At 35.3% G+C, this 1,153,433-nt stretch overlaps 25 protein-coding genes, 1 long non-coding RNA gene, 25 other non-coding genes and 1 pseudogene across 65 annotated transcripts; 15 read left to right on the forward strand and 37 right to left on the reverse strand.

Annotated features, from left to right (window-relative positions):
• Positions 1-5,908: 5,908 nt before the first annotated feature.
• Positions 5,909-117,374, reverse strand: LOC123315854 (Down syndrome cell adhesion molecule-like protein Dscam2). 2 transcript variants are annotated; one of them, XM_044901749.1, is made up of 31 exons: positions 117,137-117,374; positions 54,129-54,455; positions 48,493-48,654; positions 39,571-39,717; positions 39,097-39,214; positions 38,868-38,971; positions 38,358-38,699; positions 35,857-36,001; positions 34,573-34,724; positions 32,986-33,258; positions 30,100-30,384; positions 29,742-30,026; positions 27,973-28,092; positions 27,031-27,204; positions 26,828-26,978; positions 25,572-25,852; positions 22,378-22,568; positions 21,695-21,971; positions 19,159-19,311; positions 18,557-18,712; positions 17,836-18,132; positions 17,145-17,362; positions 14,873-15,106; positions 14,433-14,682; positions 13,669-13,812; positions 11,456-11,596; positions 10,636-10,749; positions 9,539-9,717; positions 8,641-8,785; positions 6,517-6,607; positions 5,909-6,453 (listed from the first exon to the last, which is right to left on the reverse strand). In XM_044901749.1, the coding sequence occupies exons 1-31, from the start codon at positions 117,177-117,179 to the stop codon at positions 6,210-6,212; spliced, it is 5,943 nt and encodes a 1,980-aa protein (XP_044757684.1). In that variant the 5' UTR covers positions 117,180-117,374; the 3' UTR covers positions 5,909-6,209. The 2 variants fall into 2 exon arrangements, with proteins under 2 accessions (XP_044757684.1, XP_044757679.1); XM_044901744.1 differs by lacking the exons at positions 38,868-38,971; positions 39,097-39,214; positions 39,571-39,717; ... (1 more) ...; positions 54,129-54,455; positions 117,137-117,374 and having other exon boundaries at positions 5,909-6,607; positions 8,641-8,782; positions 38,358-38,694.
• A 5,503-nt stretch (positions 117,375-122,877) lies between these two features.
• Positions 122,878-169,126, forward strand: LOC123317745. The gene is made up of 12 exons (XM_044904358.1): positions 122,878-123,161; positions 126,598-126,830; positions 128,458-128,552; positions 131,051-131,636; positions 134,298-134,492; positions 140,228-140,448; positions 154,853-155,088; positions 158,476-158,818; positions 160,301-160,498; positions 161,453-161,689; positions 168,111-168,420; positions 168,910-169,126. The coding sequence occupies exons 1-12, from the start codon at positions 122,938-122,940 to the stop codon at positions 169,113-169,115; spliced, it is 3,084 nt and encodes a 1,027-aa protein (XP_044760293.1). The 5' UTR covers positions 122,878-122,937; the 3' UTR covers positions 169,116-169,126.
• On the forward strand, positions 146,709-148,144 carry LOC123317754. The gene is made up of 2 exons (XM_044904365.1): positions 146,709-146,979; positions 147,433-148,144. The coding sequence occupies exons 1-2, from the start codon at positions 146,847-146,849 to the stop codon at positions 147,921-147,923; spliced, it is 624 nt and encodes a 207-aa protein (XP_044760300.1). The 5' UTR covers positions 146,709-146,846; the 3' UTR covers positions 147,924-148,144.
• On the reverse strand, positions 162,071-162,144 carry Trnai-aau. Its single transcript has one exon. It is a non-coding gene; the product is annotated as a tRNA-Ile (tRNA).
• Positions 162,239-162,312, reverse strand: Trnai-aau. Its single transcript has one exon. It is a non-coding gene; the product is annotated as a tRNA-Ile (tRNA).
• On the reverse strand, positions 162,407-162,480 carry Trnai-aau. The gene has a single exon. It is a non-coding gene; the product is annotated as a tRNA-Ile (tRNA).
• Trnai-aau lies at positions 162,575-162,648 on the reverse strand. Its single transcript has one exon. It is a non-coding gene; the product is annotated as a tRNA-Ile (tRNA).
• Positions 162,743-162,816, reverse strand: Trnai-aau. Its single transcript has one exon. It is a non-coding gene; the product is annotated as a tRNA-Ile (tRNA).
• Trnai-aau lies at positions 162,911-162,984 on the reverse strand. The gene has a single exon. It is a non-coding gene; the product is annotated as a tRNA-Ile (tRNA).
• Trnai-aau lies at positions 163,079-163,152 on the reverse strand. Its single transcript has one exon. It is a non-coding gene; the product is annotated as a tRNA-Ile (tRNA).
• Positions 163,247-163,320, reverse strand: Trnai-aau. Its single transcript has one exon. It is a non-coding gene; the product is annotated as a tRNA-Ile (tRNA).
• Trnai-aau lies at positions 163,415-163,488 on the reverse strand. Its single transcript has one exon. It is a non-coding gene; the product is annotated as a tRNA-Ile (tRNA).
• Positions 163,583-163,656, reverse strand: Trnai-aau. Its single transcript has one exon. It is a non-coding gene; the product is annotated as a tRNA-Ile (tRNA).
• On the reverse strand, positions 163,751-163,824 carry Trnai-aau. Its single transcript has one exon. It is a non-coding gene; the product is annotated as a tRNA-Ile (tRNA).
• Positions 164,087-164,160, reverse strand: Trnai-aau. The gene has a single exon. It is a non-coding gene; the product is annotated as a tRNA-Ile (tRNA).
• On the reverse strand, positions 164,255-164,328 carry Trnai-aau. The gene has a single exon. It is a non-coding gene; the product is annotated as a tRNA-Ile (tRNA).
• Trnai-aau lies at positions 164,423-164,496 on the reverse strand. The gene has a single exon. It is a non-coding gene; the product is annotated as a tRNA-Ile (tRNA).
• Trnai-aau lies at positions 164,591-164,664 on the reverse strand. The gene has a single exon. It is a non-coding gene; the product is annotated as a tRNA-Ile (tRNA).
• Positions 164,759-164,832, reverse strand: Trnai-aau. Its single transcript has one exon. It is a non-coding gene; the product is annotated as a tRNA-Ile (tRNA).
• Positions 164,927-165,000, reverse strand: Trnai-aau. The gene has a single exon. It is a non-coding gene; the product is annotated as a tRNA-Ile (tRNA).
• Positions 165,263-165,336, reverse strand: Trnai-aau. Its single transcript has one exon. It is a non-coding gene; the product is annotated as a tRNA-Ile (tRNA).
• Trnai-aau lies at positions 165,431-165,504 on the reverse strand. Its single transcript has one exon. It is a non-coding gene; the product is annotated as a tRNA-Ile (tRNA).
• Positions 165,599-165,672, reverse strand: Trnai-aau. Its single transcript has one exon. It is a non-coding gene; the product is annotated as a tRNA-Ile (tRNA).
• On the reverse strand, positions 165,767-165,840 carry Trnai-aau. Its single transcript has one exon. It is a non-coding gene; the product is annotated as a tRNA-Ile (tRNA).
• Positions 165,935-166,008, reverse strand: Trnai-aau. The gene has a single exon. It is a non-coding gene; the product is annotated as a tRNA-Ile (tRNA).
• On the reverse strand, positions 166,103-166,176 carry Trnai-aau. The gene has a single exon. It is a non-coding gene; the product is annotated as a tRNA-Ile (tRNA).
• On the reverse strand, positions 166,271-166,344 carry Trnai-aau. Its single transcript has one exon. It is a non-coding gene; the product is annotated as a tRNA-Ile (tRNA).
• Trnai-aau lies at positions 166,439-166,512 on the reverse strand. The gene has a single exon. It is a non-coding gene; the product is annotated as a tRNA-Ile (tRNA).
• A 1,534-nt stretch (positions 169,127-170,660) lies between the features above and the next one.
• LOC123314139 lies at positions 170,661-185,305 on the forward strand. Its single transcript, XM_044899263.1, has 11 exons — positions 170,661-171,006; positions 174,312-174,642; positions 175,595-175,916; positions 177,455-177,603; positions 178,358-178,494; positions 178,550-178,868; positions 178,928-179,053; positions 180,681-180,863; positions 181,032-181,250; positions 182,773-183,082; positions 185,077-185,305. The coding sequence occupies exons 1-11, from the start codon at positions 170,771-170,773 to the stop codon at positions 185,280-185,282; spliced, it is 2,538 nt and encodes an 845-aa protein (XP_044755198.1). The 5' UTR covers positions 170,661-170,770; the 3' UTR covers positions 185,283-185,305.
• Positions 185,306-188,843: 3,538 nt separating this feature from the next.
• Positions 188,844-210,422, forward strand: LOC123314308. Its single transcript, XM_044899495.1, has 8 exons — positions 188,844-189,177; positions 192,250-192,557; positions 194,164-194,241; positions 195,407-195,712; positions 196,125-196,331; positions 196,726-196,953; positions 205,451-205,760; positions 210,133-210,422. Exons 1-8 carry the CDS (start codon positions 188,928-188,930, stop codon positions 210,333-210,335), a joined length of 1,890 nt encoding a protein of 629 aa, XP_044755430.1. The 5' UTR covers positions 188,844-188,927; the 3' UTR covers positions 210,336-210,422.
• Positions 210,423-214,711: 4,289 nt separating this feature from the next.
• On the forward strand, positions 214,712-227,352 carry LOC123322695 (UPF0602 protein C4orf47-like). Its single transcript, XM_044910680.1, has 5 exons — positions 214,712-214,985; positions 215,041-215,170; positions 224,194-224,430; positions 224,490-224,709; positions 227,111-227,352. Exons 1-5 carry the CDS (start codon positions 214,850-214,852, stop codon positions 227,348-227,350), a joined length of 963 nt encoding a protein of 320 aa, XP_044766615.1. The 5' UTR covers positions 214,712-214,849; the 3' UTR covers positions 227,351-227,352.
• On the reverse strand, positions 216,329-219,090 carry LOC123322693. 2 transcript variants are annotated; one of them, XR_006539203.1, is made up of 3 exons: positions 217,174-219,090; positions 216,602-217,077; positions 216,329-216,438 (listed from the first exon to the last, which is right to left on the reverse strand). XR_006539203.1 is itself a non-coding variant. In XM_044910678.1 (2 exons), the coding sequence occupies exons 1-2, from the start codon at positions 219,079-219,081 to the stop codon at positions 216,793-216,795; spliced, it is 2,193 nt and encodes a 730-aa protein (XP_044766613.1). In that variant the 5' UTR covers positions 219,082-219,090; the 3' UTR covers positions 216,335-216,792. The 2 variants fall into 2 exon arrangements, 1 of the variants encoding a protein (XP_044766613.1); XM_044910678.1 differs by having other exon boundaries at positions 216,335-217,077.
• Positions 220,200-222,051, forward strand: LOC123322694. Of its 2 annotated transcripts, XR_006539204.1 has the most exons (3): positions 220,200-221,179; positions 221,276-221,751; positions 221,915-222,051. XR_006539204.1 is itself a non-coding variant. In XM_044910679.1 (2 exons), the coding sequence occupies exons 1-2, from the start codon at positions 220,475-220,477 to the stop codon at positions 221,558-221,560; spliced, it is 990 nt and encodes a 329-aa protein (XP_044766614.1). In that variant the 5' UTR covers positions 220,200-220,474; the 3' UTR covers positions 221,561-222,044. The 2 variants fall into 2 exon arrangements, 1 of the variants encoding a protein (XP_044766614.1); XM_044910679.1 differs by having other exon boundaries at positions 221,276-222,044.
• A 454-nt stretch (positions 227,353-227,806) lies between the features above and the next one.
• On the reverse strand, positions 227,807-236,712 carry LOC123322033 (coiled-coil domain-containing protein 93). Its single transcript, XM_044909857.1, has 11 exons — positions 236,503-236,712; positions 232,717-232,925; positions 232,554-232,665; positions 230,668-230,973; positions 230,122-230,166; positions 229,991-230,071; positions 229,683-229,897; positions 229,515-229,628; positions 229,246-229,457; positions 228,987-229,107; positions 227,807-228,128 (listed from the first exon to the last, which is right to left on the reverse strand). Exons 1-11 carry the CDS (start codon positions 236,590-236,592, stop codon positions 227,888-227,890), a joined length of 1,746 nt encoding a protein of 581 aa, XP_044765792.1. The 5' UTR covers positions 236,593-236,712; the 3' UTR covers positions 227,807-227,887.
• A 151-nt stretch (positions 236,713-236,863) lies between these two features.
• Positions 236,864-241,221, forward strand: LOC123322594 (G-patch domain and KOW motifs-containing protein homolog 1). 3 transcript variants are annotated; one of them, XM_044910543.1, is made up of 7 exons: positions 236,864-236,875; positions 237,015-237,183; positions 237,260-237,447; positions 237,505-237,703; positions 237,767-237,941; positions 238,047-238,179; positions 239,941-241,221. In XM_044910543.1, exons 2-7 carry the CDS (start codon positions 237,044-237,046, stop codon positions 241,053-241,055), a joined length of 1,950 nt encoding a protein of 649 aa, XP_044766478.1. In that variant the 5' UTR covers positions 236,864-236,875; positions 237,015-237,043; the 3' UTR covers positions 241,056-241,221. The 3 variants fall into 3 exon arrangements, with proteins under 3 accessions (XP_044766478.1, XP_044766477.1, XP_044766476.1); XM_044910542.1 differs by lacking the exon at positions 236,864-236,875 and adding an exon at positions 236,906-236,920; XM_044910541.1 differs by lacking the exon at positions 236,864-236,875 and having other exon boundaries at positions 236,929-237,183.
• Positions 241,222-241,781: 560 nt separating this feature from the next.
• On the reverse strand, positions 241,782-242,891 carry LOC123312061 (protein unc-50 homolog). The gene is made up of 2 exons (XM_044896258.1): positions 242,694-242,891; positions 241,782-242,631 (listed from the first exon to the last, which is right to left on the reverse strand). The coding sequence occupies exon 2, from the start codon at positions 242,617-242,619 to the stop codon at positions 241,795-241,797; it is 825 nt and encodes a 274-aa protein (XP_044752193.1). The 5' UTR covers positions 242,620-242,631; positions 242,694-242,891; the 3' UTR covers positions 241,782-241,794.
• Positions 242,892-243,049: 158 nt separating this feature from the next.
• LOC123317796 (insulin-degrading enzyme) lies at positions 243,050-257,962 on the forward strand. The gene is made up of 18 exons (XM_044904409.1): positions 243,050-243,345; positions 243,400-243,602; positions 244,295-244,502; positions 244,558-244,727; positions 246,404-246,526; positions 246,582-246,784; positions 249,277-249,477; positions 249,531-249,668; positions 249,724-249,827; positions 251,464-251,566; positions 251,629-251,745; positions 251,983-252,237; positions 252,294-252,404; positions 252,458-252,578; positions 253,818-254,179; positions 254,388-254,522; positions 254,811-255,020; positions 257,662-257,962. The coding sequence occupies exons 1-18, from the start codon at positions 243,275-243,277 to the stop codon at positions 257,893-257,895; spliced, it is 3,069 nt and encodes a 1,022-aa protein (XP_044760344.1). The 5' UTR covers positions 243,050-243,274; the 3' UTR covers positions 257,896-257,962.
• Positions 257,963-258,656: 694 nt separating this feature from the next.
• Positions 258,657-261,345, reverse strand: LOC123313933 (SRSF protein kinase 2-like). The gene has a single exon (XM_044899047.1). The coding sequence runs from the start codon at positions 261,104-261,106 to the stop codon at positions 259,409-259,411; it is 1,698 nt and encodes a 565-aa protein (XP_044754982.1). The 5' UTR covers positions 261,107-261,345; the 3' UTR covers positions 258,657-259,408.
• A 795-nt stretch (positions 261,346-262,140) lies between these two features.
• Positions 262,141-271,002, forward strand: LOC123321532. The gene is made up of 5 exons (XM_044909190.1): positions 262,141-262,382; positions 263,291-263,802; positions 268,829-269,672; positions 269,836-270,021; positions 270,548-271,002. The coding sequence occupies exons 1-5, from the start codon at positions 262,317-262,319 to the stop codon at positions 270,740-270,742; spliced, it is 1,803 nt and encodes a 600-aa protein (XP_044765125.1). The 5' UTR covers positions 262,141-262,316; the 3' UTR covers positions 270,743-271,002.
• Positions 271,003-273,169: 2,167 nt separating this feature from the next.
• Positions 273,170-278,285, reverse strand: LOC123320560 (snRNA-activating protein complex subunit 4). Of its 2 annotated transcripts, none has more exons than XM_044907912.1 (5): positions 278,014-278,284; positions 277,879-277,944; positions 276,749-277,451; positions 275,816-276,170; positions 273,170-275,285 (listed from the first exon to the last, which is right to left on the reverse strand). In XM_044907912.1, exons 1-5 carry the CDS (start codon positions 278,086-278,088, stop codon positions 273,308-273,310), a joined length of 3,177 nt encoding a protein of 1,058 aa, XP_044763847.1. In that variant the 5' UTR covers positions 278,089-278,284; the 3' UTR covers positions 273,170-273,307. The 2 variants fall into 2 exon arrangements, with proteins under 2 accessions (XP_044763847.1, XP_044763854.1); XM_044907919.1 differs by having other exon boundaries at positions 275,101-275,235; positions 278,014-278,285.
• A 6,414-nt stretch (positions 278,286-284,699) lies between these two features.
• On the forward strand, positions 284,700-783,131 carry LOC123311290 (irregular chiasm C-roughest protein). The gene is made up of 13 exons (XM_044895177.1): positions 284,700-284,949; positions 525,094-525,221; positions 572,398-572,584; positions 634,266-634,409; positions 639,567-639,761; positions 664,593-664,853; positions 706,460-706,747; positions 716,944-717,099; positions 727,656-727,817; positions 729,566-729,679; positions 754,311-754,344; positions 760,981-761,104; positions 782,426-783,131. The coding sequence occupies exons 1-13, from the start codon at positions 284,895-284,897 to the stop codon at positions 782,909-782,911; spliced, it is 2,334 nt and encodes a 777-aa protein (XP_044751112.1). The 5' UTR covers positions 284,700-284,894; the 3' UTR covers positions 782,912-783,131.
• Positions 783,132-785,406: 2,275 nt separating this feature from the next.
• On the forward strand, positions 785,407-805,474 carry LOC123311023 (EH domain-binding protein 1-like protein 1). Of its 3 annotated transcripts, XM_044894790.1 has the most exons (16): positions 785,407-785,556; positions 785,919-786,035; positions 789,017-789,224; positions 790,102-790,283; positions 791,631-791,833; positions 792,014-792,364; positions 792,791-792,923; positions 793,887-794,005; positions 794,087-794,295; positions 795,144-795,614; positions 796,717-796,851; positions 799,708-799,885; positions 799,938-800,059; positions 800,155-800,378; positions 800,565-800,753; positions 804,141-805,474. In XM_044894790.1, the coding sequence occupies exons 2-16, from the start codon at positions 785,932-785,934 to the stop codon at positions 804,217-804,219; spliced, it is 2,907 nt and encodes a 968-aa protein (XP_044750725.1). In that variant the 5' UTR covers positions 785,407-785,556; positions 785,919-785,931; the 3' UTR covers positions 804,220-805,474. The 3 variants fall into 3 exon arrangements, with proteins under 3 accessions (XP_044750725.1, XP_044750707.1, XP_044750717.1); XM_044894772.1 differs by lacking the exon at positions 785,407-785,556 and having other exon boundaries at positions 785,768-786,035; XM_044894782.1 differs by lacking the exon at positions 785,407-785,556 and having other exon boundaries at positions 785,777-786,035; positions 796,756-796,851.
• Positions 805,466-808,105, reverse strand: LOC123311043 (lysophosphatidylserine lipase ABHD12-like). The gene is made up of 7 exons (XM_044894802.1): positions 807,849-808,105; positions 807,698-807,798; positions 807,329-807,634; positions 807,006-807,253; positions 806,319-806,477; positions 806,013-806,137; positions 805,466-805,651 (listed from the first exon to the last, which is right to left on the reverse strand). The coding sequence occupies exons 1-7, from the start codon at positions 807,881-807,883 to the stop codon at positions 805,600-805,602; spliced, it is 1,026 nt and encodes a 341-aa protein (XP_044750737.1). The 5' UTR covers positions 807,884-808,105; the 3' UTR covers positions 805,466-805,599.
• A 2,047-nt stretch (positions 808,106-810,152) lies between these two features.
• Positions 810,153-815,115, forward strand: LOC123312390 (lysophosphatidylserine lipase ABHD12-like). Its single transcript, XM_044896787.1, has 7 exons — positions 810,153-810,326; positions 811,286-811,386; positions 812,970-813,272; positions 814,035-814,285; positions 814,349-814,510; positions 814,566-814,693; positions 814,921-815,115. The coding sequence occupies exons 1-7, from the start codon at positions 810,220-810,222 to the stop codon at positions 815,006-815,008; spliced, it is 1,140 nt and encodes a 379-aa protein (XP_044752722.1). The 5' UTR covers positions 810,153-810,219; the 3' UTR covers positions 815,009-815,115.
• A 576-nt stretch (positions 815,116-815,691) lies between these two features.
• LOC123317277 (lysophosphatidylserine lipase ABHD12-like) lies at positions 815,692-855,096 on the reverse strand. 7 transcript variants are annotated; one of them, XM_044903744.1, is made up of 9 exons: positions 854,939-855,096; positions 854,652-854,741; positions 825,505-825,623; positions 821,324-821,359; positions 818,365-818,655; positions 817,823-818,079; positions 817,606-817,767; positions 817,109-817,236; positions 815,692-815,882 (listed from the first exon to the last, which is right to left on the reverse strand). In XM_044903744.1, exons 2-9 carry the CDS (start codon positions 854,684-854,686, stop codon positions 815,834-815,836), a joined length of 1,077 nt encoding a protein of 358 aa, XP_044759679.1. In that variant the 5' UTR covers positions 854,687-854,741; positions 854,939-855,096; the 3' UTR covers positions 815,692-815,833. The 7 variants fall into 7 exon arrangements, with proteins under 7 accessions (XP_044759679.1, XP_044759670.1, XP_044759687.1 ...); XM_044903735.1 differs by having other exon boundaries at positions 854,733-854,741; positions 854,939-855,080; XM_044903752.1 differs by lacking the exon at positions 821,324-821,359.
• A 50,556-nt stretch (positions 855,097-905,652) lies between these two features.
• On the reverse strand, positions 905,653-906,027 carry LOC123308367. The gene is made up of 2 exons (XR_006537114.1): positions 905,982-906,027; positions 905,653-905,746 (listed from the first exon to the last, which is right to left on the reverse strand). It is a non-coding gene; the product is annotated as an uncharacterized LOC123308367 (long non-coding RNA).
• A 60,679-nt stretch (positions 906,028-966,706) lies between these two features.
• On the reverse strand, positions 966,707-967,429 carry LOC123322558. Its single transcript, XM_044910502.1, has one exon. The coding sequence runs from the start codon at positions 967,427-967,429 to the stop codon at positions 966,707-966,709; it is 723 nt and encodes a 240-aa protein (XP_044766437.1).
• An 8,239-nt stretch (positions 967,430-975,668) lies between these two features.
• LOC123315481 (THAP domain-containing protein 1-like) lies at positions 975,669-977,059 on the forward strand. The gene is made up of 3 exons (XM_044901187.1): positions 975,669-975,842; positions 975,943-976,308; positions 976,396-977,059. The coding sequence occupies exons 1-3, from the start codon at positions 975,778-975,780 to the stop codon at positions 976,655-976,657; spliced, it is 693 nt and encodes a 230-aa protein (XP_044757122.1). The 5' UTR covers positions 975,669-975,777; the 3' UTR covers positions 976,658-977,059.
• A 9,591-nt stretch (positions 977,060-986,650) lies between these two features.
• On the reverse strand, positions 986,651-987,368 carry LOC123322570 (annotated as a pseudogene).
• Positions 987,369-1,139,292: 151,924 nt separating this feature from the next.
• Positions 1,139,293-1,147,696, forward strand: LOC123321746 (nuclear transcription factor Y subunit beta-like). Its single transcript, XM_044909486.1, has 3 exons — positions 1,139,293-1,139,348; positions 1,143,465-1,144,436; positions 1,147,445-1,147,696. The coding sequence occupies exons 1-3, from the start codon at positions 1,139,346-1,139,348 to the stop codon at positions 1,147,643-1,147,645; spliced, it is 1,176 nt and encodes a 391-aa protein (XP_044765421.1). The 5' UTR covers positions 1,139,293-1,139,345; the 3' UTR covers positions 1,147,646-1,147,696.
• Positions 1,147,697-1,149,973: 2,277 nt separating this feature from the next.
• On the forward strand, positions 1,149,974-1,151,005 carry LOC123321376 (26S proteasome complex subunit SEM1). Its single transcript, XM_044908926.1, has 3 exons — positions 1,149,974-1,150,166; positions 1,150,217-1,150,313; positions 1,150,905-1,151,005. The coding sequence occupies exons 1-3, from the start codon at positions 1,150,094-1,150,096 to the stop codon at positions 1,150,945-1,150,947; spliced, it is 213 nt and encodes a 70-aa protein (XP_044764861.1). The 5' UTR covers positions 1,149,974-1,150,093; the 3' UTR covers positions 1,150,948-1,151,005.
• Positions 1,150,957-1,153,365, reverse strand: LOC123321368 (GPN-loop GTPase 2). The gene is made up of 3 exons (XM_044908915.1): positions 1,152,298-1,153,365; positions 1,151,457-1,151,693; positions 1,150,957-1,151,121 (listed from the first exon to the last, which is right to left on the reverse strand). Exons 1-3 carry the CDS (start codon positions 1,152,847-1,152,849, stop codon positions 1,151,011-1,151,013), a joined length of 900 nt encoding a protein of 299 aa, XP_044764850.1. The 5' UTR covers positions 1,152,850-1,153,365; the 3' UTR covers positions 1,150,957-1,151,010.
• Between the last annotated feature and the right edge of the window lie 68 nt (positions 1,153,366-1,153,433).

Below are 1,153,433 nucleotides of genomic sequence, written 5' to 3' on the forward strand. Positions count from 1 at the left end.
GTAGTATTTAGGAGAAGTAAAAGTTGAGCAAATCGTCCACAATCTCATAATGTGTTGTTAAGGGGAGTTTATACCACAGGACTTTATTGCCATCCGTATAAGCCGTAAAGAGGGAAAGACTACCATAATGTGGGGTGTTGCCAGAACAAGTGAACGATCAGTAGAAGTTGATTATATTATATAGTTTTCACTTTCGTCGAAAAGATGGCAGCACTTTATGAACGTCTTATTTCAATTTCAGCAGGTTTCTAGGCAAGACTTTTCGAGAAATTTTTGTATGTGGATATTTATTCAAAAAAACATTGCACCTCGGAAAGTGAATAACATGGATGAATATTCGTTCTTCAATGAAAAAAATTTTTGTTTCCGTTTGACGAATAAAAAAATTTCTGACTTTCCGAGGTGACGAACTGATTAAATTGAATCATTATGAAAACTCCATATAAATAGGTGGTTTCTGAACTAAGATATATCTTTTCCCCTTTTGAACTGACCACTAAAACGGTGTATAACGATTTGTAAGTGTTTGTTTTTCTATTTCTATTAAACAACTGTATTGGTTATAACGATTCTCACCCAAATATATCTGAAAAAGACTGAAAATTTATTGTTTTCATTGGTACCAGAGCAATTTTGTGAAGAATCGAAACTTTCAACTCGCAGTCTTGTGCAGATACAAACCATAACGTTTAGAGTTGTGGGATCTTAAGTGGTATGTAATGGTGTTTTTTGATTCTGATTCTGTGTTGTATATTCTTATGATGGTTCATAGGTTCATTTTGTAGAGCAATAGTAGTAAATCATTGTTTGAAATCTTCATACAAAAAAACATTTATTTGGCCCCATTTTTAAACTTTCGCAAATGCGAATATAATTAAATAATTATGTCATGGGAATCGAATGAGGCTTTACAAAAATATTGTTCTCATGCAAAATGTATCGAATCACTTTCAAAATACACTGCAGCTCATTAGTATGGGATGAAAATAGTCGAATAGGATTATCTATGAATTCATCATTGCAATCTCAAATCCGCCTACTTTGGATCAAGGGAAAAATATTATTGTCAATTTCTTATCCAGCTGGCTTAGCGATAATGATGGATAGCAACAATAAACACATATACTTATTGAGTTACAATAACACTAGGTAAACGATAAGGATTACATTTTCGGATTAGTGATGCATTATGCATCTACCGAGATGTGTCAGATAAAATGATAAACATTCAACACGATAATCTTGTTTTTTAAAAATCTAAGCAGGGGGCTATTCAAACAAAAATTAAATGAAAGGCCAACACTATGTCTCGATAAGGAATTACCTCTTACATTTTTTCGAAACTAGTTTCGAATGAGTTATACATGAATTCATGTACAACTCATCTCAAATTCGCTGACCCCTATGGGTATTTGTGCAACCGTTGGAGATATAAAATTTTAGGTTAGAAATTTACGAGCCATTTTGTCATGACAAATCCAAAGGTGCTTTCAGTTTTTTGATATATGTTAAACTTTTAAAGTTACAGGGCATTTTGAAATTATTGCATTTTTAAGGATACTGTGTATCTCGAAAAGTTTTTATGATATTTTCTAGGTGAAAACTATCTTTGATAAATATTTTTACGTAGAATTCATTGGCATACACAAAAAAAACTTTTGCGCTATAGTTTTTGATCGAGTTATAACTCAAACTTATATTTTTTAATGGGACACGCTATATTTTATTGTACCATTCAATTATATATTTTTCTTCTGATCGTAGTGGTAAATTATGACATTGACAGAAGTCAGTATAATCTCCTTTGTTTCAGAATATTCCAAAGTATTTCAGCTTGTGTAATATTTCAGTTATTATTAGATAAAATAAAAAAAGAAGGTGTTAACGCCACTGTAGATCATTAGAGACGAAGAATCTATGTTGGAATTTTGTACCTTTTTTGATAAGCCTCCGAACCTCTCAATTCGAATATTGATTATATTATAGAAATTATTTTTAGATACTAAGTGTTATATATTATTTTATTCAGAAAGAAAAATGCAATTCAATAGTGAAATAAAATAAAGGTTGTCCCATTGAAAAAATTATAAGTTCGAGTTATAACACGAAAATCATAGCTTGAAAAATTGGTGGAATTCATTGGTGTACGCCAATGAATTCTACGTAAAAATATTTATCAAAAACAGTTTTCTTTTTGAAAATATCATAACAGGTTCTCTGATATACATGATATCCCCGAAAATACAATAATTTTAAAATGACTCTGTAGCTTTCAGAATTAAACATATATCAAAAAACTGAAAGCACTTTTGAATTTGTCATGAAAAAGTAGAAATTTATATCTCCAACGGTTGCAGAAATACCCTTAGAGGAATTTGGAATTGTATAATGTCGTCTATAAATTTCTACCGCAAGTACGTATGAAACTGCAGAGAATTTACGGTGCATGAATTATATATAAAACTAGCTGACCCGGCAAACGTTGTTTTGCCATATAAATAATTTCCATGTTGTATCATAAAAAAATAGAAATTAAAGATTTTGTCTAAAAAATTAAAAAAAAATTTAGGGGTGGACTACCCCTAACATTTAGGGGGATGAAAAATAGATGTTGGCCGATTCTCATAGATAGCTGACCCGGCAAACGTTGTTTTGCCATATAAATAATTTCCTAATGATTAAATTACTAAAATGGCTATTAAAAAATAAGGGTTGATCGTAGAAGGGTGAAAATTGAGGATTGTATGTATTTTTGTATGTTGTATCATAAGAAAATTGAAATTAAAAATTTTGTCTAAAAAATACAAAAAAAAATTTAGGGGTGGACTACCCCTAACATTTAGGGGGATGAAAAATAGATGTTGGCCGATTCTCATAGATACCGGATAAGCACAAAAAATTTCATCAAAATCGGTCAAGCCGTTTCGGAGGAGTATGGTAACGAAAACTATGACACGAGAATTTTATATAGGTATTAGATTTTCGGCTGTTGCAAACGGGCTTTACACAAAACTTCCGGAAGTTTTATCTAGTTCTAGACTATTTTCAGCTCAAAAAGCAAAAATGAAAGATAAAATATTGAAATAGTAATGCTCTCTATCGTAGAAACAAAACCCCTAAGCTATTTGAAGGTTCGATTTCCGGATTAATAAAATGTTATGTGAGATTAACGGAATTTGCAGCTTTTTAATTGGTTTTTTAGATTCCATTCTCCTCAAAAAGTAGGTAAACAATAATCATAAGGAGGATTTTTTCATGCACGATTCCTAAGGATTGTGATGCGTAATGAAGGAATATGACAGTTCTTGACCCGCACATCACAAAGAAATATTGTTTTCTTACGGAAACTTTTCTTTCGGCATCTGATATTTGTTGATTGAAGTTGACAAATATAAATAAAGAAGGAGCGCCCTTTAAATTTTCCATTCAATTGTGAGATAATGATTCTCAATTAATTAGGTTATCACGCATAAAATTGAGTATTTTTCTACGACTTATTGCGTATTTCTTTTATAGTTAAACCTAACAGATATTTATTTTAATTGGTTGAAGAATCGAACATTAATTAGATTTTCTAGTGATTATGAATATACAGGGTGAATCTTTGACTCGTACAGATATTGTAAAACAGTAGATTCACGAGGTCAAAAGCAACGTTTTTTCAATCTTTTTTTCCAAATCGGCTCGGTTTGAAAGATGCAGGCTGTTGAAAACCCATGCATAAAAAAATTATTTTTAGGTAGATCTATCTCACAAACGGTTTTATGTTTCATCTAATGAAATTTATATTATTATATTATACTAACTATTATTATAGTTATTGATTTATTTGATTAATCTTGTTCGAATACAAGATATCACCCACATTTTCCAGTTTTCTCATTATGAACACAACGTTCCATCAAAATTCTAAAAACTCAAAGAATCCAAAACTCTTTCATTGAAACTATGTTGGACGCTATATAATGAATATTTTAATGTTATTAAAAATAAAAGCATTTTTCCTATTTTCTCGAATAATGCGCCGTTTTTGGAGTGATTTGATGTTCAAAAATTAAAAAGTATCTGTGAAATTAAAAAAATTGGGTACTTTTATCGTATGCAACTCTTTTTAAAAGATCCACAGATGTGGAGTGTCACAGATTTAGCTAGTTATTCTGAAAGTTATTTTGTTTTTCCAGAGGTGGCACAGCTCATTATGAAAACTCAAAATGGCTCTATTTTTTTATAAGGGTCGAATTGGAAAAAATGGTTAAAGGAAAAAAGTGTTTCTTTTGACCTCAAGAATATTCTCTTAAAATATTTCTAGCAGTCTGTATATAATGATTATGTAATATCAGTGACATTGTGGACGAAAATTATTTGAGATGATATAAAGATACTTTTGTATTCCAAAAAACGTTCAAATATTCATTAGATATAACGTCCAATTTATTTTCAAGAGTTAGGTTCTTTGAATTTTCGCTATTTTTATGGTACGTAATTGCCATGATTAGAAAACTCGAAGACGTAGATAATATCTTGTACCTATTCGAAAAAGATTCATCAAATAAATGGAAAACTATATTCAGAAATTCATTTCATTCGATAAGACCGTTTGTGGGATGAGAACTAAAGTAACATTTCGTATGGTTTCTCAAGAGCCTGTATCTTTTAAACTGAGCTAATTCGGAAAAAATGAATTCTTTTGACTTCAGGAATGTAATGTTAAAATATTTGTAGGAGTCGGAGAATCCTTTCGTTATTAATCAGTTCATCAATTGCCAAATTCTGTAGATATTGATTTATGGATATATGATTGAGGATCGCATTGTTCGAAATCTAAGTGAGAAACATTTCTTTTTTAGAATGTCACTAAATTTTATTCAAAATAGTGCTTACAGAAATTTGATCTAGCTTTAAAAGCAAAAAAGTATAGGTAATAGTAGATTTCCGCAATCCGTAGGGCCCAACTAGTTAAAATTGCTTTTCTTTTCCCGTGCAGGTAGTCGTGAGAAAATCTTCAAAATTGGTTTGTCAAAAGTCTAAACCCTTTGGCGTCTACCATTATCTTCAAAATTTTCATTCTCACCGTTTGTTTTTCTAAAGAAGAGCTCGTTTTGCTTGAGCTCTTCTAGTTTTCGAGATAACCTGATTAAACATCCAAATTGTTGTCTGTTTCCAAAGCGCCTGAAAGTTACCATCCATATGCATCGATGCGAGATGGTCTTGCATTCTCATTTAGAATCTATTTTTTGCATTTATTCGATGTGATAATATATACTGTTGGTACTTACTCTGGTGGCAATTTTATTAGCAACATGCTAATATTAGTTACCATGATAACTTCCAAAATACCGGATGTCTATTAAAATATCAGCGCAGTCGTAGAAAAGCTAATTAGTGATCTATTTAAAAATACTTCTCACTGGCTCTGCAAAAGTTACTTAGTTATTTGAAATAGTTTATTTTAATTTAGTATGTCTTTACTATTTTTAGTTGTATTTGAAACCTGTAGAAATAGTATAATGTTATATTTTGTATCGGTGCTTTTTCTTTTCTATGTAATAATGTTTTATGGTTGTATTCTGCTCTTCATCTGTGAGTACGATCAATCTGTCAGTGTACTATTGACAGATTCGAAAATGATGCAATTCTGGAAATGTTCCTGTAACTATCTTCTTTGCAGTGTTACTTTTGAACTACTTAAAAAGTTACGGATTCCTGTAAGCTACAGATCACTAAAAACGTCCAGAATTGCAATTTTCCTGTAAACTTATGAAAAGTTACAGATTGGCTTACAAAATGAGGGCAGAATACCACCATCAATTCTGCATTATTCGCAAGTTTCCCTGTAAACATGCGTAAAGCGCGTCTCACAGTCTCTGAGCCTAAGAAATGATGTGGGGCAGTCAAATAAAAAAACGAATTGAAAACAATAAGTGACTATATTTTTCTGAATTCAACTATCCATAATTTATCTGCTTCATATTGGGATTTGAGAATTAAGGGTTATCGTTTGATTAATATTCATCACTGATTGTATCTGTATTACATTGTACTTATGGGGTTGGTATTACCTAGAAATTGATTAATTAAACTCTAATAAAATTGATCCAAAAACCTTATATATACATATATAATTATAAACTCAATTTCTCTGAATTTTAGTATAAAATTTGTAACTTTGATTTTGATATCTCGATAATTTAATTTTATTAATATTATGTCTAGACAGCAATAGAATAATCTGTAGGTTGCCCACTTGAACTGGCTGGTCTTGACCATAGAGATGAGCGAAGTCCTAGTTTGATTTTTTTCAGGGTGTCGATGTCACATTCGGCCTCACTCAGCTCTGCAGGTCTATCAGGGGTGTTCTGTTCACTTTGGTCCGGTCTCTCCAAGAACGTCGTTTCGGCAACGGTAAGTGCGAGCATTTGTCTCTGAGTTGGGCTCCGACCTTGAGATAGCCACCTACGCGTGACGTTATCTTTCGTTAGTATTGATTGAGCATGCAACTCTTTCGCATTCATATACCTCGATCTGTTTCTCCTCGGTAAGGATTTCTGTTCGCACATTGGTGATATGTCCGATGAAGTACTAGATTGGGCTCCATGGTAGAGATAACCTTGAAGAAATGAAAAATCATTCAACGAACACAATTTCATTTTTCAAAAATTCTACTATAGTAAGCTTTTTTCGGGTGACTTGGGACGATTTTGAAATTCAACTTGACATATTTCAAAAACGGTACCTATTTTTATGTGGGAAAGAGGTTCAAATATGCTAAATGACTCAGGCTATTGATTAGGATATATACCATGCTTCAGAATTCGGATATAAATTAAAAAAATTAAAATAAAAGATACTTGTCCCAAGTCACCCACACCGAGTTGGGAGGCTTGGGACATGAGTTAAAATCCATTGATTTCTCAACTCTCAAATGAAATAGGTGACTTGGGACGGTGTATAGTTTTGAAAAATTACACTTTGTGATTATTTAGTTGAAATTCGGTAAGGAAATTAAATGATAAATCCCTATTACAGCGAAAGTAAATATATTGCAACTCAAATGTAAAAAAAAACTGAAGAAAACAAGGGAACTTTGATTTCTTTCATTATTTGGTGATTTCTTTATGGAAATATCGTAAATAATAATATCCTGCGAAAAATTGGCATATTTCCTGCTACCAATGCGCCGCTTGTATCTATTCGGCATTGTCCCAAGTCACCCTATGAAACAACAAAATAAATGGATGAGATCCGTGTTGCCGTTTGATTTGTAAACAACCTTGTTTCATGACATATCTAATATCCCACGTATCCAGAAAAAAAAATTACACATGAACAAAGTGAAACACATGTATAGGACACTACAAAGTATATGGGCTATAAAAAACGCGCTTTTACTCTCCTGAATTCGTTAATTTTTCCTGTCAATTCAAACGCTCTGGTCACGGCAAACTCAACAGGAATTAATGATTAAACTAACTGAAAAGAAGCTACACAATCTTAAAAGTTTGTCCGTTCACTCATAAATGGAAAGAAACAAAGAAATCTGCAAGGGGGGTAATTGCCCCAAGTTACAGGACTGTCCCAAGTCACCCGAATCTACGTTAACCGAGAGCTGCAGAAAATATTTTAGGAAGAAAGTTCATGCTGATTTTTATATTGGCAGAACTGGAAATGCTAAATATTATTTCGAAAGAAACTTCCTCAGCAGAGGTATGCAAAAAAGTGTGACTTCTATTTTTCACCATGTTTGTCATAAGGATCGACTTATAAACCGCTGACTTTTTACCCAAACTATGGTATACTGTTGAAATTGTATTTAAAGTAGCTATCTAACGATGCAAAGATATATTCTAGCCAGCCATTCGAAATTATAAAGTATTAGGCTGTTTCCGGTGAAACCAGAAGCAGCGTTGGTCTGAAAATATTTCAGGGAGAAAATTCATAGGCGAAAACCCCAACGTAACTATTTTCAGCATAAAAATGGGATTTAGAGGGGTCTACACCGTTTTAGGGGTCAGTTCAAAAAAAAAAAGGTATATCTCAAGTCAGAAACCATTTTCATTATAATTCAATACAATCATTTTGTCAGGTCCGAAAGCCAGAAATTTTTTTATTTGTCAAACAGAAAAAAATTGAGAAAGTTTCATTGAAGAACAAATGTTCATTCATGTAATTCACTTTCCGAGGTAAATTGATTTTTTCAATGAATTTCCCCATAAAAATTTTCCTCGAAAAGTCTCTTCATTGGCTACAATTCGAAACCTGCCGAAATTGAAAAAAGACGCTCGTGAAGTGCTGCCATCTTTTCGACAAAAGTGGAAACTATTGTAATATTCGTAATTTCTACTGATCGTTTAAGTGTTCTGGAAACACCCCTCATTCTCGTAGTGTTTCCCCCTTTTCGGCTTATACGGAGGGCGTGAAAGTCACGTGGTATAAACTTCTCTTAACGTCTAATAGGCTATCCACCGTAGAACAGCCTGTACCTACATACCAACTAATGAAAATATAAGGGAGAAAGAGAAGGAGAACCATCTATTTCTGCTTGATAAAAGTACCCGGAAAACACTTGAATTAGACGGAGGGCACTGTTGTGTCAGAGAGACTAAAGTTGCCTTAGCCATTGCAAGACAATTTTGAACTTACTGTGTTTGAGCTTCATATCTAGGTGATTGGACGATTCCGTCCTACTCGATGTTAATTGGTCACCATCTGACTCACTTTCTTCACTATCTAAGTCCGTTTTCCTGCCAGCTTTTCTCCTTCCGTGACCTTTACTTTGCAATTTCTGCTGAAAAAAATTGTTATCTTCAAATGTTGAATTTAATACTAACCGAGTTTATTTCTTCATATATCCGCATAACCCTTGAGATTAATACTGATATTAGTCTTGATATTAGTTTGTAGCAAAAGACGATACGAATCTCACACCTTGGTTTATCTGGTTCGAAGTCTGCTGCTGAAGTGAAGAATAAATAATTATTCCATTGATTAGTATGTGAGAAATAATACTAGAATCCATCTTAATATGATTAAGATGTGGATTTGCAGCATCTTCAGCCTATCCTTCAGTATAACAAATGTTCATCGTCGATCAGACGAAATGAGAAATCATTTACTCACCAAGTGTGGAAGCTGCTCAAATGAAATGCATTCAAAAAACGAGAAACTCTTATTGGTTTATTTTCATTCTTTCTTTCAAAGCATACTTCACCAATATTTATTATTAACCAAAAAGGCTGAGACGGAATGGAAGCTGTTCAGATGATGGAATAGTTTAGAAAACTTATCCTAACATTCGAAATCAATATTATGAAAGGCTTTATAGTGAGAATAAATCTGAATTTAATGGAACAATCAAAGCCTCACACATGACATTTCAAATAAATCAGTCTTCTATTAAACTCCCATGTGTAGTTACGATAAAGAAAAAACTTAAGGTCGCGTTGCAGAGAAGTTACCTTAGAGGAGATTTTAGTAAAGAACCTTCACATTCCAATATCTTTATGTGTCAACAGACTTGACAAATAATCCCAAAACTTACCATATTATAGTATGGAGAGTTCCTCTGTATTGATGAAGTGGCCGGAGGGGTTGAGGCACAACCTTCAGTCATAGGATGTTCATGGTACATGAAACTGTGCAGCATTGCTGTTGTTACTGGAAGGGTACTGGGTTCTGACAATTGGAAAGTAGCGTAGGGTGATATGTCTTCTGATGTTTCTGTGGATAAGACATGAAGAATTATTAGGGTAAAATGACCAATTGGGTAGTATAGCATTAATTAACTGTTATCTCTCCCAAAAGAGTTGCTTGTTCGGGAATCATGAACCGGCTTTCAGTTTACAGGGTGTCCTAAATTCGATGCTCACTGAGAGCATCTCGAGAACTATAGGATTTATAAAAAGAAGAAGGGTCTCTTTTTTCGAAATAATTATACCTATTACCTATACATGAACACCAGGAAAAAAAAACCAATTCTAGACCCAACATATAGGGAGCCTCTCATCATGAGACCGAAATGACATACAGAAGGTTTGAGAATAGTTTATACAATTAACCGAAAAATTGATTGTTTGATTGAAAAAAGGAATTTATATTCTTTTCTTGCTATATCCATTTCATTATTATCTATCTCATTTTGATATAGCGTGAAGTATGTGAAGTATAACATATAACCTTCGCTTGGTTCTGGAAATGAAGAATACGTCAAGAAATGCCACTTTGGTCAACTAGAAAAATATGCTACATTTAGAATATACGTCTAAGCGAGTAAGTTGAAAAATATCAATTTCCCGAAATGAAGTTTGTATGTAAACAGAATGTGAATTGAATGATCTTGAATATTCCCTTATTTATTTTCACAATTATATTTTTCATATCACCACGAGAGAGAGAAAATTAACGCCGACTGCACTACTCTGAAAATTTTAGGCCCGGCGCAAATAGAAACGCAGGTTAGTGAGGTGACGCAGAGTGAGTTTTTGTAAAACACAGAAAAGACCAATACTGCGCAAATAAAGCGTGACAGTGACTTGTCAGATAGTACGTGCATCGCAGGAAAAAGCTGCGTCACCCTGCGTCACCTCACCAACCTGCGTTTCTATTTGCGCCGGGCCTTACTGATGATGAATTACTCACCTGGTATTTTTTCGCCTTGTAATCCCACTTTATGTATTGTGGCATAGTATCTTTCTCTCTGTGCTTCTGCATTTTGCAAATTTTCCAAACGTTCTTTAGCAGCCTCATTCCTGCCTGAAAAATATGTCAGTTGTGACGAAATAATATGCAAAATATTTTGAAATCAATCAACCCTCTTCAAAAAAGTTGTCGATAAAAACAAAGCGTTTCTAATACAGATAATGCATCTTCAGGTTCTGAATTTGCTAACTTCTAACTGATCGAGTAAGGTATGGATTTGTTTTCTGTCTTTCTAGAATGATGAATCATTGCAATTATAGACAATTTATTCCCTTATAGGTAGCACTTTCCTTCCCCTTTATCTCTGTTTCTCGAAACAAAATTAAAGCTCTCGCAACGTTATCCCTCAATCGATTTTCCTACTTCCCTTAAAATATGTTTTACTCCTTCTAATAACTCAAAAAATTTATTTAATACAGAAATCTGGTCAACTATACATGGAGGCCGAGTTATTTCCTTATTTTGAACGGTCTAGAGGTGACGGAAGTAAGTAGCAACTTTTATGTATTCAAAATGTAGGTACTCAGACAACGCAGTACAGACAAAAACATTATCATGTAAGACTTTTTCCCAACTTCATTAAATGAATAATGAATAAAAGAGATTAGGAAACTAATAAAAATTACTGGTGAATGATTAGCTTTTAAAATTAACCCTTATACGCTGAATATTAGAAATAAAGCGGAAATGGTGAACTCTGAGTATTGAACTCAATAGTCATAGTGTGTAAAATGCCCAATATAATTGCTTCAATACTTACGACGTTTCAAGTAGGATAAAATTATGACTATTAACAAAACCAGTAAAATTCCTGCTCCTGCAGCTGGAAGGATAATCTTAATATCTGTATAAAAAGAATCTGAGTCGTTGTTATTCTTCATAAGATGTTGAGAAGGTATATCTGAAAAAACACATGACTGAAAATGAAGGTGAAACTAAGAAATCAGAAGGATATTTTGGATTGAGCCCATATTTCTCTTGAAACATCTCAATCGTTTCCTCCACCAACATCTGAAGCGCAATATAATCACACACTCCACACTCCACACGACTCGTGCGACCAGCACGCGAGCCTTCCGAGCCTATGCCTTTAGTGGCACCGCTTGTTGTCGGTACATCAAAGGAAAGGATCGCTATACTCGCGTCGACCTACTCGTGTTATGTGGGACGAAGACAAGCCTACAAATCGGATCCTCGCGAGTCAAAGCTTGACAAGCAACCAGTGGCGGCTCGTGATCTAGTTCACTAGGTGTCTACTTTTAGAATATGAAATTTTAAAAACAGTTTTCCGCAAAATTTTATGCAATTTATAATTCTTTTTGAAACATACCTGTTCTTATCAACTAGCTCGTTGTGCTTAATAATATTAATCCGGTATTCTAATTGAGCTGCGATATTAGTCGTAACCAGAAAAGCTAATTCTGTCGAACAATTTACATGCTTGGCAGATAGCTCATGCTTCTTAATTTTTTCATTAAGGTGCTTCAAATCTCTAAATCCTGCCCTTGCCCATACGTTATCAATTGTTATACACTTGTCTTGAGAAGTTTTTGGAGTTTTATCTGCCTGGGTTAAATTTAAATCGGGAGTCGGTTTACCCAGCAGTTGAATACGGCTTTTTTCCGCCAGCGAAAGCCTCGCGAAATTGTCACTGACACTATTGTCCGCCGTGATTTGAAAACGTAAACAAATACGAACGCACGCTAGGTTGTTTATACGCTAGCCGACAGCGGCTAGAATGAAGCGGATAGGGGCTACTTTTATCGTAGCCCTTTTACTCCTTAAAACGACCGACACGAAGAGTTGCGGCTGGAGCCGAATGACTGTCCGAATGCAAGAATTCGGGGCTACACGATTCATCGCCCATGCAGGGACGAACTGCTAGATTATGATTGAAATAAACAAAACTGCAGGAGTCGCATGAAAGTTTTACATTAATAAATTATATAAATAACCGTGGAAAGTAATATTTTCATTGAAAATCGTATGGGAAGGTAAATAGCATAAAAGGACTGATTTCTTGTATGGGGGGCTGTAGCCCTATAGCCCTCACAGACCAGCCGCCACTGCAAGCAACTGAAATAATATGGACCAAGATAGAACGAGCAAGGCTGCTAGTCAGACGAGCTACACCAGCCTACTGGACAAGCCCAAGACTGTACAAGTAGTGTGTACCGGCCTTTAATGTTACGTTTAGAGGTAAGGAACGGAATGAACCTAAAGGCCAGTCCACACTAGTCGAACTCGTACTCGTGTTCGCCCGTCATGAGTATGTCTAGTAGGATGGTGTGGTTCGTCTGACTCTCAGCCGTGTTCGTTCTATCATGGGCCACATTATTTCAGTTGCTTGTCAAGCTTTGACCCGCGAGGATTCGCTTCATTTGCAGGCCTGTCGTCGTCCACATGAGTCGAGTGGCTCGACGAGCATAAAGATCCTTTCTTTTGATGTAACGATAACAAGCGGGGCCACTCGTAAGGCTTGCACGTTTGTCTCTCGGCTCGAGCTATCTTTCACTAATGTGAAAGATGGCTTGCGAGTAATCTCGCAAGCCATCCGAGTTACATCAGCACGAGCACGAGTAGTGTGGACCGGCCTTAAGACTTCCATGGATCTTGCCGACCAATTTTATATAAATCAATTATTTAAAACCAATAGCGTTTTATTGGAAAATTTTGTTTTTACCTTTTCAAGAAAAGTTCATGGAAACTTTTTCGAAAGAAATAAATGAAAAAATAAAATATAAAACAGGTGTGAATTAAGCGTCATTTTCGGCCCATGGGGAGTTTAATGAGCAGATTCGCAGATGGATAGAGATTCAAAATTCCTGATGGCCTACGTCTATATCAAACTGCTTCATAAGATGTTTGAAGAGAATATTCGCGAGGAGTTTGAAGGAGAACTTTTCATATTCAATCAAAGTGAAATGGTGCAACAATATCAATTTCTGGAGACAGTAAAACAAAATGCCATACCTCCTTCTTTTGTGAGCGTTATGAAGGTAAATTCTTCAAAGGAGTAACCAGCTACGTTGTGTGCCTCCACTTTAACTATATATTGAGTGGCTGACGACAAACCAGTGATCGATGTCTTGCGCTGCGGCTTCAATGCACTGGACACTAGAAAAATATAATCAGAAAATGAATCGACTCATTACTTGCTAATTGTCAAGTCTTATCAACGGAAAATCAACAACAAAGTTATGAGATGGTATGTCAACTTTTGTTTTGCCAGAGATTCAATGTTTTATCTTACTTTTCGTGATACTTTATGAAGAGATTCGCATTTTTTAGATATTGTCGAATATGCTACGGCGCTTTTCACAATTCTCTGTGTGCTTATATTGTTAGATTAAATGATAATCTGACTTTTAACATGAATGCCCAGAAACCTTTTCGCAAGGTGCTTCTGGTAGCTTTCATAGAGATTATATCTTCCCAAAACCATTTAATGAATGCTTCGATAAAACTTTCTGAAGCTGAGATTTGGTCTTTTAACAGGCCCTGTTAAGGTATAAGCTTGGTATACCACCTCCAATAGACAGCATCAGTCCTAATGTCAAGGAGGGCGAACAAGATAAACCAGAAATAGCATCACCTTCGGCGTTGAGCTTTCTTCATTGCTTTTTGTTCAAAATTTAATTTTTGTTACTTAAAGAAGTATTCTTTGAGAGTGTATTTATAATTATAACGAGAAAAAGTTGAATAAATGACGTCCTATAGGTGTAAAACTTACTCACCAAGTGTCCATTGCGAGTCGATGGATTTCCGGTACTGCAGAACGAAGTATGAAATAGGACAGCCATTGTCTGGCCAGATGTGTAGCCTTAATATCACAGATGTTGAGTTAGGAAAAATGAAAGAAGAGGAAGGTGGCACACCTGGGGGACTTCCCTGAGTTCTAGCTTGCAAAGGATCACTAGCAGGTGAAGTACCAATCTTGTTAGTGGCGGTCAGGTACAAGTGATATGTTGTTCCGCAAGATAAACCCTGCAACAACAGGATTGAACAACCAAATTGAGAGATAACTTCAGTTATAATAGTGGAAAGTCGTATAACACAAAGACAAAGACAAAGACAAAACTAGAAGAAAAAATAAGTTATTTTGGAAATACACAATTTCACCTGACTGAAACCGAGTGTTAAAGCTAGTACATAAAGAATATCATAAATTTCGTACCTTCAACTCATAATTGGTTGCATGTCGAGACAGAGCTACCTCTTCAACATTATCATGTTCTTTCTTGAAACTCAGGGTGAAACCATTAACTGGAGCACCACCATTGCTTCCGGGCTTCCAATGTAGAAGAATGCTGCTGCTCGTGGCACTAGCCACGTACAATATAGGGGCAGAAGGGGTTACTTGTACTAGCAGGTAGTACGTTATACGATCCGATCCCTGACCGTTATCAACCTGTTTGAGCATTTTATGATGTGAATGTTCGTTTTTCTACAGCAATAATAAATTGTATTTAACTGTGTAGGAGTATGAAGTCATTCCATATTGTTGGTTTCATTGCAATATCGGTTACTATCATTAAATTTTTTCGTTCATGAGATAACACACATTTCCAACTACAATGGGCAAAAAAATTAACGCACATTCTGAAAATCTCAATTTTAATGAATGTTTTAACTCTACATTGACTTTATAACTTATTTTTTATGTTCCCTCGGGAAGGTTTTGAACGAAACAAGACACATTAAATGGAAGAAAAATTCAGGATTTCACCGCATCTTATGTGAAAGAAGATAAATGAACAATTTTCAAAATACTGAAATGCTGATATGTTATTTAATCTTGGTATTTCCACCCCTTGCGTTAATTACAGCTCGGCAACGACGGTTCATACTCAAAATGAGTGATCTTAAAATGTTCTGATCTAATCCTTCCCCTCGTCCTTCCCAGATTTCTCCGAGTTGGATTCCTAAGTCATTAAGAGTAGCTGGATGATTTTCTGAACTTCTCAGCCTTCTATTGAGGTTGTCCCAAACCTGCTCAATCGGATTGAGATCTGGACTTCTTGCTGGCCATTCCATTCTGGCATTATCGTCCAATAAAAATGAAATTTTCACCAATGTATGGGACAAATGGCACTACATTCTCTTCAAGAATGTTCCTTATATACTTATCAGCATTCATAGCTCTATTATCAACGACCACTAGGTCTGTGCGAGCAGTCAAATATATTCCACCCCATACCATAATTGATCCTGTCCCGAAACCAGTAGTATTCAGGAAATTGCACTGAGCATATCTTTCATGTGGACGTCTGTCTACAAGGGAACGTCGATCACAATGGTAGAGGCAGAATCTAGACTCACCTGTGAAGAGAACTCTTTCCCAATCGGCCACTTCCCAATGGATATGCTCTCTCGCAAAATCCAAACGCGCCCTTAGATGGGCTGGGGTAAGAGCTGGGCCTCTTGCCGCGACACGAGGCCTTAAATCATATTCTCTGAGGCGATTTCTTATTGTCTGAGTGCTAATTTGCACCTCATGAGTTTGCTCAAGCTGAATTCGAAGGAGGCGAGCGGTTGCAAACCGTTGTCTCAACGAAGAAACTCTCAAGTAACGTTCCTGAATGGCAGTTGTACCCATGGTCTACCCTGTCCTGGTCTTCGGACATTCATACCTGTCTCCCTGAATCGCTGCAACATTCTGGACACACTTGTATGGGAACTCCAAACCTTTCTGCAATTCTTGTGTATGTCCACCCTTCTTCTCGCAAAACTACCGCTTGGGCACATTCCTCTTGGGTCAAATTGCGTGTTTCGCGTTGCATAGCGATCGAGTGTAGAAAATCAAACAAAAGAAAAACTATTGATCACTAGAATTGATCGAGAACAACTGATTTTAGAATGGAGCCAGTACATTCAAAATCTGATAATATCATCTTTTTTTCATTCCTGCTGGGAAAAAACATCTGTATTGAAGAAAACCTTTGAAAGTGGATAACATATGCATGCATAATTCTGATGAAAATAATTATCATTGAGAACACCTTCAGTTGTAGAATAAATTTTAGATTTCCATAAAGTGCGTTAATTTTTTTGCGCAGTGTATTTGTTGTGTCCAAATAATGGGTATGCATGTTTTATGGTAGCATCATTTTAAACATGTTTGTTTTTATATATAATCCGCTCGGATTCAATATTCATAAGTTGCAAAATAAAGACTCAATTTTTAAAAATTTTAGAAATATTTTAGACTCCCTTTACAATCATCATCATCATCATCATCATCATTGCTGTATCCCGTTACCGGGAATAAATCTACAAAAAGAAGAAGAAAAAAAAAAAAATTCGAACAGACTTGTAACTTCTTAGTGCTAGTTGCGACTGTGTGCCCTCCTGTGACTAAAGAGACCCAACCGTGACCTGCAGATCCTTCCACACTCAGGGCATGGATAGTCTCCAACCAGATCTGGCTTAAGGCAATATTTGGTTACCTGGCATGAATAATTTCCGGTATCCGACTTCTGCAGATTGGAGATAATCAGTTCCCCAGTATCCAGCAATTGCTGATTATGATTCGCTCCTCCTTTCAACACTTGCTCAGCGTGGATCCATTCTCGTCTTGGAGAACCTACTGATTCACAGGGTAAGGTGACCGAACTTCTCCACGGTTTAACCACCAAGCCACCAAATGAAACTATTCTTGCAGGGACTGGAATAAAAAACATTGTTATGAAACTGTCATAGTAAAAATCTCGAAAATGAGGATTACCATGAAGTATCTTCTAGTGTGTTCATGCAAGTAAGAACCGTGAAAATGAAAAAAATTTAGGTTGCCTTGTGCCAAAAACAAAGTTGGCATACTCACAAAACATATTTACTATCACGATAGTAGTGTTAATACTGTTAATATAACAAGTTGTAAATAAAACTAGAAAAATGGAATTAAGAATAAGAATAAGGAAAAAGCTTGTTGATATAATGGGTTATGAATTAAACTAGAATAATAGAATTAGGAATCAAAATTAGGAACAAAATTGTTATTATAATATAATAAGTTGTAAATAAAACTAGAAAAATAGAATAAGGAATAAAAATGAGGAAAAAACTTGTTAGAATAACAAATAGTAAACTGAACTAGAAAAATAGAATTAGGAATAAAAAGATTCTTCTTTTTCATATTACCTCTTGAAGTAATCACTTGGCTAACGGTCTTCGAATTTGGTCCTTCGCCGATTCTCGTGGATGCCGTCACCCAAAATTGATACTCAATGAGAGGTTGAATATTCTTCACTTCATAATCTGTTTGCTGGGTACTTATAGTCTGTTTATTGTGATCAATTTCATTGCCTCCGTCCATACTCCTCTTGTAGAGACTAAATTTGGTGAGTATGCCATTGGGCTCAATTGGTGGCAGCCATGATATTCTCAGTGATTGCGGACTACTTACAACTACCTTTATATCGAAGGGTGGGCCGGGCACTGTGAACAGATGTCTGTGATACGTTATTCTGTAAGTGGCAGATTCAAAAGCTAGTCCCAGAATACACTGAAATGTATCTCGAGAACTATAAGAGTTAGGAGAAAAATGTTCAAGGACGCTCGAACTTTATTTTTGAAAACATTGGAATACTGAAAAGCAGATCATAGATATCTTCAAATATACTTTTTGAAATTCATGATCTGTTTTCTGATATACCTTAATATTTCCTCCAAAACAATTAGATCGGGAGGCCCTTAATATTTTTTTCATTAAACAAATATTACTTCCGATCGTGTTGAGGGCAGGCCCACAAGACACATTGACATAATATTCATAAAAAATTCGCTGTTTTTTTTATGTTCGAACTAAAAATTTTGAACGGAAAATTTTTGGATCTGAACATGCACTATTACTATCACATACCATCTTCGCCGGTTTGGCAGTATGTTGGGGCAGTGAGGACGCCATCACCGACTTTTGTATAAGCCAAAACTTGTAAACTGTAGTTGGTGAATTTGCTTAACCCTGTGATTACTGTTGTCAAAGCTGTAGTTTTTCTCGTTTCCATTTCGTCATTTCCTGAATGAAATTAATTGTTGAGATTATTTGTGATCACATCATTAATTATTTATCAGTTGCTGGAGATAATTGCATGTTTATGAGGCAATCAAAAAAAAATTATAGAACAGTTTCACCCCTTAGTCTAACAGGATCCAAACATTACATTCATTTCAACTAACACACACAATTGATGTTTTGCCACCAAGTCGCTCCCATCTTTTTTAAAGGTACCTACCTACATATACAGGGGAATGTTATATCATTTAGACGCTTAATTGATATGGATGAAGCGAAAAGCGAAATTCCTGTCAAGAATCAACTCTTTTCCAATAAAAATTGACAGATTTGAGGGGATTTGGCAAAAGAGCTTTAAGGGCATATGTTCTCGAAATAATAATTTTTCGAAAAATTCTTAAGTGAATTAATTCAATTCGAACCTAATTAATGAAGATAATTGAACCTACCCCTCAAGTTGTCATCCAGCACAGGCTCATAAATAAGTTTATATCCCTGTAACAGACCATTACAATGTATAGTAGGAGGTGGTTGCCAACTGACTTGTACAGATTGGGACGTCAATGCTGCGCATCTGACATCGTCTGGGGGCATGCTGGGAACTGCAATCATTCACAATTATTGATATATAGTACATATTATATTAACACCATTTTCGAATATTGTAGTTTTATATGCTATTTACAAATCATGCAGATGTGAGATTTTTAATAGAAAATTTGAAATTTCAGAAACAACTATCGTAATATTTTGGCAATTTTCTGGAGTTATCATGTGTTTTATTACCCAGAATGGGTTTCTGATGATTCAATGTTTCTAGAGATATTATCAATGCGAGCTGCTGAAATATTTCCAATTACTTAATACATATGCACTGAATGATTAACTGCCAAAGCTAACATATATTATGATTCTTTCCCACCAGTTGAGTTATCAATAATTATCAGTTCGAAATTATGATCACCATGAGTCCACTTTTTTGATTTAAGCAATTGTTGATAACATCCAATGATCGCTTGTAAGTCGGTTGTTGTTATTTTTACAAACACTTATTACTTACCAATGAAGTTCATATACGTGCAAAATATTTCTTGATTTCAATCCCATGTTTTAAATATACATATGTAATAGGTAGGTATTTTAGTATTTGTGGGTAGATAATTGAAGAGCTTAGGATCCAGAAAGAGGGGGATTGGTTTTCGAATTGAATTTTTGTAAAGCAGAGGAGTCGGGAGTTCAAGGAACTATTTGGTTTGAAGTTTTGATTATATAATTTTAACGTATTGACCATGACCCTGATAATGGTATATTATATTTTGATTCAAAGCATCATAGATTAAATTAAAATATAGATGGATCACTATGACAAGTGGCGCCACCTGTTATTATGGTACACTAATCACAAAAATTATTCCAAATATTGAATTGTTTTTGTGATTAGGAATTATGGTAGTTTATAAGAAATGTTTTTGTGTAATGAATAAGTTTTGTAATTAGAATAAAGTGAATTCAAAAGCTAATTTCAATTATAAAATGAATCCGTGTTTGAAGAACAATGCAATAAATTTTTCAATTATGAACTGATTTTTTTCTTCGATTTTTCGGATCAGAGAAAAATCCAGATAAAGATTCGTATTATTCGTTATCTCACTGGAATTTCTAAATGAGCAATTTATTTCGAATCTTTCTCTGAGTTTCACTCAGAAATTTTCAAATATATTCTGCCTTGATCATTACAAGAACATTAAAAATGAGCGCTTCAGATTCCCTTTTTATTTAGTTTCGTCGAAAATTAGTACATGTACCGTAAAAACAGATGACGCTGAAGTTTGTTTTTCGAGTGGTCCATCTATTCTCTGTTCATTTAATAAATGCAAAGCATAGCATTTTCAGTAGTTTGCTGGATGAACATGCTCTTTCAAGATAATAAGCAATATTTAATGAGAGAGAAATCTAGAGTATTCTTCTTCTTCTACGTGCGGTGCCTCACTGGGCTGAATTGAGGCGTAGTGACCCATTGTTCGTCCGCTCGTAGTTGGAGAGACTCAAACCCCGAGACACGCTGACAAAAACGCCTCAAGTCGACAGAGAGTCAGTCCCATACTATTTAACTGTTTATTAAACAAATGGCCAGTCATTGCTCCAGTCACTGGACTCAGTTGTTTCCTCTCAAGAGCCAAGAGAGTTTTTTGACCTCAGGTACAGAGGAAGGTGTCTCAATGAGAAGCCTCGACTGCCTGAGACCACTTCTCATGCCCCATATTCGGAGGAAAATTTTCTGTCTAGCCATCTATTAAAGAAGTTCTTGACAGATGTACGACAGATAGGCAGCGCCGGTCCCGGACCAACAAAAGCTGAGCGGGCTCCCCGCTTAGCAAGTATGTCTGCCTTCTCGTTCTGCGTGCGCCGGACACCAGATAACTTTCACAATGTTATCAGAGCCTCCCTGCATTCTTCTTCTAGGTGTGGGTTAACCCTTTCTGCAGTTCCCTGACTGCACACAACAAATAAAGATGTGTTTACCGGAGTACCCTCTGCGGATATTCTGCAGTGTGCAGACCAGAACAGCATACAGTTCAGCCTGCACTATGAAACAATCCTTCCCTAGGGGGGTGGACAGATTCAAACGAGATCCTACTATTCCCACTCCAGTCCCTGTGAGCGTCACACAGCCATCGGTGATCCAAATGGTAAATCTATAGTATTAGTTTAATCACTCTTATCTTTTCAGATTTCGAGCCTCTCTTTCAATCTTCTGAACTTTTATTATTCATGACCGATCTAACTATGTACATCTCTCAAGCAAAACAATCTCAAGTAATGATCTACAGCACTTCCAAGGTTTATTTAGCTGGTTCTAAGTGAGTAAAATAATTATGTATATCGCTCTATACAATTTTTAATGCACAGTCTAAGGTAACGTAGACATAGAAACAAAGTATGCCATGCTTGCAAATTCTCCATCAAAATCTATATCTCACCTACCATCTTCCATTGTTTGCTCAGTGACAGGATCAGAAGTAGGTCCCATTCCAACTTCATTGAAAGCCTGAACTACTATTGTGTATCTCGTAAATTTCTCTAAATTAGCTAAAAGTATTTCTCCGCCATCTTCTCCATCACCCGGTACAGATGTGAAATTGTATGAACCCATGCTCGATGTGCGGTATCCGATATTGAAACCTTGAATATCTCCATGACGTAGCTCTGCTACCGGTGGAGACCATGTTACTAACAATTCAGTTGAAGAGACTGGCCTAACCTAGAAAAAAAGAAGGGAGAGTTTATCCACATCCCTCTCAAACAATGTTTGAGACGGCCATAATATGGTCCTTTTGATATGATGAAAAAGTTTCAACACTGAATGTGTTAAAGTGTTTGGCAGATGAGCCAAAGATGGAAAATGTTAAATGGGCATTATGCGGGCTTATGAGAGGGAAAATTCTTCGGACAAACCCTTGGCTACTCTATATGTATATAACTTTCCTAAGGTAAAGTCCAGTAATCAGTTTCTACTGTTCAAGAAGTCTTTGTAATTTTACACAATTTTGCCTGCAATGTTTGACCCATTTTATGGATAAAAACTACGTTATTTGAATGTTTAATCTAGAAAAACTTATACTGAGAAGTGCCCATCTTAAAACTTCAGTAATAAGGGAAGACCTTACCCCAACATTAAGTGGTGGGCCACCAGGCCTTTGTGGCTCAGTCCTCACAGAAAGCTCTGCACTTGGATTGCTTCTTCCTGCTGGACCTTCCGCAATTATACGAAATAAATATCTTGTCGCAGGCTTCAGGTCTTCAATCAAAGCAGCATATGGTAAAGGAACATCAGTTACTTCAATGTATTGCCACGGTTCTGAAAAAAAAACAAAAACAAAATTAATTAGATTAAGAAATGAATACCTTTTCATGATTCGAAAATAAGTAGGTAGTTTAGATTAAGACTCGTATTACTATCATATATTACAATCGGCAGCTTATATTAATGTTTATTGAAATCTGCATATCTGAATGATGCAATTGGCAATGCGTGCAAGTTATTTTTAAGGAAGTGAGCAGATAGTCTTTCTTTTCTAGACCACTGAAAATGAGAAACTAGAGGTGCTCAAACCGAAAGTGGTTTGGTAGTTTGGATGGTGAAATGGGGGACTGGATTTAGCTCTGAGTGCTACATAACATTAACAGAATATACCTTTCATGAAAAATAGAACGAATTAATTTTAATGATACATAAATATTATATTATTGAAATGAGAAATGATTGCATTATCAAGAAACAATTGATGAACAACATCTACACGATCAACAGATATGGCTCACCTTTAACGTCAATGTTTAAAAGATTATTTGATGTTATATCTTAAAACTAGTATATGTAGGTAATGTTTTTAGCTGATGTGTTGTAACGTGGTTTCCTCGGAGAAAACTTATCTCGACCGCCAGCTATTCTTTTCACTAGGAAGAATAGCAAACCTACCAGGTATGAAATATGAGCGAATCGATCAGCAAACATACATTCTGGCAATTCGATCCGATCACGAGCACTTTATAAAGTTTATACCGGGTACAGTGAAAAATCAAAGGTTGTTCAATAAAATGCGCCAACCAGAACTGGCGAAATCGATACTAAGAATGAGCTCGCGAAGTGGAATGACTTGCTATACGGTATCAGGATGTAATGAATTGTATTTTTCCAGAAATGAAAGAAGCACAACCAGGGCGGATATACTCGAGACTTTTATTCGCTACCCCAAGGGCTACGCTCCATGACTGATAGCGAAGAAAAGGTCTATTTTGAGCGAAACTACGGGATTTCACTGACGACGAGCGGTATCTCTTATTCTCTACTCCAAGGGCTTACGCACCATGACTGATAGAAAAGAAGAGATTTCTATTTCAACACTTATGACGCGGGAACGCGAACAGGGGGTTGACGGGACTTTCTCTTCACTACCCCAAGGGCTTACGCACCATGACTGATAGCGAAGGGAAAAGTCAGACTCGCGAAACAGGGTAAAGTACGATAAAAGATAACAGAAAACGATACAGTACAGCAGTGTCAAAGAAGTAACCGGTGTAGGTCTAATAAAGAAACTGCACGGTATAGACGGGGACCTACCTCCTTTATTTCAAGGCACTTGAGGAAAACGAAAAATAAAAATCAATTTCTAAGAGCACTACCTTGGTAACACAAAATTTATTCTAAATTCGCTGATCGGCTCGTCGGGCACACAATCGCAGAGACAAGAGAAAAGAGAGTATCTGAGCGTAAAAGTGACAAAAGAGACTAAAGAGTGAAAAGAGGCCGTTGCTAGGGAAAATCTACTTTTATAGGCAAATCCCCCCACACGTTAAAAATCTGAAAATTCCATAATGCGACAAGAGTGAAAAACGTCGTCAGCTCCGGTTTATCGCATATCAACATCAGAAAAACGTCAAAATCTTCAACGGCATGCAAGAAAAACAACGTTAACCACACATAAACGGTTTTTTACATTTACTCTGCCAATCGGAATGAATGTACTGAATATTTGAGAATTATATATTTTCAAAGGCGGAAATGTGAAATGAAAGGAATGCACTAAAATGAACTCCAATTTTCTCAGAAAACTGGAATTCATTACAGTGTTGGAACGATTTCAGGATAGTTAATTTAAAGAGTATGAGCTGAATCCGATTCATTATTACACTCTACCTGGCTGAACATGGGATTTTATGCTGGACGAAAATCGATTCAATAATCACTAGCTGTACCCGTCTGCTTTGGAGAAAAGTTTTTATCGAAAGAATTTTATGCAAACAATGACCACCTCCTTGAAAATAAAACACACCTCGCAAATATCACTCTATTACTGCGCTATATAAATGATGTGAGGACCAGTTGGATTTCCATTCCGTCTGGAGATGGATGATGGCTACCTCGAATATAACGGTCCAAATTGGTAATTAGAACACATATTTTCGTTCGTCAAAATAATTGAACGTGGGATTTTCAGTCACAGGAACAAAGAAAACAAGTCAATCTCAAGTCAGCAACAAAATATCACAGTTGAAATCTTGTTGTCAAAGACCAATGGAATACCTATTTCACTCTGATTGAAAAAAAAATTCATAAACCAATCAAATAACAAACCAGTACCCAATTCCACTACCAATGGAACTACCAAACAACTTCAGGTTCAAGGTTCAAGTACCGCTAAATCTCCCCCTCTTGGACCACTGTAAATTCTCACTTGTCTAGAGAAGACAGTCTACATACTTATCTAAGTAGATTTTGATATTTCTATGTATTCGAAAAAATTTGAAGATACATATTTCAGAATGAACTCGACCAAGAAGAAGCACAATAAAATTTCTGAAAAATGTGAAATTTTATTCAGAATTTTTCCGTGTACAAGCTATATGACTTTGAAAAGTGGAAACACGCTAACGTGAAGTTTTAATTCATAATTTGAGCCACAGTACTACTGAGCAAATACACAATATTTAGAACTCATTCAATAGACAACAATTCTTCTTGTTATAAAATATTCAATCGACTTATGATTTATTCTTTTAAAATGTATATAAATCGTAAAACAAACAAGTACCTCTAAGTTTCATATCTTTTTCTCTCACCAAAATCTGAATTTCAGATTCAGATGTTAGAAGTTTGAAGATATTTCACTGGCCATGAAAAGATTTGAACTGATTTAAATGATTGTAATTATGTATTTGTAATGGACTGAGATAAGAAATTATTCAAAATGAACTTAAAATCATTAAATGTTTAATTCAGCTATTCAAATGATAAAGTGGATGGGAAAATGTTTTATGGGCAGGAATCGCACCGGATGATAACAATATTAAAAATACTCACTATCTTGTTGTCTATACTCTACGATGAACTTAAATACCTCACTGGAATCTCCCGATCTATGTTGCCACTTCAAGTTTATAGATCTACTACCTATCATTGTCGCCTCAACGTTCTGTGGACTCATTGGGGGTTCCTGAACTAGAAGCTGTACTAATTGCTGATCTTTCCCATACATATTCGTTGCTTGACAAAAATAAGCACCGTTGTCAGTTGCATCAGCGTTCAAAATTTGCAGTTCGGCCGACACACCATCAGGCGTCACATCTTGTTTTATATTAAGCCTGATAACAATAAAAAATAAGAGAGAAAATTATTGATGGTAACGTGATTACGGATCACACTATAAAATGATAACGAAGTATTTCAATACTGTTATGACCAAAAGCGTTATGCTACATGTTACTTATTATTATTTTTTTTATTTATTTATTGCATATCTAAATATTGTATTTCATGAAAAATTCATTCGAATTGAAAAATGATCTACCCAACTCTATCTAGGCTAAAAGATTGGCGATAACCAATTTCAGTTGAGGAATTCATGAATGAGGCATAAATTCCCAAAAGCTGCCTTTCAGAAACTATACAGACAACTTCTAATTTGAAATATTCTTCCCAAAAAACTTGAATAAAGTAAAATGTAGAAACAATGGAAACAGCGTCTATATTAAGCTTGGATATTAACTCTGAAGATGTCCTCATAGTTCTGATCGCTTTTTCGGCCTCATTTGGCCTCATCAGAGCAACATAGCATTTTTCCACGGTGAAGAACGTTTGGAATTGATGGAACTTTATTCAATGTTGTCATGTTCTACTGGGTATTATTTACACAGAGCGCCATCCAACATGAAACGGTATCCGATTCAATCCCCTCCAGATAGAAACCAAGACGAAGAGAATAGCATATGTCCCATATTTTCCCTAATTCAGTACGCCGATTCGCTTTTGCGAACGTCGGACGCATGATGAATTGGGAAGTCTGAGACGCGCTCAGGTCGCGGCAGAGTACGATGCCAGCGGTACAATAATGAAAAGTGATAACGCCTAAACGGCAATGAATAAAATAATGAGGATAAATTCAGATGCATACCACCCGACGATATGAATATCGACGAGTGTTACGATCTGAATTGAGCTAGCCAATTCATTCATTCATTCATTCTTTCAAATAATAATCTGATTTTTTTTCTGAGAAAAATGAAAAAACTGATAAAAAAGAAGGTTAACGATTAGACTACATTATGATGTATAATCACCTGTAGTTAGTAGCAGGGTTCAATTCCTTCGTGCCTCCTCGCAACCAAGTGACGCTAATTGGTTTATCACCATTAACGTCACAATGTAAAACGGCTTTGTCTCCTTTCTTGACTGTTACTTGCCTTGATGGAACAGCAAAATAAGGTGATGCTAAAAAAATGCAAACATGTAAAATTTAGCAGTAAAATATGGAGTAACATACAATTCACCCTTAACTGGATCACTTTCCCGATACCTGTTCCTATTCCGTTTTCAGCTTGGCATAGGTAAAAACCTTCTCTATCTTCCTTTACATGTTGAAGCAGTAAGGTGCCGTTTCCAAGCAATTTTGTGTAGGTGTGGTCCCGAACTTCCTCATAATCACCTGATTTGCTGGCTAAGCGAATGGAGTATGTGAGTTTACTTCGAAAAGTATCAAATACACATACATTTCTAGGAGGTTTCTTCTAAGTTATTTACATACACATTGGAGTAGCCAGTGTCTAGACATGATCTCACAAATCAAATGCATAAATCAGAGGTATAATAGTACTCCATGACCTTATTGATCTTATAAACGATAATTGACATGAAGCTAGTTGACTTAGCGGGTTTCTTTCGTTCTATAATTTTTCAAGTTCAAATTGGCGCTAAGTAGAATCGAAATGACAGTAGTAGAAACAATTTGAAACATAAATTTCAAAATGATTATTATAATCAGAAACAAAGTGGAAACAATAAAGTTAAAATGGTATTATTCAATTGAAAATTGACAATAAACAGAATGATATTTGGCGATTCTGAATTTTGAGTTTTCATTCAAATATAATGTATTCAAGAAAAAACATTTATAGTAAATATAGAAATTGTATCAACGGAAAGAAACAAAAATTGCAAAACCGAACTTAGAATTTCTTATGGAAATTTACATGTAAAATGGCCAAAATTGCGCACGAACTCTTGTTGCTTATCTACTGACGATGTTCTTAGCAAGAACTCTGTAAGTCATGGCATATAATGTAGCCCTTATAAGAAGTTTTGTTGCTCTTTTAAATTGAAAAACTAGTATAAATATTTTTGATCACTTTGCTTTCGAAACCCATTTTCCAAGCAAGTTATCAGCCTTCGAAATTCTTCTTAAATTTCATAAAACCTTTCAACAGACCTGTAGATTTTTTCCATGTAACAGTTGGAGTAGGAACACCTTGGGCCTGACAGTGTAAGGCAACGTTCCGTTTCCTTTCCACACTCACATCTACTGGCTCAACCAACCATCTCGGGGGCACTGAAATATAGTTGTTCATGAGAAAACGCAAAAAATTGAATTGAGCTCAATTCGTTTTGTTGCTTCAACGTTGAACGATGAAAATTTGTAACCTTGTACAGATGTAAAATTTTCGTATTTTTCTTTATCACCCATCCGCAAATTCTTAGAGCGGATGAAAATCGATTTTGGAATGAATTGCCTCGGTTGACTCAGAGTGAAATAAGATAAAGAAAAAATTATCCACTACAATCGAAGGGGTTCATTCATAACATCCGATCACACATTGAAACGAGTATGAGACAATATTTCAGTAGTTAATGGACACTAACCATCTGGTATAGGAATTTCGTGGAAGTCAAATGTGTGAAAAGTTTCTTCGCTGGGGGTTTTTTATTTCGGAGCTGATCAGATTTCTCAGAATCGTTAGTTGCGATATGAAGAAATAATAATTAGACTACCCTCTGCTAGAACTTCTTATTTCTTGAATTTAAATATGTGAGGCTCATATTCAAAAGAGACTATAATTATATTTTATATATTACTGTTTAATACATTATTATCGATTGGTTATAGTTCTCTTTTGTACGAGGATGTATTGATATCTAGTTAGCCTAGACCAGTTCCATGCATAAAAAAATATTGCGTTACCAAAGCAACGAACAATAACTCATTAGAAATGTCAGTGTGAAGTTTGAGGTCAAAAAAGTGAACAAGAATTAGGCAATAAATTAAAAGAAAGAAGATGTCCACCGAAATTGTGAGAATCGAAAAATTGGAGTATCGAGCCATCATCAAGTACCTGTATTTAAAAGGGTTAAGAGGTAAGCAGATTTACGGAGATATGCTTCGTATGCGACCGTGAGAAATAGCCTATATGATATCCATCTATAAGTCAAGAATTGGTTCATAATCTTATGCCGCTTCCATATGTGCATGACATTTTTCAATCGATTTTCATCTGCCCATAATGCATGTTGTAGATGCATTCTCGAAAACCTATGCTGAATGTTCAACGAAGCAGCACCATTCAGAAGACAACGAACAAGTTTCTCGTAACACAGATTTCTTGCATTGGTGCCGTAGGTGGAACATTGATACCTCACTCTAAACATTTTGGATAGGTTATGGCTAATTGTATTGCTGCAATAAGCTATTGTGAGTGACAATTATAAAATACGTCCGATAATGTGGCGGTTGTGAATATTTCAGGCAACATACCTTACTTGCTAAAACCGAAACAGATTTCATCATTATATCAGCATTTTTGCTCAGTAAATAATACAGGTTTGTTAGCTTAGGTTAGTTAGCCTTTTTTTATAACTATCAAATAAAAATTTAGGATTTCCTCTGGAGGACATTGTTCTTACAATTTCAAAGAATTGTTCAGGCCACTATATCAAGCAGGAAATACTTGTTCGAGCTGAGCTGATATAAAGTGAAAGCCCTTACGAGTTTCGCACATATTCTATCTACAACAGTAAATTCATGCAGAGTGATGAAACACTCAGCTATCTATGAAGAAGAAAATAAAAAAGTTGAAGAAAACAAAAAGAGGGTGCAACAGTACCTTGACCTTGGGGTGTCCAGTGGACGCATGTGCCAAAGCAACTGAAACTGGTGTCGGGAGCTTTCTATCAGGGAAGGAAGGAGAAAGAAGGATATGTTACCTTTGACCTGCAGCTTTGCGGTGTACCTGACCTCAGCGGCCGGGTTACTGGCCACGCAGGTGAAGTCCCCCGAGAGGCGAGAATCGAGACTAGAAATGCTGAGGAGACTAGAATAGGGATCAAGGGCTGAAACGTTTACGCCCAACGATGGAGTCAACGGCTGGCCGTCCTTGAGCCAGGAGACCACTAGTGGCGGGTCCCCAGAACTCACGCCACAAACAGTTCGGGTGCGCATGCCTTCAGACAGCCCATCTTGGAAGGAAAAAGGCTCAATAATAGGAGGAACTGAGAGAGAAAAGAAACAAACATCAGAAAGAGAAAGGGAAGATTAAAAGTGCCGGAAGGCACAACCAATTACCGTTGACTAATAATTGCTGCATATGAGATACCTCTGCAGCTGCGTTCCTTACAATGCATGAATAATTTCCATTGTGATCTGGCGTCAGGCTCTCGATAACTAAAATGCTAGTAAACTGATCCACTTGAGTTATTGACATTGAGCGGCTGGGTTGTACCATATGTCCGTCTTTGTGCCAAGTTATCGTTAAGGGAAGGTCACCTTTAGTTACCGAGCAAGTGATACTCGCCCTATCACCGACGTGTAGGGTCTCTTCGGTGTAGAATGGGCTAACTTTAGGAGGAACTGTAATAAAATATTAGTGAAAAATATGCACGTTTCCCATACACTTTCCTCAATATTTCAGTGTATTCTCTGTTAACCTTCTGTGTTTGTGTTGAAGAATAATAAATGAATGTGTGATCTAAACTTTTATTGATAAGTACACCAAGTTCTTGTATCTGCGATATTTTTATCCAAGCAAGATGAAACTTTTCTGGTCCTGCCCTTCGCCAACTTCACAAGACCGAAAAGTTTTAAAAACTTTAACTTTCTGACTATAAAGTATGACATGTTGAGATTTGGTGATATTGCATATAGTGTTCCTGCATCTGAAATACTCTGATAGGATTCCTCATCCTGCTCCTAGAGATTATAATCTTGGAGATATCTCTATTCAGCTCCTAATAATTATTCTTATTATTGTACCATGAACCCTTCTATTAGCTGCACACTTCTGCATTACTCCATGTCGTTTTCTCAATGTCAAGCCATTCTCTGCCTGCTGATTTCCGCTTTCGAAATTGAAGAATTCTTTTTTTTATCAGCTTCTTTTCAAGTATTTTTCGTAAAGTTATTCAATTAGATGATCCACTAAAGGCTGAATAAAAGTGATAGGAAGAATGAAGCCCTCTCAAAGGGCGTTGAGTTACTTACTCTTCAGCAAATAGGCAGTATTTTGTAATAATCCATGACAAAAAGTCTATAATAATGGAATCGTCTTGTTTGTTAATTTTTCTATTGGTTTCATGCCACTTTCGGTGTCTTACCCATCAGATAAACAGTGTTTTCGCAGAAAGTTGAAGGTATGTTTAATTGTCTTCTTTCTAACTGTACCCATTGTCTATATGCTACGCAACTGCTAACGATACCAGTTCTATCGATTTAGCTTGACATAAGCATCTACGTCGTCCCCTTTCCGAGGAATTGCTGAATTGCACCTTCTTTCTACATATCTTATATCTTCTTGCAAATAATAATCCGACCCAGTTTCTGGAAAGCATACTGAACGACGCAAATAAAATAAGAAATAACTGCTCGTGTCGCAGCTTTCCTGATCCATCGTTATCATGAAGAGAAGACTACTTACTCTGAATTCAATTTCAAACTTTGTTTCTTTAAATGAGTTCCTGTATTATTGTTTTCAAGTTGAACATTCAATTGATAAACTACAGTTCCATTAGGAAGTAGATCATATATTATTTCATTTGAATTTTGTTAAGATCACCCGACGTCATAGATCATCCTGTACAGTAAACTTGCTGCTTACAAAAGGACAAACATTATGTTGGTTACTGGTGGTAGTCGAGGTATACAGGGTGTCACATAATGGATGGCCTATTAAACGTTTAAAGAGAATATTTTCGAATTGCAACCTACATTAGCAAATTCGAACTGCTGATTACTCAGTGACTTCCAGAAAACACAAAATGAAACAAAAATTCGATGTTTCGATAAATTTCCTAAAAAAAATTAACGAAAAATGAAGATGAGAAAGTTTTTGAAAAACACAAGAAGATCCCAAATGTCTCGGATACTGTTGGTTTTTGGATATCAATAAATATGGCTCAAACGACAGCAAATGAGTGATACTGACGCCTCCTCCAAGGTTCACGTCTAATTTGGAAACACCCTGTATATATTGATGCGAGATATACTGTGTGTGCCACTTGAAATAGGAAAGTAGTAGGCTGTTGCCGGCACATTTGTTAATCGCAGAAGTCTGAAAATATTTTCAGCACAAAGTTGTTATTAATTCTCTGTGAACGTTTAATAGGCCAGCCACTCTTATGTGTATATAAGTTGTCACGATGATGAAATGAACATTAGCTCTTCATAAAAGATGAATTGTTGAACATCTGAACATAGCAAGAACATTGCAAGATGTCCCAAGATGTAATCCAGTTGATTAGCCCTGTTACAAAATGTTGGCTGTCTTTGCCATCCTGTCGTGAAAGTCATCTGCTGTTATGTAATAATCCTCTATATCTCTCATATTTCACCTTATTGTTGAATGCTCGATTATCTGTTTATAAGAAAAATATCTTTAGCTGAATCCACATCTGAATAATTGACTATGAAAAATTCGAATATTTTGAATAGTATCCGAAGCACAAAAAGGTGTGAGAAAGTGAATTCAAAGACTCACAAGATCGTAGGAAGTAGAGAGAGAATTCATGAAATATTTAATGCAGTCAACTGCACAATATACCTTTGCTCGATATTCGAAATTTCAAGTTTTTGTTGCATTCCAGTTAATAATTGTATACACAATGTGAGTGTCTGTGAAATATGATTGCAAATTTTTGAACTGCCAGATGATAACTTATCCATCATCCATTAATTCTCAACCTCAGTTGAGCACAATATGAATCGGTTAATATTTTGATATTTTTCACTCTAAACATTGTCATTTTGCTGAAATGTTCATGGTAGGCACGTACATGCACCGACAGAAATTAGGACATATTATAATAATAACGCCCTAACAAGACACAATGAAACTGAAAAGGACAATTTATACCACTGTCATCAAAAGAATATTGCGAATTAACCAGATGTGGATACAGGTCTACAGTTGGGTACCTATTTCATTTTTCATTTTCAAAAGGATTGAATAAAACTGACCTATCACTGTTACTTCTCCGCTACGTCTGGCGCTATGTCCCTGTTTATTTCTAGCCCAACAAGTGTAAACTCCGCTGTCGGCTTTCTTCTCAACGGGGTTGATGACGAGAGTTCCATCCGGCATAACTTTCTGTCTCAAATCGTCTGGAAGTTCTCTGCCACCCCTTTCCCAATGGATCTCTTCAATAGGATAACCCGCAACTGGACATTTGAGCTGAAGAACCTCTCCTGATACTGCCGTGACTTTAGGGATGAGACGAATATATGGCATTCCTGCAAGAAATATTTCGATTCTCGAGACCACAAGTATTCCTTCGAAAGATATATTAAATATATCAACGTTTCATGTTTCATTAATTAGTGCAAAAGTGATAAGTACTCATATACTGGAAACTTAATTTGTTGTAGATTAGTATATTAATTGAAAACTTCACCTGGTAATAAGAAGGAAAGATGAAATGGCAATACATGTGTTACATAACCTAGTTATATGAGCGAAAGTTCAGCTCTCTTGTGAAGGGGAACCTTCAACCGAACGTACCAAACAATGACTAGGATTTTCTAGTGAAGTGTACTCTCCAGAAAGTAAAAGTATTGATGAGTTATCTAGCAAAGTGTCTACCAAAAAAGGAAGGCATACTACTGAGCTCATCACTAGAAACTATTCTGGGAGTGCCATAAAGGTTAACCTGAAGGAGCTCAACAAATGTTTACACTTTATCACATTGTATTTCTTTTGGCATATGTGTTTGGCAAGCACCATAGGCGTTATTAGTGACGGCTTGTTTTTTGGAACAGTATTCTCAGTAGACACTTCCTCAGACATTCACCATCTTGAGATACTCATATCAGAATTGTCTGAACTTCACACATCACTTCAGAAAACACCATGGAGCAGTCTTTAACGTTTTCAATATCTGGGGAAAAGTAATAAGGGAGACCGAGGAGAGTTGAGGCGATATTAACTTCAACTGAAATAGCTCACCCCAAAAGCATTTAATATCTATCAGTTATGAGAGTCAATGGAGCCCAATCTTTATTCTATCAGAAATTGTCCTTAGAATTAATTAGATCATCAAGGTTTCTGAGGAATTCTACAGAAAAAAATTTCTTTTCTTGTCACAACTCTTCTAATGACGTAAGTTGGGACAAAAATATGGAGGTCCGTTGTGACCCCATCTATTATAGGTGAATATATAACAAAAGAAACTGTGTATTATATTATTGATAAATAAATAACTTATTTTTCTCAATATGCGTTATGACTGTAGGTACTCGCATGTAGTCATTTTCGCATGGTATTTGAATTTCAGTGTCACAGCCTAGTTTTCTCTACAGCTATAGCGTGACTGAAAAAAATGAAGACTACCACCTCCGACTATCTCTGTGAAGATGGAGTTTAACAATGGATAATTCATTTTTCATCATAACTTTCCCTGCAATTTTCCACGGAAATTACTGTTTCTCTGTCTTATATACAACAATATAAAGATTTCACTGTCGTAAAGATTTCGACATGAATGAAGAAATGTTAAATTAGCGCATACTTATAATTAATTCTACACACATACTAATTAACTTCCTCACCATAAACGTTCAATCTGGCGGAGTGAGAACTTGTTCCAGCTCTATTTTTCGCTGTACATGTGTATTCTCCTCCATCCTCCACCATAACGTGACTTATATTCACGTGACTGATGACATCACCATGTACGGTCACATACTGACCAATAACAAACCTAAAAGATGGTAATACTCAAAAATTGCTTAGTTTGTTACTCTCTGATTTGTGTAAAGCTAGCGTCAGTTCGAGTATTCAGGCTGAAATGGTATATTAAAAATTTTTATGACAGATTATAATCAACTTGTTAGATCACACAAATCAAATATTTTTTTCTCTGAAATGTAATATTTTGCTTTCTAGATTAGTATTATTTTTTATTTTTGTTTGTTGAGGACGCAGAGTGGCACTTTCTTGTTATGTAAAGAACTAGAAGTACCTATCATGTTATCTAGACATAAATTCTATTGAAATAAATATTGTATTTCCTAATTCAAGAGCCACGAAAAATGTGCAAGTAAGTTGCTAGGTTAAAGTTCGATTAGAGGATTAAAGTTTATTATTCATAATGCCTTCGAGATATCCCAGCTTGTACTATTCCAAATCGAAATGAAGAAAAAAATTTTATTTTTCATTGTGTCATATTCTCCTCTGTGGAAAATTTTACCTACTGTAGTTTAACAGTAGACTATTATAAGGGTATTATTTCTCAAACCTCTAATTAATTCGATAGCAGTCAACAGCTGAGAGATTATTTATGTGATAATATGTACCTCTAAGATAATTTTTTGAACACATGAAATACAACGAATTACAAAAAGTTTACACCAAAAAAAATAAAAACTCGAAACGCATTTCAAACAAACCTCTAAGTTTTACTATATTCTAGCTTATATAATAAATTACTGTGGCCACAAATTTGATATGTGTTTACCTATATTTTTCGATTCTTTGCAATCCCTTTCTTGAAACAAATAATGCGCTGGATATCTTCTCAGCATTATGCGTCTGAAGAGATTGTTTAAAATATCGTTGTTATCGCAATATCTATGATTTTGAAGTACCTATTCTTTCTATTGTTGTAAAATTTTTCAGTTTCTTGTCCTACGTATTTGGTTGTTATTGCTATAAAAAATTAAATCCAAGTTTTCCCAATTTTTTTTCATATTTGGAATTTTGATGTTTCAAATTGTCTCTTTATCAATGAATATATGCGGATAGTCAACTTCCATTTTACGAAATGATAGTATATACGTAAACTGAGATAATAATTGCAGGAAAATGATATGAATAAATAATTCAGCTCTTACCGTCCGTGGCTTGGTAGTTGGAAACCATCCAAACTCCATGAAATTTCAGGTGTTGGATTTCCAGATGCACTACATTTCAGGGAAACTGCCGGGCCTGGTTGTAAAGTTTGTTCGATGAATGAGTAAATGAGCATGGGTGGAGCATCTGAAATCATAAATCATTATAATATATCGTAATTAGAGAGGAGAAGATTTCTTTCATTATACAGATTATACGTGGAAACATGAATTTCTGATTAATTACTTATGAAAAAATATGCTGAAGGAAAATTGCAAAACTTTCAAGTTATTTATCATCTCGAAAATTGAGTTGCCTCAAGTATTGATTTGAATATTTTGGTACAGCTTGTACAAAGTTTTTTTAATTACGAACTTCTAATTTTCACAACAGTACCTATGGTTCGATGCTTTTTATTCACTTTCAAACACTATTCTTCTTTCAATGAATCTTTAGTGATATATTTGTTCTTACTATTATGTGACAATAATCTCGTTATTATAATTGATATTTTCATCATTTTGGTTTATCTCTTAGAAAGCTTTCAATATTCTGGATGGACTAGTTGCAAAATGGTGAATGAAAATAATTAGGTATGGTTATTGAATAGTCTCTTGGAATGGATCAATAACATCTGTTCGCATGACTTTCACAAAAATTATGGCTGCTTAAACCGTTTCGTTCAATAATGATGAAATTCTCAAACCACATCATTTTTCGTATAAATTCTATGAAATATTGAGAAAATCCTAAGAAGCAAGGCAAATGAATTTTTAATAAGGAAAATATGGAAACATTAAGATAAAAATCATAAGGTGAATTGCTTCAATACTTTGTAGAACCAATGTACAATTTTCAGGAAAAATAGAAAAACTTAAAAGCGTTTGGTAGTGTTTGGCATGCCGGACACATCCATAAACTACATCCACTAATTTTAGCCCAGGTTAACTAATCAACCAATTCCTAACTGAAAGAAAAGTTCAAGTAAAAACTGACAAATCATCCCCATTCACTCCACAGCAGGGCCTCCCACTAGGATCTCCCAAATACTTTACAATCTATTTTGTTATGACATAACTATACAATAACGGACATTCAACAGAATACCAAATGAACAAGCAAGCATATATGTCACAATTTGCCGACGATACAGCACTTATCACCCATGACAACACAACATCACAATGTAAAACTGAGAAAACTGAGTTGAGAAACTGCAAAAACTTAAAAACGTTACAGTGGCATGGATGCGACGTTGGAGAATAAAGCCAAATACATTACGAACAAGCCTAAAGCTTGTTCGTAAAGCGGTTCACAACGGCTGTGAACTGTACTGAGCAAGCGCAAATGGATTTTCGCTACCCTAAAATGGAATTACGCTTCCTCTGTACAGTTCACAACCGTGGCAAACCACTCAACCACTCAACCACTCAACCACTCAAACCTATAAAAATCGAAGCTTGTCATATTTAATCACAAAATAAAGATAAACTCTCCACATATCAAAATAGATGACAACACAACACACGCTACAAATATCTGCAAGTACTCAAGTACTTGGGATTACATATTGACAATAAGCTCAGCTTCAAAGCCCACATAAAATCTCAAAAAACTACAGCGATCACGAGAGCCGGACACTTTAGATCGTTCACATACAAAAACTTGGGTATTACTGTGAAGGTTGCCAGCTCAATTTACAAGATGATATGCAGGCCTCTGCTAGAGTATGGAAACACAATATTCTTGAACTCTTCAAAATCAACTCTGAACATTCTAGAAGTAGCAGAAAGAACAAGCTTGAGGAAAATCACTAAAATTAGACACTCCAACAACCCGTGTCACAATCCTCCTAACCCGTTATTATACGAGTCAACTGAGGTAGAACCAATATTGAGAAGAATACAAAGACTAGGACAGAAATTTATTAGTAAGCAGATTAACAAGAACATAATGGAACCACTGATACATCGCTATGAAGCAGAGAGTAGACCAAAGGCCAAAAAAACACCACTTCCACTTTTTGAGCACCTGTTATCTTCAGTATAGATACCTTATTTATTTTTTTTTACAGAATATTCATGATACACATATATGTACTTAACTGGCAAGAAGACTTCGGTCGATAGCCATTTGATGGAATCAATTATGTTAATTTCTCTCTGTAGAAAAACTAAATTTCGAGCATTGGCTTTTCTTTCCGATTTGTCTGTTCACTGTGCAAAAAACGGAATTTTTACCTCGACTAAGCAGTATGAAGAATTTGTGAATATCAAGAAGAAAGTAATATACAGGTGGGCAAAATTCGATGGCATTGAATGGCAGCTCTGTAACGTAAGATCTGGGGAAAAATAGATGGCAGGTTTTCGACGTAGGTACCTATACTATATAAATAAGTATTCATTTTTTAATAAAATCCCATTCTGTTTGAAAAAAAAAACGCGAAAGGTTTTTAAAACGTACAGTCGGAAACATGCACTATTTTATATAATTTGAAACTCACCCCCAAGCTGTAGTTCCCCTGCCGCTTGAGCAGTATCTCCTTCAGCTCGTCTTATAATGCATTGATACATTCCTCGATCCTCCCTACCTACATTGTTAATCATAAGTGTCTCACTGGATCCTCTTCCGGTACTGGGGAGCTGCCTGCCATCCTTATACCAGGTAACTAGATGTGGTCCTCCGCTTTGAGTTGATATCACGCATCTGAATTCTGCACTGCCTCCCATGTGAACACTGAGGAGTGCTGGTGTTATTTCCACGTGCAAAGGTGTAGAAACTATAAGCCTCAGTTCTGCACTTGCTTCTCCTCCAGCGTTTGAAGCAGAACATCGATAAACACCACCTCGAAAACAAACAAAATGAGGATTTTACAAGGTGGGAATAAACAATAGATCCCTACATTTTTGAATAAATCACTCCAAGAACTTCTAGTCAACAAAAAATGTACCATCAAAGTGAAATATATTTTCTTTTCCCGTGCTGACAAATATAAAAAAGTCTCCTCACTTACCATCCTCCATCGTCACAGCTTCAATGGCTAGCACAGGTCCCAATTGACGCATTCTTGGTCCAGGAATTACGAGGTTGGTCTCAGTACCAGAGTGTGAGTACCAGCTGTGAAGCAATAATCCTATTTTACAGTCTTATACATAGTTTAACTATCATACGTGAAAAATGGTCCTGAAGTGAAGAAGTAATCTTTCATTCATGTTCTGACCAATAAAATCCCTATATCTTACCGATATTCTGGAGATGGACATCCTTGAGCGATACATATTAAAGCAGCTCCTTCGTCCTGCGATACTGTTATTGAGTCAGAATTCTCAGCTATCACTGGAGGAACGATTCCTCGATGTTCTGAAATGAGTGAATCATTGATTAAGATACATGCTGGATATCATTATTATTTTCAGAATTGTGATCATAGATTGCCATAGAATGAACCTGAAATAGAATGTTATGCATCTACTAAAAGCATAACTTATGGCCATATGCGCCGTTTCATTAAACTCCTTAAACGTCTTTCCATAGAGATTCTATGCTTAAACGTCGTTTAAGAGCTTAAACTACGTTTAATCAAACGGTGCATACAGACATTAAAATACATAATTTTCACTGAAACGAGCTTTACTTCTATGAACTGCATTAGGTACATAGTTTTTCTGTTGCTCAACACATACACCACTGAAAAATAGGAATTATTCACTTCTCACCCGTTAGCCTTATATTTGCGGGACCACTAACTATCACTTGACGGCTAAGTCGATGCATTGTTCTACATCTATACGATGGAAATTGATCGCTGAACTCCAAATTGTGGATGAGAAGTTCTCCAGTTGGCAACTGATGAAATTTCCCATCTATAAAATATGCAGACTTCATTCAGCTGATGAGAAAAGCCCTAACAGATTTCGATGAAAAATAGCTCTAGGGATTTCGGTGGATGATTAATCAGATTTCTAGTTTCTACTCATTCATCATACTCGTCACATCAAAACAACAACAACAATTTGAATGGAGAGAATTTCACGTTGTATTCGTATGCTTTACATTATAAATGAATTTGAGATTTTATTTACTGAAAAGCATCAGTCAGAACACATCAGTATCTACAATTTTCTGGCGCAAAGGAGATAGTTTTTCTGCTATAATATTGACAATTGCGAAAAATATTTATATGGGTTTAATTACATTAATGGGAATATTAGTAGCAAACATGATCGCTAGCTTTTAGAATATTGGATAATATTGACTAGGGGATGATTGTAAGGAATCTTTCATCAAGCTCAGAATACTCACTTTTCCCTCTCTTTTTGTATACGAGTGTCTTAGGTTTCCGATTAAATCCAAAATGATCCACTTGAAGATAGTCTTTACATAACTTTCGATCCAGATATCCCATTTTGATAGGAATTTAACTATAGTGTAGTGTCTTTCAAAACCTGTAGTGCGAACATTTTTGAATATAGTGGACGTATTTTCATTTTATATAAGACGCACTATAGTTTCCATGGAAAAACTATCAAACTTTTTTCCCCTTGTAATGAAGAAAATTTTGATGCAAACTCGAATCAGAATCCAGAATTTTTTGTCATTTATCTATAACATTTTTTCATCAAGATGATAGTGAAGAACATAAAACATTGCTTTAATAAAAGTTGAAAATTTTCCTCTAACGTTAAAGGGCAGCTAGTTAGGATCATCTTTGTGATCCTCTTGAATAAAAAATATTTTTCGAAAGGCTCAAATATCTCTTGAGCATGCTATTTGAAAAAAATGTTATCTCCTTTCGTTACAACAAAAATTTGTAAATATTTCAGATACCATCCCAGATAATAATGAAATTTTTTGGGTGATGTTATTGATGAAGGCAGACGCAAGATCTAAATCTAGACAGCACTCATGCATGAAATACATAGTTTCACTATGATTCAACTTTAGCTGTATTGAAATTTTTGATATATCAACAATTGCCGTAAAACAAACTGATAAATTCTCGAGTCTGTCTCATAATCCGGAAATATGGTATGAATTTAATATGAATCAATTAGAACATTCCAGTTGATGCATTATCCAAAAACAAATAGTTGGTTAATTAATTACTTTAGTCGTCATCCTTTGATGTGATATCAATGGTGCTGAAAAGTCTCGTCTGTCACTTCATATCACTCAATGTGAAAAACCACGCAAATTTGTTTCTCCTCGCCGAATAGTGGAAATAAAATGAAAAGGAAGGAAACGCGTTTGAAGTATTTACTTCAGTTTATTCACGATTCTCGTTGGAAAATTCCGCATGACATATATGTTACATGAGTAGAAGTGAAATTTCAGCTCAACTTTGTTAGAGTTGTGGCTGTAAACGTCAGACACGATTCCGAAAATTCAGTAAATGGAATTCCAACCAATATATTTTTCCTGCTTGTTAATGGTTGTGTTTCACATGAGTTTCCAAATTGGCGTTGAATGTTAATTGGAACAGCTATCGAATAAAAGTGATGATGGACTGTTTGTGAAAATATCCAGTTCAACAGCTTCATTTAACTTTGAAGAGGAAGTATGCATCTTTTTCTCATAATGAATCGTTTGGGAACCTACTGTTCTAGATTTTTCAACATACAAGACCTTGGAAGTACCAAATCAGGACAGTAAACATCTTTGTTAGATGAAGAGACATTTAGGCCCGGCGCAAATAGAAACGCAGGTTGGTGAGGTGACGCAGGGTGACGCAGCTTTTTCCTGCGATGCACGTACTATCTGACAAGTCACTGTCACGCTTTATTTGCGCAGTATTGGTCTTTTCTATGTTTTACAAAAACTCACTCTGCGTCACCTCACTAACCTGCGTTTCTATTTGCGCCGGGCCTTAGGACCTGAGTTGATATGAAGTTTTCTTCGTATTTTGACTTGTACAATCACCTTCTGAAATATGTCTGTTAACAATTTATGACAATCTGTGATCAAGTTGAATACACAGGGTCACCCCACAAAGTCGTGGGGAGCATAAGTGTCCTATGTTTCGAATCGAACATCCTGTATTTTATCCATTTTTTTATAGTCGACACAATTTGAAACATTTCTTGTTAACCATATGTTAAACATGTTTTTTATATGTTTCTAAACATATAAATTTCAAGAAACAATTCAATAACAAAAACGTATAATAAGTCATGGCAAAGTGGGTCCATTTTTCAATAAGAGTCGAAAAACATAATTTTTTGTCTGGCAAAAATCTACATTCCAAGTTTACTAAAGGAAACATGCCGCCATCGAAAGAGAGTAGCGATACACCTTCGGTATAGTTTTTATTATAGCTCGTCGGTACCGCATAACTCAACCAACGAGGACGACCAATGAAGCAGAGGGCATCATATTGAAATCCAATACTTGAATCGAAATACTAGAGAAATTGGTGTCCAAACACCCAAGCTTTCTATTCATGGTGAATCAAAGATTGGATGCCTGAGTACATTCCATTCTCCGATCGCTCTATAATTTTTTTTCTTCTTCATATGTATTTATTAGTTCCGTTTTCACAACTTCGGAAAACGGATAACTGATTTCAAATCTAATTTATTTCACTAAGGCCCGGTACTTTCAACTTCGAATAAATTTTATTCACTGTCAATAAGTATCTGTCGAATAATTTCCTATCTGAAGGATACCTTATTTCGGTGCTTTCAGATGAAATTATTTGACGAATAACAATTCTGTGAAAACACGGTATACTACATTTCACTGATTAATGTAAAATAAGAGGCCGCATTGTAGAAATTGTCATAATTCCAACTATACTTCATTCACTTTCATTTTAGCAGTCGGTTGGCCATGGAAATTTGACACATTTCACTCTGTATAGTACGAAAATGTGAGGTTATGAAGCTTGTCAAAACATTTTTGGGTTTTAAATCAACGCTATGTTGCCCGTTCTACGTAAAAGTTTCTGTTATTACGTATAATATTTTATCACAATGTCGAATCTCTTCGGAAAATATGTGACGAACATAATTGAAGTTTATACAAACTGATCGAAGTCATACCAAATCCTGTTATTTGCATGGAAAATACAAGAGATCAGTATAATATCATAATATGCACTGGCTTGAGGAGAGTTGATGTTCGTTATCTTCTTTGGCTTACATCATTTGTAGATTTCAAAAATATTAACTCGTAGATGAAATGCATATGATGCAGTGGTTGGGAATGGGTATCTCCCGAATGAATCAACAGATAATTACAAGAATGTTAAATTCTTTAACAAAAATCATCTTGCATCAATATAAGTAAAAGGAATTGAAGGAAGTTTCAAGTTAAGATGAACTTCACCTTTGAACAAAAATTTCACATGAATAAACAAGTAACAGGGTAACTTGAGCGTATTTGTGGCTATTCATCCTAATTCATTGATGTAATAATAATAATTATAGGTATTTATTAGTATCTTAAGACATTTACATTGTATAGGACAAGTCAAATGAAAAATCCATTTTAGGGAACTTATTCTACGATGACATTCATCTAAAATCCTATAGTAAACTTTTCGCATTAATTCACTCAAACATAAAATTCTCAAATGCCACCACTTTTTTGGGTTTCCCAATAGAAGGAAACTCTTTGTCATCCTCTTCATTCACAATCTTTCTGATTGTGGAAATATCCAGCTGAAATATATGTCGTTTAGATTCAGATGAAATATTATATAAATTCTCTTACATTGAATATGTTCGCTACCGTCTGACGTATTGTGGATTTTAGAATATCAGGGTATAAATATTTGATTGAGCGGACCTGAATTCTAAATAGCACTTCCTCAAACCCTGTCTCTTTTTTCAAACACTTTCGGCATTTTCGTAATAAAAATTGATATTAGTTGTGGCAACGGCGTTATGACATTAACGATATTTCATGAGTGCCAACCTTACTCCGTTCTAGTTACAAAAACTTATTTCATGGCCAACCGACTGCTAAAATAAATTTGAATGAAGTATAGAAAGCAAATATTCCGTGAAAATCACACAAAAAATAACCATACATCCAGAATCTTAAAAATTCAACCAATAATGACGTACCGCCATTCGATCTATGACAAATAAAATTTTATTAACGAGTTTCAATGACAGATTTATTCGATGAATAACACTATTTGAAAGTGAAAAGACTGCATTTTTACTTATTCTATGAATAAGGCTTATCTATCGAATAAATTTATTTATTCGCACGTGAAAGTACCGGGCCTAACACTTGTATAAAGATCTATTTTATCAGTTCAAATACCGTTTTCGTACATGTGGTGCATTTTTAGTGGTCCATCTTTTGTCCTGTAGCATTTTTCCAACATCTGAAGATCATAGGAATTATAACTTGAAAGACTTGTCGGCCGATGAGCATTTCGATATTGTATGGATTTTCAACGGCAAAAATGATTTTTCACTAAAATTAGTAGAAGATTGAAACCTATATAAAGATCTGCTCATACAGAAATATATCCGAGGAAGGATTTAGCAAGTTTTGTTATCATGAATGATTCATGGTTTGAGTTTTTCGTTGAGAAATCAACAAGTCTCCAGATCATAAAAAAAACTGAATTGTTTTCTGCCGCTCTCTCGCAAAAGGACAAAAAATTAATTCAATAAAAGAAGAGGCAAGAGGCTGTTTATTCTGAAAACATATTCAATACAAATCCACTTCTACTCTACGGGGAGTCAGTTTTTTATGAGGTTATTCCTAAGCTTTCGTATCATTCGCTGAAATAAATGGATATATAGATAAAAGCTTTATTTTCAATCACGTTCATACAGAATGGAAATGGGGTCAAAAATAATGCAAACATGATCCAGCAAGAATTCAGTTAAATTGAAAACGCCAACATGCACAGTGCTCTTAAGATGTGGAACCACGTTACGTCAACCTCTGCTGAAATATTTTCTCATACACATATTGGTTTGTGTTTTTCTGAAGAATATGAAAGATAGACTCCCAATAATTTTGCATTACTGAATTACTATATGAATTACTAAAAATAAGGAAACATGCCAGCGCAAACGATCAAAAAACACTGAGATGGTTATAATTATATACAGGTTGAATCTACGACTCCTACCAATATTTTAACAGTAGGTTCTTGAGGTCAAAATAAACACTTTTTTCCTTTACCATTTTTTCCGCATCAATTCAGTTTAAAAGATACAGGCTGTTGAAAAACCATAAAAAAATGGTATTTTTAGTTCTATATCACAAACGGTTTCATCGAATGAAATTAATTTGGGAATATATTTCTTCATTTATTTGATGAATCTTTTTGAAACACAAGATATCACCCACGTGTTCCATTTCGTACCATACAAATACCAATGACTTTTTGTGAACTAAAAGTATTCTTCATATTTTCTCGTATAATATGCGCTGTTTTCGAGTAAATTGATGTTTAAAAATTAAAAAGTACCAGTAAAATTTGAAAAATTGGGTACTTTGGCTGAAAAAAACTCTGTATTAGCTAGTTATGCTGAAGTTAACTTTGTTGTTCCAGGGGAGGCACAGCTCATTATGGAAACTTAAAATGGCTATATATTTTCATCAGGGCCGAATCGGAAAAAATAGTATTGGAAAAAAGTATTTTTTTTTACCTTAAAAATCTACTGTTGAAATATTTGTACGAGTCAAAGACTCACCTTGTATAGTGCATAAAGTGATACTATATCGATTCTTTCGAAACTGAAATGAGTTAGGTAGTTTGGAACGCACTGAAGTAGAAAATAGTTATTTTCCTAACAAATGCGGAAAGTGATACTTTTTCACACCAGATGCGGATATGACTTTATGCATGAGTTGGGAATTTTTTTTCACTCATTTCAGTTTCTGAAGTATCACTTTTCTGCTTTAGTGCGAGAAACTTCATTTTCCCCCAATAGCAAGGGAAAAATCGCTCAAAACCGTAGTCACTTTCCCTTATTAGTGCAGCAATCTTTCGACATTAGTGCCATACTAGGTACTAATTTCAAACATTATCAGATAATAAAAACATACTTCAGAGAATTAGATACTATTTCAATATTTTTATCTTTCGGAGTAGAAGAAATAGTTATAGAATTATAAGTATCAATATAATTAGATTGCTGATTATTAGTCATACGTATTCATGTATATATGTAATTTTGATGTGCACAAAATGAGTAAAAAGCTGAAAGTTTAGTATTTTGTGAAAAATGTTGGAAAAAGTCAATTTTAATTACGCAACTTTTCATGTGGGACTGATGACCTTGTTATGCATGCTCTAAGGAAGGGTGGAGGATAGTTGAGTTTCTTAAAATGGCAACCCCAACTTTTGTGCCAGAATTGGATGGAGCTTTCTTGCTGAGGATGGTTTGGTCGATTGATGAGGTTTTTTCATATTTTTTTTTAAAAGAAGCAATGAGATGGTTAAACACTTTTTTTGTATTTCTGCGGTAAACGACACACTTAGGCAGCGATTGATATTTTTTCGGAGTGTTATGGATAACACTTCGGAAATATCCTCCTGTACTGTAGGTATTGACCTCAAAATAGATGAATAAAATAAAAATTTTAATTCAATCTGTTTCACCATTTCCTCCTGCATAGGTTATACAAAAACTGTTGATAAAAAAATATCAATGACCAAATCATCCTCAGCGACAAAAGTCATTTCTGGAACAGAGAAATAGTGTTGCCAAACCGAACTGGAAACTATAGAAATGAGTTTGCTTTAAATGAAGGAATCATTCGAATGGAAAGTCAGTAGGTAAGGTAATTTATGTCATATATTATATATATTATATATATTATATATATTATATATATTATATATATTATATATATTATATATATTATATATATTCATATTATCCTGATTCTCCATATAGTTGGGGAGCCGACGTTGCTAAATCAGGATTTACTCGAGCGTCGTGGAGACCTAGTGGATTTTGAAGATCAGATGGTAGAAAGAAAAAAGGTTCTATGATGTCTGCACTTTCAGTGGTGGGGAAAGCGTCTGCAGGTTTTCAAAGATGTAAAAAAAAACTTAAGGTGAACATACTCGAGCGTGTCAGATTAACATACTGTATATGCCCTACGTCTCTCTGATAATGAATTCATGCTTATCTGACACTTTGCGCGGTGGGACTGGCCGTACAAAAGAGTTGAAAATGGTTAAAAAAATCCAGCGTGCCAGATTTTTGGAGGATATGTTAAATGGACCCACAGGAAGCTTCTCTTCAAGGGACTGACAATTTGGACGTGACGCAAGGTCACAGCGGTCCTTTGAAAAGGTAAGAAAAATCGTTACTTGTACATACTCGAGCGTGTCAGATTTTCATAAAGATTGTTGATCTCGGTGTTCTAGTCGTCATGACCCATTAATCTAACACTGAACAGGGGGGGCTTTCTTAATCTGACACTTCGAAAATGATAAAAATGCTTTTTTTCGAATATTTCCCTACCTGTACCTCTTATCGTTTTCGTATTCAATATGACAGTTGTAGATAATGAAATTCTACACAACTTTTGTCTGAAGCAATTTTACATACTCTTAACCGTTCTCGAGTTGGAGGGCGATAAGGCGAGGAGCTTAGCCACACGTACGAAAGGGCAAGGTCAATGTAGAATCCCAGTCTAATTTACATTCATCCAGTTGTCAAAATGACAAGCTATTTCTATGACGACAATTTCGAAATTAGTCACGAAAATTTTAGTGTTGTCTCTGACTGAACCTTAGAATGTACTATTTTCCAACGAGTGAATTTTAGCTTCAGCATGTATCGCTAAACACCTCGCATTAACCCTTAATAACCTGAGTTATGATCACTATTCTAATTGAATAAATATTCTTTATAGAGTGTACAAGACAAAAACAACTCAATTTCTGTTTGAAAATTGTATGGTTTTTGTTTGAGAAAAATGTTGTTACATATATGTAACGCTAATAGCTACAGTTACTGCGAAATAAAATAGATTTGCCAGTGAAATTTGCGTTACATATGTGTAACACTAGGTTATTATGGGTTAATCGTCATATATCTCAAAAACGTTTGAACCTAGAAAAAATTGCTTACGACAAAATTTGTAGAAAATGTTATGCTCTACAACTTTTATAATGAATGCGAAAAAGATTTGAATCCCAGGGGAGGAGATAATTGAAAAAAACTGATTTTAGTGACCTTTATGGCCAATTTTTATTGTTTCGGCTTGGTGAAACTGTCACATTATATTTTTTGCGTTATTCTAGAATCATTATCTTCAAAATAAGAAAAATGCCACCGTGCTCGAGAATGTACACGTGACGTTTTTTTTTTGCAACTTTGGCGCCCTCCCACACATTCTCGACACGTTTAAATTGTCAGATCAATAGAATATATAGTTTTCAACATGTAATTAACCACATATATCTTAAGCTGACACGCTCGAGTAAATCCCGAATTTTCCTTTTCGGCTCCCCAACTAATAGGTACCGAAGTAACCCGCAGAAACTCTGTGGCTTGTTCGGAGTTCGGAGAATCAGTTGTGTTCTGTGTATGCTTTGTTACTATATCTTTACGCCACCTTAGGCACAACAATGTTGGGTTCAAATTAACAATGCTGTGCCTCAGGTGGTTTCAAGTGAAAAGAAAAATCAGAAAGGCACTCACCTCCTTGTAATGACGGATAAATGAAAAGGGAAGGTTCCTGTACCCAAGATATGATGCGAACTAAATCCTTAACAAATGCTGGAATAACGCATTTTAGAAGAGCCGTACATCCCCTTGCTGCACCTCTAACTTCCACATCCACTTTGTATGCCTGTGTCACGACTGAAAAGAGAAAACACCAATGAAGAGAGTAATATATTTTTCGCGGAAAGCAAGCATCCGAATTGATGAAAATATATGTCTGCCACAAGTCACAAGTTCATTATGAACTATATTCCTCACGAGTGGAAGTTTGTAATCCATCCATTAGGGTAGATGACAGTTCACGCCGCGTTCCTAAGTTATTACAGTCGATTCTTCTTCAACGCCCGTTAATAAGAATTAGGGCACTAAGAACATGGAGACAGCAATGTATTGAATGATGCTTCTTTAACAGGTGCCAAGAGTGCCCAGTGAAAAAGACCACCCTCTGAGCATAATGAGAACAGATCCAACCTTCAGTTGTAAATTTGGAAGTGGCAAACCAGGCAGATTCAATGAATTTAAAATAATTTGTCGATTCTTTCTCGCACGTTGCTTCTTCGAGTTTACTTTCTTAATGGTTTTCTGATCTAGTCATCTATTGTTCTGTAGCATTTCCAATTTTACTCTAGGCATGCAGCCTAAAGCCACTATTCGGTGGATATATCATCTTGATATTGAAGTGGTATCTAATTATCATTGCAAAGCATTGTTTGAATTGTGCGTTTTATAATTACTATAACTGACAAAGAAACTGCAAGAAGCTGTTTGAATTTCATTTCTTTTTGGTAAAACATACACAGTATAGCAAGGAGTAAATGGTTAAAATTTGGAAAAAAAATCTTGAAGGTTTTTTCATAAAAACATTTTTTGTTACTTTAATATTGTAGTCGTTTTTTGCGAATTTTTTAAATTTTACAACAAACCAGCTGTTTGAGGAGATCCAAAGTCGAAGTTTAGTTGTTGTTAAAATGCCTAGAGTACGTTTACGCACGTACGTATGAACAGAAATCCAACTACTATTATAAGATGTTGTCAAGCGTGGTTTGATAATGCCCAAAATCGAAGAAGAGTAGGCACCAGACGTCGAAGGGGCACAAATGAAGTTCAAGATCGGCGTCTAAGACTTAAGGCCATTAGAGACCGATTTGCTACAACAAGGCCATCCTGTAACTGTCCTAACAATTTACCGCAGTATAAGGACTTTTGGACTGCAGCATTATCGACCCCATCTTGTGTTACCTCTTACGGTTGAGGAAAGACGACAACGATTACAGTGGTACAGAGAACGACATCATTGGAATATGGAATGGCATCAGGTCTCTCATCTCGAGTCTCTTGGGTGCACATGATGGCCGAAGAAGGGTAAGACGACGTCGAGGAGAAAGACGTGAAACTCATTTTGATGTTGAGCGTCATGTACACCGGACAGAAGGTGTTATGTTATGGGGTGCTATTGCACATGGAAGTAGGCCACCTTTAGTCTTTATCCGAGGTAACATGACAGCGCTGCGTTACCTTCAAGAAATAGTGGAGCCATATGTTCTCCCTTACCTTAACCAGCTCGAGAATCCAATATTTCAGCAAGATAATGCTCGACTTCATGTTGCCAGAGTTACTTTAAACTTTTTTGAAGCGACCCATATGAATCTTTTGCCATGGCCACCTAGATCCCGCGATCTTTCGCCCATAGAGCATGTTTGGGATATCATGGGTAGAAGGTTTGGAAATTTACCCCAGCCCCCACGGACTTTGGCGGCTCTGAGACATGAGGTAAAGATGGCTTGGAATAGTATTCCTTAAGAAGAAATAGACCATCTTCTTGCATATCAATGCCAAGACGTGTTGAGGGGTGTATAGATAACCGCGTTGGAAAAACACATTATTAACAAATTTAATAAAAAAATTGTGAACCCTTCATTTTTGTCTCCAAATAATAATCATTTACTCCTTGATATACTATCTAAGTTTTACCAAAAAAAATTTGAAATTTAGCTCCTTCTGGGTGTTGCAGTTTCTCTGTCAGGTAGTACATATTCTCTGCAATTCCCCTGAATTGCGACGTGTCAGAACAATATCGTGCGTTTTCATATTTTAAGCAATTATCAAAATTGCAACTTCCTCTATTGTAGGGGCGTTGAATTGACGTTCATTTGATCGAAAGGTCGTTTATTTGCAACTTTCAAATTGTGATCGTCATTTGGCATGCGTTTCATAGCAGCCTTGAACATTCGAACCAATGCATGATGTTCATGACGCAGTTGGATCAATATTTGCTTCTGAAACACTCCGTTTATAATCATAAATAACAATAATTAACATTAAAAATACACCTGTATAGATGTGTAACTCTTTGCTTATAAATTATAAATATTGTTTGAAGTATCCTCTCATACCTATATATTACAAACCGCTCTTTCAAGTTCGTAATAGTTCCGGAGACATTAAAGTTGGCTTTAGTTAAAATGTCCGGAAACGGCTGGAAATTATAGACCAACAGGTCGGCTGCCAAGTTCCTCAAAAGTCTTTGAACTTTTGATGTGTACTAGAATCTTGAACTTGAACTTAACGCAGTTAGCAATATTTCAATTTACACAGGAAATTCTTCATTTCCTAGGAGTAACAAGATGACACTAAATGAGTTTTAAAAGTTATAAAAGGCGGCGTCTAATTCATTGAATAGAACGCAGAATAATTGAAAATTTATTGATATATGAGGAAATGCACTGAGGTGGTTTGAGATATATTATGCCTGATTAAAAAGACAGCTCCCCGTTGTTGAAAAAGTTGATACAGGCAGATAAGTTGCGAAATAAAAGTTTGGGAGTAGATCAGGGCAGTACGTGAAGCGGGTCCTATAATTTTTACTCGAATCCGTCAAAACATGAACATAGATCTCGTATATCTTGGCTATGGAGAGTAGAGAGAAGGAGAACGATCGCTGCTTTGAGACCATAGATTTTTTGTCCCCTAAAATATGTACCAATAGGGTAGTTCATGTTTTTGCCAATAGTAGCGCTGGCGATCACGGGATGACGAAATTTCGATTTAAATTAGTTGAAGTTGGCTGAGTGAACTGTCTTCCTGGTGACAGATGATTAGAATATTATTTTCGATTTTTGATTAGAGAACAACATGACCATGGTGAAATGTTGAAGTGTGCGCTAGTGTGAAAGTGTTTTGGCATCGGAAAGAAAAGGAGAAGAGATAAAATTTCAGAGTGCACTTGTGAGAGAAAATTGAAAAAAATTTTACCTCATAAATCGACTCTGAATCAATTTGTAAGTCACGAGCACTTTTGCGATGAAGATATCAAAAAAGATGATGGATTCGTTATAAACGAAATCGAAATTGTCATCCCGAGTAAGAAGTGGATTCTTCTGAATGAGAATATCTAACCAAAAAAACTACATGAACAGAAGTGGGTATTCTTGAAGAATTTTGTTGGCATAACATAATACACTGCGCAAAAAAAATTAACGCACATTATGGAAATTTGAAATTTATTCTACAACTGAAGGTGTTCTCAATGATAATTATTTTTATCAGAATTATGCATGCATAGGTTATCCACTTTCAACGGTTTTCTTCAATACAGATGTTTTTTCCCAACAGGAATAAAAAAAGATGATATTATCAGATTTTGAATGTATTGGCTCCATTCTAAAATCGTTCTTGATCAATTCTAGTGATTAATAGTTTTTCTTTCGTTTGATTTTCTACACTCGATCGCTATGCAACGCGAAACACGCAATTTGACCCAAGAGGAATGTGCCCAAGCGGTAGTTTTGCGAGAAGAAGGGTGGACATACACAAGAATTGCAGAAAGGTTTGCAGTTTCCCATACAAGTGTGTCCAGAATGTTTCAGGGAGACAGGTATGAATATCCGAAGACCAGGACAGGGTAGACCACGGGTAACAACTGCCATTCAAGAACGTTACTTGAGAGTTTCTTCGTTGAGACAACGGTTTGCAACCGCTCGCCTCCTTCAAATTCAGCTTGAGAAAACTCATGAGGTGCTAATTAGCACTCAGACAATAAGAAATCGCCTCAGAGAATACGATTTAAGGCCTCGTGTCGCGACAAGAAGCCCAGCTATTACCCCAGCCCGTCGAAGGTCGCGTTTGGAGTTTGCGAGAGAGCATATCCATTGGGAAGAGGCCGATTGGGAAAGAGTTCTCTTCACAGATGAGTCTAGATTCTGCCTCTACCATTGTGATCGACGTTCCCTTGTATACAGACGTCCACATGAAAGATATGCTCAGTGCAAATCCTGAATACTACTGGTTTCGGGGGAGGATCGATTATGGTATGGGGTGGAATATCTTTGACTGCTCGCACAGACCTAGTGGTCGTTGATAATGGAGCTATGAATGCTGATAAGTATATAAGGAACATTCTTGAAGAGCATGTAGTGCCATTTGCCCCATACATTGGTGAAAATTTCATTTTTATGGACGATAATGCCAGACCCCATCGTGCGCGCATCGTTCAGGAGTACCTTGAAGAGGTTGAAGTCTCTCGAATGGAATGGCCAGCAAGAAGCCCAGATCTCAATCCGATTGAGCAGGTTTGGGACAACCTCAATAGAAGGCTGAGAAGTTCAGAAAATCATCCAGCTACTCTTAATGACTTAGGAATCCAACTCGGAGAAATCTGGGAAGTATTAGATCAGAACATTTAAAGATCACTCATTTTGAGTATGAACCGTCGTTGCCGAGCTGTAATTAACGCAAGGGGTGGAAATACCAAGTATTAAATCACTTATCAGCATTTCAGTATTTTGAGAATTGCTCATTTCTCTTCTTTCACATAAGATTCGTTGAAATCCTGAATTTTTCTTCCATTTAATGTGTCTGGTTTCGTTCAAAACCTCCCCGAGAGAACATAAAAAATAAGTTATAAAGTCAATGTAGAGTTAACTTTCATTAAAATTGAGGTTTTCAGAATGTGCGTTAATTTTTTTGCGCAGTGTATATGGTCTGTAACAGTTCTCAGCTGAGTATTGGAAACAGAATCTACTCTAATAAGTGATAAATCTGAGATTTCTACCTTTTGTTGTCTTGATATGTTCCACTCCTCACTGCGAATGTATATAATTTTTAAGATTACATTAAACCAACTAACATATCCTGTTTTCAATAAACAATGATGAACGAATGAAGGTATATTTTTTTTTATCAGTGATTTCTTTTGAATTTCATTGATTTCGTCATTTATTATGGATGAATAATGCTGATTACTTAGTCCCCTTTACAATGTGAATTGTATTTCATTGCTTATAAATCAGAATATTCAAATTCATTATAGATTTGAAGAAACTTATTTGAAAAATAATAAAAAAAAACTACGATGACACATAACCTGAAATAAAATGAAGGTTGTTCATTTCAAATTATAGCGATCGCAGCGACTCCTACCCTACGTTCCCCGTTTTTGGAGACACATTTTTAGTACGGCGATCGATCTCCTTCTCTCTACTCTCCATAATCTTGGCTCTCAAGTCTCAAGGAATTGATCTCACCAAATTTTTTATCCTAAGTCGCGATAAACGACTGTGTAAGAATATGAGGTAAATATGAATGCAACTTGCGCAACAATTACTATCACTTACCAGCCCTAACTTGGACGTCTCTACTGATGATGCGTCCAACTGTATTCGACGCCACACATCTATATACTGTACTATGTATATCTTGTCGATATGATGCCGCGGCAAAGGGCTGAAGAAACAGAGTTCCATTCCTCAACACTCTTCTGATCCCGGAAACGTCCCCTACTGACGTACCGTCGGCAGACAGCCAGTCTATGGAGGGTTGAGGGCTGCCCGAGGCCGAACAATCTAACCAGCCGCCACTGGAGTTGGAAAATTCCAATTGTGGGGGAGGTTCCATCACAAAAGATGGACCCCGAAGATGCAAATCAAAGGATGCTGAGTGTCCTGAAAGCATACATTACATGACAGATATTCATGAGGATATACTCCGACTCAAAAAGGGAGAATGGCGGATTGAATGAAGCTGTAATACACTGAAATTTCATACAATGCTTATCATCCCCTAAAATTGAATGTCTCTACCCTACTGAGACAAAGTGAAGAAGCGAAATTACCTCAGTATTGTTGAAATATCAGAAATATTGATTTCAACATCCTTCAACGCTATATGCTCAACCAGATCCTTAACGATATAATTTTTAAGCTCAAACATCATGCTATAGTATTTATTCTGTGAGCTTTATGTTCACTTTCGCACATATAAACACACCATAATATTCTGTACAATTCAAATTAACTTATACGAAGTTTGTCAAAATTTTAACGCACCTTTATTTTTCGAACATACCTTTTATTTAGCTTATGGTAAATTTTAAAATACAGGCTGTTTTCAAAGGTGAGCCTTTTTTTGATAGAAGGTAGAACGCATCAAAAGTCGTTTAACCAAAAATTATCTATATAAAATATCCAAGATGGCTAAGATACAACTCCTAGAAGTTCGACAAAATTTCATTGAATTTCAAGTACGGGACTGGGAAAGGTGACTATGGCATCGCAAAAACGAAACAAAACATATAGCTGGACAATGAATGGTTTAGTACCAAGTTCATCGGATACGGTGCATCAGGTCACTTTTAAGAGAATCATAATTGTTGTATCGTGTAATTAATGATGAAAAAAAAATCGAGGGAGTTTCTTGAAAATGCTTATTTCAGTTATATTGAAAAAGTGCTATGATGTTTTCCCATTTCATCCCATTTTTAGGACGATTGTTGGAATGTTCGAAAAAGAAGATTGTGATGCCCATTGTGAAAAAATTCGTGAATAATTCAGACCAATTTCATTTTATAAGACTTTGAAGTACGAGGAGGTATTGATATCTAGTTAGCTTAGACCAGTTCCATGCAAAAAAAAAATATTGCATTGCCATGGCAACGAACAATCACTCATTAGAAGAGTCAGTTTGAGGTCAAAAAAGTAAACCAGAGTCAATCAATAAATTACAAGAAAGAAATTGTGAAAATCGAAAAATTTGAGTATCGGGCCATCATCAAGTACCTGTATTTAAAAGGGTTAAGAGGTAAGCAGATTTACGAAGAATACGAAGATATACTGAACACCCTTGGTGATCAATGTCCTTCGTATGCGACTGTGAAAAATTGGACTGAAAGCTTTAAAAGGGGTAAATTTTCCATTGAAGATGATGACCGGAGGGCCAGTTTCTGTGTCAGTCTCCGAAAATATCGATGCAGTTCATGACATGATTTTATCATAACGTCGAATTGGGCTAAAACGGATATCTGAAGCACTGAATATTTCATGCGAACGCGTTCATCATATAGTTCACTTCAATTTGGACATGAGAAAAATTGCTGAAAAATGGATCCCCAAATGTTGACCAAAAGCGTGCAAGGGTAGAGGCATCGCGTTCGATCTGTGCTCGATTTGAAAACGATGTAGACTTCTTGAACCGAATTGTTACTACGGATGAGACTAAGGACCATTTCTACGATTCAGAAACAAAGCAACAATCTATGGAATGGCGACACTCTGGTTCTCCAAGACCTAAGGAAGTTTCGTGTCCAAAAATCTGATGGAAAAGTTCTTGCTTCATTTTTTTGGGATTGCCAAGGAGTAATCATTATTGATTTTTTAGATAAGGGTAGAACAATAACCGGAGATTACTATTCGACATTACTGACCACTCTATGGGAAAAAATTAGAAAGAAAAGACGCGGAAAGGTATCCAAATGTGTTTTGTTTTTGCAGGACAACGCCCCTGCACACAAAACTCATATTGCCATGCAAAAAATTCGTGATTTAGGGTTTGAATTGCTAGAACATCCCCCTTATTCACCAGATTTGGCTCCATCCGACTATCATCTCTTTCCTCAACTGAAAAAAAGTTTAAAAGGTCGTAAATTTTCTTCCAACGAGGAGGTAACAAATGCTGTGGAGGTCTGGTCTGCAGATGAAAAAGAAACATTTTTTTCAAAGATCTAGAGACGTTGCAGTTTCGCTGTAATAAATGTATCCAAGTAAGAGGAGAATATGTTGAGTAATAAAATATTTTGACATTGAAATTTTGTTTGGTTCTATAGTAGGCTAAGAATTTTTCAATATATCCTGGTATCTTGCTTGAAGAATTTTGTTATTTCAATCGTTTTTTACTATTCTAACAGGCTGCCCTAGATAATTTTTGCTAGATATTAATCTGACAGGCTCGAGTAAATCCCGAATTTCCCACTTGGGCTCCCCAACTAAGAGACGAATTTGAGAATAGGTTTTGCTTTTCATTATTTTCATGTTTCATTGCCACTCTTGCTTTCTTAACTACCCTACTCGTTTTTATTTATTATTAGGAAGTGCTACACAAGGTCAAACATGGCATTTTTGAAAAGGTTATCGATCAACTTTAACAAGGTGTCACTCAACCCCCCTTCCCATATAAGATTTTAGGATTGATACAGATCCATTTGAACCAACCGTATAAAATATCCACCTACGAAGAAAAATTCACCCCGTTTTTGAATTTCTTCTGATTTTGAATGGGAGCTGGGTACATTTTCAAATTGACACACTGCATATACATTCAGTTCATTTCAATTTTCGATCTGTGCATGGGATAAAATATTCAAAACTTGCGCATAAGTAATGCCTAGCTGCTGAATGTTATTATGTTATTAGACCGGCCAGGTTCTTTTTTATGAGTTCTCTAGAGAGAGAAAATCCTGAGGATAGAGATGCTCAGGATTTTCTTCGGATGGTTTTTTTCGATAGATAGAAAACACGGGCAACGTTTCTCGGCACTTGGAGATGAAGGTTAAAATAATTTTTCATGCAATTTCACGGAAATCCCTGAAACCTGATAACTTGACGTCGGTTATAGAGTGAGTGAGAAAAAGAATCAAAAGAAATTCTTGTACTCCGGGTTTCATTCCAGAAGTAATGTCCATTAATTATTCAGCTGAAAAATCCGGGAAATGACCAGAGCAATCGCAGTTTTTTTATTGTTGGGAGAAACTCTGAAATAATTTACCCTAGTGGGATCTGGAATTCTGTCATAAGCAATGGAGGAGAGGCTCCTAGGAGAATATAGTTCGCAGTAAACATTCGCTCTCTATTAGTTTTCCTCATTTTCGTGTTTATATTATACCATTTTCATTTCTGGAAAAAGAAATTCGAACTAGAACCCACCATTCTCGTGGGTTTTGTAACTCAAGAATTTCTCTATGATAATCCAGTATCGAGTTTAATACGCGGAACATCATTTGAAATATTTTCATTGAATGCGTATAATTTTTATATTGTGAACTGAATTCTGTTTAGGTATACTTATACCCGTTTTCACCAACGATCCCTAAACAAGCCCCTATCTGAGTATTCCTTAGCTTTAGGGAGTACCTAACTCTACCCTTAATATAAATTCGTTTTCACCGTACAAAGGTACACTTTGTTAAGGATTACTTATCTAGGGAATGGATAGGAGCTCGTAGCTATGAAATTTGGCTACGAGGGTACAGACGTAATGGTTCACCGAATCGCACAATTTTTTATGTCTTGCAAACAGATTTCCGTTTATATTCTCTTGAAATATTTCAATGTCCTGTGCCCAATATTCATTGTTTCCCTGTAATAAATTAAAAAGAAATGTATTTCATATCAGATTTCAACAGTTTTTCGAAAACCTAAGGATCTGTGCTCGTGACATTGACCTGTCGTTGTAGTTTGACGTTAAAAATATTAATTTTTTTTGAGAGAAATTACGCAAGTATCTGGCTTTTAAATCCGAATAATCATGAAAAGAGAAAATACAAGTGAGCTTTTATAGAATACATAGTACTCCGCTCTACACATACACTACTACATAACACTGGATTATGTGATCTACCTAAAAACAGAAAGTGGAAGTGGATATCTTCGGAAAATGATTCAAATTCATTTCATAATAAAGTTCAGTACACACCAAATTTTTGGCAGAATCTTGACAAAGAAGTTAGATCAAAAAAGGAGTAACCTCGGGAGTTACCTATATGAAATATTCCAAATGGAAAGATTAATGAGAAGAAAAGATGTATTCCAGAATGTGCTCATGTTTTTAAATAATGTGAAGATTGAAAGATGGGAATAGAACAAAGTGGTATATTTTTTCTTGGATTGAATGCTTTATTGAGAAAAACTCTTGAAGCATATTTCACCAAGAGTCGAAGTGTTTTTATGTGAAGTGTTAATGTCGATTACCCAACTTTCAGTACTCTCCTCAAGCATATCAATAAAAAATTCTGATTTCTATATATTGTTCAATATTTTTTCCCAAATATTCAATTTCCTGTTGATAATAATTCACTCAACTTTCTTTCTATATTCATCTAAATAAAATAGTGCCGTACTAGATTTTTTTTATTAAAACACATAAAGACAGAAACATAAATCCAGTATTCCCTTTTCGTTGATAGTCATTCAAATCATTCTATATGGTGCCACCGAACATCCTCCTCGAGATATAAAAAATCGCCAAATTCCAACATGACTGCTTTTTTTCATAAACTACCATTGTATATGTTTTTCACACAATTTCAACACAATTGCTTCTATTTATTCCTAAGAACAAGCTCTGCTTTATGGTATTCGAGCGATTTCTACTCTTCAAAGCTCTCAAATATTATTGTTCATTTGCTAGAAATTGGTGTTTAGAAGTTATCACTGTGAAGCGGTTTTTAGTTCAATCACTTCCCAAACAACCGTGTCTCCAAATAAATACACAAATCTCAAACCAACCCCTCAATATTAGATGATTGGGATTTCGAAGAGCGATCATTTCCACAAATTCACGACTAACATTTATCCATTTCTCAAAAAAAATTCTTTTTGCGTATCGTAGACATGTCAAAATCCGCTGTCACTTTATTAGGAATTCAATAGGGGATCGACTTTCGGGCATTTATAATTAAGGGGGGCCCCTAGCACTTAAGAGTTCTCTAAACGTTGGTGAAAACGAAATTGTAGCTAAGAGTCTCTTAAATGGGCTTAGGATTTCCTTGAAATTTAGAAATCGTTGGTGGAAATGGGCATTACTGAAACATTGAAAGAATTGAAAGTTTTTGAAACTTCCTTTCTCGGTGAGTCAGAAAATGGCTAACAATTTTGTATTCAAAGTTCCTTCCTTATGCTGAGGTGATAAGTTTCCACCAACCTATGTCCTCACGGGCCTTCTCTTTGAGATACAGTGTGTCGAATATAACGACGCCAAGATTATGATGCAGGTCAGGTATAAGTAAATCATTTTCCTTTTATAAATAAATATTTGCGCTGTAATTCAGTTCAAAAAATCTCAAACGCATGCTCAGAAATCGACTTTATAGCACTCGCGCAGAATCCTCTTTATGTTATTTTAAAGTGTGAAAATAATTACTTGAAGAGGTAATTGAGTTCTGCACAGGAATAAAAACTACCACGACCAGTTTCATACGATGTACTGGCAGTAAGAGTAGTAGGTAATGGTAATAGTAATAGTTGGAAACATTGATATCAGCCAGAGCCAGATAATATTCCACAGCTTCTCAACCATCTGTGTACTTGTACAACTTATAAGATTATTAATGATGTGGATTCATTATAAGCAAACTTAAGTCATGTAAGTGCCATCTGTGCATAAAATGTGTTACTAATACCCTAAGACTGGTTAAAATATAAGTTTGAGGGCCATTTGCAGAAACATATGAAATTTTGTAAAATTTCAGATGGCCATTTTGATCAAAGAGGATTTGAAAGTTTCGATTCTCGTACCGCCTTTTGTTTATCTAGCCCTTTCAATACTCCATTCGCTTTTATTTTAGCAGTCGGTTGGCCATGGAAATTTGACACATTTCACTCTGTGTAGTACGAAAATGTGGGATTATGACGCTTGTCAAAACATTTTTGAGTTTTAAGTCAACGCTATGTTGCCCGTTCTATGTAAAAGTTTCTGTTATTACGTATTTTATCACAATGTCGAATCTTCGAAAAATATGTGACGAACATAATTGAAGTTTATACAAACTGATTGAAGGCATACCAAGTCCAGCTATTTGCATGGAAAATCAAGAGATCAGTATAATATCATAATATGCACTAGCTTCAGGAGAGTTAATGTTCGTTATCTTCTTTGGCTAAAGTTTGAATAATACGTTACATCAGTTGTAGATTTAAAAATATTAACCCGAAGATGAAATGTATATGTTGCAGTGGTTGGGAATGGGTATCTCGCGAAGGAATTAACAGATAATTACAAGAATGTTAAATTCTTCAACAAAAATCATCTTGCATCAAATAAGTAAAATAAATTAAAGGAAATTTCAATCAAGATGAACTTCACTTTTGAACAAAAATTTCACATGAATAAACAATTAGCTGGACAACTGGCGCGTATTTGTGGCTGTTCATGTTAATGCATTGATATAATAATAATAATTAGGTATTTATTGGTACCTTAAAACATTTACAATGTACAGGACAAGTCAAATGAAAAATAGAAAAACCAATTTTCGGGAACTTATTATACGATGACATTAATCGAAAATCCTGTAGTAAAGTTTCCGCATTAATTGACTCAAAAATAAAATTCTCAAATGCCATCACATTTTTGGGTCTCCCAATAGAAGGAAGTTCTTTGTCATCCTCTTCATTCACAATCTTTCTTATTGTGGAAATATTCAGCTAAAATATAAGTCGTTTAGATTCATATGAAACATTATATAAATTCTCTTGCATTGAATATGTTCGCTACCGTCTGACGTATTGTGGATTTTAGAATATCAGGGTTTAACTATTTGAATGAGCAGACCTGAATTTTGAATAGCACTTCCTGAAACCTGTCTCTTTTTTCAATCACTTTCGGCATTTTCATAAAGAAAATTGATATAAGTTGTGGCAACGTCATTATGTCATTAACGACATTTCATGAGTGCCAACCTTACTCCGTTCTAGTTACAAAAACTTGAGAAAATTATTTCATGGCCAACCGACTGCTAAAATAAATGTGAATGCAGTATAGTTGCTGATTGTTAAACTTTTTGTCTAATTTCTCGGTGAAAACCTCAAAATATCGTTCGACAATTATTGAATGGTGAAGAACTGTGGATCGAATAATAAAATGGATTTTCGGAGATTAAGTTTTTCACTCAACTAAGGAAAATGGATGCGTAAGTATTGAAACATATGACTCGGTCATCCATGGATTTTTATTTTTAGTGGTCCGAAGTGGATACAATTTTCAAGGCGTAAAGACAATGAGTTCAGCAAACACTATCGACTACACTACGAACAATGAACAACATTTAACTGCAAGTCAATTGAGCTGTTCATCCACGTAAATTGTGGTATGCAGGAAGTATCCCTTGCATGGGGCCTATTTAGGGGAAACTGTGACCTTTATACGTCCATTCAATGGTTCTCATTTGCTACACCTTCAATGTATTCGGAAATGCAAAGGTTTGATTGATTTCGGTTTGGGAATCGAGTGACTAATCGAAGTGCGCGAAATTAAAATTCCAATCCTTGTATTGAATTTCAATATCGACTCTGATGAGGCCAGAAAGCAAATATCCTAAACGACAAAACAAAAGTAGGGTTTTATTTTCTGATCAGGATGTTAATTTTCATCTGAACATTGTTTGGAATCATGAATGAAAAAAGCTGTCGAATGTGCTATGATTTTATTTGCAATGTATAAAAAATTCACAGAAATTTTAAAATTGTGAACAACAAATTAATCTTTGAAATTTCTGAATAGGACTGAAAAGTATATGGTGATCTGTTATACGTCAAAGGTGTTCTTTCTGTGCAATACATTGTTTTGAATTGATGAACTTAGTTGAAAAACTCTTAAGAGAGGTATACAAGACCTGTATGTTAGGCCGTCAGTATAGTTTTTTTTTTGCTTTTTTATGATTCCTTTATGATATAGTCTCTCTATGACACAATAATATAGGAATTGATTAATGAATTAACAAAGCACTCACAGCAGGTTTCATAAAGCTTTGACTGTCCAATCAACAGTTAGACAGTCATGGTATTCCCAAAACGAAATCAATGAAACCTTTGCATTTCTGAATATATTGAAGGAGTAGCTATTGATAATCATAGAGTGGACGTATAAAGGTCATTATAGTCCCTAAATGGGCCCTTCATACAACATTTTACGTAGATGAACAGTTGTTCACTACACATGATGTAATCAGTAGAGTTAGCTCAATTTATTGTTTTCATGCCCTCAAAATTTTATCCATTTCGGAGCACTGAAAATAAAAATCCTTGAATGACCGAGTCACATGTTATGTGATTTAAATCAAAGATTATAGAGTAGAAAGATGGGAAACGAGGCGACTGAAGCGATTTGAGCGACATCTGTGTGTCACGCGTGTTTTTAAAACGCTAGGACTGGTTAAAATATTAATTTTAGTGCCATTTGCAGAAATATATGACATTTTTTAAGATTTCAGACGTCAATTTTGATCAAAGAGGTTTTGAATGTTTTGATTCTCATTCCGCTTTTTGTTTATCTGGCTCGTTCTAGTTGCTGATTTTTGGAGTTTTTTGTCTTATTTCTTGGTGAAAACATCAAAATATTGTTCGAAAATTATTGAATGGTGAAGAACGGTGGATCAAATAATACAATGTATTTTACGTGATTAAGTTTTTCACTCAACTAATTAAAATGAAAGCGAAAGTATTAAAAGTCGTAACATGTGAATCGGTCATTCATTGATTCTAATTTTCAGTGCTCCGAAGTGGATAAAATTCTCAGGGCTTGAAGAAAATTACTTCAGCAAACACTACTAACTACACCATGTGCAATGAACATTTTACTGCAGGTCAATTGAGAACTGTTCATCGACGTAAATTGTTGTATGCAGAAAGCATCCCTTGCATGAACGGCCTATTAAGTGAAAATGATGATCTTTATAGGTCCATTCAATGATTCTCAATTGCTTCTCTTTCAATATATTCAGAAATGCAGAGGTTTTATTGATTTCCATTTGGGAACCAAGTGACTGTCAAATTGTTGTTTAGAAAGTCAAAGTTTTATGAAACATGCTGTGAGTGTTTTGTTCATTCATTAATCAATTTGTATATTGTGTCATGAAGAGACCATATCATAAGAAAATCATGAAAAAAGCACCAAGAAGCTATACTGACAACAAGGTCTTGCATATGTCTGCAAGTTTTTTTTTTTAAGTGTGGTTCTGAAAATTCTTTAAATAATACCGACATATGTAAGTAACTGGAATATGTATGCTATGATGGTTTATTGAATATTGGTTCATATTAATTTCTGATATACGTATATTTTACAAATTCAACTAAGTTCATTAATTCAGAACAACCTATTGTACAGAAACAACACCTTTGACGTATAGCAGATCACCATATACTTTAGTGTCCTAGGAAAACCTTCATTTATTGCCCACTATTTCAATTTCTGTAAATTTTTTATGAATTGCAAATAAACATATAGCACATCCAACAACGTTTTTCGTTGATATCAATTGATTCCAAACAATATTTAGATGAAAACTAACATCCTGATCACAAAGCAAAACCATACTTTTGTTTTGTCGTTCAGGATGTTCGTTTTCTGATAGAAACAAAGTCAATATTGGAATGCAATACAAGAAATAGAATTCGAATTTCGCCCCCCTCAATCACAAAACAGAAAACTGTTATCAAAAAGTTTTCCTGTATTGACAGTGCGTTTTTAGCGCCATCTCATTGTCACGCGTGTTTTCACTGGCCAAAATGTAGTCGGTTTTTAGTACTAGCGATATGAGGGCGTTTCCTATCTTTCTACTCTATAATCTTTGATTTAAATAATTACCTTTTCATTATTCATAGTATAGTAAAAATTTTACAAAATTTCATATCTTTCTGCAAATGGCCGTCAAATTAATATTTTAACGAGTCTAAGGGCATTAGTAACACATTTGAAACACAGATGGCGCTCATATCACTTTAGTCGCTTCGTTTTCCATTTTTTACTCTAATCTACTCTACTCTTATAATGTTTGGATTGGTATACTCCATTCAAGAATGATTGACATCCCAGAAGGCCTTGAAACTCCAGACGCAGCTTAATATCTGGTCACAAAAAAACTTCAGTAGTTCCTGAAGGTTCAGTCACAGAACCTGAATATATAAATATAACCTAGAAGAGTATCCGAAAAGAAGAAATATTGAAATTCAGAGCATATTACTCAGCCTTCAAAATGAATACAATTATGTTTCCAGTTTGGTCGATTTAATTAAGAACATAAATAGTATTACAAAATTCAAATTATCTTCGGTCAGTGCATAGATTCACATAAAACAGGTCTATACCTGATCAATATTCATTCACAATACCAACCTGAATTCCTCGACACAAAATCTTAATTTATCGGTTATTACCAACTCAAAATCGATTTTCCATAGCCACCCGAGATGTCAATCATTCTTGAATGCAATATATATTAAACGTGTGAGCGAAGCGAGAAGATCATAGAGGGAATATTCTACTATTCGACATGTGACATTTTGAGTAATTCACATTGATGTCGCTTCCTACGATATCTGATAAGGAATGTGTGAAGCTTGTCGAAGCTTAAGTTGTAGTATCTGTTACTTTCGAACGATCATCATTTTCATGTAATCTGTACAATTCATCTCCCCTCGGCGCAACTGCTTGTGCGGAAATCAATGTGACCAACGGACATACAAATAACTCGAAAGGCTATGTTCGGTTACCCATGACAATTATGCATTCATCATACTATTGAAAGGTGCCATTAATGGGTGATTTCGTGTACAAGTTCATTAATGACAGCGATTAATGATTGGGATTTTTTGTCGTTCGAGATCATTAACAGCTGTATTGATAAACGGGCTGATTGCAAGATTTTTCCATCGACCTCATTTGGAATTGAAACAGGCAATTCTCGATTGCAAAATTTTTTTTAGCAATACCAAGGCAAATTTGACATTTTATAAATTTTCTATGTTCATATGGGAATTATGCTGCCGATTGAGCAATTCGAGATAGATTATAGATATAATATGTCAAGACACCGTCAGTTTTTGAAATTTCAGTTTTTCACGCTATTGTGATAGTGAAACACGTGTGCCTACCTGGTGGTAGTATGTATCTAATTCAGCTAATTAAGCATTCATTTATTTCCCGGTGTGTTTATATGGATTGATGAATTCAATCGATGGCTAAACAAACAATCGGCCTATCTAAACACTTCTTCGAAGATCGCTATACAATTTGCATGAATCCTGAAATCGGAATCGAACAGGTATAGAAGGGAATTCCTGGAAGCAATCAAGAGAATGAGTCAAGAGGACAAACTTCAATGGCATCAGCTCCACGTACAGGGTTGGCAAAATTCGATGGGATTGAATGGCAGCTCTGTAACCGTAAGAGCTAGGAAAAAATTGATGGCACAATGCCACTGCATTCTACATGTAAAAGTGTCTATAGAATGTAACATTTGATTTTCGATGTCACTGAAACTTTACGAAATAGAGACAGAAATTCAAAGCCCGAAAATGAGTTATACGAGGATACGAGGATATATTGAAAAATTCTTAGCCTACTATAGAACCAAACAAAATTTCAATATCAAAATATTTTATTACTCAACATATTCTCCTCTTAATTGGATACATTTATTACAGCGTACCTGCAACGTCTCTAGATTTTTCAAAAAAAAAGTTTCTTCTTGTTCTGCAAACCAGACCTCCACAGCTCATATTACCTCCTCGTTGGAAGAAAATTGACAACTTTTTAAACTTTTTTTCAGTTGATAAAAAAGATGAAAGTCGGATGGAGCCAAATCTGGGGGTGGGGGGTGTTCTAGTAATTCAAACCATAAATCACGAATTTTTTGCATGGCAACATGAGATTTGTGTGCAGGGGCGTTGTCCAGCAAAAACAAAACACCTTTGGATAGCTTTCCGCGTCTTTTCTCTTTGACTTTTTCCGCAGAGTGGTCAGTAATGTCGAATAATAATCTATGGTTATTGTTCTACCCTTATCCAAAAAATCAATCATTATTACTCCATGGCAATCTAGAAAAACTGAGGCAAGAACTTTTCCAGCAGATTTTTGGACACGAAACTTCTTAGTCTTGGAGAACCAGAGTGTCGCCATTCCATCGATTGTTGCTTTGTTTCTGGATCGTAGAAATGTACCCAAGTCTCATCCATAGTAACAATTCGGTTTTAGAAGTCTACATCGTTTTCAAATCGAGCACAGATCGAACGCGATGCTTCTCCCCTTGCACGCTTTTGGTCAACATTCAAACATTTGGGGATCCATTTTGCAGCAATTTTTCTCATGTCCAAATTGACGTGAACTATATGATGAACGCGTTCGTACGAATTATTCAGTGCTTCAGATATTCGTTTTAACCCAATTCGACGGTCTGATAGAATCATGTCATGAACTGCATCGATATTTTCGGGGACTGACACAGAAACTGGTCGTCCTGATAGGTCATCACCTTCAATGGAAAATTTACCTCTTTTGAAGCTTGCAGTCCAATTATTCACTGTCCTATACAAAGTACATTGATCACCAAGGGTGTTCAGCATATCGTAAATCTGCTTACCTCTTAACCCTTTTAAATACAGGTACTTGATGATGGCTTGATACTCCAATTTTTCGATTTTCACCATTTCGGTGGACATCTTTCTTTCAATTTGTTGCGTAACTCTGGTTTACATTTTGACCTCAAACTTCACACCGACACTCCTGATGAGTTATTGTTCTTTGCTATAGTAACGCAATATTTTTTTTTATGGATGGAACTGGTCTAGGCTAACTAGATATCAATACATCCTAGTATCTCAGAGCAGCATACACAATCAGTCAACCGTCTGCAGGCGTATGTACAGAACTGCTGATCCTTACCTGATGATAGCACACACTATGAGTCCAGAGCCTGCAGGCCAACGACACTATGTGGTAAGGATCATCTGAGATCACGATTCGTTGTGGGCACAACTTCAGCCAGAGCCAACTGTAGTTTGAGACATCCTGACCATTATCTTCAGTTAAACTGATAGTTTATGGGGCGCATTAGAGGTTGCTTTAATTTAGAATGGGAAATTCTATATGTATAGCCTCTAAAGCTAGATAAAATTCAGCATTTTAGCATTTATTTGTCTGCACATATAGGGTCTTCATGAGCGATTTTCACAATGCAGCGGGCATCAAAATATTCTCATACCTACTTTCAGATTTCAATAATTTTTACACTTATTATAGAAATCGAAGGTTCACGAAATTTCAATAAGAATTCAGAATTACTGTCACAAAGAATCATTCAAAACTGCGAAGTTAAAATAATTTTCAAAAGCCCTGCTTATAAGTGAAACGAATCTACTGTGAATCATTAAGAGAATGGGAGGATTGAGGCTTGACGAAACAAATGTTACCGAGAACGAATGTTCTACCTAGTAGACAGAAGATTATCGCCTCCATGGCTATGGAAAATACAAAGAAAATGGACTTACCGAGACTGAGTACTCGCTCTTATTTCAGCTCATCAATACCGCAAAACTCAATCAACGATGACGACCGAATGCAGCAGAGGGCCAAAGTATTGCGTGTTGAATAATAACAAGACCTTTATGGAAATAGACATCATCCATCTGCAGACAAAGTGGCAATCTATTCGGTCCTTGCAACATTTGGATGGCAAAGTTATGTGATATTGTGAGGTGTGTTTTCTCTTCAAGTGGTTTGTCAGTTAGAGTTCTTGTGAAAAAATGTGTCCTGAAAATCGCGCGGCTACAGTTATTTGATGATAATAGTGGGGCATTTTTGAATCACCTGAGTACCATTTTGCCTGAGGGGCACACAAATGTTGGGTTCATATGTTTTCGTATGAAGGTGACAATTAGAAGGTTCAAGTTACAGATCTGTAACTTCAAAGACAAAAAAGTAATGAGAACTTTTCGAAATCGTCAAAATCTCGATTTTTGCTATGTAGGTACAACTTCTTCCACATCAGTGAGAATATGAAAAAAATTAGACTTCTATCCTCATCGTTGCAATTTTGAATCATTTCGAGTATTGTTAAATCTTTGAAATGCATACTATTTTCTTTTTTCATTTCAGATAAATAATTTCACAATTCTTGAATATTCAGTAGTGAATCGAGTTCGAAATCATTACCTGGAATGTTTTTAATTTCATCGCATTCTGGAAGTATACCTATATATATTCTTTTGATATAGAGTATTACAATCTTTAACAGCAAACAATAAATATAGCATGCGTATGAGATGCAGTTTTATCAGAGGTTAGCGTACGGGGTACCATACAAATTGGTGTATGATACAAGAGCTTACGGAAAAACCTCAGTAAAAAAACCCTTTCTACCCGTGAGTATCTAGGTATAATGTAAGCCTTTTTGTTGAATGCATTTTAAACTGCAAAAAACTTATTTTCGGATGACATGGTTACTTTCTAAACAAAAATCTCGTTTTTCGAGTGAGATTTGTTCTTAAATATTTTCCATATGAATGTACAAGGAAAATATCAGCTCTTTAAAAAAAAATGGCAGAAAATCTGGTTCGAATGAAAGCCTACGACATTCTCGTGAGTACCATTGAGAGGTATTAAATGAGTGAGAGTTTTTTCTCTAGGTGACTTCTTCAACACCACACAATATCATCCTTAGTTGGGTGCGTAGGTAATACTTATAATGAAATAATCTTCATTATTATTGGAGTGTTCACTTGGAATTATCAGGTTCCAAGAGCTGTAAAGGTCATCTGTTTGATTGAGGTACGCTGTAAGGACAGGCAAGAGAATATGTGAGACTGTGAGTGGTTTTTCAATAACGTTAGTTAATGGCACCTACTACATTCTTTCATTTGAAGACGCTGTTCAAATAATTTATCCTAGTGAAAATGATGTGATTCAATTTCTAGTTTAGTTATTGGTTATCGTTTGGTACTGGCTTCATCAATGCAACACAGGGTATGAAAAAATACGCTGCGAATTCACACGAAAATATTGCACAACATAATTGGATAAGAAAATTATCAGGTGAATCAAGAGTCACAAAAGCGACAATCGCTGAAAACCGATTTGTTCCTAGCAGACTCCAGCAGTTTTCAATGAATAGGATAATTCAAGGCCTGCTGATTGAAGGTATTCAAACAGGGGAGGACCAGTAATTGCAGTCTCAGAAATAGAATTTGTTCAGAAAACATTACGAAAGATCAGGGAAATTTCTAAAGCAAAACAATAATTTCCTGAGTTTTTCAGAGAAACGGACTTTGTAATGAGAAAAAGATCTTTCATCATAACGCTAACATTTCAGAATCTCGCGTTGAGCCAACTGGAATATAAAATTTGTCAAGTGTTTCATTCGGCATTGCGGAGTTTTTTTTTTGGATGTTCACTCTTATCAATGCTGAAATTATCCGCGGAATCATTAAAATCTAGATCTGAAGCTACATGGATGTAAATTCTATTACCCTTCCGTAATTTATACCGACAACACTTGTAGACGCAGAGATAATCTACCGTGATATTCCAACGGTAGGAAAAAGCAGACTCGTCTGTTTCTCTTTCACGTTTTGCACCGAAATCCTGAAAAATAAGTCCAGCATATTACTGTGTAGGCGGATTCCAACTCCCTCTCCATCTCTCATTAACGCCGTGCTGCCGAGGTTGGAGAGAATTGCAGCCTTGCCACACAAGCCTACCGCAACATCGAAATGGATCAATATTCCGGCAAAGCAAAAATGACAGAAGGCATTGTAATGTGCCTGCATACCGTGTTATCATGTACAAATGTATTCACAATAATATATTCAGCGACATACGACTGAGGTTGTGCTGAATTCAATTCCTTTTTCATTAGGGTCGAGAATTGCATTCTATCCTCTCTTGCTGTTCAGAAAATTTTCATCTCTACAAATACCTTATCCATGGTATTCGGAAATGAAAATAACAACCAAAGTTCGAGGATTCGTCTTTTTTATGGGATCATACTAAAGGTAGCCACATGCATATCTATAGTTTTGCTTCTCAAAGTCTCAAATAACGACAATAATTCATCCTCCTCTACTTTCTCGATTCCGAATCGCATTTTCAATTCGTACCAAGGACCACACTTTGAAGAAGAATTGAAGAAAGTTGACTGGAATGCCATATATGAATTTGACGACAAAAACGTAAATGGAATGTGGAATTTCATTTGTTCTCAGAAAAATATAACAAACTTTTCGAAAAAAACTTTCCCTTTGTCGAAATAAAAGCTCCTAGAACACCACAAAGGTACAAATTGGATCCCAGTATACAGAAGATTAAGACTAAATTGGACATCCTTTTCACACTATCATTAGGAAGACCACAATTAATGAAAAAATACAAAAGAGTCAAAAAGGAATACGACAAATCTATCTCCAATTTCAAACACAAGCATTATACAGAAACAATTAGGAAATAATAAAACAAATCAAAAACAGCATGGCAAATTATAAAGGAACTCACAAAATATGAAGAAGACACTAAGACATCCACTATCCCGTCAAGAAATCCAGAACAACTAGTAAATGATTTGAACAAATATTTTGTGAATGTAGCTCCTAATATAGGTAAACAAAAATTTTACAGATGTGGAATCCAACACTAATAAGAAGACAGTCGAGAAATCAATGTATATCTTTGAAGTGACACCAGATGAGATAATAAAAACAATAAAACAAATGAAAAATCAATCCTTCAGAGGCTATGATGACATACCAATGAGTATAATAAGAAAAACAATATCTCAAATAGCACCAATAATAGCATACATAGCAAATAAAGCATTTACTGAAGGAATTTTCCCGGAAGCACTAAAGATAGCTGTGGTGAAACCAGTTTACAAAAAAAGGTGCAAGAAAGAACTAAATAATTATCGTCCAATTAATATGCTAACATCATGGGCCAAACTATTCGAGAAATTATTTGCAAATCGTTTGATCTCATTGTCTAAGAGGAACAAGGTTTTCTCCCGACAACAGCATGGATATATGAATGGAAAAAGTACTGAAACTGCAATGTATGAATTGGCACAAAAAATACTTGATGCACTCGATTCCGGAAATATACCAGCTGCTCTATTCATGGATATGTCTAAAGCATTCGATTGTGTAGATCATAACAGATTGCTTAAAAAGTTGGAACAGTGTGGCATACGTGACAATCGGTTAAAATTTATTAAGAGCTACCTGAGAAACAGAACTAAAAAGTAAAAATAAAAGTCTAAGATCAATAGTACACATCTGAGGAGAAACAAATAATAATTGGAGTTATATAGGGCAGCATACTTGGTCCGTTGTTGTTTAATGTTTATATAAACGATTTACCAGAAGAAATGGAGGCAAATACCCAGGAGGTAGACTTAAACACAACTATATATGCTGATGATGCAGGTACTGTCACTAAGGCAAAATCTGCTGGAAAAGTTCTTGCTTCAGTTTTTTGGGATTGCCATGGAGAAATCATGATTGATTTATTGGATAAGAGTAGAACAATAACCAAAGATTACTATTCGACATTTTACTGACCACTCAACGGGAAAAAATTAAAGAGAAAATACGCGGAAAGCTATCCAAAGGTGTTTTGTTTTTGCAGGACAACGCCCCTGCACACAAATCTCATGTTGCCATGCAAAAAATTCGTGATTTAGAGTTTGAATTACTGGAACACCCCCCTTATTCACCAGATTTTGCTCCATCCGACTATCATCTCTTTCCTCAACTGAAAAAAAGTTGAGAAGGTCGTAAATTGTCTTCCAACGAGGAGGTAATAAAACCTGTGGAGGTCTGATTTGCAGAGCAAGAAGAAAAATTTTTTTGAAAGGTCTAGCGACGTTGCAGGTTCGCTGTAATAAATGTATCCAATTAAGAGGAGAATATGTAATAAAGTAATAAATTATTTTGACATTGAAATTTTGTTTGGTTCTATAGTAGGCTAAGAATTTTCCAATATATCCTCGTACTAGAAATCAACTTCGCATTCGGTGGCCGGTCAGCCTAAAAGTTTATTATAGAAACCTACTGAATAATTTTATTGTCGAGCCCGTCCCTGCAATAATGTGTGGTAAATCTTTAGGGGGCAAATTGATGAGCAGATCGGTTATACGATGTTCAACCTATTGTGATTAATTTTTATGGGGTAACATAAAGAACTGAGTTCTTGAAACTCCACTTGAAACAAAAAAAGACTTCATTGTGGTCTCAGAACAAAGCGCAGAAAATCGAGTACTTCATGTAACCCCATGTAAAATTACAAAGGGAGGGATTATATCTTTTGGCCAGCCATGAAATTGCCTGCAACGTTCTTAAATTTGAAGTGTTCAGTATCCCGTTGAGGATCATAATATGAAATTCGTGAAATATACATTTTGGCGATGCCCTAGGCTCTAAGGAAGAAAATATTATCCCAATCTAACCAATACAGGATCTGATCAGCTTGTGAATTAGCCGCTGGCTATGAAATAACGTCCGAAATGTTAGTACAAATTAACGTCTGACAGCTGGTAACTCATTTTCACTCATTTTTCATGATTTCAACCTTTTTCCTGCACGCATTTCAAGAGCGCAAAGAGTCACTTTACCAAACAGTGTGGAAAAACGCCTGCTATTTCTTTCCCGCACTATCAAGGGTTTTTCCCGCAGGAAAATGTTGAAGAATAGTTATTTGTGCAACCAGTTGGGAAAAGCATTATTTTTATAAGGAGTGAAATACGAAAAATAGTGTTTCCCAACGTGTTTCACACAATATTTTTTCTAATTTCGAATAGGATGTTGCTAGGAATTCAAATTAAAAGTACCAAAAACGTCTTCTCTCGGAGATTCCTTTGAAATCCTCTAATGACGGAAATTATTCAATTTTTCACTCCGTTACTATGTATCGTTTCATCATCAGTTGCGAAATATTTTACTTTCCATAACTGGTTGCGAAAAGTAAAACGTATCAGGACGTCAATGAGTTCCAAAAAGTGTCACTTTATATGTCGAAATTAGAAAAATTAAATTTTCTCACGTCTCTATGCACCGAACGCCAACGATGAGGTACCCATGGTAACGACATGCAGAATTACGTCTGCCACTATACTGGACTGTTCCTAAATAAGACATACAAACGAAAAGAGCAGAGTAATTTTAAGAAATAAAAGTCTCATGAGCAAACGATTCGTTTTCGAGATACAAGGTGTTGAAGTAAAAATTGTTTTAAAGTTTTTCTCTTATAGAATCTATACTGAAATTTGGCATAAATATTATAGTTGATAGAGTTCACAAAATGTACATGCCATCCATTTCGATAGCAAATCTACAGGGATATATTTTTTCTCTCCCCTGTTTTGCTCCAGAATATTTTTTTGGTGTGCCACTGTTAATTTGAAAAAATGTAAAAAGGAGCTTATTTGTTATGCTAAACTTTATTGTCCCTTGTAGTGTCGTTTTGAGAAAAAAAATTTTAACGATTCTCACAAAATCCTCAGAAAAATCCTAATCGTAATAAAAATGCAGTTAGTAAGCTGTGGTGAATAAATTCATTATTAATTAATTGTTACACTTCAAATTGAACTCTGTATTTATAATAATAAATCGACAGTTTTTGAAATATCAGAAATGAAAATCGAAAAAACAAATTTTACCTCAAAAATCGTTAATTAGCCCACAAAATTACCACCCAACTCTCTTTCATCAAAGTGTCTTCATTTTGTTCTCATTCACTTATAATTTTTACAAAATTTTTCGTCAAACCACATACCTACTGATAAGAATTATTTTGCTCTCAATCATGCTTGGTCTTGGACTATGTTGGACTGTATTTTCTTACATTGTTGAAAAGAATCCTAGGCCATTCAATCCAAAAAACCTTTTATGAATATTTTATAAAGTTTTTGGAAAATCACTTTGTCTTCGTGAATAAGGATCTTAAATCTTAACAAATCTCTTAAGTACACTCCTAGACAAAAAACCGAACCAACAAAATGTTCACCGAAATCATTTTAAAACAACTTTTTGAGGTATGCATCGATTATTTTGTTGTCTATTTGTAGCTTATTTCATCTAGTCATCTATACTTCATTCAAATTTATTTTAGCAGTCGGTTGGCCATGAAATAATTTTCTCAAGTTTTTGTAACTAGAACGGAGTAAGGTTGGCACTCATGAAATGTCGTTAATGTCATAACGCCGTTGCCACAACTAATATCAATTTTTATTACGAAAATGCCGAAAGTGATTGAAAAAAAGAGACAGGGTTTCAGGAAGTGCTATTTAGAACTTAGAACATAGAACTATGTTCTAAGATTTAGAATTCAGGTCCGCTCATTCAAATAGTTACACCATGATATTCTAAAATCCACAATACGTCGGACGGTAGCGAACATATTCAATGTAAGAGAATTTATATAATGTTTCATCTGAATCTAAACGACTTATATTTCAGCTGGATATTTCCACAATCAGAAAGATTGTGAATGAAGAGGATGACAAAGAATTTCCTTCTATTGGGAGACCCAAAAAAGTGGTGGCATTTGAGAATTTTATGTTTGAGTGAATTAATGCGAAAGGTTTACTACAGGATTTTCGATAAATGTCATCGGAGAATAAGTTCCCTAATATGGATTTCTCTATTTTTCATTTGACTTCTCCTATACAATGTAAATGTCTTAAGGTACTAATAAATACCTAATTATTATTATTACATCAATGTATTAAGATGAATAGCCACAAATACATGCAAGTTGCCCTGTTACTTGTTTATTCATGTGAAATTTTTGTTCAAAGGTGAAGTTCATCTTAACTTGAAACTTCCTTTAATTTCTTTTACTTACGTTGATGCAAGATGATTTTTGTTGAAGAATTTAACATTCTTGTAATTATCTGTTAATTCTTTCGGGAGATACCCATTCCCAACCACTGCATCATATACATTTCATCTTCGGGTTAATATTTTTGAAATCTACAAATGATGTAAGCCAAAGAAGATAACGATCATTAGAGAGACTTTTACGTAGAACGGGCAACATAGCGTTGATTTAAAACCCAATAATGTTTTGACAAGCTTCATAACCCCACATTTTCGTACTATACAGAGTGAAATGTGTCAAATTTCCATGGCCAACCGACTGCTAAAATAAAAGTGAATGAAGTATAGTTTATCATCTGAAGTCGAGTGTTGTTTGAAAAAAAGTAGGAAAAAGGTGATGATATGGATACGAAACTCGGCGCCTCTTCCTAGTTATTTTGTATAAATTGTAATAGGAAATCCGGTCGGTCATTAACCAAAAATAAAAGTGCTTTAAGTTTTAAAGTTATTTAATCAACTAGATTATTAATGACAGCGATTACTGATTGAGATAATGTTCGTGATCATTAATCGGTCAATTAATAAACGAGTTGATGATTCCGTCGAATACATTTTGAACTGAATGGGAATTCTTGATAGCAAAAATTTTTTATCGATACCTAGTCAAATTTGACACTTTCTAAATTTGCTATGTTCATATAGACTGTTCAATGTTGATATTTATACGGCCGATCGAACAATTCGAGAAGTCCGTAGAGGGCATATTCGAGTTGTGACATTTTGAGTAAATCACATTGATCATAGATTATAGAGTAAACTCTATAATCTTTGACATTGATATCGTTCTCTATAATATCTGTTAAATAATGTGTGGGTGGACCTGGTGGAAGCTGAAGTTGTAGCACATAGATAAATTGATTACCCTCTAACGATCAAAATTTTGCCTATGACAATAATGACATTAATAGGAAATTAACCTTTAAAAGAGATCACTAACGCCTGATTTCGTGTAGGTTAAAAAGTACTATTATTAACAGGTCGACGGAAAAGAAATTTGAATTATCACTCGGATATAAGGTATTCGAATAAATTAGAAGACTGATACCTAAAATGAATAACAGGTCATTGTGTATTATTTACTTGCTGGTATTTTTCTTCCACATTCAGTATACCACAAACAAGTTTCAAATTGCGATATGAAATTCCAGGAATTTATTAATAATCCCGCCATCCAAATCGTTCATTATAAATGGAATGTAAAGGATTTGAGAGAAATCTGGGAAATCATGTATTACATTTTATTCATTCATTAGTAATGTTTTTTAAGCAGCTTATGGTCAACCTCATGTATGAATTGTTCTGATATTCATTCGGATAATATGTATATCTGCCACAGGAACAAAAATATTTTCGATTGAAGTGAATACCTGTCGAGGACGTTCAATATTCACCACGTTCGATAATGAAGTAGCGTATCGAACCTATAATCGAACAATTTATATCATTAGTGGAAATTCTAGGTGTGTTGGGAAATTCATTCGCAATTTCATTGGCAGAGCTTGATTATCGAGACCATGAAAAAGACAGCAACTGAACTTGATCACAAAATCAAATCAGTAGAATTAGTGAAGTAACTTTAGACTGTGAAATGAGAAAATGTAGGAACCCACGGAACATGCATCGATTTCTAAAAAAACTTTTTCATCAGATTCTTCATATTCCCTATGAAAATGTTTACCCATCAGAAATCGTTGCTTCTTTCGAAATACGTCAATTTTTTCAAAAATATACAGGGTATCACAATAGTATAGGAATCGTTAGAATAACTTGGCGGGAGTTTTCGAACAAAAGTTGCAAGGTTTTTCTCTGGCTATCAGATGGTGACTATGGTTTCGACCACGACCTTGATATTCAAGGTCAATAGTTTTTCTCGTGGGAAACCTCGTACTTTGGACGCCCAAAATGAAAATAGCGAGAAATTTCGAGATATGACCTTAATTTATCCCTTTCTTCTGACCTCGAAGCCCCCGCAAATTGAAACAAACAAAAGTCATGGATCGGCACAAAAAATACAGAACATTTCTGAGGAAAATATTTCCCAAAAAAGTTTCCAGGTTTTTTCTCCACTATGCCATGATGAATTCGGCCTTGGGGCTGACCTTGAATGCCTTTTATTCAATGAGATCCCTTTTATAATTGGGGTCAGAATAAATATGTCCCTCTAGAAGAGCGATTTTGACCTTGAAGTGACCTTGATGATCGAGGAATGACTTAAAGATAATATAGAATAGCCAACATGAAACTGACATACATATATTTCTGGAATTCTGAAATGATTTCCTGGCAGGTTATTCTGCCTCTTTAGCACATTTGCAACATAAAAGTGCCAGACGGATATAATAACGATCGTCATTTCTGTTACTACCATGGTTCATCCCTGAAAGTTTTAGAAGTATTTATCTTTCATTAGTAATTGTTTGAAACGAAGGTTATTAAAAATAATAGTTTATTTTCCTGTCAAAGTATATGAATAAACATTATATTGATGCTAAATTAGTTCTAATCAATCATCATCAACCTCGTCAATTTTTGAACAGCAATTTCCGTTGCAGAACATGAAGAATACAACATTTTGTATTTTTCATATTGTATTTGATCATTGTCAAATATATTTATTTTTGTGAAAGCTCAACTTACTTTTATGGTTGGTTTTTTCGAAGTTTTGGTATTCTTATGTCAATAAAGAAACTGGGAGAAGTTGGTGAAATTTTGTGTTCGGAGAAGATTCATCACATCAATGAAAATCTTCCGAAAATTACTCCAAATTATTTTTTTTTTTTGGTTTTTCGACGATAACTCAATTTCGAGGTATAGAACCAGTCTTCGAAACATTTTGTAGAGAATTTTTAAAGGTATGATCTCCCGTAAAGGAGAAATATTCAAAGGACTCCACTTTCAAAATTATTATTTTAAAATGCATAGGAAAAGCGAACTTTTACTGTAACATGCAAACTTCAAAGATTCATAACTCAGTAATTTTTGATGCCACCTACATAAAACAAACGGATTCCTAAGTCATTAAGAGTAGCTTCTCAGCCTTCTATTGAGGTTGTCCCAATCCTGCTTAATCGGATTGAGATCTGGACTTCTTGCTGGCCATTCCATTCGAGAGACTTCAACCTCTTCAAGGTACTCTTGAACGATGCGCGCACGATGGGATCTGGCATTATAGTCCATAAAAATGAAATTTTCACCAATGTATGGGGCAAATGGCACTACATGCTCTTCAAGAATGTTCCTTATATACTTATCAGCATTCATAGCTCCATTATCAACGACCACTAGGTCTGTGCGAGCAGACAAAGTTATTCCACCCCATACCATAATCGATCCTCCCCCGAAACCAGTAGTATTCAGGAAATTGCACTGAGCATATCTTTCATGTGGACGTCTGTATACAAGGGAACGTCGATCACAATGGTAGAGGCAGAATCTAGACTCATCTGTGAAGAGAACTCTTTCCCAATGGATATGCTCTCTCGCAAAATCCAAACGCGCCCTTCAATGGGCTGGGGTAAGAGCTGGGCATCTTGCCGCGACACGAGGCCTTAAATCATATTCTCTGAGGCGATTTCTTATTGTCTGAGTGCTAATTTGCACCTCATGAGTTTGCTCAAGCTGAATTTGAAGGAGGCGAGCGGTTGCAAACCGTTGTCTCAACGAAGAAACTCTCAAGTAACGTTCTTGAATGGCAGTTGTTACCCGTGGTCTACCCTGTCCTGGTCTTCGGACATTCATACCTGTCTCCCTGAATCGCTGCAACATTCTGGACACACTTGTATTGGAAACTCCAAACCTTTCTGCAATTCTTGTGTATGTCCACCCTTCTTCTCGCAAAACTACCGCTTGGGCACATTCCTCTTGGGTCAAATTGCGTGTTTCGCGTTGCATAGCGATCGAGTGTAGAAAATCAAACGAAAGAAAAACTATTGATCACTAGAATTGATCGAGAACAACTTATTTCAGAATGGAACCAATACATTCAAAATCTGATAATATCATCTCTTTTTATTCCTGCTGGGAAAAAACATCTCTATTGAAGAAAACCGTTGAAAATGGTTAACATATGCATGCATAATTCTGATAAAAATAATTGAGAACAACTTCAGTTGTAGAATAAATTTGAGATGTCCATAAGGTGCGTTAATTTTTTTGCGCAGTGTAGATAAGTCATATCTCGCTTCATATTGCATTCAGATAGTTCGTTGACAGCTAGTTTGTTTTGTATTTTAATAGGCTACAATTTTGTTTATAACAAGTTCTTTGATAAAGCTCATAGTTTTTCAGTTATTCGTGAAAACCCGTTTGAAACCGTGGCTTTTTTAGGTAAAAAATCTTAGGTTTCAGTCGCAAATAACTCGAAAATTATTGATTATTTGATTATTGATTACTGATTCAATAATTCAGATTGTTTATAAATAAATAAATAATAAGAAGCAACAGTTATTTTTGGGTAAACTGTCAAAAAAAGGACTAAAAATAATTTGCCGCAAAAATTTATTTTTTTCATAGATGTTCCCTGGGTTCTGTATTATAAACCTTACGCACTCCGTTAAAATAGAATCACATCTTCTTTTCAATCGATAATGTCGTTTTGAATGTTCAGTTGCTTCATTTTCATTTTTTTTATTGGGAATGAAAAAAGAAGATAAGAGTTATTTTCTTGATATTCCATTTAAAATCCCTTGAATATTTTTCAACTTTCATTATTATATACATATATAGATATATTCAATTTCAAACTAGTGGTTCCCATTAATCTTAGGAACGTTAATTGCTCAGATGAAAAAATGCGTTCTTCTCTCTGTAGTATTGTATTTTCCGAAATGAAATTTCATTGTTATGGAGGCTTCAATTACGCTTTCCAACATTTCCTCGAATACTTTTTCTCCATGGATAAGAGGTGAAAAAGAAATGTTGATAAACACTCCCCTAATAGGCAATTTAACCGGAAGAGAATGGAATAAGTTCGAATTGCAAATGTGTCCAGGAAAGAAGAGCTGGCCACATAATTTTCCCATGAAAAAACTAAGACAGCATGTTGGTACTCAAATAAAATTTCATTCGGATACAATCAATTCTGAGCCGCAAAATTTTGACGAACAATTCTTTCAATCGGGTAAAATTGTGAATGCATTTCTGGATAGAGAATGACAAGACCAAATGATGTATCACAAGCCCATACTTCCTATTTAAAAACTATTTAAAAATGTACCTCTGTCTTTTGGAAGAATGGAAGATTGGGATATTTTTATGGACGGACGACAATTTCAAATTTGAATTTGACGTGATAAGGGATTTTTTACAGGTATATGGGTTGCCTTCTTCGCAAGATTCATCAAAGACGAAATGAGAAATTGAACAGGAGTTTCTAATTATGAAACTAAAGAAAGGATTTTTCCATTGCCCTTGAGTTTTTTTAGTTTTTTTGATTTTTTATGATTTCCAAGAATCTGTTCAGTTTTAAAACACCTTGTTTTTTGACCGGAGTTGTGTTCCTACTATGGACAAAGAGTTATTATGATCTGAGGAGCCTGTTTCAGGAATAACAATATTGTTATCAAACAGATATCAGCCTGGAGAATGAAACTCTAGAACAAGTCGAGCAGTTCAAATACTAGGGAAGCTTCATAAATACTAGGCTATCAATTCAGCAGCACGAACATTGTGAAAGCTAAAGAACAGAGTAGTTCAAAATCACCTCAATCTGAAGACCAAGATAGCTGTTTACAAAATAGCGGTCCTCCCAACGCTTCTTCACGGAAGCGAAAGCTGGACTCCCTACAGGCCACATATTAAATAGCTCAGACAAACGCAACGACGTCATATAAGACGAATAATGCACTCAGATGGTCCTACAAAGTTTCAAATGCAGAAGTCTTGCAGCGTGCGAGTTGTATAACAATTGAGACTCAAGTAACGAGGCCCGACTCAGATGGAGCGGCCACATTCTGAGGATATAAGACACAAGACTCCCCAAAATAGCTCTGTTCGGCGAATTCACAGAGGGAGCTCGGAAACCAGGAGGCCAGTATAAGCGGTTCAAGGATATAATGCATCAATCCCTAAAATCAGTTAATGCCAATCATACCTGGGAACAAGTGGAACAACTAGCCTTAAACAGGTCACAGTGGAGATCTATGGTGCACAGTTATAATGGAGACTCGAGAAGAATACAGCGGCGGCCAGATCTGGTTCGTGACTATCCATATCCGGAGTGTGGAAGGATCTGTAGGTAACGGTTGGGTCTCTTCAGTCACAGGAGTTAGAATTCTCTGTTCAGTTACATACAAAATAATCTCTGCCGTTTTCTTGCGAGAATTTTGTAGAGAATTCTCCAAAGAATTCTCGGCTGTTGCAAACGGGCTTTACACTACTCTACTACACCCACGGAGAGAAAGGGTTTTATTCAATAAGGATTTTCCCAGAGCTCTTGTATCATGCACATGCTAAAAAATCATTGATTTTAAAAATTGTAATGCTCTTTAGCCCTTAAGCTTCAAAATAACTTTGGACGTTACTAGGCTGAATTGAATAGTGGACCAGTGTTTTAAAAAGGGTATAGCTTTCGTGGAAATATTCAATATGGATTCTCATTCGAATACCGAAACGTGGATTCACAAATTCATTCCTTCCCTACATTTTAATCCCTCAGTTCGTTGCATTCATCATTTGATCGACTGATTCAAAAACGTTTGAATTGAATGAAATAGGAATGGGCGAGTTTTTTCATCCATTCGTTTCCTGAATTCCGCCAACGAAAAAGTAGATCCGAGTAGGGACGGAATTCGTCATTGATCTGTAGTAATCTGGCGTAACATGCAAACAGACTGATCGCTTTCGCGAGTCCCTCTTTTACATTCGAGTACAAAATCCTAACAATGCATCCTGCATATAACATCGTAGGCAGTTTTCCACTCTCCTCCCCGTCTTTCATTAACACTGTGTCGTCGCTGCCGTCAGGATCGGGGAGGAATCCAGCTTTGCCACATAAACCTTCCGCCATTCCTGATGGATCAATATTCCGACAGAAGGAAAAGTGACAAACGTCCGTCTGACTGTGTTACATTCGTCCCGAAGAATATGCACTGGTTCCTGGTTTCCATCTTGACTTAACGGGGTGGGGAGCCCTTGGATTAAAACTGAAAGGGCCCAAGGGTCCCAAGGTGGAATATTGTATCATCATAATTTCCAAAATGTTCCACGGGAGCCTCCGAGAAATTACCTAAGTTGGTTTATTTTTGCCAATATACTGTTACGATTTGTTTATTATACCTTTATTTTATATTATACATAAACTTTATATTCAAATCAATGGAATCGTAACTTATAAAAAACTATTCAATTCTCCACTATAAAATAAGTGACTTTTCTGAAAACTATTCTGACCGACAATTCTCTATCTTTTTTTATGTCTCCATGCCATCCCAAAATTTCCTAACATAGCATCTATGATGAATAAATTTCTTATAAATTACAAAAATTTATTCTAATTCCTATTACTCATTGGACAAACTAAACAAAACAATATTATATTGGGAAAACTAAAACCATAACAAAATTCCCAAAATTAAAATATTTATTCCCCAAATTGAAAATTTTGGGAATAAACATTTAAAATTTTTCAAACTGAATTGAATTTTACTGTATGAATGAATTCCAAATCTTGATAAAAGTTAACTGAATTGTGATTTTAAAAAAAATTCTTCTTTTTTTTTTGAATCTTATATATTTTCTCCACATTTTTCTTTTCATCCTCTTTCTGTTTTTCTATCCATTCTGTTTCAATTTTACACAAACTTTCTGGATGATATTCTCCCATTTTCTGTTCCTTGTGTAATTCCAATTTCTTATACATGTTCCTTCTTCATCATTGAACCATAAAATTGCCTCTTCAGATAATAAATTTCCTATATATTCTTTAAACGTTCTAAATGTTGAGAAAGATCCCTCCTTATTTTCTAAATATCTAACAAATGGAGCAGGATGTTGCCTTTTTATTTTCCCATTGAAGTTCCATTTGGAGTTATCTGAATACATGATTTCTGGTGTACTAAAATTTTCTTTGTTGATTACTCTTTGTAAGATTTCATTTTGTTTGTCTACGTTCTCTTTAATTTTATTCATATCCGTATCTAATTTCTCTCTCACCTCCTTTCGAATGTTATTTACCGTTGTTTCCAAATCTTCCTGACATTGTCTCATCATCATACCAATTTTCCTGTCTATTTTCTCTTCTGTTTTATTGACTCGTACATTAAAAATTTCATTAATTTCCATTAAACCTTCTTCCATTCTATTTTCAAATCTTTTTTCTATATCTTCCAATCTTTTTGCTGTTACTTTTATTGCTCTCGAATTTTCTTCCATTTTATTTTCCATTTTTTCCGCAAACTCTTTAAAATCCATAGAATTTTTTTCTATACTTTCTTTCATCTTCAAAATAAAATCCAGTATATTCGAATTATTGTTTTCTTGTATTCCATTAAAACTCTTGTTTCTGGATTCCATATTTTGAGTATTTTGTTCACTCACATTGCCCCACGTTGGTTGCGCCATTTTGTTACGATTTGTTCATTATACCTTTATTTTATATTATACATAAACTTGATATTCAAATCAATGGAATCGTAATTTATAAAAAACTATTCAATTCTCCACTATAAAATAAGTGACTTTTCTGAAAACTATTCTGACTGACAATTCTCTATCTTTTTTTTTATGTCTCCATGCCATCCCAAAATTTCCTAACATAGCATCTATGATGAATAAATTTCTTATAAATTAACAAAAATTTCTTCTAATTCCTATTACTCATTGGACAAACTAAACAAAACAATATTATATTGGGAAAACTCAAACCATAACAATACCTAATCAATAAATTACCGATATGATAGGTTTCGTTGGTTTCGAAACAGAACAATTGTTCGAAATTCGAACATTATTTCAAATTATCCATTCCGATATTCATTTCCGATGGAAAATTCCAGTAGAATTCGAATTGATGAACAATCGAAGTGTATCACGGCACCTACCGAAATCTGCTGACTGGAAGGAACACGGTACAACAACCGGGGACTTCGCGAATCCATTTGTAACCAAATAAGGAAATGTTATTTTCATCGTTATGGTTCGATTTAGTATTTAGGCATAGATTGTAATTAATAAATAATCATTCACTTATCGTTTGATCAATTTACCTCACCGGCAACTGTGGAGTTAAGACTTCCCTTGAACGTCCTGAGTCTGCCTCTATTGTTGTTTCAAACAATAGAAGCAACAACAATTCGATGCTCTACAGTACGATTAAATGAAAAAATATGTATTTTATTTCTTCAATTACAGAAGAAAATTTTTTATTCAGAAATTCAAGGAAGCTACCTATGAAATGAGGAATACGTAGAGTCGGATTCTCTGACTTTTCGAATATACATATACATCTTTGTTAACCACCTTTCAGGGATTTAAAACATGTACAATGAAAGTTAAAGAAAAAATGCAGACATGTTGGAATTTGGTGATTGTTTATATCTCGACGAGGATGTTCAGTGACATATATATATATATATATATATATATATATATACACTGCGCAAAAAAATTAACGCACATTCTGAAAATCTCAATTTTAATGAAAATTAACTCTACATTGACTTTATAACTTATTTTTTATGTTCTCTCGGGAAGGTTTTGAACGAAACAAGACACATTGAATGGAAGAAAAATTCAGGATTTCACCGAATCTTATGTGAAAGAAGAGAAATGAACAATTTTCAAAATACTGAAATGCTGATAAGTGATTTAATACTTGGTATTTCCACCCCTTGCGTTAATTACAGCTCGGCAACGACGGTTCATACTCAAAATGAGTGATCTTAAAATGTTCTGATCTAATCCTTCCCAGATTTCTCCGAGTTGGATTCCTAAATCATTAAGAGTAGCTGAATGATTTTCTGAACTTCTCAGCCTTCTATTGAGGTTGTATCAAACCTGCTCAATCGGATTGAGATCTGGACTTCTTGCTGGCCATTCCATTCGAGAGACTTCAACCTCTTCAAGGTACTCCTGAACGATGCACGCACGATGGGGTCTGGCATTATCGTCCATAAAAATGAAATTTTCACCAATGTATGGGGCAAATGGCACTGCATGCTCTTCAAGAATGTTCCTTATATACTTATCAGCATTCATAGCTCCATTATCAACGACCACTAGGTCTGTGCGAGCAGTCAAAGATATTCCACCCCATACCATAATCGATCCTCCCCCGAAACCAGTAGTATTCAGGAAATTGCACTGAGCATATCTTTCATGTGGACGTCTGTATACAAGGGAACATCGATCACAAAGGTAGAGGAAGAATCTAGACTCATCTGTGAAGAGAACTCTTTCCCAATCGGCCTCTTCCCAATGGATATGCTCTCTCGCAAAATCCGAACGCGCCCTTCGATGGGCTGGGGTAAGAGCTGGGCCTCTTGCCGCGACACGAGGCCTTAAATCATATTCTCTGAGGCGATTTCTTATTGTCTGAGTGCTAATTTGCACCTCATGAGTTTGCTCAAGCTGAATTTGAAGGAGGCGAGCGGTTGCAAACCGTTGTCTCAACGAAGAAACTCTCAAGTAACGTTCTTGAATGGCAGTTGTTACCCGTGGTCTACCCTGTCCTGGTCTTTGAACATTCATACCTGTCTCCCTGAATCGCTGCAACATTCTGGGCACACTTGTATGGGAAACTCCAAACCTTTCTGCAATTCTTGTGTATGTCCACCCTTCTTCTCGCAAAACTATCGCTTGGGCACATTCCTCTTGGGTCAAATTGCGTGTTTCGCGTTGCATAGCGATCGAGTGTAGAAAATCAAACGAGAGAAAAACTATTGATCACTAGAATTGATCGAGAACAACTGATTTTAGAATGGAGCCAATACATTCAAAATCTGATAATATCATCTTTTTTTATTCCTGCTGGGAAAAAACATCTGTATTGAAGAAAACCGTTGAAAGTGGATAACATATGCATGCATAATTCTGATAAAAATAATTATCATTGAGAACAGCTTCAGTTGTATAATAAATTTGAGATTTCCATAATGTGCGTTAATTATTTTGCGCAGTGTAGATATAGAATGATTTGCATTACTATCGACGCATTGGGAATATTCCATTTGGATTTGTTTCTGCCTTTTTGAGTATTATAAAAAAAAACTAGTAGGGAACTGTTCTATAAATGAATATTTCTTCCTATAGAAAGTTAGTTGAGTAAAGTATTATCAATAGGATATCGAATATTTGGGAAATAAATATTGAACAATGTATAGAAATCAGAATTTTTTATTGATATGCTTGCGAAGAGTACTGAAAGTTAAGTATTTCAAACGACATTAAAACTTCACATAAAATCTCTTCAACTGTTGCTGAAATATGCTTCAAAAGTATTCCTCAATATAGCATTCCATCCAAGAAGAAATGTACCACTTAATTCTATTTTCATCGTTCAAATTTCACATGAAAACATAAGAACACTATGGATTACAGATTACATCTTCTCTAGTTCTCTTCTCACAAATCTTTTCATTTTCAATATTACCTATAACTTCTTTTTTAAATTTATTTATACCTAAAGAAACTTCCCCTTCATTGAGATTCTGCCAAGAAGTAGATTAGACGTCATTTCTCTCCACAAACAAATATTTTTAAAGTCAATCTACAACGACAGGCTAATGTCACGAGCACAGATTCTCATATTTTCGAAATATTGTCGAAATATTAAAATACTACTATATTAGCTATTTATGTAACAAGTACATAAATTAGGTCTTTATGGACGAGTCCAAAAGTTTATGGCAGAGCGAGCAAAGCGAGCGAGGCCAATAACTTGGGCGAGTCCATAAAGCCTAATTATGTACAAGTTGCATACTAAGCTTTATGTTCGAATGCAATGCAAAAATTTTATTTTCTGAAATGGCTTATTACTGAAAAACATTATGTGTGCTTTTGATTTTCTTACCTTAGTAACCAGCGACCTTAGCAACCTTAGATAACACAGTTGTTTACTTCCTTAATTTTGTGACAAACGTCATAATAATCCAAAAAATGGATAGAGCTGGAGAAGAAAGCGTAGAAAATTTAGCCGAAGCATCTAAGAATCTCTCTTACCCACTAAATCTAAAAGTGCTTATGAAAATATGTATGCGGCCTATAACGAGTGGTGTAAAACGAAGAAAATTGTAGAATCGACAGAAGACAGTATTCTGGCTTACTTCAATAGTGAACTGAAAGCTCACAAAAGTTCTTGGCTATGGAATACATAGATGAATCGGAAAGTACTAAAATAAGTGTTGCTACCAGAATATTGGGCCAGGAAGAAGTTGCATCAAAAGTATTGCAGATCGAAAACTGTTCTTTCACTTCGAGTTCGACTTCCTCAGGCATGCATTTTTATAATAACAATGAATGTGTTTTCAATATTCATTACCACACTAATGCTTAGAATAGTAATTCTTAATTTTGTTTTTAGGTCGAAGTTCAATTCTTCTTCCTTGAATAAAGTCGTTTGCATCTAGTATATTTATTTGACATAATGATAGTGACAGTTGAGTCCAATAAAGTGGTGTCCAATAAAGTAGTCAATTATGGACACTAAACGAATTCATAAATGAAGTGTTTATGATGCAGTCGAACATAAAAGACATTCCTTTTATTTATTACTTTATTATCATAGTGAATCAAAGAATATATTGCAGAAGACATTAAAATATTCTAGTAAAATATAAACGGAAATTTGTTTGGAAGACATAAAAATCATGCGATTCGGTAAACCATTACGTCGGCTCGTAGCCAAATTTCGTAGCTACCAGCTCATAGGCATCATAGATTAATAATAATAATCTATGATAGGCATACCCTAGCTATGTATTCCTTAACAAAGTAGGTATACCTTTTTACGGTGAAAATGAATTTAAGTTGAGGGGAGATTTAGGTACTGCCAAGCTAGGGAATACTTAGATAGGAGCTCATTTAGGGATCGGCCATAAACATACCGAATATTTCGCGATCAACTTTCGCACAGCCATAAAAATCACATATCGGATTCGAGACCATTTCACCACTATAGATTTGAAAGGGTGGACTCAGATCTGAGATAGCCAGGGTGGAAGATGTGAATGAAAAATATAATATATTTCTATTCACTGGCATCTGGTTTCAATATATCACTTCCTTCAGGTATCCCGACCACATGATCTGAGAATCCGGGGTTGAATGTAATCGTAGGGACGATTATTTCGTGCTCGGTGGCATTCACTCGCACTGAAAATCGGGCTTTATATAATGGGGTGAAAGGCGCCCTTGTTCACAAGAGTGTATTATCTGTTATCTATAAATGTTATTTCACATAATAGGATGCCCGCATTTCGCGAGGGTGTTTCGCGAAAAACTGCTGTTTTTGGATCATAAATTCTTGATTGAGGTGCGAGCAGATTTATAACGTGCCTTCAAAAAAATTCATCAAGTAGGCTATGAAATTTTGAAGTTCGGTGGCTGAACGTATGTCTTTCCTTGAATTACTTCATCTTCCCAAAATGTAAACAATGATGACATTAACCTATATATCGTAATTTTGTACGGAAAGGCACTTTTTAGAAAAAGTTACCTGTAAATTTCACCCAACGTTCGAAAAGCATTTCTTTCATTGAGTAAGATGACAAGAATCCAAACAATCTGAGGCGGTTAGAAAAATTCTTCGTAAAAATTTTAACTGTCCACTATTTTCATACGTAAGGGACATGAATCTTGAATTGATCGTGATATTGTTATTTTTGTAAGAAGCTCCTAGCTACTTCAGTCATGTGAATAAATCACAGTAAGAATCTCAATAAAATGTTTATTAATTCTCTATAAATATTGAATTGATTCAGTCATTACTGAAAATCCATGGCAAAACTAAAAGAACTGAATTACATGAAAATAGCTACTGGACAATTTATTAAAATTCAATTCGGCTATAAAAAGGCATGATGCTTTCTCCTTCATAATGTTCTGCTATTAAAGTTCCATAAAAGAAACTAGGTCCACATTTTGCCTTTGACTGATGCATACTGAACTCCAACTTTTCTTGGATGCTATAAGGTTAGGTAATCACAACCTTTTCAGTTTTCTGATAACATGTCAATCTTTATGGAAACAAATGGACATCTTTTTTTCAAAATCGGGTTGCATATGCCAACGGATACCCCAGCCACTTGAGATAAAACCTGAACAGGAGGTTTGTGGAGCTTCTGTCATCATGTTTTCATTATTGCTGGAGTTTTCTTCTTTGGTCGACCACTTCCTTTTTTGTTTGAACATACCTGTTTCGTCAGCACATCGCAAAACAGTATTTCATGAGAGTCTATAGGTGTAAACCTCCTCTCTTTTTTCAATAATAATAATAATAATAATAATAACGACAGGAAGTGCGGGTGGAGCAGGAATCCAACCTACAGCAGGGAGGCGAGGAGCGACCCGGACCCGACCACCACCACGAGCCCGAAAACCTGGAAAGGGCTCCAACAGAGCTTAATCCTTTTGATATCTGAGATATCTGGGATAAGTGAATTTTCCTCTGGAGAGGAGTGTGAAAGCCGCAAGGCTAAAGTCATAATAATAATCTACAGCAACATAGGCTTCTATGAAGTCGCCGGAACAGAATATTTCCATTCTCCTTCAATTTTCTTCCCAATTTTGAAAAAAAAACCATCTTTATAATTTGCTGATAATTTTAATTCAACAACAATCCAAAATGCTAAAATGACAGTTCACCTGGAAAATAGTATAGCACGAACTAAGAATTACGTTCAGACACGAAATATCGACGTTCCAAATTCCATAGCCTACTTGACGACGAATTTTTTTGAACGCACGTTAATTTCTTACGGCTAATTGCTACTGTGTGCCCTTCTGTGACTGAAGACAACCAACCGTGACCTACAGATCCTTCCACACTCCGGGCATGGATAGTCACCAGCCAGGTCTGGCCGCCGTTGTATTCTTCTCGAGTCTCCATTATAGCTGTGGACTAAAGACCTCCACTGTGACCTGTCTAACGCTAGTTATTCCCAGTTATGATGGGCATTAACTGATTTTAGGGATTCATGTAGTATATCCTTAAACCACTTATACTGGCCTCCTGGTTTCCGACCTCCCTCTGTGAATTCGCCATACAAAGCTATTTTGGGGAGTCTTGTGTCTTGCATCCTCAGAATGTGGCCGCTCCATTTGGGTAGGGTCCTCGTTACTTGAGTCTCAATTGTTGTACAACTCGCGCGTCGCAAGACTTCTGCATTCGAAACTTTGTAGAACCATCTGATGTGCATTATTTGTCTTAGGTGACAAATTAATGACATAGATGTCGCAATTTTAACTCAATGAGTATAATGAAAAGCTATACCGTAGATTATAGCTAACTCACTTTCACACAAATCAAAAAGGATAATTAATAATGAATATTATAAACTTCATTAATGAAATAAAAAAGTAGGTATGTTCCATTGCTGAAAGTTGCACCAATTAAAGTAGATAAAATTTCATAAATTTCATAAATTCTAGATTATACAATTTGTTCGTGAATAAAATACTTATAAAAATATCTTCCTTGTGTTTCTGTAAACCCAGTACACCACTGAATCAATTGAATTGACCCCTGTATGATCTTTATTTACAAAAGTTTTTTCATTTGGTGGACGTCAGTTGAGAAACCTTCTTTGGTAGGTACCTATTCAATTTTGCATTCATTTCCACTTCATTTACAAAAATCACAAATAAAAATCATATCTGCTCATTTCGCATGAGTAAATAATTGTGGCATATCGTAATACATTGGTGTGACAGATTCATTTAATATTCATCTTGACGAATTAACAAATAGGTATTAGAATTTCAAGGTAAATTTTCAATTTGAAATATTTTTTTTGTCGACCTCTACCTGATTGTTCTCTTTTAGAAATTCTTTCTCGGAAACCGGAGGTGTGCCAAAAATATTGAAAACAGCTAGTTCAAGTAGAAAAGCTCACTTTTTAGCGATGAAAACCCTCCAGTAATATCAAATTTCGTTATGAAAGAATTCAAACAAGAAGCGGAAAATGGCGCGTGAACAGAAATCGTTTTATGAAATTGCAAGCGTTTTTGTTAATACGTCCCCTTCCCCTGATTATACTGTTCATCTGAACTATATTCGAAAAATCCATGAAAAATGTAATCCGAATTTCATCTGAAATTTTTCCCCCCATTGAGGATTAATGAACAGTGCCTGCTCCAGAAATGAAGTACCCAATCCACAGAAGACCCGTCAGGCCGAGTACATCAATTAGTGCATTTCTTTTCACGCACCCTCTATATCACTATAACACGTCAGCCACGGAAACCCGATCAAGAAGGATGAAAGTGAAATTTTAAACTACGTTTGAACTTCGTGCGGCCCATAATTCAGCATGTTGAGTTTTCTCAGGCGAATCGTTGCCCTAGGGGCACATTGAAGTTTGGCGTGGTATAAATATTTATACAGATTTTATATTCCCATTTGATTCGGTGAAAACCATTTGTGAAGTGAAAATCGACATGAATATGTCTGTTTCCCCCAAATTTCTCGTGTGAAAATTGTTATTGATTATTGTTGAAGTTTTCAAACAATTATGAAAAGTAGTGTGCAGAGGCGGATTATCCACAAGGCAAGGCGACTAGGGCGCCTAGGGGCGCGAGGCTACACGGGACGCCTGCGTGATTAAATTAAATATTTATATAACTCCAGTGGTGAGCTGTATAAAAATAATAAAAAAATATCCTTGCTCGTAAAATATGTATACTCGACAGCGAATCAGCTATTGCTATCTCTACAGTGTGCATACTAGAGATGCGGAAGAAATGACGCAGGTTATTCTTTGCCCGAAACATTAATATTTCTTGAAGAAATAGTGTATTAAATGTGCATCCTTATGAGATATATGGTGTAAAAAATGATAAATTTTGTCAGGTTTCTTGAAAACTTCAAAGAGATATTTGGAGTCCGGACGAATTAATAAAGCACAAAAGGAAAATATCTTTATATTTGACACCCCCATAGACCATACCTCAGAAGCGGTGAATATATGACCCCATATTTCTTCACGGAAAAATGTAGACAAATTATTTCTTATATTTCTTTAGTGATTGTTATTCAGGTACTATTAATGCCAACTTCTTTGTTCGTCAAATACAATAAGCAAATTGTTTTTGAACCTTTACATACTTTATGATAGCATAACATCATATATTGATACACATTGATCAAAATGACTTTGCTCTTGTCTACGCTCCTGTCGTCAAAGTATTACTATACGCAAACTCTATGGTAATTCGAAAACATCTCATTGACCGACGCAGCAGCCCAACTCAGAAATTGTCTCTCAGAGTTTCGCAGCAGTAAACTTTTCATTCTTTCTAATACTTTCGTTGTTCACGTTGTTGAATTCACTTCTGTCGTGTTAAACTTGAATATTGGACATTTTTTATCAGTTCATCTCATTTAAGTAATTCTCTTTAAAGCCTTCACGTTCAGTTCTGGTGGTAACTTTGCAAAAAGTAATGTACTCTCAGTCTCTCAAAATTATTAATTACCTACTCCATTTTCATGTTCTTTACATACTTTCATAATGTACGAAATGAGATTATAAGATTATAAAGAAACTTCAAACAGGTTTGTAATGCTCACTAGTACTCCTAAATTGATATGTTTACACGAGTCCACTCATTTATGTGCCTCCTCATGAATAAATATTTTAATTTTTTTTTTTGCAATTTGGTTGACTCTCGTCTGGTTCCAGCCTGGAAGGTCTGCTTTGGTAATCGTGTACTCTCAAGTGATATGATATCCTCATTATACTGTGTATTCTCGTAGATATATCCTCATATTCATATTGCTCGATATACAGATTAGATCACAAGCCTTCTGCTCTACTCGAAACCAACGATTAAAATTGTTTCTCTCATTAGTTCTCTCATTTCGTAACAATTTTGGAAAATTCAGGTTTCCCCTCTTGGCCTGCATCATTATTACAACTGAGCCTTATCATTAAAATTCATTATTCTAACTTTTTGTTTTTCTGGCGAAATAAAGAGGCTATTTCAATCAATTTTCTTTGATTGCTTTATCACTGTAACGTTAAACGTTGTCTTAATAATGAATTTGTTGAACTTTCCCATTAACTAAGTCAGACTTCAAGTGACTTCTTTTTTGAACTACTCTAGATCACCTGTTGTTAGTATTTGTATTTATTACTGCATTAGCTTCATGTGGGTGACTTACTCATTTTATGATTGTGAATCACATACAATAAATGTTTTTACACTACCATGTCCAACTCAATTATCTGGTAACATTCCACTGCATTAATTTTACAAAATCTGAATACCCCCGATTTTAAACAACTTGATTAATCTAAAATATAAATAATGTTTGATGAATAGTGAATATAAGTTGAGTATTTCTGACTTACATCTGGAAATGGTGAATTTCTGTACCGAAATATACAGCGAATAAAATGTTTTGTAATCTAATATTAGGGTTTCGTGTAGACACACGTTTTCAAAATAATAGGAAGTATTATTGAGTCATAACTAACTTTATCCAATAATTTCTCTAGTTTAGAATACGTAGTCTCAGTTTGTTGAATTATTAGACGTTTGTAAGATTCGGCTTAAAATATTTCCTAACTTCCTCTAACATTTAAGTCCGTTATTTTCGTATATTTTCTGTTGAGTAAACAGAATAAAAATCTCAAGGAATTGGACAGAGTTGTTCGTAACATTTCGGACGTTTCGGAACGGTTTGTTCTTTTTTCAAGGCTGAAATAAACACGAAATTAGGGGTTTCCGAACAAAGGAAATATCCAATATCAACGATTCAGAGGCTATAAGTGATAATGCAATGGACAGGTAGCTATGTCATTTGACAGAGTAAACCTGATGTTATAATTTGCTTACAGAATAAACATTGTTGGTCTTATATTATGACCATTTCGCCCAGCGAAACCCATTACTTGGTGTAACATAAACGAACGCTTAAATAAATATATAAATATAAATATTTAAACCAGGAATGTATAAAATGGACAAAGTCATAATTATTATTGCAAACTGACATCAATGAAATAGACAAACACGAAAATGAATAGATAAATATGAAGATTTAAACTCGTAATGTATGAAAGTGGCAAAGTCATAAATATTGGAACAAACATACTTTATTAGGATAGACGTACACGAAGATTCATTCATTCATTCATTCATTCATTGCTGTATCCCGTTGCCGGGAATGAATCTACAAAAAGACGAAAAAAGGGAAAAAACAAAAAGAAAAGAAAGAGAAAGGAAAAAGAAAAGAAAAAAAAGGTGCGAACAGACTTATAAATTTTTCAGTGCTAATTGCGACTGTGTGCTCTCCTGTGACTGTAGAGACCCAACCGTGACCTACATATCCTACCACACTCCGGGCATGGATAGTCACCAACCAGATCTGGCCGCCGCTGTATCCTTCTCGAGTCTCCATTATAACTGTGTACCAAAGACCTCCACTGTGGCCTGTCTAACGCTAGTTGTTCCCAGTTATGATTGTCATTAACTGATTTTAGGGATTGATGTAGTGTATCCTTAAACCGCTTGTACTGGCCTCCTGGTTTCCGGGCTCCCTCAGTGAATATAGAGCTATTTTGGGGAGTCTTGTGTCCTGCATCCTCAGAATGTGGCCGCTCCATCTGAGTCGGGCCCTCGTTACTTGAGTCTCAATTGTTGTACAACTCGCGCGTTGCAAGACTTCTGCATTCGAAACTTTGTGGAACCATCTGATGTGCATTATCTGTCTTAGATGATGTTGTTGCGTTTGTTCGAGCTGTTTAATATGTCGCCTGTAGGGCGTCCAGCTTTCGCTTCCGTAGAGGAGCGTTGGGAGGACCACTGCTTTGTAAACAGCTGTCTTGGTCTTCAGATTGAGGTCGTGATTTTGAAACACTCTCTCTTTTAGCTTCCAGAATGCCCGTGATGCCGAATTGATACGGTTGTGTATTTCCGTGTCCTGGTTAGCTCTAGTATTTATGAAGCTTCCCAAGTATTTGAACTGCTCGACCTGTTCCAGAGTTTCATTCTCCAGGCTGATAGCTGTTTGAAGGCTTTCTGGCGGACTTACCAGGATTTTGGTTTTGTCGATATTGAGTCTAAGGCGAAGATTAATGAAAATTTAAAAACACCAAAGATATAAATCAGAGAAAGTCACATTGGTAATGCGAATCTGCGTCATTAAAATAAAATAAATGAATAACGGCTAGTAAGTCATAAACACTAGTACAACACGCATCGATGAATAAAACAAATGACATGAATCCCTGTGGTTTCCTATCCAAAATGGCGGCATTATAGAAATCAAATTAATACTTTACTGTGTGTGCACGCTGAGTTAGCGCTGTCTTGTTTTTGCGTTGTTGATGTTTAGTGTCATTTTCGTTTGACCTTAGTCAACTTTTTCACAGTTTTGACACTCTTTCTCATATACCAAACCAGACTGTTTTGACGGTGGTGTGCTGTCTTTTATTTATTTATACCTCAGGTATCATCAACTTGTCAAAAAAGGTGTTACATATTTGTTTTTCTTTCTATCGGAATTCTCTCCTAAGGTGAAGAGAACTGAATACGTTAAATGTTGTCTCTACTTGATCTTTCGGTACTAGTTACAATAGATCGTCCATGTGTACTAAACAGAGAAATATCAAATTCAAGTTTATTAACGGCGTATTCGAATAATTAATGCACAACAGTTAATATACCAGTTGTGTTACTTTGATGTGGTTAAATAAGACCGAACATATGTTTAGCATTCACTCTTCCTCGATTATCTGGTATTTCCGTTCACCAGTCAAGTTTGAAAGCCTCACAATGCTTTCAATAAAAATTCGAACCTATCTTCTTCGAAGATTTGAATAAAATTATGTTCACGTGAAAGAATTCTGGAATTCGATTGAATCGATGACAAGTGAAATTCGTAAATGGGTTGCGGCATCCTTCAAAGGCACGAGAGAGAGACGTTGAAAACTCTTCGTTTGCGTATAACAATATATCCGAACAAGGGATCACCATGAACGAGGAATATTTCATGCTTGGAAATATTGCTCCTTTGGAACCTGCCTCTGACTTTTAGGTTTACGCGTTATTTGGATTTTGGAAAAAATATATCGGCATGATTCGTTCATTCGTTGAATGATTTTAATGTATATTTTTCTATTTATTTCAATGGCTTTGGGAAAAGTAAAATTATCAATGCTGTGATGATGGAAATATAGTTTTCCGAAACCCCGGCTAACGTAGAAATCTGATTCCCGAGAATCTCACCTTTTCAGCACTATCCCTCATACATCGGTGAATTTCAATATTCTGTTCATCTGTTCCAGATCGGCATATTGGGGGTGGACTGATCTAAAGGAGCTTTCACCTCCTTTATAGTTTTCACTGCAGGGCATTTTAAGAGTAAGCCATTAATTTATTTATTTATCAGGTTGTCTATGTGTCCGAATGTGAATGTTAAGGTTGCCTGACTCGGGTTTGTCAGGCGTTTTTTGTCCCAGTTGCTAGCGATACCTTGCGGACAGGGGACAAAACTCTTCGTCTGTCAATCATCAAGACGATAATAATTTCATCGTCGGACGTGCTGAAAGTTTTTTTCTAAAACCCAGAGCATTCCTCTGTAAAATCGCCTCATTTATCGCACCATTTGTCAACTATTTTGAAACCATCTATTAGTAATCAGGGTGACATTGAGCAATTTTGAGTGGAGTACTTTGTGTCTTCTCTACGGAAGAAAGGTCAGTTCCCTGTTTCCCTTCCCTTTGGAACTCCCTTTCTACTACCCGTTGGGGTAAGTAATTGCATTTTCACCTGTTCAATTGCTCAATATCCACAATAATAATCATCTGAAATTGGTCGCTAACACTTTGCGAACCAATTTCTATTATATGATTAATTCATATAATTGCAGGATGTCATTACCATGGCTATCCCATCGATGGAGTTCGTTGCATAGAGACACGACAGAATTTACTCTCTCGTCTCATTCATACAAGAAATCATTATGTATATTTTGATTTTCTCTGAAAATATCAGCTTAAAAATAGTGTGTTCCATCTGAAAAAATCAACTTTATGCCATTTTTGTATCGAGTGAAAAGACGAAAACTTTTGGAACACTAGGTATATAGGTACACTCATTGTCATGATCTCAATGGCACATTTTCAGACCGTTAATATAACGGGTGACCCACCCCACACGCGGCGCTCATTTTGAGGGAGCAAATGAAGATATTTTGAAAATCTTTTCTTGTGATGTGAGTCGGATGTCCCAAAGCACAATTTAAAATTATTGTCCCATATACAGGGTGTTCGAAAACAAAGATATAGAACAAAGTTACACTTTTTCAAATGTAACACCCTATATTAGACCTCAAAAATGGAATGGCCAGCTCAAGTTATGATGAGTTTCTTCAGATTACTGAGCTCAAAAGCACCCTTTACGGGATAATGGCAAAAAATCGAAAATATGGAGTTTTTTTAAATAGCCATAAATGAAGAAACTAGTTACGCCAGCGATACAGACAGAATTTTTTCGAGTAGACAAGTTTGCTACTCCTACGTATAAAAGAAAATTTCAACTCTGGAATATACAGAGTGATCATAATTAATTCTCAAACATCAACTACAAATAATCGTCGAAGGCGTTCTTATTTCAAATGGCACACCCGGTATTTCTATATCTCGTTGAACGTAAAAATTTATTTATCTTAATAAAATTTTCCTATATCTAAACCTGACAGTTTTTGAGCAATTTCCCATTTTTAATTCGAAACTAGTAAACCATTTTCGCCATTATCTCGTAAATGGTTCTTTTAAGGTATAAAGTGATCTAGAGAAAATCATCATAATTTGAGCTTGCCATTCCATTTTTGAGGTCAAATACAGAGTGTTACCTTTCAAAAAGTGTAACTTTGGTCTATATCTTTGTTTTCGAAGACCCTGTATACATGAAAATAATTTTAAATTGTGCTTTTGAACGCTCTACACACACCACAAAAAAAAGGTTTTCAAAATATCTTTATCTACTCCCTCAAAATGAGCGCCGCGTCTGGGGTGGGCCACCCAGTATATGCAGCGGGGATTTTACAGTGTGCGCCGTTTCTCGCTTCCAATACGCCATTTTCTTCGGTCTTGTATATCCTCCTCCCGTAGTTGTCTACCTTCCATTGCCTCTTGAACTCCCTGCTTTCACGTTCGTCTTGGTTCGTCATTTTCTGCATCTTTTTGTAGGTGTCCAATTCAAGATCATAGCTGTCCATCTATTTTCTGGCATTCTTTTCAAATGTCCGTACCAAATAATCCTCTTTCTTTCTATTCTATCTATTATGCCTTTTTTTATGTCCATTCTTTTCTTTACATCTGTATTGGAAATGTGTTCCAATATCAAAACTCTACAGCTTCGTCTCGTTGCATCCAAAGATTATAGAGTAGAAAGATAGGAAACGCCCTCATATCGCTAGTACTAAAAACCGACTACATTTTGGCCAGTGAAAACACGCGTGACAATGAGATGGCGCTAAAAACGCACTTTCAATACAGGAAAATTTTTTTATAACAGTTTTCTGTTTTTTAATTGAGGGGCGCGAAATTCGAATTCTATTTCTCGTATTACATTCCAATATTGACTTTGTTTCTATCAGAAAACAAACACCCTGAGCGACAAAACAAAAGTAGGGTTTTGCTTTGTGATCAGGATGTTAGTTTTCATCTAAACATTGTTTGGAATCAATTGATAACAACGAGAAACGCTGTTGGATGTGCTATATGTTTATTTGCAATTCAAAAAAAATTTACAAAAATTGAAATAGTGGGCAATAAATGAAGCTTTAACTAGGACACTAAAGTATATGGTGATCTGCTATACGTCGAAGGTGTTGTTTCTGTACAATAGGTTGTTCTGAATTAATGAACTTAGTTGAATTTGTAAAATATACATATATTAGAAATTAATATGAACCAATATTCAACATACCATCATAGCATACATATTCGAACAATATTTTGATGTTTTCACCAAGAAATATTAAAAAAAATCAGCAACTAGAACGAGCTAGATAAACAAAAAGCGGAATGAGAATCAAAACATTCAAAACCCAGAGATATTATTCTATATCTCTGTCAAAACCTCTTTGATCAAAATTGACGTCTGAAATCTTAAAAAATTTCATATATTTCTGCAAATGGCACTCAAATTAATATTTTAACCAGTCCTAGCGTCTTAAAAACACGCGTGACACACAGATGGCGCTCAAATCGCTTTAGTCGCCTCGTTTCCCATCTTTCTACTCTATAATCTTAGATTGCATCCATTTCTAGAGCTTGCAATCTACGTTAATTTTTATTTATTTTCCATGTTTCGGAGTTAATATCTCCGAAAATATCAGGGATAGGGATAGGGAAGTACTAGACAAAAATATTCAGATGGTGATAGAGAAGCGAAAAAAGTTATAATAAAGAGAGTGTCCCACTTGAAATAACGAAAAATTGCGTAAACCGTAGTACCCAAATTTTCAGAACAATCCTATGATCGATCTGCGTAAACGTTAATAAGGCCACCCATCCTGTATACCTATCTACGATGTAGTTCACACTTGGCTAAGCTGGGCTATCCATAAGCGTAAATGCTGAAATGAGGACATGGCTTAAAATCTTCACATATAATCCTTCTCTGATTAAGGCCTTTGGAGCAAACATTCTTCGTGTAATTGAGTGTAATCCGGTCGTTATGTTAGGAGAGGAGGCTATGTCTTGAAGGAGCCTTGCTGTAGCAAATATTCGAAAGAGGCAACTTGGCTCCAGATCATTAATTATTAATGAAAACGGATAGACAAAGAAATACGCGTTTCATCCATTAGATGTAAAATTCAATGCTCTGTCACTTTTATATGAGTCACTTTCAAGGATTTCTCCCAAAAAAGCAGTGTGGAGACGGAGGTCGAGATGTGTAACACTGCACTGTACTGATGAGGGACAACATTCTCGAAACCGATCTACAGTTTGTGTTTATATATTTCAGCCTCTAGAGAATTCCTGCGCTGATTCATGACTAGCTTGCATCAGTGGAAAGACAATTCTTTGAATTGTCGTGTGCATTTTAGATATTTTCGTGGTGCCCGTGGTACTTGGAGGCGGAGTACCTACTGTATGCTCCAGGTCCAGGTGTATATGTTACGGCTAAAGATAGGTGTGAACATAAACTCAAGATTAGCTGGCTAAACTTTGGTTTAGCTTCCGGTATTTGCTAATGTTAGTTTCTTCTATCTTTAGCCGGCTAAACTTAAGTGTAACCACAGCCCATCGGCTTAAAATGTAGAAACTAAAAGAAAAGAAGAAAAGTATTGGCAATGCTTGAGGGGCGCAAATTTTCGGCAATTGAAAAAATGTGAAGAAATAGTAGTATAATCCATCTATTAATGCATAGTATGGCATTTTTTTGTATGAATTTCACATATCTTTAATAGCAGAAAAGCATTCTGTTGAGCAGATAAGAGATTGAGAATGAACATATATTTTGTTTCTACTGTGTCCAACGTAATCTTATTAGCGAATCTAAAAATTTAAACGCCTCATGACAAAATTCGAGAGGCACATACTACTTTGAGTGTTAGGGAAAACTATAGAGTTAATGGTTATCTTTCATCTTGTTATTATTCATAATTTGAAAGGAAATTGAATGAGCAAAAGAAGAAAATAAAGACGAGAATGATGCCGCGGACTTCTTAATCAAAATACCAAAGATCAAATTCTGGGGAAATATGAGAAGCAGTACTCAATCTTGTTTGTAGCTAACTGGACTATTTGGCTGATAAGCTTTACGATTACTGTACTTGAATCCTCTGGGATGATTCATCAAGGGTGGCGACAGGCCGTAATTTTTAATCCGTATGTTCAATGACTTCGGAAGACATTTTTAACAAAATCTAGAAAAAGTGATTTTAACTATGTATTTTCATATTCGTGGTTCTTTTTTGCAAAAGTACTGGTTGCAAATATTAGAAATTATCGTTTCTTGCTCGTATAAAATTTTCCATAAACCTCATTATTGAATGGTAGGGAAAAAATACTTCTGTTCACAGAAAGAAATTCTCTATGTCTAATATTTTATATTTCATTTCCTTATGAGGTCATATTCTGGTTTTTCACAGGACAATTGACTATTCACGTTCCTAATGTCCTGTGGAAATCTGTATATCTAACTTCGTATCTGATTTAAAAAAACTCAGATTTGAAGAGCATTAATCTCCGAAACAGATGGAAATAACTCATTGAATGTAAAATTCAAAAACATAGGCGTTATGTATCGAAACCTCAATACAATAGCATCGATGCTATTTTGCACATTTCGATTCTAGAAATTGAAGCAAAAACGCGGCCGCGTGCTTTCGTCTTTTCCCATCCGACCATTCAAAAGACATCACCCCTTTGCGTGTCCATCGAATACATTTTTAGCAGTTTCTTTTTGGATAATGTGCACATTAGACGGCTAAAGATGAAATTCCCTGACGTAGATGGGTATTTTATCGAACTTTAGCCGGTACTCGAATATAAACCTAAGTCTAGCCGGCTAATCTTAAGTTTAAGCTCACACCTATCTTTAGCCGTAATATATACACTGCGCAAAAAAATTAACGCACATTCTGAAAATCTCAATTTTAATGAAAGTTAACTCTACATTGACTTTATAACTTATTTTTTATGTTCTCTCGGGAAGGTTTTGAACGAAACAAGACACATTTACACCGCTTGCGCTAATTACAGCTCGGCAACGACGGTTCATACTCAAAATGAGTGATCTTAAAATGTTTTGATCTAATCCTTCCCAGATTTCTTCGCGTTGGATTCCTAAGTTATTAAGAGTAGCTGGATGATTTTCTGAACTTCTCAGCCTTCTATTGAGGTTGTCCCAAACCTGCTCAATCGGATTGAGATCTGGACTTCTTGCTGGACATTCCATTCGAGAGACATCAACCTCTTGAAGGTAGATGAAATGTTCACCAATGTTTGGGGCAAATGGCACTACATGCTCTTCAAGAATGTTCCTTATATACTTATCAGCATTCATAGCTCCATTATCAACGACCACTAGGTCTGTGCGAGCAGTCAAAGATATTCCACCCCATACCATAATCGATCCTCCCCCGAAACCAGTGGTATTCAGGAAATTGCACTGAGCATATCTTTCATGTGGACGTCTGTATACAAGGGAACGTCGATCACAATGGTAGAGGCCAAATCTAGACTCATCTGTGAAGAGAACTCTTTCCCAATCGGCCTCTTCCCAATGGATATGCTCTCTCGCAAAATTCAAACGCGCCCTTCGATGGGCTGGGGTAAGAGCTGGGCCTCTTGCAGCGACACGAGGCCTTGAATCATATTCTCTGAGGCGATTTCTTATTGTCTGAGTGCTAATTTGCACCTCATGAGTTTGCTCAAGCTGAATTTGAAGGAGGCGAGCGGTTGCAAACCGTTGTCTCAACGAAGAAACTCTCAAGTAACGTTCTTGAATGGCAGTTGTTACCCGTGGTCTACCATGTCCTGGTCTTCGGACATTCATACCTGTCTCCCTGAATCGCTGCAACATTCTGGACACACTTGTATGGGAAACTCCAAACCTTTCTGCAATTCTTGTGTATGTCCACCCTTCTTCTCGCAAAACTACCGCTTGGGCACATTCCTCTTGGGTCAAATTGCGTAGCGATCGAGTGTAGAAAATCAAACGAAAGAAAAACTATTTATCACTAGAATTGATCGTGGACAACTGATTTTGATTTTTTTATTCCTGCTGGGAAAAAACATCTGTATTGAAGAAAACCGTTGAAAGTGGATAACATATGCATGCATAATTCTGATAAAAATAATTATCATTGAGAACACCTTCAGTTGTAGAATAAATTTGAGATTTCCATAATGTGCGTTAATTTTTTTGCGCAGTGTATAATTAACACAACATTATCATTAATTTTTCACAACGACAGATGAAGTAAATCTTACTTTATGAAGACCTCACTAGAATGTTTTGAGATCTCCAATTCCTTCAGTACCTAAGTAATCTACAATTAAAAATGGAAAAGCATAAAATTTACTGAACTTGAGAGGTAGCAGATCAAAATAAGGGCGTAAAAAGAGACATCTAGAATGAGGCCCTACTCAAGTTCACAGAAATATGGACATATTTCGGTCTTACGATAAATTATGTAGAAGGAAGGGTATAATGTAGGGCTGATAACGAATTATCTGCGAAGTATACTGCTAAGGGAGAGCACCCTGCTGTTCTGTTCACGATTCAAGGGGACTGGAATATAACGTAACATATGTTTTACCAGTTGATTCGAACTCAGTATTAACTCCGGAGTTCATGAACCCGAAATCTTATAAGGAAGAGGATATAGGGAGGAAAAATAGTCGGCTAGTGACAGCGAGTGGGCCAATCAAATACGCGCACCCATATTTCATATCTCTCGTCTATAAGCCAGCACAAAATTCAGGGATAAGTTCAATATACAGGGTCTTTCCTAATTGAATGTCAATACTTATAGGGGTGATTTTTGGGCCCATTTTAATAAAAAATCTTCATACGAACATATGTCCTAAACGTCTTACCTTACCACCTTACAGGGTGGTAAAGTTTTAAAAAATAAATCATTTATTATTAATATTTACAACACCATTTCAGTCCGACGTACGGGTTTCATTTGAAGAAATAAAATCTACGTATCTCTCTGCATGTTGATATTGTCATATGTAGAGTCATTCGGGGCAACTGTGCGCACTTTTGCCTTTCAAGCCGTACCCTGTTTCAAATGTTGAAGCTAGGAAAATTAAAGCATATTCATAAGATAGAGAATTTTCTAATCTATAAGAAAACATCAAAATGCAAACAAACAAAAACGTTTTCTCTCCGCAAAAAATAATTTAATAGAGAAAGTCGGAGTGCGTTCACATGCCCCGTATTGCGGGTAAGTGTGCGCACCCTCACGGGGTAAGTGAACGCAGTGCTTAGTGAACCACACAATCAAAACAAATTACAAAATAATGTCATCAAAATGTTACAAAATTAGAGAAATGCTGTTTATTGTCAATACAGAAGCGCCTTTTTTCAAGCAGTGCATTATTGTTCGTGCCACAATTCTTGGTGAACACAACCCTTGATACATTCCCCTGTTGGTGGCTCGTCATATTTTTCTGAACAAGTAGGACAATATTGATCGAGTCTTTACCAAGAAAATCAACAATGTCATAATTTATTCCTCACTGAACTAATGCCCATATAATGAATCTATGCGCACACTTACCCGCGCACACTTTCCCCAGTAAGCCAAAATTTGAAATGACGTTCTTATAGAGTTGAGCAGCTAAGAGAACCTAAAATTTTTTATTATATATTTAGATTAATATGCCCATGATCGAATAAAATATTGTTTAACAGTGAGGGACTCGGAACTTGGACCTGGCAGAATGTGCAGAGATGCTAAAAATTAACAAGAAAACTAGTGAATTTGATTGATTGCAAATAAAAAGTTAAAGAAACGTCGCACGGCGCACTCCTATGAAAAACTAATATGGCGATTCTGCGCCCTTGCTTCACCCAAATGAACCCCTCTTTCATACATTGCATAGTCGAGATATACGCACTGCGCACACTTACCCACCCACTGCGCTCAGTTACCCCGAATGACTCTATGTATTAACGATATTGTTATGATCATGCAGAGAAACGGTTTTTATTTTTTAAAGCGGAAACCGCGAATCGGATTGAAAACAGTGATCGGTGATCAACTTTGGTTAGAAATGATCGGAAATTTAAAAATAATTTTTATTTTAGGAAAAATCTGTGGCATACCAGCAATGTCTGCCAAAATAAGTACCTCAAATTACGTACGAACGCCACTGGTGGAAATTTTAAAAAAGGTGGCACATTAAAAAATGCCTCTTCATAATACACTTGTGTGACAAATTTCATTGAAATATCTGAAGTGGCATTGTAGATATTAATAATAAATGATTTATTTTTGAAAATTTTACCACTCTGTATCTCCAAAGGTAAGACTTTACGGACATAAATATGTTCATATAAAGTTTTTTTCTTAAAATGGGCCCAAAAATCACACCCATAAATATTGACATTCAATTAGGAAACACCCTGTATATAACGGATGTAAAAAAACAACCTTTCAAAATTTTGGGAGCCCATTCTAGACCCCAAAATGAGTAGAGTTTCATACAAGCCTGGGTCCGCAAATGAGTCGTTTTGGAGATATGAGCGATTTTCAGTTTTAAAAATTTTAACTACTAGCGCAACCACAAAGGACAAGAAGATAATAGATTTATTCGACTTCTAGTGTTTTACAGAAGATTTTCTATATGATCACCGTCCATTTCAATGCAGGAAGTATACTTCTTTTCTATTTTCTATTTCAAAATTAGGTTATTAATCAACTGATTCGAGCTTTAGCTAAATTCTTGGGAAATGTGTGCATGGTTGTAATGGCAATGCACCGTATCAGTCAGGATATTTTGATGTCATCCATTCACCAGAAGAAAGCCATAAGAATAATTAGAGAAATTACACTTCAGAAGGAATGGCATTTATTATATGCCTTATACGTTCAAGAATATTTTGATATTTCTGTTTGAACAAAAAAATATGTTTCATCGTCTTAATCTCAAAATGATTATATTATTGAACAAGAACATGGTCATTTAATTTGCCTGAAAACAATCTATAAACTACTCGGAGGCAAAGAGATTTCAACAATCTGCCAATGAATATAGAGAAAATAGATAGACTGAAACTTTTCAAGAAAAAAATTTTCAATTTATTATTAAACATGAAACCATGCTGTATGGAAGAGTTTTCTGTTTGAAAAACGATTTTATTGACACTATGTAATTTCCCTCCTTGTTCAACGTGAATTGTTTTGGAATTCAGATATATGATTGGAGTTTTATGTCAAAGTAAATGAGTGGCCCGGATAAATTGGGCTCAGTGTGCCGCGGTTATTATGGTTCAAATAGCTTTTATAATTATAATTCTGCAGCCTTTAATTATGAAACTTCTCTGGTGTTTCAGGCCATAATATTGTACGATCATCTGCGTAACACTGTAAAATTTCTCATTAAAATACAGTTCTAAAAAACCATAAAATGTATCTTGCATAAAAAAGTTGCTACAGTATTAAGGATTTTCAATAAATTTCATCGTATAATATACATTGTCAATATCTCAAGGAAGGGATCAATAAATATATTATTATTATAGCAAAGTATTGAAAATAAACTATCATAAATAGGCCAATAGCCAGTTGTCCTGTTAATTATAAAGTTAAATGAAATGTTTGTTTAAAGGTGAAGTTCCTCCTGCCTTAGGAGTACCTATTTCGACTTCTATTGATGCGAGATGCTTCTTGTTGAGGAATTCAATATTCTTGTAATTATCCATAAATTCCTACCACTGCATCATCATCATCACTTCATCTTCGGGTTGAATTTTTTGATTCAACAACTTTTAGCCGAATAAGATAACCGACTCTTCTCAAACAAGTGCATGTTATGTGTCAATAATTTAAGTTTCTTCCATAGTAATCCATAGCGAAAATAAATAGGTATATTTAAAAACTGATCTCTTGTCCTTTCCATGCAAATAATGAGATCTGGAATCCCTTTAATCAGTTTGTATAAACATTATTATGTTCATCATTTTACATTGTAATGAAATACGTAATTACTGAGACTTTCACGTCGTATAGAAAACATAGCGCTTTTTTAAAAGCCAAAAATGTGTTGACAAGCGTTATAACCTCATATCTTTGTACTATACAGTGTCAAATTTCCATGGACAGCCTAGTGCATTTATGTCAGTGAATGGAGAGAACTCATCATCACATAAAGAGGGGTACACACCGTTTTAGTGGTCAGTTTAAAAAGAGAAAATGAATATATTACGTCAGAAACCACTAATTTATATGAGGTTTTCATTATAATTCAATTCAATCAGTTCGTCATCTCGGAAAGTCAGAAATTTTTTTATTCGTCAAACAGAAAAAAAAATTAAATTTTTTTCTTCATCGAACAACAAATATTCATTTATGATAGTAACTTTCCAAGGTGAAGTTATCTCTGCTATGAATTTTCACCTGAAAAAATTTCTCGAAAAGTCTCGCCATTGGCTACAATTCGTATTCTGTTGATATTGAAAGAAGATGTTCGTTAAGTACTGCCATCTCTTCGACGAAAGTAGAAACTATTGTTATATTCGTAACTTCTACTTATCGTTCGAATGTTCTGGCAATACACCACATTCTGGTAGTCTTTCCCCTTTTACGCCTTATACGGATGGCGAGAAAGGCTCGTGGTATAAATATTCAATTAAAGTAAATGTCATATGAAGAGCAAATGTTTGATGTCAGCTATGATATTTTTTAATGAACCGACTAAAAAACATATTGATTGTTGTTCAGTAAATAAGACAACTGAAAGATTAAAATAAATCGAATATCGTATTAGGTTGGGCCAGTAGTTAATTTGAAAACCTCAGTATTATAGTGAACTAGTATAGTAGTAGTATACTATAATACATACTATACTACTATGAATACATTCGAGAAAATTCTGGGGATGATTCCGAGTAGAAAAATAGGGTGGACCTTCTTAATGTCAACTCATCATTTTTGAGCCCCCATGCTTAGTTGCAGCAACCGAAAGATGTCGCCTGAAAAGCAGTTTTTAATTTTTTCCGTGTAAAAGAGATGTAGATATAGCTAAATAGGCTTTTCATATAGTGGCCAAGAAGTATGAGTATAATTTATAATCATTGACAATAACTGTGGGTATTTTACTTATACCAGTAAGTTTTAAGTATGTTATTCTTGAGCCATCAAGTATTCATCAATGGGGATAGCTAGCAGCAGTTCTAGTATTTTGTCCATGATATTGGTGTATCATGGACCGTCCCGCTTCACCAAACAGAATACCTTGTCTGTTTCATTTGGTCAAATTGTATAAAAGGTACTGATGGAATTCCCGATTCTCTAGCAAATGAAAATTACACTTTGCTTACTGGAAAACCATGAGAAAACAAATAATTGAATTCGGCTCGAAATGCCGTCTTTAATTTTCTATTTTACCAGTCCCTCTTTGATGGCTATATTCAGGGTTTCATATTCTTGTGTCAAATTAATTTCCGGTAACAAATTTTTGAAACGTTAACACCTCATTTTCACATCGTGGACCATACCGATGAAATTCCGTAGCTGAGAGGATTAACGCCAAATAGAACCCAAGTTTAATTAATTTACCTTTCACAGCCTCGGAGGTAAACTCTGGAGGCTGTACGTAATTTTGGATCGTAGATACGTGTCGCAAAACAGGGCGTAGCAATTCCGCAGAGGTTGGTGTTCATTTTTCCATCAGAATCCCGTGGATTGAATTCTAATGGAACAAACAAAATGGTATAGTACAAACATAAAATTTGCAATTCCGGCTTTTGAGAAGGTTGAATCAATAAAATTAATTAAATTCAATGACGCCCTGAATAGTACGAGATCCTGCTGTATTGTATTGAGTATTGAGTCAAACACACATTTTCACATACGTTTATGGATAGGAGAATACACTGATAACACCGCAGCCTGTCAAATGTGGCCGCCAGTAATTTTAATTAATCAATATTCAATGAAAAATTTCGTTCAATTAGTTTTGAAATAAAATATCATCCACATCATAACATTGCATGAAAAGAATCCTGAAATCCATAGATGCCGTAGCACTCTCGGCCACATGTACCTCGCAGCCAGATGTAAGCAAGTAATATTTTGATCTATTTATGGGTTCATGACGTACACGGAAGTTTGTGATATCAATTCATACCTAATTTTTTTTTAATATGATGATATATGGCTGCCTGAAAAAAAAACTGCAAATTGGGTCTGCCATCTCTTAAAAACGCGAGATATCCGAGATAAAGTAAGAGAGAGTTAGCGCGCAACGCCACTTGTTAGATGAGGATGGCGAATGCCAGCCGTGTGAGTATTTAAAGCCATTGCGCATGCGTTGATAGATAGAGCCGGCGGCTCAAACAAAAGTAGGAAGTAGAAACGAGTCTACATTATCTTATTTTTTTACAAAATAAAATACTACGCATACCATATTAGCAAAAAGATTTTATTACATATTACATATCATTAATTAGTTATTAAATCTCACGAATTTTTTCGTGACTCCGCAAAACCATTTTCTTCAAAATCAGTCTCTTGTACTGTGATTGTTTTAGAAAATCCTCCTTCCATCTCAAAAATACCCCGGAAACCAATGTTATAAAGTTTACTCTCAATGAAACTTGGAACAAATGGGGAATTCTCCTCAATTTGGGTTATCACTGCATATGCAAGTTTAAACTGAATAATTATGAGTTTCATTTATAATTTTTTCAAATTCACCGCGGAAACTATTCAAAATCATCCTTGAAATATGGGGTTGTAAAATTTAAATCGCTTCGTGCGGAGTTTACGATTTGGCAACAGTTCATACAAGACAATGAAAAGAACAATGTCCGATCAGCTTGTTTATAAAGTAACAGCTGTTGATCTACAGGCGCGTACTTACTGGCGAGCTTCAACTGCAACCGGCCATAAAAATCCCATAAAATTTTCCGACCTTCCTCGTTCGTCGCAGACTTCATAGACAGCCATCTTTGTCTATCTCATCAAGATAATGCATTTGTTGTCCTTTTTTATCAAGGCATATTTCAGTCGATCTTGCCAGCTTGTGCAATTCTCACAAAACGCTTTAAACTTTAAATACCCATTTTTATTTTTCATTTTTAAGTGCTTAAAATAATTTTTTTTGGGAAACGGTTCAAATGGTTATTTCAAAATGAGACGTTTCAAAGATATTTCATTAAAAATACATTATTTTCGTCAGAAGGAGTATTCCCTATTGTATCAAAAGCTCTCGATAAATCGAAGAAAATGCCAGCAACAACATATTCTTCATCCAATGAGGTATAAACAGTCTGAGATTGCTGTTTCAGTTGGGCGTCCGCGTCTGAAGCCATGTAGATTTTCACAAATCATTTTGAACTTATCTAAAAACTCAATCATTCTATCAAGTACTATTCTTTCAACAACGTTGAAAAAAATATTTAATATTGAAATTAATTACGTTCTTTTTATAGATGGGAATTACCTCAGCAATTTTAAGTAGGTATTTCTGGAAAAATTCCTGAAGAGATTGAAAAGCGTCCAGTGAAAAAGTTTTTTCTCAAAAATCAGTTGTAGTGAGAAAAAGAACAATATGTAAGCTGTTTCAAATTCAGCTGAATAGCGAATTTCATTGGTAGAACCGGTTATAACATAGTGCATATTTTGAACTCATTAAAATTCTAAGAGGTCTCCACCTAATTTTAGCTATAGATTTCACTACAATAGCATATTCCATCAGTTGTCTGGGTTGAACTGATGCTCATGGAGTTTATCTATAATCTAATCTATAGTAACACTAGTTTCAACAATGGAATTCGCTCTAGTCTAGTATCATAATTTTGTTCCTTTTTTGTCCATTTCAATAGAATTGACGTGTGAGACCAAAAACAAAAGAAGCCCACATTTGCGAAGATGTTACTGCTGGACTCTTAAAATACAAGCTGTGACATTTAAGGGCCAATTTCACCAAATGGTGATATCTCCGCTTAACTTGAACTCAAATCAAAATTGACATTTGCCACGTCTGTGAAGTGAAGTTAGGAGGGTAAAGAAACCACAAAATACAGAGACACTCCATTTGAACTGAAATTATTTATAAGACGTGTAATCGGCCTAAATCAGCGAGTTTCTTTCTTAAACGTCAGTTACGTCTAATCTCGGTTTATATCCTTCGTGAAATTGGCCACAATCCGCTTAACAAACTGTTTATAATATTGACATTTCCCCTTCGTCTATGAAGTGAAGTAAGGAGGATAAGGAAACTACAAAGCCCAAGGACGCGCCAGTTGAGATGCGTAATCGACATCAACTTGAAACAGATTATACGATGATCACCTGAAGATGCTAATGTGATAGCGAAACACGTGTCGTGGTTTAAAAACTCATTTTTTGAAAATCGTAAAATCTGTTTCAAGTTCAATTATGGATTTTCATCAAGTACCTATCGACCACATCAATTCAATATTTCAGTAATCGATATAAATTAGCGAGTTTCTTTCCTTAACGCCAGTTATGTCGAATCTCGGTTTATATGTCCTTGGTGAAATTGACCACAAATTGAGACAGTAAATTAAGACAACAAAAAAGTAAATTATTTCAAAATCTATGTACTTCAGACAAGAATGTTTCAAATAAAAGTTGTTAGATATCAAGGAGGAAAAAAAATGAACATATTCTTTTTTGACTTGAAGGTTATTTCAAAGCAAACTTGATTTTTCTAAATGAAAAGGTAAGGTATATTTTCAATGCAGATTCTAATAATTCTTCATAAAAAAAGTAGTACCTTTTCTCAATTAACTGAATCAAGTGTATTAGGTCAAAGGAACGGAGCTAATATTTAATTCAAGAAATTGTTTGCATCAGTTTATATTGAAGAATTTAAAAAATTTCGAAAAAGTCAATTCTGTGAGATCTGTGAGTATTTGTAGCATAGACATAGAGACATGGACTGTGCCTTCCCTTTATATCTATGCATGAAATACGGTCAAAAAAAGTGACAGAGAGAAAAACACGTCGGGAATGCAGTTGTCTTTTTCTAGAATTTTGATTAGTCTACACTCACCTCTATGTGAACAAAAAAGAGAAAGGTATATCCCGACGAGCTTTTCTCTCTTTCTAATAAATAGCCAATTTCATGCTGGCATTGCTCAGTCCATGTCTCTATGTCTATGATTTGTAGAATGTGTTTATGAACTTCGGTAACATAATATCGTAATTAGCACATCCATTATTCAGCTTCACGATGGTGTTTTATAACAAGTATGGATTATTTTGTGATGGAATGTGCACATACATACATATAATCGGTAACGTATACTCCATTCACATTTATTTAAGCAGTCGGTTGGCCATGAAATAATTTTCTCAAGTTTTTGTAACTAGAACGAAGAGAGGTTGGCACTCATGAAATATCGTTAATGTCATAACGCCGTTGCCGCAACTAATATCAATTTTTATTACGAAAATGCCGAAAGTGATTGAAAAAAGAAGCAGGGTTCCACGAAGTGCTATTTAGAATTCAGGTCCGCTCATTCAAATAGTATACCCTGATATTCTAAAATCCACAATACGTCAGACGGTAGCGAACATATTCAATGTAAGAGAATTTATATAATGTTTCATCTGAATCTAAACGACTACTGAATATGTCCACAATCAGAAAGATTGTGAATGATGAGGATGACAAAGAATTTCCTTCTATTGGGAGACCCAAAAAAGTGGTGGCATTTGAGAATTTTATGTTTGAGTGAATTAATGCGAAAAATTTATTACAGGATTTTCGATGAATGTCATCGCAGTATAAGTTCCCGAAAATTGATTTTTCTATTTTTCATTTGACTTGTCTTATACATTTTGTAAATGTCTTAAGATACCAATAAATACATAATTATTAATATTATATCAATGTGTTTAGATGAAGAGACACAAATACGCGCCAGTTGTCCTGTTAATTGTTTCTTGATGTGAAATTTTTGTTCAAAGGTGAAGTTCATCTTGACTTGAAACTTCCTTTAATTCCTTTTACTTATATTGATGCAAGATGATTTTTGTTGAAGAATTTAACATTCTTGTAATTATCTGTTAATTCCTTCAGGAGATACCTAACCACTGCTTCATATGCATTTCATCTTCGGGTTAATATTTTTGAAATCTACAACTGAAGTATCGTTGTCAAACTTTAGCCAAAGAAGATAACGAACATTAACTCTCCTCAAGCTAGTGCATATTATGATATTATACTGATCTTTTGTTTTTTCCATGCAAATAACTGCATTTGGTATGCCTTCAATCAGTTTGTATAAACTTCAATTATGTTCGTCACATATTTTCCGAAGAGATTCGACATTGTGGTAAAATACGTAATAACAGAAACTTTTACGTAGAACGGGCAACATAGCGTTGATTTGAAACCCAAAAATGTTTTGACAAGCTTCATAACACCACATTTTCGTACTATACAGAGTGAAATGTGTCAAATTTCCATGGCCAACCGAGTGCTAAAATAAAAGTGAATGGAGTATATGCTGATAATCTAATGGTGTGTTCATTCAGGTTTTCCTTGAACCCGTGACCAAAGATGGTGGGTTTACGCGGGCTTCCTTAGACATACGAACGAAATCTGTCATATGTAATCCAGGAGTCACCTTGGGCCTTTTCTCTTTCTCATACACAGTGATGACGTTGCAACTTGTTTCAGATTCGCAAGGTTCCCCTTATTCGCAGATTACTCGAAGATCTTGTTGTTAGTCAACACTTATCGTAATACTCAGTCTCTGACATATATGCAAACATATGTCAATATCTAGAAAGGCATGCTATTTCCTTTCAAGAAATATTTTTGGTGGAGAGGTATTGAGTGAGGGATTTGGGTGTTGTGTACGATTCCAGGATGATTTTCGGTCCGTATGTTGGGAATATTGTTGCTAAGGGGTTGAGGAATCTTGAGTACACATCTTCTGTGTGGTGTCCTTATAATTTACAGGACAGTGATAGGATCGAGAGTATCCAGAATAAAATCCTTTCTTCATATTTCTTATGCCGATTTGGCATCTTATAATTTCAGTTCAATTGGAGTGTCTCTGTATTTTGTGGTTTCTTTACTTGGATTGTGGCCAATTTCACGAAGGATATAAACCGAGATTAGACGTAACTGACGTTTAAGAAAGAAACTCGCTGATTTAGGCCGATTACGCATCTTATAAATAATTTCAGTTCAAATGGAGTGTCTCTGTATTTTGTGGTTTCTTTACCCTCCTAACTTCGCTTCATAGATTTGGCAAATGTCAATGTTAGAGAAGTTTTATTTGAGTTCAAGTTAAGCGGAGTTATCACCATTTGATGAAATTGGCCCTTAAATGTCACAACTTGTATTCTAAGAGTAACATCTTCGCAGATGTAGGTATCTTTTGTTTTTGATCTCACACGTCAATTCTTCACTATTGAAATGGACAAAAAAAGTACAAAATTATGATACTAGACTAAAGCGAATTCCATTGTTGAAACTAGTGTTGTAATAGATTAGATGTTACCTAGATAAACTCCATGAGCATCAGTTTAACTTAGGTAACTGATGGAATATGCTATTGTAGTGAAATCTATAGGTGAAATAAGATTGAGACCTCTTAGAATTAATTTCATATTTTTTGGCAGCTCACATGTCTTTACTTCGCTTGTTAACCTTGAGAAAGCGTAGGATCAGGATGTATTGCTTTTCACCAGGCTGGGGATGTTGTCGACCACTGAGCTTCTCTCTCTCTCTCTTTGCTCTTCACGTTCCACCTAGAGACATTAGAGAGCCTGTCTTGCTCAGTGTTCCTAATTACCGAGTTAATTACTCAAAGGGCATCTCCTATTCCCAGAATTTCAGGAAGGTTTGATATTGACAGTCGGCCTGGCATCGACTTCATGAATGTATCGAACTCTGATGAGTAATTTGAAAAAAGAGTGTTTGTTTTCGATTTTTTTAACTAATTTTGGAGTTGGGTTTATTCCGTAAAGAAATAAATAAATCATGTCATCGCAATCAGCCATTCAGATTGGTTCCTTTCTTAGGTATTAGTACTCAGGAAGCCCGCATAAGTCTTACATAAACCTAATGAAAATCAAATATTAAATTACTAAATGATAAACAGTTTAAAAGAGAAATAAAAACTCTGTTCATTCAGAGATGTTATTACAGTACTAATGAATTTCTTGCTAGCTCATTGAGTTAGAATATTTATGTGGTTGAAATTTTCTTCTGACATTGTTTCAATTTTTCATGAGAAAATTGCTGCAAAATGGATCCCCAAATGTTTGAATGTTGACCAAAAGCGTGCAAGGGTAGAAGCATCGCGTTCGATCTGTGCTCGATTCGAAAACGATGTAGACATCTTAAACCGTTGTTACTATGGAAGACACTTGGGTACATTTCTCGGATCCAGAAACAAAGCAAAAATTGATGGAATGGCGACGCTCTGGTTCTCCAAAACCTTGGAAGTTTCGTGTCAAATAATCTGCTGGAAAAGTTCTTGCTTCAGTTTTTTGGGATTGCTATGGAGTAATCATGATTAATTTTTTGGATAAGGGTAGTACAATAACCGGAGATTACTATTTGACATTACTGACCACTCTACGGGAAAAAATTAAAGAGAAAAGACCTGGAAAGCTATCCAAAGGTGTTTTGTTTTTGCAGGACAACGCCCCTGCAAACAAATTCGTGATTTAGGGTTTGAATTACTAGAACACCCCCTTCATTCACCAAATTTGGCTCCATCCGACAATCACGTCTTTCCTCAACTGAAAAAAGTTTAAAAGGTCGTGAATTTTCTTCCAACGAGGAGGTAATAGAAGCTGTGGAGGTCTGGTTTGCAGAGCAAGAAGAAACTTTTTTTTGAAAAGTCTATAGACGTTACAGGTTCACTGAAATAAATGTATCCAATTCAGAGGAGAATATGTTGAGTAATAAAATATTTTGACATTGAAATTTTGTTTGGTTCTATGGTAGGCTAAAAATTTTTCAATTTATCCTCGTATGATTATCCGTATGGATGTTCAAAATGTTCAACTAACTAGTGGAATAGTGAGAATTCAAAGGTTATTTTCATTTTATGGCTGTCGCTCCAGAATTTTCTGATTAGATCCAGAACTATTTCGCTTAGCATCATCCCTTTGTCGAATCACGATGTAGTTTGGATTAGGGCAACCACAGTATGATCCGGATTTGAATTCCAATAAGCACCTCGAGGAAATGTTGGAACGTCGCAGGCTACGAAGAAATTCCTGTCCGAATCCAGGCGGGAGACGCGCAAAGAATTGGCGCCTAAAGGAAATGGAATGTGATTGAATTCTAGGGGTTGAATCCCAATCTGATAGCTTTACACGCTCAAATAGTGTTAATTATGAAGGCTGCGGGAAAATGATAGATTGAAAAATTCCTTTTGCCTTCTTTTTGTCGCTCGTTCACCTGGTTGATTCCGGAAGACCTGAAAAAAAGTTAATTCCTAACTGTGTGGATGAGCGCTGATTACCACGGTGCCCCGAAAATGACCTTTGGTATTTGTCCATTCAGAGGTGTCACAGATAACAAATATGGTGGACATTGGACAAATTCAATTCTGATTCATAATTCGACTATTTTCTGTATGCTTCAAATTCAGAGGTAATTTTTAATAATTGAAAGAATATTTTAATAAAAACGAGGAAATGAAAATTTGAAAAAAAATTCATTCATTTTGTAATCGCTCAGTGGGTAAACTGCATGCAGTAAATTTTTCGCGCGTCAATCTTGAATGTTTAACGAAAAGAACGAGTTTTTCAATGACAAGTTAATTGTGATGATATAAAAACATTAAGAAAAAATTCAATCGAAAGAAAATTTAAAAAAAGTTCATGTTGTAAATATTCTACTTTTTACCTGTTAGAAACGCTATCGCTATTCCAAAGCACACCAGAGGCATAATCTGAAGTCTGAATCCACAATACACACTGGAGAACGGAATTTTGGATGAGAGATCAGAATGCGCGCATGAAGGAAAAGACGGACAACTTTCCGTAACTCAGGAAGTTCAAAACGTGCAAAAAATGGGTTGAACAATTGCGTAGGTCGGGATGATCGTCGTTGCCCTATTATTTACATCCGTTTCAGCGAAACGCCTTCCCCAAACTGTCATGTCGTTGAGATGACTGCACTTGCGCCCCCAAAGGATGCTGGAGCGGAATCCTGTGTGTGCGCGTCATGGTTCCGTCCTCATCAAATGTGAAAATCCAATTCGAATATTCCAGATTACGGAAAAGTAAACAGAACGAGGAAAAACTTCTAACAGTTAATGAAATTCGAGCTCTAGCAATAGGTTTATCTCGGAATTCCAATGATGCTAACTTATATTGGGATTGAATCGTTTTTATCTGAACCTAGATCAAAGTTGTGTCGAAATTTTTTCGAATATTCCAAATAAATTTGATTCCACGATTTCTACGAATTATTTTCATCTATCTTAGTCGTTGATGGAATTTGAAAGATGGGAGATTTAGGCGCTGTTAGATATATTATTCTCATTAGATATGATTTATAGGGTAATATTTCACCTAGTTCCAGTTACGCCCACGATTAGAGTAGACAGAAATGTGTGATGGTATTGCAGAACATACACCAACTGGCCAGATCCATATTTGTAATGGGGGCTACCGTTTTTTTGCCCACCAGTTGGCGCCTTTGTAGAGTGAGGTCCTGAACATAGACAAACTAATGCAAGATTTGTTTATCTACGATGACCGGGACTTGTCATTTCACAGATCATAATATTGGAGAAATTGAATATAGAAATATTTGGTGACTAATCAATATCTTGTTCGTCATGTGTGTAAGTCCCTTTCTGACAATGATTTGACTTCACTTCTTTTATAGCATTAAACAAGTAATATCAATAAAAGTATTATAGATATATGGAGACCACAAACTTAATATTAATCATACATTTGAGTCTATGATTTGGACCTCACGCTACACTAGCACATCTAGCGGCGAATTCACACGCGGTAGCCCTCATTGCTCTGCTATGCAGGACTGCTAGATAAGCCCACTATCCAAAATTGGAGGTTTCATCCGTCTTATTAATTGGTTTGAATTTTTCTCAGAGGCTCTTACATGCATCTTTTGCCGCATAAAGACAATAAGAATTATATTTCCACTCTCAACTAATTCAGATGCGATCAAAAGGGTATTTTCCTCAATATTGGAAACCACCACACCAAGTTGGTAAATCATTTTTTATAAACATCAAAATATCATCAACTGTCCTTATCATTCTTGTTTGAAATGTTGTGGGATTATTTACAGGGTGCCTCAAAATTGCTTGACTTTGGCTGTACAGGCCAGATAGACAAAAATAATGAAAGGGTTCGCACATACATGGTATGTACAAAAATGTTAGCAGTAGCTTCTTCAGCTCAAAAGAAACACTTTTTTATCATACAATCTTTCCCGATTCGGTCCCAATAAAAAGAAATATCCACTGAAAACTAAAAGGCCAACCTTTCTAGTGATAAATTGATCCCAACTTTTTAGGAATTTTTCGAAAATCAGCTTTCGAGTAGTATTTGTTCCAGGAAAATTATCGTAGATCTAAATGTGATACATATTCTGATAGAGCAATTCTTCTAGTGATAAATCTGAAATGTTCACCCATTTCGGCGCAACCGTTCGGTCTTGACGAATTCTTAAGTGAAATTTGCAATTTTTGAAAAATGCCCCTTCCAAAATAAAAATCTGAACGAAGGGAGACAGACTTTCGAAAATCCACGCTATAGATTACTCGAGTTCGAAATCCTATATTTTAATACCAAAATTTCAAATATCCAGGCCTGTGTCGGAGAAAATAATTTCTTTTGATTTTTCACTTTTCATTTTCGAGTTGACTTCGCAGAGCTCTCTAGAGTGCAATTCTCTATTGAATCATCAACTGATTGGTTTTCTTAAATTTTCAAAACAATTTCTATGCACTCCGTATCCGAAAACAGTAATAGAACATCCTGATTTTCAGACAGATTAGCAAATAGGTCATTTAAGGGGGGTCTAACCCCTTGCTCATTTTTGACCCAAAAATTCGAAATTTTTGAAATCGAGTTTTTGTACTATGGTGGAAGCCTAGGCAACGCTGATTTTAGAACCGGAAATCCTAACTGGATCAGAGAAATATAACAGGAGATATCGCAGATTGAAATTTGTAATTTTTGAAAAATACCATTTCGAAGATGAAAATCTAAAATAAATGGGATAGGCCTTCGATAATGTTCGCAATAGATTAAGCATATTCGAAAACCTATATTTTCTCATCAAAATTTCGGATATCTTACACTGTTTACCAGAAAATCAAATTTTCAATTTGATTTTTGATTTCTAGTGATAAATCTTGATATTTTATCCAACCCGGCGCAACTGTTCGGTCTTGAGAAAGTATTAACTGAACCCAACAATTTGGGAATTTTTCAAAGGTCAGATTTCGAGTAGTTTTTCTTCCAGGATAATTATCGTAGATCTGAATGTGATACATATTCTGATAGAGCAATTCTTCTAGTGATAAATCTGAGAAGTTCACCCATCTCGGCTCAACCGTTCGATCTTGACGAATTCTTGAGTGAAATTTGCAATTTTTGAAAAATGCCCTTTCCAAGATGAAAATCTGAACAACGGGAGATAGGCTTTCGATAATCCACGCCATAGATAACTCGAGTTTGAAATCCTATAGTTTAATACCAAAATTTCAAATATCTGGCCCTTTTTTGGAGAAAATAATTTCTTTTGATTTTTCACGTTTCAAACCTAGGCAACGCTGATTATAAAACCGGAGTGATAATAATTTTGTTTTTACAAATATAAGCGCATAGTTATATCGCACATTTAATTCCTATAAACGATCAATCTCAGCGAAATTATCAATTTTCACAGGAAAAAATTCGACCCACTGTCACTATAACGAAAAAGTATATGTTTTAGCACCGAAAATTCCGATAATGTAAAATCTCTGCAGCGTGGGTATGATACCCAGCAGACCATATCTGATGCAATCATATGATAGAAGCATTTAGTGTCGGCTTGGCTGACCGTAACACGATTCCCTGCCTGTAAATAAAATCAATTTAATGGGAATGCATGAAGTTATATGCTGGTTCATGATTTGATCCTGAAATATATATGGAAAATTCGAGAGACATCTGATGAAAACAAAAAGCAATGCTTTTTCAATCGATAGATTTGATTTTATGAATAGAGAATGAATTTTGAGACCTTTTTTTAATTTAACAAGCATATTAATAGAAACAAGATGGTGATTTTTTTCGCAAATACCGTAGATTCGGGTGACTTGCGACGATTGTTGAATTCAACTTGTCATATTTTCAAAACGGTGATCTATTTTTATCTGAAATAGAGGTTCGAATATGCCTAATGACTCAGACTATTGATAAGGTTATATACCATGCTTCAGAATTCGGATATAAATTTTGAAAAAAATAAAATATACTTGTCCCAAGTCACCCACCGATATGGGAGGCTTGGGATACAAGTTAAAATCTATTGATTTCTCAACCCTCAAATGAAATAGGTGACTTGGGACGAAGTATGGTTTTGAAAAATTAGAATTTGTGATCATATAGTAGAAATTCGGTAAGGAAATTGAATGATAAACCCCTATTACAACGAAAGTAAATATATTTTCAACTCAAATGTAAAAAAACTAAACAAAACAAGGGAACTTTGATTTCTTTCATTCTTTGGTGATTTCTTTGTGGAAATAACGTGAATAATAATATCCTGCGAAAAATCGGCATATTTCCTGCTGCCAGTGCGCCGCTTGTATCTATTCGGCATTGTCCCAAGTCACCCTATGAAACAACTAAATAAATGAATGAGATCCGTGTTGCCGTTTGATTTGTAAACAACCTTGTTTCATGACATATCTAATATCCCAATATCCCACGTATCCAGAAAAAAAATTACACATGCATGCACAAAGTGAAACACATGTACAGGATATAGAAAGTATAAGAGTCATAAAAAACGCGCTTTTACTTTCCTGAATTCGTTAATTTTTCCTGTCAATTCAAACGCTCTGGTCACGGCAAACTCAACGGGAATTAATTGTTAAACTAACCGAACAGACTCTACACAATCTTATAAGGTTGTTCAAGTTCAAACAAACAGTCGATATTCACAGAGAAAAATATGAATTGTGAACGCTTAATCTATGATTAGGTTAACTTGAGATTATGCTACTTTCGTTGTGAATGGTTGATAACAATGATTTTTATATTTGTTGCTTCCTTATATGCTTATTTTTGATTTTTTCTCGACTTGAAGACAATGAAGTTCGTATAGGTTATAATAGCTAATGCTGAATGAAAATGTTGAACTTGGGGCAAGATGATCCCCCAACTTGTGTACAAGATGATCCCTGGGGATCATCTTACACCTTAGTTAGGAATTATGCAGCGTAAATATAAATATTAATAAATAAATAAAGAAAAACCATTCGAGGCGGATGGTCAAAGAATCAATGTCAAGTGCTATCGATGCTTTTGAAAATGGAATGGCAATTAAAAGAGCGAGTAGGAAGTTTTCAGTATCGCTAATTTCATTGAAACGAAGGACTAAAGAAATTAAGAAAATAGCTCGTGGTGCAGTGAAATATCTGGGAGTGAGAAAAACTGTTTCCACTAATGAACAAGAAACCAAGCTCGTGAGCCATATGAACATGACATGGAGCTTAGAAAGTATGGATCAATAAGAAGAGGAATTTCGTACTTTATTTTGTTATTTCAGAAAATGTTGAATATTTTAATGGATCTCAAATTAGCTTTTTTCGGTGGTGCTTTGAAACCACCACTTAGAATACATGTTCGTTTCAAATTTTTGTGATATTACACCTTATATGTTGATTTTTAGTTGTCTATTCACTTGATAATTTATTATGTTTTAATCCCAATAAAATTATTTTACAATCTTCTCAGATATTTAATTCACATACTTCATTCTTGAAATTATGGGAGCTAATTGAGAAAATGGGTTCAAGATGATCCCTGGGATCATCTTAACCATACCACAGGCATCACCTTAAACACCAGGGTGTATAAGATGATGTTGTAACGTTTTGGAAATTCGAGAATATTTCAAAAAATCTTTTGTGACCGACTATTTCGAGTAGGACTATAGAAAGATGGATACTTAGTTTTGCAAAATCGCATATTTCTGGAAATTTCTATGAATACGAATCCAGTTATTTGTCATGCATGAAATAAATTTTTGACGAACTCTATAGCTTCGTGCAACCAAATAATCTTTTCTTCATTTCACGCAGAACCGAAACATGTTTTAAATTTTCTTTGTTTAAAAATGACGCTCCAAGAAGAGGCAAAACATCTTATTACTATGATTAGATTTAAATCAGAATTTCACCCACTGGGTGAAAAGCTGTTTCGTAAGGTCTCGAAATGGAATTGGAGGAATCAGCGGACGGTAAGAATTACGGAAACTTCAAAGCCAAGTTTCTCAGAATTCTCTCCATTCGCTCAAAAACTAATAGAGGCAAGACGTATCAATTAATGAACATAGAAATTCCAATTCGTCCTTCGATAGACCTTTGGAACGTCACTCATGTGAGAAGTTGACAATTATTTTTTTGCGGACTGAATGATTATTTTTTGTCTGTTTTTTTTTTCATTATGTTCGAACAAGAAAAAGTGTACAGATGCTCAGAACATAAGGAATCGATATGTAGGCGAAAAACAAGTGAAGAGAGTGGTTTTGATCCGAGAAGTTTTTGTCACAATATTTGCGCCAAACCGAAGCACGTTTGTGGCAAGACAACCTGTGAAAAATTCATTTCCAAAGAAAAAGAGGGAAACAAAGTTGTGTGTATGCCAAAACCGGCATGCCATCTCATAAGGTGAGAATTTTCGATAAGTTGGAATTATACTAGCAAGGGCTTCGATGAGGTGTAGTTCAGATCATAGACGAATTGAACAGAGAATAGATAGCCCACTGAAAAAATACAGTGACTCTATCAAACACAGTGGCGACAATTGAAAATTTAGCAAGAATATGGCGGCTTAGAAGCACAGATTTCAATGCTATGATCTCTAATTCGGAATGCGGATTGGCTCACGTCACGTCACGTGACCAAATCCGCCATATTCTTGCTAAAACGATGAAAAACGAGACCACAATTGTCGCCACTGTCTCGTTAAGAGACAAACACAGTGGCGACAATTGGAAATTTGGCAAGAATATTGCTGCTTAGAAGCACAGATTTCAATGCTATGATCTCTAATTCGGAATGCGGATTGGCTCACGTCACGTCACGTGACCAAATCCGCCACATTCTTGCTAAAACGATGAAAAACGAAACCACAATTGTCGCCACTGTGTTTGATAGAGTCACTGTATCGAAAAACAAGCTTAAGCGCCATCCGTTTTTACGGTGAAGGTACTAATTTGATGTTGGATGATGGGTTATGCAGGGTGTTTCATGCCCAATGGTAAATGCAGGTCATCCAGGCCTTTCAGAAAATTTGCTTGTTTTGTATCCTAAGGCTATTAGGAGATACGGGGTGATCCATGAATATTGACCTAAATTTGCGATAGCCATAACTCTGGAATGCAAGGTTCGATTTCTATCAAACTATGTGGGTTTGTTCACTTCAGAATGCTCTTCCAAACGGTTCATGAAATACCAATATTTACAGGGCAGTACTCAGAATATCATGATTTTTCATTCAAGCCCCAAAATCTATATTTTTCACATCCCTTACAGAAATTTCATTATTGCCATGGAAAACTACATAAACCATTCTAACGAATTCAGTTTTCACTTTGCATGGCGCACTTGTCGCAAGGGAATAGGAACCGGACGAATTAATATTTTATGTCATTTTTTCGAAATACAGTCCTGTTTTTATTTCGTCGGTGATAATATTTATTGTCTTTTGCTGAGATTCTGAATTATTTTGAATTATGTTTCATTCTTCTTCATTTCAAACCCTCAGCACATACTGATTGTTCGTAAAAAAGTGTTTAAAGTATGCAAAGTCGAGCTGTGAATTATTCTGAAATTACATATTGAATTTAGATATAAATGATATAAAACCCTCTTGGAGAATGTAATCCGTAAATGTATTTGCTTCATAACACACATAAATATTAAAATTTATTCTTCCGAAAAACCTTAACCTTTTTATTTTATTTTTGTTATAAAACAACAATGAAGGAACCGAACGATTTCATGTTTTATGTCATTTATTCGAAATGCGGTCCCGTTTTTATTCCATTGGTGATATTATTCATTGTCTTCGGTCGAGAATTTGAATTTTTTTAAATTCTCTTTTTCATTTTAAACCCTCAGTTCCCTATGAGGGCGCGTGAAGAAGTGACAGACACTTCTGAATTCACGGAAGCATTTGCGGCAGTGGTTAGAAGAAACCTGTGCAGAAGTTAAACAAAATCCCGATATGATGAGAAGGGCAATAAATAATCTGATTTTAAGCGCTAGGAAATGTGTCGAGATAGAAGAACTCCATTTCGAGCATCTCTTATGATTGTACATTTTCATTGTTGAAGAAAAAATTTCAATACTTATGGGTGCTACTAAGCAAAGACACTTACGGATTCTATTTTCCAAGATGCATTTGTATCTAAATTCATTATGTAATTTCAAAAGAATTCACTTTGCATACTTTTAAACACTTTTTTTCGAATACTCAGTATGAGCTGAGGGTTGAATTGAAGAAGAGTTGAACATAATTTGAAATAATTCAGAATCGCGGCAAAGGACAATAAATATTATCACCAAAGGAATAAAAACAGGACCGCATATCGAAAAAAATGACATAAAATATGAATTCGTCCGGTTCCTATTCTCTTGTGACAAGTGTGCCATGCAAAGTGAAAATTGAATTTCTCAGAATAAATTATCTAGTTTCTCATGGCAATAACGAAATTTCTGTAATATAGATATTGGGGCATGAATGAAAAATCATGATACTCTCTGAGTACTGCCCTGAAAATATTGATATTTCATGAACCGTTTGGAAGAGTTTTCTGAAGTGAACAAACCCACATAATTTGATCGAAATCGAACCTTGCATTCCAGAGTTATAGCTATCGCAAATTTAGGTCAATATTCATGAATCAACCCGTATCTCCAAAACGAATAGCCTTAGGATACAAAACAAGCAAATTTTCTGAAAGGTCTGGATGACCTGCATTCACCATTGGGCTATGGCCAACGACTCATGAAACACCCTGTATAGCGCACATTGCAATTTTTTTTTCTAGTAATCCAGACAAACATTTTTGAAAAATTCACAAAGGAAAATCAGAGAGATATTCGCATTAGCTCTTGATTGCGAAATTGTTTTTAATGAAGCCACTATACTTTCTTGTAGTTTTTACCACTACCAGAAAAAAAATGTCTCTGAGCATTTCTCTGTCTCTTTACTCGATCATATTCCACTACGAATCCATTGCCACTATTTAACCTAAAACTCGAAACAAAGATTATAGAGTAGAAAGATAAGAAGCGCCCTCATATCTCTAGTAATAAAATCCGCCTACATTTTGTGCCACATTTGACAATGAGATGGCGCTAAAAACAACGTACTGTCAATACAGTAAAACTGCTTAATAACAGTTTTTCGTTTCATAATTGAAGGGCGCGAAATTCGAATTCTATGCCTTGTATTAAATTTCATTATCGATCCTTGTTTGGAATATTTGATATCAATGAAATACGCTGTCGGATGTGCTATTTTTTAATTTGCAATTCATAAAAAATTCACAAAAATTTAAAATTATGTTCAAGAAATAGAGCTTTGGATAGGACAAGAAAGTTTATACAAGACCTGTATATTAAAACTTGAGTATAGTTTCTTTATGCTATTTTCATGATTCCTTCATGAAATGGTTTCTTTATGACACAATGTTCAAATTGATTTATGAATGAACAGAAAAGTCAGAGCAGGTTTCAAAAAATTTTGACTGTCCAAGTGTCCAATCAACAATTTGGCAGTCACTCGATTCCCAAAAAGAAATCAATGAAACTTTTCCATTTCTGAATATTTTGAAACAGTAGCAATTGAGCAATTGAGAATCATTGAATGGACGTATAAAGGTCATTATTTCCCCTAAATGGGCCATTCATGCAAGGGATGCTTCCTGCATACATCAATTTACGTGCAGATTCATGACTTGAATAAGAAGTATTCAGATATACGGTACAGAACCCGATGGTTTGAAAAGAGTCGTATGTGTTTTTATTCGGAAAAATTATTTGATTGGTGGTTTGAAAAAATACAAATTCAGCTGTTTGTTCGATAATTTTTCAGACATTTTGGTCCTCCAGAGGAAAATCCAGCAAAAGCCAAATATGAAAGACAAGTGAAAGAAAAGGAGAGAAATGATAAGGACAACGTGATAAAGAAAGATAAAGATGTAAAATATGGCGAAGAAAGCATTGCAAAGCATGATGATTTCGAGAAAGGACATTCAAAAGAGGATGGCGGTGGTGGCTATGGGCATGAAAGTGATGCAATTTGTCCAGCAGAGGGAGAAGAAAGTGGTAATTGAGGTGTTTTACTTTGTCGAATATTTCATTCAATTTTAGACAAAGGCTATGATGTATTACATCATATGACTCGTTTTCGTATGAACCAAATGCTAGAAGAGAAACTTCCTTGATCTACACTCTACAGCATCAGCGCCTCGTGAATGAACCGAGGACTGTCAAAAAAAGAAAAGTGACATTTATTCGAAAATTGATTTTCTTTCAAAAAAGTATCAAAAATACATTTTATCGTCCAACAAAAACCAGCGTGGAAGTTAGAGAAAAACCCAACTGTTCCTTGTGAAGATCATCCCTCTCATAGATCGAATATAGTAGTAGTAGCCGACATGAGAGCTAGATTGCGTTCGCTAGTTCGCTAGAGGCTAGAGAAGCGGGAACCAGTGGAACTCTATTGTCCTTATTGAAACTCCAGATTCATCATTGCTGTATGCCGTTACCGAGAATACATCTACAAAAAGACTCAGAAACAAAACTACCCGTGCGATCAAACTTATAATTTCTTAGGTCGACTTGTGACTGTGTGCCTTCCTGTGGCTGATGAGACCCAACCGTGACCTACAAATTCTTCCACACTCCGGGCATAGATAGTCACCAGCCTGATCTGGCAGCCGCTGTATTCTTCTCGAATCTCCATTATTGCTGTGTACCAAAGACCTCCACTGTGATCTGTCTAACGTTAGTTGTTCCCATTGGCATTAACTGATTTCAGGGATTGATGCAGTATTTCATTGAACCGCTTATACTGGCCTCCTGGTTTCCGAGCTCCCTCTGTGAATTCGCCATACAGAGCTATTTTGGGGAGTCTTGTGTCTTGCATCCTCAGAATGTGGCCTCTCCATCTGAGTCTCAACTGTTATACAACTCTCGCGCTGCAAGACTTCTGCATTTGAAACTCTGTGGAACCATCTGATATGCATTATTTGTCTTAGACGACGTTGTTGCGTTTGTTCAAGCTGTTTTATGTTGCCTGTAGAGCGTCCAGCTTTGGCTTCCGTACAGAAGCGTTGGGAGGACCACTGCTTGATGAACAGTTGTGGTCTTCAGATATTCCCAGTCTGCCGGCAAAATTTTTCTTTCTCCTTTCTTTCTTAGGAGGACTGAGAACTTGCGCTTCAGTTTACGCTTACAATTCAATTCCTACGACTCTTCATTTTTCAGTTATTAAAAAAATGAGATTTTAACGATTGTCATACCTTCGGGGGTATTAGGATTCTCAGCTGTTTGAGGAAGGTTAGCCTCACTTGTCTCATCTGATGATCCACAATCACTTCATCAAACACATTGGCGCAAATAGGGTCTAAGCCTGACCCCCTCCGACATTTTCAGATTAATTTGAATCTTGAATGCTAAGAATTTTAATAAAATTTGCAATAAAAGGATTCAATCTGATCTTTCTAATATTGTGAGAACATAATAGATGAACCAGATGAATCTCACATAGACCAACAATAAATATATTACACGATTTACACTAACGAGAACTTCTTGATCAGGCAGATGAAGGTAACATGGTAAGACAACACAAATACATGTATATGTTTAAGATTCATTTGTGAGGAACTGAATAAACAATAGGGAAATGCAATCTCCTCAAGACTTAACAAAAAAATTTTTTTTTTAGCACAACATGACGTCAAGAATCTCTTGGAAAATTTGTCAAAAACCATCGATTCCGAGGGAATGGCAGCAATATATGCTCTTGCTGGCAGTGAAATCGTAAGAATTCGTATTTTTCTTTACATTTTCTGTCTTGAGTGTCAATACATTGTGTGTGTATTACATCTCCTTTTGGTATAACCTGAAAATACAACAAAATGTAATTTCGAATACCGTCAAACTGATGCAATGTTATTTCATAATTAACTTAATTCATTTATATATTTTTATATTTCTTCAAAACTCTACGTAATATTCATTACAATAAGTATTGACTTACGCATACGAATTCTATAAGGAGTGGATTGATTTGTTTGAAAGTGCTCTCTGCTCTTCTCATATGATTTAATAGTAATCTGTTAATTCTTTGAACTCACTGAAGCTCCAGAAATAAAACGAGATATTTTTTGAAATGAGACAATTGTCGAATGGATGTCTTATCTTGAGTCAAACTTTCCTCAGCACTGATTGCCTGACGTAAATCGGTTTACAATTTTTTTTATTCCAGTTGAAACCAAAACTAGAACTTTGCTCACGTTTTTCACTCATTCTCAAATAATTCATCAAATACTCATAATGAGATTGCTTCAGTTCGCAGAGCAAATGTATGAATGAATTTTGAAGTTCGGTATTCTGTGTCTAAACATAATTTTTAGATGCTGGTGAACCATTTACCAAACTGTCCAGTGAGCATTCCAGATTTTATTGTATTCAAATTATGAGCTGATTATAAAGATGCATTTTTCCACGTGTGATCTTACACCATGTGATTTTTTCTATGGCCTCATTTGAAGAATTCTCTTCTTCGAATTCCTATTTCTGATTTTCACTAATTGAAAGGCTGGAATATTTAAAAAAACTCATCATTTTAATCTTTTTTTAATCTGTCAGGAGATCTGACAAGTCTTAGGAGCAACTCTGAAGTCTGGTACTCATTCTAATGAAAATCATGTACCTAGTTCAGTTTCTCTTCTTAAGTTCTCGATTTTCATCAAGTATTGGGTAGATCAATTCAATACTTGTAGAGAATAAACATATTGAGATTTTTACTGTAAATAATTAATATAACTGAAATACGTTCTGCCTTCTATAAACAATTTAAAGTACAAAAAAAATATAATGCCTCGATTCATCCAAGATTAATGTGTTAGACGTATCCAACTATAAAATTCTTAACTTCGTTTATTACCAAGAATATTTCTTATAGCTTCTGGTTGTTTGGATTTTTGTAATCCAACTCGGTAAAAAAATGATTTTCACACGTTGGAATAAGCCATTATTATTGAAGGTTCTAGTAACTTTTCCTGAAAAAATACAAATTTTCAAACAAAATTAGTATTTACAGGATGAGTCTTTGACTCTTATGAATATTTTGAAAGTAGATTCTTGAGGACAAAACAAACACTTTTCTCCTTTACCATTTTCTCCGAATCAACTCGATTTAAAAGATACAGGCTGTGGAAAAACTGTAGAAAAATGTTTTTGTGAAAATGAAATGAATTTCGGAATATAGTTTTTCATTCATTAGATGAGTCTCTCTTGAACACAAGATATTACAAACGTCTTCCAGTTTTCTCATTACAACCATTAGGTACCATAAAAATACCAAAAATTAAAGAACCCAACTCTTGAAACTACGTTTGACGCTATCGAATATTTGAACGTTTTGTAAAATGAAAGTATTCTACATATTTTCTCGTATAATGCGCCGTTTTTGAGTTATTTGGTGTTCAAAAATTAAAAAGTATCTGTGAGATTTGACAAATTGGGTACTTTGGCCGAATGCAACTATTTTTAAAAGTTTGTAGTGTCACAGATTTTGCTGGTTATTCTGAAGGTTATTTTGTTTTTCCAGGGGTGGCACAGCTCATTATGTACACTTAAAATGACTAGGTATATCTTTTTATCAGGGCCAAATCGGAAAAATGGTTTAGAAAATAAGTGTTTCTATTGACCTCAAGAATCTACAGTTGAAATATTTCTACGAGTCAAAGACTCACCCTGCATACTTAGATTACTAATATCGTTAAGGTTTACGTATTTCCATTCTGGAAATATTTAATATACCTAAAGTGCTTCAAAGAAATCATTACGTTCAGTTACAGAACACTATACTTCAAAATTCCATAGCCCTCTTACGACGAATTTTTTTGAACACACTTGAGATAACATTCTTTTCTAATATTAATTAATGAGGTAAACTATTTTTATACAATTTCAAAATGAAACAATTACGTTGTAGCTGAGCGTTTCTTTCAAATATCGAAGCATCCCTTCTTTTTATTATTATGTTTTAGAATATTGATTGAATACTTATTATTTTGCCGGAAAATTATTTGAATCTATAAAAATACGCAGTTCTTCTCCTGAAAGCTGAAAGAACTGATTATTTACATATTCCTTTTCAGGAATACCAGACGGATTTCGTATGCACATTTAATTTTTTCAGTCAATATCGCTTCACTTCCAGTTTTGGCATCTGTCAAGATGATAGATCATTTTTTCATTTTGTGTTGAATGTGTTATGATTCGGGATAAATCCTTTTTCTTTCGAACAGTGTCCTTGCTGCGAATGCAAGATATGCGAGTGCAAGCTGCGAAACGTAAATTCTAAAACTCTACTTGATGGAAAAAAACGAGCTCTCATTAAACAGAAATTGATAAAACGTGGAAATAAAAAAGATTTAGGGGATCTAGAAGATTTAGTAGATATGGATGATTCGGATGATCAGGAAAACTCAGGAGATTTGGAAGACGTAGGAGATTTGGAAGACGTAGGAGATTTGGAAGACTCAGGAGATTTAGGTGACCTGAGCGATACCGAGAGATTGAAAAAATTGGAAGATATGAAAAATATGGGAGATATAAAAAATGAAGGAGATCTGAAAAATAAAAAAAGAGATCTGAAAAATAAAGGAGATCTGAAAAATAAAGGGGAATCGAAAAATTTGGGAGATCTGGAAAAATCGGGAGACCTGCAAAATAAAGGAGAGGTGAAAAATTTGGAAGATCTAAAAAATTTGGGAGATCCGGAAAATTTCGAGGAGTTGCTGAAGAATTTAGAAAATATGGATAATGAGGAGGACTTGATGAAGAATTTTGGTGATTTGGAAAATTTGGGAGACTTAGGGAACTTGAAAGAAGGTCAGTAGATATTTTAAAGTTTGATAATGAATCATAAATGAATGATGATATCCTTATAAATATTCATTACACCGTTTCATTTAACGCATATTTATAAAGGGCGTATTTAAAGATGATGCTTTTTTCGACAGAGGGTAGACCTGGTCAAAATAAAGCTTTTCACCAAAAATCACCTATATAAAACTTTCAACATAACTAACTAATGCGTACGAAGGCGTACAAGGGCCAAGGAATTATTTTATTTTCAATTCCGACTTATAACTCGGGATCTCGAGATCCGGACTTATAAGTCGGGATCTCGAGATCCCGAGATATCCTAAGTCGGGATTATAACCTCTATTCTTCGAATTCAACTTAGTCGTTATTGAATTCAACTTTGTCGTGTTCGAGGTGCAATCAATATAATCATTACCTAACTATCCTACGGTAAATTTAATTGGACTCAAAATGTACAGGTGTTTATGTAAAATCATCAAGTTGGAAACATCGAATTATTCTAAACTCAAGATTTTCAAATTACAACCTATTATATATTTTAAAAAATAAGTCGATTCTACTTAGAAAAAAGACAAAGCTAAAATAAAAGTACCTACATAAGGCAAAATTATGAAAAATTGAAAGTGCGAAAGAATTTCTTGAGAAAATCTTTTCAGCAGAAATATACAGAAAAGTGTGACTTTTTTTCATAGGAATCCAAATAACTCATAAACCTTTGAGTTTTTACCCAGGGGTTATATATTGTTGAAACTCCTACATCATATCATCTACGATGCGAAGATATACAGGCTGTTTCTAAATTAGAAGTGAACCTGAGAGGGCGTGTTAGTATGACTCATTTGCTGTCGTTTGAGCCATATTTAACGTCTATTAGTCCATTGCGGTGATTCACCCTGTATAAGTGTAAACCTTGAGTATTTAAATTCAATGGTGTATACTAAAATTTTTTTCAGTACACGTCCTCAGAATATTTTTTTTTGAGAGGAAGGCTTTATAGGAAGTTTAGAATTGATTTAAGTTCAATGAATGGATTTAATTGAAAATTTGTAATAAATTCTGGTCCAAACCCATTCCGCTATTACATTTTTCCTCAAAGAGTTCATCTATATGGCGTAGCTTTAAATATTTGGCTATTATTCGGATGACAAAATCTCATATAGATGATAAAGAAAACAAGCTTGAATTTGAGGGTAATTGAAAACCCCTTTCTTCTTGAATTTATTACTTACAGAATATAACACATATATATCTTTTTAGTTTATTTGAATAAAACATTTGTTATTGAAACAGAATACACACATATTTCTGTTGTTTTTAATTCACCTGAATCTTACAAAAACCTACATGATGTTATAACTCTTCTATTTCAAAAAGGTTAATCCAGAATTGTGAATTATGCTTCCGGAGTATGGACCACCATGCTAGAATTTCCTTATGCTCGAATCCTAGCGAATAATATCGCTGCACTAATTGTTCAGTTCTTTTCTCCTAGAATCGAATATACATAATTCAATATGACTATTCATTTAGAGATAGCAAAAAAACTTACCTCTGACATGTCATTCATTTTCACTGCAAAAAGTTGAAAAAGTTATTCCCGATTTAAATTTACCGTAGGATAGTTAGGTAATGATTATATTGATTGCACCTCGAACACGACAAAGTTGAATTCGACAACGACTAAGTTGAATTCGAAAAATAGAGTTTATAATCCCGGCTTATATCTCGGGATCTCGAGATCCCGACTTATAACTCAGGATCTCGAGATCCCGAGTTATAAGTCGGGATTGAAAATAAAATAATTCCTTGGCCCTTCTACGCCTTCGTAAATGCGACCCTAGATCCTTTGTTATCTTTTTCATAGCAAAGCAATGAAAAAAAACTTATCCCAACCATATGGTTCCGTTTAAGATATTGGCCTATTTGGTTTTTACGTGGGATGAAAATGGAAACTTAGGATTGCCGAATTTTATGAAATAGCTCATTTCGATACCAACACAGAAAAATACTTAGCACCAAGTGTAAAAAAAAAGAATATTGATTCGAAATGCCACCAATAAAATTGGTCTGAATTATTCACAATGGTCATCACAATATTCTCCTTGTTCGAACCCTCCAACAATCGTCGTGAAATGGGGTGAGAAATAGGGTAGGTAACAATAATAGCACTTTGTCAACATAAGCACTTTCAATAAACTGTCCCAATTTTCTACTCTTTTTTCACCCCAAATAGCACGATATAACAATTTCTTCAAGTGACCTGATGCAACTAATCGCATAGGCTCACATGTACTGAACCATTCATTGTCCAGCCAACATGTTTATGTTTTGTTTCCTTTTTGGCATGGCGGAGTCACCTTCGATAGTCCCGTACATGAAATTTAACGACATTTTGTCGAAATTCTAGGGCTTGTATCTCAGCCATCTTGAGTATTTTATATAGACAATTTTTAGTGAAATGATTTATTTTGATTACTTCTACTTTCTGTCAAAAAAACAACATTTTTGAAAATACCCTGTATATGTAGTTCCAAAACAAAAAATGGACGTCTTTTCAGAGTTGATAATACTTCTCTCTCACATGACACTTTAGAAAACTAGATTTCAGTACATTTACATTTGCAATTCATGTGATTCCTTGATCGAAATAAGAAAACTTCCTAGATCAAAAACGAAAAATTCACGAATTGAAGAAGAAAAAGGCTGAACAGTTTGGGTATTCTTTCGATTACTTTTATCAGCCAGATTTGGAAGCCTTCGAAGCTGAAAGACGTAGCAAGCAAGAGAAAGAGAGGCAGGAGGAAATAGAGCGAGAAAGATTGGCGGAACAACAAGCGGAAGAGGAAAAACAAAGAAAAGGTGGGTACATTTACAATAAACTAGTTTGCATGTACAGGATTGGCATATTTCGATATTTTAGTACAACAGCTTTTAAACCAGAAAACACAATATCTGATACCCGATTCTCGTTCTCTTCTGAGAGACTAAGAATTGAAAAAATGGCGATATCGAAATAAATTTCTTTCTTCACTAATACTGATGATAGAGCTAGAGTATACTCCATTCACTTTTGAGCACTCGGTTTGCCATGAATTTTGACACATTTCACTCTGAATAGTACAAAAATGTGGGGTTATGAAGCTTGTCAAAACATTTTTGGCTTTTAAATCAACGCTATATTGCCCGTTCTACGTGAAAGTTTCTGTTATTACGTATTTTATCACAATGTCGAATCTCTTCGGAAAATATGTTACGAACACAATTAAAGTTTATAGAAACTGATTGAAGGCTTGCCAAATCCAGTTATTTGCATGGAAAATACAAGAGATCAGTATAATATCATAATATACACTAGCTTGAGGAGAGTTAATGTTGGTTATCTTCTTTGGCTACAGTTTGAATACGTTACATCAGTAGTAGATTTCAAAAATATTAACCCGAAGATGAAATGCATATGATGCTGTGGTTGGGAATGGGTATTTCCCGAAGCAATTAACAATTACAAGAATGTTAAATTCTTCCACAAAAATCATCTTGCATCAATATAAGTAAAAGGAATTAAAGGAAGTTTCAAGTCAAGATGAACTTCAGCTTTGAACAAAAATTTCACATGAATAAACAATTAACAGGACAACTGGCGCATATTTGTGGCTATACATTGATATAATAATAATAATAAGGTTTTTATTGATACCTTAAGACATTTACAATGTATAGGACAAGTCAAATGAAAAATGAGAAAATCAATTTTCGGGAACTTATTCTACGATGACATTCATCGAAAATCCTGTAGTAAACTTTTCGCATCAATTCACTCAAACATAAAATTCTCAAATGCCACCACTTTTTTGGGTCTCCCAAGGAAATTCTTTGTCATCTTCTTCATTCACAATCTTTATGAGTGTGGAAATATTCAGCTGAAATGTGGGTCGTTCAGATTCAGATGAAACATTATCGTGGATTTTAGAATATCAGGGTATAACAAATCCAATGAGCGGACCTGAATTCTAAATAGCATTTCCTGAAACCCTGTCTCTTTTTTCAATCACTTTCGGCATTTTCGTAATAAAAATTGATATTAGTTGTGGCAAAGGCGTTATGACGTTAACGACATTTCATGAGTGCCAACCTTACTCCGTTCTAGTTACAGAAAATTATTTCATGGCCTACCGACTGCTAAAATAAATGTGAATGGAGTATACCTGCAGGTACTTTTTTATGTAGAATCCAGTGGCGTGCTCGCCCTTTGAGCGGGATTTTTAATTACCAAGCTATGACCCAAAGTTATGTTTTTTCAAATGGGAACACCAGATTTCTGTGTAATTTTTTGAAAGCTTAATTTTCACTGATTTCAAAAATGTAAAATTTCGTATGGTTTGTATCAATATAAATAATAGAAAATGGTCAGAAAACGTTTTCCTCGATATTTCTATGGTTTCAACTTTTGATGAGCATAGAAAGTGTGTATTAGCTCTCATTTTTCATTGAAAACCATTTCGCAATCAACAGCTAATGCCAATCTTTCTCTGATTTTCCTTTGGTTTTTTTTCAAAGATGCTTGTCTGCAATACTACAAGAAAATTTGAAATGTGCGCTGTACAACTGAAGCTTGTTTCTCGAGTGGACTATTCTGTGTTCAATTAGTCGTCTATGACTCACACCACTCTATTATACCTACCTACAAATGGAATCATTCTTTATTCACCTAGCATTTTCAATTTATGAGTTTATACAAATCAGGTTATGAGTATACGGAACACGTTTTGGATAACCGCTCTGAACAAATGAACACAACTATATCCCTTGTACCCAGTAAATTAGTTTTCTTACGGAGAAATATCTGGTATGGGTGAATAATGAATTTTCCCATTAGCAGAGGGAGAGAAGCTGAGTGGATGGGAAGTTTAAGTACCCCTTTTAGGCGGAAGTTGGTGATTTATTTTTCTCCCGGCACAACTAGTTTTGTTTCCGGAAAACTTCGCAGTGACAACGAGGTCTGCATCGACGCCCCTAGGAATACGAGTTAAGAGTTAGTGTAACTTCAATGACGAAAGATAATCTTTTCGTTACGATTTTGGTTTATCTTTGTCCAAATCAAATACGAACAAGAATTTTCCAGAGAAACGTTTTTTCTTTTCCCATGCAGAGTTTAACACTCTTATGCCCGTTTTCACCAACGATCTCTAAATTTAAAGGAATACCTAAGCCCATTTAAGTGACTCTTAGCTACAATTTCGTTTTCACCAACGTTTAGGGGACTCTTAAAAGCTTAGGGACATTGTAAATTATAAAGGCCTGAAAGTCGACCCCTTATCGAATCCCTGATAAAGTGACAGCGGATTTTGACATATCTACGATTTGCAAAAAGAAATTTTTTGATAATTAGATGAGAACCTACTTCGATAAGAAGCTACTTCGGAATCCTAATCATCAAATTTGACGGTTTTTTTTTTCTTTTTGATGTAGCAGGGGGAAAATCTGCAAGACAGACGAACACACCCTCTCCTGAGGGGGAACAGTGCTCTCTGAGCTCGAGACCCACTTAAAACCCTTAACTGCTTCTTCATAGGTTCCGGGCATTTTGCCTATTAACCAATTGACTCTTATGGTGACTATCAACACGATCATAGTCGTGTTGATAGTTGTATGCTGCCTATATCTTTTATAGGTTAAGCTCTTCTTTGGTTACATTTAAATCCTTAACTGATCTCTCGGTCTTCGGTGGTAGGTTCTTGACCTTCTAGCTTCTTCTGTTGGATCGTAATCGACTAATCTTCGTAGTTCCTCATTTTGATGTTGTTTGGCTTTGTCGAATATCCTTTCCGCCTTTCTCTTTATAAATTCTGTAACTGGTTCCCATTCCAAGTCCTTGTAGATTTGTTTGTTCCTAACAAACCAGGGTACATCCACGGCCGTCTAAAGACGGGTTTAGCGAAGCCCCATGCCGCTGATCCATATGTGAGTTGTGGTCGCGCGATAGTTTTAATCATCGTCAACTTGATGTTCTTATTTATATGACTTCTTCTGCCTATGAGTGGATAAAGTCTCCTCATTGCGGCTTTTGTTTTATCCAATGCACATTTGATGTGGTTTTTCCATGTTAGTCCTATGTCAAGCTTCACTCCTAGGTATGTTGCTTCATTTTTCCATTCAACCTCTTCTCCATCAACTTCAAGGTTTTCTTCCATCCTCAATCTTCTCTTTTGCAATAATATTGCTTGAGTCTTTCTTCCATTGATTTGGATTTTCCATTTGATGCACCATTTGAGTAATTCATCTATGGTTTCCTGCAGTCTCTGGTCTATGATCTCTGGGCGTCGATGTCTGAACGCTATTCCTATGTCATCTGCGTACAAGGTGAGCATAATTCTAGCATTCTTCGGGATATCATGAACTTGTATTACGTAAAGCAGAGGTCCACGTACCCATCCTTGAGGCACTCCCGCTTCCAATTGTCTGATTTGAGAGTTTGCTCCATCTATCTTCACATAAAAGTTTCTATTCCTCAGATAGTTCCTTATAATCTTGCATAGCTTGGTCGAATATCCTGCATTTTTCATCTTGTAGATTACGCCTTCGTGCCATACTCTATCGAAAGCTCTCTCGATATCCATCAGAACTAATCCTGTGGCCTGTTTGGTCTGCATTCCTTCGGTGACGTATTCTATGAGCCGTAACAAATGGAGTTCAGTCGAATGTTCTCGTGGAAATCCATTTCGACATTTCTGTTTCCTCATTCAGCCTTTTAGCGATAACCCTCTCGACGATTTTTCCTAGTGCTGATAGTAGGCTGATTGGTCTATAATTTTGAGGAAATTTCCGTTCCTTTCCAGGCTTGTTGAAAACTATCATTTCTGCAGTTTTCCATCTCTTTGGGTAGTATTCGGTCCTCATCACTCCGTTTGTTATATTCGTCAAGGCTGCTATTCCTTTTCTAGGCAATTTCTTCAACATATTATTCGTTATCCTATCTTCTCCCGGCGCTTTCCTGTTTTTCAATTTCATTATGATCTCTTTGATCTCTGTTGGTGAAGCCGGTTTTGTTGACGGATTTGGGATTTGTGCATTTATTTGTGGACACGATGACGTTAGACTGAACTAAAAATTGTGTTGAATATATACTCCATTCACTTTTATTTTAGCACTCGGTTGATCATGGAAATTTGACACATTTCTCTCTGTATAGTACGAAAATGTGGGGTTATGACGCTTGTCAAAAAAATTTTGGGTTTTAAAACAGCGCTATGTTGTCCGTTCTACGTAAAAGACTCAGTAATTACATATTTCATCACAATGTCGAATCACTCCGAAGAAAATGGAATCGAAAAATATAAACTGAAGTTCATGCAAACTCATTGAAGGCATACCAAATCCAGTTATTTGCATGGAAAATACAAGAGATCAGTATAATACCATAATATGCACTAGTTTGAGGAGAGTTAATGTTAATTTTCTTTGGCTGAAGTTTGAATGCGTTTCATCAGTTGTCGATTCCAAAAATATCAATCCGAAGATGAAATGCATATGATGCAGTGGTTGTTAATGGGTATCTCACAAAGGAATTAACAGATAATTACAAGAATGTTAAATTCTTCAACAAAACTCATCTTGTATCAATTGAAATAAAAGGAATTAGAGGAAGTTTCAAGTCAAGAGGAACTTCACCTTTGAAAAAAAAATTTACATCAATTAAAAATTAACAGGACAACTGGCTCGTATTTGTATTTGTGGCGCTTTCGGCATTTTCGTGATAAAATTGATATAACTGGGAACGGCGTCTTGACATTAACGACATTTCATGAGTGCCAACCTTACTCTGTTCTGATTACAAAAACTTGAGAAAATTGAGAACTTTCAAGAGTAGAAATCGCTCAAATACCATACAACATAACTTGTTCTCAGGTATGAATAGAAAGCAGTTGTGTTGAAATTGTGTGAAATATTTTTAACAATGAAAGTTTATGAAAAAATGTCGTCATGTTAGATTTTGGTGATTCTTTATATCACAAGTAGCCAAATTTCGTAGCTACCAGCTCATAGGCATACCCTAGCTAAGTATTCCTTAACAAGGTGTACTTTTGTATGGTGAAAACGAATTTTTGTTTAGGGGAGATTTAGGTACTCCCTAAAGCTAGGGAATACTCAGATAGGAGGTCGTTTAGGGATCGTACTTACTTTTTTTTATTGGTTATTGTTGAGCATTCACTGAAATAATGGTGCTTTCAAATGGCTCATTTTAATATAAAGAATTTTTAAATAATTTCACAAATTTTTTGTATTTCAGAACTTTGCAACTCTCTAAACAAGAGATGCATAACCGCAAATGCATATATATTTGAGATCAGGAGAAAAATACCTACATAAAGACAGAAAATATACATGGTGTCCTATTTGAAAAACAAAAGTTTCATTCAATATGTTATTTACCCTGTATATAATTACATTGGCGAGATCATTTCGAGCAAATTTAATTTGATTTTGTATTTTTTCGTAACAGAATTGAAGGGGGGGCATATTTAATTGAAATTGGGTTGTGTGAAGGTATCAAATGCAGTATATTAATTAAGGAGTATATTTATTTCATGATAATCCAGAAGCAGTAGCAAAAGCAGAAGCAGAAGCTCTGAAGCAAGCTTCGACCAAGGAAGAAGGAGTTCAAGCAGAGCCCGATACACAGGAACGGACAAGCCAATTTTATGGAAAAGAGCAGATGCAAGACCTGATTGATAAACATGATGAGATTCCAAACATAAAAGATAAAATTGACGAATGGGAAGAAAAATCAGACCGGGTTCCTTCGTGGACGGAATATAAGGTAATTCATCAAATATATTATCGTATTTACACCTGAATTCAAATCAGGCCAACCTTAATAACTAGTTACCACAGATTAACTTAAAAATATAGATAAATCACTCTACAGTGACTCTAACGAGACAGTGGCGACAATTGTAGTCTCATTTTTCATCGTTTCAGCAAGAATATGGCGGATTTTGTCACGTGACGTGACGTGAGCCAATCCGCATTCCGAATTAGAGATCATAGCATTGAAATCTGTGATCTCTAATTCGGAATGCGGATTGGCTCACGTCACGTCACGATCATAGCATTGAAATCTGTTACAAAGCGCTAGGTGACGATGAAATATTTCCAGCTCTACTTCAGCACGGACTGGAATGCTTAATGTCATACCTCATTAGGCTCTTCAGATCCAGTTTGGCATGGAATTTTATACCATCCAACTGGAGGAAGGTCAAAGTCGTTTATATTCCCAAGGCGGGAAAAACAGACTCACAGCCTAAATCATTCCGACCGATCAGTTTAATTTCGTTCGTGATGAAAACTCTTGAAAAGATACTAGACGAGCACGTCAGAGAGGTGATTCTACGGAAGCATCCCCTGAGTGCTCATCAGTATGCCTACCAGAAAGGCAAATCCACAGATCTTGCCCTCAATAATCTTGTCGGCAGGATCAATGAATCTCTCAACTCCAGGGAGATTTCAGTGGCTGCCTTTCTGGACATTGAGGGAGCCTTTAATGCTGCCCTCACTGAATCTCTAGTGAGGGCTGCCAAGGTTAGAGGTGTCCCTCCTACCATATCGAATTGGATCAGCACAATGCTGAGCTCCAGAAACATCATAACCACGCTTTGTGGCGAAGCACTTAGATTCAAAGCAGGCAGAGGTTGTCCGCAAGGAGGTGTACTATCACCCCTTCTCTGGTCACTTCTGGTTGATGATCTAATTGCAATTATCAGCTCGCTTGACGTATATGTTCAGGCTTACGCTGACGACATAGTTGTTTTACTGGCGGGCAATGACGATGTAACCATCTCAGATGCTCTTCAGGAAACACTAACAGTAATTCAGGGTTGGTGTGATGGGAAGCAGTTAGGGGTGAACCCCTCCAAGACCCTGATTGTCCCCTTTACCAGGAGAAGGAAATTTTAAATCTTTCCTCCAACTCTCTATGGTAAGACCATTCCACTCGTAGAGGAGGCCAAATATCTAGGCATTACCCTGGATAGGAAGCTTCTATGGAACTCCCATGTGGAAAAAGTCGTCCACAAAGCCAGGCACTCCCTATGGGCCTGCCAAAGGATCTGTGGAAGGACATGGGGGATAGCGCCTAAGCAGCTCCGCTGGCTATACGTCACGGTGATCAGACCATTGATCACCTATGGCTGTGTCGCCTGGTGGTTCTGCACTGAACGCGTTCTAACCCAAAACAAACTTTCCAAACTCCAAAGAACGGCTTGCCTCATGATTTCGGGGGCATTCCGCTCTACTCCAACTTCGTCCATGGAGATGCTATTAGACCTCCCTCCCCTTCACATTTTTGTCCAGGGAGAGGCAAGACTAGCAACCCACAGGCTCCACCACCTTACCGTAAACGAGCCTGACAAACTCACTTTCGTGTTCAGTCGTCTGTCGGCCCAACTGGAGGCTGACGGGGTGATGGGCATGAGAACTGATCAAATAATCACAAAAACCAGCACCGAGGGAACATTCGTTTCTCTGATTCCAAGCAGAGACGAATGGCTCCATCACAAGGATTTCTATTTACAAGGACCTTGCTGGTTTACTGATGGCTCCAGAACCAGTCAGGGATCTGGAGCCGGAGTCTACAGCCGTAGACCGCTGACCAAACTCAGTGCTAGTCTGGGAAAGTCGGCGACAGCTTTTCAGGCAGAAATCTTCGCCATTGATCTGTGCGCAGGCCATTTACTTGACAGTGGCTGGGCGGGCAGATCGATAAAAATCCTTACGGATAGTCAAGCTGCGATTAAATCTCTCGCGGCAGACAAATGCAACTCGGCACAGGTATTTGAATGCAGATCTAAACTCACCAAATTGGGAAGTTTAAACAGACTGCAACTGATTTGGATACCTGGACACTCTGGCTTCAGTGGCAACGATGTATCGGATCCTCTGGCCAGAGAAGGCGCGACATCAACGCTTATTGGCCCGGAACCCAGTATAGGAATTCCTAATTCCTTAATCAGGGACCGAAACAACAGCTGGATAAGGCAAAAGGTCCTGGAGCACTGGCGCAACCGTCCTGGATTGCGTCACTCTCATAGGGCTATTTCAGTGCCTCCCAGCCCATACACCAGTCGCTGGCTAGAATTTTCTAGAACTAATCTGAGATCCATAATAGCGGCTTTTACAGGACACTGCAGACTCAGAGCCCACCTCAAAAAACTCAACATCGTCAATGACCCACTCTGCAGACTCTGCTTAGAGGAAGACGAAACAATTGAGCATATCCTCTGTGACTGCCCGGCGGCAGACAGGGTCAGACTCGGAGTTTTCGGCTCTCCGAAGATGATCCTAGAGGAACTCAAGAATCACTCCCCCTCCGACATCATCTCCTTTTTGGGTAGGATGGGACTAGAGGGAGAGATTTAGCTCTTTGAGCATGCTTGTGTGCTACAATAGACCGTTGGTCGCGGTGGCAGGTTTGGGTTAGTCCGTCCAACACACCCAGCAATCAGTAATCAGTAATCAAAATTGAAATCTGTGCTTCTAAGCCGCCATATTCTTGCTAAATTTCCAATTGTCGCCACTGTGTTTGATAGAGTCACTGTATTTTTTCAGTGCGCTATCTATTCTCTGTTTCTTTAATCTATGCTAGTAACATCATCTACTTTAAAAATATTCTGTAAATTTTGCTTTTTGCTTAATGAAAGTACCTCAAACTGACAAAATATTAATTAAAAGAAAAATTCTTGAAAACCGTTGAGAATTCAGACATAGTTGTATTATCAAACTAATTTTCACATTTAACAAGGAATTCAAAAATGTAAAAATATATAGGGTGTTTTATTCAAAATAACGAAGTTGATAGCTGTGCAGAAGAAACGAAACACTTTGTATAATTCTAAATAGTTTTAGGAGATGCTCTACTAAAAAGAAGAAAGTTTTATTCCAAACTCTCTTTCGTAATGTTACTAGAATTAGAGTAGGTAATCGACTGCTACCCCATGGCGCGGACAACCTGGTATATAAAATTGTTATATTGTTCAAGGACCATATAGAGACGCAAGTTTGACCTCTCCATCAATGAGTCCTTTTGGGACTATTTTCGACTGAGATAAGAAAATCCGCCATTTTTGTCGTCTATACAATTGACACCCTTTTTTAATGTTATTCTGATGATGTACCTACCATCATTGTTAATGACCGTTTAAGGTTCCTCTTGACTTTGATATTCGCATATTTCTAAAGGCGTAGCATAATCGGATATTTCTGAAGGCTTAGCATAACAATACGATTTAAAATAGCTCCAAATCTGTGCTGATGGGTGTTCCGAGATTTTAGAATAAACTGGACAGCCTTAAATCATCCTAGATTTTAACGAAACATATTATTTTTTCTACATCAACTAAAAATTCTGAAATAGAGTCTGTTGGGATATACATTCAAAAGAATGTGGCGCCCTGGCTGTGAAGTGAGGACATTTTTGCGCGAAGAAATAAGGACTATACAGATATAATATAACTTGTGATCTGTTTATCAATGAGTTCAACCTATTGGGGACCATTTTCTGCCGAGATAAGCAAATCTGGCATCTTTACTGCTGGTCATCACAACTGACAATCTTTTTAATGATATTCTGATGACATGCTGTCATTATTAATGACCATTTAAGTACCCTTTTGACCCTTATTATAAGCTTACGCATGGTCCTTTTGAAGGCGGAGCATAACAACAGGATTTACAAGAACTCCAAATTACTTGTGTTCTGAGAATTTCAAATGAATCGAGCGGCTTGAAATCATTTTAGATTTTGAAGAAACATGTACGGTTTCCGAAAATAATTTCATTGAAAGTGGTAAATTATCGTATGTTTATATGGACCGCTGACCGTTCTCTGAATCAGTTCTGACCATGACCATAGACTTATTACCCCATTCGTCGTTAAATTTTCGGAATCTGTATGATATTGGAATGAACAATCCTATTGAACGAGCCATAAAGGAGGCAAATTCAATAGAGATTGATTTGTTTCAGATATCTATTTTCAGCCTGAAGAGATATTTTGAAGATACACAAAGGTGTTATTAAAATCTCGTTTCTATTTGAAAAGCAATAATTTTGTTAAGTTTAGAATATTTTTTTTTATTCCTTCTTTGAGGTTTAAAATTTTATAGCAATTGTAAATTGGCTTTGCCGTTTATATTCAATAAATAAATAAATAAATAAATTTACAATTTCACCGCTATCATATTTATCACAATTCTTGATCATTTGTACATTGATTTGATTTGATGGTATGTGACTCATTTATTTAGCTGTATGATTTCATTGAACCACATTGAATACTCAAACCATCTTTATTTCATAGAAATTCCATGCTTGAACTTGGTTTAAGAATTTGATCCTCGTTGAAACGCTTCTTACGGCAGTAAATTGTCCCTAAGTGGTAGCACCCACCAAAGTAGCGTAGCACAGACATGGCACATACATGACAAAGGCGATTAATAATTTTCAGATATCGCATATCTGAGTGAAGTTTCAGTTATTATTTTGCATCGCCTTTGTGATGTATGTGCCATGTCGGTATTACGCTACTTTGGTGGGTGCCCTCCCATAGTTTCAACAATTTTTTATTATCATCAACAAGTAGTTTAATAGTGAAAACTGAAATAAAATCACAAAGAATATTTCCAAGAACAATATTTGCTAGGCTATAGAATTATTCATGGTCGAGGAATTAGGGGGGGGGACATCCACCGAAAGAGCGCATGTGCACGAGAACCTAACCATGTCCGGCGCAGGTATATATTCCGATGCAGCTGTGGACTTCGTCAAACCACAGAACACACCGATATAGAAGGGAAACTCCCCTACTAAGAAGTGGGGTCAAGTTTCAGCGCCCCCATGCGGTGGTTCGAGGAAATAAAAGCGCCCTCTGGCGGTCGGAATTCGAAACAAATGAGCGGGAAAATTTGAAATGCTTCCTATTTAAAATCATTTGATTTGATTTTTGAAGTTCGGGATTGAAACAACGTACTGGAATGAGTTAATATAGCATGTCAAGATGCTATATTACCATTCCAGTACGAGTTGTTTCAAATCCAATGTTCTCAGAAGCTTGATGACTTGAATAAAAAAAACACATATGTAGGCAATGATATAACTATATTTCTTCATAAATAAATCATATATACATCACAGTGTATGGCCTTATATGTAAAGAATAAAATAAAAATAATTCTAATGTCCATATAATATACATCAAAGTTTATGGGTTTATAAGTAAAAAATAAAATAGAAATAATTCTAATGTCCATATAATATACATCAAAGTGTATGGGTTTATGAGTACAAAATAAAATAGAAATAATTCTAATGTCCATATATACATCAAAGTGTATGGACTTGATAGGAAAAAAATAAAATAGAAATGATTCTAATGTCGATATATACATCAAAGTGTATGGGCATATATGTAAAATATAAAATAAAAGTAATTATAATGTCCTATGGGAATTATTCGTTATAGGACTGAAGGAAAACACTGTTTTTTTTTTAACTTAGTCGACGTTTCATCAGTACTTTGCTGATTTTTTCAATTCAATTCAATTTGGGAGAACCCTTCATCATAAAGCACTAATATTCATGTAACCAATAATTCCCATATATATGTAAAAAATAAATTCACACTTTCACTCAAAATAGGATTTTCGTATTTGTTCAGTACTTTTAGCAGTCAACAAGGGATTACAAACTTTTTCCATCCAAAGTTTGATAATTTCCGGTTGTTTATTATCTGCTTCAGGAAACCGATGACGTCTACTAGTCTTATCACCACAGTTCGGCACACAAAATTTATTGCTTTTAATATTTCTATTTTCCGACATCTTATTCAATTATCAGAAAAAACACTTAGGAATCACGATGCACTTCACACTGCAGACAAAGACGAAAAGAATGAGGTTATGGAAATGTTTACAAACGTAAAATCAGCGATGGAAGCGACCCCATGCGGTGGTTCAACAAACTAAATAAGGGGTCCAGTTTTTGTAGCTGAGTTTCCCCTCTATCTTGACTTACTTTATGCGTCAAACGTTAAGAACGGTGACTCTAACAGTGACGAGTGAATCTAGTGGTGACCCTTGTTTGAGAAACGATTAAAATTACGGCTGTCTGCTGTTATAAGTGCATCTTCGTTCGTCTTGCTAAATTTCTCAGTTTCTATCGATAATGGATGTTGACTTGTTGATAAGTGAAATATTCGTCAGGCCCCCACTATGGGATCAAAACAACAAGAATCACCACAACAGGTTCATTTCAGACAAACTGTGGGGACAGGTGGCGCATAAATTACATACTAAACGTAAGTAACATCGCTTTATCTGTTTTAAGATAAGAATATAGCATTTGATACGTCCTAGTTTATTAGTTTTTGAAAATGTCCAGTTTGAAAATATCGAAAATACTTTTGTTTTTATACAGAGGCTCTATGCTAAAATTTAACAGTATATTCTAATCCCAAGACTTTACTAAAGAGTCTAACTCTAATTACCTAAAATTCAGTTCACTTGATTTTCCCTTCAAGAATTCCTTACCAAGGTTTCCCCTCTCTTCCATGTCATCGAAAATCCATATATAAACTTATTATTATTATTAATTTAAATTTATCAATTGCTTTTTATCTTCTACTTTCGGATAATCATCAAACAAACTAATGAGACATATCTTATTTTTTATTTTTGTTACCTCTAATTATTGCTTTCGTATAATTTTTTCAGTCAAATGAATTTTTAAATACTTATTTCAATTATTTCAGCGATCACAGTGCAAAGGAAATGGAAAATTTTACGCGAAAAATTCAGAGCTTCATTCGCTTCCGTTCCTAAATCAAAATCCGGAGATGTTCAGTTAAGGGACTACAAAGGTGAATGGAAATACTTCAAAAGTTTGTTTTTTTTGAAGTACCAATTCGCCCTCCTCGAGGAAGATATTGACGATATATCGATCAAGAAAGAACGAACTGGATCACCACACAATGTTTCTAGCACCAGATCTCCTTCCGGACCGTCAAATGCCACTGAACAGAAACCAGAAGGATCAAGCAGTTCACGAAAAAGAAGTGTACACACAGATGACACACTGGATATCTTACACCAAAAGAGACCCAAAATTGATGATGATGATAATGAGGATTTGAATTTTTTCAAAAGTTTACTACCTCATCTGAAGTCATTATCATCGCATGATAAATTGGAGTATCGAATTAAACTATTGAGAGTAACTCAAGAATTTTCCAAGAATGTTTGAATATTCCAGAGATCGTACTGATGTCATGAAGAGTGTTAGTGACCCACGTTTTTATTTATGCTTTTTCTACAAATACATCGTTATGTAATTCATTCAACTATAAATGTACAATAATTTCGAGTGAATAAATTTTGTAATATATGTAATATATCGTTATGTAATTCATTCAACTATAAATGTACAATAATTTCGAGTGAATAAATTTTGTGATATAATACTTACCTGAATGTTTTAATTATTCGCTTTCCTGGCTAGACAGGTCTATACCACCAGTTTTTCTATAATTCATTCGTTTTGTTCGATATCATGTAGCCATCTAGATTTCGTGCCAAAAATTCTCCACCTATCCTAGGGACGGGCCCAACTTTTTTGAAGTACCCCGTAAATTTCTTTGACTCTACAAGGACCATAGATACATAATAGATTGTTACCTCTTCATCAGTGAGTTACAATCCTTTTGGGATCATTTTCGGCCGAGATAACCGGTACTCTAACTGCTAGAAAATATAACTGACAATTTTTTTAAAATTTCATTCTGATGATGTATTATTGAGACAATAATGGTCGTATCGCCGTATCATTGAATTAAGATTAAATTATCAATTGTAAATGTCCAGCCCCATAAAGCTTGATCGGGGGATCAACGCTTGATTGACGAATAGACGTCAATTTGTTTTCAATCGATAATTCAGTCATGATCATTCAGAATATCATTCTCGCACCATTATGATGTTTATACGTCCATTCTATTATTCTCAATTGCTACCTCTACTTCTTCAGTTTATTCAGAAATGAAAAGGTTTCAGTGATTCAGTTTCATAAATCGAGTGACTCTGTCAAATCGTTGATATTGGTCCTACTAAGACCCGTTTGCACCAAACGCACTTAGTGGTGTGCCTTAAAATGAACCCTTAACTTAAATTACGTTGCACCAACTGTTAAGTGACATTTAAATGGCTAAAGCTTGCCTTAAATTTAAGCGCTCCTGTAATGACCACTTAGGTATTTAAGGGCGGGATTCTAACCTAAAATAATTTGTTGAACTGGCTGCAGAACTTCCCGTTTTTGATGGATTTTGAAAATTGAATGAATTCATTACTGAATACCAAGCCTTTTCTTTTGCCTTTATTGTAATGCCATCAGTGTTTTTTAATTTTCAATTTGGTGTCAGAAATCATACTATAGTTAGCAACAAACTCTTTTCTTCTGTTGAGAAGTTGAGTGTCCTTCGAAAATTACTACCACTTGCTTGGCAATGATTCACCGTATTCGTACTAACAAGGGCAATAAGGACATTTTCAACATTAGTAAAACAAATTCATACAAGGCCTTACAAAGAAAGAGTTGATGTTAAATCTGGCAACGCCTCCCCTATTGACAACTTTGCGAACCTCAGGGTTGGTGGGGTTCTGTCAGTACCGAGAAGTCGAGAAAGTTTAGAAACGAGTGGGGATGAAGGGATAAAATGAGCGGATTCGGACAGAAAGGGTCTCTTCCACATTACGACGAAAACGAGTGAGTACCTTTTTGAAATAGATTTAACTGTATATTTCTTGTGTGTGAATAAAAATCTAGACTGTAGTGAAAGTGCTCATCTCTCTTTTACCAACCCACAAAATTACCTGTCCGAGATCGAATATTCCTATAAATTCCTATTTCGAAATTCAACATCTGGCGACCGTGACAGGACTTAGTGTAGGAATTCGGAGGTAATTTTTGTTCGAAAATGGATCAAAGGAAGAGGACGATCAGTCGCATCTCCTTCACGAAGGCACTCAGATCCCTGAACGCCTTGATGGATCAAGAAAAATCAAGTACGGTGGAGATTAAATCGGCCTTTGAAGGACTAGAGAGAAGATACCAGGAGCTTGAAGAAATTTCCAAGAAGATCCTAGAAGAAATGTTCATCGCTGAAGATATTGAGGAAGAAGATTTAGAAAAGACTTCCGAGGAAAACTTAAGGTACGAGAGCCAATTCTTGACAGCGAGATGCATGTTCGAAGAAAGGATGGCTTCGATTCAAGAAAAGGCTCAAAGTGTCAGCAGCAGTGGAAATTCTACGTCCAGAGCGAGGTGCAATCTTCCAAAAGTGGAACTGGCCAAATTCAGCGGAGATATTCGTGAGTGGCTGAAATTTTGGAGTCTTTTCAGTAAGATTCACGAGGACACTGGACTACGCGATGAGGACAAGTTCCAGTATCTGATGCAGTCAATGGTACCAGGATCCAGAGCAGCAGATCTAGTGAATAGTTACCCTCCGGTCGGGGAAAACTATCAAAAGGCCATCGAAGGTCTGACAAAACGTTTCGGGCGCGAGGATTTGCAAATTGAGGTGTATGTGAGAGAGCTATTGCAATTGGTTCTGGAAAATGCCGTAGCGAAGAAAAAAGTGATCCTCGCTTCGCTTTATGACAGAATCGAGTCATATATTCGGGCGTTAGAAACTCTAGGCGTTACGACAGATAAGTGTGCGGCGATGCTTTATCCGTTGGTTGAATCCTCGTTACCAGAAGACTTATTACGAGTGTGGCAGCGGTCTAACAGTGCAGCTGAAAATGGTAACGTTGGAAAGGCGTCGAATGTGTCAAAAACGCGACTCGATGGACTTATAAGATTCTTGGAATCCGAGGTTCAAAACGAACTGAGAATCTCTATGGCCGTAAAGGGATTCGACATAGGCGGTAAACCGGAACGGGAGCGAAAAGCAGAAAAGAACTTGCCGAGTGCGCGGAATCTGCTTGCTTCGGTAGTGAAAGAGGACAAGTGTGTTTTTTGTGAAAAAACGAACCACATGAGTGAACAGTGCTTCAAAGCGGAAAAAATGCCGCTATCGGAAAAACAAGAAGCGGCAAAAATTAAGCGCGTTTGTTTCGGTTGCTTGAAAAGCGGACATATAAAGAAGCATTGTAGATCGAAATTGAAATGTTCAAAATGCGACAAGAGACACGTGGACATAATGTGCCCGGGACGAAGAAATCGTCCGAGTTCGCGGTCCGATTCAGAAAGCTCGGTAAGTGCAGTCAACATTCCGAAAGAATGCGCTTTAGCTTCATCGGCCGAAATTCCCGCGACTTTCATGCAGACTCTAAGGGTGCGAGTGCGAAATGAAGTGAAGGATGTTGTCGTTCGTGCGTTGATCGACACCGGGTCGCAAAACTCGTATGTGTTGAGTAAACTTGCTGAAAAATTGGATTATAAACCGCATGGACAGCAAGATATGGTGCATTTACTTTTCGGCGGAAGTAAATCGGATGTCGCGACGCACCAGAAGTTCCAAGTGCGTGTCGGGAATCTCGATGGAACATACTGGTGCAATTTTGAAGCGCTCGGCGATAAAGTGATTTGCTCGAATGTACCATGTGTAAAAAGAGGTGCGTGGTTGGAAGAGCTGAAAAAACGGGACGTTATAATGAGCGATGTCGATAGTGAAGAAGAGTGCGTATCCATCCTCATTGGCGCCGATATAGCGGGAAAGTTGCTGACAGGGCGATTACACCAAACAGAAAGTGGATTAACAGCGGTAGAAACACATCTGGGATGGACATTGATGGGTAAAATGCCGCCAAAGGAGAACAACGCTGAAAATAAAGAAAACTTGGCCGTTTTGTCTATCTCCATGTTGACAAAAGATGTGGATATAAAAGATTTATGGTCATTAGATGTTATAGGAATAGACGATCCTATAGATCATAAATCACGTAAGGATCATAACATTCAAGTTGAGCAGAACTTCAAGGAATCTATTGCGAAAAACCCCGAAGGTCGTTATGAGGTAAAACTACCATGGCTGGATTATCACCCCGAGCTCAAGGACAACAAGAGCATGGCCATGCAACGATTGGAAAAAATGGTCAAGAAACTACGAGAGATGCAGAAATTCCAGGAATATGATGGGATATTCCGAGAATGGCTCCACGAGGGGATAATAGAGCAGGTACCAGCACAAGAAATGGACAACTGGGGTGTTTATTTGCCACATCGCCCGGTTTTCAAAGAAGAAGCTACAACAAAGACGAGGCCAATATTCGATGCGTCAGCAGGCAGCCCATCCCTAAATAGCTGTCTGGAAAAGGGACCGAATCTTATCGAAGAAGTCGTGGACATTTTATTGAGGTTTAGAGAAGGTAAAATTGGTGTGATTTCTGATATCAAAAAAGCGTTTCTTCAAATAAGTATTGATCCCGAAGATAGGGATTTTTTGAGATTTCTTTGGTATGACGCGCAGGGCAATCTGATAATGTTCAGACACTGTAGGGTAGTTTTTGGTGTTTGTAGCAGTCCATTTATGTTAGGGGCGACCATCAGTCTACATTTAGAAAATTATTTGAAATCAATTGAAAGTGAACGCGGTATATTTGTCTCTGAATACTTTTACATCTCGAAGCTCAAACGTAGTTTTTATGTGGATAATTGTGTAGCGAGTGTGGATAACTTCGAACAATTAGCTGACTTCAAATATAAAGCAAAAGCTGTGATGGAGACAGGTCTTTTTGATTTACGTGGATGGGAATATACTCATGACAATTTGAATAATGTTTGCGGAGTACTTGGCTTGAAATGGGATAAAGAGAACGACACGCTAGCGCTAAATATTTCGAATATTGAGAAAGTCGCGGTTGACAAAATAACTAAAAGGGTAATTTTATCGGTAGCACATCGCATTTTCGATCCGCTAGGCTTTGTATGCCCAATATCACTCGGTCCCAAAATTTTGTTACAGGAAGCGTGGGCAGCTAAAATTGGTTGGGATGAAGAAGTGAACGAAAGTATTAAGAAACGTTTTTTGGTTTGGATCAAAGAATTAACAAAATTGTCGGAAGTAAAGATACCGCGTTGCATGTTAGGCGTCAAGCAATCGGAAACGGACGTAGAAGTAAGTTTACATACCTTTGTCGATGCCAGCAAATTAGCATATGCTGTGGTAATTTTTTTAAGAATTCAAAAGGGTTGGGACGTGCAGCTTCGTTTTGTACAAGCAAAGACTAAAGTTACGCCTGCCAAAAAAGGTGACACGGGTAATTCTATAAGTATACCACGATTGGAATTATTAGCGGCAACGATCGGTGCAAGACTAACTAGGCATATTTTGAACGCCATGGATTTTAAAATAGATAAAGTATTTTACTGGTCAGACTCGTCAACGGTTATCACGTGGATCAATAGGGAAGATAATTGGAGCGTTTTTGTCGCGAATCGGGTCAAAGAAATAAGAAATATTTCGGAAGTTAAGCAATGGCGGCATATTCCGGGCAATATGAATCCTGCTGACTTGCCATCACGAGGATGTACGGTTGATCAGTTATTAGAATCTCGGTGGTGGGAGGGTCCGGATTGGCTCAAAAAGAATGAAGAAAGTTGGCCTAATTTTCCCGATCAAAATATAGACGAAACAGAAGTACTGTCGAAATTGAAGAGATCAAAAATTCAAAATTCCGCCTTAATCGCATTAGCAAGCAGTGATAGGGAAAATATTAATGTAAAAAATGTCAAAGAAGACAAACAAATTAGAACTAGAAGCGGGCGTATTTCCAAAGAACCCAGACGCCTTGATTTGTGAATATATTTTAGGTCTTTTTTTTTGTTTTGTTATTGTTTATATTTCTTTTTGTATTTTCTAATGTTATTTTTGTATTCTAATGTGATTTTTCGAAAGTGTTTGTACTCGTTTTCACTCAGATTGTTCGTGCTTATGTATTGTTTGTGTTGTTTTTCTTAATGTTAACACCCAATGTCAATGTCCGAATCTTGCAAAGTTGTGAAGTCCTCACTCTTTTCTCGTGTGGGAGGATGTTAAATCTGGCAACGCCTCCCCTATTGACAACTTTGCGAACCTCAGGGTTGGTGGGGTTCTGTCAGTACCGAGAAGTCGAGAAAGTTTAGAAACGAGTGGGGATGAAGGGATAAAATGAGCGGATTCGGACAGAAAGGGTCTCTTCCACATTACGACGAAAACGAGTGAGTACCTTTTTGAAATAGATTTAACTGTATATTTCTTGTGTGTGAATAAAAATCTAGACTGTAGTGAAAGTGCTCATCTCTCTTTTACCAACCCACAAAATTACCTGTCCGAGATCGAATATTCCTATAAATTCCTATTTCGAAATTCAACAGTTGTACTTATATAAACTCAGGTACCTTTTATTTGGCAATCATTATCAATATTAATGCTAATTCAACAACAAAAAGTTGTTACTTTGATAATACATAATATAATAATTTAATTGACACTGACTGACAGGACAATAAAGTTAGGCTAATGAAACGATCATCGGCAACCGGCCAACCAATGAAATGGCTTTATTGGACTACGATGAAGTTGCACCAAAAAAATAACTGACATATCACTAGATATAAAAACTTAAGGGCCCTTCACTTAAGATTCTGTTAAGCCACAGTCGTGCAACTGGGAATAAAATTAAGAGTCCATTAACCTTGAACGAGGCTTAATTGAGTACTCCTTTTAAGGGGGATTGGTGCAAATGGGCCTAATACAGAGATATCAGTTGAATTTACGGAATTGAGGTCTAAGGTGAAATGTTAAAAGTAAAACTAAAGTTTCGTTGACGTGTTGAAAATAGTAAAAACAGAAATTCCGTAATCAACTGGTATCTATTAAATTCTTAATCCGTGTCTAAGCATAGAATTTCTATGAAATAAAGACGGTTTAAGAATTTAATCTCTGTTCAATGTAACGTGCCTAGATACAGCTAAAATTGTATCAGTTCAGAATGCTGATTCATTTGCTTTTAGTATTGTAGGTTATGTTAGTAGTTACATTTAATTTCTATGATGAAACTGTACAAATGATATTACCTAAGCTACGTCTGGACTTTTAAGCCGTTCTTCGATGTCAATGATTCTTGAAGGGGTGTATACCTATTTTTGATTACTAATTTCATAAAAACTGATCGAATTCTGTCTATTTGCAGGCAGCAGAATGGGCTGGTGAGAGGAATCAAGATTTACCAACGGTTATCGAAATACAAACTGCGGAGGCTATGGAAAAGGCGTCTATTCCGTTACAAATGGCGCGACGTGCTTCCGAGAGCAGTAGAATTTCGTCGCGTCCTCATACGCCACGCATTTCATCACAAAAGACTCCTTTACCTCAGATAGATCTTCAGTTGCACGCTTTCGATAAGTCTTGGCTGGAGGATCCCGAGAAGTTGGTATTATATTGATACTGATTGAATAAAATCACTCCGCACTATGTAGCGTTAAGTGCAAATAACATTCGCGATGGCTGTACATACGGAATGTGCCATATTCTAGAAATGAAACTACGGCTAGGTATAGCTAATAATTGCGTACGATGCATAGATATACTAACCTAACATGGATGAGCCCTCCCATATTCGAGCTATGGAAGAATGTGTTGCCAAGAGAGAGATAGAGCTAGTAATTGCAAAAAGCCCGCAAATTCCATTCAAATACCATTGAATGAGTATGGAAATTCTGTTATTCGTGCGTTTTTCATAACAATTCTGGGAGCAAACATGAAAATATTTAGTGCATGCATTGCCCGAATGATTATTTGTTTTTATAGCTACAAGAATTCATGAATGAATTTCATTTGAAAATTCAAGGAACTTCGCGGGAGGAAAAATATAAATCCCATTGCGATCGCAGTGATGATTTATTTAATGAATTTAAACGAATACAGGGTGTTTCAAAATTCAATACAATAAGTTTAGGGGTTTATTCCCTTGGGAATTTTCAGGCAAAAAGTTCATATAAACATAGGACCTCAAACGCGAGCTGTGCGGTTTCAAAAGTTTTCTTTTGGGTTTTACCAGGGAAGTCAAATACTGACGGCACTGATTCTACTTTTAAATATGAGGATTTCACGGGAACATAAATAGTCCTCCTCAATGGGAAAGAAACTTTTTTCTTTTTACCGTCAGTTTTTACAGTTTATGGCTGCACAAGGTTTAACCATTATATATTAGTGTTATTTAAATACTTTCATTTCAAAACACTCAGGAACATCGCACAAAAAGCACAACAACAGCAAACTAAATAAACGTAAACAACGCTTTTAGCGAGCTTTTTGCCACTACTAGCTCTATCTTTCTCTAGGCAGCACGTTTCTCTTTCCTTTACCGCTTCCTTTGTAACTTATAATTTCTATGATACGATGCAGTAGCGGATCCAGGGGGGCACACAGGGCACGTGCCCTCCTCAAGATCAAAAATTCCTTCCTCGCATGCACTATATTTTTAAGTAACTACAATAGGCACAAAATTCAACTCGAGCATAATAGTAGTGTAATAGTGCGTGTCAGATTTTCTTACATATGGTTAATCTCTGTATTGCAGACATGTTGACCCATTGATCTGTCACTAATCAGGGGGGTTTTCTTAATCTGACAGTTTGTGGATGATAACAAGGCCTTTTTTCAATATCTCCCTTCTTGGACTGGAAGTGGCTGGCTTACCATAGCAACCGTTGAATATGCCTTATATTTTGTGAACCTGAGCCTCTATTATTAGAATCACGGATTGCTGAATAAATATTTCGATGATTAATTTGCCATCGTTTGTTCTCGCGATGTTCGGCATGCTTATTTTACGATCTTCACAATTCGAACACTACCGTTGACAGAAGTACCTATTACATAGCTATCGTATTTCATTTATATTATTGACTCTTTTAGTTTCTTTCATAAATAGAAAAACAATAATTGAATAAATTTTCTTCATCCATAATCAGACGAAAGTTTTTTACTCTCTTTTAAAGGATATCGATATCGATATATAAAAGACATAAATATTCGTCAGTCGGTGATTCCTATCGCAACTATAGGTTAAGTTCACATGGCATTATGTGCATTTTACGAACCATAATGCATTTTCAACGGTCGCTATGGTTTCGCCAACCTACTGAAAATTCAACAGTGAATCGAAAAGCAGGAAAAAGTATTGAATTTTTTTTCTTACGTTATATTCATGTGAATAGCGACATATGATACATTTTTCATATCAGCAAAAAATTTGCAGCAATATGAAAGAACCTTCAACCATAGTTTACATTTGAAAAATCAGAAATCCCTGTCGTATCTCGAAAATGACTGAATCAGAAAATTTATTAATATCATATTCGAATTCATCATAAAAAAGTGCCTGTAGAATGTAACAACGGATTTCGAATACGACTTCAAATAATGGAGTAATTCGGCTTCAATAAAAAATGACAATTTCTTAATTTTCGTTCATAACTCAAAATCTATTAACGTTAGGCTGGATCTGTTTTCAGTTTTGGATTAGTCAAGAAAAAAGCGTTCGAGAATGTTATATCAGTTTTCTTCTAGCTGCTATAGTTCTCGAGATACCGTCAGTAGACAACGAATTTTGCCCACCCTGTACATTTAGCAATAAGGATACATAGTATATAATATAATAGTTCCGTTACGGAATGAAAATCAAGGCAATGGGCTTACAAAGTATTCAAGCGACAAGAACATGAAAAGAGGGAGAACCAATCTAGCTCACCTTGCTGAAGGTCCAGTAGTTCATTTATTATTTTCATCTTGTGTAGAGACTAAGGAAATGTTCGAGAAAAATGTGGACGCAATATTGACACTAGGTTCAGTTTTATTTTCTTTCAATTTCACCAAAATGAAAGGTTCAAAACATGTAGCACATTTAAATTTCTTAGATGTTTTCCGAAGTTTTTTCACTACAGTGTCTCAAAAATGGAAAATTTTCTTCACAGTCGTTGAAAATCTTCAAATCTCCTATTACCGATCAACTTCTGCTCAGTAAGATACATCCCTTGTCGTTGATATTCATCCCATTAACTTTCCAAACTTTCCGGAACCCTACCCCAGAGACACACACCACAAAAATGAAGGAGGCAGCAGTGGTGTTCACTGATGTAACTTCCATCTACGATGACATTGCTGCCGCAGAAAAGATGGTGTTGAGAATTACTCATTAAGGTGGTTTTTCCAAATCTGCAGACAAAGTTCTAGACCTATTGGGCATTCAAGTTTTCTGGCAGAACCTATCTCGGCTTCCACCAACATCTGACGCAGCTCGTCTTCGTTCATGAAGAACTTTCCACCAGGTTTGAGCAGGGTGAGGACAAGAAGAGAAACTCTCTCCTTTTCAGTACGGAACAGGGACAGGCAGAAAAAGGCCAAGTCCGCATTCTTAATACTAAGCTTTTGGTTACTAAAACACTGCCTGAAACAGTTTATTGCGAATGTAAAGTCATTTGCTTGCAAGCTTACTCCTGCGTCAAGGCAGGCTTGCGACGTCCAACCATCTGCAAAACATAGTAAGGCAAAAAATGCTTCAATTCTGTACTTCTTCGTTTATGGGTTGTCAAAAGTTGTGACAAGGGTTTCAGATCTCCCAATGTTTTCCTCGCACACTTCTCATCTTCATAAATAAGATAAAACGTAATAAAACTACTAGACCTTTGGTAAGGCCGAGGGTAAGGCAGAATTCTAATTTAACTGGACAATGAAGGCATTCAGTCAAAAACTAGATTATTTAGCTTAGTAGTGTTTTAAGCTACAAATAAAAGAAAACCATGGAACTTTCAGGCTTTCTCTAGTCCCAACATCTCTAATGAAAAAACAATCAGCAGAAGAACCTCCAGTTCAAGTTCCAGTCAAGAAAATGGAGAAACCCATCGAAGCTTACTCCACCGGGCCGGTTTTGAGAGTTCAGGCGGCTGACATCAAACCCGAAATGATTCCCCTCATGAATTTACAATCGAGGAAACCACCAACTGCAGCTGAAACCATGGAGGCTATGGGATCTATGCTATCTGAGGGAGAAACAGAATCCGTCGCCTCGCCGATGGAGAGTGAAGAAGGTAGTTTTACCTCGAGTGAGGAAGAGCAAGATAGAAAACCCGTCAAAAAAAGGATATTTTTAACCGATGTGAGTGAAAGGAATAGTTGAAAATACTCTTAGGAATATGGAAATTACATTGCCAAATAAGTTTAAGTAAGATATAAAACAGAGGTCTATGTTTCCACACTCCCAAATTTTAATTTTTCACACTTTTCGACATTTGAGTTTTGTACCGCGAGATTTGGTGTTTCAAATTGAGGGAGGTGGAAACATGTTTTCGAAATAATGAGATTTCGGTTTCCAAAATAAACTCAAATATATACAGGGTGTATTTGAAGGTAAGGCTTTTTTTTCAACAGAAGGTAGAACTGGTCAAAATGAAGCGTTTCAACAAAAATCACCTATACAAAACTTTCAAAATGATAAAGTTGAAAAAAAATTGAAAATGATTACTGAAATAGATCCTTTTACCACCCTAGATCGTGTGTTAGCTGAATTATCGCAAAGCAGTGTGAAAAAACTTATATCCTGATTCGACCATATGGTTTCATTAAGGACATTGGCTCGTTCAATATTTACCTGCTTATGAAGATGGAAACTTAGGATTGCCGAATTGTTCTCATTATTTTCAAGTAACTTACACGATTTTATGAATTGGCTCGTTTCGATACCAACTGACAGAAGAGACTTAGGACACAAGTATAAAAAATAGAATAATACTTCAAAATCTCACCAATAAAATTCGTCTAAATTATTAACGAATTTTTTTCCAATGAGCATTACAATCTTCTTGTCCGAACATTCCAATAATCTTAGTAAAAATGGGATGAAATGGGGAAACATCATAGCAATTTTTCAACATAACTAACATAAGCACTCTCAAGAAACTGCCTCAATTTTCTAAATTTTTTTCACCCTGAAAAATTGCACGATACAACAATTATGATCCTCTCAAAAGTGACCGGATGGTCTAATCCGATGAACTTGTTACTGAACCATTCATTGTCCAGCCATATGTTTATGTTTTATTTCATTTTTGCGGTGCCGGAGTCACCTTCCACAGTCCCGTACTTGAAATTCAATGAAATTTTTTCGAACTTCTAGGGGTTGTATCTCAGCCATCTTGGATATTTTATATGGACAATTTTTGGTTAAGCGACTTTTTTTTGATGAGTTCTATCTTCTGTCAAAAAAAAACCTCACCTCCGAAAAAATCCCGTATATAATGTACTTTATGTACTTATTTTGTTTGTATCATTGTGAACTGCACATTTTCTCTTCCTGGAGGTATATCAAGAGCCCATATTTGCGATTTCCTTCAAGTTTGTAGGCAGCTAATTAACTTAGTTCAAAGAAGGATAACAGCCTTTGGAGACAAAGTTTTGTGCATTATCAGGATTCAAAGTTGAAAGTTCACATGAAATTTTGGAGTAGAACTTTGCTAAGGTCTAACCATGAAAATTGACCGTACAATAAAAGAATGATTGATCTGGAGGTGTATTCATCTAATTGTCACCATACATATAATATGAAATACTCTTGTTATTTTATATCATCCTTCCTTTTCAGGTTTGCCGTTGTCTGCCGGGATATTGTACATGCGGAAATAAACACTATACATTCCGAAAGGATATAGAGACTGAAGATATCGGTGTAGGTTTCAAAACGCTCCAGGTGGATAAAATGATTCCATCAACGAAAGAGGAGAGGGAAAGGATCAGAGAATTGTTGGGTGAGAAGACGAGTGATATTTCAGGCAAATCTTCAGTAAGTGTTAAAATTTGAATTACCAAAAAACTTAGAGGTACCGAAACACAAAGAAGTTTTTGACTCGTACAAATATTTTAACAGTAGATTCTTGAGGAATAAACACTTTTTTCCTACATCATTTTTTCCGATTCGGCCCTGATTAAAATATATAGCGATTAAAAAAAAATTTCTATAAGAATAACTAGCTGAATCTGTGACACTAAACATCTGTGGATCTTTTAAACAGAGTTATATTCTGCCAAAGTACCCAGTTTGTAAAATTTTCCAAATACTTTTTGATTTTTGAACATCAAGTTACTCTAAAACGGCGCATCATACCAGAATATATGAAGAATACTTTTATTTGACAAAACTTTCAAATATTCATTAGATAGCGTCCAACTTAGTTTCGACAATTGGGTTCTTTAAATTTTTGGTATTTTTATGGTACGTTATGGTCATAAGGAGAAACATAAGGAGGACATGGGTGATATCTTGTATTCGGAAAAGATTCATCAAATAAATGAAGAACTATATTCTGAAATTTATTCAAATCAATGAAACCGTTTGTGAGAAAGAACTAAAAATAACATTTTTTATGGTTTTTCAACAGCCTGTATCTTTAAAACCGAGCCGATTAGGAAAAAAAGGTATGGGAAAAAAGTGTTTTTTTTTTTACCTCAAAGTCTTGTGTTGAAATATATGTACCAGTCAAAGATTACAAAAAAATGTGAAATCATCGATAAAATGATGTGAAACTTTTTATAATTTTCTGTCTTCTTCCACAAATGTACAAGGTGTAAGTAAATAATTGCAAAAAAAAGAGGCGATTTCTTATCAAAAAAATGGAGTGGGTCTTTCATATCATTTTTTTTTTTGAGCAGCCCCTACTTAGACATTGGCTTATAAACGAAAACGCGGATTCCTCCTGTATTTCAATTTCAATTCTTCAAGTGTATTAAATTTTTTCAGTGCTCCTGCCTCCATTCCGAAGGAGAACCTATAATTACGCCTGTAGTGAGCAAACTTGAAGTTGTTGCTGCACCTCCAACTTCGATATCTGAACAGAGAATGGAAAAAGTGAGAGGCTTCATGAAATGCACCCTACCTAAATATCAGAAGACATTGGTCATCGTGAAACCAGAGGCTGTACGATTCAAAGATGTGATAATGAGAGCTATCCAACGGGAAGGACTGGACGTTTTGGATGTAATTTGAATTTTTTATCTATTCATCTGGGATTTCAAAATAAAAACTAAGAATTTCGGGTCTACGAGAGAGAGAAAAACATGAGTACACTAAGCTCTAACTAATAGAGCTGATGGGCCGATATACCTAATATCTAACGTTTGATTTCCAAGGTCTTCTTTTCCAACTTTATTTTATTCCGACTTTTCTATTAAATTAGAAAACAAAATATTATGGCCCATGAGGGGATCGAACCCGCGACCTTCGCGTTATTAGCACGACGCTCTAACCAAATGAGCTAATGGGCCGATATACCTGAGGTCTAAAGTTTGATTTCCAAGGTCTTCTTTTCCAACTTTATTTTATTCTGACTTTTCTATTAAATTAGAAAACAAAATGTTATGGCCCATGAGGGGATCGAACCCGCGACCTTCGCGTTATTAGCACGACGCTCTAACCAACTGAGCTAATGGGCCGATATACCTGAGGTCTAAAGTTTGATTTCCAAGGTCTTCTTTTCCAACTTTATTTCATTCTGACTTTTCTATTAAATTAGAAAACAAAATGTTATGGCCCATGAGGGGATCGAACCCGCGACCTTCGCGTTATTAGCACGACGCTCTAACCAACTGAGCTAATGGGCCGATATACCTGAGGTCTAAAGTTTGATTTCCAAGGTCTTCTTTTCCAACTTTATTTCATTCTGACTTTTCTATTAAATTAGAAAACAAAATATTATGGCCCATGAGGGGATCGAACCCGCGACCTTCGCGTTATTAGCACGACGCTCTAACCAACTGAGCTAATGGGCCGATATACCTGAGGTCTAAAGTTTGATTTCCAAGGTCTTCTTTTCCAACTTTATTTCATTCTGACTTTTCTATTAAATTAGAAAACAAAATATTATGGCCCATGAGGGGATCGAACCCGCGACCTTCGCGTTATTAGCACGACGCTCTAACCAACTGAGCTAATGGGCCGATATACCTGAGGTCTAAAGTTTGATTTCCAAGGTCTTCTTTTCCAACTTTATTTCATTCTGACTTTTCTATTAAATTAGAAAACAAAATATTATGGCCCATGAGGGGATCGAACCCGCGACCTTCGCGTTATTAGCACGACGCTCTAACCAACTGAGCTAATGGGCCGATATACCTGAGGTCTAAAGTTTGATTTCCAAGGTCTTCTTTTCCAACTTTATTTCATTCTGACTTTTCTATTAAATTAGAAAACAAAATATTGTGGCCCATGAGGGGATCGAACCCGCGACCTTCGCGTTATTAGCACGACGCTCTAACCAACTGAGCTAATGGGCCGATATACCTGAGGTCTAAAGTTTGATTTCCAAGGTCTTCTTTTCCAACTTTATTTTATTCTGACTTTTCTATTAAATTAGAAAACAAAATGTTATGGCCCATGAGGGGATCGAACCCGCGACCTTCGCGTTATTAGCACGACGCTCTAACCAACTGAGCTAATGGGCCGATATACCTGAGGTCTAAAGTTTAATTTCCAAGGTCTTCTTTTCCAACTTTATTTTATTCTGACTTTTCTATTAAATTAGAAAACAAAATATTATGGCCCATGAGGGGATCGAACCCGCGACCTTCGCGTTATTAGCACGACGCTCTAACCAACTGAGCTAATGGGCCGATATACCTGAGGTCTAAAGTTTGATTTCCAAGGTCTTCTTTTCCAACTTTATTTTATTCTGACTTTTCTATTAAATTAGAAAACAAAATATTATGGCCCATGAGGGGATCGAACCCGCGACCTTCGCGTTATTAGCACGACGCTCTAACCAACTGAGCTAATGGGCCGATATACCTGAGGTCTAAAGTTTGATTTCCAAGGTCTTCTTTTCCAACTTTATTTTATTCTGACTTTTCTATTAAATTAGAAAACAAAATATTATGGCCCATGAGGGGATCGAACCCGCGACCTTCGCGTTATTAGCACGACGCTCTAACCAACTGAGCTAATGGGCCGATATACCTGAGGTCTAAAGTTTGATTTCCAAGGTCTTCTTTTCCAACTTTATTTCATTCTGACTTTTCTATTAAATTAGAAAACAAAATATTATGGCCCATGAGGGGATCGAACCCGCGACCTTCGCGTTATTAGCACGACGCTCTAACCAACTGAGCTAATGGGCCGATATACCTGAGGTCTAAAGTTTGATTTCCAAGGTCTTCTTTTCCAACTTTATTTCATTCTGACTTTTCTATTAAATTAGAAAACAAAATATTATGGCCCATGAGGGGATCGAACCCGCGACCTTCGCGTTATTAGCACGACGCTCTAACCAAATGAGCTAATGGGCCGATATACCTGAGGTCTAAAGTTTGATTTCCAAGGTCTTCTTTTCCAACTTTATTTTATTCTGACTTTTCTATTAAATTAGAAAACAAAATGTTATGGCCCATGAGGGGATCGAACCCGCGACCTTCGCGTTATTAGCACGACGCTCTAACCAACTGAGCTAATGGGCCGATATACCTGAGGTCTAAAGTTTGATTTCCAAGGTCTTCTTTTCCAACTTTATTTCATTCTGACTTTTCTATTAAATTAGAAAACAAAATATTATGGCCCATGAGGGGATCGAACCCGCGACCTTCGCGTTATTAGCACGACGCTCTAACCAACTGAGCTAATGGGCCGATATACCTGAGGTCTAAAGTTTGATTTCCAAGGTCTTCTTTTCCAACTTTATTTCATTCTGACTTTTCTATTAAATTAGAAAACAAAATATTATGGCCCATGAGGGGATCGAACCCGCGACCTTCGCGTTATTAGCACGACGCTCTAACCAACTGAGCTAATGGGCCGATATACCTGAGGTCTAAAGTTTGATTTCCAAGGTCTTCTTTTCCAACTTTATTTCATTCTGACTTTTCTATTAAATTAGAAAACAAAATGTTATGGCCCATGAGGGGATCGAACCCGCGACCTTCGCGTTATTAGCACGACGCTCTAACCAACTGAGCTAATGGGCCGATATACCTGAGGTCTAAAGTTTGATTTCCAAGGTCTTCTTTTCCAACTTTATTTCATTCTGACTTTTCTATTAAATTAGAAAACAAAATATTATGGCCCATGAGGGGATCGAACCCGCGACCTTCGCGTTATTAGCACGACGCTCTAACCAACTGAGCTAATGGGCCGATATACCTGAGGTCTAAAGTTTGATTTCCAAGGTCTTCTTTTCCAACTTTATTTCATTCTGACTTTTCTATTAAATTAGAAAACAAAATATTATGGCCCATGAGGGGATCGAACCCGCGACCTTCGCGTTATTAGCACGACGCTCTAACCAACTGAGCTAATGGGCCGATATACCTGAGGTCTAAAGTTTGATTTCCAAGGTCTTCTTTTCCAACTTTATTTCATTCTGACTTTTCTATTAAATTAGAAAACAAAATATTATGGCCCATGAGGGGATCGAACCCGCGACCTTCGCGTTATTAGCACGACGCTCTAACCAAATGAGCTAATGGGCCGATATACCTGAGGTCTAAAGTTTGATTTCCAAGGTCTTCTTTTCCAACTTTATTTTATTCTGACTTTTCTATTAAATTAGAAAACAAAATGTTATGGCCCATGAGGGGATCGAACCCGCGACCTTCGCGTTATTAGCACGACGCTCTAACCAACTGAGCTAATGGGCCGATATACCTGAGGTCTAAAGTTTGATTTCCAAGGTCTTCTTTTCCAACTTTATTTCATTCTGACTTTTCTATTAAATTAGAAAACAAAATATTATGGCCCATGAGGGGATCGAACCCGCGACCTTCGCGTTATTAGCACGACGCTCTAACCAACTGAGCTAATGGGCCGATATACCTGAGGTCTAAAGTTTGATTTCCAAGGTCTTCTTTTCCAACTTTATTTCATTCTGACTTTTCTATTAAATTAGAAAACAAAATATTATGGCCCATGAGGGGATCGAACCCGCGACCTTCGCGTTATTAGCACGACGCTCTAACCAACTGAGCTAATGGGCCGATATACCTGAGGTCTAAAGTTTGATTTCCAAGGTCTTCTTTTCCAACTTTATTTCATTCTGACTTTTCTATTAAATTAGAAAACAAAATGTTATGGCCCATGAGGGGATCGAACCCGCGACCTTCGCGTTATTAGCACGACGCTCTAACCAACTGAGCTAATGGGCCGATATACCTGAGGTCTAAAGTTTGATTTCCAAGGTCTTCTTTTCCAACTTTATTTCATTCTGACTTTTCTATTAAATTAGAAAACAAAATATTATGGCCCATGAGGGGATCGAACCCGCGACCTTCGCGTTATTAGCACGACGCTCTAACCAACTGAGCTAATGGGCCGATATACCTGAGGTCTAAAGTTTGATTTCCAAGGTCTTCTTTTCCAACTTTATTTCATTCTGACTTTTCTATTAAATTAGAAAACAAAATATTATGGCCCATGAGGGGATCGAACCCGCGACCTTCGCGTTATTAGCACGACGCTCTAACCAACTGAGCTAATGGGCCGATATACCTGAGGTCTAAAGTTTGATTTCCAAGGTCTTCTTTTCCAACTTTATTTCATTCTGACTTTTCTATTAAATTAGAAAACAAAATATTATGGCCCATGAGGGGATCGAACCCGCGACCTTCGCGTTATTAGCACGACGCTCTAACCAACTGAGCTAATGGGCCGATATACCTGAGGTCTAAAGTTTGATTTCCAAGGTCTTCTTTTCCAACTTTATTTCATTCTGACTTTTCTATTAAATTAGAAAACAAAATATTATGGCCCATGAGGGGATCGAACCCGCGACCTTCGCGTTATTAGCACGACGCTCTAACCAACTGAGCTAATGGGCCGATATACCTGAGGTCTAAAGTTTGATTTCCAAGGTCTTCTTTTCCAACTTTATTTTATTCTGACTTTTCTATTAAATTAGAAAACAAAATGTTATGGCCCATGAGGGGATCGAACCCGCGACCTTCGCGTTATTAGCACGACGCTCTAACCAACTGAGCTAATGGGCCGATATACCTGAGGTCTAAAGTTTGATTTCCAAGGTCTTCTTTTCCAACTTTATTTCATTCTGACTTTTCTATTAAATTAGAAAACAAAATATTATGGCCCATGAGGGGATCGAACCCGCGACCTTCGCGTTATTAGCACGACGCTCTAACCAACTGAGCTAATGGGCCGATATACCTGAGGTCTAAAGTTTGATTTCCAAGGTCTTCTTTTCCAACTTTATTTCATTCTGACTTTTCTATTAAATTAGAAAACAAAATATTATGGCCCATGAGGGGATCGAACCCGCGACCTTCGCGTTATTAGCACGACGCTCTAACCAACTGAGCTAATGGGCCGATATACCTGAGGTCTAAAGTTTGATTTCCAAGGTCTTCTTTTCCAACTTTATTTCATTCTGACTTTTCTATTAAATTAGAAAACAAAATGTTATGGCCCATGAGGGGATCGAACCCGCGACCTTCGCGTTATTAGCACGACGCTCTAACCAACTGAGCTAATGGGCCGATATACCTGAGGTCTAAAGTTTGATTTCCAAGGTCTTCTTTTCCAACTTTATTTTATTCTGACTTTTCTATTAAATTAGAAAACAAAATGTTATGGCCCATGAGGGGATCGAACCCGCGACCTTCGCGTTATTAGCACGACGCTCTAACCAACTGAGCTAATGGGCCGATATACCTGAGGTCTAAAGTTTAATTTCCAAGGTCTTCTTTTCCAACTTTATTTTATTCTGACTTTTCTATTAAATTAGAAAACAAAATATTATGGCCCATGAGGGGATCGAACCCGCGACCTTCGCGTTATTGGCACGACGCTCTAACCAACTGAGCTAATGGGCCGATATACCTGAGGTCTAAAGTTTGATTTCCAAGGTCTTCTTTTCCAACTTTATTTTATTCTGACTTTTCTATTAAATTAGAAAACAAAATGTTATGGCCCATGAGGGGATCGAACCCGCGACCTTCGCGTTATTAGCACGACGCTCTCAATCAAATCAAAAAGAGTTTATTCATATTTTGTTTAACATTGGTATGGCTCCAGGGAGCACATTTGTTCACTTAATATTATTAAGTATTAGTTCCTACATGGAGTATCCACTAAAATTTACAAGTATTGAATATTCGGGAATTCTTTTAACAATTGTCTTACTTTTAAAATAAATATTATGGTACATGGTATAATTAGTATCTATATCAAAACGATTTTTTTCAGGAAAAATGAAAAATAAAAAACCTGATTTAGTTAGTTGTGTTACTATGTACAATTATTTACAAATTTACATTATTTACATAAGGTTTAATTGGTGAGGGGTTGAAGGAATATAGGGAGGAATTGGTAGGGTAAGGGCATGTTTTATGTAATTAGTATCAATTCTGCGCAAACAAATTTTCATTATTATCTACAAGTTATTATTATTTTGCCATTGCAGGAAAGACTAGTTCAACTTACGCCAGAACAAGTGGCCGAGATCTACACGGAAAACTTCGGAAGTGCCTATTTTCCAATGTTCGTGCAACAATTGAGCTCCTCGCCGATTTTGGTTATTGCTATCGCAGGTACTGATGCCATTCAACGGTGGAATAGAGTTGTTGGGCCCGAGAAGAAGATTCCCGTCTCGTGGTTTTATCCAGCCAGCATGAGGAAAAGATTCAGTGTTCACGAAGACATATTTGATGTTATGAAGTTATCCGATGATTTCCACAGAGCTAAATTCGAAATTAGATATTTCTTTCCGTTACGTAAGTTCCTCAAGAAAAATATAAACGAAAAAAAACTAAGGTTCCTTCAATAAGTTCAAAATTCATTATTTCATCCCCCCCGCGTTTTACCCTTGTTATTAGAATATCATGCAAGGTAGAAGACAGATGGCATAAACCAGCGACCTCATAAAAGCTACCACAAAATCACAAACTCTATTGTTTCCAGATAATTGGACTTAACGTTAAAGCTCTACCATAAGTCGGTACAAACAGGCACTGATATAATACAGTGAGTAGGCGAAGTCTAACATGCGCTATACAAATTTTACATTTTACCTATAAGAAAGTTCAAGGTCTTGACCAGTTATAAAACCAAAAATGAATATAAAAAAATTTTGAAATGAAAATAAACTTACAAACAATTATATTTGTCTGTGTGGTTGTTCCATAATTGTAGACGAATTGGTTTGAATATTGAAGATATACTATCAAAAACACATCGAAAGTTTGATTTATTTTTTTTTACAGATATAATCGATCCCATCATCATCAGTTCCACTATGGTTCAAGATTATTGTGATGAGTTCATACATCCAACACTGTTGAAAGGTCTCCTTAAGCTAGTAAAACAAAAACCTTCAGATCCAATAGGCTTCCTTGCTGAATGGTTGTTGGTGAACAATCCTTTTCAACCATTCTATAAGCAAATACATGTATCGCTTGCACCTCAATAAAAAAACTAAAAAAAAAATCTTTCGTTTCTATTTCAAGTCTGTGGTTTAGTAATTAATTGATTGAAGCTCTGTGAAATAAGCTGCCAAAATAAAATAGTCGAATGAAAATAACGTTTTTGTTGATATCAATCAGGTTTCAGGCCTAATCATTATTCTTGTGAAACTACAGTTGTTCATATTTGTGGTGAATGGAAGAAATAGACAGAAATAATGTTGTTCAGGCAGTTTTCATTGAATTTCAAAGAGCATTTGAGACAATTGATAAAGGACCATCATATCTAAATAACAGGTCACAGAAAGTTGAATTCAAACAGAAAACATCCTCGGACATAAAAACTGAACATGGTGCTGGGAATAACTTTGAGGCCTGAATTGTTGGGTGATTGGATCAACGATAATCACAAATTGAAATCTACAGATGAGGAATGATTAAAAATTGAGATAAATATTCATATTTCCCAAATGTTAGACTGAATTAGGTATGTATTTGGAAATTATCCTTAATAGAAACCTTCATGCCGATCACCTTACAAAAAAATGCTCAGAAAGTCCAATACCTACATATGTAGGATAACTGCTTGCAGCTTATGCACCTAAACATAAATTTTAGAATAATTTTTCGTGTTTAGTGTACCATCCTAACAGATGGCGCCAGATATAAGAATGGCTTACAGTGACTCTATCAAACACAGTGGCGACAATTGGAAATTTAGCAAGAATATGGCGACTTAGAAGCACAGATTTCAATGCTATGATCTCTAATTCGGAATGCGTATTGGCGTGACCAAAATCCGTGACCAAATCCGCCATATTCTTGCTAAAACGATGAAAAACGAGAGCACAATTGTCGCCACTGTCTCGTTAGAGTCACTGTAGAATGGCCTATCTAGATTTTTATGTTAATCTATGGTCTCTTCTGTCTCGGGAAAAAACTTGCTAGAAGTAAACCAGTTGTTCGACTCAGATATATTGATATAAGCGTGGTTCACCTCGTTCTGGTGTCTACCAAGTAAAGGTTTGCCAATCACTTTCTGCATTTTGCTTTCTGGAGAGTCAGCTTGGTTTGCCCATGTTCAGGTATAGACAAGGATGTTTGGTTTGTTTGTTGTAAAGCCTACTACTCTTTACTATATTGTGTGGAAATCTTAGAATGATGTTAATTTAGCTTAGATTTTTTCTAATTTACCATTTCTTGCTCTTCTTTATTTTTGCTGGTGACCTGTCTTATATCAATCTAGGTATGTCTGAAAGGATTGATGAATATATTTTTATTCATCAAAAAACTGCTCAAAAAGTAAAACAGTTGGAGATAAACAACTCAACGCAGATAATTTTCAAGGTTTGATTCTTCCTAAATTTCATTATGTGTTTCCACCTGAGAATGCCCAAGATAGCGAGTATATTAAACAGAGCTTAGGGCATCACTCTTTATGTTTCAGACTCTTTCTTCGTGACTCATTTCATTTTAAAAACTTTCTGGTAAAATATTCTGACGCTCTCCACAAATCGTTGTGGAAGCATTTTGAAGTGGGTGGCTATGAGTGTGACACTATTTTGAAGTGATCAAATTTATACAAAACTGATATTGTTATACATATATTTATATTTTCTACTATTTAAATATACAATATTGTTATCCGCTTAACCGCTTAGCAATGGATAAGTCGCAAAGAGTTCCTCGAATATACGAATGCAAAAAGATAGAAGAGCCAGTATGTCAAGAAGTACCTCGTATTGAGAAATACGATCCAAGAAGTTATTGCCATAGCATTTTAGCAAAGACTGAAAAGGTTTGCAAGAAAACTATTTGTAGAAAATTCTTGAAAACTAATGAGCTGAGAACAAAAGGTGAAATTGTATGCATCCCTAGACCGCCCTGCAAAATAACAAGGTGAATAATCATTTTATTTATTTGTTCAGAATAATTAATGCTGTCAATTCTTTTAAATATTGATCCCCTATTGCATTATTCTTTATCTGATTTTGATATATATATATATATATATTCTTTTGAAAAAGAGTGTTACAAACTTTTACAATCTGAAAATAACAATGAAGCGGGTGTAAAGAAATGGAACAAGAGACAGATCCTAAAAACCTGTTTCTCGTTCCAGATCTCAGTGTAAGCAGAGGAAAAATGTCAACGGGGTACCATACATATCTTCGTATGATACATGAAGAAAACAGAGATAAAAACCTCAGAAAAAACTCTCTGTTTGCCCGTATAAGTGTAATGATGATGTATTTGTGTAAAGAATAAGCTGAAAATAATTGAAATTGAAGGACATCTTCTTCATATGACAAAATCCAAAAACTTCTTCCCATTCTTTCTACTATGATGGTTGGCGAAGAATAATCTGAAAACAAAAAAGAAAGAAAAAAACGAGAGGGGTGTATTGAATTTTATATTACTCATTAAATAATTTTGAAATTAGTAACCCAACTCAAAAAAGAATCGGTAACCGAATGAATACCTTCGAAACCACCCTGAAAACGATATATTCGACAACTCTTTACCAAGTGGTCTATAGTTTCTTCTTCTGCACCACACTCACATCTTGGACTATCAACAGCATTCCACCTAAAGAGCATGCTATTACACCGACCATGGCCAGTCCTCAGTCGATAAATGGAAGATAATGTGCTCACGTGCTCAGCAAATATCGCTCACATCATAACTTTTTTTGCTTCATTATTTCTGAATTACGTTGTCCAATTGGCTAATAGCAAGCACATTCGTCTCGTTTCTTGAAAATGATTTATTTTCGTGAAGCAATGCTAATTCGAGTTCAAGAAAATAAAGAATTTTGTCACTTGAACTGACGGAACAAAATGAGCCGCATGTGGAGAACGATGTTCCGAACTTATAGTTCCAACAATTTGGTAACTTCACATAGCACATAATGTAATGTAATGTGATATTTTGGAGACTAGTAGTTGGCAAACATTGGTCCTCAACTCTAGCTATCAAGTTGACTGTTTATTAAATTTGAAAGATAACCACAAAATATTTTAGTAAAACCCAGAAAGATATAGCAATGAGAAATCTGCAGTATTACTATGTACGATCCATCGACAATCTATCATCGACTTATCGATGTCGAATTCGATGAGATCTTGTTGACATATTTATGTCGACAAAATGGCTCATAGACAGTGTTCACTGTCAACACAGTGGGGGTGTTCAGATGGTAAGTGTGAAAATATTTATTGTATATCGTTCACAATCATAAAATGAAGCATGAAGCTAATACAATAATAAATACAAATACTAGCAACATCTATAAAGTCAGAGTGACATTATTCAACTAAAAGCAGAAGTAATCTGGAGTAGTTCAAAGGATAAGTCACTTAAAGTCAGGCTTAGACACTCTGAGAGGTCAACGAATTCAATATTAACACATCGTCACAGTGACAGAGCTATCAATTGACAGCGAGAGGCTCTTTATTCCGGTTAGAATATTGAATTAGAATAACCATCACAAAAATGGTAGATACAAATGATGAATTATGAGAGTTATAAAATGAGAGTAGGCACTAATGAGGAAAACCACTAATCGTTGGTTTCGAGAAAAGCAGATGGCTTGATATCTTATCTGTTTACCGAGCAAGATTAGTGAATATGCGAATATATCCATGAGAATACAAAGTATAATGATGAGATCATACCAACTGAGAGAGTACACGATTACCAGCGCAGACCAGCAGACCTTCCAGGGTGGAACTAGGACGAGAGTCTGTGAGCCAGCGTCATGGCATACTACTGACCTTTAAATCATATTAGAGAAGTTCACCTCGTGTTCTGAAGGAACTCAACTAAATCCAGGGTCCACCTTGGAGAATGTTAGGAATTCATTCATCTGAAACTATATAACAGTAATTAGTGATATGTGAGAGGTTAACAACAGAGTTGACAAGAGAAATGAATTAAAGTGACGCAAATTAATGAGATGAACATGGGAAGACTTATTGTCAGCATTCATTATCAATGAGAAAGTTCAATTCCATGTGAGGAACCGAGAGAGTGTGAAAATCTATTTGAGTTGTAAAATATAATGAAATATTTATTCATAAGGAGGCACATAAATTAGTTGACTCGAGTGAACATATCAATTGAGCAGTACTAGTAAGAATTATATACAAATGTGTTCTTTGTAATCTCGCACATGGACACATTTCATACATAATGAAAGAATGAAAAGAACATGAAAATAGAGTTACTAATAATTTTGAAAAGACAGAGTAATTATACTTCTGAGCAGAACTAGTTATCTCCAGAATTGAACGAGAAGACTTTGAAGAGAATTACTTAAATGAAATGAACTGATAGAGAATTTACAATGTTCAAGTTTAACACACGATAAGTGAATTCAACAAAGCGAACAACAAAAGTGATTTCCGCTTCAGCGGAACTAAATATTCTGACAGATTCAGAGTAGTCCAGAGTGGGGTTTCTGCGTGGTCAATTAGCGGTTGTCCAAGGTACCATAGAATTAGCGGTACTATACGTGGCCATCTGCAAATAGTCAGGAGCATTGACAAGAGCAAGTTCGGAGGGGCATCACTCAATTTTTAACAGACAGAAAAATCAATCTTCTTTGGTACCAAGTTATTTTGTTTTTTCTTTGTCACCTCTAAAGAACTCAAATCAGCATATATATCTGCCTTAGTACCACAAGCCCACGACAAGCGCACGACTCTACAGTAATCTTCTTTTCTCTGATACTGATACCGCAGATGATCGATTTAATCTAGGTATAAGAAACTTTTGTTGACACGACAACAGTCTGGTGTAATTAGAGTGCCCACAACCCCCTGTGGAATCCGACATCCGACAGTTGTCGATATATTGTCGTTGATCGTAGTGCCACTGCTTGGACTTTGCCTTGCCACCCAATACGTCATGACTTTTCCAGCAGGTGCTAAATTGTGCCTCCTTTCTATATCTTCTTGGGTAGAAGCTTTGAGCATTCAACCTAAAATAATCAATAGTGGAAGTTTCCAAACACATAGTATTGACCTTCGAAATTCCATAGCCTTCTTGTAGACGAATATTTTTAAACACACGTTATCTGTACGATGTTATGGACTTTTGTCCAGGTAAAAAATTTAAGTTTCAAACAGATTTGACAGAATCTTGAAAATTTTCTCATATGGATCGCAATGAATATCACTCATGACATTTTATTTTCTAAGGCATTTCGGTCCTAAAAGTGACACTGAAGATGAGGATGATGAAGAGACATTCTTTCGAATGTTTGGCTCCCAATTGGGACTTGTCCTCAACGAGGGAACAGTTTCTGAAACCGATATCCTCAGGGGGAGATTCGAGGGTAACGAAAAAATCACAAGGGATGGAAGAACAGTTACAACTGAATCGATTAGTGGTAAACCAGGGGTTGGTGGTCTAGTAACTCCCTTCGGCATTGTGCAGGATCAAGCAACCGCAGAACTTCTTGAAAATTTGTCGCAATATTTAGATGCAGAGGGAATGGCAGCAATCGCTGCTTTGGGAGGAGCTGAGATAGTAAGTGATAATATCATATCGAGCACGGTTTATTTCTGTGTTAATAAAATGGTACCTGCTTCTGATGATAATATGGTAACGTCAACTCGTGATCGATACTTCATAATTTTATTTGTGTAGGTGTACATTGTACGGAAGTTGCTCTTTGAGTCAGCCCAGATGATTCTGCAAGCTCCCTCTGCGTTTGTATCAGGTTTTTTTGGGTGTTCAGAGAAAAGCTTGTCTTCAACGGTGAAATTGCCATATTTGAAACGTCGCATTGCCCATTCTATTTGATTCATCAGTTGGAGCATTGTCACCATACACTTCCACAATTATTTGATTCAAATCTGCCGCACTTTTCTTCCAATTGAAACAGAAAACTGAAACTTCCCGCAAGTACTGTTAGTTAGCACATAATTTATTATATTCAACAAAGTACACAATATTTTGATTGTTTTGTATGAAATTCAAAGCGATATGAACTGAATATTATGGTCTAACCTTTCTAAATCCACATCCACAAAAATCAGCTGCCACTATGAGACATTCATAAGAGTCAAAGCCATAAAAGACCCAGTATCTCTGAAAAACAAGGACCTGAGCTTTTTTATTCAGTTCGAAGGCGGAGTGTGAAGTTTTCGTTTCGCCACCCTTAAGACCTTAGCTTGTTTATTCTCTAGATCTACATAATATTGACTAGCATAATGACATCTTCAGGACGCCGTAGATAGAGCTAGAGGAAGTAGAAATCATATACCCGAACTCACTTCCAGCTACATCTTAATTTGTTTCAAGATATATTGCATGTAGGAAAAATTTTAAAGCCACAACTGTGCAACCTAGACTTTATTTTGATGATGAGGAGGACAAGGATATTCGTATTGAATTATTTAATTTTTAATCATTCGTATTCCTGTTTTTACCCCACTTGAATGAGGTAAGTTGATTTCCATACTGATGTACTTTTCAGTGTCCTTGTTGCCAGTGTACGATTTGTAAATGTAGACTTAGAGGAATCACATCAGAAATGCTGCTGGCCCAAAGAAAAAAAGCTCTACTAGAGAAAAAGCTGAGATCTTGGGGGAAGCAGGGATATGTATGGTCCTTCGATTATTTCTACAAACCCGACTTCGAGTATTTCGAGAAAGAAAGAGAGGAACGACATCAGCGAGAGCAGAAACAGGCTGAGGAGGCAAAAAAGGAACGACGTTTGGAAGAAATGTTTGCAGAAGATAAGTCGAGCGACGAGTTCTTCGATAAGACGCGTGTTGGAGGACTTGAAATCATCGAAGGTATAATATATGTCATGTGTATTCTTATTTAAGATTTCTCGGGATCTCCTAAATAATATGTGAAAACTCGGCTTTGGTTTCAATCAACAGATTTAGAAAGTTAGAAATCGAGGTACCTATAAAGAATAAATATACAGGATGTATTTGAAAGTAACCAAAAATCACCTAAACCTAAAATCTTTCCGTTTGTTAGCTGAATTATCGTAAAGCAGTGGGAACAAACTTATTTCCTGATTTGACCATGTGGTTTCGTTGAGGATATTAGCTCGTTCGATATTTTTTTTTTTTTTTTATTAAAAGAAGGTGTCTCGACTGCTATGGTCATTGACACAAAGGGACATTAAAATCAACAATGAGGTAAATTAAATACAATGAGCAATGGATAGACTATCAAGAAAGTTCACTATGTTAACACTGAAGTCCGGCTTGGTGAGGTCTGCACTTAAGTTTCCCTGGAGGCCATGTAATTCGTTCGATATTTACGTGGTAATGAAAACGGAAACTTAGGATTGCCGAATTGTTCTCATTATTACACAAATGTAAAAAATATAATAATACTTCAAAATCTCACCAATAAAATTCGTCGAAATTATTCACGAATTTTTTCACAATGGTCATCACAATCTTCGTGTTCGAACATTCCAACAATCGTCGTAAAAATGGGATGAAATGGGAAAACATCATAACACTTTTTCAACATAACTAACATAAGCACTTTCAAGAAACTGCCTCGATGTTTTACATTTTTTTTTCACCCTAAAATTCACGATACAACAATTATGATTCTCTCAAAAGTAACCCGGTGCCGATGCATCTAACCCGATGAACTTGGTACTGAACCTTTCATTGTCCAGCCATATGTTTATGTTTTGTTTCGTTTTTGCGATGCCGGAGTCACCTTCCACATTCGCGTACTTGAAGTTCAATGAAATAATTTACTTCTAGGGGTTTTATCTCAGCCATCTTGGATATATTATATAGACAATTTTTGGCTAAACGACTTATTTTGATGAGTTCTACCTTAATGAAACTAAAAACCAATTTACCTAATTATTCAATACAGAGAACTCCGAATAACGTGAATACCAAAATTAAGTATTGAATTCTTGCTGGGTTAAGACAGGAACAATAAAGCAATGATTTTTAAATAAATCTATTTGGCGACGTTTCACAGATTTCTATCTGCTTCTTCGGGCACATGTTAAAAATCTTAAGGTAAAAGCCTAGGCCAAATATCAAGATAACAAATATATAATTTTCCTCTCCAATTTTTCAGTTTAATGAAGTGCAGTCAAAATTCTCAACTTTCTAAAATCTGTCGTAATCGCACACAAGATTTGATTATTTATGAATTACCCGTGAAAAATACTAAAATTGAGATTCAAGCTCATCATCAAATGTAATATTTGAACTCTAACAAGCATACCCGTATTGTGCTCAAACCTTGTAGGTATACCTTATAGGTATAGTAGCTATTATGTGAATGTGCACGAATCTAAAAAATGTTTTACTCATTCAATCAAAACTTCCTGTTTAAGCGAAAAAATATGCAGAGGTCCAGGCTACGCCGAGTATCAGGGATGAAGAAGTAGAGATCAGATCTGAAATGATGGATGATACAGGAAGTGCAAAAATGAGAGAAGCCATACCAGAGGAATTAGAGAAAGATTTGCTATTAGATCTTGATGTGAGTATTTTCTCATATTGGGCAAGGGTTTCATCTTCAAGAGATGCCACGTGCATTTGTATTCGTGAAGTGTCTGTTATATATCTTTCTATTGCCTTGGGCTTCATCTATCGAGAAATTAAGAGAAAATAGGTACCTCAAAATTGCGGTTATTTACTCTCCTCCAAGATCCGTCTTGCAATGCATAACAGTCCACACCAAAGAAAGTTAAACGTGCTTTCGGTCGAATTACCCGATCAAAAGACAAATGATAGTACCCCTTCCTTCCAAAGTCATGACTACCTCAGCTATGCGAGCTTATGGAGAACCGATACCAGTTTCTTTGGACCAAAGATTATTGAGCTAACTAGAGTAAACTTAATCTTTGCTCTGTACTAAAGAACCTTCGATGGTGTCCGTTATCGATTTCTTCTGAATACGCTATATTCTTAAGATTTTTCTGAGAGTACCTCCGACAGATGAGGTGATTGTATTGTATTTACAACTTACAACATTTATGTTCATTCACGGTCGTGAATGCTTTCGATTTGAATACCTTCCGAATCAGTGGGGATTTTCCTCTTAGGAAAGTTCTTCCAGAAATTGATCCTCATGTTCTACAAATCTACCTGATTGAACAATCATTTATATAATATCGATAGAAATGTGTATTTATTGATATACTTGTATCTCATACCCTATATACAATTTCAAGGTCGAAATAAGACACTATCAGTACCTTCACTTTTCATACAATGTTGCTCACTTCCAACAGATGATTCCAACTACTGAAGAAGAGCGAGAAAAAATTACAGGATTCTCAGCTGCCCTAGGCAGTTTAGCACCTTCGTCTCTTCTCTCGAAAAGTTTGGACGAAGCAGCCATGGGTCAATATGTGCGCAGTACACAAAGGTGAGAAAAATTCAGTTTGTAGCTTTATGTGGTACTGATAAAGTTCTCTCAATAGATCATCCATTGAATCCTGGGTTGAAAGTAGAGAGCCTTTCGAAGGTCGGAGACCCACAACTGTTACCGGTGCTTCTGTCGAACCGATAGACATAGAATTCCCTGCGGTCGAGATCCAGGATAAAATCAGGTTCACGAAAGAGATCGAAACGCCAAGTATTCCTGCTAAGAAAAGGAAGAAAGAGGAAAAGAAGGGCAAAAAAGGAAAAAAAGCGAAAGAAAGTGAACTAGATATACGGGAACCAGTACTTAAAAGAAAACCTCCGGAATCATCCCAGCTATGGTCGGAAGGAGAAGAAGATATGCTGACGAAAATTAAGGTTATTGAATATTGGAAAATAGATTATTTATTGGATGATCGAAAGAATTCTTTTCATAGATTCTGCCAGTCGGATCTGAGAAACCACCAACAGGGTTGGAAGAAGCTCCTGATGTGGATGAGACAGGAAAGGTTAAGGTATCTTCAAGTAAAGAGGATTTGGCCCCTACTAGGAAATATACCGATGTAAGTCGAAGGAATCATTTTTAAATTCAATTTAGAAATCTGACGTCACTTTGTTTCAAAATCCATCGATAGCATAGTTTGTTGCAAAAGGAGCCAATCTCTTTGATTGCAGTGTTCTATATGCTCTTTATGGACACATGAAAACTGTGGCATTCTGTGGGTAACGTTGCATTTTTAAAACTGTTCTGAGATAGTCTCTTGGAATAGAAGCTATTTTTAGAGAGAATGAACCTAATGACGCCCCTTGATGCAACAATAATTTGGAAAATTAAAATTTTCTTCGATTTAAAATTTATTGCCTCAATAGAAAGTTTTTCAGTATGAATTTTTTGGCTAATTAGGTTTTCAAGTGTCCATTCTGACGCTGGAATGTGTCTATTTAACAATTTTTTTAATATTGTTACCCCCTGGTAGACGCCCACCCCACCGAAGAAAGTGCATACCTCATATAACATATTTTGTTCATACCATCTAAACTTCACATTCCACTATACAGGCTGTATTTGAAGGCGAGGCTATTTTTTCAACAGAAGGTAGAACTGGTCAAAATGAAGCGTTTCACCAAAAATCACCTATACAGAACTCACAAAATGACAAAGTTGAAAAAAACAATGGAAATTATTACTGAAATAGATCCTAATATTTATATCGCAAAGTAGTGGGAAAAAACTTATCTCCTGATTCATCGTTCAGGATATTGGCTCATTCGATATTTATGTGGTAATGAAAATGGAAACTTGCCGGATTGTTCTCATTATTTTTTAGTAACTTATATCTAAATTTCAGCAATAAAATTCATCTAAATTATTCACGAATTTTTTCACAATAGAAATAACAATCTTCTTGTTCGAACATTCCAACAATCGTCGTAAAAATGGGATGAGTTGAGAAAAACCATAGCACTTTTTCACCATAACTGACATAAGCACACAAGATACTGCCTCGATTTTCAACATTTTTTTTTACCCTAAATTGCACGATACAACAATTATGACTCTCTCAAAAGTGACCTGATGCATCTAATCCGATGAACTTGGTACTGAATCATTCATTGTCCAGATATATGTTTATGTTTTGTTTCGATTCTAAAATGCCGGAGTCACCTTCTACAGTGCCGTACTTGAAATTCAATGAAATTTTGTCGAACTTCTAGGGTTGTATCTCATCCATCTTGGATATTTTATATAGACAATTTTTGGTTAAAAGACTCATTCTGATGAATTCTACCTGTCAAAGAAAAAGCCTCACCTTTGAAAACACCCTCTATGTATAAAAGTTTCCATTCACATTTGGCCTCGTAGGCTTCCCTACTACCAGTATTCAAATTGATCGGACCTGCATTGAAAATATTGGGAAATTGATTTTTTCAATCAGGGTAGGCGGAGTTGGGTACCTGGATGGCAAGGTTATGTATTGGAATAGGCGAGCAGAAGCTTCTGACTTCACATGAGGGCATTTAATAATAATAATAATAATAAAAGTCTTTTATTGAACAAAATAAGTTTCAACATCTATTCCAACATTTATAGAGGGCGAGGTTCTAGTTTTTATTCCTTTAGAAGCTTTTCTTTGTATTGTTTAATTTAGTTTTCCCGTTATTCATTTTCCCTGTATCATTGACCATCAGGTTTGCGACTGCTTGCCTGGATATTGTGTATGTGGAGCCAAACATTTTGTCTTCAAAAGAGAAGATGTCGGTTCTGAAACAACTAAACCATCCACTGGGGATAAACAAGTTCAAGTTGAAGCAACTGTGAAAGAGGAGGAGAAACTCGTGACGGAAGAGCAAGATATTTCTGCAGAATCTTCGGTGAGTTCTACTCCTTCTACTTCTACTACTTCTACTACAATAATAAGTAAATTGACCAACTATATCGCAAAACTCCCCTGAAGCCTCTGAAATCATTTTGTTGAGGTTTTCTGTGAGATACAAGATATCTTCAAAACTGGACTTAAGGAGTTTCAACCTTGATTGCAGTGTGTTTGTCTTCATCCTTGGGATGAAGTTGACGAACAACAAAGAGTAACGCCGGCTGCAAGCATATTTGAAGACCGAGTTGAGATAACCAAAAAGCCATTTACGATTTGCATCCAACCAATATATCAGAAGACATTGATTATTGTAAAACCTGAAGCGATGAACTATAAAGATGTTATTCTCAGAGCTATTAAGAAGGAGGGATTGGATGTGATAGGTGTAAGTAAAATTGTTTTCGAAACTTTTAAACATGATTTGGTTACTTGCACTTCTCGAGCTCATTTGATTCAATGGGCCCCGGTGATAATTGACAGGATTATATGTTGGCCAGCAATGGGTGTAAACAGTTCAAATCGGGTACCCATCAAGACCAATACCCTGATCTCACATATAAATTTTGTTTAGAATCACTCTTGTGCTGAATCCGAATTTTCTGAGAAAATTGGAATTCATCTTAGTGCATTCCTTCCATTTCACATTTCCGCCTTTAAAAATATTTAATTCTCAAATCTTCAATTCATTCATTCCGAAAAGCAGACTAAATGTAGGAAAAAACCGTTGTTTAACGTTGTTTTTCTTGCATGCCGTTGAACGTTTTTCTGATGTTGATATGCGATAAACCGGAGCTGACGACGTTTTTACTCTTGTCGCATTCTGGAATTTTCAGATTTTTAACGTGTGGGGGGATTTGCCTATAAAAACAGATTTTCCCCCGCGATGGCTTCTTCTATTCTCTGTTCTCTACGATTCATCTTTGATTGTGTTCACGACGAGCCGTTCAACGAATTTAGAATAAATTTAGTGTTGCGAGGGTTAGTGCTCTTGGAAATTAATTTTTATTTTTCGTTTTCCGCGAGTACCTTGAAATAAAGGAGGTTGGTCCCCGTCTATACCGTTCAGTTTCTTTATTAGACCTACACCGGTAACTTCTTTGACACTGCTGTACTGTATCGCTTTCTGTTATCTTTTGCCGTACTTTACCCTGTTTCGCGAGTCTGACTTTTCCCTTCGCTATCAGTCATGGTGCGTAAGCCCTTGGGGTAGTGAAGAGGAAGTCCCACCAACCCCCTGTTCGCGTTCCCGCGTCATAAGTGTTGAAATAGAAATCACTTCTTTTCTATCAGTCATGGTGCGTAAGCCCTTGGGGTAGAGAATAAGAGATGCCACTCGTCGTCAGTGAAATCCCGTAGTTGCGCTCAAAATAGACCTTTTCTTCGCTATCAGTCATGGAGCGTAGCCCTTGGGGTAGTGAATAAAAGTCTCGAGTAGATCCGCCCTGGTTGTGTTTCTTTCATTTCTGGAGAAATACAATTAATTACATCCCGATACCGTATAGCAAGTCATTTCACTTCGCGAGGTCATCCTTAGTATCCATTTCGTCAGTTCTGGTTGGCGCATTTTATTGAACAACCTTTGATCTTACACTGTACCCGGTATAAACTTTATAAAGTGCTCGTGATCGGATCGAATTTCCAGAATGTATGTTTGCTGATCGATTCGCTCATATTTCATACCTACACATATTTCTTTGTTTATATAATCAGTTTCCGAAGGTGTGAATAAACTGGTACATAATTTGATTTTGACTACTTCGTTATCGCTACCACCCTAGATATACACTACCATATATGGGCAAACTTGGGCATATCTTTCTACTACCAGTATTCTAGTTATATGGGCATGTATTGATGTTTTTAGTCATATATGACATTCTTTTCTCACCTTTTTTTTGTGATTTCAGGAAAGGCTAATACGACTAAGTCCAGAGCAAGTAGCTGAAGTTTACAGTGAAAACTATGGCAGTGCCTATTTTCCGATGTTTGTACAGAAGATGAGTGCCACGCCTATATTAGTACTGTCAGTTGCCGGCAACTATGCTGTAGATCGTTGGAAATACATCATAGGTCAAGGGGACATCATACCATATTCTTGGTTCTACCCGGAAAGTATGAAACGCAGATTTGGGTTGCATTGCGATGTTTATGGAGCCATGAGGACATCGCCCGATTTCTTCAATGCGAAAAATGAGATCAGATACTTCTTTCCATTAGGTATGATTGTATAAATCAAGTTCGATTGAAATCAAATTAACGCTGAGACGATGACATAAAAACATCACTAGAAGTCTCGAATGATAGTGAAAATTAGTTTTTCTGGAGACGTGCGCGCTCAACCCTTTTCCAGCACGCATTTCAAGTTACGAAGGGTCACTTTCCCGCACGCCAATGTTGAATTTGAATTGAATTCTGTCATGCCTCTGGGCTGGAATAAGTTTTTTGAGAATAATTTTACTTTCTGTACTGTTATATATATGACGTACGTAGGTATTCACTATGAATTTTCAACTGAGTAATACATAAATAATACATTGTTATATGTTAGTGGATTGATTATAATTAACAGAAACTTTTAACTGCAGTAACGTGGCATTCGATCTATATTTCAATGCGAGAGGACCAAATAGCTTTTCTTGGTTCGACTATACAATGGTCCATTTTTATGGTATAGGTTTTAATATGAACTAGAAGTGTATAGTTTCAAAAACTCATACAGGAATTTATACAGGATGGCCTGTTAGGCGTTTATGGAGAACTAATCATAATTCTTTGATGAAAATTTATACGTTGGGGTTTTCGACAATGAACTTGCTCGATATAGTTCTTTTCCTAACAAGTGTGGAAAGTGATACTTTTCCGCAAGAGACTGCGGTCAAGCTGCCGAGTGCGGAAAAGGCACTTTCCACATGAGTTAGAAACAATAATATTTTTCCTACTGGCGTAAACGAAACACTTTCACGGAGAGTCTTGAAACTGACGTTATGAGAAATTATATTTTTGTGCGCTGAGCCTTATAGAGAAACGTTTGAATTTTATGATTATAGCATAGAGACATGCTAAAATTTTATGATTTATGCGACTCTTTAATATTTGCTTGCAGAAAAAAGCCCTGGTATTCACTTTCCGCACACATCTGCGAAGTGAATAGAAGGGCTTTTTCCGCACGATTCTGGAAGAGTATAACTTTCCAAACGTCGATGCGTTTAAAAATTAATACTTTCGAAACGCTAGTAGGAAATAGTTATTTTTGCAACCAGTTGGTAAAAGCTTAATCTTTCGTAATGGGGGAAATACGAAAAATAGTGTTTCCCAACGTGTTTCACACAATATTTTTTTTAATTTCGATTGGGATATTGCTATGAATTCGAATCATAAGTACCAAAAACGTCTTTAAAAGCTTCTCTCGGAGATTCCTTCCAAATCGTCTAGTGACTGAAATTCTTCAATTTTTCACTCCGTATGAAAGCAAGTAAACTTTCATCATCAGTTGCGAAATATTTTACTTTGCGTGACTGGTTGCGAAAAGTAAAACATTTCAAAACGACAAGGAGTTTTAAAAATGGTCACTTTATATGTCAAAATTAGAAAAAGTTTCAGACCTCTGCAACTTGCTATTTTTTCAAATGGCACACCAAAAATATCTTCGCCTTAGGTAGCTGATTTCAGGGCGATTTCAACAGTGCGCCATATCTTTGGTAACAACTTGACAACTTATGAAAAAAATGGCGAAAAGGTCACACTCTTTGAAATATTTTTCTGAGAGGGTTTTCTCCAAAAAAAATATTTACCACTTCGAATTTTCTTTTATATATTATTGTAACTTTGCTGGCTGTTTGGACATAAAATGTACAGGGTGTTTATGAGATCATCATGTTGGACAAACCGAATTCATCAAATCTCAAGATTTTCAAATGACAACCTATATATTTTTATTATTTCAGTCCATTCTACGGGGAAAAAGAGGCAGGGTTACCTAATCAAACCTTATACCTAAAATAAAAACTTTCAGAGTTATCAAAGTAAAACATAAAATAAAGGGAAACAGCCATTTCGGACTGCTATACCTTATTCTGTGACTTCCGGAAACCATATACTGAAATTCCATGTTCCGATAAATAATTTTGAATTTTAATGAATTGTTGATGAATTCTCAACAATCCCAGCAGACTTTTATGTATTTTGTGTCCTAAATTAATTTTTATTTTCAGATATTATTGAACCTATCATGATAAAATCTGTCGAGGTTCAGGATTACTGCGATAAATATATTCATCCTACCCTACTCAAGGCTCTTTTCAAGATTGTGGAGGAAAAACCCGAGGATCCTCTACTATTTTTGGCTGAATATTTGTTACGCAACAACCCATTTCAACCACATTACCCCGATTCATTGGTGGCTATGGCACCTACATGATTTTTTTTGCATTTTGTGTTATAGTTTACCAACATTTTTTTTTAATTTTTGTTTCCAAAATAGTGACTTGATCATGAAATTATATCATATTATGATAAGTATGGTATAATATATAATATATCTTTATGCATTATTAATTATGGATATATTTTATGAGGATTATTACTCACGATCGACTGGTTAATTGGGCACCCCTGGTGTAAAGAAAGATGGAAGAGAACTTCGAAATCTCCCTTCTATTTCTCGATTATTTTTTCGGCCCGGCCGACTCTGCATACATTGACGAGCCGTCATTGAAAAGTAATCAAGTGGATTTAAAACCGGAGGTCGAGGAGGTCACAGAACTTTACCAAAGCACCTAATCCACCTGGTTATTTGTATACTGAAGAGTTTTTCGAATGCAAAAAAGTGACACTGACACTGAAAAGAGACTGGTGAACTACATGTCAGAATGTATAAAATTGAAATAAGAAATCCTTGTCGATCTCTCATGGATTATTTCAATAGCTTAATCGCCAGAATTAGATTATTGAAAGCATCCGATTATCTATGCAGACTATTAGTTTCATTGAAATTCCAAATCTTACACCAGGCCAGCTGCTATTAGCTGCTATTAAAATCTTTTAGTTCACATTTGTGTTTTCTTGCTGAAATCTTTACGATAATTCGGAATGCACGTGCTTTCTGGCTATGCCCCTCCAAAAGTGCATTAATGCGTCTGAAATAGCCACTAAAACCCTTCGCTACTACGTGAGAATTCCTGCGGCACTGCAGCCATCCCGTCCGTTGAGCGTTGGATGGAATACGTTTCGTTATTACCGGATGATCCCTACTTGCCTACCCCTTGACACGAACCTTTTCTGTATTATTGAACTGTAGTATGTTACGTTGTCCTAGTTTTCCAGGAAGCAGAGGAATTTATCGGATGAACGTTACTTACTGGTACTGTGGAAATTTCAGTTTCGCTTCATGGCAAACGAAAGAAGAGGCCACTAATGAGATTTCGTAGAAAATCTCAAGTTTTTATACATATGCCGAGATTTTCGGATGCTACTTCTTGATAACAGGGGTTCAAGAGTTTATTAACTATGGATCATTTAGAATTTCCGTAATGGGTTCTCCGCCTTATCGACGTATACATTCATCTCTTTCAATGAAACATATTTCATAAACTCACTTCGATCTGTTATTCAGATTTAAGGCGAAGCTTTTTCGTAAGATCCCGAGTGGGTTAGGGACAAAAAAAATATTTCGAAATTGGATGTTGAAAAGGGATTTTTTTCTTGGTAGCCTTCACTTATCAGATAATTTTCCAAGACGTAAATTCGTTTTAATTGGCCTGATATAGACTTCCAAAATTTCAATTTGAAGAATAAAATTAAAAATGTCCATCTTGTCCTGTGAACTTAAAGTGTATTGAAGTTTTATTGTTTCAACAAAAAATCTACCCTCATTTTAAGATGATTCGGCCTTTTTTTTCGTTTTTGCTTTTAATTGGCATAATTTAAATTCAGGATTCAGACATCGTTGGCAACTGATCAATTGACTTCGTATAATCACCATCATCTCATTGCTATCTGCATATAATACAGAGAAAGTCTTTTAGTTATGTATAATAGACTGTTTGTCAGTTCCACTTATTGTACTGTTCAATTGATGATACTAGTTTATATCCCTGTGAATCGGTGTACACAAAAATACTCAAAAAACAATATTATCGGTGCTATTAAACTTATAATTTCTTAGGGCTACTTGCTACTGTGTGCCCTCTTGTGACCTACAGATCCTTCCACACTCCGAGCATGGATAGTCACCAACCAGATCTGGCCGCTGCTGTATTTTTTTCGAATGTCCATTATAACTGTGGATCAAAGACCTCCACCAGAGACAAAGAGAGAGTTTGTCTCTGCCTCCACTGTGATCTGTCTAACGCTGGTTCTTCCCAGTTATGATAGGCATCAACTGATTTTTGGGATTGATGCAGTATATTCTTAAACCGCTTATGCTGGCCTCCTGGTTTCCGAGCTCCCTCTGTGAATTCGCCATACAGAGCTATTTTGGGGAGTCTTGTGTCTTGCATCCTCAGAATGTGGTCGATTAATCTTAGTCGGGCCCTCGTTACTTGAGTCCCAAATGTTATACCACTCGCACGCTGCAAGACTTCTGCATTTGAAACTTTGTGGAACCATCTGATGTGCATTATTTGTCTTAGATGACGTTTGTTCAAGCTGTTTAATATGTTGCCTGTAGGACATCCAACTTTCGCTTCCGTAAAGAAGCGTTGGGAGGACCACTGCTTTGTAAACAGCTGTCTTGGTTTTCAAATTGGGGTCGTGATTTTGAAACACTCCTGTCCTTTAGCTTCCAGAATGGCCGTGATGCTGAATTGATACGGTTGTGTATTTCCGTGTCCAGGTTAGCCCTAGTATTTATGAAGCTTCCCAAGTATTTGACCTGTTCTAGAGTTTTATTCTCCAGGCTGATATCTGTTTGAAGGCTTTCTGGCGGACTAACCAGGATTTTGGTTTTGTCGATATTGAGTCTAAGGCCTAAAGCTTCGTATATATGTTTATAGGTGTCCAGCATTATCTGTAGATCCTCTGGGCTGCTAGCGATAAGTGCCTACAAGAAGGAGTTTATGGAGAAGGAGAAAGCCGAAAGGGAAAAACTCTGGCGGAATCTCCCAGGAATGGATCACTCCAAAAAGTTCCTTCGGAACTTTGAAACTGCTAGATCCAAAAAATATCTGGATCTCAGTAAGAACCAACTACACCTACTCACTGGCTTTCTCACAGGACATTGTCGCCTAAAGAAGCATCTGTTGAGAATGGGTTTGTAGGACACTGACGAGTGTAGATTCTGTGGGGAGGAGGAGGAAACTCCTATTCACCTGGTTACGGAATGCTTTGCCATTGCAAGCCAAAGGAAAGAGTTCTTTGGACGAGAAACTTGTAGGAGTGGGGAATTATCCTCGTTGAAGCCGTCCCAGATATTGGATTTCATCAGATCGCTGGATCTGGAAGGCGAGCTGTAAAGGGCGCGATGAAAACAGCTCTGTTAGGGGGCACAATAGACCTTAAGGTCGCAGTGAACTGTAACCCCTTCTCACTATACTATATATACTACTAGCGATAAGTCGCAGTCGTCTGCATATTGAAGTTCAGTGATAAACTTTGTAAGTGTTTTTGCTCTGAAGCGATTCAGGCTAAACAGGCCTCCTTCAAATCTGAATCTTATTCTAACACCTCTAACAGGCATATCCAAGTCAGCAATTATAGAGACAGCTATGACGAAATATTGAACAGTTATGGCGCTAACACGCAGCCTTATTTTATTCCATTATTTTCTGCCATTCAAAGCGTTGATGTTGATGAAAGTATTTTTTTTTCCTTTATTATATATCTCTCGCTCAAATGTATATTGATTCGCTGTGGTTATTTATGTTGGTAAGCCAAGGTTAGTAGTGTGGAAGTGAGCCCACCTGATCATTTTTATGATGAAACATTTTTGTGCTCATGCGTCATAGAAAAAAAAAAAAGTTGTCAATCTGAAGCGGGGACATTGGGGAAACAATCTGATATATGTCTGAAATATTTTTCGATTTACATAATTTTTTCACTCCATATATATTTTTTTTATTTCGCCATGTCAAAGGAATACGTTCCAATAGCTCCAAGTGAAGTACCTGAAAAAGAACTAAAACTTGAATTCGACGATCCGCGATCTTATTGTTACAACGTTGTCTCCAAAACTGGAAACGTATGTATTCCGAAAAGTTGCGGAGTAGTCAAGGTAGGACAGCAGAAGCTAAAAGACGAGAATGAAGAAACCGTGATTGACAAAGAACCTACCAAACTGATTCCATTTAAACAAGAAGTCAAAAGTTGCATACCTGGTAAGAATGCATAACTTCACATATTATGTGCTGTGTAATCTAATAAGTGTCCAAGAGCAACGTATCCCTTTTGTTTCAACAAAACTTGAAGAAAACAGAAATACTTTTGTTCTAGCAAAATCAACTGCAGATTGTTTATGTTCACTCGAAATGCTAGGTCTGCCTATATATTTCAAATATATTTCACTTCGAATCCTTGTTTTAAAATATCTCAAAAATTATACCTTAATTTGAGAAGACGTAGCGTTTGGGTTTGAAAAATTCGACATGCATAGTACCTTTTCCTGAAATCCAAATTTGCCTGATTTGAACCCTGTATATCAGATCCTGATGGTTGAAAATTAGCACTACTGCCTACAAAATATCTACAGTTACCGTAGATTCAGGTGACTTGGGACGATTGTTGAATTCAACTTGTCATATTTTCAAATGGGTGACCTATTTTTATCTGAAAAAGGGGTAGGAATATGCTTAATTACTCAGACTATTGATTAGGATATATACTATGCTGCATAATTCGGATATGAATTTTGAAAAAAATAAAATATGCCCCAAGTCACCGATTTGGGAGTCTCGGGACACAAGTTAAAATCTATTGATTTCTCAACTCTCAAATGACATAGGTGACTTTGGACGGTGTATAGTTTTGAAAAATTAGAATTTGTGATCATAGTTGAAATTCGGTAAGGAAATTGAATGATAAACCCCTGTTACAGCCAAAGTAAATATATTGCAACTCAAATTAAAAAAAAACTAATCAAAACAAGGGAACTTTGATTTCTTTCATTCTTTGGTGATTTCTTTGTGGAAATAACGTAAATAATAATATCCTGCGAAAAATCGGCATATTTCCTGCTGCCAATGCGCCGCTTGTATTTATTTGGCATAGTCCCAATTCACCCTATGAAACAACAAAATAAATGAATGAGGTCCGCCTTGCCGTTTGATTAGTAAAAAATCTTGTTTCATGACATATCTACTATCCCAATATCCCACGTATCCAGAAAAAGAAATTACACATGCACAAGGTGAAACACATGTACAGGACACTAGAAAGTATAAGGGCCATATAAAATGCGCTTTTACTCTCCTGAATTCGTTAATTTTTCCTATTAATTCAGACGCTCTGGTCACGGCAAACTCAACAGGAATTAATTGTTAAACTAACCGAAAATACGCCACACAATCTCATAAGTTTGTCCCTTCACTCATAAATGGTAAGAAACAAAGAAATCTGCAAGGGGGGTAATTGTCCCAAGTTACAGGACTGTTCCAAGTCACCCGAATCTACCGGTACCTGTGATTTTTTTTAGTCAGAAACTCAAAAGATGGGCATAGAGAACGCTATGTCGACTCGGATTAGAATTTGAATATGATAAAATATTTGGGGGTTTGAGAAACCAAACCTGATATGGAAGTGCTTTATTACACAGGGTGTAAATGAATAGTTTAAGGGGTGATTCGTTGTCAGCAAATATTGTTGGTGCTTTATATGAAAAAAATTGTGTGCATCCCCCGCTTATATAGTCTCTAAAGATGGCACCGGAATAGCAATTATAATTTCTCGTTCTGACAGAAATGAAATTGAGTACCTAGACATTCTATGGAAACGAGAAGGCAATCAAAAAAATCGAAATGAATAAAAGAATGAAGTATTCAATGTTTTGAAATGAATAAGGAGAAACGTTTTTTCCTCTGTTTGTTCTTCTGGTTTCTAAGAAAAATAATAAAAATGCAATAATAAAAATTAATTCAGATGCATACCACCGGCCGACCTGAATTGAACTGTCCAATTTGACATCGCCAGGACAACTGAATGGAGAACAATAAAAGAATGATCGAGAATTGCAAGCGCTTGCCAATATTGAATAAAGATCCATCAATTCCAAACATTTTCCATCGTAGAAAAATGCTATGTTGCTCTGATGAGGTCAAATGAGACCGAAACCATGGTCAGCATCTGCTTTTCTTCGATGGAGCGTACTCCATTTGGGGCCTTGACGATGGCAAATTGGCTAGTTCAATTCAAATCGTAACACTTGTTGATATTCATATCAGCGGGTAGTATGCATCTGAATTTATCCTTATTAAATGGAGAACGTTCCACTGAAGAAGAGCAGATGCTTGATGATGGTTTCGGTCTCATTTGACATCGGCAGAGCAACACAGCCCTTTCCCCGACGAAAAAACGCTTGGAATTGATGGACCCTAATTGAATACTAGTAGTCGCTTCTGAGTATTATCGAGTAGAACTCGACCGCCATCCAGTATGAAACGAGATCCAGTTCAATCCCCATCAATTCCAATCGTTTTTCCATCGGAGAAGGAGCTGTGTTGCTCTGACGAGGTCAAATCAGACTGAAACCATAGTCAGCATCTACCCTTATTCGGTGGAACGTTCTTCATTTAGGACATATTAACGCCATAAGGCTATTCGTCAGTTCCGATATTCCTGAACAGTACTGTCAGTATTTCAGAGACGATGCCTATTGGCCCAGTCGTTCGAGTTCTATTGTTATTCGATTGCTGGCCAGTAAAACCAGCAATATCGGAACAGGCCCTATGAAAGATAACATCATAACTCTGACTGGCAAAAATTTACAATTTCAGTATACCATGGAGAACGTGCCGACATCGATGGTGAGTAGCGATAGACCGGTTTCGCTCTTGTTTGAGCTCGTCAGTATCGCATAGCTCAACCAAACGATGTCGACTGAATGAAGTAGAGGACTTTTTTGTCAGTCCGAGTTATTATCTTCTCCATTTAGTTGTCCTGGCGATGGCAAATTGGCTAGTTCAGTTCAGATCGTAACACTTGTTGATATTCATATCGGCGGGTGGTATTCATCTGCATTAATTGATATTATTGTATTAATTGCCTCCCTGTTAAAGCGTGATCTTTCCTTCATTATTAAAAATTACTTTTTATGTGTCATCTTTACTGAGTTACATCTAAGCAGGAGCTGCTCAAAAACAATTAGACTCACATAATTTTTGAAGATGAATCACTCCTTGTGCTTATATTTTTGTAACTACTACGTCAAAAGTGATTTCGATTCACTGGAAAAACAGCGTCTGGAAAAGACGAGCCCAGATCTGGAGTTCAGGGGGAAACAGTCCGAGACGAATTAGGAGGAATCGCCCAAGGAAATGTAAACCTGGGAATTACCGGTTTTGGGTCAACAAGTTCAACTAACAGGACACCAGGAATGGGACCACCAGGAATGGGAGCACCAGGAGTGGCTGATTCATTGGGCATCATGGGAATTGGAGGACAACCTGGAGCGGTAATGGGTGCAGTGCCTTCATCTGAGAAGGATCGAGAAACAGTTAGCCTGGCTAGACTAGTAGGAATCGCTCAGGGTCCTGCTGCCATTATGGTAAGTATGTAAATTAGTGGATGTAGTTGAGTATATGGAGAGTGTATATGAAATATCATAATATCATAAAATGGGGTTGGTCTTTCGCATACAAAGTTTTCTTTTTTGAGCCCCCTAAACATGGTGTCCGAAAAGCAGTTATTGAAGATTTAATTGAAAATCAAAAAACTGACGGTCATTATCTAAGCATTTTATAATGCGAGAAGGCATTCAAAACAAAATAATAATTTACCAACAGATAGAACGACTGAATATCTTCCGCTTGAGTCATAGAGGCTGGAATTATTTTCGACCTTAAATTTATCCACTAATGGGATGTCGAGTTGACATTTGTATTGAGAACTGGTACACATATCAAGTACCTAAATGATAAAAAACAAACAATTTTGAGTTTTTGACGAATTAAATATCATATTGGATAAATACACGCCGAAAAAACAAATGCAATAAATCACAAATTGCAAGAAAGAAATATTCATCGATTGTAGCCAACAAATTTGTTGATTGCTTTCGATAAATATTTCTTTCTTGCTATTTGTGATCATATTTTATGTTCAACTACTATACTCCATTCACTTTTATTTCAGCACTCGGTTGGCCATGAAAAAATTTTCTCAAGTTTTTGTAACTAGAACGGAGTAAGGTTAGCACTCATGGAATGTTTTGATAAGCGTCATAACCTCACATTTTCTTTCTATACAAGGTGGAATGTGTCAAATTTCCATGGCCAACCGAGTCCTTAGATACAAGTGAATGGAGTATAGATAAATTCTAGTTCACAAATAACTCCAACCTTAACGAATCACGCTTTAGAATTTATTATTTTTTGTCTAACAAAAACCGCGAATTTTAGCAGGAAATTATGAGTATTTGTTAATTATGGATCAAGCTAGCCAAAATAATTTTACTTGTAAAATATGGTTATGGAAAAAAGTTTGTTGCAAAACAAGGTTTGTGGGCTTTTTCTAACCAATTCCATCAAAGAGGAACACCACCAAAATATTTTTTGAATGTCCTCTCGCCCGCATAAAATATCTGCTTGAATTTATTTTTTTCTGTTTTTTTTTTAATTTTCAAGAACAAAATTGAGAACTGTTTTTGGGGCGCCATCTTTAAGGGTCCGTAACTAAGCAGGGGGAGGCCTAAAAAAAATTAATTTAATTTTTTTTTATTGACTTATGGAAGATCCACCAGGGCATTATATCGACAGAATTTTCAGCGTCAGCTAGCGCTTTCTTTAGTGTTACCAATGCAATGTTCTCAATATGCAAAATAGAAAGCTGTGCATTTTACTCAACATTTTCAAAAATCTCATCTTTCAAACGTAGCCTCAAAAACCTTTCACCAATTTACCTGGAAAAGAAGTGAAAGACGAATTTATATTCTCTTGTTAAGCAGCCGAATAGCCCAACAATGTGACAGTTCTTTCTTCTAAAGTACACAAGTTACAATTTCCATTGATATTCAATATATGAAACTGTATCCATTTGCCTAGAAGAAATGAAATGTTTTAATGATCGCTATATATCTACTGCAGCAATATCATGATTCATAAGTAGGATGTCAATATTATTCTGAAATATTTTATCGAAAAAAAAAATTGCAGGCCTCATTTGGAGATACGGAAACAGCAAAGGAAAGTTTGGCCTCCCTAGGAGCTTTGAGCATGGGTGGTGCAATTGTGGTGAGTTAATATTTCACTGATATTCGAATGGAACCTGCAGTTAAGACACACACACAAAAATGCAAAAATGCTGAATCTAATAATAAAACCCAGATAACCAATGACATATCTGTTATGTTTCCTTGAGAGATCTAATAGGGATGTGCCTTCTGTATTCGAATTATATCCACATTTTGTGAATGTGATGTTCCCGCTCCATGATATCTACGTAACATATTTGTAACTTTGTTCTATATTTACCATATATCATGGAGAGAGTATGACAACATTAACGTTTTAACAAAACATTCCAGTTCAATATTATAACAATAGTTTATATTAATTTATGATTGATAATTGATTTTTTATGTTGAGGCGTTCTCAAGAACACTTTTTTTTCATTTCACATGTCTAATCCACAATTTTAGGTTTTCTGAGTTAGAACTGTAGACAACTTCAAAAAAGCTCAAATTTTGTAGTAGTGAAGACATTCAATCGATTCGTAGCTTATTGGTCGAGTTCTAACAAAATTGCTAAAAGATCTAAGCAACAATTTTTTTAAGTGAATAGAACCTATCGGCTTGAACCGTTCCACTACTCTTTTCTACAGGGCTGATTTGAAATATTCAATAGGAGTTAAAAGTAGTAACCCACATTTGACAAGCTGAGACTTGAATTCTATAGTTCTAGTCATGAGCTAGGCGTTAATGATTTTCTAGAGCGAAAAAAGTTCAAATGTGTTTTACTCGAAATTTATATTGAGTGGATTAGACCCATTCACGTTCAAGGCGACGATTAATGATGTCATTCGGAATATTTGGACTATTTATGCCCCTTCAGAAAGAAAGATGTGTTTCTTGTTTGAGGCGGACATAGGAGCATATCTCTGCTATATAACTGCTATTTGTGCTCTGAGTGCTATATTCAGGTTACAAAACAAGGAACACTGGATATATTTCTTCTATATAACTGCTCTGTAATGTGGTCATCTGGGAAATCGTAAATTGTATTCAGAGTTATTTTCTTCGAAGGAAAATAAAATCTTATTTTAGTTTGGATTTATGGATTTAAATGAAATGTCTGATTTTATAATCTACTGATAACATTAACGTAGACTAAGGGCTACCAAGAGGAAAATTTAACGTGTTCCAATTCCAAATATAATATTCTAAGTATTTTTCCATAGTGCGAGTGCTGCGAGTGCGATCCATGCGTTTGCGGTCCAAGAGGATTGAATATCGAAAATATCGTAGCTGCCCTGAAAGCGATGATGAGTAGTGGAGAAGATCTGAACAAACTTATTGCAGCTCTAGGACCAGGAGCTATGGCTGCCCTAGAAACCATTATGGGGAAAGAAAGTGAAGCTGCTGCAGAATGGGCAGCTGGAACAGCTGGTACGAAGCCGGAACCGGAAGCTCCAAGACGTCCTGCAGAAAGCCCGTCACAAATAGCCCTAAGGGAAGCTTGGATGCGGGGAGATTTCGATGAAATGGTAGAAATCAATTTATTTTTTTTGTTAGGGCCAGTTACGTCTAATCTCGGTTTATATCCTTGGTGAAATTGGCTCTAAATGTATTTTGATTCAGACAACTTAGACAATACTTTCTTATTGAACAGTCAACTAAATTTGTCCTCTAAAAGTTAGAATGAATATAACATTAACAACTGATTAATAATTGTTATAACACATGACTTTATCTGTTAACAGATCATTATAATGAAAAATTATCTCATTTCTTTATTGTGAACGTCACCTACCTGTGATTAATAAGTAGATTTCCATGCGGATCTTGAAATGCTTTCAATCACATATTTAGATTTTTCTCAAAAAAATTGCGTTTCATGAAGAAATTGCAAGCCAATGAAAGGGCTTTCGAACGTTTTAACAATTTTCAACCTTCTAGACTTCCTGTCATTGCTTACCAGGAATGTGTCCATGTCCTGGGGGTCATTATGTCCTTAAAGCGAAAAAAACTGCAGATAAGAAGGATAAAGGCAAGAAAAAGAAGAAAATCCGTAAGAAAGTTAAAAAAATTGGAAAAGATGGAAAGGAATACGAAGAATGGGACTGGGCAACGCCAAGTGATTCGGATCTTGTAAGCAGACTCTCGGTGAGTAGGTATGTAATTCGGTAATAGAATAGGCTTTGTCAGGTCATATTAAAGAGTTATGTTATTGAAATTCGTCAATGACCATTAATTTTCTTGTAGCTTTTTATGAAAAATCAATCTCTTTTAGCTCAAAAAAAACCCAAATCCTATTGTTAGATCTCTTTCAGTGCACTGTTGTTCTTCTTCTCATCGAAAAATCAAGGAAAGTTGACCAAATTAAAGATTCTTCTGCAAATGAAAATTCAATTCATTGAATATAACTTTGAATTTGTTAAACCTCATTTTGGGACACCCTGTACATAAATGATATTCAAACATTTATAAACTAATTTTTTCTTCATAACTCAATCCAAATAGCCTTTTTTTATAAAATTATGAGCAATTATTTCGACAGGAAACTTGTGTTTGCCCACCAACAAAACATTTTCTGACTCCCGCAACCTCTGATGCCGAGGTGAGTGATCGATTGGCGGTTCCTAGTAAGAGGATTTATTGGGGCGATTTGATGGTTTGCACATGCCCAAGATTACAGCGAACACTTGCCATTATAAAACCAGAAACTACTAAATTCAAAGACGTGGTCCTGAGAGCGATCAAGAATTACGGATTGGATTTATTGTCGGTGAGTTGAGTGGGTTTCACCGTGAGCATCGAGTGCTGATACTGAATGTCTCTTAAGCTTACTAGATCGAACAATTTTTGAATGGCACAGAGAATCCACAAGAACCGTAATATAATAGGCGAGAAAGTATCTTAAGAATCAATCATCACTTCTATCTTCTTAAATATGTAGAAAAGCCATCCGAATTTTGCAAATACATTTTGTTGAAATAGATACTCACACGAGTATTAGTGATAGAATAATACCAATATGCCTTAGTGTTGTGTTAGTGATGTGCCACATTTGGAACATCATGCAACAAGAAAATAATAAAGCATATCGAAAAAATTTATTCGGTATGAAAACGTCAAAAGCAGTTTCTGTCTTTTTTGAGACATAATTGAATTTGCCATTTCAAGCAAATTATATCAGACAGTTTCGTATCCAGAAGGGGCATATTGAATTACCCAGCTCTTCTAGCTAGCAACCACAGTCATATCGATTAAATGATTTTGTTTCTTTCTTTATGGTGTTCTGTTAGTAGAATAGAGAGAGGAATTTCATCATCTGATGAGTCAAAAATATACTATAATCTCTTCACCATAATTGTTGACTACTTCAGGCTCCTCAAGTTTATCAGATTCCGATGCGAGTGTTACTTTTGGAGGTGCGTCATCCTCATCCGATAAATCAGATTCGTTCAGCGTCCATTTTTGCATTAAATAGCTTTGGATCCATATCTGTATCAAATTTATATACTATGTTATTTCAGATGCTAACACTCCATGTCCATATATAGGACAATCTGTTTTGTTATATTTCTTATGAATTTTTGATGATCGAAATGATTGAAACTTACCTGAAAAGGTTCATGAAATCACAAATATCACCAAAATATTTTTTGTTCACCGTAAAAACCACTTTGCGGCGATAATAAACGAGTATACAGGGTGTTTCATCATAAACTGGATAAACTCATATGACGTGTAGAGAACATTGGGATAATCATTTTTTTCTTATGAAATATTTCCCGTTTTCGAAGCATAAGGGAGATACACGGTGTTTAATGTCATTTTCGAGCGTTATTATATTGAGTGTGGTCGGTTATGTATAAGACTGGAAGTAATGGTTTCTTGTCATATCGTAGTATTTTTGGATGCTTCATTCAGAAATGGTGTAGAGCACCGAAAAAAAAATTACAAAATGGCGGAAAATCTGCAATGTTCGTGATTTTTTTTTTCGGTTGCCAAATTGATTTTCATTTCCTAAATTAACACAATTTTTAAAGGATATCTGTGAAAAAATTTTTTCAGAAATCGAACACAACTTTTTCTTTACATGTCTACAGCGAAAAAAAAATTTCACTCGAAATTGATGAAATTTTTCACGATTGTACTTACTTTCATACCTAACACGAATATCAAAACAGAATCGAAAAATATCAAACGGTTTCGTTTTTACAGCCATTCAAATGTCCCGTTCGAATATCTGAAATAATAAAAAAACATGACACAGCTTGTGTTCTTAGGCCCATAATTTTTGAATTTGTATGTCGAAACATTTCAGATTATAAAATGAATTTAAAAAAAATCAGTGAAACTTCATTGAGAGTCGAACTCCCTGCTCTGAGTTAAGTACCTATTAAAATAAATGTGGAATCTGAATTGAGACTGTTCAAAGGTTTTTAATTTTCGTTGCCAAGCAATGGCAGCTCATAGAATTTGACAGAGTATTTGAATTTAACTGAATATAATATTGCAACTATCTTGAAACCAATTTATGCAGTTTGAGTAGAAATTGGCGGTTAATACTTCCCAGATATTAATGGCATGGCATTATTGCGGAAATTTCTACGAATAATTCCACAATTTCACAAACGCAACAAAAAAACCTATTAGTATAAAATTTATTCATAATTCGTTCTCAAAAATATTGCCATTTTTCAGGATACACTTTCTCGCCCTTTTCGCCACACTATCCTGGTTCGTGCAGGAACCATTTCCGGGTTTCGGCGAATCTCTTCGGCGGCTGATTCGATTCTTTGAATCAGTTCTTCTCTCGAAGTCACTGGAGCTCGCTTATCATAAACAAGACTCTTCATATGACCCCAGAAATAAAAATCCATAGGTGTAAGATCTGGAGAACGAGGAGGCCATGCGACAGGTCCCAAGCGGCCGATCCATCGGCGAGGGTATTGAGAGTCTAAGGCCTGCCGCAGACATGCAACTTTTCAGTTTTGCAACTGTTTAGTTGCAGAATTGAGCACAATGAATTTATATGGGGCCGCGCAGACATGCAACTGAAAAGTTGCAGCGATTGCCTTTGTGTGCGCCCTCGAACCGCTTGCAATCAAACTGTTGCGCAAGTGAAAAGTTGCATGTCTGCGGCAGGCCTAAAAATTCTCGTACACTCCTCACTGTGTGAGCAGGGCAACCATCATGCTGGTACCATATTCCTTGAAAGTGACTCAAAGGAATATCTTCCAATAGATCGGGCAGAGTTTCCCTCAAAAATTGATTATAGTCATTTCCAGTCAATGTTTCAGGAAGAATGTACGGTCCTATAATGAATCCATTCTTCATTCCCGCCCAAACATTGACAGAAAATCTCTTCTGGCTATTTTTTGCTACTGTTGCATGTGGATTTTCCCTTTGCCATATTATATTATTTTTTTTGTTGAAGAAACCATCTCTGTGGAATGTTGCTTCATCCGTAAAAAGTATGAGACGTAGGAAATTCCCATTCTCACGTGTCCTTCTTAAAATAAATTCACAGAATTCTTTCCTCTTCTCAAAATCACCTTCTTCTAAGGTTTGACATGAATGGAAATGGTACGGATGGTAGCGATTTCTTTTCAAAACTCTCCATACAGTGGATTTACTCTTATTCACACTTGGATGATTTGTTAGAGTTCTCGTTGATACCATCGGATTTTCACTCACTAAATCCAGGATACGTTCTTCGTTATTTCGGATTGTTTCCTTCTTCTTGCGGTGAAGAATACCTTCTTCACGTAATTTACGCACTGTTTCTATGAAAGTTTTAAAATTAGGAACGTTTCGGCTTGGAAATCTGCGAGCGTAAATTTCCCTTGCTTTTCTCCCTGAGGAATTCGCTTCATAATAAGCCTGAACCATATCATTTTTTTCTAAAAGTGAATATTTCATTTTCGTTTGCATACAAATCGTTTCAATATACTCGAATTATTCAGTAAAATTCAAATACCCTGTCAAATTATATCAGCTACTGTTGCTCGGCAACGAAAATTAATATGTATACTCAGAACCTTAGAACAGACTCATATTTCACATTAATACTTAACTTAGAGTAGGGAGTTCGACTCTCAATGAAGTTTCACTGATTTTTTTTAAATTCATTTTATAATCTGAAATGTTTCGACATACAAATTCAAAAATTATGGGCCTAAGAACACAAGCCGTGTCATGTTTTTTTATTATGTATTTCAGATATTCGAACGGGACATTTGAATGGCTGTAAAAACGAAACCGTTTGATATTTTTCGATTCTGTTTTGATATTCGTGTTAGGTATGAAAGTAAGTACAATCGTGAAAAATTTCATCAATTTCGAGTGAAATTTTTTTTTCGCTGTAGACATGTAAAGAAAAAGTTGTGTTCGATTTCTGAAAAAATTTTTTCACAGATATCCTTTAAAAATTGTGTTAATTTAGGAAATGAAAATCAATTTGGCAACCGAAAAAAAAAATCACGAACATTGCAGATTTTCCGCCATTTTGTAATTTTTTTTTCGGTGCTCTACACCATTTCTGAATGAAGCATCCAAAAATACTACGATATGACAAGAAACCATTACTTCCAGTCTTATACATAACCGACCACACTCAATATAATAACGCTCGAAAATGACATTAAACACCGTGTATCTCCCTTATGCTTCGAAAACGGGAAATATTTCATAAGAAAAAAATTGATTCTCCCGATGTTCTCTACACGTCATATGAGTTTGTCCAGTTTATGATGAAACACCCTGTAGATATTCGAACTATCGCGCAAACAAAATTTTACAACAATGGACAAATAAACGCCAATTTTTTCGGTTTGTGCCATATATGGCACACGATTCGATAAAGGGTTAAAGGCTTGAAAAATCATTAAGAATCATTTCCAACAGTATAGTTGTTTCACAAGGTTATATTCTCCTACCCAAGAAAAGGTACTCCTGGGACCTTAGACTAGCTAAAATAAATCCAAAGACCATATTTGATTGCGATTAGGGAATGGCTTCCTGCTAGAGAACCTTTCAGTAGAAAACAATATGTGACCCATAATCAGCATCTACTTTTCTTTGATGAAATGGTCTTTTCGTTGATGCCCGAACTATGGTGTGTGGATTTTATTTTGAAATCGCACCATTTGTTCATACTCATAACGACGTATTTTATGCATCCGATTATGAATAGCATTCAGACATCCGACTGACTTGATCATATCTGTCAGAAATTCCAAACATACTTCTCGAATGATTTCAAAACGGTCGATATTATTTGTGTTTTTGCGCTCACACTGTGTTGTTAGCGGAAACACCATTGAACGAAAAGCGCAAGAAAATGAATAATCATATAAAAATTGAAGACTGAATCAACCAAACATTCATTGAAGAAACCAAAAAACACATGGTGTGCAAAATCTCGGGAAATAAGCACTGCTACGCAGTCGGTGTATCATTACCAATTCAGACAATTTTTTCAAGATTCATTATAAGGTGAAACATTAACGATATATATACACGGTGTTTTCAAATGTGAGGCTTTTTTTGACAGAATGTAGAACACATCGAAATAAGTCGTTTAACCAAAAATTGTCTATATAAAATATCCAAGATCGCTGAGATACAACCCCTAGAAGTTCGACAAAATTTCATTGAATTTCAAGTAGAGGACTGTGGAAGGTGACTCCGGCATCGAAAAAACGAAACAAAACATTAACATATGGCTGGACAAAGAATGGTTCAGTACCAAGTTCATCGGATTAGATGCATCAGGTCACTTTTGAGAGAATAATAATGATTGTGGTATCGTGCAATTTAGGGTGAAAAAAAATTCAGAAAATCGAGGCTTGAAAGTGCTTTTATATTAGTTATGTTGAAAAAGTGCTAAGATGTTTCCCCATTTCATCCCATTTTTACGACGATTATTGGAATGTTCGAACAAGAAGATTGTGATGCCCATTGTGAAAAAATTCGTGAATAATTTAGACGAATTTTATTGGTGAGATTTTGAATTATCATTCTATTTTTTACACTTGTGTCCTAAGTCTCTTCTGTCAGTTGATATCGAAATGAGCCATTTCATAAAATTTTGTAAGTTACTAAAAAATAATGAGAACAATTCGGCAATCCTAATTTTCCATTCTCATTACCACGTAAATAACGAACGAGCCAATATCCTAAACGAAACTACATGGTCGAATCAGGCTATAAGTTTTTTCCCACTGCTTTGCGATAATTCAGCTAACAAACGGTCTAGGTACCGTCAAACGGGGAGAAGTGGATCAAAAATCGAGGTTTCTTAGCAATAAGATTCAAAGTATCAGTGGGAGCGGGCTAGCGTTTATATTATACAGGGTGTACCGTAAAGACCACGTCAAACGAAAACGGAAAGTAGATCAGAATGTGCTCTACCTGATGTGAAAAAATCGTTCACATGAAAGTCTCACACTTTTCGAGATATTTGATGTTTTATGAAAATGTTGAATTTTTTCACTTAAAATGCTTTCTCTCTTGCGGAAGCTACAATTAAATACTTTTCGAATCAGTTTTTTTCCGTGAATTTTGTTGAATGATTACTCCAATTCGTGCAATGAAAAATACCACAAAATATTATACAGGGATTCTGAAAAAAAAAAATTAAAATTCATGTTCTGAAGGAAGTGTTTTTTTGTGCTGAATTCTATCGGACGTGGTATAAAAAAAGACACTAGACGTTTTCTGCATATTACGTTGAAAAGTTGCCCATTTTGTGAGGATTCCGAAAAGGTAAAATACAGGTTATAACCTTCTTCACGAAAAAAGATATTTGAATGTTTATCGAAAATGGAGCATTTCTGTGAAAAACTGATTTTGTCACCTTTTCCACAAATTCTTTCATTTTGCAGATTCTGCTGTAACATATAATTCTCTTGAAAAATGTCAGTTAGTCTTCAAATTACTTATAAAATGAAATTATTCATTAATTGCAATGATATAATGTAATAACGCACAGGACCTTCAACATCAACAAATCTATTGTGGAGAAACTTTATAAAAATATCAATAATAAAAATTCAGGATTCTTACCAGAGCAAATGCTCAAAATGACCACCCCTTCGCTAATACATGCCCTGCATCTATTGAGAAATGACCTTTTCAAACCATACAAACTTCTCCCCGCTATTTTGGCTGCTGAAATACGAATGCGATCCCTAAGTTGTACTTCATCTCTTATAGGATTCGAATAAATTTCATTTTTTAAAAAACCCCAGTAAAAAACTCCAGAGGATTTAAGTCTGGTGAATCATTGAATCGCATCACATCATATCGATGTTCGAGAGTTCTTTAGGCAAAGAAAAAGAAATAAAAAAACTCAGTCAGTGAATTAGCATCTTAATAACATTTTATTGATTTGTTGATTGATTATTTTCAGCAGGAAGTGCAAAATGAAAGTATTTATGGAAAAGGTGACAAAATCAGTTTTTCACAGAAATGCTCCATTTTCGATAAACATTCAAATATCTTTTTTCGTGAAGAAGGTTATCACCTGTATTTTACCTTTTCGGAATCCTCACAAAATGGGCAACTTTTCAACGTAATATGCAGAAAAGGTCTAGTGTCTTTTTTTTATACCACGTCAGATATAATTCAGCACAAAAAAACACTTCCTTCAGAACATGAATTTCAATTTTTTTTTTCAGAATCCCTGTATAATATTTTGTGGTATTTTTCACTGCATGAATTGAAGTAATCATTCAACAAAATTTACGGAAAAAAACTGATTCGAAAAGTATTTAATTGTAGCTTCCGCAAGAGAGAAAGCATTTGAAGTGAAAAAATTCAACATTTTCATAAAACATCAAATATCTCGAAAACTGTGAGACTTTCATATGAAAGATTTTTTCACATCAGGTAGAGCACATTCTGATCTACTTTCCGTTTTCGTTTGACGTGGTCTTTACGGGACACCCTGTATAATATAGATTCTATGATCCTTTTGCTATCGATTGGCATATTTACCAAATTTTTTGGCTGCACAGTTTTTGAAATTTTTTTGGTTGAAGTGCGATCCACTTCACCTCGTACTTTGGGGTGAAGTGGATCACATTTTAAAATTCGATGGATATTCACTTTAACTATACAAGGGTGGAATTGGATAAGATGAAATGAAAAAAAAATCTATTTTGAGTCCTGAGACTAAAAGGTACTGTGAAATCAGAACTAGAACCATTGAAAAAACAAATAAATCTTTATTCTTTCTGGGTAAAACTGAACATGTTTTGTTTCGAAACAAAATACGATAAACAACGAAAATAAATTTCTGACGAACATAAAAACAGTCTTTTGAATTAAGACTCTGGCGCAGCTAGGGAAGTGGGCAACTCTCCCCCAAAGATACCAACAATTCAAATTGGTAAAGCCCCCCCCCAAACAAAATCTTTGCTGCGCCACTGAATGAAGTTATATAAATATACTCTTGTACTCTAGTCAGTCTTCATATAGGTAGAGATTCAATTCTCTCTTCTTTGGCTTCCAGAGAAAAAATGTGCCAGCCACGTGTAACTTGCTTCAGGTGGATTTTGCGAATTATTTTGTGCCTTTTCACCAGAGCTATATCCTCTGCATGCGGATATACTAAAAGGGTATTTTTGCAACATAGGCCTATACGCAACATGGATAAATCATTGGTGATCGACTTCACCCCTCACTTTTAGTTATGTAACAAATATTTTTTCTCCTAAAGAACTGTGGTGGTACATTTGATTTCAAAATGGGGAATATTATTCCAAGTAGTTTATACGTAAAGGGTAAAAGTTTAGGTGAGAATAACTATCGTAGTTATTGCCAAATATATAATTGAAGTTGAACAATTGAAAAACTGTTTATTCGAGAGAGTACGAAACTTTTTTTTTGTGATAAAACTAACCATCCAGAATTGTATCCACGGCCCGAGTTAGCAATCTTAGGAGGTAACAGTAGACACAGAATTTTTTTCGCGGCAATTTAGGGTGTTGTCTATGAGTTACGCTATAAAATATGCGGGAAAACACGGTGGATCCACTTCACCCCGTTTGACGGTAACCAATTTCAATTTTTTTTCAACTTTGTCATTTTGAAAGTTTTGTATAGATGATTTTTGGTTAAACGCTTCATTTTGACCAGTTCTACCTTCTGTTGAGAAAAAAAACCTCACCTTCAAATACACCCTGTATATGTTTATTAGGGTTAGTCCTTGATGTGTACAATATTTATTTTTCGACTAGATGGAATCATTTCATGCTTATTTTCAGGAACGATATGTACAGCTTTCTCCTGAAGAAGCTTCTGAGATATACGCCAAATACTACGGCACTTCGAAATTTCCAAATATGGTTGTATCAATAAGTCAAGCTCCAATAATCGTATTGTCTTTGGGAGGAATTGATGTAGTTAAGATATGGAATCATATGATAGGTCCAGACGGCACTCTTCCCGGAGAATGGTTCTTACCAGACTGGATAAGTAGAAAGTTCGGACATACTGGAGATATTGTAGACGCCCTGCATGGTTCGAAAAATCTTTTTAGTGCAGAAAATGAAAACCGCTATTTTTTCACGGAGAGTGAGTTTTTGCACAATTACTATTATAAGTGAAGGTTGATAATTTTGAATTGAATTAACGGTATGTAGAAAGTATGTAGAAAGATTATTGAATTCCGATGGTTGATAATTTTATCGAAATTCAGTTATCATTGTGTAGTATCCGCTGCCGATGATTGTTTCTTGCAATCCTCTACTGAATTGATAATATAGATAATAATGAAGTGCTTCGAACCACATATTTTACAGTAATGGGAATTGAAAAAGCTATAAAAAGAATGAAAATAGAAATCTCATGCCCGTTTTCAACAACGATCCCTAAATTTTAAGGAATACCTAAGCCCATTTAAGTGACTCTTTCACAATTTCGTTTTCACCAACGTTTAGGGAACTCTTAAGTGCTAGGGGACACCCTAAATTATAAGTGCCCGAAAGTCGATCCCCTATCGAATCCCTAATAAAGTGACAGCGGATTTCGACATGTCTACGATACGCAAAAAGAATTTTTTTTGAGAAATGGATAAATGTTAGTCGTGAATTTGTGGAAATGATCGCTCTTCGAAATCCCAATCATCAAATTTTGAGGGGTTGGTTTGAGATTTGTATATTTATTTGAAGACACTGTTGTTTGGGAAGTGATTGAACTGAAAACCGCTTCACAGTGAACTTCTGAACACCAAAATCTAGCAAATGAACAATAATATTTGAGAGCTTTCAAGAGTAGAAATCGCTCGAATACCATAAAGCAGATCTTGTTCTTAGGAATAAATAGAAGCAGTTGTGTTGAAATTGTGTGAAAACTTTTGAACATATACAATGGAAGTTTATGAAAAAATGTAGTCATGTTGGAATTTTCCGATTCTTTATATCTCGAGGAAGATGTTCGGTGGCACCATATAGAATTATTTGTATGACTATCAACGCAAAGAAAATATTGAATTTATGTTTCTGTCTTTATGTGTATTAATAAAAAAAACTAGTACGAAACTATTTTTTTTAGATGAATATTTCTTCCTATAGAAAGAAAGTTGAGTGAATTATTATCAATAGGAAATTGAATATTCGGGAAAAAATATTGAACAATATATAGAAATCAGAATTTTCTCTTGATATGCTTGAGGAGAGTACTGAAAGTTGTGTAATCGACATTAACACTTCACATAAAAACACTTCAACTGTTGTTGAAATATGCTTCAAGAGTGTTTCTCAATATAGCATTCAATCCAAGAAAAAATATACCACTTTGTTCTATTCCCATCTTTCAATCTTCACATTATGTAAAAACATGAGCACATTCTGGAATACATCATTTCTTCTCATGAATCTTTCCATTTGGAATATTTCATATAGGTAACTCTTTATTTGATCTAACTTCTTTGTCAAGATTCTGCCAAGAATTTGGTGTGTACTGAACTTTATTATGAAATGAATTTGAAACATTTTTCGAAGATATCCACTTCTACTTTCTGTTTTTAGATAGATCACATAATCCAGTGTTATGTAGGAGTGAATGTGTAGAGCGGAGTACTATATATTCTATAAAAGCTCACTTGTATTTTCTCTTTCCATGATTAGTCGTATTTAAAAACCAGATACTTGCGTAATTTCTCTCAAAAAAATTAATATTTTTAACGTCAAACTATAACGACAGGTCAATGTCACGAGCACAGATCCTTATGTTTTCTAAATACTGTTGAAATCTGATACTAAATACATTTCTTTTTAATTTATTACAGGGAAACAATGAATATAGGACACAGGACATTGGAATATTTCAGGAGAACATAAACGGAAATCTGTTTGCAAGACATAAAAAATCGTGCGATTCGGTGAACCATTACGTCTGTACCCTCGTAGCCAAATTTCGTAGCTTCGAGCTCCTATCCATTCCCTAGATAAGTATTCCTTAACAAAGTGTACCTTTGTACGGTGAAAACGAATTTATATTAAGGGTAGAGTTAGGTACTCCCTAAAGCTAAGGAATACTTAGGCGCGGTTCTCACTGGAGCGATACGATAAACGATGCTTCAGGTGATTCGATAAGCAACTCGACCCTGATTCGACGCCGATCTCTTATAACCGCCGTGCAAACGTAATGGAAGCAACTAATTCAGTGCACACTGAAGCGATCGCGATACTACATCGATAAATATCGAAATCGCGTCGGTTTGGGCGACACAGCTGCCGGGTCGCTTAAGCGACAGAAAGGTGATTGAGAATCAAATCGGAAAAAGTAGCATAGAATTTCGTAATTGATTGACAATTAAGCGCTTAATTTGGATATCGTATCGCTTCAGTGTGCACTGGAGTGTTGCGAAGATAAAAGTTGCATCGGGCGATAAAAGATTGCTCATGTTGCATCGCTTGTCGTATCGCTCCAGTGAGAACCGCGCCTTAGATAGGGGCTTGTTTAGGGATCGTTGGTGAAAACGGGCATTAATTCATCAAATTATATACAAAGCCGAAAGAAAAAACATGCATACATAACATCGCAAAACATATACATTAGGAAAAATCAATGAGATAGTTATCACTGTTATCAGTATATGAGAATTTCAAAGATAAAACCCCACATAAAAATAAATCCAATCATTCAAATTTTGAACAATCCCCACAAAACATACAGTTGTATCTACTAAGCTTTCGCGAACCTCTAAATCAGCTGATTTTCCCATCTTGTCTATCCCACTCGGTGCTTACGAAAGAAGTAGTGAGGTAAAAAGAAAAAAAATTATGTTGAAAAAGATACAAAGACAAACGCCTGCTGGTTATTTCCCGCACTCGAATGCGTTCATTGTTTTTGTTTTTATATGGTTTGCAATTCGCTCATTGAAGTACCCAGTGATGAACGATAGGTATTCAAGTTTTCTTGTGAGGTGAATACAAAGCAAATGGTTTGCCAACAAGTAAACAGACAACATAATTCTGGCCATGAAAAAACAACTATTCTCGAGATTCCAGCCACAAACAATCAATGATTGGATTTGTTTGTCACAGCAAGACAAATGGGAAATTGAATTCATTTGATCAGAAATCGGACATCGGTAGGGATCATCGGAGTTCTGGGAATGAGAACTTCTGCGCACCCTTATACTTTCCTTTTTGTGGGCTGATAAACGTGTTCCGTTGCATAATTTTGGTTGGTTTAGATTTCTTAGTATATGGAAAGCAGATCCGACTTTCAGTTGTAAATTGTGAGGAGAAAAATTATGTAGATCTAATGAATTTGAAAACTCAGTAGAATAACTTTGAATGATTTCTCGTTCACCCAGCCAATTCTAATTTTCGTGATATTATAAGGGCATTGATCTGAGACAAAAGACTCAATTATCGGAGATTATTCAAATTTGGCATTGAGCAATATGCGCCGGGCTCCTTTCGTTTGCAAATTTTGCAACAGCAAAATCAATTATCTTCAATACGCTTCTACAAAGTAAGGCTTGTAAAAAAAATTGCAACCTTTCTGTAAGTTTCGAAAGAATTATGAATCAGTTTCAGTGGATAATGCGTTTCCTTTATGCTAAAACTAATGTTTTCACACAAAAATTATGATCTATGTAAAATCATGAAAAACATTTTTAAAATGTAGACTTTCTAAAAAAAATCTTCTTCGCATTACACTGATTATATTGCCCTTAGGGTATGTAATATACAGGGTGTCCCGGAAAATGTGGGAAATCTCTCGGATTCAGATAGAACATAAAAAATTAAGATCACAATAAGTTCCTATAATTTTTTTCCTAGAGGCCCTCCCTACAAAGATACGACATACGACCTCCTAAATGACGCCACTGGAAATCCATTTTAGTGAAATAAATTTCAAACTACTCGATATAATTTGATGAAAATTTGATATGATTAATAGTAGTAACGACCTCTTATATCACCGCACTCAAATTTTAATTAGCTTGTTTAGTTTACCAGTGGCGGACTGGGTTGTACATTTTAATGCTTACATTTTTAACACTCTGTATGATAAGGTGCTGAAAAAAACAAATTTGGATACCTTGAACATTAAGATAAAGAAAAGGTACTCTTGTTCAGTGTCGATAAAATGAACCGTTTTTCGAAAAAAAAATAATGAATGAAGGAAGTAATTTTTTAATTTCTATTAAAAATAACATGAACTCTGGTTTTTTGTCTGCAAAAATGTGTGATACGAAAGTTATTGAAGGAACAAAAAGGTTTTATTTTGTGTTATACAGCAATAACAAAAAAAAAATGAATTTCCAGTGGCGTCATTTAGGAAGAAGGATCTTCGTAGGGGGGGTGCTGGGAAAAAAATTATGGGAACTTGTCATCTTATTTTTTTATGTTCTATCTGAATCCGAGAGGTTTCCTACATTTTACGGGACACCCTATATATTCATTATACATTGATTCTGCTTTTTCAGATTACATCGATCCAATAATGAAGAACGAAACCGATGTGAAAGGGTATATCAAACAAAATGTGAATCCAACTCTTTTGAAAGGATTAACCCTTCTGGCAAAGAAAAGACCTGTAGATCCTGTTATTTTCCTCGCAGAGTGGCTCTTAACGCATAATCCCTTTCAGCCTCATTTCCCCGCTAATATTTCTTTATCTCCAATCTGACGGAATATATTTAGAGGAAAAATAAATTGCGCCTGAAAGCGTATAAGTAATACAATACATTCAAGAAATAAAATACTAGAACAAGAATTTGCACGCATTTTATTCAATTTTAACCACGTCATCAGAAGCAATCAATCGACATCTTGACTGATTTTATTTTATTATTGAATGAAAAAATAAAAATAAACATATTTTAACGATCAGCTAGGGGCGGAATTATGTTCGAAGGTGCACTATGTAACTGAATATTCATTTTAATTAGCAAAGAAATCAGCCGATTTCTCCTTCCCCTTTCAACTAAGCTAAAACTTCAGTTTGGATTCGCAATGACATGTAGGAAAGGATTTATGGAGAATCTATTGTATTCATACGTTTCTCCGTAGGCAGGGGGAGTCCGAGAGACTTGCTCAGGTAGGAGACTTGAACCACCTCAAATATTTCAATTCATATTTCTCGAAATCGGTATCGTAAATAGCTTGTGACATACTCGTAACAAGGTACAACAAATGGCGGCTCCATTTTGGCCGCCATCAGAACAGTTCGAGAGTGAGTGGGTTGAACGTGATTTTGTTGTTAGAAAGTAAGAAATTCAATAATTTTTGTTTGTTACACTGTCTGAAAAGTTTAACAGGTGCGTGATGTTATTTAGTTTTACTGCTTTCATTGATTAATATTGTTTTACAAACGATGAGCCATTTTAATAATTAAAGTAAAATTTTGAAGAAAACATCTCTTGAATAGACTAAAAGGGAGTGCGGGAGACTTGACTCATGCTATGGTCGGGAGACATAATCAGTGATCCAAGTTTCCCGCACTGATTTTAGATAATAGTTTGCTTCAAAAAAAGAAAATTGAATGACAAAAATAAATATAAAAAAATATACAAAGGTCCAAAAAGTAAAAAAATCTCGGAAATAAGGGAGAGTGACTCGGAAATAGATTTCATACGCTGATACATCTGATGATGAAAACTTTGATATAGACAATCGTTGGTCATTGAAAATTGTTTTCTTTCAATTTTTTTCCTGATAAACAAACTTATGGTCAAGTCTTTCTTGCCCCCTGTTGAACTCTCCTATGGGTTAGGGAGACATTAGAAAATTTTTGGTTCCTAAAAAAAGAATTGCTGTACTCAAAATTTTCATCTCACCATAACTCTATTATTATCTATCGTTACCTATTTGGACATGATATCTTCATGCAAAAAAATGAGTTGCTACCATTTACAGATACAACTCAAGTGGTTTCAGAGTGAAAAGGGGTTCAACTCTCCCAGACTCCCCATAGAGTCATTCGGGGCAACTGTGCGCACTTTTGCCTTTCAAGCCATACCCTGTTTCAAATGTTGAAGCTAGGAAAATTAAAACATATTCATAAGATAGAGAATTTTCTAATCTATAAGGAAACATCAAAAAGCAAACAAACAAAAACGTTTTCTTTCCGCAAAAAAGAATTTAATAGAGAAAGTCGGAGTGCGTTCACATGCCCCGTATTGCGGGTAAGTGTGCGCACCCTCAGGGGGTGAGTGAACGCAGTGCTTAGTGAACCACACAATCAAAACAAATTACAAAATAATGTCATCGAAATGTTACAATATTAGAGAAATGCTGTTTATTGTCAATACAGAAGCGCCTTTTTACAAGCAGTGCATTATTGTTCGTGCCACAATTCTTGGTGAACACAACACTTGATACATTCCCCTGTTGGTGGATACCCATATAATGAATCTATGCGCACACTTACCCGCGCACACTTTCCCCAGTAAGCCAAAATTTGAATTGACGTTCTTATAGAGTTGAGCAGCTAAGAGAACCTGAAATTTTTTATTATATATTTAGATTAATATTCCCATGATCGAATAAAATATTGTTTAACACTGAGGGACTCGGATCTTGGACCTGGCAGAATGTGCAGAGATGCTAAAAATTAACAAGAAAACCAGTGAATTTGATTGATTGCAAATAAAAAGTTAAAGAAACGTGGCACGGCGCACTCCTATGAAAAACTAATACGGCGATTCTGCGCCCTTGCTTCACCCAAATGAACCCCTCTTCAATACATTGCATAGTCGAGATATACGCACTGCGCACACTTACCCACTGCGCTCAGTTACCCCGAATGACTCTACATACCGTCTCTGGACTTTAAGAAAGTTAAATACAAATACAACAACATGCAATGTTCGTCGAATATTCCGTAATAGAAAATTTTTGGGTAGATGCGGATCTATGATCTCAATAAAATTTTCAATTATTAAAATTCCTTGTGTCCTTATGTTAGAAAATAACAAAAAATACTGGGAAAAGTCAACTTTCAAATTGGTGCACATCTCAAGCATAAATTTAAATATACTGAGTGATTTGCGCGAGTCTAGCACAGTCTGTCCTTTTTATTTTAAATTTAACACCCTGTATATTTTTATATTTTTTGAAGCTCCTTAACAACCTGATTTCAACAAACCATTAATTCATGGCCTATTATGTGTAATACCGGATAAAATAACTACAGAAATGAAATAATGAACTAATTTAGTAGGTAGGTGAAAATGACTGTTTCAGTTCAATTCAGTATCTTCAGATTGTAACAAATATAAGTAACTTATACCTGCCAGAATAAAAAACTAACTTTAATATTCCACAAACGAATATACCTACGCTAGAACTAAGGAAATTTCAATGTGGCCGTCCAACATCAAGATTCCTCTAAGATCGTTTAATTTTTTCTTATAGAGGCATTATGAATATGTAGTATTTCTGATTTCTCCCGTAGTTTGCACCTCAATGACAAGTTTTTCATATTTCAACAACATATTGAAATTTCGATTACTTATTTATTGATTCAGGGATGCATACAGAAGACAGACAGTCTTTCAATTCTAAGTAGACTAAATCTTGCACCTCAGGACCGTGATTCATTCTTCCTCTTAGGCCCTGAACTCTCACCAACGAATAACTAAATTTATTCGTTTATTACTCTTAGGCTAGCTAGACTGAAAATCGTATGAACTTCGCCTATACAGGGTGTTTCATAAGTAAAGGACAAATGAAAACAGTGAATATAGAAGGCAATGAGGGCATTGAGCTGAGTTCAAAACACCCCATATGGGTGCATTAGAAACCCCGTTTCCGTTATACAGGGGATTTTCTGAAGGTGTTTTCGAACTGAGCTTAATGACGGTTTTCGTTTGTCTGTTTACTCGTGGAACACCCTGTATAATACAGTTAAAAATATTCAATATTTCATTGCACGAAAACATTTTGAGCAGCACTTGTATCGGTGTGGAAATAGATATAATTCCAATCACTATCACCGATCAGAAATTAAGCGGATTTGGTCGAATAGTAAATTTCATCAATTTATCTCTAATAATTATAGAAGACAATTCCTGGTTGGACGGAATCTCTATTCATTAATTCGTGCTCGAATATAAGGCCGATTATTGGAGAAAATAAACCAATGAAAGCATATAGTTAAGGGGAAGTAATACCTCAAGAATCTCTATTCAAAAACGGCATTCACTAATTCCTAAATTACCTACGTATCAATTTCTTACGTGAAGCCTTGATTTTTTTTTAATTGAAGTTAAAGGAAGTCTTGATGTCACCCCGTCTCTTTTTTTCCAATTAAGTTTTTTTTATGAGAAAAAAAACTTGAACTTTAGTGTCAATAAAACTTGCTTTCACAATCATTTTTGGACGGTTTTTCGACATATTTCGGTAAAAATAACGACGAGGTGACATCGGCGATTCAATTCTTTATATATTGCAAAGATTTTCATAGCGATATATGCCAAAATTACGCTGAAATTCAGGAATAACTGAAAATTATTCAATACTCCTAATATACGTCTACGTGGTAATTTCTACTTTTCAACTGACTCAGTACGTAATTCAGGCTATTGATCAAAGATCTGACACATTTTCGTATATTTGGGCCTTGGTTGCTTTATGGATGAAGCAATCAAGGCCCAAGGCCGATCGTATTGATCTTGAATCGTATGTACTACTTCCCCTTAAGAACTGCTGGTAAAGTAAATTCAATTCGTGATTAAAGTTAATCCTGGATTAATTTTGACATTTCCCTTCAAATCTGTCTGTTAATCCATGATCAACTTAAATCTCAACCTGAATTGAACAACCGATTAGTTAGAGGCTTGTTTATTCTAGGATGCAGTTAAGCTAAAATATCAAGATATCCATTGTAGTTTCCTACCCATGGGCGTCGCCAGGTAGGGGTAGAATATTGACCCTTTCAAAAATTAAAAAGTACAGGGACTCTAGGCTTTTAGATACATCCATAAAGTAAATCAAGGGATGTTTTCTGTGATAGGCGCCCCTCTCTGAAAGCGTTCATACATTCTATGAACCTTCGTCTAAATCGCATTCTTTCACAAATCTGTCAACTCAAATGCGAATCGGAATCAGCATGATTTTTGTTATTTTTTCTACTAACCCGCATTTAAATCAAAAATTCCGAGCAGTTTCTATGTGAATTTGGATCAAGAAGAATAAACAATGCCGAAAAACAAGGCTCAGCCAGTGGAATTAACAAAATGGGGGTTCACATATGGAAAACCAGATATGGAGCGTATTGGATTGTTCGCAGAAATGCCATATATGAATGGCAAGGGATATGTTTCGCCGTTCGCTAGTAAGCCATCTAAATAATTACATCGATCATAAAATGAATATAAGATATTTTTCAGCGGAAAAATCTAAAAACCTCAAAGGATTTATATGTCCCGGGAACAAAATTGTTTGTGGAACACAGGATGGACTTTTCGAGAGTGAATTCAAGAGGATATTCGAGAAAGAAGTGATAGTTAGAGGAAAAAAGTGAGTTGGAAGAAGTGAGTTTTTTCATTTAAAAATAGAATAAAATACAGTGCCGGTTTATCTGCATATCTCACGTCTACGCTTTTGTTCGAAAAGACGTCGCTAGTCATTACAGGGTAGGCGCGATCGTCGAGATTTATAGGCTGTGTTTAAGCTCATAAGAAATAAAAAATATGTGCAATTTGAAGTACGGAATGTTAACTTTATACCTAATGGCAGGAACAAGAAAAAGAGTCACAAATTGAACCGTATCCAAAGACATGAAGGTGCCGCACCCTCATCTTAAAAATGGCTTACGGTATGCTTTTCCCGCATCAAGACATTTTTCTCGTGTTCTTCACGCTATATATATACAGGGTCAGTCTTTGACTCGTACGAATATATCAACAGTATATTCTTGAGGTCAAAAGAAACACTTTTTTCCTATACCATTTTTTCCGATGCGGCCCTGATAAAAAGACATAGCCATTTCAAATTTTCATAATGAGCTGTGCTACCCCTGGAAAAACAAAATGACCTTCAGAATAACTAGCTAAATCTGTGACACTATACACATGTGTGTGGATCTTTTGAAGTGCCAAAGTGCCCAATTTTTGAAATTCCACAGATACTTTTCAATTTTTGGACATCAAATTACTCGAAAACTGCGCATTATGCAGGAAAATATGAGGAATACGTTTATTTTATAAAACCTCATTAGAGGTCCAACTTATTTTCAAGAGTTGGCTTCTTTGAATGTTTGGTATTTTTATGGTACTTAATGGTCATATTTAATGAGAGAACTGAAAATCGTGGGTGATATCGTTGTGTTCGAAAAAAATTCATCAAGTAAATAAAAAAACTTCCGAAATTATTTTCATTCGATAAAACTGTTTTTGGGATAGAACTGAAAATAACATTTATACAACAGCATATTATATCTTTTAAACAGAGCCGATTCGGAAAAAATGATGACCACAAGAATCTACTGTTGAAATATTTGTACGAGTAAAAGACTCACCCTGTAAAATTGTCAGTTAACTTTTTTACGAACGTCACCGAATGCTGTACAGTTTTCAGGGTATCTTTTTTATAATTTAAAAACCATATAAATTTTTCACGTTTTTGGGTATCAAAATGTCAATTCCGGAAAAGGAACAACATATTAGAAACTTATTTTATTCAGGTGATTTTTGACAGGTTTCTAGGTCGACGAATTATTCAGAAAACCAGGTTTTGGAAAAAAGGCCAACTAGTTTCGACTTTATTATAAAATCTTCATCAGGGCTCTGAAATGGTACAACAAAACTACAATAATTTCGGATGTTCGAAACTTACAATTAAAAATCAAAACCCTATTTAAAAAAAATTATTTTCAAAATACATACACACACATATACTATTATAAATGAGGAAAAGGGTTCGGAAAAATTGTGAGAACTTTTAACTTACATTTTCACCTTTTGTGGTTCTGTTGTCATAAATTTCGATGTCATAAATTAAAATTAAAGAGAATAAATTACTGCTCGCATCTAAATCTTTGAAAAGACTGATGTGATGGTGTTAAATTATCAAGTTAGATGTTTCTGGAGTATGCGCGGACAATTATGGCAATTTACACACTAGGGTTGGACAACAAGCTTCTATTTATTCTTTATTTTTCCAATTAAATAATAATATGCGGTATTTAACTTTTCTATATCGTTTCTTTTGTTAATGGAATTTTCGTCTTGTTTTATGGATATCATTTCATCTAATAACCGCTTTTTTAAATTTGTTTGCCTACCCAATATTTTTACTGACCCAGGATCGAAATTAAAGGAATGAAGAAGACTTCCTACATGCTCCGCGAGTGCCGTATTGTTTTCCTTTTTGTTTTTCAAAGGATTAAGGATGTTGAGTGAGTCTCTTTTGTGTTCTGAAATTCTGTCCCTAAGGTAGCGACTAGTTTGACCAATATATGTGGCTGGACAGTCGTTACAAGATATTTTATATACCATGTTACTCATTAATTCTTTGGGAGTTGCACTTTTGGTTTTTGTGAAAAATTGTTTTATAGTATTGTCAGATTTGAAGGCAATATTTACGTTTAATCTGGTGAATATATTTTTAATTTGCTCTCCTAAATTTTCAACGTAAGTTAAACTGAAATATTTTTGGTTTTCTTTTTCTTCCTGTGGTCTGTGGTGCTCAGGTTCGCTTTTGTTCAGAATTTTTTTTATGAATTTTGTAGGATAGTTATTTTTTTCTAGAATTGTTTGTATTTTAATGATGTTTTTTTCGTGAAATTCATTATCAGAAAGTTTGAGAGCTCTATGTTTCAAATTATTAATTATGTTAATTTTTTGTGCCATATGGTGTTTTGAATTAAAATTGAGTATTCTCCCGGAAAACGTTGGTTTTTGGTACCAATCTGTAATTATTCTATTATCTCGTCTGATCAATAAAGTATCTAGAAAAGGTAGTGAGTTATTATGTGATTCTATTTCAATAGTGAATTTCAAGCGGGGATGAATGCTATTGAATGCTGCTAAGATTTCATCCTTTTTATCGAAAGGTATTGACGTGATAATGTCATCAACATATCTTTTAAAAAATGGTATCCCAAAACTCAACTTATCAATAGCCAAATTCTGAACTTCCACCATTACTATGTCAGATGTTACCGGTGCCAGATTATTTCCCATACCCAATCCAAATATTTGCCCGAAAAATGCATCATTAAACATAAAATAACTATTTTCGATGCAAAACGTGAACAGTTGTAAAAATTCTTCAACTGATAGAGTTGTATGAGGCTCAATTTTCCCCCATTTTTTTTCGATTATTGTTATCGCCAGGTCAAGTGGAACATTTGTATAGAGTGAGACTACATCTAGTGAAATTAGTATGTATCGGTCCGGAATTGTAACTGTTTTTAAATATTCAACTAACTCAAAGGAATTTCTAGTGTATCTATCATCTTTCTCAAAGGCATGGTTTAGAAGTTGGGCTAAATATTTACTAAGGTTATATAAGGGGCTTCCGATGTATGAGACAATTGGTCTTAAAGGGTTATTTAATTTATGGATTTTAGGTAAGAAGTATATCCTAGGACATAGACCATTAGTGCATTTTAAGAGTTTGTAAGTGCTCTCTCCGATCTTTTTTTCCTTGTATAATTTAGTTACAATTTTATTCAATTTAGACTGAACATTTTTGGTTGGATCTTCATTAATTTGGCAGTAAGTTGTGTTATCATCCAAAATATTTAAAGCTTTTTGGTCGTATTCTTCTCTGAATATGGCAACTGTTGTTTTACTTTTATCAGCTTTCGTTATAATGATATTTTCGTTGGTTTTAAGAAATTGTTTTGTTTCCCTAATCCACTTCCGCAATATGTTATTTAACCTGTCGGTTTCTTGGTTTTTTGACCTAATAAAATTGGTGATGGAATTAATCAAGGAACTGCGTGCTAAGTTGGTGCTATCTTCATCATTACATGTTGAAAGGATATATTCTATATCAATAATTATTTCTTTCAAAGGTTGTGTTGGACTTGAATACGGCAAATTAAATTTATCTCCCAAGCTGAGTAAATATTTGATATTTTCTGGGAACTCTATATTTGTTAAATTCACGAACCACTTTTCGTCACTTCTTACATTATCACTAAAATTAAATGAGGCAGATTTCAAGTTAGAAAATTTTTTAAGCTGTTTCCTTTTTGTTTTAGAATATTCTAGTCTCGAAATTTTTTTGTTTTTAGTAATCAGTATTTGCATTATATCCTCAGGCAGTTGATTAGCTAATAAAGATTTCATTTCAAAAGCTTTTCTTCTAAATACATTCAATTTCCAATGAATGATTGATATCTCTAATTTCAATATTTTACCTTTGAATGTACTGACTATTGTGTTATATTTATCTGAGATGTTTTTATTTTCATGCATGAGTAGAGAATAATTAATTGATTGTTGAATATGAATGGGGTAAATACCTTGATTCTTACAGTTTAATAAAAACTTCCTGTGGTTCTCAAAATGATCATTTTGAGAACCACAGGAAGTTTTTATTAAACTGTAAGAATCAAGGTATTTACCCCATTCATATTCAACAATCAATTAATTATTCTCTACTCATGCATGAAAATAAAAACATCTCAGATAAATATAACACAATAGTCAGTACATTCAAAGGTAAAATATTGAAATTAGAGATATCAATCATTCATTGGAAATTGAATGTATTTAGAAGAAAAGCTTTTGAAATGAAATCTTTATTAGCTAATCAACTGCCTGAGGATATAATGCAAATACTGATTACTAAAAACAAAAAAATTTCGAGACTAGAATATTCTAAAACAAAAAGGAAACAGCTTAAAAAATTTTCTAACTTGAAATCTGCCTCATTTAATTTTAGTGATAATGTAAGAAGTGACGAAAAGTGGTTCGTGAATTTAACAAATATAGAGTTCCCAGAAAATATCAAATATTTACTCAGCTTGGGAGATAAATTTAATTTGCCGTATTCAAGTCCAACACAACCTTTGAAAGAAATAATTATTGATATAGAATATATCCTTTCAACATGTAATGATGAAGATAGCACCAACTTAGCACGCAGTTCCTTGATTAATTCCATCACCAATTTTATTAGGTCAAAAAACCAAGAAACCGACAGGTTAAATAACATATTGCGGAAGTGGATTAGGGAAACAAAACAATTTCTTAAAACCAACGAAAATATCATTATAACGAAAGCTGATAAAAGTAAAGCAACAGTTGCCATATTCAGAGAAGAATACGACCAAAAAGCTTTAAATATTTTGGATGATAACACAACTTACTGCCAAATTAATGAAGATCCAACCAAAAATGTTCAGTCTAAATTGAATAAAATTGTAACTAAATTATACAAGGAAAAAAAGATCGGAGAGAGCACTTACAAACTCTTAAAATGCACTAATGGTCTATGTCCTAGGATATACTTCTTACCTAAAATCCATAAATTAAATAACCCTTTAAGACCAATTGTCTCATACATCGGAAGCCCCTTATATATAACCTTAGTAAATATTTAGCCCAACTTCTAAACCATGCCTTTGAGAAAGATGATAGATACACTAGAAATTCCTTTGAGTTAGTTGAATATTTAAAAACAGTTACAATTCCGGACCGATACATACTAATTTCACTAGATGTAGTCTCACTCTATACAAATGTTCCACTTGACCTGGCGATAACAATAATCGAAAAAAAATGGGGGAAAATTGAGCCTCATACAACTCTATCAGTTGAAGAATTTTTACAACTGTTCACGTTTTGCATCGAAAATAGTTATTTTATGTTTAATGATGCATTTTTCGGGCAAATATTTGGATTGGGTATGGGAAATAATCTGGCACCGGTAACATCTGACATAGTAATGGTGGAAGTTCAGAATTTGGCTATTGATAAGTTGAGTTTTGGGATACCATTTTTTAAAAGATATGTTGATGACATTATCACGTCAATACCTTTCGATAAAAAGGATGAAATCTTAGCAGCATTCAATAGCATTCATCCCCGCTTGAAATTCACTATTGAAATAGAATCACATAATAACTCACTACCTTTTCTAGATACTTTATTGATCAGACGAGATAATAGAATAATTACAGATTGGTACCAAAAACCAACGTTTTCCGGGAGAATACTCAATTTTAATTCAAAACACCATATGGCACAAAAAATTAACATAATTAATAATTTGAAACATAGAGCTCTCAAACTTTCTGATAATGAATTTCACGAAAAAAACATCATTAAAATACAAACAATTCTAGAAAAAAATAACTATCCTACAAAATTCATAAAAAAAATTCTGAACAAAAGCGAACCTGAGCACCACAGACCACAGGAAGAAAAAGAAAACCAAAAATATTTCAGTTTAACTTACGTTGAAAATTTAGGAGAGCAAATTAAAAATATATTCACCAGATTAAACGTAAATATTGCCTTCAAATCTGACAATACTATAAAACAATTTTTCACAAAAACCAAAAGTGCAACTCCCAAAGAATTAATGAGTAACATGGTATATAAAATATCTTGTAACGACTGTCCAGCCACATATATTGGTCAAACTAGTCGCTACCTTAGGGACAGAATTTCAGAACACAAAAGAGACTCACTCAACATCCTTAATCCTTTGAAAAACAAAAAGGAAAACAATACGGCACTCGCGGAGCATGTAGGAAGTCTTCTTCATTCCTTTAATTTCGATCCTGGGTCAGTAAAAATATTGGGTAGGCAAACAAATTTAAAAAAGCGGTTATTAGATGAAATGATATCCATAAAACAAGACGAAAATTCCATTAACAAAAGAAACGATATAGAAAAGTTAAATACCGCATATTATTATTTAATTGGAAAAATAAAGAATAAATAGAAGCTTGTTGTCCAACCCTAGTGTGTAAATTGCCATAATTGTCCGCGCATACTCCAGAAACATCTAACTTGATAATTTAACACCATCACATCAGTCTTTTCAAAGATTTAGATGCGAGCAGTAATTTATTCTCTTTAATTTTAATTTATGACATCGAAATTTATGACAACAGAACCACAAAAGGTGAAAATGTAAGTTAAAAGTTCTCACAATTTTTCCGAACCCTTTTCCTCATTTATAATAGTATATGTGTGTGTATGTATTTTGAAAATAATTTTTTTTAAATAGGGTTTTGATTTTTAATTGTAAGTTTCGAACATCCGAAATTATTGTAGTTTTGTTGTACCATTTCAGAGCCCTGATGAAGATTTTATAATAAAGTCGAAACTAGTTGGCCTTTTTTCCAAAACCTGGTTTTCTGAATAATTCGTCGACCTAGAAACCTGTCAAAAATCACCTGAATTCGTACTCATAGGTCTCATCATCATTCACTTATTTTATTTTCATTTTTCAATTGTTAGTGAAAAAATGTGGACGATTTGCGGTAGTTAAATAGCTTTCGATATTGTTGGTGCTGAATGTGAATTGGGCTGCTTTCTGCCGTTGAAAAAATTATTTTTTGTCTTCGGTTCTCAAGATGCTTAAAATCGGCCAGCTCCGCATTTTTAAAGAAGTGGTTCTCTACGGATAATGTAAAATGAATATTTTGTCCTAAGGTGGCGTATGGACACAGTAATAACAAAGCCTCGTACATGATTTTTTCCTTTATTACAAAAGTGCTAATATTTACTTCATATCTTGAAAATAACCAAAAAATTTTAATCTCATAACTGTGAAGTTCCATCATGAAATGAAACGAGGGAAAATAAGAATTTAACCCTCTAATGCCCAATTTTTTTTTCTTTTTAAAATTATTTCCGTATAGTTTCAAGTTAGCTTATGTATAATCTACATCTTTTTTGCGCAAATAGTTAACTGATTTACAGCGGGTTTCATAAAACTTTGATTGTCTGATCAACGATTTGACAGTGACTCGATTTCTAAAACGAAATCACTGAAACCTTTCCATTTCTGAATATATTGAAGAAGTAGCAATTGGGGATAATTTAAGGGACGTATCAACATCATAATTTGATGCGAGAATGATATTCCGAATGATCAGGACTGAATTATCGATTGTAAACAAATTGACGTCTATTTGTTGTTGTTGTTGTTGCGTTGATTCCCCGATCAAGCTTTATGAAACCCGGGGTTACATTAACACCTGTTCTCACAAAATGAACCTACACTGAAGGCGGACATGAGCAGTTGAACTAAACTGCTCACAGGGAATAAATTTGTATCCACTTATATGGAACCAGTCTCAAGGCGGAATTGGGTATTAGAGGGTTAAAGCATCATTTTATTAAATTAAATTTCACAAAAAATGTTCAAAGTGGCCACTATGAGTTCGTACATATCTTCTGATGAATGATTGCTTCATTCTGGTTGCATGTCCCAATGCTAAAGATTTTAAAGACAAGGTTTACCAATGCTAAAGATTTTAAAGACAAAGTTTACCGTTTACCCTAAACTAGGCCTTGACGCCCTTGACTCATTGTGATGAGAATTTATTTTCTATTAAGTCCTGCTGGGAATACAATGAATTATACCATTTCGGAATCTCCATGAAACAAGCAAGTTGTTTCTGACTTTGGCACTCAGATAGGTAACTATTTATTTTTCCACACCACTTTAGTTTAAACTGGTGAAAGAAATATCAAAACAGGAAATTTGAGTTAAATCTATGTAAAAAAAAAATGCATGTGCGTCCCAAAATTCTATAGCCGATCTATCTAGCAATACCTTAGAACATAGAAACATGGAATGGTCATTCAGTGCTACAAATGAATGTTTTGCAGTACACACATTCGATGTTTCTCTGTCTAGCGCGACACTAAGACAGTGGCGTTATATTGAAAAATTTATATACTTCCTATTTATTCGTAGTGAAAATTGATGTGTCACTGATCTCCGAAACAAATGTCTCAATTGTGATTGGCGACACTAAGCAACTAAATCTCACTCCCATCTTTGAAATGTTTTTTTTTTCCATTCCATGTATCTATGTTCTAAGAGCGATACTATCTAAAAAACATTCCTTGATTTTGAGATGTGCCACCAAAAAGAGTGGTGTAATTCTTTTTGAATTTTCGAAAATCTAGAATATCTCGAAAACCGAAGGACTTTTACTAGACATACAACATATTTTGCTGAACCGCCACAAAACATCCTCTACCCACAGGTACGTATCATAATAATATTGTCGATTCATTTTACGCCACACCCTGTATACACGTTTCGATACAGAGCCCCAAAAATAGGGAATAATCCCGAAAAATTGGTCTTATCGAGGGTACTCCTTTGATCTTGGCTTTCACGACACAGTACTATGGAATTATCATAATGTGGCTTCTTTCACAACACTCGGTTTTTTAATTTTTACCCGAAGACAACCTGATGAGGATGTAGGTATTCAGGTTTTATCCGTATGGTATTTCTGGCTCACCTCGTTTTCGATGTCAATTTGACGGAATTAATGATGTTTCTTCGCAAAGTTCCTTTCAACTAATATATGATGTGTTTCGATACAGACCTCCAAAAGTGCCGAACATATCGGAAAGACCATTCATCTCCTGTTGTGGTTCAAAACTTCATGCAACCCCTGGAGACTACTTTGGATGCTTCAGCGGTAACATTTCAGCATTCAGCCCGAAAAAACGACCAGTTCCGAAAAAAGCAGCCGAAAATAGACCTTTCCTCACAAATCCTGGCAAAAAAGGAGGACCTGGCTATATTGACATTACTTTAGGAAAATATCCCACCTACATGTAAGTGAACTATTATAATTCTTCGAAATCGGATATGCCGCTTTTATAAATTTGTACAGGTGGTCGAAATACGCACAAAAACCTAAATATAAGCAATATGGAGCAATGTTAGACGGTCCCATGAAGACGATGATTCACCCACAACCTTACTTCGGTCCAGATCCATATCCAGATCCACCAAATGTGAAGAAAGGTAGGGTTTATATAAGGCCAAAACCAAAAGAATATGGGAAACCTCTAGGAACAGGAATTTACATACCTACTGGGCCGGCTAAATGGGTGAGTTTACCCCATCTTCTATATATATCTGCTCCCAGACAAAATCATAGCTGACTTATATCCAGTTTGCTCATCAGTCTGTTGCCCATTTATAGGTTTCGAAGAAAAAAAAATTTTTTTCACCGTAGCAAGTGGGATATCTGCGTACTGCTTCGTTCTGTTCTTTTCAATTCTGCATTCAGTTTTCCTCTACCACTGACTGTTACCGGAGATATAAATAATTCAATATTCCCTGCTGGTTTACGAGGATATATATATTGAAACATTCTTAGCCTACTATGGAATCAAACAAAATTTCAATGTCAAAATATTTTATTACTCAACATATTCTCGTCTTAATTGGATACATTTATTACAGCGAACCTACAACGTCTCTAGACCTTTCAAAAAAAATTTTTCTTCTTGCTCTGCAAACCAGAGCTCCACAGCTTTTATTACCTCCTCGTTGGAAGAAAATTTACGACCTTTTAAACTTTTTTTCAGTTGAGGAAAGAGATGATAGTCGGATGGAGCCAAATCTGGTGAATAAGGGAGGTGTTTTAGTAATTCAAATCCTAAATCACGAATTTTTTGCGTGGCAACATGAGATTTGTATGCAGGGGCGTTGTTCTGCAAACACAAAACACCTTTGGAAAGCTTTCCGCGTCTTTTCTCTTTAATTTTTTCCCGTAGAGTGGTCAGTAATGTCAAATAGTAATCTCCGGTTATTGTTCTACCCTTGAACCTTATTAAAAAAATCAATCATCATTACTCCATGGCAATCCCAAAAAAACTGAAGCAAGAACTTTTCCAGCAGATTTTTGAACACGAAACTTCTTAGGTCTTGGAGTACCAGAGTGCATGTCGCTATTCCATCGATTGTTGCTTTGTCGTAGACATGTCTCATCCATAGTAACAATTCGGTTTAAAAAGTCTATATCGTTTTAAAATCGAGCACAGATCGAACGCGATGCTTCTACCCTTGCACGCTTTTGGGCAACATTAAAAACACTTGGGGATCCATTTTGAAGCAATTTTTCTAGTGATGAACGCCGCGTTCGTATGAAATATTCAGTGCTTCAGATATCCGTTTCAGCCCAATTCGACAGTCTGATAAAATCATGTCATGAACTGCATCGATATTTTCGGGGACTGACACGGCAACTGGCCTTCCCGATCTGTCATCATCTTCAATGAAAAATTTACCTCTTTTGAAGCTTGCAGACCAATTTTTCACGGTCGCATACGTAGGACATTGATCACCAACGGTGTTAAGCATATCTTCGTGAATCTGCTTATCTCCTAAGCCCGTTTGCAACAGCCGAGAATTCTCTACAAAATTCTCGCAAGAAAACGGCAGAGATTATTTTGTTTGCAACTGGACAGAGAATTCTACCGAAAGTGCGCATGTAACGGTAAAGAATTCACGGCGCATGAATTTTCGAGTAAATTCTCTAGAGAATTCTCGGCTGTTGCAAACGGGCTTTAAGTCTTAATCCTTTTAAATACAGGTACTTCTGATGATGGCTCGAAACTCTAATTTTTTCATTTTCACAATTTCGGTGAATATCTTCTTTCTTTCAATTTTTTGCTTAACTCTGGTTGCTGTGGTTTACTTTTTTGATCCAAACTTCACACTGACACTTCTTATGAGATATTGTTCGTTGCTATGGTAACGCAATATTTTGTTAATACATCCTCGTAATATTAAACTAGGGCCCTCAACGGCATAAAGTAAGTCAAGTGGATGTGTTCTGTGCTCAACGGATCTTTCCGATATTGGTCTCATTTGAAAGCTCCTCGTTTCGCATCTTTTTGCCCACCTGTGCGTTCCTTTTGCTCACTTAAACTTTACGAGAAAAAAAATTTCTACGAAAACGCCGTAAGTCTAAATGACCAATAGACAAAATTTTACTAAAGTGCAAACTCTAAGCATAGTGGACAAACCGGTTATCATCGGTTAAGCATACTTCAATTTGAAGAAGACTACTGCGAGCACTTTCTTATTTTGTCAATCAGCAGAAATGTTGGACTCGGTGGATCTCTCAGAAGTATGCAGGTTGATGTGTAGCTAACTTCTTTGTGAGCCAATATGGTTTACATATTTCAACCGTTGTGCCAGCAATATGTGTATAATTATGATCCCATATTATTTTTTAATTTTTTTTTTACACTTAAATGTACTTTAGTACTTTTAGTAGTACAAGTCTGTCTTGATTATATGACAGAAAACGAGAAAATAGCTTAATTCTTCATCTTGTCAGAATCGTATTCAACCCTGTTTGCAATGGCATGAAACTCATCCGATTTCCCCAACGGTTTTTCCATTTACGTCGTTGCGAAAGTTCCTATTCAAATATGTTATAATGTCGAAATTTATACACTTCAATACACAACAATTTCATCTGATTTTCCATTGCAGCCTGGAGGTATGCACGCTGGCGGATTCGATAAATTCCCAGAATATATGCCTGATCGATATAAATCAGTTTATGAAGCATTGAAGCCGAAACGTGAGCCGAAAGTATTTTATCCTCAGTCAATGGCAAACAAATCCTTTTACTATACGTCAGTACTCAACCAGAATACTGATTTCCGCGTAAATCAGGATAATCATACATCTTATGAACCCAGTTACTTGAAATATATGATAAAACACTGAAACTAGAGTTTTTATTCACATGCATCCATTGAATTCAATCTTTAAGTCGATATAGTATCTACAGGATGTCCCCAAATTTGATATCCAGTGAGAGGATCTCGTTAGACGGACAGTTAGACGGTTTTCACAAAAATGAGTTTTTGAACCACGACACGTATTTCGCTATCACAATAGCATCTTCAGGTGGGTGGAGGTAAATTGAAATATTTGGTAGCGAACGAAATATAAAAGCAAGCATTTAACTCTACTCCTAAAAATCTAGAAAGGGTAATGACAGTTTCCAGGACTGCGGTTATATTATGGCTCCCCACTGAGGATCACTTGATATTTTCAGATTTCTTGATGTACCTAAAGTGATGAGGAATGGAAATGATAATAAAACAACCAAAGTATATCTTCTTTGAACCGCTGTTTAATATAATTTGAATAAACAATCACAGTAGATAACTAATATTCATTTATATAAATAAGAATAGCTGAAGAAAAACAATGTTGAATTTTGAAGTGAGTACCTGAAATAATGTGGAATTGAAGAATTTACATATAATTTTTAATGATTTCCTCATTTTTCTGAAATTCAATCTTCAACACTTTGATGGCCGCTGCGTACTTTCTGTTGATTTCTATGTACCCATGCAAAGAATCGCTCAACTCATCTCGTTTTCTTTTCTCTTGTGACAGTCGCTTCTCCATTTTCAATTTAGATTGCTTCACACCTTCGAGAATATTCAGAAACTGTTGAAGAAACTCTTCTTTGCCTTCCTTCGAACGCATCGCTCTGAAAAGCGAATTTTTATTCCATACTGGGTGTTATAAAAGGTGAATATTCTTTCTTGGCAGAAAGTAGAATCGTTTCATAAAAAATCACATATAGAAAATACTCAAGATGAGTGGTTATCATCTCCTGTTTGATGCGATTTCATTGAAATTCAAGTACGGGACTGGGCTTTAGACGCGGAAAATGATACATATGAATTGTCATTGTATACAATAGAAAAGTTATAACGCCAATATCAATATGACGCATGAATGCAATAATAATAATCAATTCAGACGCATACTCATCACCTGCTGATATGAATATCAACAAGTGTTACGATCTTAATCGAACTAGCCAATTTTGCCATCGCTCGGACCCCGTCAGGAAGCATGTCCCGTAGAAAAAGAGTAGATGCCGACCATATTTCGGTCTCATTTGAGCTCGTCAGAGCAACACAAGTCCTACTCTGAAGGAAAACCTTGTGAATTAACGTACCCAAATACTACTAGGAGCTAAGCTACTTATTGAGTACCTACTCGAACGGCGCGGCGTCCAGTAACGAGATAATTTATAGAAGTAATGAAACTATTATAGTTCCTCGCGTATTTACGCAGGTACATGAAAACTAGAAATTGGAACAATGATTGTCTTCTGAAACGAGCTAGACATACATGCATATTAGTGGTTAGATGTAGAGAATTTAATTCGACCATAAATTCTCCATCAATAAATCTCACCCAATCGTTTGAGATTATTTTCAGCTCAAAATTCGAAAATTAGAACATTTGGTCAATAGAAACAAGTGCAAAAAAATTATAAACGACTATTATACGAAAATAAAAAAAAACATTTTAAGTTACGATAGTAAGAACTTACTCAGGATAATTATCTATTATAGAATTCAACAAGGACAATTCTTTCTTCATATACTGCCTCGTATCTTCCAATGTATTATAGAGTGAATAATATTGCTTAGTCTCCTTATGTTTCGCTGAAACTGAAAGGAAATAAAATAATACAAATAAATTGCGATGATTATTTCGTGAACTTCAGCTGAAGAATTAATTCCCTATTATTGTACAAAAATAATTGTGAAATTTAAGTAATCAATTCACAACTACGAAATGATAATTACTTTGATTGTATAGCTCTATAAATCTTTTTTGATATTGGGCCAATTCAGCACGACTTGGAACCTCATCAATTCTTCTTTGTAATATCGATATCGCTCTATTCTTCTTTGCAACCTGTAATCTCAACACTTTCAGCTTCTCATATTCTTCTTCACTTCGGCTATGGAATTCTTCATATTTAGCTTCTGCCGATACTGATTTCTTCTCTAGTGATCTTGGAAATGAATTCATTTAGGAATAGCTTTAATATTTATCATTCAAAAAAACTTACTCAATCGAAGTTTGTAAACGAAGCGATTCCTTCTGGCAATGCTCTTCAAACTCTTTTTTCTGTTTATCCAAATCATCACCATGGAGCAATAATCTTTCAACTTCTTTGAATTTCCTGGAAAAGAATCAATGATGTTTCGCTCAAAAAAAAAAAAATCATTCTTCTTACTCTGAATCTTTTTCATCGGGTTCTAGTCGTTTCATAGCTTCACCAACATCTGCTTGTTCAAGCTTTATCTTCGATACTGAATCCTTCAGATCTTCAATCTTTTCCTGAATTTTCATTTTTTTGGACTTCAGTTTCTTCAAACTATCGATGAGAACTTCTTTCTTTTCTTTCAAGTATGAAATTTTGTTCTCATCGTTAGACAGTGCGTCGGAATCCTGAAGTTAAAATTTCAGTTGAAACATTGCTCAAATATTAATTGAATTTCGATTTTTTTCTGATATCATCGAAAGTAAAACTGAGAATATTACCCTAAATTCTTTTTTGAGTTCCTGGTAGTGCTCTGAAATTTTTCCGCGATCTTCTGGAAGGTTTTCATAATCCAAGGAATCCTAAAAATTTTGCGATATCAAGAAACCCAAACGACAGATTATCAACTCACCTTATTGATTAGGTCCATAGTCTCCATTATTTGAGCCATTTTTTTCTTTAAATAACAAGATAATATAATAGCTTAGAAAAATATAAAAAATAATAATAGTCTCAATTTCCCATTTTCAAATAACGTTAAAAGGAGAAGGTAGAGACAGTATTTATGATTGAGAAATAAAAAAAGCTTTAAAAAAATCGACTTGAAGCTAGTTGAGAGGACTTTCATTGAAAGTACATGTTAAATTTCTAAAATGTCCACATTACACGAAAATTTACTTTCAATCTCAAGGGAAATAAATAACAGACAGACTAATAGAAACTGAATTTTCACATACAAAAATATGATGTCAAAAACAGTAGAAGAACTCCACAAAATCAATCTTTTGGATATAATAATATCTAAGAGATTAAAGACCCATCATTCAAAATCACTTTAATCACTATATTCGAATGAATGTAGGTTTATTTCTTGTTTTGAAATGGTCTTTAAGAAAAAAAGAAAAGAGGAATATAAATTGAGAAATATTTTCAAAAACACAAACGAAATCTCACTTACCCCCTCAACTTGGAAGCTGGAATCATTTTCACTCTCGCTGGGCGGAGGAGCACCTTTATATCCATATTCCAACAATGTTAATTGAACCTTAGAGTATATATCTTTTAACGGAATCGCGTCTTTCCTTTTGAATACTCTACGAGGCTCGTAAACATCACCAACCATTTTTATATGCTTCAACATTTGCTGTTGCTTTTCTGTAAAACCGCACCGTTGAGAGAAATGTTTATCGAACTGGTTAACAGCATACGAGTAACAAAAGTCAAACGCCTGTTTCCTGAATTCCATTGAGCGTTTCACGAGCCACTAGAATATGAGTTAAGAATTTTGGACTGCATTGAATTCATCAATAGTCAGAGAAGTGCGTGACTCAGCAAAATTCGAACAAGAAAAAAATTATATGTCATACTCATTCATTCATTGCTGTATCCCGAGACCGAGAATGAATCTACAAAAAAAAACTCAAAAACAAAACTATCTGTGCCATCAAACTTATAATTTCTTAGGGCTACTTGCGACTGTGTGCCCTCCTGTAACTGAAGGGACCCAACCGTGACCTACAGATCCTTACACACTCCGGGCATGGATAGTCACCAACCATATCTGGCCGCCGCTGTATTCTTCTCGAGTCTCCATTGTAACTGTAGACCAAAGACCTCCAATGCTATCTGTCTAACCCTAGTTGTTCCCAGTTATGATTGGCATTAACTGATTTTAGGGATTGATGCAGTATATCCTTAAACCGCTTATATTGACCTCCTGGTTTCCGAGCATCCTCTGTGAATTCGTCATACTGAGCTATGTTGGGGAGTCTTGTGTCTTGCATCCACAGAATGTGGCCGCTCCATCTGAATTGGGCCCTCGTTACTTGGTTCTCAATTGTTATACAACTCACGCGCTGCAAGACTTCTGCATTTGAAACTTTGTGGAACCATCTGATATGCATTATTTGTCTTAGATTACGTTGTTGCGTATATATCATAATGCTCATAACAGACAACATCATTTTACATCTAACGGATTATAAAACTATTATTTGATTCGCAGCCCCATAGCTCCTTGCGGTTATAATTTAATATCAAATAATTCACAGGGAATCGTTAGATAATTGAAATGACTTGTATTCATTTATTTATGAATTAATTTAGAAGATTTTTCGTGTGAGCACCGAAAAATTCTCAGATGAGACCAGAAACCGTTACTTTGAGGTTTATACATAACTGACCACACTCATTAGAATATTGCTCAAAGTGGACGTTGAACACCCTGTACTCTCTTATGCATCGAAAACGGGGTACGGGGCAAAAATGATTCTCCCGGTATCATTTACCGACCACATATGTTTGTCCAGTTTATGATGAAACACCCTGTATAATCAATGTACGAGTAGGTACCTTATTTTAGTTAAACTAAACCCTGTATGTGTTTAACGAGTGTGATTTAACTCATTACCTATGACGTGTACATTATTTCAAAATGCATCTTGTTTCAAGTGTTGCAGCACGATATTTTCTTTCTTATTTAAAAAATTAAACTGATATGGTATGATTGAAGAAAATTGGCTGGAGAAAATTGCAAGTTTTTGTCGTTCTAGCTTATTATCCCTGAATAAAATGTCTTCCTTGAAATTTTAATCCGATATATTAAAATATCATAGTTATAATTTTATTAATTGAGCATTCATGGTAGAAATCCATATGTTAGGATCCTCACTCTTGTTTCAAGTCGATTTCACAGAGAGTAAATATAAATACAGCATATCAAAGACTATATAGCGTAATTCTTCAACCAGATAATTATAACAGAAAAGTACCTAAAATTTCCCTTCTGATTTTCTGCTGAGTCACGAACTTTTCAGAGTCAAGTTTAATGGGATAATTTCTTACTTCTATTACTGGAAAAATGTGTATAAAATCTAATCCTTGTATTTGATGAGGCTCGATAGGATGTGGACATTGAATCTCAGGTAAAACTGCAACTATTTTCTCAGTCAACGCGCTGAAATCCAATTCTTCAATAACAAACGTTTGCGAGTTTCGAAGAACCTACATTTTTTGACCTATTGTTGAATTCTCCTGGAAGAGCAAGTCCACATCGACTTCAACATTGCAGAATTCGATACACCACGTCATGCCACCAACCACCTTATCGAAAGAAGATAAGTTTTTTATCCTGGCTCGGAAGTATCCAGCAGCTACTAGTATGTCTATTATTTCTTGCAGTTTTTCAGACTGTTCCAAATCTTCTCGTACGTCAATCTAGAATTTGTAGCATAAATGTAGAATAAGTTGTTGACACAATACTTACACGCTTTTCAAATACTGTTTCTATATAAATATATTGTATTGTATGTTTGATTGGTACCCATATTTGAGTACAGTACTATGTAGTTTTAAGTGTTTTCAATAGAATGATCACTTCTAGTGAAAATTCAACCGATGATTTTCGTTCCTTCGCCAGATAGGAATCTGAAGTTTCAAGCTTCAAGTTGAAATGGTTGAAATGAGAAGGTTTCAAAATATACCAGGGAAAGGTCCCTTCTTCACTAGATTTGGTCTTCTGATCTACACCTCACTTCGGATCTAAAATATCTATCCCTATTTGGCAGATATGATCATGTCACAATATGCACCGAAATACAGTTCTATTCGAAAGCTGGATACTAGGGTATCTCCAATGGACTGGAGATGATTGCTTGGGAGTAATTCCTCAACCCTCTCGATAATATCGAGTTGGTATGGGAGAAGTTTGTCGATACCGTCAATAAGATCATTGCTGGCAACACTCGAATGGAGACCATCAAGCCCTGCATCAATGATAAGTGTCTTCGTCTTATAAGAAAGAAGGAAGAACTCTGGCAAAGGTACCTGAGATCGAGATGGACGGACGACTATAGCACTCACCGTAACTTCTCCAATCATGATTCCACAATATCGCTTCAAAAATTAAAACCTCATTTCGATAATGGTTTGGCATCTTCCAAAAACAAGAAGAAACTTTTTAAGTACATCAGATCCTCTTCTAACACCAAAGTAGGTGTCCCACTATTCAGGAAGTTTTCTGGTGACATCATTGGCAGTTCTAGAGAATCAGCAGATGTCCTGTCCGAGGTTTTCCTTTATGTTATTACGCCCGAACCGTCTGGTCCAAGTCCGCACCAAAATCATTTCGTCATTTCCAATATAGAAATAACCGAGGAGACGTCTTACCGAATTGAATACTTCTTCGACTCCGGGTGCTGAAGGAATATCAGCATCTCTTCTTGAATAGCGTTTGTAGCCCCTCTAAATATTATATTTCGTTAATCTTCATCCTTATCACCCCATAACTATCGTCCAATTAGTCTCCTGTCGACCGCATCCAAGGATTTGGAAAGAATTATTTCTGACCAGATTCTGAACCAACAACATGAACCAACAAACCTTCTCTCCTGTGTGAGAGACATGGGAATCCGAACAGCCGGTGTACATGAGTTATCTTGATTTTCGGAAGGCGTTCGACAGGGTTCCACATGTCCAATTTCTAACTAAACTCGAACACCAGCAGAAGACTACTGGGGTGGATAAGAGCTTTTCTACTAAATCGCTTCTGTCGGATCCGAGTTCTCTTCAAGGTCTTGGCAGGTGATTTCTGGTGTACCCCAGGAATTCGTTTTGGTTCCGATCCAGTTTCTTTCCCTTCCAACTTGCCAATCTGCCTAAAATCTGCTCTCTCTCTCTCTCTCTCTCTCTCTCTCTCTCTCACACTTTTTGCCGATGACCTTAAATCTCGCCTTAAATAGTACAATTTCCCAACTTACAACTATTCCACACTTCAAGGCGACCTAGATAGCTTACACAAATGGTGCAATATCTGGATGCTTCCCCCCAATGCATACATTTTTCACATCGGAAAAAACTACCCTCGTTTTCCGCATAACATGGGTGGTCAGGTTCTGGTTTCTGTTTCCCAAATCTTCAACCTTGGTATCATAGTTTTGGAACACCTCAGCTGGCGTAGACATATCTAGCACATCTACTCCAAGGCCAAACAACTGACGTACACGTTCTACAAATCTTTCAAGGGTTACAACGACAGAACAACTGGTACCGTATTCAAGACCTACATTCGCCCTAATCTCGAGTACGGAGGTCCTATCTGGTGGTGTGCAACGAGAGGCAAAGCTGGCTTACTCGAGAACATACGAAGATGTATTGACTACGGACCTGTACGCCTACATATCTGTCTTAAATCCATGAGACTGACATCTTTCGAGGATAAGAGAGCTCGCGATGATTTGATATTCTCATACCGAGCTATTCGCGGATTTCTGGGTGGCCAAGTCAGAGATATGTTCACTCTAAGATGTCTAAAACACAGTTTTAGACATCTAAAACACAGTTTTAGACATCTTAGTTCACTCTAAACCTCAACAATCTCAGAGGTCATGACAATAAACTGAGGCGGTAGAATTTCAGATAAACTCAACATCAGAATTTCCTTCCTAACAGAACTTTCAGTTCTGTTATGCATTCAAAAACAGATACGACGGATGGAAGTTAGTCCAACAAATAGGACATTGATCTTCATCCTACAGTTTGGAAAGTTTCAGTGCTTTCAGTGTGATTCTTCTGTTTTTTCTTTTTTCCATACACACTTTTTGATTTTCCTCATTTTCTCATCGATTGTTAATGCGTACATTTTGAGTTAATAGGGTTTGTAACTCAACTTGTACCTCAATAGTTAGCAAATAGGAAGAGGTTAATCTTTGTAACTACAAAGTAAGTGCTGAACTTAGCACTTACTGTGTAAAACGCCTAACCAGTAAAATTTTCTAAACCTTCGATTGTGAAACCGGGCGTTAGTGCTACAACCCCAAATATCGATTAAAATTGAAACTGGGAGGACACCTGGAATTTCAGAAGTTACAACCCCAACCCCTATATTTGAATAGGAAGGATTTAGGGTAAGTGATATCATTTTTGAAAGGGCTTTCTATTCTGAATTTGATCCATTCATTTACGAAATATTCACATTTAAATTTTAAATAATATTGCTTCTCCCTTCAAGCATGCTGTGTGAATCAATATATAGAATTTTTATTCGTTTATTCTGTGATTTTGATGATAAATCTACTGTAAGGTTCCTGCACTCGTTTTTCTTGAGAAATAAAGAAATTATTTCAATTCTTCCAGCCACTGAATAAATTTTTACCTCAATTGTTTTAATGAAAGAATCAAACAATGATGTTTTGAAGTCTGGTGTATGGCAGTTAATGATTATCATCCAAACTACATAATAAATTAGTGAAAATTTTATTGATTCACACAGCATATTCAATTAAATGAACAGAACTGTATAAAATCCAAATTTGAATATCTGGAAAACCAATGGATTGAATGAAAACAATGAAAAAAAAATTGATTCCCTATTCAAAATATAGGTGTGAAAGCAATATTGTTGTGAATTCAATCAGAGTTGTCCCCTGTGAATCAAGAATCGGCGTGCTGAAGATTTCTCTCTTGAAATAATTCATTCTGTCAGTTTTGTGCTTCAAAATCCCTCGGAAAATCCTATGTAAGTGCATGTTTAACATAAACAGGCATAGGATTCAAAGAGTGCCTATAAACATCATTAATTCAATGCTCTTATAAATAATGATACTCAAATTGATTCATTTATCCAATAAAATACAAATCAAAAGCCGAATGCATCTTGAAATTCTCCAATTTGTAAGTTGCCATGCAAGAAACACTCGGGTCTTCATATAAAGACAACATTTGTCATTTTCAAATGCTTGAGTTGGATTACTCGGCTGAAAAATTCAATTAACAAAAATATTTATTCTTCTCTCACATCATTTCCATGTTCTCCAGATACCAGGGTCTTAACAAATTTCGGTTTAATCTTAGTGAATGGATTTTTTTTTGTTGCCACAGGTTCCATGGAAGAAATACTGCACTATAATATCTTCTACTTTTTCAAAATGATTCACATTTAATTTATTTTTGTTTATTATTATTATTATGAAAAGTGAGAGTCAACCTTTGAGTTTTGAGGTTGACAACCACTTGACAACACTCTGTTTTCTGTTGCTTATTATTTGTGTTCTGTGGTGCACAGCATATATATCTGTTCCGGAGATATAGATCTGTTCACCGACAGCCGACAGCTAGCAGAGGGGCCACAGAACATTTGGTGATTCTGTGGTGTATACCTAACCTAACAAGTAAGTTTTAATTTCTATGACTGTTGTCATAATACTGAAATTTTGGTATTTTTTAATATTTAATATTGTTTAAATAATTAACATAGTCAAGAGACTGCAAAAGGTTGTCTCTGATATAGCTCTTTCTCTGTATGTATAGCTCCATTGATGTTCTGGTGATTCGTCAACATGAATTCTAATGGAAAAAAAATATCCTTCTTATTCAATAAACTTTCCAAGAAACCAAACGCTTTTAGTTCGATTCCAAAGGAAGATAAATCTGTAGAATTCATAGACTGTTTGGAAGGAACAGAAATAAAAGTTAAAAAGTATGTAACATTTTTAATTTTTGCATAAATTATGTTCCATAAATGCATATTGTTTATAGTCACCTCACCTTTTCAGTGCAATTGAAAAAATTGAAAAAGCTCCTTTGGTTATTCCAATTAAAGGTGATGCAAATAATATAGTTAGCCAAATTGAACGTGAAAGTCTCAAAAATAAAAAAATTAAAACGGAAACAAGTAGTGAAGATTTGAGGCCTGATTCTGAATTGACAATCGAAGAATTAGCAGCAAGACAGCTTTTGAGGGGTAACTATAAATTTGAAAAAAATGCAGTATTAATTTGAATCATAATTTGTCTTACAGAGGCTCGAAATAAATTGGAGCAAAATAAAGATACTACTAAAATACATACTCTTCCTCTTGAGGACAATGCAGCTGTTCAAGATGGTATAGAACCATCCATGGATGATTATGAAAGTGTACCAATTGAAGATTTTGGTCTAGCATGTTTGAGAGGTATGGGATGGAAAGAAGGAATGTCAATTGGAAAAAATCAATCTAAGTAATTAATTGTTTTTTTTTCACAATAAGAATGAGAAGTATTGATTCAAAAATCTATTTGCAGATGTGTTAAACCTCCTGAACCTAATCTTAGACCTAAGGGTTTGGGCTTGGGGGCTCAAAAAATTCTAGATATACAAAATAAAGATGTTTTTGATAAAAATGGTAAAAAGTTAGTACTGGCTAAAGGAGTTTTTGCTAAAATTGTTGCTGGATCACAGAAGGGAAAGTTATGTGAAGTGAGTATAGTATTCTCTCATCAAAATTAAAATAACATCATTTAGGAATAAAAGGAAAAGCGAGTGCTCATGAAAAATATGTTTGCATACTTCTTATAATTCCAGGTACAATTTTGTGATGAATGGTCTGGAAGAGTTGCTGTTAAACTAAATAATACAGATGAAATTGTGACCCTCAACGGACTATTCCTTGTACCGATTACTAAGGAAGATTTTATTCGGGAATCAAAAGTTATCAGTAAGTAACTCTCACTTATGAATGTTCTTTACCAAGTTCTGGAGTAGTGTTTGCTTGAAATTCACAATTTAATTGGAGTATTGTAGTTATTAAGAATTTGAAATGTTTCAAACTTATGGTATACAGAAAACAAGCTCGGTGATCTATACTTCCCTCTCCAGTCCCATCTTTTTGAGAGAAGAGATAATGAGGGAGCGATTCATGAGCTCCTCTACATTCAGCTTGAAACAACCAAAGGTTCCAAGTCTGACGGAGGATATACCTGATGGTTTTGTCCTTCTCCAGGCAAAGCCTATAGAGTATTTCATTGACTATTTGAGTTTGTGTAGATGAGCTCTGACTTTGCAGTGTCCTTAAAGACATCCAGATTGGTCCTACAAAATTCTAACTAGTGGTCAGGAGGTCCAGAGATAGTCCTAGCTAGTGGCGCGGACTGGGTGGACAAGGACCCTTTGCCCACGAATATTTCGGCCTGAAATACTGTCGCTAGCCTGCCTAGACTGGCACTATGAAGGTTGGAGTACAGCAAAATGGCCCAGAAATCGGATGAAATCGGATGTTTCGAGTTTTGCAAGTTTGTTTTGGGTTTTTTGGCGCCCTTTTACAAGAAACCATCAGGCAACACTATCAGTCTAATCAATGGGGAATTCTCCTCAATTTGGGTTATCACTTCATATGCAAGTTTAAACTGAATAATTATGAGTTTCATTCATGATTTTTTCAATTTCACCCCGGAAACTATTCAAAATCATCCTTCAAATATGGGGTTTTAAAATTTAAATCGCTTTGTGCGGAGTTTACGATTTGGCAACAGCGCATACAAGACAATGAAAAGAACAATGTCCGATCAGCTTGTTTATAAAATAACAGCTGTTGATCTACAGGCGCGTACTTACTGGCGAGCTTCAACTGCAACAGGCCATAAAATTTTACGACTTTCCTCGTTCGTCGCAGACTTCATAAACAGCCATCTTTGTCTATCTCATCAAGATAATGCATTTGTTGTCCTTTATTATCAAGGCATATTTTAGTCGATGTTGCCAACTTGTGCAATAGAAACGAAACGCTTTGAATTTTAAATACCCATTTTTATTTTACATTTTTGAGTACTTAAAATAATTTTTTTTTTGGGATACGGTTGAAATGGTTATTTCAAAATGTGACGTTTCAAAGATATTTCATGAAAAATACATCATTTTCGTCAGAAGGAGTATTCCCTATTCCTCAAGTCTTTCCAAATATTCTTTGGCAGGCCCAGAGGGAGTGTCTGGCTTTGTGGATGGTTTTGTCCACCTGGGAGTTCCAGTTGAGCTTTTCATTCAGATATTTGGCTTTTTCCACAAGCTGAATTGATTTTCCGTAGAGATTTGGAGGAGTAATTTATAATTTCCTCCTCCTAGTAAAGGGAACACTGAAGGTCAGCGCGCAACTGGTCACCCTCACGCCAACCTTGAATGGTGTTTCCTGGAGCTGAAATGGCAGAGTCACTGCCCGGCACCAAGACAACTATGCCATCCGTATATGCTTGAATGTATATATCAAGTGAGCCGATGATAGCAATTATGTTGTTTACCAAGAGTAACCAGAGTAGAGGTGGCAGAATGGCTTCTTGCTGGTGCCTTCTGCTGGGTTTCAGTCTAAGGGTTTCACCACAAAGCGTGCTCATAATGTTTCTTGAATTCAGTATAGTGTTCATCCAGTTCATTATAAAAAACTTATGGTAAAAAATTAAAAATTCTTACATATACTGTATTTTCACAGATAATGCAAAATTTGAGCAATATAAACTAATGGAAGAAAATAAGAGAGGTTCTTCTCATGACAAAATTTTTATTGATGGGGAACCAAAATCTTCAGAAGAAATATATGAGAATAGAGCTGGTACGTCCCAAATAAAGAAAGAAGAAGTTTCAACTCCTAAATATGACAGGATGAGAGGAGATCAAACTATAATAAAAGCAGAACATTCTTCTGATGAAGATATTTCTGTTAAATCCGAATCTGGAATTGATAAATATGAAACTGTAAAGAAGAAATTAAAAGATTCAAGTACTAAAGAATTCAATCGAGAATCAAAATATGATTATGAAAGAACCAGATCTAAAGAAAAATACATTGATCAGAATATGTCAAAATATGGGAAAGATTCAAAAGACTGTAATACATCAAACACAATGAATGAATCAAGCACAAGTGATTCTTCAGATGATTCTGATAAAAGGAAGCATGCAAAACCTGAAAAGAGCAGAAGTAAACCTGAAAAATGGCATTCTGAAAGGAGAAAATCAAAAACAAAGAATGCTAGCAGATCGGAAGAATCACCTGATGAATATGAAAGGAAGAAATCGAAGATAAGAAATAGGAGTAGATCAAGAAGTTCTTCAATAGAGTACGATAGAAAATACAGAGAAAAAACTTATAAATATAGGAAAGATTCTAAGGATAACAGGAGAGGAAGAGATTATTCAGATGATGATTATGAAGAAAATAGGAATTCAAGAAAATGTAATAAGAATGCTACTAGCAGATCGGAAAAATCACCTGAAGAATATGGAAGGAAGAAATCGAAGATAAGAAATAGGAGTAGATCAAGAAGTTCTTCAATAGAGTATAATAGAAAATACAGAGAAAAAACTGATGAGTATATGAAATATTCTAAAGAGAAGAGGAGTGGAAGAGATTCTTCTCGTTATTCAGATGATGATTATGAAGAAAAGAAGAATTCAAGAAAAAGTAATAAAGACTCGAGAGAGGAAATCCAAAGGGATAAAAATACACAAAAAAGCAAAAAAAAGAAGAGCCATAAAAAGAGAAGGGATAGTTCTTCTGAGTCAGACTATTCAAAAGAAAAAATAAAGCATAAATCAAGACATTGAGATCTAATAATTCATTGCTCTTGTGAAAATGTTTCAGGCTGTTACTCCTTGGAAAATATGACCAATGAGCTTGAAACTGATAAGATTTCTATATTTTGTAAATATTGTACATCTGATATTCTTTTGTTTACCATTTCTCTTTTTTGAAATAAATATCAGTTTTGTATTAATTGCTTCCTTTCAAGACCCAAATTCTTAAATATCTAAATCAAATAAATTAAAATCTCATGAACCTTGAGGTTTGGATACAGGGAAGTTGAATTTAACCGTTGTTTAGATTTTCTGCAGAATTCAGAAAAGTAATAAACTATAGGGTGTCCCATTTGAAATAACAAAATTTTGCCCAACTACAGCTACAACCGGATGTATGGAAATTTTTTCCGGCAGAAATTCATCAGCTGGAAGCTGAATTTTTCAATTCAGATAAAGAATTTTCACAATTAACATGATTTTTCTTGGTTCAGGAAATTGTTTGGATAGATGTCATTTTCTTAACGCCGTCATCTATTGGGAGACTTCGATTCTATTCCCGACGATGTTAGATATGGTTTTCAAAAAAACACATGTTTGTGTTGAAACAATCCAAATTTGTACTCAGCTTTTCATTATAAAATATTGAATACCATTAATTAATTGAGAAGTGTATTTTTTATTCAGAAATACATCATTTTCATAAATAATCATTAGCATTTAAAAATTATATTACAAGTTACATGCTTTTTTTGAATATAAGTTGAATTCATATGACTCTTCTTTTATAAAATGTAATGAGGGCATGAGTTATATTGAAACCTCCTAGTAAACTCACAACCCACATGAATAAAAACACAGGTATAGGAGATAGAATCAAATGAGTTCTTTTCAAAAGATATAAAGAGCTATATCCTAAGAATGTTATGTACATATAATATAATACAGCAACTAGCCAAAATGTATTACCTAAAAATCTTGAAATGAACCATTCATGACTGATTAAACCATTATAGAAAAATAATTGGAAAAAATGAAGTAGTACTAAAGGAGGAAAAAAAGCATTCAAGTGAACATCAAATGCGTAACCCCATTCAACATCTTCAGAATGCTCATCAACTCTGAAATATTTATTTAAAATGAACCAAAAAAGTGTAGCAATGATAATACCTAAACCTATGCAGTCAAAAAATACAACATAAAGTAAAAAATGAATAAACTGTAAGAAACTTAAACGTAAAATCACAGCAAACCCTATTGAAGTTATGCACAAACAAGCTGCAAAAATAACTAAGAATGCTGGATCATCTCTAGCAAATTGAGACTTAGTTTGTTTCCTATGATGGAAATTTCGGTAAACTTTTTGTGGCGCTATGAATAAGTAGACCATTTGCCACAGAGCAAACTGAAAATCCATCTGATTAAATTTAAATATTCGACGTAAATATTTATATCTCTTCGTAGCAGCTGACATACAATCCCGTTGAGTAACTGGTAAAGGTATTGATGGACTTCTCGGGACAAAATTTAAGCTTGAAGCTATACTACTGGTAGGGGAAGGCGACTTTAATTTATATTCACTCTTGTAATCCATTTTTCTTATGGGCTGAAATATATATAGGATGATGACAAATACGAATACGTTTTCCACAATTCTTATTGAGTTACCTAATTCTATAACATCGATTTATTTACGTTTTCCTCCAATTTGCTGATAAACTCATATAGTCACTAAATGAGCTTCTATTCATCATAATTAAACCTGTTTGATTTGTACTTTTTCCAATCCAAACTTATATTTTTTTCTATATTATGAAAATTGAAAATGATTTAAAACGTCATAGAATCATCCACCCACATGCACCATAAAACTTGATTGACTTTTAAGTCAAAAGAAAATTTTCGTTCACTAGTCTTTGGCAAATCCAATAAAATAATCAAATCGACTTGAACGACAAAGATTCCGAACTCAGCTAAAGATTGTTCTTTGGTTTTCGTAATCGAGTCACATGTTCGTTGTCAAATTGACAATTAATATTCTATGCCTCCTGTATTATTGATATTTTGATATATCCCATATTTAATTCATTTTAAAGCAATATTTTTGTAGGAAAAATCACTTCATTTTCATAAATTAAACATGGATTGCAAATAATCATGAACACATTCAATACTGACACATCACTCATTATTCATGTTCAATAGAAAACAAGCTGTTCTGATTTCTGAATACTTTTATAATTGACTGAATGAAAATTTGCAATCGACCTATTCTCTGGAAGAATATTTTTGGTAACAACTCGAAATATCTCTTCTTCAGGTAAGCAGTAACCTTAAATGCCTTTTTAAATTTTAAGGCAACTATAATTTTTAGTTTACGACAACTAGCTTCTGAAGGTACTGTACCTGTGAAAAATAAATCGGCCACGATGGTTTCACAGCGTTTTGACAACATCTTCAAGTCCAAAGAAGACAAAAGGCTATATAGAGGTCTTATTCTTTCAAATCAATTGAAAGTTCTGCTTGTCAGTGATCCAAGTACCGATAAATCAGCAGCTGCAATGGATGTAAATGTTGGTTAGTTTTAATATTTTTTGTCATATCTCCTGAGGAAAAGATTAACACATTGACAATAGAGCTCATAAAGTAGTCACAAGAAGTGTATGGAAAATTGGTTTTCTTACTGAAAAGAATAATATTTATTTATTTCAAAAATCCTCAGTATATAATAGACCATATATATATAATCAGAACGTTGGCTATTGTAGCTTAGTATTCTGTGAAGTATGAATTACTGTTGGTTTATGCTGGCCAGTAACTTATTCCCTAATCCTCTAATCATTTTTTGGCCAGTCAAAATATCTATATTTTGAGGCTTGAACTTTTAAACATAGTTGTATTATTGTGGGTTTACATCTAAAAAAACTGGCCAGTATAAACCAACTCTTATTTATCCTCTTCTATTAAATGGTTACATGTTTTCCAAATCATTCAGTGACTCAATGAGTTGAATGTAACACATCCAGAATTAAAAGTGGTAGGAGTAAAAACTAATTCTGGATTAATTTTTCTAGAAACTTCTACATCAAATCTTATTTAACAAAAAAGTTTCCACATTATCGTAACATGAACATATTACTTTGTCTGAATTGTATTGATAAATTGATAATTAATAATAGTTGAAAGTGCTTGAGGCAGATAACAATTTTTGAATAAAAGATGATTTATGGGAATGAATAAATTTGCTTGCACTTAAAAATATGTTTTAGGGTATATGAGTGATCCTAAGAATGTGAAGGGCTTAGCTCACTTCTGTGAGCATATGCTGTTTTTAGGTACTGAAAAGTATCCTAATGAAAATGACTATAACAAATTTCTGAGTGAACATGGGGGCAGTAGTAATGCAGCAACATATCCAGATCACACTATTTACTACTTTGATGTTGTACCTGAGCATCTATCAAGTGCTCTTGATAGGTGAGGGGATATTTTATTCTATTTGATCTGGATAATTTTGCATTGTATATTTTAGATTTGCTCAATTCTTCATTGCACCATTATTCACTGAGAGTGCCACAGATAAAGAGTTGAATGCTGTTAATTCAGAACATGACAAAAATGTTCAGAGTGATCTTTGGAGATTGGATCAATTGGATAAGCATCTTGCTGATCCAGATCATCCTTACCACACATTTGGTACAGGTATGTTTGAAATTAAGTCAGCATTTCTATTAACAACAAAAAACACAAGCTTCAGTTTGACAAAGAAATTGAAAATGGGTGGAAAATGTGAAACCAAAGATTATTACTCTATAATCTTTGTTTGAAACTGTTCTACTGCTGCCAATTTTTTAGGAAATAATTGTGGATATTGAATTAATGTAGTCTATACTTGATGGAAATCTATAATTGAACTGAAGAAATTGAATTACATAATTTTCACTTTTAGATGGAGATTTTTAGCTATCATGAGTGCTTCTTGACCTCAAGACTTAATTGTGATTGTAAAAGATGAGTAGTGGTAAGAAGTTATCCTAATGAGAATCATATAATTCATTTTCTTTAGTTTGTGGATATTGAAAAATTCCATATTTTCAAGTTAACTATATACAGGGTGTCCCAAATTCGTTGATCACTGAAAACATTTCTACATCTAGAAGACTTAGCGTCGCGATAACACGACTCTACAAAAATATTTTTGTTCTTTGTCCTAACGTTTATACTAGGATTTTCCGGTTAATTATGCACAAAAACGAAAAGAAAATAACTTTTTTTGGTATAAAGTTTGCTTTTGTGATAGTTATAGTATTAATAGTCGTTCTTCATTTTTTTTATAATTTTTAATAATTCAAAAAGATCGTCCGATGAGAGTGGGGTGTTTACGTTTACAAGGTGCCGCTAGAGGGCACTCGAGTCATAAACAATGATCAGGTGTTGTTTACTAGCCCAGACAAACTTCAAATATCGTCAAGAAAATGTAAATACGATGCTGATGCATTTTGTTTTATATGTGGTCAATTTATTATAATTCGTGACGTGAAATACGAATTAAAGACATCTCACGTTCTCTCTGAAGCCTATGAAGCATATTTTGACTTTCCTGTTTGGAATCAAGACAAGCCATGGGCTCCACATGTTGATTGTTTTTAGTGTAAATGCTATCGTTGAATCAGTCTCCTAAACACAGAAGCAAACTTTTTCATGCCATATATTTTTTTTTCGTCTAATTAGGATCTAAACTATCGAAATTTTATGCTTTGCACTCAAAGTCAAATTTGGTGTTGACCCGTGTAATCTTCAAAAATCCCCGATCTCTTTTTTCAAAATGATAAGATCAGAAAGCAAATCATAGATATCTTGATTCGTTTTTGAGTTCTTTGAAATGACTTGTGGGTTTTAGTCCACCATGCTAGAGACGCATAGGTGATAATAGGGTGTACTACCCCTGTGTATAGCCACAGTACCATTTTCGTTTTCATACCCCATGATAATGTCAAGTGAGAAGGAGAAATTTAGTGAAAGTTTTCATTTCATGAGGAATACACATAAAGTGAATCAAAATTTTGAGTGAAACGCAACCTAGGACAAACTCGAAAAAGCACTGAAGTAAGGAATATCTCAAACAGAAACCAAGATAGCGAACAGAACAGTCATTTCACGGAGACGCCCTGTAACTCGAGAACAAAACAGAACATTTACGATCTGAATTCTAATATCTAATAATTCAGAAAAAAGAGATCGGAACTCATTGAAAATTTGTCCCTTAGTCTTATAGTTCACAAGCTGCTTTCATTGAACATCAAATTTGGTACACCCTGTACAACTTCCGTATTATTATTAAACAAATTAGAAGCTCAGCCCCAAGGTTTCTCTTTCAGGCAACCGATATACCTTAGAAATATTACCAAAACGTGAAGGGATTAATGTCAGAGAAGAGCTTTTGAAATTTCATAATACTTGGTATTCGTCTAATTTAATGAGTTTGGCTGTACTGGGTAAAGGTATGGTTTTCTTTCTGAATGTTTGGTTTGATTTAATAATGGTGTAATCATATAGAGAGCTTGGATGAACTTGAAGCAACAGTGGTAGAGTTATTTCACAATGTGGAAAATAAAAACTCTCCCCTTCCTGAGTGGAGTGATGCCCCATTTAACGAAGGACATTTTGAAACATGTACTTATATTCATCCAGTGAAAGATGTCAGGAACTTAAACATTATATTTCCTTGCAAAGATTTTAGACATGAATATAAAGCAGCAGTGAGTTTGAAGAATAGTTATTGCTTAAATTTTATAAGATTCAAGTAAAATTGGAACCAAGTACTATAATCTGAATTAATTATGTAATAATAACTTGAAATATTAGCCATAATTATAAATTATTAAGTGTGTGGTTCTAGGTAATACAGGGTCTTTCATAGTTAAATGTACAGGGTGGGCAAAATTGGATGGGATTGAATGGCAGCTCTGTAAACGTAAGAGCTAGAGAAAAATGGGTGGCACGTTTCCGACCTCGATTTTCAAAAGATTGTTAACTTTGTTGTTTACTTTTTCATGTAGAATGCAATGGCGTAGTCAAAGATTTTTTCAGTGCTCCACTTCAGTGATATAGTGATAACTTTTATTTTTTAAATATAAACCCTGTGTTATTTTTACATATTCCAGTCCCATATTCTTTTCTGATTCAGAATATATAACATACGTCGTGTCTCTGATTGTTCTTCCAAAAAAAAACTAGTTCGGTCTAGTTGGCAGGTCATTTCATTGAAAATATGATAATGAACTTTATGCTCCTAAATTGTGTCAGGTTATTAAATGACACAGGCTTTGCCTTTAATGGATTTCCTTAGGTTTATTATTCAGATTTTAAAATTGTAACACCCTTGTAGATTTCAAAGTATAAACCTCATTATTATTACTAATTTGGGAGATTTTGAAGATCACTTCCATTCCGAATATTTGAAAGGATGAGAAATTTTCCAATATGGAATGAATCACTTTCAGGTAATTTTATAAACCTGGATTCAACTGAATATGTTCCGAAACATTTTCAACTAGTAGATAATCGAAATACCAGTACCACAGCCTTTTCAAACACCTTCACAAATAATAAGGCTGTTCCAGTACTAGTAGAGGTTAATTGGTAAATATGAAGTAGTCATTGAAATTCTCATAATTTCCTCATTTCCCGAGCATCTTCTCGAATATCCGGAATGAAAGTGATCTCCAAAATCTCTCATAACCTGACATAATATATGAGCATAAAGTTCATTATCATATTATCAATGAAATGACCTCCCAACTATATCGAACTAGTTTTTGAGTTGTTTTTTTATTGAAAAACAATCAGAAACACGACTTACGTTATATATTCCGAATCAGAAAAAAATATGGGACTGAAATATGTAAAAATAACATAGAGTTTATATTTAAAAGAATAAAAGTTATCACTATATCACTGGAGTGGCGGACTGAAAAAATTTTTGACTACGCCACTACATTCTACATGAAAAAGTGTCTGTAGAATGTAACATTTGTTGTTTTTCGATATCACTGGCACTTTACGAAATAGAGGCACCAGTACGAAGAGCCAAAAAATGAGTTTTCACTTATAACTCGAAAACAAAAGAAGATAGAGGGATGCGGTTTTGGCCATTTACAATGTTTTGAAAATCGAGGTCGGAAACGTACCATCCATTTTTTCCTAGCTCTTACGGTTCCAGAGCTGTCATTCAATACCATCGAATTTTGCCCACCCTGTACATAGCTCTACTGCAGGAAGAGGACACCCAAACGATTGCAAATAACCTGGGGTTGTAGGGTTCATATTGCTCATTATACAAGATACAGGTTACTTTATTCATTTGGTCCATATTTTCCTCAAGCAATAAGATTAGGGCGTTTTTATGGCTCTCCAGTCTTGTGTGATGTCTGTTACTTCTGTCCTGGATGACTTCTTTCACATAGGAAATGTTTAGATCTGTATGCAGTGTTTAACATACCAGGGTGCCTTTGCTAACATCCTTGGTATTTTAGATTGGCTTCTCTGAATTATGTAAATGTTAGATTTTCTTGAATATCCCCAGAGCTCAATTCCATAGGTCCAAATGGGTTTGATAATTGATTTATATATAAAAAGCTTGTTTTCAAGTGATAATTTGGATTTTCTACCTATTTGCCAATGAAGCTTTTTGACTTATAGTCAACCTGTTTTCTTAGTTATATGTTCTTCCCAGGTAAGTCGCTTATCAAGATGCATGCAAGATATTTTGTCGATGTAGATTCAGGTAACTGGATATTGTTGAATTGTATTTGAGGTCATTTTTCCTTACGAAGTGAGAAGCAGTTATGAAATACATTTGATCTCATTTAGGGTATCCTGCTCTCTTCTGATAATAATCATTAATTTCGATTTATGGACATGTTACCTTCTTATGAATTTTACGGATCCGGGCCTGGATTTCTGGTTTCTCGGCAATACCAGTTGATGGGGATGTGCAGGTGATACATTCCAACCAAAAATGAATAAAATATACGTAATGATTTTTGAAGAAATGGACTTCAGGAATGAAACAGCTTGTATCTTCAACAATAGATATTGTAGACCCTATAACCATGGGTGGTTTGAAATCATCTGGGTGACCTATACCCGCAGTCAAACTATGTAACACCCTTTATAACTATGATTTCAGAATTGTGAATTCAAATATTCGATAATCTCGAATGTACAAATGATATCTGATGTATTTCAGCCTATTCACTATACTAGCCATCTCATGGGACATGAAGGTCCTGGAAGTATCTTGTCTGCTTTGAAATCAAGGGGCTGGTCTAACAGCTTAGTTGCTGGTGCACGCCCCACACCTCGTGGTTTCACTTTCTTCACTATAGCTGTAGATCTTACAGAAGAAGGAATGAAGCACACAGATGAGATCATCAAATTAGTATTCCAAGTAATTATAAAGTGCTCTTGAGTGAATTCTAGAGTTCAGTTCTGTTTTTTCAGTATGTCAATATGTTGAAACAACTAGGTCCATTGAAATGGGTTCATGATGAAAATAGAGATATAGGAGAAATGACATTCAGATTCAAAGATAAAGAGTCCCCAAGGGGTTATATATCATCTCTAGTACACTTTATGCAGGCATGTGAATAGCTCATTTGGAAGTTGAATTAGATATAACTTTTATGGATTTTAGGATTATCCCATGGAAGATGTCCTTTCTTGTAATTTAGTTGTAACTGAGTGGAAACCAGAGGCAATTGAAGAAGTTTGGGACGATTTAGTGCCAAGTAAAATAAGGTAATATCGTATTAATTCTTTTATGGCCCATCCACAATGAATGTGATTCGTAACTCAAACGTGAAGTTCCAAATCTAGTGATATTTTCATGGTATTCCAAGTTGAACATTTATTTTAATTTTTAACCATACTTTATATTGTAAGGTTTTGAATTTACGAAAATTTCCTCAATCTGAATACCAGTTATAATTAGGCGTGTTGCTTCATGCACCAGTACAGCTTTTTGGGCTTTTTGTCCCTGAGCTGTTCCCAAAAAAAACGGTTGTTAGTGCACCAAAACCTTCGCGGTTCTTTTGATTTTTTTTACGAAATGCGCTCAACAAACGCCTATATGCTTGTAGGATCTGGCGCTTGTTTATATGAGCAATTGATGCATATTGACTAAAATTTTTGGTTTGAAGAAAAAACGTTTCAGCGAACTTCTACCTCTTTGAGGAGGTAAATAGTTATGAGTTATTCCCTGTATGTGGCTCGAACCAAAAATTGTAGTAAATATTTGATTGAAAGTGTTACAAATTCTCGAATGTATAAGAGCCTCTTGCCACTATGTTATTCAGTACTGAAATCAGCCCTAAAGACTGGAACTTTGACAAATCACATGCGCAGTTATTCATTTCAGTACTGAATTTAGCATAAAAAAAATTGTTTTGACTGCTATAAGGTATTTCAAACCATCATAAGGCGTTTTCGGAAACTTACTCAGGGTTACTAACTCGATCCATTGAGGTCACGTGACGGATCTTCTCGGATCACTGACCCGGTTCTAAGTTCACGAACTTATCAGGTTAGGATTTGGAAGTGTCAGTCGTAAGAATAACATAACCAAAACGTCATATAAATTTATTATAAACTTTACACATTTTATTGATGCATAAACAGAGTTTATAAGAAAAAGTCGTAAGAATCTTCTTGCAATCTTGCAGAGAAAACAATAACCAAGATTTTATCGAAATTGGGAGGGGCTGCTAGCTTGAGTGTTGTAATTTTCAAGAATAAATAAATAAATAACCAAATATATAATGATTTTATTCCCAGTAAGTTTTTCTGGTTTCCTGTTCCCAATTAATAATTGGATTTTCTGATGCTTTGCTTGAATTTATTGGCGTTTGCCATATCTTATAATTTGTAGTGTGACCTTCAAGTGATCAATATCAATATCTATTCATCAAAATTAGGAGCAAGAGGAAAATTGCAGCTATAGTGGAATTAGCTAATGAAACCACACATTTCACATTGAGCCGAATTCTCTTCTATTTCCATAAATATTGAGTATAAGAGTAGAAAGCTTATTTCCGCGTTTTTCAGATACAAAACTAAACTGCAGTGCGCATGCGGTGACTCTAGCGATTCGAACGACCCTGCTTTTGTGCAGGGTTACGGAAAATCAACCCGAGTCAGTGATCGAGGTAGCAGCTCCGTACTTTCCGAACACGGGTTAGATGTTCGGGTTAGGTAAACGAACGCAAAGGTTAGGGATCGAATGAACCCGAGTAAGTTTCCGAAAACGTCTATAGAAAGCCAAATCTTTAAGAGCCCGCGACTTTTGGCATTGCTTAAAAGTTTTATTGTGAATGTATATAATAAACCTTGTTGAATTTATTATTTTTTATATTTCTTCATCAATGTGTTTTTTCAGGGTTGCCATTGTAGCTAAAAAGTTTAACACAGAATTGGACAGTGTTGAACCATGGTATGGCACGAAATATAAAACTGTTAAAATAGATAAAGAAATTTTGAGTGTATGTATCATCACAAAAGAAAGTGAATATAATCTCATAACTTCATCGATATCTTTTTCTAGGATTGGGAAAATGCAGGTCTCTGTGATGAATTGAAATTACCTGAAAAAAATGAGTTCATTCCAAGCGATTTCAAATTATACCCTCTAGATGATGTCAGCAACAAAGAGGGTTCTACAGTATGTTACAATTTAACAAAATACCAATATCTTGTATTATTTATACATTTAACGGGTAATCAATTTATGGATGACAATCATTTTATGCATTTGTGAAAATTTTTTTTAATTAATCATTTCCGATAATAAAACTTTCAAGCCTTCAAAATTTTCACAGTTCAGGTTTTGATCATGTGGATTTTGAAGAAAAGATATACATACTTCCGCCATGCTATTTGACATTCCACTTTGTTTCAGTTCTCAGATCATCCACTGATAATCAAAGATACAGCTTTAACCAGAGTCTGGTTCAAGCAGGATGATGTTTATAAGTTACCAAAAGCTAACTTGATGTTCGATTTCGTCAGTCCATTGGCATACTTGGATCCTTTGAATTGTAATCTGACCCATATGTTGGTACAACTATTTAGAGATGCATTGAATGAGTATGCCTATTCTGCTGAAGTAGCGGGATTGAAATATGAATTGATAAATACTAAATATGGACTAATTGTAAGTTGGAAAATCACTGTATATACTTAAAGCTAATGGAATCTGTACTTCTATAGTTGGCTATTGAAGGTTACAATGATAAACAACATATATTATTGGAAAAAATTATAGACCGACTGACTTCTTTCAAAGTTGATCCAAAGAGATTTGAAATATATAAAGAAAATGTGAGTGGAAATGTGAATATCTATTTTCGCATTCTGATCAGTCAGTTTTTCAGTATATAAGGAATTTGAGGAATTTCAATGCGGAACAGCCCTATCAACATGCTGTTTACTATTTAGCAGTTCTTTTAACGGAACATTCTTGGACAAAACAAGAACTTCTTGGTGCAACAGAACGTAAGTGGTTTGTTCAAGTTACTATTTTATATATTAATGATATTGTTGCTATACACTTTCATTCTTTCTTAAGCTCACCCAAAATTAAAAGGCGAACTGAAGATATTTTCATGAAATTGATTTTCAGTGTGCTATCTGGGATGAAAAGAAAATCCATTATATTTTCAAGTTTCTGTTATTCTCGGTTGTATTGTAACAGAAGTAGCTTTCAACTTCGTTTTTCAAATGGCATGCCCAATAAATTATAACATTTTTGGATTTTTGGAACTTCTATTTCGAAAAGTTTTAGTGATATCAAAAAACAAATCTAACATGCTACAGAAATTTTTTTTAGGAAGAACACTGGCGTAGCCTAAGATTTTTCAGTCCTCCTATGTTACATTTGTTTTTCGATATCACTAAAACTTTACGAGATAGGGGTACCAATTCGAAGAGCCGAAAAACGAGTTTTGAAAACAAAAGAAGATAGAGGGATAAGGTTTTGACCATTATCTATTTTTGAAAATCTAGTTCGGAAACGTGCCATCCATTCTTCTCTTTCTCTTAAGGTTACAGAGCTGCCATTCAATCCCACCTTGCTCAAGGTGGGCAAAATTGGTTGTCCACTGAAGGGATCTCGAGAATTTTAAGAGCTAGAAAAAAACGGATGACATATTTCCGAGTTCTTTTTTAGAGAAACAAAGAATGGTGAAAACCGTAGCCTCCTACAAATATTCGTTTTTGAGTTATTAGCAAAAAATGAGATTTTCACGATTTCGAAAAGTTCTCATAACTTTTTTGTCTTTGAAGTTACAGATCTGGAACTTGAACCTTTTCAGGCACTTTTATACGTAGAATCTACTGACAGAATATTTTTCCCCAATTTAAAAATATCAATTCATAAAAGTTTGCATTTAAAAAAACGAAAGTTCGCCTAATGATTCGAAATGAAAAAATATTTTGTGAATTCTACGTAAAAGAGTGCCTGTAGAAGGTTCAAGTTTTAGATCTGTAACTTCAAAGACAAGAAGTTATGAGAACTTTTTGATATCGTCAAAATCTCATTTTTTGCTAATAAGTAACTCAAAAATGAAAAATTGTAGGAGGCTACGATTTTAACCATTCTTTGTTTCTCTGAAAATGATCTCGGAAATGTGGCTTCTGTTTTCTTTTGCCCACCCTGTACATATAATTTTGTTATCAAATTCCAATTATCCATTTGTAGTGGGGGTTGTTAAATTTCTTAGATTATTATTTCAGAGTTGACCATTGAAAGATTAGAAGCTTTTATACCACAAGTTTTATCAAAAATGCACATTGAGTGTTTAGTTCATGGAAATGTGAACAAAACGAAAGCTTTGGAAATGGCTAATATTGTTGAAGAACAACTGAGAAACACTTTGAAAATGTGCCCTCTACTGCCGCGACAGCTTCTGCTGAACAGAGAATTGAAATTAGAAAAAGGCTGTTATTATCTGTATGAAGTTCAAAATGATATACATAAGCCATCTTGCATTGAATTATATTACCAGTGTGGTATGCAGTCAACAGAAACAAATATGAAGCTTGAATTATTTTCGAAAATTATTCAAGAACCATGTTTCAATATTTTGAGAACGAAGGTAATTCATAAATCATAATTCAAATACATACCTATTTATAATATTTGTACTATATTTCACAAAAATCCTCACTTTCCAGGAGTGGGGAATACTTGGGACCAAATTTTATTTATTATTTTAAATTATTGAATATCAATAGTAATTTCGTTATTTTCACTGGTTATTAAATATATATGTAAAAAAAGATATTTTTTAAATTTTTTTACAGCAACAATTAGGCTATATTGTCTTCAGTGGTGTCAGAAGATCGAATGGTGTTCAAGGTTTGCGTATTATAGTGCAATCTGATAAGCATCCAGCTTTTCTAGATGATAGGATAGAAGAATTTTTAAAAGATATGAAAGTAAGTAGTATGAAGTAGTGGGAAAGTAAGCTATGCACGCTATGAAAATACATAGCCAGCAGGCTTTTTTACGATAATTTTTTTCGTTTTCTTGTCATATCTCCATTGAATTTTACACAAGTCTTACTTCAATTTTTCAATTGATATGTTGGATCCAGATTGTGAAATTCATATTTACCATTGAATTTTTTGTCAAACATAGATATTGTAGGGGATGGCTATTTATGGGTGTATAAAACCAATAACAATTGCCTTTGAAAACTCTGAGGATTCATCTTCGATTTTCAGCCTTACCTAATGTCTATGGAGGAAGAAGAGTTTGTGAGACATCGAGAGGCTTTAGCCGCTCAGAGATTAGAAAAACCAAAACAGCTCGCTTCACAAACAAATCTGTATTGGTCTGAAATCACTTCTCAGCAGTACAACTTCGATAGAACAGAAATGGAAGTTGGGTACCTCAGAACATTGAAGATGAAAGATATACTTGAATTCTATGAGGTAATATAACACAACTGTCTCTCATTTGTTCTTTATTTCACAAAGGAAAAAGGAGATGTCAACATATACGTGTATATTTTCATTTGATGAATTTTTTTCCAACATAAGATATCGCTCACATCTTACAGTTTTCTGATTATGCATGACCATAAAAATACCAAAAATTCGAAGAACCCGACTCTTGAAACAAAGTTGGACGGTATCTAATGAATATTTGAACGTTTTGTAAAATAAAAGTATTCCTCATATTTTCTTGTATAATGCGCCGATGGGTAAATGAAATACCTCGTGTTTGCTCATAATATTTTTCTACCCCCGTGCGTTTTTACCCAATTTCCCGCACTCATTGTTGTTTCGAAGGTATACTTTCTCGCACAAGTGTGGGAAAGTGAATTTCCCCCAGACCGTTGGTGAAAAGTGATTTTTTCTCGCACTAGTGCGGAAAGTGATACCTTAAAAACTGAAATAAGTGAACGAAATCCAGAAAAATAAAGGTTTCAGCGTTAAGTTACTGAAATAACTATTCTACATTGAAAACGCGTACCAAACTTCATAAGATATCTAAAATTGTAGTACAATTTTCTCTCATAACTTTACCCCGTATTTAAACGTTAGAACGAGCCACATGTGTGTTTTGCGTCTACTTCCTGATTTCTTGTCTCCCCCTTCATTGTTCTCGTCTTTTACACCCACACATTATCGACTCCGCATGCGGCATTGTATGTAGGGTGTTTGGCAAACTTGTGGCAAAATTTCAAGGGATCATTCCCTAGGCTATTTGGTTCTTTGATAATTTTTGATAAACCGCTTCATTTCAAAGATATAGAGTGAACAAAATGTGCATTGCTACAAAAAGTATATGTCTAATTGCTTAATCTACAATAAATCTACAAAATGACTTCCTCCAGCTTGAATATACTAATGCTTGTATAAGCATTCAATCTTCTCATCATTGGCTGCCGAACTTTCAAACATACCAGGTTCGTTTATAATTGAGTTACACCTACTGGAGTAACGTTTTCATTTCATTGCTGTTAAACCGAGAATAAATCTACAAAATGACTCGAAAACAAAACTATCGGTGCGATCAAACTTATAATTTCTTAGGGCTAATCACGACTGTGTGCCCTCCTGTGACTGAAGAGACCCAACCGTGACCTACAGATCCTTCCACACTCCGGGCATGGATAGTCACCAACCAGATCTGGCCGCCGCTGTATTCTTCTCGAATCTCCATTATAACTGTGGACCAAAGACCTCCACTGTGACCTGCCTAACGCTAGTTGTTCCCAGTTAGGATTGGCATAAGCTGATTTTAGGGATTGATTCAGTATATCCTTGAACCGCTTATACTGGCCTCCTGGTTTCCGAGCTCCCTCTGTGAATTCACTATACAGAGCTATTTTGGGGAGTCTTGTGTCTTGCATCTTCAGAATGTGGCCGCTCCATCTGAGTCGGGCCCTCGTTACTTTAGTTTCAATTGTTATACTACTCGCACGCTGCAAGACTTCTGCATTTGAAGCTTTGTGGAACCATCTGATGTGCATTATTTGTCTTAGATGACCTTGTTGCGTTTCTTCAAGCTGTTTAATATGTCGCCTGTAGGGCGTCCAGCTTTCGCTTCCGTAAAGAAGCGTTGGGAGGACCACTGCTTTATAAACAGCTGCCTTTGTCTTCAGATTGAGGTCGTGATTTTGAAACACTCTGTTCTTTAGCTTCCACAATGCCCGTGATGCCGAATTGATACGCTTGTGTATTTCCGTGTCTAGGTTAGCCCTAGTATTTATGAAGCTTCGCAAGTATTTGAACTGCTCGACCTGTTCTAGAGTTTTATTCTCCACGCTGATATCTGTTTGAAGGCTTTCTGGCGGACTAACCAGGATTTTGGTTTTGTCGATATTGAGTCCAAGGCCTAAAGCTTCGTATATATGTTTATAGGTGGTCCAACATTTTCTGTAGATCCTCTGAGATGCTAGTGCGCAGTCGTCAGCATATTGAAGTTCCTTGATAAACTTTGTACGGGTTTTTACTCTGAGGTGCTTTAGGCTAAACAGGTCTCCATCAAATCTGAAACTTATTCCAAAACCTTTTACAGGCATACTCATATCAGCACTTATCGAGACAGCTATGGCGAAAATATTAAACAGTGAAGGTGCTAACACGCAGCCTTGTTTTATTCCGGAGTTGGTTAAGAAATGGTCGGTTGTAGAGCCATTATGCTGTATTCTAGCGGTGTTGTTGGTATGAAGGTTTTTACACACTGCAAAGAATTTTTCGGGTACTCCAAGGCGTCCCATGATTTTCCATAGCGCTCTCCGATTCACCGAGTCGAAGGCCGGAGTAGCGTATACTTATGTTTTTCACCCTGTATCTTTTTAATGAAGCGGTTTTTCAGAAATCATCCAAAGATATTAAATATTAAAATATTAAATATTCTCAGAATCCAAAGAATCATTTGAAATTTTGCCGTAAGTTTATCAAAACATATCAAACTATATACCTAATAACTAAGCAAAGTATGAAATGAATAATATTTCATACATTGCCTGAACGTTTCAGTTATTCTATAGATATAGATATAGAGTATAGAATACCGGATTACACAAACACTATCGTTTACGTATGTATGTAATTGTTTCAGGAGTTTTTAGAAGATAGTGCCAAGTATAGACGGAAGCTATCAGTGCAAGTTGTCTCCATGGCAGAAGGAGGAGCAGGTAAAGTTGCCGAAAAAGAAAATGGAACTGGCATAGAGAATGTGAAAATGCCTTCAATGATCCAAGACATAACCATATTCAAGAGCTGCCACGAAATGTACCCATTAGTTCAGCCTTTTTTAAGTATTCCAAGAAAAGGGAATAAATGTAAACTATGATAACACAGATAGTTAATGTAAACTATTAAAACTTGAAGTGATCTGAAAATAAAACTTGCACATGTGTAATCAGAAGTTTTAATTGGTTAGGAACTTTCATTTTTCTACAAAGTATCTTATGATGATTATGAGATACTTGAAGATAATTGAACCTATGTTTTAGTGAAAATATTCATTTACGTAAATGGGCATTGGTGTGAGTTATAGTATATAATTCAACAAGCATGGCTACTATACAAGCGGATGACGTTTACCAGACGAGACAAAATCGAATTTGGTAAATTATTTATTCACGATTATGAAAAGATTATTTTTAAAGTGACTCACCTTATTACCAGTAACATCTGCATTCATTTCAATATTGCAATATCTCTATCACAGATATTTCTCTGTAATCTGTGATCTCTATGTTCCAGAGATATAGAATATATATCTCTGCTATGTTCAGAGCCTCTTCTGTGACCATAAAGCTTGATAGACCGGTGGATAATGGCTCATAAATCACAAGTGATTTATGAATATCGTAGTACTCGAGGAAAATGATTATGCACTTTAAAATATTCAAGAGCTTTTGTTTGGGTCAAATCTTCTCATCATTGTCAGAGATATTGAGCGAACGATTCGCGGCAGTTTATTTCTAGGGAATTAAATTTTTTTGTGAAAGTGTATGAAACTGATATTGATTTTAATCAATAGGGAATGTTTTTCCTCTCTTCATAGGATTCATAACGAAAAATACTGGGTTGATAAAAAAACATATCGAGTAGCAATTTTGTTATTATTAATCACTTCTGTCTTCACATGAATTTGATAATATAGAAATATTGGTGCTTCAACTATCACACACTAACTTCTTCTAGTTAATTTTTTTTGTTTATTTACATGAATGGGTAAGTAGTATCCCCATTTCCTTTCAGTTCTAACATCAACAAGAAAATGGAGTTTACATGTAACACATATTTTGTTCCACAGCTATATTCAACAATATGAATACAAATAATTATTGTTCACCCTGTGCTAAAATTATCATATTGAAACTGTGGGTATTGGACAAACTTCATGTTCTTGATGTGTCCAATCACTGTTTTTTTTTCTCATATACATGTGTTACATTTTCAGACTTCCTATAGTTGAATTGTAAAGCATAAATTATCTATGAAGAAACTAAGTATTACTGGTTTGTTTCTTCATCAAATATACGAAAATTTGAACAAAGTATAGATGAACAGGGTTTAAAGGTACATGAAATTAACTTCAATTCATACTCAGCTACTTTTTCAGATCTAAAAAATGTATTTCTACGAAATGAATAAAACGGTCAACTTTTTTGTCTAATGACATACACTATAAAAATGAAAACCAAAACAACTCCCTGAAGAGATCAACTTAAAAAATAATTTATTCAAAGAATCTTGGGTGTGAGAGCGATTTCATGGGGTTTCAGGACAAACAATGTCACTATTCAGCAACACAAGCAATTTAAATTGTATCAGTCACCTAAAGAGATAATAGTTTATTTTGCTAACCAAGGATGTTGCAAGCATTCTGCAGCAGTTGCTCTTTTGTCAGGATCAAAATCAAGCATTGGCTTCAAAAATGAGGTGAATTCCTCAGCTTCTTTAGGAGACCACTCATATTTTTCTGTAAGAACATCTTCCAAACACCAAGGTTTCAGGCCAGTGATATGCCTTAGTTCATTCTTCCTTGTGAAAAACATCTTCGAATTTTTGCCACTCTGGGATATTTTTTTTGGTATTTCTCCCAATAATTCAATAATATGAGCTAAATGATCTTCATCTCTAGTATAATCGTCTCCAGAATGAGGTTCAAAAAGATAGTCACCTGTAGCTAACTCAAACGCCATACATGCAGTACTCCAAATATCCGCAGATGTTCCATAACCCGCACCCAGTAACACCTCTAATGAGCGATACTGTCGAGTTTGAATATCTTCTGTAAAATGCTTATCTACCCAACAAGCGTTACCTAAATCAGCGATTTTTACATCAACTTCACATTCCACAAATGCAGGATCTAATTCTACTTTGCTTTCACTCTTAGAGGTAATAGATGGAGAGTCATCTTCAGACATTTGAATGGTATGATCCATTCCAACTGTTTCCTGGGAGATGGTTAGAGTGGCTTCATTATCATTATTCTCTAAATCATTGTCATTACAATTGATTACTTTATTATTTGAATCTTCAGGAGTTGTATCAGGGCTAGAGGGTATACAATTACAATCATTCGAGTCAGGATTTTGATTCGTATTTTCAGGAGACTGTACTTTTTTCTGTTCTTCAATTTCAATTATTTGTTCCATTTGACGTTTCAGTAACTCATTTTGGCGCTTTGCTTTCTTCTTCAACTTCTTCTTCTTATTTTTACTCATTTTTGTTGGTTGAGCTTCCTGAATAGGTGCAGTACTGATTAATGATGTTGGTAATTTAAGACCTAATTGATGCATCTCTGCTGCCTCACAAGCAAGTCTTCTTATATATTCTTCGCTAACACAAACAAGAACATTTTCAGGTTTAATATCTGTATGAATAATATTGCATTTTGCATGTAGATAATCGAGTCCTTCTAAAACTTGCCTTATGATGGTACGTACATTATTCAGTGGAATGCCACGATAGTTAGATCTGATTATCAACTTCAGTAAGTGATGCCCTAATACTTCAAATACCATACAAACATGTACTCCATTTACACCACTGATCTTGAAATCATTCAACAACTGGACTGTCTTATTTCTTTTTGGATCATTTGGATCCGACTCTCTTACAGATTTCAAGATTTTTATTTCATCTAGAGCAGTTTCGGTGAAGTGTTCAGCAGACTTCACTATTTTCAGCGCAACAAATCTTCGGTCTTCAAGATCCCAACACAACCAAACTGTGGAAAAATGCCCCCATCCTAATTTTCTTGTTACATGATACCGTCCTAAAAAGAGGTCGCCAATTTTCACGGGATGGTAACCACCTTTTCTATAATCTGTACTGTCTTCTTGTTCCTCCTCTTCGCTAGTATACTGGTCATCTGGGTCTTCGATTGTTTCATTACTAGAGCTATGGGACGGTTCAGTTTTTGAACGATTTTCACCGTGGCCGTTCATTTCGTTTTTGCCCTTTTTTTTACCAAGCTTGTGTCGCTTCTTTTTAGCTTGTATTGCCAAAACACGTCTGTTTACGTCTAATTTAGCACTCATTGATGACAGTTGTTGAAATATTCACTTCCTAAACAATTGCAGAATGTCAATTTTTTGCTTATCCCTATAAATTTGTTTGATTATGGCGGCCGTGTATTCACAATTTGCTGTAACAGGTCACAGATTCGCACAAAGGGGATGTTTGAAAAATGACAAATGTGACAGGCGATTAAGAGCTTCCAGCAGAAATGAAAATTAGAGCTACGAAAAAAAGTAGTTTCGAGGTCGGAAGCAAAGAATAAATTTTCTCCAAACCAGAGCTTATCTCTGCTCAAAGACAAACGTCCTTGTTGCAAGTTCAAATCAGAGATATCTCTGGTTCAAATCTAACTTATGATATGATCAAATTCAGCCGTTTTAACAAATCCAGAGCATCAAGATCTTAATGCTCTTGGTTGTATCAACTTATGTTCATACCAGAGATATAGAATATATCTCTGGTTCATACCCATTAAACGGAAGCAAGCTGATGGTTTCGACCTCTAATTTTTTTTCTAAGGCAGAATGAATATTTATTCAGCCTTAGAAACTCAGTAGATAAATGTAGAGTTCAAAGTATCGATAAAAATTCTCAAAAAAAAAATTGTATATCAGAAACTACTCGCCAGATGACCCTCAAATTTTGTATAAACCTTAAAACTTTATTCTAGTGCCAAGTACTAGTTTTCAACTTAATTGGATCTGTACTTTTGGAAATAATGGAAAAATAAATATTTTCTCCTAGAAGCTAGAAGGGAAGTGCGAATTCAGTACGTGAATTGGATAGGCGACCGCTCTGGTTATGCGAGCAAAAGAACTCTTGACTCAAATTAGACCAAAGTCCTTGGTCAGAAAGTGCAAAGATCTCTCCTTTTTTATCTTTTTAGACAGTGCTTTTTACATGTTTATTTTTTGCTTATGTAAAGTCAAAAAGTAGTATAGCTACGACTAGCTGAAATATATAGGTCTAAAGAAAGAACAACTTAATCTTGGATAGGCATTATGAATCATAGACCTAATTAAAAGTAGTCCTATTGTACGGATAAACGTCAGTTAATTCTGTTAATTTCAAATGTGACAATCAAAATAAACAAAATAATTATCCTATTGTGTATTGTGGTTGATTGTTCCAGTGGGTGATACCATAATGAATAAGGATGAGAATTCATCGAGGTTGCTTTCAGTCATTCAATATTATTTTTGATTAACTCATCTTTACGTTATTCGGATTATGGAAGAAAATTACAACTTTGTGTCTTGTATGAAAATTAACGGAGTGCCTATTCTGCCTCCTTTGGTGAGAATTAAAAATATATGTTTATAGTTTATTAAGGCTAAATATCTGCTCAAAATACAATGAGTGCAAACCAATATCGAATATGGATTTACTTCACGGCAGGCGGCATCCTTGAATGTTTTATAATATACAGGCTGTCCAGGATAAGATGGGAAACATTTTAATGCGAGATAGAGAACACCTAGAGGATCATGAAAAACCCTCATAAACACCTAGGTGTTTTAGATTCTGATTTACATGGTGTTGTTCAAATTATTTGAATGGATATTAAAACCACTCTATCTCCTGAACTGACTCACTACTTTATCCGAAATTTGCAATGAAGATAGCTTTCATGAGGTTTCAGGAAATTTCAATCAAATATCATTTGTAAATCGGAATCTAAAACTCTCAGATACATATGGGGAATTTTCGTGATCCTCTAGCTTCTTATTCATACCCTGTATAAGAATACATACGTTCAAGATGTGTTTATGTATATCTGTTATTAGTTATTGCACCAATTGATCAATTACTTGACTGTTCAATATGATTTGATTTGATACTTTGTGCATACTAAGAGATAATTGATCTACAGTAAAGGCCACCACTATAGGAAACTAGAGAAAATCCCCTCTTCCTCTAAGGAGGTAATAAAATCATAATGTATAATCATACATAGTTTTTCATTTCAAAAGATAATGCATACTTTCAATATGTTGTAGTATGAGCATGCTCGTTGCAATAAAATTGGATGTAGAAACGCCTAAATAGTAAGAGAGAAGGCCAAAAAAACATTAATTATTTCTTCTTCTGTGAGCATCTTGAAAAAAAATGGATTCAAAATTATTATTTGAATTGAGCAGCTTCTTCAATTCTTCAATTATTCACAAAATTCAATTAATAAGGGTAACTATCTTTACTTTAAGATCACCCCTGATAGAAGAAAAGAACTATTGGAATATAAGGAGAAGGCTGTTCTTCTAGAACAAGCTTACCAAAATAAAAGACCTCAACCTAATCTCCCAGAGAAAAAACATTTGAAAGATGTTATGACCTCAAAAAATGATCAATCTGCCTGTTTGGAGAAAGTTTTAAATGAAAGTGATATGAAATATGTGCCTTATGGAAATTTATCATCAGATAATTCCGATCAGTGTAAAAATCTCTCTTCTGCAGAAATTAGTGATAATATACCTAACATTAATGAGTCTGAACCAAGTGGTCAACTTTACAAATACACGTCTTATGGTTGTACAGATAAAATTCCTGAAAATGATGTTAATCAAACCGAAGGTGCTAGTAAGCCCCGCCTAATAAGGAGCAATTCTTACACATTAGATACTCCCAGTTCTATTCTGTTAGATCACTTGAGAAGGCAGAGTGCTTCTTCATGTGGACAAACCATGTCCTGTGTAAAGAACGATGGGGGATTCAAAAGGTGAGATTCCAGAATTTTGTTTAACCTAATTGGAAGTAAAGATGTGCATTGCTCCAGTGACTTCTGCTGTTTGCCTAAGTGGGAGCGCCCACCAAAGTAGCGTAGGACTAACATGGCACATACATGACAAAAGCGATTCATAATTTTCAGATATCGCACATCTGAGTTGAGTTTCAGTTATTATTTTGCATCGCCTTTGTCATGTATGTGCGATGTCAGTGTTACGCTACTTTGGTGGGCGCTCTCCCTAACGTGAATGGATATTTTGTAATAGATGCAATGTCCTTGCATCCAAGCAACAACTTACCGCGTTCTCCAGCCTAATGAATGGGTACAAAACTGGGCTTGGTGCTGTTTTCTGATGCCTTCTAGTCGCACAAAAATAAAAATGATGAACTATGCTCTTTTTATTGGAGGTTTCACCTTCACCATTTTTTCTCAACTTCTCTTAGCTCACTTTCATAAATACACTGCGCAAAAAAATTAGCGCACATTATGGAAATCTCAAATTTATTCTACAACTGAAGGTGTTCTCAATGATAATTATTTTTATCAGAATTATGCATGCATATGTTATCCACTTTCAACGGTTTTCTTCAATACAGATGTTTTTTCAGAGCAGGAATAAAAAAAGATGATATTATCAGATTTTGAATGTATTGGCTCCATTCTAAAATCAGTTGTTCTCGATCAATTCTAGTGATCAATAGTTTTTCTTTCGTTTGATTTTCTACACTCGATCGCTATGCAACGCGAAACACGCAATTTGACCCAAGAGGAATGTGCCCAAGCGGTAGTTTTTTTCCGAGAAGAAGGGTGGACATACACAAGAATTGCAGAAAGGTTGGGAGTTTCCCATACAAGTGTGTCCAGAATGTTGCAGCGATTCAGGGAGACAGGTATGAATGTCCGAAGACCAGGACAGGGTAGACCACGGGTAACAACTGCTATTCAAGAACGTTACTTAAGAGTTTCTTCGTTGAGACAACGGTTTGCAACCTCTCGCCTCCTTCAAATTCAGCTTGAGCAAACTCATGAGGTGCAAATTAGCACTCAGACAATAAGAAATCGCCTCAGAGAATATGATTTAAGGCCTCGTGTCGCGGCAAGAGGCCCAGCTCTTACCCCAGCCCATCGAAGGGCGCTTTTGAATTTTGCGAGAGAGCATATCCATTGGGAAGAGGCCGATTGGGAAAGAGTTCTCTTCACAGATGAGTCTAGATTCTGCCTCTACCATTGTGATCGACGTTCCCTTGTATACAGACGTCCACATGAAAGATATGCTCAGTGCAATTTCCTGAATACTACTGGTTTCGGGGAGGATCGATTATGGTATGGGGTGGAATATCTTTGACTGCTCGCACAGACCTAGTGGTCGTTGATAATGAAGCTATGAATGCTGATAAGAATATAAGGAACAATCTTGAAGAGCATGTAGTGCCATTTGCCCCATACATTGGTGAAAATTTCATTTTTATGGACGATAATGCCAGACCCCATCGTGCGCGCATCGTTCAGGAGTACGTTGAAGAGGTTGAAGTCTTTCGAATGGAATGGCCAGCAAGAAGTCCAGATCTCAATCCGATTGGTTTGGGACAACCTCAATAGAAGGCTGAGAAGTTCAGAAAATCATCCAGCTACTCTTAATGACTTGGGAATCCAACTCGGAGAAATCTGGGAAGGATTAGATCAGAACATTTTAAGATCACTCATTTTGAGTATGAACCGTCGTTGCCGAGCTGTAATTAACGCAAGGGGTGGAAATACCAAGTATTAAATCACTTATCAGCATTTCAGTATTTTGAAAATTGTTCATTTCTCTTCTTTAGGTGCATTTACACCAAACGAGCATTGTTTCCGAACGTTTCAAAACGTTTTGAAACGTTTTGAAATGTTTTCAAACGTTCGAAAACTCAGAATGGGAGGTGTTTCCACAGCCCGCGCCTGTCCGAACGAGCAGTTGTTCTTGATAATTCAACGAGGTCTCTCTAAAGTGCACCAACATGGAGTCCTCATTATCTAAAATTACAATTTCTACTGAATCTATAGTAATCAGAGTCTCTGATAGTAATAATCTCTCAAATGAAAGAACTACGCCAAAGGAGGAGCCTGGGTGAATTCTTTTCTGAAAGGAAGAAATTATACCCAGCTGCTGGATGACTTGAGAGCGGACCAAACTGAACTTTTTAGAAATTTCTGCTGCATGTCATTATCGGACAAAATTGAGGAAAAAGTGTCAAGAAAGACACCAATCATCGAGAGAGCATTCCAGCGTCGGTTAGACTGGCACTAACGATTTTTGGCTACGGTAGGGTGACCAGACGTCCGTCATTGTGACGGACAGTCCGTCAATCGTCCAAGAAGTCCGTCACTGGAAAACGTCCGTCAAAATGTCCGTCAAAATCTTAAATTTAATTCAATTTTCTCAAGATTATTTGAGATGGATATTAAAAAAAGAAAGTGCAAATTTATGGAAGATCTTTCGAAATCAAAACTTGATTCTGAAGTCCAATGTACGAAGTGTTTGGGCCAATTCAGATTGCAATTGGAGAAAGAAGAGATAATGTACGGCATGTTTCAAGTTACGAACATGAAAAAAAATTTAATGCAGCAGCGTCTTCCTCTCTGACCAAATATTTGAGACATTCAAATTTTGGGGATGAAGAAGCTTCTCTAGAAACGCCTGAAGCCCTCTTCTCATTCCACAGTGTAATGCACAACCATTATATTAATATTATTAAATTTTCGTTTTTGTGTTGTAATAGACTTTTTTATTTCTCTATTTTCAATAAATAGATTTTTTTTATCGCCATACGTTGTAGGAAGCTGGAATCATATACAGGGTGAGTCTTATAGACTCGTACAAATATTTCACAGTAGAATCTTGAGGTCAAAAGAAACACTTTTTTCCTACACCGTTTTTTTCGAATCGGCTCGGTTTAAAAGATACAGGTTGTTGAAAAATATAAAAAAAATGTTATTTCTAGTTCTCACTAACGGCTTTATCGAATGAAATGAATTTGGGGATATAGTTTTCGAGTAATTTGAAGTTCAAAAATAAAAGATATCTGTGAAATTCGAAAAATTGGGTAATTTTGAGAGTTGAATGCAACTCTTTTTGAAAGATCCACAGACGTCACAGATTCATTTAGTTATTTTGAAGCATAGACATATAGACATGGACTGTGCCTTCCCTTTCTATATATGCATGAAATACGGTCAAAAAAAGTGACAGAGAGAGACGCACGTCGGGAATGCAGTTGTCTCTTTCTAGAATTTTGATTGGCCTACACTCACCTCTATGTGAACAAAAAAGAGACAGGTAAATTCCCGACGATCATTTCTCTCTTTCTATAAAAAAAGCCAATTTCATGCTGACATTGCTCAGTTCATGTCTCTATGTCTATGTTTTGAAAGTAATTTGTTTTTCCAGGGGTGGCACAGCTCATTATGAAAACCTAAAATGGCTATATCTTCTTATCAGGGCTGAATCGGAAAAAATGGTACAAGAAAAAAAATTTTTTTTTTTAATCTCAAGAATCTATACTGTTGAAATATTTTTACTATTCAAAGACTCGCCCTGTATATATAATATGTATAACAATCGAAAATTATTACCGTCTGTCTGTGAAGCCATCGTAAATGGACTCCATTTCAAATGGATTGATTAATTATGAAATCACGATTCAAGAGATCTCACCAAAATTCAAAATAAATTAAATACCAATACCCAATAACTTATCACGGTCCACCGGTGATTTCGATGATATGACGCCAGATGTGCAAGTAAATCCGAATCCCTTTGATGATTCGTCGGTTTACCGACATGAGACGGAACGGGATCGAGCATTTTAAAACGTTTTGAAACAGGCTTCGTAAACTTTATTCGGCGTCGATGAGTGTTTACACCGCCTGTGCATATTGCGCGAATTGTTCGCAAACACTGCCTTATAATGAAACGTTACTTTACCGGCATGTGGCGAATGAGCTCGAGCTCTCTGAAACGTTCGAAAACAGGGTTTGCGAACTCTGTTCGGCGCCGATGACTGTTTACACCGCCCGTACTACTGTTTGCAAACAGTGTTCGCGAATAATGCTCGTTTGGTATAAATGCGCCTTTTCACATAAGATTCGGTGAAATCCTGAATTTTTCTTCCATTTAATGTGTCTTGTTTCGTTCAAAACCTTCCCGAGAGAACATAAAAAATAAGCTATAAAGTCAATGTAGAGTTAACTTTCATTAAAATTGAGATTTTCAGAATGTGCGTCAATTTTTTTGCGCAGTGTATTAATAACCATATACTGCCACTCAGACAGCTTAGACTCTATATAGTGGACACTCAAACCACATACCAAATTAAAACAAAACAATGGTCTTGAAACAAGAAGTCATAGATTTACTTCTTAGTATCATATTTCTCCTTTGATACCTTTGTAGCTTAATGGCATTTATTCTTCTCTCCTATCTAGTATCAATAAGACCTTAGAATGAAGAAACACCTTTTCATTTAAACTTTTCTTGGATAAAAATTTCATATGCTACTGTGTCGTTAACTACTAAATTAAGCGAATTAAGCTGCATTCGTAATAAATTCGCGGGCCGCACTTGGGCGCAAAATTTACCATTCGCGATAAATTACGGACAAAATACTCAAATGCTGCCGGCTATGGATCAAGCTAATGCTTATGTTTTGATCAATTATATGTTTGATGAATGAATTCGGCACCAAATTCCTTGCCGAAGTGATAGTTGGCAACTTGTAAGAAATTTTGCCGACTTCGAATTCCGTGCTAGACTTAAAATTCATTACTAATGGTAACAGTGAACGTCATCTAGTTAACTTCCGTCCCAAAGTGCACTTCCGCCCTCGAATTGATTACGAATGCAGCTTTACATTTACAAGAAACGAAAAAAGCCTCGAAAATTTCTGTCGCTAGTCCGCCCAGACTGGACTAAGCTCGGTCAGCGGCCTGCGACCGTATAATCATGGTACCAAATGATGAATTATTAACTCATTCTTTTCAGCACAAAAAAGAGTTCACAGAAACCTGAGGAAACAAAAGAAATGCCAAATGACACAAACCATCCGGTAGATTTGAAATCGAATGTATCTGAGAGCACGTTTATTTCTGGCGCTTTTAATCAACCTTCACTTGAAGTCATTACTACTGATATCACTGTTCAACAAATAAATTTTACTAGTCCTGATATCAATGAAGATGACATTAAAAATGGCACCTCATATGATCCAACAAATATAAATATGAAATGCATCGGGGATAGTGGCGAGATATCCTCGAGAGTTGATCCAGAAATCGAATTGCACGCGATTCTAAAACAGATACCTGAAAATTATGCAAAAAAAATTATGAGCTTGATCGAAGAACAAAAAAAAGAACAATTGAAAAGAGCACAAAATTACGAATTTATAAAAACCCAAATGTTACAATCTGGAGATTTTGAGAAAAGGGTTTCCAGTGAAATTCCTTCCCCAACAAAGATCTTTGTAAAAAGTGCTTTCAATCCACCGTCAAATACAGCTAAGGGTGGCTCAGTAAATAGTATAAGCAGCAGACCAGAAAGTCACGATTCTCAGTATTATACAACAGAAAAATCTGCTGCATCTTCATTAAATGAGAGTCAAACCTTGCCTTTTGACATTTCCACATCGAGTTCAGAATCTTTGGACAATTTCAGTTTGAGAACGTTTAGGATTTTGGAACTTAAAAGTGAAGCCAATGATATTCCAACATATCCTAATACTACGAATCCATATTTTTCCAAGGAATTAATATTGTCTGAAGATGAAATAAGAAAATGTAATGAGTTGAAAGATTTAAAACAAAGTGAAATTAAGAGGTTGAAAGAGGTTAGTGTTGAGATTTCTAATGGATGTAGATTTCTGTAGGGTTGCTTCATAATATCAATAAAAATAACAAAGTTTCAATTATTGTAAATTAAATGATAATAATAGTAAAGGGCCTTTATTTTGTATTCTATGAAATACAATCTTGATCATATTTGATTTTCAGGAAAAGGCTGCAAGTATTATTGGTGCTTACGTAAAAGGCTACTTAGTCCGAAGATTGATGAAAACTGTCAAGGTGAAAACAATAATTCAAACAATACAAGATGCATTAGTTTGTGCTTTGGAACTACAGAGTTCTGAAAATATTGAAGAAGCAGATGTAGAATTGCATAGGAAGCTAATAAAACTGGTAATTTCTCATTTGTCTAGAAAATATGTATGATGGGTGCACCATTTCATACCTTTTTCACATTTTTTCTGCGTTATTATCGAATTACCCGTTTCAAACTAGGATTAGTTATTTAAGAAGGGTCTACACCGTTTCAGTGGTCAGTTTAAAAAGCAAAAATGAATATCACTAATTTATATGGGGTTTTCATTATAATTCAATTCGGACAGTTCGTCCTGGGACACAATTTTTTTTCCTGAGAACCATAATGTCATTCATGTTATTAACTTTCCGAGGTGCAGTGAGCTTTTCTATGAATTCCCACATAAAAATTTTTCTCGAAAAGTCTCGCCATCGGCAACAATTCGAAACCTGCTGAAATTGAAGAGAAAAAGACGTTGGGCGAGTTTAGTAGCTAGATGAGCGCAAACCTTTTATTCTTCGAGCAGATACGCAAAAGTTCCACGCTAGTGCTCTTCTCGATTTTTTCTAGTAAAAGCTTGAAACATTCAGAAATATTTCTTTCTGAAAACAATTATTTTTTCAGGTTTCATCGGCCTGTTTTGAATTTCACGACATATTTTTCGCCCTATCCATCCCCGAACAAATGGATATCATAGCTATGGACAGAGAAAAACTGAAAAAGACATTGACCGTCAGATCCACTCGTTCCAGTACAGAAATCAGACAATTATCAAGAACATCAAATATCAGAGCATCTAAAAGTTTGACCCGAATTTGATATTTAGACTTGGTATTCTCATTTTAATGGTGGATAACGAATGGCTACAAATTGAACGCACAACTAAAAAACTGCTGGCAATATTAAATCAGATATTTTTGTAACATATCAAGATGCTTCATATTGAAGAAAATTTGTTTCTTAGTTAGCCTCCATGAATTTTTGAATATTGATTACCAGGATTTTTGTATGTTAACGTATTTTTTAAAAATTAATGATTATTTGTGATGTTCTACAAAATATATATTGATATTTCTTACTGAGAGTATATGCTTAGCCTATCCTGAATTCCATCAACTCAATTAAAAAATTGAATTGAAAATCTGGAGGGACAATTATATTTTTTTTATCATAAAATGGGGTTTTCATTGCGTTTTCAAAAGCTTGCTGTACCATTCGAAAATTTTGAGACAGTTCCACAGTTGTGCCGACTGCAGAGCAGGTGCGGTTCCAGTTGTGATTTTGGGGGGGGCTTAATTGTATAATTGAAATTCTGTAAGGAGTTAAGGAGGGAAATGAAATAATTTGTGGCACTAGTCAAACGGGATTAGTCGAATCTCGAAAAAATAAAAACGAGAAACTCATATACTGCTCACATTATCATCAATTCTAGTTGGGGAATCCAAGAGGGACCGTGGACCCTGTATAGTTCTTCTACCAAAAATTAGACCTGTATATAGGGGAAATTGTCTAAGACAGCCTGTCAAAATAGTAAAAAAAAACGATCAGTGCACATACTCGTGACAGATTAAGATGTGTTCAATCACATGTTGGAAAGTATATATTCTCAACCGTGACGGAAATGTGTGGGAGAGCACCAAACTTGCATAAAAAAAGGCACGTGTACATTCGCGAGCGCAATGGCTTTTTTTTTATTTTGAAGCTAATAATTCAAGATTAACGAAAAAAATATAATCCGACAGTTTCAGCAAGACTTAACACTAAAAATTGGCCTTAAAGGTCACAAAAATCAGTTTTTTTGAATAATCTCCTCTCCTGGGCTTCAAATTGTTTTCGCATTCATTATAAAAGTTGTAGGGCAATAACATTTTCTACAAATTTTGTCTGAAGCAATTTTGTCTACGTTTGAACGTTTTTGAGATAAATGGCGATGAAAGAACATTAGGCTGGATTTCTACATTGACCTTGGCATTTTATCATGTGTGTCTAAGCTCCTCGCCCTCTAACTCGAAAACGGTGAAGAGTAGGTAAAATTGCTTTAGACAAATTGTATAGAATTTTATTATCTACAACTTTCATAATGAATACAGAAATGATTAGAGGTACAGGAAGGGAGATATTAAAAAAAATGCCTTGTTCATCTTCAAACTGTCATATTAAGAAACCCTCCCCTGATTAGTTTCAGATTAATGAGTCAACACGTCTTCAACACCGAGATTAACCATCTGTATGAAAATCTGACACGCTCGAGTATGTACAATTAAAGATTTTTTTTGCATTTTCAAAGGACCGCTGTTAGTCTCTTGAAAAGTAGCTTCCTTTGGGTCCAATTAACATATCCTCTAAAAATCTGAAACGCTCGAAATTTTTTTTTTACCATTTGCAACTCTTCCGTACGGCCAGCCCCACCACGCAAACTGTCAGATTAATGGCCTGTTCCGATATTGCTGGTCTTACTGGCCCGCAATGGAATAACAATAGAACTTGAACGACTAGGCCAATAGGCATCGTCTCTGAAATACTGACAGTATTGTTCAGGAATATCGGAACAGACGGTAACATTAATTTATTATCGGAGACACGTGGGATATATACAGTATCTTAATCTGACACGCTTGAGTATGTATACCTGACGATTTTTTTGATCTTTGAAAATCTGCAGACGCTTTCCCCACACTGCTGAAAGTGCATACATCATAGAACCCTTAGACCCCTTAGACTTTTGTCTAAGATAGAACCTTTTTTTCTTCCTACCATCTAATATTCAAAATCCACTAGGTTTCCACGAAGTTCGATTAAGGCCCGGTATTTTCACGTGCGAATAAATAAATTTATTCGCATTTATTAAGTCTTATTCGTAAGATTAGTAAAAATGCAGTCTTTTCACTTTCAGATAGTGTTATTCATCGAATAAATCTGTCATTGAAACTTAATTAGAAGAGTTTATTTGTCATAGATCGAATATCGGTACGTCATTATTCGTTGAATAAAATTTATTCGAAGATGAAAGTACCAGGCCTGAATCCCGATTTAGCATCGTCGGCTCCCCAACTATTCATTCATTTTTCATCCTAGGCTATGCATGCATTTTTCATCCTAGGCCTGCATGGATTTTATAATCATTTGTTTTGAGCATTGAAAAGGCTCTTCTTCACAGGGATTCACCTCTTCAAACAAATATTTTGGATCTTACAGAGTAGAAGTCGCATCATTTTAATCCATATTTGTGGAGAATGGAAGCAACAATTTCACAAAACATTTATTTCTCAAATTATCTAACTTAAATATTCATTCTTTATAAATAATAAATAACCATAACACAGTCAAAAAACAAGAGAATAAAAACACATTTTCTTAAAATTATTAAAAATTTTTCTTCTAAATTCAAAATAAACTTAAGGATTTTTCTTGTTTTATGAGTTGATCCAGTTGTTCTACTTCATTTTTCATAACTTCTGTTTCAGTCAAATCAATTATACTATCTTCATCCTCAACATTATTCAGTAAATCATCAAGCTTAAGGATATCCTCTGCATCATCATTATTACTAATTTTCGAAGTGGGTTTACCCCTTATACCATTTTTAAAGGAATTGTTCAATGTGTTCTTCATTTCATACAAATTCAATAACCTATTACCAGGAGAATTTGAATTTTGGCTGATAGTTAGAGAGTTTGTATTATCATTATTCTTTGTATTATCAGCAGAAGTAATTGAACTTGAAGCTTCTACATTTTTTAGATTTTGAATATTTTTCGATTCATTATCTGTTTTTGAATGGGAAGGTTGTGATCGAGTAGGCAAAGAACCATCTTGTTCTTTTATGCACTGAATTTTGATTATTTTGATAGGTTTCTTATTCTGCAATAACTTCATTACTTCATTTTTGTCAACTCTAACTAGATTAGAAAGAATGACTTGTTTATTTTTATTAGATTCACATAACTTATCCTTGGAATTTGCGTTACTTCGGACATTTATAGATTCCTCAACTTCTTTACAAGAGTTTGATTGTTGTCCAGAAAGTTTACTAGTTTCGATATCTTCTTCAGTTATTTTCGCCTGCAAACTTATTTTCTCTGATATTCTCTTCTTATCTCTCAGTCGGGAACTTGATCTTATTGGTTGCGTAGAATCATGGTTGCATTTACTTTTATCACTATCATCAGGTGAAGTCCTTGAAGTCTTTTTTGGTAATGGTATATCAATATTCCCATCAAGTTTTCTTTTCAATAATTTATTTTCACTTGTGTTATTTTTTTTGTTTGTCTCTTTCGAATGATTTGAATTATTGAGCCCAAATTCCTTTTCCAATAAACATGAGCTTGGAGACTCAATTGAGAGTAATGCTGGCCACATAAACATAGATATGAATCTTTTCAAAAAAAGATTTCTTTCAAAAAGTATCATACTTTGAGTATTACTGTCCTTACTTTTTAGAAAATCATCAAGTTCAGAAGTTAAATTATGTTTCTGCAAATTCATCAATGCTGGACCTCTGTAAATTACTGTTTCTTTATTTTTCATTCTCTTATATGATTGATTTTTCAGTAACAAACCTCTCAAACCAATCAGAGAATTTATGTTAGGAGGAAGAAATTCATTAATTGAGGGTCTAGGCATATGTGTATATTCCTTTTCTCTCAATAAATTCAATATTTCTATATCAACTATATCTAATGTATTATTTTTCTTTATTTCGGCAGGAATTCGAAGGTTGATCCCCAATATTTTAGTTATACTATGAATTTGTTCTGCAGTTTTTTGAATTTTGGAAAGAGAGGTTTCAAAAGATTTCTGTTTTATTGTGTATGAAGAACTAAAAAAAGTAACGAGTAAGTTATCGAAATTCTGATTCTTTTTAGATTTCTTCTTTCCCAATTTACTCTCAATGTCACTGAGGGAGGGAATATCAACTTGATCTTTGAATTGATCTACTACATATTTCAAAAATTCTAACTTTCGGAAAGTTTCATTTTTCTTGCCAAATCTTCTACGCACATCTTCCAAGGATTTATCTGGATGTTTATTGAAGAACTCTGTTAGTTTTTTATACCTCTGTCTTAACTGGAGTCTATTTCGGTTCATATGAGCAGAGAGATGAGTAATTTCGAATTTTTTATTACTGAAGTGATCCATTATTTGCCTATCTTCTTCTAAAGTAAAGGATCCTTTCACTCTGTTGAACCTCAAGTGATTATCATATCTAGCTTTTATCTGCATGTATGATTTCGAAGGTAGATATTTTGGAAACTGAACGTAATTTCGACCAAAACGTTCTACCAGGAGAAGAATCAAAATGTCTTCAGCATCTGAAAATTCGGTGGTATACTGAGACATATTGCGCAAGTAATATTTATACCTGCAAAAAAAAACTCTCATCATCTAACGGTATCGAAATTGATTGTAGTTTATTAGTGGATGACTCAGAGTGTGCTGTAAATAGCGCAATTGATTGAATTTTCACAGCATTTTCACAGTAGTAGCTCTCAAGTAACAACTTCATACCAAATTTAATCATTTTCCTGCGATAGTAAATGTAAATATTTAAAAATTCCTCCTAAGAATGTGCTGTAGCTCTGTTAGGAAAACTTTTTCGAAAAAAAAAATAGTTTTTTCATTCTTTCCTATTGACCACTAATTTGGTCATCTTTGAACATTCCGAGAGAAATGAGCTAGGAACTTGAAATTTTCATGATACTTTCAGGCCGAATACGCCGGTTAAGTTTAAGGACAGCAAAAAGCACTATCAATTTTTTTCTATTTTTGAAAGAACGCCGACCCAATTGGAAAAACCGAATTATTTCTGCATTTTCCTCCAATAAGTGATTGGCCAATATACTCCCTTCATCAGTCTGTAAATTTTTAGCTAATATGAACATCGTTACTCACCTATGAATTAGTTGGATTTTAGATCGATTCGGAAAGAATTCTGCAATGGTATTCCATGGAATAATGGCCCCAGTTTTCTTGCTTTCAATATGTTGCAAAAGTGCTCGATCTTCTTCTTCTGAGAAACGCATTTTGATTGGCTGATGGCATAAAGTACTTGAATAATGGATAAAAATCGTGAAAGCACTACGATTAGTACCAAGCTCTTGTGCAATTCGATCCCAATCTTGATAATTATATTTTTCCGCCAATTCCCTGATGACCTTATTTTCCCTAGTTGACCAGTTGGACTTGTTCAAGTCGGGATGTAAATATATACGCCAGAAAATAGAACACTCCTTGGCAGTATGTTTCTCTGAAAAAAAATTATTATGGTTAACAACTTCCATGAAAAAACCTTGAATTGTAGTGAACCACTAGTTTTTGAAATGGTTTCAACCGTTGATTATCATAGAATAGAATAGAATAGAAAAAGTATGGACATAACTCGAAAGGAAACTGAGTCAAAATAATTTATTATTTGTTCATTTTTTAGCCAATTTACTGATATACATTCGGTAAGAACAGTGCCATTTTCTGGCACTAATGGTTTAATATAAAACATGAAGGGATACGATGATACGACACATAAAAAAATCAAATCGGTGGGGTTACCAAAAACGTCATTAATCTCAAGAAACAGAATATGATGGCACTTGTATATTTTTATAAAAAATAAACCAATGAATCTAAGGCAAAGGGAAAAATTTAACGGTAACTTCAGAGTCCAGCTATTCCCCCAGAGAAATCAGATAAACTATAAACAGAAGAAAGAGATTTTGCGTACAAACGTTTTTATGTGATCAATTCCTCAAATTTCAAATTGATTTGTCATCAGAAATAAAAATGTGAAAGCCCCATTTTAGATTATTTGGGAATGTTTAGAGCACTCACCCATTAAGTATTCTGTTGAAATATGTTCCCAATCTATAAATTTATCTTCGCACAATGGAGGCACATCTTCAATTCCTATTGCTTTGAGATTCCTGATTTCACCTTCCTTTTTTTCAATTTCATATTCTTTCTGCAATATAATTGCCGAGTCTGTCTCCTCTACAATTTTCCTTCTTAAATATCCTATGTCCTTCAATATAGCTCTCTGCTTGTTGAGATTATAAGTTAATTTCACACCTCTAGTGAGGTTATCACATTCTGTTTTAGACCATCTCGATGGAAATCCATGTTGATAAATTGTGAGTAATCCCCTTTTCCTGCGATCTAATGTATCAGGATTGGGATCACTACAAAACATATCTTTCTTAGTTTTAAAATACGGAGCACCCACATGTCCTAAAAACATGATACTCTCTTTGGTTCTAATTTTTTGTGATGATGTTTTCAATATTTTCATTCTATTCTGAATGTCAATAAGAAAGTCTTTAATTTTATGAAATAATTGTAACAACTGGAATTTTTCATTGCGATTCATTCTCATTAGCTCAGTTAAGGTTAAACATTGCGAATCTGAGTTCCTCCAATCTTCAGATCCCTGTGAAAAATGTTGAGAGGCATCTGATAAAACATTCAGAGGATCTTCTATATCTTGGACTTCTTCCTCAAAACCATTGGAATCATCAGAGTATGTGAAATTTTCCTCCTGAAAACATTGCAGCATTAGGCACCCTTAAGAAATAAAGCTTGTGCAAGAGTTATAAGAGGAAGATTCAGACAGAATCCTATATAGAATTTTGTGAAAAATGCCAGACTGCCTGAATAATGACCCACAGCTTCTGTACAACATTTGGCTTTTCGGATTGATGTACGTTCTTCCTGAATGAGTACAAAGATTGTCACAACTCTTGATATTGGTGGAAGGAGAGATAGATGAACTCAATGCTTAGAAAAACAAAAACTCATAAATAGAAGCGTCACCAATAATTAACATCAAAAGTCTTTCAAAATGTGCGCCAAATGTTGGAATCATGGTCACAACCGGTAGAATATATGACAGAGATTGATACTTGATCTTCTCAATCTTTAACTTTCAATTTTTGTACTTTTTGAATGATATATGGCATACATACATGTTCTACTTCACTATCACTGTCTCCAGCAAAGAGGAACTTCTCAAAGTGCAATTTGGAATCATTCTGGAAAATAAGGCATAGAGTAAAGTTGAATTAATATGATATGATTCTAATTGAATCAATTATGCTTACCATAGGTTCGTTATAGTAGTTGGTCAAGGTAGTAAAGGTTCTACCACTTTCATCATCATCATCATCAAATTCCATCTTTTTGTTGAAGATATGATGCAAAAGTTACCTATTATCAGATGGATAAGACATAAAATTGCATAACGATCAAAGCAGAAGAAATATTGAAGTTTTCTTGATAATTCCAGGTATGTATGTAAAGTATCAAATTCGAAAATTAATTATTGAATTTTCAAATGAATAAACAACGTCGGGAGCACTGAATGACAATATTTACATAACCAACAAACATTCGTTGACAACAAGAAATTACAGAGTTTTTCATCTTTTTCTATCCTTCAATGGCCGGCGCGATTTACAAAAGAATGCCAAAGATTCACCAGAGATATATATTTGGAAAGTTTAAAATGGCCAACCAAAAAAATGTATTTCCCCATGCACCCTTAAGATCAATTATTGTCTTGGACGCCCATTTTGAATTTTCGAAAAAAAGAGGATCAGACGCTCCATCGTAGACAGAATGTTAGTTGATTATTTTGATCGTTGGAGGTGGGGTTCTAGAGCTGTCAGAATGAAACAAGTTTTTTTCTGAGTACATCTGATATCTGATACATTCCTTTATCCATAAATGTTCTTGGGCCGCCATTTTGATCTTGAAAAATGAAGAATATATGTGCTCCATCGTAGACTGAATAGTTCATTTTGATCCTCGGAACTTTACGAGTCAAAGACTCGTCCTACATAAAAGAAAAATAGTTAAATGGAGATACTTGAACGTTTCATACTTTAAAGGATGATTCATGCTAGACCGTGTCGGAGCCGGGCCGGGACCGACTCCGGTCCGTTGCAACCGGGTCGCCACTCTGAAAACACGGGCACGGCACGTGTCCCAACCGGTGTAGCGTGGATGGGTCAATTGAAATTGCTCATATAATAATTCTTTTACCGTGTCCCGTCCGGGTCCCGGTTCGGACCCGACACGGTCTAGCATGAATCAGCCTTGATACTGTTCATACCCCACATGTTTCTGAGAGAAGCTTTACTGACTAAACGACTTAACTATATAATGTAGTATAGAACTGCATTCGCGATTGTAACTTACGCTTTGGCATGTACAAGGTGCGTCTAAACCCGGTCATTCATTTCTCGGGCTGTGATGGGGGTAGGTAGGTAGGTGCGGAAGGGCTCTTTATGTTCCTTAGGGCCCGTAATTTAGTCGGCAACATGATTGGTACCGGAATGCATCGAGGCATTGCCGTTCGTACGTTTTACGGCCAGCGGACGTTTCGGCGCCATTTCGCCATTCCTGTCAATTCTGTCCCCTCTGCAAACTCAATCAAACTTGGGCTCGCAGCCTTGAGGAAACGGGAAGTACGATGAGGAAATGGACGAAAATGTGCGGGCTGTTCGGAAAGCAGTCGAGCTTTGGGAATGCCACACTGATCTGTGTGTGAGGAGGATTCTGCATGAGGATTTGTCATTTTACCCGTAGACTCAAGCAGCGGATAACCGAAGAAATCCGGAACATACCACTCGTTATATGCCGAAAAGCGTATGAAAACTTCCGAAATCGACTACATCAGTGTATCGCTGCTGACGGCCGCTATCTTAACGATATCGTATTCAAAACTATATTTCGAGCTGATTCGAATAAAAAACCGTTTTTCTCCAACTTTAACTTTTTACCTTATTGTCCTTTGAAACTCATCAATCAGCTCTGCCGCACCCTGCGTATAAGCATCGCCTGTTATCTCCAAAAATGTTGAACCTATGAAAAATTGGTTAAAGAAAGTTTCATGATATACAACTTTGACGTTTGACGCATTCATCTCATTTTACTTCTAACTGTGAGTTCTTCATCGAAATTACGCAACAAACCCTATATACACCAACTGTACAGATGCTAGCATTACAAGTGCCACATGCTGCACAGAAATTGCTGTACTGAAACTGCACAGTTTCTGTATTATAATTCAGCATTTTGAAAATGCAATACAGTTACTGTATAGCATCTGTAGAGGAAGTGGTCCGAATATGAGCTCTGCAGTTATTATGGGCCCCCAATATCAGAGACAACCAACTGTTGTTGTCTCTGCCCAATATATTTCCACTATAGAGCATGCGCGACATTTATGAATTCCGTACTGAAACACTTTTATTAGGCTCTCAAACATTTTCGTGTACATGCGCGCAGCCTCAATTGTATTTCTGTACAAACAGGTGGCGATAAGTTTATTTGTGTATTTACAAAATTGTTTTATGGTAACTGTTTTTGTGGTATTTGCTAACGTCTATGTGTAAATCTCGATAGTTGATGTGTATAAGTATGTTAGAATAGTGACCAGTAGTTGATATTCCAAAATAAAAACTAACCTAAATACTGAATGAAAACGAAATTAGATGCTTTTGAAGAACCACATGGAATTTTGGCCCATATGGGCCCCTATATTATTATGGGACAAGATTTATATTCGGAAGAATTACAGAAATCCAGCATCAGCACTTTTTTTCAGAATCAAAAGAGCTAAAAAGACAACAAACAGAAAAAGCATCAAGCAAAAAACCATGAGATCAGCGAATCTTAGGATGGGAGTCGCTAGTTTGTCCTAGACGATGAGGATATGGATATTGACTAAATTGTAAAATTTGTTCCTGATGACCGTGATGCAGCATGCCTATTTCTAACTGTTTCAGCTTTCAGTTATTCACTAGGGGACCCATACACGCAGTCTGATCCAGACGTAGATATATGTACCTTATATTAATTTTTCACACAAATCTCACCTAAATTTGATTTTTTTGATAATGCCTTTTTTATATACCATAGGTAGACCTCTGAGCTTGCAGTGAGTCATTTATTGGATATTTTATTCGTAAGATAAAATCCCAAGATTTAGTAAAAAAAAGGGGAGGCTCATATTGGGACCACTTCCTCTATTGATAATTCTGCATTTCGAAAATAAAATAGGTATTTGATATACAGATTACAGATAGGTACTCCACAGATTCTGTATTGATAATTCTTCATTTTGAAAAGAACTTTTGGATATACAGTTTCTGTACTGATGATTCTGAATTTTAAAAACAGTATTTGATATACAGTTAATGCACAGCTTCTATATTGATAAATCTCCATTTTCAGAAGACAGTTTTTGATATACCTACAGTTATTGTACAGTTTCTGTATTGATAATACTGCAGTTTTTGATATACAGTTACTGTACAGTTTCTGTAATGCGACGTGAGTGTAGGTAGGTATGATCGGTACAGTACGTTATTGCCGATTATGTCAATATGTCCCCTTCTTCCAATCCAGGCGGTTGAAAAAAATGAGATTGTGCGCCATCTTGTTGGAAAATGATAGTTTGATGGTCTTCTGCAGTCTCCAATTCTTGCACGAGGGCTGGATTAATAGCGTTCTCCAATAGATCTAAATAAATTTGGCCATTGAGATTACCGGGCATAAAAAAGGGCCGATTATGTGATATCCATAAATACCCGCCCAAACATTTAGTTTTTGCGGAAGCTGATGAGTATATATACCTCACGAAATAATCTTAAATTCTCATCTGACCAATACCGACGGTTATTCCAGTCCGAAAAACGTATATCGAACATGTAGTTTTGATTACCGTTAATCATTTCACTGACCATTTCACAGATCTGGATGATACTCATTCAGTATCATCCAGATCGCCGACTCCGATGGGATTTATGTTGTTTAGTTCAAGGATTCTCATGATTGTTGTGCGTGAAACTCCAGATACATCTGATCATTTCCTAGTACTAAAGGTAGGATCCATTGCTACATGACATAAGACAGTTAAGTCCCTCACTTCGTCTCTTACATGCACCCTCTTTTATTTCCAACTGTCGTTCATTAAATGAAGAAGTTGTTGTTCGCCCAGAGTCGTTATTTATAAAAAATAATTTTACCATTTCCTTTTTTCTACGGAATACACAATTTTAATTCTACTACAAATTTACAATCGTTTTGACACACTTGTAACGTTCTTAAAAATTCACAATAGGTTAAGGTGAATCAAAAACATGGTCCGTCTACTTTTATGGAAAAAAATTTATTCTTTTTTGGACAAAAAACAACATAACTACTGAATACCTTTGAAATGTGACGGATATGAATATTATTCTCTCATAGATAAATTCCACATTGCCTCTTTCACTATTTTCGCTGTTATTTCATCATCGATAGATATTTTGAAGCAAAATTTTAGGGTCAGATATTACTTCATACGATCTTCAAAATCAGTTCACACCCCTCATCCGTATTCAAAATCAAGGGGTTGTGCTCACCCCCGTTAGGGGGTTGATGTTACGGCGATGAGCGATTTTCCACATTTTCATCTTAAACTCGATAAATCGAGGTGGTAAATTTTTGTTGGACCACCCTGCATATGTATAAGTTACGGCTAAAGATAGGTGTGAACATAATCTTAAGATTAGCCGGCTAAACTTAAGTGTAACCACATCCCATCGGCTATAAATGTGGAAGCTAATAGAAAAGAAGCAAGGCTTGAGGGGCGCAAATTTTCGGCAATTAGAAAAATGTGAAGAAATAGTAATATAATCAATCTATTAATGCATAGTATGGCATTTTTTTGTATGAATTTCACATATTTTTAATAGCAGAAAAGCATTATCTGTCAAGCAGTTGAGAAATTGAGGATGAACATATATTTGTTTCTACTGTCTCAACGTAATCTTATTAGCGAATCTAAAAATCTAACGGACGGTTTCATAATCAAACCTAAAGTCCCTTTAATTTTAAAGCTTCCTTTAACCGGGATGATTCATCAAATGTGGCGACAGGCAGTATTTTGGAATCCATATGTTCAATGACTTGGGAAGAAATTTTTAACAAAATCAGCTAGAAAAAGTGTTTTTAACTATTTTCATATTCATAGTTTTTTTTGTCCTTTCATGCAAAAGTATTGGTTGGAGAGAAATTGCAAATCAGAAACTGTTGTTTCTATTTCGTAGAAATTTTTTCCATAAGCCCAATTATTGAATGTTAGGGAAAAAATACAGAAAAATTTGTCTATATCTATTATCTTATACAATTTCATTTTCTTGTGAGGTCATATTCTGGTTTTTCACAGGACAATTGACTATCCACATTCCTATTGTCCTGTGGAAAAGTGTACCTTATCTAACCTCTCTATGTGAACTGATTTTAAAAAATTTAGGCTTGATCTGAAGAGCCTTAATTTCCTAAACAGATAAAAATAACTTATTAAATGATAAATTGAAAACCCATAGGCATTATGTAACAAAACCTCAATACAATAGCATTCGATGCTATTTTATATTTCAATTCTGAAAATTGAAACAAAAAAGAGGAATTTTTATTGTCGGAAAAACCAGTGGCGTATCATTTTTTTATATGAAAATATTCAGTCTCGCTGCAGTACGGACGCCACTGGTAGAATAGAAAAGAAATGATATTATGCAAAAAGTGCTCCTTGACGCTCAAAACCTATGTCTCAAATTTAATGAAAATATTTCAAGCGGTGTTAAAGTTATTAATAAACAACTTTTTTTTTCTATAATTTCAACACCCCGTATCTCGAAGAGAAAACATTTCCCGGCATATGTTCATATGACAAACTAGGGCTTATTTTTGATGTAGAATACGTGGTTAAAATTTCTTGGTTACGATCTGGACCACCTGTAGAGTTAGCATAACCTAACTCTATAATCTTTGATTTTGGGTAAAGCCCGTTTGCAACAGCCGAGAATTCTCTAGAAAATTTACTCGAGATTTCATGCGCCGTGAATTATGTACCGTTGCATACACACTTTCGGTAGAATTCTCTGTTCAGTTGCGTACTAAATAGGCTCCGCCCTTTTCTTGCGAGAATTTTGTACAGAATTCTCCAGAGAATTCTCGGCTGTTGCAAACGGGCTTAATGTGCACATTAGCCGGCTAAAGATGAAATGCCCTGACGCAGATGAATATTTTATCGAACTTTAGCCGGTCCTCGAATATAAACAGTCTACCTGGCTAATGGCTAATCTTGAGTTTATGCTCACAACTATCTTTACCCGTAACATATACAAAAGATTGTTGTAATAAATTCTTCAATAATGGGTGTTCTGTATTCTATGTCACTTAGTGTATTTTTAATGTTAGAAGAATAAAATTCAAATAGTTCATTATCATTATCCATTGAAAAAATTCCTAGATACCCTTTTTATTGGTAGAAAAGGAGAAGGGAATGTTATTTGTTTTACTCTGCAATAGTTACTCTCGAAGAGTAACTATTTCATCTCATTTTTGAAAGCCTGTAACTCTTCAAGGAAAAAAAATTCGTTTGACTGAAAAATCCCCTGTAAGATACCCCCTTCAAAACTTGTGCACTAATTTGTTAACACCCTAAAGGGTGTTTCATTGGGTTGGGAGGCCGTAAAAATTTCCCTTTTTTTCTGCAGGAATTTTGCAAATGTTGAAATTTCACTTTATTTGAATGTAAAAATCAAACAAGTGTGTCATATAGTTATTTTTTTTATTGGTCATATTGCCGAGCATTAAAAACGTGAGTTTAAAGAATGAAAGTTACAGCACCCCCACAACAAACCCTTATTCGCGAAAGCTACCAAGCGCGAAGTTTCCTCCGTTCTGCAGCGGGAAATTTTCCTAGCACAGTCGTCGGATGACAGTGATAGGTGTTGCGTTAGCCGGATTCCGAAGTTGTGGTGCGTTTTCCGTGTGACGTGAAGCCCAAAACTTTTCCCAAACTTTTAGACTCAGGTGCTGATGGAATAGGGGATGTTATCGAGTTTATATAGAGTTTTATGTGGCTGTGTGTGCTGATGCTATGAGTGTTCGGTAGGTCTTTTACGTATATTCGACTTTTGTGACTATGATTGTGAAAGTTTCGAGGATGTTCGGCCTGATTGCAGTTCTTCTAATTCAAGGTAATATTTTTTTTATGTACAATGGAAATTCGAAACGTGATCCCCAAGAGCAAAAACTATCCCCTCGATAAGACAGGGGGGGTAAATATAAAAAATTACAAAAAATTTTTGGTAAGAGATGCGAAATTAATAATTTTCTATGTTTGAAAGAATTGAAACTTCAAATTCAGTTTGCGTAAACTACGATGGGTTGGACTTGGAGCCATATCGAAAAAAGAAAGATATCTCAGCATCAGATCAGGTGAAAGAAGGAGTCATTAATCTTTAGTCAATTAAGCGAATACACATGCTACCGAAAAAAAAATTTGATTGTGTTGATGAAGTGGGCACTTGTTTGTAACACCAGGACACAAAAAAAGTACTCTGTATATAGTGCGCGTCAAAATTATGAAACAAATTCATTTTCTCAGAAGAAAAATATTTGTCAACAAAATCCTGGAACAGATCAATTTTTGTTTCACTTTTATCAAATTTTTATGCATTTTTGAAGGATTTTTGTTGCACCCTGCGCCATCCCAATCAGCCCTCTAAATTTTTTTAATAGGAAAAGTGGGTCCTGTGTTACTTTTTTGGCAAGGTCTTTTTTTTTGAAAAATTAATTAGTTCAAAGAGGTTTTCAGTATGTGCACTTTGTCATGGCTCATTTACTTGGAGACGATGGTACCTGATGAAATTTGTCACCGAATGAAAGTCGATCATTACAGTTTTGTTCATGCAAAGCTTTCAACCCCTACGAACCTAAACTGAGTTACCTAACCGCAGATGCTATTGTGATACCAAAACACATATCTCAATTTCAAGTGTTTTTTTTTCGCAACCTCCTCAAAATTTTGAGGGTTAAGGAGCCGAACGAACCACAACATGTAGATTGGATGGTTTGCTCAAATGTACAGACCACTTTTTTTGTGTACCGGTTCAATTACCGAATAGGAGTATGAAACTTAAGTCTTCTCCATGAAATCTTCCAATTGCCCTAGTTTTATGCATTAGATTTCAGAGGAATGTATTTTCTTATTCCATAGATGAATCTAAGTGAATAAGATGTCTGGGCAGTCTATCTGCCCTCTCATAATTCGCCCTGCGGGGCTCAATTCTAGCATCTGCAGGAATTGGATTCTATAGGAACAGTATCCCATGATAAATAGGATTGGAAGCAGTTCTCCTGAAATGTTTCATAATACAAAATCTGAAATTTCCATAGGATATGCCACTTTTTTCTCATGGGATGGTATTTCTGAGAAGGCCTAAAAATTACGCTTTTATGCTTCAATCAATGAATTTACTCAAGACAAACAAATTACTCATCAGTATAGGTAATAGAAAACTGCTCTTGTTGTTAACGATTTATGACAATAGTTCAATAGTACTTTCTTTATTTTAATTTTTAATGCAACAAATGAAATGAAACAGAAGAAAGATATATATGTACACTACTATGAATTGTGCATATAAGAAATATTAAGAATAAGAAAGATTGATAGCCAACTTATTCACTTATGTACCAATAATGACAAACTTCGCAAATAGGACTTGCGATATTTTGTTGATCGAGTTCACTTTTTCTCAGAGTGCAACTAAAATAATTTTCATTTTATTTATTTCAGTTGTACTCTGCTTTTGTGTCTGGGTATGATATCGGGGTATGGTATTTACGAAGTTTTCAGAGCATACCGTATAACTAACTATCACGTTGCTAGAGCTGTTCGCGCATTATTGGTGTGTATGTGGGAAAGTGCTCTCTGCTTAACGATTATACAAGGTGAGTCTTTGACTCGTGCAACTATATTAACAGTAGATTCTTGAGGTAAAACGGAAGATACAGGCTGTTGAAAAACCATAAAAAAATATTATTTTTAGTTCTATCTCTCAGACGGTTTTATCCAATGAAATCAATTTCGGAATATATAGTTTTTCATTTATTTGATAAATATTTGAGAACACAAGATATCACCCACGTCTTCCAGTTTTCTCATTACGTACCATAAAAACACCAAAAATTCACGAACCCAACTCTTAAAACTAAGTTGGACGCCATCTAATGAATATTTGAACGTTTTGTAAAATGAAAGTTTTTTTATATTTTCTCGTTTCCGAGTAATTTGATGTTCAAAAATTAGGAAGTGAAATTTGAAAAATTGGGTACTTTGGCTGAATACAACTCTTTTCAAAAGATCCACAAATGTGGTAGTGTCACAGGTTTAGCTAGTTTTTCTGAAGTTAATTTTGTTTTTCCAGGGATTGGTCATTATGAAAACTTAAAATGGCTTTATCTTTTTATCAGAGCCAAGTCGGAAAAAATGACATTGGACAACAATATTTCTTTTACCCCAAGAAACTACTGTTAAAATATTTGTATTGTCAAACACTCACCCTGTATAGTCTAGAATATAGTCCAGTCAAGAATTATTGACATCCCAGTAGGCCAGCTTAATATCCGGTCACAAAAGATCTCCAATAATTTCTGTAGTTCTGTAATTTTCCATATCCTCCTGAAATGCCAACAATCCTTGAATAGACTATATTAATGTGTACTATAATAATCCTTGCTCTCTGCGGACTCTCCTATAGGTGTAGGCAAACTTGCCTTCTGCACACACTGCTTTGGTCAAATATCAGCGATTATATTTTCTGCCTCTTCTTAGGGTTTTTTTCTCACAGATTATTTTTGCTTCCATGAATATAAATTTTCCGAGTACAGAACGGGAAAACCATATCATTCTTGTTGGATATCTTCATCTGCTATTCATACCGGGTGGCCAACCCCAGACGCGACGTTCATTTTGTGGGAGTAAATGAAGATATTTTGAAAATCTTTTCTTGTGGTGTGTGTAGGATATCCCAAAGCACAATTTAAAATTATTTTCATATATACAGGGTGTTCGAAAACAAATATATAGGCCAAAGTTACACTTTATTAAATGAAACTCCCTATATTTGACCTCAAAAATGGAATGGCAAGCTCAAGTTATAATGAGTTTCTTCGAATTACTTTATAGTTCAGAAGCACCCTTCACGAGATAATGGCGAAAAATCGAAAATATGGAGTTTTTTTAAATAGCAATTAATGAAAAAACTAGTTACGCCAGCGATACAGACAAAATTTTGTCGAGTAGACAAGTTGGCTACTCCCGCATATAAAAGAAAATTTCAACTCTGGAATATACAGAGTGATCATAATTAATTCTCAAACATCAACTAAAAATAATCGTCGAAAACTTTCTCATTTCGAATGGCACACCCGGTATTTCTATATCTCGTTGAACGTAAAAATTAATTTCGAAACCATCTTCATAAAATTTTCCTACATCTGAACCTGATAGTTTCTGAGCAATTTTCGATTTTTAATTCAAAACTAGTAAACCATTTTCGCCATTATCTCGTAAATGATCCTTCTGAGGTATAAAGTGATCTGAAGAAGATCATCACAATTTGAGCTTGCCATTCCATTTTTGAGGTCAAATACAGACTGTTACATTTGAAAAAGTGTAACTTTGGTCTATATCTTTGTTTTCGAACACCCGTTTATAAAACAGTACACACACTACAAGAAAAGATTTTCAAAATATCTTTATTTACTCCCTCAAAATGATCGCCTGGGGTGGGCCACCCGATATACACTGCGCAAAAAAATTAACGCACATTATGGAAATCTCAAATTTATTCTACAACTGAAGGTGTTCTCAATGATAATTATTTTTATCAGAATTATGCATGCATATGTTATCCACTTTCAACGGTTTTCTTCAATACAGATGTTTTTTCCCAGCAGGAATAAAAAAAGATGATATTACCAGATTTTGAATGTATTGGCTCCATTCTAAAATCAGTTGTTCTCGATCAATTCTAGTGATCAATAGTTTTTCTTTCGTTTGATTTTCTACACTCGATCGCTATGCAACGCGAAACACGCAATTTGACCCAAGAGGAATGTGCCCAAGCGGTAGTTTTGCGAGAAGAAGGGTGGACATACACAAGAATTGCAGAAAGGTTTGGAGTTTCCCATACAAGTGTGTCCAGAATGTTGCAGCGATTCAGGGAGACAGGTATGAATGTCCGAAGACCAGGACAGGGTAGACCAAGGGTAACAATTGCCATTCAAGAACGTTACTTGAGAGTTTCTTCGTTGAGACAACGGTTTGCAACCGCTCGCCTCCTTCAAATTCAGCTTGAGCAAACTCATGAGGTGCAAATTAGCACTCAGACAATAAGAAATCGCCTCAGAGAATATTATTTAAGGCCTCGTGTCGCGGCAAGAGGCCCAGCTCTTACCCCAGCCCATCGAAGGGCGCGTTTGGATTTTGCGAGAGAGCATATCCATTGGGAAGAGGCCGATTGGGAAAGAGTTCTCTTCACAGATGAGTCTAGATTCTGCCTCTACCATTGTGATCGACATTCCCTTGTATACAGACGTCCACATGAAATATATGCTTAGTGGAATTTCCTGAATACTACTGGTTTCGGATGAGGATCGATTATGGTATGGGGTGGAATATCTTTAACATCTCGCACAGACCTAGTGGTCGTTGATAATGGAGCTAGGAATGCTGATAAGTATATGAGGAACATTCTTGAAGAGCATGTAGTTCCATTTGCCCCATACATTGGTGAAAATTTCATTTTTATGGACGATAATGCCAGACCCCATCGTGCGCGCATCGTTCAGGAGTACCTTAAAGAGGTTGAAGTCTCTCGAATGGAATGGCCAGCAAGAAGTCCAGATCTCAGGTTTGGGACAACCTCAATAGGAGGCTGAGAAGTTCAAAAAATCATCCAGCTACTCTTAATGACTCAGGAATCCAACTCGGAGAAATCTGGGAAGGATCAGATCAGAACATTTTAAGATCACTCATTTTGAGTATGAACCGTCGTTGCCGAGCTGTAATTAACGCAAGGGGTGGAAATACCAAGTATTAAATCACTTATCAGCATTTCAGTATTTTGAAAATTGTTCATTTCTCTTCTTTCACATAAGATTCGGTGAAATCCTCAATTTTTCTTCCATTTAATATGTCTTGTTTCGTTCAAAACGTTCCCGAGAGAACATAAAAAATAAGTTATAAAGTCAATGTAGAGTTAACTTTCATTAAAATTGAGATTTTCAGAATGTGCGTTAAGTTTTTTGCGCAGTGTATTTATCTTCTCAATTCTTATTGATACTTCGTAAACCTCCTGTTTCCAAAAACGTGAAATATTGCAGTCATTACAAATAAGGAAATATGGGATTTCCCAAATGGAACTTCAAAAAAATCAATTCCGATGACATATAAAACGTGAATAAAACCGCAAATTAAAGAAAGTACCCGAACGAGTTCATTTTATGTCTTGACAAAGAATCACCCCTTAAATTTTTTCGCAACTATTGATTCACACAGTATAATATCGTCTATAAATTTCAATTTCTCTCTCAGAAAAAAACCTGAGGTGACAAAATACTTATCAGTTTCGATCTACATAGATAGGATTATCTAGGAATAGGGAGTTACAATAAAGAAATTTAACCACTGAGACTGTGTATTTTCAAGAGTAAATATCTAGTCTGTGATCTAACAATTTACCAGAAGATTCTCTCAATTTTCGAACCATTCTCTTACCCCATTACCGAATCCCAAAGCGGAACGTCCGTTCCAGAACAGACGCAGGATAAAATCGGTTGAAGACTAAAAAGAAATGCTGCGGCATAAAGTATGTCCACTTGCTTGTGTCGGAATCGAAGTAGGCGAGCACGCGAATAAAGTAGGAATCACGGTAGAGTAAGTTTCACGGTTTGGAGCACCCCGTCAGTCGGTCGAACGGAATCGCTCTGCTGTCGCTTGTAAGGTATTTAACCTGAGCTCTTTTCCATATATAGGTACCTCGCGATATGCGATGCTGCAATTTTCGTTTTTTTTAGGTCAACAATGGGCATATGGAAACGGAGGAAATAGGAAAATTTTCAAAAGGCTATGCAATCCATAATTTTTATTGGAAATGAAAAAAAATTGACGCAGAGAGCCTGGGGCTCGATTCTCAAACGTCTATTGGGTCATTCGACATCACTAAATTGTCGAATGAAGTAGAAACTTGGTATTCTCATATTTCGCGTTAAACAAATTTCGATAGACAAAAAGAAGAGTGGGTAGAAGCTAAGATGTCTAAAACTCTGGTGTATTCACAGATTCGATTATGTTTTTAATTTCGTGAGGATGTGGGATCAGTTTCGTTTTTCCCACTGTAGGTAGCGCTGTTTAGAATTTGACAGAGCATTGTCATTTGATATTTGAAAATAATTTGAATACTTTCCTACGACGTACGAATATGTGTATTTATAAGCGATTATTGGTATGTGAAAATGTATTAGTTTCGAGGAAGGGGTGTAGAACATTTATTTATTCAACATGTCGTTCAGTAAGTTCAGTTTTCTGTATGGACAATCAAGAACTACAGCTAAGAATTCGGTGTTGTTGGAATTTGAAGCAAAACCGAATCAGATGAACGAACATTCGGGACCGATATAGCTAAGTTTTATGGAAACTTCAGTAATATTTCAAAGAAACTGTATTGGAAATACGTAATGTAAATTGTGAGCATGTATTGAGAATCAGAAATACATAAATCTATTCGAGTCTATTACTTCAAATATTCTTCCTGAGTACATATAGTGAAAATTCCATTTCCGTCAACTGAATATATTGGATATTTGACCAATCAACTGTGTTTTATTAAAATCATATTGAATTACCCCCCTCACGAATTCAAGTTGTCAAACGGAAATTATCTTGAAGAAGAACAGTAAATCCTCCTTCGAACCCTTATTCGATAGTGTTGAAATATTGACAGATTTGTTTTTACAACGAAAATTGAACTGTAAAGCACAAATGTTCCTTAACAGCTGACAAAATGGACCAGTTCATATTTTGAACTCGTTGATCGACATTCGATATCAACGCAAAACAAAATAAAACGAGAGAGTATCATTGGACTTCCTTTGGTAGAACAAGGATAGAACGAAGCAAATGACATGGTGGCGCCGCCACGAAACTGATCCCATATCCCCGATTTTCTGAAATCTTGATGCTTGCAAAAAGTGACAAGTGCACACACCAGTGTTTTAGAAATCTTCGTAGAAGCTATTCGACATTCGATATCACTCGACAATTCTCTGTCAATGTTTGTCATTTTGCTCCAATATTGCATAGTTCTCGAAAATATTGCTTATAAATTAACGAAGAAGATTTAACTTAATGTTAGAGCTGTGAGTGTGTTTTTGTACTTCACTACTGCACTTCCTCGGTACGTCAAGAATAATAACGACCACGATTCCACTCGAGATTGGGTACATAGCCATTATTGTCAGTTTCTGAATCATTTCGAAAATGATAGACGAAGAACTAGAAATTTTACAAGCTATTCAAAACCTGGAGGATAATGAAGAAGCTGCAGAATTTGACTGGCATGTTCACTGTTATTATAACTGTTTCAGGGGATTTAATGATAACTTGTTCGTGAAAAGATTCCATGAAAAATGCCAGGAATAAAAAAAATATATACAGGGTGTCCCGGAAAATGTGGGCAATCTTTTGGATTCAGATAGAACATAAAAAATGAAGATGACGAGTTCCCATAATTTTTTTTCCTAGCGGCCCTCCCTACGAAGATACGACCTCCTGAATGACGCCACTGGAAATCCATTTTAGTGGAATAAGTTTCAAACTACTCGATATAATTTGATGAAAATTTGATTTAATTTTCAATTTAGCTTGTTCAGTTTACCAGGGGCGGACTGGGTTGTACATTTTAATGCTTACATTTTTAACACCCCGTATGATAAGGTGCTGAAAAAACAAATTTGGATACCTTGAACATTAAGCTAAAGAAAAGGAACTCTTAATCAGTGTCGATAAAATGAACCGTTTTCGAAAAAAAAAAAATACTGAAAGAAGTAATTTTTTAATTTCTATCAAAAATAACATGAAGTTTAGTTTTTTGTCTTGAAGGAACAAAAAAGTTTTATTTTGTTACTTACTTCTTTCATTATTTTTTTTTCGAAAACGGTTCATTTTATTGACACTGAACAATAGTACCTTTTCTTCGGCTATCTTCGTAGGGAGGGCCGCTAGGAAAAAAAATTATGGGCACTTGTCATCTTATTTTTTTATGTTCTATCTGAACATAAGGGTAACATCAGAAGGCAAGATCCTTCGTGGAGAAAAAAATCAAAGAAGAATTATCCATGAGACCTCAAATAGCTCTTTTTATATTTAACAACACTCTTTTGCTCAACAGTGTAAATAAGAGGAACAATAAAATTTAGTTACTTTTTCTTTCGATAAAAATATTTAAAAGTTTTGGAAAATAAGTTTATCTCAACACTGTATCCAGTCTTTCTGAGAATCGAATTAAGAACAGACGCAATTTCTGTCCATTTTCTCTCTGCATCATTCATTGTAAGAGATTGGGAGAACTCCTGTTAATTCTGTAACAAATCCAACAACTTCGCATTTTGCTTTGCGGAAAAATAAGTTTCCTTGGAAATTTCCATCATGACTTTGATACAATTAAATTAAAAATTACTGTCAACTACAAACAAATATGTCTATGTAAACTCCATTCACTTTTATTTTAGCAGTCGGTTGGCCATGGAAATTTGACACATTTCACTCTGTATAGTAGGAAAATGTGGGGTTATGACGCTTGTCAAAACATTTTTGGGTTTTAAGTCAACGCTATGATGCCCGTTCTACTTAAAAGTTTCTGTTATTACGTAGTTTATCACAATGTCGATTCTCTTCCGAAAATATGTGACGAACATAATTGAAATTTATACAAACTGATTGAAGGCATACCAATTACCAAATCCAGTTATTTGCATGGAAAATACAAGAGATCAGTATAATATCGCACAATATGCACTAGCTTGAGGAGAGTTAATGTTCGTTATCTTCTTTGGCTAAAGTTTGAATACGTTACATCAGTTGTAGATTTCAAAAATATTAATCCGAAGATGAAATGCATATAATGCAGTGGTTGGAAATGGGCATCTCCCGAAGGAATTAACAGATAATTACAAGAATGTTAAATTCTTCAACAAAAATCATCTTGCATCAAAATAAGTAGAAGGACTTAAAGAATGTTTCAAGTCAAGATGAACTTCACCTTTGAACAAAAATTTCACACGAATAAACAAGACAACTGGCGCTTATTTGTGGCTGTTCATCTTATTTCATTGATATAATAATAATAATTGGGTATTTATTGGTACCTTAAGACATTTACAATGTATAGGACAAGTCAAATGAAAAATAGAAAAATCAATTTTCGGGAACTTATACTACGATGACATTCACCAAAAATCCTGTAGTATATTTTCGCATTAATTCACTCAAACATAAAATTCTCAAATGCCACCACTTTTGGGTCTCCCAATAGAAGGAAATTCTTTGTCATCCTCTTCATTCACAATCTTTCTGATTGTGGAAATATTCAGCTGAAATATAAGTCGTTTAGAATCAGATGAAACATTATATAAATTCTCTTACATTGAATATGTTCGCTACCGTCTAACGTATTGTGGATTTTAGAATATCAGGGTATAACCAAAGAGTATCAACTCTTTGGTATAACTATTTGAATGAGCGGACCTGAATTCTAAATAGCACTTCCTGAAACCCTGTCTCTTTTTTCAATCACTTTCGGCATTTCTATATTAATAAAAGAGGATCTATGGTTTACTTCAAAATGCTTTATGGTTCAAACGATCGCACCAAATTGGACAATTCTTTTTTTGTTGTGTTTATTATTGTTAGGGCAAGGTTTATATAACAAAATATTCCCAAAAAAAATTGTACAGAACAGAAAAAAAGGCCTTTTTCTTACGACCAATCGAGCAATCACGATGAGTTTGGTATTATTATCTACCCTAGAAATAATTTAAATGGCAAAACTAGGTTTGAGGGGTCAGCTAGTTCGTAATAAAAATTGATATTAGTTGTGGCTACGGCGTTATGACATTAACGACATTTCATGAGTGCCAACCGACTGCTAAAATAAATCTGAATGGAGTATACTTCCTTCTGTTACACAAGTAGGTAGCTCTCAAAAAGCTTGAGTGGTAATCCCCTAATTCCAAATCTCTCAAGTTTCATCAGTAGGCGTTTATGATCGCAACCGAAGGCTTTGGATAGGTCGACAAAAACTCGCTGAAGAATGAGTGCAATCCAGGATAGTCAAGCTGCTATCGAAGATCTGAACTACTGTGTTATCTACTCAAAGCCGACATGGAAATGCCGAAGTAAACTCATTGAAATAGGCGAGAACAACAAGTTCTTTTTAGTCTGGGTTCCTGGTCACTCTGGAATAGAAGAGGCCATCTCACTGGCCAGAAAGGGAGCACAATGGCTACTTCCTGGCCAGAACCTTTCTGTGGTACAAGGAAAATGCACCTATGAGAAAGAATTTTCTGGAGAAGGAAGAAGCCAAAAGAGAAACACTTTGGAGGAATTTTCCAAGAATGGATCATTCCAAAAAGTTTCTTCGGGACTTCGAAACCGCAAGATCCAAGAAGTATTTGAGAGTAGGTACTATTTAGCAGGTCTAGCCTTTCAGCGTTTGGCTACAATCGACTCACTACTTATTTTGAACAAGAAAAGTTGAGGAGTAACTAATGAATACTTCTGTGAAAGCTAGTGTTCTATTTCCTGCTTTATATTTGATAATTCTTTTCGAAAATATCTCACCAGTATCAATAATGCAATACAGACAAGCTGAAAATATGTGGAAGTTTGTATGATAGCTAAGATAAGGTTTCTCAATTCTCAAAAAAAATTTCAGTCGGACACTGACAGCTCCCAATTTGGAACGCATTCCAAATAACTTTTTTCAATGTGTATCATTTAAATTGGCATTTCAAGAATGAATCATTCTATTCATTAATTAAAAGATATATTAAAGTCAACAGATTTTAACATAGTTATAATATTCATAGTCAGATTCACTGGTGAAAATTTATGTTATATCCATATCTTCTCGTACCGTTTTCACTTACACTACTAGGGGTGCAGATGAGGCCTAGCTATTGCTATTGCCTATATTGAACAAATATCATCAAGTTCTCCTCCATATGGGGGTATACCTAATGTCGCATGCAAATGTTGCATCTATTCTGGCTATCATAAGGGATAATTGAGCAGTCTCATTACCTTAGTATTTCATGGAATTAGGGAAGGGAAATCACCCGCCATAATATTTAGTTCGATGTTGATGAAAGGCTATATACAGGGTTGGGATAAAGTTTGGCACCAAATTATTATCTTTAAAACAAAACGGGCGATATTTTCGAAATTTGGCAGCTGAGTGTAACCACAATGCATCTGATGAGCATATTTTCATTAATGAGATACTTCCGGTTTAACCGGAAATGACAAAACCTTTTTTTATTTAAATGGGACACCCCGTATATTTATGCAGATTCTGAAAGTGCACCTTGTTTCGGATCTGTCCATATCAAAAATTATCTGTAAAAAGAAGAAATTCAGTCTTTTTGTACATGGGAGGAAAAATCCATTCAAATGAATAAATCGTTGTTATTTGTATCAATAGTGAGAAATAAAACGAAATACTTTGTATTAGATAACTCTTTCTGCTTTTCATGACGTATTTTTTATGAAAATCTATAAAAAGAAGAAATACAGGGCTTTTACTAGTAGAAAAAATTTATTGAAAATAATTAAAAAAAAATCATTTTAAATGTTCGAAGTGCTTGCCATTAACCTCCTGACAATATGCCAGTCTAACAGTACGTTCCGTTTTAAATATATTAATTTGGCGCCAAACTTTATCCCAACCCTGTATAGTCTTATTGTATTGTGTGTAGGTACAGAGGGTGGGCAAAATTGGTGATACCTGAACTACAACCTTTCAACCTAAAGAGATAGAGGAAATGAATGGCACATTACCTTCGTTTTTTTTTTCGAGAAACTTATAATGCCATCAACTGCATTCCTCTATCTCCTTTTGTTTTCGAGTTAAAGGTCAAAATTGAAATTTGGGCCATTCCAACATTGGTCATTATCCCCGTTTCTGATTGGGCCAGGATGTTGAAATAAAAATAATATGGGGACAATTTTTTGATAGCAATCCAGTGGCGTACTATGATTTTTTCCAACAGGTTTATTTGCTGAGCTATAACATAAAGTTGGTTTTTTTCTTATGAAAACAGTAGTTTAAAATGATTTAGAAAGAATTGCAATTATTTCCTCATTTCAGAAATATATCACACTTCGTCCTCAGTCTTTCTAAGTCATTTTGAACCACTGTTTCAGTACGCCATTGGATTTCTATCAAAAAAGTGTCTGTATAATGTTTTAATTTCAACATCCTAGCACAAACAGAAACGGAGGTAATGTCCAAAGTTGAAATTATTATTTTAGCCCATAAATCGAAAACAAAAGGATATACAGGGTGTCTGCAAATAAATGCGAAGAACTTAGGGAAATGATTCTTCGATGCAGGGCTGGTTCCTATAATTTTTTTTCGAAATCGATCTCCCTTCCAAGGTGCAGCCTTTGGGAGGCGATGGCGAGTTGTCAGTTTTTAATTTTTTTACAGGTTCTAAAAAACACTGAGTGATAAAACTATACATAATATGAAGCACTAAGTAGATGTTACTCAAACAATTTTTTTAGATCTCATAACTTAATTATTAGGGATTGAAAATAACAACCCCTTATGATTTTCCTTCAAAAATTGTTTTGTGGAATAGATTTTCGAAAAATAATATTCTCTTATGGTTTCCCATTCAATTCTGCAGAAAAAAAGTCTCTTGCAAAATTTCGATACAGTCGATACTTTTCTCGGAATAAATAAAAACTTACAAGCAGTTGTGATCAGTGTTCAGTTAATTCCATAGAAGTTGTTATTTTCAACCCCTAATAATGAAGTTATGAGATCTAAAAAAATTGTGTGAGTAACATCTACTTAATGCTTTATATTATGTATAGTTTTATGTGTTTTTCAGAACCCGTAAATAAAAATTCAAAATTGTCAACTCGTCATCGCCTTCCAAAGGCTGTATCTTGGAAGGGATCTTCAAAAAGAATCAATTTTTTTTTCATTGAAGAACAAATATTTATTCATGTTATTTACTTTCCGAGGTGAAATTATCTCTTCTATGAATTTCCACCTGAAAACATTTCTAGAAAAGTCTCGCCATTGGCTACAATTCCTATCCTGGTAAAATTGAAAAAAGACATTCGTTAAGTTCGTTAAGTGCTGCCATCTTTTCGACGAAAGTGGAAACTATTTGAATTCTCGTAACTTCTACTTATCGTTCAAGTGTTCTGGCAACACCCCACATTTCCCCCTTACGGATAACATGGATGGCGAGAAATTCCCTGGTATAAACATTTTTACATGAATAAGACGAGGAAGCGTCCTAATTTCATATTTCCTGAACGAAGAACTTCAAGAATCCTGAGTATGCAGATTGGATTTAGAGTTATTCAATAACAGGATATTATGAGTAATTCATGTGACAAGGAGCTATAATAGACAGCCATTACAGACTAAATTGGCAATGAATTCCTCATCCTTCTGATTGCGTAGAAAAAACTAAACTTTGCAAAAATCTTTAAAATGCTGTATTACTCGACGCATATACCTCCTTTAAGCTAGCAGAACCACTTTTGAATTTAGAATTTTTTTGCGACCATAATTTTAGGCTAATTTATAACTCTAATCAGAAATGTCTGCTCCCCAACTTTTGGAGAACTTGTTTCTCTAGCTCCTAGCTCAACGTCAAGCTATCAGAACCCAGAAGCTAATCGAAAATTTAGCAGAAATCTGACAATATCATAATTTTAATCCCATTTTAGGCTCTCATTTGAAACTACTGCGGATTTCCCTTGAATGCGTTTTGAAAAAAAGGTTCTGCTAGCTTTACCGTTAAGCTAGCAGAACCAATCCGCTAATACAATATTTATCCAGAATCTGATCACACCATACTTTCAGGCTAATTTTATTCTTATTTATTACCCTAGAGAGAAGACAAATTGATCAGTTGATGTATTGAGTTGAATACTCAAAGGCTGAAGTGAGCATAACATAACGGCGTACCTACAAAATGTGTTCGTTCACGATGACATAATACCTACAACGAACCGTTAAATTGCGTGATTAACGTTTAACAATGAATAAAATCGTGAGATAGGACCAGTCCTTCGAGCAATTTATTCCTCATAGCTTCCTGTTATGAAGCCACCCTTCTGTGTGCTTTACAACGCGTGAAACATTAAGAATTAATAGATCTTCGAGATCTGACTATTTTTTCAAATCATGGATGCGGAAAAGAATGACTAAGAAGGAGCTTTATATTCAAAGCACTATATATAAGATGTATTAATCCTTGTTTTCCCGATTCTGACTCTTCTTAGTTTCGTATTTGTCATACAGATGTCTTTCCGAGTTTATGAATGTTTTTCCATTGAAGTTTTATATAGCGTGCGTTTAAAAAATTCGTCGTCAAGTTTTCTATGGAATTTTGAAAGTTCTGTGACTGAACGTATTTCTTTCCTGGAATCACTCCATGCTCTCGAAATTTAAACATTGATTACATTAACCTACATATATCTTAATTTTTTACGAAAAGGTACTTTTTCAAAGAAAGTGTGCGAAAAACATTTTTTCTATTGAGTTCGTTTAAAAGAATCCAAACAATTTGAGGCGATTCCCTGTGAGAACCCCAACCAAAGAATCTCAATATATTTAATTCTCTTTCTCTATGAATATTTTTCTTCAAGAGACATTGGTGTTTTTTCTAACAACCACAAAAATGAAGAAAAACAAAGATTATGGTGATATTACTCTTTATGTGAGCTTTCTAACGAGCCCACACATGCTATGTATACTCCATTCACATTTATTTTAGCAGTCGGTTGGCCATGAAATAATTTCCTCAAGTTTTTGTAACTAGAACGGAGAAAGGTTGGCACTCATGAAATGTCATGTCATAACGCCGTTGCCACAATTTTTATTACGAAAATGCCGAAAGTGATTGAAAAAAGAGACAGGGTTTCAGGAAATGCTATTTAGAATTCAGGTCCCATCGTTCAAATAGTAATACTCTGATATTCTAAAATCCACAATACGTCAGACGGTAGCGAACATATTCAATGTAAGAGAATTGAGAATTTATATAATGTTTCATCTGAATCTAAACGACTTATATTTCAATCTATTTTGAATTTTATTACACTTTACATTTCAATAGATATTTTTCGACAGATATCTGAGCATCATAGTAGTTAGAATTATGTACATGTAACTACACGAAAATCATCAGAGATATCAATAAATTTTGAACCGTAAACTTTGATACCGTGGAAAAATAATTCTTTAGAGTACCTTACTCAGCGAAATGAAGCTTCTGGGAGTTCATAGTTCGAACAATCACACTGTACGAGCGAGAGAGAAAATTCTCGAAGTATATTTTCAGGAATATTCTCCATCAGTTGATGTTTTCTGTTATAGGAAAACCGGAATGATTTCAACCTCCGATGGACAAGAAAAAATATAATAGAACTGGATCCACTCCAGTTGATATTATGTTTACATTAAAAATGTTGTACTGTCGAAATGCAGCATTCAGAACGGTAGGAATTTTTATCAGGCGAAAGCGAAATCTCTGCTTCATGGCATTTTCTGACTGCAATTTTTAATCGAAATATTTTCATACCGTTTTTTTGCTTTTCGGTAATTGGAAATTCAGTTTACTCGTTGAGTTGCAGAGGATGGTCTACAACACGGAAAGTTTTAAATTGCACTTTAGCACATCCTATGCATATTGAGTTCTAGGTTAAAAATTCAGTATTTTTACTGAATGTGGATTTTAAATTCCTGATAGATGAATCTCTCTTTTATTATGAAACTGTGTAAGTATTGTTTCTGTCGAGGTCTTTGCAAATTTTGATTGAAGGATCTTGGACAAGCATAATAATTGACGATGTTCATTTTAATACTTCAATCGTTCGATTAGTCAATTGGAGGTTGCAAAATGGCGTACGGGCTGGTTTCAAATTATAATGCAGTAGTGTAACTTGTATACAGGATGTCTGGATTAAACGTTTATATATTTCAGAACGGATATTTTGAATTGAAGATTTAAATATGAGAAAAACTTTATATCAGCTTAGGTCCTAAAATGCACCCCACAGGCGCTAGAGCCTCTTCAACAAAACCTCCAAGAACCAGTAAATTTGCCATAGCTTTGTCAAAATTTGGCGGTTCGAAGGAATTGTAGGTACATGGAAATTTTTGGATGTTGATAGAAAAATCGACAGATTCGTATCGGTGGCGAAGATTTTCCGGTTTAGATTTCATAAAATTACATACATACTTCAAATTTTTGGTTGTGTGATCTAATTGAAATTTTAATAAGGCCCGGTACTTTCACTTGCGAATAACTAAATTTATTCGATAGATAAGTCTTATTCTTAGGATAAGTAAAAATGCAGTCTTTTCAGTTTCAGATAGTGTTATTCATCGAATAAATGTCATTGAAACTTAATTAAAAGAGTTTATTTGTCATAAATCGAATGTCGGTACGTCATTATAGGTTGAATTTTTCAGATTCTTGATATATGGTTATTTTTTGTGTGATTTTCACGAAATATTTGCTTTCTAGTTGAAATTATGACAATTTCTACAATGCGGTGTCTTATTTCACATTAATCAGTGAAAATTAGTATACCGTGTTTTCATAGAATTGTTATTCGTCAAATAATTTCATCTGAAAGCACCGAAATAAGGTATCCTTCAGATAGGAAATTATTCGACAGATACTTATTGTCATAAAATTTATTCGAAGGTGTACCGGGCCTAAAAGAAATAGAGTCTTCAATCCTTTTGGTACAAAAAAGGTATACCCTTCGTTGAAAACGTTACGCAGCACTATTCTTGAAAAAAAAATGAACACTTGGAAAAATCGAGTTGAACTGAGACTGAAATACCCACTTACTGACTGACAGTTTCAACTGTTCAGTTGAGTGGCCGGCTTAAGGTTTTCAACATTCTTTGTTTCTCTGAAAAAGAGCTCGGAAATGTGTAATCCGTTTTCTTCTCTAGCTCTCGAGATACTCTCAGTAGACAAGGAATTTTGCCCAGCCTGTACCGGGTGATTGTTTATATTTTACCCAATAGCTATCTCATTATGGTCCAAGTTATGGTCGTACTAAAAAATTGGAAATTAGTATTTTTCTGGGCATTAAGAATTCATTACTAGGAAATGCATAAAAGAATCGTAAACCTAAAAATTTTATGTGAACTCTGATTTTTCAAATGGTACACCCTGTATTTTATTTTCCTAATCGGTAAATCTCTTTCTTTTTTTTTCAAATATACAGGGTGTTTTCTTATTGAATGTCAATATTTATGGGGGTGATTTTTGGGCCCATTTTAAGAAAAAAACTTTATATGAACATATGTCCTAAACGTCTTACCTTTTGAGATACAGGGTGGTAAAGTTTTCAAAAATGAATCATTTATTATCAATATCTACAATACCACTTCAAATATTTCAATGAAATTTGTCATACACGTATACTATGAATCAAGAGGTATTTTTTAATGTATCACTTTTTTCTTAATTTCCACCAGTGGCGTTCGTACGTAATTTGACCTACTTATTTTGGCAGACATTGATGGTACGCCACAGATTTTCAATGAAAGAAAAATTATTTTTGAAATTCCCAATCATTTCTTACCAAAATTGATCACTTGACTTTTTTTAATCCGATTCACGGTTTCCGCTTGAAAAAAATAAAAACCGTTTCTCTGCATGATCATAACAATATTTTTAATACAAACATATGACAATTTCACCATGCAGAGACATAGGTAAATTTTATTTTTTTAGGTGAAACCCGTGAGTCGAACTAAAAAAATTCAAGAGATCAAATTTGCTCATGTCAGTGGCGTGCCACTGAGGTAAAGGTAAGACGTTTAGGACATATGTTCATATTAAGTTTTCTTCTTAAAATGGGCCAAAGATCACCCCCATAAATATTGACATTCAATTAGAAAATACCCTGTATATATTTTATCTAGGTTATTTTCGGCAGTTTTTCAAAAATATAGATTTTTTCATCTAAACCTAAGGCAGCTGTAGAACGCCAGTCGAGAATGAAAATATACGATAAGTGGATTGACAGGAATGAGACCATTTCATGGCCTCCTAACAGTCCCGACTTAACAGCAGTGGACACTTTTTTATGGGAATATTTGAAATCTAAAGTGTATATGGCCCGTCCTCAAAATATTGAACACACTACAACCAAAATTGAGGAAAAAATTGATAACCTCAATGATAATCCAGAAATGATAAGGAAAACCCTCAAACCTTAAAGAAAAGATACCGATTGTGTGTAGAAGTAAGTGAGGGACATTTCGAACACGTAATTTAACTCTCAGTTAATAAATAAATAAATAGAATAAATATCAGGTGTTTTAATTTTCCACGGTTCGTTCGATATAAAGAAATCGCATCGTTGTCGTGTGGCCTTCCACAGCTGCCTTAGATGTAGACGAAAATATCTATATTTTCAGAAAACTGCCAGAGATAACCTCAATAAAGTATATATATTTGAAATCAGAAGAGAGAGCTTTACTGATTAGGAAAATAAAATACAGGGTGTACCGTTTAAAAAGTAAGAGTTAACATAAAATGTTTAGGTTTACGATGCTTTTATACGTTTCTTAGTTCTGAATTCTTAATGCCCATAAAAAATACTACAAATTTACCCATTTAAACGTTTTCGTACGACGAACAATCACAGTAACAATCATCAGTAACGATGCGGTTTTGGACCAGATAATGGAGTTGATTATAACTCAGAAAATGTAGGGTGAGGTGCAGAGGCGTAGGAAGGGGGTTGCGGAGGGGGCGGACCGCCCCGGGTGCCAGCTCTGTGGGGGTAACAAAAATGTATCTTAAGAGTCTAAGTCGGATCGATTTTAGATATAGTTTACGTACGATCGTTAAAATTGTAGGTGAATTACAATTATCTATTAGGATAGAAAGCGTATAATGGCTACTAAGCGAGGGGCGGAACAGTGAGCAAAGAATACGATCGCGTCGAGAAGGAAACATGAAGTATGGGCTGAATAGAGTAGTAGCGGCGAGTGTCCGGGTGTAGTGATTTATGACCCATTATGTTTCCACTGCGCCTGCCTCTTCCAGGAGTGTAATTTTGTTATCCATTCTGTCTGCGTCTGCGTCAGTGTCAGTACCTAAATTCAACTGCAATAATACGCAAGCGTCATTTACTCGTTTATTGTTTGTGCTTCTTTGTGGTAATATAGACTAGCTATGTTATTGGTGCTGTGGTGTACGTATAATCGTATAGAAATAAAATATTGAATCACTGGTCCAGATTACTCTACTTCTTCGATCTGGCAGCTATTTAGGAATTTGGGTGAGTAAAAATATGAGTTTTGTTTTCCCATGCGTTTTGATAGTTCGAAATGGGACAGAATGAGGGGCAGAGGTAGGTAATCTAAATATCCACAGTTGTTAAGAGCTGTTAAGAAGTAGCAGGAGGACTGACAAGGTGGAGTGCTCACTATAAAGCTGTAAAGCCTGTATTCAAAAGTTTCAGGAAGATTGCCGATATACCATTGAGGAACTTTGTGACCACACTGGAAGAGCAGCTCAAACTTTATTAACTGCAGAATGTGATTTTTCATTCTTGAGCTATTTGAGTCTATGGTCCTAGAATAAAAAAGGCTTTTAAACTTTTCATTCTTATGAGGCACTTTTCGACACTTATTCCTACAGTGTCGAAAAGTGCCTCATCAGAATGAGAAGATTAATGGCCTTTTTGATTGAAAACAGGGAAATTCTTGTGGAAAAGGCAGTAGAATTTGCGAAAGGTATCTGTGACGAGATGGAAATTCCTACCGCCAAAAGAGAACCTTCAGGAGAAAAAAACCTATGTATATTTATTTCAACAAGAAATAAACACTCATTGCCAAGGCATGGAAGTGGTATCACTCGGGTTTGCTATCTTGAAGGCCAAGAACTTGCTGAAGAGTTCAGAAACTGAATTGCTGGAATCAGTTGTCAGTCTAATTGGGAATTATGAAGAAATGTCTCCAGAAGACATGTTGAAAAAAATCCCAATTCTGAGGATGTTTAAATGTGGCTAACGTTCCTGAAGAAGTAGCTTTGAAGTGGAGTTCTTTGAGACTACTGCAGTTAATTGTCGAATATGAGCTTTCAGATTCTGTTCCAAATTTAACATGAGCACTTAGGGTTTACCTTTCATTATATTATTATGTTTATGTGTTTTTCCAAAAATATTGAAATATTTTACATTTTTCATTTCACTTCTCTGTTCCCATGTTTCAAACACTCCAAATAAATACTCGTAATTATGTTAACAAACAAAAAAGCTCAACAATGTTTTGTAATGTTAGGGGGCGACAAGTTGAAATTCCGCCCCGGGTGTCACAAGAGTTTGCTACGCCTCTGGTGAGGTGTGGTTGACGAAGCGGCGAGAACTGCTCTGATGGGGGCACAATAGACCTTACGGTCGAAGTTCGCAGTGCAGTGTAATCCCTCAAAACAATATACAACCTATTACAGGCACCTATTTCTCCTAGAGTTACGAAAAAGCCACTAAAAATTTCACAAAAAACCAATGTGTGTTCAGCGGGAATTTGGTAGGAATTGTGAAGGCCTGTATCGAACAAAAATATTGCATGAAGATGAAAGATTCCCACTGAGCACACATTAGTATTTTGCTCTACACAACTTGACTAATAACGAAAGAAGGGGAACTGCCTCAAATTTTCATTTTATATTTAATTTGTAAATGTCATTTGTACGTGATGAAATTGTTCGTCCGCCTAAAGAGAAACATTCGTTTTATGCAAAGAAAAGAAGTCGGGATGCAGGGAAATAGGAGTCGTATCCAAGACGCGTTGGGATTTTATCCCCGTATCTAATCAGTCACCGGGTACTAGCCGTGAGACGGGATAGGGTCGACAAGCAGCAAAATAAATTCAACGAGTTTGAATGAAAATACCCTCGGGTTTTTGGGAAACGGAAGGCACCGGTGAAACTTCTTTTGTTGAAGAGAATGTTTCATTGACTTTTGTTCTGAGTGAAGGACCAAAACCGTAATGACAGCATCTTTCACATGAGATAGGGAGGAGTATCCACTATGAAGAATAATAATTCAAAGATACTGCGGACAGTTCTGAACGTTCCATCTAGTTCACAACAAATATCGATATACGTGACAGATGCAGTCCTGGACTTTCCTGTAAAATATATTGTTCATTCGAATATCTAGAAATCAAATTTATCGGCTGCGTAATTTTGAAGGTTTGGACTCTATTGTTGTCGAAAAAAAATAGACAAGTATTCTATGGAATTTCTATTGTTGATATTATGTGCTCGAAAATAATGCTTAACTTCTGTTAGTTATAAACTTTTTTGAACACAGTGTGTACAGGGTGAGTCTTTGACTAGTAAAAATTTTCTAACAATAGATTCTTGTGGTAAAAAAACATACTTTTTTTCCTCACCATTTTTTCCTTTGCCATAAAAAAATGTTATTTTTATTTCTATCTCACAAACGGTTTCATCAAAATGATTTTCGGAATATAGTTGTTCATTTATTTGATGAATCTTTTTCGAACACAAGATATAACCCACGCCTTCTCATTATGACCATTACGTAACATAAAAATACAAAAAATTCAAAGAACCCGACTCTTGAAACTAAGTTGGATGCTACCTAATGAATATTTGAACGTTTTCTAGTTTTCTTCATATTTTCTCGTATGCGCCGTTTTCGAGTAATTTGAAGGATATGTGGGAAATTCGAAAAATTTGATACTTTGACTGAATGCAACTGTGATGATAAATCCAAAAATGTGTAGTGTCACATATTTATCTTGTTATTTCGAAGGTAACTTTGTTTTTCCAGGGGTGGAACAGCTCACCATGAAAACTTGAAATGACTTTACCTATCTTTTTATCAGGGCCGAATCGGAAAAAATGGTTTGGAAAAAAGTGTTCCTTTTGACCTTAAAAAAATCTACTGTTAAAATATTTGTACCAGTCAAAGACTCATCCTGTATAATCTGATATGATTGTAGGTAACCCTGATATTCCAATCAATCTTCAATTTATCAGACGGTAACAAACATATTCAATGTAAATGAATTTATATGATGTTTCATCTGAATCTAAACGACTTATATTTTAACTGAATGTTTCCACAATCAGAAAGATTGTGAATGAAGGGGATGACAAAGAATTTCCTTCTATTGAGAGACCCAATAGAAGGAAATGGCATTTGAAAATTTCATTTCAGAGTGAACGAATGCGAATAGTTACTACAGGATTATCGATGAATGCCATCGTAGGATATGTTCCAGAAAATTAATTTTTCTAATAAGGATAAATTCAGATGCATACCACCCGACGATATGAATATCGACAAATGTTACGATCTGAATTGAGCTGGCCAATTTGCCATCGTCAAGGCCCCAAATGGAGTACGCTCCACCGAAGAAAAGCAGATCTGACCATGGTTTCGGCCTCATTTGGCCTCATCAGAGCAACATAGCATTTTTCCACGGTGGAGAACGTTTGGAATTGATGGAACTTCAATGCATCTGAATTTATCCTTATTATTTTATTCATTGCCGTTTAGGCGTTATCACTCTTCATTATTAATTTTTCTATTATTTATTCGACTTATCCTATACATTGTAAATGTCTTAAGGGATCAATAAATATACAGGGTGTTCCTAAATTGAACTTACAAACGAAAAGGGAAGATTCCTTAAGTGAGTTTAAGAAAAAAAAGTCCCATAAACATGGGGTCGCAAACGTTTCGTTTTCGAGATACAGAGTGTTGAAGTTTGAATTTTTTTTCAAGTTTTTTTCTCATAGTATCTACACTTCACAAGATATTCAACTGAAATTTGGCATAGATATTACATTTTAGAGTTCTCACCACGTGACATGGCAATTTCGATAGAAGATCTACAGGGTGATATTTTTTCTGGAATACTGCCACCTGTTCTTCTGCAGAACTTTTTTTTGGTGAGCAACTGTTAATTTGAAAAAATGTAAAAAGAAGCTCTGTTCTTATACTAAACTCTAAAATGTAATATCTATGCCAAATTTCAGTTGAATATCTTGTGAAGTGTAGATACTATGAGAAAAAAACTTGAAAAAAATTCAAACTTCAACACTCTGTATCTCGAAAACGAAACGTTTGCGACCCCATGTTTATGGGACTTTTTTTTCTTGAACTCACTTAAGGAATCTCCCCTTTTCGTTTGTACGTTAAATTTAGGAACACCCTGTATATCTAATTATTATTACTATATGAATGTATTAAAAATAAACAGCCATAAATACGAGCTAGTTCTAGTTGTCCTGGTAATTGTTAATTTATGTGAAATTTTTGTTTGAATGTGAAGTTCCTCTAGCGTAAAACTTCCTTTAATTCTTTTGACTTCCATTGATGTAAGATGATTTTTGTTGAAGAATTTAACATTCTTTTAAGAGTCCGTCAATTCCTTCGAGAGATACCCATTCCCAACCACTGCATCATATGCATTTCATCTTCGGGTTAATATTTTTGAAATTTACAACTGATATGTGACGTACGTCATCAGAGAAAGCCAACATTAACTCTTCTCAAGCTACTTCAATAATTCAATTTTCTTCTATAGCAAGAATAAATATATTGAAAAACCGATCTCTTGTATTTTCCATGCAAATAACCAGATTTTTCATGCCTTCAATCAGTTTGTATTTGTATAAACGTCAGTTATGTTCCTCACATATTTTTGACTTCATGTTTTCTGAAGTGATTCGACATTGAGATAAAATACGTAATTACTGAGAGTTTAACGTAGAAAGGACAACATAGTGCTGATTTAAACCGTAAAAATGTTTTGACAAGTGTCATAACCCTACATTTTCGTACTATACAGAGTAGAATGTGTCAAATTTCAATGACCAACCGAGTGCTAAAATAAAAGTGAATGGAGTATAGGTAGTTAGCAACGTCATTTGCTAAAACTGGAGAAGAATATTGGACTAAACACGACATTGTTTTCCTCTAGCTAGTCTCACATCACCATCTTTTACTTGAAGGACTCTAATTCTACAGAAACAATATTTGGTGCCCCATTCTTTTTTGAATTATGATCGCCTTATTCTGAAAGATGAAAATGGGCGCTCGAGTGGAAGAAAATTGAAAAATTTCCATGGTTATATCGACTGATGTTGCACATAACTTCTTCTGCAACGTTTATTAGAAATTAAAAGCACGAAAATACCGAAAAGTTTCGTTATTACTTCAGTAGCTTTACCTTCAATCCCGTCCTTCTCCCTAGGTGGATAACGTTCCTTTACAGGATTTATGTACTAGGGGCTCCGCCTTGCGAGAATGCGGAGAATTCGAAAAATGAGAGTTCAAATTCTCTCTCTCGTGGTTCCTGCTTGTCGGAATAATCCTTTGAGTACATTTCGCGCGACCGAAAGCTAGTCTCGCTATTGCAATTTTTCATCTCTGTCCTGAAGTGAACTGTATGGAAATTACGTTTTTTATTCCATTTTGACATTCAAAGACGACATTATTCAATCTATATCTACAACCAACAAGAATTAGTTGACGTTTATCCATTCAGTGAAATAAATTTTTTTTGCATCATAAACACTTTATTCAAGGAAGAAGAATTGAACTCCGACCTGAAAACAAAATTATGAATTACTATTCTAAGCATAAGTGTGCTTTAAAAACAAATTCTTTGTTATTATAATATTGCAGCTTGAGGAAGTCGAGCTCGAAGTGGAAGCACAGTTTTCGATCTGCAATACGCTTGATCAACTACTTCCTGGCCCAATATTCTGGTGGCAACACTTATTTTAGTATTTTCCGTTTTATCTATGTAGTCCCTAACGAAGAACTTTTGTGAGCTTTCAATTCACTATTGAATACCGTCTTCTGCCAATTTTACAATTTTCTTCGTTTTACACTACTCGTTATAGGCCGCATACATATTTTTATGAGCACTTTTAGATTTAGTGGGTCAGAGAGATTCTTTGGCGCTTACGGCTAATTTTCTACGCTTTCTTCTCCAGCACTATCCATTTTTTGGATTATTATGACGTTTGTCACAAAATTAAGGAAGTAAACGACTGTTACTAAGTTCGAAAAATACACTCCATTGCCTCTCTCTACTCCTATCGTTCTTTTAATCGAATATTTCCCACTATACTGGATAAATAGAACAATTGGAGTAGAGAAAGGTGACGGAGTGTATTTTTCGAACTTAGTATGTGTTTACTAAGGTTGCTAAGGTCGCTGGTTACTAAGGTAAGAAAATCAAAAGCACACTCAGATAATAAAATTTCTGCATTGCAGTCGAACATAAAGCTTTGTATGCAATTCGTACATAATTAATTTTGAACGTTGAAATTTCCCTCAATATCTGAATTTGTTAATCCTGAGGTGATTATTAAAATAACATGATATGAGCCCATCTTGATAACCACAGTCTATGGTTTCCGTTTGTCGTATTCCTCGCTTGAAACCACACCCCTAGTATGTGATTTCCTATACAGTACAATCGCGATACTGTGAACACTCGCTCGTTCGAACGGCTCAATAGCGTGAACAACATTGTTTCTGCCAAAAAAGTGCAAACTAAGATCTCACAACTTTTTCAACCATTGTGAATCGTCGATTGAAATGTATTTTAGTTTTATAAGATAATAAATCTGTATAGCAATATGTTGTAGAGTTTGTATTTCAGTGACCTCCGGTAACATGAACAACCTCTATTTTGTGAACAACCCTGGTTTTATTCTGTTCACGTTATCGCGATTGTACTGTATTTATTACCGTAGATTCGGGTGACTTGGGACGATTGTTGAATTCGACTCGTCATATGTTCAATAACGGTGACCTATTTTTATCTGAAAAAAAGGTTCGAATTAATAAAACACCGGCTGCTGCATAAAGACTAAAAATTTTATTCTGTCTACATCTGCTCATCTGCACAAGTCATAGAACAATAGTAAGTGGGGATAACTAACAATTATTTTGTTATCACTGCAACACCACCACTTAACAAAATAATACAAATCAAGCATGCAACATTACAACACCCATCTTATTTAAGAAATTATGATGCTTTTCTCTACTCAAACTTTTCGTCAATAAATCGGCTGGCATTTGTGAAGTTTCTAAATATTTTAAATTAATTAACTTATTAGAAATTGCTTCTCTAATAAAATGAAATTTTTTGAAAGTTTTTGAGCACTTTGGCTATCATTATACAATTCAATAGGTATATTACCCCTACTTATAAGTTCATTCAAAAGATTTTTTAAGAAAATAGCCTCTTTACTTGCTTCACAAATCGCCATATATTCAGCCTCTGTGCTAGACAATGCAACAGTTTGCTGTTTTCTACTTTCGTGAGACACTATACAACCGGAATAAACAAAACAATAACCAGTATAAGACTTTCGATCTAAACTATCAGATGCCCAGTCAGCATCGGCATAGCCTTTTATATCAAAATCATCCTTAACGTACATCAGTCCACATGATTTTGTATATTTTAAATATTTTAAAATTCTTTTAGCATGTTTCCAATGTGTTTCAGAATAGCAATTGTTAAACTGACTTAAGTAACTAACAGAATATGAAATATCCGGTCTGGTTAAAACAGAAAGATACATCAAGCTTCCTATCAATTGTTGATAAGCATACCTAGTTTGAACATCTTTTTCTTTTTGAAGTTTTAAACCTATTTCCATAGGGGTTACCACCAAATTTTTACAATCTGCCAGACCAAATCTATGTAACAATTTTTCAATGAAATTTTCTTGAGAAACACATATTTTATTTTTCTCTATTTTAATGTCCATTCCTAAACACTGCCTCAGTTGGCCTAAATCCTTCAATTTGAAATTTTTATTCAACTCAATTTTTAAATTTTCCACACCAATTTTGCTATTTGAAAATATGAAAAAGTCATCAACAAATAAAGCCACAAATATTTTATAATTCACATTTGATTTTATGAATAAGCAATGTTCATAGAAAGACTTTCTAAAGCCAAGTTTCAATAAACAATCTTCTACCCTTTTATACCAGGCTCTTGCTGACTGTTTCAGTCCATAAATGGCCTTCTTTAATTTTAAAACTTTTGGAGTTTCAAATTTATGTGGAAAATTCTGAGGTAATTCCATATATACAATTTCATCTAGATAACCGTTCAAAAATGCGGTATCTACATCTAAATGGGTTACATCAAGATCGAGTTTCACACTAATAGCAAATAACAGCTTTAAAGTTGAATACTTCAGCACAGGAGAAAAAGTTTCCTTATAGTCAATACCCTCCCTTTGTGTAAAACCCTTGGCTACTAGTCTTGCCCGATATCGCACTGTATTGTCACTATTTAACTTCTTTTTATACACCCACTTACACTCCACCACCTTCCCCACACTTGGTTTGTCGACCACTTCCCAGGCTTCATTTTGATGAAATGACTGGAGCTCCTCCACCATTGCTTTGTACCAGTTGTCTCGTTCTGGCCCTGTCATTACATCTTCATAGGTGAGACTGCTCTCATTCTCAAATACTTCTCCATTTCTCTGGCAAAAGTTGCTATAACCGAACCTTTCTGGCGGCTTTCTGGTACGCTTCTCTCTGTCAGATACTGTTGGCTGCAGATCGTTCACCTCATCTAGTATGGAATCACCATCAACTGATTCTTCAGAGCTAGTAGTATTTATGGTATCATCTGGAACATAAGTTGGATCATCTGTTAAGTGTTTACTTACAATAGAGTCATCGGCAGAGGTAGTTTCTTTTTCTTCCACCACTGCTTGTATTATGTCTGTGTTCTTTCCTTTCTCCATAATAACTACATCTCTGCTGGTAACGATTCTTCTTGTTTTTGGATTGTATAGTCTGTAGCCTTTAGTGTTATCTGGGTATCCAACCAAGATGTGCTCTTCAGCTTTTCTGTCCCACTTTGTTCTTCTAGCCTTGGGCACATGGACCATAGCAGGACTGCCGAATATCCGAATGTGACTGAGATCTGGCTTTCTGCCATTCCATAGCTCGTAAGGTGTTTTATGTAATCCCGAAGCCAATGATCTGTTTCGTAAGTAGACAGCAGTATTAACTGCCTCAGCCCAAAAAATCTTTTCCATATTAGCCTCAAACAAAAGACACCGAGCTCTCTCGACCACAGTTCTGTTGAGTCTTTCGCATAAACCATTCTGTTCTGGGGTATGTGGGTTTGTCGTTTGATGCACAACACCATTGTTCTTCAAAAATTGTTCGAATTCTGAGGAACAGAACTCTCCACCATTATCTGTTCTCAACACTTTCAGTTTCCTGCCCGTCTGTGTTTCAACTAGAGCTTTGAACTCTTTGAAGTACTTTAAGACCTGATTTTTTGCCTTGAGAAAGTAAACAAACGCCATTCTGCTGCAATCGTCAACAAAAAGCAGAAAATATTTTGCTAGTCCAATTGAGATCTGTTCCATGGGTCCACACAAATCAGCATGAATAATCTCTAGAACATTTTCACACCTTTTTCCTTGATGCGGGAAAGGCAATCTTGACTGCTTCCCTTCACAGCATATGGTGCATTTAAATATATCAACTTCAGCTCTATCAGGAAAAGAAATTCCCTCCACAACGCCATTCTTCATACGATTTAAGTCCTTACTGTTTATGTGACCCAGTCTTCGATGCCATATCTCAGCAGTTTCATTTGTTACGGAACTTGTAAACAAACATTTCGAATTCTTGAGATCCATCTTGTACATTCCATTTACCAAATTTGCTTTTCCTATCAGAATATTGTGTCGATTTCGTATGAAACAAGCATCTTTTTCAAAGTTCACTCGATTTCCATTACGAATCAGCTGACTTACTGATAACAAATTCGTGGAAAGGCTGGGTACACACAATACGTCAGTAACTGAAATGTCAAATTCTGAATTGCCAACAATTGTGGTAATCATCGTATTTCCTGAGCACAAAACGGGTATCTTGTCTTTATTTGCAACTACAATCTCTTTCACATGGCTGGTTTCTACATTTAGTAAACAGTTTTTGTCCGTGGTCATATGGGAGCTTGCGCCCGAGTCCACGTACCAATCAGATTTTCCAAATGTTCCATTCACAAATACTGCACTAAAAGCGTTGCTTTCACGTTTGATCGGTGTTTTGTTCGGACATTTATTCATAAAATGACCGAGCTGTTTACATCTGTAGCATCTAATTGTTTTGACATTGACAGAACTTAAAGTTGACGGAGATGACATTTTCGTCTTTGGGACATGCGCAGGATTACCAGTCCTCCTGTTTCGCTGTTGCCAATCTCCTGATAAAAATGCACTGTCTGCTCCAGGGCTGCCAACTTCCGAGCTCATATCCAATAATTTTGATTTGATGGCGTCTGTGCTGATGATAAGGCCTGAATGCTCTATGGCCATTATCATCGGCGCAAATTTCTCAGTCAATCCTGCCAACAACAACGAACCAATCCATTCATCTGTGATTTGAAAACCGGTACCTTTGAGTTTCTGTGCTGTATCAACCATTTGTGTAACATATGCTCCCATTGATTCAGAATCTTCCAGGCGAATTGATATTAACTGACGAAGTAGACTGATGCGTCGTGTGAAACCGGAATCATCATAAAGGGCTTTCAAACGATTCCACACACCTCGCACTGTTTGCTCATTCTTGATATGAACATAAATCGATGAGTCGATTGTCATGATCAACTTAGCTTTCGCCTTTTTTTCACTGTCGGAATCATCCGCTGGAACAGTATTAGATGGAGTTGGCTCCGATTTAAGAATGTCTACACCTTCCAACATCAAGAAGTGTTCGGCTGCAAACGCCCACTCGTCATAATTTTCACGTCCCTTTAGTTTAGGCACGTTGACAATGTAACTCCCGGCCATATTGAAAAGGGCACGTGCACTGTCCACCCGGCAACTGATCGAAATCACAAAAACACGAGCAGAAATAGTCAAAAGAAAATGAATATTCAAAGCTTTTGAACAGCTTTTTTAATCACTGTACGAGAAAACTAGAATATAACTTCGAATTCGAAAACTTTGAGACTGGGCCCATAACCTAATAAAACACCGGCTGCTGCATAAAGACTAAAAATTTTATTCTGTCTACATCTGCTCATCTGCACAAGTCATAGAACAATAGTAAGTGGGGATAACTAACAATTATTTTGTTATCACTGCAACACGAATATGCTTAATGACTCAGACTATTGATTAGGATATATACCATGCTTTAGAATTTGGATATAAATTTAAAAAAATAAAATTTACTTGTCCTAAGTCACCCACCGATTTGGGAGGTTTGGCACACAAACTAAAAATCTATTGATTTCTCAGCTCCCAAATGAAATAAGTGATTTGGGACGGTGTATAGTTTTGAAAAATTAGAATTTGTGATTACATAGTTGAAATTCGGTAAGGAAATTAAATCATAAACCCTTATTATAGCGAAAGTAAATATACTGCAACTCAAATGAAAAAAAAAAACTAATCAAAACAAGGGAACTTTGATGTCTTTCATTCTTTGGTGATTTCTTTGTGGCAATAACGTAACTAATAATATCCTGCGAAAAATCGGCATATTTCCTGCTGCCAATGCGCCATTGCGGCATTGTCCCAAGTCACCCTATGAAACAACAAAATAAATGAATGTTGCCGTTTGATTTGTAAACAACCTTGTTTCATGACATATCTAAAATTCCAATATCCCATGTATCCAGAAAAAAAAATTACTCATGCACAAAGTGAAACACATGTATAGGGCACTAGAAAGTATAAGGGCTATGAAAACACCCGCTTTTACTCTCCTGAATTCGTTAATTCTTCCTGTCAATTCAAACGCTCTGGTCACGGCAAACTCAACAGGAATTAATTGTTAAACTAACAGAAAAGGCACTACACAATCTTATAAATTTGTACCTTCATTCATAAATGGTAAGAAACAAAGAAATCTGCAAGGGGGGTAATTGTCCCAAGTTACTGGACTGTCCCAAGTCACCCGAATCTACCGGTAGATTGCACGTAATGAACGCATTCTTTGAAAATTGGCATTAGGGAAAACAATAAAGTGAATGATTGCCGAAAAAATATTTTCTCACCGCACTGGTCTCATAAATAACCACTCATTTCCGCACAAACAAAGATGTTAATGCTTTCACGACCGATCAGTGAAACACGAAAGCTAGGAAAATGGGCTATATCTCAACCAAATTCTTTGGATTTCCGATCAGCCCATTCGGAGGGCAATTGATTTATCTTCGCATTCTCGAGTCAGGGGCGGATCTAAGTGCACAATATTTTATTCATTTTCTTTTATATACTTCTGTAACCCATATGTACATAGAAGTGAATAACTGCTGTTGCCGTCCAAAGGGCGTACCTTGTAAGAATTATATTCAACTTCAGAAGACTCTCAGAAAATATGTGAATTTTTTGTATAAGTTGGGGATTGTCCCTTAATTTGTTACTGTATATTTATTGTCTTGGTATGAGATAGAACAGAAATTGAAAGAAAAGTTTTTGATTTCAATGGAATAACTGCTTCTGCTGCCTCATTTGCTTCCTCTATAATGCTCTCGGGAACTACAACCTCGTCGTTACCGCTCAACATTTTTCGAAACACGTATTAAGAATTTTTGACGGTCTTATAATTTTCATTGACACTTGCAAACAATTAATTACATAGTGCCATAGCAACCATCGATCGAAGGGATATCCTGATATGAATTTGAATTATTATACTTACCCTGCGCAGAAAAATTAACGCACATTCTGAAAATCTCAATTTCAATGAAAGTTAACTCTACATTGACTTTATAACTTATTTTTTATGTTCTCTCGGAAAGGTTTTGAACGAAACAAGACACATTAAATGGAAGAAAAATTCAGGATTTCACCTGATCTTATGTGAAAGAAGAGAAATGAACAATTTTCAAAATACTGAAATGTTGATAAGTGATTTAATACTTGGTATTTCCACCCCTTGCGTTAATTACAGCTCGGCAACGACGGTTCATACTCAAAATGAGTGATCTTAAAATGTTCTGATCTAATCCTTCCCAGATTTCTCCGAGTTGGGTTCCTAATTCATTAAGAGTAGCTGGATGATTTTCTGAACTTCTCAGCCTTCTATTGAGGTTGTCCCAAACCTGCTTAATCGGACTGAGATCTGGACTTCTTGCTGGCCATTCCATTCGAGAGACTTCAACCTCTTCAAGGTACTCCTGAACGATGCGCGCACGATGTGGTCTGTCATTATCGTCCATAAAAATGAAATTTTCACCAATGTATGGGGCAAATGGCACTACATGCTCTTCAAGAATGTTCCTTATATACTTATCAGCATTCATAGCTCCATTATCAACGATCACTAGGTCTGTGCGAGCAGTAAAAGATATTGCACCCCATACCATAATCGATCCTCTCCCGAAACCAGTAGTATTCAGGAAATTGCACTGAGCATATCTTTCATGTGGACGTCTTTATACAAGGGAACGTCGATTACAATGGTATAGGCAGAATCTAGACTCATCTGTGAAGAGAACTCTTTCCCAATCGGCCTCTTCCCAATGGATATGCTCTCTCGCAAAATCCAAACGCGCCCTTCGATGGGCTGGGGTAAGAGCTGGGCCACTTGCCGCGACACGAGGCCTTAAATCATATTCTCTGAGGCGATTTCTTATTGTCTGAGTGCTAATTTGCACCTCATGAGTTTGCTCAAGCTGAATTTGAAGGAGGCGAGCGGTTGCAAACTGTTGTCTCAACGAAGAAACTCTCAAGTAACGTTCTTGAATGGCAGTTGTTACCCGTGGTCTACCCTCTCCTGGTCTTCGGACATTCATACCTGTCTCCCTGAATCGCTGCAACATTCTGGACACATTTGTATGGGAAACTCCAAACCTTTCTGCAATTCTTGTGTATGTCCACCCTTCTTTTCGCAAAACTACCGCTTGGGCATATTCCTCTTGGGTCAAATTGCGTGTTTCGCGTAGCATAGCGATCGAGTGTAGAAAATCAAACGAAAGAAAAACTATTGATCACTAGAATTGATCGAGAACAACTGATTTTAGAATGGAGCCAATACATTCAAAATCAGATAATATCATATTTTTTTATTCCTGCTGGAAAAAAGAATCTGTATTGGAGAAAACCGTTGAAAGTGGATAACATATGCATGCATAATTCTGATAAAAATAATTATCATTGAGAACACCTTCAGTTGTAGAATAAATTTGAGATTTCCATAATATGCGTTAATTTTTTTGCGCAGTGTATATTTCCTGTAAAGAGTATTCCTTATTTGAATTTTCATCAAAATGGGATAAAATTTTGTATACGACATTACATGTATTACAAAACATTACTATTTGTAGCCGTGGTTCTGAAAAGAATTAATGAGGTGATGATTGCCACGAATTCCACAAGATGGTTTATATCTCGGATCTCGGCGTATCACTTCGTTTCTTCAATAGAAGTCGCTTATTCCAAGGTGAAACATGCTATATTTCATGATAGTTGCAGCGCCTTTATTTGCGGAACCAAACTGTAAGCGAGAACAACGATTTCATTTCTACAAGTTCGAGTGTGGTGCGGAAATGGATTCCGCTATTAGGGACGTTCGATTCTACGGTGAAGCATGGGAGGCTGTTTGTGAGAGATTAGTTCATAGTTTCTATTTTCCTGTTACATTCTGCGATTCCGGCAGAGTTCATCTTTTGACGATTGCATCGAACTAGAGCGATCTTGTTATTCGATATTTGTTCGCTATCCAAAGTTGAATTGGTTGGTAATCAGCCGTGAATGTTTTGCCAGTGTCGAAAATGAATTTGAATATTGTTGGCAAAATTTCAGGAATAGAGAGTAAATATCTTTTCAATGGAAAAGAAGTTATGACCTGATCTGAATATGTTTGTGAAAGATAGAATGTGAAACTGCTTTTTTGAAAGTTTCACATTCAAAGAACGCTCACAAAATGACGTAACATCAACACTGTGAGGTAAATTAAAAATAAATAAATAAATTCTAATTGAAGTATGTAGTTGGGGAGTCGACGGTGCTAAATCGGAATTTACTCGAGCGTCATGGAGACCTAGTGGATTTTGAAGATTAGATGGTAGAAAGAAAAAAAGGTTTTATGATGTATGCACTTTCAGCGCTGTGGAAAGCTTCTGCAGGTTTTCAAAGATGTAAAAAAAATCGTCTGGTGTACATACTCGAGCGTATCAGATTGAGGTACTGTATATGTATGTCCTACGTGTCTCTGATAATAAATTCATGTTAATCTGAAAGTTTGCGTGGTGGTGCTGGCCGTACGGAAGAGTTGAAAATGGTAAAAAAGAATGTTTTCGTGCGTGTCAGATTTTTAAAGGATATGTTGATTGGACCCCAAGGAAGCTATTCTTGAAGAGACTGACAATTCGGACGTGACGCAAGGTCACAACGGTCCATTGAACATGCAAAAATCGTTACTTGTACATACTCGAGAGTATCAGATTTTCAGATATCTTGGTGTTGCAGACGTTTTGACTCATTAATCTGATACTAATCAGGGGGAATTTTCTTAATCTGACAGTTTGGAGATGATAACAAAGAATTTCTTTAAATTTCTGCCTTTCTGTTCCTCTAATCGTTTTTGTTTTCATTATGAAAGTTGTATATAATAAAATTCTATACAACTTTTGACTGAAGCAATTTTACGTACTCCTAACCGTTTTCGAGTTAGAGAGCGATAAGGACGAGGAGCTTAGCCATACATGCCAAGTTCAATGTAGAAACCCTTCTAATATACATTAATCGCCAAACATCTCAAAAACGTTCAAACCTAGAAATAATTGCTTCGGACAAAATTTGTAGAAAATGTTATGCTCTACAACTTTCATAATGAATGAGAAAACAATTTGAAGCCCAGGGGAAGTGATAATTCATAAGAACTTTGTGAACTTTATGGACAATTTTTATTGGTTCGGCTTGCTGAAACTGTCAGATTATATTTTTTCTGTTATTCTTGAATCGTTCGCTTCCAAATAAGAAAAAAACCACCTCGTTCGAGAATGTACGAATGTACATTTGCAAGTTTGCAAGTTTGGCGCCGTGACACACATTTTCGTCACGCTTAAATTGTCAGATTGAAAGAATATATATACTTTTCAACATGCAATTACCCCAGCAATTACCACATATATCTCAATCCGACACGCTAGAGAATGTACAATGATTGTTTTTTTTTTTAATATTCGGAGAGGCTGTCCTACACAATTCCCCCCATACAGGGTGTTTCCTAATTGAATGTCAATAATTATAGGGGTGATTTTTGAGCCCATTTCAAGAAAAAAACTTTTTATGAACATATGTCCTAAACGTCTTATCTTTTGAGATACAGGGTAGCGAAGTTTTCAAAAATAAATGATTTATCAATATCTACAATACCACTTCAAATATTTTAATGAAATTTGTCATACATGTATATTATGAATGAAGAGGCATTTTTTAATATATCACTTTTTTCTTATTTTCCACCAGTGGCGTTCGTACGTAATTTGACCTACCTATTTTGGCAGACATTGTTGGTACGCCACAGATTTTTCCTGAAATAAAAATTATTTTTGATATTTCCAATCATTTCTTACCAAAGTTGATCACTTGACTTTTTTCAATCCGATTCACGGTTTCCGCTTAAAAAAATAAAAACCGTTTCTCTGCCTAAAATAGAAATATCCTTAATACATACATATGACAATATCACCGTGCAGAGATATACGTAGATTTTATTTTTCTAGATGAAACCCGTGAGTCGGACTAAAAAATTCAAGAGATCAAATTTGCTCATAGTTGAATACAGTCAGTGGCGTGCCACTGACTGTCTAAATAATACCACCCTGTATCTCAAAAGGTAAGACGTTTAGGAAATATGTTCGTATGAAGTTTTTTTCTTAAAATGGGCCTAAAAATCATCCCCATAAATATTGACATTCAATTAGGAAACACCCTGTATATAGATCTAATTTTTGTAGAGGTACTGTACAGGTTCCAAGGTATCTCCCCCATTAATCTGACATGCTCGAGTAAATCCCGAATTTCCCTCTCGGGCTCCCCAACGTGTCCCCAATGTGTTTGTGTTGGTGATTTTTGTGTGCGTTCTCTCGTCGATTTTGTCAGTTTCTCATTACATTGTTTTGGAGTTGGATTGTTATTTGAACGTTAAAAATAAAATACCAAATGTTCATTATGTATCATGTTTTTTGGCGGATATTTGCACTGCATATTCTCAACAAGTTTATCATATTGGGGAGTGTTACTGCGCGATGCTTAAAAAGGAAGCTTAGTGGCATCTATTAAACGGGAACGATGTTTTGTTTTTATTGCATCAGTAGATGAAAATGTTGACTCGCAAAAATACCTTACCTTGAAAATTTCAAGTACGACCATGGATGCTTCATCAAGGGTTGGACATAACCTTCCCATTTTTGCTGAAAACTCGACATTAGGTCAAAATGATTTCGTCTTCGTCAGGAATAAAGCGCACAAAAGAAAATCAAGGACTACTCTTCTGATAAAATTGTCACATAACAAACTCAACTTCGATAGCTATAAATCGTAACAGGAAAATGTCCATTTCAAATAATTGCCTTGAATTGTTTCTCGTAATTCTGCATTATGCCATCAGCAACCGCTGCTTTTGCTTGCCTGAATATTCTAATATTCTCGGTATTCACAATTTGGGGTTCATCCGCTATGTCAAATTGAAATGTTCTGAGGAATATGAATAATTGCTGAAACTTGGAGAAGCATCCACGAAAATTGTAGCTCATTTCGACAATTTAGGAAGGATAACGAAAAGAGACGGTATTTTCGCTCCTGAGAGGGCTCATTATGATGCAGGAGTTCGTCAGATATACCCAAAAAGAGAAACACTAATTAGGAATCAATTAATAAGGAATTAATTTTGGAATGAAAACTGCGGTGTCTGAAAGCTACTAATGATAGCGATTCTCATTGCCAATTGCTTTGATTATTTCAATTAGCGAACATCAATCAGTATAAAAAGATTCAACATGAACTTTGAAGAGCCACAAGTATTTGAATGTCCTCTTGTATGAAAGTAGTCATAACGTGTATACTCCATTCAAATTTCAAATTTATTTTAGCAGTCGGTTGGCCATGAAAAAATTTTCTCAAGTTTTTGTAACTAGAACGCAGTAAGGTTGGCACTCATGAAATGTCGTTAATGTCATCACGCCGTTGCCACAACTAATATCAATTTTTATTACGAAAATGCCGAAAGTGATTGAAAAAAGAGACAGGGTTTCAGGAAGTGCTATTTAGAATTCAGGTCTGCTCATTCAAATAGTAATACTCTGATATTCTAAAATCTACAATACGTCAGACGGTAGCGAAGATATTCAATGTAAGAGAATTTATATAATGTTTCATCTGAATCTAAACGATTTATATTTCAGCTGAATATTTCCACAATCAGAAAGATTGTGAATGAAGAGGATGACAAAGAATTTTCTTCTATTGGGAGACCCAAAAAAGTGGTGGCATTTAAGAATTTTATGTTTGAGTGAATTAATGCGAAAAGTTTACTACAGGATTTTCGATGAATATCATCGTAGAATAAGTTCCGAAAATTGATTTTTTTATTTTTCCTTTGACTTGTCCTATACATTGCAAATGTCTTAAGGTACCAATAAATACCTAATTATTATTATTATATCAATGTATTAAGATGAACATCCACAAATACGCGCCAGTTGTTTTGTTAATTGTTTATTCATGTGAAATTTTTGTTCAAAGGTGAAGTTCATCTTGACTTGAAACTTCCTTTGATTCCTTTTACTTATATTGATACAAGATGATTTTTGTTGAAGAATTTAACATTCTTGTAATTATCTGTTAATTCCTCCGGGTTAATATTTTTGAAATCTACAACTGATGTAACGTATTCAAACTCTAGCCAAAGAAGATAACGAACATTAACTCTCGTCAAGCTAGTGCATATTATGATATTATACTGATCTCTTGAATTTTCCATGAAAATAATTGGATTTGGTATGCCTTCAATCAGTTTGTATAAACTTTGTATAAACTTCAATTATGTTCCGAAGAGATCCGACATTGTGATAAAATACGTGAATACTGAGACTTTTACGTAGAACGGACAACATAGCGTTAATTTAAAACCAAAAATGTTTTGACTAGCTTCATAACCCCACATTTTCGTACTTTACAGAGTGAAATGTGTCAAATTTCCATGGCCAACCAAGTGCTAAATTAATAGTGAATGGAGTATAGTAGAGTATTAATCAATACCTAGTGGTCCGCAAATTATTGGCATAATTCTATCATCGACTTTCAAATCGAATAATGAAAATGGAGAGAGTACTTGCATATAAAATAACCTTCTGAAGATTCCTGCCAAATTTGGCACAATCTAGCCGCGCCGATTGTTAGAAAGAAACAGATTTTTGTTCACTTTTTAGTACCTGCAATCTTCACGAAGTTTTGTACAATTTTCTGCATCGGTACGTGATGTATGGGTATTAGGGTTCAACAAGACAAGAATTCTTGTCTTGATGACAAACTTCTTGTCTTGAGAAACAGTCAAGAAATTCAAAAAAATATTGTCTTGACGTTTTCCTGATATATTATATTGCCTTGAGTCAAGAAATTTCAAGATTTTGAAATTAACCAGTGATTGCTCGGCGAACTTTTCATTACGTTTCGTGCCTTAACACGAAAATCTGATGGTTCTCCGATATTGCACTCTTGTCACTCTTTACCTCGTTTAGTTAAATGAGGTTATTATTACCAAGACAATATAGAATGAAGGCTCAAATGAAGATCGAAACTACTAGGCTCCCTTTGGAACTATGTCACACAAGCGCGCATTGGCGTAATTATCATGAAATCAGGCAGTGCAATTCAAATAATAACAAAGTTCTGGCACGAAAGCTGAAGTTATATTAAATTATCTTCTTTTTAACTTAACCTATCTATCGATACGTCACTGCTAAAGGACCCAATGCTGTCAATTAAACTTATCTTTGCCACCTTCTACGTCATCACCATTCCATTGTACTGAAATGCAACTTCTTTTTATACCTACTCTTGATAATCACAAAGTGGTAGTCTTATTTTACCATTGTGTGGCATTGACTCTTCAGTCAACGTCTGCTGAGCAGTAAAAATATAAAATGATCAGTGAAACTGAAGCGACTTTCACTAATGCTAGTGAAAATGATAAATCTGAATCTGAAACTGTAGCTGCGAAAGTGGTAGTCGGCAGTAAAAAGAAAAAGCAGCAGTATTCAGAAATGCAAGTGGTAGGTACTAGTGGCAATACTAGCAGAAAGAAATTCTGTTATTCAGCTGCACACAAGTACCAACGGCGAAAATAATAAATAAGCCAAAAAATATGCCTGAAAGTAAAAATTGCAAATCTAGATTCCAATAATTGCAGTTTCAACAAGATTATCATCAACTATTTTCAATTAAGGCACATTTTTTTGGCGAAAAAAGTGTGCGATGAATAGAAATAAGAATTTCATGTTAAGATAAGTTAATTTTTTACAAATAAACAAGTTTTAGCGTATTCATGGTTAGACAAGATATTTCAAGATTTCTTGTTTTCTTGACAAGAAATCTTGTTATTGACACAACAATTTCTTGTCTTGCCTTGAAGTTCTGAAATTAATTCTCGTTTTGATCTCAAAATCTTCAAATTTGCGAGAACTTGGCGAACCCTAATCGGTATTCTGAGGTATATTGAAAAAATGGAACATGCCTAAATTCGCTTCAAGAATTATTGACATAGAAGCAGGCTAAGAAAGTCAAAACGCAGCTCAATTTTCAGTTACAAAGGATGAATGATTATTTCTGTAGTTTCATCCTAGAAATGAAATACCTATATCTAAATATAACCTAGAAAATTATTTTACTAAAGAAATATTCGAATTTAAAACTGATCTATAAGTACTCAAAATTGAAATATTTTTCTCAATTTGTTCGATTGAACGAAGAAGATAAATGAGCATATCAAAATTCAGAATATTTTCAGTCAGACTTCAGTTTTATGTGTACCTACCTAATAGGTCTATGGGTCAGTGTGATACCCTTAGACATAGAATATTAGGAAGGAGCTTTTTCGAATAAATGTGACGGGAATTGTGCGACGGAAACGGCCATATTGGTCTTCCAAGTTTTGATTTGAAAAGTGGCAGACTTGGAAGTCAAATGATTCTGTTATCTGTGGCCAAATGAACAAAGTGATGTTTTAACTTAATTTTGGTAATTTGGATTCTTGAAATATGCTGGAAATAAGGATTTTGGATATTTTATCGTGAATAATTCATAGGTAGGTGATTTTTTCAAGCTGAATATCAGGTATTAATTATGAGTTCCTGAATTTCATGACATAACAAGGTTATCCCATGACAATAACACTCCATGGGCGTAGGTGATGTTAAGTCATAGACCTTAATACCATTAAGTATATAGCCAAGCAGTGTTAGGCGGGGTGAATTTCAGCTTTGATTTTCAATTTGAACGAGCTTGAAAAAGCTTCTGACTTTACGTCAGTGCTTTTCTAAGTTTTTTGATTGATCAGAATCAATTGACTATTGAAGTTAGTTTTTTGGAAACTTCATTGTCCTACGCCACTGTTGAAACGGAAATATATGTCGGCCATAGTTCTCCTATATTCCGGTCAAATTGAAATGATCAGTATGCTCCTTCCTGTTATTCTATATTCTAAGGTGATACCCAATACCAACCTGAATTCGAAACTCAAAATCATACTGAAAGGACTTCTACCAATGTATTTTCGATTTCACATAGCCGTATGAAATGACCATAATTCCCGAATTTATTATATAGGGTGACTGGTGAATGGGAATTTGTTTTTAAAATGTCCCGTAAGGGTATTCGTTTCGGAGATATAGAGTGATTTATGAAAAAATGCTAAATCTATAAACTCCCATATCTCCATTAATATGCTAAAATTTTGGCTGATATTTCACAAGCTTGTTCCTATAGGCATTCACCGTCAGCACAAGAAAAAAAAATAGAAAAAATGGCAGGCCCATATTCAAAAACTTCAAATTACTTGTCAGGGGAGAAATATCACACAGTATATGAGATAAAATAAATTCAAATAGAAATTTGAGAAGGGCGGAAAAAACTGACGAAAGATCTGTTTTTTGTTTGAATGACACAAATTTTCTATTGTTTTCATGAATTGTTGAATTTAGAATCTCACAATATTTTAATATTCACATCATGAAAAATAATATTCCTGATAAAACAAACACTGAATTCGAGGCTCTTTTCGATTTTAGAGAGCAGACTGAAATGACAATAATTTCCGAGTCTATTTTACTCGTATAACCTCCAAAAGTTATTGAAGTATTTTCCTCAGACTCTTGTAGTAGGTAGCTAAAAATACCCTTTTTGTATTATAGTATATACTTTTTATGAATACTTGAGATGAACAGTAAGGGTTCGTGTTTCTTTGTTGACTGAGTGAAATCAAACAATCATCTGAAATTGATTCAAGACATATCTGCATGAATAACCCAAACATATATGAATCGCGGAGTATGCAATCTTCAACATGGACTCCCTCGTCTCTTTCGCTCGTTACCATAGATCCAAGAGAGAACGTGCAATCGGTGAAGAGATATATACAGGCTGGCCATTTGAAAACGAAACAGACGAAATAAATTTTTTCGATAGGAATGCTCGGACAGGTCGATTTCTGTTTCGAGGGGGACAACTTAAGATGTAGGTTACGGACGCATAGCGCTTCAACCCTTGCTACTACAACCCTCACCCCCAATTTTTGAATAGGGAAGATGGGCTGAGTGATACCTCATTTGAAAGGTATTTTTATACTGATTTCAGCACAGTAATTGTTTTTTCATTTAATGCAGTAGTTCTCGAAATATTCTTAACGAAGTATTTGAAAATGAAGTGGTGTTTTCATGGCACTTGTAGTGTTTTTTTGTGAAAAATCGACATTTTGAGCTTCAAAACAACCATGACTGTGGCTTCCTTTGAAGCCACAAGTTGATTGAAGAATTCTGCGGTTCTATTCGCACATTGATTGTTTGCAAAAAAAAGTGAAATTATTTCCACCCGCTCTGCAATTGAATAAACCATGTCGAACAATGAATTAGAACACAAACAAGTCTCGATTCAAAACTGAGAATAATTTACATGTCAAGAACCAGTAAACCAACTTAATGATCTGTTCGTAATAAATAAAAAATTATCGATTCTCATTTTTTTGAAAAAGATATGAATTCATAATCAACAAAATGAAAACATTATTGAAGCCAACTGAGAAAACACTTCATAATTAAGTCGGAAATCGTTTCACGAATTGGGACTGGAATATTTCTGTGGCATCATTAATGATTTGATTTTCTTACCTGGTAATCTGATTAGAGATATGTACGTATTTGGACTTTTTGGAGATTTCTATCGATCAAGTGTTACCGCATGTTATTGGAAATACTGCAAATTATATCGAAGATAATTTAGATTGAGTTTCAGCAAGATTGAGCTCCTTCGCAATACGCTTTGTTTGTTCGACATCTTGATTAAAGATTTCTATGTCAGTGGATTGGAGGAAGGAAGCCACAGTCATAGTTGTTTTGAAGCTCAAAATGTCGATTTTTCACAAAGAAACACTACAAGTGCCATGAAAACACCACTTCATTTTCAAATACTTCGTTAAGAATATTTCGAGAACTAATGCATAAAATGAAAAAACAATTACTATGCTGAAATCAGTATAAAAATACCTTTCAAATGAGGTATCACTCACCCCATCTTCCCTATTCAAAAATTGGGGGTGAGGGTTGTAGTAGCAAGGGTTGAAGCGCTATGCGTCCGTAACCTACATCTTAAGTTGTCCCCCTCGAAACAGAAATCGACCTGTCCGAGCATTTCTATCGAAAAAATTTATTTCGTCTGTAATCTCGTCTGTTTCGTTTTCAAATGGCCACCCTGTACATAGGTATCCACCCAAGTAATTCCACTTTATTTATGCGAGGTATTCTTTAGTCGGTTTTCTCCACAAGCTCAGATTCATGAATATTTGACAAGACTCCATTGAACAATATCTAAATTTCCATATTGCTACATCATCACCACAAACAACTTGAAGTTTACTCTGAAAACAACCACAAGTTGAATTTCCTAGAATTATCTACTTTCTCATTCATGTGATCCTTTGCCATCGACAGAATAACAAATGTTGGAAGTGGGGAGGTTATTTCCCATTTCGTATTGTTAGTTCTGCTGTGAACGTTAATATTATTTGAGGATCTTATTTGGTATACCTATACCAACGGATCTGTGGGAAACGAATGATGAGATTCTCAGATTTCGAAGGAGTAAAATTGAATAGGAATTGCGGTTGTTGTTTGGATAGTTGGGCGACTTCTCCTATCTTCTATCTTACCCTAACTAATATTATGACGAATAAATAGGAGAATCAAAATTCAACCCTTTTGAGCTTATAATTTCTAATATATGAGATGAACAGTGAAGCGGTTGTTTTATCGAAGCTGAAGCAAATAATGAAAAAATAATTTGCCAAAAATGTGAGGATTCTGCGATTAATAATAATAATTGCTGTTTCATTGAGATAACAATATTGTAATACTACAACGACGTTTCCTCGGATGTCCCTAGCGCCAGCTATTTTTTAAAGGGAAAATAGTAAACCTACCCTGGTGGTTTCGAGTCGAAGACAAGGTTCTTTGTTATCTGGGGTGTCAGCGATAACAAGTGAAAGTCAAAAACCGAGTTCACAAATTTAATTCGTTGTTTCTGAATAAGGAACACAATATGCACTATCGTACAATTCTAAAAATCCACCGGTTTACAGGGATATAAAATAAAATCAGTCAAGTGAAAATCACTGGACAATAGGTGGAACAGAAACTTAACACAACAAGAAGGGATTTTCTCGGAATGATACAGAAATAGCAAGGAGAAAGGGTGATTGAACGGAAAGAAAGGGGATAAGATCTCAAACGCGTCCTGGGCTCAGCTTCAAAACTACGGGATTGAATTTCGGGAAAACAATAAGGCACAGTGTTGGGAAAAGGTTCTCCATTCTGTTTTCTGCTCCCAACGGGTTTGCTCGCCAGCCAGGAATCTTACTTCCAGCGAAGAGAAACCGGAGAGGATGAGAGAAGAAAGGGCACAATTGTTCACCACTGTGGTTTCTGCTCCCAACAGGTTTGCACGCCAGCCAGGAATCTTACTTCCAGCGAAGAGAAACCGGAGAGGATGAGAGAAGAAAGGGCACAATTGTTCACCACTGTGATTTCTGCTCCCAACGGGTTTGCTCGCCAGCCAGGAATCTTACTTCCAGCGAAGAGAAACCGGAGAGGATAAGAGAAGAAAGGGCACAATTGTTCACCACTGTGGTTTCTGCTCCCAACGGGTTTGCACGCCGGCCAGGAAATCGTACTCCAAGCAGTGAACTAGATAGGATAGGGGGTTTAGACAGAAGTTCCCAGTTGATACTGCGGATTGCTGTCTCACCTCTGGACTCGGTGTACGGATGCTTTTCTCGGATGTTGTTTCCAGCGGTTGCTCTGGCACTTGGCGTACCCGCAGATTCTTGCGCGGAAGCTATTTGAGGGGTGAAAATCACGGGCTGGCGTAAATCAAATTAAACGGTAAGGAATTCCGACTACAAGACTATCTCTACAGGTACTTAAAAGAAAAGTAAGCTACAACAAGCACTCGAACTCGAAGAAAAAAAATCTCGAACTATCACTAAGAACGGCTTCGGCACTCAATACAGGATTCAGAATTAATGGACCAGCTGGGGCATACCTCCTTTTATACCAACCAGGGGTGTGTGAAAACGATATGTCCCTCATGTGTCAAGAATCAGGGGAATTCGCGTCGATGAAAATGTCCACATGGCTTATAGGTAACAACGAACAAAAACTGGGTTATCTCCAAATTCAGGATGTTTTACTTCGAGCTACATCGTTATACAGAACTGAAAAAGGGATAAAAACGGTCCGAAATGTTCACGGTTTCTAATGATGTCTGAATCCTGAATTGAAATTGAAAGTATACTGCATTCACATTTATTTTAGCAGTCGGTTGGCCATGAAATAATTTTCCCAAGTTTTTGTAACTAGAACGGAGATAGGTTGGCACTCATGAAATGTCGTTAATGTCATAACGCCGTTGCCACAACTAATATCAATTTTCATTACAAAAATCATAGATACAAAAATGCCGAAAGTGATTTGAAAAAAGAGATAGGGTTTCAGAAAGTGCTATTTAGAATTTAGGTCCGATCATTCAAATAGTTATATTCTAAAATCCATAATACGTCAGACGGTAGCGAACATATTCAATGTAAGTGAATTTATACATGCATATGTATATGTTTCTTCTGAATCTAAACGACTTATATTTCAGCTAAATATTTCCACAATCAGAAAGATTGTGAATGAAGAGGATGACAGAGAATTTCCTTTTATTGGGAGACCCAAAAAAGTGTTGGCATTTGAGAATTTTATGTTTGAGTGAATTAATGCGAAAAGTTTACTACAGGATTTTCGATTAATGTCATCGTAGAATAAGTTTGACTTGTCCTATACAATGTAAATGTCTTAAGGTGCCAATAAATACCTAATTATTATTATTATATCAATGCATTAAGATGAACAGCCACAAATACGCGCCAGTTGTCCTGCTGATTGTTTATTCATGTGAAATTTTTGTTCAAAGGTGGAGATTGATTGAAACTTCATTTAATTCCTTTCACTTATATAGATGCAAGATGATTTTTGTTCAAGAATTTAACATTCTTTTAATTATTTGTTAATTCCTTCTGGAGATACCCATTCCCAACAACTGTAACATATGCATTTCATCTTCGGGTTAATGTTTTTGAAATCTACAACTGATGTAACATATTCAAACTTTAGCCAAGGAAGATAACGAACAATAACTCTCCTCAAGCTAGTGCATATTATTATATTATAGTGATCTCTTGTATTTTCCATGCAAATAACTGGATTTGGTATGCCTTCAATCAGTTTGTATGAACTTCAATTATGTTCGTCACATATTTTCCGAAGAGATTCGACATTGTGATAAAATAGGTAACAACAGAAACTTTGACGTAGAACGGGCAACATAGCGTTGACTTAAAACCCAAAATGTTTTGACAAGCTTCATAACCCCACATTTTCGTACTATACAGAGTGAAATGTGTCAAATCTCCATGGCCAACCGACTGCTAAAATAAAAGGGAATGGAGTATGAGTATGTTAATTGAAAACAAAACGAGACAAATCATCAAATCACTCTGGAATTACGGTGAATTTTTATCAAAAAATTTAAACTTCATCACGATACAAATTTATACATTTTTCTTATCATTATCAGTATTTTTTCCAAGGATTGCATATTGTTTATTCTGATATTGACATGAGATTTCATTTCAGTTTGTTGTTGATTTTTTCATATTACGGAATGGTTTTGGTAATTTTTATTTATGTATTTAATTTTCAGTTTTGCAAATATGTTAATTCATTTAACTTATTAATTTTATGTTGACTGTTCATATTTATATTGTGATGAAGCTGGTATCATTCCATTTTATTGGACAGAACGCCTTTGCCATTTATTTATATGGATATATCCTACAAAGGCTCTACAAGTTTGTCCCGCACCCAGATAGAGTGTTCCGCCACTGGCTCCACAGATTTGTTTCTTTCTTGAAACCTTATTTCAAGAAGTCTGCCATATCGCCACTCATTCAGTTATCGAAGACGATCCTTTTTGGCACGCAGGATCGCGAGGTATCTCCGTGAAGCAGCAGTGAGCATTAAGCCGATATTGTTCATTTCACGTGTCATATCCTCCTGGTCTGTGACGGACGGTGAACGAAGTATATTTAATAGGAGGAAATGGATTGCATCCGAAATAAAATGGTAGACGTTCGAACGTTCTTTCCGATAAGAAGATTTTTCGATATCGCCGGGATTGAGAACTCTTCAATCAAAGGGAGTGTCCTTAATTTCTATGATATTCTCATTTCGTGAATAAGCATTTGACGAGCACAGGGAGAAAACACTGTCATCGACTTCAGGCTGATTTTGAAAATAATAACCTTACCTACTGTTTCTATAACTGCAGTAGAATTTTAATAAATAAAATAATATTCAGTTGAGAGTAACAACAAAAGACCTACTACTTGTCAGAATCCGATATGTCATGAAACATGTTGAAATATTAAATTCACAAAAATACACTGCGCCAAAAAATTAACGCACATTATGGAATTCTCAAATTTATTCTACAACTGAAGGTGTTCTCAATGATAATTATTTTTATCAGAATTATGCATGCATATGTTATCCACTTTCAACGGTTTTCTTCAATACAGATGTTTTTTCCCAGCAGGAATAAAAAAAGATCATATTATCAGATTTTGAATGTATTGGCTCCATTCTAAAATCAGTTGTTCTCGATCCATTCTAGTGATCAATAGTTTTTCTTTCGTTTGATTTTCTACACTCGATAGCTATGCAACGCGAAACACGCAATTTGACCCAAGAGGAATGTGCCCAAGCAGTAGTTTTGCGAGAAGAAGGGTGGACATACACAAGAATTGCAGAAAGGTTTGGAGTTTCCCATACAAGTGTGTCCAGAATGTTGCAGCGATTCAGGGAGACAGATATGAATGTCCGAAGACCAGGACAGGGTAGACGGGTGACAACTGCCATTCAAGAACGTTACTTGAGAGTTTCTTCGTTGAGACAACGGTTTGCAACCGCTCGCCTCCTTCAAATTCAGCTTGAGCAAACTCATGAGGTGCAAATTAGCACTCAGACAATAAGAAATCGCCTCAGAGAATATGATTCAAGGCCCAGCTCTTACCCCAGCCCATCGAAGGGCGCGTTTGGATTTTGCGAGAGATCATATCCATTGGGAAGAGGCCGATTGGAAAAGAGTTCTCTTCACAGATGATTCTAGATTCTGCCTCTACCATTGTGATCGACGTTCCCTTGTATACAGACGTCCACATGAAAGATATGCTCAGTGCAATTTCCTGAATACTACTGGTTTTGGGGGAGGATCGATATCTTTGACTGCTCGCACAGACCTAGTGGTCGTTGATAATGGAGCTATGAATGCTGATAAGTATATAAGGAACATTCTTGAAGAGCATGTAGTGCCATTTGCCCCATACATTGGTGAAAATTTCATTTTTATGGACGATAATGCCAGACCCCATCGTGCGCGCATCGTTCAGGAGTACCTTGAAGAGGTTGAAGTCTCCCGAAAGGAATGGCTAGCAAGAAGTCCAGATCTCAATCCGATTAAGCAGGTTTGCTACAACCTCAATAGAAGGCTGAGAAGTTCAGAAAATCATCCAGCTACTCTTAATGACTTAGGAATCCAACTCGGAGAAACCTGGGAAGGATTAGATCAGAACATTTTAAGATCACTCATTTTGAATATGAACATGAACCGTCGTTGCCGAGCTGTAATTAACGCAAGGGGTGAATATACCAAGTATTAAATCACTTATCAGCATTTCAGTATTTTGAAAATTGTTCATTCTTTCACATATGTAAGATTCGGTGAAATCCTGGATTTTTCTTCCATTTAATGTGTCTTGTTTCGTTCAAAACCTTCCCGAGAGAACATAAAAAATAAGTTATAAAGTCAATGTAGAGTTAACTTTCATTGAAATTGAGATTTTCAGAATGTGCGTTAATTTTTTTGCGCAGTGTAATAACCTTACCTACTGTTTCTGTATCTGCAGTAGAATTCTAATAAATAAAATAATATTCAGTTGAGAGTAACAACAAAAGACCTACTACTTGTCAGAATCCGATATGTCATGAAAAATGTTGAAATTTAGAATTCACAAAAATATTTGAGCTATCAGTCACCATCATAGACATAGGGTATTAAGTTTATGGACATCATAAACAATCCTGAGAGCAAAACGAAACAACAAACACCAAGACCTCAGGATAGACAGAGATAAAAGGCAGCATACCCAGACCACACAAAAAAATTCCGAAATGAAAATGAATATATTTATTCCATATCAAAGGATGGTCCTCTGCTGAACAAATCAATAATCACTCATATATTTTTCGCAATGTGTTAATTCATTACCATGAATTTTAAAATGAAAAACAATCTAGAAAATTATGAATATGCGTACATTGATGACTGAACCGCAAGGTAAAAACCTGATAAGTCTGAAAGCTGCTTTGTTCCTACATCCATATCCCAGCGCTGATTACGGCAATAAGCGCTACCGAAAGTATTATCGGCTTATTTTCGATGTGAAAGGTCAATCAATCAATGTATCTTAGGACATCGGAATAAAAACCAGACGGTAAAAACCGAATAGTGCCTAATGTTAGAAAATAGACAAAACCTCACTGATCATGGTGGATTTTTTTTTCATTTGACGCCTCAAAATCCTTTTCTTCTTATATCACAGGTCAATAAGTTATTGTTATCTCATTGAATGAAACTGAGTGATTATGAGCTGAAAGTGGATTTCTCGTATTAACACTGATTAATGACATTGTTTGAGCGTTATATTTCTATTAAATTACACTACGCTCCAGGTATCATAGACATAGACCCTGGAATCACACTGCTAGGGATCTTTGCTGACATGAGAGGGCCGTAATACCATAAAGCAACTGGCCAGAGGCAATAAAGTGACTCTATTATGGGTCCAGGGCATTGTTAAGAAATGAAAAAAGCAGGCAAAGTATCAAGGTTGACACCTGCTGGACCTGAGCCTTTTTGTGCGCTTGGAAAATACCAATATAAGGCAGCAATGGGAGCTGAACAATAGAAAAACCTCTAGAGAAACACTCCTGGACTTACTCAGTCAAAGAAATTCGTGATGATTTCACCGACCTACACCACAAAACTGTTAAAGCTGTCACGAGCTGAGCTTCGGGTGATGGTGGGACTGCTGACAGGGTACTGTCGATACAAATATCATTTGTACCATATGGGGAAGCCAGCAGCTGAGATTTTTAGGCTCTGTGGATCAGAAGCAGAAACAGCTGAAGACATTGGAGGTTTTAAATTTTTTTTACGGGTTCTAAAAAACACTCATTCATAATATGAAGCACTAATTATATGTTACTCACACAATTTTTTTAGATCTCATAACTTTATTACTAGGGGTTGAAATTAACAACCACTTATGATTTTCCTTCAAAAATTCTTTCCGTGGGATAGATTTTCTAAAAATACTTCTCTTATGCTTTCCCATTCGATTCTGGAGAAAAAAATTCTTGCGAAATTTCGATACAGTCGATACTTTTCTCGGAATAAAAAAACCTATAAGCAGTATTTGAAGGTCTATTGCCCGTTTTCACCAACGATCCCTAAATTTTAAGGAATACCTAAGCCCATTTAAGTGACTCTTAGCTTCAATTTCGTTTTCAACAACGTTTAGGGAACTCTTAAGTGCTAGGGGACACCCTAAATTATAAATGCCCGAAAGTCGATCCCCTATCGAATCCTTATAAAGTGACAGCGGATTTTGACATGTGTACGATACGTAAAAAGAATTTTTTTTGAGAAATGGATAAATGTTAGTCGTGGATTTGTGGAAATGATCGCTCTTCGAAATTCCAATCATCAAATTTTGAGGAGTTGAGACAAGTGATTGAACTAAAAACCCCTTCACTGTGATAACTTCTAAACACTAATTTTTAGCAAAATAACAATATAATATTTGAGAGCTTTGAGGAGTAGAAATCGCTCGAATACCATAAAGCAGATCGTGTTCTTAGGAATGAATTTAAGCAGTTGTGTTGAAATTGTGTGAAAAATTTTGAACATATACAATGGAAGTTTATGAAAAAAAGCAGTCATGTTGGAATTTGGCGATTCTTTATATCTCGAGGAGGATGTTCGGTGACACCATATAGAATGATTTGTATGACTATCAACGCAAAGGGAATATTGGATTTATGTTTCTGTCTTTATGAGTATTAATAAAAAAAACTATAATAGTACGGAACTATTTTATTTAGGCCCGGTACTTTCACCTTCGAATAAATTTTATTCAACCAATAATGACGTACCGACATTCGATCTATGACAAATAAACTCTTCTAATAAAGTTTCAATGACAGATTTATTCGATGAATAACACTATCTGAAAGTGAAAAGACTGCATTTTTAGTAATCTAACGAATGAGACTTAATAAATGCGAATAAATTTATTTATTCGCACGTGAAAGTACCGGGCCTTAGATGAATATTTCTTCTTATAGAAAGTAAGTTGAGTGAATCATTATCAATAGGAAATTGAATATTTGGGAAAAATATTGAACAATATATAGAAATCAGAATTTTTTATTGATATGCTTGAGGAGAGTACTGAAAGTTGTGTAATTTACATTAACACTTCACATAAAAACACTTTAACTTCACTTCAACTGTTGTTGAAATATGCTTCAAGAGTGTTTCTCAATATAGCATTCAATCCAAGAAAAAATATTGTCATCTTTCAATCTTCACATTATTTAAAAACATGAGCACATTCTGGAATACATCTTTTTCTCTCATGAATCTTTCCATTTGGATTATTTCATATAGGTAACTCCCGAGGTAACTCCTTTTTTGATCTAACTTCTTTGTCAAGAATTTCTTGTGTACTGAACTTTATTATGAAATATTTTTCGAAGATATCCACTTCCACTTTCTGTTTTTAGATAGATCACATGTCCGGGAGGTGGCGTCACTTTTGAACTAGTGATCGATCTTCACACGAATTTTTTAGGATGAGTAGTTCTCCACTTGTACATATGAGGTTCGCGCGTCAGTCAGTCCAATAGCGGTGGGTGTGGGCGTGGGAGGCGATGAAACTCGCCGGAAAAATCTCAAAAAAAAGTGATTGATCTGCACGTGAAACTTTATAATAATGTAAATTATTCATGATTATGAGTGAAAATGGGGGTCAGTCACTTTCCCGATGGTGGAAACATCGTCAGTCAGGCGGTTGAAGTGGTCGGAAAAATCTGAAAATTAACAAGTGACCGATCTTCACTTGAAATTTTGAAAAATGATTATTTTAATCAAATTGAACGTAAAAATGGACGTCAGTCACGTTTATAGTGGTGGATTCTGCGTCAGTCAGGCTTCCAAAGTCAAGGGCAGTGACCAGCTTCCTTTGGCGCGCTGCACCTTATGCAGTTCGACTGACGCATATTCCACCGGCATCGTGCCGGCTGACGTTTATTTATCGAGTGTACTTAACAATTACTTGTTTATACAGGGTGTTTCATCATATAAATGAATAAATAAAATTTATTGATCCATTTGGACACTTAAGAAATGTATAGGACAAGTCATATATTATAACAAATACAAGAGAAAAAAAATAACAAATTCACTAAATGGAGTCCTTAAGGAACTCCTCCACACTATAGTAACACCTGTTAGTTAAAAGGAACTTAACTTTTCTCTTGAAAGATTTTCCATTCATGGATTTCAAGCTACTGGGCAAATGGTTATATAATTTGATACCTATATAACTCGGTGAGGACTCATATTTAACTGTATGATGCCTGGAGAAGGCTATGGTATCAGTGTGTCATGTTTCATACCCATGAAAATCAGAGCATTTCCTGTATTTTCCGATGTTCAGGTAGATATAAACAATTAAGGATGAATTTACAAGGGAAGGGAAGAATACGAAACGAACTGAAAATCGGACGACATGAATCACGTGGCCGAAGTTTGAATATAAGCCTTATGACGCGTTTCTGAGAAATGTAAACTCGACATTGTTGAAATGTTTCCTGATTGTAGGAAACTACAAGGAAATTGTCCGAAAATTGTGTTTATTCAGAAAATGAAATTCAATTTGGAAACCAAAAAAAAAACACGAACATCGAAGGTTTTCCGCTATTTTGATTTTTTTCGGAGTTCTTCATCTTTTCTGAATTGAGCACTCAAAAATACTCCGATGTGACCAGAAACCGTTACTTTGAGGTTTATACATAACTGAGCACACTCAATAGAATATTGCTCCAATACGACGTTGAACACCCTATTTCTCGCTTATGCGTCGAAAACGGGGTATATGTCATAAGGCAAAAATGATTCTCCCAGTGTCATTTACCCACTATATATGTTTGTCCAGTTAATGATGAAACACCCAGTATAAACAAGTAATTGTTATGTACACTCGATAAATAAAATCGTCAGCCGGCACGATGACGGTGGAGTATGCGTCATTCGAACTGCATAAGGTGCAGCGCGCCAAAGGAAGCTGGTCACCACTGCCCTTGACTTTGGAAGCCTGAATGACGCAGAATCCACCACTATAAACGTGGCTGACGTCCATTTTTACGTTCAATTTGATTAAAATAATCATTTTTCAAAATTTCAAGTAAAGATCGGTCACTTGTCAATTTTCAGATTTTTCCGACCACTTCAACCGCCTGACTGACGATGTTTCCACCATCGGGAAAGTGACTGACGCCCATTTTCACTCATAATCATGAATAATTTACATTATTACAAAGTTTCACGTGCAGATCAATCACTTTTTTTTGAGACTTTTCCGGCGAGTTTCAACGCCTCTCACGCCCACGCCCACCACGGTCGCGCTGACTGACTTCCGATTTCGAGTACAGTAATAGTGCAACTCTCTAATTAATCACATTTGAGTTGCAGATAAATCACTGATAAAAAAGTGACACCACCTCCCGGACTAATAATCCAGTGTTATGTAGGAGTGAATGTGTAGAGCGGAGTACTATATATTCTAAAAAAGCTGTGTTTTCTCTTTCCATGATTACCCGGATTTAAAAACCAGACACTTGCCTTATTTCTCTCAAATAAATTAATATTCTCAACGTCAAACTACAACGACAGGTCAATGTCACGAGCACAGATCCTTATGTTTTCAAAATACTGTTGAAATCTGATATGAAATACATTTCTTCTTAATTTATTACAGGGAAACAATGAATATAAGGCACAGGACATTGGAATATTCCAGGAGAATATAAACGGAAATCTGTATGCAAGATATAAAAAATCGTGCGATTCGGTGAACCATATTACGTCTGTACCCTCGTAGCCAAATTTCTTAGTCACGAGCTCCTATCCATTCCCTAGATAAGTGTTCCTTAACAAAGTGTACCTTTGTACGGTGAAAACGAATTTATATAATAAGGGTAGAGTTAGATACTCCCTAAAGCTAAGGAATACTTAGAGAGGGGCTTGTTTAGGGATCGTTGGTGAAAACGGGCATATGAGGCAGAGAGTTGATGCATGTATTTTAGCGGAAGGTAGTCATTCTACGGAACACTTATACCATGAAATGGAATGAACAGTGATCTGAACTGCTTGTAAGATTTTATTTATTCCGAGAAAAGTATCGACTATATCGAAATTTTGCAAGGGACTTTTTTCTCCGGAATTGAATGAGAAATCAGAGAAGAGAATTCTATTTTTCGAAAATCTATCCTACGAAAAGAAGGAACATCATAAGGGGTGGTTATTTTCAACCTCTAATAACGAAGTTATGAGATCTATCTAAAAAAATTGTACGCATCTAATTAGTGCTTCATATTTTGCATAGTTTTATGACTCAGTGTTTTATAGAACCCGTAAAAAAAATTAAAAACTGGTCATCGCCTTCCGAAGGCTGTATCTTGGAAGGGAGGCCGATTTTGAAAAAAATTATAGGAAGTACCCTGCTTATTTTCATCGAGGAATCATCTACCTAAGTCCTTCGCATTTGTTTACAGACAACATGTATAGGAGAGCACCGAGAAAATTATTTCCCTGAATGTCACTGATACTAAGGTCGGCCCTGTACATCTCGGACAATATCTAAGCTAACGAATAAAAAAAGGAGACCCCTCGGGAAGAAGATTTGTTTTTAAAATTGGAACCTACAAGCTTTGGATTGGAGACTGAATCTCGCTAATGACGATGTAACTCTTGCTAAAAAGAAGTATTCGATTCGTTTTGTTTAGGGGAAGTTATTGAACTTGCCTGCGTTGTAGGGATTCGAACGATCTGATATCGCTGCTAGAACAAATGAATATCTGATTAGAAGAAGGTCCCTTCAATCAATAATCGAATCCTCACGATCCGAATTTCCCTCAGAAACTCGAATTGGATCTTCCGTTGAACTGATTCAGCTGAATATTTCAATTCGACCGTGAAACGGTTAACATTTCTTTCGACAGGGAAATATTTCGAGGCACCGAAGTTAAACGGCATTCACTACAAGGAATACAAATTGAAACCCAAATTAAGTAAACAATCACTCGAAACATTGGGCCCTTTATACGCATAAAAATTGGATCGCATGAGCGGCTTCAGGAAATACGTTTCATCGGACCGGTCGTTGTCGTAATCATTTGATTACTCAGTTCATTACACAGATCCTATGTCGATATCGTTCTTGTGTTCAGACTAATGGAGAAAGAATTGAGAAAATTCGTGTGTCGTTGAATAGAAGTTAGAAGTATAGTTATTTATTTTCATTATTTACTACTTTCGTGAACATTCCGCTGGTGGAAAGTTAATGGGTTGTCTCATCGATTTCGCTTCGTCGTTGCCAACAGGAGAGCTTAATATTCATGCGGGAAGGAACCATAGGCAAATTTTGGAGCTGTAATAGAGCTTCCGTAGATTTGGGTGACTTGGGACGATTGTTGAATTCAACGTGTCGTATTTTCAAATCGGTGACCTATTTTTATCTGAAAAAGAGGTTCTAATATGCTTAATGACTCAGACTATTGATTAGGACATATATAATGCTTCAGAATTCGGGAGAAGGAGGCACCTTAGCACAGGGGCAGATTTGAACATGTTGATTTCTGAAGGCAGCTTTATGTTAATACATGCCACAACTCCATTTTAATAATGAAAAAACTGGCCGTGACAAACGTCAAGTCACAAAGCGGGCGTGTTTCGTAGTCAAAAAGAGTTATAACCTGTCGCCATATTTGTACCGGCGAAGTAAACAATAAAAATAAATGTTGTGAAGGATTTACAATCACGTGAGTAAAGGTTTCCAATTCTTTCACGAAATTGTTCAGTACTTATTAGTTTTCAATCCACCTTTAAGTTTTTGCTTGCCAGGTATTTCACATTATTTTTTTTATAATCTTTTGTCTTCCAAGTGACCATGGGGCAGATGGGATCAAAACAAATGGGGCACATTTGAACGTCCTGTTCAAATCAACCCCGGCTTAAATGAAAATGATTTCTAATATCTACATGTATTCGAAATTTAATACTTAATTGTAATTAAATGCATCATTAACTGTTATTCATTATTAGGGGCCTGTTCCGATATTGCTGGTTTTACTGGCCCGCAAACGAATAACAATAGAACTCGAACGACTGGGCCAATAGGCATCGTCTCTGAAATACTGACAGTACTGTTCAGGAATATAGGAACAGACGGGTTAACATACAAAAAGAAGCGGGAAAGTACAATTAATGAAGATGTCCAAAATGCTGTTTTATGACGTTTTCTTTCAATTTTTCTCTTTTTTATATGGGATAGGTGGAACAGGACCTACCTAAGATGTTTACTTTAAAATGGTTGTGCAACATGATTATTTTTGTTACCGAAGTGGTCTGACAAGAGTAAAAACTTTTATTAAGTTTAGAAGTGTGATATTAAGTTTATTTTATGTTTAATTCTGCGTCTGAGGCAGTATTATATAATGATAATAACACTTAACTAATATTCTTGTGCAAAATGATTATTTTTGTTAACAAGGAGGCAGTCAATCAAAATTAAAAACTAAAATTTTTATTTATGTTACTATAAGGCAAGATTTAACTTTGGAGGTTTCGTATAAGTTAATTTTTTATTTTAACAACAATAAATATCAATATTATAAAGACAAATTATTACTCTATCCTTTTTTTCTGGTTTTTAACCCATTTTTCAAAAGTGGCCCATGTCGATTCAAATGTGCTCCCCATGGGGCAGATTTTAACAAATTTGAGTTTTAGAAAAGCACATTTTTCTCGTTAACGTTTTTAACAAATTCAAACATTCCATCATTTTTATATTAACAAAGGAGTAAGTAGGCTAAGAAAAATATGTTTTTTCAATTTCTCTTCACAGTTGATTTTTTATGAGTCCAAATATAAAAAACGTGCTAATTTGCCTCCTTCTCCCCTAAATTTTGAAAAAAATAAAATATATCTACTTATCCCAAGTAACTCAATGATTGGGAGGCTTGCGACACAAGTTAAAATCCATTGATTTCTCAACTCTCAAATGGAATAGGTGACTTGGGATGGGTGTATAGTTTCAAAAAATTACAGTTCGTGATTATATAGTTGAAATTCGGTAAGGAAATCAAACGATAAACTCCTATTTCAGCCAAACTAAAAACATTGCAACTCAAATGTAAAAAACTAAACGAAAAAGGGAACTTTGATTTCTTTGGTGATATCTTTGTGAAAATAACGTAAATAATAATATCCTGCGAAAAATCGACATATTTCCTGCTGCCAATGCGTCGCTATTCGGCATTGTTCCAAGTCACCCTATGAAAAAACAAAATAAATGAACGAGATCCGTGTTGCCGCTTGATTTGTAAACAACCTTGTTTCATGACATATCAATTATCCCAATATCCCACGTATTCAGAAAAAAAAATACTCATGAAAATAGTGAAACGCATGTACAGGGCACTGGAAAGTATAAGCCTAGTTGCACACACACCGATTTTGGACGGCCGATTTTATATCGGTCGTCCAAATTCCAATAGTGAACCACGTATGGGAACGGGACCTTGCACATACGCCGACCACTGATCGGTGACGGTAAAATGCCGGTGAGAAACCGTCCAATACCGGCAATACCGGGATGTAGTGGCGTACGTGACTAAGTACACGTTTGTACAAGCACCGATTGTTTACCATTGAACTTAAGAAGGAGTTCTTTCTTGAGTTCAATGTTTTTTACCGACCATTTCAGTCGACTGCTACCGATAAAATATCGGCCGATTTTATTCCGGGCCGTCCAAAATCGGTGTGTGTGCAACTAGGCTAAGGCCCAAAAAAAACGTGCTTTTACTCTCCCGAATTCGTTAATTTTTCCCGACAATTCAAACTGGTCACGATAAACTTAACAGTAATTAATTGCTAAACTAACCGAAAAGACGCAACACAATCTTATAAGTTTCTCCCTTCACTCATAAATGGTAAGAAACAAAGAAATCTGCTAGAGTGTAATTGTCCCAGGTCACTCGAATCTACTCTACAATGGTTATGCTGATCTTATGGAGGGTAGCCCTCCATAGCTGATCTGTAACGTTATAGTTACTGATGGTGACATTTGTTGGTAGTAGATGTCAACTGTCAATTCTGTCTGATTTGTTCGATTCATGGAATCACAATAATCACATTATTGCAAATGGAATGAGTTTGGATAGGAGAAAAATAAGGGAAACGGAAGAGGACCCGTATCAAAATATTGTTCAATAGCGAGTAGATAAATACTTCAATAAAATATACCTCTTGAGGGACTCCCTGCAAATCCCTGCAAATATTGGTTTAGTCCATACCCATCGATGAAGATCTGACAACCTGAAAGATATGAATATAAATCCAATTTCACATTTATCTTTCACTAGTTGGAAACTTAAGTTTCATTGCAGGTTTCTCAAATAATCAGCAGCAAAAATTTCGATATTAGTGATAATGGAATTTAATGGCAAGGGAGAGGAATTTCAATTTTCTACTCTCCGAAACAACAGTCCGAATAAAGATTCACCATTGCTCTGCTTAAGGATGTGTAATATCAAAAGTTATCAATACAACTGATTTCATAGAAGGAGTATTAGAAATTCTTACAATATATCTTGAGTTTTGATGAATTCTATTTGTCCAATGATTTCCTGATGAAAACACTGTACAGGGTGGGCAAAATTCGATAGGATTGAATGACAGCTCTGTAACTGTAAGAGCTAGGGAAAATGGATGGCACGTTTCCGACCTCGTTGTGTCAGATCATGGGAGATTGTGGAGATCACTTTCATTCCAGATATTCGAGAAGATGCTCGGAAATTATGAAATTGTGAGAATTTCCATGACTACTTCATATTTACCAATTTACCTATACTAGTACTGGATCAGCCTTATTTGTGAAGGGTGTTGGAAAAGGCTGTGATACTGGTATTTAAATTATCTACTAGTTGAAAAGGTTTCGGAACATATTCAGTTGAATCCAGGTTTATGAAATTTCCTGAATGAAAGTGATCTCCAAAATCTCTCATATTAGTAATAAGAATGAGGTTTATTCTTTTGAATTCACAAGGTTGTTACAATTTTGAAATTTAAATAATAAACTGTGTCATGTCTGTGCCTGTGTCATTTAATAACCTGACACAATTTGGGAGCATAAAGTTCATTATCATATTATCAATGAAATGACCTGCCAACTAGAACGATCTAGTTTTCGAGTTTTTTTATTGGAAGAAAAATCTGAGACACGACGTATGTTATATATTCTGAATCAGAAAAAAAATATGGGACTGGAATATGTAAGAATAACACGGTTTATATTCAAAAAAATAAAAGTTATAACTATATCACTGAAGTGGCGGACTGAAGAAAACCTTTGGCTACGTCTCTGCATTCTACATTAAAAAGTTTCTGAAGAATGTAACATTTGTATTTCGATATCACTGATACTTTACTAAATAGAGGCACCAGTAGGAAAAGCCGAAAAATGAAAGTTCAATTAAAACTTGAAAACAAAAGAAGATATAAGGATGCGATTTTGGCCATTAACAATCTTTTGAAAATCGAGGTCAGAAACGTGTCATCTATTTTTCCCTAGCTGTTACGGTTACAGAGCTGCCATTCAATCCCATCGAATTTTGCCCATCCTGTACAGTGTTAATATTTACTACAGTAGAGCAAAATTGAAAATGGTAAAAAAAATTTTTGAAAAAATCATGTAACTATTTTTTTTGCAGGCCACTGTGACCTTGCGTCACGCCCGAATTGTTAGTCTCTTGAAAAGTAGCTACCTTTGGGTCCCATCAACATGAATTTATTATCAGAGACACGTAGGGCATATACAGTATGTTAATCTGGAACGCTCGCGTTGTACAGGGTGGGCAAATTTCGATGTTTTAGCACTACAGCTTTTAAACCAGAGGAGATAGACAAAATCTGATACCCCATTCTCGTTATCTTTTTCCGAGAAACTTACAATAGTATTAGTGACTTTTGGCCACCTTCTTTTGTTTTCGAGTTATAAGCGAAAATTGGAAAAATGGCGATATCGAAATAAATTTATATCTCCGCTAATACTGATGATATAGCTCTGAAATTGAAACATTATACAGGCACTTTTTTACGTAGAATCCAGTGGCGTGCTCGCCTTTTTAGCAGGATTTTTAATTACGAAGCTATGGCCCAAAGTTATGTTTTTTTAAATGGGAACATTAGATTTCTGTGCGATTTTTTGAATGCTTAATTTTTACTGATTTCAAAAATATATAACATAATATGGTTTGTATCAATATATATAATAGAAAATGGTCAAATCCACTTTTTCCCAATATTTCTATGGTTTCAACTTTTGACGAGCACAGAGTTTCCTATAACAAAAGCAGTCTCCTTCCGGCAATGTCATTCTTTCTATGAATATTGGTAAAAAGGTTCCAATATTCACAAAATTTGAATCAAGATATATTCCATAAATTTTCATAATAATGAAAGGAATTAGAAGGACTTATAGAAGGAGACAGTGGTAATCATATGATGCTATATTTTTCTATGCTCATCAAAAGATGAAACCATAGAAATATTGAGAAAAAAGGTTTTTGACCATTTTCTATTATTTATATTGATACAAACCATATGATGTTATATATTTTTGAAATCAGTAAAAATTAAGCTTTCAAAAAATTGCAAAGAAAAGTAGTGTTCCTATTAAAAAAACATAACTTTGGGTCATAGCTTCGTAAATAAAAATCCTGCTAAAAAGGCGAGCACGCCACTGGATTCTACGTTAAAAAGTGCCTGTATAATGTTTCAATTTCAGAGCTCTATCATCAGTATTAACGGAGATATAAATTAATTTTGATATCGCCACTTTTCCAATTTTTGCTTATAACTCGAAAACAAAAGAAAGTAGCCAAAAATGACTATACTACTATTGTTAGTTTCCCAGAAAAAGAGAACGAGAATGGGGTATCAGATTTTGTGTATCTCCTCTGGTTTAAAAACTGTAGTGCTAAAACATCGAAATTTGCCCACCCTGTACACCTGACTTTTTTTTTACATCTTTGAAAACCTGCAGACGCTTTCCCCACCGCTGAAAGTGCATACATCTAATCTTCAACATCAAATAGGTCTTCATGACGCTCTAGTAAATCCCGATTTTGCATCGTCGGCTCCACAACTAATAGCTTCAAATCGATTCACTGATATACGAAATTCCATCTGTTGTATTTACTGTGGAATTATTATCGATTAGATACCTTCTTTTCCACGATAAATTTTTCAATATTTTCATTCGGGGCAACTGTGCGCACTTTTGCCTTTCAAGCCATACCCTGTTTCAAATATTGAAGCTAGGAAAATTAAAACATATTCATAAGATAGAGAATTTTCTAATCTATAAGAAAACATCAAAAAGCAAACAAACAAAAACATTTTCTTTCCGCAAAAAAGAATTTAATAGAGAAAGTCGGAGTGCGTTCACATGTCCCGTATTGCGGGTAAGTGTGCGCACCCTCAGGGGGTAAGTGAACGCAGTGCTTAGTGAACCACACAATCAAAACAAATTACAAAATAATGTCATCAAAATGTTACAATATTAGAGAAATGCTGTTTATTGTCAATACAGAAGCGCCTTTTTACAAGCAGTGCATTATTGTTCGTGCCACAATTCTTGGTGAACACAACACTTGATACATTCCCCTGTTGGTGGCAAATAGGACAATATTGATCGAGTCTTAACCAAGAAAATCAACAATGTCATAATTTATTCCTCACTGAGCTAATGCCCATATAATGAATCTATGCGCACACTTACCCGCGCACACTTTCCCCAGTAAGCCAAAATTTGAATTGACGTTCTTATAGAGTTGAGCAGCTAAGAGAACCTAAAATTTTTTATTATATATTTAGATTAATATGCCCATGATCGAATAAAATATTGTTTAACACTGAGGGACTCGGAACTTTGACCTGGCAGAATGTGCAGAGATGCTAAAAATTAACAAGAAAACTAGTGAATTTGATTGATTGCAAATAAAAAGTTAAAGAAACGTGGCACGGCGCGCTCCTATGAAAAACTAATATGGCGATTCTGCGCCCTTGCTTCACCCAAATGAACCCCTCTTTCATACATTGCATAGTCGAGATATACGCACTGCGCAGACTTACCCACTGCGCTTAGTTACCCCGAATGACTCTATGCATCAAGTATGAATTAGTAGTAGTGCTTGACTTCACATTTTTTCAGCTTTAATTTTCTCAATAGCGCATGATAAATGTAAGAGAATGATAGATATGTGAAAAAAGTATTCCCTTCGACGCGTATAAGAAAATATTTTAGCACAGCAGGAACCTATATAAACGACTGTCTTTTTTGCGTAAGGTTTGGGATATTATCTGAAAATTGCATAACATGCCGGGAGAGAATCTTTTTTCACTCAGCTCCCTGAGGACACATATTTTATCATATGGTTAGTTCATATATCACCTTCATTATACTGCGGCATGTTTGATTCAACGCCATTTGGTACAACTCTCGTCTCGTGGATTATGCGGAAAGACAAAGGAAGGGTCGAGACCGTATATTTGCATAGCATGCTGGACCTGAGAGCAGGTGCCTTTTAGACCCACTGAAAAACATCGTAATACTTTACGAGAGTTTTTACTTCTTCCTAATCTTCTCCCAAAAAAACCTTTCACCATTATTCGATGAAACATCAAGACATCGCAAGTAATTCCAACCTTCTCTAGAATTTTCCGGACTACCCAAAAAATCCAATATAAATCTTTTACGTGTCTCTGGGATTACAAGGGAACTCTTCTTTGCGCTTCGCCTTCAGCGGCCAATTAAACATGGGCTCTAAGAATGTTTTGACTGAGTGGAGACTCCAAAATGCTGCCATGCTGGTATTTGTGGGATTATAGATGAGGAGCTCAGAGATTCGGACTTAGGAAATGCCTTTTAAACATGAGACAACAAACGGTAGTTAGTTGGGTAGGGGTACAAATACACTGCGCAAAAAAATTAACGCACATTATGGAAATCTCAAATTTATTCTACAACTGAAGGTGTTCTCAATGATAATTATTTTTATCAGAATTATGCATGCATATGTTATCCACTTTCAACGGTTTTCTTCAATACAGATGTTTTTTCCCAGCAGGAATAAAAAAAGATGATATTATCAGATTTTGAATGTCTTGGCTCCATTCTAAAATCAGTTGTTCTCGATCAATTTTAGTGATCAATAGTTTTTCTTTCGTTTGATTTTCTACACTCGATCGCTATGCACGCAATTTGACCCAAGAGGAATGTGCCCAAGCGGTAGTTTTGCGAGAAGAAGGGTGGACATACACAAGAATTGTAGAAAGGTTTGGAGTTTCCCATACAAGTGTGTCCAGAATGTTGCAGCGATTCAGGGAGACAGGTATGAATTTCCGAAGACCAAGACAGGGTAGACCACGGGTAAAAACTGCCATTCAAGAATGTTACTTGAGAGTTTCTTCGTTGAGACAACGGTTTGCAACCGCTCGCCTCCTTCAAATTGAAGCTTGAGCCAACTCATGAGGTGCAAATTAGCACTCAGACAATAAGAAATCGCCTCAGAGAATTTGATTTAAGGCCTCGTGTTGCGGCAAGAGGCCCAGCTCTTACCCCAGCCCATCGAAGGGCGCGTTTGGATTTTGCGAGAGAGCATATCCATTGGGAAGAGGCCGATCGACGTTCCCTTGTATACAGACGTCCACATGAAAGATATGCTCAGTGCAATTTCCTGAATACTACTGGTTTAGGGGGAGGATACCCCATATGGTATGGGGTTTAATATCTTTGACTGCTCGCACAGACCTAGTGGTCGTTGATAATGGTGCTATGAATGCTGATAAGTATATAAGGAACATTTTTGAAGAGCATGTAGTGCCATTTGCTCCATACATTGGTGAACATTTCATTTTTATGGACGATAATGCCAGACCCCATCGTGCGCGCATCGTTCAGGAGTACCTTGAAGAGGTTGAAGTCTCTCGAATGGAATGGCCAGCAAGAAGTCCAGATCTCAATCCGATTGAGCAGGTTTGGGACAACCTAAATAGGAGGCTGAGAAGTTCAGAAAATCATCCAGCTACTCTTAATGACTTAGGAATCCAACTCGGAGAAATCTGGGAAGGATTAGATCAGAACAATTCAAGATCACTCATTTTGAATATGAACATGAACCGTCGTTGCCGAGCTGTAATTAACGCAAGGGGTGGAAATATCAAGTATTAAATCACTTATCAGCATTTCAGTATTTTGAAAATTGTTCATTTCTCTTCTTTCACATAAGATTCAGTGAAATCCTGAATTTTTCTTCCATTTAATGTTTCTTGTTTCGTTCAGAACCTTCCCGAGAGAACATAAAAAATAAGTAGAGTTAACTTTCATTAAAATTGAGTTTTTCAGAATGTGCGTTAATTTTTTTGCGCAGTGTAGATCACCCTCCTATTTAAGCAAAATTTTAACAAAGATTGCTAAATTATATAATATATAAAGGGTGAGCCTTTGACTTGTACAAATATTTCAAAAGTAGAATCCTGTTTTCCTATACCATTTTTCCAATTCGGTCCTGATAAAAATATATAGGCATTTTATGTTTTCATAATGAGCTGTGCCACCACTGCGACACTACACATCAGTGGATCTCTTAAACAGAGTTGTATTAAGCCAAAGTACCCAATTTCACAGATACTTTTTAATTTTCGTACATGAAATCACTCGAAAACGAAAACGAGAAAATATGAGGAATACTTTTATTTCACAAAACATTCAAATATTCATTAGATAGCGATACGTAATGGTCATAATGAGAAATCTGGAAGACGTGAGTGATATTTTGTGTTCGAAAAAGATTCATCAAATAAATGAAAAACTATATTCCGGAATTCATTTCATGCGATAAAAGTGTTTCTGCGATAGAACTAAAAATAATTTTTTTTAATGGTTTTTCAACAGCTTGTATCTTTTAAACTGAGTTGAATCGGAAAAAATGGTAAAGGATTTAAAAAATGTTTTTATTTACTTCTAGAATCTACTGTTAAAATATTTGTACGACTAAAAGACTCACCATTTACGAGTGAGATATTGGGATAGTTACGAATTTGAGATACACTAGGACAAAATTTTTATTTCAATTTTGAATTGGAATGTAGAAGTTTGAACATTTGGGAGTGTATTTTTTTTCAATGCCTTTTAGGCTGTGACTAGAGTCCCGACTCGGGATCTGTGTCCAGTCCCGACTGACGAAATCAAATGACCCAATTACCAAACAAGTCTCTTGTCCTTACTCGGGATCCTTGTCCAGTCCCGACATTGTGAAAGGGTTTTGAGGTTATGTTCGCGAAACGTATAATCTTATTTATGAATAGTTGCAACATACAATTCAAGAAGTGATTCCTTATCACAAAATAGTGTGGGCTTTTTCTAAATCAAGATTGAAAAAGAAAAAATTCTATCTTGGAATTTGTGAATGGAAGGAGCAGCAAATTATGCAATTCTAACTGTTGAGAAAGTTGAGAATTTCTTAGTGTAAATTGATCCAGAAGAATTGCCAGACGGACTCTAGTCACAGCCTTCTTTTTATCCCGAATTATTCATGGTGAAGTGTTGCGAATATTTTTTGAATAATGAACCTTCATATGAACCTTGTCGTTTTTTCATTCGATTTTGATATCTTCTTATCTTTTTATTTTTAGTTCGATTCCAAGATTCATTGTTGAGAATAATGAATAGAACTAAGACGTATACACTTTAACCATATTTCATAGGTAGTATATCATGTCCCTTTTCATAACACATGCATTGCCTCCATTTCAAGCATCTATTGAAAATAAAAATAGATACTGCATTCTGTTTTGATTTATGCAATTATCCGTTTCTCCATGTTTGTGAAACAATTTAAATTGTGTAGAGGATTCCTTCAGCACAAAAGGAATAACTAACATAATGAAGGAAAATACGCCTTCATGTTCTTTTAACAAGATCAAACAAATGAACGATATTATTTCGCATAAAAGAACGAACAGTGGAATGAATAAGATAATGAATGGAAAAATTCAGTCCGAGTGGAAGGAATGTTTGCGGAGGATTTCGAATAACGAAATGAAAAATGTACGTTCTCAACGTTTCATATGCAGAAGACATATGACGTATATATTTGATGGCTTTGTGTATTGTGTATTGATCATAACAATAATGGAATTAAGTGCAGCACGAGAATTTAAAAGGAGCAGACGGAATCTTTTGGTCAATAAAATTTAAAATGAAAAACTGGGATGCTAGTAGTGAGACGTGCAAATTGCAGAAATAACAATATATCCAACTGAATTCTTTCTTGGAAATTTCTAATTTCCCCTAGCAAGAACGATATAGTCATGTTTTGGATTATTTATTATTTCTTCCAATAATAAAGAAAGCATTCAAACCGCCTTGAAAACTTTATAGTTGACATTCAGATATATGCGAATTGCGGGAAAATAAATAAAAAATATGAGGAAATTATTGACGTTTTGTCGAGCATCCTAATCCGATGCATTGATCTAATTCATGTTCTGAACTCGACCAACGCTGTTTGGCACCCAGAATTTTTTTTCAATACTTCTCAAAAAAGATCCGATCAAATTCGCTTTTATTTGAAGTTTTAGAAGATTTGTAAAATTTGAGTTCCCTTCGTTTCTAGGAGAAAACATTTTTTTGGTAATTGCTCATTTTCTAATGACAAAAATTATTGCAGATGACTGAATCATCTCCTGAAGCATCAAGTGGATTTTGCTCATATTCTGAAGGGTCCTATTTTTATACAGGGTTGGGCATAAGTCTGGAATAAAATAAATATATAACTCAAAATGAAAACCTTTAACCTCTAATCAGCAACCACTTCCGTTTTTCAAATGAAAACACATCATATCGTGAAATATATTCATAATCTTTGTTTTTTTTAAATTGGGATTATCCGTTCTTCGGCGAGCTATTGGATAGGGTTTCGGCTGAGGGGCTGAAGAAAAATATTCAATTTTATTGTCAAAAAGTAACTCAATTAACATATTTCAGCGTCTTAATTTTAAGTTAATGGTTGAGAAACTATTGATTTTATTTTATTTTCTTATTATAGAGACTTTTGTTTTTCTTCTGATAACCCCAAAAAAAAAACAAATATTACGGTGGGATTTCATTTTCTATAATATTCCCATAATGAGCCCACTTCAGGTATGTTTCCATTTGAAGAACGGCAGTTGCGGCTAAGGCGTTGAAGAAGAGCATTCAATATTAATGCCAGAGAATTAGAGTAATTCAAAATAAATTAACGAGTTTCAGTGTTTTCATTTTGAGTATATGGTTGGAGAAATATCATTTTTATTCTTGACTTATGCCAAACAAATTTTCTCAAATTAAACTCCACCAACTATACAGTAAAGTAGCAGTATAGATTGCTTCCATTCTTTCTGTTTTTTTTATGATGTGTTAAAAAAATTATTTCTTTTCCCATAGACAGCGTTGAGCTTTATGGGTATTATTTTGTTGTCTATTTTTTTTAGTGTACTGAGTACTGTTTGAAAGAGAAAAAATATTTTAGGAAGAAATTGTATCGTTTTGTACCCTGGAGACAAATAAACTTATTATTATGACTTTAGCCTTGCGGCTTTCACACTCCTCTCCTCAGATACTTTCGTCCTACTGAAGTTTCCTCAAGTTCTCCAGTAGTTTCTTCGGTATCAAGCCTGTAGATGATATGACCATAGGGATGGTCTTGATATCTTTCAGCTTCTACTGTCTCCTGATTTGTTCCTCGAGATCTCTGTACTTTGAAATTTTTTCAGTGTGCCTATCTAGAAGATTGTTATTATTTGGAATCGCCACATCGATGAATAGTGCTCTGTCCTCATCCTTATTGATTGAGCAATATGAGGTCTGGTCTATTGTGGGTTATTTTCCGGTCTGTGAGAACCGTGCGATCCCAGTAGAGCTTAAGCTCATCACAATTGTGATGTTCATTTTCCATTAGAGCATCCGGATGGTAATTGTAATAAGGGACCTTTTTCGAACTTAGAAATTGGAGTTTTAGTTCCAATTCTTGGTGAAGAATCTTGGCAACGGCATCATGTCTATTTTTGTACTCCGTGCCCTCGAACTTCTGACATCCCCCGGTGATGTGCTGTATAGTTTCATGTGTCGCACAGCCATAACGACAGCTATCATCCGCCACTGAGGTATCCTTGGCGATATATTTCATGTAGTTCCTTGTTGGAATCACCTGATCCTGGATGGCGAGCATGAAGCCCTCTGTCTCAGGAAACAACCTTCCGGAAGTCAACCAGTAGTTCGACGCAGATATGTCGACGTAATCATGGTTGACCTCGTTCTGGTGCCTTCCATGCAAAGGTTTGCTAATCAGTTTCTGCATTTTACTTTCTGCAGAGTGTTCGACGGTTTCCAAATCGTCATGCTGTAGCTTTAACGGTGTAGAACTATCAGCAACACAAACAACTTGATGGTGTTCTCATGAAGCAGCCTTGATCAGGAAATATTTTCGAAGTCCTTCAATTTCCTGGTACATACGGTTCGACAAACCAACAAGTCCAAGATGTCATGGCAGCTCGGTCCGTTCTATTGAGCTTTTGGGGTGATGTTTATTGTGTTTAGTCAGCATCGTCCTTATTTTTCTCTGTAAGGCTGCTAAATCGGTGGTGGTCCAAGAGATGATACCGAATGAGTAGCTCAGCGCCGAGCAAGCGTAGGTATTAATAGCTTTTATCAGATTCTTGCTGTTAAGGCCAGTTCTCATTATCCTTCTCAATCTTCGGGTGATCTCCTCCGTTAGTTCTTTCTTCATCTGGCTCTGATTGATTTTTCTTGCCTGTTTTATGCCCAGATACTTGTATGTGTCTCCTTCCTTTAATGCTTCAATTTCTGCACCTTCCTTGAGTTTGAACGTACCATCTTCTATTTTCCCTCTCGTTATGTTCAGCAGTCTACATTTTTCTAGTCCAAACTTCATTATGATGTCTTCCGAGAATCCTTCTACCATTTTCAGCATCAGTTGCATTTGTTTTTTGGTAGATGCGAAGAGTTTCAAATCGTCCATGTAAAGGAGATGATTCAGTTTCATCATAGTTCTACTGCCGCTTTTGATGGCAAATCCGTAGTCCGTTGAATTCAATCTATGAGACAAGGGATTCAGGGCCATGCAGAACAACAGAGGGCTCAGCGAATCTCCTTGGAAAATTCCGCGTCTTATTGGAATAGGTCCTGTTGTAATGGAGCCATCTGCTGCTTTCATTTGAAGACTAGTACACCAGGTTGACATGGCGTTTTTCAGGAACTTAACAATATTGGGATCCACTTTTTAAATCTTCAAGATAGTCAAGAGCCATTCGTGAGGTATGGAATCGAATGCTTTCTTGTAGTCTATGTACGCAGCGTAAAGATTCTTTTTCTTGGAGAACGCTTGATTGCAGATAACTAAATTATCAGTTGTTCTTTGCACCCTCGGCTGTCTTTGGTGCATCCTTTCTGTTGCATGGCGATGATGTTATTCCTTTCGCAATGGTTGTGAATTCGGTTTGAAATGCACGATGTGATTAATTTGTACATCGTTGGAAGACATTGGTCGGTATTTGGATGGGTTTTCTGTATTCCTTTGGTATTTGGGTAACAGGTACCTTTTGCCATGTCTAAGGAATGTTGGCATTCGTTCAGGATTTTCAATGACATCATTTCTTGCGGAGGTCATTTTGTCATGCATGATCCAAAGTTTCTTGATCCAGAAGTTCTGTAATCCATCAGGCCCAGGTGTTTTCCAGTTATTATTATTATTATTTTTCAAATTTCATTACATGACATAAACCCGACCTTACTTTACTCCATGCACTTGTCCGTTCTACGTAAAAGTCTCAGTAATTATATATTTCATCCCAATGTCGAATCACTTCGGAAAATATGAAGTAGAAAATATGTGACGAGCATAACTGACGTTCATACAAACCCATCGAAGGCATACCATATCTAGTTATCTGCATGGAAAATACAGATCAGTTTTCGAATATATTCATTTTTGCTATGGACGCTCAATTTGATACTGACTTGTGCCCAATTAGTCATTTGGAAATGCCCATCATTTGTATGTTTTTGAATTCATTTGCAATTTCGTGCATACCCTGCAATTTCGGTTTGAGTTTCACTTCCACACGTATTCTCGCGTAACAAGAAAACAAGACAACAAATGAGACAAACGAAATCTGGACGTCTCATTACGCCACTGGAATCATTAGTTATTTATTCAGTCCATGCTTCCGGTTCCACTCCCGGATGTTTAGAGAGGGGTTTGTTGACAAGGCTAACACCATCCTACCGTAAAATGAGATCAAGAGAGTGCTGGCCGCTATTAAGTTAGGCTTTTCTAGAAATAGGGAATGCCCTATCATTTATATCACCCACCACATCACAGGCTCTGGTTGATTTTTTATTGAAAAGTCTGGATAATCTTGGCAATCCACAGTTATCAAAGTTTTTGAATATATACCAACACTAGATGGAGGGGCGATTGAATCGATTCTGTGAACACAGAATTTAGTAAAAACAACAATGCCCGTGACAATAACTGTCTTTTGCGGTTGTCAAATAAATTTTTCCGCCGACCTCTTAATAAAAGCACTGTTTGACGTACACGAAATTAGTTGAACCTTTTCATTGGTAATTTCCCATTAATGCATTATTGTCATGGGTAATCGAACATAGAAGTATTCAGCAACTTCCGAAATAATTATTTCATTTGTATGTCGTATTGATTTTCGTAGTTCCTAGCGGGTGAATTGAGAAGAGATGAATTGGGGAGGTTGCAGACAAATTATGATGGTTAGACAGTAATCAATATATCTATGTACTACAACTCCAGCTTCCACCATCTCCACAAATTCTTTAACAGATATTATAGGGAACGATATCAATGTGATTTACTCAAAATGTCACAACTCGAATATGCCCTCTATGGACTTCTCGAATCGTTCGATCGGCCGCATAAATATCAACATTCAGGTATGAACATAGAAAATTTATAAGGTGTCAAATTTGACTAGCTATCGATAGAAAATTTTTGCAATCAAGGATTCACATTCAATTCAAAATGTGGTCGACCGAAAAATCACGTTAAAATATCTCAATCATTAATCGCTTTCATTAATAACCTAGTTGATTAAATAGTTCTTATTCATAGAATAAGTAAAAATGCTATCTTCTCAGTTTCAGATAGTGTTATTCATCGAAGAAATCTGTCATTGAAACTTAATAATAAGAGTTTATTTGTCATACATATATCTAATGTCGGTACGTCATTTTTGGTTGAATTTTTTAGATTCGTGATATATGGTTATTCTTCGTGTGATTTTCACGAAATATTTGCTTTCAAGTTGGAATTATGATAATTTCTACAATGCCGTGTCTTATATTAATCAGTGAAAAGTAGTATACCTTGTTTTCATAGAATTGCTATTCGTCAAATAATTTCATTTGAAAGCACCGAAATAAGGTATCCTTCAGATAGGAAATTTATTGACAGATTGACAGTGAATAAAATTTATTCGAAGGTGAAAGTACCGGGCCGAAATCGGATAGATTTTACGAGTGAATTAGGTATATACGTGGTTTGATTGTTAGTGTTCATTATAATCAATAATGATTATTAGTGATAGCGATATGGTTATCAGTAACACTACTCCAGAACTGAGGGAATTTGCAATGATCTATATGAGGCCATTAAGAGGGTAGCAACTTACTTTCATAAAGGTATGTGAAGTCGACGAAAAAATTTAATATAAATCTCGGCAAAAATCTCTCTAAATTTTCTCGCCAGCTGGGATCCATTCACAGGGTCTACCATAATACACAGTTTCTCGTCCTTGGTACATAAATAACTATTCTTGAGAAAATTTTAAATTTTATGAAGTGAATTACAATCTTTAACAGCAAACAATAATTATAGCATATTTATGTATGAGCAGAGTTTAGCGTAAGCAGGGTACCAAACAATTTGGTGTATGATACAAGAGCTCAGTAAAAAAACCCTTTCTCCCCGTGAGTGTAGTGGATTGTGAGAAATGAAGTTTTTCACGAAATAAGCAGAAATATTTCACTATTGGGAGTTGATTTGGAACCACGACTCAATAAAAATTTCAAAGACATCTGAAAGGAAAGAAGGATGATGCAAAATGCAAATTCATACCAAGTTATCAGTCGTTTACGGTGGTAAAAATGATTGATTTCATGATGTGTAGAGGTAACACTTATTCAAGCGCGGTGGCTTTTTTCTCATTTTGAAGCCATGAAGTTAATGATTCGAGAATAATCAAAAAAATATAAGCGGACAGTTTCAGCGAGCCGAAACTATAAGAATGGGGTATTTTCCTAAATTTCAAAATATATGTCATTGAAATCCTTATAACTCAAATATATCAAAATATATTTTTTTAGAATTTTAACATATTGCGTTTTGTCTGTATTCACTTACGAAAATTCTGATTTCAGAAGTGCTCTCTTATGAACATTCTACGTCATTTTCACAATCCGGCAACGCCCGTCGAATCAATAAAGGTCATGAAAGTCTTATAATCATCATAGACTTAATAAATATCAAGTTTGGTGATCACATTTGACAAGGAACACAAACAGTGCATAGAAATATCAAACAATGACACAAAATTTTATCGTTTAAGAATATATAGACACAGATTACAGAAACAATTTTTTGAAATGTGTGGATATAGAATTCTATATCTTCTTGATCAGTTCCACTGTTGTCTAATTAACAAAAATTACTTGACTTTAGTGAAGGCATTCTACGTCACAAGCCTTTACACACTCGAAGTTTGGAAGGGGATATTTCTGAAATATCTTAATTTTGAAGCGAATCTTTTACGTGTTGGATAACTAAGGGAAAAGGGTTTCCATATATAATTTTAAATTCGATTTTGGAGTTTTAGGAAACTTGCCCATTGGCCATAAGGGTCACAAAAATCAGTTTTTTTGAATTATTTCCTCTTCGGGGCTTCAAATTGTGTTCGTATTCATTACGAAAGTTGTAGAGCATAACGTTTTCTACAAATTTTGTCCGAAGCAATTTTTTCGATATATGGCGATAAATGTCCATTAGACTGGGTTTCTACAATGACATTGGTCTTTCGCATGTGCTGCTGAGCTCCTCGCTCTTATCGCCCTCTGACTAGAAAAAATTAAGAGTAGGTATGTAAAATTGCTTCACATAAAAGTTATATAGAATTTTATAATCTACAACTTTCATAATTAATACAGAAACGATTAAAGGTACAGGAAGGGAGATATTTTAAAAATGATTAGTTATCATCTTCAAACTGTCAGATTTAGAAAACCCTCTCTGATTATCGTCAGATTAATGGGTCAAAACGTCTGCAACACCGAGAATAACCATCTGTATGAAAATCTGAAAAGCTCGAGTTTGTACAAGTAACGATTCTGTTTGCATTTTCAAGGAATGGCCAGTCTCTTGAAAAGTAGCTTCCTTTGGGGACAATTACCATATCCTCTAAAAATTGGACACGCAATTTTTTTACAATTTTCAACTATTCCGTACGGCCAGCCCCAACACGCAAACTGTCAGATCAACATGAATTTATTATCAGAGACACGTAATCTTCAAAATCCACTAGGTCACCAGGATGCTGGAGTACATCCCGAATTAACATCGTCGGCTGCCCAACTATTATGAATTATAAGGGATAATCAAATCGGTTTATGTGGGTTGTCCGTAGATGTTGAAAAAAATTTACTGTCATTGTTTGATTTGACTATTAGCAATAACGTCTCTTCTATATAACATCCAAAGAAAACCCTCACAACCGATTTTATTATCTCTTATAATGAATACCACGTTCCCCAGCAAAGAAAGCAGCCTTCACATTTTTGTTAAGAATAGAAGACCCCTGTTCCTTTATTTCCTTTATTTCTCCATCGTTTGTTTCACTTACTGACGATTACAAACCATTCTAAAATATATCTACAGATAGATTAGAGAAATAAAATCAGATGGTTTTTTTAACTTCAGTAACTAAAACAATAAATAGATAGGTTTATTGAAAACGGAAGTTAATGAACACCAAAAAAAACACCTAATTCATTTCTTGGAGAACACCCTGAAAAAATGACCATAAAATAAATTTTGATAACCTTAAGATATTACATGCTGAAAATAACAACTTTAAAATAACTTTTCTCGAACAATATGAGATAATGAAGAAGAAAAATGATGGCAAACTTTTTGAATGACTCAGTTTTTGAATAAGCCCGCCAAACTTTTGTCAAACTTATTGGATGCTTCCAGTTTCGTTTTCCCGTATTTCCCTGCCATCTTTAGATTGAATCCATGCTGAATGATACGAGTAGTTTATTGATTTTGATGAAAGATTTTGAAGAAAAAAAAACTACACGTTCCTAGGAGGTTGAAGTTACGTGGATGAAAATAGTGGAAAAGTTATTCCCCCTCGAATCAGAAATTGACGGGTACGAGCGATTTTCCACATCTTCATTTTGAAGTCGAGAAATCGAGCTGTTAAATTTTCATCGGACCACCCCTCGGACCACCCTGTATGAGGGATTACCATTCTTTATTTTTGGCTTCTAAATTCAACTATACTTGTTTAGCACCGCCAAATATTCTGATATCTATCACTATAAATATCGCTATAAAATTCAATTTGAAGATTGGGCAACTGTTAACTGCTCAGAAAAGTTATGAAAAAGAAATTATTAAAATATTGAATATTTTTACAATATGCGGGAAATGAAATTCATCTCATCGTAATGAAAAACGCTGGGATGAAACCCACGGAGATATAACCTGAAATTTCGCCTTCGTTATTTTCACAATAGAAGTTTTTTATATCCGAGCAAACCTGTTCGTTCATTGTTGAAGACATCACGTCTCAATTTACAGCGTCAGTCACTCCCGACGCAATTAACCTTATACTTTAAAAATTTACATAAAGAACGTACAATTCCTTTTCCACCTTAATTTATACGCTATCGTGACCAATTCAAGATTGCTCTGGGATCTTATCCCGAATAATTTTGGAGATAGGATATTTTACTTCAACTTCGTACCGTGTTTCGTTTTATCTAGAAAAACTGAGACCAGAAAGAATTGTCCGGGATTCAGGATATCGAATATGTATTCCGAAGGAATAATACGTGATGTAATCATAACCGAAGATTATAGAGTAGAAAGATAGGAAACGAAGCGACTGAAGTGATATGAGAGCCATCTGTGTTTCAAATGTGTTTTTAAGGCCCTAAGACTGGTTAAAATATCAATTGGAGGGATATTTACACATGAAATTTCTGAGATTTCAGATGGCCATTTTGATCAAAGAGGTTTTGAATGTTTTGATTCTCGTACCACCTTTTGTTTATCAAGATCGTTCTAGTTGATGATTATTGAAATTGAAATTTTTGTCTAATTTATTGGTGAAAACCTGAAAATATCGTTCGTGTATGGTGAGGAACTGTGCATCAAGTAAAACGAATTTTACTGCAGAAAATGGTGAGTATTAAAACTGGTAACATGTGACTCGGTCATTCATTGATTTTTATTTTCAGTGCTACGAAGTGGATAGAATTTTTAAGGCGTACAGGCCTTCAAACACTACTGACTACACCATGTGCAATGAACATTTTACTTCAATTCAATTGAGAACTGTTCATCCTCGTAAATTGTTGTATGCAGGAAGCATCCCTTACATGGAGGGCTCATTTAGGGGAAATTATGACTCTTATACTTCCATTCAAAGATTCTCAATTGCCTTCAATATATTCAAAAATGCAAAAGTTCTATTGATTTCGTTTTGATATTGAGGAACTGTCAAATTGTTATTTGGAAAGTCAAACTTTTATGAAACCTTCGGTGAGTGTTTTGCTCATTCGTCAATCAATTTGTATATTGTGTCATAAAGAGACCATACCATGAAGAAATCTTAAAAAAGCATAAAGAAATTATACTGACGGGCTTGAATACAGGTCTTGTATACCTCTGTAAGGTTTTTTTCAATTGTGGTTCTGAAAATTTTGTGAATAATATATAAGTATCGGAAATGTGTATCCTATGACGGTAAATTGAATATTGATTCATATTAATTTCTGATATAAATTGTACAAATTCAACTAAGTTAATTAATTCAAAACGTTTTCACAGAAAAAATACCTCTGACGCACAGAGGAGTAAAAGTTATTATCTAGCCGGCCAAAAATCATTTTCCAAAAATGCATCAGAACTGGGAAAATTGCACCGAATGGTCAATTAGAATAGTGGGTGATTCGAATCAATGGCGTTAATCGTTTCCCTGATCATCAATTAGCGGAAAAATTTGTTTGAACTTGTCGGTTGCATTACATTAGTTTTTTAACGCATCAAAAATATCTCTTTCAATGCATAGTTCAGTGCTTCCTGTGTTACCTATCAAACTTTTATAAGACCATCTCATTATGGATTATGAGAGACCAGGTATGCATCTATGTAATAACGTTATGTTATTCATCAAAATAGAGGATGCAGCAGTAAAAAAAAATTAATATATGGTTCTCCTTATTTTATGCTTCTTGTTATTGTGAATTTCAACATTCGATGAAACATTTGTTATACTTCCTGATGACTCCCGATAACTATTTTAACATGATTGGTTGTTCAAGTTATGTAGTAGATAAATTTTCAATCAATAGCCGCCAATAACAGCCACTTTGGAAAATATTGATTTTTCTTCTTCAGCTAATCTAAATGAGGAATCAAGGAATTTCAAAATGAGGTCGGAAAATGCATTCATTAGTCAAAGACAAAATGTCATTTTGGGACCATCTGGAGTGACCACGATTATGAAACAAAACCTCTTCAACCTTAGGGATAGCCAGCAGTTGACCAGTTCCGACAAGAATTTCGACTTTTCGAAAAATTGTCTAGTAAATTATCTCACCCATTTTTTATTACTCGCAAGATTGATACCAGAGGTCCTAGATTTTTTATGATATTTTTTCGTAATCAACAGTCTTGAACCAACAGAAAATGGTTTTTAAATATTTTTGGCCGACTAGACTTGTCATTTACACCTCTGTGTGACGTAACTACACCAGATAATCATATACCTACTCTTGTGTCCTAGTGAAAGCTCTATTCGTTGTCCATAATTTCAAATTTTTCTAAATTTTTATAGATTGCAAATAAAAATTTATCACATCCAACAGCGTATTTCATTGATACCAATCGATTCCAAACAATGTTCAGATGAAAATGAACATCCTGGTCACAAAACAAAACCATCCTTTTGTTTTGTCGCTCAGGATATTTGTTTTCTGGTCTCAACAAGGTCAATATTGAAATTCAACACAAGGAATAGAATTCGAATTTCGCGCCCCTCAATAATAAAACAGAAAACTGTTATTAATCAGTTTTTCTGTATTGACAATACGTTTTCAGCGCCATCTCATTGTTGAATGTGTTTTCACTGGCCAAAATGTAGTCGGTTTTCAGTACTATAGCGATACGAGGCGTTTCCTATCTTTCTACCCTGAAATATTTGATCATAACATTGAACACGGCACGATCTATGCACTCTCAATTTGACGTTTGTCAAACAATATTTCTTAGAAGGGATAAAAATAAAAACCTCAACTTAGGCAACATAGGCACAAAAAGCATTATATTTAAAGCATGATGTGGTTGCAATTTTAATGAATCATATTATAATGAGATATACAGGGTGTCTGTAAAAATGCGAAGGACTAAGGAAGATGATTCCTCGATGAAAATAAGCAGGGGTAGTTCCTATAAATTTTTTTCTTTGGAAGGAGATGACGAGATGACAGTTTTTAATTTTTTTTACTGGTTTGAAAAACACTGAGTCATAAAACTATACATGATATGAAGCACCAAGTAGATGTTACTCTAACAATTTTTTTTGATTTCATAACTTTATTATTAGGGGTTGAAAATAACAACCCCTTATGATTTTCCTTCAAAAATTGTTTTCGTGGGATAGATTTTTGAAAAAAAGAATTCTCTCATGATTTTTCATTCAACTCTGGAGAAAAATGGCTCCTGCAAAATTTCGATACAGTCGATACTTTTCTCGGAATAAATAAAAACTCACATTTTGCATTTTCACCTGTTCAGTGGCTTAATATCCGAAATAATTATCATCTGAAATTGGTCGCAAACCAATTAGTGGTATATGCAAAAACCACAAGTTGCTATTATAGCACATGCATGTAAGGAACAAAACTAAAATAATTTGTATTCAGTTATTGAAGAAAACTATAAAATATTATGGGGAATTCTTGTTGTTAAAACCTGGTCGGTTATTGGTTCAGTCTTTTATCAAATCTGATACCTACTCGAATATTATGTAATGTAAATCGAACGCCTACTTTCGTTAATTTTATATCAAGTAATGAGAAGATTTCTAAAAAGTTGAACGGTTATGCATGTACCGAGAAAATAATTCAGGGTGTTAACGTGTGGTTTTTTTGCACATTTGCATTAATGCCATGTATTCGGCGGCGAAATAATTTGCATTTTTATCCGTCGTATGTTTCGCTGCCTTTTCGCAAATTACACAGAACTATTACATTATTCGTAGACAATAATGAACGTGGGTGTAATAAAAGTGAATTACCTGTACACGAGAGACGCAGCGAAATACGCTGGAATCCGGAATAGTGGAATTTAAAATTCGTAATAAAAAGTTTATACGTTGGTGCTTATTCGTTCGAAGTGAATTTTTCCAGAATGATGTATTGTACTAGGAAACAATTGTTGATGTTGGATTTTATTGAGGAGGTTATGGTCATCCACTTTGAAAGCTTTCTTACTTGGAATGGCTATGAATTTAAGGTATTTCAACCCAGAAATGGCTCATCATTAATCAGCTTATCCAAGAAAATTCTATTTGAGGGTATTAGGTCAGTCAGTTGTATAAATGAGTGAATGTGGACCCTTATGGGAATATGAATAACTTTGGAATACCAGAAATGCATTATCTTTTTAGTCGCAACCTAAAATGCAACACTGAAATGATAGCAATCATGAATGGATTACGCCTTCAAGTGTAAGACAGGTAACTAATAAACGAAATTAATTCAGCTGCATAACATCCGCCGATAATTGAATCAACAAATTACGATCTAAATCGAACACTGAGAAAACAATTTATTAACTATGATGCATATTTATTAATACTTAATGTGGGCTTCATTCGAATATGGCGTAATGAATCTTTATTTCTCAGAAATAAATGCTTTATTGGAGATCCTTAAATAAATATTTCTTAATAATTAATATATTGAAATATATTTATTAATAATGAATTGATTTTTTCGTTTATATATAATAAGCCTCCTTATTAGTAATAATGAACTTTCTTAATAATTATTATCAGGTTTGTTGAGAGATGAACCTATTGAATTCAGTCCATTAATAAAAGGTTAATCAAAACCCTCCAATGAAAATACATTTATGTTTAATTTATTATTACAGATGACAAATTCGAAAAAGCTTGATATGTATATCATTATCACTCAATTTGAACAAAAAAATACAAATAAGTCATAGACATATCATCAGCACCATAGAAAATAACCAACCTTCTCCTGTGTCTGATTGAATCCTCAAAAAATTAACCTTTTTCGAATAGGGTAATCCTTCCTCCTCAAGAATGTTCTCCACATAATTAAAAACCCTCACTGAACCCTTTTCACTTAACTTCACTCCACGCCACTCACTCTTTTTAACACCATAGACAAGAAATTATTTGTAGAAACCGCTCTAATAAGCTTGTTCAAACTCTCAAGCCACAAAAAAAAAATCAGCGATCTATAAAATTCAGAATAATCTGGAAATCTCCCTGTATTGCATCAAATTTCAATAGTAGACTGAATTCTAGAACTGACGCTTTGCTTGACCAATAGGGACGCTTGCCATGTTTTGGTCGACAAGATTCGACAAGTCGAGAATGATTTCATAGCTGGCAAATAATTTTTTTTTGATGTTAACCAAAATAAATTGATTATTTATAAACTATATATTTCTGGGAAATAAAGGTTTAGACTAAGATAACAAAACGATATTCATTTCTACCAAATAAACATTATTTGGACCAAATAAATTAGGCTTTAATAAATTTCTCATTTACTATAAATAACTGAAATTTCTGAATTTCTTTGAGGGAAATCACGTTTATTTATTATTGGCTCATTGAATTTATAGTAAATAAATTCGAATCAAATAAATATTTATTAAATGTAAACCATATCATTTTTCTCAGTGAACCAACAAACTTCTATCACTCAAAGTATCAACCGAAATTCCATTTCGTCGACAAAGAGCAGATGCCGTCCATGGTTTCGGTCTCATTTGACCTCGTCAGAGCAGCATAATTCCCCTGTAGACGACACCACAATAAATTGTTGGCTACTTTATTCGATGTCAGCAGCGGATATGATGTATAAATACACCGTAGCGACATCTGGCAGGGAAACGGAAACCAACCCAATTCAATTTCCTAACTCTCAGAGTGAAGAAAGCATCCATATGCTCAAATTCCTGGATTGCATAAATTAGCCTTTAAGGTTTTTTATGATGAAATGAATCAAGCAATGTTAATTTGTCATTATTAAGATATTTTTAATCGATGACAACTTGATAATTCTAACTATTTGACACAAATACACATTACAGTCAACAATAATCTAGATATAATACCGGATATATCTGGAGTACGCATTTTTAGAGGCCACATATTGAAAGAAAAGTATGAAATATTGAAAACTCTATATCCTGAAATCAACCACTTTCATGAAACATCAGTATAAAAATTGTTCAAATATGTGAATTGCATAGAGCTCAAAAAATTCGATCTACTAATATTTGAGTTTCGAACCATTTAATAGGTTGATTGAATAGTCTCTTCATGACTATCATTCTAAATGATATAGGTCTCCATTTTCCTTTCATTTACCGAACAGAAACTCCAAATGTTTCCTATGGAAAGGTATAAACCGTTTTATTATAAGTATGATGGGGGTAAACAACAAAATCATTATGATATTGGTCTGTTCAAATTTTATCTGTTACTTTATGAATGCATAGTATGAATTCAGTGAAGGGAATAAGATGCTTGCTCCAAGTTCTGAAAATTCATGAGTTAAGATGATGATAAGAAGAATCGAAAACTTCGGTCCTGTTAATTCATTGATATGCATTCATTGAAATTCCTAATTGACTACCACTAAGCGTGGATGCCTCATAATAGCTATGGATCGAGGAAAGAGGTAAATTGAGGTATTAACTTCGAAGTTGACGAATTAATTAATATTCGACATCGAATGAAAAATAAGCATCAGTCGAATTTCATAATTATGATCAGATTTTTTCTGTTATTGTTATCAATCATTAGCTGAAAATTTTCCGGTCTGACCCACATATTGCGCCACATATGAAATACTTGTCATTTTCAGGAAGTAGCTTAAATACTTCAAATGAAACCCATCAAAACTTCATGTTATTTCAAACATTTGTTCACAAGTTATAGCTCTTGAAGTAACTCTACTTATGATAGCTTCGAGCCATGGAAAGAAAAAATAATTTCATGAGTTGATTAAACATTGCTTCTTGATGGAAAGAAATATGGCGCATTATTTTTACTCTGCCCCAGGACTGAGTGGTATGCAGAGTTTAACAGTGGTCTTATAACCACCGAAGATGCACCAGGCTCTGGAAAGTCAAAAGAGGTGATTACACTTGAGAAGATCAAAATATCCACAGAATCCTATTTGACAATCGTAAAGTGAAGTTGCAGGAGATAACGGACACTTTAAAGCTATCAAAGGATCGTGTAGAATTTATTTTGCATGAACATTTGTCCATGAGAAACCTGTTTTCAAAGTGAGTTATGTTACAATGGATGCAGAGTCAAATCGACAATCAGCTGAGTGGAATGCAGCTTGAGAACCACGTCCAGAACTAGCCTGGAAAGTTTATGGAGTCTGCATTTTGGGACGTGCATGTAATTTAGTTGATCGACTACCTTGAAAAAGGAAAGGCCACCAAGAGCGAATACACTGCGCAAAAAAATTAACGCACATTATGGAAATCTCAAATTTATTCTACAACTGAAGGTGTTCTCAATGATATTTATTCTTATCAGAATTATGCATGCATATGTTATCCACTTTCAACGGTTTTCTTCAATACAGATGTTTTTTTTCCCAGCAGAAATAAAAAAAGATGATATTATCAGATTTCGAATGTATTGGCTCCATTCTAAAATCAGTTGTTCTCGATCAATTCTAGTGATCAATACTTTCGTTTGATTTTCTACACTCGATCGCTATGCAACGCAATTTGATCCAAGAGGAATGTGCCAAGCGATAGTTTTGCGAAAAGAAGGGTGGACATACACAAGAATTGCAGAAAGGTTTGGAGTTTCCCATACAAGTGTGTCCAGGATGTTACACCGATTCAGGGAGACAGGTATGAATGTCCGGACAGGGTAGACCACGGGTAACAACTGCCATTCAAGAACGTTACTTGAGAGTTTCTTCGTTGAGACAACGGTTTGCAACCGCTCGCCTCCTTCAAATTCAGCTTGATCAAACTCATGAGGTGCAAATTAGCACTCAGACAATAAGAAATCGCCTCAGAGAATATGATTTAAGGCCTCATGTCGCGGCAAGAGGCCCAGCTCTTACCTCAGCCCATCGAAGGGCTCGTTTGCATTTTGCGAGAGAGCATATCCATTGGGAAGAGGCCGATTGGGGAAGAGTTCTCTTCACAGATGAGTCTAGATTCTGCCTCTACCATTGTGATCGACGTTCCCTTGTATACAGACGTCCACATGAAAGATATGCTCAGTGCAATTTCCTGAATACTACTGGTTTCGGGGGAGGATCGATATCTTTGACTGCTCGCACAGACCTAGTGGTCGTTGATAATGGAGCTATGAATGCTGATAAGTATATAAGGAACATTCTTGAAGAGCATGTAGTGCCATTTGCCCCATACATTGGTGAACATTTCATTTTTATGGACGATAATACCAGACCCCATCGTGCGCGCATCCTTCAGGAGTACCTTGAAGAGGTTGAAGTCTCTCGAATGGAATGGCCAGCAAGAAGTCCAGATCTCAATCCGATTGAGCAGGTTTGGGACAACCTCAATAGAAGGCTCAGAAGTTCAGAAAATTATCTACTCTTAATGACTTAGGAATCCAACTCGGAGAAATATGGGAAGGATTAGATCAGAACATTTTAAGATCACTCATTTTGAGTATGAACCGTCGTTGCCGAGCTGTAATTAACGCAAGGGGTGGAAATACCAAGTATTAAATCATTTATCAGCATTTCAGTATTTTGAAAATTGTTCATTTCTCTTCTTTCACATAAGATTCGGTGAAATCCTGAATTTTTCTTCCATTTAATGTGTCTTGTTTCGTTCAAAACCTTCCCGAGAGAACATAAAAATAAGATATAAAGTCAATGTACAGTTAACTTTCATTAAAATTGAGATTTTCAGAATGTGTATTAATTTTTTTGCGCAGTGTATAATGTACCAGTATTGGTGCGATTGAAGGAAGAAATCTCCATTAAAAAACCACAAATGACAAAGAAAAGTTGCTCTTTCACTAAGACAATATATACACCGGGCCATTACTCGTAAATTACACGGAATGAGCTTTGAATTGGCTCCGCATCCGCCCTATTCTCCAGGTTTAAACCCTAGCGAATGCTACCTGTTCGCAGACCTGAAAGAATAAAAAGAAACTGCAACATGGGTAATCAGAATGATGGAATCTATAGTTAGTTTTAATTCGAGTTTTTTCCAGTTAGAGTGTGTAGATGCTCTCTGAATATAAATAAATGTTTTCAACGCGGTTATTTTTCTGTGGCGTTTAGAATTGCTAATATTATTTCCATCTATAGAGTAAAAGGAGACAAAAATAACTGACAAATTCATTCATTCATTCATTGCTGAATCTCGTTACTGAGACAAAATCTACGAAAAGACTAAAAAACCAGACTAGCGGTGCTATCAAACTTATAATTTCTTAGGGCTATTTGCGACTGTGTGCCCTCTTGTGACTGGAGAGGCCCAACCTTGACCTACAGATCCTTCCACACTCTGGGCATGGATAGTCACCAAACAGATCTGGCCGCCGCTGGATTCTTCTCGAGTCTCCATTATAGTTGTGGACCAAAGACCTCCACTGTGATCTGTCTAACGCTAGTTGTTCCCAGTGATGATTGGCATTACCTAACTGATTTTAAGAATTGATGAAGTATATTCTTAAACCGCTTATATACTAGCCTCCTGGTTTCCGAGCGCCCTCTGTGAATTCGCCGTCCAGAGCTATTTTGGGGAGTCTTGTGTTTTGCATCTTCGGAATGTGGCCCCTCCATCTAAGGCGGGCCCTCGTTACTTGAATCTCAAGACTTCGGCATTCGAAACTTTGTAGAACCATCTGATGTGCATAATTTCTCTTAGATGACGTTGTTGCGTTTGTTCAAGCTGTTTAATGTGCCACCTGTAGGGATTCCAGCTTTCGCTTCCGTAAAGAAGCGTTGGGAGGACCACTGCTTTGTAAACAGCTGTCTTGGTCTTCAAATTGAGGTCGTAATTTTTGAAACACTCTGTCTTTTAGCGTTCAGAATGCCCGTGATGCTGAATTGATACGGTTGTGTATTTCCTTGTCGAGATTAGCCCTAGTATTTATGAAGCTTCCCAAGTATTTGAACTGCCCGACCTGTTCTAGAGTTTCATTCTCCAGGCTGATATCTGTTTGAAGGTTTTCTGGCTGACTTACCAGGATTTCGGTTCTGTCAATATTGAGTCTAAGGCCTAAAGCTTGGTATATGTGTTTATAGGTGTCCAACATTCTCTATAGATCTCTGGGCTGCTAGTGATAAGTGCGTAGTCGTCTGCATATTAAAGTTCTGTGATAAACTTCGTACGGGTTTTTGCTCTGAGGCGCTTCAGGTTAAACAGGCCTCCATCAAATCTGAATATTATTCCAACACCTCTTGCAGGAATACTTATGTCAGCAATTATCGAGACAGCTATGGCGAAAATATTGAACAGCAAAGGCTAACACGCAGCTTTGTTTTATTCCAGAGTTGGATAAGAAATGGTTGGTTGTAGAGCCATTATGCTGTATTCTAGCGGTGTTGTGACTTGTGACAAATATAGACACACTGGAATCCTACCACGTCTGTCCGAAATTTTCGAAACAATTATAAATACAGGATGATGAATGGGATGGGAAAGAAGAATCATCTGTCCATAAACCAACATGGTTAGAGAAAATACAAGAGTAGGTACCATCACCGCACTCTTTGAAGCATCGATTTTTGGAGGGGCTGTCGATAATGGTGTATTTCTAGAGATGCTCAATTTTAAGTTGAGCAAATCATTCGAGCCTCCTTTATACGAATTTTCCCTTAAATACTACCGTTTATGGTTTCAGGCGCAATGTACTCACGAATCATATTTGAGTAGAAGAACTCAAAGTTGAAATGGTGTTATTTCCGTAGATCAGGAAGCCATTTGCTAATTAGATTGTTCCCTTGCTTAAGTACCCTCAAACAGGGTGGAAGTGGATATAGCGGGGTGAAGTGGATCAACCGTGTTTTTCCGCATATTTTATAGCGTAAGTCATAGACAACACCCTAAATTGCCGCGAAAAAAATTCTGTGTCTACTGTTACCTCCTAAGATTGCTAACTCGTACCTTGGATACTGGATGGTTAGTTTCCTCACAAAAAAAAGGTTTGTACTCTCTCGAATAAACAGTTTTTCAATTGTTCAACTTCAATTATATATTTGGCAATAACTACGATAGTTATTCTCTCCTAAACTTTTACAAGTTACATATAAACTATTTGGAATGATATTCCCCATTTTGAAATCAAATCTACCAGCACAGTTCTTTAGGAGAAAAAAATTGGTCATGTTTGACCATGTTGCGTATAGGCCCATGTCGCAAAAATACCCTTTTAGTATATCTGCATGCAGAAGATATAGCTCTTGTGAAAAGGCACCAAATAATTCGCAAAATCCACCCATGGGCGCCCGCAGAAATTTTTCTCAGGGGGGGCAAAATATTATATTATTGTTAGTTTTACTGAAAGAAAAATTTCCAAAAAGATGGAATAAATTAAATGATCGTCAAGACCGAACGGCTGCATCGAGCTCCATAAAATCTTCAGATTTTTAACTAGAGGAGTTGCTCTTTCAGAATATGTATCACATATCCATTTACGGTTAGTTTTATTGAAAGAAAAATCACTCTAACGGTGACTATCAAAAAATTTCCAAGAAGATGGAATAAATTCAATGATCGTCAAGACCGAACGGCTGCATCGAGCTCCCTAAAATATTCAGATTTTTAACTAAAGGAGTTACTCTTTCAGAATATGTATCAAATATCCATCTACGGTTAGTTTTATCGAAAGAAAAATTACTTTAACGGTGACTATCGAAAAATTTCCAAGAAGATGGAATAAATTAAATGATCGTCAAGACCGAACGGATGCATCGAGTTCCATTCTTCTTCCACTCTTGAGATTTTTAACTAGAGGAGTTGCTCTATCAGAATATGTATCTCATTTCCATTTACGATTAGTTTTATTGAAAGAAAAATTACTCTAACGGTGACTATCGAAAAATTTCAAAAAAGATGGAATCAATTGAATTATCGTCAAGACCGAACGGCTGCATCGAGCTCCATAAAATCTTCAATGTTATAAATATGGCCGACTTTAGATGCGAAAGATTCAATATCTAGTAATTTTGAATTCTTGGGCAAAATATTGAACAAAGAAAAAAGCATTTCATGTTCTTTCGAGAATCTCGTTTCAAGGGCTGAAATCAGATGATCTAAATATTGGATGAATGTAGATTTTTTGAAGTAATCTTCAGCTGAAGATGCTTTATTATTGGATATGTACATTTGTCTACCGCGAATTCGTGGTTTTCCAATCTCTATAGTGAGACTCTGAGCAATAGATGATGCTTTGCAAAAAATTTCTGTGAAGCATGCATCATCGGAACTATATTTTGCACATATATCTATAATGAAATTTATGTGACGTTGAACATCTACAAAATTGATAAAAACATCTTGTAGTGTATTTGCTATTGGTTCCAATATATTTGAATATTTGCTTGTTACCGTTTAGCAAACCACAAAAGTGAAAGAGTTTATTGCAGCTCATTACTGAGCAGCTCTTTTTGTTGTTGAAGAATTCATTGAAATTTATTTTTGAATATAGTTTCAAAGTTTTCAGCGAAAACTTGCAAAGATCTATATCTAGCTCACCAATGAGTTTCACAAAACAAAGGATAATATGGAAAGTGTTGTGCTGAAAAAAAATAAGGCGATCAGAATCTCAGGAGGGGCCATGGCCCCCCCTGCCCCCCCCCCCCCTGCGGGCGCCCATGAATCCACCTGAAGCAAGTTACAGGTGGCTGGCACATTTTTTCTCTGGAAGCCAAAGAAAAGAGAATTGAATGTCTACCAATATGAAGACTGACTAGAGTACATTCATATACCTTCATTCAGTGGCGCAGCTTAGTTTTTTTTTTTTTGGAGGGGGGGCTTTACAAAAACGATCTTTCAATGTTTGTACTAGAAAAAAATTCGAATTATTGGTATCTTTGGGGGGGAGTTGCCCACTTTCTTAGCTGCACCAGCACCTTCATTCAAAAGACTCTTTTTTATGTTCGTTAGAAATTTATTTTCGTTGTTTATTGTATTTTGTTTTGAAACAAAATATGTTTAGTTATACACAGAAAGAATATAGATTTTTTTTATTTTTTCAATGGTTATAGTTCTGATTTCACAGCACCCTGTTGGTCTTAGGACTCAAAATAGATTTTTCTTTCATTTCATCAATTGCACCCTCGTATAATTAAAGTGAATATCGATTGATTTTTAAAATGTGATTCATTTCACCCCAAAGTACAGGGTGAAGTGGATCGCACTTCAAACAAAAAAATTTCAAAAACTGTGCAGCCAAAAATTTTGGTAAATAGGCCAATCGATAGCAAAAGGATCATAGAATCTATATTATAAACGCCAGCCCGCTCGCACTGCTACTTTGAATCTTACTCCTAAGAAACCTCGATTTTTGATCCACTTCTCCCCGTTTGACGGAATTAGTTCTAAGTAACGCTGTACAAACCAACCGTAACAAATGAAACGAAACAATCTCAAGAGCGAAGTGCTGAAAATAACTAAAACCCAAATGATGTTCAGTTCACCCTTCCCAAGAATTGGAATATTGGATATTATGACCTTTTCTACATTACTGCTGATGCTGCTAGAAGCTCGCCTCAGAATAATTTTTTAAAGCAGGTACTTCTTTTACCCTTCAGAATCTTTCCGATTCTCGTAAATATATAGAATCAGAGGATGGCCTCTAACCATGCCGTATGCTTCCTACTGTGGAAGTAATATGGATACACTGATCGAGATGTGAGATATGGAAAATGGCGAGACTTTGTAATCCGATGAAAAGCCAGGGTCGTATTTTGTATGATGAAGCGAAAATCTGACTGAAGAGTGCTGATGGAATATGATATTTCATTGTCGGGCTAATCCAAGTGACAACCTATTATCGCACATACGGACCATAAAAAAAGATGATACACATACAAAAAATTAGTTTCTTGTAATTTTGTTCAATTAAACCTTTAAGTGTCCTGAGGAACATATTTTCTGTTGGTGTAATACGCAAACATATAATCCATTCACATTTATTTTAGCAGTCGGTTGGCCATGAATTGATTTTCTTAAGTTTTTGTCACTAAGAACGGTGTAAGGTTGGCACTAAGATGTCTAAAAACATGGTGTATGCACTGATTAGATTTTATTTTTCCCGCTTCGAAAATAAGAGATAAGTTTCGTTTTTTCCACTGTAGGTAGCGCCGTTTAGGAAATGACAGTTGTCAAATGATATTTGAAAATAATTTGAATGCATTCCTACGACTTGCGAATGTGCTGTATTTATAAGCGATTATTGGTGTGTGAAAATGTATTACTTTCGAGAAAGGTCGTACAACATTCATTTATTGAACATGTCGTTCAGTTTTCTGTATGGACAATCAAGAACTACAGCTAAGAATTCGGTGTTGTTCGACTATCGCCCTTTGTTGTTGGAAATTGAGGCAGAGCCAAATCAGATGAACATTCGGGACGGATAGAGCTAACAGTTTTATGGCAACTTCAGCAATATTTAAGCAATAAAGGAACTGTATTGAAAATACGTAATGTGTATTGTGAGCATGTATTAAGAAACAGAAATATGTTAATCCGTTCGAGTCTGTTCTTCAAATATTCTTCACAAGTATAGTGAAAATTGCATTTCAGTCAACTGAATATATTGAATATTTCGCCAATCAACTGTGTTTTATTGAAATCATATTGAATTGCCTTGCTCACGAATACAATTTGTCAAATAAAAATTATCTTGAAGAAAAATAGAAGTACTCCTTCGAATCCCTCTATAGTGTTGAAATATCTGCAAATTCGTTTTTACAACGAAAATACAAGTGTAAATCACAAATATTCGTTAACAGCTGATTTTTTTATGGATCAGGAATACAGAGATGACTGTCATCGGTGATCGATATAAACGCAGAACAAAATAAAGCGAGAGAGTATCATTAGATTTTCCTTCATAGAACAAGGATAGAACATGGTGGCGCCGCCACGAAACGAATCTCATATTTTCGATTTAGTCTAATGTCATTCCATTCAAAAATTGACGAGTGCATACACCATATTTTTAGACATCTTAGTTGGCACTCATGCAATGTCGTTAATGTCATAACGCCGTTGCCACAACTAATATCATTTTTTATTACGAAAATGCCGAAAGTGATTGAAAAAAAGAGACAGGGTTTCAGGAAGTGCTATTTAGAATTCAGGTTCGCTCATTCAAATATTCTGAAATCCACAATACGTCAGACGGTAGCGAACATATTCAAGAGAATTTATATAATGTTTCATCTGAATCCAAACCACTTATATTTCAGCTGAATATTTCCACAATCAGAAAGAATGTGAATGAAGAGGATGACAAAGAATTTCTTTCTATTGGAAGACCCAAAAAAGTGAGAATTTTATGTTTGAATGAATCAATGCGAAAAGTTTACTACAGGATTTTCGATGAATGTCATCGTAGAATAAGTTCCCGAAAATTGATTTTTCTATTTTTCATTTGACTTGTCCTATACATTGTAAATGTCTTAAGGTACCAATGAATACCTAATTATTATTATTATATCAATGTATTAAGGTGAACAGCCACAAATACGCGCCAGTTGTCCTGTTAATTGTTTATTCATGTGAAATTTTTGTTCAAAGGTGAAGTTCATCGTGACTTCCATTCCCAATCACTGCATCATATGCATTTCATCTTCGGGTTAATATTTTTGAAATCTACAATTGATGTAACGTATTAAAACATTACCCAAAGAAGATAAAACGAATATTAACTCTCCTCAAGCTAGTGCATATTACGATATTATACTGATCTCTTGTATTTTCCATGCAAATAAGTGGATTTGGTATGCCTTCAATCAGTTTGTATAAACTTCAATTATGTTCGTCACATATTTTCGGAAGAGATTCGATATTGTGATAAAATACGTAATAACAGAAACTTTTATGTAGACCGGGCAACATAGCGTTGATTCAGAACCCAAAAATGTTTTGACAAGCGTCATAACCCCACATTTTCGTACTATACAGAGTGAAATGTGTCAAATTTTCATGGCCAACCGAGTGCTAAAATAAAAGTGAATGGAGTATACGCTTGTCCCCATGATATGTGGGTACAGCAATACTGAAAATTTTATTCCAATGCAAAAATTAAGTTTTCTCTCTTATACCACTTCATTTTTTGAGCGGTGTATTTTATAATGAATAATTTTCTAGATGGATTATACTCAACATTTCGCTGACGTTTCCGGAATTCAGAGTTTCCGATTCGAAGCAAATCATAATTTCCCATTCAGCATTGATTTTATTCAAATATCCTCCCACTTCCGGCCCCCTCCTTATTTAGCGGTTTCTTTGACAGGCGTTTAATCTGTTAATTCATCACTTAAAGCATTGGTCTCGTTTGGACTAATGAGTTTTCCGGAAAACCTGACAGTGAAAAGTGGTGTTCCCACTTTCGCGTACGTGCCCTATCGCTCTTTATATGTTTTAGGCTTCCCAGTCTCTGGAATTATTTTTCTGTTGTCCACTTGTCGCCTGTTCCCGTTCCGCCATTCAATAATGGAACTCTTTTGTCCGAGAAAATTAGCTGTTATGAAAAGCTCCAGCTAACCCGCTTTCGATTTGTTCTCCTTATTGAAGTTGCGATCATCGATTACTTTGTTTTGTTCTTTGGTTGCTTTTCTGGTTTGTTTTCGGATATTGCTGAAAAATATTTGCTTTCAGAGCAATTTTTTTGATACGATTTCTTCGGGCATCGGTGTGAACTTCTTTGATAAGTTAAAATTTTGAGTAATTGAAATAAACTAAGAACATAAAAAAAGCATCAACTCTTCCTCGATGATGCTCCGAGTGGTGTTGGTTAGCTAGTTCGATGTAAATCGTAATTTTATCAATGGATGTTATGGATATGATTTAATCTTGATCATTATTCGCCGCCCTAATTCGAAGGCTTATTCATTTGACTTATAGTTGGGGAGCCATAGAGGGAAATTCGGGATTTGCTCTAGCGTGCCAGATTATTATAAGGGGAGGTACCTTGGACTCTGTAGAGTACCTCTACCAAAAATTACTCCTGTAGGTATATGGGGGGAATTGTCTAGGACAGCCTGTCAGAATAGTAAAAAAAAACGATCATTGTTCATACTCGTGCGTCTCAGATTTAGATATATGTCGGTAATTACATGTAAAAAAAATATATATATATACAGGCTGGTCCAGATCGTAACCAAGAAATTTTAACTACGTATTCTACATCAAAAATAAGCCCTAGTTTGTCATATAAACATATGTCGAGAAATGTTTCCTCTCCGAGATACGGGGTGTTAAAATTATAGAAAAAAATGTTTTTTATTAATAACTTTCACACTGCTTGAAATATTTTTATGAAATTTGAGACATAGGTTTTGAGCGTCAAGGAGCACTTTTTGCTTAATAACATTTCTTTTCTATTCTACCAGTGGCGTTTGTACTGCAACGAGACTGAATATTTTCAGATAAAAATATGATACGCCACTGGTTTTTCCGACAATAAAAACACCCCGTATATAGTCTTTTTATCCATTTTCACCTATTGGGTAGATGGTAGATAGTAGGGAATATATATTCTCTTAATCTGACAATTTAAGCGTGACTAAAATGTGTGGGAGGGCGCCAAACTAGCAAAAAGCATTACATTTTCCACAAATTTTGTCCGGAGCAATTTTTTTGAGATATATGGCGATGAAAGTACATTAGACTGGGTTCGTACATTGACCTTGGCCTTTCGCTTGTGTAGCTAAGCTTCTCGCCCTCTAACTCAAAAACGGTTAAGAGTATGTAAAATTGCTTCAGACAAAAGTTGTATAGAATTTCATTTTCTACAACTTTCATAATGATTACAGAAAACATTAGAGTTGAAAAAAGGGAGATATTTAAAAAAGATGCCTTGTGATCATCTTCAAACTGCCAGATTAAGAAAACCTCCTATGATTAGTGTCAGATTAATGAGTTAACACGTCAGCAACACCGAGATATCAGAAAATCTGACACGCTCGAGTATGTACAAGTAGATAACGATTTTTTTTTGCATTTTCAAAGGACCGCTGTGACCTAGCGTCACGTCCGAATTGTCAGTCTTTGGAAAAGTAGCTTCCTTTGAGTCTGATTAACATATCCTCCAATCTGACAAGCTCGAAAAAATTTTTTTTTTACCATTTTCCATTTTTTTTATGCATACACAGCTGAAAATTTGTAAAGAAAAGTTCCAGCTGCAGTTATAAAATAAGAAATGATTTTTACTTTCAATAAAAGGCGGTTATAATCTAGTTGCACTTCAGAATTGGACAAAAAAATTGACGACGATTAAAAATAACATCCAGATTGATGTTTTGTTTGTTACAAATATTATTGTCGAAGCATTATTACAAAGTGAATCGGTGTTTTTTCTCGCGAAAAAGGTAGCATTGATGAGGAAAGAAATTGGTCACACGAAAAAGAAATCTCAAACTTCATCAATAACGTTGAAAATGTAATGAAAGAAGTTTCACGTATCTCTGTCTGAACTTAATCCCAAGACTTCCCCCAGGAAAAAATGTGATAAATATTTGAGGCAGAGGTTGATGTTTTCAGCAAATGCTTTGATTTATGACGAGGAGTTGGGAGTCTTGTAAATATTGAATTCATTGAAATACCTATGTTTGCAACTTTTTTTTTGACGTTAAGAAATTAAGATTATCTCAATTCATTTCAGAGTTCCGCAGTTCTTTTAAATATATGATTTCGTTTGCAATCCAAGATTCACAAATAAAAATATTTCAATAGTAGATTCTTGAGGCCAAAAGAAATTCTTTTTTCTTCACCATTTTTTCCGAATCAGGCTGTTGAAAACCCATAAAAACGGTTTTATCGAATGAGATAAATTTCGGAATATAGTTTTCCATTCATTTGATGAATCTTTTTCGAACACAAGATATCACCCACGTCTTTCAGTTTTCTCATTATGACTATCACGTACCATAAAAATACCAGAAATTCAAAGAACCCAACTCTTGAAACTAAATTGGGCTATATCCAATGAATATTTGAACGTTTTGTAAAATAAAAGTATTCTTCCTTATTTTCTCTTATAATGCTTCGTTTTCGAGTAATTTGATGTTCAAAAGTTAAGAAGTATCTGTGAAATTTGAAAAATTGGGTACTTTGGGCTGAATACAATTCTATTTAAAAAATCTACAGATGTGTAGTGTCAGTGTCACAGATTTAGCTAGTTATTCTGAAGGTAATTCTGTTTTTCCAGGGGTGGCGCAGCTCATTACGAATACTTGAAATGGCTTATATCTTTTTATCAGGACGGAATCGGAAAAAATGGTATAGGAAAAAAGTTTTTCCTTTGACCTCAAGAATCTACTGTTGAGATATTTGTACGAGTCAAAGACTCGCCCTGTATAATTAAGTAACGGTAAGGCCTTTATTTAACTCGAATGTCGTATCGGTCTATATAGTCGGAATTCAGGGAATGAGAATTTTTTCACCTTCATACTTTCCCTTAAATATTGTGGATTCACATCCACAATCCACAAATCTATCAACCCTTGCAAAGTTTTGGTTGGTTGAGATTTCTAACTTTCAGTTATAAAATGTTACGAACTAAACCAGACAGATTAAGTGAATTTGGAAACTCAATTGAATAATTTGTTGATTCGTTCTCGTTTTATGTTTCATCGAGCTAACTTTCTTGGCAGTTTCCTGGTCAATCAAATAAATCACATTAGTGTTATGTAGAAAACGAATATCCTATGAAATATTTATACGTGTATGAAAGAGGAAGTCGACAGTAAAGATTGAAATCCCAAAAACTACGAATAGACGTTGACGGATATTTAGAAAACACTTTCGAATAAGAAAAATGTAGAACTTGATCTTGCCTCCAATAATTTACAAAAATCTGAGAAGTTATTATTCGTGTTATTATTGTATTCAACTCTGTTTCATTGTGTCGGACTGAAAAATCAATAGCTCGATCTAAATTCTAGATGATCATGGATAACAGGCAGATTTCCATATAATTTCCATATACGAAATCCATACTGAGTTTTAAATCAATTCCTCGGGAAACCTGCGAATTATTTTCGAAGAAATCTCTCAGGAATAGCGTATGCTAAACAGCTTAATGCGTTTTCGATGCAAATTCACAGTCTGAAATTGAATTATTTGGGAGTTATTTGGATGATTCAGAGGAAGCCAATTCGAGATGTAAATTCTGCTGCAATTAGCCGTATTTGCAACGTTTACTGGTGCGATAATATAGCCTAATGAGAATGAGGGCCAAGTTAGATTCCTAGGAAATTCTCAACGTGATATTCGGAGTTTCCACTTGGATTTGTAGAATGTCATGGTGTCATTCAGGACTGAGTGTTGGGGCAGTTTTGGAACAGATAGGCACTGTTTCATTTCATTTTAAACGAGTGTACACTTCATTCAAGAATTATTGATATCTCGGATGATCTCGAAAATCTGTTGGTAAGGGCCCATTCAGTAAGATTTTGAGATGCTCGATTCAAGTTGACATTTAGATTAAACGCTGACCCATGAAGGATAAATTCGAATTTTGTACTGCTGTTCATGTTCTTGGTTTGATCGAACAAATTCGGAAAATCATTTTGAATAATTCTTTTGATCTATGTTGAATTTGAGTGTTCCTTCGGTTCAAATACTTTTCTACCAATATTTCAACAGTAGATTTTTGAGGTCAAAAGAAACACTTTGTTCCTTACCATTTTTTCATGGAGAGGCTCGATTAGAAAGATACAGAAAGTTGATTTTTTGTTCTATCGCACAAACGGTTTTATCGAATGAAATTAATTCTTGAATATAGTTGTTTTATTAATTCGATGAATCTTTTTCGAACACAAGATATCACCCACGTCTTCCAGTTTTTTGATTATGACCATAACGTACCATAAAAATAACGAAAATTCAAAGAACCCAACTCTTGAAACTAGGTTGAACGCTATTTTAATGAATATTCGAATGTTTTTTAAAATAAAAGTATTCTTCATATTTTCTCGTATAATGCGACATTTTTGAGTAATTTGATATGTTCAAAATCACAGACGATGATTATGAGGAAAATAAAAAAACCAATTTCTATGGAAATATGATTAAATAACGCGCGTTCAAAAAAATTCCTCGTCAAGTAGGCTATGGAATTTTGAACTTCGATATTTCGTGTCTAAACGTAGGTAATTATAAGCTGTTTTCCAGTCTGTCAAGTTCGAAGTTAGCATTTTGGATTGTTGTTGAATTTAAATTATCAGGAAATTGTAAAGATGGTTTTCATGAACGTGTGAAAATCATTTATTATTGAATCCTACCTAAAATTGAGGAGAATATAGAAGGGGAGTGGAAATATTCTTTAATGTTCCAGCGACATTCCCAATATTGCTGAAAGAATCAATCTTTCGAAAGTACTATTTTACGATTCGTTTACGGAACAGGTATGCTCAAGCAAAAAAAAAATAGTGGTCGACCAAACAAGAAAACCTCAGAGTTATTAAGCAATAATGAAAATATGATGACAGAAGACAGAAGCTCCACGAACCTCTGTTTGGGTTTTATCTCAAGTGGTTGGAGTATCTGTTGGCATATTTTATGCCAAACTATTTTGAATGAAAGTCTACAGTAGCTTTTCTTGAAGATTGACATGTTATCAGAAAATTGAAAAGATCGATTACCTATCCTTGTAACATCCAAAAAAATTGGTGTTCGGTATGGACGGTATGCATCAGTCAATGGCAAAATGTGGGACCTATTTTATTTTATGGAACTTCACCAGTAGAACGTTATGAATAAGGAGAAAGCATCATGCCTTTTTGTAGGTAAACTGAATTTTGATAAATTGTACAATGTCCAATATTTATTTCCATGTAATTCAAATCAGTTTAGTCATGGATTTCCAGTAACGACCAAAACAATTCAATATTTATAGAGAATTAATAAAAATACTGAGATGCTTACTGTGCTTCATTCATATCACTGAAATAGGTAGGACCTGTTTACAAAAAAAAAAACAAATAATACCAGAATGAGTTTTTGGTTTGAGACCTTTGTTATTGATAACCAATTCGTTTAACAGGGTTGAAGGTCAGGTTGTTGGAATAAAAACCACTTCTCAGACCATTACCGACATGTTTCGATTTTATTCTAAAATCTTCTTCAGGGCTCTAAAATGAATTACAAGATTTATTAATTAATAACACATATAAATAAAATGTGTTGGAACATGCAATGGGACAATACATCAGTGCAACAAATGAATAAAAATCACATTAATATCAGCATATTACAATGCATGAACAAATTCTAAATTAAAAATATGAAAATTGAGAGAAATATTGAAAATAATTCAGCTCAGTGTAGAGGTACCTGATTTAACATTAAAAAAGGGGGGAACAGTTACTTACAGTCTTTTTGTGGTTTTATAGTCAAAATCATGAAAGATATGAAATAACATAACACTCTTGGACAACATCAAACGAGAATTTAACCAAAAAATGGAAAAATCGGAAACAGAAACACACATATGTTATAAGTAAAATTGAATTGTGTTTTGATCTACCGAAATGACATTGACATTCAATATTAATAATAATTAATAATAGGTTAATGTAATCATTGTTTACATTTTTGGAAGATCAACGTTTCAAATTCCATAGCCTACTTTACTACGGATTTCTTTGAACGCACGTTACTACATATACTCCTAGTATGTCCTATGCTTATAAAAGAATAATTTTGTAATCCACAAACATCCCCAATAAATGTATTGTCGAAATAATTCGCAGTATTATGCTGACTTGGATTTTCATTGTACGTCGATTAAATTCTGGAATTGCTGGGCTATCTATCCATCTATTTCTGAGATTCCGCTAAGCACCATCATAAAATCCATCCTGGCAACGAAATGGTGCTTTATATAGTAATGTTATTTCCACTTTCCTGGATAAAAGCAGAGTATGGGTAATTCTTTCAGTTATATAGATATAATTTTCTGTAACTGAATATATAAATGGACTCTTAAAATTTAACACATTCGGCTTTGAATCTTTTATATTTATATTCATCTGCGTAACCGTATGAAAATACCATGCAATGATCCCATGCATTTTTTTCCCATATTTTTTTTAAACTTAGTTATTTGATCAGTCCGTATCTCCTTGTCTATAAATGAAATTGTGCCAAAATTCGTCTAATGACTTAACCATTAACTTCTTATACCGCGTGGCCCACCCTAGACGCGGCGCTCATATTGGGGGAGTAAATAAAGATATTTTCAAAATATTGTCTTGTGATGTGTGTAGGGTGTTCAAAAGCACAAATTAAAATTACTGTAATATATACAGGGTGTTCGAAAAAAAAAGATATAGACCAAAGTTACACTTTTTTAAATGTAACACCCTGTATTTGAACACAAAAAGGAATGGCAAGCTCAAATTATGATGAGTTTCTTCATATCACTTTATGATTTAGAAGCACCCTTTACGAGATAATGGCGAAAAATTGAAAATGTGAATTTTTTCAAATAGCAATTAATGAATAAACTAGTTACGCCAGCGATACAGACAGTATTTTTTCGAGTAGACAAAATATTAAAATATTGATGCTTTCCTAATCCAAAGCAGCTTTCAACGGAGTTGGGTTCATTTGAATTAGCTAACCTCGACTAAGAAATATGCCGTACACTCCAACTACATAAGCAGAAGAACTATATTTCTTCCTTATCGGGTAACACAAGACGTGTGGCTCCTATCCTGTTATGGCTTACAGGAATTCACCGCCGGTGAACCATAAATCTTAATGATGTGTGCATGAACATGGTCGGTGTTCGATATTCTTAAAAAGGCACAGTATTTCGTCGGAATCGATACGAAACGCAATTAGATTAATAGGACTGTTTGGGGTGACTCTAGAACCCCGATAAAAGAGATGGAGCATAGATGGGTATGCCGCACATTTTTATAAATCAGTGTGACCTAAAATATCTATTCAAGTGTCAGTCGCAAATGGTGGCAAGGAAATGTTTTGAGCACTTAACGTTTCCAGGTTTTTATTGTTTATATGTAATAAATTCACGTTGAAGTTCAGAACAGATTGGATTAAATCAGAAGTTTCGTATAGCAATGAGAAGATTTATCATCCCGGGAAAATGTCTTTTATCTGGGAACTCTTATAACGGGGCGCTTTTTTAGGAATCTGGCGTTGTTGCGAAATTTATTGTTCAGCTTTGGTTCATTTTCCACAATGCTGATTTCATGTATGAAAGAATTCCTCTCCTTCAAGAATATTTTGTGAATATATGTATAAACGTTCGCGATAAATTTGATATGATCAATAATACTACGGATATAACTCTTTGAATTAAGAAATTGTTGATAATAAATCTTTGAACATTTTATCCTGAATTTGAGTGGAAATATTTGTGCTTTGTGAGGGTTGGTTTATGAAAATATCAACATCTCAAGAAAATCTTTCACAGAAGTATTCACCTTTAATCCATTTTCGCTGATGTTGCGATGGTACAAACTATACTCCATTCACTTTTATATTAGCACTCGGTTGCCCATGGAATTTTGACACATTCCACTCTGTATAGTATGAAAATGTGACGCTTGTCAAAACATTTTTGAGTTTTAAATCAGCGCTATGTTGTCCTTTCTACGTAAAAGTCCCTTTATCTCAATATCGAATCACTTCGAAAAATACAGAGTCGAAAATATAGGACGAACATAATTGACGTAAATACAAACTGATTGAAAGGCATACCAAATCTAGTTATTTGCATGGAAAATACAAGAGATTTGTTTTTGAATATATTGATTTTTGCTATGGAGGAAAATTGAATTCCTGCACATAATACGAGGATGTATTGATATCTAGTTAGCCTAGACCAGTTCCACGCACAAAAAAATATTGCGTTACCATAGCAACGAAGAATAACTCATCAGAATTGTCAGTGTGAAGTTTGAGGTCAAAAAAGTAAACCAGAGTTACGCAATAAATTGAAAGAAAGAAGATGTCTACCGAAATTGTGAAAATCGAAAAAGTGGAGTATCGAGCCATCATCAAGTAACTGTATTTAAAATGGTTAAGGGGTAAGCAGATTTACGAAGATATGCTTAATACGCTTGGTCATCAATGTCCTTCGTATGCAACCGTGAAAAATTGGACTGCAAGCTTCAAAAGAGGTAATTTTTCCAATGAAGATGATGACCGATCGGGAAGGCATGACATGAGTCTATCAGACCGTCTAATTGGGCTAAAACGGATATTTGAAATACTGAATATTTCAGAACGTGTTCATCAAATAGTTCACGTCAATTTGGACGTGCAAGGATAGAAGCATCGCGTTCGATCTGTGGTCGATTTGAAAACGATGTAGACTTCTTAAACCGAATTTTTACTATGGATGAGACTTGGGTATATTTCTACGATCCAGAAACAAAGCAATAATCGATGGAATGGCGACACTCTGGATCTACAAGACCTAAGAAGTTTCGTGTCCAAAAATCTGCTGGAAAATTTCTTGCTTCAGATTTTTGGGATTGCCATGGAGTAGGTAATCATGATTGATTTTTTGGATAATAACCGGATATTACTATTCGACATTACTAACCACTCTACGGAAAAAAATTTAAGAAAAAAAAAAGCGGAAAGCAATCCAATGCTTTTTTGTTTTCGCAGGACAACGCCCCTGCACACAAATCTCAAGTGCCATGCAAAAAATTCGTGATTTAGGGTTTGAATTACTAGAACACTCCCTTCATTCACCAGAGTTGGCTCCATACGACTATCATCTCTTTCCTTAATTGAAAAAAAGTTCAAAAGTTCGTAAGTTTTCTTCCAACGAGGAGGTAATAAAAACTGTGGATGCTGTGGTTTGCAGAGGAAAAAGAAACAGTTTTTTTGAAATGTCTAGAGACGTTGCAGGTTCGCTGTAATAAATGTATCCAATTAAGAGTAATAAAATATTTTGACATTGAAATTTTGTTTGGTTCTATAGTAGGCTAAGAATTTTTCAATATATCCAAGTATGCAGTAGCTTGAGGAGAGTTACGTTATCTTCTTTGGCTTAAGGTTGAATACAATATACATCAGTTACATGCTTGAGAAGGTTTGATGTTTGTTATCTTCTTCGACTAATTAATAGTTGAAGACGTTACATCAGTTCATCTATAGGAGCACAAATCTGATATTTTCATCTGAACATTTATACTGGAAACATTTTCGCAAGAAAGTAATTCTGCCTGCAATGACGTGCTTTTTTTCACAAAAAATTTTGGGTTTCTATATAAATAGAAGATTCGATTACTTATATCCAGCTTTCCGAACTCTTGCACAAAATCCTTATTTTGTCAAACCTCTTTTTGCTCCTCTTTCTTTCTTCTTATCTCATTTATATCGTTAGAAGCTCAGGGAGAGTTTAATGAACACTCGAAATAATTTGGGGGGCTAACGAACGATCATTTATTGTCCATCCGTGATGAAAACCGCATTCTTTTTCGTCCTTGTATCGTATCAGACTCAGTTTCAATGAACAGTCTGCTCGGTCTATCTTCTATTCATCAACATAATTAAAACAGATTTTCACTGGACTTCAAGTAATAAAAACACCATGAAGCGTGAAATTGAGTTGGAGGGCTTTCAGCATACATCGCTTTGAGGACACTAGTTCTCAACGCGTTGGTCGTTTATTTTTACTGCGAGGGGAAATCTGATATGTTCATCATCGTAATGGACTCTACACACGAAAGTATTAGGTCTTTTGTTTCTACAGCGGGAGAAATATTTTCTCCATGGAATGGCATCTGAGAAATATGGTTGACATTGTGTTTGATCTGCTTGCTACGCTCTGATTTAATCCAAACATAGGTGGACAATAACGATTTAGTTCTATCTTCAAGCTTGTATCACCAGGTCATTCCAAGTAAAAAGTAATAACTGCATTCTGAAAAGCTCGAACGAATTCCTCACATCTTCAATTAAAAACAACCTGGAGGTTTTCGTCCATGAACTGGGAAAATATTTTTCATCTATGTTCTCTATGGTATATTGTGTTTTAATAAAGGATTGTAACATTGCGAGGGCTTTTTATTATTCTGTGCTTCTGCTATATGAAAAAATAACTATACTCCATTCCACATTTATTGTAGCACTCGTTTGGCGATGAAATAATTATCTCAAGTTTTTGTAACTAGAACGGAGTAAGGTTGACACTAATGAAATGTTGTTAATGTCATAACGCCATACAAAAGGATGAACGAACGCAAAATTTTATGGGAACAAAAGCATGTCGTTGCAGCCAAAATTACTTTCTTGCGAAAGTTTTTGCATGAAAAGCTCAAATTTGTGTTTTTTCGCGAAACTTGGATTTTCCAAAATGGTTCTTCTGTTCGTCCACAACTGATATAACGTCTTCTACCTTTAGCCAACATTAACTCTTCTCAAGCGACTGCATATTATTATGTGTCACTGATTTAATTTTCACCCATTGCGAAAGTAATGGTTATATTTAATCAACATAATCATCATTATTATAATGATTAATGATTGAGATGTTCAAGATCATTAATCGCTCAATTAATAAACGAGTTGATTACAAGATTTTTCCGTCGACCACATTTTGAATTGAATGTGAATGATTCTGTTATCTGTGTGTGAATTCTTGATTGCAAAAATTTTCTATCGACACTTAGCCAAATTTGACACTTTATAAATTTTCTATGTTCATATCGGAGTGTTGATATTTATAGCATACATTAATTGTCTCCAGGATGCCAAATCATATCGACCAATCAGAGTGCAGCGCATCTCCCGCCAAAACTTTATCTTCTCTTTGGCCAACTTTTCCCGGGACCGCGTTATTCTCGAACGCACTTCTTCATGTAATGTTACCAAAGGTCCTCTTGATGATACTGAGTTACCTTCGAATGTATTACAAGTTCAAAATTTCGCATTTATATTTGTTATTTCATTAAAATACGAAAACAGCGATTATTATCGCTTATATACAGATTGTGAAAGAAGGTAATTAATTAATCATTGCTTGTTGACTATAAAAATATTTGAACGAGTTTCTAATGTTTGCCTTTCAGCTTGTGGTAATCTCTATATTAGTTTATCAGTTCTAGAAAGCAATTTTTATTTCTACGTTTTAATGATCAATATGGATCTGCGTAACTGCGTGCAGTTGACTGTTGTTGATTCGTTTCGATTTCAATTTCGCTAAATGGACGTCAAGTCAAGAATGTTTGTTAGGTTGGGGTGATTGAAGGCTGCCATACCTCCCGATTTCAAAAGCTGTAAACCTCCCTACTTTTCTGAAATCTCCTAATTAATCCCGAATTCCCATATTTGCATTGAAATCAATTTATACTTTCAGGTACGATTTTACCGACACTAATAGATATAACTGGGGCGAAAACGAATCCAAAATTGGACGAGTTTGAAATTGATGTAGAAATTGACCAACTGTTCAATTTGTCGAGTGATGGTTTGAATTTATCGTTTATCAATGCCTCTGTATATTGAAGGTTGCGTATCAAATTTCAGTTGTATTAACTAAAAGCAAAATGAGTGTCCCCTATAAATCTATAATGATTCAAGGTAGAGTTCATTTACAGACAAATCATGAAATGCTTTGTGAGAGTCACCAAGTTATTAGAAAGAAATAGGAGGACAAGCACTTCTATGAATGATTTATTATTATTATTATTATTATTTATTCAAATCAAGAGCCAAGAAAATCTATAAGGCTCGAAAAAACAAAAATAATATGAAAGACATACACAGTGCAATTTTTCAGTAACTCCTATCTGACGACAATCGATCCAAACCGTTCTTGAATGAATTCACACTCACACTATTCACTACCTCAGATGGAAGCCGATTCCAAGAATGAAAAACCCGATTAGGGAGGAAATTTTCTCTCGCCGCATGATGAAAACTTTCACGGTACAATTTAAAGTCGTGACCACGAAGCCGTTGACTTGTATTGGGAATATACAGATGAGAGAGATCCACCCCAAACATTCCTTGTAGTGCTCTATATGTTATTATGAGATCTCCCCTTGATCGTCTATCTTCAAAGCGTGGTAAGTTCATCATACGGAGCCGATCATCGTAACTAGGTCGCTGGAAACCAAAAGCCATCCTAGTTGCTCGCCTTTGTATGTTCTCCAAACAACAACAACAACAACAAAATACTTTATTTCCATTTGAATGATCACATCATTATAGAAAAGGTCAGTAAAATTACAATAGGCACAGGTGAATGAATCGATTTGAAAAAAAGAAAAAATACAAAAAAGTACATTACAAAGAGAATTACAAAAAATATCAGGTGAATGAATCAATTTGAAAAAAAGAAAAAATACAAAAAAAGTACATTACAAGAGAATTACAAAAAAATATCCTCAACCTTATAATAACATTTTTCCAGTAGATACTGCTTTAATTTGTTTTTGAAAACTTTTATGTTACAAGAACTTTTTATATCCTCAATTAGGTTATTGAAAATTTTTAATCCAAGATAGAACGGTGACCGCCTACCGATTCTGTATTTGAAACTGGGTAAAACTAAATCCGAACGGTTTCTTGTGTCATAATTATGATTGTCAGAATTTTTTAAGAGTGAGTTCTTATTAACAAAAACATCCGAAGCCATCTCCAATATCAGTAATGATGGCAGAGTGAGCAATTGAAACTTCATGAAATATGGTTTGCATGATACTCTCTGTGATATTCCCGCAATACACCGTATTATTCTTTTCTGTAGGAGAAAAACATCTTCAGCAAAAGAGGACGCGCCCCAAAACACTACACCATACCTAAGTCTAGAAGAAACCTGAGCATGATACCTACACTAAAAGAAGTTGATCCAATGTCAAGACTTTCTTCAAGTTTCTTAATAAAAAACAGACTGAATTCAGTTTGGTGCAAATATTTTCACAGTGAGATCTCCAGTTAAGATTTTCATCCAAAGTTATCTCTAGGAATTTAACCGCTTCAACCCTCTTCAGTTGGACACCGTGAGCGCTAACATTAACATCAATATTCTTACCATAATTATGGAATACTAAGTAACCAGTCTTCTCAAAATTTATATGCAAAGAGTTTTCACAGAACCAGTTGTACATCTCTTCAAAACATCTTCGCACTACTTCATCGAGATTGATGTTATTTCTCGCTTTAATGATTGCTGATACATCATCTGCGTATAGGAACAAATCAAAAATAAGATGGAATATATCATTAATAAACAAGATGAAAAGCACAGGACCCAAAACTGAACCCTGAGGTACACCCGTCTCCGACTTCAAATAGTCTGAAAAGACTTGTTCAACGCAAACAAACTGTCTCCTGTTTTTGAGGTAATCCTTAATCCAACTCAAAGCCACTCCACGGAAACCGATCTTTTCAAGCTTTTTTAATAGCAAGTTATGATCGACGCAGTCAAATGCCTTACTTAAGTCACAAAAAATTCCTGTAGGGCAATCACCGCTCTCTAAGTGTTCCACGACAAATTTTAGAAACCCATGAACTGCATCATTGGTACTCCGTCCGCCACGAAAGCCAAACTGCCTATCGTTCAATATTTTATGAATATCTAGGAACCTCATCATTCGATCAATGAAACAATATTCAAAGATCTTAGAAAATACCGATGTTAAAGATATGGGACGATAATTGCTCATGTCTTCTCTATCGCCTTTCTTATGTATAGGTAAGATCTTGTTAACCTTCAATTTGTCCGGAAAAACACCGCATGAAAAGGACAGATTGATCAAGTAAGTCAGCGGCTCCGAAATCTCACTGAGGCAGCTTTTAATCAGAAATGCGGGTACATCATCATAGCCTGCAGAATTCTTTGGTTTCAGCTTATTGCTAATCAGACTGCAGTACTCCTGTTTCACGAATGGGAACAAAAAAATTGTTGAATGATTTGAGGTTATTCTATCTTTGAATGATTTTTTAGGAATCTGGCTTCTTGAAGTGACAGGTGCATCAACAAAAATTGGTTGAACAGATTTGCAATTTCAATAGGGTTCTCAAACACTTTGTCCCTGTCTTTGACCCTTGAACATACTGACCTACTACCCTTCCCATTTCCGAGTTCATTTATAATACTCCAAGCAGTTCTCACTTTATTATCCGATCTATTGATTTTATTTTGATAAAAGTTTCGCCTCGTATTCTCAACGAGTTTGGAATGTTTACTCCCGCGTACACGATACAACTCATCTAATTCAGGAAAAGTTTTCCTTAAATCTGCTAATTTTTTTAGAGCAGAACTTGATGACCTAACTCGTTCATCTATCCATATTTTATTTTGTTTTTTATAAAAATTTTTTAAAGGAAAATTGACATTGAAGTAGTACTGAAAAATACGATAGAAGTTATCAAACGCAACATCTACAATACTACTCTTATAAACATCACTCCAGTCCTCCCCAACTAATTGATCAACAAAATCCGCGATATTTGACTTGCTGAAGTCTCTCCTGTCACCAACCAATCTTGCGTCCCAAACAGGACCGGCATACTCAATTGGTGGACGAATGTATGTTACATAGAGAGAGCGACAAGTACTGATGTTACACTTTCCAAATACTCTTTCTTGGTACAGGTGTTATGAATGTGGTCAGACCAACTCAGACTCTCAGTCACGACGACCCCCAAATCAACATGACTTGAGCAGTCAGAAATAGGCGCCCCATTAATGACGTATTGCTCTCGGAGATTCTTCATTCCCATATGTATAACAGCACATTTTTTGGGATTAATTGGTAAGAGCCAGTCTTCACACCACTGCTGGATGATGAATAGATCTCGGTGTAGGGAGTCTTTATCAGCTCCATAAATCTTAGTATCATCAGCGTACATAGAAACGAAGGACGTGAGCATTTCAGGTAGATCGGATGTACATATATAAGAGGAACAAAATGGGTCCCAATGACCCCTGGGGAACACCGCTTGTAACTGGCCTAGAGGTGGAAAAAGAATTGCCAACCCGGACATAATACTGACGCCCAAACAGAAAGGCCCCAATCCATGAAAGGAGATCTCCTTGAATTCCGAGATTTTCCAGTTTGGCGAGCAGACGTCTATGTGGAACCTTGTCGAAAGCCCGTGCAAAATCGAGGTAGATAACATCGATTGGTGTGCCAGAATCGATCGCTTTAGTCCAATCGTCCAAACACTTGAGGAGGTTCGTGATTACAGATCTCCCTGGTAAAAAACCATGTTGATTCTCTGGGATTATATTATTTCCAATGGCGAATTTAAGAATCTCAGATACTATCATCCTCTCGCATACCTTGGCAACGACAGACTCCAGGCTTATTGGTCTATAATTAGAGGCCGATGTCTTAGAACCCTTCTTGAAAATCGGAGTGACCGATGCGATCAGCCATTCTCTGGGCAAGGATGATGTTTCAAAAGAACTGTTTAAAATCAATGAAAGTGGAAGAGCAACCGCTGAAGAACAATTCTTAAGGAGGTATGGTGTTATTTTGTCAGGCCCAGGAGCAGATGAGATATCCAAGTCGTTGAGGTATCTCTCAACATCATCCCTAGAAAAATACACCTCCTTGAGCTCAACCCTAGATCTGGGTGCCGACACAGATGGAAGCGGACCCGATGAATCCTCGGAGAAAGATGAAGCGAAGGCATCCGCTAAATCCTCGGCTGATTGTTTCTCACTAGTACACAAGTTTCCCGATGCATCGCAGACTATAGGTATGGAAACTTTTGTCTTGAGGGTGTTGCGTACATACTTGAAAAATTTCTTTCTGCAAGTTGGAGTACTCAGAAGTTTGACCTCGAATTCCTGCTTTGCCCGCTTGAGCTTTTCTCTGAGATCACTGGAAAATCTTCTATGCTTTATATAATCAGTGTCTCGTCCACTGCGTGTAAAACGTTGCCATAGAGTTTTCTTGGAGCGAATCATCTTTTGTAGACCGGGTGTAATCCAGGGCTTTCTCGGAAAAACAATATTATTCACAATGCGAGTGTGCTCGGTCACAAGGGAATTCAGAGTCGAAGAGAAGATAATCCACATATCGTCAACCGACCTATCTCGAAATGCTGCCTCCCAATCGACCTCAAGGAGTTTACGATTGAGTTCGGGGAAATTTATAACGCTTTTTGACTTGAATTGTTTGTAGGCAGGTATATATGGGGTGAATTGTATGGTGGAAGATAAGGAACATGGTCAGAGAGACCAAAAGGTGGATTATACTGTATTTCAGAAAGGAGGTCTCCATCGTTGACAAGAATTAAATCCAAAAGTGAAGGTGTCTGGCCAACACGATAACGAGTGGGCATATCCACCAGCTGCGTCAGATTTGAGCGCATCAGCATTGAACAGAAGTTATAAGAAGGTGAGGAAGGGTAAGGTAAACTGGAAGGCGACAACGGCCAAACGACTTCGGGTAAGTTAAAGTCACCAACGAAGATAGAGGGTACACTGGACTCCGACAAAGTTTCCATGTAATCGAAGAAAGAACTCTCGTACTGTGACGGACGGGGTCGGTATATGCATCCAAGATTCATCGAGAAAGACGCGTTAGAGATAGTAAGAAACACATTGTCAATTCCGGGTGTTGCAAAGGAGTTTACCGCTATCGAGAAGTTGGAGCATATTGAGGAATGTATGTATATGCAGACACCACCATGACCCATAGTAGTGACACTGTCACATCTGAAGATTGAATATTCAGGGATAGCGTATAAAGAGTCGGGTATGGTGGGCCGTAGCCAAGTCTCAGTGAGAAATATTATAAGAGGTTTATGCGATTTAACGAAGGTTAATAACTCAAGAAATTTAGAATGGAGTGATTGAATATTTGTATAGATGAAATTCCATTGATTAAGTGTAGGAGATTTGTCATTATCTAGTTTTTTTGATTATTCGGAGACTTATTAACAATAGTAGGTTCACCTCGTATATATTTTATTGTTATATTCTTTTCATCCTTCCCCTGTCCCGTCTTCAGCTCCTCTCTTAGTGACTTCAAATGCTTTCTCTGCATTGGAGTGGTATCATCGGAGATCCTCACATTCTGGAAGTCGTGATGACCTAATAAGGCATTCTTGTTCCTCAAAATACGCGAGACAACCTGAGGACCCGAGAAACAGATCTTCCAGGAATTTGTTCCGATCTTGTTGGTGTCCACAATGAACCTGGAGGAGCCCGAAATGACTTCATCGACGCAACGCCTCAAGAAAGCTGAATCCTCGCTCATATTGTCCGAAGAAGCAAACCCATGAATTAGGATGTTGTGTGAGCGTTTCATCCTTTCTAATATTTCTACAGCCGGTGGAGTGTCAGCAGCAGAAACACCAGACAATTTCAACTCGTTTACGTGTTCCGATAAAGCAGTAAACCTGGAAAGAGAGTAATTGAGAATAATTTTGTGACTTTTGAAAAAAATAAAGACAAGGGTAAAATCAATTCAAGTTTATTTCTGCAAAAAAAGTACAAAGGATGTATTCTCAAAAAATAGACACTTATTAGTATAATTATAATATAATTGTTAGAAAGTTACGGAGCCTATAGCATTTTTACATAATCAAAACTATCAAAGCATACAGCAACTACTGATAAAGAAATTTATTGAGCTTAAAATTGAAATACTATTGCATCTCCCTCCACACCTAAACAGCATATAAAAAAATACAAAAATAGGATAACAGACATTCTATTTGGACAAAATAAAAGAAAAATATCAATTATCTTTGTTTTTTTCCCAACATATATAGTCATACAAGAGGTAGCAACTTGTCAGTTCGAAAAAAATAAGACTCCACATATTCTAGATGTAACTACTGATAAGACCCTTTGTTAGTGGAAAAATTTAATATTGCCCTATCACCTGCCACCACCGAGAACATATAAAAAAACTACAAGGCTTAAAATATTATACATTACATAAATTCAAAAGAAATAAGCGAAAAGTAATAATAAATTTTCCTAAAGCAAAACAGCACTCTATCACCACTTTCCTGAAAAACTATGCTATGTTAAACATATATTATTCGAAAAATGATCAAACCATATTTACATTTTCAATATGTTCAGAGATTCTACTTTTTAGTGGGGTAATAATAGTTATTTTCCTATCAAGTGCGGGCAAGACACTTTACGCAAGAGTTAGGAACAATATTTTTTCTACAAGCGCTTGAAATATATAAATATATTCAATTCCCGAAACAGATCATATCTCATTTCATTCATTCATATATAATGACAGACGTAATTCTGCATGTCATTACTATGGGTTTCTCATCGTTGACGTTCTATGCATAGAAACATGATAGAATTTAATTTACTCTATATTATTTGCGTGCGGGAAAAACCCCTGCTAATCCATTCCCGCACGCAAATGCGTGCGGGAAAGAAATAGCAGGCGTTTTTCCCGCACGTTTTGGGAAAGTGACTCTTTGCAACTTGGAATGCGTGCGGGAAAAAGGTTGAACGCGCACGCTTGTAGAAAAAATTGTTTTTCAATTTTCCTTTTTTTCCCTCTCTGATCTTTATTCTTTTGTAGTGTGTCATATTGCTTGTTGATATTTTTCACAATATTATCAAAATCTTCATCATCTAATGATTCCAATTTCATAAAAATCTCCTTCATTACAATCTACCAATAATTTGCCCAAAATTGGTAGAAGGCTTATCTGCCTGTAAGATCCCACGTCGTTTTCAGGTTTGTTCGGTTTATGGATCATTATTATCTCGGCATATTTCCAGATAGTCGGGAAGTAGGAAAGGCTCATCATACGGTTGAATATAATGTTGAGGAGTAGTATAGCCTTTTGTGGCAGTTTCTTCAAAATTTCTGCAGTAATCAAATCGAAACCAGGGGCTTTCTTATTTTTTAGTCTTCTTATTTCTTGAAGAACTTCCTTGGGTTTGAAAGGCTTTATGGGGAGAGACATCTGGCACGCAGCATCGAGGAAAGATTCAACTTCTGTGTCGTTGTAGCCTGGGTGCGGATCATTCGGTTTGAGTACTGTTGACAAGTGTAGAGCGAAGGTTTTTGATTTTTCCTCGTCGGAGTTGGCCCATTCCCCAGTTGTCTTTCGGATTGGAGGTTTTCGTGTTATAGGTCTCTTATACTTTTTCGTGGCTTTCCAGATGTTGTGCTCGCTGTTGTTGTCTATATTTTGAATGTGGTGTTCAAATTGGGAGTTGTAGTAATCTTCAAGAGTTTTGTGTAGTTTTCTGCATAAGTGATTATAAATTGTTTTATCTGCTGGGTTACGGGATCTTTGCCATCTACTTCTAGCTTGTCGTTTTTCAGTTACCAGTTCTCGAATTCGCAGTGGTAATTTCTTTTCGATATCATCCTGTTCTGATGGGGTTGGTGTGGATTCCCAGGCTGCTCTCTGGATTATTTCTGTTATATACCTTGCAGCTTCTTCTAATTCTTCAGTTTCTTTGAGTTCAATGTCTAATCTTATGTTGTCACTTACTATTTGTTGGAATAGTTTCCAGTTGGTTTTAGATGTTGTGAGTGTACTTTTTTCTCCCGGAACATTGCAGTTGTGCTCAAGGTCATCAAGATTGGTGAGTGATCCGATGATAGGTCTGCATTTGGTTCAGCCAGCATATAATTCCTATTTATTCCATTTGTGACGAAGAAGTCTAAGATGTCTGGTATTTTGTTCGGGTCAGTTGGCCAGTATGTTGGTGTTCCGTACGAAACCACTTGAAGATTTCTTCTTGTTATCACCTCCTTCAGGTTGCGTCCTTTAGGGTTTATTAGCCGTGATCCCCAGTGGTTATGCTTCGCATTCCAATCTCCTCCAATTATGAATCTTCGCCTGAAGTTTTGGAAAAACTCCGTATATTGGTTCTCGGTTATATTGTGTCGTGGTGGTGAATAAATTGCTGATATGTCGAAGCTCCACGTTTCTGTGTGTACTGTTATATTTGTAGCTTGTATTTTTTCTGTGACAAAATTTGGCAGTGTATGGTGTTTGATATTGCTCCGAATAAGAATAGCTGACCCACCCTGCGCTCTACCACTTGGATGTTCGGCAGAATATGTAGTATAGTGTGGGATCTGGAAATACGTTCTTTCAGTGAAGTGGGTTTCTGATATCAGCATTATGTCAATTTTATATAGGTTCATAAAAGCTTTAAGCTCATTTTTGTGGTTTGGAAGGCCATTCGCGTTCCATGAGGCTATGCGGATGAAGCTGTTGAATTTTAATGAAGTTTATTCACGAGTGTTGTGAGCAGATTGAGCATAATCTGATTCTGGTTCATCATCTGCGTGATCATGGATTTCAGGTCGGAAAGGAAACTATTCATCATGGTTTCTAAGGAAGAGTTTTGTCTCTGAGAGGGTGGATCTTCATGTTCGTTATTTCGCTGAAGGGCTTGGGCGTAAGACATTCCTTTTGGTTGTTTGTTTGTTGGTTGTTTGTTTGGTTGTTTGTTTGTTGGTGGTTGTTCTGTTTCTTGGATTGTTTCTGGAATGTTCTGTTGTCTGTCATATTGCAGGGGGTTTTTATTGTTGTTTTTCGTTTTTGATATGAGTTTATATACCTGGCAACCTTTGTAGTTGGACGGATGATCAGCCCCACATAATGCACATCTTGCTGGAGTCGATTTTGGTTTCTGGCAAGTTTTAGAATCATGCTGATTACCACATTTTACGCACATGTATGGTCTATTACAATAAGTTTTGGAGTGTCCATATTCTTGGCATCTAGTGCATTGTATAATTTCTTTTTTCCTTTTTGGTGGTTCGATGCTTATTTTCTTATTTAAGATGAACTCCAATTTGTATATATCTTTATTGTTGTCGTTTGGTTCCAAGTCCACATAAAAAAGCGGAAGTGGATTTTTCATTCGATCTCTTATAATACTGATGTTCCTGACTTTATGTCCGTGTTTTTCTATGTCTGCTTTTATGTCAGTTGTTGGAATACTGGGATGAAGGTGTCTGACAACTACCCTGTAGGCTCTGTCTTGTTTAATTTGGTAGGTATGAAAAATGATGTTTTTTTCTCTCAGGAATTTTACTAGTTGTCTGTAGGTTTCTGGATTTGTGACGTTTATCTTTACACAATTGTTGGTCAAAGTTTTTGAATAATATTGACGTCAATTTCTTCTTCTTCATCTAGACCTTGTGATTCATATGAAAAAAATTTAGCAAATGGACTTTTCATGATATTTCTGCAGTAAATGTTTTAAAATTTTTTTTTATTTAATTTTCAAGTTTGCGATCCTTTAATATTATAACGATGTTTCTTGTTTGGACCAAAAATGTACACGTCTCATGTTCAAGATTTAGGATTTTCGAATTGAAACCTACATTTTATATTGTTTCAGTCGTGCCCACATATAAAAAGAGGAAGAGTTTCCTCAATGAACCCTGTACCTAAAATGGCAATTTTCAATGTTATTAAGTTAAACTCATTTCGAAATGCTTGATCAGTCTGTGAATTCAGGAAACCATAAAAGAAAACCACAATTCTAAGTTACGATAAATAATTTTAATATTGAATGAATTTTTGATGGATTTTCAGTGATCCCAACGCAACTCATAAGATTGAATTCATGAATAAGTGTCAAAAGTTTGGGCGGAACATAAAATTTTAGTTTTTTCTGTGGTTTCCGGAAGTCATAGACTGATCAAGCAATTTTCCTTAATTATTATTCAAGAACAGCCAAGAATTTCAAACATGAGTGAAATTCAGTAAGTAACCTAATATAAATATAGATTTCAAATCATGAAAATCAGTTCAATATTAATCTGTCAAATGAGGGAATGTCACATTTTCTAAGAATTTTCCTGTTTTGTCCGGTAGAGATTCTTACAGACGGTGTTATATTATTGAATGATTTTAAGAGTTTTATATAATTTGATTGTTGCAAGAATTATCTGACATTAATTTTTTTATTTTTCTGTTTAATCTTCTATAACATCGTTTTAGGTTTTAGCGTTTGGAGAAATACAATAAACTGTTTTCTGCCAATTCGAGGTGAAAATTCTCAGAGTGTCAGTGGATTCCAGTGCTTTTATTACATTAGTTCTATATTTCTGCAAGGAAAGCAATTCCATTCGCTTCTTGGTTCTCAAATCAGTGTTCCAATGTGCTATCCTCAAACTTGTTCATATCTCTTTTTCGAATCACCGTTCAGGGCGGACATTATTTTTATGATCAGATCATATTATGCAATTGAAGCTTCCATTACATCCTTTCATATTGAATTTTCACGAACACGTCCGTTGCGACACTCCAATTTACAGGAGAATAATTCTTCGCTAATATTGCTGATTCCTATGAAACTTCTTCAAAAAACTTTCGCATACTTTCAGTTACGAAAATGTTTCAAAACTTAGTAATTGGTTTATCGGTACTGAGGCAACATGAATAATTCAATTCAATTTGTTTTCGCACAGATTCGGAATTTTATTGTTCCTGCATCAGGCTTAAAAATTTCTAACATTGACAAATAACAAACAAAAACGGTCTTACCGAGATAAATTACAATTTCATTTTATTGGAGAAAAAATCTGAGACAGGTGTAAAGAGATGATTTTCCAAAACCACTATAGTATAAAGAATTTCTTTGTGAAGTTAGATCAACTGATTCATGACAATAAAAAACAAATGAAACAGCATCAACGATATGGATTATTTTATACTTAATTGAAAAACTAATGATTATTTTAAAAGAATCTATTATGATTAATACTATTAATAGATACAAATGAAAAAAAGAATAAATTCAGATGCATACCACCCGCCGTTATGAATATCAACAAGTGTTACGATCTGAATTGAACTAGCCAATGTGTCATCGTCGGGACAACTAAATGGAGAACGTTCCACCGAAGAAGAGCAGATGCTGACCATGGTTTCGGTCTCCTTTGACCTCGTCGGAGCAACACAGCTCCTTCTACGATGGAAAACGCTTGGAATTGACAGACCCTAATCAAATACTGGTCGTCGCTTCTGATCCAGTAGTACTCATACATCCAGTCTGAAACGAGATCCGGTTAAATCCCCCCCGTTTCAACTGAAAACTACTGTTGATTCTAACTATTTGAGTTGCTCATCACGTCTAGAGCACGAACATGTTCTATCTACTCGGCAAATTTGTTAGCGTTCGATTATCATATATTTCATTATTTCTTCAATTTCTATATTGAAATTCAGTTTCAATAAATTGGGCATATTTATGTTCTATGAGTTGGTTTTTCCATTCAAGACTATAATTCCAAAATGTGTCGGGGCCATACTCATGTTTCAGTGGTTTTATATCCCACAAATTCACTAATATTGGCGGACACCACTGCAAATAATATATTACTACTAGCTGACCCGGCAAAAGTTTGTTTGGCCATATAAATAATTTCCATGTTGTATAATAAAAAAATAGAAATTAAAAATTTTGTCTAAAAAATAAAAAAAAAATTTAGGGGTGGACTACCCCTAACATTTAGGGGGATGAAAAATAGATGTTGGCCGATTCTCATAGATAGCTGACCCGGCAAACGTTGTTTTGCCATATAAATAATTTCCTAATGATTAAATTACTAAAATGGCTATTAAAAAATAAGGGTTTATCGTAGAAGGGTGAAAATTGAGGATTGTATGTATTTTTGTATGTTGTATCATAAAAAAATAGAAATTAAAAATTTTGTCTAAAAAATACAAAAAAAAATTTAGGGGTGGACTACCCCTAACATTTAGGGGGATGAAAAATAGATGTTGGCCGATTCTCATAGATAGCTGACCCGGCAAACGTTGTTTTGCCATATAAATAATTTCCTAATGATTAAATTACTAAAATGGCTATTAAAAAATAAGGGTTGATCGTAGAAGGGTGAAAATTGAGGATTGTATGTATTTTTGTATGTTGTATCATAAAAAAATAGAAATTAAAAATTTTGTCTAAAAAATCCAAAAAAAAATTAGGGGTGGACTACCCCTAACATTTAGGGGGATGAAAAATAGATGTTGGCCGATTCTCATAGATACCGGATAAGCACAAAAAATTTCATCAAAATCGGTCAAGCCGTTTCGGAGGAGTATGGTAACGAAAACTATGACACGAGAATTTTATATATTAGACTAGCTGACCCGGCAAACGTTGTTTTGCCATATAAATAATTTCCATGTTGTATCATAAAAAAATTGAAATTAAAAATTTTGTCTAAAAAATAAAAAAAAAAATTTAGGGGTGGACTACCCCTAACATTTAGGGGGTTGAAAAATAGATGTTGGCCGATTCTCATAGATAGCTGACCCGGCAAACGTTGTTTTGCCATATAAATAATTTCCTAATGATTAAATTACTAAAATGGCTATTAAAAAATAAGGGTTGATCGTAGAAGGATGAAAATTGAGGATTGTATGTATTTTTGTATGTTGTATCATAAAAAAATAGAAATTAAAAATTTTGTCCAAAAAATGAAATAAAAAATTTAGGGGTGGACTACCCCTAACATTTAGGGGGATGAAAAATAGATGTTAGCCGATTCTCATAGATACCGGATAAGCACAAAAAATTTCATCAAAATCGGTCAAGCCGTTTCGGAGGAGTACGGTAACGAAAACTATGACACGAGAATTTTATATATTAGATATGGTGTAATATCAAAGACTTTTTCTAAATAAAATTTGCAAACGAAAATGAAAAATGTGGCTTTCAATTCAATATTGAAATCCTTCATCGAATGAAGTTATTTTTGTGCAAATTGGGAACTCCAAATATAGAGTGAGTTCTTCTTGTATAATCCCGGAACAATTTGAACTTCCTATCAACCTTCCAATATTACATAATCAAAACAAAATTTTCGTTCTGATTCGATATACAAAAGGAAATGGAGGGATTGGAAAAATGTTAATTTGTATGAATATACGGCTTGTTATTAATACCGCGTTGAAGTTGGGTATTCAGAATGGATTCATAAAGTTGGATAGCTTTTTATGCAGTATTGAATTCCTGAAAAATTTACCCCCTTCGAGGTTGTAAACATCTGATGAGAAACAGATATATGTTGTTGCTACATGAAATGAAAAACATTTCATTAAGCTGCTTTCATACCATTCGGTTTTTGCTGTCGGGTTTTTTACCCTCATGGGTTCATAACGATTTTTAGCGACACTAGATCTCCAAGGTCAGAAAAATTCCGTGTGAAAATATCTCCGGGCATACTACGAGGATATATTGAAAAATTCTTAGCCTACTATAGAACCCAACAAAATTTCCATGTCCAAATATTTTATTTCTCAACATATTTTCCTCTTAATTGTATAAATTTATTACAGCGAACCTGCAACGTCTCTAGACTCTAGATGATTCTTCTTGCTCTACAAACCAGGCCTCCACAGCTTTTCTTACCTCCTTAGTTGGAAGAAAATTTACGACCTTTTAAATTTTTTTTTCAGTTGGGGAAAGAGATGATCGGATGGAGCCAAATTTGGTGAATAAGGGGGGTGTTATAGTAATACAAACCCTAAATCACGAATTTTTTGCATGGCAACATGAGATTTGTGTGCAGGGGCGCTGTCCTTCAATAACAAAACACCTTCGGATAGCTTTCTGAGTCTTTCCTCTTTCATTTTCACCCGTAGAGTGTTCAGTAATGTCGAATAGTAATCTCCGGTTGTTGTTCTACCCTTATCCAGAAAATCAATCAGGATTACTCCATGGCAATAGCAAAAAACTGAAGCAAGAACTTTTCCAGCAGATTTTTGGACACGAAACTTCTTAGGTCTTGGAGAACCAGAGTGTCGCCATTCCATCGATTGTTGCTTTGTTTCTGGATCGTAGAGATGTACCCAAATCTCATCCATAGTAAGAATTCGGTTTAAGAAGTCTACATCATTTTCAAATCGAGCACAGATCGAACGCGATACTTCTACCCTTGCACGCTTTTGGTCAACATTTGAGGATCCATTTTGCAGCAATTTCAGAAACTGGCCCTCCCGATCGGTCATCATCTTCAATGGACAATTTACCTCTTTCGAAGCTGGCAGTCAATTTCTCAAGGTAGCGTATAAAGGACATTGATCACCAAGGGTATCAAGCATATCTTCGTAAATATGCTCACCTCTTCACCCTTTTAAATACAGGTACTTGATGATGGCTCGATACTCCAATTTTTCGATTTTCACGATTTCGGTGGACATCTCTTTTTTTTAAATTTATTGCGTAACTCTGGTTTACTTTTTTGACCTCAAACTTCACACTGACCCTCCTAATGAGTTATTGTTCGTTGCTATGGTAACGCAATTTTTTTTTCATGCATGGAACTGATCTAGGCTAACTAGATATCAATACATCCTCGTACTTAAGTCCGTTATTCTGAAATTGCCATGGATTAATCATGATTGATTATCTGGATCAGAGTAAAACTCTGACGGGAAATAGTACATATTCGAATATATTGACCATATGTGTTAACCGGGCCACAAAGTAAATTCTTTCCAAAGTTTTTGATATGAAACTTAGAAAAAGTGCAACTGGAATACATCATTCTGCAATAAAATGATATTTTCAGGGCCCGTATTCTTGAGTTCACTAAAATAGAAAGAGGATCTTTTATCTCGCTCTATCGCAGATCGATTATGTATTTCTTTCTCATTTTTCTCTCGGTTGTTCTATCCTGTGAAATTCATGAATACGGTCCCTGGTGGAAGAGGATTCTGCTCTCTGCTCCGCTTCAGTATGTTATTTCGGCTCTCTTCGTCGCTTCTTTTCACTCCCAATTATTATTCGGATATGTTAGATGTAGAAACAATGTGAACTTCTTTGAATTCTTTTCCTCCAAAATACCTGCTTTCTCATTAGCAAGAAAAGTAATTCGAAGAGAGAAAACATTTGGGAACACGTCGGAGACATTATAACCTACAGACTCCCCCATTCACTGAAGAAAAGTTAGATTAAATTCCAAATGATGACTGCATTTTCTATGGTTTTCCTCCTACATCCGAATGCCTCACGGCCTCTTTATTGTTTACGAACAAAAAGTATAAAAATCCTCACGGAAATTGATACACGAAAACAACATCAAACTGTTAATTCTCCTGCTTCGTTATCAGAAAAGGAATTTGGATGTTAATTTCGGACGTACTGATCCTAGCAACAGAAGGTTTCCATTTCCGCCTCACTTAGATTTGAGTAAGAATAAGTATCATAAGCTATTCATCAACGAAAAAGGAGCTGTGAGGCATTCAGATGTCATATAAAATATGGTGTTTAGATTTTTATAATTTAGATAGAGAAAAATCTTTATGAACTTCATGAAGATAATAGGTAACATTTCTATATGTTTTCTGCACTCTTACTCGAAACATATTCGAATTAAAAGTACCATTACCTAGATCTGTCATACATAGATGTTCGTTTAAGGGAAAAAAATTTCTGTCTTTCAGTTTTGGAATAAGCATTAGGCCCGGTACTTTCACTTGCGAATAACTAAATTTATTCGATATAGATAAGTCTTATTCTTAGGCCCGGTACTTTTAACTTCGAATAAATATTATTCACTGTCAATAAGTATCTGTCAAATAATTTCCTATCTGAAGGATACCTCATTTCGGTGCTTCCAGATGAAATTATTTGACCATATATCTATTATATTCTATATCGATAATGGGACTTCGAAAATTGAAGTCAGCCCGTGGCCGGAATCGACTTCTGCGCATGTGCGAAATATTCAGAATAAAAATACCTGATTAGCTCTGTCTCTTTCTGATACATCGATTTATGAACTGACAGGAATGAAATGATTTTACTTCACAACCATTCGAATATTTTCGACCTTAACCTTACAATATATTGATAATAATTTGAATCAGGTTCAAACTGAGGTTTGCATTACGTAGTAATTTGTATTTCATCGTTGATTTCTAATAATTAGAATTCAAAATTCATGAAACTTCATCATTTTGCAGCACTAGATGCTCGGATTCATAACAATAGTGAAATATTATGTGTTTTCCACAGAAATGCGGAGTGCGGAGATTAACAAAAGTTATGTTGAATCAACAACATTGTAGGAATGTGAATACATTTTTCTAGGTTGTTCATTGTTGTATATTATCTGCATTGTATCTAGATAAGTCTGTTATTGTCTTGAAATTCAGTTGGGAGTTGAGGTAATAATTCTAGTTCAATTTATATGATTGTTTTTTTCAGCACTGAAATAGTGAAACATCTAAATCGACATCTATATATATAGAGCTCAACTGTAGTTACTAGTATCTACCAGTTTCTCATCTTCTAAATATTCTTATTGCCAAATTGATTATTGTATTGATTCTATTGAAGCATGGCTCTTTTAATGAGCACTCTGTACTTTTATATATAATATAACTATATATTACATTAAATGTTGATCCAAAAATATTTTTTATTGAGTATGTATTGAGTAGATTTACAAGAGGGGAAAATCAGGAGGTGAGATGAGTATGATGTTTACACGTACACGCAATAATTGAAACTGGTATGAAACAGTAATATAAAACGCACTTGTTATTATGTCACTCTTGAGTTTACTGAGTATGGACAATACCATTCCTTTTCGGCACTTAATTATTATTTCACAAATCATAATAATATTGGTTGAATAGTTTTTATGCACTTATTTGGTTTGATTTCTTTTCGTTGATTCATCTGAAAGTTGAAAAAAAACGGATACATACTCGATGAATTTAATATTCATTAACTTTCGCCTCACATGAAATTCTTCTCAAAATTTGTACAACAATTTGAAATAAATCATCATTCGAATTCATTCAATCATTCAACGTCAAATATGAAAACAACCTAACCAATATTTTGATTGTCATTTTCGAACTTCTAATTCGCGCATGCGTACAAGTGGATTCCTCCCAACGATCTGGCTTCATTTTTTGTCGTAGTCTAGAACGCGTGTTATCAAGGGCGGATCCAGGATTTTTTTCTGGGGGGGGCACAACGGGCAGACGAACAAAAAAATCAACAGTAACTGTGACAGTAACTTCAAGTTTATTTTAAAGAGTTCAAGTATGCATAGAAAGATCCGTCCGTCTGGGGGGGGGCACGTGCCCCCGTGCCCCCCCCCCCCCCCCTAAATCCGACCTTGCGTGTTATCAATATTGGTATAGTAGATATATGTATTTGACGAATAACAATTCTATGAAAACACGGTATACTACTTTTCACTGATTAATGTAAAATAAGACATCATATTGTAGAAATTGTCATAATTCCAACTAGAAAGCAAATATTTCGTGAAAATCACACAAAGAATAACCATATATCAGTTCAGCGCCAGCTCCCATGGTGAACACATCTGTGCACTTATCAGTGAATATAATTGCGTTTTTATTGAAGATAATTCGCCGCGAATATATCAAAAATGGCAGACGATGCCAACGAAGACGATTCCATGGACTTTAGAGTCGTTACAAATAAAAGAAAACGTTTTGGAAAAAATACTCCCAAAAAGAATTGAATCAAATTATGGGAACAACAAGTGCGTCAGATTCAGAAACAGCAGATGGAAACCGAAAAAATAAAATTCAAAATAGTAATCGTGATACTAGGAAGAAAACGAGAGATGATAACAAGAAACAGGGAAAAGGGGACACACAAAGGTTCAATGAAGTAAGCAGTTCAAGAATATACAGGAATGAAGAGGGGTATCAAGGTGATAATAGACCCGGGGGGTCGAATTCGACTAAACGGGTGTCATGGGACATCGATGCAGAGGAATGTCGGATGGCAAAGTTTAAGTTAAGGGACCTGGTATATTTAGAGGAGGTATCTGAAAAATTGGGTAAAAACTGGTTAGGGCCGTACAGGATAATTGAAGTCTTTGATTCGGTAACCTGTAGGATACGAAAATGTGGAGGTTGGGAGGAACGAATTGTCGATGTAAATAGGCTGAAACCTTATGTCGCTAAGGTTCGGCAAAAGTGCTCCGAAGGAGATCTGCTAGGAAGAGACGAAGGATTTAGGGACATCTGTGAGACAGATGCGGAAATGGGGAAAACTAAGAGGTTTCATCCTATGTTGGTACCACAGGGATATCAGACACATAATTCAGACATGGAATTAGAGAGCAGTGATGAAGACAGGGGAGAACCAGAAAGGATTGCAAGGAGGTCTACCCGGATAAGGCGTCCCACTAATATGTGGAGTAACCTAATTGGATAGGAGTCAGATTACAGGTTTAGGGTAGCGACAGGAAAATATGTAAGATTGACCTGTCAGGAGAGTTGAATCGACTCCTGCCCTTTCGCAGATTCCAGGGGCTCTCACTGACCCGGAGAGCCACAACCTGAATAGGGTCCTTTTTTGGGGGTAGTGGCAGGACATTTTGGCTGACAGTCCTGAAAAGGAATAATCGACCTTTCCCATTCCACAGATTATGAGTAGAAGAAGAGTTAGGTCGGTATTAATCGCAGATAGTCGAGGAACTATGGACGTATTAAAGAGAGGGCTCAGCATTCCTACCGTGTTTTTAATTTTTTTTTTTTTTTTTTGCGTCAGATGGACGTCGGGGTCGAATAGCATAACGGAGTAAACTGCTGGGCCACTTTATTTTCGTAAAAATAGAAATTTTTCTCTATTCAAGAAGAGAAGGTTGGAAGAAATACTGTAGAAGTATTTTGAGACATTATGAGTAAAGTTTGAGCTAGAGACATTAAGTTATAGCTTGTCATATGGGTAATATTCGGTTAAGGAAATATATTTTGGAAGTTAAATTAACAATAAGAGGGTAATTTTGATTTGCTTACTAATGATATTGAGTAATAATGAAGTACATATATCGGAAAGAGATAAAGTGTCTGATAGAAATAATCCTGGTCGGAAAAGGATTATGAGGAAGCGTTGTGGTCGCCCTTCAATGTGAGCACAACGTTCTGCATGCCATTTAAGATAAGATTTCAGTTTCGCTGAAATAGTTTTGATAGGTCTTTTATGATGATTGTTTTCACCATGATTGTATTGCATGCTCATGGGAGATGAGTCGTTGTTGTATGTTTTTGCATGCGTTTTTTTTGTTGTTGTTATTTCTTGTAATTAGGTTGGTTTGGTTTTCATCCAAACCAAGGAATCTTTGAAGACAATCCAGGGCAGGATTCCAACTAGAAGGAAGGTGAATCATCAGGTCATCATCAGTGGAATAACCTCTGAATGGTGGTTGACCTTAGTTACCAGGTGGCGACGACGATAGTGAACCAATGTGCGGATAATAGATCGGAAATTACGTCAATTTCATTCGCAATGTTGAGAAACTTTAAGAACTCGAAAAAGGTTTGCGCCTATCAACTAGAAAGTTCGGAAATTTTTCTTAAGAATGGGACTGACATTCAATTTAATATATGGACTTGTGCCTACAAGGATACTCTGAACTGATCTAGTGCGGAAAATGGAACGATGCTGAGATGGTAATTGTCATTATCAGAACGACGATGGGTCAGCTTAGAAGGAAGGTTCTTCGAGAGATGCGAGTAGAAGGTATCCAGAAGAGACTTCGATAAGGGACGACGGGGCATCAACTGTCCACCATATACCTTGAAGATCAAGAAGCAATGGAGTAAGCTTAGTGTACTGCGAATACATCACTCAGTAGAGTGTTTTACCAAGGGCGAGTAAGTGCGAGCAAATCCAACTTCGAAAGCACGATGCCAAAAACGTTGAAGAAGAACCATCTCCAGGGTTACGTCCATTTTACCCATATTGTTACCACACTGAATTGAAAGACATAGCCGGTAAACGATGTGCTAAGTAATGTGCCGCGTCAAGAATTCTGAACTGAACAGAAGAGTGTATGCTCAGATGATCATACGAAATGGACACTAGCACGGGTTTAACAGTGGCGTTTCGTGTAAAGAAACTTTTTCCACCTGAGGTAACTTTTGGTTTTTCCACCTGAAGAGTTATTCCATATGATTTCAAGGATATCTGTGGTTGTATGAGAATGATCGCGGTATACTACTTTTCACTGATTAATGTAAAATAAGACATCATATTGTAGAAATTGTCATAATTCCAACTAGAAAGCAAATATTTCGTGAAAATCACACAAAGAATAACCATATATCAGTTCAGCGCCAGCTCCCATGGTGAACACATCTGTGCACTTATCAGTGAATATAATTGCGTTTTTATTGAAGATAATTCGCCGCGAATATATCAAAAATGGCAGACGATGCCGACGAAGACGATTCCATGGACTTTAGAGTCGTTACAAATAAAAGAAAACGTTTTGGAAAAAATACTCCCAAAAAGAATTGAATCAAATTATGGGAACAACAAGTGCGTCAGATTCAGAAACAGCAGATGGAAACCAAAAAAATAAAATTCAGAGACAACATTCGAATCCAAATAAAAACACTGATAACAACAAATCATATGCCACAAGACAAGTCCAAGATAACAACTTCAAAACAAAACCTGCCATCAGGTCGACGACCTTTACTTTCAAGAAGTATAAATATTTATTTTATATCAACATGGTCAACATAAACATCACAAGAATTGAAGTAGCAGACATATGGCAAACAAAATTTCCAAACTCCCTAGACTGCATCATTAAAACTCAAACTGGTTTTCTGGTGAAAAGCGATACGGAAAAACAGAAAATTATCGACGCACTGGACAATCTGAAGAAAGAAAACGTCGTTGCTAACTACAAGGAAACTACATTTAATGCCCAACACACAAAACGATCAGTGGAACCCTCCTACTCTGTTGTTATTGGCCAAATAGAATTGAATATTCAAGATAAAGATATTAGTGAACACCTCAAAAACAAAAATTTGGAACACAGATATTGTCAGAGAATAAAATCCCGTGCAACTGGAAAAATGACACATTTGATAAGAATCATTACATCACATGAAAAAACAACTGAATATTTGTTGGGAAATGGTTTGTTTTATAAAAATTGTCACTACCCTGTTTACTCTAGTTTAGCACCAACTGCTGCTCCTAAACCATGTACCAAGTGCCAAAAATTCACGCACACAACAGAAGAATGAAAACATTCAATGCAATAAATGCTTTGGACCTCATCGTACCTTCAAGTGTACATCAACTCTGCAACCCAAATGCAAAGCCTGCCAAGCGGAAGATCATGAAGCCTGGTCCTTCAAATGCCCCAAACGACCAAGCAAACCAATGGAAGGAATCCCTAATATTCCAGTGAAACCAATAAATGAAAAAACACAGAATCTACCAAATAAAGTGAAAAAATCAAGAATTCACTCGGCAATATCAAAACACGACTATATAATCAATAAATACACATCAACCTTAAACAAAGAGAAAAATTCACAAATAAATAGAGACGAATTAATTGGAAAACTAAAACAAAGATTTATAGTGGAATTCAATATAGATACCCATGTTCTATTCACAGGCAACCGTATGTATATACTCATGTTTGATTTTGTAATAAATAGGAATATTGACGAGATATATATGCTTATAGAATATTGGGCAAAGAAATTCTTTCTCGGGATCTCAGCGTCCCAGATAATTAATTGCATGAGAATAAAGGTTTTGATGACAAGCGTATGAATGATATTTTTCCAGTAAGAAGATAAGTGTCGAAGAAGTAGAGTTTCATGTCGGACTTGAGGATGATTTTAAGTTAAAAGGAAAACGGTTTAGTTTAGATAATAACTCGCCCATAAGAGCTTATATATCAATTCAATATTCGAAGATAATTGATTCGGCGTTGTGAGAATTAGCAGGCTCTTGAGTTTTAACCGGCTAATTCAATTAGTTCAGAAAAATTCAAGGTTAGCGCGTCGTGGAATAATCGGGGAAACACCCACGAGAGGTGGAGAGGAAATTTGGGTTTTTGGTCTAAGAAGGGGAATGATAAAAAGGAACCAAAAAAAAGGAAGGGAGTTAGTGGGAAGTCAGTTGTTAGTCGAAGAAAATATACGTCGGGAAGACGGAAGTAGAATCCGGGATTCTAATAGGGTAGATTTGGAAGTCCGAGAGTAGATTCGGCAGTTCGAGAAATTTAGAAGTATTTTTCGGAGTTAGGTCTCAAAAAGGGAGACGGGTACAAGCTATTCGGGGAATAGTGTAAGAGATTTAGTACCGTGGTTAAAGTCAGCTAGGGCGTAATAATTGTTTTTATTTGTGGTATAGATCGGATATAGGATTTTAGGGATTTCGTATAGAGTCGAAACGAAGAGCGTTAATCGTTGACGACGGAAAAGTGCGGGAAGTGCGGTTGAGTGTAAAGAATTCGCCGTTCTGTGCGAGGAAAGTCTGGTGATCGAAAAGTTCACCAGCAACCCCAGGCGAACGACGGTCGCTGGTCGCAGAAAAAGGTAGAAGGTGTCAATTTTTGTTTGTCCAGAGTCCTGAAAGCTCCTCTAAAATTCATCTGATTTTTGATCATATTCTTATTGTTGTTGTGCAATTGAGAAAAGAGAATTTTTAATCCAAGATTTTGTTGATGAAATTTTAATGATTATTGCTTTGCGCACTTTGCATGTGTGAAAGAAATTGAGATTTTATTGTGGTCGTTATCGACCAAATACGTGCTTGTATTCAAATACCTGGAATAGATTTTATTCGTTAAATTTTAACAGAGTCTCATTTAAATTTTCTCCCCAGAAAATATAGAAAAACATCAAAGTCCTGTCCTTCGCGCGACGGGCCGAATCCACCATTTTTGCCTTTAAAAGGGCCTTCAATTTTGTGTGTTAACATCTTAAAAATAATCACCCCTTGTTCAGTGGAAAGCCGCTCTTCCATTGATTCCAGATAAGGGGTGTTTTATTTCAATTTGGACATCCCCAATACCGACTCACCAACTCAACCAATAAAAGGAGACAACAATGTCCAATTTATAATAAATGCAGCCGCTTAATATTCTATATTCGAATATCAATAGTTACCTTAGAAAAACATCGTTGATAAACTACTACATTGAAAAAAACATCATCAATTGCTCTCTATTTGTTGAATCAAAAACCTCACTCAAAAGCAATTTAAAATACCGAGATTTGGAAATTGTGCACAGCCCTGGAAACATAGTAAACAGCAATGTCAGAGGAGGCGCTTTTAGAGTAAGATCCCAGTGCGACCAGACATAACTTATTTTCACACAAATGAAACTTTAGGATCTCAGTAGATTCTCATGTGCTTTGAATACCTGCGAACTTGTGTAGCTTGCCTAGTGACACCTGGGCAGATACCAGGTGGCAAAGGTGACTAAAAATAAGTGTTACTTTACTTATTTTCACATGGCTGATTTTCATATATGTTTTAAAGAATATCATACTGAAGTTATATTTTAAGTGCCAGACACTTCCCATGGGCCAAAACTCTTGCCAGACACTTTGAAGATGCACAAAAAATATATGAACTTTACTTATTTTCACATGGCTGATTTTTATATATGTTTTGAAGAATATTATTCTGAAGTTATATTATAAGTGCCAGACACTTCCCATGGGCCAAAACTCTTGCCAGACGCTTTGAAGATGCACAAAAAATAAATGAACTTTACTTATTTTCACATGCCTGATATTGAAATATCCAATTGAAGTAACTATAAAAAAGTTATATTTCATCAGTCAGACAAATAGTAGTGACCAAACATCCCCTAAACATGAAAATGATTTAGCCGGCAGTGTGAGCGACATAGTTTTCACTAATTTTAACAATGCCACACACAAATTACACACTAAAACTGAAAAATCATGTGTACATTCTACAGTCTACAGTGACAATGACAATAATATATACGTTCTGTGTTGTAATATGTGGCTTAGCTCCATAGTTGGGTTGTAATATTCGGATTGAAAGAATGTTCTTTCGATTATTTGATTTTTGGCAGATTTTTTAGGGAAGAAGAGAAGTTTAGAGAATCCGAAATCCCTATATAAAATTGGAAGTTTCATTAAAATTTAATAAAATACATGTTCGTTTTCCCTGAAGGCCTTCAATAATCAAGTATTATATTCTCGATGGACATTGAAAATTTTGCGAAATTTGTGTTCAACATACATTTCAGCCAAGGTAGGAGGACGAGGAGTTGGATCAATTCAGTACACTAAGAATTTTGACACAAAAATAATTGTACTACAACTCTCATTTTATTCACTTCTACTATTACCACTTGAAGATTGTTTAACGAAGAAAAGCTCAGCAGTTGAGGTGGATGGAGTGGAGGGATTCACCTATACTTCAATGGCATATTTTATAACATCATACATGTGAAAATAAGTAAAGTTCATTTATTTTTTGTGCATCTTCAAAGCGTCTGGCAAGAGTTTTGGCCCATGGGAAGTGTCTGGCACTTATAATATACTTTCAGAATAATATTCTTTGAAACATATATAAAAATCAGCCATGTGAAAATAAGTAAAGTTCATATATTTTTTGTGCATCTTCAAAGTGTCTGGCAAGAGTTTTGGCCCATGGGAAGTGTCTGGCACTTATAATATAACTTCAGAATAATATTCTTTAAAACATATATAAAAATCAGCCATGTGAAAATAAGTAAAGTAACACTTATTTTTAGTCACCCTTGCCACCTGGTATCTGCCCAGGTGTCACTAGGCAAGCGACACAAGTTCGCAGGTATTCAAAGCACATGAGAATCTACTGAGATTCTAAAGTTTCATCTGTGTGAAAATAAGTTATGTCTGATCGCTCTGGGATCTTGGACTATTTAATTCAGGTAGAACCCACATTATGCAAAGGAAATGCGAATCGTCCAAGAATAAACAATCTGCTTAATGAATGTCTACATATCACAGTACCATTTCAAAATGATCGTTTACACATCTTCTTAGTTTATATCCACCCTTCTGCAAAAATAGAAGAAACTATTCTCACAATGGCATCCTTATACAAATTTACTATAATTATAGGTGATTTCAACATGAACAGACAGAAAAAAAAACAAATTTCCAGCTTCCTACAAAACTCAACATTCATACAGAAAAATACACCATCCACATTTCTAAGGGCCAACGGCATAGATAGCACACCAGATATAATATTGTGCACGGAGAATATAAGTCACAACTTCAAAAATATAAATATTATTCCGGACCTAGGAGGAGAACATCTTGCTGTAGATATCAGATTTGATCTTGGAACACCACCGAGAAATACTGTGAAACCACCAAGATACAATTTTAAAAAATGTGATGTGAAAAAGGTCAACAAGCAACTGAGAAGCTTTATAGAACAGGTAGATACTATAGATGAAGAATGCATAAACAAGTTCAACAACCTATTTTCTGAAGGGATATTACGAAATTCACCTACATATTACAAAACTTATTGCACCCAAGAACTCCCACCATATATAATTGAACTCATTAAGAAAAAAAGAAGAATGTACAGGGAATACTTAGCACAAGGACATGACCAAATTAAGAAGAATATTAACCAATACAACAAAAACATACAGCGAATGATTCAAGACTACAAAGCACACACATGGGTTGCAGCATGTGAACGAATTAACAGACAAAAGGGCAAGAATTTTTGGAACGAGATTAGGAAGTTGAGCAAATATAAAAACAATGAGAACAGGCCAAAAACAGACCTTGTAGAAAATGGTATCAGATACCAAACTACTGAAGAGAAACTAGCGGCTTTTGCCAATTACTATCAGAAACAATATACCAAGGAAAACGACCCCAACTTTTCACTAGAACACTACAACAACATAGAAAAATGGATGGAAATTTTCAAAAATCAGAAAGTGGTAAAACAAGAGCAAACTATAGATCCCGACACATACTTCAGAATCTTGAAAAAGGGCAAAAACACATCTCCTGGTCATGACCATATCACAAAAGACATACTGAGAAAACTAGACCAAGAAGTACACGATTTCATCATCAAAATATACGAGTACTGCCTTTCAAATCACTACTTTCCAAAGGAATGGAAGACAGGTACTATCATCACAATACCTAAGAAACAATCTGATCAAACCAAATTATCAAACTACAGACCAATCACTCTTCTTTCGAACTTGGGCAAAAACTTGGAAAAAATAATTTTAGATAGATTGAAAACAACTATGGGCAATAAAATTCCTGACTATCAGTTCGGCTTTAAAGACCATCACTCAACCATACACCCTTTGATAGTCCTAAGTAATAATCTACAAGCAACGAGACAAAAAGGAGGGAAAAGTGCAGCACTCTTTTTGGACATCAACAAAGCATTCGACAGTGTATGGCATTCAGGTCTGATTTACAAACTCTATACCTTCGATGCCCCTGACTACCTCACACGTATAATAATGAATATGCTTGAGAATAGATCTCTGAGAGTGAAGATCGACGACCAACTATCAGGCGAGTTCACACCAGAAAGAGGACTACCACAAGGTTCTCCATTATCCCCTACTCTCTATAACTTATACTGTGCTGATATTTTCAACAGCGATCCCAAATATATTAACCGAAGATGCTATATGTTACAATTTGCAGATGATACAGTGTTGGTAAGTCATGCCAACAATATAAAAGATGCCATGGAACAACTACAAGCTTCAACAGACAAGACATCCTTATGGTTTAATAAATGGAGACTCCGTCCCAATCCATCAAAAAGCCATTTCCTGATCTGCAATCATAGATTAAGAGGTACCTCTCCGAATATAACACTATACAATCAAACAATCTAACCCAAAAATAGTGTCAAATATCTTGGAATCAATCTCGACAGTAAACTCAATTTCAACCTCCACACAGGATTAATCAAAAAAGCCACGGTTTCCAGAGCAACCCAATTCAGAGGACTTAACAAAAGGGCATAAACCATAATACAGCTAGCAAAATATATAAAATGATCTGTAGACCTCTTGTTGAATATGGACACATACTATTCCTCAACAGCAGAAATCCAGTACAAAAAAAGTTACAAGTGACAGAAACAACAGCACTGAGAAAACTCACAAAGCTGAGGCACCCATCAAACCCTCTCTATAATCCGTCCAACAACCTCTTATATGAGACTACCAAAAATACTCCAATAGATCAAAGACTCACTCAATTAATTGTTAAAAAAAAGTATAATTGACTCACAGGCTGAAGGACCTCGGTCGATGGCCATTTGTAACAATGTTTACAATAAACCACTTTTATTATTATTATTAATAACCATATATCAAGAATCTAAAAAATTCAACCAATAATGACGTACCGATATTCGATCTATGACAAATAAACTCTTTTAATTAAGTTTCAATGACAGATTTATTCGATAAATAACACTATCTGAAACTGAAAAGACTGCTTTTTTACTTATTCTAAGACCCGGTACTTTCACGTGCGAATAACTAAATTTATTCGATAGATAAGTCTTATTCTTAGGCCCGGTACTTTCACGTGCGAATAAATAAATTTATTCGCATTTATTAAGTCTTATTCGTAAGATTAGTAAAAATGCAGTCTTTTCACTTTCAGATAGTGTTATTCATCGAATAAATCTGTCATTGAAACCTAATTAAAGGAGTTTATTTGTCATAGATCGAATGTCGGTACGTCATTATTGGTTGAATTTTTTAGATTCTTGATTTATGGTTATTCTTTGTGTGATTTTCACGAAATATTTGCTTTCTAGTTGGAATTATGACAATTTCTACAATGCGGTGTCTTATTTTAAATTAATCAGTGAGAAGTAGTATACCGTGTTTTCATAGAATTGTTATTCGTCAAATAATTTCATCTGAAAGCACCGAAATAAGGTATCCTTCAGATAGGAAATTATTCGACAGATACTTATTGACAGTGAATAAAATGTATTCGAAGGTGAAAGTACCAGGCCTTAGAATAAGACTTATCTATCGAATAAACTTAGTTATTCGCACGTGAAAGTACCGGGCCTTAGGATAAGTAAAAATGCTGTCTTATTCACTATCAGATGGAATTATTTATAGAATAAATAATCCCTATTTGACGAATGAATCTGTTGTTAAAACTTTTTTGTCAAATATGAACTATGACTCTGTTATCTGTGAATATGAAAATAGATCGAATGTCGGTACGTCATTATTGGTAGAATTTTCTAGATTCTTGATGTATGGTGATTCACATTGTGATTTGTACGAGATATTTGCTTTGCAGTTAGAAGAATTTCGTGAATTTTTGTATAGCTATAAAAACAAACAATCATTTAGGCAATGCATGCCCAATATTTCATGTTTGGTCCTAGAATGCTCATGAAAAACGCACAAATATCAGAATTTTCATACGCATCCAATGCATTTTAAATAGAATTTGAGAGCTTTTTGCCACTACTAGCTCTATCTCTCTCGGCAACACATTCTTCCATACCTCGAATATGGGAGGGCTCATCCATGTTAGTTTAGTATATCTATGCTTCAGATAGAAAATTATTTGACAGATACTCATTCACGAAATATAATTTATTCGAAGCTGAAAATACCGGGCCTATGAAAAATAGCATCATTTCTCACAGATTCAAAGTGGGAAGGATTCTGTAAACTGAAAATAATGTAACGACTAGTTACAAAATTAATAATGTTAATTGTTTAAAGTCGAAATTCCATAGATGAACAGAATGGAACTGTGAGCCTAAGATCAGCAACCCCAGTTTCGAAGTAAGGAATTTAACAAAAAAAAATTCAGATAGATATTGCATACTCTTTGGACTGTTTCAGAGACTGGGAGTGAAAACCCTAAAGAGTTTCAGAAGATGCAAATTCCTCCCAGATTAAATTGTACTCGATATTTCTCTATCCTTTCATAATATTAATAATTTTTATTTAATTTCAGGTGAGTGGGAGAGTGACATTCTTGGAAAATCCACAATGTGTAAGTTTATCCATAAAAGACAATATCGAAAAATTATTATTTCAAATTTGTATTGACACTATGAATTGGGATTATTGTTGTTTGTAGGTTTTGAACTGACAACATTCCGTTTAGATAGTAGTTTCTGACCTTTAAGTCTGATAAATTTTCTTTATACGCCAACAAAAATTTACGTATTTGGTACTTTAGAAGGTAAATATAATGAAATAATATATATTATGCAAAGTTGGATAATCATTATCATACAATATGGTAGTAATGTGGTCCAGAAACATTTTCATATTTATTCACTATAATAGTATATCTGAAGAATTTTCAAGATGATAGAGATCCACCATTGAGCGATTGTTCTCCTTATTATTTTCAATTCCTTTCAAATCAGAATCCTAATCCCTCTTCCCAGAAATTTATTAAGTAATATGTTTACAAACTTGCAGTTCTATCCTGAAATCCGCAGTTGTATGCTCTGTTTAGTCAGAGTAAATAAATTGCTATGCATTTGGAACATCCAATAGGGATGGAATGAGACGATCATCCTCAGATCAATTACTTACATGCATGTCGCAGAATATATTGATAGGTTCAATTTTTCTAAGCACGTACTTTATAATTGGTGATATAGGGTTGATATTAGTGCATATGTTAAACAGTTTGTGAAACCAGTATCGCTTCTTGACGATCGGACTTCATGGAAGGTCATTTGTATTTCAAGATTAACAATAGCTCAATCAGCATCGTGAGGATGATAATGAACTCTATTGAATGTTCATGAAGTACATCCAGGCATGGAAACCAAATAGCCCCCAGTAATGCGGCATAATTTACTTCGAAATGAAATTTGCGTCCTTCCTTAGGCATCGTGAGACAAGACTAGGAAAAACATTGCGAATCTTCGAAATATGTCATTTTTATATTTCACTCTAATCCAGATTACACAAGAGTTTTCTTGACTTCAACATTCAACGCATCACTATGGGATACAAAATGATTCGCCTAACAATAATACAATAGTATGTTTATATATGTACACATAAGGCAATACAAACAAGATGGTGATTGTTGCATTATTCAAAAGTCGATTGGTTTGAAGGTACGTAAACCTTTCGGAACCACAATTCTATAGTTCCCAAAAACGAAATTATCTTCAATTACAAATTAAAATCATTTTGAGAAAATTTTTCGTCCGGACATTCCTCAGGCCAGCCTTTGTTAATGTTATATCTTATTTCTTTCAAAGTCTTTTCATTTTTAGATTCCAACATAATATTATAGTGATCGATATTAATTTCAGGGGTTTTTGAAAAGAAATAACAGTAATCTAATACTTTTTCTTAGAATTTCGAACTTTTATCAGTAATAGGAAGCCTGAAAAAGCAATCTGCATGGTTCTCTTTGGAACTAACATACTCGTTATCATAATCATAATTCGATAGTATGACGGCCCATCGTCTCAATCTATTCGCAGCATATTCTGGAGTTTCATTTTCAGGGCTGAAAATTGAGAGCAAAGGACGATGGTCCGTGGATGATAAGATGGTAAAATGAAAATAAGGTTTTATGCACTTTCAGCGATAGTGAAAGCGTCGACAGGTTTTCAAAGAGGTAAAAAAAATCGTCAGGCGTTCATACTCTAGCGTGTCAGATTTTCCTACGGATTGTTAATCTCGGTGTTGCAGACGTGTTGACCCATTAATCTGACACTAATCAGGGGGTGTTTTTGTATTCTTTATGAAAGTTGTTGATTATAAAATTCTATACAACTTTTGGCTGAAGCAATTTTACATAGGTACTCTTAACCGTTTTCGAGCTAGAGAGTGATGAACGGTTGAACGTAGGAAAGATTGCTTCTTACTTGCTCTACAGTTTTTATAATGGATGCGAAAACGATTCGTAGCCCAGAAAGAGAGAGATTTATTGATGGATTGCACATTACATTATGCTTTTACAGGTCAGTACAAATATATAGAAACATCAGATACTACAACAATACTTCACATAATCAAAATGCACACACTCATATATAGGTAAATAGCATAAACACTAATCACATGAATAGTCATACGAATATACAGTATTGAAAACTATGATCAAATATATATAATAGATCTATAATTCATTGAAAGTCGGTCTCAGAGATTCTCATGCCTTTGAACTCCTCCACAGAGTAAAGGACATTCGACAACAAAAATGTTTTAATTTTCCCCTTGAATATCCTGGTCGGCAGTCGTCTGACCCCAACAGGAACATTATTCAACAATGTAGCAGCGCTGAAGTCCGGACCGCGCTGGGATCTGCTCAGTCTAACGTACTCCTTCCTAAAATTGAGTTTGTTTCTGGTGTCATGTTCATGAGTATCCGACAGCGTTGTATAGTTCTTGCTGTTTTTATGGATGTAGAGCAGACTCTCAAGTATAAATAGGGAGGGAGAAGTGAGTATTCTCAGTTCCTTGAAAATGTGCTTACAGCAGTCACGGTATCCCAGCCCGCCCAAAACTCTGATCGCTCGTCTCTGAAGTCCAAAAATGACCCCAGCCTGGGCGCAATTACCCCAAACTAGGACTCCATACCTAAGGTGTGTTTCTACCAAGGCAAAATAGCACTCCGGTTGACAACGAGCTCGATAGTACCCCCAGAGCAAATATATAACTGCTGAGTCTAGAAGCAAAATTATCAATTTGGTCCGGCCCACGTAAGAGATGCATCCAGGTATACACCAAGGAATTTAACAGAGTTGTTCGCTCTGGGCAGGCTACTCATATCTCTCAGGCTGAAAATGAGTTCCTGCGTCTTTCCCTCATTCCCACAGAGGCTGTTTGATGCAAACCAATCCGATGCCCTCGACTGTGCAGCTCTACACAAATTCTCAAGGGAATGTAAGTCCGAGGATTCGTTTGTAAGGGTGGTATCATCAACGAATATAATCGGTTCGGCATCAGTCATAAAGTCAGGGAAGTCGTTTACATCGATGATAAAAAGGATAGGTCCCAGCGTCGAATCCTGGACCACCCCAGTCTCGATGGGCTCCACACCAGACAATTCACCCCCAACTGATTCAACCTGTGATCTTACACTAAGGAATGACCGGACCAGGCTCAGAGCCACCTCATCGAAACCGTATCTTTTTAACTTGTACAAGACCCTGTCACAAGGGACGCAGTCAAAGGCCTTCGTTAAGTCGATGAATGACGCCTGATAATATTTTTTATTTTCGAAACAGTCCATAGCGCCCTTTATGATCTGCAGAATGGCATCGGTGGTGCTTTTGCCTTTCCTGAACCCGTACTGACATGATGTCAATAAACAATTTTCCTCAAGAAATTCAACGATCTGATTCGATACAACCTTTTCTAGAATCTTAGAAAATATCGGCACTAACGAAATCGGGCGATAATTATTTAGATCACATTTGTCGCCTTTTTTGTGGACTGGTATGACTTTGGAGATCTTCAAACAGGCGGGGAAAGTGCCAGATGTGAGGCACCTATTGATTAGTTTGGTTAAAGGAGAAATTAATGGATTGATGTCTTTTTTCACAACATCCACAGAGAGTCCGGAAAAGTCCGCCGACCTGCTGTTCCTCATATTCGCCACAATATCTCTCACGATGTTATGGCCGACCTCTTTGAAGCTGAAGTGCGTTCTTGGTGGGATCTCTTTCAAAAATGTATCATGGAAAGGCCTCCTCTACGAAGGCGCGTTTTCTAAAACTGTCTCGGCGTACTTTGAAAAGTGGTTTTTGCGTTTTTAATGGCTTTCCTATACCTAGCTCGGAGCTGGTTTCTAGCTGCGATCAGATCACTAGATCGACATCGTTCGTACATGGCTAATAGGATGAGGTTGTCTCTCATGTCTCGGAGTTCCTGAGTGAACCAGCCGCGTTTCATAACTGGACTCGAAACCTTAACAGTTTTTTCAGGAAATGATTCAAGAAAACTGTCAACGACAATTTGGTGAAATCTACGGAAACATTCATCAACGGCCAGTCCATCCTCGTCGACGAAATCCCACGACTGATCTGATAGCAATCTGTGGATCAAATTGTATCCCTCCATGGTGAGAGGACGGACTTTTCTGAGAGCAGGGTCAGCTCTCTCCTGACGAGGACCAGGACAGAACACCTGTGCATCGTGATCAGAAAAAGATGTTTCAATAATACCTGCGTATTCGCAATATTGCTAAAAATATTATCGAGACAGAATATAGGAGATAATTCAAAAAAACTGATTTTTGTGACCTTCATGGCCAATTTTAATGGTTTCGGCTGGCTGAAACTGTCAGATTATATTTTTTCTGTTAGTCTTGAGAAAAAGCCGAGAATGTGGGTACACGTGACGTTCCTTTTTGACAGGTTTGGCGCCCTCTCACACAATTTCCTCAAGCTTAAATTGTCAAATTAAGAGAATGTATACTTTTCAACATGTAATTATCTACATATACTTTATTCTTTATCTGACACGCTCGAGTATGTAAAATGATCGTTTTTTTACTATTCTGACAGGCTGTCCTAGACAATTCCACCTCAGTTGAGGAGCCCAAGAGGGAAATTCGGGATTTACTCGAGCGTGTCAGATTAATATAAGGAAGATACCTTGGATCCTGTAGAGTAACTCTACCAAAAATTAGACCTGTAGGTATATAGGAAGAATTGTCAGAGTAGAAAAAAAAACTCATTGTACATACTCAAGCGTATCAGATTAAGATACATATGGTTAACTACATGTTGAAAAGTATATGTTCTCTCAATCTGACAATTTAAGCGTGACGAAAATGTGTGGTACGGCGCCGAATTTACAACTTTTTGGATTTTCAAAGGACCACTCTGACCTTGTGTCCGGTCCGAATTGTCAGTCCATTGAAAAGTTGCTTCCTTTGGCTCCAATAAACATATCATCTAAAGATCTGGCATGCTCGACATTTTTTTTTTCAACATTGTCAACTCTTCCGTACGGCCAGCCCCACAAAGCAAACTCTCAGATTAACATGAATTTTTTATCAGAGACACATGCCCTACATAGGGCATATGCAGTCTTATTCTGACACGCTCGCGTATGTACAGGCTGGACAAAATTCGTTGTCTTCTGAAGGGATCTCGAGAACTATAGCAGCTAGAAGAAAACGGATGACACATTCTCGAGCTCTTTTTTCCTGACTATTCCAAATCTGAAAACAGATCCAGTCTAACGGTAATAGATTTTGAGTTATGAACGAAAATTGAGAAATTGTCATTTTCAATGAAGCTGAATAACTCGCTCATTTGAACTCGTATTCGAAATCTGTTGTTACATTCTACAGCCACTTTTTTATGAGGAATTTGAATATGATATTATTTGATTTTTTGATATAGTCATTTTCGAGATACGACAGGGATTTCTGATTTTTCAAATATAAACTATAGTTTAAAGTTCTTTCATCTTGCTGAAATTTTTTTGCTGATTTTAAAAACCTATCATATGTCGCTATTCACATAAATGTTACACGAGAAAAAAATTCAATAACTTGTTCCTACTTTTCGATTCTCTGTTGAATTATAAGAAGGCGGGCTTACCATAGCAACCGTTGAATATGCATTATATTTTGTGAACCACCGTGAGTGGAATCACGGATTGCTGAATAAATATTTCGATGATTATTTGCCATCGTTTGTTCTCGCGATGTTTGGCATGCTTATCTTACGATGGTTCACAATTCGAACACACGAACTACCGTTGACAGAAGTACCTATTTTTCATCATCTTACTTTTGTAAAAATTATAATTTTAGATAGCTATCGTATTGTATTTATATTACTGACTCTTTAAGTTTCTTTCATGCATAGAAAAACGATAATGGAATAAATTTTCTTTAATAATCCGGCGAAAGTCTTTAACTCTCTTTTGAAAGATTTATGTATATCAATCTCGATATCGATATATAAAAGAAATAATTATTCGACAGTCGATGATTCCTATGACAGAAGGAGGAGTTCACATATGATTATGTGGAGTTCGCGAACCATAATACATTTTCAACGGTCGCTATGGTTACGCCAGCCTACTGAATATTCAACAGTGAATCGAACAGCAGGAAAAAGTATTGAATTTTTTTTCTTATGTTATATTTATGTGAATAGCGACATATGATACATTTTTGAAATCAGCGAAAAAATTGCAGTAAGATGAAAGAACGTTCAACTATAGTTTACATTTGAAAAATCAGAAATCCGTGTCGTATCTCGAAAATGACTCGATCAAAAAATTTAATAACATTATATTCGAATTCCTCATAAAAAAGTGCCTGTAGTATGTAACAAGGGATTTCGAATACGAGTTCAAATAAGCGAGTTATTCAGCTTCATTGAAAATGACAATTTCTCAATTTTCGTTCATAACTCAAAATCTATTATCGTTAGGCTGGATCTGTTTTCAGTTTTGTATTATTCAAGAAGAAAGAGCTAGAGAATGTGTTATCACTTTTCTTCTAGTTGCTATAGTTCTCGAGATCCCTTCAGTAGACAACGAATTTTGCCCACCCTGTACACCTGACGATTTTTTTCTACATCTTTGAAAACCTGCAGACGCTTAACCCACCGATTCAAGTGCATACATCGTAGAACCTTTTTTTCTTTCTACCACCTAATCTTCAAAATCCACTAGGTCTCCACGACTCTCGAGGAAATCCCGATTTAGCATCGTCGGCTCCCCAACTACTAAATATATATACAGGTCTAATTTTGGTAGAGATTCTCTACAGGGTTCAAGGTTTCGCCCCTTATATTAATCTGACACACTCGAGGAAATCCCAATTTCTCCAGTTGGAGATCCAACTTTTTCCAACTTGTCAGTCAATCTTGAGGATCCCTTATGTAATGACATTAATATTTTTCGACAAATTTCAAAGACTACTCGAGTGTGACAACTTGAGACCAGATTAAGTAACGAAGAAGAAACAGGCAACTATGAAGATGAAGAAATTTCAACGAACCATCCTCCGTGGTTTGCATTGAAATTTTCAGACGATCAAAGGTGAACCGAAGAATTTTACGTTTTATGAAATCTATATTGAAGCAAAACGTTACAATATTTTTCTTCGAGCTCGATGCGGGAGGTTTTCAATGGAAATAATAAACAAACGAACGTGTGCTCACAAACTCACTTGTGTCATACCTTCTACTATCCAGGCTTCCGATGTAAGCTCGTTTCCTGGAACCTTCAATAAGCCTGTACTAGGAGAGAGTTGGATTTATGTATAACGTTAACGCGCGTGCAAACGCAATAACTTCGGCGGCGAATTGAAAATCCAACTTTCGGATTAGACGAATGCAAATTGGAGATGCGAGACATGTGCTAGAATTCAGAAAATGAATTAATAGGTTCGCGAAGTTGAATGATGAATTCAGCATTCAATTAGTGAATTCGAATGAGCGTTCTGAACGAGTTCGTTCTACATAAGAGCTTCGAGTATGCATATATGAGGCGGAGCATGTTTCTTTTTCTGGAGTCTCGACATCTTTAGTGAATTTTTACTTGTCTTTTAGAAGGAAGTAATAAGTTCTCGAATGTAAAGTATGGTGCGTAGCCGGCTCGTTAGCAGGTATATGCACGCTCATTACTTCCTAATAGTCTAAGATCCCACTGCAGAATTACTACGTTCATTACGTACAGAGACAAACACACATTTCTACATACGTTTATGGATAGGAGAATACACTGATAACACCGCAGCCTGTCTAAAGTGGCCGCAAGTAATTTTAATTAAATTAATGTTAATCAATATTTCAAGAAAAATTTCGTTCACTTCGTTTTGAAATAAAATATCATCCACATCATAACAATGCATATAAAGAATACTAAAATCCATAGCTGCCGTTGCACACTCGGCCGCAACTACCTTGCAGCCAGGTTTAAGCATATATCTATTATACCAATATTGATAACACGCGTTCTAGACTACGACAAAAAATGAAGCCAAATCGTTGGGAGGAATCCACTTGTACGCATGCGCGAATTAGAAGTTCGAAAATGACAATCAAAATATTGGTTAGGTTGTTTTCATATTTGACGTTGAATGATTGAATGAATTCGAATGATGATTTATTTCAAATTGTTGTACAAATTTTGAGAAGAATTTCATGTGAGGCGAAAGTTAATGAATATTAAATTCATCTACAGTAGTATGTATTCGTTTTTTTCAACTTTCAGATGAATCAACGATAAGAGATCAAACCAAATAAGTGTATAAAAACAATTCAACCAATATTATTATGATTTGTGAAATAATAATTAAGTGCCGAAAAAGAATGGTATTGTCCATACTCAGTAAACTCAAGAGTGACATAATAACAAGTGCGTTTTATATTACTGTTTCATACCAGTTTCAATTATTGCGTGTACGTGTAAACATCATACTTATCTCACCTCCTGAATTTCTCCTCTTGTAAATCTACTCAATACTCAATAAAAAATACTTTTGGGTCAACATTTAATGAAATATGTAGTTATATTATATATAAAAGTACAGAGTGCTCATTAAAAGAGCCATGCTTCAATAGAATCAATACAATAATCAATTTGGCAATAAGAATATTTAGAAGATGAGAAACTGGTAGATATTAGTAACTATACTTGAGCTTTATAGATATAGATGTCGATTTAGATGTTTCACTATTTCAGTGCCGAAAAAAACAATCATAAATTGAACTAGAATTATTACCTCAACTCCCAACTGAATTTCAAGATAATAACAGACTCATCTAGATACAATGCAGATAATATACAACAGTGAACAACCTAGAAAAATGTATTCACATTCCTACAATTTTGTTGATTCAACATAACTTTTGTTAATCTCCGCACTCCGCAATTCTGTGAAAAACACATAATATTTCACTATTGTTATGAATCCGAGCGTCTAGTGCTGCAAAATGATGAAGTTTCATGAATTTTGAATTCTAATTATTAGAAATCAACGATGAAATACAAATTACTACGTAATGCAAACCTGAGTTTGAACCTGATTCAAATTATTATCAATATATTGTAAGGTTAAGGTCGAAAATATTCGAATGGTTGTGAAGTAAAATCATTTCATTCCTGTCGGTTCATAAATCGATGTATCAGAAAGAGACGGAGCTAATCAGGTATTTTTATTCTTAATATTTCTGCACATGCGCAGAAGTCGATTCCGCCCACGGGCTGGCTTCAATTTTCGAAGTGCCATTATCGATATAGAATATAATAGATATATGGGTTTAAGCAGGTAACATTTCGATGTATTTCTACGTTCATGACGTACACGGATGATTTTGATATCAAATTAAAGCTAATTTTTTTTCGAATATGATGATATATGGCTGCCTGTGAAAGAATAGCCGCAAGTTAGGTCTGCCATCTGTTAAAATAGCGAGATATCCGAAATAAAGTAAGAGTTTGACTCATTTCACACCACCATATTCCGAGTTATACTGATATAATGGGATCTTTCACAAGTGTTCCGGTTTAGTTTCGCACTGGAAAACAACCGGATTTCACTTTCGGCGGTGCTTATCGCCGCGAGATTCGAGAGCTGGATGTGCCCACCTTAAGGATAAAACCCGATGAATAATTTTTCATTCGGTTGTTTTCCGGTAAAAACTTGACGGTAAAAACCAGTGGTGTGAAAGGAGTCTTAGGGTTCTCAATCTGAATTATTCTTATATTATAACCACGTGCTGGAGCTCGTTGTACATAACGTTGTTGATATTATTTATGTGTTAACCCTTCGTCGGGCGCTATACGAATATTGAGAGTTCGGGAGCAATGCATATATCTAATAGATTCTAATAAGAATAAGGTCCAAATAAATTTATATTGAAACATAAGAAGAATATCTTAAAAAGATGATAATTCTCACAAAAGTTCATTCCACAGACACTGGACGATTTATCATGTTCAACAAGATGTATGCGGCAAAAGAGAATAATGAAAAATTCATTAAAAAAATCAAATAGTTTGTTACAACCCACATTTTACCGTGTTGGAAGTTATTAAAACAAAAAATGGTACGGACCATTTTCGTCAATTCGATGTGGCTCAATGCTACTAAGTACGACTGTTTAAATTATAGTGCGGAGAATAAAGGGTTGGCTTCTTCTGGATGGTTTCCTAAAACCAACATGGTTTATGGAAAGTTCAACTCCGTACAAGTTGAAAATGTATTACGTAATTAAACAAATTTTCAGATGATGAAAAAAACTCTGATTGCGACGACGATAGTGACAACTGCGATTATGAAAGCAGCGAGGAATCGGGCTTGGACTAGAAAATGTAATACACAGATATAAAATATAACTTGATCAAGGGACTGATTTCGAAGAAACAGGAAAAAAAAATTCTTGAGATTTAATTGCATTTGTACTTGATGAATAAATTATTTTTATTATAAAATAAATATCTTAATACTTTAAGTTTTTTCATAATATTCATTAATTTTGGAGTAGTCGTTTCTACTGTTGTTTGAGCCGCCGGCTGAGAACCCTATATATCGACGCATACGCAATGGCTTTAAATACTCACACGGCTGGCATCCACCATCCTCATTTGCGCGCCATTTCTTTCACTTTATTTCGGATAACTCGCTAATTTAACAGATGGCACACCTAACTTGCGGCTATTTTTTCACAGGCAGCCATATACATATCATTATATTCGAAAAAAAAATTAGCTTCAATTTGATATCAAAAACATCCGTGTACGTCATGAACGTAGAAATACATCGAAATGTTACATGCTTAAATCTGGCTGCGAGGTAGTTGCGGCCGAGTGTGCAACGGCAGCTATGGATTTCAGTATTCTCTACATGCATTGTTATGATGTGGCTGATATTTTATTTCAAAACGAAGTGAACGAAATTTCTCTTGGAATATTGATTAACCTTAATTTAATTAAAATTACTTGCGGCCACTTTTGACAGGCTGCGGTGTTATCAGTGTATACTCCTATCCATTAATGTATGTAAAAATATGTGTTTAACTCTATACGTAATGAACGTAGTGAATCTGCAGCGGGATCTCGTACTATAACCTCTACCAAAATTATACGGAGAAATATTTTCATAGAATGTATTTTCAGGCTTTTGTCTCTTCCTCATTTCGGAATTAGGGGTCAACTTGGTTTTTTCAAATGAAATGCTGAAAAATGTTTCACGACATTTGAACGTGACTTCTACTTCACCAATTTGTGAATACCCATCATGGGCCAGCAGATTACTATCACCTTGAATTGGTCCACGATGACAAGTTTTTCGTCATTTCAGTGGGTTATTTTTAGATCTGTAACAAAAAGCGATGCTTTTTCCTCCCGTCAATAGAAATATTTTATGATAAAAGACTTTCTCACTGTCCCTTTTCAAATGAATCAAAACAACAAAAATTCACGGTTGAAAAAATACATTAGGGAAGTGACGAGAAATATCGAAGGTTTGAGGTTGTTAGAATAGTTTCATCTAATAGTGAGATGCAGATAATATTTCTTTAGGGCCCTCAAGTACCTACGACAAACAACATTCTGCGGATCCTGTGTATTGAACAACACTACATAAATATTATGGGCATCAAGTTCTAACTTATTAGGTGATTTTAAGAGGTATTCGATTTTTCGATGTTTCAATAAACTTTATGAAATATGCAAGATGGCTGAGATACAATACCTAGAAGTCCGACCAAATTTTATTGAATTTCGAGTAGGGGACTGTGGAACATATGGCTGGATAATGGATGTTTCAGTACCAAGTTCATCGGATTAGATGCATCAGGTCACTTTTGAGAGAATCATAATTGTTGTATTGTGCAATTTCGGGGGAAAATGAAGAAAATCGAGGCAGTTTCTTGAAAGTGCTTTTGTAAGTTATGTTGAAAAAGTGTTTCATCCCATTTTTACAACGATTGTTGAAATGTTCGAACAAAAAGATTGTGATGCCCATTGTGAAAAATTCGTGAATAATTTAAATGAATTTTATTGCTAAGATCTTGAAGTATTATTATATTTTTTACACATGTATCCTAAGACTCTTCTGTCAGTTGGTATCGAAATAAGCCATTTATAAAATCGTGTAAGTTACTAAAAAATAATGAGAACAATTCGGCAATCTTAAGTTTCCATTTTCATCACCACGAAAATATCGAACGAGCCAATATCCTAAACGAAACCACATGGTCGAATCAGGAGATAAGCTTTTTTCCACTTCTTTGCGATAATTCAGCTAAAAAACGCTCTAGGGTCATATGAGGATCTATTTCAGTAATCATTTTCGATATTTTTTTCAACTTTGTCATTTTGAAAGGTGATTGTTGTTGTATAGGTAATTTTTGGTGAAACCCTTCATTTTGACCAGTTCTACTTTCTGTTGAAATAAAAGCCACACCAAATACACCCTGTATATTCATAAAATTCGGAAATATCATGGTTATCTGAGTGACAAAAAAAGAAAGAACTGAAAAACATTACGATTCCGATACGGTAAAACTTGTATTTCCAGAATTCAACACAAAATAAGTTCATATTATAATGATGAGTTGAGCCCTAATTTGATGTAAACCTCATTTTTAAAATTTTTAGCAATCAATCAATATTTTCAAGTTAATGTTTCATATATGAGCTCTAATACGCCTTCTTATGAATGATTGCTTCATTCTGCTTGAATGTCTCATTTGGGTACCTCAAATTTTTAAAACATGGTTTACATTAAACTAGGCTTTGACTCATTGCAATAGGAATTTATTCTGTATTAAATGCTGGAAATACAGCGACTTATACCATTTCGAATCACAATGAAACAGGCTTGGTTTTTCCTATTTTGGCACCTTAGTAACCACATTTTTCTTTCCCCCACGTAAGGTTGAAATTAGAAACAAAATAAGCAGAACAGGTAATTTGAGGTAGATCTTTGTTTAAAAAAAAATATTACCTCGAAAATTATTGATTACATTCAATAGCACATATTTACAAGAATACTATCCAAAAAACAGATCGAGACAATTTCTTCATTTGGAATCTTTCCACCAAAATGAGTGGATACCTCGAGAACTGAGATACTTTTACTGAACAGAAAACTTATTATTCTGCACGGTTACAACGTTCTCTATCTACAGGTATCATATTATCCACTCATTACGACACACCCTGTATAACATTCGCAAGTAGCTATATGATCATCTTTCCTCGTCATCTCGAAGATAATAGGCCCAACTACCTCTGACCTCTGACAGCGTCGAAGTATGAACGAACGATCCAAGTCCCATTGAAATTCTATGGGGAATCCAAATATGTGTGCTAATTCATCGAGCATGCCAACTGAAAAGACGAGACTTTCGGTAATTCGGTATAACATGATAAAATCATGGAAATATTTTATATTTTCTTATCATCGTAAGCCCGTTTGCAACAGCCGAGAATTCTTTAGAAAATTTACTCGAGATTTCATGCGCTGTGAATTATTTACCGTTGCATACGCACTTTCGGTAGAATTCTCTGTTCAGTTACATACAAAATAATCTCTGCCGTTTTCTTGCGAGAATTTTGTAGAGAATTCTCCAGAGAATTCTCGGCTGTTGCAAACGGGCTTTAGATAATAGACTGAAAATTCATGAAAATATCTTGAGCAGTTCTCCGTACCATTTTGGGTGGGATGGAGAATAAATGACTCTCAATATAGCCTCATGATTTTTTTTCACAGTAATATGGCTGCATGATTCGAAGGATAATGATAGAGTCGCGACTTTATCCATCTGTGTGTCGCAAACAGAACCATAACGTGAGTTTTCCTCTGGGTAAAATGTTCGACTGTTACGAATTATTTTCAGATTTGGTATGTAAACTTCACACTTGAAATGCGCATCGTCTCCTGCATTGTCGAAACTTTTGGCAATAATGGTCGGAACTTTCCAGGAGGTGTGGTATAACTTCGAATGTTAAAGTTTCGAGCAGAACTGATAGATTCATAGATAATGTTGTTTTCCTCATCCAACATGTTTATCTCTTATGTGGTTTGGAAGAACTCCTTTCTTTCTATTATGAATAATTAATGGTACATTTTTTCCTCTTAGAATAACCCATGTCAAGTTAGCATCGACACAATTTTTTTGGATTTTTGGGTAGATTTAAAAAAGTTCTGCATTTCCTGATACGGGGTCGGAATATTTCCGTCTAATAGTGGACTCTAATGAGAAAAACAAATCAGGGGCTCAAAGCGCCGTGTTTTTCGCAAACTTAATAGTTGGGGAGCCGACGATGCTGAATCGGGATTTACTCGAGCGTCGTGGAGACCGAGTGGATTTTGAACAAGAGATGGTAGAAAGAAAAAAGGTTTTATGCACTTTCAGCGGTGGGGAAAGCGTCTGCAGAGTCTCAAAGATGTAAAAAAAAATCGTCAGTTGTACATACTCGGGCGTGTCAGATTAAGATATTGTATATGCCCTATGAATTCATGCTTATCTGACAGTAAAAAAAATGTTCCAGAATGTCAGATTTTTAGAGGATATGTTAATTGGACCCAAAGGAAGCTACTCTTCAAGGGACTGACAATTTGGAGGTGACGCAACGTCACAGCGGTCCTTTGAAAATGTAAAAGAAATCGATACTTGTACATACTCGAGCGTGTCAGATTCTCATATAGAAGGTTAACCTCGGTGCTGTAGACGTGTTGACCCATTAATCTGACACTAATCAGGGGAGGTTTTCTTAATCTGACACTTTGAAGATGATAAAAATGCCTTTTTTTCGAATATGCCCCTGCCTGTACCTCTAATCGTTTTTGTATTCATTATGAAAGTTGTAGATAATAAAATTCTACACAACTTTTGTCTGAAGCAATTTTATATACTCTTAACTGTTCTCGACTTAGAGGGCGATAAAGGCGAGGAGCTTAGCCACACATGCTAAAGGCCAAGGTCATTGTAGAAACCCTGTCTAATGTACATTTATCGCTATATATCTCGAAAACGTTTAAACGTAGAAAAAGTTGCTTCGGACAAAATTTGTAGAAAATGTTATGCTCTACAACTTTTATAATGAATACGAAAAAGATTTGAAGCCCAGAGGTGGAAATAATTCGAAAAAAACTGATTTTTGTGACCTTTATGACCAATTTTTATTGTTCCGGCTTGGTAAAACTATCAGATTATATTTTTTCCATTATTCTTGTATCATTAGGTTCAAAATAAGAAAAAACGCCACCGTGCTCGAGAATGTACACGTGACGTTTTTTTTTCTGCAACTTTGCCGCTCTCTTACACATTTTCGACACGCTTAAATTGTCAGATTCAGAGAATATATACTTTTCAACATGTAATTAACCACATATATCTTAATCTGACACGCTCGATGAGTATGTACAGGGTGGGCAAATTTCGATGTTTTAGCACTACAGCTTTTAAACCAGAGGAGATAGACAAAATCTGATACCTCATTCTCGTTCTCTTTTTCTGAGAAACTTACAATTGTAGTAGTCATTTTTGGCCACTTTCTTTTGTTTTCGAGTTATAAGCAAAAAGTGGAAAAATGGCGACATCGAAATAAATTTATATCTCCGCTAATACTGATGATAGAGCTCTGCAATTGAAACATTATGCAGGCACTTTTTTACGTAGAATCCAGTGGCGTGCTCGTCTTTTTAGCAGGATTTTTAATTACGAAGCTATGACCCAAAGTTATGTTTTTTTAAATGGGAACACTAGTTTTCTGTGCAATTTTTTGAAAGCTCAATTTTTACTGATTTCAAAAATATACAACATCATATGGTTTGTATCAATATAAATAAAAGAAAATAGTCAAAAACACTTTTTCCCAATATTTCTATGGTTTCAACTTTTGACGAACACAGAAAAATAGAGTTTCCTATAACAAAAGCAGTCTCCTTCCGGCAATGTCATTCTTTCTATGCTTTTCACCAATTTTCACAAAATTTGAATCAAGATATATTTCATAAATTTTCATAATAATGAAAGGACTTATACAAAGAGACACTGGTAATCATACGATGCTATATTTTTCTATGCTCATCAAAAGTTGAAACCATAGAAATATTGAGAAAAAAGGTTTTTGACCATTTTCTATTATTTATGTTGATACAAACCATATGATGTTATATATTTTTGAAATCACTAAAAATTAAGCTTTCAAAAAATTGCACAGAAATCTAGTGTTCCCATTTAAAAAAACATAACTTTGGGTCATAGCTTCGTAATTAAAAATCCTGCTGAAAAGACGAGCACGCCACTGGATTCTACGTAAAAAAGTGCCTGCATAATGTTTCAATTGCAGAGCTCTATCATCAGTATTAGCGGAGATATAAATTTATTTCGATATCGCCATTTTTCCACTTTTTGCTTATAACTCGAAAACAAAAGAAAGTGGCCAAAAATCACTACTACTATTGTTAGTTTCTCAGAAAAAGAGAACGAGAATGGGGTATCAGATTTTGTGTATCTTCTCTGGTTTAACAACTGTAGTGCTAAAACATCGAAATTTGCCCACCCTGTACAATGATCGTTTTTTTTTTACTCTTATGACAGGCTGTCCTAGACAATTCCCCCTATATACAGGTCTGATCTCTGGTAGAGATACTCTACAGGGTCCAAGGTATGTCCCCTTATATTAATCTGACACGCTCGAGTAAATCCCGAATTTCCCTCTTCGGCTCCCCAACTATTAGTTCTGGTGCTTTTTTCGAACAAGAATAAGGAGTTTTAGGGGGAGCTTCAGAAAAGGCGAAGAAGGGCCAAGAAATTATTTCATTTTTAATCTTGACTTTTGCATCGGGATTATATCCTATAACTTTCGGATTCAATTTTTCAATTCAGTCGTGGCGTGTTCGAGGTACAATAATAATAGCTATCTTATTGAAGACGATTCTTTTGGGAAACTGAAGAAATATATCTAATGAAATCGTATAATCAGTCATGTTATGTTAATTACATTGCAATTGATAGAAATCTTTTCTCCGGAGAACTTAGTTTAAGCATGTACTGTTCTATTGTGAGAATCTGTACCCACATATATAGAGATATTCATATTTCATCTATAAAATTGGTGACTTGTTTTCTAGTATAGCCAAGAGTTTAAGAGTATTGGATTTCTTCAGCTCAATCGACGTAGAACAGTGGTGAATTTACTGTATGATCTATTTGGCTATTTCCATCAGTTTGGAACATTCACTACAAAGTTTCGGCAAGCATTCGCCAGCAGTATTCAGGAATTCTTCTGTTATTAATTGAAAAAGTCATTCAGTCACTCATCATTCGCAAAAGAATTGTTTCAAACCAAACAAAATTAGAGAAATAGTGCATTGTTTGGGAAAAGCCGAACATTCCTGGACGACTGTAAGGATTGCTTACACGTCGACTTACCATCACGGAGTCCAAGAATGTAGCTTTTCCTACGAGGAAACGTTAAAAATTCAACAGATGTTGATTAATTTCGGGAGAATCGCGAGTTATTTTATTCATAAATAAATGGTGCTTTGAAATTCGTAATGAAATTGGTTGCGTTACTATGGAAACGTTTTAATGTTGAATTGTCAAATTTGACGCATATAAATTCAATTGCTGGTATTCTAGGAAACAAAACAGTGTAAAATGATAAGGGATGATGAATTTTCAATTTCTGAGTCTCCTCCAGAGCTGGTTGAGTCGGGGATTGCTGCTTCATTAGAATTATTGTCAAAAAATCAAGAGAAAAGTACGAATATACATTTTATAGACAATCGCAAGAGTAAAAACACAGTTCTTTCTCGGAAAATGTTGTTATGGCATACTTCTTGTCAAGTAACTGTAAATATAAGAAACTAATTTTAAAATGTATTCTGCAATGCATCGAGATTTTCAAAATATGAATTAATTCTTATGAACAACGTGTTTTCAATGATTTATGTGAAACGCTAACAACGTGAAGGAAAAGAAAATTTCCTGACAGTTGGTAAATCTTGACTTTTTCTTTGGGAAATTTTGTCTGGAATGTCAAAATTTTCTTGCATTCGTTATAATAAGACAACTCTGAAAATATTCTGTGAAGGTTGACGAACTGATGATTCGTGTCTAGGCCAAAGGACCTTCCTAAATTGGATATACCGATTTTCTGATCCTTCTCAGATGAAAATTTACTTCTATGAAAAATTTGCTAGCCCATCCTTTTTCGATTGATTTTCTCAATTTATCATCCTTTGTGAGAATTCCTAGAATTAATTGTATTCACCAACCCAGAAACATTAGAAGAAGGGCAGAAAACGAGTAAATCCACTGAATGAATTATATCCAATTCTCTGCAGCCGAAGAATAAAACGAGATTCAAGAACCAATAAGTTCACGAATTTATCTCGGCGTTATAACTCGACAAAAAAGTACAATTAAGGGATTAACTCGAATACAAATATTCGAATATTTCAAGACTGCGTAACTTCAAAGTCCATTAGCGAGACGGACGGGAAATTCCTCTCCAATGCGGAATGTTCTCGAACTTCACGGAACTTCGGTATTAATTTGAATCGGTAAACGACTCGTAAAAATCTATGATTTGACATTACACCGAAGTGTCATCAGTCGGGACGGATTGCGAAAAATCGGAAAACTTGTTAGAAACATCAGGCATTCCGATGGATCACAGTCGTCTGGAAGGAATTCTTCCGCATCGCCACAATTGGTTTGAAATCTGACGAATGACGGGATCGAAGACGGGAGAATTTCTCTCAAGTTTCTTCTTCGCGATTAATTTCGTTCAAAATCAGAATCGGATTGTGGCACATGAACCGAAACAATTTCCAAATTGGTTCTCCGATAGAAGACAATCGAGTTCGAAGGATAATTGCCAATAATATGTTCACTAGATGTGAAATCTGACAACGTGCGAAAAAAATAGATATATAGAGTATTTTCAAGGGTGAGTCTTTTTATAGGAGGTAGAATGATAGTTGGGAAGCCCAAGAGGAAAATTCGGGATTTACTCGAGCGTGTCAGATGTATATAAGGGATCTCCCCCTTGGATCCTGTACAGTACCTCTACCAAAAATCACACCTCTATATAGGGTTTATCATGGAACGCCTTGGTGTACCCGAAAGATTCTTAGCTATGTGTAAAAGCCTCCATACCAACAACACCGCTAGAATACAGCGTAATAGCTCCACAACCGACCATTTCTTAACCAACTCTGGAATAAAACAATGATGCGTGTTAGCGCCTTTACTGTTCAATATTTTCGCCATAGCCGTCTAGATAATTTTTGACATGAGTATGCCTGTAACAGGTGTTGGAATAAAATTCAGATTTGATGCAGGCCTGTTTAACCTGAAGCGCCTCAGAGCTAAAACCCGTACCAAGTTTATCACGGAACTTCAATATGCAGACGACTGCGCACATGTCGCTAGCAGCTCAGAGGATCTAAAGATAATGTTGGACATCTTTAAACATATATACGAAGCTTTAGGCCTTAGACTCAATATTGACAAAACCAAAATCCTGGTTAGTCCGCCAGAAAGCGTTCAAACAGATATCATCCTGAAGGATGGAACTCTAGAACAGGTCGAGCAGTTCGAATACTTGGGAAGCTTCATAAACACTAGGGCTAACCTGGACACGGAAATACACAATCGTATCAATTCGGCATCACGGGCATTATGGAAGCTAAAGGTCAGAGTGTTTCAAAATCACGACCTCAATCTGAAGACCAAGACAGCTGTTTACAAAGCCGTGGTTCTCCCAACGCTTCTTTATGGAAGCGAAAGTTGGACACCCTTGAACAAAAGCAACAACGTCATCTAAGTCAAATAATGCACATCAGATGGTTTCACAAAGTTTCAAATGCAGTAGTCTTGCAGAGCTCGAGTTGAACAACAATTGAGACTCAAATAACTAGAGCCCGACTCAGATGGAGCGGCCACATTCTGAGGATGCAAGACACAGGACTTCCCAGAATACTGTATGGCGAATTCACAGAGGGAGCTCGGAAACTAGGAGGCCAGTATATGCGGTTTAAGGATATACTGCTTCAATCCCTGAAATCAGTTGATGCCAATCATAACTGGGAACAACAAGCGTTAGATAGATCTCAGTGGAAGTCTTTGGTCCACAGTTATAATGGATACTCGAGAAGAATACAGCGGCAGCCAGATCTGGTTGGTGACTATCCTTGCCCGGACTGTGGAAGGATCTGTAGGTCACGGTTGGGTCTCTTCAGTCACAGGAGTGCACACAGTCGCAAGTAGACCTAGGAAATATATATAACCGATTTGTCTTTTCAATCCTTTTGTAGGTTTATTCTCGGTAACAGGATACACCAATGAATGAATTAATTATCATCTTCAAACAGTAAGATTAAGAAAACCCCCCGATTTGTGTCAGATTAATGGGTCAACACGTCTGCAATACCGAGATTAACCATCTGTATGAAAATCTGACAAGCCTTTTTCTCAGTCTCTTGAAAAGTAGCTTCATTTGGGTACCAGTAACATATCCTCTATAAATATGACACGATTAAATTTGTTTTATTTTTTACCATTTTCAACTCTTCCGTACGGCCTGCCCCACCACGCAAACTGTCAGATTAACATGAATTTATTATCAGCGACGCGTAGGGCATATACAGTATCTTTATCTGACACGCTCGAGTATGTACACAAGACCACTCTGTATATCCTAAACAAAAGCCCTCAGACAATTGAAACCTCTTGATGGCCTTCGTTAGTCGCATTCTTCCCGGGACACTCTGCATCTGTACCTGTCACCTCTCGGTCTCCTTGATGCTTAGAAGGAAGCGGCCGTTCTAGGATGATAAACAAACAGTGGCAAACGAAAAGACTGAAATAGGTACACGTGAGTGCTTTTATAAGGTTTCCGTTTTTCCGGTTTTCCCATCGGAGAAACGGAACCCTGAAAATTGATGGGATACAAGTAGATTATGTGTGTGACCTGTATAAGGTGTCTCAAATTCGAAGCACATAGGAACGGTCTGGGAAACAGGTAGGGGTCGACAAGACAAGAGTTCTTGTCTTGATGACAAACTTCTGCTCTTGTCTTGAGAAAAAGTCCAGACATTTGAAAAATTCTTGACGTTGCCAAATTTCAATATCTTGAATTTCTTGATTAACCAGTGACACCGTACATGGTGATTCCCCGCCAAACTTTTCATTGCTTGACGTTCTAACTCTGACACGATATTTATTTGTCCCCTCAAGAACTCAAAATAACTTTGCGAATTTTTTTTTTACCCCATTAAGTTGAGTGGGGTTATTATTACCAAGAATACCTATAGGAAGGACGCACAATAGGAGATCGAAAATACTAGTGTCCCTTTGGTATATCAACACGTTTACGTAACACAAGCGCACATTGGCGTTACTATCATACAATCAGGCAGTGCAATTTAAATCATATCAACATTTTGGCACAAAAGTTGAGGTTATTTTGAATTATCTTCCTTTTAACTTTACCTATTACCATCGTCTATCGATACGCCACTGCTAATGGACCCAGTTCTGTCAATTGAACTTGACTTTTCCATCTTCTACGTCATCACCCTTCCAATCGGCTTTCAACTGAATTGCAACTTCTTTTCCTACCTACCCTTGAGGTAGATAGTGGTAGTCTTATTTTACCATAAGTGACATTGACTCTTCAGTCAACAGAAGGGAGCTGAGCCATTTGGCTCTGATTCTGAGTCAGAATTTCTGACTCAGAATATTCACTAACAAGCAATAGAGAGAAACGTAAGAAAGCGCTGGCGGACCACACAAAAAAAATCCAAATGTATAATTCCGACTTGCTGAGTCAGAATTCTGAGTTACAAGTTGGAATTCCGAATTGCAAGTTAGAATTCTGAGTTACAAGTCGGAATTCTGAGATAAAAGTGGGGATTCTGAAGTGCAACTCGGAATTCTGAGTTACAAGTCGGAATTCTGAGATACAATTCGGAATTCTGAGTTACAAGTCGGAATTCTGAGATGCAAGACAGTAGTGGGGCTAGAATTGGTCGAATGCTTTGTTGTATTCGATGGTTGCCGAATCATGTGAGCAAAATGCCCTCTGTAGAGCAGATTTGTCTCATTTAAGGCATGTATAAGCACATTTGGACCCTTAACCTACGCCTACCCTATCTCTTTTCTTTCAAAAGTTTTAACGGACGTTATTGATTCTGACAAGCTCAAAGAGCTTCTGAGGGGTTCGTCGTTATCTACGGGGAATCAGGATAATATGATAATATATAATTTATCAATAGTATCCATATATGCTCGTAGGGTGACAATAAGTCGATCGCTTCTTCGTGTTTTCACACGATTTCCGAAGGCCTCTCGCGAGCACTTTATAGGTATTACTAAGGACTAACGGCCAGTTTCATAATCAAACTTAAAGCCCCTTCAATTTTAAAGATTTTCTTTAACCCTACCGAAACTGACACTAAACGAAACTTAAAGTGATTTTGAACTTGATTATGAAACTGGATGTAGGAATTTCGATAAAGTGCTCGAATCACTAAGCAGTAAGAAAGGTTTTGAAAAGTTCCTAGGAACATAATTCTTGGGAGTACAGCTCAGCTATGGTGCAACCGAAGAGAAAAATAGAATATCATTTCATTCATCCAAAATTCCCCCAAGAAGCCAAAAACACATTCACTGATCAAATGCAAAAAAACAAAAGTCATTAGACCTATTTTATCCCTCTTCCTGTCTTGCATCTCAAAATTCCGACTTGTATCTCAGAATTCCGACTTGTATCTCAGAATTCCGACTTGTATCTCAGAATTCCGACTTGTATCTCAGAATTCCGACTTGTATCTCAGAATTGGAATTGTACATTTGGAATTTTTTTTTGCTGCCTCATAATAAAAAATGATCAGTGAAACTAACGCTTCTTCGACTAATGAGAGTGAGAATGATAAATCTGACTCTGAAACCGTATTATAAAAACTAAAAGGAAAAAGCAGCATTCACCAATGCAAGATAGTGGTAGGTACTAGTAACAATAGTGACAGAGAGAAATCCTGTTATTCTTTCGAAATTCAGGTGGACACAAGTACTAACGGCAAAAATAATAAATACGGCAAATATCATGTTTTCATAAACATAAAAAAAGTGATAAGGATAAATTCATATGCATACCACCCGCTGATATGAATATCAACAAGTGTCGTCACTAAGCAATTTATTAGACCCCAGGGATAGAATCAATTTTCTGAATACAGAATTTGTTGAAAACATAAGTGGCTGTGACAGTAGCTGTCAATTGATGTTGTCAAATTAATTCTTTACGAAATCGGATAGATTTTACCAGTGAGTTAGGTACGTGGTCGGATTGTTAGTGTCAGTATAATCAAGAATTGATAGTGATAGCGATATGGATAACAGTACCACTTGACCAGAGCTCAGGGAATTGGCAGTTGCGGACATCCTGATGAGGCCACAAAACGGGTGACTTCTTACTTTCATAAAGGTATGTGAGGTCGACGAAAAAATGTAATATGGAGCCCGGAAAAATTGTCTATATTGTCTCGCTTGCTTGCTGTCCTCGGCTGCGCCTCGGCTATCAATATGCAGGCTCTACTGTAATAGACAATTTTTTGTCTTTGGTACGTAAATAACTATTTTAGTCAGAACAAGTGGAAGACACGTGAAATGACATAAAACAGTGAACCAATAATTATCCGAGGCGATTACATGATCCGAATTGTTTCTATTTGAAATTCAGATTACTTATAACAAACCGGAGGGTTGGCGTTCTCTGAATATAACCAGGTTTCTCCATCACGCCTATTTTCCGTGAATTAATTTCACCGTCTACGTCAATTCTGAAGTTATTATTACCGGTAATGAAAGTCGAATTGACTCGGATTATGAATTGGCGGCACGCGAAATCCGTGAGGCGAAATTGAGAATAATGGTGGCTAATTGGAATTTTAATTTTTTGACTTCGAAAATTCCACTATCAGAATTCATCACTCGTTGAAAGAATACCACGAGCTGTACAAGCTACAACTGCACGCGATCTCTTTACCTCTGTTCTACTGATGGCTTCTTAGCTTTTATACTTCGGTGATTCTTTTATGTTCCGTTACACACATTTTTTAATTAATATTGGAAGTTTCACGCTATAATTAGAGTGAAACTTCGAACTTAGTTCATAGTGAGTCGTCACTTACCAAGTATCTACCTACTGAAATCGCATAACTATGATTGTCCCCTTGAAGAATAATTTCATTTTCCCAATACTTCCAGAAATGCCAATGCGATCAAGTTCAAAATTTATTATTTATATTATCTGACTTGGATGTAAAATAACGTTTTGAAGGTACCTTTTGTTTCACATAAGCGGACAACTGGACTACGATAAAATTTTGCAAGGGCTATCCAACTGTGTTATGGGAAAAACTATCGAACGGAAGAATCGCTGTACGAAAAAAATTTCTCGGATCCTATGCCTATGAAATGGTATAGGGACAATTTACATCAGTTTTTTTAATTTCAACTAACATTTTGATGGTTTTGCCGTAAACGGCAAAATTTCTCTTGACTTATATAGATACTGCAGAAGATTCATTTCATATTCTCCATATTTTCGGAATTCGCAATCAATTCTCAATCCGATTATATGGATACCTATAATGTTGGTTTCATATTTAAAGTTGGGATAGGAAAGAACATGTTATACAGGGTGAGGCCATTTTTTTGACAGAAGGTAGGACTTATCAAAAGTCATTCAACCAAAAATTGGAAAAATTGGAAAAGTCATATCAAACCAGCAATCGACAGAACAAAAGCAGCGATGAATAGACTCTACTCTCTGATAGGAAGAAGAAGCCACATGTCGAAAGAGACAAAATTGAAGATAATCAAAGCCGTTGCTAGACCTCAACTGACTTATGGATCAGTTGCCTGGGGTTTCGCGGCAAAGAGGCATATCAAAAGAATGCAGGCCACTGAAAAAAAGCTGCTACGATGTGCAATAGATGCACCTTGGTAAATAAATCCCAGCACCATAGTGTGCGAGAAGAAAACCGAATAAGAGATGAACGGTTTATAGGCAAATGCCCGGAACCAATATTCAAGAGGCAGTTAAGGGTTTTTAGTGGGTCTCGAGCTCAGGAGAGTGAGAATCCCCACACTTGTTCCCCCTCAGAAGAGGATGGTGCCTATATAAAATATCCAAGATGGCTGAGATACAACCCCTAGAAGTTCGACAAAATTTCATTCAATTTCAAGTACGGGACTGTGGAAGGTGACTCCAGCATCGCAAAAACGAAACATGGCTGGACAATGAATGGTTCAGTACCAAGTTCATCGGATTATAAGCATCAGGTCACTTTTGAGAGAATCATAATTGTAGTATCGTGCAATTTAAGATGAACAAAGAATGTAGAAAATCGGGGCATTTTCTTGAAAGTGCTTTGGAATGTTCGAACAAGAAGATTGTGATGCCCATTGTGAAAACATTCGTGAATAATTTAGACGATTTTGAAGTATTATTCTATTTTTTACACTTGTGTCCTAAGTCTCTTCTGTCAGTTGGTATCGAAATGAGCCATTTCATAAAATCGTGTAAGTTACTGAAAAATAATGAGAAAAATTCGGCAATCCTAAGTTTCCATTTTCATTACCTACCTCGTAAAAATATCGAACGATCCAATATCCTAAACGAAACAACATGGTCGAACCAGGAGATAAGTTTTTCCCTTTGCTTTGCGGTAATTCAGCTAATAAACGGTCTAGGGCCGTATTAGGATCTATTTCAATAATCATTTTCAATTTTTTTTTAACGTTGTCATTTTGGAAGTTTTGTATAAGGTGATTTTTTTTGAAACGCTTAATTCTGTTGAAAAAAAAGCCTCACCTTTAAATACACCCTTTATATAAATCCAATGTTGATAGTGCAGCATAGTCTTCTCGTGTATAAAAGTTATAGATATTCGTACAAAATGTTTCGGCTATAAAAACAAGTCTTCTTATCTTATCTTATCTTATCTCGGCAAAAATTCTCAAGTCGGTTGCTCCTTCCATATCGGAACATGTGGCTTATATTATAAATTCGTCCGTTTCCTCCGGTATCTTCCCAGCTATTCTGAAGCAGGCCAGGGTTATTCCTGTTTTCAAAAAAGGCGCTGATGACTAGTGCACCAAGGGAATTTCTGACCAGATTCTCAGTATTGTCCAATCAACAACATGGTTTTAGGACTGGTAAATCCACCCAGACCGCATGTACCGAATTCTTGGAATTTGTTTACGATAGCTTAGATAAAGGTGGTCATGTTGCGGGGATCTTTTTTGATCTTTCCCGTGCGTTTGATTGCCTTCAGCATAGGTTTATAGCTGATAAATTATATCAGATAGGTTTCAGAGGCATATTTCTGGAATGGATTCTGAGTTAGCTCTCTGATCGTGCTATATTCGTCCAAGTGAATGGGAATGTTTCCACTCAGTATCAGAACAACCTTGGTGTCCCACAGGGTTCAATTCTGGGACCACTTATTTTTCTTTTGTTCATCAACGACTTGCCTGATTACCTGGTTGATTACCTTATCGAATGCATTTTGATTCTGTTCGCAGATGACACCTCACTAGCTATCAAAGCTGGTAGCCTAGTCGAATTAAGATCCAGATGTGAGCTAGTAATCCATCTCTTCAATGAATGGTGTCGAAGTAATTCACTCATCGCGAACGTCAACAAGACTCAAATAATCAAGTTTCGCTTGCGAGGGTCGACACCAGTTTTGCCAAGGGTTGTCGAGACTCTTGAGGGCGCTTTAACGTCTGTTGAATGTGTCAAATTTCTTGGGTTGCACGTGGACGAGTTTTTGAGATGGAATTCCCATATCGAGCATCTGTCCAAAAAATTGAACCGATCTTTCTTTGCCATTCATCGTCTCAAGGGTTCATTACCGTTGGATGCAAATAAATATCTACTACGGTATGGTAAATTGTCACCTCAGCTATAATGTAGTCTTGTGGGGCGCGTCTTCCAGTACCGATCGAATTTTCATTGCTCAAAAGAAAATCATTCGGTTGATTTTTGGTTTGGGTCCTCAGGAGTCTTGTAGATCGACATTCAACAATTATGGAATTCTCACATTTCCATGTGTTTACATTTTGAATTGTCTCCTGCATATAAAACATAACATCCGTAACTTAACGAAGTGTTCTGACTTTCATCAATACCAGACACGACACAATAGTATTCTATGCATACCACAGCATAGCACTAGTAAATTTGAATCATCACCCACTTTTGTGGGGATCCAGCTATACAATCATATTCCGAAAGAGCTGAAAACATTGGATACCAAAAGTTTCAAAAAAGGATCAGATCTTTATTGATCAATAAATGCTTTTACAGCACCCAGGAGTTTCTTTGTGACTCATTGAATTGATTTATGTTTCATTCATCTTTGTTGTCTTGTTACTTGCATTTAAGTGTTTATATTCGCATTTTTCTTTTGCTTATGTTGACTTGTCCTATACATTATTCTATGTCCAAAGGATGAATAAAGAATTGAATTGAATTGAATTGAATAAGTAAACATTCCTAAATTTTTTTATTCCTTTTGTCAATTCTGAAAAACAATGAAGCAATTCTGAAAAACAATGAAGCACCGTGAAGAGTATCCTGTGTTGGTAGATGACCGGGTTTTTGTTCGCGCTAGTACGGAGACATTTTCATCGAGGCGAATTTTGCCAATTTTCGGCGCATGAGGGGCATGCCGCTTCCAACCCCCGGGGTTGGGGGCTACGGGGGGAGATGTCCGAGGAAATGTTACAACATTTTTACAAATGATGACCATCCCTAAATGAGATTTCCCAAAAATTGAGATTCTGTTCTCGAGTTGGTCATTTTAGTGATAAAACAAACTATCATCATATTTCTCAACCATCTCCTACAGTCTCCCAAACTCTTGAAAACTGAATAAGAAAAGACGTTCATTGAAAATTTTTTTTCTGTTGAAATCAACACTTACTTTCAATGGTCTATAGGGAACCATAGGAAGGCCAGTAAGTTCACATATATATGTTTATTATTTTTCCATTTCATTGATTATCGAAGAATAACGAAGATTTATTGTGAAAATGTGAAGATTCGAAAGCCTTTATTCTTCAGGTTAGTGCTGGAAAATTTTTATTTCCGAAATACTGCGGGATTATTATTATAAATACGTATTCCAAAATTCCATTGCAAAAAATTAATTAAAACGTGGAATAAAAATGAAAAACCTCTGAATTACATATTTATACAATATCACTTTTTCGTCATCACAGCAGTATGAATGTACAGGGTGGGCAAAATTGGTTGTCTACTGAGAGGATCTCGAGAACTATAGCAGCTAGAAGAAAACGGACGGCACATTCTCGAGCTCTTTTTTCTTGACTTATCCAAAACTGAAAACAGATCCAGCCTAAAGTTCATAGATTTTGAGTTATAAACGAAAATTGAGAAATTGTCATTTTCAATGAAGCTGAATAACTCGCTTATTTGAACTCGTACTCGAAATCCGTTGTTACATTCTACAGGCACTTTTTTATGAGGAATTCGAATATGATATTAAGAAATTTTTCGATCCAATCATTTTCGAGATACGAAAGGGATTTCTGATTTTTCAAATGTAAACTATAGTTGAAAATTCTTTCATCTTGCTGCAATTTTTTTGCTGATTTCAAAAATTCAATACTTTTTCCTGCTTTTCGATTCTCTGTTGAATTATAAGTAGGCTGGGTTACCATAGCAACCGTTGAATATGCATTATATTTTGTGAACCTGAGCCTCTATCATTGGAATCACGGATTGCTGAATAAATATTTCGATGATTAAATTGACATCGTTTGTTCTCGCGATGTTTGGCATGCTTATGATGGTTCACAATTCGAACAGTACCGTTGACAGAAGTACCTATTTTTCATCATCTTACTTCTGTAAAAATTATAATTATTTAATAGTTAGCTATCGTATTTGATTTATAATATTACTGACTCTTGAAGTTTCTTTCACAAATATAAAAACGATAATTGAATAAATTTTCTTCTTCGATAATCGGATGAAAGTCTTTTAATATCTTAAAAAGGATATCGATCTCGATATCGATATATAAAAGAAATAATTATTCGTCAGTCGGTGATTCCTATCGCAGAAGGTTAAGTTCACATAGGATTATGTGGAGTTCACGAACGATAATGCATTTTCAACGGTCGCTATGGTTACGCCAGCCTACTGAAAATTCAACAGTGAATCGAAAAGCAGGAAAAAAGTATTGAATTTTTTTTTTACGTTATATTCAAGTGAATAGGGACATATGATACATTTTTGAAATCAGCAAAAAAATTGCAGCAAGATGAAAGAACTTCCAACTATAGTTTACATTAGAGAAATCAGAAATCCCTTTCGTATCTCGAAAATGACTGGATCGAAAAATTTCTTAATATCATATTCGAATTCCTCGTAAAAAAGTGCCTGTAGATTGTAACAACGGATTTCGCATACGAGTTCAAATAAGCGAGTTATTCAGCTTCATTGAAAATGATAATTTCTCAATTTTCGTTCATAACTCAAAATCTATGAACTTTAGGCTGGATCTGTTTTCAGTTTTGGATAAGTCAAGAAAAAAGAGCTCGAGAATGTGCCGTCCGTTTTCTTCTAGCTGCTATAGTTCTCGAGATCCCCTCAGTAGACAACCAATTTTGCCCACCCTGTACACAGCATCAACATTAATTGAATATTGATGAATTCCGGAGATTACACACGAAATTAAATGCTCGATGAAGTTGGTCACAAATTTTAACTAAATTAAGCGGACAATTTATACAACAGTATGGCTGATTATTTCGTATTTGAAGATTGAATTATTGCATGACATACATGTATTTTTGAAAAATTATGAAATACGCTTTGAGCTGATGTATTTCGGTGGGAGTATAATGATTATACTATAATCCCAAGCAATTAAAAATCAGAATACACAGGCTGTCACTTTCTGTTCAGCACCAATTAGGTGACATAGGTTTTCCTTCTCCAGAACAAACATAAAAAACCTATGATTGTTCTCAGTGAGTTTTCAATGAATCAAAACTATTTCTAACAGTTTATTCCATTAGTTCAGTTTGTCTGTTGTCTCTTCCCTCAATAGGGGTTGATATGAATAAAAATTTCAATGACTAACTTTCTCCATTGAAAAAAACATCTCTTCTATTGGTACTACAATTATGGTTGGTGACATTCATCAATGATACAAGTGACAATAGTTATTTATACAACAAGGGAGTTAAATGAATGATGTTTTTTGATGAGAAGAAAGTTCACGAGCCCAAAGGGCTAGTAGGTTTATTTCTTCGAATGAAAGAACATTTATAACTGACGTGCAGTATACAAAATTTCATTTCATTTAAATTATTATTCAAATGATGCCACCTCCCAGAGAATTATCCAATTCATGAAATAACATGAAAGATTTTTTTTCTTGATTAGACTAATAATAAACGAAAAATATTTATTCTACATCCCCTTACATCGACAGTTATTCTAAGCTATTTCAAGTACAAAAAGTTGGATGAAGCTTTCGTAATCTCTAATGAGTCTGGGTGGTAATCAAGAAAAATGACATAAACTCTGAGAGTCATTAGCGGGTTTTGGTGTAGAATCGTTAGGACGTTTCCAACCAGAAAATGGAAAATTATCATCTCCTGTTAGGGTATATTCGACTTTATATTCAGTAATATGTCTCCTCCATTTCGCCTGTGGCTGGTACAAAAAGGTCCTCTTGAAATTTATCTGGTCATTCGAATTTTTTAGTAGTATGAAAATGACATGGGAAGTGCCTGAAAGTCCAGAGGTGCTTTAGGCATGGATTGTGAGTTTCAATTCGTATTGCGTAGTTGGTATACAAATTTCTAAATAAGAGAGGAGAATGTGATCGAATTTAATTCAAATTCAAGTTATGTCTCTAGTTTTTCCTGGAATTTCTTCATTTAAGTTACTTCAGTTCAGCTTTCCTTCATTGCTTTTTCAAAAAGTAATGTCTCAGGTATCAACTCCAGTAAGAATATAAAAGAAATTATGAAACCTGATAATCACTTTATGAGGTATTACCTACACCACATAATCATCTCAGTTGATATCTGCGGAGTTTAATCAATTTTGTATTCCTCAGTCGGTGTTGCCAATTGGAATTCATGAAATGAATACTTTACAAAATGTTCGCAATGAACTGGAAGACATTCAACTAGTTCATAAACAAATACTCTCTAGGGAATACAAAATTCAATTAACGATTCAAACAATCTAGATAATCGAAAACCTTGTAATAACAATGTGCGGAGCCTTATCAGCGCAAACCTGAAATTCGATAATGTCAATTATTGAATTGGATAGTAGTTACCGGTTCGTGAATCATGTTGGAGTTCTGCTTTTGCCGGTGAATAAATGATAACACTTATTAACAAAATAGTAGTTTTGTTTTTCAGCAAGATAAAGCTCGAATTCATGTTGCCAGAGTTAGTTTAAAGTTTTTTGAAGCGACCCATGTGAATCTTTTGCCATGGCTGACCAGATCCCCCGATGTTTTGGACATCATGGGTAGAAGGCTTGGAAATTTACCCCAGCCCCCACGGACTTTGGCGGTTCTGAGGCATAAAGTACAGGTAGCTTGGGATAGTATCCCTCAAGAAGAAATAGACCATATTCTTGCATCAATGACGCGTTGGACAAACACATTATTAACAAACTGAATGAAAAACTTTTAAACCCTTCGTTTTTTTTCTCCATATTTATGTTTTATCAAAAAAAATTGAAATTTAAACAGCTCCTTCTGGGTGTTGCAGTTTCTTTGTCAGTTAGTATATAATATTCATGGATATCAACAACAAAATTAATGTGTACAAATTATAACATTTATGATGATGTGAATGGTTCTATTGCTTAGATTTTTTAATGTTACTTTAACGATGGACCAACAATAATCGGTAAGCCTTGGTGGCTTTTTTCGAATATTATGATATCTTAATGAAACCACTCTCAGTGCTTGCATTTTTTTGTGGAAAAAATTAAGATGTGATTGACAAAAAGTATTTTTATTGATATAATGCATCGCATTTGATGATAAGTCTGTGTAATATCGTTTTGTCGAAATTTACAAACTGCGCAGAATTATGATAACAGAGAACATTTTTTGTCAGTTCTATAAAGGACCACTAGGCTTCTTTTTAAACGTTGTTCAATGCTCCCAGATATTCTGTACCTTTCATGAGCTTCCTCACTTCGAATCCAACAAATATGAAAATGAAACGTTTTGGCTTTCTATGGACAATAAAGCATGAATAGTTTTTTTGAATGCACCACTACAACTAATACGAGAAGTGATCAAAACACTTGTACAAAGAGCTCAACTTATATGTGAGCCGGAATATTCACAAGAATCATAAACACAACATCATATTCTCGACCAAAAGTATTTCCCACATGAATATCACCTATATGAGGATGAATATCGAGGCCATCGAGATCTACATTACGCTCAGATGCCAGTAATCAATAAGACGACTGTGAAACCAATGCGAAGTGGAGGGTTTAGAAGAGCAATGAATGCCGTGGAGGTTTCGTTACCGTGCTACCTCAGGATGGAGATATGAAACAACTCCATCGGGTGACATGCGATATTTCATCAGTTCGGAGTAATAACCCAGTGAGAGATTCCTCTGACCTAACGATTCGCAATTGTAGGCAAAGCGTTAGGTGACGTTATTAAAATGTCTCGGTTATGAAGTTCGGAGATTTCTTATTCACATTCGGACAATAACTCCTTCGTGAATATCCGATGAAAGGTATTATGTAGGTTCAATCTTATCACATTGCACAAACATTTCGAGAAAAAACACCTACCTACTGAATAGGTAGTTCATCTTTTAGCCGATGGATGCGCTGACGATCATAGGAGTACGAAATTTTGATTTGAATTACAATACTTCATTCACTTTTATTTTAGCAGTCGGTTGGCCATGGAAATTTGACACATTTCACTCTGTATAGTACGAAAATGTGGGGTTATGGAGCTTGTCAAAACATTTCTGGGTTTTAAATCAACGCTTTGTTGCCCGTTCTACGTAAAAGTTTCTGTTATTACGTATTTTATCACAATGTCGAATCTCTTCGGAAAATATGTGACGAACATAATTGAAGTTTATACAAACTGATTGAAGGCATACCAAATCCAGTTATTTGCATGGAAAATACAAGAGATCAGTATGATATCATAATATGCACTAGCTTGAGGAGAGTTAATGTTCGTTATCTTCTTTGACTTACATCATTTGTAGATTTCAAAAATATTAACCCGAAGATGAAATGCATAATGCATATGATGCAGTGGTTTGAATGGGTATCTCCCGAAGGAATTAACAGATAATTACAAGAATGTTAAATTCTTCAACAAAAATCATCTTGCATCAATATAAGTAAAAGGAATTGAAGGAAGTTTCAAGTTAAGATGAACTTCACCTTTGAACAAAAATTTCACATGAATAAACAAGTAACAGGGCAACTTGCGCGTATTTTTGGCTATTCATCTTAATACAGTGATGTAATAATAATAATTAGGTATTTTATTAGTACCTTAAGACATTTACATTGTATTAGTCAAATGAAAAATAGAAAAATCCATTTTAGGGAACTTCTCCGATGACATTTATCGAAAATCCTGTAGTAAACTTTTCGCATTAATTCACTCAAACATAAAATTCTCAAATGCCACCACTTTTTTGGGTCTCCCAATAGAAGGAAATTCTTTGTCATCCTCTTCATTCACAATCTTTCTGATTGTGGAAATATTCAGCTGAAATATAAGTCGTTTAGATTCATATGAAACATTATATAAATTCTCTTACATATAACTTACATTGAATATGTTCGCTACAGAGCCGGAACTAGGATTCTGGCGCCTGTGGCGAATTCTCATAATGCGCCCCTAAGAAATTCTCTTAAGTATGTTGATTTGTATTTATCTTTCATAATCGAATACCTAGCTTTTTTTGCTCGGAAAAATCTTTTCTATTTTAAAGAAATCAATACAAATAAAATCAAAATAAAAGGGATACGAAATAACAATAACATGCATTCAAAATGAAATATAATTTGACTTTTCTTGCTTTGGTTTCTGCAAGAATATCAATGATGTCGTGACTCTTTTTCTTTTCTATTGATGGGACTGCTATGCTAAATAAGTCGGCTTTTCCTTTCCAGTTAAAGACCTTAAATAGGTTTTCACTAATTTCAATTTGTTGAAAGAACGTTAATATGTAGCTGTGGCAGCTGTAGTTACTGATAAAGTCAAGAATATTTTGAGTGGCCACAAATTTGTATGGATCTGAATCAATGCTTTCTTGTTTAATTCGCCAAGTAGAAAGCCTTGCAAACATATTCCCTCGAGAAAGCTGTCTTCAGAAACTTCTGGCAAAACACTGAATCTTTCTTCCAGTTGCACTGAAATATAGTTCAATACTTGAATGAGGTCCTTTTTCAGCTTATTCTTCTAGTCAAAATTGAAATGTTTCATCATCAGCTTTTCCTCCATACTATTTTATTTTTCTTCTCTTTTCCTCTTCTGTAACCTCTATCTGTGATAATTTACCAGCTCTCCAGTTCTCCAGGAGCTATTGTTGTCTATGTTCTGAAGGAAATACCCCCAATCGGCTAAGGTTTTGCGCCTCAATCGGTCTCCGATAGTTTGTTGTAAGTAGATCTCGACATGGCCTTTGTTATCGCGTTGGTTGTTATGCGACGCCACAGCCGTCAATAGAGACGTTCTTTAGAAGGCTGTGGCGACGCATTCTGTTTTCAGACTGATGGTATGGACTATATACTCAATAATTTATTATTATTAAGTATTTGGTTATTATTCTCCAGTATATAGTGTGGACTACGGACGTTGTTTACAATCCCACATGTGTAGTGTTCGTTTACGTTCACATTAATTTAATTCACACACATATGTATAATGTGTTTGGCATATTTTTATAATATTATGTTTTGTGTTAAATATTAAATGAAAAATATTCAATTGGAGAGAATACTGTTTTTTTATTATTTTTATTTTGCGCCCCCAGATCGCTAGCGCCCGTGGCGACCGCCTCTCTCGCCACGCCCTTGCTCCGGCTCTGGTTCGCTACGGTCTGACGTATTGTGGATTTTAGAATATCAGGGTATAACTATTTGAAGGAGCGGACCTGAATTCTAAATAGCACTTCCTGAAATCCTGTTTCTTTTTTCAAACACTTTCGGCATTTTCGTAATAAAAATTGATATTTTAGTTGTGGCAACGGCGTTATGACATTAACGACATTTCATGAGTGTCAACCTAACTTCGTTCTAGTTACAAAAACTTGAGAAAATTATTTCATGGCCAACCGACTGCTAAAATAAATTTGAATGAAGAATAGAAGTTGGCTGAGTGAACTGTCTTCTTGGTGACAGACGATTAGAATATTCAATTAATATTCAATTTTTGATAAAAGATAAATATATAACCACGAAATGTTAAAAGGCATGCGTCAGTGTAAGATTGTTTTGTCATCAGAACGAAAAAGGGACAAGATAAAATTTTTGAAAGAAAATTGAGAAAACCTTACTGCAAGAATCGACTTCTCTTGCGATGAGGAAAAAAGGTGATAGATTCATTGACGAAATCGAAATTGTTATCTTTTGTTAGGGACGGACTCTTCTGAATAAGAATATCTAACCAATAAACCTACATGGTTCAGAAATGGACACAATGTACAATGTACAAGGTAGGCAAAATTGGTGATACCTGAACTACAACTTTTTAACGTGATAGAGGAAAATGAAGGTGCCATTCATGTCGTCTTTTTTCGAGAAACTTATAATGCCACCAACTGCATTCCTAACTATCTTCTTTTGTTTTTGAGATATAGGCCAAAATTTATATTTGGGCTATTTCAACTTTGGTCATTATTTCCGTTTCTGTTTGTGCTAGGATGTTGAAATTGAAACATTATACAGACACTTTTTTGACATCAATCCAGGGGCGTACTATGATTTTTTCCTACAGGTTGATTTGCTGACCTATAACATGAAGTTGTGTTTTTTCTTATGAAAACAGTAGTTTAAAATGACTTAGAAAGAATCGCCATTTTTTTACCGTTTCAGAAATATATTATACATCACCCTGAGTCTTTCTAAGTCATTTCAAACTACTGTTTTCATAAGAAAAAATACATCTTTATGTTATAGCTCAGCAAATATACCTGTTGGAAAAAATCATAGTACGACATTGGATTGCTATCAAAAAAGTGTGTGTATAATGTTTTCATTTCAACATCTTAGCTTAAAGAAAAACAGAAATAATGATCAAAGTTGAAATTTTAATTTTTACCTATAACTCGAAAACAAAACAATATAGAGGAATGCAGTTGATGGCATTATCAGTTTCTCGAAAAAAGACGACCGTAATGTGCCATGCATTTTCCCCTATTTCGTTGGGTTGAAAAAGTTGTAATTCAGGTATCACCAATTTTGCCCACCCTGTACATACAGAGTGTTTCATTGCTAAATGAACATACGGTAACCTGAGCTAGAGCTACCCTAGGCGAGTCCAAAAGACCCATATTAGATAGGTCTAATCAATTCCATGACCTAGATACAGGGTGCTTCATGTATTCACCTTAAATTTGAATTTCTCATAACTTTTGAACCAACCAATATAGTCGGTTGATATTTGAAATATATATTTCACTCACACAAAAATAGATTGTCATAGAACGATTCGTAACCAAAATATGCAAAGAAAACATTGCTCACTTCGCATTCCCTGGAGTTTCCTTTGAGCAAAATGACGTGAGGGACAATGAAATCTACTGAATCTCATTAAAAATTTTCTGCCCTTTTTGAATATCTCCATCAAATCCAAAAATTTTGATATACAGGATGTTGAATCCCAGCTTGGAAGATGTCCCATATTTTTCAATTATGGGCCTGGAAATTTTTGGAAATTTAAATGTGAATCTATTGACCTGTGCAAGTGAATGATATATTCCAAATATCAACCGACTGTACTGGTTGGTTCAAACGTTATGAGATATTGAAATTTTAGGTGAATACATGAAGCACCCTGTTTCTCGATTATGGAATTAATTAGACCTATCATATAATATGGGTTTTTTTACTCACCTAGGGTGACTCTAGCTCAGGTTACTGTATTAAATACCATAAAACAGACATCAAAATATTATTGTATATTCTTTTATTGATAAGTGAGTTAAATGAGATATCACTTAACCTATCCTCCCTCCTCAAAATTAAGAGGTTGTCAATTTGATCTCAGTTTTCTCCCTTGAAACAAAAATGTTATTTGATCTCTTTTTCCACCATCTATATACCTACATATTGATATCTCAATCATACATATAATAACCACATAGTAATGCTTACGCAAATGAGCTTGGTATGTGATGTTATAATCGATAATTTTAGAAGATGGTAGATTAATCAGTAGCTACACACACATAATAATAATATATCCTTTTTGACATGAGGTAACGAATGTAATCCGTACTAGTAAAACGTTGTCAACTATAATCTCAGCTTAATGCATTCGTGAGTTCTGTTCATTATTGATAATGGCGAACCAACATAACGACTTGTTTTATATAGGGTATTCCAACGAAAGGCATGCGGATCGCGACAATACGACAATACTTGCTGCATCCAATAAAATACTCGAGAAATTCTCTTCGAAGGGAGATCGTGTTTCATGTTTTGGATATGTTTTTCAAAAATCCCACTGGACAATACATAATAATTTAAATCTTATTGAGTAGTATCATATTGTATAAATACAATGTTGTCCTAATATAATAGTAGTACAAGATTATAGGCGAGTATAAGGTACTTGAGTAGAAACATGTCACGAAGCATCTTACTAGTAATAGTTGGGGAGCCGACGATGCTAAATCGGGATTTACCCGTGAGTCGTGGAGACTTAGTGGATTTTGAAGATTAGATGGTAGAAAGAAAATAGGTTCTATGATGTAGGCACTTTCAATGATGGGGAAAGCGTTTGCAGGTTTACAAAGATGTAGAAAAAACGTCAGGTGTACCACAGCCTTCCTTTAGAAAGCTGTGGGTGTACATAGTCGAAGTGTCAGATCAAGATAGGTACTGTATAGGCCTACGTATCTCTGCTAATAAATTCATTTTAATCTGACAGTTTGCGTGGTGGGGCTGGCCGTACGGAAGACTTGAAAATGGTAAAAAAAAATTCGAGCGTGTTTGATTTTTAGAGGATATGTTAATTCGACCCAAAAGTAGCTATATTTCAAGAGACTGAAAATTCGGACGTGACGCAAGGCCACAGCAGATCTTTGAAAATGCAAAAAAAATCGTTACTTGTTCATACTCGAGCGTGTCAAATTTTCATACAGATGGTTAATCTTGGTATTGCAGACGTGTTGACTCAGTAATCTGACGCAAATCAGGGGGGTTTTCTTAATCTGACTATTTGAAGATGATGAAAAGGCATTTTTTAAATTCTCTCTTCATGTACCTCTAATCGTTTCTGTATTCATTGTGAAAGTTGTAGATAATAAAATTCTATACAACTTTTAGCTGAAGCAATTTCACATACTCTCAACTGTTTCCGAGTTAGAGGGTGATGTGGGCGAGAAGCTTAGCCACACATGCGAAGGGCCAAGGTCAATGTACAAACCCAGTCTAATGTATATTCATCGCCATATATCTCAAAAACGTTCAAAGGTAATGAAAATTATTCCTACAAAATTTGTAGAAACAGTGATGCTCTACAAAGAAACAATTTGAAGCCTAGGAGAGGAAATAATTAAAAAAAAAACTTATTTTTGTGAATTTCATGGATTATTTTTATTTTTTTGACTTGCTGAAACTGTCAGATTATGCACCTTCCCACACATTTTCTTCACGCTTAAATTGTCAGATTGAAAGAATGTATAATTTTCAACACGTAATTAACCACTCTATTTTTAATGTTATTTTTATGTTCGCGTTTTCTTATTTCTAGAGGTCTAGACGTTTCACCTGTTTAAGATTTACCACAAATACAGGGAATGTTTTGAATTTATTTTTTTATTTTTTTTTTTCATTTGGGGGGTTCAGAACTGAAGTGAACCAAGTCCATTCAGCCTAATTTTGAGATGAATGGCTTAGAAGTTGTTTATCACCCATTAATTCAAAAGTGACTTCTTCATTTCTTACTATCCTTATGTAAGCATATGCTTACATTCTAACCTTTTAAAATCTAAAAAATCACCCATTAATGGGTGATAAACAACTTCTAAGCCATTCATCTCAAAACTAGACTGAATGTACTTGGTTCACTTCAGCTCTGAACCCCTCATTTAATGGTTTAGTTTTTATTAGTATAGATCTTAAATTTTTTTGTGTTTCAAAAATAGTTCTTATGTTGCGTTTGGAACCGATTCTTCTCATTTTTTTCTGAGAGGCCATTAACATAAGGAATAAAGTTCAATAAATTTGAATAATAGTACTAGGGACCACATGATGGATTGGAATAACAATTTTATTGACAGAACCGGATCACTATAAACGAAAAATTATTGAGTCCACATGTATTTTGTTGGATCAAAATAATAATTTCTTCAATTGTTCAGTAGGAATAGATCGTATTTTAATTAATTTAATGAGAAAAGAACTGACATCCGGCAATTTCAAAATTAAATGAGTCAACGTCTCCGTGTATTGACAAATGTCAATTGAGAAACTGAAATTCAGAGGATTTTTTAAGAATTCGTTTGATGAAGGAGTTTGATATAGATACCCGAACGTTACGAAGTGGTAATCATTTTAAAGTTCAATTTTTCGTTCATTGTAGGCAACAATTTTTCTATGTGATTTGCTCCTGACAGATCAGTGCAAGAATTCGCGCAGGTGCAAATCAATTATTTCAATTTTTCAATGGATTTTGTTGAAGAGACTGGGAGTGCAAACCCTAAAGAGTTTCACAAGATGCAGAGTCTCCTCAGATTGAATTTCAATCGATATTTGAAATTCCATTTGTTATGCCAAATTCGTGATAAATTCTTTGTTCGATATTTCTATCTACTTCAACCATTATTCATACATGTCCTTGTCAACTTTTTCCAAAAATTTAAATTAATATGAAGATTCCCGTATATTTTCTGTTAGGTAATCAAGAATCAAAACAAAATAGTTCATTTTCCTTGAGCTGATTCAAATTCCCTCTTTTATGACAATCTGGCACTTCCTAAGGCCTAAAAAATTTATCAATTTTCCGCCTACATTTTTTACGGCACTCGCAACAGAAAAACGAGCGTATAATACTTCATAACAAGTTTTACACATCATAAACAACTTCCGAAATATTTTACGGTTTCGCAGGAGGCGCTAAAACGACTTCGAGACCAAATTGAATTTCGTCTTCTTCGAGGAACTCTGGCTGAGTGCTATGCGGTGTGTTACATTCACTGAACTATTAAGTGTGCCGGAAAACCCCCGTTGTAAACAGGAATCTCTATCGCCACTTTATTTCGTTAATTGAACAGGATAGCATCCCCTGTGACCTCGTAGTCGATGTCAGCTAGATTTATGGGTGGTTCGAAGTGCTCGAGATATAATGAGGTCTCCTATGATTTGTAGGCCACATTGTCAGGGAAACCAATTCGAATCGCATGAGAGTAACATGAAAATAATGAGGATCTGAGAAATTAATCCCAAGTTTCTGGGGCCTGTTTTGCTTTCAAATACAGGATGTCCTTATCCGCTAGATACAATGCTTTCCGTGAAGTATTCATAAAATGAAAATCGGGTTGGCTCAAGTAAAAAAGTTCAGAGGAAACTTGTTCACCGGATCTTGCACTAAGATTTGGAAAAATTTTCACGAGGTGTTCGATTTTGAACTGACGTGAATGAGGAGACTTCGGAAAATTCCGAGGGCTCCAAAAACTAGTTTATCGTTCTGATGAATATATTCGGTAGAAGGAGATAATGTTAAAATTCTAAATTGTGATATTGACAAAAAATAACAAAAATATAAAAATTATAGCTAAATTTCCAGAACTTTGGAAACATCTTTCCTAAATCAAAGATATAACTAAAACAGTAAAAGATGGAGAATAAACATATTTTTGTAGAAATTTTAAGCATTGAACTACACGATTAGGAAATCTTTCAGGGGAAAAATGTGAAAAAATATGCCCACAAGTTCCTTTATCCAATGATTCTGCCAATTGAAATTCAAAGGAAAGAATACTAACCCGCTGAATCACAAACAGCACAAACATTCACCATATTTTGTACCTGAAGCCCCGAATGTACCTGCTAATTCGGCTATTGCAATTTTTTTCCTGCACCTATAAATTTGGAATGAACCTTTCGTCACACTTATATACAGGGTGATTCAAAACTAGAGACGAAAAATTAAGGGACATATAGAGACTGATATTCCTTAATATTTATAATAAAATAATTTGCCAAATTATTATTTTGATCTAATAAAATATACGTAGACTCATTAATCTTTCGTTTATAATGGTCCGATCTAATTAAATATACGTAGACTCTTTAATTAGATCAAAATAATAATTCGGCAAATTGTTCGGTAGGAATATAATATCACATATATAATTTGGATTAATTTACTGGAATTTTATTCCAGAGATTGGGAGTGAAAACCCTAAAAAGTTTCAGGAAATTAAATAGATATGGTGGTATATTTGATCCTAAAAATTTTTCCGCTCGAATAGTATGGGGAGTCCGGGAGAGTTGAACCCCTTTTCACTTTGAAGCCAATTTAGTTGTATCTATAAATATTATGTAATGAACCCCAGTTTTCTGAGGAAAATTGGAGTTCATTTTAGTGCATTCCTTTCGTTTTACATTTTCCGCCTTTGAAAATATTTAATTCTCAAATATTCAGTACGTTCATTCCGATAGGCAGAGTAAATGTAAAGAACCGTTTATCTGTGTTTAACGTTGTTTTTCTTACATGCCGTTGAAGATTTCGACGTTTTTCTGATGTTGATATGCGATAAACCAGAGCTCACGACGTTTTTCATTCTTGTCGCATTCTGGAATTTTCAGATTTTTACCGTGAGGGGGGATTTGTCTATAAAAGCAAATTTTCCCCCGCGACGGTCACTTTACTTCAGTATTTCGACTTTTGCTCTTTTACTTCAGTCTTTCACGTGGTGACTTCTACTTTTGATTCTGTTACTTCAGTCGTTTTTACTTCAGTTAGTTTTATGCTCCGTGCTTTCTACGATTCGCCGTTTAAGAATAATTTTGTGTTGCATCAGTGATATTGATTTTTGTTTTTTTTTCCTTTGATTTCCGCGAGTGCCTGAAACAAAAGAGGTAGGTCCCCGTCTGTACCGTTCAGTTTCTTTGTTAGACCTACACCGGTTACTTCTTTGACTTTGACACTGCTGTACTGTATCGCTTTCTGTTATATTTTATCGTTCTTTACCCTGTTTCGCGAGTCTGACTTTTCCCTTCGCTATCAGTCATGGCGCGCAAGCCCTTGGGGTACTGAAGGGAAAGTCCCGTCAACCCCCCTGTCCGCGTTCCGCGTCATAAGTGTTGAATCCGAAATCTCTTCTTTTCTATCAGTCATGGCGCGTTATAGCCCTTGGTGTAGAGAATAAGAGATACCGCTCGTCGTCAGTGAAATCCCGTAGTTGCGCTAGCAATAGACCTTTTCTTCGCTATCAGTCATGGTGCGTTATAGCCCTTGGGGTAGCGAATAACAGTCTCGAATAGACCCGCCCTGGTTATGTTTCATTTCTGGAGAAATTACAATTACATCCCGATACCGTATAGCAAGTCCTTAGTATTCATTCCGTCAGTTCTGGTTGGCGCATTTTATTGAACCTTTGACTTTTCACTGCACCCGGTATAAACTTTATAAAGTGCTCGTGACCGGATAGAATTTCCCGAATGTATGTTCGCTTATATGTAGATTCGCTAATATTTCATACCTACACATATCTCCGTTGTACATATAATCAGATTCCGAAGGTGTGAATGAACTAGTACATAATTTGATTTTGACTACTTCGTTATCGCTACCACCCTAGATAACAGCGAACTCTGTCTCCGACTAGTAGCTACTCTGGTAGGTTTGCTATTCTTCCTAGTGAAAAGTATAGCTGGCGCTCGAGATAAGTATTCTCCGAGGTAACCACGTTACAATTAGCCACTCATTTTCACGTGCAGATATCAGATATCAAATAAGTAAAGATAGATAATAGTAGAGTGATGGTGAGATGAACATTTTGAGTACGGCAATTCTTTTTTTAGGAATCGAAAATTTTCTCATGTCTCCCTAACCCATGGGAGAGTTGTTTTTTTTTTATTGACTGAATATCAGACAAGAGCCATCGACCTTCGGTCCTTCAGCTCAAATAATGGGAGAGTTGAACACGGGGCGAGAGAGACTTAACCATAAGTTTGTTTATCAGGAAAAACATTGAAAGAAAACAATTTCCAATGACCAACGATATTCTATGTCAAGGTTTTCATCATCAGATGTATCAGCGTATGGAATACATATTTTCTATTACAGAGTCACTCTGCCTTATTTCCTAGATGTTTTTTACTTTTTTGAACTTTTGTATACAACGTGTCCCAAAATTCAACGATAAGCCGGCGCCGTAGGGTGTACATGGTCGTGAATACTTCAGAAAAAATAAGAAAAAAAATCCAGCTCACTTTGTTATTTAATTACAAAATAACTTAGAAATTCTACGGAAATTAACACCCTTCATGACATTTTAAGTTACCACGGCCACAATTTTTCAAAAATTTTTGTAAATTTTTTTGTGTCGGCAACTTAAGTAGTACTGCTACCTACCACGATTCCTTAATCTCCTAGAATACTTATAGTTTTTACACAAAAAATAATCAAAATATGTTTTTCCCATAAAATTTTGAAAGATTTTTCCGTTCAGCCCACTTTCCCTCATTGTTTTGTTAAAAAAAGTATGGAAACTATGGCGGCAAGTTTCTTTAAAAATTTACACAACTAACCAAGATTCTAAAATGGTATAATACTTCAAGAAAACTAGTCTCAAAAAGATCCATTTTAGTAGAAACAATAATGAAATTTCTTAATTGCTCTTGTTGGTAGTAATCAATTATGTGCCTAAAATGGGTTTTTGTTGTTGAATTAATTGAAAAATGGTATTTATTTATTTATTTGATAATACCTTACAAAAAATGTTCAAATTGCTTGCCACCAGCATCAATACACGCACGACATCGCCTTAGAAATGATCTTTTAATGCTTCGTGCATATCTTTTTCCACTGATATGAGCCGCAGCTTGACAGATTTTTTGCCGAAGTTCGTCTAATGTCGTGATGGATGTCGCATAGATCCTGTCCTTGAGACAACCCCAATAGAAAAAGTCCAGGGGGTTTAGGTCGGGTGAACGGGCTGGCCATAAGATAGGGCCAAGTCTGCCGATCCAACGCCCTGGATACTCCTGATTCAAGTATTCTCGTACAGGACAGGCGTAGTGTGCTGGGCAACCATCATTTTGAAACCACATGTTTTGTAAATCACTTAAGGGGACGTCTTCTAATAATATTTGCAAATCATTTTGTAAAAAGTTCAAATAACTATCTCCATCTAAGTTTCCTTGCAACTCAAAGTTCCCAATCACTTGTCCATTTAATATGCCCGTCCATAGGTTAACCTTGAATTGATATTGGGATTTGTCTTGTCTCATCAGGTGCGGATTTTGATTGCTCCAGCTGTGCAAGTTGTGAAGGTTCAAATAGCCATCTTTCTTACATGTTGTTTCGTCCGACCATAGAATTTTGTCCAGAAATTGGGGATCTTCCCGGTGTTTTTGCAGCATCACACGGCAAAATGCGATCCGTAGTGGATAGTCCCGGGGTAATAGTGTCTGCACACGTCTATAGTGATATGGGTGGAGCTTGTGACGTTTAAGAATTCGATGTGCTGAACTTTTTGGGATTCCGGTAGCTGCTTCTATAGCACGTACTGAGGTAGTTGAATCAATGTTTATTTCATTGAGAACTTCTTCCTCGCATTCCGATCTAGGTCTTCCAGCGTTTCTTCTGGCAGATGGAAAACGACCCTCCGAAAACGCTTGATGTACATTCAGAAATACTCGATAATCCGGGTATCTTTGAGCGTTTGGGTACCTTTCTCGGTACAGTCTGCTGGCAGCGTTAGCATTGCACCGACATTCTCCATAAATTAGATGCATATTAGCGTACTCCAACGGTGTGTATGGTAGCGGCATGATGAACGCTAAAAAGTCCAGAATATGCCGAAGGTGCGATTCACAAAACACAATCACAGTTCAAAGTAATGCTAGGTCAGTTCAGTTTGCAGATCACTTAAATCCAGTCCAATAGATTATTACGGAAAGGTGCACGGTAAACGTAGCAAAACGTACTGATCACAGATCAATAATAGTCATTGGTACCTTAGAACATAGATACATGATATGGACATTCTATGCTACGAATGAATTTTTTGTAGTTCACACATTCGATGTTTCTCTATCTAGCGCGACACTAAGGCAGTAGCGTTATATTGAAAAATTTACATACTTCCTATCTATTCGTACTGAAAATTGATGTTACAATGATGTCCGAGTCAACTGTCTCAATTTTGATTGGCAACACTAAGCAACTATCTCACTCCAGTCTTTGGAATGTTTATTTTTCATTCCATGTATCTATGTTCTGAGATTGGTACTGACTTTGCCGAGAATAGGAACAAAGAATATCTACTATCCTTCTCTAAGGTGTATCTCTCGCTATATTTCTCTCTTTAATTTCTAAATTTTATCAACAACACACGTACCCCATTGAAATTCCAAGAAATTACTTCACACAATCTCTTTTCGGCACATAATAAAAATGAACGAGAACAATTAAGTAATTTAGTCCTTCTAAGAAATGGTACGCATATTTTTTCTGCGACTATTTTTCTTGGATTATTATACTATTTTGGAATCTTGGTTAGTTGTATAAGTTTTTAAAAAAACTTGCCGTCATAGTTTCCATACTTTTTTTAACAAAACAATGAGGGAAAGTGGGCTGAACGGAAAAATCTTTCAAAATTTTATGGGAAAAACATATTTTGATTATTTTTTGTGTAAAAACTATAAGTATTCTAGGAGATTAAGGAATCGTGGTAGGTAGCAGTACTACTTAAGTTGCCGACACAAAAAAATTTACAAAAATTTTTGAAAAATTGTGGCCGTGGTAACTTAAAATGTCATGAAGGGTGTTAATTTCCGTAGAATTTCTAAGTTATTTTGTAATTAAATAACAAAGTGAGCTGGATTTTTTTTCTTATTTTTTCTGAAGTATTCACGACCATGTACACTCTACGGCGCCGGCTTATCGTTGAATTTTGGGACACGTTGTATATTTTTTATATTCATTTTTATTATTCAATTTTGTTTTTTTGAAGAAAACTATTATCTAAGCTTAGTGCGGGAAGCTTTGACACTGATTTTGTCTCCCGACCATAGCATGGGTCAAGTCTCCCACACTCTCTTTTAGTCTATTCAACAGATGTTTTCTTGAAACTTTTACAACTATTATTGAAAATGCTCCCCGTTTGTTAAACAATATTAATCAATCAAAGTAATGAAACTAAATAACACCACGCACCTATTAAAGTTTTGAGACAGTGTTACAAACAAAAATTATTCAATTTCTTACTTCCTAACAACAAAATCACGTTCAACCCTCTCACTGCCTGTTCTGATGGTTGCCGCCACTAGTTGTGCCTACGACTACGTCGCAAGCTATTTGCGGTACCGGTAGCTCGAAATTTGAATTGAAATATTTGAGGTGGTTCAAGTCTCCTACCTGAGCAAGTTTCCCCCAGACTCCCCCTACCTTTATCTGAATATATTTAGAGTATTGCCATTAGACGTCAAGTTGAAGGTAGAGCCAGCAACTTCCCAGAAACCAAACGAAAGAATTTCCCCATGATCAGGCAAAGAAGAGGCCGCCGTCTTTCTCATGGAAAATACGTTCAATCCAATTTCAAAGGTTTTCTTTGAGGATGAAATAAGCGTGAACTTAATCGCATTTTTCAGAACACCTACTTGAAGGATAAACGGACCGTTAACGACATGGAGGTGTAAAGTATCAAGCTTGGTTGCACTTTTCAATGTATCTGATTCGACGCTCACGTCGAGGCAGCGGCGTAAACCCCGAAAGTTACGTCGTCAGCGTTTCTGAAATTGCCGGTGTATGTTTCCGTTCCTTTCATCAGGCTCGAGATTTCTGCGGCTGCCGGCAGGAAACCGTCGGTATACACGAAATGTGATCGGAATTCGCCGTCGTGCATTTTTGAATAATCCTGTAGGAATACGAATTCCCGGCAGGTGCATTAGGTGCTATTATCTACGTTCCCGTTACCGTATTGCTTGAATTGGTGATGTTTTCCTCTTCCAATTCGTATTTTCTTATTGAATGTGATTTTTGATCATCACTTTCCATATTATGTTTTCCGTCATACGAAATATTCGATCTTTGATCTATAAAAATGGGGAGCTGATTCAAATTCTTAACCAGTGCTGTAATCCATCCCGGTAATGAACTCACCAATTGCTGCTTAGCCATAGCTTTCTCGATAATTGCTGACATGAGTATGCTTGTAAGAGGTGTTGGAATAAGATTAAGATTTGATTGAGGCCAGAGGATCTACAGATAATGCTGGACACCTATAAACATATATATATATATATATATACGAAGCTTTAGGCCTAAGACTCAATATCGGCAAAACCAAAATCCTGGTCCGCCAGAAAGATTTCAAACAGATATCAGCCTGGAGGATGAAACTCTTAGAACAGGTCGAGCAGTTCAAATACTTGGGAAGCTAACCTATACACGGAAATACACAACCGTATCAATTCGGCATCACGGGCATTCTGGAAGCTAAAGGACAGAGTGTTTCAAAATCAAGACCTCAATATGAAGATCAAGACAGCTGTTTACAAAGCAGTCGTCCTCCTAACGCTTCCTACGCCCTACAGGCGACATATTAAACAGCTTGAACAAACGCAAAAACGTCATCTAAGACAAATAATGGACATCAGATGGTTCCACAAAGTTTCAAATGCAGAAGTCTTCCAACGAGCGAGTTGTATTACAATAATTGAGACTCAATAGTTGGGCAGCCGACGATGCTATATCGGGATTTACTCGAGCGTCGTGGAGACCTAATGGATTTTGAAGATTAGATGGCGGAAATAAAAAAAGGTTCTATGATGTATGCACTTTCAGCGGTGAGGAAAACGTCTGCAGGGTCTCAAAGATGTAAAAAAAAATCGTCAGGTGTACATACTCGAGCGTGTCAGACTAAGATACTGTATATGCTCTACGTGTCTCTGATAATGAATTCATGCTTATCTGACAGTTTGCGCGGTGGGACTGGCCGTACGGAAGAGTTGAAAATGGTAAAAAAAAAATTTCCAGCGTGTCAGATTTTTGAAGGATATGTTAATTGGACCCAAAGGAAGCTACTTTTCAATGGACTGACAATTTGAACGTGAGGCAAGGTCACAGCGGTCCTTTGAAAATGTAAAAAAAATCGTTACTTGTACATACTCGATCGTGTCAGATTTTCATACAGATGGTTAATCTGGGTGTTGTAGACGTGTTGACCCATTAATCTGACACTAATCAAGGGGGGTTTTCTTAATCTGACACTTTGAAGATAATGAAAATCCCTTTTTTTCGAATATTTTCCTGCCTGAACCTCTAACAGTTTTTGTATTCATTATGAAAGTTGTAGATAATAAAATTCTACACAACTTTTGTCTGAGGCAATTTTATATACTCTCAACCGTTCTCGAGTAAGAGGGCGATAATTGCGAGAAGCTTAGCCAAACATGCGAAAGGGCAAGGTCGATGTGGAATCCCAGTCTAATTTACAATTGTCAAAATAACAAGGTATTTCTAGTATGACAATTTCGACATTAGTCACGAAAATTTGAGTCTGTGTCTGTGACTGAACCTTAAGTACTATTTTCCAACGAGTGAATTTTCGGTTCAGCATGTATCGCTAAACACCTCGCATTAATCGCCATATATCTCAAAAACCTTTGAACGTAGAAAACATTGATTGGGACAAAATTTGTGGAAAATGTTATGCTCTACAACTTCTATAATGAATGCGAAAAAGATTTGAAGTCCAGGGAAGGAGATAATTCAAATAAACTGATTTTTGGGACCTTTATGGCCAATTTTTATTGTTTCGGCTTGCTTAAAGTGTCAGATTATATTTTTTCCGTTATTCTTGAATCATTAGCTTCAAAAAAAGAAACAACGCCACCGCGCTCGAGAATGTACACGCAATACAGGTCAGATTTTTGGTAGAGGTACTCTACAGGGTCCAAGTTATGTCCCCTTATATTAATCTGACACGCTCGAGTAAATCCAGAATTTCCCTCTTCGGTTCCCCAACTACAAGTAACGAGAGCCCAACTCAGACGGAGCGGCCACATTCTGAGGATGCAAGACATAAGACTCCCCAAAATAGCTCTGTTTGGCGAATATACAGAAGGAGCTCGGAAACCATTTTTTTTTTTTTTTTTTTTGGTGTAGCAGGGGGAAAATCTGCAAACAGACGAACACACCCTCTGCTGAGGGGGAACAGTGTGGGGATTCTCACTCTCTGAGCTCGAGACCCACTAAAAACCCTTAACTGCTTCTTCATAGGTTCCGGGCATTTTGCCTATTAACCAGTTGACTCTTATGGTTTCTGGACTCTCACACGATCATAGTCGTGTTGATAGTTGTATGCTGCCTATAGCTTTTATAGGTTAAGCTCTTCTTCGGTTACATTTAAATCCTTAACTGATCTCTCGGTCTTCGGTGGTAGGTTCTTGACCTTCTAGCTTCTTCTGTTGGATCGTAGTCGACTAATCTTCGTAGTTCCTCATTTGGATGTTGTTTGGCTTTGTCGAATATCCTTTCCGCCTTTCTCTTCATAAATTCTGTAACTGGTTCCCATTCCAAGTCCTTGTAGATTTGTTTGTTCCTAACAAACCAGGGTACGTCCATCGCCATTCTAAGGAGTTTATTCTCAGTGGCCTGTATTCTCTTGATGTGGGTCTTGGCTGCGAAGCCCCATGCCGCCGATCCATATGTGAGTTGTGGTCGCGCAATAGTTTTAATCATCGTCAACTTGATGTTCTTATTCATATGACTTCTTCTGCCTATGAGTGGATAAAGTTTACTCATTGCGGCTTTTGTTTTATCAACAGCACATTTGATGTGGTTTTTCCATGTAAGTCCTCTGTCAAGCGTCACTCCTAGGTATGTTGCTTCATTTTTCCATTCAACCTCTTGTCCATCAACTTCAAGGTTTTCTTCCATCCTCAATCTTCTCTTTTGCAGTAATATTGCTTGAGTCTTTCTTCCATTGATTTGGATTTTCCATTTGATGCACCATTTGAGTAATTCATCTATGGCTTCCTGCAGTCTCCGGTGTATGATCTCTGGGCGTCGATGTCTGAACGCTATTCCTGTGTCATCTGCGTACAAGGTGAGCATATTCCTAGCATTCTTCGGGATATCATAAACGTATATTACGTAAAGCAGAGGTCCAAGTACCGATCCTTGAGGCACTCCCGCTTCCAATTGTCTGGTTTGAGAGGTTGCTCCATCTATCTTCACATAAAAGTTTCTATTCCTCAGATAATTCCTTATAATCTTGCATAGCTTGGTCGAATATCCTGCTCTTTTCATCTTGTAGATTAGGCCTTCGTGCCATACTCTATCAAAAGCTCTCTCGATATCCATCAGAACTAATCCTGTGGCCTGTTTGGTCTGCATTCCTTCGGTGACGTATTCTATGAGCCGTAGTAATTGGAGTTCAGTCGAGTGTTCTCGTCGAAATCCAAATTGTTCGGGTGGGATTATCTTCAACATTTCTGTTTCCTCATTCAGCCTTTTGGCGATAACCCTCTCGACGACTTTTCCTAGTGCTGATAGTAGGCTGATTGGTCTATAATTTTGAGGAAATTTCCGTTCCTTTCCAGGCTTGTTGAAAACTATCATTTCTGCAGTTTTCCATCTCTTTGGGTAGTATTCGGTCCTCATCACTCCGTTTGTTATATTCGTCAAGGCTGCTATTCCTTTTCTAGGCAATTTCTTCAACATATAATTCGTTATCCTATCTTCTCCCGGTGCTTTCCGGTTTTTCAGTTTCATTATGATCTCTTTGATTTCTGTTGGTGAAGCCGGTTTTGGAATGATTTCGGTTTCCGGTGGTTCCATCATCAGTTCTTCGTTTGCCTCCACTTCTTCTTCTAGATCTTCATTGTCATCATCATTTCTGTAATTTATTCTGGCTTCTCTCTCAATTGTGTCGGCAAGTGCTTCGGCTTTTTCAAGTCTCGTATATACCATTCCGTTTGCTCCATGCAGTGGAGGTATAACTGTCTGTTCTCGTCGTAAGCGTTTTTGCATTTTCCAAGCCGAGTGATCTATTGTATTCAGTTCCCTTAATCTCTGGTGCCATCTGTTATTACGCAGTTCTGTTAAAGCATTTTTCAATATCTGACTATGCTTATTCAGTTTCTTCTTGTCTTCTTCTCTTTTTGTTGTTCTGTAGATTTTCCTGAGTCTTCTGTTCTTTTTTATAAGTTCCTTTATATCCCTTGGCGTATCTCCATGTGAATGTTTCGGAATTGGTTTCCTTATTCTCTTGGTGCTTTCTTCATAGGCTTCTTTTATATGATTTTCCAATTTTTCAACTGCTTCATCTAATTCATCCTGGGTGTTTATTTGGGGAATTTCCCTGATTTTCTCCTGAAGTAAATTCTTATATTTCTCCCAGTCTGTGCGTTCCTTGGTTTGTGTCTCTTCTTCGTTTCTTGGGCCATGTCCCACTATGAATTCTATGGGATTGTGGTCTGAAGTTCCGTCTTCTATTGTATCAATGCTGATTTCTTCAGTGATGTCTTTCATTACGACAATGTCCAGTACATCGGGTAGTCCATTTACTCTTGGTATGTAGGTCGGTATATCAGGTCCTATCACAACTGCATTAAGTTTTTCAGCATAAATCTTCAGTCTTCTCCCGTTTGTATTTTCCACCCTACTGTTCCATTCCTGCGATTTGCAGTTAAGATCACCAATTATGATTTTCGGGTGTCTTCCTTCTAGTAGCATTTTTAGATCCTCTTCCAGCATGTCCTTATCCGGTGATTTATAAGTTGAAATAATCTTCACTTGCCCTCGATTAGTATTCACAATAATCGATATTGCTTCTACTTCTTGTCCATTGAATATTTGGTCGAAATGGTGATCCATATTCCTTCTAGCCAGTATAGCAACGCCACCTGTGCTGTTAGGTCTATCATTTCTGTAAATATCGTAATTGGGAAATGCTATCCGAACGTTGGGGTTAAGTCTCGTTTCTTGAAGAGCTATGACATCCGGTCTCTTCTCTTCAATCAGTTCTTCGAATTCTGATCTGCGGGCTCTCAATCCTTCGACGTTCCAAGAGACGATTATGAGATTGTTCTTTATCGTCGTGTCAGCCATTAAATATTCTTAATAATTTGCTGCATCTTCTTCTCAATCTCTTTCTCCAGATTCTGCATCATCGTGCTGAGGAGGTTTTTCGTGAACTTATCCAGTTCCTCAGTGATTCCAGAAATTCCTTTTCTGGTTTCGGCTTTTTTGACGGTTTTTGCCTTTTCCGTCTTTTTCTCTGGTTTCTTCGTCTCTTTGACTGCTTCGGTTGCAGTTTCCTGGGGTTTCTTCACTTCCGAAGAGTTTGGGGATGGCCTCGGTGTATTTTGTGTTGGCCTCGAGCTGGTCTGGTTCGATCTTGGCGATCTCTTGGTCTTTTTAGTGACCAATTTCCATTCGCTACATCCCTTGTAGCTGGCTGGATGTCCTTGCTCTCCACAGAGAACACAAGAGGCATTTCGCTCCTCGTTCTCCCTGGTGAGCGTACACTCCTTGGAGCTGTGATTACCGGAGCATTTCACGCACCTCCATGGAAAAGTGCACTTACTTTGGGCATGTCCATATCGCTGACAGCGGTAACATTGTCCAGGCCCGGTCGTCCTTCTCTTAGGTTCAACAACACAGTTCATGTTGTAGAGCCTTCTCACCTCGAAGATACCCTTATTCTGGGTTTTAACCAGCAATATATTTGAGGTCATTCTTATGACCTCAGCATCGACGATCCCTTGATCCTTGAGGTCGTCAAGGATCGTCGGGATATCTGCATCCAGCGGTAGATATCTCACTACCGCATAGATTTTCTTTTCTTCCTCCCGTTGAATAGTGTAAAACTCCCTATTTATTTTATGAAGGAAGTCCGTCATTCTTCTGTGGTCTTCCGCGGTTTGTGGAACGACCCTAATTCCGTCCTTCACAGTAGTCGCTCTGCTGTAATTTATTCCGTTTCGCATTAACGCGTTGGAAATTGACGTCCATTCGGACGTACCCCTCAGGGTAACTGGGGGGATTTTTTCTTTTCTCTCCACTGGAGTGGTTTTCTCTTGGGCTGGGGTTTCCAAGACTCTTTTCTTGTTTGCCTCTTCATTTGACGAGGAGCTATCCTTTCTCACTCTTTTGGCGGGTGGGGAAATTTTGGTTTGAGGGGTTTTGACCACCTCCATCTTCTGTTTTTGAACCGGTAAGTTCACTTCTTGGACATTTTTCAAAATAATGTTCTTCTTGAGTGCTTTGGAGTAAGGACTTTCCTTATTTTCCTCCTGCAACTCGAGCCTCTCCCTGAGATTTTTAATCTCAGCAACTAAGCTAGATACGCATCTATCTAACTCATTCACCCTCGCTTTCAAACTTGCGTTCTCCTCTCTCAAAATATCGTGTTCGGACACGACATTAGCGATTTCTGGCGCGTCTTCTTCCATTACGGACTCGCAGTCCGAATGGTCAGACATTTTAGAATCTAATTAATAATTACTTCGCTACTCGAAGAAATTGGAAATAAAATTTTTCAAGACAAAAGAAAAATGTATCTCATGCATAAAAACAAAACGGCTCATCAAAAATTCTCTACGCTATGAGAAAAATCAGAAAGAAAGATACGAAAAATAAGCTCACCTGATGTTTTCTGCAGTACCAACGAGAAAATTCTCTGGACACTTAGGATGAACACCAACTTTGAAAATTTTAACGAATTAAAATTCCGATAACAAATATAGAACCTACACAACTTCACAGACGGAATCAAATATTCCGTAGCTTGGTTAGTGGGCACTTTCACCTCCGCTTTCACTTTTACGGCACTGTGACTTTCTCGTCCGCTTTCTCTTTTATAGCACTAGGAGCACTGTAGCACGTTTTCTCCTGTCAAGCGATTGACTCGGAATGTGTCGGAAACCAGGAGGCCAGAATAAGCGTTTTAAGGATATACTGCGTCAATCCCTAAAATCAGTTATTACCAATCATAACTGGGAACAACTAGCGTTAGATCACAGGGGAGTTCTTTGGTCCACAGTTATAATGGAGACTCGAGAAGAATACAGCGACGGCCAGATCACGTTGGTGACTATCCATACCCAGAGTGTGGAAGAATCTGTAGGACACGGTTTGTTCTTTTCAGTCACAGGAGGGCACGGAACACAGTCGCAAGTAGCCCTAAAAACTTTTCTTACACATTATAGTCAGGAAAAAATTGCTCAAATTTTTCGAATTTATTCAAAATTGCCCTGGTGAAATTCATGATAAAAATGCGGAAAACTAAACTATGCTGTCTATGATTCAATCAAAACTTGAAGTCAAATGTCATGGATATATTTTCCGAATGTTAATTTTATTTACTCCCTATAATTAAAATGAAATGAATGAAGAATTACTATTTCTATAGAGTCAATAATTCAAATTTAGAATTTACTGAGTACTTATTCAGAGAACATGCGAAATATTTCTTAATATAAGTATTGTGCAAGAAGGTGAAACGAGAAAGAAAAAATCAGAAAAAAGGCCATTTCATTTTGAAAACCAGTAAAATGTGTGAGGAAAATTTCTGTCCAGAGATGTTTCCGTACTTTATAACTTTTCAAACCTTTGTTTGATAGCCCTTGTAAAATATTATAACGTTAATATAGATTACCCTATTTTTCTTGAATTCATTCGCAAAATCCAGTGATCCGCTTACGTGAAACACACTCTGTTCATAAATATTTGCGTAACAAAAAATTAACCTTTTTACAAAATACCAAATAGCAAAGTAACCTATCCAATTATTTTAATTTATATGTATCTCAATTCTTGAGTTAAATAAGTTATGACTGTTCAGATGGAATGATTGACCCAAAAAAAAAATGTAACCTACTTTTTCCATAGGGAATTTCAGCAATGTGAAGGAAGCAGGGAAAAAGCTTCAAAAGGTCTAGCAGATGAGGAAGATTATGCTCGGTTCGTTCAATCCGCTAAAGCCTAATGCTTTTTTTACACATGTGATGCACTGATTTCCCTACGTTGTAGCTAATTTACGGAACATTGGCTTTAGCGATTAGCATTTTATTTTCTACCTGAAAATGCAAGGACCCTCGATGGATTAAACATGGCTTAGTGGAGATTTTACAGCAGTGCGTTAATTTATGTCGTCACGATATTTTAGGAAACTGAAAGCTAGTATATTTATTATTACATATTTTCGATTTTCCTTTTAGTGATGTGAATAATATACAGGGTGTTTTCTAATTGAGTGTCAATTTTTATGGGGATTATTTTTGGGCCCATTTTAAGAAAGAAACTTTATATGAACATATGTCCTTAACGTCTTACCTTTTGAGATACAGGGTGGTAAAGTTTTCAAAAATAAATCATTTATTATCCATATTTACAATACCACTTCAAATATTTCAATTAAATTTGTCATACATGTATACTATGAATCAAGAGGGATTTTTTAATGTATCACTTTTTTCTTAATTTCCACCAGTGGCGTTCGTACGTAATTTGACCCTCCTATTTTGGCAGACATTGATGGTACGCCACAAATTTTTCCCGAGATAAAAATTATTTTTGAAATTCCCAATCAGTTCTTACCAAAATTGACTTTTTTCAATCCGATTCACGGTTTCCGCTTAAAAAAATAAAAACCGTTTCTCTGCCTAAAATTAAAATATCCTTAATTCATACATATGACAATATCACCATGCAGAGAGATACGTAGATTTTATTTCTTCAGATGAAACCCGTGAGTCGGACTAAAAAATTCAAGAGATCAAATTTGCTCATACATAGTTGAATACAGTCAGCAGCGTGCCAGTGACTGTCTAAATAATACCATCCTGTATCTCAAAAGGTAAGACGTTCAGCACATATGTTCATATAAAGATTTCTTCTTAAAATGAGCGCAAAAATAACCCCAATAAATATTGACATTCAATTAGGAAACACCCTGTAAAGTAATTAGGATATTTTTGCTATAGAGCATTAAAATTTTTAACATCAAACAATAATTACATCATGTATATAAGATACAGTTTTAGCAGAAGTGAGCGTAACGGGTTAACATACAATTTTGCGTATGATACAAGAGCACTCGGTTGGCCATGGAAATTTGACGCATTCCACTCTGTAAAGTACGAAAATGTGGGGTTAAGCTCTTGTCGAAACATTTTCGGGGTTTAAATCGGCTCTATATTGTCCGTTCTACGTAAATATGTAGATACGTATTTTATCACAATGTCGAATCACTTCGGAAAATATGTGACGATGATGATTGAAGTTTATACAAACTGATTGAAGGCATACTAAATTTAGTTATTTGAATGGAGAATACAGGAGATCAGTTTTTGAATACATTCATTTTTGCTATGGAAAAAAATTGAATTATTGACACTTAATTTGCAGTAGCTTGAGGAGAGTTAATGTTGGTTATCTTCTTTGGCTAAAGGTTGAATACGTATCATCAGTTGTAGACTTCTAAAAAAATTAACCCGATGTTGAAATGCATATGATGCATTGGTTGAGAATATGGGTATCTCTAGAAGGAATCAAAGGATAATTACAAGAATGTTCTTCAACAAAAATCATCTTGCATCAATGGAAGTCAAAAGAATTATAGGGAATTCTAAGGCAAGAGGAACTTCACCTTGAAACAAAAATTTCAAATGAATTAACACAACAAGTAGATGGTATTTATGGCTGTTCATTTTTAAAACTTTGATATAATAATAATTATACAAGCTGACTGGTGACGTAAGGGACAAAGGGTAAGTGGAGATAGAGGACCTCAAACTGAATGAGAATTTATGGTTGAATTATATATTCGTATAGGGTGATTTATGAAAAAAAGCTAAATCTATAACCTCCCATATCTTCGTTAATACGGTAAAATTTTGACTGATATTCCACAAGCTTGTTCCTATAGGTATTCTCCGTCAGCACAAGAAAAAACAATGAAAAAAATGGCAGGCCCGTATTCAAAAATTTCAATTAACTTGTCAGGTGAGAAATATCACACGGTATATGAGATTAAATAAATTCAAATTTGTGAAATTTGTGCAGAGCGGAAAGAAACCGATCAGAGATCTGCTTTTGTTTGAATGGCAACAATTTTCTATTGTTTTTATGATATGCTGAATTCGGAATATTACAATATTTTTATATCCCAATCATGCAGAATAAAATTCCTGATGAAAAAAACACTAAATTCGTGCCAAAGATACTTGATGGTTGATAGTTAGGAAGGGGTTTTACATCTCACGGCGGCCCTCAAGGTTTATTGTGCCCCCTAACAGATCTGTTCTCACCACGCCATTTACATCTCGCCCAAGATAAGTTTGACATACTTTAATTACTCCCAGAATTCCTGTTCATTCTACTAAATGAATAATCCACCTGGTATGTTTCCAACAAAATTTACTCTTCATCAAAATAATGTGAACTTTATACGGACAATTTTTCTTCTAACAGTTTCTGAGGGTTAGAAATTTTTTTCATCCAATATATGAAATATTTTATGATATCGAACTATTAATTGATAAAAATGGACTTCGAGATTTGAATCCAGTCTCATTCTAGCGCCACGAATTGAGTGTGAGTTCTATCAGGAATATTATTTTTCATGGTGATATGAAAATATTATAATATTCTGATTTCAACATATCATAAAAACAATAGAAAATTTGTGCCATTCAAACAAAAAACAGATCTCCCATCAGTTTTTTCCGCACTTTACAAATTTCGATTTGAATTTATTTTATCTCATATACCGTGTGATATTTCTCACCTGACAAGTAATTTTAAATTTTTGAATACAATGTATAGTACCAGTCAAATAAAAAATAGAAGAATAAATTTTATGGAACTTTTTTATTGACATTGTAGGTATCAAGATATCAGAATATTAGGGTTATACCCAGGTACCTACTGTTTGAATGAGCGGACCCAAATTCTAAATAGCACTTCCTGAAACCCTGACTTCTCTCTTCTTCAATCACTTTCGGCATTTTTGTAATATGAATTGATATTTATTGTGGCAACGTAGTGTTGACATTAACGACATTTCATAAGTGCCAACCTTACTCCGTTCTATAATAGTTACAAAAACTTGAGAAAATTATTTCATGGCCAACCGAGTGCTAAAATAAAAGCGGGAATAAGAGTGAATGGAGTCAAATAATCCTGATGACAATAATAAATAAATGAATTGAATAATAATAATCTTCACTATAACGTCTTTATTAGCTCAATCGGGAGCAACAATATACTTGCTAAAGGGACATGGGGAAAAGATATCCTAGATTTATAGTATATGAGAAGGATATATTGAATCCTTCATTGAAAATACAAGAAAAATATCCGAAAAACTTCTTCATCTAGTAGTCAATTAATCTTTCATTGCTGACTTCCATTCCTTCAGCATCGTTAGAAAACCAACAAATACATTTACTCAACAAAAAAAATAAGAATTGAAAGGGAAAGTAAACCCTATGTTGGCCTATGACGATCGTGCTTTCTTTTTTGAACTTTGTTCAATTTTATTTTATGTGCTCTATAAAGTCACCTATCAAATAGGTATCTGGTGCACTAACTAACGCCGACGACAAAGATCAACATTTTATAACATTAATTTAAATTTACCAAAAATTAATCATCATTCCCTTTCTCAATCTTTTTTATAAAATGCAAATTGTATACATTTGTTTGTAATTTGATCCCTTAAATACAGAAAATAGAAGTGACTTCCAAGTCCTCTAATTTCTTTATTTTCGTCAGAAGTACGTACAACTGAGATCTCAAGATAGATATCAAAGCATCACGATGTGGAGTACAAATTGTATCAGAATTCTATTCAGGAAAATAATTCTTAGTCTACATCGTAAAGCTTTTATTTGATTACTTTTCAGCCCGACAAACATTATGGAATAAGAACTTTTCGACTCTCTTATATCTACAGCACGGATAAAAATATTTCATTATTAGGTACTTCTAACGATTTGAAATACATAATTCCGACTGATCATTTTCTTTTTCATCTGCAACATTCATACAAATACGAATAATAACTCCGTTGCTGTTTTGTCAGCTGAATAAATTTCCTCTGAGATCTGGATAATGACGCAATTCGCAGGGAAAAAATGGAGAAAATAATAAAAAAGCCGGTGTAATTCATTTGAGTTCTAGGTGAATAAGGTCGAAATGGTGGCTCTCGAGAATAAAATTAAGATCAAGTTATTTTTCTTCGGTTTTCAGGGTTTCGCTCTCAAATGGATGTCGACATAATGGCAAATTTCCCATTTAACGACCAGCTTTTTTCCACTCACATTCAGGCCTTTATCAGGGTGAGAGATATTCGGAGACTGTCGGGATATTCATCCATTAAACTTTCCGAGACTTAATATTCGACTCATTTTCGCACGATTTGTTTAACAGCTCGAGGAAAATTGTTAAAATAAGTACATAGGTGAACAATCAGGCTGTGCTAAACTATATACTCCATTCACTTTTATGTTAGCACTCGGTTGGCCATGAAATAATTTCCTGAAGTTTTTGTAACTAGAACTGAGTCAGGTTGGCACTTATGAAATGTCTTTAATGTCATAACGCCGTTGCCACAACTAATATCAATTAATATTACGAAGGTAGGTAACACTGATATTCTAATATCTACAATATCAATATATCACAGCGAACATATTCAATGTAAGTGAATTTATATAATATCTATGTTTCATTTGAATCTAAACGACTTATTTTTAAGCTGAATGTTTCCACAATCAGAAAGATTGTAAATGAAGAGGATGACAAGGAACTTCCTTGTATTGTAGACCAAAAAAATGGTGGCATTTGAGAATTTTATTTTAGGGTGAACGAATGCGAAAAGTTACTACATGATTTTCGATTTGTCATCGTAGAATAATTTCCAGAAAATTAATTTTTCATTTGACTTGTCCTACAAATTGTAAATGTATTGAGGGATCAATAGATATATAATTTTTATTTTTATATCAAAGTATTAAAAATGAACAGCCATAAATAGGAGCTAGTTGTCTTGTCAATAATTATTAATTCATGTGAAATTTTCGTTTGAAGGTGAAGTTCCTCTTGCCTTCAAACTTCCCTTAATTATTTTGACTTTCATTGATACAAAATGATTTTTGTTGAAGAATTTAACATTCTTTTAATTATCCGTTGATTCCTTCAAGAGATACCCATTCCCAACCATTGCATCATATGCATTTCATCTTCGGGTTGATTTTTTTGAAATCTGCAACTGATGAAACGTATTCAACCTTTAGCCAAAGAAGATAACCAACATTAACTCTCCCCAAGCTACTGCATATTATGTGTCAATAATTCAATTTTCTTCTATAGCAAAAATAAATATATTAAAAACTGATCTCTCGTATTTTTGGTATGCCTCCAATCAGTTTGTATAAACGTCAATTATGTTCGTCTCATATTTTCTATTTCATATTTTCCGAAGTGATTCGACATTGTGTGTGAAATACGTAATTACTGAGACTTTTACGTAGAACGGACAACATAGCGCTGATTTAAAACCCAAAAATGTTTCGACAAGCGTCATAACTCCACATTTTCGTACTCTACTAGAGTGGAATGTGTTAAACTTCCAAGGCTAACCGAGTGCTAAAATAAAAGTGAATGGTGTAAGCCCAAGTGATCTCACTAACGCTAGCCATAATATTAGCGTTCTCGGCCGCTTTTTCCTCTGAAAGACAGCGTAATTACTTTGCCCAAATGTCATTTATTTCCGAATTTCAAGCCGAATATAATATATTTTCCAACATTGGGTGGAATATGTGAGAATTGAAACTTAGATGATGGGATATCAAGTGCAAAATTCCATATGGATCGTATCACTTCAAAGTAAATACTTAAGTTCTCAAAAAATTCTCTACCCCAAAATCTATCCGCCAGATGGCGCTTAAGTTTCGACGAAATACACATGACAGTGACTCTAACAAGACAGTGGCAACAATTATTGTGATCTCGTTTTTCATTGGTTAGTTCCGTTTTTGCAATAACATGGATTTGGTCATGTGAAGTGAAGGGACCAATCCGTCATCAATACTAAGTCGACTTGTAAAAAAAATATTCTCGAATCCTATGTGCTTTTTTGAGCGTTGTTAAAAAGTTGTTGGATTTACTTTCCGTAGTTTTCATTAGTGTTTGCACTTTTTTAGTTGGTAGGCGAAGATTGCTATGAGTCTCTATACCCATATGTTAATGCAAAAATTAGAGCACGAAAGTAGACTTCTGTCAAATAATGGTAGTCGCCTGTTCTCAATATCACTATATTAAATTTTGATGTCACACCCTGAATCTTATAAACTGACAACATGTTTTGAGGCCTGTTTGGTTTAATCGTCACATAATTATCATTTCCTGTGTTTCCCTTTCATTTTGAATCACTTTGTGACTGTTTCTATAAAATCCTTCGATATCAGTAATGTACGTCAAAATATTCATCATTTGAACACAGAAGCCCTCACCATCCATGGAATTAATTTTTCTGAATGAAAAAAATTTCTTTCTACCTCGATAAAATGGTCGAATGACGAATTGATCCCAACAAATGATATATGGATGATTTTATTTCCGAGAAAACTCCAACAAAATCTCCCTTCAGAATGGAACGTCCAACATATGAATATGAAATACGGGTATCCTGAAAAGTTTCATTCAAACGAACCAATTTCAGTGCCCTATTGTGTATTATATTCAAAAAGGTTATCGCATTGGCATATCTATGTAGTCCAGCATCCTTGGCATTTGCCAGCTGCTCTGGCCTTTTACGTATGTTTCCTGTACTCTTACATTTCTAATACGATTCATTCCGAGATAAGGTTTTGTGTAGTTAAAAACTAGGTCGAATTCACAGGAATGTACGACGTGCCTCTTGATACATGGAGGAAATACCTTAGCATGAAATTTTTCCTTGGTGACCGTTGAGTCAGAAGTCAAAAGTTCTGACCATATTTTAATCTGCGAAGAATATACTATACTCCATTCACTTTTGCATCGATGGATGATAAAAAATGTCATGTCGTCGGACTCGACATAATCCTAATAAGTATGTAAGTATAATATGAAATTCACTTTCATGTTTCTAGAACTTAACTGACTAATGGTTACGAATCTGTAGCGTACGATCGATCTGTAAGTTTCAGATCACAGAACACTAATATCAGATTGACAGATTCGTAAATAATGCAATTCTGGAAATGTTTCTGTCACTATCTCATTGACAGTGTCACTTTTGAACAACTTATCGTAAATACTTACGGATTCCTGTAAGCTACAGACCACTAAAAACCGTCCAGAATTGCAATTTTCCTGTAAGCTCATGAAAAGTTACAGATTGGCTTACAGATGAAAGCAGAATACCACCATAAGTTGTGAGATGAAAAATGAGTCCAGTTCTATTGATTTAGAGAAATTGAGTTTGTGTTTTCTGAAATCAAGGCACTTCCACAGGCAACAGAGGATGAAATTGGTTGGAGATGGACTTATAAATTCTACGGTAAAGTAATGAGTATTCGGATTGAATTTTCGCAATTTTTTCTCGCAAAAATGATGAATGGAATGCAGACGTTGTTCGAAATCTCAAGATTCTAATATTTCAAACTGAATGCCAAGAAGAGAACGAAAAGAACACTCATAAAGGATAATTTTCGTAGTATCCCTTCGATCAATCCTGCTGAGTTCTTTGATGTCACTTGGAAATTGAAAACCAGTCTTAATTCTACAACGAATGGATATGGATTTGTTATTCTTGTCATTATATGGCGGATTTCTATTCACTTAAATCTCGATCAAGAAATAGTTTTTTTTCGTTGCTAGTAGATGAACAAGATTAGAGTTCTCGGTATTTTAAAGAAATTGAACAAAATTTAAAATATTTTCTAGGATTTTGCCATCTTAATTCGGTAAGTGTAGAATATCGATGTAATGATATATGATAAATGAAGGATGAAATTTAATTTTTATTTTTCGAAATTTATAAACTCAGCTGAAAAAGAAGTTGGGCAGATGAAAAATTGCCTAAGTTAAATTATTTATAAGTTCAACATTACTTTGGTGACGTTGAATTTTAACCTTAAGAAGTCAAGCATTATCCATCGCCTGTGCGCCACTGGCACAGAGTACTTTTTTTTCGATTTTCCCGTATTTTTCAGTAGATTCAACGCATGAAAGTGACTAGAAAGATTCAAGTTTCAGATTTGTAACTTCAAAGACAAAAAAGGTATGAGAACTTTTCGAAATCGTCAAAATCTCATTTTTTTGCTAATAACTCGAAATCGAAGATTCGTAGGTGGCTACGGTTTTCACCATTCTTTGTTTCTCTGAAAATGAGCTAGAGGATATCGTCGTTAAAACCCGAAAAATGTGTAACTCCATTTTAGCTGATTTTACAGGAGAGGCAAAAAACTTTTTACTATTACCCGTACTCCCTTAATATTTACCTTTGTTTTCACAGCAAAGCAGCACTATTTTTCTACAACTTCTTATGTTATCCACTGATGCGATGTGGATATATGCACTGACGCCGTGCTAGTGTAAGGAGGTACACGTATTTCTTTTAAACAATTTCAAGCACGGATATACACACTATTCTATTTTGCGCGGGAAAAATAATTAACTGTTCGATGGAACTACGCAAATTTCTGAGCATGTAGATGTTGAAAACCGCTAAGGGATGGCATCAAAATCTCTTCTTTGATTAAATTGGGAGTTCGGGTTTTAACGACGATATGTCATCTGTTTTCTCCTAGCTCTAATAGTTCTCGAGATCCTGTCAGTGGACAACGAATTTTGCCCACCCTTTACAACTAGAAGGGATTCAAACACAAATACCTTAGTCAGTAGCATACGGAGAAAGGACAATAGTTCACATCTCGGAGTGAAAATCACCAAAGTAATGTCAAAGTAATAGCTAGTCAAACTGAGGAAATTTTTTGGCTGTCCCACTTCACTTGTTGATTAGTTTTTATCTGAAAATCTTTCAGAATCAGAAAACTACTTGTAAGAATAAAAATAAATTTCAATAAAACTTTATTATACAAAATTTGACTAATATTGCGGAGAAAAAATTTCATGCTGAAAATTTAAAAACCGGTCCAATGTTTTCGTAGTGAAGATGTGTTTTAATATTTAATATTTCTCAAGAAAAAACCGTGCTTCCTTGAGCTATGCCATGAAGTTATCTGACAAATGGAGCTTTATCGTGTTTCATTTCAATATTTACCACCTTTTATTTTGATAATTAGTAAAATTTTTCAGTTTTTGTTTGAAATGGAACGTGTGGTGATGAAGATTTCACTTATCCAACTATGCAGTTGGGATAGTGAAATCTTTGGGCGCCAGTGGATGATCCCAAGCTGCAGCTTTTCAATCTCAGTACGGCAGTCCATGTTCATACTGACAAAAAAAAAATTTTTTTCAACACGGATAACAGCTCAAGAGAGTCAACAGATAGTTTGGTATCGTAGAGAAGTAACGTTTTTATTTCGATCATATTTCAAGAATGAGAGAAACTTGAGGGGAAACGTTACACACCAGAAGGGAGCTGAGGTGAATTTTTCATCAAAATTTGCCTACTGCAAAAAATTTGCGCCTTCAAAGGTTCACACAAAAAATTCTGAAACTAATTATTAGTTGGGTAGATATGCACATGAATGAATCAAATATTAATCTGTTCTCGCAATCCAATTTTTTCCCCATCATATCAAAAGGTATCGCCCTACCACTCTGAGCCATTATTCATTAGTATCTTTCAGTGAAAATTAGAATGAATTACCCCCGTGAAAAATTAACAATAACCTTTCGGAACCTCGATAATTTATGACATAAGTCTCGGATATCCGCGATGAAAAATTGCCCAAAATAAATGATATATGGGAAAAAAGGAGCGTGAAACAGCAATCTTGTTTCGAGCAGGCGAATTTATCCAAGACGTTGAATCGTATTATAGACTATGAGAACGTGCTCTAGAGTTTATGATAGGTTTAAAAATGAAAAAGGGACACTGCACCTCGAAACATGTACACTTGTAGTATACAATATTAGCCTCAGGTGGGGAACTTAAATTGCAACGAACTTAGCGACTCACGAGAACTCCATTTAAAATGTGAGAATGGGGAATAAACTCGCCAAGATGGAATTTTCCAGAATCGGCGGTAGGAGCAAATATGACTACATGTTTCATATGGAAATTCTGCAGCTAGTGGAGTAGCGTTAGACTGAAAAATGATAAAATGTAGGAACCCACGGAACATGCATCGATTTCGAAAAAAACTTTTTTATCAGAATCTTCATATTCCCTATGAAAATGTTTACCCATCAGAAATCGTTGCTTCTTTCGAAATATGTCAATTTTTTCAAAGATATACAGGGTATCACAAAAATATCGGAATTGTTAGAATTACTTGGCGGGAGAGCATTTTAGAGAAAAAGTTTTCCAACAAAAGTTGTAGGGTTTTTCTCTGGCTATCAGATGGTGACTATGGTTTCGACCATGACCTTGATATTCAAGGTCAATTGCGTTTTTTTCGAGGAAAACCACGTACAGTGGACACTCAAAATGAAAATAGCGAGAAATTTCGAAATATGACCTTAATTTATGCCTTCCTTCTGACCTTGAAGCCTTTGCAACTTGAAACAAGCAAAAGTAATGGATCGGCAAAAAAAATACAGAACATTTCTAGAGAAAATATTGACCAAAAAAGATTCAAGGTTTTTTCTCCACTATGCCATGATGAATTCGGCCGTGGCGCTGACCTTGAAAGCCTTTTATTCAACGAGATCTTATGATTTTGGAAATCGAATATTCGTTGCTTTTATTTTTGGGGTGAGAAGAAATTTGTCAATTTTAGAAGAGCGCTTTTGACCTCGATGATCGCGGAATGAGTTAAAGATAATATAGGATAGCCAACATGAAACTGACATATACTTCTGGAGTTCTGAAATGCCTTCCTGGCAGGTTATTCTGCCTCTTTAGCACGTTTGCAGGATAAAAGTGCCAGACGTATATAACGATCGTCATTTATGTTACTATCATGGCCCATACCTGAAAGGTTTTGAAGTATTTATCGTTCATTTGTAATTGTTTGAAACGAAGATTAGTGAAAATAATAGTTTATTTTTCTGTCAAAGTATATGAATAAACATTATATCGATGCTAAATTAGTATCATCTAATCAATCATCATCAACCTCGTCAATTTACTTTCGAGGTTGGTTTCTTCGAATTTTTGGAATTCTTATGTCAATGAAGAAACTGAAAGAAGTTGGTGGAATTTTGTGTTCGGAGAAGATTCATCACATTAATGAAAAACTATATTCCGAAAATTACTCCAAATTTTTTTTTGGTTTTTTGACGATAGCTCGGTCAATTTTCGAGGTGTGGAATCGGTCTTTGGACCATTTTGTAGAAAATTTTAAAAGAACTCCACTTGTAAAATAATTATCTTTAAATGCATAGGAAAAGCGAACTTTTACTGTAAGATGCACCCTTCAAAGGTTCATAACTCAATAATTTTTGATGCTACATAAAACAAACGAAAACCGTTTTATAGTAAACTAGCTGACCCGGCAAACCTAGTTTTGCCATTTAAATTATTTCTAGGGTAGATAATAATAACTAACTCATCGTGATTGTGTGACAATGTGGCATATGAGTAAAGGAGACGTGCTGTGGATGATATTCCATAAACAAAAATGTGTTTCCCTTCGACATGTAGATTACTTTGTTATATTATAAGGTAAAATAACACACAATATCTAAATTATACTTTATTGCAATGCCCTATAGTGTACAACGTTTTTGGTTTTTTTTTCCTGGAGAGAAAATAAATAGAGCAGCTGGTTTACCAACTCTCGAGCACGCAACGTACAGCTGGCCATGAGAGAAACAGGAGAATTCAAGATTGATTCCGCAAACTTGTAATGATTGACCTTTTGTCCAAATGTCGAAAACCTATAAGTACTCTATGATTGCTCGATTGGTCGTAAGAAAAAGGAATGCCTTTTTTCTGTTCTGTACAATTTTTTTTGGGAATATTTTGTTATATAAACCTTGCTCTAACAATAATAAACACAACAAAAAAAGAATTGTCCAGTTTGGTGCGATCGTTTGAACAATAAAGCATTTTGAAGTAAACCATAGATCCTCTCTTATTAATATAGATGGAAAATATTCCATTTTTGCATTCTTGCTATGTTCCCGTATATGCTTTAGTTTTTGAGTAATTTTAGAAATAATTAAATTTTTTGCTCAATTCTAAAAATGTCTTCTCACTTGTTTTCGATTTTTTTCCAAACCGGCCATAACAGACGGTCCAAACTACTGGGTAACCTTGACAGTACTCAAGTGCTAGGAAGTGTAAAAGGATTACGTCTATTCTCTATTCTGGCGGTAACGATGAGGGAATTGTTAAAAAAATTTATGCTGAAAAATAACGATATTGAAATTTTGAATGTTATAGCTCCGTCAATATTTGCACAATTCCTTTTTGATAGAGTTAATTTGAAAGCTCTTCTCAAGTATTTCAAAAAAGGTTCTATAAATTTTTCCCGAATTTGTCTTTGTTTTTCTACTATTTGATGTTGAAAGTTTAATATTCAGTAGTTTCCGAATTCATACTCAACATAGATAAAGTCACATCTCGGTTCATATTGCATTCAGATAGTTCGTTAACAGCTAGTTTGTTTTGTTTTTTATTAGGCTACAATTTTTGTTTATAACAAGTTTTTCGATAAAGCTCATAGTTTTTCAGTTATTCGTGAAAATTCGTTTGAAAACGTTGCTTTTTCAGGTGAAAAACTTAGGTTTCAATCGCAAATAACTCGAAAACTATTGATTTTACAGAAAAACTTTTCGATACATTTTTGCTCAATTTCCATCCCCCTTACTACTTCTGAGGGTTATTTCAACTCTTCTGCTTCAGTAATTTAGTTTGTCTATTAATAAATAATAAGAAGCAACAATTATTTTTGGGTAAACTTTGTCAAAAAAAGTACAAAAAATAATTACGGCGCTCCGTTAAACGTCTTTTTATTTTTCATCAATTTTATCGCATTGTTCATCCCTCATCGGAATATACCAATTTTGTAAGCACCGTGTAGGAGAGGGAAAAATCAGCTGATTTAGAGGTTTGGGAAATTTTTATTTCCTCGAAAACAGAGGCACATCTGTGTCCGCGAAAAATGCCAAACGGAAGACGAATAACCGGAGCATAAGCACCTACTACTTTCGACTCGGAAAACATATTGCTGAGCCTCAAAAGCCACTGCTGCGGTCCGTTTAGATTTTTCTTTGTAAGTGTTGTTCCTTCGGATATCTTCCCCATTTCACCTTCCTCCATCCTTTCGTCCTATATCCCAACACGAACACGACCATTATATTATTGTAATTTTTTTTTCCTCAAATTATATTCGTAAGAACTCCTACTTCTAAAGGAAATCCTGAGTTATGAGGGTTGCAGGAAGACATCGCTTGGCGATATGTCCACCCATTGCTCATTGTCTATGTACACACTTCTGTAAATATTAATAAAGCAATAAAGAGTTCTAATAATAATGATAATCATATTGGAAATAAGAAAGAGAAGCTTCAGAAATTTGAGATTTTCCAATGCGAATGTAAACACTTCACCCTAGGGCCTGTTGTCGTTTCTTATAGTTTTGGGTGAAGTTTACAATTTCTGCAAATTTTTTGACAGTTCTAACAACCATTCAAATTTTGCATTTTGTATCATGTGAAACAATTTCACCCTATCATGTCAACATTACACTGATGAAAAATGCATTCAGTGCAATTATCAATTACCATGACAACGCTTGACAACTTCATTCCAAGTATCCAAATAAATTTCAAAATGTCACGTTTTGGCAATGCGAATGTTCAAAGTATAAATGAACGAATCATAAATATATTTGGGGAATATTTATGGAATTTTCCTGCGAACGAAAATATGAATTGAATGAACATAGGAGCTTAGAAGAATTGTCGTTGATACATGATACTTAGGCCTGTTCTATTCGTGATTAAAGTTAATCCTGGATTAATTTTGACATTGCCGTTCGAATCTGTCACGTTAATCCAGGATAAACTTAAATCTCTTGAACAACAGAGCCTTATGCCTGTTTGCACCGATTCGCTGGTAACCATGGTTAAACTAATCGATGTTTAATATTCAAACGTTGCTTAGCGGTTGTCGGTTTGCACCGTGGAATCATAATCGCTGTTTACTTTAATCATCGATAGGTTTGGCAACACCACTTACAGCATAAAAAATTCAAAATTTCAGCCAAGCACATCATAGAAGATAAATTAAAAAGAAAAAGAATTCAAGGTTTTGTGACCAAAGTTCTGTTGTCAAGGTGGAAAATTCGAACATTTCTTTTGGAGTTTCGGTGTTGTGTTCCGAATTTGAAGTGCGAACATGAGTACTCTGAGTAGCATCCACACATTCTATTAGTCTAGGAAAAGAAGCCTTCTTGTGAAAGGACTGTTGGATTTGCACTATTTCCTCATCTTTGGCATTTTAATGAATTCGGAATATAATTTACCAATTGCTAATGAAAATTTAGCAATAATTCTTGATGCTGTCGATACATTTACATTTATGAAATTGGCAACAGAAGCCAAGTAACCAGCACTAGCATAAAACCTCAATGTAGCTATCAATTGATTTATTGTTGCCAAACTATTATTCCTGAAATATCTATATTTCTATAATATAACTAATTATTAAATTCCAAATTATTCTCCATATATGGAAAAAAAAATATCACGGTTTCTTTCGTTAAACGAAATCTTCTGAAAAAATTGAGCTCCATTCTTTCGAAATAATTTCTTCTACAGGGAAAACATCTGGGAAATTCCAAATCATTCTCCATATATGGCAAAAAAAATAACACGGTTTCTTTCGTTAAACGAAATCTTCTGAAAAAAGTGAGGTCCATTCTTTCGGAATAATTTCTTCTACGGGGAAAATATCTGGGAAATTCAAATTCGATATTGCCAAGTGCATCAAGATCATCATCAAGTAATATCTCATCTTCCAAATCATCCATTATTAATTCGAATTTTATATCAACACAAATAGAAAACACAGTTGTCAATCGAATTTGAAGTATTACTTCAATCAACGTTTTAATCGAGCTTTAATCGAGCAAATTTCTGTGATTAGTTTAAACAACGTTTAAGGGCCTTATAATCAACGTTTATGAACGGTGCAACCCGGTTAGGGAATTAAACGTTGTTTAAGAATATAATCGTTGTTTAGAGAAACGGTGCAAACGGCCATTAGGCCCGTAAGATTAATCGTAGTTTAAACTTCCGATTAAGAAATCTCCGATTAAAGATAATCTATGGTTTAAACCGTCGTGTTAAGATCAAGTACACAACACACATCTCATAGAAGCAGGTAGAAAATTGATTCATAGAATATATAGGATTTAATCCCTTTTGGATGGTTTAAACCTACCGTCCCGAAGGTTAAACTAATCGATAGTTTAAACCATCCTTGATGGATTAACTATGTTTTATCTTAAGAAATAATCATTATCCAATGTTTAAACCCTCATTCTTGGTTTAAACTACCATTAATCTTACGGGCCTTAAAGGTTGGGCGGTCAATAGGACAATGTGGAACGTTTCGTGCAAACTTTTGCAAGAAAAGTACTATAATGACTATAATATGAGGGGTTCAGAGTCACTTTTGAATTAATTGGTGACAAACAACTTCTAAGCCATTCATCTCAAAACTAGGCTGAATGGACTTGGTTCACTTCAGCTCTGAACCCCTCATATCATGATTGACCCATTTAAAAATACAGTATTCAAACCAGCTCGAGATGCTCGCGATGCAATCAGGATTCTACAAGCTGATCCATGTAAACGTAAGTCCAGTTCAGTTTCGTTAAATTTGTCTGAAATCAACAAAATAATATTGCCATGGGATGAAATTAATCCTGAGGGTCTTATGCGTGAATTTCACCATATTGCTGCTGTAGAATTGGCTTGACGAGGAGGACAGGCAGTTGCTTGTCTGGTTGATTTTTTCAAATCGAGAAAAATAACGATGACTCCAACAAATCGCATTGAATACAATCCGGTGTTCAGAAAAACGTGCCAAGGTGGTTCTAAAAGCTGTACAAGTAGTAAATGGTTGATTTCCAATTGTGAAAAACCAAGCTGCCCTGTACGTCTTTTTCATAAAATTAAAACGAGGCGACAATATTACCTCACCACGACTGTTCTTAAAACCAAATCGACTCTGGAAAAATGAAACGATAATGTACCTGTTGGAAGAAATACCATTAATGGATAGACTAAATATGCTGCTGAGGCAATTGGATTGAATGTAAAGGACAAAAAAATAACAAATCACTCGAATAGATCAACTGCTGTTAGCGAATTGGCAAAGAGTGGCGTAGAAGAACAACAATTTCTGAAAATTACTGGTCATAGCAATCAAAATTCTATAAAACCATACTTAAATCTCGATAAAGAACACCACAAGATCATAAATATTATGCGTGGTAATATGTCTTCTTTAGTGGAGAACAGCAACGAATCTAATGTTAAGTTAAATTTTAATAATGCCACTTTCATGAACTGTACTTTCAATAAATAAATCAATGTTTTGTTGTGTTGAGTTATGAATTTTTTTGTCAAAAAATTTTCCGCCGAAAATTCCTCGGACATTGACAAATGCCTCATAATTTTCTGACAAATTTCTCAAGCTCGTTGCTTGGTAACAGCCCAAAGCCGAAGGCTGAGGGCTGTTATCCCGTGTTATGAACCGTGACCCACATTTGGGAGCAAAATATCGAGATTAATTGTGAATATTCATAAATTCGAGATCGGTACCTACATCAGTTGACATTGGCGTTATCTATCTACCTAACTTCACTCAGCCGCTGACCCAGATTTGTACTTTTTCAGTTAGACCTAAAACTGCAATAATATTATCTTCGAATCATTCTTATTTTCACCTCCCAACATTTTTCCCCCAGGCCAGTTATATGCAGTGAGTTCAAAATGAGGATCTTTCAAAAGTGAGAGATTATGTTTACTGTTTAGTATAGTAAACAAAGATTGACCGTCTTTGAAAATACTTCATTTAAAGGAGCTGAATTGTGAGATAAAATCGAGCAATGAAATTGGCGATTAACTGTACCTACTCCCAAATTCCTATGATTTCTCAGATTATTTCTTTCTTGCAAGAAACCTAGGAAAAATAATGTTGAGATTGAATTGACTGAGTTTGTGAAGGAGGTGATAGAAACGAAACATTTTGAGTAAGTAAACAGTTTATGGACTCTCAGGTGGGAGTTTTAAGGTATCTATCCAAGGAAAATGCTTCAATTCCTGAAATCTCAAGAGGGTGAGTCTTTGACTCTTACAAATATTTTAACAATAGATTCTTGAGGTCAAAAAAACACTTTTTTCCTATACACCATTGTTTTCAACACCCTGTATCATTTAAACCGCTGTCTTGGTCTTCAGATTGAGGTCCTCCCAACGCTTCTTTACGGAAGCGAAAGCTGGACTACCTACAGGCGACACATTAAAGAGCTTGAACAAGAGCAACAACGTCATCTAAGACAAATATTGCACACTAGATGGTTCCACAAAGTTTCAAATGCAAGTCTTGCAACGCTCGAGTTGTATAACAATTGAGACTCAAGTAACGAGGGCCCGACTAAGATGGAGTGGCCACATTCTGAGGATGCAAGACACAAGAATCCACGAAATAGCTATGTTTGGCGAATTCACAGAGGGAGTTCGGAAACCAGGAGGCCAGAATAAGCGTTTTAAGGATATACCTACACTGCATCAATTCCTAAAATCAGTTATTACCAATCATAACTGGGAACAACTAGCGTTAGACAGATCACAGTGGAGATCTTTGGTCCACAGTTATAATAGAGACTCGAGAAAAATGAAGCGGTGGCTAGATCTGGTTGTTGACTATCCACGCCCGGAATGTGGAAGGATCTGTAAGTCACGGTTGAGTCATCTGAGGGCACACAGTCGCAATTAGCCCTAAGAAATTATAAGTCTGATCACACCGATAGTCTGGTTTTTTTTTCGAGTCTTTTTGTAGATTTATTCTCGGTAACGAATGTAACGAGATTCAGCAATAAATGAATCTTTTAAACCGAGCCGATTCGGCAAAAATTTTATCTTTTGACCTCGAAAATTCACTGTTAAAATATTTGTAAGAGTCAAAGACGCCTTGTTTATGATCTATTTAAGATGAATTGATTTTGGAATTCATAGCTCATGGAAATTTCAACTGTAATGTTCTGAAGATGAGGAAAGGCAATTAGTTATTGTTCCTCCCTTAAATGTATATGGAAACTCATTCGATCATAATGGGGTAGATTCTGTGATATTTCAGTTCAATCAAAGACCCAGTTTTTCATCATCAGCTTCCGAGAAAATGTTTCAATCAATAAGATTCAATGAACTGAATACTGTAGTATGTATTTCAAACGAAACATGACACATTCTCTTCATCATCAGTTTCCTGGAGTATGTTTTGATCAATTGCAGTTGATGAAAAAAGCTCATCCCATAATAATTCGAAAGTTTTCACATTGAAACACTATATTATACAACAGATGGATAGCCTCGTGGATAGCCCTTGAATAATATCATATTAATGGTGGACTATTCAATTTTTCTAGATGAATATTTCGTGACTTCTTTTTATAATTATTGGGTTTTGAATACAAAGAACTATGGAGAGTAGAGAGAAGGAGAAGTGGATATTCTTGAAGAATTTTGTTGGCATAACATAATATGTGGTTTATAACGGTTCTCAGCTCAGTATTGGAAGCAGAATCTACTCTAATAAGTGATAAATCTGAAATTACTTCCTTTTGTTGTCTTGATATGTTCTACTCCTCACTGCGAATGTATATAATTTTGAAGATTACATTAAACCAACTAACATATCCTGTTTTCCATAAACAATGATAAAAATATATAGGTATCATTTTTTTCATCATTGATTTCTTTTATATTTCATTGATTTCGTAATTTATTATGAATGAATAAAGCTGATTACTTGTCGCCTTTATAATGTGAATTGTATTTTATTGCATATAATTCAGAGAATTCATATTTACTATAGATTTGAAGGAAGGTTTTTGAAAAATCATCAAAAAAACTGCTACGAAACATAACCTAAATTAAAAGGAATGCTGTTAATTTCGAGTTGAAAATGAAATTGAAATCCCCCCTCCCTTATCGATCAAGATAGCGATCGCAGCGACTCCTATTCTCCCCGTTTTTGGAGGCACATTTTTAGTACGGCGATTGTTCTCCTTCTCTCTACTCTCCATTCATAGAACAGAGGACCTTCTTTTCTATTACAGCAATACTGGATGTCATAAAAGGGAACAAGTAATGAACTTTTCCCGTTGTCCTAAAATCTTGGAACGAATAATGGGTAAACTTCATCTATATTATCATATACTGATGAGTGGAAATTTGTTATACCACTTGTACACATCCCTCGTCATGGCCGTATTTCATGTGCAGCAGGTTTGAGCAGGTATTAGACCAAACTAAACATGAAATTCGCTGGCTCCGTTCCTGAGAATGGCGTGGAAGGGGCCAACAAAGAATTGAAGAGACTTTAATCACTGCTATTATTTACCTCGAATGAGTCCGTTGTGGGATCAATTCTGATCCACTTACTCATTGAAGTCATCCAAACTAACGAGCAAGTGTTAAGGTAAGGGAAAGATAAGACTGAGCAATGGCTTTCAATGCACACATCTTGTGTCATCAATCTTCTCAGATAGAAATGGTGTGTTGTCACTACTCCGACATTTATCGCTGAACCTTATGAGGCGTATGAAGAAGAATTCACCAATCTGGTTTATCATTTCCGATTTTTGAACAATGTCTGTCTGGAATTTTCATAGATTATGTTTCATGTTTTTGATATCGAATAATTAATTAAAAAACGCTGAAGGAATGTGTGATCCAAACTAAACTTTTCCACATGAGTTAGAGATATTGACTTAAATTGCAAAAAAATATAGTTAAAATACGATTTTTGTGATGAAAATTCATATTAATATGATTTCAAGTTGCAAATTAATTTAAGCCTGTAGGTCTGCAGCGTATACAGGGTAGTTAAGAAAAGTCGAGTAAACTAACGAAATTTTAAGACTATCAATACAATGTATGGCCTCCACGGGCATCAATAACAGCTTGACATCTTCTTTGCATACTACACACGAGGGAACATTTCTTGAGAAATTTGGTTCCATAAACGGCGCAGAAGCTCTCTCAGATCATTTAAGGATTCTGGGGTAGGTTGATGATTATCTAATCTTCTTTGGAGCATATCCCATGCGTGTTTTATGCAATTCAAATCTGGTGAGTGCGGAGGTATTGGTAAATGTGGAATGGTTGCACGGTGAGGTCTAGCGTTATCATCTAGAAATTGAAAAGTTTCACCAATAGCATCGTGAAAATTTGGCACAACATTGTGTAAGACTGTAACACTATAGTGTAAGACGGTCATATTCCCAGGACAAATGTGTAGATCTGTGCGCCCGTTGAAACATATCCCGGCCCATACCATAACACTACCCCCTCGGAATGAATGGACTTCTTGGACATAGCGACGATTACGGGGTATGCGTGGGATTGTCCATACCCTTATTCTTCGAGAATCTGAAAATCGTCCTGGATTCATCAGTGAAAAGGACACTACGACATTGATCGTTCCAATTGATATGTTGCCTTGCCCATTCCATTCTTTGACGGTTATGGTCACGTGTTAATGGGACTCCTCTTAATGCCCGTCTAGAACCTAGATTCACCTCTCCCAAACGTCGTCTGATGGTTTCGATGGAAACTTGGACCCCATCTGCATTTTGAAGAGTATTCCTTAGCATTCTACAGGTAGATGCAGGGTTTCTTCTGGCCGAAACGGTGATGAAACGATCCTGTGCAGGTGTTGTTTTTCGTCGCCCACCAAGCCTTGGTCTTTCCAACACGGAACCTGTCTCCCTGAACCTATTCCAAAGTCGAGATATCACACTTTGGCTGACAACAACCTGAGTTAGGCCACCCTGTAACATTCCGATAGCCCTATTAGCATCAGCGTTTTTTAATTTACGTCTTGGCATTTTCAGAAAACTCGTTTCAAATCGAAGCCGTTGATAAACTAACTTAAGAAGAACATTCATGAAGCATATGCAGAGAACCAAACTTCAGAAAAAAGGCGACCAGATTGACGAAATGTCTCATACTGATTTTTATTGGATCGATTCAAGTTGTTATTGAGTTTTAAATGACTTTGCAGCCATTTTCTCGAATATTACATACTTTTAAAAACGATTGAATACGATATCCCTAACTCTTGTGGAGCAGATTATTTTGTTTTATATTCCAACTGAAAATGATCTAAGGATGTCTTGTACACGCTCTTTGGTTTATATTTTTCAAAAGTGAGTCTTGTTGAACAGGAAAAGTCAAATAAAAACTGTTTTGTCCAAAACAACTTATACGAGTAAAGCCGGCCACAGACATCGGAATTTTTCATCGGTTTGTACTGCATCGGTTCGATCTGACGGTTCGAACCGCCGAACTGTTTTGCCCACACACTTCAGTAAATCCTATCAGTTATTTCTCGAATTTAAACGTCATGAAGAGGAAACATCTTTTAGCAGTGGCGGCCGCGGTTTATTTGCTCAATGCCGGCTATGCATAGGACTCGACTTGTACTACGCTAATGAAAGATAACCGTCGGTTCTAAACGAAATCCCCACACACTGTCGGTTTGGACCGACAACCGATGGACCGACGGAACAAAAATCAAGCGCCGACAGATTTTTGGACCGACGGATCGACCCGACGGTTTTTCCCCACACACATCGGATTTTCGTGGTTTTGGACCGACGGTTCGAACTGCGGCAGTACGAACCGATGAAAAATTCCGATGTCTGTGGCCGGCATAAAGGTAGGCGCACATACAATGGCATCGGACGGACGGTACGGATCGGAATAAATTACTTTCAATGGAACTGAATGGAGCAACGCACATATGTGCGGACGACAGGCATCGCATCGCATCGCATCCGACGGGAATTGAGGAACGAGAATTGAATTCCGACCGATGCGTACTGTGCCGGCCGATCCCGACATATGTGCGATACCAATCGGAGATTGCCGCGGCATCTGCGTCATTTTACGAGTCTCTACATGCAGCGGCTTGTACGGGTAGTCATACGAAATACGAATTCACGGCAGAAGCATGAGTTTTCAGGAGAACTTAATACTGCGCGTACAAAATTATAATGAATTGTACAATTTAAGTGACAGAAATTATAGCAACCATTTTTTTTTCGTCCTTCATCAAGTCCGGAAATAAATGAACATATTCTCCAAAATCCTTCCTTTTTTACATAAGTCATGTATCCACATTCGTCTACGCTTCCTTCGCTTTTGAAACTCTTCTTCCTCCAGAACAAACGCTAGTTCCTCACCGCTTGAAGACATATTCGCAACTAATCTATTCCTCCGGCGATTCCGATGTTATATGTGCGATACCTTCATAAAAATTCCGCCGCTGCCGTGCCGTTCCTTCCATGCCGTCCGTCCGATGCCGATGTATGTGCGCTTACCTTAAACGGACAAATGACACCCGCGAACAGAGTAGGTACACTGAGATAGGTTCAAAAACATCCCATATGGCTGCCTCAGGTACTTCGTTTGCGTTATACAGGGGGTTTTCTGAAATTTCCCAAATTTTCGTTTGGCTATAACTCCCGAAATTCTCTATCGATTCGACTGAAAACTTTCATTTATTTTAACGTCTTTAGTTTCAATGAAACAGAACATTAATTAAAATGTGACAAAAATCAGGATTGGACTCAGTGAGGATTCATTTAACTTCAAACTCATGAAAAACACCCTGTATGTAGTTTTTCGTCAAAGTTTCAACATTTTCTTTATCCGCATGTATGATTTTTTCAAAATTAATGAATCATTGGTATTATGCCCCTTCTGTGTGTAAAGTTTTATAAATAATCGTTTCATGAACAGATAACCAAATACAATTCCAGATCATCAATTAAACTTACAATTGTTATCATCAACTGAAAATTACAATATAGACCACACTGGAGGATACCCGAATACGCTTCAGGGTCGAAATAAACCCTGTGTAAACAAATCCATTAAAGGTTCCCAACGACACATAACGCTTCAGAGAGAGTTTCTTCGCTGCATCCCATATATTCCGAAAATTCACTTAAGCCTTAGAAACATCAAAAGATATATTAATATTCAAAACACGAACGCCTACTGTGGAATACTATGCTAATTTTAGGAGCAGAGCATTGGGCTCTAATACGTCTCAGGGCGTATATTCCAAATAATAATCTAGGCAAGAAAAATCCTTTTTAAAGTTTGCAGCTCTCGAATTTCCTGAAATAACAGTGCCGGAACTGATAAGACGAGCCCTCTACTTGTATAGATTCATTTATATACAGGGTCGCGACCAAAATTGCGGTTTTGACAGGTCAATAGTTAATGCTACGCTACTTGGCTTTCTATTCGTAGGTTAGAGTTAGAGAGATGCATTTGAAAATTTCCAGAAAAAATTGTATAAGGTGCTACATAACGTCCTCTAGTTTCGAACTGAAAAATTCTTATTATCTGTTTCTGAAATCTTCGTTGAATACCCTTAAAATAGTTTCTTAGTTCATGAATATCGGGTTACGTTTTAAGATGTTACAGTATTTTTTCTAAAGAGAAGAGTATATTCATCTCAACACTAGAAATAAAAATTTTAACATCTCAGAGTTGAAGTGTATTAAGTCATTATTTGCTTCACTATGGAAACTCACACAATCGGCTCCCTTCCATTTTTAGATCAATTGTTATATTTGAAAGACGATAAGATCGAAATGTCCTACAACCACATACACCCCATAAAATCTCCTCAGCACTCAACAAGATTTCTTCGAACTGCTTGTTTTATCGCACTTGCTCGACCTTCCCAGTGCAAGGTAACTCCATCTCTATCGTTTTCCATTTTTGAAGGGATCAAAACATATGTAGCGATCATCTCAATAAAGTTTTGGATTATACATGAAAAACTTTTCTCAATTGATTAAGGAGTTCCAAATAAACAAAATGGATAACACATCTTTTATAATCATCATAAGATTCTCGCTTTCCTATGTAAACATGCAATGGAGGATCTGAACCTCGCCTAAGCTAAGTTGTCATTTTCGCAAATGTGATTTTCAACTCTACTACCGATACTACGATCATTTGCGAGTTCTAGATAAGTTCGTCGGTTTGAATGGATTTTAAGGGTTTTCTTATGCGAGTGGGCAGTTTATCGTCCATTAATTGAAATATTTTCGTGAACAACTCATTTTCATTCGATTTAGGCATTCCTATTGGGAATTCCAAACAAGCGATACGTCCGCGTCCCCTTGTGTCAATTATTGTAAATAAAAAGTTAATGAACTTTTGTTTGCAAGAGACTTTTTTTCTCTAGAATTGAATGAAAAACCATGAGTGAATTTTATTTTTCGAAAATCTATCCCACGAAAACAATTTTTGAATGAAAATCATAAGGGGTTGTTATTTTCAACCCCTAATAATAAAGTTATGAAATCTAAAATAATTGTGTAAGGAATATCTACTTAGTGCTCCATTTTATGTATAGTTTTATGACTCAGTGTTTTTTAGAACCCCTAAAAAAAATTTTAAACTGTCAACTCGTCATCGCCTTCCAAAGGCTGTATCTTGGAAGGGAGGTCGATTTCGAAAAAAATTTATAAGAACTACCCCTGCTTATTTTCATCGAGGAATCATCTCCCTAAGTCTGTCGAATTTGTTTACAGACCCCCTGTATAATTATATACGTTTCATCATTATAATTATTTTTGCAAAGAAAACTGTGGTAGTGATAACACAGTTCAACAGTTGACAACTCCTGTACTCGAATTTTGTTTAGATCTCAATATTCCAGCATTCCATACTTGATCTGAACCAATAATTATCGAAATTGATTCAGACGTCTGCCGAGAATAATTCCGAATTTGCTTTCATTTCGTGCTATTGCACATTGCAGGTAAATAATTCCGAATCTTCAGGAACGAATGCCATTGTAATATTTCGCAGCATATCCGGGATCGTGAGCCCATAATTTAATCATGCAAATATCCTGCCAGAAATTACCATTCTAATTTTTGAAGTCGGGAAGGCAGACGGGAATAATTCAAATGCGGGAAAATTGCTGGTGCGTAATAGGTATGAACCTGATGGTATATCCTGAAATGTGCAGACTTATTAAATTGGTACTTTTAGTTTGAGCCAAAATATATACACCTCTATTAAGTGTATCCCAATGACAGCAATATGAAAGGTAAAATATGAAGGCATAAATTCACCGAGTATTTTTGGAAGCAGACTTGTCTTGTTATGACGAAAATTGCAGGAATGCTATGTGTTCCTGTCGCTCCAGCGATCTTTCTCGTCCTCAACAACAACCATGGCATTTCCCACCCCAATACAACTAAAAACATAAGTTGAATTCTAGTGAATTTTGTATTAGATAATAATTGTCAGATTGATATTTGGCGGACAATATTTCAATTTGACTCGGTTCAGGTGCAGTTGTCATTATTAATCGTAATGTTTCCTGTCATCCCATTCAAAGTCAATGTACGAATACCTGAGAACGAAGAAAGATCGGAAGATTTAAAGTTCTTGAATATGACAAGACATTCAATGCGTCAAGCCAGTAATTACTTTCCCATCAAGATGAAAAAATTTATTCAACACTTTAGATTGAATGAAGCTAATATGGTTCAATATGTATTGGTGAACGGAATTTCACCCCGTATGGAAAACTACAGAAACCCAGTTGCCATTCATGCCACAATAAAATTTTTGCTGTACTTAAATTTTTGGAATTGGAAGCTGAAAGCTAACAAAGTGTTGGGAAAAAATTTGATATTTCAATACCTCAGTTTAGTGCTTCGAGAACAGTGAAATAAGTCACCATGAAAATGTTACAAGTGATCGAAGTAATTTGATTCAAACTTGCTCCACTCAATACCTTTTGTATCATTGATAAATAATATAAAATATAAGAACTACCTGAGAGTGAATTTTCATTTCCAGAGTTCAACTGATGAATATTGACATTTTTTTAATAAAATTAGCACATAAAATAGAATACTATGATTTGAAGCAACAATAATAAGAGAAACAATACATCCATTTTGGAATTTTTCATATCAAGTGATACGTCTGCAGCTATCGCCTCGTTTCGATGTCGTTCGTCGCCCAAATGCGAGAATGATTGTGCACAGAATGCCAGTCGTATAGATTCTGAGAGATATATGGAATTCTACACGTCACAGAATCCCACTACCGAATCCACGGGAAGACCAAAAGTACCACTCAGAAAGTCAAGACTTAACATGCACCCACGCACACAAATACAAGCGTGTCGATATACGGGGTGACAATTTGAAAACTTGACGGTCCAATTATGTCACGACAAGGATGATTTCAGAGAAAAAGACGGAACAGGTCAATTTCAATTCGTAGGGGAACATATTTTAAGCAGAATTGTAAGCCGAAATCTGCTCAACCCTAGGTGTAGGAGCTATCACCCCTTAATTCTCAATAGGGAAAAGGGGGTGAGCTATACCTCAATTGAAAGATAACTTGACCCTCTACATGAATACTATGGTTTGCAAATATTAATGGAGTCCTTGAAGTAGTTACAGGGGCTGACAATTTTAAAACTTGCCAGGCCAATTATGTCTCGACAAGGATGCTTTCAGAGAAAATGCCGGAACAGGTTCTAGCAGAATTGTAAGCCAAATTTTCCTCAATTTTAGGTGTAGGGGTTGTCACCACTAAATTCAGGATGGAAGACAATAGGTATCCTACACATCTCTCTACATAATACTATTGTCTTCCAATTGAGGCATAGCGCACCCTCTATTCCCTATTAAGAATTTAGGGGTAACAACACCTAAACCTAAGATTGAGGAGATTTTTGTTTACAATTCTGCTAGAAACATGTCCCCCTCCGAATAAAAATTGACCTGTTCCTGCATTTTCTCTGAAATCATTCTTGTCGAGAAATAATTGGCCTGGCAAGTTTTCAAATTGTCCTCCTGTAACTACTTCAAGGAATAAAAAAAAAATTGCAAACCATAGTATTCATGTAGAGGGTCAGGTGATCTTTCAATTGAGGTTTAGCTCACCCCCTTTTCCCTATTGAGAATTTAGGGGTGAAAGCTCCTACACCTAGGGTTGAGGAGATTTCGGCTTACAATTCTGCTCAAAATATGTCCCCCTTCGAATGAAAATTGATCTGTTTCGGCATTTTCTCTGAAAACATCCTTGTCGCGACATAATTGGCCTGCAAATTTTTAAATTGTCACCCTGTATTCACATATCTATATCAATAACGATTTGTATTAGTGGGATAGCAGCAATCTTCAATTAAACTGAGAACTCTTTTTTCACCCTGTATTCACATATCTATATCAATAACGATTTGTATTAGTGGGATAGCAGCAATCTTCAATTAAACTGTGAACTCTTTTTTCACCCTGTATTCACATATTATCTATATCAATAACGATTTGTATTAGTGGGATAGCAGCAATCTTCAATTAAACTGTGAACTCTTTTTTCACCCTGTATTCACATATCTATATCAATAACGATTTGTATTAGTGGGATAGCAGCAATCTTCAATTAAACTGTGAACTCTTTTTTCTTGCTCGAGCTTTCGAGCTTATTTATTTTGATCTCTTCACTGATAAAAATCATTTTAAATCCCGGTACTTTCACCTTCGAATAAATTTTATTCAACGAATAATGACGTACCGACATTCGATCTATGACAAATAAACTCTTCTAATTAAGTTTCAATGACAGATTTATTCGATGAATAACACTATCTGAAAGTGAAAAGACTGCATTTTTACTAATCTTACGAATAAGACTTAATAAATGCGAATAAATTTATTTATTCGCACGTGAAAGTACCGGGCCTAAGTCACATAACAGCAACGAATAACAAATTATATATCAATAACACTATAGAATTCCTTGTGTTCTCTATTAAATAAATACGTTTAAATCAGTGCTCAACAAATCAATAATACAGTCCACCTATACCATGAAATTCACTGTGCAAGACAGGTCTATAAAACCTACTGACAAATTTCCAATTCAAAAATAACGAAATCAATAAGAGTTTTCATTTAATAAACGAAAGTTCGCCTAATGATTAGAAATGAAAAAATATTTTGAGGTAGTCAGTGGATTCTACGTAAAAAAAGACTTGTAGTGGTTGAAGTTTCAGATCTGTAACTTCAAAGACAAAAAAGTTATGAGAACTTTTCGAAATCGTCAAAATCCCTCTTTTAGTAATAACTCAAACAAAATCGAAGAATCATAGGTGGGTACGATTTCTACCATCCTTAGTTCTCTGAAAAAGAACTTGGCACTGTGTCATCCCATCCGTTTTCTCCTAGCTCTTATAGTTCTCGAGATCCCCTCAGAGGACAACGAATTTTGCCCTCCCTGTCCATATAAATTTCGATAAAATCCACACAAACTCCATTTAGAAAATCATTTCAAAAATATGCTTTTCTCAAGCTTCGCTTCAATCTTGGTCTGACAAACTATGTCTTCTCACAAACAAACTTAAAAATAATACGAATTCCCAGTATATAAACAGTATAATATTTAAATAATCAACTATGTAGTGGACACGAATACCAGTGATGAGTATAATATTTATTATAAAATGAGGTTTTGGGCTATATAACTCGTAATCGCTCCTTCAAATATTCCTTTCTCAGTTCTCACATCAAGTACAAGACAAACAATCATTTGGCAGAATCCTCTATACAATTCTTATCGGAAAATCAATTCGTCTGTAGATGTAGGATTATTAATTCTGTTCGAGGTTTGCCACCATAATCAATTACTATGCGGGAAATTGAAAAGATTGATTGCAATGGATGATACAGTGGCAATTTTCCATAGACAGTTTTATTAATGGAATATTTGGTGACAAGATGCGTAATCAGTTACAAAAATTCTCGACATTGAAGGACGACAGTTTCCATGGATTGAATAGAGGCAATTTTGCGAGTGATCAATGCTGCTGAATCAATCAGGGATTTACGTGTTTCCCATTTTCCGCTTTTTTATGTTATGTTATGATTATAATTCACAAATATCTCCCTAGCGATTCAAGGCTTCGAATGTGCGAAATGGCAATTTTTCAAATGAAAACTTAATATGGTAATTGTAGATGGTGAAACTCAAAAGAGTAAATATGTATAATATAATAATAATAATTTTTTCTACAAGCGTGCGCGTTCAACCTTCTTCCCGCACGCATTCCAAGTTGCAAAGAGTCACTTTCCCAAAAGGTGCGGGAAAAACGCCTGCTATTTCTTTCCCGCACGCAAATGCGTGCGGGAATGGATTAGCAGGGGTTTTTCCCGCACGCAAATATTATAGAGTAAATTAATTCTATCATGTTTCTATGCATAGAACGTCAGCGATGAGAAACCCATAGTAATGACATGCAGAATTACGTCTGTCATTATATATGAATTAATCAAATGAGATATGATCTGTTTCGTGAAATGGATATATTTATATATTTCAAGCGCTTGTAGAAAAAATATTGTTCCTAACTCTTGCGTAAAGTGTCTTGCCCGCACTTGATAGGAAAATAACTATATTCCAGTAAAAACGCACACTGTTTTCTCTCACCATTTTTTTCCAAATTGGCTTAGATAAAATATTTTTTATCTAGGCCAAATTGGAAAAAAAATGGCTCTATTGAGCCATTTTGTGTCTTCATAATAATGAGCTCTGACACCTTCTGGAAAAAACCATTCAGAATAAGCTGGCACCCCGAAATGCGAATTTTGAAACAAACATTTCAGGGTAGTTTGCCCATCGTAGGTCGATGTTTCTCCGCCTTTTTTTTTTTCATTTGCCAGGCACCTTTTTAGAGATATCGGAAAAAAACTTTTTTCGGTTCATTTTCTGAGCAGCACCCCCAAATCGCAAAAAATTATTTTGGATGATACAGATTGTTTGTCCAACGACACCAACGTACAAGTCCACTTGTGTCCACCAAATTTTTCATTTGTCCATCGACAGAACCATAGAAATCAGTCTTTGAAAATTGTGGAAAGTGTAGAGTTGGCACCCCCAAATGAAAATTTTTGAACGAAAATTTCAGGATCGTTTGTCCATCATAGGTCCATGTTTGTCCACCTTTTATTTTCATTTGTACAGGCACCGTATGGAAGAGATATGGAAAAAGAAGTTGTTTCGGTGCATTTTCTGACCATCACCTAAATTGCAGAAAAGTATTTTTACTGGTATAGATCGTTTGTCCAACCTAAGTCCACTTTTGTCCAACCAATTTTTTTCATGTGTCGATAAACAGAACCATAGAAATCCATCTATGAAAATTTTTTAAAGTGTGAATTTGGCACCCCAAATGAAAATTTTTAAACCAAAATAACAGAATCGTTTGCCCATCGTAGGTCCATGTTTGTCCACCTTTTTTTTCCACCGTTTGAGAGATAGGGAAAAATAAGTTTTTTCGATGCATTTTCTGAGCAGGACACCCAAATTGCTACAACGATTGCGCTGAGATAGATGAAATTTTCAGATTTATTACTAGAAGAGTTTCTCTTTCAGAATATGTATCACATTTCCATCTACGGTTACTTTTATTGAGAGATAAACGACTCGAAAGCTGAACTTCGAAAAATCCTGAAAAAGCTGGGTTCAGTTAAGAATTCGTCAAGATCGAACGGTTGCTCCGAGATGGATGAAATTCTCAGATATATTACTAATAGAGTTGCTCTTTCAGAATATGTATCACATTTACATCTGCGGTTACTATTATTGAGAGATAAACGACTCGAAAGCTGACCTTCGAAAAATCCTGTTAAAAGTATTTATACAGGGTGATTCCGGAGGAGACCGTCAGATTTTAGGTGAAGTATACACTAGTCAATATAGTTTCGGAACAATGTTGGGTTTATGGTTCGGGGCCTTCATTGAGAGTCTACAGGGTGATTTGTCCGATTCGACCGATTTTTCTTTTATTCATAACTTTGGTGTGGCTTGATCAATCATGATGAAATTTTCAGTGTAGAACAATATGATTATTTTCTTTCAATAATTCCAACACTTGTTCAAAAATACAGGGTGGGAATTATGATAAGTTCAGATTAAGTATGCAGGTTGAAAAAACACCCTGTACATTCCGTTTTCAGAAATTTTCTACTTGCTTCAGATTCTACCATAAGTTTACATTACTGGAGCGTTTTTATTTTTTTTGGCACCCGTCCATTATTCCTAGAAAATTCTTTCAAAGATGGACAATATCGTTTTTTCGCTCCAAGGCATTGAGAATATTCTGAACTAGATGGTAAAGCTGTATCGTCCAATAATACAAAAGCTCTTCCTGAGTCCTAAAATAAATTTTCCAAATTCGAAATTCATTTTTGATCGCTCATATTCAGATGTATAAAATCATTTAATTCAAAAAATTTCTTTATACGTACGTGAACCAAAAAAATCTACATACTACTACTACAAATCCAGAATAAACATTCGAAACATATGAAAGGCAAAATTATGGATTAACATAAAATTGAGTCATTATTCAGATGATTTTCGGCACACTTCCGGTTTTCTATGAAGCGAATATTCCTAAAACATAGTAGTTTCGTTCAAAAATGTACTCACTTATGGCGGAAATTTAGTTGGCCCTCACATTTTTGCGGAAAGATTAAATGGTGAAATTAACCTAGATTTTTTGGAAAATATTTTACCAAATTTATTAGAAAATGTACATATCCGCTCTATGTACTTTCAGCATGACGGAGCACCACCTCACTTTGCATTGAATGTGAGAAATCACCTGGATGTAAATTATCCGAACAGATGGATTGGTCGTGAAGGCCCTATTGCTTGGCCACAAAGATCGCCTGATTTGAACCCTTTAGATTATTTTGTGTGGGGATATCTGAAAACAAGAGTTTATAAGGTTGAAATTAGAAGTAGAGAACACCTAGTTGAAAGGACTTTCGAGGAATGTAATATCTTGAAGCAAAATCAATACCTCATTAGAAGGTCAATTGGAAATTTAATAAAAATGTCTCGAATATGTATTAAAAAAAAGGGGAAATCATTTCGAACATTCTATGTAAATTTTGTGTTAATCCTTAGTTTTGCCGTTCATGATATGTTTCGAATGTTTATTCTGTATAAGTTGTAGATTTTTTGGTTTAAGTAGGTAGGTATAAAGATATTTTCTGGATTAAATGATTTCATCCATCAGAATATGAGTGATTAAATATGAATTTCGAATTTGAAAGAACTACTTTAGGACTCAGGAAGAGCTTTGTATCATTGGACGACACCGGTTTACATTTCAGTTCAGAATATTCTCAATGCCTTGGAGCGAAATAACGATATTGTTCATCATTGAAAAATTTTTCTAGGAAAACTGGATGTGTGCCAAAAAAATTAAAAACGCTCCAGTAATGTAAACTTATGATAGAATCTGAAGCATGTAGAAAATTTCTGAAAACGGAATGTACAGGGTGTTTTTTCAACCTGCATAATTAATCTGAACTTATCATAATTCCCACCCTGTATTTTTGAACAAGTGTTGGAATTATTGAAAGAAGACAATCATATTGTTCTACACTGAAAATTTCATCAAGATTGATCTAGCCACACCAAAGTTATGAATAAAAGAAAAATCGGTCGAATTGGACAAATCACCTTGTAGACTTTCATTAAAGGCCCCCAACCATAAACCAAACATTGTTTCGAAACTGCCTTAACTAGTGTATACTTCACCTAAAATCTGACGGTCTCCTCCGGAATCACCCTGTATAAATGTGATAAGAAAAAAATCCACAATTTCATCATGTGGAAATTTAAAATTTGATTCATCCACTTATATTCATCGAACACAACTATTAGTGGTATGTTGGAAAAATATCAATCCATTCTAGAAGGAAATTCAAGCTGCGCCTCCTGATTCGTGTTCACGCATAAAACCGAATCTCAATCAAATCAAAAAAAAAAAAACGAAATAACTCATTCAACTTTCCAGGAAATTGACCAATATATTTCGAAAGTCATATTCGGCTGCGAATTACAGCAGTGATAAATAATAATTGCACCATTTCGTAAATGGCCCACCGTTTCCTCCATAACCAATAAATAATAACTGTGGCGAAACACGCCATCCCAGACAACACTCCCGGGCAATATTATTAGCGAGCACGTGAAATTTAAATTTAATTAACCTTTAATAATCTATGAGGAATATTCGCACCGGATTATCTGGATTTTATAGTATTTACCTATATGTGATCAATGCGGAATTTGTAATATTCATTTAAGTAACATTGTAAGAATTGAAAGTTCTCCAAGCTATGAGGGATCATTGTGATGCGGTAAGGAAATTCCAACCCCAAAACATTTTTGTTGGATCAGGCTTCACTACGTTATATTATAAAAAATTCTTTCAAATTTACTGATCTAGCTAACCGAAAAGCTATCTCAAAAATTTCTAGATGTTGACATTTTAGTGAATTTTGATAGCTAAAATTTGTTCAATTCTTCACCAACAAGATATGTGAATGGCGGTTGAAAATTGAAACAGACCGCTATTTTGCAGTTCACCACAAACTATATGAAAAATAAAAAGGATTTTTATATTTGTCAGTATAAATAGGTATCCACAAATATGACGACCTGAATAGGATTATGTATACTCCATTCACTTTTATTTAAGCACTCAGTTGGCCATGGAATCATGGAAATTTGACACATTCCACACTCTGTATAGTGCGAAAATGGGTTATGACGTTTTAATTTCAAGAATATTGAATTTTTCAACAAAAATCATCTGGCATCAATGGACGTCAAAAGAATTAAGAAAGTTTCAGAACAATAGGAACTTCACCTTTAAAAAAAAACACATAAATTAACAATTAACAGGACAACTGGCTTGTATTTATGGCTGTTAATTTTTGATACTTTGATATAATAATAATGATAATCATATATTTATTGATCCCTTGAGATATTCAACGTATAGGACAAGTCAAATGATAAATAGAAAAAATAATTTTATGGAACTTATTCTACGATGACATTCATCGAAAATCTGTAGTAACTGATCGCATTCCTTTACCCTAAGATAAAATGCCACCACTCTTTTGGGTCTCCAAATAGAAGGTGATTCTTTGTCATCCTCTTCATTCACAATCTTTCTGATTGTGGAAACATTCAACTAAAATATAAGTCGTTTACATTCAGATGAAACATTATATAAATTCACTTACACTGAATATGTTCGCTACCGTCTGATATATTGTAGATATTAGAATATCAGTGTTACCTACTATTCGAATGAGCGGACCTGAATTCTGAATAGCACTTCCTGAAACCCTGTCTTCTCTCTTTTTCAATCACTTTCGGTATTTTTGTAATATTAATTGATATTAGTTTCGGCAACGGCGTTATGACATTAACGACATTTCATGAGTGCCAACCTTACTCCGTTCTAATTACAAAAACTTGATAAAATTATCTCATGACCAACTGAATTGTAAAATAAAAGTGAATGGAGTATAGCTACGCACCATTTGATACCTATATACTCTCCCTGCCGCTACCAAGCATACATAGATGAAGGTGGGAGGTTTTTAGGTCAGGTTAGTTCCCTGCCTGAGGAAAAAACACGCACGTCTCACAGAAAAGAAGTGGCCAGAATAGATCCAGGCATCCTTTACAATAAATAGACTATATGGTCTTCTAAGAAGAAGAAAAAAAAAATACTTTTTTGTGGACTAATTCGAAAAAGATCGTGATTCAGAAGACATAATAGTTCGCGAGAAGATATTCGCCAGAAAAAAGAATAAGCATAAAATATAATAACACAACACAAATTTTACAGAAGGTGAGGAAAAATGTGAAACGAAGACATGACTGCTGTTCAAATATCAAGAATAGAATACAATAAAGAAGTATAATAATTTGTTAATTATCTTCAGCAGCCCTGTTATATTTATCATGTTTGCTATGAAAAAAATAATTAAAAGAGGCAGTGTGAACCTCGCTTCAATTGAAATTCGTTCAGAAACTGGAATAATTATTGCACATTACCAATCACTTGCAGCAATTTTTTGATATTTAATACAAAACAAATTATTTATTTTGATATCAGTGAAATACATTTCAAGCGTAACTGATGTTATAGAAAGCAAGTCTACTAATTGATGAATAATTATCGGAAATAAGAATCACATTGGAATATATGAAAAATCTCGAAATTCCAGGATATTGAAGCAAATTCTCCTTCTTCCAAATGAAACACGTGTCATTTAAGTTCTTTCCTACACAATTGAGCGATGTGAACTTCCCTCCGGAGTTCGGGGGTTACATTCAAAGGAATAAACGAGCTCGTTCAAGAAACATGCTGAGGGTATAAATATCTTTAATTTTCTCGCTCAACCTAGGGAACTTCGTCGAGGACACATAATTGAAAAATAAATGCTTCCTGCGTCATATATGCAGTTAGATACCGCCAATCAACCTCCCTTTAAAGCTCCAAAATAGCAATTTACGTTCTACTTATGCTAATCAAGTTCTTATCGTGTAAGCAGTTGGGCTAAAATGAGGCGCACAAAAGTTGTGAGCGGACATACCGGTTGTAAAATTAATTTCGCACGTTGCCGCTGTTTGAAACTTTGTAGTTAGGGGAAAAAGGTAGATTGTGTAATTTTTGGCATGGGCGGGAAGTGGAGGCAAATTTACGCGTTCAGGCGTTCATATTATTCTCGCTACCCGAAGTCCCGTATTAAAAAGATATAAAAAAAAAGTAATTACAATATTTACTTGCATTAGTAGTCTTACTCGTCTGTAAATGAATTTATTTTTTTCCCATTTGTAAAGGTCAGTTTCCAAAAACACAAAATTAATCAAGAAAGTTTATTTTATCAAAATTTTATCATTTTATCACTAACTTGTAAAACTGACAGTTAACTATCAAAATTTTTACAAGTAGTATTATTTACATTAGAAAATTTTGTTTTATCGTCATATATGTTGAAAATCATGGTACAATTGTTATTCCGAGTAACACAGATTTTTGATGATGAAAGAGTTGATACTGATGATGATGATGTTGAACCATCTGTTGACTAAGAAACTGCTGAACTCGAGGACTGCAGAACATTTGTACTCTCCTTACTACCAAATAATTTGCTAGACATTTCGATTTTTTTGTTGACCGAATCATCGACATAACTCATCGCAATTTCGTTGCTCTTCCACCCTCCTGCACGCTTTAGTGCTAAAATATCTCCACCCGAATCCGCAACCATAGTGGCTCCAGTTCTGCGAAAAGAGTGGCCGGTGTATAACTCTGGGTCTTTTAAACCTAAATATTTCGCTATTTGTTTTGGGACACCACCAATAGTGTGCTGGCCAGCATTAAGGGAAATGCACTTTCCATGTCGGTATGTCAAATAAAATCTTAGGCTTTCTGTTCCAGGAGGCCGAAGATTTACATATTTTCTGTATAACATGCAGGGCTTGAAGCTGCAGCCATCATCGGTTATGGTGAATCTTCTTGTTGTTAAATTTTTTGTTTGTCGCAATGTCACAATAACGTATTTTCCCATATCTTCTACATCATTCATGTTTAAGGAGAGAATTTCGTCACATCGACAACATCCAAAAATCCCAAATATTGTTATAATTTTCGCCAGCAACCACTGGTCATCAGGAGCATGTAAAAGAAATTGTTCAGCCTCTTCTTTACATAATACCTTTGCCTTTTTTGGCGTATAACGCTCATTTTTTCGTTTCAGAAACGCTATTACTATTTGAAATCTGCAAATGACAACTAAACGTCATATTTTTCAATAAATTTTTTAAGGAAAACAAACCTGCGAACAGGGGCATTTTCTTTCATTTCCAAGCAGCTTTTCAGCATAGACCATTTTGCCCATAAAGTATTAGGGCTGAATCTAGCTGATAGTTGATTCAAGTAGACCAACAAAACATCTTCAGTTACCCCAATCACACTATTTTTGTTTTGCCACTTTTTGAAGTCATCGTATTCTGGCTCGTACCTTGTAGCTGATTTTGCAGGTTATGGAGCTACACTGCTGGCTGCCTCAATAATTTCTTTTGGTACAATCATTTTCGCTTTCGCCAAAACAAATGTAAAGAAAAATAAACAGACATGTTCATGGCAACAATTCCATAGCTTACGACATTAGCGACAAATTATTGAGATTTTTTTGGAATTTATCTAACCTTTTTACAAATGAGAAACAAATAAAATATAAAACAATGCACGCAAGGTAACGGGTTTTACTGGCTCAAGGAGGTAACTCCTCCATTCGCCAGTAAAAACCCTCTTACCTTGCTAGTAATGTTATATACTATTGTTGTATCGTACAATTTAGGGTGAAAAAAAATTTAGAAAATCGAGGTCGTTCCTTGAAAGTGCTTATGTTAGATATATTGAAAAAGTGCTTTGATCTTTCCCTATTTCATCCCATTTTTACGAAATTGTTCGATCAAGAAAATTGTGATGCCTATTGTGAAAAAAATTGTGAATAATTTAGACGAATTTTATTGGTGAGATATTGAAGTATTATTCTATTTTTTACACTTGTGTCCTAAGTCTCTTCTGTCAGTTGGTAACGAAATGAGCCATTACATAAAATCGTGTAAGTTACTAAAAATAATGAGAAAAATTCGGCAATCCTAAGTTTCCATTTTCATTACCACGTAAATATCGAACGAGCCAATATCCTAAACGAAACCACATGGTCGAATGAGGAGATAAGTTTTTTTCCACTTCTTTGCGATAATTCAGCTAACAAACGGTCAAGGGTCGTATGAGGATCTATTTCAGTAATCATTTTCAATTTTTTTCAACTTTGTCATTTGGAAAGTTTTGTATAGATGATTTTTTGTGAAAGGCTTCATTTTGATCAGTTCCACCTTCAAATACACCCTGTATAATTTATTTATATACAGGGTGAGTCTTCGGCTGAAACAAATATTTCAACATTAGATTTTTGAGGCCAAAAGAAACACTTTTTTCCTATACCATTTTTATTGAATCGACTCGGTTTGAAAGGCACAGGCTGTTGAAAAAATGTCATTTTCAATTCACACAAACGAATGAAATAAATTTCGGAATACTAACCCTGTGTATTCAAATTTGTTAGTGTCCTTCTTCAGTTCTTAGACATCCATATTCCAAAGAATTCTTGTGGATTTCGCCACAAAACTTCACATAGTTATAAGTTATAAACCTATCGAAATTTGTAATTTTTAATCATGGACAACTCGATTTGATTTGAACCAACAACCAACCACAATTTCTCACAAATCTCGGGAATTTACCGATGAGAATTCACGTATTGTGTACCTATTGGTTATTGAGCTTCAGCATTTCGAATTCAAGTCAGACCCATTGTTCTAATTATACTCATGTGTTGTATTCGGCATCAACCACCAAATAGGGATTTTGGTTAGGAAACTCAGCTGTTTTGATTTAGGGGCATTTAATTCTACCATTGTTGATATTACTGTTTTCGGGATAAAATACCACAGAGTTAATTGAATTTCTAGTTATTTATCAGTCAGGTCAAGGTAGAAATCGTTGGTAATCTTTAATAGGTAGGAATCGTTAATTTCTCTGACTTTCTACACATATATGTATAAAATCATTCGTAGAATTTCCCTTTTCTGTTTTTTCCTTATTGCAACTGTTTTTGATGGGAGTTCTGACCTAATTCTGACACTATTAAGAAGTATTCTCCTGTCTTTTTGCTGATGATTCACTGTCAAAAATAGCATGGATTTTCCATTTAATCTTTTTTTAGTACCCCTGCTCATATGTTAGCCGAAAACACATTTTAATGTTTTTTCTCATTAGCCAGAAAACTGACAGAACTAAATTTTGCAAATATTCTAGGGGAGCGAGAAAACATTAAAAAAACTTTTTGGTGGTGTGCTCCCATACAATGAATGTCAGCATGATATCCGCCAACTAGGTAAATTTAAGTTAATACCAGTCTATACGTCTTAGGCAACGTACCTTTTGATATTCTATTTTTTCTTCTCAAAATCTGTTACTTTTGGCAGGAAATTGCAAGAACTTCTGTTTTGGGGGGGACTAATTTCCATCATTTTCATCCATATGAAGGTGTCATCAACCCCTAACATTATTTGACTGGGGAAAATATGTCGAGTGTTGGTTAGTTTGAATATTATTTATGCTCTGTAAGTACACAATGCAGTGAAAATTGAAGTAAAAAAAAGTTGTCTTCCAGCGTGTCAGATTTTTGGAGAATATGATAATTGGACCCAAAGGAAGCTACTTTTAAAGGGACTGACAATTTGGACGAGTCACAGCGGTCCTTTGAAAATGTAAAAAAAATATCGTTACTTGTACATACTCGAGCGTGTCAGATTTTCATACAGATGGTTAATCTCGATGTTGTGAACGTGTTGACCCATTAATCTGACACTAATCAAGGGGGGTTTTCTTAATCTGACACTTTGAAGATGATTAAAATGCTTTTTTTTTCGAATATTCGCCTTCCTGTACCTCTTATCGTTTTTGTATTCATTATGAAAGATGTAGATAATCAAAGTCTACACAACTTTTATCTGAAGCAATTTTACATACTCTTGACCGTTCTCGAGTTAGAGGGCGATAAGGCCGAGGAGCTTACTCACGTGCGATAAGGCAAGGTCAATGTAGCATCCTAGTCTAATCTTAATTCATCCAGTTGTCAAAATGACAAGGTATTTCTATGATGACAATTTCAAAATTAGTTTCTGACTGAACCTTAGAATGTGCTATTTTCCAACGAGTGAATTTTCGCTTCAGCATGTATCGTTAAACACCTCGCATTAATCGCCATATACCTCAAAAATGTTTGAAGTAGAAAAAATTGCTTAGTACAAAATTTGTAGAGAATGTTATGGTCTACAACTTTCATAATGAATGCGAAAAAGATTTGAAGCCCAGGGGAGGAGATAATTCGGAAAAACTGATTTTTGTGACCTTTATGGCCAATTTTCATTGTTTCGGCTTGCTAAAACTGTCAGATTATATTTTTTTCGTTATTCTTGAATCATTAGCTTCAAAATAAGAAAAAACGTCACCGCGCTCGAGAATGTACACGTGACGTTTTTTTTTTGCAACTTTGGCGCCCTTCCACACATTTTCGACACGCTCAAATTGTCAGATGAAGAGAACATATAATTTTCAACATGTAATTCGGCTCCCCAACTATTATATACAGCGTGACAAAAAATTAACATATTCCTTTTTGAAAAAAAAAGTAGAGGGGTGTGGAGTGTACATGGTGAGAGATTTCGAATTAAAAAAAGCATAGGAAGACCTGCTTTCGAAATGAAAAATCCACGGATTCGTGGATTTCCCTTAATAATTATTATTAAAAGTTGATGATATTAGAAGTTGATGATAGTTTGAGTGCACTACTCTCCAAGTCTCCAATCACAAATTGTAAATAATTTCGTCATTTTTCAATAGAAAAAAGGCACATGCTTGTATTGCTTCTATTAGCCACAACGCTGAACAAGTAATCAAATCACCTTTCATTTGATGTATCACCATCCATATATTCCCATTCGAAAAAAAAGTAGAGGGGTGTGGAGCGTAAAGGGTGAGAGATTTCAAATTCAAAAAAGCATACGATAAATTGCTTTCGAAATTAAAAATCGACCTGTGCCAGGATTTCCCTCAATAATTCTTCGTACAAGAATTATTGATGAGTAACGTTACTTTTTTGGCACGCTGTATAATATTGCAACTAATGAAATAGAGACCTCGTCCTGTTCATGCTTCTCAACGGATCATGTCCTTTCAGAACATGAAACAAGTTTTCAGTAGCGTATGCAGAACCAACACGAAAATCCGAACGAACTTCCATATCCACCACGTTGTTCGCCTCATAAATTCATTTTTCTAACAACAAAGGCGGGAGTGCGAGTATCACGTTGAGTGTATTCTGAACTCATCAATTTCCCGCATTACATACGAACAGCGTGTAGACACGGCATCCAGACACTTCCGGAAGAGCTCCTGCGTTCTGCATTCATACAGCAATGACCTGGAACACGAACTACAGACCGCGATGCCTGTATTACATTTTGTACGCTGAAATGAACAATTACGCAATGTTTACCTGTCGACAATTCAGGCGTAGCTGATTGACAGGAATCCATGTACAATTGAGTCGAGACTTGATCGTTGAATCTGTTGATTTCGTACTTCGTTAATGATTGTTATTTGTCGAAAATCAACACTGCGGTGAACTTACCGACTTCTATACCTATTCGAAGGGTGTGAAGTGGTTTGAACAAATCCAAATTATGAACCCCTCATCTGTTGTCTCCACTACAAATTAATTAATCATACTCGGGTTGTAACTATTACTGACTGCTATTTGTTTACTCAAAAAATATTGTGTGAAAGTTGCAGTTCGATTTTATTTTAATTATATATTTATGACGTAATGCTTGAAACTTCTGGAAGATAAATAGTAGTCTCCTTCATATCAGACTATAAACTTTCCTTAATCCTGATTAACATAATATTATCCTTTAAAGTACCAAATTTTGAAATTTCCTATGTATTTTTTATTTTTGAAAATTAAATAACTCGAAAACGGCGCATTATACGAGAAAACATGAAAAATACTTATTTCTAATTTTGACATATAAAGTGACACTCACTTTAAAACACAAGCGTTTTACTTTTCGCAACCAGTTACGAAAAGTAAATTATTTTGTAACTGACGATGAAACGATACTTGCTTTCATAGTAACGAAGTGAAAAATTGAATAATTTAAGTCACTAGACGATTTTGAAGGAATCTCTAAGAGAAGCTTGTACTTTTAATTCGAATTCATAGCAACATCCTATTCAAAATTAGAAAAAATATCGTGTGAAACACTTTGGGAAACTATTTTTCATGTTTACGCCCATTACGAAAAATATTGCTTTTCCCAACTGGTTGCACAAATAACTATTCCGCAATTCGCTAGGAACTTTTGACATTCCAGATAAAACTTATCAAAGAAAAAGTCAAGGTTTCCCAACTGTTATCAAATATATTCATTTTCTTATTGTGAGAATATTTCTTTACAGTTGTTAGTTTTCTACATAAATGATTGAAAACACGTTGTCTATTAGTGGGAGCGCCCACCAAAGTAGCGTAGCACTGACATGGCACATACATGACAAAGGCGATGCAAAATTTTCAGACATGAACAGCGACTGACATATTTCACGCAACTGACACTTCAGATGTGCGATATCTGAAAATTTTGCCTTTGTCATGTATGTGCCATGTCAGTGCTACGCTACTTTGGTGGGCGCTCTCCCTGAGGAATTAATTCATAAATTGAAAACCTCGCTGCATTGCAGAAAACATTTTAAAATCAGTTTGTTATGTCTACAGTTATTTGAGAAGAAGTATGCCAGTGTTTTTACGCTTTCGATAGTCCATGAAACTTTTATATGTATATTCGCACTGTTCTCTCGATTTTTTTGGCAGAAATTCTAATGAATCAGCTCAACCAGCTCTGGAGGAGTCCCAGAAATGGAAAATTCATCATCACTTATCATTCTATACTGTTTTGTTTTCGAAATCACCAGCAATTTAATTTATATGTGCCAAGTTGGATAATTCAGTATTAACGTTTGCATAGTAACACAACCAATTTCATTACGAATTTAAAACCACCATTTATTTATGAATAAAATAATTCTCGGTTTTTTAGAAATCAATTAATATCTGTCGAATTTTTAACGATTTGTGGAAAAAGAGTATGTTTACCTCATGGGAAAAGACACATTCCTGAACTCTTCTTCACAGTCATCCAGAAATGCTAGGCTCTTCCTACCCTGTAAACAATGAACTTTTATTTTACAATTATTTTCAATATTTTTCATTATAAAGCCTCCAACTTAGGTTCAAGAGTTGGGTTCCTTGAATTTTTAGTATTTTTATGGTACGTAATGGTCAATGAGAAAACTGGAAGACGTGGGTGATATCTTGTGTTCGAAAAAGATTCATCAGATAAATGGAAAACTATATTCCAAAATTCATTTCATTGGATAAAACCGTTTGTGAGATAGAACTAACTTTTTGGTTTTTCAACAGCATAGATCTTCCACACCAAGCCGATTCGGGAAAAATAGTAGAGGAAAAAAGGGTTTCTTCTGACCTAAAGAATCTACTGTTAAAATATTTGTACGAGTCAAAAGACTCACCCTGTATAGCGTTCTCGGGTCGGTATATGTAGAATTTTTCCATATTTATATCAAATTGGTATTCTCCTAATCGATAGCGTTCATTCTATGATGTTTTGAATAACCATAAATGTTAACTAAAGCCTTCAAGAGTAAGGCAGGTGAATAATAAAAGAAATTAATTCAGATGTTGAAAATCACCAAATGTTATGATGTGAATCGAACTAACAAACCACAATCACTCAGTGTTTTACTTAACAGAAATACCATCTCGTCGTTCTGAATAATGTTAATAATAATAATAATAATAATTATAATAATAAGACAATAATTCATTCGAAAAGTCGGAAGAAACTTTCTACCGGTCACTCACATCGTCTGATGTAGAAAATGTAAAGCTACCACCAAAGGAAGCCATAGAACAATTTTGGACCGAACAATTATCAACGAAACTTCAGTTCAATGGAGATACCGGATGGATTGAAGATGAAAAATCGGAAGCTATAAAATATGAGCCGATGCAGCATGACAAGATTACAATTGAAGAAGTAAAATCAGCTATCAGAGGACTACACAACTGGAAAGCACCTGAGCCTGATGGATTACAGAACTTCTGGATAAAGAAACTTTGGATCATGCATGACAAATTGACCTCCGCAATAAATGATGTCATTGAAAATCCTGAAAGAATGCCAATATTCCTTACACATGGCACAACGTAGGTACCTGTTACCTAAAGACCAAAGGAATACAGAAGACCCATCCAAATACCGACCAATCACATGTCTTCCAACGATGTACAAATTGACCACATCGTGCATTTCAAATCGAATTCACAACCATTGCGAAAGGAATAACATCATCGCCATGCAACAGAAAGGATGCACCAAAGACAGCCGAGGGTGCAAAGAACAGCTAATAATTGATTCAGTTATCTGCAATCAAGCGTTCTCCAAGCGGAGGAATCTTTACGCTGCGTACATAGCCTAAGTATTCGATTCTATACCCCACGAATGGCTCTTGACGATCTTGAAGATTTACAAGGTGGATCCCAATATTGTTAAGTTCCTGAAAAACGCCATGTCAACCTGGCGTACTAGTCTTCAAATGAAAGCAGCAGATTGCTCCATTACAACAGGACCTATTCCAATAAGACGCGGAATTTTCCAAGGAGACTCGCTGAGCCCTCTGTGGTTCTGCATGGCCCTGAATCCCTTGTCTCATAGATTGAATTCTACGGACTACGGATTTTCCATCAAGAGCGGCAGTGGAACTATGATGAAACTGAATCATCTTCTTAACATGGACGATTTGAAACTCTTCGCATCTACCAAAAAACAAATGCAACAGATGCTGAAAATGGTAGAAGGATTCTCGGAAGACATCAAAATGAAGTTTGGATTAGAAAAATGTCGACTGCTGAACATAACGATAGGGAAAATAGAAGATGGTACGTTCAAACTCAAGGAAGGTGCAGAAATTGAAGCATTGAAGGAAGGAGACACATACAAGTATCTAGGCATAAAACAGGCAAGAAAAATCAATCAGACCCAGATGACGAAAGAATTAACGGAGGAGTTCACCCGAAGATTGAGAAGGATAATGAGAACTGGCCTTAACAGCAATAATCTCATAAAAGCGATTAACACCTACGCTTGCTCGGCGCTGAGCTATTCATTCGGTATCATCTCTTGGACGACCACCGATTTAGCAGCCTTACAGAGAAAAATAAGGACGATGCTGACTAAACACAATAAACATCACCCCAAAAGCTCAATAGAACAGACAGAGCTGCCACGACATCTTGGGGGTAGAGGAATTGTTGATTTGTCCAACCGTATGTCCCAGGAAATTGAAGGACTTCGAAAATATTTCCTGAGCAAGGCTGCTTCGTCAGAACTCCATCGAGTAATTTGTGTTGCTGATAGTTCTACACCGTTAAAGCTACAACAGGATCACTTGGAAACCGTCGAACACTCTGCAGAAAGTAAAATGCAAAAACTGATTGGCAAACCTTTGCATGGAAGGCACCAGAACGAGGTCAACCATGATTACGTCGACATATCTGCGTCGAACTACTGGTTGACTTCCGGAAGGTTGTTTCCTGAGACAGAGGGCTTCATGCTCGCCATCCAGGATCAGGTGATTCCAACAAGAAATTACATGAAATATATCGCCAAGGATGCCTCAGTGGCGGACGATAGCTGTCGTTATGGCTGTGCGACACATGAAACTATCCAGCACATCACCGGGGGATGTCAGAAGTTCGCGGGCACGGAGTACAAAAATAGACATGATGCCGTTGCCAAGATTCTTCACCAAGAATTGGCACTAAAACACCAACTTCTAAGTTCGAAAAAGGTTCCTTATTACAATTACCATCCGGATGCTGTGTTGGAAAATGAACATCACAAGCTCTACTGGGATCGCACGGTTCTGACAGACCGGAAAATAACCCACAATAGACCAGACCTCATATTGCTCAATAAGGATGAGGACAGAGCACTATTCATCGATGTTGCGATTCCAAATGATAACAATCTTCTAGATAGGCACACTGAAAAATACAGAGATCTCGAGGAACAAACCAGAAGACAGTGGAAGCTGAAAGATATCAAGACCATCCCTATTGTCATTTCATCTACAGGCGTGATACCGAAGAAACTACTGGAGAACTTGAGGAAACTTCAATTGGACGAAAATATCTATAGAGTCATGCAGGCGGTACTGCTGGGAACGGCGAGAACTGTACGCAAGTACATGGGGAATGCAGGGGAACACCGTCTGCGCCGACAGGAAGTGCGGGTGGAGCAGGAATCCAACCTACAGCAGGGAGGCGAGGAGCGACCCGGACCCGACCACCACCACGAGCCCGAAAACCTGGAAAGGGCTCCAACAGAGCTTAATCCTTTTGATATCTGAGATATCTGGGATAAGTGAATTTTCCTCTGGAGGGGAGTGTGAAAGCCGCAAGGCTAAAGTCATAGTTTTTTATTTCAACAGGTAAATACCCAGTTACAGAAAATAACTTAACCTAGCATAATGAAAGAAACCAAGCTACAGTGCTAATAACGAAAAGGAAGAAAAACAAAATTGAACAATATTATACCGAGACTAGAAATATTCAAATGAAAAATCAACCAATATTGCAAACTAAAAAAAAAAAATTTAAAAATTACAATGGCATGGAAACAACGAACAAAAAAATGAAGAAAACAACCGCTAAGCGACAAAAATAATTATACACTAATAAACACCTTAAAGACTTAATTCAACCTTAATATATATTTGCTAACAACAGTCGCCAATGTGTCAAAGTGAATGTCACAATCTCTCGCAATCGAGTTGAAAATAAACTCAATGAACCAAATGGGGGACTGTATTAAGGAATTGGTCCTCGGGGTCTGCAGATGGAATAACTCCAGAGCACGAGATGCTGCTCTTGGAACGCGGAAACTCAAAGCAGTCAATAGAGGCGGACAGTCAATATCGTTGTGCAGTAGTTTGTGAAGAAATTTAAGACCCTCGATCTCTCTCCTACCCTTTGGTGAAACAGCATTGAATCGATTCAACAATATAGTATGGTCGAGTCCTCTTGGTGCATAAACTTTATCCTCCCTCCAAGCCAAGAATTTCAGGAATCTCCTCTGTACCGCCTCAAGATGGTATTCATGGCAATAATAAATAGGACGCCAAATTATGCTGGCATACTCCAACTTGCTACGAATAAAGGAATTGAAGAGAATCATCAATGTTGAAGTATTACTGAAATACTTGCTATTGCGTGCGATGAATCCATATGTTCTCGAGGCAGACGAAATGAGTTGGGAGATATGCGGGATGAACGAAAACTTCTGATCAAAGATTACACCAAGATCCTTCACCCTATCAACTCGAGAAAGGACCTGGTCCCCGACGACATAATCATACTTCAGAATATCTACTTTCCTTGTGAAGCTAACAACACTACACTTTGGAACATTCAAACTCAAACGATTGTTTTTACACCAATTGACAAGATTATTAAGTTCGAGTTGGAGTCGAACACAGTCATCTACTGAACGAATTATGAAATACAACTTCAAGTCGTCCGCAAACATCTGATGCGACAAGACAAGGACATCCATCAGGTCATTCACGAATAGAATAAATAAAAGTGGCCCTAGATTGGACCCCTGAGGTATCCCAGAAGTGGGTATAAAGTCAGATGATCTTATACCCTCAAGCTGAACGAACTGACGACGATCAACCAAGTATGAACGAAACAGCTTGACAAGGCTCTCCGAGAAACTGAACTTGTTCCGCAATTTCCATAATAGAAGCTCATGTGCGACCCTGTCAAAAGCCTTCTGAAAGTCTGTATATATTGCATCAACCTGACCAGCAGAATCAAGAACCTCTCAAATATACTGGGAAAATACAGTCAAATTGCTCGTGCAAGATCTCCCAACCATGAATCCATGCTGCTCAATCTTAATATGGTTCCTTATAGCTGGATATATATTCTTGTAGACAATAATTTCAAATAGCTTGGAAAAGTTTGATAAAATTGAAATTGGTCTGTAGTTACCAACAATGGAGGGGTCTCCTTTTTTTAAGACTGGTACAATCTTGGCTCTAGGAAAAGTAGCCTTACTCAATATGAGATTGAAAATATGGCTCAACGGATGCGACACTGCATAAATACAGTCCTTCACAATAAAACTTGGTATCCCATCTGGACCAGATGTAAGTTTATTAGAGAGTTTCCTGGCAGCGGCAATTATTTGATCCTGTGTTATATATCCAATGTGTACCGCGTCCGGACCACCAGCACCATCCACATCACATGCGTTACAGTCCACAACAGGATCATAAGCCAAACGAAAATAATCAGCAAAGGCATTGGCGGTAGAAGTGGGTCCGCAATAAGTTTTCCCGTTATCTGTCATCTCACCTGGAATTCTGGAGTTACCCCTCTTGCCATTAATAAAAGACCAAAAAGAAGAGGGATCTTGTGGAATTCTATCTTTTAATCCCCGAATAAATTTCCTATAAGCCAATCCAATGTCGCGCTTGATGGTCCTCCTCAATTCCTTGTATTCCGTTAAATAGAACTCATCACCATACTTCTTGTAATTACTAAGGGATTTTTCCTTTTTCAAGATATTGTTAATAATAGTCGAATCAAAGTAGGTAGGGAAACGTCTTTTTCTTTTGATTTTAAAGGGCACAGTTTGCATGAATATATTATTCAATGTTCCGTAAAACCTATCACATGCCACATCGACATCCTGAGTAGACTCAATAACATCATCCCAACTTGCATCCAATATCATCCGGTACATGAGCGGAAAATTTGCCTTACGAAAATTGAATTCTTTGGTGTTCACAAAATTCACACCCATAGAAGGAACACGATCCGACCAACTGGAAATACAGAAATGCATCGGAGGGTGCTGTGGATCAACACTCACAAGAGAAAGCTCATCATCAGAGACCCGACACTGAACATTTGAAAATACTAGATCCAGTAGTCTACCATTATTATTAACTGAATTATTAAACTGATTAAGGTTGAGAACCTCTGCCAATACCCCCAAGGATACACATTTCCCATCCGAACTCGAGTGGTTTACAAACTGGGGCGCATTGAAATCACCAATGATTAACACTTTCTTATCAAATGCTGATACAATAGCCGAAAGACAGCTTATAAACAAATCAAATGTTTCAACATCAATTTGAGGTGGTATACAGGGTGTTCCATAAAGACCACGTCAAACGAAAACGAAAAGTAGATTTGAATGTGCTCTACCTGATGTGAAAAAATTGTTCGTATGAAAGTCTCACAGTTTTCGAGATATTTGATGTTTTATGAAAATGTTGAATTTTTTCGCTTAAAATGCTTTCTCTCTTGCGGAAGCTACAATTTAATACTTTTCGTATCATTTTTTTTTCCGTAAATTTTGCTGAATGATTACTTCAATTCATGCAATGAAAAATAACACAAAATATTATACAGGGATTGTGAAAAAAAAATTGAAATTCATGTTCTGAAGGAAGTGTTTTTTTGTGCTGAATTCTATCTGACGTGGTACAAAAAAAAGACACTACACCTTTTCTGCATATTACGTTGAAAAGTTGCCCATTTTGTGAGGATTCCGAAAAGGTAAAATATAGGTGATAACCTTCTTCACGAAAAAAGATATTTGAATGTTTATCGAAAATGGAACAGATTAGTGAAAAACTGATTTTGTCACCCTTTCCACAAATTCTTTCATTTTGCTGATTCTGCTGTAACATATTGAATAATTCTCTTGAAAAATGTCAGCTAGTCCTTAAATTACTTATAAAATGAAATTATTCATTAATTGCAATGATATAATGTAATAACGCACAGGACCTTCAACATCAACAAATCTATTGTGAAGAAACTTTATAAAAATATCAATAATAAAATTCAGGATTATTATTAGAGCAAATGCTCAAAATAACCACCCCCTTCGCTAATACATGCCCTGCATCTATTGGGAAATAACATTTTCAAACCATACAAACTTCTCCCGCTATTTTGGCTGCTGAAATACGAATGCGGTCCCTAACTTGTGCTTCATCTCTTATGGGATTCGAATAAATTTAATTTTTTAAAAAACCCCAGTAGAAACACTCCAGAGGATTTAAGTCTGGTGAACGGGGAGGATATGTTTGTTGTAAATATTCCCTAACATGACGAGTGTAGTGTGCTGGGCACCCGTCGTGTTGAAACTATAGATTATGTCGCATTTCCAGTGGTATATCTTCTAAGAGTAAGGGTACACTGTTCCTTAGAAAATTCAAATAGTTGGTGCTGTTTAATGAATGCGGCAATTCTGTCGGACCGAATATTTTTCCAATGTATATTCCAGTCCATAAATTCACCGTTAAGTGGTTTGAAAAGGTCATTTCTCAATAGAGGCAGGGCATTTATTAGCGAAGGGGGTGGTCATTTTGAGCATTTACTCTTATAAGAATTCTGAATTTCTATTATTGATATTTTTATATAGTTTCTTCACAATAGATTTGTTGATGTTGAAGGTCTTGTGCGTTATTATATTATATCATTGCAATTAATGAATAATTTCATTTTATAAGTAATTTAAGGACTAACTGACATTTTTCAAGAGAATTATTCAATATGTTACAGCAGAATCAGCAAAATGAAAGAATTTGTGGAAAGGGTGACAAAATCAGTTTTTCACAAATCTGTTCCATTTTCGATAAACATTCAAATATCTTTTTTCGTGAAGAAGGTTATCACCTATATTTTACCTTTTCGGAATCCTCACAAAATGGGCAACTTTTCAATGTAATGTGCAGAAAAGATCTAGTGTCTTTTTTTATACCACGTCAGATAGAATTCAGCACAAAAAAACACTTCCTTCAGAACATGAATTTTAATTTTTTTTTTCAGAATCCCTGCATAATATTTTGTGGTATTTTTCATTGCATGAATTGAAGTAATCATTCAACAAAATTTACGGCAAAAAACTGATTCGAAAAGTATTAAATTGTAGCTTCCGCAAGAGAGAAAGCATTTTAAGCGAAAAAATCCAACATTTTCATAAAACATCAAATATCTCGAAAACTGTGAGATTTTCATATGAACGATTTTTTCACATCAGGTAGAGCACATTCTGATCTACTTTCCGTTTTCGTTTGACGTGGTCTTTACGGGACACCCTGTATAAACGACGATAATAAGAAATGTCAGTGGTCCAACTTTAATTTTGCAGCCAACCAAGTCTATAGATGGAACCAAATTACGCAACATTGACAAATCCATGTACTCCGATGAGTGCCTGTTATGGACAGCTACAAGAACTGCACCTCCGGTAGCACAACCCGTCGAACGACGATCCCTGTCACATCTGAATACAGAATAGTCATCCGGAAAAAAGCTCCGAGTTGAAAACACCACTCCCCAACCATGTTGAATAAGATCATCATAACTTCGATATTTCATTGCAGTGAATGACTGCATTTTTTCCTTATTTACTCCGAAATGTCTCGTGTTCTCTATTATTTAACACTTCCTTGAAGTCGGAGCCGACACCATTGCTCATTCTCTCTGCATATTTTAACCATTACCGAGTGCTCGAATAACAACTTCAAGGAATGAATTGTTTCAGGTTCGGCCGCTGTGCAACGATTCGAACAGCAACCTTCCTACACCGAAGTAAATCCTGGTCAGGATGCTCTTCTCCTTTGTAAGGTTTTCAACAAACGAGGCTTTTGTTCCTGGCAGAAAGACAATAAGGTGAGTAGATAGTCTGAGAGATCGGATTTATAGCAATTTCTTGACAGTTTCCACCTCCAGTGGAGATATGGGCTTTACAGCAATCGTGCACATCGAAGATTCTAACAGAATAAACCATTGATCATGAGTAATTTTTTCGAAAATGTTTTGTCAGTTTTTATTATTCAATGAAAAGGACACAACTGACTCAACATTACGAGGTAACCAGAGAGCCTCTCGTACATTTATTCATTTAACATCATTTATCTATTCTTAGTGATAGAATATTATACATTTTCAATAATATAGGTCATTGACCGATGTTAGGTTTCCTTCTTCTTCGAAGAATTTCACATGAAATGTTGGGTTAACTGTCAGATGAATACTCATCATCCATCAGATCTCGCAGGTAAATTATCAAACGGTTTACCGGACCGATGAACCTATTCGACAACTGTGTAACACAATTTTTAAAGGTATATCTTGGATAAATTATGGGCAGCTATCTGAAACATGCCCTTGAGAAAGGAAATCAAACATAATGACAGGAGTGATTATAATACAGAGTGTCTGTAAACAAATAATAATAATAATAATTTTATTTGCAGAAACTATAAATACATGCTCCACAAATAAATAATATTCCCACAAAGGCTTAGCCAGTATGTGGGGTGAACCATCTAATTAAATTCCCTTTCACAAGCAATACAAAAAGAAACAAAAAGAACAGGGCATCATAGGTAATACGCAATAAAAAAAAATGAAGGAATTAGGGAGATAATTCCTCGATGAAAATGAGCAGCGGTAGTTCCTATAAATTTTTTTCGAAATCGACCTCCCTTCCAAGATACAGCCTTTGGAAGGCGATGACGAGTTGACAATTTTTAATTTGTGTGAGTAACATCTACTTAGTTCTTCATATGTATAGTTTTATGACTCAGTGTTTTTTAGAACCCGTAAAAAAAATTAAAAACTGTCCGCCTTCCAAAGGCTGTATCTTGAAAGGGAAGTCGATTTCGAAAAAAATTTATAGAAAGTACCAAGTACCCCCACTTATTTTCATCGAGGAATCATCTCCCCAAGTATTATACTTCGTATTTGTTTACAGACACCCTGTATATTCATTTGATAATAACATATTGAAGGAGTTTCTAAATGGTTCATTTTCGTGGCGTGATAGGAATTGCTTCAGCGATTCCATTTGTGACGTTTATCATACGCCCTGAGCTCTGAAATCTACAACAAGCTGTAGTCCATTGGGTTGAGTATCAACGAGGAAGGACATTTCGCGAATGTAATGAAATTTTTTGATTTTTTTATATTTTTCAATTCATGGAAGGAAGCTCCGAACGAAAAAAAGTCCCGTTGAAAGCTTCAACTGGGGAATAGTCAAATTTACGCATATTGTTGAAACACAAATTGACACTGACCATCTCATTCATCTTTCCATTTACTCTCAGTATCAATTAGTATAACTCCATTCACTTTTATTTTAGTACTCGGTTGGCCATGGAAAATTGACACATTCCACTCTGTAAAGTACAAAACGTGGGGTTATGACGCTTGTCAAAACATTTTTGGGTTTCAAATCAGCGCTGTGTTGTCCGTTTTACGTGAAAGTTTCAATAATCACGTATTTTATCAAAATGTCCAATCAGTTCGGAAAATACGACGTCGAAAATATGTGATGAACAAAATTGACGTTCATACAAACTGATTGAAGGCATACCAAATTTAATTATTTGCATGGAAAATACAAAAGATCCGTTTTATATATTTAATTTTGCTATGGAAGAGAATTGAATTCAATAATTCAATTCTGCATATTCAGTACTGCATATTTTGTGTCAATACACATAATATGCTATCGCTATGTGTCAATACACATAATATGCAGTAGCTTCAGGAGAGTTAATGTTGGTTATTTTCTTTGGATAAAGGTTGAAGATGTTGCATCAGTTGTAGATTTAAAAAAAAATCAACCCGAAGATGAAATGTATGTGATACAGTGGTGGGTATCTTTCGAAGGACTTAACGGATAATCACAAGAATATTGAATTTTTCAACAAAAAATCATCTTGCATCAATGGAAATCAAAATAATTGAAGGAAATTTCAAGGCAAGAGGACATTAACCACTAAACAAAAATTTTACATGTACTAATAATTAACAGGACAACTGACTCGTCTTTATTGCTGTTTATTTTTAATACTTTAATATAATAATATATTTATTGATCCCTTAAGACCTTTACAATGTGTAGGACAAGTGGCAAATAGAAAAATTAATTTTCTGGAACTTACTATACGATGATATTAATCGAAAACCTTATAGTAACTTTTCGCATTCGTTCGCCCTCAAATAAAATTCTCAAATGCCACCACCTTTTTGAGTCTCCCAATAGAAGGAAATTATTTGTCATCCTTTTCATTCACAATCTTTCGGATTGTGGAAACATTCAGTTAAAATATAAGTCGTTTAGATTCTGATGAAACATTATATATTGAATACTAGCTGACCCGGCAAACGTTGTTTTGCCATATAAATAATTTCCTTTTGTATGTTGTATCATAAAAAAATAGAAATTAAAAATTTTGTCTAAAAAATAAAAAAAAAATTTAGGGGTGGACTACCCCTAACATTTAGGGGGATGAAAAATAGATGTTGGCCGATTCTCATAGATACCGGATAAGCACAAAAAATTTCATCAAAATCGGTCAAGCCGTTTCGGAGGAGTATGGCAACGAAAACTGTGACACGAGAATTTTATATATTAGATTGACATTGAATATGTTCGCTACCGTCTGATATATTGTAGATATTAGAATATCAGGGTAACCTACTATTTGAATGAGCGGATCTGAATTCTGAATAACACTTCCTGAAACCCTGTCTTCTCTCTTTTTCAATCACTTTCGGAATTTTTGTAATATTAAATATGTCTATGTAGCAGCGTGCAATTCTCCATTCTACTTCGCCGTTAAATGCTGATATCAGGAACATAGAGGTACCACCACCTATTGTCACCAAATCCGATTCGAGTAGATAAAAATTTCACCGAGAGTTAAAATAATATTTCATTGAAAAAACAGTACCACACTGATCCTGTTAGAGCAGATATTTTCAATTTCCCCTGATACCAACTCGTATAATTGAAAATTAATCTCTCCAATCAGCTGATTGATTTGGTGGTTCGATTGATTCCTCTACTCCGATTTCGGACGGCGTAATTCAATATGAAATTGGAATAATGGCTTCATACGAGAGATGATTCGTAGTGTGAAATATGCGAATAGTTCAATTATTATTACCATTTTCACCACATCATTGTTTCAACGACCCGATACAAATTTCGTACCTTAACATTGAATGTTCCAATTCATAATTTCATGGTTAAAGAGCGCAGATATTATGAATTCTTTTGAATAGTTTCAACGCATATTGCTGACATTCTACTGACGAGAAAGATTATAAAAATAGAAGTTGCAACTAAACAACAGAAACAAACAGAAATGTTCAATCGAGTATTTTTGAAAACAGAAATGGTCCTCCATATAGGCCTATAACAGTCCTATCTTAAACAGTCCTAATGTTCCAAATGACACTGTGTTCGTTCTTTAGATCGAATTAAGTAACCCTGTTGGACGTATTTCAAGAGAATTATAATTTCACCAGCTTGAACGTAGATGAGGAAATCAGAGCCTTTTCGACTTATCAATGCACCTACTCTTGTAATTCTGTGTTATTCACAATACCTTGTTGTCTGCTCTCATGTTAGTTTCTCTCATTCAGCATTTTTATATTCGAAACAACTTTCTGTAAAGTACTTATGTTTGAAAAACTGCTAGTACATATTTTATATTCACGGTTAACTACAGATTTCGTAGAGAGTACAGAAAAGGAATATGTTGTAAGTAAAACGTAAAAGAGATTGGATCTTGCTCCTTGCTGAGTGAATTTAGACAATACGAGGATATATTGAAAAATTCTTTGCCTACTATAGAACCAAACAAAATTTCAATTTCAAAATATTTTATGACTCAACATTTTGTCCTTTTAATCGGATACCTTTATCACAGCGAACCTGTAACGACTCTAGACCTTACATAAAAAAATGTTTCTTCTTGCTCTGCAAACCAGACCTACACAGCTTTCATTACCTTCTCGATTGGAGAAAATTTACGACCTTTTAAACTTTTTTCCAGTTGAAAAAAGGGTTGGATAGTCGGATGGAACCAAATCTGGTGAATAAGGGGGGTGTTCTAGTAATTCAAACCCTAAATAACGAATTTTTTTTGCATGGCAACATGAGATTTGTGTGCATGGGCATTTTCTTGCAAGAACAAAATATCTTTGGATAGGTTTCCGCCTCTTTTCTCTTCAATTTTTTTCCGTACAGTGGTCCGTAATGTCGAACAGTAATCACCGGTTATCCAAGAAATCAATCATGATTACTCCATGGCAATCCCAAAAAACTGACTTTGTGTCCCATTCCCATTGTATGAAATATTCACTGCTTCTGATATCCGTTTTAGCCCTTATAAAATCATGTCATGAACTGCATCGATATTTTCGGGGAGTGACACAGAAACTGGCCTTCCCGATCGGCCATCATCTTATCATCTTGTCAGGTTAACACCTGCTGGACCTGAGCTTTTCTGTGGGCTTGGAAAAAACCAACATAAAACAGCGGTCCAATATTGGGAGTAACAGAATAAGCATCTGGATAAACACTCCTGGACTGGCTTTACAAATTTCATTTTTACCGTATGGGAAAGTCAGCAGATGAGATTTGTAGGCTCTGTGGATCAGAAGCAGAAACATCTGAACACATGGTATGCAAGTGTCCAGCGGACCTAAGAACCACTCACATGGGGAAACCGGTCCTGGATACCCACGAGGTAACGGCTAAAGATTCTAAGGATGTTGTCGATTTTATCAACACCATTGACGACCTGCTTGGGCTTCTATGAATGATTTTTTTTTTTTTTTTTTTTTTTTTTGGTGTAGCAGGGGGAAAATCTGCAAACAGACGAACACACCCTCTCCTGAGGGGGAACAGTGTGGGGATTCTCACTCTCTGAGCTCGAGACCCACTAAAAACCCTTAACTGCTTCTTCATAGGTTCCGGGCATTTTGCCTATTAACCAGTTGACTCTTATGGTTTCTGGACTCTCACACGATCGTAGTCGTGTTGATATTTGTATGCTGCCTATAGCTTTTATAGGTTAAGCTCTTCTTTGGTTACATTTGAATCCTTAACTGATCTCTCGGTCTTCGGTGGTAGGTTCTTGACCTTCTAGCTTCTTCTGTTGGATCGTAGTCGACTAATCTTCGTAGTTCCTCATTTGGATGTTGTTTGGCTTTGTCGAATATCCTTTCCGCCTTTCTCTTCATAAATTCTGTAACTGGTTCCCATTCCAAGTCCTTGTAGATTTGTTTGTTCCTAACAAACCAGGGTACGTCCATCGCCATTCTAAGGAGTTTATTCTCAGTGGCCTGTATTCTCTTGATGTGGGTCTTGGCTGCGAAGCCCCATGCCGCCGATCCATATGTGAGTTGTGGTCGCGCAATAGTTTTAATCATCGTCAACTTGATGTTCTTATTCATATGACTTCTTCTGCCTATGAGTGGATAAAGTTTACTCATTGCGGCTTTTGTTTTATCAACAGCACATTTGATGTGGTTTTTCCATGTAAGTCCTCTGTCAAGCGTCACTCCTAGGTATGTTGCTTCATTTTTCCATTCAACCTCTTGTCCATCAACTTCAAGGTTTTCTTCCATCCTCAATCTTCTCTTTTGCAGTAATATTGCTTGAGTCTTTCTTCCATTGATTTGGATTTTCCATTTGATGCACCATTTGAGTAATTCATCTATGGCTTCCTGCAGTCTCCGGTGTATGATCTCTGGGCGTCGATGTCTGAACGCTATTCCTGTGTCATCTGCGTACAAGGTGAGCATATTCCTAGCATTCTTCGGGATATCATAAACGTATATTACGTAAAGTAGAGGTCCAAGTACCGATCCTTGAGGCACTCCCGCTTCCAATTGTCTGGTTTGAGAGGTTGCTCCATCTATCTTCACATAAAAGTTCCTATTCCTCAGATAGTTCCTTATAATCTTGCATAGTTTGGTCGAATATCCTGCTTTTTTCATCTTGTAGATAAGGCCTTCGTGCCATACTCTATCAAAAGCTCTCTCGATATCCATCAGAACTAATCCTGTGGCCTGTTTTGTCTGCATTCCTTCGGTGACGTATTCTATGAGCCGTAGTAATTGGAGTTCAGTCGAGTGTTCTCGTCGAAATCCAAATTGTTCGGGTGGGATTATCTTCAACATTTCTGTTTCCTCATTCAGCCTTTTGGCGATAACCCTCTCGACGACTTTTCCTAGTGCTGATAGTAGGCTGATTGGTCTGTAATTTTGAGGAAATTTCCGTTCCTTTCCAGGCTTGTTGAAAACTATCATTTCTGCAGTTTTCCATCTCTTTGGATAGTATTCGGTCCTCATCACTCCGTTTGTTATATTCGTCAAGGCTGCTATTCCTTTTCTAGGCAATTTCTTCAACATATAATTCGTTATCTTATCTTCTCCCGGCGCTTTCCTGTTTTTCAATTTCATTATGATCTCTTTGATTTCTGTTGGTGAAGCCGGTTTTGGAATGGTTTCGGTTTCCGGTGGTTCCATCATCAGTTCTTCGTTTGCCTCCACTTCTTCTTCTAGATCTTCATTGTCATCATCATTTCTGTAATTTATTCTGGCTTCTCTCTCAATTGAGTCGGCCAGTGCTTCGGCTTTCTCAAGTCTCGTATATATCATTCCGTTTGCTCCATGCAGTGGAGGTATAACTGTCCGTTCTCGTCGTAAGCGTTTTTGCATTTTCCAAGCCGAGTGATCTATTGTATTCAGTTCCCTTAATCTCTGGTGCCATCTGCTATTACGTAGTTCTGTTAAAGCATTTTTCAATATCTGGCTATGCTTATTCAGTTTCTTCTTGTCTTCTTCTCTTTTTGTTGTTCTGTAGATTTTTCTGAGTCTTCTGTTCTTTTTTATAAGTTCCTTTATATCCCTTGGCGTATCTCCGTGTGAATGTTTCGGAATTGGTTTCCTTATTCTCTTGGTGCTTTCTTCATAGGCTTCTTTTATTTGATTTTCCAATTTTTCAACTGCTTCATCTAATTCATCCCGGGTGTTTATTTGGGGAATTTCCGTGATTTTCTCCTGAAGTAAATTCTTATATTTCTCCCAGTCTGTGCGATCCTTGGTTTGTGTCTCTTCTTCGTTTCTTGGGCCATGTCCCACTATGAATTCTATGGGATTGTGGTCTGAAGTTCCGTCTTCTATTGTATCAATGCTGATTTCTTCAGTGATGTCTTTCATAACGACAATGTCCAGTACATCAGGTAGTCCATTTACTCTTGGTATGTAGGTAGGTATATCAGGTCCTATTACAACTGCATCAAGTTTTTCAGCATAAATCTTCAGTCTTCTCCCGTTGGTATTTTCCACTCTACTATTCCATTCCTGCGATTTGCAGTTAAGATCACCAATTATGATTTTAGGGTGTCTTCCTTCTAGTAGCATTTTTAGATCCTCTTCCAGCATGTCCTTATCCGGTGATTTATAAGTCGAAATAATCTTCACTTGCCCTCGATTAGTATTCACAATAATCGATATTGCTTCTACTTCTTGTCCATTGAATATTTGGTCGAAATGGTGATCCATATTCCTTCTAGCCAGTATAGCAACGCCACCTGTGCTGTTAGGTCTATCATTTCTGTAAATATCGTAATTGGGAAATGCTATCCGAACGTTGGGGTTAAGTCTCGTTTCTTGGAGAGCTATGACATCCGGTCTCTTCTCTTCGATCAGTTCTTCGAATTCTGATCTGCGGGCTCTCAATCCTTCGACGTTCCAAGAGACGATTATGAGATTGTTCTTTATCGTCGTGTCAGCCATTAAATATTCTTAATAATTTGCTGCATCTTCTTCTCAATCTCTTTCTCCAGATTCTGCATCATCGTGCTGAGGAGGTTTTTCGTGAACTTATCCAGTTCCTCAGTGATTCCAGAAATTCCTTTTCTGGTTTCGGCTTTTTTGACGGTTTTTGCCTTTTCCGTCTTTTTCTCTGGTTTCTTCGTCTCTTTGACTGCTTTGGTTGCAGTTTCCTGGGGTTTCTTCACTTCCGAAGGGTTTGGGGATGGCCTCGGTATATTTTGTGTTGGCCTCGAGCTGGTCTGGTTCGATCTTGGCGATCTCTTGGTCTTTTTAGTGACCAATTTCCATTCGCTACATCCTTTGTAGCTGGCTGGATGTCCTTGCTCTCCACAGAGAACACAAGAGGCATTTCGCTCCTCGTTCTCCCTGGTAAGCGTACACTCCTTGGAGCTGTGATTACCAGAGCATTTCACGCACCTCCATGGAAAAGTGCACTTACTTTGGGCATGTCCATATCGCTGACAGCGATAACATTGTCCAGGCCCGGTCGTCCTTCTCTTAGGTTCAACAACACAGTTCATGTTGTAGAGCCTTCTCACCTCGTAGATACCCTTATTCTGGGTTTTAACCAGCAATAAGGGCATCGGCCTCTTAGTTATATTTGAGGTCATTCTTATGACCTCAGCATCGACGATCCCTTGATCCTTGAGGTCGTCAAGGATCGTCGGGATATCTGCATCCAGCGGTAGATATCTCACTACCGCATAGATTTTCTTTTCTTCCTCCCGTTGAAGAGTGTAAAACTCTCTATTTATTTTATGAAGGAAGTCCGTCATTCTTCTGTGGTCTTCCGCGGTTTGTGGAACGACCCTAATTCCGTCCTTCACAGTAGTCGCTCTGCTGTAATTTATACCGTTTCGCATTAACGCGTTGGAAATTGACGTCCATTCGGACGTACCTCTCAGGGTAACTGGGGGGATTTTTTCTTTTCTCTCCACTGGAGTGGTTTTCTCTTGGGCTGGGGTTCCCAAGACTCTTTTCTTGTTTGATTCTTCATTTGACGAGGAGCTATCCTTTCTCACTCTTTTGGTGGGTGGGGAAATTTTGGTTTGAGGGGTTTTGACCACCTCCATCTTCTGTTTTTGAACCGGTAAGTTCACTTCTTGGACATTTTTCAAAATAATGTTCTTCTTGAGTGCCTTGGAGTAAGGACTTTCCTTATTTCCCTCCTGCAACTCGAGCCTCTCCCTGAGATTTTTAATCTCAGCAACTAAGCTAGATACGCATCTATCTAACTCATTCACCCTCGCTTTCAAACTTGCGTTCTCCTCTCTCAATATATCGTGTTCGGACACGACATTAGCGATTTCTGGCGCGTCTTCTTCCATTTCGGAATCGCAGTCCGAATGGTCAGACATTTTAGAATCTAATTAATAATTACTTCGCTACTCAAAGAAATTGGAAATAAAATTTTTCAAGACAAAAGAAAAATGTATCTCATGCATAAAAACAAAACGGCTCATCAAAAATTCTCTACGCTATGAGAAAAATCAGAAAGAAAGATACGAAAAATAAGCTCACCTGATGTTTTCTGCAGTACCAACGAGAAAATTCTCTGGACACTTAGGATGAACACCAACTTTGAAACTTTTAACGAATTAAAATTCCGATAACAAATATAGAACCAACAAAAACTTCACAGACGGAATCAAATATTCCGTAGCTTGGTTAGTGGGCACTTTCACCTCCGCTTTCTCTTTTACGGCACTGTGACACTTCGACTTTCTCGTCCGCTTTCTCTTTTATAGCACTAGGAGCGCTGTAGCACGTCTTCTCCTGTCAAGTGTATGAATGAGTAGGGTAAAGAACAAAAGATCTACATGGTGGAAGTTCCCGGCACAGAACACACCCACTTACTTACTTTATGGTTCCCGGAAGAATAGCCGAGCCACAACATCCCTGGATCAAATAATAGATAATAATAGATACTGCTAGTTTTGAAAAAATAATTCAAACATTCTGCTTTGTTTAAGTAGAAGGGTACAGAGACCGCAAAACACGCAAACATTTCATTTTAACTGAAGTTAATCGACTTAAATTGGCGAGTTACTTAACGCCAATTACATCTCATCTCGGTTTATATCCTTGCTGAAATCAAAGATTGAAGGTGGATTTCAACACGGATTGACAGAACTGAAACTTGGTATAAGATCAAGCGCGTACCCAGAAAGGTGTTTTGGGGGAGGCAGAGCTATCATCCACTAAAAGAGGAAAATGTTACAACATTTATTTCTTATAACTAAAAAAAATTATGAAGAAAAAAAAAGAATATTAAAAATTTAATTAAAATTAAATTATGTAAGAATTGAATAGATTTTCGTTATTAAATGAAATAAAACATCAATTTGTTGTAAATATAAAATATAAAAAGAAAAAAGAATATTAAAAAGTTAACTAGTTTTTAGTTATCAAATAAAAGCCTTGAGCCAGCATTAGCAAATCTGGTCACAACCATTTCTATATCAATGACACTCTCGTAATTTATGTGCTTTAGACCTACTCCATTCGAGCAGTTTTCTACCATAGTGCTTCTGATCCAGTTTTTAAGTCTCCTTAACCCATAAGCGCCGAAATAAATTTTTTTCATTTTTAATCAAAATGTCTCAATATTTTGGGGAAAAAGATGAATAGACCCACTAACTCTGGCCTCCAGGAAAATGCCTAGCCGACTGGCTACCGAGCATAAAAACATTCGCGATAGCCTCTTTCTTATTCGATTTTGACCAAAAAGCGCTAGAGAACGGGGCTGAAAGAAAAACTGCGCTCTGCTTTTTCAGCTGTTGTTACAGGAAGTAAACAAACTATTTGAAGTAATATTTACAAATTTTGGTGAAAATCTTCGCAACATTTATCAAGTGCTGATGAAGGACATGATTCGGGATCATTCGGTGTTGAAGTTATCCACTTTTTTTCCATCTTCTTAATTCACTGGAGTGAAGACCCTTGTCAATGTCTTGTTCATTAATCTTACAAGATATTTCTTGCTCTATTTCACTGTCGGAAAGATTATTTAACCTTTCTGGCTGGAATAATGCAATGCAGCGAAAGAACTTTTTTTATAAGTGAGGAATATTTGGATGCCAATTCATTCACCCCGATGGCTGTCGAGAATTTTCCACCACCCATCCCGAAAGAAGCACTAGATGACAGCCCGAACAAAATTCTTGCGAATTACCTTGACATTCAATAGATGGCTCGATGGCTGTACTTGTAGCTTCATATTTTTTAGAGTTCTATGCTTCATATAATAATGTTATTGGCCTTTTCTTATTTTACTCGAACAATACTTGAAAGTTCTATGTGTCGAATGATAACGAGGGACCTCTTGCAAAAGCCTTGGGGGGCTAGAGCACCAATAGCCCCCCTTCCCCCCTGGGTACGCGCTGTATAAGATGTTTGTGGAATCGGCCATAATTGTTTAAGTGGGAAAGCTTCTGAACGCATGTCAAACTCGTGACAATTACTTATCCACACCTACAAGAAGAAATACAGAAAAGTGTGAAAAGTGAGTTCACTCTCGAATATCCACTTCAATTTTCGATGAGAATACTTTATTTCAAATTAATAATTTGTTTTTCGTGAATTTCTACCATCAGACTTACCTGTAATCTCCTTTATATAAGTAAACCTTACGCATTATCATCCTTGAATTTTTAAAGTTCTTCTGGTAGGCGTATAGGTCTGAGCTTTTCGATAATTCTTTGAGAAATATTTATATGGAAAGAAAGTTGGGCATATATTGTCTGAATATGAAATTTCTTTATATTCTTTTATTTTTGAAGCGTAAATAAGTTCAATTAGGATCCTCATCTTAACAATAAATATTTCTATTTCAACACATTTAATTGTGTATCAATTCCTTGGTTTCACCCTGATTCTTCCTATACTCAATTATTCTGATTCGTAAAAATTCAATTCACAAATAACTTAACTCTATTCGGAAATTTATAATATCCGTTTAAATCTAACTGTTCAATCTTCGATCCAATTCCGAAGAAAGATTAATACGAATTCGTATTAGGGAAGTTCTGTTCCTTGAAGGAGCCTTCATCAGTCAAACTCGACCAGAACAACGAGCATTTATGTTGCTTCTGATGATGTAAACCGAACGGAACTGTATTCTATTATACTGCCATAGTTTAATCAAAGTTCCGTTTCAATAACAAAGTTTAAGTGATTTTCCGTCTAAGTATTCCCTCTCTGTTGACAAGATGAGTAGACAAGTCTACCCAGGAACAAGCGATAGTGGAACGGAATAATGAGATTTCGATTCAAAACAATCGGGGAACTCCAACTTTTCGTGAAACCTTAGGAATTAATACCACATGATCACGGCATCGCAGGTCAGGTTGTGGTGGCTACTGTCTTCCTGCTGAGCCATGTTATGTATAATACAGTTTACCTACGTAAGACATACTGGGTTGGGTTACAAAGAGAAATATCTTTCGATATATGTTCTTGAAACTTTGCAGGCGAGTTAATAAGTTTCTGACTTATAATAATCACTGAACAAAATTGAAACAAAACCATGAATAGTATGTTAGTGAAGTATGTAGTGAAGTTTTCTTAAATTAATTGAAACATCTGATTTATTAAGATTATTTATTTACACTTATACTGACACTAATAACTAACTATGACACTACTATAATAATTATTTCTACTCGCCTCTTGCACTGTGAACTGTGCGAAGATGTATTGATATCTAGTTAGCCTAGACCAGTTCCATGCATAAAAAAATATTGCGTTACGATAGCAATGAACAGTAAGTCATTAGAAGTGTCAGTCTGAAGTTTGAGGTAAAAAAAGTGAACCAGAGTTACGCAATAAATTGAAAGAAAGAAGATGTCCACCGAAATTGTGAAAATCGGAAAATTGGAATATCGAGCCATCATCAAGTACCTGTATTTAAAAGGGTTAAGAGCTAAGCAAATTTACGATATGCTTAATACACTTCCTTGGTGATCAATGTCCTTCGTATGCGACCGAGAAAAATTGGACTCCAAGCTTCAAAAGAGGTAAATTTTCCATTGAAGATGATGAGCGAACGGAAAGGCCAGTTTCTGTGTCAGTCTCCTAAAATATCGATGCAGTTCATGACATGATTTTATCAGACCGTCGAATTGGATTAAAACGGATATCTGAAGCACTGATTATTTCATACGAACGCGTTCATCATACAGTTCACGTCAATTTGGACATGAGAAAAATTGCTGCAAAATGGATCCCCAAATGTTTGAATGTTAACCAAAAGCGTGCAAGGGTAGAAGCATCGCGTTCGATTTGTGTGCTCGATTTGAAAACGATGTAGACTTCTTAAACCGAATTGTTACTATGGATGAGACTTGGGTACATTTCTACGATCCAGAAACAGCAACAACAATCGATGGAATGGCGACACTCTGGTTCTCCAGGACCTAAGAAGTTTCTTGTCCAAAAATCTGCTGGAAAAGTTCTTGCTTCAGTTTTTTGTGATTGCCATGGAGTAATCATGATTGATTTTTTGGATAAGGATAGAACAATAAACGGAGATTACTATTCGATATTACTGACCACTCTACGGAAAAAGACACGGAAAGCTATCCAAAGTTGTTTTGTTTTGCAGGACAAATCTCATGTTGCCAAGCAAAAAATTCGTGATTTAGGGTTTGAATTACTAAAACACCACCCTCATTCACCAGATTTGGCTCCATTCGACTATCATCTCTTTCCTCAACTGAAAAAAAGTTTAAAAGGTCCTAAATTTTCTTCTAAAGAGGAGGTAATAAAAGCTGTGGAGGTCTGGTTTGCAGATCAAGAAAAAACATTCTTTTTGAACGGTCTTGAGACGATGCAGGTTCGCTGTAATAAATGTATCCAATTAATAGGAGAATATGTTGAGTAATAAAATATTTTGACATTGAAATTTTGTTTGGTTCTATGGTAGACTAAGAATTTCTCAATATATCCTCATACCTACTGTCCTGTGTTCCACTGATGGGCGCTCGAACATAATATAGACTAATAAAGCTCTATATCTAATTAGTCTATGCGCCTGTTTTTTTCCCCAATTATATTGGGTTCGTAACCAGTGTTGACCGCTTTTTGTGTGATTCTATCTATACTCCATTCCATTCAAATTTATTCTAGCAGCCGGTTGGCCATGAAATAATTTTCTCAAGTTTTTGTAACCAGAACGGAGTAAGGTTGGCACTCATGAAATGTCGTTACTGTCATAACGCCGTTGCCACAACTAATATCAATTCTTATTACGAAAATGCCGAAAGTGATTGAAAAAAGAGACAGGGTTTCAGAAAGTTCTATTTAGAATTCAGGTCCACTCATTCTGATATTCTAAAATCCACAATATGTCAGACGGTAGCGAATATATTCAATGTAAGAGAATTTGTATAATGTTTCATCTGGATCTAAACGACTTACATTTTAGCTGAATACTTCCACAATCATAAAGATTGTGAATGAAGAGGATGACAAAGAATTTCGTTCTACTGGGACCCCCCAAAAAAGTGGTGGCATTTGAGAATTTTATGTTTGTGTGAATTAATGCGAAAAGTTTACTACAGGATTTTCGATTAATGTCGTAGAATAAGTTCCCGAAAATTGATTTTTCTATTTTTCATTTGACTTTTCCTATACATTGTAAATGTCTCAAGGTACCAAAAAATATACCTAATTATTATTAGATATTATATCAATGTATTAAGATGAACAGCCACAAATACGCGCCAGTTGTCTTGTTAATTGTTTATTCATGTGAAATTTTTGTTCAAAGGTTAAGTTCATCTTGACCTGAAACCCCCTTAATTCCTTTCTCTTATAGTTCATTTTTGTTGAGCCATTTAACATTCTTGTAATTATCTGTTAATTCCTTCGGAAGATACCCATTCCCAACCACTTCATCATTAGCGTTTCATCTTCGGGTTAATATTTTTGAAATGTACAACTGATGTAACGTATTCAAACTTTAGCCAAAGAAGGTAACGAACATTAACTCTCCTCAAGCTAGTGCATATTATGATATTATACTGATCTCCTGTATTTTACATGCAAATATCTGGATTTGGTATGCCTTCAGTCAGTTTGTATAAACTTCTATTATGTTCGTCACATATTTTCCAAAGAGATTCGACATTGTGATAAAATACGTAATAACAGAAACTTTTACGTAGAACGGGCAACATAGCGTTGATTTAACACCCAAAAATGTTTTGACAAGCGTCATAACCCCACATTTTCTTACTTTACAGAGTGAAATGTGTCAAATTTCCATGGCCAACCGACTGCTAAAATAAAAGTGAATGGAGTATAGTTATGACTCGTAGTTGTTCGGACGTAATGAGAGTGATAGCTACTAAATAGTAGTCTGTTGATGTAGGAATGAAGAGCTGTATATTGAGTACATCCGTAACTTGGCGAAATGAGCTATTAATTCGAGATGCTGTGAAGAAGGAATCTCGTCGAGCAGTAAACCGTATCAGCCGATCTTGTGCTACGGTTGTAGCTTTTGCTTTTTCACCCCATGAGTATGCGCAGCACTTCCACTGGTTGGATAGCAATTCCACGGTCTTCTCATACCTTCATTTAACCAACACATTGAGGGCTATCTACTAATTTAACTCCGCTTACTTAAGAAATTCTGCTGGTTATAATTCATCGGTATTTTTTATATGTAATATGTATGTGAATGTCCTTTCGTCACATATACCTTTCCAGTTGCGAAAAAGATGAACCATTAAGCACTATGAAATCATCAACTTTCTCTCCACATTGGAATGATGACTGGACATAAACGAAGCAAATTAAAAGACTCATCTGGAAGTGGACAAGCAAAGGAGCGTGATAAATTGTGAAAATATCTCAGGGCTGCTTTCAATTTAATGAGTCTTTTTGCAGTTACTTCATAATTATGGCGGGATGTTAGGATGCTCGTTAGCTTGAATGACGATTAAATCAGAAGAACGTACTCAATATGGCATTGAAAGCATGAGGGGAAACGATCACTCATTAGTTCCATTCTCCACTAATTGGATGCGAATATTTCTTGAGCATTGGTTCAAACTGATTTAAATACACTTAATCTGAAATATTTCCATTCGTATGCCTGAATTCGTTATTTTGGTTAACCATCAGAGAAGAGTCCTAATATGATAAATTGAAATTTTTCAATAATTCTAAGCATAGAATATAAAATACTCTATTCTATAATCGAAGATACTATGATTAGATACATAACAAAGGCTCAGTAAAACTCACCATGGCATTTGCATCAAGTTCCTGGCTTTGATCTTCCTAGAAAAATTTGGTGTACACTAAATCGACTGAGGACTGGCCATGGTCGGTGTAATAGCATGCTCTTTAGGTGGAATGCTGTTGATAGTCCAAGATGTGAGTGTGGTGCAGAAGAAGAAACTATAGACCACTTGGTGAAGAGTTGTAGAATATATCATTTTCAGGGTGGTTTCGAAGACATTCATTCGGTGACCGATTCTTTTTTGAGATGGGTTACAAATTTCAAAATTATTTAATGAGTAATATAAAATTCAATACCCCTCTCGTTTTTTCCTCTCTTTTTTGTTTTCAGATTATTCTTCGTCAATCATCATAGTAGAAAGAATGGAAGGAAGTTTTTGGATTTTGTCATATGAAGAAGATGTCCTTCAATATAATAATTTCAGCTTATTCTTTACAAATACATCATCATTATGCTTGTACGGGCAAACAGAGAGTTTTTTCTGAGGTTTTTATCTCTGTTTTGTCATGTATCATACGAAGATATGTATGGTACCCCGTTGACATTTTTCCTCTGCTTACACTGAGATTTGGAACGAGGAACAGATTTTTAGGATCTGTCTCTTGTTGCCATTTCTTTACACCCGCTTCATTGTTCTTCAGATTGTAAAAGTTTGTAACACTCTTTTTCAAAAGAATATATATATATATATATATATATATATATAAAAAAATATATATATATATATATATATATCTATATATAATGAATAAATATCGAGACTCTCCAAAATGTTAGAATCTTCATGGTCGGTGCCTAACTTATGATTCCTAACTTGTATCGCCACTTTATTCTCTAATAAAGATCAATATACAAGGTGGGCTTTTTAAAACGAAACAGACGAGATAACGGGCGGAATAAATTTATTTCGAAAAAATGCTCGGACACGTCGATTTTTGTTTCAAGGGGGACAACTTTTAGGGTCAAATTCACAACTATATCGCTTTAACCCTTGGTGTTAGAACACCAACCCCTAAATTTTTAATAAAAAAGATGGGGTGAGTGATACCTCATTTGAAAGGCCTTTTTATCCTGAATTCAGCATATTTTTTTCTCATTTAATGCATTCGTTTTCGAGATATTCAATTTTGAATTTCGTACAGTACCAGTCATTCCGCTAACCATGCTATGTGAAATCATCAATTATTTGACTAATTTATTCTGTGGTTACGAAGGTAACAGTTAATTGTCAACATTAGACAACGAAATAATCATTATTGTTAATTACTTTCCTCAACAATTAAGGTGTTTGTTTCGTCTGTTTCGTTTTAAAAAGCCCACCCTGTAGTATAATTTCCAATGAAGATTAGTATTCTAAGAAAGAATTCGTTTGACACTAACAAGCGAAACTGAAAGATAACCATAAAATGATTCAGCCATATGAACCTACCTGGTGCAAGCAGTTTTGCATCAGGAAGATGCAAATTGGCGAAAGAACCAGGAATACTTGTAGATGTACTTGTTGATCAGCGTGTAGAATTATCTGTGTACGTGAATGAGAAACACACTATGCTCCATTTTAAAAAACAGTCATAAAACTACACATAATATGAAGCACTAAGTAGATGTTGTAAGTAGAATTTTTTTAGATAACATAACTTTATTATTAGGGGTTGAAAATAACAACCTCTTAAAAACTGATCACTGTTCATTGCATTTCATCGTATAAGTGTTACATAGAATGACTACCTCCTGCTAAAATACATGTTGTTGTTTTCAATCCCTAATAATAAAGTTATGAGATCTAAAAAAATTGTGTTAGTAACATCTACTTAGTGCTTCATATTATGTACCTATAGTTTTATGAATCAGTGTTTTTCAGAACTCGTAAAAAAATTGAAAACTGTCAAATAGTCATCACCTTCCAAAGGCTGTATCTTGGAAGGGAGGTCGATTTCGAAAAAAATTTATAGGAACTACCCCTGCTTATTTTCATCTAGTAATCATCACCCTAAGTACTTCGCATTTGTTTACAGACACCCTGTATATTTTTAAATAAAATATATAACGTCTCAATGTAACTAAGAACTCCATAGGAATCATAAAAAATCCGTTTATTCGCAAGTTCATTCTCTTCGACAGGTTGATAGCATAGATCGTTGTCTCCGTAACGAGCTAGAACAGAAAAAACCTAGTTTATGTGGTATTACAGAATCCTGGTGGGCGTATTTGACGTGATGGATGATGTGTTTTGTTTCAGGCTCTGCCTCCATCTAATAAACTGCGATGATACTGATTTACATTCTACATCTACAAAGTTTTTGTACGACATTACGCTTTCACGCCACCCCTCCTGAGGATTTCCGATGAAAAATAGGGAGATTCTCCCTCGCCGTTGAATCGGGTTACCTATTTCAGGCATGAGGGAAAAAGTACTTCCACAATCCGTCGAGGAGTTACGACTGTGTACAGTTACTTATCGGTTCGTATATACGTATTTGATGAGTGGATAGACGTGTTCGTGGCCTCCATGAAGAAATATCCGAATATTCGTCAGTTCATTTTATTTTCGAGTTGTTATTAGAGTTTGAAATTGTTATACAGGGTGTCTCTAAACAAAGGTCTTAGGGAGATGATTCCTTGCTCTATGAAAATAAGCAAGGGTAGTTCCTACAAGTTCTGAAAATCACTGAGTTATAAAATTATACATAATATGAAGCACTAAGTAGATATTACTCACACAATTTTTTTAGATCTAAAAACGTTATTACTAGGGGTTGAAAATAACAAAAAATTTTCTTCAAAAATTGTTTTCGTGGGATAAATTTTCGCAAAATGATAACATTCTCTTATGGTGTCCCATTCAATTCTGCCTCTTTCAAAATTTCGATACATTCGAGACTTTTCTCGGAATAAATAAAAACTTACAAGCAGTTCTCATCACTGTTCATTCCATTTCATTGTATAAGTGTTCCATAGAATGACTACCTCCTGCTAAAATAAATGTTGTTATTTTCAACCCCTAATAATGAAGTTATGAGATCTTGAAGAATTGTGTGAGTAACATCTACTTTGCGCTTCATATTATGTATAGTTTAAAAAAAAAAACTAAAACTGTCAACTCGTTATCGCCTTCCAAAGGCTGTATCTTGGAAGGGAGGTCGCTTTCGAAATTTTTTTATAGGAACTTCCCCCTGCTTATTTTCATCAAGGAATCATCTCCCCAAATCTTTCGAATTAGTTCACAGAACCCTTGTATACTGCTAATATTTCAACATTTTTTCGAAAAAATGATTAAATATGAACAGGAGACAAAAAATAACTTTACAGACAGAATAATAATAATCGTATATTAATAGTGAAAAACCTCAATATCCTATCTCCCGAGAACAATTCAATGAACGAATAATTTACCTATAGATTCTTGAGGTCAAAAGAAACACTTTTATCCTTTACCATTGTTTTTGAATCGGTTCGGTTTAAAAGATACAGGTTGTTGAAAAACAATTAAAAAAATTATTGGTAGTTCTGTCTAACAAACGGTTTGATAATTAGCCTCGTAGAATACAGAAAAATGTCACAGGAAAATTTTGGACCTTTTTTCTCTGATAGAACTTCAACAGCATCACGTTATATAAAGAAGAAATTATCATGTTCTTTTCATAGTTAATGGAATTTCGATTAATTGTCTAATAGATATTCTCAAGAGCTGTGGAGAACTTAGCTACTCTAAGTAATGTCATAATTAGAATTGACTCATTAGCCTCAATGCCGATCATAAAAATCCTCCGAAATGTGATTCCTTCCTATAGTGTCATTTGAGGAATGTTTTCAAATATCTAGACTGCACTAGAATTATTTAAATGAATTGATCAACTCATCATATAGAATCACGATATACCTATAGCAGATACGAGGATATATTGAAAAATTTTTAGCCTACTATAGAACCAAACGAAACTTTTTATTACTCGACATATTCTCCTTTTAATTGGATTTATTACAGCGAACCTGCAACGTTCCTTCTTGCTGTGCAAACCAGACCTCCATAGCTTTTATTACCTCCCCGTTGGAAAAAAATTTACGACCTTTTAAACTTTTTTTAATTGAGGAAAGAGATGATAGTCGGATGGAGCCAAATCTTGTGAATAAGAAGGGTGTTCTAGTAATTCAAACCCTAAATCACGAATTTTTTGCTTGGCAACATGAGATTTGTGTGCAGGGGATTTGTCCTGCAAAAACAAAACACCTTTAGATATCTTTCCGCGTCTTTTCTCTTTTAATTTTTTCCCGTAGAGTGGTAGGTAATGTCGAATAGTAATCTCCCCAATCATGATTACTCCATGGCAATTCCAAAAAGCTGAAGCCAGAACTTTTCCAGCAGATTTTTGTACACGAAACTTCTTAGATCTTGGAGAACCAGAGTGTCGCCATTACATCGATTGTCGCTTTGTTTCTGGATAGTAGTCATGTACCCAAGTCTCATCCATAGTAACAATTCGGTTTCGTTTCCAAATTGAGCACAGATCGAATGCAATGCTTCTACCCTTGCATGCTTTTGGTCAACGTTCAAATATTTGGGGATCCATTTTGCAGCAATTTTTCTCATGTCCAAATTGACGCGAACTATATTATGAACGCGTTCGTATTATTATTATTATTATATTTAGTGCTTCAGATATCCGGTTTATCCCAATTCGACGGTGTGATAAAATCATGTCATGAACTGCATCGATATTTTAGGGGACTGACACAGAAACTGGCCTTCCCGATCGGTCATCATCTTCAAAGGAAAATTTACCTCTTTTGAAGCTTGCAGTCCAATTTTTCACGGTCGCATACGAAGGACATTGATCACCAAGGATGTTAAGCATATCTTCCTAAATCTGCTTACCTCTTAACCCTTTTAAATACAGGTACTTGATGATGGCTCGATACTCCAATTTTTCGATTTTCAAAATTTCGGTGGACATATTCTTTCTTTTAGTTCATTGAGTAACTCTGGTTTACCTTTTTGACCTCAAACTTCACAATGATACTTCTAATGAGTTATTGTTGTTTACTATGGTAACGCAATATTTTTTTATGCATGGAATTGGCCTAGGCTTACTAGATATCAATACATCCTCGTACCAGTCGTACCTATAGTTTAACTTCATCATAGTTTACATATATTGACATTTGGACGATAAAGTAACTCAAGGACGAATGTTTTTGACCGCACGTTCGTTTCTGCTATAAAATTTAACAGAATGTGATAACTCACATTCAATATTTCGAAATCAGGAAGCCTCAAATAAGTAGTATCATCGAAGTTTAATTGTTCTCGAAACACGAAAATATTGCCAAATGGCCAGTGAATTTATAAACTCAATTCCAGAGACTAACCGCTGAAAATGATGTATCGATATTAAAGTTATCGAATAACGAGTAATCAATAACCGGAACATCAACTACCAATTAACTTCATTTTATTCTGGGATGGACTCAATTGGAAACCCATTTTTGTGTGCATGAACAATACAAATATTCGAAATCGTCAGAGCGATAGCATTACTAGCAGGTAGTAAAATTAAACCGATACCCAAATGTGTTCAGCTAAATCTACAACGAATTAATCTTCATTTAGAGCTGAGTACATCTAAAACAATAGCAATTCAGAGAAATTGCACGGGATCCAATTACAGCATTTCCATTGATGCGGCAATTCTCCATTACATTGGTGACAATACATCTTGAAGGATGCTCGGTGCATTACCCCAATTATACGATAGCCATCGATAGCTAGGAACGGTTCTGCACTCAATAAGCTTCCCCACTTTTTGTTGATTGTAATGCGATCTAAGTACATAGCATAAGTGCACTATATAAATAGTTCATTAATAGGATTCGGAGTTATGTTTCGTCATGTTTCTTCGTTTTGGTCTTTTCTCCATCGAAATTATACTTGGGGAGCCTAAGAGGAAAATACCTTAGACCTTGTAGAGTACCTCTACCAAAAATTTGATCTGTGTATATGGGTAATTGTCTAGGACAGCATGTCAGAATAGTTGAAAAAAAAGATCATTGTACATACTCGACCGTGTCAGATTCAGATATATGTGGTTAGTTACGAAAGTATACATTCTCTTAATCTGACAATTGAATCGTGACGAAAATGTGAGGGCGCAGAGTCTTTTTTTTTAAATTTGAAGCTAATGATTCAAGAATAACGGGAAAAATATAATCTGACAGTTTCAGCACCCCGAGACGATGAAAACTGGCCATAAAGATCACAAAAATCAGTGTTTTTGAATTATCTCCTCTCCTGGGCTTCGAATAATTTTCGCAGTCATTATCAAAGTTGTAGAGCATAACATTTTCTAAAAATTTTGTCCGAAGTAATTTTTTTACGTTCGAACGTTTTTGAGATATATGGCGATGAATGTACATTAGACTCGGTTTCTACATTGACCTTGGCCTTATCACCCTCTAGCTCGAAAACGGTTAAGGGTATGTAAAATAGCTTCAGACAAAAGTTTTATAGAATTTTATTAACTACAACTTTTATAATGAATACAGAAACGATTAGAGGTACAGAAAGGGAGATATTGTAAAAGAAATCCAAGTTATCAACTTCAAACTGTCAGATTAAAAAACCTCTCCTGATTAGTATCAATAATTAATGGGTCAACACGTCAGCAACACCGAGATTAACCATCTGTATGAAAATCTGACACACTCGAGTATGTAAAAGTAACGATTTTGATTTGCATTTTCAAAGGACCGCTGTGACCTTCAGTCACGTCTGAATTGTCAGTTCCTTTAGAAAATAGCTTCCAACTAATATATCCTCCAAAAATCTGACACGCTCGAAAAATTTTTTTTTACCATTTTCACCTCTTCCCTACGGCCAGCCCCACCACGCAAAGTATCAAGTTAACATGAATTTATCATCACAGACACGTAGGTAGTATCTTAATCTGACACGCTGGAGTATTTAAACTTGACGATTTTTTTTACATCTTTGAGAACCTGTAGACGCTTTCCCCTCCGGTGAAAGTGCATACATCATAAAACCTTTTTTTCTTTCTACCATCTAATCATCAAAATCCACTAGGTCTCAACGACGCACGAGTAAATCCCGATTCAGCATCGTCGGCTCCCCAACTATTGTAGGAGCTTCATTCCTTTCTATCTAATAATATAGTTATTGATTTTTTGTTATTTATAAACCGTATTACCATCGAGTTAATTCAAAAATCGGTTGGGTTATAAGCTGTCCGCATGAACTGGGGATATTTAAAGAAGCTGTTCGACGAGTAGACTGCTGATATAATACATCAATGTATGAAAGGAACAGATTCTTTTAAAATGTTAGTAGACAGGTTGATTTATTAGCATTGTCTAATAAATGTCTAAGAAGTAATAAGTTGAATCAAGATATGATGATGGAATCAAATATTGCTGTGAAAAAGATCAAAGTTTATTTTCTGATAATTTGAGCGTTTATTTTCCATTGCCATCAGAATGACCACAGAAATATAACTTTGGGAAAGTAATCTTCTGATGATGAAATAAAATCTATTTTTGTAGAAATTTCCTAGTGATTATATCAGCAAGATATGAAAATCATTTGCTTAGAATATTGGTGATTGTATTAACAGGATAATTTTAGCCGTTCTCGAGAAAAACGCAATTGAGGACTTCATTGTCTCAGAAGAAAAGTTCAGTTTTTTCAATTCATAAAAAGTATGCTTTCGAATGTCAGAAAAATATGGCTTTGTATTATATCTTCACGTGAATCATTTTTGTTGTGACATTATAATCTATTGTCGTTGAACTTTAACACCCTTAAAAAATGTAGATGGGCCTGTAATTTTCCACTATTGATTTTGATCCACACTTGAAGACATACTTTGGCCTTTTTCTAATATTCAGGGAGCTCTACTGTACATACAGACAACTCAAATATGACCTTGAATCCCGGTTGCTAACTTCGGAATTAAAGTTAATCCTAGATTAATTCTGACATTTCCCTGTCAGGTTAATCTAGGATCAACTTAAATCTTGGCTTAATCTTGAACTGAACAACCGAGCCTAACTGGCTTGGTCTTGATTCTTTATCCACACCAGAAGTCTTTCTTTTTCAAGCTATTAATGGCCCCATAAATCTCATCCTCCTCTACATTTAGGAAGATGTTGGAATCCCTTCCTATGTTGGCTGTGTTGTAAGTTTCGCATATCAATATCACGCGATAAATCAAATCTAATGAACCCATTCCCATACGTAGGACGTTTCTTGTTCATTATCACTACCGCCTAATACGGTAGTATTTATAAGATGATCAAACAATGGCCACCTATTTCATCTTCTGAGGTAAATTCATTCTAGTCCCACCTCTCTCACACCGTACTTCCCGGACGCTTTTCAGTGATAATTAAAGTTCCTCTCGCTTGTTTGTGGGATTTTTGTGCATCCATCTCTGTCTTGCGGCGCCCCAGCGCTAACTAGATTTATAGAGAATTTGTAGGGCCAAATGCGCCCCCTCATACCTACTGGTTGCTTAATTCAAACGGATATGGCTCAAACGGCTGAACACTTTATTAACTTTCTGTCACTCGGCCAAGAAGAATTGGTTAGGACATCTTAATTCAGTATAATGAAATATTTCCTATGAAATCCAAAAGGACCATTCTTTTACTATCAAAATTATACTTGCTGAATGACATAGCAGAATCTCATATGAACTCTCAACTGAAACAGTGATGATACGTTAGTTAGATGCTAGTTCCAAAGCCAATTCTAGTGTTTTTTTTTTCATTCAATAACACGTATCAGAACATTTTCTGTTATTTCTACAAATATGATCAAATTCTCAAGTTCTTTCTGATTTAGGCATCTACGCCGAGAATTTTTACTTGTAATAGTGTTGTGCTGCATAGCAGTGTTACACATTCCTCGAACTTAGGAGTTTCACGATAAATTTCAGCTGCGAAACCGCTAACCCTGTGTATCAGGGAAGTTCATCGGCTTGATGAGCTTTGGGTGGATCCTAATCATAAATTGAATGTTGGGATTTCGAGTGTGCTAGTATGAAGTGGGTCATAACACTGTATAAATAGAAATGCTTCTCCGAATCCATATTCGAAAAGTAGCATATCGGAATGCGCAACAAATATGCATACCTCATAGCAACATTGAAGTTTATGGTATGCGTACAAAAAGAGTTTTTCAGATGGATACTTCAGTTCCTCCTATAGGCATAACACAAAACTTCGAGAGAAATCGAATAATTTAGTTATATACTGTTGACTGAAGAACGCTTTTTAGTTTTAGAGGGATTATAGTTGAATATCCTCTGGTAGCTGTTTCAACTGAAACACAAATTTGCCTTTTATAGAAGACCGGTGACATCTTTTCATCTATTTTTTCAAATTTTCTTAATATGCGATAATATATTCCATGATCTTTTGGTATCCCTTATTGCCCAATACCTGATACAGACAATTGCATTCTTTTTTCCAAACTGCAAATAGCGCCATGAAGATAATCTGTGATATGAATCTGCAAATGATAAAATTCATACTAGAGTGATAACTACTATTATATTTTGAGACCCAATTTATTTAATCTATGGGGATTTTCGAGGGATTTTTCATATACTGCATTCATGTCATGTGAACCATCTCCTTGGCCAAAACTTCTGTTAGCTTGCACGCGAATGTATATCAATGTTCTTTTTTTCGTTACATGGCTAAAGTTTTGCTGTGATGTAGAAATGAAAAAGGCTACATAATTATATTATGCAGACTAATGTGATGGAAGTTTGTCTCATTTAATTCTTTCTTAGAGTGTGCACCATAATTGAAGAGCTGAAAGCCATTTGAAGTTTCCATAGAAGCAATCAATCAAAAACGAATAAAGATAGTTGGAAGCAGGTCATTTCAAAGGATTTGGGCCATATTCTGAAGAAACTTTATAATCATCATGGTTTTTCTTCAGAATAAAATAGAGAGTGAAATACTTTTGTGAATACGATTTCAATCAACATGGCTGAACAAGTTATACCTTATATAAAAAAACACATTTTCAGTAAGAAAAACTAGCGCATTCGCCAATGTGTACCCTGGTTCGTAATTTGCCTGAAAATAGCAGAAAACCTTCGAAGAGAAAATATTCCTCTGCGATTCGTCCCCACCATTTTAGGATTGCTACATGCAAATTGATTTCATAATTCCTTTTGGACTGCATATAATTTTTTTTTCACTGTACTTCTTGGCAATCTTTCATGGATATAGAAGACTGCATATTCTATAAGAGACTGCTCATTCATAACGAATGATCTGCATTGAGGAAATGTTCAGGACCTTGTATTTTCTACCACTACTTTCATGGCAGACGCCCTTTATAGCTAAGGAAACTCAGATTCGCTTTCAAAATCCTGACCAGAACTTATCTCTATGCCATTTTCTACTGCACTATAGAATTGTGGAACATATATTATGTTGGATGAGTTCAACTCAACAGAAAGAGGATAAGGTACATTGCTGTACATTGGTGACATATGTCACCATTGACCATGGTGACCAAGTTAAAAAAAAAAAAACAAGAGAAGAAAAATGTGAGATTATAAATCAAGTTCTATACAGGTTGTCTGTAAACAAATGCAAAGGACTTAGGAAGATGATTCCTCCTTATGAATTTTCTTCAAAAATTATTTTCGTGGGATAGATTTTCGAAAAATAAAATTATCGTTGGGTTTCCCATTCAATTCTGAAGAAAAAAAGTCTGCTGCAAAATTTTAAAACAGGCGATACTTTTCTCTGAATAAATAAAAACTTACAAGCAGTATACGAAGGTCTATGAGGCAGAGAGTTGATGCATGTATTTTAGAGGGAAGTAGTCATTCTATGGAACACTATACGATGAAATGGAATGTACGAACAGAACTGCTTGTAAGTTTTTATTTATTCCGAGAAAAGTATCGATTGTATCAAAATTTTGACAGAGACTTTTTTCCTGCAGAATTGAAGGAAAAACCATAAGAGAATTTTGTGTTTTTCGAAAATATATCCCACCAAAACAATTGGGGGTTGTTATTTTCAATGCCTAATAATAAAGTTATTAGATCTAAAACGATTGTTTGAGTAACGATTGTTTGAGTAACATCTACTTAGTGCTTCATATTATGTATAGTTTCATGACTCAGTGTTTTCTAGAACCCGTCCTAAAAATTACAAACAGTCAACTCGACATCGCCTTCCAAATGGTTGTATCTTGAATGGGAGATCGATTTCGAAAAAATCTATAGGTGCTACCCCTGCTATTTTCATCGTGGAATCATCTATCTAAGTCCTTCCCATTTGTTTACAGACACCCTGTATTTGCAGAGATTGTGGCGACAAGATTAATAAATAGCTTTGAATCAGAAAATTACTGTGAAGTATCAACAGCATCATCAATATAATGTTAAAAACCTAATGAGTCATGTTCATGCTGCACTGTTAAGAAATAAACTTTTTTTCTTTGACCCCTATTTGGCCTCAAATTTCGAATCGGAGTAAACAGCATCGAATTTTAGCAAACATAAAATGATCCAAGCATTTGTTTTCCACTTTAACGAATGTCCATTCCATTTACTTATTTTCAGCAAACGCTGAATAATGTGGCTAGTATCATGTTGAAACAAAGCACAATTCAAAGAGCATCCCATTTCAAGAGAACAACACTTACTGGACACCATTCTTGTCCTTCAATAGAAGTATGTACTGTTTTATTTCCCCGTTCTTTCGATCAATCGAATAAAATTGGAAGTCACAATGGAAAGGCGCAAGTTGGCAGGAAGTCTATGTTCTAATTCACGAAGGCCTGGGGGTGAAATGTGAGCTGAAAGATAACAGCCGATGTGCGGTTCGAAGTCGCTTATGCCTTGGAGTGGCTCTTGTCAAAACCCTCAACGAGCAGCGTGTTGTGGAGCGTCAGCTGTCAAAAACATTAGTTTTAAAGCGACGGAGCGCAGACAATCGGATATGGAATGTATTGTTAGTTTGTGCGTGAATAATTCAATTGATGAATGATGTATGTGTATGTCGAGGGAATAAATAAGTACGTTGGCTGAATATGCAGTTTTTGAGGATTGCTGGCAATAGATTTCCCTATAAAGATCACACACTGAAAAATTCACTGCAGCGTTACCTGAATATTGATTTGTCCGTTCGAACTTTTTTATACACAAGCTGTAGGAAACCGCATCAGTTTCAGAGGGGTTTCCTAGAAACCTACACTAATCATTCAGCAGTCCAATGCATTTTTAAATTAGACTTTACTGTATGCAATTTGGGCTCAGCTTACTTATTATAACTAGCGTTCAAAAAATTCTTCGTCAAGTTAGCGATGAAATTTGAAGATTGATTTTTTCTGTGCTGGAATGTAATGGCTAGATTCTGTAATAAAATTTTTGTGTATCCTTCAAATTGCATATAAATTAATCAAATCATATTATATGTAAATGGAATAACAAGTTGACTTATCTCCTTTCTTTTATTCTATTTTGTTTTCTGTTTGTTTAAGTTCTTTTTATGTAATCGATACTGCTACTTTTTGTAAGGCTACTCGGAAAGAGTAATAAAATATATTCAGGGTGACAATTTGAAAACTTGCCAGTCCAATTATGTCATGACAAGGATGATTTCAGAGAAAATGCCGAAATAGGTCAATTTCAATTCGTAGGGGAACATATTTTAAGCAGAATTTTAACCCAAAATCTCGACCTTAGGTGTAGGAGCTATAGCCCCTAAATTCTCAATAGGGAATAGGGGGTGAGCTATACCTCAATTGAAAGATCACTTGACATTAAATACTATGGTCCTTGAAGTAGTTACAAGGTTTGACAATTCGAAAACTTGCCAGACCAATAAGGTCTCCACAAGGATGTTTTCAAAGTAAAAGCCTCAATAGATCAATTTTTATTCGGAGGGGGACATATTTCGAGCAAAATTATAAACCGAAATCTCCTCAAACCTAAATTCTTCATATAGGGAATAGAGGGTGAGCTAAACCTCCACCTCTACACATGTAGAGGGACATTTTGTCTTCCAATGGAAGTATAGCTCACCCTATATTCCCTATTAAAAATTTAGGGGTGACAACCCCCACATCTAAGATTGAGGAGATTTTGGCTTACAATTCTGCTAGAAACATGTCCCCTTCCGAATAAAAATTGATCTGTTCCGGCATTTTGTCTGAAAATATCCTTGTCGCGACATTGGACTGACAAGTTTTTTAATTGTCACTCTGTATGACAGAATCCGATTGAGTATTGGAATTGCCAAGATTTTCTCAGTATCAAAAATTTGTCTTTAAAACCAAAGTAGCAGTGGAGAAATAGGAGGAGAAAGGAGAAGAAATAATCAAATTTTATTAATACAGTACATATTTATCTTTGAACATAGATATATAGAACGGCTACTGCAGTGCTACGAATGCATTTTTTGTAGTACACACATTCGATGTTCATATACATATTCCTCTTCAATATTAAACAAACAACAACCAATTCATATACGACCTTGCGAAGAAATTGTTGTAGAGAGAGAGAGAGAGAGAGAAAAAGTTTATTTTATTGTTGTACTTATATAAACTTAAGAACCTTTTATTTGACAATCCTTATCATTATCAATAATAATGATAATAATAACAAAGAGTTGTTACTCTTTGATAATAATATAATAATTTCCTTGAAACTGACTGACAGGACAATAAAGTTAGGTTAATAAAATGACAACAACCATCGGCAACCGGCCAGCCAATGAAATCTCTTTATTGGATTAGGATGAAGTTGCACCCAAATGGAAAACTGAAATATCACTAGATAAAAAAACTTAAGGGCCCCTTACTTAAGATTCTGTTTAGCCACTGTCATGCATCTTGAAATAAAATTAAAGCGTCCATTAACTTTAAACGACGCTTAGTTAAGTGATCCTTTTGAGGGGTACTGGTGTAAACAGGCTTTAATCTCTTAACTCTTCAAACAGACCTTTGTCAGTCAAATTAGGATTGAGACCATGCATAGCTTGTAAAGAGTTATAATAGTATATCATTTTGCAGAGGGATGCATTTTATTACCTACTCATCTATTTTATTCTTCACATGTCGAATAATGATTTTTCCTTCGAGTAGTATTTCAATTTCTGTCACGTTTCCTATATTCCGAGCCACTATTTTGACAGTGCATGTCTCAAAGTTCATTTGTAATTCAACATACGATTCTGAAATCCGCTGCGAACCGGGGAATAAAATCATTTTGGTTACATTTTCTATCTGGGGATGAAGACATAAAGCAGATTCGACGGAATATGGCAATTGGAATTGGAAATTCATTGCGCTACGTAAAATTCTGAGGATTATTTATATTTCGCATACCCCGGCATCATTAGGATGAACAAGCATATCTCATTTATTTACTGCAAATAGGAAATATGAAAAGGAGAGCGAGTAAAATGATTTCATGATTTTTACTCTTTGTTTTCTGATTGAAAGCATGGCATATAATGACTATAAATATTATCATACTAAATTCTTCCAAGCACTTGTTTTTTCTTGAATGAATCTGTTCAATTTAGGACTAATCTTCGAAATAATTTCCAACAGTTGGTTGTTCACTTCGAATGCACCAACTGAATAATTCGAAAAATGAATAGGGGAGACTAGGGAGCATTGATACATGGGGAGGCTTGATACAGGCTTATATCCGCGATCTGTAGCCGTTTTCAAAAGGTTTATACTAGTGAACACTATTCTTTGGCAGAGGGCATTGCGTGACGTTAATCTGTAAGGCTTACAGTAGTTTGTTTGTGAAATATTCAACGAAGAGTGTTTCGAGGTGAGAAATTGTAAGTTTTTACTCAAGTTACCTAAGGGTTTTATGATCATGCATTAATTCTTCGGCATAAACAAACATTTCACTGGGAAATATGCATAAAACTACTCAATTTACAGATTTATTCGCTTTTCAAAATATATGAGTTTAAGATGAAAACATAAATCCCTTTAAAAATTGCTTTCAGGGAGGCTTGAGACATTTGTCGTGGGGAGGCCTGATACATGTATCATCTTCAAAAAATATTCCGTAGCTAGTTGGATAGGCCTACATGAAGGCGTCTTCACCATCCAACATATCAAAGGGATTTTTAAAAACCGTACAATCCCCATGTATTTAACGAGGCCGACTTTTCTTGTGTGGAAGTAACTAACTGACAATTTCCTGATTTTTCTACACCTATGGGACCAAAGCAAGCCAGTATCATTGCTGACCTACCTACTGAGCTGAATAATCCTCTGGATTACTCTCCCAGTACATCGTATCAATCCTCCCATATGTGGGGAGGCTTGAGACAGTTTGCATGTTTTTGTGTTCAACGCTCTGTACAGAATAAGATGTTTATGTTTTGCGACTTCTATATTTATTTTGTTGAACGATTAATTGAAGAATTATATAATATAAGAAAAGTCCTGCTTCTTCATACAATTCAGTTTCCAGAATAAAAATTCCAAAAAACGTATCAACCCTCCCCAGAGTCCCCAGTCTCCCCTAATAATAGTAATATTATAGAGGGTGAGTAAAAAATGTGTACCGAGCTTTCTAGGGATGATAGTACATTGAAAATATAAGTATAGTTTGATAATTAAACTCATGACCCAAATTGCATTTTAAGTGATATATCACCTTCCAAACTTGATAAAATTAGAAAAATTTCTCCGCATAACTTCTAAACGGTGAATGCCACTTGAATGAAATTTAGTGCATGGATGTATGTTGTTAGAGAGTAAGTTATGGTTTTTGTGTGACAGCTTCTTTCGTTTTATTCGTTTTGGTGCATGAATACAAGTATTCGGTACTCCTATCCAAATCCAAAAAATTGGTGTCAGCATTCACCAAGGTTATTGTTATGTAGTTATTGTTTATCAACGGCACCGAAAGGTAGAACATAACTGTTCATATATCGTTATCGATGAATCTCGCCATGAATGAATCTGTTGACATCATGTGACTACAAACACTCAAATATCTCGAAAACGGTCAATCTTTTGTATTTGTATAAGAGTATCTATTTCAGGTAATTTTCTTCCATCGAATGCTTTTATTTCTCGCACCAAAACGAATACAACAATGTTGTCCCAAACAACAAATAGGAATATCCCCTAAGCTCGATAAAATAGATTTCGGAAACCATTTTCAACGACAATGAAGACATTGTATAAAGACCATAGCTCTTATGCAATGATAAAGATGTCGGGACGTCAATGCTAGGGGTTTGTCAGACGTTTTTGTCCCAGTTGCTAGCAACACCTTGCGAGCAGGAAACAAAACTCTTCGTCTGTCAATCATTATAATTTTATCGTCGGACGGGCCGAAAATTTTCTCTCGAAAAAAAAAGTAATCCTCGCAAATATCGCCCCAGTTATCGCACCATTTTTCATCTCTATTATTGTGAATTCGACTATATTGAGCAAACCAGAATGATATTGAGCTACTTTGAGTAGGTGCCTTGTGTTTCCTCTATCAACCGAGAAATAACCACGAAGCTTGTACAGATGGAAGGTTAGTTCCTTGTTTCCTTTCTCTTTAGAACCCTTTTCTGCTACCAGATAAGTAGAGATTCTCCTCGGTTTCTTTTTCAGCCCATCGAGGTGAGCATTTTAACCTCTTCACTTGCTCAATATCCACAATAATAATCAACTGAAATTGGTCGCAAACCCTTTGTGAACCAATTAGTAGATAAGGCAGTAATGAATGGGTCACCACAGATCATTTCAGAGGAAACATTCCTCTATCGTTCAGAAGTCTACTACAAACTTATTCAAGAATTTTAAGAGATCTAGTACAATCTGGCACCACATAACTTTTTCTAACAGCAGCTACTGTTTATCCAGCGGAAGGCAGCACATTCACAGAAAATGAAGGTATCTACTTCTTATTCAACATGCGGTGCCCGAAGGGGTTGAAGTGAAGTCCATTGTTTGTCCGCTTGTGGTCGAAGATACGCTAAAACAACCCGACGAAAATGACAGAGAGGAGTCCCTCTTACCATAAGAATAGTGTGTTCTGTGTTTTCTACGTGTGTTGTCCTTGAGATGGGTTTACACCGTTTTAGTGGTCAGTTCAAAAAGAGAAAATGAATATCTTACGTCAGAAACCACTAATTTATATGGAGATTTCATTATGATTCAATTCAATCAGTTCGTCATCTCGGAAAGTCAGAAATCATTTATGTTATTAACTTTCCGAGATAAAATTATCTCGAATATCGAATTTCCACATGAAGAAGTTTCTCGAAAAGTCTAGCCATTGGCTACAATTCGTATCCTGGTGAACTTGAAGGAAGACGTTCGTTATGTGCTGCTATCTACGAGAGTGGAAACTATTGTAATATTCGTAATTTCCACTTATCGTACAAGTGTTCTGGCAACATCCCTCATTCTGGTAGTCTTTCCCCTTTACGCCTTATACGGATGGCGAGAAAGTCTCGTGGTATAAACTCCACTTAACTCTTTAAGGTTGCTGCAGGTGAACAGAGGAATATGTTCAACAGTTTCATCAGTGCTTCTGCACCATTGACACTAGTAGGAGCCAGTAAGCCCCATTTTTTCAAATTTTTATCGAACAGGTGGCCAGTCACTGCACCAGACCCAGCTGTTTCCTCACAAGGCCCAGAAGTTTTTGACCTCTGGCAAGTATCTTTCAACGAAAAGCCTCCACTGCCTGAGAGTTCTTCTCGTGCTCCATTCAGAGGAAAAATTTCTTCTGTATAGAATCTATTAAATATGTTTTTGACAGATGTGCAGTGTGTCGGTTTCGGACCAACAAAAGCTGAGCCGGCATTCTCGACCCTCTACTAAGTATGAGTTTGGTGAGAATAGGTTACGCCTACTCACAGTCGTCTTGGACGGGAAAATTATAAGAGGAATGAGGAATTGGCCTCCTTGACTGACTGAACTCCAATTGCTACAGCTCATAAAATACGTCACCGAAGGAATGCAGACCAAAGAGGCCACAGGATTATTTCTGATGGATATCGAGAGAGATTTTGATAGAGTATGGCACGAAGGCTATGAAGAAGCAGTTTAGGGTTTTTAGTGGGTCTCGAGCTCAGGAGAGTGAGAATCCCCACACTGTTTCCCCTCAGGGGAGGATGTGTTCGTCTGTCTTGCAGATTTTCCCCTGCTACATCAAAAAAATTGAAAAAAGCCTCCGCCTCCTTGAAGCCCTCTCAGATACTGGGGTTCATTGAAACTCTGGGGATGGTGGGCGAACTGTAGATGGCGCTGTTTTGAGAACAGCTCTGCTGGAGGGCACAATAGACCTCAAGATCGCGATGGAATATAACCCCCTTATCAAATTCAAACTTTAAAAGACTGAGTTGTCCTTCTTCCCAGCAAGGAATTATAGGGTTTCCAGACTGTCACAACATAATTAGATGTTCCCCAGTGTGCACACAAGGCCACACAATCCTCACTTTAGTCCTTATGGACAGTATAGAGCCATCGATGAACCAAGTGGTACCTTCAGGCATAGTAGGGTTCGACGAGATATAAACTTCATACTCTCGTATGAAGAAGGGATGAATTGGCATCCTCCACCATCTTGAAAACCATCGCGTGACTACTAAATAGTTCACTATCATGCCATTGTCCCTTTTCCCAGACTGTAAGAGGTACATTCATAGCCACCTCGAAAATAAAAACAGAATGGATCCGTAAAAAAGCTCAAGATTGTTCAGACAATCTCTCTGATGAGGTCCGAAACCATGGTCAGCATCTGCTTTTCTTCGATGGAGCGTACTCCATTTGGGGCCCTGACGATGGCAAATTGGCTAGTTCAATTCAGATCGTACCACTTATTGATATTCATATCAGCGGGTGGTTTGCATCTGAATTAATCCTCATTATTGTATTCATCGCCTTTAGGCGTGATCATTCTTGATTATTCTTCAGACTACGTGGCTCAAGTTCCCTGAAACAGGAGGACAAGAATTTGCAATTGAGATCAATCTCCCATATCTCCTTTAAAAAAACATAATTTATTGACTGAGAACATTTAACTGCAATGCTTCCTCGATTCATATGACCAGGAGCCACCAGTTTGACCTTCCTGAAATCTCCTGAGATTCTCACGAATATTTTGAAGGTTGCGTTACGCCATATGCATATGATTTTCTCAAAATCTAACAAGGTTCGAACCTATCTAAAATCAAGATATTGTTCAGACCAGACAAAATATCTGTCACAATTTTATATTGAAAATATTCGTGAAAATTTGTTTTGCCTGAGCTCTTCTTTTTGGAGCCACATGAGTCGGAGTCGTAGATGGGAACAACATTCCCCGGAAGAATATTGCACTTGAATATTTTGCCAATTTACATTTCGAACAAAAAAAATTTAGTCGTTTCCATGCGGTATGCAATATTTCATTCACAACCAGAGTCTAGTTTTTACGAACCTCTCGGAAACGATCCAACATAAACAGGAAACTATTTGTCATCAGACACCGGCAGCAGCGTTGGCATTTGCCGCGTTCCGTCACGAGCCGAACATGAATGATTCCAAAGTTTGCATTTCGCCGATGGTAATTTTTTTCGTGACCCATAACTCATTGGCATCTGAAGAGTTATCGCTAGTATTCTGCCCAATTTAATTTATTCCCTTCGATATTTTATACAGTGTAAACGGGTTCGGCTACGCCATCTTCATCTGATATCATATATCTTCCAGGGTGCAATATTGAAATCTCCCTAAATCTACTATAATTCTTCGAAAATTTGGATTACAGTCCCGATTCTAGTGCTACTTTCGGGATATATGCCTATTTTATAAATTATTGCCAACGTGGTGTGATACTTTGCCTTCGACCGGTTCTCCAGGGTAAGGTAGCGGCGAAACGCAGATGCTTTTCCAGAAAAATAACCTCTCATTTTATACAGTATGGTCCAACGAAAATTTAACACCTCGATTTTCCGGGTCTGAAATGAAAATATAAAAAATCGCTCGGGACCGTCAATTTCTCATTTGAGGGAGAACAAACTTTTCCGCTCTTTGCATCCCCGTAACTGCAACCCCCTAAATGGGGTGAGCATAACCCCTTGCTTTTAAACATGTATAAAGGGTGTTGCAATACCTTATGTCAAAGATTTCGTCTGATACTGAAATTCTACTTCAAAATTTCCAATTTCCAAAGAATGACTACCCCACTAGGATATCTAAGAGAAGAAAAAAGTGCATATCATTTGTTGAAATGGAATCTTCGAAAAATCGCAGTGTTTTACCACTTGTAGGGTGATAAGAAAAACTGAAGAAGACTTTCGAGAATTCGATAAAGGAATCAATTTACCCCGATCAGATTTCAAGATATCATCTCTAGTTGAATTTTGACAATTATAAGGCTATTTTGAAATCCACATTTCATGCAGAGTAGAAAAATGTGAGATTATAAATCAAGTTCTATGTATACAGGGTGTTTCATGAGTCGTTGGTCATAGCCCAACGGTGAATGCAAGTAATCCAGGCCTTTCAGAAAACTTGCTTGTTTTGTATCCTAAGGCTATCAGCTTCGGAGATATGGGGTGATTCATGAATTTTGAGCCCTCAGCACAAGTGTTCAAAAGATGCAAAGTCGAGCTGTGAAATCTTTTGAAATTACATACTGAATTTAGATACAATTTCAACACCTATTTTGTAAATACTGCTTCAGGGAGTTCATCTGACACTACCCAAGTTCAATCTAATTTAAAATTGAAGCGTGCACAAAAGTCGTTTTATGTATTTGAGATAGAAGCCATGGAGGTATTGAGGGCTGTCGGAAAATTGAAAAATTCCTTTTCATCTGGATTTGATCAAATACCCAGTATAGTTTTGAAAAAGGTGATTCATATTGTGGTCGAACCACTGAGATATATTATATATAAAGCCTTCGTAGCTGGAAAATTTCCTTCTTCACTCAAGTTGTCAATTATAACACCTCTATACAAATCGGGTCTCATCGAAAATTTGGGAAACTACAGACCCATAAATTTGCTAACAACTTTCTCAAAGATCTTCGAGAAAATTCTTGTAGATCGTCTTCTCAAATTTTTCAGGAAACATGAACTGTTCTGCTCATCTCAACATGGTTACTTGAATAATAAAAGTACAAGCACAGCTATTTTTGAACTAACACAAGGAGTATTAGAGGCAATAGATAGGGGAGAAATACCGATCGGCTTGTTTCTTGATTTGTCTAAAGCTTTTGACTGTGTGAATCACAGTAGATTACTGGAGAAATTGGAAGCGTATGGAATTAGAGATAAGCAGCTAAAGCTTATTGAAAGCTACCTGAAAGGCCGAAAACAAAGAGTTTCAGTTACAATCAACTCTGAAACTTTTACATCTAATGACATAGAGATTTTGGCTGGAGTACCCCAAGGCAGTGTTTTAGGACCATTATTGTTTATAATATATATTAACGATCTTCCTCTTAATATAAATAGGTGGCTGTATCCGATAATTTATGTTGACGATACCACTATTTTAAAAATTATTGATGACATCCTTAAATTGATGAATGAAATGAATAATGCTTATTTGAGTGTGAAACATTGGTGCTCCGAAAATTTCTTGAAAATGAATGCTAAAAAAACCGAATGCATAACGTTCCGAACTGAGAAATCCAAAGTAGTGCCTCCTGATGCTATTTTACTGGATGGTACTCAAGTCAAGATTGCAAACAGCGTAAAGTTCCTAGGGGTTTATGTTGATTCTGATATGAAGTGGAAAAATCATATAGACTACTTAAATTATAAATTAAACTCTACCATCTATGCTCTGAATGTTTTGAAAAAGTCAGTGAACGTATCCATCCTGAAAATTGTGTATTTTTCTAATTTTCAATCAACCTTGTCATATGGTATTGTGTGCTGGGGAGGCAGTTCCTACTCGAAATGTCTATTTTTGAAACAAAAACTAGCTTTAAGAACTATGCTAAATATGAAATATCGGCAGACCTGCAGGGGCGATTTTCGCGCTAATGGCATTCATACATTCACAGGGCTTTATGTGTACAATTGTATAAAATTTCTTATCCAGCACAAGGAGTTATTTGATAGATTTAAGAATAAAAATATGAAAACCAGACAAGTTGATAAATATCTGTATCCCATGCATAATCTTACTCTCATAGAAAATAATGCAATGTATATGGGCATTAAATTATTTAACGCATTACCAAAACAATTTCATTGCATCACCAGTGAAAAGGTTCTGATTCAAAATTTGTTTTCATTTATTATGAAATGTGAACCATATAATGTGCAAGAATATCTTGATTACTGTAAACATAATATGTAGTTGCTATCCCTAATTGAATTTATTTTGACATTTTTTCAATGTATTACATGTGTATATACTATGAAATGAATAAACCTATCTATCTATCTATCTATTGATGGGAAATGTAATCCGTGAGTGTATTTGCTTCTTTACACACATAACTATTAAAATTTAGTCCCCCGAAAAACCTTAACCTTTTTATTTCCTTCATAAAACAACAATGAAGGAACAGAACGAAATCATGTTTTATGTCATTTTTTCGAAATGCGGTCCTGTTTTTATTCCTTTGGTGATATTATTCATTGTCTTCGGTCGAGAATTTAATTTTTTTTAAATTCTGTTCAACTATTCATCATTTCAAACCCTCAGTTCTCACTGAGTGTTGGTAAAAAATGACAGACACTTCTGACTTCACTGGAGCGTTTGTGGCAGAGGATAGAAGAAGCCTGTGCAGAAGTTGAAAAATATCCCGCTATGATAAGAAGGGCAATAAATATTCTGATTTTGAGCGCTAGGAAATGTGTCGATATGGAAGAACTCCATTTCGAACATCTCTTTTGATAGTAGGTACATTTTCATTGTTAAAGAATAAATTTTAAAATACTTGCGTGTGAATTGAAGCAAATACACTTACGGATTATATTTTCCAAGATTGTTTGTATCTTCTTCTTCTTCTTTTTCAGCCCTCTACCATCTACTTTTGGATGTAATCCTCTTCCATAGTTTTTCATCCATGTCTGTCCCTGGCTTGTTGTTCCCAGTTTCTACCCGCTATTTTTCTTATATCAACTACCCATCTTCGTTGTGGTCTGCCTCGACTTCTCTTTGTTTCGCGTGGTCTCCATTGTAGCGTCCGCACTGTCCATCTCTCTGGGTTCTATCTAGCTAAATGACCTGCCCATCTCAACTTGAGGCTGTCTATCTCCTCAATTACATCTACATCCCTCAATCCAGTTCGCCTTCTCACCTCTTCATTTCGAACTCTATCCCTCAATGAAATGCTGAGCATTGCACGTTGCCCTTTGTGCCACTTTTAACCTATTGGCGCTCTGTATAGTAAGGGTCATTGTTTCCATCCCGTAAGTGGAGACGGGTAAAATACAGGTATTATAGGTTTTTCTTTTTAAATTAATAGGAATCTCTGGATTCAAAAAATATGTGCCAATTTTCCAAAGGCGGCCCATGTAAGTGCTATTCTTCTTGTTACTTCCGTTCTTTGATTTTCTTTTCCTAATAGTGTGATATTGTGTCCCAGGTAGATATATTGAGTAACATTTTCTAGTTTTATGTTATCTATTGTAACATCGATGTTGTCGTTGCTCATTATCTTGGATTTCTTAATGTTCATTTTCAGGCCTCCTTCTTTTGATGCCCGGTTTACATCATTTGTATCTAAATTCAATATGTACTTTCAAAAGAATTCACAGCTCGACTTTGCACACTTTTTTACGAACACTCAGTATGTGCTGAGGGTTTAAAATGGAGAAGAATTGAACAGAATTTAAAATAATTCAAAATCTCGGCAAAGGACAATAAATATTATCAGCGAAGGAATAAAAACAGGACCGTATTTCGAAAGAATATTCATAAAATATGAATTCGTCCGCTACCTATTCCCTTGTGACATGACACATGAGTGTGCCATGCAAAGTGAAAACTGAATTCGATTCGTTAGAATGGTTTATGTAGTTTTTCATGGCAATAACGAAATTTCTGTAAGGGATGCGAAAAGTATAGATTTTGAAGCTTGAATGAAAAATCATGAGTACTGCCCTGAAAATATTGATATTTCATGAGCCGTTTGAAAGAGCATTCTGAAGTGAACAAATCCATAAAATTCGATCGACGTCGAAGTTCGATACAGTCCAGAGTTATGACTATCGCAAATGTATATAGGCCAATATTCATGAATCACCCCGTATCTCCGAAACTAATAGCCTTAGGATATAAAATAAGCAAGTTTTCTGAAAAGCCTGGATGACATGCATTCACCATTAGGCTATGGCCAACGACTCATGAAACACCCTGTATATCATATTGACCTATAATTCACAACACAATTCAAACAAGATTCGGAAACTGAACGAATAGCTCTAAAACCATCCTGAAATTAAATGGGACCACGATAATCCAGATGATTTCCACGCATTCACAACTAGGGCTTTCAACTGAATTCCATCGGAAAAGCAACGTCCGTAGCCTGTTCTTATACGATTCAGAATACACTATATTTTCCTGGGAAGATCAAAACCACGAGGGATCACTAACTAATTCTTGGTTGAAGTGCACGTATTCCATTTAGACTGCCAAAGGTCTTTGTCCCTTACATTCGAATTGAGGAAAGAGTTGGACCATAAGGGTTTATGCGATTTAAGTCTGCGAATCGTATTTTGTGTAATATGGGAAAGAATTGAAGGTGAGTGGGGAAAGGAGTGGAATTTATTCCGAGGTTTAATACCAGCACTCTGTTTACGAATATGGGACGCTACACGGTTTGAAAGAACTGGTTATCATTGAATAGATGAAGATCTGCTAGTTCCAGTAATAATTCTCATAGAAATATTCAGCAGTGCATAAATTTCTCGCACATAAGCACTATTAACCCAAACGGGCGAACGATATTCAGCAGCCAAAAAAACCAAAGCTAGTGCTGCCTTTCGAAGAGTAGTTGCATCAGCACTCCACGTTAATGCATGATATTAATCCAAGTTTTCAACTTCAAACTCAAATACTCCAAATATGCTTTGAAATTCATCGATGAATTTTCCTGAACTTTATTCGATGTTTCCTAAATATTTGCAACAACAGAACCAAATTCAGAAAATACCTTCCGGGCCATGAAAACATCCATGCGGGTTTATGTGAATGTGTTTTGATTTCATGTTTCCCGGATTCCCTAATTCTAGATCAGAACAGTAGGTGTTTCCGTCCAAACCCGGATGTGATAATTGGTTTAGAACCAGATTGTTTGGAGATGTTATTTCGCATTCAGAGCGAGTTCGATGTTTCAGTGTCTGGACGTTCTAGGGGTATTTGGTATTCAGACAACACAGCGGACCAACCTCACCGATAAACGTTTTTTTACAGAGCTAATTGAGGACGGAACAGATGAATAATATACTGTGAGTGGGGTCGGAGTCCTTTTTGTTGTTGGGAATTTGTTGAGAGATAGGAAAATATTGAAAGCGGTGATAGAATTGAACAGGTGCTGAAAAAAACACCATTTTGAACTGTGAATGTTTCATTGGGGCAGATATGTTTCGTGAATTACTTCAAACTATGGTTTTTCATTTCGTTTTCGGCACTTAGGGTTTTAGGTAACAATTTTACAATATGCAGCAATTATCCAACAAGTATTAGCTTTATGCTCCATATTTCACTCACAATAATATGATGTAATAATTCAATTTACAAATTCTGAACATAAATCAATATAAGAATCAATTCAGATACACACCACTCGTCGATATGAATATCGACAGGAGTTACGATCTGAATGAGCTAGCCAATTTTCCATCGTCATTTCGTTACATATCAATATAACTTTATCAGTTTAGCAATAGTTTGCTGTGCGTATAGAATGAAATTACACACAAAATTGAATAACTCGAAAATTATTCTATTTAGGTATTTACACTTTGGTTTTCAGGAATTTTTCATTGTCGACGCTCAAACATTCAAAAATTAAATATTCATCATATTTTCTAATCAAACACGAAGATGGGATTTTATATCCGAATGGAGATGACAACAGTTGAGAGAGAGAGAGAGAGAGAGAAATTGAATTTATTGATTTGACAATCAAACGGCTATCGACCGGAGTCTTCCAGCCAGTTAAATACAGTATTGTTTCACATGAAGCTTATTGTAAACTATTGGGAGGTAATGATTATTTTTATGGTAATGATTTCATATGTTCGAAAAGCGGCAAAGCTGGTAACTTTGCCTTTGGTGCGAACTGTCTATTGTAGTGGTGTATCAATGGTTCGATTATGTTGATATTGTGTTGGTTAGCGATGAATTTTTTGTAGAGTCTTTGCATTCTTTCCAGTATTGGTTCTACTTCTGTTATCTGGTATAAAAGTTCATTGGGTGGGTTGTGTTGTTGGGAAGTCTTAGTTTTGTAATTTTTCGTAAGCAAGTTCTTTCTGCTACTCCTATAATATCCAAAGCTATTTTTGGTGAATGTGAGAATATCGTATGCCCATAATCCAATAAAGGTCTGCATATCATCCTGTAGATCATAGTTGTTGTTTTACTGCTGATTCCTTGGTTTTTATATGTTAGAGACCTGAAGTGCCCGGCCCGTGTGGTTGCTATTTTCTTTTGGGTTTTTAAGTGTGCTTTGAAGTTCATCTTGCTATCGATCTGTATGCCCAGGTATTTACATGAATTCGTTGGAGTAATTGTGTCATTTCCAAGTTTTATATTGGGAGACCTTGTGTTGATTTTGTGATTGAAGATAATGAGTTTTGATTTCGCAGGGTTGGGTTGTATTCTCCATCGTCTCATCCATGCCACCGTAACACCTGCCAACTTCTGTAGTTCTTTCATGCATTCTTCCAATGTTTTGTGGTGGGATATTAAGGTTGTGTCATCGACAAATTGTAGGATGTATGCATGCTTGTTGATGTTTTGGTCCCTGTCATTGTATTGTCTGTACATGTCGCAGCAGAACAAATTGTAAAGCAGAGGAGAGATCGGCGATCCTTGTGGTAGACCTTGTGCTGGTGTAAATTCTTCTGAAGCTTCTTTTTTAACCCGTACCTGTAATTTTCTGTTCAGCAGTTTATTTTGGTCAAATAAACGGGGCATTTTAGGTGGAAAAGCTTGGAAATTATACCGGCGTGCCAGACGCTGTCGAAGGCTTTTTGGATGCATGTCCATAAATATAGCAGCTGTTTTGTTTCCTATCTTTCTATTGCATCGAATATTTGAAGTGAGTATTACCAAAGGGTGGATAGTCGATGTCTTCTTCTTGAAAACGAATTGGTATGGTGGTATATGTTTTTCTATCTCTTTACGTATTCTTTCTCCTAATATTTTTTCAAAGTTTTTTCTCAATGTAGGTAGAAGTGTGATAGGTCTGTAGTTCTCTATGATGGAATGGTCTGTCTTAGCCTTGGGGATGGTGATGAGAATGCCTTTTTTTCATTCCTTTGGAAAGAAAGCGTGGGAGAGGCAGTAGTTATAGATTTTGATTATAACATTGTGAATTGATGGATCTAATTTTCTCAAAGTTTTTCTTGAAATATTGTCGTAGCCAGGAGTTGTGTTCTTTCCATGGTACAGCGCCGTATAATATTCTTCCTCGGATATGGGCTCAAATGTGTCCTCTAACGGAATGTGAGGTATTTCATTCTCATACCAATTCTCTATCTGTTTTCTATGCTCCTCGTCGAATTCTTTGTTAGCAGCTCTTCTAAACAACTTTTTGAAATGTTTTGCGAAAGCGTCAGCAATGTCTTTTTCCTTAGTAAGAGTTTCACCATCGACTTGAATTGGATTTGAATGATAACAATTTTTCATACAGTTTTCTACATATGTACTCCATTCACTTTTATCTTAACAATCGGTTGGACCATGGAATTTTGACACATTTCACTCTGTATAATACGAAAATGTGGGGTTATGACGCTTGTCAAAACATTCTTGAGTTTTGAATCAGCGTTATGTTATCCGTTCTACTTAAAAGTCTCAGTAGTTACGTATTTTATCACAATCTCGAATCACTTCGGAAAATATGAAGTTGAAAATTAGTGATGAACATGATTGATGTTTATACAAACCTTAGAATATAGAATAACAGGAAGGAGCATATTGCTCATTTCAATTTGACCCGAATGGAGGAGAAATATGGCCGACATATATTTCCGTTTCAACAGTGACGTAGGACAGTGAAGTTTCCAAAAAACTAATTTCAATAGTCAGTTGATTCTGATTAATCAAAAAAATTAGGAAAGCACTGACGTAAAGTCAGAAGCGTTTTCAAGCTCGTTCAAATTGATAATCAAAGCGGAAATTCACCCTGCCTAACACTGCTTGGCGAGATACTTAATGGTATTAAGGTCTATGACTTAACATCACCTACGCCCATGGAGTGTTATTGTCATGGGATAACCTTGTTATATGCAAAGATATTACTGTGTAATATCTTTGGTTATATGTCATGAAATTCGGGAACACATAATTAATACCTGATATTCAGCTTAAAAAAATCACCTACCTATTAATTATTCACGCTACAATATCCAAAATCCTTATTTCCAGCAAATTTCAAGAATCCAAATTACCAAAATTAAGTTAAAACATCACTTTGTTCATTTGGCCACAGATAACAGAATCATTTGACTTCCAAGTCTGCCACTTTTAAAATTAAAACTTGGAAGACCAATATGGCCGTTTCCGTCGCACAATTCCCGTCACATTTATTCGAAAAAGCTCCTTCCTGATATTCTATGTTCTAAGATACAAACTGATTGAAGGCATACCAAATCTAGTTATGAAAATACAAGTGATCAGTTTTTAAATATATTTATTTTTGCTATGGAAGAAAATTGAATTATTGACACATAATATGCAGTAGCTTGGGGAGAGGTTAATATTTATTACCTCACTTGGCTGAAGGTAGGAGATGTAATAGAATCAACCCGAAAATGAAATGCATCTGATGCAGTGATAGGGAATGGTTATCTCTCGAAGAAATCAACGAATAATTACAAGAATGTTAAATTCTTCAACAAAAAATCATCTCGCATCAATGGAAGTTAATAAAATCAAAGAAAGTTTCATGGCAAGAGGAACTCCACCTCAAAGCAAAAATTTCTCATGAATTAATAAAAGTACAACTGGCTCGTATTTATGGCTGTTTATTTTTAATACTTTGATATAATATTAATAATTATTCATTTATTGATCCCTTGAGACATTCACAATGTATAGAACAAGTCGAACGAAAAATAGAAAAATTCATTTTCTGGAACTTATTCCACGATAACATTAATCGAAAATCTTGTAGGTAGTAACTTTTCGCATTCGTTCACCCTAAAATAAAATTCTCAAATGCCACCACATTTTTGGGTCTCCCATTAGAAGGAAATTCTACGTCATACTCTTCATTTACAATCTTTCTGATTGTGGAAATATAAGTCGTTTAGATTCAGATGAAACATTATATAAATTCATATACATTGAATATGTTCGTTCTGATATAATGTAGATATTAGAATAAAAGGATTACCTACGATTTGAATGATCGGACCTGAATTCTAAATAGCTTTTCCTGGAACCCTGTCTTCTCTCTTTTTCAATCACTTTAGGCATTTTTGTAATATTAATTGATATTATTTGTGACAACGGCCTTATGACATTAACGACATTTCATGGGTGCCTTACTCCGTTCTAGTTACAAAAACTTAAGAAAATTATTTCATGGCCAACCGAGTGCTACAATAAAAGTGACTGGAGTATACTATTACTACGTAACATAAGAAATATTTTACTACAAAAAACAGTGGTATTGGTAGGTACAAAAATAAAAGTATTATTTTGACATTTCTATAGAGTGTATCTGTTTCGTATTTTCTTCAGGATAACCAATAGAGCTCTTTTATGAGGTGTTTCAGGATTTTCCTTGCATCCTCTGGCCACGAATTCATTTTATCGTAGTCCGCAGTGCTCCAGTTTTTCTAGCCTTTTTCTTCAGACTAGTCCTGAGTTTGTGTTCGAGAAGCTAGCACGCACTTTTTCGAAAATGAAAATAAGTTTTATGCATTCGTTAATATTTATTTGTAACACCGAAATTTTTATTTGTTCCTCAAGGATAATAGAAGAAGAACACAGTATTCCGCTAGTTGTTAACTTAACGGGCATCCATATTTTGTGCAAAAATTAATTTCAGTTGGAGAGTCCATCCCTAGTGTCTTTTTCTTCCATTACCGTTGAGGTACAAATGAAAATTTTGATGTTACAAATAGTTATTAACGAGTTACTAACGAAGGCAAAAAAATTCACGGAAATTCTGAGTTTCCCAAAAACTTTGAAACTTGTTGGCGTTATTGACTACGAGTTTGCATCATCTTGTCTCTCTTCACACCTGCATGATATTCCTGATCTTATTATCTGTCATTAATTGATCAGTGCTTAATATTTGTTGGGACAATATCCGCTATTATGCTCATTACTTCTCTGGCCTTTTTTATCCAGTAGAGGGGATTCTGTACAAGGATTTAATGGCCTGAATAATTCATTGCTAGGTTTTGTAATTTGCGAGTTGTATAGCTCTACCTCGGGTAGTGAGAGTTTTAGTATATGAGCCATAAAGTTTCCTTCTGTGGGATAATATATCTCCTCGATATATCAGTAACTTATTTAGTATTTAGTCTATCAGTTTTTTTCATTCATCTTTTTTTATTTGTCCTACAAATTGTTTGAATGTGTCACATGATGAATGAATTTTTATTTTTGTATTCAATACTTATCCCAAAGCATTCCAAATACGATTTCCACTTACATGTGAATTCAAAATATTGACATCGAGAAACACGATATGACGTCGATAGAAACACATGATTATTCATAATTGTATGTCTCCGGCATGTGAACAATTTTTGTCTTTCTTTTTTCAGCCAATGGGTATGTACCCCAACAAGTACGAATGGCATTCGCCAAACCAAGAAAATGGAGACTGTTCGATCTGGATAAGAGCTGCCCAGCTGGAGTTTGACGATGGTAATTGGGAATGTCAAGTTACAGCTAGTGACTTCCATACCCAGGATGCTCTCACAAGTTCGCCAGTCCGATTCGTAGTCCGAGGTTAGTGAAAAATTTTTCTTAATTCCCAAGGGTGTTGTTTTTATACTAGTCAGCACTTGAATTTCTTCCTTTTACGTTGTTGTTGATAATACAAATTTTTCAGTTGAATTTAAACTGAAGATTTAGAAATTCTTCTATGTCAATGATTTATGTTGAGACGCAGATGGAATCAAAACAAATTGTTAGAATGGACTAAAATAATAAAAGTCGAAGAATCGGTAGGGGAGACTAGGGAGCATTGATACATGGGGAGGCTTGATACAGGCTTATATCCGCGTTCTGTAGCCGTTTTCAAAAGTAATATACTGGTGAACACTATTCTCTGGCAGAAAGCACTACATGACCTCAATCTGTAAGGCTAACAGTAGTTCGTTCGTGAAATATTCAACAAAGAGTGTTTCGAGGTGAGAAATTGTAAGTATTTACTCACGTTACCTAAGGGTTTTATGATCATGCATTAATTTTTCGGCACAAACAAACATTTGACTGGGAAATATGCATAAACCTACATAATTTACTGTTTTATTAGGTTTCCAAAATGTATGGGTATAAAATGAAAACATAAATTACTTTAAAACTTGCTTTCAGGGAGGTTTGAGACATTTAGGGTGGGGAGGCCTGATACATGTATCATCTTTAAAAAATATTCCGGAGCTGGTTGGACAGGCCTACATAAAGGCGTTTTTACCATCCAACCTACCTTCTGAACATGTTTCTGCACCTACGGGACCAAAGCAAACCAGTATCATTGCTGACCTACCTACTGATCTAGTAATTCTGGATCAGGCGTCAGGTGTGCTCGCAATGGTGCCACGAAGAATGTGACCGTGTTAGAAATGGCATAAAAATGTTTATATGTGACATTTGCAAGTGATAACAATGGGGCTTATATTTTCAGTTTATGTGTCTCATGCCTCCCAGTACACCGTATCAATCCTCCCATATGTGGGGAGGCTTGAGACAGTTTGCATGTTTTTGTGTTCAACGTTTTGTACAGAATAGGATGTTTATATTTTGAGAATTCTATATTTATTTCGTTGAACGATTAATCGAAGAATTATATAATGTTATAAAAGTCCTGTTTCCTCATATAATTCATTTTACAAAAATAAATATTCCAAAAACGTATCAACCCTCCCCAGTCTCCCCTAAATGTTATGCGTATTTGGGAGATGAAGCATCTATAATGTGAGAGTGAATTAAGTGAACCAATGAAGTTATTTTGTTGTGCTCTCGGATCTGTTCATTAGTATTTTATTGCGTTATTTTTGACGTAAAAAATGTTTTACATTGTTTCCAAGTATGAGATATAGCTTCGATATCGAAATTTTTGTAAATGGCAATTTTTAAAACTATTCTTAAAGGGTATATCGAGTTAAACATGTGTAGCAAATATCAAATCCTTATTCCTTGTCGTTGAAAAAATATTTCCCGCAATTTTCTAGGAAATTTTGACATTCCGGAAAAAATTTATGAAAAGAAAAGTCAAGCTTTCCCAACAGTTACGAAATATTCCTAATGATATTTCCTTACAGTTTTTAGTGTTCTATATAAATTATTGAAAACGCTTTAATTCATATTTTGAAAATCCCGATGCATTGTAGAATCGGTTTGTTTTATTTAAAGTTATTTGACAAGAAGTATGCCATAACAACATTTTCTGAGAAAGAACTCATGTTTTTACTCTTGCGATTGTCCATAAAATGTATATTTGTACTTTTCTCTTGATTTTTTCGACAATAATAATTCTAATGAAGCAGTATTCACTGACTCAACCATTTCTGGGGGAGTCCCAGAAATAGAAAATTCATCATCACTTTACACTGTTTTGTTTTCGGAAACACCAGCAATATGTCAAGTTTGACGATTCAAAATTAATACGTTTCCATAGTAACGCAACCAACTTCATTAGAAATTTCAAAGCACCATTTATTTAAGAACAAAATAATTCTTGAAAATTGATAATTGATATCTGTCGAATTTTAAACGATTTGCGGAAAAATTGTATTTTTACCTCGAAGGAAAAGCCACATTCCTGAAATTTGTGTTGATAGAAGCAATCTTCACAGTCGTCCAGGGATGTTAGGCTTTTCCTACCCGGTAAATAATATACCTACTATCATTGACAAACATCAACCAATCAAAGAATCTGATTTTCCTCACTGAAATAATTCCAGCAGTTAAAAAATGGAATGTCAAGAGTTTACCATGTTTTGCTGAACAAAAATTTGAATGAAATTAAGTCAGGAGTGTAGTAGCATTGTATCGCGCGAAGGTTAGTGAGGATATTTTTTTTAGCTTGTCGTTCTGTGATGAACAACGCTTGTTGACTAATGGAACAAATGCCTTATTTCATTGAAAGATTGGAATTTTAATAATAATTCGCTATGGAAATAGACCAAGCAGTGCCAAGAACACAACATGAAGTTCTTTTTTAGGAGGGAATTATACCACGTTACTTTCCAGATGAAGGAAACTTACGTCTTTTTCCGATTTCCTTCACACTATACAGGGACTGAAAATAATTCAACCAGTTAATGCTGCCAGAACGTGAACATTTTCACTGAAGAAATGGTTAAGAGGTATACTACACAGAATACAAAAAAAGAGAATAGAGAACAAAAATTCCGAAGATTTGTTCGACTGTTTTTAATGTTTGTTTTGATTATTTGTGGTAGGAAATGCATGAAATGAATGAGGTGAAAAGCCTATTTTTTTCCGGAGATATGAATAAAATAATTTGGTTTGCTTTGCTTTTGCATATCCTGGAAAAACACAAATCAGTAGGAGGTTTGTAGCTGGAGAAGAATGTCATGAAAAATTGAATGGGGTGAAATTCCCTGTTAAGATAAGAATCCTTCGTGCATTCACGAGATGACAGTTCTGGTTTAAGCTTCGTTCACACATTGAATTTAGCATTCAATTCATCTTTCAGGATCGATTTTTTTTATAGGGGAAAACAGGACGCATTGTAAAGTTCTGATGCAGAATGTCATGTGGGTTGACGGGCAATCAGAAGAGGGGATAGGAAACCGACAGAAATTGCCATTATATTAGTGTCAGTTATCTGACCCAGGCTCCAATGGGGTACATATTGAATAAAATTTGTTTCTCTGAGTTGGGCTGTAACTAGGAGAAATAAGGATTTCGAATTATTCGAAGGCAGACGATTTTACAAATCTTCGGAGTGATTTAACGATTTCCAGTAAAGAACTTCGGTTCGAGGGACCAATCCCAAAATTTTGAGAAGGATATAATCATGCTCATTATTCCAACTGGAATAAAAGGAAGAAAGGTTGAAGATGTACAAAAACCTCGAAGTGGACGGAGAAATAGTTGAATGGAAAAAGGAAGCCAAATACCTGGGGTGGCAGGCAGCAATGAGCAGACTTTATCCGCTCATAGAAAGAAGATGAAAACAATAGCGAGACCACAACTTACATATGAATCGGCCGCACATCAAGAAAATACAAGCGACTGTTCATGGCGATAGACATGACATACCCTGGTTTGTTAGGAACAAACTTATCTACAAAGACCTGAAATGGGAAACAGTTATAGAATTCACGAAGAAGATATTAGAGAAAGCAAAAGATCATCCAAATGAAAAATTGTGAAGACTTGTTGATTATGACCACATCTAAGGAGCTAGAAGGTCATATCAGAGATATACAAAACGGAAATAATAAATTCAGTCACTCCTTATCCAAGAAGAGATAATAATAATAATAATAGAAACTGATCAGAGCGATTAACACCTAAGATTGCTCAACACTGAGCTACTTATTCGGTATCATCTCGAGATAGAAGCCTTACCTACAGAGTAAAATAAGGACGATGCTGACAAAACACAATAAACACCACCCCAAAAGCCTAATAGAACGGACAGAGCTGCCACGACATCTTGGGGGTAGAGGAATTGTTGATTTGTCCAACCGTATGACCCAGGAAATTGAAGGACTTCGAAAATATTTTCTGAGCAAGGCTACTTCATCAGAACTCCAATCAAGAAGTTTCTGTTGCTGATACTTCTACACCGTTAAAGCTACAGCAGGACCACTTGGAAACCGTCGAACACTCTGCAGAAAGTAAAATGCAGAAACTGACTGGCAAACCTTTGCATGGGAGGTACCAGAACGAGGTCAACCATGATTATGTCGACATATCTGCGTCGAACTACTGGTTGACTTCCGGAAGGTTGTTTCCTGAGACAGAGGGCTTCATGCTCGCCATCCAGAATCAGGTGATTCCAACAAGGAACTACATGAAATATATCAACAAGGATGCCTCAGTGGCGGACGATAGCTGTCGCTATTGCTGTGCGACACATGAAACTATACAGCACATCTCCGGGGGATGTCAGAAGTTCGCTGGCACGGAGCTCAGGGATAAACATGATGCAGTTGCTAAGATTCTTCACAAAGAATTGGAAATAAAATACCAACTTCTAAGATCAAAAAAGTTTTTTATTACAATTACCATCCGGATGCTGTATTGGAAAATGAACATCACAAGCTCTACCGGGATCGCACGGTTCTCAAAGACTTGAAACTAAGTCACAATAGACCTGACCTCGTATTGCTGAATAAGGATGAGAGCAGAGCACTATTCATCGACTTAGCGATTCCAAATAATAACAATCTAGATAAGAACACTGAAGAAATTTCAAAGTACAGAGATCTCGAGGAACAAACCAGGAGATAGTGGAAGTTGAAAGGCATCAAGACCATCAGTATTGTTATTCATCTGATACCAAAGAAAACTACCAGAGAACTTGAGGAAACTCAACAACAGTTGGACGAAAATATTTATATAGTCATGCATAAAGTGGTACTGCTGAGAACTGTACGCAAGTATAGGTACATGGGGAGTGCAGAGGAACAACGTCTGCTCCGATAGGAAGTGCGGGTGTATCAGGATTGCAACCGACAAGGAGACGAGAAACGACCACCACCACGAGCCCGAATACCTTAAAACGGCTCCAACAGAGCGTAATCTTTCTGATATCTGAAATATTTGGCATATCTATCTTCCTCTGGAGAGGAGTGTGAAAGCCGCAAGACTAAAGTCATAATAATATTAATTATTTTCCCAATCATCATCAAGACAATAAGGAGAAAACAAGTCAATAGCATTACAATTACTTAGAATAACAACTAAATTGACACTCACAGACATTGACATGTATTCTTAAATTCTACAATTGAATAGGGCTCAGATTTCATGATGAGGCTATAAATTGATTTGCGAAAATGTATCATAATTTTGAAGCACATTTTTTGATTCGATCCAAACAAACTGCTTAAAACTTTTGCCGCCAGTTGTCGCAAATTCTGTTGATCTGCGCTATTGAAATTAAGTAAAGAAGTCTTCAATTAATCTTTATGAAAATCCGAATAAAATCCTCACGCTATTATTCCTGAGATCCGAAAGTCTGAAACTTCTCAACAAGAAATAAGTATTCTATTATGAAAACCGTAACGTTATAACTTGGTAAAAGCTGAAGGTAGCGTGAAACTGTAGGTCGCGCTCAGTAAATATCAACATTAATTCATTTGGCTACTTAAAAAGTTGGCGGAACGACCGAAATCCGTAGCGATGACAGTCGGGCACAAGCCATGAATCCCCCACTTATTCTCGAAGCTTATTGTCCGACGAAAACTTATAGAAAAAGCTATACAATAGGGCCGGGCTTTAAATCACGTATGTATAAACACGACGAGGCATATCTACGCTGACGGAAGAAAAGCTTGGGGAAACTTTTCCGGACTTAACAGCGCTTCCAACTTTCACCACGTCAACTTTCCAACAATATTGACTAGCGAAGTTGTGTCTCGAGTCTCATAAAGGGGGACGATGTTGCGAAAGTAGCTTTTATACTAAGTTTTGCATAGTCTGAATAGTTGTCCCACTACATGTTTGAAGAGAAGCGATGCAACAAGTTTCTTAAGACAGATCATGTGAAAGGTGATCCTTATCCTTATCCTAATTATCTGTGTAGCACGTCCAATTTCGAATTCACCACAAATTATTTACCAAATAGTAAAAATATTACAACTTTTGTACGTCAATTGAAAAAATCACTCAGTGGAAATTCTCTAACGTGCCAAACCAATAAACACAGATGTGTGGAATAAAAGTGGCGTAGAAACACCCAAGTTTCATAGTAACGTTAAAATCTTAACATTTCTCGTTTTTCACTTTCATCAAAGATTTTTTTCTTAACTAAAATTCAACAGGAATATAATGTTGTTATTTCGTTTCGTGATTAGGTTGCTAGTACGTATTCTGAACGTTGAAGTTTATTTGGAAATACTACCAGAATTAAAATTTGAATTTTAAGTATAGAGTCATTCGGGGTAACTGAGCGCAGAGGGTAAGTAAGCGCAGTGCGTATATCTCGACTATGAAATGTATGAAAGAGGGTTTGATTTGGGTGAAGCAAAGGCTCAGAATCGCCAAATAATTTTTTTCGTGGGACCGCGCCGTGCGACGTTTCGTTAATTTTTTTATTTGCAATCAATCAAATTTACTAGTTTTCTAGTTGATTTGAAGCATCTCTTCAAATTCTGACAGGTCCAAGTTCCGAGTACGACAGTGTTAAACAATATTTTATTCAATCATGCGCATATTAATCTAAATATATAATAAAAATTTTTGGGTTCTGTTAGCAGCTCAAGTCTATAAGAACGTCGATTTACATTTTGGTTTACTAGGGAAAGTGTGCGTGATAAGTGTGCGCATGGATTCATTATATGGGCATTAGTTCAGTGAGGAATAAATTACGACATTGTTGAATTTCTTAGTTGAACCTCGATAAATATTGTCCTATATAATAAGGATAAATTCAGATGCATACCACCCGACGATATGAATATCGACGAGTGTTACGATCTGAATTGAGCTAGCCAATTTGTCATCGTCAAGGCCCCCAAATGGAGTACGCTCCACCGAAGAAAAGCAGATGCTGACCATGGTTTCGGCCTCATTTGGCCTCATCAGAGCAACATAGCATTTTTCGACGGTGGAGAACGTTTGGAATTGATGGAACGTTAGCTGTATTCGGGTTCGGCTTTTGGACGGTCTGAGGATGGTTCTAGAACTGCGCAGAGGATTTTATACTAGGGCGCAACAGTTTTGCGCAGTCCTAGAACAATTCTCGGACCGTCCAAAAGCCGAACCCGAATACGACTTTTATTCGATGTTGTCATGTTCTAGTGGGTATTATTTACCCACAGCGCCATCCAACATGAAACGGTATCCGATTCAATCCCCCCCTGATAGAAACCAAGACGAAGACAACAGCATATGTCCCATATTTTCCCTAATTCAGTACGCCGATTCGCCTTTGCGAACGTCGGACGTATGATGAATTGGGAAGTCTGAGACGCGCTCAGGTCGCGGCAGAGTACGATGCCAGCTTTACAATTCGGCCAAATGAGACCGAAACCATGGTCAGCATCTGCTTTTCTTCGGTGGAGCGTACTCCATTTGGGGGCCTTGACGATGACAAATTGGCTAGCTCAATTCAGATAGTAACACTTGTCGATATTCATATCGTCGGGTGGTATGCATCTGAATTTATCCTTATTATTTTATTCATTGCCTCCCCGTTAAGGCGTGATCATTCTTCATTATTGTCCTATATGTTCAGAAAAATACGAAGAGCTACCAACAGAGGAATTTGTGTTGTGTTTACCAGGAATGGTGGCACGAACAATAATCCCCTTCTTGTAAAAAGGCGCTTCTGTATTCACAATGAACAGCATTTCTCTAATATTGTAACATTTTGATCACATTATTCTGTAATTTGTTTTGATTGATAACAGTTGTTATTGATTTATTTTTAAATGCTTTCTTATAGCTATATTAGGAGAAAATTCTCTGCTCGTTTTGATTATTATTCTTTTTTTTTTGTTGAATCGCAACTAGGGGATGAAGATACATATTGCTCATATAAATGTGAGATCGTTGGTAGCGAATTTTGGACCATTTCGAGATCAAACTTTGCATCAGAATTTTGATATTGTGGCTGTTACAGAGACATGGTTGAGCGACGATGTTTTGGTTGACTCTGTTGGTATGAGAGATTATAGATTCTTCGAGCACAATAGAGACGGTCGTCGAGGAGGTGGAGTGAGTGTCTATCTCAGAGATGGCATTGAGGATACGATTTTGTGTTCTGGGTTGTGTGACTACATTGAGTATATATGGATTAAAGCTGTCATCGAAAATCAATCTTATATCATTGGTGTTGTTTATAGGCCCCCGAGGTCAGATATACAGCAGTTTTTTCCCATTCTTTATGGCGTGAGAAGAAGAGATCATATATCCCCTTATTTAAATAAGTCAGGCTGGCTTAGCATGCTGAATAGAGCAAACTTGTATATGAACTGTTTTTATTTCAAAATCTTGAAGTTTAAGACACCTCCCTACTTGTACAACAGGATCAGGTTTCGGACTGATGTTCACACGTTGAATTTAAGAAGAAGGAGCCGATTGACTATTCCTAAACACAACAAGGAAATATTCAAGAGATCATTTTCGTATAATATTGTTGCGTGCATCAATGCTCTGGATAGACTGGAGTTGGATTGGTCCGTTTCTTCTTTCAAAGCGAGAATAAGGTCGATGATATATCTCAGTCAGTGTCAACACGTCTAGTTGAAAAAAGGGGAATGTATGTATGTGTGTATGTATGTATGGATGTATGTATGTATGTATGTATGGATGTATGTATGTTTGCGTGTATGTATGTCTTATATTCGAAATGTGATTTTTAGTTTATATAGCATAAATATATCATGATATTGTGTACAATTCAGGAGTTTTGTATTGTGTTGATAATAAAGAAGAAAGAGAAGAAATTGAGGCCGGAACAGAATCCTATATGGAATTCTGATATTGGGCCTTGTAATGAATCCCAGTCTTCTGAGGAAAATTGGAATTCATTTTAGTGCATTCCTTTCGTTTTACATTTCCGTCTTTGAAAATATTTTAATTCTCGAATATTCAGTTCATTCCGATAGGCAGAGTAAATGTAAAAAACCGTTTATCTGTGTTTAACGTTGTTTTTCTTGCATGCCGTTGAAGATTTCGACGTTTTTCTGATGTTGATATGCGATAAACCGGAACTGACGACGTTTTTCATTCTTGTCGCATTCTGGAAGTTTTAGATTTTTACCGTGAGGGGGGATTTGCCTATAAAAGAAAATTTTCCTCTGCGACGGTCACTTTTGCACTTTTACTTCAGAACTTTTGACTTTTCGCTCTTTGACTTCAGTCTTTAACGTGGTGACTTCTGTTTTTATTCGGTTCTGTTACTTCAGTTAGTTTATGCTCCGTATTTTCTGAGTTTCGACGTTTAAGAATAATTTTGTGTTGCATCAGTGCTATTAAGAATTAATTTTTTAGTTTTTTTTCTTTCCTTTGATTTTCGCGAGTGCCTGAAACAAAGGAGGTAGGTCCCCGTATTTACCGTTCAGTTTCTTTGTTAGACCTACACAGGTTGCTTCTTTGACTTTGACACTTCTGTACTGTATCGCTTTCTGTTGTATTTTATCGTTCTTTACCCTGTTTCGCGAGTCTGACTTTTCCCTCCGCTATCAGTCATGGTGCGCAAGCCCTTGGGGTACTGAAGGGAAAGTCCCGTCAACCCTCCTGTCCGCGTTCCGCGTCATAAGTGTTGAATCCGCAATCTCTTCTTTTCTATCAGTCATGGCGCGTTATAGCCCTTGGGGTAGAGAATAAGAGATACCGCTCGTACTCAGTGAAATACCGTAGTTGCGCTAAAAATAGACCTTTTCTTCGCTATCAGTCATGGTGCGTTATATCCCTTGGGGTAGCGAATAAAAGTCTAGAATAGACCCGCCCTGGTTGTGTTTCATTTCTGGAGAAATACCATTACATCCCGATACCGTATAGCAAGTCCTTAGTATTCATTCCGTCGGTTCTGGTTGGCGCATTTTATTGAACCTTTGATTTTTCACTGCACCCGGTATAAACTTTATAAAGTGCTCGTGACCGGATAGAATTTCCCGAATGTATGTTCGCTTATAGATTCGCTCATATTTCATACCTACATGAATAAACTTTTACATCATTTGATTTTGACTACTTCGTTATCGCTACCTCCCTAGATAACATCGAACTCTTTCTCCGACTAGCAGCTACTCTGGTAGGTTTGCTATTCTTCCTAGTGAAAAGTATAGCTGGCGCTCGAGATAAATATTCTCCGAGGTAACCACGTTACAGCCTTTTGTTGTACACTCTGTATGGGATATGCTTTTTATGTTACAGATATAATTGTATAAATTTTGGGTGATACGAACAATAAAGTTATTATTATTATTATTATAATTCACTAGGCACTGCGTTCACTTACCCCGTGAGGGTGCGCACGCTTACCCGGAATACGGGGCAAGTGAACGCATTCCGACTTTCATTATTAAATTTTTCTTGCAGAAAAAAAGTCTTTGTTGGTTTGCTCTTTGATGTTTTGTTATAAATTAGAAAGTGCTCTATCTTATGATAGAAGACAGCTAAGATAATTCCAGTTCCCAAAAAGAAAGGCGCATCTGATGATATAGCTAGTTATCGACCAACATCTATATTGAGTTCTCTCTCGAAAGTTATAGAGAAATTGGTGTATCAAAGAATGTTGGGATACTTGAATAAATTTTCAACAATTACGAATTGTCAACACGGATTTCGACGAAGACTGCTGCGTGCCAGTTTGGGGAGTTCGTTTATGGATGCTTGGATGACGGCGTGGCAGGGATGTTTTTTGATCTGTCGCGTGCATTTGACTGCCTTAACATCAACTTTTTACTCGACAAGCTCTATGATATTGGCTTCACGGGAGTGTTCCTCGACTGGGTGCGCAGTGTTCTGGCTGATCGGCATATTTACGTCAGCGGGACTCTGAAGACTATCCTTTAGAAATGGGTGTACCTCAGGGACCGGTTTTGGGTCCGCTGTTGTTTTTACTGTTTATTAATGATTTGCCGGATTACATTAGGTCGTACCCTATAATTTTTTTCATCGATATTATGATGGTATTTTTTGCTGCAATGTGTCATTCCTGGTGACAGCGTCCAATTTGTCAGAGCTCAAGTCGCGATGCGAGACACTGGTAGAATATTTCTCGGACTGGTGTTATAGGAATGGTCTCATACTCTACGCGAATAAAACTGATCTCGTACACAGGTACACTTCCACTTGCGTGACACCTAAGATCGGCTCATACTCGAGCTTCCTCGTGGGAGGTTGAAGTCCTCAGATTGTGTAAAATTTTTAGGTCTACAAGTTGATAAAAATCTAAACTGGATGAATCATATTGATTATGTTTTTAATCATTTAAGTAGTTCTGTTTTTGTTGTCCAGAAGAGAATAATTCGCCTTATCTTCGGTCTAAAACCCCTGCAGTCCTGTAGACCATTTTCTATAGAACATAAAATATTAAGTTTCCCATGTATTTATATCTTAAACTGCCTGTTTACACGAGGAAGAATATTCATTCCCAAAAAAAGTGTTGCCAATTTCATGAATATAATACTAGGCAAAAAGAAACCATTTGCATTCCAGCTCATAGAACGAGCAAATTTGAGTATTCTCCTATGTATAGTGGCATAAAATTCTACAACCATCTGCCTGATAGATTTAAAACGTTGAAGTTTTCGATCTTCAAGAAAGAAATCAAAATAATTCTTTTAGAACAGTGCTTTTATAGTAAAAGCCAATATTTAAATTCAGTTGTAGATTGATATCACACTAGGTAGTTTTTAATGTTTTTTTTTGTACTGACCTAATTTAACGATATCTTGGGTGATATTGGGCGTTATCATTGTTATTTTTTTGCCCTTTAATTTTTTGATTTCCTTTTTCTGTCTCCTCTGAGGATAATTAATTAATGTTTAATTCTATTTATGTTGACTTTTCCTATACATTTATAATGTCTCAAAGGATTCAATAAATTATAATTGTTATATTATTATAACTATTATATTATTATTATTATTATGAATATGTTACTAGCTTCAATATTTGAAACAGGGTTTGGTTTGTTGCCCCGAATGACTCTATGTAAATCGCTTGAAATATTCTATAGACGTTTCAAAAGAACACAGCGGTCTTTTAGATCCATAAGGTGTATTATCCCAGGTAGAAATTTTATTCCTTAAGACGTCTTTGGTTGGTCATGTTCGGACGTATGGTGACCAACTTAATGACTTCTGTGAGACCTTATGGTGACGTTAATATGTCGCAGCCTTAAGACGTCTTACGGTGAAGTCAAAGAAAACGAATTTGGAGGACGATTATTCGGTACTTTTTTACGTCTTGCGTACAGGGTGGGCAAAATTGTTGATACCTGAATTACAACTTATTAACCCAACGAGATAGAGGACAATTAATGGCACATTACATTACGTCTTTTTTCGTGAAAAACTCGAAAACAAAAGAAGATAGAGGAATGCAGTTGATGGCATTATTAGTTTCTCGAAAAAAAAGGACCGTAATGTGCCATTCATTTTTCTCTATCTCGTTGGGTAAAAAAGTTGTAGACTCACCTTGCATAAGAAAGAGAAAATAATTTAGCTTAGGAATTGGTTAATGATATTCTGCGGAGAAATCATCCTAGAACTTACGCCAAAATGAAACGTGAATAATCATTATTCATTTTAATTGTACCTTCTCTGCCCACGCTCTACAAAACTTTCCGGAAGTACACTTCTACCCCTAAGCCTAGTTGCACACACACCGATTTTGGACGGCCCGGAATAAAATCGGCCGATATTTTATCGGTAGCAGTTGCTAGCACACTAACCGGATTTTAACCGTCCAAACGATCAGCCAACTAAAGTCGACTGAAATGGTCGGTAAAAAACATTGAACTCAAGAAAGAACTCCTTCTTGAGTTCAATGGTAAACAATCGCTGCTTGTACAAACGTGTACTCAGTCACGTACGCCACTACATCCCGGTATTGGACGGTTTCTCACCGGCATTTTACCGTCACCGATCAGTGGTCGGCGTATGTGCAAGTTCCCGTTCCCACACGTGGTTCACTATTGGAATTTGGACGACCGATATAGAATCGGCCGTCCAAAATCGGTGTGTGTGCAACTAGGCTAACGCTCCAGACAGATTGATGGAATATTGCGCAATATGTACAATATTTTTCTACGAAATCTGCCCCTTTTGTGCGAAAATTTGTCATTCGAACAAAAGCAGTTGAACAAATTTTATTTTCTAGTAACGCATTACCTCACATTAACTTTTGTCGCAAACAAATCCTTATTTCCGAATCGTTTGTTGGTGAACATTAATAATAAATTCGTTGTGAGGAATATCAAACGATAACTTTCTGACATTCATAAAAACGGTTCTTTTTATCATGTCCAGTTCGAGCGTCCGATGAAAAATATAGCAAATTTCAAGTTTACCACCTTCCTGTTGCTTTATTGCGACGCTTTCGGCCGCGACATATCACCCCCCGTTTACCCAGCTCTCTAGAGATAATCATGTTTTTTAATCGCTTGTTTGTGCTTCAGCTGCGCCTAACAATTAATAATGAGTCCCTCATAACGCGATTCCACGATCGCCCACTGATCCTGCCACGCCGCCGTGAAATCTGTCATAAATTCGTTGACCGATGGCCCACACCGCCAATTTCGAACGAGTTCGCAACAAGCTACAATTACAATACACGCAGCTATGCATCGGAAACGGAACCGAATAGCTCTGATTTATATGACAGCATTGTTGGTGGGCGATTCCGGTGACGTAAAAGTCGGTGAATCGGACGGGGCTAATTTTGACAGGCCACGGTTATGAAGGTGTTGGCTGACAGGACACGCCGACAAGCAGTACTCGTGGTCTTTTTGGCTATACTGCAACACAGAAAACGTAGATTGGGGCCCGTCAATTGGCCGCCTAGATCGTGTGATCTAACGCCTTTGGACTATTTTTTGTGGGGCCATGTTAAGGCTCATGTCTACACGGAAAAGCCAGCAACGATTGGTGCACTTGAAGCCAATATTGAAGCATTTATTCGTGAAATACCCGCCGATATGTTGGAGAGAGTGTGCCAAAATTGGACCTTGCGCATGGGCTATCTAAAGCGGAGCCGCGGCCAATATTCACATGAAATCATCTTCAAACATTAAATTATATTGATCGTTCTACCGAGTCCAATAAAGATTACATCAATTTTCTCAAATTTTTTGTGTTTTTTTTTTGAAAATCAAATCCTATACTATTTTGGTGATGAAAGCTTCCATAGTGCGTTAAGAGTATCAACAGGGATAACAAAATAAAAACAAAAAACACACTTCTTTTAAAGTTTTACTCTTTGGCGATCGATTTCGGTTGTCAAACCATCATCAGGCCAGCTGAAAAGTATATATGTGTTTTCTCAAAATTTCATCACTTAAATTCATGTAGGCATTGTAGTAAGAATGTGCAATCTTACCGTCAATGAGGTAGTCTCTTTTATAAAAATCATTAGACTCTCGACAACAAACAATGTGGAAGAATGTTGTTGTTGAATTTCTTCTGGTCGGTATGTGGTGAAATTATTCGATACGTAGCCTTAACGAAAGTGTAAGTTAATTTAAGTTGTCATCTGTCACGTTTCTAATGTTAGGGGGTATGTTAGGGAAATTAATTATCTTTATTAGGCTGCTCTCTCTAAGGTTGAAATCTGATAGTTCGTTAAGTAAATGTCGATTATCTCTGTTCTTTAAAATCTCCAATTGTTCTAGCATTGTTAGTTTATGAAAATTATGAACTTTTGTGTAATATTTTCAAGTTATCAAATTCTATGTTATGTTTACATTCATTTATATGGCATCCTAATGCTGACTTGGGGTGATTTTTACTGTGTTCGTCGAAACGTTTTTTCATATTACGTGTAGTCATGCCGATGTAAAAAGCAGGACAGCTTGAACAATTTATCTGATATACTCCACTTTCTTCCTCTCGTTTAGTTTTGGTTTTGTTGTTGATTAATAGGTTATCGATTGTTTTATGTCGTTTGTTTATCAGTGTGTAGTCGTATTTCGTAATATTTCGCTGTATATTTTCGTGTAAGCCTTTATAATATGGTACTGTTAAATAGAGTCTTCTTTTTGTGATATGGGGGTAGATTTTCTTCATTGTTATTTTTCTTTTTATTGTGTTGTATATTTGGTCAATGTATTCTTTAGTGTATAGGTTATTTGTGCCTAGTTGATATATTATACTTATTTCTTTTTTGTAATTTTCGGGGGATAAGGGAACATTAAGAATTCTATGGAACAAAAAATTGAAGGCGGCTCTTTTCATCGATGTTGCATGATAAGAATGATATGGGATAATATTGTCAGATTGTGTAGGTTTTCTATAAATTTCAAAAGAGAACTTATTGCCTATGTCAAGAGAAATCGTCAGGTCGAGGAAGTTTATGGTATTCGATATTGAATGTTCTAGGGTGAACTTTATTTTAAATTTGGAATTAATAGATGTGAAGAATTCTTTCAGTTCCTCTTCTGTTCCCTCCCAGATGCAAAAGATATCGTCTACATATCGTTTCCATGTAATAATGTTATATTTAAAAGGCATTTTCATTATTTGTTTTTCTACGTGATTAACATAAAATTCCGCTATTAGTCCACTGGCTGGTGAACCCATTGGTAGGCCATCTTTCATCACATAATTATTATTGTCAAACATGAAAAAATTTTGTTCTGAGATTAAAGTACTTAGTTTCATTATATTATCAATATCTTCTCTATCTAGATTTAGGAAGTTATCTGAATTGTAATGTTCATTGAGTTGTTCTTCAACCAGAGAAAGCGAGTCATTAACGGGTACATTAGTGTATAAGTTCACAATATCGAAAGAAATTAATGTATATTCTTTATTGGGGTCTAGATTTAGTGATGTGAGGTGTTGAACTAATTCAAGAGAATTTTTAATCGAATTTAAATTTCAATTTATTAGTGAAGAATTGACTGATGAATTTGGCTATTTTATGAGCTGGTGACGAGATGGCTGAAGTTATAGGTCGGATGCTTCTATCAGGTTTGTGCAGTTTGATCGTGCTGTATAATTTGGGAATTTGTGGATTTTTCTCTTTTAAACTGTATTTGTTGTGTCCGTATTTCAGTAGTGTGGTTTCTGTATCTCTAAGTGTTTTATTCACCTTAGCTGTGTATTTAGTGAGGGGGTTTGACAACCGAAATCGATCGCCAAAGAGTAAAACTTTAAAAGAAGTGTGTTTTTTGTTTTTATTTTGTTATCCCTGTTCAAATCCTATACCTCTTAAAAAATCACCCTTTATATATACGAGCATGCCAGATTAAGATACTGTTCATATCCTACGTGTTTCTGATAATAAATTCATGTTAATCTGACAGTTTGCGTGGTGGGGCTGGCCGTACGGAAGAGTTGAAAATGGTGAAAAAAAAATTCGAGCGTGTCAGATTTTTGAAGGATATGTTAATTGGATCCTAAGAAAGCTACTTTTCAAGAGACTGACAATTCGGACGTGACGCAAGGTCACAGCGTACTAAAAAATACCAAAAATTCAAAGAACCCAATTCTTGAAATTAAGTTGGACGCTATCTAATGAATATTTGAACGATTTGTAAAAAAAAGTATTCTTCACATTTTCCCCTATAATGTGCCGTTTTTGACTGATTTGATGGTCAAAAATTAAGAAGGATCTGAAAAATTTGAAACATTGGGTACTTTGGCTGAATACAACTCTGTTCAAATGATCCACAGATGTAGTATCACAGATTTAGCTAGTTATTCTGAAGGTAATTTTGTTTTTCCAGGGGTGGTACGGCTCATTATGAAAACTTAAAATGGCTATACATATATTTTTATCAGGGCCGGATCGGGAAAAATGGTATAGCAACAAAGTGTTTCTTTTGACCTCAAGAATCGACTGGTAAAGTATTTGTACGATTCAAAGACTCACCCTGTATAGATTGACGTGTTATCAGAAAATTGAAAATATTTTGATGACCCTCGTATGATAAGTAGTCTGGCTTTCTGCCAATGGTTTTTCAACTTATTGATTGATAACCTTATTCTTTTTTCTCCTGATGAAATCTGGCTTCATCTTTCTCGATATGTCAACTCTCAAAATAAGAGTATGTTGACAGCCAAAAAAAAAAAATTTTCATTGAGACACCACTCAAGGAGATTGAAGTACTGTTGGAGGCCAATTGCAGCATCTATTTTCTTCAATGTAACATTAGTAGAAGAACAAGAACGTTATAGAGAAAAAATTATCATGCCTTTTATAGATTAATTGAATAGTTATTTTCAACAAGATGGAGCTGGAACAAAGACAATTACAGGATCCTTAGCCACTGTAAACAATGTTTTCCGGTCTGTGGAAGCCGCAAAGCTGAATTCATCTAATTGATTGATAAGTTGATCCTCTAAATCAACAATATATCCATCTATAATAAAGGGTGTTCACTAAAGGTGCATTTAAATTTCAAAGGAGGGAAAAGGAATTTCTTGTCGGCAAAATATCTCGTGATGTTATCGGGGATCATGAATTTTTCACAGTTGATAAATTCAGGATTCAGTTTGATTATTAGAATCACATTCGATTCGAATTAGTTTGTATGGAAATTTTCGAGACGAGAAATTATGCGCATTCGGTATTTGCATGACCTGGTTTCCGATTCTGAACTCAGTACTGATTGCAGAGACTCCATAGATATACTGAATTTTTCAAACATATTCGGTTTAGATTGCCTGCTTCAAATCACAACATCAGATCCCACCCCCAAATGTTGCCAATTATATCATGCTGGCCATGCACATTATATAAAATGTAATGTTGAACTTGACTTGAAGATTGTATATTTTAAGGATGTCTGCGACCTTAAGATCCTCATGAGTCTTGGCCTTCCTCTTAAAATATCAGTATACCGGTTTATTCATAACCATTGGGACATTGCCTATAAGAAATAATAATTTGAATCAAAATATGACAATATGGTATCAAGTAGGACTCAATAACATATTGCATATTGCTGTGGAAAAAGATCAAAGTAGTTTTTTTGTACAATCAAAATCGTATTATCGTATTGTATTACTTCAAATTTTGTTATAACTGCCGCCAAATATATTGTTTTATATTGTTGATATTGTTTTCTGGTGAGGAAATGAAATGCTAACTATTTTTGACAAAACTCCATAGTGATTTCGATTAGAAGGTGGGATGTCAAAATGATTCGTTCATAATATGGATGATATTGTATGAACAAGATAATTTTACCCGTTTTTGAGAAAAACGCAATTAAAGACTTCATTGTCCCAGAGTTGTTGTTAAATCATATTAATATTTGTTTAGGCCACAGCTGCTTCACTTTATTATCTATTCAGTTTTTCGTGAAACCACAAATGAATGAAATCATGAAATCAAAGATCACCGGGTCATGTTTTAAACCGGGTGGCCCACCCCAGACGTGACGCCCATTTTCAGGGAGTAAATGAAGATATGTGTGTGTAGGATGTCCCAAAGCGCCATCTAAAATTATTGTCATATATACAGGGTGTTCTAAAACGAAGATATAGACCAAAGTTACACTTTTTTGAATGTGACACCCTATATTTGACCTCAAAAATGGAATGGCAAACTCAAGTTATGATGAGTTTCTTCAGATTACTTTATAGCTCAGAAGCACCCTTTACGAGATAATGGCGAGAAATCGAAAATATGGAGTTTTTTCAAATTGCAATTAATGAAGAAACTAGTTACGCCAGCGATACAGACAGAATTTTTTCGAGTAGACAAGTTGGCTACTCCTACACATAAAAGAAAATTTCAACTTTGGAATATACAGAGTGATCATAATTAATTCTTAAACATCAACTACAAATAATCGTCGAAAACTTTCTTATTTCAAATGGCACACTCGGTATTTCTATATCTCGTTGAACGTAAAGATTAATTTCGGAACTATCTTCATAAAATTTTCCTACATCTAAACCTGATAGTTTCTGAGCAATTTTCGATTTTCAATTCAAAACTAGTAAACCATTTTCGCCATTATCTCGTTAATGGTCCTTCTGAGGTAAAAAGTGATCTGAAGAAAACCATCATAATTTGAGCTTGCCATTCCATTTTTGAGGTCAAATGCATTTATTATTTACTTCTCAAAAATACTTATTAGTATTTAGGAAATAATTTCCGACTATGTTTTGAATCAGCTGATAAAAGAGAGCAATATTTTTTGAATCCAAACTTCTTGGGTCTTTACACGATCATAATAAAAGGAAATTGATTAGGTATATAGCGAGCCATACCTATGATATGTAGCCTTCTCCATTATATACAATGGCTAAAATTGCAACATTGATGCTAAAAAAACTTGTCCAAGATAAACTTGAAATCAGGAATGAGTTTCTAAATGAATTTTATGAGAATATTATCGAAATTCTTATGTATATCAACTTACTAGGTGGAAAAAGTCCTCTCTACCTCTACGGGAAACAGATTTGTTTTCTGTGAAAATCCTTTTATTTTGAGGTTATGTAAGCAGGTTAGTTAATTTGTCTTCTGTTCTTCGTAACTAATTTGAAATGTACAAAAACTTTATCGTGCTATGACGATGAGATACATATGTCCTTAAACATGGACTAAACGTTCATTTCATCGTGGAAAATAGTAAAAACTGACATCTTCGCAAGAAAGTTGTAATCGAAAATTTGCTCAAAGGATGCGGATTGTGAAAACTTCACTAAGCTTTCTCCATTATCACGAGATAGATGAAGATATTTTCAACAGATTAAAATATATTTTTAATGGAAATTATCATTGAAATACCAAAATATCCTCTGTTCCTCGATGTAAACAAACAAAAGTGCATTTACTTTTTATTTACAAAAATTGACACCGGGGGCGTAACGCTTGTTTGGAATTCCCAGTATACGCAACGTTGTCAACTATTGAAATGTCTCGAATAGTTATGAAAATATTGTAAAAAGTTGTAATTTGATAATGAATAAATTTCACCCTCTGTATTCCTATATGATATTTGGGACAAGTTAATAAAACAAAAAGACCTTTCGGAGATATAATACTCTTGCAAAGGTTCGTACTAAGATTTTGTACCTTAATTAGGAAATTTGTTCCCGACAATTACGGTACTAGAACGAAACATCCTCCATAAAACTGCATGAATATACCGAAAAGATATAAGAAAAGCATTCACAATTCGAGCAGATTATCAAAGATTTAATCCAAGGAACCGCTTGAAAAGAGGGATAACTCAGAAACAAAGATGAAATTATTCCGCACTCCATTCCTTAATAGAATTCGAATTGGTGGTATTCGAAGCACGAACACGGTCGGATTAGCGATATGCAAAAGAAGAGAACAGATTTTCCGCTTGATGTGAGTAATTTCAACTCCAGAAGTTCGGACATTTTTGCCGGAATCTAATTTCGATAGAAACTTATAATCCGGCGCGTATTGCCTGTTGAATAACTTCTTCTTTGACGAGTTGATAATTCGACAGGAAACACTCATAATTTTCTTACTCGACGTAATCTCGAAAGTCCTCCATAAATTTAACATTCAAACGTACACTCTGTTCACTTTTATTTTAGCACTCGGTTGGACATGGAAATTTGACACATTTCATTCTGTATAGTACGAAAATTTGGGGTTATGACGCTTGTCAAAACATTTTTGGGTTTTAAATCAGCGTTATGTTGTCCGTTCTAGGTAAAAGTCTCAGTAATTACGTATTTTATCACGATGTAGAATCACTTCGGAAAATATGTGACGAACATAATTGACGTTTATACAAATTGATTTAAGGCATACCAGATCTAGTTTCCGACAACTGGAATTGAGGTAGGAACAAAATATTTCAAACAAGCGCACAAAAATGCGAAATATCGATGTACTGATGTGGTATATTAAGTGGAATGATGAAATAGCAAGTCATAAATTAGATAATTCTCCGAACAGTATTGCTATTTGAACCCTAATCAAAATGGAATGAAATTTTGTATACAACACGTGGGTTATAAATGATTATATTATCTATTCCAAGGAATAAACCTATTCGAACTTCGGGCTCGTGGGTTAAACATTGCATATTGCTAGCAACGCATTTACTAGGATATATTGAAAAATTCTCAGCCTACTATAGAACCAAACAAAATTTCAATGTCAAAATATTTCATTACTCAGCATATTCTCCTCTTAATTGTATACATTTATTACAATCAACCTGCAACGTCTCTAGACCTTTAAAAAACATGTTTCTTCTTGCTCTGCAAACCAGACCTCCGCAGCTTTTATTACCTCCTCGTTGGAAGAAAATTTACGACTTTTAATTTTTTTTTCAGTTGAGGAAAGATATGATAGTCGTATGGAGCCAAATCTGGTGAATATGGGGGTGTTCTAGTAATTCAAACCATAAATCACGAATTGTTTGCATGGCAACATGAGATTTTTGTGTAGGGGCGTTGTCCTGCAAAAACAAAACACCTTTGAATAGCTTTCCGCGTCTTTTCTCTTTAATTTTTTTCTGTAGAGTGGTCAGTAATGTCGAATAGTAATCTCCGGCTATTGTTCTATCCTTATCAAAAATATCAATCATGATTACTCCATGGCAATTCCAAAAAAAATGAAGCAAGAACTTTTCCAGCAGATTTTTGGACACGAAACTTCTTAGGTCTTGGAGAACCAGAGTGTCGCCATTCCCTCGATTGTTGCTTTGTTTCTGGATCATAGAAATGTACACAAGTCTCATCCATAGTTACAATTCGGTTTAAGAAATCTACATCGTTTTCAAATCGAGCACAGATCGAACGCGATGCTTTTACCCTTGCACGCTTTTGGCCAACATTCAAACATTTGGGGATCCATTCTGCAGCAATTTTTCTCACGTCCAAATTGACGTGAACTATATGATGAACGCATTCGTATAAAATATTCAGTGCTTCAGATATCCGTTTTAGCCCAATTCGACGGTCTGATAAAATCATGTCATGAACTGCATCGATATTTTCGGGGACTAACACAGAAATTGGCCTTCCCGATAGATCATCATCTTCAATGGAAAATTAACCTCTTTTGAAGCTTGCAAGGACATTGATTACCAAGGGTATTAAGCATATCTTCGTAAATCTGCTTACCTCTTAACCCTTTCAAAGATGATGGTTCGATACTCCAATTTTCCGATTTTCAAAATTTCGGTGTACATCTTCTTTCATTTAATTTATTGCGTAACTCTGGTTTACTTTTTTGCTCTCACACTTCACACTGACATTTCTAATGAGTTATTGTTCGTTGCTATGGTAACGGATTAACTAGATATCAATACACCCTCGTAAATATGCCAGGTTGACGTTGAATTCGAAGGTCGCTGTTCCACTGGTCTTCAATCAAAACAACCAACCGTGATTCTTTTGCTGCATCTACTCATGAGGTTGGTTCACCCCCAACTATTGATGGCCCTCGCATTCAATCTAATTTCTGTGACATATAGTTTTGATGGCTGGGAAGATTTATTTTCTTTATTATTTTTTCTGCTCTTCAAGCACTTTCTTTTTTTTACTCGTCTTAATTGACTGTAAATTTGTGAGTTTCAGAATATGCAGTGTCCTTTCAGATGGAATATAAATCGATATATGTGGTCAATATACAGGTTCAGATATTTTTTTTCGAAATTTTATCATTGAAAAATGTGTTGGTGATTTGCACAGCTCAATAAAAAAAACTTCTAAGTAGTCGATATGCAAGAAGTATAATCATGAAAATAATAGTTTTCGAATTTATAATGAACAAGGCGGTTGTGAACCGCCTTCTGATGACTTTGTTTTCAATTTTACCAAACCTACGTTGCGGATAATTCAGTTTGGGATAAAAACAGACGCTCCCAGGCGTACACCACATAGAAATACAATAAACCACTCACGATATACTTCGCGAGAATTTTCAATGCAATCGAGATACAAAATATGGCTCCTGAGAGTCTAATTACCATTTTTCAGAGGAACAATAGGTACGCACGGGATCCCGGAGGCGCTATTCGCCTTCATTCAATTAAATAATATTCATCCCGTCCGGTAGGGAGTGAGCCGGGGGATCGATATGATAACCCCTTGTTTGTTTCATTTTGTTGCTCAATTATCTTTTCGAATTTTAGCGGAAGAGTCACGTATCATCCGTAGTGTGTATCAGTAATGAGGGGACAACACTTTAATGAAGGTATTGAGAGCAGCGTCTGCTTCTAAGCAGACTTGAAGTTTAATTGTTGTAGGTACGAGAGTAGTTAAGAGATTGAAATAAACTAAACTCAGTATCATTGAAGCAAGCTACACCATTTCAAGTTGTAATTCAGAAATAATCAATTGAAACTCAGATTAGTCAAGTTTATTTCAGAAAACATCAAATGTAATTCAGATTAGTCAATTCAATTTCAGAAATGGTCATTTGAAATTCAGTTTAGTCACATATACTTCAGAAACCGTCAATTGTAATTCAGATTAATCATTTCTATTTCAGAAAGCGTCTAATGTATTTCCGAAAATATCAATTGTAATTCAGAAGGGAATCCATTAAAATTATGAACTTTATCATCTTGAAAAAACTCAACTATGTATGTAAACATGCCTTTTTTTTTGGTGTAGAAGGGGGAAAATCTGCAAATCAGACGAACCACCCTCTCCTGAGGGGGAACAAGTGTGAGGATTCTCACTCCCCTGTGCTCGAGACCCACTAAAAACCTTTAACTGCTTCTTGAATATTGGTTCCGTGCATTTGCCTCCGTTCATCTCTTGGTCGGTTTTCTTCTCGCACACTATCGTGCTGGCATTTATGTGTTTATCCTTTATTGGATAACACTTTATTGGATTTTTCAATAAATTTATGTTCTTATTTTAATCTCTTCTTAATTGATCTCTTGGTCTCCTTCGGTAAATTCGCATTCTCCTTTTGTCTTCCTCTGGGTCGTAGTCCACTAGTCTCCTGAGTTCTTGATTCGGATGGTTTTTCGCTGTTTCGAATAATTTCTCTGCTTTTCTGTTCATGAATTCCATCATGGTTTCCCATTTTAGGTCCCTATAAAGCTGTCTATTCCTGACAAACCAAGGTGCATCTATTGCACATAGTAGAGCAGCTTGTTTTCAGTGGCCTGAATTCTTTTGATGTGGCTCTTTGCCGCGAAACCCCAGGCAACTGATCCATAAGTCAGTTGAGGCCTAGCAACGGCTTTGATTATCTTCAATTTTGTCTCTTTCGACATGTGGCTTCTTCTTCCTATTAGAGGGTAGAGTCTATTCATCGCTGCTTTCGTTTTGTCGATTGCTTGTTTGATATGACTTTTCCAAGTAAGTCCTTTGTCAAGCGTTATTCCTAAATATTTGGCTTCATTTTTCCATTCGATTTCTTCGCCGTCAACTTCTAGATTCGTCGTGGGTCGCAGTCTTCTCTTCTGTAGTAATATTGCTGGCTCTTTTGTCCATTGAGATTGATTTTCCACTTTATGCACCAGTCATTTGTTTCGACAATCGTTTCTTGTAGAACTCGTTCTATTACTTCTGGGTTGCGGTGTCGAGTTGCTATGCCTCTGTCGTCAGCATATAACGTTAGCATGGTTCTTGGATTCTTCGGAATATCGTGAATGTATATGTTGAACAGAAGTGGTCCAAGTACTGACCCTTGGGGTACTCCAGCCTCTATATCTCTTGTTGTGGAGCATTCTTCTTCCACTTTTACGTAAAATCTTCTATTTTTGAGATAATTCCGGATCAACTTGCATATTTTGATCGAATATTCAGCACATCTCATCTTATATATTAATCCTTCATGCCATACTCTGTCGAATGCTCTGGCGACGTCTAGTAAAACAAGACCTGTAGCTTGTTTATTTTGAAATCACTCTGTAATTTATTCTGTGAGCCTTATTAATTATTGCTCTGTTGAATGCTCTCTTCTGAATCCGAACTGTTCTGGTGGTATTAGTTTCAGATTTTCGGTTTCCTCATTTAGCCTCTTGGATATAATTCTTTCTTCTACTTTTCCTAACGCCGACAGTAGACTTATCGGTCTGTAGTTTTGTGTAAACATGCCTACATGAATGTCGTCTATATATGGCAATAGCAGCTGCCTGGAAGTGGTGCTATGCTGCAGAGCTACGCTGTCCCACATAGCACCCCCAACGATTGTGTCCTTAGCCTGGTCAATAACATTCTCCTGATATGCAAGTCTTTGTTCGACGACTCTTGGGGACACGCAGTTAGGAATTTGGAGATTTGTTTTCACATAGCAATTAATCTCCTACCATACGATTTCTATCAGGTTCATTATTGGAGAGTAAAGGCTCAGTGGCAGAAATATTGCTCCTCTAGGGTTGATGATTGTTTCCAACCTTGAATGGCATGGAGCATTATGACAAATGATGACTAAATATGCTAAGGAATCCCCATATCTTGCCACTGTTGGAGTAAAGACATAACCGATTCATTTGCCAAATCCGCCATAAATGATCCTCTGCGTCGTTCAAATCTCTTCTGCTTCATATAAATCAAGAATGAGCTGAGTGAGATTTCGAATGATAAAAAAGAATCAGAATTTTCAGGAGAATGGAAAAATGACATAGAAAAAAAATAAGGAAGTAAAATTTTGCCAAGGTTTTCTGCAACATCCTGTATAATATACATATATGTATATGAAAAAGGGTTCTCTCAAAAATTTATTGTGAATCATGAAACTTTTGTGTGTTTTTCTACAGGGTTGCACAAAAATATTAAAGGGAGAGGAGAGGCATTTATAATCAATCACCCTGCACTGACCTATCACACAAGTAACACAGTGTGTAACTTGAATAGGATATGTGATTGATAGAGCACAACTGAAATAATAAATTATTTCATGTATGTAGTTCATATCATATAAATGCATTATTGTGAAATATTCGTCAGACATAAACTTGAAGAATATTCCTACTCTTTCGTACTTTCTGAATTACAAATGACGGTTTCTGAATTAGAAATGATTAATTCTGATTTACAATTGATCGTTTCTGAAATTAAGTTGACTAATCTGAATTACATTTGAACTTGCAAAGGTTTAGAATGAAGGATTCTATATGAGAAATTCGTCAAAAATCTTTTTTTTTTCTTCTGATACATATAACAAAGAATAATATTGATAATCATCGACCATTCCTCCTTTTCAGCTCACCAACCCAGAATGGTTGTAATGTCTGCATGCTTTAGCTTCTAAACCTTCATATATTCATATTTTATAGATTCATATCTTTTTATGAAATAACAGGGGAACATTTATACACATCGTTGTGATTTACTGACGAATGACTAATTTTTTCGTTATCGCCCACACGCTAGATTTACTGTACAATTTCATTCTGAAACGGCGTGGAATTTAGGTCCGAAATTCGGTTTGTATGGTCGGTATGAGTTTATTCCGAAATAGGGGGACAATAATGAATTGCTCAACATTTATAACCAACCTAATGGAGAATACAAGTTCCTGGATTTATGATCCAGATGAGAGAGAATTGTCACTCGTTATAGTCAAGGTGGAATGGAACTTGCAAAATATGTACGTAAATACAGGGTGGTCCATCGCAAACTTAACACCTCGAATTTCCGACTTTAAAATGAAAATGTTGAAAATCGATCGGATCCGTCAATTTCTGATTCGAGGGGTCAGCATAACCCCTTGATTTTGAATAGGGGTGAGGGATGTTGCGATAACTAATTTTGAAGATCGTATCAAGTACTATCTGACCCTAAAATTTCGCTTCAAAATATCCATCGATAATGAAATAACATCGAAAATAGTGAATGAGATAATGTGGAATTTATCTCGAGAATATTATTCGTATCCGACACATATCAAAGGTATTTAGTAGTTATGTTGTTAATTTTTTGTCCAAAAAAGAGGACAGACTATGTAGTGTGTCAAAGCGATTGTAAATTTAAATCTTAAATGGTGTATTCCGTAGAGGAAATTTGTTTTGAAGATATAACCAAATTTTGATATTTTGTCGATTTCGCAAACTTTTTCACTGGGAATACGACTCCATATCCATTTTCTGATCCCTTATACTGAGGGTATTCATTTTAAATACGGATGGTGTCTTTTTTTTTATCTCAAGTTACACAAAAATAGCTTTTCAAAAATATTGTAACGTTTTCTTCGCTTGATTAAAACGTCCAACTAATTAAAATTATTTATTTATACTTAATACACTTATAACTCACAAACTAACTATAACACTACTATTTATTTCCACTCGTATTTATTTCCACTAGTCGCTTGCACTTTGAACTATAACTGTACTTGTACTTGTACTTCCTGCTCCTCCGCTGGGCTTATATAGGCGCTGGAAACATTCAGGTACCTTCGCGGTTATTCTAGACTAGAAGCTCTCGACCGCTCTGGTTCTCGAAAGGTCCGACCGCAAGGGCCGGACTGGTTACACTGTCCCCTCCTTAAGCCTGTTCTGTCCCAGAACAGATTTAGTGAATTCCTCCGAGGACCGTGGCGAAACTTGCACTCATCACCATTCCTACAGTAGCCATTCTGATGGAAGTAGCACCCCACAGTTTTTCCAGGCTCCCTGGCATGCTTTGGGTTGAAACTGCACACCAGGATCCGTATACCAATCCCCTGAAATACCACCTCCAGCATGCTTCGCACAACTCGCCAATTTAGCTGGTCCAATCCACAACCGAGCTTGGGAAGAGCTAATTTCCTAACCCCAAAGCGTTGAAGGTCTTCTTTCAAGCTATGCAGTGCCGTCCATAGATTCTGATAGGTTGGCTTCTGATAGGAATGTTGCTTTGTGACTAGGTAATAAATGAACCGACCTTCAGCCTTCAATTTCAAAACTTTTCCGATTCTTGGCTGCTGTCGCAATAGTTGTTCCCGACGTCCAAATTTATTTCTGAATACTCTTGCTATTCCTTTGCTCATACGAAGGTCCTTCGCTACGCAATGAGCGAGAGAGTATTCCTCAGACACGGTAAAGAGATCTTGATGTACTTCCTGTGTAACGCCGAACCGTGCAACGCGTGTCTCACCATAACAATCCATAAACTTCTGGTAATCGCTGCTACCTTGCATCGGGGCTTCCACAAGACGTACTTCTTCTTTGTCCTGCGCGTACGGGGCTAATCGGTTGAAATGGACAACCTTTGGTTTTCCTCTGGGGAGCTTCCTTATCCGGTAAACTACATCATTTATCCTCTTGATTATTTCATACGGTCCCTCCCAATGCCTCTGCAGCTTTGGTGAAAAACCTTTCCTCCTTTGTGGATTATGTAGCCACACCAGATCTCCAGCGGTGAATCCACCTTCATTAGCCTTGATATCGTAGCGCATTTTCATTCGGTCACTTGCTTGCTGCATTTGATTGCGTACCTTGTCATGAATGTAATCCAGCTTGTTCCTTAATTTACTAACGTAGTCCTCCCCAGCTACGTCTTCTCCAGGCTTACATCCAAACTCTAAGTCGCAAGGCAGTCTTATTTCTCGGCCGAACATTATACTGGATGGAGTTTCCTTGGTAGATTCTTGAACCGAAGATCTATATGCCATGGTGAATAGATGTAAATATTCATCCCAATCCCGCTGGTGATCAGAAACTACTTTGGCTAAATGTTTTCCCATGGTCCGATTCATTCGTTCGACCATGCCGTCTGATTGTGGATGAAGAGGTGTAGTCCTTGTTTTGTGAATCCCAAATTTGCTGCATACTTCTTGGAATAACTTCGTTTCAATATTTCGGCCTTGATCACAATGCAGCTCCAGAGGTATTCCAAATCTGCAGAAGAATTCTCTGACCAATTTATCAGCTACCGTAGTTGCCTCTTGATTAGGAATACCGTAGGCTTCCACCCATTTCGTGAAATAGTCCATCGCTACCAAAATGTACTTGTTTCCATGGTCTGTTTCGGGAAAGGGGCCAGCGATGTCGATAGCTACTCGTTCCATGGGAGATCCGACGTTATATTGCTTCATTGGTGCTTTTCCTTTACCATAAGGTCCGTTAGCAGCAGCGCAAACCTTGCATTTTCTACACCAATCTTTAACGTCCCTCTTACAATTTAGCCAATAAAATCGCTGCCTGACTTTTTCCAACGTCTTGGTTATCCCGAAATGTCCACCTGAAGTTCCATTATGTAGTCTGGTCAGAATGTCTGTCACACGGCTCTTTGGCACAATCAAGTCTCTGCTCAGTTCCATCTTCATTTTCCCAGCAACGTTTCAGAAGACCTCCATCAATCTTCAACGTTTCCCATTGTGCCCAATACGATTTTACATTCTGGCTCAGTCTGGACACTTCTTCCCAAGTAGGTCGTCTACCGCTCTTCTTCCAACTCAGGATTACTTTCAAGTCGTTATCTTCTTCTTGTGCCCTTTGAATTTCTTCAGGTAGCCAGTCGTCTTCGATTACGGTGGTCCGCCTTAAATCGATCTTTTCTTCCAGGCGCGAACAATGGCTGGAATTCTGGGGACACTCGATGGTTTTGGTCGAGCCATTGTCTACCACAGCGACTCCTTTTATTTTCCCAGCTGAAGCCCTTTCAAATTCTGGACGATTTTGCTTGAAATGCATCCTTTTGTTACAGTTCCAGCACACAGCATCCTTTTTCCTAGCAAGCAATATTCTGCGGACTTTTTCTCTGACAATCTCCTCAACAGATCGATCTGTTTCTTGCTCTTGTCGTACACGAAGGTGTCCCCTATGCGACGCTTGCTTCGCTGCTTCGATTTCCAAAGCCTGGGCTAAGGCATCATCAATGGTTCTAGGGCGTGCTAGTCTCAGGGCTTGTTGTATTTCGCTATCCTTTATCCCATCCACGAATGTCTGGATTGATAGCTGTTCCAGGAAGCTATCTGGAGAAGATGGATAAGCCAGCCTGACTAATCTCGCCACATCAGCTTCAAACTCCTGGAGATTGGTTGGACTGGTTACAATATATATGTTGATAGATTACTCCTTTACTATTTTTTTTATGATACTCCATAAAATATTAAATCTATTCACTCTTACTTTTTCATACCTATCTTTAACCCTCTAATACCCAACTCCGCCTTGATACTGGTTGCATATAAGTGGATACCAAATTATTCCCTGTCCCTGTCCGCTTCATATAGGTTCATTTTGTGAGAACAGGTGTTAATGTAAGTCAGTTAACTATTTGCAAAAAAAAGATGTAGATTATACATAAGCTAACTTGAAACTATACGGAAATAATTTTAAAAAAGAAAAAAAACTTGGGCATTAAAGGGTTAACTTTTTTTGGAGTTATTAATTATTTTTCGAAATTTTAGATCAAATTGGCATGTCACGAAAATGACTCTAGTTCGCTCAATATTTGAGATTAAAGTCAGAAATTTAGCAAGTCATTAGATATTGATCTGATATATGTCACTGCTTTTGAATTATAATTGTGAGTTATACATGATGGACAAAAAAGAATCATCATTTGCGAAATTACAAAATCGTGAAAAGGTCTGTTTTTTCAATTTAGACACCTAGTATATTTTTCAATTTTTGGAATCAGTACAACCCACTCTACCATTTTTCTATTCACGTCCCTATACCTATTTCAACTGGATTCCGAGTTATATGCGTTCATTAGATTTTTAGTCCATCCTGTATAACTGAAAACTATAATTCAAAAGCAGTGACATAGATCAGATCAATATCTAATAATGACTTGCTAAATTTCTGACTTAAATCTCAAATATTGAGCGAACTAGAGTTATTTTCGTAACACGCCAATTTGATCTAAAATTTCGAAAAATAATTAATAACTCAAAAACCGTTAGAGATAGGTATGAAAAAATAAGAGTGAATAGATTTAATATTTTAAGGAGTGTCATAAAAAAAATAGAAATACCGGATGTCTAATTTAAAATAACAAAGTTGTTGCCAAATTTTCGTACATCCGGCAGCATTGGAAATGTGAAATTATTTCAAAAATGTACCTTACATAGCCAAATATTGATGCACAAAATTTGACATCTTTACCATCAATAGTTTCCATAATAATCTAATAGGCCACTCATCTTGGGACACCCGATATATGGCAAAACTTTTTTTTTTGAAATAACCTGAAGCAAAAAATTATGAATAAGAGATCAACAAAGAATGCCATGTCCCACTTGCGGCATTAGTGAATTGGTTTCCAAATTCTAAAAACCACTTCTATACAACATGATTATGGTTCTGGATGAATTCGAGAAGTATTCTGCTGTTTGGAACAATAAAGCATATAAATAATACACCGTATGATTCATTTTGGAAGGACATGATAAGCTTGGAAAGTGACTTCAGTCCGTCCTTTTTTCGACGAGTTCGATCAGGAATTTCTCTTCAGTTCGGAACCCGCAAAACAGAAGAAACGAAATGTATTAATTATCCAAAGATCGGCCTTCTCATCAACCTATCTAGCAACTAATTTCATAACAATCCCTCACCAAAGGAAACAATTTCTAATTGAATTCTGCCAAGTTTCAATTAATACTGATTTCCATAAATAATTAGTTCAGTTAACTTTTTCATTAGTTTCTACGATTCAATTAACTTTTTTCATCGAGAAGATCCGTCAGAGATGATGAGATGCAAATTTTATCAGACAAATTTGCTTCTGGCCAGACGTGTTAGAAATTTGGGATGAGTTCTGGAATATTTCGCTGTCGTCCTGGAAAACTTTCACTAAGGAAGTTTTGATTCATTACGAAGAAGGAAACATTTTCGGTAATTGCTAACACTTTCATATTTTTCTTGCTAATTTCATTATTTTTGAGGCGCATGAATAGTTCTTCATGAAAAAAAATCTAACTCAACTTTTCCGTTTAGCTTATTTTTTTTTTATAAGTTCAACCTAGCGTTGTGTAAAAAATAATATGGCTACCTGAAAGCCAATGCAAGAAAAAACATGCCCGTTTCATTGATGAGTGTTAGGCAGAGGATCCTCTTCAGAACCTTGGATTTGATTCATAAGATAAAACTCAACATGCAACCAAATTATTTATCAGAGAAATTGACATATGTTTCACATATTCATCATCACGACACAAGGTCCAGAGACAATTTTTTTGTGGATACTTACCGTACTACTTCGATGACAGGATCCACTTTGATGAGGGGCCTAGTCTGTTACAATTAGCTACCTCATGCGATTAGAGATTCAATTAATTATTTATAGGTCTTTCAGGAAGTTACTGATTGCACACATACGGGAGCATTTCTGATTTGAATTAATTTTATTTCTTTTTTTCTGTTGTAACTAGTGTTTTTCACTAAATAAAGAGTTATTATTATTATTATTATATTCCGAAACGGTATAACTCTCTGTATTTTCAGCATTTAATACAAAATAAATTCCTATTGCAATCAGTTGAGGCCTAGTTTAATGTAAACACTGTTTCTAAAATTTTTAGTGGCTAACATAAGAAATGCAATCAAAATGAAGCAATCATCTATAAGAAGGTATAGAGCATGTACTGAAGCTTATGGTGGCCTCTTAGAGCATCTTTTGTGAAATTTAATTCAATGAAACGATAGTCGTTTTAAAATTGTTGTTATGCAATAAAGCTAGGATTCATTAGAAAGTGTAGACTATAGAGCATGTATCAGAACTCATGGTGGCCAATTTAAGCATCATTTGTGATTTGTGAAACTTTATTCAATGAAACGATATTTTAAAATTGTCATTTTGTCCCGTTTTCTTTTATTATTGAACGTTTTGAAATCAATATTTTCGAATTAATTTCAAGTTATGAATTAAATTTCAGCATTTTTGTAACAAAGGTCTTGAATCTATGTAATAGAAATTAATTTTTAGCTTTTTTCTTAATTACAAAAGTGCTGAAATTCACTTCGTTACTTGAATTTCGCTTAAAAAATATTAACTTTATAACTATAGGGCTCAATAATGAAAGAATACGAAGAAAAAAACCAATTTTAACATATCGTTTAATTGAATCGAGTTTTAAAAAAAGTGTTCAAAGTGGGCATCAGCAGCTGTACTAGATGCTTTACAACTTCTTATGAATAATTGGTTTATTCTGCTTGCAAGTCTCATTTCAGTTGCTAAAAATTAAAGAAAAACGCTTACATCAAAACTGCCTTGACTCTTTGTAATAGAAATTTATTTTGTATAATGCTGAAAATACAGAGAGTTATACCATTTCGGAATCTCAATGAAACGGGCATGTTTTTTCTTGCATTGGCTTTCAGGTAACCATATTATGTTTTACACAACGCTAGGTTGAACTTATGAAAAAAAATAAGCAAAACGGAAAAGTGGAGTTAGTTTTTTTTTTTCATGAAATGCGCCTCAAAAATAATAATTTATATTCGATGGCGCATCTATCCAGGAATACTATCCAAAAAACAGTTTGAAAAAATTCTTTCATTTGCCTGCAAAAAGAGTGGCGGAGGATGTGATTTTCTTGAATTTTCGAAAATCTCCAATATCTCTAAAACCAAGGGACTTTTACTAAACTTAAAATATATTTTTCTGAACCCCCATAAGGTCCTCTACCCGCAAGCACCATATTATCCATTCATTACGCCACACCCTGTATTAATCGCTTTATTGTCATGATCGATACTATTTATTTTTTCTCAAATTAGAAGGTTGGTTACCGAAACTGGATTCAATTGTGTTAATTATTATCAATTTCAGGTCAATAAATGTTATTAGTGTTAGTTTAGTATTTATGAAAAAATCTCCAACTATGTTCTGAATCAGCTGATAAAACAGTGTCTTAATATACATTTACTGAGGTTTCCGATTACCTAACTACTGATAATTTTGATTAGGGGTGATAATACAATAATCTAGGATTAATGCGAGATCAAATCGCTATTCCTAATCACAAACTGGCCCTGTAATTCTATTTTCTTAAAATTCTAATTATTTTGGAGACGGAACATTTCCGCTCAACTAATTTTGGTCTCATTCGATAGTATTTCGTCTACTCTCTACAAAAAATGTCATATATGGAGTCTTCCCTTTACTTTCCATCTAAAAGAACGTCTAAGCTTCTTTATAATATAAAATTAGTATAGGTACTTAGGTACATACCAAACAAATATCTTAGGTTATCTATACCTTTTCAAGTTCAAATTGGCGCTACACAAAATCAAAACGACATTTTTCAAAATCAAATTGAGAATATCAATTTCAAACTGGCATTAATCGGAAGCAAATTAGCATTAATCAAGTTCAAATTGGCAATTATCAATTTCAAATTGACATTAAATATAATTGCAATTGTAAAAATCGTTCGAATGGAACTTAATCAGTTGATCACACAGATCAACACACCCTTCCAGCTCTTTTTATGTCCTTTTCGTTCGAAAATTATGAGTTTTTCTGGTTGCAACATCTCGAAAATTATTACTAAGTATGTATTCGTCGTCTCTCAAATCTTTGCATACTGTGCGAAATGAAATAAATAATAGAGAACAGCGAACAGTAATAAACGTTGATTCTGAAACACAAGTCTGAAATCGTCTCTTTTTATGATAACTCATTAAAAAACCACACGATCTTCCGTCTCTGTTTTGTAAATGAAACGAAATGGTAGAATCCAGAATTTCCAGAAATTAGAGAATATCTTTCATAATAATTGGCAAAGCAACGGTTGTTAATTTTGCAAAATTCATCCTCCATATCCAAAGATTAATTTCTTCTGCATTGGATATGCAAGATATGAATTTTGGAGAAAATTCGTTTTTCTCGAACAGTTTTAATTAATTATGACGTTATTTACTGTGTATATCACAATTTTTTCATTAATACATTTTATTTCAATTGATAATTCAAATTCAGAATTGGCAATTTGATTTTGTTTATTGTCAATTTTTTCATTCTATGAAATGAACAACTTCGAATCTCTGTGAAACCCGCTTTATATTCAACCTAATTTACATATGAGGAGATGGACTATTAATCAATTTCGGTTATAGCGGAGCTTCCACCTATATGCTAATTTGAACACCCTCGTTCATTAGTTTGAACTCCGAATCTTCATTCTGGCTATAAATAACCCTCATACGACCTAGGACCTGGATGGAAAGTTATTTCAAACTATACAAATCAAATTGTTTTATGTTAGTTACTGTGAGGTCAATCTTGTCAAACTTCAAACGAGTTTTGCTGAGGGATGCACGGATTTAATCAACAAAGGATTTATATCCATTTGAATAACTAAGGGTATGGAAGAAATAATTCAAAGGTATTTTCGTAAGAGTAAATATAAGAGGGAGGAAACAACACAAACAAGGTTTACGTTCCCAACAAAAATGTTGTATTAAATATCATTGTATCAATGAGGTTGAGCTGAAATTTGCATTCTGATGTACAGGCTGGGCAAAATTCGTTGTCTACTAAGAGGATCTCGAGAACTATAGGAGCTAGAAGAAAACGGATGACATTTCTGAGCTCTTTTTTAGGGAAACACAGAATGGTGAAAACTCTAGCCTTCTACGATTTTTCGTTTTTGAGTTATTAGCAAAAAATGAGATTTTGACGATTAATTTCTGAAAACGTTCTCATATGATCAACTATTCAAATCCTAAGTTATAGTGAGAAGTATTCATAATACACATTCTAGTTGAAAATCCACAATTTGTCTACATTGACTGAAATTCCTATTCCCTGACTTATAAGAATCTATAACACTAAAATTTATGACAGTATCATAAATTTTAAACTCGGTCAGACAAAGGGGAACTTTATTTTATTATACGAGCATATAAATCAGTATTAATCCAGTTACTTTAATACGTTATAACTAGCAGTGAAATAAGCTGTAACAGTAGGTAAATATCTGGCGCCAAGGTAACATGCAATTATAGAATTGTGATTGGTGATTCAACGGATCAACAAAACTGTGCGAAAAACATGCTTTTCAAAACCAACCAATTTGGATATTTCAGTTACCTGGTTTCCGATATCTACATAGTACAGTACGAGTATTTTCTGAAATTTTTAAAATTTTTATATAGCGTCTCAAAATATTGATCAATAGAACAAAAAAAATTGTTTTTGGGTTTATGTTGTTCTCAATAAAAAATAATCTTCGAACTGAATGAGAAAACATTTCGAATCAATCAAGAAAAACACTCCGTGTATAGTTTTTCATTTCACTTTTGATTTTTTCGTTATTTCCATACTTATAATTGTGTCAAAATAAATGAATGACTGATATGCCCCATCTGTAGGTAATTTTCAAGGAATTAATGTTTTTTGGTTAAACACATTTTTAGAAAAGTCACACTGAGAAAAATTGTATTGGGAAACATTAAAGGGAATTTTTCTTCGTTAAACGGCAGCCAGTTACATACCACATTCTTTTCTTCTGAAACATCACTTTTTTTATAATAACACGAACATCATTAAAAGCAAAAGAAATGATTTCCAATAATTTCAACACTAGCTTTTGGCTCCTAGATGATGGTATATCTGGTACTAATACTTATCTTATAAATTCAGGAATTCTGCGAACTTGTTCAGATGTTCTGGACCTTAGTAGACGCTTGCCATTATGCTTAATCAAATAAACACGTAACGAAATGAGGATTGAAAATATTAATCAATCACATGCGTGCGCAGTTAATATCTCAAATTTCAATGTTAAATTTGTTACCACTGAATTAACATAACTACGTATGTACTTTGTAGTTCCCTTCATATTTTTTTCAAAAGTAATAATACGAATTTTTATCATAAAAAGTGATAATTTTCAAAGAAAAAAGAATTTCTAAATCCAATAACTTCCAGTGGGGCACTTCTAAATAGTTGTTCAAAAAATCAATATTTCTTTAAAAATAAATTGAAAATGGGGTATATACCAATAATACTCCATTAATTCAGAAGGAACATGCAGATAAATAAAGTATAAAAATACAATGAGGAACTACATATAGAGAGTTTTCCTTGAGTTTGTATTAAAATATAGCGAACTTTGGAAAAAACTTTATTTCTATGAATTGGTAATCAGAAGGTTATAGAAAAACAAAGACTTTGAGAAATTTCAGATACTCTGTATATCTGACAACCTACCAAAAATGCACAAATGAGGTTGTTTTTTATTGAGACGTATATCTTTTATTCCCAGGTTTCGTTGGTCCATTTTACTCGTCACACTCAGTATATTGATTATACCATGTTTATTTCGGGTAATAGCTAATTTGCCTATGATATGACGCCGTCAGTTCCATTGTTTTCTGTTGAGTGAGCCCAGAAATCAAAATCTGTTCCCTCAAGTGTACTCGTGATCAAATTCACATCGCATTTGAGGGATCCTCTAATTATGAGTACGTCATAATTGGAACGTATTCAATCGACTCTGAATAATTGTACTAATTATACTGGTGTCATCAGCTTGAATGATTTATTATTCTGATTGTCATACTGATCGGCAAACGGTACACTTAGTTTAACGCTATCGAATCCTCGTTTAGAAAAGCGAATATCAAATTTTCCACTTGACAAAAATGAATCAGAAACACAAATACTGTTATTACTGTTTGAAGTGACGAAAATAACGAATAAGTACGAGTAAATCATGCAGATGATATGGTTTCACTCATTTCTTACGTATATTGTGAATAATTTCTTTCGAAACGCATTAGTAGCATTATTCAATATTTATCGCAAACGAAATTGCAATAACTCATTCATTGTACTACTTCGTCACCAAATGGAATGGAGTTGAGTTTATGCTTGTTTTTCTGTGAAAATACAGGGTGTATTTTATTTTTTTTACAGGAAGTAGAACTGAATATTAATGGAAACAACAAGGAAGTAGATCTGTTCCAAATGAAGCATTACACAAGAAATCACCTTGCAACATGCTAAGTTGAAGAAAAATTAATAATACGACCCTTGGTCTTTTGTTATCTGAATTATCGCAAAGAAATGGGAAAAAACTTATATCGTGATGACTGACTCAAACATATGGTTTCGTTTAGGATATTGGCTGCTCGCTTGATTTTTACGTGGGAATGAAAAAGGAAACTAATAAGGAAGGCCAAATTGTTTTCATTTTTCAGTATCTTTTTTTGAATGGCACATTTCGATAACAATTGACATAATTGTTACTATTGACCAAGTTCAAAAAAAAATATGTGTTCAAAATCTCATCATTAAAATTAATTTACATTATTCACGAATTTTTTCACAATGGTCATTACAATCTTCTTCTTGTTCTAACCCTCCAACAATTGTCGTGAAATGGGGTGAAATAGGGTAAAATAATATCACTTTGTCAACATGAGCACATTCAATAAACTGTCTAAATTTTCTACACTGTTTTACCCCAAATCGCACAATACAACAATTTTTTCAAATGGCCTGATGCAACTAATCAAAAAGACTAGTATGTACTGAGCTATTCCATTGTCCAGCCTATGGTTGTGTCACAGTGGGTACTTGAAATTTGATGAAATTTTGTCGGAATTCTTAGTGTTGTAGCTCTGCCATCCTGAATATTTTATACAGGGTGTTTTCAAAGATGAGGCTTTTTTTTTAAAGAAGGCAGAACTCTTCAAAATCAGTCGTTCAACCAAAAATTGTCTCCATTTCATTCAATTTTTACGATGATTGTTCGAATGTTCGAACAAAAAGATTGTGGTGCCCATTGTGGAAAAATTCGTGAATAATTTAGACGAATTTTATTGGTGAGATTATGAAGTTTTATTACATTTTTTACACTTGTGTCCTAAGTCTCTTCTTTCAGTTGGTATCGAATTGAGCCATTTCATAAAATAGTGCAAGTTACTAAAAATAATGAATACAATACGGCAATCCTAAGTTTCCATTTTCATTACCACGTAAATATCAAACGAACCAATATCCTAAACGAAACCACATGGTCGAATCAGGAGATAAGTTTTTTCCCACTGCTTTGCGATAATTCAGCTGAAAAACGGTCTAGGGCCGTATTAAGATCTATTTCAGTAATCATTTTCAATTTTTTTTCAGCTTTGTCATTTTGAAAGTTTTGTATAAGTAATTTTTGGTGAAACGCTTTATTTTTACTAGTCCTACCTTCTGTTGAAAAAAGTAACCTTCAAATACACCCTGTATTGTAAATTTTTGGGAAATGACCTATTTTGATGACTTCTATCTGCTTTAAAAAAAAAGCCTTACCTTTGAAAACACCCTGTATAAACTCTTGCATACTTTTTATTGCGTGTATTGGTATCATTTTGATATAGTCATGAAGAATGCTTCACACTAGAAAGGATATCCAGGATCCTTTAGGAAAATAGTTTTATGGTTTATCAAGGATTAACAACCGAATACCCAATCAAATAATTCCCAATAATAACATGAAAATAATTTCCTGAGATGAAGAATAATCCACGGATAGATCATTTCTCGTGTAATTTGAAACGATTAGACCTCAAATGAACTGAGAAATTTCGAAGAGTATAAGAGAAAAAAGTTAATGTTTTCCAACGAACCGCAGTCCGGTCTCTATGACCCGTATTCTTCTAGACGAGAATTCATGTTATTCGCAGCCTCTGCCATGTAGACCGCTTGAACCCTGGACCTCGATTTATCCCCCACATTAACCACTTCATTTGATTTAATGTGTGTTTTCCCCACGGCACCACGAGAGGTCCGTGAATGTGAGACTGGTCAAGGTTTGCCATAGAATTCTGAATATTCCAGGTTTTACATAACCCAAGTATTGGATTTTCCTTCTTCCTTTTCAACTTCGATAGGTACACAGGGTGGTCCAATGGAACTCGCTGCTTAAACGTTTCAATAGAACCTGCTAATTACGAATTCTATATTTCGTTATTTAGTAGGTACATATTTATTTATAATTATCGTGTATTCCATGAACATAGCATTCAGAGCACAAATAAAGAACAGCTGTTATACAGGGTGTATTTGAAGGTGAGGCTTTTTTTGTCAAGGTAGAAGTGGTTAAAATGAAGCGTTTCACCAAAAATCACCTATACAAAACTTTCAAAATGACGAAGTAAAAAAAAATACGACCCTAGACCGTTTGTTAGATGAATTATCGCAAAGCAGTGGGAAAAAACTAATCTCCTGATTCGACCATGTGGTTTCGTTTAGGATGTTGGCTCGTTCGATATTTACGTGGTAATGAAAATGGAAACTTAGGACTACCGAATTGTTGTCATTATTTTGTAGGACCTTACACGATTTCGATACCAACTGACAGAAGAGACTTAGGACACAAGTGTAAAAAATAAAATAATACTTCAAAATCTCACCAATAAAATTCGTCTAAATTATTCACGATTTTTTTCACAATGGGCATCACAATCTTCTTGTTCGAACATTCCAACAATTGTTTTAAAAATGGGATGAAATGGGGAAACATCATAGCACTTTTTCAACATAACTAACATAAGAACTTTCAAGAAACTGCCTCGATTTTCAAAATTTTTTTTCACCCTAAATTGCACGATACAACAATTATGATTTTCTCAAAAGTGACCTGATACATCTAGTCCGATGAAATTGGTACTGAACCATTCATTATCCAGCCATATGTTTATGTTTTGTTTCGATTTTGCGATGCCGAAGTCACCTTCCACAGTCCCGTACTTTGAGTTCAATGAAATTTTGTCGAACTTCTAGGGGTTCTATCTCAGCCCTCTTGGATATTTTATATAGACAATTTTTGGTTAAACGACTTATATTGATGAGTTCTGCCTTCTGTCAAAAAAAGCCTCACCTTTTAAAACACCCTGTATAGCTGCTCTTTATTTGAAGAAAGTGTGGAAAGATGGTTCGCTTGCTGTCAGATAGAAGGATTCATGTTTTTTTGATGATAATAGTAGTAATTTCAAAATTTTGAATTATGGTCTTCCACGAGGATCAGTTTAAGCTCCTCTTCTTTTCAGTTTATATGTATGTGTGATATACCTACTACTTCGTCTGAGTAATTTATTTACGCTGATGATATTGCCCTCCCATTCCACCATTCTGATTTTAGATATACAGGGTGTTTTATGAGTCGATGGCCATAACCTAATGCTGAATGCAGGTCATCCAGGCCTTTCAGAAAACTTGTTTGTTTTGTATCCTAAGGCTATTAGTTTCGGAGATACTGGGTGATTCATGAATATTGACCTAAATTTGCGAAAGCCATAACTCTGTAATCCAAGGTCTGATTTCGATCAAATTTTATGGGTTTGTTCACTTCAGAAAGCTCGTCCAAACGCTTCTGGAAATATCAATATTTTCAGGGCAGTACTCAGAATATCATGATTTTTCATTCAAGCCCCAAAATCTATATTTTTTACATCCCCCACAGAAATTTCGTTATTGCCATGAAAAACTACATAATTTTTTCTAAGGAATTCAATTTTCACTTTGCATGGCACACTTGTCACAAGGGAATAGGAACCGGACGAATTAATATTTTATGTCATTTTTTCGAAATGCGGTTCTGTTTTTATTCCTTCGGTGATAATATTTATGGTCCTTTGCCGAGATTCTGAATTTTTTTTAAATTCTGTTCAATTCTTCTTCATTTTAAACCTTCAACACATACTGAGTGTTCGTAAAAAAGTGGTTAAGAGTATGCAAAGTCGAGCTGGGAATTCATTTGAAATTACATATTGAATTTAGATACAAATGATGTAAAGCATCTTATGGCGTATTCTGAATAGTATAAGAACAGGTCACGGAAGTTGCAACAGTATGCTTTTCCGATGGAATTCAGTTGGTTGAAAGCCCTATTTGTGAATGCGGGGAACCAGAAGGAACCATAAATCATCTGATTGATCATTGCTTGATTTATAAACTTCAGGATGATTTTAATGCTATTCATTGAGTTTCCGTATCATTTTTTAATTGAGTTGAGTTTTAGGTCAATCTGATATATAGAACTTAATTTATTACCTCACAATTTATTTGAGATAAAATTTCTGGATTTTTTTTCTCGAGGAAAGTATCAATTTTTGCAGTGCAAGATGCCCTTCAATAGGAAATATTTCAGCTTATTTTGTAAACAGTTTCATCTCTTACAATACTTTACACTCGGGGCGAAAGGGTTTTTTAATGGGGGTTTTTCCTAAGCTCTAATTATCATTCGCAAAATTGTATGGTAGGTACCATACAATAATTCGTATAATTACTGTTTGCTATTAAAAATTGTATTGCTCTGTATCAAAAGAATATATTGTATAAGATCAATGGTAATAATTTTTCTCACGAACTTTTTAAGCTATCATTTTTAGCGATGACGATGTTTCAGTGATTGTTGTATCACCAGCAATCTCGCATTCTTATGTGAATATTGCCTTCAAAGGCGACGAATATTTATATGAACTGATTATGTGAAAGTTCGGAATCACATTCCCACCAAATGTACTCAGTTTTCATTAAACTTCTGAGCAAAGTTGGCCTTCCTGCTGAATGCTGATTTGTCACTCCTACGTTATTAGCTCCATATATATCTTCGGATGGTGATATTAAAGTTAACCTCGCCGCGACACGGATACCCAGATGAAATATAACTTGTGTTATTTGAAATGCAAAATTTGCCGGCGGGTCCGTTATTTATCATTTTGTACATCCGGATCACGCCGGGATAACCCGGAGCACCAAAGTTTCGCACTGATAAATCCAAATTTTTAATAAACACGCAAATTCTCCTTAGCACAGAGGTTGGCATACGCAGTATGACGTTCGGGCCTCTGAATTTATTGGTCCTCCTACGGCCAATATTTTACAAGGATTTGTCAATTTGAAGCCTAGGGATATTCGGATATTCCGATTGTAAAAAAACACCTCTCTCAGTTTTGCCAGATTTGCCACAGTTGGAAACAACTGTGAAATAAAATCGAGCATGTTTCTTTGGCAAAACTCTACCTCTCTACTCTAACTTTTTAGAGTTTTCACTCCCAATCTCTGGAACAAAATCAATTCAAATTTTGAAATAACCGATTTGCTCCTGCGTAAATTCTCGTACTGATTTGTCAGGAGCAAATCAAGTAGAAAATATTGTTGCCTGACAATGAACTGAAAAAAAGAACTTTGAAATTATAATTATGTATAGTAACGTTTCGGAGTCTATATCAAACCCCTTCATCAGACGAAAATCAATTACTTTGAAACGGGCGTATACCGAAAAAAAAAACACAAACTAATAGGTACTTGAATTTTTATTCCAATCGCCAAATTAGTGTCAAAACACTTTATGATTTCATTTACACCCGAAATTTGAAATAATGAAATTGACTTCATTGAAAAATTTCTTAGGGATAATCAATACCCGACAGATTTTGTTGAAGATACAATATTAAATTCAGAAAGAAAAATTTCTAACCAAAATCATAATAATGATCAGGAACAACCAACAAACCGTCAAGAACAATCAAATTTATGGAACGTAATTCCTTAGAATGTTTTTGTTTAAGGGATTATTATTATTTATCTTGCGTAATTTTTCTCTTTCAAGATTGTTTTTCTTTTCTTCAAAAATGTCGGGTAACCCTTCAAGAGAAAATACCCAAGTGGTTCAGAAAAACAGAAAAAAAAAGCGGACAAGAAAACACGCGGGATGAAATCTTGAAGAAAACACACAACCACTTCCAACTCGGATTAAGTCGACAATCAACATAGAATCAACCCTCTTCAAGTAGGTCAAGAACAAGCCAAACTATGCCAGCAGAATCAGTAGAAATCCCTTGTAGGCATTTTGAAAAATGTCAATTATTTCTACACGCGATATCTCGATTAACACTTCATCAAATATTTTCATCCGTGACAACCTGGAACTAAATATAGTATACTTATCAACTTGAAAAATTCTTGAGATTATTGTAAAGGGGCCCCGAAAATTGAACTGCCTAGGGGCCCCCTACATGGTTAATCCGGCCCTGATTTCATGTGTCGTCTACCAGGGGTCCTGTTCGCCTTCAACCTCTCCTTTTATTATAATTAATCACTATGTAGTTTTATGTTTCATAATATTATGAGGGATAATCCATATGAATAGCCTTGAAAAAGACCAGAAATAAAGGTCGAAACGTCGGCATCTCATTAAGGATTTTTATTTCCCCTGTCCTCTTTGCCACTACATAGTTGATTATTTACTTTTATTATAAGTTGTAGGAAGTTAAATCTTTGATATCTGAGTATGTGTCCAAGATATGATGTTTTTGCTTTTTTTTATTATTTCCAGCAGTTTCCAATCCAATTAATATTCATTCACAAGTTTTTCAATTTTCAACTCGAAACAAATCTAGATGTTTCGTTAATGAGGTGACAGATAATTGAAAAATAAATAAATTGCCATTCTCAAATTGTACTTTTCCAGATTCATTCCATGAAATCATTAATCCTTCCTATTTTTCCAATTCCTGGATCCCAATTTCATTGATTTACGAGAGGACAAATTATAATTAACAGCAACTTTGAGTCCCAAACGCCCCATATGCGTATGAAAATTATCATAGCATGTGTTCATAGCACAAAATTGAAAAAAATATAGGCAAATGAAAATCATGTTCAGTTCGAAGAAATCATAACTTTATTTTATTCAAATATGACGTTGAAACCAATCTACATTGCAAAGGTTGAACAAAACAGATAATCAAGAATCTGGAATTTTCTTTATCCGCTTCTAATTACTTTTCCAGCTAATATGATCATTTTCTTACTCTTCAGATGTTTAAGTATAAGTGTAAGTATACCTACACTGTTTTATATTACCATTATCGTCAAGAATACATCAGAATAGTAGAGAGGTGATCATACTCTTGTTCTAGCTAAAAAAAGTCAAGTTCGACTTTTGAAATCCGAAGTGTACATTTGTTGCAACATTATTCTCGTTTAACATTAAACTATGTTTCCTCCAATAGGAGTAACTTACCTCCTTCTTCATAATTTTTTTCAAGGGACAATTGGTCTAAAATACGGACATGAAAATTAGTTGATGAATTAAGCTGCAGAAGTACCATTTGAGGAAAACAATTGATTTTTTCAAATTTTGTGATGCCTAATTTTCGAAACATCTAGATTTGACGCAAGATAACAAGTGAACAAGTTGAATACATTCAATTAATTTTGATGTTTCCTCTTTTCCCAAATTTGTGAATGAAATTTCAAATATTGATATACAGGCTGTTCTTTCGACTCACGAAACTACTCAGATGGAGCTGGTATGATACTTTTTATTATGTTAATCTATAGCCCTCCTGGCAAAGAACAAATGAATCAAATATCGCAAAGATGTTTAGGGTGGTTCATAAGTTATAATTATTGAAAAAGTGGATAAAATTTGTAAATATATCTTATACAGGGTGTTCCTAAATTGAACGTACAAACGAAAAGGGGAGATTCCTTGAGTGAGTTTAAAAAAAAAGTTCCATAAACATGGGGTCGCAAACGTATCGTTTTCGAGATACAGAGTGTTGAAGTTTGAATTTTTTTTCAAGTTTTTTTCTCATAGTATCTACACTTCACAAGATATTCAACTGAAATTTGGCATAGATATTACATTTTAGAGTTCTCACTACGTGACATGGCAATTTCGATAGAAGATCTACAGGGTGATATTTTTTCTGGAACACTGCCACCTGTTCTGGATTTTCACGAGGATTTCGAGAGAATCGTTCAAAATTTTTTTTCTCGAAATCGTTGGTAGATACGACAAAACTACAAGAGACCGAAAAGTGTAGTATAAGAACAAAGCTTCTTTTTACATTTTTTCAAATTAACAGTTGCTCACCAAAAAAAAGTTCTGCACAAGAACAGGTGGCAGTGTTCCAGAAAAAATATCACCCTGTAGATCTTCTATCGAAATTGCCATGTCACGTAGTGAGAACTCTAAAATGTAATATCTATGCCAAATTTCAGTTGAATATCTTGTGAAGTTTAGATACTATGAGGAAAAAACTTGAAAAAAATTCAAACTTCAACACTCTGTATCTCGAAAATGAAACGTTTGCGACCCCATGGAATCTCCCCTTTTCGTTTGTACGTTCAATTTAGGAACACCCTGTATATATCCTGATTGTATGCGCATTTTTAAACGAATCATCAACCTATATAAGGTGGACCATAATATTTTTTAAAAATCGTTTTTTTAATATTTTGGTAGTGGCAGTGTAGTAGGTATATAGCTACGCTACCAGCAGTCAAAGGATGATCTTATTATTTCTATATGGAATGATGTTGGACTATCAACGTACAAATTTTTCATCACGGAATATGTGCGAAAAGTTCATATTTTTGATAACCCATATTTGATCCAATAATCGCTCGAGCTGAGAAGGAATAAAAATCTTAATATACGTCCGAAATATTGTTGGAAGCCGTATTAATGATTGACATTTCATCTCTCTGAGTGAACTAACTTTTTTAATCTGCACACTACAATATTTATTCAGAGGATATTCAGCATTGATTATATCAGTTTGTTCCGCGTTTCATTTTCAAAGTAATGTTTACTTAATATGATATAGTTTTCTATTTGAGAACAATATATCTATTAAAAAATTAAAGTTATCAGGAATTTGGACAGATAACTTTAATTTTTGAATTTCAATCATGGACGAACACCAAACTGATCGAATATATCTATTGTTTATACCGCTATCATATTTTAAAACTTGAAAAAATCGATTTAAAATTGAGACGATTAAAAAATCTCTGTATAGACAGTAGACAGAAGTTTTACATAGTTTTATATCAAACCAGCGAAATTTCCCAATTGGCCTCGAAGCTGAATATTTCACTTCAAAGATGGTGAAGTATCACACTGGGGGTTAGGATTTCCTATTAGGTATGAAAACAATCAGATTAAGAAGTATAACATCCTGGAAAGAATCTAAATATTCTAGCGCTAATAAGATAAGATTAAATTTCTTCTCTTTCGTTCCAGAGCTAAGATGGTAGCTAAAATATTTCGATATGGAGAAACATCATGGCACTTTTTCAACATATCTAACATAAGAACTTTGAAGAAACTGCCTCGATTTTCTACTTTTTTTTCCACCATTAACTGCACGATATAACGATTATGATTATCTCAAAAGTGACCTGATGCATCTAATCCGATGAACTTATTACTGAACCATTCATTGTTCAGCTATGTTAATGTTTTGTTGGATATTTTATATAGACAATTTTTGGTTGAACCATTTATTTTGATGAGTTCTAACTTCTGTCAAAAAAAAAAGCCTCAACTTTAAACACCCTGTATAATTAACACTACGTATACTTACCCATATGTTGGAAATCCTGAATTGAAAGCCTATTGAGTTCGTGTATTTTCACATGTATTTCATACGCTTGAATAAGATTACCAAAGATAAAGATGTTCAGTCACCAATCACGCAGCAATACTCCTTTTCTGAAACGAATTAATCAATCCCACGCTAGAGTGGTGTAATTCATACCCTCCCCTTAGATAGCATCGCGATAACCTTCATTCCTGAACACTGGGGATAATTTGTGGTAGATTAAATTACTTTGAACGAGCTAGTATTTTATAGGGATACAATAGTAATGAGTTATTCTGGGTGAAAAACGATGAGGGGATAGGGTTAATTGGCCATTCTACAATAATTAACGGATTGCATGGTATTTAGTATACCGTACCCTTGGGACGTTTTCTCCTGTAGGATATTTTACAAGCCATATTAACTTGTTTATTTGTGTTTCCAAGCACCAATCGCTGAAATTTAAACTGAAAAATTTCCATGAAAAAATAGTCGACCTTTATACTTGCCATGGACGTATATGAGAATCGGAGTACTTACGCAGATGAAGTTTAACATTTGTCTAACTACAATCCAGTGACGGCTAGTGCCCTTCAGGTGTGGGTCGGCCAGACCCAGGGTATACAGGGGGCACAAACCTGGAAAGTGGAAAGAAATTAATATCTTCATTCATTCATTCATTTCTGCATCCCGTTACCGGGAATTAATCTAAGACACAAAAAAAAGAAAAACGGTGCGGAAAGACTAATAGTTTCTTAGGGCTAATTGCAACTGTGTGCCCATGTGACTGAAGAGACCCAACCGTGACCTACAGATCCTTCCACACTACGGGCATGGATAGTAACCAACCAGATCTGGAGGCCGCTGTATCCTTCTCGAGTCTCCATTATAACTTTGTACCAAAGACCTCCACTGTGAACTGTCTAACGCTAGTTGTTCCCAGTTATGATTGGCATCAACTGATTTTGGTGATTAATGCAGTATATCCTTAAACCGCTTATACTGGCCTCCTGGTTTTCGGGCTCCCTATGTGAATTCGAAGAACAGAGCTATTCTGGGGAGTCTTGTGTCCTGCATCCTCAGAATGTGGCCGCTCCATATGAGTCGGGCCCTCGTTACTTGAGTCTCAATTCTCAATTGTTATACAACTCGCGCGTTGCAAGACTTCCGCATTTGAAACTTTGTGGAACCATCTGATGTGCATTATTTATTTGTCTTAGATGACGTTGTTGCATTTGTTCAAGCTGTTTAATATGTCGCCTGCAGGGTGTCCAGCTTTAGCTGCTGTAAAGTAGCGTTGGGAGGTCCACAGCTTTGTGAACAGCAGTCTTGGTCTTCAGATTGAGGTCGTGATTTCAAACCACTCCGTCCTTTAGCTTCCAGAATGCCTGTGATGCCGAATTGATACGGTTGTGTATTTCCGTGTCTAGGTTAGCCCTGGTATTTATGAAGCTTCCCAAGTATTTGAACTGCTCGACCTGTTCTAGGGTTTCATTCTCCAGGCTGATATCTGTTTGAAGGCTTTCTATCGGAATTAATATCTATTTTTTCAACCAACAGCTGAAAATGAAACAAAGATAATAGTTGGATGAGGTTGCGGCTAAGGGGATGAAATTTTCAATTTTATTTCGCAAAAATAATTACAATCAGAACTCAATTGAAATGTTTTGGCTCCTTGATGTTGAGTTATTGGTTGAAAAACTATTAATTGATAGATAATGAATATAATTAAAAATGAATGGACCGATAAAAATTTTATTACAACACAAAACTTGGTGTTTTTATACACAATTTTAAGTTCACTGAAACACATCTATTAAGACTGAATGAATTTCTTTTCATCAGTCAAGTTGCAAATTTGATTGATAAGGTATTTTTACTTTCTTGATTTTAAAATTTCTCCATCTACGTTCACATCTCTTGTAAAAGGATGAAAGTTTGTTTCGATTTACTACTACCCCATTCATTCGACAATCCAAGAAATTCAGAATCCACTCAGATTATCAGAATTCACGAAAGAAATCGAAGAAAATTGAAAAACACGTGCACCCTTTTCTCTTATTCCACGACCCTGAGCTAATTCAATTCATAAGATGAATATTCTAATATTCCCAGCCCTAGGGTTGGCTGGTCCATCTTATCGCGTATTCACTTTTTGCGAGATTGTTTCTAGGAACTGCATCATCTCTTGCTCTTACCATTCAATACAGTTCATAAATCAAGTTCAGCAGATTGCATTCCGAATGAGAAAATCGAATCGACCTTATAATAAATTCAATTGAATTCCAAAGAATTGAATAAAATCCGTTCTACGCTACGGAAAGGACACTTAACTCAATATGCTGGAGATATTCGTGATGCACTTCCATTAAAAAAAAATATACATTTTGACTCCTCCATTTCATTCAATTCTTTGAAATTGAGTTTAATTATAACATCGATTTGATTCGCCTATTTGAAAATTTCTTATTTACCAGTAATGTACAATGCATGGAACGTCCCCTAGATGAAAACATCTAATTCATAATTCAGTCGACCTGACTCAAGGACCATATTCATAAAATATCCTGCTGTTTCTCCTCAAGGAAGTAAATAACTTCATCGGATTGAAAGTTGCGATCTGACCTTGCCAGGGAATGTAATTTATCATAAGTGAGAATCAAACTTCGAACAGCATCTAACAAAAAAGGCATCCATTATAAATTGCAACTGAAATTGCTTGTAGTTTCTTACCCACTCATGAACTTTTTCTCGCAATTACTTCCATATTTACGTTGTTCATGCCCTAATTACTCTTCATATATCATTAATGTATCCCAGCACGCCTGCATCCGCTTGGCAGTTTCATCTTTTTCAGACTTTCTCCTAATGGACGATTTCTGTATCATCAGATGCGACTAAAAAGCTGAAACGAACGGAAAGACAGAGGAGGCTCTGAAGTTTCCTTTCTTATGTTATCGCACTCACCTAAAAAGATGGCACATCATTTTAACAATGTAAAGATACACTGGAATGTGAATATCCTCAAAAACTTAGTTCAAAGGTTTATGCAGGCGTATTTCAGCGAAATATTCAGCCGTCTTTCTGATTAAATCTTATGAATTCGCAAAGCCAATTCAACTAGAGGGATGGCGATGGCATCTTATTTTATTTTATTTTAATTCTTAGTTTATTTAATATGATGTACTAGCATAAATGTCAAAATATTTGGGAAATTCTTGAGGGATGTTGTACCAGCATTATGAAAAATTCTTATTCGGTTTCAGTAGCTTCATACTGGTTTAGATATCTAATCTCCAATTTTCTATCAAAATTTCTTCCGGGCACCGCAGAGGCATTTTAATATTATATGGACTATTGGGAAATCATCACTGCATCAGACCTCTGGAAACTTCTTATATGTTCGATAAGACCCTGATCTTCTTTCAAGGATCGCCTTAAATTCTTTTCGACAATGATTAATTCGTATATAGTTATTTTTATATCTAGTGCGCGAAATGCTACTTTGGTGATCGAGAACTGTTTTTTTTTAACGAGGCGCAGCCGAGTTAAAAAATAGTCGAGATCACCAAAGTACTTCGCGCATGAGATGCAAACAAAATTTTTTCTAGAAACGTCAAAAATATTATTCTAAAATAAGTAACATGTTTAGCTTGATATGAAAAAGAGTATTGAAATTTCAGGATCAAGTGCTGTCACCTCTACGGCAGTTGCTTGCAAATCAAAAATGGATAGACTTATCAAACTCCTAAATCTACGATATCACGAGCTGAATCTGAGTTATCTGGTTTAGGAATACCTAATTATTGGTTTGTGCACTGGCTGCACCATTAATGTCAACATTGTGAATAATAAATAAAATTAGGTAGTGTTAAATTTTCTCACAATTTGAAAGCCTTAATTTTTGTTATACATTAATAAATGAATGATTTCTTGGATTTTTGCTTGATTGAGGAACGTAAAGGTTATGATATAAAAATCCCATATAGTTTACATGCAGTGTGCGAAGTAAGTATTTCGCACACTACTTCGCGCACGGTGTCATGGTAACGAAGGAAAATGAGAAAAAGGGTCAATTCGCATATTGTTGTCAATGCGCGAACCTTGTCATTTTTTGAAGTTTGTAGAAAAAAGTATTTTCGAGACGACAGACCTATCAGATTCAACTAATTTTTTATTTTCATTTGGAGCTTACCAATAGGAGAATTTGAAGAAGCTGTAGATCAATCTCGGGTGTATGGACTATTTTTATTTCAATCATATTGTTGAAAATTGCCCATACACGAGCGCAGAGCTGGTATAATTATATAAAGCACTTTTTAAGAACAGTACCCCATAACTCAAATCGTTGATGACTACCAAAATAAAATGCATTTTTACAAATGTGACCTAATGCTCTGGAAATAGTGGAGGGAAGCATCATGAAAGATAAAATTGAAACGTTTTTATTTCTGCTCCCAGAAATATGTTTCCGCCACACAAAAATAAAAATTTAGTATCGTCCAAATTTTATGATTTTTTATTTGTCTTCCATCCCTTGATGTATCTAAACAAATGATTGTATATGAATATTCCAGTTTTATTGTTATTTTACTGCAGTCCCCATTCATTTCTGCTACATTGGCGTATCGGAAAGCAATTTTCATCCTTCACGTATAACTTCGACGTCATAGGTGCCTTTCAAGCCAAATTTTGTTCATTCGAAATGGGTACCAGCAATCTTGACGTTATATAAGGTAAAACGAGGAAGATGATGGGTTGAATAACGATTTTCCCCGGACGCTAAGGACCTAATCCATTTCTGATAAGTGAATGGAGTCGTCGACTTATAACCCCCAGCTACTTGATCCCTTAGACAAACTGTATTCGCACCATGTTCGAGACTCGTTGCAGTTCCTCGATTGATCGCTTCTGCCCAAAAAAATTTATATTCTCGTGGTGTAGCGTGGCAGTGAATGTAACAAAAAATAATATTTCAGGAAAATATGGCGTAGCTCACAATTTGGTCCTTTCATTCTCAATATTGTTGAACGTCGTTGTTCTAACAGCTCCTCTTCATTTCGAATAATATTTCTTGGCAACAGTAGCGGTGATATTTAGGGAACCTGATCCTCTGTGTAAGAGATCTGGGTTGGAATTCCTAATGTAGTATAAGTATTTGGATAAATATTAATAATAATTATAAATATCAATAATAATTATGAATATTAATGAAATGAAAAAAATGATGAGTGCGATATAGTTGAACTCCGCTGAAGATGTTTCGCTAAGCCGGTTGTTGTTCTGCATAAAACTTTTACTTAATTCAGTTTGAATAAATAAATTAATTAATTGACAATTGGGTTCAAGTCAAGGCGAACAAAATAAGGACACAAGACTGCCCACAGACAGAGTAAAACACTTGATCTCATTTTTCCTATACATGAGCGGTATAATACACTACGCTTTTTCGAATCTATCACTTAAGAGGGGTCTACACCGTTTTAGTGGTCAGTTCAAAAAGAGAAAATGATTATCTCACGTCAGAAACCACTAATTTATATGGGGTTTTCATTTTAATTCAATTCAATCAGTTCGTCATCTCGGAAAGTAAGAAATTTTTTTATTCATCAAACGGAAAAGAGGATTAAAAATTGTTTTCATTGAAGAACAAATATTCATTCATATTATTAACTTTCCGAGGTGAAATTATCTCTTCTATGAATTTCCAGATGAAAAAATTTCTCAAAATGTCTCGCCATTGGCTACAATTCGTATCCTGGTGAAATTGAAAAAAGACGTTCTTGAAGTGCTGCCATCTTTTCGACGAAAGTAGAAACTATTGTTATATTCGTTACTTCTACTTACCGTTCAAGTGTTCTGGCAACACCCCACTTTCCGGTAGTCTTTCTCCCTTTACGCCTTATTGGGAATTCAAATGTAGATTGCAGCGACATGGTGATGACAGTACGAAGTGAAAAGATAATACAGTCCTTGTCATTTTTGGAGGGGATTTGGATTTTTTTCTTCAAATAAATCAATTTTTTTCAGTTTATAGTTATTTTTTCACAATTTTGAAGATTAGTTGTCGAAATTGGATGCAAGTGTGTTAATTATTATCAATTTTAAGTCAATTTAAGTCATGAAATATTAGTATCTATTTATGAAAAAAATTCCGACTATGTTCTGAATCAGCTGATAAAAGGGAGCAATATTTTTTGAATCCGAACTTCTTGGCTCTTCACACGATCATAATAGAAGGAAATTGATTATGTGGAGAGTCACAACTATTATAGCTTGCTTTTTCTGTTTCTTGCGAAAACATATTTTTTTTGGTGTAAATCCTTTTATTTTGAGGTTAGTTAGTCCGGTTGGTTAATTCACCTTCCATTCTTTGTAACCAATTTGAAATGTACAAAAACTTTACCCTGCTATAAGGACGAGATACATATGTCCTTAAACATTGACTAAACGTTCATTTCATCGTGAAAAATAGTATAAAAACTGACATCTTCAAAACAAAGTCAGAATCGAAGATTTGCTCATAGGATGCATATTATGACAAGATTATATGACAGATTATGACATATTTCTTATGAAAACTCTTTTTGAAACACCAAAATATTCTCCGTTCCTCGATGTAAACAAACAGAAGTGCATTAACTTTTTATGTACACAAATTGACACTAGGGGGCATATCGCTTGTTTGGAATTCTCAATACGGATGGCGAGAAAGTCCTGTGGTATAAACTCCTCTCAAAAAAATAACCGAATATAGTTTCAGGAATAAGAATGTCACTTGTTTCCATACAAGTGTGCTGTTTTTCATTTGAGCAAAAGAAGACAGGTGAAGACATCGAACTAGAAGGAGAACCTCGTAAATGAAGAAAACAAATTTCTTGAAAAAGGACAGAGAGTTACTTTGGAGACTACCAAAATCAAGGATTACTTGCACCTTGCCTTTTTCATAGAGTATATACCTTCTTCGAATGTAGGGAGCACAGTCTGGGATAACAACACCATAAGCAAATGTAGGAAATGGTACCAAAAACACCGAAATTATAATTTGAATTGTTTATTCCGCAAACTTTTATTCTTCCAAAATTTCCTAATTGGATTCTCTTCGTATCTAATCGGACCTGGGAAATGACAACCTTATTATGATATTTTACCTGGTCTATATAAAACATTGCAGTGGGCGTCGATATTGAAATTTTATGATACACAAGTAGGAAGGAAGCCAACTGCTACGTAACAAACATTCATAAGGACTTTGTATAATACCATTTTATTTGATTTCGTATTTCCACTATTTCCCAATGAAAATAATTTGTTGCACAATCCAGAAGTGAAGTTTGTTCAATGGTTTATTTTTACCGAGACGCAGTTCAGAAAAAGTTATTCTAGTTTAGTTGGAGTAGGAGTGAATCTAACTCCATTCAAGCTGAACAAAGCAGCAAACGAATCAATTCATTGTGAACTGCTGAACGAGACGGTATTTTTCAATAACGTTAAATTAATTGATAAATATCTTGATCTAACAATTAATTAACTCCAAAGTTTATCCTGACTTGTGTATAAAGTACCATGAAATAAGTTCAGAAGACTCTCTCGAAAATGCTGAAAAGTTATCCGATATAGAGCGGCGGTTTATAGTCATTGAAAGTCGCAGTAAAAGTTTTTGATTGCTACTCGGGAAAGGATTATAGCTCGGAACTTTGTGAAGGAGTTTCATTAATCGACTGGTCCAACTTATATATGATCAATAGACTAACATAATAATGATATTTATACATGGAAGTTTTCATAGGAAAACCTCGAGGAAAACATCTTATTCGCATAAAAGTATAGAAACGTGTTTTTTCAAATAGAACTCCATATTCCGAATTTGCGATTCACAAAAATGTGTAAGTGTCTCGTGGCTTTGGATTCGACCAAGAAGAAGTAAATTGGTAAATTACTATCAAAATTTCGGTTGTGTGTAACTGACCATAATGAAGTACAAAATCAAAATTAATTATTTCTGCTAATGTAATCGCCTTTACTGAAGGTTATCTAAAATTTCTCATTTTTTTACTACTCCAATGTGAACATACCTGTAACATTGGGAGATTATTCAAATTAAAAGCCTACTTCCGAAGATAAGAAGCAGTTGACAATCTTGTCGGGACTATTTGGCTAATAAACTTTATATTGGCACTTGAATCCCTCGTACAGGGTGATTCATCAAGGGGGGCAACCGGCCTTATTTCGGCATATATGACCCATGATTTGAGAAATTTTTTTTAACAAAGTCAACTTGAAAGAGAATATCAACAATTTTCAGGTTCATGTATTTTTTAACGGCGCAACTCATCAATTTAACAGGAGTTTTATATAGAATGTAGGTTATGAGCTTAGGTTATCAGATTCAACTCATCGATAGAATTTTAACTTTTAACAGATTGAACAGTGTAACGTTTAAGAATCTTGGAATCCAATAGTTGGGAGGCCCAAGAGGTAAATTCGTGTCAGCTTAATATGAAGGGAGATACCCTGATACGATCATTGTGCATACTCCAGTGTGTCAGATTGAGATATATGTGGTTATTTACATGTTGAAAAGTATATATTTTCTTATTCCGACAATTTGAGCGTGACGAAAATGTGTGGGAGGGCGCCAAACTTGCAAAAAAAAGTCACGTGTACATTCTCGAGCGCGGTGGCTTTTTCCTTATTTTGAAGCTAATGATTCAAGAATAGCGGAAAAAATATAATCTGACAGTTGCAGCAAGCCGAAACAATAAAAATTGGCCATAGAGGTCACAAAAATCAGTTTTTTTCAATTATCTAGTCTCCTGGGCTTCAAATTGTTCTCGCATTAATTATAGAAGTTGTGTAGAGTATATCATTTTCTACAAATTCCGAAGCAATTTCTTGTACGTTCGAACTTTTTTGAGATATATAGCAATGAATGTACAGGGTTTGCGAATTTCGATATTTTAGCACTACAGCTTGTAAACCAGAGGAGATAGACAAAATCTGATACCCCATTCTCGTTCTCTTTTTCTGAGAAACTTATAATAGTAGTAGTGATTTTTGGCCACTTTCTTTTGTTTTCGAGTTATAAGCAAAAATTAGAAAATGGCGATATCGAAATTAATTTATATCTCCGCTAATACTGATGATAGAGCTCTGAAATTGAAACATTACACAGGCACTTTTTTACGTTGAATCCAGTGGAGTGCTCGCCTTTTTAGTAGGATTTTCAATTACGAAGCTATTACACAAAGTTATGTTTTTTTTAATGGGAACACTAGTTTTCTGTGCAATTTTTTGAAAGCTTAATTTTTACTGATTTCAAAAATATATAACATCATATGGTTTGTATCAATATAAATAATAGAAAACGGTCAAAAACCTTTTTTCTCAATATTTCTATGGTTTCAACTTTTGACGAGCACAGAAAAATAGAGTTTCCTATAACAAAAGCAGACTCCTTCCGGCAATGTCATTCTTTCTATGCTTTTTACCAATTTTCATAAAATTTTAATCAAGATACATATATTTCATAAATTTTCATAATAATGAAAGGATTTATAGAAGGAGACAGTGGCAATCATACGATGCTATATATTTCTGTGCTCATCAAAAGTTGAAACCACAGAAATATTGAAAAAAAAGGTTTTTGACCATTTTCTATCATTTATATTGATACAAACCATATGATGTTATATATTTTCGAAATCAGTAAAAATTAAGCTTTCAAAAAATTGCACAGAAATCTAACGTCCCCATTTAAAAAAACATAACTTTGGGTCATAGCTTCGTAATTAAAAATCCTGCTAAAAAGGCGAGCACGCCACACTGGATTATACGTAAAAAAGTGCCTGTATAAAGTTTCAATTTCAGAGCTCTATCATCAGTATTAGCGGAGATATAAATTTATTTCGATATCGACATTTTTTCAATTTTTGCTTATAACTCGAAAACAAAAGAAAGTGGCCAAAAATCACTACTACTGTTATAAGTTTCTCAGAAAAAGAGAACGAGAATGGGGTATCAGATTTTGTGTATCTCCTCTGGTTTAAAAACTGCAGTGCTAAAACATCGAAATTTGCCCACCCTGTACATTAGACTGGGTTTCTACATTGACCTTGACCTTTCACATGTCTGTGGCTAAGATCTTCGCCCTTATTGCCCTCTAACTCTAAAACGGTTGAAAGTATGAAAAATTGCTTCAGACAAAAGTTGTATAGAATTTAATTATCTACAACTTTCAAAATGAATACAGAAACGATTAGAGGTACAGGAAAGAAGATATAAAAAAAAATACCTTGTTATTATCTTAAAACTGTCAGATTAAGATCAGTCTGATTAGTGTCAAATTAATTGGTCAATATGTCTGCAACACCGAGATTAATCATCAGTGTGATGATTGTATGTTCACTTGACGATTTTTTGTGAATCTTTGAAAACCTGCAGACGTTTTCCCCACCGCTAAAAGTGCATACATCATAGAACCTTTTTTTCTTTTTACCATCTTTTCTTCAAAATCCACTAGGTCTTCACGACGCTCGAGTAAATCCCGATTTAACATCGTCGGATTCCGAACTACAATCGTTGACTCCATTGGGAGACTGCTTCATTTTTATTCGGAGATCAGAAGCTGGAGTAAGAAAAGAATATGTCTTCGACCGCATTGAAGAATAGGAGTGCCTACATAACTTTGACACAGGGGATCAATTGCCTCCAAATATAGTTGGATGGAATGGAATGTTATGACAAACAGCTTTGTATGTCTTGAATGCGAACGAATCCATTTCACGAACAAGTTTTCGTCGAATTACAATATTGATGATTGCCCCCAAAGTTCTACAAAGGTTTTTCTCTGGAAAGACATCGGAAACAATCTTGGCGTCTTTGCTTTTGTTATTTAGCAATTTCCTCTTGACTTGTTCTAGGTCAGATTGAAACAAGTTTTCCAGTTGAAAACTTCTCCTTTGACGCCCGAAAAATATGGTGTAGATAGCGTACTACTATTTCTCAAGGCAGTCTACTGGAACAAAGTGATTTCTCCCTTCTGCACCAGCTACATCCCGCATTTCCATCCATTCTTATCAAATATTTAGAAGTATTCTGCAATATATGATGAAGAATCTAGATGCAAGCCTTTGTAACTGGATCTCACCACAATTCTCGGAATACGGTTTTGAGGGATAAAAATGATGAATATTAATAATGCCATACATTCCAGGTGCCCTGAAATCACGCTTGCTTTTCATGTCAAGCCAAACCACACTTCGTTTTGTTGTAGGTTGTTCTTAATAAGCTTCATTTCAAGTTAAGTAGAAATATAAAAAACATAACTGCTTTCAATGAATTAGTGTCAGAGATTTCAATCCATCTACTGGTTATAGGTCCAGCTCCTATTATCATACATCAAAAACTCTTCTACAGAGTATGGTTCGATTTGTTCGAACAGTTTGAAAATTTGCTTCTTAAAACCTTTGAGGGTTGTTGTTTCTTTTATGTGGTCTATAATTTTGTTGTGATATCTTATACTATATTGTGGTCCCTTTTCAGTTAATGTAAGTCTGTGTGGTGGATATTTTAACTTTGTTGTCCTTGTGTTATATGTTGTTGTTGTTTTAGTCTGAAAGTAGTTTTTATTTTTGAAGACAAATATGAGGCACTCTTGTATGCAATTGCAGTTAGCAGGCTATTTTGCCGACATATTCCTCTACATGAGTTCATTCTTTTTATCCACATGATTGTTCTAATTGCTCTCTTCTACATCTTCAGAACACGATCCACGGTGTGTACACTACCATCAAATATAAATAATTCGATACCTTACTTTTTATTTAAATGTAGCCTAATAGATTACTTTAATGGATGATAGGTCTAGATATTTTCTTAAAACACCCAGTGACACATGGAAGCTAGCTTCTTGCATAGTGATGATATACAGTGCGCGTCAAAATTATGGAACAAATTCATTTTATCAGAAGAAAAATAGTTGGCAACAAAATCCTGAAACAGGTCAATTTTTGTTTCACATTTACCAAATTTTTATCATTGTTGAAAGGTTTTTGTTGCACCCTGTGCCATCCCCATTAACCCTCTAAATTTTTTGAATAGGGAAAGTGGGTCATGTGATACTTTTTTGGAAAAGTCTTTGTATCTCCTTTACAGGCGTGCAGAAATTTTCAAGAAATTTTTTTTTCAAAAATTAGTTAGGTCAAAGAGGTATGTGCACTTTGTTATGGATCATTTACTTTGAGACGATGCTGCCTGATGAAATTTGTCACCGAATGAAAGTCGACCATTACAGTTTTGTTCTTGCACAAATTTCAACCTCTACGAACCCTTTAATGGAGAAAAAAAAATGGAGTGAAAATGAATTTGTTCCATAATTTTGACGCGCACTGTGTGTTCGCTCCAGTTTTGCAGCTAGACATTATTGTCTTTAAGATGGATATGGGATGGTGTTAGAAAACCAGAATGAGAGATCTTCAGAAGAATGGCACATGTTTTATCCACATTCATACATACCGGTAGATTCGGGTGACTTGGGACAGTCCTATAACTTGGGACAATTATTCCCCTTGCAGATTTCTTTGTTTCTTTCCATTTATGAATGAAGGGACAAACTTATAAGTTTGGTTAGCGTTTTTTTGGTTAGTTTAACAATTAATTTCTGTTGAGTTTGCCTTGAGCAGAGCGTTTGAATTGACAGGAAAAATTAACGAATTCAGGAGAGTAAAAGCGCGTTTTTTATGGGCCTTATACTTTCTAGTATCCTGTACATGTGTTTCACTTTGTGCATGTGTAATTTTTTTTCTGGATACGTGGGATATTAGATATGTCATGAAACAAGGATGTTTATAAATCAAACGCCAACACGGATCTCATTAATTTATTTTGTTGTTTCATAGGGTGACTTGGGACAATGTCGAATAGATACAAGCGTCGCATTGACAGCAGGAAATATGCTGATTTTTCGCAAGATATTATTATTTACGTTATTTCCACAAAGAAATCACCAAAGAATAAAAGATATCTTCCTTTGTTTGGTGTAGTTTTTTTTACATTTGAGTTACAATATATTTACTTTCGCTGTAACAGGGATTTATCATTTAATTTCCTCACCTAATTTCAACTATTTAATGACAAATTCTAATTTTTCAAAACTATACACCGTCCCAAGTCACCTTTTTCATTTGAGAGTTTAGAAATCAATGTTTATGCCCCAAGCCTCCCAACTCGGTGGATGACTTGGGACAAGTATATTTTATTTTTTTCAAAATTTAGATCCGAATTCTGAAGCATTGCATATATCCTAATCAATAGTCTGAGTCATTAAGCATATTCGAACCACTTCTTCAGATAAAAATAGGTCACCGTTTTGAAAATATGACAAGTTGAATTCAATCGTCTCAAGTCACCCGAATCAACGGTAGTCTGTTAGATTCGAACTATTGCATCGTTCGTTCTAAAGTGCTCTGAATCAAATTTGAAATTTCAGAGAAGCTAGATGCTCTCAGCGTTAAATTGTAATCATCTGCATAGTTGATCATATGATGTTCAACTTTGTTTACTAAGTCATTGATGAAGATGATAAGGAGTATAGGACCGAGAATACTTCCTTGCCAAATTGTATGCATGCCTCTTCAGATATTATTCTTGTGCCATTTGCATTGATAGTTTTGATGGTATAACTCATGAGATCTGTAAAGTGTTGCAATTATTCCGTAAAAATTTGGCAAAGAGAGTAGCCTGGATAAGCTGAATCACTTCGTAATCAATTCCACATAATAATACGTAATCCATGAGCCGGTATCTGGTATCAAAAAATTAAGAACAGTTTCTGGAGAAAAAAGATAGGTACACGTGGTTGGAAGTGTTAGAAAACTTCAATTCTGACACAAAATCCATTTATTCGTCGATTCCTTCCACAAAACACCAAAGACATATGAAAAAATAGAAAGTATAGTCTCAAATGGCTCAAAAAAGGATGAGGGTAAATTTTATTTAACTCATTATCAATATTGACAATGAGTTACTGATATGGGTCTAAAAAAAGATTCTAATAAAAAAACTTCATTCGGATTGAAGGAATCTAAACTGAATTGATATGTTGAAAAAGACAATGAACAAAATTCAATGAAAAACAAGTGCAAACAGAATCACCTATGTATCAATCAACACAACTACTGTAAATTGAAAAATAAAACAATTGATTATTAATACGTTACTAAACTGATCTGCAAGAATTTCTGGAATATTTCCGTGTTCTCAGTCATCCACTATTAAGTAATTGATTTACTTCTTGAACATTTTCAGCATACAAGGTACAGCTGTATAATGTTCAATAGAACTTTTTTACTCGCTTTATCTTTGAAAATCTCAGATTCAAAGTTTTTTAATGTAATCTGATGAAAAAAATTTTGTTTTCAGTTCCTCCACAGCGGCCTCGGATTGAATTCAACGGCACGCAAGTCCTTCCTGGTCATAACCTAACAGCATTACATGGGGAAGTTGCTGTTACAATATGTAGATCACATTATGGGAACCCACCACCAACACTGAAATGGTTCTTAGGTAAGGGCATGTGTCAACACTAAAAACGAATCGATATCTTTACCTGTTCGTGAGATACAGATCAAAACAGATGGCCCGAATATTTTAAAGGGACAATTATTGTAAGAAAATATATTTCTGGAAATTTAGACTCAAAGGTTGTGGCCTCAAGTCAAATTAAAGGACTGAAGGTTTTTAGCGGCATGCTGACAGGAATTGAATTCTGAAAAAAGTACCACCCAGAGCAGGATTCGAACCTACGACCACCCGATTACCGGTCAGGTACTCTCCCAACTGAGCTACCAGGGTCGTAGGTTCGAATCCTGCTCTGGGTGGTACTTTTTTCAGAATTCAATTCCTGTCTGCATGCCGCTAAAAACCTTCATTTCAATATATTTCAGACACTAAAACTATCATAACAAATTAAAGAACAAATGAAGATAGGTGGAACATTGACAACTACAAAAATTAATTGAAATCCTAAGGATAAGTCCATTTTGACGGTTATCTCATTAACAACAACGTCACATTCATCACAACTCGTTTCGTTCCGAAAACCACCTTCAAACTTCATTCCATTTTTTCATCTCCATGCTTCTCCTTACTGAAGAATTCTCACGGAACTAATGTCACATTTCATTTTCTTGCTGCGTGAAAGTCATCACGGTTCTATTTTCCCTGCTATCAGGTTTTCGAGTACATTTCTGAGTGGCTTATTTCTCACATAAAGAAAACTGGAGTAGAAGGAGAAGAATGGTAATCGTATATTTTATAGCTCTGTAAAACGTTATCGAGGAAATTTTAGATGCTGGATGTGCGTCGTATTCCACAATTTTGGATAGAATTTCAACATCAGCTAGGGGAATAAGTAGGGGTAACAGAATTATCATCTAATGTTGATTTTTCTCATTGAATTTCTTCTAGTATCGGATGGGAGTCGTACATTGAAAATTTATTTCGCCTGAGCATTATCAAACGTACATTAAGAACCTTACAATCATGATATCGAATTCTCAAGTTTTTGTATGAGTCGATGTGTAGTCGTTTAGAGTAGAATTACTGACTTTGCAAGTCCAGACGTAGCTCAACTATCAGAAATAATCTGTATCTACAGCAATGTTCTGCTGTGAAGTTGAAAATCGAAATTTAAAATCCTCATAAAATATACATGCAAATCCACTTTAATCCATTGTATTCACCACGACAATAAAAATGAAATGCTCTAATGGAGAACGGTTCTTGCGGAATTATACAATATGAACTGAGCAGCAAATGAAGTGGGACAGTTAAAAATTGCCTAAGTTTCACTTGTTATAACTTCGACTTCGCTTTGATGATGTTTGATTTTGACTCCGAGATGCAAAGCCTTATCCTTCACCCATATTCCACTGACACAGGGTGATTTGTTCAATCTCTTCTTGTTCTACAGGGTGTGAATGTAAAATAGCCAATAATTTCCGTTTTCTGAAACAAAATTTAGGAATATCAGAGGTCTTTACAAATTGGTTTTTCTTATGCTGGGTGGATTGTAAGGTCAACACCTCGGGATGTCTTAGTCGCTTTTTGGATACAATGCGTTGCTATAGAAGTATCGCCAGTTCAAGCAATCACCTCTTTTTCTTGAAATTCTAGCTATAATTTCGACATTTCTTCGTCGATGGCCCAGGAAGCATTTACATGCACCCTGTCTGTACAACATGCAATTTAAATTTTTTGGTTGAGAATTTAGTAACACTGGAGGCCTTACAGAGTTTTTCTTTATGTCGGGTGGATTGTTAGGTCATTACTTCTGGACTTGGACGTTGCTGTGGAAATAACGACCTTGTATGAAATTTAATTTCTCTGGGAATTCGTCTTTTTTAATAAACAATAGCAGAGATTGAGTTAAAACTGCATCAAGGAACACTTTGTAATGAAATTGATCAAAAGCAGTAGCGTGCATATGAGTTAGGTTTGTAATAGAAAAATACCGAGAAAAAATTCTTGACTTTAATTGAAATTTTCCATCGTTGTTGAGCGTTACACTTTGAAAGAAGCTGCTAATGAAATGAATTCCTTTCATCGGCGCATAAATTGGAGTTCAGTGAAAATAGCTTTTGACTAATTATGCTCGATGAGGCATCCCTAAAAAAACAAAATCTGCAGTCTATGTTACCTTCGAAGCTGTAGTTCTGAAAAAAATGTGGAAAATGATACTTCAAATTTGATTTAACTTTAATATTGTTCAAGGATATGTCCCTTTATGCAGTCGATCATATCGATATGATATCTTTGATGCAGTTTAAACGATATCTGCTATGGTAATATGAAAAAAAAAAAGTGAATTCCTCTGGAAAAGCGGAATTTCATAAAGTATCAGTATTTCTATAGCAACGCAATGTTTAGAGAAATTGATGAAAATGTACCTAGGTAATGATCTAACAGTACAGCCAACATAAAAATTTTATAAGGACCCCAATATTTCTAAAGTTTTAGCCGAAAAACTGAATTATTTAATTCTATATATTCATAGTCACACATTGTACAGGGCCACAGGGTGGACAAAATTGGTGATACCTGAACTACAACTTTTTCAACTCAAAGAGATATGGGAGAATGCATGGCACAGTCGTCTTTTTTCGAAGAACTAATAATAACACCAGCTGCATTACTCTATCTTCTTTTGTTTTCGAGTTATAGAGGCCAAAATTAAAATTTCAACTTTGGTCAGTATATCTCCGTTTCTGTTTGTGCTAGTATGTTGAAATGAAAACATTATAGAGGCATTTTTTTGATAGCAATACAGTGGCGTACTATGATTCTTTCCAACAGGTATATTTTCTGAGCTGCAACATAAAGATGTGTTTTTTCTTATTAAAACAGTAGTTTAAAATGACTAAGAAAAAACTGAGGGCGATGTATGATATATTTCTCAAACGGAAAAAAATGGCGATTCTTTCTAAGTCATTTTAAACTACTTCTTTCATATGAAAAAACACAATTTGATATTATAGCTCAGCAAATAAACCTGTTTGAAAAAATCATAGTATGCCACTGGATTGCTATCAAAAAAGTGTCTCCATTAATGTTTTCATTTCAACATCCTAGCACAAGAAATCAATTGAAATTCATTCTGGAGGATTCTGCATTTCCCGCATTTGCTCTTGCGTAAATTCTTGCACTAATTTTCAAGAGCAAATCAAGTAGAAAAAATTGTTGCCTTACAATTCATTGAAAAAAGAACTTGGCTTTTCATAAAAAAATAAAAAGAATCGGTTTCAAATTCAACATAAGAACTGTTTTTAAAACACAAATTGATTTAAGATCTATACTAAACTGAACCTTTATTGAATGAAAAACAAAAATCAAAAAATGTTATTTACAACATAATGTGCGATTCATTTTACTCAATTTTGTTGGGTTAAAAAGTTGTGGTTCAGGTAATACTAATTTTGCCCACCCTGTGTATTACCACAGGAGGTTAAAAAAATACCCTAATCCAGTTACCTACAGCTTAAAGATAGTGCTTCACGCCACTGGTGAAAAATCCAACATCATCGGACAAATGTCGGAGTTATAGCTAGAATTCCAAGAAAAATAAGTGATTTCATAAAATGGCGATATTTCTATAGCGTATTGTATTCGAAAAGTGGGGAAGATGTCCCGAGGTGTCGACCCAACAATCCACCCAGAATAGAAAATAACTATTCAAGGCCCTCTACTATTCCCATATTCTTCGCCAAAAAACGAAAATTTTTTTGGCCCTGTACAACAAGAACAGATTGAAAAAAATATTACACTGTGCTAGTGGCATATACGCGAAGTATAAGACTATCATCAAAGAATTGCCGAAGTTATACCTAGCTAAACTCAGGTAATTTTTAAGAATTAATTCAGATTATTATTATTTTATTCATTGCCCTCCTATTAAGGCATGATCCTTCTAGTAATTTTCAAGGTGTCCCACTTCATTTGCTGCTTAGTTTATCTCAACCAATCTTCGACTACATTATATGAGATATTTTTTGCTGATCTCGTAGAATTTTTTTTCTCCTGTACTCCTCATCTATTCAGTATCTAATATCCTCCATTCTCTGCATTCTCTACATCTTGATTATAGTGAAATTAATTATCCTTCTTCATTGTCATGGTTCTAATCAGGAGTTGCAGATCTGGTTTTCGAGGGCTTCATACTGAACCAGTAATTTAGTAGATAATAATATATCTGTGATCATACCTGCATAATGATTATAAGTTGAAACATATTAAAGATTTTCATCAGCTTCTATGTGGGCACGTATATGAATTTGCAATTGTTGAGTTGGGATATTGTGAAATGAATTCCTTGCTTTTCCACTGGTGTCACTTGCAATTGCAATCAGTTTCCAGAAGCCTCATTTTTTAATTCAAACAGGAAATAAGGTTCATTCTGCAACTTATCACAGACGAAAGCAGCTTGTAAATTTTTTGTTAATTACGATAGTGATTCATTATTAGTAATTTGATATGATATTTTTATTGTCTTTCATTATCTTTTAATTCGAGAAGTTTTTCAAGTAAGTCCCTATGACCAAGCTCTTAACCTCCGAAAGTTTGTGTTAAACTGAATTTGTTAAGGTTATCATCAGAAAAAAGAAATAGGTACCTATATTTATTATTTTATGGAAAAACTAATAATTTTCAACATTGCCATTCGATCTGATTTTTTTTATATGAAAATGAGTAGAACGGATAACACAAGCCAATAAGTAGATACTTTTTCTGGGTTTAAGTATATCAAAGATATTTCAATTGATTCAATTTGACACCCATCTCACGTTGTCAAATTAATTCGTGTCAGAAGTCCTTGATTTAATTTCATTCCATGAACGAATTATTGATTATTGAAAACTAATGCACTTTCAATTATATGTAATTCAATGCTATCTGATATAGATTAGGTCATAAGGTACCGCAGGGTACCCAGAATTTCTCGAAAATCGTTTGTGGGATTGGTCATATATTCAGCGTATTTCAATTGAAACAACTGGTATACACAAAAAATACATAACTGGTATATATAACCAAATGCAGCTATAAAAAGAAAAGCTTACTCTTTGACTGCATTGCTGCTCTTAATACACATTCACAATAATGGTATATTTGTATCAATTTATTATACAGAAAAGTACCAATTCATTACTGTATTTAATGTTTCAGATCAAACAGAAATAACTCCAACCAGAAGACAGACGAACACGACGGAATTGGACAATCCAAGAACGTGGTTAGCTCTGTCAGTTCTAGAGTTAACTATTTCTAAGGAAAACCATGGAAAAATGTTGAGATGCGTTGCTGTCCATGAATCCTATTCGACCAAATCCAGCAGCATAGATGTACGACTGGATGTTATGTGTAAGTTTAGGCCATATAGGTGTATTATTCATAATTCAATATACATTTAAAAAAATATTTTTATACCTGAAGGAAAAATTTGATTTGAATAATAAAAGATGATCTAGCTTAATATACAGGGAGAATAAAAAAAATTTTTGTTGATCTTCGGAAGAGTGTAACTTTTTCGGGAGGTTTTTCAAACAATTTCATACCAAAACAAATATTCTCTGTGTCAAAGATCAAGAAATGCCACGTACTTCTTGTAGTAGATTGATGTAAGAAAATTGGCCACCTTTCAAAAGCCCTTTTCTATACCAATCATTCCTTGGTTTCCTCTCTGCTACTTTTTCACAGAATTGCCATAAGATAATCTTCCTCATCTCTCACTGACGACATTTTCGAACTGACGAATCCTCGCATCATACAGCACATGTATATCCATTGAATGTCCATTGGACGTACAAAATGGACATGACGGACATCCATTGTACGTCCAGTTATGTACAATGTTTGGTCCAGAAAACGTCCGACCCTCACTGGATTTAACATCCTATGGACGTACATATAGGATGTACAATGGATGTACAGACAGGATGTACATTGGACGTACATACAGGATGTACATTGGACGTACATACAGGATGTACATTGGACGTACATACAGTATATACATTGGACGTACATACAAGATATACAATGGACGTACATACGGGATGTCCAGTGGACGTACATATAGGATGTACATTGGACGTACATACAGGATGTACAATGGACGAACATACAGGTACGTCCATTGTACATCCGAACCTCACTGGATTTAACATCCTATGGACATACCTGTATGTTCGTCCATTGTACATCCTGTATGTACGTCCATAGGATGTTGAATCCAGTGAGGTTCGGACATTTTCTGGACCATTCATTGTACATAAGTGGACGTTATTTGGGAGTCTCAAATGCCCATTTTATTGGGGTTAGCATTTTTTAAGTTTGATTCGAAGAGGGTATTTTAAAATCCCACCTATCAATACATATATTTATTGATAATTATAAGGAGATTGGGATTATTGAAAAATGAAATGCCTGGAAATGTTCCACATCTTTATGTGAAAAATTAAAATAAAATAAATAACAAGTATAATTTGAACATTGGACTACTGTCCCTAAGCAAAAAAAAACTAAACTATAAAAAACTGAATATCAAAGAAGCAGATATATAGGTATATATACACTGAACAGGAAACACTTATGATATATTTTCTATCGTTGGCTCCTCGAACCCATTTAGAAATAGCCTCTTCTATCTTCTTCCTGTCCCCTTTACTGGAGTGTATGGCCGTTTCTGTAAATTTATTTCATTGAAATTTTGCTGTTGTCATATCATATAGTACATCACCATACTATAATTATAATAGAATGGTGATAATATCTATTGAAAATTGAATTTCTGGATGTTTTCTCGTAATTCCGTTTCATATTCTTATATTGTTGCCCCCCTACCAAATAATAGATATTCATGGTTGTGAAAAGACAAAAATATATTTTTTATGATAGTATGAATATAATTATAACTAATGAAATCATCAAATTAACATGAAACAGAGATGAACATTCGTGGTTCGTATAAGCATTCAACATTCAATTCCTTCAACATTTCTACCCATTAGATTATATTTTTCTCTCTACACGTAAATTTGTCACTTCCCTCAAGAATAAAAACTTTGACTCACCTCGTTTCTATCAAATATATGCACCACACACTGAAACTAGAACTAGACACTATACCTCAAATGTAGTTCAACAAGCTAAAGCCAAAATATTCACAAATTTACAAAATATGTCGAGTCCACTTCAAAATCCACTGATTACCGATTAATGAGGTTCTCTTAGATATTCTGTTCTGATTCAATATTTCGCTGTGTGTTACTGAAATGAAACTCAAAAAATAAATGTTTCGGTCTTTGGGACCAAAGTTCCAGAGTAAAAAAAGGAATAATTATGAGAGGGCGCAACATCTGGGTTTCAACACAGTCAGTATGTACCTACTCTCAATAAGAGCCGAGACCGACATGGCAGCAATACAAGGGTATATCCTTGCATGCACATTCCTGTTATTTCCAACATCCCTTATTTAAAGTACAATGGACATCCATAAAACGTCCATTTTTGAAAGTACAGTTAATGTCCAGAAATCTACATCCTACGAATGTTGTGAAATGAATAATTTTAGATACTAGAAAATGATACATCCAGTTGTTGTACAGAAAAGTACAATTTCTGGAAGTACATATTTATATCCAGATCCGAACATCCAAAAGATGTACATTCATGGATAATTAACGTTGATCCAAAATTGTACGTTGAATGGACGTACACTAACGTACAATTTCTGATAGTACAATTAAGATCCAAATTTGTATATCCATAGGATGTCCAATAAGGGACGTATATGGATGTTTGTCCAACATCCCTTATTTAAAGTACAATGGACATCCATAAAACGTCCATTTTTGAACGTACAGTAAATGTCCAGAAATGTACATCCTACGAATGTTGAGAAATGTATAATTATAGATACTAGAAAATGATACATCCAGTTGTCGTACAGAAAAGTACAATTTCTGGAAGTACATTTTTATATCCAGATCCGAACATCCAAAAGATGTACATTCATGGATAATTCACCTTGATCCAAAATTGTACGTTGAATGGACGTACACTAACGTACAATTTCTGATAGTACAATTAAGATCCAAATTTGTATATCCATAGGATGTCCAATAAGGGACGTATATGGATGTTTGTCCAACATCCCTTATTTAAAGTACAATGGACATCCATAAGACGTCCATTTTTGAACGTACAGTGAATGTCCAGAAATGTACATCCTACGAATGTTGAGAAATGAATAATTATAGATACTAGAAAATGATACATCCAGTTGTCATACAGAAAAGTACAATTTCTGGATGTACATATTTGTATCCAGATCCGAACATCCAAAAGATGTACAATCATGGATAATTCACGTTGATCCAAAATTGTACGTTGAATGGACGTACACTAACGTACAATTTCTGATTGTACAATTAAGATCCAGATTTGTATATCCAGAGGATGTCCAATAAGGGACGTATATGGATGTTGGTCCAACATCCCTTATTTAAAGTACAATGGACATCCATAAAACGTCCATTTTTGAACGTACAGTAAATGTCCAGAAATGTACATCCATTGGACTTCCATATAAGGTCCGTGGACGTTTGTACTTCATTTGGATATAAAATGGACGTCCATTGGACGTCATGTGCTGTATGGGATTACTACAATTATTAGCCTTCTTTGCGCATTGCGCAATATTCCGCTTTCTTCTCTCTCATGTTTGTGGGCAATAAGTGCCAAAGTTGATGAATGATGAATGTTATTCAAAGTAGAAAGATAGGAAACGCCCTCATATCTCTAGTACTAAAAACCGACTAAATTTTGGTCAGTGAAAATACACTTCACAATGAGATGACCCTCAAAACGTACTTTCAATACAGAAAAACTGTTTTATAATTGAGGGGCACGCAATTCGAATTCTATTCCTTGTATTGAATTTCAATATCGTCCTTGTTGAGACCATAAAACAAATATCCTGAACAGCAAAACGAAAGTATGGTGTTGTTTTGTCATCAGGATGTTAGTTTTCATCTGAAAATTGTTTGGAATCAATTAATATCAATGAGAATCGCTGTTGGATGTGCTATATATTTTTATTCGCAATTTGTGAAAAATTTACAAAAATTGAAATTATAGTCAACAAATAAATCTTTGAATAGGACACAAAAGTATATTGTCGTCTGCTATAACATCGAAGGTGTTATTTCTGTGGTTGCTTCGAATTAATAAACTTAGTTGAATTTGTACAATATACATATATATATATATATTTGAAATTAATTCCAATATTCAATATACCATCATAGCATACACATTTCAGTTCTTTACATATATGTATTATTCATAAAATTTTCAGAACCTCACTTAAAAAAAATCTTACAGAGGTATATGTTAGCCTGTCTACTGACAGACTATATACTTAGTTTCCTTATGCTATTTTAATGACTTCCTTTACGAGTTTTAATACTTCCGCTTCCATTTTCCAGTTGAGTAAAAAAATTAATTTCGGAAAATCCATTTTATTATTTGATCCACAGTTTTTCAAAATTTTCGAACGATATTTTGGGGTCTTTGCCAAGAAATTTCACAAAAAAATTCAATAATCAGGAACTACAACAATCTAGATAAACAAAAAGCGGTCCGACAATCAAAATATTCAAAACCTCTTTTATCAACATGGCCATCTGAAATCTCAATTAATTTCAAATGTTTCTGCAAATGGCACTCAAATTAATATTTTAACCAGTCCCGGCTTCTTAAAAACACATTTGACACACAGATGGCGCTCACATCACTTTAGTCGCTTCGTTTCCCAACTTTATACTCTATCATCTTTGCTCTGCATTTCTGAATATATTGAAGGAGTGGCAACTGAGAATCATGGAATGGACATATAAAGGTCATAATTTTCCCTTAATGGCACGTGCATGCAAGTGATGCTTTCTGTCAAAATGTTTAATGCACATGGTTTAGTCAGTAGTGTTTGCTGAAGTCATTGTCTCAACGTCCTGAAAATTTCATCCACTTTGGAGCACTGAAAATAAAAATTAATGAATGACCGATTCACATGTAACGAGTTTCAATACTTACGCTTCCATTTTGAGGAGTTGAGTAAAATACTTAATTTCGGAATATCCATTTTATTATTTGATCCACAGTTTTGCACCATTCGTTACTGTGGGGTTTTCACCAAAAAATTCAATAATCAGCAACTAAAACGAGCTAAGTAGATAAACAAAAAGCGGTACGAGAATCGAAACATTCAAAACCTCTTTGATCAAAATGGCCATCTGCAATCTTACAAAATTTCATGTTTCTGCAAATGGCATTCAAATGAATATTTTAACCAGTCTTGGCGTCTTAAAAACACACTTTACACACATCGCTCACATCACTTTAGTCGCTTGGTTTAATTTCTTTATACTCCATAATCTTTGATTCTTTACATATTGCACGATGCACGCCGTCTTCTCTGTGGCTGTGACCCACTTATAGCTGTCATAAATATTGCTCATGCTTGTCAGTAAGCTATATGAGAGAACCTCAAAAGAATGTGTACTGATTTGCCATTGCCACTTGCAATCATCTACCACCAATCATCCTAAATCACACTTGATTACTTCATTTTTGACTCCTTCTTAGGAATTCTGATTTTCTGAGCGGATGTTCGGAGCTGGATAAAAATACGCCGGAGAACAAAATGGTGATATCAAGTTTGACATGCAAATGCGCTATTAGCTGTTCGAAGTTTTCGTATTCGCGTGTTGGTAATGGACTCACAGGTGTTCTTTCGCAATTTATAATACGTATTCATTTTATCTCGCCTGAAACTTCGAAGACTTATAAAATGATCGAAGTCTGCATATTCAATATCGATATTTGATGAAGTTCTCGAGAAGTTATTAAGTTACTCCAAGATATATAGACAGAGTAGATAGACCATTATTTTCTCGGGCATAGGAAACTTAGATGCAAAGTGTAGAATAAGCATACCGTCGGAAGAAAACTATCCTGAGGAGTTTTAATCTGTGAACACAGGAATATATTCTGATGCAATGAGCATCGAAACTTACAACTTGGGAAATCGCAAACAATGGAATACAGGTAACGTAAATCATCGTCGCACGTTCTAAACCGATAAATATATACAGGGTGTTTTCAAAGGTGAGGTTTCTTTTTTGACAGAAGGTAGCACTCATCAAAATAAGTCGGCTAACCAAAAATTGTCTATATAAACTATCCAAGATGGCTGAGTTACAACAGCTAGATGTTCGACAAAATTTTATTGAATCGGAAAAACGAAAAAAAAAAACATAAACATATGGCTGGACAATGAATGGTACAGTTCCAAGTCCATCGGATTAGAGGCATCAGGTCACTATTGAGAGAATCATAATTGTTTTATCGTGCATTTTAGGGTGAAAGAAAAATGTCGAAAATCGAGGCACTTTCTTGAAATTGCTTATGTTAGTTATGTTGAAAAGGTGCTAGGATGTCTCCCCATTTCATTCCATTTTTACGACGATTGTTGGAATGTTCGAACAAGAAGATTGTGATGCCCATAGTGAAAATCTTCGTGCATAATTTAAACGAATTTTATTGGTGAGATTTTGAAGTACATATTATTTTGTCACGTGGTACCGAAATGAGCCATTTCATAAAATCGTGTAAATTACTAAAAAATAATGACTAAAATTCGGCAATCCTAAGTTTCCATTTTCATTACCACGTAAATATCGAACGAGCCAATATCCTAAACAAAACCACATGGTCGAATCAGGAGATAAGTTCTTTCCCACTGCTTTGTAATAATTCAGCTAACAAACGGTCTAGGGTCGTGTTAGGATCAATTTCAGTAATCATTTCAATTTTTTTTTTCAACTTTGTCATTTCGATTTTTCGTGAAACGCTTAATTTTGACCAGTTCTACCATATGTTGAAAAAAGGCCTCACCTTCAAAAACACTCTGTATGTATATAAAACCAGGAATATTTGATCTGACTTTCATTTTTAATTCGCCGAATGAATATTTCTTCATATATAATGAAGAGTAACACGATATTTTATGTACACTAAAACAACTTCATGAATTCCCATGATCTGGTAGAGCGTAAACGTATTATCTCAAAATTTTTTTTCTCAATCACACCATTTTTTAGTCTGCAGGATCTTTGAGTTTTACATATATTTTAACAGTAGATTTTTGAGTTCAAAAGAAAAACTTTTTTCCTTCACCAGATATAGATATGGGCATTTTAAGTACCTATAATCAAAATAGCCTCAAGTTTAACAACCTCAATCTATGACACTATGACTGTTCAAAAAAAAATTGCATTTAGCCAAAGTACCCAATATGTCGAATTTCACAAATAATTCTTATTTTTATAGGCAATATTATTGCTCGAAAACGATGCATACGAAAAAATAGAGAGAATATTTTTTTTCAAGTTGAAAGTTGAAAAATTGGGTACTTTGGCTGAATACAACTCTATTCAAAAGATACATAGATGTGTCACAGATATAGCTACTTAGCTAGTTATTCTGAAGGTAATTTTGTTTTTCTAGGGGTGGACTACTTTTAGAAATCAACAGTTCGTTCTCATTTCGTTCATTTATTCCCCGAATGTAAAGGTGTTTTTTTTCTCTTTCGTAAAGAGTAAGACGACGGCATTGTTTGAAATGATAAAATCATATAACTCCAATATTGACCGACCTTAATGAAGTTGATGAAAACGTCCAATCAAATCTATTTTGTGAAAATGGCCTGAAGCAACCAAACATATCGGATGGGATGCTGAACCGGCAAAAGGTCCCGAATATTTTCCGTTTTAATTCCAAATCGATGAAAGGCGTTCGAATACTAATCCGCATCCGGATTCGAAATGGGCTCAGCAAAATTAAAAAGCTATCCAGATTAATCCGTTCCGATTTGTAATTTTGCCGGTCCCCTAGGGTTTCTTCAGCATGTCCATTTTCTATGATTGGAGGCATTATCCTCAGACATGTCCTTCTCGACGGAGATGTGTGAGTAACTGTCCCGCAGTATCTGTTGGAATAAAGCCATGGAATAGCTATAGAATACTAGCCGTTGGTGAAAAAAGTAATGTGAGAGTATTTACAATTCAAGAAATTTATTTCGTGTCCGTGTCCTCTCCTTCACTGATTTACTCGTGTATTCAAAGGTGAGTGTTTACTGAATCATCCACGTGGTTTTGTAAAGGATTGATTCATTCATTCATTGCGTTACCGGGAATTAATCTACAAAAAGACATAAAAAAAGAACAGACTTATAATTTCTTGGGACTAATTGCGACTGTGTGCCCTCCTGTGACTGAAGAGACCCAACCGTGACCTACAGATCCTTCCACACTCCAGGCATGGATAGTCACAAACCAGATCTGGCCGCCGCTGAATTCTTCTCGAGTCTCCATTATAACTGTGGACCAAAGACCTCGACTGTGATCTGTCTAACGCTAGTTGTTCCCAGTTATGATTGGCATTAATTGATTTTAGGGATTGATGTAAAGTATCCTTAAACCGCTTATACTGGCCTCCTGGTTTCCGGGCTGCCTCTGTCAATTCGCCATACAGAGCTATTTTGGGGAGTCTTGCGTCTTGCATCCTCAGAATGTGGCCTCTCCATCTGAGTCGGGCCCTCGTTCCTTGAGTCTCAATTGTTGTACAACTCGCGCGTTGCAAGACTTCTGCATTCGAAACTTTGTGAAACCATCTGATGTGCATTATTAGTCTTAGATGACGTTGTTGCGTTTGTTCAAGCTGTTCAATATGTCGCCTGTAGGGCGTCCAGCTTTTGCTTGCGTAAAGAAGCGTTGGGAGGATGACTGCTTTGTAAACAGCTGTCTTGGTCTTCAGATTGAGGTCGTGATGTTGAAACACTCTGACCTTTAGCTTCCAGAATGCCCGTGATGTCGAATTGATACGGTTGTGTATTTTCGTGTCTAGGTTAGCCCTAGTATTTATGAAGCTTCCCAAGTATTTGAACTGCTCGACCTGTTCTAGGGTTTCATTCTCCAGACTGATATGTGTTTGAAGGCTTTCTGGGGGACTTACCAGGGTTTTGGTTTTGTCGATATTGAGTCTAAGGCCTAAAGCTCCGTATATATGTTTATAGGTGTCCAGCATTATCTGTAGATCTTTTTGGCTGCTAGCGATAAGTGCGCAGGGCTCTATCAAATCTGAATCTTATTCCAACTCCTCTTACAGGCATACTCATGTCAGCAACTATCGAGACAGCTATGGCGAAAATATTGAACAGTAAAGGCGCTAACACGAAGCCTTGTTTTATTCCAGAGTTGGTTAAGAAATAGTCGCTTGTAGACCCATTGTGCTGTATTCTAGCGGTGTTGTTGTTATGAAGGCCTTACTTAAATCGATGACCTATTTGGTCAATTTTTTTTACTTTTTCTTTACTGATATGCTATAATATTTAAATTCTGAATATATTTCTGTTCTAATCGTTGCATTTGTTCGAATGGTTGTCGAAATATTGATTAAAAACTGAATAAAATGAATTATGCGTATTCAGTATTGTGTTCGATATTTCTATTCTAAATATCTTAAGCATAAACCGTTTTCGTTTCCACATTTTTGAATTTGAAGAATATTGTACATTTTCTGACTTTCAAAAAACTTGACACAGGGTGTTCCAAATGTTGTGTCAAAAATGGGGATAAACAATTGCCCATAACTCTCGTTTTTCAAATTAGAACCCTAATTTTTTATGATTGCGTTGGGTTTTGCGAAGAAAAATAATGATAGTGTTCTAACATGCTAATGTTCCTAAAATGAACAATTCCTGAGTTATTTAGGATTTTCTGAATTTATGTCGGACGTAGAGTAAAATTTACGATTCATTTTGTGGAATCGAAAGGTAATTGTAAGAACTGATTATTAGATCTGTCAGTTGTGAATTATTGAGAAAATTCTTTTTCTATGACCATGGATTATTGATATGAAACAGATTTCATTAATTTTACTCATGAATTCAGAAAATCCTAAATAACTCAGGAATTGTTTATTTTAGGAACATTATTATGTTAGAACACTATCATTATTTTTCTTCGCACAGTCCAACGCAATCATAAAATATTTGGGTTCTAATTTGAAAAACGAAAGTTATGGGCAAATCTTTATCCCCATTTTTGACACAACATTTGGAACAACCTGTGCCAAGTTTTTTGAAATTCAGGAAATGTACAATATTCCCACATTCTTCAACTTCAAAAATGTGGAAACGGTTTATGCTTAAGATATTCAAAATAGAAATATCGAACATAATACTTAATACGGATAACTCTATTTTTTCAACCATTTGGACAAATGCAACGATTTGAACAGATATAAATTCAGAATTGAATATTCTAGCATATCTGTAGAGAAAAAGTAAAAAAATTTTTTTGAAAAATTTACCTTCATTCCTTGTATAACTGAAAGTGCTTAGGCTTCAAGAATATTTTAGGTCAGTAGCTAATGTCGAACAATATCATAGTCCAAATTTTCTGATTTGAAATAGGTCCAGTTCTGAAGAAACGTCTAATAGGCCCTCGAACTTGGTACACCCTGTATAGAACGAAAATTATTATTAGTTCTTTATAAATGTCTGATAGGCCTTCTCGGTGCATCACCCTGCATGTTTGGGTATATAGATAGCTTCAACTGACTGAAATATTCTTTTCATGATGAATATTAAAAAAAGTGATCGCATACAACGCTTGCAAGTTAGCATAGAAACCAGCGAAAAGGTAAAATCAATCGAAAATGAGTGGATTCGGATGCTACCACATCGCCTTCCATTTCATCCGCCATGAAAAAGTTCAGCTTGCAAATAATGATTACAGAGCATCCTGGTAATATCCGGAATTCAGTATTTCTGCAATATCGTATCTGAAATTCGAGAATTTCAAGCCGCCTAGAGCAAAGCAAATTCCCGGTTTATCTTCAATTCTACCAGAGAAATTCGGGGCACTTCTTGTTTCTGTTGATCCGATTATGAAGTCCATTTCTACGTAGCAACTTGAAAGTTCATTTCAGGTAGCTTCGGAGCCGATAAAATTAAAGTCGAGGGAGTTGACGGTGGGTATTCGGAATTTAATGAAAACACTAAATTAGAGGGTAACACCAGCTCTCAGCGTGAGTGTGTTCGCTAAGGTTTACGATTCCAGGATGCCATCCTTCAATGAACAGCCGTCACTGAAATATGTTTGATAGACTGAATGTTTGAGTGCAACTATTACGGAAACATTTCTATATCAGGCGAAAACCCGATGCATATTTAGTGATACATGGCAACTAAAATGTGATCAGTCTTTGATTCTTGAGATCAAAAGGAATAGCTTGTTCCTTTAACGATAGATTCGGGTGACTTGGGACAGTCCTGAAACTGGGGACAATTACCCCCTTGCAGATTTCTTTGTTTCTTAACATTTATGAGTGAAGGGACAAACTTATAAGATTGTTAAGCGTCTTTTCGGTTAGTTTAACAATTAATTCCTATTGAGTTTGCCTTGACAAGAGCGTTTGAATTGACAGGAAAAATTAACGAATTCGGGAGAGTAAAAGCGCGTTATTTATGGCCCTTATACTTTCTAGTGTCCTGCACAAGTGCTTCACTTTGTACATGTGTATTTTTTTTTCTGGATACGTGGGATATTAGATATGTCATGAGGAAAGGTTGTTTACAAATCGAACGGCAACACGGATCTCATTCATTTATTTTGTTGTTTCATAGGGTGACTTGGGACAATGCCGAATAGATACAAGCGGCGCATTGGCAGCAGGAAATATGCCGATTTTTGGCAGGATATTTTTGTTTACGTTATTTCCACAAAGAAATCATCAAAGAATGAAATAAATCTTCCCTTGTTTTGTTTAGTTCTTTTAAATTTAAGTTGCAATATACACTGCGCAAAAAAATTAACGCACATTATGGAAATTTATTCTAAAATTACAACTGAAGGTGTTCTCAATGATAATTATTTTTATCAGAATTATGCATGCATATGTTATCCACTTTCAAATGTTTTCTTCAATACAGATATTTTTTCCCAGCAGGAATAAAAAAGATGATATTATCAGATTTCGAATGTATTGGCTCCATTCTAAAATCAGTTGTTCTCGATCAATTCTAGTGATCAATAGTTTTTCTTTCGTTTGATTTTCTACACTCGATCGCTAAGCAACGCGAAACACGCAATTTGACACAAGAGGAATGTGCTCAAGCGGTAGTTTTGCGAGAAGAAGCGTGGACATATACAAGAATTGCAGAAAGGTTTGGAGTTTCCCATACAAGTTTGTCCAGAATATTGCAGCGATTCAGGGAGACAGGTATGAATGTCCGAGGACCAGGACAGGGTAGACCACGGGTGACAACTGCCATTCAAGAACGTTAAAAGTTTTTAAAAAATTAGATCTCTTTTAAATATGAAACCAAACTTAAATTTATATCGACGATATTGTTCAGAATACTAGGTAATTGTGTGTACGAATGATCTCGAATGAAAATTTTAATGTGTTTAAATTTTTAGCCTTGAAAAAAAAACAAGTCGTTTCGAAACGTCGGCGTTGTATTGAAGAACAATAAAGAATGTTAGTCCAAGAATCCCAATATTCTTTCATTTCATCTAACTAAATGGACGATAACCTAAGAACAGTTACTTGAGAGTTTCTTCGTTGAGACAACGGTTTGCAACCTCTCGCCTCCTTCAAATTCAGCTTGAGCAAACTCATGAGGTGCAAATTGGCACTCAGACAATAAGAAATCGCCTCAGAGATTATGATTTAAGGCCTCGTGTCGCGGCAAGAGGCCCAGCTCTTACCCCAGCCCATCGAAGGGCGCGTTTGGATTTTGCGAGAGAGCATATCCATTGGGAAGAGGCCGATTGGGAAAGAGTTCTCTTCACAGATGAGTCTAGATTCTGCCTCTACCATTGTGATCGACGTTCCCTTGTATACAGACGTCCACATGAAAGATATGCTCAGTGCAATTTCCTGAATACTACTGGTTTCGAGGGAGAATCGATTATGGTATGGGGTGGAATATCTTTGACTGCTCGTACAGACCTAGTGGTCGTTGATAATGGAGATATGAATGCTGATAAGTATATAAGGAACATTCTTGAAGAGCATGTAGTGCCATTTGCCCCATACATTGGTGAAAATTTCATTTTTATGGACGATAATGCCAGACCCCATCGTTCAGGAGTACCTTGAAGAGGTTGAAGTCTCTCGAATGGAATGGCCAGCAAGAAGTCCAGATCTCAATCCGATTGAGCAGGTTTGGGACAACCTCAATAGAAGGCTGAGAAGTTCAGAAAATCATCCAGCTACTCTTAATGACTTAGGAATCCAACTCGGAGAAATCTGGGAAGGATTAGATCAGAACATTTTACGATCACTCATTTTGAGTATGAACCGTCGTTGCCGAGCTGTAATTAACGCAAGGGGTGGAAATACCAAGTATTAAATCACTTATCAGCATTTCAGTATTTTGAAAGTTGTTCATTTCTCTTCTTTCACATAAGATTGGGTGGAATCCTGAATTTTTCTTCCATTTAATATGTCTTGTTTCTTTCAAAACCTTCCCGATAGAACATGAAAAATAAGTTATAAAGTCAATGTAGAGTTAACTTTCATTAAAATTAAGATTTTCAGAAGGTGCGTTAATTTTTTTGCGCAGTGTATTTACTTTCGCTGTAAAAGGGGTTTATCGTTTGAATTCCTTACCGAATTTCAACTATACAGGGTGTTTCCAAATATGACGTGAACCTTGGAGGAGGTGTTAGTACCACTCATTTGCTGTCGTTTGAGCCATTTTTATTGATACCCAAAAATCAACAGTTTCCGAGATATTTGAGTTCTTGTGTTTTTCAAAAAATGTCTCATACACCTTCTTCATTTTTCGTCAATTTTTTCTGCCTTAACCAAGTTTGATTATAATTTTGGATTATTATCATTAGATAAAGATATGATACGTATGAAAAAAGCAAAACTATCCTGTATTAGAGGTTGAAAAAGAATTAGTATGATTTAAAAGTTGGTATATGAAGAAAAGAAATATCAATTTCTAATAGCAATTTGCCTGCAACTTGCAAATTCCAAAATATGTGGGAAAAAATTATTTCAAAAACTTGCCTAATCCCTTCTCTATTTCCTAAAAAAGTTTTCGTTAGAATGCAAGCTCTAGTTTTGTTTCAGCAGATTCTGATTTGAAAGGGGATAGAAGCAAAGAAAAAGAAGTAATGAATTAAATATTTTTCTATTGCAATTAAACTCAAAATTTCTTCAGAAAATGTATTCACTAATTATGTTCGAAATGATCTCCATCATTCCTTATTCAAGCACATGCCCTCTTTCTAACTTCTTCTGTTGTTACTCTCAATCTTCTAGCTGCTTCGTCTATTCTCTTACTTAAATCATGCTCATCTTTCAACATATATATTTTTGCTTTTTTCAAACGTATTATATCTTTTTCTAATGAAAATATTTCAAAATTTCAATCAAACTTGGTCAACGTAGACAAAATTGACGAAAAATTAAGTAAGGTGGGAAATTTTTCGGAAAACACAAGAACTCAAGGATCTCGGAAAGTGTTGATTTTTGGTTATCATTAAATATGACTCAAGCGACAGCAAATGAATGACACTAACACCTCATTCAAGATCCACGTCTAATTTGGAAACACCCTGTATAATCACAAATTTTTCAAAATTATACACCGTCCCAAGTCACCTATTTCATTTGAGAGTTGAGGAATCAATAGACTTTAACTTGTGTCCCAATCCTCACAAATCGGTGGGTGACTTGTGACGAGTATATTTTATTTTTTTTTCAAAATTTATATCCGAATTCTGAAGCATTGTATATATCCTAATCAATAGTCTGAGTCATTAGGCATATTCGAACCTCTTCTTCAGATAAAAATAGGTCAGCGTTTTGAAAATATGAACAATGTTGAATTCAGCAATCGTCCCAAGTCACCCGAATCTACAGTACCATATTTTCCGATAAGGCCTAAATAAAAATTATAGACATTTCAATTTTCATAAAGAGCTATATAACACCCCTGGAAACCTGAAAGAGAAGTGTTTCCAAGCATTATAGTTGAGTGTTTCATGCCTTACAAGAGTTACCAGATTCAAATATAACCAATTCATTTTCATAAGTATAAATAAATGAATGATATTCTCTCTTAAAGTTGACAAGTTGCCAGAACACTATGAGGACAACAAAATTCCCTTCAAAATAACAGATCATGACACTACGTGTAAATCAAGGTACATTCCTTGTTGTTGTGGTTTCTTATTTACCTAAATGACATTTTTGAACTCAAGAATATTTCTGATAAGAGTCGGTTCTAAGGTATTGTGTGATTGCGTGGGGAAGTCTTACTGAGAGCGCTCCAGAATGTCTACAAACATCGCAAAATAGTTTACCTATAAAAATAATGCTTGGAAAAAATCGACTTTCACCATTTGGATGAATTATATTGTGAATCGGGGATTATGAATATCAAAAAGTGATTAATAGCATGAAATGACACTCATTTCCAGACTTGAATGAATTGAAGGTTTCGTGAAAAATTTGTGTCATTTCATAATTACCACAAAAAAAATCATCTGCTTTATATTCGCGAAGAATTATTTTTATAGGTAGAAATTCTTGTGTGACCGTTGTGGAATTTGTTTTAAATCTCCAGCAAACCTCGAAAATAACTGGAAAATCCGGAAAAAAGTTCGCCAATTAAAAATTTCATTCCAAACCTTGAGGTCGGAGGATAAACCGCTTTCAGTGGTTTATTATTCAGTTCCGGAAATTACCTACTGAAATAAAAAGTTTTCTAGACTTACTGGCTGGCGCTAAAAGAAGCGTTGAGCACTGTAATGAAACGGTGAACGTAAAAGTATTATGTGAAATTCCTTGGGGTACATTTCGCCTGATCCTGGATCAAAAAATAATTGTTTGGATGAAACTCTGAGAAAATTGGTAGCTGTTGCGATAAATAATTTCGTATGTTTCATGCTTTTCTTCAGTGAGAAAACACAAAATACATAATGTGGGTGAATCAACTTTTAAATTTCCACATGATAAAATTGTGGATTTTTATTTTTTTTTATTATTGCCCACATTTAAATATTTTATTCAAAGGATAATTTCCTACTGTTTACGATCCTGTATAAAGCAGAGCTGTTTCTACAACAAATTAGTGAATTTGACTAAAAAAACTGCCAAACCTGGCCTGTCCATTAGACTACTAAAAAAAAGTATTTTTGAACCGACTATACATCAACATCAACAATAAGGTTGAAACAATTATATTACTCACATTCCCCAAACAATACAGTTTCATTCTTATCTTTATATATGGCATATATCTCACGAAATTTCACAATCTTTTCCATAATCAGGTCCCCCGGACAACTTTAATTTTACAGAATTGGAACTCTTTTATTGGCTTACGAAATAGTTATAGTAATGGAAGAAAATTCCTCTTGCTACATTGCTCCATATTGTGTAATTGAATGTTTAAAAAATCATGAACTCTCCTTGAATTTGAAAAGAAAAAAACGGTTATATGTGTTTTTAATTTAGACTCAACTTAGCTTTCCCATAGACATATCTGGTTGTCCAATGGAAATACTACAACCAACAATATTAAAGAAGGTACTAAATGAACCAAATTCAATTAAGTATCAGTAGCAGCAGTCTTAATGATACTTCAAACCGGACAATAAAAACGTTATCAAGGTTCTCAATAATAAACAACCTCACAAAATAATAGTTTCAAATCGAAAGGTCTTAAGTCTTAACACTTTCGCGGCCAAGTTCATATGACGAAAAATTTCCAAAAATTTTTGTTTATTTTTTGATATATTTCGATTGATAACTTCATCCTGGTTTAGTGAATATCATTTTTTTTTTCATTTGCATCATTTTTCACGAAAAAAAAAGCCAACGGTCACTGGTGACCGCTGTGTAATTTGTATTGCGATTGTATTGAATTTTATTGCGATTTTTAGTCAGCGGTCATTCTTGCAAGTTACAACTCGCATCAGCATATACATTTGATCTATGGGTAGAGTTAGGTACTCCCTAAAGCTGATGAATACTTAGATAGGGGCTTGTTTAGGGATCGTTGGTGAAAACGGGCATAATTTAGCCTTTAAGCGTTTGGCAATGATTTTGGTAAATAACTTATACATAAGACAGAGAAGGCTTATCGGTCTATAGTTTTTCAGCTCAGTGATAACGCCCTCTTATGAAGGAGTATTGTCATTGCGTTGTTCCATTGCGACGGGATTATTCCATTCTTTTTCAATCCATTTTAGTAGCGCATCTCCTCCAAGTTCAACAGCCTCTATCCCTATACTGTCCTCACCCGGAAATTTAATATTTTTCATTTCCTTTAACGAATTTTTAATCTCTTTCTGTGTTATTTTCGAGATATCTTCTGATCCTTGATATATTATCTTTTTGAACAGATGTTGTTGGCTGTTATCTGTATGTTGATGTTTACTCGTGTACAATTCGGCATAAAAGTGTTCTGTTATTTCTCTCTGTTTACTGTTACTACGCCTTGTTTGTCTTTCAGTTTGAATATCTCTCTTTTTCCATTGGATATTCTTGTTCGCAGCACCTTCATATTTTTGTTCTTTTCTATAGTCTGCCTTATACTATTGACATTTTCTTACATCTTTTCTGATTTCTTCAGATATTCTTTTGTTCAAGTTTTCCACGTTTTCAGAGATACTGAAGTTACTTTGTTTCAACACTTCTTTTCGCAAGCAATCAAAGTCTTAATAGAAAAGTCTGTGGAACACAATAGGCCCTTGGCCTTGATATTTGTCGGTTTCCATAAAGCATTCGACGCGGTAGAACTAACATCAATTACAGCAGCATTGGAGCAGTGTATAATAGATTATATATATAGAAGACTCATAGAATACATACACAAAAATGCCACCAAAACTGTAAAACTTCACGAGACAATAGGTAAAATTGAAATAGGAAGAGTAGTTAGACAGGGGGATACAATTTCGCCTAAACTGTTCATAACAGTTCTTGAGTACGCAATTAAATCACTGTCCTGGGAAAATAGGGGCATCTTTGTGGATGGTGAAAGGCTAACACTTCAGATTCGCAGATGACATTGTTCTTATTGCGGAGAACATCGGCAAACAAAGCAGATGCTTAAAGAATTAGTGCAGGCCTCATAAAAAGTCGGTCTGCAAATAAATGACTTTGAAACCCAAATAATGGCAAATCTTGTACTGGCACAAAACATCCCATTAGGCGATTCAGACGTGTACAAATACCTCGGACATGGAATACAAACACATGAGATAGAACGTAGAATAGGTTTGGGTTGGGCTGCTTTTGGAAAACTACGGGAGTCTTTTAGAAGTGATATACCCATATGTCTAAAGAGAAAATTGGATGAGCAGTGTTTGATGCCAGTTATGACATATGGCGCAGAAACTTTGACACTATAGCCCTTTTGCAACAGCCGAGAATTCTCTAGAAAATTTACTCGACAATTCATGCGCCGTGAATTCTTTACCGTTACATACACACTTTCGGTAGAATTCTCTGTTCAGTTGCATACAAAATAATCTGTGCAGTTTTCTGACCAAAATTTGGTTGAGAATTCTCGGCTGTTACAAACGGGCTTAACAAAAAGCTCAGCATAAAAACTAAGAATTGTCCAAAGAGGAATGAAGAGAGCCATGCTTGGAATTACTAGAAGAGACAGAATACCCAACATTACAATCAGACAGAGAACAAAAGTTGAAGACATAGTAGAACACATGACTAGAATGAAGTGGAGATGGGCAGGTCATATAGCCAGATCATCAAAAAAAGCCTCTTTGGATGTGATGTCCTTATTCACGAATGTACCGAGAGACCTCGTACTACAACTCACAGAAAAAAAATGGAGTTTTATATTTGCTTACATGGATATGACAAGAGAGTTATTCTTAAAGATGATATCTTCGATTTCGAGAATGCAAAAATCATGGACTACGAGGTGAATGGCAGAAGGAGAAATATCAGTAAAATGATTTATATTCAACTGAATAACACCGTGAATTACAGAAATGACACGCAAGACCTAAGTCGAATATATTCAAATTTATTGGACAGATACAAAGATTTTTCAAGCCCATGAGTGCGCGGACAGACCACATATGGTGTGAGTATACTTCGAGGTATACTTCATTCACATTTATTTTAGCAGTCGGTTGGCCATGAAATAATTTTCTCAAAATTTTGTAACTAGAACGGTGTAAGGTTGGCACTCATGAAATGTCGTTAATGTCATAACGCCGTTGCCACAACTAATATCAATTTTTATTACGAAAAAACCGAAATTATTGAAAAAAGAAACAGGGTTTCACGAAGTGCTATTTAGAATTCAGGTCCGCTCATTCAAATAGTTATACCCTGATATTCTAAAATCCACAATACTTCAGACGGTAGCGAACATATTCAATGTAAGAGAATTTATATAATGTTTCATCTGAATCTAAACGACTTACATTTCAGCTGAATATTTCCACAACAGAAAGATTGTGAATGAATAGGATGACAAAGACTTTCCTTCTATTGGGAGACCCAAAAGTGGTGGCTTTGATAATTTTATGTTTGAGTAAATTAATGCGAAAAGTTTACTACAGGAAGTTCCCGAAAATTGATTTTTCTATTTTTCATTTGACTTGTTCTATACATTGTAAAAAAATTTCTTAAGGTACCAATAAAAACCTAATTATTATTATTATTATATCAATATATAGCCACAAATATACGCGCCAGTTTTCCTGTTAATTGTTTATTCATGTGAAATTTCTGTCCAAAGGCCTTGTTTATATAACCCCCTATAAATATAATATATAATAAATAGGTCTATAAACAAGGCCAAAGGTGAAGTTCATCTTGACTTGAAACTTCCTTTAATTCCTTTTACATATATTAATGTGAGATGATTTTTGTTGAAGAATTCAACATTTTTGTAATTATCTGTTAATTCCTTCGGGAGATACCCATCCCCAACCACTGCATCATATGCATTTCATCTTCGAGTTATTATTTTTGAAATCTACAAATGATGTTAGCCAAAGAAGATAACGAACATTAACTCTCCTCAAGCTAGTGCATATTATGATATACTGATCTCTTGTATTTTCCATGCAAATAACTGGATTTGGTATGCCTTCCATCAGTTTGTATAAACTTCAATTATGTTCGTCACATATTTTCCGAAGAGATTCGACATTGTGATTAAATACGTAATAACAAAAAATTTTACGTAGAATGGGCAACATAGCGTTGATTTAAAACCCAAAAATGTTTTGACAAGCGTCATAACCCCACATTTTCGTACTATACAGAGTGGAATGTGTAAAATTTCCATGGCCAACCGAGTGCTAAAATAAAAGTAAATGGAGTATAGTTGCGAAATTTAGAACATGACATACTTGACTGTTACTTCGAACGAGGAAAACAACTTAAAATAACAATAAATATTTCGAGGAATTTTCGATCGTTTGGCGGATAGCCATTGTTCATGTTTTGCACCCTCTGTAATCAAGTTTGTAAACAACCACTGTGTTTGACTTAAAGAATTCGGTAAGATTGATGTTTGTTTATTTTTGTGAACTTTGTCATTTTATTTATATACAATTGTTGTGGTTCGACTGATGTACATTTCAATTTCTCTGTAGCCTTGATAAAGTCTAAATATATAGACGAAACGTCGGCTTACTTCAAATTGGTCTCTTTAATTCCAATAGTCCTATTCCTGTGAATCAAACTTCATGATTAAAGCAAATATTGTTTCGAAATTATCTTGGCTAGTGTAAACTTTTGTTGAAATTCGACAGTCTCCTCCGGAATCTCCCTGTATTAATTATTTATTAGTTAATTTTCCTAAACAAACGATGCACCTTCATGTCTCAGGGAAACCGACGTAAACTCCTTCAATAAACAACTATCACTTCAGTCTCAAAACTCACAGGAAACCTTTTCCCATCTCCCATATAAGGAGGCATTGAACTCTCCAAAGTATAGGCCCAAGGCAGCTAGCGTTAAAAAACATGTGATAGCTAACATCCAACTACAACAATCATTCGTAGAATCACCACTGATTTTACAGAAGTTTGAAAGGGAGTGCACAATATTTCCCCTCACTTGTAACATTTTCTCAAAACTCTACGTACATTCTATAGCAAAGGGGATTGTTTACAAGTATACCTAGTTTAGTTATTCCATAAACATTTCCCAGATATCCAAATATGAGGCAATGAATATTTTTATTCCATTTTGAGGTTCAAAGACGACATTATTTAACCCATAGCAACAAGAGTAAGTTCATTGACGTCTATCCATTCAGTTAAATGAATTCTTTTTTAACTCACCAGTGAAATAAAATGACATGAACATGAGTGGATAAACGTCATCTTGCTCTTGTTGGTATCGATTGAATAATGCCCTAGCAACAATCAATCGAAGCTATACTCTATTCACATTTATTTTAGCACTCGGTTGGCCATGAATTAAATTTCTCAAGTTTTTGTAACTAGAGCGGAGTAAGGTTGGCACTCATGAAATGTCGTTAATGTCGTAACGCCGTTTCCATAACTAATATCAATTTTTATTACGAAAATACCGAAAGTGATCGAAAAAACGAGAAGACAGGAATTCAGGAAGTGCTATTTAGAATTCAGGTCCGCTCATTCAAATAGTTATACCCTGATATTCTAAAATCCACAATACGTCAGACGGTATTGAACATATTCATTGTAAGAGAATTTATGTAATGTTTCATCCGAAACTAAACGACTTATATTTCAGCTGAATGTTTCCACAATCAGAAAGATTGTGAATGAAGAGGATGACAAAGAATTTCCTTCTATTGGGAGACCCAAAAAAGTGGTGGCATTTGAGAATTTTATGTTTGGGTGGATTAATACGAAAAGTTACTACAGGATTTTCGATTAATGTCATCGTAGAATAAGTTCCTGAAAATTGATTTTTCTTTTTTTCATTTGGCTTGTCCTATACATTGTAAATGTCTTAAGGTACCAATAAATACATCAGTATTATTATTATATCAAAGTATTAAGATAAACAGCCATAAATACGCGCCAGTTGTCCTGTTAATTGTTTATTCATGTGAAACTTTCGTTCAAAGGTGGAGTTCCTCTTGACCTGAAACTTCTTTCAATTCCAATCAAATTACTTTGATTGATGCAAGATGATTTTTGTTGAAGAATTTAACATCTACAACTGATCTCTTGTATTGTCCATGCAAACAACTGGATTTGGTATGCCTTCAATCAGTTTGTATAAACTTCAATTATGTTCGTCACATAGTTTTCGAAGTGATTGTGGTCAAATACGTAATTACTGAGTCTTTTACGTAGAACGGACAACATAGCGCTGATTTATAACCCAAAAATGTTTTGACAAGCGTCATGACCCCACATTTTCGTACTATACAGAATGAAATGTGTCAAATTTCCACGGCTAACCGAGTGCTAAAATAAAAGCAAATGGAGTATACCTTTCAGGTCCTTTCATAATTCTCTGGAAGTGTAATCATTTGAATCGTAATCAAAATTTAATAAAATTTTCTATACAGCACGTGAGTTAATAATGTTTATTCATTCATGTAACTCACTTGTTGTATGAATAACTATTAATTCACAAGTGGAATAAAATAGCATGAGCAAACATAAAATTTTGCTCTTGTTGCTATGGATTGCATAATGCCCTAGTGAAAATCAATCGAAGCGATACCTTTCATGCCATTTCATAAATTAGATAATTCTCTGGAGAGTATTCACATTTGAATCCTAATCAAAATGGAATGCATTTGTATATGCAGCATATGAGTTATAAATGTCCATTCATTCGAAGAAATGAACCTACTAGTCCTTCGGGATTCTTCTCATGAATGAGCATTCATTGAACTCACCTGCTATATAGATAACTTAAATATTATTTTCCACTTAACACATATTTTAATGTAGGTACCTTCTCATTTCGCGCTATTACGCAGTACTACCCTTATACAACCTAATATAAAGCCCCATGATAGAGTCATTCGGGGTAACTGAGCGCAGTGGGTAAGTGTGCGCAGTGCGTATATCTCGACTATGCAATGTATGAAAGAGGGGTTTATTTGGATGAAGCAAGTTCGCAGAATCGCCAAACTAGTTTTTCATAGGGGTGCGCCGTGCCACGTTTCTTCAACTTTTTATTTGCAATCAATCAAATTCACTAGTTTTCTTGTTAATTTTTAGCATCTCTGCAAATTCTTTCAGGTCCAAGTTCCGAGTCCGACAGTGTTAAACAATATTTTATTCGATCATGGGCATATTAATCTAAATATATAATACAAAATTTTAGGTTCTCTTAGCTGCTCAACTCTATAAGAACCGTCAATTCAAATTTTGGCTTACTGGGGAAAGTGTGCGCGGGTAAGTGTGCGCATAGATTCATTATATGGGCATTAGTTCAGTGAGGAATAAATTATGACATTGTTGATTTTCTTGGTTAAGACTCGATCAATATTGTCCTATTTGTTCAGAAAAATTGGAAGAGCCACCAACAGGGGAATGTATCAAGTGTTGTGTTCACCAAGAATTGTGGCACGAACAATAATGCACTGCTTGTAAAAAGGCGCTTCTGTATCGACAATAAACAGCATTTCTCTAATATTGTAACATTTTGATGACATTATTTTGTAATTTGTTTTGATTGTGTGGTTCACTAAGCACTGCGTTCACTTACCCCGTGAGGGTGCGCACACTTACCCGCAATACGGGGCATGTGAGCGCACTCCGACTTTCACCATTAAATTTCTTTTTGCGGAAAAAAAACGTTTTTGTTTGTTGGCTTTTTGATGTTTTCTTATAGATTAGAAAATTCTCTATCTTATGAATATGTTTTAATTTTCCTAGCTTCAATATTTGAAACAGGGTATGGCTTGAAAGGCAAAAGTGCGCACAGTTGCCCCGAATGACTCTATATTGGTAAATGATGAAATAATCAATATTTTCAATTTGCAGAGGGGATAAATGATATCATTCAGTTCAATCTTTTTGATCCGCTTTGGCTTAAGTTGTTTAGTTTTGTATATCTCACTTTGCCGGACAATTTTTCTGCAATTTTGATAGCTTCTTTTGTCAAATCCTGAGTACTTTAGTACTTTCCCCCCTTATCGATTGAACCTGTTATAGGTAACCTGCTCCAAGAATATTATTTGTTTTCGCAACAGATGGTCGGACACACAATATTATGATGTATTGAGAAGTATATCCTGCTATTATTTAAAAAGGTCCCGTCTGAAATTGAGACTGGCCAAAGTAATCTTTCTTTCGAATTCAATAAGGTTGGGATTGGAAGTTTTTGGTAGGTATTCACGAAAATTTTTTGTCCATGAAGACCCTTATGCAAGATTCCTCAGCACGTCAAGCTTCCATCAAAGTATATAGCGAGAACATATCCAATATCAATGCCACATGTTACTTCTACATTTTCGCAGTATATTATCTAGAGATTTGGTTGTTCAGAAACACAAAAAATTCCTATTCTCAACTGCCAAGTCGATTTACATGGTATTTCATATTCCATATTGGCTCAACTTAAAAAACATTTTATCTTTTTTTTTCTGGGATATTACTGCTGTGGGGCATATTTTCAGATATATTGTTGCACAACCGGCGTAATTTATTAAATTGTGTCCTGAAGTACTTCCTGATTATGCATATTATTAATTTTTCTTCAGGTACCAAAAAAAAATCTACATGTTGCCCCATATTCCTCACCCCGGTCTAATATGTTTTTCCGGAAAACGCTAATGTCGCCAATTCAGGACAATTTACACATGGAGGGGGATATGGATATCTATTACAAATTGATGGATTTATGATGATTCCCCTAGGCGGGATGGAAACCCCCTTAAGAATCTTGAATGATGATTAGGTTTTCCAGTTTTATTTCTGAATATGATTTAGTAGACAACGTGGCTTGAATTGACCATTTTTGTCTATTTCATAGGTACAGAACTCTGAAAACATTTTCTGATCTTCCATCCATTCAATTTTGTTTCAAATCAAATATTTCTGTCGGAAAAAAAACTAAATCACTATATTTATATTTTTACAGATGTGCCGGAGACACGTTTAACCGGCATACCAACTGAAGACGTAGAAGATCTGAAAGATACGGTTTCTATACGTTGTTTAGTGAACGCAAACCCACGAGCCTCTGTGATTTGGAGAAGAGAAGGACAAACACAACCGGCCAGTTTGCAGGAACAACTTCAGTTCAGTCCCGTCATTAGGGCACATTCCGGACTATATAGCTGTATAGCAAGAAACAAGGCTGGGGAATCCCAACCTGCTCGGATTCAAGTAGATGTAAAATGTGAGTAACATACCAAGCTTTTCATTCTAGATAAGAACATCAACAAATCCTGAGATGATCACATCCCATTTATGTCTTAAGACGTATGGCAGTTCCCTATTTTTCGGTTTCAATGTCAGCTCTACTACAGACATCTTCAGGATAGCAACTTGTTGCAATTTATCATCAGAGTGCGTGATCTGAATGAAAAATGACTGTGCCAAATAACGCACAAAATCCATATCTTCAGTGTTCGCTCTTTTGTAGGAAAATGCTCGAACAAGTCAATTTTTATTTAAACTTTTCTTATAATATAACTGCGGAGTCTGACATATGATCTACAGAAAGGGAGAGGAGCCGAACTTTATGAGAAAGAAGTTGGTTACTAAGGATGATCAGGTCATTGATTGCGTTTTGTTATAAACCCTTTTTTTGAGAGATATGAATTATTTGAGCTAATTGATTTCTAATTTTCACTTTTCTTTTGTATTATGAGGTCGATGACATAAACTTTAAGAATGTTTTCAAAGTTTAAAGTTTTTTTAAAGATGTTTTTGAAGTATCATGAAAAACACAACTTTTTCGTACAGTACTAATATACCGGGTGAGTCTTTGACTAAATATTTCAACAGTAGATTCTTGAGGTCAAACGAAACACTTTTTTTCTATAAAATTTTTTCGGCTCGGTTTAAAAGATATAGGTTTTTGAAAAACCATAAAAAATGTTATTTTTATCTCACTAACGGTTTTATCAAATGAAATGAATTTCGGAAAATAGTTTTTCATTTATTCGATTAGTCTTTTTCGAACACAAAATATCACTTTCAGTTTTCTCATTATGACTAATACGTAGGTACCATAAGAATGCCAAAAATTCCATGAACCCAACTCTTGAAAGAGAAGTTGGACGCTATCTAATAAATATTATAAGGTTTTTGAGTAATGATGTTCTAAAATATCTGTGATATTCGCAAAATTGGGTACTTTGACCGAATGCAACTCTTTTGAAAAGATCCACCGATGTATAATGTGATAGATTTAGCTCCTCATTCTGAAGGGAATTTGTTTCTCCAGAGCTCATTATGAAAACTTAAACTGGCTATATCTTTATATCAGGGCCGAATCGGAAAAAATGGTAGAGTCATTCGGGGCAACTGTGCGCACTTTTGCCTTTCAAGCCATACCCTGTTTCAAATGTTGAAGCTAGGAAAATTAAAACATATTCATAAGGTAGAGCATTTTCTAATCTATAAAAAAACATCAAAAAGCAAACAATCAAAAACGTTTTTTTCCGCAAAAAAAAAATTTAATAGTGAAAGTCGGATTGCGTTCACATGCCCCGTATTGCGGGTAAGTGTGCGCACCGCACCCTCACGGGGTAAGTGAACGCAGTGCTTAGTGAACCACACAATCAAAACAAATTACAAAATAATGTCATCAAAATGTTACAATATTAGAGAAATGCTGCTTATTGTCAATACAGCAGCGCCTTTTTACAAGCAGTGCATTATTGTTTGTGCCACCATTCCTGGTGAACACAACACTTGATACATTCCCTTGTTGATGGCTCTTCATATTTTTCTACAAATAGGACGATATTGATCGAGTCATAACCAAGAAAATCAACAATGTCATAATTTATTCCTCACTGAACAAATGCCCATATAATGAATTTATGCGCACACTTACCCGCGCACACTTTCCCCAGTAAGCAAAAATTTGAATTGACGTTGAGTTGAGCAGCTAAGAGAACCTAAAATTTTTTATTATATATTTAGATTAATATGCCCATGATCGAATAAAATATTGTTCAACACTGTCGGACTCGGAACTTGGACCTGGAAGAATTTGCAGAGATGCTAAAAATTAACAAGAAAACTAGTGAATTTGATTGATTGCAAATAAAAAGTTAACGAAACGTCGCACGGCGCACTCTTATGAAAAACTAATTTGGGGATTCTGCGCCCTTGCTTCGCCCAAATGAACCCCTCTTGCATACATTGCATAGTCGAGATATACGCACTGCGCACACTTACGCTCTGCGCTCAGTTACCCCGAATGACTCTATAGGAGAAAAATAAACATAGTACATTCATTCTTTAAACTAATACCCTACAAAAGAGCATGTTTTCAAGTAGATATCGACATCAAACCTAAATCACATATGAAAATTCAAACTATTAGTTAAAACATTTCATCCTTGGAATATATATACCTATATATAGTATGGATATTGCAGCAAGTACTACGAACGCAATTTTTGCTGTCCATACATTACTTTGTGTCTAGCTGCTAGCTCGATACAGCATTGTCTGTGTGAACTATCTCAATTGTGATTGGCGATACTAAACAACTTTCTCACACCGGTCTTTGGACAACAACAAATATTTATTTTACATTCCATGAACTTATCTTCCAAGATTTCATCTCTATAAAGTAAAAAACATTGATGAAAAACCACGCAACTGACTCAATAAAATCAGCAACAAAATATCTATCCATTTCTGGCACAAAAAATTAGAGTTGCCATTCAACGAGTTAACTACCTACCATTCTTCAAAGAAGCTACATGACAAACTTTTCTTCATACATGAAAAGTTGTTTAGTTTAAAAAATTGGACCTGTTCGAGTATTTTTCTACGCGATAGTTATTACTGCATATGTAAAAATTACTTTTTACTCAGTCTACATTTAGAAAGATATAACATAAATAAATGTTTTGCAGATCACATAAATATGTATATTATATACTATGTATAAGTAGTCAATAAAAAATATTTAGGAGTTATGACTCGGGATATCAGCTCAATGCAACAAAAAATCCAGATCGAAGGAACTATGATCGATTTATTAGGTAAGAAGTCAAAATCAAATGTGAAGAAATTGAAAACTTAGTAATTTATAGTTTGATTTCAACTCAGAATATGGCGATTTCGATGAACCATTTGGCATCCACTATAACAGGAATGAAGTAATGGAATACTCATTAAATTGTCAAAGAATTGACTAGTACTGCACTTCGTGAAGAATTGTTACCTTCTGCTTCTAGCGCTAGTTTCACGCCAACATTGCTCTTGAAAGTTGTCCATTCAATTCCTAGAAATTGAAATATTTTACAGAATATTCCATTCTCAACCAGTTAATTTCTGTAATGAAAAAATTTCCACACCAGAATTCAAGTCCACAAAATTGAATTTATTGAAAGACAGTGCATCAACGCCAACGTAAGCGTAGCCCTCGTTGGAATATTCTGCACTCTACTTATAATCTACTTATAATAACGTCAAAAGATGAGGTTACAAAAGGATACTATTCTTTCCTACGTTGATCACAATCTATGGATTCAGTTACTGATTATTGTCATAAATAATTCAGTATATGAAGTATGGTCAAAAGACTTTCAATTACATATTTATGGCTTCGGACTTCATTCTCCTTCGAATACAATAAAGCACTACTCTACTGACTATCCGCAAGAAGGATAACTCATTGATTGGTTATCATTATCATTTATTATTTCATGTTAGTAAGCTTTCTAGAGACGAAAGAGGCTTCAGGATATATTAAAGTAGTTACCTCCTTTCTTTCTGAAGGGTATTCGTATTTTCTTCACTTCCACTCAGCAATATTCAAACTAGCCCGACATTGAAACAAAAAACCTGAAGTTTTCTGATATGGGTTTCGAGATTTCGTGATTGAACTTTAATACGAGGTTTCGTTGAGGGGTAAGTTCAGAAAACTCCTAAAAAGTTTCACCTGAATCATTCAAAGAACAGTTATAAGGACTAGACCCTGAATGAATGAACATTAAGAGGGGTCTACTCCGTTTTAGTGGTCAGTTCGAAAAGAGGAATATGAATATTTTACGTCAGAAACCACTTATTTATATTGGGTTTTCATTATTATTCAATTCAATCAGTCCGTTAGCTCGAAAAGTCAGAAATTTTTTTATTCGTCAAACGAAAAAAAAAATTTTTTCCTTGAAGAATAAAGATTCATTCATGTTATTAACTTTCTATGAATTTCCACATGAAAAAATTTCTCGAAAAGTCTCGGCATTGGCTACAATTCGTATATTAGTTGAATTGAAAAAAGACGTTCACTAAGTGCTGCCATTTTGTCGACAAAAGTGGAAACTATTGTAGTATGCGTAACTTCTACTTATAGTTCGAGTGTTCTGGCAACACCCCACATTCTGATATTCTTTCCCCCTTTACGCCTTATATGGATGGCGAGAAAGTCCCGTGGTATAAACTCCTCTTAATGGATAATCATTTAATTGAAGAATTGAGTATTTGTTTGATATGTGATATACGAAATCCCGAATATAACTGATATGATACTGATAACTGATATGAAGAAATGCAATCAGGTTGGGACAAAATTTCAGCAGCGATTTTTTAGATGAACCGCAAATCACTATTCACCTGTTTCGATACACGGAAATAAAAACTTGATGAATACGTACATTATTTCAACAGCAGTCACCATTAATTCGAACGATTTTTGTATTCTTCTGCGAGTTCAGATCGTTGAAAGATATTTCCTTTCTGGAACAAACCTTGAGGGAAAACCAAGTCAGGATTCCTCCTTTATTTTACAGATAAAGTATTTTCTTGTGTAATGGAGGAATGAAAAAAAAATTTTCATATTAACCTATCATTTTCCTTTCCCGTTATCTCTGAACAAAAGTAGAAGAAAATCGGGTAGTACCGGACGTAATAATTTATTCTCGAATTTTTCCAAAAAACTTGGTTTGAAATGATTATTTCACCTATACTTTACATGTCCTAAAAAGGTACAAACATACACTTCATAAAATAAACATACATCCTTCAAAGAAAATGAAGTGAACATTTTGAATTTCTTCAAGACTAGCGGGTAACATCGGAAACGAAAAAAAAATTGTATATACTGCTGAAAAAAGCTAAAGTTCAACAATTATCACACCTATAATACGTTTGACCCTTTTTTTACGTCAGAGCATTCCTCATAGACCAATCCATTACACTCACAACCAGAGACAACCTGGGGTTGTCTCTGCTCACAATCCAGTCTTCGTAGAAACATTCATGGCAAATGAGAAAATGAGTTTCCTGCTCTCGTGTTCTCTCATTAGGATGAAAATTTTAGTTTCTGTTTTTTTTTCCAACTAGTTTCGAAACATTTTGATTTAAACTTTTGTTCAAGTCATTTATAATGGGGTGCAAGTGAGCACTTTTTCAAGTATTTTTCTTAACTGTTTTGTGTTCTGCAGCATTCGGAACTGGCAAGATTTCTTCGTGATTATCACAAAAATTTTTTTCGATAAATCGTTCATCAAAAATATTTTCTTTTTGATCATTGGTTTTTAACTTTGGTGAATTGTGCTGAGCATAAAGTATCTTGTTCGTTGATCTTTGTTGGAGTATTTTGGTTTTGAGAGATTTTCTAGAACCTAATGACTTCGGCATTTTTATAACAAAATATTGAAATTATTTTTGTCCGGTCATGCCCGACATGCTTGTGTCCGGTGAAACCCGACATGCACCTTGAAATCAACTAGCCATTTACTGGGGAGATATTTGATGTGCAGGGTATTTGTACACGTTTTCTTTCTCACTACTCATTAATACTTGCACTATGCCTAGGACACCATCTGAACAACTACAAATCAAGAGAAGAGAGGCCTCAAAATTTATTCTGTCCATGTGTCAATCACAAAAAATCACAATTTAACGTTTATTTCCTAAACGGCTAAAAATATCCAGGTCAACTGAAGATATGTTTGTGCTTGCATAAAATCAATTCGTTTGGCTATTCAAAGGAGGGAGTAAAATGATAAATCCAACAAAACGATGAATGTCCGGTGATACCCGCTGTCCGGAGCTATCCGACTTTCCCCTATAGTGTTTTCCCCACACATCAATAATTGGCTTTATGGAAAAATTCTCTACGAAATAGAAACGATAGTTTCTAAGGTTGCAATTTCTTTTTATTACTTTTCTGAGTACTTTCGAAAAAAAAACAATCGTGTATAACTCAATTCTATCCGCTACCATAGTAAGAGTGAACGAGAAAAAACAGCTAAGTATAAACAATATTCAAAAGTGCAATTTCTTGAACTTCATATTCCACCATAACCCACACTATTGAATAAAATCTTAACTAATGCTGAATTTCATCATCATGACACTAAGTTTGACTCTTTTGTGTATTATCGCAAGTAGAGGTGAAACCTGTTATTACTACGCTTCATTGGGTTTGCAAAATGGCGTAGGTATACGCTAACACAAATTTTCCACAAAACTTTTTAATTTTCGAAACTGACAAAATGGTCAGTGGATACGGTCATAACTATGCAGTAAATCATCTAGTAGTAGGGGAGACTAGGGAGCATTGATACATGGGGAGGCTTGATACAGGCTTATATCCGCTGTATGTAGCCGTTTTCAAAAGTATTATACTGGTGAAAACTATTCTCTGGCAGAAGGCACTACGTGACCTTAATCTGTAAGGCTAACAGTAGTTTGTTCGTGAAATATTCAACAAAGAGTGTTTCGAGGTGAGAAATTGTAAGTATTTATTCACGTTACCTAAGGGTTTTATGATCATGCATTAATTTTTCGGCATAAACAAACATCTTACTGGGAAATATGCATAAAACTACTTCATTTACTATTTTATTAGGTTGCCAAAATGTGTGGGTATAAAATGAAAACATAAATTACTTTAAAACTTGCTTTCAGGGAGGTTTGAGACATTTAGGGTGGGGAGGCCTGATACATGTATCATCTTTAAAAAATATTCCGGAGCTGGTTGGACAGGCCTACATAAAGGCGTTTTTACCATCCAACCTACCTTCTGAACATGTTTCTGCACCTACGGGACCAAAGCAAACCAATATCATTGCTGACCTACCTACTGATCTACTAATTCTGGATCAGGCGTCAGGTGTGCTCGCAATGGTGCCACGAAGAATGTGACCGTGTTAGAAATGGCACAAAAATGTTTATATATGACATTTGCAAGTGATAACAATGGGGCTTATATTTTCAGTTTATGTGTCTCATGCCTCCCAGTACACCGTATCAATCCTCCCATATGTGGGGAGGCTTGAGACAGTTTGCATGTTTTTGTGTTCAACGTTTTGTACAGAATATTATGTTTATGTTTTGAGAATTCTATATTTATTTCGTTGAACGATTAATCGAAGAATTATATAATGTTATAAAAATCCTGTTTCTTCATATGATTCATTTTACAGAACTAAATATTCCAAAAACGTATCAACCCTTCCCAGTCTCCCCTACCAAATGACTATACAGATTTTCGAAAGTTTTATCGAAAATGGATCATTAAAGCTTGAACTCAAAAGAAAGACCACCAAGGTACCTATATCGTTTAAAGGTATTCCTTTGTTCTTTGGACCGACTTTATCAGTTATCATATTGCACTATTTGGCAGCAGAATTTTTTAACACTGATGCCTAAGAAACAGAATTGACATATTATGAATGACTAAATAATAAATTCACTGGTCCATAAATTAATGTCTTCATTGTCCACCGAAGGAATCTGAAACTTATAGAATTCGCAAAAACTGCGTTTCTGAATACAGAGAAAGAATTCAACATATACTTGAATGATAGAAGTCGTCATATACAAGGTGTCCTACGGTGGGTGGCCTTTTAAACGTTTACAGAGAACGGATCATAGGATTGTTCTTAAAATTTTGATAATAGGGTTTACGCTTCTGATCTAAATGACTAAAATGTTTTCAATGTGGCGAAATTGCCGCTTATACAAAAAAATATTACAAACTTCTTTATTTCAAAGGGACACCCTATTAATTTTTACTTTTTCCGCTTCTCTATTCCCATCCGAGTATTTTTCTCTAGCACTTCCCCATCCTTATTCCTGATACTTTGGGCGATTTTAGCAGACTTCCACGAAAAACATGCCAAAAACATGGATCCAATAAATTATGCATCGAAAAGATATTTTATTTTTGCTGAAATAAATATAATTTGTGATTTGCAGAATTATTTGTTTTTTCACTGTAAACAAAAACGGCAAAACCTTATTTTTTCAAATGGGACTTCCTACTTTCTATCTGTTATTCTCAGAGAAAACCAAAATACGCATCTAATGATGTATCATTTTCCTACACGACAACCTCATGGTTTCGGAGCAAAAGTAAAATTTCTAGTCAGGGTTTTCAGGGTACCACTTTTGTTGTGTTTTTTAGATAAACTTAGCAAGGCTTCTGAAAATCCTCAGAAATTTGACTTTATTAACAGAACCATGAGGTTTTCCTATAGAAACAAGTTACATTTTTAGATTTGGTCTTCTCTGAAAGTGTTTACTAACATATCAGGTCACAAAAACGAGATATCACTTGAATTTTGAATATACACAGGGTTTTGACTCGTACAAATATTTTAATAGTAGATTCTAGAGGTCAAAAGAAAACACTTTTTTCCTATAACATTTTTTCCAATTCAGCCCTGATAAAAAGATACAGCCATTTTAAGTTTTCATAATGAGCTGTGCCACCTTTGGAGAAACACAATTCTCTTCAGAATAACAAGCTAATTCTATGACACTACACATCTGTGGATCTCTCAAAAAAAGTTACATTCAAAGTACCCAATTCTCCGAATATCGTATTTTTTCATTTTTGAATATCAAATTACACTAAAACAGCTCATTATACGAGAAAATATGAAGAATCCTTTTATTTTACAAAACGTTCAAATATTCATTAAAAGGCGTCATCTTAAGGAAACTGGAAGACGTGGGTGATATCTTGTGTACGAAAAATATTCATCAAATAAATTAAAAACTATATTCCGAAATTCATTTCATTCGATGAAACCTTTTGTGAGATAGAACTAAAAATAAATTTTTTTATGGTTTTTCAACAGTCTGTCAGCGGGTTTCATAAAACTTTGATTGTCCGATCAACGATTTGACATTACTCGATTTCTAAAACGAAATCACTGAAACATTTTAATTCCTGAATATATCGAAGAAGTAGCAATTGATAATAATTTAATGGAAGTAGGAACATCTTAATTTGATGCGAGAATGATAATCTGAATGATAATGATTCAATTATCGATTAAAAACAAATTGACGTCTATACGTCAATCAAGCGTTGATTCCCCGATCAAGCTTTATGAAACCCGGGCTGTATCTTTCAAACCGAGACGATTCGGAAAAAATGTCATCGAAAAAAGCGTTTCTTTTGGCCTCAATAATCTACTGTTAAAATATTTGGACGAGTCAAAGACTCACCCTGTATGTGACTTGATGAAAATCCATAATTATTGGAGTAACCACCATTCTTCGTTTCTCTGAAAAAGAGCTAGGAAATGTGTCTTCAGTTTTCTTCTAGCTCTCAAAGTTCTCGAGATCCCCTCAGTGGACAAAGAATTTTGCCCACCCTGTACGGTCGGGCACTCTTCTATATTATTTCGCGTTCTAAGAGCGTTGTGAATTTGTTAAATTCAGATGGAATATTTTAGAAATATGATTACATCTCCTCGATATCATAAACTAGAGTAGTGAAAGCCTTCAGTAATATCTTATATTATTTCTCTGATAATATGACCAATAAAATGTCTTCATAACAATTTCCCTATAAAATTTGTCGAATCGCTTTTTGTTATTAGCCGACAAGTTCTCCGTCTTCATCTCTACCTTTCCACCTATAGAGAAAGCTGTCAACGTCAATATAAAACGAAATATTGTCTCATAAACGTCCGAATTGCCTGGCGAAAATAGCATAGGCATATGGCGGAGAAACCTTTTCAACCGCACAATTCGAAAATATAACCCTCATTCGGGAACATATTCCACCCATGCCCGCTGAAAATATCTCTGAATGGATTGGACAGCTCAGAAGATATTCCGAATTTACTTAGGTATTCTCGAAATTCAAATATGGCTAGAGATATACAAATTGTGGCTTTCATCGATAATCTTCTGAGGAGTGTCAAATACTAATATGCAATATGCTGTTTGAAGAAAAACCCCCAAGCCATTAAGGATATTACGATCCGATAGTTATGAGGATGTATTGATATCTAGTTAGCCTAGACTAGTTCCATGAATAAAAAAATATATTGCGAAATATACATAACGAACAATAAGTCATTAGAAGTAGAAGTGCCAATGTGAAATTTGAGGTCAAAAAAGTAAACCAGAGTTACGCAATAAATTAAAAGACAGAAGATGTCCACCGAAATTGTGAAAATCGAAAAATTGGAGTATCGGGCCATCATCAAGTACCTTTATTTAAAAGGGTAAAGAGGTAAGAAGATTTACGAAGATATACTTAATACCCTTGGTGATCAATGTCCTTCGAATGCGACCTTGAAAAATTGTACTGCACGCTTCAAAAGAGGTAAATTTTCCATTGAAGATGATGACCGATCGGGAAGGCCAGTTTCTGTGTCAATCCCCGAAAATATCGGTGCAATTCGTGACATGATTTTATCAGACCGTCGAATTGGGCTAAAACAGATATGTTTTCGTATGAAATATTCAGTGCTTGAAGCACTGAATATTTCATACGAACGCGTTCATCGCATAGTTCACGTCAATTTGGACATGAGAAAAATTGCTGCAAAATGGATACCCAAATGTTTGACTGTGGACCAAAAGTGTGCAAGGATAGAAGCATCGCGTTCGATGTGTGCTCAATTTTAAAACCATTCAGACTTCGACAACCGAATTGTTACTATGGATGAGACTTTGGTACATTTCTACGATCCAGAAACAAAGCAACAATCGATGGAATGGCGACACTCTGGTTCTTCAAAACCTAAGAAGTTTCGTGTCCAAAAATCTGCTAGAAATGTTCTTGCTTCAGTTTTTTGTTATTTCCATGGAATAATCATGATTGAAATTTTATATAAGGGTAGAACAATAACTAGAGATTACTATTCGACATTGCTGACCACTCTACGGAAAAAAATTTAAGAGAAAAGACGCGGAAAGGTATCCAAAGGATCAGGGATCGTTGATGAGTTGCTCATCAATGTTTCGGTCTAATTTAATTCCTCTATATATATATATATATATATATATATTCTTTTGAAAAAGAGTGTTACAAACTTTCACAATCTGAAAAACAATGAAGCGGGTGTAAAGAAATGGCAACAAGAGACAGATCCTAAAAACCTGTTCCTCGTTCCAGATCTCAGTATAAGCAGAGGAAAAATGTCAACGGGGTACCATACATATCTTCGTATGATAAATGAAAAAACAGAGATAAAAACCTCAGAAAAAACTCTCTGTTTGCCCGTATAAGTGTAAGGATGATGTATTTGTGTAAAGAATAAGCTGATATTATTATATTGAAGGACATCTTCTTCATATGACAAAATCCAAAAACTTCCTCTCATTCTTTCTACTATGATGGTTGACGAAGAATAATCTGAAAAAAAAAAGAAAGAAAAAAAAACGAGAGGGGTATTGAATTTTATATTACTCATTAAATAATTTTGAAATTTGTAACCCATCTCAAAAAAGAATCGGTCACCGAATGAATACTTTCGAAACCACCCTGAAAATGATATATTCTACAACTCTTCACCAAGTGGTCTATAGTTTCTTCTTCTGCGCCACACTCACATCTTGGACTATCAACAGCATTCCACCTAAAGAGCATGCTATTACACCGACCATGGCCAGTCCTCAGTCGATTTAGTGTACACCAAATTTTTCTAGGAAGATCAAAGCCAGGAACTTTTTTTTTCCTCTATCCCAAATTATCTCAATTGTATTTCCAATTGATTTTTTTATCAGAAATAATCCCTTTTAGTTAGTAGTAGTAAAGATAACAAAGGTAATATGTATGATGATAGTTGCAGGGAAATGGAATTCCCATAGTTTTGAGAGCCACTAGAACATAGAGCAACGAGCATACAAATTAGGTGCATAGTTGGTTGTGGGAATGTGTAAATTATGATGGTTACATCCAGAGATTATCTATTCTATTCAAAGTTTTCACACTTCCCTAGAAACTTTCCGAATGTTGGGCATTTCTCACATGTGTTCCGAATACCACTAGAGTTCTCCTTAATCGATAGCCAGGTAAACGTAATTATATAACTTCAACAGGAGTTCCGAAGGAATTCCTCTCCAAAATTGACCCGACATTTACCGCATCTGTTCCCCGCGTTATCAAACATTCGTATGCGAGCGTGACAACCCAGACTGCAATTATCATTAGCCGGATTCGGCAATGTGGAAGTATAGGTACACAGTGTTCTACCTATGGGGCCGAATTTCAGTAATAACCTGAGCACTCTCAAGACTGTGCGGAAGTCCTAAATCGTATCAACGAGATTGGGGTAAATCAGATGATGTTTGTCAATATGGACTGAATGTTTATCGTTGCGCATGTTGGATTATCGCGAACAAATATTTTGCTAAGTGCAGTACACTATTATAATGTGATAGAGATATAGTCGTGGTTGAGATTATCATGTTTACTATTAGGTTTTCATACCTGCTCTCCCAGTGGATTCATACTCCTCGTCAAATTTGTTGTGAAATCCAACTAGAAATGTAAATAACAAAAAAAATATGCGCAGACATAGACTGTTATGAGAATGTATACAGGATGCCTCCCGATGTAACTTTCATTAGATATTTCGGAAAAGCGCAACGTACGATAAATCTGAAAATTTCATTGCATGGATAGTGACATTTGTTGTATCAATCCAAAATATTTTCAGCTACGGAAAATTACCTTCAACTCTGCTTACCCTAAACAGGATCTCTAGTAAACCCTATCTATACAATATTGAAAGTGGTAATAAACTAGGTCATGGCTATATCTTCAAAATCGGGGGTATTCAGATTTTGTATAAAATCAACATAGTGGCCTGTTGTAGATGGCATAGCAATGTAAAAACATTAACACAGTAATAAATACAAATACTAAACTAAGAACATTTATAGATTCAGAGTAAAATTATTCAACTAAAAACAGAGATAATCAGGAGTAGTTTAAATGAGAAGTCACTTGAGGTCAGACTAAGACTTCGAAAAAGTTCTATAAATCCAAAATCAACATAACGTTTACAGTGACAGAGCAATCAATGATAAAGGATTGCGAGAGCCTCTTTATTCCATCAGAAAACAGAAAGAAAGTTTATTTTGCCTAATAAACTGATTACATCGCTGAGGTATTAAACCAGTCCGCGATATTAAATCAATAATAACTCCGAAAAAAAATGTTCTATGAGAGATAAACAAAATAATTCAGAAAGAAAGACGAAACTACACAGAGCTGGAATATTCAGATATTAGCATTTTGCATACCGAGTTTATCAAAATAGGTGAATAAAATGTCCAATCAGGGGAATAGATTCAGGGTATCGGGTATCATCAGGTCAGTCCACAAATTGAGTTATTGTTTGCACGGTTCTCATTAGTTATTATCTATCAAATTATGTATAAGATGTCTTGTGTTAATACTCATCCAAGCTTTCAGTTGTCTTTTGAACGATTTTATATTTTTTAATTCTTCTGGTATAATATTGTGAATTTTGGGTGCAAGATAGTTATAGCATCGCTGTAATAAATAGGAATATTGACGAGATATATATGCTTATAGAATATTGGGCTAGGAAATTCTTTCTCGGGTTCTTAACGTTCAAGATAATTGAAAATAAAGGTTTTGATGACAAGCGTATGAACGATAATTTTCCACTCGGAAGATAAGTGTCGAAGAAGTAGAGTTTCATGTCAGACATGAGGCCAATTTTAAGTTAAAAGGAAAACGGTTTAGTTTAGATAATAACTCGCCCATAAGAGCTTATATATCAATTCAATATTCAAGATAATTGATTCGGCGTTGTAGGAATAAGCAGACTCTTGAGTTTTAACCGGCTAATTCAATTAGTTCAGAAAAATTCAAGGTTAGCGCGTCGTGGAATAATCGGGGAAACACCCACGAGAGGTGGAGAGGAAATTTGGGTTTTTGGTCTAAGAAGGGGAATGATAAAAAGAAACCAAAAAAAGGAAGGGAGTTAGTGTGGGAAGTTGGTCGAAGAAAATATACGTCGGGAAGACGGAAGTAGAATCCGGGATTCTAATAGGGTAGATTTGGAAGTCCGAGAGTAGATTCGGCAGTTCGAGAAATTTAGAAGTATTTTTCGGAGTTAGGTCTCAAAAAGGGAGACGGGTACAAGCTATTCGGGAAATAGTGTAAGAGAATTAGATCCGTAGTTAAAGTCAGTTCAGGGCGTAACATTGTTTCTATTTGAGGTATAGATCGGATATAGGATTTTAGGAATTTCGTATAGAGTCGAAACGAAGAGCGTTAATCGTTGACGACGGAAAAGTGCGGGTAGTGCGGTTGAGTGTAAAGAATTCGCCGTACTGTGCGAGGAAAGTCTGGTGATCGAAAAGTTCACCAGCAACCCCAGGTGAACGACGGTCGCTGGTCGCAGAAAAAGGTAGAAGGTTCCAATTTTTGTTTGTCCAGAGTCCTGAAAGCTCCTCTGAAATTCATGTGATTTTTGATTATATTTTTATTGTTGTTGTGCAATTGAAAAAAAAAGATAATTTTAATCCAAGATTTTGTTGGCGAAATTTTAATGATTATTGCTTTGCGCACTTTGTATGTGCGAAAGAAATTGAGATTTTATTTTGGGTCGTTATCGACCAAATACGTGCTTGTATTCAAATACCTGGAATAGATTTATTCGTTAAATTTTAACAGAGTCTCATTTAAATTTTCTCCCCAGAAAATATAGAAAAACATCAAAGTCCTGTCCTTCGCGCGACGGGCCGAATCCACCATTTTTGCCTTTAAAAGGGCCTTCAATTTTGTGTGTTAACATCTTAAAAATAATCACCCCTTGTTCAGTGGAAAGCCGCTCTTCCATTGATTCCAGATAAGGGGTGTTTTATTTCACTGGTGACAGCGGTGGGATGATGTTAGTTGATTTTTCTGGGGTGGAATACTAAATTTTTTTTTTATCTGAGAAGTTTGATTTTCAAAGTTTTGGTTGTTTTTGGAGCGAGTTAAATTGAATCTAATAATTTGCTAGGTGTCCTCCTTTTGTACTAGATTGCGCACAATAGGGGCTAATTTGTTGATCGAGGATCTGGCCGGAGCAAAGAAAGAGGAGGAACCTGGAATACGGAAGAAAAATAAGGATTTAATTTTAAATCAATTCAAAATTGGTCTCAGGAAGGATGTCATGAAAGAAACCGGAATTTTATTGTTGAAGGAAAAGGATTTGGATTTGGAAAAGGCCGAAGAATTAGTGCGGTTGCAGGAAACAACCAATAGGATGTTGCAGGGGAGGTTAACAAATATGAGGATATCAACAGTTGACACTGGAACGGTGTGTCAATTGTGCGAAAAGGAGGGACATTCGGCAAAGGAATGTAAAAGTACCTGGCGAGGTCAGGGAAACCCAGAGAAAAGTAACGGAAGGAAGTGCTTTTCTTGCGGCCAAACGGGACATTTTGCGAGGGAATGCCGGAATAGCTGGAAAATGGGACAACGGACACAAGGATCGTGTTATAACTGTAATCAACAGGGATATTGGGCAAGGGACTGTCTCAAGAAAAATTCGTTTGAAAGACGAGAACAAAGACAGAATTTTGGAAATGGGTCATGGAGGAGAGAGGAAGTAAGTACACCTGGTGGGCGACGTATGAGCGGGGATAGGGATACAAGGTATTCCAGCAATAGGGAAACACTTCAATTATCAGGAATTAACATTTCTACCGGCGCGATTTCGAAGCAGTCGCGATCGCCGTCTAGTTTTCTATTGGAAAATTCAAAGGAGGATGGGCAAAATCCAGTTTTACAGGTCGACGGACATGTAAAGAAACTGTATCAGGTCGAGGAAAATATACGGAAGGGTATTAACAATATTAGAATAGTGGTACCAGGTATATATGGTCGAACGTCGGGAGATATACCTAATGTTGTAAAGCTGAGGGTAAATGGTATTATTAGTTATTGTATGGTAGATACGGGGGCCGCAGTGACGCTGATAGGAAAGGGGTTGGTATCGAAGGAGGATATAGATTGTGAAGAAATGGACAATTATCAGTTGACGAGTATTACAGGGCAACTTTTGAGATCATGGGGTGTGGCCGAGGTGGCCATAGGACCCGAAAATGGATCATGGGGGACGGCCTGGAGGGCCGTGGTGTGTGATAATTCCACATTAGGGGATGTTCAGGTGATTTTGGGAAGAGATTTTATGCATGCTAACCAGGTGCATATCGATTATGTTCATGGCCCTTTCATAACAATTAGAGGACAAATTTTCAAGTTATTATCGAGAGAGATGATTGATAACTTAGAGAATCCGGATCTAGCAGGGGTAGGTCACATGGGTGGTGATGGGTCGGCGAACCTAGAGTCGTTGGTAGAAATTCCGATAAGGAAAAGGGATAGCGCGGTTAAGAAGGAAATTAAGGAGAATTGCGTCGAAAGGGAAATCGCTATGGAACAGCGCGAAGAAAAGATTTCGAAGGATAAAGTAGCAGTTGTGAATCACAGTACACAAACGAGTTTCACGGTAGGAGCTGTTGAAGGAATTCGAAATAAATTAAAAATTAGTGATTATGATACTAGGACGAAACTGAGAGATGATAACAAGGAACAGAAAAAAGGGGACATCCAAAGGTTTAATGAAATAAGCAGTTCAAGTATATACAGGAATGAAGTGGGGTATCAAGGTGAGAATAGACCCAGGGGGTCGAAGTCGACTAAACGTGTGTCATGGGACATCGATGCAGGGGAATGTCGGATGGCAAAATTTAAGTTAAGGGACCTGGTATACTTAAAAGAGGTATCTGAAAAATTGGGTAAAAACTGGTTAGGGCCGTACAGGATAATTGAAGTCTTTGATTCGGTAACCTGTAGGATACGAAAATGTGGAGGTTGGGAGGAACGAATTGTCGACGTAAATAGGCTGAAACCTTATGTCGCTAAGGTTCGGCAAAAGTGCTCCGAAGGAGATCTGCTAGGAAGAGACGAAAGATTCAGGGACATCTGTGTGACAGATGCGGAAATGGGGAAACCTGAGAGGTTTCATCCTATGTTGGTACCACAGGGGTATCAGAGACATACACATAATTCAGACATGGAATTAGAGAGCAGTGATGAAGACAGGGGAGAACCAGAAAGGATTGCAAGGAGGTCTACCCGGATAAGGCGTCCCACTAATATGTGGAGTAACCTAATTGGATAGGAGTCAAAGTACAGGTTTAGGGTAGCGACAGGAAAATATGTAAGATTGACCTGTCAGGAGAGTTGAATCGACTCCTGCCCTTTCGCAGATTCCAGGGGCTCTCACTGACCCGGAGAGCCACAACCTGAATAGGGTCCGTTTTTTTTGGTAGTGGCAGGACCTTTTGGCTGACAGTCCTGAAAAAGGAATAATCGACCTTTCCCAGTCCACAGATTATAGGTAGAATAACAAGTAGGTCCGGTAATAATGAGTCATAGTGAGGGAACTATGACCGGTATAAAGAAGGGTTTCTTAATTTTTTTTTTGCGTCAGATGGGCGCTAGGTAATCTCCGGAGAAACCCTAAGTCATTATATAGAAGTCAGTTTATTTTCATTCAGATTGAAATCATTTAGGTAGCGGTCTTTGCTTTATTTCAAGAATGGTAGTTTTGGGAGAAATGTTGTAAAATAGACAGACGTATTTTGAGTTAAGCTGGACCTAAAGTCATTATGAGGGGATAGATTTCATAGAAGCAATGTACTATGTGTTTCTGTTAGGAGATTCATGTTGGAAGTTAAATTAACGATGAGGGGGTAATTTTGATTTGCTTACTAATAATATTCAGTAATAATGAAGTACATATATCGGAAAGAGATTAATTATCTGATAGAAATAATCCTGTTCGGAAAAGGATTATGAAGAAGCGTTGTGGTCACCCTTCAATGTGAGCACAACTTTTTGCATGCCATTTAAGATAAGATTTGAATTTTGTTAATATCTATGATAAGTCTTTTATGATGATTGTTTTTAGCATGATTGTATTGCATGCTCATGGGAGATTGTTGTTGAGATTCGTTGTTGTATGATTTTTGCATGTGTTTTTCGTTGTTGTTATTTCTTGTGATTAGTCGATAGGTTGGTTTTGGTCAATCAATTATCCAAACCAAGGAATCTTTGAAGACAATCCAGGGCAGGTTTTCAACTAGAAGGAAGGTGAATCATCAGGTCATCATCAGTGGAATAACCTCTGAATGGTGGTTGACCTTAGTTACCAGGTGGCGACGACGATAGTGAACCAAAGTGCGGCTAATAGATCGGAAATTACGGCAATTTCATTCGCAATGTTGAGAAACTTTAAGAACTCGAAAAAGGTTTGCGCCTATCAACTAGAAAGTTCGGAAATTTTTCGTAAGAATGGGACTGACATTCAATTTAATATATCGACTTGTGCCTACAAGGATACTCTGAACTGATCTAGTGCTGAAAATGGAACGATGCTGAGATGGTAATTGTCATTATCAGAACGACGATGGGTCAGCTTAGAAGGAAGGTTCTTCGAGAGATGCGAGTAGAAGGTATCCAGAAGAGACTTCGATAAGGGACGACGGGGCATCAACTGTCCACCATATACCTTGATCAAGAAGCAATGGAGTAAGCTTAGTGTACTGCGAATAATCCAATACATCACTCAGTAGAGAGTTATACCAAGGGCGAGTAAGTGCGAGCAAATCCAACTTCGAAAGCACGATGCCAAAAACGTTGAAGAAGAACCATCTCCAGGGTTACGTCCATTTTACCCATATTGTTACCACACTGAATTGAAAGACATAGCCGGTAAACGAGGTGCCAAGTAATGTGCCGCGTAAAGAATTCTGAACTGAACAGGAGAGTGTATGCTCAGATGATCATACGAAATGGACACTAGCACGGGTTTAACAGTGGCGTTTCGTGTAAAGAAACTTTTTCCACCTGAGGTAACTTTTGGTTTTTCCACCTGAAGAGTTCTTCCATATGATTTCAAGGATATCTGTGGTTGTATGAGAATGATCGCGATAGTGAATTTGAAATCCGATAAGTGAACCTAAAAAACTCCATGCTGGAGAAGTGAAGTGACAGACGAAATTTATCCTTGATCACTGAACCTTGAATTTTGCTGCTTTGAATTTCCATGTTTTCGAATCACAATGATATTGATGTTTGATTTTTGATTGATTTTGTTTAAGTTAAGTAGATGAGGTATTTCCATAGTTGTAAGGAAAATTTTATTACTATTATTTTATAAGGCTGTTTCAGTTTTTTTTTTGCTTGTGAATTATGCTTAAATGCTTGGCACATTTAGTAGAGGATGTTTGAGCTTTTTGGTTGGTTGGTTTTGGTTGGGAGACGATGGACTAGTGGACCAGTGAAAGTCATGATAGGAATAGGGAAAAGTTATGGCATCCAATGCCAAAACTTTTTTTAAGGGGGGAGTATTGTAATAAATAGGAATATTGACGAGATATATATGCTTATAGAATATTGGGCTAGGAAATTCTTTCTCGGGTTCTTAACGTTCAAGATAATTGAAAATAAAGGTTTTGATGACAAGCGTATGAACGATAATTTTCCACTCGGAAGATAAGTGTCGAAGAAGTAGAGTTTCATGTCAGACATGAGGCCAATTTTAAGTTAAAAGGAAAACGGTTTAGTTTAGATAATAACTCGCCCATAAGAGCTTATATATCAATTCAATATTCAAGATAATTGATTCGGCGTTGTAGGAATAAGCAGACTCTTGAGTTTTAACCGGCTAATTCAATTAGTTCAGAAAAATTCAAGGTTAGCGCGTCGTGGAATAATCGGGGAAACACCCACGAGAGGTGGAGAGGAAATTTGGGTTTTTGGTCTAAGAAGGGGAATGATAAAAAGAAACCAAAAAAAGGAAGGGAGTTAGTGTGGGAAGTTGGTCGAAGAAAATATACGTCGGGAAGACGGAAGTAGAATCCGGGATTCTAATAGGGTAGATTTGGAAGTCCGAGAGTAGATTCGGCAGTTCGAGAAATTTAGAAGTATTTTTCGGAGTTAGGTCTCAAAAAGGGAGACGGGTACAAGCTATTCGGGAAATAGTGTAAGAGAATTAGATCCGTAGTTAAAGTCAGTTCAGGGCGTAACATTGTTTCTATTTGAGGTATAGATCGGATATAGGATTTTAGGAATTTCGTATAGAGTCGAAACGAAGAGCGTTAATCGTTGACGACGGAAAAGTGCGGGTAGTGCGGTTGAGTGTAAAGAATTCGCCGTACTGTGCGAGGAAAGTCTGGTGATCGAAAAGTTCACCAGCAACCCCAGGTGAACGACGGTCGCTGGTCGCAGAAAAAGGTAGAAGGTTCCAATTTTTGTTTGTCCAGAGTCCTGAAAGCTCCTCTGAAATTCATGTGATTTTTGATTATATTTTTATTGTTGTTGTGCAATTGAAAAAAAAAGATAATTTTAATCCAAGATTTTGTTGGCGAAATTTTAATGATTATTGCTTTGCGCACTTTGTATGTGCGAAAGAAATTGAGATTTTATTTTGGGTCGTTATCGACCAAATACGTGCTTGTATTCAAATACCTGGAATAGATTTATTCGTTAAATTTTAACAGAGTCTCATTTAAATTTTCTCCCCAGAAAATATAGAAAAACATCAAAGTCCTGTCCTTCGCGCGACGGGCCGAATCCACCATTTTTGTCTTTAAAAGGGCCTTCAATTTTGTGTGTTAACATCTTAAAAATAATCACCCCTTGTTCAGTGGAAAGCCGCTCTTCCATTGATTCCAGATAAGGGGTGTTTTATTTCATCGCTGTCCAATTGTCTTCATACATCTGGGTGTTTGGTAATGATGTTCCTCTGTTCCTGGTTATGTAATCATGTTGCAAGGCGTTCACTGTTATCTTTTCGGACAATATGTTGGATATGACTTTAATAGCGTATATAAGAAGGTTAGAATAATGAATTCAAATGAGAAAGCTGAGTTGTAATAATGATGCAGGCCAAGAGGTGAAAACTAAAATGTCTAAGTCTGGTCATCAATGAGATCAATACATAATAATATTATAATTCAAAAATGAGCAGAGCAATAATATTATAATTTAAATAAGAGAAGAGCCAACATTTTATAATTAATATAAATAACGTTATTCTTGGAGTGTGCAATATTCATCAATGAATACAACATTTACAAAGACGGACTGCTTGCAGGTAAACACGATTAGAACGTTCATCAGAAAAATAGGAGACACAATTAATAAATTATGATAGGTACAAAATGAGAGTACTACAGATGGAAACCACTAATCGTTGGTTTCAAGAAGAGCAGAAAGCTTGAGAACTAATCTGTATATCGAGCAAGATGGATGAATATAAAAATATATTTAAGAGAATAATCTATGAGAGTACAAACTACATTTAATGAGATCGAAATCGAAATCGAATCAATTGAGAGAGCACACGATTTCCAGAGCAGATCTTCCAGGGTGGAAACAGGGGAAGAGACTATCAACCATCAGTATTTTACCACTGACCGTTCTGAAGGAAAACAACTAATTCCAGGGTCCACCCTAGAGAACATGAGGATTCATTCATCTGAAACTCGACAACAGTAATTAGTCATATGAAAGAGAGAGGTTAACAACAGGATTGACTTGATGATCATAAGATAAATGATAAATCAGCATTCATTATCAATGAGAAAGTTCAATTCTGGTGCTAAATACCCATTTCCATGAGAGAAAATCTAGAGAGGTCTGCAAGTCTATGTGAATTATAAAATTTCATAAAATGAATATTCAGGAGGACGCATTCGAGTGAGTTGACTCGTGTAAACATATCAATTGGGCAGTACCAGTAAAGATTATAAATCTGTTTGAAACAATCTTGCGCGTGAACTCATTTCATACGGAATGGAAAGAACATGAAAATGGTTAAATTAATAATTTTAAGAAGACTACGAGTAGAACAATTCAGCATACAAATTTAATGAGAAGACTTGAAAGAGAATTACTTTGATGAGATGAACAGTTAGAGACGTTAATTCAACAACGTGAACAACGAATGAGAGATTTAAACAAAGTGAATGGTACCCCCTTTAGCGGAAACGGGAATATCTGACATCGTGTTAAGAGGGGGGTGCATATTGCGTCGATCAATTAATGTTGTCTAAGGCACCATAGAGTTTCACTTGAACTTCAGAAGCCTAGACAAGAGCAAGGTCGGTGGGGGGCTTCGCACAATTTTCAACACTGTAATTGGTAGTTTTCTGGTTTCTGGAAAATCACTACCTCACCTTAGATTTTTGAGTGCTATGTTCATTCCGAGTCATTCGCTTGACAGGAGAAGACGTGCTACAGTGCTCCTAGTGCTATAAAAGAGAAAGCGGACGAGAAAGTCGAAGTGTCACAGTGCCGTAAAAGAGAAAGCGGAGGTGAAAGTGCCCACTAACCAAGCTACGGAATATTTGATTCCGTCTGTGAAGTTTTTGTTGGTTCTATATTTGTTATCGGAATTTTAATTCGTTAAAATTTTCAAAGTTGATGTTCATCCTAAGTGTCCAGAGAATTTTTTTTATTTTCTCGTTGGTACTGCAGAAAACATCAGGTGAGCTTATTTTTTCGTATCTCTTTTCTGATTTTTATCATAGCGTATAAAACATTCGGCTTTATACCATAGTTTTATATTAGACTATTTCAGTGAAGATTTCTGAATATTTTATTATTTTCAAATTTTTTGATATTTTGAGATTTTTGATTATAAAACCATGTCGGAAACCTCAGATAATGAGGGCTCCTACATGGAAGCGACCGATGCTGAAGAGTTCAGCGAAGGCGAACACGAGGAGCTTGTAAAGCTCAGAGAAGAAAATGGGCAGTTGAAAGCTCAAATAGTCAAACTGACTGAAACTGTGTCACAGTTGGTCGGTGAGATGCGCCTCTTGAGGGAGGAAATGACCCGCAATAATATGCCGAAATCTCCCACTTACGCCGCAATCACAAAGCCGGTACAGGGTTCCAAGAATAATTCCCTTATAGGAACTGTTTCACAACCCGAAACAAGGAAAAATGATGCAACGCAAGTCGCGAAGGCCCCAAACGCGCCCCCAACTAAACGCGCGCGAAAAGAAAGCTCCTCTTCCGATGAGGAGACTGTCAAGAAGGCAACGGAAGTGCCTAAAAGAGATAAAATTCCACCCATCACGATGATGGGCACCTCAGATTGGGTAGAGATATCTAAAGCTCTCTACACAAAAAGGATAAATTACAACCGTGCAACTACAGTTAAAGACGGTATAAAAATCATCGCGTCAACCGTAGATGATTTTAGAAAAATCACGAAATTCTTCGAGCAGCGTGGTAAAGAATTTTTTACCTACCAAATGGAGGAGGAGAAGAAGATATATGCCGTTATTAGGCATTTACCAATCGACGCTGATCTTGCGTTGATTAAGGACGACCTGATATTCCAGGGAATAACAGACGCTGAGGTGTCCAGAATGACATCGAACAAGACAAAGAAACAAATACCTCTCTACCTGGTTAAAACCCAGAAAAAGGAAATATTCGAAGTGAAGCGACTCTACAACCTCTGTATAGTGGTTGAGCATAAAAAGAGGCCTGAAAGTCCAAGCCAGTGCTTTAGGTGCCAAAGGTACGGGCATGCACAAAACAAATGCTCCTTCCCGTGGAGATGCGTAAAGTGCTCAGGAAGCCACAGCAGCAATGACTGCACACTCACCAGAAAAGGTGAAGAGAGAAATGCCACATGCGTCTTATGTGGAGAAGAGGGCCATCCAGCTAGCTACAAAGGATGTAGCGAGTTCAAGTTGGTGACCAGAAAGAAAAATTCCCGAAAATCAGTTGAACAGAAAAAGAAGGTAACAAAAACAACAACTTCTGAACAAAAAATTCAGGAAGTAGCGAAGACCCAACCTACAGAGCAGGAAAAGAAGAGGGAGACTCCAAAACCCGTCCAGAAAAAAGAAGGACAGAAAAAGCTTACAATGAAACAAGCTGTGAACAGTCAACAAGATAAGAAAAAGATATCTGAATCAGCCGATGATTTAGATATCTTCACGGAAAAAATTTTCAACAAGATAATGTTGAAAATTGAGAGGGAAATGGAGAAAAAACTCCAAGCATTATTCAGTAAACTGAATTAATGGACCTTACGGATATTAGGAAGAAATCCCTCAAGATAATCTCGTGGAACATAAACGGGATCAACACTCGGAAAGCCGAGATAGAACAAATAATATCAGAAAGACAACCTGATATTATAGCCCTACAGGAAACAAGAATAAACCGGAACAGAAGACTGAATTTCATGAATTATGAAACATATAGATGTGACAGAATTACAAACACCGGAGGAGGAGTAGCAATATTGGTGAGAACAGATCTGAAACACTACTTTAAAAGTAGATCCGACGAAACACAAGGAAAAACAGAAAAAGTGACGATTGTTGCCGAATTAAATCGGCAAAGAGTCGAAATAACCTCGGCGTATAAGCCACCACAAAACAATCTATTGGAAGAAGAGATAAACAACATGTTGGAAGGATCAAACCCGAAAATCTCCATCGGAGATTTCAACTGTAAATCCCCATTATGGAATAGCATAACAGAGAATAGAAATGGCAAAAAACTCAAGGATTTCGCCGAAAAACAAAATGCCATAGTTATTGGACCAGAGCTACCGACATATCTTGCTTTTGGAAGAGGAATACCAGATGTAATAGATATCGCGATATTGAAAAATATAACTCAAGAATTCTCGATTGAAACTTTGGAAGATGGAACCTCAAACCACAATCCCGTGGAATTGACAATTGGAGAAGAACCAAGAGAAAAACTGTTGGAAATAAGAGAATATACCAATTGGACTAAATACAGCCATTTAATACAATCGGAAATAACAGAAATTCCAACAATAAACACTCCAGACGATCTGGAATGTGCGGTTGATAAACTGGAAGAGATTTTATGGAAAGCTTACGAAAAAAGCACGAGAAGAGTGAAGAGACCAGCTCCAAGTCATCCGCATGGCGATACGCCTAAAGAAGTAAAAGATCTTATACAAGAAAATCGAAGACTAAGAAGAATATATAGGATGAACAAAAATGATCTGAATAGAAGGAACCTCAACCGACATAGCCAAGTTCTGAAAAATGCCCTGAAAGATCTAAGAGCAAGCAGATGGAACAAAAGGGTTCAAGAACTGAATACAATCGATCATTCTGCATGGAGAATGCAAAAAAGCCTACGAGGAGAAAAGACTAAAATTCCACCCCTACACGGAGAAAGGGGAATGGCTTATACCAATACTGATAAGGCAGATGCATTGGCGGACTCGATCGAACGAGAATCGAGAATAAATTACAGGATAGACGAAGATAATGAAGATTTGGAAGAACTGGTTGAAGAAAATGATGAAGAAATGGATGAATTACCAGCGACTGCTGAAATAGACAAACCAACATCGCCAAATAAAATCAGGGAAATAATTAGAAGTTTGAAGAAGAGGAAAGCTCCCGGAAGCGATAAAATAACGAATGTTATGTTAAAGAAATTACCTAGAAAAGGTATAGCCGCTCTAACAAATATCGCGAATGGAATTATGAGGACAGAACACTACCCAGAAAAATGGAAAACAGCAGAAGTCATAGAATTCAATAAACCATTCAAAGAGAAGAAGTTTCCACAAAACTACAGACCGATAAGTCTACTGTCGGCTTTAGGAAAAGTAGTAGAAAGAATTATCGCCACGAGGCTAAATGAGGAAACCGAAGATCTGGAACTAATTCCACCAGAACAGTTCGGATTCAGAAGAGAGCATTCAACAGAACAACAATTATTAAGGCTCACAGAGTACATAACAGAGGGATTCCAAAATAAACAAGCTACAGGTCTTGTTTTACTAGACGTCGCCAGAGCATTCGACAGAGTATGGCATGAAGGATTAATATATAAGATGAGATGTGCTGGATATTCGATCAAAATATGCAAGTTGATACGGAATTATCTCAAAAATAGAAGATTTTACGTGAAAGTGGGAGGAGAATGCTCCTCAACAAGAGATATAGAGGATCAGTACTTGGGCCACTTCTGTACAACATATACATCCAAGATATTCCGAAAAATCCAAGAACCATGCTAACGTTATATGCTGACGACACAGGCATAGCAACTCGACACCGAAACCCTGAAATAATAGAACGAGTTCTACAAGAGTCGATTGACGAAACAAATGACTGGTGCATAAAGTGGAAAATCAAGCTCAATGGACAAAAGAGCCAAGCAATATTACTACAGAAGAGAAGACTGCGACCCACAACGAAACTGGATGTTGACGGCGAAGAAATCGACTGGAAAAATGAAGCCAAATATTTAGGAATAACGCTTGACAAAGGACTTACTTGGAAAAGTCATATCAAACAAGCAATCGACAAAACGAAAGCAGCGATGAATAGACTCTATCCTCTGATAGGAAGAAGAAGCCACATGTCGAAAGAGACAAAATTGAAGATAATCAAAGCCGTTGCTAGGCCTCAACTGACTTATGGATCAGTTGCCTGGGGTTTCGCGGCAAAGAGCCATATCAAAAGAATTCAGGCCACTGAAAACAAGCTGCTACGATGTGCAATAGATGCACCTTGGTTTGTCAGGAATAGACAGATTTATAAGGACCTGAAATGGGAAACCATAACGGAATTCATGAACAGAAAAGCAGAGAAATTATTCGAAACAGCGAAAAACCATCCGAATCAAGAACTCAGGAGACTAGTGGACTACGACCCAGAGGAAGACAAAAGGAGAATGCGAATTTACCGAAGGAGACCAAGAGATCAATTAAAAAGAGATTAAAATAACAACAGAAACTTATTGAAAAATTCAATAAAGTGTTAATCCAATAGAGGATAAACACATAAATCCCAGCACGATAGTGTGCGAGAAGAAAACCGATCAAGAGATGAACGGTTTATAGGCAAATGCCCGGAACCAAAATTCAAGAAGCAGTAGGGTTTTTAGTGGGTCTCGAGCTCAGGAGAGTGAGAAACCCCACACTGTTCCCCCTCAGGAGACGAGGGTGGTTCGTCTGTCTTGCAGATTTTCCCCCTGCTACACCAAAAAAAAAAAAAAAAAAAAAGTGCTATGTTTGCAGATTGAGAGTAATCCAAATATTTTTACACCCCGAAATTATCCTGAGTGCTGTATCCAGTGAATTGGCAACATTTGCATTAGGAAAGTTTGGCTTAGTCATCATATAATTCAGTCTCTGTATTTCCTGTTCGTTCAGGACCATGAGTAGTGCCGTTTGAAATTAGAGTACTAAACTTCGAGAATATATTCGGACTCGGACAACATATTTTCCTTATTTGACGGAAAGCAATTGTGAGATGTATCTTCTGCAACTCTTTAGGGTTTTCACTACCAGTCTCAGGAACAACTCGTCTGATGAAGGAGGCTGATATGCTCGTAAACTCCGAGACGTTAGGATGATATCATTTTAGAGTTCCATTTTTCGTTCATTGTCAGGCAACAATTTTTCTATCTTTTTGCTCCTGACAAATCAGTGCAAGGATTCACGCAGAAGCAAATCAATTATTTATTATTTTTTCAGAGAATGGGAGTGAAAACACTAAAGAGTTTCAGATAGATAGATAGATAGATAAATCTTCTTTATTTCAAATCTTACAAAGATGTTAATATAAGAAATGAAATAACGTCAAAAAAAATCTAATTTCTACAAATGCAGACTAATGGAATTGAAATATTCATCTAAATTATATGGTTCCAATCGAACCAGCATTTTTCTTATCAAGTTCTTAAAAGTTCCTACATGATTACATCTCTTAACGTTGTCAGGCAGTTTATTGAACAGTTTAATACACATATAGTATGGACCCTTCTCTGTCATAGTTAATCTGTGTTGTGGAAAAAGAAGATCTAGATTTCTTGTATTATAATTACGTTCCCTATTGAATTCAAAAATATCCTTATTATTGAAAACAAAAACTAAGCACTCATAAATATATAAACCATAAATGGTAAATGAATTCTTTTGACGAAACTTTCCTCTACAAGATTCTCTAAAATAGAATCTGTACATACATCTGAAAGTTCTTTTCTGAAAAACAAATATTGAATTAATTTTTACATTACGACCCCAGAAAATAATTCCATACCTCAAAACTGATTCGAAATTAGCATAATACATTATTTTCACAATATTCTCATCCAAGTGATTGGACAGAATCTTTATTCCATAGCCAATACTGGACAACTTCAGACAGACCTTATCTATATGAGTTTCCCAATTGAGGAATTCATCAATATGAACACCCAGAAATTTGGTTTCTGATGAAAGTGGAACACTGTAGTCATCCAGAGTAATGCTGTCAAGGGAAGCATTCGGAGCCTGTCTAGTATGAAAGAGTACCAGATTGGTTTTGGTCTCATTTATTACCAATTTATTCATAGCAAACCAATCCTGCAGCTTAAAGAATGCATCTCTTGTTCTGCAAACAATCTGATTCAAATCACCCCCCTCAATTAAAATATTCGTGTCATCAACATAATTTACATTTAAGTACTCATCTATTGCCTGTGGTAGATCGTTAATATAAACTAAAAATAAAATAGGACCACCTATAGTACCCTGACCAACTCCAAATTCAACATTTCGAATATCTGATTTTACATCATCACTCAAGCCTTTGAAAACAACTTGCTGCTTCCTACAGGACACAAAAGATCTGATCCAATTATTTGCTTTTCCCCTTATTCCACACTTATCCAGCTTCTGAAGAAGAAGCTCACGGTCAACACAATAAAAAGCTTTGCTTAAATCAAGAAAAAGCCCCAATGCAAAATTCTTATTCTCCAAACAATGTAAAACTGCATTCACAAATTGAAAAATAGCAGTGTTGGTAGATCTGCCCTTTAGATATCCATGTTGAAATTTTGAGAATAAAGTATTTTCATTCATGAAACTTAATAGCCTAGTGATCATAACTAATTCAAAAATCTTGGAGAATGCGGGTAACAAACTAATTGGTCTAGTTACTTAAGTCGAGTGGATCACCTTTCTTGAACAATGGTTTTATCAATGCAAATTTCAACTGATCAGGATAAATAGAGTACCTCATGGAATTATTAATTATATAACAAAGCACATCTGATATTGTCTTTACAGAATTCTTCACCAATTTCAAGGGTATACCATCGTAACCACAACAATACTTATTCTTCAAATGGTTAGACAATTCAACCAATTCAGTTGAACTGACTGGTTTAAGAAATAAGGATTTGTCACATTCTGGAATTAGGCATTCAAAGGTCTTATTTTTCTGAGTATTTGTCAAACTTTGTACAACATCAACAAGGTACTGATTAAATTCATTGACAAATTTTGGTGGATTTTCATGTATAATACTATTCTGATTTGAATCAGAAGATGCGGAGTCCTCCCAGATTGAATTTCAATCGTTATTGTGAGGTGGTTAATCAATAGATAATGATAAGAAAAGTCTTATTTCACTCTCTGTATGCTTATCTATTTCACAATGAGAAAAATACACAAATCATACGGTGTTCCTTGTTTCTCATTATGAAGAAAAAGTCGAACAATGATTTTTGTCCCGCTTTTTTCAAGAGGATGATGAAATCATCACTGAATTATGGAACATCACAACCTATGAGATTAAGAGTAAAATAACAACTCAAAATCAATATCTATGCAGTAACAGCTCTGTCCATTCCATAAATCTTGCACTGAGGATCACAATAGCTAGTGAACAAATCAAACTCAAAACATCGATAAAACAAAAAGATTAATCTGTTACATTTCCGATAATTCAATGAGGAGTAGTTTGCATAAATCGCGATATTCAAGTGTCCATGAATATTTCATACCTACCAGTTCTACTGTATAAATTACGGAAGTTAGTAACCATTAGCTATAATGCTAACAGATCATTGAAATATTAATTATCTCTAATCGTCTCTGTAAATGAATACTTCTGTATTTGGATAGGCACGTTATCGATAGCCACTATGACTGCTCCATAAATTGTTACATTTTATTATCATGATGTAAAATACGAGTGTAATCAGGATACTGGTAGTAGAACTGAGAAAATGGAATCGCTTTTAATTAATCCCGTTTGTTGACACATATTTTGGTTCATCACAATTTAGTACCAAAACCCAGTATCAAGTGGCATCGATCCTACCAGCTTTAGGATCTTTCGATTCATACTTGGAATTCATAAGACTCAAAATATCTATTGCGCAGGTTTGATATGGCGTATGTCTTAAGATATAAGAAACAAATAAATTAAGGATAATAGAGAAATGGGAATAGGACTATGAGGAGACACAAAAATTCGATGAAATTTGCTATGAATAGTTTGTGTAAAGCGTTTTAGATATGAGCAAATATCTTGTAACTATCAGTGAAGTCGACATATCAAATTTAGGTTTCAGGTTGATGTAATATGACAATCGATTTTTTTCAATAACTCAAATTATAAGTCAAGATTAATATGGAACATAATAATAATTTTTCTATTTGATGTGCCTCACCATCCTCCACTAGTCCACTGTCATTATAGCCGTTTCTGGATGGTTAAGTTTTCATAATAAGCTGTGCCACCCATGAAAAAACTAAATTACTTTCAGAATAATTAGCTAAATCTGTGACACAACACATCTGTGGGTCTCTTGAACAGAGTTATATTCATTCAATGTACCCAATTTTTCAAATCGCACAAATAATTTTTAATTTTTGAACATCAGATTACTCAAAGACGTCGCATTACGGGAGAAAATATGGACAATACTTTTATTTCACAAAAAAAGTTCTTTGTGTTCTTTGAATTTTTGCTATTTTTATGGTTCTCGTCTCGGTTCTCGTATATATACGAGAACTGGAGAATGCAAATAATATAATAATTCATTTCATTCGATAAAATCGTTTTTGAGAGAGAATTGAAAAATAACATTTTTCCACAGTTTTTCAACAGCCTAAACCAAGCCGATTTGGAAAAAATCGCCTGCTTCGCCTTGATCACCATTTCAGCAAGGTTGGAGCACTTTATTGGAATATTAGTATCATCTGCATACATGTACAGTATATATAATCAGTAAATCAACATCATCAACAGTACAGGTAAAAAGGAAATATAAAACAGGTAGACTAATTATCAACAGAGTAATAGGTGATTCCCAATTAAGCCGATAGGTAAATCAACCCTATTAACTCATGCCAATTGCGACAATAAATTTTCAATTTTTCAAAGTCCGGAAATTCACTCACCCTCAGTGAGAAATTAAAACAGTTCAACTCAGACAGTTATCAATAAACAGAGTAATGAAAAATAATTTTCAATATAACGGAGTAATAACAGTTCAGTTTTCAATAAATCAATGAATGCAATAATCAGAAATCACAAGTTATTTTCAATGCGATTTAACACCGGTAAATTTTCAATAATTCGAAATATAGTTCAATAATTCACAGATTTATAGCAGTTCAACTTTCAACAAATCAGCACCATAATCAGTAAGGAATAATCACAAATTGAATTTTCAAAGTTCAATTCAAATCACAGTAAAACAGTTCAATATAGGTAGCAGGAAATAAAACACAGTTCAAGTTCAAGTTTATTTTTCACAGTTTTCAGTTCAAGAAATCGTTACTCACTGTTCTGGGGGTTTTACTCACTGTTTCGGAGATTCACTCAATGTCCGGGGAAAATCTCTCACCTCTATTGTTTCCTACCAGATTCTGAACGGTGTCCCTGCTCGGGCGCCATTTTTGTAACGCCTTTTTCTCCAGTTTCTCGAGCGCCAGCTATTCTTTAAAGGGAAAATAGCAAACCTACCCTGGTAGCTTCAAGCCGAAGACAAGGTTCGGTGTTATCTGGGGTGTTAGCGATAACCAGTGAAAGTCAGAATCGGATTTCACAATTTTATTCGTTGTCTCGTGGTAAGAAATACAATCGGCACAATTACTATCGTTTCAGTCGAGTGAAATCGTAATACAATAGAATAAGAGTCTACTTTACAACACTAAGGAGGTTTCCCTCGGAATCATATACAAGTACACAAAATGGTGGATTCGCGGAATGAAACGGACGGAAAGAAAGAAAAAAGGGGGATCCGATATCAAACCTATCGCGGATGTTATAGACTCGGTCGCCAGCCAGAACCAAAGAACCCTGAGCGGGCAAGGTAATTGGGGCTCAGTTCCAAACTACGGGACTGTAAGAAACTTACAGCACCGATAAAGAGAAAGGGTACAAGCTGGGTGACCACGCGGGTTTAATCCAGAGATTTCCCCCAACGCGGAGAAAGGAAACTGGGTAAGGGGTGTACACCGGGTGAACACGTTAGTTTCCGCCTCTGACGGAGTTAGACTCCGGCCAGAAACTTCACCCAACGCAGAGGAAGGGTAGAGGGGTGCACAAACTGGTTACCACGTTGGTTTCCGCTTCTGACGTGTTCGCACGCCGGCCAGAAACTTCCCACAACGCAGTGAAGGGGAAAAGGGTAAGGTTAGACAACGGGTTGGAACTGAGGTTCCCAAATAAAATACAGAAGGCTATCTTACCTCTGAACTCGGTAATGGATGAATGTCCGGTTCTCGACGGCACTAAAAACTGCACGGCGGCGAAGAAAAAAAAACTGCACAATTCTTAATTTCACGCAACGAATTATCCCAATTCTAGTACGAACGTATCTCACGCAACGAATTATTCCAATTTAATCAGACGGCGAACTATGCGAAAATTACTTAGGCGGCGAATGATACGAATTAATCTCAGGTAGCGAATCATACGAATTCCAGTACGAACTTATTTCAGTCAACGAATTATACCAATTCTACTCGGCGGCGAATCATACGAATTAATTGACCAGCGGGGGCACATCTGATTTTATATCGGCCGGGGGGGTGCGGTGACGGGATGTGCCTCAGATGTCAAAAATCGGTAATATTCGAGTCGATGAAGATCTGTTTATCGGTGCCGGCAGAAAAAACTCGGTAATCTCTCAATTCAGGATGTTTTTCACGGTACGACATCGTTTTTTTAGAACTAAATACGGAATAAAAACGGTGCGGACTATTTACAGTTCCGAACGATGTCGGAATCCTGAATTGAAAACCGAATTTCTTCTCAAGAATTGAAATCAAATAAAAATTATTCAAAACGAAAGAATTTCTCTAAGACGGGGGTGCATTTTTCATTAAAAAAATGCATCTTCGTCACAGACTTTCGTCTGATTATTAAAGAAAAAAATGTATTCAATTATCGGTTTTTCTATTCATGAAAGAAACTTAACGGAGTAAGTTATATAAAAAAAATACTATAATAAAATATAATTGTAATTTTTACAAAATGGAGGATGATGATGAAAAATAGATAGATACATCTATCAACGGTAGTGTTCGAATTGGGAACCATCCTTAGAAAAGCATGCCAAACTACCACTACGTATGGCGTTGCCTATGCGAATACTTCTCTCAGGGCGTTTTCCGTTCCGTTCTTTCGTAATTTTGTATTCTTGTTTCGTAAATTTATTTTTCAATCCGTGATTCCAATCATAGAGGCTCAGGTTCACAAAAGATAACGCATATTCAACCGTCGCTATGGCAATGCCAGCCTACTTATAATTCAGCAGGAAAAAGTATCAAATTTTTTTTCGTGTAATATTCATGTGAATAGCGATATGTGATAAATTTTTGAAATCAGCAAAAAAATTGCAGCAAGACGAAAGAACTTTCCACTATTGTTTACATTTGAAAAATCAAAAATCCCTGTCGAATCTCGAAAAAGACTGGATCAAAAAATTTAGTAATATCATATTCAAATTCTTCATAAAAAAAGCCTGCAGAATGTTACAACGGATTTCGAATATGGGTTCAAACAAGCGAGTTGTTCAGCTTCATTGAAAATGACAATTTCCCAATTTTCGTTCATAAATCATAATCTATGAACGTTAGGCTAGATCTGTTGTCAGATTTGGAATAGTCAGGAAAAAAGAGCTCGAGAATGTGTCGTCCGTTTTCTTCTAGCTGCTATAGTTCTCGAGATCCCTTCAATAGACAACGAATTTTGCCCAGCCTGTATATACTTTATGGAGCGCGACAAGCAACCTGCGACATCTGGTATTCCAAGTGAAATCCCTTCACAACAAATTTTCAACTGAGAAAATGGATCCATGTATGGAACAGCGTGACATCTCGCGCTACTAATAAATTTGCTTGAGATTATCCATTAATTCTCCAACGATAAGCTGTTTATATTATGTTAAGCCTGTCGGTCAGCTCCACTACAAGGTCGATTGACGTTTTCGCAAGTAATCTAACATAAATTATAGCAAACTCTGGCCAAACTTTTGGACATTAGTAAATCTCGTATTCGGATGTAATTTACTGGTTAATTAGTCAAACTAATTGAATTACTGTGCCCGTCTTGTTATCTGCTGATGAGATTACATCCTATTTCGTATATTTATACGAATTTTAATGGACTCTCAAGGATATCATCATCATTACGAAGAATTTTCAATGGTAGGGTATACTTAATTTCATTTTTTGGGAGAGGTGTCCCAAAGGTCTTATTCCTCGAATCTTAAAAATTAAAGATCTTCCTCTTTAAAAAGGCGTATCGCCTGTTCGTTTCCGAATATTTCTGTCATGGAAAGGATATTGACAAAATAAAACTATTTGCTAAAACAATTTACTACTCTCAGCATGAGTGAAGCTATACAAAAATAAAATAGACACCAAATATTCGCATAACATTGCATTCATATATTTCCCCTTTTCATGAACTCCGATGGAAATTGAACTGAAGGATGTGGAGAAACAATAAAAATATTTCTGTAGTAAACTAATCGTGGAAGTGAGAGACAAACAGAGCTATAGGGGAATATTACATTTCTCCAAATTTTCAAACACCGATTGTAAGAATTCAAAAATAACGAAGTTACTTTTTTCAACACTCAGTAAACATAAAAAAAGTTGAATATAGTGTCAAATTCTCAGTGAAAAAGTGCCCCAAGGAAGTTGTTATCGTTTTTAGATATTATCGAAAAAAAAGTTATCGCACATTTTCGTAAGTTTCGTAATATCATCAAGACACATGAAGATATCGTGAAACTATTTTCACTAATGGACTCGCAACGTTTCTACCTATCTAGTCTAGAAGTCCAGTAACAGCCAAAATCAAGCAATTGAATGTCCTCAAACGACTGATACATTTTTTCACAAAAAACCACAAAAGCTGTACTGTGTTTTCGGTGTTCGAAAAAAACATGGAATCCCAAACCCGTGGGGTAGGCTTTCCAGAGTGGTGGAAACATCGAACCTTATTCCTTTGGGAAGCATTAGATTGATTGAACGTATTGCCCTTAATACCTCCCATTGGCGAGCATAAATGTATTGAATATAATGTAATTAACACAATGGATCTGATTCCGGATGATTAATAGATGATATCACCGAATTCCTGAAGTAAAAAGGATCATTTGTTAAATCGTTCATTCCAGGCACCTTGAGGGCATTAATTTGATTAATTGCCGGGAAGCTTGTCTTGGATTGGACGAGTAAGTATTATCTAGCTGAAGTCAACATCAAGTTTGATATTTTTAATTAAAACCTGGAGGTGTAAGGAATATACACCTTTTTTATAACTGATTCAATGTATCAAAATCATGAATGTCGCAATGACAAAATGACATGGTGTTTTGTTTTTTCGTCATACTTATTTATTTATTTAACGCAAGTTTAATCAGTCTCATTAGTTAATACTCATTTTAGGTTTATCGACTATCAGGAACAAAGCCTTTTGCTTAAGTATAATAAAATACATATATATCAAGAAAAAATGTAGCCAATCACAAAAACCATTTTGTCCATATAGTAACTACGGACAAAATGACATACTAATATATTAACAACACAATTCACAAGTATATCGTTTGGTATACTTTGGGAGATCAGCGCATGAAGCATGAGCCCAAAAGACAACAAATCCTACATCGTAACCAACTCTCATCGGGCTAAGAACGTAAAAAGAAATCATTGCAATGAATGCAAGCGAAGTCGCTATCTTTGTCTTCTGTCTCACATAAGAAACTTTCGCTTCTTGAGCTATAATCTCTCTGAGCAGTTGTACGGTGTCTCGATACTCTAAATCTCTTGTCTGATGATGAAGTGTTGTTGGAAGCAGGAATATTTCTTTCTTTCATAACGTACTATGTCATTTTCCACTCACTATCTTATTGATTGCGAAAATATGTAGCTAAAATGGAGGTAATAAAAGCTGTGGAGGTCTGGTTTGCAGAGCAAGAAAAACATTTTGTTTGAAAGGTCTAGAGACGTTGCAGGTTTGCAGTAATAAATTTATCCAATTAAGAGGAGAATATGTTGAATAATAAAATATTTTGACATCGAAATTTTGTTTAGTTCTTTATTAAACTAAGACGTTTTCAATATATCCTCGTAGTTTAATATTGTGCCAAGACTTCAACTTTGGTAGCCTTGCCAGAAATATGTCCTCCAACAGAGAATGGAGGGTCAATTAAATTTAAAGTTAAAACGAAATATGTACTAAAACAAAAAAAAAACGAGCGATCAGGATCCTTTTCAACGCTAACAAGTTCTTCACGTTAGTTGATACACATTAGGTACAAAAAAATTCATTTCGTCCGTGAAAGATGCATAGATTATCATATCGGCTAAGGTAAATTTCACCTGACAGCTCTTTCGAGAAAACCTAATCATAGCATACCGGTTCATACTCCAACAGAAGTGCATTAGCTTATAAAGTTAACTGCATGAAAGGCATATTGTTATGTATTTTTTTTATTGACAATTCACTTTATATCCAAAGAGAACTTAATATATACAGTCAAATCCTCTTAGTACGTTATGTATTCCAACGATTATTCGCCAAATGTTATTATTACCAGAGTGACGCCAGAGGCCAGATTAAACAATGCAGATCCGCCAACACAGTTTGCGAATCAGATGCTGCATTTTAACGGGCCGTAAAACCGATTATTAGAAGTAATCATCGGATAAAATATAACCTATTTACCCATTTACAATTTCACGTGCGGCCAACAAATTCCGTGTTTACGAGCCTCTGTCACTTATTCTGGCATTTACAAGTTCGTTTATTCGCCGCGCCGCCAGAATCGATATACCAAGTATACAAATGGAGCGGAGTATGAACACTGTTATCCTAACTGTTCAGTGAACAGTTAGGCCTGCCGCAGACATGCAACTTTTCAGTTTTGCAACTGTTTAGTTGCAGAATTGAGCACAATGAATTTATATGGGTCCGCGCAGACATGCAACTGAAAAGTTGCAGCGATTACCTTTGTGTGCGCCCTCGAACCGCTTGCAATCAAACTGTTGCGCAAATGAAAAGTTGCATGTCTGCGGCAGGCCTTAGGGTGATAATAGTTTTATCTAAAACGGTATTAAGTCTTATCAATCCCTACATCCATATAGTAAAAGTGCAACCAATGGACATCGCTATGATATCTAATAGCTTGCTAGAGGTAGTATAGTACAGGGTGGCCCAACGAAAACTTAACACCTCGATTTTCCGACTTTAAAATGGAAATCAATTCATTCATTGCTGAATCTCGTTACCGAGAATAAATTTACAAAAATACTCAAAAGCCAGACTATCAGTACGAAAACGCGGAAATGCCACACAAAAAAAATAATTCCAAATGTACAATTCCGACTTGCAAGTCGGAATTCTGACTTACAAGTCGGAATTCTGAGATACAAGTCGGAATTCTGAGATACAAGTCGGAATTCTGAGATACAATTCGGAATTCTGAGATACAAGTCGGAATTCTGAGATACAAGTCGGAATTCTGAGATACAAGTCGGAATTCTGACTTACAAGTCGGAATTCTGAGATACAAGTCGTAATTCTGAGATACAAGTCGGAATTCTGTGATACAAGTCGTAATTCTGTGATACAAGTCGGAATTCTGAGATACAAGTCGGAATTCTGAGATACAAGTCGGAATTCTGACTTACAAGTCGTAATTCTGAGATACAAGTCGTAATTCTGAGATACAAGTCGGAATTCTGTGATACAAGTCGTAATTCTGAGATACAAGTCGGAATTCTGAGATACAAGTCGGAATTCTGAGATACAAGTCGGAAGAATTTTGAGATGCAAGGCAGGAGGAGGGCTAAAATAGGTCTAATGTCATTTGTTTTAAAAAAAAGTTTTATTTACATTTACTGAGGTTTTCGATTAATTATTTAGAATAATTTTGATTAGAGGTCATGGTGGTGATACAATAATCTAGGATTAATATGAGCTAATCACAAAGTCGCCCTGTGATTGAAAAAAATTGTTAAAAAATCGGCAATTTCAAGTATTTCCATAAAATTCTCCTCATTTTGAAAACGGTTCATTTTCGCTGAACTAATATGTTGATGTCATTCGATAGTATTTGGTCTACTCTATCGTGGTATGACATTTGATTCCCTAGTTTTGGGACATCCTGTATATCTCGAGCCCGAGTGCAAACCAGACATCTGGAACATTGAGGTTACGAAAACTTTCAAAGGCAAACTATCGTATTGCTTCAAGCCGAATGTTCATTTCTGGGGAAACTCGACAAATCCTTTCATAAATTCAATATTGAATAGAAGTAATTCACCCAGTGTACACTGAGAGAAATCCTGGAGAAGACCGAAACGTTGATTTATGCATAAAATGATGCTCTAATCAGCTCTTTCTCTCGGATTACCCCTTATTCAGCCCACTCACAATTGGAACTGGCCCACGATGCTAAATCGGGATTTACCTGAGAGTACTGGAGACCTAGTGGATTTTGACGATTAAATGGTAGAAAGAAAAAAAGGTTCTATGATGCATGCACTTTCAGCGGTGGGGAAAGCGTCTGCAGGTTCTCAATGATGTAAAAATGAATCATCAGCTGTACATACTCGAACGTGCCAAAATAAGATACTGTATATTAGTCCAGTAAACACAGCTCTGAAATCACTTTTCTCGGAATAAGCTGCATTTTTGATATAATGATTGTAACGGTGAAAGAAATATATGGTCGAAAATGCAGGTGTCAGAATTATTATGAACTTGATGCAAATGTTGGAAAAATCACGTTTTTCTCGAAATTTTCGAAAATGAGGAGGTTTATCAAAAAAAGTTGTAGAGCGGAAAATTCTAGTGAGAATTGAGTCTTTTCCCATACTCAAAGTGTTCATACCGACTGATTAGCAACGTATATCTGTATTTTAGCTAGGCAATCGAATTTTGAATTTCCCGCACGCCGACAAGTCAGAAACGAGTAGTTTGTCTAGCGAAGATCTGCCTGGAATACAGGGTTGGCTTCAAGTTATTTCGTCTGGAGAGTGCTTTCATAATTCTAAAAATAATTTCGGAACATGAAATAACAGCTTTTGCTATAACATTATTCGCTATGAATTTGGTCTTAATTCGACGTTTCCACCATACCGGGTGTCACAAAAGGTTTATTAAAATTCTAAGAGTAGTATGTCTCATATGCCCTACGTGTGCACCTGATACTAGATTTATGATCTGACAGTTTGCGTTGTGTAAGCTGAGCAGATTATCCCCAGTTCAATGACGGACGGACCTGGTGAATGTGTATATATTTATACATATATACGGGGCGAGTCTTTGAATCGTAAAAATATTTAAACAGTAGATTCTTGCCGTAAAAAGAAACACTTTTTTCCTGTACCATTTTTTTCAGATTCAGTCCTGATAAAGAGATATAGCCATTTTAGGTTTCATAATGAGCAGTGCCACCCCTAGTAAAACAAAATAACCTTCAGAACAACTAGCTAATTCTGTGGTACTACAAATCTGTGGATCTTTTAAAAAGAGTTGTATTCGGTCAAAGTACCAAATTTTTCGAATTTTATACATATTTTTTATTTTTCGTCAAATTACTCGGAAACTATATTTCGAAATTCATTTCTTTCGATAAAACCGTTTGGGAGAACTATAAAAATAACATTTTTTATGTTTTTCAACACCCTGTATCTTTTAAACCGAGCTGATTGGGAAAGAGTGGTATGGGAAAAAAGTTTTTTTTTCACCTCGCGAATCTAATGTAAAATATTTGTACAAGTCGAAGACTCACCCTGTATATGCTATGGTGTATATGCGTATAGTGTTAAAAAATAATAATTTAGTAAAAACAGAGAAATAATAAAAGTGTGTAACAACACAAAAACGAGAATATAATAATATTAATACAATGGTTGTGCATAACACTGTGGAATGAGATTAGAGCTTCAGGCGTTGCTAGAGAAGCTTCTTCATCCTCAAAATTTGAATGTCTGAAATGTTTGATCAGGGAGAAAAACGCTGCTGCATTAACCATTTTCTTTATGTTTGTAACTTGGAACATGCCTTACAATATCTCTTCTTTCTCCAAATGCAGTGCTTAATTGACCCAAACACTTCGTAGATTGGACATCAGAATCAAGTTTTGTTTTTTTAAGGAATGGAAATTCTTTTGAAAGATCTTCCGTAAATTTGCACTTTCTGTTTTTATTATCCATCTCGAATATTCTTTAGAAAAATACTGAATTGAATTCAAGATTTCGACGGACATTTTGACGGACGTTTTCCAGTGACGGACTTCTTGGACGAATGACTTCTTGAAGGATTGACGGACGTCTGGTCACCTTAGCGTAGTAAGGTGGCAGTACGGAAGAGTTGTATCAGATTTTCAGAGGATATGTTAATTGTACCCTAAGAAAGTTACTTTTCAAGAGACTGACAATTCAGACAAGGTCACAGCGGTCCTTTCAAAATGCAAAAAAAATCGTTACTTGTACATACTGAAGCGTGTCAGATTTTCATACAGATGGTTTATCTCGGTGTTGTAGACGTGTTGACCCATTAATCTGAAACTAATCAGGGGAAGTTTTCTTTAATTTGACAATTTGAAGATGATAACAATGCCTTTTTTTTGCAAATATCTCCTTTTCTGCACCACCAATCGTTTCTGTATTCATCATGAAAGTTGTAGATAATGAAATTCTATACAACTTTTGTCTGAAGCAATTTGACACACTGTTAACCGTTTTCGAGTTAGAGGTTGATGATGGCGAGGAGCTTAGCCGCACATGCGAAATGCCAAGGTCACTGTAGAAACCCAGTCTAATGTACCTTCATCGCCATATATCCCAAAAACTTTCAAGCGCAGAAGAAATTACTTCAGACAAAATTCATACAAAATGTTATGCTCTACAACTTTTATAATGAATGCGAAAACAATTTGAAGCCCAGGAAAGGAGATAATTTTTAAAAAACTCTTATTTTGTGACCTTCACGTTCACGTGATCGCCGTCGGCCGATAAGATTGGTTTCTTTCTAAGGAATCTAAGGTCTTAGTTCTTAGAATCTCAGCCTGAACTACCATTATTCAAACTTTGGTTAAGCAGCCTCAATCTAGAGGTGTGTTCTCCTTACAATCCTTGTACTTCAATTTTAGTCCATCAACTCAAATGAGTCCAAATACTGCGAAGACTATGAAAGAAAATATGTACTTCAGTTCATCACTTCTCTTTTCAGATCCACCAAAGATCGTGAGTGTGGGAAGAGACAAAGTCAAAACAGCAATATTATTCTCTTCTATGGCTTTCGAATGTATGGGTGAAGGAAATCCTCCTCCAACTTACCAGTGGCTGCAGAAGCTTCCATCGCCGTCAAGTATGGTCATCGAGCGATCTAGAGAAGCCAAATTGTATATATCAAATGTAACATACGACTATCAGGGAGAGTACACTTGCAAGGTTAGGAATATTATTAAGGGAGAGGAGAGAGTAGAGATCAGTGAACCTATTATTCTGCAAGTACATGGTGAGTGGTTGAATGAATAATTGAATGAATAATGACTCATTAGTCCTACACAAACTTCAATACCGAAGTTCACTAGGACTTCGGCTTTACTAATCTTATAAATCTATTCCTAAAATTCGGTGTGCCTGGACCATATAAGCAATTAAGTTTCAGTAAATAATAAATTAACATTACCTTGAATGGAAATCACCTTCCAAATATATTTACAGGTTTAATAATGAAAATTTGATTGACTAAACTAAACAAAGGAAAAATTGCTATCCAAATCAGACTCTTCGCTTTTTTAGTAGGGACCAAGAAGTCACTTTCGACTCAAGATAAATAGTTCATTAGACATTGTTATTCTGATAAAATTCTTCAATAACTCAAGTTGACTAAAATGTCCTTTCGTAGTAATTGGTAGGTACCATAACCAGCAGTTACGGTAAATCTTAAAATGTAATCAGCCAGTTTTAATATTTTAATTATATTTCGTTGCTAATGGACCAGTTTCCTCGGTTTTAATCATTCACATGACTCGCAAGCAGAAAATGAAATTTAAAGTTAGGTAAGTAATACTTGTGGGATCTGCCAATCTAGTTTTGACAGAATTAATTTTGTTAATCAAGGTTCTATGTTCTCCGCATTTTCAAATGTTGGGATATCAGCGGAAAATGAAAACTGGAAACCTTTCTATTGAAAGATTCAATATTTTGAATCTTCGTTTTCATTAATGATGTCACGTTTATGGATGAATTATGAATAAGCGTCTATATAATAACTGTTTGAACTGTTTCCTATAAAATGTGTACAGGGTGAGTTTTTGACACGTACAAATGTTTCAACAGTTGATTCTTGAGGTCAAAAGAAGCACTTTTTCCCTAGGCCATTTTTTCCGATTCGGCCCTGATAAAAAGAAATAGCCATTTTAAGTTTTCATATCACTAGCTAAATCTGTGACACTACACATCTGTGGATCTTTTAAAAAAAAGTTGCATACGGTCAAAGTTCCCAATTTTTCGAATTTCACGGATATTTTTCATTTCAAATTATTATCAAATTTCTCACAAACGAGAAAATATGAAGAATACTTCTATTTTACAAAATGTTCGATAGCGGCCAACTTTGTTCCAATCAAAAGTTGGGTTCTTCGAATTTTTGGTATTTTTATGGTACTTAATGATCATAATGAGAACACTGGAAGACGTGGGTTATATCTTATTAATCAAATAAATGAAAATCTATATTCCAAAATTCATTTCATTCGATAAAACAGTTTGTCTCATCCTCTTGTTGATACTCTTTGCTTTCCCACTCCGGGCATAGATAGTCACCAACCAGATCTGGCCGCCGCTGTATTCTTCTCGAGTCTCCATTATAACTGTGGACCAAAGACCTCCACTGTGATCTGTCTAACGCTAGTTGTTTCCATTAATGATTGGTATTAACTGATTTTAGGGAAATATATCCTTAAACCGCTCATACTGGTCTCCTTCTTTCCGATCTCCCTCTGTGAATTCGCCATACAAAGCTATTTTGGGGAGTCTCGTGTCTTGCATCCTCAGAATATGGCTGCTCCATCGGGCTCTCGTTAATTGAGACTCATTTGTTGTTCAACTCGCGCGCTGCAAGACTTCCCAATTTGAAACTTTGTGGAACAATCTGATGTGCATTATTTGTCTAAGATGACGTTGTCGCGTTTGTTCAAGCTGTTTAATATGTCGCCTGTAGGGCGTCCAGCCTTCGCTTCCGTAAAGAATCGTTGGGAGGACCACTGCTTTGTAAACAGCTGTCTTGGTCTTCAGATTGAGGTTGTGATTTTGAAACACAGCAGAAGAAGTCATATGAATAAGAACATGAAGTTGACCATGATTGAAACTATCGCTCGACCACAACTCACATATGGATCGGCGGCATGGTTCTTCGCAGCCAAGACCCACATCAAGAAAATACGGGCCACTGAGAATAAACTCCTTAGAATGGGAACCAGTTGCAGAATTTAGTAAGAGAAAGGCGGAACGGATATTCGACGAAGCCAAACAACATCCAGATGAGGAACTACGAAGATTAGTCGACTACGATCCAACAGAAGAAGCTAGAAGGTCAAGAACCTACCACCGAAGACCGAGATATCAGTTAAGGATTTAAATGTAACCAAAGAAGAGCTTAATCTATAAAAGATATAGGCAGCATACAACTATCAACACGACTATGATCGTGTGAGAGTCCAGAAACCATAAGAGTCAACTGGTTATTAGGCAAAATACCCGGAACCTATGAAGAAGCAGTTTAGGGTTTTTAGTGGGTCTCGAGCTCAGGAGAGTGAGAATCCCCACACTTGTTCCCCCTCAGGAGAGGGTGTGTTCGTCTGTCATATTTTGCCCCTGCTACATAAAAAAAAATTGAAACACTCTGTCAACATTAATATTTAAATTCTCAGCAAACTCTTGATCTCGCGATGGAATCATCGATATTCTTTCATTCATTTCTTTAAAAAACCGGTAAAGGAAAAAAGAAATGCTTTAGACCTCAAAAATCTACTGTTATATTTGTACTAGTCAAAGGCTCGCCCTGTATACGTTCGTTGGTAAATTTATATGAGGTATGAGTGTTTATATTTTTTTGTGTATTTATTGAAAGATTTTCGCAGCTGGGGGTATATAACATACCGATCTAAAAAAATGACTCTACAATGCCGTCATCTAAATTGACCGTACGTTTCAATTTGATGTTAAAAGGTTGGCGAGGCTGTCCGTTTTTTTATGATTCTGCGCTTCTGGGAGGAGGAGAGGAAAGTTCTCCCCCTTCCGCCTTTATAGCGGCGACCCTGGACGTAATTATATGACTTATATCCTTCAAGTGCAAATCTAGTTAAATTGCATTAACATCAAATATCTATAGATCCTTATTTCGAAAAAAGCCAAAAAAATTATTAAACTTTTCGATTAATTAACTTCTGATCACCGATTTCGAAGCAGTGAACAAATATTATATTGCAGATATCATATACCAAATATGTGTTCGTCCAAAAATAAAATAAAGCATAAATGGTATTTCTCAACAAACGATAAATGTTTGCCAACAAATAAAAATTCCCCTGCATGGATAGAGTAAACAGTTCTTATTATTATTATTATACACACCTACCATATTCAATTCGCTGTAATCTGAAATAATTTTTACTGAACTTTGTGGATTTGCGACAAGCCGTTGAACTTTATAATTATGACTGAAATGAAACATGACATCCACCCTTTGCAGAAATATAGTACATAAATGACATTAAAATCGCATCTTGATCCACTATCTGTAAGTTGTTTCGGGAGTAACAGAATTCATTCATCTCATTCATCTCATGCCAACCTGATAGTAAATTTCATTACATGCAATTTCTGCAGAACTGAATTTTCAGCTCACTTATTCTTGAAGATTGCTCGTTCCATCTCACACATATTCTCGACCGAGCTATCCGAACCATATCTTCTTGAATATATTTCAAGAAGTTACGAAGAATTGGATTCCACTATCATATAATATGAAAGAAAGTAGATGTATTCCGAAGAATTTATATTCAGCTTTTTCTCTCGACGCTTTATCATTCACACTACAATTTTCATAAACCGTATTTCGCGAAAAAAAGGAAACTATTGAACGATTTGATTTAAATTCATGTATTTCCTACCTATCCTTCCTTTTTCCTAGTTTTCCTAGTTTCGATATTGGATCGAAATTCCGAAAAAAAATTTTCAATGATTATATAGGGTGTCTATAAATAAATGCGAAGGACTTAGGGAGATGATTCCTCGATGAAAGTAAGCAGGAATATTTCCTATAAATTTTTTTCGAAATCGACTTCCAAGATAGAGTCTTTGGAAGGCGATGACGAGTTGACAGTTTTTAATTTTTTTTCACGGGTTCTAAAAAATACTGAGTCATAAAACTATACATAATATGAAGCATTAAGTAGATGTAACTCGCACATTTTTTTTAGATCTCATAACTTTATTATTAGGGGTTGAAAATAACAACATGTATTTTAGCGGGATGTAGTCATTCTATGGAACACTTATACGATGAAATGGAATGAACAGTGAACAGAACTGCTTGTAAGTTTTTATTTATTTCGGGAAAAGTATCGACTGTATCGAAATTTTGCAACAGACTCTTACCCATTGAAAAAGCTGTTGCTTCGTCGATTTCCAATATTTTTATTTGAGTATTCTGTAGAGAATTCTCCAAAGAATTTTCGGCTACTACAAAGAAGCTTTACGGAAAAACCGTTTTTCAAAATAAAAATCTGCAAATTCTTCTAGTTTTCGAAATAAAATTGTAAACAGAAAAGTTCTGACCATTTTGAATAAGAAAAGAGTTTTCACTGTGGTCAGTGGTAGTAATATGGTTGCTGCACTTGATATATTCCGCAAGTATAAGAATTTGAGGCCAAACAAAGTTGATCACAAGCGATTATTTCTAAATTATAAAAACGAAAAATGTAGATACTGTCCAGCCTCTAGGTGTGAACTCATTTTCTAAAATGCCCGCTACAATTGCAAAGTATTTGGGTCTTGCTGATGCTGAACAATATACCTACAGGGCACAATTTCAGGCGATCTTCTGCAACTCTACTCGTAAATTCTAGGGCAGATTTGGCAGTTTTGAAGAGACATGGTGGATGGCGCTCAAGTTCTGTTGCAGAAGGATATATTGAGAATTCATTACAGAACAAAATCAATATTTCTGAACAAATACTTGGTGAGGTGACTAAAACCGGAGTTTCTGATGCAGAAGTGGATATTCCAGCAGGGCCTAAAAATTCCACAAACTCATCTGCTATTACGACTAAGCGTGTTTCTTTTGAAGGAGGTGCTTGTTTTCAATATCATTTTGAAAATCTTCATAATTGTAATTTCTACTTTAATGAAAGACATGAATGTCAAATAGAATTTTTGATCAAGTTATAATAAACTTACTTTAAAATGAGTCTTGCCTGCATTTTGTATGGAAAGAATAATTTCCAGAGAGTGAGTGGACAATATTTTATTTCACTAGACAATTAAAAAAATTTTAATTCACTCAGTGGATAAACGTCAACTTACCCTTGTTACCATGGGTTGAATATTGTCGCCTTTAAATGTCAAAATGGGATAAAAAAATTAATTTTTAGATCTATACCACAAACGGTTTTATCGAATAAAATGAATTTCGGAATAAAGTTTTTCATTTATTTGATGAATCTTTTTCGGATACAAAATATCCCCCACATTTTCCAATATCCGCATTTTGACCATAAGTTACCACAAAAATACCACATATTCGAAGAACCCAACTCTTGAAACTAAATTGGACGTTATCTAATGAATATTCAAACTTTTTGTAACATAAAAGTATTCTATATATTTTCTAGTAATTCGATGTTCAGAAATTAAAAAGTTACTGTGAAATTTCAAAAATTGGGTACTTTGGCTGAATACTCTGTTTAAAAGATCCACAGATGTGTAGTGTCACAGATTTGGCTTGTTATTCTGAAGATAACTTTGTTTTTCCAGAGATTGCACAGCTCATTATGAGAATTCAAATTGGCTATATATTTTTATCAGTGCCGAATCGGAAAAAATGATATAGAAAAGAAGTGTTTCTTTTGACCTCAAGAATCTACTGTTGGAATATTTGTACGAGTCAAAGACTAACCCTGTATACATTAACAAATTAATATTTTTTAATGCCTCTTCAATTCTTCATTCGAAATTAAAAATATTATATTGATGATAGTAGGAACTGACTATTCACTGCCAATTCCGAAATTCCTTGATACAATTCGTAACCCTGAATTGGGGAGCGGCAAAAACAAATGAAAAACCAAAACGATATTGGAATCAACCTCGATTTATCGTATCCAATGTTGAGTAGATGGATTATAGCGGATTCACAAACATAATTTTGAAACGCTCATTAAAAGTTTATGGGGGTGGGGTGTGAAGTGATTTTTGATAGCTCGCCTTGAAAGGTCATTCTGCCCCACTAATTTTTATTCTCTGCTCATCATCTTCTCAACTACTTAGTTTTTCAGCATTGGGGAATCGAGAAAATATCCAAACTTCTAGCTTAATCGTAGGAAAAAATTCATTTCGTGTATTTCTGGGTATTATTCTCGAATTATCCTTAGCGAATTAAATAGATAAGAGAAGGCCAGTACACAGACGATTCAATTCACAGTCCGTTTGTTCTACGAATAGAATACCCTATACGGGTGAACGTATATCTATGATTGTGCAAGGAGTATAAATTTATACAGCCCGTAACTGGGACTTTATATATGTACATCTACACCTACTTACACGATTCAGCAGTGTACGTAGGAAAACATTACGTTGTGCAGTTTGGGGTATCGAAATCGTCAGGCTTTAGTCATGTTTGGTCTATTTGCATTTGCACATTCCCAAACTCTATTGTTAATGTTTGGAATGGAACACTTTGTCGAATTTACGCGGAGTTCTGAGCTCACACCTCATTAACGCTTTTGCGTCGATAACAAAGCTTTGTTGGCTCGAATAATAGACCTGAATAGAAGAAGGCTAAGAGGATTTGGGTTGATTTGCTTGAATACTCCCGAATCCAATCTCATGAACGCTGGCTTATTCCTGTATAGACGTTCCAATTGGGCAATGCATCGGGTTCTTATTCTCCTATTCATTCTTTCGATTTTCGGAATCTTGTTAAAAATATACCTTTGTTACCAGAACAACCAATCTTTAAGTTTTTTCTTATCAATTTTTAATCCACGCAACCGACAGAATGAATAAAACTCCTCGAAGAATCCCATTCAATGAAGATTTCATTTCAGTGCATATTTCGAACAATAAAAGTGAGCTAATGTATCTGCACATCGCCTGTTCTCGCCCGACACGAAATATAAAGTGTTCTAAAGCATATTTCAATTGAGAATATTCTCAAACTAACGGCCTCAACCCATTTTGAATGAAAGACACGATCAGACAATAGAGAGAAGTGCAAAGATGCTATTCTGTACAAAATTGGTTTGAATATTTTTCTCAAATTCGAATTTGATTGGAGCACACCTCACCCTGATCAACTTTCGTAACCGGGTTTTTAAGGACATATCCCACCTATAGGGGTATATATGACGTTGTGTCCTTAGCTTTTTAATTTTCTCTCATGGCACCTTTTCCAAGGGTGCATAGCTGTGTCGAAGCATTGTGCCTAGTGCTTGTGAAAGCATTTGAAGTCTTTTTTTTTTACTATCGAGCACTTTTTAAGAGAGGTGCTTTATTATTCGACTACTTTATCGAAAGGGTCAGTGCTTTGTAATTCCTAAAGAGCTCCCGAACACTTAAGTGCTCGCGAGTACTTATGAGGATTACTAAGCTAAGCACTGAACCTTTTTATTATCCTGAACTTCGTGTAGGAGACTATAGAGGGTGTTTTCAAAGGTGAGGCTTTTTTTGACAGAAGGTTTAACCAAAAATTGTCTCTATAAAAGCTGTATTCGGGTTCGGCTTTCTGACAGTCCGAGTATGGTTCTAGAACTGCGCAGAGGATTTGATACTAGGGCGCAACAGTTTTGCACAGTTTTAGAACAATTCTCGGACCGTCTTAAAGTCGAACCCGAATACAGCCAAAATATCCAAGATGGCTGAGATACAACCTCTAGCAGTTCGATAAAATTTCATTAAGGCCGGGTACTTTCACCTTCGAATAAATTTTATTCACTGTCAATAAGTATCTGTCGAATAATTTCCTATCTGAAGGATACCTTATTTCGGTGCTTTCAGATGAAATTATTTGACGAATAACAATTCTATGAAAGGACGGTATACCACTTTTCACTGATTAATGTAAAATAAGACGCATTGTAAAAATTGTCATAATTCCAACTAGAAAGCAAATATTTCGTGAAAATCACACAAAGAATAACCATACAACCAGAATCTAAAAAATTCAACCAATAATGACAAGCCGACATTCGATCTATGACAAATAAAATCTTATTAACTAGTTTCAATGACAGATTTATTCGATGAATAACATTATCTGAAAGTGAAAAGACAGCATTTTTACTTATTCTACGAATCAGACTTATCTATCGAATGAATTTATTTATTCGCACGTGAAAGTACCTGGCCTAAATTTGTAGTACGGGACTGTGGAAGGTGAATCCGGCATCGCAAAAACGAAACAAAACATAAACATATGGCTGGACAATGAATGGTTCAGTACCAAGTTCATTGGATTTGATGCATCAGTTCACTTTTGAGAGAATCATGATTGTTGTATCGTGCAATTTAGGGTGAAAAAATTTTTTTGAAAACCGAGGCAGTTTCTTGAAAGTGCTTATTTGAGTTATGTTGAAAAAGTGCTACGATGTTTCCCCATTTTTACGAAGATTGTTGGAATGTTCGAACAAGAAAATTGTGATGCCTATTGTGAAAAAATTCGTGAATAATTTGGATGAATTTTATTGTTGAGATTTTGAAATATTATTTAATATTTTTTTTCACACTTGTGTCCTAAGTCTCTTCTGTCAGTTTGTATCGAAATGAGCCATTTCATAAAATCGTGTCAGTTACTAAAAATTTATGAGAAAAATTCGGCAATCGTAAGTTTCCATTTTAATCACCACGTAAATATCTAACGAGCCAATATCCTAAACGAAACCACATGGTCGAATCAGGAGATAAGTTTTACCCACTGCTTTGCGATAATTCAGCTAACAAACGGTCTAGCGTCGTATAAGGATCTATGTAATTTTCAATCATCTTTTCAACTTTCTCATTTTGAAAGTTTGTATAGGTGATTTTTGGTGAAACCAATTGAGAGAAAAAAGCCTCACCTTCAATTACACCCTGTATGACTCAATTCCTCGAAGAGAATCAATAGGGGTTCGGGTAGCCGACTTTTTATATATTTTTTGCAGGTTCTGAGAAACACTGAGTTATATTATTCCACATAATATAAAGCACAATTTATATTTAATTATTTTCCGCAAAAAATTTCCAATCCATTACCTTTATTAGTGGGGATATTTTTGTATGGTTTAGTAATGCCAGGGAATGAAATTAAAACTGGTTAGTTTCAATTAATTACGAGAACAGTTTCGTTTCTCATTTTCTTCAAGTGGATGAAAAAGTTCATTTTTAATTTGCTTCAACGAGAGGCTTTACTGTAATAATTAATAGTGAGGCTATATACATAACTTTTTGATTAGTCTACATGGATAGCTGAAAAGTTATTGTAAATAGCTGATTTTATATTCTTGAATTCTCATACACATTTCAATGAACAAAAAATCAACGATATAAAAAAACACATGACAGACTGAAAAAAAAATTAAATTTGTTCACGATATAAATAAAGAATACATTAATATAAAATTTTTTCTTTGGGAATCTTTTTTTTGCGTTTGCTGAAGGAAACCAACATTCTTCACGTTCTCAACTCCATTCAAAGTTGGCTATAGAAGCAAAGAATTCTTCCTTACAGACACCACAAATAAATTGTATCGATTATGATTATAAAATAAAAAAAAATATTGTGGGGAAGTGATACTTTCGATACGGAAATGACTGCCGGAAAATAAGAAAAAAGCATGCCGGAGTAGAAGAAACTTTGCTCTAATTTTGAAATATGAAAGTGCAACTTTTAAAACTCATTGACGTTTTGAAACATTTCACATTTCGTAACCAATTACGGAAAGTATAATATTTCGCGACTGATGATGAAACTATAGTTTCCATTCCATAGCAGTCAGCAATGGAGTGAAAAATTGAATAATTTCTCTAGATGATTTGAAAGGAATCTCCGAGGGACGTTTTTGGTACTTCTCAATTGAATTCATAGTCACATCCTAATCAAAATTAGAAAAAATGTTATGTGAAACACAATTTTTCGTACTTCGCGTTCTTTTGCGTTCATTAAGCTCATTTCGAAAACTAATGCTTTTCCCAAATGGTTGCACAAAAAACTATTTTAGCAATATCAATTAACTGTGGTTGGGTGATCTTATTTCACATATAAAATAAAGTAGAATTTGAGATGGTATTGCTTATATTTCTTTTAATCCCTGAATAAAAAAAAATACTTGATACACAGACATAAAAATAAACCAGCCATATCAAAATTGATCATTTTACTACAGAATTTTTGTCACTTTGAAAAACTGTAATGCTCCATTAATACATGTTTTTTTTTCGAAATTTTAGGAGCTCCACAAGTACTTCGTCATACAACTGTACCAGAGGTTCTCGTAGAGAAGGGAGAAAATGCAAGGTTGAGTATGGTTGTTTGTGCAGACCCCCGTCCTAGAATTGTTGCATGGGAGTGGGGATCTTTGAGATTGGAAGCTGGATCAGAAATGGGTATGTATAATGATATCGATTGAAATTTATTCTGGGAGGATTCTGCATTTCTTCATAAACTTTTTTAGGGTTTTCACTCCCAATCTCTGAAACAAAATCAATTAAAAATGAAATCAACGATTTGCTCCTGCGTAAATTCTTGCACTAATTTGTCAGGAGCAAATTAACTAGAAAAAATTGTTGCCTGACAATGAACTGAAAATAAATAACGTTGAAATTATAATTCTAAGTTGGAATTAGAGCAGGATAACAAAATTTCATTCCTAGATGTTTCAATAAAAAAGTTTTCGAATTATTTTAAAACGATCGTATACCGAAAAAAGACACATACTAATAGATATTTGAATGTTTATTCCAATCACCAAGTAAGTGTCAAAAGAGGTATTATTAAAACACTATAGAGCTAATTTAATTTCATCTACACCCGAAATTAGAAATAATGAAGTTGACTTCATTAAACATTCTCTTAGGGATAATCAATACCCGGAAAATTTTATTGAAAAAACAATATTAAATTTAGAGAGAAAAATGACTAACCAAAATCGTAATAATGATCAGGAACAACCAACAAACCGTCAAGAACAACCAAATTTATTGAATGTAATTCCTTATGTTAATGGCCTTTCAGAAAAAATAAGAAGAATCGGTTCGAAGTTCAACATACGAACTGTTTTTAAAACGCAAAATGATTTAAGATCTATATTAACAAAAACTAAACCTTTGAACGAAAAACAAAAATCAAAAAATTGTATTTACAACATACTCTGTATTTGTGGTAAAACTTATACAGGTCAAACGTCCAGACCTCTAGAAATAAGAAAACGCGAACATAAAAATAATATTAAAAATAGAGAAATTAATCGATCACAGATCGCAGATCACATTTGTTCTAATACGGGAGACCACATGATGGATTGGGACAACACTAAAATTTTAATGACGGAACCAGACCATTAAAAACGAAAGATTAAAGAGTCTACGTGTATTCTATTGGATCAAGATAGAAGTAATTTGGCAAATTGTTCGGTAGGAATAGATCATATTTGGATCAATTTACTAAAGAAGGAACTGTCATCCGGTAATTTCAAAATTATGAATCAACGTTTCTATGCAGTCTCTGTTTCTATGTATTGACAATTAATGTCAAACAAAAGCCACAATTCAGAAGATTTTCGAAAATAGATTTTTCGTCTGAGGAAGGAGTCTGATATAGACTCCGAAACGTAAAATTTCAACGTTATTTATTTTGAGTTCATTGTCAGGCAACAATTTTTTCTAGTTAATTTGCTCCTGACAAATTAGTGCAAGAATTTACGCAGGAGCAAATCGTTGTTTTCATTTTTAATTGATTTTGTTTCAGAGATTGGGAGTGAAAACCCTAAAAAAGTTTATGAAGAAATGTATAATGATGTATGAACCAATACAAAAACGAGAGCAATATCATGGATTACGGTCAAGTATGGAAACGAGACATAATCAATCAAGCTCTCTAAGTTGTTCGAGAGAGTATTAGCCATTGAACGCTATAGGGCAAAACTGTTTATCTGTTCGTCATTCGATTATGAACTGGATGAAATAACTACATTCAACAACTTGAACATAAAAAATAATCAAAAGATAGCGGGGTTATCATCTTCTCCGGTCCAATGCGATTCCATGGAATTTAAAGTACTGGTCTGGAAGGTGTCCATAAAATGCCAGCAGCGTGAATACAATAATTGGATCATGAGTTCACAGTAATTGTAGATGTAGGGGGAGTCCGGGAGACTTGCTCAGGTAGGAGACTTGAACCACCTCAAATATTACAATTCAATTTTCGAGAGTGAGAGGGTTGAACGTGATTTTGTTGTTGGGAAGTACGAAATTGAATAATTTTTGTTTGTTGTCTGAAAAGTTTAATAGGTGCGTGGTGTTATTTAGTTTTATTGCTTTAATTGATTAATATTGTTTTATAAACGATGAGCCTCTTGATAATAGTTGTACAAGTTTCAAGAAAACATCTGTTGAATAGACTAAAAGGGAGTACAGGAGACTTGACTCATGCTATGGTCGGGAGACATAATCAGTGGTCCAAGTTTCCCGCACTGAGCTTAGATAATCGTTTGCTTCAAAAAAAGGAAATTGAATAATAAAAATAAATATGAAAAAATATACAAAGGTTCGAAAAAGTGAAAAACATCTCGGAAATAAGGGAGACTCTGAAATAGAAAATTTGTATTTCATACGCTGATACATCTAATGATTAAAACCGAGAGGAAGCCTTTGACTTACCACTGTTGCAGCTGTTTTAAGATGTAACCATAGGGACGCATGGAATATATATTATTAGAGGTGGTTTCATAGTTAAACCACTAGGACTGAAAGTGTTAAGCCGAGATTTAAGTTGATCCTGCATTAACGTGACAGATTTGAACGGAAATGTCAAAATTAATCCAGGATTAACTTTAATCACGAATTGAACAACCGGGCCTTAGAGTAGGGTTATATCTTAAACCATTTCAGGGATTATTAGTAGGAAATAGATAGAGTTGTCCCTGTGGGAGACTGGCAAATACTATCGAAATAATGAACGAAGATTCACGTTTGCCTCCATTCAAAATTGTTGCCAAGGTGTAATAATAAATAAAGAAGTCTCTTTTGAATTGTTTGGTGATAAACAACTTCTAAGCCATTCATCTCAAAATTAGGCTGAATGGACTTGGTTCACTTCAGCTCTGAACCCCTCATATTGTGCCAATTAGCATTCATCATTAAACTATATTGATATAATATAATAATTGAACTATTAATACGATACCATCTTGGCTGCTTGGGATTCAAAATATTTCAGTCGATTCAAAGTTGTCCTCCACATCGCATTCACTTGGAAACCGTTCGATGAGATTCGGTGATATATCAAGGTTTTAACTACTATTTGAATGAGCGGACCTGAATTCTAAATAGCCCTTCCTGAAACCCTGTCTTTTTTTCAATCACTTTCGGCATTTTTGTAATATTAATTGATATTAGTTGTGGCAACGGCGTTATGACATTAAGACATTAAGATGTCTAAAAACATGGTGTATGCACTGATTTTCTTTTGAAAATAAGGGATAAGTTTCGTTTTTCCTACTGTAGGTAGCGCTATTTAGAAATTGACAGTTGTCAATTGATATTTGAAAATAATTTGAACACGACTTGCGAGTGTGCTGTTTTTATAAGCGATTTTAATGGTGTGTGAAAATGTATACTCCATTCACTTTTATTTTTAAAGTCGGTTGGCCATGGAAATTTGACACATTTCACTCTGTATAGTACGCAAATGTGTGGTTATGACGCTTTTCAAAACATTTTTGGGTTTTAAATCAACGCTATGTTGCCCGTTCTACGAAAAAGTTTCTGTTATTACGTATTTTACCACAATGTCGAACCTCTTCGGAAAATATGTGACGAACATAATTGAAGTTTATACAGACTGACTGAAGGCATGCCAAATTCAGTTATTTGCATGGAAAATACAAGAGATCAGTATAATATCATAATATGCACTAGCTTCAGGAGTGCTATATAATGTTTGTTATCTTCTTTGGCTAAAGTTTGAATACGTTACATCAGTTGTAGATTTCAAAAATATTAACCCGAAGATGAAATTAATATGATGCAGTGGGAAAGGGTATCTCCCGAAGGAATTAACAGATAATAACAAGAATGTTAAATTTTTCAACAAAAATCAATATATACAAAGGAATTAAAGGAAGTTTAAAGGAACTTCACCTTTGAACAAAAATTTCACATGAATAAACAATTAACAGGACAACTGGCTCGTATTTGTGGCTGTTCATCTTAATGCATTGATATAATAATAATAATTAGGTATTTATTGGTACCTTAAGACATTTACAATATATAGGACAAGTCAAATGAAAATCAGAAAAATCAATTTTCGGGAACTTATTCTACGATGACATTCATCGAAAATCCTGTAGTAAACTTTTCGCATTAATTCACTCAAATATAAAATTCCCAAAGGCCACCACTTTTTTGGGTCTCCCAATAGAAATAAATTCTTTGTCATCCCCTAAATTCACAGTCTTTCAGATTGTGAAAATATTCAGCTGAAATATAAGTCGTTTAGATTCAGATGAAACATTATATAAATTGTCTTACATTGAATATGTATGTATTGAATATGAATATTGTGGATTTTAGAATATCAGGGTATAAACTATTTGAATGAGCGGACTTGAATTCTAAATAGCACTTCCTGAAGCCCTGTCTCTTTTTTCAATCACTTTTGGCATTTTCGTAATTAAAACTGATATAAGCAACGGCGTTATGACATTAACGAAATTTTATGAGTGCCAACCTTACTCCGTTCTAGTTACAAAAACTTGAGAATATTATTTCATGGCCAACCGACTGCTAAAATAAATGTGAATGCAGTATATTAGTTTCGAGAAAGGGTGAACAACATTTATTTATTCAACATGTCGTTCAGTTTTCTGTACGGACAATCGAGAACTACAGCTAAGAATTCGGTGTTGTTGGACTGTCACCCTTTGTTTTTGGAATTTGAGGCAGAACCAAATCAGATGAACTAACATTCGGGACACATACAGCTAAGAGTTTATTGGCAACTTCACCGATATTTAATCACAGGAACTGTATTCAAAATACGTAATGTGAATTGCGAGAAACAGAAATACATGAATCTATTCTAGTGTGTTCTTCAAATATTCTTCACGAGTATGTATAGTGAAAATTCCGTTTCCGTCAACTGAATATATTGGATATTTCGCCAATTAACTGTGTTTTATTGAAATCGTGTTGAATTACCCTCCTCATAAATACAATTTGTCAAACAGAAATTATCTTGAAGAAGAATGGTAAGTACTCCTTCGAATCCTTCGAAAGTGTTGAAACATCTGCAGATTTGTTTTTACAACGAAAATTTAAGTGTAAATCTCAAATTTTCGTTAACAGCTGACATTTGACGAAATAGTCCAGTTATTTTTTTTTGGGTTCGGTCATCGATCGGGATCACAGATTATTGTAATTTTTAATCGACATCAACGCAGAAACGAATAAAACGAGAAAGTATCATTAGACTCTTTTTGATAAAACAAGGATAGAACATGGTGGCGCCTCCACGAAACAAATCTCTTATTTTCGATTTGGTCTAATGTCATCGCATTCAAAAATTCACGAGTGCATACACCATGTTTTTAGACATGCCAACCTTACTCCGTTCCAGTTAAAAAAACTTGAGAAAATTATTTCATGGCCAACCGAGTGCTGAATTAAAATTGATTGGAGTATACAATTCATAACTTTCGCTTTCAGATTGGGGTCCTTCTGCAGGGGGATACCAGAACTATATATTTAACTGTTTTTAGGGCTTTATTGCGCGGCACCTGAAAGTTGGTTGTGAAAGATAACCTATCCACTTCATTTACACCTGTATCAGCTTAGGCCCATCTACACACTGGGACAGTTCTCTGCTTATTTTCTGAATCTCTCAGGAATTAGGAATAAAGAAAAAGACTTTGAAGATGAAACGAAGAAAACAAATTATATCGAACAAGACTGAATACAAAAAATATTGATGAAATGCCAATGGTAGGAGAAACTTGTAAAATGTAATAAAATTACACAAAACTCTCGAACAACTTCATTGGAAAACTAACGACTTCTTAGCATCAACCTTTGTACTTTGTATGCCATCCTCATTTTACAATCTCCTCAGTCATTTTTATTGACTCTTTGAGGTTCCTTGGCGGGAAATTTCTCATCTTATTGAAGTACCTCATTCCCTATCTCAAATATGGTTACTGCCGCACGAAATCATTCCGACGAACATGTAAAGAATGACGGACGGAGCCTGGAGTGCGGGAAGCGTATGAGTTAAAGATGGAACAGATAGCGTGAGTGTTGCTGAATTATCCCATATTTCTCGCTTTCGAACGGACCGAGAAAGATTCGGTTTTCGTTTCAAAGCGGTTATCCCTTATTTATTGGCAGATGTTTTGTGCAAACTTACGCCATTTTCTTCATCGCGTGACATTGGTTCCATACGAATTCACTTCGAGAGACCGTATTCGGCTGGTGGAATAGATTGAAATTTTATTATCGCAGATCCGTTTCCATGCGCCAAAATGCAGCTGATTGGAAACATGGAATGCTCTTCGCAAGAAACCATTACGGTATTGGTATTTTCACGACTCTCGTGAAACGATTTATTTCGATTCTCTGATGATCCGAACGCCCATAGTATGTAAACATACTTACATCCAAGGGCGGATCCAGGAGGGTCATGACCTCATGATCAACCCCCTTTGAAGGGTGCCACCTCTAATTTGCATAGAAATAAATACTCATATACTGATATCATAACATGTCACCCCACACATCCAAAAATTGGATCCGCCATTTCTTACAGTGAGTGAGTGAGTACCTTGAACTCACAATGAAGATTTCCTGTCTATGTTGCTCATATGAATGGAAAGTGTCCCATGGATATTTATTTGCCACCAACTGTGGACATATCTATGGCCCTAAAGTAGATCTGCACTTCATGGAGAACAATGTCACCTGTGAATAGTAGATACAAAAATGAAAAAGTATTTGGCCCTTCATCCGATATTATGATTCTTCCTCTTCAATCATAAAATACTGCATAGAGGTGATATAAAACTTTAACACTAATAAAGAATACATTAGTAGCTGAGGCATTCTATAACGAAAGCATAAATATAATGCAGGAAAGAAACGCCTGAATAATAATTTCAAAACATACCTTGCAAGGATTATAGAGTAGAAAGATGGGAAACGAAGCGACTAAAGTGATATGAGCGCCATCTCGTGTTTCACATGTGTTTCTAAGACCACAAGACTGTTTAAAATATTAGTTTGAAGGGCAATTTCAAAAGCATATGAAATTTTGTAAGATTTAAGATGGCCTTTTGATCAAAAAGGTTTTGACTGTTTTGATTCTTGCAGCGCCTTTTGTTTATCTAGCTCGTTCTATATAGTTGCTGATTATTAAATTTTTGTCTAATTTCTTGATGAAAACCCCAAAATATCGATTGAAAATTATTCAATGGTGAAGAACTGTGGATCAAATAATAAAATGGATTTTTGGGAATTAAATTTGTTACTTCACTAAGGAAAATGGAAATGTAAGTGTTAAAACTGGCAACATGTGACTCGGTCATTCATTGATTTTTTCATTCAGTGCTCCGAAGTGGATAAAATTTTCAGGGCGTAAAGGTCTGCAAACACTACTGACTACACCATGTGCAGTAAACATTTTACTGCAAGTCAATTCAGAACTGTTCTTCCATGTAAATTGTTGTATGAAGGAAGAATCATCCCTTGCATAAAGGGTTCATTTGGGAGAAATTATGACCTTTATACGTCCACTAAAAAGTGCATAAAAAGTGAATAGAAAAGTGCTATAGCACTTTTCTCCACTCGATTTGATTTACACCAGTGTAGAGGAAGTGTGGTTTATCTACACATAGTCAAAAGGAAGTGTAAATAAACTACACCTCCTCTACACTGGTGTAAATTCAATCAACCATATCATAAAGAAATCATAAAAAAAGTATAAAGAAACTATACTGACAAGCTAACATACAGGTCTTGTATACCTCTGTGAGATTTTTTTAATTGTAGTTCTGAAAATTCCATGAATAATATGTAGAGAACAGAAATGTGTATGCTATTATGGTATATGATTGGTTCATATTAATTTCTGATATAAATTGTACCAATTCAGGTTTATTAATTCAAAACAACGTATTGTATAGAAATAGCACCTTTGACGTATAGCAGATCACCCTATACTTTTGTGTCCAAGTCAAAGCTCTATTTTTTATCCATAATTTTCAATTTTTGTAAATTTTTTATAAATTGCAAATAAAAACATAGCACATCAGACACTCGACAGCGTATTTTATTGATATCAATTGAGTCCAAACAATGTTCACATGAAAACCAACATCCTGGTCACAAAACAAAACCATATTTTTGTTTTGTCGCTCAAGTTTTTTGTTTTCTGATCTCAACAAAGTCGATATTGAAATTCACTGAAAGGAATAGAATTCGAATTTCGCGCTCCGCAATTATCAAACAGAAAACTGTTATTGAACAGTTTTTCTGTATTGACAGTAAGTTTTCAGCATCATTTCATTGTCAAACGTGTTTTCTCTGACCAATATGTAGTCGGTTTTTAGTACAAGAAATATGAAGTCATTCCCTATCTTTCTACTGTAAGTATAATCTTTGATACCTTGAAAACACAATATAAATTTTCTACCATATCACATGGAAAGCCGACAACATCCCAAGGATTGTAAAATGATTAAAGCAACCGTAAGGCACAAATAAAATTTAAAAGAAATACGTTCCCATTGTAAGTAAATTGTCGAATATTTACAATGTTGGCAAGCATTTCTGAATTCGTCCATTGAAATTGACTGAAGCCCGGTTGTACAATTCAACACTGAACCTAGCTCAACCTGTCAAAATTGTACGGAATTGTCAGAATTGAGTTGGATTCAAACTTAAGCTCAGCTTGAACTTAAACTGTACAACTGGGTCTAATAGTAATAACTTTTTGTAAAGGAACTATTTCATATGAAATCTTCGAAGTTTCAAGAAAAGGCCCAGTAAACCGAATATTCAATACTTTAAAACAAATCATATGGTTAAGGCAATCATGCATGGCGAAATGTTTTTTCGATTAATTTTCTCGTAGCTTTTCAATGATGTAGATCACATACTATCTGAATAATAATGAAACCAATTGTTAGGATTTTTAATCGAAATGTTAGATCAATTTTTTCAAATAATGCAACTCGCAAAATAATATGTCATCACATCATGACACTCAAGATTTGATGAACATCGTTCTAATGTTGATCGATTTTGATATCTCGTCAAATGTAACAAGAGGGTGAGATATTAGAGTTATTAGAGTAAATTAATCGACCTATCGACCATAATACACGGGATTTCCTTCGAAGCTTTTCTTCACTATTAGGGAAGTGAAACATAAATAATGTAAAAAGCGAGGAAATCGGCTAAGAGAGAACGACGTCTGCGTGTTGACTGCGAGAGAAAACGTTTGAAGTTTAACATTCTTTGAAGTTATTGGAGTGCGGTGTGTAAATTACTACCTCTAAATAAATACATCATTGAAAGTATTTCATGTGAAAGGAAATAAAGGTTCTCGTACATGTTACTACATTTATGGTAGAATAGTACATCCATATGATGACTTCCCAGTAATTTCGGCATCATCTTCTTGGGGCATGACTTAAAATTAATAAGAAACTTCTGAATAAGTACGTTGTAATCCCTTTTTCCTCAGGGTACTCGAGCGCCAACAATTCTTTGAAGGAAAAATAACAAACCTACCCTGGTAGCTTCGAGTCGAAGACAAGGTTCCGCGGTGTCTGGGGTGTTAGCGACAACCAGTGAAAGTCAAAATAAATTTGTCGACTCGTCAAAGGAAATACAAAAGGCACTTTACAGAATCCGCACAGTGAAAAGCTCGATATAATAGGTTGAACAGAAACAGCGTACTTTACACACTAAAACATGTTTTCCTCGGAATCAAATACAAGTAAAAATAAAGTGGTGAGTTTACAGAGTGAAACGGACGCAATGAAAAAGGGGGGATCCGATCTCAAACGCGATACGGGGTTCACAGACTCTTGAGCCACCCAGCAAGGTTAGGGGTTTAAATAAGAAGGCACAGACCCACGACGGTTCACCTATAAGTGCGTTCTACGCCCCCCGCCTCCCCCCGAGTATGCACACCAGCAGAATATCGTACCTAATAACGCTAGGGGTGTACACTGGAAAGTAAGGGAAAATAAAGGAAGGAAGCCATCCCAAAGTGCGTTCTGTACCCCCAAGGTATCCACGCCGGCAGGGTATCGTTCTAACAGTAGGGGTGGAACTCAAAATGTGGCATAGGACGGGTGAGATTGGAGACTAGATTCTAAGATAAGCTCGGAAAACAAAAGTAATATTCTATTTTTTAACGATGAACGGCGTAAAACAGCTACAGTCGGCGACGTTGAAATCTTTACGGCAGCGTATCTCGAATTAGCGTTACTCGGATTCAAAAGAATTTCATGAATTAATTGACCTGCGGGGGGACATCTGCTTTTATACACACCGGGGGAGTGTGGAAACTAGATGTGCCCCGGATGTTGAAAATCGGTCAATTTTGCGTCGATGAAGACGTCTTAATTTCTGGTTATCGGTACTGGCGAACAAAAACTCGGTTAGTTTCCAATTAAGGATGTTTTATACGGTGCGTCATCGTTATTCAGAACTAAAAACGGAATAAAAACGGTGCGGAATGTTTACAGTTCATAACGATGTCGAAATCCTGAATTGGAAATTGAAATCCTTTCAAAAATTAACACGAAATAAAAATTATTCAAAACGAAACAAAAAGTCTAATCTAAAATAGGTGCATTTTTACATACAAAACCCAACCTTATTACAACGTCTCCACGAAATTACTTCAATAGCAAAAATTCTGTATTAATTTACAGGTAGATACAAAGTGGATGATGTGATTCAAGAACAGAGAGAAGACTGTTACAAAACGACGTTACATATAAGGGACGTCTCTGCTACAGATTCCAGAGCTTACTATCTAGCCGTAGAGAACGACCGAGGAACCGACAGACATGCCGTCCAGTTGCACGTCAATGGTGAGTAGTTTATAGACTGCCAGTGGCGGCGTAAAGAAGGGGTGCTTCACCCCGGGTGCTAAGCATCAAGAAGAGGTAAAAAGTCACTCTTGTAAAAAAGACGCCCCTGACCTCCCACTAGAAATCCGCCCCGGATGCCAACCCGCCACTGAATTTTTAAGTCCATAATCTGTGCTTGTATCCAGATCCTACCATAGACATAGAGACATGGACTGTGCCTTCCCTTTCTATCTATGCATGAAATACGGCCAAAAAAAGGGAAAGAGAGAAACATACGTCGGGCATGCCGTTGTCTTTTTCTAGAATTTTGATTGGTCCACACTCACTTCTATGTGAACAAAAAAGAGACAGGTAAATGCCCGATGATCATTTCTCTCTTTCTATAAAAAAGACAATTTCATGCTGACATTGCTCAGTCCATGTCTCTATGTCTATGGATCCTACCATGCCATTTTGTTGTTAGGTTTCAGATTTTAAACAAGCTGTCAATTAGGCGTTTCGCAGTTTTTTGTAATCTGCTACCTTTTTTTCTTCAACGCTTATTAATATTATATGAACGTCATACATATTCCCACGGCAAATTATCATTGAACCATTGTTGTTTCTTGTTTCTGCATTAAACTATTGGAAATGCTGGTTTTACGGCAACAATGTTTCTTGACATCTGCCAGATTTGAATTATGATTTTGAATGAATCAGTTCTATGCATGGGAATTTTGAAATGTACGAGTCAATATATTGTCGATGATAGTCAGCTTTCTATCATACCTCATTTTCATATCACCACTGAGGGATAAATAATTTTTACTGAAGAAGAAATTGATAAGAATTTATGAAAACTACACGAAATCACGACAATATCCAAACAAAACTTTTGTGCCACTCAGCTGTACTGTCCAGTCAATGTCAGCTGATTCGAAATGCTTATTTGTGACTTTCAAGGGTGCTTCATAAATTAATTGAATTCAACATGGAATTTAAACTACAGAGAATCTGGATCTCGAAATATGAAGATTCAACTCGAATCATGTCAATAAAACGTGTCTCCTGCCTGAGTTACAGGGTGTTTTATTTGAAATTTTTTCAATTATTTGCTCCCAGTGCTTTTGAACTTTCTGACGTATCATTGTCATGTTATGTTGAAGAAATTTTTCTGGCCACTACTATTCGTCGAACCAGAGGATTGGAGCAATTTTTCGATTCTCATGGGAGATCATTTGGGTTGAATCTTCAGGATTGTATAGTTGAAATATTTATAAAGCGATGAAACATGCCAAGATCAGGAAAATCTGTCGAATGTCAAGAGTTATTACTTAAAAGACGGATGCACCGTTTTCGAGAAAAATGTATTAGAATGAACACTTCTCATCCTCTTCTTTATAGAAACTCACGGAATGATATTGCTGAATGAATTTTTTCCACGTTCCCGAACTAGATTCACTGTAAAATGCCTAACAAGGTGTCTCGGTGAAACAGTAGAAAAGGCATTATGAAAACCATATCCCTAAAGTAGTTTCCAAAATAATTTCTCATATATACTCAAAATATCGAAATTAGTCTTTCAATGTAACTATACTACATTAAAAATAAACTTCTATATCGGCAGAGTGAAGTTTCAATCCTAAATGCTTGTAAACTCAAGGTCGGCGTCTGCGGAAAGTGAATTTTTTCTCAGGCATATCAGAAACACTTTTTGATAGATTTGGTCCATCTCGGGGGATATTGATTTACCATCAATTTTGTTCCAGAACCACTTCAGATGAGCACACTAGTCAGCTTAACGGGGGGACTCCTTGTGGCGTTTCTCCTATCTATTTGTGTCTTCATATATATCATCAGGACGGAGAAGTGTTGCTTTTCGAGTAAGTAGAGATTCATTTCTTGTTGATGAAATATGAGTTCGCAACATAGGATGTCAGAAGTTAGGTCAATCCATTTCTTTTGTTTTCTTTCATTAATCGAATTGATTCTATAAAAACACCTTCTAGTAATATAAAGGAATAATTTTTTTCTTCTGATTCTACTGATTTATCATTTCCAGTAAAGTAATAAACTTTTGAAATCCTTTGTTGAATTTTTATTCGTCGTTTGCACCGTTTCATTCAACAATGATGAAATTCTCAAACCACGTTGAAGCAAAGAATCTCTAAGAACATGGTTTAAGCATTGAATCATTATTTAGTGATGAGATCTTCTATTATAGACGTATATGTAAGAGGTGTTGGATTAAGATTCAGATTTGATGAAGGCCTTTTCCACCTGAAGCGCCTCAGAGCTCGTACAAAGTTTATCAACTTCAATATGCAGACGACTGCGCACTTATCGCTAGCAGCTCAGAGTATCTAGAGATAATGTTGAACACCTATAAACATTTATACGAAGATTTAGGCTTGAGACTCAATATTGAGAAAACCAAAATCCTGGTAAGTTCGCCAGAAAGTCTTCAAACAGATATCAGCCTGGAGAATGATACTCTAGAGCTTGTCGAGCAGTTCAAATACTTGGGAAGCTTCATGAATACTAGTGCTAACCTGGACACGGAAATACACAACCGTATCATCACGGGCATTCTGGAAGCTAAAGGACAGAGTATTTCAAAATCACGACCTCAATCTGAAGACCAAGACAGCTGTTTACAAAGCCGTGGTCCTCCCAACGCTTCTTTACGGAAGCGAAAGCTGGACGCCCTACAGGCGACACATTAAACAGCGTGAAAAAACGCAACAACGTCATCTAAGACAAATAATGCACATCCACAAAGTTTCAAATGCAGAAGTCTTGCAACGCGTGAGCTGTACAATAATTGAGACTCAAGTAACGAGGGCCCGACTCAGATGGAGCGGCCACATTCTGAGGATGCAAGACACAAGACTCCCCAAAATACACTGAGAGAACGAAATAGTGAAATTACAGTGAAAATCTTGGGTTATTTGTGACCAACGATAATCACTGGAATTTCACAAGGAATATTTTGAAACGAAAACCTTGTAAAATCACAGAAAATATAAATCACAAGTTGGTTGTGATTTCACATGAAATTTATTCTAATGATTTTTCTAGAAACTAAACCTGTGAATACTCATTGTGAAATCACAATGGAATTTTATGGTATCAACTGTAAAACTACATTTATTCTGTGAATTCGCAAAGGATTTTTACAGAAATAAATTGTAAAATTAAAAAATTTTGGAAAATTACAGGATTCATTGTGGAATCACCTCTTGTTCTCGCGAAAATACGTCGTGAAATTTAGCATCAATTAGACCGTAAAATACTATAATGTTGTGAATACACAGAGCAGATTCACAGAATTTAATTGTAAATTTCAAGTATTTGTTAAAATTTCAGATTTCATTGTAGAAATACCCCACACCCTTTTAAAATTACTTCGTGAAATAACCATGAAAATTACTGTCTTTATTTTGTTATTCATCAAAGTAGTTGTACAGAACTAAATTTGGCACAATCACTGCCTAAAATATACATCAATATGGAAAAAAAATATTAAATTAATTAAAAATAACAACTACACCATAAAATATAGTCATCAATATGGAAAACAACAGATATGAAACATTATATCAGTTAAAAAACAACCACAACATGTAATTAATATAATCTTCAATATAAAAAGCAATATGAAACATTACATCAAACAAAAACAACAACCACAAATATCATCCAAAATGATTAAACATTTTTTTCAAAATATAAAAAAAAATCAACATAATTGTGAAGCATTCAACTGTGAAATATCAGCTTCTGAAAATATTGATATGAGTGTGCGCTTATTTAGCGGTTCATATCATAAGAGTATAAACTTAAAATTCAAAAACAAAGTATACCTAGTCTTTTTCCAACAAAAAAGACACAATCTTCTGGAATAGATAAATTTATGAATTTGTTTTCTATAAAACTTGCTTTTGTCGTGCTTGACTTACTTCCAGAATCCGGATGAATGTTGAAATGCATCCTTCGGAACATGTCCATAGATTAAATTGAGGGCCTCCCTGAATACATAGGTTGTAAACACTTACGTACCGGTGGTTTATTCCTGAAAAAAAAAATTAAATAAGTAGGAATCCAATAGGCAATATTTCGATACAGAATAAATGAATAATAAGTTGTATGCATGCGGTGTTCAATTTTTTTCATTAGTATCTGCCAAAGGAAAACCACAAATCGAAAAAATAAACATCGCTTCCAAAAAATTATAACTATCTACTTACCAGTATTCCAGTATATATTACTTTTGTCACACACTTGAAACCTTGAAGGAACTTGGAAGGCAGAAATACTTGGAACTTGAAAGAACTAAATCATATTAAACAAAAAACTGAACCATGTATAACTCTTCGCACTTCAGAGTTCTTGAAGACACAGTGGATCATTCCAGAATGAATTGGGTTATGGGGTAAGTTAGTGAGTATCTACGTACGATAGGATATGGGATTGGGCAACGAGCAGGTGCCAGTTGCAGGAAAGGTTTTGATTGGCCACAGAATGAATCTGGAAGCAGATAAAAGTTGTGATTTTACAATTGCATTATGAAATTCCATTGAAGCTGTGAATTCGGATCCAGCCGAGCGACGTCACGTACCGCATAGGTGGAAAATGACTTGATATTTGCAATCATATTGTAATATTACGCTCAAGCTATGAATGTGTTTAATAGATATTTTACAAAAATACCCAGACTTACGAGTTTTGTCAGCAGTAGGTACATACTCAAAATATTTTCTGACCAAGTGACAGAATTTGTTATTCGATTATGGTTGAGGAGGAATGCAGGAACCTATATTCTCCTATATGAATTATACAAAGAATAGAATAAGATATATTTTATTTATATCTTCAGAAATGTATTCATATAAAGAACAAGTCGAGAAAAAAATTTCTACAAAAAACGTCATTGTGGACTGTCTCAATGCGATGAATAAATTAGACAAAAAGTCATCTGTATGGACTGTATGTTGTACTGATGGATCAAAATTAGAAAGAGGTACAGGCATTGGGGTGTGTGGACACAGATCAATATAAGGCAGCAGTCCAAAATGAGGAGGGGAGGAAGCATTAAAAAAAAATCCTGTACACACACTCCTAGACATGCACAGAATAGTTATAACAACAAAAAAATTCTTTCCTTCACCGATCTACACCGGAAAGCTCCTGGAGCTGCCATTAGATGAGCTTCTGAAAAGTCAGCTTCAGATGAGACTCTTCGTGGATCGGAAAAAGAACAGCACAATTTTGGCCTTCGTAAGATCATCAGTTGTTTATTAAATTTCAAGCGGCATCTTTGGAACGCTCTAATGGAAACCGATTGATCTTTTTTTTTATTCTGTTTCCATATTCGAGAGAAATATTTTGACCATAATAAATTTCAACAATTTCGCGTAAGATCTTTCTCTTGCTGTAGACATTTAAATAAAAAGTGTTCTATCCTTGAAGGAAATTGTGCCGCGATATCATGTTGTACAATTATATTTTTTCGTGGTAATTTCACAACCGCCGTAATAACACATTGTATAAGCACATTTGTGAAGGAATTTTAAAATTAAAAGTGTTCTGCATTGTAATTCTACAACACAACATTTTTTTCTTCGCAAATTCACAATAAAAATTCTCAAATCACAATAACTTTGTGAAATAACGTTGTGAAATCACATTTTCATGTGATAATTCACAAAATTATTGTGATTCAAAAAAAATTTAGATCACAATAATGTTGTGAAATTACCGTTTCATGTTGAAATTCGCAAATTTATTGTAATATTGCATTGCAGTTGTAATTTTTCAGGTGAATATTACAACCCTTGTGATATCACAGAGAATTAACACATATTTTCTGTAAATTTCATATTCACTGTAAATATACATGATAGTTTTACATTTTTCATGAAATTTCGCAACACCCTTGTAGAAACATCCAGATATTAGTAGTGAAAAAAATAATCCAACCGTGTAACTGTAACCTGTCCAGCTAATATGTGGGTAATTTCACATTGTAACCTCAAGATTTTTCTCAGTGTAGCTCTGTACTGCGAATTCACAGAGGGAGCTCGGAAACCAGGAGGCTAGTTAAGCGGTTTAAAGATATAATGCATCAATACCTAAAATCAGTTAATGCCAATCATAACTGGGAACAACAAGCGTTAGACAGATCACAGTGGAGGTCTTTGGTACACAGTTATAATGGAGACTCAAGAAGGATACAGCGGCGACCATATCTGAAAGTTGGGAAGACATAGATTTGGATTGATTTAAAGTTCCTCCTTGTACTTCTCAATGATTAGCACCTTTTCCCTAATCACCCTGCTATTGAAAATAATAGTGGACTTTTTTTGGGATAGCTTCCTTCGTAAATTTTTATGGTTTGTGTTTGATGAGGTTTGCTAAATTAGTTTGAATCAAAATACAAATATTCAGAATAACGCAGAATAACCCCATAAAAACACCGACTCAGACATTTCGTATGAAACCAAATAAAAAAAATTTTAAGAGGCTTGACCAAATAAGCGAATTCGGTCTTACCAATTTTCATGGTATAATTTAGAATTTCGTTTTACCTTCTCGAGTCACCAGAAGGTTCAAACTCTGGGTTGATAATAACCTCAATGAATTTATTGAATTGGTGTGACTGAAAATATCTCCAACAAAAGAATGAAAACCTTAAATGAAGAAAGTGCTGACAACTCAATTCTTGTAATCGATGTATTGCGGAGAAAGTTAACTAACTCCTCTTGTCTCGAAGCTCCAAAATATCGGCTGAAATAAAACCTTTTATCTTCCAAACTGTTATCGAAAACAAGTGGAAATATTGCGATCGTAAAATGTTACGATACGAGTCGAGCTATGAAACTGACCAATTTTGCCTGGTTTAGACGCCTTCTAAAAAAAACAACAGATTTACGGAAAAAGAATTAATTCACGTTCATTTTATTCTCATTATTGAACTCTCAGATGAGGTTTATTTCGCTAAATTATTATTTCACCTATCATTCCTGTTTAATATTTCCAAGTAGAGTCCATTCAAGAATGATTGACATCCCTGTAGGCTTTGGAAGTGCAGAAGCATCTTTGGTCACGAAGGCTTTAATAAATTCTCTGGTTTCAATCAAAAAACTGAAATATATAAATATAACCTAAAATAATTTTTGAAATATCCAAATTCAGAGCATATTGATCAGCATTCAAAATTGATACATACAATTATGTTTCCAATTTGCACGATGAAATTAAAAACACCAACAAAGCAGTACAAAATTCAAATTATCTTCGGTCAGTGCATAGATTCACATACAGGACTTAGGGAGATGATTCCTCGATGAAAATAAGCGGGTAAATGTTACTCACACATTTTTTTTTATCTGATAACTTTATTATTAGGGGTTGTTTTTTTCATAGATAGATTTTCGAAAAAAAAAATTCTCTTATGGTTTCCATTCCATTCTGGAGAAAAAAAGTCTGTTGCCAAATTTCGATACAGTCGATAGTTTTCTCGGAATAAATAAAAACTCACAAGCAGAATACGAAGGTCAGGCAGAGAGTTGATGCATGTAATTTAGCGGGATGTAGTCATTTTATGGAACACTTATATACGATGAAATGGAATGAACAGTGATCAGAACTGCTTGTAAGTTTTTATTTATTCCGAGAAAACTATCGACTGTATCGTAATTTTATAACCGACTTTTTTTCTCCAGAATTGAATGGGAAACCATAAGAGAATTTTATTTTTCGAAAATCTATCCTATCAATTTTAATTTTATGTTACGGAACATTTTATGTTATAATAACTAAGGAATTTGTCATGCAATCTCTACAAGTGATGAAGTGTAGTTGAGTTCTTAAAATGACAACCCTGACCTTTCGTGTCGGCAAATGTAGGGTCTTTTTTTGTGTCGGATTATTTGGGCATTGATAGGGATGAAATGCCTGAACTTTTCTTTCTTCACGTATTGTGAGTTCAATCACAAACAGTGTGCCCACAATACGTGAAGGAATTCAAATTCAATAAGCATCTCTATAATAAAGTAAGTTGACAAAAAACTTCATCGATGACCTTATCCTCCTCAGCATCAGCAACAAACGGTCAAAAAAGTTAGGGTTGCCATTTGAAAACAATCAACAACCCTTAACTCCTCGTAGATGATTCATTACAAACACCACAATTATACATGAAAATTTGAGTAATTTGAAATAAAAATTGAGCTATTCCAACTTTTTTCTACAAAATCATAAATACCGGCAATATCAAGCTTTATTTTTAACTTACTCTGTATGTTCGCAATATATTTTTTTCATTTATGTGTGATATTATTGAAGAATAAAGAAAAGAGGTCAATAATATATAATATTATAATATTAATAATGAATACATTAAGAGAAAATAAACGGAATTTTGTCTGAATTCTACGAAATTAATTTCATAAATGAATATTCACTTATTTCCACGAACAAGCAGAAGGAAGAAAATGCTGAAATGTTACTTCAATCTCAAGAATATCGCATGAAAGAGGTTCTCATCTGAACATATCAGAAACTCAAAGCTCATAAGATCTGTTGATAACGAATTACATTTAATGGACGCCACAATCTCTGGAGGTCCAAAGGCTGCTTTTCCCCTTTCGCACTGACCAATTCATTAGGACCTCCAAATCAAAAGGACGCCGTATGGTTGACAAGTGATGAACACGGTTTCTTTCCACGTTCAACTCGAAAAAAGGTGAAAGCACACATTTCGAAACGGGAAAGAGCAAGTTTAGAATTCTGCTTTTCCCATGTATTGTTTAATGAGTATCAATGAAAAATGTTTCTCATACACACAAGATGTAGCCTTTTCAATTTGCCTTCAATGTCCTTTAATTTGGCCTTATAACAGCAGCGCATCCTCAGTTTTAATCTTCATATTTCGCTCAGGAATTCATAAAAAGCCGAATTGTTCTGGGGTCCTAAATACAACCGAGAGTTGATAGTAAACCTTAGGGAAATTATGTCTACGTGTTAACCAACTGTCGAATAGTTTGGAATAAAGAAAATATTAATTCACCTCTAGCTTGCAAGCGGCGACTTTACTTTACATATCATCAAGCATATCATCAACAAAATATTGTTTTTTCAATCTTCTTATATAGTAAATTCTTAAACCTTTGTTCATAAGTTGGAGAGTTAGCCATTAATAATTTCGTCTGCTGTTATTCTGAACGAAATTTCATTGTCATAATAGTGTTTATGTTCGACTGCATCATAAACACTTAATTTATGAATTCGTTTAGAGTCCATAATTGACTACTTTATTGGGCACCACTTTATAGGACTCAACTGTCACTATCATTCTGTCAAGTAAATATACTAGATGCAAACAACACTTTATTCAAGGAAGAAGAATTGAACTTAGACCTAAAAACAAAATCATGAATTACTATTCTAAACATTAGTGTGGTAGTGAATATTAAAAACACATTCTTTGTTATTATAAAAATGCATGCCTGAGGAAGTCGAGCTCGAAGTGGAAGCACAGTTTTCGATCTGCAATACTCTTGATGAGAATCAACTACTTCCTGGCCCAATATTATGGTGGCAACACTTATTTCAGTACTTTTCGATTCATCTATGTAGTCCTTAGTGAAGAACTTTTGTGAGCTTTCAATTCACCATTGAAGTAAGCCAGAATACTGTCTTCTGTTGATTTTACAATTTTCTTTATTTTACACCACTTGTTATAGGCCGCATACATATTTTCATAAGCACTTTTAGATTTAGTGGGTAAGAGAGATTCTTTGGCGCTTACGGCTGAATTTTCTACGCTTTCTTCTCCAGCACTATCTATTTTTTGGATTATTATGACGTTTGTCACAAAATAAGGGAAGCAAACAACTGTGTTTACTAAGGTTGCTAAGGTCGCTGGTTACTAAGGTAAGAAAATCAAAAGCACACTTAATGTTTTTCAGTAATAAGCCATTTCAGAAAATAAAATTTCTGCATTGCAGTCCAACATAAACCTTTGTATGCAACTCGTACATAATTAGGCTTTATAGACTTGCCCAAGTCATTGGCCTCGCTCGCTTTGCTCGCTCTGACATAAACTTTTGGACTCGTCCATAAAGACCTAATTTATGTACTTGTTACATAAATAGCTATTATGTTCGACTGCATCATAAACACTTTATTTATGAATTCGTTTAGAGTCCATAATTGACTACTTTATTGGACACCACCTTATTGGACTCAACTGTCACTATCATTCTGTCAAGTAAATATACTAGATGCAAACAACACTTTATTCAAGGAAGAAGAAGAAACTTCGACCTAAAAACAAAATCATGAATTACTATTCTAAACATTAGTGTGGTAGTGAATATTAAAAACACATTCTTTGTTATTATAAAAATGCATGCCTGAGGAAGTCGAGCTCGAAGTGGAAGCACAGTTTTCGATCTGCAATACTCTTGATGAGAATCAACTACTTCCTGGCCCAATATTATGGTGGCAACACTTATTTTGGTACTTTTCGATTCATCTATGTAGTCCATAGTGAAGAACTTTTGTGAGCTTTCTATTCACCATTGAAGTAAGCCAGAATACTGTTTTCTGTTGATTTTACAATTTTCTTTGTTTTACACCAATTGTTATAGGCCGCATACATATTTTCATAAGCACTTTTAGATTAAGTGGGAAAGAGAGATTCTTTGGCGCTTACGGCTGAATTTTCTACGCTTTCTTCTCCAGCACTATCTATTTTTTGGATTATTATGACGTTTGTCACAAAATAAGGGAAGTAAACAACTGTATTTACTAAGGTTGCTAAGGTCGCTGGTTACTAAGGTAAGAAAATCAAAAAGCACACTTAATGTTTTTCAGTAATAAGCCATTTCAGAAAATAAAATTTCTGCATTGCAGTCCAACATGAACCTTTGTATGCAACTCGTACATAATTAGGCTTTATGGACTTGCCCAAGTTATTGGCCTCGCTCGCTTTGCTCGCTCTGACATAAACTTTTGGACTCGTCCATAAAGACCTAATTTATGTACTTGTTACATAAATAGATATTTGTGTTTTGCAACGCTTGAAAGAGAAAATATTATTTACTTATATAAAAATGAAAGGTTGAATGGGTTATGTTTAAACCTGGTAACTCTTTCACGAAATGTACAATGATAATAAATGACTAGGTACATATTGGAGATGAATATCAGAGCTGATATGGGTCAATATATTGATATGCCATCAACTGCATTCCTCTAGCTTCTTTTGTTTTTGAGTTATAGGCTAAAATTTAAATTTGGACCATTTCAACTTTGGTCATTATCTCCTTTTCTGTTTGAGCTAGGATGACGAAATGAAAACATTATACAGACACTTTTTTGATAGTAATCCAGTGGCGTACTATGATTTTGTCCAACAAGTATATTTGCTGAGCTATAACATAAAGATGTATTTTTTCTTATGAAAACAGTAGTTTGAAATGACTTATAAAGACTGAGGCCGATAGATGATATACAAGGTGATTCAGAACTCGAGGAGAAAAATTGAGGAACGTATATAGGCTGCTGTTCTTGATAAAAAAGTAAAATAAAATTTTTGGATATTGCCTTGTTTCCGAGATATAAGTGTTCAAAATTTCTGCATATCATCAATTTTAAACATTAATAGCTGGTAAAAATACAAAAAAAATTAAATCAAATGTTCAAAAATGCCACCATTAGCATCGATACATGCTTGGCAACGCAGAATTGTACACTAATTGCATGTTTTGCCTATTCTGAGTTGATTCGAGTGCATTAATAATCCGTTCCATTAATTGTTCTTTATCATTAATTTCCACTGCGTAAACTTGTTGTTTCAAATGTCCCCAAAATAATCCAAAGGATTCAAATCAGGTGATCTCGCTGGCTATCTGTGATAAGCGTCAGAAACCACCCGGCGGATGGTTGTCGTCTATTAGGAAATCTCATGTTGTACTCCCGACAAGCTTTTAATGAGTTGCCATCACAAAAACCGTACACAAAAATAATATCTGCATATTTTTCGTTAGAAAACTGCATGTTTAAAAGAAGGACTAAACCAGCAAAGCAATTTTTAAATTGACAAACAATAAGTTAGTGTTCTGTCACCAGGTGACATTAATCTCAGTTATTTCTACTTACTGTAATTTATGAAATTTAATTGGTTGCATACAGAAATATTAATGTCCAAAACCCCGGAAACCAAGCCTCATCGGCCAAAATTTTTTTTTACGTTTAATCAAGAATATCAGTCTCTATATGTCCCCTAATTTTTTGCCTCGAGTTTTGAATCACCCTGTATTTCTGAAACCGTAAAAAAATGGCGATTCTTGCTAAGTCATTTTAAACTACTGTTTAAGAAAAAACACAATTTTATGTTATATCTCAGCAAATAAACCTGTAGGAAAAAATCATAGTAAGCCACTGGATTTTAATAAAAAAAGTGTGTGTATAATGTCTTCATTTCAACATCCTAGCACAAGCAGAAACGGAGATAATGACCAAAGTAAAAATGGTCCAAATTTAAATTTTAGCCTATATAACTCAAAAACAAAAGAAGATAGAGAAATGCAGTTGATGGCATTATTATTGAAAAAAAATGACATGAATGCTACATTAATTTTTCTGTATCTCGTTGGTTTAAGGTTAAGAAGTTGTAGTTCAGGTATCAACAATTTTGCCCACCCTGTACAAGTCATAAACTTAGCCTGTAGCTTAATTCGATTAAAAATAGAACACTGAGAAATTTCATCTAGAACACAAAAGCTCAATTTCATGTTGAATTGTGGGATACTTTTTTGACATTTTTATCGTAGGAACATCCGAGTTTTTCAAAATTGAATCCCGCATTTCAGAGCTGAGATTGATCCTGGAATTTTAATTCATTAATTCTTTATTCAAGATAGCACAGATTTCCCATGATAAATTCGCGGATATTTATTTATTGAAACGGATAGGCCATGATTTTCATTTCAAAAACGCTTCGCCATGATTCGCACAGCTTTTTTTTTTGACGAGGCATTTTCGTTTCATTTAGTTCAACACTAATGTTGGCTGCACTGCGAGACATAAGAAATTACAGTGACTCTAACGTTCGTTAGAGAATCATTGTACAGTGATTTATCATCTTAGGCTACGATATTTTCCACAATCTGCGAAATTATTAAATTTCAAAATTGTAGTTTATGCACATTTTCGAAACACTAACCAATGGTGTGAGGTCTGAAATTGGTAAAATTCAAAGGGTATCATAAAAAATTCTCAATTCCGTTTCCCCAGCAACAACATCGTCACATGTGCGTTTTTTTTTCCGATCAGTCCAGCTCATCATAGAATGGCGTTTGTGCCTCACAAAGAAATCACTGAGGCTTTCATCGAACTCTCAAAAGAACAATAGCGAGCCTGCGTCAGTCAGTTTCATGTTTGGAACAGGAATGAAAAGGACAATAAATTACTGAAATTTCAGCAGTTAGGCACATCGACGAACTCCCGTTCCCCGGAGAATGTCGTAACACTCGAAAGAACAACCCCGATACGCAACTGCATTAGAGGAGCTTAGGTCGAGAGCCCCTGAAAAGTTCACGGCCTAATTCTCCGAACACAGAATCCTGAAGATCTGCGGGTAGAGCTCTTGACCGGGAAGGTTGGGAGCCGCTACATAAAAAAGTGCAAACTTCTTGCCAACATCAAACTATGATATTAATAAGAACCCAGGCGGCGCTGATTAGACTCCCTATGAAAAGTGTTTCTACGAAAACATCAAAGTTTCACAGCTGATTAACGTTGATTATACTGATTAACATTTTTCCTGGAACTTGAATTAATTTTCTTTGAAATGATTCTGTAATATGCCTCTCTAGCGAGTTTTGGGACCTGCAGCGAAATTAATAAGCGAGGATCTGCTAGCTCTACTAACAGGATGAAAAAATTATTTGCCTGAGATTTGTTTTACTTTTCTGTCGGAGCAGATGTGCACGTGATCAGAACGTTCATCTGTACAGGGTGGGCAAATTTCGATGTTTTAGCACTACAGTTTTTAAACCAGAGGAGATACACAAAATCTGATACCCCATTCTCGTTCTCTTTTTCTGAGAAACTAACAATAGTAGTAGTCATTTTTGGCCACTTTGTTTTGTTTTCGAGTTATAAGCAAAAATTGGAAAAATGGCGATATCGAAATAAATTTATATCTCCGCTAATACTGACGATAGAGCTCTGAAATTGAAACATTATACAGGCACTTTTTTACGTAGAATCCAGTGGCGTGCTCGCCTTTTTAGCAGAATTTTCAATTACGAAGTTATGACCCAAAGTTATGTTTTCTTAAATGGGAACATTAGATTTCTGTGCAATTTTTTGAAAGCTTAAATTTTACTGATTTCAAAAATATATAACATTATATGGTTTGTATCAATATAAATAATAAAAAATGGTCAAAAACCTTTTTCTCAATATTTCTATGGTTTCAACTTTTGATGAGCATAGAAAAATATAGCATCGTATGATTACCAGTGTCTCCTTCTATAAGTCCTTTCATTATTATGAAAATTTATGAAATATATCTTGATTCAAATTTTCTGAAAATTGGTAAAAAGCATAGAAAGAATGACATTGCCGGAAAGAGACTACTTTTGATATAGGAAACTCTATTTTTCTGTGCTCGTCAAAAGTTTAAACCATAGAAATATTGGGAAAAAGTGTTTTTGACCATTTTCTATTATTTATATTGTTACAAACCATATGATGTTATATATTTTTGAAATCAGTAAAAATCAAGCTTTCAAAAAATTGCACAGAAATCTAATGTTCCCATTTAAAAAACATAACTTTGGGTCATAGCTTCGTAATTAAAAATCCTGCTAAAAAGGCGAGCACGCCACTGGATTCTACGTAAAAAAGTGCCTATAGAATGTTTCAATTTCACAGCTCTATCATCAGTATTAGCGGAGATATAAATTTATTTCGATACCGCTATTTTTCCAATTTTTGCTTATAGCTCGAAATCAAAAGAAAGTGGCCAAAAATCAATACTACTTTTGTAAGTTTCTCAGAAAAAGAGAACGAGAATGGGGTATCAGATTTTGTCTATCTCCTCTGGTTTAAAAGCTGTAGTGCTAAAACATCGAAATTTGCCCACCCTGTACAGACTGGGCAAAATTAGTGATACCTGAACTACAACTTTTTCAACCCAACGAGATAGAGGCAAATGAATGTGTCATTCAAGTCGTCTTTTTTCGATAAACTAATAATGCCATCAACTGCATTACTGTATCTTCTTTTGTTTTTGGGTTATAAGCCAAAAATAAAATTTCAAGGGACATTTGATTTCTTTTCTTTCAAATGAATGTGTCATTCAAGTCGTCTTTTTTCGAGAAACTAATAATGCCATGAACTGCACTTCTTTTGTTTTTGGGTTATATGCCAAATTTAAATTTCAAGGGATATTTGATTTCTTCCTCTGTTTGCCAATGTATGATATATTGTCGATTTTGAGGGGGGTTTCCATTGCACTCTGACCTTAAGGTCTATTTTTCTTCACTGGGTAGAAGATTCGCTGATTTGATGTACAGGGTGATACTTTTTAACCCAACGAGATAGAGAAAAATGAATGTGTCATTCAAGTCGTCTTTTTTCGAGAAACCAATAATGCCATGAACTGCATTCCTCTATCTTCTTTTGTTTTTGGGTTATAGGCCAAAATTAAATTGCAAGGGACATTTGATTTCTTCCTGTTTGCCAATGAATGATATATTTTGGATTTTAAGGAGGGTTTCTATTGCACTCTGACCTTAAGGGCTATTTTTTTTTCACTAGGTAGAAGATTCGCTGATTTGATGTACAGGGTGATACTTGAACTACAACTTTTCAACCCAACGAGATAGAGGAAAATGAATGGCACATTACGATCTTCTTTTGTTTTCGAGTTATAGGTAAAAATTTAAATTTGGGTCATTTCAACTCTGGTCATTAAATCCGTTTCCGTTTGAGCTAGCATGTGGAAATGAAAACATTATAGAAATACTTTTTTGATATCAATCCAGTGGCGTACTATGATTTATTCCAACAGGTATATTTGCTGAACTATAACATAAATTTGTGTTTTTTAGTATGGAAACAGTACTTTGAAAGGACTTGAAAGAATCGCCATTTTTTTAACGTTTCAGAAATATATCATACATCGCTTTCAGTCTTTCTAAGACATTTTAAACTACTTTTTTCATAAGAAAAACACATCTTTATGTTGTACCTCAGCAAATATACCTGTTGGAAAAAATCATAGTAAGCCACTGGATTGCTATAAAAAAGTGTCTGTGTAATGTTTCCATTTCAACATCGTAGCTTGAAAAGAAACGGAGATAATGACCAAAGTTAAAATTTTAATTTTGACCTACAACTAGAAAACAAAAGAAGATAGAGTAAAGCAGTTGATGGCATTTTATTAGTTTCTCGAAAAAAGGCAACCGTAATGTACCATGAATTTTTCTCTATCTTGTTGGGTTGAATAACTTGTAGTTCAATTTTGCCCACCCTGTATAGGGTGTCGCAAGATCGATGTCTAATGAGGGGATCTAGAAAACTACAATCTGTCTCACTGTGCTTACAGAACGTACAAATTATGTCAAAAAAGCATGACAGGTCGGGCCGAAGATTTTCAATGAATTTTCTGTGCACCAATAATATTGTGTCTATTTATTTCGATAATATGTGCTAGTCTTATTATTAGATATCGTTATTATCTGAACAGGGGTCGTTGTGGCTCGGTTAGCCTTTCGGGATCTGCGACCATGTAGATCTTTTGTTCGATACCCTACTCATTCATAAGAATCCCAAGGGGGTCGTCAATGGTGTTGATAAAACCGACAACATCCTTAGGGGCCTTAGCCGTTACCTCGTGAGTATCCAGGACTTGTTTCCCCATATGACTGGTTCTTAGGCCAGCCAGCTCTGGACACTTGCATGCCTGCCATATGTTCTGCTGTTTCTGCTTCTGATTCACAGAGCCTACAAATCTTCTCTGCTGACTCTCCCATACGGTACAAATGATATAGACCGCTGCTCTATATTGGTATTTTCCAAGCCCACAGAAAGGCTCATGTCTAGCAGGTGTTAACCTTTATGCCCATTTTGCAAGTTCATCGGCTTTTTTATTTCCTTCAATACTACAATGCCCTGGTACCCATAGTGGAGTGACTTTATTGCCTTTGGCCAGTTGCTTTATGGTACTACGGCACACCCATGTCAGTATGATTCCAGGGACCTCAGCGCTGGCCTGGCTGTACGTGGTAATATAGATATGCGCACCTTTGAGGTTCATTTTAAGACACTCCTGAGCGCTTACGTAAGCAGCCAGTTTCTCCTTCTGTAAAATAGAGGATACACTTCCCATTGCTTTAGAGATCCATATAAGTCAAGGCCTATGCCCGTGTGCTAGTCTTACAGCCGTCTCAATAAACCTATTTATCCATTGCTCAGTTATTGAAGATAGAAAAACCATTTAATTTCGTTTCTACGATCTATCTGTAGCTATATTTTAGAATGGTCTCCAATCATCAGTAGGTAAGTGAAACGATGGATAGAAAAGTTTATTGAAAACGGATGTTAAGCACGTTTGAAACAGCCGAGAATTCTCGGTTGTTGCAAACGGGCTTCATTCAACATTGTTTACAAAAATTGCTTCTGACAAATAATATATTTACTACATTTTCAATGCAGGTGCAGTTTCAAAGAACCAATTTTCTTATTTCTATTTCTGGTGATTCAATTGTTGGGAGAGAAAATTTCTTAGAGTTTGGGAAGGATACATGTTAGATTTCGAAAAACCCCATAGAACAAATTTCAGTAGACTTATACTATGGTGCTTTCGGCCAGTAGTATCTGTTAACACTTTTGGTTCCTATAGTTGTTCGGTCACGCAGTTTCAGAACAAAAATTATATTCGCGTCGTAAGTTGTTGCCAAGTCTAATTGAGTTAATCTCTGCAGTGCATAAAGGTTCCTGTCGGTACCTCTTCTCATATTAGTTTAGTAAGCCTATCTTCGAGTACTCTTTGGACGTGGCCAGCGCATCTGAGGCGTTGTGATTTTATTTATCTTATTATATCGGGATCTTTATATAATTTAGTTCATTATTCGTTCTGATACGGAATAGGTTTGTAGTTGGATCACGATATGGACCTAAAAAAATTGAGTTAGTAATAGTAATATCCAAGAGGTTTCGATTTTGTCCCTTTCTGTTGTGGACTTATGCAGGTTGTTATATCGAGAACAAACAGAAGAACAGATATGTGAATATATGCTTTGATGCAACTGACCAATAATAATCTAAATGTTCTTAATTTAATCGTACAAATTGAAAACATAATTGTCATATTTTAATTTGTTCTGAATTTTAATATATTTTTTTTTTCAAATACTTTCCGAGGATATATTAATTCATATATTCCAGTCGTATGAATGAAACTAAAGAAATTATTGTAAATCTTTTGTGACCATATATTAAACTGCGTCCGGACTTTCAACGCCTACTGGGATGTCAATAATTCTTGAATGGACTACAGCAATAATAACTCAAGTCACACTGATAGACTCACATGATCATAAACTATACAGGAAAACGTCGTTGCTGATTCAGCTAAGCAATACAGGCCCTAGACAATAGCGATGATTACAAACGATAAATATTTCAAGAGCATAAAGTGCTGACCAAAATGAGGCCGGCGTTCCAATTCGGATAATTGCTATTAATGAAACCAAAATGCAAGTCATAAATATTTAACAACCAACCCTTATCCTTCGAATATCTAGAAATATATCGGAATACTCCATTAGAGATTGGATATTATATGAATTATGATTCATTAATGTCGAGACGGCAGAAGACCCACAAACCGAATTGTCAACCACAGGCCACAAAGTTGTATTAATTAGGACTTTGCGTACGACGGCCATTCCTGCATAATTCGACCAGTCAAAAGACCGAAGCTGGCAATAATTATGCCAAGTTTATTCACATTGTTTGTGCCTGGCACGGAAGGTCGCCCCACAAGTTATACATACTTACTAATATACATAAAGCTGAAACTATGTTGTATGATGAAACGCCGAAAACTGAAATCCTCAGGTCGAATAAATCAGCTGATTCCTGAATAAACTTTATTCCTCTCCTCTCGTTTTACTCGTTTTACATAATCCATATGACTGTTCCCCAACTCATCGGAACAACAACAACTCTTTAGTCAAATGGAGCATGGACTCCTCTTCCGTTTTCATATCGTTGATCCTTCATAGGTTGACTATTTGATTATTTCATCATACAACATCCAAGTAAAGTTCATTTGGATACCGGAGTAGGTTTGTTCTCTCATTTAAATGGATGCGAATCATTATTTACAAAAAAACACAACCTAGGTGACCATATCTCATAACAGTTATGAAGCAGAAATGTTTTATAACAGATATATCCTAGGTTTCATAAAGCTTGAACGGGGAATCAAGGCTTGATTGACTAATAGACATCCATTTGTTTTCAATCGATAATTCAGTCATGATCATTCAGAATATCATTCTCGCATCAAATTATGATGTTCATACGTCCATTAAATTATCCTCAATTGCAAATTCTTCAATATATTCAGAAATGAAAAAGTTTCAGTGGTTTCGTTCTAGAAATCGAGTGACTGTCAAATCGTTGATCGGACAATCAAAATATTATGAAACCCGCTGTAAGTGTACAAATACAGAGCAGCGATGCTCTTTTGTCCACCTCAAACCAGGAACACATCTCCTATCCGAAAAGAGCATAAATAGTTCAAACATGAGTCATGCAAATATTTATTTCATTGGAGATCTATATGTATTACCCTCATGTGTTATGTTTATTATGTTTCATTTATTATTGAGAACGCTTCAACAAAAAGATTAAGAATTATGGAAATTAATAAAAACCATTGCTATAATATTGAACTCGAATTTTGATTTTTCAAATAGTGCGTTTTTATCAATCATCGTTGAAAAGAAAATTCAATAACATCTCACATCAGTTCGGTGAGGTATGTGAACGAATGAACTCATGTTCAAAAACAATATAGTTTCATAAATTTCAGATTACAAAATTTATGCGAAAGATCCCACACGTTAATAGAACTAGAAAGACTAAATTATAGTCCATTCAAGAATGATTGACATCCCAGTAGGCCTTGAAAGTCCAGACGCAGCTTAATATCTGTCCACAAAAGATATTCAATAATTTCTATAGTCAATCACAGAACTCGAATATATAAATACAACCTAGAATAGTATTCGAAAAGAAGGAATATTGAAATTCAGAGCATATTAATCAGTATCCAAAATTGTTTTAATTTTTTTTCAATTTGTTCGATTAAATTAAGAACATAAAAAGCATTACAAAATTCAAATTGTCGTCGGTCAGTGCATAGATTCACACTGTGTATTAAAATTACCAACCTAAATTCCGCAACACAAAATCTCAACTAATGGGCTATTACCAACTTGAATTCAATTTTCTATGGCCACCCGAGATGTTAATCATTCTTGAATGGACTGTACATCATGCAAACTGCTGGGTTCATGATTACTGTTCTCCAATATGCAATTTGCATTCCATAAAAAGATTAATCAACACTTCACTTATCTTTTGGCATAGGTCAAGAAGTTTTTAGATGAATTGTGCCTATGTTATGCGTTGTGTGAATGAGAAGAATGCTATATGCATATTGCATATCGTTCCGAAGAAAATTTGAAATGTATATGATTTATTCATTTATTTCTACATATGCGGTACATGCAACATGTGAGGACATAACCTATATCGAATCTACACCAAACAGGACATTATTCATTCAAATATAATTTTAATATGCTGGATATAATAAAAACATAGCCTATTTTGTTTCATAGGACTGCTATAAAAATAAGAGAAATGATTTATTGACCTACTGTTAGCATTCCATAGCAATCTCTTTTCACTAATTCACCATTTCACTGGAAAATAACTATGACACACGAATAACTAATCAAACGTTCAATATCTGCACTTCACTTTCAGTAATCCACTATTCAACTGACTAAACGTCTAAATGATAATAAATACACATAGATATAGAGACATCGACTGTGCTTTCCCTTTATATCTATGCATGAAATACGGCCAAAAAAAGGGACAAAGAGAAACTTAACATCGGGCATGCTGTTATCTTTTTCTAGAATTTTAATTGGTCCGCACTCACCTCTATGTGAACAAAAAAGAGACAATTAAAGGCCCGACATTTCTCTCTTTTTATAAAATAGCCAATTTCATGCTGGCATTGTTCAGTCCATGTCTCTATGTCTATGTAAAAACATATCAAAACGACAGTATCAATAGCATTTCGATACATGCAAATAAATAACAATGATATAAATATGTTACGTAGATATCATGGAGCGGGAACATGAAATTTACAAAATGTGTATATAATTTGGATACATCACAGGTACATCCCAAATATCCTATCAGACACGTAATGGTTACAGAAAAATAAAACATAACAAAGTTCCCCATTAGATCTCCCAAGAAAACATAACAGATATGTTAATGGTCACCTGGGAATGTGCCTATATCTGAAACGTTAGGGAAGTTACATATCGCATTGCTACATTGTGAAAGGAAGAGTATGTTCAAAATGGCATAAATCCGAATGACAACAATGTGAGTTTCAATAATTGGAACCTTATTTGTATATTGTTGGGAACATCTCAATTGCATGATACTGGCCTTGTTATGTTAATCTATACAGGGTCTTTGACTCATACGAATATTTCAACAGTAGATTCTTGAGGTCTAAAGAAACACTTTTTTCCTTTACCATTTTTTCCGAAACCGTTCAGTTTAAAAGATATATGCTGTTGAAAAACCATAAAAAAAAAATTATTTTTAGTTTTACATCACAAACGGTTTCATCTAATGAAATGAATTTCGGAATATATTTGTTCATTTTGAACGAAGAGAAAAAGATCCTATGTCCCACAATCTTTATTAGATGTTAAAGACAACTATAGTTTTGAGACTTTCAATATAGTCTCATTTTTAAGTCACAAAGCTACAAAGAATATGGGTAAATATAATATGTGGGACCTAGGACCTTTTTCCCTTCGTTCACGATGAACTACCCACACTTTATCAATCTTCCAATTTAGTTTTGTTCATTTATTGATGAATCATTTTCGAACACAAGATATCATCCACGTCTTCTTCTTACCAAAAATTCAAAGAACGCAACTCTTGAAAATAAAAAACTGAGTCGATCGCTATCTAATGCACATTTGAACATTTTTGTAAAATAAAAGTATTCTTTATTTTTTCTCGTATAATGCGCTGTTTTCGAGTAATTTGATGTTCGAAATTTGCAAAATTGGGTACTCTGGGCTGAATCCAACTCTGTTTAAAAGATCTACAGATGTGTAGTGTCACAGATTTAGCTGGTTATTCTAGGCAATTTTGTTTTTTCAGAGGTTGGACAGCTCATTATGAAAACTTAAGAAGACTTTATCTTTTTATCAGAGACTAACCCTGTATTCCCATCATTCCATTTACTGAAGAGAGAAAACTATCTGATTACTTTTCTATGATCTGTGATCTATCTATAGATAGGTTTTAGAATATTCAATATATACCTTTTTTCAATTCGGGGTCTTAAAATTGGATTGTAAGAATTCTCGTCCACCCTAATTGCAGTTTTATAAATCTTTAGTATTTACGAAGTGTAAAGATTTATATTCATTTGAAAATTTATATAGTCATTCATTTGGTAATAAGAGTCAAGCGAAACAACCAAACTTTGAATTTTAAATTGAATTCACCTACCTAGGTAGTTTCATTTTCGTGGAACGTAGAACTTGATTAATATCTTTATCCCCCATTAGGGCAAAAGCAGTAGGAGGATATTCCGATTCGGTCAAGATATATTACCTACTGTCCCAAAATTAGCGTAGCGGAAATGCACAAACCGTACATAATTTATGTCCTATTCAAACTGAATGTGCTGTTGAGCAAAAGTCCAAGAGAGAACATCACATATAGAGGATTGTGTCAAAAATTTTCTGTTCTGCAGGATTAGAATCCTGCATCATCCTAGTCGTAGTAGAAAAAGTCAATGGCATAATGGAAATTCGTCAAATGGAAAAAAGACGCATTCGGTTTTACTGTACTTTTCAGTCTCGTTCCATCATAGTTATTCTTCATTCTAATTTGTTAACCATTTTGAAAGTGGCATATTTTCATTTCGTACTTGGTAAGTAGCTATTCTGTGTTTATTTGATATAAAGATTATTCAAGTATCATTTACGACCCTGTATGTAATCCAAGAAGAGATGACAGGTTTTGAGGTCTGATTATGAAGAAAACCAATTATGTATAGGCCGACGTTTCGTTTATTTTTATAAACATCCTCAGGGCACTAGAAAAATTACAGAGAGCTTCATGTTATGACTCAACCGAAACAAGAAATTTGCAGGCAAAATTACAAGGACAATAATTTAACAAATGGACTAACAGTATTACAAAAACAATTAAAAAATTTCAAAAAACGACGTTAAAATTAGATAAAAAAAAAAATTATTTATATACAAGTCAACAAAATATGAGGTGTATAAAAGGTAAAATAACAATAAATCACAAATAAATTACTTACATTACTATATGATTTTCCTAGTCAAAAAATAAGCTACAGTAATACAACAATGAACCAACTCACTTGACATAAATGTATTCATTATTCGGCAAGCCAACGAGAGTGAATGAGGAAACTGACTTGAACCAAATGCGTAACAAGGGTGACAATATGTTTACAATTTCTTCATCATGGATATAAGAGAATAATATGCTGTATTCAAATTTTCAATGTCAGTTCTTCTATTAACAACATTAGAGTCATTCTTGATTTCAATCATCTCATGTAACAGTCTCTTTCTTAAATTTGTTTGCTTGCCAAGGACCTCCGCTTCATTAAAATTAAAAACATGTAAAAAATCTCTACTATGTTCTGCCAGAGCCGTACAGCCCTCTTTAGATTTCAGTGGGTTTACGCTATTTACCATATCTCTATTGTGTTCAGATAGTCGAGTTTTTAAGTAACGTCCCGTCTGTCCTATATAAGTCTTTGTACAGTTCGAACAAGGAATCCTGTATATCACGTTAGGCAAGAATTCCTTAGGTGTCCTAGCTTTCAGTACCGAATAAAATCGCTGTCCCACAGTATTCTCAGGTTTTCGAACAATATCAATTTCATCCGTTCTGCCAGCACCCTCCGAATCTCGTCAGAAACATTCTCGATATATGGTATTTTATAAAAAATTTTGTTACTCTCATTAGTTCGTGTGTTAGAGCGAGAATTTACATTATAAAGAATCTTTCTTATCAGACTTAATAGATAATCATTCGCTTTTAGAATATCAGTTACCTTTTTTAAATTTTCTTCATGGAACCTCAAAACCTGTCATCTCTTCTTGGATAAAGATTATTGCTTTTGACAGCTCTATATCAAGAAAAGAAATGTATGTACTCGAATCCGGTTATTTTCAAGGAGAAACAGAAAAAACTCTTTATATCGGGTCCTATTCTTACTTAGTGTTTGTTATATCAACTTAAAATTTGACTACTCTTGTCATACCGTATCGTTATTTATCTCAAATTTGTGAATCAAAATACAAAAATTATATCATCACCTTATCTAAGGTGAAGAGAAAAGAAACATAAAAATATAGAATATATCTACCTACTTTATTGTAAAATCACAAACGGTTAAATAGTAACTATTATTTTTTGTAACAGAAGTTTATACCACGGGACTTTATCGCCATCCGTATAAGCCATACTGCCGTAAGGGGGGAAAGACTACGTTGGGTGTTGCCAGCACGATCAATAGTTTTCACTTTCGTCGAAAAGATGGCAGCACCTTACTAACGTCTTTTTCCAATTTCAGCAGGTTTCGAATTGAAGCCAATGTCGAGACTTTTTGAGAAATTTTTTTGATGTGGAAATTCAATCGAAAGTCATTTCACCTCGGAAAGTGAATAACATAAATGAATATTCGTTCTTCAATGAAAAAATTTTTCTATATTTTTTTTCCGTTGGCCAAAATAAAAAAATTCTGACTTTCCGAGGTGACGAACTGATTGAATTGAATTATAATGAAAACCTAATATACAGGGTGGCCATTTGAAAACGAAACAGACGAGATTACAGACGAAATAAATTTTTGTTTCGAGGGGGACAACTTAAGATGTAGGTTACGGACGCATTGCGCATCAACCCTCACCCCCAATTTTTGAATAGGGAAGATGGGGTGAGTGATACCTTATTTGAAAGGTATTTTTATACTGATTTCAGCACAGTAATTGTTTTTTCATTTTATGCATTATTAACTAAGTATTTGAAAATGAAGTGGTGTTTTCATGGCACTTGTAGTGTTTTTTTGTGAAAAATCGTCATTTTGAGCTTCAAAACAACCATGACGCTCTGCAATTGAATAAATCATGTCGAACAATGAATTAGAACACTGACAAGTCTCGATTCAAAACTAAGAATAATTCACATGTCAAAGAACCAGTAAGCCAACTTAGTGATCTGTTCGTAATAAATAAAAAATTATCGATTCTCATTTTTTTCAAAAAGATATGAATTCAATAATCAACAAAATGAAAACATTATTGAAGCCAACTGAGAACACACTTCATAATTAAGTCGGAAATCGTTTCACGAATTGGGACTGGAATATTTCTGTGGCATCATTAATGATTTGATTTTCTTACCTGGTAATCTGATTAGAGATATGTACGTATTCGGACTTTTTGGAGATTTCTATGGATCAAGTGTTACCGCATGTTATTGGAAATACTGCAAATTATATCGAAGATAATTTAGATTGAGTTTCAGCAAGATTGAGCACCTTCGCAATACGCTTTGTTTGTTCGACATCTTGATTAAAGATTTCTATGTCAGTGGATTGGAGGAAGGAAGCCACAGTCATGGTTGTTTTGAAGCTCAAAATGTCGATTTTTCACAAAAAAACACTACAAGTGCCATGAAAACACCACTTCATTTTCAAATACTTAGTTAAGAATTTTTCGAGAACTAATTCATAAAATGAAAAAACAATTACTGTGCTGAAATCAGTATAAAAATACCTTTCAAATGAGGTATCACTCACCCCATCTTCCCTATTCAAAAATTGGGGGTGAGGGTTGTAGTAGCAAGGGTTGAAGCGCTATGCGTCCGTAACCTACATCTTAAGTTGTCCCCCTCGAAACAGAAATCGACCTGTCCGAGCATTTCTATCGAAAAAATTTATTTCGTCTGTAATCTCGTCTGTTTCGTTTTCAAATGGCCACTCTGTATAGTCGTTTCTGACCACTAAAACGGTGTAGACCCCTCTTAATCGTAAACAACATTTATCATGCATAGTTCATCATTTCACTTTTTTTGTTTCAGGAAAGGGAGACTTCAAACCACCGGATATTGATAGGTAAATATGTCGAAAGGCAATTATTCAATATCTCCCGTCAATCAATTTTTCAATTTCAAGATCAAAATATTACAGTTGGAATGCTGAATTTGTGATATGAATAGTGAGCTAAACATTTTATACAATGGGTCCCAGGATTAATGGGAATAAATTTGGATATACCTACATATTTAGGTTCAGAACCTCATAATAAGAGCGAACCCTCCTTTATTCCTTTAATTCTCACCATAACCTTTCATTCTGGCTTTGAAAATCATCATTAAAAATTATGCATTGAAAAGGCTTCATTTGACAACTTGGATGCTTTGGAGGATGAGTGGGAAAATTTTAGGTAAATCCAAATGCGAAAAATGCCCCTGCAAAATTTTCATTTTTTTCATCTGTCCCATTTTGAGAAAATTGAATAAATCCATAATCATGCATCGATACAAGTGTTAAGCCCAACTCAAGTCTATGACTAGTTTTTTTAGGTACGGGTTGAAATTAACAACCAGTTCTTAGAATTTCTTTCAATTGCAACACTCGGTTAAAACCATTCTTATCAATTCGGAATCTCCTTGTCATAATCTGAGCAATTTCAGAGGAAGAAGCCCGTCGCCAATATTTTCCAGAACTGATGCGACAGTAGTGAAAGTGAAACGCTCCTAACGTTTTTCGATTGTAAGAATGTTTTTTATTGCCACTGTAGTTATATAGATGCTTCTTCGCAATAACATAAATGAGTTCATCTAGTTTCATGACATTCACCATCATCCAGCTAGTTTCCTTTGATTCCAGACTAGCCTGGAACCTAGGCTGAGGAGACCTTGTTGTTCTAGCCTATTTCATTGAGTTTCCTTCTGCTGTCCCATGTCAGCTCTGAGTCGATGACATAGGGGTTCAGTGCTTTGATAGCACTATGTCACATCCTTGATACTTTCTTTTCAGGTTTATGTCCACACATCTTTCGATTGCAAGTATTTCTGCCGCCAGCGCCAGCTGGTGTTTTTGCAACCATCAGTATACCATAGCTATTAACAATAATAAGAATTAATTCAGATGCATACCACCCACTGAGCTAGCAAATTTGCCATCGTCAGGGCCACTAAATGGAGACGTTCCACCGAAGAAAAGCAGATGTTGACCATGGTTTCCGGAGAAGAAGCTATGTTGCACTGTAGAGGTCAAATGAGACCGGAGCCATGGTCAGCATCTGCTTTTCTGAACGGTGGAACGTTTTCCATTATAGTGTCCCTGACGATGGCAAATTGGCTAGCTTCATTCAGATCGTAACACTCATTATTGGTATTAACTTTGAAATTCTGGGTGCTGTAGTCCTTTTCTCATTTCGCTATTTTACAAAGCATCGTGTTAAAGTTCTTCTCAATGCTTATTTTTTTAATCATAACAGCACTAGGTAGGTTCGCTGATGAGATGTAGTTATTTAAAGAGGTCCAGTATCTCTGACTTTTAATTCTGTCATTACCTTTACCTTCCCTTGATATTCTGACGATGGTCTACCCTATCTATCACTAGATGTAGAGGTGTGAGATCGGTGTTGACCTCAAGTTATCATAAGCTAATGGAATCCTCCATAGACCTATAAAACACATGGACGCGCCCTTCCACTGAGTTTCAATAGCCACGAGTGCGGCCAACATGAGATGGAGCTAGTATGGGCAAGAAAACGTTCCTTAGAACGCCTTAGCGCTAAGCGCATACGATTTATTTCGATTTATTTTTATAATACAGGGAAAATTAGAAATATTTCGATAATTGATTATAAACATAATTCTTTTAATTTAGGTATTAATTTCCGAGCTATATTTGTATATTGGCGCCCGTTAGAGATAAAAACAAGTACCTATAATCGAATAAAAAAAATTGAACGAATATTAGTATCGGCGACTATTCCTCGGAAAATACAACAGATAGGTTCATGAAAAGTTTGTGAATAAATTGATTTGAACAAAAACAATTGAGCACATTTTTAGCCAACACAATATTCAAATTTCTTGTTGGTTCATTATCTGAAAAAATATTTCGTTGATCAATATTGATCGAAAGGTTGAAATATAGACATTAAAATCAGCATACTAAGTAATTTTTCAACTGAGGATAATTTTTATCAAGCATATTTATATTTTGTCCCAATGAAAAAGCTCGCATTTTGGGCATATATTTTCTCTTCTAATCTCAAGTGCTTCTTGAGTATTATTTTATCTAGATGGGAAAAGAATTGACATACATTTATTGATTTGAAATGAATAATTCAACTACGATATAATAAATCGATTAATACATTCGAAGTTTTGCCCATACTAGCTCTATCTTATTTCGGCCTCACCCCCTCTCTCTCTACGCCGTGTCCATGTGTTTAATAGAGAATTGAAGTGCTGCCATGAACGTAAACGTTAACGTTATAATTGACATCTACGCATGCTCATTCGTCAGTTTTTAACGTTAACGTTAGCGTCAGCCATAGAGTCTCTGGCGTCAGCTTTACGGCCTACGTAAACGTAAACTAGCGGTCTCCCACGTATACCTTAAACATCGACGTACGTTAACCGAACGTTAAACGAGTAGCACCGATGACTTGCGAATGGCCGAATTTTAACTGTTGAATGCAATTCTCAGTAACCTCAAACAGTCATTGTTTATATTTCCCATGTATATTCTCATAATGAATGAAAGTTATAGGAAATCAGCATTGATTTCAAAGTTATCAAAAGGATTTAGTTATGAAACTTCGTTATCAGATTACATTCAGTAAGGAAATGGCTGAAACTCAACTGCGATTCTCTTTTCTCTAACACTTAAACATTTCATTGATAATAAAATACTTTCAAGTTGAAAATTCTCTTTATTATGCATATAATCATTAGAACATCAATATTTCAAATATTATTCCAGCTGTCGAGGCTCAATATTATAGATATTAGATAAAAGAGAGTTCCAGCAAAATGAAATCAAAATCCAAATTGATAGGTTATGTTTAACCATTGAACTAAAGAAAAACATTCTTTAGTTCAATGTGTTTAACGTCTGACGTTTCATGATGGCAGCACTTCAACTCAAATTTCATTACAACACGTAAACGTTATATTTGACGTTATTTGTCACGTTAACGTTTACGTTCAGGCTAACGTTCTGTGCGCACTTCAACTCTCTAATATGTCTATGGAATCCTCATGTTAACTCATCACAATATTCACAATAATAGTTTCGGAGCACACTGCGTATCCTTATATTCAGAGATCTTCAGAGAATAGGACTATTCGAAATATGTTCGTCTTATCTTTGCGACAAGTAGGAGTTCCATTATAAAATGTATACTAATAATACACTAGGCTTTGAAATACCCAAGATTTATATCCGTTAACTAGAACAGATAGTAGTCCCTTGGCCATTCGCTATCGAATAGCAATTAGTTGTTGATCGTTTTATCAACTCCACGAAAATAAAGGCCATTTCGATGCATTAGGTCGGTTGGGTATTAAGTGGGGCAGAGAGCGTAGAAAACGCTCCCCATACAGCGGGTGAATTATGTTCTTGAACAATGGCCACGAAGTCAATTACCATTCAAGCCAATACGAGCCCGAATGGTTCAAAGTCGTAATCGTCCAAATTCGAAAATAAAGAAACATTCCGAAGCAATTCCGGTGTGATAAATAAGGATTTGTTCTGCTATTACGGTATTTATCTGTGTTTCATTTGCAATTTGTCATTTGCCGTGTCATTTTATTTCGCTATATATTATGATAACCCAGCATTTCAACCCACAATTTCTTTCTCGAAGATTTCTTAAAGTAGTTAGAAGTTTATATCTTTTCTAGTCCTGTCGTTGAACCGAATTCATTCAGATACATCCTTAACCTTAACAATTTCATGTCTTTTTGATACTACTGTTATGATCATCAAAAATAATTTTCAACGATAAAGAGATGCTTCTGTCTGGCGAGCGAACCCTCTTGACTCGCCTTCGATCGTTTAGACGAATTGTTGTACATTCGATGACTCCAGGCAGTAGTTCAGTTTGGGAGCCATGAATTGGTGTAGGGGTCTGCAGAGAAAGCGAGGTTTTGGTTCAGTCTTTGCGGGATAGGTGGCGCATTCTGATGAGAATTTCTCAAAACGTCGCTCCGATTCGGTTCAAGACTCCATACCGTGTTTGGAATATTCAGCGCTATACTATTATTCCGAAACAACAAATGCTACACAGGACTGACTAAACAGTACCTCAAAACATGGGATTTTCATTTCCCCAGTTCTCTTGGCCTATACATATACAATACATTTACTTTAAAGAATTAAAGGCACTAAACCAATGATAAATTTGTTTCATTATAAACATTATTTAATCATTTTATCAAAGGAATCCTCTACGTTTTTGGCATTCCTTTGTGAAAAGTAGTAAATTGTTTTTCGATATAATTCAATTGGTAACAAAGGATATCTTATAAGGAGATATTATACTTACCTATAGAAAAATACCCTCAAATTTGGATAGACAGACATAATCAAAGTTTCTAATGACATTTATCAGATGTCCGATGGCAGCCTGATTGCCTTCTGTGAAATTTTATCTCATATTTCTTTGCAATGTTAAAAATGGGGAACGTGATGTTGAATTCATGAGTATCGAAATCGACTACACTATTCTGGTCAAATTTTGAAGAGAGATAGAGAAATATTTTCATGCAAAAGTTTTGGAAATTGCTCGACTGACGCACATGCACTAGCGATGATTTCAGGAGAGCCAAAATGTTTTTCATCGCCTCTAGTGCAAATCCAGCGCCATGAGTTTGAACTTTTTCACACACACATACCCTCGCTCTCGCTCTCTCTCACACTCACAAGACTTTCTTCTTAGTTTATCATCAATATTTTCTGGGACGATATTTTGTATATCCCTTTTTGTCCAACTGTACCCGAAATACCTTAAGAATTATTGATTAAAAACTCAGTACATCAGTTTTCACGTCCAGAAACCATATGAAATCATGAATGGGATTGAATGATCATTTCAAGATAAAGACATATTCTCAATGGAATTACCCCTCAGTATCAAAAATGGCTGCGTTGTTTGTACCACCCGAGTAATACTCTGTAGAACCATACGTGCAGAATATTATTTACCAATACCAAGCAGATTCGATCTTTGCTAAAATGAAATAAAAATAGGGGCAAACTCAAAGTTGAAACTAACAGTCATTAATATAAAATTAATCGTTATATTATTTCTAGGATAAAAAAATTTAAACTTCCTGCTGAAGCTTTTATAGTTGGGGAGCCCAAGAGGGAAATTCGGGATTGACTCGAGCGTGTCAGATTAATAAAAAGAGAGATGCCTTGAACCCTGTAGAGTCCCTCTACCAAAAATAAGATATAGGGGGAATTGTCTACGACAGCCTTTTAAAATAGTAAAAAAAACGATCATTGTACATACTGCAGCGTGCCAGATTAAGATTTATAATATATGTGGTTAATTAAGTATATATTCTCTTAATCGGACAATTTAAACTGACAAGATTTTGTGTGATGGCGATTGCAAAAAAAAACGTCATTTGTACATTCTCGAGTGCATTGGCCTTTTTTCTTATTTTATTTTATGGCTAATGATTCAAAAATAACGGAAAGAAAAATATAATCTGACAGTTTCAGCAAGCCGAAACAATAAAAATTGGCCATAAAAGTCACAAAAATCAGTTTTTTTGAATTATCTCCTCTCCTGGGCTTCAATTTATTTTCGCATTCATTCTAAAATTTGTAGAGCATAAAATTTTCTACAAATTTTGTTCGAAGTAATTTTTTCTACGTTTGAACGTTTTTGAGATATATGGCGATAAATGTACATTAGCCTGGGTTTCTTCATTGACCTTGGCCTTTCGTATGTGTGGCTAAGCTCCTCGCCCTTATCGGCATCTAACTCAAAAACTGTTAAGAGTATGTAAAATTGCTTCAGACAAATGTTGTATAAAATTTTATTATCTACAACTTTCATAATGAGTACAGAAATGATTAGAGGTACCGGAAGGGAAATATTTGAAAGCAATGCCTTGTTATCATCTTCAAACTGTCAGATTAAGAAACTCCATCCCTGATTACGGTCAGATTAATGACCGTCAACACATCTGCAACACCGAGATTAAACATCTGTATCAAAATCTGACACGCTCGAGTATATACAAGTAAAGATTTTTTTTGCATTTCCCAAGGATCGCTATGACCTTGCGTCACGTCCGAATTGTCACTCTATAGAAAAGCAGCTTCCTTTGGGTCCCATTAAAATATCCTCCTAAAATCTGACACGCTAGAAATTTTTTTTTCACCATTTTCAACTCTTCTGTACGGCCAGCCCCACCTGTCAGATTAACATGAATTTATTATCATAGACGTAGGGCATATACTCTATCTTAATCTGACACGCTCAGGAGTATGTACACCTGACGATTTTTTTTTTACATCTTTGAAAACCTGCAGACGCTTTCTCCACCGCTGAAAGTGCATACATCATGGAACCCTTTTTCTTTCTACCGTCTAATCTTCAAAACCCGCTAGGTTTCCACGACGCTTTAGTAAATCCCGATTCAGCATCGTCGGCTCACCAACTATTCCCCAAAGTAATGTCTGAGAATTTAAAGATTTTTTTTTCAGTCAAAAGCTAGACATAGAAAAAACAACCACAGGTCCAGGTGGTATTCCTGCAGATGCCATATATACAACGACGGACACAAGAATCAATCACCACCACGGTGGTGGTAGCCCTGAAGCTATGAAGGTACGTCTGGCTGCCATGGTGCTGCAACCCCCCACTAGAGTGTAGCACTGCACCGCTAAACCTGGGCGGGCCGAAACACATTCCATCATGAACACCCCCCCAATAACAACCCCTCATCAATATGTAAATTCTATGTTCAGACATGGTCGGCCCGCCACGGTAATAGAGTACAGGTGTTAACTGTTTTGAATGAATTTATTAGATTAATCTTTTAGAGTAACTATTAGTAATTTACATAATTTGAAACTATATCGTGACCAACTCAGTGAATTCGTTGAAATAGGTTATGAAGGTGGTCATGGAATGGTTCGTCATTCATTCATCATCTCATACGATACTTTTTGTGACGTCAGTGGTTGAAAAATTTCGATTACAAGTATACATTTTTGTCACTATTTCCGTGCTTACATGTGGTTCGTCAAATATTTTATGGATTTTTTTTCTATCATGTTGCTGTGAGGGACAATATTAATAGAACTGATTTACAAATTGAATGTGTGCTTCAAAAAATCAGAGGAAATACATGAAAAAATTATATTCCGATTGAATTAAATAACTGTTAAAAAGTGACAAAAAGGGGGACTGTAAGATAGCAATACTTGGACTCGACACTCGACTCATCAAATCTGAAGGCTTGTCAGAATGCTGTTAGTCTAGAAAGATTCGAGTCAGAAAAAATAATTTCCCCTTTTTAATATTCATATTAAAAAACTATTCTGTTATGATAAAAGTTCCAACCACCATTCCGAGATCCGATTCCCAGATTCAAAATTGCTCCCACAATACAATTAAAATTGTTGAAAATTTATCCGTTCATCGAACAATCGTCACCTGAGCTTTGTAGAAAATATACAAATTGGTGAATGGGATGGTTAATCAATAAGCATGGCATAGACAGGGTGAGTCTTTTACTTGTACAAATATATGTGGGAAATATCGTTCCAAACATATTAAAGAACAAAATTATCAGTCTTTAGGAACTATATATTTAAAACTATTCACACAGCGACGTTTCGAGAATATTTCTTCTTTACGATTTTGATTTTCTCGAATGATTTTTAATGAATTATTCATAAGCCTGAAGAAGAGAAGAAATATTTTCGAAACGTCGCTGTGTGAATAGTTGTAAATATATAGTTCCTATAAAGATTGATAATCTCGTACAAATATTTCAACAGTTGATTCTTGAGGTAAAAAAAACACTGTTTTTCTATCCAATTTTTACGGATTCAGCCTTGATAAAAATATAAAGCCATTTTAATAAGTTTTCATAATGAGCTATGCCGCGTCACCCCTGTAATAACAGAATTACCTTTAGAATAACTAGCTAAATCCGTGACACTACACATCTCTGAATTTTTTAAACAGAGTTATATTCAGCCCAAGTACACAATTTTTCAAATTTCACAGATACTTTTCAATTTTTGAACATCAAATTACGAAAACTGCGCATTGTACGAGAAAATATGAAACATACTTTTATTTTACAAAACGTTTAAATATTCATTAAATAGCCTCCAACTTGGTTTCAATAGTTGAGTTTTTTAAATTTTTGGTATTTTTATGGTACGTAAAGGTCATAATGAGAAAACTAGAAGACGTGGGTGATATGTTGTGTTCGAAAAAGATTAATCAAATAAATGAAAAACTATATTCATTAGATAAAACCGTTTGTGATATAAAACGAAAAATAAAATTTTTTATGGTTTTTCAAGAGCCTGTTTCTTTTAAACCGAGCCGATTCGGAAAAAATGGTAAAGGAAAAAGTGTTTCTTTTGACCTCAAAAATCTACTGTTCAAATATTTGTACGAGTCAAAAACCCACCCTGTATAGACTGAATGTGTGAAAAGTAACAAACTAAATTCATATATTTACTATTTTGTAGAAAGATACTGTTTAAATTGAAGTTTTCAAAATGTTATCGAAAACATTCCTTTTGGCATGGTTGTGATTGATGACAGATGAAGGAATATATCGATTATATGTTCATCAATTGTCAGTTTTCCTAAAACTCCAAAATTCAATTAGAAATTATTTATGGAAAAATGATTCGACTCAAAATTCATTTAGAGAAAAAAATACCCTTGCAAACTTACTAAACATTCGAATCTGTAAAATATTTTGATATAGAATGCCTTCAGTAGAGTAATAATTTTAGTAAATTCGACAATTTTGGAACCGATCAGTACAATACAGAAAATTATCTATGTAATCTATGTCTATATCTTCTTGAAACCGATATTTTCTGTCATTGCTTGTGTTTCTTTTCAAATGTGATCACCTACAGTCTTTAATATTGACTAAACGGCCGTTGACGGATCGTGAAAGTGACGTAGAATGTTTGTGAGAGAGAGCATTTCTGGAATAGGAATTTTCGTAACTGAATACAGACAAAATACAATATGTAGAAATTGAAAAAAATATTTTCTGATATTTTTGAGTTATAAGGATTTTAAAGATAATGAAAAAATATTTAAAAAGAAACATTCTCAATAACCAAACCATCTTCAGAAACAAGAGTTCTTTGCATTTATTTCAATTACGCATGAAGAGTTTCGTCATTTGAAAAAAAAATTGTCTTATTCGAGCATTTTTTTCCAGAGGATATTTAATATAGTTATGAATTTTGTGCGTTAATTTTATTCGCTTTGTATATCAATTTTTAATCCTCTACTAAATTGCTCCATTTCCATCAACAGTAAGACACTCCTAGGTAAAAAAACTTATTTTGTCTTACTGTCTCTATATCGAGACATATTTGTAACACAGAACAACTTGATACAATTCGATATCTGATGAACTAATGATAACTTTTATTGCTTCATAATCAGAGCGGAATCAAAAATCATCAACTATACACGTATATTGGAGAACTTCAATATAGCAAATCACAATAATTAAATAAAGGAACAATTTCTGGATTCACTCATCCGAACATCACCCTTTAAATAACACTCGCTTCTGTAATTATTGCCTATCGAATGAGTTTTCGCAATTCGCCGAAAATGTATTTTTCTGTTAATTGAAGTTGTACTGGCATTGATATTTGCATCGTTACGATCCTACAACTGAAACGTTTATGGTACATTAGAATATCGAGTTGGCTTTTTTCACCATTTGTATGAAATTGCTTTTATGTCTGTGCTCATTCCATTTCAACGTCAATATGAAAGAATTGATCAGTGATGTTCTCTCTACCTCGGCAGCAATCAGAAATGAATCTGTTATTGCTCTTTTCAATTTCACATTCCAAACGTTCACCTGAGAAGCACCTTTCAGCACACTCAATGATAAATTAGAAAGAGTATATAGAATACAGGTTTTAGTGCAGTTTTGATGAAATTCAATCATCTTGCAAAGTCAGAAATTTTTATTCGTCAAACGGGGTAAGAATAAAAACTTTTGTCATTGATGTACAAATATTCATTTATGTTATCGACTTTCCGAGGTGAAATTATCCCTTCTATGAATTTCCACATGAAAAAATTCCTCGAAAAGTCTCGCCATTGGCTACAATTCGTATCCTGGTGACCTTGAAAAAAGACGTTCGTTAAGTAGCTCTGTGTCTAGTTATAGAGGATATCTTATTTTTGTCTCGACACTCAGAATGTGGTCATAATATGTACGTGTCTGAGATAGTTAAGATCATCTCATTACTCATGTCGGTCTTCCTCAAATGATTATTTTTACTCAATGTTCAAGAATTCGCACATACCGAAAAACTTTATTCCATTCGTGAATATTCCCTTCCAGAACTTCGAGCTCCATTCATATACTACCCCGCATTTGAAAGCTACGGTTAGTTTCAGTTCTGAGTTTTCTAGACGGAAGCATTCCTACGGAACTGCATATAAATTTCATTGACGTTGCATTCACTCCCAGACGTGAATAAAATTTTTTACTTTTATCTTCCCATACTGAATTTCGCGTAGTTGGCTGACACAAATGATCCTCTTTATGTAGCTCCAACTCGTTACTAAATCTGGATAGGATATATATCTTCTCCGAAGCTATGTGGATAACCTTCGAATTAAAGGGAATCGATAAATGAAGGAATGCCTTACGGTTTTTGTGCCTCGCTATATATGATAAGAAGTATGGTAAAATACAGAAAGGATTGAAATAGAAGAGTAGGATTTGTATGTTTCGTTGTTATTAAGACCAACAATGATCTAAAACAATAAAAGTAATAATCGCTCTTGTTAGATGGCTGGGAAAAAATTATCTACTTGGGCAGAAAATAAACATCGACCAGCTCTTTCACGTATTTGAAAAAAGATTCTCGGGAGTCTATTCAGTTTCAACAGAAATTCCTTAAATATTGAAGCTTCTTTCAACCCTACTAAAAATGGCATTAAATGAGGTAGTTGTAAACTTAAAGGGCCTTCAAATTTTATTATGCAACTAGACGTTAGCTTGTTATCAATTCATTCATTTATTCATTTATGTAGAATAAATCTACAAAAAGACTAAGAAACCAGTCTGTCGGTGCGATCAACTTATAATTTCTTAGGGCTACTTACGACTGTGTGCCCTCCTATGACTGAAGAAACCCAACTGCGACCTACAGATCCTTTCACACTCTGGGCATGGATAGTCACCAACCAGATCTGGCCGCCGCTGTATTCTTGTTGCCTCTCCATTATAACTGTGGACCAAAGACCTCCACTGTGATCTGTCTAACGCTAGTTGTTCCCAGTTATGATTGGCATTAACTGATTTCAGGGATTGATGCAGTGTATCCTTGAACCGCTTATACTAACCTCCTGGTTTCCGAGCTCCCTCTGTGAATTCGCCATACAGAGCTATTTTGGGGAGTCTTGTGTCTTGCATCCTTAGAATGTGGCCGCTCCATCTGAGTCGGGCCCTCGTTACTTGAGTCTCAATTGTTATACAACTCGCGTGCTGCAAGACTTCCGCATTTGAAACTTTGGGGAACCATCTGATGAGAATTATTTGTCTTAGATGACGTTGTTGCGTTTTTTCAAGCTGTTAAATGTGTCGCCTGTGGGGAGTCACGCTTTCGTTTCCGTAAAGAAGCGTTGGGAGGACCACTGCTTTGTAAACAGCTGTCTTGATCTTCAGATTGAGGTCGTGATTTTGAAACACTCCGTCCTTTAGCTTCCTGAATGCCCGTGATGCTGTATTGATACGGTCCAGGTTAGCCCTAGTATTTATGAAGCTTCCCAAGTATTTGAACTTCGACCTGTTCTAGAGTTTGATCCTCCAGGCTGATATCTGTGAAGGTTTTCAGGCGTTTTGTTAATATTGAGTCTAAGGCCTAATGCTTCTCTATTTGTTCATAATTGTCCAACATTATCTGTAGATCCTCTGGGCTGCTAGCGATGAGTGCGCAGTCGTCTGCATATTGAAGTTCCGTGATAAACTTTGTACGGGTTTTTGCTCTGAGGCGCTTCAGGTTAAATAGGACTCCATCAAATCTGAATCTTATTCCAACACCTTTTGCAGACATACTCATGTCAGCGATTATCAAGACAGCTATGACGAAAATATTGAACAGTAAGTTCAATATCAACTGACAAAGAAAATACATTCAAAGGAAATATCTTTGTTTTAATATTTTTCATTTATATTATTATATTATATTGTGTAAATATACGTAAAAATATAATGAAACTAATTATTGAAGGTTAAACTGATTCAAAGGTAGCAGTTAAATACACAATTATTATACGTATGGTGGTTAGACAATGCAGGTATCGGTGCATTAATTGGCAGAAGAGGATGTTTGGGAATGTTGTACCTGTGGTACGTCATTGTCACGCATTTTTTTTAACCATTTCTTCATGGTGATCTTCATCCATTTGAAGATATTACATTATTTATTTTGAATTGGAATGACCCATACGTAATTTTCATTAGTTGCTGCTCGCAGTGCAGGCCTGGCCCACTTTTTTTAGGAGATTATACCATTTTCTGTTCATCTTCCAAGCGGGATTTAGAGTGAGGAAGATCGGTTTGTTTTTATTCCAACCCGCTTTTGTAGGCATTTTTGGTACAGTCGAATTGGATACAAATCAGGATTGATTTTAATGTTTATTAGCCATTGCAACGAAGCACGTGGTTTTTCCTCTCCTTACGTCGTCTTAGTTCACACAGGATATTAAATAATACTTCGCCACCACGCCAGGCTGATTCAAAAGCAAAAACAAAAAAATAATCTTTCTGCAAACCATCTGGGGTGTTTTCGCCACAACCACGAACCATAAGTTGGAATTCATCTCACTTCAGAAACACTGCACTTTCCTTTCTCTTCTGTGCATCTGTTTGTAGTTGTTTTCTCATGGCATGTGGCTATGCAAAATATGTCCAGAGTTTATTGTTATTGAATCTTTTCAATCAGGGTAGAGAGGTAACCCACACGGAGAAATGAACCCTGACAAATAATCAAATATTATTGACAGAAGAATGATAACGCCTAACGGCAATGAATGAAATAATAAGGATAAATTCAGATGCATACCACCCGACGATATGAATATCGACAAGTGTTACGATCTGAATTGAGCTAGCCAATTTGCCATCGTCAAGGCCCCAAATGGAGTACGTGCCACCGAAGAAAAGCAGATGCTGACCATGGTTTCGGACTCATTTGGCCTCATCAGAGCAACATAGCATTTTTCCACGGTGGAGAACGTTTGGAATTGATGGAACTTTATTCAATGTTGGCGTGTTCTACTGGGTAATATTTACCTAGAGCGCCACCCAACATGAAACGGTGTCCGATTCAATCCCCTCCAGAGAGAAACCAAGACGAAGACAATAGCATATGTCCCATATTTTCCCTAATTCAGTACGCAATTCATCATGCGTCCGACGTTCGCAAGAGCGAATCGGCGTACTGAAAGTTGAAACTGAATTAGGGAAAATATGGGACATATGCTATTGTCTTCGTCTTGGTTTCTCTCTGGAGGGGATTGAATCGGACACCGTTTCATGTTGGGTGGCGCTCTAGGTAAATATTACCCAGTAGAACACGCCAACATTGAATAAAGTTCCATCAATTCCAAACGTTCTCCACCGTAGAAAAAATGCTATGTTGCTCTGATGAGGCCAAATGAGTCCGAAACCATGGTCAGCATCTGCTTTTCTTTGGTGGGACGTACTCCATTTGGGGCCTTGACGATGGCAAATTGGCTAGCTCAATTCAGATCGTAACACTTGTCGATATTCATATCGTCGGGTGGTATGCATCTGAATTTATCCTTATTATTATTGACAGATTTATGGAAACATTATGAGCGGGAACCAAACCAGAATCATGAAGGTTTCTCATTTATTCTTTGGAAGATTCAACAATTCATGAATCAAGAACGTCTGCGTTCACCGAAGAAAGCATTCCTGAATTTCAATAAAGTTGCTTGTTCTGTCAGGAAAATCGCAATAGAGGAGAAATGCCAATGGGCCGAATCGGAAACGTACAGTTCTGGTATTGTAGCTCGAAGAAATCAGAGCAAGGCCCTTACCCCATTCGGTAAATTTATCGATATGGAAATATAGCTTTCGCAGACGCACATTTCCTCTGTGGAAGATTTATTCCGGTTCGTTCTGTCTAACGGGCTAGATCAACGTTTAGCGAAGCGCTCTAATGGCCCTTTTTCTCCCTTGGAATATATTCCTTAGTGTTGTTTCAAACGAGGGATATGAATTCTCGGCTTTTTATTAAAAACCGTACATGAGTGCGGACGGATACTTGAATTAAAGGAAAAATTTGACGAAAAATATTTAGCGGGAGTCCGGGAGACTTGCTGAGTTAGGAGACTTGCACCGCCTCAAATATTTCAATTCACATTTCGCGCTACCGGTTTCGTAAATAGCTTGCGATATACTATTAACAAGGAACAACTAGTGGCGGCTCCATTTTGGCCGCCATCAGAACAGTTCGTGAGTGAGAGGGTTGAACATTATTTTACTGTTAGGAAGTGTGAAATTGGATAAGTTTTGTTTGTCACACTGTCTGAAAAGTTTAATAGGTGCGTGATGTTATCTAGTTTTATTGCTTTCATTGATTAATATTGTTTTACAAAATATGAACCTTTTTAATAATTGTTTTAAAAGTTTCAAGCAAACATCTGTTGAAAGGGAGTGCGGGAGTCTTGACCCATGTCGGGAGCCATAATCAAAAAAACAAAATTGAATAATAGAAATAAATATAAAAAAATATACAAAGGTTCAAAAAAGTAAAAAATAAATAAGTGACTCTGAAATAGAAAATATGTATTTCATACGCTGATACATCTGAGGATGAAAACCTTGACATAGAATATCGTTGGTCATTGGAAATTGTTTTCTTTCAATGTTTTTCCTGATAAACAAACTTATGGTCAAGTCTCCCTCGCCCCCTATTCAATTCTTCCATGTGTTAGGGAGACATGAGCCAATTTTCAGTTCCTAAAAGAGGAATTGCTGTACTCAAAATGTTCATCTCGCCATCACTCTACTATTATCTATCGTTACCTATTTGGGCATGATATCTTCTCGGAAAAAAATTAGTTGCTACCATTCACAGATACAACTTAAGTGGCTTCAGAGTGAAAAGGGGTTCAACTTTTCCATATGACAAGGCGTCAGATATAGGATATTATTTTAAAGAAGAACATAATACCGGATTGTGCAATAAGGGATTTCATTTTGATATTGAAAAAGAAACACGAGTATTTTTCGAGAGAAATCAATGGATGTCTATTTCATTTACAATGGAACACGATATCACTATATAAATGGACGTCAAATGGCTACTCTTGCAACACAATATCCTTTTTTTTTTATTTTCCATTGCCAATTCGAACATTTGCGGCTGCATGTTCTCAATAACTCAATGTATTCCATCTTTAAGGCCTCGAATCGATTGTGGAGCATTACCATAAAAAAGGTAGCAGAAAAGAGTCTAAAGGTGCTAAATCACAAGATCTCGGTGGCCAATTTTGATCACCTCTTCTAGAAACAATACAGTCAGGAAACGTTTCTTGCAAAATTGCGATGGTTTCGTTGCTTGCGCGGCACGTAGAGCAGTCCTGTTGGTAATTAACGTCGTCCAATACCGACCATAAAAAATCATTAATCATAGCTCGGTAGCACAATCCATTCACCGAAGCAGTCGCAGCAGGCTCATTTTCGAACAAGTAAGGTCCAATAACACCGGCAGCCTAAAAACCGCACCAAACTGTTATACGTTGATGATACAGAGGCTCTTCAACAATCATTCTTGGATTTTCCGAGCCCCAAATTCGACAATTCTGCTTATTAAGATAGCCTCATCACTGAGGATGATTTTTCGATGAAAATCCGAATCATTTTGATGCATTTCAAGGAGCCAATCAGTGAAGATACGACGTTGCTGATGATAGACCGGCCACGGGACTTTTTTGCCAACCGTATAAGGCGTAAAGGGGGATAGACTACAAGAGTGTGGAGTGTTGCCAGAACCTTGAACGATCAATAGAAGTTACGAATATTATAATAGTTTCCACTTTCGTCGAAAATATGGCAGCACTTAACGAACGTCTTTTTTGAATTTCACCAGGATACGGAATATAGCCAATGACGAGACTTTTCGAGAAATTTTTTCATGTGGAAATTCATAGAAGAGTTAATTTCACCTCGGAAAGTTAATAACATGAATGAATATTCGTTCTACAATGAAAAAATTGTTTTAACAAAAATCAAATCGACCTGATTCATCTCAACTCTTTCACTGAAGCATTCAATATTCAATAACAATATCCATGCAATATCAATTTCGATAATCAGTTATGTACATACAAGGCCTTAATTTTTTCTGGAAATAACGAGATAGTAACCCCAAAATAAAAACTGAAATGGTCTGCAGCTATAAAAATTAAAACCAAGATAATAAATAATTACTAAGTAATGTTAAAATAATTATGGATTGAATTGTTTTGATAATTCATCATTAAAAGTCACTTCAAACAACTCTCAAGAATCCAAGTTCTTGAAAACTTCACTTTTACATTGAAAATTTGTCGAGTAAAACTGTCTTCGCGAAAATTTAAAGCACACGCCTCAGTTTAGTTTTTGTGGTCTTTTAAAATATTGAAACATATTTTCAAAATTTCGATTTACAGGGTGTCGTTTCGAGGATTCAATCGATTCATAATTTTTTGTTAAACCGGACTTGGATTTTCCTTGCGGTTATTGCATGATACATTTGAGCTTTGAATAAGAAACACGTTTGCCAAATATGAAGAAAATATACCGGGTGATTCCTCTGATATGACCTCAGAAACTAGAAAAATTCATAGAACATCCTGTATCTCGGCTACGAAGACAGTAAGGGCCAATAAATGCCGTATCTCCAGAACAACCTCGGTGCCATCTATCCCTCTGTTAAGTATTTCCGTTTCCCCATGAAACACCCTGTATAAGTATTCGAATTTCTTGATCGGAAGAACAAAATTGCAGATTTCCGCCAATTGGCATTTATCTAAGTTGGTGCTCGCAAAGTGTTGGTAATCTTCCATATCTCATCTTCAAAGAAAATTGTCCGATGAAGTAATGAAATTTTGTGTCAATACATTCACCTCCAGGAAAAAGCTTCGTTCGAAGTTGGATATCGGGGAAGTAGGAAGAAATAATGTAAATAGAGAGAATATCGATTAATTGAATAATTGAATTTCCAGGAACTACATACTACTCTGACAAAAAAGTATCCGGAAATTGAAATAAAACGCACAAATATTAAACTTCTTCAATATTTATTGAATCTCCTTCAAAATATGCTCCATTTGAAGCAAAACACATGTGCCAACGTTTTTTCCAATCTTGGAAACATTTTTTATAGGCACTTTCAGGGCTGGCCTTCAGCTCCTTCTGCGAATTTTTTTTTATGGCCTCTACGGTGTCAAATCTGGTTCCCCGGAGCGGTAATTTCAGTCTGAAGAAAAGATAAAAGTCACACGGAGCTAGATCAGGCGAATAAGGCGGCTGGTCGATGGTATTTATCTAGTGTGTTTGGTCTTAAAATCGCTTATAATCGTGGCTCCATGAGATGGTGCGTTATCGTCATGCAAAATCCACGAATTGTTTTGCCACAAATCCGGCCGTTTACGGCAAATATTTTCACAAAACAGTTAAATGGAAGTTCTTATTGACCGGTCGACACAATTTCCTTGATTTTTTCGACGTTATCATTGGTTGAAGATGTCGACGGTCGTCCTGAACGAAGCAAATGTTTGGCGATCTCCGTTTTTAAAGACTTTGTACCATTCGTACACTTTGATTTTCTATAAAACAGAGTCTTCATAAGCCTTTTCTAGCATTCGCAACGAGTCAGCACACAAAATTTCTTTCGAAACACAAAATTTGAGACAAACTCTTTGTTCAATATTTTTTCTATCGTAAAATTCGCAGACTACCACTGAGGACGACTGGATTCAACAGCTGTCGCGAACAAACAACAAACTAGTCGAAGTCGAAAGTCGACAGACCGCGCTCATGTTGGGCATAGTAATTACGGACAGTCCTACCAACATACAGAAACTTCAAATACTTAAAAATATTCAACGCGGGCAATTTAAATGAGAATTTCCGGGTACTTTTTTGTCAGAGCGTATATGATTCAAATATGATGGAGCGGAGATGGTTATCGGATATTGAATTGAACTAATCAAAAAGTTCGCATCAGCTTTAATCCTGGGGGAAATTTTTTTTCATATTGATGAGAAACTGCTGGAAAAAATTTGATTGCTCATAAATTATTGGGGGTACGTTTTTGACGTCAATAATATGTTGTTAATCGTTGAATTTCCCTATTTCACCTATGATTCTGCTTCCTATTGAAAGATCCTGTCCTATTTCTGAAACAAATAGAGCCATCCTTATAACAAGAATAACTGTTGTTACAAATGTACAATATGTACAATAATATAATATCAAAATTTCAGCCTTACCGACTTGGTTCGAAATTTCACTATTTTCTTCCTCAGAAATGGCTTGTGCCAGGCATTTAGCAACAGCCAAAACGTCTGCCCAAAAAAAAATCATATTCCCTCTATTGGGGATGTAGATTCAACAAAAATAAATCCTCTTAAAATGACGTGACTATTACGTGACTCCACGGTAGGTAAAAGGATACCGAGAAGTATATCCTCTCACGAGGGTATTCATGGAATTGTGCTATTTGGCTGCTATTCTTGATGAAAAATGAGAAATTAAATTTCTATCTATCTCCGTTCAGGATCAGAAACTAGAACTCCTAAGTACTACTTATTCCTGATCCTCTAGTTGTTCTCTATATCACATTAAAATGTTTCCCATCTCATCCGGGACATCCTTTATGAAAATAAAGCTAAAAACACTGTGGAAATTTGAAAACATATTCACACGTGTATGGTAGAAAGAGATTCACATTGCATATACCTACCTATAAATTTGAGGATTACAGTGGCCTCCCTCTTCCTCATGAATATAAACCACGATGAAAAATGTTATTCAATTTCGAATATGCCGAAAGGTGAATTGTTGGACGAAGCTATTCAACTTAAAAAATTTGTCAAACAACTCAACCTCCGATTTGTTGTTCGGTTTCGAATAAAGTTCGAGTCCACGAGAATAACATTCTTTCCAACCAGCAAATATTCAAATCTGTATAGCCATCTGCTGTTTCTGACGGAAAACTTCCTTTTTAAAAATAATCCCATCCAACTTCTACTCCCACTCATTCACATTCATGTAAATCAGTTCTTTGGCAGCGTAAATACGTTTTTCAAATCATATAACTTGAGAAGTTCGCAGGACCTGAAAATCCATTCAAATCGTATACTACTTTTCAGGATTCCGAAACTTTCGAAAACAGCTTCCACTGTTCAATAACAATTACTATAAGTGTCACTCTGAACACGATTTATTATTTATTTATTCAACCACTCGTCACAAAGAGGCAATATGAATTTGAAATCGTCATTGGAATTTGTTATACTCGCTCATTCATTTGTTATGCTTTCGTGAAATGTAGATAGTAGATCCATTAATTCAATTCGAACTTTATCCAACGTGTAAATAAGTCCAAAGCAAACATTTTTTTCTCGTGAATGATTTGTGTTAAAAAGTTGAAGTTGAAGCTAATAACAGCATGAGAAAAAAATATTCATGAATCGTTCATCTCTATTTCAATTGTTGAGTAACGTGAATATTATCGTTCGAGTTATTATTTTTTATTTTTGTCTCTTCCTTCCGATACTAAACCAAAGACAATAACTTTGAAAGGGGCAAAGCTAAAAAAATATTTCGCGATTGTATCTATACCTATTTCCCCGAAACACATTCAGGGTTTTTCATCATATGTATATAACACAGTCATTGAATGATACGTATTCATAGGTTTTAACATTTTACACGTACAGCACTTATTGCACTCTGTATATATTCTGCACATGCACATTTTCACATGTAGTTTTCCAATTTTAGATATTAATGTTTGTCAATAATATGAAGCAAAGTGTACTTTATTAGCATCGAATTGAAATGATGTGAAATTAGTTATACCTACGTAGAGCAAAAAAAGATTTTCATAACTCATTTTTCCTCGAATGATATTTGGAGGATTCGATATGAAAATACAAATGAATTTTTCATTAAGGTTGTATCGGTTATTTCCGGGAACAATTTCTGCAGAGAAAATATGATCCCAGGTGACCATATCTCATAACAGTTATGAAGCAGAAATATATCCCACGCTCCTTGTTTTATAACAGATATATCACACTAAGAGTACAAATACAGAGCGCTTATGTAGCAGCTATGCTCCTATGTCCGCCTCAAACAAGGAACACATCTCCTTTCTGAAAGGAGCATAAATAGTTCAAACATGGATCATGCAAATATTTGTTTGATAGGAGATCTATATATATTACGTTCATGTGCTATGTTTATTATGTTTCATTTGTTATTGAAAATACTTTCAAAAAAAGCATGAAAAATTATGGAAATTAATATGAACTATTGCAATATTGAACTCGTATTTTGATTTTTCAAATAGTGTGTATTTATCGATCATTTTTGAAAATAAAATTGATTATTGTTCTCCAAGAAAAATTAGGGCATGTCTTTCTGGTCTTTGCACTTTCCTGCATTCCATAAAAAAATAATCAACAGTTCATTAATGCAGGAAAGTGCAAAGACCAGAAAGACATGCCCTAATTTTTCTTGGAGAACAATAATCAATTTTATTTTCAAAAATGATCGATAAATACACACTATTTTAAAAATCAAAATACGAGTTCAATATTGCAATAGTTTATAATAATTTCCATTATTTTTCATGCTTGAATAGAATACTATATGCATATATCATATCTTTCTGAAGAAAATTTTTAATATAAGATTTATTCATTTATTTCTACATATGAGGTACATGCAACACGTGAGGAAATAACTTATATCGAAATTTACACCAAACAGGACATTATTTATTCAAATATAATTTCTATATGCTGGATATAATAAAAACATAGCCTATTATGTGTTATAGGACTGCTATGAAAATACGAGAAATGATTTATTGACCTACAGTTCGATATCCATAGCACTTTAATTCTTTTCAGTAATTCACCATTTCACTGGAAAATCACTATGACACACAAAAATAACTTATCAAACGTTCAATATCTGCACTTATTAACTTTGAGTAATCCACTATTCAACTGACAAAACGTCTAAATGATAATTCAATAAATTATATTCAATAAATACATATCGAAACGACAGCAGTATCAATAGCATTTCTCACAATCCTCCATATTTGTTTACGTTTTACAGCGCCCTCGACGGTAGTTAAAACGCTTATGGTGTCATGCTATGTTCATGATCTCAAAATGATACATGGCAAATAAAGAACAATGTTACAAATATGTTACGTGGATATCAGGGAGCGGGAATATGAAATTTACAAAATGTGGATATAATTTCGATACAGCCCAGGTACATCTCAAATATCGCATCAGACACGTAATGGTTACAGAAAAATAACACATAACAAAGTTCCCCATTCGATCTCCCAAGAAAACATAACAGATATGTTACTGGTCACTTGGGATTTTTCAATATTGAATTGAATTATTTTACCGATGAATGAACATGTGAGTCACACAGGTAGGGGCCAGGTTGGGCACTTGATTGTTTCTGATAAATCTAAGAAAAAATATCTGTTTTACCGAAATTGTTGTTGTTCTATAATGAAACAAATTATTTCTCATAATTGAATACCTAAAAATATTTTGTTTATTTTTTATTTTTTTGAAGTTCAGGATGTAACTATTCGAGGACAGTCTAAGAGCGTCAGTTTACACAAAAGCAACCTTTTTCGTCCAGTTCTTCCTCTAAAAACTTTTCCACCTATTTGGTAGCACCCTGTATAAAAACCTGCTTGCAAATCTGCTCCATAATTATTTTCAAGTTGAGTTAGAATCATCTTACTGCATAAATTCTTGATTGTCGTTTAACCTCGCGAAAATTTCAAAAAGGATATTTTTAATATTTAATTCGAGGAAAAACAGTGTTTGCTGCTACCTGTCTATACTAAAATCATAAAAATGGAGATCTCCAGTCGCCAATAAAGTACATTTTTCTTCGGAAGAATACGATAGCAAAGGCCATTCATCTTACCTGAGAGCATTGGTAGCATCATTAGATATGAAAAAACATTTTCCTGCACAAGGTTTTTCCAAGAGGAGTGTTGCCTCGAAATGAGCTCTTGGGGAAATCATATCCGGTTGAACTTACTCTATGTTTTATTCACGCTTATAATGGAAATGAATGCTACCGTCTTTCTACTCAAAGAATAAGGAAAATACTCAAATATGTATAGAATTAATTATTTTTTCACTCCCTGGAGAAACGAGAAGAATATTACCTCTTTTTGGATTCATTGATTTATGCTTGAATATCGCGAAGTGTACCAAAAAATTCATTCACAATAAGCTTGTAGACTCGTTAATTTTCATGGAAGAAGATAGAGGGAAATGCACAGTTCACTTGAAATACTTCCAACGCAAAGGAAAAATTTCCACTTGAATAGTCAATCTCACACGTTTCACAACCATCTAATTCTGAAATTCTACAAATAATTTAGAAACTTACAATAGTCCCATTTCCATTAATAGTCATTTAATCAACTACAACATTTCCAGTTGTAATTCAGGAATGATCAATTGAAATTCATATAAGTAATGTTTATTTCAGAAACCTCCACTTGTATTTCACATGAGTCAATTTAATTTCAGAAATGGTCATTTGAAATTCAGTTTAGTTACTTCAAATAATAAATTTTGAAATAATCGAAAAACATCAAATATAATTCAGATTAGTCAATTCAATTTCAGAAATAGGTATTTGAGATTAGTTACATTCTCGGTTACATTAAATTTATTTCAAAAAACATCAAATGTAATTCAGATTAGTCAATTTGATTTCAGAAACCATCAATTGTAAATCAGATTAATCATTTGTAATTCAGAAACCATCATTCGTATATATTCAAGGTTATTTACCTGTTAATTGTCTAGAGGATTTATTTAATAGCTTATTATAGGGTGATTGATTATAAATGCTCTAGCCTTCCTTTAACTTTTCTGTGCCAAAAATATTTATACAAGAGTTTTATGATTCAACATTTTTTTCCACATATGTAGAGTGTTGCAGAATGTCTGAACGCAAATATATTTCCTTAATTCAAATGGGCACCTTATTTTTTATCTAATCTTTTCATTATCCTGAAATTTCTTAATCTTTTTTAACGTCAGTAATAGGATCTTTTAACGCATACTTCCTGTTATACTTAGTGTAATTTTAAATACAATTAGAATTAGATACATTCAAAGTTTTCTGAAATAAACTCGACTTATATGAAATACAAGTGATGTTTTCTGAATCTCAATTACTCAATTGAATATTTCTGAATTACAACTAAACTACTAAACATGTGGTAGTTTATTAATGACAGCGATTAATAATTTAGAGATATTCGTTTGAGTTAAATTAATAAACGAATTGATTACAAGATTTTGCTGCCGACCTCATTTTGGATTGAAATAGGGAATTCTTGATTGCAAAAAAGTGTTCATCTCTACCTAGAATAATTTGACTTTTCATAAATTTTTTATGTTTCTATCGTTGATATTTATGCGGCCGAGTTTCTAGAGAGCATTATATAGTTGGGGAGCCGACGATGCTAAATCGGGATTTACTAGAGCGTCGGGGGGACCCTTTGGATTTTGAAAATTAGATGGTAGAAAGAAAAAGGGTGGGGAAAGCGTCTGCAGTTTTCCAAAGATGTAAAAAAAATCGTCAGGTGTACAGTCCCTGGCCATATTATTAGACGCATTGATTCGATGCAAAATCTCAATATTGAATTATTAAATTGAATGTATATGTTACATATACTTCTTCTGTAAATGGTTTTCACATATAATATATCATATTCAATAAAAAATATTGATTTATTGATGATTAAACATGAAATTCTAATATTTTGCTGAGCCACCCTGTGTAGCTATGAGAGTTTCATACTATCAATGCAGAATTGTTCGGTTTGCTGCATTCGAAGATAATGATTTCATATGTGGATTATCGAAATAACGTCCGAACCTGCAGAATGCATGACGTCCACTGGAAGACATAGTACTGATTCATACTTAAGTACTAATACTACAACATCAAAAATAAATGCCAAATAGAAAAATTTGATGAGAGTCGTAGATAAAACTGACATTCTGTGGAAATGAAATTCAAATATTCTGCTTTTTCCTCGGGCAATACCAGTAAATATAAAAAAAATCCTCAGTGCGTCTAATAAACTGGCCAGGGACTGTACATACTCGAGCGTCTCAGATCAAGATACTGTATATGCCCAACGTGTCTCTGGTGTCTCTGCTGATAAATTCATGTTAATCTGACAGTTTGCGTGGTGGGGCTGGCCGTACGGAAGAGTTGAAAATGGTGAAACAAAAATTTTTTCGAACGTGTCAGATTTTTAGAGGATATGTGGATTGGACCCAAAGGAAGCTACTTTTCAAAAGACTGACGATTCGGACATGACTCATGGTCACAGCGGTCCTCAGAAACTGCAAAAAAAATCGTTACTTGTACATTTTCGAGCGTGTCAGATTTTCATACAGATGGTTAATCTCGGTTTTGCAAGCGTGTTGACCTTTAAATTTGACACTAATCAGGGGGGGTTTTCTTAATCTGACAGTTTGAAGATAATAACAAGGAATTTTTTTTAAATATCTTCTTTCCGGTACCTCTAATCATTTCTGTATTCATTATGAAAGTTGTAGATAATAAAACTCTATACATCTTTTGTCTGAAGCAATTTTACATTACTCTTAACCGTTGTTGAGTTAGATGCCGATAAGGGCGAGGAGCTTAGCCACACATGCGAAAGGCCAAGGTCAATGTAGAAACCCAGTGTAATGTACATTCATCGCCATATATCTCAAAAACGTTCAGACGTAGAAAAATTGCTACGGACAAAATTTGTAGAAAATTTTATGCTCTACAAATTTTGGAATGAATGCGAAAACAATTTGAAGCCCAGGAGAGGAGATAATTCAAGAAAACTGATTTTTGTGACTTTTATGGCCAATTTTTATTGTTTCGGCTTGCTGAAACTGTCAGATTATATTTTCCTTTCCGTTATTTTTGAATCATTAGCCATAAAATAAAATAAGAAAATAGGAAAATGCACTGGAGAATGTACAAATGACGTTTTTTTTGCAAGTTTGGCATCATCACACAAAATCTTGTCAATTTAAATTGTCAGATTAAGAGAATATATACTTAATTAACCACATATATTATATATCTTAATCTGACACGCTCGAGTATGTACAATTATCCTTTTTTTACTATTCTGATAGGCTGTCCTAGACAATTCCCCTTACCTATATACAGGTATACATTTTTGGTAGAGGTACTCTACAGAGTCCAAGATATTTGCTTTTATATTAATCTGACACGCTCGAGTAAATCTCGAATTTCCTTCTTGGGCTCCCCAACTATTATTCATTTTGAGTAAATCACATTGATATCATACCTTACGATATCTATTAAGGAATGTGGAGCTTATGGAGAGTAGAGAGGAGAACTAAAAACGTATTTCCAGAAACAGACAAAATAGGAGTCGGCAATTTTGTTTATTGATGTATGATGTATCCGTTTTCTTAAGCTCGCAGTCCAAGATATTTTCTCAAAATCTTCCACAAAGTGGAACTACATAACTACGCTCCACAGAGACCACCGTACCAACAACTTCTTCTAAGTTCGCACACTACGGCGTCTTTATGGATGCGTATTATCAGCTTATGTGTGCCTTGTTTTCGGAATAACTTGCTTGCCATAAAAAGTAGTCGATTTTTCGTTCGACAATTAGTACGTAAAATGTGATTTTATGTGATTTTATTATGATACCTGCTGAGTACTTCTATATGCTATGTTCTAGTGCCATCACAATTATGCATTAATAAGAAATATACCATTAAAAGGGTAATTAATTCGTGATTTCATGTACGTTTAACAGAGCTATTATTATGGGATCGGAAAAAAAAATTATAAATTGAAAATATGAACCCATTCAGTATATGGTTTTTAGCGAAAAACTAGTGACAGTTACGTTGATAGCCTATCGAATTTTCCGAGGTTCATCACAAAATCATTTCCAATTTCCCATTCAGAAATAGGTCGAGAGTGTAACTTATCCCATTGCTTCTTCAATAGTCAACCTACAAAATGAAAGATGTATTTAGATTGAAATAATTCAAGTTTTCCAAAAATAATTTCCCTGGAAATTCAAGTCTAGAAGTCCATAATTCGAATAAATTATTTAAATTAGAACAAATGTGAATTTTTAACAATCCGGAAAAGCATATTCAAATGGAATCAACGAAAAGGGTAATATGTCGAAACACGTAAAAAAATTGGAATGATACAATCAATGCCTCAAACTTTAACTCTAATTTTTTGTCTCCCATATCTTGGAGGCAAAACAAAACACTTACCAACACGTCTGGTTTTCCACACAGACTCCCGTCCTCAGCACTTTCTCAAACCACCTCACTTGATTCTAATAATCTACGCCACTGGTCAGTTGGGCGCCACGATCATCATAGGGATCATCGCACACAGACATCAACACATTCATTTCTGTAGATATAATTGTCCCAAATGTATTGTCCATCTATAAACTTTTATTGTGTATATGTGTATACCTCTATTACTGGAGTGGTCAATTGAAATTAATATACAGAAAAGAATTCGAGACTTGCATAGAATTGATAATAACACCTTAAATTTTAAAATCATCTCAAATCAAAACAAGTCAATTAAATAACTTAAAAGGTTCGGAGATATCTGAAACTGGTTTTATGTAGAAGATTTCACATCTCGAAAAAATGTTGTAATGTTCAGTTTACTAGAGTATTATGTACATATTGCCCCTCTGCATAATACTAGTATTATGCAGAGGGACATATTGTCTTTCAATTGAGGTTTAGCTCACCCTCTATTCCCTGAGAAGAATTTAGGGGTGCCCCTACACCTAGGTTTGAAGAGATTTTGGCTCACAATTTTGCTCAAAATATGTCTCCCTACCTTTAAAAATTGACCTATTCCGACTTTTTCTTTGAAAACGTCCTTATTGAGATCTATAATTGGCCTGGCAAGTTTTCAAATTGTCACTGTCAACCCCTGTAACTACTTCAAGAAAATTTGCAAAGCAAACCATAGTATTCAGGTAGAGGGTTGAGTGATCTTTCAATTGAGGTATGGCTCACCCCCTATTCCGTATTAAAAATCCCTCTTAAGTTTCAGTACTGCAGAGTGGAGGAGTTGTTTTGTGTTAGGTAAGAAGAGTCTGATCCACTAGAATTGAAATTATAACTTCTTGTCTTGAAACCTCACTTAGCTATTATTAGAAGAGTCATTTTAGGTGTTACTCTTTATGTTATTGAAGTATAAATTCTAGTGTGGAATATTTTTTAATTACTCTGTTAATCATGAATCAAGAGAAAAACATGTTATTTCAGACATTTTTATAAAAACGCTTTAAATCTATCAAGTTCACTTCGCTCTTCAAGAATAATTGACATCTAGAAAATTCAGAATTTCGAATTTAATTTTTTCAGGGCAATTTCAGATATATTCTTCGAATAAAAAGTTTAGTATCTCGTTATTTCATTAAAAAATTTAGTAAAATATCACAATGATGAATGTAATGACATTATATTTCAATTGAGCACTCCTATATTAACAACTAACACAAATCTAACATAAAGCTGTACATATAGCCGACACACACATTCAATGGTAGAAGTAGTTTAGAGGATAAGCCAAAAGAAAACATCTACTCTGGTCTCCATTCAACAAATCACCATCGAATGGGAGAACGCGATCTTCCTTTTGACTACTTCGATTCCGACAATACAGAGAGAAGTTACCGTCTAGAGCCAACGAAATATTACAGTTTCAATCCGTACAATGCGACAAAATCATACGAAAATTGGTCGTACAACACGATGACCCTGCACGGCAGTAATAGGTCGGCCCTGCCAAAAACAGATAAGTATGCCCACAGAGCGTCATTACCAGGCTCAGAATGCAATACACGCAGGTCGTCTAATAAGTACAGGAAGAATATTAATGCAAGGCCGAAGCCTCTGCAACTAGAAAATGAAAAATACTACGATCTCGTGTTCCCAAAGCAGCGAATCATGAATTTTTCCAATTCTGATTCGAAGTATCAGCCGGGTAACTTGGATAAAGCTGAATTGTAAATAATTAGATTATAAACGAAACGTGATTAGTTATTTCGTTGTGTATTTCCTGTAAATATTATTAAAAAGTGAGGATGTTCCCCTCAAACAAGAACAGCTATTACATTTTTCAACATATACACAGGTCGTATTCGAATATTATTGCATTGTCCATTAAAAATCTTCTTCGAAGTAAAGTTCTCGTACATTCTGTGAAAAATGGAATAGCCTATTTATGTTTGTCCATTTTGTGTATTCGTAACCCGAACGATTGCTAAATAAAACTTCTCAATGAAATTAATAGCGCTTTAGCGCTTGATCTATTTCCGATATTTCGAATGGATTAAATTCTCCAGCTGTACTTTCACCGATTCAATTTAAATTTGAAATGTATCTGTTTAATACCTTTTTTATTGATTATCTTGTATAGGTACTGATGATTGAATAGCTCTCAAATTCTAAAATGACAAACACAACCTTTCCACCAAGGTAAAATTTCACCAAATGGTGATCAGATAAACTCCGCTTACTCAAATATAGAATAAAATTCAAAGGAAATATTTCTAACATTGACATTTGCTTTCTCAAAACACAGAGACACTGCATTTTAAATTGAGTTAAGATGCGTAATCGACATAAATAGGCGAGTTTCTTTCGCAAGTTATATCAGTCCTCTATGTGCTGTGGTTACATCTAATCTCGGTTTAGACATAGAGAAAGGGTCTCTGGGTTTAGACCATGGAGGTAGGTTACCTCCATGGTTTAGACGCTTGGTGAAAATCGGCTCTAAGTATGGGCTATTGCTTAGCATGTAGGGACATAAAATATGTCGATCCCACGATTTAGCGTGTTTAAAATTTACATTAATTTTTTATTATCCACCCATTAAATTTTCATGAGTATACCAGGGTCCAATCATTTTCTGTTTCTATTATGCTCTACATGTTGGATAACAGCTCCTACCTACATTGAAATGATGTAACTCATCAACCATTTTCGCCTTTCATAGTAAAAATTCAACTACAAGTAACAAAATTTATGGAAAGTTTGTAATTATTGTCGAGGATATGTTGTCAACTATAAATTTATAGAGCTGAACAAAATGCTCCCATCAATCAAGAAAATCTTTCAATTTAACTAAAATTTTTACAGAAATATATTTTATTATAAGGATTTCGTTATATGTAAGAATTTGGCTGCTATTCAATGTTCTCTGAATAGTTTTTGTATTTTTATATGTCTTCGATCAATCTTAAGTTTTAGTTCTTCAAATGCTTATCTCATAAGCGAAAAACCTTCTCATATATGTGATGTTACAATAATAAATAATGAATAATCTTTGTATAATTCTGCAAGAATGCTATATATGTATTGTTGATTCATTGAATTACTTCTAACTATATCGTTGTATAAAAAATTTTAAATGAACTTTTCTGATAAGTAGATAAAAATATAATTTTATTTAGTCTCGACGTACCCAATGTAATTTTTCATTTTATTTATAAAAGCCTATTGAGATTACTATCAAGAATTGGTATTATTTGTGAATAACATAAAATTATTCAATCCGAATGTGAAAGTATTAACAGATATCTACTAATAGAAATATGTATATGGTAACAATAAATTACTGAAATATTATTGCTTCTTTATTTCTAACCATATTTGAACCCAATTTGAAAAATTGGGTACTTTGGCTGAATACAACGCCGTTAAAAAGAAATTTTTTTTAGTGTGGTCGTTATATAACAGAGCCTCGAGTAACTTATTATAATTAGAAAATTACATACAAAGGAAAAATTAGAAGAAAAATCCTAAATTCTGAGCTTGTTTTTGGAAATAGTTAAATACAATAAAATATTTTGGGAAATCCCACTTCATGCCTAATTAATGTAGGAAATAATATACAGATGAGGAACGTGTTCCATTTGAAAAACTTATATTTGCTTCATAACTATAAAAACAACGAATGAGATTAGGAAAAAACTAAATACGCCACTGGATTCTACGACAAAAATTCATTCTTTCACTATCGCTAAAACCGCACTCCTGTATTTTTAAAAGGGATAAGATAACCCGAAAAATTGCCCAAAATGGGATATACCCTATATACCATACAAATCTCGAAATGCGTTCAATCACATTTTTAGATTTTTCTCATAATTCTTGCGCTTCATGAAAAAAAATTCAACAAACAGGAAATAACTTTTCAATCTTTAAAATGATATTGTAACATGGCATGGAGCTCTTATTCTACTGTCTTTTGTAGTTCGAATCTTTTTAATGGGGTGCAGCACAGAATAATTCAAAGCCAACTGCTACGTTATAATTATTTATAAAGACCCCGTTGTTTGAAAATTTAAAATGTAAGCCCCTCGATCAAATTTTTTTTTTTTAAGTCGCCATCTAGTTACGCGCTAGAGGAATGATTATCATTCTGTAGTTTCGCGGTATAGGGATCTGTTGTGAAATGGAATTTTAAATTCGACAGATGCGTCAAAATGACAAGACAATTCTGACAATTGTTAAATGTCAATATTGTCAAAGAGGAATTACATGGAAATATTTTGTTCTGTAATTTTTGGGAAGAATGAGTAAATCCTAAACATTGACGTTATTCAAAAGAGTAACTGCAAGATGCGAAATTAACTGATCTTTTCTTTGAGGTAGGTAACAACATTGCAAATTTGATTAATCATTCATTGTATAGCAAAAATAATATTGTGTGTAAACTAGGGTCAAATGAGTTGTACATGTACTTTTCAATATTAAATTGGAAGAAAAACCTCATCACACGTAATTAAACAAAGTTGCAAGTCTAATAGTGTAGTTTTCATCAAGAATTTACTGGGAATTGGTGAAACCTCAACAAATAAAGTTTTATCAATATTTTGATAAAATTTTCATCCTTAGTCTTATCTCTTAATTCTCTACTTAAAACTTGTATGCCAATCAGTTGCAAGCTGCAATCGTTCAAGTTCAATACTTCCATCAAAATGCGGACTGATTTGATTTTTGTTTGTGGTAGTGGTCATTCTGCAATGGGATCTGTTTGGAAGAGATTACAGAGGGTGAATAAAAGAGCTGCAAAGTTTCAATTTACTGTTTCGTATCATCAACTACAAGTGGAATTTACCCCAAGGTGGTAAGTGTTCTTTCTATTTTTTCGCATGTAAAAAATTTATTTCGTATTCTTAGGAAAACGGTTATGAATAATTCATTATTTTTTAATTATTTATTTATTTATAGATTAGGAATACACACAGGTGATTTTCACACCCAAAAGAATAATTAGAAGAACCACAATATGAGTTCCCAAATCTTATTTGCAAATTCACTCATTATTTTTTAGTTTGTTATAAATCAGTTTAGATTTGAACTATTATAGAACTGTAACTAATGTTACATAAGAGATATTATTCGAAGTGCATGTTATGGTTCTCAAACCAAAGGTTTTTCAATGATAATTTAAAAAATACTCTATTCTATTGGATTTGATTAATTAGTGAATTATTTCAAGGTTATTGGAATCAGCATCTCAAAGCAAAGAATATGCAGAGTAATTAACCACATGTTTCATTGATTATTGTTCCATGCAAATAGGATTACAATCCCATCAAGATCATTTGTGATCTTGGGTTGTATAATTGAAGGATTTAATGCAATAACCAGCTATGTGCGAAATCTCAAATATTCAGTATACACAAAAAAAATTCACAAGGATGTTTCACGGAGAATTGTTCAAAAAAATATTTGAGATCATCTTAGCAGAGCCAATCAACAAGTCTAAATATATTTGTTTTAAATATTGAAGTCTGAATAGAAGAAAGAAGGAAAAATAAATGTTGCACATAGCCAGTTATTGTACCCAAAATAAATTTTCTTTATTTGAAGCATAAAAAAATGACTTCAAAAGTATAGAAAAAATTCATTCAATAATAAGGAAAAATTCCATTTTTTTCGAAAGTACATATTTCTCACCACGTAGCTACACTTTCTGAATGTAACAAACTTTCGTTCGATCTACATTCTGAGCATTTAAATACATTAATATTTAAGATGAAAAAATGCGATGTTTTCCACATGGTCTTTTATAGCTGAAAAAAATTATTCAATTCGCTGCTTCGAAAGTTCGTTTCTTTGGTGCAATAAGAGGCTAGGGGCTTCACACGACTGGTTTTAGCACCAAAGTATTTCTTTTTGTTTCAAGACATTGAGATACACAGCCTGTTCTTGCACCAATCGAAAGAGCAGATTTTTTACATATGATAGCATATAAACCAAGTTGGCATTTGGCCAGTTTTACACCAACCCTTTCAATTGGTCAAGTTATTTCTTCTCAGAAATATAGTCTTAAGGAAGTGTTGATTTAATTCTGTGGAAAGGTTTCCTACAAAACAAATTTAATGAATTATATTATGAAGAAGGAATTGCCAATCTTATTAATTGTTTATTTTTGCATGTTAGGTTGAAAACACTCAATTATATTTTACATTTCATTGTTGTTTTGCAATTTCTGAGGTACAATTTGTTGTAGTTATTTTTTCAGAATACATTTTGAAGAATTTACTCAGCTCAAACCATTGCATTTCCAATTAAAATTTTTTTTTATATGTATCTTATAAGTAAAATTATTCAGAAAAAAAGACAAACAATATTCCTTAAGCATGATATCTAGTGGGTAATCCAGCAAGCTATTTAACTAAACCTTACAAGAATTATGTAAGTATTTTGTGATTTGCCTCAAATCTGCAGTTTTTCAATTATATTTCTGTACCTGAAAATTCACACTGTGGTCTTGTTGTACAGTTTAGGTTCAAGCCGAACGCCAAGTTGAACCCAACTGAAATTGTTGAAATTGGACAGATCTATCAAAATTGAATGGATTCAACTTTGAATTCCTCTGAATGGTGAACGGTAGTTTATTATAGCTTTTCCTGAAAGCCCAATAGTAACCATGATAGGTCATAATAAGGTCATATCTAGCTTATTAGATGAAATGGTTAACTTCATTGTCACTTGAATTGGTCATATTTCTGCTGTACACTAACTAAACTTGAAAGGAATTGGTGTGAGGTCTGATGAGTTTCCAAAATGCTTTTATGATAAAACAAGGAAAAATATTATCCATAAAATCTGCTTCACCTAGTTTGCATTCAGATAATGGCAATTGAAAGAAATCTTATTTTTTGAGTCATACATCAATTTATTTCCTGTAAGCACAGGAAAACATCATTATCAGTCAAATTCAAAGATGAATGTTGTATAGGAAGTCAATGAAAAAATATCAAAATATTGATTAACACTGCTAGTTTAGCGTAATAAGTCATCAACTTGGAATGCAGAAAGGATTCACAAAATAGCAGTTCAGATATAATCAAATCTATTTGTATTATGTAATCTTCAGAATGGACTAAAAAATTCCAATATCTAACATTTTATCATAAACTAATACATTGAACAAACACATGTTTTTAGCAGATATGAATTTTTTTTAGTATTTTCTGGAATGTGTACTCGGGTCGAATATAACTGTGAGGAAGTAAACTATGTTGATTTGTAAATATATCATAATCTACATTTTCATATACAGGCTGGGCCATCCATAACTTTCCACCCTGAATTTTAAGCTTTGGGATGGATTAATGAAAAAACGCTCAGACAGGTCAAATTTTGTTGAAAGGGGGACAAATAAGGGTGTTCAAGTTAGTTTGATATCACTACCCCTCTAGCCGCAACCCCTAACAGCTCTCATTTTTGAATAGGGAAAAGGGGTCGAGCAGCACCTTGTTGGAAAGGCAATTCTATTTCCTACACGAGTGTATTTTTTTCATCGCTTTATTATTATACAGAGTGACTCGGTATTCCACTAATAACTTTCACACGCCGAATTTGGATCTTTGAGATGGAAAAAACGCTCGGACGGGTCAAAAAATGAATTCGAAATCACTACCCCTCTAGCCGACGACTCGCATTACTTGACGTCATCGAACAAACATAAAGACGATTTTTTTATGGTTTCCATATCTTCTAAAAATAAATTCATGAGGTGTCATTTACGAAAAAGAAAAGAAGGAATTTTTTTGCCTATTTTGGGAATCCCAGTAACTATGGCATTTTTTTTAGGGAACCCCACAAACTATCCATAGCATGGACACGAAGATCCAGAAGGGTTACTTCAACGCCCATGGCGTGGGAACCAACATTACAGAGCACCTACAAAGGTACGGTTGTTTGGAATGTACCTGAAAACCACCAGATATCTGTAACTCTCTTCAAGGATCCAAGGACGAATGAGCTTGAAGATAAAGATTGGTCGTTTGTTCTGGAAGATGTGAGTGCAACAAAATGTTTTTTTTAGTTCACCCCTGTAAGACACATAGGGTTATAAACTTTGATTACGAAAGCGTGAGCCTATAGGCGATTGAACAAAATAACCTTAAATAATATTTACAACCAACCAAACCTAACCAAAATCTAAACTAAATCGAAAAAGTGAAGAAAAAAACAAATAAGGAGAAAAACCTAACAAATTACTATTCCTGAAATTATCTGTATTGATGAAACTCGTACGAATCAATTAAAAACACAATAAAAATCTAGGTTATGTATATCAAGACATCGTTATCGAGATATGTACAATATTTTGCTCTAAATAAGGACACTATAGACCAGTTGCAGGAAAGTCCGTTAAAATTCAATGCTCCATTTAAATTTTAGCCATATGTTATTCAGTGGAAAACTCTTCTCTCTAGATTGCCGATGATGATCAGATACTACACTATTTATATGAATGTCATGTGATTACATCATATTAAACATTCCTTACTCATGAGTTTAAGTCTGAGGCATACAATTTTTTTGTAATTAACTTGTTTCGAAGTCATCCAATGATTTTTGTAATGAGATTTTGAGTCTAGTGAAGTGTTTTGGAGAAGCCTCGAGTTATATTGTTAAGAGCTTCTTCCTATTATAACCCCATAAGCATCAAAAGCGTGTTGTTTGGAATGGAGCTATCGTAGTCCCTTACAAAAAGGCCATGAAGATTCAAGCTAGTTACTTTTTCGGTGCTCGGTAATAATAATTCTTCTTGTTAGCTGCGTTCAGGAAAAAATACATATTTGCTAGTAAAGTGCAAAATATCACATGCCGTGTCAGTGCTTCGGCCTGTTTGAATCTTCAAATCATCTGTCATTCTCTCCCCTTTGAAGGTTCCAACAACAGGAAAAAGAAGACAGCTAGCGATAGCTCATATAAACATGAGGAAGCATGCAAGTGTTGAATCGACACAAAGTGATCTACATGTGATTCTCAAACCAACAACAAAGAAAATCAAAGGTGCAAAACTTGATTGCACTCTGTCATGTGTTCTGTTAAGGGAAGGAAAAGCAACGTAAGTATTTTATTTATTTAATTCTTCAATAAAATGACGCTACTGTATCCCGATTGATTGTGAACTACTCCTATTGCATCTGTTTGATATTGCCACAATGCTTTTTCCCATTGGAACGTAAATACAAGGAATAGCCATTGAAATTCTACGTGTTCTACGTATTTGTTGAGATACCCACAGTCGATGCTTCTTTGTCTAACGCGACACTAAGGCAGTGGCGTTAACATGGATACTGTCTCAATTGTGATTGGCGACACTAACTATCTCACTCCAGTCACAACAACGCAACAGCAAACAACAAATGTTTATTTTGCATCCTATGTATCTATGTCCCAAGGCGTAAATAGTACCAAACAAAAAACTTTCTAGCTGCTATCAAGTAATTTTGATAGTTAAAAATTAAGGGGTGGAAAGATCAAAAAAGTCATATTTCCGAAAGTTTCCAAACTACGTTCATTGAATTTAATATATACAGGGTGAGTTTTTGCTTCGTACAAATATTTTAACAGAAGAACTTTTTTCCTAACCATTTTTTCTGATTCGGCCCTGATAAAAAGATATAGCCATTTCAAGTTTTCACAATGAGCAGTCCCACCCCTGGAAAAACAAAATTGCAGAGTTGTATTCAGCCAAAGTACCCAATTTTTCTTTTGAACATCAAATTACGAGAAAATAAGAATTCTTTTATTTTACAAAACGTTCAAATACTCATTTGATAGCGTCCAACTTGTTGAGTTGGGTTCTTTGAATTTTTGGTATTTTTATGGTACGTAATGGTCATAATTAGAAAACTGAAACACGTGGGTGATCTTTTGTTCGAAAAAGATTCATCAAATAAATGAAAAACTATATTCCGAAATTCATTACATTCGATAAAACTGTTTGATATAGAACTAAAAATAACATTTTTTTAATGGTTTTTCAACAGCCTGTATCTTTTAAACCGAGCTGAATCGGAGAAAATGGTGAAGGAAAAAACTTTTTTTTTTTTAACTCAAGAATCTACTGTTGAAATATTTGTACGAGTCAAAGACTCACCCTGTATATGTATTGATTACCTAATGAAAATTCGAATGACAATAGAGTCAGATGCATGGTTTGAAAGAATCAAGTTCTATTACTTTAAAAATATTGAACCTTTGTGTGGAATTTGCTGCGCTCCAGTGGCTCGTGGCCTTTTGAACCGAGAAGGCCAAAATTTTTATGAGCAATGGATTTAAATAAATATTTTCAGTCAGTCAACTATATTTTTTTTTTAATTTTATGACAACAAAATCACGAATTTGTAGATTTCTTTGCATAAAAGAAGGCAAAAACAAATGTATAAGATCTTTTTATTTACTTCAGAGATGAAGATATGCAATCCATGGCTTCCTTGATGTCAGTCAGTAATAATAATGACGACATTGCTCATATTGAAGACTTAGATGATGAAGATTTCTCCTGCAACGATAACTCTGTTAAAAGTACAATGAACGAGGTTACTCAGCACCTTCAACAAATGACAAATAGTTTATCTGGTTCTGATTTTGCCAGTACCCCAATGAGCAGTAAGTTCTTTGCGTCTCAGCTGGGTTGCGTTCAGAATCAGCGTCGAACTTTGCGCTCCTTAATGGTTCGACAACCTATCAAACTACCGGACGCACATATGACATTGCTTCTGAATTCAACCCTGAGTACTATTAATTCTAATCTTTTTTCTCCCTTTAATGTGTTTAATTTGTTTCAAGTTTCAAGTATGCAGTCATTCCCTCGTGATGATAAAACTCCAACTGCCGAAACGTTTTCGCCACTTGGCGAAAAACTTAGTGATAAATTTTCCTCTAAGACCCCGGCACCCAAAACCACCGACTTTACACAAAACGAGGTCGATACTTACTCGGAGCAGTGCACTCAAGTACTGGACAATTTGGATACTTTGGAAGAGGAAGAAAGTAACGATGACGTTTTTGAAATACCTAGTTCCTCGATAGTGAAAGACAAAAATGATGAGAAGAAAGATATTATTAAACTAAAACCTCTCGAATTGAAAGAACAACATTTGGAAGCAAAGAAGGAACAGCAAAAATTGACTACACCAGGTAGGCAGAAAATTTTAAGCACTATGAATCTTCATCCCTGCAATTTCATATTCAATATTATACACTTTTCAACATTTATACATGTTTATAGTTGAGCACTGTTTAAAACGTGAGAAATACTAGTTTCTGGCTTGATATTACTGATCTTTTTCAAACACTTGGTGTTTTTTACTCCTACAAGGGTGTACTGCAATCTCCCATACATGCATAGCAAATTGTTATTGGTACTTATTCATCAGAAGCTAAAATCTATTATATACAGGAAAGTTTTGACATTATCAGAGGTACTAAAAAAATTCAACATTTTTTTTCCAAAATAATTTCAGATGGAACATTTGGTATGAATATTCTTCTTAGGATAGCACAAATAAACAGTGAAAAATCTTCGTAAATAGTTGTATTGCATATTTTTGTTTTCCTTCTTAGGGCAAGATCTTTTGGAATGGTGTAAAGAAATGACGAAAGAATACCCTGGAGTGAAAGTTACCAATCTCACTACAAGCTGGAGAAATGGAATGGCATTCTGTGCTCTTATCCATCACTTTGAACCAGATTTAATGTGAGTTCACCTCTCAAAACTAGGTTTTCTGTGACAGATCAGTAAATCATGAGTAGATAATTCAAAATTTATATTTCAAACTATCATTATCATTTGCTTAAATACCACATCAAATTGTTAATTATGGAAAATTTATTCGGATATCATTTTGGGTTATTTTATCCAACATTTGGCAGGCATTTGTTAGTTGTCTTCAGGAAGTATCTCATAGAGATCACATAAAGATGGTAGGTATACGTTGAGTAGAAACGTACCAGTCATCTGAAGTTACAGAATGTCTCACAGCTAAAATAAGTCACAGAGAAGAAATCACATTCATAATAATTTTTTCTGAGAGTCCGAAGCATACATTTCATGAATGAAATAAATTTGAAATCCTCTAGTGAAACAATGCACTCCTCGATGCCGTATTTCTGGAGATCGGATGAAGTTATCGTATTCAATCAAGATTAAAAATAGATTTACCTTTGTAGTAGATGAGATTCAATACACTGGTTTTGACCCAGAGGATTTACAAGCGCCATGAAAACTTATTGAAATACGAAAAATGTTTCTCGAGTTACCGAAACATAGTAATTGAAGTATAATCGGAATTAAAGAAATATACCATCATCTGAAAAAGAAGTTTTCTATCGGGGATAAACCCCCAAATTAGGATGTGGCTGCATCGCAATTTTTTGCGAAAAAAATATTTCCTCTTTCACAACCTCGAATGAAATGAGTTCGAAAAATCCCCATACCTGAGGAGCAAAAAGTTTCATGAAAAGAGGCCCAAAATGCCGGTACATTTACAAAAACTAGAAAACTGCTGAGCAGATTCTGACCAAAATGAAGCAGCTCAGGAGCTGATCGAACGGTCAAAAAAAAGCAGTAATTAGGTTCACCCATTCTTATACACTTTATTACTTATTGACGTTTTCTGAACAGTTGCTGTATGGTGGAAACTTTGAATTATTTTTTTAGAGATCTCGAATCTTTGACCCCTCATGATGTGAAGGGTAATTGTAAGAAAGCTTTCGACGCTGGAGATAAACTGGGCATTCCAAGAGTTATAGAACCATCCGATATGCACATGTTAGCAGGTGAGTGCTTTATGTATTTGCATCAGAAATAATTCTCACTGTTTTTTGTCTGTAACTGTTTGTGATTTGGGGAACTTATAGTTCCAGATAAACTAGCTGTTATGACTTACCTGCACCAACTTAGAGCTCACTTTACTGGTCAACAAATGGAGGTTCATCAAATAGGAAAGACAGCAGAAGAAAGTAACTACATTATTGGCAAATTTAGTACTGATAGAGACACAGATATAACAAAACAGGTGTTTGGCCAAGAGATAATCAATTTACGTAAAAGCAAACAACAACAATTGGTGAGTTTGAAATAATTTATCAGGTTTCTCCACACTTGTGATTCATAGGTATTTTTTCATATGTTTTGGCCATTATTATTTCTTATTTCATCCAATGACTCATCAATAAATTATCCGATAAAAGATCATTTTTACTTGTTGAAGCATGTGATGATTTATAACATCAGCGCATCATTCTCAACACTAATCTAAACAAAAAAGTTGAAATAATAACATCCCAGAAAATGCTTTTCTACGGGAATGCAGTTCTTCAAAGTTTTATGAAAAATTTTTTGCCAGAAAGTAATTTATTATTTTATATATCACCAAGGAAACAAAATGGTGAATTCCATTGATAAAACTAGTGTTGCACTATATTTGAATCTTTTGGAATTACTGCACTGGGACCTAAATATGCAACCTGTGCTCACCAATTGTACTGATGAAAAAAAAAATAAACAGTTTTCGAGTTTTTTGAAATTTACCGGAATTTCGGGTACTTTTTAGGAATTTTTTGCCCGTCGGGTATGGGGATTTTTCGAACGAATTTCATTTCAGGTTCGTCCCTGAAAAAAATTCTCTTGTGATTCGATAGATAGTTTATCCCCGGCGAAAAACACGACATTTCTTAATTTCAGATGCTCAAATAGGCAGATTTGTTTCATTTAAATTATTCTACTTGCAACAGAGTTACTAGTAGTAGTTTGTTCAACATCAAGAAACGGTTACGATTTTTCGGTACTACTAAGTGTTTTAATGAACTCATGTAGCTCTTTGCTTCTGAATCATCTGTATTGAAGCCAGTGTATGAAATCTTCTAATCCACTTCTGAGGTAGATCTACTTTTAATCTTTCTATATTTCCTTTAGTTGCAGTCGAATAGATCATCTGTCGAAAGAGACTCAGATTCTTCTTCCACAACAAAAGAACCTGAAACCAAGCTTTCTGCCTCCAAGCTACAACTACCTTTGAAAAACACCAATACCCCTTCTGAACAGTCTAAAAATGATCCATCAAAAATTGAGACAGAGGCTAAAAATAACATTAATACTCAATTCAGTCAATCATCCTCGAATGAAACAGATACAAAAGATAGTAAAGAGCTGGAAAATGCGGGTAAGCAGGATGAAAAAACTGAAAAAAAACCTATGCTGATGACTCGTCGTGAACTAACTGATCCATTTGGTTCTGATGATGAAGATGAACCTGAAACGACCACTAATAAAAGTTGTGAAATAAATGGGACAAGCGAATCGACCGTGACTAATACTAACATAAATGGTAATAATGGTGATGAAAGCCCTAAGGAAGAATTTTCGAATATGCCAAAGGTCAATCCTGTAAGTTTCACAGTAATAGTCATCGTACGCATGAATTTCGAGTCGAGTCAGAGTTATTGCCAATTTCTGTATCCGTAATTGTTATTCAATTCCAATGTTACTAATGGGATTACTGTTTTAGAGCACTCGCCACTTATTTTGAACTATTCAAACTTCAAGAATTTTGATATGTGTGAAGTTGCCCCAACACTTTTCAATTCACGAGAAAAAATTGTGCTGCTTTGTGCCTCGGCAAAATTTGGGGTTTAACGGCTGAAATTGTTGGAATCTCTGCGAAAATCCCTTTAATATCCCGGAAAATCGAACAAGACGGAAAAAATTTGTTTTTTCTTCTCGGAAACAAACGGATGAAATTCTTCTGACTTGCGACGTGAATATTCCCAAGAAAATTCCTCGGAATTTCCGGGAAATGGCTAAATTGAAGAAAAAAAAGTTACTCGAGTACTTTCGTCTTTTTTTTCTAATGAAAATGTGCAAAAAACTGTTCTGAACGTTCACTGACGTGTGCTGTTGAAATTTCGACGAAAAACGTGCTAATTTCTCGAAAAATAAAGATTTCCGAAGAAGTAAGCCCAGTCCTTTCTTTTTCATCGAAAATTGTTTTATATAGTTGTGCTATTTTTGTGCTGATTTTGCATAAGAGCCCAAGAGGGAATTTCGGGATTTAGTCGAGCCTGTCAGATTGATATCATTGAAAATACCTTGCACCCTGTAGAGAAACTCTACTAAAATTAGTCCTTCACATAGGGGGAAGTGCTAGACCAACTTCGCACACATAAAATTTCGTTTTACGTTACTGAAAATGTCGGTAACTCTGACTCTCAACTGTTTCGTTTTTTTTTTCTCATGGTTTTATCATTACGAAGTTATGTTTGCATTTTTTTTTGAAGCTTCTTAACAGCAATATTTATGGACTGAACCGAAAAATAAATAAGAATAAAGAGAATTATATGAAATTTTCGAGAATAAATCTGATAATTGGGTACGGACTTTCCGTGATAATTTCAAATGCCTATCTCTTGAACTCGAATTAATGAACAGAATCCGAGGTCATTCAATTCAACGATTGGTTTTGGATAATAATTTGTTTATTGTGTGTAAGGTTTGGCTTGCAATTAAAAGTTTTTTCGCGCGTGTGCAGAAAATTCTCTTGAGGTATTCAGAACAGCAAGAGAGGGCGAAGCAATTATTGGAACAGGCCAGAAAAGATGGAAAAACATCCAATCAATCTATCAAGGTAGGTGTGAATAGCTTCAAAGCTTAATATCATTCAAAGTAACAAATCATTTCTGCATTCTCTTCAAAGGTAGCATTTTCATTTAAGGTGCCTACAGATTACTCTGACGTGACGTGGGCTCACGTCATCATGCGCATGATTCAAAAATCTAACCTGGGATTTTGCGCGGAAGCGTTTAAACTGGTCTGACGTGACGTTAGACGTGCATTCCCACGTCACGTCAAAAAAATTTGAACGCTCCCCCGCATAATCGTATGTTAGATTTTTGAATCATGCGCATTCTGACGTGGTCCCACGTCACGTCAGAGTAATCTGTAGGCACCTTTAATCATTCAATTTCTGATCTCTTGAGTATGTGTATTATCAAATATTACTTCTGGATCTCTTACAATATTGGAAAGGTTATCAATTCCAAATATATTGGGGAAATAGCGAGATTTAAATAAAGGAGCTTATTTTTATGATGTGACATGAACTACGTGGACGTTCCTGGTAAAGGTGTATTGTCTAGGGAAGGGCTAGCTCGGCTTTTATTTGTCCGAAACAGGTCATTTTTCGTACATTTGTTAAGAGCTTATTTGTGAAGTGAATCGATTGGAAATTTTGCTCTAGATAGAGCACAATCTTAAGCAATATCGAAGCTTTTCATTAGTAGGATCTTCTCTAAGCCCGAGGCAGAGAAACTTATGGAATTTCGTCGAAACAGCTCCGGTGGCCCTAGTTCACTGTGATAATCGCTTATGACAGCATTGCCTGGTAGTTCTGTACAGGTCCTCCTCAATTTGAAGCTCAGTGAGAAGATCTCTGAGACAAAAAGAGCTAGAGCAAAACAGATGACATGTTTCAAATTCCGACACACACAAAACTGTGAGTCTGAGATCGAAAAACTCCTGGCTCTTGAGAGAAAACATACTGAGTCTGGTGCTCCAACTAGCCACTTCTTTAATAAACATTTAGATAGATTGGAGCTGTTTTTGTTCACCTTACTGAGTTAAGGACAATACAACTAAGGAATCCCCTCTATTCCTATGGTGAGAAGAATCCTCCCTGTCGACTAGCGGTATTTCTGTTAGCTTGTCGACAACTGTATCACCTCTAGCGGTTAGCGCACGGCGCAATCCTACATTAAATTCAGAATCAACGTCGAACATTAACAGTAGGTGGTCCAACAACTTCTTGATGGTGACAGGAGTTTGACTATGCGTGCATGGTATTGAAAGTCAAGTTAGTTTTGACAGCATAAATGTCGTTCATATTTGGAACGCCTTATTATAGAAATTTGAGACTCCTCTTGAAATCATTTGAACCCTCTAGCACAGTCTAATTAGAGTTCGAACATTATTATGAATTCTATGTGCCGGTTTGACACTACCACGACAATCGTATGTACTAGAGTGAATCGAATCACTGGCCAAATTTTTCAAAAGAAGTAAAATATGTAGATAATCCACCCTCATTCGAAATTTTTTATTGATTTTCAATCTCTTTTATAATAAAAAATTTTGAACCTGTTTTTAGTTAGGCTGAAAAAAAAAAGGTTATTGCAGAGGCTGAATGTCATCATGAAAGTGGCTGTAATTACTTGTGTAATCATTAAATTAATCAAACTATCATAATCTTCCTAACAATCGGGGAAAATGGTCCTGTACATGGTTTTTCGAATAATAAAAAATATAAATAAAGCAAATGTTGTACTTTAAACTATATATTTAAATTTTGAAACTACGATCTGGAGCGCTTTCGGAATTAGGCAGACAGAATCGGCGTCAAAAGAACTCTAAACAGTAAGCATGAGTAATTGATATGAAAAGTCGACTTTATCTAACGTGAATTGAGAACATTGAGACGCTGATTCCGTCTGCTGATGGTGGCCTAGTGCCGAAAGCGCAATTTATATACATGGTTTAAAGTACAACATTTGCTTTATTTATATTTATTTTTTATTATTCTTAACAATCGCCTCATAAATTTCATATCGAATATTATTCAATTAACACATTTTCAGAGGTATACAGGTTGTTAACTGCGGTAATGCAGGAGTTGAACAAACCTGGTGTCAACTTTGCACCCCTTCTGAGATATGGGGTGTCCACAGGTCAGGTTTTCGATAACAAAACTGAAAGGTAGAGAGATATTTAAAATTTTCGGTACAATGTTGATAGTACTATTCTAAATAAAAAATTAAGAAAGCGCATTGGCGTAGCCATTATAATTATTGGGGATGCCGTCCAATAAATTCAAACAATTTAATTCTCGTCTACTAACTCGACTAACTCTTGATAGTATCTTTAACACTTTCAGTGACAACGTTTTCGCACAACAAAAGTTGAAGTTACCTATTTTAAAGAATCTTTGAAACCAATTGGTTTTGAGAATTAGGTTAGCAATTTACCTGTCCATGAAATACGTCATCACTCCCAACAGACGCTTAGGTGAATTGAGCCTCTTTTCTATATCTTCTTGATTCTATCAGAGAAAACATGAGAAGAGTACCATTCTTGACACACACATCTTGGAAGGAGTGCAAGTTTGACTTCATGTTTCATTACTCAATATCAATATTTTCGGACAAGGCATCATCTGCATGTTCCCCTCCCCCAGTAAACACCCTGTATAATAAGGTAAAAAACTCGAAAATCTCCTTTGTTAATTCATACCTTCAATCTAATTTTCTGCTTTTCATGTCTAACTTTATATATCTAAATGGTTCGCCTCCTGAAATGACACAGTGAAGAAATGATTTGTTTCCTGTTTAGCTGTATCTCTTCTTTTGCTTTTCTCTAGTTCTCATTGTATCGTAGTTTCGAAAATTGATTGAAATTTTGTTGATTTTATGTACTTTCTTAATTTTTATAGAATGAGGAACAACGGCAGGCGGAGCTAAAGGAGCGTGCAAGAAAACTACTTGAGTCGACAAGAAGATCTTCAACGCCAACCACACAAATAATAAAAGTGGATACAAATGGTTTGAACTACAATGATGAAGAAAGGTGTGATGAGAAACAGAATGGGTCTCTTGAGTGTGATATTATTAGTATGTCATCGTGGAAAAGCATTTTATTTTTATTGATCCATTCATTTTTCAGGCGAAAATGATGATTTTCAAAAGTTCAATTCGAAATCTTTAGATAATTACAATGAAAAATCTTGTCCGCCATTAGAGAGAATTAGTCCCGATGAATTACCAAACGACTTAGGATTGAAAGAGGTTAGTTCCTAGGAACGAGGGCTTTATCATATCTAAAGAAAATAGCTGGGACATGACATGAGCATTCATAAGCTAATAAATTTGATATATTCCAGATGGGTATTGATGTACACAACTATATAGATAATGAAATGGAAGATTTAGAGAGAGAACAATGTGCCATAGACAAACAAGCTGCTATTTTGGAAAAAGCTTTGCGATCAGTAATGGAATCGCCCAATAGTAATATTGAGGAGGAAGAAGCTCTCATGGCAAAATGGTTTATGTTAGTGAACAAAAAAAATGCTTTACTCAGGCGCCAAATGCAGTTGAACATATTGTGAGTAATTTTTCTTGAAGTAATATAGTATATTCATTTACAATACATAAGTAATTTAAACTAATTATGAAGTAATTGTTATAATTCGCATTTTATTTGAAATCTATCAAGTACCATTGGAAAAGAGTCCTATCAACTTGGCTCTGATTGACTTTTGTTTATGATTGAATATTATTATTGTTTCAGGGAAAAACAAGCAGATTTAGAGACAAGGTACAAAATTCTAAATGAAGAGCTTCAAAAAATAAATTCAATAGAGGATTGGAGGAAAACAGAGGAACAAAGAGATAGAGAACAAATGCTTCTGAAAGAATTACTACAGATTGTTAATAAACGTGATGAGTTAGTGAATCATTTAGACCGACAAGAAAAAGCGTAAGTGAAATATCAACCTATATGCAATATAGTATCTCGCAGGATCATTTCTAAAGTGAAATAGATGAATTATATCTTCGGCTTTTTCCATTATTTTGGATTATTCTCTCTTACATTTTGGCAAGCACAACTTCAGAGGTTCAGTCATCATCATCATTGCTGTATCCCGTTACCGAGAATAAATCTACGAAAAGACTCAAAAAAAAAACTATTGGTGCGAACAGATTTATAATTTCTTAGGGCTAATTGCGACTGTGTGCCCTCCTGTGACTGAAGAGACCCAGCCGCGATCTACAGATCCTTCCACACTGGGGGCATGGATAGTCACCAACCAGATCTGGCCACCGCTGTATTCTTCTTAAAACTGTGAACCAAAGACCTCCACTGTGATCTGTCTAACGCTAGTTGTTCCCAGTTATGATTGGCATTAACTGATTTTAGGGAATTGATGTAGTATATCCTTAAACCACTTTTACTGACCTCCTAGTTTCCGAGCTCCCTCTGGAAATTCCCCATACAGAGCTATTTTGGGATATTTTGTGTCTTGCATCCTCAGAATGTGGCCGCACCATCTGAGTCGGGCCCTCGTTACTTGAGAACTTGAGTCTCAATTGTTGTACAACTCGCGCGTTGCAAGACTTCTGCATTCGAAACTTTGTGGAACCATCTGATGTACCTTATTTGTCTTAGATGACGTTATTGCGTTTGTTCAAGCTGTTTAATGCAGTGGCGGCTCGTGGTCATGAGGAGGCTAAAAGTTTTCGAGGAGTGTTGGAACAAACTCTCGATAAAGTATGTTTCTTCAATATAATATAATGAAAAGTTGCCAGTTCTCAGACTAATTTTCAATGCAAGTGGATGCTATATGCTCCTTTGACTTGTTATGCCTTTCGATAGAAAGCGGTAAATTTTTCAAATCTGAGAACCCCGTTTTAAACCATGAAGTATATTCCGTTTGATGAGAAAATAGTAAATATAGCCAGCAAAATAAATTTGATCGATCCAGTTAATCAATCACATTTATCGTACCAAACAACACTGAAACCTCTATTTTGACGATTTGCGGTCGACTTAAGTGTAATTAAATTTGGTCGAGGTCTTGTCAAGGTTTTAACAACGTATGCAGTTTATTCTATTGAGAATAAAAGGGAATTGAATATTGATTCAATTCCATTTTATTCACATTCGAGGACCGAAAAATGAACTAATCTTCACCTGAATATTTAGTTCAGGTGTTCGGAAAATTTATATAGAAATTACTTTCTGAAAATGAGGACATGCCCGAAATGACTGTATTTTAGCTCTAAACCTTATGAGGAGGCTTAGCCTCCTCTGACGAGACGCCCTTGGTTTAATGTTTCGCCTGTAGGGAGTCCAGCTTTCGCTTCTGTAAAGAAGCGTTGGGAGGACGACTGCTTTGTAAACAGCTGTCTTGGTCTTCAGATTGAGGTCGTGATTTTGAAACACTCTGTCCTTTAGCTTCCAGAATGCCCGTGATGCCGAATTGATACGGTTGTGTATTTTCGTGTCTAGGTTAGCACCTGTATTTAAGAAGCTTCCCAAGTATTTAAACTGCTCGATCTGTTCTAGAGTTTCATTCTCCAGGCTGATATCTGTTTGAAGGCTTTCTGGTGGACTTACCAGGATTTTGATTTTGTCGATATTGAGTCTAAGGCCCAAAGCTTCGTATATACGTTTATAGGTGTCCAAAATTATCTGTAGGTCATAGCACACTGAGTTGCTAGCGCTAAGTGCGCAGTCGTCTGCTTATTGAAGTTCCGTGATAAACTTTGTACGGGTTTTTTGGTCTGAGACGCTTCAGGTTAAACAGGCCTCTATCAAATCTGAATCTTATTCCAACACCTCTTACAGGCATACTCATGTCTGCAATTATCGAGACAGCTATGGCGAAAATATTGAACAGTAAAGTCGCTAACACGCTGCCTTGTTTTATTTCAGAGTTGGTTAAGAAATGGTCGGTTGTAGAGCCATTATGCTGTATGCTGTATTCTAACATTTCATTCCATGAAAATTTGTTGGATTTAAAGTTATTCATAAATGAATTTCTAAATTCTGGAATTGTCAGTAGTTTTTAATTTGTTTCGGACTGATTCATTAATGCTGCTTCTATCAATTTTCTCCTTTTGGACGTTCCTATGGTCTTCATTCCAAGCATTTTGAATGAGCCCAGATTTGTCAGTTTCTCACTTTTCAGTGACATTTTGGTGCTCTTTTTATTTATTTGTTTGACATTTGTTTCCCAATGAATGATATATTGTGGATTTCAAGAGAAATTTCATTGCACTCTGACCTTAAGGGCAAATTTTTTTCACTGGGTAACAGATCCACTGATTTGATGTACAGGGTGGGCAAAATTGGCGATACCTGAACTTTTTAACCCAACGAGATAGAGGAAAATGAATGTGCCATTCATGTCGTCTTTTTTTCGAGAAGCTAATAATGCCATCAACTGCATTCCTCTATATTCTATTGTTTTCGAGTTATAGGCCAAAATTTAAATTTAGGCCATTTGAACTTTCTCTGTTTTTATTTGTGCTAAGATGTTGAAATGGAAACATCATTGGGACACTTCTTTTATAGCAGTCCAGTGGCGTACTATGATTTTTTTCAACAGGTTTATTTGCTGAGTTGTATTTTTTCTTATGAAAACAGTAGTTTAAAATTACTTATATGCAATCGGCATTTTTTCCCTTTTTAAGTCATTCTGAACTACTGTTTTCATAAGAAAAAATACAACTTCAAGTTATAGCTCAGCAAATAAACCTGTTGGAAAAAATCATAGTACGCCACTGGAATGCCGTTAAAAAATTGTGTTTTTCGAGTTTCTCGAAAATAGGCAACCGTAATGTGCCATGCATTTTCCTCTATCTCGTTGGGTTGAAAAAGTTGTAGTTCAGGTATCACCAATTTTGCCTAACGTGTACAGTATCGCCAAACCTCATCCAAAGGTTTCCAAATTGAAAAGGAATCCGATGTAATCTCCACTTTGGTCTGGATACGGTATTAGGCCGTTCTGGTTTACCGTATTCTTCTGATTAGCGCTAATTTGAACTTGAAAAGGTAAGGCTGTGTATGATATTACTGAGTTCCGGGAACTTATTGTGGGTGGCGACCTAGGATAAGAGCATGTTGCCTTCAGCTGTTTTTTTTTGTCCTCGATATATATATATTTTTTTTTAAACTATGTCTTTGAATGTATATGTACTTGATATATGACGAATTGACGTGTCCTAGAATTGTAATTTCTAATAGGCAAAATAAATGATGATGATGATAGTATAGTACAGTATAAGAATAGCGGTATTGTTGATTTTTTCGAAGCCAGTTAGTGGTATCGTTTTGTCATTTCTTGTCGATTTTTCGCAGTATTGAGGAAGATGATCTTATCGAGCAAGATTTGTCCCAATTGGAACTACAACCAAAGGAAAAATGTGTTATACAGTAATAAAAAATAGTCAAGGTCAAAAAAGGGATGGTGTACTTGGAGGATGAAGGCAGAAACATAGTAGATTTTATATGAGGAGCAAGTAAATAAAAAAGGTACTAACAGGATAATGACGAAACTAACTCAAGGTAATGAAACTGTCATAATTATTTATTTGTTTTCATTTTACAATTTTTGTTTTCAATCTTATGTAATTTATTATTTTAAATTGATGAATGAAAAAGACCTAGCTTTAATTCATTTATAGGAACCAATTCTAAACATTGTATAGACTTCTTATTTATCAACCTTAAAATTTAAGATTAACAATCCCTATTTCATGGTAGATTCATTGCTTAACTACATACCAAATTAATTTTTGTGGCTCTTTATTTTCTATTTCTATCCTTCATTATGTGCAATACTGTACCATTTATTAAATCTACACGAAAATAGGAATCAACTCTGATAGATCCTTCAGTATGTCCATTATAGGAAATATTTCTGAATCTTTTGAAAACATAACTATTGGGTTACATGTTCATATGAAGAATGGTCGAATTTTTAGTGAAATCTATCGCTTGCAATGCTTCTTTTTTTTTTCAAGAAAATCAGAGTATGATACAAGGATCAATCAGAGTCTGCAAATTCCATCATATGGAATTTTAGATACTCCAGAATGAATTATGCTGAGCATTGAAAAATAGTCCGCAAGTCTTGTTATCACATCATCTTCAAGTGTTGCCTTTCTTCACTTCACTCACGGGAATGTGATATTAAGATATGAAAGAGACCTTTTTCTGTTCAGCACTACACAACACTGACAATCAATTTTAATAAAAGACGAATTTACTCAACTGTTGTTAGTGTTTGAAATTTTGAATGTCTGCCATATTTTCTTGATTATCACTATCTGATGATAAACATTTTGAAAGTGGTTGTGAACCGATTGAAAACAAATGTTATAGATAGGTTAAAGTGTAGAGATGAGATTCAGATAGTGAGGATTAATATATCGAGATATAAATATGGTGAACCAACATCGAGTTGGTAATAATATTGTAAAAATTATTTCAAACAGTGAAACTAGTCATTTATTGAACTCCTGTATCTCTGAATCCCTGAATTTCAATGTTTCATATAACTGATAAGTAATAATGTGGTAATTGGAAACAATGATTTTCAAGCAATTGCTTCTGTGGTTGTATTGTTTATATTTTTTTGTAATTCATGTATAAAATAATTAGGCTTCCTGTAAATAAAAAAATTAATTCAACATGTTTTATTATTTTCCATATAAATACTTATTTATCACAGCACTAAATCTTACAAAATGTAGATTCTCAATAATTTGAGTAGTTCCCATATGGAATAAATAACTATCTTGAGATGAGAACTGCCTCAAATTCCTTCAGTCATGTTGAACTCCGAGTCACAGATGGTCATAAAATCCCTAAATAAACAAATATTCAGTGAAAATTATTGACATTTATCACAAAATATAAAAAATATCGCCAAGTTGTTATTTATAACTCAAGATCGGTAGGACTATTTGTTATGAAATTTGTTAGATCTAAATGGTCGCAGTTCCCGAAAGGCTCAATCAATCGCAAGTTCGTGAAATTTTTTACCTTAAAAAAGACAATGAACCATTCCTTGGCACACACCAAGTGCCTATAAATGGGGAACAAGCTCATTTGTTCGGTTTTTTCAAAATTTTGTTTTCTGCTCCATAATAAATCAATTAAAAAAATTAATTTCATTTTAAAATTTATCCCTGAAGAGGTGAAAAGCAATAATTAATCAATACTCACATTATTTGACTAGTGAAATTGGGAAATTTATAGATGAAATCATGACCACATCTATAACTGGCAGCTATAGGTAAAAATTTGGCAATGTTGATCTTTATAGGTCTTCGTATGACAACTTCGTAGAGCTACAAAAAGTATGAACATGAAATAATTCCTTTTCTGTGTTCAGCAAGGAACGTTTTCTTGACCTCTTGCAGGCTCAAAAATCTGATCCTTTATGGCAATGAAAAGATCACACTTCACTCTAATTGAATATCCAAATCGAGATTAACTACACAATATCAAATCATTCAAATTCGCACTTACCTTCATTCCCTGATTGAAGGGTATCACTTCATCGTCAACAGCATGCATTATCATAACAGGACAGCGAATCTCTGTTAAATGAATAGAAGATTTGAAAACAAAACCATTACTTTCATAACCATCCAGTAATGATGAGAACCAAGGAACCCAAGAGAATATCTGCAAATATTCAAAATGTTTATGAAATCCTTCACCTATTCAGAGAAAAATGCTGCTTTTCGGTCAATTTCATTAGTGAAGTACCTGATATTCATTAGGTTATTTAAAGTTATATAGTTGAAAATTGTACTATCCTACAGAGAGAGAATAATACACTCTAGATTCTACTTGTAATGTAATCAGAATGTTCCTTGTGGAAGTTCTAAACTGACTCTAATTAAAACACAAAAAATGGACATTTTTTCAAATGCAATAGCCTGTTTTGATTTACGATTAGATGATATGCAAGCATCTCTATCTAACAATGTTTCACACCCTATAACTAAATCTGAAGATTTTCAAGAACATTCTCTTTACTGACTGCTATATTTTGCTTAAATATTCAATATTTTCGTTGCAAAGGATCAAGTTGCTGTAATAATCATTTGCACAGTCCTTTGTTTGAGAGAAAATTGAAAGCAGCAATTCAATATTCTTTGAATGTTATCTGAAAAGTGATACTTTTGATATGTAAAAATATCGACTCACTCTTCCTACAGGAGAATCCAGAACTGCTTCCCTCAAGGTTGTAAAACTGGCTTCTAATATCATACCTTTAGGTATAATATTCTCTTTATTCAACATATATACAGTTTCTATGCATAAAGCAGACCCTAAAGATTGACCCCATACATAAATAGAAGAAGACGTTCTGTTTCTCAACCACTTGAATATATGAACACAGTCTCTCACCAAGCCATACTCAGACAAAATGGCTTTTGAAGAATCCCCAAAACCTGAAATACAAAAACACTGAACCTTTCCTTGTTTATCAGTAAAATTTATATGATCTAACGCTATATTGTACTTACATCTATAATCAAATACAATAACATGAAATATTGAACTGAGCATTTCATATTTATTTCCAAATGAAGCTCTACTCTGTCCCCTACCGTGAAATAGAAGTAACACATTGTAAGGACTATTATTCAAGAGTCTCTCATATTCTGAAGGAGGTATATCTTCTGTTTGATTGAGAATATATTCTTTGGGTAGAAAATGGTAAGCGCCTATGTTAATATCTTTTCCTGTTTCATCTTGAAATGTTATATAAAAGTTACGAACTCCTGGTTTAGTATTTCGATCATAATATAATTTATTAGTAGCCGCACCTCCTGAAAAAAAACGTTAGCAGCAAATTTTATCGGATTTAACATTTCTTCTTATATTGAACTCACCAGTTGTGAATAATGTTTTACGTAGTAAATAGGGCGATCGTGAAAGGATAATGGGAATCAATAAAAATACCAATACTGCAGCTAATATCACCAGTAATAACCTAATAATTATTAATTGATTATAAAAATAAAAGGTTCTATATATACTTACAGAATAATTGAAATAATCAAACCTAAACTGTTCATCACACGAAATTTTCTAGGTTTCTTGGGTATATGAGGAATGTTGAAAGGAAATCAGCAACCTAGTTCATTGTTATCGGTTTTTCATTTTCCGAGATATACACATTTCAAAAATGAAAGCCCAAATCAAATTGAACAATCTGAGATAGATATTTCAGATATTTTATCTGGGTTTGAATATTTGTATTTGTTTATTTTGATTTTTGATACATTGACAATGACAAATTATGTAAGTTCACAGAATTTTTGCCACAGATCTGGTACACTCATACTATACAGGGTGAGTGTTTGACTCGTACAAATATTTTAACAGTAGATTCTTGAGGTCAAAAGTAACACTTTTTTCCTTTACCATGTTTTTAGAATCGGCTCGGTTTAAAAGATAGAGGCTTTTGAAAAACCATATAAAATGTTATTTGTAGTTTTTTCTCACAAACTGTTTTATCTAATGAAAAATGTGTTACATTTGAGCTCAAGAATCTACTGTTGAAATATTTGTACGAGTCAAAGACTCACCCTTCACCCTGTATATTTGTGTTCTGTGAGGGTAAATAACAAAATCTTCATTCACCAAAATGAAATTTTTTTGCTTAGAATTTAGATGACTTTAGACATCTCAACTAATAACTTTGAGACGGTTCATGACGGTAGGACATCAACTTTGTTTCTTTTATATGTCTCGTTCATTTCATGTCATAAATGTGATCTGAATGTCATTTCAGACCAGCCTGATGATGGCATATGCCGAAATCGATAGCTGAAATAAACAAATAGAATAAAACCAGTGTGTAAATTTACTACGTATACTATAACTTTGACCTTATTCACAATTTTGAAGTTATTTATCTATAGCATATACGTTAAATGAACAAATTCCTTGCAGGCTACGATTTATCAATGTTGTTCATCCTTCATTAAAAATCAAACACATCTTCCAAAATTTCAAAGTATAATTTTTTCAAAAGCCGACGAAGGAAAAAGGCAAAGCTGTTCACCATTCTGGTTTCTTATCCTAACGGGTTTGTACGCCAGCTAAGAATCGTACTTCCAGCGGTGAGATCTCGGACAGGACGAGGGAAAAAGGCACAGCTGTTCGCTGTTCACCATTCTGCTCCCACCAGGTTTGCACTCCAGCCAAGAATCGTACTTACAGCAGTGCTAGAACTCGTATAGGACGGGGGAAAAGGCACAACGATTCACCACCCTGGCTTCTGCTTCCGACAGTTTTGCAATCCAGCCAAGAATCAAACTTCCAGCAGTGGTAGAGAACTCCCACAGAAAGGGGGGTTGAAGCTGAAGTTTAAAGTTAACAGTTCGGAGTGTCTGGTACTCCGCGACACGTGGTCACCAAATTTTCCGACCAACCATATACTGCTAATATTTTTTTTCTCACTATTATGTTTGGCCCTAGACTATTGTTGGTTTATCATTGAAGTATTCATTGAAATCGGATTTTATTTCTAATTTTTCGATTTAAACGCTGGAGGGATTTTGCAAGCTTAACAGAAGACTGGTCATTACTTTTAGAATGAAATATTTCTACTCTTTGGTGTTACGTAGTTTTTGCATTCATAATATATGTTTTTTAATTTTATAATTATGTTTACTATGTAGTTGATTTTGATCTTCGATGTTGTTATTTTGTGGAGCAAATCACTGGTATTTTGAATCTTTTAGTATCCAGTAATAACATGTAGATACAGTGTGCTCCAGTCAACGCACGCAATTCAAGATTTAGTATCTTGTAAATCTCGTTTCATAGAAAACCTACCTTTTGTTTTCTTCGATTTGTTTCGAAAGGTATTATTTTATATCACTTCATGTTGCTGACATTCTAAAAATTTCCTACATTATCATATTAGCTTTGGAACTTGAAAAATATTAAAACCCTACTGAAAACATTTGCAAAGGCCACTTACAAAGCAATTATTTCCGCATATCATCACAGTAGCTATCGAAGTATTGCGAAAACAGTTAGATATTTTTGGGATGCGGGTCTTTATTTATATAAGGAAAGATGAATGAACTGTTTTCTTTATACAGTCATCGTATACAGCTCGATGCTAACCTACGTAACGGTTGTGACTTTCCTTTTTTTCGGGGATTACCTTTTATGCAGATTATTCATACTGAGAGGCAGGATATAATGTTATTCGTTATCTGAAGATAAGAGAGGAAAATACAAATGATGATATCATAAATGAACGGATTCCATTATATTGATTCGTTCTCCAGTGATTCAATGACAAAATCACAGCTGTGTGTGATTAATTTAAAATAGTTTTAAGAAAAGCGTTTGACTGGTTCTATTGAAAAGAGTGTCGTACCATTGTGAATAAATGCCTCATAATTTTAGGAAAGATTTCAAAAGACTCTATATACAGAAAGAGGAACACCCTGTATTACATTCATTCATGAAATGGATACTGATAATACTGGCTATTCTGTGAGTAAACAATATTTTTTCCTTGAAATTGCACTGATTATTCAGTGCTATCTGCCCGAAACTAATAATATATATAAGTATAATTTTTGAATTGTTCACTAGAACTCCCTCTACTGAATTTTTATAGCTCCTTATCTTAGGTTTGTACCTAAGAAGATTATAGATTATAACTCTATAATCTTTGGTTTATACAATTTCAGTAGTTTAAGAAGGATTTGGAATATTAGGAATAATGAAAGACATTGTATAAGTTTTTTCTGTTGAGTTTTTTTGTACATCATCATTTAACGACTACTATCTACATGGAAGAGTTGAATTCAACTTATCCTATACCTTTAAAATAATGCCATCATTTCAATTTTAATTTTCACTTTAACTTCAAATTCATTCGTACAAGTGTTACATAGATATTTTATGCATACGCATATACCTCATATTTTGAATTAAATTGTTCAGAAATATAGTTGGGAAAATTTTACTCCTTTAAGTATACTCAAATAAGGAGATTTCATTTTGTATTTGTTCAAGTTTTTTGTTTGAAGTTTTCCAATATGAATAAACTTACAGTCCTTTGTGAACACTGAGACTTTCAGGTGGTCATTATATATGTAGGCTGAAATACAATTCTGTTTTTCCAATAAAACAACGAAACATTTCAAGAAACAAAATCTTTTATGAAACAGTCACAGTCTTTTATGAATCAGATTCAGATTGCCAAATATTATTTATATAATAACTCTAGAAGTTAAGGGAAACCCGCCTTTTCAAAATAATCATTTTGAACTTCCCTGGAAACAAAATTGGCGATGCGAATATATCTAGTGAGTTTAAGTTACTACATTTTACTTTCACTAATATACGAGACTGCATATTTAAAACGAAAACAAATTGTTAATATACAAAGAATAATGCTTATACATATTCCTTAATTCTTTATAGAATTCTATTTTTTTTTTCAGATTAGTGATACTTTTGATACTTTTTGTTATCATTTTCATTGTGTTTCCAATTGTGTTTATGCTTTCCTTGGCTTTAGAAAGACTTCTCCTATTTATGAATGGTAAGTTGTTGAAACATTTGACTTACGATTTATGACGTATAAAGAAAGATACGAAAAAAGGAAATATTTTTAATAGATGTCTGAGACATCAAAATTCTATCGAGATAACTTCACGAAAAAATTTATTAGAAATAACTTGAATCTTAGGTACTAAAATTTGAAGCTGCATTATAGGGTCTGGAACTTGGTGCAAAGCTGTATATGATTTTACTCTCCTATTAGACCAATTAGAGCCATTTCTCAATCGATTGAGGGACTATAGTTATAGCTATAGTCCCGATTTTTCACCAGTTGATTTTTTTTTCGAAGGTGTTTTGATTAGGATTCCACTTCCCCATATCCTTTGACATATAGAGCGGCTCTTCAAGTATCTGAAGAGGAGAGGTGGATTGATATAGTCATATTTTGAGAATTACTTATAATTCGAATTATTGACCTCTCACGTTTTATTCCAACGGTTTTCCAAAAACGAAGAATGACCACTTTCAGTGTCGGCCGAGCGAAATGTTTACTTCTCTTCAATTATCTATTGTTAGTATTGATCTAAAGATTTTCCCACAAAGAAATGTCTCATTCGCCTTATTCAAGGAAAACATTTTGGTTGGTGTAAGTTTAGTTAAACAAATACATAATGTTATCACAAGCATCTGATGATGGTTCAAGATATTGTAATAAAATGATAATGAATAATTTCCTTAGATATGTTTACTTCTTTTTAATCATCGGTGGTTTCTTATTCTTCGACAAACCGAATAAAAGGTTTTTTCAGTCACACTTCATTTGGAGAAAATTCATCGAAATAGAATAAATCCTCCGCCTACAAATTTTTTTCATCAATTATTTCACTTGAAAAATTTTGAAACTTGAGGATACGCTGAAGTTGGGAAAGTGAACAACATTCCGCAGGACAAAATTGAATAATAATTCCGAAAAAATATATTTGGTGACGTGACGAATTGCAACGAGGGCGTTTATTGTTTATTGAAACCGACTCACACGACATTCTGTAACTGTAAACCATATAAGCATTCCACATACACATACATACAATATATAAGGATTTGAAATCCCTATACTAGTTCTTACTGCAAGAGGATTCTTATGAAAAAAAATTTTCATTATGAAAATCCCAACATGCAAATTCTCAGCACAAAATTATAGTTAGTTCTCCATAAACGAGTAATAGGCCATCGAGGCGAATCACCCTGTATATATCTACCAAAAGAGAGGATGAATATTCAAATAGTCTGAAAAATAATTGATTCAAAAATGGAATTCTTCAAATTAATAAATTGGGACTTTATCCTGTGTGGTGAACTTCTGGGGTATTGGAAAATAAAAAATTTGGTGACTTATAATAAATACGTAGGTGTATACGACGACGTTTCGGAGATCGATTGCCCCCATCTTCAGGTTTGAAAATTTGGCCAATACACGATATAGAATCTTTTGACAAAAATATTTTTCCCCCAATGGTTTCAAAACATAGCAAACATATAGAATGCCAGGATTACGAATATAAATCTTCCTTTTCTAATTTTGTCGTTCGACTAGTTTATACACAGAAAAATATTATATTTCAGTAAATGTACCGAAGAATCCGAAGTTCGATATGCCTCATGAGTATGGTTTTCAAGGAGTGACCAACTTTTATATCACAAGTAGAGCGAGCGTCAATAGCAGCGAAGTTCTTTCTATCGGCGCATGGTGGTTACCAAATGAAAAATATCTCAATTCAACAGAAAGAATGGATGATATTCTGAAGAAGGACGAATTTCCTGTGGTGCTTTATAATCATGGTGTGCTGGCAACTAGGATATTGAAGTATGATTACATCTATAAAACTTTAAGGAAATATTTCCATGTTATCTCTATCGACTACCGAGGTATGTATACGAAAACAAAAGAAGTTGCGATTTTTTATGTTTATTTGGAGTGTCCGTAATTTTATTTTCCAACATACAGTTCTCAAATATTTAAATAAATTTAAACTCTAAATTGGGCAATAAACAAAATGTTTTTGTTGAATTTTGTGTATGGATTATTACAAAACAATAATTCAACGAAACATTCCAATGATGAGATCAGGTGCATATCACTGGAAATATTCCACGTTATCTTCGTTGCTCATGAACCTGAAAGGAATCTGTAGATCAACGAACCCATTTGATCGTCTGATTAACTTCAATAAAAGTCATTATTCAGACAATGATTGAATAAAAAGATCTTAAAAGTCTGATTAACTTTAATGAAAATCAATAATTAGATAATAAACACACTAACTATGTACAGATTGGCTGGTTAAAAACAAAACAAAGCCATTTTCAGAAACTGCGCCAACATTTTGAAACGATCAGACATTTTTTATTTTCAACTATGCCACTTTCTTCTTCAATTAAGGTTTGACGTCACCTCGAAATACTTAAATAATGTATTGCGGGTCGAGTGAAATTTTTTTGGAGAGCTGTAAACTATCACAAATCAATGTCCAGTAAACTTATTTTTTTAACAATTTCACCCAGTACCCAGTACCTACCATTTTGGCTGTTCTGGGGAGTTTCTGAAAATGGGTCTTTTTCGTTTTCAGTTGGCCATCCTGTAAAGATATTTGTGAAAATCTGATTATCATATCCAATACATCTATATAGACTATGGCGACTCCTCTCCACATGATCTCTCTGAAGAAGGAGTGGTTCTCGATGTGGTTCATACGTACAATTTGGTCAAATCAAAGACGAAAGCTGATATTTATGTGTGGGGTCATTCATTAGGAGGTGGAATATCCGCCCATGCTGTTAAATGGTTGAAAGATAACGAAGAAGAAATACCAGCTGGATTTGTAATCGAATCATCCTTCACTAGTTTACAAGAGGAACTGTATGAATATTTCATCTCAAAGGTATATGTACATACACTTAGATAATTTTTAATGCAGATGTTCTCAAAAACACTTCATATCTAGATTTTCAAATGGCTCCCTTGGTTTGAGTTGTGTGTTGTGGATCCCGTACGTGAGCATGGCTTCATTTTCAATACCACAAGAAACGTACAGGATATCGACTGTCCCATAATGATAATGCACGCTGAAGATGATCCCGTCATACCTTTTTTCCTCGGCGAAAGGGTGATATATGAAGGGAAAAAGGATTATACCATTTTTAATTCAATTAATTTTTTAGAACTTCAATATTACCAGTCAAAATAGGAAACCTTCCCAAGGTCAAGTATTCTTTCATCCATTCGCCGCAAAAAAAGGTTATGGACATGTAGGATGTACCCAAGATCCTGAAGTGCCGAAATATATAGAGTAAGTAGAGTTGCAGGAAAATAACGATAACGAAACTTTTATTCATTTATTTCATCAGCAATCAGAAAACAATTCTATAATCTAATTATTCAACAATAACAAGATCACAGGGAAGGACACATCCATTAATTTAATGAAAAAACACAATAAATAGAGTGTAGAACATTGAAGATATTCTTAGTGTAGAACATCGACGAATATATTCTTTCTAATCCTCATTATTTCAGGGAGTTCATGTCAGAATGTGAGAAATGGAAGAACGAAAGAGCACGTCTTCAGAAAAAATTGAACGGAACCATATCTGGGAGAGTTTGAATTTTCTACAATCATTCTCTTTAGTGATGTATCGAGGCGCCATGCTCCATCTTCGTTGCTTTTATTGAATGATAAGTCGTCAAGAGTAAATAAAATTTCATACATGATAGCACTTTTTGTGAGCTGTGTAACGTATAATTTTCGTAAATAATTCATTCTGTGAAATTAAGTAAACAGATTCTTTTTCGCCATAACTGAAAAATGGGATATCGAAGAATAGATTTAAATTAAGGTGTTCAAATAATCCACCTTTTTGAGCAAAAGAGTAACCAAATCTATTATGTCATATGTCTGAGCAGATTCGGCATAGTTGCTTTATTGGCGCAAAGTTGGCTTATTTTGGACCTTGATTCGCCACTGTATCAATTTCCATAAACCAAATTTTTCAGATATACTCAAAGAAAAATCAGAGCAGTACAACATATACACTGCAGCATCCCTACTATGCGATTAAACTGTCATTGAAAGAGAAAACTCGTTCATTCAATTTCGCATCACACTGTGGTTTCGATTCTTTCACTAGATCCTAACCAACATTGAATTTCCGCGCCTATCAAATTTGAGTAATTCTCCAACCTATCGATCCATGGTCTAACATAATCTATAACAACTTAACCAATTTCGCCAACAATAATAATTACCATAAACCAAAACGAAAGTCCTAATTGAAGAAAAAACAAAAATAACAATTTTAGAACTTTATTTCAATATGTTGAAAAAGAAAACTGATGATCACAATAAGAAAATCACGAAACACCGAAGTAAAAACTAGAAAATAAATAACAAAACAAAGAGGTTTCTTGAAGGTTAATAAATAGATTGAATTTAGAGTTGTAACGTATTTGTTTCATTGATTGCATTCCTTACGAAACTCCTGAAACAGAAATTATGATCAGTTGATAAATAAGTTCTCTTGTGCATATTGTTTTTGAATTAATGTCATCATTACTAAAAGCTGAATTAGATTAGATGATTCTCATTCACATGAGAAGCAGCACTACAATTGCAGCAAGGAGACGATGTTGAGCAACATGACGTCACTATAGGAGGAGGAGAGTTATTTAACCACGACACATGTTTCGCTATCAAAGTATAGCATCTTGAGATGGGTGGAGGTAAACTGAATTATTTGAAACCTGAAGAAAAGATATTAACGGACATATCAACAAGCAACTATAAATATACTTATTATTTCTAATTATTTCGGAGATAAAGGAAGAGTCCGAAAAGTATCAATTTCCAAAATCGCCCTGTATTTCATGAACGGAAACAGTTATGCAAAATCTGATTAGGCCAACTTGGGTTTCACAAAAAAGTAGAACAGGAACGTGAAAACCGCAAGGCTCTATCTTGAATAACAAGCGAGAAACCTGGCTGTCTCACACAAAATGGGATGCATTGTACACATAGGTATGTATATGAGTATATGTATTTATGTATATCAGAATACACAATTAAAATCTAAAGGAAGATGATAGTTTTCCATCTCTTAAGACATGGAAAAAATATTCTGCCAATTGGCAGAATTTTTTTATGTATTTTTATACACTCTTCTATTCCATATTCGACAACAGACTCCCGATGTGTACTTGCTCTATAATTATTTTAATTGTATTTAGAATAGGGTTAATTGCTTGTTATATATTTTTTCGTTGGAACCAAATAATTCAGTTCACCTGAAGATGCTACTGTGATATTGTAACACGCGTGGTGGTTAAATGAGTCATGTTAGTGAAAAACACGTAAATTAGTTTTTAGTTTCATATAAATTCAGGCTCAGTGATATGGGAATCGCAATACCAATAATATGAAGGATTATTTTGTCCATCTTGGCTCGAAAAGTTTAATAATAAAATGAAGCAATACTCGGAGTCTGGTGAAGATGAAAAGAGATACCTACAGATGGCTGAAATTAATGAATATGAAAAATCTCGAGCGAAATACAACTGCAATGAAATTTTGTTATAATCCATTATCACGTGAAAAATCTAATTGTATTTCAAACTATAGTTACCACCTGTCATTCCAGACAGAATGTTAAATTTTTTTGCAGTGATTTCCATATCATCAAAAAACATTTTATATTGCTGATAGACTTACTGTACGATATCTGAAAGTTCCGGAGCAGCCACAATATACCGGTGACCATAATGAAATTTCCTCGGGAATGTTTGAAGTTGGACGGTACCTTGACTTTCAAGTCTTCTTTCAGAAGCTACATCGTATAGCTAGAGAAAAAAGGTTTAATTCTATAAGATTTCCAGGAATTACTCCTAAGTCGATAAGTTACATTTAAGTGGAGAGTAATGCTCGCATAGCATACACATAACCAGTTACATATATGGAATTTCCAATTTCCTAGAGTTGAGTAAGTTAGTCTCGCCTATCCCTATAGGGATAGGCTATAGAGAATATCATCCCTATAGGGATGATATTCTTATTTGGATACAGTTGGAAGCATAAAAACAATAAAACAGAATAGAATAGCAGCTTGACTGGACCAGAACTTCTTTGTCAACCATTAAAATCTGTTCATGTATTTGCAGTTTCATAGTTCCACAAATTTCCTTAAAGATATTGAATGAGTAACAGTTTACCTTTTTGCCTAATTTAAAAGGGACCGTTCCATCATCTTCTGCATGAAGAATGAGTATTGGACAATCTGCATCAAGGATGTATTCGTCACTTTGGAAGCGAAAACCGCTTTCTATAATAGGATCAACTATACAGGAATCGAACCAAGGGAGGTGACGGAACAGCTGAAATTTTTTTTCAAAGTTTTTCTATTGAAATATTTCAAAATAGTTTATTTACCAGAGTAGGGGGAAACTCCGCTACTTCGTCATGCATATTATTGAATGGGGCTTCCAAAATAATGCCAGTAGGAACATAATTATTTTTCTTGAGCGTCTTCGCAGAAGCCAATGTTATGCTACTTCCTAGAGAATGCCCCCACAGGAACAAGTGACCGTCAGGTGGTATTTTGCTACGAATCCAATTCACCATGAACACACTGTCATCAACCACGCCAGCTTCAGATGGTGGTGGATCGACAGATGAATCGCCATAACCTGAAATTATAATTAGAGTTGAACAGCGAGTATTCTCTTCTAAAAAAAAAGATAAGGTAGCATTCAGATATGAACTTTCCAGGTAATTGAAAATGAAAGTATTTTCTTTTCTCGTAGGAAACTGAATTTTTACAACAAATTACTTGACAAAAATGGTAGTCCTGACGTGATTACGCAAGCAGTGTGTTGCATTTTTCATAACTGGTTGATATATCTTCCGTATGAAGACCAAGAATTTAAAATAGAAATACCCTTCAATAGAATTTATTCAGTAAATTCACTCACCCCTGTAGTCAAAAGCTATCACATGAAAGAAGTTCCTCAAAAATTTATAAAGTTCAACCCTATGTCCAGTGGCCCTACTTCCTGCATTTCCATGATTGTACAATACTACATTTTGACCATTACCGAGAGCAGTTTCAAAATATTGCTCGTCAGTACGATCTACGATTAAACGAGAAGGTAATATTTGCCAGACTCCCAGCTTAACACCATTATTGTCCAGTAGGAGATTTCTTGCTCCATCTAACCCGAACAATTTCGGATCACTGTAGTTATCATTCCTCGGTAAGTTAACTGCAATAAAGATCAAAACATTATGCAGGCAGAGCGTTTGATCAAAGCATCAGTCATTAATAATAATGGCGGCATTATTTGAAGGAGTGCTCAGGAATAATTCGAATAACATCTCCAGAAGCCTCGCTTTTGTTACAAAATCAACACAATGTATAATGTATATTAAACTTCAATGAGAGATCACTCATTTGTTTGCATACTATAACTATAATGATTAGTAAGTAAAATTAATCAACCATCACATCATATAATCAAAATGTTCTCGAAACTCTATATTGCAAGGAAGTGCAAATATCTAGGTGTTATCTTGGACAGCCAACTCAACTGGAGGAAACACAGAAAAGACTCTTTCCAAAGCCACGGCGGCCTTGTGCGCAAGCAAAAGACTCTTTGAAAAGACATGGGCATGAAACTCTGGCTATATACACAGGGGTTATACGCCCTATTGTCACCTATGCGTCTCTAGTATGGTGAACAAAACCGAAGAGGTCACCACATGCAACCGATTGCAGATACTGCAAAGGCTGACCTGTGTTGGTGTTACGGAAGCTATGCACACAGCTCCTACAGCAGCCTTTGAGGCCATACTTCTTTCTGCCTTCCCTACACTTACATGTGTAGCAAAAGTAATTTTAGTAAAAAATTAAACATAATAAAACAGATCGCGGTGAAAAACGGTTATAAATCAAAATTAATAGACAAACTAATCACAAATATAAAGTAATAGAGTAGGTAGTAAAAATTAACAAACTTTTTGAAATCGGAAGGTATCAAATTAGCTTTTAAAACGGAAAATACTCTACGTAAATACATAAAGGATAATAAAGATGCAACGAATAAGGGAGATAAATGTGGAGTTTATAAACTTGTAGTGATTGTTCATCTTTTTATATAGGTCATACTGGCATAAAATTTCAGAAAAGAATATTAGAACACAGAAATTGTTTCATCAAGGGAACTGGAAGTTCTACGTTTGCTGAGCATCTGTAGAATGCAAACAACAACTTCAACGAAATCTTCGAAATTTTGCATATAAAAGATAGAAAAGTTCAAAGTAAAAAACTGAATCTGTTAGAAAGTTCGAAAATCAATAAATGTAAGCTATCGCCGGATTTACTCAATGACCAGATTTACCTCAATAACTCCCAATTACTGAATTAATTTTGAATATTTGTGTTCAACTAGTAATATTTTCGTCAGGTTAGTCGCTAACATAAAATAAACAGAACAAAATTATAAAACTTGAATGTGGAAAAAAAAGGAAAAAATAAAAATAAAAAATTTCATTGAAATATAAGGGAAATTAATAGTTTCCGATACCATCGAGGAATATAGATTTTATTTTGAACTAATACAAAGTTTCATTTGCTATATTATTTAACGACCGATCCTCAGATTCGTACCTGCCCCAAAATTGGTCCGAATGTAATGGAAACTACCATTACCCCCTCTAGATTTTCAGGAGTGAAGTTAAATGCTTAGGTACTTATATTTTTTGTTCGGTACCAAATATTTCAGTTTACCTTCACCCACCTGAAGGTGCTATTGTGATAACGAAACATATGTTGTGGTCATTTTTGTGAAAATCGTATAATCTTTTTTAAGTTCAAATGTGTATCGATAAAATTGTATAATCTTACCGCCTACTATTTTAAAGAAAATTTACTGTACAACGTGGGTAAAATTCGATGGGATTTAATGACAGTACTGTGAGAGCTAGGGAAAATGGATGGCACGTTTCCTACCTCGATTTTCGAAGGATAGATAATGGCCAAAACCGTATCTCTCTATCTTCTTTTGTTTTCAAGTTATAAGTGAAAACTCATTTTTCGGCTCTTTGAATTGGTCCCTTTATTTCGTTAAGTTTCAGTGATATCGAAAAACAAATGTAATATTCTACAGCCCCTTTTTTGTAGAATGCAGTGGTGTAGTCATATTTTGTTCTCTAGAATCAACCTGTATAGTCATAAATAGCCACCCGAACCTTTAACTAAAAGTTAATTAAGAATTGTTACATTAGCTCTAAAAATTATCAACTTCAATGGGTGTTATTTTTAAGGTCCAATAAAAAATTGAAATCAATAACCAATATCCACAACGCAACCATGAGGTTTAATTTTTTTTTACTTATTACTTGCGATATATGGATTTCCAATAACTTGAACTCCATCTACAGAGAAAAAATGTTTTAGTAGGTATTCACAAACCATTCAATTGGATTATTGAATAATGTAGTATGTACTGGGCCATTTATTTCATTTGAAGTATTATCCCCAACGGAGAAGATATTCCCCAGTCGTCTTCAAGAATTCAGTACAGAATAATTCAAAAGAATGGAAATATCCCAATACATAATTACTTACTACAAATACAAATAATGAATTGCTTGCTGACTGCAAATTTCAAACAATTGAAAATTCAGAAATCAAATCATTTCTTTTTCTTATAAAAAATTATCTCATGGTAGCGTTTAAGAAATTATTAATCCTTACAATTCCTGTTATTCGTTTAGTAGCAACCCCTAGATTTACCTCGTTAGCATGGAGTTCCCGAAATTAAAAATGACTTTATTGAATGAGATATAGTTATGTTTTGTATGTTGTATGAATTTGGGATTAGAAGGAATTAATGTTTTTCATGAAATGGCCTCGGGGTTCCAAAAACTTACAGTTCAACAGAGCTGCGATCTTGAGGCTAATGGGACCTGAAAATCATAAATTAAGAAGATAAATCAAATATTTCAAAAATCGTGCTGTATTTATCCATATCGATAATGGCTCGATGATATTTCTTCTCCGACATGATAACCCATTAAACGAAAGCACGAAATTTACTAGAATTATTATACCTATGTACTTGGAAATATTTATCCTAATATTTCAATGATCGTCAGTTTTAAAATACACATTATTTTCGAGATTCCAGCTGAGAAATTCAAAAAGTGATCATTAACTTCATCTGGATTAGCAAAATTAAGTTCAACATCAACATGAGATTTATTTGAAATCCCCAAAGACCTGAGTTCCTTCCACTGATTTTTGTTCGATGTATTCATAGCAACATGCTGAAAATATACACGCTTCTGGAATACGTTTAAAATAAACCGTAAACTCATTTACAATGAAATTCAATTATGGATATCTTTGTTGAACATTTTTCTGGGAATCCTCTGCGAAAAATTGAAATCTGAATAAGAAATTTTCTATAAGAGATCTCATCTACTTCGAGCAGATTTCTTCTTCATTTTTGTAAAACCTAACCTCCATTTTTTCTCATTAGGTACTTCGAGAAGTAGAAATGACCAAGGTGGAAGGCGAACATAGAGAAGGTAAAGATATATTAAGCCGGGTCCAGACTATGTAACAAAACAGGTTATAAAGCAAAGTTATAAAACTTGTTAGAGAAATTCAATTCAAAAAGTCATATAACACAATGTTATACAACATTTTTCTTGCTATATAGCAAATTTTATGTTATCCGTTAGGTGTCGGTAAAGATCAAAGAAAGTAATATAACTTTGTTATAAAACACGCCGCAACTTGTCCACACTAGTGTTATTAAACATTTACTGCAGCGCCAATCTTTCTTTTACTGGTATTGCATCTCGAAATGTCGTGTCTTTTTTGTCTATTTTATGGCCGATTTGATTTATTAGGTATTCGAAATCAGAACTTATCATCCCTAGGAAATTTTTAAAACTACCATCACATTTAATGTCCCCTGTCAATGGGTCTATGTCATCCATTGCTAGATCCTTCAAAAAAGTTGTTCCACTATAATGTTCCCCTAGCTCTCAACGATGAGATTTCACTCGTCTACATAAAATTACACAAGCTGCTGCTGCCAAAATGACATCCTCTACGTTTGAGGACATTTTCAATGTCCTACAGATGCCACTGCTTCCAGTTGAGCACTTTTGTTTAGTTTTATTTTGTTACATAGTCTGGATGTCTCTGCTATTTTATAACAAGTTAAATAACAAAGTTGTATAACACATTTGTTGTATAACTTTGTTAATAAAATGTTTTGTTACATAGTCTAGACCCGGCTTTAGGCACGTATGTTGTGAACTGTAGTTCTCATTGGCACACTAGCTTTGGAGCAGTATCCCATGTGATTCAAAATTGAATAGTTCATCAATTCTTTGAAAGGTGCCTCAGTTGCCATTGAATGTGTTTCTCAGGAATATAATCCTTGAAATATCAGAGTAATCAAAGGCAGATTCTCCATAATTGCCATTCAATGAGTGAATAGGGCAATATCTCACACCATAAGTCAATCAGATAAAAGTATGAAATTGTAACCACCCCAGACCATAACCATATCGAAAAAAAATTCATTTCCTTCTTTTATAGAACTCAAGTGATCCAATTACTTTTCGGATTGAATTGGAAGCGGTGATGTCCAATTAGTTCGATATAATTCTCTCAATTAGACACCTTCGACCTGCAACGATGGAGAAATGTACAGAGATTCCTCGTAAATGTCGAAGTCCTCTAGAGGCAATTAATTTTATTCGTTATCATTAACGATGAGTTATTTTGTCTATTGAAGTCGCCCACTCTGAGTTAATCGAAATTATTATGTCGACACCGACAATGAAAGGTTCTTTTTAGCGGTTTATAAAAACGGAAAAAATCTTTGTGTACCATCATATATTCAACTAGTAGTTTTGCTTCGAAAGTTCATTTTAGATTAAGCTACATGTTTATGTCCTGTATATTATTAATCTGGGACCACGTAGTGTAGGCACAAAACAAGAAAAAATATTATAGCTTATAAATGAAGAAGAATATTTTTGAACGCTTTGAAATGGGTCCCTGTATCCTATGATATAACAATATAATCTTCCGATGCGACTGATGCGAGTAGTAGATACTATGGAGGATAGTAAATACGAATAGCAACGACATTGTTATTGATATGCAGATAGCTAATAGCTATCTGCTATCTTTCTGATTCAGCTAATTTAAAAAAAAAACCTCGAAACAGAAAGAAGACGCGATGTAATGTGGCAAATATCGTTACAGATTTCTACAAGTGAAATATATTTTTTTTTATTTCATTACAAACGCCCAGTTTTCTAAGTGGCCGGCCCTTATATCCAACTGAAAAATCAATGAAATAGTCTGAATAGGTACTCTAAATGATCCATCAGATATCATGTCGGAAACAACCAGTTTTACCGACGAAGCTTTTGTGGCAGTTCAGGCTGTAATTCTTCCATAATTAACAATTAAAATACAATTAGTATTATGTAGCCGAATAATGGAGAATCAAATGAGGAAATTACGCGACAAAGCTGAGATTCAACAGCAATAAAAGCTGAAACAGAAAATAATTACCAACCTCATCATTTGACATAATGTCAAATATATATATGTATAATTTTTCAAAATTATTACTAGCTAGCCCCAAAGAAGATTCGTCACTGAGTCTACATTTTTCATTCGATAATCAGTTATAAAAATATTCTAGCTATAAAATTATTACGCATATCCACAGAATTGTTTGAATCTATATATGGAACATTTATAATTCATATCATCATTTTTGTTTGGTAATTGGCGTGAACAGTATCTATCTATTCATGATTGCCGTTTATCACAATGATGAGGAAAAAATTCAATAGAAATTCCATTTCTTCAAATTTGAACAGAGTATGCAGGGTGTTTCTGAATTGATGCGGAAGATTTCAATGGGTGATTCTTCAGAAAAAATTAAGGGGGGTCTTTTATATAACTTTTTGCCCAACACCCTTTTCCCTCCAAGTTACATCCTTTTAAAAATAGGTAAAAAAAATTGTTTTTATTCAATAAATCCACTTTGGAAAAATTGAGAAGAATGAAATTTGGCAGATAACTGATAATAAGATATAAAAATGGCAGTTTTTGAGTGTTTTTGTTACCCTAAAATGTAATAACAAGGGGCTGAAAAAACAACCCTTATAATATTTTGCATCAGAACTCTTCGATGCGCCTATATTTTCCAATGTAAAAAATTGATCTGGAAAGCCAGAATCAATCTGCAACTTTTTTATGTCTTGACTTTTTATCATAAAGTTGTTAGTTTGACCACAAAAAAATAAAATGCTGCTCAGACTCTTTTCCCATAATATCACAGAGAGGTTATCATTTATTGAAAAAAAAAGTCGAATGAAGTCATATATGACAAATAGACTATTGTCCCGATTTTCTTCTAATTTCCAAAGTGGATATATCAAATAAAAACAATTTTTCTCGCCTAATTTTAAAGGGCTGTAACTTGGAAGGAAAAGGGTGTTGAACAAAAAGTTAAATGTAAGAACCCTCGTATATTTTTTTTTCCCTTACCCTTCATTAATGTTTGCTTGCTTTAGTGGTTTGTTCGTATACAAAACTTTCTATATATGTTTCCTTTCCAATTGTTCTAATATTTTTCTTGTTGATTTGTAATGCTACCTTCTTTAAATAGCGTCTTAATGTGTACCATCTATTGTAGAGCCCTGAAGACGATTTTAAATAAATTGAAAGGTCGGCATTTTGTTAAATTGAGTCTCTTTAACCCAGACCAACAAGGACCCTCTCAACAATTATCATATATGAGTTATGTTTAGAATTAAAACACAGGTATCTAATACTGGAGTTTCAATTTGAATAAGACAAAGTGGAATTCAGTTCAGACACAACTGGGTTTCATTACTTGTCTTACTTAAAGTTTTCTAACAACTATCCAATGCAACCCTTATTGAGGTAAATATTTCAAAACTTCATTAGTGAAATACTAAAATAGCATTATTTTCTGAACCCATGTTCTCTGCTCTGCGTTTTTCTGGATAAAACTGCAGTTTACTGATGAATCAATACTTACCATAATTCAAAAATACTGCTTTCCTCTGAAGTGTATAACTGAATTTGAAAATAACTGGTATTAAAACGAAAAGGGCTAAATTGAGTACTATCACCACCTTCAGGGTTAGTATGGTTATTCTAAAAAAAAAGAAAAAAGTATTAGTATTTTCAGCAAAGGGTAACGTATTTCATTCATTCAATTAATTCACTACTAACATTAAGGATTAAATTCCACTTAATACGCAATGCTACTAACTAGTAAGGCGAACATTCCTATAATAAAAGTTTGCTGATATCTTTTTCTTTTTTATTAGAAATATTGCAGGTTGAATGAGGATGGCAGGTTATATAGGGGATAGGTCATCCCCTATCCTGCATGAATTCTAATTGAATGTTTTCACTGACGGAGGGGGACAATAAATAGAACATATTTTCCTCGGAATATTGAAACTAAAACTTAGGACAGTAAACTAGAATTTTTTTTTTATTAAATTTTTAACATAAAACAATTGTCATCGACGTTTCATCGCTTATGTATGGGGCATAGGCAATGAATTCAACAGAGGATAGATAGCGAAGTTATATGCTGAAAACGAATACGATTGAAAACAACCAAAGATTTAATATTATCGCTTTATACGAACACACTCATCGATGCTGAAATTGGAGTGCATGTAATTCTAGAATATCTTACTTTTTTGGATGTTTTGCACGTTTTCTGAACATACTTAATCAACTCTTTTCGAAATTATGGTATGTCTATTTGTACACGATGATTTACGGATTGGCCTAACCAATTTTCTGGAGTACCTAGAGTAGAGTAGAATAGAGTGGAGTAAAGTAGGCTAGCGTAAAGGCGAGGGAAGTAAAGTAGAGTAGAGTGAGTAGAGTAGAGCAACGAAGTGTAGAGTCGTGTGGAGTGGAGTGTATTGGAGTGTAATGGAGAGGATTGGGGTTGGGTGACGTATAGTGAAGTGGATTGGAGCAGGGAGAAATGGAGTGGAGTAGACCGGAGTGGAATAAAGTGCAGTAGAGCAGACCAGAGTAGAGAAATGTCACCCAGATACTGAACTCGTCCAATGCGGCTTGTTTTCCAGATTTTTCGTTTTCCAAATATTTCCGAAAATCAAGTCGAAAATAGAGCGCTTTAGGTCGAATAGACGTTGCGATACGGATTTCTTCTTGGGAATTTTCTCGACCATCAAGAAGAAAATTCGAATGCCTACAACTCCGGAACAATAAAGTCACCAGTTCTTTTTTGGGAAGTTATGATTTAACGGCAGGTCGAACGAAAGAACATAATCGAATTTCACCATGAGTCAGTCCAATCCAATCGTTTCTATCCATTGTTGGCTCAAAATTAAAAAAGACATACAAACATGCAAAATCAAAGTTTTCTATACAACTCATTCTACTTTAGGATAATGGCGAAATTGACGGTTGTATGCAATAATTGTTCACATTAAATTATACAGTTTGTTTATGAATGAAACCTGCACGTCATATTCATGTTCAATCTTTACAATATTTTCCATATACCAACTAATTGGACTGAGAGCCAGATACACGAATTTCAATTCTCTTCTTGTCGATAAGGATGGTGATCAATATTTTCAAAACTATCCAGTTGTGTCCCTAGAAAAAAATATTTTTCGAGGAGGCTCTGACGAGGTCAAATGAGACCGAAACCATGGTCAGCATCTGTTTTTCTTCTATGGGGCATACTCCATTTGGGTCCCTGACGATGGCAAATTGGCTAGTTCAATTCAGATCCTAACACTTGTTGATATTCATATCAGCGGGTGGTATGCATCTGAATTTATCCGTATTATTATTTATAATTTAGATCCTAAGATTCCACACCTGAATCGACACAAATAACGAACCAATTTCTTTTACCCAATTATGAACTACTACTTTCAGAATTCTCATTTCACCAAGAATGTTGTTCGATATCATATTGTTTGATTCCTGATTTTTTATTTACCTATACTTTAATTTTTTTGACGCCTTGAGATAGGTGCAGTCGTCCGCATTCGACTTTATATCAAATTTTTCAATGTAACGTAGTTTCTGGATAACCAATTTTTAGCATTAGTGATTTGGATTTTATTGTTTCGAAAAAATACTTGGAATTCGAGGGTGGCATACAAGTGTTCTGCACAATGTCACAGCTTCTTTTTTGAAAACTATGAATTGGTCTTTGATTTTTCTTAGTGGAAAAATTGATAATTAATATTTTGCACACATCAGTGCAGTGAGCCGTACGGAGCACATGTATATTGATAACGCATCCACGAAATTATTTGACGAAATATTAAGTGAAAATATCGCGGTCCAATCCATATAGCGCTTCGGAATTCGAAACATTCTTTGCAGAAAGGATGTCTAATCCTGAAGGAAAATCATCCCAGAAAAATACGGAAGAATCCACCGAGGAAGATGATTCATTCAAGAAACCAACAAACAGAAAGCGTAAGAAAAGAGTTCTGAAGAAAGATAACAACAAAAAAGTGAATGATAACAAAACACCTGAAGCCGAAATTAGCCAGCCACAGCTGATCCCAGATAATTTAAACGACAACACGATGGAAACAGACGACTCATCTTTACCACAACAAATTTCGAATCCTAAAGGTCCACATACACAACAAGACAACCTTGAAAATCGATCTCAAAAGATCAAAACAAATACAAAGAACTTTTCGACAAGAATGAATGAAATAAACAACACTAATTATGAGCATCTATTCTACCTCACAGTAGACGAAAAAGTGATAACAGATAGAATCAAGATGTCGGACGAATGGAACAAAAAATTTCCCAAATCTGAAGACATAATAATTAAAACCAAAATTGGCTACTTGATTAAATCCAATCAAGAGAAAATGAAACTCACCACAGCAATGGAAAAAATGATCACAGAGCAAATAATAAAGGAATTCAAAGAAACTAAACCATATATAAGGGGAAAAGAAAGAGCGGAACCACAACAAACGTTCTCTGTGGTAATAACAGGAGTGGAAAAATACATTAAAGATGAAGACATTAGTAAACACCTGACGGAAATGAACCTGAAACACCGATTTTGCAAACGAATAATATCAAGAGCATTCAATACACCTACAACACATATAAGAATAATTACGGGCGAAGCTTCAACTTCTGAAAAACTTCTAAATGATGGAATGTTTTTTAAAAATAGACATTACCTTGTATTTGCAAGTCATCCACCTGACCCCACACCAAGTCCATGCAGTAAATGTCATCAATTCGACCATATCACAGAAAATTGTCAACAACAAACGAAGTGCAACAAATGCCAAGGTAATCATAAGACGGCAAATTGCAGAACAAATCTTCCCCCAAAATGTAGTGCATGCGGATCAGAAGAGCACCTTGCTTGGTCGGCCAAATGCCCAAAACATCCCAAAAAGCCCATTGAAGGTATTCCCAATGTCAACATCAAACCTCTGAACCGGAAAACAAGAGAACTAGAAGATCTGCACAAAAAAAACAGCCGGATACACGCTCCAATTACTATTCATGATGAAATTATAAATACATACATCAGAAAACTTAATAAACCCAAAAACATCAACAGGGAAGAACTTCTATACAAACTCAAGAAAAGATTCATCACACAATATAAAATAGATACAACAGCTGTTTTTTCAGGCAACCGAATATATATTCTCATGTTCGATATGGAAGACCCCAACGAACCATCACCAACTGAACCTGTCGACAATAATGTGAATCGGCAAATTCAACTCTGAAGTTAAAATTCTCTACAATAACATAAACAGCTTCATGCCAAAAAAATACCTCGTCAATAACTTCATAGAAACGAACGATATACATAAAGTGTACAATGTTTGTGGAAGCAAAAATAAAAGAAGAACACAGCATAGGATACAGAGACTGGGATACTATCCATCGGATAGGCCACAAAATAAACAACACAAGAGGAGGTAGCCTAGTCCAGTGCCATCCCAGCTTGAAATTGGGTAAGAACAACTCTCCTAGTATAAACAACTGTCTTAATGAAGCACTACACTTCACCATTCCATTTAAAGATGAGAAACTACATATTTTCTTAGTGTATATACACCCAAGGGCAAAAATTGAAGAGACCATTTTCACGAAAGCGGCACTGTACAAATACTCGATTATAGTGGGTGATTTCAACCCTAATCAAGCAAAAAATAAACAAATTAAAAAATTTCTCCAAAACGATGCGTTTAGCAAATACACCACACCTCCCACATTTCTAATGGAAAACAATCCGGATAGCACACCTGACCTATTATTTTATTCAACAAATTTGAAAAGAAACATAAAAAAAGTAGAACTTGTCGCCGACCTAGGGTCTAATCATCTAGCGATGATGATCACCTTAGACATGCAGTCACAACCTGACAATATAGCGGTGAGAAAAAGCTTACAATTTGACAAATGCGAGATAGATAAGGTCAACCAAGATATGACACAGTTCATAGATTTACATAAAAATACGGGAATAGACGAAAATTACATATCCTTATTCAACAATGAACTGTCCGACTCCATCAGAAGACACACACCTCTGAAAAAACACCACCCTTTTCTGCACGAACTACCTTCCTTCATAATAAGGATGATAAAAAATAGGAGAAAAATGTACAGAGAATACCAACAACGTCAAGATCCAGCTCTCAAACCGCAGATTAATGAATACAATAGGTCAATACATCGAATGATACAACAGTTCAAACAACACACCTGGACTAAGGCTTGTAACGCAATTTGCGAAACCAAAGGAAGGAGCTTTTACCAAGAAATCAAAAAATTATCAAAATACAAAAAATTTCACAATATCCCGACGATCCTAGACAATAACAACAAACCACATAGGTCAGACACCGAAAAGACAGAACTGTTTGCACAATACCTTGAAAAAACCTATCAATACGATAAGGACCCAAAATTTGATGCTAAAATAGAAGAGAAAGTTGAGAGTTGGTATGCAGAATACTTCTCCAAGGAGGTGAACAACACAATATTTGAAATAGAAGAAAGTACTTATTACGAAATCCTACATAAGTCTAAGAACAGTTCGCCAGGAACAGACAACATTCCCTGGAAGATCGTCAAGAAATTGGATCCGTTCATTCACTCGCACATTATTGAGATATACAAATGGAGCATTAATAACTGTATATTTCCACAAATATGGAAATCTGGAACTATCATTCTTATAGGAAAAAGTAATCGAGACCACTCCAAAGTAGAAAACTATAGGCCAATAACCCTCTTACCAGTTCTAGGGAAATTACTTGAAAAGATTATCAAATCTAAATTAGAAGAACATTTTAACAATTTAATACCAAAATACCAATTCGGATTCCGTAAAAACAAATCCACTGTACACCCACTTACGATATTCTTCAATAATATACAAAACGCACAGTTGAATAACAAAAAAACAGCAGCAGTGAGCATCGACATTAAAAAAGCATTTGATAGCGTCTGGACTAAAGGTTTACTATACAAAATTTACAAGTCAAATGCTCCTTCCTACCTCATCCATCTGTTAAAATCCTATTTAGAAAATAGAACACTGAGGATAAAAATTAACGAGACACTATCTGAACCTTTCATCCCCTTGCAGGGCACACCGCAAGGATTACCTTTATCTCCACTCCTCTTCAATATTTACTGCAGCGATATAAGCCCAATAGAACAAGGCAACCAATATACCCTACAATACGCAGACGACACGATGGCTATTTCTCATGAAAGAACATTACAACATTTTATGGACAAACTACAATTACACCTGAATGACATCACATCATGGTTGTCCAAATGGAGACTCAGAGTAAATCCAGATAAATCTCAGTTGATTATATTTAACCACAACATCAATCAAGACTCCCCAACAATATCTATAAACAATAAAAAAGTGAAACCTGCATCGTCAATCCAATACTTAGGTATTCAGGTGGACAATAGAGCTAATTTACGTCTCCACGCCAACAACATGAAAAGGAAAGCTATCGGCAGAGCGAAACACTTTAAATGTTTAACTTATGGAGACCATGGAATTGACATTAAGACTGCTTCCACCATATATAAAACCATATGCCGACCAATGATTGAGTATGCACATCCCTTGTATGCAAGTTGTAGAGAATCAGTATTAAAAATACTACAAGTGGCTGAAACATCATCTCTACGAACAATAACCAAGTTGAGACATCCCAGGAACCGGCTACACAACCCGCCTAATAATCTCCTATACCAGTTAACCAAAGTAGAACCGATCGAACAGCGTATGAAAAAATTAAATAGAAAATTCATGAAGAGACTACACGACTTGAAGGATGTAACTGACCTAGCACAAGACGATATGCCTAGACAACCACAAAGAAAATTTCCCACATGCACATTATTGCAAAAACTGAATGTATTAGATATTACGTAACTTATATTGTATACTTTTTTTTTTTTTTGTGAATGCATACAGAATGTAACTGGAATTTATTATTGGCTGAAGGACTCAGGTCGATGGCCTTAAATACATTTATTATTATTATTATTATTATTTAATATTTTGCTTGGAGCATTTGGAAATTTTTCAATTGAAAATATCGAGTATCATTAAGTGTTAATATGTTTTCATTCACATCTTACACCTGACTTAACAAATACCAATTATTAATTGGAGTCTCGAACCTAGGACTCTGGAACAGTAGATCAACACGATGTTGACCACTTAGGTGTTGATTATCGAGCCCGAGAATTCGATCACCTGATCTTGGATGAGAAACACAATTATTACAAAATTGTTTGAATTTGATTCAACCAAAAGAGAATTTTAACGGCCTAGTATATTGTGTCATAATGAACAACCTGGTAATAATTTACTCGATATCTTTCAGAGTTGAATTCAATAAATTTTACAATTGCTCCGTCAACAATAAATCTTACTGATGCAAAAAAGCTTTTTTGTACATATAGGCATCACAGATCATTCCCAAGAGAAATGGATTGGTACAAGACGGCCGATCAAATGGACGCCACGCATACCAGACTTGACACCTTTAGATTTTTTCCTCTGAGACACTCAAAGTCGGTTGAGTAAAAACACAGTCCTGAGATTATGAAGAATTGAAAGTAAGAATACGCACAGCATGCCGAGAAGTTCAATTTTTCCAAAACGCAAGGGCTGAATTTAAAAATAGGTTGCATTTTTCTCTACAAAATAATGGACAGCATGTTTCATTGCAATTCTTACTATCGTAACTCTTCTACTCTTTCTTATTTTTCGGAAGTACTTAATAGGTCAAGTGTATGGCATTTTTGAAAGAGCAATGGAATTACCTTCGAAATAAGGTGTCACTCAATCCCCCTTCCCATTTAAGATTTCAGGAGTTGCTGTCATCACGCTCACAGATTGATACAAATTGATTGGGAATAAGCGTATAAAAGGCCGAGATATTAAGGGTGGTACCTTATGGAATTCGCACACGTATGTATTCAAAAATTTGATAGTTTGTCTCGAAGAAAATCTCCTTCGATAAAAAAAATGGGCCCAAAATCAGTCATATAAACCTCGGAGATATCGGAAATGAAGAAGCGGATTTTTTTATGATCCAGAGAGGAATCTACTATGGTCACTAATAAAAACACCAGGTAGAAAAATTACTGGAGTCACGACTGTCTAGGCCAATTCCGCGAACTGATTAGAAACCTAAAGAAATGGACGAAATGATTTACATCCGCAGGGCAAATCGAACTGTCTTCAGACGTATGTTCACCTTGGAATCTTAAACAGAGTTTTCAGTTCGAAATTCAAGAAAAACGGAAACCAAATTAACTTTATCATTGCCAAATACTGAATAGATGTCACCTATATTTGATGATATTGATGTTTCACTTTTAGGCTACGAATTGCTTTCTTAATAGCTAAATATGTATAGCAATACTTACACCAAAATGGTGGTAGTGAGAATCATGTTAATCAGTCTTTATTATTTTATCATTACCCTATCATAGAGTGGAGAATGTGAGTTTTGCACTAGCGAACAAACGAATTGAAAATTTAACAATTACTTCGAATTTGTTGTACCACCTTCCATAAAAATAAGTTCCAATTTTCAAATTAGTTCCACATCAATATTACCTGATATTTCAATTCGTTTGAATAATGATTATTTCACACCACGAATTAGTTCAGACTCAGTTAAAAGGTAGAAAAAAGTAATTATTACCCATTCGAAACACAATCTACAATTTTTCTCTCATGTACAGGGTGGGCAAAATTCGTTGTCTATTGAAGAGATCTCGAGAACTATAGCAGCTAGAAGAAAACTGATAAAACATTCTCGAGCTTCTTTTTCTTGACTAATCCAAAACTGAAAACAGATCTAGCCTAACGTTCATAGATTTTGAGTTATGAACTAAAATTGAGAAATTATCATTTGCCTATTGAACTTCTTCCGGAAGAATTAATTGAATTAAAATAATCGATTTTTTTCACAAATATCCCATTCCGTTCATTTATTATTCAAATAAATCATCATCGAATTCATGGCAATATACGTAAAGAACTCAAAAAGTTTTGGTTGCCATTGCTCACCCTGTCGCAACCTCTTCTCAGCCAAGTATCAATCGGCATCACTTCATGGCATTTATACGTTCGTGGCGTAAATATTTTATTGATATATGAAATAAAAGCGAATTATTTTGTATGAAATATGGTATAGGGTTGCTTATGTAAAAGCTACAGAAAATAGGGATTGCAAACTTTGATTGCGCGATCAACGATTTGACAGTAACTAATTTTGAAAATAAAATCACTGAAACCTCTTCATTTCTGAACAAATCAAATGAGTCCCAATTGAGAATCATTCAATGAATGTGTATGGATAATAATTTAATGCGAGAATGATATTCTGAATGCTCATGAGTGAATTATCGATTTAAAACAAATTGAAGTTTATCCTTCAATCGAGCGTTAATTCCCCGATCAAGCTTTGTGAAACAGGGGGTTATCTTTTTGTTCTTGTTAGCAGATCGGATGATCGCAAAGAATTAGGCAGTTCGTACATATAATAAAATATAATAATATAGGTACACTTTAGCTCATTAACATATAAACAAAGTTCTGAAGGGTACATTATCATTTTAAACATATACAGAGTAACCAGAATTTCGGAAATTGATAAAATTCTCCTAGAAAGGGAAAAAATATGCGGATTTCTGAAAAACTCATTTATTGGAATTTTCAGTAGCAAAAACATTTGAATTAGGCTTAATTCGTAGATGGAGTAGAGATTTTCGAAATATTTGGGAAATGCCCATTATCTTGAGAAGGTGAAGTTCTGATAGGCTAACGGTCATGACCAGTTGATCCCTTTAGGATTACGCACAGCATGAAGAGTTTCAGAATGAATTAAGCTTGTGTTCTGATGAAAATAATTCAAACTCATCATTGTCGTGCCATAATAATGCCAACATGCCAACCTTAAGTATTCAATGTGATATTACCATTCTAAGAATATAATCTACATTTAGTTATAAGAATACATCGGTATAACAAAATTGACATTCTACGTCGTGAATCTTATAAAGAAAGTAATCGGAAGCATTGTTTCCGTTCTTAAAGCGTCTTTGATAAAAAATCCGCATATGAAAATAATTCAATGATATTTCATGTTAATGACATTGCAACTACCACAAAACTTTATTATGTGAGAATGACTGCAGGTCATGAATATTCATAAATATGCTTTCTGAGGTTCTTGAGATGGTTGTGGAAGTTTTCCCTTTATTGTATTCAACTGTGAAATATTTCATGATATTTAAATAGGCGAATATAATTTTTGTATGTATTATATCAGGTGCATAATGATATGAGCGATTTCGAACATTTCGAAAATATATAAAAATTGGTATTCTTCATATTTCCATATTATTCAAGAAGGAGGGTTCATTTTATTTTGAATCAATGTAATATTATATTATTGAAAGATAAATTAGAGAAAGGACCCCAGCATAATTCTTATGGAAAAGGCTATCGGTTGAGTTTTCAATATTTGGAAGACTTTGACCTTTGAAAATGTGTGCAGTGGGTAGTCAGACAATAGGGGTACGTTAATTTTTTTTAGTTATCGATAATGTAGATATTGGAAAGAATGTCACAAAAGAAATCTTCAGATGGGTGAAGGTAAACTTGGTGTCACTGGTGTCAGCCAATTCAACTGTTTTTAGTTCGATTATGGATTTTTAATCAAGTAACGGCCACATTAATTCAATATATTTGACTAGACACAATTCTTTTCAAATGTTTGATATAACATAAATTATCTACCTTGAGTTAAACTATTTCATTAATCCACTAAATAAACAGGGAGATTGCATCGTTTATTTTATAACATTCGGAATTTCGGTATGAATTCCTTCAGAAAACCTATTGACATAGTGATAATGAATTGAAAACACGTTGACATTTTGCTGCAGCTCAAAAGATAACCAGAATTTGTGGAATGGTGAAAACCGTAGCCTCCTACGATTCTTCGTTTTTGAGTTATCTATTAGCAAAAAATGAGATTTTGACGATTTCGAGAAAAGTTCTAATAACTTTTTTGTCTTTGAAGTTGCAGATTTGAAACTTCAACCTAACGTAGAATCCACTGACAAGCTTAAAAATGTTTTTCATTTGGAATCATTAGGCGAACTTTCTTTTTTTTTAAATCCAAACTTGTATTGAATTTGTTATTTTTGAATCGGAAAATATCGTTTGTCAGTAACGTATAAGAAGGCCTAAGAAGGTTCAAGTTTCAAATCTGTAACTTCGAAGACAAAAAGTTATGAGAACTTTTCGAAAACCTATTTTTCTTAATAAATAATTTTTTTATAAGCCAAAACGGCTTCGTTTCGGATCTACAAGGTGGTGAAGTTGTTAAACAGCAAAATTAATCATTCAAGCTAATAAGTTTCGATACAACAGTCATGTATACAAAAATTGCTTGAAGTTTTATCCACTACTTCTGATTTACGCTTTTGAGCGTCTAATTTTCGAGATAACAGTAACAACATCAATAATTGAGCAACCCATTGTTTAATTCGTTTTGTCACGGCCGTCTTATAAGAAAACATCGGATTGTCTTACTGATGGAACAATAATGCTGCATTTAGGATAAATGTGGCGATTTTTTAATTGAACTTCAACACCCTGTAAATTCGAAACGAAGCCTTTTTGGCCTATTGTTTATAAAGAAAAATAGAATAGGTTATTTTTCCATTTTCAATCCATGGCGGTTTACTTCCAGAACACCTTGTACATTGAAGCATAACGGATTTTCGCGAATATCTATGCAGAGTGAGTCCTTGACTCTTACAGATATTTTAACATTAGATTTTTGAGGTCAAAAGAAACACTTTTTTCCTATGCCATTCTTTCCGATTCGGCCCAGAAAAAACTATATAGCCATTTTAAGTTTTCATAATGAGCTATGCCACTCCTGGAAAAACAAAATTACCTTCAGAATAACTAGATAAATCTGTGACACTACACATCTGTGGATCTTTTCAACAGAGTTGAATTCAGCCAAAGTACCCAATTTTTCAAATTTCAGATACTTTTTAATTTTTGAACATCAAATTACTCGAAAACAGCAACAAACAATATGAAGAATACTTTTATTTTATAAAACGTTCAAATACTCATGTGATGGCGTCCAACTTAGTTCCAAGAGTTGGGTTCTTTGGATTTTTGGTATTTTTACTGTACGTAATGGTCATGATGAGAAAACTGGAAGACAGTGCTGATATCTTGTATTCGAAAAAGATTTATTAAATAAATGAAAAACTATATTCCGGAATTCATTTCATTCATTGGAAAAAATCATAAAAAAGTGTTTCTTCTGACCTCAATAATCTACTGTTAAGATATTTGTTCGAGTCGAAGACTCACCATGTATATTGTACTTCATATTCGGAATATTTTGAATTAAATTGCTTGTAATAAATCAAAAACTATTAAAATTTTTATATTCAAACTTGTTTGAGCATTCATAAAATATAAAAAACATTATTTTGAATATACTTTACGAGAAAAATTTGGCCTTGTTCGGGAAATACGGAAGTTTGAATGAAAAAATAAAATTTGAAATTTCGAGGATTTTTTTTACGTGATAACTTTTCATGTCCATCTTCGATAGTTTTTCTGATAGAATATGTATTTGAATAGCCCTTGGAAAAACAAATTGATGGAAATACGAATCAATAAATAAGTCACAGAATTTATAGTGATTGGCTTACGTGAAACACACTGTACAGGGTGGGCAAAATTCGTTGTCTACTGAGGGGGATTTCAAGAATCATAGCAGCTAGAAGTTAACGGATGGCACATTCTCAAGCTCAAGCTCTTTTTTCCTGTCTAATCCAAATCTGAAAACAGAATCCTCCTATCATTTCTAGATTTTGAGTTATAAACAAAAATTGAGATTTTGAGGATTTCGAAAAATTTTCATAATTTTTGTCTCTGACGTAACAGATCTGAAACTTGAACCTTCCTAGGCACTTTTATACGTAGAATCTACTGACAAAAGGTTTTTTTCCAATACAAAAATAACAAATTCAATAAAAGTTTGCATTTAAAAAAACGAAAGTTCGCCTAATGATTCGAAATGAAAAAATATTTTGAGCTCTTCAGTGGATTCTACGAAAAAGAGTGCCTGTAGAAGGTTCAAGTTTCAGATCCGTAACTTCAATGACAGAAAAGTTATTCGAACTTTTCGTAATCGTCAAAATCTCATTTTTCGCTTATAACTCAAAAACGAAGAATCGTAGGAGGCTACGGTTTTTACCATTCCTTGCTCCTCTGAAAAAGAGCTCGGAAATGTAATCCGTTTTCTTCTGGCTGCAATAGTTCGCGAGATACCCTCAGTAGACAACGAATTTTGCCCACCCTGTACATACTATAAAAGAATTCTGACAAAATAGACTTCGTAAAATATCACAGTATATGAAAAAAATCCATCTATCTCGAAATATAACAGCCAAATCTAGTAGGTAATAGGAATCAATTCACTCAAATTCACTTTACATAAACGAATTGATATTCCAAAATGAATCTCAACTGAACAAACCGCTATTAGATAAAATCAACGATCTAACCGCGAATGACTCACCTAATCAACCGGCTCTTACAAATAAGTTTGCACTTATGGCGGTATCTTCCGCATTTTCTGCACTCATCGTCGTCCCCGAAATTCACGGAACTGTAGGAACACCGGTTAAACGTCGAACTGTCATAGGACAACCCGGTGACGACCATTCTTCACCGAGTTCGAAAAACGGAAAGGTATGCACCGGGATTCCTCACTACCCACTTGCCTCGAATCCCCCCACGTAGGGAAGCCCGCAATGTACCGGGGCTAATCGCCCCCTGCGCCACTAATAAGCGCTTAAAAATGCCGAGTGCTTGACCTGTAATGAAATTTGTCGCGAAGCCAACAAACCGCCAGTTAAGCCACGCTTACGGCCCAACGCGCTCGACGAAGAATGAACAGGAACTATACGGGGCCGATGAATCGATGATTTTCACACAAATAATTCAATAAGCGCATCAGGTGGATGTCGTAGGTGAGAATGCAATCCGTCCATTCAATATTTCCGACATCGTTCTCTAGGTGGGCGATTGTCGCTGCTGAAACGTCGATAACGGGGCTGTCTGGGTATCGAACGATGATGTTGGCCGGAAGTACCACGCTCTGGATCACCTCATCGACGGAAGAGGTGCAATTCGGTTCGTGAGGCTGGAATTTATTTTTCTACGTGATCGTTACTGACGAGTGAGCATTTCGTTGAGCGGATCTGTATCAGAAAGCGTCAAGGTGAGAGTGAATCGATGCATTATACAGGGTATCTCACGATCCAATTCAGTACAGAACTAAATGAATCCAGAAATTATTCATTCATTCATTGCTGTATCCCATTACCAAGAATAAATCTACAAAAAGACAAAAAAGAAAAAAAAACGGTGCTAACAGACTTATAATTTCTTAGGGCTAATCGCGACTGTGTGCCCTCCTGTGACTGAAGAGACCCAACCGTGACTCCGGGCATGGATAGTCACCAACCAGATCTGGCCGCCGCTGTATCCTTTTCGAGTCTCCATTATAACTGTGGACCAAAGACCTCCACTGTGATCTGTCTAACGCTAGTTGTTCCCAGTTATGATTGGCATCAACTGATTTTGGGGATTGATGCGGTAAATCCTTAAACCGCTTATGTGGCCTCCTGGTTTCCGGGCTCCCTCTGTGAATTCGCCATACAGAGCTATTTTGGGGAGTCTTGTGTCTTGGTTCCTCAAAATGTGGCCGCTCCATCTAAGTCGGGCCCTCGTTACTTGAACCCCAATAGTTATACAACTCGCGCGTTGCAAGACTTCTGCATTCGAAACTTTGTGGAACCATCTGATGTGCATTATTTGTCTTAGATGACGTTGTTGCGTTTGTTCAAGCTGTTTAATATGTCGCCTGTAGGGCGTCCAGCTTTCGCTTCCGTAAAGAAGCGTTGGGAGGACCACTGCTTTGTAAACGGCTGTCTTGGTCTTCAGATTGAGGTCGTGATTTTGAAACACTCTGTCCTTTAGCTTCCAGAAAGCCCGTGATGCCGAATCGATACGGTTGTGTATTTCCGTGTCTAGGTTAGCCCTAGTATTTATGAAGCTTCCCAAGTATTTGAACTGCTTGACCTGTTCTAGAATTTCATTCTCCAGGCTGATATCTGTTTGAATGCTTTCTGGCGGACTTACCAGGATTTTGGTTTTGTCGATATTGAGTCTAAGGCCTAAAGCTTCGTACATATGTTTATAGGTGTCCAATATTATCTGTAGATCCTCTGAGAGCTGCTAGCGATAAGTGCACAGTCGTCTGCATATTGAAGTTCCGTGATAAACTTTGTACGGGTTTTTGCTCTGAGGCGCTTCAGGTTTAACAGGCCTATATCAAATCTGAATCTTATTCCAACACCTCTTACAGGCATACTCATGTCAGCAATTATCGAGACAGCTATGGCGAAAATATTGAACAGTGTTTTATTCCAGAGTTAGTTAAAAAAGGGTCGGTTGTAGAGCCATTATGCTGTAGAAATCATACTACAGATCCAAAGAATTCATATAGCCAGCCTTCTCCATCTAGAGTTTTTGATCAGCCAGATTGACCAAATTCTGTTTTGCGATGTCATCGCATCACTTAAAAACGTTTTTATTTATTTTTCCTTTGAAACCTTCCCCATACTTTGTAGAAGGTTTTGAGGGCAGGAAAATTTGGTAATGTTGCCTAAAAAATGGAAAAAACAAGAAAATTCAAATTTCGTGCGCAAGTGTATGTTGGGTAGTCTGTACCCTTCACGGGAAAGTGATTGACACTTGCTGACAGTTGACAAATTAACTCAATGAACAACACCATCTCAAAATTGGTTTAACGTTCTCAAATTTCAGCATTTTGATTATCAATCAGTGGATTATTGTGTTTCTCACCGATTAATATATTAATTATTTTAAGATTTTTAAGCAATATATGTACCCATCGCAATTGTGTTTTGCACTTTTCTATTCACTTTAAATTTCGGTTAGATGGAAAATTTGTAAGCTGCATTTGTGTCGAAAAGACATAATAATGCACATGATTGAAAAATCTAATAATGTTTTGTGCGGAACCGTTCAAATTGTTCTGACGTGACGTGGGACATGCATGCCCAGAACAATTTGAACGCTCCCGCGCAAAATCGTATGTTAGATTTCTGAATCATGCGCATTATGACGTAGTCCCACATCACTCATAGTAATCTGTAGGCATCTTTAGTTTTCTGCAATTTTTAGTGAGACTTGCATTCGCAATGACAATAAACGAATCGCTCTTGATTGTTGGCAGTTGGCATTAACCTCAAAAATCCATGCTTTTCATATGGTTTATTGTATGTAGCCTGCTCCAGTGCTGACAAACCCTCAACTTCATTTGTTTGTGCAATAGACAAAACAAAAAAAGAATGCAATGAAAAAATCGATGTTCACTTCACATAAAAAATTTACTCAACTTTATCAATAAATTTTTTTTAATAAAAAGTTAAAAATAAAAACTTTCACCACTTTTTATACTACTTTAAGTCAACTTTTTTTTTCCTCACTTTACTCCTAATATCTCAGAAATGCGCATATTTGAGCACATGTTCCGTCACTAATATTATTTTTTTTTCAGACAAGCAATTATCTCTTGCCTCACCTTTAATAAACACTCTCCATAATTCATCTTTCAGGAGGGCGCAACAGACAGAACTCGTTTGAGTTCCTTCATCGACACTCAGGCTTCAGAGGCAACAAATAACGAAATTAAGATATATTGGCCCGGAAAGGTGGGAAGGCAACACACATTCATACGTTATTGGAATTACCAACTCCGTGGTGAAGAAACACAATGACATAAGAAGGAATGCAGGATTCTTGAGTACTGATGAAGCTTGCAGGAGCTGCAAGAATCTCACAGGACTATTTATGTACAGTCTAGCAAATATGTACATTAAATAATATTAGATGTAAGACCGATGAGACGTCAGACATAGCTGCAGAATTAGAGCACACCTTTCTGTGCAGACTTTACCTAGTAGAAGAAAGGTGAAACTGAGAAATTACTTACTCGCACCCTACTCTATATTCTCATTCTTCAAAAATAACTGGAAGGTGATGTTCAGTCTTTGAGCTACACGCAACCAACACATGTAGGGATTGCAGGTCTGGCTGTCCAACCAAGATGCTTCAATCTACCTTTATTCCGTAACTATTAAAGTTGCCGATTTTTGAACATCATTAGAAGTATGAATACTTTCACCTTATATTTCCCCAACTTAATATTTCTATCGTTCTGTGTGTTTTTTTTCAGAACTTTTCATTTCATAGTCCTTCTATGAGCGAAGGTCGCCCCTATCGAACTTGACATTGAAAGTTGAAAAAATTATTTAATTGGATAGGTTCTCAAGAATAGATAGTGGAAAGAAACCTTGACAATGTCCCATCGATATTCTAGAAATCTATATCTATGTGTAATGACACAAAGAAGTGCAGAGTAGGTACAGAGTATTTGAATATAGGTACTGTTATTGCTAGTTATAATTTTGAATCCTTTTCTTTATCAGTTTAGAGGACCGAGCTTAATTTCGATGAAAAGGATTGATTAGGTGTTTGTGAATTGTGAGAAAGCAGAAGAATTATCACGCCTGATCATATGTAATTTGAAAATAATCAGAGATTATACCAATTGAATAGCATTACGTATTCTTCAGAAGAAATAATTTTTTCAGTATGATTTTGTGGTATACCAGTGTGAAGGTATACCCCTTGAGATCTAGCGGCCGTTTGACCAGCGGCGTCGGTTTTTTTTACTATGCATATTGAAATTGATATTAGATCTCGGAAATGAATGAATTGTTTCAAACTGAGATGACCCCAAGTAGCTCTGAACAGTGTAACACCCTTTCGCTGACATTACCGGAATCCATTTTCGAGAAAAATTGGTATTGCCGAAATTGTATCTCAATATCTGGAACAGTTTTGGAGATATACGTGAAAATTGGCAATTGACTAATTTTCAAACAGTAAAAGCTTTTTGTAGCCACTTTTTCACGTAGATACAGGGCGGGCCATCCATAACTTTCCACCCCGAATTTTGAGCTTTGGGATGGAATAACGAAAAAACGCTGAGACAGGTCAAATTTTGTTGAAAAGGAGAAGAATAAGTGTGTTCAAATGAGTTTGATATCACTACCCCTCTAGCCGAAACCCCTAACAGCTCTCATTTTTGAATAGGGAAAAGGGGTCGAGCAGCACCTTGTTGGAAAGGCAATTCAATTTCCTGCATGAGTGTATTTTTTTTCATCGCTTTATTATACAGAGTTACTCAGTATTCCATCAATAACTTTCACACGCCGAATTTGGATCTTTGAGATGGAAAAAACGCTCGGACGGGTCAAAAAATGAATTCGATATCGCTACCCCTCTAGCCTCTACCACTTAGAGCAATTATTTCAATTTAAACGAAAGCGCACGATTTACGACCTATTATCTCTATAGGCCACTCCAACCTTCTAACCTCACGAAAATTGTGGAGGACAAGCAAGCGCGTCATTACAAGGAAAATCCCTCATTTGAAGAATATTTTCGTGATTTTCGTTGTTCCAAGATACAGAAGAATAGTATTTTAGTTCTTCAAGAAATCCAAGAATATTTATTTGGCAATCTGTAATAGATTTACGAAATGTAAGTTGAAATTAAACTTTTGAGCTGATAAATATCATCATCGTATATCAAGATTTCTGAATCAACTACCAATTTTCTTTCAGTGAAAACAAAGTATTATTCCCATTTCATTGAAATTTCGATAACAAATCGAGAAGTGGCTGACGTTATTCCCAGAAAATAAGCAAGATTGAAGGATTTGATCCACATTCACCATTCAAGAAACAGATATGTTACAGTCACGATGGAATATGGTGATATTGTGGTTTTTCTAGTTTCTACAAAAATCCTTCACACTCAATCAGCAAATGAAAGCATTCAACAGTTTAGCAACCTACAAATATACAATAGCTTGCTCTTTATCTAGGTTACGCTGTAAAATATTTAGAATAATATTTTCGGGAAAAGTATTTCACAAAAGGGTAGGCACAGATGAATTGGTACACATGGAGAAAATTAAATTATGACCAACCTGTGATAAAATGCTGCTATGAGGATTGTGAAATCCTTTGGATCCATATGAAATTTGTCTGGTAGACCATTGTTCCTGGCCTTTCGCTCTGCAGCGTTTGTGCAAGTGGTGTAGAAATGAAATGAATATTTTTTCAAAATGTAAATACATAATATTACGTAATTTAGTTGTATTAAATACTCTTGAAAAGATGCACTGTTTTATTGAAAAGGTATATTCACTATACATATAAAGCAGGAACAGTATAAAAATATAATCGGTGCAAAATACAACTCGTAAGAAAATAAACAGCATAAATATAATGAGTATAAAAACATAACTGGTATAAGTCAGCTCTCCTTATAATAGCATCCCAACATTTTTGTTGTCTCCTTGTCAAGTCATTTATATGAAGCCAGAGCTGTCTCTATGTGAAGCTTCTTCTTATGCTGAAATACAGAAATTCCTCCAGAAAAACGAAAGCACTAACAGTCTCTAGTTCCTCTGCCTCCACCTCCAACAACACAGCAAAAAAATGGCATAATTATTCACTCACTGCTAAAATACTGTGTAACTTGCCCAAGATATTGAATCCTTTAATTACCATTACTAACGTAAATTTAACACTGTTAGCGGAAAAATCACTAGGACTAACACCACCAGCAAACTTTAAACAAAAATAATGCTATTTCAATGTACGTAGATTAACTAAAAGTACAAAAATATTCCAAATTATGTGTTATATCTACGTACACAACACCTTTGCTTGTCCTCCATAATTTTTTTTGACGTCTATCTGACAGCGGGTTGGAGTGGCCTATTCAAAAATAATTGCTCTAAGTGGTAGCGGCTAGAGGGGTAGTGATATCGAATTAATTTTTTGACCCGTCCGAGCGTTTTTTCCATCTTAAAGATCTAAATTCGGCGTGTGAAAGTTATTGATGGAATACTGAGTCACTCTGTATAATAATAAAGCGATAAAAAAAAGATACACTCATGCAGGGAATTGAATTGCCTGTCCAACAAGGTGCTGCTCGACCCATTTTCCCTATTAAAAAATGAGATCTGTTAGGGATTGCGGCTAGAGGGGTAGTGCTATCAAACTCATTTGAACACCCTTATTTGTCTCCCTTTCAACAAAATTTGACCTATCTGAGCGTTTTTCAATTATCCCATCCCAAAGTTTCAAAATTCGGGGTGGAAAGTTATGGATGGCCCACCCTGTATATGGCCAGTTATACAAAGCTTGGTTGGGAAATCAACGCTTGTTTGACGAATTCGAATCAAACTATAATCCAGTTCTATCGACCAGTTTCATATTCAATTTAAAGGTGCCTTCCATGCTAAAGATTCTTTCAGTTTCATTTCAAGTAGGACAAAATGAGTATACTAGAATCAGCCAGTATATTACCGAGAACATGTCAAATTAACTTGCCTCTTGCCTTGAAATAATGTTGTTTTACCGATAACAGTTGTTTGGTTCGTAAAAAAATAATATCATTATTTGCTCTAGTGTTTATTTGTGATTTCAAAAGTAACAACGTGAATTCTGATCATTATAATATAATATAGGAAATGGCCCGTATAAGAAAAGTTAACAAAGGAACCTTCGGGAAGAAAAAACAGTCTCAATGAAGGCATGCTCTGACAAATTCCAGTTTCCTATTGAATGCAAATATCTACATATATTATTAAAACATATGTTTTTAAATTTTGTTCTGCTGCATTTAGGTTTTCATGAAATATATACAGGGCGGGCCCCATTACGAAATTAAAATAAGTTCAAACTATGGATGAAAGAGACCTAAGCGTTTCCGCATATCGTTTACTCAATAGATATCTCAGTTAATAGGTATTACAGAAACGTTTAAATGGGCAAATATGAAGAATTTTTTATGGGAATTCAGAATTAAATAACAAAAAATGCAAAAAAGCATCGTAAATCTGGAAATTTTATGTGAACTGGTATTTTTTTAATGGAACACCCTGTATTTCATTTTCCTAATCGGTAGAGCTCTTTCTTCTGATTTCAAATATACAGAGCGATCTTTGACTCGTGCAAATATTTTAACCGTAGATTCTTGAGATCAAAAGAAACACTGTGTTTTCCTTTACCATTTTTGCCGAATCGGCTCGGTTCAAAAGATACAGGCTGTTGAAAAACCATAAAATAATTTTATTTCTAGTTCTATCTCACAAACGGTTTTATCGAATCAAATTAATTTCGGAATACAGTTTTTCATTTATTTGACGAATCTTTTTCCATATCAGCAACGTCTTCCAGTTTCATCATTATGACCATTACGTACCACAAAAATACCAAAAATTCAAAGAAGCCAACTTTTGAAACAAATCTCTGAAACAAAATCGATTAAAAAATTGAAATAAACGATTTGCTCCTGCGTAAATTCTTGCACTAATTTGTCAGGAGCAAATCAAGTAGAAAAAATTGTTGCCTGACAATGAATTTGACATTAATTTCAAAGTTCTTTTTTTCACTTCATTGTCAGGCAACAGTTTTTTCTATTGATTTGCTCCTGACAAATTAGTGCAAGAATTTACGCAGGAGCAAATCTTTTATTTAAACTTTTCAATTGATTTTGTTCCAGAGTTTGGGAGTGAAAACCCTAAAAAGTTTCAGGAAATGCAGAATCCTTCCAGAATGAATTTCAATCGATATCTTGAAACTAAATTGGATTTTTTGTAAAATAAAAGTATTCTTCATATTCTCTCGTATAATCCGCCGTTATCGAGTAATTTGATGTTAAAAAAATCAAAAAAGTATGTGTAAAATTTGGAAAAAAAGTACTTTGACTGAACCCAACTCTGTTTAAAAGATCCACAGATGTGTAGTGTTACAGATTTAGATAGTTATTCTGATGGTATAGGAAAAAAGTGTACCTTTTGACCTCAAGAATCTAGTGTTAAAATATTTGTACGAGTCAAAGACTATAACCCTGTATATACTTCTTTGGGATTATCTTTACGAGTTTTCAAAAAAATATAGATTTTTCCTCTAAATCTAAGGCCGCTGTAAAACGCCAATCGAGAGTAGCCATGGATAATAAAACAATTTATGTTTTGATTGACATTGACTTTTCTTTTTATTCATAACAAAAGTGAAGTCAATCATACCTACGACGCGCCAAACGCTGGTTTTGCTTAGTTTTTGTAGAATCTGAGATAATATCGATTAATCATTATGAATAGAAAGTAATGTCAATGTAAACAAAAGAATTCAATTGATTTATTATCCGTGTGGCGTTCTACAGATGCCTTAGCTCTACCGATTAGAAAAATAAAATACAGGATGCACCATTTAAAAAATACCACCTCACATAAAATATTTAGGTTTAAGATACTTTTTTTCATTTCAAAATAATGCATTCTGAATGCCCATAAAAAATACTTCATATTTGCCCATGCAAACTTTTTGTAAGACCAATATTAACTGAGATGAGTTTGTTATTTCATCGTTCATGTTAAATATATTGAAAACCTACATTCCTAAACTGTGGACAAAAATCTCGAGGCTTCAAATGAAAAACTTAAAACAGATTAGACTATTTTCACAAAAATGAGTTTTTCAACCACGACACATGTTTCGCTATCGCAATAACGAAGAGGTGGAGGTAAACGTAAGATTAAGTTTACCTTTAACCACCTGAAGATGCTATTGTGATAATGAAACACGTGTGGTGGTTCAAAAACTTTCTGTGAAAATCGTACCATTTGTACCTATTATCTGTTTTAAGTTCAATTATGGATCAAGTATCGGCCACATCAATCCAATATTCATATTCAAATCTGTAAACGGTTTATCTCTTTATAGAAAATTTTTTGATATACTGGTACCTCTGTTTAGGGGTTTAATAGTAGTTAGTTTTAATTTTTCAAACTATGCATCACAAAGTAGGAGTATCATTTTTAATCCTTGTGCAAATAAAAGCTTTTTCAGGTTGCTTGTTTCCGAATGAAAACATTATAATAACAATTATTCATCACTTCACATGTAGATTGTAGATCCTACAAACAATTGTTCCTAAATTTCCGGCGGAACTTAATTGATACTTTCCACAATACAATGATCCGTCTATAATTTGCTTTTTGATTCATCTGCATTTTGTGAATAGCTAATGAAGAAAGCCGATTCTATATCTAATATATAAAATTCTCGTGTCACAGTTTTCGTTGCCATACTCCTCCGAAACGGCTTGACCGATTTTGATGAAATTTTTTGTGCTTATCCGGTATCTATGAGAATCGGCCAACATCTATTTTTCATCCCCCTAAATGTTAGGGGTAGTCCACCCCTAAATTTTTTTTTTATTTTTTAGACAAAATTTTTAATTTCTATTTTTTATGATACAACATGGAAATTATTTATATGGCAAAACAACGTTTGCCGGGTCAGCTAGTTAGTATATAATATAGTAGAGCCTAGTTTATCCAAACAACGAAAAACAAACCCCTGCTTGGACTAATGGAGCGTACGGATTACAGTCTGAAGGGAAGACAGCATCTTTTGGAAAAAAATATAGAATTAACTCATAAAATATGTACATATTATTTCAAACATGAAATGAGTGAGGTGTTTTTGGTAACTTATTCTAATTTTTTATGGAAGAATTCGGTCTTTTCCATTACAATTTCACATTTAATCCAATATATGAACATTTCTCTGTCTGTGCTCTGAATACATACAACGTGAAAAGTGCTTTTTCTAGAATTACTTTTTTAAAGTTTTTCCAATCTTGGACCTTTCTTCCTTCGTGCTAGAAATTAATCGCATTTTCTGTTCAAAAAAATTTGTCGCAAATTGATATTTTGTAGCTTGATATTCTTGATTCGAACATAATGCTTAGCTGCTGCTATAACATTTTGTGGTTTTCTTTCAAATGTGATAAAACTATCACGTTAGCATTTTGAAATTTTCGACAATGTTCTAGGAATTCTTCGTAGAAAGTTTTCGTATCGTAAATTTACACATAGATTAATGTTGTTATTGGCATGTTCAAATATTTTCACTCTGTAAATATTGATCGATATTGATTTAAAATTTCAATCTCACGATCATTTTGAATAAAATTGCATCAAATAAATATAAAACTACCAGTGTACAAAATCAGTACATAATAACATTAAGTATAAAAATACTCAATGGTAATAAGTAACTAAGACTAACGCACAAAATTCATCTTCGGTATTAAATATTTTGTGAAAAATTTTGAAATTCAATTTCATTTCAAATTGTGCAACTTTCATGGATAACTGGTGAGTTTGAAGGTTAGTTGAGTTTTTTTTTATAGGAATGAAATTGTGGAACGTATTTTTATTCGAGTTTTCACTTTTTTCTGTATTTTCCGGTCGAAGACATATGTATATTCAGCAGGCCCGGATCTACGATTTTTTCTGACCGGGGCAAAAATTCATGATGGCGCCCTCCCCCTCTAAGGTTCTTAAAAAACATATAATTGCATATTCGTCATCGCGATTTTCAACCCGAGATATTTTTCCACTAATTCGAGGTCGTTGATTACGCATATGCAATTAGATTTTTCCTAAAATGGGAAAAAAATGACTCTTATTTTTTCCCATTGTTCCATTAAAATTTATTTTTTTCCCAAAGTACTCATCTTAGGAAAAGTCTAATTGCTTATTCGTAATCTTCGTCCACGAATTTGTAGAAAAAATGACTCGGGTTGAAATCGTTCGAAAAATAAAAAAGTTTGTTTTTACAAGAATGTCGTTTGCAACCCTCGCTCACTTATCGTTTTTACCCGCGCTTTACGAACGAAATTATTCCGAACGATAATTAATATTTTCAGCGACATATATATCGACCCGGGTCATTTTACTTATTAATTCGAGGTCTTAGATCACGAATAGATGACTGAATAATACATATACAGTTAATTGATCCCTCATTGATTTTGAAGATTTTTGGCATAGTGATGGTTTATCATGTTTCCATTCTACAGTTTCGATTTTAGCTCTAGGAAATTTTTTCCGAGAACCTAAAAAAAAAATTTCAACCTCTGGTTGATTTTGGCGCCCCCTTAAGCTGACGCCCGGGGCAAGCGCCCCGCTTGCACCCCCCTAGATCCGGGCCTGATATTCAGGAGTGATTGATGTTTTTCAAGAGTAGTCCGAAAAAATGCCTTTGTCTTGGGGTATTAATTGATCAATTACAACCCTAATTAGGTACAATAATATATGAAATCATCTTTCATCAATTTCTACCATACGAAAAAGTCTTCGATAACACATCAAAAACACCAATCACTCTTAAGTTGTATGTCACTGACTTGAAAATTAAAAAAAAATTAAAAATTTTAATTCCAGTCGTTGAATTATATTATTTTAACATATGAAAAAAGGTCTAGGGATATTTGGCGAACAGTTCCCGAGATATACATTTTTCTTTCGATAATACGATCTGCTCGATATTTTGCAACTACTTCCGTACTCATTACAATCATTACTGATTTTCAATTCCATTGAATCGGTATTTTGTCAAATATTGAAAAAAAACAGTTCAGACGCTTTCAACTATGAAAAAATCGAGCTTATTTTATCCATGAATGAATTCTGATATTATCGGATTAATGTGACCGATACTTGATGAAAATTTTACCTTCGCCCACCTGAAGATGCTAGATATGTGATAGCGAAACACGTGTCGTGGTTTATAATAAACTCATGTTAGTAAAAATCATATAATCTGGTTTAAGTTAAATTCTGATATTGTTCGAAATTCTTATAGTACTAGAATCAGCTCATTAAAAATCGCTGAGTCATTTTGTCACTGTAGAAATAGGCGTAGTCTTCTTCTATTTATACAAAAAAAATATTGCGTCGATCAACAACGACAAGAAGCCATAGTTGATAAATCCTATACGATATATCTAGACCTTATAAATAATCGTTTGTTTTGGGAATGATTTATGAACGAAGAGAAGAATGAAATTGATATTCGAATTTGTTTTCGTCACAACTTATATAAAGAGTTATCGGTAATCGAACCGAATTATTTATAGGTAAGTCCTGATAATATTCATATTATACGAATTGATTGGAATCTCAAAAATATAGTAGTAGCTTGATTGTGGAAAGATAATAAAAATTCACAACAGATATGAAGATTTGTTATTGCATATTTTGCTCTGATAGATATGTATGTATCTGTTTCTTGATTCGCTTTCTTCAGCTTCACATACGGTGAGAAAGGAACATAGGTATATGTACAGGGTGGGCAAAATTGGTGATACCTGAACTTTACCCAACGAGATAGAGGAAAATGAATGTGCCAGTCTGGCCAGTCATGTCCCCTTTTTTCGAGAAACTAATAATGCCATCAACTGCATTCCTCTATCTTATTTTGTTTTCGAGTTATAGGCCAAAATCTCCGTTCCTTTTTGTGCTAGGATGTTGAAATGAAAACATTATACAGACACTTAGTTATTATTAGCATTATTAGTTTCTCGAAAAAAGACGACATGAATGGCACATTCATTTTCCTCTATCTCGCTGGGTAAAAAAGTTGTAGTTCAGGTATCACCAATTTTGCCCACCCTGTACATATTTATTTTCCCAGAATTTGTTGAATTTCGAGAAATATTGTATATTTTTTTTATTCCTGATTGCTCAAATGGCAATGAAACTTTTAAAATGATTACGTCACTGATGTAACGTCATCGATATGCGTTCGAAAACAAAAAATACATATCTTCATTTAGGGTCTGTGAATCTCCTATTCTGTCATCACAAGTAAAATTGGAAATCATTTCCTACGGGGTGAGCCAGAAAAAAGAAATTTAGAAATAGTTCTTTCCTGACAAGAACTTGAGCTTTTGTGAGCTTCAAATTCATAACTTGGTAAATATAACATTTTTAAGGTTCCCCTGGAACTTGATCGATAGTTAGAGATGAAGAATTTTTCGAGATTTTTTTCTCAATTTTTAGTAGGTATATATAACACGATCTTGAAATTTTGCATATAATGCACAAATGCGAACCCAAAGACTGTACCTACTTTTTTACATATTTAAATCTAAGAAACGGTCACGCTATGCAATGGAGTTGGGATTCGTGTTTTTTCTATATTTAGAAATTTTGTATTTTCATGCATCGTATTAATTCAGATGCAAGAACAAAATTTCTATATATATGCAGGGCGAGTCATTGACTCGTACAAATATTTCAACAGTAGTTTCTTAGGTCGAATGAAACACATTTTTTCTATACCATTTTTTCCGAATGAAATTCATTTCATGAAAAACTATACAGTTTTTCATTTATTTAATGAATCTTTTTCGAACAGAAGATACAACTCACGTCGTCCAGTTATCCCATTATGACCAATACGTACCAAAAATTCAAAGAACCAAACTCTTGAAACTAAGTTGGACGCTATCTAATAATAAATAGTTGAACGATTTTTAAAATAAAAGTATTTTTCATATTTTCTCGAATGATGCGCCGTTTTCGAGTTCTGATATTAAAAAATGAAAAATATCTGTGATATTCGGAAAATTGGGTACTTTGGCTGAATGCAACTCTGTTGAAAAGATTCACAGATGTGTAATGTCACAGATTTAGCAAGTTATACCGAAGGTAATTTTGTTTTTCCAAAAGTGGCGTGGCCGAATCGGAAAAAATGGTAAAATGGTAAAATAGTGTTTCTTTTGACCTCAAGAATCTACTGTTAAAATATTTGTATGAATAATAATTTCATGCAGGTATGGAACGTTTTTACGAGAAACTCTTTTTCAACAGACAAAAATTGGCATATTTTACTGGTTTTCAAACAGGAATGGCTGTTTATTAGTTTTTCGGCTAGCATATTTGGATAACCCTTTCAAAATACTGATGGTTATTTCAATTTTGCTCAATCGATAAGTCCCAAACACACATGAAACACACTGTACCTTTGGTCTCAGAAAATTTCCTGTGAGACAAACAAAAATTTGAATTTGAGCGGAATGTAATGAACTAGATTGTTTTTATTTAGAAGCATAACATAAAATGTTTCATTTTGATTAATAATTGGAATAACTTCTATTAAAAAAAACAACTAATCTAGACATGTATTTCAGAAAGGGATCTAGGTATATATACAGTTCCCACCTACCCAATTATAATTTATTTAACAATAACTAATTCGATAGAAAAATGAAAAAATCTGGCCACCAGAAGACTTGTATCAAAGAAATAGAAATAGACAGACACTCTAATTCCAGGTAGAACTACTACTACTATGGCATCCAAAGATGTACAGAAATATACATGACAAGCAATGCCTACCTTGGAAAAATAATAATAAAATGATAATTAAATGAAAGCAGCATTAAAAAAAACAATGATTTTTTTATTTCAATATAATCCCCATTCAATAAATTTCATGGGAAAATGAATTGAAAACATTCAACTTCTTTGTACTGAATTGATGATAATTATGTATATGGGTATTGTGTAACATAATATAAATGCATACTAGTCACTAGTCCCACCTTGAATAAATTCAAAAATAAAATGGCAAACTTAATATAGTCTCCTATTATTATATTTAATCGGTAAACCTGAAATGTTTTCATACTGACATAATTTTGAGGTTTTCTCTGCTCAGAAACAATTGTAGGCCTGTATTCCAAGAGTTACAATGGAATGAGAATAAACTGGAAAAAATTCATCAAATGTATAATTAATCATTCGATGGAATTGGACAAATGTGAATTCAATGTTTCCCCCATTAAACTCTTCTCCATTTATTTCATTGTTCTTTGTATCCTCAGTAATTTGTCAGATGCAAAAATGTTTGAAGAATTAATTGTAATGACTTTAAAAAATTAAATTTTTTTCACAATTTATTTGTCGACACACTATGTCTATATTACATGAACAATTTAACTTACAATTACAGAAAAATAATGACTGGATAAAAAGATTTGATGAAATGAACTACTATGTTATTTTCCTAGATCAGTACCATTTCAATAAATCGCAGAAAGGTGCTCCGATTATATATCAAATGAACATTCAAACTATCGACAGCAAGGCAAATTTTATGGAAATCTACCATTCTTCTAACTTCATCCCAGAATAACTACAAGATGCTTGAAAGAAAACGTGAATGCATTGTTTGGTGCTGATGAACTCACAATTTTTTACTGATCGGTCTCATATCGCTTCTTGTAACCGAAGCATAGACTCCTTCAAAATTTTGATGGATCAAGTTCTGTTATCAGATTGTTAATTGCAAGACACACGTTCGAAAATTCAATGTTCAAAAGGAAAATAAGCCTTTATTGAGCTGAAAATTATATATATATCACTAATATTTTAACTGTCAGATACAGCTGTTTTATTTAATCATGCATTGTTGGAGAAGAAATTCAAGGATATATTGAGTATACCAAAAAGTTCAAACCTTTTAGCAAAATGACGACGTTTCACCAATAACATCTCTATAAGAATCAGTAGAAAACATTATCGGAGATAGATTACATACATGTAAACCCTGAAAATGAGAATTATAGTTAATAACGTAAAAACTTGATATTTAATTAAATATTCCTCAATGAAACCAGCAGAAAACTTTTAGTTTCCAGAAAAAGGAACAAAAAACAGAGAATTGCTTTTCAAATCGCTGATTTTAGTTTGTTATGACATAAGGAATGAGATCTTCAATAGGTATACAACAAAATCATAACTAACCAGACATCCTTCACGAAGAGAATGTATAAGTCCAACATTGTGATCTGACTGAACTCATATAACTACATATACATAAACAAAAGTATTTTTTCATGACGGCGATTTGAATCTTGAACCTCCAATCTGTGACATAATTTGCTAATTGCTGATTTCCTCAACTGCGCAAAGCCGATCAGTCAATGTCGCCAACGTGACGGAAGGCGGAACATGATCAATATGTTTATGAAAACACTTTTTGAGTCAAATGAGATCTGAGATCTACCTTTACCTTTACCTTTAACTCTATTAATTAGAATTGCTATTCTAACTTTTTTTAGTGTGGACTATTACAGTCTAAATAACTCATTTGTGTACTATTTCCTAGATGGCGCCACATAATGTTAGGATCACTGTATATTTATGTTGTCTTGTTAAAGCCCTACTCTACTGTCCTATTTTTTGATATCAAAGAGTAACAAGCTCTGTAATCTGTACTCTGTAATCTGTGGTAACAAGATACTCTGGTGATATTGTGGACTGTGGTAATTATCTCAGCACCCTCCGTAGATGCGCCTCTGTCTCCAATATAACAATATATAACCACAAATATCATTATTAGATATTTATAACTCTGCTTCGACAATTTCGTGCGAGCAAGTAGCACTTTCCGCACTTGTTAGGAAAATAACTATTTCTACTCCCGAGCTTTTCAACTTACTTTCCCCAAAGATACACATATCTTCGACTTTCCCGCACTCGTTTCAGTTTCGAAATAGAGGGATAGTGATTTATCTCTCAGCTATTGGCAGAAAGTGTTTTTTCCGCGGAAAAGAAAGACACTTTATATATAACGTTCCACCTAATGCGAAAAGTATCACTTTCCACACTGCAGTGCGTTTTAACTTGATTTTCCGCAGAAATTTTAGTGCCACTTTCCCGCACTAGTACGGTGAAGTGAATTTCTCGTCGCCAGTTATTGGAGGAAAGTGATTCATTTCTCCAGTAGTGCGAAAAAGTGATACTTTAAAAACAAAAATGAGTGAAGGAAAATGGAGAAAAATAATCCGTGGAAAATTAATTAATGTTCCCAACTCATCCGTTAACTGTCTTTTCCGCACGCGACTTCTTGCGTTAACCTTGTTAACTGCATTCCTCTATCTTCTTTTGTTTTCGGAGACATATAGGCCAAAATTAAAATTTCAACTTTTGGTCATTATCTCGGTTTCTGTTTGTTTTACAATATTGAAATGAAAATATTATACATATACACTTTTTTGATAGCAATACTATGATTTTTTCCAACAGGTATATTTGTTGAGCTATAATAAAAAGATGTGTTTTTTCTTATGAAAACAGTAGTTTAATGACTTAGAAAGACTGAGGGTGATGTATGATATATTTCTGAAATGGGAAAAAAATGGCGATTAGTCAAACTACTGTTTTCATACAAGCAAAAAAACCTGTTGGAAAAAATCATAGTACGACACTGGATTGCCATCAAAAAAGTTTCTCCATAATGTTTTTATTTCAACATCCTAATCCTAGCACAAACAGAAACAGATATAATGAACAAAGTTGAAATCGCCTATAACTCGAAAACAATATAAAACAAAAGAAGATAGAGGAAAGAGTTAATGGCATTATGAGTTTCTCGAAAAAAGAGGCCAGTAATGTTGCATTCATTTTCCTCTATCTCGTTGGGTTAAAAAGTTGTAGTTGTATCACCAATTTTGCCCAGCCTATACACTGCGCGGAAAAGGTCAGTACTCGTCAGTGATTTTTTTGTTGTTACATTGAATATCAATATCTTACATTCCTCTTAAATATAAAGATCGATTGATCGAAAAAAAAGACGTTAAATTTTCATGACCCTTCTTTTACGATTAATAACAAATTCAGATTGAATTTAATAATTCCACAATTCTTTTAAATTTTAATATATCTAAGACTACGGTATACTATCATTTTACTACTGTGAAAAAATATGATTTCTTTTTGAAACTTAAACTTACAGAACAATCCTGATATGCCCATAGAATTCATATTTCCATTCCTGAAATCATTATTTCAAGATTTCCTACACGAATTTGGTTTAATCTTGTAGCTCCCATATTTATAATTATAGTTTATTACATGTTTTCTTTAATGGCAGTTTGTAGTGATCGCTTCTTGGTTTCTCACATTTCAATAATAAGTCTTCTTAAATATACAAGCTTTGGTTTTCTAATTGAATACAACCTACATTTTCAACTGATAGGTGTCAGTGTTTAGTGCTCTAAAAATCGAACTAGTTTTATGAAGTGTTTAGAAAAAGCAGAAGCCATTTGTTGTAAATCGGTGCAATAAAACTGATACTACTCTACCCTGATGATGAAGAGCATCAGTAACCACTGCACATTGTTTTTGATTTAAATTTCTGTTGATGCGCATTAATATTCTTAACACGTTGAGCGCCATCAAAATATCGACATATTTTCTTGTGGGGCCAAATTTTTTGTGTCGATATTCTGTTTTGCTCTTATATCATATAGATAATCCCTTTGATCAGATTTTCCCTTAAAGCGCAATATAGCCTGATATCAAGAATATTGATGAGCGGTCCCACGGGACCGCTCTGGTCTCCAGAAAAATAGAAACGCACAGCAGATGCGGTACAGGTGAAATTTGTCGAGCCCAATTTTCTTATTATAACCATAACAACACCTGTTCAATTTTTTTCGAATGAAAATTCGAAAAAAAATACTACTAAAAAGTAGTCGTAAATTCCGAAACAGCGGTCCCTACGGACCGCCGTGGCCCTACAAGTAAGACTATCAGCGGTCCCTATGGACCGCTGTGGCGCTCAACGTGTTAATCGCTTCACTTTATGAAGTCCAATAAACCACAATAAGAAAAGATTGATTCTCGTTTCTCATGCAGGCTCAAAAATTTCTATACCAACTTTTAATAGGTAGATTTGAAACCGGAAGAGTGCCTTTTAGGTATACCTACAAGGCACGTGTTTCAAGGTGTTCATAAAAAAAGACAAGGAAAAATTAATCTCTCCCGGTTTCAAACCTACCTATTAAAAGTTCAGCTATAGCTGAATTTATCATGGAATCCAATGTTTTTTCCACTGGCGCGATGCATGACGATTTGGTGACTAAAAACCATGTCACACTGTAAAGAGAAGGTCGCCTGCTTGTTCTATTTGGAACATGCAAATTTACTTAATGTTTGTTCTTGGTTATATCGAACAAATTGAGAAAATAATTGTATCAATTTTAAATGCTTGTTGATTAAATCTGGATATGAGTATTTGTGTAGTCAAATACTTAGTGTTAAGTGTCCCTTAAAAAGAACCTTTAACTTAAATTACGTTGCACCAGCTGTTAACTGACATAGCCATGTCTAATTACTCCATCTTGACTCTCCAATTGAGCTCTGTATGTTGGATCTTGGCTATATAGGAATGTTTTTTTTTGTTATGGTCATCGGGTAGGTATGTAAAATAAATCGACAAATCATGACAGTCAAAATATATGTGGTTTTTCAACATCTGTAAATGAACACATCACACAGAAATGAGTAGATACAGTTAACATCTTATTCCCATCCTATACGTTAAAATAAAATTACCCGATGAGTTTTCACGAAATAGGGCTCTGATTTTGTGAAAACTGAACGTTGCAATGTCATTTCAAGAACAATTTTATACAAAAATAAACAACAATCTTAATATTGTGAATCCGAAATTACAATAAATTTCGGATTGACAATCTCAATTATAAATTTAACATCAACATGTAGGACATGTAGGTACAATAAGTTATATTCAAGGTTTTCAGACTCCTCTGAATGTTTGGGAATGGTACATTTATACATAAAGGACTACATCGCAATGTTCTCACAATGTTGCCTCAACCTCATGTCAAATTTCATGACTGAACATAAAAACCATAAATCAAATACAAAATATTCAGTTCCTGGAAAATTCAATCATTAAAAGAACTGTCTTTCAGGGAAACAGAGCTTATAGTATTCGAGACTTTTGTCTAGAAATGGTGATATCATTATTTTAGGTACTGGATAATTTGAAATATTTTGGATGTCTTTACATATCAACTTAGTGCCTATTACCGATCATCACATAAGTATTCGTTAGAATTGAACAAATACATCTTTTAAAATTAAATCGCCTTATACTTGTGGGCCTGCGGTCATTTCGAAAACATTTATCAAGGAAACGAAATCATGAAGTATGTAGGTACCTAATTAAACAATTTTTTGCTCGAATGAAATGAATACTTCAGAAAAAAGGAGAATCAGGATTGAAAATTGTTGGCTGGAATTTCTGAAATTCATTTTTATTTCTTCCGATAATTTAGAATTGACTCAGAATGATTGTACTGCTGGCGTATTCATCTCAATTTATAGAAATAAAAATAAAATGATACTATTAGATATTAAAGTATTTGTATTAATACAAAACTATTAGCTTTTCATTCATTGATTCATTGAATTTCGTTCTCACTCTTCCACTAAACACTGAACTCAGTTCGTTAATGTTCGTTCTGATAAAAATATTTGACACTTTAGTGCGATCTTCATTACGAAATTAGAAGATTTATCTATGAAAATAAAGAAAAATTCAATTTTTCGTTGACAGTTTCTAATTATAAAATAACGTGTGTCCTTAAAATCGCCACTCTACGTCAAAAATCGTATGTGTTATAGTAATGATTTCGAATTTTTCATAGAGTGATTTCAGTATGGTTTCCTCTTTCGAGTCAAATGTATTGAAATTGTTCCAGGTCATCTTCAGGGTAAGTTTTCTTATTTCGAATGGAATACAATTTCTTATAGGCCTTCATCAGTTTTTTTGACAAGAAATTTTTAATTACTCTAGAATAGCCAGAATACATCTGAAAAATTCGAAATCTTCAATTTAGCACATAAAATTTCAGATGACGAAGTGTGACATACAGACGCACGGTATATCCACACGGATATTCACTATCGTTTACATAAAAGTATATATATGACAGTTTAAAGTATGAGTTCCATCTAGGTATGTTATTTTACGAAGTTATAATGTTTATCGTCGAAAATCAAAAGATAATTGAATTTTTCGTCATGACACCACCAAATGTTGGCTCTACTTCTAAAATCTAAAATGAATTATCACGGATAAACTGTCCAGGTTTTCTACAATGAAAAATTACTGGTTTTTACAGAACAGTTTCATTGGTATTCGTGCAGGTTCTAGGTCCATTCACCAAAGAATATTTTGAAGAACCATTTCTTGTTGAGACTGCTCCTCTAACAAAAAGTTCTTTGAAAGTTTCTCGAAACTGCCTGGACATACCACAGTAAATGGCAAAATTAATGGGATAACTTAATATTATAAGAAAATTTGTTACAAGAATGAGCGCATTTGCCATATAGTAATCCAGAAACTCTATAACTACACTAGATATAATGTGTAACAAAGTTACAACAACAAGTGGAATTTCAACAATAAGGAACACAGTCACTACCACTATCAACATCAAGGTGGTACAATTGGAATCTCTCAGTTTTTTGCACTCGTTTTTCTGATTTTTCTTCGATAAAAGCATGTCTCTTCGTTGTTGTGCTTGTTTCAGAGCTTGAAAAAGGAGAAGATTTAATACTATTAAGGCCACGCAAGGAATGAGATGAACAAAAATAACTCGGAACATATAATAGGTTGTGAAATAAACATTTTCTGATAAGAAATCTGCTACCCAACTGGCAATGACTCGCTTACAAACATGGGTTGTTCTGTTATGCCATACAATGTCAACCTGTAAAAAGAATTCGATTCAGTTTCACAAAATAGGCTGTCAATTCATTTATTTTTTTCAAGTGAGATAAAAAATATGTGAAATTCTTGTGAACAATTGGAAACACGTCCAATAAATATTTGTCCACGTCAAATATCATCAGAAAGGAGATATTTTTGAAGTCAATATTCCGGATTCTTGAATGTTGTTAAGAAACATATTTATTTCAATCATCAAACTAAATTTTAATGAATACACAATGAATTTTTAAAGATCAAGAACAAATAAAAGCAATCAAACCAAATAAATAAGCAACCCTTCCCTTCCCTGAAATTCTCGCAGGTTAAGAACCACAGTAGTTGGGGAGCCGAATAAGAGGGAAATTCGGGATTTACTCGAGCGTGTCAGATTAATATAAGGGGACACACTTTGGACACTGAAGAGTACTTCTACCAAAAATTAGACCTGTATATAGGAGGAATTGTCTAGGACAGCCTGTCAGAATAGTAAAAAAAAAAAACTTTTTTTTTTGATGATCGCATTGTACATACTCTATCGTGTCAGATTAATATATATGTGGTTAATTACATGTTGAAAAGTATATATTCTCTTAATCTGACAATTTAAGAGTGTCGAAAATGTGTGGGAGGGCGTCAAAGTTGCAAAAAAAAACGTCACGTGTACATTCTCTAGCGCGGTGACGTTTTTTCTCATTTTGAAGCTAATGATTCAAAAATAACGGAAAAAATATAATCTGACAGTTTTAGCATGCCGAAACAATAAAAATTGGCCATAAAGGTCAAAAAAATCAGTTTTTTTGAATTATCTCCTCCCTTGGGCTTCAAATTTTTTCGCATTAATTATAAGAGTTGTAGAGCATAACATTTTCTACGAATTTTGTCCAAAGCAATTTTTTCTACGTTCAAACGCTTTTGAGATATATGGCGATTAATGCGAGGTGTTTAGCGATACATGTTGAAGCGAAAATTCACTCGTTGGAAAATAATAGGTACATTCTAAGGTTCAGTCAGAGAATACACTAAAATTTTCGTGACTAATTTCGAAATTGTCATCACAGAAATACCTTGTCATTTTGACATTTGGATTAATGTAGATTATACTGGGATTCTACATTGACCTTGCCCTTTCGCATGTGTGGCTTAGCTCCTCGCCCATATCGCCCTCTAACTCGAGAACGGTTTAAAGTATGTAAAATTGCTTCTGACAAAAGTTGTGTAGAAATTTATTATCTACAACTTTTATACGGGCAGGGGAATATTCGAAAACAAAGCGTTTTTATCATCTTCAAAGTGTCAGATTAAGAAAACCCCCCCTGATTAGTGTCAGATTAATGGGTCAACACGTCTACAACACCGAGATTTACCATCTGTATGAAAATCTGGCACGCTCGAGTATGCACAGTTAACGATTTTTTTTTACATTTTCAAAAGACCGCTGTGACCTTGCGTCAAGTCCAAATTGTCAGTCCCTTGAAAAGTAGCTTCCTTGGGGCCAAATTTACATATCCTTCAAAAATCTGACACGCTGGAGAAAATTTTTTTCAACCATTTTCAACTCTTCCGTACTGCCAATCCCACCGTGCAACTGTCAGATAAGCATGAATTCATTATCTGAGACACGAAGGGCATGTACAGGGTGGGCAGAATTGGTGATACCTGAACTACAACTTTTTAACCCAACGAGATAGAGAAAAATGAATGTAATAATGCCATCAACTGCATTCCTCTATCTTTTTTTGTTTTTGAGTTATAGGCCAAAAATGGAATTTGGGCGATTTCAACTTTGGTAACATCTTTATGTTATAGCTCAGCAAATATACCTGTTGAAAAAAATCATAGTACGCCACTGGATTGCTATCAAAAAAGTGTCTGTATAATGTTTTCATTTCAACATCCTAGCCCAAACAGAAACGGAGATAATGACCAAAGTTCAAATTTTAATTTTGACCTATAACTCAAAAACAAGAGAAGATAGAGTAATGCAGTTGATGGCATTATTAGTTTCTCGAAAACAGACGACCGTAATGTGTCATGCATTTTCCTCTATCTTATTGGGTTGAAAAAGTTGTAATTCAGGTATCACCAATTTTGCCCACCCTGTACAGTATCTAAATCTGACACGCTCGAGTATGTACACCTGACGATTTTTTTCTACATCTTTGAGACCCTGCAGACGCTTTCCCCACCGCTGAAAGTGCATACATCATAGAACCTCTTTTTCTTTCTACCATCTTATCTTCAAAATCCACTAGGTCTACATGACACAAGCTGAAAATTGGATGTACAATCAGATTCAATCATTAAATGGATGTAGCACTTATGGAGCCCTAATTCCGAAGTATTTGCAACGCCATCCTCTCTAGCGAGAGGATTATAATTATGATATCCAATTTAGTTCCCTGCAAGAGGATGAATTTCCATCCCTACATCAGGTAAAGCTTTTGCATCATTGCATCTGAAAGTTGAACCTATCGTTCGAAGCGCTAAATTGGCTTTATTAAAGGTGCAAATAGAATTGATAGCTTATCAGCGTTTGAAACTACATTAATTCCGATTTATATTAAATAGCATGCCTCAGTATATGGCTCACCATGCTCCCCATATCTTCCGATGTTCCGATGTGCTGAGCTGTGCAGAGATATTCCCTATTCATAGATAGGTACCTATATACATATACGATTTGGTTTTCTGAATATGCATATTAAGAAACGTTCCTTCTCTACCACAACTGACTGGTGCTTTAGAATTAAACGGTATTTCTAGTCATAGCAAGACTATCGAAAATTATTGGTAGCCCAAGAAAATATATTTCCCTTATCGCTAGTATTCAGATTTCCTCAGCTTAGTAGGTACTTTAATTCTTACTATTTATACAGTAATGACTCGTACAAATATTTCAGCAGTAGATTCTTGAGGTCAAAAGAAACACTTTTTTCCTTCACCATTTTTTACGAAGCGGCTCAGTTTGAAAGATATAGAGTATAGACTATTGAAAAACCATAAAAATGTTATTTTTAGCTCTATCTCACAAACTGTTTCATCGAATGAAATGAATTTCGGAATATACATCGTTTCTCCTTTATTTGATTAATCGTTTTCGAACACAAGATATCACCCACCCACGTCTTCCAGTTTTCTGATTACGTACCATAAAAATTACGTACCATAAAAATAACAAAAATTCAAAGAACCCAACTCTTGAAACGAATCTCTGAAACAAAATCAATTAAACAACTAACTAAGTTGGAAGCCATCGATTGAATATTTGAACGTTTTCTAAAATAAAAAGAGTCTCATATTTCCTCGTATAATGCGCCGTTTTCGAGTATTTTGATTTTCAAAAATTAAAAAGTATCTGTGAAATTTGAAAAATTGGGACCCCTGCTTAATACAACTCTGTTTGACAGATCCACAGATGTGTAGTGTTACAGATTTATGGCCGTATGCACCGTTTGAAAACTAATAGCGTTTTCTATTGGTAAAACTAGTGCTGCACTGGATCACAGAACCTCAAATCTGAATTAGGATATCTTTAAATATATGCTCTATTTTTATAATATGCACACAATGAGCACTAGTTTCACTAATGGAATATTCTATTACAGTGAATTCCATTGAAAGAACTAGCTTCATATCCTTTGGAATGATTCTAGTGACATCAAAATATGCACTCGCACTGCACTAGTTTTACCAATAGAAAACGCTATTAGATTAAGCTCTTAAACGACGTTCAAGCATTGAATCTCTATGAAAAAAAAAGACGTTTAAGGAATTAATCTCGTTTAATCAAACGGTGCATATGGTCAGTAGCTAGTTATTTTAAAGGTAATTTTGTTTTTCCAGGGGTGGCACAACTCATTATAAAAACTTGAAATGGCTATATCTTTTTATCAGGTCCGAATCGGAAAAAATGGTAAAGGAAAAAAGTGTTTTTTTTATACCTCCAGAATCTACTGGTGAAATATTTGTAAGAGTCAAAAACTCACTTCGTATAATAAAGTTGTTACATGTTAAAAATTGTCATAACTTTTTTGTTTTTGAAGTTAAAGATCTGAAACTTGAACCTTTTCAGGCACTTTTATACTGATGAGCTCAAGATATTTTTTATTTCTAATCATTCATTTTTTTGAATGCAAACTTTTATTGAATTTGTTATTTTTGAATTGAAAACAAAATCTTTTGTATGAAAGTGCCTAAGATGGTTCAAGTTTCAGAACTGCAACTTCAAACACAAAAAACGAAGTATCGTAGGAGGCTACGGTTTTAACCATTCTTTGTTTCTCTGAAAAAGCGCTCGAAAATGTGTCAACCGTTTTCTTCTAGATCTTATAGTTTTCGAGATCCCCTCAGTAGACAACGACTTTGCCCACCTTGTACACACATATATCTATACCTTCAGTTAAAATCTGCTCATGTCGATTTGTGTAAATTACGTTGACATATTTCAATGTATAAATATTTATCTATTAATTTTTTTAATGATTTGTGCATTCGGTTTTTTGTTTATATATATTTATAAGCGTTTAAATTAAAATAAAACATAAAATATTTTAAAGATATCATATGAAAATGATGATATTCACATTACTTGAGGTTTTACTTAGATATTTGTGACTACAACAAAATTCAAGATGATGATTTCTCGCAATCTCGCATTTTTTTCTTTAAGTGCTCAACTGTAGAAAAAAACTCGTCTATTTTGAATAAAGAAGCGAAGAGAAATATTTAAAACCGCGAATGTGAAATACAGGCAAAATGTCCAAAATTCATTTTAGATATGAACGTATCATTTTTGGAAAAACAATAAAAACTTAAGAGAACATTTGAATCATCCATCAAGCTACATATTTCAAATAAAATTTTTGGGTTGTTTTTATCCTCACGAAAATGTTTCGTACAACTGCAATAAAATTAGGGGTTTCGAATATATCCTTGATTCTTGTCTTATCTGACTGTGTCATCTTTTCCCTTAGCTTCTGACATCGAAGATTCTAACAATGCACTTTCTTCAGCAAGAAAGCATTTTTCATTCCGAAGGCAACATAAAACTATCCAAGGCTTCGTCGATTTGACATTTTCCCAAACACTGGAAACAAATAAGCCCGCTTCAATAGAGATTCAGGATCGGGCAGGGGTGCATTTTTATTATCTCACAAATACTCTGGAGCCGTTCGCTAGCTGCTATGCGCCCTCGGCCAAATACTTGAATGTCAACCCAATCTCATGTATAAAGGTAAAATTATAGTAGTTAAGATTGTAACGTGGTTACCTCGGAGAAAAATTATCTCGAGCGCCAGCTATTCTTTTCACTAGGAAGAATAGCAAACCTACCAGAGTAGCTGCTAGTCGGAGACAGAGTTCGCTGTTATGTAGGGTGGTAGCGATAACGAAGTAGTCAAAATCAAATTATGTAAAAGTTTATTCACACCTTCGGAAACTGATTATATGTACAACGGAGATATGTGTATGTTCATTCGGGAAATTCTATCCGGTCACGAGCACTTTGTAAGGTTTATACCGAGTGCAGTGAAAAAATCAAAAGTTGTTCAATAAAATGCGCCAACCAGAACTGACGGAATGAATACTAAGGACCTGCTATACGATATCCGGATGTAATTGTATTTCTCCAGAAATGAAACACAACCAGGGCGGGTCTATTCGCTACCCCACGGGCTATAACGCTCCATGACTGATAGCGAAGAAAAGGTCTATGTTTAGCGCAACTACGGGATTTCACTGACGACGAGCGGTATCTCTTATTCTCTACCCCAAGGGCTATAACCATGACTGATAGAAAAGAAGAGATTTCGGATTCAACACGTATGACGCGGACAAGGGGGGTTGACGGGACTTTCCCTTCAGTACCCCAAGGGCTTTCCGCACCATGACTGATAGCGAAGGGAAAAGTCATACTCGCGAAACAGGGTGAACAACGATCAAATATAACAGAAAGCGATACAGTACAGCAGTGTCAAAGTCAAAGAAGTAACCGGTGTAGGTCTAACAAAGAAACTAAACGGTAAAGACGGGGACCTACCTCCTTTGTTTCAGGCACTCGCGAAAATCAAAGGAAAAAAAATAAAAATCAATTCTTAATATCACTGATGCTAGGAACACAAAATTATTCTTAAACGTCGAATCGCAGAAAGTACGGAACATAAACTAACCGAAGTAAAAGAGCAGTAAAAGCGACTGAAGTAACAGAATCAAAAGTAGAAGTCACCAAGTGAAAGACTGAAGTAAAAGAGCAAAAGTTACCGTCGCGGGGGAAAATTTGCTTTTGTAGGCAAATCCCCCCACACGTTAAAAATTTGAAAATTCCAGAATGCGACAAGAATGAAAAACGTCGTCAGCTCCGGTTTATCGCATATCAACATCAGAAAAACGTCGAAATCTTCAACGGCATGCAAGAAAAACAACGTTAAACACAGATAAACGGTTTTTTACATTTACTCTGCCTATCGGAATGAACGTACTGAATATTTGAGAATTAAATATTTTCAAAGGCGGAAATATGAAAACGAAAGGAATGCACTAAAATGAACTCCAATTTTCCTCAGAAAACTGGGATTCATTACAAGATTTTCAGTCGGTAGATAATAATTCTGTTAATGACTGCTCTTGGATTATCGTGGAAAACTCCATTCAGCTCTAACAACCCCTTTTCCCATAGGATGGATTTCATCATATGAGTTGAATTGTCTACTCAAGTACTATATGAATTATCTAGTTCGAGAGTATTCCACGAAACATGACAACAAGGATTTGATCCGAGGTCACTTGCTATGAGCGATAGCAAGTACTGTGAAATAAATCCTGCCGATGCCGATACTGAAATCCCTGATGTGAATATGAGAACATCCCAGCTCCTAAGTGTTTGTATCTCGAATCCCCTGCTGATGGGATGAGATATAGAACAGCATCACGCCTATAATAGATTAATTCCATGCCGTTTCGCCTCGGTGCCTAATTGGTGGAAAATAACTTGGACGTGAAATGTTCATCTTTACTACCGCAATATGGCTTGGTTATATCAAATTGATGTTTTATATTACACAAGTGTCAGCACAGAGATCAGGAATATGGATGGAAATTCAGTAAATAGGGGGTGTGAAGTTTCTATAGTTCATGGACCTCTAGTACCTATACTTCATTCAAATTTATTTTAGCAGTCGGTTGGCCATGAAATAATTTTCTCCACTTTTTGTAACTAGAACGAAGTTAAGTTGGCACCATAGACCTACAAAACACATGGACGCGCCCTTTCAATAGCCACGAGTGCGGCCAACATGAAATGGAGCTAGTATGGGCAAGATGGTATTAATTTCCGAGCTATATTTGTATATTTGCGCCCGTTAGAGATAAAAACAAGTACCTATAATCGAATATAAAAAATTGAACGAATATTAGTATCATTTAGATTGCGTTTAATGATCCAATTAGAACTAAAGAGCACAATTTTTGCTTTCGGCAACTATTCCTCGGAAAATACAACAGATAAGTTCATGAAAAGTTTGTAAATAAATTGATTTGAATAAAAACAATTGAGCACATTTTTAGCCAACACAATATTCTGATTTCTTGTTCAATATCTGAAAAAATATTTCATTGATCAATATTGATCAAAAGGTTGAAAAAAGACATTACAATCAGCATACTAATTTTCTCTTCTAATCTCAAGTGCTTCTTGAGTATTATTTTAGCTAGATGAGAAAAGAATTGACATACATTTATTGATTTGAAATGAATAATTCAACTATGATATAATAAATCGATTAATACATTCGAAGTTACTATACCTGTGAAATTTCACTTTATCTGTCTTTTCAACTCATTTCATACTATTTATTGCACTCTACGAGGACACCATTATTACTTTCATAATAGAAAAAGGATACGACATTCAAAGTTGATCTAAAATTGATGAGAAAATTCTGAAAATTTCGATAAATACAAAGTTCAAACGAATGTTTTGCCCATACTAGATCTATCTTATTTCGGCCGCACCCCCTCTCTCTCTACGCCGTGTCCATGTGTTTAATATGTCTATGGTTGGCACTCATGAAATGTCGTTAATGTCATAACTTGTAATTGCCACAACTAATATCAATTTTTATTACGAAAATGCCGAAAGTAATTGAAAAAAGAGACAGGGTTTCAGGAAGTGCTATTTACAATTCAGGTCCGCTCATTCAAATAGTTATACCCTGATATTCTTAAATCCACAATACGTCAGACGGTAGTGAACATATTCAATGTAAGAGAATTTATATAATGTTTCATCTAAACGACATATATTTCAGCTGGATATTTCCACAATCAGAAAGATTGTGAATGAAGAGGATGACAAAGAATTTCCTTCTATTGGGAGACCCAAAAAAGTGGTGGCATTTGAGAATTTATTGTTTGAGTGAATTAATGCGAAAAGTATACTACAGGATTTTCGATAAATGTCATCGGAGAATAAGTTCCCTAAAATGGATTTTTCTATTTTTCATTTGACTTGTCCTATAGGTATAATGTAAATGTCTTAAGGTACAAAGGTACTAATAAAATAAATACCTATAATTATTATTATTACATCAATGTATTTAGATGAATAGCCACAAATACGCGCAAGTTACCCTGTTACTTGTTTATTCATGTGAAATTTTTGTTCAAAGGTGAAGTTCATCTTATATTAACTTGAAACTTCCTCCAATTCCTTTTACTCATATTGATGCAAGATTATTCTTGTTGAAGAATTTAACATTCTTATAATTATCTGTGAATTCCTTCGGGAGATACCCATTCCCAACCACTGCATTATATGCATTTTATCTTCGAGTTAATATTTTTGAAATCTACAAATGATGTAAGCCAAAGAAGATAACGAACATCAACTCTCGTCAATCTAGTGCATATTATGATATTATACTGATCTCTTGTATTTTCCATGCAAATAACTGGATTTGGTATGACTTCAATCAGTTTGTATAAACTTCAATTATATTCGTCACATATTTTCCGAAGAGATTCGACATTGTGATAAAATACGTAATAACAGAAACTTTTACGTAGAACGGGCAACATAGCGTTGATTTAAAACCCAAAAATGTTTTGACAAGCCTCATAACCCCACATTTTCGTACTATACAGAGTGAAATGTGTCAAATTTCCATGGCCAACCGACTGCTAAAATAAAAGTGAATGAAGTAAACTTATTTCTTCATGTACAGGGTGTAACGCATACAACTGATAATCGGTGCACGACTATTTCGTAGGAGGTCAACGCAAACGGACGACAGTCTTCCAATAAAATCGGTGGTCCACGCACAGGAACGATCATAGACAAAGGAAGGAAAGACAGACAACTCTCATTGGCCGTTTAAAACGTTGATGGTGGCGCCCCGTTGGGCAGTAGATGGAACTAATTGTTTGAAATAGCTGTATATTAGAAAAGGATGAAATATGTTTTCGTTTCGGCATAACATAACCTAAATTTGAAGTTCCAAAATGGTTGTTACGGCGTGATGTGTACTTTTCCACGCGTCCCAAAATTGAATATTATATGAAAATATTATTGAATAATTAACGACGAAGATTTATATTACTGTCAGTGTAGTAAAAGTGTTTTGTTCCTGTACGATTGTTACGATTTACTTGTACTATTCTTGGGGATCGGTTCCCCTAAGATTCCTGCACCTCCTCGGGACCTCAAGAATATCAACGACTACGATTCTACTTGGACCTCCCAGATGTAAGAAAGGTTGGATTACCACACTTGAAAGTATAATTATGGTGTGGGATGAATGTCGTAAAGCTGGTTTCAAATACTTGCTAACTAGAATGATGAACCAAGATCCTGTTGAGAATCTCTTCATTATGATCAGGCAACATGGCCATGCAAATACGAATCCCACTCCATATCAATTTATATCAGCACTTGAGACCTGCTTTTTGAATCGCCTTGTTACACCTAGGAGCCATGGAGAAATTGTGAAGACGATGGCATAGATATTCTTGAAGATTTGAAAAAATTTTTGGATTTTAAATGTGACTAAAATCGAAATTATCCCACCAATTCAGTTGACTTTTCAAAATTTCAAAATATAAAACCTCCCAATAATATTGCTGAAATTGATGACCAAGCTCTTGTTTATGTAAGTAGGTATTTTATAAAAAAAACTTTTGGTATATTGTGTCATCAATGCAAAGAATGTCTTTTAAGAACTCAAGTTTGAGAGTTTCATATGTTTACAATGTTTTAAGGAATATGGTGATGACAAGAGGTGTTTACGTTATGTTTGTGAGCAATTCTGTATATACGTTGCTCATATGCATGATGTAATCGTTGCAATTTTAGAAAGTCAGAAGAATTCAATTAATTATGTGTAGTCTTCAATCTGGATGTTCTTTTCTTCAATAATTTGGTTATACAAAATAATATTTAATCTGACATTACTAAATTATTTCATTACTTTTTGTTTGAGAAAACTCAATGTGTATTAATTAATATAATGTTTAATAAAAAGTATTTTGATATTTGTCGATTATCATTTCTAAAAACAAGTATTACAAGAAGAAAACCTCACTGAAGATTGATAATAAACTGGAAGTTACAGTTTATTATCAATTTTCAGTGGAGTATTAATTCAAATTGTTTGATTGTATGATTTGAGGCGCCAAAATGCGAATTCAAAACGATCAATGCGCCACCTGGTGCCGATTTTCGGAACATGTTAGTTCGCGTCTACTGCCGATAAGGGCGCTTCAATCACGCGTAATTTATTTTACCACTGAGTCGGCACTCTTTTCCTTCTTTCTCTATGGGAACGATCATTCAGTCGGTGACTGTAACAGGAGATGGATAGGAATACGTTGAGATTGAGAATTTTACGGTTTATTTGAGGTACCGAATTGATTGAAAAGCCAATTTTATACCCTTTTTGAATTTATCTCAGTCATCAATCAACTGAACAGACACTTCCTCCCAAAGTTACTTCTTCAGTATTTTATTCGAGTGCTCTGCTGTTTGGGTATCATATAAATGTCTACTCTTCTGTACCTCACAGATTAATTTTTCAATGTCTTTATCCATTTTTGATAGTGTACCTACTATTCAAAACGCTCGCGTACAGTAATTCACAACAGAATAGAGATCAAGAACCGACTAAACTGTCGTTCGTGTGCGTTGAAACAAGAGAAACCTATATGCCTATCTGCTTCACGGACAATCGTGTCGCGTGCAAAAATGGAGCGCGCTACGACTGTTTTGTAGGCCCGACTAAAAGTCGGTCATGTTCGTTGGTACATTAACATAAGTGTCTGTTCAGTTGATTGATGACTGGGATAAATTCAAAAAGGGTATAAAATTGGCTTTTCAATCAATTCGGTACCTCAAATAAACCGTAAAACTCTCAATCTTAACGTATTCCTATCCATCTCCTGTTACAGTCACCGACTGAATGATCGTTCGTGCAAAGATTATAGACTCTATAATCTTTGCGTTCGTGTGCGTTGACCACCGATTTTATTGGTAGACTGTCGTTCGTGTGCGTTAGACCTCAACCGACAAAATAGTCGCCCACCGATTGTCGGTCATGTGCGTTAGGCCTAAGGTGTCAAAAAGCAGATTATAGATATCCTACATCTTTTTCGAGTGACATGAAATAACTGTTTCAAATATTTCGCTATATCTTGTTTCTGTTTGAGAAATTTTAAGATTCAAGGAAAACACTTTTGTTATAGAAGAGTGTGATATTTTAGTTTAAGTTTTCAACTTTATATACTTGATTTGTATTATATGTTTTCATATGAATCGATTTTTATTTCATAAATGGGCTCATTCAATGGGTCTACATTTTGGTACAATTCATGTCCAAAATGCGTTCATATTGAACCAAATATGGACACCCATTGGATATCCAAATTGGTGACAATGGTTATCCGTATTGCATGATTTGGATATCCATCGGAAGCCCTTGTGTTTTATGCTCTTTTATCTGATCAGACAATTATAATTAATATTGTCTTTTTTTCAATCGGATACACTATATACATATTTCTACATAGTTTTTATACATTATATTTTATTATTATTATATTATTATACATTTATACATTTTTTACATTCGTCGAATACAATCACGTTACCGGTTTTTCGAAAAAATCATCTCAATCAAAGTTATTGAGCTTTTTTGGCTGAGTTTTTGAATAGGACAGTAGGACACCGTGAATCTTTGACTCATACAAATATTTTGACAGTAGATTCTTGAGGTAAAAAAAAACAATTTTTTTCTTTACCATTTTTTCCGAATCGGCTCGGTTCAAAAGATACAGGCTGTTAAAAAACCATAAAAAAATTATTTTTAGTTTTATCTCACAAACGATTTCATCGAATGAAATGGATTTCGGAATATAGTTTTTCGTTTATTTCATGAATCTTTTTCGAACACAAGAAATCGCCCACGTCTTCCAGTTTTCTCATTATGATCGTTACGTACCATAAAAATACCAAAAATTCAAAGAACCTAAGTCTTGAAACTAAGTTGGACGCTATCTAATGAATATTTGAACGTTTTGTAGAAAAAAGTATTTTTCATATTTTCTCGTATAATGCGGCGTTTTCGAGTAATTTGTTCAAAAATTAAAAGTATCTGTGAAATCTGAAAAATTGGGTACCTACTCTGGCTGAATACAACTCTGTTTAAATGATCTATAGATGTGTAGTGTCACAGATTACAGAGGTAATTTTGTTTTTCCAGGGGTGGCACAACTCATAATGAAAACTTAAAATGGCTATATCTTTTTATCAGGAAGGAATCGGAAAAAATAGTATAGAAAAAAAGTGTTTTACCCCAACAATCCACTGCTGAAATATTTGTACGAATCGAAGTCTCACCCTGTATAAATTAATGACGTCTGGTGACCTATGTCCTATACCTGTTTCATAGCATTTTCGATTCAATTATTTGCAATTCGTTAAATTGTCATTTGACTAATCATACACCAGACGTATCTGATCTCCAAATGAATATGAAAAAATTTAATGTATATAAGGTGCCCGTTTCAAAAACTAAGCCGTAAAAATCAACTTCGAAACAGATAACATAACATAACATGATGTAAGGCGAATCCGATAATAATTGAAGAATATGATGATGTTCCCAATTTTCCTTTATAGCTTTTCAATGGAACCAAATTTCACTGATGAGATGAAAGAAACACTTGAGCGAGAAGACAAAGTTCTGACCGACCTATTCTGAAATATGTATAGAGTCATTCGGGGTAACTGTGCGCACTTTTGCCTTTCAAGCCATACCCTGTTTCAAATGTTGAAGCTAGGAAAATTAAAACATATTCATAAGATAGAGAATTTTCTAATCTTTAAGAAAACATCGAAAAGAAAACAAACAAAAACGTTTTCTTTCCGCAAAAAAGAATTTAATAGAGAAAGTCGGAATGCGTTCACATGCCCCGTATTGCGGGTAAGTGTACGTATACGCACCCTCACGGGGTAAGTGAACGCAGTGCTTTGTGAACCACACAATCAAAACAAATTACAAAATAATGTCATCAAAATGTTACAATATTAGAGAAATGCTGTTTATTGTCAATACAGAAGCGCCTTTTTACAAGCACTGCATTATTGTTCGTGCCACCATTCCTGGTGACCACAACACTTGATACATTCCCCCGTTTGGTGGCTCTTCATATTTTTCTGAACAAATAGGACAATATTGATCGAGTCTTAACCAAAAAAATCAACAATCTCATAATTTATTCCTCACTGAACTAATGCCCATATAATGAATCTATGCGCACACTTACCCTCGCACACTTTCCCCAGTAAGCCAAAATTTGAATTGACGTTCTCATACAGTTGAGCAGCTAAGAGAACCTAAAATTTTTCATTATATATTTAGATTAATATGCGCGTGATCGAATAAAATATTGTTTAACACTGTCGGACTCGGAACTTGGACCTGGCAGAATTTGCAGAGATGCTGAAAATTAACAAGAAAACTAGTGAATTTGATTGATTGCAAATAAAAAGTTAACGAAACGTCGCACGGCGCACTCCTATGAAAAACTAATTTGGCGATTCTGCGCCTTTGCTTCACCCAAATGAACCCCTCTTTCATACATTGCATAGTCGAGATATACCTACGCACTGCGCACACTTACCTACTGCGCTCAGTTACCCCGAATGACTCTAATGGTTGTATTCTGATTTTATCCGTACTATCGATCTTTCAGTGTCCGATTTACAGATTCGTAAATAATGCAATTCTGGAAATGTTCCTGTTACTATCTTATCCACAGTGTTACTTTTGAACTACTCATCATAAATAGGTAGTTACGGATTAGAGTAAGCTAGAGACCACTAAAAATGTTCAGAATTGCAATTTCCCTTTAAGCTTATGAAGAGTTACAAATTGGCTTATAGATGAAAGCAGAATACCACCATTAATTTTGTTTAGAATATTTGGGGTCAGTTATTTCGATTTCTAAAAATTTTCTTCTCTTATGAAAGCGAGTTTTTACGCAGCGAAGATTACGCCACAAAAAAAAACTGATGGCAGTGCACAGATTCATTGAACAAAGACTCGTTGTAATGAGAGTTTTATGAAATAAACAGTTGAAGAATTTAAACTATGTTTAATGAAACGTTGTAGACGGCCATGAGGATATACATATTTTTCGTTTTTGTACAGTATCTATCATCTATCCTCTTTCGTATGTATACGTGCATAATTCTTTGAATGAAATGTGTAAGTTTGAAATTTTCGGTCCTAATTGATTTTGTGAATTCCTAAAGCTGAAAAAACCTTATTCAAGCCTTAAATCGAATGCCAAAAATTTCTCTGCGTTTTTTCATTTTTCACTAATTTATACAAACTTTTTGGACCAATTACATTATTCCTCTGAAATCTTCCGTAATCCGAGTTGTCAAAATCGATTTGAAATTGGAGTATACGTTCACATTGTATCAACTATCAAATACTAGCCTACGAATAGCAAATTTTTTAAGCGGTTAGGTGTCAACGGTAAACTATTCGGGGGCGACGTCATAGTATCACCTTGCTATGAATATTATTTAACAATCGAACTAACTACTATTCATACCTGAACAATTCGAGTATCCAACATTCTGAAGCCCTGAGGCAAGGCAGCAAGGATCAGGATATAACTGAGACATTTGTATACATTGTCCAAGGTACACAGCTTCCTGGCTAAAGGGGCGTGACATACGTAGATATAACGTTGTGCTGCCAGTGCAAGAGTGAGCCATATACTTGCTGTGTGGAACATATTGGGGATATGCTGTAACATGGATAATTATTCACTAAAATTTAATTGCAAAAATATGAATTCAATCTGTTCAATGAGTATTTCTTCTCGAAATTTGATCATATGAAATAGTGTAGGGTGTAAGAACAACTCATTGAGAAGCAAAGAGTACCTACTCGGTTACTACACATATAGGATTTCATTTAGAGTCCATGGGAGGCTCTATGGTTTCAAATAAAACTTCGTTCATTCTCCTCTTTGAATCCCCAATGTACACGAATTATATTGACTCTATATATAATATATATATGCAAAGAGTTCAATTGGAATGCGACGTCTGTGAACTATCGGGAAAATACAACAATATTATATTGATAAACATTGGTGAAAGGAGTCCTAAACAATATAAAATGTCATATGATTTCAATATCGGAAAAAGAAGTCAACAAGAATAACTAAAAAGACCCATTGTTGACTTCTTTTCCCGATATTGAAATCATATCATCTAACGAATTCGGGATTCAAACATAGTATAAAATCTCCTTGAATAAAATAATAATACAATCTTCTAAAGATAAAATTTACTTAAGCCGACCCTGATCAATCAGCCATATAAGTCCCAGACTGAGCTCCACTAAGTGGTACCTTTTTGTCCTAGACGAATTCAGCAAATTGAGCGATGTGCCCTCCGACCTTGCTCTTATCTGCGCTCCTGACTGGTTTCAAACCTCAACGCATTACTATAGGCATATTCTAGGATACTTCGAAAACAGCTTGACCGACGCGGGAGCCCCACTCTTGAATTGTCAGAACTCTCAGAGTTTTCCGAAGCAGAACACTATTATTTTCCCTTCTTACATTCATTGCTCCCGTTGATTACATTTCTCGTGTTGAAAACGAATATTGTAAATAGGTACTCTCATTTCATCTCATTTCAAGTAATTCTCTTTTGTGTCTTCTCGTTCAATTTTGGTGCTACCTAGTTCTACACAAAAGGTAATATACTCTTCTATACAGTCTTCTGGAAATTATTAATTTCCCCATTTTCATGTCCTTTTCATGATTTCATTATGTATTAAATGTGTCCACGTGTGAGATTATAAAAATTCTACAAAAAACATTGGTGATTCCTATTTATACTGCTCATTTCATAGTTTCTCTAGAGACATCTCAATTATGTGCATTTCCATGAATAAATATGTTGTTATATTTTACAACTCGAATAGATTTTCAGAACTCTCTCGAATTCCACTTTGAAAATGGCTATGTTGCACCAGAATTGAACTTTCTCATGTCCTTCTTATTGATAATGAATTCTGAGTCATTATCTTGTCATGATCATCTCATTAATCAGTTCATTTAATTTCAACTTTTAATTAACCTGTCACATGCATATGACTAATTGTTGTCCAGATGAATGAATCCACATGTCGCCAGGGTGAACCCTGGATTTAGTTGATTTCCTTCAGAACACGATGTAAACTTCTCTAATATGACTGTAAGTTTAGTGTCCTGAAGGAAGAACGAGTACTATGAATAATGAAAATGGACTATAAGGAAGTCTAAATTGAGAAGTGTCGCCATCAATCGAAAGAGAAGTAGGTAGACCGGTTTCTGGCTTATTTGCCTTCATCAGTACCCCATAACTCAAATCGATGATGACGACCAAAATGAAATGCAGAACTTATATTCACGACACGTTCCATGCAGTTCACCTCTCAATTTAGACTTCCTACTAGTCCATTTTCATTATTCTCTAATATGGTTCATCGTTGCATTTCCACTCTGGTCTTCGTGTACTCTCTCAGTTGGTATGATCTTCTCATAATTTTGTATTCTCATATTTATTCATCTTGCTTGATATGCATGTTATTCTTTGAGCCTTCTGCTCTTCTCGAATCCAACGATTAGTGGTTTCCCTCATTAGTGCTCTCGTTTTGTACCTTTCATAATTTATCAATTATCTCTATTTTTTTGTTGGACATTCTAATAGTGCCTAGTCGTGAGCAGTCTGTCTCTGTAAATGTTGTATTCATTGATAAATTTTGCACTCTTCAAGGCCAACGTTGTTTATAATATTATTGCTTTACCCATATTTAATGTATTGATCTCATTGAAGACTTGGGCAATTTAGCTTTCACCATTTTGCCTGCATCATTATTGCAACTCAGCTTTCTCATTAAAAGTCATTATTCTAACCTTCTGCTCTGTCACTGTAAACCTTAGGTTATTATTGAATTTTTTGAACTCTCTCAGTGTCTATGTCTGACTTCAAGTGACTTCTCATTTGAACTACTCATAATCAAAGATTATTGTCGAATAACGATCTGAAATGACGATCACAGGACGCCCATTCTGTCGTTCAAAAATAAAGGACCATTGATCCTCCACAGTGAAAGCGCGAAGATAAACTGGTTTACCTTCACCCACCTGAAGATGCAATTGTGATAGTGAAACACGTTTCGTGGTTTAAAAACTCATTTTTGTAAAAATAGTATAATCTGTTCGAAATCTGAAAAGATAGACTTCGATTTGGCACCAAATACTTTCATCGAATCAAACTCGTCTCGAAACATAAGAAACATGTAGAAAGGAATGAAACAATGTTTTCAAAGAAAAATAGTCTTCAGCAATTAATTTTTAATTCACCATTAGGTGTCGCAGAAAATCTCTTCTCCTTAATTGCAGAAATATTTTTTATTGATGCTGGACTTGTTTTCGTTCGTCAGTTTCACACTCCGAAAGATATCTTGTTAAGAATCTCGAACACCTTGAACTTATCGATTTTCTTTCCTTTAAGAGTTCAAGACTGTGTCCCATAAAGCCATCTCGTCCCAAATTTAATCAAGTCCCATTCATAAAAAACTGGGATTTATAAAAAAGGATCTTCTTTTCAGAAACAGATTTTTGCCGTTGATTTGGAGTAATAATTTTGTGTTTGAGAAAATAATTCCCAAATGATCAACAAGGGTAGTTTAGCTTCAGATTCTGACTATGCATTGCCTTTGACTATTCAAATTAATACTCAATGGCATTGAAAATTATTGTTGGAAAATCTTGTGGGTTGAGGACTTGAAAATCATATAAAAACACGTGTTCCTTGAGAGAAAACCTAATGGGTCCAATGGATTTGTATTGTAACATCAAATGTTTGGATAAGTATGAAGGATGATGTATGCTTGATGCACTCTTTGTAGTACATCATACTACAATACAAGATCAAAATGAGGCTAGATGGAATATTCTCAGCTATGAACATCCACCAATGTAACATAGTTTTGTAGCCGTTACCGATACATAATTAGTCACAATTCAAGCAGAGGCTCCTCTTAAACTCCATCCAATTATTCCGAGAAGGATGTTACGTAACTTATATCCGGAGCAGCCTGAAGTCAATTCACATAAGTACATTAATCACTTTGTGTTCGATTCATCGTTAGCTGGCAATAGTCCTGAAAACTTTATCTTCACAACTTGGAGTAATCAGATAGCATGCCAATATCCGCTGAATGATCTCCTTCAACTCAATACGGACAAGATTTATAGAGTGAAGTTCGTTTTGTTTCCTCTTTTCACTCAGCTAATCGTTTCAACTGACATTTCTATCTATCACCTTCCTACTAAACCTTTGATAACCGAAAGTGTCAACAAGAAGTTCTCAAGAAACTTATCCACATGGTGTGAATCATCTCCAAGTATTTTGAAGGACACTGGAATTCGACGAAGCTAGAACATTACAATCTCATCAAGATACACTGCGCAAAAAATTAAGGCACATTCTAAAAATCTCAATTTTAATGAAAGTTAACTCTACATTGACTTCATAACTTAATTTTTGGAGAGGAGAGTGGAAATATTCTTTAATGTTCCAGCGATATTCCCAATGTATATCCCAATGTTGCTGAAAGAATCAATCTTTCGAAAGTACTGTTTTGCGATGCTTTGACGGAACAGGTATGTTCATGCAAAAAAAGGAGTGGTCGACCAAAGAAGAAAACCTCAGAGTTATTCAGCAATAATGAAAATATGATGACAGAAGACAGAAGCTTTACGATCCAGTGTTTGGGTTTGGATATCTATTGGCATATTTTATGCCACACGACCAAATCAATTCAATATTTATAGAGAATTACTAAACATGTAAAGAAAATTTATTTCTTTAATTTGATTGTTATGACTTGAGTCAGTTCATGTCATTAGCAGATACTTGTGTATGTTTTTGTTCTGTGATTTTTATCACCTCGTTCTGTAGAAACTTTCAGACCGTGAGAGATTGATGACATTGTAATTAATAGCATTAATGTCGTTCCTTTTTTACAGAGAAACTCAGTTGTGCTTTTAATCTACAGTGTCAACTCGAAATAGTCTTATAAACATATATTATTGAGATTCTTACTGTGCCTTTCCATTTTCCATACAAAATTACGATGTTTAGGTTAATGTCATCATTGTTTACATTTTGGGGAGATGGGGTAATTCAAGAAAAGACCTACGTTCAGACACCGAATATCAACCTTTAAAATTCCATAGCCTACGACGAATTTTTTTGAACGCATATTATTAATAAATGACTGTGATATTTCCCAATAGATGTTTTTACAAAAGATAAGCTCTTACAGGTCGAATATGCTTCAGTAAATTCGAAATAGCACAGGAATTATCCATTAGAAATTGCTGTAATGCCAATCGTTATCAGCGACAGCAGAAAGGAGAGATTTATGTTCGGAAAAGCGGAAAATGAGTACCTCTATTGATACAATTGGCCCTTAGCTGTATTGAACGGGTAAGCTGCAGTCAGACTTGCGGCTTATGGTGTAAGCAGAGTTAATCTCCCACTATGGAAAATATAATACGGAAGTTATATACTGACCTTTTCCATCATCTTCAGCCTACGCGTATGCAAAAAATACTTTCAATTTATTCTGAACTGCGTTCTGTTCGGAGTATCAGAAATTCTGTTCGCCAGAAGTCTAAAATCGTAGATCTTATAATAATAATAATAAACTGCTTTATTTCAGATGATTTTGTACAAGACAAATTACAAATGAAACAGTGTCAATACATTATATTATCTACAAAACATCATCTATACTCCATTCACATTTATTTTAGCAGTCGGTTGGCCATGAAATAATTTTCTCAAGTTTTTGTAACCAGAACGGAGTAAGGTTGGCACTCATGAAATGTCGTTAATGTCATAACGCCGTTGCCACAACTAACATCAATTTTTATTACGAAAATGCCGAAAGTGATTGAAAAAAAGAGACAGAGTTTCAAGAAGTCCTATTAAGAATTCAGGCCGGCTCATTCAAATAGTTATTCCCTGATATTCTGAAATCCACAATACGTCAGACGGTAGCGAACATATTCAATGTGAGAGAATTTATATATAATAGGTAATGTTTCATCTGAATCCAAATAACTTATATTTCAGCTGAATATTTCCACAATCAGAAAGATTGTTAATGAAGAGGATGACAAAGAATTTCCTTCTATTGGGAGACCTAAAAAAGTGCATTTGAGAATTTTATGTTTGAGTGAATTAATGCGAAAAGTTCACTACAGGATTTTCGATGAATGTCATCGTAGAATAAGTTCCCGAAAATTGATTTTTCTATTTTTCATTCGACTTGTCCTATACATTGTAAATGTCTTAAGGTACCAATAAATACCTAATTATTATTATATCAATGTATTAAGATGAACAGCCACAAATACGCGCCAGTAGTCCTGTTAATTGTTTTTCATGTGGAATTTTTGTTCAAAGGTGAAGTTCATCTTGACTTGAAACTTCCTTTAATCCCTTTTACTTATATTGATGCAAGATGATTTTTGTTGATGAATTTAACATTCTTGTAATTATCTGTTAATTCCTTCGGGAGATACCCATTCCCAACCACTGCATCATATATGCATTTCATCTTCGGGTTAATATTTTTGAAATCTACAACTGGTGTAACGTATTCAAACTTTAGCCAAAAAAGATTACGAAAATTAACTCTCCTCAGGCTAGTGCATATTATGATATTATACTGATCTCTTGTATTTTCCATGCAAATAACTGGATTTGGTATGCCTTCAATCAGTTTGTATAAACTTCAATTATGTTCGTCACATATTTTCTGAAGAGATTCGACATTGTGATAAAATACGTAATAACAGAAACTTATACGTAGAACGGGCAACATAGCGTTCATTTAAAACCCAAAAATGTTTTGACAAGCGTCATAACCCCACATTTTCGTACTATACAGAGTGAAATGTGTCAAATCTCCATGGCCAACCGACTGCTAAAATAAAAGTCAATGAAGTATAGTTTGTAAGGCTCAATTTGCACCAAATATTCATGTACCTACAGCTTTTCTGTATTTCTTGAAGTCTTTTTTTTTGTATATTGGCTGGTAAGGAATTGAAAAATTTCAAACATCTATATTCTACTTGTTGTTGGGTCTTCGTTAGATGAACTTAACGATACGTTTAGTTGCTGTTTCTTATGTTGTGATTTAGTTTATGTAGGTAGTAATGTTCAGAGAAGAGTTCTTTGTTTTTAGGCAGGAATAGAAGACACTCTTAGGCATATATAGCATAGATAGTTAGCATTTTGTTACTCTTGAAAATTCTACGGCATGAGTCCAATCTGTTCATGTTGAAGATGGTTCTAATAGCCTTCTTTCGAAGGATAAACAGTGGTGATAGATTTCCTGATCCATAAAATAGTATTCCAAATCTAAAAATGGATTCTACTGTAGACTAATATACTGTTTTCAAAGTATTAGGGCTTAGGTATCTAGATACAACTTTTAGGCCATAAATATGTGATGAGATTTTTTTTGAGACTTAATCAATAGGATGTTTCCAGGTCAGTTCACTGTTTATGTGAATTCCGAGGAATTTCGCATGATCTACCAGTTTGTATGGTTCATCATTCAAGTTGATCTCATTTTGGTGTTCGGTGGAATGGTGAAACAGCATAACATTGGTTTTGTTTCTGTTTAGTCACAGTTGTTATTGAACCAAGAGTTAGAAAGATTTAGTACTTCTGCAGCCGTAGCCTTTAGTTCTGGCCATTTTGCTTTTTTGATGAGGATGTTTGTGTCATCAGCGTAGGTAATGATTTCACCTTCTATATTGATTGGTTCTGATTCTTGTGCAAAATCATTCAAATAAACGATGAACATTATCAGTCCAGCTATTCCTCCTTGAGCAATGCCCATTTAAATTTTTTGTTTACTTGATCTAAATGTTTCTCCTTCGATTTGAATTTCAGTAATTTGTAACCTATCTTTGAAGTACGATTCTACCCATTTTAGAACAGGTCCTCTCAATCCGATTCTCTTTAATTTTACCAGAAGGTTATCAATCTGAACACAGTCGTAGGCTTTGGATAGATCCAGAAAAAGTCCTAAGGACAGTTCACTAGCTTCAAGAGCAATTAATATTTTTTTGAGGAATTGATACACTGCAGTCTGGATGGATTTACCCTTTATATAACCATGTTGATTTTTGCAGATGTTTTCTAATAAAAATTCCATAAATTGGTCGCAAAATATCATTTCAAATATTTTGGAGAGTGTTGATAAGATGCTAATTGGTCGATAGATGTCAAAGTCAACAAAAAAAAATTACCCGTATATTGTAGTTGTCTAGATCAGAACTTAGGTTTGTTAATTTTTTTTTTATGTAAATTTTTAATGGGAGTTGTGATATGGGGGGTTTCAACTCCTCATTAATTCATGAAAAGAAACCGGATTTGGCCAGATGAAATAAGTGGATATTGTTCAAGAAGGTAATATTCGAAATCCTGAAATATACGAGTAAACAGTGTTGATGGTTTCAATATTCCTGGGTAAGCAGGAAACTAATTTGAGCGTTGGTAATTGCGAAAACCAGCTCAGTTTCCATAATTTCAAACTTCTGCTCGATTACATTCCATTTAATTATGCTTTGCTCGGTTAGTGGGGGACATGTTAGCCACCTTGTAATTTCATGATATTTGACTTCACAGCTATTACAGTTTGTGATATTCTTGCTTAGGATCAAATAAAATAACTAATTCATCTAATGTCACGGCACTATTGAAATAGGTTAAATTGAGATACAAGATATAATTAAACAGTACCGTTGAATGTTGATATTTAAATGGACCTCTATTAACTGACAGCTTTGTCGAATTAGCAAAGTATCGGATCATTACTAATTGTTTGATAACACAAGATTTTGCGTTTTGTGACACTGAAGTGAATGATTCCGTTCAGCAGAGTTTGCTTCAAGTTTCGTATAGTTGACAAAATTTCATTAACCGATTCGTCAAAAAACAGATCACACTAGTAGTATGAAGAGTTCAGAGTTGTTGTGAAGTGTGCGGTGATCTACCTCGTTCTGGACGTCCTTCGACCTCAAATACCGAAGAAATCGCGGATTTGAATGACAATAATAAGAAATAATAATAAAGCATTTATTGGAAACATACAAATGAGGCGAAGGCTAGCAAATGCCACACCACTCAACCAAAGAAAAAAAAATTCAAATACAAGAAAAAAAAACTTATAATTTAACAAAAAAAAGGACGAGTCGCAGCGATAGAAGCTCAAGTTTTCCGGTAGCGGTAGCTGAAAAAAATGATTGAACTCAACTACCGACACAACCTTCGAATTTAAGACATATTCAGCAACATGTGTTAAAAATTGAGCGAAGCTCTCCTCCGACCTTTCTCTTGCCGACGCTACTGATCAGCTCCAGTGGCCACGTATAGTACCCCAATTCTGCGGTGCGCTAATTGACCGAAGCAGAAGCCCCACTGTCAGAGTTTTCAGAAGCGGAAAACTACACATTTTTTTATCATTCTCTTTGTTCACATTGTTGAATTGACTTCCCAATAACCTCGATTAGTGTAGTACTTTCTCTATCAGTTCATCTCATTTTAGTAATTCTCTTTAGTCTTCTCCTTCAATTCTGGTACTAACTTGTTCTCCTCAAAAGGTTTTGTACTCTCAGTCTTCTCAAAATTATTAAGTAATCCATTTCCATGTCCTTTTCATGACTTCATTATGAATAAAATATATCCACGTACGAGGCTATAAAAAGTCAACAAAAATTTTTGATGATTCTCATTTTTTCTCTCTCAACTAGATTTTCAGACCTTTCTAGATTTTCTCACATGGAAATAGGTATGTAGCACCAGAATTGAAACCTTCTCACGTCTTTCTCATTGATAATGAATACTGATTTATTGTCTTCTCATGATCATCTCTTTTATTCAGTTTTATTCATTTTTTAGCCCTGTTAATTGCTCAATTACATGGGACTAATTACTGTAGTCGAGTTTCAGATGAATAAATCTCCATGTTGTCCAGGGTGGACCCTGGATTTAGTAGTTTCCCTTCAGAACACGATGAGGACTTCTCAATAAATATGGTTCAAGGATCAGTGGTGAGCCATGCTACTGGTTGACAGTCCCTCGTCCTGGTTCCACCCTGAAAGGTCTGCTCTGCTAATCGTGTACACGCTCAATTAGTATGATCCACTCGTTATACTTTGTACTCTCATTGTTACATTCTCATATTCATTCATCGTGCTCGATATACATGTTAGTTCTCCAGCCTTCTGCTTTTCTCGAAACCAACGATTAGTGGTTTCCCTCATTAGTGCTCTCATTTTGTTCCTCTCATACTTTATCAATTGTTTTTACTAATTTTCTGATGGACGTTCTACGCGTGCTTACTTGTAAGCAGTCTGTCTCTGTAAATGTTGTATTCATCGATGAAATTTTGCACTCTTCAAGATAAACGTTACTCATACTAATTACAATTTTCTTGCTCATTTCAGATTATATAAATTCTTACTCTTCTCATGTTAACTGTTACATTCTTGCTCCTCTCTGATTAATTATAATATTCTTGCTCTTCTCATATTAATTATTATATTCTTGCCCTTTTCATTTAACTTATAATATTCTTGCTCTGCTCATATTTGAATTATAATTATTGATCGACTCACATTTAATGTATATTGATCTCTTGGACATCTAACCTTCTATTTTTCTGATGGAATAAAGAGGCTTTCGCGATCAATTTTCATGTATTGCTCGGTCACTCTAAACGTTGTGTTAATTATGAATTTATTGAAATTCCTCAAAGTCTAAGTCTGACCTCAAAGTGATTTTTCATTTGAATCACACTGGATTATCTCTGCTTTCAGTTGAATAATGTGTCTTTGAGTCTATAGATGTTGATAATATTTTTTTTTATCACTGTATTAGCTTCATGCAGGTGACTTATTCCTTTTATGATTGTGAACGATGTACAATAAATGTTTTCATACCATCTCTAACTAAATTGTCTGGTAATACAGTCTCCACTACTCTTTTTTTTTACAAAATCATAACACCCCGGATTTTGAACACTTTGAAACAGAATTATTTTCAATTAGGAAGTAGGATATTTAACAAACATTACCTCTTACATCACTTCATTCCTGGATCATAAAAATAATGGAATGAAAACAATGAATTCCATCAATTATTCGAGCTGCTCCCTGGCAATCGAAATACAGAGACCTTTATCACCTACAATCCAATTTGCGTTCAGAGCCTGGCTTTATGCGAGGTTTTTCCTTATAATTGAAAACAAATATTACTCTCAGATCCGAATAATATAGTTGCTTCTTTAATGAAGCCATACAGAGCATCAATGTTGGCACTTCAATTTGATATAACTAGAAATAATGGTTCTCATAATTTTCTCAACAGAATTTCTATCTGCAATATAATTCATGAATTGCTGGCTTTAAACCCTTTGAATTATAAGTATAAACAATTTGATTCAGATTCCTTTCATAGGTATAGGTAGGAAGGTATATTTCAATATCATCGCGAAGATTAAATGAAAATAAACCACACATCTGTTTATATTTTCCTGTGTTTTCATTCAGTGTACAGTTTCTGGTGAGATTGCTGTGATTCATGATATTTTTTCTACAAGCGCTTGGAATAAATGAATATATTCATTTTACGAAACATATTAATTTGATTTGATGCATTCATATACAGGGTGAGTCTTTGACTCGTACAAATATTCCTTCTCTTCTGTCCCTTCATTACTTGATTGTTTCATCCTTAGTTTCTGCAGACCTGAAGTGCATAAAATAGTATAAACCCACAAGAATAAAGTTCTTTCAATTCCTCATTGAATTGTGAAGCAAAACTTTTCGCATCGAGATTAAAATTGCCTTACCCTAGGTTTATTATACAGAGGAGTCCGACTTGTACGAATATTTCAACATTAGATTCTTGAGGTCTAAGGAAACACTTTTCTCTTATACCTTTTACCGATTCGGCTCTGATAAAAAAATATAACTATTTTAAATTTTGTAGGATTTAAAAGATATTTGATATGGATGTGAGTGACTAGGATTGGTTGTATATAAATCAAACACTGATTAGTATCAACTCTGTTTAATACCTACTCTGAATAACAACTCTGAATAACAACTCTGAACTATTTTCATATAAGATGCGATCTCAACGCTTGTCAATAATCGACTGACTATATCATAGACGGCATAGCGTTCCTCCACTACTGAGCTCTCAAGTATTGCGCAGACGCTCTATGTATCGACAAAGCTTATTCTTTTTACACTCCCTCCCTTTGTCGAATACATCCACTCTAATACAAAACATTTTAAATAATTAAACATTAATAAATTAAACTCTTTGGGACCGGGACTTGTTGATTTTGAGTGTCCTCGGAATTTTAGTCCCTAGTGTTGCATACTATTGGCCTGTGAACATACATGTAGAAAATTGATTACTCTGAATTACATATGTACATGTTTACTTATGTTAAACTTATATATTAGTGATTTTGTCTCTCAAGCACTGATGTTTACTTTGCGGCAAAGGTTTGGTCATTATGTCCGCTAAATTTTCATGACTAGGTATCCAGCACACCCTAACCTTCTTTTCCTCTACGCTTGTTTCACAAAATCTCCATGTGTAGTTGCCATGGTTTTTCTGTTTCCAGTTTTCTCTCTGAATACTAACTCATTTTTAATTTCCTCTACACTCAAGTCGAAGGTTTTAAGTTTGTGGCTGCCATCTTTCTCGGTACAATCTTTAGCTGATTTATTATCACACCACAACGTAATTGGGTAAAACGTCTGGCCAATTATGTATCTAATGGATTTATCGAGTGATATCAGCTCTTGGCAAGCGTCACTCATTGCTAGGTACTCTGCTTGACATGTAGAAGTCGTCACAGTAGACTGTTTGTGACTCCTCCAAGTTATTACATCTCCGAATAATTTGATTATATAACCTCCGGTGGATTTCGAGTCCTCACAATCTCTGAAGCTAGCATCGGAGAGAGCTTCCAAGTTCTCTGAATTGGATAGGAACTTAATACCTATATTAGTTGTGCCTCTTAAGTATCTAAGAACTCTTTTTACTTCTATCCACTCATCTTCAGTCGGGTTTACCTGTTTTCTCGCTAGATAGTTTATTGCAAAAGAAATATCTGGTCGAGTTGCATTGGCCAAATACATTAAACTACCTATTGCTTCTCTGAATGGTACTCTTTTGAATTCCTTTTGTTCCTCTGAATTTTCTATGCTGCATTTAAGGTTTTTGTTCCTTTGATCAACCTGACGGGTTACCATAGGAGTGCTCTGTGGTTTTGACTCATGCATGTTGAATCTTTCTAAGACTCTCTCTGTATATGCACTTTGGTGCAACGTAATACTTCTTCTTTCTCTATCCCTCTGAATTGTGATACCCAGAAATTGTCTGGGCTCCCCTAAATCTTTCATTTGAAACACATTACCAAAGTGCAATTTTATTTGATTAAGTTTCTCTGGGTCATTGCTTGCAAGCAACATGTCGTCTACATATAGTATCACTATAGCCAGTATTCCGTTAAGTCTCCAGGTGAAGAGACAAGGGTCATGAAGATCATTTTCCAAACCAAGCTTTCGAGCTTCCTCTGAAAATCTTTTATTCCACAACTTGGGACTTACTCTGAGACCATAAAGAGACTTTTTCAATTTACAAACCTTTTCAAGTTTAGTGTTCTCTTTAACGTTCAAACCCTCTGGGATTTCCATGAAGACCTCTTCTTCAAGTTCTACATTCAGGAACGCCGTTTTGACGTCCATTTGACATGCATCTAAGTTCTCCTTATTGATTATGGAGAGAACAGCTCGAATCAAGGACAACCTTGACACCGGGGCATATGTTTCTTTAAGCCCATAAACATTTTTATCTTTAAACCCTCGTGAGACAAGTCTTGCCTTATACTTAATTGACCCATTGTTTTCAACTTTCCTTTTAAACACCCATTTGGAGTCAATAATGTTTGGTCTCTTGCCATCGATATCTACTTTAGGTCGATCTACGATGACCCAGACCTCATTCTCTTTCATAGAATCCAGCTCTTCTCTAATAGCTTGATTCCATAACTCTTTGTTCTCTGAATTTATTGCTTCTTCAAATGTGATTGGATCATTTTGAATTGAAGCTAATAATATATGCTCCAATTCATCTTTATTTACCTCATCCACATCTTCAACTCTAGTGTAACGAGCAAAGCTTATATCTTCAATTCTCTTAGCTTTACTTCTAGTAAATGGACCCTCAGTTTTGTTTGGTGGTAACTCTGAATTTCTCTCTTTATTTAGTTCTTCTGCGCTTTTCTCTGAATTTATTTTCTTTGGTCTACCTCTTTTTCTAGGCTTAGATGTATTCGCCTCTGATTGATCTATTTCTGTTGGTTCGCTCACAACAGTGAATTCAGTTGTTTTATCTGATGTACTCTCAACACTTAACTCTTTACTCTGATTCTTCAAATAAGCATCTTTGTACACTAATCTCTCTATAAACCTCACATGTCTCGATTCTATGAACTTTCTCGTGCTAGGACGCCATAAAATGTATCCTGTGGGTGTATGCCCTACCAATATGGTTTTTATCGAAACATTGCTGAACTTTGTTTCGACGAATGGTAACTTAACATAAGCAACACATCCAAACCTTCTAATATGCTCTAAATGACAGTTTGCTCTAGGTGAAAATTTAATTAACGGTACTTCATACCCAATTGACTTGTGTGGAGTTCTGTTATAAGTGTGAACAGCTGTTTCAGCGGCTAGTTCCCACATGCTTTGTGGTAAGCCCGAATCACACATAAAAGCTCTAATTGTTCTCTGAATAGATTTGTTAAATCTCTCGGCTGTTCCGTTCAGCTCAGGAGTATATGGTGGACCACTGTCTGACTCTATTTTTTCTCTTTTCATTATTTCAGCAAAATTTCCACCGGTGAACCCAGTACCTCTGTCTGATCTAACATAGCAGACTTTTGCATCTGCACCTAGTAGGTTACGTGCAGAAATCAGAAATTTATCAAACGCTTGACCGGATTCATCTTTAGATTTTAGACAATATATGTTGGCATATCTGGAATAATCATCTACAAATACGATTATGTACCTCTTATGACCAGGCCATGAATTGGGTTTAATTGGACCCATAACATCTGAATGAATTAATTGAAGAGGCCTGTCAGCTCTACTTCTGATTTGTTTGAATGGAAGTTTTTCCATTTTTGCTAATATGCACACTGCACACTCTCTAATTGAGTCGTCAAACTTCACGTTTTCTAATCTCTTATCTCTCTTTTGTATCATTTTTAAGTAATTTAAAGAAGCATGCCCTAGCCTCTGATGCCATAGCATAGCTTCACTCTGAATATTAGTAGACACCATATTTTCTAGTGGATTTTTATCTATTGTGTCCTTTAGACTTTCTAAGCTCTTTAAATCGTCTATTTTAACTATTTTGTACTCTGAATTGGAATTCTCTGAATTATCTGATACAATGGGTTTGTCCAGACTGGATTTCTCTGAATTGGAATTCTCTGAATTGTCTGATACAATGGGTTTGTCCAGACTCTCCCTCCCAATCGCAGAACCTATATCTACCGCAACGTTTTCAATAGACTCTGAATTAGTTTCCTCTGAAATTTCTATATTGTTGGTTTGCGATTGACCGGAAAACTCATTGTCAACTGCCAAGCAAGCAGTGCAACTATAATTTTCAGACTCAGTTATTGTGTTATCATTAGTGTATTTAGATTTCAATATTTCAAACTTGACTACCCAATTTGGTTTCTCATAAACCCCTTCAAATATCGTCTTGCTATTGTCTTTATTATAAACTCTGAATATTTTATCGTCTAAATATATGCAGAATCCTGCATCTACCAGTTTGCGTAATGATAACAAATTCTCTGAAATATCTTTTGCTGCTATAACATTAGTTAATTTGATATGAGTACTACTTAATTTATCATTTTTAAGCAAAAGATTACCTCTACCATCTATTACGATATCGGCAATTTCGTTTTTATTAGCGCTTTTGATAACGCCTTTCTCTGATTTTTTGAAATTGCTCAATATAAAACTCTTATTAACAATGTGGCTTGTAGCTCCTGAATCAGCTATAAACTCTATATGTTCTCTATAATTTGGGTCTTTATTACAAAGTGTCTTACCTTGTAACTCTGAATCCTCCTCATACCTCTCATTACTACCCTTGTAGTCAGCTCTTCTGGCTACCGAGTGATGTCTCATACCCCTATTGCTTCCTCTACCTCTGAAGTGACCTCTGGTGTTTCCTCTCGAATTACCTCTGGAGTTGGAAGTTGTATGGTTACCACCCCTGCCTCTGAATTTCCCAGAACCTCTGTCTCTCAGTTCTTGACCCTGGTTTGTTTTGAACCTTTTGACGGGGGGTTCATGGTTACTCGACTTGTATGGCCTCTTTGAGTTTCGGGAACAGTTCTCACTCGTATGGTCAGTGATGTCGTTACAACTGTAACAAAACCACTGGTTTGTGCCTCTGAATGAACACTGATCTTGCCAGTGCCCCTTTCTGTTGCATCTGAAGCATTTGTTCTCCTTGAACTTTCCCTTCAGAACCCTTGCTCTTGAGGCGGCAACTTCATTCTCAGAGTAACTTCCTCGATTTGCATCGTTATCTTCTTGAATGCGATACATAGTTTTTCGTAGAGATTCCATGTCCATCTCTTTCCCAGTTGTTGAGATCACAGCTGAGTCTGTGCGTCGCACTTCTGGCATGACTCCTATTATCGCTTGATAAAAAGTCGAGCGCATCTCTTGCTCTGTCAACTTTTGAGGATCGTCGCTCAGCTCATGCTCTCTTATAATTTGGTCGAACCTTTCACAGAATTTGTGAACACGTTCGTCCTTGTTCATCCTCAAATTATATAACCGAGTTCTGATTGAAGTCGGTGTTGAGCTGACTTCCCCCTTCCTGCTCTCTTTCAGCTTCTTGAGAATGTCTCTCGGCTCAGTTAGACCAAGAATTCTCTTGTGATATTCTTCGTCGAGATGGTTAATGATAATATCTTTAACCGAGTTCTTTCTGAGCCTCGTCTCAGACTCTGAAATTTCAGCTGGCCCTGGTTGACTTGGATCAATCAGATCAAGCAACCCCCAACTTATTAGCTCTGTATTCAAGCTGTCAATCCACACTTCAAAACTCGACTTCGATGTCAGTTTATATTGCCTCTGAATTTTTGGTGCAGAATTGCTGCAGCTTGGACTCTCTTGGGGTAATTGCGAAGCTACTCTCTGCGATTGCAGAGCTGCTCTGTGCTCTGAATTTTGCTTGCGAATCAGTTTTTCTCTTTCTGACTCAAGCATGTTTTGGTGAACTTTGCCTAGGATGTTGACCACCTCTTTCAGCAGTCCTGTTGTGGTCTTGTTGCTCTGAACGTCACTCCAATTTATTGATGCTGCAAGAGTGTTTACATTTCGAATTGTCGCTTGCAGCTCTTCCATGTTTGTTACGTTCTCAGTAACACTCATGACCTCTGAATTCCCTATATTTGTGGTTGTTGCTGTGAATTAAACATCTTAATTATTACCTGGATTTGCCTCTTTAAATATTCAGATCTGAACTCTCTCTACTCTCTTACTCTACAAACAAAGGTTCTGATCTAAGTAAGATCCAACCTTTGTACCTCTAAGATTCTAACAGCACTCTGAATTTTAGTCAAATTTAGATGGTCAATAATAGTAAAACTCTTACTTCGTTCTGAACAGTTAGTCTCATAACTATCTCCTCCACGCCTTACTCTCATGTACTCTTCATATGAATATTCACTCTGATTTGCCATCTATTCCGGGATTATGAAACAAATTCAATTAGTTTTTGTTGTTGTAGTTAAATATTTCATTTTTCAATGATTTGTTTATACTGATACTCTGAACATCTAAACTCATATCTCTCTATAACCTCTTCGTATACCTTACGGTACCAGGTAATCTCTGAATGTGAACTAACTGAATGTTGTTTCTTGCTTCTGAACCAAATGAACCGAACCACAAGTTAATTTAGTTCGAAACGAGAACTCAGGTTCTCTCACAGAGCATTCCATATATGTACACCACTCGCCGAAGTTCAACCTCGAGAATTACCACGAAAGCTGGTCGGTTTTGGGTTGCGCAAGTACATGCATGGGTCCCAAATGAGGTACTACTAATTTCTCTAGTCAATGAACAACTTACACTGGACACAAGTTTCAGTTGTCCATTGACCCCAGAATGTATAGAATTTGCTCAAATTAATTGATATTTTCATTTATTCAAATTTTATTAATGCAGTGAGCAGAAAAGCCTGCGTGAGCCAGTAATCCGGTATCTGATTGCAAGGCAAACCAAAACGGGACACCAAACTCAAGCAGACAGTTTCAACCTTCATGCATCAAATTTGAGAAACATTGAGCTAATTCTGAATTTGACTAAATTTCTCTCAACTTTATACTCTGCTAATTTCATTATATTAAAAAAATTAGTGTGGGATCATAACCGATTCATAATCAGTTAGAATCACTGTAATCAATTCTATACAAAGATTGATTACACTCTGAATTAAATTTTTGTTATAACTATAATCAATTCAGTAAAAATTGACTACACTCTGAATTAAATTTTCATTATAACTATAATCAATTCAATAAAAATTGATTACACTCTGAATTAAATTTTTATTATAACTATAATCAATTCAATAAAAATTGACTACACTCTGAATTAAATTTTTATTATAACTATAATCAATTCAATAAAAATTGATTACACTCTGAATTAAATTTTTATTATTACTATAATCAATTCAATAAAAATTGATTACACTCTGAATTAAATTTTTATTTTAACTAATCAATTCATTAAAAATTGATTACACTCTGAATTAATTTTTTTATTTTAACTCTGATCAATTCAATAAGAATTGATTGCACTCTGAATGAAATTTTTATTATAACTCTGATCAATTCAATAAAAATTGATTGCACTCTGAATTAAATTTTTATTATAACTTAACAGTTATCCTCCGAAACTTCTTCAATATAAGTTGAGAGAAAATTAACTTCTTAATCAACCACAACTCTTACACTATGTGATATAACCTCTTTGTTATATTTATAAATTTGTAACTAATAACATCTTAATTTCAATTCATGAATTAAGTGGGTACTTCGTTTTATTTGAGAATCCCCTTTTGAATCGAATGTATGTTATTTGGATTCATTTGGGAGTCATTTGAAGATGATATTAAGTAATTTTCAACTTTATATAACTTCTACATCTGAATTAATCGTTCACAACATTTGTGTTGTTCTGTAACATGTTTAACAAGTCACTTCTCTCTGTGGTTTAAGGTTAAGCCCATTTTATGCGTTATACAGGTTAAGCCTGTTTTATACCTTATACTCCACATTCCAACCAAAATATTCATGAAGACCCGTTAAACTCCCTTGGGTTGCTTCAAGTATTTTGGAAAATGAGTCGATCGATAGGCAGGTAGAGACCCTTTTGTCCCCTTGAAACTAACGCAAGCACAAGGTGCCCGTGACGTCACAAAGGTTCGGCAGGTACCTGCTCTCGACCGATTTCACCAAATTTCATGCTTTCGACTCATCGAAAAAGAACTCTTTTCCTAATATTCTTGTTGATTTAGGTAGATATTTTTATTCAAAACTCAAATGTATTTATAGTTATTCAATCATCACTTACTCTGAATTTTTTTTTTAATCCCCAATAAGAATGGAGTCCTCTCTGAAATACTTCGATCACTCCACTCACACACGGCTGCTTGCACAATCCTCGAAACCAAAACTCTTCACTCGAATAACTCTTTTCAAATAAACTCTTAACTCAGAAATACAACTCTTTGAACTCTAGTCTAGTCACTCAGTGGTCCGTTGATCGAAACCACACTCTGCTACCATGTAGGATTTAAAAGATATTTGATATGGATGTGAGTGACTAGGATTGGTTGTATATAAATCAAACACTGATTAGTATCAACTCTGTTTAATACCTACTCTGAATAACAACTCTGAATAACAACTCTGAACTATTTTCATATAAGATGCGATCTCAACGCTTGTCACTAATCGACTGACTATATCATAGACGGCATAGCGTTCCTCCACTACTGAGCTCTCAAGTATTGCGCAGACGCTCTATGTATCGACAAAGCTTATTCTTTTTACAAATTTTCATAATGAGCTGTACCACCCCTGGAAAAACAGAATTTCCTTCAGAATAACTAGCTAAATCTATGACACTACACATCTGTGGATTATTTAAACAGAGTTGTATTCAGCCAAAGTACCTAATTCTTCAAATTTCACGGATACTTTTTAATTTTTGAACATCAATTTACTCGAAAACGGCACAATATACGAGAAAATATGAAGAATAACTTTTGTTTTACAAAACTTTCAAATATTCATTAGATAAGCTAAGTTGAGTTTTTCGCATTTTTGGTATTTATATGGTAAGTAATGGTCATGATGAGAAAACTAGAAGATGTGGGTGATATCTTGTGTTCGGAAAAGATTCTTCAAATAAATGAAAAACTATATTCCGAAATTCATTTCATTCGACATTTCAACCGTTTGTGGATTAGAATTTTGACTTCAAGCATCTACAGTTAAAATATTTGTACGAGTCAAAGATTCACCAGGTATAATGACAGACTTAATTCTGCATGTCGTTACTATGGTTATCTCATCGTTGGTGTCATGGAATAAAAAATACTCAGGTTGGAAGGTTGGACAGAATTCAATTTACTTTTAACATTTGGGCAGAGTATCGCCCTCTTTGATTTGGGTGTGAGAAAAACGTCTGCTATTTCTTTCCTGCACGCAAATGCGTGCTTGGTTGTGCCCGCACCATTTGGTTAAGTGACTCTTTGCGACTTGAAATGCGTGCGGGAAAAGGCTTAAACGCTTGTAGAAAAAATAGTTATTTTTCTATCAAGTGCGGAAAGAGTTAGAAACAATATTTCCTCTAATTTTGACATATAAAGTGACACTTTTTTATACTCATTGACGTTTTGAAACGTTTTACTTTTCGCAACCAGTTACGCAAAGTAAAATATTTCGCAACTGATGATGAAACGATACTCACTTTCATAGTAACGAAGTGAAAAATTGAATAATTTCAGTCACTAGACGATTTTAAAGGAATCTCCGAGAGATGCTTCTGAAGACGTTTTTGGTACTTTTAATTTGAATTCATAGTAACATCCTATTCAAAATTAGAAAAAATATTGTGTGAATAAGATGAGATGAGCAAAAATACGGTAATTACGAAAAATAATGGTTTTCCCTACTGGTTGCACACATACTACAAGAGCTTGAAATATATAAATATATCCATTTCACGAAACAGATCATATCTCATTGGCGTTCAGTGCATAGAGACATAATAGAATTTAATTTACTCTATAATATACTGCTCCACATGAGTTAGGGATATTGACTCAAATTGCAAAAAAATGTAGTAAAAATAAGATTTTTGTGATGAAAAATCATATTAATATGATTTCAAGTTGCGAATTAATTTTAGCCTTTAGGTCTGCAGCGTATACAAGCTGGTTAAGAAAAATCGAGTAAAATAACGAAATTTTATTAACAGAGAATTCAAGCATATTAAGACTATCAATACAATGTATGGCCTCCATGGGCATCAATAACAGCTTGACATCTTCTTTGCATACTACACACGAGGTTGTTGAACATTTCTTGAGTAATTTGATTCCGTAAACGAAGCAGAAGCTCTTTCAGATCATTTAAGGATACTGGGGTAGGTTGATGATTATCTAATCTTCTTTGTAGCATTCCGATAGCCCTATTAGCCTCGGCGTTTGTTAATTTACGTCTTGGCATTTTCAGAAAACTCGTTTCAAATCGAAGCCGTTGATAAACTGACTTCATTTCAAAATAAGAACATTCATGAAGCACATGCAAGAACCAAACTTCAGAAAAAAGGCGACCAGATTGACGAAATGTCTCATATTGATTTTTATTGAAACGATTCAAGTTGTTATTGAGTTTTAAATGATTTTACAGCGATTTTCTCGAAGATTACATACTTTTAAAAACGATTGAATACGATATCCCTAACTCTTGTGGAGCAGTTTATTTGCGTGCACACAAATACGTGCGGGAAAGGAAAAAGGAATAGCAGGCGTTTTTCCCGCACTTTTTGGGAAAGTTACTCTTTGCAACTTGATATGCGTGCGGGAAAAATGTTGAACGCGCACGCTTGTAGAAAAAAATGTTTTTCTACAAGCGTGCGCCTTCAACCTTTTTCCCGCACGCATTCCAAGTTGCAAAGAGTCACTTTCCCAAAGGGTGCGGGAAAAACGCCTGCTATTTCTTTCCCGCTCGCATTTGCGTGCGGGAATGGATTAGCAGGGGTTTTTCCCGCACGCAAATATTATAGAGTAAATTCTATCATGTTTCTATGGACAGAACGTCAACGATGAGAAACCCATAGTAACGACATGCAGAATTACGTCTGTCATTATATATGAATTAAACAAATGAGATATGATCTGTTTCGTGAAATGGATACATTTATATATTTCAAGCGCTTGTAGAAAAAATATTGTTCCTAACTCTTGCGGAAAGTGTCTTGCCCGCACTCAACTGCTTACCCGAACTCTGCTTCGCATCGTTCGGGCAACGGCAGTTTCGTGCGGGCAAGTATCACTTTCCGCACTTGATAGGAAAATAACTATATTGTACCACAAGCATGGAATGACCACAGTATTCCGCAGATATGATTTGCATATTTTCATTGGGCGCATTTGGATCAAAAAGTAGATAATTGAAACAACTTCTACATTAATCTACAACCTCCACAAACTAACAAAAATGGTGAATGAGTTACAAGCGATATGGCATGCACTATATCAAAAATATTTTATGTGCATTGAGGTTTACCTAATACTCCATAGTATGCGTTAAGATACTCTCATAGCACCAATTTAAATTTTTTATGCTCATAACATAATTGATATGTGTTCAATTTTGATTTTTCCGATTCATCTATTTCCCTATTTTTAAAATTTTCTGCTGAACCTATCATACATTAATCGCATATTAACCTAGACCAAAATTCATTTCCCATTCAAACTAATGCAATTAGCTCAATCATTCCTCGTCATTATCTATATTCTACCTATTTTAGCATCCTCAAATAATCAAGAGAAGGAAAGACGAGAAAGAAAACCCACTCCAAAAGCAATTTCATTCTTAGGGATTCGGCGACATTCACAAGATAATTAAACAAACATTTGAACCTTAGGCAGGAAGATTGATGAAACGTGCGATTTAGATACCTTTCACCCTGACTCTATTACTTAACATCAGACAAATAGAACAAACCTATATTTTAACAAGATAAGAATATACGTAATCTGCGGAGATGCTCTGCTACCAGTGCTACGGTTGCGTCTGCTAATGATCTCAATCTTGATTGCATTCTGTGTTGATGGTAACGAAGTTTCGGTACTTGAATAGACAAGCAGGTGGAAATCTGGTTTCAAAGTAAATCGTTACGTTCCGCAATTATTTTTTATTTTGAAGTTGGCAACGTTTCGTCGAATAATATAATATACCCTAAATAAGGCAGGATTTTTCTATTCAGAAACATGTAATTATTCAGGTACGATTTTCATTAGAAAACTTCTGAATTGAAAGTTGCCCTTGTTAAAAAAAGAACCAGGCAAAAAGGAGCGTCCACATGGTGGAATATGAAAAGACTTCCCCTATTTCAGGCACGGTTACACAGATCTGGTTGATCCCAGATTAATTTTGACCGTTTCCTTTAATGTTTTCAGGAAGAATTGGGGTTGACGTTGAAATCGGGTTAATCCTGGACTAGGATTCAATGTTTTTACTTCTTCAATGAAATTTTGAATCTTTTTTGTCATATGAGCTGAGGGAATCGGACATGCTAAATTGTGCATGTAACATATCGGTTTGATATGCTCTTGCTCTTGATTTTTTAATTAAACTTCCTTGGTTCTGATTAGATTGGTTTCTTTCATAACCTCACCAGATGTAATAATAATTGGGTTATTTTGAACGTTATCCAAATGAGAAGTAACTTTCAACACATAATATTACGTCAAAAAAATACTATAAAAAATGAAAAAGAATGGCAAAAATTTAAATCCTTCATACATACCGATATACTAGTCCAAAAATACAATTTGAGCCGAGATAAAACTTATCTGGTTCAGATTTCATCTACTGTTGATTGCACAAATTTTTTAAAGGTCGATTATGCAATACTATTTAGTTTTCTAGTTTAGTTATATCGACGATTACAAGAATTCATATGGAAATCCGCATTGCCAAAGCGTTTGCTGGCTAAATCGAACAATATTTAAATATTTTATATTCTGAATCCTATTGAGAATCATGTACGAGGATATATTGAAAAATTCTTAGCCTACTATAGAACCAAACAAAATTTCAATGTCAAAATATTTTATTAGAGATGATAGTCGGATGGAGCCAAATCTGGTGAATAAGGGGGGGTGCTCTAGTAATTCAAACCCTAAATCACGAATTTTTTGCATGGCAACATGAGGTTTGTGTGCAGGGGGTTGTCCTGTAAAAACAAAACACCTTTGGATAGCTTTCCGCATCTTTTTTCTTCAATTTTTTCCCGTAGTGTGGTCAGTAATGTCGAATAGTATTCTCCGGTTATTGTTCTACCCTTATCCAAAAAATCAATCATGATTACTCCATGGCAATCCCACAAACTGAAGCAAGAACTTTTCCAGCAGATTTTTGGAAACGAAACTTCTTAGGTCTTGAAGAACCAGAGTGTCGCCCATCGATTGTTGCTTTGTTTCTGTATCGTAGAAATGTACCCAAGTCTCATCCACAGTAACAATTCGGTTTAAGAAGTCTACATCGTTTTCAAATCGAGCACAGATCGAACTCGATGCTTCTACCTTTGCACGCTTTTAGTCAACATTCAAACATTTGGGGATCCATATTGCAGCAATTTTGCTGTCCAAATTTACGTGAACTATATGATGAACGCGTTAGTATGAAATATTCAGTGCTTCTTATATCCGTTTTAGGCCGTTTTATCAGACCGTCGAGGTCTGATAAAATTATGTCATGAACTGCATCGATATTTTCGGGGACTGATACAGAAACTGGCCTTCCCGATCGGTCATCATCTTCGATGGAAAATTTACCCCTTTTGAAGCTTGCAGTCCAATTTTTCAAGGTCGCATACGAAGGTCATTGATCACCAAGGGTATTAAGCATATCTTCGTAAATCTGCTTACCTCTCAACCCTTTTAAATACAGTTACTTGATGATGGCTCGATACTCCAATTTTTCGATTTTCACAATTTCGGTGGATATCTTCTTTCTTTTAATTTAATGCGTAACTCTGGTTTACTTTTTTGACATCAAACTTCACACTGACACTTTTAATGAGTTATTGTTAGTTGCTATGTTAACGCAATATTTTTTTTATGCATGAAACTGGTCTAGGCTAACTAGATAACAGTACATCCTCGTATATACATCATTGATTACCTGTGGTAGCCATAGTTCCCGTGTTAAATGAAAGTTCATCCAAAATATTTCCTTCCTTTAAAATCAAGATAATACTCAATGGTCTAGTCTAATTATATATCTATACATCCACGTATATACATCATTGATTACCTGTGGTAGCCATAGTTCCCGTGTTAAATGAAACTTCATCCAAAATATTTCCATCCTCCAAAATCAAATAATATTCAATGGTCTAGGCTAACTAGATATCAATACATCCTTGTACTTGTTAATCAGTTCTTTGATTTAATTATGGATTTTCATCAGTTATTCAATACGAAATTCATCAATAATTTTACATATTGAAATTCTGTGAGCTATCCTCATAGTTCTCATAGCATATCTTATCTACATATGCAAAAATTTTTCGAACCCCAACTAACCCAAAACTCGAATCATGCTGATTTATGGTAGATCTTTACATTCTTCCACGACCAACAATTATTATCATATAGCCAAAAATCGAATTCTACAATTTGATGCTGGAAAAATTGCTTGGATTAAATCAGTGGCGCCGCCAACATACAAAAGCAGGGGGGGGCGGCAAAGGCAGGCCGAAAGTTTTTTGGGAGGGCTCGATTGAACCGTCCAAAATATACAGAGTGTTCCTAAAGTCGAGGTGCAAACGAAAAGAAGAGATTCCTCCAGTAATTTTAAGAAAAAAAAGTCTCATAAAAATGGGAACGTAAACGTTTCGTTTTCGAGATAGAATTTTCAAGTTTTTTCTCATAGCATGTAGGTACACTTCACAAGATAATCGACTGAAATTAGGCGTAGATATTACAATTGAGGGCTTACACCATGTGCAATGCAAATTTTGACACTAAAATCTACAGGGTGATATTTATTTTCTGGAACACTGTCCCTTTTTTCTCCAGAACTTTTATTTGGTGAGTGACTGTTAATTTGAAGAACTGTAAAATGAAGCTTCGTTGTCATACTATTGTTGAACTTCATGGTCGCTTGTAGTTTTGTAGTATCTGCTACAGATTTCGAAAAAAAAATTGAACGATTCTCTCAAAATCCTCAGAAAAATCTAAATTGTCATGAAAATTCAGTTGGTAAGCTGTGGTGAATAAATTAATTGTTTGTTTCGACACATCAAATTAAACTTTTGTATTGATTATCTTGTTGAATGTGGATACCGTAAGGAAAAAAATTGAAAACAATTCTAACTTTAACACTCTGTATCTCGAAAACGAATTGTTTGCGGTTCCATTTTAATGAGACTTTTTTTTCTTAAAATTACTCAAGGAATCTCCTTTTGTACCTTCAATTTAGGAATAAGGAATAAAGAAATTTGACCAGAATATGTCATATTCTGGGGTTACCAGGAAAATTACAGGGGGGGGCTGGGCCCGCCCTAGAATCGCCACTGGATTAAAATAATAAGTCGTAATGGTACCTCGTGCATCATATTCCAAGCGTAGCAGAGACTCCGAGGCCATAATGGTTTATAATGGTTTCCAAAGGTGTACATATAGATCAGCCACGGTGCTGGAACCAGCAGAGTGAACAAATCACACAGTGCCATAGCCATGAGTACAACGTTTGTCGGGGTTCTCATATGGCGCTTACTCAGAACAACAACAATGAGGGTGTTTGCAACGATGGTGATGACCAAGAGGAATGGCATGATGTACCCATAAAGTGGAACTGCATAGGCAATGGGCATTTCGTTGGTTATATTCATATGTTCAGGAAATGTTTGCGATGCATTATTGAAGAATGTCAGTTCGTCGATGGTTTTGTTGTAGTCGTCTGGGTAAATTTCACTGAAAAGAAAAAGATTTACTTATAGTATAGTTGTATATAGAATAGAATAGAATAGAATAGAATAGAATAGAGTTTATTCAGCAACGCATTACAGATAAACCCGAAATTACAGCTGTGGAGTATTCACTCGGAGGTGAACGACTGTGTACAGCAAAAAATAAATCTTATTCTATACGGTTATGAACAAATCAACAATAATTTTGTCTTATTTTTCCTTTTTTTTTTTTAATATTAATACCTAACTGATATAAATTACGTTTATTTATGATTATGATAAAAAAAAAAAAAAACTTTGACTTTATTAGGTGCCTTGACTCGTTATAAGATATATTTGTCTGAGTTAGTGATTTTTCATGTGAATTTTTCCTCTTTCCTTTCCATTTTCTAGTCTTAATCGGTTTTATTATCCTCTTCGGCTTCAATCATCCGGTCCTGGAATTTATCATATTGTTTATGAAATCTCGATTTCCTTCAATCATCCATCTCTTTACATCTTTACTGAATTTAGATTTATTTTTGTTTTTTTTTATATCTTCCGGTATAACGGAGTATATTCTTGGAGCTAAATATGTACTACACCTCTGTCCAATTCTTTTTTCTGCTCTCTTTGTTTTGTAGTTATTTTCTTCTGCTCTAGTTGGGTATTTATGTTCTCTCTTTGTGATGGAAATTTTATTTTTCTGAATATTGATGAGAATTCTGTGAGCAAAGATTAATCTTAAGTCAAGTGCTTTAGATATCTGGAATATTTTCTCGCTAGAGAATGTGATTCTTTTTCCGTACATAACTTTTAGTATACATTTTTGTAGTGTATCAATACTTTTTTTGTGCCGGTCTAGAACACCCCCCCATCCTATTATACCATATGTGAGCTGAGGAACTACTAATGCATCATATATCATTTTTAGGTGTTCAACAGAATTTATGCTTTCTTTTATGAATTTGAATCTATAAAGGATGCCTCTCAGTTTTCTCGAGATATATGACGTATGTTCATCCCATCTGAGGTTTTCATCGATAATTATTCCTAGATATTTTGTTGCCTGTGTTTTCGCAATATTCATTTGAGGATCTATTTCTAAATCTCCTAAATTCGGAGTTCCTTTTCTATTTGAGGTAAATGTTAGGTATTTAGTCTTGCTTGTATTAACTGTAAGTTTATTTATCCTAAACCATTTAACCAGCTCCTTAAATTCATTTGATGCTTGTCTTTTCAGGCTTTCCCATGTTTCATCTTGAAACAAAATCAGCAAGTCATCTGCGAAACCAATAATCTGTCCTCCACTGTCCATTTCGAAGATACCATTCAAATACAGAATGAACAAAAGCGGTCCGAGCACAGTTCCCTGTGGCACTCCATAGTTAATCTGACATTTCTTGCTGTATTTATCTTTTAAATTCACTATTTGAGTTCTATCCGACAAGTAACTTTTAAGGAGATCCAGCATTTTACCTCGAAAACCATACCTTTCGAGTTTCTCTAACAGCTTGTCATGGGTGACGGTATCGAATGCTTTTGCCAGATCTATTACAATTGCCAGAGTTGGAATTTTTTTGTCCATGTTTTCATATATTTTCGCTGTTGCTTTCTGTATAGCGTCTTCGGTCGACATACCTGAACGAAACCCGAACTGATTTCCTGATATGATATCATATTTGTTCAAGAAAGCCTCCATTCGAACCTTTATCAATCTTTCAAGGATTTTAGCTATATTGGAAATTAGAGTAATTGGTCTATAGTTTACCATACGACTTCTATCACCACCTTTGAATAAGGGTTTAACTACTCCTAATTTCAGTATATTTGGGAAACAGGCCTTTTCAAAGATCTTATTTATTATGTGAGTAAGTGGCTCAGATATTTCTTTTTGTATTTCCTTTAAAGTTTCTGCTCTTATACCATCATGTCCGCCTGATTTTTTCGATTTGAGACTTTTTATAGTTTTCACTACCTCTTCTTTATCGGTTGGTAGCAAGAAGAATGTTTTATCTACATATTTGTTTCTTTCTGTGAAATCGTTTGGCACAGATATTTTATTAGCGTAATTTTCTCCTATTTTACTGAAGTATTCATTGAAATGCTCGCACATCTCCTGACTACTCTCGATCTTTACGTTATCATCAGTTTCGATGTAATTTATATTTGTTTTTGATTTGCCATCATTAGTTATTTTATTTACGCAATTCCATAGTGCCTTTGAATCATTCACGTTTGCTTTTATGTCTGAATATTATTTTGGCGTCAGACAAAATTGAATTGACGTGGCCGATACTTGATGGAAATCCATAATTGAATAAGTAAAATGAAAAAATTATCGGGTAAAAAGTCAGTTTGGTCTTTGTCACAGTTCTTTATTCAATAGTGCCAAGCTTTCGGCCATTTACATGGCCATCCTCAGGGCAGGACTTTACCCGATAATTTTTTCATTCTATTTGAATGAAAAAGTCGATATATTTTCCATGTTACCGTAAAATGGGGTTACTTTGAACGGTTTTTTGTTTTGAATCTATATATCTTCAGTAAGGCAGTGAATGAAAAATTCCAAAAAAATATATGTTACGGGCGTCAGTTCGACCTTTCTAATGACAAAAAAATGAGAGCTCAAAACGATCAATAACATTTTTTTTCAATTAATTTGTGGCTGTTCAAAGTAACCCCGCAGTCGGGGTTACTTTGAAAGCATATAATGAAACCATGCAATTTCGATGTAACTCCACAGATAAGGTTTCTTTGAACACTTCAAAACTAGAAACTTCTTGTTTTCGGAAGAAAAAAAAATTTATTCAACAGAAATACACAATTTACATAAAATGAGGTATTTTATTATCAACAACAGAATTCTAACATAATAAAAAATGAAAGGAACTAACAGATGTTCTGGACGCTTCACGCAAAGACTTCTTGTTTGATTTTATTTCACTTAGAGCTTTCTCTAAGGCTTCTGGTGTAAAGTTGGCATATTTTCTTGCTCCAATTTTTCTTTTATAAGAGCGGACCATTTTCTGCAAGATAATAATAGAGCTAATTCGTAACTGGGGCTTCATTGATCAAGTGCTAGGGCTTCATTGAACACGGTTCAAAGTAACCCCGAAAACGATGTCTAACCTCATTGTTGTAATAAAAAATTCATACAAAAAAAGTAAGTTGTAATATTTCAAATTGTTTCAATATAGCTCTGCTATGAAAATGTATTGTTGTAGCAAATATATTTTGTGAACATTTAGTGTAAATACTTACGGCTGCAGCAACAGAAGTTTGCACACCTTTTCGAACGTTACTTTTTTAGATTAGAAATGAAATGCCGAGATTACCTACTTCATACAAATAAGTTTCATACCAGTGTGGCCATACCATTCTTGAATGTGTGACGAATTGAGTGGTGAAAACTAGATGTCGCTAAGCCTAATGATTATTTCAATATGAGTCAATATAACGAAATTTATTTTTTGTTCAAAGTAGCCACGTGGTTCAAAGTAACCCCGTTTTACGGTACCCATAATTGAACTTAAAACAGATTATACAATTTTCACGAAATCAGTTTTTAAACCACGACATGTGTTTCGCCATCACAATAATAGCATCTTCAGGTGGGTGAAGGTACACTGTGGGTACCGAAACAAAAATATGAAAGCAAAAATCTGCACAACTTCCACGAAGACTTCGAATTTTAGATATAGAGAAACTAAAAGTCAGAAACTGAGTCTTCCCAGGTGACCACATTACAGAGCAGCTATATAGCAGAAATATTTACAGTGTTCCTTGTTTTGTAACCTAAATAAAGCATTCAGAGCACGAATATGGAACAGTTATATAGCAGCTATGCCCGCCTCAAACCAGGAACACATTTCCTTTTTGAAAAGAGCATAAAGAGTTCAAACATTGGATCATGCAAATATATGTTTCGTGTAAGATCTTTATGTGTTACCTTCCTGTGATATAAAAAAACATTTGTTGTTGAGAACGCTTCAACAAAAACATTATGGAAATTAATTCGAATTTTGATTTTTCAAATAGTGTGTTTTTATCAATCATTGTTGAAAAGAAAATTCCAAAACATCTCATTTCAGTTCGGTGAGGTATGTGAACGAATAGACTCATGCTCTATAACAATATGTTTTCATAAATTTCAAATTACAAAAATGATGTCCAAAGATAAATGTACAAGGTTATAGAAAAGAACGAAAAGAATAAATTACATTATAACTGCTAGGTTTATAACAACATTTCTCGAAGAAAGATTAGAACAGGTCTTTGCACTTTCATGCATTCCATAAAAATATTAATCAACAGTTCAATAACCTTTAGGCTTAGGTAAAAAAGATTTCAGATAAATTTTGCCTATGTTCTATGCGTTGTGAGAATAAAAAGAATGCTATATGCATATCCTTCTGAACAAAATTCAAATCATAATGATAAATAAATAAATAATTATTCATTCATTTTTACAAATGAGGTACATGCCAGCATGTGAGGAAATAACCCATATAATAAATAATCTGCACCAAACAGCTCATTAGATATATATTCAAATATAATTTGTATGCTGGATATGTATACTGGATATAATTAAAAATATAGCCTATTATATGTTCCATTCGACTGCTATGAAAATACGGCAAATGATTTATTGACCTACAGTTCGATATCCATAGCACTTTTTTTTCAATAACACATCATTTCACTGAAAAATCAATGTGATACCCAAATACAAAATTAGACGTTCAATATCTGCACTTCTTTTTCAGTAATTCACTATTCAGCTGACAAAACGTACAAAAACTGAAAATATTTCATAAACTAAATGATAATAAATACATATCCACTTATCAAAATGACGATGTCAATAGTATTTCTCACAATCCTCCCTATTTGTTTACGTATTGCAGCGCCCTCGACGGTAGTTAAAATGCTTATGGTGTCATGCTCTCTCCAAGATCTCAAAGTGATACATGGCAAATAAAGAACAATGTTACAAATATTTTACGTAGATGTCATGTAGCGGGAATATGGAATTTACAAAATGTATAGTATTGTATCAAACACGCAATGGTTACAGAAAAATAATACGTTACAAAGTTCCCTATTAGATCTCTCAAGAAAACATAACTGATATGTTACTGATCATCTGAGTTTTAGAAAGTTCGATAAATGTAAGTTATCGCCGGATTTACTCAACGACCAGATTGACCTCAATAACTACGCATTACTGAATTGATTCATTAAGCATTGACAAATTGTCAATGAAGTGTCAGAAGTTTTTTGAATTTCTTCCCCGTTTTTTCAATTTTCTACTGAATAACCACTGGTTTATCTATGGGAGATGATTCCCCAAAATAAGGGTCCTGTAGCGTTCCTCGACCAACTGAAGAATAGAAGAATCATCACTTGGAAGACTGGACCTGGTCGAAAGACCCTCCCAGTCAAAAGCAAGATTTGGCTATTATTAATTTGAGTACTGAAGGCATTTCTAACAACGAGGGTGATCCTCCACCAAGATCAGCAGAAGACTTTTGACGCAGAGATGATATTCCTCCCAATGCAATTGAAAAACAAGTTATGTACCTATGATTATTTATTTTTTTCTTCATTCATCATCAAGTCTTGGAATAAGTTTGGATGAAGGCTTTATTATTCACTTTCTTTTCTCGTTTTCAGCTCTGTTTCTTTGTTTCAGATATTATTTCGAAATGGAAGGAGAATGAAGAAATTTTTATGTCAATGGAAAGGAAGCCCTTCAGTATTAAAAGCTTATTCTGTAAACAAATTTGTCATCACTACACTACTCACGGGGAGACAGGGTTTTTTTACTGAGGTTTTTCCCTAAGCTCTTGTATCATACTCCGAATTGCATGGTACCCCGTTACACTAACCTTTGCTAAAACTCATACATCTGCTATATTGTTTGATAACTAAAAATGTATTGCTGACATTCAAAAGAATATATATATATATATATATATATATATATATATATATATACTGAATTGATTTTGAATATTTGTGTTCAACTAGTAGCATTTTCGTCAGTTTAGTAGCTAACATAAAATAAAGGAAAAAAATTATGAAATTTTAATGTAAAAAAGGAAAAAATAAAAATCTAAGGATAAAACATCAACGAATAAAGATTTCATTATGAACTATTATAATAAAAAGTTTCATTTCCTGTATTATTTTATAACCAAACCTACGATTGCTACCTGCCTTGTAATTGGTCAAACATTTCCGAAAAGTACTATTACTAGCTCTTGTCTGATTTGTTCCTGCCCCAAACTGTCATTACCCCCTCCAGATCCTTAGGAGTTTTTTTTTTTTTTTTTTTGGTGTAGCAGGGGGAAAATCTGCAAACAGACGAACACACCCTCTGCTGAGGGGGAACAGTGTGGGGATTCTCACTCTCTGAGCTCGAGACCCACTAAAAACCCTTAACTGCTTCTTCATAGGTTCCGGGCATTTTGCCTATTAACCAGTTGACTCTTATGGTTTCTGGACTCTCACACGATCATAGTCGTGTTGATAGTTGTATGCTGCCTATAGCTTTTATAGGTTAAGCTCTTCTTTGGTTACATTTAAATCCTTAACTGATCTCTCGGTCTTCGGTGGTAGGTTCTTGACCTTCTAGCTTCTTCTGTTGGATCGTAGTCGACTAATCTTCGTAGTTCCTCATTTGGATGTTGTTTGGCTTTGTCGAATATCCTTTCCGCCTTTCTCTTCATAAATTCTGTAACTGGTTCCCATTCCAAGTCCTTGTAGATTTGTTTGTTCCTAACAAACCAGGGTACATCCATCGCCATTCTAAGGAGTTTATTCTCAGTGGCCTGTATTCTCTTGATGTGGGTCTTGGCTGCGAAGCCCCATGCCGCCGATCCATATGTGAGTTGTGGTCGCGCAATAGTTTTAATCATCGTCAACTTGATGTTCTTATTCATATGACTTCTTCTGCCTATGAGTGGATAAAGTTTACTCATTGCGGCTTTTGTTTTATCAACAGCACATTTGATGTGGTTTTTCCATGTAAGTCCTCTGTCAAGCGTCACTCCTAGGTATGTTGCTTCATTTTTCCATTCAACCTCTTGTCCATCAACTTCAAGGTTTTCTTCCATCCTCAATCTTCTCTTTTGCAGTAATATTGCTTGAGTCTTTCTTCCATTGATTTGGATTTTCCATTTGATGCACCATTTGAGTAATTCATCTATGGCTTCCTGCAGTCTCCGGTGTATGATCTCTGGGCGTCGATGTCTGAACGCTATTCCTGTGTCATCTGCGTACAAGGTGAGCATATTCCTAGCATTCTTCGGGATATCATAAACGTATATTACGTAAAGCAGAGGTCCAAGTACCGATCCTTGAGGCACTCCCGCTTCCAATTGTCTGGTTTGAGAGGTTGCTCCATCTATCTTCACATAAAAATTTCTATTCCTCAGATAATTCCTTATAATCTTGCATAGCTTGGTCGAATATCCTGCTCTTTTCATCTTGTAGATTAGGCCTTCGTGCCATACTCTATCAAAAGCTCTCTCGATATCCATCAGAACTAATCCTGTGGCCTGTTTGGTCTGCATTCCTTCGGTGACGTATTCTATGAGCCGTAGTAATTGGAGTTCAGTCGAGTGTTCTCGTCGAAATCCAAATTGTTCGGGTGGGATTATCTTCAACATTTCTGTTTCCTCATTCAGCCTTTTGGCGATAACCCTCTCGACGACTTTTCCTAGTGCTGATAGTAGGCTGATTGGTCTATAATTTTGAGGAAATTTCCGTTCCTTTCCAGGCTTGTTGAAAACTATCATTTCTGCAGTTTTCCATCTCTTTGGGTAGTATTCGGTCCTCATCACTCCGTTGGTTATATTCGTCAAGGCTGCTATTCCTTTTCTAGGCAATTTCTTCAACATATAATTCGTTATCCTATCTTCTCCCGGTGCTTTCCGGTTTTTCAGTTTCATTATGATCTCTTTGATTTCTGTTGGTGAAGCCGGTTTTGGAATGATTTCGGTTTCCGGTATTTCCATCATCAGTTCTTCGTTTGCCTCCACTTCTTCTTCTAGATCTTCATTGTCATCATCATTTCTGTAATTTATTCTGGCTTCTCTCTCAATTGTGTCGGCAAGTGCTTCGGCTTTTTCAAGTCTCGTATATACCATTCCGTTTGCTCCATGCAGTGGAGGTATAACTGTCTGTTCTCGTCGTAAGCGTTTTTGCATTTTCCAAGCCGAGTGATCTATTGTATTCAGTTCCCTTAATCTCTGGTGCCATCTGTTATTACGCAGTTCTGTTAAAGCATTTTTCAATATCTGACTATGCTTATTCAGTTTCTTCTTGTCTTCTTCTCTTTTTGTTGTTCTGTAGATTTTCCTGAGTCTTCTGTTCTTTTTTATAAGTTCCTTTATATCCCTTGGCGTATCTCCATGTGAATGTTTCGGAATTGGTTTCCTTATTCTCTTGGTGCTTTCTTCATAGGCTTCTTTTATATGATTTTCCAATTTTTCAACTGCTTCATCTAATTCATCCTGGGTGTTTATTTGGGGAATTTCCCTGATTTTCTCCTGAAGTAAATTCTTATATTTCTCCCAGTCTGTGCGTTCCTTGGTTTGTGTCTCTTCTTCGTTTCTTGGGCCATGTCCCACTATGAATTCTATGGGATTGTGGTCTGAAGTTCCGTCTTCTATTGTATCAATGCTGATTTCTTCAGTGATGTCTTTCATTACGACAATGTCCAGTACATCGGGTAGTCCATTTACTCTTGGTATGTAGGTCGGTATATCAGGTCCTATCACAACTGCATTAAGTTTTTCAGCATAAATCTTCAGTCTTCTCCCGTTTGTATTTTCCACCCTACTGTTCCATTCCTGCGATTTGCAGTTAAGATCACCAATTATGATTTTCGGGTGTCTTCCTTCTAGTAGCATTTTTAGATCCTCTTCCAGCATGTCCTTATCCGGTGATTTATAAGTTGAAATAATCTTCACTTGCCCTCGATTAGTATTCACAATAATCGATATTGCTTCTACTTCTTGTCCATTGAATATTTGGTCGAAATGGTGATCCATATTCCTTCTAGCCAGTATAGCAACGCCACCTGTGCTGTTAGGTCTATCATTTCTGTAAATATCGTAATTGGGAAATGCTATCCGAACGTTGGGGTTAAGTCTCGTTTCTTGAAGAGCTATGACATCCGGTCTCTTCTCTTCAATCAGTTCTTCGAATTCTGATCTGCGGGCTCTCAATCCTTCGACGTTCCAAGAGACGATTATGAGATTGTTCTTTATCGTCGTGTCAGCCATTAAATATTCTTAATAATTTGCTGCATCTTCTTCTCAATCTCTTTCTCCAGATTCTGCATCATCGTGCTGAGGAGGTTTTTCGTGAACTTATCCAGTTCCTCAGTGATTCCAGAAATTCCTTTTCTGGTTTCGGCTTTTTTGACGGTTTTTGCCTTTTCCGTCTTTTTCTCTGGTTTCTTCGTCTCTTTGACTGCTTCGGTTGCAGTTTCCTGGGGTTTCTTCACTTCCGAAGAGTTTGGGGATGGCCTCGGTGTATTTTGTGTTGGCCTCGAGCTGGTCTGGTTCGATCTTGGCGATCTCTTGGTCTTTTTAGTGACCAATTTCCATTCGCTACATCCCTTGTAGCTGGCTGGATATCCTTGCTCTCCACAGAGAACACAAGAGGCATTTCGCTCCTCGTTCTCCCTGGTGAGCGTACACTCCTTGGAGCTGTGATTACCGGAGCATTTCACGCACCTCCATGGAAAAGTGCACTTACTTTGGGCATGTCCATATCGCTGACAGCGGTAACATTGTCCAGGCCCGGTCGTCCTTCTCTTAGGTTCAACAACACAGTTCATGTTGTAGAGCCTTCTCACCTCGAAGATACCCTTATTCTGGGTTTTAACCAGCAATAAGGGCATCGGCCTCTTAGTTATATTTGAGGTCATTCTTATGACCTCAGCATCGACGATCCCTTGATCCTTGAGGTCGTCAAGGATCGTCGGGATATCTGCATCCAGCGGTAGATATCTCACTACCGCATAGATTTTCTTTTCTTCCTCCCGTTGAAGAGTGTAAAACTCCCTATTTATTTTATGAAGGAAGTCCGTCATTCTTCTGTGGTCTTCCGCGGTTTGTGGAACGACCCTAATTCCGTCCTTCACAGTAGTCGCTCTGCTGTAATTTATTCCGTTTCGCATTAACGCGTTGGAAATTGACGTCCATTCGGACGTACCCCTCAGGGTAACTGGGGGGATTTTTTCTTTTCTCTCCACTGGAGTGGTTTTCTCTTGGGCTGGGGTTTCCAAGACTCTTTTCTTGTTTGCCTCTTCATTTGACGAGGAGCTATCCTTTCTCACTCTTTTGGCGGGTGGGGAAATTTTGGTTTGAGGGGTTTTGACCACCTCCATCTTCTGTTTTTGAACCGGTAAGTTCACTTCTTGGACATTTTTCAAAATAATGTTCTTCTTGAGTGCTTTGGAGTAAGGACTTTCCTTATTTCCCTCCTGCAACTCGAGCCTCTCCCTGAGATTTTTAATCTCAGCAACTAAGCTAGATACGCATCTATCTAACTCATTCACCCTCGCTTTCAAACTTGCGTTCTCCTCTCTCAAAATATCGTGTTCGGACACGACATTAGCGATTTCTGGCGCGTCTTCTTCCATTACGGACTCGCAGTCCGAATGGTCAGACATTTTAGAATCTAATTAATAATTACTTCGCTACTCGAAGAAATTGGAAATAAAATTTTTCAAGACAAAAGAAAAATGTATCTCATGCATAAAAACAAAACGGCTCATCAAAAATTCTCTACGCTATGAGAAAAATCAGAAAGAAAGATACGAAAAATAAGCTCACCTGATGTTTTCTGCAGTACCAACGAGAAAATTCTCTGGACACTTAGGATGAACACCAACTTTGAAAATTTTAACTAATTAAAATTCCGATAACAAATATAGAACCTACACAACTTCACAGACGGAATCAAATATTCCGTAGCTTGGTTAGTGGGCACTTTCACCTCCGCTTTCACTTTTACGGCACTGTGACTTTCTCGTCCGCTTTCTCTTTTATAGCACTAGGAGCACTGTAGCACGTCTTCTCCTGTCAAGCGATTGACTCGGAATGCCTTAGGAGTAGAGTCAAATGCTTGCTTATATATTTTTGTTTCGGTATCAAATATTTCAGTTTACTTTCACCCACCTGAAGAAGCTAATCTGATAGCGAAACACATGTCGTGGTTTAAAAACTCATTTTGTGAAAATCGTATAATCTGTTGTAAGTTCAGACAAAATTCAATAAAAGGCGAGAGGACGTAAATTCAATTTTCAAGAGGTTTTCTGAAAGCTGCTTTATAAAACAGTATCGACCTCTAGAGCAGATAAAGTCCTTGAATAAACGTGGGACATTTATTCGAATTTGAATTTCATCTCACCTTTGTATACCGAGTGACCGAGACGAAGTGTTACAAAATTAAGACAGAACGTAAAGGACATATTTCTTAAAAACCACATTCTCATTGAATTGTGAAGCAAAACTTTCCGCATCGAGATAGATCCTATTAATGGTCAGTTGAAAGTTGTAAGTTTGATTATTGTGTAAGCCTAACTGGTTTGCTGGAATAAGTACAGAAATAGCAATAGAAGTTTTATTGGACCATGTTTCATTGCAAAAAGTAAAAAGGACTTTTTCGAGTGCCAATTTCGTCCAATATGAATGTCCATTTTCCCATACTTCTCATGAGTTTTGAACGCTGGAATGCGAACTTCATGAAAATACTTAAAGTCCATATATTTCTGCAGTAATTCAGCAATTTGGTTCACTTTTCTTCATGTCGATGACAGGCTATAATACCAAGGAATAATGAGTTTGATAATGAAGTGACCTACTTGGAAAATCTATATATAAGGTTCATGAGGTAAATAATGAATAGCGACAATGAAGTTTGAAGAGTAAATCGGGAAACTTCGAGAATCTTTCGGAAGAAGTTAAAGGGCTAGTATAAATGTTATAATCGAAAAAGAAATGACAGTTTTGAGGTCTAATTATAAAGAAACCCAATTATGTATAGGCCGATGTTTCGTTTATTTTTATAAACATCCTCAAGGCACTAGAAGAGATACCAGAGAACTTTGTGTTATGACTCAATTAAAAAAAGAAAGTTGTGGGTATAATAGCAATTAATTAACAAACAAAATACAATTTAAAAAACAAGCAAACAACCGACGTTGAAGCATACAATACTCACAATACTGTATGATCTTAACTGTCAAAGAAGATGCTATATCAATACAACAATGAAGCAATTTCGCTGTCTTGCCGAGTAATGAATGTGTTTATGCTAATTAGCTTGGTTCATTATTGTATTGATGTAGCGTCTTGTTTGACGGGGAAGATCATACAGTATTGTGAGTATTTTATGCTTTATTGTTATTTTACTTTTTATACACGTCATATTTTGTTGATCTCCCCATTTTAGTTGATTTTTGAACTTCAACGTCCGTTGTTCATGCTTGTTTTTTAAATTTTATTCTATCTGTTAATAACCAGATATATCTGTTCTGCAAGAAACGGCGCTATCGGGAAATCTTGGGAAAAATAGATGCAACTATAAATTACCTGGAACCAGTGACGTTTGTCAACTCCATATCTGTCAACGTGGAAATCATTTTGCTATGCAGTCCATTATGAAGGATTTGTAGTGATTAGATTCCAGCTGGCAGCTTTCTCGTCATCAATATCTAGTTTATGTCACATCTAACAATAGAGTAGCAGTAGTTTCTGTGATGACGCATCGTTCGCTTGCTCTGAAAATTCATCTGAAAGAAAAAACAATTGATAGAAACATCGAAATCGAGAACGACAGACATGATAGTGCAATATTTCGATTCAGATCCAGATTTTATTTCTGCCACACTTTGTCGTGTGTCTAAGGGAGAGCGCCCACCAAAGTAGCGTAGCACTGACATGGCACATACATGACGAAGTCGAAGAATAATTTTCAGATATGAACTGAGCATGACATATTTCACGCAACTGACACTGTATGTACCATGTCAGTGCTACGCTACTTTGGTGGGCGCTCTCCCTAATTATTAGAAACTTAGAGAAAAAAATGTGAAACAACTAATTTATTCCTACAAAATACTACCAAATTAACGTGAGTTCAAAAAAATTTCATTGTCAAGAAAAAAATAATAAAAACTATGCTTTTTATCAGAACAATGTAAGGTAGAATTGGCAGCTATCCTAATATACAGAATGAGTCTTTGACTCGTACAAATATTTCAACAGTAGATTTTTGAGGTAAAAAGAAACACTTACGTAGATCTCACAAACGGTTTTGCCGAATGAAAACCCAAAATTTGAAACTAAGCTTGACTATATCTAATGAATATTTGAACTTTTTGAAAACTAAAAGTATTTTCCATATTTTCTCTTATAATGCACCGTTTTCCAGTAATTTGTAATGTTCAAAAATAAAAAAAATATCTGTGAAATTCGGAAAATTGAGTAGGGGAGAGTTTGACAAAACATAATAGTTTGGTAAAACGGGACATCGGGCAATATTCGAAAATAAGCAGGGCCATTTGACGACTTGTAGTATAACTCGCTGTGAATAAGGTATCTTCAAATATAGCAGGTCGTTATTCAAATGAATTGTAAATCTGTAACGTGTGACAAGCTGCAATTCGTGAAGGTAGTGTTTTACTATTTAGTTTTACCGGTAGTTAATGGAGAATTTTTCAATTTCAATAACGAAAATAAATAGCGATGAATATTTCATATGAAAATTTGAATAATTGACTATATTTCGTGATATTTAAAGATATAAAAAAATATTTTTTTCTCATAAAACTCCTGAATAATATTTTGTAAGACGCGGTAGGGCAAAATGGGATACCATGCAGTCGGGTAAAACTGGATACTATCCCGTTTTGCCCAACCAAGAGATCTATTGGTTTCAACAAAGATTTTGAATTTAATTGTTCAACAAGTCTAAAGAAGGATGGAAAAATGTGCGAGAAAAACGAATCGTCCGTAATAAACAGGAATGAAGAGAAGGTAAAAAATATAATATCTAACAAAAAGTCGACAAAAGAGAAGAGAGGAGGAAACAAAAATTGTAGTAGTTCAGAAGATGAAGAAGAACCCGATGTAACCTGAATTTTTTGTTCAGAATTGAACTCTAAATCAAAGAGTGCTGACGGTTGGGTAATGTGCCAGGACTGTCGTATTTGGTCTCACGAAGCTTATGCCTGAGTTGAGAATGATGTTGATCCGTACTCGTGCGATTTTTGTCGTTGCTGAAGTCTTGATTTTTGTTATAAGTATGAGTTTCCTATGGTGTTCCGTTTTCAATTTCAATAGATATATCTGACTCTGATAATCATTTTCATTTTCATTCATACATCATCCCATTTCACCCGACTAGGAGGGCAAAACAGGATACTTTACACAAATATTACTTTTTCTACATAATCATCAAACAATGAAGGAATGCTCAATATTCAATGTATAAAGAAGACACCAGAGAAGTTATTGTGCAGAAGTAGCAGTTATCAATGGCTTGGGAGTTATGGGTTATATAACGTTAGCTATCCCGTTTTATCCAACTATTCCCTACCTTGACTGAATGCAACTCTTTATAAAAGATCCACAGATTTGTAGTGTCACATATTTAGCTAGTTATTCTGAAGGTGATTTTGTTTTTCCAGGTGTGGCACAGCTTATTATGAAAACTGGCTATATCTTTTTATCAGAACCGAATCGGAGAAAATGGTGTAGGAAAAAAGTGTTTCTTTTGAACTCAAGAAATCTAGTGTTAAAATATTTGTACGAGTCAAAGACTCATCCAGTATACGATCGAATGTCATGATCTGTCCAAACATATTATCGATAAAAATCAAATGAATTAACCTTCGAATTAAGAAGGTCAGTAATATACAAAATAAATTCAGCTACATAACATGCATTGATATAAAAATCAACAAATGACAGATTAGTAGCACGACTCGGAATATCAAATTGTGTTGACTAGGACTAGCCAGCTATAGTGAGGAGCGGCGAAGAACAATTCGAAGCCCACTGATGTAACAATCATTTATAAAGCTATTAAAATTCGCAATCACTAATTATGAGGATAATACTGATATAATCGTCAGCAATCACAATTGCTGTAAATTAGCCTTCACTGGAAAAATATCATCAGTTCAATGGATTATCTAGACATTTTGAATTTATACTTATCCAAAATGATGAGAAGTCGCAAATTGAGTTATGTAATCATTTGAAGTTTCAAAGTTAGGACCAGAGTAAACCTTGTTATTAAACGACGTTACATTGCGTGGCGGATGAGATTATTTCAGCATTAAATTTTCTATGAAAATAAAGAAGAAATTTGAAATTCACGTGGGCACAATTTTCAGCGATGGATATTGTTCGGGAATACACTATAAGAGTTCGATCAATTTGCTTGTTTTTTTTTAATTGAATCTAGGAAATTCTATCCGCTCATTTGATTTAAATTATAATTAATTTCCTTAGAGATGAGTTGTTGCTAAAAAAATGTAATGCATTCTGAGAACAATAGATGCTGTGATGTCATTACGAAATTGCTTCCTTCAAGTTTAACAATATCTATCTAAACCTAAATTATCCGGTCCAATCATTAAACAGATTTTCTTGTATAATTCAATACAGGGTAAGCAACAATATTTCTTCAAGATGCTTTCTCTTCCATTGAATTACACAGTCCTCTTGCTGTTGGAAAGATTTCAATATTGATATTTCCTAGTTACTATTTATTTGCTTTGAATTTCACTTGAGAATTCGTCAACAACGAAAGGTTACGCCGAGATGGATGAACGTCTCGGATTTATTACTACAAGAATTGCTATTTCAGAATATATATCACATTTAGATCTACGATAATTATCCTGGAACAAAAACTACTCGAAACCTGACCTTCCAAAAATTCCCAAAAAGGTGGGTTCAGTTAAAACTTCCTCAAGACCGAACGGTTGCACCGAAATGGGTGAACTCTTCTGATTTATTACTAGAAAAATTGCCCTAGCAGAATATGTATCACATTCAAATCTACGATGATTATCCTGGAAGAAAAACTACTCGAAAGCTGACCTTCGAAAAATTCCCAAAAAGTTGGGTTCAGTTAAAACTTCCTCAAGACCGAACGGTTGCGCCGGGGTGGATGAAATGTCGAGATTTATCACTAGAAAGGTTGCTCTTTCATTTTTTAGTATGTATCACGCTTAAATCTATTATGATTTTTTTAATAGACCGAACTCGAAAGTTGATAAATGGACAAATTAAAAATTTGATTTTGTTAGATATTCGAATGTTTGGTGAGCAAATATAGGTATTCGAATACGCAAAATCTATTGCTAGTGATTTCAAAAGCATATTTCTGTTAGTTAAGATGTTCATCTCCGACATGGCATTTTTCAAAAATTGCTAATTTCAATCTGCGATATCTCCTTTTATATTCGTCTGATCAAATTGGGATTTCCCATTATATAATCAGCGTTGCCTAAGCTTCCACCCTAGCACAAAAACTCGATTTCGAAAATCTCGATTTTTTGGGTCAAAAATTAGCAAGGGTTTAGACCAGGGGGGTGAAACTCCCTCTTCTATGGTCCAATCTACAACCAAACATGGCCGACATGGATTTCCGGTTGAAGTGACAGTCAAAACCAAATTAACCTAATTCTTTTGGTTGACAACCTGTTGACGTTTCAAAAATCATGTTTTTAATATTAACATTTCATTATTTAACTGAAAAATTACTTCCCTACTACGTAACGAGGCGGATTATTCAGGAGATTCTATTGCAGATTGCAGATGTAACTTACGAACTACCGAATGTTGAATATTATTTTCATCTATTCTGATACTCGTGATTATGTAGGTTAAGCTATTATTGATCACTGAATTTCTTATGATTCCAATTCTACATCAATCACTTTGTTACTATGTTATTTACTAAACTTTTTCTATCTTCATTCTCTTTCAGATATGATTTCAATTTCGAGATGTACAGGGTGGGCAAATTTCGATGTTTTAGCACTACAGCTTTTAAACCAGTGGAGATAGACAAAATCTGATACCCTATTCTCGTTCTCTTTTTCTGAGAAACTAACAAGAGTAGTAGTCATTTTTGGCCACCTTCTTTTGTTTTCGAGTTATAAGCGAAAATTGGAAAAATGGCGATATCGAAATAAATTTATATCTCCGCTAATACTGATGCTAGAGCTCTGAAATTGAAACATTATACAGGCACTTTTTTAAGTAGAATCCAGTGGCGTGCTTGCCTTTTTAGCAGGATTTTTAATTACGAAGCTATGACCCAAAGTTATGTTTTTTTAATTGGGAACACTAGTTTTCTGTGCAATTTTTTGAAAGCTTAATTTTTACTGATTTCAAAAATATATAACATCATACGGTTTGTATCAATATAAACAATAGAAAATGGTCAAAAACCTTTTTTTCTCAATATTTCTATGGTTTCAACTTTTGACGAGCACAGAAAAATAGAGCTTCCTATAACAAGAGCAGTCTCCCTCCGGCAATGTCATTCTTTCTAGGCTTTTTACCAATTTTCACAAAATTTGAATCTTGGAGAAATTGAGTAAGAAGCATAGAAATGAAAGGACTAATAGAAGGAGACTGTGGTAATCATAAGATGCTATATTTTTCTATTCTCATCAAAAGTTGAAATTATAGAAATATTGAGAAAAAGGTTTTTGACCATTTTTTATTATTCATATTAATACAAACCATATGATGTTTTATATTTTTGAAATCAGTAAAAATTAAGCTTTCAAAAAATTGCACAGAAATCTGGTGTTCCCATTTAAAAAAACATAACTTTGGGTCATAGCTTCGTAATTAAACATCCTGCTAAAAAGGCAAGCACGCCACTGGATTCTACTTAAAAAAGTGCCTGTATAATGTTTCAATTTCAGAGCTCTATCATCAGTATTAGCGGAGATATAAATTTATTTCGAAATCGCCATTTTTCCAATTTTCGCTTATAACTCGAAAACAAAAGAAGGTGGCCAAAAATGACAACTACTCTTGTTAGTTTCTCAGAAAAAGAGAACGAGAATGGGGTATCAGATTTTGTCTATCTCCTCTGGTTTAAAAGCTGTAGTGCTAAAACATCGAAATTTGCCCACCCTGTACAAGGAAACAAAAAAATTTATCACAATGAAAGAGCCGGCCCGATAATTTAAATAGCTCATTATGTGAATAAATTCAATATAACTAAACTTTTATAGGGACAGATTTTTGCTGAGGTTTTTATCTTGGTTTTTTTGTATCATGCATAGGTATATGTGGAAGTTACTTGATTTCCATTTGCTCCACTTATACTGAGATTTTATATGGGGAACAGGTTTTACGATCAACAATTCTATTTCTTCTCAAATACCATATTGTTTGATATATTTCATCCTCAATATGTATTTGCATTTTGCTGACTGATATACAGGGTTGGGATAAAGTTTGGCACCAAATTAATATCTTTAAAACAAAACGGGCGATATTTTTGAAATTTGGCAACTGAGTGTAATGGACCACAACGCATCCGATGAGCATATTTTCATTAATGAGATACTTCCGGTTTAACCGGAAATGACAAAACTTTTTTTCATTTAAATGGGACACCCTGTATATTTCTGCAGATTCTGAAAGTGCAGCTTGTTTCGAATCTGTCCATATCGGGTTCCATGTAAAAATTATCTGTAAAATGAAGAAATTCAGTCTTTTTGTACATTTGAGAAAAAATCCATTCAAATAAATTATTGTTATAAAATATTGTTATTTGTATCAATAGTGAGAAATAAAACGAAATACTTTGTATTAGATAACTCTTTCTGCTTTTCATGACGTATTTTTTATGAAAATCTATAAAAAGAAGAAATACAGGTCTTTTACTAGTAGAAAAAATTTATTGAAAATAATTAAAAAAAAAGTCATTTTAAATGTTCGAAGTGCTTTTGTTTTAAATACATTGGGATAAAGTTTGGCACCAAATAAATATATTTAAAACGGAACGGACGGTAATTTTGAAGATTTTCATAAAAAATACGTCATGAAAAGAAGAAAGAGTTATCTAATACAAAGTATTTCGTTTTATTTCTCACTATTGATACAAATAACAACGATTTATTTATTTGAATGGATTTTTTCTCAAATGTACAAAAAGACTGAATTTCTTCTTTTTAAAGATAATTTTTACATTTACAAAGTCACAAACAGGTTGTAATATAATTCGCCACTGTGATGTATTCTGTTTATTTTTCGAAAAAAACTTATAGAGGGACCTGATATGGACAGATCCGAAACAAGGTGCACTTTCAGAATGTGCAGAAATATACAGGGTGTCCCATTTAAATAAAAAAAAGTTTTGTCATTTCCGGTTAAACCGGAAGTACCTCGTTAATGAAAATATGCTCATAAGATGCATTGTGGTCCATTACACTCATCTGCCAAATTTCAAAAATATCGCCCGTTTTGTTTTAAAGATATTAATTTGGTGCCAAACTTTATCCCAACCCTGTATGAATGTGCTCCTCTGGAAAATACTATTTATAGAATTTTTACGAAAAATAAATAAATTGCTGAAATGCTAACTTTCTCCTACCTTGATGTTATTTTTTATGTAATGTAAATTTACAGCTTCTATCATGAATTCCAAATCTGTTTTAAATATTAATGGTAGAAGCTGTAAATTTACAATGAAGGTGAAAACAACGAAAAGTATGTATATAGGTATAGTACGTCTGTAAATTTAAAATTAGCGCCATTCAATATCTACTTCCACAACCAAATATGGCGGCATATAAATGACATTTGGTGTTGCCTCAGATTACTTAGGACATTTCACTTCTTGTATATTAGTGTTCTGTGGTTTAGACCACCCTTAAATGACCTATTTGCTACTCTGTCTGAAAATCAGGATATTCTATTACTGTCTTAGGACAAGGAGTGCATAGAATTTGTTTTGAAGATTCTAGGAAACCCAACAGTTGATGATTCAATAGATAATTGCGCTCTAGAGAGCTCTGCTAATTCAACTCGAAAATTAAATGTGAAAATACTGCAACAATTATTTTCTCCGAAACAGGGCCAGATATTTGAAATTTCGGTATGAAAATATAGGTTTTCGGACACGCTGAATCTATAGAGTGAAGTTTCGAAACCTTAACTCCCTTCATTCAGATTTTTTCTTGGAAAGGGCAATTTTCTAAAATTGCAAATTTCACTTGAGAATTCGTCAAGACCGAAGGGCATTCTATTCTGCCCTACTTGTCTCTACAGCACTCTTCTTTACTTTTTTTGTAGTACAAAGCAAAGCCTTTCTTGGAGATACACCTTTCCAATAATCAATGTCCCGTAAAATTCGGTTGGGCCAATCCGGAGATCATGTCGGACAAACAGACAAAAATTTAAATACGAGTTGATAACGTTCACGCAAATAAATCAATTTTATTTATGAGTATATTGCCATTTCATTCTGCAAACTGAATGCTTAGTTGTTGTCCAATGGTTGGTTGGTCTGTCAACGTTTTGTGAAACCCATGTACCGCTAAATGAAATATTTAGGCTCTCTCTGCTTTTCATTCATTTTAAAATGTATTATTGAAATTCCCAAAAGAGGTGATTTCGAATCGATTTAAATTGTGTTTGATTTGGAAATGCCAAAAATAAATATCTAGTAGTATTATTCATGTTTTGTATAGAGAATATTCAGAGATCTGCACGAGCTCATTTGAATTACTCTTTCACATGGTACGACTCAATGAAAGAATTTTATGTTAGTAGTAAAACTTTATTGCCCAACTACTTCACGTATGTATTCCCCTCGCATGATTCTTGACTATCAGAAGTCCTCTTGTGGGCCAGGAAATATTGAACGTTCGTTCACCTCTTCTCTGGAGAAAATTCTTTTCCAGTGAAAAAGATTTTTTATCGGATAAAGATTTCAAGATAGTTTACGTTCATATTTTTCTAAAAGGGGGGAGTTGGATAAAACGGGATAGCTAACGTTATATAACCCATAACTCCCTAAACAAGCTATTGATAATTGCTTCTTCTGCACAATAACTTCTCTAATGTCTTCTCTATACATTGAATATCGAGCATTCCTTCATTGTTTGATGGTTATGTAGAAAAAGTAATATTTGTGATAAAAGGTAAAGTATCCTGTTTTGCCCTCCTAGTCGGGTAAAATGGGATGATGTATGAATGAAAATGAAAATGATTATCAGAGTCAAATATATCTATTGAAATTGAAGACAGAACACCTTAGGAAACTCATACTTATAACAAAAAACAAGTCAAGACTTCAGCAACGACAAAAATCGCACGAGTACGGATCAACATCATTCTCAACGACAGAACCTGGTACATTACCCAACCGTCAGCACTCTTTGATTTAGAGTTCAGTTCTGAACAATAAATGCAGGTTACATCGGGTTCCTCCTCATCTTCTGAAATACTACAATTTTTGTTTCCTCCTCTCTTCTCTTTTGTCGACTTTTTGTTAGATATTATATTTTTTACCTTCTCTTTATTCTTGTTTATTACGGACGATTCGTTTTTCTCGCATATTTTCCCATCCTTCTTTAGACTTATTGAACAATTAAATTCAAAATCTTTGTTGAAACCAATAGATCTCTTGGGGCAAAACGGGATAGTATCCAGTTTTACCCGACTGCATGGTATCCCATTTTGCCCTACCGCGTCTTACAAAATATTATTCAGGAGTTTTACGAGAAAAAATATTTTTTTCATATCTGAAAATATCACGAAATATAGTCAATTATTCAAATTTTCATATGAAATACTTATCGCTATTTACTTTCGTTATTCAAATTGAAAAATTCCCCAATAACTACCGGTAAAACTAAATAGTATAACATTACCTTCACGAATTGCAGCTTGTCACACTTTACAGATTTACAATTCATTTGAATAATGAACTGCTATATTTGAAGATACCTTATTCACAGCGAGTTATACTAAAAGTCGTCAAACGGCCCTGCTTATTTTCGAATATTGCCCGATATCCCGTTTTACCGAACTATCCTGTTATGTACAACTCTCCCCTAAATACCGAGTAATATGCTCCTTACAAAGTACTTCCCATTGATGAAAAATGTAAACGTTTTTTCCACTTACCCTATCAAACGGACAATGATTTTTTGCAACATATTTCGGCTGATAATTGAATCTAATTGTTTACAAATTCAGTTACAACGACAATCATTGATTGTTTGAAAGTTGAACAAGTAATTGGCTTGCCAATAAGTGAAGGATCTACTGAAGAAACTTTATTAGTATGTAATTTTGCAATAATTTTAAGAGTGGCTTAAACCGAAAAGAATTTTTAGAGGAAATCAATCGAGTGCTTGGTGACGAATCGAGCCGCAGAATGAAATTCGGGATTCACTCGAACGTGTCAGATTAATATAATATAACATACCTTGCACCCTGTAGAGTACCTCTACCAAAAATTAGACCTGTATATAGAGGGAATTGTCTAGAACAGCTTGTTAGAATAATAAAAAAAAAACGATCATTGTACTTACTCGAGCGTGTCAGATTAAGATAAATGTGGTTAATTACATGGTGAAAAGTATATATTCTCTTAATCTGACAATTTAAGCGTGTCGAAAATGTATGGGAGGGCGCCAAAGTTGAAAAAAAAAAACGTCACGTGTACATTCTCTAGCGCGGTGACGTTCTTTCTTATTTTGAACCTAATGATTCAAGAATAACATAAAAAATATAATCTGGCAGTTTTAGCAAGCCGAAACAATAAAAAGTGGCCAAAAAGTTCACAAAAATCCGTTTTTTTTTAATTATCTCCTACCCTGGGCTTCAAATCTTTTTCGCATTCATTATAAAAGTTGAAGAGCATAACATTTTCTACAAATTTTGTCCCAAGCAATTTTTCCTACGTTCAAACGTTTTTGAGATATATGGTGATTAATGCGAGGTGTTTAGCGATACATGCTGAAGTGAAAATTCACTCGTTGGAAAATAGTAAATTCTAAGGTTCACTCAGAGACAACACTAAAATTTTCGTGACTAATTTCGAAATTTTCCTCATAGAAATACCTTGTCATTTTGACAAGTAATTAGACTGGGATTCTACATTGACCTTGCCCTTTCGCATGTGTGGCTAAGCTCCTCGCCCTTATCGCCCTCTAACTCGAGAACGGTTAAGAGTATGTAAAATTGCTTCAGACAAAAGTTGTGTAGAGTTTTAGTATCTACAACTTTCATAATGAATACAAAAACGATTAGAGATACAGGCAGGGAAATATTCGAAAAAAAGCATTTTTATCATCTTCAAAGTGTCAGATTAAGAAAACCCCCCTCTGATTATTGTCAGATTAATGGGTCAACACGTCTACAACACCGAGATTAACCATCTGTATGAAAATCTGACACGCTCCAGTATGTACAAGTGACGATTTTTTTTTACATTTTCAAAGGACCGCTGTGACCTTGCGTCTCGTCCAAATTTTTAGTCCCTTGAAAAGTAGCTTTCTTTGGATCCAATTAACATATCCTCCAAAAATCTGACAGGTTGGAATTTTTTTTACCATTTTCAACTCTTCTGTTCTGCCAGTCCCACCGCGCAAACTGTCAGATAAGCATGAATTCATTATCAGAGACACGTAGTTCATATACAGTATCTTAATCTGACACGCTCGAGTATGTACACCTGACGATTTTTTTTTAATCTTTTAGACCCTACAGACGCTTTCCCCACCGCACTTTCTTTCTAACATCTTATAAATCTGCCAAAATATTATATTTGAGGGTTGCAGTTGAGGGTAATTCAGCTGAGAAGTACTTAGTAAAATATCAAAATAATGCTTGAAAAGTTTCATAAATTTTGCTTGCTTTAGAGGAATTTAGCTGGTTTTATACTTCATCCCAACCCTGTATTCATCCTTCGGATGTTATTCAATCTATGTGTTTTTTTTGTGTGTGTGATACTGTGATGTGAATTTTCTAGTATACGGAAATTAATTGGATCTCCCATGTTTATTGAATAACGAATCGAACATTCACATATAGGATATCTATTTTCTACTGAAAACTCCAAATGTTCATTCGCACACGCATTCAATTCACTCATTTCTAAAATTCATAAATATACGATAAATAATGGACTTTCAGTTTACTAAAGGGGGAACTTATGCATGACACGAAAAGCTTTTGACTACCAATTAAAAAATTTATATCTGCTATCCGAACATGCAGAGCTCGTTTCTCTCCCATTTATGATGACGAAATTTACGAGGTGAACTTCAATATTTATTGAATTTATGATATCGATGAGGTGGGTTGATTCAGATCAGAATCTATTCATTCAATCAAAATAATAACACAATGCGAAGATCACTAGATCAGCAAACCGAAAAACGAACCTGATTTACTGTGAATTAGCCTTAAAGTTTTACAAAACTGAAAAATTTGGTGAAATTGTGTTGCGGTTCTTCACTAGATCTACAATGTGTTGATTGTCCATTTTCCGATAACTCTTCGCATTTAATTCGTAGGATTAATCACTTTTGGAGGTTTGGATTCAATTTCCAACAATATTTCGCTATAGGTTTTTTTTTCTGTTGTTGACGTGAAGAAGCTGATGATCATAATTTGATAGAGATGCAATTATAGCAGTCCTGAAGATTAGAAGATTCCAAAAAGGACGATTTAAAAAAGAGCGTATTATTCACCCCCAGCAGTCCTGAAGGCAATATTCCTTTCCTCTATTGAGCATCATGGACGAGATTTCTTATACAGGGTGACTGGTGACGTAAGGGACAACGGTTAAGTGGAGATAGTGGATTTCAAACTGAATGAGAATTTGGGTTTCAAATGTCCCATAAAGGTATTCGTTTCGGAGATATAGGGTGATGAAAAAATGCGAAATCTCTAAACTTCCATATCATTGTTAATATGGTAAAATTTTGGCTGATATTTCACAAGCTTGTTCCTATAGGCATTCTCCGTCAACAAAAAAAAAAAAATAAAAAAAATTGCAGTCCCGTATTCAAAAATTTCAATTTACTTGTCAAGTGAGAAATATCACACGTTAGGTATATGAGATAAAATAAACTCAAATAGAAACTTGAGAAGAGCGAAAAAGAAATTGATGATAGAGCTGGTTTTTTTTTGAATGGCACACAATTTCTATTGTTTTTATGATATGTTGAAATCAGAATATTACAATATTTTTGTAATTATTAAATGAAAAATAAAATTCCTAATAAAACAAAAACACTAAATTCGAGTCAAAAATAGTTGATAGTTGATAGTAAGGAAGGGGTTACATCTCACGGCGCCCTCAAGGTCTAATGTGCCCCCTAACAGAGCTGTTCTCACCAAGCCCTGTACAGGGTGGGCAAAATTGGTGATACCTGAACTACAACTTTTTAACCCAACGAGATAGAGGAAAATGAATGTACCTTGCATGAAGTCTTTTTTCGAGAAACTAATAATGCCATCAACTGCATTCAGCTATCTTCTTTCGTTTTTGAGTTACGTGCCAAAATTTGATTTTGGGCGATTTCAACATTGATCATTATCTCCGTTTCTGTTTGTGCTAGGATGTTGAAATGAAAACATTATACATTTTTTTTTGAGAGCAACCCATTGGCGTACTATGATTTTTTCCAACGGGTTCATTCGCTGAGCTATAACATAAAGTTGTGTTTTTTCTTATAAAAACAGTAGTTAAAATGACTCAGAAAAAATCGTAATTTTTTTACTATTTCAGAAATATATCATACATCTAAGTCATTTTAAACTAATGTTTTCATAAGAAAAAAACATATCTTTATGTTATAGCTCAGCAAATATACCTGTTGGAAAAAAATCATAGTAGGTCACTGGATTGCTATCAAAAAAGTGTCTCTATAATGTTTTCATTTCAACAGCCTAGCTCAAACAGAAACGGAGATAATGACAAAAGTTGAAATTTTAAATTTGACCTATAACTCGAAAACAAAAGAAGATAGAAGAATGCAGTTGATGGCATTATTAGTTTCTCGAAAAAAGACAACTGTAATGTGCAATGCATTTTCCTCTATATCGTTGGGTTGACAAAGTTGTAGTTCAGGTAGGTATAACCAATTTTGCCCACCCTGTACATCTCGCCTAAGATAAGTTTGACTTACTTTAATTACTCCCAGAAGTCCTGTTCATTCTACTAAACTGAAAAATGTAGAACAATAATCCACCTGGTATGTTTCCAACAAAATATAGTCTTTATCAAAATGATGTTCTAATGTCTAATGTCCTAATTCTAAATAACTTTAGAAGGAAAAATTTTTTTTACAGTTTTGAGGGGGTTAGACTTGAAAAAAAAACATTGTTTTATCCAACATATATGAATTTTTTTATGATATCAACCCGGGGCAATTAATGGCCATTAATTGATAAAAATGGATTTCAAGATTTGAAGAAATATTTGAAGTCACTCATTCTAGCGCCTGGAATTCGGTGTTTGTTCTATCAGGAATATTATTTTTCATGTTGTGAATATAAAAATATTGTAATATTCTGATTTAAACATACCATAAAAACAATAGAAAATTAGTGCCATTCAAACAAAAAACATATCTTTCATCAGTTTTTTTTTCGCTCTTCTCAAATTTCTATTTAAATTGATTGTATCTTATATACCGTGTGATATTTCTCACCTGACAAATGAATTGAAATTTTTGAATACGGGCCTGCCATTATTTTTCAATTTTTTCTACTTGTGCTGACGGTGAATGTCTATAGGAACAAGCTTGTGAACTATCAGCCAAAATTTTACCATATTAACGAAGACGTGGGAGTTTATAGATTAAGAATTTTTTTATAAATCACCCTATATCTCCGAAACGAATACCTTTATGAGACATTTAAAACCCAAATTCTCATTCGGTTTGAGGTCCTTATTCACTTAGCCGTTGTCCTTTTCGTCACCAGTCACCCTGTATATCTTCTTTCTCATGGCATTCCTATATATGTTCGGCATTGAATTTCGTGATCTGTTTATATTCCCGCAAGTTACTGTGTACGACTTGTCTAGTCTAGGTTCATTACAATAATTTTGAAGTACGATAATTCTGTCTTATAGTTTTTTCCAAAATAAAACGATTAATCGGTGTTTGAAGTTTTTTTTTTTGAAGATCCCCAACTAAATGGGGTTTTCGAAAACAAAAAATCGTGTTTTTCCATCACTAGGTGTATAAGAGGGTGAACAGAAAATCCCAAGCTCAACTTTTTTTTTCTACTCCTTCTTGTTTTCTTCCAAAATGGATCCTTCCTTCCGAAAATATTATCACGAACAACACATTTTGTCTTCAGATGTATAAATAATAAAACTAATCTTCAAATTCAATTCCTGCATGAAACTGAAAGAAGGGAAGCTCCCTAATGGACTCGGGCTAGCATACATGCATCCACATAATACCACGCTGATTCCCAGAACCTAGAATATATTCCAAAGTAATTCCTTTATCGTAGCAAAGCATAAACATATTTGCATATAACGGGATATTGGGTAAACCTCCATTGAGCATTGTATCCTGCCTTTAAAATTGATTGGATAACGTAGGTGCCCTTTGAAGGGAAGTCCATTCGAGACCGGAAGTTTTGGGTTCTCATATATAAATAAAAATTGGTATACGGGTAACTTTTGCCGTGATAGTAGCACAGTTTGATTGCACTATTCTAAGTTTAGTTAAATCATAAAATCGATTTTCTTATATCGTTCTTTTCTCTTATTAGAATATTTCTATTTAATCATGATTTTTCAGCCATCACTATAGTTAATTTAAAATTGTTTGTCATTAATTCATACCCTTGGCCATCCATTAATTTACCGGGTGGCCCACCCCAGACGCGGCGCTCATTTTGAGGGAGTAAATGAAGATATTTTGAAAATCTTTTCTTGTGGTGTGTGTAGGATGTCCCAAAGCACAATTTAAAGTTATTGTCATATATACAGGGTGTTCGAAAACAAAGATACAGACCAAAGTTACACTTTTTTAAATGTAACACCCTATATTGGACCTCAAAAATGGAATGGCAAGCTCAAGTTATGATGAGTTTTTTCAGATTACTTTATAGCTCAGAAGCACCCTTTAAGAGATAATGACGCAAAATCGAAAATATGCAGTTTTTTCAAATAGCAATGGGCAAGTTTCCTAAAACTCCAAAACCGAATTTGAGATTATTTATGGAAAGCCTTTTCTACTAGTTATTCAACACGTAAAAGATTCGCTTCAAAATTCAGACATTTCAGAAATACACCCTTCAAAACTTCGACTATGTGAAAGCTTGTGACGTAGAATGCCTTTATTTAAATATAGTAATTTTTGTTAATTCGACAACACTGGAACCGATCAAGAAGATATCCACAGATTACAAAAAATTGTTTCTGTAATCTGTGTCTTTACTCTTTACCTTCTTAAAACCGATGACATTTTGTGTCATTGTGTGTTTTTCTTGTCAAATGTGAATAATGTGATTATCAAACTTGATATTTATTACATCTATGGTGATCAGAAAACTTTCATGACCCTTACTGACACAAATGGGCGTTGCCGGATTGTAAAAATGACGTAGAATGTTCACAAGAGCACTTCTGAAATCAGAATTTTCGTAATCGAATACAGACAAAATGCAATATGTTAAAATTCGAAAAGAATATATTTCGAGATATTTGAGTTATAAGGATCTTTATGACATATATTTTGAAATTTAGGAAAATACCCCATTAATGAAGAAACTAGTTACGCCAGCGAAACAGACAGAATTTTTTCGAGTAGACAAGTTGGCTACTACATATAAGGGAAAATTTCAACTCTGGACCATACAGAGTGATCATAATTAATTCTCTAACATCTACCACAAATAATCGTCGAAAACTTTATTATTTCAAATGGCAAACCCGGAATCTCTATATCTCGTTGAACGTAAAAATTAATTTCGAAACTATCTTCATACAATTTTCCTACATCTAACTATGATAGTTTCGGAGCCATTCTCGATTTTCAATTCAAAACTAGTAAACCATTTTCGCCATTATCTCGTAAATGGTCCTTCTATGGTATGAAGTGATCTGAAGAAAATCATCATAATTTGAACTTGCCATTCCATTTTCCAGGTCAAATACATAGTGTTACATTTAAAAAAGTTTTACTTTGGCCTATATCTTTGTTTCCGAAGACCCTGTATATATGACAATAATTTTAAATTGTGCTTCTGAACACCCCACACTCACCACAAGAAAAGATTTTCAAAACATCTTTTTTTACTCCCTCAAAATGAGCGCCGCGTCTGGGGTGGGCCACCCGGTATATTAACATACTTGATCACAGAAAGCCCGTGAATTTATTCCAGGTGAGATATTCGCACTGTACAGGGTGTCTCCGAATAACTGTGTTCCTAATTTCCAGAAATGATAAAGGACACCTAAATAAACATTTTTCATTAATACACTAGTGTCCGAAAATGTCTCGGTGTCATGAAAAATTAGAGGTCTTCAAAAACCATCCCTGTCACCAGCACATTTTAGAATAAATTGCCGGAATTATCAAAATGCACAGTTTCTAAATGGATGGATCGGTAGAGGGGGCCGGATTTCTTGGCCTGCACGTTCACCAGATATGACGCCGCTTGATTTTTGTATTTGGGGTCACATTAAATCATTGGTTTTTAATTATCTTATATATTTATTAGATATCTGTTAATACACAAGAAGAGTTAGTGGCTCGAATTATTTTAGCGTTTGATGATATTCGTGAACGTCCGCAGCTGTTTCGAATACTTCGGCAGTCAGTTACACATCGTTACAACTTCGAAGATGGTGGTCGTAACTTGAACAATTCTTATAACATTCAATGTTGTATTATTTTCAATACTAATGTTCCTGCTTCAATTTAGTAAGTAGCCACTCTTTCATGTTGTATAGAGATTCACCCGAGCTACATAAGCACGAGCACAAGTAGTGTGGACCGACCTTAAGAGTGTATATAGTGCGTGTAAGTGCTAACTGAAAGAGGCGATTTTGAAGGGATTTCAATGAAGATTTCAGTATATGATGCCTAGTTTTCCTTGTATTTGGATCTCCAAAACTTGTTGCGACTGTCAAAACTTTCATTTGAATATTCTGAATAAAACTCAAACTATTAATTCGCTGGAGACTAAATAGCTAGTGTTTTTCAGGAACTTTCCCAGATCAGAACAAAACAATTAAACGAAAATAGGGCTTTAGGAATCGAGATCAAAACAGAGTTTCCGTAGTAGACAATTACTAGTTTTATAGCCATCCAGACGAAACAAAATCGACTAATTAGCTCGATGCTATGGAAATGGAAAAACGGTATACAATAGTCCCATTATCGGTGGAATATTTTGCAAGTTTTACATCTGACAGAATCCATGCTTTGAGAGGAAATGGAAAATGATACAGACTCAAAGTTGTCCTAACAATTCTCCATTATACAGACTGAATTGAAAGTAACGCTCAAATTTCATATCTTCATTGTTTACTGTTTTGCAGAAAAGTGGACAGGCCAATTTTCATTTCAACTTACGCTAGTTGGTAATTAAGCAGTTTGTCACGCACACCTGGAGTCTAAAGTTTTTGTAATGGTACCTCTGGTTTTTGTGTCAGAAATGGATAGTCCTTTTGTTGCTGAGGATGTGTTTATCATTGATGGTTAATTTTTATTGGCGCTTCTTTCATTATACCGCTGATATGGTTAAACTTGAATTCAATTCGAATTTTTCGTTCTTTTAGGGGAGACTCGGTCATGTCTTGACATTTTTTTGATAAGTTTGGTTGAGTATGCAGTACATCAATGCTGTTACCCGTTTTATGATTAGGGTTCGAAGGTATTTCTGATTTCTGACCCCATTCATAACGAAAAGAGTACAGAGAAATAAGCTTTTTTTTGTTTACAATAGGGATGTCGGAAATGGAAAAAAGTATGGACATATATCGTATCGATATTTCTTAGAAGTATCGATATCGATAAATCGGAACGATTTCAAACAGGATATTATAGCTCTGAGAATTCATGCAACATTAGTAAGTAAATACCAATCAACAGACACTACATACAGAGAACAAAATAATTATCTGAAAACAAGGATAACGATAAAAAATATCGATAATTTATATTAATTGAACCAATATTGATGTAACAAAGTTATAATGACATTATTTATATTCCTCTTTAACTAGAAGTATCATAAAAATGAAAGTATTGTGTTGTACATGAAAACTGCAAAAAAAACACAGCATAAAAGACAATTTGCTAAAACAATAGAAAATTTTTTGTCAGTCTGTAGAAATATCGATTTTCTATACAGATTCGATAGTTCGAATTTTATATCTCACGTCAGAAATCACTAATATACAGGGTGTGGCGTAATGAATGGATAATATGGAGCCTGCGGGTAGATGACTCTATGACGGTTTAGAAAAATATATTTCACGTAAAAGTGCCTTGGTTTTCTAGATATTGCAGATTTGCGAAAATTCAAGAGAATTACACCCACCGGCACTCGTTTCGCAGGCAAGACTCATTTTTTCAAAATGTTTTTTGGATAGTATTCCTGAATAGATGATCTATCGAATGTAATACATTATTTTTGAGGCGTATGAATAGTTTTTTATGAAAAAAGATCTAAGTCAACTTTTCCGTTTTGCTTATTTTTTTTCATAAGTTCAACCTAGCGTGGTGTAAAAAATAATATGGTTACCGGATAGCCATAGCATGAAAAAACATGCCCGTTTCATTGAGATTCCGAAATGGTATAACTCTTTGTATTTTCAGCATTTAATACAAAACTAATTCCTATTGCAATCAGTTGAGGCCTAGTTAAATGTTATAACACAGTTTCCAAAATTTTTAGCAGCTAAAATGAGAAATGCAAGCAGAATAAAGCAATTATTTATAAGAAGGTATAGAGCATGTACTGAAGCTCATGGTGGCCTCTTAGAGCATCTTTTGTGAAATTTAATTCAATGAAACGATACTCATTAAAATTGATGATATGCAATAAAACTATGATTCATCAGAAAGTGTTAATTACAGAGCATGTATTAAAACTCATGGTGGCCAATTTAAACATCATTTGTGAAACTTTATTCAATGAAACGATATTTTAAAATTGTTATTTTGTCTCGTTTCCTTTTATTATTGAACCCCAACGTTGTGAAATCAATATTTTGAAGTTAGTTTCAAGTTATGAATTAAATTTCAGCATTTTTGTAACAAAGGTCTTGACTCAATGTAATTTTTAGCTCTTTTTCTCAATTACAAAAGTGCTAAAATTCACTTCGATACTTGAAATTCGCTTAAAAACTAGTAACTCTATAACTATAGGTCTTAATAATGAAAGAATACGGGAGAAAAAAAAACCAATTTTAAAATATCGTTTAACTGAATCGAGTTTTACAAAAAGTGTTCAAGGTGGGTATCAGGAGCTCTACTAGATGCTTTACAACTTCTTATCAATAATTGCTTCATACTGCTTGCAAGTCTCATTTCAGTTGCTAAAAATTAAAGAAAAAGGCTTACATCAAACTCTGCCTTGACTCATTGTAAAAGAAATTTATTTTGTATTTAATGCTGGAAATAGAGTTAGTTATACCATTTCAGAATCTCAGTGAAACAGGCATGTTTCCTCTTGCTTTGGAACTCAGGTAACCGTATTATTTTTCACACCACGCTGGGTTGAACTTAAGAAAAAAAAATGAGCAAAACGGAAAATTTTAGTTAGATCTTGTTTTTATAATTCATTTGGAGTCTTGCCTGCAAAACGAGTGGCGAAGTGGTGTGATTTTCTTGAATTTTCGAAAATCTCCAATATCTCGAAAACCAAGGGACTTTTGCTGAACATAAAATATATTTTTCTGAACCGCCATAAGGTCCTCTACCCGCAGGCACCATATTATCCATTCATTACGCCACAGCCTGTATATGGGGTTTTCATTAAAATTCAATTCAATCAGTTCGTCATCTCGCAAAGCCAGAAATTTCTTTATTCGTCAAACGGAAACAGAATTGAAAAGTTTTTTCATTGAAGAACAAAATTCTCATTCCTGTTATTCACTTTCCGGGGTGAAATGATTTTTTCAATGAATTTCGACATGAAACAATTTCTCGGAAAGTCTCGCCATTGCTGACAATTCGAAACCTGCAACAATTGGAAAAAAAAGTTCGTAAGGGGCTGCGATCTTTTCGACGAAATTGGAAACTATTTTGATATTCGTAACTTCTACTGATCGTTCAAGTTTTCTGGTAGCACCCCATATTCTGGTAGTGTTTCCCCCCGTACGGCTAATACGGATGGCGAGAAAGTCCCTTGGTATAAACTACCCTTAATTCAGAAAGGTCCCAATGACTTCAGTCAACTCACACTTGTAGTGAGTTTACTCGAGCGTCGTGGAGACCTAGTGGATTTTGAAGATGGCAGAAAGAAAAAACGTTTTATGATGTATGCAGCGGTGGGGAAAGCAGGTTTTCAAAGATGTGAAAAAAATTGTCAGGTTACATACTCGAGCTTGTCAGATTACGATACTGTATATGCCCTACGTGTCTGGGATAATAAATTGTTGTTAATCTGACAGTTTGCGTGGTGGGACTGGCCGTACGGAAGAAATTTTTTTTTGGCGTGTCAGATTTTTAGAGGATATGCTAATTGGACCCAAAGGAAGCTACTTCTCAAGAGACAATTCGGACGTAACGCAAGGTCACAGTGGTTCTTTTGAAAAAGCAAAAAAAAATCCTTACTTGTACATACTCAAGCTTGTCAGATTTTCATACTGATGATTAATCTCGATGTTGCAGACATTATTATTATTAATCTGACACTAATCAGACTGATCTTAATTTGACAGTTTTAAGATAATAACAAGGCATTTTTTTTAAATAACTCCTTTCCTGTACCTCCAATCGTTTCTGTATTCATTATGAAAGTTGTAGATAATGAAAGTCTATACAACTTTTGTCTGAAGCAATTTTACATATGCTTAATCGTTTTCGAGTTCGTGGGCGATAAGTGCGAAGAGCTTAGCCTCACATGCGAAAGGCCAAGGTCAATGTAGTAACCCAGTCTAATGTACATTCATCGACAAATATATCGAAAACGTTTGTACGTAGAAAAATTTGCTTCGAGCAAGATTTGTACAAAATATTATGCTCTACAACTCTTAACGAAAACCATTTGAAGTCCAGGAGAGGAGATAATTCGATAAAACTGTGACCTTTATGGCCAATTTTTATTGTTTCGGCTTGCTTAAACTTTCAGGTTATATTTTTCCGAAAATCATTAGCTTCAAAATGAGAAAAAAAAATTTTTTTTTGGTGTAGTTTGGAAACAGCTCATTTTTATTAATCTAAAAATGTTACAAACTACAGGGTGTTACATTTAAACCAATTGCCGCTAGACAAAGTATTTTTAATAATATTGTTAATTTGACTAATAAAGAATGTTACGCGTTACTTTATGAGCACACACAAAACTATTGTATTTTTGTCCACCCTGTACCAATTGGAATCAACATGTGATATATTTTTGGAATCAGCTCAGCTAGAGTAATCCGAAAATTGAGACAAAATGAGAGTGTTCCATTAAAAAAAATGACGGTTACGTCATTACTCGAAAGTAATTCACCCTTTATATTAGATTATTATTTTAAAACACGGTAAATTAAAATCAAAAATCGACCTGTTTCAGGATTATTTCTTAAAACAGTCTGTTCAGCTAAAAATGACTATGTTCCATACTTTACGGGCACAGTGTACAGGGTGGGCAAAATTCATTGCCTACTAAAGGGAGATCGAGAACTATAGCAGCTAGAAGAAAACGGATGACACATTTTCGAGCTCTTTTTTCTTGACTAATCCAAAACTGAAAACAGATCCAGCCTAACGTTCATAGATTTTGATTTATGAACGAAAATTGAGAAATTGTCATTTTCAATGAAGCTGAATAACTCGATTATTTGAACTCGTATTCGAAATCCGTTGTTACATTCTACAGGCATTTTTTATGAGGAAAACGAATATGATATTAATAAATTTTTCGATCCATTCATTTTCGAGATACGACAAGGATTTCTGAATTTTCAAACGTAAACTATAGTTGAAAGTTCTTTCATCTTGCTGCAATTTTTTTGCTGATTTCAAAAATGTATCATATATTGCTATTCACATGAATGTTACACGAGAAAAAAATCAATACTTTTTCCTGCTTTTCGATTCTCTGTTGAAATATAAGTAGGGTGGCTTATCATAGCAATCGTTGAATATGCATTATATTTTGTGAACCTAGGCCTGTATGATTGGAATCACGGATTGCTGAATAAATATTTCGATGATTAATTTGCCATCGTTTGTTCTCGCGATGTTTGGCATGCTTATCTTACGATGGTCCACAATTCGAACACTACCGTTGACAGAAGTACTTATTTTTCATCATCTTACTTCTGTAAAAATTATAATTATATATAGCTATAGTATTTTATTTATATTACTGACTCTTAAAGTTTCTTTCATAAATAGAAAAACGATGATTGAATAAATTCTCTTCTTTAATAATCAGACGAAAGTTTTCTACTCTCTTTTAAATGATATCGATCTCGATATCGATATATAAAAGAAATAATTATTCGTGAGACGGTGATTCCTATCGCAGAAGCTTGAGTTCACATAGGATTATGTGGAGTTCACGAACCATAATGCATTTTCAACGGTCGCTATGGTTAAGCCAGCCTACTGAAAATTCAACAGTGAATCGAAAAGCAGGAAAAAGTATTGAATTTTTTTACTTACATTATATTCAGGTGAATAGCGACTTATGATACATTTTTGAAATCAGCAAAAAAAATTGCAGTAAGATGAAAGAACTTTTAAATCTAGTTTACATTTGAATAATCAGAAATCCCTGTCGTAACTCGAAAATGACTGGATCAAAAAATTTATTGATATCATATTCAAATTCCTCATAAAAAAGTGCGTGTAGAATGTAACAACGGATTTCAAATACGAGTGCAAATAAGCGAGTTATTCAGCTTCATTGAAAATGACAATTTCTCAATTTTCGTTCATAACTCAAAATCCATTAACGTTAGGCTGGATCTGTTTTCAGTTTTGGATAAGGCAAGAAAAAAGAGCTCGAGAATGTGTCGTCCGTTTTCTTCTAGCTGCTATAGCTCTCGAGATGCCCTCAGTAGACAACGAATTTTGCCCAGCCTGTATGTATAATTACAAATGATGTGAATCCGAATTTGATCACGGATTCCAGTGACGAAGTATTCGATTTGAAACTACGAAATTGAGTTCATTTCGTTAATCCGAAAGTGTAGATGACAGGAAATTTCTCTCCTGAAAAGAGCTTATTTGAAAATACCCGTTACTCACATATTATCAGCATTCAAGTCCCAGTAGTTTCCCGAATCAAAACCCTTTATTGGAATTGAATGCCCTTTTACACGAGGGAATCGATTGGCTTCATCACAAATTTCATAGATCAATCTGTGCTCAATGTAACTATTTATTGATTCCGTATTTCCAAAGCTATATTATTACAAATTGAAAAATGAATCCTTTGTTCAAGATTCGGGAATGATATTTACAAATATAATTGCGTTGAAGTTCCCTTTGAAATATTTCCGTATTGCTTTTTGGAACATGGCAGATTCTGAAAAGGAATGAGAAAAAACAATTGGGTTAGGAAATCAAGTGGCCGTAGGAAATTCCTACATATGAAGGATCGAAAAGAACCAATTGATAAAGTTATACCAAAGAATTATATAAGAGTTAAATCTCTCATGTACAGTCTTTCATGTACAGGCATTTATGCCTCCTTTGGGTCCTTCATTTATTGTAAATTTTGGAGGAATTTTGGTCAATAAAGTAAAGTAAGTAAGTAAGTAAGTATATTCATTGAATGTGGAACACGAATTCATATTTCAGATACATGTCGAGGGTATAGAGGTAACGTTGTTAATTTTTTGATTTTAACCATTCCAAATTTAGCTGTTAATTCAGCATTGAATGGAATTTTATCGTTTAAATGAATGAAAAGCAACCGTACTATAAATTTGTTGGTTTTTAAAAAAATTGAATGAATTTTTTTTTCGGAAACACTGTAGTTGTGTCGATAAATTTCGGTAAATAAATCGAGTGTCATTTGACGATGATTATTTTTACAACTCAAGTTCTCTGAAAAGTAAGTATATGGTACAATTAGTCACCACTCACTTTTCATCTAATGAAAAGACATAATAATTATTCTGAACTAAAAATATTAAATAATGATTAAAATTAAAATTAACACTATGGTGTATCTTCATAGCAGTGATATTCCTCATGAACTAAACAATTACAATCAGGGACAGGAACAATTTCCACTGGGAAAAATACTAGGTGATTCCACCTCAGTGAGAATTTAATTTTTTATGTTTTTTCATATTATCGAAAAAATTTTTCAGAAAAAAGTGTACCTATCAAGGCGCCCATTTACAGAAGGATATCTGTTAATCCGCTGGCAATATATGAAATAAATATAATTTTGTCTTTTTTCCAATGTAAATAATTAACTGAAGAATTTTGGAGAAATGATACACCTTGTTTTTGCTCAATCCTTATACCTACTAATATATAGGGAGCTCTTTCTAAACATGCTAATATATGGGGCGATTCTTGAATCCTTCTGGTGAAAAGCTTCATATGACCGGATATGGTTGAGTCAGCAGGGGCGGATGGGCTACTTCGAACCGGCCCGGGAATTTTCTTCCAGACCGGCCCACTTCAAGAACGAAAAAGGTACTTTTAAAGTGGGGGTTCAGTGGAGTAGCTAGCATGAGTTGCCATGAAAAAAAAATTTTGATGAGCAGCCCCTGAAGATGGCACCTTAAAAGCAATCATCAAAGGTTTTTTATAATTCAGAAAACTGTCAAAAAATTGAGCAGACATTTTGTGGGAGCGAGAAGGCGATGAAAAAATTGGGCCATGTTCCCATATAATTGCAAGGGATATTAAAAAACACCTCTAAAATCGTTTCGCCAGAATTTTTTTTTCTTATTCATATAATACCTTCGGGAAATTAATTTTTGATTACCTGCTTTAAGTGAAAGTTTTCACCTAGTTGGCGGATAGCATGCAGACTCTATAATGAAACACCAAAAAAAATTTTATTGCCTATATAGAACAACTACTCAATTTGATTTTTGTCCGCTTTCTGGTTTCTAAGAAAAAAATTAAACATTTCTTTTCATATGCGTTCTTCAGGAAGCTGTATATAAACACGGGCTGCTCAAAAAAAAATTTTATATGAAAGACCTACTGTTTTTCGACTATAAATCGACCCTTAAATTAACTACTCCTATACAATCTGCATTATGTTAGTTTTATATGTATTTCAATCCATTTTATTCAAAACAACCCTGAGTAAATATTTATGTTGTCTATAGGTATGGTTGAAAAAATGAAAATTTTTAAATTTTCTCACATTTGACATCGAGTATTTTTTGAACCGTACACAAAATGGATGCATATGTAGTTTCCAAATTTCGATTTCAAATTTCCTTAGGGTAATTTTGAATGAAATTGGTTGAATCTTAAAAAAAAGGTTAGAAATAGTCTCTATGTACCATTTATTTCCAAGCCAGTCGACACTGAAGATTTTTTACTAATTTGAAAAATGTTTTTTTTGTTTTTTACCATAATACTCTTCCATGATTATGTCAGATAGTTTTTTCGATATCATATTTTTATATACCTTGAAATATCATCATATTAATTATTCACTTCGAGATTTTGCTAAACGAATAAGGTGCAATCCAGTGACCCACTTACGTAAGACACCCACTGTACCTAAATAAATTTTGAAGAAACACTCATACATACATACATTATTCAAAACTTAAATAAAATCTATAAACTATTGATACTGCAACTAATTAAATGGTCATTAAGCTAAACACGCCTAAGGTTGCTAGTTTCGTGATGTGGAAAACACAAAAATTTATAATAATGATAATTTTGACTGTAGAAACAAGAAAATTGAGTTGTAGGAGTTTTTTGTTGAGAAATAAGAATACTTATATAACTCGTTTCAGTGTAGATTATATAAGGAGCTAGATCTCAAAGAAGAGACCTATCCTGTCAGAAAATATATATTTTCTCAATAACCTTAACCTTTTTTAGGAGATTTTCGTTTAACTTAAAACATTCGTATAAGCCAAGTTCAGCATAACAATCATACAATCACGTGTAGAGCTTTTTGCAACTTCCGTATTTCATTACGTTTCAAGCCACCCTGTTTATGCCAGTTGTTCAGGAATAATTTATTTTTATCAATATTATTTTCAAAACTTATTGAAACATATATTTATTGGTAGATTTCAATATTTGTAAAAATAAAAATATCGACGTCAAACATGTTCCGCCGAAGACAAAAAAATGGTACGAACCGACCAGCCTTCTGGCCCAACAATCGACCGGCCCACCGGGAATCTTCCCGGTTTCCCGGTGGTCCCATCCGCCCCTGTGAGTCAGTCATCACGAGATAAGTGCTTTCCCATTTGCGATATTTCCGATTAAAAATGATCTAGATCATTTTCAATTTTTTTTCAAATTTGTCATTCTAAAACTTTCGTATAAATAATTTTTGATGAAACGTTTCATTTTGACCAGTTCTACCTTCTGTTAAAGAAAAGCCTCAGCATATATTGCTGGTAACATATTATATACATGGTCAGTCTTTGAGATTCTTGAGGTCAAAAGAAACACTTTTTCCTTCACCTTCTTTTCAGAATCGTCATGGTTTGAAAGATGCAGGCTGTTGACAGACCATAAAAAAAAACAAAAATACCAAATATTCAAATAGCCCAACTTTTGAAACTACGTTGGACGCTATCTAATGAATAATTGAACGTTTTGTAAAATGAAAGTATTCTTCATATTTTCTCGTAGAATGCCTTTTTCGAGTAATTTGATATTAAAAAATTTAAAACATCTGTGAAATTCGAAAAATTGGGTACTTTGCGAATGCAACTCTTTTTTAAAGATACATAAATGTGTAGTGTCACAGATTTACCTAGTAATTCTGAAAATAATTTTGTTTTTCCACAGCTCATTATGAAAATTTTAAATGGTTATATCTTTTTATCAGGGCCAAATCGGAAAAAATGGTGTAGGAAAAAAGTGTTTTTTTTTACCTCAAGAATCTACTGTTAAAATATTTGTACGAGCAAAAGTCTCACCCTGTATATATGAGAGAAAATGACTGGAATTGAAGTACTCTTATGAATGTTCTTACCACGTGATAGTAATGAGAGATTCATCATTTTATGCATCTTGGCCCGAACGGTGTCTCCAGAAGATATCTACAGTATCTACCGTCAATTTCACTTATTTCAAACGAACATAAAATTAGGAAAAGTTCATGTCGATTTAAAAATTACCCATCGGAAAAATATCTCAGAACATGAATCGACTTTTCCCGGCAAAACCGATCAAGCGTTTGGGACTTTCGCGCGTTGATGAGACGATAGAGCCAATGCGCAAACGGCATCATTTCTGGATGCAAAGGTGGGAGACGTGGGAGTCCACCGGTAAATCCCTGGAGTCGGTTGTGACGGCACTCAGCAGCTCCTCCGAAAGTTTGAAGGCCCGAAGATAAATCACCGGTTAGATAGCCATTCACGATATTGCGAAAAGCGTTTTTCAAAGTCTTCCATCAAATTAACTTCTCTTTTTATGCGAAACTGGCAGAAATATTCAGTAGCGCAAATAACTGAAATATCATCTTTCAAATAGATGTAGGCTGCTAATATATTTGCAGCTAAGTATATTCCTTTTTTTCCAAAAATACCATAATCCAAATGAACTGATTTTCGAACGAAAATATCACGTGGATGTCCAGGAATTGTGAATATTCTATTACTCCAATCAACAGGACAATATGAATTTGAAAGGTGGCTTGACGTTGAAATCCGGAATTTTTCATACGTCCCAAACAGTCTGAATAAACTACCACGACCCAAGGGAGACTTGACACATGATTAATAGGCCGGGAGGCAGGGGCTTAATATAATAATGAAATTTCAAAACAGCTTGTTTAGGTTGACAGATGGAATGATCCAAATCCGTGGTCATTCAATCTATTGGGATGTGGGATTGTGAAACGCTTTTCGATCATCATTTTGAAAAATTAATTTTTGGATCGATAAATTAATTTTTCGTCGACCTGAACGAAACATAACATTTTACGAACGAAAAGTCGAGTACTTTTCGTCCTGATTCACTTTTCGTCCCGCTGTACTAAGCAATGTATTAGATCCCGGGACGATTGAATCAATTTGGTGAATACAAAGTTTGATGAAAACATAAGTGCCTGTGACAGTAACTGTCATTTGATGTTGTCAAATTAATTCTTTACCAGTGAGTTAGGTACGTGGTCTAAATGTTAATGTTCATTATAAGCAATAATGGATAGTAATAGCGATATGGATAACAGTATCACTTTACCAGAGCTGGATTTAGTAGTTTCCCTTCAGAACACGATGTGAACTTCTCAAATATGGTTCAGCGGTCAGTAGTAAGCCATGATACTGGTTGACCGGTTGTCTCTCGTCCTGGTTCCACCCTGGCAGGTCTGCCCTGGTGATTACCAGTGTACACGATTGTGTACACTCTCAATCGGTATAATCTACTCATTTTTCCTTGTTCTCTCAATTATACATTCTCATATTCATCCATAATGCTCGATATGCATGTTAGTTTTGAAGCTTTCTGCTCTGAACCAACGATTAGTGGTTTCCCTCATTAGTACTCTCCTTTTGTACCTCTCATAATTTATCAAGTGTATCTTCTATTTTTCTGATGGACGTTCTAATCGTGCTTACTTGTAAGCACTCCGTCTCTGTAAATGTTGTATTCATTGATGAATTTTTGCACTCTTCAAGACCAACGTTACTCATATCAATTATAATATTCTTGCTCTTCTCAGGTTAATTATAATATTCCTGCTCTTCTCATTTGAATTGTAATCTTCTTGCTCTGCTCATATTTAAATTATAATTATTGCTCGATTCACATTTAAAGCATTGATCTCTCTTTGATGACCAGACTTGGACAATTTGGTTTTCATCTGTCATTAAAATTCATTTTTCTAACCTTCTGTTTTTCTGATGGAATAAAGAGGCTATCGCACCAATCAATTTTCAATGATTGCTCTGTCACTGTAAACGTTTCGTTTATTTTGAATTTATCGAACTTTCTCAAAGTCCAAGTCTGACCTTGAGTGACTTCTCATTTGAACTACTCTGGATTATCTCTCTTTTTAGTTGAATAATGTGTCTCTGAGTGTAAAAATGTTGTTAATATTTGTTTATTACTGTATTAGCTCCATGCAGGTGACTTATTCATTTTATGATTGTGAACGAAATACAACAAATGTTTCTACAATACCATCTGCAACTCAATTATCTGGTAAAACAGTCCACTATTTTTTTTTTACAAAATCATAATAGGTACCCCTGATTTGGAACAATTACCAAATTCTATAATACACATATTTTCGATACTTTCATTAGCATTTTTCTATTTACCCACTTTGACAGACTTTAGATTCATTTTATGAATTATGAATTAGAGAAACATCCAAACTAACTAAGCCTGCAATGAAATGAAAACAGTTCGTTTCAAGTCGACGTTAGAAATCCCGATTACAGAAATCCACAATTTACTTGTAGCGATCGCAGCGATTCACTTATTTTCTCCATTTCCAGGGACTTTTTTTGATACGACGATCGTTCTCCTTCTCTCTGTTCTTCATAGTGGCTTGATTCGCCGAACAAATAAAGTATCTTCTCTGTGTTTCCAAAACCCGAAAATTCCATATTTCTGGACAAAGTAATAACCAGAAAGAAACGAGGTCATAAAATATGTGTCAGTTCCACTAGTTTTGGAAACAATTGAAGCTGAATCCCTGAAATTCGATAAAGATGAAAGACAACTCATCCTGAAGACTTGCGGCCTGAAACTAATTAGGCTAAATTTCTCGAAGTATTCCGTGATCGTGGGCTCAATAGACATAATTAATTTGCGAGTTGAGATTCACCCAGAATTCAGGTGGATCCATCCTAATGGGAGACGACTGAATTCCAACACTTTCAAGAGGGTCTGACAGAAAGTGAACCACTTGAACTGAAAACCAACTGCATTCTGTTTCATTCATTGTCATTACACTTGATGAATTGTATTCACGAAGGATCTTATTATTTTTCGTTCTCCATTTCTCAATTCAGATATGATTACCCAATATAGTGTATGTTACATGTCCTTGCCTCATGTGGAATTGTGGAATACGTGTAACTCAAAAAAAAAATTCGAGAAAACTTCAGCCTTACTAGCCCATGTTAACGAAACTTTTGACTTGGGCCTTGGGACCGTAGGACTATTCACTTAAACCTATGGATTTACTCAAATCTCTGGATTTTTTCATCTCGCTTACATTGGGAAGCTTAGTTATACAGGGTGGGTCATCCATAACTTTACCCCCGAATTTTGAGCTTTGGGATGGAATAACGAAAAAACGCTCGGATAGGTCAAATTTTGTTGAAAGGGTGACAAAGAAGGGTGTTCAAATGAGTTCGATATCAATACCCCACTAGCTGCAACCCCTAACAGCTCTCAATTTTGAATAGGGAAAAGGGGTCGAGCAGCACCCAGGAAAGGCAATTCAATGTCCTGCATGGGTGTATTTTTTTTCATCGCTTTATTATTATATAGAGTGACTCAGTATTCCATCAATAACTTTCACACGCCGAATTTGGATCTTTGAGATGGAGAAAACGCTCGGGTCAAAAAATGAATACTCTCTTGAGTATTCAACCTCTGATAAATTCAAAAGATGAGATTGAACCGAAATCAACATTCAAGATGAATTATTCGAATACTCAAAGTGTTTTCAATCTGTAAGTAGCGTTTTCCAAAACGAACATCAGTGTATTTGTTATTCGTGGAATAATTTTTCTTTGTCAGTAATTTGAAGAACATTCTCGATGCAGCTTTGCTCCGAAAATATTATCATTATGGCTGATGAATGGAATTATAATAGTAATTCAATATGACGTAGAATTCCTGCTCGCAACTGAAATAGCACATTTTCGAGAACAGTGTCGTTCGTGTCGAAATCATAAGTATTCCTCTGTATTTAAAACTTCTTCTTCTTGATGCCATAACAAGCTTCATTTCATTTCAAGTTTCTCACCCGGGACATGAGGCATCATTTCAATAGGATTAATAAAATGCTTGGATTTTAAGCTCATTAATGTTCATTTTTCTCCAAGCTTATTTTCCTTCATTCACAGCAAGTGCTGAATAAGAAAACGCTTTAAATTTTATGTTTTCCATCCATTGGGCAATTTAATTACCCGCACTGATTTCAAAGCAGCTAATAGGATCGTTTCCGATAATAATTGAAATATGCTTACAGCGGGTTTCATAAAACTTTGATTGGCCGATCAACGATTTGACAGCTACTCGATTTCTAAAACGAAATCATTGAAAACTTTTCATTTCTGAATATATTGAAAAAGTAGCAATTGAAAATAATTGAATGGACATATGAACATCAAAATTTGATGCGAGAATGATATTCTGAATGATCATGACTGAATTATTGATTGAAAAAAAATTGACGTCTATTAGTCAATCAAGCGTTGATTCTCCGATCAAGCTTTATGAAACCCGGGGTTAGTCAATTATAGATACGATAAAAGCATGGAAACTTAACCTCTAATGATGAAAATCATGATAATATACATACATACAGGGTGAGTCTTTGACTCGTACAAATATTTCAACAGTAGATTCTTGATGTAAAAAGAAATATTTTTATCCCTTAACATTTTTACCGGATCGCCTCGGTTTGAAAGATACAGGCTGTTGAAAAACCATAAAAAATTATAATTTTAGCACAAACGGTTCTATCGAATGAAATGAATTTCGGAATATACTTTTTCATTCATTTGATGAATCTTTTTCGAACACAAGATATGACTCATGTCTTCCAGTTTTTTCATTATGACCATTACGTACATTAAAAATACCAACAATTCAAAGAACCCAACTCTTGAACTAGGTTGGACGCTATCTGATGAATATTTGAACGTTTTGTAAAATAAAAGTTATTCTTCATATTTTCTCGTATAATGCTTCGTTTTCGAGTAATTTGATGGTGAAAAATTAAAAGTGTCTGTGAAATTTGAAGAATTGGGTACTTTGGCTGAATACAAATCTGCTTGAAAGAACCACAGATGTCTAGTGTCACAAATTTAGCGAGTTATTCTGAAGGTAATTTTGTTTTTCCAGAGTTGGCACAGCTCATAATGGGAAGTTAAAATGGCTGTATCTTTTTATCAGGGCCGAATCGGAAAAAATGGTATAGGAAAAAAAATTTTTTTTTCACCTCAAGAATCTACTGTTACAATATTTGTACGAGTCAAAGACTCTCCCTGTAGACGATTCAAGTTGAAATGAGTGACAAGTCTATACTTATATTATCTACTGCTTTACAGGATGTTCCTAAATTGGAGATACAAAGGAAAAGAGGAGATTCCTGGAGTCATTTTGAGAAAAAAAAAAGTTTCATAAACATAGGACCGCAAACGATTCGTTTTAGAGATACAGGGTGTCACAAAGTTTTTTCTCTTATGGTATATACACTTCAGAAGACAATCAACACAAAAACTCAATTTGATCTGTCAGAAATAACGATGAATTTTTTCACGACAGCGTACTAACTGAATTTTTATGACAATTTGAATTTTTCCCCTCTTCGTTTGTACCTCCACTTTAGGAACACTGAGACAGAAAAACTTCTTATTGGCAGAGGAGCACCATACCTTGGCCAACATAATCCTATATTGTTGAGGCTTATAATATAAATACATCATTGTAGATATATTTGAATATTGCATATATACTCCCGTTGAACTAGATTACGGCAGATCTTCGTCTATCCCGTGCGATGGTCATCACCTTGTCGTGGTGCACGGGCTTAAGTAGTTGCGAGGAATCTCAAGACTCGTTTTGAGGGGAGCAATGAAAACTAAGAATGACCAACAACAACAACAGGAAGTAACTATGACTTTTTGGCTCCCAGAGCTCATGAATTCATGGACTCGGGGCAGACCCAAAGAGTAATGTTAGTACTTCACTGTTGTATTTCCTTATGCGTTCCCCACTATAAAAGTTTATACGTTACAGGAAACAACGAAAACGACAGAGGGGAAACTCAGAAGAGGACCTCAAGCCAGAGAGAAGAACAGGAATGACCAATGGGAAGCAACTATGACACTGCTGGCCCCTCGAATCTATGGATTCGGGGTAGACCCAAAGTGTAATGTTAGGGCTTCCCACCAAGTCGAAATTGGGTGAGGAGTAACTATGGTTTACTTGGCCCCTGAAGTCTGCGGACTCCGGGTAGACCCAAGGAGCAATGTTAGTGCTCCACACCACAAAACCCGAACCTGAATTCCTTCCGGCTTCGGACGGTTCGCATAAGGAAGCGGCGTGGTCAACTATGGCTGCCTTGGCCCCCCTAATCTACAGATAAGGGGTAGACCCAAGTAGTAACGTTAGTACCACATGACAGAAGTAACTATGACTCTATTGGCCCCCCGAATCCACGGACTCGGGGTAGACCCAAAGAGCAACGTTAGTACTTCGGACCAAGTCGGGTGAGATGTAACTATGACTCTATTGGCCCCCCGAATCCACGGACTCTGGGCAGACCCAAGGAGTAACGTTAGTACTTCACACCACAATATCCCGAACCCACATTCCTTCCAATCCAAGGGCTAAAGTCTAGGCGTTGAATCCGCCGGAGACAGAGCTAGCAAGTAAAGGCTTCGGGAGATTAGCAGGAGCAAGTGGCGTGGTAAACTATGACTATCTTGGCCCCCCAGTCTGCGGACGAGGGGTAGACCCAAGGAGTAATGTTAGTACCACCTGTAAGAAGCAACTATGACTTACCTGGCCCTCGGAGACTAAGGACTCTGAGTAGACCCAGGGAGTAACGTCAGGGCTTCGACCATGAGTAACTACGACTTGCCTACCCCCCGCCGGGAATCCGAGCGCGGACGCAAGGAGTACGTCTCACTTTCCCCCCTCGGAACCATGGGCTTGGCATAGATCCAAGAGGCAAAGATCGTAGTTACGTCAGAGAGACTATGACTCATTTGGCCCTCAAGAATCCCGGATTCAGAGGAGACCCAAGGAGTAACGTTAATGTCTGGCAGACACCGCAACCTCATTGTGTAATCTCCCGAGGGACCAGGGCTATAACGGCTCACCTAGGATGTAGTTCTGTAGACCACCGAAAGTGAGCCTAGCCAAGACCTTCCGAGGATCTACCTCTACATGCTGGAGTTCCGTAATCAAGGCTAGGGGGAAACACGGAACGGAGGTCGAGCCAGTCACAGGCCCTCCACGAGGGCAGACCGACTGTGAGACCGATAATTGAGGTGCGAGCTCCCCCTACATCCCCAACATCCAAGTAGGTAAGGAGTGAGTTACTTTAATGGCACTATACCGTGAAATACCAATCGCCTTGGTGAACCGGTTAGTGCCCAAATCAACCACGCACTTTAGTCGGAATCGGCGTCCTTGGGATTCCGACTTTAGTGTGGAGGAGGGGGTTTTGGTGGGTGAGAGCCCCACACGAATCCGCAGCATTGAACCGCCCGCTGTGGAGAAGCCGGTATCGGTTTCCCCCTACCTCTAGGGCACAAAAAAAAAAAAAAAAAAAAAAAAAAAAAGATCTTCGTCTATCAGTCTGCGCTTTTCGTAAGTGATGCTCTTTTTCTGTGTTGAGCTAGCTAACTTTCTAATTATCGCTTGCGGATCCTTTCACAGCAGCTTTTCTTTTCCATTCAAGAATGATTTACATCTCTGGTGGCTATGGAAAATCGAATTTAAGTTGGTAATAGCCCATAATTTCAGATTTTGTGTTGCGGAATTCAGGTAGGTATTGTGAATAAACAGCGATCCACAGACCAATTATTGTGAATCTATGCACTGACCGAAGGTAATTTGAGTTTTGTAGATCTGTTTACATTCTTAATTCAGTCCAACAAATTGGAAAAATAATTATATCAATTTTGATTGCTGATGAATATGCTCTGAATTTGAATATTTCTTCTTTTCAAATACTCTTCTAGGTTATATTTCATAGACATAGAGACATGGACTGAGCAATGTCAGCATGAAATTGTCTTTTTTATAGAATGAGAGAAATGATCGTCGGGCATTTACCTGTCTTTTTTTTGTTCAGATAGAGGTGAGTGTGGACCAATCAAAATTCTAGAAAAAGACCACTGCATGCCCGACGTGCGTTTCTCTCTGTCACTTTATTTGACCGTATTTCATGCATAGATAGAAAGGGAAGGCACAGTCCATGTCTCTATGTCTATGTTATATTTAAATATTCCACTCTGTGATTGAAACTACAGAAATTATTGAAGATCTTTTATGACCAGATTTAAGCTGCATCTGGACTTCCAAGTCCTACTGGGATGTGAATCATTCTTGAATGGACTATACTTTTTGATTTGGGTAAAGTTCTTTGAAAAACAAAGTTTCGTGGACATTGGCGATTTAATACGCTTTCTGTTGGACATCTCCTGCTTTATCCGAATATAACATATCACAAAAATGTTGTAGAATATGACACCCGACGCTTTCTCTCGAGATGTTATAAGCATGGGTGAACAGATACAAAAATCCAGATACGTAGGTTCTTGCAGTCGGAGAAAGTTTTATTGATAAAGAGAAGAGAAAAAGAGTAGCCACGTTCATATTTCTTGTCATATCTGCGTCGATAAAAAACTTATCATTGGAAATATGTTGGGAATGCCCTTTGAAATTTCAACACGGATTTCAGTAGAGTCTGGATTTGACGTGGTATCAACCACGATCCTCTTCCTAATGAAAAACGACGTGACAGTTCTTGATGAAAACCAGACTCGAATCCGAATAATATGGAAATGGGATTGAAGTGGAAGGGCCCAGTGAAGAAAATATCGATCAACTCATTTTGAATTCATACTTTGGTAACACATCATAGTTGCCAAAATGTGGCAGTTCGACGAAGGGGCACGAATGATGTACGTCACTCTTCCCGTTTCGGCGAGATAAGCATAAATTACTTCCAGAGTTTGTTCCTCTTAAGGTCATTAATATAACCCTCCTCGACGTTGCGACAGGTGCCACTTATTTTTTCATGTTTTCATTACTTAGAGATATCTCGAATTTTCTAGGTTGAGGGTAATTTAATGAGGGATATTTTTCCATAATTGTGATTTCTGCATGGAAAATGAAATGGGTGTGAATGCTTGTGATAAGCAGAGGGTGATAAAATAGAGTGGTATTCCACAAACCTAAATTATTTTCTATCGATGATCAGAGAAAATTAGATGAACTTTGACAACCAATGTCAGTTCGTAATTTAGATTAACGTCAGTTTTGGCGAAAGTATGGAGGGTAGAGAGAAAGAGAACGATCGCTGCTTTGAGACCATAGATTTTTTGACCCCTAAAATATGTACCAATAGGGTAGTTCATGCTTTTGCCAACAGACGCGCTGGCCATCACGGGATGGCGAAATTTTGATTTGAACATATGATTAGAATATTATTGTTTTCAATTTTTGATAAGAGAACAACCATGGTGAAATGTTGAAGAGTGCGCTAGTGTAAGAGTGTTTTGGCATCGGAAAGAAAAGGAGAATAAAATTTCCGAGTGCATTTTTGAGAGAAAATTGGAAGAAACCTTACCTCGAGAATCGACTCGGAATCAATTTGGATGTCAAGAGCACTTTTGCTATGAAGATTTCAAAAAGAAATCGAAATTGTCATCCCTCGTGAGAAGTGGACTCTTCTGAATAATTATTCAGAAATTCTTAAGAATTTCTAACCAATAAAGCTACATGGTACTGAAGTAGATATTCTTGACGAATTTTGTTGGCCTAACATAATATATCGTTTATAACGGTTCTCAGCTGAGTATTGGAAACAGATTCTAAGTTTTAAATCTGATATTGCTACCTTTTGTTGTCTTGATGTGTACTACTTCTCACTGCGAATTTATATAATTTCGAAGATTACAGTAAACCAACTAACATACCTGTTTTCAATAAACAATGATAAACAAACGTAGGTAAAATTTTTTGGATCAATGATTTCTTTTGAATTTCATTGATTTCGTCATTTGCTCATAACATAGTCCCCTTTATAATGTGACTTGTATTTTATTGCATATAATTCAGAGAACTCACATTTAATATAGATTTGAAGAAAGGTATTTGAAAAATCATCAGAAAAACCACGATGACATTTAACCTGAAATAAAATGAAGGCTATTCATTTAAAATTGACGCTAAAATCCCCACCTCTTATCGATAAACGTAGCGATCGCAGCGACACCTAGCCTACGTTCACCGTTTTCAGGGACACATTTTTAGTACGGCGATCGTTCTCCTTCTCTCTACTCTCCATAGGCGAAAGTATGGATGGCAGCAGAACGAGGTGCTTTAAATCGTTCGGACTCATAGAATACCGTAGATTTGGGTGACTTGGGACGATTTCTGAATTCAACTTGTCATATTTCGAAAACGGTGACCTATTTTTATCTGAAAAAGAGGATTAAATATGCTCAATGAATCAGACTATTGGTTAGAACAAATACAATTCTTCAGAATTCGGCTATCAATTGAAAAAAATATATACTTGTCCCAAAAGTCACCTCTCGATTTGGGAGGCTTTGGACACAAGTTAAAATCTATTGAATTCTCAACTTTCAATAGGTGACTTGGAACGGTGTAGGTATTAGAATTTGTGATTATATAGCTGAAATTCGGTAAGGAAATTAAATGTTAAACGCCCATTACAGCGAAAGTAAATATATTGCAACTCAAATGTAAAAAAAAGGAAACAAAACAAGGGAACTTTGATTTCTTTCATTCTTTGGTGACTTCTTTGTGGAAATAACATAAATAATAATATCCTGCGAAAAATCGACATATTTCCTGCTGCCAATGCGCCGCTTTCATCTATTCGGCATTGTCCCAAGTCACCCTATGAAACAACAAAATAAATGAATGAGATCCGTGTTGCCGTTTGATTTGAAAACAACATTGTTTCATGACATATCTAATATCCCAATTTCCCACGTATCCAGAAAAAAACTACACATGCACAAAGTGAAACACATGTACAGGACCCTAGAAAGTATAAGGGCCATAAAAAACGCGCCTTTATACTCCTGAATTCGTTAATTTTTCCTGTAAATTCAAACTCTCTGGTCACGGCAAACTCAACAGGAATTAATAATTGTTAAACTAACCGAAAAGACGCTACACAATCTTATAAGTTTGTCCCTTTACTCATTAATGGTAAAAAACAAAGAGGGGGGTAATTGTCCCAAGTTACGGGACTGTCCCAAGTCACCCGAATCTACCGGTACATTATATAAATGAGTAGTATCGAGAGCATTTATTATTTTTTTAGCACATCAAGTAAAGAATAGTAATACTAGTAGAACAGTGACACGACGAAATAAGAGACCAAAATTGTAGTTAACACATCGCAGAGTGGATTAGTTACACTCTGAAATTTGAATTTCCGCTTTACCAAAAATCTTATTCCATTGAAATAATTTTGTAGTATTCTGATAGTTCTAAGGCCCGCCAGAAACAAAAACAGAGTTGCATTCAGCCAAAGTACCCAATTTTTCGAGTATCACAGATATTTTTTATCTTTGAACAAATTTTGAGCTCGAACATGGCATATCATACGAGAAAATATGAAGAACTCTTTTACTTTACAAAATGTTCGAGTATTCATTAGATAGCGTCCAACTCAGTTTCAAGAGTTGGGTTTCTTGATTCGATTTGGGAGGCTTGAGACACAAGTTAAAGTCCATTGATTTCTCACCTCTCAAATAAAATAGGTGATTTGTACGAAGGCGTAGAAGGGCCACGTAATATTTTAAAAATATTTTTCCTCAAATTCCGACTTTGAACGGAATTTAACGAAAAATATTTTTAAAATATTATTTATTTATTTATTTAACGGCAAAAAACCTTTTACAATAAACACTTGTATTAACAAGAATACATGCGATATACAATGCATAATAAATATAATTTAAACAACTAGAATATAATCTATTATTACAGAAAAAAAAACAAAAAAGAAACACAAAAATGAACAGGGAACATTCATATGAAACTACTATAGTGGGATCATTGCTGGCAGATCTCTTTTCAGTCTCGAAAGCGAATCATTGAATATATCAATACGTAGAGCATCGACAAAATAAGTGTGCTTCATCATTCTTGGAATCGGGGAGTATAATCCATAATTGGTCCTCGACAGTCCCGGTCTTAGCAACTCAACCCGTCTCATGGGTCTAGGAGGAACGTTCAGATTGAACCGTATTAACAATTCAGGTACAAATATAAGACCGCGATAAATCTTTGCCACAAAAAGTACATCGGCAGAAAATCTTCTGGATTTTAATGAAGGTAGTCTAAGACGATCGCTCATATGGTTTACCGAGAATGAACTAGCAGGAATGCCCAACCTGTATGAAACATATCTATATGAGGTGTTTCAACGTTTCGAAAATCTCTCGTATTTCTAAAAATGAAACCGAGAGTCCGTAAAGCCCTAGTGGAAATTGTCTGAAAGTGGGGTTTGAAAGATAATTTACTATCATATGAAACACCGAGATCTCTCACTACACTTATTCGTTCCAAGGCATGACCCCCAAGGAAATAGGTGAAAATCATCGGATCTTCAATTCGACAAACCGACATAGATTTACACTTTCCCAAATTTAGCGACGAGCAGTTTTTAACACACCAATTCTCCAACGCTCTTAGGTCCAACTGCAAGTTATAGATGTCAACAATAGACCCTATGGCGTAGTAAAGCTTCAAGTCATCAGCGAACAACAAGAACTTCACATATCGGATGACAGAGCAAATATCATTGACAAAAATTATAAACAAGATAGGCCCCAGATGACTGCCCTGAGGTACACCAGATGTAACAAACACCGGAGAGGAAAGTGTACTATTATGTGGCCCTTCTACGCCTTCGTAGATTTGGGACGGTGTATAGTTTAAAAAAATTATAATTCGTGATTATATAGTTGAAATAAGGTAAGGATATCAAATGATAAACCCCTATTTCAGCCAAAGTAACTATATTGCTATATTTCTCGAGATTCTCTAAGTAAACAACGAATTTTGCCCACCCTGTACAGGGCTCCTGAAAGTGTGAGTGCCATAAAAAAACGCGCTTCCATCACCAGATTTTTCTTCGAAACTACTCTTCTTGATGACGAATAAGGATGAGAATGCTCATTGTAAACGTTCGAGAGAGATTCAAAGAGCTAAAAATCTGACGAAGTCTTTTGTTATCTCAATCCACGCTTCTCATCGCTTACGTGAAATCAAACAAACATAAAGTTGTTCAATATATCCTGGTGCGGGAGATAATGAATTTACTTTCTGAGGAGGTATGTTTATTTGAAAGCAGTTTTATGAAGACATAAAAAAGAAATTGTTCTTTGTTAGATTCTCCATGGCAAGTGGACGAATAAATGTACCTACATTATATTTTCCCCTGTTGATGTTTTCCATAGATAGAGAGTTTTAATTTCATTAGTTTTTAATTTTCCCGCCGAAATATTTTATTGGTATTTCCCTAAATTTCAAAATATATGTCATTAAAATCCTTATAACTCGAATATATCAAAATATATTTTTTCGAATTTTAACATATTGCATTTTGTTTGTATTCACTTACGAAAATTCTGATTTCAGTATTATATTATATATTATATTATTATATATTATAATACTTAAATAATTATTATATATTAAGTACTCTCTTATGAACATTCTACGTCATTTTCACAATCCGGCAACACCCATCGAGTCAATAATGGTCATGAAAGTTTTCTGATCAACATAGACGTAATAAATATCAAGTTTTGTGATCGCATTTGACAAGAAAAACAAACCATGACACAAAATGTCATCGGTTTTAAGAAGGTATAGACACAGATTTCAGAAACAATTGGATGGATATCTTCTTGATCGGTTCCACTGTTGTCGAATTAACAAAAATTACTAGACTTTAGTAAAGGCATTCTACGTCACAAGCTTTCGCATATTCGAATGTGTACTATGTTTCGAAGGGTGTATTTCTGAAATTTCAGAATTTTGCAGCGAACCTTTCACCTGTTGTATAACTAATGGAAAAGGGTTTCCATAAATAATCTTAGATTCGATTTTGGAGTTTTATGAAACTTGCCCATTTTGTCTATGTAGGTTTTCCTTCACAATGCGGCAATGCCTACATTGTTGGAATACACAAACAATACAAAATGAGAAACGCATTAACGAGAATTCGTTTAAATTCATAAGTAAATCATTCGTCCACCTAAATAGTGCACATGTTGAACGCTACTTTTGTCTCCCATCCCAAGTTAACTACTGCTATTTTGTGCGCCATGTGGCGAATAGATTTTGAGTTCTTTTTTATGCCACGATCTTCACGAAATTCTGTAAGAGTCTTCCTATGAACGCTTGACAACTAGGTTCTGACAGTTTAGTATCTTTACCTGAGAATAAAGTTTCGAAATTCTCGAAACGTAGAGCTATTCGAATAAATTGCATAAAAACTGAGGTTCCTGGTGACTGATATAGAGTCATTCGGGGCAACTGTGCGCACTTTTGCCTTTCAAGCCATACCCTATTTCAAATGTTGAAGCTAGGAAAATTAAAACATATTCATAAGATAGAGAATTTTCTAATCTATAAGAAAACATCAAAAAGCAAACAAACAAAAACGTTTTCTTTCCGCAAAAAAGAATTTAATAGAGAAAGTCGGAGTGCGTTCACATGCCCCGTATTGCGGGTAAGTGTGCGCACCCTCACGGGGTAAGTGAACGCAGTGCTTAGTGAACCACACAATCAAAACAAATTACAAAATAATGTCATCAAAATGTTAAAATATTAGAGAAATGCTGTTTATTTTCAATACAGAAGCGCCTTTTTACAAGCAGTGCATTATTGTTCGTGCCACAATTCTTGGTGAACACAACACTTGATACATTCCCCTGTTGGTAGCTCTTCATATTTTTCTGAACAAATAGGACAATATTGATCGAGTCTTAACCAAGAAAATCAACAATGTCATAATTTATTCCTCACTGAGCTAATGCCCATATAATGAATCTATGCGCACACTTACCGCGCACACTTTCCCCAGTAAGCCAAAATTTGAATTGACGTTCTTATAGAGTTGAGGAGCTAAGAGAACCTAAAATTTTTTATTATATATTAAGAATTATATGCCCATGATCGAATACAATATTGTTTAACACTGAGGGACTCGGAACTCGGACCTGGCAGAATGTTCAGAGATGCTAAAAATTAACAGGAAAACTAGTGAATTTGATTGATTGCAAATAAAAAGTTAAAGAAACGTGGCACGGCGCACTTCTATTAAAAACTAATATATCGATTCTGCGCCCTTGCTTCACCCAAATGAACCCCTCTTTCATACATTGCATAGTCGAGATATACGCACTGCGCACACTTACTCACTGCGCTCAGTTACCCCGAATGACTCTACCCTTTCAAAACCAAAATTTGATCGAAATCGGACCTTGCATTCCAGAGTTATGGCTATCGCAAATTTAGGTCAATATTCATTAATCACCTCGTATCTCCGAAACTAATAGCCATAGGATACAAAACAAGCAAGTTTTCTGAAAGGCCTTGATGACCTGCATTCACCATTGGGTTATGGCCAACGACTCATGAAACACCCTGTATATCTTAATCTGGCACGCTCGAGTATGTACAATGATATTTTTTGAACTATTTTGACAGGCTGCCCTATACAGCCCTATACTGCCCCTATATACAGGTCTAATTTTTGGTAGAGGTACTCTAAAGGGTCCAGTGTATCTCTCCTTATATCTGACACGCTAGAGTAAATCCCGAATTTCCCTCTTGGGCTCCCCAACCAGTAGTGCAACTTCCTGGACAATACAATGGTAGTTAAAAATTGATAGAGTTTAATTTTTCTTGTCAACACTGTTGCAGAGCATAAAACGATATGGTAGGTACTGAATACTGAGTTTAGAACAGAAAGAATGAACCTAGAAAATTAGTCGATTTTTTAAGTGGTAATGGAAACTTTTGTCAAAATGTGCAACAACAAAAAATTCAGGAAATTCAAGCGATATCCATTTTACATAAGTTTGCAGTTTCCTTTCTCTGGAAGACATAGCGTAACTAAGATTTCCTTCAACGATTATCTTTAGTGACGATATCGCCATCATTGAGTTAGTTCAACTTTTTCGTTCGAATTTATATCGACAAATGCGATCCATCTACATTTCGTGATTATAGTGCTTCCAAATTTGAACACATTGTTCAGGTTCATGGTTCAGGCATCCCTTTGTTTCACTAGCAGAATCAGTCGATCGAAACAGAATGAGATTTCCTTTGAATAAGGTATGGAAAGAGGACCCCCTGGTCCCCAAATTCTGTTTACCACTACCACTAGGAGATTTAGATTCGAAGCGAATCTATGTATATTCGCAGAGGTGGAATTAATCAATTATCACAATCAACATTTTGAACCAGATGTGGGAAATTCTTCGACGTGATACTGAAATATCAGTAATATTTGAATGACTACCGAATGACGATTTTCTATAGCTGTGATCAGGTTCTAAGCCTTACCACTTTTATTGAAACAGGTTTCAATAATAAATTGAAAACAGGAGCAGCATTTGTAGATTTATCGGCCGCTTATGACACGGTATGGAAGGATGGTTTAATTTTCAAACTTTATACTCATCTGAAGTGTGGAAAGATGGTTCGCTTACTGGAAAATATGCTGTCAGATAGAAGGTTTCGTGTTTTTGTAGATGATAACAGCAGTAATTTCAAAACTTTGAATAACGGTCTTCCACAAGGATCAGTTTTAGCACCTCTTCTTTTCAATTTATATTTGTGTGATATCCCTACGACTTCTTCTGAGAAATTTATTTACGCTGATGATATTGCCCTCGCTTTCCGTCATTCTGATTTTAGATGCATAGAAAATAATTTATCTACGGATTTAGAAATTTTGAGGAATTACTTTTCCGAGTGGCGTTTGTGTCCTAACCCAAATAAAACCGAGGTTTCGTGTTTCCATTTGAATAATCATCAAAAATATAGAAAATTGAGTGTAGCTTTCGGTAATTCTTTTTTGGAACATAACTTCAATCCGAAATATCTAGGTGTTAAGTTGGATTCCTCGCTGAATTTCAAAGCCCATTTGGAAAGTCTGCGTCTAAAGTTAAAAACCAGGAATAATATTCTCCATAAACTAGCTGGCACTTCGTGGGGTGCTGATGCAGCCACTCTTCGAACGGCAGCCCTAGCTTTGGTTTTTTCGGCTGCTGAATATTGTTGCCCCGTTTGGATTAATAGTGCTCATGTGCAGAAAATTGATGCACAACTGAATCTTTCCATGAGAACCATAACTGGAACTATTAGATCTTCACCTATTCAATGGTTACCAGTTCTTTCAAACATTTTACCGCCTCATATTCGTAGACAGACTGCGGTTATGAATTCCTGGAAAAAATTCCAATCCTATCCAGACTCGTTCCCAATTCTATCCTATATTCCCGAAAATACCATTCCAAGACTGAAGTCGCGTAAACCTTTATGGTCCAACTCTTTTCTTAATTCGAATATAAGGGACAAAGACCTTTGGCAGTCTGAATGGAATAGGTGCACTATTTTCAACAAAGAATTAGTAACTGATCCTTCGAATAGAGTTCCTGGTTTTGATCTTCCCAGGAAAATATGGTGTATTCTGAATCGTATAAGAACAGGTCACGGACGTTGCAATAGCATGCTTTTCAGGTGGAATTCAGTTGAAAGCCCTAGTTGTGAATGCGGGGAACCAGAAGAAACCATAAATCATCTAGTTAATCATTGTCCAATTTATAAATTTCAGGATGGTTTTAGAGCTATACATGCAGTTTCCGAATCTTTTTTGAATTGGGTTGTCAATTTTAGGTCAATCTGACATATTGAATCTAATTTTATTATTTTACGTTTTTCTGCTTTTGTTTTCTCTTTATTTCAGATAAAAGTTTCTGGTATCTTGGAGAAGACTTTCTGGATTTTCCTTTTTGTTGGAGAAAGAATCAATTTTTGCAGTGCGAGATGCCCTTCAATATGGAATATTTCAGCTTATTTCGTGAACAATTACAATCCACTACACTCACGGGGAGAAAGGGTTTTTTTACTGAGGTTTTTCCCTAAGCTCTTGTATCATACACCAATTTGTATGGTACCCCGTTACGCTAACCTCTGCTAAAACTGTATCTCATACACATGCTATAATTATTGTTTACTGTTCAAGATTGTAATGCTCTATATCAAAAGAATATATATATATATATATATAGCAGAAATAGAAAGAGTATCTATCCGGATCATTTAAACAGGGTTGCATTCAGCCAAATTATCCAATTTTCCGAATATCACAGATATTTTTTAATTTTGAACGTCAAATCACAAACTGCGCATTATATTATAAGAGAATATATCGATGGTGTCCTAACAATATCTCCTATCTGCAAATTTTCTGAAATTTCATATTATGAAGAAAACTTTTATTTTACAAAACGCTCAAATATTCATTAGATAGCGTACAACTTAGTTTCTTTTCTTAGTTTTCTTTTCTTTGGTTTTTCATGGTAGGGGAAAGTCGGGTTGTACCGGACATAATACGAAAAAATAGTAAAACATAAATTTATTCTCAAACTTAGTGTGAAATGATTTTTCCACATATACTTCACATGTCCTGAAAAGGTACAAACATACACTTCATAAAATAAACGTACATCGTTCAAAGAAAATAAAGTGAACATTTTGAATTTCTTCAAGACTAGCGGGTACCATCGGACACGAAAAAAATTGTATAAACTGCTGAAAAAAGCTAAAGTTCAACAATTATCACACCTATACGTATGACCCTTTTCTACGTCAGAGCATCCCTCATAGACCAATCCATTACACTCACAACCAGAGACAACCTTTACTTGGGTTGTCTCTGCTCACAACACTGGATCCAGTCTTCGTCGAAACATTCATGGCAAATGAGGAAATGACTTTCCTGCTCTCGTGTTCTTTCGTTTAGATGAAAATTTTAGTTTCCGTTTATTTTTTCAACTAGTTTCGAGACATTTTGATTTAAACTATCGTTCAAATTTGTTTTACTTGCTTAGCCTCATTTTCATTTTCCTCTTCCAAGTCATTTATAATGGAGTGCAAGTGAGCACTTTTTTCATCTATTCTTTGTTCTGCAGCATTCTGAACTAGCAAAATTTTTTCGAGATTATCACAAAATTTTTTTTGATGAATTCGTTTATCAAAAATATTTTCTTTTTGACCATTGGTTTCTAACATTGGTGTATTGTGCTGAGCATAAAGTATCTTGTTCGTTGATTTTTGTTGGAGTATTTTGGTTTTGTGGAGATTTTCTAGAACTTAATGACATCGGCATTTTTATAACCAAATATTGAAATTATTTTTGTCCGGTCATACCCGACATGCTTGTGTCCGGTGACACCCGACATGCACCTTGAAATCAATTAGCCATTTACTGGGGAGATATTTGAAATGCAGGGTATTTGTACACGTTTTCTTTCTCACTACTCATTAATGCTGGCACTATTCCTAGGAGACCATTTGAAAACCTACCAATCAAGAGAAGAGAGGCCTCAAAGTTTATTCTGTCCATGTGTCAATCACAAAAAATCACAATTTAACGTTTATTTCCTAAACGGCTAAAAATATCCAGGTCAACTGAATATATGTTTGTGCTTGCATAGAATCAATTCGATTGGCTATTCAAAGGAGGGAGTAAAATGATAAATCCAAGAAAACGATGAATGTCCGGTGCTATCCGACTTTCCCCTATGTAATGGTCATAATGAGAGAACTGCAACACGTGGGTGTTATTTTGTATTCGAAAAAGATCAATCAAATAAATTCAAAACTATATTCCGAAATTCGTTTCATTCGATTAAACCGTTTGTCAGAAGTAAAAATAAATTTTTTTTATGGTTTTTTCAACAGCCTGTAACTTTTAAACCGAGCAGATTCGAAAAAAATGGCGAACAAAAAGTGTTTCTTTTGAACTCAGGATTCTACTGTTGAAATATTTGTACGAGTCAAAGACTCACCCTGTGTATATGATATCGACTCAACTCTTGTACTTATTTGGATCTTTCAATTGTGATTTCGAAGACGAAGTTTAGTAGTAAAGAGCCTTTACGTGACAATATCATTTTCGAATATTTCCTCACGACATTCTATTAGGATAGCATTTACTCTCTTCCAACTATTTCTCTCGAAATATTCATAAAAATCATTGATAATCCCAGATAATCATATCAGCTCCCAACACATTAAAAATCATCGCTGTAATAAGACGTCAGTAACTTCCAACAATCCAAACTATCCAAACTGAAACACATTTATGATGATGAATTATGATAATGTAATCACAATTACATTATTACAAAAACAGTTAGCTGGTCCAATAAATATTCCGAAATTACTTGCTTTGTTCTGACTGCCAAAGGCTAAACCACATCTGAATAATGATGGTGCTTGAACTTTGTTCCAAAGTAATACTCAATTTAACGTACTAGGTCAATAGAGAAGGGGGATAACACTTTCACACGACACGGACAAATATGAGACGGTGGTGGATATTGATTAACCAACCCCACGAAATTACATCAAGTTGGGAGACTCACTGATCCTCCTTGAAAATTTCGTGATTCTCCAAGTCATAATTAACGCCATTATTGCATCTGTTGAGGGATGAAAACTACCCCGAAAGATGAAAGGACGGATAAATGGAGAAACTCCAGGGAAGTGATGTTATTACATGGTCTAGCGGATTGTCAATTCACTTAGGTCTCGTTGTCAGATGAAGGAAATTACTCATAGATGGGGATCCTGTGTGTCACAAACGTAGAAAATTATATGATTTTAAAAATTCTTCCTAACAAGTTTAAAGAAAATTCTTTGTCCTGTAGAGTATGGAATTATAAAATATGATTTTCGAACATCTTTGACATTTCCTTTTTGTTTCGAAACGATTGTTGAATCAACGCGTCGGTTCCTATTTCTCATTTTCCATTCGTTACATTGTATATGACGAAGAAACTGCTACACCCAGAAGGAGCTGTTTAAATTTCTAATTTTTTTTTGGAAAACATAGATAGTATAGCAAGGAGTAAATGATTGAAATTTGGAGAAAAAAAACGAAGGGTTTACAATTTTTTTATCAAATTTTTTTATAAGGTATTTGTGCCACGCGGTCATCTATACACCCCTCAACATGTCTTGGCATTGATGCAAGAAGATAGTCTATTTCTATCCCCAGCTACCTGTACTTCATGTCTCAGAGCCGTGAAAGTCCGTGGGGGCTGGGGTAAATTTCCAAACCTTCTAACCATGATGTCCCAAACATGCTATATGGGCGGAATATCGGTGGATCTGGGCGGCCATGGCAAAAGATTCACATGGGTCGCTTCAAAAAAGTTTAAACTAACTCTGGTAACATGAGGTCGAGCATTATCTTTCTAAAATATTAAATTATCGAGCCAGTTGAGGTGAGGGAGAACATATGGCTCCACTATTTCTTGAAGGTAACGCAGCGCTGTCATGTTTCCTCGAATAACGACTAAAGGTGACCTACTTCCATCTGCAATAGCACCCCATATCATAACGCCTACTGTCCGGTGTACATGACGCTCAACATCAAAATGAGGTGCACATCTTTCTCCTCGACGTCGTCTTACCCTTTTTCGGCCATCATGTGCACCTAAGGAGAATCGAGATGAGACCCTTATGTCATGCCACATTCCAATGTTGTCGTTCTCTGCACCACTGTAATCGTTGCCGTTTTTCCTCAACGGTAAGAGGTAACACAAGATGGAGTTGATAATGCTGCAGTCCAAAAGACTAAACATCGACTTTGGATCTCCTGGACAGCTGGTTTGTTGTAAAATTAAAAAAATTTGCAAAAACGACTACAATATTTAAGAAACAAAAAATGTTTTTATGAAAAAACCTTCACGATTTCTTCCAAATTATAATCATTCACTCCTTGCTATTTAAACTATCTATGTTTTATCTAAAAAAAAATTAAATTTGAACAGCTCCTTCTGGGTGTTGCAGTTTCTTTGTCAGTTAGTATACTAAGACCTAATATCAAATTTACTGATATTAGGTCTATGATGAAGAATAACCACAGATATAACCTATTATTATGTTATCAAACACATGACTGATGAGTCACGAAAGGTACTCTAATATGGCCGTTTTCGTTCGCAAGGTTTTTCAAAGGAAAGAAAACTTATTGTTATTGCACAAAGACACTTTTTTTCAAGGAAACAGCTCCTCTCTGTATATGAATTGAACCGATAAAAGATAAGTCAGGAATGAACACCTGATTAAAAATATCCATTTCATCCTGCACCAGAAACACGTGCAGCCAAAACAACAAAAATATCCAATGTAACATTTCCAACTGCTCATTTTTCGTCTTTCAGACATCGGATTCGCAATTTGACGATTTCGTTCTATGTTGTGTGATATCGAAGTCACTTCCAAAGTTTCCGTTTCCGTTCACACGTACCACCAAAACGATTTTCCCATACTCCAGAGAATTCAACTGATTCGATACAAATCCGACTGGCGTCTCTTTCTTCTTTCCGCAGAGAAACTTCCACTTCGCTGGCAGTCATATTTCGTATCGTAGAACCGTTCCGCTCTAAAAACAACTGAAAATCTGGCTGAAAAGATGACGCCTGTATCTCATCTTTCATTGATCAGCAATAGAGTTAATACTTTTGCATGACGACGTTGTAGTAGTTGATCCAGGGAAATGTTCAGAAAGGTGTAATAGTGGTGAATATAAAAATGTTCTTGAAAAAAAGGGATACATACGAAGATTTTTTTAATAGCGCTAACGAATAATGAAGATATATAATAGTAATAATAATCGGTATTAACGAAAATGATATGACTATACAAGGCGAGTCTTTCACTTGTACATACATATACAAGGATGTACTCAAAGATGAGGGTTTTTTTCACAGAAGGTAGAAATCATCAAAAAAAGGCATTCCACCGAAAATTTTCAATATAAAACATTCAATATAGCTGAGAACAACCCTTAGGCTCGGTTGCTCAATTCTGGTTTAAACCGAGATTAATGTTAATCCTGGATGAACGTGACATATTTGAACGGAAATATCAAAATTAATCCAGGATTAACTTTAATCGCGAATTGAACAACCGGGCCATAGAGTTCGGAGAAAATTTCATTAAATTTCAAGTTCGGGATTGTAGAAGGGACTCCGGGCATCGGAAGAACGAAACAAAGCATATGCATATGGCTGGACAATGCATGGTTCAGTACATCGAGTCTATCTGATTAGTTGCATAAAATCAGGTCACTTGAAAGAATTGTTGCATCGTGTTGTTTGAGGTGAAAAATTGAGACAGTTTTTTGGAAGTGCTTATGTTGACAAAGTGCTATTATCGTCACCCTATTTCACCCCATTTATACAAGGATTTTTCGAACGAAAAAAAGATTCTGATGACTATTTTGAAAAATTTGTGAATAATTTAGACGAATTTTATTCTATTTTTTTACACTTGGGTATCAGTTGGTATTGAAATGAGCCATTTCTTAAAATCGTTATATATATGTATATATATCAGGTTAAAACGTTCTTCGCCGTCTTCCGATTTCTAATCGCCACTCGGTCCGGTTTCTCCATAGTTCTTCTCCGATCCCTGTATCTCTCTTTTCCTTATCAACTCCTTCCCTCCAACTTCTCCTAGGTCTTCCCCTTCTTCTTCGTCCTTGTGGGGTCCATTTGAAGATTTTCTTCGGAATTCTACTGTCGGGCATCCTCTGTACATGCCCGAACCATATCAGTTGTTTTGTTCGGATGTCATCTACGATGTTACCTTTGACACCCATTATTTCTCTTATTCTGTCGTTCCGTACTCTCTCCATTCTTGATTTTCCAGCCGATCTCCGCCAGAAGTCCATCTCTGTTGCCATGAGCATTTTTTCAGTATTTGCTTTTATCGACCATACTTCTGAGCTGTATGTTATCACGCTCTTCACTATTGTGTTGTATATCCTTGTTTTGTTCTCCTTGGATATATTTTTATCCAATAAAACACTATTGAGCATCGAAATCGCCCTCCTTCCAAGAGTATTTCTCTCCCGTATTGCCCCATCGAGAGATCCATCTTTCGATATCCTCAGTCCCAGGTACTTGTACGCATTGCAGTGCTTTATAAACTGAGAGCTTGACAGGGCTAGATTTGGGTCAGAGTTCTCCTGACTTCCGCCGATGCACATGTATTGGGTCTTCTGGATGTTGACTTCTAGCCACCATTTGGCGTACTCCTCTATTAGTTTGCGCGTCATGTAGTTCAAGTCTTCGACGTCTTGTGCTATTATTATACAATCTGATCATCCGCAAACGAAAGAGTGTAAAGTGTCGTCTCCTCATCCAATGGGACACCCATGTTGCGACATTTGTTCTTCCAACCTTTCAGAGCTCGTTCTAAGTATATCTTGAAAAGTGAAGGGGACAAACAACATCCCTGCTTCAATCCTTTGGTCACTCTGAACCCCGTAGTGAGTCTATTTCCAACTTTAACTTTCGCTCCGTAATTGTCATACAGTGACTTGACAGCTTTGATTATCTCCACGTTGATGTTACTTTCTTGTAAGGTCTCCCAAAGTTTGGTCAAAGGGACACTATCATATGCTTTTTTAAGGTCGACAAAGAGCAAATGTATTTCTTGGTTGAACGATAGTTTCTTCTCAATAAACTGGGTGACCGTGAAGAGATGGTCAATCGTTGATCTTCCTTCCCACTCTGAAACCGGCCTGTTCTTCAGCTTCCATTTCACCATATTCTTCCTCTATCTGCTTTTTAAGGATTTTTCCATAGACCCTGCTCAAGGTATTCGAGACGGAGATACCCCGATAATTATCACATCTACTCTTGTCCCCTTTTTTGTGAATTGTTGTTATATAAGATGTTTTCCACTCAGTAGGCACCTTTGACTCATTTATACATCTTTGAAAGAGATTTCTAAGCCTCTCAAGCAGCTTGTCTGATCCATACTTTATCAGTTCAGCAGGGATGTTACCAGGTCCAGGGGATCTATTATTTTTCAATGCTCGACTTACATCTATAATCTCTTTTATATCTATTGTTATGGGAGTTCCTTCAGTTGTTATATTAACATCTGCGTACTCTGTGGTTGTGAAGGCTGCTCGATCTTCTTTGAGCATATCTGCGAAGTGCTGATTCCATTCTTTAGGTGTTATAGGTGAAATTATATATTTATTGGTGTCGCTCCTCATTTTCTTCAGTAGTCGCCAGCTTTCTTAAAATCGTTTAGGTTGCTAAAGAATGAGAAAAATTCGGCAACCCTAAGTTTCCATTTTCATAACTACGTAAAAATCGCCAATATTCTAAACGAAATCATATGATTGAGTCAGTCATCACGAGATACGTTTTTTTCCCACTGCTTTGCGATAATTTAGCTAACAAATAATCTTGGCTAGTATTAGGATCTATTTCACTAATCATTTTTAATTATTTTTCTTCAACTTTGTCATTTTTTTTCGAAAACTATTTTGACCAGTTCTATAGCTTCTCTTAAAAAAATCCTGGTATTTTTATAGTATTTAATGGTGATAATGAAGTATGCTATGCATCATGCATTAGAATGTACCTACACAAGTTATGACGAAGCGTGTACTATTTTGAAATAGTCGTTAACCTAGGCTTTAGTACTCTCAAAACTTAGCTAAAACATGAAAACATTGTTAATTCGAAAATTCGTGATAGATTTTTTTTGTATTATATTTTTCGTGAGGGAACTTCTATGAGGTATTTCAGGATTATGTATTCATTCTGAGGCAGCCTGTATATTCAGTCATTAACACTCACTCAAAACTAACTGAACAGATCAGTTGTTACAAGAAAAGTCGCCAACAACTCCAGAAATAGTATATTCTTGAGGTCAAAAGAAACACTTTTTTTCTATACCATTTTTTCGGAATCGGCTTGGTTCAAAAGATACAGGCTGTTGAAAAACCATTAAAAAAATGTTATTTTTAGTTCTATCTCATAAACGGTTTCATCGAATGTAATGAATTTCGGAATATAGTTTTTCATTTATTTGATTAATCTTTTTCGAACAAAAGATCACCTTTCAGTTTTCTCATTATGAACATTGCGTATCATAAAAATACCAAAAATTCAAATAATCCAACTCTCGAAACTAAGTTGAACGCTATCTAATCTCCTGTGATGAATATTCGAACGTTTTATAAACGCATAATGCGCCGCTTTCGAGTAATTCGATGTTCAAAAATAAAAAATATCTGTGATATTCGGAAAATTGGGTAATACTTTGGCTGAATACAACACTGTTTGAAAGATCCACAGATGTGTAGTATCATAGTTTTAGCTTATTATTCTGAAAGGAATTCTGTTTTTCCAGGTGTAGCATAGCTGATTATGAAACCTTAAAATGTCTATGTATTTTTATCACGACCGAATCGGAAAAATGGTATTGGAAAATAACTGTTTCTTTTGACCTCAAGAATCTACCGTTAAAATATATGTACGAGTCAAAGACACACCCTGTATATTTCTGGTTGAACAATAACAATTCCTAGCAATAACAATAACAATCAGAATTATGTACATACATACCGTCATTCTGGAAATAAAATGAGTTGAATAAATTTCGAAAGAGTCTTGCATGAGTCTTGTCCTGTCACTAACATGATACCTATACTGCATTCACATTTATTTTAGCATTCAGTTGGCCATGAAATAATTTCCTCAAGTTTTTGTAACTAGAACGGAGTAAGGTTGGCACTCATGAAATGTCGTTAATGTCATAACGCCGTTGCCACAACTAATATCAATTTTCATTACGAAAATACCGAAAGTGATTGAAAAAAAGAGAAGACAGAATACAGGGTTTCAGGAAGTGCTATTTAGAATTCAGGTCCACTCATTGAAATACTTATACCCTGATATTCTTAAATCCACAATACGTCAGACATATTCAATGTAAGAGAATTTATATAATGTTTCATCTGAATCTAAACGACTTATATTTCAGCTGAATATTTCCACATTCAAAAAGATTGTGAATGAAGAGGATGACAAAGAATTTCCTTCTATTGGAGGACCCAAAGAAGTGGTGACATTTGACTATTTTATGTTTGAGTGAACTAATGCGAAAAGTTTACTACAGGATTTTCGATTAATGTCATCGTAGAATAAGTTCCCGAAAATTTATTTTTCTATTTTTCATTTGACTTGTCCTATACATTGTAAATGTCTTAAGGTACCAATAAATACCTAATTATTATTATTATATCAATGCATTTAGATGAACAGCCACAAATACGCGCCAGTTGTCCTGCTAATTGTTTATACGAATGTGATATTTTTGTCAAAGGTGAAGTTCATCTTGCTTGAAACTTCCTTTAATTCTTTTTACTTATATTGATGCAAGATATAATTGTTGAAGAATTTAACATTCTTGTAATTATCTGTGAATTCCTTCGGGAGATACCCATTCCAAACCACTGCAACATATGCATTTCATCTTCGGGTTAATATTTTTGAAATCTACAACTGATGTAACGTATTCAAACTTTAGCCAAAGACGATAACATTAACTCTCCTCAAGCTAATGCATACTATGATATACTGATCTCTTGTATTTTCCATGCAAATAACTGGATTTGGTATGCCTTCAATCAGTTTGTATAAACTTCAATTATGTTCGTCACATATTTTCCGAAGAGATTCGACATTGTGATAAAATACGTAATAACAGAAACTTTTACGTAGAACGGGCAACATATCGTTTATTTAAAATCCAAAAATGTTTTGACAAGCTTCATAACCCCACATTTTCGTACTATACAGAGTGAAATGTGTCGAATTTCCATAGCCAACCGACTGCTAAAATAAAAGTGAATGGAGTATAGTAAGAAATGCATGCTCAATATCACAGATGAACAACTGAATCATTATCGATATGTAAAATAGTAGAAAACGAATTGTTTCAAAATCATCCAACTCGGAAAGAATGTCGAGCCATCCAGATTTCGACAATATCTCCAGAATTTCACGAAAATTTATTTGAAGAGACTACTACCAATTAACGCGTGAGAATCAATAGTTCAAGTGACATTATTTTCCCGTCTTCCTTCCACCTCTTTCATGTGCTTGGAAGACGTTAAAGAGGGTACAAATCCACAAAGGTAAGAGTATTTCTTTTGGCACGAAAAAAATTCGAACGCTTTCCTTAATAGAACGGATTTTTCATACTAAAAGGTTCCGAACACGGAACAAATTTCCATGGAAACGAATGGATGTGATTCGAAGATATTGGACAACGTAAGCCTCGCTGAAGAAGGTTTATTCAATAAAATATGTTAGAATATTAACATATAGTCTACTTTTTGTATACAAATGCAGTGGACCGTCATCAGAGTCCTTCCTTTTTTGGACTATTTATATCTAATACTATACAGGGTGTTTTCAAAGGTGAGGCTTTTTTTGAAAGGTAAAACTCATCAAAATAAGTCGTTTAACCAAAAATTGTTTTTATAAAATATCCAAGTTCGACAAAATTTCATTGAATGAGAGAATTATTATAGTTGTTGTATCGTGCAATTTGGGTTGTAAAAAAATGTAGAAAATCGGGGCACTTCCTCTTATGTTGAATAAGTGCTATGATGTTTTCCCATTTCATCCAATTTTTACGACGATTGTTGGAATGTTGAAACAAGAAGATTGTGATGAACATTGAGAAAAAATTCGGGAATAATTCAAACGAATTTTATCGGTAAGATTTTGAAGTAATACAATTTTTTTTTGCACTTGTGTCCCAAGTCGCTTCTGTCAGTTAGTATCGAAATGAGCCATTTCATAAAATCGTGTAAGTTACTAAAAAATAATGAGAACAATTCGGCAAACCTAAGTTTCCATTTTCATTACCACATCGAACGTGCCAATATCCTAAACGAAACCACATGGTCGAAACAGGAGATAAGTTTTTTCCCACTGCTTTACGATAATTCAGCTAACACGGTCTAGGGCCCTCCTGTGACTGAAGAGACCCAACCGCGACTTACAGATTCTTCCATACTCTGGGTATGGATAGTCACCAACCAGATCTGGCCACCGCTGTATTCTTCTTGCCTCTCCATTATAACTGTGGACCAAAGACCTCCACTGTGACCTGTCTAACGCTAGTTGTTCCCAGTTATGATTGGCATTAACTGATTTTAGGGATTGATGTTGTATAATAAAATCGGTCAATATTTTATCGGCAGCAGTTGCTAGCACACTAACCGGATCTCCTTCTTGAGTTCAATGGTAAACAATCGGTGCTTGTACAAACGTGTACTTAGTCACGCACGCCACTACATCCCGGTATTGCCAGTATTGGACAGTTTCTCACCGGCATTTTACCGTCACCGATCAGTGATCGGCGTATGTGCAAGGTACCGTTCCCACACGTGGTTCACTATTGGAATTTAGACGACCGATATAAAATCGGCCGTCCAAAATCGGTGTGTGTGCAACTAGGCTAATTGTTGCAATTCGACGTATCGCCTTTGTTCTTATAGAGGTTGATAAGTAAAGCGTCTCTGAAGTCTTGTGGCACATCTCCTTGTTCCCATATCTTGCGGAATAGCGACAGGAGACTATTGACAATGTCTTCATCAAGAACTTTGAATATATCCGCTGGAACGCCGTCTAGACCTGGTGACTTATCATTTTTCATACTTTTTATCGCACTTATGATTTCCGACATTAAGATTTCGTCATCAAGCGATGTCATCGGACTATACGCGGGGAGCAGGTCTAAAATGGACCAATCAGAGTCGTTATTTTGATTCAAGACCTGCGAGTAATGCTCCTTCCATCTTTCGAGAATTTTTCTATCATCAGTTAGTATAGCTCCATGAGCATCTCTTATAGGAAAGTTAGCTTTTCTGCTTGGACCATAAACAGTTTTAATAGCTTCGAAAAAACGCCTGTAGTCATGATTATCATCGTAAGCTTTTTTTTTTCAACCAGCTATCCTTGATTTGTATTATTTCTTGACGGACCTCGCGTTTTATATTAATAAGACTCTTTTGGGCTTGTTAATTGCCGTTTTCATAGTAACAAATCCTACACAGAACACAACTGGTTCACCGAACTCGTACAAGCTACAAAGCTTCTGAGGGGTACTTCGATACCTACCTACGGAGAATCAGGATAAATATGATAAAATAATAGTAATATGCCATAAATATTTCCTCTGAGTCAATAATTTCTGGAGATAACAGATATTCCTCATTTTTCCTTTACTTTCTCATCGAAAAATCACATTCCACTCCACATCATTTTGTTCACTCCTGTAACTGGCAAACACATCGGAGCCACAGGAAAAAGCTAGTCATAAAACATGTGTTCACATGCCACTTTGACCGAAATTAATTGTGTAATCTGCAATGACGTTCATCGATTCAGTCCTGTGGATATGATGAATGGTTAGTGGACTGAAATAATGAAACAATATTTCGGATTTTATTTTTTCCTGGAAATGGGACATAAAATTCAACCAACATTCATTATTTATAAACAATTATATGGGTACGTTTCATTATTTATACTTTCATGGGATGATGAAGGGGTTGAGAGAATAAAATGTAAAAGTTCGCCAGGCAGTTCTATGGAGCAAAGCCAAATTGATCCTGTTTTCACACCTTAATTACTCCACTTCCTTTTGAGTTACAACCTCGAATTTAAATATAGATGAGAGGACATCCTGAAAATTCCGCTATCAAGACGAACGGTCTCAAAGGAAAGCATTTGCGAAATTGTGGCTTTGACTTACTCGATTAATCATCAAAATTATTAAATATTTCCGCCATGCGCATAAATCTTAAATTAAAAGTAATCTGTTATGATTTCCTAATGAAATGGAATTACGATCTAAGAGTATTGAGTGTAATGTCGAATTCATTGGAACCAGAATTCTGTCTTTGACTCGTACAAATATTTTAACAACTTAACAACTTTTTCCCTTACCATTTTATCCGCATCGGCTCGGTTTGAGATACAGGCTGCTGAAAAACCATAAAAAATGTAGATTTTAGTTCTATCTCATAAACGCTTTTATCGAATGAAATGAATTTCGGAATAAAGCTTTTAATTTATATGATTAATCTTTTTCGAACACACGATATCACCCACTTCTTCCAGTTTTCTCATTTTGGCCATAACGTACCATAAAAATACCAAAAATTCACAGAACCCAACTCGTGAAATTAATTATCTAATGTCTGTGAAATTATAATCAATAAAGAAGTACTGCCCGGAGATATACTTTTTCAGAATTTCTTTATTGAATAAAAAGTATCTGTGAAATTTAAGAAATTAGGTATTTTGGCGTAATACAACTCTGTTTAAAAGATCCACAGATGTGTAGTGGCACTACGCATTATGAAAACTTAAAATGGCTATTTCTTTTTATCAGTGCCGAATCGGATAAAATGGTATAGGAAAAAAGTGTTTCCTTTGACCTCAAGAATCTACTGTTGAAATATATAAGTATTTTTTTCTCAATCAAGTACACTGCGCAAAAAAATTAACGCACATTATGGAAATCTCAAATTTATTCTACAACTGAAGGTGTTCTCAATGATAATTATTTTTATCAGAATTATGCATCCATATGTTATCCACTTTCAACGGTTTTCTTCAATACAGATGTTTTTTTCCCAGCAGGAATAAAAAAAGATGATATCGATTGAAATTTATTTTGGGAGGATTTTGCATCTCTTCACGCAGGAGCAAATCGTTGATTTCATTTTTAATTGATTTTGTTTCAGAGATTGGGAGTGAAAGCCCTAAAAGGTTTGTGAAAAAAGATGATATTAACAGATTTTGAATGTATTGGCTCCATTCTGAAATAAGTTGTTCTCGATCAATTCTAGTGATCAATAGTTTTACATTGGTTTGATTTTCTACACTCGATCGCTATGCAACGCGAAACACGCAATTTGACCCCAAGAGGAATATGCCCAAGCGGTAGTTTTGCGACAAGAAGGGTGGACATACACAAGAATTGCAGAAAGGTACGGAGTTTCCCATATAAGTGTGTTCAGAATGTTGCAGCGATTCAGGGAGACAGTTATGAATGTCCGAAGACCAGGACAGGGTAGACCACGGGTAACAACTGCCATTCAGAGAGTTTCTTCCTTGAGACAACGGTTTGCAACCGCTCGCCTCCTTCAAATTCAGCTTGAGCAAACTCATGAGGTGCAAATTAGCACTCAGACAATAAGTGTCGCGGCAAGAGGCCCAGCTCTTACCCCAGCCCATCGAAGGGCGCGTTTGGATTTTGCGAGAGAGCATATCCATTAGGAACATAGACATAGAGACATGGACTGTGCCTTCCCTTTATATCTATGCATGAAATACGGTCAAAAAAAGTGACAGAGAAAAAAACACGTCGGGAATGCAGTTGTCTCTTTCTAGAACCTTCATTTCATAGACATAGATGTCTATGCTTCAATTCGAAAGTCAACACAGACGATAATAATAATTATTTTCCTGTATGTCTAATTGTCTACAACTACATTGTCTACAGTACGTGATATTTGTGGGATTAGGATTACTGGGATTTGCGTGAATAGTGATATTGATATTTTTGCGAAACATGGTTCGTTCGTGCTTTTTGTGTAAGTGGAGAAATGATAAACTTCCTCGGAGATCCCTACACAGGTATGAGGTAATATTACTTCAATTAACGCCAGAACCATGGACATCGTATATCATTCTGAATGATTGATTAAATAAAATTTCTCAATGAATTATGTTACAGATTTCCATTGAATAAGAATTTCAGACAGAAATGGTTGGATATTTTGGGAAAGAGCAATGTGTCCATTGGAAAACACACATCATTATGTTCTATACACTTTGAGGAAGACTGTTTTCGTTATGGACTAATTTGTGGAACAAAAATATTGAAGGATGGTAGTTTGCCAACGCTATATTTACCAAATAGTAATTCAGAAAATTTAGCCATTGATTTTGATGAATTGAAACCACCTGAAACTATGATGGAAAATACTTGCAACATGCGACATCCAATATCAAAGGAAGTGAAGATGAAAGATTCAACTTCTGACTTGAATAATGCAGATAAGCTAGTGAACACTTCAACAGTAAAATCGTCCAAAAAACGGTGATTATTGATTAATTAGAAGTTAATCATGAAATGAACATAAACATAAAATGAAGTCATAAATTATATAATTTCAAATTGTTTCAGGCTCAGGATCTCAATTAATGAACAGTTTCAGAAAAAGGAAATTTTACGTTTGAAGAAGAAAATTTCTACATTACAACGTTCAGTCAAACGTCTACGTAATTCCAAATCCATAATGAAGTCACAATTAAAAGAATTGAAAAAGAATGCCAATAAGTCTGAAGCTAAGAACAAGTTGCATGTAAGTATGTTGCTTGGAAGGAAATATTTCAATATTTTGTATACACCAAAGGCAGGGTTTTCTCTGCTTAGGATTTTTCCCTGAGCTCTTGTATCATAGGCAAAACAGTATGGTACCCCGTTGCACCAACACAGCTTACTTCATTTTGTGTGTTTTTGTGTCCTATTATTATGTGAAAAAAACTTTTTTCTTCAGAATATTTTTAATAATTAAACATAGTGACCATCTTATGCTGACATATATTTATTTTCTCAAATTGATAATTTTCAAACTATTTGAAAAATGTTTGAATTTGAATAATTATTGTTCAAAAGAATCAACAAACCAAGGAATGAACTTCAATTGTCATTTCTTCAATTACAGGTATGAATTTGTTCATATTTAAGATGCTTAGTAAAAATGAAACCTTGATTACAGAGCAACAACTTTGAGTTTATTTTGTTGTTCCAAACAGAAATTCCACAACATTATATATATATATATATATATATATATATATATATATATATATATATATATATATATAAAAGAAAATTTCTCTTGAGAGAAAGGAATATTGAATTTTCTTTTATCCTGACTACTATCCCAATACTATGTTACATATTAAAAAACAAATAATGAATGATAGAATGAATTCGTGATTTAATTCTACCATAACCTAGTCGAACAACCTTTTAATTCATTTATACCTTCACGACTATTACTTCAATACAATTATATATAGATATATATTTTTATTTGTGATTACCTTTATTTGTAATAAAAAACATTTCAGAGCAATACCTTGTTAAGCATTATCACCTACTGTCAACTCATCCTAGTTTATATTTCTTTCAGTCCAAATTGTGTCCCATTCCTCAAGCCCTTTTCCAACAATTAACATCCTCGAAGAAAAGAGTTCCCACCTATCCCTTACCCCTAAGAATATTTGCATCAACAATTTCATATTTATCACCTAAGGCCTATGCTTATGTAAGGAGAGTTTTTCCAACTTTACCCCATGCTGCAACACTGAGGAAATGGCTGCATGAAATTGAATTGGAACCAGGTATTTGTGAGACATCTCTAAATATTATGAAGAAGAAATCTGTCAATGCCACAAATGTTGGAAAACAGCTTCTCTGCAATGTCACTGTGGATGATATGGCCATTAGGAAGCATGTTAGGTGGACCGGAAAATGCTTCAGAGGTTTTGTCACCTATCGAAGAACCAGTATACGACCACAACCAGAACAGTGTATCAGAGCAAAATATGCTATGGTAGTGATGGCTGTTTGTTTAAATGAAAACTGGAAAATTCCGATAGCATATCATTTTATAGACAGTCTGAGTGGCGATGATAGAGCCACTATAATCAAAGAGTGCATTGAGAAAATTCATAGCACTGGTATCACCACTATAGCATTGACCTTTGACGGTGGCTCGTCAAATATTAAAATGGCCGAAAAATTAGGTGGTAATATGTCTCACCACAATTTCGATCTGTGGTTTCCACACCCTATAACTAAAGACCCGATTTATATTTTATTAGATGCTTGCCATGCAATAAAACTGGTGAGGAATGCTATCAGTTTTTATAAAAAATTGTATGACAGTGATGGAAAAATAATTGAGTGGAATTATTTTAAAAAACTGGTAGCAGTGCAGCAGGAGTATGGATTGCATGCAGGAACCAAAACAAGGCATAGGCATATAAATTATCACAGAGAGATAATGAAAGTGAAACTTGCCACACAATTATTAAGCCGAAGCGTAAGTAGCGCGTTAAACTTCCTGAGAACATCGCAGAAACACGTTGAATTTGAAGGGTCTTTGGGAACTGAAAAGTTCACTTTAATCATGAATGATGTTTTTGATTTATTGAATTCACGACAAGCATATTGCAAAGTGAAAAGTAAGCAAGGTATAACACAAAAAAATTTTGAGGAGATCACAAATAAGGTTCTACAATATGAAGAATATATAAAAAATATTCAAATCGAAAGAACAAAAATATTAAATTCAAAACGCCGGTTAGGATTTTACGGCCTCATCGTGTCGATGAGAAGCTGTTTACAGATATTCAAAAAATACTGTACGGGTGAATGCCCTCCGTTGAAATATCTACTCACATACAAATTATCTCAGGACCATTTGGAGCTTTTTTTTTCTGGTATTCGATCACGTGGAGGTTATAACAATAATCCCACAGTAGAACAGTTTGAGGCAGCTCTAAAATGGATGCTGGTTTATGCAGATATTAAGGGAACTGATGCTGGAAATTGTGTGGAGCTAGATAATACTTGCCTTTTGAGAGCTACTACAAAAAAAACGAAAGATAACGTGTCATCTACTGCAGATAGTGTGTGTGTAAATGATGAAATAACTCATCAAAATATCATTCTATCAGAACATAACTACTGTTTGCCAAACTACTATAAAAACCACAAACATAAGAATTACGTAGAACAAGTCGTGGGCCATATAGCAGGTTTCATTGCCCGCAAAATATCAAAAATTTCAAAATGTGAGGAATGCAAAGCAATGTTAGTCGATGAAAAATGCAATTCTGCATTACAACAAAGGAAAGATTTGGGAAAATTAACTTCAGCCTCAGAAGTATTAATAAAAATTTGTAGCCTAGCTGAAAAAATACTGAGGAACGTCAATAATGTCTTCAAATTGAAAAATGCAAAAAAAACTTTAATGAAATTAACTATTGATAATATTCCACCATGTAGCCTATATCACGAAAACATTGATGAGCATGATGGAGGTGTCAAGCACCGCTTAAAGCTCATAAATTTAATATTAAATACTTTTTTCAATATAAGACTGCATCATGCATCTCTATCTGCATTTCCCGAAGAGGATAGAATAAGAGCAAGAAATACAAAAACAATTCTATTTTTGCACCAATAATTACCGTTGGTATTTTCAGCTTGAGAAATGTCATGTCATGGTGATTCATGTTAGTATTAGTAGTTTTATTTTCAACAAATTACATCAATCACAAATAATGCTCAAATTGAAAACATATTGAATTAAATGAATCATCTCCTTCCTAAGTCATTTATAGAATAGGGTTCCAATCTCATAAGGAAATCATGCACCTTACTTTTAAAGCATGAGAAAGACTTTTTCGTTACATCCCAAGCTTTTTGGGTAATACCACTTTTTGTTTCGAAATCTTGAATAAATCACTGTTTCCAAACAACACAGCATTTTTTCTTTGATGGATTTTAAAATTCTCATATCCGTAGTACTCGCCATTTTTTTAGTTGTCAACAAAGTTGATATTCTGAAAAAGAGTACGATCAAATCATTTTATAGTTTATTTAGGAAATCATGTAATGAAGAGATTATTAATTTTCAACCTTAGATAGATAACTAAATTAATGAGACGTTAAGTTTCAAGCAAGAAAGTGAGAACATATCAAATATTATTGTTTCATGATTTATTCTTTAAATACCTACCTGAATAGTGAATGCTATTCAGCAAATTTGCTGCTTACTAGAAGAACCGGTCACAGCCACAAGATGAAACCTCGGGTTTGCCATTTGTCAATAAATTCCTTTTTTCTTATTTTTATATAAATATGATTAGAGTATTCACTTCAAATACAATTTTCAACATTTTAAGTCACAAAAAAGAATATCATATCAAATTGTCAAAAGAATGACACAAATGAAGTAGACTCTTTTCTATGTTCACATCAAATCACAGATCTACAGAAGAGATAGTAATATCCCGACGAGTTGTTCTCTCTTTCTAATAAATAGCCAATTTCATGCTGGCATTGCTCAGTCCATGTCTCTATGTCTATGATTGGGAAGAGGCCGATTGGGAAAGAGTTCTCTTCACAGATGAGTCTAGATTCTGCCTCTACCATTGTGATCGACGTTCCCTTGTATACAGACGTCCACATGATACGCTCAGTGCAATTTCCTGAATACTAGTGGTTTCGGGGGAGGATCGATTATGGTATGGGGTCGAATATCTTTGACCGCTCGCACAGACCTAGTGGTCGTTGATATTGGATCTATGAATGCTGATAAGTATATAAGGATAATTCTTGAAGAGCATGTAGTGCCATTTGCACCATACATTGGTGAAAATTTCATTTTTATGGACGATAATGCCAGACCCCATCGTGCACGCATCGTTCAGGAGTACCTTGAAGAGGTTGAAGTCTCTCGAATGGAATGGCCAGCAAAAAGTCCAGATCTCAATCCGATTGAGCAGGTTTGGGATAACCTCAATAGAAGGCTGAGAAGTTCAGAAAATCATCCAGCTACTCTTAATGACTTAAGAATCCAACTCGGAGAAATCTGGCAAAGATTAGATCAGAACATTTTAAGATCACTCATTTTGAGTATGAACCGTCAGGTGGAAATACCAAGTATTAAATCACTTATCAGCATTTCAGTATTTTGAAAATTGTTCATTTCTCTTCTTTCACATAAGATTCGGTGTAATCCTAAATTTTTCTTCCATTTAATGTGTCTTGTTTCGTTCAAAATCTTCCCGGGAGAACATAAAAAATAAGTTATAAAGTCAATGCAGAGTTAACTTTCATCAAAATTGAAATTTTCAGAATGTGCATTAATTTTTTTGCGCAGTGTATATAGGTTGTTGCAGGGTGGATGGCCTATCAAACGTTTATTGAGAACTAATCACAAATTTGCATGATGTGGGATTTTCGACTGTATGAAGTTACTCCCTGAAATATTTTCAGACCCCTGCTTCCTGTTATAACTGTTATACATTATCTCCTATCTCCTCGAATCTATTGAAATAATAGATGGATGAGAGAAACCACTGATTTTTCCTTTAAAACGAAGGGACTGAGGTGAGTTATGCAACCTTAAATCTTATTTCTCACCCTTTCTCTGCGAGAGTCTGAAGACTATTTACTATGACGCATTACTGAAGATATAGGTCAGGTTATTTTGTTCCACAATTCAGAACATGGGATGAAATTCGTTATTTTGAAAGGAAATAAGAAAAAATTCTCATCGAGAAGGTGTATGGAATTTGATAGTAGAGACAAGTACATCTCAAGAGGATTATGATAATATTTGATACTAATAACTGAGGAACAATTTTGTCCACGACCATTGTATAATATTCATCTTTTTGTTTTAACATTATAACGGTCATAAATCGCTTGGACTTAATGAATCATTATTCTCCCCTAGACTTACATGTAAGGAAATGTAGCCTGCTAGAAGCAAGAAGAATATCCCTTAACGGAAATCTCCTACCCGGAAACTGGGTTGGAAATATGGGGATATTGAATCAACTGGATTCAAACCTCTTGTCAAAACCATCGGATGTTATGCCAATCATCTTCGATTTCGAAACGCCCTTTGAAACGGTCATAGCTGACCGTCCTAGTTTCGTAAATCGTTTGGACGAAAAGTCATCCATGGGGTTTAGTGATGGATCGAAACCAGAAAGGGCACCGACAATGGCGTATATGGACCTAAACTGAGGATCTCCAAAGCCCTGGGAAGTGAAGCCTCTATTTTACAGACCGAGACACTGGCTGTTTACGTATGCGCTCAGGAGTGTCTTAAAATAAACCTCATGTTGCGCATATCTACACTGCGCAAAAAAATTAACGCACATTCTGAAAATTTCAATTGTAATGAAAGTTAACTCTACATTGACTTTATAACTTAATTTTTATGTTTTCTCGGGAAGGTTTTGAGAAAACAAGACACATTATATGGAAGAAAAATTCAGGATTTCACCGAATCTTAGGTGAAAGAAGAGAAATTAACAAATTTCAAAATACTGAAATGCTGATAAGTGTTTTAATATTTGGTATTTCCACCCCTTGCGTTAATTACAGTTCGGCAACGACGGTTCATACTCAAAATGAGTGATCTTAAAATGTTCTGATCTAATCCTTTCCAGATTTCTCCGGGTTGGATTCCTAAGTCATTAATTAAATTAAGTAGCTGGATGATTTTCTGAACTTCTCAGCCTTCTATTGAGGTTGTCCCAAACCTACTCAATCGGATTGAGATCTGGACTTTTTGCTGGCCATTCCATTCGAGAGACTTCAACCTCTTCAAGGTACTCCTGAACGATGCGCGCACGATGGGGTCTGGCATTATCGTCCATAAAAATGAAATTTTCATCAATGTATGGGGCAAATGGTACTACATGCTCTTTAAGAATGTTCCTTATATACTTATCAGCATTCATAGCTCCATTATCAACGACCACTAGGTCTGTGCGAGCAGTCAAAGATATTCCACCCCATACCATAATCGATCCTCAACCGAAACCAGTAGTATTCAGGAAATTTCACTGAGCATATCTTTCATGTGGACGTCTGTATACAAGGGAACGTCGATCACAATGGTAGAGGCAGAATCTAGACTCATCTGTGAAGAGAACTCTTTCCCAATCGGCCTCTTCCCGATGGATATGCTCTCTCGCAAAATCCAAACGCGCCCTTCGATGGGCTGGGGTAAGAGCTGGGCCTCTTGTCGCGACACGAGGCCTTAAATCATATTCTCTGAGGCGATTTCTTATTGTCTGAGTGCTAATTTGCACCTCATGAGTTTGCTCAAGCTGAATTTGAAGGAGGCGAGCGGTTGCAAACCGTTGTCTCAACGAAGAAACTCTCAAGTAACGTTCTTGAATGGCAGTTGTTACACGTGGTCTACCCTGTCCTAGTCTTCGGACATTCATACCTGTCTCCCTGAATCGCTGTAACATTCTGGGCACACTTGTATGGGAAACTCCAAACCTTTCTGCAATTCTTGTGTATGTCCACCCTTCTTCTCGCAAAAATACCGCTTGGGCACATTCCTCTTGGGTCAAATTGCGTGTTTCGCGTTGCATATCGATCGAGTGTAGAAAATCAAACGAAAGAAAAACTATTGATCACTAGAATTGATCGAGAACAACTGATTTTAGAATGGAGCCAATACATTCAAAATCTGATAATATCATCTTTTTTTATTCCTGCTGGGAAAAAAACATCTGTATTGAAGAAAACCATTGAAAGAGGATAACATATGCATGCATAATTCTGATAAAAATAATTATCATTGAGAACACCTTCAGTTGTAGAATAAATTTGAGATTTCCATAATGTGCGTTAATTTTTTTGCGCAGTGTATAATACCACGGACAGCCAGGCCACGCTACAACAACTACAATTTGAAGAAAATGTACGGTAGTATTTCATTCGATCTGAAGAACCATCGACTTGAATAATTGATTTCGCTCGACTAAAAATAGGATGAAGTCCATAACGAGATGAAAGAATTAACATCCGATATTAATGTTCCCTCATCTCCCACTCTAAAACACTGATGAAAGCTCCTTTTATCCATCGTTCAGATGAGAATTGAAGGAGAACGGAAGTAATTAGATAATCACTCACAATGATGAAATAACGTAGGACTAGAAGCGGCAATGATTCCTGCACTAGGGATCATTGTTAACCCTTCCGAAGGATTGATGTGCTGAATTTTGAATGCCGCGTTTGATAAAGTCCCCTTAATTGCAGTAATCTTCGATGGTATTATAAATAGTATTTTATGGACTGAATCCATTAAATTTCATAATGAAGTTTGTTCGCTAAAAACTATATGGACGGCCTCAGTAGAATTATTTTCGAAAAGCCAGCTTCCCGCCGCTTGGAAAAGCGTGTTGATTATCTTGGAAAATTCCATTTAATTTCTGAAGAGTTAATGAAGAACTCGAAAGGATTCTGATCAAATGTTTAGTCGGTGAAAAAAATTGAGAGAGAGGAAATTAATTCCTTGAACCAATAAATGAATTGGGATGATACCTAATTGTTTTTGAATCACCTCTTTATTTTCTCAAGTGAAGATTAACGTTAATTATACAAGAAGATCAATTGCATTCTGGTAAACAAATTTTTCGTCTGTCAATTTGGCCAAGAATAATTTCATCGTCAGACGATCCGAAAGGTTTTTTGAAAAACAAAGTAATCCTCTGTAATGTTTCCCCATTTGTCATCTCGATTGAGGTAATCTATTTCAATTAAACCAGAGTGATATCGAGCAATTTTGAGTGGAATGCCTTGTGTCTTCTTCATCAGCGAGGTAATAACCACGAAGCTTGTACGAAAGAAAGGTTAGTTTCCTGTTTCCCTCTCCTTTGGAACCCCCTCTCTGCTACCACACCAGTGGAGATTTGCCTAGGTTTCTTCTCAAGTTGGAGGCAAGTAATTGCATTTTCACCTATTCAGTTGCTCAATATCCACAATAATAATCATCTGAAATTGGTCGCAAGCCCTTTGCGATCATTTACTGGTGCAATAACGAAGTGCATAGTCCACAGAAATTTTTCCTACTAAAGCCACGTCTCAGTTCATTTATTCATTACAAAAGGCAGAACCAACATTCCATGATTTACAATATTGAACAATTATGCTGGTACAAAAATCAAAAAATATTTAAATCCAGTAAAACAAGCAAAAAAAAGATCAGGAAACAGTTGACAACTCCAAATAGCCTCAAAATATCTTTTATGATCTAAACTAGACATCTTAAATAGATAAATTTATGATGCGTTCGATAGGATTGTTCATGGCATAGTTAGTAGAGATTTATTCGATATTAAAGAGATCTATTATGTCTAAGGAATACCTTTTTCGAATTAAGTTTTATCTCAAGCCTGTTTGCAACAGCCTAGAATTCTCTGGAGAATTCTCTACAAAATTCTCGCAAGAAAACGGCAGATATTATTTTGTATGCAACTGAACAGAGAAATCTGCCGAAAGTGCGTATGAAACGGTATACCTATAATTCACGGCGCATGAATTTTCGAGTAAATTCTCTAGAGAATTCTCCGCTGTTGCAAACGGGCTTTAGATAGTAAGTATTTACAATCAATTGAGTTATTTATAAACAAACATTATTTCAAAATTATTCCTTCTTATAGTTAGTGTACTCAGTGATAGACTTGTGTAAAAGGCTATAATTTATTGAGTTCTTGCAAACACCCATTTTCTAAGCCACCCATCGTGAGAATTATCGTTGAACGCGTTCAATAATGCTTTTATGAACTAGAAACTGATGAATATTCCAATATACTTCGGACGTTCGTGAAGCAAACAATTTTTAAGGCCGAAATATTATTAAAATCTGTGTTTTCTCCTAATTAATCCTAGCATCCTCAAAGCTTTCTGAGTTATAATGAAGATATGGGTGTATTCCCAGATCTTAAACAATTAGGGTTGAGCTCAGTTTGACATTATTTAATATATAATAGTACTGAATGGGAGACTTAATTCTGTAGAATCTCATTATACTGCATCTGGCTATTGAAATCTTGGAATATAGATACAAGGAATGGAAAATAAACATTTGTTGCTGTCCAAAAACTGGAATGAAATATTTTCTTAGTGTCGCCAATCACAATTGAGATAGTTGAATCTGACATCATTGTCACGTCATTTTTCCGTACAAAAAGGTAGGAGATATATAAATTTATTTATTTTATCCCATTTGGTCGTTTAAAGACGACAATATTCAACCCATGGTAACAAGGGTAAGTTGACGTTTATCCGCTGAGTTTTAATTGACTAGTGAAATAAAATATTGTCCACTCACTCTCTGGAAATTATTCTTTCCATACAAAATGCAGGTAAGACTCATTTTAAAGTAAATTTATTACAACATCATCAAAAATTCTATTCTTCTTCAGTCATGTCCTTCATTAGAGTAGAAATTACAATTATGAAGATTTTCAAAATGAAGTTGAAAACCTGCAGCTACTTTAAAAGAAGACGCTCAGTCGTTATAGCTCATGTGTTTGTGGAATTCTCAGGCTCTGCTGGAATATCCACTTCTGCATCAGAAACTCCGGTTTTAGTCACCCCACCAAGTATATGTTCAGAAATATTGATTTTGTTCTGAAATGAAAACTCAATATATTCTTCTGCAACAGAACTTGAGCGCCATCCACCATGTCTCTTCAAAACTGTCAAATCTGCCCCAGAATTTGCGAGTAGGGTTGCAGAAGATCGCCTGAAACTGTGCCCTGTATATTGTTCAGCATCAGAAAGACCCAAGTACTTTGCAATTGTATCGGGCATTTTAAAAAATGAGTTCACACCTACAGGCTGGACAGCTGGACATTTCGTTTTTATAATTTAGAAATAGTCGCTTGTGATCAACTTTGTTTGGCCTCAAGTTCTTATACTTGCGGAATATATCAAGTGCAGCAACCTTAATTCTACCATTGACCACAGTGAAAACTCTTTTCTTATAGGTTTTTGTATCAGGAATCTGAATAACCAATACGTTGCCCCGATCTTCCACATCATCTACGGTCATATTCACCAGCTCGCCAATTCTACACCCTCCAGCAACACCCATAATAAAAACTACCTTTATCAATAAATATTGCTCATCAGGAGCGGCATCTAAAAAATATTCTAACTCCTCTCTTGTGCATACTTTCGACTTCTTTGCTACGTATCCTCTGGAATGCTGCTTCAAAAAGGCGGTGACTTGGTAAAATCTGCCGATGTCTATTTTTTCTTTCAGAGCCAACATTTTTTGAGTTGCGAATAGTAGGACCATAAAGACAACGACTTAACTTTCTTGAACCTTTCGGAAATATAAGCCAAAATGATTTTTTCGTTGACACCTTTGGCTTTCTTATTATTTCTCCGGGTACAAAATGCTGTATATTCCTTTTCGTACAAAGTTTTTGATTATTTGATTTCAATGAAATAACTGCTTCTGCTGCCTCATTTGCTTCCTCTATAATGCTCTCGGGAACTACAACCTCGTCGTTACCGCTCAACATTTTTCGAAACACGTATCAAGAAACTCATTGAATTGAATTTTGAAACATTGGATTTATTCAAATTCATTTACGGCCGTTTTCAATAAACCTATCTATCCATCGTTTCACTTACGGACGATTGGTTACCATTGGTAACCATTCTAAAATGTATATACAGATAGATCATAAAAACGAAATCACATGCATTTTCTATCTTCAGTAACTGGAACAATGGATAGATAGGATTATTGAAAACGACCGTTAATAAACCATGAGTGCGATCGCAATAGAATTTATATTTCTCTCCCCAACGAAGTTCCTCGAATTTTCATATGAAAATGCACATTCTTTAATGAATTTTTGTAGATATAAAAACAAATAATCATTTAGGCAATGCATAATTCCCATGTTTGCTCCTGAAATTCTCATGAAAAACGCACAAAGAACAGAATTTCCATATGCATTCAATGTTTTTTAAATGGAATTTGCCGGCTTTTTGCCACTACTAGCTCTATATCCCTTTGTTAGTTGCGGGCGATACATTATTCCATAGTTTGAATATGGGAGGACTCATCCAGGTTAGATTTGTATATCTGTGGTCTTCCAAAACGTTTCCATTTTGAACAGAGAATCTCACTACAACAGGAGACTTATAAGTGAAATAATTCACATAAAAAAATTGACCCAGTCAACTTCAAATGGCACACACAATATCTGAGTTCTGATGAAAGGAAACAGCTGATTCGAATATTTTTCGGTTTTTTTCTTTGGAAATACTTCAGAAATATCGTTTATCAACAAGAAAATTCAAAATGTACGCTAAAGACTCTTTTTTGATTAAGTTTTGTCTCAAATTAGTAACTGTGTCGGAAAACAGATGGCGCTGATGCTTGTTTTCCGAGTGGGGCTATCTATTTTATCTGTGCATGAGTCTATGTGTGATCGACCATCTATGGTAGTAGCGGCCTTTGCGTGGGTCAAGCTAAGCCACCAACAGAATAAAAAAGGGCGGCATAGGTACTTCTTTTTCTGAACTTGTAGGACTGCAGTATCAGAAATAAAGATCGTAAACGCTGAATTTTTATGACAACACCAAGAATGATCGCAAATTTCAATCATAGTTCGACCTAATCAATCTGATCCTGTTATCAAAGGAAAAAAGAAGCAACAGATGAGAATCTTAGTTGCATTACTCACATGCTGCGTGAACACTCATCTGAAGAATATTTGAGTCTTATTTGCAATATTCGATAAATAGAAATTGAACATAGAATTACATTTTCTGCATTTTCATTTATCAATTTCATTCATCCTATATTTAAACTTTTGGCTTCAGGAATGTTAATGAAATAATATTTCTTGGTTGTCTGTAGGACACGTGAGCTGTTTGAACTTGTGAATTTCACCCGCTTCCAATTACAGTTCACACCATTCAATAAACTGAATGGTTTCTCCATTGTCCCATTCAGAATACTCAATTATAAACTTGTAAAGTAAATTTTTGGTATTTTATCATTCATAATTATGTGGGTAAAGCAAAGCATAGAAGCTTAATAACGAAGTTCATTGAATTAGTGAAACCAACAATATAACAGTGTATTATTAAATGAGGTGTGTTTTTTTCTGTTGAAAATCCATCTCATCCATGTATCTCATGGTGTGATTTGTTGATGTACACGTGAGACACTAGAATCTTCAAATAATTGAATTAATTTTATGAATAGGTAGGTACACAGATTACAGAGTAGGGGTTACAGGGTTACAGGGTTACAGAGTAGGGTAGGTACACGTTACTTTATGTTGTATGGAGAAGTAGCGTTTATTCCCTGAACTACAAAACCAACGCCAGAATAACATGCTCTCCTCCATATTTTATGAGAGTAATTTCGCCCTACCCCTTCTAGCTTCCATAATTTGATGGACGTCTCTTTATGAGCAGTAAGGTACCTTGGAACATAGATACATATCTGTGTTGCAACGTCATTACATATATTGACCTGAAATATATTTCGAATTTCACCACTCCAGACCGAATGAATTCTTGGAATGTGAGTTTTGTGTTCATTTCCTCAATTTGTAACTGTCACAGTAATTGTCCTAAGGAAGCTACAACATTACTCAGGGAGCATCTGACTTCATGGAACTGTATTTGAATTTCAAATGACGGAAACAAATTTTATTCATAATTGACATATACTAGTCATCATTCTCTGCCCTTGGTCTTTTTTGACTTATGAAAATGGAAATACACTCCTTCACAAAAAATCCGCACAAACAGAATGTTCACCGAATTCATTTCAAAATAACTTTAAAAGGTGGGCAGCTATTTTGATAATTTTGTTGCATCTCATCTAGTTTATCATCTGATGTCGAGTCTGCAGGAATTTCAATCGAGTTTGTTGGTATACAGGGTAGAACTGAAAGTTGAAATTTCCTCTAAATTTCTGAAAAAACTGTGAAGGTAATTAGTGACGCAATGATGGGCTTTGAATGAGTTTTTGAAGCCTGATCTTCTCTTAACATTTTCCTGTTTAATTCACGTCAACAGCTCTTTCCTGAAATGAAATACGATTTTTAAAAAGAAACTATGCAATTTATAACATTAACGATAACACATCAAGAGTAAAGAGATAAAATAATGAAAAAATCACTTGCTAAATGCAATTTTGAATTCCCCTGAACTGTAACTGACACGATAAATTACATAATCATTAATCAAAACGTTGTAATGCAACAGGATAACCTTCTTCTTTGATCAAAAAGTAGTGTTGTTATTAATGTCTAAATGTTATAAATTGCAGAGTTCTCTTTGAGAAATCGTATTTCCTTTCAGGAAAAAGCTTTTGACGTGAATTAAATAGGAAAATGTTAAGAGAAGATCAGGCTTCAAAAAGTCATTGCGTCACTACTTACTTCCACAGAATGTCCAGAAATTTGAAGGAAATTGCAACATTCAGTTCTACCCTGTATACATCAATATTTTTATCCTTCTCATTTTCCAACATTAACTGTATATTGTCATTGTAAATGTTGAAAACTGGTTGCTGATGTACTTTTCTGGAAAGTTATTCCAAAGACATAAGGTTAAAAGTAGAAGCAGGATTATTTGTGTTGGATTCCTACTAGTAGATTTTTACAATGCATGATTTACACTTATTGTTTGTTTTTTTTTTTTCATTCATTCCCTGAGGAAGTTTGCCCACATAGTGAACGAAACTTCGGATAAAGATTATCTGTTGTTTTATTTAAGTCGTAATTCCGTTCCAACAAAGATATTTTGAAAACATCTCAAACGAAGGGATTTTTCTCGCCTGATTAATTTCGCTCGAAATATTTCATATAAATTCCATGAAACCATCTTGCGTTCTCGAATATTTATAATGACCGAAGAATGCTAATTACAAAATATTTGTGTTGTATCAGTGAACAGGTATATGAATCTTTTTTATTCAATGAAGAAAATTAATGAACCTTAAACCATTGTCGAAGTATACAGGTGTATGTAGGTCTACAATGAGTCGTTTTTGTTCAGGTTCAAAATAAAAGTGAAGAATTAGTTGGGAAGCCCAAGAGGGCAACTCGGGATTTACTAGAGCGTGTCAGATTAATGTAAGGGGAGAAACCTTGAAACTCTACCAAAAATTAGACCTGTATATAGGGAGAATTGTCCTGGACAGCCTGTCAGAATAGTAAAAATAAAACGATCATTGTATATACTCGAGCGTGTCAGATTGACATATATATTGTTAATTACATATTAAAAAGTATTTCTTTGTTTTATATGTGTTTGAGTATTTGTATTTTTGACATTATTGTTCACTTGTTTTTAATTTTTTTTTCTGTTCATTATAAAACTTTTCAAGTTACTAACGTCACTGTATATTCAGTGGAATAAAGATATTATTATATTAATAATAATAATAACTGTTCTTTAATGGCCATCGACCGAAGTCCTTCAGCCTATTATATTATTATTATTATATTATATATTCTCTAACCTGACAATTAAAACGTGACGAAAATGTGTGGGTGGGCGCCAAACTTGCAAAAAAAAAACGTCACGTGTATATTCTCGAGTTCTTTATTTGAAGCTAATGATTCCAGAATACCGGGACAAATATAATCTGACAGTTTCAGCAAGCCGAAAGAATAAAAATTGACCATAAAGGTCACAAAAATCAGTTTTTTGAATTATCTCCTCTCCTTGGCTTCAAATTGTTTTCGCATTCATTATAATAGTTGTAGGGCATAATATTTTCTACAAATTATATCCGAAGCTATTTTTTCTACGCTTGAACGTTTTTGAGATATATGGCGATGAATGTACATTATACTGGGTTTTTAAAATGACCTTGGGCTTTCGCATGTGTGGCTGCTCCCCGCCCTTATCTCCCTCTAGTTCGAAAACGGTTAAGGGTATGAAAAATCGCCCCAGATAAAAGTTGTATAGAATTTTATTATATTCCACTTTCATAATGAATTCAAAAACGATTAGAGGTATTGGTATTGAGATATTTGAAGAAAATTCTTCATTATCATCTTCAAACCGTCAGATTAAGAAAGCCCCTCCTAATTAGGGTCGATTTAATAGGTCAACACGTCTGCAACACCCTGATTAACCATCTGTATGAAAATCTGACACGTTCGAGTATGTACAAGAAACGATTTTTTTTTGCATTTTCAAAGGACCGCTGTGACCTTGCGTTACGTCCGAATTGTCACTATCTTGAAATGTCTCTGAGTCCGCTAAACATATCCTGTAAAAATCTGATACGCTCGAAAAAAATTTTTTTTACCATTCTTCTTACGGCCCTCCCCACAACGCAAACTATCAGATTAACATAAATTTATTGCAAGAGACACGTAGGGCGGATACAGTATCTTAATGTGGCACGCTCGAGTATGTACACCTGACGATTCTTTTTTTAAATCTTTGAGAACCTGCAGACGCTTTACCCACCGCTGAAAGTGCGTACATCATAGAACCTTTTTTTACTTTTTAACATCTTATTTTCAAAATCCACTACTTCCCCACGACGCTCGAGTAGCACAGTCGGCTACCCAAGTAGATTTCCTTAAAGAGATTCGTTTAAAAATATTGTCTCGAATTTTGAAGGCGTTGAATTGAAGCAATGCCTATGTAACCAAATAAATATATTGAATTGATGTGGTCGATACTACTTGATGAAAATCCATAATTAAACTCCAAACAGATTTTACGTTTTTCACAAAATAAGTTTTCAAAACCACAATACTTATTTCGCTATCACAATAGCATCTTCAGGTGGGTGAAGGTAAAATGAAATATTTGGTACCGAAACAAAAATATCTAAGCAAGCATTTGACTCTACTCTTAAGCATCTGGAGTGGTAGGTAATAATAGTTTCCCGAACATTTTGAGCAATGTGGGGCAGAAACAAATCAAACTAGAGCTAATAATGGCTCTTAGCAGTAGAGTCGTGCTTATTTATATATTTTTGTTTCGGTACCAAATATTTCAGTGTATCTTCGTCCTTCACCTACCTGAAGATGCTATTGTGATATCGAAACACGTGTCATGGTTTGAAAACTCATTTCGTGATAATCGTATGATCTATTTTTAAGTTCGAATAAATATACCCAATGGGCTTATGCTCCTATAATTGAATATCTGCGTTCAAGGGCTTTCCATAAGCGTTCCATTTCATTTCCATCAGTCACACATACCTTCGTACCAGTTTTTGTACAGAACGAAATCACTATTTAATTGAAATTGCACATTAATTTCGGGCGAAAATCCAGCCTGTTCCAAACATTGATGGTGTTAGCGGACACGTTTGACCAATGCTTGATAGTTCGAAATTGTAGCTGCATAAAACACAAAGCTCTCGAATGCGCAAGCGACAAATGAATTAACGTCAATATTATTACTACGAATTTCCGCTGACCATTCACCCTAATTATCTATATCTATATCTATATATTAATAAAAGAGGATCTATGGTTTACTTCAAAATGCTTTATTGTTCAAACGCACCAAATTGGACAATTCTTTTTTTGTTGTGTTTATTATTGTTAGGGCAAGGTTTATATAACAAAATATTCCCAAAAAAAATTGTACAGAACAGAAAAAAAGGCATTCCTTTCTCTTACGACCAATCGAGCAATCATAGAGTACTTATAGGTTTTCGACATTTGGACAAAAAGTTAGTTATTATTATCTACCCTAGAAATAATTTAAATGGCAAAACTAGGTTTGCCGGGTCAGCTAGTTATAGATATTATTGCAATATCAATATTCTAACAACAAACTGTGAATTATACTCATAGGCCGTCGTACAAGGTAAAGACAGTAACAACAAAAGTAAGTATAAGATATACAATAACCAATTAGTACTTCTATTACGATTGTGAGATTTTTATTTCAGAAAGAGTAGAAGAAATAAAAGTTGTACGAAATATGCATAGGTATACATAGGTACTCGAGCCAGATTAAAATACTGTATATGCCCTACGTGTCTCTTATAATGGTGGGGCTGGCCGTACGGAAGAGTTGAAAGTGGTAAGAAAATTTGTTTTTTGAGGGAGTCAGATTCTTAGAGGATATGTATAGTGAACCCAGAGGAAGCTACATTACAAGAGGCTGACAATTCGGACGTGACGTAAGGTCACAGTGGTCCTTTGAAAATGCAAAAAATTCTTTACTTGTACGACTGTGTCAGATTTTCATCAATCTCGGTGTTGCAAACGTATTGACCTATTAATCTGACACTAATTAGGACAGGGTTTTCTCAATCTGATAGTTTGAATATGATAAGAAAGCATTTTTGGAACATATTTCCCTTCCTATACCTCACATAATCGTTTCTGAATTCATTATGAAAGTTTTAAATAATAAAATTCTTTACAACTTTTATTGGAAGCAATTTTACATATTCTTGTTTTCGAATTAGAGGGCGAGGAGCTTAGCCACACATGCGAAAGGTCAATGTAGAAACCCAGTATAATGTACATTTATCGCCATATATCTCAAAAACGTTCAACCGTAGAAAAAATTCCTTGGGACAAAATTTGTAGAAAATGTTATGCTCTACCCCTGTTATCTGTTATGATGAATGCGTAAACAATTTGAAGCCCAGAAGAGGAAATAATTCAAAAAAATTAATTTTTGTGACCTTTATACTGAAACTGTCAGATTTTTTTTTTCCGAAATTCTTGAATCATTAGCTTCAAATTAAGAAACAATCCACCACGCTCGGGAATGTCTACGTGACGTTTTTTTTAGCAAGTTTACCACACATTTTCGTCACTCTTAAATTGTCAGATTAAGAGAATATATATATACTTTTCAACATGGAATTAACCACATATATCTGAACACTCTCGATTATGTACAGACTGCCTGATTTAAAGTGTCCCTATATATTATTGTGGAAACTAAAGAAGCTAGAAAAAAATTAAGATACAAAATTTGTCTGTAATCGATTGAACTTTTATTTTTTATAACCCAGCTTAATACAGGGTGCTCCGTTTCTCCCTGTTGGTATCAACTTTCTTATTTCAAATGGGACACCTTGTATATTATTGCATTTTTGAATTCCTTGTCAAATTTTAAGGTAACTTTGCTATGACAATCATGGTCCTATATGGCACCGATACTGAGATATTTGACTTTTTCCTAAAATTTTGACAGCTGTAGGTGTTCACCAAAATAGCTGATACTAGTTTTCTAATGAATGTATCAAAACCAAATTGTCCCAGCTCTTGTCAACATATTGGATCATAAGCTTCATTTTTAGAAATCTGATATATAGGGTCTTCAAAAATTAGAGTTAAAAATTTAAATAGAAGTTCAATCGGAACTTAATTTTTTCAAATGCCAACCTATATTTTTTTCTTATTCATCATGTAGAGCAGGTTGGAATGAGTAAAAAAACCTATTCAAACTCTTTCTGTATAGTGAATAGTTTCAGAAATATGGACAAGAAAGTTTGTTTTCTCTTAAGAACCAACGATAATTATTGATTAGTGTTGCTGCTATATAGTTGGCTTCGATTTTTTTGATAAATTTAATTAACTAGATTGACTAATGAAAGACAAAAAGATCCTTTTACACATAATTATTATTCGCATCCAATAAAATTAAATTATTTCAATTTTAAAGGGAGGCTCAACTAACAGATACATTTTTCTCAAAATAATCCAGTCTGACAACTCAAAAGAAACCCCAAAAATACACAATTAGATAAGTGCTGGTTTTTATAGTTACCATATTCTATCATCTTAATGATTTAATTATCGTTGGTTCTCACGGAAAAATGCACTTCATATTACAGAAAAAAATTTAATACATTTTTTGCTCATCTTAACTTCCTCTACATGATGAACGAGAAAAAATGTAGGTTGCCATTTGAAAAAATTATGTTTTGACTGAAAGTTTCGTTGGTTCATTCGGCAAAACATACTTTTTTGTCCATATTTCTGAAACTTTCTCTTTTCAGCCTGATCTACATAATGAATTAGAATAAAATATGGGTTGCCATTTGAAAAAGTTAAGTTCCGATTGAACTTGTATTTGAATTATTAACTTTCATTTTTGAAGACCCTGTATATCAGATTTCTAAAAATAGAGATGTTACGTATGGTCCAATATGTCGACAAGAGCTGGGCAAAATTTGGTTCAGATACATTCAATAGAAAACTAGTATCAGCTATTTTGGTGAACACCTACAGCAATTTTAGGAAAAAGTTGAATATCTCAGAATCGGTGCTATATAGGACCATGATTTTTATACCAAAATTACATTAAAATTTGACAAGGAATTCAAAAATGCAATAATATACGGGGTGTCACATTTGAAGTAAGAAAGTTGATACCAACAGGGACAAAACGGAGCATCCTATATTAAGTTGGGTTAAGCAGGCAGAACAGTGGAACTTTCCTGCTGTCATCACAGTAAAATATGAGCTTGTTATTATACGATTGACGAAAAATTGTCATCTCATCATAACAATGGTTTTCCAGAGTAGTATCAGAAACTTTCTGAGCTATTTAACATAATTACTATATACAGGGTTGGAATAAAGTTTGGCACCAAATTAATATCTTTAAAACAAAACGGGCGATATTTTTGAAATTTGGCAGCTGAGTGTAATGGACCACAATGCATCTGATGAGCATATTTTCATTAATGAAATACTTCCGGTTTAACCGGAAATGACAAAGCTTTTTTTTATTTAAATGGGACACCCTGTATATTTCTGCAGATTCTGAAAGTGCACCTTGTTTCGGATCTGTCCATATCGGGTTCCATGTAAAAACTATCTGTAAAAAAAAAAAATTCAGTTTTTTGTACATTGGAGAAAAAATCCATTCAAATAAATAAATCGTTGTTATTTGTATCAATAGTGAGAAATAAAACGAGATACTTTGTATTAGATAACTCTTTCTGCTTTTCATGACTTATTTTTTATAAAAATCTATAAAAAGCAGAAATATTACCGTCCGTTCCGTTTTAAATATATTAATTTGGTGCCAAACTTTATCCCAACCCTGTATATTATAACCGCCTGGAATTCGATTTGATGGAAATGCTGTTATGCTGTATGATAAATGAAAACAAATTCTTCGGGTTCTGGGAAAATATTTCAGATCATGAGTAAATGTCCGATGATATAATGATAATGTTTATATTAACTGAAGTCGTTGAATGAAATGAAATTCTGCTAATATCGTGAACGCAAATGATATTATGATGTTCCCATATAGAGTGTTGTTTCAGGAACGCCAGGAATAATAAATTATAATTTGTGAATTGATTAATAACAAGGCTTCATGTATACCGTGCCAAATAAGTAATGCAACAAGCCCATAATGAATTATAAAGGAAACTTCAAAAGCAATTTATTCTATGCCTTTTCGAATTGAATATTTCTAATAAAAACATCTAAAAATTCAATCGAGCTTTGTCCGATACTGATTTCAGGACATTACATCAAAATGAGAGAAAAATATGATCGAGGGAGACGATAAATAATATAGGAATTGAGATTGGTCGAACATTATGAAGGGTTTATAAACCAGAACAGAGATTTTATAGCAAGGGCGGTCCTAGACTGATTTTCTGGGGGGGGGGGTAGTAATTGAAAGAACAATTGAAATTTCAAATTAAGACTTCAAATAACACCCTCTAGTCAGCATTTGCAGTCCCATATTTTTTTATGAAAAAACTAAGAAAAAACAATATTATCATGAAATGAAAAGGAGAGATTCATTGTACAGTGCATTCCATTTTGGGTGAGACAGCCAGGTTTCTCGCTTGTCATTTACGATAGAGCCTTGCAGTTTTCACGTTCCTTTCCTACCTTTTTGTGAAACTCAAGTTATCCTAATCAGATTTTGCTTAACTGTTTCCGTTTATGAGATACAGGGCGATGTTGGAAATCGATACTTATCGGACCCCTCCTTTATCTCCGAAGTTATAAGAAAAAATGCTGAGCTGAAAACTACGTCTGACACAAAATTCTTCGTAAAATCCAGTGGCGCACTCAATTACTTACTCGGGTGTGGTTTTGAAGATACTACACAAACCTATATTTTTTTCAAAGGAACACCCTGTATTTCATTACTTAGTTGAATTCGTTATTTTTTTCTCTTCAAAATGATGTATAACATTATATAGGTAGGATGTTCAGAAATGCTAAAAAACACTAAAACATCACATAATGAAGATTTTTTGTCATGAATTTCCCAAGTTTCAATAAGAGGATTATTACTTTTGATTATTAAAAGTACTATGCGTTTGAAAGCTTTGTTCAATCAAGTAGACATTGGAGAGAAAAAAGCAAATCTGATCTAGCAGTTCCGAAGAACTTCGTGCATCAATAGAGAAATTACAAAACCGCCCTTTTATAATATTAAATATAATCAGGCGCATTGAAAAGGTTCGTCAATTATGTATTAGGGAAAATGGACAGCAATTTGAACAGTTTAATCAGTAAACAAATTATGCAATGGTGAAAATTTGTATCGATGATAAATATTTTATTGGTATTTCTTCTGTATCTAATTTGTATTATGAATTTTTGTACTATTTATGTGCTGCTATCAGGTAGGTACCTACGTTTTGTTTTTCGTCTTAGTGATGAGTGTATTATCTTTGTTTGCCATCCAATTGATTCTTCTTTTATATGGGCGATTCATGGCCCACTAACCAAAAATCATCATTATATGATGTTTTAGTGTTTTTTAGGATTTCTGAACATCCTACTTATATGATATTATACATCATTTTAAAGGAAAAAAATATTGACGAATTCAACGAAGTAATAAAGTACAGGGTATCCCATTGAAAAAAATATAGGTTTGTGTCGTATATTCAAAACCATACCCCGAAAAAAAATTGAGTGCGCCACTGGATTCTACGCAGAATTTTGTATCAGACGTACTTTTCAGCTCAGCATTATTTCTCATAACTTCGGAGATAAAAGGAGGGATCCGAAAAGTATCAATTTCCAACAACGCCCTGTATCTCATAAACAGAAACAATTATGCAAAATCTGATTAGGATAACTTGAGTTTCACAAAAAGGTAGGAAAGGAACGTGAAAACTGCAAGTCTCTATCTTAAATAACAAGCGAGAAAACTGGCTGTCTTACCCAAAATGGGATGCACTGTACAATGAATCTCTCCTTTTCATTTCATGATAATATTGTTTTTTCTTAGTTTTTTCATATGAGAAATTTAAAAAATCGAATTCGTTATGGGCTCTGGGGGGGTAATTACCCCCCCCCCCAGATACTTTCAGAAAGTATTATGTTATAACGATTTTAATGGAATTGTATTACAGATGTCTAAAGACCTACCTATTTATATCATTCTAAAAGTAATGAAGACGAGAATGGAAAATGATTTCGAGGATTTTGGTTTAACGTCTGATGTTCCAGTTATTTCAATATAATTTCGTAGGTAACATTGTTTCGTAACAATTGTTCAACCACTGACGGAGAAAAATTTTTTACTTACAACTTACAATTCTCATTATTATTTCTTGTATTTGAAAAAGTAGATATTATACGATTTCCTCCAATCAATATTTCATCGCAGAATGGTTGGCTCGGAAATAAAATTTCACTGGATCTAGGTTTAGGTAATGAAGATAGGTTACATAAACATTCAGCCAGTCATTAGATATTGATCTGATCTATGTCACTGCTTTTAAATTATAGTTCTCAGTTATACAGGATGGACCAAAAAAATCATCATTTGCCAAGTTACAAATTCGTAAAAAAGTCTGTTTTTTCAAATTAGACACCTAGTACCTATATTTTTCAATTTTTGGAATCAGTACAACACACTCTACGATTTTTCTATTCACCTCCCTAGTCCTATCTCAACTGGATTCCGAGTTATATGCGTTTATTAGATTTTTTGTCCATCCTGTATAACTGACAACTATAATTCAAAAGCAGTGACATAGATCAGATCAGTATCTAATGACTTGATGAATTTCTGACCTAAATCTCAAATTCGTAACACGCCAATTTGATCTAAAATTTCGAAAAATAATCAATAACTCGAAAACCGTTAAAGATAGGCAGGAAAAAGTAAGAGTGAATAGATTTAATATTTTATGGAGTATCACAAAAAAAATGGGAATACCGGATGTCCCATTTAAAATAACAAAGTTATTGCTAAATTGTCCTACATCCGGCAACACTGGAAATGTGAAATTATTTTAAAAATGTACCTTGCATGGCCAAATATCGATCCACAAAATTTGAAATCTTTACCATCAATAGTTTCCAAAATAATCTAATAAGCCACTCACCTTGGGACACCCGATATATTTATACACTGCGCAAAAAAATTAACGCACATTATGGAAATCTCAAATTTCTTCTACAGCTGAAGGTGTTCTCAATAATAATTATTTTTATCAGAATTATGCATGCATATGTTATCCACTTTCAACGGTTTTCTTCAATACAGATGTTTTTTTCCCAGCAGAAATAAAAAAAGATGATATTATCAGATTTTGAATGTATTGGCTCCATTCTAAAATCAGATGTTCTCGATCAATTCTAGTGATCAATAGTTTTTCTTTCTTTTGATTTTCTACACTCGATCGCTATGCAATTTGACCCAAGAGGAATGTGCCCAAGCGGTAGTTTTGCGAGAAGAAGGGTGGACATACACAAGAATTGCAGAAAGGTGTGAAGTTTCCCATACAAGTGTGTCCAGCATGTTGCAGCGATTCAGGGAGACAGGTATGAATGTCCGAAGACCAGGACAGGGTAGACCACGGGTAACAACTGCCATTCAAGAACGTTACTTGAGAGTTTCTTCGTTGAGACAACGGTTTGCAACCGCTCGCCTCCTTCAAATTCAGCGTGAGCAAACTCATGAGGTGCAAATTAGCACTCAGACAATAAGAAATCGCCTCAGAGAATATGATTTAAGGCCTCGTGTCGCGGCAAGAGGCGCAGCTCTTACCCCAGCCCATCGAAGGCCGCGTTTGGATTTTGCGAGAGAGCATATCCATTGAGAAGAGGCCGATTGGGAAAGAGTTCTCTTCACAGATGATTCTAGATTCTGCCTCTACCATTGTGATCAACGTTCCCTTGTATACAGACGTCCACATGAAAGATATGCTCAGTGCAATTTCCTGAATACTACTGGTTTCGTGGGAGTATCGATTATGGTATGGGGTGGAATATCTTTGACTGCTCGCACAGACCTAGTGGTCGTTGATATTGGAGCTATGAATGCTGATAAGTTAATGAGGAACATTCTTGAAGAGCATGTAGTGCCATTTGCCCCATACATTGGTGAAAATTTCATTTTTATGGACGATAATGCCAGACCCCATCGTGCGCGCATCGTTCAGGAGTACCTTGAAGAGGTTGAAGTCTCTCGAATGGAATGGCCAGCAAGAAGTCCAGATCTCAATCCGATTGAGCTGGTTTGGGACAACCTCAATAGAAGGCTGAGAAGTTCAGGAAATCATCCAGCTACTCTTAATGACTTAGGAATCCAACTCGGAGAAATCTGGGAGGGATTAGATCAGAACATTTTAAGATCACTCATTTTGAGTATGAACCGTCGTTGCCGAGCTGTAATTAACGCAAGGGGTGGAAATACCAAGTATTAAATCACTTATCAGCATTTCAGTATTTTGAAAATTGTTCATTTCTCTTCTTTCACATAAGATTCGGTGAAATCCTGAATTTTTCTTCCATTTAATGTGTCTTGTTTCGTTCAAAACCTTCCCGAGAGAACATAAAAAATAAGTTATAAAGTCAATGTAGAGTTAACTTTCATTAAAATTGAGATTTTCAGAATGTGCGTTAATTTTTTTCCGCAGTGTATATTTGATTTCGTTCATGAAATACTTTTGCCAGATCATTGCCTTTATTTTCAGTGTTAAACTACTATGTAGGTAATTAATTTTTTTCTACAAGCGTGTGCGTTCAATCTTTTTTCCACGCGAATTTCAAGTCGCAAAGAGTCAAATTATCTGCGAGAGAAACACGTGCGGCATATGCGGACGGGAAAGAAAAAGCAAGAGTTTTCCCCGCACTCAAATATTGAAGATTAAATAAATTCTGTCTCTATGCACTGAAGGCCATAGATGAGATAACCCATGGTAACGACATTCAGAATTACACCTGTTATTGCATATGGATCGATCAAATCAAATTTTATTTGTTAGGTAAAATGGATATGACATACAGGGTGTATTTGAAGGTGAGGCTTTTTTTTCAACAGACGGTACAAATTGTCAAAATGAAGCTTTCACCAAAAATCACCTACACAAAACTTTCAAAATGACGAAGTTGAAAAAAAAATTGAAAATGATTAGAGAAATAGATCCTTATACAAACCTAGACCGTTTGTTAGCTGAATTATCGCAAAGCAGAGGGAAAAAACTTATCTCCTGATTCGACCATGTGGTTTCGTTTAGGATATTGGCTCGTTTGATAGTTACGTGGTAATGAAAATGGAAACTTAGAATTGCCGAATTTTTCTCATTATTTTTTAGTAATTTACACGATTTTATGAAATGGATCGTTTCGATACCAACTGACAGAGGAGACTTAGGACACAAGTGTAAAAAATAGATTAATACTTCAAAATCTCACCAATAAAATTTGTCTAAATTATTCACGAATTTTTTCACAATGGGCATCACAATCTTCTTGTTGGAACATTCCAACAATCGTCGTAAAAATGGAATGAAATGGGGAAACATTATAGCACTTTTTCAACGTAACTAACATAAGCACTTTCAAGAAACTGCCTCGATTTTCAACATTTTTTTTTCACCCTAAATTGCACGATACAATTATGATTCTCTCAAAAGTGACCTGACGCATATAATCCGATGAATTTGGTACTGGACAATGAATGGTTCAGTAACCATATGTTTATGTTTTGTTTCGTTTCTGCGATGCCGGAGTCACCTTCCACAGTCCCGTACTTGAAATATAATGAAATTTTGTCGAACTTCTAGGGGTTGTATCTCAGCCATCTTGAATATTTTATTGAGACAATATTTGGTTAAAAGACTTATTTTGACGAGTTCTACCTCGAAAAAAAAAGCCTCACTTTTGAAACCTGTATATTTCAAGCTCCTAACTTGGAAATAAGTGTCTCCCAGCACTTGTTAGGAAAATAATTATTCCCATATATATCAAAGTAATATTTGTTGATCTGAAAAAATTGATGATAGAAAATGAATTGTAGAAGCTATTAGGTCATCTTTGTTGTTTTAAAGGATTCTCTCCAATGTTCTGCAAGCATTCAGAGAATCTCTAAATATAGCTGGCGAATGCCATCATTATCATCATTCTCATGCGTCCGGCGAAGAAACTTTACTTAACTTATAGAGATTATTGCTCCCAATGACCGTTTTTCACATCGTCAATTAAGTTGCCTTACCTATTGATTAAATAAAAATAAAGAATATGCTTCGTTTGTTCGAAAAAATCATTTTCAGATTGGTTTCTGTCATTGAGTATGTAATATAAGTAAATTTGTCGTTATAGATCAATTCTTTCAATTTTATAAGTGTGTTCAATTTTTTCAACTCATAAATGTAGGTGTAGGCAGTACTATTATTTTTAATTTATATTTTCATATACCTACATATTTCGTAGACTTGGATTTGATGTTTTGTCCAGTGATAGATATAATGCGCCAATACTAGCTCTTACTATGAATTATAATATTTATAGCTCAAAAGAAGCTGATTTGTTCTTCATTAATAATTTTTTTTTCTTATAGGATTCTCATTACTTGTGCTTACCCTACCAAACTACCAATGTTGGAACGAAACTCATAGTGATCCAGTTTCCAAAAAAAATCTGATTTGTATAGGACAGAGCAATCAATGACTATAAGAAATTTAATTCCTTCGTGAATTTTCCCTCCCGATTCCTCCTCACAAAATTGATTGTGTTCAAACATTCATCGGAAGAAAATAATAACTTCCGCCAGAGGAAATTTCTCCCAATTAGTTAGTAATTCCTGAACAATTCTGAATCCGTTCCGGGAAAATTGCACTGAACGAATCCTGCCGCTGAAAATTCACAAGGTTGTAGCTCAATAATTGAGAAATTCGATGCCAATAGAAGTGATTCGATTATAAAGCTGTTTCAAAACTTTGTCGATCATTATGTTCATCGTTTTTCCGACTCGTCTTTTTGAAGGTTAATCTTTGGGATACTTGTACTCTCATTATCTGGATTTGATCTATCATAGAACTTTGGGATTTGGCTGGAATATTAAATCTACCTAAATGAAATAATGGCTCAAGTATACTGAAGTAATATATTTGCATGTCTTTTCCATCAAGGTGAGAATTGTTTGCTCTGGTGAATTCAAATAAGACCGAAACCATCTGCTCTTCTTCGATGCAATGGTCAACGTTGGTATCTCAATGGAGTGGTCAGTTTGATTCAAATTGTAACATTTAAGGCGGCTACAGACGGCATTAGAAGCCTTGGCCAGCGTTTGAACAAACCTTTGTGGAAACGTTGGTATATTCTCGATATTCGTGCACCGACGACCGTACACACGATATGTTAATTTGTCAAGTCTTTTCGAGGCAAGTAAGAAGGCGAACGTTGAACATGCGCGCGAAGAAATGGAGTCTGATTTTTATGATTGACGCAAAGATTATAGAGTTAGGAAGATAGGAAACGAAGCGACTACACTTACGTGAGCGCCGCCTGGTGGTTCAGTTGTGTATTAAAATACTAAGACTAGTTAAAATATTTATTCAAGGGCCATTTACCATTTCATGGAGATATTTGCACATGGCCGTTTTGTTTATGTGCTGATTTTCATACCGCTCGTTTACCTCGTTCGTTCTAGTCGCAAAATTTCAATGTTATTTGTGTATTTTATTCAGTGGAAATTTCAAAATCAAAGATTTTGCCCAAAATGTCGTATGGAAAATATTGTATGCTGAAGAACTGTGGAAACTGCTGTTTGGGATTCTCTGAATAAAAGTTTTCTGAATTTACCAATGAAAATGGAAACGTAAGTATTGAAACTCGTACCATGTGACTCGGATGTTGATTGATTTTTATTTTCAGTGCTCTGAAGTGGAGAGAATTTTCTGGGCGTCAAGACATTGACTTGAGTAAAAGCTACACCATGTGCAGTGAACATTTAGAGTTAGGCTCTATAATCTTTGCATTTCACTTAAAGTCAAGTTGAAGCTTTTCATCCACGTAAGTTGCTGTATGCAGGAAGTATCCCATGCATGAAAGGGCCACCAAAAGAAACAACATGAGATGGAGGGCGAGCAGTTTGAAACTGATACATCGAATACCGATGGTAAGTCTTCCTAGATATCTGCAATACATTACTCATTTATCATACACTGCGCAAAAAAATTAACGCACATTATGGAAATCTCAAATTTATTCTACAACTGAAGGTGTTCTCAATGATAATTATTTTTTTCAGAATTATGCATGCATATGTTATCCACTTTCAACGGTTTTCTTCAATACAGATGTTTTTTTCCAGCAGGAATAAAAAAAAGATGATATTATCAGATTTTGAATGTATTGGCTTTATTCTAAAATCAGTTGTTCTCGATCAATTCTAGTGATCAATAGTTTTTCTTTCGTTTGATTTTCTACACTCGATCGCTATGCAACGCGAAACACGCAATTTGACCCAAGAGGAATGCGCCCAAGCGGTAGTTTTGCGAGAAGAAGGGTGGACATACACAAGAATTGCAGAAAGGTGTGAAGTTTCCCATACAAGTGTGTCCAGCATGTTGCAGCGATTCAGGGAGACAGGTATGAATGTCCGAAGACCAGGACAGGGTAGACCACGGGTAACAACTGCCATTCACGAACGTTACTTGAGAGTTTCTTCGTTAAGACAACGGTCTGCAACCGCTCGCCTCCTTCAAATTCAGCTTGAGCAAACTCATGAGGTGCAAATTAGCACTCAGACAATAAGAAATCGCCTCAGAGAATATGATTTAAGGCCTCGTGTCGCGGCAAGAGGCCCAGCTCTTACCCCAGCCCATCGAAGGCCGCGTTTGGATTTTGCGAGAGAGCATATCCATTGGGAAGAGGCCGATTGGGAAAGAGTTCTCTTCACAGATGAGTCTAGCATTTCTCGATTACATTTTTCGGAAACTCACGCTTACCAACTTTGAAGACGCGTAGGATTAGGAGCGACGTATTGCTCTTCGACGACTGAGCTTCTCTCTCTCTCTCTCTCTTTGGTTTTCACGTTCCACCGAGAAATACTAGGCAGTCCGTCTTCCTCAGTGTTCCTAATAACAGGCTCAATTCTCAATTACACAAGGGCATCTCCTATTCCCAGAATTTCAGAGCGAGTGCGAATATTGCCAGACGGCTTGGCATCGATGAATTCATCATACTCCGCCATAGTGAGAAATGTTGATCATTGTCTGATTTGAATTAGGAATGTACAATATTTTTGTTCTTATTTTGTTATTGGGTTTATCCCGTGAATGAACAAATAAATAAATAAAATAATTCGGCGATAAGTAGGCTATGGAATTTTGAAGGTTAATGTTCGGCGACCGAACCTATTTTTTTCTTTGAAAAACTTCATCTTCCCAAAAGCCAAAATGCAAAAAATGATGACATTACCCTATATACCAATATATCGTATTTTTTCATTGGGAGTGGAAAGGCACTTATTAGAAAAATTTCTGCCAAGGTACGAGAAGCACATAGGTCAGATCACAAGAATCCAAAAATCTCTGGACTTTTAATCTAATAAAGTCCACAATTTTCACACATAAGAGACATGAATCTCAAATTGATCAAGGTATCATGTTTTTTTTTTGTAAAAAACATTCTACATATTTCAGTAATATGAAGAAATCACAGTAAGAATTACAATATGTTTAACAATTCTTTATAAATATTGAGTTCATGTGATCAATATTGAAAATCCATGACTAAACAAAGAAACTAGTTTTCCTTAGAATGAGTTTCAGATTCTCTATAATTGAAGTAGTTGCTAGAAATATCATCCTAATTGCTCCTCAACATCTTCTGATATATTCGAAGCGTTAAAGAAAATCGTAGAAAAAGAGTTGTTGAAATGATAAGTTGATGAATTTTTTTCGACGTTTCCTGTCTAGATATTCGAAAAATAGAATTCTTCAAATGAGGCCTGAAAGGAGTAGCTTAACGTTCCTTCAGCTGTTGGAAATTACTATTGATCATTCATCAAAATTCAATTCAGTTACAAACGAGATGATGATTTCTCCTAACGTTTGCAGTTAAAGATCTATCAGAGAAAATAGGTCCCAGACTATGCCTTTAACTGATAAATACCCTACTCAAATTATTTTGGATCAATTCTTTTTAATTTTCTGATAACATGTCAATCTTGGAAACAAATTGATGTCTTTTTTCAAAATCGTGTGGCATATGCCAACAATGACAATGAGAGACCAGCTAGTTGAGATAAGACCCCGAAATCAGGTTGATGGAGTTTCTATCAACATATTTTCAACATTGCTGAATAACAGAACTTCAGTCTTCTTTGTAAAGATTGATAAAAATCTACAGCAACATTTGAATAACCTACTCTATGAAGTCGCTAAAACATTTATGAAGAGAATATTTCCACTCTACTTCTATTTTATTTCCAATTAGAAGTAGAATTCGATAGTTAATGCTTTTTGCAAGTCCGTAAAAACCATCTTTATAATTAGCTGATAATTTTAATCAGTTGTCCTGAATATATAGTATATTCATGTGAAATTTTTGTTCAAAGGTGAAGTTCATCTTGACTTGAAACTTCCTTTAATTCCTTTTACTTATATTGATGCAAGATGATTTTTGTTGAAGAATTTAACATTCTAGTAATTCTATCTGTTGATTCCTTCGAAAGATACCCATTTCCAACAACTGCATCAAATGCATTTCACCTTCGGGTTAATGTTTTTGAAATCTACAACTGATGTAACGTATCCAAACTTTAGCCAAACAAGATAACGAACATTAACTCCCCTCAAGCTAGTGCATATTATGATATTAGGATACTGATCTCTTGTATTTTCCAAGCAAATAATGGGATTTGGATTTGGTATGCCTTCAATCAGTTTGTATAAATTTCAAATATGTCACATATTTTTCGAAGAGATTCGACATTGCGATAAAATAACGTAATAACAGAAACTGTTACGTACAACGGGCAACATAGCATTGATTTAAAACCAAAAAATGTTTTCACAACCTTTATAACCTAACATTTTCGTACTATACAAAGTGAAAAATGGCAAACCGAATGCTAAAATGAAAGTGAATGGAGTACACATATCCCAACCTCGGGAGAATTATAGTTTGGTTTTCAAATCATTATGAAAATTGCGAGTAGTCAACTTACAATTTATATTAGAAATTCAAAATAATAACTTCTTTGATCTCACATAAACTAAAGTCGTTAATAATTTTCTTTCGGCATTTACAGAAAGCCCACTCACACAGGTTCAATTATAAATATGTAATGGTTCCAACCATGCCATTCAACACAAACTTGCAGCGTTTCATAGCTATGTCGATAGGTTACTCAAAGTGCCTTTAAGTGATGAAGGTTACAACAAGGAACTAACTTTTCTAAGACAAATAGCTGAGATGAATAGTTACAATCTGGAAATCATAGATAAATTGATCAAAAAGCGCAACGTATTCAATGAACAGTCTGTATATTTGAATAGTAGAACAGTTAAACTCGCTCCAGAAAATGGAAGAGCATACAGATCTTAAACGTCCATTAACATTTTCAAACCTTCCTTAAAGATATCATTCAAATCCAATATCCAATAAAAGTTTGGACTATAACGTAGTAAATAACTAGGATGTAGCTGTCTGTACCTATAGATCGTAGCGGAGTCTACCAACTCTCTTGTAATTCTTGTAACGCGTTTTGTTAAAGGAGAACTTTCAGGATCTTTAAAACCCATTTTAAAGAATATTTGAGTTGTCTCCACCCCACTTAATATTTTGCCAAACAACTTATCGACACAAACACAAATTTCACAGCATTACACCTAGCAAAAATGGGTCTCTTATTGGACTCCATTTGTTCACATTGAATCAAGCTATCAAAGAATAATAGGTATTTCAATGGCATAATCATTTGAATGAGAAGAAAAGTTTCTCAGGAGAGAAATTTTTGGGATGGCTTTTTTCGACCCTTGCAATTATAGAGGAACACCACCAACATCTTTTCAATGCCTTCTCGCTCCCATAGAATCTCTTTCCAATTTCATTTCTGTCAGTCGTCTGGTTTCTAGGAAGAAAATTAAATATTGCTTCTCACGTGGCTTCTATAGGGCGTTACATTTGAGCAGGGGCTGCTAAATAAAAATTATATAAAGGCCCCACATTATTTTTTGACAAGGAATCACCCGTTACTATTTATTTACACCCTGTATAACATGTGAATAATGTGAATAATGTTGTGCTAAAACGCTCATATTGATATGGATTTGCCAATTGTGTGCTGACTCCTCAATCAAACATGAGGTTTTCTTTTATATTCGGCTGTTCATTAAAATATAGTGGAGTGCGGATGGAAACGAATATTCTAGGAATTATAAACCGTAACATAACTCTAGTTACGTGAATACCCAATTAGAGAGCGGTTCATAATAAAATTCGTTATAATTTTCCACGCCTATTTCATGCTACTGATTATATCGTCCACCTAGGAAAGGCATAAATTCGAAACTGAATTTTCTTCTGATGGTGAGTCAGATGAAAGCATCAAAATGTATTTTATCCCCAGTAATATTGAACCATAAAGCTCCCGTTCATTACTGTGCTGAACGCTCAATAAAAAACAATTGCTTCGCATGAAAACAATGACGTTTATATCCGCGTTATCGTCAGAATCCACCTCAGGCAAATGGTGTTGAACAATTTTATGAATCATTAAAACCTATCAGCATTTTTTATGTGGAGATGTTATAACTCTTGAAACAGCTCAACAAGGGGGGATCTTTAGAATTTAACACAACATTGACATTGTGAAAACACTTCGGTATCTTTCTTCGAAAAAAATGTGATTTTGAGAGGAGAAAAATAGAACAGAAAATATTGATACTCAAAAACATCTGATTGGTACTTGAAGTCTAAACACCAAATTTTTAGGGGGGGTAACTGTTGGTAGTTGATTTTTCCCATATTTCTAGGCTAAGGTAATGGGGAAAGCAGTCAGTTCCATTTTTAATTTTTCAGCTCCTTCTACTACCTTTCTACTCAAATGAGAAATGGAAGACACTTAAAAAATTAGGAGACCAAAATCTCATTCAAATATAATATACTAACTGACAACGAAACTGCAACACCCAGAAAGAGCTGTTTAAATTTTAATTTTTTTTTGATAAAACATAGATAGTATAGCAAGGAGTAAATGATTAAAATTTGGAAAAAAAATTGTGAAGGCTTTTCGAAATAAACATTTTTTGTTACTTGAATATTGTAGTCGTTTTTTGCAAATTTTTTTAATTTTACAACAAACCAACTGTTCGAGGAGATACAATGTCGATGTTTAGTTGCTGTTAAAATGTCTAGAGCACGTGTACGCGGAATTTATCGCCAACTAAGTGAATTTGAAAGAGGTCGAATTATTGGTTCGCGTGAGGCGGGGTTGTCATTTCGGGAGATCGCTAACAGTACGAACAGAAATACAACTACTGTTATGAGATGTTGTCAAGCGTGGTTTGATAATGCTCAAAATCGAAGAAGAGTAGACACCGAACGTCGAAGGGGCACAAATGAAGTTCAAGATCGGCGTCTAAGACTTACGGCCATTAGAGACCGATTTGCGACAACTCAATCATTGGCTGATGAGTGGTTAGGAGAACAAAGCCATCCTGTAACTGTTCGAACGGTTTACCGCCGTAAAAGGTCTTTTGCATTGCAGCATTATCGACCCCAGCTTGTGTTACCTCTTACGGTTGAGCATCGACGGCAACGATTACAGTGGTGCAAAGAACGACAACATTGGAATGTGAAATAGCATCAGGTTGTCTTTTCTGATGAATCTCAATTCTCCTTGGGTGCACATGATGGCCGACGACGTCGAGGAGAAAGACGTGAACCTCATTTTGATGTTGAGCGTCATGAACACCGGACACTGGGCGTTATGGTATGGAGTGCTATCGCACACGGAAGTAGGTCACCCTTAGTCTTTATTCGAGGTAACATGGCAGCGCTGCTTTACCTTCAAGAAAAAGTGGAGCCATATGTTCTCCCTTACCCTAAACGGTTCGAGAATCCAATATTTCAGCAAGATAATGCTCGACCTCATGTTGCTAGAGTTAGTTTAAACTTTTTTGAAGCGACCCATGTGAATCTTGTGCCATGGCCGCCCAGATCCCCCGATCTTTCGCCCATAGAGCATGTTTGGGACATCATGGTTAGAAGGCTTGGAACATTACCCCAGCCCCAACGGTCTTTGGCGGCTCTGAGACATGAAGTACAGGTAGCTTGGGATAGTATCCCTCAAGAAGATATAGACCATCTTCTTGCATCAATGCCAAGACGTATTGGGGAGTGTGAAACACATTATTAACAAATTTAATAAAAAAATTTGTAAACCTTTCGTTTTTTTTCTTCAAATTCTAATGATTTATTGATTGCTATATTATCTATGTTTTACCAAAAAAAAATTTAAAATTTAAACAGCTCCTTCTGGGTGTTGCAGTTTCTTTGTCAGTTAGTATATAATAAAAACATTATTACAGAGTTGCACTTTTCAGAGCGGAGGGCTCGCAGATGTGCAAGGACAAGAAGAAGATCTTCATTGTAGTAGAGCTCCTCGTCAGATTTGTATATCAAATTCTCTTCCAGAATATCAAAAACCTGAAATCTATTGGTCTTCGAGAATAGAATTGGAGCAGGTCTGGCCCTCACAATATGAACATATCGCTGAGTATTTTATGAGAATGCTGATTAACAACCATTCCTGCAGATGTAGAAGATGCTGCTCAGTAGATCATCTGGGGAATTTTCTTCAACTTAAAGTTGCATCCAGTGTGAACGACGACTTTGAATCGCTCCACATTCGAGGGAGTTTGCATTTGTTGGAGTTCAAGCTTTGTTCTCAACATAAACTTCCCTGTTTGACCGTACTTGACGAAATGTCAAGGTAAATATGAGATAGAAGCATGTTCAAGTCACTAATTCGGAAAGCAGGTTATGACATTTGCTCACAAGTTTCGACGTATAAACTTCCTCAGCACAGCAAGATGAATCTTGCTTTCGTAAAATTCCATTCTTGAACGTATTACAGGAACAAAACCTTAAGACTTCAAGTTATGATTTATTGGAACCTTATTCTGCAATTATCACCATCTGCTACTTATCCATAGGCATCTGCTTGATGATGAAGTAAAATTTAAGAGTTTAAGATACGGTATGAGAAATATATGTATACCCCCATCTGTTATTTAATGATGACAAATGTTGTAAGTTAGATAATCTACCTAGTAACCAAGAGATTCTTTAACAACAAATCTAGCTTTAGAGGTATGTAGGATACCTTGTTGAACCAGAGGGATGAAGGTGAAGAAGCTAGCTGTGCCAAAGTTGGTTTGTGGTGTCTAGATCAACTCAACTGGAGATCGTTCGGAAGATACTGGGGGCTATTTTCAATAGAACGGGAACGAAGATAGTTTTATGCAGTTTCAACCCGAGCAGTCAGACGGCGAAATAAGAGACAGTGGAATGCAATTTCGAACAACAAGCGTGCTGCAGAAAGGGAGACGATCGTAGATTCAGTTGCACCAACCAGTGTGTTCGGGAATCGAACGTCTTGAGGAGGAAATCTTCTTAATACGCCCCTGCCGCCGGTCGACAACATCGCTACGGCTCTGGGAGGTAGCGGAATGCTCTTAATTGAATCGGAGTGTATCGATATAAAAGATAAGCGCGGTGGGCTTGAGGACAGTTAGTAATATGAATAGCCGAGAGAACAATGAATTCCCGAAGTTACAAAGAAGTGAGAGTAAATTAATGAGTTTGTAAATGAATTGGAGTAAGTGATCGTACATAAATTAGTGTAGTAGTTGTGTACATAAATTAGACGTTGAAAAAGAAGACAATTCAATTAAGCCTGAGAACGTTTCAATGATAATATAATAATTCATCTTCACTATCTGAATTAATATTTTTCAGCAAAAACTTCATAATGATTAGGACTCAATTCGAAAACTTAAAAATTATTCAAATGGCATAACTCAATATCAATAAAGCTAACCTAACCTAACCTTACCTAACCAGTATCATATTTGCCAGAGTTAGAGCACCAGTAATATTTTGCTTTATTGAAAACAATATAACATTTTCTGAGACTACTTTAACTTAATGAGTTTTATCAATTTTCTCTTCCCTTGGTCTTGACAGCAGGTGTTCTGAGCAGTCCAGAAATGAGTGGGAATTCCTGAAAACATTGAATTGAATTTCCCAATTCCATTTCATTCAAGTCTGGTATTTTTTCATTGAGACAATAGCCATTTATCTGCATGTAAATAAAAACGAGAGAAAATAGGTTCATTCGTTTTCTACTCTCTGAGTTGTTATCATTCATTTTGGACAGGAACAAATAATTCATCAGGGAAATCGAGATAGGACCAAACATTCCGATTCCGAAGAAACAGAATGTACTCAATTTTTATTCAAATGAGACAACAGAATGGAATATTGAAACTATTCTCTGAATTTGAGGAAGGCTTTTCAGTTATGCAATGTGATCTTATACTCAAACTGCTCTTATTCTCATCCAAAAAAATATTACGAAAAATTCGAGTACTTGTAGCGTTACATGTAGGTACGATTTAGAATAGCAAGAGAGCGAATTGTTAAAGGAGGTATTTCAACGTGTGGCACGAAGTATACAGGGTCTTTCACGAGGAACCTCACCCATATTTATACGGGAAACTACTGAACGTATTTTCATGAAATTCAGCACTTATAAGTATTTCACGATGCTGATGAAATCTAAAATATTTTCAAGGCATGAGCACCTCCGATTTTTCCGGAAATGACGTCAACTTCCGTTTTTCAAATTAGAACACCATTTTTTATTGCAGAAATAGATTCCTTAGAAAATTTCAAGTTATTTTGATGTAACATTTTTCAGTTTTGGTTGGAAAATTCTCTCTGAGCGGGAAAATTCGAAAAAAAATCGAAAATAGAGCTCCGCTGAAACAAGAATAACTTCGAGGTTTTTGGATGGAAAATTTTCATTTTTGTGATTTTTCAAGATGTAAGATTGAATGACTACTTCATTTTTACCAATTAACCTCTACTAATAGTTCACAGCCTTATTTGAAAAGGTGTGAAAGTGATTCGTTACACATTGTGAAATTTTTCGTCCTTTCAAATATCCGTAATGAAAGATGAAAGTGATCTTCAAAGTCTCTCATATTATGAATAAAATAAGGTTTATTCTTTGAAATCTACAAGGTTGTTACAATTTTAATATCTGAATAATAAACCTAAGGAAATCCCCTAAAGGCAAAGCCTGTATCATTCAATAACCTGACACAATTTAGGAGCATAAAGTTCATTATCATATTATCATTGAAATGACCTGCCAACTAGATCGAACTAGTTTTTGAGTTTTTTTATTGCAAGAACAATCAGGGACACGACGTATGATATATATTCTGAATCAGAAAAAAAATATGGTACTTTAATATGTGAAAATAGCACAGGATTTATATTAAAAAAAATAAAAGTTATCACTGTATCACTGAAGTGGCGGACGAAAAAAATATTTGACTACGCCACTGCATTCTACAGGAAAAAGTATCTATAGAATGTCACATTTGTTTTTCGATATCACTGATACTTTACAAAATAGAGGCACCAGTACGAAGAACCGAAAAATGAGTTTTTACTTATAACTTGAAAACAAAAGAAGATAGAGGATGTGGTTTAAGCCATTAACAATCTCTGAAAGTCGAGGTCAGAAATCCATTTTTCGCTAGCTCTTACGGTTACAGAGCTGCCATTCAATCCCATCGAATTTTGCCCACCCTGTAACTTAACTACAACTTTTTAACCCAACGAGATAGAGGAAAATGAATATAACATTCATGGCGTCTTTTTTTGAGAAACTAATAATGCCATCAACTGCATTCCTCTATCTTATTTTGTTTTCGAGTTATAAGCCAAAATTTAAATTTAGGCGATTTCAACTTTGGTCATTATCTCCGTTTCTGTTTGTGCTAGGATGTTGAAATGAAGATATTATTCAGGCACTTTTTTGATAGCAATCCAGTGGCATTCTTTGATTTTCTCCTACAGGTTCATTTGCTGAGCTACAACATAAAGTTATGTTAGTTAGTCTTTCTAAGATATTTCAATCTACTGTGTTCATAAGAAAAAATACATCTTTATGTTATAGCTCAGCAAAGATACCTGTTGGAAGAAATCATAGTACGCCACTGGAATGCTATCAAGAAAGTGTCTGTATAATTTCATTTTTTTTTCATTTTTCATTTCAACATCCTAGCTCAAACAGAAACGGAGATAATGACCAAAGTTGAAATTTAAATTTTGACCAATAACTTCGAAAACAAAAGAAGATAGAGTAATGCAGTTGATGGCATTATTATTTTCTCGAAAAAAGACTACCGTAATGTGCCATGCATTTTCCTCTATCTCGTTGGGTTGAAAAAGTTGTGATTCAGGTATCACCAATTTTGCCCACCCTGTACAGTTCAAATTCCAGTTCAACCTGTCAAAATTGCACGGAATTGTCAGAGCTGAGCTGGATTCAAATTCAAACTCAGCTTAAACTTGAACTGTACAACTGGACAGCTAACCATACCATCATTCTCATTTATCGACGATTTGAATGGAAGATTTTCTAGGCTAGAAGCGTTTTTTCACGAAATCCTTGAACCTTCTGCCTCCGACCTGAGGCTGTTGTCTGTTTATCCAATAATCATTATTGGCGTCGGCGTTAATCAATCAGAAAATCAAATCACATCACAAATTCATATTGTCCCGATTTCCTGGATTAGGGATTCGAAAATATCATTCGTGATATAAGGAATATAATGGCATCAATCCAATAAATGAATATTTACGATCGATGAGATTTTCGCTGGTTTTCAAATAGAAATGCCATCGAACCAGAGCAACATCCTTGAAATCAGAATGGGAGATTTCGGAATAGTAGTGTGGGATTTAGAATTCATTGATTTTTGAATCAAATTTATTGAAATTACCATTTCCAAGATGAAATTCTAAACCGTTAGGAATAGGCTTTCGAAATTGCTCGCAATAGATTGAGCGTTAACCCATATTGACTCACCAAAATTTCGGATATCTAACACTGTTTACAAGAAAATCCAATTTTTCCCTTTTTCTACTTTCGACCTAGGTGGTATCTAGCAGAAAAATCATAGTAGATTTAAACGTGATACATACTCTGAAGGAGAAACCTTTCTAGGGATAAATCTCATTTCATTCATCCAGGCGCAACCGTTTGGTCTTGAGGAAGTTTTAACTAAACCCAACTTTTTGAGAATTTTTCTAAGGTCAACTTTCGAGTCGCGTAGCTTCCAGGAAAATCACCGCAGATCTAAATGTATGATACATATTCTGAAAGTGTAAATCTTGTAGTAATAAATCTGAGAATTTCATCCACTTCAGCACAACTGTTCGGTCTTGAAGAAGTTCAACTTTCGAGTTACGTATATTCCAGGAAAATTATCGTAGATCTGAGTGTGATACATATTCTGATAGAGCAATTCTTCTAGTAATAAATCAGAGAATTTCATCTATCTAGGCGCAACCGTTCGGTCTTGACGAGTTCTCAAGTGAAATTTGCAATTTTTGAAAAATGGCATTTCCAAGATGGAAATCTGAACGAAGGTAGATAGGCTTTCGAAATAGAAGTCCAGATCTGCAGGTTTGGGACAACCTCAATAGAAGGCTGAGAAGTTCAGAAAATCATCCAGCTACTTCTAATGACTTAGGAATCCAACTCGGAGGTATCTGGGAAGGATTAGATCAGAACATTTTAAGATCACTCATTTTGAGTATGAACCGTCGTTGCTGAGTTGTAATTAACGCAAGGGGTGGAAATACCAAGTATTAAATCACTTATCAGCATTTCAGTATTTCGAAAATTGTTCATTTCTCTTCTTTCACATAAGATTCGGTGAAATCCTGATTTTTTTTTCCATTTAATGTGTCTTGTTTCGTTCAAAACCTTCCCGAGAGAACATAAAAAATCAGTTATAAAGTCAATGTAGAGTTAACTATCATTAAAATTGAGATTTTCAGAATGTGCCTTAATTTTTTTGCGCAGTGTAGTTGTTGGCTCCTTTCTTATTCATAGAGAAATTTTGGTTTCACAGTTCTGCAACAAATTGAGATTAGAATATATTTAAAAGATTTTGGAAACTATGTGCCTTTGTTTGTAAGTCGTAGGAAAAAGGTATCCGATGTATGAAATAAAATATACAAGATAGTATTGCAAAAATAGATTACTTTTAACGTATCACCAGAATGCAGAATGTAAACCCCGACGCAGTATCAATTTTCGTTAGAAAATATTAATATTTTATCGATATCACACTATTTCAGCTGTTGAGTTCACACTTGTTCGGCTGTAAATCAAGATAAAAATTAACGAAACTGTCAACTGTAGGTGTGATAATGATCTCATGGGGAAATTCTGATCGAATGTGCCGCAATGTCGTGGGAACATTATGAAGAGGAAACACAATCAAGGAGATGGAAAAAGTTTTCCCTGGAGTTCACATGTGATTTTTACCACATCCAGGCAAGATTGGAAATCAAGAAATAGAGAAAATGTATGCGGAAATTCTGCGCGGAAATGATATTTATAATGCGCCTCCCCACATCCGTCAAATTGACAAATCTTCTTACGTAAAGTGTGTCAAGTTAACAATTAAGGCCCGGTACTTTCACGTGCGAATAAATAAATTTATTCGATAGATAAGTCTTATTCGAAGGATAAGTAAAAATGCAGTCTTTTCACTTTCAGATAGTGTTATTCATCGAATAAATCTGTCATTGAAACTCGTTAATAAGATTTTATTTGTCATAGATCGAATGTCGGTACGTCATTAATGGTTGAATTTTTAAGATTCTGGATGTATGGTTATTTTTTGTGTGATTTTCACGAATTATTTGCTTTGTAGTTGGAATTATGACAATTTCTACAATGCGGTCTCTTATTTTACATTAATCAGTGAAAAGTAGTGAACCGCGTTTTCACAGAATTGTTATTCGTCAAATAATTTCATCTGAAAGCACCGAAATAAGGTATCCTTCAGATAGGAAATTATTTGACGGATACTTATTGACAGTGAATAAAATTTATTCGAAGGTGAAAGTACCGGGCCTAAATGAAGTAGTTTTCTGGTGAAAATTTAATTTTAGAAAACTGATCTTAAAACAGTTCTGTTTTAGATGGAAACATGTTTTCCAATAAAAACCATCATAATTGTTTCAACTCTTCACATAGCCATCCTTGAGACGGGAATAGGGAGAATAGGTCGAACGATTGATCAACATTTAACAAATGTTCAATTGAAAAACTAATAGAGCAATCTTATACAGGGTGTTTTCAAAGGTGAGGCTTTTTTTGGCAGAAGGTAAAACTCCTCAAAATAAGTCGTTAAACCAAAAATTGTCTTTATAGAATATTCAAGATCGCTGAGATACAACCCCCAGAAGTTCGACAAAATTTCATTAAATTTCAAGTACAGGACTGTGGAAGGTGACTAAGCATCGCAAAAACGAAACAAAACATAAATATATGGCTGGAACATTGATGGTTCAGAACCAAGTTCATCGGATTATGTGCATCAGGTCACTTTTGAGAGAATCATAATATTTGTATCGTGCAATTTAAGGTGAAAAAAAATGTAGAAAATCGAGGCAGTTTCTTGAAAGTGCTTATGTTGGTTATGTTGAAAATGTTTCCCCATTTCATTCCATTTTTACTACGATTGTTGGAATGTTCGAACAAGAAGATTTTGATGACCATTGTGAAAAAATTCGTGAATAATTTTGACGAATTTTATTGGTGAGATTTTGAAGTATTATTCTATTTTTTACACTTGTGTCCTAAGTCTCTTCTATCCGTTGGTATCGAAATGAGCAATTTCATAAAATCGTGTAAGTTGTTAAAAAATAATGAGAACAATTCGGCAAGCCTGAGTTTCCATTTTCATTACCACGTAAATATCGAACGTGCCAATATCCTAAACGAAACCATATGGTCGAATCACTCGAATCAGGAGATAAGTTTTTTCCCACTGCTTTGCGAAAATTTCTAACAAACGGTCTATGGTCGTATTAGGATTTATTTCAGTTATCATTTTCAATTTTTTTTTTCATTTTTGTTATTTTCAAAGTTTTGTATAAGTGATTTTTGGTGAAACGCTTCATTTTGACCAGTTCTATTATATCTTGTGTTGAAAAAAAGCCTCACCTTTAAATACACCCTGTATATGGATTATGAAGGTACAAATAATTATTCTTTCAGAGAAGTTCTTTGTTTCATTCTTCCTATAAAATTTTGGCGACTAAAGCCAAAAGAAATTTCAGAAGCTTTGACTATTTCTTTTGTGTTGGATTCCTAAGCTTAACTATTTGAAGTAAATGAACGACCAAAATGCTGCTATATTTACCTGGATACCACATCAATTTTTTTATTCATTCAATAAACTCTTTTTCGTCTTTCACTATGTTATGGACAATTTGAAGAATTTAAAAACGTGATTTGATGTATCGATCTTTGCGCTAGGAAACGACTTTTCAATCTCCACATCGAGTTCGAGTACACGATGAGATTATAGAATCTTTTCATGCACCGTTGTGAAGGGTAGGTTCAGAGCTTTCGAATTGATTTTCCCCTGCATATTTTTCAAGAGGCAAAACATTAGAGATGGAAGTTATGAGATATTAACGTCATTCGATATTTGTACACGGATTATCTTGTGAATTTTATTGAATTTTCGATGAAAACATTGGAAAGGAGGATTTACGGAAAATGGTTTAACGATTTCTAAACTCGTTCATTGCCGTGAGGCACACAAGCTTTTCCCTCCATTGATTCGCGTGCTGTTTTGGCCGAGTATTGTGTTTTGTGCATGTTTTAGGAAAAAAGTTCTTCCCGACGTTAGATTTGAGTGATAAGACTATATCTCCCTCTGAAATACCTCTATATAGTAATAATAAAAAGCTTTGTGTGCCCCACGGTAACGAACAATCAGCTGATTTTGGCAAATCGTTAGAGTACCCTATAGAACGAAAATGTGGGGTTATGACGCTTGTCAAAACATTTTTGGGGTGTAAATCAGCGCTATGTTGTCCGTTCTACGTAAAATTCTCAGTAATTACGTATTTTATCACAATGTCGAATCACTTCGGAAAATATGTTACGAACATAATTGACTTTTATACAAACTGATTGGCATACCAAATCTAGTTATTTGCATGGAAAATACAAGAGGAGATCAGTTTTTGAATATGTATATTTATTTTTGCCATGGAAGAAAATTGAATTATTTACACATAATATGCAGTAGCTTGAGAAGAGTTAATGTTGTAGGTTTCAAAAAAATCAACCCGAAGATGAAATGCATATGATGCATTGGTTGGGTCGGGAATGGGCATCTCTCGAAGCAAATAACGGATGATCGCAAGAATGTTAAATTGTTCAACTAAAATCATCTTGCATCAATGGAAGTCAAAAGAGTTAAAGGAAGTTTCAAGGCAAGAGGAACTTCACCTTCAAAAAAAAAAAAAATTAAACAAATACACATAAATTAATAAACAATTAACAGGACAACTGGCTCGAATTTATGACTGTTTATTTCTAATACTTTAATATAATAATGACAATTATATATTTACTGGTCATTGGACATTTACAATGTATAGGACAAGTCAAATGAAAAATTAAAAATTTTCTGGAACTTATTCTACGATGACATTCATCGAAAATATTGTAGTAACTTTTCGCATTCGTGCACCCTAAAATAAAAACTTCAAATGCCACCAGTTTTTTGGGTCTCCCAATAGAAGCAAATTATTTGTCATCGTCTTTATTCACAATCTTTCTGATTGTGGAAACATTCAGCTAAAATATAAGTCGTTTAGATTCAGATGAAACATTAGATATCCAAATATCAAGGTTACCTACTGTTTGAATGAGCCGATTTGAATTCTGAATAGTACTTCCTGAAACCCTGTCTTCCCTCTTTTTCATTCACTATCGGAATTTTTGTAAAATATTAATTGATATTAATTGTGGCAACGGCGTTATGATATTAACGACATTTCATGAGTGCCAAGCATACTCCGTTCTAGTTACAAAAACGTGAGAAGGTTATTTCATGGCCAACGGAGTGCTAAAATAAAAGTGAATGGATTAATATGAAGGAGGTGTGGATGATGTGAATGAATCTCCTCACGATTCCAAAGGTTCATTTTCAGAAGAGATGAAGATTATTTACGGATTGTATATGTTATTTATATCAGAACAATTAATGTATTCTGTTGGTGTTGGCCATTTTCATTACCTTGAGAGATAAGTGTGAACGAACTCAAGACTAGGACTCTGAAATCATTATCTGGATGGAATAATTTTCCTCTCCACTTTTTCCATTTCGATTCATACAAATGGTGTTCATGAACTTTCTGCGGATAGCTATCTGGGAAGTTTTCGGTTTTACGACTGAAGTTCCTCACAATGAATTCGACTATCTTCTGCACTTGGTAACGAAGTGTAATTACGTTTGAAGAACTTTTATTATAGAATTATTTCCAGACTGAGATTCATTGTGAGGGACATGGCAATACGTTAAATTTCATACTACAGAAACGCATGAAAATACAGATTATTCCGACCATTTGACAATTAAACGTCGTTTCTTTATACAGGGTGTCCGGGGAATAACTGTACATGCTCTCACCAGAGATAGAGTTGGACTAGCTGGTTACGGATTGACCATAAAAAATTACTTTCTGGGTTTCCATAGAAAGCTACAGGGTGATTTTCCAACTTCATGGAAATACTAAGACCATCATAACATCCAAACTTATTGACGGATATTATTGAAACTTGGGAGGTTATTGACACATGCTAAGGTCAAGTCAGAAATATATCAATTATTTCATTATTCCAGGGCCGGACTGATTAATCTTCATTTAAAGTGTTCAGGGTAAAAAAAACAATTTGTATTTCGAATTACAAATGATTGATTCGCTTTTCAGGAAGAAGCTAAATTATGCTTCAATTTTTGGTATCACTCAAAGTTGTCACATCAACAATTATTTTTTTATGAATTTTTGAATTTGGATAAAGTTCGAAAAATTGAATTTTTCACCATGAAGAGAACTGAAAATCTCATGTTTGAATATAAAATGCGAAAGTATTAGTAGAAAATTTACAAAAAAGTTCAGAGCTTCAATAAGCACTTCATTTCTCTGCATTTTTGAGCTTGATCTTTGAATCTAGTTAGATATTTTGTACCATTCTCTCAAACTGAAAATCATAAAACTCATGATTATTTGAACTTGCCATACCAATTATGAATTCATATAGAGGTTTTTACATTGGAAGAAGTGTAACTTTGGACTATATCATTGTTGTCGAACACCCGGTATACATAAGAATAATTTTGAAATATGCTTCTGTATACCCTATACACATCACCAATTTTTTTTTCAAAATACCTTCATTTACTCCCTCAAAGTGAAATCCGCGTCTGGGGCGGCCACCCAGTATATCAACAAATTATTATAGTCTTCTTCACCTTCAGTGACTTTTTTAAGAAAATTAATTATTTATTTTCTACCTGCACAAGATGACTATGTCCTGTTCAGGTAAATAAATTGCAATTTTCGAACTTTATCCAAATGAAGAAATTCATAAAAAAATAATTGAAGCATAATTTAGCTTCTTTCTAAAAAGCGAATCAATTATTTGTCATTCGAAATACAAAGTGTTTTTTCACCCTGAATACTTTAAATGAAGATCAATGAGTCCGGCCCTGGAATAATGGAATAATTGATATATTTCTAACTCCACCTTAGCATGTGTCAATAACCTCCTAAGTTTCAATAATATCCGTCAATAAGTTTGGATTTTATGATGGTCTAAATATTTCCATGAAGTTGGAAAATCACCCTGTAGCTTTCTAGGTAAATCCAGAAATTAATTTTTTATAGTCAATCCGTAATCAGCTAGTCCAACTCTATCTCTGGTATGAGTATGTACAGTTACTCCCCGGACACCTTGTATATTTCGGTACACTTGAACAATTCAGGTTTAAACCGAGGTTAACTTTGAACCCAGGTCAAACCGTAGGGGAAAGTCGGGTAGTACCGGACATAATACGAAAAAAGAGTAAAACATCAATTTATTCTAGAATTTTTCCAAAAAACTCAGTTTTAAATAATTATTCCACGTATACTTCACATGTCCTGAAAAGATACAAACATACACTTCATAAAGTAAACATACATCGTTCAAAGAAAATAAAGTGAACATTTTGAATTTCTTCAAGACTAGCGGGTAACATCGGATACGAAAAAAAATTGTATATACTCCTGAAAAAAGCTAAAGTTCAACAATTATCACACTTATAATACGTATGACCCTTTTCTACGTCAGAGCATTCCTCATAGACCAATCCATTACACTCACAACCAGAGACAACCTGGGGTTGTCTCTGCTCACAATCCAGTCTTCGTCGAAACATTCATGGCAAATGAGAAAATGAGTTTACTGCTCTCGTGTTCTTTCGTTTGGATGAAAATTTTAGTTTCTGTTTTTTTTTTCAACTAGTTTCGAAACATTTTGATTTAAACTTTCGTTCAAATTTTTTTTTACTCCTTTAGCCTCATTTTCATTTTCTTCTTCCAAGTTATTTATAATGGAGTGCAAGTGAGCACTTTTTTCAAGTATATTTTTTAATTAATTCGTGTTCTGCAGCATTCGGAACTGGCAAAATTTCTTCGAGATTATCACAAAATTTTTTTTATCACTTCGTTCATCAAAAATATTTTTTTTTGACCATTGGTTTCTAACTTTGGTGGATTGTGCTGAGCATAAAGTATCTTGTTCGTTGATCTTTGTTGGAGTATTTTGGTTTTGAGGAGATTTTCTAGAACCTAATGACTTCGGCATTTTTATAACAAAATATTGAAATTATTTTTATCCGGTCATACCCGACATGCTTGTGTCTGGTGACACCCGACATGCACCTTGAAATCAATTAGCCATTTACTGGGCAGATATTTGAAATGCAGGGTATTTGTACACGTTTTCTTTCTCACTACTCATTAATGCTGGCACTATGCCTAGGAGACCATCTGAAAACCTACCAATCAAGAGAAGAGAGGCCTCACAGTTTATTCTGTCCATGTGTCAATTACAAAAAATCACTATTTAACGTTTATTTCCTAAACTTTTCTGTTCGATTGATCCTGGAAAATAGTCCACAGAAAATGTATTACGTAAAGCTCGCTGAAGTCATTTATAATTTTATAAAACGCATTGTACTTGTGCTGAGATATGTTGCTGCATGAGTTTGGCATGCAAGCTACTGAAACAACCTCTGAAAGTTGATTTACAACTTATTAGAAATGAAGTATCAAGAAAGATATCAAAAATAAAAATCTCTCTGCACGTCACCTAAAAAAGCTATTGTAACAACGAAACACGTATAGAGATGAATTCCCGTGTACGTGAAAATCGTGAAAATGATTCTGTCTCATTAGCTCAACTATAAAATATCAGTAAACTCCATTCACTTCAATAAAAGTACTCGGTTGGCCATGTAACTAGAAAGGAGTAAGATTGGCGCGCTCATGAAATGTCGTTAATGTCATTACGCCGTTGCCACAACTTATATCAATTAATATTACAAAAAAGTGATTGTATTATCTTTCATCTGAATTTATATTACATTTTCACAATTACAAAGGCTGTGAATGAACAGGATGACAAAGAGTTTCTTCCAAGAAGTTGGTGGCATTTGAGGCTTTCATTTCAACTCAAAAAGTTAGTACAGGATTTTAGGTGAATGTCATCGTAGAATAAGTTCCAGAAAATAAATTTTTCTATTTTTCATTTGACTTGAACTATCCATTGTGAATGTATTAAGGGATCGATATCTACCTATATTATTATTATAGATACGCATTGAAAACAAACATCCATAAATACGAGCCAGCTGTACTGACTGTCAATTGTTAATTTATGTGAAATTTATGTTTAAAGGTGAAGTTTCTCTTGGCTTAGAATGGGGAATTCTCCTCAATTTGGGTTATCACTGTATATACAAGTTCAAACTGAATAATTATGAGTTTCATTCATGATTTTTTCAAATTCAACCCAGAAACTATTCAAAATCATCCTTCAAATATGGGGATTTAAAATTTAAATCGCTTTGTGCGGAGTTTAAGATTTGGCAACAGCGCATACAAGAAAAGAACAATGTCCGATCAGCTTGTTTATAAAATAACAGCTGTTGATCTACAGGTGCGTACTTACTGGCGAGCTTCAATTGCAACCGGCTATAAGAATCCCATAAAATTTTACGACCTTCCTCGTTCGTCACAGACTTCATAGACAGCCATCTTTGTCCATCTCATCAAGATAATGCATTTGTTGTCCTTTATTATCAAGGCATATTTCAGTCGATGTTGCCAACTTGTGGAATGGAGATGAAACGCTTTAAACTTTGAATACCCATTTTTATTTTTCATTTTTAAGTGCTTAAAATAATTTTTTTTGGGAAGCGGTTGAAATGGTTATTTCAAAATGTGACGTTTCAAAGATATTTCATAAAAAATACATCATTTTCGTCAGAAGGAGTATTCCCTATTCCCTTTAATTATTTTGACTCCCATTGATGCAAGATAATTTTTGTTGAAGAATTCAGCATTCTTGTAATTATCCGGTAATTACTTCGAGAGATAGGTACCCATTCCCAACTACTGCATATGCATTTCATCTTCGGGTTGATTTTATTCAAATCTACAACTGATGTAACGTATTCAACTTTCAGCCAAAGAAGATAATCAATATCAACTCTCCTCAAGCTACTGCATATTATATGTGTCAATAATTTAATTTTCTTTCGTAGCAAAAATAAATATATTTACGAACTGATCTCTTGTATTTTCCATGCAAATAACTAGATTTGGAATCCCATATTTTCCGAAGCGATTCGACATTGTGATAAAATACGTAATTACTGAGACTTTTACGTAGAACGGACAACACAGCGCTGATTTTAAACCCCAAAATGTTTTGACAAGCTTCATAACCTCACATTTTCGTACTATACAGTCATAGACATAGAGACATGGACTGAGCAATGCCAGCATGAAATTGGCCATTTTATAGAAAGAGAGAAATGATCGTTGGCCCTTTACCTGTCTCTGTTTTGTTCACATAGAGGTGAGCGCCGACCGAGGCGCGAACCAATCAAAATTATAGAAAAAGACAACTGCATGCCGGAAGTTCAGTTTCTCTTTGTCACTTTTCTTGATCATATTTCATGCATAGATAGAAAGGGAAGGCACAGTCCATGTCTCTATGTCTATGTATACAGTGTAGAATGTGTCAAATTTCCATGGCCAACCGAGTGCCTTAATAAATGTGAATGGAGTATACGTATCGGTCAAATCAATTCTAAGGGAAAGGTGACGCAGACAATTTTTTCTCGATTACAGCGATTTTTGCATTAGGAATTGATTACATTTAGCATGAAGGTCAGAGGTTAGAGTCTTAGAAAGGAATATTATCTGGGTGTAATTCTGCGCTTGTTGCAGTAAATTCATCGAGAACTCAAGAATTTGCATCATCAAAATGTGCTATCTCAAAAAACTCTCTCATCCTGAACTAATTTCTGGCCAATATTTCTACGAATCTTATCGAACAACACCGTCATTTCGAGCTACCTGTTATCAGACCATAAAAAATAGAAAATAGATTTTGGGGAGAGCATTGAAGTCGATCAGAGATCAGTAAAAATGATAAAAAAAGTTTTATCGATTGGATTATTCTTTGACTTCAGAAAGGGCCTACCTTTAAGGCCATAAAATAAATTTGGATGAATAATACATCTTCGCTACCTACTTGTGAACTGCGGCAATTCTAACGGTCTAAGGGTGGCTTTACCCAACTCGTGCTTCATATTCCTACAAGATGATAATTTCTCATATTGACAATATATTTCTTATCAACATTTTTCTTCAGCAGCATGAATAGCAACAAAAGTTGATAGACTGAGAAATAAGGGAAAAACAACTCACCTGAGATACTCTGAAGAATATTTATATATTCAACATTGGATTACATTCGGTAAACTAACTTCAATACTTGCAACTAATCACACTCGAAGAAACCGCGGCTTGGTTTTCCAAACCGCGAAACAGGTGGTTCGGGGTTCAGCGCGAAACTGTGGCTACAGGATCGAGGTAGCGCGCGATTCTGGATAGGTCTGGATAAAACACACTGGAAGGGGAAAGAGGGATGGAAATAGAGCTGGAACTAGAATTCTGGTGAAGTCGAATGTGGAAAGCGTATTGGATGCTTCAATTCAACTTGTTAGAGATATACACTGCGCAAAAAAATTAACGCACATTATGGAAATCTCAAGTTTATTCTACAACTGAAGGTGTTCTCAATGAAAATTATTTTTATCAGAATTATGCATGCATATGTTATCCACTTTCAACGGTTTTCTTCAATACAGATGTTTTTTCCCAGCAGGAATAAAAAAAGATGATATTATCAGATTTTGGATGTATTGGCTCCATTCTAAAATCAGTTGTTCTCGATCAATTCTAGTGATCAATAGTTTTTCTTTCGTTTGATTTTCTACACTCGATCGCTATACAACGCGAAACACGCAATTTGACGCAAGGGGAATGTGCCCAAGCGGTAGTTTTGCGAGAAGAAGGGTGGACATACACAAGAATTGCAGAAAGGTTTGGAGTTTCCCATACAAGTGTGTCCAGAATGTTGCAGCGATTCAGGGAGACAGGTATGAATGTCCGAAGACCAGGACAGGGTAGACCACGGGTAACAACTGCCATTCAAGAACGTTACTTGAGAGTTTCTTCGTTGAGACAACGGTTTGCAACGGCTCGCCTCCTTCAAATTCAGCTTGAGCAAACTCATGAGGTGCAAATTAGCACTCAGACAATTGGGAAGAGGTCGATTGGGAAAGAGTTCTCTTCACAGATGAGTCTAGATTCTGCCTCTACCATTGTGATCGACGTTCCCGTGTATACAGACGTCCACATGAAAGATATGCTCAGTGCAATTTCCTGAATACTACTGGTTTCGGGGGAGGATCGATTATGGTATGGGGTGGAATATCTTTGACTGCTCGCACAGACCTAGTGGTCGTTGATAATGGAGCTATGAATGCTGATAAGTATATAAGGAACATTCTTGAAGAGCATGTAGTGCCATTTGCCCCATACATTGGTGAAAATTTCATTTTTATGGACGATAATGCCAGACGCGCATCGTTCAGGAGTACCTTGAAGAGGTTGAAGTCTCTAATGGAATGGCCAGCAAGAAGTCCAGATCTCAATCCGATTGCGCAGGTTTGGGACAACCTCAATAGAAGGCTGAGAAGTTCAGAAAATCATCCAGCTCTTCTTAATGACTTAGGAATCCAACTCGGAGAAATCTGGGAAGGATTAGATCAGAACATTTTAAGATCACTCATTTTGAGTATGAACCGTCGTTGCCGAGCTGTAATTAACGCAAGGGGTGGAAATACCGAGTATTAAATCACTTATCACCATTTCAGTATTTTGAAAATTGTTCATTTCTCTTCTTTCACATAATATTCGGTGAAATCCTGAATTTTTCTTCCATTTAATGTGTCTTGTTTCGTTCAAAACCTTCACGATGGAACATAAAAAATAAGTCAATGTAGAATTAACTTTCATTAAAATTGAGATTTTCAGAATGTGCGTTAATTTTTTTGCGCAGTGTATTATGCAGTTCTCAGAACAAAACGAATCGATTGGCTCTATGCGGTGTCGAAAAAGTTTCATTTCATCATAAGAGGGCAATCGAATCAATGATACCTGTAGTTTATTCTATGAAAACCAATCTTTGGTCCACGGTTCCGAATGTTCCGAATAAAAATAAACATTCCTGTTGCACTTCAAGAGGTCTGTTGTGAAGTTTCATAGCGCTCAAACTGGCCCATAATAAACTGACTATCTAACTCAAGAGAGTTAATTGAACGTAGGTAAAACTGTTCGGAGATAATGCAGAATGGATTTTATTAAAGGGAGCATGGAGATAGAAACTATACTTCATTCAAATTTATTTTAGCAGTCGGTTGGCCATGAAATAATTTTCTCAAGTTTTTGTAACTAGAACGAAGTTAGGTTGGCACTCATGAAATGTCGTTAATGTCATAACGCCGTTGCCACAACTAATATCAATTTTTATTACGAAAATGCCGAAAGTGATTGAAAAAAGTGACAGGGTTTCAGGAAGTGCTATTTAGAATTCGGGTCCGCTCATTCAAATAGTTATACCCTGATATTCTAAAATCCACAATACGTCAGACGGTAGCGAACATATTCAATGTAAGAGAATTTATATAATGTTTCATCTGAATCTAAACGACATATATTTCAGCTGGATATTTCCACAATCAGAAAACTTGTGAATTAAGAGGATGACAAAGAATTTCCTTCTATAGGGAGACCCAAAAAAGTGGTGGCATTTGAAAATTTATTGTTTGAGTGAATTAATGCGAAAAGTTTACTACAGGATTTTCGATAAATGTCATCGGAGAATAAGTTCCCTAAAATGGATTTTTCTATTTTTCATTTGACTTGTCCTATACAATGTAAATGTCTTAAGGTACTAATAAATACCTATAATTATTATTATTACATCAATGTATTAAGATGAATAGCCACAAATACGCGCAAGTTACCCTGTTACTTGTTTATTCATGTGAAATTTTTGTTCAAAGGTGAAGTTCATCTTAACTTGAAACTTCCTTCAATTCCTTTTACTTATATTGATGCAAGATGATTTTTGTTGAAGAATTTAACATTCTTGTAATTATCTGTTAATTCCTTCGGGAGATACCCATTCCCAACCACTGCATCATATGCATTTCATCTTCAAGTTAATATTTTTGAAATCTACAAATGATGTAAGCCAAAGAAGATAACGAACATCAACTCTCCTCAAGCTAGTGCATATTATGATATTATACTGATCTCTTGTATTTTCCATGCAAATAACTGGATTTGGTATGTCTTCAATCAGTTTGTATAAACTTCAATTATATTCGTCACTAATTCCCAAGAGATTCGACATTGTGATAAAATAAGTAATAACAGAAACTTTTACGTAGAACGGGCAACATAGCGTTGATTTAAAACCCAAAAATGTTTTGACAAGCTTCATAACCCCACATTTTCCTACTATACAGAGTGAAATGTGTCAAATTTCCATGGCCAACCGACTGCTAAAATAAAAGTGAATAAAGTATAGGCAATATCCCAAAAGAAAAGTTCAGTAATGAAAGGAATACGACACAACAAAAGTGCCCGCTTGAGATCGATTTGTATTCAATCTTCAACAGATGAAGCTGTGTAGATCAGCGCCTATGATGTAGAAGTTTTACTTACTAGAGATATAAAAGTTGTTACAGTTTCTGGCCGATGGAATTGACCTGAAAATATTAATATTTGTTGTGCTTTTTGAGGGCCATGATTTCTTCCTATAAAGATTTCTGTAATCCAATGTCAGAAACACTGGTATATATCTTGTCACTTTTGTTTTTGTAATAATCTTCACACTACTGACTTCAATGCAAAAAATACATTTTGTTAGATACCCTCTTTTATAATGATATGGAGAAAATGGTCATTTTATGGTTTTCAAGATGTTCAAGATTGTAGGAATCCAAGTCCAAATTGAAATGATAGGACAATTGTTTTTTATAAATGTTTACACGTCAAGTGTGGACTAATATTGAAAGGCGACATTTTTTTGTGAATTTCATGAAGGATATTGATTCAACACCCTGTATCTCGAAAACGAAGGTAGTAAAGCTCACTGATAGATGGGCCATGATATACGAATTTCAAGGAATATTCAAACATGCAAATCACAGAGAAGCGCAACCCTTTCATCAATTGCTGCCGAACGTGCAAATCAGCACATCGACGTAAACGAGCAAAAAGACTGACTGCGTTTTTTGATTTATTTTTCGGATTTGTACAGTAGATTAAAAACACTTGAGTCAATAAAACCTATACTTCATTCAATTTTATTTTAACAGTCGGTTGGCCATGGAAATTTGACACATTTCACTCTGTATAGTACGAAAATATGGGGTTATGACGCTTGTCAAAACATTTTTGGGTTTTAAATCAACGCTATGTTGCCCGTTCTACGTAAAAGTTTCTGTTATTATGTATTTTATCACAATGTCGAATCTCTTTGGAAAATATGTGACGAACATAATTGAAGTTTATGCAAACTGATTGAAGGCATACCAAATCCAGTTATTTACATGGAAGATACAAGAGATCAGTATAATATCATAATATGCACTAGCTTGAGGAGAGTTAATGTTCGTTATCTTCTTTGGCTTACATCATGTGTAGATTTCAAAAATATTAACCCGAAGATGAAATGCATATGATGCAGTGGTTTGGAATGGGTATCTCCCGAAGGAATTAACAGATAATTACAAGAATGTTAAATTCTTCAACAAAAATCATCTCGCATCACTATAAGTAAAAGGAATTGAAAGAAGTTTCAAGTTAAGATGCAACTTCACCGTTGAACTAAAATTTCACATTAATAAACAAGTAACAAGGCAACTTGCGCGTATTTGTGGCTATTCATCTTAATACATTGATGTAATAATAATAGTTAGGTATTTATTAGTACCTTAAGACATTTACATTGTATAGGATAGTCAAATGAAAAATAGAAAAATCCATTTTAGGGAACTTATTCTCCGATGACATTTATGGAAAATCCTGTAGTGAACTTTTCGCATTAATTCACTCAAACATAAAATTCTCAAATGCCACCACTTTTTTGGGTCTCCCAATAGAAAGAAATTCTTTGTCATCCTCTTCATTCACAATCTTTCTGATTGTGGAAATATCCAGCTGAAATATAAGTCGTTTAGATTCAGATAAAACATTATATAAATTCTCTTACATTGAATATGCTCGCTACCGTCTGACGTATTGTGGATTTTAGAATATCAGGGTATAACTATTTGAATGAGCGGACCTGAATTCTAAATAGCACTTCCTGAAACCCTGTCTCTTTTTTCAATCACTTTCGGCATTTTCGAATTTTCGTAATAATAATAATAATAATAATAATAATTTATTAATCCTTTCAGATACCATAGCGATATATAGGACAGGTCAAAGAGAGAAGAAAAAAAAAAAAAAGAAAATTCACAAATAATAATACAACTATCAACTTAATTGATCTGAAAAAAATTCTCTTGGCTCATAGTAACCCTTAGAACATAATAGCACCTTGATTTCTTTCTTGAACTGTCTATCATTCAACTTTTTAAACCTGCTTGGTAGATGATTATAGAGAGAAATTCCGGCAAATTTAGGTGATGCCCTGAATTTGGTAGTTGTGTGCATTGGTATACTCAATAAATTGCCATGCCTTGTTCTATAATCATGAAAGTCTGAACATTTCTCCAATTTGGATAAGTTAGCTCGTACGTACAACAGACAATTCAACATGTATATACACGGCAACGTTAAAATTTGAAAGTTCTTGAAGACGTCTCTGCAAGAATCTTTAGGCCTCAGACCAAATATTAGGCGAATAATCTTCTTCTGCGTGACGAATACACGATTACTCTCCGATGATGCTCCCCAAAGAAGAACATTGTAGTTCAGATGACTGTACACCAGAGAGTAATACACGCTGATGAGGGTCTCAATTGGAAGTGACTCTCTTAATCGGTGTAGTGCGTAGTAGGATTTGTTGAGAGTCTTACACAAATGATCCAAATGAAAGTTCCATCTCAAGAAGCCGTCGACGTAAAGACCTAGGAACTTCACACACTCCACGGTTGTTATACTGCCGCCCGACATATTAATAATCAGCGGTGTAGACTGTCCCATTTCCCGATTCTGGAACTTTATAATCTGAGTCTTACTAGAGTTCATAATGAGCGAGTTCTTACGACACCAAGCTTCAAATCGCTGAATAAGTTCTTCACAAATTCGTATGAGATCATCTATACTTTTCGCTCGTACTGCTATGGATGTATCGTCCGCAAAAAGAATTAGTATGCATGCAATTAGGTATTCCGGTAAATCATTGATGAACAATAAAAAGAACAGTGGTCCCAAGACTGATCCCTGAGGGACACCCAGGTTACAGAAATATTTTTTGGAAGAACAATTGCCATAATCTACAAATATTGATCTATCAGATAGATAACTGAGAATCCAGTTAAGGAAAACTCCCCTGAATCCCATCTGATACAGTTTATCCACTATGAATTCATGCCTCAAGCAGTCAAATGCACGTGAGAGGTCGAAAAAAACTCCCATTACATGATCACCCTGATCGAGGCAAACGTGTACAAACTCAATAAACTCGGTACAGGCAGTCTGCGTTGATCTGCCCACCCTGAAACCGTGTTGATGGTTAGACAAAATGGAAAACTTCCTCAGATACCCGCACATGCGCTGATAAACAATTTTTTCAAAAATCTTAGATAATGGACTCAGAATTGAGATCGGACGATAGTTCGCTATGTTATTTTCAGCATCTCTTTTGTGTATTGGTATCACTTTGGCAAGTTTTAAAATTGATGGGAAGCACCCAGAATCAATCGATTGATTAAAGAGGAAAGTTAGGTGATCAGCTATAAGAGGGGCGATCGTTTTTAATATTCTAATTGAGATGCCATCATGGCCCATGCTTCCACTATTTTTTAAACATTGAATTGTAGATAGGACTTCATCACTCACCACTGGAAAGAAGAAGAAGTTATGGGTAACGAGTTTTTGCAACGTACAACTGTCAGACAGGACATCACCATAATGATCACGAAGGGACCGCTCATTTACCTCCGAGAAGTATTCACCGAACGCCTCACAAACCCCTCGTGGGCAAGATATTACTTTACCATCCAATTGAAGAGAGATGGTTTTATTATTCCTGGAGCGAGAGTGCAATTCATCATTAATACACCTCCAAACAGTTTTATTCACATTTGTAGACCTAGCAAAGATGTTTCTATAGTATTCTTGTTTGAAAAAGTTTAACTGACGATTATAGAGATATTTGGCGTTTTTGTACTCATCTCTAATCGACGATGAATTTGAATTCTGTACTAGCCAATGCAATTTACGTAAGTTTTCTCTTGATCTAATAATCTGCGAATTGATCCATCCTGGACGAGATGGCCGAGAATTTTTATGTATCTTCATGGGGCATGCAATATCGATCAAAGACTTGAGAGTATTTAAAAAGCTATTAAAATTATCATCAACAGACTGACCACAATAGGTGCTATCGAAGTCGGTTTCAGCGATGAGGGAAAATAGATAGTTCAAGCTGCCTTGTGAAATCGTTCGAGACGGTTGAGTACGTAACGAGCAGGATTTGACGGATGTATTCAACAAGTACTCTAAAAAAACTGCCTTATGATCACTTATGAATGGTTCTTTCACAGAGACATGAAACCTATCACGGATTACATTTGTAGCAATATAGTCTACCTTACTGACTGTAGTAACGCCGTGTTTGTTGGTGAATATTCTAGTTGGTTCACATGAGCCAAGATTCAAACCATAACTTAAAAACAATTCATCCAATATTTTCTTGCGATTGTCATTCAAGAGTAGGTAGTTAATATTAAAATCACCACATAAGAATAGTACATGGGAAATAGTAGTACAATAGTGTAGGACGTATTCCAGAGTACGCAGAAAAATCATCAAATCGCCGGATGGAGGTCTATAGACACTAACTATACAATAAATTACATCTCCCAACTTTACTTTAACAGCACATAGTTCACAATGCATCGGCACCGATAGCTTATCTATATTTAAAGGGTGAGTTTCGTATACAGGACGAGCGTATATCGCACATCCTCCATGTTCACGTTCAGATCGGCAATATTGAGCAGCGATGCGATAGCCAGCCAGATTCATATAGAGGATCCTTTCTGGTGGACACCAGTGCTCAACGACGCTGATAAAATCAGGACCAGTCAAATTAAGAAAGACTTCGATTCGGGTTATTTTGCTGATAATGCTTTGTACATTTAGTTGTAATATTCTTAACTTATTGGTGGATGTAATGGAGTTCTCCGTAGGCAAGTTGTCATTGATCCCGTTTTTCAGTGACCAAGTTACGGGATCGTAGAAAAAATTTATTAATCAGTATCCCCTCGGGCCAAAATGATGGTTCCATTACAAGAGACTGAAATTCAGATGGAAGTGTCAACTTGAACGAGGAATACATTTCCGGTTGCTTCGAATTCAATTTTTCGATGTGCAAATCAGTGACATTATCTCTCAAAAAATTCTGTAGATCTTCGGTTGTAGTTGAAGGATTAAGTCTCGATACGTGAATGTGAGATAATCTTTTCTTAGGAACACCCACAAGAGCTGTCGAACTCGAGGAACCAATTATCGGTTTGAACTTAGTAATCTTCTTTGCAGGCTCTCTTTTAGGTTTATTTAACTCATCTGCAGATCTCTGCTTTCCTTTTCTTTTTACGATTTTCCATCCTTCATTGGTATCAGATTTTTGTAGAGGTAAGCTCTCCTCAACAAGATTTACACAGGGAGTGAGCTTGGAATCATTTGGAACAGCTGTAGATATGCCATCGTCTGTGGGAAGTAAAACATCCGACGATGTGCTAGTCGAGGGGATTCCCGATATGTGACCAATATCATCTGGGGAATCTCGTACAACTGTTATGATATCTGTTTCGGTGTTTTTGTCCTGCTTCAACATTCGTATTTCCTTGATAAGGGAAGATATTTGTTTATTTTGAATTGCGATAAGATTTCTCAATTCCAAAATTTCTGAATGCAATGGTGTAACTAAATTATCAACAATTCTATGGATGGTAGAGAAAAGTGGATCCTCACCCCCTGGATTGATTTGCTGAGGCTCGGTTGGCTCAGGATTTGAACTACTGGAATCGGTACAACCATCACAAAACCACTTAGCAATATTACCATTACCACGCATTTCATTAAAAAGTTCAATGGTGATGTTCAGGCAATTTAAATGGAAACTATTTCCACAAATCCAATTGATATTAGTTGTGGCAACGGCGTCATGACATTAACGACATTTCATGAGTGCCAACCTCACTTCGTTCTAGTTACAAAAACTTGAGAAAATTATTTCATGGCCAACCGACTGCTAAAATAAATTTGAATGAAGTATAAGTAGTATGTATGTATAACTACAGCTGAAGGAAAATCTGAATATACCCTTTTTTGTACTCAAATTTTCCACAGTAGGATCCAAATAAATAATTGTTTTCCTCAATCCCAAAAGCCCAACCAAGAAAGCAAGATTTCTGTTAAAATTATTATAACATAGACCTGAAAATTTCAACTTTTCAACTCTAAGGCGATAAACGAGTCCGTATTTCTGATATCGGTGAACTAGGTCATTATTCCTCTCAGACACGGAAATGAATGAAAAAATAAGTGAATAATACTCTGATTAGATTAATGGAGAAAAAAGCATTGATTGTTCTGACAAACAGGGTGGTCCAACGAAAATTTAACACCTCAATTTTTCTGCTTCAAAATGAAAATGTGGAAAATCGCTCGTAACTGTAAATTTCTGATTCGAAGGGGAACAACTTTACCGCTCTTTGCATCCCCGTAACTGCAACCCCTAAAGGGGGTAGCACAACCCCTTGAGTTTGAATAGGGTAGAGGGGTGTTGCGATACCTCATGTTGAAGATGTTATCGATTACTATCTGATTCTAAAATTTCGCTTCAAAATTTGCATCGATAACGAAATGACAGGTAAAATAGTAGAGGAGTACTTACTCACTTTTGTGAATAGTTTATTAATAATGCTGGAAAAGTACACCATTCATTTTCATGCAGTAATATAAGTTTTGCTGAAAACCTTCACGTACATTACTCAAGATTTATAGTGTAGTTTGACAGCTTTCATTAATGATCTGAAATCGCAAACCATCCAGTGACCCAGGCTGGGTAATCTAGAACTCTCTAAAGTAAGTGGTGGCAAACGCCACCAAGCTTTTTTTTTGGATTTCAATGAGAATTTCACAATAGTGTAGAGAATTTATTGGAATAGAATTTCGTGAAAAAGTCATCCCTACGTAATGAAAAGATGACGAGAAATATAAATTTTTCGTAATCATGAATAAAGCCGACAATTTCAGGCATATTTGAAAAGTAAAGAAAATTCGTCCCTTCAGGCTGGCACAGGTGATCATCTTAGACCGTGTATTACACAATGCCAATGAAGAAAGAAATTGATAATATTCTTGAAGGAGATTTGTTTTGAACCAAAAGTTCAGAACATCTGATTATAGTTCTAATATGAAGTGAGTAGATATCTATCATAGATATTGAATGAACAACTAATTTTATATGTATATACAGGGTAGAACTTAGGGAGATAATTCCTCGATGAAAATAAGCAGAGGTATTTTATATAATTTTTTTTCGAAATCGATCTCCCTTTCAAGATACAGCCTCTGAAAGGCGATGACGAGTTTTCAATTTCAAAAATACTGAGTCATAAAACTATACATAATATGAAGCACGCAATTTTTTCAGATCTCATAAGTTTATTATAAGGGGTTGAAAATAACAACCCCTTATGATTTTCCTTCAAAAATTGAATGGAAAACCATGAGAGAATTTATTTCATTTTTCGAAAATCTATTCTACGAAAACAATTTTTGAAGAAAAATCATACTGGGTTATTATTTTCAACCCCTAATAATGAAGTTATGAGATCTAAAAAAATTGTGTGAGTAACATCTACTTGGTGCTTCATATTATGTACAGTTTTATGACTCAGTATTTTTTAGAACCGGTAAAAAAAATTAAAAGGTGTCAACTCGTCATCGCCTTCCAAAGGCTATATCTTAGAAGAGAGGTCGATTTCGAAAAAAATTTATAGAAACTACCCCTGCTTATTTTATCGAGCAATTATCTCCATAAGTCTTTCGCATTTGTTGACAGACACGCTGTATATGTAGAATAACAATTTGATTGCGGATTGGTCAAAATCAGAAATGCTTCAAAATTAAAAAAATTTTTTTTATCTCTTTCAACAGTTTATGGTTTGAAAAATATAGATTTTGGAAAACGGAAAAAAAGATCTTCCTGTGTTTCAAAAACTGATGGATGAAGCATGAAAAAAAATCGAGTAATTCACTATAAATTGTTAGAGTAAGCCATATTTGGTTTGTCATATCCAAGTTGTCAAATGTGACAAATTTTAACTGATTAGATAAGTATTTTGATTTAAATCAAGAGAACCCCTGAAGATGACCCGCTATGCTGTCTAAGACGTTGGAGGAAATAATACAGAATAATGGAAAGATCTCGATGAATCCTAATATGTGATGTTTATGTTCTATCATCAATTATTTAGCTGCAACGTCTGCAACAATCATCGTTTGAGGTAATTGTTGGCTTTAAATTAGAAAATATCAGACATTTGGCAAAATGTGTTTTGGGATAAACTAGTAAATATAACTAGCAAGTCATAGTTGGCTACTTTATTCATTCGATTATTCCGATTTGAGGAATAGGAAAATATAAACCTTTTGCCATTCTTTCCCGTTTATGCTCTGAATAAACTCTCAACACGGATGTAGCCTGAAAATCAATCTTATTCATCTGTTAAAACACAAATGTAAGATTTCCTACTACAATATATTAAAATAAAACGAACCCGTAAATCTAGCATCAGTGCATTATACATTATACCCAATAATAGCCAACATCGAAGATAAGATATTTCAGTATTTGAAAGTATCAACCATGCATAAACGGATTACATATACAATACGAAGTATTTTTCGGGGAAATTCAGAAACTCAATCCCTATCGACAGAAAAAGGATATTGCTTGTAAAATACCTACCTGTTTTCCGGAATAAACTGAGTGAACGCAGTCCTTCACTATATTGTTAAGCCCGTTTGCAACAGCCGAGAATTCTCTAGAAAATTTACTCGAGATTTCATGCGCCGTGAATTATGTACCGTTACATACGCACTTTCGGTAGAATTCTCTGTTCAGTTGCGTACTAAATAGTCTCCGCCCTTTTCTTGCGAGAATTTTGTAGAGAATTCTCCAGAGAATTCTCGGCTGTTGCAAACGGGCTTTATGGAGCAGATCAATAGGATGCTGTTTCGTAAATTGCGTGAATTTAGGCTCGCTACTTTCAACTTGGAATAAATTTTATCAATGTGAATAAATATCTGTCAAATAATTTTCTATCTGAAGGATACTTAAGGTACTTTCAAATGAAATTATTTGACGAATTACAATTCTGTGAAAACACGGTATACTACTTCTCACTGATTAATGTAAAATAAGACACCGCATTGTAGAAATTGTCATAATTCCAACTTGAAAGCAAATATTTCGTGAAAATCACACAAAGAATAACCATACATCAAGAATCTGAAAAATTCAACCAATAATGACGTACTGACATTTGATCTATGACAAATAAAATCTTATTATTAAGTTTCAATGACAGATTTATTCGATGAATAACACTATCTGAAAGTGAAAAGACAGTATATTTACTTATCCTAAAAATAAGACTTATCTATCGAATAAATTTAGTTATTCGCACGTGAAAGTACCGGGACTTAATGGGATAAAATTACCTCATTATTCGATAGTTTACTATAATAATTATTCACGTGTACTAGCTGAAGGTGAATTGATATTGTTCTTATTATTATTGATGTGATTTTCTTCCTCCGAGATGTGAAAGGAAAAATTTTCAATTTGCAGCCATACATTAGGATCATTTAGACGATGAATATTTTTTGTCGAGCTAATTACATTTCCAAAATACATAGTCAGATTCCACAAGTATGTATATTATTTTCATAATTAATAAAGTAAATTGTTACAAAGTACCCATATTTTTTTGTAAAATTAATTCGAAAGCCACATGAATATTTTTCAGATGAAAAATTTTACGAGGATGTATTGATATCTAGTTAGCCTAGACCAGTTCCATGCATAAAAAAAATATTGCGTTACCATAGCAACGAATAATAACTCATTAGAAGTGTCAGTGTGAAATTTGAAGTCAAAATTGTAAACCTGAGTTACACAATAAATTGAAAGAAAGATGTCCACCGCAATTGTGAAAATCGAAAATTTGGAGTATGGAGACTCATCAAGGACCTGTATTTCAAAGGGTTAAGAAGTAAGCAGATTTACGAAGGTATGCTTAATATCCTTGGTGATCGATGTCCTTCGTACGCGACCGTGAAAAATTGGACTGCAAGCTTCAAAAAAGGTAAATTTTCCATTGAAGATGATGACCGATCGGGAAATCCAGTTGCTGTGTCAGTCCCCGAAAATATCGATGCAGTTCATGACATGATTTTATCAGACCGTCGAATTGGGCTAAAACGGATATCTGAAGCACTGAATATTTCATACGAACGCGTTAGATAGAGATAGATATGAGTTTATTCAACATATTACAAATTGTTTCCTGGGTTTTCACTCCCAATCTCTGAAACAAAATCAATTGAAAAATGAAATAAGCGATTTGCAGGAGTAAATTGTTTCAGAGGTTGGGAGTGAAAACCCTAAAAAGTTTCAGGAAATGCAGAATCCTCCCAGAATAAATTTCAATCGATATATACAAATATTGGTAAAGTCTGATAATACTATTGGTTATTCTATAACTGTTTACAGTTGTTCATCATATAGTTCACGTCAATTTAAACAGAAAAATTGCTGCAGAATGGATCCCCAAATGTTTGAATGTTGACCAAAAGCGTGCAAGGATAGAAGCATCGCGTTCGATCTGTGCTCGATTTGAAAACGATGTAGACTTCTTAAACCGAATTGTTACTATGGATGAGACTTTGGTACATTTCTACGATCCAGAATCAAAGCAACAATATATGGAATGGCGACACTCTGGTTCTCCAAGACCTAAGAACTTTCGTGTCCAAAAATCTGCTGGAAAAGTTCTTGCTTCAGTTTTTTGGGATTGCCATGAATATTTTGTATAAGGGTAGAAAAATAACCGGAGATTACTATTCGACATTACTTACCAATCTATTGAAGAGAAAAGACGCGGGAATGCTATCCAAAGGTGTTTTGTTTTTGCAGGACAACGCCCCTGCACACAAATCTCATGTTGCCATGCAAAAAATTCTTGATTTGGGGTTTGATTTACTACGTCTTATTCGCCAAATTTGGCTCCATCCGACTATCATATCTTTCCTCAGCTGAAAAAAAGTTTGAAAGGTCGTAAATTTTCTTCCAACTAGGAGGTAATAAAAGCTGTAGAGGTTTGGTTTGCAGAGCAAGAAGAAACATTTTTTTGAAAGGTCTAGAGACGTTGCAGGTTCGCTGTAATAAATGTATCCAATTAAGAGGAGAATATGTTGAGTATTGAAATATTTTGACATTGAAATTTTGTTGGGTTCTTTATTAGGCTAAGAATTTTTCAATATATCCTCGAAATTACTGTTATATCCCTCGAATATACGATGGGCATTTCCAGGATAAAATATGATTTTTTTTCATATGACTGTACGAAACTCCAAAACTGAACCCTTACCATAGAAATACCGTTAATTGAATCCAAGAGTAGAAAAATCTAAATATTAATCAATATTGAAAATGCTGTACCCATCGAATATTCAATGTCTCGTTCAATGTAATGATGGGGTCAACGTCTACAATATGGAGATTAAAGAGAAGGAGAACGATCGCTGCTTTGAGACCATAGATTTTCGTCCCCTAAAATATGTACCAATATGGTAGTTCATGTTTTTGCCAACAGGCGCGCTGGCCATCACTTGATGGCGAAATTTTGATTTAAACTAGTTAAAGTTGGCTAGCTTTTCCTGGTGACAGGTGACAGATGATAGGAATATTATTATTTTCGATTTTTGATAAGAGAACAACATATGACCATGGTGAAATGTTGAAGTGTGCGCTAGTGTAAGAGTGTTTTGGCATCGGAAAGAAAAGGAGGATAAAATTTCCGAGATCATTTTTGAGAGAAAATTGGAAAAAACCTGACCTCAAGAATCGACTCCGAATCAATTTGTGTGTCAAAAGCATATTTACGATGAAGATATCAAAAAGATGATGGATTTATTATAAACGAAATGGAAATTGTCATCCCTCGTGAGAAGTTGACTCTTCTGAATAAGAATATCTAACCAATAAAACTACATGGTTCAGAAGTGGATATTCTTGAAGAATTTTGTTGGCATAACATAATATATGGTTTATATCGGTGTACTACTCCTCACTGCAAATTTATATAATTTTGAAGATTACGGTAAACCAACTCACATACCCGTTTTCAATAAACAGTGTTAAACAAAAGTAGGTACAATTTTTTTGATCAGTGATTTCTTTCGAATTTCATTGATTTCGTCATTTATTATTATTTATTATTATATTGTCGTATGTTGTTTCATCACGTTAACATCACGCTCTGCGCTCTCCGAATATTTCATGTTTCTGCAGTGGATATAAAATTGTTAAATTTCAGAATAAAATAGTGGTTTTATAGACATTGAGTATATGTAGAATAATTTGTTTTCAAAAGTTGAAATTTTCACAAATCAAACGAAAAAAGGAAATAAGATAATTTAATTCAGAACAATTCTTTGAATGTATCATACGGTGGGGGCCAACAAAAAAAAAAGTGCATGCAAATACAAATATCCAGACAACCCATAAAGGAGGACATACATGCTCGGATAATTTCTAGAATATGGCCGAGGAAAATTCTCATGTCACAATAAAACAACTTTACGATGAGGTGGTTAATTCAAAAAAAGAAATAAAGAATTCGATTGCTGCAAGCGAATCAAGAATACTGTTGGAACTGCAGGCCCTAAAAAAAAGAGTTGAAGAACTAGAAACAGAAAATCAATTTTTGAGAAATGAAATAGAAAATACAAATCGAATAAATAAGAAGAATAATTTAATTTTATTTGGCATAAATAAAACAGCTGAGCAAATTACACCCGAATTCCTCTGAGAAGAAATAAAACGCCTTATGCAGATAGAAATCAAAGCCAACGACATCAACGAGTGCTATAAATTAGGAAAGAAAGAAAAGGCCCCCATTAAAGTAGAATTAATATCTTATTTAAAAAAGAAAGAAATCTTATCGAATGCGAAAACATTAAAAGGATCATACTTGGGTATATCGCACGACTTGACGGAGAAGCAGCGTGAGGAATACAAAATTTTAAAAACTAATTTATTGAAAGCTAAGGCAAACGGTTCTCGAAATTCATTCATACGAGGGAACCGCCTTATAGTCGGAAATAAATCTTACACAGTGGAAGACTTAGAGCATAACCGACCAGAAAACAAAGCAGATAGTGCACCACCAACACCAATAAGAAACGAACAAGCGAGTGCAGTATTCGAAAGTGAAGGGGATGAAAGTTCAAGGGAGGTGAATTGGGAGGATACAGAAACTTTGGGTGAAGCAAGTACGTCACAAACAGGAACAGAAAACAAAACCAAAATAGAAAAGTTACTCCAAAATCTACTATCGGAACTAGAGTATTCAAGAAAAAATCTCCTAACAAACAATTAAGGTTGAGACCAAGGAATGGATCTGCCCAACAGTAGGATAAAGAAGCAGAAAAGAAGGTTTTAATTTCAATAATAAATAAAAATACTTCAATAAATTGATTCTAATAGGACTCAAATAACTCTCAAAATGAACCGTTATATAAGGGATTACGAATGCACAGTATATGATACTATCATAGTAGATATTAATTACCTAAAAAACCATAAATTAAAATTTAATAATAATTTCAACATACTGCATGTAAATATACGTAGCATAAATTTAAATTTGCCTGAATTGATCATATTTTTGGAATATTTATCTTTGGATTATGGAATCATTGTACTCACTGAAACGTTTCAAATTGAAAATTGTAATCTATTTCAGTTAAATGGATTTAATTGTATTTATAATGAAGGTAGTTACAATAAGAACGATGGAGTGGTATTCTACGTTAAAGAGAACCTTAAATTCAGTTATAAAATTGTTGAAATCGGAGAAACAAAAGCTATAGATATGTTAATAAAAGGAGTATGCAATGAAGATATGAAGGTAACAGCCATATACAGATCTCCACATCAGTGTACAAAACTGTTCAATGAAAGTTTATACAACTATCTGCAAACAATATCATGTCAAAGGCACGTGATAGTGGGTGATATTAATATCAACATCCTATCCAATGAAGATTTCGCTGAGGAATACAAAAATATTGTGAACACCTTTGGATTTGAATCGTTCATAAACAAATGCACTAGACCAGCTAGCGGCTCTTGTCTCGATCATTTTTATGCTAAGGGCTGGAATACGAAGAGTACTCCAAGACTGCATGAATGGCTATATTCTGGACTATTTAATAACTGACCACAACCCGACTATGCTATCTTGCGGCAAAGCTGATTAACCCAAACAATTAGGCACTACGAACAAAGAAAAGATTTATATAAATTATGGGCAACTTAAACAAGACTTACCGAATGAAACCTGGCAAGGAATGTATACGGAAACAAACGTAGATTCAGTTGCTGAAACATTTATTAACATGCTCACAAACTATATAAAAAAAAATACCATTCATGTAAAAATCGAAAACAAAAATATCAAACGTAAGTCCTGGATAACACCATCCCTATTGAAATCAATAAATGAAAAAAATAATATGTACAAGGAACTTAAAAAAAAATCCGGAAAATCTAGACCTGAAAAAAAAAATTGTGAGTTAAGGAATCGAATACATAAGCAAAGTGATGCTGCAAAGCAAAACTACTTTCAGAAATATATTTCAGGAAATGAATCTGAACCGAAGGTTATATGGGATTATGTAAGTAGAGTATGTAATGATATCAAACCTGCAACAAAGATTGATGTAATAAAAACAACGGAGGGTACCTACTTTGGAAAATCGAAAAGATATTGCTGAAGCATTTAATGAGCACTATAGCACTGTAGGAGAACGATATGCCAGGAAAATTCCAAATATTGAAAATTATGAAGAAACGGATAAGTTTCAAACTTTCTTTATGGCTCCTACAGATCAGAAGGAAGTCGAAAATATCATTGAAAGTTTAAAAAATGGGAAGTCACCAAGAATAGACGGCATACGTGCAGAGACACTGAAACAGATGAAGGAGGAAATCTCCGAACCCCTTTCCAATATTATCAATTGTTGTTTCGAAAATGGTATTTTTCCGAACATATTAAAGGTAGGCCTAATAAAACCTCTTTATAAAGGTGGAGATAAGACCGAAATATCTAACTATAGGCCTATTTCATTGATTTCAAATGTGTCTAAAATAATAGAAAAAATTTAAAAAAAAAGAATGATAAAATTTCTGGAGCACAAAGGCATATTAGAGAAGAGCCAATATGGATTTAGACAAGGTAGATCAACGAAGGATGCTATAGGAGATTTAATTGGAAAAATATACGAATGCTTGGATGAACAAATTCCAAGCTTGTGCATATTCGTGGATCTTGCCAAAGCCTTTGACACTGTTTGCCACAAAAGGCTTCTAAATAAACTGTGGAACTATGGTTTCCGCAGAAAAAGCCTTGATCTACTAAAGAGCTACTTAACGAATCGCCAACAGATTGTAGACATAGGTGGATATAGGAGTTCTTCAAGGACAGTTACTTACGGCGTTCCTCAGGGCACGGTCATTGGTCCACTTCTGTTTTTAGTGTACATTAATAGCTTGTCTCGATGTACAAGTGAAGGCAGTATAATTGGCTTCGCAGATGATACCGACATACACTACAGAGCCAATACATGGGACGAACTGAAACATAAAGCAGAGAAGGATTTCAGACATATACAGAACTGGTTTCAAGCGTATAAACTCACCTTAAACCTTGACAAAACAAAATACATGCCCTTTTCGTCATATTCCTTGGGTCCAATAGGGCATCTTGAAATAAATCCAGAAATGAAGATTCCAGAGACAAAATTCATTAAATATCTCGGAATTGTAATTGATGTCAACTTGAAATGGGACCATCACATTAGTCATGTAGTTAAAAAACTCAGAGGTCTCCTGAATAAAGTCAGAATTATGAAGAAATATTTGAAAAGCCCTAAATATTTGATAATATTGTTCAATGCCCTGGTTCAGTCTCAAATTAATTATGGCATCTTAGGATGGGGTGGAGTTTATGATGTTCATCTTAAAAAACTGAATACTATGCAAAAATGGATATTGAGAATAATTCATGGCAAAAAAATTACATATCCGAGTGAACCACTATATCAGACATCCAAAATTTTAGACACGAGGCAGCTCTACACACTCAAAATAATAATTAATATTTTCAAAGGGAAAATAATATTGGAAAAAAAGAACCATCCATATACTACAAGAATTAAAAATAATACTTACCAGACATCAAGAGCAAAGAAAAGAATAGGACAAAGATACTTTTATTACCTCGCACCGCGCATATATGAGAAGCTTCCTGAAGATCTGACAAGAACTAAAAATTACAAGCAGTTTAAAAAGAAAATTAAATTCTGGATTATAGAAAGAGGTCGTAAATATGCGGAAACACTGATAAATCAAACTTAAAGAATTCCACTGGTATGGTATAAGTTATCCCGATTTATGAACTGACCTGAGTTGATAAACTTACCGAGTTGATACACTTATGAATTCACATCTCACCCACTACACGATTTGTGAGCTGATTTATTGTTCGGAATATTTTTTACTTGTATTGTTTCATATCATAAGGTTTATTACGTTAGTTGATTGAAAAATAAGTTTAGTTGTGTACACCCACAGGTTAAAAGAAAGTGAAAATGTTAATTTATAGTTACGCACAGGTTGTAAATTCTAGAATTGAAAACCTCTGTAACTCATCATGTTTATTTATGTTAAATAAACATTATTATTTTTTTTTCCCTTCGTGTGAGGGGAAAACCCTTTATGGGCGCCCAGAGGGTCCGCACTCTAGGTAGTGTGAGACTCCGAGATCTTGTTTGGCTACTCACTAAAAACCCCTCACACATTCCACGGAGAAGTTCTTCGTCCAGCCCTTGCAGCGTCCCTTAACAAAAGAGATGAGCTGCAAGTGGCATCTAGAGTTCATGGGATCTGATGATATGCAGTGACCCAAGCAACACCGCCTTCTGCATTCTGTGCGCTAGTATCTCGGCCCAAGATCTGCAGGCCGGAATAATCTTCAATTCTTCCACGTAGTTGGCTCTCATTCCTCCAAGACATCCTATGATCAGTACAACCATCCTGACTTTATGACCCGGGTACATAGTTCCAAGCTCGAAAACAAGATCTTTGTATTTTTGCCTTTTCTGCTCTTCCTTCATCACCATGTTGTTTTCTGCAGGGGATGAGAATTCCACGACGAACAATTCCTTCAGCTCTTTGTCTAAAAGAAGTATGTCTGGCTTTATTGCATTGATCTGCCGTGTTGTTGAGACAGGATAGTTCCAGTATATTCGAGCTTTCTCGTTCTGGACCACCGCTTCAATCTCCAGAGGCACATATGGTAGCACCGGTTCTTTGTCTATCTCATATGCCGCCCTCAGATGGAAGTAGAGAACTCGGAGTGCCGCGTTGTGTCTCTCTATATACCCCGATGGAGCATGGACTCTACAGGCGGAAAGAATGTGCATAATCGTTTCTTGTTGACTATGGCACGCTCTGCACGTTGTTGGGGTGTCCATTTTCATGATGTTCTTTTTATACCATCTGGTATTTATTACTCCATCCTGACACGCCATCACAAATCCCTCCGTCTCTGACTTAAGGCTAGCCGACTTTAGAAAGGCGAAAGACAATTCTTCCGACAGATCTTGGTCTTTTAAACTCCTGAAAAATATGGAGTGCAGGCTCTTACTCATATGATGTTCGAGTAATGTATTCGACTGAGACTTCCGGATCAGTCTTGCTAGCCTTCTTTGGTCCGCTTGAGTGATCGGTGCTGCAGCACGCTCAGGATCGATCGACACGCCGGTTATACCGAGCTTCTCCAAGGCTCTCTGTCCAGCTCGGAATAGGAAGGCTCCGTGGTTCGCGAGTTCATGCTGAGCTACAAACTTCAGAAGCGGATCTTCACTTCTTAGGACCCTTACTGCTGTTTCCAATGTTTGTTGATAGTGTTGATATTCTAAACATTGCAATCCTCTACCCCCCTGGCTTCGGGGAAGGTATATCCTCTGAATCGAGCTATTTGGGTGAAGGCTACGATTCATGTTCATCGTTTTTCTTGTTGACCTATCAAGATCGAGGAGTTCGTTCACCGTCCAGTTTACCACCCCGAAAGAGCAGGTAAGTATCGGGATGGCTAGCATATTTGTAGCTGATACTTTGTTCTTTCCTGACAGCTGTGATTTCCAGATGTCTCTCAGCTTCTTCTGGTAGCTGGCTGATAAGGCGTCCTTTATATGGGTTGTCTCCAGTACTCCCCTCTGTTTCATCCCGAGAAACTTGTAAGTTTCTCCCTCTTCCAGACGTCGAAAAGTCATTCCATCTTCCAGTTGGATATCTTCTCCTGGATCATCAACCCTTCCCCTGCGGAGATGAAAAACAGCACACTTGTCCAAACCAAATGACATTCCCATTGCAGAGGTGTAGTCGGAAACGATATTCAATAGTTGCTGTAGTGCGGTCCTGGAGGGAGCGTAGAGTTTCAAGTCGTCCACGTACATAAGGTGGGAGATCAGGTGGTTCCTTCTGCCTGGTGGACCGGCCTTGTATCCTATTTTGCTTGCCCTCAGCTCAATTGATAGTGGCATGAGTGTTATGCAGAATAATAACGGGCTTAGCGAATCTCCCTGGAACACTCCTCTTCTGTACCTCACCCATCCCGTATAAACGGTTCGTCCCTCTGCTCGGAAGGCAAACTTCGTTTTCCACAACGCAATGATGCTTTCTATGGCATGGATGATGTTAGGGTGGACTTTCAGCATTTTTAATAGGCGTATGATCAGGTCGTGCGGCGAGGTGTCAAATGCTTTCGCGTAGTCTAACCATGATGTATGTAGGTCGCGCTTGTAATGTCTGGCGTCTAGGCATACGCTCTTGTCGATCAGCAAGTTGTCCTTGCATCCTTGCACTCCTTTCTTTGCTCCCCTCTGTTCGTAGATACTGTCCCACACTGGTCCAATAACCCTCAGAATTCGATCTTGAATAACACTTGTGAGTATCTTGTACAGTGTATTGAGGCAAGTGATTGGGCGATAGTTCTTGGGTTGCCCTAAGTCCCCTGATTTTGGTATCAGCACTGTCCTACCCTCCACCAACCATGAAGGAATGGGCTCACGGCGAATCAGCATTCCGCTGAATAATCTTGCCAGGTGTTTATGTGTAGCCGGAAAGCTCTTCCACCAGTAGTTCTGAATACCGTCTGGTCCGGGTGCTGTGAAATCATTCTTGTTCTTAAGGGCTTGTCTAATATCTTCGGCTGATATTTCAGAAAGTTCGTCGTTCTGCTGTAGGGTGTGATCAGACATCTGCTGGAATCTGGGAAGTGCTGGAGTATCCCTGGTTTTTGCTGGTTGTTCGTACAGGCTTTTCCAAAACTCTTCGACGTCCTGAGGTGATGGTGGGTTTTGCACCTCTTGCTGTTGAGGTTGAAATAATTTCGATGGTTCCGCGGTGAAGGTGTTGTTATCTTCGATCCATCTTTTTCTCCTTATCAATTTCTTTCGTGCTGCTGCAAGTGATCTTATTTTATCTACAGCTTTCTGCTTCAGTAGATGGACTGTGGGCAAGTTAACGGTACCATGTATAGCACGAAGCTCCTCAATCATCTCCCTCATTCTCTTGCTCGGTTTAGTTTTTCCTTTCAGAACATCTATGACACATTGGTACCAAGATGCCTGCTGCCTCATTGATTTTATTTTGATGTCAAGTCGATTTAGCCTTTTCCTATGCTTATTATTATTATTCGCAGCTGTACTTTTCGGTGGACATAGTAGATAAGCGGCTGCTCTCACTGCAGCCTCCACCTCTTCCAGTGAACAGGTCTCGTTAAGATGATCTTGAATGATGCTATTCAAAACGGCTAGGTCTTCAGCCTTGTGTCTTGATTTTATCCGGGTGGGTCTGGACAATTTTCGCACCACAGACCATGCAGCCTATTCATGTATCCCCTTCTGTCGGGTCCTGATCTTCTGTATAGCGCAGACAGCAGGCTATGCTGCTCGGGCGTCCACTTGTGGCGTCCCCTTTGTGCTGTCCTGTTTCGGCTGCCGGTTCCGACTACGGGGTGCTCTTGCGAGCTTTGAATCCCTATGCGACCGACAACCTGAACTTTCTCCTCGTCGATGTCCTCCTCGTCAGAGGCGTAGCTTTTTGTGTGGCAGGCGCCCGCCTTCTTAGCGTTCTGCCGTTGGTGTCCCGCATGCTGTCACGTCCAGCACCAACTCCAGACGTGCCCTGACGATCCCCAGGCAGCGACTGTTTTCCGAGGCTTAGCTGATTTCTTTCCGACATCGGCTGAGAGTGACCGGGGTCCGCGGGATTGTCACACCCGTATACTACTAAGTAGTACCCCCGTGCGGGGACATTATTATTATTATTATTATTATTATTATAAATGAATAAAGCTGGCAACATAGTCCCCTCTATAATTTGACTTGTATTTTATTGCATATAATTCAGAAAACTCATATTGAATATAGATTTGAAGAAAGGTATTTGGAAAATCATCAGAAAAACCACGATGACACATTAACCAAAAAAAATGAAGGCTGTTCATTGCAAATTGACGCTTGAATCCCCACCCCTTATCGACAATCGCAGCAATCGCAGCGACACCTACATTCCCCGTTTTCGGGGACACATTTTTAGTACGGCGATCGTTCTCCTTCTCTCTACTCTCCATAGACTACAAATCAAGTAGAGTGGTCCAGGTGCCAAGTCTAGCATTCTTCTGCACAGAACTAATAATACCCACATCATTATTATTATTTAAGTCTGCAGTTTCCTGTCCTCGGTTAATCCGTCAAATGAACACTGAAAATGAGAAACACCGGTGCGTCCAGTTGCAGAAGAGTCCGTTAAAATTTAATACTACATCAGAATGTTGATTCTCCATTTTTACCTTCAAAAAATGACAGTTTTAAATTTTAATGGAATATCAAATCTTAATGGACTCCTGCAATTGGACCATAGATTAGTAAATCTGATTGAGTGTGTCGAAGCATATTATGACGAAAAAGATATACAGGATGAAACATACAGGCTACTCTGAATCTGCGTATTTTTCTTATCATCTTTTATTCTTAATTTTCAATTTTTATCTTCTAGCAACATCCTTCTGGTCACGAACAATTATTGCACCTTTTTTCCATAATACACACTCATCAAACAATACTATATTTTTTTCTGATCGAACCAATATTGAGCTATATCATCTTAGTTACCATGTGTCATAACACACTCATAAATCATATTTCCCTAGGGAAATATGAACTGACATTCCATATTTCCCTAGGGAAATATGAAACGTCAAATCATATTTCTTTCAAAACGTCAAATCATATTTTATTTCTTTATTTAGTAACAAAATGGAAACTGCAATTGTTGAAATTTCCACTGAAAGTTTTTCCACCAGATACAAAGGAAGAAGAAATATCTTGTTCATAATTATTCGTCGACGAGACTACAGTTTTCTTGAGAACATTCCGTGCAGCAGCAGTCTCGGACGATTCTCCCAAAACGGTCTTCAAAGACTGTGATGCTGCAGATGGCTCTCCCTCCACACCTGCTATCATCTTCGCTACCTTATTTTTGTGCAGCATACTGTCAGCCAGATAGCCTTCTGCAACAGACGAACTTTTCCAACCACCATGTCTCTTGAGTGTTGTCATTGAGGCTCCCGAATCGGCAACCAAAGTCGCGGATGTTCGTCTTCCACAATGGCCTGTATACATTTTCGGATTATCTAATCCCAACCATTCAGCAACCTTACTCGGAATTTTTGCGAAGGTATTTTTGCCGACAGGCTGAAGAGTACACTTCTTATCTCTATAAGCTACGAAGAACCTAAGAACGCCTTGCGGACGCAACGCCGAATACTCCCGCACCAAACGAGCAGCACCCAGATCTTCTTCATCAATTATAGTGAATATTCTGTTTATATCATTCTTAGTTTTTGAGACTTTAATTATGATTACCGACCCAAGATCTTCGATATCTGAAGATAGCATATTCACCAGCTCTTATGTTCTGCAGGCGCCAAAGATTTCCATTATTAAAACAACCTTCAAAATTGTGAATGTAAAAATCTTATCAACAGAGGAAATCAAAATGAAACTTTTACCTTATACATCAAAAAAACGTCATTAGGAGCTTCACTCAAGAATGTCTTGAGCTGCTCCCGGGAAAACACTGCTGATTTTTTAGGAACGTATCCTTTATTTTTGTTCTTAACAAATGCTTCGACTTCATCGAATAATTTGACATCAGTTTTTTCCTTCAAATGTAGAATTGATCTTAACATCGATAGTTTCGGCCATAACGTGTTTGGTGAATATTTCTGCGACTGGGGATCGAATGAATTAATCATACATCAAGAATAACAAGAATCAGAGCAACATACCAAATCTTGGAAATATGCTAACAAAATATTATCGCTCACACCGTCCACCAAATTTTTTCTTTTCCACTCCTGAAAGCAATCGTACTCTCTACTGTAGGCAGCTTGAGATTTGGCCGGAACCAAAGATTCACGGGCTTTTGCCGATTGAGTTTCGACGTAGTTCGACATTATTTCAATAATTTTATTTCTGACGAGACGTCAAAATGAAACCAGTCAACCATGATTTTCAGAAACATGGCCCATAGCAACGTTAAAAATTTAATTATTACAAAAATATACAATCTAACAATGATTTCCCCATAACAGATTATTTCAATCAGAAAAAAACTATTGATTACACCACAGGAAATATGAATATATTTCCCTCGGTTGTCTATACATCCCTCGGGCTCCGCCCTCGGGATGTAACTTTGACAACCTCGGGAAATGTATTGTTCATATTGTAATATTTCCATAATTGTAATAATAGCTATATTTCATAAGTGGTGAGGCGGGATTAGATTTATTCTACAATTGTTTCAATTGAGTGATTTGATTTATGGAAAATATGGCTAGTAACGGTTGTCATTAGTGATGCCCATGAGAGTCCTGTTTTCGAGTCTAGACTTGATATTATTTCATTGACAAAACGAGACTAGGATTTTCTCTGTCTCCTCTCAAGTCTCGTTCGAGAATCTCGCAGTGGTCTCGTAGTCTCGTGAATACGTTGAAAAATATGGAAGTCTTGCTTCTGAATTTGAAAACATTGGAATCATTTCTTCGTATTCATATGAGACTTTTTAAACTTTTTTCCCATAGAAGGTCTCAAAAGCACGAAAAAGAGTTGTATCCATTGTATCACAATGATCAAATAACATACCAAGACGAACTCACTTGGTAAAAATTTTCAGGGTATGTATATGTGAAACATTAGACGATGGTCTTCGATATATGTACATTTTTCATAAATATTCCATTTATTATTCAATTGTGCGTTTACTATGAAAAATTGAATATGTATATCGTAAACTGATGCAGCTGTGGCCTAAACAAATACATACCGTCTCGATTATCAGCAATAATGTGCACCAAAGTGAGTTCGGTTAATCCGAATTTTTTTATTGCTCTGACACTGCATTTTGTTAAATATTTGAGAATAAAATTACTATTTTTGCGATCATAACAGACGTTATATGAGGGGAGTCCGGGAGAATTGCTAAAGTAAGATAAATATTTCAATTTGAATTTCGCGCTACCAGTATCGCAAATAGCTTGCGACATTCTCGTAACAAGGCACAACTATTGTCGGCTCAATTTGGCCGCCATCAAAATGTTCATCTCACCATCACTCTACTATTATCTATCGTTACCTATATTTGAGCATGATATGTTCACAAAAAAAAATGAGTTGCCACCATTTACAGATATACAACTTAAGTGGATTCAGAGTGAAAAGGGGTACAGCTATCCCGGACTCCCCATACTTGCAACACTTTGTCAGCTAACCAAAACAATTCGCATTTTAGAGAGCCATATTGCCACTCTTAGAAAAGATTTTACCTGAATCCCAGTGCGGCTTTCGACCAAATCGAGGTACGTTGGACCTACTTTTCACACTGCAACAGCTGCAAGAGAAGGCCCGTGAACAACAATCAAGGATCTATACAGCCTACATCGATTTAAGTAGGGCCTTTGACTCGGTGAATCGGTGAGTGCTATGGAAAATCATGGCCCGCCTTGGAGTACCCGAAAAATTCTTAACAGTGTGTAAAAGCCTCCATACCAACAACACCGCTAGAATACAGCATAATGGCTCTACAACCGACCATTTCTTAACCAACTCTGGAATAAAACAAGGCTGCGTGTTAGCGCCTTTACTGTTCAATATTTTCGCCATAGCTATCTCGATAATTGCTGACATGAGTATGCCTGTAAGAGGTGTTGGAATAAGATTCAGATTTGATGGAGGCGTTTTTAACCTGAAGCGCCTCAGAGCAAAAACCCGCTCAAAGGTTATCACGGAACTTCAATATGCAGACGACTGCGCACTTATCGCTAGCAGCCCAGAGGATAAACAGATAATGCTGGACACCTATAAACAAATATACGAAGCTTTAGGCCTTAGACTAAATATCGACAAAACCAAAATCCTGGTAAGTCCCCCAGAAAGCCTTCAAACACATATCAGCCTGGAGAATGAAACCCTAGAACAGTTCGAGCAGTTCAAATACTTGGGAAGCTTCATAAATTCTAGGCCTAACCTAGACACGCAAATACACAACCGTATCAATTCGGCATCACGGGCATTCTGGAAGGTAAAGGGCAGGGTGTTTCAAAATCACGACCTCAATCTGAAGACCAAGACAGCTGTTTACAAAGCAGTCGTTCTCCCAGCGCTTCTTTACGGAAGCGAAAGCTGGACGCCCTACAGGCGACATATTAAACAGCTTGAACAAACGCAACAACGTCATCTAAGACAGATAATGCACATCAGATGGTTCCACAAAGTTTCGAATGCAGAAGTCTTGCAACGCGCGAGTTGTACAACAATAGAGACTTAAGTAACGAGGGTCCGACTCAGATGGAGCGGCCACATTCTGAGGATGCAAGACACAAGACTCCCCAAAATAGCTCTGTATAGCGAATTGGCAGAGGGAGCCTGGAAACCAGGAGGCCAGTATTAGCGGTTTAAGGATACACTACATCAATCCCTAAAATCAATTAATGCCAATCATAACTGAGAACAACTAGCGTTAGACAGGTCACAGTGGAGATCTATGGTGCACAGTTATAATGGAGACTCGAGAAGAATTCAGCGGCGGCCAGATCTGGTTGGTGACTATCCATGCCCGGAGTGTGGAAGGATCTGTAGGTCACGGTTGGGTCTCTTCAGTCACAGGAGGGCATACAGTCGCAAGTAGCCCCAAGAAATTATAGGTCTGTTCTTTTTTTATGTCTTTTTGTAGATTAATTCCCGGTAACGGGATACAGCAATGAATGAATGAATGCATATTGCCGTGAAACTCCGAGAAGAACCAGCAACCAGAAGGCTTGTTTTGGTTCGCTTTTACGATGGTTCCAGCACGGTTCAAAACAGTCGTACATTTATTTATTCAGCGTATAGTAAGCTCGGGCGTGGCATGCCTGTAGCTTCCCATACCATTGTTGCTCCACTACTTTGAACCGATTCGGAACCGCTTCTAGTGCGAACCAAAACAAAGCTATATAATGGGTGAATCCCTGAATCCCAGATGCGTTTCGTATAGTGCCAATTTTTTCGGTTAATCGGGATTTTTTTAACGGATAAACCGGATTTCGGAAAATCCTGATTCGGATTGTATTGAACAAAGCGATTAGACTAAGTTGGGTTGGGATTTTGCTTTTTGCATCGAAATGAGACTATTCTTTACTAAAATAGTGCAAGAATTTACTCAGGAGCAAATCGTTTATTTCATTTTTGATTTTTAATTGATTTTGTTTCAGAGATTGGGAGTGAAAACCCTAAAAAGTTTATTAAGAAATGCAGAATCCTCCCAAAATAAATTTCAATCGATATTCTTTACTTGTTGGTGATCTTCTGGGGACAGTTAGATATTATCATTTTCTCAGAAATAGCAATAACAGGATCTGGACTCCAAATATCTTCATTGAATTTCTTGTTAAATTGCCGACGTTTCGAAACTCATCTAGTTTCTTTGACAAGGCTCATAAACGTCGGCAATGTAACAAGAAATTTCATAAAGATATATTTGGAGTCCATATTCCTCTTATTGCTATTTCTGAAATGTTACATAATGGACATTACTGATATTTCATTTATTCGTTATTCTCATTATTTTTAAGAAAACACTTTCAGTTAGAATTCAATAATAACATACATGGTGATTCATAACATGTGTTTGCCGCTATAATAAAGTGTAGAGTAATAATAAAATAAGATTACTTTCCCAATTAATTCGTTCTAAAAATTCAAGCGATTTCATTGCTTAATCTTCATTTGGGAAATTGATGAAAAATACTAGGTGATGCAAAAAAAACGACTGTAAGGGGGGTTGAGTCATGAAAAAGGTTGAAAAATACTTATTTAGAGGATTGTTGAGGAAAAAGCTAATTACACATTGAAAATTCTTATACTATCATTTGGTATCTTTCCTGCTCACCCTCAAGCATTTTACCCGTAAATTCGAAATAAATTTCCAAATGCTCTCTTGTGTATAGGTTCTCTTCCATATCAACTCTAATTTTTATCTTCTAATTTACATTCCAAACACATTTCTCGTTTCCATAACGATAAAAATTCCTTAGGGAGCGTTAAAGCAAAGATGAATTTGTGGGCGTAGGGATATCAATACTTTCCCAAGTATGCGTGTTTTTGAAGGGTGCATGAATTAGGCGAAAAATATCGTTAATTCGTTGTGAAACCACAGCTGTTGCCTACGTTGATATGATTTATGGAGAAAAAAATCTCGGCCCTTTTTCTTGGGAGTGATTGTTCCGATATTTTAAGGATGATCAGCGAATATCCCTTAAAGGTAATATTTATTTTCATAGGTCATAGATTTTTGGCTCAAAAGTGAAACGAATATTCCTGAGAAACTTCATAAATGTGCAATCCGAAGAAATAATAATGTTTTATTTTATTTTATTTTTTATTTTTCACAATGAAGAACGCTGACAGGTATGAACACCCAAAAAAAAAACGCCCACTGATAATGTTTTGATGTCATAATGTCTGATTGAAATACTATACAATATCAGCGATATATCAGCGGTAGCGAACATGCGAACAATGCGAACATAATGTCACAATCAGAAAGAATGTGAATGAAGAGGATGGCAAAGAATTTCCTTCTATTGGGAGACCCAAAAAATGTTGGCATTTGAGAATTTTATTTAAGGGTGAACGAATGTTAAAAGTTACTAAAGAATTCTCGATTTATGTCCTGGTAGAATAAGTTCCAGAAAATTTATTTTTCCTTTTTCATTTGCTTTGTTCTATACATGGTAAATCTCTTGAAGGATCAATAAATATAAATTAATATATAATTATTATTATAATATTATATCGAAATATTAAAAATGAACAGCTAATAATAAGAGCCAGTTGTCCTGTTTATTTTTAATTCATGTGAAATTTCTGTTTTAAGGTGAAAATCCTCTTGACTTGAAAATACCTTTTTTTGAAGAATTTAATATTCTTGTCATTATTTCTTAATTCTTTCGAGAGATACCCATTCCCAACTACTGCATCATATGTATTTCATCTTCGGGATGCTTTTTTTGAAATTTTCAACCTGTAGCCAAAGAAGATATAACCAGCCTTAACTCTCCTCCAGCAACTGCATACCAAGTATCAATAATTAAATTTTCTTCCATAGCTAAAATAAATATATTCAAAAATTTATCTCTTGTATTTTCCATGCAAATAACTAGATTTGGTATACCTTCAATCAGTTTGTATAAACCTCAGTTATGTTCGTCACATATTTTCGACTTCATATTATCAAAAGTGATTCGACATTATGATGAAATACGTAATTACTGAGACTTTTACGTAGAACGGATAACATAGCGCTGTTTTGACAAGCGTCATGACCCCACATCTGGGCGCATAGTCTAGAGGCTGAGCCCACACTCAGATCTACTCTGATATAGAGTACTCTAACGATTTGTCAAAATCAGCTGACCGTTCATTACCGTGGGGCACACAAAGGTTTATATTATCAGTGTAAAGAGGCATTTCTTAGAAAGTTATAGTCTAATCACTCTAATCTAACGTAGGGAAGAACATTTTTTCCAAAAACATGCACAAAACACAATACTCGACCAAAACATCATGCGAATCAATGGAGGGAAAAGCTTGTGTGCCCCACGACAGCGAACGCTTAGCTGATTTTGATAAATCGTTAGAGTTCCCTATAGGGCCGCTATTGGATATAGTACTTGATTGAGAAATAGAAGAAGATAACCCCACATTTTCGTACTATACATAGTGGAATATGTCAAATTTCCATGGCCAATCGAGTGCTAAAATAAGAGGAATGGAGTATATGTAAAAGATGATAAGACATCAACATGCTGTCATCCGCGATGTTGACGATGTGGTTTTCGGTCGAACCGGGCAGATCATTTTTATCAGAAAAAAATAGGTGACAGAAGTGCACTCCAGCACTTACATTTAATCCAACCTAAATGATACCATCCATGAACACAGCAATGCTCCTTGGACAGTATTTCAATCACATGCTTTTTTGTGTTTATTGAAATAACTATTCGGTATTCGTTTTTCAATTATTTCTTGAAAGCTTTCTGGGTTGGAATATTCCGTGTTTCAATACGCCCTCAAAATTGGCGTTAAAATGTCTTGGATTTGAACATAAATATGCTTAGCGTTCTGCTGTCTACGTCAGAAACAGAACGTAGAGGAAATTTTGCTGGGATTTTCCTCTGTATGATTTTGTATCGTTCATGAATAATTTTAGATGTAGGCATATGTTGCCCGTGTACAATTCCTACATACATGCAGTGAAAATCAAACAATATACGTTTTGTTTGTATTCAGTGCGGCCCTGATGGAGAATATTAATTTTATCAACATTTTAAATTAAGAAGCTGTATTCTCTACTCCCCCATTTCCGGAATACAGCCATACAATGTTGAGAGAAGAGCACACGGAGGAAATTGCTTGAGAAAAATGCTTTCAGTCAGAGAGAATGAAAGAAGGGGAAAATAATGTCGTATTCCACATATTTTCATTGGAATGGCGATGATTTGTTGAAGGAGGACTGAATTAAAGAACTGAATAATTTGTTTGTTGTGTTCGAAAAACATTCTCTTTTTTTGAACGATTCACAATTAAGATAATTACTGAAATTTTTTTATTCATTTCTTCAGATCATTATAGCACAGTGCACATCAAAAGTCATATAGCCTAATGTTATTAGTTTTTTATGCAGAATCACCTCCTGTAGTTTGTCGTAGTTATTCACTAACACCCTATAAAATATAAAAGCCCAACATATATTCCAACAATATTCTTATGGTCATGTATTTGTAATAGTCGCACTAGATACCGTTAGAGGGTCTTGTACACAGAGCGAGTTCACAAGCTAACAAGCAGGCTTGTGAAAAAGCCGGCTTTTTTTAACAGAAGGTAGAACATGGAATGAACCGTTTCACCAAAAATCACCTATACAAAATGACAAAGTTGAAAAAAAAATTGAAAATGATTACTGAAATAGATCCTAATATGACCCTTGACCGTTTGTTAGCTCAATTTTAGCAAAGCAATGGAAAAAACTGATCGATTTCGTTTTCGTTTCGTTAAGGATATTGGCACGTTCGATATTCACGTTGTAATGAAAATGGAAACTTAGGATTGCCGAATTGTTCTCATTATTTTTCAGTAACTAACACGATCATTTCGATACCAACCGACAGAAAAGGACAAGTGTGAAACAAAAAGGATATTAATTCAAAATCTCACCAACAAAATTAGTCTAAATTATTCACGAATATTTTCGTAATGGGCAACATAATCTTCTTGTTCGAACATTCCAACAATTGTCGATAAAATGGGATGAAATGGGGAAACATCATAGCACCTCTTCAACATAACTAACTTGAGCACTCTCAAGAAACTACCTCGATTATCTAAATTTTTTTTCACCCTAAATTGCACGATACAAATATTATGATTCTCTCAAAAGTGACCTGATGCATCTAATCCGATGAACTTGGTTCTGAACCATCAATTGTCCAGCCATATATTTATGTTTTGTTTCATTTCTCGGAAGCCGGAGTCACCTTTACAGTGTCGTACTTAAAATTTTGTCGAACCTGTAGGGGTTTTATCTCAGCCATCTTGTATATTTTATATAGACAATTTTTGGTGAAACGACTCATTTTGATCAGTTCTACCTTTCAAAAAAAAAAAGCCTCACATCTGAAAACACCCTGTATATTCAACCCTATTATTATTATTCAAATTTTACCATTTCCTTGCAAAATCATAATCGTTTATATTTTTTAACGTGAAACATTACTACAATAGAAACAAATTTATAAGCAAGAACAAGAATTTCCTTTTTGTAATTATAAACAGTTCGGAGCATCCCTGATGGCCCTCGATTAAAAAGTCATTCGCCAGATATTTCACAGCATGTTCGGCTGTACGGTTCGGTGATAAACCATTAGTTTTCTTTAAGAATTTCCCAACGGATGGTGTTATCAGAGAAAAAGAAGTATGCTCATCGCTCGAGTCAACGACAACCTCGTTAATTTTCTTTCATAATCTTTACAGTCACTGCTTCAATATTCTAATAGATGAGTCTCCTTGTGTAGGTATGTCATTCAGCCTTTACCTTACGTCTGTTTCGAACTCCAATGGCTCTCACTTTTATGATCTTTTCATTCAGATGGAGAAAATGTAAAGGGAACTTCAAAAATGTACAAAACAACGTTAATAGCAATTTTACCAACAATTTTTCCATGAATGAGCTGTGAACCTTATGAAGTGGATTTAAGTCAGGAATGAACAAGTATTTTACAAGAATAAAAATTCACAATATGTATATGGTTTCAGCATTTCCAATCGCTGAAGATTCAATTAAGGAACAGATTTCTTGATTTGAATCCGAAATGAAGAGACGTCCGATTGCATAAAATATATAACAGTTAAAAAGAATTCATCTGGACAGCACTTGTGAATCTATAAAATAACGGGGTGGAAGTTGTCTAGTCTCTTAAAGAACTGTTTGGATTACTTGATCTTCATTATCTGGGCTGTTTTCATGAACTCTAACGTACAATTTCAAGCGTAATTATCTTATAATAATAATAATATTTTTAATTGTCTAACGAAGGCAAAAATTAAATTATAAGACAATCAAAAATCAATGAACAAATTAGCATGAATACAAGATCGTGAAAAGAAATACAAAAATCTACATAAAATTTAAAAAAAAACGACAGAATTTCCAACAACAAAGCATATTAAAACAGAGCTATGTAAACCATCACAACTGATTAGTCTTGAGAATTTTAATGACCAATTTCTTGAACGAGTACTTGGGTCAAAGGATCCAAAATATCATATTAGTCTTCAATCTAAGAACAACTCAGTATAAGTGGTTGACAGGTGAAAACTTCAATAGGTTAGTACGAGATCTGAGCCCATAGAACAAGCTCTCCCTTGAATCCTTCCAAGCGACTCAACGGAGATACGATGGAGTGTAAAGATGGTGTGGGCCTCTCCTACTTTTACTGCCTTAAACTTCATTCTAAGTTCACTGAAATATTTTCAGCGAGATCAATAGAATATTCATATTCTTTGAAATTTTTATAAAATTCTGCACATTAAATCATATACATATGTGACTTCCGGTTATTATGACGTGTTTTTCATTTCCCCTCAATGTCATTATAAGCGGATTCTACTGTAATTCTTTTTTTTTTGTTCATTTGGATTTCACATCAATTCAATAAATTTAAGTTGCAACTAATGCGGCCCTTTTTTCATTTCGTGAAAAATTGTTTGAGTTATGCATCTTATTTCAAGATAATGGGGAAGTTTTGGGAGAGTTGTTCGTACGCCAAATTCATATCGATTTTTTCGAGTTATATTATTTCAAGGAAATTTCATAAGAAAAAGTGTTGCTCTAACAATATTTAATTTTGGTTTTGGTCCAATGTTTTTCCTGCAACGAACTCTCTTCAGCTTTCGAAAATTGAATCAGAATCAGAGTTGAGAAGTTTTACATAATCAATTGTTCTCATTGTTAGTAAGTCAGAAAATTCATCTTTGACCCATGATTTACCTCATTTCGTCTCTTCTACTACTATTCTCTCAAAAAAAATTCGAATCAATTCTACTCAATGTCAATTTAGAGGCCCCTGTTTCAAAACATAACCTATTTATCTCCAACCAAATGGCAAAATAGAAGTGCGCAAGGCAAGAAAACAACGTTAATTATGATTCAATAAATGATAACAGGAATTTGGAATTTTTGAAAGGGTGTAATAGTATAACCCCTGTGAAAGATTAAATCTAATTACCAATCACCATCTCCCTACATCTCGCCCTACCTTAATATATTTACCTTTTTTTTTTTTCGCATCTCTTGTTGTATGATTCATCGAAATTTCAAATTTCGCATTTCAACTGCAATTTTGTGATTTTCCTTTGATATTTTTATGCGTCTCCACACTGCTATGATGACAATTGTATTCCACAATGAAATGGCGATTAACACAGGGTACATTCGGTATTCGCATCTGAGATCTGAGCGATTTTCTGTCACATGACTCTAGACCAGACGGATGGGGAATTAAAAAACGATTTAGATCTAACAGATTCCACAAACCTAACCTCAAATAATTAGAGATTTATTTTCTTGTTTTTTTCTCCGGTTATTAGTTAGTTTTCTATTTTTTTCATCAATATTTAGGATTTAGCGGATTAACCGATCAGCAAGGAATGGAGACCACTCTGAAGGCCATATTTCGCAGACATCAAACCAACCTTTTAATGAGCAACAATTTTGAAATTTTCAAACAGACTTCTTAAACAAACAAATGACCTAACCTCAAACGACCAGATTAATCGCTTTGATCCACTCAAATACTCGGAGCCAACAGATTTGCATCAGACTAGTCCGATTCGAATAAAAGATAGCATTTGATTTACTTCCCCTACATCTAAATTATTATTATTATTAATTTCCAAAAAGAGTAGGGGTTATACCCATAAACTCAAAAATACAAAATAAAAATGGAATGCTCCAATACATAAACTAGATAACTCGCACGTATGTTCACAGTCACTTGAAAAGTCATTTGAAAAATCACTTGAAAAGTCAATTCTGGTTCTGAATGAGCAGATCGAGTCGGTTTTTGAACGTGTTCACCGAGTTGGCACCAACCACACTATGTGGAAGACGATTCCATCCATCAAAAACTCTATTGGAGAGAAACACTTGACGCTGTGTAGTCCTAAAATTCTCCTTGGCCAGTTTGAAGGCATGGCCGCGGAGTTGTGTGCTACTTCTTCTATAGATGTGATCGAGATTCACGCCAAAAAGCCCATGCAATGCTCGATACGTCACAATAAGATCTCCTCTATCTCGTCGATCTCCAAAGGTTTGGAGATTCATCAGTCTCAAACGAGCGTGATAGTCTGGCCTTATCTTCCCAAAAGGAATCCTTGTGTTCCAACGCTGCACAGACTCAAGAAGAAGTTGATCGCTCTTAAGAGAAGGACACCACACTGGTCCAGCATACTCCATCAAAGGGCGCACATAGCTGCAATAAAGTGTCCTACAAGTTTCCAAGGTGCAGCCCCTAAAGGATCTCTGTATCATGTAGGTCATCTGTCTGGCTTTTGCTGCAACAGCCGCCACGTGGCGGGACCAGCTCAGATCATTAGAAACTATGACGCCCAGATCATTATAGTGGTCAACGGGGCTCAAGCGATGACCATCGACCACATACTGGTAACGCGGATTATTTCTACCCAGATGTAAGACGTGGCATTTGCTGGGGTTCAGTGGCAGCAACCAACTTCGACACCACTCGTCCACAGCCCGCAGATCGTCCTGCAGAGCTCCCGCATTCGACGCATGGTTATAGATTTTGGTGTCGTCTGCAAAAAGTGCGCTTGGAGATTTCAGCAGTCGAGGTAAATCAGACGTATAAAACAAAAAGAGAATGGGACCCAGAACTGATCCCTGCGGGACACCACTGGACATGAAAATATCTTCCGATGAATAAACATCTCCCACTCTCACTCGAAATGATCTACCAGATAGGAAGGCTCTGATCCACGCAAGCAAATCGCCTCTTATGCCAATGTGATGTAGTTTAGACAAAAGACGACGATGTGGAACCCTGTCAAAAGCCTTGGAGAAATCCAAATACAGGACATCCACAGGAATACTCCGATCCAAAGAGAGAGTCCAATCGTTCAGACAGCTCAGCAAGTTTGTCATGGTGGAACGACCAGGAACAAACCCATGTTGTTCGCGGGGTATGATATCATGTATCAACGCGAAGTGGAGAAGCTGATCAGTCACAATTCTCTCCAAGATCTTGCATACAGAGGAGGTAAGGCTTATGGGTCGATAATTATTTGGCGAAAACTTATCTCCCCCCTTATAGATAGGGGTAACTGAGGCCTTCAACCAATCCTTCGGGAGGGTGGAAGTACCCAGCGACCTCTCGAAAATGAGGGATAGGGAAAGAGCAATGGCGGAGGCACATCTTTTTAAAGTAAAAGGAGAAAGGCCATCGGGACCAGGAGAAGATGATTCCTTAAGATTCAACAGATGCTTGAGCACCAAGTCCTCATCGACGGATACAGTTTCAAGTTTCGCATCTGGACCAGTCATACGGACCGTGGGCAATGGCCCGTCCGGCTCAGAACAGTAGACGCCAGCGAAAACCCCAGCTAGTGAATCCGCGGACTCCTTGGCATCTTCAGAAACTTGCTCCGCAGAATTCCTGACCAACGGAACAGAAACTTTCGAGTTCATCGTTGCTCTCATATACTTGAAAAATTTCTTTCTGTCACTGCTTGAAGCAAGTTGAGTCTCATAGGAGGCTTTAGCCTTATCAATCGCAGATGAAACGAAGTTGGAGTAGGATCTGTGGTTGCGGTAATCTGAATCCGATCGACTACGGAGATATCTTTGCCACAAAGATTTTTTGCATCTGATCATTTTCAGAATATCTTGACTTATCCAAGGTTTTAGTGGGATGAGTTTGATAGTTTTCTTTCTAGTGAACCTTGAGAGCGTAGACCTCATAATATCAATAAAGCAGTTCCACATATCATCGACATCATCACATCGGTTGAACAGTTCCCTCCAGCTGATTCCATGAAGCTCGGTGTTCACTGCTTCATAATTTATTATTGGGATCGTTCTGGTATGCCGAGGTGAAGTATGTAAAGGAGTTATCTGGATCATCGCAGTCAGGACAACATGATCGGACTTCCCAAACGGTGGTAGATAGTCTATCCTAGAAATCAGGTTGGAATCGGAGGAAATCATCCAATCCAACAAAGAGGGATTTTGACCACTTCTATATCTGGTCGGTTCCAGAACGAGCTGCTGCAATCCAGAATCAGCAAATAATTTCGCATAAGGGTACGATGATGAAGTACATGGAGGAACGTGTATAAGAGGCCAGTGAAGGTCCGGGCAATTAAAGTCTCTAGTAATTAAAATGTTCTCCTTTGTTGAAGATCGTTCACACAAAAAATCAGACAAAACGTGATCATAAGCACAGGGTCGTGGGCGATATATACACCCCACGGTGATTGAGAAATCTTTACGCGAGATGTCCACAAACAGATTATCAATTCCAGACCAGTCCTTGTGCACAACATCAATGGAAAAGTTGTCAGCGATGTAGTCGCTTACATAGATACAGACTCCACAATAACCAATGGCATTCTTATTGTCATCACGAAAAAGTGTATAGGATGGAATAGAGTAAATGCTGTCACTGATTGAGGGTTTGAGCCAAGTTTCTGTTAGCATAATGATGTATGGACGATAAGATTGAACGAATGACAGTAGTTCAGAGAACTTAGAACCCAGCGATTGAACGTTTGTATACATAATCGGCCATGACATGACATCTAGTTTTTTTTCGAAGTCCCCGGAGAGGCATCTGCAGTGGCAGTTACGATTTTAGGACAGCCCTTTACATACTTTATTGTGAGATTCGTCTCTCCTCCAGACTGCCTCGTCTTAAGCTCCTTGCGCAATGAGGAGAGCTCACCAATTTGCAATCTCGTCTTATCATCCTGTATAGAAATGTTTCTGTACTGTGGACTCCCGCGAAGAGAAAGTTTGTTCCTCAAGATATGAGTCACAACATCAGGGTTGGAAAATGATACCTTCAGCCAACGTGGTCTTGAAGTATTTCTAGCCGGCAGCCGCGTCACCCCCACCAAGCTTGAACTAGAGTGTTTATGGACGTGATCAACAATCCCCCCAGCAAGCACCACATCCCGGGAGCTATCCCCACTTTCAGGCACATCGACCAAAATGATGTTGTGTGACCTCCTAATACGCTCCAGAATTTCAGGATAGTCAGAATGAGGTCGAGAAGATGAGGACAAACCGCTTTCCAGGGTAGACAGCCTCCCTCTGATTGTAGACAAATCTTCAGATATGGTCGCCTGAGATCGATTGACCGTCTCAACATCCTCGAAGCATCGCTCCAGAGAACTCTGATGTTCGGATAGGATCCTTGAATGATCACTTAAAGTAGAAGTGCAAACAGCCAGCTGAGAAAATAAGTCGTCCTGTCGCTTTTCAACACGTTCAACACTAGCAATCAGGTTCTTCATTTGGTTCATAAGCAAGTTGAAATGTTCCAGAGTAATTGACTGACTTTTCGATGAGTCGGGATCAGGGACTGCGGCAGTCGGTGTTGGTGAAATAGAAAAACTGCCAGTACGACTTCGCGTGGTGCGCCCACTAGAGGAACACCCAGTACAATCCCACCTACAGTTTTGACTGCTTTTCAACAGGGATAACTCCTTCTCTGATAGATTTACACAAGAAGTGTGAAAACATTTTCCGCATTTTGAGCACGATATGGATGATTGACTGCTCGAAACAGTCTTGACGCAGACAGGACAGGATGCAGGCATACTGAAAAACTATCGAGCACAGGCTACTGGTCAAGGATTTACAGAAAAGACACACTTCACTTCCTTGGGCCTATAAGGAAGACTTTAGGGACAGACTAGGGAGGCCACGAGAAACAGGAAATAAGGAAAGGATAACAAGTTCAGGGCCAGTACAAGTTAAGGCGACACGCAACAACTAATAAACAAAGCGAATCGCAGTGCAATCGAAATACGCTTCAAAGATCGCCAGTACTAAACAGGATCGTGAATTACGGGGCTTCCGCTACGTTTAACGCCGATTCCTCTGAGTGAACGGAAAAAATCGAAATAAACAATGAATAAAATGCTCCTTTTTCGGCGTGAAAAATCCCGATAATTAGGTCAAAAATCTCTCACCCTATAAAATGACCACTGATAAGAATCACAGCTACAACAAAATTACCAACCAACTCAACAATATAATTCAGAATTTGCAGAGCACGGTTTTCAACGTATGTACCAGAGAATTAACAATCAATTTTTTCGACACTTTCGATTTATTCAAATAATGGAAATAATGGAAATAATGAAATAATGGAATAACAAAACGATCCAGAGCAGTCAGTTTGATCAGATGTAAATACCGAATGCGGCCACAGTTGCATATAGACAACCTACTGAATAACAAAATACAAGCTGTCTAAATCAATTACAAAATAATTCATCATCATCATCATTGCTGTATCCCGTAACCGAGAATAAATCTACAAAAAGACTAAAAAAAAACTATCGTTGCGAACAGACTTATAATTTCTTAGGGCTAATTACGACTGTGAGCCCTCCTGTGACTGAAGAGACCCAACAGTGACCTACAGATCCTTCCACACCCTGGGCATGGAAAGTCACCATCCAGATCTGGTCGACGCTGTATCCTTCTCGAGTCTCCATTACAACTGTGGACCAAAGACCTCCACTGTGATCTGTCTAAAGCTAGTTGTTCCCAGTTATGATTGGAATTAACTGCTTACTGGTCTTCTGGTTTCCGAGCTCCCTCTGTGAATTCGCCATACAGAGTTATTTTGGGGAGTCTTGTGTCTTGAATCCTCAGAATGTGGCCGCTCCATCTGAGTCGGGTCTTCGTTACTTGAGTCTCAATTGTTGTACAACTCGCGCGTTGCAAGACTTCTGCCAAAGATTATAGAGTAAAAAGATAGGAAACGCCCTCATATCGCTAGTACTAAAAACCGACTACATTTTGGCCAGTGAAAACACGCGTGACAATGAGATGGCGCTAAAAACGCACTGTCAATACAGAAAAACTTTTTAATAACAGTTTTCTGTTTTTTAATTTAGAGGCGCGAAAGTCGAATACTATTCCTTGCATTAAGTTTCAATATCGATTTTATTTCTATTAGAAAACAAACATCCTGAGCGACGAAATAAAAGTATAATTTTGTTTTGTGATCAGGATATTAGTTCTCATCTAAACATTGTTTGGAATCAATGATATCAAAGAAAAACGCTGTTGGATGTGCTATATGTTTATTTGTAATTCATAAAAAAATTACAAAAATTGAAATTGTGGGCAATAAATGGAGCTTTAACTAGTATATTATGGTGATCTGCTATACGTCGAAGGTGTTATTTCTGTACAATAGGTTGTTCTGAATTAATGAACTTAGTTGAATTTGTAAAATATACATGTAATGTACGCACTTTATTCTTGTGCGCATGCGTTATGATTGCATGGAGCGAACACATATTGTTAACGCGAACCAGTTGAAAATTGGTATGTAAAATGACCGAATGTCGAATGTGGAAATAAATGAGATCACCCTCAGAGTGTTTGATTTTCTAAGAAACCTCAAGACATTACAAGTGGCGACGAGGATGGGATTATTAACGAACTCAATAAAATTACTACAAATTGATAACGTGTGTCGTGTATCGAAATAAATTTTTCGGGACAACACGTGTGTGATCAACATGGCGACTCCTAAAACTGTGGGTCTGCAATTAGAATTTGACCCAAAAATTCATGACTGGACTGTGCACATCAATCGTCTCGAACAGTTTTTCGTGGCGAATACAATAACAGACAGTGATATTAAACATGCAATTCTGTTAAATGGATTGTCTCAAGAGGCATATATCCTACTTCAAAATCTTTGCGTGCCAAGAAAACCACAAGAAAATGTCTACGAGGAAGTCGTTAAACTGTTGAACGAGTACTACTGTAGGAAAACCAACGTTTTTGCTGAAATATGCCAGTTTTATGCGGCAAGAAAATCTCCGAACGAGAACATTCAAGACTGGGCAGTGAAGCTTCGCAGTTTGTGTGTGAAATGCGAGTTCGGTGATCAATTGAAACATATTCTCCGTGATAAGTTTATATATGTGGTTTGAATCCGGGAAAAATAATGGACAAAATGTTGAGTGAGTGTCGGGCTACGACAACATTCGAAGAGGCCGTCAGTTTGGCTACAGCAGCTGAAATTACATGGAGAAATCAAAATGAAAATGCCGATCCATCATTTATCAAAGAAGAACCTCGGGAAATCTACCGGGTACAAGGGACTCCTCCGCGCAGAGAGGTACAACGCAGCGCAGCGAGAGCGCGTTCCAGCGCAGTCGTGCCTGCCAGAAACCGAGAGGTGGATTGGTGTTCCATTTGCGGTAGGGTTAAACATCCAGAAAGTAAATGTTTCTTTAAAAACAAGGAACAACAACCAAGGTATTGCGCTCATTGTAGTACTAAAACTCACAACACCTCGAATTGTAGGAATAAAAAGGAAAAAGTTTATAATGTACAACTTGACCATTCAAATAAAAATTGTGATATAGAAGAATTTCCAATATTTACTGTAAAATCAAATATTTCGAATCCAATGACAATTGAAGTTCTTTTGAACAATAAGTTATTTATTTTAGAATTAGATTCTGGCGCTGCAGTTTCTTGTTTACCATATTCAGTTTATCAAAAATATTTTGAAAATTATACACTAAATCCTACTAGTATTACCTTGATAAATTTCACAGGAGGAAGAATTTCTCCCCTTGGAAAAATAAATATCGAAGTTAAGTACAATAATGAAATCAAATTTATAGAATTTTGTGTAATCAAAGAAAGTACTGTTGCAATCTTGGGTCGTGATTTCATATCTGCTTTCAATATAAAATTTCAAGCTGTAAATCACATAGCTAATAATAATACATGGATAGAGAAATTGAAATTTCCAGATGTTTTTACTGATAAAATTGGTTGTTTTAATAAATTCAAATTGAAATTGTTTTTGGAAGAAAATTCCGTTCCAAAAGTTTTCAAGGCAAGGCCACTGCCATATGCTCTAAAAGAAAAGGTCGAAAGGGAACTGAATAGGTTAGTTGACATAAATATCCTAACACCTATCGAACATAGTGATTGGGGTACACCAATTGTACCAGTTCTCAAAGAAGATGGTTCTGTCCGCATTTGTGGGGATTACAAATTAACTTTGAACCCTGTTTTAAATGACGATAAATATCCAATTCCGAGAATTAATGATTTATATGCTAAATTAAATGGTGGTCAACAATTTTCTAAAATAGACTTGAGCACAGCGTATCAACAGATAGAACTTGAAAACGAATCGGCGGAATTAACGGCAATATCGACTCATAAAGGTCTATTTTTTTATAATAGGTTACCATACGGTATAAAATGTGCACCAGGAAAGTTTCAGAGAATTATGGATCAACTTTTCGGTGATATGGAAGATGTTTGCGTATTTCTTGACGATATACTTATAACGGGTAAAGACTTTAAATCTCATGTAGAAAATTTAGAAAAAGTTTTGCAAATATTACAGGATTGCGGTTTAACGATAAAAATGGAAAAATGTACCTTCTTTTCAGATTCCGTTTCGTATTTAGGATTCGAAATTAGTCAGCAAGGGTTACATAAATCTAAAAAGAAGTTGGAGGCTATAAAAAATATTCCAATTCCTCAGAATGTATCACAAATTCGTTCATTCATCGGGGCAATAAATTATTACAATAGGTTCATCCCGACTGTACCAACAGTATTACATCCTCTTTATAATTTGATAAAAAAGAATTCAATTTGGAATTGGAATCAAGAATGTCAGAATTCGTTTGATACGGTCAAAGAAATATTGCAGTCGGATAACTTTCTGGTTCATTTCAATCCAGAGCTTCCACTGAATTTAACAGTGGATGCATCAGACTATGGAGTCGGCGCAGTTCTGTCGCATATTTTCGAAAACGGTGTGGAAAGACCAATTTGTTTTGCTTCGAAAACTCTGAACGATCAACAAAAAAGGTGGAGTCAGATAGATAAGGAAGCATATAGTATAATTTTTGGAGTGAAAAGGTATTATCAGTTCTTATACGGTCATAAATTCACGTTGGTCACTGATAATAAAGCCCTGGTTTCAGTATTTGGTCCTAAGAAGGGGATTCCTATCATGGCAGCAAATAGACTTCAAAGATATGCTTGTTTTTTGAGCGGATTTGATTTTGAAATTAAATATGTTAAATCTAGTAAGAACATTGCTGATTTTTTGTCACGATTACCATTGAATACGATGGATTCAGAGATTAACAAAGATTTGTATGGTATAAATTATGTTAGCGGTTGTAATGAGATAGAAATAGATTTGAAAAGAATTGAAAATGAAACACAAATAGATGAAATTTTATCGAAAGTTTATCGATATACATTGTCAGGTTGGCCGAAAGAAGTAGCGGATATTCATTTGAAACCCTTCTTAAGAAGGCAGTACGAAATATCTATAGTAAATAATGTTTTAATGTGGGGGCATAGAGTCATTATTCCGGGATATCTCCAAAAGGAAGTTCTAAAAATGTTGCATAATAGTCACATGGGAATAGTAAAAACAAAGTCATTAGCAAGATCATATGTTTGGTGGCCCTGTCTCAACAAAGACATCGAAATGATGTGTAAATCATGTACGGTCTGTCAATCAGTACAGAGAAACCCTAACAAAGGACAGTTACAATCCTGGCCTATATCTAATGAAGTATGGGAAAGAGTGCATATAGACTTTTTAGGTCCCATAATGGGTAAATATTGTTTAAGTGTTTTAGACTCATTTTCGAAATGGTTGGGGGTTTTTGTAATGAATAGTATCACAACAAGTCACACAATTGAAAAATTAACTGAAATTTTTTCTCGTTTTGGTATACCTAAAATATTAGTGTCTGATAATGGACGCCAGTTAGTTTCGGAGGAATTGAAAACTTTTTGACACAAAATGGTATACAGCATATAACTTCACCTCCCTACCATGCAGCTTCTAATGGTGCTGCTGAAAACAGTGTAAAAACTGTGAAAAATTTTCTCATAAAAGAGCTGCAAAATCGTAACAGTAACTTCGATATGAATCGTTCACTGTGTAGGTTACTGATGACTTATAGAATAACTGAACATTGTTCAACGGGTGAATCCCCCTCACGTTTGTTTTTTGGAAGACAGATCAGAACCAGATTTGACCTTCTTAAACCCGAAAATGTTCAAAAACCACCTAAAGATATTGAAACTGTAAAAAATAATTTAAGAAAATCTCAGAGTAATAACTTAAAGTATTTTAGAGGAGGAAGGAGAGAGAGATTCACTTTGGGACAATGTGTTTATGCGAAGGACTTTAGAAATGTAACCAAACCAAATTGGATAGATGGTAATGTAATGAAAATTTTAGGTAATAATGTGTATTTAGTGAAAGTTTACAACACAGATTTGGTTTGGAAAAGACATCAGAATCAATTGGTCAGTTGTGATATATCCAATGTCGGAGATATAGATTCTAGTTTCGACGATAATGATGAAGTTGCCAATGATTCTTATGATCACTGTAATAATGATGTTTCAAATGAGCATTGTTTGGAAAATGGTATCAGTGATGAATTGCCGAGCGATGTTGACGGTAGAATGATTGAGGAAGGAAATAGGGCTCAGAAAGTGACACCGCAACGCACATCATTGCTGGTACAGAATAGACCTAAAAGATTGAGAAAGTCGCCAGATAGGTGGCGTTATTGATTCTAATTTTGTGATTAATTGTATTATAATGTAAAATAGATTTATTGGGAAATAACCAAATAAGGAGGGGAGAGTGTAATGTACGCACTTTATTCTTGTGCGCATGCGTTATGATTGCATGGAGCGAACACATATTGTTAACGCGAACCAGTTGAAAATTGGTATGTAAAATGACCGAATGTCGAATGTGGAAATAAATGAGATCACCCTCAGAGTGTTTGATTTTCTAAGAAACCTCAAGACATACAGATTATATCAGAAATTAATATGAACCAATATATTCGATATACCATCATGCATACATATTCCAGTTACTTACGTAATATGTAGGTATTATTTATAGAATTTTCAGAACCACCCTTAAAAAAAACACCTTACAGACATACATATACAAGACCTGTATGTCAGTATAGTTTCTTGGTGCTTATTTTATGATTTCCTCATGATATGGTCTCTTCATGACACAATATATACAAATTGATTAATGAATGAACACTCACAGCAGGTTTCATAAAACTTTGACTTTCTAAACAACAATTTGACAGTCACTCGGTTCCCAAATGGAAATCAATAAAACCTCTGCATTTCTGAATATATTGAAAGAGTAGCAATTGAGAATCATTGAATGGACCTATAAAGATCATAATTTGCCCGTAATATAGGCCGTTCATGCAAGGAATGCTTTCTGCATTCAACAATTTACGTGGATGAACAGTTCTCAATTGACCTGCAGTAAAATGTTCACTCCACATCAATGGAGTCAATGCTGAAGTCATTGTCTTCACGCTTTGAGAATTTTTGCACTTCGGAGCACTGAAAATTAGAATCAATGAATGACCGATTGACATGTTACGAGTTTTAATACTACGTTTCCATTTTCCTTAGTTCAGTGAAGAACTTAATCTCGGAAAATCCATTTTATCATTTGATCCACAGTTCCTCACCATTCAATAATTTTCGTACAATATTTCGATGTTTTCACCAAGAAATAAGACAAAAAAATTCAAAAATCGGCAACTAGAACGAGCTAGATCAAGCTAGATAAACAAAAAGCGGAATGAGAATCAAAACATTCAAAACCTCTTTGATCAAAATTGACGTCTAAAATCTTACAAAATTTCATATGTTTCTGCAAATGGCATTCTAATTAATATTTTAACCAGTCCTAGCATCTTAAAAACACGCTTGACACAGAGATGGAGCCCCAATCGCTTTAGTCGCCTCGTTTCCCATCTTTATACTCTATAATCTTTGACTTCTGCATTTGAAACTTTGTGGAATCATCTGATGTGCATTATTTTTCTTAGATGACGTTGTTTCGTTTGTTCATGCTGTTTAATATGTCTCCTGTAGGGCGTCCAGCTTTCGCTTCCGTAAAGAAGCGTTGGGAGGACCAGTGCTTTGTAAACAGCTCTCTTGGTCTTCAGAATGGAGTCTTTTATACACTGCTAAGAATTTCTCGGGTACTCCAAGGCTTCCCATGATTTTCCATAGCGCTCTCCGATTCACCGAGTCGAAGGACTAACTTAAATCGATGTAGGCTGTATAGATTCTTGATTGTTGTTCACGGGCCTTCTCTTGCAGCTGTAGCAGTGTAAAAATTAGGTCCATCGTACCTCGATTGGGTCGAAAGCCGCACTGGGACTCAGGTAAATGCTTTTCTAAGGGTGGAATCAGACGATTAGCCACAATCATCGAAAGAATTTTACCGGCCACGATATACACCTGTAATTGTTGTAATTTGACGGATCACCTTTGTGCTTAAAGAGGTTGATAACTAAAGCGTCTCTGAAGTCTTGTGGCACATCTCTTTGTTCCCAGATCTTGCGGAATAGTGTTAGGAGACTATTGACAATGTCGTCATCCAGGGCTTTGAATATCTCCGCTGGAACGCCGTCTAGACCACCTACCAGAATGCATAAGTATTGTGGTGTATTTTTTGGTGTAGCCTATTCGCCAATTAATGTTTGTTAATGAAGCGTATTCCTACATCCAAGCTTCTCTTCTCCCTCAATCAATAAATTTGCTGGCCTTATTCTCTGTAATCTGTGCATTAATAAGAAAATAAGTAGTAAGGGCTAGTGCGCTGCTATAGATACATTCTGACCATAGAGTGTAACATAGCGCTAGTCTTGCTAGGTGCCGAAGACATATACGGAATGTCCAATTTGAAAAATAATAACCCCAAAATGTGTTTGAAGCAGCTAAGAACTATACTCAAAGTACAGAATTATAAACTTCCATCGCTTACTTGTCAATGAATTTTTTTGAACATACTTTAGATATTGAAATGAAATAGAAGGTAAAAGGTTAAAGAACCACCATTAAGGTAAAATGAAACTCCTCATATTTATATGAATATCCCCGAACAGGGCTTATTTTCCAAAACAATTTCGATTCCATCAAAAAACAATCATGAAGACGTGTTCGCACAACCATGTTGGAAAACATCATCAAGTTGAACGACGCGAGATCTACGGATTAGCATCTAAATTAGTTCAGTAACCTGAAAATATGGTGAAACGCGGGACTTATTCGCATGACACAAGAGCGTGATTTATTATTCTACTATGGTATGGTGGTGGAGGAAGCGGGAATCATTTATTCGTGTTTACTCTGAACAATTTTCTTCCTACACTTCTTCTTTTTTCTGCTCTCAGGCTCTAACCTATGTGATTTCATTTAATATTTGAGTTCTTTTTCCGATGCATAGGTAGGCAGGGACGTATTACGTTTGTTTTTTCTTAGAAGACCGTATTTTGAAGCTATCCTTACATTGTCACCGGCCGGTGTCGTATCTCGTACGGGATCATACATTACATGTAGTAAATAATATAATAATTCATGGAGACATTCGTAACATATAGGTAGTTATTTATGTACCAAGGACGAAAAACTATCTATTACAGTCGAGCCTTCAAATTGATAGCCGAAGATAGCAAGAAGTCGAGACAATACGAGGATGTATTGATATCTAGTTAGCCTAGACCAGTTCCATATCTCATAAGTTTGAGGTCAAAAAAGTAAACCAGAGTTACGCAATAAATTAAAAGAAAGAAAATGTCCAACGAAATTGTGAAAATCGAAAAATTGGAGTATCGAGCCATCATAAAGTACCTGTGTATTTAAAAGGGTTAAGAGGTAAGCAAATATGCTAAAATAACATAGAATATCCTCATGTCTGGGAAATCCATAATAGAAGGAGTAGATGACTTAATCAGACATAAAATTCTTCAAGGATTTAAAATTTTGTTAACCATCAATGTGACTTCCGTAATATTCCATCCTATGAATTCTTATCTAAGATTTTAATGTGAGTATTTTTGATTAGTTGACAAGTCATGTGTCTCATTCTGCCTCTCAAGATATGTTTTTTGTCATTGTACTTTAACTTTAGTTTTGATTGTTTAATGTTTTCTAAATTATGAACTCTAGATGCTTTGTGCTGAGTTAAACTGTCTCTTCAGCTTAGCTTCGATGATTTTTAAACTCCTGAAGATGAGCTCATTTGAAGCTCGAAACATGTAGAGTGTATTAAATCCTTGAAGAATTTTATGTCTGATTAAGTCACCTACTCCTTCTATATAGATATGCTAAATACCCTTGGTGGTCAATGTCCTTCGTATGCGACCATGAAAGCTTCAACAGATCATGACCGATCGGGAAGGCCAGTTTCAGTGTCAGTCCCCGAAAATATCGATGCAGTTCATAACATGATTTTATCAGATCGTCGAATTGGGCTAAAACGGATATCTGAAGCGCTGAACATTTCATTCGAACGCGTTCATCATATAGTCCACGTCAATTTGGGCATGAGAAAAATTGCTGCAAAATGGATCCCCAAATGTTTGAATGTTGACCAAAAGCGTGCAAGGGTAGAAGCATCACGTTCGATCTGTGCTCGAATTGAAAACGATGTAGACTTCTTAAACCGAATTGTTACTATGGATAAGGCTTTGGTACATTTCTACGATCCAGAAACAAAGCGACAATCTATAGAATGTCGACACTCTGGTTCTCCAAGTCCAAAGAACATTGGCGTCCAAAATTCTGCTGGAAAAGTTCTTGCTTCAGTATTTTGGGAGTGCCATGGAGTAATGATGATTGATTTTTTGGATAAGGGTAGAACAATAACCGGAGATTACTTTTCGACATTACTGACCACTCTACGGGAAATAATTTAAGAGAAAAGACGCGGGTATGCTATCCAAAGGTGTTTTGTTTTTGCAGGACAACGCCCCTGTACACAAATCTCATGTTTCCATGCAAAATATTCTTGATTTAGGGTTTGAATTACTAGAACAGCCCCCTTATTCACTAGATGTGGCTCCATCCTCAACCGAAAAAAAGTTTAAATTTTTTTTCCAACGAGGAGGTTATAAAAGCTGTACAGGTCTGGTTAGCAGAGCAAGAAGAAAAAAGTTTTTGAAAGGTCTAGAGACGTTGCAGGTTCGCTTTAATAAATAAATTCAATTAAGAGGAGAATATGTTGAGTAATGAAGTATTTTCATATTGAAATTTTGTTTGGTTCTATAGTAGGTTAAGTATCCTCGTATAGACAGTTTTTTGGCTGAAGTGCATATTACATTTTGTCGTCGACCTCACATACCTTTATGAAAGTAATGAGTTACCCGTTTTTTGGCCTCATCTAGGTGTACGTAATTGCCAATTCCTTTAGCTCCGGTGAAGTGTTACTTTCATCCATATCGGTATCACTATCCGTTCTTGATTATACTGAATACTAACATTCAGACCATGTTTCTAATTCACTGGTGAAATCTAGCCGATTTCGGGAAGAATTATTTTGACAACATCAAATGACAGTTATTATCACAGGCACTTTTGTTTTCATCAAATTCTATAGTCAAATAATTGACTCAATCGCTCCGGGATCTAATATATTGCTTAGTGCCGAACAGCCGGACGATAAGTGAATCAGTACGAAAAGTGAATCAGGACGAAAAGTCCTTCAAAAATTTTTTTTTATCAACAATTACTCGAAGTAGACAATTTTAAACTTCCTCGACCAACATTTTGATTAATATGGACAACATAAGTAGAGAATATATCTATAGAGTAATACAATTTTCAAAACAATCTTCACGTCAAATTTGAGATAAATGAATGTTAGATTTAATAAAACACGTGGTTGGTACTTTTTATTCACAAAGTAAGATGGCGGTCGGTTATCTAGCACGTGGAGGTGCTCTAACAAAGGGTCAGGTACAAAGCGTACCGCCCGACAAGGTAGTTCAAGTAATTGTGTGTTCCGCCTGTGCAAAAGAGAGAGCAGGTAACATTGGAGCACAGAGTTCACAGAGCATAGGTTCTATACTCTTATTCTTCCTTCGACATTCGTCGTCGGACATTATCAGTATATTTTAAGGGGGGTCAAATTAACATTTGCTAACACGGCCATACTGACCACTGAAACGTCCTCGTTTCACTTAGTAGGCATAAACAATATCTTAATATCAAACAACATTGTTAAAGGGAGCTTGTAAACATAAAACAGTTGAATCTTTGTGTACATGGCTCTGTTTGATGCGCTGGCTCGCGCTGCGGCATTATTATAGGTGGTAAAAAGAGCCAAGCGAGAAAAAAACCACCACCGCTTACTGTTTACAGATCAGGTCAGCAAAACACTTGGAATTTCAAAAGTTGATAAAATTGTCATTTACAACATATAAACTGTTAAATTAGGTTTATGACATTGCACAGAAGTTAGCCTCTACTAGGGACTCCCGTCCGGGCCTTACTTGTCAATTGCACAGAAGTTAGCCTCACTAGCGACCTCCCGTCTAGGCCTTACTTGACAATATCACAAATGTGAAATTGCACAGAGGTTAGCCTCAACTAAGGACTCCCGTCCGGACCTTACTTGTCAATTGCACAGAGTTAGCCTCACTAGCGACATCCCGTCTGGGCCTTACTTGTCAATATCACTACTGTAAAATTGCACAGAAGTAAGCCTCTACTAGGGACTCCCGTCCGGGCCTTACTTGTCATAATAACAATAAGAATCTCATAAGGAACAGTATAGAACATAAAATCTGATGGACATGAGAATATTTCACTTCATCATGGCGCATCATTGAAACTAGCACTCACTCATCACTATTTGCTTTTTTAGGCCAAGATCTCATTGGTTCTATTCTGGACTCCTACTCTTCTCAAGGCATATAGATCGTTTGGTAGGACTGCTTGGACTTCGAAAGGTCCAATAAATGTTGGCTTCAGTTTTTCTTCATTCGATAGATGTCACCTTCATGGAAATTTTCTGATTAACATCAATCGGTAACCTAACCTGATGTTCGAGACCTGCCAGCGTAATACTATACTCCTGGATTGCTCAACGGGAACATTTTACATTCTTGAGAGCGCTTGTCTTGTGTAAATCTTCATAAGAATTCACGTACAAAACAGATCAAACTTTTGCAATTGGTTTTGATTTTCCTGTTTCGAATTTAAATCGATCAACTTCCTCAATCCACTCCTTGGTTGAAAAGGATGTATCGTCGGGGTCAAACTGGGCTAACGATAATTATGCGGTCACCACGTGGTCGGTGTCGTTCCTTAAACTAAACATGTTGGCTAGCAACTCCATCATCTTCATTTGAAGTTGGGCCTGGTTCTCCATTATCCGCATTACCGAAATGGCTTCACTTTCTTCGGGAGCTTTGTTGAGATTTTGCTGGTCCATTTTGGCTTATTCTTGTAGATTCTCACAAAACACAAACGATTTTCACTCACAAAATAGGATCCTCAATTTATTTTCTCGAAAGAAGAAATTTAATCCCACTTCTGATGTTAGATTTAATAAAACACGTGGTTGGTACTTTTTATTCACAAAGTAAGATGGCGGTCGGTTATCTAGCACGTGGAGGTGCTAACATGAATAAATATGTCCGAAACATTCAGGTTTGGGCACGAAGTTCAGAAAAACCGAAATTTCATGAAGAATTTAAAAATATCATAGAATATTGGGTTCGCATTTATTTTTCATTTATTTCAATGTATAATGCTTGAACACGCATTAGTTAAGTTATGTACCCATACAGAATGACGAATTTCCAGTGCCCTACGCAATTTCAACTACTGATGTTGAAATGACCAATCAGGTGGAAACGCAATATGTACATGTGTATTGACGGATTAGAATAATGAAGCGAAAGATTATAACAAAATGTCAACTACGAAGGGGATATAGTGATTTGAAGGCCTCGGAGCTTATACCAAAGCAGAAGCAATCAAAGCGTATCAAAGTAAACGTATTGAATTCAGACTATTCGACCATGAATCGATATCGAATCAGCGTGAATATCCCGCAGACGTTCTGACATAAAAATATTTTTGTTCGAGTGGTTGAATCTCAGCGAGTGAGATGATCAGAAAACATAAAAAATTCCAGATATAGACTAACACGTTTGATATGGATAAAGAGAGCCACAGTGAAAATAACAGGAACATCAAAGCTATCGGACGCTTTTGCAAATATCAATGATTAATGGCCGTATGCACCGTTTGATTGAACGAAGTTTAAGCTCTAAAACGACGTTTGAGCATAGAATCTTTATGGAAAAATAGGATGTTTAAGGAATTAATCTCGTTTAATGAAACGGTATGAAAAAATTGAAACGCAAGAAATTCATAAACCGTTTAATGCCAATATAAGAACTCATTTCATCGATTATATCTACTTATCCATACAAATTATTGAGTCTATACATATCAATTCCGCAAGTATTTTTTTTTTCGTGATACATAGTTTCATGCTGCTCCGTTGGTCAGGAACAATCTGTCCTACTAAGTACGTATTTAAAACCAACTTTTTGTCTTTCGGAGAACCATTAAAGAACGGGTGCTCAAATTTTTCGCATAAATTCTAGGAATGTACGAATTTAATCTAATATGTTTTAATGCAATATTTCAGGAAGGCTCATATTTTCATTTCTCTGCTCAAAAATATATGAGTTCGTTTTTCATTCATTTCTCTACCTCTGCTCAGCTTCTTGAATGTATAAATATTTTATATTATGGAAACAGAATTCTCCACCGAACTCCCTATTCTCATCAGTGGATAGCTCAAATATTCATGGCAATCTTTCTATTCGTAAAAGCTAGCCTTTTGCTTTTAGTGTTAGAAATCTCCAGTGGCGTCATGTTTTCAGCTGCACATACTGCACAAATAATATACAGGGTGTTTTCTAATTGAATGTCAATATTTTTGGGGGCGATTTTTGGTCCTATGTCAAGAGAAAAACTTTATATGAACATATGTCCTAAACGTCTTACTTTTTGAGATACAGGGTGGTAAAGTTTTCAAAAATAAATCTTTTATTATCAATATCTACAATGCCACTTCGAATATTTCAATGAAATTTGTCATATATGTATACTATGAATCAAAAGGCATTTTTTAGTGTATCACTCTCTTCTTAATTTCCACCAGTGGCGTTCGTACGTAATTTGACCCACCTATTTTGGCAGACATTCATGGTACGCAAAAGATTTTTAATGAAATATAAATTATTCTTGAAATTCCCAATCATTTCTTACCAAAATTGATCACTTGACTTTTCAAACCGATTCACGGTTTCCGCTTAAAAAAAATAAAAACCGTTTCTCTGCATGATCATAACAATATCCTTAATACATACATATGACAATTTTACTATGCAGAGACATATGTAAATTTTATTTTTTTAGGTGAAACCCGTGAGTATAACTAAAAAAAATTCAAGAGATCAAATTTGCTCATGTCAGTGGCGGGCCACTGACTGTCTAAATAATACCACCCTGTATCTCAAAAGGTAAGACGTTTAGGACATTGTTCATATTAAGTTTTCTTCTTAAAATGGGCCCAAAAATCACCCCCATAAATATTGACATTCAATTAGAAAACACCCTGTATACATATACCTATATATAGAAAAAATATCTAGTAATGGAATACTGCAGAACATACGCAAGAATACGAAATGTTTTCGAACTCTATGTTTCGTTCAGCACATATGACTTCTGTAATAGTCAGCAGATATAATAACTGACAAAGAAACTGCTACACCCAGAAGGAGCTGTTTAAATTTAAATTTTTTTTTGGTAACACATAGATATTAAAACGTGACAGAGGATGACTGGAGAGGTCAGAATTGCAAAGAAACACCTTCAATTCGGCCGACGTTTCGACATATTTAATGTCTTCATCAGGGCAAATTTGTATTGGTTTCTTTTAAATCAACAGTAAAAACAACATCCGACAACAATATACAAAATGGAAATCTTCGCAAGGAAAGAAAAACAACATGTGATGGATTGACCATTGAAAGGTGGTCAATCAATGGTCGATCCATCACATGTTGCTTGCATCAAGACGTGTTGGGGAAAGCAGAGATAAGTACGGTGGGCAAACACATTATTAACAATCTCAATAAAAAAAATTCTAAAACCTTCGTTTTTTCTCCAAATTTTGATCAATGATCTCAAACATTATAACGTTAAAATATCTCAATCATTAATCGCTGTCATTAATAACCTAGTTGGCTAAATAAGTATTACTAGATGAACTGCTCGTTCAAGATTTAATAAAGTTTTTTAAAAATGTTTGTCTGTTGACAAATGTCTACGTTGAGATTTCGAACAAAAATTTTTGTTTTCCGACATTCTGATTTATTTGGTATTTCCATTGATGGTTCTGAAGACTTAAATGTGACTTGCTACGGAGCTGTGTCTTATTGTGATAACCTGAATGATCGTTTGCACTGTCAGTTACCAAAATTTCATTTCAATGTCTTAAGGTTCCCTTATTTGTGCCAACATTTCATTGAAGAATTCCCTATAAAGCCAATATAATACGACAAGACTGTTTGAGATTTCATGTCAAGAATGAAAATATACGAGTAGGTATCTCGTATATATCAAATGTAGAACGATATTTTCAATTCGATGTCATTTCTACCGGAGAATATCCTAATTGGATTTTCATTCCTTCCATTTTTACAATTTCTTTTCAGTCAACGCGACGTGAAATTCAATTATATTGAGTCCAAATATTTTCATTTTACATGCTCCTGTCGTCATCATTGCAATGGAATTACAGAATCAGCGAAAATGAGCTACATTCAGTCGGAAATTTGAAATGGCAAAAGTAGAGAAGAGAAAATTAAGGTGAATATATGTGTAGTGCCAGCGAATCTAACGAACGATACAGTAAGCAAATTGCGAAATGCAAAAAATTAATAAAAACTCAGAGGAAGAGATAGACTACTAATGAAGGGGTAACAAATAGCACATAAATTTCTTTATAACGCGCATTTCACAAATCTCTGCCTGATCCACTTTCAGTCATTCGATACCCAGAATTAAATCACTTAATGTCTTTCCAATGTAATTTAAATTGTTATCGGGAACAAAACGAATTATTCATATTGAATTTAGATTACGTAAAACACAGAGCCTCAAACTTTAACATGGAAGGCGTCCTATATTTGCCTATAATATCCGTCCTATAATTGCTCAGTAATATCGATGCACAACATCATTCCGACGACCACCAAATTAAAACAAAAAGAGAGAAGGTTGATAGGTTTCAGGTCCAATAAAACGAAACCAATTTAATAATTTGCCGAAGTTTCGGTCTATTTAAGACCTTCTTCAAAGGCTCTGAAAAAGAGTAGGTAATAAATAGATATAAAATTGGCATTAAACAATTGTACAGACGAATACAAAGCAAATAAAATACAACACACATATATATAAACTTTAACAATTACAATTTCACATGTAAATAAACCACAACACAACCTCAAACACATGAGTAAAATTGAAAACAGGGTAGAGTCACACAAATTTATCAGAAAAAGGGTGGAAAAACTTATTATTATTTGGTTCTATTAGTCATATAATTTCTATCAAGAAAAGAGTGAAAAAGATACTTAGAGAGATGTACATTTTTCTTTCAAACGCTGTCTTATTGAAAGTGAAGGTAAAAGAAACAATTGACATAAAATTATACTGTTTCCTGCCATCTGATATTTATTAGGCATGTTGTAGAATGGAAAAAGACAAAGGCAACAAAAAGAACACAGATAAAATTACTTCTCATTCATTTTTAGGATCAAATTGAAATATGATATATTGAAGTTCGCAATATCAGTTCTCTTATTTACAGAATTTATATTTCTTTTCATAGATATCATTTCATGTAAAAGTCTTTTGTTAAGATGTTTTTGCATTCCTAAAATGTTTACATCGTCGAACCTGAATGAATGAAGTTGTTCACTTACATGATCTACAAGGGCTGTTACATTTTATTTTTTACGTGTTGGATTATGTGCATTGGTCATATCTCCTCTATGCTCCGTGATCCTTGTCTTCAGATAGCGTCCAGTCTGTCCAATATAAACTTTTTCACAATCACTACACTGAATTTCATATATAACGTTTGAAAGGAAATCCTTTGATGTCCTGTCTTTTAGCCTACTGTAGAACCGTCTCACCGTATTTTCCGGGGATCAATCTCTCCAACGTTCCTCCTCATAATTCTCCTTATCATACTAACCGGGTAATTATTCTTCACCAAAACATCCTCAACTTCTTTGAGATTTTGTTCAATATATCTTCCATTCGATATTTTTAACACTCGATGTTTCAGATTTTCTATAACATTGAGCTTTTGTGAAAAGGGAGGTTGGGAATGAAAATTCATAATTATTTCAGACGGTGTTGGCTTTTGATACCAATTACATATAAGTTTCGTGCCTTCTCTAAGAATAGACACATCCAAAAAGGGAATTTTGTTATCCATTTCATACTCTATGGTAAATTGTAAACGTGGATGGTAACTATTGAATGCAGCCAATACTTCGTCAGCCCTGTCTTTTGGAACCGAAGCAAAGATATCATCAACATATCGTTAAAACACGTGTACAATAAAAGTGAGTTTTGACAAAGCATATTCCTGAAGCTCAGACATCACTATATCAGCCACAATCGGTGCCAAGCAATTACCCATTCCAAGACCATAAATCTGTCTATAATAGTTAGATTTATAAACAAAGTAGCTGTTGTCAACGCACAATGTGAAAAGGCAAAGAAACTCATCCAGACTAAGCTCTGTATTGGCCTCAACTCTTCCCCAAAATTTTACAATCATTTAGAAGAACATTCTAATGGTTTGCAACTGTGAACATTTTCACAAAAATACAGAAGCAACTAATTTGAAACCCACATGAAGATACAAAATTTTGTTTACCTACAGAGTGTTTCACCAGCAGAACCTGAACATAGTTTCATAATCAATTGACGGTACCTCGGGTAGCCAGAAGAGAACAATCAAATATGGGCTAAGGCACTTCGTTTCAGAGATACAACATTGAGCTGAATGGAAACAATGTGTTTTATTTCTTTGAGGAGAATTTTTGGTTTGCTTTAAATGCTATAGCTCGTGAACCATTCAAGGAATTCCTTTCAAATGGCAGATATTGTCATCTCAGACCATAATACATGGTCAGCGTGTATTCTTTTTCGATGGAATGGTTGTTCTGTTGGTAAGTCGAATGATGGTGTTAGGCTAATTTGATTGAGATCGTAATATTTGTTGATATTTTTATCATCGGGCGCGATGCATGATGAAATTACTGCGATTAATATCTATGTATACCATATTTATTAGGTACCTCATATTGACGTATTATCCATGTCATTATTATCACAAGGGACCAAATATAGATATGTTCCAGAAAATAGCACCTATTCAGTTCAGGTCTCGAATAATGAAAAGAATCCAAAAAAATTTTCTCGTGAAAAAAAAAGAAACAAAGAGATGGTCGTCACATTTTTAAAATTACTACAAGCACAGGTTTTCATAGTGACAGAAGTAGCACTTGTGTAACGGAAAGGATTATTTGCTCAATTACTGGGTTCAACTAGAAAAGGTGTTTATTTAAACTTATCATTTTGTAATTAAATGAATATCACTTCTCTAGGTTGGTAGAAAGATAACAGCTCTCGTACAGACTACCTAGTTCTCAGGCTGTCGAGTGTCCATCAGAGGTAAACTGAAAGTTTCTGTACTTTAATCGTTAATCTACCGGTTCAACATTGACTTTTACCCAACACTTCGTTCACACAGTCCATTTCAATCTAGAGTTCGCTTAAAACCCTTTGTTGAAAAGCCGCTGGTCAATACTACCTACCTTCATAATAATGAACCTTGTTGATTATGAAAAAGATCGATCGAAAATTGTGATTGGGATACTTAAAATAAGTCTGGATTTTTCATATCAATTGCATGTGAAGGTTCCAATAAATTTCTGAAAGATTCGGCAAGACTGTGAAAATGCGAATAATAAATTGGGTTTCGATAATTGCTCTAATAGAGAAGTTTTACACCAAAATCCACATATTGAACTAACAGAATAGAAAACCGCTTCAAGAGAGAAGATGATCTTAAACAGGGTCTTTTTTCAATATGCTCATGGTTGTGATGAAACAGGACTTTATAATCATCGTGACTTATCCTTTCAAGCTTAATTCCTAAATGATTATTAGATGAAATTCGGTTTTAAATGCGATTGTTGTTCATAGGAGGGTGGTCGAGGATTATCAAGAAACTTCCATTCATGAAAGGTATCATACATACTTGAATTTAATTAATTGAGAAGTTTCAGGGATCAGATATTACGAAAGCTTTTCCCGAAATATTCCGAAACCGCACCCTGTTATGAACATGGCTGAAATTTATAATTTATCATGAAAGTTTTATGGAGCAGGGAAGCACCAATTTATAATTCTATTCAGGAGTTTCTCCATTGAAACAAATGAAATTTTTTGGCGAATAATTCAATTTTCATCGCTTCATTCGCTAGCACTCCTGAACTGACTGAATTGAATGCCGATCCAAGGAAAATAATGGAAAATCTTAAATAGGGACTATTTCTAAAATACCCGCAGTTGTGGTAAAAGAGAGCTTTGTTTTATAATTATTATTGCTCATCCTATATACTGATCCTGATGCGGCTTGTCGATTCAAATGGCAACCCTTAACAGTGATACAACCTTTGAGCTCTTTATAGCAGATTCTGCTCGTCTATATACGATCCAAATTAGGACATTTGAACCTCTAACCGTATATCGAAGATTATAGAGTTAGGAAGATGGGAAACGCCCCTATATCTCTAGTACTTAAAACCGACTGCACTTTGGGCCTGTGTTTCACATACTGAGAAATTTGATGGCGCTGAAATCGTAATGTCAAACAGTAAAATTACAGTTGCCTGCTCTATAATTGAAGGGCGCCAAATTTGAATTCTATTCCATGTATTGAATTCGAATATCGACTCAGTCGAAACCAGAAAAAACAAAACCAGGGCTTTGATTTGTGATCAAGATGTTTTTTCATGTAAACATTGTTTTGAATCAATTATTACTAATGAAGTACTTTTTTAGATTTGCTATATTTTTGTTCGGAATTTATAAAAAAATATGACAGAATTGAAGATTTTATAGGGTATATTTAAAGGTGAGGATTTTTTTAAAAGAAAGTAAAACTGGTGAGAATAATTTTGTCAAAATTCTCACCTTTGAAAACACCTGTATACAAATAATACAGCTTTGAATATAGGATACAAAAGTATATATTGAACTATTATATATCAGTTGTTATTATTTTTATCAGATATCTATATGAACAAATATCCGATGTACCATATATTTTGCATCGGAAGGAGTTAATTGTTGATTTCAATTTTCGAATCTTTCTATCACTTCATGGGAAAGTCTTGGAAGTACTCTGCAGAGTGTGAGAACTTTTTTCAGGTACACTCGAAAGAATATCTGAAAAGGGGGAAGTACTTGTAATCTAATTTCATAACAAAACAATTAATTCAATATAATAAATAAATTATCTTATATATAAGATAAATGAGTAATTCATATTCAATTATATTTTTGTCACAGATATCTAGGATGACTTACCATCAGTATTTGTCGTAACACTTTCAATCTGCTCGCTTTCCATCTCATGTGGCCCCTCCTTTCAATATATGATGAATGAGTATTGCATTGTAATGCATTCAGTTATGCATAAATATCAATCAACATCCGTTACATGGTGCGAGTTTCAATACTTACGTTTCCATTTTCTTTGGTAAATTTAAAAAACTTATATTGGGAGAATCCCAAACAGCAGTTCTTCACCATACAATATTTCCCGTACGACATTTTGAGCAGTCTTTGATTTTGAAGTTTTCACTAAATAAAATACACAAATAACATCAAAATTAGGTGACTAGACCGAGCGAGGTAAACGAGCGGTATGAAAATCAAAACATAAACAAAACGGCCATGTGCAAATATCTCCATGAAATGGCAAATGGCCCTCGAATAAATATTTTAACCAGTCTTAGTATTTTAATACACAACTGAACCACCAGGTGGCTCTCACGCAAGTGTGGTCGCTTCGTTTCCCATCTTCCTAACTCTATAATCTTTGCCATCAAAGACTTGTACATATAAGTCGTATTCGGGTTCGGCTTTCTGACAGTCCGAGAATTGTTCTAGTACTGCGCAAAACTCTTGCGCCCTAGTATTAAATCCTCTGCGCAGTTCTAGAACCATCCTCGGACCGTCCAAAAGCCGAACCCGAATACAGCTATATTGTAGAAGTATAGATTCTTAAGGTCAAAAGTTTCAATAAATTCCGTTGATATGTTTGGCTTTTATGATGGTCTCAGTATTTCCACGCATTTAGAAAATCAACCTGCAGCTTTCTGGGGAAAGCCAGAAATTACTCTCTTAAGCCCGTTTGCAAAGCAACAGCCGAGAATTCTCTAGAAAATTTACTCGAGAATTCATGCGCCGTGAAATTTACCGTTACATACGCACTTTCGGTAGAATTCACAGTTCAGTTGCATCCTTGAGTATTAACTTGAATACTCAAAGGTTGCATAAAAAAAAATCTCTGACGTTTTCTTACTAAAATTTGGTGGAGAATTCTTGGCTGTTACAAATAGGCTTTTTAGTAAATCCGTACTCAGCTACGGAAATCAAGAGAAGATCAAGACAAGAACATGAAATAGATACCTATTTCTATTTATTGCACATATTTTCTGCTAGAAAAATATAAATTGAAAATAATTGATGATAATTCTGTTGAAACTCCAATTAAAATCTTTTTTTTACTTTGAGGCATGCACTTTTATTGTTTATGAAAAGATGGTTTAATTTTGGCTTATTTATTATTTTCGCCGTTGCTACTTGTGTCCACCTAAATTTCGAAAGAATAACAGAATTTCTTTCTGTATGTATTGCCACTAGTACCTACCTACCACTATCTAGCATTTACAATGCTGGTGCTTTTTTCTTTTACTGCTTTCACGGTTTCAGATTTAGATCATCTTCACTCGCATTAGTCGAAGTCACTTTTCTTTCACTGATCATTTCATATTTTTACTAAATATTACGTTTCTCCCTATTGCCTATTTGTGAATATTCTGAGTCAGAATCGGATTCAAATGGCTAAGCAGATTTTCTGTTTAGAGGAGAGTCAATATCCCTTATAGTAAAATAAGACCACTTTGGGATTATCAAGTGTAGGTATAGAGAGAAGTTGCAAATGAGTTCAAAGCCGATTGGTAGGTTGATAACTTAGAAGGTGGCAGAGTCAAGTTCGATATTGACAGAACTGTGTTCGTTAGCAGTGGAGTTTCGATAGATAATAGTGATAGGTGAAGTTAAAAAGCAGATAATTCAAAGTAAGTTGAACTTTTGTGCCAAAACCTTGTTATTATTTAAATTGCACTGCATGATTACCTATTTCTATTTATTGCACACATTTTCTGCTAGAAAAATATAAATTGAAAATAATTGATGATAATCCTGTTGAAATTCCCTTGAAATCTAGATTTGCAATTTTTACTTCCAGGCATACACTTTTCAATGTTTATAAAAAGATGTGTCCACCTAAATATCGAAAGAATAACGGAATTTCTTTCTGTATGTATTTCCACTAGTACCTACCACTATCTTGTATCGTGAATGCTGCTGCTTTTCCTTTTACTGCTTTCACGGTTTCAGAGTCAGATCAATTTCCCTCGCATAAGTCTTCGTCTAATTTTGTTTTACTGATCATTTTATATTTTTACTAAAAATTACGTTTCTCCCGATTGCTTATTTTATTAGTGAATATTCTGAGTCAGAATCGGAGTCGAATGGCTCAGCAGACGTCTGTTTACTGAACAGTCAATGTCCCTTATAGTGAAATAAGACTACCACTGTGAGATAATCAAGCGTAAGCATAGACAAAAGTAGCAATTCAGTTCAAAGCCGATTGGAAGGATGATGACGTAGAAGGTTGCAAAGTCAAGTTCAATATTGACAGAACTCCTTCCGTTAGCAGTGGCGTATCGATAGATAATAGTAATGGGTGAAGTTAAAAAGAAATTATTCAAAATAAGTTCAACTTTTGTACCAAAACGTTTTTATTATTTAAGTTGCACTGCAGGATTATAAATATGATAGTTACGACAATGCTTGCTTGTGTGACGTGGCGTGTGGAGATACCAAAAGGAGCCGACCATTTTCGATCACCTATTGAGCCTTCTTTCTATATTTTCTTGGTGATTCAAGAATTCTTGTCTTGTCAACACCTAGGTAAAATATTCGATTGTTCTCCTTATATTTTCTAGAATCATCTTCTTCCGCAGTACGAACGGTTTGAATTCGTGCAAAAGGCAGAAGTTAATCAAAAAACAATTCGGTAGAATGTCCGGCGACTACTTCCCCATCCTAGTGATATAAATTATCTCTGACTTAACGTTTATGTTTCGACTTTCCGAGTTCGAATTAATTTCTCTCCAACCGAGTACCGCACACAGCTTTTTGTGGCATTGTTTTCCGTTGAGCCCCGTCATTTTGGTATAAAGAGGAAGTTGCTCTCATCCATGACAAAGGAGAGGGTAAGATGAATTATATTCACTGTGAATGCAGATGAATTCATCTGTAGGAAGTAGGGTTATTTATCCTTTTCCATCGTGATATCTGAGCAATTATCAGAAATATGCCAGTTTGACTAGTTCCACAATCAGGAAATGTGGAATTTCTGTTTATTGAAGTTAATCTCATCTTTTCATGAATGTAGGTATGTCATGATGTCAGTGATGTTTTTATTAGAGTTCTATATGGCAAAGGAATTGCTATAGATAAAAACTAGAGATGTGTGGGTCTCGGATATAGATCATAGACAAAGATATAGTGATAGATACTCTGTACTGACGTGATATGGAATACCAAACTTTTTATTTTTTTCGAACGAATGATATTTCTCGCTAAGTTTACTTCAAGTATCGATTTTTGTCATCAAAGTTCCTCACGATATTTTTGTAGACTGAAAAAGTATCGAAAGTATGGTAGTTGGCAGCCCAAGAGGGAAACTCGGGATTTACTCGAGCGTGTCAGATTTATATAAGGGGAGATACCTTGGACTCTGTAGAGTACCTCTATAAAAAATTAGACCTGTATATAGGGGGAATTGTCTAGGAGAGCTTGTCAGAATAGTAAAAAAAACGATAATTGTACATACTCGAGCGTGTTAGATAGAGATGTATGTAATTAATTACATGTTGGAAAAGTATATACTTTCTTAATCTGACAATTTAAACGTGACTAAAATGTGTGAGAGGGCGCCAAACTCGCAAAAAAAACAGTCACGTGTACATTCTCGAGCGCGGTGGCTTTTTGTCTCAATTTGAAGCCACTGATGCAAGAATAACAGAAAGAATATAATCTGATAGTTTCAGCAAGCCGAAACAATAAAAATTGGCCATAAAGGTCAAAAAATTATTTTTTTTTAATTATCTCCTCTCCTGGGCTTCAAATTGTTTTCGTATTCATCATAAAAGTTGTAAAGTTTAACATTTTCTACAAATTTTGTACGAAGCAATTTTTTCTACGCTTGAACGTTTTTGAGATACAGGCGATTAATGTACATCAGACTGGGTTTGTACATTGACCTTGGCCTTTTGCATGTGTGGCTAAGCTCCTCTCCCTTATCACTTTTTAGCTCGAAAAGGGTTAAGGGTGTGAAAAATTGCCTTAGACAAAAGTTGTTTAGAATTTTATTATCTACAACTTTCATAATGAATACAGAAACGATTAGAGGTACAGGAAGGAAGATATTCGAAAATAATGCCTTGTTATCATCTTCAAAATGTCAGATTAAGAAAACCTTTCCTGATTATAGTGTCAGATTAATAAGTCAACACGTCTTCAACAACGTGATTAACCATCTCTATGAAAATCTGACACGCTCGAGTATGTACAAGTAACGATTTTTTTACATTTTCAAAGGACAGCTGTGACCTTGCGTCATATCCGAATTGACAGTCCCTTGAAAAGTAGCTTCCTTTGGTTCCAATTAAAATATCCTCTAAAAGTATGTAACGCTCGAAATTTTTTTTTACCATTTTCAACTCTTCCGTAAGACCAGCGCCAACACGCAAACTGTCAGATTAACATAAATTTATTATCACAGACGCTTAGGGCATATACAGTATCTTAATCTGACACGCTCGAGTATGTACACCTGACGTTTTTTTTTTACATCTTTAAAAACCTGCAGACGCTTTCCCCATCACTGAAAGTGCATACATCATAGAACCTTTTATACTTTTTACCATCTTATTTTCAAAATCCACTTGTTCCCCACGACGCTCGAGTAAATCGCGATTTTGCATCGTCGGCTCCCCAACTATAGCGAATTGAATCGTTTTGAGTAAATGGTTCTTCGACCACACACCTGCGAAAAGAATCTGCTCGGTCCGATGCCTGTATGAGGAAATTTTGGTCGAACCAGAGCCCCCTCACGGTCGATTTGAATCAAGGGCTAATTACGTCCCCTCCTCAATGAAGAGTTTTTCACTCTAAATCTTCGAATTCAAATTGAAATATATCAAACATTGTACAATGTGTATGTACAATATTTCACAGTAAACCGCTAGTTAAGATATAATTAGAATAATTCAAGGAAGAAAATGAACAGAAAATCACCAAACCTGTGTAATTTAAAAGAAATTATATTATGGCTCAAGTATGCACCAATTTTTTCAGTTACTCGTTGCCATTTAGAAGGTAATTTCATAATGTCCCGTTCTCATAACGTCTTGTATCTGTTGGCAAAAACCTGCGTTAGCCAGTTTTCACACGCCTCTCTTGAGGACAACTTCACACCACCAAGAGCATTTGACATCGACAGAAATAGATGGTAATCGCTTGGGGCCAGATCCGGACTATAAGGTGGATGCATAAGAAGCTCCCAACCAAGGTCCCGGAGCTTCTGGAAGGTCATAATAGACGTGTGCGACCTGGCATTGTCCTGGTGGAATGTGACATCTCTCCTATTGGACAATTTTGGCCTGTTTTTATCGGTTGCTGCTTTCAATCGATCTGATTGCTGGCAATAGAGATCTCAATTTAGCGTCTGACCATTAGGCTGTAGCACATTTCCAATCCCACCAAACGTACAGCAAAACTTTCCGGGTCGTCAATGCTTGTTTGGCCACCGTTTGGACGGCTTTACCGTTCTTCGACCATGAAAGTTTTTGCCTGACATAATCGTATTTGACCCATTTCTCATCCCCAGTCACCAGTCTCTTAAAAAAGGCCCGATTACGTTACGTTTGGCCAAGAAATCGCAGATGGAAACACAGTCTATCAAATTTTTATCCGTTCGTTTTTTCAGCTCGTGTGGCACCCAAACATCAAGCTTCTTTTGGAATCCAGCCTTATGCAGATGGTTCAAAACTGTTTTGTGGTCGATCCTTAGTTCCTGAGCGATGCTACGACAGCTTTCATTCCGATCTACTTCGATCATTTTCATGATTTTATCGACATTCTTGACTATAGGCCTCCCAGTGCGTGGTGCATCTTTCATATCAAAATTACCGGCATGGAATCGATCAAACCAAAATTACGCGTGATTGGCTGTTACAGTATTGGCACCATAAACCTCATTTACATTTGCAGCCGCTCGACTTGCATTTTACACTTTATCAAAGCAAAATTGTAAAACATACCAAATTTTTTCTTTGTTCACTTCCATCTTTGACTCTTTAATCGACAACTGATTCGTTCGGTCATAACAATGACAAAACTTGGTTTGCTAGTACATGAATTCCTCTTTCCAACGAGTATAAGTTTGCCCCAATGCGACACAATATGCATAACGAGGTATAGGTCAATAAAACCATCTATCAAAAAAATAATGGATTTCTTTTTCCCCAACCAAATATATAATAATCTGCATTAAAAAATTAATAAGCATGTAATGAAACCCCTCACGATGATTAAAAGTGAAAACAAACTGCAATTACTGAAAGATTCGCCCAACCTTCTCAAACCTTCAAAACTCTACAACCCTTCCATAACCCTTCCTCGATGCAGCCGTCACGTTTCTTGCCTATATGAGTATTTCTTCGAGAGGAGTTTATGCCACGGGACTTTCCCGCCATCCGTATAAGGCGAAAGGGGGGAAAGACTACCAGAATGTGGGGTGTTGCCAGAACATTTCGAACGCTCAGTAAAAATTGCGAATATTACACTAGTTTCCACTTTTGTAGATAATATGGCAGTACTTCTTCCGATTTCAGCAGGTTTCTAATTCCAGCCAATGGCGAGACTTTCCGAGAAATTTTTTTCTGTGGACATTCATTGAAAAAATCATTTACCGTGGAATTATTATGAAAACCCCATAAAAACTAGTGGTTTCTGGCGTAAGATATACCAATCTTTTCGCTTCTTGAACTGACCATTGAAGAGGCGTAGACCCCTATTAAGCTGTCACAACTCGCGAAATATCCTTTACAAAGCTATGCTATATGAAGCATTTTTCAACAGATTTAGACATGTTGAAATTGGTTATCGTGGATTATCCTCGAAGTAAGTTGTATGCCGTCGCGGACTTTTTAATAGAACTTTGTCAGCTCTACAAAATTTTACTTGATAATTTTCCTTTATCCCTGATGATTCACCCAGCTTCGGCCATAAAACCCTGAAAGCAACGGCTTCAGTGACGACTTATTTATGAAAACAATCGATTTCTTTTGTAATTTATTCATTACTAGCTGACCCGGCAAACCTAGTTTTGCCATTTAAATTATTTCTAGGGTAGATAATAATAACTAACTCATCGTGATTGTGTGACAATGTGGCATATGAGTAAAGGAGACGTGCTGTGGATGATATTCCATAAACAAAAATGTGTTTCCCTTCAACATGTAGATTACTTTGTTATATTATAAGGTAAAATAACACACAATATCTAAATTATACTTTATTGCAATGCCCTATAGTGTAATTTTCGATCATTTCGGAAAATATGAAGCCAAAAATATGTGATGAACGTAATTAATGTTTATACAAACTGATTGAAGGCATACCAAATCTAGTTATTTGCCTGGATAATACATGATTCAGTTTTTAAATATATTTATTTTTGCTGTGGAAGAACATTGAATTATTCACACATAATATGAAGTAGCTTGAGAATAGTTAATATTGGTTATCTTCTTTGGTTAAAGGTTACATCAGTTGTAGATTTCAAAAAATTCAACCCGAAGATGAAATGAATCTGTTGCAGTGGTTGGGAATTGGTGTCTCTCGAAGGAATTAACGGATAATTACAAGAATGTTAAATTATTCAATAAAAATCATCTTGCATCAATATAAGTAAAAGTAATTAAAAGAAGTTCTAAGACAAGAGGAATTTCACCTTTAAACAAAAATTTCACATGAATTAACAATTAACAGGATAACTGACTCTTATTTACGGTTGATTATTTTTAGTAGTTCGATATAATTATATATTTATTGATCCCTTAAGACATTTACAATGTATAGGACAAGTCAAACGAAAAAATGAGAAATGAATTTTCCGGGACATATTCTACGATGACATTCGTTGAAAATCCTGTAGTAACTTTTCGCATTCGTTCACCCTAAAATGAAATTCAGAAATACCACAACTTTTTTGACTCTCCCAATAGAAGAAAATTTTTTGTCATCCTCTCCATTCACAAACATTCTGATTGTGGATATATTCAGCTAAAATATAAGTCGTTGAGAAACATTGTATAAATTCACTTACATTGAGTATGTTCTAGTTACAAATATTTGAGAAAATTAGTTCATGACCAACCGAGTGTTAAAATAAACGTGAATGGAGTATATTTACCTTCACCTAGTCTTGAGAGAAAAATAATAGTTGGAGATTTATATTAATCCGAAAACAATTTCTGTAAAAACCTTTCCATCCACCTGAATGATTTCATAAAATGTGAAAACAAAGAGTAAACTTCGGAGCACTTGTTTGGATCGATATTCTCCTTGGAAGTACTCAAGTTTACACTAACTGAATTTAACTTCAGACAATTCAACTCGACATAAATGAATGAAATGAAGTTGCCTATTGATGGGAAATAATTTATCTTCAGTTAGAGTAGTTGACGTTCTCATAGGAAACAACTGTTTAAAGTTATTTTATATAAAGTTGGCAACATCTTTCTGAAACAAGTTCAGACCAAAACAATATTTCAAATTCTAATGATGGGACAATAATATGACGAGAATCATTCGGTTGTGGATATTTTATATTTAAAAGATAATACAACTAGATCTTTATATTCTCATTCATTAAAATTTATTATTTTCTCGAAAATGAGTCGATGAATCACAACACCTGTTTCGCTATCACAATAGCATCTTCAGATGGGTGAAGGTTTACATTGATATAATGGGATCTTTCACACGTGTTCAGGTTTACTTCTACACAGGAAACAAACCCTATGTTACGTTGTCTGCTTTTCAATTTCCATCTGAGATTCTATCAGTTGGCGGAACTTCAGGAAGAAAATTCATCGAAAACATACTGAACACTACAACAACAGATAACTCAGCATAATTATTCTTATCCAACAAAGAATTGTGGCAGGTTTACTTCACACTTTCCGCTCCATCTAACATTTGAAATTTATTTCTGGACATTTATGCCCAAGTATGATAAAATATGGGTCAGGAATGTAAAGAAGGACTGAAGATTTATGATGTATAATGGCTACAATATAACTTCGATCAGTGGTTCTAAAACTTGTTCTAACTTCGGTGCCTTTCTCGAATCAAAATTTATCTTCAGGGCCTCAACATGAATAATAGAGCTGAAAATAAAAAAATTGGTGTCATTGTTCGATCCTTTTCTTATTTTTTTTTTCATTTCACCCCGATACAGCGGCCTTGAGAAGATCCTTCAATTTCCTGCTGTATAGTGGCTCACAATATGAGACCCTAAATATATTTCGGTTCTTTCGATTTTTTCCACCAAAATAACTTTTTCCATGCTTTTTTCAGAAATAAAAATTGCATTTACGCATTTGACATCCCACACCCACATAAAAGAATGGACCTTTTCATTATCAATGAGCTAAACAAAGTGATCTCTTTTATTTAGAAAGTATAACTAGAGATTGAGCTTTCGATAAAGAATCAGACAAGTTAACAGACGAAATGAACTTATTTTGAAAATCTAATTCGGACGTGTCAATTTTTTATTCGTAGGGAAACAACTTTCAATATAAAATTCACAACCATATCTATTCAACAATTCAACCCCTATTGTTACAACCCAAACCCCCTAATTTTGAATGGGCAAGATGGTGTAAATGATACTTCGTGGAAAAGGACTTTTTATTTTGAGTTCAACAAATTTCATTTTTTTCAGTCAATCCATTCGTCAACCAAATATTCACATACAAATTTTGAACAAGGCTCGCTTCTCCTCTTGCTTGGTTTTCCCTGTGCTCTGTGAATCAATAAAATTTTCTCTCATTAATTCTGTTTTGATTCATCATATGTACAATCAACGATTATCATGTGAAGCTCAGAATAAATCTGTAAATATTTCAAAATTCAATTGATTCACAAAGCATGCTCAATGGAAAGACCACTATACTCCATTCACATTTATTTTAGCAGTCGGTTGGCCATGAAATAACTTTCTCAAGTTTTTGTAGCTAGAACGGAGTAAGGCACTCATGAAATGTCGTTAATGTCATAACGCCGTTGCCACAACTAATATCAATTTTTATTACGAAAATGCCGAAAGTGATTGAAAAAAGAGACAGGGTTTCAGGAAGTGCTATTTAGAATTCAGGTCCGCTCATTCAAATAGTTATACCCCGATATTCTAAAATCCACAATACGTCAGACGGTAGCGAACATATTCAATGTAAGAGAATTTATATAAAGTTTCATCTGAATCTAAACGACTTATATTTCAGCTGAATATTTCCACAATCAGAAAGATTGTAAATTAAAAGGATGAATTTTCTTTTATTGGGAGACCCTAAAAAGTGGTGGCATTTGAGAATTTTATGTTTGAGTGAATTAATGCGAAAAGTTTACTACAGGATTTTCGATAAATGTCATCGGAGAATAAGTTCCCTAAAATGGATTTTTCTATTTTTCATTTGACTTGTCCTATACAATGTGAATGTCTTAAGGTACCTACTAATAAATACCTAATTATTATTATTACATCAATTTATTTTATTTTATTAATGCCAACAGTTTACTACAGAATTTTCAATGAATGTCATCGTAGAATAGGTTTCCGAAAATTCCTTTTACTTGAATTGATGCAAGATGATTTTTGTTGAAGAATTTAACATTCTTGTAATTATCTGTTAATTCCTTCGGGAAATACCCATTCCCAACCAATGCATCATATGCATTTCATCTTCGGGTTAATATTTTTGAAATCTACAACTGATGTAACGTATTCAAACTTTAGCCAAAGAAGATAACGAACATTAACTCTCCTCAAGCTACTGCATATTATGATATTATACTGATCTCTTGTATTTTCCATGCAAAAAACTGGATTTGGTATGCCTTCAATCAGTTTCTATAAACTTAAATTATGTTCGTCACATAGTTTTCGAAGAGATTCGACATTGTGATAAAATACGTAATAATAACAGAAACTTTTACGTAGAACGGCAACATAGCGTTGATTTAAAACCCAAAAATGTTTTGACAAGCTTCCTAACCCCACATTTTCGTACTATACACAGTGAAATGTGTCGAATTTCCATGGCCAACCGAGTGCTAAAATAAAAGCGAATGGAGTATACTTTACACAATTTAAATGTAAATATTTCGAAAGCGAATGGATTGAATGAAAAAAAATAAAGAAAAATAAATATGATTTTTTTTTAATTCGTGAAGTATATTTTAACTAGTTAACACAAGTTTTCCTATAACTCAATTTTTCAATATTTTTCAAAATCCCCGGCCCAAAAAATGAAACATTCATAAATTTTAAGGATTCAACCCAATTTTCCACGCAAATATCGATTCTAAAAATAAGTATTCATATTCACATCTTCACGCACATCTACATAAGTATATTATAGAGTACATGGGCATATGTAGTTCATTCATTGGATATATGGGAAGCCTGAATGCAAGGGATGTTTCGACAGTATTCCAATTCCTTTCTGGAAGGTCAATAAAACACTTCAGCAGGATGGATCACGAGGAAAATAAAATTACATAAGGGCGTTTCTCCACCCTACGTAGTCAAGAAATGGGAGTCAAATTTATGTTGCTATATTTCAGACATATGGTACAGTTTCAATATTGAATTACTGGATATTTTTGTTGAATTGGAAAATATTCTACAGTTTTTGTCCCGAATTCCACTCACGTTTTTCGTAACACAAAGAAAGCAAAAGGAATGCTGAACTGTTTTATTTGCCTTAGGAAATTGGCGAAATTGCATAAAAAAAGGTCTATCTCTGAGTAACCGGGAAATGATATATGCTAATATTTTCTGCTGATACCCTACCCAAGGTAACTATGTAGGTTTTTTATTATGTACAGAATGATTCAATAATTGAATGGGTAAAGATTGCATCTGAATTTTATCCTTTGTATTTTTTTACTTTCGTTTGATTTTTCCCCCCAAAAAAACCGTTTCGAGAAATCGAGTAGCTATTCCGGCGGCATCATCTTCTGAAAGAGTTAAAGCAGGTAATAAAAATTTCACGACCGATAGAGCTGACCCATAAATGAGACTTCCATCGAATGCGTAATCCTGCACGTAATAATCGTAATATAATCTATCGTAGCAGATGGAACAGAAGCTAGATGAATGGCGTATTTTACGATTATTATCGACAGAGTTTATAGATAAATTCGTGGAGTTTCAAATCACGTTCTGCAAATTATATAGCGAATTCTACCCCAACAGCATTCCTACTTGCATTCAAATAAAGATCAGTTAGGGAGTTAGGCGGTCAATTATTGGACTCGATTCTCGATAGAATCTCAAAGAAAAACTCAATTTTTACCAGCTGTTAGGAAATATTCATTTCCTTACTATATTTTGGAAATCTCGATGCATTGCAGAATAGATTTTGAAATCAGTTTGTCATATTTACAGTTATTTGACAGAAAGTATGCCATTACAACATTTTCCGAGAAAGAACTCGTGTTTTTACTCTCGCGATAGTCCATAAAACGTTTATATGTATATTCGTAATTTTCTCTTGATTTTTTTGGCAATAATTCTAATAAAGCAGTATTCACTGACTCAACCAGCTTTGGAGGAGTCCCAGAAATGGAAAATTCATCATCACTTATCATTTTATATGGTTTTGTTTTCGAAAACACCAGTAATTGAATTTTCCGCCAAGCTCTTAATAATAGCACTGTTTAACATACACGAAATTACCTGTTAATGAACCCTTTTATTGGTTAATTTCATATTAATGCATTATTGTCATGGGTAATCGAACATAGAAGTATTCAGCAGCTTCCCAAATAATTATTTTATTCCCATGTCTCATTGATTTTCGTAGCACCTAGCGGGTGAATTGAGAAAAGATGAATTGTGGAGGTTGCAGAAAAATTATGATGGTTAGAGAGTAATCAATATATCTATGTACTACAACTCCAGCTTCCACCAGCTCCACACATTCTTTAACAGATATTATAGGTTATAGGGAACGATAGCAATGTGATTTACGCAAAATGCCACAACTCGAATATGCCCCCTATGGACTTCCCGAATTGTTCTATCGGCCGCATAAATATCAACATTCCGATATGAACACAGAAAATTTATTAGGTGTCAAATTTGACTAGGTATCGATAGAAAAATTTTTTTAAACGATTTGCGGAAAAATAGTATGTCTACCTCGTAAAAATACCACATTCCTGGACTCTGTGTTGACTTAGCAATCTTCACAGTCGACCAGGAATGTTAGGCTCTTCCTGATATCGATTGAAATTTATAATTTATTTGGGAGGATTCTGCATTTCCTAATAAACTTTTTAGGGTAAACAATGTACGATTATTCCATTTTGACGTTTAAAGATGACATTATTCAATTTTACCAACAAGGGTAAATTGACGTTTATCCATTCAGTGAAATCAAAAACTCTCAATTCACAAGTGGATTGAAATAACATGAACATAATTATCATATCATATTATCCTGATTCTTCATAGGTACCGGAGTACCCCTGAGAAGCTCTGTGAGCTTGTACGAGTTCGGGGAACCAGTTGTGTTCTCTGTATGTGCTTTGTTACTTCGTCCTTACGCCACCTTAGGCACAGAACCGTTAATTTGAACCCAACAGTGATGATTTCCCGTTCCCGTATCAAAGAGTTGATATTCTTTGGTCTTATCGACTAGAAAATTTATTCTCTAGCCGGGGATCGAACTAAGACTTGCGGAATTGGGAATTCAAATGTAGATTGCAGCGACATGGTGATGACAGTTCGAAGTAAAAAGTTAATGCAGTCATTGTCATTTTTGAAGGGGATTTTGAGATTTTCGTCAAATCAATCCCTTTTTCTCTGTTTTTAGTTGTTTTTTCCCAATTTTGAAGATTGGTTGTCGAAACAGGATTCAAGTGTTTCAATTACATATTATCAATTTCAGGTCAATAAATGTCAAGAAGTATTAATATTTATGAAAAAAATTCCGACTATATTCCGAATCAGCTAATGAAAGGGAGCAATATTTTTTTATTCCGAACTTCTTGGTTCTTTACACGATCATAAAGAAGGAAATTGATTATATTCAGAGTCTTCTCCATTATTCACCCCATTTATTCCTGCCTTCAAACAATTGAAATCAAAAAGCGTTATAAATTTCCCCGAACTTAATAGTAAACTCCTTGAGGTCGATTGAGAGGCAGCATTTCGAGATAAGTCGGTTGACGATATGTGGATTTCCTTCTCTTCGACTCTTGGTTCACTTGTGACCGAGTACACTCGCATTGTGAATAATATTGTTTTTCCGAGATAGCCCTGGATTACACCCGGTCTACAAAAGATGATTCGCTCCAAGAAAACTCTATGATCTCAGAGACGAGCTCAAGCGGGCAAAGCAGGAATTCGAGGCCAAACTTCTGAATACTCCAACTTGCAGAAATAAATTTTTCAAGTATGTACGCAACACTCTCAAGACAAAAGTTTCCATACCTATAGTCTGCGATGCTTCGGGAAACTTGTGTACTAGTGAGAAACAATCAGCCGAAGTTTTAGCGGATGCCTTCGCTTCATTTTTCTCCGAGGAACCATCAGGTCCGCTTCCATCTGTGTCGGCAGATCTAGGGTTGAGCTCAAGGAAGTGTATTTTTCTGGGGATGATGTTGACAGATGTTTAACCACTTGGATATCTCATCTGCTCCTGGGCCTGACAGAATAACACCATACCTCCTAAAGAATTGTTCTTCAGCTGTTGCTCTTCCACTTTCATTGATTTTTAACAGTTCTTTTGAAACATCATCCTTGCCCAGAGATTGGCACATCGCATCGGTCACTCCGATTTTCAAGAAGCCAATAAGACCAATAAGCCTGGAGTCTGTCGTTGACAAGGTATGCGAGAGGATGATAGTATCTGAGATTCTTAAATTCGCCATTGGAAATAATATAATCCCAGAGAACCAACATGGTTTTTTACCAGGGAGATCTGTAATCACGAACCTCCTCAAGTGTTTGGACGATTGCACTAGAGCGATCGATTCTGGCACACCAATCGATATTATCTACCTTGATTTTGCACGGGCTTTCGACAAGGTTCCACACAGACGTCTGCTCGCCATATTGGAAAATCTTGGAATTCGAGGAGGTCTCCTTCCATGGATTGGGGCTTTTCTGTTTGGGCGTCAGTATTAGGTCCGGGTTGGCAATTCTTTTTCCACCTCTAGGCCTGTTACAAGCGGTGTTCCCCAGGGGTCAGTGTAGGGACCCATTTTGTTCCTCTTATATACATCCGATCTACCTGGAATGCTCACGTCCTTCGTTTCTATGTACGCTGATGATACTAAGATTTATGCAGCTGATAAAGACTCCCTACACCGAGATCTACTCATCATCCAGCGGTGGTGTGAAGACTAGCTCTTACCAATTAATCCCAAAAAATGTGTTGTTAAACATATGGGAATGAAGAATCTCCGAGAGCAATACGTCATTAATGGGGCGACTATTTTGGACTGCTCAAGTCATGTTGATTTAGGGGTCGTCGTGACTCAGAGTCTGAGTTGGTCTGACCACATTCATAATACCTGTACCAAGGCTTCTAGAATGCTGTATCTCCTAGAAAGCGTATTTGGAAAGTGTAACATCGGTACTTGTCGCTCTCTCTATGGAACATACATTCGACCACTAATTGAGTATGCCGGTCCTGTTTGGGACGCAAGATTGGTTGGTGACAAGACCTCTTTGGAGAATATACAAAGGCGAGCAACTAGGATGGCTTTGGCTTTTGGTTTCCAGCGACCTAGTTACGATGATCGGCTCCGTATGATGAACCTACCACGCTTTGAAGATAGACAATCAAGAGAAGATCTCATAATAACATATAGAGCACTACGAGGAATGTTTGGGGTGGATCTCTCTCATCTGTATATTCCCAATACAAGTCAACGTCTTCGTGGTCACGAGTTTAATTGGTACCGTGAAAGTTTTCATCATGCTGCGAGAGAAAATTTCCTCTCTAATCGGGTTTTTCATTCTTGGAATCGGCTTCCATCTGAGGTAGTGAATAGTGTGAGTGTTAATTCATTTAAGAACGGTTTGGACCGATTGTCGTCAGATCGGAGTTACTGAAAAGTTGCACTGTGTATGTCTTTCATATTATTTTTGTTTTTTTTTTTTGAGCCTTATAGATTTTCTCGGCTCTTGATTTGAATAAATAATAATAATAATAATACTCACAACGGCTAAATATGCAACATTGATGCTAAGAAAACTTGTCCAAGTTGAACTGGAAATCAGAAATCATTTTCTAAATTAATTTTGTGCGAATGTTATCGAAATTCATATGTTTATCAACTTACTAGGTGGAAAAAGTCCTCTCTGGGGAAAACAGATTGTTTTTTTGTGTAGGTAAATCCTCTCGTTTTGAAGTTATATGTTCAGGTTAGTAAATTCACCTTCAGTTCTTCGTAACCAATTTGAAATGTACAAAAACTTCACCGTGCTATAAGGACGGGATACATATGTCCTGAAACTTGACTAAACGTTCATGTCATCGTGGAAAATAGTGAAAACCGACATCTTCACAAGAAGGTCGTAATCGAAGATTTGCTCAAAGGATTCAAATTATGAAAACTTCACTAAGCTTTCCCCATGGTCACGAGATAGATTAAGATATTTTCAACAGATTGAGATATATTTTTTATGAAAACTTTTATTGAAACACCAAAATATCCTCCGTTCCTCGATTTAAACAAAGAAGAGTGCATTAACTTTTCATTTACAAAAATTGACACCAGGGGGCGTATCGCTCGTTTGAAATTTCCAATACTAAGCTAAGCTGACTTATTAACCACCAAGCCACGGACGTCCGATAACATGAACATGACTGGATAAACGCCATCTTGATCTTGTTGCTATGGATTAATATTATTTCAATATTATCATTTGAATTCTAATCAAAACGGAATAAAGTTTTGTACACAACACGTGAATTATAAATGTTTATTCATTCGAAGGAATAAACCTACTCTTTCTTAGGGCTCGCATGGGTGAAACTTTCTTCTCATGAATAAACATTCGTTTAACTCACTTGTTTTATAAATAACTATTATTCATCAAGCTTCATCAATAAATGACAAGTGACTCTAATACTTCGACTGAATGACAGAGTGATTAAGGTTATAATTGTTTCAAAATTGCTATTATATTGATAGTGGTGATACACTTGAGGATAATAAAAATCTAGTGGTCATATAATTTAACGATAAATACCTATCATTCACCGAGTTGCCAGTCCATTTCAGTTAATCAGAAGCCAATTTCGTGGATATCTTAATCAAACCAATTCGGTTTACGGAAATTGCCGTCCAAATTACTTGAGTAATCAAACGAGACACATCGCATCTACATTTCGACTGAAATAGAACTAGAATATTAAATCTCCTTGAAACTTCCAGAAAACTCCTGATATTCATAGGCTTGTAGTGGTGAATTTTTTATCGAACAAAATGTAAAGGGTGTTTTGATAAGTGTTGAGAGTTCGATAAAAGATTACTGTAGCAAAGTATTGAAATATTTACTAATTTAAAATGATTACATTTAGAAATTATCTATGAAACTAAATATGTATCTTGTAAAACTTTGCCGGCATGACTTTGCTGGTATAAACGTACAAAATTTGAAGTAACATTTTTATGTTGAAAAAATGAAAAAATGAGAAAAGAGGTAAATTTCGGTTCATAGAAGAACATTTTATACGGTTGGTTCTAATGAATTTGTGTTAACCCTGTGAGCGTGATGACAGCAACCCCTAAAATCTTAAATGGGGATGGGGGTTGATGGATACCTTGTTTTAAAGGTTATTCGATTAGCTTTTCGAAAATGTCATACGTTTAACCTTTATTGTTAGTACTTCCGAAAATTAGCTTTTACAAATTTATGCTTATAAAAATCATCCTGGGGTTATTGTAACCTGATATTTTTTTCTAAGAAATTTTCTGTGAAAAGGTTCATAATGTCAAGTGAATTTTCCAAACCTATAACAAGGTTTATTGATTTGGTGTCTATAATCGAAACATTATTTTAATTTTCATATAAGAATGTAATCTATTCTTTATTCTTTATTGAAGAAATAGGTTCTTCTGATGTCATTAACCTGTAATGGATACAATATTTCAAATGTTATCTACAAACAAGCATAAACAAAGTTCCAATTACTGACCTGTAATGGAATCAAAAACAATGCTATTTCTTCTACTAAGTGTGAATTTAATACAATGAATCGAAATGAAATATTCAATAACAGAAAATTGCAATTTCAAAATTAATTATGTCAGTCATACGCACTCTATAAGCTGCTATAACAAAGAACTCAAAAAATAATACAATGGTGGTTCTCTTAAAAATAACACAATTTATTTTTACATTCATCTTATGGTTGGATAGATGGATGCACCTCAGTGCACTTCAGTGCATCCAACCATCTTAGGAGTAGCAAGATTCGATTGGCATTTTCCTTTTATTAAGGAAAATATGATCAGGTGAAACTACGTAAAAGACGACTAATTGACTATTTAGGATTTTGTTGATTTATCAGTGGTAAGTTATAATAAGTTTCAATTTGTTTGGTATAGGCTTGCTCTTTTCTCTAGTTGCTTTGATTTATTATTCTCGGAGATTTTCCGATAGCTCTTATTCGAGAAAACAGCGAAATATACCTCCATTACTTGAGCCACTATCGGTCAAACACAGTGGCGGAAAACGTCAACAGTAATTCAAAATAACGATTTTATATGCTTTGCCCATCTATATGAGCTGTTTCGCGGATAAATGAGCTTATTTATGAGCGGTGGTAAAGCGTAACATGAAAAATATGACGTAAAAATAGGGAAAATTTATGGAACATCTCTTATTTCATGAAGGTTAATATGTTTTATGGTAGAATTCTATTATTTGAAGGATTTGTGCCTACTCAGAAAAATAGCAATTTTTTTAATGTGTTTCAAACCACTCTACAAGGTGTCTACTTTTAAAGTGGCCAAGGGGGGATCAGATTAGTGATTTGCAACAAAAAATGTCATACAACACATGGTCGAAATGTTAACGGTTATTCTTCAATTAATCATTTTTTGATTTCACGAAATATTTCAATTTTTTTCATAAACTCAACCATTATTCAGTTTTCCTTGTAGCCTCGTCGAATTTGACCATATATTCGGAAAGGGCAATAAATTTGCTAAGAGATAAGAGAGTCTGTGTGCAGAAAAACGTCTTATTGCAGGCATGGTAAGGAGATTAATATGCACCAGTCTGAGTTGAACAAAATTAGTCCTATTTTTCCAATGGTTTTATCGATGAAAATTTAATAATTATGCACATGTTTTCTTTTCAGTAAAAAATACCTCATTTAGTGTACTTTCGAATGGCATATCAATCAACTTTTGTGCTAGCTACTTATCCTCTGCCATAATATCATGGCTAACAAGATAACAACGAAAAAGTCGAAAAATTCCGAACCGGAATTTGCTCTATTTTGAAGCTCTTCAAGATTGAATCCCAATATAATTCTCATGGAAATTCTTCAGCATTATCGGGAAATGTAACTGGTCCGAAAAGTTCTCCTCTCATGACCGCTAATTAATCAAACCTGATTTCCTGAATGTGGCCTCATCAGTCCATAATATCCATTCGCCCCTCCACTCTCCTAACTTTTTGAGTACTTTGTGTATTGTAGAATGATGAATCCTCAATTCGACGAGTACTTGTTGTGGAGTCCTCCCGGTCAGCTTGAAGTATAGAGTATAGCAGGTGCATGCTGGCTTTGCTGACTATTTCGACCACCTTCTCTGATTCGCAAACTACCGAATGAGCCGGCTTCACCTAATCGCCGGAACAATTGTACAAATGTCTGTCTATTTGGTTGTCGTCTGTTGGGAAAACGTAAACCGTACTCTCCAAACGCTGCGCGAGCATTTCCATTCGCATATCCATGCATAAATGAACAACATATCGATCCATTTGGAATTTTTTGACTTTTTCGTTGTTATCTTGTTAGACACGCAGAAGATAAGCAGCTAGCACAAAAGTTGATATGCCATTCGAGAGTACACTAAATGAGGTATTTTTTACTGAAAAAAAAACGTGTGCATAATTATTAATCTTTCATCGATAAAACCATTGGAAAAATAGGACCTATTTTGTTCACTTCAGACTCGTGATATTCATCTCCTTACCACGCCCGCAATAAGACTTTTTTCTGCACACAGACTCTCTTATCTCGTAGCAAGGAAAACTGAATAATAAGATAATGTAAGAAATGTTAAATTGAAGAATAACCTTCAACATTTCGACCATGTGTTATATGACATTTTTTTTTGCAAATCACTCGCCTGATCCCTCCTTGAAGTTTGGCCACTTTTAAAGTAGACACCCTGTATATGGTGTAACATTAGATGGTAGTAGGTACATTTCTAATATTTTATGTTGATATATATTCGGATACGGGAGTTGGGCTATGAATTGTTTTTAGAGCTCTCTAAAAGGAAACAGCTTTACCAAATAAAATCAGGGACCATAATTTTGAACATGATTATGAACAGAACGAAATAATAAATTCGCCTAATGAAAGTTGGTGAATCATTATCTCCTGGTTTGTTCTTCCAGATCTCTGTATTTCGAAATCTTTTCAGTGTGCCTATCTGGTAGGATGTTGTCGTTGGAATCGCCACATCGATGAACAGTGCTCTATTCTCATCTTTATTCAATAATACAACGAGTAATACAAGTTCAGATCTATTGTGAGATATTTTCTGGTCTATGGGAACCGTGCAATCGCAGTGGAGCTTGTGATGATCATTTTCCAATACAGAATCCGGATGGTAATTGTAATAATTAACCTTTATTGAGCTCAGTAGTTGGCGCTTTATAGCCAATTCTTGGAATAAAATCTTGGCAACAGCATCATGTTTCTTCTTGTACTCTGTGCCTGCGAACTTCTGGCATCCCCCGGTGATGTCCTGGATGGTTTCATATGCCGATATGCCGCATGGAGATCAGTGAAAAAAGCGTTTCATCCTATATGAGAATATATGTTCAACTCAAAATATCGAATTTGATTTCCTGAAAACATATAAGTACTAAACAAGTAATTAATCTCGTATTATGGCATAGAAAGGGATTTATTCTGTGTTTATAAACTAGACATATTGTTGAAGGTCTTGTAAATCATATTATCACAAATACAAAAGTCATACTCATCAACGGAACAATTTGATCTTCTGAATTTATCAAAAATAAAATGTTTGAATTTAAAAAGTGAGGCAATTATAACACGAATATCTATGGTAGAGGGTAGAGTGAATAAAATAAAAGGAGATTCCCTCAAATATCGAAAACGATCTCATTTTTCAACTGTTGAAGAATGGTTGAAAATATTTTCCAAATAATGGGGAATCATTTTTATACAGGGTGTGGCGTAATGAATGGATAATATGGTGCCTGCGGGTAGAGGACCTTATGGCGGTTCAGAAAAATATATTTTATGTTCAGTAAAAGTCCCTTGGTTTTCGAGATATTGGAGATTTTCGAAAATTTAAGGAAATCACACCCTCCGCTACTCGTTTTGCAGGCAAGACGCCAAATTAAGGAATTTTTTCGAACTATTTTTTGGATAGTATTCCTGGATAGATGCGCTATCGAATGTAAATTAGTATATTATAGAATTATAGATCAACCCAGAGTGGTGTAAAAAATAATATGATTACCTGAGTTCCAAAGCAAGAGGAAACATGCCTGTTTCACTGAGATTCTGAAATGGTATAACTCACTCTATTTCCAGCATTAAATACAAAATAAATTTCTGTTACAATGAGTCAAGGCAGAGTTTGATGTAAGCCTTCTTCTTTAATTTTTAGCTACTGAAATGAGACTTGCAAGCAGAATAAAGCAATTATTCATAAGAAATTGTGAAGCATCTAGTAGAGCTCCTGATACCCACTTTGAACACTTTTTGTAAAACTCGATTCCATTAAACGATATTTTAAAATTGGTTTTTTCTCTCGTATTCTTCCATTATTAAGCCCTATAGTTATAAAGTTAATAATTAATTCATATTACATTGAGTCAAGACCTTTGTTACAAAAATTCCAAAATTTAATTCATAACTTGAAATTAATTTGAAAATATAGATTTCACAACGATAATAAAAGAAAACGAGACAAAATAACAATTTTAAAATATCGTCTCATTGAATAAAGTTTCACAAATGATGTTAAAATTGGCCTCCATGAGTTCTGATACATGCTCTATAGTCTACACTTTATAATGAATCATAGCTTTGTTGCATATCAACAATTTTAAAATGAGTATCGTTTAATTGAATTAAATTTCACAAAAAATGCTCTAAGAGGCCACCATGAGCTTCAGTACATCCTCTATACCTTCTTATAGATGATTGCTTTATTCTGCTTACATTTCTCATTTTCGCTGCTAAAAATTTTAGAAATAGTGTTTATATTAAACTACTCCTTAATTGATTGCAATAGGAATTTATTTTGTATTAAATGCTAAAAATACAGAGAAGTATACCATTTCGAAATCTCAATGAAACGGGCATGTTGTTTCTTGCATTGGCTCTCATGTAAACATATTATTTTTTACACCGCGCTAGGTTGAACTTATGAAAAAAAAAATAAGCAAAACGGAAAAGTTGAATTAGATCTTTTTTTCATGAAGAACTATTTGTGCGCCTCAAAAATAATGAATTACATTCGATAGATCATCTATCCAGGAATACTATCCAAAAAACAGTTTGAAAAAATTCCTTCATTTGGAGTCTTTCCTGCAAAACGAGTGGCGAAGGGTGTAATTCTCTTGAATTTTCGAAAATCTCCAATATCTCGAAAAACCAAGGCACTTTTACTAAACGTAAAATATATTTTTCTGAACCGCCGTAGAGTCCTCTACCTGCAGGCTCCATAGTATCCATTCATTACGCCACACCCTGTATATACCGACTCGATAATCTTTCCAAAAACTACGATATACGAAGCTGGAACGTTGCGCAGACATCTTGAGAATATACCAACCCTTAAATTTACCCTTACGTTTACATATTCATAAGTAGGTACATCAATTTTCTTTATGGTGCTATTCCACCTGAATATCTTCGTTAGTGCTGATGCTGCTAGTGAGGCATGGGGGACTTGTAAGAGAATAAAGGAATTCTGTCCACCGAACATACCATCAACGTTCATGATCTACATTCATGAGAAGTTTTTTTCGAATGGCATGGATTTTGACTGTATACACAAAATTGATTCATTCGCCCCTGGATATAATATTGCTTAGTAACGAACATCCGCACGAAAAGTGTTTGCGGACGAAAAGTACTCGCCTTCAAAAATAGTCGACTTTTCGTTCGGAAATTAGTACGTAGAAGGTCATTTTTTGTATGTGCTAATGTCTGAACGAAAATTTGACTATTTTTGTTCGAGACCATATTCTGTTTGAGTGTGTGTGTGTGTAATACGCAAACACACGGCGATCCACGTGATATGAACCTGCATCAATTAATACTGAAAATGCAAAAAGTAAATTATCTCTCGAATATATGTAATTCAATTTTAGAGCAGTATAGTTGCATCAACGTCAACCACAACCAAAATGCTATAGTTTTATTCTTGAGATGAACCAAACAGATTATCTGAAAGCTTAGGAAAGGCAGCTCTCATATATCAGATCTGGACATAATAATCCTAATTTGACGAGAAATAAAGCAGTATACTGAGTAATTAATCGGATTTTCGACTTAGCTCTTCAGTTTCAGCTCATCAATTTACTGAGATTAATTGATAGTTCATCTCTTGCATGGCAATATTCTAAGGATGCTTCCCTCCTATCAGTTAGCTGGATGAAACGGCGGTACATCATTTATTATGTCAAATTCAAAATTTGAATATTAAATCTTATACTGTTAGTTATTATAATTTATTATTTAGGCCCGGTACTTTCACCTTCGAATAAATTTTATTCACTGTCAATAAGTATCCGTCAAATAATTTCCTATCTGAAGGATACCTTATTTCGTTGCTTTCAGATGAAATTATTTGACGAATAACAATTCTATGAAAACACGGTATACTACTTTTCACTGATTAATGTAAAATAAGACACCGCATTGTAGAAATTGTCATAATTCCAACTAGAAATCAAATATTTCGTGAAAATCACACAAAGAATAACCATACATCCAGAATCTAAAAAATTCAACTAATAATGACGTACCGACATTCGATCTATGACAAATAAAATCTTATTAACGAGTTTCAATGACAGATTTATTCGATGAATAACACTCTCTGAAACTGAAAAGACTGCACTTGTACTTATCCTAAGAATAAGACTTATCTATTAAATAAATTTAGTTATTCGCACGTGAAAGAACCGGGCCTTTGGAAATGAACGAAGTCTCAGAAAAATAAATTCTAATTTCTGATGGATGCTCAAATGAAATTTACATCATTCACTCGAAACCTGACTCAAGTATTATCAACAGATATCCAAAATTTGGCACTTTCTTCTATAGCACACCTTGATAGAATAGACAAATTCGCAGTTGATGGATTCAATTGGGGAAAATTGCTCCAAATAAACTATTTGAGCTCATCGACGTTTTGAAATGTTTTACTTTTCTTTATCAGTTAAGAAAAGTAAAACATTTCGCAACTATTGATGAAACGATACTTGCTTCCATAGGAATGAAATAAAAAATTAATACCTATGTATTTCCGAATTCACTGAATGATTTGAAAGAAATCTGCTTATTTTTATTCCTATTCAAATAGTTGAATACCATTCAGAATTAGAAAATATAATGTTGAGACAAACAAACGAAGTTCGTTTGTAAGAAATAGGCTCATTACGAAAAATAATGCTTTCCCAACTGGTTGCACAAATAACTTTTTTTAATTAAATAAACTCTCTATCATTTATGCATAAAATTCAGAATTTCATGGAACTGACATATTTGGTTAAGAAATAATTCATTTTTCTCTCCAAAAGTATTTCAACATTGAAAACCTTATATTTTTCCCTTGTCAGAAGTAATTTAGAAGATACAACCCCTATCTGGTCACCCCATTATCACAAGTACATATAGACAGGATCGAAAGAGTGCAGAAGAAGTTTTTCAAAAGTCTTGACTATAGATCCGGTCACCGCCAGCTATCGGTTCAGTGTGGGGAGAATTTGAGGAAACAAAATTCTGAGTCTGCAGCAGAGAAGAGTACTTTTCGATTGTTTGTTTCTGTATCGGATTTTGAACAACTGTTTTGACTATCCTATGATAAATTTTATCACCTTCAATATTCCTCAATATTCGGATCGTCGGAAGGCGCTCTTTTATATAGCTAAGGCTTCTACAAATGGGAGATATCATTCAGTGTTTCTCAGGATCATGCGTTTCTATAATTGGCACATAAGTAACATAGACGTCTTCAACGTGAGCATGGGTTGTTTCAGAAAGTCGGTTATAGGATATTTGAAGTCATCATATTGATGAGAGTTCGCGGTGATGGGATGTTTCCTCCTTTTTTCTCTTTTTTTTTTCTGGTTTCTTGGAGGTGAATAACGTATGTAGGCGAATATGTTTTCTTATTCTGAATATTTGTTCTGTTAGATGTTAAGAAACCACATACATGTTTTTTATTTATAATTAAGTTAAAAACTTGTGAACCTCTATTATTGGGTTTCCTGTTGGGGTTCCTGTTGAAATAAATAAATAAATAAATAAATAAATAAATAAATAAATAAATAAATAAATAAAATAAATAAAATGAATTTTTCCGTCAACGAAGACATTCACCATGTTATATTCCCTGGCCATAAATAGTTATGCAGTTGAATTACTCCAGTCTGTGAGAATTATTGACAATAATTCGTCGTCTATTAGCCTGAGACTTTTGATAAAGAACATTACTGGGAATATTTTTTGTGGTAATATACACAATGAAAGGTCTCATCAAGCATCAAGGTGTACACTTTCTTTACCTGCAATTGCAATTTTGGGGAAGTAATACGTCAAGAATCTCCATTCAAAAACGAAATTCATTAGTTCTTAATTTACGTTTCAGTTTCGTAAGTGAGAAGCCTTGATTTTTTTTAAATTGAAGTAAAAGAGGTCTTCATGATACCCCGTCTATTTTTTCTCCAATTAAGTTGGTTTTTTATGAGAAAAAAAAAATTGAACTTTAGTGTCCATAAAACTTGGCTCCACAATTATTTTTCGACAATTTTTCAACAGATTTCGATAAAAATAGCGGCGGGGTGACATCATTGATTCAATGCTTTATATAGTACAGATATTTTCATAGTGATATATGCCAAAATAACGCTGAAATTCAGGAATAACTGAAAAATATTCAATATTCCTAACATTACCTCTCGCGTGGTAATTTCTACTTTTCAGCTGACCCAGTTCGTAATTCAGGCTATACTTTTGCTCAAAGATGTGGCACATTTAGCTAAGTGATGTATGAAATTCTCAAATTTATTACTAGAAGACTTGCTCTTTCAGAATATGTATCACAATTCCATCTACGATAACTTTTATTGGGAGATAAACGGCTCGAAAGCTGACCTTCGAAAAATCCTGAAAATCTGGGTTCAGTTAAAAATTCGTCAAGACTGAACGAATGCGCCGAGATGGATGAAATTCTCAGATTTATTACTAGAAGAGTTGCTCTTTCAGAATATGTATTACAATTCCATCTACGGTCACTTTTATTGGGAGATAAACGGCTCGAAAGCTGACCTCCGAAAAATCCTGAAAATCTGGGTTCAGTTAAAAATTCGTCAAGACTGAACGAATGCGCCGAGAAGGATGAAATTCTCAGATTTATTACTAGATGAGTTGTTCTTTCAGAAAATGTATCACATTTACATCTACGGTTACTTTCTTTGAGAGATAAACGACTCGAAAGCTGACCTTCGAAAAATCCTCAAAAAGATGGGTTCAGTTAAAAACGGTTTCGCCGAGATGTATGAAATTCTCGGATTTATTACTAAAAGAATTGCCCTCACAGAATATGTATCACATTTCCTTTTACGGGTTCTTTTATTGAGAGATAAACGACTCGACAGCTGACCTTTGAAAAATCCTGAAAAAGATGGGTTCAGTTGAGAACTGTTTATGTCTCCCTACCATAGCACGGGTCAAGTCTCACACACTCCTTTTTAGTTTAATCAATAGATGTTTTCTTGGAACTTTCACAACTATTATTAAAAAGGCTCATCATTAGTGAAACAATATTAAGAAGCAATAAAACTAAATAACATCACGCACCTATTAAACTTTTCAGACAGTGTAACAAACAAGAATTATTCAGTTTCTTTCTTCCTAACAACAAAATCACGTTCAACCCTCTCACTCCCGAACTGTTCCACTAGTTTTGCCTTGTTACGAGTATGTCGCAAGCTATTTACGATACCAGTAATATACGAAATTTGAATTGAAATATTTGAGGTGGTTCAAGTCTCCTACCTGAGCAAGTCTCCCGAACTCCTCCAATAGTTGTTCGTGATGAACACCTATTATGCAATTTCCATAAAAAAAATGGAAAGGAGGCCAGTAGAACATTTGTCTCAAGTGGCTATCACTTTAGCTCTGGTCCTGGAAATAGGTAGCGAAACAGGTGTAGTGGTTGAATGACTCTATTCTTGTGGGAATCATGTCATCTACACTGCGCAAAAAAATTAACGCACATTATGGAAATCTCAAATTTATTCTACAACTGAAGGTGTTCTCAATGATAATTATTTTTATCAGAATTATGCATGCATATGTTATCCACTTTCAACGGTTTTCTTCAATACAGATGTTTTTTCCCAGCAGGAATGAAAAAAGATGATATTATCAGATTTTGAATGTATTGGCTCCATTTTAAAATCAGTTGTTCTCGATCAATTCCAGTGATCAATAGTTTTTCTTTCGTTTGATTTTCTACACTCGATCGCTATGCAACGCGAAACACGCAATTTGGCCCCCAAGAGGAATGTACCCAAGCGGTAGTTTTGCGAGAAGAAGGGTGGACATACACAAGAATTGCAGAAAGGTTTGGAGTTTCCCATACAAGTGTGTCCAGAATGTTGCAGCGATTCAGGGAGACAGGTATGAATGTCCGAAGACCAGGACAGGGTAGACCACGGGTAACAACTGCCATTCAAGAACGTTACTTGATAGTTTCTTCGTTGAGACAACGGTTTGCAACCGCTCGCCTCCTTCAAATTCAGCTTGAGCAAACTCATGAGGTGCAAATGAGCACTCAGACAATTAGAAAGGGCCTCAGAGAATATGATTTAAGACATCGTGTCGCGGCAAGAGGCCCAGCTCTTACCCCAGCCCATCGAAGGGCGCGTTTGGATTTTGCGAGAGAGCATATCCATTGGGAAGAGGCCGATTGGAAAAGAGTTCTCTTCACAGATGAGTCTAGATTCTGCCTCTACCATTGTGATCGACGTTCCCTTGTATACAGACGTCCACATGAAAGATATGCTCAGTGCCATTTCCTGAATACTACTGGTTTCGGGGGAGGATCGATTATGGAATGAGGTGGAATATCTTTGACTGCTCGCACAGACCTGGAGGTCCTTGATAATGGAGCTATGAATGCTGATAAGTATATAAGGAACATTCTTGAAGAGCGAACAGGAAAATCTCGTTCCAATTAATAATTACAGTTGGGAAATATCGGTTCAAGGAACAAACACAAGAAACTATTCTTTCACGACGTTTCGGCACTTTATTGTGCCTTCTTCAGGCTAAAAAATGGAAAATTATGTTATAAACAGTGACATAGATAATATAAAAATATGATGGCATAATATTCATATGAATTACTAAAATTATCAATCTAATACATTACAAATACAGAATAGAATATGAAAAATATAAAAACACCGAAAACAACATTAAACATCAAAGCAGACTGAGCAAGACAACTGTATAGCAAGACAGACCAAGGAAAAAAATTTTTAATATTCTGACAGTGAGTATTTTTCCTTTTTTCCTTGGCCTGTCTTGCTATACAGTTGTCTTGCTCAGTCTGCTTTGATGTTTAATGTTGTTTTCGGTGTTTTTATATTTTTTATATTCTATTCTGTATTTGTAATGTATTAGATTGATAATTTTAGTAATTTATATGAATATTATGCCATCATATTTTTATATTATCTATGTCACTGTTTATAACATAATTTTCCATTTTTTAGCCTGAAGAAGGCACAATAAAGTGCCGAAACGTCGTGAAAGAATAGTTTCTTGTGTTTGTTCCTTGGACCGATATTTCCCAACTGTAATTCTTGAAGAGCATGTAGTGCCATTTGCCCCATACATTGGTGAAAATTTCATTTTTATGGACGATAATGCCAGACCCTATCGTGCGCGCATCGTTCAGGAGTACCTTGAAGAGGTTGAAGTCTCTCGAATAGAATGGCCAGCAAGAAGTCCATATCTCAATCCGATTGAGCAGGTTTGGGACAACCTCAATAGAAGGCTGAGAAGTTCAGAAAATCATCCAGCTACTCTTAATGACTTAGGAATCCAACTCGGAGAAATCTGGGAAGGATTAGATCAGAACATTTTGAGATCACTCATTTTGAGTATGAACCGTCGTTGCCGAGCTGTAATTAACGCAAGGGGTGGAAATACCAAGTATTGAATCACTTATCAGCATTTCACTATTTTGAAAATTGTTCATTTCTCTTCTTTCACATAAGATTCGATGAAATCCTGAATTTTGCTTCCATTTAATGTGTCTTGTTTCGTTCAAAACCTTCCCGAGAGAACATAAAAAATAAGTTATAAAGTCAATGTAGAGTTAACTTCCATAAAAATTGAGATTTTCAGAATGTTCGTTAATTTTTTTGCGGAGTGTAGTTTAATTCTGGATTTTCATCATGTGTCGGCTACATCAATGAAATGGTGAGGTAACATGAGGTCTCCGAATATGCCGATATTGTTGAATGTTTCATCTTATATAAAATACACTATTATATGAATTTTCAATACACACTGTTCACCAAAACAATTATCTGTTGGCCCTATTTCATCATGTACTAACCACTCTCGAACAATGTGGAAAATTAATAACCTGGATTAAATGCTTTCAAACAAGACTTACCATAATACTCCTTTGCAGCGAACACGATGATCAATAAGAAACACAAACAGGTATACCTGTCAGGAAGATACCACAAGATCCACATTAAGAAACTTTCTTGAACAAAGTTCGGTTTCTGTGAATTTGTTCTTCATATTGTAGCTCTGGGTAATATTTGCCCCTTTGTTGGGCTTATTTGCCCCTTATGGCTAATTTGAAGCCAGCAGAACGAACTGAATGGATAAAACGAAACTTGTTGCAGAGGACAAGTTAATTAGATCTTACGTGGTTTTTTATAATACACAACGCTTTCGTTATTCAACGAAGTAACTGACGTATCGTATGCTTTTGGGTGGAATCAGAATTATCAGCGACGCTTATGCTACTTTGCAGCCCTTATCCCAAAAATCTATTATCACTTTCCACTAACAGTCTACAAATTCTTTCCTATCGATGATAATAATCGAGAATTATACATATGTTACCGGCAATGTGTATAATCCGGCATTCTATACAATGCCTAGTATAGGTATGAAATATTATTCATTTCATACATTGCCTAGGTATTCCTGGTATTCTATAGAATACCTGAACACGAATGTGTTAAGGTAAGATTTCATTCGTACGTTGCGAATATATTGAAATGGCGGCCGAGTAACGAGTGTCTCTAAAGTTCATTTTTAATAAAAAAAAAATATTAAACATATCATCTAGGATCTGAAAACTTAGTATGTAGTTTTTGTTCAGAATGGCTTAGCAGATATCTCTTCATCTCTTCAAACCTCTATCAAAAGAGGAAATGAAAAAAAATTAAAAAGTTTTCTTTTTGATGCTTTTCAATGCGTTTTTTTATATGATGAACAAAAAACTTCTATAAGATGACAACACGAAACTGTCACTCAGGAAAAATAGTTTGTTACAAAGCCTCCTTGAATTTAAGAAATAAAATCGTCATGTCTCCAAAGAAAGGCATAATGTCACAATACAGAAAAAGATAAACGGAATATTAACATAAAACACGCTGCACATTGGTTACGGTGCGAAATGGAAAAAATGGTATTTAAAAAAAATTAAAATGAAATTATCTGTCGAATAACATAATGAAAAAGGTATGTCCTTGCAAAAAATTGACAGCGCCCTGACTCCCGGTGTTTTCATTTTTTTCGCCGATTTTGACGCGCATATCAAGACAACATTGACTTGTCCAAAACGCAGTTCACAGAATGAAACAATATTTGGCCGTCTTCGAGAAAATTGAGGTTACCAAGATGAGTGAATCACCCTGTACAAAGTAAGATTATGAAAACCAAACAGAAGAAAGAGAGCGTAGGTAGAATAAACCTTAGTGTCCTCCCTCTATCATGTAAATTTCAAATCCACGAATCCATGGATTTGTAATTTCGAAAGCAGGTCTCCGTAGTCTTTTTTGAATTTGACCCTTTACGCTCCACACCCCCCTACTTTTTTTTCAAATAGGAATATATGGATTGTGATATACAGCGTGCCCATAAATTAACATTTTTCTATTTGAAAAAAAGTAGAAGGGTGTGGAGCGTAAAGTGTGGGAGATTTCAAATTCAAAAAACCATAGGGGAGACCTGCTTTCGACATTACAAATCCATGGATTCGTAGACTTCCCTTAATAATAATTAATAAAAAAATGATGGTCTGATTGCAATCACGAAATGTGAAATAAAAAACGGCACAACCAATTCTACATTTAGCCACATTGCTGAATAGGTAATCAAATCACCTTTCATTTGATGTACCACAATCCATATATTCCCATTTGAAAAAATAAAGTTGAGGGGTGGTCGGCGTTTCAAATTCAAAAAAGCATACGATAAATTTATTTCGAAATTAAAAATCGACGGGTGCGTGTATTTTCCTTAATAGTTCTTCTTATAAGAATTATTGATGAGTTACGTTATTTTTTTGGCACGGTGTACGAGGATACATGGAAAAACTCTTAGCCTACTACAGAACCAAGCAAATCTCAAAATATTTTAATACTCAACATATTCTCCTCTTAATTGGGTACATTTATTAAAGCGAACCTGCAACGTCTCTAGACCTTTCAAAAAAATGTTTCTTCTTGCTCTGTAAACCAGACCTCCACAGCTTTGATTACCTCCTCGTTGGAAGAAAATTTACGACCTTTCAAACTTTCTTTCAGTTGAGGAAAGAGATGATAGTCAGATGGAGCTAAATCTGGTGAATAAGGGGGGTGTTCTAGTAATTCAAACTCTAAATCACGATTTTTTTGCATGGCAACATGAGATTTGTGTGCAGGGGCGTTGTCCTGCGAAAACAAAACACCTTTGGATAGCTTTCCGAGTCTTTTCTCTTTAATTACTGTTTCTGTTACTGTTTCCGTAGAGTGGTCAGTGATGTTGAATAGTAATCTCCGGTTATTGTTCTACCCATATCCAAAATATCAATGATGATTACTTCATGGCAATCCCAAAAAACTGAAACAAGAACTTTTTCAGCAGATTTTTGGACACGGAACTTCTTAGGTCTTGGAGAACCAGTGTGTCGTCATTCCATCGATTGTTGCTTTGTTTCTGGATAGTAGAAATGTTCCCAAGTCTCATCTATAGTAACAATTCGGTTTAAGAAGTCTACATCGTTTTCAAATCGAGCACAGATCGAACGCGATGCTTCTACCCTGGCACGCTTTTGGTCAACATTCAAACATTTGGGGATCCATTTTGCAGCGATTTTTCTTATGTCCAAATTGACGTGAACTATATGATGAACGCGTTCGTATGAAATGTTCAGTGCTTCAGATATCCGTTTTAGCCCAATTCGACGGTCAGATAAAATCATGTCATGAACTGCATCGATATTTGCTGGCACTGATACAGAAACTGTCCTTCCCGATCGGTCATCATCTTCAGTGGAAAATTTCCTTCTTTAAAAGCTTGCAGTCCAATTTTTCACTGTCGCATACGAAGGACATTGAGGGTATTAAGCATAACTTCGTTAATCTGCTTACCTCTTAACCCTTCTTAACCACTTCCAATGAGTTATTGTTTGTTGCTGTGGTAACGCAATATTTTTTTTATGCATGGAACTGATCTAGGCTAACTAGATATCAAATACATCCTCGTATATCCATACTTACTCGTATGGACCATCCATATCTTTGTGCTCGAAAACTTGGCGCCCATCTTCAGACGATAAGGAGGTAAAATTATCATCCAAACGTTTCCCTTCAAACAAATGTTGGAGGATCAAAAAAAAATTGATTTGATATTGATGACTAGTTGGCTACTCATATAAATTTGCAGAAAAAGATCCTCCTCCTATCGGCAAGCGAATGCCTGCAGAAATATAGGAAATGAACAACCCAACAGGGAAATAACCCAAATGGCAAATATTGGAACTACAGGACGTTTTTTTTCAATTATACAAGACCAGAATTACTTTCCCAAAATATCGATGGCCGAGGCAGTTACTCCTCTCCTATGTTTATCAATATCGATTCGTTGACATACATTCTCGAATTTTACCATCCCTACCTCAACGATTCCAATTCACGCGTTCCGCCTTGCAGGTTCTGTCGATGAGGCTAACCAACTTCGACGAACTCGTGGTGTGATATCTGGAGTAATAAAATTTACGAGCCATGCGGTGGGACCGGAAAGCCGAAAGATTTATTTTTTCAATCAAAGGAAAAGCTGTTAGATTGAGATGAAAGATTTCCGGTGGGTATATCAAGATCGCAGTTGGTTACCAAATGATCCACAGCGTTTCGCTCCGCTAAACCTAATGCTTTGCACGTTCGGGATCTTCCTTCAGTTAGGAAAGAAGATGAAGTATGAAGTACTGCCTTTGTCATAGTTATTAATTCACCTAATAATATTGAGTATGGTTCATAACTGCGGGAAGCTATTATGCTTCTGGATTTAAGGTTACTTTGCTATACAGAGTGAGCCTTTGACTCATACAAATATTTCAACAGTAGATTTTTTAGGTCAAGAAAAAAACTTTTTCACCTTAGAATTTTTTCCGATTCGGCTCAGTTTGAAAGATAACGGCTGTTGAAAAACCATGAAAAACATGTTATTTTCAGTTCTCTCATAAACGGTTTTGTCGATTGAAATGAATGTCGGAATATACCTAATTTTTCATTGATTTGATTATTCTTTTTCGAACACAAGATATCACCCACGTCTTCTAGTTTTCTCATTATGACCATTACGTACCATAAAAATACCAAATATTCAAAGTTACTAAGTTGAATATTTGAACGTTTTATAAAATAATAGCATTCTTTTCTCTTATGATGTGCCGTTTTTGAGTAATGTGATGTTCAAAAAATAAAAAATATCTGTGATATTCGGAAAATTGGGTACTTTGACCGAATGCAACTCTTTTTAAAAGATCCACAGATGTGTAATGGGAAAGAAGAGAAATGAACAATTTTCAAAATACTGAAATGATGATAAGTGATTTAATACTTGGTATTTCCACCCCCTGCGTTAATTACAGCTCGGCAACGACGGTTCATACTCAAAATGAGTGATCTTAAAATGTTCTGATCTAATCCTTCCCAGATTTCTCCGAGTTGGATTCCTAAGTCATTAAGAGTAGCTGGATGATTTTCTGAACTTCTCAGCCTTCTATTGAGGTTGTCCCAAAACTGCTCAATCGGATTGAGATCTGGACTTCTTGCTAGCCATTCCATTCGAGAGACTTCGACCTCTTCAAGGTACTCCAGAACGATGCGCGCACGATGGCATTATCGTCCATAAAAATGAAATTTTCACCAATGTATGGGGCAAATGGCACTACAAGCTCTTCAAGAATGTTCCTTATATACTTATCAGCATTCATAGCTCCATTATCAATGACCACTAGGTCTGTGCGAGCAGTCAAAGATATTCCACCACATACCATAATCGATCCTCCCCCGAAACCAGTAGTATTCAGGAAATTGCACTGAGCATATTTTTCATGTGGACGTCTGTATACAAGGGAACGTCGATCACAATGGTAGAGGCAGAATCTAGACTCATCTGTGAAGAGAACTCTTTCCCAATCGGCCTCTTCCCAATGGATATGCTCTCTCGCAAAATCCAAACGCGCCCTTCGATGGGCTGGGGTAAGAGCTGGGCCTCTTGCCGCGACACGAGGCCTTAAATCATATTCTCTCAGGCGATTTCTTATTGTCTGAGTGCTAATTTGCACCTCATGAGTTTGCTCAAGCTGAATTTGAAGGAGGCGAGCGGTTGCAAACCGTTGTCTCAACGAAGAAACTCTCAAGTAACGTTTTCGTATGGCACTTGTTACCCGTGGTCTACCCTGTCCTGGTCTTCGGACATTCATACCTGTCTCCCTGAATCGCTGCAACATTCTGGACACACTTGTATGGGAAACTCCAAACCTTTCTGCAATTCTTGTGTATGTCCACCCTTCTTCTCGCAAAACTACCGCTTGGGTCAAATTGCGTGTTTCGCGTTGCATAGCTATCGAGTGTAGAAAATCAAACGAAAGAAAAACTATTGATCACTAGAATTGATCGAGAACAACTGATTTTAGAATGAAGCCAATACATTCAAAATCTGATAATATCATCTTTTTTTATTTCTGCTGGGAAAAAACATCTGTATTGAAGAAAACCGTTGAAAGTGGATAACATATGCATGCATAATTCTGATAAAAATAATTATAATTGAGAACACCTTCAGTTGTAGAATAAATTTTAGATTTCCATAATGTGCCTTAATTTTTTTGCGCAATGTATATCTTTTTATCAGGGACGAATCGGAAAAAAATTGTACAGAACCCCAAGAATCTACTATTAGAATATTTTTATATTTGAGTCAAAGACTCACTCGATATACAGGGTGTTTCATGAGTCGTTGGCCATAGCCCAATAGTGAATGCAGATCATCCGGGCCTTTTAGAAAACTTGCTTGTTTTATATCCTAAGGCTATTAGTTTCGGAGATACTGAGTGATTCATGAATTTCACCTGAATTTGCGATTTCGGTCAAATTTTATGGGTTTATTCACTTCAGAATTTTCAAACGGCTCATGAAATATCAATATTTTCGGGGCAGTACTCAGAATATCTTGATTTTTCTTTCAAGCTCCAAAATCTACATTTTTCACATCTCTTACAGAAATTTCGTTATTGCCATGAAAAACTAGATAATTTATTCTAAGGAATTCAATTTGCACTTTTCATGGCACACTTGTCACAAGATAATAGAAACCGGGCGAATTCATCTTTCATGTAATTTTTTCGAAATGCTATCCTGTTTTTATTCCTTCGGTGATAATATTTATTGTCCATTGCCGAGATTCTGAATTATTTTAAATTCTGTTCAATTCTTCTCCATTTTAAACCCTCGGCACATCCTGAGTGTTCATAAAAAAGTGTTTAAGAGTATGCAAAGTCGAGCTGTGAATTCTTTTGAAATTACATATTGAATTTACTCGTAGATACAAATGATGTTAACCATCTTGGAAAAGGTAATCCGTGAGTGTATTTTTCATAACACAAATAAGTAATAAAATTCATTCTTCCGAAAAACCTTAACCTTTTTATTTCCTTTCATAAAACAACAATGAAGGAACCGGACGAATTCATGTTTTATTTCATTTATTGGAAATGTGGTCCTGTATTCATTCCTTTGGTGATATTATTCATTGTCTTCGGTCGAGATTTTAAATTCCGTTCAACTCTTTTTCACTTTAAACCCTCATATCTCACTGAGTGTGCGTGAAAAAGTGACAGACACTTCTGACTTCATATGGGAGCATTTGCGGCAGAGGAATTCAAATAAGCCTGACCAGCTGGCCCCAAACACTCATACTTTCGAGGTAAATTTTCAGGGTCAGTTGATGGCCCATTTTTTTACAATAACATAATTCTAACGCAATTTCTACAGAAAACGTTAAGTTGAAGTTTTGGTTTTACGAAAGTACTCGAAATATGGAACATAATTTTAACGTGCCTTGTGCTTCAAACGCAACTCAAACACAAACTTGAATTCAGCTCCACTTCACATCGAAATCCAACGATATAAAAGGTATTTGGAGCTCAACAGTTATTTCATCTTTAACCATACGACCAAGTTTTCTGCTTGCTAAAATTTTCTGAATCTGAGTAAAGTTTTCAATTGGATTATAATTTTATAAGTGATAAACTGATAACTGATTTTTGTTTGGTTTGGGGTTTTGAAGCAAACTTTGTCCTTCTTTAAAAATTAAGTTGTTTGCAATCAACATCTTCGTTAATATACAAGGTTAGGAAAAATTATATTATACGAACGATCGATTATTTCAAAATGTACAGGGGCTATCAAAAATTATTTGATGTAAAAGATGTAGGGCTATTGAATATTCGACATATTTCTGATAAAATGAAATATACAGGATATCCCGCACAGTTGTGGAGAATGATAGTGATTTTTTTTGTGTACCTATATTATTTCTTATTTTGATTGCAGGCTCAATTTAAAATACATATTTCCATCGAGCATATGTCACAACTCAGTTCATTAATTTTCTAGAATGAGAACCATGTATGCCCCTCCAATAAGAAGAAAAATATTGGAAATATTTCATTGAGGAGCAGATTGTTATTCCTTGAAACATAATATCTGACAAATGAAAAATGAAAAATGTTGGCATTTCGTGAGTACTATAGTAAGGTTTGAGCTATACGCCACCTCGTATTAAATTTTGTAAATAAAAATTTATGCACTTTTGTTTATTCACATCGAGGATTATTTGGTTTTTCTATAAGAGTTTTCATAAAAAAATATATCATAATCTGTTGTAAAAATCTTAATCTATCTCGTGACAATGGGTAAAGCTTACTGAAGTTTTCATAATTAGAATACTTTGAGCAAATCTTCGATTACGACTTTCTTGTGAAGATGTCAGTTTTTACTATTTTCCACGATGAAGTGAACGTTTTAAGGACATATGTATCTATTCCTTATAGCACACTAAAGTTTTTGTACATATCAAATTGGTTCGAAGAATATAAGGTGAATTAACTTACCTGGATATATAACCTCATAATGGAAGGATTTACATAAAAAACAAATCTGTTTTCCACCTAGTAAGTTGATATACATATAAATTTCGATAACATCCACACAAAATTCAGTTAGACATTTCCGATTTCCATTTCAACTTGGACAAGTTTTCTTAGCATCAATATTGCAATTTTAGTCATTGTATATACTAATGGAGAAGGCAAGATGTCATAGTTGTGGCTCTCTATATAATCAATTTCTACTATAATCGAGCCAAGAAAGTCGGATTAAAAAAATATTGTTCTGTTTTATCAGCTGATTCAGAACATAGTCGGACTTCTTTCATAAATACAAATACATCACGACATTTATTAACCAGTGATAATAATTAACACCCTTGAATCAAGTTTCGACAACCAATCTTCAAAATAGGGAAAAAACAACTATAAACTGAGAAAAATGAATTTATTTGAAGAAAATCTCAAAATCCCTTACAAAAATGAAAATGATTGCATTAACTTTTTACTCCGAACTGTCATCACCAAGTCGCTGCAATCTACATTTGAATTCCCAATACGTTTACGTTTATATTTCGATAGTTTCGGAGTTACATGCATGTGAAATTGTTTTTTCAGTAGTTGAAAGGATACCAATACAATTAAATTGAAATTCAATATGTAGTTATAAAGAATCTATAAAACGACGTGTACAAAATTTCATGGGTCTCAGAAACTAGTCGTCAGTAGACTCTCAACTCTGGAGAAAATAAAAACTATTCATTTTCTTTCTCAATGAAGTTACCTTCATAGAGGAAAGTTGAAATTTACATCAATATTTGAGCTCACCACTGCAAGTTGAAAATAATTTCTGAAATATTGTAAAAAATTGTGTGGCTTTTTTAAAATTTTTTCTATCGGTCAGAAAACTGACAGATCTTTCATGGAAGCAACAAGCCAATAAAAAATTTTTGCAAAGGCACAATAGTCCCTAAGATCGCAGTGAAATGTAACCCTCTTTCTTTAACTGCAAGGGGTAGAAAAAGCCATCCCCAAAATTTGTTTTCACTCTTTGCCTTTTTCATTTTATACTATTGAATTATTAATTTTTGATAGCTTGATTTATTTCCAAAAAAATTAGGTTTCTTGTACTTTCTTGATAAAAGTAAAGGTTTTTAGCAAAAAACAAACTATCAACTGGTACGTAGGGTGAGTCGTATAGCTTGGAATTATCCTCGAACTCAAAGTTACCTTTGGCGGATATCATGCTGAAATTATAAGGGACCACCACATATTTAATAAGCTGTGCAGGTATGTTGTCAGGGCTCGGTGATTTTGCGTTCATCAATCAGTTAATTGCCTTTATTGTTCCTTCCAGCGTTGGTTCCTCTACTGGCAAGTCTGCTGTGTGATATTTCCTCTACGTGATTTGTTTTTTGGTTTATATTATGTATTCCTTCCACGCTTCCAGTATTTCAATTTAACCTAATATAAGGTCTCCATTTCCTCTCCTAATTACATTCGCTGAATTGGGTCGAAAATCTTTCTTATCGTCCGTAATTATCGCAATTAACTTTCTACTGTTCTAACTAAACTCTTATTTTTTATACTCTCATATTTCTGACGTTCTTGATTAAGATCCTTTTTTAATGAGTATTTTAGTTTATGTGCAATGAAAATTTGTCTATATTTTCATTCGAAGGATTTTACATCATTATATTTCTTACGACCTATTTTGTTTGCAGGTTTTCTCAACATTTATCATCGATCCACTTCCCCTGTGGGTTTCCCTTTCTTTTTACCACAGTTTTCTCTGCTCTGCCTTCATGGACTGCCCAAGAATTTTCCAGAGTTGTTAAACGTCGTTGGTCTTTTCCTTCCCACGCAGTATTTTCTCCAATCTTCGTTTATATCTTGCTCTGAATTTTATCATTATCCAATTTTATAATTATTTATTTATTTATTTATTTATTTATTTATTTATTTATTTATTTATTTATTTATTTATTTATTTATTCATTTACTTATTTCGGTATTTCTGAATTTATTCAATCACTTTGCCATTTAACATGAAAATACCAGCGTACATTAACACATATGTATATATTTTCAACACAAAATTTTAAATTTGAAACTAAGCGTAATGTCAAAGGTTTTTCTTCTAAATTCTAATGCTTTTAGACCGGTTTTTTCCTGTTTAAAATTTTCAGATGTCAACCGTATTTTCAATTTGAAAGTTACCCACTTAAAAAATTTCCTTTGAACTCGTTAAATAAGTACTTTGTTTATGACAGCTACATGATGGGGACCATACAACGCATGCATACTCCGATATTCTTCTAACATTTGCACAGTAAACTGTTTTCATTGACTCTATTATTATTCTATCTTATATACCGTGTGATATTTCCATAGACCTATAAAACACATGGACGCGCCCTTTCAGTGAGTTTCAATAGCCACGAGTGCGGCCAACATGAGATGGAGCTAGTATGGGCAAGATGGTATTAATTTCCGAGCTATATTTGTATATTTGCGCCCGTTAGAGATAAAAACAAGTACCTATAATCGAATATAAAAAATTGAACGAATATTAGTATCATTTAGATTGCGTTTAATGATCCAATTAGAACTAAAGAGCACAATTTTTGCTTTCGGCAACTATTCCTCGGAAAATACAACAGATAAGTTCATGAAAAGTTTGTAAATAAATTGATTTGAATAAAAACAATTGAGCTCATTTTTAGCCAACACAATATTCTGATTTCTTGTTCAATATCTGAAAAAATATTTCATTGATCAATATTGATCAAAAGGTTGAAAAATAGACATTACAATCAGGATACTAATTTTCTCTTCTAATCTCAAGTGCTTCTTGAGTATTATTTTAGCTAGATGAGAAAAGAATTGACATACATTTATTGATTTGAAATGAATAATTCAACTATGATATAATAAATCGATTGATACATTCGAAGTTACTATACCTGTGAAATTTCACTTTATCTGTCTTTTCAACTCATTTCGTACTATTAATTGCACTCTACGAGGACACCATTATTACTTTCATAATAGAAAAAGGATACGACATTCAAAGTTGATCTAAAATTGATGAGAAAATTCTGAAAATTTCGATAAATACAAAGTTCAAACGAATGTTTTGCCCATACTAGCTCTATCTTATTTCGGCCGCACCCCCTCTCTCTCTACGCCGTGTCCATGTGTTTAATATGTCTATGGATATTTCTCACCTGACAAGTGAATTGAAATTTTTGAATACGGGCCTGCAATTTTTTCTATTTTTTTTTCTTGTGCTGACGGTGAATGCCTATAGGAACAAGCTTGTGAAATATCAGCGAAAAATTTACCATATTAACGAAGATATGGGAGTTTATAGATTTAGCATTTTTTTATAAATCTCCCTATATCTCCGAAACGAATACCCTTATGGGACATTTGAAAACCAAATTCTCATTCAGTTTGAGGTCCTTTATCTCCACTTAGCCGTTGTCCCTTGCGCCGCCCTGTATATCCGTAGGTATACCTACGTTAATAAGTTAGTGGTTCCGTGGCTTTTTCTATACTTTTGTATTGATTGTTTGATTACTAATTTCGTATTTATCTCAATATTACATTCAGGGAATGATGGAAAAACCCATCTTCAAACCTAAATCTGAAAGAGCATTTTCCGCTAAAGTTAGTCACTTTCACAATTTCTCCGAATAACTGAAGGCATGGATATTTATTTCTTTTCTCATCTTTTACATCACTCTATTGGAAGTGATATTCTGAGATATTTCATGGTTGAGATTGTTATTTGCGGAGATGCTGAACGTGATTGAAATTGATACGCTGTTTGCTCTTGCTGACCCATTTTCTGGATCCCTGTTTCAATGCAATATCAATATTTACTCACGTGTAGATAGTTTTCAACTTATGAGTTGAAGGGTAGATTTGGGAACCAAAAGATCCTGGTTAAAACCCAGAAATTATAACCATTATTATTTCATCCGCAAAATAATTAATGCTTCTGTCTCAATGCCAGAGAAAAAAGGTACCTAATAATGTGGAATAACTCTGCTAATCATGATTCTATTCTATCTCGAATTATATTTCTTGTTTTGCTTTTGTGTACATGATGATAGTCCTGACTGAGACTTATTGAAGACCAAATTATGTTTGCTTTAATGGTTGAAGTAAGAAACTTCAAACATAATGTAATTTACGGTTCCACTCGGATATTACACAGTCATAGAAGAGCCGATGCTAAAGCAGAATATTGTAGATTTGTTATATATGGGTTAACGAAAAATTACCATTGGCATATTCCCGACGTTATAAGAGTGATGAGAAAACAATTTAAAATGTTTCAGTGATATGGAGAGGAAAAAAAATATCATGGCACCTTTAGGCATTCACACTGGCAAACCCTCTTTCTTTCCAGTCACCCCAAAATAAAAAATTGAAATGGTAAACCCCTTCTTGCAATACATTATTTAAAAGCTTGTATACTCATCATACTTTGTAAGCTAATATTCTTGTACATTCAGTCTTACCGCTGATTGCCGACGCATAATGTGGTGATTTTTTTAACAAAAATATGATGATTGTTCCATACATCCATTGAGTATTCAACCTCAATGTTCTCAATAATACATCTCAAATTTAACGAACCTTTATGTAGCAACTGAGCCAATGTTTCGAGGAAGGTTGCCTATTGTTGAAGGATAAAAACAATTATAATATAAGAGAGAGCACATCACAAACTGTGTCATCACCTACCTGGTCAACAAATTTTTAGTTATTTTCATAAAATGTTAAGTTTCTCAAAAGTAGAGTTGAGGAAGCGTAAGTGACCATCTCAAAATACATTCTGGTTTGGACTAGTAAAGCTACTCAATACGACAAGAGGTTTTGAACTTTGGTTAAAATCTTACAAATCTATAGAGTTAGAGTGTCTATCGACTAGAAGAATTTATCTTTATAGTGTTATTTATGGGTGAACATACAAAAGGGTATAAACACAGTAAACTACTTAATAGACTGATATAACACAATTGACAGTATAAAATGCTGAGACCCTGAGCTTCTCCTCTATGATTCACAGTTCTATTGTTGTTTGCATGTCTATTTTTTCATTATCTAAAATTTTTACTTCATCATAGTTGAACTTGTATCCTGTCCCATGTGTATCAGTAGCTAAAGCTGTTTTTTTTATCAAGGGCTAGATTTCTGCAATCATTTTTATGCTGCCGAATTATTTCGTTAATATAAGAAACCAAACAATATCTCAAAGAAAAAATTCGTCAATATAAAAATAATTGTAGCAATCTAGCCCATGATGAAAAAACACCTATAGACTCTGTAACCATAGAAACCGAGGTTCATAACCTCGTGTTTTATTGTGTCGTTTTACTACTTAACTCTACTTTTGAAAATATTAACATTTTATGACAATAACATTCAATTTGTTGACTAGGTACGTGATAATACAGTTTGTGATGAACTCTCCCCTGTACTGTAATTGTTGTTTTTAGCCTTGAAAAGGAGATGACCTTCCTGGAAAATTTCGCTCAGTTGCTGAATGAAGGTTGCAACTTCCCAATAACTTTTATTTCTTTCAAAATTCAAAATACTTTTTTCACCTTTGTGTTTTATAATTGTATGAAAGTTCATTTCGATACGAAATCGAAGAGATCTTGAGAAATTTCTCTATTTCGTTTGAAAGAAAGAATGAAACACTGTCTTGTATTTGTATTTTTGTATTTGAATATCAATTGAGTAGTATTTCTCTTTCAATGAGAAAACCTTCGACAAGCTTATACGAGGATGTATTGATATTTAGTTAGCCTAGACCAGTTCCATAAATAGAAAAAATATTGCGTTACCATAGCAACGAACAATAACTCGTTAAAAGTGTCAGTGTGAAGTTTGAGGTCAAAAAAGTAAACCAGACTTACACAATAAATGAAAAGAAGATGCCCACCGAAATTTTGAAAATCGAAAAATATTAAGGTTAAGAGGTGAGCAGATTTACGAAGATATATGCTTAATACCCTTGGTGACCAATGTCCTTCGTATGCGACCGTGAAAAATTGGACTGCAAGCTTCAAAAGAGGTAAATTTTCCATTAAAGATGATGACCGGTCGGGAAGGCCAGTTTCAAAAGGGGTAAATTTTCCGTTGAAGATGAGGCGAGAGTTTCTGTGTCAGTCCCCGAAAATATCAATGCAGTTCATGATATGATTTTATCAGATCGTCGAATTGGGCTAAAACGGATATCTAAAGCACTGAATATTTCATACGAACGCGTTCATCATATAGTTCACGTCAATTTGGGCATGAGAAAATTGCTGCAAAATGGATCCCCAAATGTTTGAATGTTGACCAAAAGCGTGCAAGGGTAGAAGCATCGCATTCGATTTATGCTCGATTTGAAAACGATGTATACTTCTCAACCCGAATTGTTACCATGGATCAGATTTGGGTAAATTTCTACGATCCAGAAACAAAGCAACAATGGATGGAATGGCAATACTTTGGTTCCCCAAGACCTAAGAAGTTTCGTGACCAAAAATCAGCTGGAAAAGTTCTGGCTTCAGTTTTTTGGGATTGTCATGGAGTAATCATGATTGATTTTTTGGATAAGGGTAGAACAATAACCGGAGATTACTATTCGACATTACTGACCACTCTGCGGGGAAAAATTAGAGAAAAGACGTGGAAAGCTATCTAAAGGTGTTTTGTTTTTGCAGGACAACGCCCCTGCACACAAATCTCATGTTGCCATGCAACAACTTCGTGATTTAGGGTTTGAATTACTAGAATACCTCCTTATGCACCAGATTTGGCTCCATACGACAATCATCTCTTTCCTCAACTGAAAAAAAGTTAGAAAGGTCGTAAATTTTCTTCTAACGAGGAGGTAATAAAAGCTGTAGAGGTCTGGTTTGCAGAGCAAGAACAAACATTTTTTTGAAAGGTTTAGAGACGTTGCAGGTTCGCTGTAATGAATGTATACAATTAAGAGGAGAATATGTTGAGTAATAAAATATTTTGACATTGAAATTTTGTTTGGTTTTATAGTAGGCTTAGAATTTTTCTATATATTATATTGTCTTATGTAATTTGGAGTATTTCGATGACGCCTGCAAGTCCTCCTCATAGGAAGGTATCTGAACCCGCTGAATTTTATGGTTTCCTCTGCTGAATTGTGAAATTCCTAGTATTTATCCCATTTTTGTAGGTATATTATATATATTTTTTCAATAATTGCCCTTATAATTACGACACCCATAATCGAATACATCCACAATTCACTGGTGATCTGGACCACTTCTTATTCAATAGGACAAAGAACACAATTCAGATATAAGGGGCATAAAACCGTCTAAACTAAATACATATTATTATATCCCATAAGACTGAAACATTCTAGTTGTAAAATTTATATTGTATTCCGACCCATTTGCGAACACATAAAATAGGCAGGTCACGAAAGTATCTGTATATTCATCAACATCTGCATTCTCTCCCATGGCCCCAATTCCAATTCAGTTTACGTAGTGGATTAAAAGCTCTTCATTCAGAAATTAATGAAAAGACCGTTAACCTTTTTCAGTGTAGGCTCGTCGAATCGATTTTTCCAGAATGGCAAACTGGAGAGGAAGGGGTCAAGATTCAAACGTCAAGGTCGGCAAAGAGGGATGGGACAGCCATGTCTTGGGAGTCAGCATTCCTGAAGGAGTTATAAACCCGGGTATGCATGATGCCACCCTTTGTGAAGTCGTTTTATCGGGGCGGAACTTTTCAATTTATCGAGTTACGAATTTTCATTCATGCGAAGTGAATTGCGAAGCTTCTTCAAGATGGGGAAATAAAGAAATCATTATTCGGATGAATGAATTAAGAAGTTGTCTCGTTTGATGGAGAATATTTCTTGGAAACAAAACTCGGAACTATTTTAATCCAAGTCCATTATTGGTTATTTGCTGCTCGAATCTGAAACGATTATTTTCCTACCCAGCGAAAAAAGAAACATCTCAGAGATGTTAAAAGTAAGAGATTTCGAAACATTGAACTTCCACTGCGATGTTCTGTTCATACATGAATAGAACTTTTATAGAACAGCTATTATAAGGATATCCCTGGGATGTCACAGAAAGAACTTCTCTGAAGTTTTTTTGATAGCCTTTTCATTGACACAATAAAAACTTTCCAGAGCGTTTTGCGCACACGAAATCGCTCTTTGTGAGACATTTTATGAACTTCTTTTGTGAAGCTTTTTTTCATTTATTTGAATGTTTGATGATGCCATAGTCCGTTTCAAATAAACTACTGAGTTTTAAAATGAAATACAGAATAGTATATAAGAATGAAAATATTTTAATGATACTGCAACAGGTACAAAAAATAAATCACATTTAACATAAAAAATTCAATAACAAAAACAAATTGATTAATATTATACGTACAGTAACAGAGAATAAACAAAAAAAAATATATCACATTCAATATAAAAACATAAATACAAACAACAAACTGATTAATATTTTAAGAACAGAAGGGGAAAATAAATAAAATAAAAAAAATATCACATTCAACATGAAAAAAAAACAAAATTAAATGAAATAGGAAACAAACTGATTATAATATAATATTACACATGTTACAGAAAGGGAAAATGATAAAAAATATAGAGTTTATTTTTCCTTTTTTTTAAAGTCCCTCCTCTGCCTAATATATGCCTGAACCATTCTTTGGCATGGAATTCGAATTCTTCCCTAGTTATTTGGGAATTCACAAAATATATGATTGGTTAGATGATTTTTTTCAATTAAAATAACAAAGCAAATTGCTGTATGAAAAGATCTGGAAGATTTGTTGTATATAGCTCCTGAACAGGTTGATTTACGAAACTTGATTTTATTTATTTGTACTCTGGTATTCTGAGGCCGAACCATATAAAGGTGTTTTTAAAAATAAGAACTTTTCTGGGACAGTTTGAATTATTTTATGATTCACAAATGATGAATGTTTATCATCATCATCGAGATGTGGATGAGAAAAATATTTTGGGAATTATCAACGGCAGAGATAGATTATCGAAATATGTTGAAATCCTCGAGATATAGCTTGAAATTTCATTATAATAACCTTTAATATCATTCGATTATTTCAACCAAAACCAACAAAGAAGTAGTTAATATTGAACTAATCACCAATCAACTTTCAACTCCGAAAAGTCCACATCCCAAACTACGAAGAAAATGAAAATGGCGGCAATGTAAAATATGCATTGAACTCTAAAAGAAGTTCTTTTAGAGTTCAATGAAAATATGTGAATTGTATATTGTTTATCTGGAATAAACCCCTCAAGGCAAACTATGCGTTGTCTAGAGAAGATATCCACACGTTAACATTATTTTCAACTCGCCAGTACCTCTCAGTAGGTAGACGAAGAAATGCCACAGATAGCACAGAACAGAACAAATAAAGATTTTCAATAGCCTTCGAAGACTTCTTTGGGAAGAGCATATTACGTTGCAAAAAAAACATCCTCAGGCCAACATTTTCGAAACATCCCAAAACATCCCAGGGAAGTTTGTGCTCGCTAGGTAGATATGTAGCTTAACATTACGATGGCCTGTTAGACGTTCATGGAAAACTAATTACAATTTTGTAATGAAATAATGCATGTTGGTGTTTTCGACAATGAATTTTCCCCCAATATTTTCAAACCTGTGCAATTTCTGGTTCTATCAGAAACAACGTACTACTTTCTTTCAGTATATCTTTGCATCTTACGATAGCTGGTGAAAAACATCTTCTTGTATATGTAAGTAATGTTCCTATATAACGACGTAGAATATGTTGTGGGTAACAAAGCTCAACAAACATATATCTGAGATTGTGCGTTGCGCTTTTATGAAATCCTCGGTCTTCTGCAAGCCTACATTTGTGGTGAATAACTGGAAAACGGCTCGAGATGTATGGCGAAATGTAGGGGAAGTCCGGGAGACTTGCTCAGGTTGGAGACTTGAACCACCTCAAATATTTCAATCCAAACGAGATAGAGGAAAATGCAGGCCACAGTAGGGTCTTTTTTTTCGGGAAACTAATAATGCCCATCAACTGCACTCCTCTATCTTCTTTTGTTCTCGAGTTATGGGTCAAAATTAAAATTTCAACTTTGGTCATTATCTCCGTTTCTGTTTGTGTTAGGATGTTGAAATGAAAACATTATACAGACACTTTTTTGATAGCAATCCAGTAGTGTGGATATATTGAAAAATTCTTAACCTACTATAGAACCAAACAAAATTTCAATGTTAAAAAGTTTATCACTCAACATATTCTCCTCTTAATTGGATACATTTATAACAGCGAACCTGCAACTTCTCTAGATTTAAAAAAAAAAAGTTTCCTCTTGCTCTGCAAACCAAACCTCCACAGCTTTTATTACCTCCTAATCGGAAGAAAATTTACGATCTTTTAAACTTTCTTTCAGCTGAGGAAAGATATCATGATGAGTCGTATGAAGTCAAATCTGGTGAATAAGGGGGGTATCCTAGTAATTCAAACCCTAAATCACGAATTTTTGCATGGCAACATAAGATTTGTGTGCAGGGGCGTTGTCCTGCAAAAACAAAACACCTTTGGTTAGCTTTCTGCGTCTTTTCTCTCCAATTTTTTCCCGGTAGAGTGGTCAGTAATGCCGAATAGTAATCTCCCCGGATATTGTTCTACTTATGTTCTTCTTATCCAAAAAATCAATCATAATTTTTTCATGGCAATCCCAAAATATCTGAAAGAAAAACTTTTGGACACGAAACTTCTTAGGTTTTGTAGAACCAGATCGCCATTCCATCGATTGTTGCTATGTTTCTGGATCGTATAAATGTACCCAAGTCTCATCCATAGTTACAATTTGGTTTAAGAATTCTACATCGTTTTCAAATCGAGCACAGATCGAACGCGATGCTTCTACCCTTGCACGCTTTTGGTCAACATTCAATCATTTGGGAATCCATTTTGCAGCAATTTTTCTCATGTCCAAATTGACGTGAACTATATGATGAACGTATGAAATATTCAGTGCTTCAGATATCCGTTTTAGCCCAATTCGACGGTCTAATAAAATCATGTCATGAACAGCATGGATATTTTCGGGGACTGACACAGAAACTGGCCTTCCCGATCGGTCATCATCTTCAATGGAAAATTTACCTCTTTTGAAGCTTGCAGTCCAATTTTTCACGGTCGCATACGAAGGACATTGATCACCAAGTGCATTAAGCATATCTTCGTAAATCTGCTTACTTCTTAACCCCTTTAAAATACAGGTACTTGATGATGGCTCGATACTCGAATTTTTCGATTTTCACAATTTCGGTGGACATCTTCTTTCTTTTAATTCATTGCGTAACTCTGGTTTACATTTTTGACCTCAAATTTCACACTGAGACTTCTAATGAGTTATTGTTCTTTGCTATGGTAACGCAATATTTTTTTCATGCAGGAAACTGGCCTAGGCTAACTAGATATCAATACATCTTCGTATTTGCTGAGCAATAACATAAAGATATATTTTTTCTTACGTAATTCAAAATGACTTAGAAAGACTGAAGGTTATGTATGATATATTTCAGAAACGGTAAAAAAATGGTGATTCCTTTTAAAACATTTTAAACTACTGGTTTCATACGAAAAAACAGGACAACAAATAAACCTGTTGAGAAAATAATAGTACGCTACTGGATTGCTATCAAAAGTGTCTCATTAATGTTTTCATTTCAACATCTTAGCACAAACAGAAACCGAAATCGCCCAAATTTAAAATTTGGCCTTTAACTCAAAAATAAAAAAAGATAGAGGAATGCATTGATGGCATTATTAGTTTCTCGTAAAAAGACAACCGTAATGTGCCATTCATTTTCCTGTATCTCGTTGGGTTTAAAAGTTGTACTTCATCAGGTATCACCAATTTTTGCCCACCATGTACAAAAAATATCTCAAACGGACAACACTCTCAGAACAACTGAAGTATAAGAAAAAGAATATCAATATCGATATCGAAGAAAGAGTCGACCGACGTACGTTTCCTATCCTTCAATTGAATTCATGGCTAATTAGATTACCACTAGATAAGTGCACTTTCGAATTGTATTCAATTCACCAAAATGGTATTGCTCCATTTTTAACGGGCACGAAGCTCCAACAGTTTGTAATCCCATCAATATTCAATCATTGAATTTATGTGGAACACTGTTACGTGAAATCACACTCTTAGTCAATTGAAATAGGCTAGAATTCGAAATGGCAACTCTTGGGATTCCAGTATTGGGTACACAAATAGTCAGGGATGAACGGGTGCGAAATTTATAATCTGGTCAGGATTGATTGCTACATCCCATAGTGTCTGCTATTCTATAAATCTGGGTCACAAAGATATGATAAAATTTGCCGAACAATTTTAATATAATAAAACAATGCAAAGCCTAACTATCACGTACCGTACCAATACTTCTTTTGAATCGTTAATGATTTTCCATACCTTATATAAGATACCCGCATGCATGATTTAAATCAGATAGTAAATTGACACTTTCGATGATGATGATAACAGCGACGCAAATTTGAGTTTATTTTAAAGGAAGAATTTGTGGTCCGAATTGAAAGTGAAAATGGTAAGTGATAAGTAATCTGCCATATTTTCTAAATAATTATCGAATATTTTAGGAAAGTATAATATAAACTTTGCTTGGATATACTGTACGTTATGATATTGCCAGATTGACAATTATTGCAATGAACGTTTCTATGGTCGTTATGATAAAACAATAATATTCAGACTTTATAGAGATTATGTGAGATATATTTTTCTAGTGATTTTTTCATGAGGATAGGTCCATAAATTATTTCCGTGAAGAAATAATGTGTGCATTGTGCTGTCTAAGTTGAGATAATTGGATATCGAAATTCAGTCAGGAATACCTAACTGAACTCCCATTTAGGCTCGGTTGTTCAATTCAGGATTAAGCCGAGGCCCGAGATTTAAGTTGATCCTGGATTAACGTGACAGATTTGAACGAAAATGTCAAAATTAATCCAGGATTAACTTTAATCACGAATTGAACAACCGGGCCTAAACGTCAATGGAAAATAATGTTCAGCTTCAGTTTTTGTGTAGTATAGCTCATAACTCAATGCAATGGGCACCTTTATAAGATTGAGTGACTCGCTCCAATAGGAACATGTATCTTCCTCACTTTCAAAGAATTCTTGGAAATATTCATTTCAAAGTTCAGGGGTTTATACATCCACCTCCTTTGAGTTGAAATAAGCTGAAATTTCTTGATCAAAATTACAATTGTGATTATTAAACATACCGTATTTGAGTAAACGTAATATAGGAAAGAAAATGCGAAAGAAAATAAGGGTTATGCTGTAAAAATTATTGTTTTTGTCTCACCTTCCAATCTAGATTAGCCAACGTATGGGGGGTTGGGCTTTTAAATGAAAAAGACGAAATATTTGCCATAGGGCCTAAAAGACTGAGGGAATCCCTATTTTTACGATTATTATGCATACCTACCAAAAATTTAAATAATGTCTGGATTATCCACAGCTTTCGCCGCCTCTTCGTTTTCAAATCCTTAAGAATTTTCCTTTCATAAGGGAGCTCCATAACTTGCATTCGCATTATGCCTTATAAGAAATAAGGCATCTTTATCCCAGTTTATCAATAATTTGAAATTTCATTCACAAAGGAAAGAAATGAGTATTTGGTTTTTCCGCATACAATTTTTTCATTGTTAGCTCGAATCAAATCTAGATTTTACGAAAATTAGGCGGCACATTATTTTAAAAAATAAATTCGTTTCCCCAAATAGTACTTTTCCAGCTTGAATCGTCAACTATTTTTTATTTTCATAAATGCTTGATCCAAACCTTACTTGAAAACGAGAAAGCATTACCGTATTTTGGACTAATTTTATTATCAATGACTCAAACACCTTTTAGGCGTAAATTTAACATCAAATGCACCCTTAAAAAAATTAAAAAGAGAAGAAAGTTGATCATTTTGGAGGAAACTCTTCATTTTTGTATACCTAAAATAAAGTTATCATGTCTTATGATAAGAATTGATGATTACTGGATTTGAATCAATCTGGAAAAGTATTAATGGGGTAGCGGTAGGGTGATTCACAAGTTACGGTCAATTGAAAAAATGGGGAAAATCACTAAGACACCCTGTATTCTGGTAATAAAGAAACATACAACCATAATATACAGAGTATATTTAGAGGTGAGGTTTCTTTGAACAGAAGGTAGAACTGGTCAAAAAAAGCGTTTCACCAAAAATCACCTAAATATACAAAACTTTCACAATAACAACATTGAAAAAAATGATTTCTGAAATATAGATCCTTATAGGACCTAGATCATTTGTTTATCTGAATTATTCCAAAGTTTTGGAGGAAAACTTCTCTTCTGATGTCTGACTCAACAAAATGTGGTAGTTTCGTTTAGGATATGGCCATTCGATTTTTACTTGGGAATAAAAATGGAAACATTATTCAATAACTAGCACGATTTTGTGGAATGGCTCATTTCGATGCCAACTGACAGAAAAAGACTTAGGACACAAGTGTAAAAAAGTAGTATATTATTTCAACATCACACCAATAAAATTCGTCTAAATTATTCACAATTTTTTTCACAACGGGCAATATCTTGTTCGAACACTCTGACAATCGTCGTGAAAATGGGATGAAATAACCACAATAATAGTCAACATAAGCACTTTCAATAAACTGCCTCATTTTTCTACATGTTTTTTACCCTAATTTTCACGTCACAACAATTCTTTCAAGTGACCTGATGCAACTAATCAGATAAACTCGGAAGTACTGAACCATTCATTGTCCAGCCATATGTTTAGGTTTTGTTTCGTTTTTTCGGTGCCGTAGTCAGTTTTCACAGACCCGTACTTTAAATCCAAAGAAATTTTGTCGAACTTCTAGGGGTTGTAACTCAGCCATCTTGAATATTTTACATAGATTATTTCTGGTGAAATGAATTATTTTGATGACTTCTACCTTTTGTCAAAAGAAGCCTCACCTTTGAAAGCACCCTGTATAGGTGATTTAGAGGCACCTTCGTCCTATATCTGCCCCTACTGTATGAGCATTTCCCAATGAATTTATGATAATAATAAGTAATATAGAACTACAACCTCACTTTCACCAAAGAGTAAGCAACTCTTTGCTCTTTGCTTTCACCGTGAGATGTACAGCTTTTTTGCTTCTTCCTCAGGGCATTTATTTCAGTTGGCCTGATGTTGGTTCTATTTTAACCAGTCGATCGCCAATAGATTAAACTTTAAAAAAATAGTGTTTTCATATACATAGATTGATTAAAGATCGTCAGTTTTTTTAAAAAGATTGATCTAATGAAATATACCTTCAATTTAGTTTGTTACATATAAACAAATACTCTTCTGCTTCATTTGATGTGCATGTAGTCATCTTAAGCTACCTAGAATTGATTTTTCAGATTACATAACTGAATACAATTTAAAAAAAAAAATGATCTGGTATCATTATACAGGGTGACAATTTAAAAACTTGCCAGGCCAAAATTATGTTGCGACAAGGATGTTTTCAGAGAAAATGCCATATACACATATACATATTTTGAGCAGAATTGTAAGCCGAAATCTCCTCAACCCTAGGTGTAGGGGCTATCACCCCTAAATTCTTAATAGGGAATAGGGGGTGAGATTTACCTTAATTAAAAGATCACTTGTCCCTCTACATGAATAATATGGTTTGCAAATTTTTATTGATTCCTCGAAATAGTTACTGGAGGTGACAATTTGAAAACTTGCCAGGCCAATTTATGTCTCGGCAAGGATGTTTTCAAAGAAAACCTGGAACAGGTAAATTTTTAAAGGGAGGGGGACAAATTTTGAGCAAAATTGTTAGCCGAAATCTCCTCAAACCTAGGTGTTGGGACTATCACCCCTAAATTCTACATAGGGAATATAAGGTGAGCTAAACCTCAATTGGAAGACAAAATGTCCCTCTACATAATACTATTGTCTTTCAATTGAGGTATAGCTCACCCTCTATTCCCTTTTGATAATTTGGGGGCTGACGACACCTACACCTAAGATTGAGGTGATTTAGGCTTACAATTCTACTAGAAACATGTCCCCCTCCGAATAAAAATTGACCTGTTTCAGCATTTTTTCTGAAAACATCCTTGTCGAGACATAATTGGCCTGGCAATTTTTCAAATTGTCAGCCCCTGTAACTACTTCAAGGACTCAATAAAAATTTGCAAACCACAGTATTCATATAGAGGGTCAAGTGATCTTTCAATTGAGTTATAGGTCACCCCCTATTCCCTATTGAGAATTTAGGAGTGATAGCTCCTACACCTAGGGTTGAGGAGATTTCGGTTTAGAGTTCTGCTCAAAATATGTCCCCCTAAGAGTAGAAATTGACCTGTTCGGGCATTTTCTCTGAAATCATCCTTGTCGTGACATAATTGGACTGGCAAGTTTTCAAATTGTCACAGAAATCTACACTTTCAGTATGCAATGCAGAATGTGCCGACATCGATGGTGAGTAGCGTCAGACCGGTTTCGCTCATGTTTGAGCTCGTCAGTATCACATAACTCAATCAAACGATGCCGACTGAATGAAGCAGAGGTTGTTATCTTTCATGTCCTTTCAGCGTAAAGCGTAACTACCTTCTGTCCTTCATATCGTTTAATATTACATTCTTTTCAGATAACCCTAACACTATTGACGATATCCCTCCATGCCGCATTGTCTGAGGTACCTCCATACAGTTCCAAACCATTTCGACCAAGTCAGCCATATCCTCTGATCGATCGAATACAATCACCAATTCCCGCCAAACAGTATGGTCCACCTAAGCCAGTATACGGAGTTCCCAGCAGGCCTGATGATACCATTGAACCTACGACTCCAGCAAATAACTTCAAGGGTGCACCTTCGAAATTTAATAGTCAAAATTTTCAACTTGGACAAATTCAAAGTTTACCCCAAAAGGACCATAGGGGGACCACTATAATCTTCCCTTCACAGCAGATGAGTGCTCAGCAATTCAATCAACTTTCGCAACAGCAGCTGCCTGGATTTAATAAACAACTGTTTCGTCCTCAACAGAAACTCCAGATGTTTACTTCGACGAATTCACTTCAAGGCCAATTACTTCCGAATCCAGTCCAAACTCATACTTTCAACAAGAATAAAGTTGCCGCACAGTTTATTCAAGTTCCTCAAAATTTTCAACAATTGCCATTTAGAAACTTCAATTTCGAAATACAAAAATCGCAGGAATTTCAATTGAGAGACGCTGCACCTACACGTAGTCCACCTAGCAATGTTAATTTCAACAACCAAAACACGATCAATGTTCAAACTCCGTCACTATTCAACATCAATACGAATACGTCGCCGAAGCAAAAGACTGGACGAAATAACCAAAAGTTACAACGGAACCCTGATTCAAGGATTTCTGATGAAAATATGCAAATAGAGTTCCTCGATAAAAATAAGTTTTCCAATGATGGAATACTTGCAGCTAAACGAGCTTCGAGTTCAAGAAGAGGTGGAAGGGTCACTGCTGCACCATCAAGGCAATATTTGAGTCCAGTACCAACAACATCTGAACCTGTAGCACCACCAACCATCAGAAGACGACCTCCAACAACTCAAGCAACAGAAACTGAAAATGTAAGTATATACAGGGTGTATTTGAAGGTGAGGCTTTTTTCAACAGAAGGTGGAACTGGTCAAAATGAAAAGTTTCACCAAAAATCACCTAAACAAAACTTTCAAAATGACAAAAGAATTGAAAATGATCACTGCAATAGATACTTATACGACCCTAGACAGTTTGTTAGCTGAATAGGGAATACTCCTTCTGACGAAGATGATGTATTTTTCATGAAATATCTTTGAAACATCACATTTTGGAATAACCATTTCAACCGTTTCCCAAAAAAAATTATTTTAAGCACTTAAAAATGAAAAATAAAAATGGATATTTGAAGTTTAAAGCGTTTTGTGAGAATTGCACAAGCTGGCAACATTGACTGAAATATGTCTTGATAATAAAGGACAACAAATGTATTATCTTATTAGACAAAGATGGCTGTCTATGAAGTCTGCGACGAACGAGGAAGGTCGTAAAATTTGATGGGATTTTTATGGCCGGTTGCAGTTGAAGCTCGCCAGTAAGTAGGCGCCAGTAGATCAACAGCTGTTATTTTAAAAACAAGCTGATCGGACATTGTTCTTTTCATTGTCTTGCAAGCGCTATTGCCAAATCGCAAACTCCGCACAAAGCGATTTAAATTTTAAAACCCCATATTTGAAGGATGATTTTGAATAGTTTCCGCGGTGAATTTGAAAAAATCATGAATGAAACTTATAATTATTCAGTTCAAACTTGCATATGCAGTGATAACCCAAATTGAGGAGAATTCCCCATTGCAGAGCAATGGAAAAAACTTATCGAATCGAGCATGTGGTTTCGTTTAGGATATTGGCTCTTTCGATATTTAGATGGTAATGAAAGTGGAAACTTAGGATTGACGAATTGTTCTCATTATTTTTTAGTACCTTACACGATTTAGTGAAATGGCTCATTTCGATACCAACTGACAGAAGAGACTTAAGACACAAGGGCGAAAAAAAAGAATATCAGTCCAAAATCTCACCCATAAAATTCGTCTAAATTATTCACGAATTTTTTCACAGTTGACATCACAATCTTCTCGTTTGAAGTCTTCGTAAAAATGGGATGAAATGGGGAAACATCATAGCACTTTTTCAACATAACTGACATGAGGACTTTCAAGAAACTGCCTCGATTTTCTACATTTTTTTTCACCCCAAATTGCACGATACAACAATTATTATTCTATCAAGTGACCTGATGCCTTTTCCAATGAACTATTCATTGTTCAGCCATATGTTTAGGGGAAAGGTGCCAAAGACGATCCCCTTAAGCAAGAATGTACGTAATTCCTTATTTTCTTCGGATAGCACAAAAATGAAAACGTCTACTCCTTTTAGAAGTATCCATCTCTCTATTGTCCTACTCGAAATAGTCGGTCACAAAAGGTTTTCTGAAATATTCTCGATTTTCCAAAACGTTACAAAAGGATCATCTTATACACCTTGGTGTTTAAGAGCATCCCTGTAGTATGGTTAAGATGATCCCAGGGATCATCTTGACCCCGTTCTCTCAATTAGCTCCCATATTTTCAAGAATGAAGTATGTAAAACAAATATCTGTGAAGGTTGTACAATAATTTTATTGGACATAAAACATTATAAATTATCAAGTGAATAAGCAACTAAAAATCAACATATAAGGTGTAATATCACAAAAATTTGAAACGAACATGTATTCTAAGTAGTGGTTTCAATGCACCACCGAAAAAAGCTAATTTGAGATCCATCAAAATTGTCAAAATTTTCTGAAATAACAAAATAAAGTACGAAATTTCTGTCCTTCATATTGTTCACGAGCTCGGTTTCTTGTTCATTAGTCGAAACAGTTTTTCTCACTCCCAGATATTTCACTGCACCACAAGCTATTTTCTTAATTTCTTTAGCCCTTTGTTTCAATGAAATTAGCGACACTGAAAACTCCCTATACTCGCTCTTTTAATTGCTATTCCATTTTCAATAGCATCAATAGCACTTGACATTGATTCTTTGGACCATTTTTTTTTATTTATTAATTAATATTTATATTTACGCGGCATAATTCCTAACTGAAAAATCCTATAAAAATTTATGGGTATACCCTTCTGACGATTATTAGACCCCAGAACAGTATGTAAAAAAGTTAAGGTTTAAGAAGATCCCCAGGGATCATCTTGTACACAAGTTGGGGGATCATCTTGCCCCAAGTTCAACTTTTTCATTCAGCATTAGCTATTAAACCTATACGAACGTCATTGTCTTCAAGTCGAGAAAAAATCAAAAATAAGCATATAAGGAAGCAACACATATAAAAATCTCTGTTATCAACCATTCACAACGAAAGTAGCATAATCTTAAAGTTAGCATAATCTTAGATTAAGCGGTCAAAATTCATATTTTTCTCTGTGTATATCGACTGTTCGCTTGCACTGTACTAAAAAATTGACTGAGGTAAAAGTGTGGTAGAGGCTACGTTATGGCATAGAATTGAACCAGGGAAAGGGATCATCTTACCCAAAGGGATCAACCCGTAACCTTTCCCCTATGTTTTGTTTCGTTTTTCCGAAGCCGGAGTCACCTTACACAGTCCCGTACTTGAAATTCAATGAAATTTTGTCGAATTCCTAAGGGCTGTATTTCAGCCATTTTGAATATTTTATAAAGACAATTGTTGGTGAAACAACTTATTTTGATGAGTTCTACCTTCTGTTAAAAAAAGCCTCACCTTTGAAAACACTCTCTATATATAATGAAATACATAATTTACTGAGTGGGTTATAGTTCACCCAATTATGTACCTATATCATAAAGGTGCAAGTTGATATTAGGTTTGTTCGTAGAGTGGTTCACAACGGTTGTGAACTGTACAGAGCAAGCGCAATTCCATTTTAGGGTATCGAAAATACATATGCTCTTGCTCTGTACAGTTCATAACCGTTGTGAACCACTCTACGAACAAGCCTATTGTAAGAAACATGATCATGGATTTTCCAAGGCCAAAAATAATGAAATTTTTGTTTCAGAATCCAGTAGCGAGAGGACCGAATGTATCGATTTCCAATTCGTTTGCTGGCAGACTGTTTTTACTTCGGCCAGATGGCCGTCTAGAGCCCGTCATTTTGAAAAGAGCTAATCCAAATGAATCCGACATGGTTGATAGAAATAATATTACTCCTGCAGAACTGATACAACCTTTGTTCAATCCTTTATCGATCCCGAAATGATGAACTTGTAGTTCAGTCTTCTCGACTTTGTAAATAAAATTCTGAACAAAATTCCATCGATTTTCACTGACTAGTTATAATATCCCTAGACCTCTCAACACCCAATACCGTCATTAAAATAATGAGCCGAAGACGATTATAGAAAATCCAGCAATTTTATTTCTGTTGGATGACTCCGTTGGTTTTTATATGATGTTCCACCAAGTGTTGTTCATCTGTGCACTTTTTTCACCGTACTGATGAGAGCCAAAAGCCCGAAACACTTGTCTACGGTTAATGTTTCTCAGGGGGTTATGTCCGTCAAACTTCTTTTATCTGTTTCAAACTGTTCCCTCATTATTCTGTTTTTTTAGTTTAACTGAGCGAACTCTGTCCTAATTGTGTTTTACTGTGTAAATAAATTATGACTAAATAAATTCAATGATTCTTATGTTCAATTCTCGACGAGATTCTCGATTGTATCAATTCTTCTCTTCAGTTAAAATAGATTGTAAATGATATAATTTAGATGTCTCATTCAGATAATGGTCCCTTTGTGCTCAATGATGCTGTTTTTGACTCTACGAGGTTTCTAAATCGCTGCGCGCTGGGGGTTTACACTTTACAGTTTGCATAATGAAGGTAAGCATTCCCTCATAAGCTTCGACAAATGGTTCTTTAGGTATATTTGTTGATATGAAGCTTACATACATTCGGAGTTAATTCAGATGCATAAAATCCTCCGTTAATAGAATCAAACAAATGTTACGACTTGAATCGCGTATTCCATTTATGCTTTCATGCATTCCTATAAGTTTCCATCTCGTGATAGTCGTGATGCTCATGATAGACCCTATATATGGTAGGAAATGTAAAGATCCTAGGAGGACACACTGTAGATCCTGTGTAAAAGTATGGGCCCCAGATTTGCTTTGCACTTAACGCCCCCAGTTAGATTAAATACCGCGAAAGGGGGCTATTTGAGAAAATTCTTTTGGAATTTCATACCGATGTCAACTTCAAATTATGGAGTTTTTTCGAGAATTAAAATTTCTCTGATGGAATTTCGAGTCTAAAGAAGATCCCCTTTTACTGTAAACTACTGGATTTTGCTTCACTTTTAATCATCTATAGATGGATATGTCAACATTTTGCAAAACTCTTTAAATTATGTTCTTTTTTTTTGTGTATCGGCATCGACTACAATTATATTCTTTCTTTTTGATTGTGTTATCCTACATAAACCAGCAGAGTATCTGCTACTTAACGGATTAAAAATAGAGTACCTACCAACTTATCTAAGTAACAACAAATTCTTTCTCAGTTCCGAATAGGGGGGTCCATAGTTCCGAATAACCAGAATGGGGAATTCTTCTCAATTTGGGTTATCACAGCACATTCAAGTTTAAACTGAATAATTATGAATTTCATGCATGAATTTTTCAAATGCACCGCGGAAACTATTCAAAATCATTCTTCAAATATGAGGTTTTAAAATTTAAATCGCTTCGTTTCTAGTTTACGATTTGGCAACAGCGCCTACTAGAAAATAATAAGAACAATGGCTTGTTTATAAAATAACAGCTGTTGATTTACAGCCACAATAAGGCGCGTACTCACTGGCGAGCCTCAACAGCAAACAGCCATAAAAATCCCATAAAATTTTACGACCCTCCTCCTTCGTCGCAGACTTCATAGACAGCCATCTTTGTCTATCTCATCAAGATAGTGTATTTGTTGTCCTTTATTATCAACGCATATTTCAGTCGATGTTCCAACTTGTGCAATAGAAACGAAACGCTTTAAATTTTAAATACCCATTTTTATTTTTCATTTTTAAGTACTTAAAACAATTTTTTTTTTTGGGAAACGGTTGAAATGGTTCTTTTAAAATGTGACGTTTCAAAGATATTTCATGAAAAATACATAATTTTCGTCAGAAGGAGTATTCCCTATTCATCATGGCGGTCGTACGCCAATGCAGATCGGCAACAAACATTGCATATTTCTATATAATACAATATACATCTCTGTCTATTTATCTTTATATTCAAAGATTAGATTAGTGTTTTACGATATGTTTTAAGAAAACATAAGAGTACACAACAGTTTATCATGTTTAATTAAAGATGAACATGAAATCATCTCAGAAATTTTCCAAACCAAAGAATGAAAAAAAGTAAATGGATTCAGATTCTAAATATGAATTTCCTTGGGTTTCCACTGGTCTCAATAACCACTCAACGAACAAAACTATGCAAACCTATGAAATTTAACCAGTGCTCAATACTTTTTAATTGTGGGAACATTGAGAACTAATATTTTAATCTGTGTTCGTACCTTCGTCTGCGTCTGTGCTTGAAACTTCAAATTTGAACGTCAAATATTGTGTTGTTTATTCCTGGTTTCCATAAATTTTCGAAATAAATTAACTAACTCTTTGCCGAATCTAGTTACTAATTGAGAAAAATGTCTGATAAACCAAAATTAGATTTGGGTGTTCTCGAAGAAGATGACGAATTTGAGGAATTCCCTGTGGAAGGTAAATATATGAGGTTATGTTTGATGATTTGCTAAATTTTATTTTCACAGATTGGTCTGGTAAAGACAGAGACGAACAAGATATCAGCGTTTGGGAGGATAATTGGGAAGATGATAATGTAGAAGATGATTTCAACAAACAGCTGAGGTAAGCATTGCTACGATTGAGCTCCACAATGATCAGTTGATATAAATGCAGTTAGCAGCATAGAAATGCAGTGAAGTGACTTCTTTAGATTTCAAAATTTTAGAATGTAAGCATATGCTTACATAAGAATAATAATAAATAAAGAAGTCACTTTTGAATTAGTTGGAGATGAACAACTTCTAAGCCATTCATCTCAAAACTAGGCTGAATGGACTTGGTTCACTTCAGTTCTGAACCCCTCATATATATTTCACATTTCTGGAGATTCCTAAAACAATGAAATCACAACCTTGGAGAAATCACTTATTATGTTTGTATGTAGCAGAAAGTAATTTTGTTCATTCATTTCGTTGGAAGAAATTCCAGGATACAAATGTTTTAGAATATGATCTTATATTATAGGATGAGAATTAAGTTATCAAATTTTATACAATCCTCTATTTGTATCATTCATTCATTCAATGGTACCCTCATCTTGTATGTATAAAATAAAATGACAGTGAAAATACGAATCGAAAATGCATGTATATTCCTGTGCATTAAAAAGGACTTTTTTTTCATTTGTTTTCAAAATTTTATTTTTTGTTGCAGGAATCAGTTGGATAAGCAGACAAATTCTGTTGGTGGAAAATAATGATATTAATTAGTTTTGTAAAATTTTTATTTGAAAAATAAATATTTGTGAATTATCAGTTTATCACATGTAATCTACATCAAACCTTTCAGTTGCAGTCCTTGCTCCAATAGCACAAGATAAAAGTGATTGAATATTTCTTTCTTCTCCACTACCATAAATATATCCATTAGCCTGAAAACAATCTTCAAATTAATTCCATCCAAAAACCCCAAAATTAAATTCAGTGATACCAAAGATTGCAAGATGTGGGCTACAAACTTTGATGAAAGTATAAAGTTAAACTAAACAGGTTCAACTTTTAGCATTGTATAAGGACAATATGAAAAATTTTCTTCAGACCAAAAAGAACTACTTTTTTTATAAATATCTTAAAAACTTTATATTTCACGTGCATCATTTCAAGCTTTTCCTTGAAAAACTTATTGAACTTAGTGGTTAATGATAGGTAATGTTGATCAGACCATTTTTCTGCACTAAAAGAGATTGAACAAATAGTCCTTACTCACCTTATCGATGGCAGATTTTAAATTCATCAAACTCTTCTCTGAGAATACATTCAGGAGAATGAATGAGACAAGACTATAATCTTGAACTAAGTCGACAAGGGCAGCATTCAATTTTTTGAATTTTTTTGTCAAAGGCCCATCATCCAATACATCTAATAAATATTCCAGATTCAATACATCTGTGTAGAAGTCTATACCAAAATCCAGTTTAGTAGAATTGGCTTTCAATATATCAGCCTGTAAGAAATGAACATTTTCAGACTATTGCTAATATTGACATCAAAAGCTCATAATATAAAATGTCAACTTTCTGAATAGGAGAAAAGAAGAAATTTTATGGAAGCAGCCCTCTAAGAGAAACAGACACGGTTTTTGCCGTCATCAATAAGGGGAAGGTGAAGAAGTGCAAGAATGAGCAAAACTTGGAAGCAAACAATAAAATTACGTTCATCAAAGATTTAGACATTCATAATTTTTTTATACATACATATATGACTATATTTTTTTTTTGGTTTCAATGTGAAGGCAATAGCATTTTCATAATTAGAATGTAACAATGCTATTGTTGATATTATATAATGGGAGTAAATATGAAAATTGTTGTGTATCCTATATTTTTCTGTAACAGTAACTAGCCTTGAAAGTAGAGAGATAAGAGATTAAAAGAATTGTTTCATAATAAGTGCATATTTTGTAAAACTAAGCTTAAATTCTGAATATAAAGTGATCCTAAATAGAACATTGAGCAAACCTTCAGTTTTTATATTGATGAATATGAATAAATGCGAATTGGATGATAATATATGAATAATATGAAAGAATCAGCTGACGATTTACTCACCTTGGATAATACATTGACATGAGGAATTCCAATATGCAACATTGTTGATAAAGACAAAAGAAGTGTTGATATAAATTTTGGAGCATCTGAACAATAGTGCGAATCAACCATATGGACGCAGCATAAATTATAATTCAAGTTTTGGAGTTTCTCACAAACATTTTTTATCGAACTGTGATGGGTGTATAGTTCAACTTGGCCAGGCATATCAAAAATTAGATAGCAATTTTTTATTGAGGATAATTGATTCAAAAGCCAGTCGAAATTTTCCTCCAAATACTCCATACAATACATCAAGGAACCATTCGGTCCCAAATTAAATTGTGCCATCGAATTTTCCAATGATACTAGTTGCCTAATGTCAATCTTAGGAATATAACACATATTTTCATTTGCTGGATCTAAATTAATGACTGCAACATCTCTATTCAATTTTTCCTTATAAAGCTTGGCTAACTTTCCACAATAGGTAGTTTTACCAGAACTAGGTGGTCCTATAACTAACTGACCAAATAAATTTTCTTCTACCCTTGTTCGTTTAACAAGAGCCATTGTTTACTTTTTCAGACAGAGCTTTAGCAATACTCAAGATATCAGACTTGTCGTAGCTTCTCAAGTCCAAAAATATATTGGTAGTCTTTATGAAATTCAACTTTTCGGCAAGAAAGCGGATTGCACCTAACGCTTCAGAATTTTCTTTTCCACTTGTATGACTAACTGAATACACCGTTTCTGATATGTTTAAGTCAGTAGTGGGATTGTCGATTTCAACTTTATATAGACTCGCTACTTTGTTATACTGAGTTATTAGGAATAGGTCTTGGTTTTGGAAATTAATAATTACGAATTCAGTAATGTTTTCACCAATTCTAGCAGCAAAACTAGTTATATTGCTGGGACATTCTTTTGGTTGCACTGAAGTCAAAGCATTAACACTATCCATTACTTTGGCATACTAATCGTAACCCACCAAGTCAAATCGGAATGTCAGGAAAATGTTAAATTTGAGTTTGTCTCTAGTAAAATTAAAAAAAATTCAACTTTAAGGTTAGGTTTACAGAACCAAGATTAATTATCCTCTATGATAGAAACACAGATTCTCTTTGACACTACCTTGTCTTCTTTTTCCCTCTCTT

Source organism: Coccinella septempunctata, chromosome 1, assembly GCF_907165205.1.
Source record: "Coccinella septempunctata chromosome 1, icCocSept1.1, whole genome shotgun sequence".
Lineage (NCBI taxonomy): Eukaryota > Metazoa > Arthropoda > Insecta > Coleoptera > Coccinellidae > Coccinella > Coccinella septempunctata.

Coding starts and splice junctions, on each gene's coding strand:
- LOC123312390 (XM_044896787.1), top strand. CDS start 810,220: ATGCCTCATAATTTTAGGAAAGATTTCAAAAGACTCTATATACAGAAA. Junction 810,327..811,285: donor CTGATAATACTGGCTATTCT/GTGAGTAAACAA, acceptor TTTTTTTTTCAG/ATTAGTGATACTTTTGATAC. Junction 813,273..814,034: donor TATCTCTATCGACTACCGAG/GTATGTATACGA, acceptor ACATCTATATAG/ACTATGGCGACTCCTCTCCA.
- LOC123322694 (XM_044910679.1), top strand. CDS start 220,475: ATGTTTAATGATGCATTTTTCGGGCAAATATTTGGATTGGGTATGGGA. Junction 221,180..221,275: donor TCACAAAAACCAAAAGTGCA/ACTCCCAAAGAA, acceptor TACCTTAGGGAC/AGAATTTCAGAACACAAAAG.
- LOC123311043 (XM_044894802.1), bottom strand. CDS start 807,883: ATGAACAGTTTAGGTTTGATTATTTCAATTATTCT. Junction 807,799..807,848: donor TTGATTATTTCAATTATTCT/GTAAGTATATAT, acceptor AATAATTATTAG/GTTATTACTGGTGATATTAG. Junction 805,652..806,012: donor AATTTCACTAGTCAAATAAT/GTGAGTATTGAT, acceptor TTGTTTATTTAG/GGATTTTATGACCATCTGTG.
- LOC123322695 (XM_044910680.1), top strand. CDS start 214,850: ATGCCGAAAAACAAGGCTCAGCCAGTGGAATTAACAAAATGGGGGTTC. Junction 214,986..215,040: donor ATATGTTTCGCCGTTCGCTA/GTAAGCCATCTA, acceptor GATATTTTTCAG/CGGAAAAATCTAAAAACCTC. Junction 224,710..227,110: donor CTACTGGGCCGGCTAAATGG/GTGAGTTTACCC, acceptor TTTCCATTGCAG/CCTGGAGGTATGCACGCTGG.
- LOC123311290 (XM_044895177.1), top strand. CDS start 284,895: ATGATTGTGAAAGTTTCGAGGATGTTCGGCCTGATTGCAGTTCTTCTA. Junction 284,950..525,093: donor TGCAGTTCTTCTAATTCAAG/GTAATATTTTTT, acceptor GAATTGTTTCAG/GTTCGGCCGCTGTGCAACGA. Junction 525,222..572,397: donor CCTGGCAGAAAGACAATAAG/GTGAGTAGATAG, acceptor TTCTTTTTTCAG/CCAATGGGTATGTACCCCAA.
- LOC123313933 (XM_044899047.1), bottom strand. CDS start 261,106: ATGAGTGCTAAATTAGACGTAAACAGACGTGTTTTGGCAATACAAGCT.
- LOC123314308 (XM_044899495.1), top strand. CDS start 188,928: ATGTCAAAGGAATACGTTCCAATAGCTCCAAGTGAAGTACCTGAAAAA. Junction 192,558..194,163: donor AGGGTCCTGCTGCCATTATG/GTAAGTATGTAA, acceptor AAAAAATTGCAG/GCCTCATTTGGAGATACGGA. Junction 194,242..195,406: donor GCATGGGTGGTGCAATTGTG/GTGAGTTAATAT, acceptor ATTTTTCCATAG/TGCGAGTGCTGCGAGTGCGA.
- LOC123322594 (XM_044910543.1), top strand. CDS start 237,044: ATGAATTCTAATGGAAAAAAAATATCCTTCTTATTCAATAAACTTTCC. Junction 237,942..238,046: donor AGAAGGGAAAGTTATGTGAA/GTGAGTATAGTA, acceptor TTATAATTCCAG/GTACAATTTTGTGATGAATG. Junction 238,180..239,940: donor TCGGGAATCAAAAGTTATCA/GTAAGTAACTCT, acceptor GTATTTTCACAG/ATAATGCAAAATTTGAGCAA.
- LOC123321746 (XM_044909486.1), top strand. Junction 1,144,437..1,147,444: donor AAGCAACAGAAACTGAAAAT/GTAAGTATATAC, acceptor TTTTTGTTTCAG/AATCCAGTAGCGAGAGGACC.
- LOC123320560 (XM_044907912.1), bottom strand. CDS start 278,088: ATGGAATTTGATGATGATGATGATGAAAGTGGTAGAACCTTTACTACC. Junction 277,452..277,878: donor GTGATAGTGAAGTAGAACAT/GTATGTATGCCA, acceptor CAATGTTTTCAG/GAGGAAAATTTCACATACTC. Junction 275,286..275,815: donor AAAATCCAACTAATTCATAG/GTGAGTAACGAT, acceptor TTTTTTTTGCAG/GTATAAATATTACTTGCGCA.
- LOC123321368 (XM_044908915.1), bottom strand. CDS start 1,152,849: ATGGCTCTTGTTAAACGAACAAGGGTAGAAGAAAATTTATTTGGTCAG. Junction 1,151,694..1,152,297: donor ATGTCAATGTATTATCCAAG/GTGAGTAAATCG, acceptor CATTTCTTACAG/GCTGATATATTGAAAGCCAA. Junction 1,151,122..1,151,456: donor TAAAATCTGCCATCGATAAG/GTGAGTAAGGAC, acceptor GATTGTTTTCAG/GCTAATGGATATATTTATGG.
- LOC123322693 (XM_044910678.1), bottom strand. CDS start 219,081: ATGCATGAAAATAAAAACATCTCAGATAAATATAACACAATAGTCAGT. Junction 217,078..217,173: donor TCACAAAAACCAAAAGTGCA/ACTCCCAAAGAA, acceptor TACCTTAGGGAC/AGAATTTCAGAACACAAAAG.
- LOC123314139 (XM_044899263.1), top strand. CDS start 170,771: ATGGATAAGTCGCAAAGAGTTCCTCGAATATACGAATGCAAAAAGATA. Junction 178,495..178,549: donor TATGTGCGCAGTACACAAAG/GTGAGAAAAATT, acceptor TTCTCTCAATAG/ATCATCCATTGAATCCTGGG. Junction 180,864..181,031: donor ATATTTCTGCAGAATCTTCG/GTGAGTTCTACT, acceptor CCTTGATTGCAG/TGTGTTTGTCTTCATCCTTG.
- LOC123317745 (XM_044904358.1), top strand. CDS start 122,938: ATGTTCGAACAAGAAAAAGTGTACAGATGCTCAGAACATAAGGAATCG. Junction 155,089..158,475: donor TGGCTGGAGGATCCCGAGAA/GTTGGTATTATA, acceptor TGGAACTTTCAG/GCTTTCTCTAGTCCCAACAT. Junction 168,421..168,909: donor TAGATATTTCTTTCCGTTAC/GTAAGTTCCTCA, acceptor TTTTTTTTACAG/ATATAATCGATCCCATCATC.
- LOC123322558 (XM_044910502.1), bottom strand. CDS start 967,429: ATGACGCGCAAACTAATAGAGGAGTACGCCAAATGGTGGCTAGAAGTC.
- LOC123317754 (XM_044904365.1), top strand. CDS start 146,847: ATGGATGTTGACTTGTTGATAAGTGAAATATTCGTCAGGCCCCCACTA. Junction 146,980..147,432: donor GCATAAATTACATACTAAAC/GTAAGTAACATC, acceptor CAATTATTTCAG/CGATCACAGTGCAAAGGAAA.
- LOC123311023 (XM_044894772.1), top strand. CDS start 785,836: ATGCCAATCAGTTGCAAGCTGCAATCGTTCAAGTTCAATACTTCCATC. Junction 794,006..794,086: donor CGATATGCACATGTTAGCAG/GTGAGTGCTTTA, acceptor GGGAACTTATAG/TTCCAGATAAACTAGCTGTT. Junction 800,754..804,140: donor TTAGACCGACAAGAAAAAGC/GTAAGTGAAATA, acceptor GATTTTTCGCAG/TATTGAGGAAGATGATCTTA.
- LOC123317796 (XM_044904409.1), top strand. CDS start 243,275: ATGAAAATTTGCAATCGACCTATTCTCTGGAAGAATATTTTTGGTAAC. Junction 246,785..249,276: donor GACATGAATATAAAGCAGCA/GTGAGTTTGAAG, acceptor GATGTATTTCAG/CCTATTCACTATACTAGCCA. Junction 249,828..251,463: donor TTAGTGCCAAGTAAAATAAG/GTAATATCGTAT, acceptor GTGTTTTTTCAG/GGTTGCCATTGTAGCTAAAA.
- LOC123321376 (XM_044908926.1), top strand. CDS start 1,150,094: ATGTCTGATAAACCAAAATTAGATTTGGGTGTTCTCGAAGAAGATGAC. Junction 1,150,167..1,150,216: donor TGAGGAATTCCCTGTGGAAG/GTAAATATATGA, acceptor TTATTTTCACAG/ATTGGTCTGGTAAAGACAGA. Junction 1,150,314..1,150,904: donor GATTTCAACAAACAGCTGAG/GTAAGCATTGCT, acceptor TTTTTGTTGCAG/GAATCAGTTGGATAAGCAGA.
- LOC123315481 (XM_044901187.1), top strand. CDS start 975,778: ATGGTTCGTTCGTGCTTTTTGTGTAAGTGGAGAAATGATAAACTTCCT. Junction 975,843..975,942: donor CCTCGGAGATCCCTACACAG/GTATGAGGTAAT, acceptor ATTATGTTACAG/ATTTCCATTGAATAAGAATT. Junction 976,309..976,395: donor GTAAAATCGTCCAAAAAACG/GTGATTATTGAT, acceptor AAATTGTTTCAG/GCTCAGGATCTCAATTAATG.
- LOC123312061 (XM_044896258.1), bottom strand. CDS start 242,619: ATGGATTACAAGAGTGAATATAAATTAAAGTCGCCTTCCCCTACCAGT.
- LOC123322033 (XM_044909857.1), bottom strand. CDS start 236,592: ATGGAACCTGTGGCAACAAAAAAAAATCCATTCACTAAGATTAAACCG. Junction 230,167..230,667: donor CCAGCTTCCAAGTTGAGGGG/GTAAGTGAGATT, acceptor TGTTATTTAAAG/AAAAAAATGGCTCAAATAAT. Junction 229,108..229,245: donor TATAGAGCTATACAATCAAA/GTAATTATCATT, acceptor ATTTCCTTTCAG/TTTCAGCGAAACATAAGGAG.
- LOC123315854 (XM_044901749.1), bottom strand. CDS start 117,179: ATGCCTCTGGTGTGCTTTGGAATAGCGATAGCGTTTCTAACAG. Junction 33,259..34,572: donor CGCCAGATTGAACGTTTATG/GTGAGGAAGTTA, acceptor TATTTCTTGCAG/GAATGCCATATATTCGTCTC. Junction 6,608..8,640: donor AGATATGAAGCTCAAACACA/GTAAGTTCAAAA, acceptor CATTTCTTCAAG/GTTATCTCTACCATGGAGCC.
- LOC123321532 (XM_044909190.1), top strand. CDS start 262,317: ATGGAAGAAAATTACAACTTTGTGTCTTGTATGAAAATTAACGGAGTG. Junction 263,803..268,828: donor AACGATGGGGGATTCAAAAG/GTGAGATTCCAG, acceptor CATTCTTTTCAG/CACAAAAAAGAGTTCACAGA. Junction 270,022..270,547: donor ATAGGAAGCTAATAAAACTG/GTAATTTCTCAT, acceptor TTATTTTTTCAG/GTTTCATCGGCCTGTTTTGA.
- LOC123317277 (XM_044903719.1), bottom strand. CDS start 838,815: ATGGTCGTCACCGGGTTGTCCTATGACAGTTCGACGTTTAACCGGTGT. Junction 825,624..838,669: donor TGTAAGAGCCGGTTGATTAG/GTGAGTCATTCG, acceptor CTTTTTTTTTAG/AATAACCATACTAACCCTGA. Junction 821,360..825,504: donor AGCAGTATTTTTGAATTATG/GTAAGTATTGAT, acceptor TATGATTTTCAG/GTCCCATTAGCCTCAAGATC.